At 41.0% G+C, this 1153433-nt stretch overlaps 2 protein-coding genes and 2 long non-coding RNA genes across 11 annotated transcripts in view; all 4 read right to left on the reverse strand.

The window, feature by feature from the left end:
* LOC140738995 (uncharacterized) overlaps window positions 1-8077 on the reverse strand; it is an 8559-nt gene extending 482 nt beyond the window's left edge. Inside the window, exons 1-2 of the long non-coding RNA XR_012101518.1 lie at window positions 7932-8077; window positions 7370-7564 (exon numbers count right to left, since the gene is read on the reverse strand). This is a non-coding gene — a long non-coding RNA (uncharacterized lncRNA). The remainder of the gene's footprint in view (window positions 1-7369; window positions 7565-7931) is intronic.
* Window positions 8078-74044: 65967 nt separating this feature from the next.
* LOC140738996 (uncharacterized) lies at window positions 74045-85969 on the reverse strand. 2 transcript variants are annotated; one of them, XR_012101519.1, is made up of 4 exons: window positions 85617-85969; window positions 85045-85244; window positions 80550-80684; window positions 74045-74505 (listed from the first exon to the last, which is right to left on the reverse strand). It is a non-coding gene; the product is annotated as an uncharacterized lncRNA (long non-coding RNA). The 2 variants fall into 2 exon arrangements; XR_012101520.1 differs by lacking the exon at window positions 85617-85969 and adding an exon at window positions 85461-85511.
* Window positions 85970-229191: 143222 nt separating this feature from the next.
* slco1c1 (solute carrier organic anion transporter family, member 1C1) lies at window positions 229192-302615 on the reverse strand. 3 transcript variants are annotated; one of them, XM_073066131.1, is made up of 15 exons: window positions 302460-302615; window positions 301299-301440; window positions 286580-286721; window positions 286353-286485; window positions 273712-273827; window positions 273480-273626; window positions 273289-273387; window positions 259407-259664; window positions 257162-257326; window positions 247300-247495; window positions 246223-246388; window positions 241071-241249; window positions 236649-236713; window positions 234337-234454; window positions 229192-230397 (listed from the first exon to the last, which is right to left on the reverse strand). In XM_073066131.1, exons 2-15 carry the CDS (start codon window positions 301383-301385, stop codon window positions 230172-230174), a joined length of 2097 nt encoding a protein of 698 aa, XP_072922232.1. In that variant the 5' UTR covers window positions 301386-301440; window positions 302460-302615; the 3' UTR covers window positions 229192-230171. The 3 variants fall into 3 exon arrangements, with proteins under 3 accessions (XP_072922232.1, XP_072922231.1, XP_072922233.1); XM_073066130.1 differs by lacking the exon at window positions 302460-302615 and adding an exon at window positions 301580-301848; XM_073066132.1 differs by lacking the exon at window positions 302460-302615 and having other exon boundaries at window positions 286580-286681; window positions 301299-301438.
* A 49524-nt stretch (window positions 302616-352139) lies between these two features.
* pde3a (phosphodiesterase 3A, cGMP-inhibited) lies at window positions 352140-874068 on the reverse strand. 5 transcript variants are annotated; one of them, XM_073066136.1, is made up of 17 exons: window positions 874003-874068; window positions 622490-622540; window positions 577999-578064; window positions 460460-460714; window positions 446656-446813; window positions 436360-436490; window positions 435669-435888; window positions 414732-414808; window positions 412766-412956; window positions 406359-406496; window positions 398480-398591; window positions 382560-382673; window positions 375610-375809; window positions 372282-372485; window positions 368567-368728; window positions 366916-367171; window positions 352140-359024 (listed from the first exon to the last, which is right to left on the reverse strand). In XM_073066136.1, the coding sequence occupies exons 1-17, from the start codon at window positions 874051-874053 to the stop codon at window positions 358729-358731; spliced, it is 2682 nt and encodes an 893-aa protein (XP_072922237.1). In that variant the 5' UTR covers window positions 874054-874068; the 3' UTR covers window positions 352140-358728. The 5 variants fall into 5 exon arrangements, with proteins under 5 accessions (XP_072922237.1, XP_072922234.1, XP_072922238.1 ...); XM_073066133.1 differs by lacking the exon at window positions 874003-874068 and adding an exon at window positions 864976-865838; XM_073066137.1 differs by lacking the exon at window positions 874003-874068 and adding an exon at window positions 631003-631098.
* Window positions 874069-1153433: the final 279365 nt, after the last annotated feature.

The following is a 1153433-nucleotide window of genomic DNA, read 5'->3' on the forward strand; positions in this document are numbered from 1 at the left end:
ACAGGCTCCTTGCCCCAAAATGGTCTGCTATATTCAGATATGTTCATAGGTTATATTCAGTTATATCAGAGTGCTTATTCAAGAACTAATCATACTCATACAAGAAGAACACACACACATTTTAATATGAATCTACAACACTAAAGGAAATTTAGCAAAAGGAAGAGGCCAGAATTGGGTGTTGGTATCACTGTCTTATATAATGTGTAGTTTGTTGGTAAGTGCAGCAGTACTTTGCAAACACATAAAATTATTATACATTAATAAGTAAATATTACACATTACTAAGTAAAGAAGAGCAAAGTAGTGTTCACGAGTCCATGGACCATTTATAAATCTGATGGCTGGGGTTGGGGGAGATGGGACAAATCTGTTTGAATCATTGAGTGTGGGTCTTCAGGCCCCTGTACCTCTGCCCTGATAGTAGTAATGAGCACAGGGCTTGCCCCAGATGGTGAGGATCCTTATTGATAGATGTTGTACTCTTCAGGCACTAGCCCTTGAAGATGTTCTTGATAATGGAGAGGGTTGTCTCTCTAAGGAGAGGCTGAGTCTGCAATCTTTTGTAAGCTCTTGCAATCCTGTACAATGGAGTAACCATACCAGACTGTGATGCAGCCAGTCAGAATTCTCTCCATTTTACATCTATAGGAATTTGCAAGAGGCTTTGCAAAATGATTCTTCTTCCCACACTTACTGCAGGACTTTCCATAAGCAGGAGACTTCCTTGGGATGTGTCTGCCTCCATCTTTGTTGTTTGAGCCTGTCTCTTTGCTACGCAGTTGCTTTGTGAAATGCCATGTGCTTTGCTCCTCTGTTTTCACAGCTTGCACTGTCACCTGTTTGGTGCATCCCCCTAGCTTGTACTTGTGTGGTCTCTGCACATATTCACAGCCTTTTTTAACGTTAAATCTTTTTCCCAAAGCAATCTTCCTTGGAGTTCATTATGTAGGATTCCACAAACTATTTTGTCTCTGACTAGTGAGTCGCTCAAGTCTCCAAACTCACAGGACATATTCAGTATGTGAAGCTTAGCTAAGTATTGGTCAAAGCTGACACCTTCCTTCTGTTCAGAGGAAAAGAACTTGCATCTCTCAAATGTGACGTTTTTACTTGGGGAAAAAATGCTCCTCAAATCTTGTTATCAGAGTGTCCAAAGTAAAGGCTGTCTCATCAACTTGAAAGCTGTTGTAGATGTCGAAAGCATCTTCGCCAATTAGATGTAAAAATATGGATGCTTTAAATTTTTCCTCCAATCCACTAGATCTAGTCACTGCTAAATACTGTGCATCATTGAAGCATTAGGTTATCAGTTAAATTCCTGGTAAACTGAGTAGGAGTGGGAGGAAGGTTATCTATTGTCTAATTTTCAGGCTCTCACCTGGCAGCCACTTGGTGAACCCTGTTACCTTTGGCAGCTTCAAAGGGTGACCTCTTCCTCATCACTCAGATCTGCACAGTAGCTAAGTCACTGGGAACAAGAATAACTCATTTGAAGAGAAACAATATGCAAAGTTATGAAGGATGGCAAGGTCATGTCAGGGTTAGCACAACACTAATACAGTGCCAGTGGCCCGGATTTAATTCCACCACTGTTTTTCCATGAATGCATGTGTTTCATCTGGGTGCCATGGTTTCCTCCCATATTTTAAAGACATACGGGTTTGTAGGTTAATTGGTGACATGAAGTAGTTGGGCAGTGCAGGCTCATTGGTCTGGTAGCACCAGTTACCAGACTAAGTAAATAATGAAAAGGAAAACGAAAAGCAGGAAAATCTTTAGGGGCTGCTCAAAAGGCAGTAGTATGTTTTGGCTTCCATTTCTGTCAAGTTGGATCTGATTTATCATTTACTGCCTTCCCCCATGAAGCTTAACAAATCCAGACTGTCCCAAGGACAGTCCTGATGAAGGGTCTCAGTTTGAAATCTTGACTGTTTATTTTCCTACATAGATGCTGCCTGACCTAATGAGTTCCTCCTGTATTTTGTGTGTGTGGCTGTCCTGAGGTAACAAAGATCCGTGCATACGTTTCTTCTGTGTAGGCCACTATTGCCTCAACATTAACAATTCTTAACACTCTTGTTCAAATCCTTCAATGACCTCACCTCTCTCATTGCTGTAATCTTCTTCAAACCCCCTGTTCACAGAGAAGTTTTTGTTCCTCCACCTCTTGTGCCTTCTCCTTTCTTTAATCACCAGGCCTTTAACCATTTAGGCTCCAAGCGTTGTTAAGCTATCCAGTAAGTTTGTCTCCTTATTGTTCTCCCTCCCCTTAATATTATGTTTAAACTGCACCCGTTTGATCATGTACGTGGTTCCCATTACTCATAATTCCTTCATTAATCTCAGAATCAGGTTTATTTTCAATGTCACACATGATGTGAAATTTGTTGTTCTGCAGCAGCAGCACATTGCTAAATTACTAAAACTTACAGAATTAAAAAATATAAACTTTAGCCTAATTTTAAACGCAAAGTACACTGCAGATGCTGTGGTCAAATCAAGACGTACAAACAAGCTGGACGAACTCAGGAGGTCGGGCAGCATCCGTTGACACGAACAGTCGACAGATGCTGCCCAACCTGTTGAGTTCATCCAGCTTTTTTGTACGTCTTGATTAGCCTAATTTTAGCCCTGTGGCATACTGTGGAACAGTTTATCTTGTCAAGGGCACCATACAACTACAGATGTTAAAGTAACTGGCTTATAATTATCTGCCTTTTGCCTACAGCCTTTATTGATCAGTAGCGTGACATTCACCTTCTTCCAATCTGCTGGGACCTGCCCAGAGTCCAGAGAATTTTGGTAAATTATCACCAAAGCCTCCATTATAACTTCTGCCATTACTTTCAGTACCCTAGATGCACTCTATCAGGACTAGGGGACTTATCTATCTTAAAGGCTACAAGTTTGTTCAGTACTACCTCTCTAGTGATAACTATTGTATTGAGGTCCTCACCTCCCAACGCATCCATAACATCTCTCTTTGGCATGTTAGGAGTGTCCTGCACTGTGACGAGCAAGACAAAATAGTCATTCAAAGACTTTGCCATTTCCCCGTTATCCAATATCAATTCCCCCTTCTCTGCTTTTCTGCTTAATATAATTATAAAAACTTTTACTATCTGTTTTTATATTTTGTGCTAGTTTATTTTCATAATCTAGCTTCCCATTACTTAATGCTCGCTTAATGGTTCTTTGTTGGTTTTTAAAGTTTTCCCAATCTTCCAGTTTCCCACTACTCTTGGCGATTTTGTACACATGACCTTTAGTTTGATTCCTTCTTTTATTTCCTTAGTTATCCAAGGTTGGCTCTCCCCACCCTTAATGTCCTTGTTTTTAACTGGAATATACTTTTGTGGAGCACCGTGAAAAATCTCTTTGAATGTTTCCCACTGTTCCTCAATCGTCCCACCATATAGCCTGCGTTCCCAGTCTACACTAGCCAAACCCTCCCTCATCCCCTTGTAGTCTCCATTGTTTAGGCAGAATATACTGGTTTTCAATTGAACCATTGCACCCTCCATTTGTATGAGAAACTCAGTTATGCTGTGATCACTCTTTCCACAAGGATCCCTAACTACAAGATCACTAATTTTACCTGTCTCATTGCACAGGACCAAATCTAAGATAGCACGTTCCCTTGTAGGTTCAGTAACATGCTGTTCAAGAAAGCTATCAAGGATGCATTCTATGAAGTCCTCAAGACTGCCTCGACCAACTTGATTGACCCAATCTATGTGCAAGTTTAAGTCCCCCATGATAATTGCTGTTTCATTCTTACATGCCTCAGATATTTCTCTGTTTATTGCCTCTGCTACTGTAATGTTATTATTCAATGGCTGATAGACAACTCCCTCCAGTGATTTTTCCTCTTTACTATTCCTAATCTCTACCCAGATGGATTCAACATTCTGCTCCTTAAATCTTATATCCCCTCTCACCATTGCCCTGATATCATCCTTAATTAAGAGCACTACCCGCCTCCCTTATCTTCCTGCCTATCCTTCTGTATTACTTGATATCCTTTGATATTTAATTCCCCACCCTCTCCACCCTGCAACACGTCTCTGTAAAGCCACTAAATCAAACCCCTACGTACTGATTTGTGCTCAAGTTCACTGATCTTATTTCGAATACTATGGGCATTCAGATAAAGTGCCCTTCCACTGTTACGAACCCCGTAACTGGGTCACTTACCAGCAAAGATAGAGAGGTCCGTTGAAGTCTGATGGTACTATTTTTAACAGTATTTATTGATAAAAATACACAAAAATAATATCAATGCAAACATACAGATAATATACATCGTCAATACTAAATTTAAAAGTGCGGGTATAATAATAATCAATAAGAAATAGCTCTATCGTTGTCTAGGGGATAATGTATTGTCCGATGGAAATATAAAAGTCACTCAGTTCATTCAGGCTGCAGCATTTTGGTTGGAGAGAGAGACAGATTTTTGAAACTTGCCGGCTTTCCTTTATCCAATCTTGATCCGTATTCGTCCTTTAGCGAGGCCGTTCCGTGGAAGACTTGTCATCCGGGCAAGGATGGACACACACGAGCCCCCACCGGTCTCATACGTTTCTCCTGGTGCGTCTAAAGGGGTTGTTCCCCCTTTATCCTTTTATCCTTACTCACGGGGTCTCAGATGTCAATCAGGTTGGGATGATGCAATCCCTCAACCAGCCCACTCTGGTCATTCCCTGAGGGCTTCAATGAATAGTACAGTACTCAATACACAATTCCGTCTCCAAGAGACAATAGTCGTCATCAATGGTTCTGCCTTTCTGGGGCCAGGACACACATTCCAAACCCTTGTGGATTCTGCATGTCTCTCTCTCATTTCCTGGGTCCCAGGCCCGAATTAATAGCGATCTTGCGATTCTCAAAAAGGAGGGGGCTACTTTGTACCCTTCAGCCCCTCAGAGTTGTGGCACATTCGTAACACCACTCATTGTGCTTTTAAAACCTTGTAATCTTCTACTCTTTTTGCACTTGACTTTTCTTTATTCCTGTCTTACTTTTCTCTTTTTTATCTGTTGCTTTTTTAAAATCTTTATCCATACTTTTACTTTATCCATACTTCTCTAAACTGTTGAACCCACCCCCCTACTATTTAGTTTAAACCCCTGTCCACAGTCCCAGTTATGCAATTCACTAGGATCCAGGTCCCAACATAGTTCAGATAGAGCCTGTCCCAATGGTACAGCTCCCTTCTTCCCCAATACTGGTGCCAATTTCCCATGAATTCAAACCACTTCTCCCACACCAATCCTTGGGCCACACATTTAACTCTCTAATCTTTTTGATCCCATGCCAATTTGCCCGTGGTACAGGTAGTAATCCAAAGATTACCACCTGTATTGACTGGTCTGGTGTCGCATGAGCAAGATTTTAAACAATGGTGCAAACTTTTGCAATTTCTTTCTTATAAAATATACATGCTTCACTGCTCAAGTGAGACAACAGATTGGCAATAGGCAAAAACCCATTGCATCCGTTATGGAAATGAAAATCTATAGATGTTAGAAGTCTAAAACAATAGTTGAGAGAAGCTGGAAACATTCATCATGTCAAGTGGCATCTGTGAAAGGAGAAACAGGACAAAGTTTTCTAAATCTTTGCAGGACTGAAACACAAAGGCTTCTGTCGATGTTGGAAATCTAGAACAACACACACATAATGCTATGGGTACTTAGCAGTCTAAGCCCAATCATTGGAGAAGAATAAGCAGCTTTAAGCATGCCTTGGAGTCCTTTACACCAAACCAAGAGAGCAGCAAATGTTTAAAGTTTCACCCAGTTGTCATGACTTCTGTCAGTGAAGTACTTACTCAGTGCGATATTGAACAAGGAGCACAGCTTAATCACTGTGACAGAGGCAAGAGATTTAGGATGTTTCTCCTTGAGCTTTGAAGGCTGAGAGGCAAAATGAAAGAAGTGTATAAAATTAAAAGAAACATTGATAAGGTAAGCAATAAGAATCTTTTTCCAGGGTAGGAATGAAAAATACTAGAGAGCAAATACTCAATTTAAGTTAGGAGGTGAGTTTGCAAGGCTTTTTTTTCTGCACAGTGACAGGTACCACAGCAATTGTTGGAGTCTGATAGGACAGCCGTTTCATAGACTTGAAGCACCACTTTTCTGTTCTTTTGGAATGTTAACACTGAGGGAGTGCTGGCATTGATCCCAGGAGAAAGTTGGATATAACGGCATTGAAATGCAGAGGAAATTTCGGAGCAATCACTGTGTAGGTCCCCAGCACAGTACCAGGAAGCATCTCCATGAAAATGTCCATCTTCGCCCTACTTGAAACCCCTCATTTATTTTCAACCAGTAAATCAAACTCATTTTCCTCGAAATGTCCATAAAGCTTTTATTCAAGTTTAAGTGCAGTAATAATTCCAGTCAAACAAAGCAGAAAGTAAGAGGGTTACAGGCAGCTAATGTCTCCTAATAGAGATGATAAGGAAAATAAGGCATAGTTTCCCTTGTATCTCTGCCCGATGTTGAATTAATTGATGTTATTAAGATTCTCCCTAACACTTCCATTTCTCTGAAGACCTTTGCATCAATTTAAAAGGAACAAAATCCGTAAGAACAATGTATTACAATCTCAAAATACAATTACTATATTGTGTGTGACAGGCATTCCCGGGACTCTGTCCTGGAGTGATGACAGAAAGTACAATTAACTTGCTGCTAAATTCTTGCAATCCTTTGTTGGCTACCAATACTCACACTGCTAACAAGAAAATGATTTATTGATAATTTGTATCGGCACTGGCCAAGTGTTTACATAATTGGAAACATCAATAGCATATATTAATATAGCGTCCTAGCTACTCCGCATTTGGCTTCCGGTATCATTTAAAGTTGATTTTCAAGTTCCTTTACTTCATTTGAAAGCTGCCAATGCAACCGGAGTGCATCACTGGATCGTTTTTGTTTTATAATCCTGCTCCAGTTCTTAAGTCTTTTTCTGCCGATCTCTTATAATTAAACAATCTCTCTCAAAAGATGATTGACAGGTCAGCTTTTTTGAACTGAGTCCCTTAACTACGGAATTCAATACCTAAAACTATAAGGGGTGCAGACATAGTTGACACTTATAAATGCCAACTCAAAACTCATTTATAACTTGCTTTTAACTAACATCTTTTTGTCTTTTATTTTCAGTTTTTATTTTTATGTCGGGACTTTATCTTATTGTAAAATATTTTGAACTATATCGTCTGTATGAAAAGCGCTCTATAAATAAATTACCATTACTGTACTATGTGATTATCAATACCAGCATTATATTCATATTAAACATCATCGATCAATATATAATCCAGAGAAAGTGGTAATAATACACAGACCTGCCTGGGACAGCCTGTACTCCGTCCGGCGAGCTGAGGTGGAAGACAAAGGCGACAAGGAGGACGGTGAAGAGTTTCAGCCAGTTCATGACTTTTAAATGTGGAGTTACAAACAAGTAGGAAGACGTTGGGAGAAACTTTTAGCGACAAACTGTGAACCTCCTTATCTTGCGTTGGAACAACTTCTACCGCACTCTGTTTACAGATAAAGGTGAAGAAGCGGTTTATAATTCAGATTCTAGCCGTCTGCATCGAATGTGATAAATCACTTAACGTTTTGCGTTATTTCCCATCTGCAAAATCAGATTGGACATTCGTTGCAAACATTAATTCTTCCAGATCGCTGCATTATACAATATTCATTTAAACATATTTACATTAACATTCACTAACGCATGTCCACAAGCAAAAAAAATCGCCAATGTTCTAATTGTAGACGTGGTTACGAGCTAGGTTGTGGGACATGATTCATTCGGGGAAACCGGAGATGGACGCAAATCCAAATAGATAAGGGCATTTTGAGAGAGAGTTCAGTTTGAAGTGCGATTTGTTAGATGCTTACGGGAAGTAGCGCCAACACCTCAACTGGAATTCAGACTCTCCCGAAGCCCTCTCTTTCTCGAGTATGCTGGTTTCTGCTCTCTTGTCGTGTTTCCCATTGCTGGCGATTGCTTCGGGTCTTTTATAGCCCAGCACCTCTCGGTGATATTTTGACGTCAGTCGGCTGAAAAGACACCCAGTGAAGGAACTTGATAAATCCCCTGTGGACAGTCAGTGCCCTGGATACAGTCCAGGCGTCAATACACCAGTTCAGTCTAACCCAGAACGATTTAGCAGGAGTTGCAACGGCAGAGCTCGGTACTTCTTTCATTGCCAACACCCACTTTGTAGAGTTTACAACTGAAGTTAAGATGATGATACTAAGTAAAGCGAACCCTCGAGGGATAATGCGAACAAACAGACAAACTCAGGTCTCCCACCCCTGATCTCATTAAGTTACGGACCCACTGCTGCCATTGTCTGGTTTCGAGACGTCTGACAGAAGACAGATGAATAATTTAAAACGTCATGTTCTCCTCAATTTCATGAAGACATTGAGTATGCGACATGGAAACAGGACTGTCTCGGCCCATCTTGTTCATGCACCCCCACCTCGTTCAGAACAATGATGGGGGTCGGAGAGGGAATCTCATTGAAACCGAAGTTTGAAGTATGAGGATAGAGTGGAAATGGAGAGGAATTTTCCTTTTGGTAGGACAGTCTAGAATCAGAAGGCACGGCTTCACATCAAAGGGGTGTCTCTTTGAAAGCGGCTCTAGGAGGGTGGTGGTTGTTGGAATTTCGATGCCATAGGACTCACAAAACAAAAACTTCAGGCCGTCTTCCCACAGGTTGTTAATCCGACTAACTATTCTACTAACTGCCCCCACCCCGAGTATCTACTACCCGGTCACTGCACTGCAATTATAAACCTATTTTTATAATGCTGCTTACATTATAAATACATGTCAGTAGTTATGTATTTATGTACATTTTATTCCATATCTTTAACTTTTTTAATATAATTATTTTTCTTGATGATTGTTGAATGTTGTTGCTTTATGTTGAATGTGGTGCCACCACACCACAGCAAGTACGTAATACATGTATATAGCGAATAAACGTGACGCTTGAGTTGATCCTTGTTCCTTGAGAAGGTGGAAAAATGAGGCTCAGATAAAGAAACAATTAGCAGAGTAGACGACATTTTGCCAAATGGCTTAAATCTACTCTAACAGTATATTTTGTGCTGTTATTGTCTTACGTCGACCATAATGCTTACCTGAGTTAGTCCCATTTGCCTGCATTTGGCACATATCTTGCTAAAACTTTAATATCCCTGTACTTGTCTAAATGACTTTTAAACAGTGTAATTGTTCCCACCAATACAAATTCCACAGGCAACTCGTTCCACATACTCACAACACTCTGAGTGAAAGAGTTGCCGTTTGGCTGCTCTTTAAATTTTCAAACATTAGGCTTTCCTAACGAAAGGACAGCAAAGCGCAGAACGTTTGCAGAATGAGGCCAACCCTATCGTCCCGCACCAGGAAAACCTCCTGCAAATTGGATGACACACATTCCATTTCATCTGTCACCTTCAGCAATAACCCATACAAGCTGAAAACAACAGACTGCTCTCACAGAACTGCCAAAATGAAGTACCTACAGTGTAACAGTAAAAATATGAATCAGAGCGTTACACGTACTTTGGCTGCTGCATGGATTCTCGACTAGGCGAAACGCAATCTGAATATTTGACGCTTTACTGTATCTGAAAATGAATGAACTTCCTTTGACAACGTGTAAACGAATGCAGTCTAACCAATAAGAATAACTGCATTGCTTCTTAGAATGCTTAGCTATGGAATGAAAATAATCTTATTCCTGTCAGTTTGTCAAAATTACTTGATATCAACAAAGGTCTCTTTGATTGGTCAGTGCCATTTGACAAGGTTTGGACATGAATTCCTATCTGAATACACTGTACTGATGCTGAGAGGTAGGGTCTTTCCCAAAGATTGAAAGTGAGTTCCTTTTCATCCTTTGCCTATTTCACTTAAAATTGAATAAAACTTTAATATATATTGATCAAGCAAAATTAATGCAATGGAAATATTTATTTTTAAATTCCAATCAGTAAAATAGTGTGTTCAAGTTATTGTTAGCTATGCAGAAACACCATTCATGAACACTGACAAATATCGCAAATTGTTGACAAAAAAATTCCTTGGATACAGTTGAGGTCACCTTGTTGTCTGGGGTGAGTTTTGTAATTATCTAAGATTCCCTGGATATATTCCTAATGCTTGAAGTAGGAGGATAATCTGGAAACTTTTTTCTTTGCTGGAGGGATGGCAATCAGCTGTCTCTAATAGAATTTAGGAAATGTCAAAATGCTTAGCTTCCAATTTTCCTCTTGCACCATCACGACATCTCCTGCATTTGAAAGAAATACCTCTCTGCTTTATTAGAGAGCTGGTAAACAACTTTCTTGGTAAACAATGAAGGGAATCGATGTGATTGAATGGGACTCCTGAAATTTAGTAATTTATTCGTTCATTCTAAAAATGGAAACACTTATTGAAGGTTATTTAAAAGCTACATTTATTTATCACATGGAAATTGAAATGAAAATTCAGTGAAATGTATCTTTTTGCATCAATGACCAACACAGTCTGAGGATTGTGCTGGGAGCAGCCCACCAGAGTCGCGTCACTTCTGGTGGCAACATAGCAAGCCCACAACTCACTGCACCTAGCCATAAGTATTTAGAATGTGGGAGGAAATCCTGGGAGATTGTACAAACTCCTTAAGGACTGCGGCAGGAATTGAAACCTGATCAGTGATCACTGGCACTGTAAAGTGTTTCTCTGGCTGTCACACTGTAGTCATCCATCTAAGTAAAAATTTTCAGTGTGTGCACTTGAATTCAGGTAATTAACCTTTTAAGATATTCAAAGCAAGATAATTCAAGTGTAATTAGGAACACATCTTCACTGACCTCTGATAAGGTTGGCGAGGTTGATGAAAAATGTGGACCCACAGAACCCGGTATTGTCATAAATTGTAAGGGGTCACCCTCTTGAAAGTAACAGCCTCATTCCCAAATTCCAAACATCAGTGAAGGGAAGCAATGGAAATTGTGGACACTGTACCTATGGCAATATTGCAAATAACATGACATTTTTACACAAAGAATAGCTTCCCAACCTTAACAACCAAATAACCCAATGTTTATCCAATGTCATTGACAAAATGCTCTAAACTTACCTTGAGATATTCTGGCCTGATGTTCTTAATCGTTTCAGCACCAACCTCCTCTACCTTTGCACTATTTCATCACACTCTTGTAATGAAGATGAGAAAATGCATTGAAAATAAATAACATCTGCTCTTTTATTTTTGTTAAATACGAAAGACACAATTAAAAACAAATCTTGCCTGTTTGGAACGGTATAGCTTGTATTTCAAAAACATTTGTTTAAACTCTAAGATTAATTGGCATTGTACATTTCTTACAATTCAGATACACGTACTGTAAAGAATCACAACTTTAACAATGTCATATGAATTCTGGGAATATGAAACATCTGCATTTATTTAAAACAGAATACATTTTAGAACACTGAACGGTACAACACAGGGACAATTCCTGTGGTGAATGATGTTTGTCATGATGGTCATGATGTCAGATTAAACTCAACTTCTCTGCCTGCATATCATCCATATCTATCCATTCCCTTTGTGTTCAGGTGCCTGTTGAAATGCTCCTGAAATATCTGCTTCCACAACTATGCCTCACAGTGAATTCTAGGAAGTGGCTATTCTCAGTGTGAAAAAGACTTATCTTGCATGTTTCCCTTCTCACTTTCTCTTCACCTTTTAGTGCCTCGCCCTCCAGTATTTGAATTTCCATCTTTGGAAATGGCCTGTAGCTAAATTATCTTTGCCTCTCCAAATGTTATGTTCCTCTATCAGGTTGAAACCAATTCAAATTTGTCCTGTCTCTCCTTATTGCTCACAGTCTTATCCAGGCAACATTCTGGTGAACACAAAGCACATGGCAGACGCTGTGGTCAAATCAACATGTACAAACAAGCTGGATGAACTCAGCAGGTCAGGCAGCTTCCATTGACTGCTCATTTCTGCTGTTTATATGTATTGAACATTCTGGTGAACCTCTTCTGCATCCCCTCCAAAACGTCCATATCCTTGCTGTGATGAGGTGACCAGAAGTGCACGCAATTCCTGTTCTTGTCATCACTTTAGCGATGTTAATCAAAGCAAATATTGCAAGTAGAATTTATCTGGTACATTATTTGGACCATTGGTTACACCAATAACTTCCTCCTGTTTTAATTTCCATTCTCTCTTGATGTGGCTTATGAAGGCACTCAATGCTGGTTAAACTAAAAAAAATTTTTAAACATATTGCTTTCGCTACTGGTTGTAACTCCTCTTATTATCCCTTATCAATGAAAATAATTCAATATCAATAAAATAATGTCAGTGGGGGATACAGTAGTATTTAGTTGCATTAAACACAATATGTAAATCAATGATGTACTGTATGCATTGCCAAAAATATGATATTAATACTCTTAATGTCAGATGGCAAAGCCTCGCTTCTTATTGATTAGCAGACTCAAGATATCTATATGAGGTAATGATGATGAAGTGATTGGCCTCAAACTGTTGTGTTAGAGATATGAGAGCTAAGTTGTCAAGACAAAATAGATTTGCTAGAGTCTTCAGTGACATATCAAATCTCCTCAAACTCCCGATAAATATAAGTGCTGGCGTGCCTTCTTTGTAATTGCATTGATTTGCTGGACCCAAGATAGATCTTCATAGATGTTGCCCTGATAATTTTGTCCTCAATGAGTTACTAGACTGGAACACAGTGTTCTGTATCTTGGCCTAAAGCTACATCTTGTCTCTAAATTCTTGGCAAGTAGAATGCCTGAAAGGACAGGTAAAGGGATCATTGGTGCTGGGGAAAGATATCCAGTAATGCATCCAATGATGATGTCACTTTTATGAGGAAGCATAATGATCAGCAAATCTATTCACTTCTGATAAGGGATTCAGTGGTTTCCCAGTGCTGACCTGAGTTGCTGGGAACTAGGAGATGACACAGCCCTCCTTGCACTGAATATCTGCCAGGTCAAAATGCACAAATTTCAAACAACATGGAAGGTACTGCTCCTTGCTGTCAGGTTTTGCCTTCCAATCGATGTCCTGAGAGAGGAGATGTGATTCTGAATAACATTGACAGTTGCTGTCTGTGGCAACCTTCTTACAGTTTACTCTATCTGAGGGAAGCCAACAATCATGTTGATGTCCTCCCATTTGGTGCAGTGTTACCCAATAAAACAGTAGTTAGAGCCATTGGTTGTGATCCCAAACCAATTCTAGTTTGTTTCCTGAAGTGAATGCTTCCTTATTTTTGATCTACCATCAAATTGCTAATAAGACATAGGAGCAGAATTTGACTATTTGATCCATTGGGCCTGCTCCACCATTTGTTCCTGGCTAACTTATTGCTCCTCTCAATCCCATTCTCCTGCCTCTCCCTGTAATCTTTGACGTCACTGCTAATAAAGAATCTGTAAAACTCCAAAATATAAATATATCCAATAACTTGGCTTCCACAGCTATCTGTGATAATGAATTATTCTGATTCACAAACCTCTGGCTAAAGAAAATCCTCATCTCAGTTCCAAAGGGATGTTCTGTTATTACGAGGCTGTGCCTCTGCGTCATGAGCCTGCCAGCCTCTGCAACTTGCCATAAAGCTTTGGGCTTCTGGGTTGCTCAAACATCTGTATTTACTAATTGTTAAAGCCATTAAGACCACATTTGACCACTTTCTGTTTGATTTTGTCAAGTTAATTGTGGCTGGCATGTGTTTCCCACATCCTATGATTATTTCAAGGAGCCTCTCAGTGAAGCCCTACTGTGTGTTGATGGAGAATTATTTTTCTCATGGTGTCTCAAGGCTGTGCCTCCTATGCTCTGTTGGTATTCCTATGTCTAGCCTTTTGTTTCCATCTCTTTATGGCAAGTCTGCTGTTCCTCCACTCCTGGGTGGAGTCATTGCCAGAGCTTATCGTGGAGTACCATTCTCCACTCCTGAGCAGTCTCATGTTCATCTGCACTTGGGTCCATTCCTGCAAGTGTGCACTGTGACTGAATAATTCCACTTCCAATGGTCCCAAAAGAGGTTCTACAGCCCCTTGGACATTGGTCAGTTAGAGGCAAGAATGGCTTCTCTACTTAGTCCATGTCCCAAAGGCTTCATTTCGAAGGTTCCAAAGGCATCGTACCGAGGGTTCCCAAGCTTGGTTCTGAGTTTCTCTTCTATATGTACAAGATTTTTTTGTGAGGTTCTCTGGGTCAGCACCATGTACAAGGACTTCCATGTTGTGCTATGTTTTCGAGCTGTGCGAAATGCAAAACTTCTGTGTTTTAAACAGACTCTTCCCAAGTTGTATGTGGATTGCTCTGAAGTTGTATTTAGATTTTTCCTGAGTTATATGCATTCCTGTTCTCTGGTTTTCCAGTCCTGTCCAGAGAGCATCAGGTCTGCCCATGATTTTCCAGTCACGTCTCAAGAGCATTTCTTATGCTCTGGGTTTTTCCAGCCCTGTTTAAGAGCAACAGGTCCGACCTGGGTTTTTGCAACCCTGTCTCTAGTTCCCCAGGCTCCCTGAGTTTTCAGGTCTGTGTTGGCATCACTTCTTTTTACATTGTATGTCAATGACTTGGATGGCAGAATTGATTGTTTATTGCAAAGGTGGCATATGATACGAAGATAGGTGAAGGAATAGGTAGTTTTGCAGAAGTAGAGAGACTACAGAAGGACTTATACAGATTAGGAGAATGGACAAAGAAGTGGCAGATGGAATATGGTGTCAAAAAGTGTATGGTCATGTACTTTGGTAGAAGAAATGAAAGGGTTGACTATTTTCTAGGTGTTAGAAAATTCAAAAATCTGAGGCACAAAGAGACTTTAGAGTCCTTCTGCAGGATTCCCTAACGTTTAATCTGTAGGTTGAGATGGTGGTGAGGAATGTAAATGTGATGTTAGCATTTATTTCAGAGGGACTAGAATATAAAAGTAAGGATGTAATGTTGAGGTTTTATCAAACACTGGTAAGTCCTCACTTGTAGTATTGTAAGCATTTTTGGGCTCCTTATTTTTTAGAAAGGATGTGCTGACAGTGGAGAGGGTTCCAAAGGAGGTTCACAAAAATGATTCCAGGATTGATTGCTTTTCATATGAAGAGCGTCTCATAGCTCTGGGCCTGTATACATATACTTAAGGCAGAGGGTGATAGATTCTTGATTGGCCGGGTTATGAAGGGATATGGGGAAAAGGCAGGAGATGGAGCTGAGAGGAAAACGGACCAGCCATGATGAAATGGTGAAGCAGACTCTATGGGCCAAATGGCCTAATTCTGCCCCTCCATTTTCTGGTCTTCTGGTCTTATATTTTGGCAATCTCTCCAATCTCAGTTTAGCTCTGACTTTTCTGTTCCACTTCGTTGTCTACCTTAATCTGTGCTTCCATTTTGCTCTCTTATGCTTCCTTCAGCCTGCCATGGATTGGCATTTCTAGGATTTTAACATCATCAGTTATTGTATTAAATTTATCACATGACCAAGATGGTGGCGTGACGCAGTTTGCAGCTGCCACTCCAAAGTTGATATATGTTATTTGTTAAGCGGGGTACCGTGCACAATCCTAATCTGCTGAGAAACAGATGTGGCAGCATGGAGGAACATCTGAAACTCTCCAGGAAGGTCTTCTTCATTGCTGCTGCTGTTGTGAGGTCCAGGTCTCTGTTGGGAAGAACTGGCCCCCAGTCCTCGGGATCGCGTTGCCAGTGGCCGTTGGTGGGGGAACCGTAGTGCGCTCGGCAGAGGATGGTGCTCAGAGAGGCTGTGCCGGAGGGGATGGTCGGAGGCTTGGAGGTTCCATGGACTTGGAGTCCGCTGCGGTCGGGGCGCTTTCACTGTGTGCTGCGTCTGCGAGGCTGGGTCCGACGGAGCTTTCACTGTGTGCTGCGTCTGTGAGGCTGGGTCCGACGGAGCTTTCACTGTGTTCTGTGTCTGCGAGGCTGGGTCCGACGGAGCTTTCACTGTGTGCTGTGTCTGCGAGGCTGAGTCCTGCGCCATGGAAGACCATAGCGGGGGTATTCCCTTCTGCCGCCTGTGTGGGATGACGAGTCTATAGGGACCCTGAGGACATGTGGAAACTGTGTGGTGGTTCTTTCGAACTTATAGTCTTTCAATATCTTTGAACTATTTTTACTGTGCCCATGGTCTGTTTTTTTTTATCAATTATGGTATTGTCTGCACTGTTGTAACTATAGTTAACTGTAACTATGTAGTTTTGTGTAGGTCTTGTAGGTTTAGTTTTTGGTTTGTTGGGTGGTGTGTCTGTGTAGTCTTGTTTCGTCTGGTGGGTTTGGAGCTGCTTTCCGGGGACGCGCTAAGATGGTAGCGCGATTTTAATATGCAGCAGCCTCTCTGTACTCTGGATTTGGGGATTACCAAACGTTATGTGGATTTTCTGGTGTAGTCTGTTTTGTCGTGTGCTTTTGTGATATCATTCTGGAGAACGTTGTCTCATTTTTTAACTGCATTGCATTTGTGGTTCCTAAATGACAATAAACTGAAACTGAACTGAACTGAACATCCATTCTGCTCCTTTATGTATGAGTACTTTTCTTCTGTTATCCTGTTCTGCTCTACCCACAGACTGTTCTGTCCAATCCATAGTAAGATGCTGTTATTTTTTCTCTCATATTTACTTTAGGTCTATAGAAGGAAGGCAGGAAGAGTCTGTGGAAAATCCGTCCATGATCCACTCATTGATATCCATCCAACTTTCCAGGACTTAGCTCATAGAGACACTGTCTCTGCTTGACAGTGAGAGCTTGAATGATTGACGGGTATGGCAAAGAAGTAAGCAGAAAAATTGAAGTTGTGAGGGGCCATGGATCTGAAAGGAGGATATGAGAAGCTGGGAGCTGAGGGGGAGGATCTGACAGAGCAAAGAGGAGTTAATGAGAGATATCTAATAAAGTGACCATTGAGTGTAGTTCCAAGTAATGATGGAGTAGAACCTGTGGTTGATGTTCCAATGCACCTGCTGCAATTGTTCTTGGTGACACCGGTCTGGAAGTGTAGTCAGGGTAGACCGGATGAATAGTAGCACTTATAAATGGCACACACTCCAGAGACTATTGTGTTCAAGTGGTGTACAGGATGAATATCTTGGATTTGGATTTCAGCTGATGTTTCTGAATTGGCTGCAGGTGATCAACTGTCCACATTGTGGGCTCAGTGTTAGCGCTGTAACTATACTGGAAAAGCTTGGCTCATTCTGCACTGCAGCTGATATTTAGCTGAGTTACACAGCTTTTGCTGTAAATAGTGCTCCAAGCCATTTGTATCCCTTTTGAGGTTTTGTTCCTAAATGTGAACTTTTCTCTATAATCAAGGTATTGCACTGTGGTGAACTACATATACCTGTCTGGACTGCTCCTGTGGCTCCTCCCACAGACCTCTGTATAAAGGCGACTGAGGCCTGTTGCCCGGCCTCATTCCCCAGGATGTAGTGTTGTTCATTCTTCCAGTCAATAAAAGCTGATACCTCGCTTCTTACGTCTCAGAGTGAGTTATTGATGGTACATCATGCACCTTGCCTCAAATTCCCATATCATGCAAATAACTGTCCATTCACTTTATTTTTACTGGGTACCTTAAGCATGTGACATGGGATTTTCTTGTCAGTTGAATGTACCATTTTTACCTGAGGTTCTGAGGTTCACCAACATGCAGTTGCATTAATTTATAATATATAAACGTAACCGAGTAACCCTCATCTCTCATTCTTCAAAGAGGGCTATTTTTCATTATGGCATGAATAGTATAAGAGAGCCTCAAATTTGTACTAATTAACACTCCAGATCACTATACAACCTGTTTAATTTTAAATGTCTGCATTGTTTTGAGAAAATGATGGTTCCAATAAGAATTATCAGGTTAAATAAACAAGTTATCTGAAGTTACATGAACATATTTTACATTTAATATAAGGTAGACAAGTTGACACTGTTTAAAGAAATCTCTCACCATTCTGAGCAATTTTCATCTCTCTGGTCAAACCCAGCAATAAAACTCAACAGCCTGTCTCTTGTGGAGTATCATTTCAATTGTGTAATTTGCAGCATCACACCTGGACAAAGAAGCGGTTAAGCTAGACCTGGACTATTGTATGCAGTTCGGGTTGCCACAGTCTGGGAATGGGGTCAGTAATGTGCTGGAGAGAGTACAGAGGAGATTCACCTGGGAAAAATCTTTTTTTCCAAATATAGTTATCAAAAATAATAAAGCATGGTTTTAAGATAAGAGGTTGGAGATGTAAAAGGGATCTTGGAGGTGTTTTTACACTAAGAAGTGGTTGAAATCTGGAACACTTTGCTCGAGGAGATGGTAGGATCACTATTTTTAAGAGACGTGTAGACAAGCACTTGAATGAGCAAGGCAATGAAGTGAATGGATAAATGAGACTTTGATGGTTTGACTATCTCAGAAACTGCTGATCTCCTGGAATTTTCTGGAGCTTGCAGAGAATGGTGCAAAGAACAAAAAACATCCAGCAACTCGCAGTTCTGTGGGCAAAAATGTGTTGCTAATGAGAAAGATCAGAGGAGAATGGCCAGGCTGATTCAGGTGACAGTAACATTACAACAGTAGCATGCAGAAGAGGATCTCTGAATGCACAACATGCTGAACCTCCAAGTAGATGGGCTACAGCAGCAGAAGACCACGGACATACTAGCCTCATTGTTAGGTACAGGAGGTACATAATAATGCCTTACTGAGTGTATGTGTTGACACTTAATGTTTTCATGTTAACTGAGGATGGTAAATGATAGTGGTTTTGATGGTGTTGCTGACATTGAAGGAATAAATATTCATTATAAATAATCCTTACTGCATTTCATGTTTGGTTATTTCTCTTTTCCTTCGACTGTCAGATCTTTAGATATTTTAGTAGCCTCTCTAATCTCAGTTTAGACCTGAATTTTTGTTTACACTTCATTGTCTACCTGAAATCATGCTTTGACTTTGCTCTCTTACGATTCTTTCAGTCTGACTTGTGTTGGTATTGCTTAGTTATTTCAGCATCACCAGTTGTTCTATTAAATCGATCACAGCCATTCTGTTTATTAGTGTATGTGTACTTGTCTTCTGTTATCCTGTTCTGTTCTCTCACCGATTGTTCTGTTCTAACCACAGTAAGATGCTGTTAATTATTCCCTCGTATTTACTTTAGGTTTGTCAAAGGAAAACAGGAAGAGTCTGTGAAACAAAAGATAAAGACTAGCACTTCCATAGAGTCATGAGTGAAGCAGAGGAACAGGCCATTTCACCCACAACGTCCACACTAACTTATCAATAATCATGAACACTCATCAATACTCACCCAACTTTCCAGCTCTTACCTCACAGTTTTCTTTCTCTTAGAGAGCGAGTTTGAATGATTGAGGGGCTGAGCAATAGAAGAACTTCTGAGGAAGAGAAGATCTGAAGGGAGAATAAGGGAATGAGGAAGCTGAAGGGGAGGATGTGAGGGAGCAGAGAAAGAGTTTAAGAGAGGTATCCAATAAAGTGGCCACTGATTGTACGTAATGATGACGGGAGCCTGCAGTTGATATTCCCAACGCATTTGCTACTTTAGTCCTTGGTGACACAGGTTTCAAACTTGGTGCTAGCTTTAGTTGGTAACACTCAAGAAAATGCCATTTTATACTTCTGAACCAAGGAATCTCATCTAAAGCTCAAAGTTCAAAGTAATATTTATTGTCAGGGTACATAAATGTCATCGCATACAACCCTGAGATTCTTTTTTCTGTGGACATACTTAGCAAATCTATAGAACAGTAGCTCTAAGCAGAATCAATAAATAACAAACTGTGCAAATACAAATATAAATAAATAGCCATAAATAACGAGTATGGAAATGGGACATAAAGAACATGGGACCTCCTGCTGTCCCCTCCACCAGTTCCCCAAAACGCACACCCTCCTGCCCACAAAGCCTTCACCCTCCACCCTTCCCTACCCTCTGGTGAGTGCTTGTGCTCCAAACCCAACTTTGGAGTACCCTGCCTCCATGGGGATGACCACCCTCCCTCATCTGACTGTAACTGCAGGTCAGGTTAAGAGACAATGGGAGAGATTACATCAAGGCAAGGCTGCTGGACCGGACGGTATCAGCCCCAGGGCACTGAAGGCCTGTGCGAGCCAGCTGTCTGGTATTTTGCAACACCTTTACAATCTGAGTCTGATTCAGGAAAAGATACCAGGGCTTTGGACGACTTCCTGCTAGATTCCTATATCGAAGAAGGTGACGCCATCTGAATTTAATGACTACAGAGCAATTGCCTTCACATCTCGTGTGATGAAGCTGCTAGAGAGGCCTGATCAAAGTCCTTTTCACTTGTGAATACTGAAGCAAAGTATTCATTTAGGACCTCCCCAACCTCCTCCGACTCCAGGCACACGTTGCCTTCTTTATCCTTTAGCCTTCATTCTTGTCATCCTTCTGTTCTTCACCTTCATGAGATGGAGCTTGAGCTGGACCCAGACAGGTAGACAAGCATTCCGGTCCCCACTCTTGAAGTACCTTCAGAGACCAATCGATCCGTGGGTTATGTCGGGATAACTAGGGGAGACCAAGTACCAGTGGCAGTTCAGGTGAATTAACCAGGTAGAAAGGTATTTCTTCATGATGGTTGCCTTTGAGCACCAGTTGGAGGGGTTGGGTCGAAAGGTGGATCCGGCCAGACCCCAGAGGTCGACATCCAGCACCTTGAACATTGATCTTTTCTCTTAATTCCTGAGTTGGAACTCCCCACCTTTGAGTGAGAGAGATGTCCATGATGTTCCCCATTGACCAGAGTCGATAAACGCCTTGGATCTGAGTGCATGGGTCTGAGACCTTCACGACAAGGAAGCTGTGAGCGTTACAGAATTAGGGGAAGCTGACTGAAGAGGGAACTGACCCGTCAGGATTCCCCTCCCTGCTGACAGGTATTCTCTTTTACTGGACGTTTGGAGCATGCTGCCCGGAAGTGCCCTGGATCATGACTGAAGAAGCAGGAACCTGTTCTCCGGCGCTGCTCTCGTTCCTCCTGAGAGAGGCGCAGGTGCCCCACTTGCATGGGCTCCTCCATGGGCTGTGTGCTGGGGGGTGAGGGATGGGGAGAATTCGAGGAAAGTTGGTGATCAGGTAGGACAATTGAAACATTCCTTCCCTGTGCCAATCAGTCACCCTGTCGTCAACTCGAATAGCCAGATTACTCAGGTCATCCAGCCTATCCTGCTCATCCTGGACAGCGATCTCATGCTGGACCCCTGCGTTCAGTCTACGCTGGAAGGCAGTGATGAGAGATCTCTCATTCCAACCCGTCTCTACTGCAAGGTAACGGAATTTAACTGCATAGGCTCTCACCGTTCCTCTGCCTTGGTGCAGGTCCAAGAGTCAGTGGGCAGCCTCTTGACCCCATACTGGAAGATCAAAAACCCCCCTTAACTCCGCCACAAAATGTTGGAACAACTGAGCTGCGGGGTATCCTTGCTCCCGTAAAGTGTTGAACAGGCTGTGTGGAGGTCTGTCAAGAAGATTGACCATGTACACCAGTTTTCACACATCATCACCAAAACGACCAGGTTGGGCTTGGAATGTCAGCTCGCATTGGGTAATAAAATTCCTGCAGCCATCGGGATCACTGGAATATCTGCCTGGAGGAAGAATACTCGGTTCTTGTATGGACGTGGGTGACTGAATGCGGGAGTCAGCTCTGGTCCGGGAGAGAGAGCATTATTAGCAGAGATTGTCGGGGCAGCAAAAAAGGAGGACCTGCAAGATGCCGGGAGTGGGTCTGAGGCTGCTGAATTGCATTGGCGAGAACATTAATGGCTGTCAGCTGATGCTGGCTATTCACGGTAAGTTCGTGGATGGTGGCCGTGAGTGCGGAAATCGCAGACACCCGAGTCTGATTGTCTGCGGTGAGCTGTTGAACAATTGCGGCTAGGAACGATACCTGTTCCTCCAAGTGAGACTGGGCTTGTCGGCATGAGATTATCTGCCTCATTGCCTCCGTAACTTCACTGAGAACAGATACCATTGCTTGTAGCTTGTCTCCAACCTGACCGATGAACCTCACGGCCAAGGTCAGCTGCTCTCTCTCTCTGCTGGGTCCATCTTAGTGTGTGGTTGAGACTTGCTGTCACCACGGTTTGGATACGGCCCAAGTGCGGAGTGAGAGACACTGAAGCCGGTCGATAGTTCACAAAACTTTAATGCGAACTGTGTTCAGAAGAAAACAAGACAATAAATGCTAGTCCAAAACAGGGCTGTTAACTAAAACTCTCAAATGGCAAATGAAGCCTACACTGCAGCTGAAAGAACAACTAATTATTAAACGAATACCGAGTCTTCAGAGTCAGTTGACTCAACAGTCCAAGTTCTCAGGCAAGGCCAATGCAAAACAAAAGTGAAGTGTTGCTGGGCTCTGTCCAAGTCTCAACAAGCCCTACAATGACAAGTACGGAGTTAAATACTAACGCAATTAAATAATAATTAGCTGACGTGCAAATTCACAAGCGCAATTGCCACATCTACTGCACTGCCAAATCCGTGGTTGTGACAAGGCAGCATCTAGGAAAAGAGTACAGTCAACATTATAAGTCAGCTTTCCCCTTTATCTTTCACCCTTGGGCTTAATAGACTAAATGTGAATAGACAAAGTAGTTATGAAGTGGGGCAAGTATAGGTAACCAGGTGACAGTTAAATATTATTTGTTATTGTTAAAATGCATTTAGGTATTCACCCTGGTAATGCTAAAATGTCTGCCTGCGCCTTTAAGGGAAAATACTGAGGTCGTTATGCACACGTAGAGTGGAAAGAAGAATATTCTAGAACGAACATAAGAACATCAGAGCATAAGAAATAGGAGCAGGGGTAGGCCATCCGGCCCATCGAGCCTGCCCCGCCATTTAATAAGATCATAGCTGATCTATCTGTAATCTCAGCTCCATCTACCTGTCTTTTCCTAATAACCCTTAATTCCCTTATTAAGTAAAAACCTATTTAACTATTTCTTAAATATATTTAGTGATAAAGCCTCAACTGCTTCCCTGGGCAGAGAATTCCACAGATTCACCACTCTCTGGGAAAAACGGTTTCTCCTCATCTTCGTCCTAAATCCACTCCCCCAAATCTTGAGGCAATGTCCCCTAGTTCTAGTCTCACCTACCAATGGAAACAACTTTCCTACTTCTATCTTATCTATCCCTTTCAAAATGTTGTGCGTTTCTATAAGATCCGCTCTCATTCTTCTGAACTCCAGTGAGTACAGTCCCAGGTGACTCAATCTCTCCTCATAGGTTAAACCCTTCATCCCCGGAATCAACCTGGTGAACCTCCTCTGCATTGCCTCCAAAGCCAGTATGTCCTTCCTCAAGTATGGAGACCAGAAATGCACACAGTACTCCAGGTATGGCCTCACCAGTACCCTGTATAGTTGCAGCATGACCTCCCTGCTCTTGAACTCAATCCCTCTAGTAACGAAGGCCAACATTCCGTTTGCCTTCTTAATAACCTGTTGTACTTGCAAGCCAATTTTTTGCGATTCATGAACAAGCACTCCCAAGTCCCTCTGCACAACAGCATGCTGCAATCTTTCACCATTTAAATAATAATCTGCTCTTCTATCATTCCTTCCAAAGTGGATGATCTCGCATTTACTGACGTTGTATTCCATCTGCCAGACCTTGGCCCACTCACTTAACCTATCTATGTCTCTCTGCAGACTCTCCACATCCTCTGTATAATTTGCTTTTCCACTCAGTTTAGTGTCATCAGCAAATTTTGCTACAGTACACTCAATCCCCTCTTCCAAATCATCAATGTAAATAGTAAGCAGCTGCGGGCCCAGCACCGATTCCTGCGTCACCCCACTCACCACTGACTGCCAACCGGAGAAACACCCATTTATACCAACTCTCTGCCTTCTATTGGTTAACCAATCCACTATCCATGCTGATACACTTCCTCTGACTCCATGCATCCGTATCTTATTTATCAGTCTTTTGTGTGGCACCTTATCAAACGCCGTCTTGCAATCCAAGTATATGACATCCACCTGTTCCCCTCTATCCACTGCACTCATTATGTCCTCAAAGAACTCCAGTAAGTTTTTCAAACAAGACCTGCCCTTTCTAAATCCATGCTGCATCTGTCTAATGGATCCACTCCTTTCTAAATGTTTCACTATTTCTTCCTTATTGACAGCTTCAGGCATTTCCTTGACTACAGACGTTAAGCTAACTGGTCTATAATTGCCCGTCTTTTGCCTACTTCCTTTTATAAAAAGTGGCATGACATTTGCTGTCTTCCAATCCGCGGGGACCTGCCCAGAGTCTAGAGAGTTTTGATAAATGATTACCAATGTGTCTACTATAACCTCTGCCAATTCCTTCAGCATCCTGGGATACATCCCATCAGGACCGGGGACTCATCTACCTTCAGACCCTTTAGTTTGCTCATCACTATCTCTTTAGTGATGGTGATTTTATCGAGGTCCTCACCTCCCATTTTGTCCATAACATCCTTCTTTGGCATATTAGACATGTCCTCCACCGTGAAGACTAACACAAAATATTTGTTCAATGCCTCAGCCATTTCCTTATCACCCAATATCAATTTCCCCTTCTCATCTTCCAAGGGACCTACGGCGACTTTAGCCACCCTTTTGCACTTTATATATTTATAAAAGCTTTTGCTATCTGTTTTTATATTTTGTGCTAATTTACTTTCATACTCTATCTTCCCTTTCTTTATTTCTTGGTTAGTTGTTCTCTGTTGCTTTTTAAAGTTTTCCCAATCCTCCAGTCTCCCACTATACTTTGCGACTTTATACACACAAGCTTTTGATTTGACACTATCTTTTATTTCCTTAGTTATCCAAGGCTGGCTCTCCTCACAATTACTGTCCTTACTTTTGACTGAAATATACTTTTGTTGAGCACTGTGAAAAATCTCTTTGAAAGTATTCCACAGTTCCTCAATTGTCCTACCAAATAGCCTGTGCTCCCAATCCACATTAGCCACCTCCTCCCTCATCCCATTGTAGTCTCCCTTGTTAAAGCACAATACACTGGTTTTAGATCTATTTCATCCTCCATCTAAATGCAAAATTCAATCATACTATGAGCACTCTTTCCAAGAGGATCCCTGACTACAAGATCGTTAATCTTACCTGTCTCATTGCACAGGACTAGATCCAAGATAATATTTTCCCTTGTAGATTCACTGACACGCTGCTCAAGAAAGCCATCATGGATGCATTCTATGAAGTCCTCATCAAGACTTCCTTGACCAACCTGATTCACCCAATCTACATCGAAGTTAAAATCCCATGTGACAACTGCCATTCCTTTCTTACAAGACTCAGTAATTTCTTGGTTAATCACCTCTGCCACTGCAATATTTTTATTAGGTGGCTCAAAGACAACAACCACCAGTGTTTTTCCTTTACTATTCTTATTCTCTACCCAGATGGACTCAACATTCTGCTTCGTAGATCTTATATCGTCTCTCACAATACCCTGATCTCATTTCTAATCAAGAGCGCCACCCCCACCTCCTCTGCCTTCCTGCCTATCTTTCCGTATTACCTGATACCCTTGGATATTTGATTCCCAGTCATCTCCACCTTGCAACCATGTTTCTGTAATGGCCACTATACATATGCCTTGGTACTGATCTGTGCCACGAGTTCATTAACCTTGTTTCTAATACTATGGGCATTTAGATAAAGTGCCCTTATATTCATTGTCCTTTTAGAATCTAGTGACCTATGCAAGTTTTGCTTTTTACTTTTATGCACTCTACTCTTACTTTTTTCTTCACTAACTCTAGCTTTGGTCTCTGCATCACTTCCCTCTTTTCACTGTGGGTTCCCATTCCCTTGTCATATTAGTTTAAAGCCTCCCCAACAGCACTAGCAAGCAATCTCCCTAGGACATTGATCCCGGCCCTGGCCAGGTGTAGATGAATGTCGTGTGCTGGACATATGATGAGGAAAGGTCAATAATATTTGATATTATCCATGTAAGTTCATTTATATTTGTTTGTAAATCTAGAATATTGGTAATTTGATGTTTTTTTACCTGTGGATGCTTTAGATTTTCGCAAGTAAGTTATCGACACTGCATGGTGCGGTTGTGCGAAGGTCCGTATTGGGCTAGTAGGTTAGTCTCTCTAATAACTTAACTACAAAGAAATATTGTAAAAGTGTTTGTACAAGTTTATTTTTGTCTTACTTTATTGTTTCTTGACTGAATGTGAATGTAACAGAGTAGTGTGGATGTGTGAATCTGTTCATGTAGTGTGAGTGAGGAGAATTTGTTTCAGGGGCTGGCCTACACGTGTTTGAAAGTTAAGCACGTGTGTGCCAAAAGTTAAGATGAGATGTATTTACTTTTATTTTTGATCTTGTATATAAGTCCAGGGTTGGTGGGATTCCAATGTGTTTGTATTGTTTTTCCAGAATTGCCACTACAATATTGATTTTCTATATTTTGTTTTATTTTTCATTGTGCATACGTAACTAGTTGATACACAAGTGTGTGGACCAAAGTTAAGCAAAATTGTAACAGCAGGGACTGTGACTTTAAAAAAAATCCAATTTGATTTTATTTTGATACCCTCTTTTTGCATTAAAACATCAATAACAGATAAAGGAATTAAAGACCTGGAAAAGTATTTCTTGTCCTAAGTGTGTGTTTTCCCCAGTCTACATATATCAAAGCTGAATGCCAAGGATTTGAGGCTGTGGGTGGAAGGGAATGCAAAGATGTGATCTGTCAGGCAGCCTCCGTGGAGGGAAAGGATGGATGATGCTTTGGGTTGAGATGTTGAAAATCCTGATCTGCATTAGGACTTTCAACATCTCTACCCACAATCTGATGACCTTCAGTTGATCTTTGAGGCACTTGCCTTCGATTGGTCAATGGTCACTCAAAATGATGATGTCAAAATGTGTGACTATGATATGCTTTGGGGAGTTTACATGGAGAAAGAGATTAACAGTGGCTTTGAAGCAACAGAGAACGTTGTATAAATGAGAAGAAGGTTGAATTAACCAAAAAGGAAAAATGGCTTGACAAAGTGGCTGCCTGAGGAAAATTGTGAAAACATTTCAATGAGAGTTATTTTTATATATTACTTGAACCATCAATAAAAATTCTTGGCTCCAATTGAAAATATTTACTTGTAATCACAGATCTGTGACATATTGTGTATTTGCTACATACTTTTGCATTTACATCCTTTGCTAGAAAGGAGTTTTAAATCAAAGTCCATATCTATTCAACTATACCTTGAATCCATACTTCTAACATTATTTTTATGATTCTTTATTTTTTATAATCGTTGAACGTTGTTTTTCATTGCATGTCCTGACTGTCCTGTTGTATATACTATTTATTACAAATTACTATAAATTGCACGTTGCACATTTAGACAGAGACGTAACGTAAAGACTTTTACTCCTCATGTATATGAAGGATGGCAGAGATAAAGTCAGTTCATTTAATTCATTCATTTAGCACCACCACACTGCAGCATATCCCTGATGTGTTTAAATGTATATGGTTAATAAAGTTGATCCTTGTTTAGATTTTGTGTAGACTTGACTTTAGAAACAAAGCAACGGGGCATTCAGAACCGTAATCTTATCTCAACAGTTTCTCCAGATTACTGTTGATGAAGGTGGGGGGGGGTGGAATATGGTAGTATAGTAGTTTGGACAATGCTATTAAAACACCAGCGACCAAGTTTCAAGACACACTGCAGTCCATAAGGAGTTTGTACATTCTCTCCGTGACTCAAAAGGCCAGGCAATATCTGTGGAGAGGATTAAACAGTCATGAACATTGAATTCTATGACTTCCAGTAATATATCGAACCCCCTCTCTCCTTCTAAATTTTCCATTCTGGCTCCTCTCTTGCCCTTCTCTTCACTTGCCTGTTAACTTCTCTGGTGTCCTCCTACATTCTCTTCTATTGGGGTCCACTCTCTGCTATCAGATCCCTTCTTGTTCAGTCATTTATTTTTTCAAACTATCACGTTCTAGCTTCTCATTTCACCCCTTCTCCCTCCCTCACCTGGCTTCACCTATCACCTGCCAGTTTGTTCTCCTCCCCCTCACCCCACCTTCTTATTCTGGCTTCTTCCCCCTTCCTTTCCAGTCCTGATGATGGGTCTCAGCCTGAGCCATCAACTGTTTATTCATCTCCACGGATGCTGCCTGACCTGTTGAGTTCCTCTAGCATTTTCTGATAGCTGATTGAACTATTTGTATCCAGAATCTGATAGTAAATGCAGATAGGTGATGAATAGCACATCACTATTATGGTTCAGGGCATCAGAGTTCAATTCCAGCACCAGGGTCACATACATTCACTCTGTGACCGCATGGGTTTCCACCCACAGTCCAAAGACATATTGATTGTAAACATGTGAGCTGCTATGTGGCATGATTTGTTGGGCTGGATGGAGTCATTGCATGCTCTGTCTCTAAATAAAAGAAAACAGCTATGTATGTATATTTTTACAACAGAGAATAAAACAGGCTTACGGAATTCACACAATGGGCGCATTTATCACCAAGTGAAAATTCCAATAAAATCTTCCAAGTCCATTCTGCCCATTTTGCTGTTGTTGCTTCTGACTGGGGAATCTCATTAACAATACGTCCTTTTCAAGGCCTGCATATCAACTTTCATGATCAAAGCCTAACCAAACAGCAGTAGATAGTTGATGATGTCTTTCAGTAATTTTACAAACAGACCTGATAGTATAATCGCTTTACCACAATCAGCTGAATACTGATTAGCCTCGTATCAGTCTTGGACACTGTCATCCATTCCTGTTCAGGACCCTAATGTCCAATGGTCTGTCCAGCCCAAGAAATGGAACTCATTCATTCTACACAGTTCCAGCACAAACACCTTCCCCAATCCAATGTGCGCTGAATAAACCCGGTTCCATAGTAACATTTTCAGCACAGTTAATAAACTTCAGACATAGACCAGAGAGCCATTATTCTCTCGCTTTTGACAAGCAGTGTGAAATAATAAAAACCATTGCAGAGTAGTTAACCTAATGCCCCTGTCTAGGAGTGTCAGAGTCAGATTTGCTGCCCAATTTACATGCTCTTATGTGTGCTGGAATTGGTTATATTTTTTATGTTTTTGATGAGATATTTGTTGAATTACTGATTTTTTATCAAATGCATTTTACTAACATTTCTAACTCATATTTTTCACAATATGTTGTGTTTGTCTCCATATACTGGTAGCTATAGTAGTTACATATTAGTTTATCACCTCTTCATTTTTCATTGGCTAAGTTAGCACACGATCCACATGCTGTGTTGGTGTTTGGTTTTAATTGGCTTTCACTTATCTCAAGAATGTGGCCTTAACTCTGTATAAAAGTGTCAGTCTCTGCAAAAATTGCCATCTTGCCTTTCTCTTTGGTTGAAAATACTATGCATCTATTCTTTTGTTTAAACTTCAAATATCAGAGTGTAAAGCAACAAGTTTTCACTCATTCTTGGAATCCTAAAAGAACCCACAGATTGGAAAATCACCAACTTCCACAATTTTGACATCACGAACAAGATGGTCATGAAAACAGAACTGAAAAATTCTTCGGACAATGAAGGAATTTCTAGTTCATGCCTGATACCAGGTAAAAGCATCCTCTGTTCGTGAATTGTCAGAGAAATCATCTGATTCTGCTTCAGTATTCCATCTAAAGGAAGTTTAAGAGTGAGAAGAAAACTATCTTTTACTTGGTTATTTATGGTGGATCCTTGCTAAATAAGTTGGGCCGCAATCTATTTTGGGCACAGTTTTGTCAAAAAACAGGCTGTAGGCTCTATTTGGGTTAAAACTCAACAATTAAATTTTCTAATAACTGTGATTGATGTCTAAAGTGAAGAGTGCTCATTAAGATCAAACTTAAAACAATTTCCGAAGTTGAGAAGATATGGACTAAGATTCAGAAAATTCTGCTGAGAAATTAAAAACCTGGCTGGACACTAGCAGTGTTATCAAAACTAAGCAAAAGTAACCATGTCGATCTACAAGGTCAAAGAAATAAATCGAAACATGAACATAGTCAGTTGTTTGAACCGAGCACAAAGTTGGTAAACAATTTAACTTATTGATTGGGGGATAAAGAAGAAATATGTAATGTGCTGAAGAAAAAGTTTGATAGAGGTAGTAAAAAGTCTACTGAGTAAATCTCTCTGTTAACTGAGCAAGTGAAAAACAGCATGACGTCCTTGATGAATGTACCTGTATCATTTCATTTCATTTTTCAATCTTTTTATTGGTTTCCAGTAAAAAAATACATATCAGAGGAGAAGTTCATCAAACAGATAATACAAAAGACATATAAAACAGCAATAAAGACCTATTGTCAAAATCAAATAGGTATAATGTTACGCTGTTATATATACAGTATAATAAAAAAAACACAACTCCTCTTAACAAATCGTAAAAAAAAGATTGGAAAATTTAGTTTATAAAAACCCCAATAAACTAAATAAGAACAAAAAAAAGAGAAAAGAAAATGAAAAGAAAAGAAAGATTGTGCAGTCCATTTGAGGATAAAATTTAAAAAAAGAAAAAAAGAAAAAACATCCTTCCAGTCACCTCCGAACTTTCATGGATAAGGATTTTCCCCAAAGAGAATAAAGAAAAAAAATAAAAAATAAATAAATTAAATCATGTGAAAATATTGAATAAAGGGTCACCAGACTTGCTCAAAATTAAAAGATGTATCAAAGGTCCAGCTTCTAATTTTCTCCAAGCTTAGACATGACATAATGGAGGAGATCCAATAGAAAACAGTAGGCAGATTAGATTCTTTCCAGTTTAACAAGATAGCTCTCCTAGCCAGTAAATGTGAAAAGGCTATCACATGTTGAGTGGAAGCAGACACTCTGCGTGCTTCCTCTGGAATGATCCCAAAAATTGCCGTAAGTGAATTGGGTTGAAAATCCCCATCGATAACTTTAGATAGTGTTCTAAATACATCTCTCCAAAAATTATTTAAACTTACACAGGACCAAAACATATGAGTTAGAGTAGCCTCCTCTACGTCACATCTGTCACAAATAGGGCTTATATTAGGAAATATATGCGCCAATTTATCTTCAGACATATGGGCCCTGTGTACTATCTTAAACTGAATTAAGGAATGGCGTGCACAGATAGATGAATTATTAACTAGGTAATAAATTTTACTCCATTGATTATCTGAAAATGAATGTTGAAGTTCTACTTCCCAAGTGCGTTGAACCCTATCATTAGGCGACATGCGAGCATTCATTAACTGTTTATAAATGATAACTATTAATCGTTTTTGAAATGGTTTAAGCTGAAAGATAGCATAAGCCAAATTTGAAGAATAGGCCAAGGGATAATTCCGTAAAAAATCACGTAAAAAATTCCTAACCTGTAAGTATCTAAAAAAATGTGTGTTAGAGATATCATATTTATCCATTAACTGAGAAAAAGACATTAAACAATCCTGTAAGAACAAATCTTAAGAAGTTTTTATTCCCTTAATTTTCCGTGTTAAAAAAGCCTTATCCAAAGTTGATGGTTTAAAAAAAATTAGAATAAATATTACTAGAAAGTAAAAAATTATTTAATTCAAAAAATCTATGAAACTGAAACCAGATTTTTAAAGTATGTTTAATGATAGGGTTGAGAGCTTGTCTACCTATTCTGGAGAATGAAAAAGGAAGGGGAGCTCCTAACAAAGAAGCTAAAGAAAACCCCGTTACTGAATTTTCCTCCAAATGTAACCATGGAGGGTGATTCTGGTTATCTATATCATAAATCCGAAAAGTAATATAATGAATATTAATTGCCCAATAATAAAATCTAAAGTTTGGTAGGGTCAGTCCTCCATCTTTTTTTGATTTTTGCAATAAAAGTTTATTCACTCTAGAGCTTTTGTTATTCCAAACATAAGACAAAATCATAGAATCTATTTTATCAAAAAATGTTTTTGGAACAATAGAGGGAACTGCTTGAAATGTATATAAAAACTTTGGTAGAATAACCATTTTTATAGCATTTATTCGACCAATCAATGACATTGACATAGGCGACCATTTAGAAAGTGTTTGTTGAGTATATTCAATTAGAGGGGAGAAATTATACTTATACAGCTCCTTAAAATTTTTAGTAATTTTGATACCAAGGTAAGTGAAATGGTTTTTAACAATATTAAAAGGTATTTTATCATAATAATTAGAATAATTATTAATAGGAAATAATTCACTTTTATGTAAATTAAGTTTATATCCCGAGAAAATACTAAATTCCTTAAATATAGATGGCATAAAAGGAATAGATTTCCTAGGGTTTGAAATGTAAACTAATAAATCATCCGCATACAACAAAACCTTATGTAATTTATCCCCTCTCTTAATACCCTGCGCAGAATTAAAATGCCTCAGGGTGATAGCAAGTGGTTCTAAAACTAAATTGAATAATAAAGGACAGAGGACATCCCTGGCGGGTTCCTCTATATAATGTAAAATAAGGAGACTTTTGATTATTAGTTATAACAGCAGCCACCGGGGTATGGTAAATCAATTTAATCCAGGAAATAAATCCTGGGCCAAAATTAAACCTTTTCAAAACCTGAAATAAATAAGGCCACTCCACCCTATCAAAGGCTTTCTCTGCATCCAGAAATACAATACATTCAGATTCTTTGACTGAGGGAAAATAAATAATATTTAACAATCTTCAAATATTAAAATGTGAGTACCTATTTTAATAAATCCTGTTTGATCATTTGAAATAACATTAGGCAAAATATTCTCAAGTCTATTAGCTAGAATCTTGGAGAAAATTTTAAAATATACATTCAATAAAGAAATAGGTCTATAAGATACACATTGCAGTGGGGCTTTTCCTTTTTTAAGAAACAATGAAATTAATGCCTCATAAAAAGTTTTTGGGAGGTTCCCAGAGGATATAGAATCAGTAAATGTTTGATGAAGATGTGGTATAAGCATTTCATGAAAAGTCTTGTAAAATTCTACTGTATAACTATCAGGTCCCAGAGCTTTCCCTAATTGCATAGAGGATATAGCCTTGGCTATCTCCTCTTGTTTAATAGGTGCCTCTAATATATCAACATCTTGAGTCAAAATTTGAGGTATATTTAACCTTTGCAAAAATCTATTCATAGTACTAGTATTATCAGAGAATTCAGATTTATAAAGATTAGAATAAAAATCCATACATATCTTATTAATTTCATAAGGATCTAAAGTTTCAATTCTATCTGGTCTATGAATTTTTAAAATCTGTCTTCTAACCATCCCAGCCTTTAACTTACCCACCAAAAGCTTAGCAGATCTTTCCCCATGTATATAAAATAAACTTTTGGATTTACTTAATAACTTATTGATTGGGGGATAAAGAAGAAATATGTAGCGTGCTGAAGAAAAAGTTTCACAGAGGCAGTAAAAAGTCTACTGAGTAAATCTCTCTGTTAACTGAACGAGTGAAAGACAGCATGACGTCTTTGATGAATGTACCTGTAACATATTACAAGTCAGTCTGCGATAAAGTTGTGATGCACAGCAAGAGCCTTCGGTGGGCAGTTCTGCCATCCGAATGGGCGGTGTTAACAGTGATGCTACTCACGTTGGAGTACAGCCAAAACTGAATAGACCCCAGAAAAAGTGACACCTTAGAAACTCCAAGGAACTGCAAAATAGGTGTAACACTGGCTCAACAGAGACCCTGGTGGCTCGAGTGAGGATGACAGTGATGACGTTATTGGTCTGACAGCCATGTCATGACTTGCCCCAATAAAAATTAAGAAGTGGAAGCACACAAGAATGAAATGGAAAATAGGAAATGAGACAGGAAGTTTAACATAATCATATTACAGTTACAGCATGGAAACAGGCCATCTCAGCCCTTCTAGTCCGTGCTGAACGCTTACTCTCACCTAGTCCCACTGACCCACACTCAGCCCATAATCCTCCATTCCTTTCCTGTCCATATACCTATCCAATTTTACTTTAAATGACAATACCGAACTTGCCTCTACCACTTCTACTGGAAGCTCGTTCCACACAGCTACCACTCTCTGAGTAAAGAAATTCCCTCTCATTTTACCCCTAAACTTTTGCCCCCTAACTCTCAACTCATGTCCTCTTGTTTGAATCTCCCCTACTCTCAATGGAAAAAGCCTATCCACGTCAACTCTATCTATCCCCCTCAAATTTTAAATACCTCTATCAAGTCCCCCCTCAACCTTCTATGCTCCAAAGAATAAAGACCTAACTTGTTCAACCTTTCCCTGTAACTTAGGTGCTGAAACCCAGGTAACATTGTAATAAATCTTCTCTGTACTCTCTCTATTTTGTTGACATCTTTCCTATAATTTGGTGACCAGAACTGTACATAATACTCAAAATACAGCCTTACCAATGCCTTGTACAATTTTAACATTACATCCCAACTCCTATACTCAATGCTCTGATTTATAAAGGCCAACATACCAAAAGCTTTCTTCACCACCCTATCCACATGAGATTCCACCTTCAGGGAACTATGCACCATTATTCCTAGATCACTGCATTCTTCAATGCCCTACCATTTACCATGTATGTCCTATTTGGATTACTCTTACCAAAATGTAGCACCTCACACTTATCAGCAATAAACTCCATCTGCCATCGTTCAGCCCACTCCTCTAACTGGTCTAAATCTCTCCGCAAGCTTTGAAAACCTACTTCATTATCCACAACGCCACCTATCTTAGTATCATCTGCATACTTACTAATCCAATTTACCACCCCATTGTCAGATCATTAATATATATGACAAACAACAATGGACCCAGTACAGAACCCTGAGGAACACCACTAGTCACCGGCCTCCAACCTGATAAACGGTTATTCACCACTACTCTCTGGCATCTCTCATCCAGCCACTGTTGAATCCATTTCACTACTTCAATATCAATACCTAAACCTTCCTAACTAACCTTCTGTGCGGAACCTTGTCAAAGGCCTTACTGAAGTCCATATAGACAACATCCACTGCTTTACCCTCGTCAACTTTCCTAGTAACCTCTTCAAAAAATTCAATAAGGTTTGTCAAACTTGACCTTCCACGCACAAATCCATGTTGACTGTTCCTAATCAGACCCTGTCTGTCCAGATAATTATATATACCATCTCTAAGAATACTTTCCATTAATTTACCCACCACTGATGTTCAACTTACAGGCCCATAATTGCTAGGTTTACTCTTAGAACCCTTTTTAAACAATGGAACCACATGAGCAATATGCCAATCCTCCGGCACCATCCCTGTTTCTAATGACATTTGAAATATTTCTGTCAGAGCCCCTGCTATTTCTACACTAACTTCCTTCAAGGTCCTAGGGAATATCCTGTCAGGACCTGGAGATATATCCACTTTTATATCCCTTAAAAACGCCAGTACTTCCTCCTCTTTAATTGTCATAGTTTCCATAACTTCCCTATTTGTTTCCCTTATCTTACACAATTCAATATCCTTCTCCTTAGTGAATACTGAAGAAAAGAAATTGTTCAAAATCTACCCCATCTCTTTTGGCTCCATACATAGCTGTCCACTCTGATTCTCTAAGGGACCAATTTTATCCCTCACAATCCTTTTGCTATTAATATAACTGTAGAAACCCTTTGGATTTATTTTCACCTTACTTGCCAAAGCAACCTCGTATCTTCTTTTAGCTTTTCTAATTTATTTCTTAAGATTCTTTTTACATTATTTATATTCCTCGAGCACCTCATTTACTCCATTCTGCCTACATTTATTGTAGATATCTCTCTTTTTCCGAACCAAGTTTCCAATATCCCTTGAAAACCATGGCTCTCTCAAACTTTTAACCTTTCCTTTCAACCTAACAGGAACATAAAGATTCTGTACCCTCAAAATTTCACCTCTAAATGACCTCCGTTTCTCTATTACATCCTTCCCATAAAACAAATTGTCCCAATCCATTCCTTCTAAATCCTTTCGCATCTCCTCAAAGTTTTACTTTCTCTAATCAAAAATCTCGACCCTGGGTCCAGTCCTACCCTTCTCCATAACTATATTGAAATTAATGGTATTGTGATCACTGGACCTGAAGTGCTCCCCAACATATACCTCCGTCACCTGACCTATCTCATTCCCTAACAGGAAATCCAACACTGCCCCTTCTCTAGTTGGTACCTCTATGTATTGCCGCAAAAAACTATCCTGCACACATTTTACAAATTCCAAACCATCCATCCGTTTTACAGTATGGGCTTCCCAGTCTATGTGTGGAAAATTAAAATCTCTCACAATCACAGCCCTGTGCTTACTACAAATATCTGCTATCTCCTTGCAAATTTGCTCCTCCAATTCTCGCTCCCCTTTAGGTGATCTATAATACACCCCTATAAGTGTTACTACACCTTTCCCATTCCTCAATTCCACTCAAATAGTCTCCCTAGATGAGCTCTCTAATCTATCCTGCCAGAGCACCACTGTAATATTTTCTCTGACAAGCAATGCAACACCTCCCCCTCTTGTCCCTCCAATTCTATCACACCTGAAGCAATGAAATCCAGGATCACACCCCTCCTGCAACCAAGTTTCACAAATAGCTACAACATCATATTTCCAGGTATCAATCCATGCTCTAAGCTCATCCACCTTTCTTACAATGCTCCTAGCATTAAAATAAATGCATTTAAGAAATTCTCCTCCTCTTCTTCTCTGTTTATCTCTAACGGTGCAAAGAACTTTACTATCTTCTTTTTCTTCCTTCTCCCATAAATCCGTTCCTACACTCTGGTTCTGCCTGCCCCTTGTATCTAGTTTAAATCCACTGGAGCCTCTCCAGCAAACCTACCTACAAGAATATTTGTGCCCCTCCAGTTCAGATGTAAACCGTCCCACTGGAACAAGTCCCACCTTCCCTGGAAAACTGCCCAATTATCTATAACTCTGAAGCCCTCTCTCCTACAACATGTCTTCAGCCACGTGTTGATCTGCACTATCTTACTATTTCTAAACCCACCTGCACGTGGCACTGGTAGCAATCCTGAGATTGCTATCCTGGAGGTCCTGCCCTTTAACTTGGCACCTAGCTCCCTAACTCACCTTTCAGGACCTCCTCACTCTTCCTACCCACGTCATTGGTCCCTACATGGACCACGACATCCGGCTGCTCACCCTCCCTCTTGAGAATACTGAGAACTCGATCTGAGATATCTCGGATCCTGGCACCAGGGAGGCAACAGACCATCTGGGATTCTCAATCTCTTCCACAGAACCTCCTATCTGTCCCCCTAACTATCGAATCCCCCATCACTACTGTTCTCCTCTTTTCCCTCCTTCCCTTCTGAGCTGAGGGTCCAGTCTCAGTGCCAGAGACGCAACCACTGCAACTTGTCCCTGGTAGGTCGTCCCCACCAACAGTATCCAAAACGGTATACTTATTATTGATGGAACGACCACAGGGGTGCTCTGCTCAGTCTGTCTATTCCCCTTTCCTCTCCTGACAGTCACCCAGCTACCTGTCTCCTGACTCTTAGGGGTGACTATCTCCCTGAAACTCCTGTCTATTTCTGCATTTGCCTCCCGAATGATCCGAAGTTCATCCAGTTCCAGCTCCAGTTCCCTCACACGGTTTGTCAGGAGCTGCAGCTGGATGCACCTTTTGCAGGTGTAGTCATCAGGGACAGCTGTGCTCACCCTGACTTCCCACATACTGCAAACGGAGCACTCAACTGCCCTAACTGCTGCCTCCATTACCTACTCCTAAACTAATCAGATTAATTAAAGGAGTTTATCCTGCCTTACCTCACCTGGAGTGAAGCTTGTACTCAGCCTCTGCTCACTTTTTAAATCCTCCCGCTGATCTCAGAGGCCGACTTTCATGCGCTTGTGCAGTTGTGCCCCGTTCAAACTTCGCCTCTGCCTGTTCTCACCGAAGCCTGATTGAGCCAAAGCCGTCCCACTTTGCGTCAGTCCACTCTGACGATGAACCACCAGAACCAGAAAACAATTGACAGATAGTTCAAAGAAATTCCACATGCTAAAAAAGGAAGGTTAACTCCTCAACTGCCAGGATAGCTATACTTAAGAATGGGTATGGTCCTTGCTGCACAGTCTCAAATTAGAGTAGGGCAAATTACAACAGCATTAGGCAGGAACTAAAAAGTGTTAATTAGCAACACCTTCTCTGGCAAGTTCACATCAAACATGTGGAGGGTATTTAAAGATCAATTGCACGGAGTACAGGAAAGGTATGTTCCCGTTAGATGGAAGTGCATGGAAAGTGAAGAGAACCTTGGATGTTCAGAGACGTGATGAATTTAGTCAAAAAGAAAAAGCATGTAAAGCTTCAGAAGTTAGGATCAACTGAAGCACATGATGAGTATAAAGAAGCAAGAAAAGAGCTAAAGTAGGAAATTAGGAAAGCTAGGAGGGGCCATGAAAAGTCATTGGCAAGGAGGATCAAGGCATTCTACACATACATCAAGGGCAAGCGGATAGCTAGGGAGAGGATGGGACCACTCACGGGTAAAGGGGGGAGCATTTGCTTGAATGCGGAGAATGTGAATGAGGTACTTAGTGAGTACTTTGCTTCTGTATTTACGAAGAGAAAGGATATGGAGGACCAGGAGATCAGTGCTGAGCGTATAAATACATTAGGACATTTAGGGGTCACTGAGGAAGAAGTGTTGGGCCTCCTAATGAGTACTAAGGTGGATAAGTCCCCAGCGCCTGATGAGATTTACCCCAGGTTATTGAAGGAGGCTGCTGGGGCATTGACCAGTATCCTTGTGTCCTCTCTAGGCACAGGTGAGGTCCTGGAGTTCAGGCAAGTATCTAATGTTGTACCTCTAATTAAGAAAGGAACAGTGGAAAGTCCTGGTAACTATAGACCAGTGAGTCTCATGTTAGTTGTAGGGAAATTGCTGGAGAAAACTCTTAGTGATTAGATATACAAGCATTTGGAAACCCATGGCCTAATTCGGGAGAGCCAGCATGACTTTATGTGAGACAGGTTGTGTCTTACCAACTTGTTTGAGTTTTTTGACAAGGTGCTGAGAGAGGTTGATGAGGATGGATGTTGTCTACATGGATTTTAGTAAGGCATTTGACAAAGCCCCTCATGGGAGGTTAATCCAGAAGATTAAGATTCATAGGATCCACTGAAAATTGCTGTTTGGATACAGAATTGGCTTGCACATGGAAGACATGGCAGGTAGAGTTTAACCTAGATATATGTGAGGGAATAAACAAAATTTACCGTGTAGTTGGGATGCAATTAAGAAATGGTTGGAAAAACAATCCCCAGTACAGATTGATTGGAGAAAAGTGGTTCATTGCAAGCGAAAGGCGTTAGAGGATGTTTCTGAATATGAAGACAATTATAGGACACTTTGGCTTAGCTAGTTCAAAGCTCAAGGTAAAATTTATTATCAGAGTACATACACCACGTATAACACTGAGGTTCCTTTTCTGTGGGCATACTTAGTAAATTTGTAGAACAATAACTGTAAACTATAAACATCAGGAACTGTAAACTAAAAACAAGCTGTGCAAGTGTAGATAATAAATAACGAGCATGAAATGACAAGATAAAAAAAGTCTTTAAATGAGCGTAATCCATTACCTTTCAAAAGATTTTCCCTTCAAAGGCTATAGTGTTCCAAATTGGTTATAATTCTTTGGTCTTGCTGACCTTGAGTGCAAAGTTGTTGTTGTGACACCATTGACTAGCTGGTATATCTCGCTCCTGTACGTCCCCTTGTCTCCATCTGGATGAAGACAATAAGCAGATTTATAGATGGCATTGGAGTTGTGCCTGGTCACGCAATCATGGGTGTCAAGAGAGTAGAGCAGTGGGCTAAGCACACATCCCTGAGGTGAGCCAGTGTTCATTGACCTCAAGGTAGAGATGCTGTTTCCAGTCCACACAGTTTGTGGTCTTCCCATTAGGAAGTCAAGGATTCTGTTGCAGGAGGAGGTACAGAGGCCCATGTTTTAGAGCTTTTCAATCAGAACTGCAAGAATGATGGTGTTAAATGCTGAGCTCCAGTCAGTAAACAGCATCCAGGTGATCCAAGGCAGCATGGAGAGCCAGTGTTTATTCTAGCCATGGCCAAACTGTCAAAGCACTTCATCACTGTAGATGTGAGTGCTACTGGATGATAGTTGTTAAGGCAGCTCACCCTGCTCTTCTTGGACACTGGTATAATTGTCTCCATTTTGAAACAGGTAGGAACATCTGACTGTTGCAATAAGATATTGAAAATACTTTGAACACCTCCTCCAGTTGGTTGGCACAAGTTTTCACAGCCTTACCAGGTACTCCATCAAGACCTGTTGCCTTGCAAGGGTTCACCCTCTTGAAAGACGGCCTGACACCAGCCTCTGAAGCAGAGATAACATGGTCCTATCTGTTTGGGTAGGAGAGCCGCTCGCTGCACTCCTCTCAACCACAGGCTCCGCAGTGTTGCTTTTTTTATTTTCATTCTTTTTCCCCATTCTTGCCCCTCTTTTCACTTCAAATATTTTTCGAAAAATACTATATTTGATAGGTTAATGGGGCTTAATATGTGTTTTTCCAGAGGAGCTAGTGACTTAAGCTGCCATTCTCGACAATGACGTCACGGGAAACCACTTTTCCAAACTTTAAAGTCAATATTAAGTACTGCACCTTCACTAGTGGCCCCTGATATGGCAAGACGATTTACCCTGTAGGTCAACAAGAAACAAGGCTACAAGACAGAAGTTTTAACTCAAGAATGTGGAGACCAACAACACCCTGTTAATTATTACTCTGCCAAATAAGATAACGTAGCATTAGACTGGGTTTCATTTCTACAAGCAATGTAGACAACTTCCCCGCCAGTCATAGCAGCTTCTATCATTGTGGTGGATCAGTCTTTAGATGTTCGACATCCACATTCAGTGATTGCCCTTCTGACTATGACAGAGCCTCTCAAGTGACAGAGGTTCGATGGTCCAAGTCGTTCATTGTTCTTGAGGCACCTCATAATATCATTCAACAAGCAAGTCCAGCCAATCTAGCTACACTGTTGCCAGTAGACATGGAAGATGATTATGACTCTGCAAGGACAATAACATGCCAGTAAGATGGAAATCACCATAAAGAAATGCCTTTATGGTTTCCGGTGACGTCATCATCGAGAATGGCAGCTTAAGTCACTAGCTCCTCCGGAAAAATGCATATTAAGCCCCATTAACCAGTCAAATATAATATTTTTTGAAAAATAATTGAACTGAAAAGAGGGGCAAGAATGGGGAGAGGAAATGGAAATTTAAAAAAGCGACACTGCGGAGCCTACGTCCAAGAGGAATGCAGCGAGTGGCTCTCTGACCCGACCGCATGCGAGTGAGGCGGCCGCCGGGCCTCGTTCAGGTGAAGCGGCAAATGTCATCAAAATCCTGAAAGAAATAATGGAGGTCCAGAAAGATATAAAGCAGCAGCTCCATGATATTAAGGCAGAGATCGTCAGTGTTAATCAAAAAATAGTGGCGGCAGAGACTCGCATTGAGAAGATGGAAGATCGCATTCAAAATGTGGAACGGATACTGAGCAAGACGATAAAAATCATACATCACCAAGAAGGTAAACTGCTTGATCTGGAGGGAAGGTCACGGCGGAAAAATATCAGAATCTACAACATTCCCGAAGGAGCGGAGGGCCCATCTATGATGGAATTTGTTGGAAAGTTACTGCGGGACGTGTTGGATCTTCCCCAGCTATGGAGCTGGAAGTCGAGAGAGCGCACCGCGTGCTAGTCCGAAAATACTACCCAGGATAGAAAGCCACGATCAATTACAATTAAATTCCTTCGGTACAGCACCAAGACAGATATTCAACGAAGGGCCTGGGGTAAGAAGAGAGTATTTTTAGAGAATAAATTAATATATTTCGACCAAGATTACACCCCCCTGCGGTCCTCCAGAAACGCAAAGAATACTCTGAAGTAAAACGAGTACTAAAGCAAAATAAGATTAGATTTCAAACTCCGTACCCTGCTAAACTTTGAGTGTTTTATGACAATGGGACGCAGTTATACCAGACAGTGTAAGAGGCGACTACAGACATGAGGGCCAGGGGGTTGCCGGTCAGCATGACCAAAATGAAAGAAAGCCTGGCTGAGGAATTGTCTCGCTCGGCTTGGGAAATAGTGCGAGAATCGAGAAGGCAGGAGACGGGAGGAAGCTGAGAGAAACATATCAGGAAGAGACCATGAGTTTCCCAAAGACAGTCCTCACCCCTTTTAGAAGAGCCATAAGGTTTGGCTAACTTTAAAAAAGCTGAGAAGCTAAACAGAAGCAAAAGTACATGGTGATACACCTATCTCGAGAAATACTTATTATAATGTGGATTTTATATTACTTAGTTGTTATTCTTTATTCGCTCACTTACTCCTTTTTCCCCACCAAAATGAGAATATATAAATATGTATGTGTGTGTGTGTGCATACGTGTGTAATGTGTGTGTATATGTGTATGTATGTATGCATATATATATATTTGTGTGTGTGCATATATATATGTATATATAGGAGGAGTACACAGGGAAATCTTTTCTGTGTAATGGATTTGTTCACTGACTTTTATGAATACTGCAATGGGGGCCCTCAACTCACAAATAGGAGGGGTTATCCCCCACAGCTAGACATTTCCTCTAGCTCAACGGAGGGTCATTTACTAGAGACCTCAGCCTTGGAATCACACGTTCGGTGCCATTTTTGTTATTATTTGAGTTTCTTGGTTCTTATTTGTTCAGGGAGTAGATCGATTAAGTCTTATTCTAATTTCAATGATACATTGACAGATAAATACAGATGGCTAAGGACAAGGTAAAATTCATTTCTTTTAATGTAAATGGGCTATTAAATCCAATCAAGCGTAAGAGAATTTTATCCAAAATGAAAAAAGAACAAGCCCATGTAATATATTTACAGGAAACTCATTTAAGTGATAATGAACAGAAAAAACTAAAGAGAATGGGCTTCACTAATCTGTTTTTCTCCTCTTATAAATCAGGACATAGGAGAGGAGTTGCTATTCTTACCACAAGCAAGCTAAATTTTGAAAAAAATATTCAAAATGGGAGATAAAGAAGGCAGATATATTCTGGTAAGGGGGATTATAGATGGCAATTCAGTTACTCTATTGAATATATACGCACCCCCGGGAAGTGATATTGGTTTCTTTCAGAAAATTACTGATATTATGGTAACGGAAACAGAAGGTCTCCTGATATGTGGGGGAGACTTAAATTTACAATTACAACCAAACTTAGACTCTTCCGATAGAAAAACCTATGAAACAAAATCTTTACATAAGAAAGTTAATACACTTTTTGAGGATGTTGGTTTAATTGATATATGGAGGGACTTTTTCCCTGACAGAAGGGATTACACTCATTATTCTGCTCCACATTCTGTATATACAAGAATAGACTATTTCATAACATTTGGAAAAGATAAAGACAAAATAAATACCTGTGGAATTGGGACAATAGATGTAAGTGACCATGCACCTATATATTTATCTGTTGATTTTGACCTACAACCAAAGAATACTATTTGGAAACTAAATTCAAGTCTACTCAATGATCCGTACTTTAAGGAACAAATTAAAAAAGAAATTAGTCTCTACTTAGAATTTAATGATAATGGAGAGATTTCACCTCCCATTTTATGGGATACTCTGAAGGTGGTCTTAAGAGGGAAAATTATAGCGATATCTTCCTATAAGAAAAAAAATAAGGAATAAAACATTCTAGGAATTACAAAATAGGCTGAAGGAACTAGAGAAAAAACACAAATTGAATTTGGCACAGGATACATTAGGGGAAATTAAAAGAATTAGGAATGAAATAAATAATTTGGCTATGCAAGAAATCAGGAAAAACTTAATGTTTCTGAAACAGAGACATTATGAAAGTTGATCGAAATCTATGAAAATACTGGCATGGAAACTGAAAACAAAGATAGCAGAAAATACAATTCAGAGAATTAGGGACCCAAGAACGAAAATGATAAAAAATAAGCTAAGTGAAATTCAAGAAGCTTTTGAAGTGTTTTACAAATCACTATATTCCAAAGTTCCAGGGGGAAACATAACCCAAATTGACACCTTCTTGAATTCTCTAGAGTTACCCACTTTAAGTGAAGAACAAAATAGAAGGATGACTGCTGACATAACTGAAGTTGAATTAAAAGCTGCAATTAGTAGGCTTAAATTAAGCAAGTCACCAGGATCAGATGGGTATATGGCAGAGTGGTACAAAGAATTTAAAAATGAGTTAATTCCTGTTTTACTCCCCACATTGAACTGGGCTCTAAAAAAGGCACAAATGCCACCCAGTTGGAAGGAAGCGATAATCTCAGCTATACCGAAAGAAGGCAAGGATAAAGTGGAATGCGGGTCATTTAGACCAATATCCGTTCTTAATGTAGATTATAGGTTATTTACCTGCATCATGGCCAAACGATTAGAGGAGTTTCTACCCATACTGATACGTAATGATCAGACAGGTTTTACATGACAACGCCAGACTCAAGACAATATATGAAGGACACTTCACATTATGGATCATATACAAAAAAATAAAATCAAAGCAATAGTGATAAGCGTGGATGATGAAAAAGCATTTGATTCGGTTAATTGGAATTTTCTTTACAGAGTTTTACATAGATCTGGTTTCCAAGACACAATTATTAAAACTATAGAGACACTATATGACAATCCTATTGCTAGGATTAAAATCAATGGATATTTATCAAATAGTCTTACCCTAGAAAGGGGCACGAGACAGGGTTGTGCATGGTCACCACTACTCTTCGCGCTATATCTGGAACCATTAGCTCAATACATCAGACAAAATGAAGATATCAGGGGAATTACTATTAAAGGGACAGAGCATACATTGGCTTGTTATGCAGATGATATTTTGATCTATCTAGGGCAACCAACATACTCTTTACCTAAATTGATGCAATCCTTTGAACAATATGGTCAATTATCAGGATACAAAATCAACATGTGGAAAGCAGCCAGTGAGTGAGTGGGCCAGTGAAGGAGTGGAGATTTGAGGCTTTGACTCGAGAGATTCTGGCAGTTTTGGCAGTTGGACTGTGCAATCAAGTCAATCAAGATCTGAATAGCTCAGGTTCAGCAGAAAACAGCTGATTGGGCAATCGAGGTCGGGTGACCAAGCAGTTTGAAAAGCTCAAACAAATAAATAGAGGGTTACCTCAAGCGGAGCAGCCTGTGGAAAGCAGCCAGTGAAGGAGTGGAGATTTGAGGCTTTGACTCGAGAGGTTTCAACGAGAAGAGGCGGAGGACGAGCTTCACTCCAAGTGAGGTAAGGCCGGGTAAGTTCCTTTCAAAGGAGAAAGTTTCAAAAGTTGAGTTAAGTATTGGGTAGGTCATGACAGCTGAGATCAGCCCCATGGTTTGTTCTTCCTGCAGCATGTGGGAAATCAGGGATACTTCCAGTGTCCCTGACGACTATGTGTGCAGGAAGTGTGTCCGACTGCAGCTTCTGGCAGACCGCATTGAGCATCTGGAGCTGCGATTGGATTCATACTGGAGCATCCACGATGCTGAGAAAGTCATGAATAGCACGTTCAGTGAGGTGGCCACACTGCAGGTAAAGGCTACACAGGCAGAAAGGGAAAGGGTGGCCACTAGACAGCGTAGCAGTAGGCAGGTAGTGGAGGAGTCCCCTGGGGTCATCTCCCTCCTAAACAGATATACTGTTTTGGATACAGTTGGGGGAGATGTCTCATCAGGGGAAGGCAACAGCAGCCGAGTTCATTGCACCATGGGTGGCTCTGCGGCACAGGAGGGAAGGAAAAGGAGTGGGAGAGCTATAGTGATAGGGGATTCGATTGTAAGGGGAATAGATAGGCATTTCTGCGGCCGCAAATGAGACTCCAGGATGGTATGTTGCCTCCCTGGTGCAAGGGTCAAGGATATCTCTGAGCAGCTGCAGGACATTCTGGAATGGGAGGGTGAACAGCCAGTGGTTGTGGACAGTGGTTGCAGGACATTCTGGAATGGGAGGGTGAACAGGAATGTGGTTGTGGTGCACATAGGTACCAACGATATAGGTAAAAAATGGGATGAGGTCCTACAAGGTGAATTTAGGGAGTTAGGAGATAAACTAAAAAGTAGGACCACAAAGGTAATAATCTCTGGATTACTACCAGTGCCACGTGCTAGTTGGAGTAGAAATAGGAGGATATTTCAGATGAATACGTGGCTTGAAAAATGGTGCAAGGGGGAGGGATTCAAATTTCTGGGGCATTGGAACCAGTTCTGGGGGAGGTGGGACTGGTATAAACAGGACAGTCTGCACCAGGGCTGGACTGGAACCAATCTCCTAGGGGGAGCGTTTGCTACTGCTGTTCAGGTGGATTTAAACTAATGTGGCAGAGGGATGGGAACAAGTGCAGAGAGACAGAGGGGTGTAAAATGAGGGTAGAAGCAAAAAGTAGTAAGGTGAAAAGTAAAAGTGGCAGGCAGGCAAATCCAGGGCAAAAAGCAAAAAGAGCCACTTTTCAACATAATTGTATAAGGGCTAAGAGTGTTGTAAAAACAAGCCTGAAGGCTTTGTGTGTCAATGCGAGGAGCATTCGTAACAAGGTGGATGAATTGAATGTGCAGATAGTTACTAATGAATATGATATAGTTGGGATCACAGAGACATGGCTCTAGGGTGACCAAGGATGGGAGCTCAACATCCAGGGATATTCAATATTCAGGAGGGATAGACAGGAAAGAAAAGGAGGTGGGGTAGCATTGCTGGTTAGAGAGGAGATTAATGCAATAGAAAGGAACGACATTAGCCTGGAGGATGTGGAATCGATATGGGTAGAGCTGCATAACACTAAGGGGCAGAAAACACTGGTGGGAGTTGTGTACAGGCCACCTAACAGTAGTAGTGAGGTTGGGGATGGCATTAAACAGGAAATTAGAAATGCGTGCAATAAAGGAACAGTAGTTATAATGGGTGACTTCAATCTACATATAGATTGGGTGAACCAAATAGGTAAGGGTGCTGAGGAAGAGGATTTCTTGGAATGTATGCGGGATGGTCTTCTGAACCAACGTGTCGAGAAACCAACTAGAGAGCAGGTGATTCTAGATTGGGTATTGAGCAATGAGGAAGGGTTAGTTAGCAATCTTGTCGTGCGAGGCCCCTTGGGTAAGAGTGACCATAATATGGTGGAATTCTTCATGAAGATGGAGAGTGACAGAGTTAATTCAGAAACAAAGGTTCTGAACTTAAAGAAGGGTAACTTTGAAGGTATGAGATGTGAATTAGCTAAGATAGACTGGCAAGTGATACTTAAAGGGTTGACGGTGGATATGCAATGGCAAGCATTTAAAGATCACATGGATGAACTACAACAATTGTTCATCCCAGTTTGGCAAAAGAATAAACCAGGGAAGGTAGTGTACCCGTAGCTGACAAGGGAAGTTAGGGATAGTATCAAGTCCAAAGAAGAAACATATAAATTAGCAAAAAAAAGTGGCACACCTGAGGACTGGGAGAAATTCAGAGACCAGCAAAGGAGGACAAAGGGCTTAATTAGGAAAGGGAAAAAAGATTATGAGAGAAAGCTGGCAGGGAACATAAAAACTGACTGTAAAAGCTTTTATAGATACGTGAAAAGAAAAAGATTGGTCAAGACAAATGTAGGTCCTTTACAGTCAGAAACAGGTGAATTGATCATAGGGAACAAAGACATGGCAGACCAATCGAATAACTACTTTGGTTCCATCTTCACTAAGGAGGACATAAATAATATTCCAGAAATAGTAAGGGACCGAGGGTCTAGTGAGATGGAGGAACTGAGGGAAATACATGTTAGTAGGGAAGTGGTGTTAGATAAATTGAAGGGATTAAAGGCAGATAAATCCCCAGGGCCAGATGGTCTGCATCCCAGAGTGCTTAAGGAAGTAGCCCAAGAAATAGTGGATGCATTAGTGATAATTTTTCAAAACTCCTTAGATTCTGGATTAGTTCCTGAGGATTGGAGCATAGCTAATGTAACCCCACTTTTTAAAAAAGGAGGGAGAGAGAAACAGGGGAATTATAGACCGGTTAGACTGACATCGGTGGTGGGGAAAATGCTAGAGTCGGTTATCAAAGATGTAATGACAGAACATTTGGAAAGAGGTGAAATCATCGGACAAAGTCAGCATGGATTTGTGAAAGGAAAATCATGTCTGACGAATCTTATAGAATTTTTTGAAGATGTAACTAGTAGAGTGGATAGGGGAGAGCCAGTGGATGTGGTATATTTAGATTTTCAAAAGGCTTTTGACAAGGTCCCACACAGGAGATTAGTGTGCAAACTTAAAGCACACAGTATTGGGGGTATGGTATTGATGTGGATAGAGAATTGGTTGGCAGACAGGAAGCAAAGAGTGGGAGTAAACGGGACCTTTTCAGAATGGCAGGCAGTGACTAGTGGGGTACCGCAAGGCTCAGTGCTGGTACCCCAGTTGTTTACAATATATATTAATGATTTAGACGAGGGAATTAAATGCAGCATCTCCAAATTTGCGGATGACACGAAACTGGGCGGCAGTGTTAGCTGTGAGGAGGATGCTAAGAAGATGCAGGGTGACTTGGATAGGTTAGGTGAGTGGGCAAATTCATGGCAGATGCAATTTAATGTGGATAAATGTGAGGTTATCCACTTTGGTTGCAAAAACAGGAAAACAGATTATTATCTGTACGGTGGCTGATTAGGAAAAGGGGAGGTGCAACGAGACCTGGGTGTCATTGTACACCAGTCATTGAAGGTAGGCATGCAGGTACAGCAGGCGGTGAAAAAGGCAAATGGTATGTTGGCATTCATAGCAAAAGGATTTGAGTACAGGAGCAGGGAGGTTCTACTGCAGTTGTACAAGGCCTTGGTGAGACTGCACCTAGAATATTGTGTGCAGTTTTGGTCCCCTAATCTGAGGAAAGACATTCTTGCCATAGAGGGAGTACAGAGAAGGTTCACCAGATTGATTCTTGGGATGGCAGGACTTTCATATGAGGAAAGACTGGATCGACTAGGCTTATACTCACTGGAATTTAGAAGATTGAGGGGGGATCTTACTGAAACATATAAAATTCTAAAGGGATTGTACAGGCTAGATGCAGGAAGATTGTTTCCGATGTTGGGGAAGTCCAGAACGAGGATTCACAGTTTAACGATAAAGGGGAAGCCTTTTAGGACTGAGATGAGGAAAATCTTCTTCACAAAGAGAGTGGTGAATCTGTGGAATTCTCTGCCACAGGAAACAGTTGAGGCCGGTTCATTGGCTATAGTTAAGAGGAAGTTAGATATGGCCCTTGTGGCTGAAGGGATCAGGGGGTATGGAGAGAAAGCAGGTACAGGGTTACGAGTTGGATGATCAGCCATGATCATACTGAATGGCGGTGCAGGCTCGAAGGGCCGAATGGCCTACTCCTGAACCTATTTTCTATGTTTCTATGTTTAACATAGATAAAACCCAATTACTTTCATATTACTATAGCCCACCAAGAGAAATTGAAAGTTGATACCCCTGGGCATGGCACACAGTCTTTCAAATATTTGAGCATCATTATGCCAAAAGATTTGACAAAATTATCAGAATGTAATTATCAGCCTCTATATAAAAAAATTAAGGAAGATGTGGCAAGATGGAGCCTGATTCTTTTTCTCAGTCTCAGTTCAAGGATTGAGTCTATTAAAATGAATATACTGCCCAGACTGTTATATCTCTTTCAGACCCTACCAATAGAGATTAATGAAAATCAATTCAAAGAATGGAACAAGATACTATCAAGGTATATTTGGCAGGGCAAAAGGCCTAGAGTTCATCTCAAAACTTTGCAATTAGCAAAGGAAAAGGGGGGGGGGGATGGGGCTTGCCTTCTCTTAGAGATTATTATTTTGCAGCACAGTTGAGAGCTGTGATATGTTGGTGCAACTCATCATATGACGCTCAATGGAAAAACATTGAGGAGCGGGTACTTCCCATCCCCATACAAGCAATTTTGGCTGATAACAACCTGCAAAGGTACATAAATACTATTGATAACCCATGGGTGAAATTGACTCTTAAAATATGGAAAACCACTATAAAAGAATATAATCTAGAGGGAGATATTGCAATTCTTAAATGACTCTGATTTTACACCAGATAAATTGGATGCTAGATTTAAGGACTGGACAGCTAAAGGAATAACAGTTCTTTGCAACATAATGAAAGAAGGAACACTGTTCAGTTTTGAAATGCTTAAAGAGAAACACATTAGAAAAACAAGATTTTTATCGGTATTTACAGATGCGACAATATGTTAATAAGACACTTAAAAATGTAACCAAGGCAAATATATGCTTGATAGAGCTCTTTAGAAAAGCATATAATTCAGATAATAGTAGTAGAATCATTTCAAGCATGTATAAGGGGTTGTCAAATCTTTAAACATATTCGACTTCATACATTAAAACAAAATGGGAGAAGGAAGGAGGGATAATTATATCTGAGGAAGAATGGACAACAATATGGAGATATCAATGGAAGAGTACCAATTCACAGAAATGGAGGGAGTTTGGATGGAAAAACTTGATAAGATATTTTATTACACCATCTCAGAAATCCCATTATGATAATAACCTCCCTGTTTGCTGGAGAAATTGTGGAAATCAAAATGCAAATCATTATCATATTTTTTGGGACTGTCCTGTTATCAAAAACTATTGGAGGGGGATACACAATGCCCTACAAGACATCGTTAAATGTGAAATACCCTTGGAGAGTAAGACCATATATTTTGGATATATACCTCAAGAATGGTTGAAAAGAAATAAATATTTAATGAATATACTGTTGGTGGCTGGTAAAAAGACTCTTACTAGGAAATGGTTATCACAGGAGAGCCCAACTTTAAGTACATGGATGGAAATTACAATGGACATTTACAAAATGGAGAAGATAACAGCATCTGTTAATCATAAGCTGGAATAATTTGATTCATACTGGGGAAAATGGTTTAATTACATAATGCCTCATAGGCCTGATTTTATTCTCACAAATCAATGAATCTGTTGTAAAAAAAAGATCACTCCCTACTTGTACATAGTTCTTTCCTGTTGCTTGTTTTTTCTTTCCACTCTTTTCTATAAGTGTATACCTCAGATAAATACTTTGTGGAGATTTGTGATATATATGAATTTATGATATATATGTACAATGTCTGAAATACATCTTATGGAAATGTTTGTTTGATGAACTTCAATAAAAAAATAAATTACAAAAAAAGGAAATGCCTTTACCGAAGCCAAATCTGATTCTTTACACCAATAGCTCCTCAACCATTGAGAGTGGAGTTTGAATGATAAGTTGGGATTTGTCACAGAAAATGAAGTAATGGCCTCAGGAAGCATGGGTCTGGGCTCCTCTACACAATGAGCAGAACTGAAAGCTTTGATTGAAGCATGTCAGCTAGCAGAAGGAAGATCAGCAAACATCTACACTGATTCTTGTTCATGACTTTGGATACTTATAGAGATGAAGAGGATTTCTTACAGTCATGGCAATTCCAATCAAGAATGGCAAACTAGTATGAGAGCTTGTGGAATTCATGCAACTACCATCAGAAGTCACTGTATTGAAATGTAAATGTCACTCTCAACCAACTCCAAACAAGAAAACAAACCTGAGTCCATTTGAAGTGGTAACAGGTCACTACTGGGTGCTCGGAATCTCAGACAGGCTGATATGTACATTATGGCAGTGGGTTTAGCTAATAATTGAGTGAAACTAACTCAAGTTGTTCAGTCTGTTTCTCAACAGGTTTTTGCCGCTATGAGTGGTCTATCTGAAGAAGGACACATCCTAATTCCTGGTGAGAGAGTCCTGGTCAAGAAACCACAATTAGGAACCACGGGTACCTCAATGGGAAGGTCCTTGCCAAGTACTGGAAAATTTCAATTCAGCAGTCAGGGTAGATGGTAGAAGTAAGTGGATACATGCCAGTCATTGCAAATGAGCTAAAGTGACACCAGATTAAGAAACGTGTGAGAAGACTTCAAGCGTTAATATAATTATTGGATATTATGGATTTATTTTGATGTTTGTTGTTGTTTTAGGTTTACCTACTTCCTCTAGTCATGACTTACTGGACTAAATGACTCATAATACAGTATATACTTCTGGGTATCATATGAATATGCAGATGCTGCTAATGATTCAAGTTGTAGGGTATGTCAATATATACCACATACTTCACCAGTGTTAGGCATTCCCTCAGATCCAGGGCAAGTATGTTTCTTTTCATTAAACATTCCACTGATGGTGATGTAGGTACTTTACCTGTAGTTCATTAAGCGACATGAGTACACAATGGTCATAACCCCACAAATCATTTTTAACTGAGTCACTTATGTGAATATGAGCAATATGATTTGAGAAGTGACTCATCTGACCTTATCCATAAAAGCTGCTTTTTTGCCTGATTTCGGAAGGTACCATTCCAGTAGGGCATAGCTCTTCTGCATAAGACCATAAGATATAGGAGCAGAATTAGGCCGTTCAGCCCACTGAGTCCCCTTTGCCATTCTATCATGATTAATCCCAGATGCCATTCAATCCAATACACCTGCCTTCTCGCCATATCCTTTGGTGCCCTGACCGATCAGGAAATGATCAACTTCCGCCTTAAATATATGCACGGACTTGGCTTCAACCACAGTCTCTGGCAGAGCATTCCCTACATTTACTACTCTCTGGCTAAAAGAATCCCTTCTTATGTCTGTTCTAAAGGGTTGTTCCTCAATTTTGAGGCTGTTCCCTCTAGTTCTGGATACCTCCACCACAGAAAACATCCTCTCCACATCCACCCTATCTAGTCCTTTCAACGTTCGGTAAGTTTCAATGAGATCACCCTGCATTTTTCTAAATTCCAGTGAGTACAGGCCCAAAGCTGTCAAACGCTCCTCATGTTAACCCCTTCAATCCCGGAATCATCCTTGGGAACCTCCTCTGGACTCTCTCTAATGACAACACATCCTTTCTGAGATATAGAGCTCAAAACTGTTGACACTACTCCAAATGCAGCCTGACTAGTGTCTTACAAAGCCTCAACATTATCTCCTTGCTTTTATATTCTAATCCTCTTGAGTTCTCCTAGCAGTTAAGGGGAGAATAGATGCAGTTATAGGTTAGAAATGTTGCACCTACATACTTGACAACTCTGAAGCCATATCTGATTTGGCTGACTATGTTTGTAAAGAAGTTGCTAATCTATCAAATTGATAGATGGGGTTTCTTTAATTGAATTCATTTCAGTCTTGGAAGCTTGTCAAAATATTCATATTAATATGCAAAATCATATTTACATTTTTGTGTGTGTTTAAAGGTAATCGTCACCAGAATAATCCAAGCTTGTATAACTGAAATAGTTATTGATTACTCTGTAAAGTAGACACTTTATGCTTTTCTATTTCTGACCTTTCAGTTCTAATGATTCTAAATATGTGAATATGTGATTTGGAATCAAGGAGGGTGGGATTGTTGGAATTGGTTGTTTTTTATGCTTCCAATGAGATATTAGTTGAATTAATGTTGTTTTTAGTAATTGCAGTTGACTAACATTTTAAATGTGGATATTTTTCACAACGTGTGTTGTTTGTCTCCACCTACTGGTGGCAAAGTGGTATGGTAATTACATAGCAGTTTATCACCTTTTCATTTTTCATTGACTAAGTATTACCACATGACACACATGCTGTGTTGGTGTATCCTTTGATTGGCCCTTCACTTATCTCAGGAATGTGGCCTTAACTCACTATGAAAGGTCAGTGACTGCAAATATCATCATCTTCATTGACTTTGCTTTCATTCTTGTCTTTAGTTTCATATGTTCTTCTTTTCTCTGTTCCTTTGTATAAACCTCAAAATAAATTATCATAAAGCAATACGTTTTTGCTCACTTTTGTACTCCTAAAACGAAACCGTGAATCATAAAATCACCAGAACCCATGTAGGACATTACTTTGCAGTGATTCAAAGTTTCCAACAGACAGTTATGTGAAAATGAAACAGAGGGAATGCATCACCAGGGAGAGTGTGAGTGTTAGTCAGAAACAGAGTGAACCAATACAGCATCAGCTTATAAATCATTTCCGAGAATTTAGGGATAATTCGTATGTGGATAAGATGGTAAATCATATGTATTGAAATAATTGTTTTGCTGGGAATTTCTAGGAAACAGAAGGATTTTATTGGAGTCAATTCATTCATATGCTTCATGTAAAATAAATATGTCAATTGACAAGAATAATTTGCCAACACATGAGAACATAGAAAATAGATCAGGACTCTTGTGGCCCATGGTGTTATGTCGACCTTTTAATCTACTCCAGGATCAATCTAACTCTAACCTCCTACATAGCTCTCCATGCCTCTATCATCCATGTGCTTTGCTGAGTGTTTCTTAAATGTGTTTGTTCATTCCACACACCCACCACACCCTATGTAAAACATTTACCTCTGAAGTCTGCCCTGTGCTTTCCTCCAATCACCTGAAGATTTTGACCCCTGATATTAGCCATTTCTGGCCTGGAAAAAGGTCCCTTGCTATCCATTCTCTTTATGCCTTTTATCATCTAGTACACCTCTATTGAGTCACCTCTCATCCTCTTTCACTCCAAAATGAAAAGTTCCAGCTCACACAACTTTAACTTCATAAGACATGCTCTCTAGTCCAGGTAGTACCCTGGTAAATCTACTCTGCACCGTCTAGAAAGTTTTCCCATCCTCTCTACAATGAGGTGACAAGAAATGAACACGGTATTCCAAGTGTTGTCTAACCAGGGTTTTATAGAGCTGCAACATTGCATCGCAGCCGTTGAACTCAATCCCCTGACTAATGAAGGCCAAGACAAATGATGTCTTCTTAACAACCATATCAACTGTGCAACAACTTTGAGGGATCTATGGGCATGGACCGCAAGATCCCTCTGTTCCTCCACATAGCCAAGAATCCTGCTATTAACCCTGTATTCTGCCTTCAGATTTGACCTTCCAAACTGAACCATTTCACACTTCACACTTTGGTTGAACTCCATCTGCCACTAATGGATCCACAGCTTCATTACGATATGTGAGGGGTTGGTGTGTTATCTGTTCATCACACTGTTGCTTATTTAGCATTTGGACAGGAAAGGGATATCGTGTTTCATAACCAACTGATGGTCCAATGATCCCAAGGCTGATTAAATACCAGAGAATAATTCCAAATCAAAGTTCAAAGGAAATTTATTATTAATGTACATATATGAATACAGCACTGAAGCTGTTATATTTGAGTGAGCACAATATGCAGAATGTGTGTGTTTCTGCCCATTATGCCACTGGTGTTCAGGGCAGCAAAGAAGGTCCTCCATCTCTGATAGCGTGCAAGGGTTCCTTCATCGCGTCAGTTGTTTCCTCTCAGTTATCACTACTGTCAGTCGTGCAGGTCCCATATGGAAACTCAGGAATACCGTCGCACTCAGCTGTAGAAGGATTCTTCATTGCTGTTTCCATAACAATTTTGTTTTACTAATCAGGGTTGTTAGCCCTGAGCTGAACCCACAAACCTGGAGGACAGGAGGACCACTCTCTGGCCTCAACCCTTTGACCTGTTTGGCATGGGTGACACTACCAAGAGCCAAATTATAATGCCTTGACTACAGCCAACATAGCTCTCTGGGTCAATGAGGCATGCAAACCTCCAAACCACAACAAGCCAGAACCCTCAAGGAGGAGTACATGGAATAAGGTAGAAGAACTTGGAGCACAGTTACAGATTGGCCTGTGTGGTGTTGTGGGCATCACTGAGTCAATGCTGAAAGAAGATTACAGTTGGGAGCTTATTGTCCAAGATTACAGATTAGATCAAAAGGACAGACAGGTTGGCAGAGGGGGTGGCATGGCTCTGTTGGTAAAAAATGAAATTAAATCATTGGAAAGAGGTGACATACAATTACAGCATAAGACCATAAGATATAAGAGCTGAATTAGAGCAATTGCCCTTTGATTCTTCTCTGCCATTTTCCTTTGCAACATCAATCTTCGGCCTTCTCCCCATATCTATCGTAGGCTGACTAGTCAAGAATCTATCAAGCTCTGCCTTAAATATACCTAATGATATCACCTCCATGGCTGTCAGTGGCAATAAATTCCACAGATTCACCACTCTCTGCTGAAAGAAATAGCTCCTCATATTAGAGTCCCACACCATAGAAAACATCCTCTTCACATACACTCTATTGAGGCTTTTCAACATTTGATAGGTTTCAATGAGGTCTCTCTTCATTCTTCTAAATTCCGATGAGTAGAGGCTTGGAGCAATCAAATGCCTCTCATATGACAAGTCTTTCAATCCTGGAAATATTTTCAGAAACCTACCTTGAACCCACTGTGATGTCAGCACATCCATTCTTAGATAAAGTGTCTAAAACTGCTCATAATACTGTGAGGCCTCAGCTATGCTTTATAAAGCCTCAACATTACTTCTTTGTTTCTATATTCTAGTCCTCTTGGAATGAATGCGAATGTCACATTTGCCTTCCTTACCATCAACTCAACCTGCAAATTAATCTTTAGGAAATCCTGCACAAGGGCTTCCAAATCCTTTTGCAGCTCAGATCTTTGAAGTTTCTCTCCATTTTGAAAATAGTCTACCCTTTTGTTTTTTCTACCAAAGTGCATGACCATACTCTTCCCAGTTATAATCTTCTTTTTGCCATGATTCAGTGATGCCCATAACATCATACATGCCAATCTAAACTATGCTACAAGTTCTTCTACCTTATTCTGTTCACTGTACACATTTAAATATAACACCTTAAGTCCTGTATTCACCCTTTTTGCTTGTGTCTCCCTTTTGCATTGCAACTCATCCTATTGACTGCAATTTTGTTCGACCATCAGCCTCTCCTTGCTTGCAGTCTTATAACACACAGCCTCCATTTGTAAACCAACTACCTCGTCCTCAGCACTATCACCTCAGTTCCCATCCCCACTGCCAACATAGTTTAAACCTCCCAAATAGCTCTAGAAAACATGCTCACAAGAATATTGGTCCGGTTTGGGTTAAGGTGTAAACCATCCCTTTTGTACAGATCATACCTTCTTCAGAAGAGATCCCAGTGGTCCACAAGTCTGAACTCATGCCCCTTTTCCAGTTCCTCAGCCTCACATTTACATCATATTCTTACTCTCGCTGGCACATGGCATGGACAGCAATCCAGAGATTACTACCCTGGAGGTCCTGCTTTTCAAATTTCTACCTAGCTCCCTAAAATTTCTCTTCAGGACCTTCTCACCTTTCTTACCTATGCCATTTGTACCAATATGTACCAAGAATACTGGCTGCACACCCTCCCCATTTAGAATACTATGGACCTGATCCGAACTACCCCTGACCCTGACACCTGGGAGCCACCATGCCATCCAGGTGTCTCTATCACACCCTCAGAACTTCATCTCTGTTCCTTTGACTATGGAATCTCCTATCACCACTGAAGTCATCTTCACCTCTCTTCTCTTCTGAGCCAAAGCACCAGTCTCATTGCGAGAAACTCGGCACTGTGGCTCCCTCTGATAGATCAACCCCCTCAACAGCATCCTATTATTACTGAGGGGAACAGCTCTGTACTGGCTGCATATTTCCCTTCCTTCTCCTGACAGTCACTCATTTACCTGCCTCCTGAAACCTAGGGATCACTACCTGCCTGTAGCTCCTATCTATGACCTCCCTTAAGAGCAGATGGTCATCGAGCTATAGTGGCTATTCCTGAATATGTTCTCTGAGGAGCTGCAGCTGGATGCACCTGGTGCAGATGTGTTTATTGGGAGACCGGAGGTCTCCCAGAATTCCCACATCCCACACATAGTACAAAACCCTGCCCCGGAGCCATTCTCCATGCAGAGCTATGCCCAAACAGACAACGAATGAAGAATTATGTAGCTAAAGAGAAACCTACCTTGTCTAAGCTTGATTTTGCCAAATCCTGATGAGCTAAAGCCACTCCAAACACTGACCCACTCACAATAATGGCTGCTGCAAGAATGATGGCTGTGTTGGTGCTTATGTTATTTGAACTTTCCAATGGATCCCACTCAGTGATGGGTGCAGTTTAACTCCAAAAATCTTCCGTGAAGTTCTCCCTTTTTAACCTTGATTGCAAACCTGATTGAAAAGGTAGATCTTTACATACTTCCATTCAGTGATTAATCACAGTCCAACTCTGGGAAACTGCTGTGAAGGTCTTGAAACGTTGTGGGTAGAGCTACAAGTTTAAAAAGACCCTGATGGGAGTTATAGGCAGACCAACAAACTGTAGTAAATATGGAGTCTACAAAGTAAGCATTTCAAAAGTGCAACATTACAATAGTCATGGGGGATTTCAAATGCAGGTTGAATGGGAAAATTAAGTTGGTGCTGGATCCCAAGAGGGGGAATTACTAGAATGCCTACAAGATTATTTTTTAGAGCAGCTCATGGTTGATCTTACATGAAGATCAGCTATTCTGGATTGGGTGTTGTGCAATGAACCAGATTTGATTAGGGAGCTTAAGGTAAAGGAATCCGTAGCAACACGTGACCATAATATGATGGAGTTCACCCTGTAATTTGAGAAATAGAAGCTAAAATCACATGTATCAGTATTGTAGTGGAGTAAAGGGAATTACAGAGGCATGAGAGAGAAGCTGGCCAAATTTGATTTGAAAAGAACACTGGCAGGGATGATGGCAGAACAGCAATGGTTGGAGCAATTCAGAAGGCACACAATATATCCATCCCAAAGAGGAAGAAGTAATATAAAACCAGGATAACACAACTGTGACTGATAAGAGAACTCAAAACCAGCATAAAAGTCAAAGAGAGGGTGAGGTGTCTAAGAGCAGAAGACACAGCCTCAGAGTAGAAGAGTGTTCATTCAGACCAATCATGAGGAAGAATGTATTTAGCCAGAGAGTGGTGAATCTGTGGAATTCAATGCCGCAGGCATCTGTGGAGGCCATCATTGGGAACATTTAAGGCAAAGTTTGATAAATTCTTGATTAGTCAGGGAATGAAGGGATACCGGAAGAAGGCAGGAGATTGGGGCTGAGAGGGAAAATGGATCAATTATGATGAAATGGTGGAGTAGACTCAATGGGACAAGTAGCCTAATACTGCTCCTAGGTCTTATGGTTTTATATGTCACCATCTATGATCCCGAGACTCATTTTCTTGCAGGCATACTCAATAAAGCCATAGAATAATTACCATAACAGAATCAATAAAAGATTGCACCAACTTCGGTGTTCAACAAATGGGTAAAAGACAACAAACAGTGTAAATACAAAAAGAAAGAATAATAATAAATAAATAAATAATAAAAATGCAGAAAATGATATAAAGAGTTTATTGAAAGTGAGTACTTAAATCGTGGGAACATTTTCTTCAATCCTGGAACAAATGAAGTTATCTCTTTGGTTCAAGGGTAATAGCTTCCTGAACTTGGTGATGTGAGTCCTGTGGCTCCTGTAGCTTCTTCCTGCTGGCAGCAGTGAGAAGAGGGCTTGGCCTCAATACTTCCTTGTATAATTGATTCCTCGATTTCCTCACTTGCAGCCACCCTTCAGTTTGGATTAGCTTTATCTCCTCCATAATCTCCTTCAGCACAGGTGCACCACAAGGTTGTGTGCTTAGCCCCTGCTGTACTCGCTTTATACTCATCACTGTGTGTGTAAGCACAGCTTTAATGCAATGCTCAAAGTGGTGGGGGACCCCGATGATGGATGCTGCTTTCCTGCAACACAGTTACATGGTAGATGTGCTCAATATGGAGAAGGATTTAACTGGGATAGATTCAGCCACATCCACAACTTTTTGTGTGACTTTCCATTTAAGGGCTTTGGTGTTTCCATGTCAGGCTGTGATGCAGCCAGTCAACATACTTTCCATGTCAGGCTGTGATGCAGCCAGTCAATATACTTCCCATGTCAGGCTGTGATGCAGCCAGTCAATATACTTTCCATGTCAGGCTGTGATGCAGCCAGTCAATATACTTTCCATGTCAGGCTGTGATGCAGCCAGTCAACATTCTTTCCATGTCAGGCTGTGATGCAGCCAGTCAATATACTTCCCATGTCAGGCTGTGATGCAGCCAGTCAATATACTTTCCATGTCAGGCTGTGATGCAGCCAGTCAATATACTTTCCATGTCAGGCTGTGATGCAGCCAGTCAATATACTTTCCATGTCAGGCTGTGATGCAGCCAGTCAATATACTTTCCATGTCAGGCTGTGATGCAGCCAGTCAACATTCTTCCCATGTCAGGCTGTGATGCAGCCAGTCAAAACACTTTCCATGTCAGGCTGTGATGCAGCCAGTCAATATACTTCCCATGTCAGGCTGTGATGCAGCCAGTCAATATACTTTCCATGTCAGGCTGTGATGCAGCCAGTCAATATACTTTCCATGTCAGGCTGTGATGCAGCCAGTCAACATTCTTCCCATGTCAGGCTGTGATGCAGCCAGTCAAAACACTTTCCATGTCAGGCTGTGATGCAGCCAGTCAATATACTTCCCATGTCAGGCTGTGATGCAGCCAGTCAATATACTTTCCATGTCAGGCTGTGATGCAGCCAGTCAATATACTTTCCATGTCAGGCTGTGATGCAGCCAGTCAAAACACTTTCCATGTCAGGCTGTGATGCAGCCAGTCAATATACTTTCCATGTCAGGCTGTGATGCAGCCAGTCAATATACTTTCCATGTCAGGCTGTGATGCAGCCAGTCAACATTCTTCCCATGTCAGGCTGTGATGCAGCCAGTCAATATACTTCCCATGTCAGGCTGTGATGCAGCCAGTCAATATACTTTCCATGTCAGGCTGTGATGCAGCCAGTCAAAACACTTTCCATGTCAGGCTGTGATGCAGCCAGTCAATATACTTTCCATGTCAGGCTGTGATGCAGCCAGTCAACATACTTTCCATGTCAGGCTGTGATGCAGCCAGTCAATATACTTTCCATGTCAGGCTGTGATGCAGCCAGTCAATATACTTTCCATGTCAGGCTGTGATGCAGCCAGTCAACATTCTTCCCATGTCAGGCTGTGATGCAGCCAGTCAATATACTTTCCACTACACATTTATGCCTCCAAGGGGACCATAACCTTGTCATGGTTTGGAGGCTTGCATGCCTACTTTGGCTGGAGTCAGGACATCATGCTTTGGCTCTTTGTAAGGTCAACCATGCTAAACAGGTCAAAGGGTGGAGGACAGACTAAGTGTGGTCCACCAGTCCTCCAGGTTGAGGGTTTGGCTCACCCTGACTGGTGAAACAAAATTGTTATGGAAACAGCAATGAAGAATCCTTTTACAGCTGAATGCAATAGTATTCCTGAGTCTCTAGCTGGGGCTTGCATGACTGGCAGTAGTGGAAACTGAGAGAAAGCTCGTGCTGCCTTTATGGCAGTTATTTAGTTTATAATATTTTTGCTTAGTAATTTATTAGCATTTTTTTAGTTAAAGTTAGGATTGTTTAAATCAATTTATTTGTCTGTAATACATCGTGGCTGCGATGACGTCACATCCAGGTTCTCCGCGTCTTGTGGGAAAATACCGGTTTGAGATATACGCAAGGGTGGGGGTCACTCACATGTGCCACCATAGCGCCGGTTAGGTTTTCTCTATGCACCAAAGACACAGTGAAAGCAACGCTGTAAGTCATTAGATAATCGATATGTTGAGTTAAAATGTTAACGCCGATTCTGTTAAAAGTAACAACGGTCGGTAAGGTTTATGTTTTCATCAGTTAAAGAGTCGGGATAGTTTGTATTGAAGTGTATCTAAAGCAGTCAATGGAGCAGCTAGATTCTGACTGTATGCTGCACTTTAATGTAATGTAGTTATTGTAGTTTTACCTTTGCAAGTATTCACAATGTAAATGTGATATTTAGAAGGAAACAAACACTGTACCAATCTTGTATTGTTTTATCAACAGTTTTCACCATACGTTAATGTGAAGAGTGAACAGTAAATGGTTAATCTTACTGCGGCCTTGTTTGCATTGACTCTGGTTTACCTCGGCGTTACGTCACACCCGAGCGAGAACGTTACAAAGCTACTGATATGATGAAGGAAGTCCTGAAGACCAGCGGAGATGGAGGACCTTCATTGCTGCCCTAAATGCCAGCTGCATAACAGGCAGTAAGAAGACACATTTACACACGGTTTGTCAAAGTTTCAGAGGTTATGCTGAATTATTGCAAAATCCTAAGGAAGTAGGCTGCTACTGTGCTTTCTTCGTAATTATACTTACATGCTGTGTCCAGGACAGGTCCTCCAAAATAGCAAACCAAGTTGCTGACCCTCTCCAATTCTGATCCCCAATAAGGACTGGCTCATGGACATCTGGTTTCCTTCTCCTGTAGTCAATAATCAGCTCCTTGGTCTTGCTGATGTTGAGTTAACTGTTGTTTTGGCACCACTCAGCCAGATTTTTAATCTGTTCCCAAATGCTAATCTTTGATTTGGCCTATGATGGTGGTGTTGTCAGCAAACGGACATGGCGTTGGAGTTGCGTTTACACACACAGTCATAAGTGTAAAGTGAGTAGAGCAGGGAGCTAGACATACAGCCTTATGGTGCACCTGTGCCGATAGAGATTGTGGAGGAGCTGTTGTTGTCAATCTGAACTGCAAGTGGGGAAATCAGAGATCCAATTGCACAAGGAGGTATCTAGGTCAAGTTCCTCAAGATTATTTATAAGTTTTGAAGGATGTTGGTATTGAATGCTGAGCTATAGCTGATGAAGAGCATGCAATCCTTGCTGTCTAGATTAAGTGACAAGCCAATGAGATGGCATCTGCTTTGGACCTGTTGCTCAAGCAGGCAAATTGGATTTGATCTAAGTCATTTCTCAGGGAGAAGTTGATATGTTACACCATCAATCTCTCAAACATTTCATCGCTGAGGATGTAACTGCTACTAGACAATAAGTATTGAGATAGATCCCACGTTCTTCTTAGGCACCGGTATAACTGAAACCTGTTTAAAGCAGGTGAGAACCTCAGACTGCTGAAGCAAGAGACTAAAGATCTCAGTGATGTGGCTCCCGACAGATTGTAGCTCTCACGGTTCATCCAAGTCTTCTGATTGGGGAAGACCCTGAGTGACTTTGTGGGGACTGTCGTCTACAACTACAATCAAGTCCATGTCAAACATAATGTTTTCATTCAGATCCACAGATGAGTCCACAAGCACGGCACAGTCCACTGACTCAAAGTAAGCCTGTAGTCGCTCCTTTGCCTCCCGTGACTAGTGCTTTGCTGCGCTAGTTCACCTCTGAAATTTTGCTCTTTAGCTTCTGCCTGTATGAAATTAGGAGAAGGGAAAGGAGAATCAGGACCTGGAGAATCTCCTCCATTCTGGTGCTGGTGGTGGAGAATATACCGAGCCCAGTACTGCTGGTTATGCAGCTGATTTAGACATAAGACATAGGATCATAGTTAGGCCATACAGCCCATCAATCTGCCCCACCATTTCATTACAGCAGATTTATTATCTCTCTGAACTCCATTCTCTCCTTCTCCTCATGGCCTTTGCTGACCTAAGCTTTGCATTGGGCCATATCCCTCTAGATTTATTAAAATGGATCAGGATAAGCTCCTGCTGTGGGCTGAATCCATTGTCAGGAGATATGAGCAACTGCAGACCTGGTTTTATAGTTAAGGTAAATATATCCTATTTTTGTATTTCCTAAATATAGAGGAGAGCATTCAATCCATAATGCTGAAGATGGCTCACGGAACAATCCAATTCTGTTACATTAGCTTCCTTGTAGCCTGTTCTCCCCATATTCCCTTTAATATCCCTACCCCCACCATTTTCAGAATCAGATTCATCACTGAGACATGCCGTGATTGTTTTTTTTGTTTTGAGGCAGGAGTACAGTGCAGGACCTAAATGTTACTGTGTAGCAATAAAAATAAAATAAATAAGTAGTACAAAAAGAACAGCGAAAAGGAATCCACCAGCAGGGAGAGGTGAGTATTAATCAGAAACAAAGTGAACCAATACAGTGTCAGCTTATAGATCATTCCTGAGAATTTAGGAGTAATTCATTTGCAGATAAGATGGTAAATCTTATGTATTTGATATTGTTTTTCTGGGAATTTCTAGAAAGCAGAGGAATTTTATTGGAGTCAATTCATTCATTTGTTTCATGCAAAATAAATACAACAATGGATGAGAATAATTTGGTAACACATGTGAACATAGAACATAGATCATTACAGCATAGTACAGGACTCTCTACACATGAAGTTGTGTCAACCTTTTATGCTACTCTAGGATCAATCAAATCTGAGCCTCCAACATAGCCCACCATGTTTCTATCATCCATGTGCTTATCTAAGTGCTTCTTCAATGTGTCTGTTCATTCCACACACCCGTCACTCTCTGTGTAATGAATTTAGGTCTGACCTTTCCCCTATACTTTCCTCCCACCACCTTACAATTATGTCCCCTGGTTTTAGCCATTTCTGCCCTGAAAAAGGCCTCTGGTTATCCATCATATCAATGCTATTTTTCATCTTGTACTCACTTACCAAGTTACCTCTCATTCTCCTTCACTCCAAAGAGAAAAGCTGATTTATTATCTCTCTGAATTTCTTCCTCCTGCCTTCTCCCCGTGGCCTTTGGTGTCCTAAGCTTTGCATTTGGCCCAAATCCCTCCAAGGCCATTAAAATGGAGAAGGATTAACTCCTGCCGTGGGCTGAATTCGTTGTCAGGAGATAAGAGCAACTGCAGACTTGGTTTTATAGCTACAGTTTAAATCTAAATATAGAGAAGGAGAGCAGTTGATACATAATACTGAAGATGGCTCACAGAACAATCTCATTCCATTACATTAGTTTCCTTGGAACCTCTTCTACTCATATTCCCTTTAATATCCCTACCCCCACCATTTCTAGAATCAGATTCATCACTGAGACATGCCGTAAAATTTGTTGTTTTGTTGCAGTGTTAAATTGCAAAACGTAAACATTATGGTGCAGCAATAAATAAAGAAAACACTAAAATAAGTAAGTAATGCAAAAAAGAGGAATAGTGAGATAGTGTTCATTAGTTCATATACCATTCAGAAATCTGATGGCGGAGGGGAAATGCTGTTCCTAAAATGGTTAGCGTGTCTTTTCAGGTTCCTATATTTCTCCCTGATGGTAGTAATCAGAGAAAGGACATGAACCTCATAGCGGGCAGACACTCCACTGAACTTGTATCTGCGTACCACAACTCTGTTTTATCCTCCCTGGTCAGTCCCCTCCTACCTACATCTGCAACGCTTCATATGCACTTGATTTTTTCAATTCCTTTAAGTTCCCTGTACCTGATCATCTCATTTTCACTATGCTGTCCAGTCCCTATACACTTCCATCCCCCATCAGGATGGCCTCAAAGCTCTCCGCTTCTTTCTCAACAGGCCCATCCAGTTCCCCTCTACTATCACTCTCCTCCATCTGGCGGAACTGGTCCTCACCCTCAATATTTTCTCCTTCAGCCCCTCCCATTTCCTTCAAACCAAAGGTGTAGCCGTGGGTACTTACATGGATCTCAGCTATATGGAACAGTCTGTTTTCCAAGCCTACTCTGGCATTGCTCCCCAACTCTCCTTATGCTGCATTGATGACTGCATTGGTGCTGCTTCCTGCACCCATGCTGAGTTCGTCGATTTCATCAACTTTGCCTCCAATTTATACACTGCCCTCAAACTTAGTTGTTCCATTTCCGATACCTGTCTTCCCATTCTCAACCTCTCTGTCTCTATCTTTGGAGATAGGTTACTTCTGGTGTCTTTTATAAATCCACTGACTCTCAGCTATCTGGACTACACCTCTTCCGATCCTGTCACTTGTAAAAATGCCATTCCCTTCTCTCAGTTCCACCATCTCCACCGCACCTGCTCTCAAGATGAGGTTTTTCATTCCAGAACAACCAAGATGTCCTCCTTCTCCTCCTCTCCACTGATCTCCCTCCTGGTATTTATCCTTGCAAGCAGAACAAGTGCCACTCCTACCCCTACACCTCCTCCCTCACTAGCATTCTGGGACTCAAACAGTCCATGCAGATGAAATGACACTTTACCTATGAATCTTTTAGGGTTATCCACTGTATCCTGTGCTCCCGGTGTGGCCTACTGTATAATGGTGAGACCCAGCATAGATTTGGAGGCCACTTCTTTGAGCACCTTTGCTCCTCTGTCACAAAAATCAGGATCTGCCACAGGCCACCCATTTCAATTCTACTTCCCATTCACATTTTATCATGTCAATCCATGGCCTCCTCAACTGCTGCTATCAGGTGCAAAGAACAACACCTTATATTCCATCTGGGTAGCCTTCACATCGATTTTTTGAATTTCTGGTAATTGCCACTTCCACCTCTCTTTCATCATTTCCCATTCCTGTTTCCCTCTCTCACGTCATCTCCTTACCTGCCCCTCACCTTCCTCTGGTGCTCCACCCACTTCCCTTTCTTCCATGATCTTCTTGTCATGGTCTGGTCCGTGAAGTCCGCGTTCCGGTTCACGGTCCGGTCCATGGATTCCAGACTCCGGGTCTTCCGGCTGTCACTTGTTTCATTTGGACTTAATCATAGGCACCTGATTCTCATATTGGGGCTGGAATGTAAGTGACCCTGGGTTCAAGTGCGGTTGCTAGTTTGTCTTGTCAGTATCCTGTCCTTGCCTCTGTGGCGTAAGTCAGGCTGTCTTTGCTGTTACCCTGAGGCTGGACTGTTCCCTTCCTTCCCTCTGAAGCCCTGCCGGCAACCCAGGCCTGTGTCCTCGCCTGTATCGCCATCAAGTTCAGCTGCCGGAGTGAGACCGGAGCCTGGCCGTGCCAACAGAAGGAACTATCTATTGTTGAGCTTGGAACTGTCTCTTTGTGTCCCTGTGTTTAGTGTCCGTGTATGAGTCCCGGCTCTATGTCCTGTCCCCAAGGAGGGGTCCTGACTCTGTGCTCTGTGTTCCTGTGCTCCAGTCCATGTCCGAGGCTCCGAGGAGGTTCAAGTCTGTGTCCGAGGCTCCGAGGAGGTTCCAGTCCGTGTCCGAGGCTCCGAGGAGGTTCCAGTCCGTGTCCGAGGCTCCGAGGAGGTTCCAGTCTGTGTCCAAGGCTCTGAGGAGGTTCCAGTCTGTGTCCAAGTCCAAGTCGTAGCCTAGGCCCTGAGTCCTGGTCTCATCCAGAGCTAGTGTCTGTGTCCAGCTATGCCTCTCCCTGCTTCTGCTTTGTTCTCCCTTGACCTAGGCTCAGCGTTCCTGCTCTCCCTCGATCAAGACCAAGTCTTAGTTTCATGTCCTCGTCCAGCCCTGGAGTCCCGTGTCCTGCCCCCACGTCCAGTCCTGTTGCTTTACCACGTCCAGTCCTTGCCTGGATCCGGAGTCCGAGCCCGAGTCAAGACCCAGGTTCCGGGTCCCTGTCCAGTCTCTGGCTCAGAGTCCTTACCCAGGTTCCTAGTTCCTTACCAGGTCCCACTTTCCCTAGTACTTCAGTGTCTGTGTCTTGCATTTGGGTCTGTTCCCAATGCCCACCTTATGACACTTCTACCCTCTCCTATTAGATTCCCCCACCTCCAGCTCTTTATCTCTTTCACCAATCAACTTCCCAGCTTTTAACTTCACACCCTCTCCCTCTGCCAGTTTCACCTATCACCTACCACCTTGTAATGCTTCCTCCCCTCTCCCCACCTTATTACGTTGCCTTCTTCCCTTCCCTTCCAGTCCTGATGAAGAGTCTCGGCTGAAAAGTTGACTGTTTACTCTTTTCCATAGATGCTGCCTGGCCTGCTGAGTTCGCCAGCATTTTGTGTGTGTTGCTAGTTAAGCAGGTTTGTGCCTGCTCTGGCTATGGTTGCCCCCTGCCCTCTGTTGGAATGGGGTGTAAAATTGTTATTTTCCTTGGAGTTTAACTTTCCTCTGCATGTTTGTATTTTTATAGTATAATTGTCTATATATGTAATTGTTCAGTGAACTTTACAGTAATTATGGTACAATTGCTTCTACATCTTTCAGAAAACCTCTTAATTTGCAGTAGCAGGTGTCACACTACTTGCAAATGGCTATTTTATTGGTTAATTGTTACCAATGAATTTTTGTGATTTCTAATTTTGTTATCACTGGCTTCCTCCTTCCTTTCCAGTCCTGAAGCAGGTCTTGGCCTGACGCATTGATTGTTTATTCCTTTCCATAGAATGTGCCTGACCTGCTCAGTTTCTCTAGCATTTTGTGTGTGTTACTCTGGGTTTGCAGCATCTGCAGAATCTCTGTGTTTATTATCACTAGTCTGGGTATGAGAAGACCGTGACTACTTTTTAGTTGGTTTTAGTTTTTCTTTTTTCTCTCTTGGTGTTTCTTGTTCTTCTTTGTTCCTTCAATATTTAATAAAATGTCTGTGAGCAGCAAGTTTTATTCTTCATCTTGACTTCCGGAGAATTTTTGGATCCCAGCAGAGTCAGAATCCAACATCTCCAATGGTTCAGGTGCTGTTGGTCAACCCTGAGTAAAGTCAGCAGCATTCAACCCTGGTGATGCAAAGGATACAAATAAACACTGACTGGATCTAGATGATGGTGGATCAGTGGACTCACAGTGAGGCAGAGAAGTTGGTGGGATGGGATCAGGGTTCTGGTGTGGAGAGGGAGGAGGGAGAACAGATCAGAGAGGAAGCAGAGAGAGGTAGATAGATAGATAGATACTTTATTCATCCCCATGGGGAAATTCAACATTTTTTCCAATGTCCCATACACTTATTGTAGCAAAACTAATTACATACAATACTTAACTCAGTAAAAATATGATATGCATCTAAAATCACCCTCTCAAAAAGCATTAATAAATAGCTTTTAAAAAGTTCTTAAGTACTTTACTTAAATACATTGAGTTCTAACCCCGGCACTTTAACATATCTTACTCCTGGCAGTTGAATTGTAAAGCCGAATGGCATTGGGGAGTATTTATCTCTTCATCCTGTCTGAGGAGCATTGCATCGATAGCAACCTGTCGCTGAAACTGCTTCTCTGTCTCTGGATGGTGCTATGTAGAGGATGTTCAGGGTTTTCCATGATTGACCGTAGCCTACTCAGCGCCCTACGCTCTGCTACTGATGTTATACACTCCAGTACTTTGCCCACGACAGAGCCCGCCTTCCTTACCAGCTTATTAAGACGTGAGGCGTCCCTCTTCTTACTGCTGCCTCCCCAACACGCCACCACAAAGAAGAGGGCGCTCTCCACAACTGACCTATAGAACATCTTCAGCATCTCACTACAAACATTGAATGACGCCAACCTTCTAAGGAAGTACAGTCGACTCTGGTGGGTAGGTAAGGCAAGAATAAAGGTCATGAAGAAAGGAGTAGGGAGAGTGAAAGATGAATGAAAAAGAGAATGGGAGAGAGATTTCCATCAGTCTCAATCCTCATGTTGTCCTCAACAGTGTTTAGAACAGAGAGCAAATTAGAATTGGAATTGGTTTATTATTGCCAAATGTACTGAGGTACAGTTAAAAAATTTTCTCACATTCTGTTCATACAGATCAAATGATTCCTCAGTACATTGAGAGAGTAAAAGGTAAAATAATAGCAGAATATTGGACAAAGTTTTTAATGTACCTCGTTACAGAGAAAGTACAGTACAAGCAGACAATAAAATGGACATTGCTCTCTACAGATGTACCCGTTCTGTTTATTATGAATCACACTGAACCTCAGCTGGAAATCAACGGAGTCGAGTCAGGATGTCTGACCTGGATCGCACATGGGACAGGTTGTATCTGTGCTTCATTTCCTCCTCTCTATGTACATCTTTTGTCTATTCTCCCCATCTCTTTCTCTCCTCTAAAAGTTTGCTAGGTTTAAAGGGACAGCCAATGGGAGTGGATAGAGTTAAAGTGGAGATCTGAAGCTTTGGCTCAAGAGGATTCAGTGAGAAGAGGTGGATGCCAAGATCCCAGTGGCCATTTTGGAGCAGTAATTGTATGAGTGTGCCACTGTAGGAGTCTGAGGTCTGAAGCTTCAGATCAAGAGGCTTTGAGAAGGAGGCGCAGGTAAGAACAGGTACAGCTTTTTCTATAGTTGTTAACTAAAAAGGTATCACATTGTAACTAATTTGATTACAACTAACATAATGGAGCTAGGGTGCTTGTGAACATGAGGAGTCAGGGTTTGGCTCAGGCAGAGCTGGAAGAAATACAGCAGGGCAGGGCTCAGGTGGACTGAAAGGGAAGGACAGAATGCTTGACTCAGGTGGACCTGGAAGGAATTCAGCAGGGCAGGGCTCAAGGGGAGAGGCAATGTGTGACTCAGGTCACCATGTAGAGTGAATCCGGAGTTGGACTGTATGGAATGAATGAACAATTACACAAAGAATCAGGAATCAGGCAAAGGGTGATTGGAAATGAAGTGGGCAACATGAAAAGGGTGCAGACATGACAGGGTAAGGCACAAATCCATTAGTGTAACAGGAATTGGTGTAGAGAGGCGCAAGGTCAGCATGGATATAGGGCCTCTTTCTATGCTGTATGACAGAATGTTGAATTATGTATGTTAATCGAGATCCAATTCTCAGTTGGACATACTGAGAAGTTACTAATTCCTTAAATTTCCAAATCAATAGTAATATTAATCTTAAGGATGCTACCAAATAAAATGGAGGAAAGAGCAAAACCTGAAGAGTGAAATGCCTGGATTCTGAAGAACATGGCTGCTGATAATCTAGCCAGGGCTCAGGTGCATGTTCACTATTGGGCAGATAACCTATTCACTGGCCGTCTTCAGGATTAAATGGCTAAAAACTCACACTCCTGAAGACAGGAATGAAGCAGTCCTTTACAAGTAACTTAATCATTCAATACTTAGAGCAATGTAGGTCTGTGAAAGTTAGGAGTATTATAGATTAATGGTGAATACTCAAATCTCATCAGTGGGGAGACATGTAATTGTGGCCTCAGGTTCTTCCTGTTTGGCACGGCGCAGCCAACCAGTGTCCTGCTGGTTGTTTAGTTCCTATCATAAAGGAAATAGAGTAAAGCTTATCTAAACTCAGTGCTGGTGTTAGTTGGCGACACTCAAGAAAATGTACGCTCATACTTCTGGAACCAAGGAATCACATCTAAAGTTTAAAATTCAAAGTAAAATTTATTATCAGAGTACATATATGTCACCACATACAACCCTGAGATTCTTTTTCCTGCGGGCATACTTAGCAAATCTATAGAATAGTACCTGTAAACATAATGAAAGAGCAAGAGCATAAAAGGCAACACATTATAAATGCAAATATAAATAAACAACAATAAATAACGAGAGCATGAAATAAAAAGGTAAAGAGTCCTTGAAGTGAGATCATTGGTTGTGGGAACATTTCAATAAATGAGTGTAGTTGTCCTCTTTTGTTCAAGAGCCTGATGGTTGAGGGGTAGTATCTGATGGTGCGAGTTCTGCGGCTCTTGTGACTTCCATATGAGGGCAGCAGTGAGAAAAGAGCATAGCCTGCGTGTTGAGGATCTTTGATGCTGGATGCTGCTTTCCTATGACAGCATTTCATGTAGATGTGCTCAATGGTTCAGAAGGCTTTACCCGTGATGCATTGGGCTGAATCCTCTAACTTTTGAAGGATTTTCCCTTCAAAGGCATTGGTGTTCCCATACCAAGCTGTAATTACGCCAGTCAGCACACTTTCCACCACACATCTATTGAAGTTTGTCAAGGTTTTTAATGTCATACTGGATCTCCACAGACTCCTAAGGAAGTAGAGGTGGTGCAGTGCTTTCTTTACAATTACATTTATATGATAGGTCCAGGACAGGTCCTCTGAGGTAGTGACACCCAAGAATTTAAAGCTACTGACCCTCTCCATCTCTGATCCACTGATGAGGATTTGCTCATGGACCTATAGTTTCCCTCTCCTGAAGTCTACAATCAGTTCCTTGGTCTTTTTGAGATTGAGAGAGAGGTTGTTGTTATTACACCACTCAGCCAAATTTTCAGTCTCCCTCCTGGATGCTAATTCATCACCACCTTTGATGCAGCCAACAGCAGTGTTATCATCAGCAAACTTGTTTATGGCGTTGGAGATGTAGTTAGCCTACAGTCATAGGTGTAAAGCCAGTAGAGAAGGGGACTAAGCACACTGCCCTGTGGAGCACTTGTGCTGATGTAGATTGTGGAGGAGATGTTTTTGCCAACCCGAACTGGCTGGGGTCTACAAGTGAGGAAATCCAGCTGCACAAGGCCGTATTGAGGCCTGGGTCTTGGAGTTCACTGATTAGTTTTGAGGGGATGATGGTATTGTGCTGAGTAATTGATAAAGAGTATCCTGATGTATGTATCTTTGCTGTTCAGATTTTCCAGGGTTGCATGAATGACAATAAGATAACATCTGCTGTGGACCTGTTGCTTTGATAGGCAAACTGGATCAGATCCATGTTGCCACTCAGGTAGGAGCCTCTCAAAACACTTCATCACCGTCGATGTAACTGGTTGAGGCAGGTTACTGTGCTCTTCTTGGATACCAGTATGATTGAAGCCTACCTGAAGCAGGTGGGTACCACATTCTGCTGAAGTGAGAGGTTGAAGATATCCATGAACACACCAACCAGCTGGTCAGTACAGAACTTCAGTACTTGGCCAGGTACTCCATCCGGACTGGATGCTTTCTTTGGATTCACCCTCTTGAAAGCAACCTGCACGTCATCTTCGGATACTGAGGTCAAAGGATCATCACGAGATGTACGGGTGCATGATGGTTCCTCCAAGTTTTGATGGTCAAAGCCAGCATTGAGCTTATCTGGAAGAAGTGAAGATCTGCCATCCACCATGTTACTTGATTTAACTTTGTAGGAGGTTATGGCATTCAATCTCTGCTGTTGAGCATCCCTTGTTGATTCCAGCCTAGTCCAGAATCTCCACTTTGCCTGTCAGATGGCTTTCCATTAATCATACCTGCACCTCCTGTAATATTCTTGATCTCCACACTTGAATGCCTGTGATCTGGACCTCAGCAAATTCTGGATTTCATGGTTCATCCAGGGCTTCTGATTGGGGAAGACCCCAAACGATTTTGTAGGGCCACATTCATCTACAGCTGTTTTAATAAAATCTATTACAACCCTGGTATAGTCATTCAGATACTCCAAAAAGTGCTTGAACACAGCCTAGTCAAAGCAATCCCTTAATCATTCCTCTGCTTCCAACGACCACCTCATAGTTGGAGCCTTGCTCTTTAGGCTCTCACTATAAGCAGGTAGTAGAAGTACAGCCAAATAGTCTGATTTGCCAAAATGTGGTCTCAGGAAGGAACGCTAGGCATTCCTTATCGGAATGTAGCTGTGATCTAGTGTGTTGCGACCACAGGTGCTACAGGTTATATGCTGGTAATAATTGGGCAGGGTTTCTTCAAACAGTCCTGGTTAAAGTCATCAACTATAATTTGAAATGCATTTGGATGGGCTGTTTCATCGTGCAGTGTCGCGAGTGCTTTCTTATAGTCGGCCGCTGGTGGTATATGAACTATGGTTAGGATCACAGATGAGAATTCTCAAAGCATATTTAATTTCTTACTTAAAGTTTCCCTGCACAAATCTCTGTTTTAAAGACTGAAACGTTGCATACTACAGCAACAAAGGAATAGCAGATACACTCTTTCTCTGCTGTCTGCATTGAGAAGTTTGGAGCTGAATAGCAGACTTCTGCATCTGCCATGCACCTTATTGTGTGCCAAGTGAGCATTTCTCCCTTGTGCAACAAAGTTATCCACACAGAAATACAAATATTGTCCAGTCTTTAAAAACAATTCTCAATATTAGTCTTTAATAGAATTCAAGTAAGTTATACAGATATTTGTGTGGTGCTAGCAGCTTTATTTAAATTAAAAACATGCAGGGAACTTCTTACCTAAAGCAATAAACCTGATCATATCCATGCAATGTTCCAATGCAAAAAAAAAATTCAACAGTATTGAAACAGGGCACAACTGCTTGAAATCCTAAAACAGATGAACATTTTCAACCTCTACTGAGACTGGAGCCAAAGCAACAATCCACTAACATTTAGAAAAGATTGCTCTGTGTTCTAGCGTTCGAGGTAACTGAAAAATTCTCTGCTGTACAGTCCCATGCTGTCTCTCTTGCCATAAGAGTTTGGGCCTACATTTGTTGCTTTGTATTTGGTGGGGGTTCGACTCAAAAATTCTGCAAGACGCGATGTCACACAAGAGGCAGTGTTGCACTTTCCCCTTTTCACAAAGATGCTGCAAGAACAAATTAAATAAATAAATTCCCTGGAATAGACTAATTATAGAACGTAGAACATCACAACACAGGAACAGGCCCCTTCACTCAAAGTAGTCCATCATATTCTGGTATGTATGTAGGTTATCTTCAGTTACATCAGAGTGCTTTTTCAAGAAATAAGTATAATAGTACAAGAAGTTACATAATATGGACATTATAATATGAATCTATCACTTAAGAGGAAGTTTAGAAAAAGGAAGAGCTGATTTATAAGAACCAGAATCAGGTGTTCATATCACTGTCTTATATAATGTGAAATTTGTGGTTTAGTGCAGCAGTACATTGCAAACACATAAAATTACTAAGTAAACAGTGTAAAACAAAAGAATAACAGAGTAGTGCTCATGTGTTCTTAGACCATTTAGAAATCTGATGGCCACTTGTGGGGGGGTTGGTGAGTTGAGATGGGGTGGGGGGGGGGGGGGGGAGAAGATGTTTGTGAGCATTGAGAGTGGGTCTTCATGCTCCTCATCTCTACCCGGATAGTAGTAATAAGAGGGCATGTCCTGAATGGTGAGGATCCTTAATGATACATGCTGCTGCTTTGTTCATGCACCAGCACTTGAAGATGGAGAGGGTAGTGCCTGCGATGGAACTGACTGATGCTACAATCTTCTGAAAGCTCTGGCAGCCCTGTATAATGGAGCCACTGTACCAGGCTGTGATCACAAGTCAGAATGCTCTCTATTCTACATCTATAGAAATTTGCAAGAGTCTTTGGAGGATTGATCTGCAGAGATGTTCTTGCCCAGGAACTTAAACCAGCTCTCCTTTTCCATCACAGACCTCTCAATGAGGACCAACGTGTTCCTCTGACTTTCACTTCCTGAAATTGACGATCAATTCTTTGGTCCTGCTAAAGGTGAGGGCAAGGATTTTATTGCTAACAACTTCCGAACCAAATCCCCCAAGTAGGCCAGAGCACCTTTTGCCTTTTTAACCACCTTATCAACTTGCATTGCAGGCTTGAGTGATCCTGCATGTGGTTCCAAGACTCCTTTGTTCCTGAACACTTTTACGAATGCTGCCATTAACTTTGTATTCTGCCTTGAAGTTCAAACTTCCAAAGTGAATCACTTCATACTTTTCCAGATTGAACTTCATCTTGCCACTTCTCTGCCCAGCTCTGCATGCTGACTATATTCTCTTAATACCAACCGCAAATCTTCTCACTATCCACAACACCACCAACCTTCCTGTTATCTTCAAACTTACTAATCCATCCTTCCACTTTCTCATCAAAGCCATTTATAAAAATCACAAAGAGCAGGGGTCTCAGAAGAGACTTCTGCATAACACCACAAATCATGGACCTCCCCAAAGAATATGTCCATCTATTACCACCCTCTGCCATCTGTGGACAAGCTACAGTCAAGCATCTCTGGATCTCATACCTCCTGACTTTCTGAATGAGCTTATAAATTTCAGCCTTAAACATGACATATGGTAGATTGGAGTGCTACTGGTTGATTGTTGTTGAGACACTTCACCCTGCTCTTCTTGATCATCGGTACAGCTGCAGCCCTTTTGAACAAGAGGGAAGCTCCAATCACAGGAGTAAGATGTCTTGAACCTTGATATGCTGATCAAACTAAAATGTAAATAATTTATTTTAAGAGATACAGGTGGAACAGGCATTTCTGGCCCACTGAGCCAAGCTGCTTAGCAACTGTCTGGTCTAAGCCTAGCCTAATCACAGATTATTTACAATGACCAAATAACCTCTTAACTGGTATGGTTTTGGACGGTGGGAGGAAATCCACGTGATCACGGAGAGAACATACAAACTCTTTGAAGATGGCAGTGGAATTGAACTTCTGAACTCCAGTGCCCCAAGCAGAAATAGCATTGCACTAACCTCTATGCTATCTTAAACTAAGGCGTCAAATGTTCCAAGATCCATAGCCCTTAGGGAGGGTGAGCTGCAATTTATTTATTTGTTTTTAAAAACAGGAAAATGGATTTTCTACTTTCCCTCCAAGATGCAGGCACATTTGTCCTTCCACAAATGCTGCCTGACCTGCTGAATGTTTCCAATATTTTCTTGTCTCAGTTCCAACTATAAAACTTATGTATACAAAAGACTAATTTGGCAACCTACTGATAACTTGTGCTACCTCAAAATTGAACTGTAAATACAACAGAGCAGTTACATCACAACATTGTCCAAATGTTAGCTCAACTATTTCTGGGAGGTGCTGTCAGAAGTAATATTAGATGAAAGATCATTGACATCAGAACAGCTACATCAGTTGTTGAAAATAATATTAGATTTTCCTTTCATCCAGAGGTCTGTGATTCATGACTTCTTGATAAATGACTACTCAGCCTTACTCAATACGAGTTCTTAGCCAACTGCTCTGTTCTCTCTACACTCATGATTGTGCACCCAAGCACAGCTCAGATGTTAGCTACAAATTTGCTGATGACTCTGCTGTTGTTGGTAGAATCTCAGATGATGATATGCAGGTGTACAGGAGTGAAAGAGATCCGCTGATTGAGTGGTGTTGCAATAACAACCACACACTGAACATCAGCAAGGCCAAAAAAAAAAAAAAAAAAAAAAATCGATTGTGGACATCAGGAAGAGGAAGTCAAGAGAACATACATCAACCTTCACTGAGGGATCGGCAGTGGAAAGAGTGAGCAATTTCAAGTTTCTGGGTGTCAGCATCTCAGAGGATCTATCTTGGGCTCAACACATTGAAGCAAACACGAAGACACCTCATCAGAATCTCTACTTCATGAGGAGTTGAGGAGATTTCAGCTGTTACTAAAGACACTTGCAAACTTCTATAGGTAGATATAGAGAGCATTCTGACTGGTTACCTCAGAGCCTGGCATGAAGCCTCCGTTGCACAGGATTGCAAGAGGCTGCAGAGGTTTGTGGACTCAGCCTGATACATCACAGGCACAGCACACCCATCATCAAAAACATCTTCAAGAGCTGGTGTCTCAGGAAGACGTCATTTCACCATCCGGGACATACCCTCTTCTCATTACTATCGCCAGTGAGGGGATACAAGAGCTTGAAGACCCAAATTAAATGATTCAGAAACAGCATCTTCTCTTCCGCTATCTGATATCTAACAGCCCATGAATCCCTGAACAATACCTTGTTATTCCTCTTTATGTCTGTAATTGATAGATCTTTATGTCTTTGCAGTGTATCACTTCTGCACGACAATACATTTCATGTCATATATCAGTGATAATAAACCTGGCTCTGAGTCTGATCTGAAGAGGTAGGTATAGTACATCAGAGCTTCAAACAGCCCTGGAAATTAATGCCCAGTTATCTGTGAGGCTGTTCCTAAGTGCTAATCGAGTATCACAATATGAAAAAAATATTAAAATAATGCATAAAATAATTTGATATTATTGCAATCATTCTAAATTATAAATATTCTTTGTGACTTATATACATAAGAATATTTGGAAATATTTTTAAATTATTCTTTCTTCCATTCTCTCAGACACCACTTAATATTTCTTCAGCTGAGAGAATATAAACTGCAGATTTTACATTAAACCTATAATTACTAAATATTATTACATAATGTTTAATCAGAGACATCCCAGAATTGATTAATGCAATTAAAAGAATCTCTTCACCATTTCCTGTTGAGACATGCCCACTTTATTTAATAACGCACTTCATGAATACACTCAAGTATGACAAGCTGGCTCCAACCTCAGCAACCCACTTTTATGAATGCTTAGTTTCCAACTGGACATGTGGAAATAGAACCCTGAGATAATCAGTGGCCCAAGAGCATCCCATTCAAAAAGCTAGACATGCCAGATCAGTGGATTATTATCTGACCCTTTATACTATTCTTGCTTTGTATCCATAAACACTAGAATACTACAGCACAGTACAGGCCCTTCAGCCTTCAATGTTGTGCTGACCCATAAATTCCTTAAAAAAGTACTAAACCCACACTACCCCATAACCCTCCATTTTTCTTTCATCCATGTGCCTGTCCAAGAGACTCTTAAATACTCCTAATGTTTTAGCCTCCGCCACCATCCCTGGCAAGTTATTCCAGGCACCCACAACCCCGTGTAAAAAAACTTACCCCTATTGTCTTCCCTCCCTCAACTTTGTACATATGCCTTCTGGTGTTTGCTATTCATGCCCTGGGAAACAGGTACTGGCTATCCAGCCAATCTATGCCTCTCATAATCTTGTAGACCTCTATCAAGTCCCCTCTCATCCTTCTACACTCCAAAGAGAAAAGTCCCAGCTCTGCTAACCTTGCCTCATAAGACTCATTTTCCAATCCAGGCAAGATCCTGGTAAATCTCCTCTATACCCTCTCCATAGCTTCCACATCCTTCCTATAATGAGGTGACCAGAACTGAACACAATACTCTAAGTGCGGTCTCACCAGAGATTTGTAGAGTTGCAACATGACCTCTCTACTCTTGAACTCAATCCCCCTATTAATGAAGCCTAGCATCCCATAGGCCTTCTTAACTACCCTATCAACCTGTGCAGCGACCTTGAGGGATGTATGGATTTGATCCCCAAGGTTCATCTGTTCATCCACTCTCTTAAGTAACTGACCATTAACCCTGTACTCAGCCACGTCAAATTTCAAGATATCTATGCTTCAGGCATTTCTTTTTGTCCACCTTAAATTTGGTATTTCGAAAGGCATCATTGCTTCCAATATTATATACAATTAGCTTTTAACCACATCATGGGTCTTTGGATAGTATTAGTCACGTTGTCTGACTAGAGCCACTGTTCTTTCTTCTAGACTGAGTACTTGTCTTCTTGTCCTTGTCTTGTAATTTAGTCTGAATTAAAATCCTGAATTTCATTTTATTTTTTCTAAGTATTTACCTTTGTATTTCATAATGAAGTCAACTAACAAGTTTTCTTGTTTTTTTAGTTTATTAAATGAACTTCCAACATCAGATTTAAAAAAAGTGTTTCTAATCATTTGAGTATTTATCTCCCTGGCATTTACTATCTGTGGTCTAACCACAGCACCTCACAGTTTAAATGCAACTTTCTCTAAATAATCCACTTTGACTTCCTAGTTCTGCACTCAACTGCTTGTTTGGTTATTAAATTAACTGCTTAGTTTCATGCATAGTTCACAATGCGCCGTGAGAAGTCTACATTCATTCTTCTCATTACTACCAACAGGGAGGCGGCGTAGGAGACTGAAAACCCACTCAATGTTTTAGAAACAGCTTCTTCCCCCCCCATCCTCCAACCATCAATTTCTAAATGGCCCATGAACTGTATCTCACTATTTTAGCTCTTTTTATCACATTACTTATTCTCTCTGTATATATCGATAATGTAGAAGACTGGCAAAGTATACAGTGTGATATAGATCAGTTGCAGATATGGGCACAGAAATGGTAGATGGAGTTTAAACCAGATAAATTTGCTTTTGGCATAATGGCCTTCATAAATCTATGTACTGAATACTGAAAATGGGGTGTTCTGTTGAAGTTGTATAAGATGTTGGTGAGGTCCAATTTGGAGTATTGTGAGCAGATTTGGTCACATACCTACAGGAATGATGAAAGTAAAGTTGAAAGTGTGTAGAGAATTGGTGGGAATATACTGTGGTGAGATCAGGAGACAACGATGGGGCTGGTGGGATCAGACCATCGGGAGCTGACATGGACTCTCTAGGGTCAGTAGCCTCTTCCTGTCCTATAGTATATAAATCTTATATTTGCATTCTCTGCAGAAATTTGCAAATCAGAACTTTGTACAATACAGGTCTACATGTATTCATGATCTCTCTCCTGCCCTACATTGTTAATGTGCAAGCATATATTTCATCATTACTGCTATGAAGTGGAGTGTAGAACTGAAATGTTAACCCTTCTCTCCTGGTACTGCATGTTTTGGTTGTAATCTCAGTTTCTGCTGTTACAGGTCCTTCACATCAGGATGCTGTAGAGCAAAGTGGAAGCAACTAGTTGAGAAGGTTATTCAGGATGGTGCAGGATGTGGTGAAGGTACCTCTTTGGCTTAAATGGCTCTTGCACAGGGAATGCAGCTGACCCACCAGTGGGAGACCTCTTCCTCAGCACTGGGATCTGCCAGGAGTACCACTCCGGGAGCACAGCATCTGACTCACTGGGAACCGCAGAGTACCTGATTTGATGAGAAACAAGAAGCAAAGTTATTAAGGATGGCATGGCCATTTATGGGTTAGCACAACACTAATACAGTGCCAGTGACCTGGATTCAATTCCACTGCTGTCTGTACGGAGCCTGGACATTCTCCCCATGAATGCCTGGGTTTCCTCTGGGTGATCTGGTTTCCTCCCACATTCCAAAGGTATATGGGTCTTAGGTTAATTGCACACATGGACATAATTGGCCAGTGCAGGCCCGTTGGGCTGGAAGGACCATTACCACTCTGTGTCTCTAAATAAAATTTAAAAAAATAGGAGAAAGGAAAGCAGGAATCAGTTTGGGGGCTGCTTGGAGGGCAGAAATATTTTTCTGCTCCTGTTCCTGTCAAATTGGATCCGAGTTGCATCTACTGCCCTTCCTCATAGCGATTAACACTTTCAGACTTCCCGACGACAGTCCTGATGAAGGGGCTCAAACTGAAATGTCAACTATTTATTCCCCCCACCCCCATAGATATTGCCTGACTTACCGAGTTCCTCCTGTAATTTGTATGTGTGGCTGTCCTGAGGATAATTAAAATCTGTGCATACGTTTCTTCTGTGTAGGCCACTATTGCCTCAACATTAACAATTCTTAACACTCTTGTTCAAATCCTTCAATGACCTCACCTCTCTCATTGCTGTAATCTTCTTCAAACCCTCTGTTCACAGAGAAGTTTTTGTTCCTCCACCTCTTGTGTCTGCTCCTTTCTTTAATCACCAGGCCTTTAACCATTTGGGCTCCAAGCATTGATAAGCCATCCAGTCTCCCTATCATTCTCTCTTCCCTTAATATTATGTTTAAACCCCACTCATTTGATCACATTCATGGTTCCCAATACTCACAATTCATTCATTGGCTCAGTGTTAGCTTCAGAATCAGATTTTCAATGTTACACATGTGAAACTTGTTGTTCTGCAGCAGCACATTGCTAAATTACTATAACTTACAGAATTCAAAAATATAAACTTTAGCCTAATTTTAGCCTTGAGGCATAGCTTGGAACTTTTTATCTTCTCGAAGGCACCATATAAATGCAAGATGTTCATTTTTTGGAGTGTGACACACCAACACAGTATCATATTATCAGTCACTGTTTTGTGAAACATTCTACCATTATCCTTTTTGACACTCCCCCAGATTACACAAGTAATCTAAATTGCCCAGTATAGTTCAATAGAAAATTATAAATTCTATTTAAAAATTATAAAAGATATATTCTATATATTTTATTGAACATTTTAAGTATCTATTTTTTATTAAAATATTCACAAATCTGAAAGTGTTCTCTTTAAAACATTCATTATTCTACCTCAAATACAGCAAAGAGAAATCTCCTACAAGATATAGAAAATTCTTCAGTAAATTTAAGGAAAGTGAGATTTTAGGAGATACTCTGTTAACTCCCACAAGGTCACAGAGACTGACATCACTGTCTCGTTCCTGTCATTGGAGCCCACTTGGGAACATGGCTAGCTCCTTTTCTGAGTTTGCCATGAACTTACTCCCTTTCTCAACTCAATATCAGCACCTCAGAACAGAACATTACAGCATAGTACAAGCCCTTCAGACCACAATATTATGCCGGCCTTTTAACCTTTTCTAACATCAATCTAACCCTTTCCTCCTACATAACCCTACACTTTTCTGTCATCCATGTGCGCAAGAGTTTTTTTTTTAAAAATAGCTCTGCTCAATTTTAAAGCAATCCTTAATTTTGATTTACTTTATATGTTAAGTAAAAAAATGCAATAGAACACTCTGATATAGAAACATAGAAAACGTACAGCGCAATACAGGCCCTTCGGCCCACAATGCTGTGCCAAACACGTACTTACTTTAGAAATTACCTAGGGATACCATTGCCTGTTATTTTTCTAAGCTCCACGTACCTATCCAGGATTCTCTTAAAAGACTCCAACACCTCCACCACCATTGCCGGCAACCCATTCCGAGCACTCACCACTCTCTGCATAAAAAAAAACTTACCCCTGACATCTCCTTTGTACCTACTTCCAAGGACCTTAAAGCTGTGCCCTCTCATATTAGCCACATATCCTAGTGACCATGACATCACTTGTGTTTCAGAGAATCAGAGGATTGCTGGTTGAAGTCCTACTCTGAAGAATGAAGCCCATAACCCAGGCTGTATTTCTGCCTAGGGAGTACTGTATTGACAGGTCCGGTATCACACGAGTAAGACTTTATACCATGGCTGCAACACTTTTGCAACCTCTTGACCATAAAATATACCTGCTCTGAGCTACTTCACTGCTTAGGGAGACAATAGATTAGACAACAGGAAAAAGCTATTTGCATTCATTATGAAAATCAGAAATTGCAGATGTTGGAAGTCTAAAATAACAGCAGTAAGATGCTGGAAACCCTCATCAAGTCAAGTGGCATCTATGAAAGGAGAGACAGAAAAATTACTTCATTTCTGTGTTTTCCAAATCTCTGCAGGACTAAAACAAAGGATTCTGTAGATGCTGGACACACACACAGACACAGACACAGACACAGACACAGACACAGAGTCAGGCAGGCAGCAGCCATGGAGGGGAATAAGCAGTTGACCTTTCTGGCTGACCCTTCATCAAGACTGGAAATGAAGGGGGAAGAAAGTGGAGGGAGAGAAAGTCATACAAGGTGATAGGTGACACACACAAAATACTGGAGGATTCTGCAGACTAGGGAGAATCTGTGGAAAAGAGTAAACAGTCGACATTTCAGGCTCAGGATTCTTATCCACAGATGCTGCTTGGACTGCTGAGTCCCTCCAGCATTCTGTGTGTGTTGCTTTGATCTCCAGCACCTGCAGATCTTTTCGTGTAGGTGATAGGTGAAGCTGGGTGACGTAGTGTGGAGGAGGGATAATGTAAGAAGGTGGGAGGTGATAAGTGGAAAAGGTAAAGAGCTAATGAAAAAGGAATCTAATAGGAGAGGAGAGTGGACTATGGAAAACGGGAAGGAGGAAGGCTATCGGTTGAGAGTAGTGTCAGAACGTGGAAGGGAAATAGGAAGAAAGGGGAGGGGGGGACAAATTTACAAAATTTGGAGAAATCATTGTTCATGTCATCAGGTTGGAGGCTACACAGTTGGAATATGAGGTGTTGCTCCTCCAGCCTGAAAGTGGACTCATCTAGGCAGTAGAAGAGGTATGGACTAATATGTCGGATTGGGAATGGGAAGCAGAATTAAAATGGGTGGCCAATGAATTACAGGATTGATAAAGAATCTTCCATCTGCAGCATTAACTCTGTTCCTTTCCCCACAGATGCTGTCTGACCTGCTGTGAGCTTCCATTATGCTTTGTTTTCATTTGTCATTTATTTTGGTCTCAGTGTTTCCTGGCTAATTAAATCATTTATAAAGAAAACAAACAATTTAAAGTTCCTCCAAGCGACAATAAGATTAATAGTCTGATAATAGTGCTGGGTTTGAGAGTGCCTTGCAGACTTTTACAGCCAGCCAAGAGAGCAGCAAGTGTTTAAACCTCACCCAGTTATCATGACCTTTGTCAGTGCAGTACTCACTCAGTGAGATACTGAGCATGGGGTACACTGGGGGAGAGACAAGAGATTAGACACAATTGGAATGTTTTCTCTTGAGCTTCCCAGGCTGAGAGGCAAAATGATGCAAGTATATAAAATTAAGAGAAACATTGTTAAGACAAGCAGTCAGAGTCTTTTCCCCCAGGGTAGAAATGACAAATACTAGATTTAAGTTAGAGAGAGAAAGTTTAAAGGAGATTTGCAAGATTTTTAAAAAACGGAGCAATAGGTGCCATGGCAATTGTTGGATAGGGCAGCTGTTTCGACATTTACACCGGCACATCGAAAACGTATATTAATATAACGTCCTAGCTACCCCGCATTTGGCTTCCTAATATCATTTAGAATTAATTTAAAAGTTGTTGTTTTTTTTTAACTTTTTAAAGCTGTCATTGCGACCAGAGTGCATCACAGAGTCGTTTTCGATTTATAATCCCGCTCCTGTTTTCGAGTCCTTTTCTGCCGGTCTCATTTTTGGAGTGCATTCCTAAACTGTAAAGTCCAATACCTAAAGCTATAAGGGATAAAGACACACTGGACACATTTAAATGCCAGCTCAAAATTTATTCATTTAACCTTGCTTTTAACTAACATTTTTTGTCTTTCATTTTCATCTTTATTTTTAGTCGTTTGCACTTTATATCATTGAACTACATCGTCTGTATGAAAAGCGCTCTATAAATAAGTTACTATTACCGTGTGATTATCAATACCTGCATCGTAATCATGATAAACATCCTGGATCAATACTAATCCAAAAGAGGTGGTAATAATACACAGACCTGCTTGGGACAGCCTGTACTCCGTCCAGCGAGCTGAGGTGGAAGACAAAGGCGACAAGGAGGACGGTGGAGAGTTTCAGACAGTTCATGATTTAAATGTGGAGTTACAAACAAGCAGGAAGACGCTGGGGGAAACTTTCAGCGACAGACTGCAACCCTCCTTAACTTGCGCTGGAACAACTCCTACCGCACCCAGGTTACTGTTAAAGGCGAAGAAGCGGGTTATAATTCGGATTCTAGCCGTAAGCATTGAATGTTACAGAGTTTGCGATATTTCCAATCTGCAAAATTAGATTCGACATTCATTTCAAATTTTACTTCTTCGAACCTCTGCATTATAAAATATACAATGAAACGCATTTTCATTTACATCCACTAACAATTAACAACAAACAGAAAAAGCATCGCCATCGTACTTAATTGTAGACATGGTTACGAGCTAGGGTGTGGGACATCATTCATTCAGGGTACCTGGGGTTTAAAGCGGGGGATGGGAACTGGAGGCGGATCAGATTAGAGGTGGGAATTGTGAAAGGGAGGTCATTTTAGAGTAGGATATGTTAGTTACTTACATGAAGAAGCACTAAAACCTCTGCTGGAATTCAGACACTCCCGAGGCCCCCCTTTCTCGACAGCACGCTGGGGGTTTCTGTTGTCTTGTTTCCCATTGCTGGCGAGTGCCTCTGGTCTTTTAAAGCCCGGCACCTCTCGGTTTTATTTTGACGTCAGCGGGCTGAAGAGACACCCAGTGTAGGAACTTGATAAATCCCCTGTGGATAAAAACAGGAGTCAATGCCCCGGTTAGTGCCCAGGCGTCAGCTCATTAATAGAAGATGGGCTGTACTACATCTTTCTAATCCTGAGAGATATAACAGTTGTTGCAACTGCAGAGTTCGGCACTTGATTCACAACCAATACCCACTTTGTGGAGTTTACAACTGAAGTTAAGATGGCGGCGCGGCCGTAAAGCGAACCCTCGAGGGGTAATGAAAACAAATGGACAAACTTAAGTCTCCCACATCCGATTTTATTCAGTTACGGACCCACTGTTACCATTGTCTGGTTACGGGAAGATTTAAAACGTCAAGTTCTCCTCAGTTTCATGATGCCATAGACATGCGACTTGGAAACAGGAACTTCGGCCCATCTTGTCCATGCACACCCACCTGGTTCAAACGATGATGCAGATCAGAGAGAGAACCTCATTAAAACGGAAGTTTGAAGTACCAGGGTAGAGTGGAGATGGAGAGGGATTTTCCGTTTGGTAAGCCAGTCTAGAATTAGAAAGCACAACCTCAGAATAGAACGACTCATAGATGGTGGTGAGTCCAGTATATTTAGGAAGAGATTGATAAATTCTGAATTAGTATAGGATTAAAGGTTGTAGTACATTGGAGAGGACAGCACAGGACCAGGCTATTAGGCCCACAATGTTGTGCTATATCAGCTAAAAAGCAAATCAAAAACACCCAAACTCTAATCCTTCCTACCTACACAATGTCCATATCCCTCCATCTTCCTTATATCCACATTCCTATCCAAATGTCTTCTAAAAGTCTCTAATGTATTTGCCTCTACCACCATACCTGGCAGCACATTCCAGGGATCCACCACTCTCAAAAACATATCCCTGTCATCCCTCTTGAACCTACCCCCTCTCACCTTCAATGTATGCACTTCAACCCTGGGAATCAGATAATCCCTGTCTACTCTATCTATGTCTCTAAAGATCTTATAAATCTCTGTCAGATCTTCCCTCAGCTGCCACAGCTCCAGAGAAAACAACCCAAGTTTACTTCCTAGAAGGTTGGCGTCATTCAATGTTTGTAGTGAGATGCTGAAGATGTTCTATAGGTCAGTTGTGGAGAGCGCCCTCTTCTTTGTGGTGGCGTGTTGGGGAGGCAGCATTAAGAAGAGGGACGCATCACGTCTTAATAAGCTGGTAAGGAAGGCGGGCTCTGTCGTGGGCACAGAGCTGGAGAGTATGACATCGGTAGCAGAGCGAAGGGCGCTGAGTAGGCTACGGTCAATCATGGAAAACCCTGAACATCCTCTGCATAGCACCATCCAGAGACAGAGAAGCAGCTTCAGCGGCAGGTTGCTATCGATGCAATGCTCCTCAGACAGGATGAAGAGATCATTACTCCCCAATGCCATTCGGCTTTACAATTCAACCGCCAGGAGTAAGATATGTTAAAGTGCCGGGGTTAGGACTGAGCTTAAGTTACCATTCAATGTATTTTAGTAAACTATTTAAGAACTTTTTAAAAGCTATTTATTAATGCTTTTTGAGAGGGTGATTTTAGATGCATATCATATTATACTGAGTTAAGTATTGTATGTAATTAGTTTTGCTACAATAAGTGTATGGGATATTGGAAAAAATGTTGAATTTCCCCATGGGGATGAATAAAGTATCTATCTATCTAGCTATCTATTCAGACTCTCATGATAGCACATCCCCTCTAAACCAACTAGCAACCTGTTAACCTCTTCTACACCCTCTCCAAAGCTTTAACATCCTTCCCATATTGGGGCAACCAGAACTGTATGCAATATTGCAGATGTGGTCTAACCTGAGTTTTATAATGTTGCAACATAACCTCTTGACTTTTGAGCTCAATGCTTTGACTAATCAAAGCAAGAAGTCCATAAGCCACTTAACCACTTTATTGCGCAGTTAATTTCAGGGTGCTATGAACTTAGATCTCAAGATTTCTGCGTTCAGCAACACTGTTAAGGACCTTGCCCTAGGCAGTGTACTGTCTCCTTGCATTTGCCCTACCAAGGTGCAACACCTCACGTTTATCTGGTTTAAACTCCATCTGCCACTTCTCTGCCAATATCTGCAACTGATCTATAGCATGCTGTATTCTTTGCCAGTCTTCTACATTTTCCACAACTCCACCAATCTTGGTATCCCTCACAAACTTACTAACCCATTTATCTACATTTTCATCCAGATCATTTATTTGTACATTACAAATAGTAGAGGTCCCAGTACAGATCCCTGTGGTACACCACTAACTACCTCCAGCTCGAATAAATCACTTCAACCACTACCCTCTGTTTTGTGTGCACGAGCCAGTTCTGAATCTAAACAGCCAATTTGCTCCGGACCCCATGCATCTTAATCTTCTGGATTAGCCTCCCACGAGGGACTTTGTCAAATGTCTTACTAAAATCCATGTAGACAACATCCACTGCCCTGCCATAATCAATCCCTCCCATCACCTTCTCAAAAAAACCTCAATCAGGTTGGTAAGACATGACCTGCCCCTCACAAAGCAATGTTGGCTTGGGTTTCCAAATGCTCACATATCCTATCAATATGAATTTTCTCCAAAGATTTCCCTACAATTGACATGAGACTCAGCGGTCTATAGTTCATAGAATTTTCCTTTGTTCCCTTCTTAAATAAAAGTACAACATTAGCCACTCAGTGGTCCTCCAGGACCTCGCCTGTGGCTAGAGTGGAAGGTATTGGTCGAGGGCCCAGCAACCTCGGCTCTTTCCTCCTTCAATAACCTGGGGCAAATCCCATCAGGCCCTGGGGACTTATCGACCTTAATACTAATTAGGAGGCCCAACACCTCCTCTTTCTTGATCAATAAATGCTTTAACTTATTTATACTCTCAGCACCAATTTCCTGGCCCTCCATATCCTTTTCCTAGGTAAATACTGAAGCAAAGTACTCATTAAATACCTCACTCGTATTCTCTGAATTCAAGCAAATGCTCCCCCTTTATTTGTGAGTGGTCCCACTTTCGCCCTAGTTATTTCTTTCTTCTTGATACATGTGTAGAATGCCTAGGGATTCACCTTGATTCTATTTGCCAAGGACTTTTCATGCCCCTCCTGGCTTTCTTAATTTCCTTCTTCAGTTCTTTTCTGGCTTCTTTATTCTCTTCATGTCCTTTTCTTTTTTCTTTTTGGCTAAATTCATTACCTCTCTGGACATCCAAGGTTCTCTTATTTTTCCATCCAATCCTTCCTTCTGACAGGAACACACCTTTCCTGTACTCTGTGCAAATGATCTTTAAATGCCATACATATGTCTGATGTGGATTTGCCAGAAAAAAAGCTGTTCCCAAATAACTCTACTTAAATACCATCATAATTTGCCCTATTCCAACTTAAAATTCACCCGCAAGGACCTTACCTATCCTTATCTATAGCTATCCTGAAAGTTAAGGAGGTGTGGTCACTGTACCCTAACAGCTCACCCACTGAATGGTCAGTCACCTGGCTAGGCTCATTACACAACACCAGGTCCAGTACAGCTGCTCCTCTCATTGGACTGTCCACATGTTGATTTAAGAAACCCTCCTGGATACACTTAATAAATTCTGTCCCATCTAAACCCTTGCGCTAAGAAGGTCCCAGTTTATACTAGGGAAGTTGAAATCTGCAATGACAACAACCCTATTATTTTTACACATTTTCTCAATCTGATTACGTATTTGTTCCTCAATGTCCCAATGGCAATGGGGTAAGTAGAGAAGGTGGGAGGGGGGGGGGGGGTAGAGTGTGTCTGTATTATAATCCCATCAGTGTGATTGCACCCTTCCTACTCCTGAGTTCTACCCAAATGGATTCACTGTCTGACCCCTCCATTATGTCTCCCCTTAGCGCAGCTGTGATATTTTCCCTGATTAGAAGTACAACTCCCCCCACTCTTTTACCTCCTTCTTTATCTTTTCTAAAACTTCAAAAAACCTGGTACATTAATCACCCATTCCTGCCCCTCTCTGACCAAAGTTTCAGTAATGGCTACAACATTATAGTTCCATGTACTGATCCATGCTCTAAGATCATCACCCTTACCCATAGTACTCCAAGCATTAAAATATAAACACTTAAAACTATCTGACTCATCATACCTGTTATTTTGATTTTGCCTTTCAATACTTTCCCTCACATCTACCTTCCAGTATGTTCCTTCCCTTATTGACCCAGTGCCCTGGTTCCCAGTCCCCCTGCATAAGTAGCATTTACAAATCTCCCGGCCAGGACATTAGTTCTCCTCCAGTTTAGGTGCAACTCCTCCCTCTTGTTCAGGGCACCCCTTCCCCAGAAATGGTCCCAATTATCTAAGAACTTGAAACCCTGTCCCTTGTACCATCTTCTCAGCCACTCATTCATCCATGCTATCACCCCATTCCTACCTAGCCCGTAGCACCAGAAGTAACCCAGAGATTATACCTTGGAGATCTTTTTCAGTCTCTTTCCTAACTATATGTTCACTGTGCAGGATCTCTTTCTCTTTTCTTGTAAGGTCATTGGAGTCAATGTACACCACGGCCTAGGGCTATTCACCCTCCCCTTTGAGAATATAATATCCTGCAGCCACTCCGATACATCATGGACCTTAGCAACTGGGAGGCAACACACCATCCTGCTGACTCTTTTGTGGTCCCCTTTCTCTTCCCTGACTATCGAATCCCTTATAACCACCTGATTCGAGCCTCAGAGCCGGCCACAGTACCACCAGCCTGCCTGCTGCTGCCACGCCCCAATGGGTCACACACACCACCCCCCTCCCCTGCAGTATCCAGAAAGGTATACTTATTGCAGTGGGGAATGGCCACAGGGGAACCCTGCACTGACTTCATAATCCCCTCACCTCTCTTGGTGGTCACCCATCTTGTCACTGCACTGCAATCATTTTTATAATTTATGTGCCATTACTTATGCACATTTTATTCCATGTAAATGTATATGGCGAATAGAGCTGATCCCCGAGTTAATCTTGATCCTTCTGAAGATGGGAAATGGGGCTTAGAAAAGAAATAATCAGCAGAGCAGATTGCATTGGGCAGAATGGCTTAAATCTAATCTTATATTTTATGTTTTTTATTGTCCTCTGTCAACTATGACGCTTACATGAGTTAGTCCCATTTGCCTGCATTTGGCACATATCCCGCAAAAACTTTAATATCCCTGTACCTGCTCAAATGTCTTTTGAACATTGTAATTGTACCCACCTATACAAGTTCCACTGGCAACTCGTACCACATGCCCACCACACTCAGAGTGAAAGAGCAGCCCTGCAGGGCCCTTTTAAATCTTTCCCCCCTGAGGGGGCAGCAATGCAAAGAAGGTTTCCAGAGTGAGGCAGATGTTAGAACTGCTCCTTTGCAGCTCCAGTGACCTGGGTTCAGTCCTGGCCTCTGCTGCTCCCAATTTGGAGTTTGCCTGTTCTCTCTAGTGCTGTGATCTCCTCCAATATCCCAAGGACAGAAGACTTGGTAGGTTAATAGGACACCGTAAATTGCCTGAAGTGTGAAATCTAGGGGAATTGAGGGGAATGGAAGGAGAATAAAAACATGGGATTAATGTCGATGACTTTTTGATGGTCAGTATGGTCTCAGTGGATTGAAGGGTTTGTTTCCATGCTGCATGATCCTGTGACAAATGGTCCCAGCTGGAAACTCATTTCAGGTCTCAGGGGATAAGTGATGGAGATGCACACAAAACTGTTTGGCTTTTTGCTGCATTCAGCCACACGTTAAACACCCAGAACAGCCAAATACATCCCCCACAGCTATCTTACTTCCACTAGTCCTGGTCTTAGGCCATATGTGAGCATCCAATTGTAATCCAAATTTTCCCATTTATTCTTGCTATCATAATGCAACTATATGTACATTTTCAAAACACCCTCACATCACTCAGAGTTTTGCTGATGAGAAACATAGAACAAGATTATAAATAGTATTCAATTCCTTCTCCATAGGACCTTCAACCCATTTATCTAAGCCCCAGGAACATCTATTGATGTAGGGAAGTTTCAGTTGCACGATATCATATGTCCATCTGCAGTGCAGTTACTGACCATCCCCTAACATATGGACAAACCTACACTGCATATAGCAGTGGAAAAATGGAAAAATCTGTAGAAAGTGGTGGTATTTGCCCAATCCAACACAGGCAACACCCTCCTCACCACTGAGTACATTTACAAGAAGTGCTGCCACAAGAAAGCAGCATCCATCATTAAGACTCTATAGCTCATGTGCTCTATATCTTGGATCAAAGTGGCATCTTGTCTCTAAACACTTGGCGAGTGGAATTCCTGAAAGGGCAGGTAAAGGGTTCATTGGTGCTGGGGAAAGATATCCAGTAATGGTGCCAATGCAGATGTCAATTTCATCCTTTCTCAGATAAGTGACCCAAGTGTGGTCTGACCAATGCTTTATAAAGCTTCAAATATCAAAGGAAGTAATGTTGTTAAACTCTATATGACGGAACTGCTATTGATTTTGAGTCATCCCACTGGAAGATTTCAGTCCCTTGGTAATTTCTGCAGACATGATCAAGTCAAGCGATTGATAATAGGACATCTGGTCAGCTTCAGTGTGAGAAAGTAGTGCATTATCAACACAGTTCTGTAAGCTGGCATTGAGGACAGAACCAGGAGGTAGGGACATTCTGGGGACAATCATCTTGTGCAAAAGAGTAAAGGTGAAGAAAGACATCTGATAATCATAGAACTTCCAGTTAAACTGATTATGGAATGGTGGCAGCTGGAAGTTGTAGAAACACTATGTGTGGAAAGGAGTTATATCCATGCAAGTGGTGATAAAGAACCAGGCTCCGTCTCAGAGACAATGTGCGATGAGATGCTTCATGGGATAACTGACAGCACTGGCTCTACAGACTGCCCATTGCAGAAAACCCAGAGTCAGGGACTCACAGAAGAATTTGCTGCATTAAGAGATCTGAATTGTTTGAAACTAATCACAGTTACTAAAAAATGTTGTTATCAAGGAAAATTATCGTCTGGTGTGCTTATTGTGTCACATTGAATTCACAACAATCTAAATGAGGATCAGAAAGTGTTGACTTGAAATGCTAACACAATTTCTCTCTCTCCAAAAACTGCCCGATCTGCTGGGTATTTCAGCATTTTCTGTTTTTATTTACATTTCCAACATTAGCATTTGTTTCTTTGACTTGTAAGTCATCTATATTCATGTGAAGACAAAAGTTGGTCAGGAACCTGTAGTTTTTAAGATGATGGATTAACTGACAGACCTGTACCATTCATCCCCCTATTCACTGCCACTTAACGATTAGACTGCAAACCTCATACCTACACTGTCAGTCACTGTACTGTGTTTTCAGATGGCCTGCTGCTACCTACAGTAGAAGAATTCCTCTTGCCAAGAGTCACTTGTCACTTTATCACTTCCTGTCAGAGTCACCTTATGTACAGATACTCCTGCACTTAATCACTTTATGTACTGTACATATGTATACAGTCTATGTATATTAGCTAATCTTCTTTATATAAGGCCACAATCAACAGTTACTTGTACATTGTGTTTTATAGGATTGCTTTTATATTTATATTTATTGTGTTTTTATGCTTATTGTATTTTTTATGCTGCATTTGATTTGGAGTAACAATTATTTTGATCTCCTATACCCTTGAGTTCTGAAGAATGACAATAAACAATTTTGAATCTTGAATGGTGATCACTGTTGAGGAGAGTGTTCATAGTTTACTCTGCCTGAAAGGATCAGCACAATAATGCACTGTAATTGGCTTCTACAGTGAGGAAAATAGTTCAGGTTAACCATCCAATCTAGCTGCTTCTTCCTTTTGAACAAGGCTGTATATTTAGGAGCTAAAAGTTTATGCTGAATTCTTCTAGACGTGGAAGGGGTTCAGGAGAGATTCTTTGCCCTTGCTCTTTGGAAAATGTACAGACTAAAGTGGTTCATGATGCATAGTTTCAGCTCTACTGATGTTATTACAGCAGGAGGCTTCAGCCATGAGTGAATTGAGTAACACGTTATTGTATGGTACTTACAAATCTCTCAGGCAGCATACAGATGTGTGTATGTGCATTTTAGTTACATATCTATTTTTATCTAAGGAGAATCATTTGTGTGAAGTGATTAATATAATTGAATTCTATACTTGTTTGCATAAGCTGGGTACTTGACATTAACTACATTAATTATGTGATTGAAGATCAGAATAATCCTGGTTCCCATTGGAATCTGCCCTGGTCACTTTTTTTCACATACTTTAGTATTCTGAAAGCCATTCATTTAATGATTGACACTTACATGGCCTGAAATTCTGGAGTCTCCTGTAGACATCTTCTCCCTCCAAGCCCAAAGCAGGCAATACTGCAGTTGGAATCTCCTGGACTATAGGAGATCAGTGGAATATCAAGACTGCCCATCCTTCCCATATCCTCTAAAGGGTTTTGTTGCTATTTCTAAGAAGCAAGCTGATTGTTGGTCATGGTATTGGTTTGGAGACTATTTTAGCAAGAGCTATAATCAACCAAGTTTTAGATTTACATTTGTAAATACTTTAAATCTTCACTCACATGTACAGTCTATTAAAAGTCATAAAAACATAAGATTCTGCAGATGCTGGAAATCCAGAGCAACATTTACAAAATGCTGGAGGAAACATGCAAATATATAATTTGCCAATCATGTCAGCCACTCAATGCACAAAAGCATGCAGGCATGATAAAGATGTTCAGACCAAACATCAGAATGACCATAAGACCATAAGATGTAGGAGCAGAATTAGGCTATTTGGCCCATCGAGTCTGTTCCGACATTTCATCATGGCTGATCCTATTTTCGTCTCAGCCCCAATCTCCTGCCTTCTTCCTGTATCCCATCGTACCCTGACCAATCAAGAATCTATCAACCTCTGCCTTAAATATATATCTAAAGATTTTGGCTTCCACAGCTGCCTCTGGCAAATAATTCCACAGATTCACTGCTCTTTGGCTGAAGAAATTCCACCTCATCCCCATTCTAAAAGGGTGCCCTTCTACTCTGAGGCTATTTCCTCTGGTCTTAAACTCTCCTACCATGGGAAGCATCCTCTCCACATCCACTCTATCGAGGTATTTCACCATTCGATACATTTCAATGAGGTCATTCCTCATTCTTCTGAATTTCAATGAGTAGAGGCCCAGAACCATCAAATGCTCTTCATATGACAAGCCATTCAGTCCTGGAATCATTTTCATGAACCTCCTTTGAAACCTCTCCAGCTTCAACACATCCTATCTAACATAAGGGGCCCAAAACTCCTCATAATACTTCAAGTGATGCCTCACCAGTGCTTTATAAAGTCTCAACATTACATCCTTACTTTTATATTCTAGTCCTCTCGAAATGAATGCTACCATCACATTTGCCTTCCACATTGCAAGCTCAATCTGCAAATTAGTCTTTAGGAAATCTTGCACAAGGACTCCCAAGTCTCTTTGTGCCTCAGTTTTCTGTATTTTCTCTCCATTTAGAAAATAGTCAACCCTTTCATTTCTTCTATCAAAGTGCATGACCATACACTTTCCAGTACTATATTCCATCTGCCATTTCTTTGCCCATTCTCCTAATCTGTCTAAGTCCTTCTATAGCCTCTCTATTCCTCAAAACAACCTGCCCCTCCACCTCTCTTCATATCGGCTGATAAACTTTGCAACAAAGCCTTTGATTCCATCATTCAAATCACTGACATATTACATAAAAATAATTGGTCCCAACACAGACCCCTTTGGAACACCACTAGTCACTGGCAGTCAACCAGAAAAGGCAACTAACCAGAAAAGTCTCATGTGTGGCATCTTGTCAAAGGCCTTCTTAAAATCCAAGTACACAACAACAGATGATTATCCTTTGTCTATCCTGCTTGTTATTTCTTCAAAGAATTCCAACAAATTTGTCAGGCAAGGTTTTCCCTTGAGGAAACCATGCTGACTAAGGCCCATTTTATCATATGCTTCCACATACCCTGTGACCTGATCCTTCATAATCGATTCCAACATCTTCCCAACCACTGAGGTCAGACTAACTGGCCGATAGTTTCCTTTCTCCTACCTCTCTCCCTTCTTGAAGAGTGGAGTGACATGCAATTTTCTAATCTTCTGGAACCATTCCAGAATCTACTGATTCTTGAAAGGTCATTACTTATGCCTGCACAATCTCTTCAGCCACCACTTTCAGAACTCTGGGGTTAACACCATCTGGTCCAGGTGATTTATCTACCTTCAGACCTTTGGGTTTCCCAAGTACCTTCTCTCTAGCTATGGTAACTTCACACACATCATGACCCTTACACCTGAAACTTCCACCATACTGCTGGTGTTTTCCACAGCGAGGATTGATTCAAAATACTTATTCAGTTCATCCACCATTTCCTTGCCCCCCATTGCTACCTCTCCAGTATCGTTTTCCAGCAGTCCGATATCCACTCTCGCTTCTCTTTTACACTTTATGTACCTGAAGAAACTTTTGGTATCATCTTTAATATTATTGGCTAGCTTAACTTAATATTCCATCTTTACCTTCTTAATGACTTTTTAGTTGCCTTCTGTTGGTTTTTAAAAGCTTGCTAATACTCTAATTTCCTTTTTTTTTTTTGCTCTATTATATGCCTTCTCTTTGGCTTTGATATTGGCTTTGATTCCTCTTGTTAGCCAGCATTATGTCATCTTGCCTTTAGAATACTTCTTCCTCTTTGGGATGTATATATCCTGTGTCTTCTGAATTGCTTCCCAAAATTCCAGCCATTGCTGTCCTGCCAACATCCTAGCCAATGTTCTTTTCCAAGCAGTTTTGGCCAACTCCTCTCTCGTGCCTCTGTAATTCCCTTTACTCCACTGATATACTGATACATCTGACTTTAGCTTCTTCTTCTCAAATTTCAGAGTGAATTCAACCGTTTTATGATTACATGTATCTAAGGGCTCTTTTATCTTCAGGGTCTACAATCAATTCCGGTTCATTGCATAATACACGATCCAGAATTGCTGATCTCCTAGTTGGCTCAACCATGAACTGCTGAAAAAAACCACTTCATAGGTATTCTGGAAATACACCCTCCTGGAATCCAGCACCAGCCTGATTTCCCCAATCTACTTGCATATTGAAATCCCCCATGACTATTGTAACATTGCTCTTTAGGCATACATTTTCTATCTCCCATTGCAATTTCTAGACCACATCCTTACTACAGTTTGAGGGTTGGTATGCAACTCCCATCAGGGTCTTTTTACCCTTGCTGTTCCTTAGCTCTATCCACAACGATTCAATACCTTCTGACCCTATGTTGCTTCTTCCTCATGATTTGATTTCTTTTTTTTACCAACAGAGCTGTGCTGCTCCCTCTGCCTTCCTGCCTGTCCTTTCAGTACAATGTGTATCCTTGGATATTAAGCTCCCAGCCATAATCTTCTTTCAGCCGCAGTTGAGTGATGCCTACAACATCATGCCTGCCAATCTGCAACTATGCTGCAAATTCATCAACCTTATTCCATATACTGTGTGCATTTAAAGATATCACCTTTAGTCCTGTATTCACTCCTTTCAGTTTTGTCTGCCTTTTACGTTGCGACTGATCCCATGAACTACAATTCTGCCCTTTCAACAGCCTCTCCTCACTACACATTGTGTCTTTTTGTAAACCAGTTACCTCATCTTCAGCACTCCCATCCTTCAATACTTCTTGCATTGAAATATACGCAGCTCAGGACATGGTTAACCTTTTCATTCTATCTTTGTCTGAGGTCTTGCTAACATCTGTCTGCAAAACCTCTGCACTAATTGTTCTAGCACTCTAGTTCACACCCCACTGTAGCTCTAGTTTAAACCCCACCTTGCAGCATCAACAAACTTTCCAGTTAGAATATTAGTCCCCCTCTAGTTCAGGCACAAACCATCCCTTCTGTACAGATCCCATCTTCCCTAGAAGAGAGCAAAATGATCCAAAAATAGAATTCCCTCCCTCCTATGCCATTTCTTTAGCCACATAGTAAGCTGTATTATCTTACTAGTTCTGCCCTCATTAGCACATGGCACATGTAGCAATCCTGAAATCAGAACCCCGTGAGAAATGTATCCAGCTACAGCTTCTAGTAATTTGCGTTAAGAGTTGGAGCTGGGACTAGATGAACTCCAGATCATTTGGGTGGCTGAGAAAGTGATAGATAGGACATATCAAGCGATAATTACACCCAAGGTGCAGGATAAAGGAAACTGGGTGACAGTCGGGAAGGGGGAAGGGTTAAGGTGCCAGTGCAGAGTATCCCTGTGGCCATCCCCCTCCACACCAGGTATATCACTTTAGGTACTGTAGGGAGGGGGGTGTTGATCTGATACAGAAAACACAGTGGTTGAGCCTCTGTGCCTGCTCTTTATCTTAGCACCTCATTCCCCGGACCTCCTATGCAGAACTTCGTCACTCATTCTACCATGTTATTGTATCTACATGGACAATGACTTCTGGCTGTTCACCTACTTAAGAATGTTGAGGACTCGATTCGAGATATTCTGGACCCTGGCAGCCGGGAGGCAACATACCATCTGGGAATCTCGTTCTCGCCCACAGAACCTCCTGTCCATTCCCCTAACAAATCCCTTATCACCACAGCATGCCTCTTCTACCCCCGCTTCCCTTTTAAGTCACAGAGGAAGATTCAGTGCCAGAAGCCCAACCACTATGATGTTGCTCTGTTAGTTCAACCCTTCCCCCCTTTCTCCCATCAGTATCTAAAGCGATATACCTGGTGTTGAGGGGGATGGCCACAGGGGTACTCTGCACTGGCACCGTAACCTTTTTCCCCTTCCTGAATGTCACTCAGTTTCCTTTATCCTGCACCTTGGGTGTAATTATCTCTTGATACAGTATGTATCTATCACTCTCTCAGCCTCCCAAATGATCTGGAGTTCATTCAGTTCCAGTTCCAGCTCCTTAATGTGGATTGTTAGCAGCTGCAGCCAGAAGCGTTTCTCACATTTGTAGTCATCAGGGACACTGGAGGTCTCCCTGACTCCCCACATCCCACAAGAGGAGCATTCAGCTATCCTGCTTGACATCTCTACCATCGTAGCTGAGCAGATATTAAGAAGGGAAGGAAATAAAACATATCCTACCGCTTTCCTTTCCTTTATTTGACTGAACCCTCTCTTTGCTAAAACCTCAGAGCTAAAGCCTCAAGAACGCCACTCTGATGACAGCCATTGTGATGATGGCTGCTGTGCTTGCCCCTGTTTTCCTTTAGTTTGCTCTTGCTAATCAATCCCAAATTCTGATTGGTGGCTGGTCAAAGATCTTTCTCGCTGTAATGTCCCACTGCCGTTTTTTTCTACTCAGACGTTGGACCTGATTGAATGAGCAAGAAATGTGATCTAAGTGACTTTGACCGTGAGATGATTGTCGTTGCTAATCAGGGTAGCTTCAGTATCTTGGAAACTGCTGATCTCTTGGGATTTTCACAAACTACAGTCTCTAGCATTTGCAGAGAATGATGTGAAAAACAAAAAAACACCGAACGAGTGGCAGCTGTGTGTGTGAAAATGCCTTGTTAATGAGAAAAGTCAGAGGAAAATAGCCAGACTTTTTCAAACTGACAGCAAGGCATCAGTAACATTACAACTATTATGCAGAGGAGGATCTATGAACGTACATCATGTTGAACCTTGAGATGGATGGGCTACAGTAGCAGAAGACCATGAACATACAATCAGTGGCCACTTTATTAGGTACAGGAAGTACACAATAATGTAGCCCTGAGTATATGTGTTGACAATGTTTTCATGTTAACTCAGGATGGCAAACGAATACCAGTTTTGTTGGTGTTGCTGACAGTGAAGGAATAAATATCCATTATACATAATATTTCATCGGTCTTCGTGTTAGTTTAATTCTCTTTCGATTAGATTGTCGAATCTTTAGATATTTTGGCAATCTCTCTGATCTCAGTTTAGACCTGACCTTTCTGTTCACACTCCATTTTGAACCTTAAGCCATGCTTCTATGTTGCTCTTTTATGCTTCTTTCAGGCTGACCTGTGTTGGTATTGCTTGGTCATTTCCACATCACCAATTATTCTATTAAATCTATCTCAGCCATTCTGTTCATCTGAGTATGTGTACTTTTCTCCTGTTACACTGTTCTGTTTTGACTGCAGTAAGATGTTGTTAATTATTCTCTTGTATTTACTTTAGGTCTATTGAAGGAACACAGGAAGAGCCTGAGGGGAAAAAAGAGTAACACTTGCACTTCCGTAGAGTCATGTGTGAAGCAGGGGAACAGGCCATTTCACCCACAATGTCCACACTAACCACAAACACTCACCAATACTCACCCAACTTTCCAGCACTTACCTCATAGCTTTCCATGTCTTAGAGTGTGAGTTTGAACGATTGAGGGGCTGAGCAAGACAGAAAGCTTAAACATGGAAGTCCTGAGGGAAAGATTGGAAAGGAGGATGAGGGAAGGAGGGAGCTGAGGGCGAAAGTTTGAGGGAGCAGAGGAAGATTTGAACAGAGGTATCTAATGAAGAGCCTACTGAGTGTAGATCCAAGTAATGATGGAGGAGAACCTATACTTGATGTTCCCAATGCACCTGTTGCTCTTGTCCTTGGAAGCGTAGTCAGGGTAGAACCAGTGAATAGTAGCACTTATAAATGGCACTCACTGCAGAGACTATTGTGTGCAAGTGGTGGTGTACAGGATGAACATCTTGGTTGGTGGATGGGTGGCAGTCAAGCAGGATGCTGTGTCTTGCAAAGTGGTAAGAAATTTGAGAATTGATGCAATTGTTCTCATCCAGGCAAGCAGAGAGTATTACAACAATATATCAGACTAATGCTTTGTAGATGGTAGAAAGACCTTGAGAAGTCAGCAGAAGATTCACAATCTGCAGGGTGTCTCACCGTCTAGCTGCTATTGGTAGCCACCCCATGGACAGAGAGAATATATATGGTCTGGATGTTAATATTTGGGACCTCAGTAATGATAACACTATTGAATGGCAAGGGTCAGTAGTCTGACTCTTTCCTTCTTTGGCATAGATATGAGTTGTCACTCTCAGTCCAAGCCTGGATACTTACTTGGTCTTGCTGATTGCAGGAATGGCCTGTTTCCTTTGGTGGGCAGCTGAGATTGAAATTGTGGAGCAATCATTGCTGAACGTCCTCATTCCTGTCCATTTGATGGAATGAAAGTGAGTGATGAAGATGGTTAGGTCTTAGATACTACCTGAGGAACTCCTGCAGTGATGCTCTGGGGCTGGGAGTATTGAGTTCCAACAGCTACAACCATCTCCCTGTGTGCGAAGCATATCTGCAGTCACTGGAGTGTATTCCCTTTGATGCCCATTATGTTCAGATTTACCAGGGCTCCCTGATACCACTCTCAGTCAAATGGTCCCCTGATATCAGGGGCAGTCACACTTACCTCATCTTTGGAATTCAACTCTTTGGTCCAGATGAGATCTGGAGATGAATGGTAACCCAAAGTATTGAGAAAGCTGTTGCTGAGTAAGTGCTAGTTGATATCATTGCCAATGACAATATCCATGGAGATAGAGTTGATTAATTGGAGAATGGTAATTAGCTGATTTGGGGTGCATGGGATGTCCAGGGAGGGGTAGCACCTCTGGTGAAGGGGCTTGTTGTGTCCATTCTGGGGCAGCTCACTCACCTTTAGTCCCCACTGAACACTCGGCTCTCACCTCTGGCTCCAAGTAGCTGTTTGCACATGACAGCGTCCACAACCCGGTACACAGACTCAACTGGTGGTCTAACCAGGTGAGGTTAGCTGGTGGTTTCATACCCCGGTAAGATGGGGACTTGCCTGTACTAGTGTGCAAGGTCAGTTCCAGCGGACTGGGCAGATGAGATCTATGGTGAGATTCAATGGCTCGGAAGGTGGTACTGCAACACTCTGTGGAGAGTGAAGTTCATGACATGGCAGAGAAGACGTCATGATCATCTCTTATATCTAAGGAAGATCCCAGTTTGTGACGCTTGTTTGTACCACTGGACCTGTACTTCTGACGTCAAGAGACTGGAACTGCCCCAAGAGCAACAGCTTTTCCATTTCAAAACTCTCCCACACAATGGGCAACCACTATAATTAGCTGATTTGGATCTGAGGTGATGTTTCTGAATTGGCTGCAGATAATCGATTTTTCACATTATGGGGTCTGTGCTATGTTGTAACTATACTGGAAATCTTGGCTCATTCTGCAGTGTAACTCTTCAATACTGCAGCGAGAATTTAGCCGAGTCTCACAGCCTACAAGCCATTTGTATCCCTTTTGAGATTTTATTCCCAAATGTGAACATTTCTCTGTAACCTTACTATTGTTCCTTGCCCCTAATTTCACACATTGGGCAAATAAAGGTCAACAATCCATTCACCTTTTTTGCTAGGTACCTTAAACATGTGACAGTCAATGGTACCATATATTACTAATTGAGTCTGAGGTTCATCAGTATGCACTTGCACTAATTTATAATGTGCAAATATAACTAGATAACCCCTGGTCTGTTAGTCTTCAAAGAGGGTCATTTTTCATTAAGGCATGAATAGTAAAAGAGTTTAATTAGTTTAATTGTTAATAGTTGGCATGAATATAACTATTAAATTAGTTTACTAATTAACACTCCAGATTACTATGGCAACCTGTTTAATTTTAAGCGCCTGCATGTTTGTTGAGAAAATGATGGCCTTTCAAGAAGAATTCATAAACATGAGAAATTCTGCCAATGCTGGAAATCCAAAGCAACACACATAAAAAACAGGATAAACAAAGGAGAATCAGTTGATGTTGGGTACTTGGATTTTCAGGTCTTTGACAAGGTGCCACACATGAGGCTGCTTAACAAGCTACGAGCCCATGGTATTGCAGGAAAGATTCCAGCATGGATAAAGCAGTGTGTAATCAGCAGGAGGCAAAGAGTGGGAATAAAGGGAGCCTTTTCTGACTGGCTGCTAGAGGCTAGTGGTGTTCCACAGGATTCTGTGTTGGGACTGATTTTTTTACATTATATGTCAATTATTTAGATGATGGAATTGATGGCTTTGTTACAAAGTTTGCAGATGATATGAAGACAGGTGGTAGAGCAGGTAATTTTGAGGAAGTAGAAAGGCTACAAAGGGACTTAGATTAAGAGGAAGGGCAAAGAAATGACAGAAAGAATACAGTGTCAGGAAGTTTATAGTCATGCAATTTGGTAGAAGAAATGAAAGGGTTGACTATTTTCTAAATGGAGAGAAAATACAAAAAAAAACTGAGATGCAAAGGGACTTGTGAGTCCTTGTGCAGGATTCCCTAAAGTTTATTTGCAGGTTGAGACTGTGATGTTAGCTTTCGTTTCAAAGGCAAATATGATGTTAGCTTTCATTTCAAGAGGACTAGAATATAAAAGCAAGGATGTAATGTTGAGACTTTATAAAGCACTGGTAAGGCCTCACTTGGAGTATTGTGGGCATGTTTGGGCCCCTTATCTTAGAAAGGATAAGCTGGAGAGGGTTCAAAGGAGGTTCACGAAAATGATTCCAGGATTGAATGGCTTGACATATGAAGAGTGCCTGATAGCTCTGGGCCTGTATTCACTAGAATTCAGAAGTATGAGAGGTGACCTCAATGAAACATTTCGAATGGTGTAAGGCCTTGATAGAGTGGATATAGAGAGGATGTTTCCTATGGTGGGAGAGTCTAAGACCAGATGATACAACCTCAGAGTAGTGGGGGGGGGGGGTTCCTTTTAAAACAGAAATGAGGAGGCATTTCTTTAATCAGAGAGTGGTAAATCTGTGGAATTCTTTGCCAGAGGAAGTTTGGAGGCCAAGTCTTTTTGTATAAGGCAGAGGTTGACAGATTCTTCATTGGTCAGGACATAAAGGAAGACAGGGAGAAGACAGGAGATTGGGGGTGAGAGGAAATTGAATCAGCTGTCCTGAAATCATGGAGCAGACATGATGGGCCAAATGACCTAATTCTGCTCCTATATCTTATGGCCTTATGGTCTTAAAATGCTAGAGGAATCAGCAGGTTAGGCAGCATCTATGGAAATGAGTAAACAATTGGACTGGAAAGGAAGGGAGAAAATGCCAGAATAAAAAAGGTGGGGGGAGAGGAAGGCGGCTAGTTGAAAGGCGATACTTGAAGCTAGGTGGGTGGGAAAGATAAAGGGCTGGATAAGAAGAAATCTGGTAGGAGAGGAGAGTGGACCATTGAAGAAAGGGAAGTGGGGGTGACGCAGTGGGAAGTGGATAGGCTGGTGAGAAGAGGTCAGACTGGGGAAGAGAGAAAGAGGGGAGGGAGAGGGATTTTTTTTTCTCTGTGGAGAAAAAAAGAAATTGATATTCATGCCATCAGGTTGTAAGCTACCCAGACAGAATACAAGGTGTTCTCCTCCACCCTGAGGGTGTTCTCATCTTGACATGGGAATGAGAATCTGAATTAAAATATTTGGCCACTGGAAAGTTCTGCTGTTCTGCTTTTAGTGGATGGAGCAAAGGTGCTCAATGAAGCAGTCCCTCCAATTTACAATGGATCTTACATGTAGAGGAGGCTGCATCAGGAGCACTGGACACAAAAGACATCCCTAGCAGATTTGCAGGTGAAGTGATGCCTCGCCTTGAAGGACTGTTTGGGACCCTGAATAGAGGTAAATGAGGAGGTGAATGGGCAGTTAATAACCTTTACTGAGCACGCAAAAAGCATAGGCTTAAACACAGGGGAATCTGCAGATGCTGGTGATCCAGAGCAACACACAAAATGCTGGAAGAACTCAGCAGGTCAGGCAGCATCAATGGAAATGAATAAACAGACAGCGTTGTGGGCTGAGATCATCAGGATTGGAAAGGAAGGGAGAAGTTGCCAGAATTAAAAGGTGGGGGAAGGGAAGGAGGGCAAGCTAGAAGGTGATAGGTGAAGCCAGGTAGGTGGTAAAGGTAAAGGGCTGGAGAAGAAGGAATATGATAGGAGAGGAGAGCGGACCATGGAGAAAAGGAAGAAGGTGGGGCACCAGGGTGATGAGGAGAACAGATAAGAGGCTAGATTGGGGAATAGAAGAAGAAGGAGGGAGGAGAGAAAAGAAAAAAAGGAAGGTAAAATCAATGTTCATGCCGTCCCCACAGTAGCTTCATCGTGGTAGAAGAGGAGGCAATGGACAGACATGTCAGAACAGGAATGGAGGTAGGAATTAAAATGGTTGCCATTGGGAAATTCCACTCTTTGCAGATGAAGTGGAGATGCTTGACAAAGCTGTCCCCAGCTTACATTGGGTCTTACCCCTGCATAAGAGGCTACATTAGGTGTGCAGCAGATACAATAGACTACCCCAACAAATTCACAGATGAAGTGTTGCCTCACTGGACGGACTGTTTGGGGCCCTGAATGGAGGTGAGGAAGGAGGTGAATGGGCAATTGTAGCATTTTTGTTATTGGCAGGGATATGTACTAGGTGGGAGATTAGTCGGGAGTGTCAAATCGTCAAGGGAATCATAGAGGGAGTGATGCCTGTGGAAAGTGAAGAGTGTAAAGATGTGTTTGGTGGTAGGATCCTGAAAAAACTGGCAGAAGTGTGGAGAATGATATGATGGATGTGGAGGCTCATGAGGTGATAGGTGAGAATAAGAGGAAATCTAACCTTGTTAAAGTTGTGGGAAGATGGAGTGAGTGTGGATGTCCAGGAAATGGAGGAGATGTGAGTGAGGACAGCATCAATGGTGGAGGAAGAGAACACCATTTTTTTTTTGAAGAATCTCTGATGACCTGGAAAGGAAAGCCACATCCTAGGAACAGATGCAGTGGAGATGAAGAAACTAAGAAAAGGGAATAGCATTTGTACAGGAAACAGGGTGGGAAGTGATATGGTCAAGTTAACTGTGGGAATTGGTAGGTTTCTAAAGGATGCTAGTTGAGAGTTTGCCTCCATAGATGGACTCAGAGAGATCAAGAAAGAGGAAGGAGATGCAACAAATGGACCAAATGAATTTAAGGGTGTGGTAGAAGCTTACTTTTACTTTTACTTTATTGTTGCCAAACAATTGATACTAGAGTGTACAATCATCACAGTGATATTTGATTCTGTGCTTCACACTCCCTGGAGTACAAATTGATAGTAAATATAATAAAAATTTAAATTATAAATCATAAATAAGAAATAGAAAAGGGAAAGTAAGGTAGTGCAAAAAAACTGAGACAGGTCTGGATATTTGGAAGGTACGGCCCAGATCTGGGTCAGGATCCGTTTAGCAGTCTTATCACAGTTGAAAAGAAGCTGGTCCCAAATCTGGCCTTATGAATCTTCATGCTCCTGAACCTTCTCCCAGAGGGAAGAGGGGCAAAAAGTGTGTTGGCTGGGTGGGTCATGTCCTTGATTATCCTGACAGCACTGCTCTGACAGCGGGCAGTGTAAAGTGAGTCCAAGGATGGAAGATTGGTTTGTGTGATGTGCTGGGCTATGTTCACAATCTTCTGCAGCTTCTCCCGGTCTTGGACAGGACAACTTCCATACCAGGTTGTGATGCACCCTAGAAGAATGCTTTCTACGGTGCATCTATAAAAATGAGTGAGGGTGCATCTATAAAAATTGAGGGAGCTCAGCTTGGTGCATGAAGTGGCACCAATGTAGTTTGTCAATGCAGCGGAGGGAAAATTGGGGAGCATTACTGGGGAAGGCTTCGGACATTAACTGTAGTATGTAGACAATGAAGAGACAGGCATAGCTGAGGTCCATGCAGGTGCCCATGGCTACCCCTCGAGTCTGGAGAAAGTGGTAGGAGCTGAAGCAAAACCTGTTGAGGGGGAGGACTAGTTCTGCTAGAACGGAGGAGGATAGTGGTGGAGGGGAATTGGTTGGTTCTTTTGTCAAGACAGAAGCAGAAAGCTTTCATGCCTTCATGAAGGAGGATTTCTGATGGACTGGAGTGGTGTCCTCTTCAAGTGGTAGGTATGAGGAGGTTCTGAGAGTTGCCACCTGTCCCAAGCAAGGTAGAGGTCAGTCTGCCACACTATAACAGATCCTGCTTTGTCTGCGGGTTTGGTGACAAAGTTGGGATTGGTGTAGAGAGAATGGAGGGCAGTGTGTTCTGAGGGGATATGGTTTGAGGAGGAGAGAGGAATGATGAAGTTGAGACAATTTATTTCACTGGCAATTTGAGATGGAAAGATCCAGAGCAGGCAGAGAACCATAGCAGGGTGTCCATGAAGAGGAGGAGGGTTGAAAATGGGAGAAAGGGTCCTCACTGCGAGGTGTGAAATTTTTGCCAAAGAAGTGGAAGAAGAGCTTGATGTCCTGGCAGACTTGGAACTCACTGAGATGAGAGCAAAGGTAAGGCTCTTACAAAGGACAGAATGTTCTGCCTCAGAGAGGGAAGTTTGGTTGTAATGGTGAAGACACAGCAAGGATTAGATGTGGAATCAGAGGGGAAGAGATTTGGTGGTTCCAGAAGACAGGGGGATGTTGAGGTGTTCAGGGAAGGTGGAGTGGGAGGAAGATGGAGATTCCAAGGTCCCAAGTAGTGACAGTGGTGCCTGAAAAACATGGGGATGGAGAGTGGTGGTGGGGCAGGGGAGACTGGCAGCAAGGAAACTCTCAGCCTGTAGGTCCAGGCTGGAGCTGGAGCTGGAGGCCATGCTATTTGCAGTCTGAAGATTCAGGGCTGTAGGAACCGGCACTGGTGGCAGTGGAATCCGGGCCTTTGGAACTGGTGTTGCTCTGGACAGCTCCTGAGATGTCCAGAGCTGTTGGAGCCAGGGATGGAGTTGGCAAGATCCCTGATCTAGGTGTGTCTGATTGAATTGAGGTCTAAGCGGGAGGCAACAGGGATCACAATCTGAGGAGTCCAGGGCCAATAGAATAGGAAACAGCAGGATCTGCAGTCTGGGGGCAGGAGATCTTCCAATCCATGCTGGATTCGAGGAAACAAAGAACCCATGGTTGAAAGCAGAGATTCAGCAGAGAATGAAATGTCGGAGATATCCATGAAAGGTGAAGGAGAGACGGACCCAGAGATGGAGACAGAGCCATCAGGTACCTCTGCATAGTGGAAAGGGTGGCGCATAAAATTCAGGGGGAGAAGCTGAAGAAGAAGCAGTCAATTGATCGTGAGTCAATCACAAACAAAAAAATTTGCAGATGCCGGAAATCCAAGCGACACACATAAAATGCTGGAGGAACTCAGCAGGCCAGGCAGCATCTATGGAGAAGAGCACAGTTGCCATTTCTGACCGAGACACTTCAAAGGGCTTGGCCTGAAACGGCGACTGTACTCTTTTCCATAGACACTGCCTTTCCTGCTGAGTTCCTCCAGCATTTTGCGTGTGTTGGTTGAACGTGAGGGGGTATGGAGAGAAAGCAGGTACAGGGTTCTGAGTTGGATGATCAGCCATGATCATACTGAATGGCGGTGCAGGCTCGAAGGGCCGAATGGCCTACTCCTGCACCTATTTTCTATGTTTCTATGTTTCAATGTGAGTACCTGGAATCCTCGGTAGGTTCACACTGAGAGACCCAAAAACGGATCTGGAAGCCATTTGGAACAAGATGGTGGCAAAGATATGCTCCCAGGAAGGTAGTGGTAGTGGGTTTACCCCCAAACAGAGTTAACAAATGCAAGAAGGCATAGTTTTAAGATCAGAGGTTGGGTATGTAAAGGGGATCTTAGAGGGTGTTTTTTTTTACACCAAATGAGTGTTTGATATCTGGAACACTTTCTGCTAGAGGAAATGGTGGAATCAGATATAATCACTACTTTTTAAAGACATGTAGACAGACACTTGAATGAGCAAGGCACAAGACAGTATGGACCTAATGCAGACTGGCAAAAAGGCCAGCATTGGTCATGGTGGACAAATGTGCTGCACAACTCTATGGCTTGAAAGAATCTCAAAGCATAAAACTGACAAGGGTAAATTTTCATCTATTATTTTATCTATTCATTCTATTTGCTGGAATTGAGCTCATTCTAGTGATGGAAAAAGGCTCCATGCTGGCCTGTGAATCTGTCTACCATGATAGACTATTTCCAGAGGGAGGAATGTGAAGAATTAAAGGTAGCAACCTTGCTGATGATTAAAGACTGAGTGATCTGCATATCAATAATCTTCCTTGCTTTAGTGATTTATTTTTTTCTTTCACCATTTTCTCCTTTGATTTCTTCAACTGTATAGCACAATGGCCGTTCAGATATGCTAAAGATTACAAACTGAGAGATACAAACTGTTTTACAAAGTTACTAGCTTGTAACTTTGTAAAGCAATTATCATCTGACTTGCAAAAGTTTGCAACTTTTTCTGTTTTTATTTCAAATTTCTGCTGCTTGCCATTTAAAAAATATTTTTATTTTGTTTTTCTCATATGCCAACAGATCTGTGTACACAAAATGTTTTAGCTTTGTTTCTGATGGCATTCACTTCAGTGCATGATGATAGTGTCATTAAATGATCCCACCTCTTAATTTGACATTTTTTTCTTGACACTAATGTGTTTTGGTGTTTGTGCTACAGTAATGTTAGCATTCTGTAGTGAGTTAAGTACTTCAACTGTTATTAGTCACTAGCTTCTCATTTTCAAAGATAATCATCTTACAAGATCTGAAGGGAGCGCAGATATTTATAAAAAATAATCGAAAGGATTTTGTTGTATAAAATTGATAGCTATTTTGCAGTGTTTTAATGTGTGTACCCAAAGGCCCTGTTTTGTCACTCCCCATATGTTCTCCAAACAGATTTTATTTTCTTAAACAAGCATAGTTCTTCACAAAGCAGAATCCTTGAGCGGTTTTATAAAGATTTCCCCAAACAAAATATACTTGATCAAAACCTGCCCCAGACTTCTCTCATTGCGGTCTGTCACATTTTGAAAGAGTTAGTTTCCATAAACATCCAATCAGAGACATAAATTTTTAAAGTGGTACAGCATGGAAATGAGCCCTGTGCCTGAACTGACCATCAAGCTCCCATTTTCACCAATTCTACGCCAATCCCATATTATTCTCCCCAAATTCCCATCAGCAGCTCCCAGATTCTGCCTCTCTCTGTCACTCCAGGGACATTCGACTGAAGCCAATAAATCAATCAGCTTCCATGTCTTCGGAATGCGAAGGAAACTGGACCAGCCAGGCTAAACCCATGCAACAATAGAAAGAACAAGCAAACTCCACACATGCTCAGGGCATCAGGATTAAAACCAGGTTGCTAAAGCTATGAGTTGTGGCTATTCCTTCAACCTTATTCTGAATCTCATCCCACAACTGATCTTCTTAAACAGGAATTTTCATTGATCATAAACAGAATCAGAATCACTAGCATGTGAAATTTGTTGTTATGCAGCAACAGTACATTGCAATACATAATAATTAGAATGCAAATTACAGTAAGGTGCATATATATTCAAGAGTAATGCCTTCATTCTCTCCCTGTGATGCTGAAAGACCTAACATATCTCAACATAAAATATTGTAAATGCATTGCCATGCTAATATCAAGTGTCATCTATGGAAAAGAGTAAACAGTCAACATTTTGGGCTAAGTCCCTTCATCTCAACTGATGAAGGATCTCGGCCCGAAACACTGACTGTTTACAATTTTCCTAGATGTTGTCAGGCCTGCTGAGTTCCTCCAGCATTTTGTGTGTATTGCTTTGACTTCCAACATCTGTAGATATTCTCTTGTTTGAAAATCAAGTGTCAAGTCCTCTCTTGTGAGATTCAGATTCATTTATTTATCACTTGTGCACTGACACATTTAGTGAAAAGCATCATTTGCGTTAACAACCAACACGGCCTAACAATGTCTAAGGGGCAGGCCATAGGCAGAACATAGAACATAGAACTGGAATAGTACAGCACAGGAACAGGCCCTCCAGCCCAAAATGTTGTGGCAAACCAGCTAAAAAGTAAATTAAAAAACCTCAAAAACAATGTTTATATTTCTCCATGTTTGACCATAAGACTATAAGACATAGAGGCAGCAATAGGCCATTCAGCCCATGAAGTCCGCTCTGCCATTCCATCATGGCTGATCACGGATCCCACTTAAACCCATACACCTGCCTTCTCGCTATATCCTTTGATGCCTTGACCAATCAGGAAATTATCAACTTACACTTTAAATCCAAGGGGACATTGATTTGTGGATCCAGAACTGGCTTGCCCACGGAAGGCAAAGAGTGGTTGTAGACGGGTCATATTTTGCATGGAGGTCAGTGACCAGTGGTGTGCCTCAGGGATCTGTTCTGGGACCCCTACTCTTTGTGACTTTTATAAATGACCTGGATGAGGAAGTGGAGGGATGGGTTAGTATATTTGCTGATGACACAAAGGTTGGGGGTGTTGTGGATAGTGTGGAGGGCTGTCAGAGGTTACAGCGGGACATTGATAGGATGTAAAACTGGGTTGAGAAGTGGCAGATGGAGTTCAACCCAGATAAGTGTGAGGTTGTTCATTTTGGTAGGTCAAATATGATGGCAGAATATAGCATTAATGGCAAGACTCTTGGCAGTGTGGAAGATCAGAGGGATCTTGGGTTCCGAGTCCATAGGAAACTCAAAGCTGCTACGCAGGTTGACTCTGTGGTTAAGAAGGCATACGGTGCATTGGCCTTCATCAATTGTGGGATTCAGTTTGAGAGCCGAGAGGTAATGTTGCAGCTATATAGGACCCTGGTCAGACCCCTCTTGGAGTACTGTGCTCAGTTCTGGTCGCCTCATTACAGGAAGGACGTGGAAACCATAGAAAGGGTGCAGAGGAGATTTACAAGGATGTTGCCTGGATTGGGGAGCATGCCTTATGAGAATAGGTTGAGTGAACTCGGCCTTTTCTCCTTGGAATGACGGAGGATGAGAGGTGACCTGATAGAGGTGTACAAGATAATGAGTCATTGATTGTGTGGATGGTCAGAGGTTTTTTTCCAGGGCTGATATGGTTAGTATGAGAGGGCACAGTTTTAAGGTGCTTGGAAGTAGGTACAGAGGAGATGTCAGGGGTAAGTTTTTTACGCAAAGAGTGGTGAATGTGTGGAATGGGCTGCCGGTGGTGGTAGTGGAGGCGGAAACGATAGGGTCTTTTAAGAGACTCCTGGATGGGTACATGGAGCTTAGAAAAATAGAGGGCTATGGGTAAGCCTAGGTAGTTCTAAGGTAAGGACATGTTCAGCACAGCTTTGTGGGCCAAAGAGCTTGTATTGTGCTGTAGGTTTTCTATGTTTCTATGTTTTAAATATACCCATGGACTTGGTTTCCACCCCGGTCTGTGGTGGAGCATTCCACAGATTCACTGACAAAAAAAAACTCAACCAAATACCCCAACCATAGGAAAAATCCTTCCACATCCACCTTATCAAGACCTTTCAACATTCAGTAAATTTTAATGAGATCCTCATGCATTCTTCTAATTTCCAGTGAGTACAGGGCCAAAGCTGTCAAACCCCTTCGTTCATATAATCATCCTCACGAACCTCCTCTGGACTCTCTCCAATGACAACACATCCTTCCTGAGATACGGGGCACAAAACTGTTGACAATACTCCAAGTGTGGCCTGACTAGCCTCTTATAAAGCGTCAGTATTATCTTACTTTTATATTCCATGCCCCTTGAAATAAATACCAACATTACATTTGCTATCTTTACCGCCGACACAGCCTGCAAACTAACCTTCTGGGAGTCTTGCATATGGACTCCAAATCCCTCTGCTTTTCTGATGTTTGAACAATTTCCCCATTTAGATGATGGTCAGCACTATTGTTCCTTTTACCAAAATGCATTATCATACATTTCCCAACACTGTATTCCATCTGCCACATTTTTTTGCTCATTCTTTCGAATTGTCTAAACCCTGCTGATCACATTGCTTCCTCAGCACTACCTACCCCTCCACCTGTCTTTATATCATCTGCAAACTTTGCCACAAAGCCATCAATTCTATTATCCAAATCATTGACAAACAATGTGAAAAGTAGCAGTCCCAATACTGACCTCTGAGGAACACCACTGGTCACTGGCAGCCAACCAGTTAGTCCTGATAAAAGGTCTCGGCCCGAAACGTCGACAGTGGTTCTTCCTATAGATGCTGCCTGGCCTGCTGTGTTCCACCAGCATTTTGTGTGTGTTGTTTGAATTACCAGCATCTGCAGATTTCCTCGTGTTTGCTCCTTTATTCCCACTCGCTGCCTCCTGCCTGTCAGCCATTCCTCTATCCATGCCAGTATCTTTCCTGTAACGTCATGTTATTTTCTTGTTAGGCAGCCTCTTGTGTGGCACCTTCTGAAACTCCAAGTATATAACATCCACTGGATCTCCTTTGTCCACCCTGCTTGTTACTTCCTCAAAGAACTCTAACAGATTTGTCAGGAAAGACTTTCCTTTAAAGAAACTATGCTGACTTTGACTTATGTTAACATTTGTCTCCAAGTACTTTGAAACCTCATCTTTAAAAACAGACCCCAAAACTTTCCCAACCACTGAGGTTAGGCTAACTGGCCTATAATTTCCTTTCTTTTGCCTTCCTCCCTTCTTAATGAGTGGAGTGACACTTGCCTTGCAGAGTTCCAGTCCTCCTGGACCATGCCAGGATCAAGTGATTCTTTAAAGATCATGACCAAAGCATCTGTTATCTCTTCAGCAACCTCTCTCAGGTCTCTGGGATGTAGTCTATCTGGTTCAGGTGACTTAACCCACCTTAAGAGCTTTGAGTTTGCCTAGGGCTTTTTCCTTTGTAATAGCAATGGGTCTCCTTTCTGCTCCCTGACACTCATGGACCTCTGGCACACTACTAGTGTCTTCCACCGTGAAGACCGATGCAAAGTACTCATTAAGTTTATCTGCCATTCCTTTGTCCCCCATTACTACCACACCAGCATCATTTTCCACTGGTCCAATATCAACTTTCACCTCCCTTTTACTCTTTATATAACTGAAAAAGCTTGTAGAATATTGCTTTATATTATTGGCTAGTTTGTCCTCATATTTCATCTTTTCCTTTCTTATAGCTTTTTTTAGTTGCCTTTTGTTGGATTTTAAAACTTACAATTCATCCAACTTCCCACTCACTTTTGCTACCTTAGATGTCTTTTCCTTGGCTTTTATGCAATCCTTAACTTCCCCGGCAGCCACGGTTGCCTGCCCCTGCCATTTGAGAACAACTTCTTTTGTGAGACATATCTATCTTGCGCCTTGTGAACTACTCTCAAAAACTTCAGCCACCTATGCTCAGCTGTCATCTGCACCAGTATCCACTTCCAATTCACCTGGGCAAGTTCCTCTCTCATGCCTCTGTAATTCCCTTTATTCCATTGTGATACTGATACATGCGACTTATGAATCTCCCTCTCAAAATGCATTATGAATTCAATCATATTATGATCACTGCCTCCTATGGGTTCCTTTACATTAAGCTCCCTAATAAGATCTGGGTTATTACACAACACCCAGTCTAAGATCGCCTTTCCCCAAGCAGAATCAAGCACAAGCTGCCCTACAAAGCCATCTTGTAGGCATTCAACTAATTGCCTCTCTTGTGATCTGACACGAAACTGATTTTCTCAATCCCCTTGCATATTGATGTCCCCCATTACAATTGTGACATTACCTTTATTACATGCCTTTTCCATGTCCGTTTATAATTTCAGCCCCACATCTTGGCTACGATTTGGAGGCCTATATATGATTCCCATAATGGGTTTTTTTACCCTTGCAGTTTCTTAACTCCACCCACAAAGATTCAACATTCTCTGACCCTGTGTTACCTCTTTCTAAAGATGTAATCCCATCTCTTACCAAAAAAGCCATACCACCACCTCAGCCTTCCTGCTTGTCCTTTCAATACAAAGTATATCCTTTGATGTTAACCTCCCCATCTTCCTCACGTCTCTTAAAAACCTCTGATGTATTTGCCTCTACCACCATACCAGGAAGCACATTCCAGGCATTCACCACTCTCTGAGTAAAAAACTTATCCCTTACATCCCCTTTGAACCTACACATTCTCACCTTCAATGCATGCCTTCTGGTATTTGACATTCCTATGCAGGGATAAAAGATACTCTCTCCCTACTCTATCGATGCCTTTTATAACCTTATAAGCATCTATCAGATCTTCCCTCAGCCTCTGCCGCTCCAAAGAAAACAAACAAAGTTTGTCCAACCTCTCAGTATAGCATATACTCTCCAAACCATGCAACATCCTGGTAAACCTTTTTTGCATCCTTTCCAAAGTCTCAATATCCTTCCTATAGAAGGGTGACCGAAACTGTAAGCAATACTCCAGACGTGGTTGAACTAAAGTTCTATAAAGTTGCAACGTAGCCTCTTGATTTTTGAACTCAGTGCTTGATCTAATTAAAGCAAGCATTTCATGAGCCTTCTTAACTACCCTATTGAGGTGTGTAACCACATTCAAGGAGCTATGAACTGGGACCCCAAGATCTCTCTGCTCAGCAACACTGTTAATGGTCTTGCCCTTAACAGTGTACTGTCTTCTTGTATTTGCCTTACCAAGGTGTAACACCTTGCATTTATCTGTGTTAAACTCCATCTGTCATTTCTTTGCCCATATCTGCAACTGATCTATATCGTGCTGCATTTTTGTCAGTCTTCTACACTATCCACAACTCCACCAATCTTGGTATCACCCACAAACATACTAAACACCCCCCTCCACCCCCCCCCCCCCCATCTACATATTCATCCAGGTCATTTATATGCAGCACATCACAGACAGCAGAGGTCCCAGCACAGATTCCTGTGGAACACTACTAATTACAGACCCCCAGCTCGAGGAAGTCTCTTTGACCACTACCCTCAGTGATCTATGCGCAAGTCCATTCTGTATCCAAACAGGCCCCATGCAATCTAATACTCTGGATTAGCCTCCAACAAGGGGCTTTGTTAAATGCCTTACTAAGATCTATGTAGACAAAATTCACTGCTCTACCTTCATCAGTCTCTCTCATCACCTCGTCAAAAACTCATTCAAGTTGCTAAGACATGACATGCCCTGCACAAAGCCAAGCTGGCTCTCTCTATTTGGCCATGGGTTTCCAAATGCTCATATATCCTACCCTTAAGAATTTTCTCCAGCAATATTCCATCAACTAATGTGAGACTCACTGATCTATAGTTCCCATGATTTTCCCTTGTTCCTTTCCTGAATAGAAGTACAACATTAGTCACTTGCCAGAACTCCAGGTCCTTGTCTGTTCCTAGGGAGGACATGAAGATACTGCTTAAGGCCCCAGCTATTTCGTCTCGTGCCTCCCTCAATAACCTGGTAAATCCATCAGACCCTGGGGACTTATCCACAATACGCATTAGGAGGCCCAACACTTCCTCCTCCTTCACCTCTAAATTCCCTAAAATATTTGTACTCAGAACTTATCTCCTGGTTCTCCATGTCCTTTTCTTTGGTAAATACTCAAGCAAAATATTAAATACCTTACTCACATTCTCTGCATTCAAACAAGTGTTTACCTTGTTATCCTTGAGTGGTCCGACCCTCTTCCTAGTTTTCCTCTTGCTCTTGACGTATGTATAGAATGCCCTGGGATTTACCTTGATCCTACTTGCCAAGGAATTTTCATGGCCCCTTCTGGCTTTCCTAATTCCTTTCTTTAGTTCTTTTCTGGTTTCTTTATACTCCTTATGTGCTTGGTTTGATCCTAACTTCAGAAGCTTTACATCACCTCTTTGGACATCCAACTACCTCTTATCTTTCCATCCCCATCCTTCCTTCGTTGCAGTTGGTCTTTAAACATGTCTGATGTGGTATTGCCAGAGAAAAGGTGTTCCCAGTTAACTCTTCTTAGTTCCTAAACTTGCCTTACTCCAATTTAAAACTCTCCCACAAGGACCATGTTGTTCAGTCATTAAGTCAAGTCCAACTCTTTGTGACCTCATAGACCATAGGGTTTCATAGCAAGATACGGGAGTAGATTGCCAGGCCTTTCTTCCACACAGAAGAAAGGTTGCTGATGCTCAGATTGGGACCTGGCTGGGTTTGAACCCAGGACCATCTGCCTGGAAGTCCAGTGCTGATGCCACTACACCACCAACTGGCCATAGCTATCCTTATCTATAGTTATCCTGAAAGTTAAGGAGTTGTAGTGACTATTGTCTAACTGTTCTCACACCTAGCTAGGCTCATTACCCAACACAAGTTCAGTATAGCCCCCTTCTCTCTCTGGACTATCTGCATATTGATTTAAGAAACCCTCCTAGATACACTTAACAAATTATGCCCATCTAAGCCCCTTACAATAAGAGGGTCCCAGTTTATGCTAAGGAAGCTGAAAGCCCCCAACACTACAAAACCTATTATTTTTACACATTTCCTTAATCAGATTACATATCTGTTCCTCAATGTCCTGGGGGGTGGGGACAGGTATCTGTACTACAATCTCATCAGTGTGATTGCATCTTTCCTATTCCTGAGTTCTACCCAAATGGACTCATTGTCTGACCCCTCCACTATGTCTTCCCTGAGTGTAGCTGTGATATTGTCCCTGAACAGTAGTGCAACTCCAGCCCTCCACCACTCACTTACCTTCTCACTATCTATTCTAAAACTTAGAAAATCTGGTACATTAACCTAATCCATGCTCTAAGTTCATCACCTTTACTCATAATACTCCAAGCGTTAAAATACACACACTTCAAACTATCTGTTCCATCATACCTATTATTTCAATTTGGCCTTTCAATACTTTCCCTGACATCTTCCTTCCTGTCTGATTCTTCACTTACTGACAGGGTGCTCTGGTTCCCATTCCCTTCAAATCTAGCTCAAACCCTCCTGAGCAGCATTAGCAAATCTCCTGGACAGGACTTTGATTCCCCTCCAGTTTAGGTGCAACCCCTCCCTCTTGTTCAGGTCATCCTCTTCCCTAGAAAAGGTCTCCATGATCCAAGAAATTGAGACCCTGTCCCCTGGACTATCCCCTCAACCACTCATTTATCTGTGCTATTGTCCCTTTTCTACCTTCACTAGTCCGTGGCACTGGGAGGAATCTAGAGATTACTACCTTGGAGGCCCTTCTCTTCAGCTTCTTTTCTACTTTTACAGATTAACTGCATAAGACCTTGTCCCCTTTTTGACCTCTGTCTGTTCACCCTCTTGCTTGGGAATATCCTGTAGCTGCTCTGATACATCCTGGGCCCTGACACCTGCGAGTCAACACACCATCCTGGAAGTGTTGCCACGTATTCTGGTGCCAAAATAGTGTGTCCGCAATGCTCGGCAGACCAACACAGAACTCAGCAAAACAGGACAGAACAAGCAACCAAACAACAAGAGCAAAAAAAAAGCTCCATTCCTCCCTGCTGATGGCTGCTTTCCCTTTCTTTTTCCTTCCCGATGAATGGTCCAATTATTCATTACTAGAATAAGATGTTGCATTTTAAAGTCAAAGTAAACATCAAAGTACATATCCTTCACCATATACTACCTTGACATTCATTTTCTTGCATGCATTTACAGGAAAAGAAAGAAACACAAAAAAGCTAGACAGAGACCAAGACTGACAGACAAACAATGTGCAAAAGAAGACAATAGACAATAGGTGCAGAAGTAGACCATTCGGCCCTTCGAGTCTGCACTGCCATTTTGAGATCATGGCTGATCATCTACTATCAATACCCGGTTCCTGCCTTGTCCCCATATCCCTTGATTCCCCTGTCCATAAGATACCTATCTAGCTCCTTCTTGAAAGCATCCAGAGAATTGGCCTGCACTGCCTTCCGAGGCAGTGCATTCCAGACCCCCACAACTCTCTGGGAGAAGAAGTTTTTCCTTAACTCTGTCCTAAATGACCTACCCCTTATTCTCAAACCATGCCCTCTGGTACTGGACTCTCCCAGCATCTGGAACATATTTCCTGCCTCTATCTTGTCCAATCCCTTAATAATCTTATATGTTTCAATCAGATCCCCTCTCAATCTCCTTAATTCCAGCGTGTACAAGCCCAGTCTCTCTAACCTCTCTGCGTAAGACAGTCCTGACATCCCAGGAATTAACCTTGTGAATCTACGCTGCACTTCCTCTACAGCCAGGATGTCCTTCCTTAACCCTGGATACCGAAACTGTACACAATACTCCAGGTGTGGTCTCACCAGGGCCCTGTACAAATGCAAGAGGATTTCCTTGCTCTTGTACTCAATTCCCTTTGTAATAAAGGCCAACATTCCATTAGCCTTCTTCACTGCCTGCTGCACTTGCTCATTCACCTTCAGTGACTGATGAACAAGGACTCCTAGATCTCTTTGTATTTCTCCCTTACCTAACTCTACACCGCTCAGATAATAATCTGCCTTCCTGTTCTTACTCCCAAAGTGGGTAACCTCACACTTATTCACATTAAACATCATCTGCCAAGTATCTGCCCACTCACCCCGCCTATCCAAGTCACCCTGAATTCTCCTAACATCCTCATCACATGTCACACTGCCACCCAGCTTAGTATCATCAGCAAACTTGCTGATGTTATTCTCAATGCCTTCATCTAAATCGTTGACGTAAATCGTAAACAGCTGTGGTCCCAATACCGAGCCCTGTGGCACCCCACTAGTCACCACCTGCCATTCCGAGAAACACCCATTCACCGCTACCCTTTGCTTTCTATCTGCCAACCAGTTTTCTATCCATGTCAATGTCTTCCCCCCAATGCCATGAGCTTTGATTTTACCCACCAATCTCCTATGTGGGACCTTATCAAAGACAACCTGTGCAAATAAAAATTATAAACTGTAATGCAGAAAATACAAGTGTAGAGTCTTTAAATGTGAGTCTGTAGATTGTGGGATCAATTCGAAGTAATGGTTAGTTGAAGTTATCCTCGTCATGTCCAGGTTCAGGAGCCTGATGGTAGCTGTTATTTATGGAATAACTAATGGCCCCATAACATGTTGAAGTTTCATGTTTTCACCTAATTAAGGTGTAATAAGAAATATGTAATGATGTTCACAGATGTCTATATTATTTCCCTTGAAGATCAATAAATATCCAAAGTATCTGTGAAAATTTTTCTCCAGTCAATGGATAAGTTAGCAAAAGCAAATATTTTTAGTTTTACTTGATGGCATATTTATAAAGATGCTTGTGAAATTATTTTGCTTAATTTTGTACATTATTTTCTTGATAGATTGGGGTTGGGTATGGATTTTCATTCATTCTAGTGGGTCAGTTTATAATTGTGGTTTGTATGAAAGACTGCTGGTACTGTTAAGCAAAATCTTTACATTTTTACAACAAGACTATACATGCCAATTGCCAATGGTTTCAGCATTGATTTGAAGGACCTGTTAGAAGCAACAGGTTGGTTTTATCAAGGTGCTAACATACCACTCAGCACTGCTGTAGTTTCTTAAACTTAATATGCTGAGAGAATGGATAAATTAAGGTGAGTTGCGTTCAATATGAACACAAATGCTGTATTAGATTGAATAAGCAGTTTCTTCCGGCAGAGACATATTTTTATTATAATGGGAAACATGAGTAATTTCACATTTTCAACTTAATCTCAATACAATGGCAATTTCTCTGACCAAACAATCGTTACATTCTCTAGTGTGGGTTTAGGGTAAGAGGTTAAAAAATATAAAGGGAATCTCAGGAGGAACACCCTAAACATAAATTCCCTTCACCACCAGTGCACAGAGGCTGCTAAATGAACCATACAAAATGCACTGCAGCTATTCACTCAGGCTGCTTTGACACAACCTCCCAAACCTTCAACTTCTACCACCAAGAATTACAAGGGTCTGAGGTGTGGTGAACATTATACCCAAATGTTCCTTCCACACCATACACCTTTCTGAGTTGGAAATCCATCGACATTCCTTTAGCATCATAGTCTCTAAAGCTGAAACTCCCTACTCAATGGGTCTGAGGACCACCATCATGAGAAGAATTGTAGCAATTCAAGATGGAGGCATACCATCACCTTCTGAAGAGCAATTAGCATTCGGAAATGAATGCCTCGGGTTCATGTTCTGCAAACGATGCAAAACAAAAGGATACTATTCTCTTACTGGATCGTAAACCAGGGAGCACAAGGCCATGTAGGTGTCCATGAAGCTTTCATGACATTGAGGTAACTGAAAAAATTTCTAAATAGAACAAAAGTAAGTTAAATTCTACCTGTTCTGCTGACCTTCCTAGCTATGTGGGTGTAGGTTGTTCCCAGGAATCCACAATATCAGCACCTTCAAAGAAAATGTCTGTGATTTGGGGTTGGGTTGATGGGGAGGTCATACTTCAATGAGTGTGAACCAATGGGATATTCGTCAAAAAATTTGAGAACCGGTACACTGGAAGATACTTTCTTCAGTTAAGCAATCGTTGGTGAGGAATATCAAGACTGTGAAATTATTATACATTTACAAGAACTCCTTTATCAGTAATTGCAAATTTTCAAACTTCTACCTGACAAATTATGAAGAGTTTCAATCATTTCTCTTATTAAGTTCTTGTCAAAGAGTAAAACTTAATTTGAGTTAATTTCTATGACAATGTACTGCTTCCATAACCCTCGATGTCTGTTCAAGTCCACAGCTTTAAAACCTAAGTCATCTCTACGTAATTATTGTCAAAGACAAAACAGATAAAAATGTTTCTTCCTTACACTTCTGTTCTTTAGCAGCCCACATCAATGTATGCACACATCATCACATAAACATATTGATATTTATATATTCAACAAATACTCACCATTTATTATTTTGGCATCTGAGCAGTCAAGTATTCATATTTCTATAAATATCATACTTCAGAATTCCTATGTTACCCCACACCACCCTCTGAATACAATTACAGAGCAGCAGTTTATACGTAAAAAATTTTTCAAAAGAATCAATTTTGAGTTTTTAATTCAGTTTAGATCAGAAATAATAGTACTAGAAACAATAAAATTACAATATTTTCACAGATAAACACAGTTATAGTTAAACTTAGACGTCATTGGCAGAATAATTTTAGTTGTTTCTTTTATAACTACTTCAATGTCAATTTACATAAAAAAGGTACTTCATCGCTTTATGCAAGGAATTATATTGCAGCGCATGGATATATTTGCGTTAATTTATCAGTTACAATATCATACTCTGAATTGGAATGAATTAGTCAAATTGGAATATAGATGATGTTAGTTCGTTCTGTTCATGAGTGTTATTGTGCTTCTTTGGATAGATGTTGATTTTATGTTGTCTCCTAGTGGGCCAGAACGAAGTGTATGTTTCAAATCAAGGCAAAAATAAAACCACATAATAGAATAATTTAAGTAACTGTGTATGCATGTTATGAAGATGATTAATAGACCTGTATTAAAGTGTTCAAATATTTTTATCTATACAAATACCATTAATCTGGTTTATTGTTAAAAAGAGTTCAAGGAGTTTTCAAGACTTTCTGGCATCTTCTCCAAAGCCAACTATTGTTTGAAAAAAATTGCTGTAAATTGAGCTACCTTGCAAGCTAGTGTGAGACTAGATTGATTAATATATTCAAAACTCAACTAGAAGCATTAGTCTGATAGAGTTCTTCAATATCTGATGAATGAAGAACTAAATAGAACCTTTGTCTATTTCCGTTGACAAGAATTATCAACTGGTAGGTCAATTTATCCTCTGAGTGATGTGTCTGTATAGAATGAAATGAGTATTTTATAAATAAACTCTTCTTGGGTTTCTAGCTGGGCGCATTAATTGACTTTACAGTTGGAGAAGGTAACCATTGATGAGACCTGAAACCATGGACCTGACTAGGCTCACTGAAAAAGACCTCTAGGCAAGTTCACTATGATATCCTGACCAATGATTCTCCCAGAATCATCAGTCTGTCACGTACCCTGTGACGGGTTAAAGAGCCAGCAGAAATGGAAAACACATTGGAGTTTTCCACATTAGTGTTGATAGTGTTTATTAGTTACTGCGCAATACAGTACTATAAATGCAGATACATCTAACAGGTTAGCAATGATATATCAAGTATGGAAATAGGAACAAAACTAGGCTCTTTCAAACCTAGGGGTGGGTGGATATAGTCTTACGATGATGAAGGGAGTTCAGTTCAGTTCAAGGTAGTTAGTTGAGTAACGTTGGAGAGAGTAAGAGGCAAGCTGCTGCCGTCAATCTTCCCATCGTCTTCTGAAATCCTGGTGTAGTCACCAACTATGACCATAACACGTACGACCGTTCTTCAGTGATGGAATTATCACCCAGGCGAGGTGGACATCACTAATTCCCCACTGGTTGCACCTTTTCACACTGCTTAGAGCCACTGATTAATTTCCCCGATTTGATCGTCCAAAAACCCCACCTGCCTGTGGGTGCAACAAAGCTCATTCAGTGTCTGAAACTGTGTGTCTGTCTGTGTAACCACGGACTTGGTTTTTATCTCCAAATGTTGGACACCAGCTGTCCATCAACCTGCTCCGTCCACCTCTCTCTGCAAGAACTTTGCAAGCAGGCAAGTGTCCTTGTGGAAAGGTAAACAACTTGTAGAGAAACCGTAACATCAATCTTTCGAACAGTTTCTGTCTGTCTGTGTGTGTCTCTCTCTCACTGCATTGGATGCCTCCCTCTCTCTCTTAATAACGACTCAAACAGTGTCCAAAAGCCAGTCTCATTCTCCCAACATTTTAAAGTGATAGACAACAGAAAATATGAACCCTAGGGGTACATAACAAGTCAAATACAGATTATTTGTTCATATTTCCCTGGCCTCTCACGGGAGCTTGTTGAGGGCAAAAGTGCTAAGTTTGTATTCAATACTGACTACATTTCAAAGGTTTCTGGAAATCCTGTTGTTATGAATACATTGTTTTTTAGTCTATATGATCAATATCAGAAATACCATCTGGATGTATATAATAACAGAAGGTTACCTGATAAGTATCTCAAACTCAGCCAAAGCTCCAAACCAATAGGGAAAGGATTCAATCACCATCACCAGCAAGAATCTATGGAACAACTTGTTGCAGTCATAATTTTTTGTGCACTCCCCCAGAATTGTAGCTGAGTTGATGGATTTCTGGTGAGAAATACAACTGCAGTTACGGAACTCGTACAGAAAGAGGCAAAAGAGGATATTAAAGGGACAAAAATGAATGAGAAATAAAAATGTATAATTTAGGAAATACTCAGCAGGTCAGGCTGCAAGTGTGGCAAAAGAAAATTAGTTAACAGTTCACGTTGGAAGAAGGGTATTCAATCTCAAACATTAATTCTGTTTTCCTTCCCACAGATGCAGCCTGATCTGCTGAGTATTTAGAGCATTTTCTGCTTTTATTTTCCAGTATCTGTGTTTTATTGATTTTTCAGTGGATAAAATTGTTTCAATGGACTGTGATCACTGTTATAAAAGCTATTTCTGCTTCTATAATAGAGGGCTGATTGATCTGTGGTAGGTAACTCGAAAGAAAAATAATTAACATTCATCTTTGTAGATCAATTCATATTGGGTTCACTTCTTAAGTGTAATTAATTATTCTCTTGTATATTCTCTTGTAATTAACGTTGAAGATCTTCAATCAAATCTGTGGAATTTACTGTCATAGAGGGCTTTAGAGATAAAGTTATTGGATACACTTAAGGCAGATATTGATAGGTCCTTGATTGTTAAAGGGGTTAAGGGTTATATGGAAAGTGCAGAAGATTGCGGTTGATAAAATAAACAGCTAAGATGGAATGGAGGAGAAAACTAAACAGGCCGAATAGTCTAATTAGATCATAAGACATAGGTGCAAAATTAAATCAATTGTCCCATTGAGTCTGCTCTGCCATTCAATCCTAGCTGTTTTACTAGCACTCTCAAGCTCAATCTCCTGTCTTCTCCATATAACCTTTGACACCCTTATGAATCACGAACCTATCATTCTCTACTTTAAATATAACCAATGACTTGGTTTCCACAACCTTCTGAGACAATAAATTCCACAGATTCACCACCCTCTGACTAAATAAATTCTTCCTCATCTCTGTTCTAAAGGGACATTCTAGTCTGAGGCTGTGTGCTCTGGTGCTAGACTCCCTCACAAAAGAAAACATCCTCTCCACGTCCACTTTATCTAGGCCTTTCAATATTTGATGTTTCAATAAGATCCCCCTCATTCTTATGAATTCCAGTGTATGAAGTCCCAGACCCATCAAACATTCCTCATACTTTAACCTTTTCATTCCAGGGATCATTCTCATGAATCTCCTCTGGATCATCTCCAATGCCAGCACATCCTTTCTTAGGACCAAAACTGCCCACAATACTCCAAGTACAGTCTGACCATTGCCTTATAAAGCTTCAGCATTACATCCTTACTTTTTGTATTTTAGTCCTCTCAAAATGAATGCTAACATTGCATTTGCCTTCCTTACCATTGACTCCACCTGCAAATGAACCTTTCGAGAATCCTGCACAAGGACTCCCAAGTCCCTTTGCACTTCTGATTTCTGGAATTTTTTTCTACAGAAATAGTTTGCCATTGCCTTCTTCTGGGCAGTACCTCAGTAAGACAGGTGACTCCAGCCATTATCAATACTCTTCTCAGATTGTCTGCCTTGTATAGTGGTCGCATAACCAGGACTTGTGATGTGCACCGGCTGCTCATACAACCATCCACCACCTGCTCCCATGGCTTCACATGACTCTGATCGGGCACTAACTAGGCACTACGCTTTGCCCAAGGGTGACCTGCAGGCTAGCGGAGGTAAGAAGCACCTTACACCTTCTTTCGTAGAGGCGTATCTCCACCCCGCCACCCATTGGAGATGCATCCATTTATAAGGTGACCTTCTCGTTGTTGCATGGAAGACTTCCCATTGAGCAGTGTCACACTACTAATGCTGTTAGGAAAAGACTAATAGGGACTTTATCTTCTCACGGCATTCAATAGTCATAGTGAGTCGTCAACTGCAGAAGCAGAAATTAATTGATTCAGTCTCTGAAACATGTATCTTTCTCAATTCTCTGTCACTACTGTGTGGGTGGCCAGCTAGTGGTGTAAACATCAGAAAGTGGTGTGAGAATGATACAAAAAGATAGCATCCAACTAAGTGTGACATCAGGAAGCCATGAATGGACTGAATTCATTAAACTTGTGTTCTTGTAATCATTCCTGACACAAAGAAAGGTGGAAGTGTTCACTGGAGGTCCACCATATCAACCTCAAAGTATCATTGCAGAATTTCCTCATAGCATAGTAAATGTACTCAGCTTTATTGATCTGAACTACATCATTCTGCCTGCAGTGGGAGAATGTTTGATGGTTGTACAGCATTTGTCACCAGTTACATCCCCTTAGTTTATGAGCTCCATGCCTCTAGGCACCCAATCCAGCATCTAAGCTTGAACCACTAGGTCCCAATTGAAACGTGCTCCAGTTAAGAACAGTAAGAGAGGGGCAAAGTACCATGTCTTGATACTTAATGCTATCATCATTATTAAAATATTTGACAATAAACTTCCTGGGAATAGCATTGACCAGAAAAGAGATTGCACCAGTCACATGAATCATAGAGTCATAAAGTACAAAGCACAGAAACTGGCCCTTTGGCCCATCTAGTTTGTGCTAAAGAAACACACAGAGGTTTCTGGAGGAACTCAGTAGGCCAGGTAGCATCCATGGAAAACAGTAAACAGTTGACATTTCAGGTTGAGGATTGGAAAAAAAAAGATGAGAAGTCAGAGTAAGAAGGTGGGGGGTGGGGAGGAGGAAGACATACAAAGTAGTAGATGATAAGTGAAACCAAGAGAGGTGGAGGGGTGAAGTAAAGAGCTGGAAGTTGATTGGTGGAAGAGATAAAGGGCTGGAGCAGGGAGAATCTGAAAGGAGAGGATAGATATCCATGGAAGAAAGGGAAGGGGGATGAGCACCAGAGGGAGGTGATGGGCTGGTAATCATATAAGGTGAGAGAGGGAAATGGGAATGGGGAATGGTGAAGGAGAGAAGAAAGGGGCAGCATTTACCAGAAGTTTGAGAAATCCGTATTCAAGCCATCAGGTTGGAGGCTACCCAGATGGAATTTGAGTGTGGCCTCTGATGCACCATCAATAACTCTGAGACGTGGGTTAAGGTAGGCTTTTATTGGCTGGAAGAAAGCACAAGCAGCAAGTGACCATCACACAACATCCTGGAGACTGAGGAAGGGTCTGTGGCTCCAATCGCCTTTATACCGGGGTCTGTGGGAGGAGCCACAGGAGCAGTCAGCAGGGGGGGCGTGTCCAGACAGGTATATGTAGTTCACCACAGCCTCATTGCGGCAGTAGAGGAGGCAATGTACTGACATGTCGGAATGGGAATAGGAAGTAGAACTAAAAGGGGTGGCCACCGGGAAATTCCACTTTTTCTGGAGGACAGAGAGTAGGTGCTCTGCAAAGTGGTCTCCCAGTCTAGGCCGGGTCTCACCAATATACAGGAGGCCACACCTGGAGCACCGGATACGGTAGATGACCCCAACAGACTCACGGAGGGAGTGTTGCTTCACCTGGAAAGACTGTTTGGGACCCTGAATGGTAGTGAGAGAGGGGTAAGTGTAAAACTTGTTCTGCTTGCAAGGATAAGTACCAGGAGAGAGATCAGTGTGAAGGGATGAATGGACAAGGGAGAAATGTAGGGAGCAATCCCTGTGGTAAGTGAGAAGTAGGAGGGAGGGAAAGATGTGCTTGGTAGTGGGATCCTGTCAGAAATGGTGGAAGTTGTGGAGAATTATGTACTGGACATGGAGGCTAGTGGGGTGGTAGATGATGCTGGATGTGAAAACACCAAGGTTGCTGCCCGATGCAACACAAAGCATGGAAAGGAGCAACATATCTTCTCAAATAACAATAGAAATTCGAAATACCTAGAGAAAATCTGCAGATGCTGGAAGTCTGGGAACCCTGATGAAGGGTCTTGGCCCGAAACTTTGACAATTCACTCTTTTCCTTAAATGCTGCCTGATCTTCTGACTTCCTCCAGCATTTTGTATGAAAAGATTTAAAAGGGAACTGAGGACAAGTTTTTCAGACAGAGTGTGATTGGCATGTGGAATGAGCTGCCAGACAAAGTTATATAGGAAATTTAGACACAGATACGAAAGGTTTAAAGAGATTTGGACCAAACATAGGCAAATGGTATTATCTCACCTAGACAACTTGATTAGCTCAGATGACTTGTTCAAAGTATCTGTGCTCTATGACTGTATTGCCCAAATGTCTGAAGATGTTTCACAGAAATATTATTAAAAAACAAATTAAAAAGTAATATTTCATCTTTCCAACTTAACCCCTGTTCCATTTAATGATCTACAGCCAGCAAGACATGGTGTAACATACATTATCCCATTTTTACCACAGATAGGTTCCCACTTTGTCCTCGAACACACGTAGGCAGCATTACACCTAGAGAATAACTGCTCTTTGTATGAACTCTGCTGATCTGAAATACAGTTGCAAAGCACTATGCTATTATGTGATTAAATAATAATGGTTGTTCTAAACTGTATGAGGAAAGAAATTGACAGTGTTACTGATCATAACATTAAACACAAAATCTCTCATGGGATTTTAGTACGAATGGGCAGATTTGATATTCAAACCACTCATGAGGGCTGCTTATGGGTAACTTGCTTTAATCAAACACAGCCAGAGATTCAGTCAAAACACAAAAGCAAACCTTCTCAATGTTTTTCGCCGGGGTAATTGTGTACCATTGGGATGCAAAAACAAGGATTGTCTTTCAGTCATTTCCCTAAATGGTCCCCTTAATTCATTCCTTAATGGCCCCAAGTCTGTGAATCTCAGCAAGTCTACTGCGGAAGTCAAAAGCCCAATGTCTGCGATTCTGAGTCCTCTGCAGGCAGGAGGCTGAAGGTGGCCTGTCCTGGGGTTGGAAGACTGTGCATGTGTGTCAATGGGTGAGTGGGGGTGGGAGGAACTGTTGTTATTTTGTCACTTCTTGTGTTCTGATTTGTTGTGTTGTGTGTTGGCCTGCCGGGCACTGTGGACATGCTGTGTTAGTGCCAGAATGTGTGTTTACACATGGGCTTCCCCCAGAATGTCCTTGGGTGTGTAGTTTGCCAATACAAATGACACATTTCACTGTATGCTCTGGTTACATGTGAGAAATAAAATCTGAATCAGGTATTTCCTCATTTGGTGTTTGAACTTAGAGAATATTGGTCTAGAATAAAAGGCAAGAGGTTTAGAGGGAATATGAGGAACATCTATTTCTCCCAAAGAGTGGTGGAGACAATTACTCTCACAACATTTGAAAAATAACAAACAAATGAACTGACAAAATTGAGAAGGCTATGGAAGTGTTGGTAAATGAGATTCATGTAGACATGTTCTTGATGCTCAGCATGTCATGATGGGCTGAAAGGCCTGTTTCTGTGATGCGTGATTTGATGAGTCTATGATTATATATCATGAATAATGTATTTATCTCTATTTATTCCACTTGATTCTATAATCCTAAGTATTCTTGTCCAGAAAACTGTATTAAGCTGAGTTCCGATTCCTATCAAAGAGTCTCAGCTCGAATCGTTAACTGTTTATTCCTCTCTATAGATTTGTGCTGAGTTCCTTATGTGTATTACTCTGGATTTCCAGCAACTGCTGAATCTCTCGTGTTCATATTAACCTCAGCGAGTCTCAGATTTCAGAGTCAACCTGCTCCAGATTTCTGTTCTTTCCTGTGAAGAAGTACTGCCTTACATTCTTGCTGAACGTATCAGCCCTTAATTTAAGATGTAACCTTTTGTCATGGACTCCCCAATTGGAAAAATTAATGGGACTGAATGGAAAAATTTTAAGTTTTGAATGAGGCAGCTATAGAGATAATAGATATGCAGCTCATCATCCTAAAGAATTCCCAAAGCAATGGTTTCACAGGCTGGAAACTAGCAAATGTGATGCTGTAGTGGTGTGCTACACGCAGCGCTGAAATAACGACACGCAGTCGGCGAATTGCAGTTGCAAAAGAGATTTATTCAAACTTCGCGGCCTCGCTTTAAAGCCTTCCTGTTCCCGCCCTCCCCGGGTGGGAATGCTGTAGGGGGCACGTATTCACAGTCCCGTCCCGCGCGCGGGCTTTTCCCCTTGCTGGTGAAGCAGGCTTGGCGCTCTTTTTGGGACCGGCCTCTATGCCGGCACGCGCCACTTTGTGAGCTGGTTCGAGTGCGCTGGGAAGTGGGTCGCCACATAACCCCCCCGCCCCCAGAACCGGCAATACACCCCCAATGTCCTCAGTCTGGGTCGGACTCTGTTTGGGAGGTCTGCCTCTGCGCCGCTGTGCCTGAATCTCGACCAGCTGCGCCATGTCCACATGGGCCGGTTTGAGTCAGTCCACCGTGAAAACCTCCTCTCTCCCCCCAATGTCCAGCACGAATGTGGACCCGTTGTTTCTGATAACACCGTAAATGACCCCTCATAGGGCCGTTGTAGGGGTGTCCGGTGTCCGCCCCGTCATACAAAAACAAACGTACAGTTCTGCAGGTCTTTGGGTACGCAGGTCGGGTTCTGCCCATGCTGTGAAGTGGGTATGGGGGCCAGGTTACCGAGCCTCTCACGTAGTCTGTCCAGGACTGCTGCGGGTTCTTCCTCTTGCCCCCTTGGGGCTGGTATGAACTCTCCTGGGACGGCCAGGGGCGCGCCGTACACCAACTTGACCGACGAGGTGTGCAGATCCTCTTTGTGCGCCTTGCGGATTCCGAGCAGGACCCAGGGAAGCTCATCCACTCAGCTAGGCCCTTTGAGGCGGGCCATGAGAGCCGACTTCAGGTGACGGTGGAAACGCTCTACTAGTCCGTTCGACTGTGGCTGGTAGGCAGTTGTGTGGTGCAGCTGTGTTCCCAACAGGCTGGCCACAGCTGACCACAGGCTGGAGGTGAACTGGGCGCCTCTGTCGGAGGTAATGTGGGCCGGTACACCAAAGCGGGATACCCAGGTGGCGATCAGTGCTCGGGCACAGGATTCGGAGGTGGTGTCGGTGAGCGGGACCGCCTCTGGCCATCTTGTGAACCAGTCTACGATAGTCAGGAGGTGCCGCGCTCCTCGTGACACTGGCAGGGGGCCCACGATATCCACATGTATGTGGTCGAAACGCCAGTGGGTGGGGTGGAACTGCTGTGGCAGAGCTTTGGTGTGCCACTGCACCTTGGCTGTTTGGCAGTGCATGCTCGTTTTGGCCCATTCACTGACCTGCTTGCGGAGTCTGTGTCAAACGAACCTGTTGGCTACCATCTGGACAGTTGACCTGATGGAGGGGTGCACTAAGTTGTGAATGGAGTCGAAAACGTGCTGCCACCAGGCTGCCAGGACGATGGGGCGGGGCTGGCTGGTGGCGACGTCACAGAGTAGGGTCCTCTCACCTGGGCCTATGGGGAGGTCCTGGAGCTGCAAACCGGAGACTGCAGTCCTGTAACTAGGGATCTCATCGTCTGCCTGCTGTGCCTCTGCCAGCGCCTCAAAGTCTACCCCCTGGGACAGGGCTTGGATGTTAGGGCGGGAGAGGGCATCCGCCACGACATTGTCTTTTCCCGAGACATGCCGGACGTCCGTCGTGTATTTGGAGATGTAGGACAGTTGTCACTGCTGGTGGGATGACCAGGGGTCAGACGCTTTCGTGAATGCAAAGGTAAGTGGTTTGTGGTCCGTGAACGCGGTGAAGGGCCTACCTTCTAAGAAGTACCTGAAATGCTGGATTGCCAGGTATAGCGCCAACAGTTCCCGGTCGAAAGCACTGTATTTGAGCTCAGGTGGTCGTAGGTGTTTGCTGAAAAACGCCGGGGTTGCCAGCGACCCTCGATGAGTTTTTCCAGCACTCCACCGACTGCCCTGTTAGATGCGTCCACTGTGAGGGTGGTAGGGACGTCCGTTCTGGGGTGCACTAGCATCGCGGTGTTTGCCAAGGCTTCTTTCGTTTTAATGAAAGCGGCTGCAGACTCCTCATCCCAGGAATTCCTGAAGGCCTTTGATTGTGTTGGGTCGGGGGAAATGGCGGACCACGTCTACCTTGACGGGCAGAGGGGTTGCCCCGTCTTTAGTAATCCTGTGGCCCAAGAAGTCGATGGTGTCGAGCCCGAACTGGCATTTGGCCGGGTTGATTGTTAGGCCGTATTCGCTCAGTCAGGCGTAGAGTTGATGGAGGTGGGACAGATGCTCCTGACGACTACTGCTGGCTATCAGGATGTCATCCAAATAGATGAAAGCGAAGTCCAGGTCACGTCCCACCACTTCCATTAACCGCTGGAACATCTGTGCGGCATTCTTTAGGCCGAACAGCATGCAGAGGAACTCGAAAAGGCCGAACGGGGTGATGAGAGCCGTTTTGGGGACATCGTCCGGATGCATCGGGATTTGATGGTATCCCCGGATGAGGTCCACCTTGGAGAAGATCCGTGCGCCGTGCAGGTTTGCTGCAAAGTCCTGAATATGCGGCACAGGGTAGCAGTCCAGTGTGGTAGCCTCGTTCAGCCTGCTGTAGTCGCCGCATGGTCTCCAGCCCCCTGTTGCTTTGGGCACCATGTGTAGGGGGGAGGCCCATGGGCTGTCGGACTGCCGTATGATCCCCAATTCCTCCATCCTCTTGAACTCCTCCTTCACCAGTTGGAGCTTGTCCGGGGGAAGCCTTCGAGCACGGGCATGGAGGGGTGGTCCCTGGGTCGGGATGTGGTGCTGTACGCCGTGTCGGGGCATGGCTGCCGTGAACTGCGGTGCCAGAACCGATGGGAAATCCGCCAGGACTCTGGTGAAGTCATTGTCGGACAGCGTGATGGAGTCTAGGTGAGGGGTCGGCAACTTGGCTTCACCCAGGGAGAACGTTTGAAAGGTCTCGGCGTGGACCAGTCTCTTCCTTGGCAGGTCGACCAGTAGGCCGTGAGCTCACAAAAAATCCACCCCCAGGAGCGGTTGGGCTACGGCGGCCAGAGTGAAGTCTCACGTGAACTGGCTGGAGCTGAACTGTAGCCGCACTGTACGGGTGCCGTAGGTCCATATTGTGCTGCCGTTCGCAGCCCTCAGGGTTGGACCCGGTTCTCTGTTGTGGGTGTTGTAACTCGTCGGAGGTAAGACGCTGATCTCGGCTCCGGTGTTGACCAAAAAGCAGCGTCCCGACTGCTTGTCCCAGATATACAGGAGGCTATCCCGATGGCCAGCCACTGTAGCCATCAGCAGTGGCTGGCCCTGGCGTTTCCCGGGAACTTGCAGGGCGGGTTACAGCGGCGGGCTTCTGTGCCCCACCGCTGGTGGTAGAAGCACCATTGTTCGTTGGTCTCCTCACTCCTGCCTCTGGGGTTAACGGGCTCTGCAGCCAGGCCTGGTCTGGTCTGCTGCTAGGAGCGTGGCCTGGTGATCTGTGCGACAGACGCCCCACTCTCCTTCTTGGCTTTCCACAGCACGTCTGCCCGGGCTGCCACCTTCCGGGGGTCGCTGAAATCTGCATCGGACAGCAGCAGGCGTATGTCCTCGGGCAGCTGCTCCAGGAATGCCTGCTCAAACATGAGGCAGGGCTTGTGTCCTTCGGCCAGGGACAGCATCTCGTTCATCAATGCTGACGGCAGTCTGTCTCCCAAACCATCCAGGTGCAGTAAGCGGGCAGCTCACTCGCGCCATGAGTGTCCGAAAGTCCTAATGAGCAGGGCTTTAAATTCTGTGTATTTGCCGTCCTCCAGGGGCGACTGTATGAACTCCTCAACCTGGGCGGCTGTCTCCTGGTCGAGGGAGCTCACCACGTAGCAGTAACTTTTGGAATCTGAGGTTATCTGCCGAATGTGGAATTGTGCTCCTGCTTGCTGGAACCATAGGTGAGGTCGCAGCGTCCAGAAGCTTGGCAGTTTTAACAAAACTGCATGAACAGATGCGGCGTCGTTCATCTCCGGTCCAAATATCGTTTGGGCCATCGGGGTCACCAATTGTAGCGGTGTGCTACACGCAGCGCTGAAATAATGACATGCAGTCGGCAAGTTGCAGTTGCAAAAGAGATTTATTCAAACTTCGTGGCCTCGCTTTAAAGCCTTCTTCCCACCCTCCCCGGGCGGGAATGCTGTAGGGGACGCATATTCACAGTCCCGTCCTGCGCGCGGGCTTTTCCCCTTGCTGGTGAAGCAGACTTGGCGCCCTCTTTGGGACCGGCCTCAATGCTGGCGCGCGCCACTTTGTGAGTCGGTTCGAGTGCGCTGGGAAGTGGGTCGCCACAATGCTATTATTTTAAGGACTGGTGAGAGGAAAATTGGGAATGATAGACTAATGGTAGGGAAAATGCTGGAATCAATTATTAAGAAAGTAGGTGTAGAACATTTGGAGAGGTATATCAGATTAGGCAGAGTCAATATGGATGGATGGAATGGAAATCCTAGTTGACAAATCTAGTCAAGTTCTTTTGATGGTTGTAAGTATCAGGATAGACAGCAGAACTATCAATGTGGTGCGCTTGGATATTCAAAAATATTAAGAGTTCATTGCATTAGAGGTTAAATGGTGAGGGCCACTGTTGGTCAGAGTTGACCATGGATATTGTATCCTGGCAGTCTCGATATGCAAGCCTGGGCAGTACGATATGGAGCACAAGTTGTTGCCCATGTAGCAAGCTCCTTCTCTCCATGCATCTGATGAACCCAAAGAAACAGAAGAGACCGACACAGTTTGGTACCAGCAGTGTCGTAGAAATTGCCAGTCAACATTGAACTCAAGCAACACAAAACAAAATGCTGGTGGAACGCAGCAGGCCAGGCAGCATCTATAGGGAGAAGCGCTGTCGACGTTTCGGGCTGCGACCCTTCGTCAGGACTAACTAATTAAGTTAATGTTGCGTTCCACCAGCATTTTGTGTGTGTTGTTTGAATTTCCAGCATCTGCAGATTTCCTCGTGTTAACATTGAACTCAGTGTAGGATTGTCTTAGAGAACCTGACTCTGGATTTTTCCCTTGGGGTTTACTCCCAAAATCTTCCCCATGAGTGAGTATAGCCACAAAGCAGCTAATGAGCCCCATCTGCCTGAAGCGACTGGTTTTAAGGCACCAGTATGCCTTTGCCCTTTCTCCTGTCAGTAGAAATGGTTCCACCAGATTCTAGGAGCTAAGCCACACGTGAAGGCCAGGAGCTGGACTTGGTTGTCAGAGGCTATTTGAGGTGCACGGCATTGGGAGCATTTAATAGGGATTGGGAGCATAAATCCATTACCACCCCTGGCTATAACAACCTTAAGGAACCAGAGATAATGCATTAAATTGAAAAATGATCAGAATTCAAGAAGTAGGAATAAATGGGTCATTTTCAGGATGGGAGTGTCACTCCCATGAACTCTTCCATGGAGTTTGCGTACCCTCACAGGTGGGCAGCTGAACAGGGTCAGCAATTATGCTTATACTTATGAGCATGTATGTTCCAGCTAATGTTTCATTGTAGTTGTAGTTAACTCCCTTCCTCAGATTCAGTATTGACCAAAACACAGAGACATCTGTTTCAGGAGAGAAGATAACAGTTTAGATTGACACTGCAAAGAGCCAGAATTCATTTAGTATTAAGTTACTGCTTCCAAGCCACAGTGTCAGCATTGGTTTTCTGATTGAGAGTTTTAGTTAGTTAATGGCCCTGTTGGCCTAGAATTTATTATTTTCCTTTTGTTCTGCACAATTCTTACTAATATTCAGTGAGCTGTTCAATCTGCTTCAGTGTCACTCCTCCTGCACTTGGACTGTAACCACACATCCTATTAGTAAGATCTGACCACCAAAATAGACCCAGTATATAGAGAACAGCTGACCGTAGCTGTGACATTCATTGGTCAGGTAGGAGAGAAGTTAAAGTGGGTGGAGGCTGCCTTGGCAAAGGTGGCTCGCACAGTACGATGGCTACTTGCAGAACCACAAGCTGAGCCCCAGCCAAGGTTCATGGAGGAGAAGCAGTTCTCCGTTGAGACAGAGTTGGCAGAAGTGCCTCACGCAGTGGAACTATTATTCTCAGAGCGGCAAGCCCAGTCCAAGCAGAAAGAACGAGTGTTAGACCTTGCAGCGACAGTTCAGTAACTCATCACAGACAGCCAGAATCAAATGGCAGCCATTACTCTCATTGCTGCAACTTAGTAGCTGTCAGCTAGGTCAGTCCCAATCCCAGCATCTCCCACACCCTCCTCAATAACATTCTCATTAGCCTCAGCACTAATGCCCTGACTCCCCTGTCAGAGTCCAGACCAGAACAGAAAGGCATATTCCTCCACCAGGCAGATACTCCAGTGATCCTGATGCCTGTGGTAATGTTATTACATTGTGTGAGCTGACTTTCCAAACCCAGCCAGGCTGGTTCAGTGATGATGGGCATTAACTGGCTTACGTGGGAAATCTATTAGAGAGACCCCACTCAGTCTGTCCAACACTTTACCTTCAGCCCAGTCTTTCCAGCAATTTGTAGTCAAGTTCAAGAGGGCTTTTGATCTTCCAGTACAGGCTCAGGAGGATGCCCGTATACACCTGTATCTGCACAAAGGAACGGTACAGTAAGGGACCATGCAGTAAAATTCCGCATGCTTTCAGCTGAGATGGGGTGGAACGAGAGATCCCTCATCACTGTATTCCAGTGTGGACTCAGCACAGGCAATTGGCATGAGATTGCTGCATGTAACTAGCAGGCCAGCCTGGATGACCTGGTAAATCTAGCCCTTTGAATTGACAACCGAGTAACTGAGTGATGCAGAGAAAGAATATCTCAAGCTACCTGCACTTCAGATCATCGTCTGCCTTCACCCTCTCCTTCATCACCTTGTACACAGTCTGTGGAGGAGCCTATGCAGTCAGGGTGCATGCGCCCATCTCAAGAGGAACAAGATTAGTGCAGGAGAAAAGGTTCCTACTTCTACTGTGGCACTCTGGGACTACCGAACACCATGTCTCCAGTGTCCAGTAAAAGAGAAAACCCGTCATCAACAAGGGAAATTCTGAAGTCAACTAAACGTGCAAGCATCTTGCCCTGATTGTGTAAGGCATGTGAGGCCCCAGACCCATGAATTTCAGGCATTTATTGACTCTGGGGCAATTGGGAACATCATGGATATCTCTCTGGCTCAAAGATGGAGGGTTCTGACTCAGCAATTGTGAGAGAATATCGATGTCAATACTCATGATGGTTGGCCTCTTTCCATCTTTCCACAGAACCCATCCTGCTTATGCTCGATGGCAACCATAGGGAACAGCTCTCTTTCTATCTTGTTGATTCACCTGAACTGCTGCTCGTACTTGGCCTTCCCTAGCTATCTTGACACAACCCATGGATCAATTTGTCCCGAAAGGCACTTCGGGAGCGGAGACTGGCTTGACTATCTACCTTGTCTGGGTCCAAACAAGCCCCTGTCAGTGTATCCCCTCCTGGGCAAACTGTTAGTGTGGAGCTGTCTGGTGTCCACACTAAGGGACGTATAAAAGACAGAATTCAATGCCTCCACTGGCAGCTAGGAGTACCTGGTGAGTCCATCTGCTCTGGCCAATGACACCTACTGTCGGTTGTTTTTCATGCTCTGTTTTCCAAGCTCCGGGACATGTTGAATCAATTTGTTTTTGTGTATTTAGATGTCATTCTTATCTATTCCCGCTCTCACCAGAACACAACCAGCATATCTGTTGGATTCTCAGATGCTACGTGCTAAGCCATGGGAGTGTGAATCCCACACAGAGCAGGTGTCATTCTTGGGCTATATCCTCACCCCCTCCAGTGTTCAAATGGACCCATGTAAAATTCAGGTAGTCACAAAGTGGCCTAAGACATCTACTGTCAAACAGGTGAAGTACTTCATGGGGTTTTCATCACAACATCAGTTCCATCGCGGCTACCATAAATGCACTCATTAGAAGACCTCTGCAGGATTCCTATAGACAAGTGATGAAGACGAAGCATTCTCGGAGCTACACTGCATTGGCGCTGCATCCTGCACGCATGCTGAGCTCATTGACTTCATTAACTTTGCCTCCAACTTTCATCCTGCCCTGAAATTTACCTGGTCCATTTCCAACACCTCCCTCCCCTTTCTTGATCTTTCGGTCGCCATCTCTGGAGACAGCTTATCTACTGATATCTACTATAAACCTACAGACTCTCACAGCTACCTGGACTATTCCTCTTCCCACCCTGTCTCTTGCAAAAATGCTATCCCCTTCTCACAATTCCTCCATCTCTGCTGCATCTGCTCTCAGGATGAGGCTTTTCATTCCAGGACAAAGGAGATGTCTTGCTTTTTTAAACAAAGGGGCTTTCCTTCTTCCACCATCAACTCTGCTCTCAAATGCATCTCTCCCATTTCCCGCACATCTGCCCTTACCCCACCGCCCGCCACCCCACTCGGGATAGAGTTCCCCTTGTCCTCACCTAACACCCCACCAGCCACCAGGTCCAACGTATAATTCTCTGTAACTTCCGCCACCTCCAACGGGATCCCACTACTAAGCACATCTTCCCCTCCCCCACTCTTTCTGCTTTCTGCAGGGATCGCTCCCTACGCGTCTCCCTTGTCCACTTGTCCCCCCCATCCCTTCCCACCGATCTCCCTCCTGGCACTCATCCTTGTAAGCAGAACAAGTGCTACACCTGCCCTTACACTTCCTCCCTCACCACCATTCAGGGCCCCAGACAGTCCTTCCAGGTGAGGCGACACTTCATCTGTGAATCGGCTGGTGTGGTATACTGCGTCCGGTGCTCCTGGTGTGGCCTTTTATATATTGGTGAGACCCAACGCAGACTGGGAGACCGTTTCACTGAACACCTACACTCGGTCCGCCAGAGAAAGCAGGATCTCCCAGTGGCCACACATTTTAATTCCACGTCCCATTCCCATTCTGATATGTCTACCCATGGCCTCCTCTACTGTCAAAATGAATCCAAACTCAGGTTGGAGGAACAACACCTTATATACCGGCTGGGTAGCCTCCAACCTGATGGCATGAACATTGACTTCTCTAACTTCCGTTAATGCCCCTCCCCTTCTTACCCCATCCTTGATGTATTTTGTTGTTTGTTTTTTTTTTCTCTCTCTCTCTCTGCCCATCACTCTGGCTGTTCTCCATCTCCCTCTGGTGCTCCCCCCTCCCCCTTTCTTTCTTCCGAGGCCTCCTGTCCCATGATCCTTTCCCTTCTCCAGCTCTGTATCACTTTCACCAATCACCTTTCCAGCTCTTAGCTTCATCCCACCCCCTCCGGTCTTCTCCTATCATTTCACATTTCCCCCTCCCCCCTCCCCCCCACTGCTTTCAAATCTTTGAGTATTTCTCCTTTCAGTTAGACCTGACGAAGGGTCTCGGCCCGAAACATCGACAGTGCTTCTCCCTGTAGATGCTGCCTGGCCTGCTGTGTTCCACCAGCATTTTGTGTGTGTTGTTTGAATTTCCAGCATCTGCAGATTTCCTCGTGTTTGATTCACCACTACCCCGGTGGGCAACATCCAGATCCGTCCCATCCATTCTTCATTGCAGTTGGTGCAGCAGATGTCGGCATCAGAGCTGTACTTACCCAACACTGTTTTGTGGATAATCAGCTGTACCCTTGTGCTTTTCTTTCTCTTCAGTTGACTCCTGCAGAACGTAATTATGATGTTGGGAACTGAGAACTTCTAGCTGCGAAGGAGGCCCTGGAAGCATGGTGACACTGGCCGGAGGGGGCAGAGCACCCCTTTCTACGATGAACAGTTCACAAAAATTTCTCCTATATTTGGAGCATCAAGAGACTCAACTCTCATCAAGCCCAATGGGCTCTTTTCTCCATCTGCCTGAATTTTACCCTCAGCTACCATCCAAGCAGCAAGAATACCAAGGCCAATGTTGTCTGCCACCATCGTGACATCTCTGAGGACAACACCAATCCAGGGCCCATGCTTCCTGGCTCGTGCAACAGTGCTCAGTGATTTGGGGAATAGAGACTGAGGCGAGGGCTGCCCAACAGTTGGATCCAGGCCCAGGTGGGGGAGTCAATAACTGGCTGCTTGTCACTGCAACTGTGCACCCCAGAGTGTTTCCGTCTGGTTGGTCATTTGGGAATTCAATTGACCCTGGAATTTATAAAAAGATGATGCTGGTGGTCGTCTGTGTCCCAAGATGTCCATGATGACTTCAACTTAGTCTGTTCCATCTGGGTCCAGAACAAGATATGGTGTCAGTGCCCTGCTGGTCTGCTGTACCTGCTGCCTTCGCCTCACCACCCTGGCCCCACCTTTTGGTGAAGTTCAACACTGGTCTGCCTCCATTAGATGGGAACACTACCATTCTGGTGGTTGAGGACAGGTTCTCTAAAGCAGCCCATTTTATTGCTCTCCCCAAGCTCCTGTCAACTTGTAAGATTGCCACCCTTGTCATTCAACATGTGTTCAAACGGCATGGCTCCCAATAGGTCATACCGTCTGATCCAGGACCACAATTCATGTCCCATTTTTGAAAGGTCTTCTGTTCCCTTTTGGGAGCCACAGGCATCCTCTCATCTGGTTTCTACCCCCAATCTCCGGAGCTGATTATCTGTTATTTGTGAAGTGGGGTGCCATGCACAATTATAATCAACTGAAAACGGACGTGGAAGCACGGAGAAATATCGGGAAATTCCAGGAAGACCTTCTTCGTTGCTGCTGTGAGGTCCGGGACTCTGCTGGGAAGAACAGGTCCCCAGTCCTCGGGGTCGCGTTGCCGATGGCCGTTGGCGGGGCCGTCTTAATACGCTCGGCAGATGATGGTGCTCGGAGAAGCTGTGCCGGAGAGGATAGTCATCGGCTCGGAGGTTCGACGGACTCGGAGTCCTTTCGACAGACTCAGGTCGCTTTCGGTGTGTGCTGCGTCTGTGAGGCTGGTTTCAACGGAGCTTCCACTGTATGCTGCATCTGCGAGGCTGAGTCGGGCGGTGCCTTGGAAGTCCATAGCAGGGGTATTCCCTTCTGCCGCCGGCGTGGGATGGCGAGTCTGTCGGGACCCTGGGGACTTGTGGAAACTGTGGTGATTTCTTTTGAACTTACAGTCCTTTAACATCTTGGACTATTTTTACTGTGCCCATAGTCTGTTTTTTTTTATCAATTATGCTATTGTTTGCACTGTTGTAACTATATGTTGTAACTATGTGGTTTTGTGCCTGTCTTGTAGCTTTAGTTTTTGGTCTTGTTTTTGTCTGGTGGGTTTGGAGCTCCTTTCTGGGGAACGTGATATTAATACGCAGCAGCCTCTCTGGACTCTGGATTAGGGATTGCCAAACGTTATGTGGATTTTCTGGTGTAGTCTGTTTTGTCATATGCTTTTGTGATATCATTCTGGAGGAACGTTGTCTCATTTTTTAACTGCATTGCATTTGTGGTTTCTAAATGACAATAAACTGAATCTGAATCTGAATCTAAATCTAACAGCCAGACTGAGAGTATGAATCAGGAGCTGGAGACTACCCTGCACTGCCTTGTCTCTTCTAACCCCATAACCTGGAGCTCCCAAAAGTCTTGGACAGAGATTGTCCACAATAACCTCTAGTCATCCTCCAATGGCACATGTCCCTTTGAATGCCAGAAGGGACTCCAGCCTCCTTTGCCTGACTAAGAGTTTGATGTGGGAATTCCTGCTGCTTAATAGTAGGTCCAATGCACGTGAAGACAGGTTAGGCATCTCTGCTGCACGCTCAGAAACAATTTGACTGGTAGATTGATAGGTTCCATTGACAGGTGAGGCCTCTAAAGCCAGGGTGAAGAGAGTTTGGTTGGCATTTAGAGAAGTTTCTTTGAAAGTTGGGAGCCACAAGCTGGTTCCACACTTCTGTGGCACCATCTGTAGTGGAGAAGGCTATCTACAGAGCCACTTACCATAATTTATGAAGATCTACCCAGTGTCCTATATTTCCCAGCTCAAGCCAGTGACTTCCTCTCCCCTTGCTCCAGTCACCCCCCACCCCCCACCCCCACCACTTGATGGATGAATCCCTGATCTTCCCTGCGCAGTACCTCCTGGCATCCTGCCAGGTGTGGGGTAGGGTCCAGTGTTGCATGGATTGGGAGGGGTTTGACCCTGAGGAAATGTCTTGGGTTCCAGCACATGAAGCCTGGACAAGACTCTCATCTTGGACTTTCAGTGGGCTCAGGTCTTTGGCGCTTCTGGAGCTGTACCTGGTGGGGGCCCGTCACAACAATGGACTCAACTGTGAAGTCTGGGCACCCTTGCAGGCAGGCAACTCAGTTTAAGAGCTGCAGTCATTTATTGACATTTATTATTTTCCTTTTGTTCTGCACAATTCCTGTTAAGATTCAGTTAAATGTTCATTCTGCTTCAGTGTCTCTCCCTCTGCACTTGGGCCATAACTGCACATCCCATCAGGGAGATTACATATGACAAGCTGCTCACAGTGACATCAATGATTTGGATCTTTGTCTAAATGTACAAAGAGGCTTCAAGGTGACAATCCGGGTTCCGAGAAAGGGTATGGATGTGGCAAAAGGAACATGATATGGAACAGTATGAGATCAACACTGGTAGAGAAAAAAGTAAAACCTGAACCGATTTTAAATGGTGAGAGATTGAACAGACTTGATGGTAAGAGACATCTTATGTTCTTGTGTATATATACACTAAAAGCTGGCATACAGCTATAGAGAAGCGGCAGAGTGGCTAGTGCAGGTACCCTGTAGTCAAAAGAAAGTGAACCATGAAGAATGGCTCACCATGGATAACAGACTATTTTAAATCTGAACTAGAAAGACAAATGATACGACGGCCTTTGTAACAATGTTTAGTTTATATTTTTCTTTTGAATGCTACTTACATGATACACTGTGCTGCTGCAAGCAAGTTTTTTTTATTGCACCTGCACACACCTGGGTTTGTACCTTCTCCACATGACCATATGAGTGTTATCCAGGTGCTCGGGTCTCCACCCACATCCCAAAGATGCATGGCTCAGTAGGTTTATTGGTCACATGGTGATGCAGGCTTGTTGGGCCGGAAGGCCTGTTACTGTGCTGTATCTCTGATGCACCATCAATAACTCTCAGAGGCGGGAGGCGAACGATAGGCTTTTATTAGCAGCAAGAGACCACCACACAACATCCTGGAGACTGAGGGGGGAGCAGTGCCTGCAATCGCCTTTATACAGGGGTCTGTGGGAGGAGTCACAGGAGCAGTCAGCAGAGGGGCGTGTCCAGACAGGTATATGTAGTTCACCACAATCTCTAAGAATAAAAAAAATTTAAAAGCTTAATTTCAACTTTGCAGAGGGATTTGAGTAAGTTATTAGAAATACCTTAGTGAAATTATATAGGGTCGTGGCAATACCTTACTGTAATTCTGCGAGTGGTTCCCCCTGCATAAGGGACAATAAGACAGAGTGCAATGAAGATTCTTGAGATTCATTCCAAAAATGAGTTAGACAATAATGTCATAGAGTCATAGAAAAGTACAACAGAGAAACAGGCCTTTTGGCCCATTTAATCCATGCCAAACCATTTAAACTGCTGACTCCCATCGACCTGCATCTGGACCATAGCCCTCCATATCCCTGCCATTCAAGTATCTATCCAAACTTCTCTTAAATGATGAGATCAAGCTCACATGCACCACTTGCACTGGTAGCTTGTTCTGAGTGAAGATGTTTCCCCTCATGTGGTCCCCTTAACCATTTTACCTTTCACCCTTAACCTATAGCTTCTAGTTGTCCCACCCAACCACAGTGGAATCTGTTTGCATTTACCCTATCTATACTCCTCATAATTTTGTATACTTTTATCTAATCTCCTCTCTATCTTCTATGTTCCAAGGAATAAAGTCCTAACCTTTTCAATCTTTCCTTATACCACAGGTCCTCCAGTCCCAACAAACTCCTCGTAACTTTTCTCCGTACTTTTTCAACCCCATTTACATTTTTTCTGTAGGTAGGTGAGCAAAACAGCATACAATACTCCAGATTAGGACTCACCAAAGTCTTATATAACTTCAACATAACATCCCATCTCCTGTACTCAATACTTTGATTTATGAAGGCCAATGTGCGAAAAGCTTTCTTTACAACTCTATCTAACTGTGCCACCACTTTCAATGAATTATGGACCTGTATTGCCAGAGTCCTTTGTTCTACCATGCTCCTTAGTGCCCACCCTTTCACTGTGTAAGACCTACCCTGCTTGGTCCTACTGATGTGCAACACCTCACACTTGTCTGCATTAAGTTCCATCTGCCGTTTTCTAGCCCATTTTATTTCATTTTGTATAGATTCCACTGCAAGCTCTGATAGCTTTCCTTGCTGTGCACTACACCCCCATCCTTGATGTCATTCGCAAACTGGGTGATCCAGTTAACCACATTATCATCCAGATCATGTCCAACCAACAACAATGGACCCAGCAATGATCTCTGCAAAACTCCACTAGTCACAGGCCTCCAGTCAGAGAGGCAACCTTCTACCACCACTCTCTGGCTTTTCCCACAAAGCCAATGTCTAGTCTACTTTACTACCTCATCTTGAATGCCAAGTGACTGAACTCTTTTGACCAACCTCCCATGCGGGACCTTGTCAAATACCTTCCCAAAGTCCTTGTAGATAACATCCACTGCCTTGTCTTCATCAAATTTCCCGGTAATTTCCGCGAAAAACTCTAAAGATTGGTTGGACATGACCAAACACGCATGAAGTCATGATGACTATCCCTAATCAGTCCCTGTCTCCGAAATACTCATATATCCGCTCCCTTAGAATACCTTCCAATAACTGACGTCAGGCTCACTGGCCTGTAATTTCCTGGTTTACTTTTAGTGCCTTTCTGAAACAGCAGAAAATTAGATATCCTCTAATCTTCCAATATCTCACCTACTGCCAAGCATAACTTAAAGATCTCTACTAGGACCTCTGCAGTTTTTGCACTTGCCTCCCACAGGGTCTGAGGGAACACCTTGTCAGTACCTGGAGATTTATCCACCCTAATTTACTTCAAGATAGTAAACATCTCCTCCTCTATAATCTGTATAGGGTCCACAATTTTGCTGCTGTTTTCCCTCACTTCTGTAGATGCTGTGTCCATCACCTGAGTAAATAGTTGAAGAGAGATTAGATGAGTGAAAGGTGACCTCAGTAAAACAAATATAGCTGGGCAGAATAGATGCAGGGATGATTTTCCCCTTGACTGGGATGCCAGTATCAGGGATTACAGCCTTAAAATAAATATTAAGAGAAAGTTCTTCACGCAGAAGGCATAGAATGTTTGGATTTCTTGACCTGAAGGGGCTGTGGGTGCTCTGTTACTTAGTGAAGACATATCAATGGATCTGTCGATTTTAAGAAGAGTGGCACTTAAGTAAAAGCTCAGCCATGATCTTATCAAATGGCAGAGCAGGCATAATGAGCTGAAGAGCCTGTTCCTACTTCTATTTCTAATGTTCCCATTTTCAGTAATATTTACTATGGATTTTACCAGATCTTGGCAAATTTGGCTGTGCAGCTCTTCATTCCTTTGTCTAAGCCATTTATAAACATAATGGAAAACTGCTGTACAATTATTCAATATGTTACTAAAGAATGCAATGGGAACACACGTTTAAATGTCACAGTGGGTGGACCATTAATCAGTAGACAATTTGCAGATGATGCAGATAATGTTGCTTTACTGCATGACATGAGTGCAATGATACTGAAGAACATTAGTCATGCCATGAGATATGACCATAAAAAAGGGAACTAAATTAAATATCTACATTTATACAGTCCTTCAAAGCTTTCCAGGGCTGAAATGCTAACTTGACGTTGACTCAAATTTTCAATTGTTCTTTGGTCAGAAATCAATCTTCTATCCTCTGATCACTCAAGCTCAGTCAAACCCTACCAATGCTAACCTGCATCAGGTGTCCTAAATTCTGGTACACATTGTCCACTGTTAGATGGGTGGCTACTGATCACTCAACCTACTGTTAGAGACTGTGTGGTTATACACCACTCCATATAGTGTTACAGAGTGTGAAATGAAAAACTTCTTATTCTACTCTGATAATGTTTCTTTCTTTGTTTCAATCAGTGTTTGACTGGATATTATCATACAAAGCACCGCGAGTTGTTTTCTTACATTCAAGGTGTTCCGTTAAGTACAAAGTGAATAGCATGAATAGCAATAAAGATGGGGAAAAAAAATTTTTAACTGTACCTTGCAATTGGATACATTAACCAGTGATTCTTACTGAGAAAATATATTTCTCATCATAGAATTTGAATATTAATTCTTCTTCATTGCTAAGTGAATGGTTGCAGCAATTTCTGCCTTTGCTTGAACAAATCATAACTTGAATTACTGGCATAACTAGTGTGGAAATATGTATTAAACTTTGTTGCAATATATGTCTGTGACTACAAGAAATGTGCTTACTAAAGGAATGCGTGACTGCAAGCATGCAATATACTGAACATTGTGCAAAAGATAAGGATTAGCAGAGGCAAGTAAACTACAGATGGCATACTATAACAAATGTAGCGGAAGGACTGAGCTCGCTGGAAATCGTAACCTCCTTTCATTTTCGTCTATAAAAAGAATGTTTTGTAAACAGTCTGCTACCATCCATGATGGGAATGGAGGTGAACTTTCACCATGGAAGTAATAAAGATCCACTCAGTGTTGGTATTGTGTTTCTGTGAGACTTGGAGGAGAAACACGTGACGGATTTTGGAGGTTCCACCAAGATCGCGATGTTGGGAATACTCTGTGACTCAACTGCTGCGGGGAAATTCTTCGGGAGTTGCAATCACCTAAAAGATAGTTTCCTTTCGTTCCTTCAAACATACCCTCCTGGAGTTGGACTTCGTGTTTATGTTTCACTACCGTCCTATACACTGCAATTAATGCTAAGTCCTTGAGTTGATTAGGTGGTTTCCTCAACATTCTGATGCTTTTGGAATGCTGACTGGAACCATGTACTAAGTGAAGGATGGTGTCAGGGACGCTTACAGGTAAAAAGGATTGACTCAACATCTGGATGCTGGGTTCAAAGAGAAGTGTCAGGGACACTTTGTGGAACAGTCCATGTTCCAAGCCTATACGGGTTTCCGTCCCCCTCTTTTCCTTCGCTACATTGATGACTGCATTGGTGCTGCCTCCTGCACGCATGCTGAGCTCGTTGACTTCATTAACTTTGCCTCCAACTTTCACCCTGCCCTCATATTTACCTGGTCCATTTCTGACAACTCCCTCCCCTTCCTTGATCTTTCTGTCTCCATCTCTGGAGACGGCTTATCTACTGATATCTACTATAAACCTACAGACTCTCACAGCTACCTGGACTATTCCTCTTCCCACCCTGTCTCTTGCAAAAATGCTATCCCCTTCTCACAATTCCTCCATCTCTGCTGCATCTGCTCTCAGGATGAGGCTTTTCATTCCAGGACAAAGGAGATGTCTTGCTTTTTTAAACAAAGGGGCTTTCCTTCTTCCACCATCAACTCTGCTCTCAAATGCATCTCTCCCATTTCCCGCACATCTGCCCTTACCCCACCGCCCGCCACCCCACTCGGGATAGAGTTCCCCTTGTCCTCACCTACCACCCCACCAGCCACCAGGTCCAACGTATAATTCTCTGTAACTTCCGCCACCTCCAACGGGATCCCACTACTAAGCACATCTTCCCCTCCCCCTTTCTGCAGGGATCGCTCCCTACGCGTCTCCCTTGTCCACTTGTCCCCCCCATCCCTTCCCACCGATCTCCCTCCTGGCACTCATCCTTGTAAGCAGAACAAGTGCTACACCTGCCCTTACACTTCCTCCCTCACCACCATTCAGGGCCCCAGACAGTCCTTCCAGGTGAGGCGACACTTCACCTGTGAATCGGCTGGTGTGGTATACTGCGTCCGGTGCTCCTGGTGTGGCCTTTTATATATTGGTGAGACCCAACGCAGACTGGGAGATCGTTTCACTGAACACCTACACTCGGTCCGCCAGAGAAAGCAGGATCTCCCAGTGGCCACACATTTTAATTCCACGTCCCATTCCCATTCTGATATGTCTACCCATGGCCTCCTCTACTGTCAAAATGAATCCAAACTCAGGTTGGAGGAACAACACCTTATATACCGGCTGGGTAGCCTCCAACCTGATGGCATGAACATTGACTTCTCTAACTTCCGTTAATGCCCCTCCCCTTCTTACCCCATCCTTGATGTATTTTGTTGTTTGTTTTTTTTTTCTCTCTCTCTCTCTGCCCATCACTCTGGCTGTTCTCCATCTCCCTCTGGTGCTCCCCCCTCCCCCTTTCTTTCTTCCGAGGCCTCCTGTCCCATGATCCTTTCCCTTCTCCAGCTCTGTATCACTTTCACCAATCACCTTTCCAGCTCTTAGCTTCATCCCACCCCCTCCGGTCTTCTCCTATCATTTCACATTTCCCCCTCCCCCCTCCCCCCCACTGCTTTCAAATCTTTGAGTATTTCTCCTTTCAGTTAGACCTGACGAAGGGTCTCGGCCCGAAACATCGACAGTGCTTCTCCCTGTAGATGCTGCCTGGCCTGCTGTGTTCCACCAGCATTTTGTGTGTGTTGTTTGAATTTCCAGCATCTGCAGATTTCCTCGTGTTTGATTCACCACTACCCCGGTGGGCAACATCCAGATCCGTCCCATCCATTCTTCATTGCAGTTGGTGCAGCAGATGTCGGCATCAGAGCTGTACTTACCCAACACTGTTTTGTGGATAATCAGCTGTACCCTTGTGCTTTTCTTTCTCTTCAGTTGACTCCTGCAGAACGTAATTATGATGTTGGGAACTGAGAACTTCTAGCTGCGAAGGAGGCCCTGGAAGCATGGTGACACTGGCCGGAGGGGGCAGAGCACCCCTTTCTACGATGAACAGTTCACAAAAATTTCTCCTATATTTGGAGCATCAAGAGACTCAACTCTCATCAAGCCCAATGGGCTCTTTTCTCCATCTGCCTGAATTTTACCCTCAGCTACCATCCAAGCAGCAAGAATACCAAGGCCAATGTTGTCTGCCACCATCGTGACATCTCTGAGGACAACACCAATCCAGGGCCCATGCTTCCTGGCTCGTGCAACAGTGCTCAGTGATTTGGGGAATAGAGACTGAGGCGAGGGCTGCCCAACAGTTGGATCCAGGCCCAGGTGGGGGAGTCAATAACTGGCTGCTTGTCACTGCAACTGTGCACCCCAGAGTGTTTCCGTCTGGTTGGTCATTTGGGAATTCAATTGACCCTGGAATTTATAAAAAGATGATGCTGGTGGTCGTCTGTGTCCCAAGATGTCCATGATGACTTCAACTTAGTCTGTTCCATCTGGGTCCAGAACAAGATATGGTGTCAGTGCCCTGCTGGTCTGCTGTACCTGCTGCCTTCGCCTCACCACCCTGGCCCCACCTTTTGGTGAAGTTCAACACTGGTCTGCCTCCATTAGATGGGAACACTACCATTCTGGTGGTTGAGGACAGGTTCTCTAAAGCAGCCCATTTTATTGCTCTCCCCAAGCTCCTGTCAACTTGTAAGATTGCCACCCTTGTCATTCAACATGTGTTCAAACGGCATGGCTCCCAATAGGTCATACCGTCTGATCCAGGACCACAATTCATGTCCCATTTTTGAAAGGTCTTCTGTTCCCTTTTGGGAGCCACAGGCATCCTCTCATCTGGTTTCTACCCCCAATCTCCGGAGCTGATTATCTGTTATTTGTGAAGTGGGGTGCCATGCACAATTATAATCAACTGAAAACGGACGTGGAAGCACGGAGAAATATCGGGAAATTCCAGGAAGACCTTCTTCGTTGCTGCTGTGAGGTCCGGGACTCTGCTGGGAAGAACAGGTCCCCAGTCCTCGGGGTCGCGTTGCCGATGGCCGTTGGCGGGGCCGTCTTAATACGCTCGGCAGATGATGGTGCTCGGAGAAGCTGTGCCGGAGAGGATGGTCATCGGCTCGGAGGTTCGACGGACTCGGAGTCCTTTCGACAGACTCAGGTCGCTTTCGGTGTGTGCTGCGTCTGTGAGGCTGGTTTCAACGGAGCTTCCACTGTATGCTGCATCTGCGAGGCTGAGTCGGGCGGTGCCTTGGAAGTCCATAGCAGGGGTATTCCCTTCTGCCGCCGGCGTGGGATGGCGAGTCTGTCGGGACCCTGGGGACTTGTGGAAACTGTGGTGATTTCTTTTGAACTTACAGTCCTTTAACATCTTGGACTATTTTTACTGTGCCCATAGTCTGTTTTTTTTTATCAATTATGCTATTGTTTGCACTGTTGTAACTATATGTTGTAACTATGTGGTTTTGTGCCTGTCTTGTAGCTTTAGTTTTTGGTCTTGTTTTTGTCTGGTGGGTTTGGAGCTCCTTTCTGGGGAACGTGATATTAATACGCAGCAGCCTCTCTGGACTCTGGATTAGGGATTGCCAAACGTTATGTGGATTTTCTGGTGTAGTCTGTTTTGTCATATGCTTTTGTGATATCATTCTGGAGGAACGTTGTCTCATTTTTTAACTGCATTGCATTTGTGGTTTCTAAATGACAATAAACTGAATCTGAATCTGAATCTAAATCTAACAGCCAGACTGAGAGTATGAATCAGGAGCTGGAGACTACCCTGCACTGCCTTGTCTCTTCTAACCCCATAACCTGGAGCTCCCAAAAGTCTTGGACAGAGATTGTCCACAATAACCTCTAGTCATCCTCCAATGGCACATGTCCCTTTGAATGCCAGAAGGGACTCCAGCCTCCTTTGCCTGACTAAGAGTTTGATGTGGGAATTCCTGCTGCTTAATAGTAGGTCCAATGCACGTGAAGACAGGTTAGGCATCTCTGCTGCACGCTCAGAAACAATTTGACTGGTAGATTGATAGGTTCCATTGACAGGTGAGGCCTCTAAAGCCAGGGTGAAGAGAGTTTGGTTGGCATTTAGAGAAGTTTCTTTGAAAGTTGGGAGCCACAAGCTGGTTCCACACTTCTGTGGCACCATCTGTAGTGGAGAAGGCTATCTACAGAGCCACTTACCATAATTTATGAAGATCTACCCAGTGTCCTATATTTCCCAGCTCAAGCCAGTGACTTCCTCTCCCCTTGCTCCAGTCACCCCCCACCCCCCACCCCCACCACTTGATGGATGAATCCCTGATCTTCCCTGTGCAGTACCTCCTGGCATCCTGCCAGGTGTGGGGTAGGGTCCAGTGTCGCATGGATTGGGAGGGGTTTGGCCCTGAGGAAATGTCTTGGGTTCCAGCACATGAAGCCTGGACAAGACTCTCATCTTGGACTTTCAGTGGGCTCAGGTCTTTGGCGCTTCTGGAGCTGTACCTGGTGGGGGCCCGTCACAACTATGGACTCAACTGTGAAGTCTGGGCACCCTTGCAGGCAGGCAACTCAGTTTAAGAGCTGCAGTCATTTATTGACATTTATTATTTTCCTTTTGTTCTGCACAATTCCTATTAACATTCAGTTAAATGTTCATTCTGCTTCAGTGTCTCTCCCTCTGCACTTGGGCCATAACTGCACATCCCATCAGGGAGATTACATATGACAAGCTGCTCACAGTGACATCAATGATTTGGATCTTTGTCTAAATGTACAAAGAGGCTTCAAGGTGACAATCCGGGTTCCGAGAAAGGGTATGGATGTGGCAAAAGGAACATGATATGGAACAGTATGAGATCAACACTGGTAGAGAAAAAAGTAAAACCTGAACCGATTTTAAATGGTGAGAGATTGAACAGACTTGATGGTAAGAGACATCTTATGTTCTTGTGTATATATACACTAAAAGCTGGCATACAGCTATAGAGAAGCGGCAGAGTGGCTAGTGCAGGTACCCTGTAGTCAAAAGAAAGTGAACCATGAAGAATGGCTCACCATGGATAACAGACTATTTTAAATCTGAACTAGAAAGACAAATGATACGACGGCCTTTGTAACAATGTTTAGTTTATATTTTTCTTTTGAATGCTACTTACATGATACACTGTGCTGCTGCAAGCAAGTTTTTTTTATTGCACCTGCACACACCTGGGTTTGTACCTTCTCCACATGACCATATGAGTGTTATCCAGGTGCTCGGGTCTCCACCCACATCCCAAAGATGCATGGCTCAGTAGGTTTATTGGTCACATGGTGATGCAGGCTTGTTGGGCCGGAAGGCCTGTTACTGTGCTGTATCTCTGATGCACCATCAATAACTCTCAGAGGCGGGAGGCGAACGATAGGCTTTTATTAGCAGCAAGAGACCACCACACAACATCCTGGAGACTGAGGGGGGAGCAGTGCCTGCAATCGCCTTTATACAGGGGTCTGTGGGAGGAGTCACAGGAGCAGTCAGCAGAGGGGCGTGTCCAGACAGGTATATGTAGTTCACCACAATCTCTAAGAATAAAAAAAATTTAAAAGCTTAATTTCAACTTTGCAGAGGGATTTGAGTAAGTTATTAGAAATACCTTAGTGAAATTATATAGGGTCGTGGCAATACCTTACTGTAATTCTGCGAGTGGTTCCCCCTGCATAAGGGACAATAAGACAGAGTGCAATGAAGATTCTTGAGATTCATTCCAAAAATGAGTTAGACAATAATGTCATAGAGTCATAGAAAAGTACAACAGAGAAACAGGCCTTTTGGCCCATTTAATCCATGCCAAACCATTTAAACTGCTGACTCCCATCGACCTGCATCTGGACCATAGCCCTCCATATCCCTGCCATTCAAGTATCTATCCAAACTTCTCTTAAATGATGAGATCAAGCTCACATGCACCACTTGCACTGGTAGCTTGTTCTGAGTGAAGATGTTTCCCCTCATGTGGTCCCCTTAACCATTTTACCTTTCACCCTTAACCTATAGCTTCTAGTTGTCCCACCCAACCACAGTGGAATCTGTTTGCATTTACCCTATCTATACTCCTCATAATTTTGTATACTTTTATCTAATCTCCTCTCTATCTTCTATGTTCCAAGGAATAAAGTCCTAACCTTTTCAATCTTTCCTTATACCACAGGTCCTCCAGTCCCAACAAACTCCTCGTAACTTTTCTCCGTACTTTTTCAACCCCATTTACATTTTTTCTGTAGGTAGGTGAGCAAAACAGCATACAATACTCCAGATTAGGACTCACCAAAGTCTTATATAACTTCAACATAACATCCCATCTCCTGTACTCAATACTTTGATTTATGAAGGCCAATGTGCGAAAAGCTTTCTTTACAACTCTATCTAACTGTGCCACCACTTTCAATGAATTATGGACCTGTATTGCCAGAGTCCTTTGTTCTACCATGCTCCTTAGTGCCCACCCTTTCACTGTGTAAGACCTACCCTGCTTGGTCCTACTGATGTGCAACACCTCACACTTGTCTGCATTAAGTTCCATCTGCCGTTTTCTAGCCCATTTTATTTCATTTTGTATAGATTCCACTGCAAGCTCTGATAGCTTTCCTTGCTGTGCACTACACCCCCATCCTTGATGTCATTCGCAAACTGGGTGATCCAGTTAACCACATTATCATCCAGATCATGTCCAACCAACAACAATGGACCCAGCAATGATCTCTGCAAAACTCCACTAGTCACAGGTCTCCAGTCAGAGAGGCAACCTTCTACCACCACTCTCTGGCTTTTCCCACAAAGCCAATGTCTAGTCTACTTTACTACCTCATCTTGAATGCCAAGTGACTGAACTCTTTTGACCAACCTCCCATGCGGGACCTTGTCAAATACCTTCCCAAAGTCCTTGTAGATAACATCCACTGCCTTGTCTTCATCAAATTTCCCGGTAATTTCCGCGAAAAACTCTAAAGATTGGTTGGACATGACCAAACACGCATGAAGTCATGATGACTATCCCTAATCAGTCCCTGTCTCCGAAATACTCATATATCCGCTCCCTTAGAATACCTTCCAATAACTGACGTCAGGCTCACTGGCCTGTAATTTCCTGGTTTACTTTTAGTGCCTTTCTGAAACAGCAGAAAATTAGATATCCTCTAATCTTCCAATATCTCACCTACTGCCAAGCATAACTTAAAGATCTCTACTAGGACCTCTGCAGTTTTTGCACTCGCCTCCCACAGGGTCTGAGGGAACACCTTGTCAGTACCTGGAGATTTATCCACCCTAATTTACTTCAAGATAGTAAACATCTCCTCCTCTATAATCTGTATAGGGTCCACAATTTTGCTGCTGTTTTCCCTCACTTATGTAGATGCTGTGTCCATCACCTGAGTAAATAGTTGAAGAGAGATTAGATGAGTGAAAGGTGACCTCAGTAAAACAAATATAGCTGGGCAGAATAGATGCAGGGATGATTTTCCCCTTGACTGGGATGCCAGTATCAGGGATTACAGCCTTAAAATAAATATTAAGAGAAAGTTCTTCACGCAGAAGGCATAGAATGTTTGGATTTCTTGACCTGAAGGGGCTGTGGGTGCTCTGTTACTTAGTGAAGACATATCAATGGATCTGTCGATTTTAAGAAGAGTGGCACTTAAGTAAAAGCTCAGCCATGATCTTATCAAATGGCAGAGCAGGCATAATGAGCTGAAGAGCCTGTTCCTACTTCTATTTCTAATGTTCCCATTTTCAGTAATATTTACTATGGATTTTACCAGATCTTGGCAAATTTGGCTGTGCAGCTCTTCATTCCTTTGTCTAAGCCATTTATAAACATAATGGAAAACTGCTGTACAATTATTCAATATGTTACTAAAGAATGCAATGGGAACACACGTTTAAATGTCACAGTGGGTGGACCATTAATCAGTAGACAATTTGCAGATGATGCAGATAATGTTGCTTTACTGCATGACATGAGTGCAATGATACTGAAGAACATTAGTCATGCCATGAGATATGACCATAAAAAAGGGAACTAAATTAAATATCTACATTTATACAGTCCTTCAAAGCTTTCCAGGGCTGAAATGCTAACTTGACGTTGACTCAAATTTTCAATTGTTCTTTGGTCAGAAATCAATCTTCTATCCTCTGATCACTCAAGCTCAGTCAAACCCTACCAATGCTAACCTGCATCAGGTGTCCTAAATTCTGGTACACATTGTCCACTGTTAGATGGGTGGCTACTGATCACTCAACCTACTGTTAGAGACTGTGTGGTTATACACCACTCCATATAGTGTTACAGAGTGTGAAATGAAAAACTTCTTATTCTACTCTGATAATGTTTCTTTCTTTGTTTCAATCAGTGTTTGACTGGATATTATCATACAAAGCACCGCGAGTTGTTTTCTTACATTCAAGGTGTTCCGTTAAGTACAAAGTGAATAGCATGAATAGCAATAAAGATGGGGAAAAAAAATTTTTAACTGTACCTTGCAATTGGATACATTAACCAGTGATTCTTACTGAGAAAATATATTTCTCATCATAGAATTTGAATATTAATTCTTCTTCATTGCTAAGTGAATGGTTGCAGCAATTTCTGCCTTTGCTTGAACAAATCATAACTTGAATTACTGGCATAACTAGTGTGGAAATATGTATTAAACTTTGTTGCAATATATGTCTGTGACTACAAGAAATGTGCTTACTAAAGGAATGCGTGACTGCAAGCATGCAATATACTGAACATTGTGCAAAAGATAAGGATTAGCAGAGGCAAGTAAACTACAGATGGCATACTATAACAAATGTAGCGGAAGGACTGAGCTCGCTGGAAATCGTAACCTCCTTTCATTTTCGTCTATAAAAAGAATGTTTTGTAAACAGTCTGCTACCATCCATGATGGGAATGGAGGTGAACTTTCACCATGGAAGTAATAAAGATCCACTCAGTGTTGGTATTGTGTTTCTGTGAGACTTGGAGGAGAAACACGTGACGGATTTTGGAGGTTCCACCAAGATCGCGATGTTGGGAATACTCTGTGACTCAACTGCTGCGGGGAAATTCTTCGGGAGTTGCAATCACCTAAAAGATAGTTTCCTTTCGTTCCTTCAAACATACCCTCCTGGAGTTGGACTTCGTGTTTATGTTTCACTACCGTCCTATACACTGCAATTAATGCTAAGTCCTTGAGTTGATTAGGTGGTTTCCTCAACATTCTGATGCTTTTGGAATGCTGACTGGAACCATGTACTAAGTGAAGGATGGTGTCAGGGACGCTTACAGGTAAAAAGGATTGACTCAACATCTGGATGCTGGGTTCAAAGAGAAGTGTCAGGGACACTTTGTGGAACAGTCCATGTTCCAAGCCTATACGGGTTTCCGTCCCCCTCTTTTCCTTCGCTACATTGATGACTGCATTGGTGCTGCCTCCTGCACGCATGCTGAGCTCGTTGACTTCATTAACTTTGCCTCCAACTTTCACCCTGCCCTCATATTTACCTGGTCCATTTCTGACAACTCCCTCCCCTTCCTTGATCTTTCTGTCTCCATCTCTGGAGACGGCTTATCTACTGATATCTACTATAAACCTACAGACTCTCACAGCTACCTGGACTATTCCTCTTCCCACCCTGTCTCTTGCAAAAATGCTATCCCCTTCTCACAATTCCTCCATCTCTGCTGCATCTGCTCTCAGGATGAGGCTTTTCATTCCAGGACAAAGGAGATGTCTTGCTTTTTTAAACAAAGGGGCTTTCCTTCTTCCACCATCAACTCTGCTCTCAAATGCATCTCTCCCATTTCCCGCACATCTGCCCTTACCCCACCGCCCGCCACCCCACTCGGGATAGAGTTCCCCTTGTCCTCACCTACCACCCCACCAGCCACCAGGTCCAACGTATAATTCTCTGTAACTTCCGCCACCTCCAACGGGATCCCACTACTAAGCACATCTTCCCCTCCCCCTTTCTGCAGGGATCGCTCCCTACGCGTCTCCCTTGTCCACTTGTCCCCCCCATCCCTTCCCACCGATCTCCCTCCTGGCACTCATCCTTGTAAGCAGAACAAGTGCTACACCTGCCCTTACACTTCCTCCCTCACCACCATTCAGGGCCCCAGACAGTCCTTCCAGGTGAGGCGACACTTCACCTGTGAATCGGCTGGTGTGGTATACTGCGTCCGGTGCTCCTGGTGTGGCCTTTTATATATTGGTGAGACCCAACGCAGACTGGGAGATCGTTTCACTGAACACCTACACTCGGTCCGCCAGAGAAAGCAGGATCTCCCAGTGGCCACACATTTTAATTCCACGTCCCATTCCCATTCTGATATGTCTACCCATGGCCTCCTCTACTGTCAAAATGAATCCAAACTCAGGTTGGAGGAACAACACCTTATATACCGGCTGGGTAGCCTCCAACCTGATGGCATGAACATTGACTTCTCTAACTTCCGTTAATGCCCCTCCCCTTCTTACCCCATCCTTGATGTATTTTGTTGTTTGTTTTTTTTTTCTCTCTCTCTCTCTGCCCATCACTCTGGCTGTTCTCCATCTCCCTCTGGTGCTCCCCCCTCCCCCTTTCTTTCTTCCGAGGCCTCCTGTCCCATGATCCTTTCCCTTCTCCAGCTCTGTATCACTTTCACCAATCACCTTTCCAGCTCTTAGCTTCATCCCACCCCCTCCGGTCTTCTCCTATCATTTCACATTTCCCCCTCCCCCCTCCCCCCCACTGCTTTCAAATCTTTGAGTATTTCTCCTTTCAGTTAGACCTGACGAAGGGTCTCGGCCCGAAACATCGACAGTGCTTCTCCCTGTAGATGCTGCCTGGCCTGCTGTGTTCCACCAGCATTTTGTGTGTGTTGTTTGAATTTCCAGCATCTGCAGATTTCCTCGTGTTTGATTCACCACTACCCCGGTGGGCAACATCCAGATCCGTCCCATCCATTCTTCATTGCAGTTGGTGCAGCAGATGTCGGCATCAGAGCTGTACTTACCCAACACTGTTTTGTGGATAATCAGCTGTACCCTTGTGCTTTTCTTTCTCTTCAGTTGACTCCTGCAGAACGTAATTATGATGTTGGGAACTGAGAACTTCTAGCTGCGAAGGAGGCCCTGGAAGCATGGTGACACTGGCCGGAGGGGGCAGAGCACCCCTTTCTACGATGAACAGTTCACAAAAATTTCTCCTATATTTGGAGCATCAAGAGACTCAACTCTCATCAAGCCCAATGGGCTCTTTTCTCCATCTGCCTGAATTTTACCCTCAGCTACCATCCAAGCAGCAAGAATACCAAGGCCAATGTTGTCTGCCACCATCGTGACATCTCTGAGGACAACACCAATCCAGGGCCCATGCTTCCTGGCTCGTGCAACAGTGCTCAGTGATTTGGGGAATAGAGACTGAGGCGAGGGCTGCCCAACAGTTGGATCCAGGCCCAGGTGGGGGAGTCAATAACTGGCTGCTTGTCACTGCAACTGTGCACCCCAGAGTGTTTCCGTCTGGTTGGTCATTTGGGAATTCAATTGACCCTGGAATTTATAAAAAGATGATGCTGGTGGTCGTCTGTGTCCCAAGATGTCCATGATGACTTCAACTTAGTCTGTTCCATCTGGGTCCAGAACAAGATATGGTGTCAGTGCCCTGCTGGTCTGCTGTACCTGCTGCCTTCGCCTCACCACCCTGGCCCCACCTTTTGGTGAAGTTCAACACTGGTCTGCCTCCATTAGATGGGAACACTACCATTCTGGTGGTTGAGGACAGGTTCTCTAAAGCAGCCCATTTTATTGCTCTCCCCAAGCTCCTGTCAACTTGTAAGATTGCCACCCTTGTCATTCAACATGTGTTCAAACGGCATGGCTCCCAATAGGTCATACCGTCTGATCCAGGACCACAATTCATGTCCCATTTTTGAAAGGTCTTCTGTTCCCTTTTGGGAGCCACAGGCATCCTCTCATCTGGTTTCTACCCCCAATCTCCGGAGCTGATTATCTGTTATTTGTGAAGTGGGGTGCCATGCACAATTATAATCAACTGAAAACGGACGTGGAAGCACGGAGAAATATCGGGAAATTCCAGGAAGACCTTCTTCGTTGCTGCTGTGAGGTCCGGGACTCTGCTGGGAAGAACAGGTCCCCAGTCCTCGGGGTCGCGTTGCCGATGGCCGTTGGCGGGGCCGTCTTAATACGCTCGGCAGATGATGGTGCTCGGAGAAGCTGTGCCGGAGAGGATGGTCATCGGCTCGGAGGTTCGACGGACTCGGAGTCCTTTCGACAGACTCAGGTCGCTTTCGGTGTGTGCTGCGTCTGTGAGGCTGGTTTCAACGGAGCTTCCACTGTATGCTGCATCTGCGAGGCTGAGTCGGGCGGTGCCTTGGAAGTCCATAGCAGGGGTATTCCCTTCTGCCGCCGGCGTGGGATGGCGAGTCTGTCGGGACCCTGGGGACTTGTGGAAACTGTGGTGATTTCTTTTGAACTTACAGTCCTTTAACATCTTGGACTATTTTTACTGTGCCCATAGTCTGTTTTTTTTTATCAATTATGCTATTGTTTGCACTGTTGTAACTATATGTTGTAACTATGTGGTTTTGTGCCTGTCTTGTAGCTTTAGTTTTTGGTCTTGTTTTTGTCTGGTGGGTTTGGAGCTCCTTTCTGGGGAACGTGATATTAATACGCAGCAGCCTCTCTGGACTCTGGATTAGGGATTGCCAAACGTTATGTGGATTTTCTGGTGTAGTCTGTTTTGTCATATGCTTTTGTGATATCATTCTGGAGGAACGTTGTCTCATTTTTTAACTGCATTGCATTTGTGGTTTCTAAATGACAATAAACTGAATCTGAATCTGAATCTAAATCTAACAGCCAGACTGAGAGTATGAATCAGGAGCTGGAGACTACCCTGCACTGCCTTGTCTCTTCTAACCCCATAACCTGGAGCTCCCAAAAGTCTTGGACAGAGATTGTCCACAATAACCTCTAGTCATCCTCCAATGGCACATGTCCCTTTGAATGCCAGAAGGGACTCCAGCCTCCTTTGCCTGACTAAGAGTTTGATGTGGGAATTCCTGCTGCTTAATAGTAGGTCCAATGCACGTGAAGACAGGTTAGGCATCTCTGCTGCACGCTCAGAAACAATTTGACTGGTAGATTGATAGGTTCCATTGACAGGTGAGGCCTCTAAAGCCAGGGTGAAGAGAGTTTGGTTGGCATTTAGAGAAGTTTCTTTGAAAGTTGGGAGCCACAAGCTGGTTCCACACTTCTGTGGCACCATCTGTAGTGGAGAAGGCTATCTACAGAGCCACTTACCATAATTTATGAAGATCTACCCAGTGTCCTATATTTCCCAGCTCAAGCCAGTGACTTCCTCTCCCCTTGCTCCAGTCACCCCCCACCCCCCACCCCCACCACTTGATGGATGAATCCCTGATCTTCCCTGTGCAGTACCTCCTGGCATCCTGCCAGGTGTGGGGTAGGGTCCAGTGTCGCATGGATTGGGAGGGGTTTGGCCCTGAGGAAATGTCTTGGGTTCCAGCACATGAAGCCTGGACAAGACTCTCATCTTGGACTTTCAGTGGGCTCAGGTCTTTGGCGCTTCTGGAGCTGTACCTGGTGGGGGCCCGTCACAACTATGGACTCAACTGTGAAGTCTGGGCACCCTTGCAGGCAGGCAACTCAGTTTAAGAGCTGCAGTCATTTATTGACATTTATTATTTTCCTTTTGTTCTGCACAATTCCTATTAAGATTCAGTTAAATGTTCATTCTGCTTCAGTGTCTCTCCCTCTGCACTTGGGCCATAACTGCACATCCCATCAGGGAGATTACATATGACAAGCTGCTCACAGTGACATCAATGATTTGGATCTTTGTCTAAATGTACAAAGAGGCTTCAAGGTGACAATCCGGGTTCCGAGAAAGGGTATGGATGTGGCAAAAGGAACATGATATGGAACAGTATGAGATCAACACTGGTAGAGAAAAAAGTAAAACCTGAACCGATTTTAAATGGTGAGAGATTGAACAGACTTGATGGTAAGAGACATCTTATGTTCTTGTGTATATATACACTAAAAGCTGGCATACAGCTATAGAGAAGCGGCAGAGTGGCTAGTGCAGGTACCCTGTAGTCAAAAGAAAGTGAACCATGAAGAATGGCTCACCATGGATAACAGACTATTTTAAATCTGAACTAGAAAGACAAATGATATGACGGCCTTTGTAACAATGTTTAGTTTATATTTTTCTTTTGAATGCTACTTACATGATACACTGTGCTGCTGCAAGCAAGTTTTTTTTATTGCACCTGCACACACCTGGGTTTGTACCTTCTCCACATGACCATATGAGTGTTATCCAGGTGCTCGGGTCTCCACCCACATCCCAAAGATGCATGGCTCAGTAGGTTTATTGGTCACATGGTGATGCAGGCTTGTTGGGCCGGAAGGCCTGTTACTGTGCTGTATCTCTGATGCACCATCAATAACTCTCAGAGGCGGGAGGCGAACGATAGGCTTTTATTAGCAGCAAGAGACCACCACACAACATCCTGGAGACTGAGGGGGGAGCAGTGCCTGCAATCGCCTTTATACAGGGGTCTGTGGGAGGAGTCACAGGAGCAGTCAGCAGAGGGGCGTGTCCAGACAGGTATATGTAGTTCACCACAATCTCTAAGAATAAAAAAAATTTAAAAGCTTAATTTCAACTTTGCAGAGGGATTTGAGTAAGTTATTAGAAATACCTTAGTGAAATTATATAGGGTCGTGGCAATACCTTACTGTAATTCTGCGAGTGGTTCCCCCTGCATAAGGGACAATAAGACAGAGTGCAATGAAGATTCTTGAGATTCATTCCAAAAATGAGTTAGACAATAATGTCATAGAGTCATAGAAAAGTACAACAGAGAAACAGGCCTTTTGGCCCATTTAATCCATGCCAAACCATTTAAACTGCTGACTCCCATCGACCTGCATCTGGACCATAGCCCTCCATATCCCTGCCATTCAAGTATCTATCCAAACTTCTCTTAAATGATGAGATCAAGCTCACATGCACCACTTGCACTGGTAGCTTGTTCTGAGTGAAGATGTTTCCCCTCATGTGGTCCCCTTAACCATTTTACCTTTCACCCTTAACCTATAGCTTCTAGTTGTCCCACCCAACCACAGTGGAATCTGTTTGCATTTACCCTATCTATACTCCTCATAATTTTGTATACTTTTATCTAATCTCCTCTCTATCTTCTATGTTCCAAGGAATAAAGTCCTAACCTTTTCAATCTTTCCTTATACCACAGGTCCTCCAGTCCCAACAAACTCCTCGTAACTTTTCTCCGTACTTTTTCAACCCCATTTACATTTTTTCTGTAGGTAGGTGAGCAAAACAGCATACAATACTCCAGATTAGGACTCACCAAAGTCTTATATAACTTCAACATAACATCCCATCTCCTGTACTCAATACTTTGATTTATGAAGGCCAATGTGCGAAAAGCTTTCTTTACAACTCTATCTAACTGTGCCACCACTTTCAATGAATTATGGACCTGTATTGCCAGAGTCCTTTGTTCTACCATGCTCCTTAGTGCCCACCCTTTCACTGTGTAAGACCTACCCTGCTTGGTCCTACTGATGTGCAACACCTCACACTTGTCTGCATTAAGTTCCATCTGCCGTTTTCTAGCCCATTTTATTTCATTTTGTATAGATTCCACTGCAAGCTCTGATAGCTTTCCTTGCTGTGCACTACACCCCCATCCTTGATGTCATTCGCAAACTGGGTGATCCAGTTAACCACATTATCATCCAGATCATGTCCAACCAACAACAATGGACCCAGCAATGATCTCTGCAAAACTCCACTAGTCACAGGCCTCCAGTCAGAGAGGCAACCTTCTACCACCACTCTCTGGCTTTTCCCACAAAGCCAATGTCTAGTCTACTTTACTACCTCATCTTGAATGCCAAGTGACTGAACCCTTTTGACCAACCTCCCATGCGGGACCTTGTCAAATACCTTCCCAAAGTCCTTGTAGATAACATCCACTGCCTTGTCTTCATCAAATTTCCCGGTAATTTCCGCGAAAAACTCTAAAGATTGGTTGGACATGACCAAACACGCATGAAGTCATGATGACTATCCCTAATCAGTCCCTGTCTCCGAAATACTCATATATCCGCTCCCTTAGAATACCTTCCAATAACTGACGTCAGGCTCACTGGCCTGTAATTTCCTGGTTTACTTTTAGTGCCTTTCTGAAACAGCAGAAAATTAGATATCCTCTAATCTTCCAATATCTCACCTACTGCCAAGCATAACTTAAAGATCTCTACTAGGACCTCTGCAGTTTTTGCACTCGCCTCCCACAGGGTCTGAGGGAACACCTTGTCAGTACCTGGAGATTTATCCACCCTAATTTACTTCAAGATAGTAAACATCTCCTCCTCTATAATCTGTATAGGGTCCACAATTTTGCTGCTGTTTTCCCTCACTTCTGTAGATGCTGTGTCCATCACCTGAGTAAATAGTTGAAGAGAGATTAGATGAGTGAAAGGTGACCTCAGTAAAACAAATATAGCTGGGCAGAATAGATGCAGGGATGATTTTCCCCTTGACTGGGATGCCAGTATCAGGGATTACAGCCTTAAAATAAATATTAAGAGAAAGTTCTTCACGCAGAAGGCATAGAATGTTTGGATTTCTTGACCTGAAGGGGCTGTGGGTGCTCTGTTACTTAGTGAAGACATATCAATGGATCTGTCGATTTTAAGAAGAGTGGCACTTAAGTAAAAGCTCAGCCATGATCTTATCAAATGGCAGAGCAGGCATAATGAGCTGAAGAGCCTGTTCCTACTTCTATTTCTAATGTTCCCATTTTCAGTAATATTTACTATGGATTTTACCAGATCTTGGCAAATTTGGCTGTGCAGCTCTTCATTCCTTTGTCTAAGCCATTTATAAACATAATGGAAAACTGCTGTACAATTATTCAATATGTTACTAAAGAATGCAATGGGAACACACGTTTAAATGTCACAGTGGGTGGACCATTAATCAGTAGACAATTTGCAGATGATGCAGATAATGTTGCTTTACTGCATGACATGAGTGCAATGATACTGAAGAACATTAGTCATGCCATGAGATATGACCATAAAAAAGGGAACTAAATTAAATATCTACATTTATACAGTCCTTCAAAGCTTTCCAGGGCTGAAATGCTAACTTGACGTTGACTCAAATTTTCAATTGTTCTTTGGTCAGAAATCAATCTTCTATCCTCTGATCACTCAAGCTCAGTCAAACCCTACCAATGCTAACCTGCATCAGGTGTCCTAAATTCTGGTACACATTGTCCACTGTTAGATGGGTGGCTACTGATCACTCAACCTACTGTTAGAGACTGTGTGGTTATACACCACTCCATATAGTGTTACAGAGTGTGAAATGAAAAACTTCTTATTCTACTCTGATAATGTTTCTTTCTTTGTTTCAATCAGTGTTTGACTGGATATTATCATACAAAGCACCGCGAGTTGTTTTCTTACATTCAAGGTGTTCCGTTAAGTACAAAGTGAATAGCATGAATAGCAATAAAGATGGGGAAAAAAAATTTTTAACTGTACCTTGCAATTGGATACATTAACCAGTGATTCTTACTGAGAAAATATATTTCTCATCATAGAATTTGAATATTAATTCTTCTTCATTGCTAAGTGAATGGTTGCAGCAATTTCTGCCTTTGCTTGAACAAATCATAACTTGAATTACTGGCATAACTAGTGTGGAAATATGTATTAAACTTTGTTGCAATATATGTCTGTGACTACAAGAAATGTGCTTACTAAAGGAATGCGTGACTGCAAGCATGCAATATACTGAACATTGTGCAAAAGATAAGGATTAGCAGAGGCAAGTAAACTACAGATGGCATACTATAACAAATGTAGCGGAAGGACTGAGCTCGCTGGAAATCGTAACCTCCTTTCATTTTCGTCTATAAAAAGAATGTTTTGTAAACAGTCTGTTACCATCCATGATGGGAATGGAGGTGAACTTTCGCCATGGAAGTAATAAAGATCCACTCAGTGTTGGTATTGTGTTTCTGTGAGACTTGGAGGAGAAACATGTGACGGATTTTGGAGGTTCCACCAAGATCGCGATGTTGGGAATACTCTGTGACTCAACTGCTGCGGGGAAATTCTTCGGGAGTTGCAATCACCTAAAAGATAGTTTCCCTTCGTTCCTTCAAACATACCCTCCTGGAGTTGGACTTCGTGTTTATGTTTCACTACCGTCCTATACACTGCAATTAATGCTAAGTCCTTGAGTTGATTAGGTGGTTTCCTCAACATTCTGATGCTTTTGGAATGCTGACTGGAACCATGTACTAAGTGAAGGATGGTGTCAGGGATGCTTACAGGTAAAAAGGATAGACTCAACATCTGGACGCTGGGTTCAAAGAGAAGTGTCAGGGACACTTTGTGGAACAGTCCATGTTCCAAGCCTATACGGGTTTCCGTCCCCCTCTTTTCCTTCGCTACATCGATGACTGCATTGGCGCTGCCTCCTGCACGCATGCTGAGCTCGTTGACTTCATTAACTTTGCCTCCAACTTTCACCCTGCCCTCATATTTACCTGGTCCATTTCTGACAACTCCCTCCCCTTCTTTCTGTCTCCATCTCTGGAGACGGCTTATCTACTGATATCTACTATAAGCCTACAGACTCTCACAGCTACCTGGACTATTCCTCTTCCCACCCTGTCTCTTGCAAAAATGCTATCCCCTTCTCGCAATTCCTCAGTCTCCACCGCATCTGCTCCCAGGATGTGGCTTTTCATTCCAGGACAAAGGAGATGTCTTCCTTTTTTAAACAAAGGGGCTTCCCTTCTTCCACCATCAACTCTGCTCTCAAACGCATCTCTCCCATTTCTCGTACATCTGCCCTCATCCCATCCGCCCGCCACTCCACTCGGGTTAGGGTTCCCCTTGTCCTCACCTACCACCCCACCAGCCTCCAGGTCCAATGTATAATTATCCGTAACTTCTGCCACCTCCTACGGGATCCCACTACCAAGCACATCTTTCACTCCCTCCCCCTTTCTGCGTTCTGCAGGGATCGCTCCTTATGCGACTCCCTTGTCCACTCGTACCCCCGGATCCCTTCCCACCGATCTCCCTCCTGGCACTTATCCTTGTAAGTGGAACAAGTGCTACACCTGCCCTTACACTTCCTCCCTCACCACCATTCAGGGCCCCAGACAGTCCTTCCAGGAGAGGCGACACTTCACCTGTGAGTCGGCTGGTGTGGTATACTGTGTCCGGTGCTCCCGGTGTGGCCTTTTATATATTGGTGAGACCCAACGCAGACTGGGAGACTGTTTTGCTGAACACCTACACTCTGTCTGCTAGAGAAAGCAGGATCTCCCAGTGGCCACACATTTTAATTCCACGTCCCATTCCCATTCTGATATGTCTATCCATGGCTTCCTCTACTGTCAAGATGAATCCACACTCAGGTTGGAGGAACAAAACCTTATATACCGGCTGGGTAGCCTCCAACCTGATGGCATGAACATTGACCTCTCTAACTTCCGTTAATGCCCCTCCTCCCCTTCTTACCCCATCCCAGACACATTTAGTTGTTTGTTTGTTTTTTTTTCTTTCTTTCTCTGCCCATCTCTCTGCCTGTTCTCCATCTCCCTCTGGTTCTCCCCTCCCCCTTTCTTTCTCCCTAGGCCTCCCGTCCCATGATCCTTTCCCTTCTCCAGCTCTGTATCCCTTTAGCCAATCACCTTTCCAGCTCTTAGCTTCATCCCACCCCCTCTGGTCTTCTCCTATCATTTCACATTTCCCCCTCCCCCTCCGACTTTCAAATCTCTTAGTATCTCTCCTTTTAGTTAGTCCTGACTAAGGATCTCGGCCCAAATCGTCGACAGTGCTTCTCCCTATAGATGCTGCCTGTGTTCCACCAGCATTTTGTGTGTGTCAGGGACACTTGTGGGTTGGTCCTACATCTGGGATGTATAAAGTGCTGATAGTTAAAATAGGAGAAATTAGACTAAAGGAACAGGTAAGGTAGTAAGTGTGGCCAATGACACTGTACTGATTCAGGAACAGACTGCATTGATTGTGTAATACGTTAAGTGAAGCCCCTCTAATTACTATCAGCAAGCGGGGGAGAGTCGACACAGGAAATCAAAACCAGAATGTAACATACACTACCCCGTTGAGGCTGAGGGATATTGCTAAGGATATCAGGACATACGTGCCTGGGAATGATTCTACAGAGTTGTTGCAAGTAATTAGTTACGAGAGAGCAATACATGGTCTAGATGATGCCAAACAAAGGAGATTTAATATAATGTGCTTGCATCTGAACATACACTCTGCTTTGCCAGAAGCACATTGACATGCTAAGGGATTAAATGAGGAATTAAAGAATGCAACATTGATTGTTGTGGGTGATTACAGAGAGGACTGGGTAGATGCACTAACCAACTGTTACCAGAGGAAACGAGAACACACTGCTGCATTTGCATCCCATCTGTGGATGGTGTACCAAGCGGCATACGGATTAACATTAGATCATATAATTTAGAGCCAGAATCCACAAGTAGATCGTTAAGAACATTAGTGTCTCACAGCAACAATAAATCTAGAAAGAAAATGTGAACTGTACAGTAAATAGTCCATATGATCTGAATCCCAGAAAAGATCAGAAATTGGAGTTATAGAAGGGTCAGAATGTGATGGAATATTGGTTAATTGTGGAATATCATGCTTTAATCTTGCTAAATGTTTACTTGTGCATACCAACTTCAAACATTTCTTTGCTTAAAGTATTTAAATAAATTATTGCCTAAATTTTCTCTGACTGTAACTGGATATTTTGGTAACAGTTTAACCCTGAGGAACAAGAGATTTTTTGAAATGATTTACAGTGTGAATGGTTTGCATTTTTAGGGGGAGGAGGGGGAAAGGGAAGGAGTAAGGGCAAAAATGTTGTTTTGTGTTGGCTCAATTGATATTGGGAAGTTTGAATTCATCTTATGCTTTAGAAAAAAAGTGAAATAATTTACTCTGGAGTAAATTCGCTTTTATGTTTTAAAATGTGTGCATGTGTCAGGGTCCCACATTGCAGTTTTTCCCCCTTCCCTGGTATTTTATAAAATGTTTGAAAGCTTTCACGGTGAAATTAAACTGTTTATTCTAAGTTTTTTGCAGTTACCTGCAAGGAATAACAGTACAAACATGAATTTTTGTTTTGTCTGTGTTTTTTGATTTACTTTACTTTATTTTTTTCCATGGAATTGATTTTAGAAACTCTGGTTCCACGCTGGCCAAGTGAAATCCAGGTTAAGTAAATTGGAAGCTTAGGCATCTGTATTCCAGGTATGAGATACCCACATTTCTGAGGGAAACGGGCATTTAGAGGAATTACTCATTGGCAGACACTTAAATTGGGAATTTGAAATCAACAGTTTCGGAAAGAATGGAATATTTTGGGAGCAATTCTAAAAGATGCTTTACTAGTTAGACTGTTTTCTTTTATAGAACATAAAAAATGTTGCTCGAGAACTCTGACGTATTGATTAAGAGTTTGACAATCCTTGGAAAATAGTTTTGATGCAATCAGTGTTCAATTTGCAAATAGAAAAAGATAAAGTATGTCCCAGGTGGGTGGGGGTCTGCTTTATTACAGTACATGGATGACGTCCTATCGACTTTCCCAAGCAAGCAAACCTATGAACAGGACTCCCTTTATCAGCTGCACAAATTAGCTGCAAAAGGAGCAGAGGTCTCAAAACAGAAGCTGTCAGTTGTGCAGTCAGAACATGTGCAAAAGTACCATTGGATGAGAAAAGAAAATGGGAAAAGATGGGTTGTCAGCAACATAAAGGCTTGTAGGCAATGTATGATTACCAGCCTTGTAAAATCCTGGAACATTGGTGCAGGTTACAGGAGCTGATACCCCACCAGCTGATGGGCCATTTGTGCATTTACAAATGGACTTTATTGAACTACTGCCATGTGAAAGATGTATAGATATGTATTGATTATTATTGATGTCGTTTCACGGTGGGTTGAAGCATTTCCTTGTAAAAAAGTAATGCAGTTACAGCGACAAAGTGTTTATTAAAGGAAATAATCCCACAATTTGGGATTTCTTGGGAACTATCCAGTGACAAGGGCAGCCATTCTACTGGTAAGATAACTGAAGAAATATTTGAAGCTTTCCAGGCAGATCATCATTTTCATTGCAGCTCCCATCCTCAGTCAGCAGGTTTAGCGGAAAGAGTGAAATGAACAATTAAGCATAAACTTGAGAAAATAGTGTAAGGAAACAGAGTTAAGATGGAAGCAAGTATTACCTCCGGTTCTGATGACTACTCGAGCTGCTGCCAATAGAGTCATGGGACTGACCCACATGAAATTATAATGGCCAGAACTTTGCGCTTGCCATCTAGTGTATTCCTAGGGATTAAGCAGTAGGATGTACATAATCAGGATGACAATATGCTGAATTATTGTATAGCCATAACAATGAGCCTTACTAACCATCATCAACAGGTGAAAGAAGCCCATCAACCTATGGCAGACATTAAATGGCACGGTACTGAGCCTGGAGACCACATAATGGTACGGACATTTAAAAGAAAGAACTGCCCACGTCGAGGGACCATTTCAGATGTTGCTGGTCACCAATGCTGTCATCGAGGTAAGAGAGAGACAGACCTGGATCCATGCCTCTCATTGTAACACCACAATGAAGCAGTTAACTATATTGGTTCCCTCTTCCTGACAGAGGGAAATGCCTAGAATACCTTTTTCATGCACGGCAAATGAATATACCAACAGAATATACCAAAAAGCTGCTGGATCAGTATGGCGATCTGGTACATACAGAGATGGGTGTACCACTTCTACTGGTACCACTTAATAAGGAAGGGACAGAAGTTTATAAACCCTTTATGCTGTCATTATTTGGCTCCTGGTTCTTTGGAAAACAACTTAACCTTAGCAGTGGAATTGTTCAGATGGCCCCTACATCCCCAGACCATTTAAGAGGCAAAGAGGGTAACCAAACAAGGGGATCACTGAATATTATTGGGGGTGGGCTAATTCTACATGGAATGTGTTTAAAGAGATGGTGATTCCCCACTTATATTTTGACTAATTTAAGACCCCTGCATTGCTTGTTATCCTGCAGCCAGTTGATAAGTGCTAGAGTAAGAGGGAAAATGGGAGTCAGTTCATGGCTCGAAGTAAGTGTGTTAGCCAAAGTACCGACTGGATAACTCGTATAAGTACTTCGCAAGAGATACCTTCGGCATTAAATAGCAAGTACCAGATATGTGGTGACCAAATTTATACATGGTTCCCTTGAAGTTGGAAGGACTGCTGTTATTTGGGATACGCGGTACCCTTTATGCATCAGAAGCATGATTTGGGACATGAACAGTATCATATAGAAAGGAAGAACTGGCCCATTACTGAAGCCAAAAGGTTCTGGATGATAGTGTTCCCTCAGTATGAGCTGGGAAAAGCTACTCAGGATTTGATTAATATGGCTTCTGCCCTTGAGAAATTGACAAATGACACAGCTGACTCCCTTGATGAGGCACAACAGGCAATTTCTGAAATATCAGCAGAGTTAGTGGCAGCACAAAATGAAGCTCTACAAAACCAAATGGCCCTAGACTTTATATTAGCTGAAAAAGGGGATACGTGTGCTTTAATTGGGCAAGAATGTTGCACCTACATACCAGACAAACCTGAAAATATAACTCACCTGAGAGATAATATCTGAGAGGCTGCAGAAAGAATTAGAAAAGTGAGAGAGCAGTTCCACAATTAAAACCCTTTAGGAAGGGGGAGGCCATTTGGATGCTGGGAGGATGGTGGGCTACTGTTTACATTGTGGAATAACCATTGGTGTGATAATAACGGTAGTACAGTAATCCTATTATGATTCTTGTGGTCAGTAGTGGGATTGAAAAGGTGGAGATACTTCGGGTACTCATAGGATAAAAGGTAAAAGAAAGTCTGGAGGAATCATTATAGCCTTAAAACGTAATTTGCTGTGTAAATCCTGATAATATCGTATGTTTGTTGCTATGGGATGACAAAAAGGTGGGAATGTAGAAGTAGGTATTGAACTTAGTATTTTTTGTAACCATTTGATGTAACAGAATGGAGTAGACAATCCCAGAGTGCTATGCTAATATGGTGCATTATATGTGCGTGGCTTCAAGAAATGTGCTTACTGAAGGAATATGTGACTGCCAGTACCATTGTAATGAACATTGTGCAAAAATAAGGAAGTAGCAGAGATGACTCAATTGCAGATACCACAAATGTATCACGACTGGGCTCACTGGAAATATAACCTCGTTTTATAGTTACTTACAAAAAGAATGCTTAGTAAACAGTATGTTGGAGGTCTCCTACCATCCCTGATGGGAGTGGTGGTGATCTTTTCCCTTGCAAACAATAAAGGAATATGATAAAGATTCACTCATTGTTGGTATTGTGTTTTTGTGAGAATTAGCCGGAAAATACTCAACACTAGTATGAAATTAGCATTCCTCCATGTGGAATGTGTGGGATTTCTCCGGGTGCTCCAGTTTCCTGCCACAGTTCAAAGACACACCAGTTTGCAAATTAATTGGTCATTGTAAATTGTTCCATGATTAAGTTAGTATTAAACTGGAGGTTGTCAGGCATAGCTCTAAGAGCCGTGAAGGCCTACTCCACACTTAATTTTTAAATAAATAAATGAACAAACAAACAAAAAGAAGAATGAAAGAAATAGCAGACAAGTGGAATAGCCCTGGTAACTAAAACAATAATATGTACACACACACACACACGCGCACACACACGCGCACACACACACACACACACACACACACACACACACACACACACACACACACACTCACACTCACACTCACACACTCACACTCACACTCACACTCACACACACACACACACACACACTCACACTCACACTCACACACTCACACTCACACACACACACACTCACACTCACACACTCACACTCACACTCACTCTCACACTCACACTCACACTCACACTCACTCACACACTCACACTCACACTCACACTCACACTCACACACACACACACACACACACACACACACACACTGTTTTTGTTTTAATTTCCTTGAATAACACATACCCTTCATAGGAGATTGCCAAGCCTGCCACTGGAGTTCTCCCGCAATTCAATGCACAGAATAAGGAACAGCCAACAAGAGCACACCCGAATCCACAGCTTAGCAGCCCCTATCACACTAAACTTAATCACAGCCCTTCACAAAAATTCCCGATTCCCACAGGAGGAACATTAACTATTCCTGAAATAAGACATTGGATGCTAGAAACACATTCTTCTATTCTTTACTTTTTCTTTGCTTATTATTGCCAAAAAAGGAGGCCAATTGCCCATCAGGTCCAGATCAGCTCTCAATAGAGGCACCCTGTCATTTTGAGTCCTTCCGCTTTCTTTCTGGGAATTTTAGGCCCTTATATTATTCCTTTATTTATGCTTCTGATACTATTCCAGAACTGATGTGAAGATCAGCCAGATATGTTAAGAAAGAATACACAGGATACACAATAGACCGAAAGGACAGGCAGGTAGACAGAGAGTGTGTGGTGACTCTGTGTGAAAAAATGAAATCAAATCCTTAGAAAGAGGTGACATGGTATCCGACAGATGTAGAATCCTTGTGGGTAGAATTAAGGAACCCTGATGGGAGTTATATGCAGACCTCCAAACTGTAGCCAGGATGTGGGGTACAAATTAGAACAGGAGAAAGAGAAGACATGCTGGAAGGGCAATGTTATGATAGTCATGGGGGATTTCAATCTGCAAGTACATTGGGGAAATCAGGCTGGTGCTGGACCCCACGACATCTAGTCACCATCAATAATGAGATGGCTTACAGAGAGGTGGAAGTGCTCGAGGTCTGGTATCAGTCAAATAACCTCAGTGCCAACAGGACAAAGGAGATGGTTATCAACTTCAGGAGAGCTCGTACCATTCACAACACTCGTTATATCAGTGGAATCTGCAAGCAGTTTCAAACTCCTGGGAATGCGGTTTGCACAACTTGTCATGATCCCGAACACATCCTTCGCAAAAGCTTTTGCTTTCTGAGGAGGCTGAAGAGAGCTGGACAATGCATATCAATACTCGAGATGCTCTATAGATGCATAATAGAGAGCATCCTAATATGCAGGAAACACTGCATGATAGGGACTGCAGTGGACAGACAGGCTCTACCCAGAGGGTAGTCAAAACTGCCCAGCGCATCTCTGGCAACAGAACACCCACCATTAAGGAAATGTATACAGAAGTATTCTGCAGAACAGTCAGCAATATCATGAAGGATCCCACCCACCCTGCTCATGGACTGTTTGTGCCACTCCCATCAGGAGGAAGAAACACCAGGGCCTTCAGATTCAAAAACAGTTATTTTCCCCAAGCAATAAGGCTTAATCAACACCTCCACCCATTAACCCACCTCACCACACCTCCCACCACCACTACTTTATCATTTCCTGTCAGAGTCACCTTATGTACAGACACTCCTGTGCATAGCAATATGTTATGGATATATAATCAACATATATAAGCTATTTTGTATTTATTGTGCTTCTTTAATTTTTAATACGTCCATTTCTATTAATTGCACCCAGTTAGCATTGAGTTTGGATTGTATTTTACCTGTATCATTAGCATCTGAAGCAAACTCTTACCATCATATTCCATTGAGTTCCAGTCTGGTGAGATGCACATTATTTCAGCCAATAATCGTGTTCTCAGCTCCTTTTTACCTGACCATCACTGTAGTAGTGGAAATGGTTTGCCACTTACCTACTCAAGACTACTGCTTCTTATACATTCTTATAACTTGAAATATTTTATTCAAACCTAATGACCACAATGTCAATATTTACGATAACAAAGTATTCAATTGGAGATAGATAGAAACATAGGAAACCTATAGCACAATACAGGCCCTTCGGCCCACAAAACTGTGTCGAACATGTCCTTACCTTAGAAATTACCTAGGGTTACCCATAGCCCTCCATTTTTCTGAGCTCCGAATACCTGTCCAGGACTCTCTTAAAAGATCCTATCTTATCCGTCTCCACCACCATCGCTGGCAGCCCATTCCACGCATTCATCAGTCTCTGCGTAAAAAAAACTTACCCCTAACATCTCCTCTATACCTACTCCCAAGCACCTTAAAACTGTGCCCTCTCGTACTAGCCATTTTAGCCCTGGGAAAAAGCCTCTGACAATCACATGATCAATGCCTCTCATCATCTTATACACCTCTATCATGTCACCTCCCATCCTCTGTCACTCCAAGGAAAAAAGGCCAAGTTCACTCAACCTATTCTCATAAGGCATTCTCCCCAATCCAGGCAACATCCTTGTAAATCTCCTCTGCACCCTTTCTATGGTTTTCACATCCTTCCTGTAGTGAGACAACCAGAACTGAGCACAGTACTCCAGGTGGGGTCTGACCAGGTCCTATATAGCTACAAGATTTCCTTTCGGCTCCTAAACAATCCCACGATTGATGAAGTCCAATGCACCATATGCTTTCTTAACCACAGAATCAAACTGCAGCTGCTTTGAGCGGCCTATGGACTTAAACCCCAAGATCCCTCTGATCCTCCACACTGCCATTACCATTAAAACTATATTCTGTCATCATGTATGACCTACCAAAATGAACAACCTCACACTTATCTGGGTTGAACTCCATCTGCCACTTCTCAGCTCAGTTTTGCATCTTATCAGTGTCCCGCTGTAACATCTGACAGCCCTCCACACAATCCACAACACCCCCAACCTTTTGGCCCACAGGCAGGAAGAACAATATTGCCAGACATCAGGATACATAGATGGCCAACAGAATCTGTGGCTTACTCTCAGGTAGGTTTTCTGCTGACAAAAATGGCTGGCCCAGGGGATGGTGTGGGCAAGCTGTAAAATGAGGGGCCTACAACTGGTGGGTATGAACAATCAATTGTCAGGGTACCTGCCAGATACAAGATGTCATTTTCTGGTACATAACTATCTTTATAGCTAAACTGGATGCTAGATTTAAGGACTGGACAGTTAAAGGAATTACAGTTCTTTGCAATATAATGAAAGAAGGAACACTGTTCAGTTTTGAAATGCTTAAAGAGCATTATTAGAAAAACAAGACTTTTATCGGTATTTACAGATGTGACAATATGTTAATAGGACAGTTAAAGATGTAACCAAGGCTGATTAGGCTTCTAACACTCTACCAGTCAGGAGAGCGACGAGTTGACAAGCCCACACCTCATGGGCCACTATAGCGTCTTGGCCAGCCGTTTGAGCCGCAGGAGATCATTCTCGCTTTCCTCTCCCTCTTGGAACCCTCTTGGTTCTGACCGCTAGGCAAAGTCTCCACTTTTTGGCTCAGGTGCAGGCCCTGGAGGCTGGGAGGGCTGGTCCGGTCACCTGGAGGCCCAGATAACCGAGAGTGCCGCAGTGCTGGTGGTGGAAGCAGCACTCTTGGGCTTCTGCTCTCCAAGAGGACGGGAGATGGTATGAACCTCGGAGTCCCTGATGCGGTGGGTGCTCCCCAGTCAACACTTACCTCTGCTGGTGGAGCTCTGCTCAGGTTGGCTCATAGCTCTCGGAACTCCTACAGAAGTATTTCAACGGATGCTGCCCAACCTGCTGAGTTCTTCCAGCTTGCTTGTACGTATTGATATTTCTTGCGGGGCCTGTTGCGTGGAGATGAACTGACCCAGAAGAGCTGACAGCTCCGACATCCTGGCTCCTCAGAAGGTCACCAGTTGAAAAAAAAAGATGGTAAGACACAGCAGCGCGATAGTTCAAAGGAGGTTTATTTAGTGCCAGGTATATATAAAAAGGCAAAAGCTGCCCAAAAATTGTGAAGTAAAATGTACTTACAAATAGACAACTTAAAACAAACGTATAAAAAATTAGATATACAGAGGCTTTCTCAACGACACACTCTGACGTTAAATTTTCAATATAATTATTCGCCAACTATCAAATTCAACCTCCACACCGTTTAAAGTTGTCTCTGTATGGTACATTGCAGCTGCTCCAACTAACCTGGGCATTAGGATGCCCTAATCTGTCCCTTGGGTCTTTTGGGGTCATTCTGCTGTCTACAAATTGATGTAACGGCGTAAGTGAAGATAAATGGAACTGTTTGGAATGCCCATGTCTAGAAACCTTATTTTTATGGGTTATAAACCAGTAGAGCACGCTAACTGAAGGGATTATTTTGATCAGCCGAGCTAGCAATTGTTTTACTGCTGGGGTGTGTAAATGGTGAACTCCCAAGAACTGCAGAAGGGGAGGGCGAAGTGTATGAACTACCGGGGAAACTAGACCAGGGACAGAATGAAGGGGAGTGACTAACCAGCCAAAGGGGCAAGGTTAGCCGGAGAATTAGCAGTGCCAACCCGTTCTGTCATATCACTCCCCACCTCCTAGGGAGTGCACAAAGTGGGCAATCAGGAGAGATGGTTTGTCACGATGTCATATTGTACCTGTATGAGACATTCATGAGACCACACCTTGACTATTATGTGCCGTCTGATCACCAAATTATAGGAATTTTGTGATACATTAGGGCAAGGAAAGATTTCCAAGGATCTTGGTGGAAATGGAAGGCTTGAGTTAAAAGGAGAGACTGGATGGACTGGGTCTGTTTTCCCTGGAATGAAAGAGGCTGAGGGGGCTGGGAGCCTTATAGAAATGTATAAACTCATGAAGGCCCTGGTTAAGTTGAACTGTCACAGTCTGTATCCCAGGATAACAGAGTCTAAAAACTGCAGGGCGTCGGGTAAAGGTGGAAAGGAGAACTGAAAGGCAAGTTTTTCACACAGAGCGTGGTGGGTATCTAGAGCAAGCTACCAGAGGAAGTGGTAGAAGTGGGTACAATTACAACATTTAAAAATTATCTGGATAAGTTGATGGAAAGAACAGCTTTTGTGAAGGATCTGGGCCAATCACAGGCAGATTGGACTGGTTCAGGACAGAACCTTAAGTTTGAAAAGACAAGTTATGCCAAAGGGCTTGTTTCTGTTCTATATAACTGTATAACTCTGTGACTTCCCATTTGAAGACAATGACAGAATTTAGACCCATCCTAATTACTCATTGCATAAGAAAGCTTTGCCTAATATTGTTGCTGCTTGTCCTTTGAAAGCAGTTTTATGTACTTCAGTCTTTTAAGCACCTCTACCAAATTTCCTCTATTATATACTTAAAAGAGAACAAACACAGCTTCACCATTCTACCCAACTGTTCCCCTCTTATTTCAATAAATTTCTGTATCTTTAAACCACTTAATGCACTTCTTGAAATGAAATGCCTAATGAGAATAGGTTGAATGAACTCTACCTTTTCTCCTTGGAGCGATATAGGATGAGAGGTAACCTGATAGAGGTGTATAAGATGATGAGAGGCATTGATCGTGTGGATAGTCAGAGGCTTTTTCCCAGGGCTGAAATGGCTAGCACGAGAAGGCACAGTTTTAAGGTGCTTGGAAGTAGGTACAGAGGAAATGTCAGGGTTAAGTTTTTTTACGCAGAGAGTGGTGAGTGCATGGAATGCACTGCCCGCAACAGTGGTGGAGGCGGATATGATAGGGTCTTTTAAGAGACTCCTGGATAGGTACATGGAGCTTAGGAGAATAGAGGGCTATGGGTAACCCCAGGTAATTTCTAAAGTAAGTACATGTTCAGCACAGCATCGTGGGCCTGTACTGTGCTGTAGGTTTTCCATGACGTTGAGCTGTCCTGCCTTATAACGGATGTTGAAATGGAACAGTTGTAGAACCAGGTACCATCTCATGATGCATGCATTGCAGTCTTTCATGGACTAGGCCCAGCTGAGTGCTTTGTGGTCGGTCTCCAGAATGAAGTCACTGCTTAGCAGGTAATACCGGAGGCTCTCCAAAGCCCATTTTATGGGAAGAGCTTCCTTCTCAATAGTGGAATACCTTGTCTCCTGTGGTAGCAGCTTCTGAATAAGGTACAGTACTGGCAGTTCTTCTCCCTCTTTCCCCTGGTGAAATCTCAAGAACTGCAGAAGGCAAGTGTGTGAACTACTAGGGAAACTAGACCAGGGACAGAATGGGGAGGAGTGACTAACTGAAGCAAGGTTCCCGGGAGAGTTTGCGTTGCCAACCTGTTCAATCATAAACCATTAGATTTTTTAAAAAACAAACATATTTCCTTTATTCCAAAGGGGAATAGAGCAGAAGGTAGGAATTAACAGCACCATTGTACTAACATCTGTGATAGTGGAAAACTTACAATCTGTTTTAAAAGATGTTATAACAGGGCACAGAAAAAAAAATCAAGATAGTCATGCAGAATCAGTCAGATTTTATGAAACTAAAAACATCTTGGACCAATTTGTTGGAGTACTTTGATTAAACCAGTATCTTGCATCAGCCTTTGCTATAGAGGATTCAAATAATATCCCAGGAGTTAATGCAAATCAGGAATTACATAGCGTGGAACCAGTGAATGCACTACAACAGACTTCAAGGAAGCTTTGAGAATATACAGCATCAAAATAAAAGCTCACGCTACTGGAGATAACATCAGTGCAGTTAGAAGGTTGGCTGGACTAACAGGAAAGTGAGATCAGACAAAAATGGATTTGTTTTTTCGGTTTGGCAAGATGTGTGGTCTGGTACGGGGATTAGTGCTGGGATGGCAGCATTTAACATTTATGCAAATGATTTGCATGAATGTATGATTGCCAAAATTGGAGATGGCATAAACCTCCGAAGGGGAATAAGTTACAAGGTCTATATAAGAGGACATAAGGGTGAGGGAGTGGACAAAGACCAGGCTAATAAAAAAATCATGTTATCTGAGACTGTAGAGATGCAGAAAGATTCGGGTGCTACAGTTCATAATTCACAAAAAGACTCTCATGCAGTCATCAGAATCCCTATCAGTTTTATTATCACCGGCATATGTGGTGAAATTTGTTAACTTAGCAGCAGCAGTTCAATACAATACATAATATAGAAGAAAAAAAAATAAATAAGTAAATCAATTTACAGTTACATATATTAAATAGATTTAAAATTGTGCAAGAACAGAAATAATACATATTCAAAAAGTGAGGTAGTGTTCACAGGTTCAATGTCCATTTAGGAATTGGATGGCGGAGGGGAAGAAGCTGTTCCTGAATCACTGAGTGTGTGCCTTCAGGCACAGAATCTCCTGCTTGTTGGTAACAGTGAGAAAAGGACATGCCCTGGGTGCTGGGGATCGTTAATGGACACTGCCTTTCTGAGATAACGCTCATGGAAGATGCCCTGGGTACTTTGTAGGCAAGTACCCAAGATGGAGCTGACTGAATTTATGACCCTCTGCAGCTTCTTTCGGTCCTGTGCAGTCGCCCCACCATACCAGACAGTGATGCAGCCAGTCAGAATGCTCTCCATGGTACATCTGTAGAAGTTTTTGAATGTTTTTTTTTGACATACCAAATAGACAATAGACAATAGACATACCAAATCTCTTCAAACTCCTGATAAAGTATAGATGCTGTCTTGCCTTTTTTGTAGCTACATTGATATGTTGGGACCAGTTTACCTCCTCAGAGATCGTGACACCCAGGAACTTCAAACTGCTCACACTCTGCACTTCTGAGGATTGGTGTGTGTTCTTTCATCTTACCCTTCCTGAAGTCCACAATCCGTTCTTTCGTCTTACTAACGTTGAGTGCAAGGTTCTTGCTGCAACACCATTCCACCAGTTGGTATATCTCACTCCTATACTCCGTCTCGTCTCCATCTGAGATTCTACCAACAATGGTTGTATCATTGTTGGTAAATTTATATATGGTATTTGAGCTACGTTTAGCCACACAGTCATGGGAGAGTAGAGCAGTGGGCTAAGCACACACCCCCTGAGGTGCACCATTGTTGATCATCAGTGAGGAGGAGATATTATCTGCACAGATTGTGGTCTTCCGGTTAGGAAGTAGAGATCCAGTTGTAGAGGGAGGTACAGAGGCCCAGGTTCTGTAACACTTCAATCAGGATTGTGGGAATGCTGAGCTATAGTCGATGAACAGCATCCTGACATAGTACAATATTAATTTAAGAGAGTCCATGATGTGCCTATTCTGTGAACCTTAAGTACCACAGATAAATGAAAAGATGTGCGGATAGGTTGGATGAGTAGGAGACCTGATTGAAATACAGTATAGTTACCGGTATAGACTATTAGGTCAGAATGGCTGAATGATCAGTACTTGTGGTTATAGTATATTATTTCTAAGCGCATGTAGAGTGCATGATTTGAGACTCGGATTTCAATGATGTTGAGGTAAATCCAGGTGAGTGGGCGGTGGAGCGTGGAGTCCGAGCTTGCTTCGGAGCTGTCTTCTCCCATTGATGCTGCCCTCTAGTGTTCAACCAGTGGAATGACAGGCTGGATTGTTAGGAGCTGGACCATTAATTTGCATGTCACTTAGGGACTTGGACTATACATTTTTTTTGCATGTGTGTTTTTTCTTCTCTCATTATTTTGAATTTACATTGTGCACCTTGGCCCCAGAGGAATGCTGTCTTGTTCAACTGTATCGATGTATGGTTTGAATGATAATTAAACTTGATTTGAATTGATTCTCTATTTTCCTCAGCATAAGTGCATACCAGACTACAATGTTAAACAAATCCCCAATTGTGCAGAACCAAATATCATATTTTACCCTTTATCTATTAAGAAAATTTTTATAAGGAATTGACTCCCACCAAGGGAGTGCTTTACCTTCTGTGACCATTGACTTCTCCAAAAAAGTTCTCCAGTGATGTTGAGATACATCCTAGGATGCACTGGGATGCATCATTAGTGATGTATCCTGGGGTCATTGGGTGTTTCAACATCAGATACCCTCACTCTGGTTACCCTGTCAGTGTTGATCAGGCCCTGGCTTGTGTCTCAGCAGTATTGGTCCATGGGTCACACCTCTTGATCTGTAGCCATCTGAACACTCACTCGGCAGTTCCTGTGATGGTACTGATGGTTTTTTTCTTTGCAGCCCCCATAATGCCAGAGCGAGCAGCCAGCGAAACCTCTACAACCTATCTCTATAGGCTCGCACCAAGCCCTCCATCCCTGTCTCTGACACTGCTTTGCCTGATCATAGTATTTGGCTTTCTTGCGCTTGAATGTTTTCTGAATCTGGTCTTCCCAATGCATTGTCAGATCTACCATGACAAAATCCTAACACTGGATTTCTGGCTCTAATTCTCATGCACTGGAACAGTGGAGTAGTAGACCTGAGACTAGAACTAGGGGACATAGCCTCAAGATACAGGGGGATAGATTTACAAATGTTTGTAGAATGGAGATGAAGAGAACTGCTTTCCCCAGAATAAGTGAATCTCTGGGGAGTTTTCTGCGCGGAGAATTTCACTGTATGTTTGGATGCACATGTGAAAAGTGAATCTGAATCTGAATTGACATGTGTCTTGATTCACATATAGGCTTAGCCATGGAAGAATGAAAGAATTCCTTGCCTGAAGGACAACAATGAACTAGATGGAGTTTTAATGGCAAGAGTTTTGCTATTTTCCTTTTATTCCAGGTTATGAAACAAATTTAAATTCTGCGGCTGCTCTGTGGGATCTGAATGCCGGTCTCAGCAGTTATGAATTCAGTGACTCAGCCACTACACCTCCAGTATACCTATAGCCATATCATGTAAGTGCGAAAGGAGAAGAGGCTGATGAAGTTGATTTTCAGAAATTAGTCCATAGTAGGACAACAGACACTGGAGAGGCTAGGTCTGTTTTCCCCAAATGAAGAATATTGTGGGTGTTGATGGGGGAAGAGAGTGGGCATGCAAAATAATGAAGGGCATAGAGAAGGTGGAGAATGAAAAGCTTTTCCCCTTGATGGAGATGTCTAAAACACATCTAAAAAAACATGGTGATTGTGGGAGATTTTAATTTTCCACACATAGACTGGGAAGCCCATACTGTAAAAGGGATGGATGGTTTGGAGTTTGTAAAATGTGTGCAGAATAATTTGTTGCAGCAATACATAAAGGTACTGACTAGAGAAGGGCAGTGTTGGATTTTCTGTTAGGGAATGAGATAGGTCAGGTGACGGAGGTATATGTTGGGGAACACTTCAGGTCCAGTGATCACAATGCCATTAGTTTCAATATAATTATGGAGAAGGATAAGACTGGACCCAGGCTTGAGATTTTTGACTGGAGAAATGCTAACATTGAGGAGATGCGAAAGGATTTAGAAGGAGTGGATTGGGACAATTTGTTTTATGGGAAGGATGTAATAGAGAAATGGAGGATATTTAAAGGTGAAATTTTGAGGGTACAGAATCTTTATGTTCCTGTTAGATTGAAAGGAAAGGTTAAAAGTTTGAGGGAGCCATGGTTTTCAAGGGATATTGGAAACTAGGTTAAGAAAAAGAGAGATATCTACAATAAATATAGGCAGTATGGAGTAAATGAGGTGCTTGAGGAATATAAAGAATGTTAAAAGAATCTTAAGAAAGAAATTAGTAAAGCTAAAAGAAGATACGAGGTTGCTTTGGCAAGTAAGGTGAAAATAAATCCAAAGGGTTCCTACAGTTATATTAATAGCAAAAGGATAGTGAGGGATAAAATTGGTCCCTTAGAGAATCAGAGTGGACATCTATGTGTGGAGCCGAAAGAGATGGGGGAGATTTTGAACAATTTCTTTTCTACGGTATTCACTAAGGAGAAAGATATTGAATTGTGTAAGGTAAGAGAAACAAGTAGGGAAGTTCTGGAAACTATGACGATTAAAGAGGAGGAAGTACTGGTGCTTTTAAGGAATATAAAAGTGGATAAATCTCCAGATCCTGACAAGATATTCCCTAGGACCTTGAGGGAGGTTAGTGTAGAAATAGCAGGGGCTCTGACAGAAATATTTCAAATGTCATTAGAAATGGGGATGGTGCTGGAGGATTGGCATATTGCTCATGTGGTTCCATTGTTTAAAGGGGTTTCTAAGAGTGAACCTAGCAATTATAGACCTGTCAGTTTGATGTCAGTGGTGGGTAAATTAATGGAAAGTATTCTTAGAGATGGTATATATAATTATCTGGATAGACAGGGTCTGATTAGGAACAGTCAACATGGATTTGTGCTTGGAAGGTCATGTTTGACAAATCTTATTGTATTTTTTGAAGAGGTTACGAGGAAAGTTGATGAGGGTAAAGCAGTGGATGTTGTCTATATGGACTTCAGTAAGGCCTTTGACAAGGTTCCGCACGGAAGGTTAGTTAGGAAGGTTCAATCGTTAGGTATTAATATTGAAGGTGTAAAATGGATTCAACAGTGGCTGGTTGGGAGATGCCAGAGAGTAGTGGTGGATAACTGTTTGTCAGGTTGGAGGCTGGTGACTAGTGGTGTGCCTTAGGGATCTGTACTGGGTCCAATGTTGTTTGTCATATACATTAATGATCTGGATGATGGGGTGGTAAATTGGATTAGTAAGATGATATGAAGGTAGGTGGCATTGTGGATAATGAAGTAGGTTTTCAAAGCTTGCAGAGAGATTTAGGCCAGTTAGAAGAGTGGGCTGAGCGATGGCAGATGGAGTTTAATGCTGATAAGTGTGAGGTGCTACATTTTGGTAGGAATAATCCAAATAGGACATACATGGTAAATGGTAGGGCATTGAAGAATGCAGTAGGACAGAGTGATCTAGGAATAATGGTGCATAGTTCCCTGAAGGTGGAATCTCATGTGGATAGGGTGGTGAAGAAAGGTTTTGATATGCTGGCCTTTATAAATCAGAGCATTGAGTACAGGAGTTGGGATGTAATGTCGAAATTGTACAAGGCATTGTTAAGGCCGAATTTGGAGTATTGTGTACAGTTCTGGTCACCGAATTATAGGAAAGATGTCAACAAAATAGAGAGAGTACAGAGAATATTTACTAGAATGTTAGCTGGGTTTCAGCACTGGGAAAGGTTGAACAAGTTAGGTCTTTATTCTTTTGAGCATAGAAGGTTGAGGGGGGACTTGATAAAGGTATTTAAAATTATGAGGGGGACAGATAGAGTTGACATGGATAGGCTTGTTCCATTGAGAGTAGAGGAGATTCAAACAAGAGGACATGACTTGAGAGTTAGGGGGCAAAAGTTTAAGGGTAACACGAGGGGAAATTTCTTTACTCAGAGAGTGGTAGCTGTGTGGCATGAGCTTCCAGTAGAAGTGGTAGAGGCAGGTTCGGTATTGCCATTTAAACTAAAATTGGATAGGTATATGAACAGGAAAGGAATGGAGGGTTATGGGCTGAGTGCGGGCCAGTGGGACTAGGTGAGAGTAAGCATTCGGCACGGACTAGAAGGGCCAAGATGGCCTGTTTCTTTGCTGTAATTGTTATATGGTTATATGGTTATCTATCTTTAACGTGAGGACTAAGAGCGTTAGAGGTAACCTGAGAGAAAATATGTTCCTATACACCATGGTTGCAACCTGGGACACAGTGAGACATAATCTCAACAGCTGCAAATTATCTGCATGAGCATTTGAGTTGTTAAGGCATGAAAGGCTGTGATAAAATGCTAGTCAAACAGATGGGTATTTTTTGCCTACTTGATGGTCGTCATGGATATAAAGGATCAAAGGCCTGTTTCCATGCTGTATGATAAAGTACACAAAGCCCAGGTGTTTTGGAGAGGAGGTGGGGGTGGAGGCATGAGCTGAAACAAAGGTTGCTCAGAACAAATTTTTTATATATTTAAACATGGTGGCATGTGTTAAAAAAAGGCACACTTAAAAGCATTTTTTGTAAACCTTTCCAATCCAGGAGCAAAATTAGGTTTATCTATAGAAAATTTAAAAGAATTGATTTTGGATTGTTGTACAGAATGAACATCAAGAAATCATGTAGACATCTTTGTTCTGGCTGTGATGTTTGGATCTCAAGAATGACTGGCTAAGCACTGCACAATCTCTATACATTTTTGATCAGGTAAACCAGGGCAGAAGTCCACAGAAATTGTAGAACCCTGGAGAGTGTTACAGAACAGAGAGACCTATGGGTATAGGTACATAATTCCTTTAAGGTGCACTACAGGCCAATAGGGTGATGAAAAAAACATTCGGCATCCTTGACTTCTTTGTTCGGGCATACTAGTTATTAAAACTATTGCTGTGTGAACGAAGTCACCTAAGAGAATTACTGGTAGATATGAAGCAGTCTTGTTATTCAACAAAATACCACAAATAAGCTGACAGTCTTTGGAGTCGAGAGAGAGAGAAAGGAGAGAGAACGAGAGAGACCCTTTCAGAGAAAGAGGTCTGCTTGGCCCAATGCTACATGATACTTTATATGCCAAAGATCAAAAATAATTCAGGCTAAGGTCAGAGGACAATTCCATATTTACAATGCTTCCTTTTAAGTATATGTAACAGTTTCAAATGCTTGGATCTCCCCACCATTACACCTTTCAGTTTATACCTATATTACAGACAACCAAATGCACACAAGTAATGAATTTAAATCAACATTGTCTGTTCTTTCAACTAACTCAGGTATCTTCCAATTAACTTGGTTCATGGTTCTTAGGAAACTATTGCTCACAGTTGCATTTTAGATTAAATCTTCAGTGCATATTCAAATCTGAAGGATGGTTGCTGATGTCAATATTCACTATGAGTCCTAACCTCAAAAAATGCCCTAACAAAAACCACATTCAGATTATCATGCACAGTTCTGGTTGTCCAGCTATAGAAAGGATTCATTAAGCTGGGAAAAGTACAGAAAGGATACAGGGGACATTACCTGGATTAAAGGTCTTGACTTATAAGGAGAGGTTGGATATACTGGAATGTCTTCCCTAGAGTGAAGACAGACAGACAGACATACTTTATTGATCCATTGGAAAATTGGGTTTCGTTACAGCCGCACCAACCAAGAATAGTGAAGAAATATAGCAATATAAAACCATAAATAATTAAATAATAATAAGTTAATGATGCCAAGTGGAAATAAGTCCAGGACCAGCCTATTGGCTCAGGGTGTCTGACACTCCGAGGGAGGAGTTGTAAAGTTTGATGGCCACAGGCAGGAATGACTTCCTATGATGCTCAGTGTTACATCTCGGTGGAATGAGTCTCTGGCTGAACGTACTCCTGTGCCTAACCAGTACATTATGGAGTGGATGTGAGACATTGTCCAAGATGGCATGCAACTTGGACAGCATCCTCTTTTCAGACACCACCGTCAGAGAGTCCAGTTCCACCCCCACAACATCACTGGCCTTACGAATGAGTTTGTTGATTCTGTTGGTGTCTGCTACCCTCAGCCTGCTGCCCCAGCACACAACAGCAAACATGTTATAGGTTGAGAAGGAGGTTGAGATGTGTCTTTCCAGAGGTATACAAAATCCTGAGAAGTGGAGTCTAAAACGAGAGGGCATGTAGAGTTTTACAAAGTGGTTACCAGGAAGGTTGATGAAGGGAAGGCAGTGGTGTTGTTCTCATTACTTCAGCAAGCCCTTTGACAAGGTCCCACGTGGAAGGCTGATGCAATGGGCTGGGTTGATCAGACCCAAATACTTGAGTGTCAGGAGATGTGGTAATAAGTGTACAAGCACAACAAAGTAACTTAACCCTAATTTATTATCATAAAAATAGAAAGCACAAATAAGCCACACAACATACTACATGGTAAGTCACAAAGATTTCAGGGCTCACAATTCTTAGTCACCACTCTTTTGTTGCTGTTGTCAGGGAAACTTTGCATTTCAACTTACTCGTGAAATTAAACTGGGTCCTATGCACCAATTATGATTCCCCAGTTTAGGCAAAGTCTAGAGAGACAGACTTTGACCTTTTGTTCTCATGCCATTAACTCAGCCTGTTTCCTTTCATTCAAACAACTCGTGTGCTCATTAACACAGTGTTCTGCATACCCTTATAAATTAATTAGACACTTTAATGGTCCACCTATGTTTTGGACTTAACATCCCTTTACATACAAAAGAACATTAATCTTACATGCAAGTGATAAGATTGGATCCAAAAAAGAATTTATCAAGCCAATTTGACAGACTGTAAGATATAATCCATCAATCTCAAATTGACCAACAGACATTTACTGCTTTCCAGACATCCTCATATTAATGGTGCCTGAGACTAAGAAAGGATCCAGCTGATATCAGCAAACATTAGACATTAACACACTTACAGTGTTTACCTTGTATAGTCATGCTACATGCTGCGAGCTCACAATGAGTTAAGTAGGTCTATAGTTAACTCTATATTCATACACTAAATTATATTTAATTACAATAAATCCTATATTTTACATAAACAATATTTATTTTAATATATCTACTATATATTAAATATATAACCATAAGAATATATATTTATGTACATATATAATATATACAGTACTTTGCAAAAGACTTAGACACCATAGCTTTTTTATATGGTTTCAGATGGTACGGCTGCTACATAGCCGTATCTCAACATCCTCAAGGTGGTCTGGGACTACCTGGAGAGACATAAACAAGTGAGACAGCCAAAGTCTACAGAAGAACTATGGCAAATTGTCCAAGATGCTTGAAATAACCTACCAACCAATTTTCTTTTAAAATTTCACAACAGTGTACCTAAGAGAATTGATGCAGTTTTAAAGGCAATGGGTTGTCAAACCAAATATTAATTTTGATTTAGTTTTTGACTACTTAGAAACTTTTCATTTCTTTATTTTTGAAAGCATTTTTGCTTTACAGAATTTTTACACATGCCTAAGACTTTTGCACAGTACCGCATGTTAATATATTATTTAAATATACAGTTATAATAAATCCTATAACTGCAGGCTTGAGACATAAGAAAATGGCCTGACTTTTGGGGGGGGGGGTAAATGAATGTGTATATGTATGTGGGTGGGAGAGAGGGATGGGGTTTGTTTTGCTGTTATTGTTTTGTTGGTGGTTTTGTTCTGCCTAACATTATGTTGGTGTAGAAATGCATGGTCACACTTGTGGGCAACCCCTGGCGTACGCTCAGTTGTGCTGGCTGTTAACTCGAATGACACGTTTCACTGTATGTTTTGATGTGCTCATGTCAAATGAGCTTGAATCTTGAATTTTACCGACTTTTCTTATCAAACATGAGGTCCAGAATGTTATTACCAGGGCAAGTTACTAAACCTGCTGCTGTCAGCCATGAGTGAGGGCCTATTGATGTTTCTCATTGCTGCAAAGGTAGATGACTCAAGAGATGCTTGACCAGCTTTACTGTGGTTCTATTCCCTGTGCCCTTCTTCCATTTATTGCTCCACCCTCTCTTGGCATGCAAATTGACATACAGCAAGAATTGACATCACTCTGGTTAGTAAAAAAGCCAAGTTAGCAGGTACCGACCCATTAACTATCGTTGTCTGACTTGTCAGACTGTGTGGAAAAACAGGTCCACAACTCCAGTGAAATTCAATCCAGAATGATTGAAAGTAGTTAATTTCCTTCCATGCTGAAGAATAAAATTATTAAATACTGCTCAATCCAACTTCAAAAACGCATTTCTACTCTTACAGTGTTTTTAATTATAAATCAAAATATTTCATTCTGAACATCTTTATGATTTAATCCAGAAAGTTTTTGAAGTAAATCATTTGAACTATCTGATAGCATCCCTGGAGTGATATCAAATTCCATTGACGATTTTGGTTCAGTTTTCTTTGAGTTTTACATCAATGATTGGCATTTGAATGAACAGCACATACACATGAATAGAATAGTTATGCTGCCTCTCTTCACTAAATTGTCTGACATCAGCAGCTTATGTTCCGAGTGACGTTGACAAGTACTTCAAACTCCCCACATTGCCATTTGAAAAGAATGAAAGTTCTTATTTTGGACACAAAGGAGGTATTTTCAATTTTTTTTTCTAAATGTTAAACTTTGCTCTGAAAACAATAATTTCACTGTTGATACTTTTAGTACAATGTACTGTTTGTAATTTCTGCTCAGTAACAGAGCAAGCTCAATTAATTCCAAATGGCTTCTACAGTGCTGGCACTATATCCAACCAGCATTAAGGTGATTGGTTAATTCTCCTGTCAATCAGGCTTGGCTGAGATTACTTTCAAATATGTAGATAAAATTAATTATCCCCCATCTACTGGAGAACAAACTGGAGAAGTTACCCTGTTTCAATTAGGAGAAAATGTTGTCTTTTCTGCTTCAACTCAATTTCTTCCATTGCTCAAATAAACACTCTTTTCTGAGTAAATCAACTTTAATTGCTATAATGTACTATAGCTGTTTGTTTCTATCTGCACCTCAATGGATTACCCAATACTACCAATAATTACAGTGATTCCATATAGAACATGCTCTCCAACAAATAGTAGGACATATACTCTCAATGGCCACTTTATTAGGTACAGAAGTGGAACCCTGTGTGGTCTTCTGCCCTGTGTGCCTATCCACTTCAAGGCTCCATGTGTTATCTATTCAGAGATGCTCTTAAGCATACTGCTACTGTAACAGGTGGCTTTTGGGTTACTGTCACCTTCCTGTCAGCTTGAGCTATCTGGCTATTCTCCTCTGATCACTCTTATTAATAAGATATATTCACCCACTGAATATACTGGCTGTTGCGTGTGAAATTCCAGGAGATCAGCAGTTTCTGAGATTACCCCATCTGACACCACCATTCACTCCACAGTCAAAGTCACTTAGTCATTTCTTCTCCATTCTAATATTTGGTCTGAACAACAATTGAACCTCTTGACAATCCATGCTTTTAGGCTTTGAGCTGCTGCCACATGATGGGCTGATAAAATGTTTGTATTGATGAGCGAGTGTACAGATGTACCCAATAAATGGCCACTGAGTGTATATTTCTGGTTCCTGTAAAGAAGATACTCAGTCAGATATGGGGGAATTTCAGGTGGGATACATCCAGCTTTCTGATTTTGGTAGCTCCATTTTGATGCAATAAGTATTGTATTGTTAGATGTCGATTGACAGTCCCAAGATGTGCTGTATAGAGCGATTGGGAGCTGCCTTATTGAGCTGTCTCATGGTCTGTGGTCAATGGCTCCAGCGGTGGTGTTAGAATACGAGTTCCAAGGTTTAAAAAATCCTTTGCTGCTATTCTTAATATATGGACAAAAGCACCAATGAAGAGATGAAAAGATATTGGTTTTTAAGAAAGATTAGCTTTATTTGTCACATGTATATTGTAACATCAAAAGATACAGTGAAATGCATCACTTAATGTCAAATCAAATCAGTAAGTATTTTGCTGGTCAGACTGCAAGTGTTACCATGCTTCTGGTGGCAAAATAGCCACAACTCACTAACCCTAACTCATATGTCCTTGGAATGTGGGAGGAAGATGCAGCACCCAAAGGAAACTCTCACAGACAGGGAGTGGTAGGAATTTGAACCCCAGTCATTGATAGCTGGCTGACTATGTAAAACGATTGTGTTAAGCACAATGCCACCGATGAAAGTGTTTAGTTCAATGTAACAAATGATAATGATGTGGAATATAGTGCTGTGCAAAATTCTAAGGCTCATATATATAGCTAGAGTGCCTGACTTTTGCACAGTACTGTAGTGATTTTATGTATTGTACTGTACTGCTGCCACAAAAAGAAGACATATGTGAGTGATGTAAACCTGTAGAGAAATGGGTCTCTACTGCAGACTGAGAGTGGTAAGGGAGCTGGGAGAAGAGAATCATTGCTGGGAAAAGGGAAAGGAAGAGGGGAGAGAGCAGGAAGCATTTTGTAATGACCAATAAACCAATTGTTTGGAATCAAATGACCTTACCTTATGCCTCAGGAATGGATGTGTCTGCACCTGTACTCCCCCCCCCCCCCACCGGGCCCTTGGCACTCCTCTTCTACTACCTGTCCCACACCCCTCCCATGGCACCATTCCCTCACCTTTCTCAACATACTTTTCTCCTGCCAGATTTACAACCTCAATTTGAGCTTCATGTTGACAAATACAGTACTGTGCAAAAGTCTTAGGCACCTTACCTATATATATGTGCCTAAGAAAGCAAATCTAATAATCACTTTCCCCATTGGCATTACTCAGATACTCAAGCTGAAAACTAATCTCAAGGGGAATGAAAGAACAAAGGAGTGGAACTAATATCTTTATTTGACAGTCTTTTTCCTTGCAATATGATTCTACAATTCCAGGACAGAAAAACTAATTTGCCAGAGCAGGAAACAAGATTTATTGAAGATGTGTAACAGCGTGACTCATTCCCCCCACCATTCTAACTGTGCTCAGGAGAAATCGGAGGATTTATGCCGACGGATTTAGAGGCTTCCTTCATGAGGGCCGCCTTTAAATGGCTGCACTGAGCCTTTCAAGGAGAGAAGTTTGCAGAACGTTTGAATTTTGGTGAAAACCGGTAAATAGCCACGGGAAGACTGCAAAACTATCACTGATCAGCGCGGGGAATAAAAGAGCAAAGATGCCAGTCACAGCATGTTCTTTCTCACTTGCAAAGCTCATTCGTGTGTGCGCACAGAGCACTAACGTGTCAACTGCGCTTCAGATTCAGATTTATTTCTCACATGGACATGGAAACATACAGTGAAACGTGTCATTTGAATTAACAACCAACACATCTGAAGATGCCCTGGGGGCCACCACACATTCCAGCATCAGCACAGCTCATCACGGTGTTCGTCAGAACCACACAGAGCACAAGAGGCAACAAAACAAGTCAATTTTCTCCTTCCCATTCACCCATACGAATGGCCCGAAGACGTTCAAAATAAAAGTTATTATCAGAGTACATACCTGTCAGCACACACAACCCTGAGCTTCTTTTTCTGTGGGCTTGCTTAGCAAATCTATAGAATGGTAACTGTAAACAGGATCAATGGGCAAAAAACTGTGCAAATGGCAGATATAAATAAAGCAGTAAACAATTAGCATGAAATAACAATATAACAGAGGCCTTAAATAAGTGTAGCTATCCACTTTTATTCCACAACATGATGGTTGAGAGGGTAGTAACTGTTCTTGAACCTAGTGATGTGAGTCCTGAGGCACTTGTACCTTCTACCTGATGGCAGACGCAACAAAAGACATGGCCTGGGTGGTGAGGATCTGTGATGATGGCTACTGCTTTTCTATGGCAAGTTTCATGTAGATGTGCTCAATGATTGGGAGGGTTTTATCCGTGATGGGCCAAATCCACTACGTTTTGTAGGGTTTTCCCCTCAAAGGCATTGGTATTCCTATACCAAGCCATAATGCAGCCAGTCAGCACACTTTCCACCACACATCTATAGAAGTTTGTCAAGGTTTTTGATGACATACCGAATAGTATTGGAGAATAAAATTGCATTGTTTGCTGTGTAACCAAAACTATGTAACCAGCTTTGTGTTTGCTATTTGCTATGTATCCAATTTATTAGCCAGAGTGAAATCTCTGTGTTGTCTCTGTACTATTGAACACATCAGTGCCTTAAGAATGTAGCTAGCCTTACAGAATAAATGTGTATGAAAAAGAAAATGTGTTACCCAGCCCCCCTCCCCTTAACCCCTCCCCCCTAACATCCCTATTAAAAAAATAAGAAAGAAAAAAATAAATAAATAATAAAAAAAAGAATGTAGCTAGCCTTAAGAAAGTAGCTAACAGTGAGAAACCAGCCTTATTTTTACTATGTATCCAACTTATTTCCAGAATGAAATCTCTGTATTGTCTCTGTACTATTGAACACATCAATGCCTTGAGAATGTAGCTAACAGTGAAAGTAAGCATGTAGAGATAATGGTGGTAGATGGGATCGTAGAGTGGTGTGATGGTATGGGGACAAGTCATGGCCAAGAAGGGGAACACATGTTCCAGGGAGTAGACTAGAGCAAGTTTGGGCTATGGAGTGGTGTGATGGTATGGGGACCAGTCAAGGCACTAGGACAAGTATATGCTAATACGACTAAGATAAGAAATTACTATAAAGAATACTGTGAACTAGGGCTCGGCGGACAATTAGTGGCACGCTGATTAATTGTCTCAGCTTTTGTTTGCAAATAAAGGCTTAAACTTCTCGAAGAACCTTCTGCATCCCCTGGTTATTTCAAGAAACCACGACAAAATTGGCGACCGCGGCAGGACCGGAAAGAGACCCGCGGAAAGGAAATGGCAGATTAGGGATGCTTCTAGGGTCTAGGGACCCCCACAGGGCTAACAGAATTAAAGGTGCACCCAAACAAAAGGTAAGCGCTTTTTGCAACAATTTGGACTAAGGGCCCTTGTCTTACAGTATGATCGGTTCCTCCATATAGTGGTGCTTCACCCAGTTCGATGGCTGTACTCGGACCGGTGGTTGCTGGCAGCATCTTTTTGCTTTTCTCTTTTTCCTTCTTTTTGAGTTCTTTGAGCTGCATTTGTACTAACTTTCTTTGCACCTCTTCTTGCTGCTCAGCCAACCTTCGTTTGTCTTTCCGGTATTTCTCAACCGCATGGACTATGTGGTCTCTGAATTCTTGTGGGGTCATTGACGTCATCCCAACCATTTCCTCCAGTTTGGATTTAACTTGTGGAGGCATTGCATCCAAAATGCTATGTCGGAACAGTGTGGTGATAAATAAGCTATTTTCCACCTCTTGCTCAGTCTCCAGTCTCCACCTTTTCAATTGGTTTTCTACGTAGGCTGCTGGGTTTTCAGTATCTCCCAGTGGATCTCCCTTTAAGGCTTTGGGGTGCACTTTGGATGGATAAGGCTTCCTGAGGGCCTGCCATACCCTCTGCCTCACTCTGTCAAACCTGTCTCTGTCAGTTCTCGGGTCGTTCGGGTTTATTATGCCAGCCATTTCCATTAGTTCGTTAAATTTGGAGGTTCCCATCAACCTTATCAACAGTGCCTTCAAATCTCCCAGAGCCAATAATCGTCCCGCCATTTCTTCTTCAAAGGCTCTAATCCATTTCCCTGCTCCTTCATGTAGATTGGGCAGAGTGTTTTTCAGCCCTTCTAGGTCCTGGGATCCCCAAGGGATATACTGCACTTGTCCTGATCCTTTTACTAACAACGGCATCATTCTTCCTCCTTCTTCCCACCTACTCTGGCTCTCCTCCTCGCCTGACTCCCCATCTGTTTCTGGGTGTGTTTTTACTGCCTCCCACACAAATTTCTCCAGGGTCGTCTTCTTCCCTCGGTCTCCCTGTGGAGTCCTTCCTTTCTGTCCTGATTCAATACTGGTCGGTCCCTGGAGTACTTTTCACATCTCTTCTAGCAATTCCCTCTCAGTAACTTCTCCCTGCATATTTACTGTACCCATCAGCATGGGGCACTGCTTAGGGGTTCCTTCCTCATAATAGGGAGGGGGCCTTTCTGCTTCTTTCCCATCCGGGTATGGAGCTGAAGCCAGCTTCTCACTGTACCTTCCTCTCTCTCTAACAGGCTGTTTCTCCAGAACCTTAGTGTCTTCCTCACTTGTAATCAATATTCAAACGGAAGGAGGGAGGCTGAGGAGGACAGGTAGAATATTGTCCAGAAGGATCTTTTACTAAGGCAATGTATAAGTTGAAAAGTCTCAGAAAGGAAGTTAAACAGAATGCAGGGTTCGGACATCAGTTATTTGACCGGTTAGAAAGTAGACTCGGAGGATGGGGAGTATGGCTGACTAAAATGGCAATGACTGTCAGTATTGTATTGCTGAGCTGTGTGCTTGTTCTGTGCTGTTTTCTTCCTTGTCTCAAGTCTCTTGTACAGCCATCGAACTGGATGAAGCACCGCTATATGGAGGGACCGATCATACTGTAAGACAAGGACCGGAAAACCCCATGCCAATAATCAACGTCTTTGGAGGAGCATTCCCACAAATGCCCTATCAGGAACAGACTAAGTTCAAACAGCCCAGACAGGACTGGAAGTCCCAAGGAGGGGGACAGAGGAGCTATGGGCAGAGGGGACCAGTGAGGAAGCAGGGGGAAAGAGAGGTAGAGAGATTGTGCTGGGGATGTAATCAGCCAGGTCACATGAGAAGAGATTGTCCGTTTACACCATGGCATGTCACACACCAGCAGGAACCGATAAGAAAGAAACTAAAGTTTAGCTAAGGACCAGCTCCCACAGGCCCAAGCGGACCTGTGAACCCCTATGCGAGGTATTAGGGGTGCCCCGAGAACTCGAGTGGGAAGGGACATTACCCAATGATAACAAGGGAGGCAGAACAGGAACCCATTGTTCAGGTTATGTTAGAAGGGCAACTGGCACCAATGATGATAGATACTGGAGCCACGTACACTTGTGTATAGCCACAGTATGCCCTTCACCTTCCCATGTCAGGAAAGTTTATTAAGACGGTAGGGTTCTCAGGGAAAACACAGTTGACTCAGTGCACTGCTCCAGTGCAGTTGAGAATGGGAAATAAAGGAATTGTTTTGCCAGTGCTAGTATCTAAGGGAACTCTGATTAATTTGTTAGGCAGAGATGCCTTATTGAAACTGGAATTAAAATTAGAATGCACCAGAAATGGGCTGAGTGTGGAAAGAGCAGGGGCTCAATTGATAGTGCGAGAAGACAAGAAGGCTAATGTCTTTTGGATAGGAGACATAGCAGATCAGATTCAGGAAACCTGGGGAAATGGAAAAAGGGTGTGCAGGCTACATGTACAGTGATTTTTGATGAGACTCAGAACAGGGAGAGATGGCACGTGGAGGCATGTACCCAACAGCACCTGGAAGGGGAGGCTGTGATAATTGGAAAGCAAGGAGCAGCTTTACAAGTTAAGTGAAACACCTTTTTAGAAAAATGGTACAGGATACTGGAGGCTGTGCCCCATGAAACGTTGTTGGTAAACAAGGGATATCAGTCTAAAGACTTAGGACCCTTAGTTAAGAGTGCTGAAACTGTAACAGTGTGGAGGAAAATCACGCCAGAGGTGTGGATATCAGAAGACAACAATTGCATTAAAATAATGGTAAGTGTAGATACGGTAGGGACAATGAAAGAGGTCGAAATACCTCCCCAACCACACATGCCATTGCTGGGAAAGGAGAGAGGGCCGTATAAAGGACCTAGTTTGGAACAATTGGAAATAGAATTGAAACAATACATGCAGCAGCTAACAAAGATATATAAGTCTATTTATGCACAGGAAAAACAGAAAGAGCCAGAGACTGTACAAGGGAAGGACCGATCAAACCAGGACACCAGGTTTACGTGCGAGTTTTTCGGAGAAAGTGGAACAAGCCGAGAAGGGAAGGACCCTTTACGGTGACCAAGGCATCACCCACCACAGTTCAGGTAGAAGGACGCTCCACCTGGTACCATCTGAACCACTGCACGAGGGCAGTCCCGCAAGGACAATCAGGAGTCCGAGGTAAGTGATGCAGAGGAACAGTTAGCAGGAGACAGACAGGAGGAATAAGAAGCCAGACACCTACCCTGGAACAGCTTATAATGCAGTATCAGTTGAGCTATGAATGTTTTACGTGGACAGGTGCTCGTTCAGTGGGTCATTTCAGAGGTAGCTGCACTCAGATGTGGAATGTGATTTTAGGTGAAAGACACGTAGTAGATTCCCCTCCATCCGAAGGTGCATTGGACACCCAGACCATCCCCTTAGCAAACACCCGATGGCTGTGTGGTGAGGAAGGGGGTCTGAGATCCACGCTTCCCCTCAATTGGGCAGGTACGTGTACACATGTTATGCTACTTCAAGAAGTTATAGTATCCCCTGAAGTACACTTCAGCACTGATATCTCTGAACAGCAGACACTATTGCGGAAAAGGAGAAAATATGAACCCGACTTGACGATTTGGATAGATAGTATAGGGCAGCCGAGAGGTATACCTAATGAATTTAAGGCGAGGAATGAGATTGCTGCAGGCTTCGAAGCATTTCTACCCTTGATAGGAACTATTAAGAATGTTGAATGGATAAATTATATATGTTACAATCAGCAAAGATTCATCAACTACACCGATGATGCATTGGATGCCTTGGGACAACAGTTAGATGCAACTAGCAAAATAGCATGGCAGAATAGACAAGCATTGGACTGGCTGTTGGCAGAAAAAGGAGGAGTTTGTGTGATGTTTGGAGAGCAGTGCTGTACTTTTGTACCAATTAACAATAGTCCAGAAGGATCGTTTACTAAGGCAATGTATAAGTTGAAAAGTCTCAGAAAGGAAGTTAAACAGAATGCAGGGTTTGGACATCAGTTATATGACTGGTTAGAAAGTAGACTCGGAGGATGGGGAGTATGGCTGACTAAAATGGCAATGACTGTCGGTATTGTATTGCTGAGCTGTGTGCTTGTGCTGTGCTGTTTTCTTCCTTGTCTTAAGTCTCTTGTAGTGCGTGCTGCAACCAAACAATTTCCGATGCTCGTGGCGATTACTGAACCAAGCTTAGTGGAGAAAGAAGCACCGAAGAAGTATCGTTACAGCCTACAACGCCTGCAGGATGAACAAGAGCAAAATGACAGTGTGGGAGTAGATTGCAAGGTCTTCTGAGTTTTTTTCCCTGTCTCAGATACAAAGGGACAGGTTTTTGACTCAGCGGCCTAGGGTAACAGGGAGAGAATACTTTGAGGTCTTGGCACAGAAAATGATAGTTTAACCCAAGATTTGGGAATAAGTGCTGGACTTTATTGGGGCTTTTGTGCACGGACTCTTAGTTTTATTTCTCTGTGTGAGACCCCATGGGTCTCACAGGGGGGATTATATTGGAGAATAAAGTTGCATTGTTTGCTGTGTAACCATATAACCATATAACAATCACAGCATGGAAACAGGCCATTCCGGCCCTCCTAGTCTGTGCCGAATTCTTAATCTCACCTAGTCCCACCTACCCGCACTCAGCCCATAACCCTCCACTCCTTTCCTGTCCATATACCTATCCAATTTTACCTTAAATGACACAACTGAACTGGCCTCTACTACTTCTACAGGAAGCTCATTCCACACAGCTATCACTCTCTGAGTAAAGAAATACCCCCTCGTGTTTCCCTTAAACTTTTGTCCCCTAACTCTCAAATCATGTCCTCTCGTTTGAATCTCCCCTTCTCTCAATGGAAACAGCCTATTCACGTCAACTCTATCTATCCCTCTCAACATTTTAAATACCTCGATCAAATCCCCCCTCAACCTTCTACGCTCCAATGAATAGAGACCTAACTTGTTCAACCTTTCTCTGTAACTTAAGTGCTGAAACCCAGGTAACATCCTAGTAAATCGTCTCTGCACTCTCTCTAATTTATTGATATCTTTCCTATAATTCGGTGACCAGAACTGTACACAATATTCCAAATTTGGCCTTACCAATGCCTTGTACAATTTTAACATTACATCCCAACTTCTGTACTCAATGCTCTAATTTATAAAGGCCAGCGTTCCAAAAGCCTTCTTCACCACCCTATCTACATGAGACTCCACCTTCAGGGAACTATGCACTGTTATTCCTAGATCTCTCTGTTCCACTGCATTCCTCAATGCCCTACCATTTACCCTGTATGTTCTATTTGGATTATTCCTGCCAAAATGTAGAACCTCACACTTCTCAGCATTAAACTCCATCTGCCAACGTTCAGCCCATTCTTCTAACCGGCATAAATCTCCCTGCAAGCTTTGAAAACCCACCTCATTATCCACAACACCTCCTACCTTAGTATCATCAGCATACTTACTAATCCAATTTACCACCCCATCATCCAGATCATTTATGTATATTACAAACAACATTGGGCCCAAAACAGATCCCTGAGGCACCCCGCTAGTCACCGGCCTCCATCCCGATAAACAATTATCCACCACTACTCTCTGGCATCTCCCATCTAGCCACTGTTGAATCCATCTTATTACTCCAGCATTAATACCTAATGACTGAACCTTCTTAACTAACCTTCCATGTGGAACTTTGTCAAAGGCCTTGCTGAAGTCCATATAGACTACATCCACTGCCTTACCCTCGTCAACATTCCTCGTAACTACTTCAAAAAATTCAATAAGGTTTGTCAAACATGACCTTCCACGCACAAATCCATGCTGGCTACTCCTAATCAGATCCTGTCCAGCCAGATAATTATAAATACTATCTCTAAGAATACTTTCCATTAATTTACCCACCACTGATATCAGACTGACAGGTCTATAATTGCTAGGCTTACTTCTAGAACCCTTTTTAAACAATGGAACCACATGAGCAATACGCCAATCCTCCGGCACAATCCCCGTTTCTAATGACATCTGAAAGATCTCCGTCAGAGCTCCTGCTATCTCTACACAAACTTCCCTCAAGGTCCTGGGGAATATCCGGTCAGGACCCGGAGATTTATCCACTTTTAAATTTCTTAAAAGCGCCAGTACTTCCACCTCTTTAATTGTCATAGGTTCCATAACTTCCTTACTTGTTTCCCACACCTTACACCATTCAATGTCCTTCTCCTTAGTGAATACCGAAGAGAAGAAATCGTTCAAAATCTCTCCCATCTCCCTCGGCTCCACACATAGCTGACCACCCTGATTCTCTAAGGGACCAATTTTATCCCTCACTATCCTCTTGCTTTTAATATAACTGTAGAAGCCTTTCGGATCTACTTCCACCTTATTTGCCAAACCAAACTCGTAACTTCTTTTAGCTTTTCTAATCTCTTTCTTAAGTTTCCTTTTACATTCTTTATATTCCTCGAGCAATTCCTTTACTCCATGCTGCCTATATCTATTGTAGACATCCCTCTTTTTTCGAACCAAGTTTCTAATATCCCTTGAAAACCATGGTGCTTTCAAACCTTTAACCTTTCCTTTCAACCGAACAGGAACAAAAAGATTCTGTACCCTCATAATTTCACCCTTAAATGACCTCCATTTCTCTATTACATCCTTCCCATAAAACAACTTGACCCAATCCACTCTCTCTAAATCCCTGCGCATCTCCTCAAAGTTAGCCTTTCTCCAATCAAAAATCTCAACTCTAGGTCCAGTCCTGTCCTTCTCCATAATTATATTGAAGCTAATGCTATTGTGATCACTGGACCCGAAGTGCTCCCCAACACATACATCTGTCAGCTGACCTATCGCAACAGGAGATCCAACACTGCCCCATCTCTAGTCGGTACTTCTATGTATTGTTGCAAAAAACTATCCTGCACATATTTCACAAACCAAACCAAAACTATGTAACCAGCCTTGTGTTTGCTATTTACTATGTATCCAACTTATTTCCAGAATGAAATCTCTGTATTGTCTCTGTACTATTGAACACATCAGTGCCTTGAGAATGTAGCTAACAGTGAAAGTAAGCATGTAGAGATAATGGTGGTAGACGGGATCGTGGAGTGGTATGATGGTATGGGGACAAGTCATGGCCAAGAAGGGGAACACATGTTCCAGGGAGTAGACTAGAGCAAGTTTGGGCTATGGAGTGGTGTGATGGTATGGGGACCAGTCAAGGCACTAGGACAAGTATATGCTAATGCGACTAAGATAAGAAATTACTATAAAGAATACTGTGAACTAGGGCTCGGTGGACAATTAGTGACATGCTCATTAATTGTCTCAGCTTTTGTTTGCAAATAAAGGCTTAAACTTCTCGAAGAACCTTCTGCGTCTCCTGGTTATTTCAAGAAACCACGACAATAGCCAACCTGATGGCATGAACATTGATTTCTTGAACTCTCCCCCCACTGCATTCCTTCACCATTCCCCATTCCCATTTCCCTCTCTCATCTTATCTCCTTACCTGCCGATCACCTCCCTCTGTTGCTCCTCCCCACTTTCCTTTCTTTTATTGCCTTCTGTCCTCCCCTATCAGATACCCCTTCTCCAGCTCTTTACGTCACCTCCTTCCTCCCCCAATTTCACCTCTCACCTTGTGTTTCTTCCTCCCATCACCCATAGTCTTACACTGACTCCTCATCTCTTATTCTCCAGCCCGGATGAAGGGTCTCAGCCCGAAACGTCAACTGTACTGTTTTCCATAGATGCTGCCTGACCTGCTGAGTTCCTCCAGCATTGTGTGTAATTTGCACACAACATCCAGCACCTGCAGATGTTCTCTTGATTTTAAGATGAACTTGTAACAGTTACAGATTGTCATGTATAATGTTGTAGGCTCTGCATTGTATCAAAAGGGCAGGTAGGTAGGCAGAGTGGATGGTACTATATGTCTCTGTTGGTAAAAAATGTAAGTGGTGACATAGGTTGGAAGGTGTTCAATCATTGTGGATAGAGCTAAAGAAATGCAAGGGTAAAGAGACCTTGTTACAAGGATGTGGCAGTGGAATGAACCCAAGTGCTGAACACAGGCACGGAGACCAAGTAGGGAGGTGTCACGGTCATAGCGAGCGTGGAATTAGTGCCAAGGGAGTCATTACCCAGAGTCTTGGTTTTAGTAGAGAATTCAGGAATGATGCTAAACTAGAACTGATAGTCCTACAAACCATGGAATGAGGTTACCTGTACACAAGTCAACCAGTGAACTGGCAGCTCCTTGTTGTGGTCACAGGATTTTCATACTTGCTTTTGCATTTGCTGATGGAAAGCAGGTGTTTGTAGTTAGTGAACCTGGGAATGATTGGGAACTAAACGAGGTGATTGAGGCCCAATTCCTGAGGAAAATAGCCAGGTGGGCGATTGCCAGAAGGGACCGTGACAGACCCTGATGAGAATTGTTTATGAACTCCCAAACAACAGCAAGAACATGGTCTACAAACTAATACAGCAGATAATAGAAAATGCATGCCAAAAGGGCAATATTACAATACTCATGGGGAATTTCAATATGTAGGTAGACTGGGAAAATCAGGTTGAAGATGGATCCCAAGAGGGGGAATTTCTTGAGATGGCCTTTTAGTGCAGCTCATGATCGAGCCCACTAGGGGATATACTGGATTGAATGCTGTGTTATACTGGATTGGATGTTGAGCAATGAACTGGAATAGTTTTGAGAGCTCAAGGTAAAAGAACCCTTAGGAGAAGTGATTATAATATGATCGAATTCACCCTGAAATTTGTGGAGAAGCTGAAGTCTGATGTATCAATATTACAATGGAGTAAAAGGATTGTGAAAGCATGAGAAAAAGAGAAGTTGGCCAAAATTGATTAGAAAAGAACACTGGCAGGGACGATGGCGGAGCAGCAGTGGTTGGAATTTCTGGAAGCAATTTGGAAAGCACGGGATATATACATCCCAGAGAGGAAGAAGTATTCTGCAAGCAAGATGATGCAACTGTGACTAACAAGAGAAGTCAAAGCCTATATAAAAGCCAAAGAGAGGGCATATAATAGAGCAAAAATTAATGGGAAATTAGAGAATTGGGAAGCTTTTAAGAACCAATGGAAAGCAACTAAAATAGTCATTAAGAAGGTAAAGATGGAGTACAAAAGTAAGCTAGTCAATAATATTTATGAGGATACCAAAAGTTTCTTCAGATATATGACGTGTAAAAGAGAAGTGAGAATGGTTATCAGACGGCTGGAAAACAATGCTGGAGACATAGGAATGGGGGAGAAGGAAATGATAGATGAACTGAATGAGTATTTTGCATCCGTCTTCACTGTGGAAGACAGTAGAAGAATGCTGGAAGTTCCAGGTGTAGGGGTCATGAAGTGTGTGATGTTACCATTGCTAGGGAGAAGGCTCTTGGGAAACTGAAAGGTCTGAAGGCAGATAAGTCACCTGGACCAGATGGTATACACCCCAGGATTCTGAAACAGGTGGCTGAAGAGATCATGGAGGCATGAGTAATAGTCTTCCAAGAATCACTAGATACTGGAATGGTTCCAGAAGATGGGAAAATTGCAAATGTCACTCCACTGTTCAAGACGGGAGAGAGGCAGAAGGAAGGAAATTATAGGCCAGTTAGTCTGATCTCAGCAGTTGGGAGAATGTTGAAGTTGATTGTTAATGATGTAGTTTCGAGGTACCTGGAGGCACATGATAAAATAGGCCGTACTCAGCATAGTTTCCTGAAGGGAAAATCTTGTCTGACAAATCTGTTGGAATTGTTTGAAGAAATAACAAGCAGCATAGACAAAGGAGAATCAGTTGATGTTGTGTACTCAGATTTTCAGAAGGCCTTTGACATAGTGCCACACATGAGGCTGCTTAACAAGTTACAAGCCCATGGTATTACAGGAAGGATTCTTGCATGGATAAAGCAGTGGTTGATCAGCATGAGGCAAAGAGTGGGAATAAAGGGAGCCTTTTCTGGTTGGCTACCAGTGATTAGTGATTAGGGATCTGTGTTGGGATCTCTTCATTTTAAGTTATTTATCAATGATTTGATGACGGAATTGATAGATTTATGGCAAAGTTTGCCGGGTACGAAGATAGGTGGAGGGGCAGGTAGTTTTGAGGAAGTAGAGAGGCTACAGAAGAAATTAGATTAGGAGAATGGGCAATTAAGTGGAAAATGGAATACAGTCTTGGGAAGTGTATGGTTATGCACTTTGACAGAAGAAATTAAAGTTTAGATCATTTTCTAAATGGAGAGAAAATTAAAAAATCTAAGGTGCAAAGGAACTTGGGAGTTCTTGAGCAGGATTCCCTAAAAGTTAATTTGCAGGTTGAGTCTGTGGTGAGGAAGGCAAATGTGATGTTAGCATTAATTTTAAAAGCAAAAATATAATGCTGAGGCTTTATAAAACATTGGGTCCTCACTTGTTGTATTGTGAGCAGTTTTGGGCTCTTTATTTTAGAAAGGATGTGTTGAAACTGAAGAGTGTTCAAAGGAGATTCATGAAAATGATTCCAGGATTGAATGGCTTCTCATATGAAGTGTGTTTGATGGCTCTGGACCTGTATTCACTAGAAATCAGATGAATGAGGGGTGACCTCATTGAAACCTATTGAGTGATGAAAGGCCTTAAGAGTGGATGTGGAGAAGATGTTTTCAATGGTGAGAAATTCTAGGACCAGAGGACACAGCCTCAGAATTGAGTGGCTTCCTTTTAGAGTGATGAGAAGGAATTTCTTTAGCCAGATGGTGGTGAATCTGTGGAATTTGTTGCCACTAGCAGCTGTGGATGCCAAGTCTTTACGCATATTTAAGTTTGATAGATTCTTGATTGGTCAGGGCACGAAGGGATATGGGGAGAAGACAGGAGATTGGGGCTGAGAGGAAAAATGGATCAACCATGATGAAATGGCAAAGCTGACTTGATAGGCTGAATGGCCTAGTTCTGTTCCTATATCTTATGGTCCTTGCTTGTTCAATTTGTTGGGTAACCCATTTGGCCCTTTAATTTCCAACTTGCCTCCCATATCCCTTTGTTGTCTTCTTGTTGGTAAGCATATCAAGCCTCCTCTTAAATGTGGAAGAAATTATTCCTCTCAGCAGCTAAGGATGCTTAGAATTGGAAACAAATTCACATATCAAACATCAGACAACCTTCATAGCACTTATCTGAGCTAATAAATCCAACATCCACAAACAGTCTGACACAAAAGGATGACAGCACAACGTGAAGTATTGGCCCCAAAACCCAACTATGTATATACATCCTAAAATAGAATGGTTTTGTTCAGTTGGAAGCTGATCAATGTAACAATAAAATCAAATTATGAAATACTGTACTTGTCAATTCATTTTGAAAACCTGCAGATACCCAGATAGAGGGCAAAGTTTTCCTGTTTGGTACGGCCATAAAAATAAGAGACACCCCAAAGGTATGATTGGTGCTTCACCAATTCCATGCAAAAAAATTCCAAATAATACGTATATCCACAGTGAAGATTCAACTTTGTTTTCACAGCCTGAGACAACAATGTACACATTTTCTTGAGATAAAATACACATGAAAAAATATAGAATTAAAAAAATAAACCCTTCAAAATCTGACAGAATGTTACTTTCCCAACTTCGGTATCAATGAGGATTCATCTATGAATTTTGATTTCAGCTTGATATAAGGATCCATTGAGCACAAAACATACTTAATGTCAAATTGTGTAAAGGTCTAAGTGCTAATTCATACTCATCGTGGTGCAAAAGTCAACATTGTTATTAATGTTAACATATAAAATGAAAATTTCAGTGATAGGCTTAACATTTTGTTACAACAATTTTGAATATTTGTTTTGGGAACTTACATTCCCATGATGAAATAGAGGAAAGCTATTTAAAAATGTCCCAACAACCATAAGTATCGTACCGTTAATTTTGGCCTGTGAAATTTTGCTCTGAAGTAGCTCACAAAGACAATAACCGACAGATTCCTTTTAATCATAAACAATAGAGACTAAAGCCATGGATTTATACAGGATGGCAATAAGACCTTTGATCCACTGAGTTTCAACCATATACCAAGTTCCCTTATTAAGTGCATACTAATCCCATTTTATTCTCCCTATACTGTATTCAGATTATTTCCCCACAGATTCTATCCCTCACCTACGTACTTGTGGTGAACTACATATACCTGTCTGGACACGCCCCCCCCCCCCCCACCGCTGACTGCTCCTGTGGCTCCTCCCACAGACCCCTGTATAAAGGCGATTGGAGGCGCTGCTCCTCCCTCAGTCTCCAGGATGTCATATGGTGGTCTCTTGCTGCTGATTGCTCTCTTCCAGTGAATAAAAGCCTATATCTCGCCTCATGTCTCCGAGAGTTATTGATGGTGCATCAGTACTAAAGGCAACTTTACCTACCTGTCCTGGGGTTGTGGGAGGAAACTGGAGTAAATCAGTGAGATTGCAGGATGACTGGGCAAGCTCAACACAGACAGCACTGGAAGTCAGGGATGAATCTGGACAGCTGAGGCTGTGAGGCAGCAGCTCTGCAACCCGGGCCTCTGTGCCACACCAAAGTTAATTCTCACCGAATTCCTGGACTGTTCAGAATGCAACACTTAGCAATTTTGAAGCTTCCATCAATTATACCAACAAGTGAACTAGGTATCTCAAATTGCCTCTCCACCTGCGTGCCCTCATAAAGCTAACAGATAATGCCTTTTGCAAAGAGAGTAATGGAAAAGGCTGCTGGAAATAGCTTTGAAAGTAAAAACCTGTTTAAAAGTGGATGTTACCAACTGTATCAGAAGTTGTCATTGGTTCATTAATGGCTTTGGATTGTTCTGGACTGCGTGGGGACCCCTCTGTCATTGACCGTCTGGAGAATGTGAGATCTTCGCTGTCACTCGAGGTCCAATGCGTTGTGACCAGTTACTCACATTGTTCCTTTTCCATCCTTGCCATTGTGATATCCGTCAACTACCTCAATAACACATCAAAATTAGAGGAAGCATGTTCTGCTGTGAGGAAACTGGTACAGGAGTAACCATAGGAGATGGTGGAGTCTACTACCTCAGTGCTGCTGTTTTACAATAGAGCAGAAAACTGAACATGACTTACCGTGGGGCCTTACAGTTCTGTTGTTGATTAACAAATACAGAATGGGAGTATTATTCACTTCCCTGGACACAATGTGCATTTAGCCTGAATCATAAATATCCAATACTGACAGAATTAAGCAAAAATAGAAAAGACAAGCTTCAAGATGCTGGAAGCCATAAACTTCAAAGATAAATACTTGTAACGTGTAAAGATGTAACTGCAGATTATTTTGACCTGAGAATGGAGATCCAGAAGAACTTGCTTAAAGCTCATCTCTATTTGCCATGTCTTTGTTTTCTTAGGAAATGACTGGTTGATTTGCAATGGTGCATATTGCACAACTAAACCACTAAATACTTTATTAATAACACTTTCTCTGGTAACTGATCTCTGCAAACAATAGCCTGTACTTAACTTTTGGAGTTGAGCTTTTGAACCGTCTGTGAGATCTGGTAGTTTTGCAGTGTGACCTGAAGTCTCAAAGATGCAGTACAGTTGTGGTGTGGCAGGATGAATTGAGGTGGCGGGATCTGGGCCACAGGGCAGGGAATGAGCCAACGTATGACCATTGATGGAGCAGACTTGGAGGCGATTTGAAGTGTCTGAATTGAGGTGAGGCAGTTGAGACTGAGCCCGAGCCTAGGCCCAAGAGCGAGGAAAGACCCGAGGTTTGATTGATTTAAGTGCCAGGCTGAATTTGAAAGGTCATTATGGGCTGGATTGAGCTGCAGTAGCCAAGCCCAAGAGCATATCAAAGTTGCAGGGTCCAAGTCCAAGAATATGGAACGACCTGGTGTTTGGGTGATTTAAGTGCTGGTCCAGATTGAAAAGGTCACGGTGACGGGGTCAGAAGCAAGGGGTGGGCCAGTTCAGTTCACTGCTCCACAATGTTTACTTGGCTCTGTGAGAAGCTGAGGCTGTGGCCTGCTCCTGAATGACAAGTGATGACTAGCTTTGTATCTGTGGACATATTTCACTTCAGTAAACTACAGTTCTGAATGCTATTCTCTTTGTTTTATTTTTTTTGCACGATATTTTTTTCTTTCTGCACATTGGGTGTTTGATGGTCTTGTTTTAATGGACTCTACTGGGTTTCTTTGCTTTGTGACTGCTTGTAAGGAGACGAATCTCAAGGTTGTATAAGGTATACATATTTTGATAACAAATGAACTTTGTACTTTGAAGTCTGTACTTGGTACGCTCTGTGACTTTTGGTGAAGGAGATGGATAGTTAACGTTGTAGCAGTGGCACAGATTTTGCAGACCACTTTATCTTGACATCAGTAAACCACCTTGAAATTCCTGCAGCCTCACTCATCCTGGAAATACTTTCATTTGTACTTTATGAATGCTGAAGCATCTTTGAGGTCTCGGGATGGAAATTACTTATTGCCCAATTACAGACATGTTCTGTTGGTCAGCATAGCAGAGTTTACCAAAAGAGCTCTTGATATATTTGTTAATATATACCCTACAACCATCAGGCTCCTAAACCAGATAACTTCACTCATCTCAACTCTGAACAGATTCCACAAACTATGGATTCACTTTCAAGAACTCTACAACTCAATTCTAGCACTCAGTTCTGGTAGCCTCACTACAGGAAGGATGTGGAAGCCATAGAAAGGGTACAGAGGAGATTTACAAGGATGTTGCCTGGATTGGGGAGCATGCCTTATGAGACTAGGTTGAGTGAACTTGGCCTTTTCTCCATGGAGCAAAGGAGGATGAGAGGTGACCTGATAGAGGTGTATAAGATGATGAGAGGCATTGATCGTGTGCATAGTCAGAGGTTTTTTCCCAGGGCTGAAATGGTTGACATAAGAGGACACAGGTTTAAGGTGCTGGGGAGTAGGTACAGAGGAGATGTCAGGGGTAAGTGTTTTACTCAGAGAGTGGTGAGTGGGTGGAACGGGCTGCCGGCAACAGTAGTGGAGGTGGATACGATAGGGTCTTTTAAGAGGCTTTTAGATAGGTACATGGGGCTTAGTAAAATAGAGGGCTATAAGTAAGCCCAGTAATTTCTAAGGTAGGGACGTGTTCGGCACAACTTTGTGGGCCGAACAAACTGTATTGTGCTGTAGGTTTTCTATGTTTCTAACTCATGTTCTCAGTTATTTAGATATGTATTTATTGATTGATTGATAGCACGGTTTGTCTTTCACATATAGGTTGTTTTTCAATGTTTATTTATATATAGTTTTTCATTAATTCTATTGTATTTCTATCTTTCCTGTGAATGCCTGCAAGAAAGTGAATCTCAAGGAGGTATATAATGATGTATACTCTATATTCTTTGATAATACATTTACTTGAACTTATGAAAATGCAAAGAACAAAGGTGAGAGCTAGTCTGTTAATCACTCTACAAATTGGAAGTAGTTTTTAACTTTATTAACCTCTGCTAAACATTGATAAAAGCCCCCCGACAAGAATAAGTCTTCTTAAGAGCATGCAGACAATACTCTGTGAGAAACGGTCCTGTCCATCCGTCATCATACTTTGATGACTAATGCTGCCTCCATACCATATGCCAACCCCACACAGAATTGAGCCACCATCTCTAGAGCTGTGAGTCAGCTGCACTGCACCACCATGACATCCTGGAGATGTTGATCTTGGAACTTCGGCATAGCCACAGCCAGATGAAATATGAGGCCAGGACTAAGGGCAAGAATGGTCAACTCGCTTTGCTGGTCTTCCTGAACAAAAAACTCTGAATGACTGACACGATCACGTTATCCTAGGAGTCACAATCCTGTACCAGAAACTTACCGAAGAGTGGAATGCAGCCAGAAATCTGACCATACCTGTTTATAGATCGGACAGATTTCCTTAACTTGCCAATATGGAACAAAGTTTTCAACAAAAGAAAAATGCTTTCCACATTGCTAATCAGTATATTTACTTTTCATTTCCTTCATTCTTTGTTATCGTCATGGAGTACCACCTTGTAGGTTTTCATAAATAACCTGACAGAGGCTTTTTAAATTTATGGGTAACTGTAACAACTCCTTTATTGTCAACCAAACACAGAACATCAAGTGCGGTAAAAAAAAACCACGTCATTACATCATCACATCAGACCAGCCACTTAAAATGAACCCCAACTCACGAAGGGGATCACCTTGTGTTTATCATCATGCATATGTGCACATATATGCTTCTACCACACAATGATGCTACTGAACCTGTTGAGTTTCTCCAATAGTATCTATTTTGCTCAGCATTCCAGTCTCCACCATAAACAAACACAAGAGGTTATGCAAATGTCAGAAATTCAGAGCAGCACACACAAGAGGAGAGTTGGGAGGGGAGCCAGAGTGGGGGATGGAAGAAGAGGGAAGGGAGACGGAAAAAAATTACCTGAAGTTAGAGAAATTGATGTTCATGCTACCAGGTTGTGGGCTACTCAAATGGAATATCAGGTTTTTCTCCTCCAGTCTGAGAGTGGTCTTATCACGGCAGTACAGAAGGCCATGTTTCGACATGTCGGAGTGGGAGTGGAGATTGGAATTAAAACGGTTGACCACCGAGAAATCCTGCTTTTTGCATATGTAGTGAAAGTGCTCGATAAAGTGCTTGCCCAGTCTATGTTGGGTCTCAGCAACGTAGAGGACGCCATACTGGGAGCCACCAGGTACAATAGATGATCCAAATAGACACACAGGCAAAATGTTGCTTCACTTGGAAGGGCTGATTGGGACCCTGAACAAAAGTGAGAGAGGAGGTGAATGGGCAGGTGTAGCACTGGATAAATGCCAGGAGGGAGATTAGTGGGGGAGAGATGAATGGAAAGGGACTCACAGAGAGATTGATCACTGTGGAAAGTGGAGAGTAGGTGAGAGGTAAAGATGTGTTTGGTGGTAGGATCCCATTGAAGATGATGGAAGTTGCAGAGAATGTTGTTCTGGATGCAGAGGCTGTTGGGCTGGTAGGTGAGGAAAAGAGGATTTTGGTCATATGGCAGGAAACATTGTTGAATTTGATTCCAAGGACGGTGGTCACAAATACAACACTGTAATGCAAGCAATTTGAACCTTAGTCTAAACAAGGGAGAAGAGTACAATATTTTCCAATAAATAGTTCAGAATTGCTTTTGTTGTTGTTGAGCCAGGGCAACAGGTTCAGTCTATTTTCAATTGGTTTAGTTGAGTAAGAATCTGTCATTTGAGTATTTGAGGTCCATCTCTTGTTCTACTCATCCTGTTACCATCCTTAGAGTGATGTTGCTATAATAAGAATTAATTTTCTAAGCCGAGTAATGAGGTGGCATTCAAAGGACACATTGAGTGTATCAAAGCCTTTTCATTAATACGTGCCCTTGGGTGCAAAGACTCAAGAGAAATGTCTCACCATGAACCCATTTTCATCAGACATTAGAAACACAACATGCACTTGAGAGATTGGAATTAATAGTCATGAGCAAAAGACTCAACATGGATTTGCTAACGAAACCTCTTCACGAGCGATGCAACTGGTGTATCAGTCACCTTAAAACTGTTGGAAACAATCTGAGACAAAATTAATGCATATTTGGAAACATATGGGTTAATACAGGGGCATACTGAATGAAGCTACATCACATTTCACTGGCTTAATTGAGCTTTTTGATGAGGTAATTTAAAATATTGATGAGAGGAGTGCAGATGATGTTATTTTTAAGGTATTTGATGAAGTATCAGATAATAGACTTATTAGCAGAATTAGAACCCTTGGGATTAAGGGGAATTTATCTGCGTAGGTGAGAGATAGAGAGCCAAGTGTTGTGATGAATGGTTGATTTTCAAGCCAGAGAGAGATATACAGTAATATTTCCCAGAGAACGTATTACAGCAAGCTCTTTTGCACTAACTCTGCTGAGAAGGGCATAAATAATGTAGTAAGCAGTGAAGTAGAAGGTAACAAATAATCAGAATCGGATTTAATATCACTGGCATATGTTGTGAAATTTGTTAAATTTACAGCAGCAGTACAATAAAATACATGATAAATAAATATAGAGAAAGAAACTGAGTTACATTAAGTATTTATATATATCCATTAAATAGCTAACTTAAAGTAAGTAATGCAATAACACAGAAATTAAAAAAAAGTAGAGGTAGTGTTCATGGGTCGAATGTCCATTTAGAAATCGGATGGCAGAGGGAAAGAAGCTGTTCATGAATTGCTGAGTGAGTTCCTTCAGGCTTCTGTACCTGCTTTCTGATGGTAACAGTGTGAAGAGGGCATGTCTTGGGTGGTGGGGATCCTTAATGATAAATGCCGCCTTCTGAAGTCACTGATCCTTGAAGATGTCTTGGATACTACGAAGGCTGGTATCCATGATGGAGCACTCTAATTTACACGTTTCTGCAAATTATTTTGATCTTGTGCAGTAGCTGCCCTCTCCTCCCCCCCCGCATCCAGCCAGTCAGAATGCTCTCCATGGTACATTTGTAGTTTTTGAGTGTTTTATTTGACAAACCAAACCTTCTCAAACCCCTAATGAAATATAGTCACTGCCTTGCCTTCTTTAAACTGCATCAATATGTTGCTTCTCTTTATAGATACAGAATAGTAACTGGCCCTTTCAGGCCCAAGTACACTCATGTAAACCATTAATCTACTAACCCTTACCTCTTCTGAATGTAGGAGGAGATCCGTGCAGTCCCAGGGAGAACGTACAAACTCCTTACAGATAGTGACAGGAATTGAACCCAGGTTGCTGGCATTCAGAGTTTGCATGTTCTCCCTGTAGCCACATGATTTTCCTCAGTTTCCTCTCACATCCCAGTGACTTCTGGGTATGGTAGGTTAGTGGGCCACCAAAAGCTGCTGTAAGTGTGTAGGTAAGTGTTGGAATCTGAGGGAAGTTGATAGGAAAGTGGGGGAGAATAAAATGGGATTAATAGGTAAATAAGTGGTTGACAGTGCAGACTCAGTAGGCTGTTTCCATGCTAACTGACTCTATAATTGTACAAGGTTCACGAGAGCAGTTAAATATCTTGACAGATTTTGACAAACCTAGTGACATGAGGGTTGTTAAGGAGAACACAGATGAAAGATAATTAGCTGAAAATATTAAGACATATAAAGAATGCTAATTAGGTGATAAACTATCTTTGATACATAAAATTGTATGGAACATGTATCATCTTTGCAGAAAAGAATTTACAGAGAGTTAAGAAAGGGATCCAATCCAAAATAATTAATCCTTGCCAGCATTAAGGCTAAAGACAGAAACACCAGTAACTGGGGGAGAAATTATTCCCTACTCTTCAAGTTTTGAAATTGTGAGCAACATTTCATATCCATTAAGACGTAGTAAGATGGTGGCACGTTCTAATGCTGTGGCTTCTCGGGGGCCATCCAAAGGGGCACTTTTCTTTTTAAAGTGTGTGTTTTTTTATGAGTGTAAGACTATACTGGACTCCAAGAACTACAGGTACAGCAGATCTACCACATTGTGATTTACTTGTTGTTCGGAGCAGCTGACCTGGATGTTGAAGGAGCCAGTGGATGGGTTGGAGAAGGAGAAGCCACCTGTCAGGTTAGAGGAAAAGCCAGAGGTTGAGTTGGAGAAGGAGAAGCCGGCAGATGGGCTGGAGAGGATTTTAAGGAGAAGACCTGGGTGCAGAGTGTGTTGATGCCTGCTACTCAAAGGCATCAGAGTTGATGTGTGAATGCAGCGTGAGTGACTGTCTTGGACGTTTCTCTTGTGATTGTTGGACATTGATAATGTAAGATGCCACCAGTCTGTTTCCCTTGTTTGGTGGGTTATAAGGCGACAAGGGAGCAGCGTGGCCTCAGCTGTGGCAAGGACTAGGATTCAAGCTGCAGACTTGCCTACTGATGCAGTCCAGGTGAGGAGATGCCAGAGGCGGTGTAGTGTGGTGTCCGTTCTTGGTTGGGGTCCTGTCAGTGCTGCCCTCCAGTGTTTAACTAGTGGAATGACAGGCTGGATTGCTGGGAGCTGCCCCATCAATTTGCATGTCGCTCAGAGATTTGGACTATATATGTTTTCTTGCATAACGATGTGTGTGTTTATTCTCGTGCTATTTTAAATGAGTGTTATGCACTTTGGCCCCTTAGCAATGCTGTCTCATTCAACTGTATGGTTTGAATGATAATTAAACTTGATTTGATTTCATTAGCCTGGTATCACTTTTCACCAGTAATTATATTAAAAAAACACAGAAACTTCTACCATAAATATTCAGTACAGAGCTTGTTAAGTACTCAATAACAGATCAGTGTTGCTCAGCACTCTGGACAGACCACTGTGGGTGTTGGAAAAATAGGTTATCCATTTCATCGTTCAGATTCATCTGGGAAGACGTAATCTAACTTGTATATACTAGCCCTCATCTACTGGCTCATGACAGCACACTGAGCTGTCTTCCACAGAAGATGCAGTTTTCCAGTGCTGATTCATTCACATTGATTGCTAACTTCATCAATCCACTGGTGGATCAATATCCACCATATTGATACTGGTGGAGAAAGGGGCAGAAGATAATGATGTTAATGTGCATTTTATATCATGTTCTTTAAATATGGTGGGAATGTATTGAGTACGTACTTCTCTGAATAGATGTTATATAGAGTAGCAGCAGTTTTCATCCATTACCAGTTTTTTCAACTTATTAGTTCAGTTTTTCTCTTTATAGTAGCACTGGCAGAGCAGCTGGGCATTTCCTACAGCTCTGCATTTCAGTGCTTCTACATCCCTTTGTTCATGTTCTCCCTCTAACGTCCTTCATTAATCTATCCACTGAGTGATTTCATCTTATCCACATGCTAACCTTGGCCTCACCTAATCAGAAAAATTCCCCTTTGTACTTTAATGTCATTTTTGTTTAGTTATCTTTCCTGGTTTTGATAATGCATGTGTACCCAAAATGTTAACTGATTTGTTGCTGCAAATACTGTACAAATTGTAGCGTATTTCCAGCATATTTGTTTTTATCATACTCATTTTCAACACTGGGCCAGAACGGGCTTTACTGTGAAATCAGTGTACATGAACACATATCCAATGTCATGTCTCATTTGTAATTGACTTTTAACATGGATAATTCTCTTAGCTTTCTTTAATTAAGCAAACTGCTCCAAATACTACAAACATGTGAAAGTCTGCCAATGCTGGGAATCCAAAGCAAGACACACAAAACGCTGGAGGAACTCAGCAGGTCAGGCAGCATCTGTGGAAAAGTCCTGAAACATCAACTGTTTATTCTTTTCCGTAGATGCTGCCTGGCCTGCTGAGTGAAGAGTTTCGACCTGAAACATCTACCGTTTACTCTTTTCCATAGATGCTGCCTCACCTGCTGAGTAATTCCAGCATTTTGCATTGTGTTTCTCCAAATACCATTTCCCTACCAAATGATCTCTATTCTCTCATATATTCCCAGATTCTCTGTTTTTTTTATTCAACTACTGTAAATTTAAACATTGACATTGGTGGCACAGTAGCATAGTGGTTAGCACAACATCTTACAATGCCCGCTGTAAGATCAATGTTTGATTCCTGCCACTGTCTGTAAAGAGTTTGTACATTCTCCCTATGATTGCATGAGATTCCACTGGGTGCTCTGCTTTCCTCCATAACTACAAAGACTTGTGGTTAGGATTAATGAATTCTAAGCGTGTTACATTGGCACCGGAAGTATGGCGACACCTGTGGGCTGCCCAGCACAGTCTTCACTGAGATTATTTGATATAAACAATGCACTCTGTTATATGTATTGATGTACATGTGACAAATAAACTAATCTTTATCTTTAAAAGTCAACAATTGTTATATAACATGTCATTTCAATATGAAAAAGATTTGCTTCGACGTTTAGGAGAAACAACTGAAAAATCCTGCAAACACTTGGCATCAGGCAGCATGCTGCAGCAAGGCAAATGGCTCAAAGAACTTCAACGAGAGATTATTTTATCAGAATCATCCAGCATGGAGACAGGTCCTTTGGCCCAACAAATTCACACCAAACATCACGCACTCCTTTTAACGCACAGAAGCTCTAATTCATTCTCCTCACATTCCCATGCATTCTCCCCAGATTCGACCATTCACTCACATGTTAGACCAGTAACCTTCAGCTCTGTACATCTGTGAAATGTGGAAGGAAACCATCGCGCCCAGAGGAACCCAAATAGTTATGAGATAGGACATGGAACATAACAGCACAGCTGTAGTGTGATCACTCCAGTTGAGGGTGATGCTCTCCTAAAGGTGGGTCCACAGGTGGCTGTAGATGCCATTATGGGATTCCCATATTCTGCGCAATGTGGGTAAGAGTAACTGCAGTAGATGTTCGGTCTTTTTGATTGTACAGTCCCTCCTTTCGCAGCTGCCACTTGTTCTCTGTGGCATGGTGGAGGTTGTTCTCATGTAGCACAGCTCCTTCTAGAACAGATTTCCTCCAGGTGTATCTATTGAGTGCAATGTCTTCCCAGTTTTTCGATCTAATATGGAATTTCCTCAGGCTGATTTTGATACTTGAAGCGTTTCCTTTGCCCACCAGGGGCTCGCTGACTTTCCTTCAACTGGGAGTAAAGGATCAGTTTGGGGAGATGTGAGTTAGACATCTGAATGTCATGATATATCCACTGGAGTTTGTACTGCTTTATCATACTGGAGATGCTTTTCATGTTGACCTCTTCCAGTGTGCTGGTGTTAGTTTGTCTGTCCTTCTGGCTGATAACTCAGAATATTTTGGAAGGATCTTTGGTAGTACTGTTCTAGGGCTTTCAGGGGCCTGCTGTAGGTGGCCCACTATTCAGCTCCATACAGTAATGTAGGGAGGATGACTGTTCTATGGACAGAAAGTTTTGTTTGAACCTATAGATTGCAGTCTTCTAAGATTCTTTTCCAAAGTTTTTTTCAAAGACTGTGCTGTTTTATAAAGATTTTTTTAAACATTTTTAAAACAGCAAAAATAGGTCCTTCAATCCATGATATTGTACCAACTTTTTAATTTCAAGTTCAAATTTATTGTCTTTTAACCATATCTACAGTATATACAACCAAATGAAACAATGTCCCTCCAGACCACAGTGCTGCCACAAAAACATGTATCACACACAGCTCCTAATCCAAAGTACTTTCACAAATAAGTTAATAAATTATAATTCAAAATGCATTTAGTGCACAGTACAAGCTAACAGTAAACAGCTATCATCTCGCTGTCCTCATGACAAGACCTCGGTGGTGACAGGTATTCATTAATCTCTCAGCCTGGTGGAAGAAGCTCTTTCCCAGTCTGGCAGTCCTAGACCTGATGCTTCTGTATCTCCTTTCTAATGGTAGTGGGTTAAATGAATCTTGGGATGGATGGTAGGAACCCTCAACAATGCATTGGGCCTTTTGTCTGCAACACAAATAGGGGGGAGGGATACCCTTGTGATCATCTTGGAGCTTTTTACTGTTCTCGGTAAGACCTTGCAGTTTCTAAACCACACAATGACGCAACCAGGCAGGACATTCTCAATGATTAACCTACAGTAAGATCTATCTAACTCTTCCCTCATACATAGCCTTCCATAATCTTCATCATCCATGTGCCTATTTAAGAGTTTCTTAAATGCCACTAATGTATTTGCCTCTACTATCATCCCTGGAAGGGTGTTTCTTGCACTCACCACTCACTGCGTAAAGAACTTACCCTTGACATCTGCCCTATACTTTCCTTCAATCCCATTGAAAGTATGCTGCCTCCTATTAGCCATTTCTGCTCTGGAAAATGTCTCTCGCTATCCACTTGATTTATGCTGGATATTATCTTGATCACCTCTATCAAGTCACCTCTGATTCTCCTTCTCAACATGAACATGGAAACTCCATAAAGTCAATACCATAGGTCAGGATTTAACTGTAGCAGGGAGGCAATGCACGTTAGATATCATCTGAATTACCAAATATTGAAGGTCTTGTAAATTTACCTGCAATCTATATAGAGAAGTACTGGCTTTCACCCTATTGTCTCATGAGTCAGCATTTATTAGGATGCTGAAATTACTCTCAGTATGCTCGGCACCGAATCAAAATGGGTAAATTTTCCAAGAGTTGGTTGTTATTTCAGAACTTTGTGAAATGCCAGGCTGGTGTTCAAGCTCAGAATCAGATTCAAGTTTATTATCACCTACCTCTGTTGTGAAATTTGTTGCTGTGTACAATGCAAAACTCAAAATTACTACTGTATAAGTTACAAAAATAAATAATAAATAGTGCTAAAGGGGAACAGCAAGGTGGAGGAATAGTGAGGCATTCCTCAAACTGCGATGTACAATCTTTATAGGCTCATAGCTGATTAAAGGAGCACAAAACAACCTGCTGGAGGAACTCAGTGGGTGAGAGGAACTGTAGCTATTTCAGGTCAAGTTGCTGCATCAGAATTCAGAGTGGAGAGAGACGATACCTGATATAAAGTGGAGAGGGGCAAGGATGAGACGGGGTTTGGTAGATGATAGATGGGCTGAGGAAGAACCGTGGACAGAGAGAGCCAGGTGAGTGAGTGGGAGGGCTGGAGCTGGGAGACAATGGCAGGCTCATGATATGTGGAGGGAGACAAGGGGAGTAAAAAAAAGCATCAGATGACACTCCCTGGGGAGCAACAGGTGAAAGGTGGAAGCAGGTGCTGGGGCTTGATAAGCAGGGACACTAAGTGCTGGAATATGATAAGAAAGGAAGGTGATAATAGGAATCTTTGAGGAAGAGTTGAAGGGCAGAAGGATTCAGATACCGCATGATAATAATCATAAAAAAATCAGAAATGGCTGGATACATCAGAAAGATTGATGAGTTTGATCACACAACGGGTATTTGGCTCACATATACTGAGCTATTGGAACAGTATTTTGAAGCAAATGAGAAACCAATGAGAAGCAAGTATCAATTTTGCTGAGTTCATTAGGTTTAAAGGCATACAGTTTGCTTCAAAGTTTGACTGCTCCAACCAAACCATCAGAAATGAGCTTCGCTGCTATTGTAAAAGTGATGCAGGAACATTTAGAACCACAGCTGTTGTTGACTGTAGAATGTTTTGGGTTTTAAGTAGAATCAAAAAGAGCACGTTGGAGTGTCGACAAAAATTGATGTGAGTGCAGTTACCTCTAACATACACTTTATTTGCCCTACAAATAAAGGCGTCATCATATATATCAGGGAAAAAACCCTGTCCCAAAAACATAATAACATAGTACATAACATGTAACATACATGGCAAACTTAACCCTGAAAGATCATTTTATTTTATGGAATCTTACAAGAAAACAATCAAAAACAGCTCTTAACAGAAGCACCGTTTATTTTCGGAGAAGCACCTAAAATTGTTGTTTCAATGGAAACCACAAACAGAAAGGCAATTAGGTTGCAGTCAGCAATGAAAGTGAATTTGAACAAAATTGCAACGTGTGAACAGAAACCATCCTGGCTGAACAATTTGTATTATCATTGTGGCAGGGACCCACATACGCCAAATAAAAGCAGATTTAAAGATGAAACTTGCAGAAAATGCAACAAAATAGGACACATACAAAGAGCATGTTGGGCAGACAAAAATAAAAATAAATGGACTGCACAGAGAAGAGAAAATATTAAAAAGTCAAGTTACAGTTTCAAAAAGAGCACTAATCGCAACAGGGACTAACAGCAGGATAGAACCACGATAATTTAGTTTTAGACATATGAGCCCTGTGTACAACCTTGAACTGTAAAAGGCAGTGGCGAGCACATTAGAGTAGTTGAATTAACTGACTTGAGAATTGAATCCCAAACCAGAATCCCAGAAAAATTTAAATCATGCTCCCAGGCAGTTTTAATTTCGTCAAAGGGGGCTTGCCGCAGCATCGCTAACATATCTCGAATAGTAGAAATTAAACCTTTACTCAATGGATTCATACGAAGAAACAAATCCACAGCATTTTTATCGGGTACCTCAGGAAAGTTTGGTATTAAAGGGTTGATAAAATGTCTAATTTGGAGATATCTAAAGAAATGAGTGTTAGGTAGGCTAAACTTTACAGAATTGTTCAAAAGTTGCAAAGTGCTTATCTATGAAAAGACCTTCAAAGCACCTAACGCCCTTTCTGTGCCAGTCTAAGAATGTTAAATCCTGCATAAAAGGCTAAAAAATATGATTATATAGAATAGGACTGGAGAGAGAGAAAAACCGTGAAGCCCATTATATTTTCTGAACTGAGCCCATATTCTCAGATTGTGTCTGATAACTGGATTAACAATTGATTTAGGCAAATGCCAAGGAAGTGCGGAGATGGAGAGATTCAGTCAGACTTCTTATAAAAGACAGACCAAAAGGTAAGACACGGTATGTTAGCTGCCCAGTAATATAAATGAAAATTGGGCAAGGCCATACCACCTACCCTTTTAAGTTTTTGAAGATGAGCTTTATTTAGTCTGGGACGTTTGCCCTTCCATAGATAGGACAAAATAATAGAATCTAATGAATCAAAAAAAGCTTTAGAGATAAAAATCGATAAAGATTGAAATAAGTATTAAAAAATTAGGAAGGATATACATTTTAACAACATTAATTTGACCTATCAGAGACATGGACAGTGTAAAGGGGGCAAGGCATCTCTTATTCATATGTATTGGGCTTGTCCTAGCTTGGAGAAATTCTGGAGAGATTTTTTTTTAACTTTATCTCATATACTTAATTGCTATTTGGAACCTAACCCTCTAATTGCTCTTTTCGGTACTTCGGGAGAAGCTGACATACAGTTGACTCTGACTAAGCGTCGTACGTTGTCTTTCACCTCTCTCTTGGCCATACATGCAATCCTTCTTAGGTGGAGAGATGCTGCCCCACCCACTCATGCTCAATGGCACAGAGATATTATGTCCTGCTTAGACCTTGAAAAGATTTATTTTACACTTCTTAATTTTTTATTAAAGTTCCAAAAGGTGTGGGGTCCTTTTTTGACAATTTTCATAATTCCTGTTTCGATTAAGGGTGCAGCCCTCCCTTTTTCCTTTTGCATTTAAATCCCTTGCTTCCAGCTTCTTACGGTTAAGATTTATGGTTCTTCTTATGTGTAAGCGTATTATAGATTAGGTAGTAGGCAATTTACCTTCTTTTTATAAATACAGCTCTATGGTGATAAAGTTCTAATTAACTTTTTTATATAGCATAAGGTTGGCTTGGAGTTGGGTAGTGGGACTAAGTAACTTTATATGATTTTACTATGGGTGCTTAATTGTTATGAACTGTACTTTTGATGTTTGTTTTGCACTGTATGAACTGTATATACAGCTTGAATATGTTTGTATATGCACTGTATTTTACTGTTTTTTAAATTTTGTCGCATTGTAGAAACTCATAAAAAATTAATTAAAAATAGCACTAATGATGATCTTGATGAAGAATCTAAGAACGATGAGATTGTGTTGCCTTAAGATTTACAGTATGAAAATTACAATAGGGTAGCAATATAGCTTACACCAGAAGTGAAGGGCAAATTAATTAAAATGGAATTAGACACTGGTTCAGCTGTTTCAGTCATTCCACAAAATAGATTTGAAAGGCACTTCAAGTATATTGAAATGAAGCCTGAAGGTATCCCATTAAGAACTTATGCTGGAGAACAGATAACTCCTGTGGGCATGGCACCTGTAATAGTAAATTACAATAATCAACAAGCCATGTTGAGCTTGTATGTGGTAAAAACAGAAGGACCAACATTGTGGGGACATGATTGGCTGAGACAACTACAACTTGATTGGAGTTCCATCTACCAATTGCATGCCACATTGCCTGAAATGAAGCCAAGTGAAAGTGAATTAAGAAAGGTACCGGATGATGCCACAACTATTCCCAAGCCAAACACCATGAACTGTTACCTAACAGAGGGCAAACAGCTCTTGATGCCATTCTCTGTGCCTCTTGTTGGGAAGCATATTGGACCAAGGAAGGACCATGTTGCATAGAAAGCCTACAGGCCCTTTGACCCACAAAGCTGTGCAGAACATGTCCCTACCTCAGAAATTACTGGGGTTACCCATAGCCCTTTATTTTTCTAAACCCCATGTACCTATCCAAAAGTCTCTTAAAAGACACTATTTATCCGCCTGCACCACCGTTGCTGGCAGCCCATTCCACGCACTCACACTCTCTGCGTAAAATACTTACCCCTGACATCCCCTCTGTACCTACTCCCACGCGCCTTAAACTTGTGCCCTCTTGTGGCAGCCACTTCAGCCCTGGGAAAAAGCCTCTGACTATCCACATGATCAATGTTTCTAGAGAAAGAGTGAAAGTGTCAAAAGCATTAGTCCAGCTACAACAGCTTTTGGAGGCAACGTATCTGAGAAAGGTCCTGATATGTTAATCATGCAGTTACTTGCAAAATGTGGCTTAGTTTTAAGCGGGAAGAGAGTTCAAGGAGCGTCCAGAAACTTGCAAGCATTCAGCTTTTGTGACTACAAAGACCAGAATCTACTGTGTGTGCATTCAGGTTATTGCATGAACTTCAAATGGGAGACAAAAAGCTGCTGGTAAAAGCAGATGAAAAGCCCAAAGCCCAAATGGATGAATGGAAGCCCAAAAGGAAAGGCGTCATGGAGATTCAAAAACAGAAGATTCATCAGATGACATTGTGGATGAGGAAACCAAGAGGAGAGATCAGATCATAAAGGGAGCAAAAGAAGGACAATAGAATACTCCAGTGAACTAAATGGATCTTCTCAAGACCAAGATACACAAACTATAAGAAGAAAAAGGAGGGAAGAGATGGAAAGAACATGGTCATGAAAGAGAGAAGGAATGTAAGAAAAAAAAGAAAGGGATCAAAGTAGATACAGAGAGAGAAAAGGAGAAGAAAGATGTCCAGAGATGTCAGAACCACTTCCTGCATTCTCAGACTCAACTCTGACAACCTCAGGGAGAAGGTCTGAGAACCTGAGATTGCTTTCACAGCCACAAGTCTCACCTGCAAGCTTGTCAGGAAAGACATTATCAAATAAGAGTAAGAAAGCCCCTGCAGTAATGTAATCTTTAGGCTTGAATGGGACAATTATAAAATTTACTAGGCTGTGGATGCTTGTTTATAATAGCTGTATTATATAGTATATTGTGTACATAGTTGAGATGCATTCTATATGAGTAGCAGTTTATAGCTTAGCAGGGAGGAGTGCTGTATATTTAATATCTGTTATATTTGAGTTATCTTGTATACATGTTGGTTGATTAAGCTTTATTGTTCATTTAAATAATTGATTACAGGTTATGTGTAAAAATACATTAACTGTATATGTCATCATGCTAACACATGATATGCACGTGTCTCACTAGAGGCAAGGATGAAGTTACACCCCCATTTCAAACTCTTGTGTCTTCTTTGAATTACGAATAAACTCTTCTCGGGCTTCCAGCCAGATACAGGTATTGATTTTAACCGATGTTTTGATGACAAACTCTGACATCTTCATCAAGGATGATACCTGGGCATGTCTAATCCAATGGTATTTATAGCCCTGTCTTCCATCCGTCATGCTTGGTTAGTCTTCAGTCAATCAGGTTTCCATGGTCCCACTTTGTTTACAATTGAATTCCAGTTTTTACTTAGAATGAACAAGATCTTTGTCTTTGTTAGAACTATTTTCCTCTAGCTTGATTTCAGTAGCTTCCTTCATCATTTGTGCCATCAAAGTTAGTCCTATGGCCATTGCAAATGCAATGTGCTGCTACCACCGATTTCTTCGGGTAACCCAAACCGATATACTTCCTGTGTTCCTTGTTGCGGGTTTCTACCATGTCCTGTCTGGTTGGTCAGATGAAGGTCTCGGTCTGAAATCATCATTATGGGAGGGATTAAAAGTGGGGGTATGGCAGTACTGGTCAGGGAAAATATCATGGCAATGCTGAGATAGGACTGATTCGAGACCTCATCTATTGTGGCTATATGGGTGGAATTGAGGAATAAGAAAGGGATGACCACATTAATGGGATTATATTATAGACCACCCAATTGCCAGTGGGATTTAGAGGAGATTGCAGACTGTTGCAAGAAACATAATGTTGTAATAGCAGATGATTTTAACTTTCCACATTTTGACTGGGACTTCCATACTACAAAAGGGCTGGATGGAATAATGTTTCTCACACGTGTTCAGGAAAGTTTTCTTTTTCAGTACATAGAGGTCCCAATTAGAGAGAGTGTGATATTGGATCTCCAATTAGGAAACACGACAGGGCAGGTGATTGAAGCGCTTGTATGGGAACACTTTGCATCGCGTGTTCATAATTCCATTAGTTCCAATATTATTATGAAGGATTGACCTGGTGCAGGGTTGATATTCTAAAATGGAAAAAGGTTGATTTTGTTGTAATAGAAAAGAGCTGGCAAGTGTGGATTGGGAAAAGTTGTTTTCTGGCAAAACCATTCTTGGTAAGTGGGAGGCCTTCAAAAGTGAATTGTTGAGAGTAAAGTACAAATAATAACAAATAAGTAAGCAATAGATAGTGAACATGGGATGAAGAGTCCTTGAAGGTGAGTCAAAAGATTGTGGGAATAGTTCAGAGATGGAGCAAGTGAAGTTGAGTGAGCTTATCTCCTCTGGTTCAAGAATTTTATGGAGGGGTAATAACTGTTTCTGAGTCTGGTTGTGCAATCTTGAAGGTCTTAAGGTGGATAAGTCACCTGGGCCAGATAGACTACATCCTAGAGTCCTGAGAGAAGTTGCTGAAGAGATAATGGATGCAATGGTCATGATCTTTCCAGAATCACTTGACTCTGGTATAGTCCCGGAGGACTGGAAGATTGCAAATGTCACTCCACTCTTTAAGAAGGGAGGAAGGCAAAAGAAAAGAAATTATAGGCCAGTTAGCCTAACCTCAGCAGTTGGGAAAGGGTTAGATTCTATCATTAAGGATGAGCTTTTGAGGTACGGGGAAAGTAATGATAAAATAAGTCAAAGTCAACATGGTTTCTATAAAGAGAAATCTTGCCTGAAAAACCTGTTAGAGTTCTTCAAGGAAGTAACAAGCAGGATGGACAAAGGAAAGGCAGTGGACATTATCTACTTGGATTTTCAGAAGGCTTTTGATAAGGTGCCACACATGAGGCTGCTTAATAAGATAAAATCCTATGGTGTTACAAGAAAGATACTGGCATGGATAGCTCAATGGATTGGAGCAAGGCCTTTGACAAGGTCCTCATGGTCAAGAAAATTCAGTCACTTGCCCTTCAAGATGAAATGGTACATTGGATTTGACATTGACTTTGTGGGAGAAGCTAGAGAATGCTTGCAAGTATCAGTGCAGGGTCTGTTGTTGTTTGTAATCTGTATCAATGATCTGGATGATAATGTGGTAAACTGGATCAGCAAATTTGCAGATGATGCCAAAACTGGGGGGGGGGGGGGTGCGGGGGTGGCATAGTGGACAGTACAGAAGCCTATCAAAGCTTGCAGCAGACCAGCTGGAAGAATGGGCTGAAAAATGACGATGGAATTAAAAGCAGACAAGTGTGATGTATTGCACACTGGGAGGACAAACCAGAGTAGGACTTACACAGTGGATGGTAGGGTACTGAGGAGTTTGGTAAAACAGAGGGATCTGACAATAGAGATCCATCATTCCTTGAAAGTGGTACTACAGGAAGATAGTGTCTTAAAGAGAGATTTTGGCACATTGTCCTTCAAAAAATAATGAGTACAGGAGTTGGGATGTCATGTTGAAAATGTTTGAAACACTGGTGAGGCCTAGTTTAGAGATTTCATGCACTTCTGGTCACCTACCTACAGGAATGTTATCAATAAGATCAGAGTGCAGAGAAAATTTACAAGAATGTTGCCAGAACTGGAGGATCTCAGTTAAGGGAAAAAGCTGATACGTTTTGACTTTATTCTCTGTAGTGTAGGGAGGATTTGAAAGAGCTATATAAAATTACAAGTGATATAGGTAAGGTTCACAAACAAGCTGAATGAACTCAGCAGGTCGGGCAGCATCCGTTGTAATGAGCAGTCAACGTTTTGGGCCGAGACCCTTCATCAGGACTCGGCTCGAAACATTGACTGCTCATTTCAATGGATGCTGCCCGACCTGCTGAGTTCATCCAGCTTGTTTGTACATCTTGATTTGACCACAGCATCTGCAGTGTACTTTGTATTTATATAGATAAGGTTAACTGCAAGCAGGCATTTCCACTAAGTTTAGGCAAGACTTCAACTAGAGGTTACAATTAATGATGAAAGGTGAAATGTTTAAAAGGGAACATGAAGGGGAACCTCCTCACTTAGAGGGTGGTGAGAATATGAAAGGAGCTACCAGTGGAAGTGATACGTATAGGTTCAATCCTAGACAGTTCAGATTCCAGTTGCACATTCCAAGGAATGACTCCATTTCCAAAGGTTGTGCTGAACTAATACAAGTTATTAATGGGATATTTGCAAAAGAAACCAGTTTCACTAGTGGGGAAACCAAAACAAAGTGTTAAAGTCTCAGATTCAGGATCAAACTCAAGAAGCGAATTTTTGATAAAGGCACTGGAACACAGGAAAAACCATAGCTCTGCAGGCGGTGAGCACGCGTCATCACGCCTGAAATCAGGTTGCCCAGCAGGTACATGTCAAGTGTCACGGTACAGAACGAGTTCATGCAATTCAACAGTTGGTAAGTCAAGCTCACCCTCTCAACTTTCTCTACAGATCTATGGAAAACAGGTCACACAACGATACAGTGCTGGCCGGAACCAAATGGTGAAATAGAGCCAATCAGTGAACCTGCCAACCCCGAGGATTCCTCTTGAAGTGTTCAAAGCGACTTCTGCTTGATACGTGCAGTCAAGAACCATCTTTGGGGATTATGAGACTGTTTGGTCAATCAAGCTAACTGAAATAATATAAAGGTACCTTGCTGTACACCTGCTCTATCCCAAATAACATTCAGATCACAATCAAAATCCTTGTCAATGTAATTCTAGCTGCGGTGATCGCTGCCATCTTCAGCGTGCCGTTCCTTTGTGTACTGCTACCATCGTTCCATGTCAACTCGCTGCTGTTCTCAACATCCGATAGGCATTTCCAGTTTGTTTTTTTAAATTTTAATTTAGCCCCGTTAATGATGAATAAACATGTATGGTGCGATCTCAGAGTCTGAAGGTGGTGAACCCTTAAATTCTAATCCTTCTAAGAAACAGAAGCTACAGAAAGTGTGTCAATACAGTGTTACATACCTGTTGTATGGTTTTATTCCATTCCTGTCAGATCAGCGACACCCCATGTGTCTTATTTGTAATACTGTACTGCCTAATGAAGCCATGAAACCATCTAGATTGCAGGAACACTTCCATAAAAGGCACACTGAAAAGGCTGCTTATGGTATTACTCTGGTCCAGAAGATGAAAGAAGCATTTGAAAAGCATTGCGCACTTGAGCAAGCTACAAATGACCTTGATGGTGGTCATTATAACATAATAAGTGCTTCTCAAAATGATAGAAAAGTATGGAACATCTCATACAGTTGGTGAAAGATTAATAATGCCTGCTGTATCAGAAGTGCTCACCACTGTTCTCTAAATGGAACCCAGTATTTTAAAATCAATTCCTCTGAATGATAACTCTGCTTTATAGCTTGTCACATTGATGAAGTGAGTGAAGACATTGTGTACCACCTATACACAGAGCTACAAAAACAGAATTTGGGTTACAACTGGATGAGTCAACTGTATGAAACAATGAGGCATTGCTGATGGCATATGTATGGTTTATTAAAAATGGAAAAGTTTATGAAGAGGGTCTCTTTTATAAAAAGTTAAAAACCGAATATCAATCTACAATGAGCTCAAAATGTATATTGAGGATAAAAGTATTCCAATTCCAAGAAACATGATTTCTTGTCCAACAGATGGAACAGCATATATGAAGGTTGCCATGCTGGTTTAGTGGCATTTATGATAAAAAGAAATTCCAAGTCTGTTTGCAAGCCTTTGTGTAATTCATCATCAACATCTCACAGTCAAAAACATCAGCCAGTGAATTTTTTCAAACATGACTCTTGTAACATCAACAAATTTAAAGCTCAACCATTAAATAGCAGAATATTTCACCAGTTATGCCAAGATAAAAGAATTTGAATGCTTGCTTCTTCACACTCAAGTGCATTGGCTGTCAAAAGGCTGCTGCTTAAAACATTTCTTTGATCTTTCTGACACTGTGGTTGAATTTTTGCTGAAAGTCGACAAGAGTTTGGGAAACAAGATTGAACTTCTACGTGGAGATGTGGCATACCTAGCCGATCTGCGTGACAAAATGAACATTCTAAATATGAAACTGCGGGGTGAGAATTTTAATTTAATCCAGACAAAAAGTGCAGTGTTCACTTTTATCTGAAAATTGGAAATATATAAGTGAAATATTGGGAGAATATTCTCACAGTTTCCCTGCATGGAAATTATGGCACTCTCTTTCACAGGCAGTGATTTGCAAGAGTACTGCTTACACCTGCAGTCAATGAAGGAGTTATTTTCAGAATAGATTCAAAGATTTGAATGATCCGGAAATTCCGAACTGGATAATTAACCCATTTCTTTGCAAGCTGGAAGAACAGGAAGAGAATTTGCAAGCAGAAATTATAGAAATTACGAATGTTGAAAAGAGGTTTCAGTGCAGGGAATCACATACTCAGAAAAAACAGAAACTGCTTGGACATTATTACACGTGGGAACTTAAGGCTTTTGCTTCAGGCTTGAACAAGATATTCCAACTCTTACTAAAAACCATCAATCTCAAGGACCACATTGATATCAAAGCTGCTGCACAGTGCATACTGTGCAAGCTAGGTTTAAGGACAAAAAATAATAATTTAAAGCAGAATCATTTTTCTCATTAGCATATGGTAGACATGTTTTTATACTATGGGGGCACCAGAAAGTACATTGTGCCTATGAGGAGTGTTGGCAAGTATGAAGGTAGTTTAGGAGGGAATACAATATAATTTTTGGAAAACTATGCATCGACTGAAACAACCAATGTGCAAAATACGACTTGTGCAAATGAAAAAAATAAATACAGTAGAGTCCAGTTAATTGGGGTACATCAAGACCAATACATTTTAACCCAATTAAATGGCTGCCCCAATTAACTGAAGTTTCATGGAAATAGTTAAAAAGGTATAAAATGACAAAGTAACAAGTATTTGAATGAAATACAGAACAAATTAAAACTACCTATATAACTACAGTACTATAAAACTATTAGTTCCTTACAGTTATCAGCAGAAGAATTCAATGTACACTGTTGTTATTTTGACTGTAAACAAACAAAATCAGTGCAGGCAGCTACTGCAGATAATGGACTACCTCATATAATTCTTTTGATGATTGCATTCTCCAAATCTTCATTTTCATCATATATTCAAGATGGTTGTCAATACCTTCAAATTTGTCATAGTTCCTAACTTGAACGAGTGAATTCATTTAATTTTCATTCCCAGCTGCTTCTGGAATCTCCAAGCTTGAATGCACGAAACCACAGTGAGCAAAAATTGTCTTGATGCTTATTTCTCACCAACTACCAGTGACAAAAGTCTCTGCTTTTAAAGCACAAATACTTGCAACTGATGCTATTTAAAAACTGTTGGCTCTAAGCACGGTGTAGTGTTTAATGGCCACACAAGTGCACTCGACTGATACTAGTTAGAAGCTGCTTGGCAACAGTCTCTAGCCCTAATTAAGTGGTATAATATTCCAAATAAACAAAAGGAATCCTGACTATTTTCGCAATTAGTTTAGTTTTTTTTAAAAAGAGTTGTTCCAAATAAGCAGCTGCTCCAATTAATCAATGGTCCTATTAACTGGAATCCACTGTAATACTCAGAACATGAGTTGCAGAGTCCATAAAAGTGAGTCTGTAGGTTGTAGAATCAGCTCAGGGTGGTGATGAGCGAAGTTATCCACACTTGTTGGGAGTCTGATAATTATGGGGTAATTATCTGAACCTGGTGGCATGGGACCCAATGCTCCTGTGCCTCCCTATGGGATTCACTACCTATATACTCACTAGAGGAAATTTACAGTAATCCACAAATCAGCCTTTTGGATTTGGGAGGAAACCAGATAACCTGGGGAATGTCCATGCAGCCACAGGGTGAATGAGCAAACTTCCAGTCAGCACCAGAGGTCAGATTCAAATCCCAACGCTTGAGCTGCGAGATTTTAACCACTGCTCCATTCTGCCATTACTGTGTTTCTAAACTACAAGGATCGAAGATTTTGTACTGAAAATAAGTACTGATAAAGAAGCATCACTTTAAATATCTTTATTTTTTGAATTAAGAACAATGCAAAGACAAATACTTAAAACAACAGGTTGAAAACAATGCTATCATCTTCTCCTGCTATCTGGAAAAAGGCAGAATGTATCACAAGCCTGGCAATAAATGTTGTTGAGGATAGAATTAGATGTAGAGAAGTCAAAGATTAAAAGCACCGCAGCAATCCAGTAAACTGGATTTTGTGCAGAATAAACTGCCATTATTGAATTGATGAAAAACAGATGAACAGGCACTCAAGGAGTGAGCAACACAACCTCATATCGAAGGCTCACGGTGGTAAGGAAAGGCATTAAATATTCTTATTTTTGATCTACCCAGCAGCCTGTGCCCAACAACTGAAACATTAGATCAAAATAAGACAAGTGTTCAACACGTGTACAGAAACAGGGTGTGCCAAAATAAGAACAAAACTGCTGAAATTTCTCAGGCAGTATCTGAGCAAAGAATAATTGAGCTAAGGTTTCAGGGAATATCCTTCAGCTGAATGTTGCCACAAAACAGGCTTGTTGTGAATCCTTGTCCTATTTTCTACCAAGTGCATTGCAGTACAAGGGGCAGCAAGAGTCACCTTAATGTGGCTGAAGAGGGGCAGACCCCATTTTCAATCAATGCTCAGGCTAAAAGAATATATAAAATTCACTTAAGAGTTATTGTTCCATAGATACAATAAATCTTCTTTGAAAATAAAACTCATCCAAATATCCTGCTTGATATTTTATTTTAAACTTTTTTTGAGTTTTCAAATGATTACAGAAAGAAAAAATATATTGACAACTTTTTGACTCCCTCATATTTAAAGCTGAGTTAAAGTATTATTTCATATAATTCTTCAATTCTTAAAACATAATATACTTCAATTCTATAATCAGCAAAAATAAAAACATTTTGCTTCTAAAATGTTTAACTTGAAAACTTATCATTTCGTTTTGCACTAAGGAATGAAGTTCATTTTAGAAATGCGACTCCTTTTCTGTGTCACTGATATCTACTTTGGCTGGAAAATCTCCATTACCAGGCCCACTGTCCTTGTCCTGAAAAGGCATGACTTCCATATTACATTTAGGTGCTGCATGTTGGTCCTTGGCTTGAAATCGTTTCTTTACTAGTGTCAGAATGCCAAAGAACACAATTATACCCAATCCACGCAAAACTACCTGTAATCCCAAGTAGATGTTCCTGTATGGAATGAGATGAGAATCAATGCATTAAAAATCTGGCTGTTCCTCTCATTTAGGACAACAGCTAACACACAAAGAAATAACGCTTGCTGCTTCTGTCTATGATCTAGCCTCAATAACTAGTTTCAGCTAGTGTCCTAGAATCAGAGATACAGGATCTTCGACCCATCAAGTCTGTACTAGTCATCAGCAAACCATTTTACTCTAATCCTACATCTGTCCCACATTTAACTTTCCTCAGATTCTCATCAAATCCACCAGTTTTCATGACTAAACAGGAGCAATTTAGTGGCATGTAGGATAGAGGATTTCCACTTCATACAAAACCAATATCAAACCTGGGACAAGGAGTGCTTAAGCATTGCTGCAGTAGCCATTACAGCACTTGCACACAAATGGTTACTTTTGTGCTAAAATACCCTTGCCATACAATGCATTCATACATAAGACAATCTGAATGAATCACAGACAGAAATTCAGCTGGGACGGGAGGAGCACAGACTGGAAGCCATACTATAAGATCATTGGTATTAAACTCCTAAGTGTATCAGGTTGCAAGATCTACAGGAAAGGTACGGGGAAAGATAGAGTGCATTGCATGCGGCAGGTTTTGGATTTGGTTTATTATTAGCACATGTACAGAGGTACAGTGAAAAGCTTATCTTGTATACTGTTCATATATAAATTCATTACAGTGCATTGAGGTAGTACAAGATAAACCAATAACAGAGAGTGTAACAGATACAGAGAAAGTGCAGGTAGGCAATAAAGTGCACATTCATAATGAGGTAGATTGTGAAATCAGGAGACCATTATTATTGTACTAGGGAACCATTCAATACTCCTAGGATGATGGAGTAGAAGCTGTCCTTGAGCCTAGTGCTTTCAGGCTTTTATATCTTCTGCCCAATGCGAGAAGGCAGAAGAGAGAACATCCAGGTGAGTGAAGTGTTTGATTATGCTGAGGCAGTGAGGAGTGTAGACAGAGTCCATGGAGAGGAGCCTGGTTTTTGCGATGTGCTGATCTGAGTTGACAAGATTCTATAGTTTCTTGCCATCTTGGGCAAAGCAGTTGCCATATCAAGCAATGATGTGTACAGATAGAATGTTTTATATGGTCATCATCATCATCATGTCATATGTCATATGACGTAGGCAATCATGGTCTATGGCCTTCTACAGAAGAGGTTTGCCACTTATAGGGGTAAACAGGTAATGGATATATCTATTAAATTAATTCCAAGTCTATAGTGGGAGTTATGTAAAAGGATACTAGATAACAAGCATAAAGGGGCAAAATATATACAAGTGAAAATTCAAATGTAAAGATAGGGTGACTTTAATAGGGTTTTTAACCTGCTATTCAGATTGGTATAAACAGACTGACCAGGACAATACTGCAAATGCATTACTTGTGAACACTTTTCTGCACCAAAAGGCTCCAGAATAATAAACTCCATTAGATTCAGTTTCTAGCCCAACAGAGAATGAACGTTATTTGCTGGGCTGTGTTCAGGTTCAATTAGAACAAAAAAAAAGAGAAATAACCAAAGCTCTAAATTTGGGGCAGGCTGATTCTAACTAATGAGACAGACTAGACAAATCTATTGATAGTCACAGTCCAGTTTATTTCAAATGCACAAGTACATACTGTATATGTACAGATGCAAAGAAAAACTGGCAACAGCATCACTGCCACAAAGCATCAGATAAGCCACATTCATAAGAAAAAATATTAAACAAAGTATATGCAATATTTACAAGAAAGAGCACATTGAAACGAAGCCCATTTTAGTGCAAGTGTTCATACTGTTGCTAATCTGTAGTTAATAGAGTTTGGCCGGTTGGTTCAAGAACTGAACAGTTGAAGGGAAATAGAATTTTTTGAGTTCAGCACATCAAATCAATAGAAAAATTTCAAAACTTGTCAACAATTTACTAAAAATTAAAAACCAAAATTGTGAGGGTGATAAAGTATTCATCCCCTTTGTAATTACAACACTAACTTTCATCAGGTGCAATACTGTATATTACCTTACCAACTCATCCAATTTTTTGCTGTGGAAAATTGGAGGATCACCTGAACAAATACTCCCTTTCTCTATAAGGTCCAACAGTCTGGTAGAATTTCAACAGACCAAACCACAATGAAGAGAAAAGAGCATTCAAGGCAAGTCAGGGAAATAATAATAGAGAAGAATAAATTTGGGAGAGGGTACAAGACTATCCTTAGGCACTGAACATACCTCAGAGCTCAGTGCAGACCATTGCGAAAAAGTGGGGAAAATTATGAAACCACAGGCACACTGCCTAGATTAGACCACCCCCCTTAAATTTGTCGCTGGAGAGGAATGGCACCTGCAAGAGAGGTTACTGTGACACCAACAGTCACTCTGAATGAGCTGCAGAAGTCAACGGCTGCAATTGGAGATGAAGTTCATGGCTCCACAATCTCTAAGGCCTTTTATAAAAAGTGTATTTATGGAAGAGTGGCAAGGAAGAAGCCCTGGCATTAAAAAAAAACATATCCTTGCCCATAAAGATTTGCAAAGCATCACAAAAGATACTGTTAAAATGGGAAAGAATGCCTTGTGGTCAGATGAGATTAAAGTGGAGCTTTTTGGCCTCAACAATTAAGCGGTACTTGTAGCGTGAATCTAATGCTGTGCATCAGCCAGGTAACTCCATCCTTACTGTAAAGCATGGTGGAGGTAGGTAGCATCATGAAATGGAGATGCTTTTCAGCAGCAGAGACTGGAAATCTGGTCAGGATTGATGGGAAGATGAATGCTGCAAAATACAGAGATCCTGGATAAAAACCAGCTCGTCTCTGTCAGTAAACTTACACTGGGGAGGGAGTCTGCCTTTCAGCAGGACAATGACTCAACACACACCGGCAGGGCAACCATGGAGTGGCTTCAGATGAAGAAAATTGACATTGTTGAGTAGCCCAGTCAGAGTCCCAACCTTAACCCAATTGACAATCTCTGGCAAGACCACAAGATTGCTGTCCACTGCCACTCCACAACTAACCTGGCAGAGCTTGAGCAATTTTGCAAGGAGAAATGGACAAATCTTGCTCTATTACATTGCGCAAAGACTTATCCAAAAAGACTTCTGGCTATAATAGCTACGAGAGTTAGTTCAACTAAGTACTGAGCAAAATGGAAAGAATACTTTTGAATTCCAAAGCCATGTTGGCCCTTAATGTGATAGAGCAACAAAAGAATCAAAAGGGCAGTTGGTGAGCAAGTGACAGATATTGAATTACAAAGATTTGGGAAAATAAGGTGGGGGGGGGGGTGGATCTAATAGAATTTTTCTTCTAGTAGAAGTTTCCAGAAGAAGTTGCAGAGATTAGTGGACGCAGCCCAATACATCACAAGAAAATCCATTCCCATCACCTGTGGTAACTACACAAGGCACCACCTCAAGGAGGAATTATCCAAAGATCAGCACGGTCCAGACCATGCCAATGTCTGACAGTTACCATTAGGCAGGAGATAGAGAAGCAGGAAGTCCTACAATACTCGATTCAAGAACAGCTCCTTCCCTTCAACCAATCAGTTCTCAAACCAACTGGAACAAGCCAAATCACTACAGTGTAGCAACACTGTGACCATTTTTCAGTACAATGGACTTCTTCTAACTGTTCTTTCTTATAAGAATTAAATTTACATTTTCTCTTATGAATTATACCTTTCTGACATTATGTGTCAGTGATGCTACTGCAAGTAAGTTCTTACTGCATCTGTGCATATGATCATAAATTCAACTTTGATTTAGGTACAGATTGGATCTAAAGGGCTCCCTAAATTTTACGATAAATAACCCAGTTAGAGGCCAGTTTATCTTACCTGATTGAAATTCCTTTCCCTTGCTATTGATTCTTTTATAAAGACTTGTGTCAACTCAGAGCAGGCAAAAATAAACTTACCTGAAAGCAATAGAGTCATAAATTCTGCAGGCCCCTCGCCCCCCGCACTTCTTTGCCCCCCACTTCAGACAAGTTCTGTCCATCAAAGCTCCAAAGTAAACGGGAGCTGGGATTCCAGCTGGAAGAGGGGAGAGGTAGATGCTCATCAATAGTTAATCTTGCAACCATTTACACAATTATGTTAAATTGCTTCAATTTCACAATCACAGATCCACATTATCCCTGCACACATCTTGCTCTGTTGGGTCCACGTTATTTTTAAAAGCATATTTAAATGCATTATGCACAAGATGCCAGAGGCTTGAAATCATTTTTACATGGCTTGTTTGTGTTTACCTAATGGAATATAGTGCGCTTGAACACAAATTGTTTCACACATCATGGGAAATGGGAACATTCAGCCGAGCAACTTTTAGTCAGCACCTCTTTATCCTCCCACTCTAATGATCTTGTAAGAGCATAGCCTCAGATTTAATCATTCCCTTTGCTACTTGTGGGTTACTTTGCTGAGAAATAATGTTAGCTATGCTCTGGGCTACCTGGAGTCTTAATATGTGGATAAAAGGAAGGGAACATGGCCTATGAGGAGCAAACACCAACCAAGGCCAACCGAGCTTACTTATCTCTTGAAATTCTATGGAGTGGCGGTGGTTATACTGTTGACTCTGTGCAACTTTAAACAAAGGAAATTTATACCCTGGAAATGACTTCAATTTGGCATAGTTTCAAGGTGTGAAGGGGGAAGTTTAAAGTGTATTTTGAAAGTGTTTAGAAGAATGAGAGGTGATCTCATGGAAACCTATTGAAAGGATTAGATGGAGTGGACATGCAGAAGATGTTTCCAATAGTGGGGCAGTCTAGGACCTGGAGGGCACAGCCTCAGAATGGTTGGATGTCCCCTGGTAGAGAGATAAGGAGGAATTTCTTTAACCTGGTAACAAAACTGTGGAATTCAATGTTATAGATGGCTGTGAAGGCAAAATGATTAGGTATATTTAAAGCACAAGTTGTTAGCTATTTAATTAATAAAGGGCATCAAATGTTATCAGTAGAAAGCAAGAAAACTGAGTTGAGAATGAAAATAAAATGGTCATGATGGAATGCCAGAGCAGATTTGATGGGTTGAATGGCATAACTCTGCTCCTATGTCTGATGGTATATATAGGCCACACACTAACACAGAGTGGTACATGGTTAGAACTTGCTGCAGGTGTGCTAGTGGAAGTAGGGATATGTAGAGCAGATATGGACAGGCAGAAGGATGAGCCTAATTTGGCATCATGCCCAGCACAATATTGCAGGCCAAATGGCCTGTTCTTGTGCTATCAGGTGTGATGAATCATAGATATATCTCTGTTCACCTGCACTCAAATCCTGAGCTGTAGTTTCACTAAGGAGAGAAAAAAAAGTTAACAAAGTTGCCTAGACACTATTGGATGGTGAGGCCTCGTATAGGTCAGCCATGATCAAACTGGATGACAGGGCAGGCCTGAGGGTCCTGTTGACTTACTCATGTTCCTGTTTCCTTATATTATGTCACTGTACCTCTGCAGTGGTTTGCACACCATCCCTCAGGTATTCTATCAAACCTTTTTTTGTCATCGTGGAAGTGGAGAACGGGTTTCTAAATCTGGCGGGAACAAAGGATATTGGAAATGGAGAGGGTGGAGCACCGCAGGGAGGGATGTGGGACAGATAGCAGAATGCTGGTGGGGTTGGGGGTGGCATGGCTGTAGACATAGCCAGCCTGAAGTACCGGACAAGGTAATTTGATTCCAAACAATTGGTTTATTGTTCATTACAAAATGTCTCTCGTGCTTCCCGCTCCCTCCCCTCTGCCTTTTCCTTTTCCCAACTAAGTACCCCCTCTCCATGCTCCCTTCCCACTCTCAGTCCACAGTAGTGACCCATATCAGAATCAAGTTTGCATCACTCACATATGTGGTGAAATTTGTTTTTTTTTGTGTCAGCTGTACAGTGCAATACACAAAATTACTACAGTACTGTGCAGAAGTCTTTGGCACCCTAGGTATACAGAAATACTCCCAATGACCTAACAACCCCCTCCACCAGACTTCTGGGATAGAGAGTGCCAGAGATTCATCATTCTGTGAGAAGTTGTTTCTGTGCAGTACAGTTTTAATCTTGTAACTATGTCTCCTTGTTCAAGATTCTCTCATTGAAATTGACATTTAATTTCTAGCTGCATCTTTTGGAGACAGTAAAGAATTTTATGAAGGGAGGAAATTACTGCATTATAGTTCCATTCTTGAAAAATTAATAATCTTAAGAAGGAAAATAAAGTGACTCACCAAGTGATCTCATTATCAAGGTTTGTACACCTATTGCCAATGATTTTAGCTCTGGTTCAGTGCATCTAGTGTCAAAAGTAAACATTGTTATCAACATTAAAAAATGCACAGAAACAAAACAACTGCACATTACCTTAACTAACCAAACCTCCTCATAATGTGGGCAGAAGTGGAGGCTTGGATACAGGAACATTATCCACACTCAAATAACAAAAATGTTAGACTCTATTCAATTGAGAGGAAATTGAAACTACTAAAGGCATAATTGACTGGGAAGAAGAATGATAGTAAAATTTGTCAGCTGTGCTAAACGATCTTACAGTCAGCAAGATAGACTTTACTGATAGAAAATACAACAGTAAAATACAAGGATAGGCTTTTTGACCTACAATGTTGTGCTAAACTAAGTTAATAATGCCTGATTATACTAATCTGCTTTGTCTGCACATACTCTTCATCCCTTCATTCTCTAAACATTCTCCTGCCTATCTAGGAGCAATTTAAATACCCCTATCATATCTGTTCCACCACCACCCCGGCAGTACATTCCAAGCACCACACCACTCTGTGCTGTCCCACACATCTCTTTTAAACTTTCAGCTCTCACCTTAAATATAAGCTCTCTAGTACTAAGCATTTCTACCACTGACTCATCTCTCTCACAATTTTCTATACTTCTCTCAGGTCTCCCTTCAGTCTCTGCTGCTCCAGAGGAGACAATGCTAGTTTGTCCAAACTCGCCTTAGAGACCACGTCCTTCAATCCAGGCAGTATCCTAGTAATTTTTTTCTGAAAGACAGGCAAGATTTTCCAATACATCCCATATGCAAAGTACCTCCAGGGAGACAAGGAGCTATTTTATTGATGCACCATCAATAACTCACTCTGAGACGTAAAGGCAAGATATCGGCTTTTATTGACTGGAAGAAGGAACAAGCAGTGAGTGACCACCATACTACATCCTGGAGACAGAGAGGCCGGGCTCAGACCTCCATCACCTTTATACAGGGGTCTGTGGGAGGAGCCACAGGAGCAGTCATCAGGGGGCGTGTCCAGACAGGTATATGTAATTCACCACATTTATCAAGCAAACCTTCTGAAATGGAGGCAGTTTACACAGAAGCATGGATCACAAAACTGGCTCTCCACCCTCATAGCAAATGTATGATGTCCTCATCTACACATTCTTCTAAATTTTCCTTAGAATGTTAATTGTGACCAAAGACTGCAAGAGATTAATTTAGAACAGTAAGGATCAGATTACACAAAGGACAGTTTAATCATAAATGTTCATAATTATTGTTATTAACTAACAGGACCTGGTGTCTGAATCTTTGTTGAGTTTGATGCATGGGGTTAGTACACCTTAAGAACATAATTAAGAGTTTATTCCACGATTCAATAAGATCACTGCTAATCTGATCATTGGCCCAATTCCCTTTTTTCAAAAATCTAGTAATCTTAGCATTGGGTATGGTTAGTGAGCTCATTTTTAAACTTGTAACTATGCACCCTTGCTTGAGATTTTCCACTTGTAGAATCTATATTTCAAGGAACTGAAATATGCATAGTTACAAGGCTAAAACCGAGGTCATTAGTTATCCTCAGGGCCGAGATTACTAGATATTTTAAATGATTAAAGAATTAGGTCAATGACCAGTTTGGTCATTTCAAGATCATTTTCAGATCTCCGGTGTATAGAATTCTGAAGACTTGCGATTCTCATAATCTCTGACTTAAATTCAAACTCCTTTATTACAAAACCACACCCCTGTATTCTAGATTCTGCTGTTGGAAGAAACATCCACAGGACTTCTACTCTGTGAAGCTCCCTCAGCAAGGTGGGCCTAAGGACCTGTTTCTATGCTGTATGTCTCCATAACACTCACTAAGTTGAAATTCAGTGCTTTTTTTTTACTTCTTCCATTTGTGCTTTTCCTCTCCCCAACCAGCCATCATGTCAGGGAGCTGCAGAGAACAATCGATTTACTGAGTCAAAGTGAACAATAAAATGTCAAACTCTTTTTTCTACAATTTGTCACTAAGCACTGTATGATTTCCACAGAAGGCTTGCGCTGAGCCATCGCTGTAGGTTGCCTGATTAAATTAGGTTTAAAGCCATTTGTTACAGTGATGGCTCATATCAATTGTCCTCTACAATGGCTGTGTTATTCTGAGCAATGATAACATTTTAAAAAATTAACAAGTCATTTAAGCTGTTCAATTCATCTGGCCTCTTTGCATGCTGAAATCATTATGCCTCCACTGTAGTCACATTACTCAGCTCAGATCTCTACAGTTTTGCTATCTCCTCTCTCTTCCCTATTCCAATACAGACCTTCATTAAAATTATAACATTTAAAGGACACATTAGGAAAGGTTTAGAATATGCGCCAAATGGAACAAAGCTAAATGGGAATCTTGGATCAAGATTTGGGCAGAAGGGCCTGTTTTCAGCTGGCATGATTCTAATCAAATATTGGGGCATTCTTTCAATACCTGGGAAGAATTGTATCTAATTACTGCAGCATCTACCAACCATGTATATCAAGGAATGAGATGGATTAGCAATAGCTCAGAGCATGGGACCATTGGAGATTATTGTTAGAAGCATAAAAGTGAGTGGTCTAGACAAGATAAATGGAAAGAACTTGCTTTTTTCAGCCATGGTCTCAGAAACCAAGAGGTATAGATTTCAACCAGAAGGAATAACAAGGGTGGAAGCCTGAAAGGAGAAATGAGGGGTAGAAAGCTATTCAGTCTGAAGTTCACTGCCTGTAAGGATGATAGATGCAAAAACTGTCTTCACACGATTCAGAGGAGGGCACATCTGAAAGGATAATTAACATTTCAGCAAGATGGGCCTTGTCTAAAGAACACTTTCAACAGGTGCTTCTTGACCCATTGAGTTCATCCAGCAGCTTGTTTTTGTTTTGGTAAACTGGAGAAAATCTGAACTTGTTCAGTTTACCCAGTAGCTTATAAAGCTTAAATTAATATTCACCACCTACGTCCAGTGATTTTACTTTGCAATCATTGCTTATGCATCCGATAGCAGGAGTCAGCATACAGTACGGAGAACATTTGCACATTTCTTTGTCGGGAGTTGGTGCTGATACCTTCCAGCCTTCGTGTAATGCTAGGTTCCTTTGTGTAAATCCAATTAGTCCTGCAACATTGCACCACTTTCTAAACTTTGCAAACACTGATATTAAACTCCTGAGTTACTGACCCCAAAAATATTTAATGAATTTAGTGAAGGTATCAAGGCATGAGGATAATATATTGCCATTTGGAAATTGGAGGAAAAAAATAAAATCTTTTTAAAGTCGAGGTTGAAATGTTCTTTATTAGTAAGGGGCTCAAAGGTTATGGGGAGAAGGCAAAAGAACGGCGTTGAGAGGGATAATATATCAACCACAATCAAGTGGCAGAGGAGACCTGATGGGCCAAATATCCTAATGCTACTCCTCTGTCTTATGGATTTATTTTATGATGAACTGCTATTGACATAAAAGGTCAACAGTGTTTACCTCCACAAACTAAGTGAGCATTTCCAGTTCCCCAGCACCCAAAGTATTTTGCTTAGATATTCAAAATTACTACAGCAAGGTACGACAAGCTCTTATGTGGGAGTGAGGATTATCTACCGGTCGAAAGCCACTTCTGTCATTTGATTGTGATTGGTGTGTTTGAAATCTGTAGCAGCTCTTCCCATTGGTTACCTTGTGTGCCACATGTCTGGTTTCAAACATCCCAGGTACAAAGAATAGCCCGGGTGGGAGGTTTACTCTTTTTTTTTGCCTCTTTGTGTCTTTGGGGCACGCAGTACAGAACCCTCGGGAAGGCATGCTCAATGTGGACATAACTATGTATCTGTTTGTTGAATATTTAGTTTTGTAGTTTGTGTTACTTGGGGGAATTTAAATGTTCGGTCAAATTTTTTACTGTTTGTAAATAAATGATTAATTCAGTATATTTATTCACAGTCATTGTTTTCTGCCTCACTTGCCAGACATGTGAACCTGCTTCAACATTACACAATCTTAATGAATTTCCCAAAATAACTGGGATATATAATAGACTGTTAGTGGAATTTTACCACTGATATCAACATTTCATAGATTGACAAGCCTGTATCCATTATAAACACAAAAGATTCTGCAGATGCTGACAATCTACAGCAGCACTCAAAATAGCAGAGTATCTCAGCAGGTCAGGTAGCACCTATGCAGAGGAATAAACAGTCGATATTTTTGAGACGAGACCCTACATCAGGTCTCAGCCCGAAACGTCAACTCTTTATTTCCTTCCATAGATGCTGCCCGACCTGCTGAGCTCCTCCAGCATTTTGCATGTGGCCTTTATTTATTATAATCATGGGTGTAGATGTAGTCTGTCCAATAAAAAGTAAGCCTTTACCTGAGTAAGATCATGAATCCGGGAACAGAGCCTAAGGAGAAACTAAAAGCACTCAGCACATTAAATACCATGTAGTAGAAGAAATATTTTTCACATTCGACTGGTTTAGGGCATTGTCCTAGAAGGGCTGAAGAATTTGTGGCCATCAGAGTTGAAATACAGCTGCAGTTGTGGAACTCCTAAATAAAGAGACAAACCACAATATATAGACTCCAGCCAGATATGAGGGACTGTAACATTTCTAGCCATGCTATGGAATTAAAGAGCAAAGGAGACATACAAGAATATTTTTGTTCTGTGCTGACTTCCACTCATTGGGGCGGGGTTGTGGGGTTCACAAGAATGCTGTAAAATGGTAACACCAATATTATGGCCTAGTTTATTTCTTCAGATTTTATTTACAGTGAGTCAAATGATGTGAGCAAAGGTGTTAATTAACTATTACTTCATTACACTAGGTCTAGAGTTAACCCATTATTGAGAATTGCCAGATTAGTTACAAAGCGCAAGATGAAGAATTATTGCAACAAAGAATTCAGGAAAAAATTTGTTCTTGAAGACATACAGTGGTTTCAGTATAAGCTCATCCTTATTACAATGCTATCAGTGCCAACATACACTCAGTGGCTAGGTACACCTGTACACTTACTAATGCAAACATCTAACCAGCCAATCATTTGGCAGCAACTCAATGCATAAAAGCATGCAGCCATGGTCAAGAGATTCAGTTGTTGTTCAGACCAAACACCAGAATAGGAAAGAAATGTGATCTAAGTGATCTTGACAGTGGAATGATTGTTGGTGCCAGATGGGGTAGTTTGAATATTTCTAAAATGATTTTTGTGTACATGGTCTCGAGTTTACAGAGAATGGAGTAAAAAAAACAAAAATACATCCAGGGAGTGGCAGTTCTGAGGGGGAAGATGCCTCGTTAATGATAGAGGTCAGAGGAATATGGCCAGACTGGTACAAGCTGACAATAAATCAAATATCCTCATCTTATGACAGTGGTGTGCAGAAGAGTGTATCTGAATGCACAGCTTCAAGTGAATGGGTTAGCACAGCAGAAGATCACAAACGTACACTCTGTGGCCATTTTCTTAGGTAGAGAAGGTACTTCATAAAGTGGCCACTGAGTGTATATGCCTTTTTGTACTCCTCTCTGAGATCCACCTTCTCCACTCCAAAGTAAACAAACCCAATCTATCTCCTCTCTCTTTTCACAAACAGTCCATTCGATACAGCATCCTGGTGAATCTCGTCTGCATCCTCTCCAGAGCAATCATAACCATATCAGTTCTTTGAGAGTGAATCTGAATGTGTTCGGTGCACACTATCACGGAGCAATCATATCTGCATTTAACATAGATATGACATAGGATGGGCTCCTCCTCTTCACTTTCCGTGCTGCTGACTTTATAAGAACTCCATTTTATATCCAATACATTCTTGCAATCAACCAAACCTGCGACCACTTGAATCTGAGCTTTTAGTGATGTGTTTCTCAAAATTATTTGTTTTCTCTGCTGGATTTCATCTTGCATGACCTTTTCAGAATAGCTGAACTCATTGGCAGTGTTACATACCCCGTAGGTATCTTGTGACTGTCTTATGACCATGATGTAATTGAGTATCTGGTGAGCATGATGTAGTGGTCTTGTGATGGTGGGGCAATGTATTTTCCCACCAGTGTGAGGTCACATGATGTGATTTTCCTGCCAGTGTGAGGTCACGTGATGTAATTTTCCCGCCAGTGTGATGGCCTGTTCCAACAGGTATAAAACGGGAAAAGCCTGCTGTGACGCAGGAGTTTTTGTTGGGGCGTCGTTTGAGTCATCCGTTACTCCGTTATGCTGCGTATTTGGTTTCATGACGCAGTTTTGTTTTAAAGTGGAGTTTTAATTTCTACTATAAGGTACATTGTCATTGTTCCGGCAGTTTTGAAAATCACTGCCAGTTATGTTTGATGTATCTTTGATTTAATGTTAAAGTCTAAGCATTGGAGAGTGAAGATTTATCGAAGTACGGAAACCCGAAGGATCGAGTAAAGTTGGTGTCATTGGCAGTTTAATACAAGATTGACCTTATTGGATCTTCATTCAGGAAATAGTAACCTGCATCCGAGATAACCCCTGCATTGTAAGAGCAGGAAAGGTTGGGCGCAGTGTTATTCACCAGGGAAAATGTCGGTTCTTTCAAGCCGTTTTTTTCCCCTTCATCGTGAGTCTTTCAGGGCAAGACATAATTCGGCTGGGATCAGCAGTAACGTTACGTCATCAAGGAATTCGTTACTTCAGGAAAGTCTCTCCTAATTGACTGTATACATCATTTGGACTTCAAACTGTTCACATTTATCGCTTTAAGAACTGTTTGAGTTGCCGTATAGCAGTTAACTTTTGGTCAAGTTAGTCGTTTGTTTACTTTTCATTTTTATTGAGCAGAGTTTAAATAAATGTTTGTTTATAAAAAAAACTGACTCAATTCTATATTCATTGTTGCCATATCGTAACAGTAGTTTTAATTAATTTTAACATGCACGTGTTTTGCATCAGGTGCATATTTTGCTTTATACTTTGATAATACTTGTTGCACTTGTTTGACTTGCGTACTTTAAATTCTAACTGAGGTTGAAATGAATGTTCCGTTCTGTCAGCTGGCACAATTTGTGATGCGCATATTAAATTCCAGGTGTAGACATTGTGATGGCCCCTGCCAGCTGTGACAATGTTGAAGCCCAGCCCCATAACCTTTGATGACCTGACTAGTCAACCTTTACTTTAAATACAGTCGGCTCTCATTATCCGCAGATTCCGCATGCACGGATTCAACCAACCGCAGATCAGGAAAACCCGGAAGTGCTCTTCCAGCACTCGTTGTTTGAGCATGTACAGACTACTTTTTCTTGTCATTATTCCCTAAACAACAGTATAACAACTATTTACAAAGCATTTACATTGTATTAGGTATGATAAGTAATCTAGAAATGACTTAAAAGTACAGGCTGTCCCTGGGTTATGAATGAGTTCCGTTCCTGAGTCCGTCTTTAAGTTGGATTTGAAGTTGGAACAGGTACATCCGGTATTATTTAGCGTCATTTAGTCAAAAATTTTTCTTAGTATATAGTACATATTTTACCTTTCTATGCATATAAAACACTTAAGAAACATACGTATTTCAATAATTAAACCACTGCGTTGCTTAGTAATAATTGTAGCTTTCATCAGGGCAGGGCCTTTCGCATGCTCCATTAAAATTGTTCTGATCGTTGACCGACTGTAGCTTAACACTTTTCCAATGACCGATGGCGTTTCACCTCTTTCCAAACGCTTTATTACTTCCACCTTATTTTCAATCGTGAACATTTTTGTGAACAGAAAATTCGCGGATTCAGAGCTGCGCCGGGTCCTAATGTCTACCGCACTGAACATGTTAAATAAAGTCCGGGGTTCCGCTGGGTCCTAAAAACCACCATACTGATTCAGGTTAAATATGGGACTTGAACATCCACGTTTTTTGGTATCCGTGGGGGGTCTCAGAACCAATCCCCCGTGGATAAGGAGGGCCGACTGTATACCGAAAGACTTGGCCTCCACTGCTGTCTGTGACAATTCCACAGATTCACCATGCTCTAGCTAAAGAAATTCCTCCTCATCTCTGTTCTAAATGGTGACCTTCTGTTCAGTCCTAGAATTCCCTCCTATAGGAAACATCCACTCCACATCCACTTAATCTCCTCATTAAACATTTGATAGGTTTCAATGAAGAACCCACTTATTCTTCAAAACTCCAGCAAGTGGAAGCCCAAAGCCATCAAATATTCCTCATACATTAACCCTTTCATTCCCGGGATCATTCTCATGAACCTCCTCTGGCTCCTCTCCAATGCCAGTGGATGCTTTCTCAGATAAGGGGCCCAGATATTCCAAGTGCAATATGCCAATGCCTTATAAAACTTTGGTTGTATTGCTAGCAGCAGTAGCCTCCCCCATAGGAAGAGACAAGCCATTTGGTCTCTCAAGCCTGTTATGTCCTTCAACAAGTTCACATTTTTGGAAGAATGAACTTCTCCATCCTCTACCTCACTGCCTCATGTTCACTTTCTGATGGGAACATAACCAAATTGCTTTACATAGCCATCAGTCTCCTCATCCTGATTAATTTTGGATTACATTTCCATTGATTAATACAAAGCATCAATTTTCATATTCAAAGATAGTTTATCAATCAACAATTGCCATTTTGTTGTACACCTTACTGCAGACTATTCATTCAATGAATAATATTACAAAAATGAAAATATTAGCACAACTACCTCAGCACTCTGAGGCATTTTCAATAAAACTAGTGCAAATTATTGAGTGGAATTCATTGTCACAGACAGCAGTGGAGGCCAAGTCTTTGGGTTTATTTAAAGTAGAGCTTGATGGGTACTTGACCAGTCAGGGCATCAAAGGTTATGCTGGCACAATGTCTACACCTGGAATTTAATATGCGCATCACAAATTGTGCCAGTTGACAGAACGGAACATTCATTTCAACCTCAGTTAGAATTTAAAGTATGCAAGTCAAACAAGTGCAACAAGTATTATCAAAGTATAAAGCCAAATATGCACCTGATGCAAGACATGTGCAGCTTAAAAATAATTGAAAATTACAAATGAGTTGAGCTATTCTAAAACTATTCCAAGTTGGAAAAGGTGAGTATAGAACACAAAAGCTGCAAGAAGATAGGTTTGGAGTAAACAAGATGACAATAATAAGAAGCCATGGTTAAAAGAATAAAGATATAAAAATAAAGAGTCAAAAAGTCAGGAGAATGGTTTTGAGGTGGATAATATATCAGCCATGATAGAATGGCCTATTTCTGCTCTTATGTCTTATAGTCTCAATGTCACCCATCTGCAGTATTGATATGATATAAAACTCACTCACAGAAAGAAAAAAAGCTAATATTGAAGATTTAACTGGACATTTAGATGCAAAATAGGAGTTGGGGGAATTTGGGACAAAGGCAGTTGAGTGGAATTAGGACAAGTTACCCTGCAAAGGGTGAATATCAACAAACCTATCCAACCTAATGTTTTGTTTTGGAACTCACTTGCATTTCTGAAGATGGGTTGTTAGTCACAACAATACAATGAAAAGCTCTTACTGTATTCTTCCCCACTCCAGAAGATGTCTTGCACCCAGCGAGACATGGTGTTACATATGTGATCCCATTTCCGGCACAAACGGGCTCCCACTGTGTCCGTGGGCAAGAACATGCTAAGTTACAGTCCTGGTACAGGCCAGCTCCGCCAAAGGAGATGTGGGGCTTGCTAGGAAACAATGCAAAGGTTCAATAAATCAAACAGGAAGAGGTGACTTGGCACTATTCAAAGAGTAAACAAGAAACATTTTATTCTTGGAGCCTATGGCAGACATCCACTCCCTCTACACTGATTTGCTCTATCACTGGCTCCCCTGTAGGATCCTAGGTACACAGCGGCTTGGTGGCAGATGAGGCAGTGATGTTACCTTGCTCACTCATAAAGGCTTGATGATGTCAGGAACATGAAAAGAATCTCCTTCCCTTCTTACCCCATCCCTTATTAATTAATTCCCCCTTTTTCCCTTCTCTGTCCCTCTCACAATCACGCCTTGCCTGCTCTCCATCTTCCTCTGGTGCTCCCCTCCCCCTTTCTTTCTCCCTAGGCCTCCCATCCCATGATCCTCTCCCTTCTCCAGCTCTGTATCCCTTTTGCCAATCAACTTTACAGCTCTTAGCTTCATTCCTCCCCTTCCTGTCTTCTCCTATCATTTGAGATCTCCCTCAACCCTCCCACTTTCAAATCTCTTACTATCTTTTCTTTCAGTTAGTCCTGACGAAGTGTCTCAGCCCGAAATGTCGACTGTACTTCTTCCTATAGATGCTGCCTGGCCTGTTGCATTCCACCAGCATTCTGTGTGCGTTGCAAGAGTTCTACATCTTTTCTTTCCCCCACTTGATACTACCTTGAACCTGAGCATTTCTGCACTTTTGGATCATTTTCCAACTTGGAAAAGTTACTTAGAGAAGGAATGCTGCAAGAGGGATCTCATGCATGGTTACAAGTGCCTGACAACAGAAAGGATTCTAAACGAATGGACCAACACACAGGACTGAACCGAGTGGACTAAATCTACAGCAAAACATTTTGTGTAAAATTAGACAATAAAATTGTAAGTAGTCCAGTAAATCAGGACTCACCCTTCATAGGAGACAGTTAAACCAGCCACGCGAGAATTGTCACAGCCCATTCCAAAGTAGGTGAGTGATAGTAACCAACCCAAGACACTGCAGCCGATGCACATCTTTACAGCTTGAACAACATTCATTTTGAACCTTTTCATCACCAGACCACCAAAGAAAATTCCGAGGCACACTGCAGGGACGCTTATGATTCCTGAAAGAATAAAAATAGTGAAATGTACAAAATTTCTCAGATTACTTGACTCAACTTGTACCATAGGAAGTTGTCTCTTGGCTCATTGTGAAAGAGTTCTCACCATCATTCTTGCATTCCTTTCTATATTAGGAGATTTTTTTTGTCAACAAACCTTAATGAGAATTATTTTGGGAAATCACCACTGAATCTCCTACTACTTGTTCACTGTGAGCAAGGTATGTGTGTAATAAAACAATTCTACTCAAATTCCTCCTGCAACACAACATGCCTCTTGCCCATTTTCAAGGGGAAATTTCACATCACATGGTCCCTAGTGACTGGAGTATGATCCAATCCAAGATGTGCTTTCAAAGAAAAGGTACTGTGCATATCAAGTGGGTGCATGATCCTTAAGTTAGCAATCAAAGATTCCCAGAGAAATAATTTATCAACATGCTTGTAATGTTAGGAGGAAAATTATCAAACCAAATCTGTATATATTATTGTCATCTGGAAGCTGCAAATGTGAGACAATATTACACCAAATCGCAGGAACCCTACGATATTAGGACGTGAGGAACCAAAGCAAGAATATACTATCTAGCTCCTTGCACTTGCTCTCCTATTTGACAAGATTCCAATCACTTTCATAGCACCTCTTTGCCACAGCAAATCCACATCCTTCAATACCTTTAATGTTTATTGCTTCCTACTTTGAACATATTCAGTGACTGGGTCATTAAAATGACCATGCATTATCTCTTTTGCATTATACAAGCACTTTTTGAAGACGATATACACACTCCATTTATGGTTCATGCCCCATGTTCTAGCCTCCGCTCACTTCCAGTGTCGGAGAGCGAAGGGAAGGGCAGGGAGAAGAGGCGCAAAAGGGAGATCAAGAAGATGCATGTGGATCGATACATCTTCTGTTTGCTTCCTTAAAGCCACATAGATAGATCATTTTAATGAATTGTCACAAGATTACGTCGAGAAAAATTAATACTTGCAAGTATAAAAATCTTGGCTGGAATATATTGAGCAAGCCCTGTACTGCAGCTCTATTTTTGGTTGAGATATTAAATAGAAGGCCATGTGTGAGGTCTGGGTGGATGCAAAAAGATCCTACAGCACTTCAAAACTTCCATTATCTTGGGAAATGTTAGATGTACACATATGTACAAATTATATTTATATAAATAAATATATATAAATTATCTGAGTGTAGAAAGGTCTCTCAATTAGTCTTGGCCGACTTAAACAGTTTCAAGGGTGTTGAGTGAGGTGGGTGGGTAGAATACCTGTGCTTTTCAATAGTGCCTAGGAATACTTTCCATTGCACAGTAGATGACAGTTCAACTTAATGCCATTGATACTTCCTTCAACTCAAATATACCGTCATTTGGTCAAGTGCAATGAAGAACTTATTTGCAGCAGCATCACAGGCACGTAGCCTCAGATACACAACATTCACAAGAAGTATAATGTTGTGTAATTTGTTCAAGAGAGAAAAAAAAACAATTAGAAGGAAAAAAGGTCCATTGTGGAGTGAACTGGAAACAGTGCTGCTATACTGTGTGTGGCATGGTGGTATAGTGTTTAGTCAGCGCTTTACAGTGGCAGCTGTAAGATCGGGATTCGATTCCCACCGCGGTCTGTAAGGAATTTGTCCATTTTCCCATGTAACTGTGTGAGTCCTCCGGATGCTCTGGATTTTCTCCCACATTTCAAAAAAAAACACATGGTTAAGGTTAGTGAGTTGTGGACATGCACACCAGAAGCATGATGACATGTGTGGGGGTTCAAAACAAACACTTGCTGATTTGATTTGACGCAAGCAACACATTCCACTGTATGTTTTGATAAACATATGGCAAATAAAGCTAATCATTAGCTCTGGAGAGAATAGGGTTGTGCAGGTTCAAGAACCCAATGGTTGAAGGGAAGTAGCTATGTTTGACCTTGGTGGTGCAGGATTTTGGCTACATACCTCCTCCCTGATGGCAGCTGTGAGAAGGTGGCATAGAATGGATTTGTGAGGATCTTTAATGATACTTGTTGCCTTCTTGAGGCAGCACCTCATGTAGATGCTATGGATGGTCTGAAGGAACGTGCCTGTGATGTACTGGGCTGTGTGTCCGCCACTTGGTAAGCTCCTGTGCATTCAGATTGCTTAACTAGACCATGATTCTTTGATTCACCCCTTACCTTATTTACGTGGATTGCTTATTCATGATCTCAGGAGGTATTTTTTCCCTCATTCACAGCTACAGCCCTTCTTTTTCACTGCCCTAGTGCAGGGATGGATAGCTACATTAACCCTGATTCTCTGCATCATTCAGTTCCCAAAGCAACATCCTCGGGCAGTTGTTACAAATCTTCACTCCTCTCTAATTCTAGCCAACCTCATACTGCTCGCTACGCTGTCCCTCCTGCGTGGGAGCACTTGGCCAGATCATCCTGAATTCAGCCCACTGACTGGACTACCCAACCCAGTCCTGGTCTAGATCACTCCCCCAAAGGGCAGAATGAGCTGAGCAGCCCTCATCCTCCCTCCGCAACCAAGAAGCATCACATTGAGTAAAGCAGGCTCCAAATACCACGCAGAGAGAGGTATTTAAAAACTACATGAATATATTGAAGCAAGCAAGCAAAAATGCTTTCATTCAGTACTGAGCTCTGAAGTAATCAGCAAGGACAGCATTTATTGTCTATCACCAACTGCTCTTGGGAAGGCAGCAGTGAGCTGTTTTCTTGATCAGTTACAATATCCTAACACTGTTGGACAAAGATTCCCAGGCTTTCCATTCAGTGATGGAGCGCCAGTGATACATTCCCAAGCCAGAATGATAGACTACCTGGAGGAGAACCTGCAGGCGGTGGTGCTTGACTGCTTATTCTTTTCCAAATATGGTGCCTGAGCTGCTGAGTTCCTCCAGTGTTTTGTGTGTCTTACTTTGGATTTCAAAAATCTGCAGACTTTCTTGTGCCTGTGATCATCTCTAAACCTCTTTATCCTTATCTCTGGTTATAGGGACTTCTGCTAAGAGGAAAAGTTTACAACTACATACCTTATTAGATGGAGCAGAGAATAGGGAACATCAGAATAGGGAAGAAATGTGATCTAAGTAAATTTGACTGTGGAATGATGGAATGATTGTTGGTGCTAGACAGCATAGTTTGAGTATCTCAGAAACTAATGATCTTGTGGGATCTTACAAGATCAACTGGATCAACAGTTGACGGGTCTGTGAGTGAAAATGCCTTATTAATGAGAGAAGTCAGAGCGAAATGGTCAGACTGGTTCAAACTGACAGGAAGGCAACCACGCCTCACAGCAGTAGTGTGCAGAAGAGCATCTCTGAACACACAACACATTGAGCCTTGACATGGATGAGCTACAGCAGCAAAAGTCCATGAACAAACACTCAGGAACCACTTTATTAGGAGGAAGGAGGTACCGAATAAAGTGGCCACTGAGTATATGCGCGCTTTTCCCACTTCTGTAAGGAAAACACACCTAAAATCGATCAATACTCTTTATAACCCAATCCATTCAAGACAACATCCTGGTGACTCTACTCTGCACCCTCTCCACAACAATCATGTCCTTACTATACAGAGGCAACCAAAACTGCATCTAATACTCCAATTGGAAGCTATTAATGAAGGCAAGTTTTTTAAAAATCTCCCTTGAGCGATACAGATAGCAGTGTTCCCTCCATGCACTGTTCCCACAGCTCTGGCTGGTACAACACACACTTATTTCAGTTCTATGTTTTCAGTTTTATTTGTCCTTATAACAGCCCCAAATTTTATTGTTCAGATCCAAAACACAAAATCTAGCCAGTCGCATTTATGTTACTGTACTGTCATCTACTGTTCAACACTGGTACCTATCTGTCCAGATGGCCTTATGTCTTTCTTGTTCGAGTACTGTATTACAGAAATTAATGTGTAGGATTTGAAAAGTCAAGACTGATTTACAACCATAGATTTAAAACTCCAGAATCCAATTAAAAATACATTTCACTTAACAATAATTTATTATTAAGCATTCTGACAGGCTGCATCACTGTATGGAAGTGGGGGGAGGCTACTGCACAGGACAAGAAGCTGCAGAGGGTCGTAAGTTTTGTCAGCTCCATCTTGGATACTAGCCTACAAAGTACCCAAGAAATCTTCTAGGAGTGGTGTCTCAGAAAGCCAGCATCCATTATTAAGGAGCCCATCAACCAGGGCATGCCCTTTTCTCACAGTTACCATCATGTAGGAGGTACAGAAGCCTGATGGCACACACTCAGCGATTCAGGAACAGCTTCTTCTGCTCTGCCATCTGATTCCCTAGTGGACATTGAACCCATGAACACTACCTCACATTTTTAATATACATGTATTATTTCTGTTTTTGTACTATTTTAATCTATTCAATATACATATACTTAGATTTTTTTTTTAAATTTCTTCATGGAACTGCTGCTGCTAAGTTAACAAATTTCACGACACATGCTGGTGATAATAAACCTGATTCTGACAATAGCGCAGCACTTTAGTCCTTGGGAAATTTAAGCTAACACAACTATATTTAACTTTTAAGGATATAGATTGCTTTAATATTCCTACTTTCCCAAAATTGCTTATTCAAGTTCAAGTTTATTGTCATTCAACCGTATATATGCATACCTCCAAATGACTAAGGTAAACAACAGTTCATACAACTCATACACAACATAAAGTAATGTTACCACAAATATTTAACAAATAAAAAAATATATTCCATAAGATTAGCATTTGGCATGAGGTGCATTTACAATACAAGTCAAAAAGTAAACAGTATGGCAGCTACTGATGCTTCCTAAGTGATGAGACCTCGGTGTTGACAGGGCGTTCAGCAGTCTCACAGCCTGGAGGAAGAAGCTGGTTCCCATCCTAGCAGACCTGGGTGTCATTGTACACCAGTCATTGAAGGTGGGCATGCAGGTACAGCAGGCGGTGAAAAAGGCAAATGGTATGTTGGCATTCATAGCAAAAGGATTTGAGTACAGGAGCAGGGAGGTTCTACTGCAGTTGTTCAAGGCCTTGGTGAGACCGCACCTAGAATATTGTGTGCAGTTTTGGTCCCCTAATCTGAGGAAAGACATTCTTGCCATAGAGGGAGTACAAAGAAGGTTCACCAGATTGATTCCAGGACTTTCATATGAAGAAAAACTGGATTGACTAGGCTTATACTCACTGGAATTTAGAAGATTGAGGGGGGATCTTATTGAAACATACAAAATTCTAAAGGGATTGGACAGGCTAGATGCAGGAAGATTGTTTCCGATGTTGTGGAAGTCCAGAACGAGGGGTCACAGTTTAAGGATAAAGGGGAAGCCTTTTAGGACCGAGATGAGGAAAAACTTCTTCACACAGAGTGGTGAATCTGTGGAATTCTCTGCCACAGGAAACAGTTGATGCCGGTTCATTGGCTATATTTAAGAGGAAGTTAGATATGACCCTTGTGGCTAAAGGGATCAGGGGGTATGGAGAGAAAGCAGGTACAGGGTTCTGAGTTGGATGATCAGCCATGATCATACTGAATGGCGGTGCAGGCTCGAAGGGCCAAATGGCCTACTCCTGCACCTATTTTCTATGTTTCTACCTTGTCCTAGTGGTATATTATGTCTTGCCTGATGGTAGGGAGTCAAAGAGATTGTGGGACAGATGGAAGAGAGCCTCGAGACCCTCCTGATATATCTCGGATGTATGGAAGAGAGACCCCAATTATCCTCTCTGCAGTCCTCACAATGCTTTGTAGGTCTTGCATTCAGATTAGGATTAGTTGGGCTCATCTCTAATAATAATGTGACCTGCTATCAAAGTAGACCGTCAGACAGCATGGAGTGCCCATAACAACTTGGAGCTTAATGCTATTATGTCAGCGTAAATGAGGACTGGCTTCTGCCGACAACCCCTACCTGTCTCCCTTTGGAAATTAATGGTCAGGCTGTCTATGGTTAAGTCATTCCATTTTCTGGGGACTACCATTGCCAACACATTGAAGTGGGACAAGCACATTATGCTCATTACTAGGAAGGGCCAGCAAAGATTGGTCTTCCTACACCAACTTAGAAAACTTAACATGTCAGGGCGTACCCTGATGAATTTTTCCACAGCCACCAGTGAGAATGTTGTGAAAACCTTCATCACTGTTTGGTTTCCCACCACCTCCTCCCTCTCCAAGTTAGATTGCAGCAAGTGGTCCACTCAGTGGTGAGGATCATTGGCCATCAGCAACCAGCATCAAAAGACCTGCTCTTCACCAAAGCGAGAAAAAGAGTTGGAAAAATGGCTGCTGGCTCCACCCACCCTAGCAGTCACCTATTCATCAAACTGATCAGGGAGCCACTACAATTCCATTACCACCAGAACTACACGCCCTCTTCGAAGTGCCTTTCCTGTAGCTATCCAGTTTCTCAACAAATCTCAGGGGTAATACCCTGTACAACATCTGTAAAATGGCCTTTCCTGCTCTCCTTATTCGGTTGGTAATTATGTAGTCTGTTCATATGTTCACATTGATTTTAAGTTTTATTATTGATGTTTGTGCTACTTGCTGGTTACTCATGGTTGTTTGCACTACTGTCCCTTAAATTATTGGCTGCCATTGTGTTGTCTGCTATGGTATTGTCCTTGTGTTTTTACGCTCAGCACCAAACCACAATTAATTCTGGTACTTTTTACATAATGGCAATAAAGGATTCCCATACCAGTCAGTGAAGCAATCGGTCCGGACACTTTCACTAGTGCTGCTATATAAATTGTTGGGGGGGGGGGGGGGGGCTTGCGTGCTTCCTTTGCTTTATTTTGAGACACAACTCCTTGTTATTTTGTGAAATAAAGCAAGTACTTGTGTCAGGCACCATTTTTATGGTGTGAAAAAGGAAGTGGAATATCTGGAAAACAGTATTACTTTAAAATTAGTAGCTCATTTTACCGGCAATTGAGAATGCCTCAAGCATTCATCAGCACCTTGATATTGTGAAGTTACAGCAGTATTGATTAATTCACAATTTTCTGTCAGTAGAGCAACATATACTATCTGATAAAATCACCGCAAGTATTCACAGAAAGTAGCACAGAGCTGGTTCAGAGATATTTATTGAGAGCGCAGAAAAACCATGTATTGACAAGTTTGAAGCACTGTTATGAGACCATAAGATATAGGAGCAGAATTAGGTCATTTGGTTCATTGAGTCTGCTCTGCCATTTCATCATGGCTGATCCAATTTTCCTCTTAGCTTCAATCTCTTGCCTTCTCATGCCTGGACCAATCAAGAATCCATCAACCTCTGCCTTAAATATACATAAATACTTGGCCTCCACAACAGCCTGTGGCAAAGAATTTCACAGATTCACCACTCTTTGGCTGAAGACATTCCTCCTCATTTCCATTCTAAAAGGACACCACTATTCTATGTCCTCTGGTTGTAGACTTTCCCATTCCCTCCACATCCACTCTATCAAGGCCTTTCACCATTTCATTTACTGGATGTGGGCATCGACAGCTAAGCCAGCATTTATTGCCCATCCCTATTTATTGCCCTTGAGAAGGTGGTAATGAGCTGCCTTCTTGAACCACTGCATTCCCAGAGGTGTAGGTACACCCACAGTGCTATTAGGGAGGGAATTCCATGATTTTGACCCAGCGACAATGAAGGAACAGCAATATATTTCCAAGTCAGGATGGTGAGTGACTTGGAGGGGGATTTCCAAGTGGTGGTGTTCCCAGATATCTGCTGTTCTCATCCTTCTAGATGGTAGTGGTCATGGGTCTGGAAGTTGCTGCCTTGGGAACCTTGGTGTGTTGTTGTAGTGCATCTTGTAGCTAGTACACACTGCTGCAACTGTTTGTTGATGGTGGAGGGATTGGATGCTTATGGAAGGGGTACCAATCAAGTGGGCTTCCTTGTACAGGATGGTGCCAAGCTTCTTGCGTGTTGATAGAGCTACACTCAATAACTCCTCCAAGTGCTGCTCAACATCCTGGTGCCATGAGACAATGTTGTCAGGGCAACTCCCTCTCTTGGTGTATGCCATTGTGCCACCACCTCTGCTTGGCCTGGCCTGCCCTGCTGAAGAGACAGTACATATCCAGGAATGGTGTTGGTGGAGTCCGTAATGTTAACTGCAAGGTATGATTCTGTCAGAACAACTATGTCAGTCTATTGCTTGACTAGTCTGTGAGACACTTCTCCCAACTTTGGCACAAGTCCCCAGATGCTAGTAAGGAGGATTTTGCAGGGTCCACAGGGCTAGTTTTGCCATTGTCATTTCCAGTGGCTAGGTCGATGCCGGGTTGTCTGTCCAGGTTCACTTCTTATTATTTTCTCTTTAGTGGTTGGATACAACTGAATGGCTTGCTAGGCCATTTCACAGAGTATTTAAGAGTCAACCACATTGCTGTGGGTCTGGAGTCACACATAGCCCAGGCCAATGAAGGATGGCAGGATTCCTCCCCTAAAGGGCACTAGTGAACTACATGGGCTTTTATGATAATCGACATGGTTCCATGGTCATCAGATATTTTTATTGAATTCAAATTCACCATCTGCCATGGTGCGATTTGAAATCATGTCGCCCATGTATAACTGGGTGTCTGGGTTACTGATCCAGCTGTAATTACCACTATGGCAAATCACCCCTATCATTCGAAAGGTTACAATAAGGTCACCCCTCATCCTTCTGAGTTCTAGTGAATACAGGCCCAAGCCATCAAACGCTCTTCATATGACAAGCCATTCAATCCTGGAACATTTTCATGAAACTCCTTTGCACTCTCTCCAGATTCAGTATATCCTTTCTAAGATAAGGGGCCCAAAACTGCTCACAGTTCTCTAAGCGAGGCCTCGCCAGTGCTTTATGAAGTCTCAACATTACATCCTTGCTTTTATATTCTAGTCCTCTTGAAATGGATGCTAAAATCGCACAGGCTTTCCACACCACAGACTTAACCTGCAAGTTAACCTTCATGGAATCCTGCAAAGGACTCCCGAGTTCTTTTGTGCTTTTTTTTTTGTATTTTCTCTTCATTTAGAAAACAGTCAATCCTTTCATTTCTTCTACCAACACTTTCTGACACTGTATTCCATTTGCCATTTCTCTACCCATTCTCTTGAGTATGTGAAAAGCCAGCTATCTTCTAATAATCAAAATAGCAATACGTTGTCTGCTACAGCAATGTATTGTATTAAAGCACTAAGGATCTGGTGCTGTACCAGTGGCCAAAACCATTACTTTAATAAACACAAGAGATTCTGCTGATACTGTAAATGCAGAACAACAAAGACAAAAAGTTGGAAGATCCATCATGTCAGGCAGCATCGATGGAGAGGAATAACACTGTCAATGTTTTGGGGAGAGAATCTTCATCAGGTCCTATCACCTGCCAGCCTGTACTCCTACCCCTCCCACTATCACCTTATTCTGGTTTCCCCCAGCTTCTTGCCAGTCCCAATGAAGGGAATACAGGAACTAGGCACTGGGAAAGAAAATGACAGCCTGGTCCCAGTGAGTGGAAACATCTGCTGAACCAGTTGCTGAAATATCAGGATTTCCACTGTTTCAGAGAACAGATACCAGTAGATTTACTCTACACAGTGAAAAGCAAACTAATTTTTCATTAGCCATGAAAAAAATACAAACCGATTATGAAGTTGGACTTTGATGCCGACTGTCCGTAGTGTTGCTCAATAAACTTGGCTTTAAAAGTTATCAAGCCAACTATGGAGTTGATTTGCAGGACCATTGACAACAAATACAGGGCAAAGATACGGTTGGTAATCAGTGATTTTACTGATGAAAAAAAACCTGGCAAAAGACAAAATATAAATGTTAGTATAATGGTGCTTAGTTTTAACATATTCTATACATTTCAGAAACAAATGCTCTAAATGTCACTTGCCTATGCCCATTCTTAAACTCACTGACAAACATGTCAGTTCAGACAAGAGACTCTTAATGCCTACATTCCATTTCCTGAGTTGCATCTGTTCTGGAGCAGTGCATTCCTTAAACATTCATTATTATTGGGAAGCACTGAGGAAACTAGGTCTGAAAGCTTTTGAGCTTAGAAAAATGAGAAGCAAAGAAACAAACATATGGAATTTTCGATGGGCTCAATGGGGTTAATGCAGAGTTGATGACTGGGCTGTTGAGAATCAGTGATCACAAAATAAAGGGGTCGGCCACTCAAGATGGGGATATGAACAAACTTCTTCATCCAATGGAAGCAATTCTCCTTCCACAATGAACATGAAGGCTCAGTCACAGAATATTTAAGACAGATTAAATAGGTTATTATTCTGTGAAAGGTTATTAATCTGTGAACCCTGGAGACTGAAGACGGCTGTCCTGGGATTGGAAATCTGTGCACGAACGCGGGTGGGTGGGAGGAAGGGGGCTTGGTTTACTGCTGTAGCTTTGTTAATAGCTCTGTTTTGTTTTGTTTTACTGAGCATTGGGGACATGCTACATTAGTGCCTGGACGCTTGCTGGCTGTCCCCAGCAGCAAGTGTTGGGTGTTAATGCAAACAATGCATTTCACTATATGTGTCAATGGTACATGTGATAAACAAATGAATCTGTATTTGAAAAGGGCTTTGGACATAAATGGGATCAATGGGTATGGAGTTATTGGAGAAATATAAAAGATCAGTTATGACTTCATAGAAAGGCAGTGGAGGTACGAGGAATCCTTTACTATTTCAACCTTTAGGCAGGAAACCAAGGCATTTTGTTTTCTTTTGTAGAATACCCATTAAGGAATTTTTCTTTCAAGTAAAAGAATCTCACCTTAAATGGGTTGGACTTCCATACTAAACTTGAGAGTTCAGATGTGGAGAGGATGTTTCCTTCCACAGGACAATCTGGAATTTGGGGCCACTATTTAAATACAAGGGCTCATCTTATTAAGGGTGAAATTAGAAGGTCGTTGGAACTCTTAAAAGGCAGTGGAAACAGGACATCATTTTTACAGCAAAACTGGAGAGATTATTGAAATGCAAAAGCTTACAGTGGGTTAGCGATAATATGGAGTTAAGATACCAAATCCTTTTGCAATTCACATTTTTCACTGGATCAATTCTTAATCTTCTAAACTCAGAATGCATGTGGTCAGTGTGCCCTTGTCTTTTAACCTTATTTAGTCATTGTCAGAGCCTTGGTGCCCAGAATCCACCAGATGGGGTCTGACCCAAGCTAGGCAGAAACAAATCAAAATTTGTTTCTACTATCACCAAACCCAATGCACTCTTGGTAATAAAGGTCTATGCATATTTTGTACACCAATTTCTAGAGCTGGATCTGAAGAACTTCACATATCAATATTTCTCCTCTCTACCTACAAAGAGATGATTTGCTGACTTCTGTGACTGCTGTTTGCACTACAACTTAAAATACAAGGTGTCTGCTGAATTCCTCTGCTTATCATAGTGACTACATTGCATAAGACCACAAGACATAGCAGCATAATTCAGCCCATCCAGTCAGTTCTGCCATTCCGTCATGGCTGATTTATTATTCTTCTCAAACTTATTCCCCTGCCTTCGCCCCATATCCTTTGACACACTCACTAATTAAGAACCTAGAACCTCTGCTTTAAATATACCAAATGACTTGGCCTCCACAGCCATCTGAGGAAATAAACTCCACAGATCCACTACCCTCAGGTTTAAGAAATTCCTCCATCTCTGTTCTAAAGAGACATCTTTGTTCTGAGGTTGCACCCTCTTCAAAACAACTTCATTAGGTGTCGGAATCTGCTGAATGTGCCAAAATGATGAAAACTCTAAGTGGAAGTGCATTCATTTGAAAAATTAAACATATCTCAAAGATCCTATGTGTAGATTTACTAGTTAATGGATTTTGTCATATCAACATGAAATGATACCTTGTTTGCACTTGTTATTACTTGTTGTAGTAACCTTCGGGTTAGTATCACTTCCTGCAACTTCATTCTGATCCTGTTTGATAAATTCCGCCTTTTCACCGGTATTGCTTGGTTCATTCTTTCTCGACCCCTTGGTGAGAGATCTCGGAAAGAACAAGAGGGGCATGGCAGAAAGAATGGCAACTCCTCCAGAAATTAAAAATCCAAGCCACCAAGCACCAACCCATCTTGCATCCTTTGAGGTCAGTGTAACTCTCTCTGTAAAAGAGATGCCCAAGAACACATCACATTTGAGGTTAATTCATATGAGACTAAAATATAGCTACTCGGCAAAATAATAGTTTGGCATGGACTAGATGGGCCAAAGAGCCTGTTTCTGATTCTATTTAATCAGTGAATAATTAGAACAGAAGATTGGTGTCATTGGACAGGTCCTCAGAGTCTCACATTGTGGCCAGAATTAGTTAAGATTGGGCACCAAGGTAGCATAGCAGTTAGTGTAATGCTATTACAGCTCGGGCGTTCCAGAGTTTGGAGCTTAATTCTGGCACCATTCTGCAAGGGGTCCCTGTACATCCTTCCTGTGGAATGTGTGGGCTTTCCACGGGTGCACCAGTTGCCTCTCACAGTCCAAAAACGTACGGGGTAGGTAAATTGGTCATTGTAAAGTGTCCCATGAGTAGGTCAGGGTTAATTGGGATCGTGGGGTTGCTGGGATGGTGTGGCTCAAAGGGCTGGAAGGAAATACTCCACACTACAACTTGAAACAAAAAAATAAATAAAGATTGGATAACGGCGATGATCCTTCTTCACCTTCTTGGCTCCTTGTAAATTGGCATATTGGAAACAAAATTCAATTGCTAATTATGATCAAAGGTAATAATTATCTTTAAATTGCCATCCACATCACTGGACTAAAATGAACTAGTTTTGGACTTGGAACCATTCAGCTAAACTCACAAGTATTCCAATCTGGGGTCTGTAGATGCCTTGGTTAATGGTAAGGCTCCATGGCATAAAAAATGGTAGGGAACTCCTGACACCTGCTGAAGTCAATAGAACTGGCCAATGACTTGTTTCAAATATTAGATTCACTCATGCACAATATGCAGTTACTATTAGAACATAGGCACCATAGAAAACTTGCTCTTTATCTTTCTACAAGGACGAGCCAGATTTGACTGCCATTCTTTCATTTGTGTATTCTTGTCTGCTAAGCATCTCACAGTGGGCAAGACCACAAGACACTACCTTGACTTAAACACAAGACTCTGAAAAGGCTTAAAATCCAAAGCAACACCCTCAAAATGCTAGATGAACTCTGCCAGCCAAGCAACAGCTAAGGAAGTGAATAAGGCTCTTAATCAGGACTGAAAAGAAAGGGTGGTAGGAGTGGGGAAGGAATAAAATTTATAGGTGAAACCAGGTGAAGGGGATGGAGAATGAAGTGAGAGGCTGAGATGTGATGGGTGTTAAAGCTAAAGGGCTGAAGAAGCAGTAATCTGATAGGAGAGGAGAGCAGACAATGGGAGAAAGTGATGCAGGATGGGCACCAGAGAGGGGGGTTTTGTATTTAAGTATTATTTTGTGTTTTTTTTTTCCTTTGTGTATTTGCAGGGTTTGTTGTCCTTTGACGTTGGTTATTTGTCCATTCTTGTAACCATGGGTGATTGCCTTGGACTCTTCTCCTACTATCACAAGACCCTGTTGAACATTGATAAATTAGGTTACCACAGGCCTATTTCCCTTGTTTGATGGCATGACAGATGGAGGAGCAGCTGTGTGGCTTCAGTAATAGTGAGGAGTAGACCTTAGGCCGCGGGCTTGCCTGCTGCTGCAATCCTGCTGAGGAGACGCCAGAGGCAGTGTAGTGTGGCATCTGTGCTCAGCTGGGGACTGGCCTCTACTTTCGGTGCTGCCGTCTACGATTTGATCGGTGGAATACCAGCCTAGATTACTTGCATATGTTTGTCTGCGTGCTGCCGAGAGCTGTGCCATCAGTTTTGCAGGACACGTTGCTCAGGTACTTGGAATGTGATTTTGTTCCGCTGTATTCATGTATGGTTGAAAGATAATTAAATTTGAAATTGATTTTCTGTGTGGTCTTCCATTAATTTTATTGTTTCTTATATTTACTGTGAATACCCACAAAAAAATTGAATCTTAAGGTTGTACAAGGTGACAAATGTACTTTGATAGTAAGTTTATTTGAACTTTGATGGGCATGTGAGGAGACTTTACCATGACATTACAACATTAGCAACACATTACACAGACAAAAGGACAACAGCTACTGTACACTGTTCCATCCCGTCACAGAAATTCAATTCCTTCCAACTACTGCTTTCCACTGCTACCTAAACTAACTAGTTATCTCTTACTCATTTCAGGAGAACTTTTAGCATTAACTGTTTCCCTAGCCACTGAGCCTGTCTGACTTGCTGAATTATTTCAGCATTTTAGAGGCAGGCTCACCTTTTACAACATGGTAACAGTTCCTGTGAACTTTTCATAACCCATACCACCTCCAAGTCATATTGTACACAAACAGGCCCTACACTCCAATGGGTCCAGGTCAATTAAGTTGTCCACCTAGCAACCTCACCAATGACTTACATAACTACAACAATGTCCCAATTGCTGTACTCAGTGCCCTTACTGAAGGTGTGTGCCAAAATGCCGTTTAAACCCCATCAACCTGTGACACCACTTTTCCTTCTGTTGTATTACACACCTTAGTGCCCTACCATGCATAATACAAGCCCCACTCTGTCCTGAAGGCACAAAGGGAAAGAAGCAACTGTGAGCAGCCGTGGGTAGAGTTGTGGACAGCCAGCCTCTCAAACTCAGTGAGGGAGTCTGCTCAGCTCGACTCAGAACCTGGTGTGGAGAAAAAAGGCAGGTGAAAATGTTTTGTTCCCTGCCTCCTCACAGCAGTAAGTATATCCATCCCTTTGGTCTCCCCAGTGTTTATGTGTATGTGCACACTGTCCATGGGTCATTCACAGAGGATGTGTTAAATTGAAAGCCCTGGGCTAGTTTAAAAGTAACATGGAATCATCAGAAACAACTGTAATTTAATGCAGCTGTGAGGGAACTGAGCTCTGACTGGTTCAACTCTGATTCTGTTATTTTATTCGTGAAGTAGCCAATGATAAAGAATATATTGGAGGATCTATCCAGAAGTGTATGTGCCTCTACTTTCTTAGAAGTTTGTGTCAATTTGGCATGTCAGCTAAAACAAGCAGTGCTGCCCCCAAGGACCACAGCAATCCAGTCCATGCTCTCTTTTCACTATTACCATCAGTTACAAGGTACAGGAGCATTAGGTCCCGCACCAGCTGGTTCAGGATCATCAGCCTCCTGAAGCTACATGGGGAACTTCACTCACCTCATCTCTGAACTGATTCTACAAGCTACAGACTGACCTTCAAAGACTATACAACTCATGTTGTCAATTTTTTTTTGATCTGCATAATTTGTCTTCTTTTGTACATGGGTTATTTATCAGTCTTTATTAATGTATAGTTTATCAAATTCTACTGTACACATTTCTTTATTTTTCTGTAGGTGCCTACAGGAAAATGAATCTTAACATAGTATATAGTGTTACGTACTCGTGACACGTGACAGTGGTACCCTTGTCCCGTGACTGGGGTTGAAGCTATACTGGACTTGAGGTAATGGTCTTGTGATGGTGGAGTGATGTCATTTTCCCACCAGCAGAGATCATGTGACAGGTATTTTTTTTTATAAACAGGGTATAAAAGGAGGACCCCTCCCTGTGAGGAGGGGCAGTTCGTGGCTGGATTTGCCATGTTGACTTCATGCCACTGCGTGATTTAATGTGGTGACGCAGTTTAGTTGAAAGATGAAGTTTTATCTCATGCCTAAAGTTTAAAAGGTCATTGCCAGCAGTTTCTTTACAATACTGCTAGTTGAGAATCAGTGGAGAGTGAAGATCGGGGTTCGGGAGTTAAAGATCGAGGAGAATCGATTTCGATGGTGAAACGGGTTCGACCTTGTTTGATCCTTATTCGGAAGGATTTCGTTGACTATTCTCATGTTAATCCCTGGGAAATACCAGAAAAGATTGAGGACAGTGCGGTAAAGGAAAGGTCAGTGCCTTTAAGCCATTTTGTTTTGTAAAATTCTTCGTGGGAAGAGTTCGACTTTGAGGAACCGAAGCAAAACGACGTGAAAGAGAATTTAAATCATCTTAAAAAGTCTCTCCTTTTAAATGGACTGTGAGCATTTTGAACTTTTGGCAATACGACTCTAAAGAATTGTTCTTGCAACATCGCTTTAAGGACTGTAAGCTTCATTGCTTTGAGGACTGTTTAAGCTGTCGCACAGCAGCTGATTTCCAGTTACGTTAGTGACTTGTTTACTTTTGGAGGGTTTGTTTTCAGTGTTTAATAAACGTGTTATTTGTTATAAAAACCCTTGCCTAACTCATATATTTATTGTTGCCTGAATACGTAACATAAATATGGGGGCTCGTCTGGGATTGGATCATTTGAGTTTAAATGCTTGTTGAATTTTGAATCGGTGTTTTGGAAACGGGGAATACTCGGTTCTTTTGTTTGCTTGGCTTGTGAGTGGTATTTGGCAACAATGAATATTGATGAGTTTCTGGCTTTGCCAGGCGTGGAGTTGTTAGCGAAGGCGAAAAAAACAGGTATGGGAGATAGCTAGTAAATTGCAACTTAAAGGTATTTTGCAGACTACATCAAAGGCTGTAATACAGAGAAAAATTGCGTCACACTTTGTGGATTCGGGTGTTTTTGATGAATCGATTTTAGAGTCGTTTCCAATAAGTAATATGGAAATGCAGTTGCAAATCGAACAAATGAAGTTGGAGCGTTGCAAGTTAGAAGCTGATCAGAAAAAGAGAGAATTTGATTATGCAATGGCGGAATTAAGGTCTGAGAATCGGTCTTCTGGTTCTAGAAAGCCATTTGTTGCTAGTCAAGAAATTAAATTGGTCCCTCCATTTAGTGAAACAAAAGTGGAAAGATATTTTCAGCATTTTGAAACTATTGCTCGGATGTCAGAGTGGCCGAGAGATAAATGGTCAGTGTTGTTACAGAGTGTAATTAAAGGTAAAGCACTGTAAGTTTATACAACTTTAACTGCTGCGCAAGCACTTGATTATGATATTGTGAAAATGCATATTCTAAAAGCATATGAATTAGTCCCAGAAGCATATAGAGAAAGATTCAGAAGTTTGAAAAAGTCTGTGGAAAAGACATGTGGAATTTGCCTATGATAAAGCTGTGTGTTTCGAGAGATGGGTTTCTTCTAAAAATGTAAATGGGGACTATGATACATTGAGAGAGCTGATTTTAATGGAGGAATTTAAAAGAAGCATTCCTGTTGAAGTAAGGACCTACTTAAATGAGAGGGATACTGATAAATTGCAGGACTGTGCTAGATTAGCTGATGAGTATGTTTTAATCCATAAGAATAAATTTCCTCAGGGCAGAATTTTTAAGAGGAAAAATAACGTGGAGACTCAAGGTAAATCAGAAATTAAATCAGATGTTAATGAGAAAGGTAAGGACGAAGGAAAACCTGTGAAGGAAAGACAGTTTGGTCTTATTTGTAACTATTGTAAGAAGCCTGGCCATGTAATAGCTAACAGTTTCAGATTGAAAAAGAAAGAGAAGGAAGCAGTTCCAGATGCTTGTGTGCAACATACTGAAGCACCTGTAAAATTACAGGGTTTGATAAACACAAATGAGGCTTTGTTAGAGTCTGACCAAGTTAAAAAGGGATATGATCATTTTATAACTGAAGGGTTTGTATCCTTGAAAGAAGGATCTACTCTGGTGCCAATAAAAATCCTTAGGGATACTGGAGCTTCTCAATCACTGATGTTAGACAGTGTGTTGAAGTTTAATGAAGAGTCTGATACTGGTGGGGTAAATTACATAAGAGGTGTTGGGAGTAATTTTATGCCTGTACATTTACATAAAGTAAATTTAAAGTCAGGGTTAGTTACAGGATTTGTTAAAGTAGGATTACAGCATAGCTTACCTGTGAAGGGTATTTCTTTATTGTTAGGTAATGACTTGGCAGGTGGACAAGTTTTTCCTGAAGTGCATTTGATAATGGAGTCAAAGGAACCAGAGATGAATTCTAACACAGATTCTTCCTGTGTTGTGACTAGAGCTATGGCTAAAAAGATTGATGCGCAGAATGAGGTTGTTACTCAGGACTGTTCAACTCAGGATTCGAGTTTTGAGGATGTGTCAGAGACTTTCTTACCTTCGTTGTTTGAACAAGATTCTTGGAGTAAGTCTGACTATGAAGATTTATCTCTGTCTCGAAAGGAGATGATAGCAGAGCAGAATAGAGACCCTGAGATTATAAAATTAAGGGAACAAGCTTTACTAGATAGTGAAATTGAGAAGGTGCCAGTAGGATATTACTTGGAAAAAGGAGTGTTGATGAGGAAGTGGAGGTCACCTACAATTCCTGCAAGTGAGGAATGGAATGTTGTTTACCAGGTAGTTGTCCCTAAAGTTTATCGAAATGAGATTTTGACTTTAGCTCATAGTATGCCTTTAGGTGGACATCAAGGGGTAAGGAAAACTGTGGATAAGATTTTAAAACATTTTTACTGGCCTGGTCTAAGAAAAGATGTGGTGATGTTTTGTAAAACGTGCCATACTTGTCAAATTGTGGATAAACCAAATCAAGTTACACCAGTAGCTCCATTACAACCTATTCCAGCATTTAGTGAACCATTTTCTAAAGTTATTGTAGATTGTGTTGGTCCATTACCAAAGATAAAAACTGGTTATCAGTATTTGTTGACTATCATGTGTACTTCGTCTAGGTTTCCAGAGGCAGTACCACTTAGGAATATAAAAGCTAAAACTGTGACAAAGGCTCTTATAAAATTCTTTACTTATTTTGGATTACCTAAGGAAATACAAACTGATCAAGGCAGTAATTTTATGTCTGGATTGTTTCAACAGATAGTTTATAAATTAGGAGCTAAGCAAATCACTTTGTCTGCATACCATCCAGAATTGCAAGGTGCCTTGGAGAGGTTTCATTCTACCTTCAAGAATATGATTAGGACATATTGTGTGGAAAATGAAAGTGACTGGGATGAGGGTATAAACTTACTTTTATTTGCAGTAAGGGAATCGGTACAGGGATCTTTAGGTTTCAGTCCATTTGAACTTGTGGTTGGACATAGAGGTAGAGGACCTTTAGCTTTATTGAAAGAACAGTGGATTAGTAAGGAAGTACACACTAATTTGTTGGACTATGTTTTGAAATTTAAGGGCAGGTTATATAAAGCTTGTAGCTTAGCCAAGGAAAATTTAAAGTTGACTCAGGAGAAAATGAAAACTTTGTATGATAAAGAAGCTAGGATGAGGATGTTTAAGCCTGGAGATAATGTGTTGGTTCTTTTCCCAGTGCAAACGAATCCTTTACAAGCTAGATTTCATGGTCCTTATGAAATTGTGTCTAAAATCAATTATGTGAATTACATAATAAAAACTGCAGATCGTAGAAGGTCAACACAACTTTGCCATATAAATATGATAAAACCATATTATGAGAAACAATCTGATACTGTGACTGTTGTGGTTAGTGAGAATGAGTTTGATTTAACTAGGAACATGATAGATGATTCATCTGAATTTCATTCTAAATCCAACATTGTTTCTGTTAGATTACCAAATTCAACCATTCTGGAAGATATTGATGAGAAATTAGCACATTTACAGCTAGAGCAGAAACAACAGATGAAGGAATTAATTTTTAAATATAAGGATTTGTTTCCAGATGTTCCGAGAAGGACTACTATAGCTTCACATGATGTAGATGTTGGAGATGCCAAACCTATCAAACAACACCCATATAGGATGAACATTGAAAAATGTGAACTTGCTGAGAAAGAAATTGAATATCTGTTAGAGAATAATATTATTAGACATTCTAACTCGAATTGGAGTTCACCATGTGTTATGGTGCCAAAACCTGATGGTAGTATTAGGTTTTGTACGGACTATAGGAAGGTGAATGCTGTAACAAAAACAGATGCATATCCAATTCCTAGAGTAGATGACTGTGTAGATAAAGTTGGAAAAGCAAAGTTCCTTACAAAGATCGATTTATTGAAAGGGTATTGGTGTGTTCCATTAACGGACAGAGGTAGAGAGATTTCTGCATTTGTAACTCCATCTGGGTTATATGAATATAATGTTCTTCCATTTGGGATGAAGAATGCCCCAGGTACTTTCCAGAGGATGATTAACTCTGTGATTCAGGGATTGAAAGATACTGATGCTTATATTGATGATTTAGTGACAGGAAATGATACTTGGGAAGCACACATTATTGCGGTGGAGAAATTGTTTGAAAGGCTTTCAAAAGCTAACTTAACTATTAATTTAGCTAAGCGTGAATTTGGACATGCCACTGTGACTTACCTTGGTTATGTTGTGGGTCAAGGTAAGGTAGCTCCTGTTCAGGCAAAAGTTCGGGCAATTTTAGAGATTCCCACTCCAACGGGGAAAAAAACTGTCAGAAGATTCTTGGGAATGGTAGGATATTATCGAAAATTTTGTAAAAATTTTGCTAATGTTGCCCTTCCATTAACTAACCTTCTGCAGAAGAATGTGAAGTTTGTGTGGACAGTGCCTTGTCAAGAAGCATTTGAAAAATTGAAAACGATGGTATGTCAACAACCTGTGCTTAAGGCACCTGACTTTGAAAAACCTTTTTCATTAGCTGTAGATGCTAGAGATGAGGCTGCAGGAGCAGTATTGATGCAAAGGAATGAGGGTGATGAGGTTGATCATCCAGTAGCTTACTTTTCTAAGAAACTTAATAAGCATCAAAGAAAGTATTCGACAATAGAGAAAGAATTGTTATCTCTTGTTTTAGCTTTAGAATATTTTGAGGTATATGTTGGTACAACTCAAAAACCACTTATTGTTTACACTGATCATAATCCGTTAGTTTTTCTGAGTAAGATGAAAAACAAAAACAGAAGATTATTAAATTGGAGTTTGATGTTACAAGAGTACAATATTGTGACAACTCATATTAAAGGTAAAGATAATGTGGTTGCTGATTGTCTATCTTGATGTTGAATGTACAATGTAATTTGTTTTTATGGAGTGTTTTTTTTTCCAATTGTAACACTCCTACTGTATTGTGAGTTGTAAGATGTTATATGATGGTATTGTATATTGTGTATGTTATAAAATTTATACATTTGTTTTTCTTGTAAGTAATTGTTAAAATTTTTGTTCTTGTCAGACCAAAAATGTTTTTTTTTTTGGAGGGAGGTGTTACGTACTCATGACACGTGACAGTGGTACCCTTGTCACGTGACTGGGGTTGAAGCTATACTGGACTTGAGGTAATGGTCTTGTGATGGTGGAGTGATGTCATTTTCCCGCCAGTAGAGATCATGTGACAGGTTTTTTTTTGGTTTTTTTTATAAACAGGGTATAAAAGGAGGACCCCTCCCTGTGAGGAGGGGCAGTTTGTGGCTGGATTTGCCATGTTGACTTCATGCCACTGCGTGATTTAATGTGATGACGCAGTTTAGTTGAAAGATTAAGTTTTATCTAATGCCTAAAGTTTAAAAGGTCATTGCCAGCAGTTTCTTTACAATACTGCTAGTTGAGAATCAGTGGAGAGTGAAGATCGGAGTTCGGGAGTTAAAGATTGAGGAGAATCGATTTCGACGGTGAAACGGGTTCGACCTTGTTTGATCCTTATTCGGAAGGATTTCATTGACTATTCTCGTGTTAATCCCTGAGAAATACCAGAAAAGATTGAGGACAGTGCGGTAAAGGAAAGGTCAGTGCCTTTAAGCCGTTTTGTTTCGTAAAATTCTTCGTGGGAAGAGTTCGACTTTGGGGAACCGAAGCAAAACGACGTGAAAGAGAATTTAAATCGTCTTAAAAAGTCTTTCCTTTTAAATGGACTGTGAGCATTTTGAACTTTTGGCAATACGACTCTAAAGAACTGTTCTTGCAACATCGCTTTAAGGACTGTAAGCTTCATTGCTTTAAGGACTGTTTAAACTGCTGCACAGCAGCTGATTTCTGGTTACGTTAGTGATTTGTTTACTTTTGGGGGGTTTGTTTTCAGTGTTTAATAAATGTGTTATTTGTTATAAAAACCCTTGCCTAACTCATACATTTATTGTTGCCTGAATACGTAACAATAGTAACATATACAGTATGCTCTGACAATACACTGACCTCCTGTACCTAATAAACTGGTCACTGAATGTATGCTTGTCATCTTTTCCTACTGTAGCCCATCCACTTTGGGGTTCAAATTGGTGTGCATTCAGAGATGCTCTTCTGCACATAACTCTTTTAACATGTGGCTATTTGAGTTGCTCTCACCTTCCTGTCATTCTCCACTGACCTCTTATTAAGAAGGCATTGTTGCCTACAGAAATGCTCCCCACTAGATGCTTTTTTTTTTAAATTCACCATTGCCTGTAAACTCTAGAGACTGTTGTGTGTGAAAACCCCAGGAGATCAGCAGTTTCTGAGATACTCAAACTACCCCATCTGGCACCAACAATCATTTCACAGTCAAAGTCACTTAGATCACATTCCTTTCCCAGTCTGATGTTTGGTTCAAACAACAACTAATCTGCATGCTTTTATGCAGTTTGTTGCTGCTACATGATTAGCTGATTAGATATTTTCATTAACAAACCGGTATACAGGTTTGCCTAATAAAGTGGCCACTGGGTGGAAATTTACTTTGATATTGAAGATCAAGCGACATTCTGGGATAGAATTGCTTTATGTTCTAGATTGAAGCAGATGACACCTTGCACCTTAGCAAAGTAATTTGGTTTTAACCGCAATGCTTGCAGAATTAGCACAACTGTTAATTTGGATTAAGTTTAAATGGCTGATAGTCATTGTTCTGCCCTCTAGATACAATTTCAAACTACATTCCTATGCTCTGTTAGAAGCTGTATCGAGGACAGGACAATATCTTCATAGATAGACAATCAGTGATTCTCAGGGACCTCTCCACAAGATCGTTTTTACATCTACAGACTTTATTCACCGATGTCCATATATTCAAAGGAAGGAGACCCTCTGATATTTTATGTAACAGTAATTATTCTACAAATGGGCTTCATCCTTGGAAATCAGTGACTTCACTTCCTAGTTGGGTGGTCACATGGGACCCAATTACAAATGCTCTATAATTAAAATTAAATGAGTTTTTTTTTTTTTACAGCACCCAAGTTTTGCACGGTATTGTAGTCATTTTATGTATTGTACTGCTACAAAAAAAATACATGACACAGGTGTGTGGTGATAAACCCAATTCTGACATGGGTCTCCTTTGTGGACTGAGAATGGGAAGGGGGCAGGGAGAAGGGAATCATGGTTGGGAAAAGGGGAAGGGAGAGGCAAAGCACCAGAGAGACATTGTGATGATCAATACACCATTTGTTTGGAAGCAAATGACCTTTCCCGATGCCCCCAGCACTCCTCCGCTACACCAGTCCCACACCCCTCCCACGGTGCTCCACCCACACCATTCACAACATCCTCTGCTCCTGCCAGATTTACAATCTCACTCTTCACTGTATGGTTACAGTGCAAAATTCTTAGACACCAAGAGTTTTGCATAGTACTGTATTTTTTAAACTTAAATATGGTACTATTTTGGTTTAGCTGCTGTGTTTTGTGAGTGCTCTATGGTCTGGAGGAACAACGCTTTGTTTGGTTTTTTACACATGTACGGTCAAATGACAATAAATGAACTTGAAGACTTGGCAAGATAATGTCCTGAGAACATGCACTGGTATTACTCCAATCCACCAGTCCCTCTGTATAAAAATGGACTAAAATCCTTTGACACTAATTCCTTTCTGGATTGCCCATGCAACTGGCATGCTGTGTTGCACAAACCTTAACTTGAGTGGTCAGAATTTCTTTATAAAGATGCCTACTGCTGCATTGAAAGGATATAGCACTTATTAATCAGAACCTTCACCAGCCATTCACTATTCAGAGACATGGACCATATATTTTAGCTCTTTCTTTCACTTCCTTTCAGAAAGTAATGAGCATCATAGAGCCACCATTCAGAACCATCCTTCACTCATACTTGAATGAGGAATAATGCCTCATTTCTTTACACTATCAGAAATAAACGCTCCAAGACATTTCCCTGCAGTTGCTCCTAACACCCGAGAAGGCCAACAACTGTCTGCTACAAGGACACTAGCATCCAGGTTGGTACACCCAGATTCAGATTCATCTCATTTACATTGAAACATAGCGACATTTGTCAGCTGCCAACCACCAACACAACCTAGGGATGTGCTGGGTGCAGTCCACAAGTGTTGCCTCGCATGTCGTGCCAAGATAGCCATGGCCACGATGCTTGGCAGAACAATGCAGAACACAACAAGCAACATCAGTAAAACAAGGCCCTTTCCTCCCTCCCGTCCATCCACACAGACAGGCCTGCCACTCCAGCACAGGCATCTGAGCTCCAGGCTTCTGATCGATTTAAACCTTGTTATGCCCTTCACTTCTTCATGACTGTTGGTGTACAAGGAGGGAGTCACAATGAGAACACACCCACTCTCAGCACCGTTTCCTGTCACTGGGTAAGACCACAGCAAAATAACCGTGGAGGTTATAGGCCACTTGAGGTGGTATATGGTGTGCTGACCTTCATTAATCAGGGGGCTGAGTTCAATAGTCACAAGTAATGTTGCAGCTCTATAAAACTCTTTAGAACACACTTGGAATATTGTGAAACATATGCAAAATGCTGGAGGAACTCAGCAGGCCAGGCAGCATCTATGGAAAAGAGTAAACAGTTGACGTTTCAGCCTGAGACCTTTCATTAGAACTGTAGAAGAATGGTCTGTTCTCAATATAGGAAGAACGTGGAAGCTTTAGAGAAGGTGCAGAGGAGATTTACCAGGGTGCTGTCTGAATAAGAGAATGTCTTGTGAAGAAAGGATGAGTGAGCTAGGACTTCTCTTTGGAACAAATGGAAATAAGATCATGGATAAATTTAAGATAAGAGGCACGGACAGAGTGTATAGTCCACAACTTTTCCACAGGGCAACAATGGCTATCTTTTAATGCGAGTTAGAGGTACACATCTTACATAAAGTAGTAAGTGCCTAGTATGTACTGCTGGGTATGGCAGCAGGGGCTGATGCAAAAGCAACAATTAAAGACTCTTTGGTAGGCAACATGGAGGGAGGGAAGGGTTAAATTGATCACAGTAAATTAAAAGTTCTGCACAACATTGTGTGCCAAAGAGCCTATATTGTACAGTACTGTTCTATGTCCTACGGAACTGATAAGACCTAAAATTAGCCTTGTCACAACAAACATCGAAATCTACAGTGAAATGTGTCATTTGCGTCAAATCACATCAGCGAGGATTGTGTTGGGCAGCCCACTTCTGGTGCCAACATTGCACACCTACAACTCATTAATTCTAACTGTACATCTTTGGGACGTGGGAGGAAACCAGACCACCAAGAGGAAACCCATGCTGTCACTGGGGGTAAGTACAACTCCTTATAGACAGTGGCAAGAATAAAACCCAAACTTACAGCTGGTGCTGTAATAGTGTTACATTAACACATTTTGGTATCACATGTAGCCTTTGTTAACTTTGAATAGCCAATTCCTTGCAAGTTGCTTAGTTGAGCTCTGTCGAAGTTCTTTGAACAAGGGCAGGTGCATGTTACGCACATAAGCAGACTTCACAGAAATCATGTCATTATACATTAGAAACCAAGGACATTCTTCAAACATATCAACTGTACACCTAATTGCAATAACTAGAAAGATGTATAGAAAAAATCTCTCCTTACCCAAATCAACAAATCCAATGTCGACAAAAAGCCTGGCACAATACGATCCCAGTAAAAATCCAAACACTGGGCCCACGAGGGTAACCGTGTGTAAAATTCCTAAAACACAAGGGAGATGTTTCTGAAGATCTAATCAACACATTATATCTCAATCAAGCGAATTGTTCTTATGTTATACCAATTTAAGTTACCAATGTAAAAAGATGCATTTTCCTCTGTGGCATGATCATCAAGATAAGATATTCCCAATGGTCCAGTTGGAGCTTCACCTATTCCTCGCAAACTATTACCAAGGAATAGAAATATCCACATTGGCGAGCCTCCCACTTTCTCACAACCTAAGCAAAATATTTTGTAAAATCAGAAACATCCAATTTCTGACATTTAGAGGCAGAAGACAGTCACCATTATTGCTGTACTTACCGGGAAGGGGCATAGGCGAAGTCTCCACAGTTTCTGTGCTACTGGAGTCATTTGAACATTGGGAGGCTACTGTGGTAGAATTGCTTGAAAATTTAAGTGCTGTTTCATAGTTGTAGCTGAAGAAAACAATTACCAACAGCTTATTCCAAGCTATAAGAAAATATACATACAAAATTGTGGTAAACTATTGTTGCAAACAATGAAGAGATGAGCGAAGGAGAGGTTGATTTGAGGGTTGAGGCATGTGGGTGCATTACAAAGTTGGAGCAGGGCATATTCAAGGAGAAGTGGTCGAAGCAAGATCGAAATTTTCAGTAAAATTTCAGAAAATTTAAATTTTCAGTAGCAGGTGTTACACCACTTGAATCTATCTATCTATTTTATTAGTTAAATGTTCTAATTGAAATTTTTATTATCTCAACTGAGTATGATATGACCACAACTGCATTTTCTTATGTTCATTCTCTTGCGTCCTTTTTCTGTTTTCCTTTTCAACTCTTTTAACACTTAATAAAGCAATGATGAGCAATAAGTTTCATGCCACATTCCTGACTTTCGAAGAACCTTTGGATCACAAAAGCCTCAGGACCTAACAAGTCAATGATGCCTCTTAGATCACTTCCACCAATCTCATTACCCCACACATTTCCCTATAACATTCTTTCTTACATGCCAGCATTCTTGGACTCATTATCTCTGCCACTCACCTTTATTTTCTCGGAAGGTTAAGGAGGTTTAGCCTGTCACCGGACACTAACAAATTTCCACAGATATACCATTGGAAACATCCTGGCTGATTTCAACCTGATCTGGTACTGCCATTCAAATGCACAGCAAGGAAACAAGCCGCAGAGAAGAGTGGACTTTGCCCAACACATGATGGGCACGCCTCTCCAGGGACGATACATCTACAGGAGGCACTGCTTCAAGGCAGCAACATTGATCAAAAATCGCCACCATCCAGACCATGTCACCTTTAAGCATCTGCCATCGGAAAGGAGGAACAGAAGCCTGAAGTTCCAAACAAGATTCAAGAAGGGTCCTTTCAGCTATCTCATTTTGGAACCAAGCTGCACAAACCTAATCTCTACCTCACTACAACAACACTATAACCACTTTGCACTGCAATGTGCTGAATTTTGTTGTAATTGCATCCTTTCTTTTAAAATTGTGCTCATGTTCTTCTCGTGAATGCTGCTTAGCTGATACTATGCATGTCCCTGTGATGGGGCTGCAAGTACCTTTTCTTTGCAACTATTCATGCATGTACTTGTGCACATGACACTGAACTCCAACTCCACAATTTACAGTGATCAATTAACTCACCAAAAGTTCATATTTGTGATAGAAACAGAACATAGAAAACCTATAGCCCAATACAGGCCCTTCGGCCCACAAAGCTGTGCTGAACATGTCCATACCTTAGAACTACCAAGGCTTACCCATAGCCCTTTTTTTCTATTTTTCTAAGCTCCATGTATCCATCCAGGAGTCTCTTAAAAGATCCTATCGTTTCCGCCTCCACCACTGCTGCCGGCAGCCCATTCCACACACTTTACATAAAAACTTAACCCTGACATCTCCTCTGTACCAACTTCCAAGCACCTAAAAATTGTGCCCATTGGTGCTAGCCATTTCAGCCCTGGGGAAAAGCCTCTGACTATCCACACGATCAATGCCTCTCATCATCTTGTACAACTCTATCAGGTCACTTCTCATCCTCCGTTACTCCAAGAAGAAAAGGCCAAGTTCACTTAATCTATTCTCATAAGGCATGCTCCCCAATCCAGGCAACATCCTTGTAAATCTCCTCTGCACCCTTTCTATGGTTTCCACATCCTTCCTGTAGTGAGGCAACCAGAATTGAGCACAGTACTCCAAGTGGGGTCTGACCAGCGTCCTACATACCAGCAACATTACCTCTCGGCTCTTAAACACAATCCCACGATTGATGAAGGCCAATGCAACATGTGCCTTCTTAACCACAGAGTCAGCCTGCTTGTAGCTTTGAGTGTCCTATGGACTCGGACCCCAAGATCCCTCTGATCCTCCACCCTGCCAAGAGCCTTGCCATTAATGCGATATTCTGTCATCATATTTGACCTACCAAAATGAACCACCTCACATTTATCTGGGTTGAACTCCATCTGCCAATTCTCAGCCCAGTTTTGCATCCTATCAATGTCCTGCTGTAACCTCTGACAGCCCTCCACACTATCCACAACACCCCCAACCTTTGTGTCATCAGCAAATTTACTAACCCATCCCTCCACTTCCTCATCCAGGTCATTTATAAAAATCACAAAGAATAGGGGTCCTGGAACAGATCCCATGCAGAACAGGCCTCCATGCAGAATATGACCCATCTACAACCACTCTTTGCCTTCTGTGGGCAAGCCAGTTCTGGATCCACAAAGCAATGTCCCCTTGGACCCCATGCCTGCTTACTTTCTCAATAAGCCTCACATGGGGTACCTTATCAAATACTGGAGGAAACCCAAGCAGTTGCAGGTAGAAGGTACAAACTCCACACATCCTGTACTGAAGGTCAGGATTTATACTAAAGGCAAGTGATTCAGCAGATGCTGGAAATTCAGAGACACACACACAAAACCATGTCAAGCAGCACCTTGTGGTGAGGAAAAGGCATGAAAAGTGTTGGGCCATAACCCTGCATCAGGACTGGAAAAGAAAGAGGAAGAAGCCAAAATAAGATGGGTCAGAAAGATGGGAACAAGTACAAATTGGCAAGTTAACGGTGAGCAGAAAGGTGAGTCAGGGAGGAGGTGGAGGGATGAAGGGAGAAGCTGAATTGTGATGTGCAAGAGGTATAGGGCTGAAGAAGGAGCCTAATAGAGAGGAGAGGGCCATGGGTGTAAAGGAAGGATGAGGGGCACCAGAGGAAGGCAATGAGAGGCAAGGGATAGAGGAGATCCAAAAATGGGGAAATGGAAAGGGAGAGGGCGAGAAGAAAAAATACCGGAAGTTAGAGAAATCAATGTTCGTGCCATTGGGTTGGAGGCTATCCAGACAGAAATTGGGGTGTTGCTCCTCTAACCCGAGAATGGCCTCATTGTGGAAGTAGATGAGGCCATGGACTCACATGTCGGAATGGAAACTATCTTGCTCAGTGGTCCCATGTAAGCATGGGAATTCAGATCTTGCTGGCTGCTCTTCACTGAGGACTGGAAGATCACACATGGATGGTGATTTGCAATACACAGTATCTACAGCACCAAGTTTGGCAACTAGCCAGATCTGGAGCGCAAACAGCATCTCCATTCATATGAATGTAGAGAATGTCTAGGATGTAGTATTGAGCAAATTCAATTCTCTAAATTAATTGAATTTAGGTAAATGTTTTAATTAAGTGTTTTGTTTTTATTTGCTATTAAAATCGTTCTGAATTCAAACCATTTGAAAAGTTTATGCAGTGTGACCAAAGCAGTACAGCCTCATCATTATGGAACAAGCAACAGACAGATCAGTATAAAGAGGGAGAGTGGTGAGACAAGGTCCAGAGGTAATCAGTGGACTGAGGAGGTTGGTGAAGGACAACCAGCAGAATGAGTCAGATATGGGAGCGTATGTGGAGCTGGGAGCCAGAGGCAGGGAGGCAGACAAAATAAATGGAGCACCAAGGCAAGAGAATGAAGGAAAAGACAATTTCCAAAACATGTCAAACAGGAACACAAAAAACTATCATTGCTAGAATCTGATAAGGATAGTAACCATGGGAATTATTAGGGAAGAGATGAAAGGTGATGGAACTCGGACTCGATTTTAGTTTTGGCGGTGGGGGGTGGAAACAGAAAGTGCCAAAGGTCAAAATGTGTAAATAGTAGATGGATGAAACCAGGAGACCATATTGACTGTGGTATGCCAATAGAGTTGAGGATGCAGAAAGAGGTATGGAGGCCAGATTTAGAAGATTGCTGTTGATGGCATTAGGGGGATGATGGTATCATACAGCAAGCTGTAATCAATAAATAGTAGTCCAATGTAAGTTTTCATGCTCTAGAGCTGAGTGGAGAGCTTGAGAGATTGCATCCACTGTAGACAAGTTGCAGTAGTAGGCAAACTCCAGTGGGTCCAGAACCTTGCTCAGGCAGGAGTTAATTTTAGCCACACTTGAAGCATTTCATCACAATAGATGTGAGTGTTACAAGCCAGTAGACATTAAGTCAGCTCACCCTACTCTTCTTTGGCACTAGTATGATTGATGCCCTTTTGAAGCAGGTGTGAACTTTAGACCACAGCAGTAAGAGGCTGAAGATGTCCTTGAACACCTCAGACAGTTGGTTGGCAGAGGTTTTCAGTACCCAGCCAGGCTCACTGGCAGGCCCGATGCTTTGCGAGGGTTCCCCTCGAAGGATTGACTCCCGAGATAGATCACAGGGTCACCATAGGCTGTGGGGACTCACATAGGCATAGTGTCATTCTCTTTCAAAGCATGTATAACAGACATTAGTTCAATGGAGGGTGAAGCATCACTGCTATTTATGCCATTAAGTTTTGCCTTACAAGAAGCAAAGGCATGTAAATCCTGCCACACCTGTTGGGTATCCAACTGTGTCTCTAATTACACATGGAATTGTCTTTTCAAATGATGGGTTCCATTGGTTGTACCTGGTCTTCTTGTCAGCATCTGGTTCACCAATCTCAAGTGGCACATATCCAGCCGTCAGCAGACTGAACTTCTGGGTTCATCCAGGGCTTTTTGTTTGGGAAAACTCAGTTAAGTTCTCAAAGGTACATACTGATTCACATAGGTCTTGAGGAAGCTGATGCAGGAAGTACAAGCACAACCAGATGATCAGAATTGTCCATGTGAGAGCGCAGGATTAGGGCATAAGATATAGGAGCAGAATTAGGCCATTTGGCCCAATGCGTTTGCTCTGCCATTTCATCATGGCCGATCCAATTTGCTTCTTAGCCCCAATCTTCTGCCTTCTCCCCATTTCCCTTCATGCCCTGATCAATCAATTATCTATCAAGCTTTGCCTAAAATATGCATAAAGATTTGGCTTCCACAGCTGCCTGTGGCAAAAAAATTCCACAGATTCACCACTCTCTGGCTAAAGAAATGCCTCATCTCCATTCTAAAAGGACGCCCCTCTGTCTGAGACAGTTTCCTCTGGTTGTAGACTCTCCCAGTGTAGGAAACACCCTCTCCATATCCACTCTATCAAAGCCTTACACCATTTGATAGGTTTCAATGAGGTCACCCCTCATTCTTCTGAATTCTAATGAATACAGGCCCAGAGCCATCAAACGCTCTTTATATGATAAACCTTTCAATCCTGAAATAATTTCATGAACTCCTTTTAACCCTCTCCAGTTTTTGCATATCCTTTCTAAGATAGGGGGCCCAAACCTGCTCACAATACTTCAAGTGAAGCCTCGCCAGTGCTTTATAAAGACTCAACATTACATCTTTCCTTTTATATTCTAATCCTCTTGAAATGAATGCTAATATTGCATTTGTCTTCCTCCCCACAGACAAGACCTTCAAATTACCCTTTAGGGATTCCTGCACAAGGACTCCCAACTCACTTTGCACCTCAGGTTTTTGTGTTGTCTCTCCATTTAGAAAATTGTCAACCCTTTCATTTCTACTATTGAAGTGCATGACTACAACCTTCCTGACACTGTATTCCATCTGCTATTTCCTTGCCCATTCTCCTAATCTGTCCAAGTCCTTCTGTAGCCTCCCTACTTCCTCAAAACTGCCTACCCCTCCATCTATCTTCATATCATCTGCAAACTTTGCAACAAAGCCACCAATTCCATCATCCAGATCACTGACATATAACACAAAAAGAATCGTCCCAACACAAACCCCTGTGGAACACCACTAGTCACTGGCAGCCAGCCAGAAAAGGTTCTCTTCTTTCCCACTCTTTGCTCCTTCCAATCAGCTACTACTTTATCCATGCTAGAATCTTTCATGTAATACCATGGGCTTGTAGATTGTTAAGCAGCCTCATGTGTGCCATCTTGTCAAAGGCCTTCTGAAAACCCAAATGCACAACATTACCCAGTTCTCCTTTGTCTATCCTGCTTGTTACTTCTTCAAAGAGTTCTAACAAATTTTTCAGGCAAGATTTTCCCTTGAACAAACCATGCTGACTATGGCCTATTTTATCATGTACCTCCTTCAAGGATCCTGAGACCTCATCCTTAATAATCAACTTCCACATCTTCCTAACCACTGAGGTCAGATCAACTGGTCTATAGTTTCCTTTCTTCTGTCTCTTTCCATTCTTGAAGAGTGGAGTGACACTTGAAATTTTCCAGTCTTCCAGAACCATTCCAGAATCTATTAATTCTTGAAAGATCATAACTAATAACCATATAACATTTACAGCACCGAAACAGGCCATCTCGGCGCTTCTAGTCCGTGCCGATGCTTACACTCACCTAGTCCCACTGGCCCGCACTCAGCCCATAACCCTCCATTCCTTTCCTGTCCATATAACTATCCAATTTTACTTTAAATGACAAAATTGAACATGCCTCTACCACTTCTACTGGAAGCTCGTTCCATACAGCTACCACTCTCTGAGTAAAGAAATTCCCCCTCGTGTAACCCTTAAACTTTTGCCCCTAACTCTTAACTCATGTCCTCTTGTTTGAATCTCCTCTACTCTCAATGAAAAAAGCCTATCCACGTCAACTCTATCTATCCCCCTCATAATTTTAAATACCTCTATCAAACTCCCCCTCAACCTTCTACGCTCCAAAGAATAAAGACCTAACTTGTTCAGCCTTTCCCTGTAACTTAGGTGCTGAAACCCAGCTAACATTCTAGTAAATCTTTTCTGTACTCTCTTTATTTTGTTGACATCTTTCCTATAATTTGGTGACCAGAACTATACACAATACTTCAAATTTGGCCTGACCAATGCCTTGTACAATTTTAACATTACATCCAACTCCTATACTCAATGCTCTGATTTATAAAGGCCAGCATACCAAAAGCTTTCTTCACCACCCTATCCACATAAGATTCCACCTTCAGGGAACTATGTACCATTATTCTTAGATCACTCTGTCCTACTGCATTCTTCAATGCCCTACCATTTACCATGTATGTCCTATTTGGATTATTTCTACCAAAATGTTGCACCTCACACATTAGCATTAAACTCCATCAGCCATCTTTCAGCCCACTCTTCTAACTGGCCTAAATCTCTCTGCAAGCTTTGAAAACACAACGCCACTTACCTTAGTACCATCTGCATACTTACTAATCCAATTTACCACCCCATCATCCAGATCATTAATGTATATGACAAACAACATTGGACCCAATACAGATCCCTGAGGCACACCACTAGTCACCGGCCTCCAATATGACAAACAGTTATCCACCACTGCTCTCTGGCATCTCCCATCTAGCCACTGTTGAATCCATTTTACTACTTCAATATTAATACCTAACGATTGAACCTTCCTAACTAAACTTCCGTGCGGAACCTTGTCAAAGGCCTTACTGAAGTCCATATAGACAATATCCACTGCTTTATCCTCGTCAACTTTCCTAGAAACCTCTTCAAAAAATTCAATAAGATTTGTCAAACATGACCTTCCACGCACAAATCCATGTTGACTGTTCCTAATCAAACCCTGTCTATCCAGATAATTATATATAACTATCTCTAAGAATAATTTCCATTAATTTACCCACAACTGACATCAAACTGACAGGCCTATAATTGCTAGGTTTACTCTTAGAACCCTTTTTAAACAATGGAACCACATGAGCAATACGCCAATCCTCCGGTACCATCCCCGTTTCTAATGACATTTGAAATATTTCTGTCAGAGCCCCTGCTATTTCTACACCAACTTCCCACAAGGTCCTAGGGAATATCCTGTCAGGAACAAGAGATTTATCCACTTTTATATTCCTTAAAAGAGCCAGTACTTCCTCCTCTTTAATCGTCATAGTTTCCAGAACTTCCCTACTTGTTTCCCTTGCCTTACACAATTCAATATCCTTCTCCTTAGTGAATACCAATGAAAAGAAATTGTTCAAAATCTCCCCCATCTCTTTCGGCTCCACACATAGCTGTCCACTCTGATTCTCTAAGGGACCAATTTTATCCCTCACTATCCTTTTGCTATTAATATAACTGTAGAAAACCTTTGGACTTATTTTCACCTTACTTGCCAAAGCAACCTCATATCTTTTAGCTTTTCTAATTTCTTTCTTAAGATTCTTTTTACATTCTTTATATTCCTCAAGCACCTCATTTACTCCATGCTGCCTATATTTATTATAGATGTCCCTCTTTTTCCGAACCAAGTTTCCAATATCCCATGAAAACCATGGCGCTCTCAAAGTTTTAACCTTTCCTTTCAACCTAACAGGAACATAAAGATCCTGTACCCTCAAAATTTCCCTTTTAAATTACCTCTATTTCTCTATTACATCCTTCCCATAAAACAAATTGTCCCAATCCACTCCTTCTAAGTCCTTTTGCATCTCCTCAAAGTTAGCCTTTCTCCAATCAAAAGTCTCAACCCTGGGTCCAGTCCTATCCTTCTCCATAATTATATTGAAACTAATGGCATTGTGATCACTGGACCTGAAGTGCTGTCCAACACATACATCCGTCACCTAGCCTATCTCATTCCCTAACAGGAGATCCAACACTGCCCCTTCTCTAGTCAGTACCTCTATGTATTACTGCAAAAAAAACTATCCTGCACACATTTTACAAACTCCAAACCACTCAGCCCTTTTAGAGAATGGGCTTCCCCGTCTATGTGTGGAAAATTAAAATCTCCCACAATCACAACCTTGTGCTTACTATAAATATCTGCTATCTCCTTACAAATTTGCTCCTCTAATTCTCGCTCCCCATTAGGTGGTCTATAATACACCCCTATAAGTGTTACTACACCTTTCCCATTCCTCAATTCCACCCAAATAGTCTCCCTAGATGAGCCCTCTAATCTATCCTGCCAAAGCACTGCTGTAATATTTTCTCGGACAAGCAATGCAACACCTCCCCCTCTTGTCCCTCCGATTCTATCGCACCTGAAACAACGAAATCCAGGAATATTTAGTTGCCAATCACACCCCTCCTGCAACCATGTTTCATTAAGAGCTACAACATCATATTTCCAGGCATCAATCCATGTTCTAAGCTCATCCACCTTTCTTGCAATTCTCCTAGTATTAAAATAGATGCATTTAAGAAACTTTACACTTCTCTGTTTATCCCTAACGATGCAAACAACTTTATCTTTTTCTTCCTTCTCCCCTACATCTTCCTTCTGAGTGCTCCCCTTCTCTATCACCTGCCTATCCTCCCTCACACACTGTATACTAGCTTTCTCTATTTGTGAACTACCGGTAATCTCCTCTCCCCTAGTCTCTTCAAATTGATTCCCACCCCCCAACCATTCTAGTTTAAAGTCTCCCCAGTAGCCTTAGCAAATCTCCCTGCCAGGGTATTGGTCCCCCAGGATTCAAGTGTAACCCGTCCTTTTTGTACACGTCACACCTGCCCCAAAAGAGGTCCCTATGATACAGAAACTTGAATCCCTGCCCCCTGCTCCAATCCCTCAGCCACGCATTTATCCTCCACCTCATTCCATTCCTACTCTCACTGTCACATGGCACAGGCAGTAATCCCGAGATTACTACCTTTGTGGTCCTTCTTCTCAACTGCCTCCCTAACCCCCTATATTCTCCTTTCAGGACCTCTTCCCTTTTCCTACATATGACATTGGTACCTCTATGTACCACGACTTCTGGCTCCTCACCCTCCCACTTCAGGATATCTTGGATGCAATCAAAAACATCCCGAACCCTGGCACCAGGGAGGCAAACTACCATCCGGGTCTCCTGATCACGTCCACAGAATTGCCAACCTGACCCCATAACTGTTGAGTCCCCTATTACTACTGCCTTCCTCTTCATTTCCCTACCCTTCTGAGCTACAGGGTCGGACTCTGTGCTGGAGGCACAGCCACTGTTGCTTCCCCCATGTAGGCTGTCCCCCCCAACACTTATTGTCATGGGGTACAGCCACCAGGGTACTCTCTAGTACTTGACTCGTCCCCTTCCCCTTCCTGGCCGTGACCCACCTGTCTGCCTCCCGTGGTCCCAGTGTGACCATCTGCCTGTAACTCCTCTCTATCAACTCCTCACTCTCCCTGACCAGAAGAAGGTCATCGAGCTGCAGCTCCAGTTCCCTAACACAGTCCCTTAGGAACTGCAGCTCGGTGCACCTGGCACAGATGTGGACTTCTGGGAGGCTAGGAGACTCCAGGACCTCCCACATCTGACACCGAGAACAACAAGCTACCCTCACACTCATACTTCCCCTTTCCTCAAATAACAGGAAAAACTGAAACCTAAACCCACCTTGCCTTGCCCGCTTTCGCCTAAGCCCGTTGAGCCCAAGCCCTTAAGCCTTCACTCTGTTCCCGGCTCACTTCGCTGCCCACAAACGACACCGCCCGCTGTATAAGGCTGTGTCCTTTTAAAATTTTCCCTGCTTCACTGCCCGCTGTCACACGCCTGCACAGTCCCGCCTCTCTTAACTCCGATGAGAATAAGAAAAATTCAAGATGGCTCCCGCCGCACTCCCGTGCTGATCCTCCGACTTCCTTCTCCAAACCTCCACAATCTCTTCAGCCACCTCTTTCAGATGTACGAGTTATACACCATCCGGTCCAGGTAACTTATCTAACTTTAGACCTTTTAGTTTCCCAAGAACCTTCTGCCTAGTTATGCTACCTTCACACACTTCATGCCCCCTGACAGTTGGAACTTCCACCTATATTGCTAGTGCCTTCCACAGTGAAGACTGATGCAAAAGACTTATTCGGTTCGTCCATCATTTTGTTGTCTCCCATTACTACCTGCCCAGCATCGTTTTCCAGTAGTCTGAAATCCATTCTCACCTCTCCTTTACACTTTATGTATCTGAAGAAACTTTTGTATCCTCTTTAATATCATTGGCTAGCTTACTTTTACATTCCATCTTTACCTTAATTACTTTTTTAGCGGCCTTCTGTTGGTTTTTAAAAGCTTCCTAATCCTCTAATGTCCCACCAATTTTTGCTCTCTCTTTGACTTTTCTGGTGGCTTTGATTTCTCTTGCTAGCCACAGATGGCATAGGTAAGTATTCTTGATGGTGGTGTAACAGTGATCGAGTGTGCTGCTTCTCTGGTTCTGCAGGTGACACATTGGTGGAAGTTAGTCAGAAACTTCAAGCTGGCCTGGTCAAAGTCACCTACAATGATCAGGGAGGCACCAGGGAGCACTATGTCCTGATGGCTGATCAGTGTGCCTGGCTCCTCTAGTGATGGCTTGACGTTTGCTGGGGGTGGGGGGAGAATGAAATATACTTCAGGATGATGGAGGGGAATTCCCCTGGCAGATAGAACAAACAACACTTGACTGCCAGATGTTCCAGTCTGGGGGGGCAGGAAGGGGGTGAGAATACCAGAACTGAAATACAACTGCCATATCTGTGCACAATAAGTTAATCATGAAGCAAACGGTTGACCCATACAGTGGAAGGTGAAGCCTTCAGGCTTGAGCACTGTGTCCAGAGTGTTGTGAGGTGAGCCATGTCTCTATGAGGCAAAGTACACAGCAGTCTCTGATGACCCTCCAGTACTGCAGCCTTGCTCTGAGGCCTTCAATGCTATTTTTTGGGCATCTATGTCTACAGATTCCAACCGTAGTAGTTTGTGAATAGGAATACTCGATTCCCTTAGGAGCTGCACATGAAAAGTCACCCCCTCTTCAGTGCCACTTTCCTCCAGAACTGAGCACCATAGACAAGTGTGGCCCAACCAACAATTCATATAGTTGTAACAGGACGTCCCAATCCTGTACTTAGTGCCAACGAAGGAAAACATGCCAGATGTCTTTTTTGCCACATTGTCTACTTGTGTCACCACTTTCAGGTAACTATGTACCCTAGTCCATAGTTCTCTCTGTTCTACAGCACTCTCTAGGGCCCAGCCATTTACTGTGCAAGTTGTATCTCCTCTGAGATCCCTCAAATAAGTGATGTGTGGAAGTTCCTGGGTTCTGTTACCTAGTACTGCAGCAGAGACCCAAACAGGAGAGAGTGAAGATGGGATGTGGGGCCCCAAACATATAATATTAACCTTTCCTGTATGAGCACTGCAGTTATTAATAGGTAAGAGGGTACAACTGACCAAAGGGTAGCTCTGGGATCGAGCTCAACAGCATGCAATAGCCTGTGTAAACATTGTTTCACAGAGAACTGAGATAAGATGAACAGAAGCGCAGTCAAGGCAGTTGGATTTCCATGGAAACTCTTCATTCGCTGGAATGATACCTAGACTTATTCTGAGAGAGTGTACAAAATACAAAGCATTTACAAATGTGCTTAGCAGTACAATTAATATTTAGCAAACTTGAATTTCATTGCCTGATTTAAAGTCCAGTGAAAACAAAAAAGGGAGGCACTTCACAATTCAGTTTATTCAAATTTAACCCAGATTTTGATAAAACCTCCATTCACAGGTTAAAGGGTTCTGAAATCTGGTGGATTAATTATTACTAAAATGTTCCTAAAAAGTAAAGCCTCTTAGAAAGTCTTACAGCGATTAAAATAAAAATGTAGAGACTCACCGCCCCATGAAGAAATGAGGCATAGCTATTAAAATGGTTCCAAGGCCCATGGTGAGGCTTCCAAATGCGATTAACTTGGGACGATGAAATTTTGCTCCAAAGTAGCTCACAAACGAAATCACTAGCAAATTCCCTTAACCAAAAACAGAGGAGAGGAAGATGATACAAATTAAGGGCTCTTTATTTAGGCTTCTATTTGATTTAGCAATTCAGAGATCAGTGCTTACCAATTTCAAAGCTTCCATCAACGATACCAACCAGGAAGCTGGGCAAGTCAAAACGTCTCTCCAGTTGTGTGATAGTACTTTTCATATAGCTCCCAGCCAACGCTTTTGCAAAATACAAGAAGGACAAGGCTGCAAGAAATAGCTTTGAAAATACAAGATATTTGTAAACAAGTGTTCACTGGTGGGATTAATATTTTTGAAAAAATAGTTTAAGCCTGGCAATGGAATTCACAGTGAGAAAGGAAATGAGACCTTTCCCAAATCAGTCTTCCTTACTTCAACAGAAGTACGACATCTAATTTAAAAATAAATTCCTACTAATAGCAAGCAATGAGCTGTTTTAACATTATGCAAGTTTGTTTTGAAAGAGCAAAGTCATTTCCCCATCAAAACAAAAAAAGAATGCTGACTCCCACTTTTACTGTAAATTGTACATTCATATGAAAGTGCAGACACTTGGAGGCCCTCACTCACAGTCTGTTCCCATCATTTACCCAGCTACTTTCTGGTGGTGATCTCGATGCCAAGTGTCCTGGCACGACTGTCAGTTTCAGGGGATTTACAATGAAAGGCCTTTAAGAAATGTCAACATAATTGTGAAGTTTTGTTTGCAGTGGAACAATATCAGATCGTGTCAAACGATGCCACCTTGCTAAAACCATTGTGTTTAAGTCAGGTACTTAGAGAGGAGAGACAGACAGATATGGGCCTAATTGAGGCAAATGGATGAGGTGGGTTGAAAGGCGCGATTTCTCTTCTGTCTATTTCTATTCATAGTACAGCACTGAAACAGGGCCTTTTGACCCAATTCACCCATGCCATTTATGATGCTCATCCATGCTAATCCCATTGGTTCATTAGGTCTGTCTCTCTCTCTCTCTCTCTCTCTCCTATTCAAGTACCTGAATAAAATCCATTTAAACATTGTATTAGTATATTTCTCAAGCTTTTGAAATGTAAAGCTAGTTAAACTAAACATTGTATTAGTACATTCCTCCGCCGTCTCCTCTGGTTTCTTGTGCCATTTAATTGCTATCTTTTGTATGGAAAAATATACCCCTCAGATCTCCTTCAAAATTTCTCTCCTCTCAGAGGGCATAGCTTCAAGTTAATTCTATACTCTCCCATCCTGCGAAAAACAGACTAGCTATCTATCATAGTTATATTGCCTTAACTGAAGAGAACTAGTTAACACAATGTGAAACATACAGTTCATATGGAGTCCAGGAGTAATTGATAAGTGGAGGATCTTGGGACCATCTCACTTGGTTCTGGAGGTGCCTCAACAGAAATCAGTAAAAAAAGGAAAAGGGGCTGCAGCCTCATTTTAAGATTTAATGATACTAAATGTATCAGGGGTTCTCTACCTTTTTTTTATGTGATGTACCCCAGGTTTAGAACCCCTGAACATTATGAAGATGAGCACGATGGTTGAGACTCAGTCTAATAGGAGACTTGAGCAAGTGTGCTGAGAAAATTTATCTTAGCAAGATTTAAGACCTGGTATTTAACTCTCAAATATTCGGTTCCCTTCGTCCTTCCTAGATGAAGTGTGGCCAAAAGAAATCAAGAGACCGCTAAAAACAGGCTCCCCTAAAATCTGTGCCTGGACAGCTGAGGTTCAAAGTGGGTGGTAGATAAAGGGCAGAAATTGGATAGCAATCCCAGAATATGGCAGACACCCACGTACACAAGCTTCTATAGTGTTCACTCAGAATGAATGCCGACAGACAGACAGCATAGGGGAAGAAATTAATTCAGTAGCAGCTTCACCTTACATCAGGAATTCAATTCTTGTATAAATAGACAATAGGTGCAGAAGTAGACCATTCGGCCCTTCGAGCCTGCACTGCCATTTTGAGATCATGGCTGATCAATTACTATCAATACCCGGTTCCTGCCTTGTCCCCATATCCCTTGATTCCCCTATCCATAAGATACCTATCTAGCTCCTTCTTGAAAGCATCCAGAGAATTGGCCTCCACTACCTTCCAAGGCAGTGCATTCCAGACCCCCACAACTCTCTGGGAGAAAAAGTTTTTCCTTAACTCTGTCCTAAATGACCTATCCCTTATTCTCAAACCATGCCCTCTGGTACTGGACTCTCCCAGCATCTGGAACATATTTCCTGCCTCTATCTTGTCCAATCCCTTAATAATCTTATATGTTTCAATCAGATCCCCTCTCAATCTCCTTAATTCCAGCGTGTACAAGCCCAGTCTCTCTAACCTCTCTGTGTAAGACAGTCCAGACATCCCAGGAATTAACCTCATGTATCTACGCTGCACTTCCTCTACAGCCAGGATGTCCTTCCTTAACCCTGGAGACCAAAACTGTACACAATACTCCAGGTGTGGTCTCACCAGGGCTCTGTACAAATGCAAGAGGATTTCCTTGCTCTTGTACTCAATTCCCTTTGTAATAAAGGCCAACATTCCATTAGCCTTCTTCACTTGCTCATTCACCTTCAGTGACTGATGAACAAGGACTCCGAGATCTCTTTGTATTACTCCCTTACCCAACTCTATACCGTTCAGATAATAATCTGCCTTCCTGTTCTTACTCCCAAAGTGGATAACCTCACACTTATTCACATTAAACGCCATCTGCCAAGTACCAGCCGGGAAACTCCAAGTAAAACCTTTCACTCTGTGTAGAGTGAGATGGAGAGTTGAGGTAGTGTTACCAACCAAAGAAATCAACCACCAGATATATACATATATACCACATGGTTGATTTATAGCTGATGGTAGATATGTATATCTAGGTCAGAGATTAGAGTCAAATGAGGCTAGAAACTAGAAATTTGCAGCCATGGTGTGAGTCATAGCCAGAACCACATCTCATGGGCAAATATGACACCAGTATTAGGCATGAAAAAGGGAGAGGACGACCTAACTAATATTCAAAACTTCTTGATGAATCAAAATTTTCAAGGAAAATTAACTATTCCAAAACAAGCATGATAAAATGATGGATAAGAAATGCCTTCAACCTTGGGTACTTGGGCTTGTGAGACAAAGCTAGATGCTTATAAAGGCTAAAGGTTAATTTCACTAGTTGGTAGCACCAGATCAACTCTCAGTCTCACTCTGCTCAGAGGTTATTATTGATACCATACACATGCACACAGAGCATAGCATGGTGGATGGCCCAAAATTTCCTCCAGCAAAGCCCTCTGATCACAGCCCTGTATGCAATTCCATCACTACCAACCCTAACTATCAGCCCTTGATGCAAAACTGAACTAAACTGCTAGAGATATATAACCATAGGTCATCACTGTGTCTGTACCACCACCATAGCCCAATATGACACTGACACCAGCTTGTACTCATCTATTCCTGCATCCTTCATCTGTCTGTATTAAACTAACATGTTGATTTCATTCTTAGCCATACTCCCTCATTCTACCCACTTCAGACTCAAGAGGATCGAAGTTCCTTACCACTTCTCTGAGCTCTGGTTAAGATTGCTCAACCATCCCATTGACCAGCATCTCATTAAAAAAACTCTCTATCCCCATTGGTTTATGTCTCCCTTCATCCCAATCTGGAACATTTTCTTGCCTCCACATAACCCAAAAAGTGATCGGAGAGGGGCTAGGTCTTCTTCCACCCGCATCTCCCTCCCCCCCCCCCCCCCCCCCAGAGCAAAGGAGGCCAATAGGTGATTTAACAGAGACTTACTAAATTTTGAGATGCATAGAAACTGTAAATGGTTTGTTAGCTTCCCATGGGAGGGGTATTTAAACTAGAAGCATAGACGGAAAGTGAAAAGAAGGTGGTTTAACGAAGATAGGAGGGATACATTTTTCAACACAAAGTGTAATAGTATTTGTGATGAGTGGCCAGAAATAGTACATTTAAGAGGTACCATGACTGATACTTAAACAATGTATATAGGAAAATGGAATTAATGTAAACAACTGGGATTAGTATAGGCAAACACAATGGTTGACATAGAAACAGGCTTTTCTGCTCATTATATATGTTATGAAATTCCAAGACATTATGACATTCATGTTGCGGCAGCCATATTCTTTGTTCCACATCTCAGAATCACAAAGGATACTCTGCCCATTCTGTCCAAGAACAGACCAGATGATCCATTTCCTGCTGTCCTCATCAATCCATAGTACTAAATGCGCTTTTGAATACGGCAGTTAAAACATTACTACCTCTGGCACTGAATTCTACACCACAACCACTCACTGCATAAACCAGTTCTTTCAGGTCAGTTTTGGTTCTTTTTCATTCTGCATCCCCTAATTGCTTGTTCCATCAACTGGAAGATACAATTGTAATGTCCATATCTCTCGTGATTATAAACACCTTTGTCATACCAATTTTTTTCCTTTCTCTGTTCCCTTCCAAGCAGATTCAGGGAAACAAAAATGATCAATAGATTTACACTGGTAATGGACAAGACTAAGGGGCAAAATTGAGCAGGCTTTAAGACCATAAGATACAAGAGAACTAGGCCATCAGCTCATTGAGCCTGTTCTGCCATTTCATCATAAATGACTTATTCTTCCTCCCAACTCTATTCTGCGGTCTTCCTCCCTGTAACCTTTGATGCCCTTACTAATCAAGAACCTATCAACCTCCACATGATATGTACCCAATGACTTGGCCTCCATAGCTGTCTGTGGCAAGAAATTCCACAGATTCACCACCACCTTAGGAAGGCTAACTTTAATGCGAAAGACTGGAAACCAAAACTTCTACAGAACAAATACAGCCCTCTGAGTAGGAGGTGTGTTGAGTGTAGGCTGGGCATAGTCTTATTAGGCAAAAAAAAAGCTAGCATTTCTCTGTGGATGGCAATATGAACTGAGATTATGATGAAAGGAAGAGAGGTTGTTGCAGGATGCTTGTTATGTAACTAATTGTTATAGGCCGAATAATTTTTTGGAAAGTGTGTAAGAGAAAGCAAAAAAATACAATAGAATGTCATTTAATATTAAAAATAACATCAAAGGTTTTCTACAGGTAGGTGAGCAGCAAGCAAGGATGACAAGGGATTAATGTGGAATCACGAGGCAGATCTATGCATGGAGTGGTGAGGTCAGAATTAGAGTATTTAGAAGGCAATTAGCCTTTACTAAACAGGCAGCAGATGCCTAAATTTCAGCAGAAGAGAAAATAGAGGATGGATGAGGTGAAAACTGATGAGACTTAGAAAGCAAATACATCACCTGATCCAGATGGGGAGTCAACTGCTACTTTACCATTTCAAGGTGGTGAAGGCACAGACTGCAGCAAGGGCTGGCCATGATTTTTCAAACATCCCTAAATATAGAGAGGTGCCAGAAAACTGGAGAATAGCAAGTGAAAGAAGATTTGCAATGACATGCAAGGTCAAACCAGTCCAGTCAGTTTATTATTAGTTGTCAAGAAGATTTTGGAAACAAGTATTAATAATTGGAAATATTAAAGTCAACAAATATGAACTGGTATGGATTTGTTCATGTTAAATCATATTTGCCTTGTACTTCTATGAATTTAATGAACCCATATACTTTATTACCATATTTCAACACATCATTCTATTTGCAAAGATTTATGTACTTGTACACGTGTAGCAGCCTTTGTTCCTGCATGTGCTTCAGAATGGTGAAACTCAGCACACATCAGCTGTTCGTTGTTCCTTCCGCTAAAATTGATTTACCTTACTAAATAACATTTTCCCTGTGAGATACCAGAAAAAAAAGTGAAAGAAATGCAATGATGCTTTCTATATTGACTAAAAAAAGTCCTATAGTTATTCAGTTAGCAAAATTGAAAGCTGATACCTACACCAAAGGCGGAGAATTATAGTAAATAATTTTCTGATGGAAGGATGGCACACAGTGGTATTCCGCAGGGGTTGGTTCTCAGATCACTGCACCTTCTTACTCAGGCAACACCAAGTTTAAAATAAAGGCAACCCGTGGAGAAATTGATAATTTACTGCAGGACATAGACAGCTGGCAGAATGAGACAAGTGGAAGATAACATTTAATAAAAATGTAGCATTTTGATGGGATGAATGAGACGAGAAAATGTTGCCAAATTAAATTCCCCAAAACCTGAGGGGGAACTTCTTCACTCAGACGGTAGTGTGAACGTGGAGTGAGCTGCCAGCGGAAGTTTGGATGAGTATGGCATGGAGGGCTATGGTCAAGGTGCCGGTTGATTGGGCTAGGCAGAATAACAGATGGGCAAAGGGTCTATTTCTATGCATAGTGCTTTAGGACTCTAAATTGAACATTTCTACATCATGTATAGAAATGTACGGACCCAAGAGATGCAAGTGAAAAATCTGAAATTGGCAAAACATGTTGATGGAGGAAGTATATGGAACTCTGAATTTTACATGTGCATCAAATATAAAAACATGGATGTTATAAGTAACTTAAAAAATAAGTTGAGTACAACCTACACATGAGAACTTTCCACTATAGGAATGATGTGAAGTCCCAAGCATGGGCAAGAATGGATCCAAGGAAAAGGGATTTGAGCTCCAAGTTTAGACTAAAGAAGCCAGGATTTTCTTACAGCAAGAACAATTTTGATGTTCAATGGTGGTATACAAGATCATGACTTGTTTGGACAAGTCATAGTTCAAGGACTAGGGGATACCGATTTAAAATTATGGATGTAAGGTACAGTAAGATGGAAGGGAAAGCAATGTCTCTCAAAACTGAGTGGTTATTGCTAGGGCATATACTGAAGTTAGGGTATATAACAAATTTTAACTTCAGCAGCCAATCTTTAAACCTGAACATGGATTGTAAATTAAATTTAAGATGCATGGACAATAGTTCCCTGGTATTATGGACACCGGTTATCTGAAAACCAGACAGCGCTGATTAACATCCACTTTGGGTGTCTGGAGTGTGGGTGCAAAGAAGGAGGTGTGAAAATTATATGTAATTCAAAGGAAGCACTGTAGATAGATTGTAACTATAGATGTGTCCTCCAGCTACTTTTGATCTTTAACAAACAAAATGTCATATAATATTGGGTCAAGCAGGCCTCTCCCTCTGAGAATGTCTCATTTTGTTGAATAAAGCTCTTCTGTATCTATTAGCTTCAGTGTCTCTCCAGTGATTTTGTTCACATTACAGATAGGCGCTCATCCAGGATGCCTTCATGACCCATTATTTGTTCAGCAATCTCAGCCGTCTAAGTGGTGAGTAGTTTTAAAAGTAGCACACACTCTTGGATCTGTTCGCGTCGGTGACCACGGGATCACAAGTTATCACAAACACATCACAGAGCTGACCTAGCAGATATAGGGCACATTTAACAGAGCTGTTAGGGAGGGTTTAAACTAATTTGGCAGGGGGATGGGAACTGGAGTGATAGGGCTGAGGAAGGGGAGAAGAGAAATAAATCAAAGATAGTGTGCAACAGAAATTATAGAAAGAACAGGCAGGAGGTGTGGCTTAATCAATGTCAATGGCATGAGTTACAGGGCAATAGAGGCGTGGTGCAATTAAAACAGAAAGCAACAAGTACCAGACTGAAAGTGTTGTATTTGAATGCACGCAGCACAAGGAATAAAATGGATGATCTTGGAATTCAGCCATAGATTGGCAAATATGATGTTGTGGCCATCTCTGAAACTTGACTAAAGGATGGCTGCCATTGAGAGCTGAACGTCCAAGGATATACAGTATATTGCAAAGATAGTTTAGTAGGCAGAAGGGCTGGTGTGGCTCTGTATATAAGAAATATTAAATCATTGGATAGAGATGAATAGGATTGGAAGTTGTAGAGTCTCTATGGGTTGAGTTAAGAAATGGCAAGGGTAAAAGGACACTGACAGCAGTCATATTCAGGCCTCCAAACAGCAGCTAGGATGTGGATTACAAATTACAGAAGGAGAGAGAAAAGGGGTGTCAGAAAGGCAATGTCATGATAATCGTTGGGGATTTTAACATGAAAGTGGATTGGGAAAACTAGGTCAGTACTGGACCTCAAGAGAGAAAATTTGTAGAGTGTCTGAGGGATAGCTTTTTAGAACAGCTTGTTGTTGAGCCCACTAGAAGATCGGCTATGCTGGATTGGATATTGTGCAATGATCCAGGGGTGATAAGAGAGCTTAAGGTTAAGGAACCCTTATGGAACAGTGATCATAATATGATTGAGTACACATTGAAATTTGAAGAGGAAAAATAAAATCCACTGTGTTGGTATTTCAGTGGAATAAAGGAAATTACAATGGCATGAGAGGGAAACTGGCTGAAGTTGACTGGAAAGGGACATTTGCAGGAAAGACAGCAGAGCAGCAATGGCTGGAGTTTCTGCAAAAAAAAAGGGGGAAGTGCAAGACAGATATATTCCAAATAAGAAGACATTTTCAAAAGGGAAGAAGGACACTACCTTGAAGTCGGAGCCAAAGTAGAAGCAAAAGAGAGGGCATACAAGGAAGCCAGAGCTAATGGGAAGATAGAGGATTGGGAAGCTTTCAACAACTTGCAGAAGAAAACTAAGAAGGTCATTTGGAAGGAATAGATGAATTATGAGAGGCAGCTGGTGACTAATAGCAAAGAAGATACAAAAAGCTTTTTTTTCCAAGTATATAAAGGATAAAAGAGAGTTGAGGGTAGATATAGGACCAGTACAAAATGGCACTGGAGATATTGTATTGAGAGATTCAGAACGGGCAGAGGAACTGAATGCATATTTTGCATCAGTCTTCATAGTGGAAGACATCTGCAGTGTACTGGACTTTCAAGAGTGTCAGGCAAGTGAAGTATGTGCAGTGAAAATTATGACTGAGAAGGTGCCCAGGAAGCATAATGGTCTGAAGGTGAATAAATCTACTGGACCTGATGGAATGCACCCTTGGATTCTGAAGGAAGTAGCTGGAGAGATTGCGGAGGCATTAACGATGATCTTCCAAGAACTGGTAGATCCTGACATTGTACCGGATGACCAGAAAATTGCAAATGTTACTCCACTATTTAAGAAGGGTGGGAGGCAGCAGACAAGAAACTATAGACCTGTTAGCCTGACATCAGTGGTTGGGAATCAATTGTTAGGGATGAGATTACGGAGTACCTGGAGGCACATGACAGGATAGGCCAAAGTCAGCATGGCTTCCTGAAAGGAAAATCCTGCCCGACAAACCTACTGCAACTCTTTGAGGAAATTACAAGCAGGATAGACAAAGGAGATGCAGTAGACATGGTGTACTTGGATTTTTCAGAAGGCCTTTGACAAGGTGCCTCACATGAGCCTGCTTTGCAAGATCCTATTCTGGCTGACTGCTGGTTACCAGTGGAGTTCCACAGGGGTCGGTGTGGGGACCACTGCTTTTCACGATGTATGTCAATGATTTGGACTATGGTATTGATGGATTTGTGGCTAAATTTGCCGATGATACAAAGATAGGTGGAGGAGTGGGTAGTGTTAAAGAAACAGAGAGCCTGCAGAGAGACTTAGATAGTTTAGGGGAATGGACAAAGAAGTGCAAATGAAATACAATGTTGGAAAGTGTATGGTCATATACTTTGGTGGAAGAAACAAACAGGCAGACTATTATTTAGATGGGGAGAGAATTCAAAATGCAGAGATGCAAAGAGACTTGAGAGTCCTTGTGCAGGATACCCTAAAGGTTAACCTCCAGATTGAGTCAGTTGTGAAGAAGGAGAATGCAATGTTGGCATTCATTTCTAGAGGTATGGAATATATAGCAGGGATGTGATATTGAAGCTTCATAAGGCACTCGTGAGACCAGAGATAGATAAGGCAGAGATAGATAGGTTCTTGATTAGCCAGAGCATGAAAGGGTATAGGGTGAAAGCAGGGGAGTGGAGAAAACTGGAAGAATTGGATCAGCCCATGATTGAATGGCGGAGCAGACTCGATGGGCCGAATGTCATGACACATGGCTCCTATATCTTATGCTCTTACAAAAGTCATGAGGCACGTGTGCTTATGCAAGAGAATAAATATTTGTGCGGTAATTTGCTGAGACAGAGTTGGTTACCGACTGTTTGGTTTGCCAGTGGACTGCATGCATACTCACTCCCAGAGCTGTATTTTGGCAGATGTATTTGCACACACAGTTTAAATACAAAGGAACACTGTGGGCATTATGAATTCAGTCACACACAAGTGGCAGATTGCAGAACACATACTCTGTGGTTTTAAGTCTGTACGGTTTAATTTTTAATCCATCATTTATAGTTTGTGCAATATGGGAACTAGCATGGAGATATTTGAGGGAGAAGTTATACCTGTTGGGATGGCAATGATGGTGGCCAGGCAAAATGAGATTGAAAACCAGATACACGCCAAAAATATACACATGTTGGTAAAAGTGAAGTGCCCAAAGAATATGTAGGATAGTATGGCCCAGGGGTGTCTGATTGTACGTGGACAGCTGCCAGGAAGGCCAGCAATGAAGAGAGATACCACTTTTTTTTAAAAAAAGGGGTGGGGGGAAAGTGAGGTAGCAAGTGGGGGGGAAGGGTGGGAGAAGTATGAGTAACTGGGGAATGATAAAGTCATTAGTTCAGAGAACCAGTGAGCCTGCCATGGATTATACAGAATGGAAATATTGATCATTGCGGAATATATAGGGAGAGATCACCCAGTCTTTCTGAAAATAGTGGAGAAAGGCTTGATCTCAGCTCATCAAGTTTTAGATTTGGGGATGGCAAGGGGATCGACCTACTCCACGACATGGGCTGTTGGGATAGACCAGACTGGAGAAGGGGAAGAAGCCGTCAAGTGGCTGTACTGGAGGTAGCTGCTGTGATGTCACAGAGGTTTTATTACCAGCAACTGGGGCACATAGCAGGAAGCTGTTGGAACATGCATAGAAGGGTAAAGGAGATGATTTGTCATAGCTGTGACCCCTCAGGCCACGGTTGGAGGCAGTGTCCTGAAAAGAGAGGAAGTGTAAGAGTCAGTCACCAAGCAGGCAGAATCCACAACAGCACCCTCTCTTTCTGATTTTAATGCTGACCAGATTATAAAGCTGGTCAGGTCAGACAAATGGCTGACGGCAGCCTCTATTGCCAGTGGTGGTCACCCGTGGATATACGCAAGACGTTTATTCGGGGGCCAGCAATGTGCAATGTTAGTGGACACATAGTCATCAGCATCAATAACTGATCTACCCTTGCCCACGACTAGAGAGGCAATTTGCACTACCAGTGCAGGAGGTGAAACAATGAGAGCAGAGAGAGGTCAGCCCCAGGTACTTGAGATTGAGGGAGAGCAGCTTCCTGTCAATTTCTAAGTGTGCCCAAACAATGTAGGTACTATCCTGGGGATAGACACACTGAATAAGGCAGGTGCTATCATAGACTCAGGAAAAAGAGAAATTACATGGACAAGACAGGAAGAGTGAACATCTGTGACCCACAGAGAAGTTAACACAGCCCACAGAGAGACAACAGCTCCAAGCAGGGAGGAGAGACAGGGCAATGTGTGGGAATCATGTCAGGAGATCCAAAGGGATGGAGCCAAGCACAGTAAGGAGCTTTTATATGTAGAGTAGCTGCCTGAGAAGGTAGCAGTAATCACAGTAAAGGCTCAGCAGAAAGGGGATCGTAAGGAGCAGAAAAGGAACAAGTGGGCAGATATCAGTGTGACAAGTTAGCAGAGGAACAAGAAGCAACAGAAATTACAAGAGTACAGAAGGAAACTACAGCTGCCAATTTAGAAATAAAAAATTGTATGGAGATGTGAAAGAGAACTGTAACCAGGGAAACACATTGAACAATCAAGCAAAGGAGCGGTGACAGAGACAGACAGAGAGAATGGTCCTCTCACAACCAGGCAGCCAGTCATGGAAAGGGAGCTGGTAGAAAAGACATGTTTCACTCCCAAGTGAATAGCACCACAGGTGATACTCTGGACAAAACACTTGTGGTGGTGTAGTCTCTGAGGCAGCCCGTGGAAACACTAACTCAAGTTAAACCTTATGACCCACCTTCTTGGCGCCCTCACAGATAGAAGCAGAGATTCATTATAATAGTGTCATTGCAGAGAACCCAAGTGATGAACACCAGTGGGCTGCATCAGACCTGATCACAGCTGATGGAAACAGACCCACGGCAAACGTGAAGGCAGAGGACGCTGAGAAAGCATGAAGACAAGCACAAACAGCATGTTAAAGTATACCAGTAATGGTACTCTGTAATGAAGGCTGGTTGCTGACGGCAGATGATTAGTTGTATAGCTCAGCATAGAAAAACATTTGGCTAAAATAGATGGAAGGGAATCCGAGCTGCAGAAGAGATGTCAAGTTCCACAATGTTGATGGTGGGGCTGACTGAGAAAAAAATATATAAGCAGCATCTGAAGGCAGAGTCAACCCTGGTTGAATGGGGATTGAGTACAAATGAGCTGGGCCCTTTCAGTGGTTGGGCTAGCAATCAAATGGACAGTCCAGAAGGAGGTACCACTGGGGTGAGGTCATTGCAGTCATTCAGAAAGACAGCACCCCAACCCTCCTGTACATTGGAGTGGGCCTGTGAGCCTAATACATTTAACTAGCTGGTGCCACTGACCAGAGAGTAAGGGCTGATTTATAGTTCTGTGTATGGGCTATGCCATAGGCCTGATTTATAGTTCTGTGTATGGGCTATGCCATAGGCCTGATTTATACTTCTGCGTATGCGTACATTGTAGCGAGCATGCGTTGGTGTGCGCCAAAAATGCTAGTTGACGGTGGGTTTCTATGCCACTGTGTTGAGTTTCTTTGTGAGAGACATGGACGAGGAAATGCATTTCAAACACTTTCGCATGTCGGCAGGTAGATTTGACAATTTGGTTCATCCATTTCGCATCGGTGTACAGACATGGCGGAGAAGAAGCAACTGGAAATGCCTAGGAGGAAATGCAATGCCACCATGCGGACCAATCACAGTTGCTGCGGTCTGCATCACCGCGACACACGAATTACCTTTTCGGGGAGGTGCACGTCACCCAATGGCGTAGGGTACGGTGTAGGTACGTGGTACCTATGGCATAGATGCGACGCAGAAGTATAAATCAGCCTTAACGCTGATAGCCACTGCAGCGTATTAGCTATTAGAAAATGACAAGGTGAAGATAAAGAATGTGATTAAACTGCAATTGGCCAGCAGGGAAGAAGGCAACAGGCATACAAATGACAAAGCTGCATTTGAGAGACTGTTGGCCAAATTTCTGGACCAATCTCTGCTTTGAGTGTTGTAGGTAGCCATTAGTGACAATAGTCTAGATGTAAATGTGCATCGGTTATTGGAGAACGGGTTCCAAAGTACAAGGCATTTTTTCTGTCCTATTTGATTGGATTCTCCTTGAGGAGAATCGCCTTTGCCGAAATAAACTTATTTTTGTCCAGAAGGGCCAAGAGGAGGTACTGTCTGGAGTTAGAGTATGTAGCAAATATTACCTTCAGCAAACAATCTTTAGACCTGAACAAGGATTGTAAATCAAATGTAAAATTCAGTGTTGGACAATAGTTTCCTAGAGCTGCAGACTGCAATGAATTGAGAACCAGACAATGGTGATTAACATAAATTTTGAGTGTCCGGACTGTGGTGTAAAGGAGGTGTGAAAGTTCTATATAATTCGAAGGAAGCATTGTAGGTAATTGTAACTATAGAATCGTCCTGCTGCTACCTTTGATCTTTAGCATATAAAAATGTCATGTGATATTGGGTCTCTTCCTCAGAGAGTGTTGCATTTTGTTGAATAAAACCCTTTTGCGTCCAGTAGCTTCATCATCTCTCTGGTGACTTTGTTGAAATTACAACAGTTAACACCCAGAACACTTTGCTTGAAAGAGTAATAGAAACTTCAATCAGTACTTCCAAATGTCACTTAGTTATTTACTACAACAGGAACCCATTCAACCCATGCCAGCTCCCAGAAGACCAAGCTAAACAGTCCCATCACCTCTCTTATTTTCCTCCAGTCCTTTCTCTCTCATATGTCCCTCACTTCCTCTCTGGTTGGGTGTTCAGTTAGCTGCCTTAAGGGGTAATGTACAGAGGCCAACTAACCACTAACTTCAGGTGGTGGGAGGAAACTGCAGCACCTGGAGGAAAACCATGTGAAAACCTGCAAACTCCAAACAGATAGCAGTCAAGGTCAGAATTATATCCAGCTCCATGGGGCACTGAGACAGCAGTGCTATGCCAACCATTTGGAAGTGCCCATTAGATAAAATTGGAAAACTAGGCAATTGGCACTGAAAAGATTGCTAGAGGGCTGGCACGGAGTGGGTGCATTGAATGGTTTCTGATGTTACAATAATTCCATGTAATTTTGCTAATCCACTCTGATTTGGCAAATTAATTAGGACTTCAGACCAATATATCGCATCAGATTTGAACTAAACTTGGACAACCGTAAAGGTTATGACGAAGGTCATTTCAAAAGCTGGCATTTGGAGTTTGCTTTGCCACAGTCATATTGGCTTACCCTCACTGTCAAAGTTATTTCAGCAAATAAAAAGCTCTCAGTACAAACATAGTGTTGCAAGAACTGAACTTTAACACCAAGCAAAACAAAAAAGATGATTTTCCCTTCTCACCTAGAAGGGAAAAAAAACATCCATTTCAAGTCTTGGCTACCAACCACAATTTTAAAAAGGTATATCGCTATAGAATTTTATTGATAAAAATGCTTAAATGGTTTCATCTGGGACTGAACCATATGAACCCATAAAGCAGGCAAGGTTTGTACCCCAAAAATACACCTTAATATTTCCATACCTTCAAGTTGTTAAAACAGGAGCGTTTCTCTTTTGCAGATGGGGAATAAATCGTTTTATCTAACTTCCCCTTGAGCGGATTTTCCATCGTGGCGCTTCAAACAGCGGATAGGTTATGTGAACGTTTGTGAGAAAATTCGGGGCTACAAGATTAATAAGAGAACATCTAAAAGAGGCTTCTACATAAATACAAAACAAATTAATTTCTGTTTCATTGAGAGTTAAACAAATTGGCATAAGAGAGAAATTATTCAGTCACGCGCGAAGCAAATCAAAACTTACCTTCCTTGTAACTCGTATCAAAGGGTGGATGGACCTTTTGAGCATCCGACTCTACAGTGAACCCTCACCAGCTCGGTTAATGATCAACACAGTGAAGTGCCTCTTAAATTTAACCCTTGAAATCCAATGTCCGCTGCTTCCCTTAATCAAGGGAAATCCAGCCTTCCTCGCCTTTAATTGGGACCATTCTCAAGATCGGCCACACCCGTGTTCTCTGATCGATGTAGAAATGCATTCCGCTAGCCCACCGATAAGACTAAAATCCTTCTAGATGTGTTAAAACCTCACGAGATTTCTTAGGGAACAACGTTGACCAGTCTCAAGAAGCACTGAGAAACGTGGACACGTGTTAAGGATTTGTAGACGGTGATCTCCTTATACAAATGTGCCTCAGTTCAAATTATTAGGGATGAATTAGGACAACTTAACTATGTAAGTAGTCAGATGGATTGTTTCAAAATACGTATTCAATTTTGAAGCTCTAGAATGTTTTAACTACTTTTCCTACAGCAGAATTATTGCATTTGATTCTCTCAAAAAAAGAATTATCCCCCCCCCCCCTCCCCATGAGGCAGCGAGAAGCCGGGTGGACAGTATGATGTCCTTTGGGTACATATTCCACCACCTCGGACCCCAGTGTCCTGACTCGTATTTGAGCCGGGCGAGTTTTCCTTTCAACAGCCTTCAGGAGGTTTACATGCCGAGCACAAATGACCCATATTCTATCTGCGCGTTACAAAAGGAAGCAGCGAAGTTCACAGCCAAAATCTAAGTTACTAAATAATGTAAAAAGGAAGAGTTTTTTCGGTGGGACAGAGAAGGGCGTTGATAAGGAACCTGCATAAAAATGCAATTTATTAATCGGACCTTTGACACTCACCCAACACTCTTTAGTTCTGCATGCATGATAATCCGAGCGAGTCGATGGTGATCAACGCTAAATCTTGTACGTTTTCTGGAGATTTAGGAAAAAAAACAGTTGGTACTTGCCGGGCGAATTCTTGCAAATACTTTCTACACCCTTCGGTTGTATGTACTCCAAGTGACTGCATCAAATGTTAATCATCCAATTAACAAAACGCAAAGTAGTGCCAGTAAATCTTTTAAATTACATGGCTTCCTCTTGTGAGCACATCTTCACTTAAATGTGCGGCCTGCGCAGTGCCCTGGACAAGAAGAAACAATGAGGAAGATTTGAAACTAAATTGGATTGAAACTGGTTCATTCATACCGCCAGCCACACAAACCTTGGATGCCAGAAGGCTCTCAAATTCACTCTAGAAAAAATGCTCGGACCTAGTAAAAATAAAGTAGATGTAGAAAATATTGGTTTGTTATGGTATTGAGAGAGAGAGAACATACTAATAAGATTGGACACCTGAATTAATACCAAAGAGATCCTGTTTCACAAAGCTGCCAAGTGTTTGAACTTATAATCACAAAATAGATTTTAAAAAGTCACTAAATCTTGTTTGTCATGGAGAGAGTTACAAAATAAACAGTTTGTACTTGTCCTTGTAATTCTTGCAAATTCTTCTATGCCTTTGCAAAATAGATAAAAAGTTTCAGAAGTTGTTTGGATAGATGTTACAGTAGAGTAACTAGTGAGGCTGCTGCTTCATAGAAAGAGACTCCACTTCACCCCCAACCTTTGGTGTTGTCTGGTGTTTACTCATCCTCCTTGTGACTGTAGATTCAATCAGTTGTGCCAATTTCCTCCCAAGTCCCAAAGATAGCGGGGAAAAAACCCAAAGTGCTGGAGAAACTTGGCAGTTTGCTCAGCACCCGTGGAGGGAAATGGAGAGCTGAGATTTCAGAGTGTGCCTCTTCACCTGAACTGCAAGATTGAGGGGAGATTGCTGGTATAAATTGGTCAGTTTAGATTTGTACTGGCTGTTTTGTGTGTACAACTACATATCAAATAAATAAAGGGACACACTCGGAGGTGAAGTTAACCTGTATGTTCACTTTGCAGAAAGAGCAACAAATGAACGTGCATGGGTAAGTTATCAGTCAATAATTAGTGCTAAGGAGAGTCATCATGCTGAAAGAACTGGATCTACACACTACACTTCCTCCCCCTTTAGATCAAAGTAACATGAAACTGTACGCAAACCAATCCTCTTAGAGGGATCAGAAGTGGAGAGAGTGAACAATTTCAAGTTCTTGGGTGTCAAGATCTCTGAGGACCTAACCTGGTCCCAACATTATCGATGCAACAATAAAGAAGGCAAGACAGTGGCTATATTTCATTGGGAGTTTGAGGAGATTTGGTTTGTCAACTAAAACTCTCTAAAACCTTTACAAATGTACCATGGGGAGCATTCTGACAGGCTGCATCATTGCCTCGTAAGGGAATGCTACTGCACAGAACCGAAAGAATCCACAGAAAGTTGTAAATATATAGTCAGCTCTGAAGACAGCCGGTCGGCTAGCGCACTATAAAAGAAGTTTCATCTAGCGAAGTGGCCATCGTCAGAGCTTGAGAAGGAGAGGATTCACGGGCTTTTTCAGTTTTTTTAAACGGCCAACCAATTGGGAGCAGATGAGCTGAAGACAGCCGGTCGGCTAGCGCACTACAAAAGAAGCTTTGTCTAGCGCAGCGGCCATCGTCGGAGTGGGGATGGCTTTGGCTCAACGGGCTTCGGCGTGAACAGGCAGAGGCGAGGGTAGGTTCCGGTAAGTTGTTGATTTTTTTTTCTCATTCTATTTTTTAACTAGCAAGTTTAGAGAGAATGCCAGGCAGGATGTTGGAATGCTCCTCTTGCACGATGAGGGAAGTCAGGGAGACCTCCGGTGTCCCTGACAATGACACCTGCAAGACGTGCATCCAGCTGCAGCTCCTAACAAACCGCGTTAGGGAACTGGGGCAGGAGCTGGATGAACTCTGGATCATTCGGGAGAATGAGGAGTTTATAGGTAGTAGTTTCAGGGAGGTAGTTACGCCAAAGGAGCAGGGCACAGGTAATTGGGTTACTGTCAGGTGAAGGTAGGGGAAAGGGCAGGCAGAGCAGGGCTCCCCTGTGGCCATTCCCCTCAACAACAAGTATACCGATTTGGATACTGTTGGTGGGGGGTGATGACTTACCTGGGACAAGCTGCGGCAGCTGGATCTCTGGCATTGAGTCTGGTTCTGCAGTGCAGAAGGGAGGGTGGAAGAAGAGGAGAGCGGTAGTGATAGGGGACTCGATATAGGTACAGACAGGAGGTTCTGTGGTCGTGACAGAGACTCCTGGATGGTTTGTTGCTTCCCGGGTGCCAGGGTCAGGGATGTCTCTGATCGCGTACACAGCATTCTGAAGTGGGAGGGTGAGCAGCCAGAAGTCATGGTACACATCGGTACCAATGCCGTAGGAAGAAAGAGTGAGGAGGTCCTGAAGAGTGAGTATAGAGAGCTTGGTAGAAAGTTAAAAAGCAGGACCTCGAGGGTAGTAATCTCAGGGTTGCTACCTGTGTCACGTGCCAGTGAGGGTAAGAATAGGATGCTCTGGAGGATGAACAATTGGCTGAGGAACTGGTGTAGGGGGCAGGGTTTCAGATTTCTGGATCATTGGGACCTCTTCTGGGGCAGGTGGGACCTGTACAAGAGAGACGGATTACACCTGAATTACAGGGGGACCAATATCCTTGCAGGGAGGTTTGCTAGTGCAATTGGGGAGGGTTTAAACTAGATTTGCAGGGGGATGGGAACTAGAGTGCCGGAGCAGATAGTGGAGCGGAGGTAAAAAAAAATGATGTTAAAAGTTCATGCAAAGTCAGAAATAGAAGGGTTGTGTGTGGTAGTAATAATCTTCTGAGGTGTGTCTATTTCAATGCAAAGAGTATTGTGGGGAAGGCAGACGAGCTGAGGGCATGGATTGACACATGGAATTATGACATTGTAGCCATTAGTGAAACTTGGCTACAGGAGGGGCAGGCTTAATGTTCCAGGGTTGCAATGTTTCAGACGTGATAAAGGCAGAGGGATGAAGGTTGGGGGATGGCATTGCTAGTCAGGGAAAATGTTACAGCAGTGCTCAGGCAGGACAGATTAAAGGGCTTGTCTACTGAGGCCGTATGGATGGAGCTGAGAAACAGGAAAAGTATGACCACATTATCTGGGTTGTATTATAGACCACCCAAAAGTTAGCGAGAATTGGAGGAGCAAATCTGCAGAGAGATAGCAGAGAACTGCAGGAAACATGAAGTTGTGATAGTAGGGGATTTTAATTTTCAATTTTCCACATATTAATTGGGACTTCCATACTGTTAAAGGTCTAGAAGGGTTAGAGTTTGTAAAATGTATTCAGGAAAGTTTTCCTGAAATTTTGAAAGTTTTCTAAATCAATATATAGAGGTACCAACTAGAGATGATGCAATATTAGATCCCCTATTAGGAAATTAGTATTTACTAAGGAAACTGGCAAAGAGTCTATGGAAATAAGGCAAACAAGTAGTGAGGTCATGGAACCTATACAGATTAAAGAGGAGGAGGTGCTTGCTGTCTTCAGGCAAATCAGAGTAGATAAATCCCCAGCACCTGACAGAGTATTCCCTTGGACCTTGAAGGAGGCTAGTGTTGAAATTGCAAGGGCCCTGGCAGATATATTTAAAATGTCAGTATCTATGGGTGAAATGTCGGAGAATTGGAGGATAGCTCATGTTGTTCTGTTGTTTAAAAAAGGCTCTAAAAGTAATCTGGGAAATTATAGGTTGGTAAGTTTGATGTCAGTAGTAGGTAAATTATTGGAAGGAATGCTAAGAGATAGGATCTACAAGTATTTGGATAGACAGGGATTTGATAGGGAGAGTCAACATGGCTTTGTGCGTGGTAGGTCATGTTTAACCAATCTATTAGAGTTTTTCGAGGAAGTTACCAGGAAAGTGGGTGAAGGGAAGGCAGTGGATGTTGTATACATGAACTTCAGTAAGGCTTTGACAAGGTCCCGCATGGGATGTCATTTAGGAAGATTCAGTCACTAGGTACACATGATGAGGTAGTAAATTGGATTAGACATTGGCTCAATGGGAGAAGCCAGAGAGTGGTAGTGGAGGATTGCTTCTCTGAGTGGAGGCCTGTGACTAGTGGTGTGCCACAGAGATCAGTACTGGGTCCATTGTTATTTGTCATCTATATCAATGATCTGGATGATAATGTGGTAAATTGGATCAGCAAATTTGCTGATACAAAGATTGGAGGTGTAGTGAACAGTGAGGAAGGTTTTCAAAGCTTGCAGAGGGATCTGGACCAGATGGAAAAATGGGCTAAAAAAATGCCAGATGGAGTTTAATGCAGACAAGTGTGAGGTATTGCACTTTGGAAAGACATACCAAGGTAGAACATACAAGGTAAATGGTAGAACACTGAGAAGTGCAGTAGAACAGAGGGATCTGGGAATACGGATACATAATTCCCTAAAAGTGGTGTCACAGGTAGATAGGATCGTAAAGAGAGCTTTTGGTACATTGGCCTTTATAAATCGAAGTATTGAGTATAAGCGTTGGAATATTATGGTGAGGTTGTAAAAGACATTGGTGAGGCTGAATTTGGAGTATTGAGTGCAGTTTTGGTCAGCAAATTACAGGATGGATATTAATAAGGTTGAAAGATTGCAGAGAAGGTTTACAAGGATGTTGCTGGGACTTGAGAAACTGAGTTACAGAGAAAGGTTGAATAGGTTAGGACTTTATTCCCTGAAGCATAGAAGAATAAGGGGAGATTTGATAGAGGTATATAAAATTATGATGGGTATAGATAGAGTGAATGCAAGCAGGCTTTTTCCACTGAGGCTAGGGGAGAAAGAAACCTGAGGACATGGGTTAAGGCTGAAGGGGGAAAAGTTTAAAGGGAACATTGGGCAGGGGGTGCTTCTTCTTCACACAGAGGGTGGTGGGAGTGTGGAATGAACTGCTACATGAAGTAGTAAATGCAGGTTCACTTTTAACATTTAAGAAAAAGTTGGACATGTACATGGATGAGAGGTGTATGGAGGGCCAAAAGGCCTGTTTCGGTGCTGAAATATGTATATTCCTTCTGTGTTCTGAATATTTAAATCTATTTAATATACATTTACTTACTATAACTTTTCTTTCTATATTATCATATGTTGCATTGTACTGCTGCTGTTAAGCTAACAAATTTCTTGATACATGCTGGTGATAATAAACCTTTTCTGATTCTGAGTTAAAAAAAACTTTCAATTTCCCTTTATAGACCATGTTCAAATAAATATGCTCTCACAATAACAGTGTTTGCCTGATTTTTAAAAAAAGTCTATAACTAACTTTACTATACCAGTCTTGGGTGGCGCTCTGTTTCTTTCAGGATAGTGCATCTGGACCTGTGGAGTGGCGTCAGGTTTGGCAGGGCTCTTGTCAAAGACAACGTTCTCTGTTGCAGGTGTCACATTGCTTTTAATGACACGATCATCACTGAGAGCTAAGGCTGGTGGATGTAATGTGTCTGTCTTGTGACCCAGGTGTGTTCTTCAGCTGTGCATCTATTATCTGGTCCACATGATGTTTCCATGAATGATCTCCAACATCCACTATGTACATCAGTAGTCTGGTTCTTCCAGCTATCCTACAGGGTGTCCACTTGTCTTCTAAGTAATCATGCACAAAGACTTCCTGCCCAACCTCAAAGCTCCTTGCTGATTCATTTTTCAACTGGCTAAATTGTTTATTCTATACTTCCCTCGGTAGATCTGGTTTCAGGAGGTCTGTGTGAGATTTTGGACTCCTGCTCATAAGCAGCATTGCAGGTGTTTGATTTTTCATCACATGAGCAGAGTTCCAATACAGAAAAAGGAAGTTGTCCAATCTATGCTGTAGAGAAATGGACTCCTTGAAAATTTGGACAAGCCTTTCAGCTAACACATACATTGAAGGGTGGAGAGGAACTGATTTGAAATGCTTGATGCTATTGTTCTTCATGAATAGTCTGAACTCTTCTGACATGTATTGTAGTCCGATTTACTCACAATTTGTTCGGGTAAGCAATTTCTGGAGAAGGTAGTCCTCAGAGCAAAAACAGACTTTGTTGAGGTGGTTGACTTCATTGGTATGACTTCAGGTCATTTCAAATGAGCATCCAAAGCAATCAGAAACCTGGAGGCCATGAATGGTCCAGCAAAGTCAATATGCACTCTTTGCCATGGTGAAGACGGACACTTCAACGGGTGTAAAGGTGCCTGTGGAGATGTGTTTTGGACCTTGAGGCATTCGAAACAGCTTTTGGCCAAATTTTCAATTTGCCTATCAACTCGCAGGCACCACAAGTAGCTCCAGGTGGAACACTTCACCTTGACTATACCCAAGTGTCTTTCTTGCAGATTCTCTAAAACTCTGGTGCACAGTTTAGAGGGTACAACAATACGTGATCCACACATCAGGTTCTTTGACATCCAGACAGTTGGTCTTAGCTCACTGAGAACTGTGGAAACCATGAGCTGGCCATCCTTACATGGTGATGTCATGACCTTTTGACAATGTTGGGCCATTGTTTCTCATTGTATTTCAGAATTTGTTACTGACACCAATTTCATGTTGTATGCCACTGCTGTGTAGAGGATGAAGAATTCTTCTTTTGTCAAAGGTGAAAGACATGACAAGCCATCAGCTTTGCTGTGTTGTCTGGTACCTTTAAACTCTATGTCATAAGAGTGGGCTCCTAGGAAAAGTGCCCAATGTTGCAACTGGGTAGCGATCATCACTGGAATTCCCTTCCTCGGATTGAAAATGAACACAAGGAACAAGTGATCTGTTACTAGTGTAAACTTTTGTCCATAGAGTTAGTGGTGGAACTTCTTTACTGCCCGCACTAGACTAAGGGTCTCTCAATCAATCTGTGTGTAGTTACGTTCCACTCTTGTTAGTGATCTTGAAACAAATGCTATCGAATGTTCGGATCCATCTTTCATAGTGTGTGACAAAATGGCGCCAATATAATGGGACACGTGCCAGTTTGATGGGCAGAGATGGGTCATAATGGGTGAGCAGTCCATCTGATGTCATTGGACTCTTTATTTCCCTGAATTTCTTCCACATATATTTGACCATTCTTACTTTGCTCCTGTCCACACAGTGCACTCAATGGGTGCAGCTCTACAGCAAAACCTGGGAGAAACCCTTGATAGTGGTTTACAAAGGCCAAGCACAACCTGAGTTTTGACACATTTTCTGGTTTGGATGCTTGCAACACTAATTTATTCTTCTCTTGTGATTTATGTAAGCCATATATGTCAAACTCAAGGCCCGCGGGCCAAATCCGGCCCGTGGTGGAATTATCTTTGGCCCACGAGATAATATCTAATTACTATTAAAGCTGGCCCCAGTAATCGAAGAGCCTATGGCGTATGATATGGCTAATGCTGAGTTTATTCAGGTACCAGGTTTTCAGGGTTTTTAGTGTTTATTCGGCAGTCTTGCCCGGCAGTCTTCTTCATAAGAAACAGAATTTGTAAAGTGAAACACTTTGTAGTTATAGCAGAGACTGAGACACATGAGAGCAGGCTGAAAAAACAGAGGCAGCGAAAGCTGCGTTCGCACGCGTCCGACTGATCCGGCCCGCATGAAGCTGCATTTTGCTTAATCCGGCCCATGACCTAAAATGAGTTTGACACCCCTGATGTAAGCTGTGCTTGTCAATGACACGTCCACGATATGAGATTTAATTCTCGAAACACTCACATTTGTCTCTCTTTATGCACAGTCAAAACTCACTTCGCCTGCTAAGCCTTTTACCAACATTAGGGAGGTGCTCTTCATTATTTTTTCCAGTCACAGTGATGTGATCAAGGTAACAAACATTGTGTTGCTGGGATATTTTGGAACATTTAGTCCATTGCTCTTTGCCAATTTGATAGAGCTGATGTGATGCCAAAGATGAAGCAATTATACTGGAATAGTTCCTTGTGGGTGTTGATTATGAGGAACTTTCTGCTTGACTCCTCAATCTCCAGTTGTAAGTAGGTTTGTGACAAGTCAGTCTTTGAAAACCTCTCCCTGCCTGTCAAAGACATAAAAATGTCTTCTATTCGTGGCAGGGTTAATGCTCACTTTGAAATTCCTGCATATGTGAACAGCTCCAGACTTTCCTTTCTTGATCACCGGGACAATGGGCATGGCCCAATTACTCCACTCAACCTTGGATAGAATGCCAGTCGACTCCAAGCTCTGCAGTTCAGCATCCACTTTAGGACGTAGTGTGTAGGGCACTGGATGTGCTTTATGGAATCTTAGTGTTGCTGCTTCATCCCGTCCAATTCTGGCCTTCATACCTTTGAGTTTACTGATAGCCTTCCCAAACACCTTCTCACTAGCACTGTGCTGCTGTGACAGTTTCTGGTTGGTGCTACCATATAAGCTGTAGCTGCCTGTTGATGACATATTGGGAGCTTTGATTGTGACCCAGTCTAGCTGGATTTTTCTCAACCATTCACATCCAAAAACTGGCCCTCCAGTTTTCAACACATAAAGCTCTAATGCTGTGTTTAGCCTTCATATATGTGATTCACTTTCTATATGCCTTTGGGAGACACTTTTTCACTTGTGCAGGTCTTTAGCATCGCTGAGGTCTTTTCTAGTGGTAGCTTAGAAAACATTCTGTAGTAGCCAGCCTCTGAAATTACAGGCAAAGCTGCTCCTGTATCCAGGTCCTTTTTCAGTTTTACACCAGACACCTCTGTTGTGATCCATATGATTTAGCAATCTCCTTAGGTATGACAGTTCACCTTTGTCAGACTCTGGGTCTGATTCAGATTCACGTTCAGTTACTTTATGCATTTGTTTAGTTTTGTTTGAAACTTTTCACTCTGTGTGCTTTTTCTCTTTGGTTTTCTTTTTGTTGGACTTGCACACTCTCCACGTGGCCTTGTCTGTGACATAGTCTGCAAACTTTTTCCAACAGTCGTTTGCCTCATGGGAGGATTTGCCACTTTGATACCATTTGTGACTTTTTGCACCTTTCAGGGACATTCTAAACTCCCTTTTCTTAGTTTTAACATATCCTTTGCTGCTGTTTCTATTGCTATTACAATGGCCAATGCCTGTTCTACGGTTAGGAGCCTCTTTTGAGTACCATGACTATGCATGCCACATACAAGCCTGTCATTAACACATCAGAAAGTCCACCTCCAAAGTCACAGTACTGGGAATATTCTACAACGTATTCAGAAATGCTTCCATCCTTTGGTTCCTTTTGTAAAATCTAAACCTCTGATATTACTAGCAATTTTGGGCTCAAGTAATTTTGTAACATTTCAACAATTTCATTGAATGCCTTGCTTGCTGGCTTTACAGGAGTTACCAAGTTCTGTAAGAGATGTTTTAGCACCCATTAAGCTAAGAAGTGTGGAGACTTTCTTTTCTTCATCCGCATCGTTCACGTTACAATGCAGTTCAGCCCTCTCGCTATATGATTCCTCATTAGGACTATCAAATTTGTCAACTTTCCTGACCAAGGCCATTGTCATGTTATTTTCACTTTTGCTTTGCTAGTTGTGTGTCTCTCACTGTGTACTGTCACTCAGGCATCCCTGTGCTAGCACCCATGACTGCCTTATCTGTACTGGTTCACACTTTTCTCTCTCTCTCTCTCTCTCTCTCTCTCTCTCTCCCTCTCCCTCTCCCTCTCCCTCTCCCTCTCCCTCTCCCTCTCCCTCTCCCTCTCCCTCTCCCTCTCCCTCTCCCTCCCCCTCCCCCTCCCCCTTCCCCTCCCCCTCCCCCTCCCCCTCTCCCTCTCTTCTGAGTTCCGTCATGTCATATCAGTCAGTGCAGATGAAATATTCACTAACATTCAGGTTTGTACACATCACCAATATCTTGTGTACGTACAACTACATATCAAGTAAATAAACGCAAGCACTCGGAGGTGAAGTTAACTTGTATATTCTCCTTGCAGAGAGAGCAACAAGTATATATGTAAATAAGCAGTGCTAAATGGAGTCATTGTGCTAAAAGAAATAGATCTGCATACTACACTGGCTCTCTGTCTTGGATGGTAAGGGTTTGACCCAAAACATCCACTATCACTCTCTCTCCAGAGGTGGTGCTTGACTGCTTGATCCTTTGGGTTCTTCAGTAGTTCGATTTGTTTTTTTTTCTTTTGCTTCATATTCCTCAATCTGCATTCTCTTGTGTCTTTCAAAGATAGTTAATTGGCCACCATGAATTGCCTGTTAGACTTGGAAATTCTGTAGATGCTGGAAATCTTGGCCAACATACACAATGCTAGAGGAACTCAGCAGGTCTGACAGCATCTATGGAGGGGAATAATCAGTTCATGTTTCAGGCCTAGAGTGAAGAGTCTCAACCTGAAAAATTAATTGTTTATTTCCCTCAACAGATGCTGCCCAATCTGCTGAGTTCCTCTAGCATTTTTTTTATAAATTGGCTCTAATGTAGAAAAACTAAGGGAAATGAGTTGTTTACAAGGTCACAGGAAACTTTCTGAGTCAATTTCTCACCATTTAAAAGCAACTCTACTTTTCTAATATTCTCTACAACAAGGGGAGGTTAACGTGAAAGCGAGCAGAATGAAATGAATTTGTCGTAAAATGTGCGCTTGACGGTTTGTGGGCCAAAGGGCCTGTTGCCCTGTGGTGTGACTCTGTGCCATTGCAAGAGGTTATCAAACAAATTTTTGAAGCAAAATTGTGTCGCTCAAACAAAATTGTGGAACTCAGAGATAACATATTGACATTGTCTAAGGACTGAAAGTGTATCTGGGAAAATGTGTAGCTTGGGTGGTTGATGGTTGGGTTGAGTTGTTGTCCGATCTTGGCAATTTACTCGCAGATATTTTGTCACCATATGAGGAGACATCATCAGTGCGCTGCTGATTGTGGTGAGTCCTCCAAATGCCTGGCATTTATATACTTATCAAATCAGTGCATTAAACATCATTTCAGAAAATAAATTGTGATCTGGGGGAGGAAATCTCCTCACTGATTGTTTATGTATCAAACTTTGTGTGCTGTGATCTGGAATTTTGCCTGCATTGGCTCAGAAATAGGATTGACGTATGCATGTTTGCTTACAAAATTGTTCATGTACCAAGTACCAGACCGCTCAAAGTTCACCACCCAACCAGTCAACGTTCAAGTTTCCTCTTCGCATCATATTGGGCATCATTTTGGAAACTCAGTTGAGATTTTGGGAGGAAATGTTTTCACTGATTGGTTGTATGGCAAAGTTAGTGTGTAGTGATCTGGAATTTTGCCTGCATTGGCTCATTGGTAGGATTGAGGTGTACATGTTTGTTTACAGAATTGTTTGCACATGACCAAGAATGATGTGAACAAACCAGAACACCTCGATCGTATTTAAGATCCGTTGCGGGCAAAATTCCAGACCACAATGCATGAAGGTCACCATTTAACTAATCAGTGATGAGATTTCCTCACCACATCAGAATTGACTTTCTGAAATGTTGTCCAATGAGCTGATTGATTAAATATATAAAGGACAAGCACACAGAGGGCACACAATGGTCAACAGCGCATTGATGATGCCTGCTGGTCTGGTGACAAAACTTTTGCAAGTAAATTGCCAAGATCGGAGAACAGCTTAACCCAGCTAACCCAAGGGCTGGTTAAAGGACAGAAAACAGAGCAGAAGATGAAATGGGCCATTTTCAGTTTAGAGACAGCATGGTAGCAGACTCTTCCTGCCCAGTGAAACCACAAAACCCAATTACACCTGTGTGAACAATTAACCTACTAAGCCAGATCTCTTTGGAATGTAGAGAAAACTGGAGCTCCCAAAGGAAACCCACATGGTCATTGGTGCTGTCTTTGCATTATACTAACCACTTTTCCAGCAGGAAGGTTGTAGTTAGTGAGATGCCACAGGGATCCAAGTATACATGTTTGCTGATGATGTAAAGATATAGAAACTGTAGAAGAAGCAAAGAAATGATTTTAAATGGTGATAAATTGAAAAGTGTGGTTGTTCAGGGAGAGTTGGATTCCCTTGCACACAAACCACTAGAAGCTAATGTACAGTTGAAGCAATTGATTAGGACATCTGTTACATTAACTTTTATTGCAAGAGGATTTAAATGCAAGAGTGACAATCTTACTGCAATTATACACCCAGTGGCCACTTTATTAGGTACACCTGCTCATTAATGCAATAATCGAGGGAGGGGTTGCATCTCTGGTGAAGGGGCTTGTTGTGTCCATTCCTGGCAGCTCACCTGTGACTCCCAAGTAGCTGTTTGCACGTGACAGTGGCCACACCCTGGTACACTCCTTAAACAGGCAGGCTAAACCAGATGACGGTAGCCTGCGGCCTCATATCCTGGTTAGACAGGGACGTGCTTATTCTAGCATGCAAGGTCAGCTCCAGAGGACTGGGTGGATGAGATCTGCAGTGAGATCCAACAGCCAGGAAGGTGGTTCTGCAACGCTTAGTGGTGAGCGAAGGGCATGACAAGGCAAAGAAGATGTTGTGTTCATCCATGGCAACTAAGGAAGACCCAGCTTATGACCTTTGTTCATACCACTGGACCTAGACTTCTGAGGTCCAGAGAGTGGAACTGCCCCAGCGCAACCTTAAGAACTCTCCCGCCCAGATTTTCTGTCATCATCAGACGTAATGAGCAACTTCCGCCAATCAGGCAATCATGTGGCGGCAATCCAATGCATAAAAGCCTGCAGACCTTGTCAGGAGGTTCAGTTCTTGTTCAGACCAAACATCAGAATGGGGAAGAAATGTGATCTGAGAAACTTTGACCATGGAATGGCGCTGGACAGGGTGGTCTGAGTATTTTAGAGAGAGCTGATCTCCTGGGATTTTTACGCACAACAGTCTCTAGAGTTTACAAAGAATGGTGCGAGAAACAAAAAACATCCAGTGAGCGGAAGTTCTGTGTGGGGGAAAAAATGCCTTGGTAATGTAAGAGGTCAGAGGAGAATGGCCAGACTGGTTCAAACTGACAGGAAAGTGACAGTAACTCAAATAACCATGCATTATAACAGTGGTGTGCAGAAGAGCATCTCTGAATGTACATGGTGACCATCAGGTTCCACTACTATTTCAGTAAATTGAGTGTCTATGGCTAAGACTAGACTATATCTGTAATATTGTGCATGGATCTGTTCTCCCTACCTAAGAAAGGAGATACTTTGCTATAGAAGGAGTGGGTGTAGCTCACCAGATTGACTCCTGGATTGGAGGACTTCCTAATGAAAAGTCAAGCAAATTAGCTATCTACTCACTTGACTACAGGAATATGGGAGGTTATCTCATTGAAACTACAAAATCCATTTGGGGTTTCACAGAGTAAGTGCAGGGGGAATGCTTCTCCTGCCTGCAGTCTCTAAACTCAGGAAAATGACTAAAATGAGAAGAAATTCCCATGCTTACAATTTAAAACCTTAAAATCCTCTGAAAGATAATTATAAAGAGATTCTGAAATAGACATCAATTGATTTATGAAATTAATCTTTTGAAGTCATTGACTTGATTGAAGTTATGAAGTTAAGAATATCAAGGGCTTATTCAAGTGTTTATGGTGTTGAGAGGAAAAGTTGACCATAATTTGAATGGCAGAACAGACAAGACATTGAATGGCTTCCTCCACTTTTATGCTTCCTGATTATTGAGAGCAGAATGGTAAGGAAGTGACTTTTCACTGGCAGAGAGCTGATTTGCAAATGAGGATTGTGGCAGTGATAAAGATATTGAATACTTTCAAAAATGTCCATGAAATGAATGAAAACACAGACACAGGAGATTCTGCAGTTTCTAGAAATCTTGAGTGATATGAACAAAATGCTGGATGAGCTCAGAAGCCCAGGCAACATCTGTGGAGGGAAATACTGCTGGAAGGTCTTAACCAAAAATGTCTATAGATGTTGAGTTCCTCCAGTCCTTGGTGTGTGTTGCTTAGGAACTAAAACATATCTACGTGCAAGTTGAAATAATCCAAATGATCAATAAGCCCTTTTACCAAAAGTTTCTGTATTAGAAATGCAGGACCATAAGACATAGGAGCAGAATTAGGTGACTTGGTCTATTGAGTCAGCTCTGCCATTTCATTATGGCTGATCCATTTCCCTCTCAAACCCATTCACCTGCCTTCTCCTGTTATTCCTTGACTAATCAAGAACCTATCAACCTTTGCCTAAATGCACCCAGTGACCTCACATTTAGGACCTGCTGAAATCAACCATCTTCTGCAAATAATTTTACACAGGTCATCCCTGGGTCACAGCATGGTTCCATTACTGTGAACCTAAACAGTACACTGGAAGAGACTGTGTACCTTAGCTATGTGGAATGTGTGAGCATCTATTTGCATATCTGAAATGGCTACTCCTTGCCTTCTAGCTGCATTTTACCCCCACCGTCTTCATCTTTGGCCATTCTGTTTCATTTGCGGGGGGGGGGGTGCAGGGATGAAGGAGGATGTCCTAATAAACCTGCTCCTGGTGCTGGCTAAGTGGGTACAGGAAACGGGCAGTGGCGTGTTCCACCAGAGTTGACCGCATGGCAATCTTCAGGGGTAATTTTTGTGCCCGGGTAGCTGTGGAAACAAATATGGATAACATAGAGGTGTTTCAAGACTGTTGGGCACCACGGGGTAAATACCGTTCTCAATGAGGTTGAGAATGTGTCAGTTTAGTCCGTGTTATTCATAATTTGTCAGGTGTTTATTTTGTTTTGATAATGAAATAGATTGTGAGGGCAAGAGTCCAACTTATACTAGGCAACTATTTAATGTTCTTATAACCGTAAGGTAGAAGTTGTCCTTAAGCCTGGTTGTACATACTTTCAGGCCTTGTATCTTCTGCCTGATGAAAGAGGGAGAAAGGAGATTTCTGAAAGGAGTAGTTGTGACGTCTTTGATTATGCTGGCTGCTTCACTGATGCAGCAAGAATTATACAGAGAACCCGTGGAAGAGAGATTTGTTTCCATGATGAGCTATGTCCACAATTCTATGCAGTTTCTTGTGGTCGTGGGCAGAGCTATTACCATACTAAGCCATTATGTATTGAGCTGGGATGTTTTCTATGGTGCACTGATTAAAATTGGTAAGGGTAGACAGCGATATGTCAAATTTCTTGAGTTTCCTGAGGAAGTAGAAGCATTGGTGAACTTTGTTGACCATGACGTCTATGTGGTTGGATCAGGTTAGGCTATTACTGATGTTCACTCTGAGAAAGTTGAAGCTCTCAACCTGCTCAACGTTAGCACTGTTGATGTAGATAGGAATACTGGGATGTGGAGGGTAGAATGTCTGTGGCATGGTGAGGCAGTAGAATAGTCATGGGCAGTCCCCCATGACCATGCCAACCTTTGTGCCCATCTGCAGTCAACCGATTTGCCCGCATTAGGACCCTACCCTTATATTTGTGCCTATTTAAGTGTCTGTCTAAATATCTGTTATACAAAGCAGTTGTTTCTGATTCCACCACCTTCTCTGGCAACAAATCTGGAATATCAACCATTCTCCATGTTTTAAAAAAAACTCATCAGTGAGATCCCATTTAAAATTCTATGTCTCACCCTAAACCTATGCCCTGTTATTTCCCACCCAAGTGGCAAAACTATCTTGACAATCTTTGTCTCATATATAGTTCTATCACGGCATCTCTCAGCCCCCTTCACTGGCATCCAGGCAACATCCTGGTGAATCCCTTCAGTAATTTCTCCAGCACAACCACATTTTTCTTATAGTCAGATAATGCATAATGCTCCAAGTGCATCAATAATAATTTCTATAGATAAAGCAGAATTAGTTGCTTGAAGCTAATGAATAAACTGCAAATTATCAATGCTACTTCATTCATAGGGCTTTTCAGATTCCAGATCAAAAGGGCCTGGCTTGTAGCCAATGCTGTGTTATGTTCCAATGACTTTAACAGACTCAATGTTATCAAAGTCTCAGAGCTCTACAATATAGAAACAGACCCGTACACATTCTGCTGCAAGAATTCAGCGGGTTGAGGAGCATCTATAGGGGCCAAGAGGGAGTGTGGCATTCATATGCTCCCTTCAGTACCATCTCCTGTCCTCTTCACTTAGTTAAGACCTCACTGAAGCTCTGCTACTTTAAGAGTTGGATATGCTTTCTGCACCCAGTGGCATCATTCTGACTCCAGGTAAGAAGAGGCCATAAGCCGTAGGAGCAGAATTCCCAATCTACTTGTATATTGAAATCCCCCATAACTAAAACATTGCCTGTGGGATTCTTGCCTTTTCTATGTCCCATTCCAATTTATATCCCAGATCCTGGCTACTGTTTGGAGGGTCTTTTTATCTTTGCAGATTCTTAACTCTACCAACAGCAGAGACAGAGTCATTGGAACTTCAAATTGTAAAATATCAATTTGGTTCAAAATAAACACCATTACCATTGTAAATTTATAACACACTGAACATATTAGAAAATAAATACATATACTATTCTACAACACTCACAGAAGCTTAAAAAACACATAAAGCTGAACTTTATTTCTTGCTGTGCTGATTTTAGCCCAGAGCATCCAGAAATGCAGTGCCTGGCAACTAAAATTTATCTGAAACTATGAAGCCTAAGAAAAATCTGTTAATCTGATTACTGCTCCAGCATGGGTGCAAGGAAATGTTTGGCAGAGCCATAATGAAGCATGCACACAATTCCTCATTAACGATTTGGCCAAAGTACACAAAAATCTTTCAAAATCACTTTATACAATGGATTCTTTGAATGACCTAACAACTACAGCTTGTGGAAGCATAGGGAATGTTACGACAACATTGCACAATTTGGAAATATTTTCTCTCAATTACTGTCAAGGAAATGTAAATACAAAAGGGCCCATGCTGTGTTAAAGATTTCTGCTCTGCTCAAATTTAACATCAATTATTTTTCAACCGTTGCATATTAATCTCCTTATTTTTTAATGTATAGGGCTTTCCAACTTTTTGAAAGTAAGGTTTATATATGCAATTATTTAACAATGTTCTTCATACTCAGATAACTTTCATTTTGGTTCAAATGATTTAAAAAAACAAGCAAAAAATTACTGAAGGATTGTTTGGAAAAATCTTTTTTCCTCAATAAAATTCTACAAATTATATATGGTAACCATACAAAATTTACAAATGCTTTCAATTTTCTTATTTATTTATTTGTTTGTTTGTTTGTTTATTAAATTTTAGAAAATTACAAGAATAAATGAGATGAAAAAATAGTAAGAAAAATAATATTAACCCTCCCCCCTCCCCTTAACCCTCCCCCCTTAACCCTTATCTAAAAAAAAGGAAGAAAAAAGGAGTGCCTGGATATCGGAGGATCCCCACATGCTCCATGGAGTTCAAAATAATTTTAATATTTATTTTTTTCTTTCCCCGATTACTTTATGATTTTATCTTCAAAGGACCTATGTATTTAATCCTATCTTTTGTAAGAATGGGAACCAAATTTTCAAAAATATATCATATTCATTTCTTAGATTGTATGTAATTTTTTCAAGTGGAATACAACAATGTATTTCATTATTCCAATGATCCATAGTTAAATATAAATCAGATTTCCAAGTAACTGCGATAACTTTTTTGGCTACTGCCAATGCAATTTTTATAAATTTTTTCTGATACTTATTCAATTTAAGTTTCGGTATTATCCCTTCAATGTCTCCTAATAACAATAATACTGGACTATGTGGAAGTTGTACTCCAGTAATTTGTTCCAATAAAAGTCTTAGATTTATCCAAAATGGTTGAATTTTAAAACAAGACCAAGTAGAATGTAAAAAAGTACCAATTTCTTGATTACATCGAAAACATTGGTCAGACATATTTAAATTTAATCTATTTATTTTCTGTGGTGTTATATATAATTGATGTAAAAAATTATATTGTATTAATCTAAGTCGAACATTTATTGTATTTCTCATACTATCAGAACATAATCTTGACCAATTTTTTCCATCAATTTTAACATTCAAATCAGATTCCCATTTTTGTCTTGATTTATGAATTCCTAATTTAATTGTCTGTTTTTGAATCAAATTATACATACAAGATATAAATTTTTTAGTATTTCCTTTCTGAATTAATATTTCTATTTCACTAGGTTTTGGCATCAACAACTTTCAATTTTACACATGGTTACAAACAGCCATAGATCACTGGCTTGTTTGTTTATGGGATGTGCTGGTGTGAGCATGACTGTAGTAATTGAGCAGAGAGTGATAAATTCTAATAAGTTAATTTTACTTTGAATGTGTGCTTATTGTTATTCTTGCCAGTGCATATTTAACCACAATATAGGAAGGGCAAAACTGAAGTAATTGATGGCTGAAGATCTTTCAGTCATTAAAAATATCCCAAATTTTCAAACTCTGAGGATAAAGCTTCACAGCAATTGAATAAAAATAACTGCAGATCTAAACTGTGTATCCTACCTATTACAGGTTTGTGGGAGCTGCAATGTTTCTGCAGTTGAGTTTAGTGTAAAATGTATAATCTAGAAATTGGAGAGCAAGTACAATTGGGTTCTCAGGCATTCCACCCAAAGTCTGGTAGAGCGAAGACCGGGCGACTAAAAGAATCAATGCAAAAATGGTTCTTTTCTCAGTGACAAGATCTAATGGGTGGTATGCCATAAGGATTAATGCAGGAGAGACAACTATTTTTTAAATGTATATGGGAGACTTGGATTTATGTATCAAAGCTATGCCTGCAAAATTTGCAAATTGCATAATGGTAACTTGTGATGAAGAGGGCATAAGGAGACAATGAAGGATGTTGATGGGTTAAGTAAGTGGACAAATAGAGTTTAAAATAAAAAATGGTGTCATGTCCCAAAAACTGAAATTGCACATCCCACAAAAACATTTTAACACAAGAATGGTAAATAGCGCTGGTCATTAGGAATGCTGGGGTGGACTGTTGACCATGCCCCCCCCCCCAGAGTGCTACAGTGTGTTCCTTTTGGCAGTTCCTTGCTTCCTTGACTTGCAGCTACTCTAGTTTTCTAAGTTTATGCGATGGAGTGTCTTTTCAAAAGCATTTAAACATGCACCAACAGGACAGCTTTTATCTCACTGTAATCCCACTGGACCGTTTACATGCTAAAAATAAACTCTTGACTTCACAATCTCCTTTTCATAGCGTTTGGACCTTGCTGTCTGTCTGCATTGTACTTTCTCTCTGATTTTAACCATAACACCATATTCTTTATTCTGTTGCTTTTTTCCTGAATTACGCTGCTGTACTTACGCATTGGAATGATCTGCATGGATGACATGCAAATCTAAGTTTTTCACTACCTCCGTACATGTGGCAATTTCAATTCCAATGAGTTGTGTGGAAGCAATTGTATATAATATATTGTATATAATTTCTTCTTCCAAACTTTCTGGAGTGGTGTTTTTGGGGCTTCTGTTGTTCTTCAGAGGGTAGCAGTTTGCCTGATCTCTGTAAGGGTTCTGTAGATATGCACATTCAGAAGACTTGAAGAAAACAAAACCAATGTCAGATGAAACTTACTCCTCACCTCTATATGTTAAGATATAGCATACACTTGATGGCAGAAATGGCTCCTGAAACCAGGCAATACAAAAGTGAAACTCCTCCTTAGGCAAAAAAGGATAGGAATGTTTAACAACTGCTTGCTTTTGAAAGAAAATACTAAGGACAGGGACATAATTACAGCAGTAAATTTGATTGCAGCATTGGATTCTCAAATCAGTTGGTTCTACATCTGCTCACTGTGCCTTCTTCCTTGCAGCTGGGCAGAATGATACACTGGCTTCTGTTTGTGAACAGTTTTACACAAGCATACTAGCAAAATGAAAGAATGCAGAATTTGGCTTGCTGGATTATTGCTCCAATATGTCTGGTATAAAAGGACTGGATCTACAGAATATAGAGAATAGAATTATTTCTGCATAATCTTGGAATGTGGCACTTTGAGTGATATTCAGCAACATGATGCTGGAATGACAAAGTTAAAACTGCATTGCCTCCTCTTGAGATACACAGAAGGCACAACATCATTCCTTATAGGAGTAAATCAAGTTTATCTTCTGTCCAGATTAATCATAAATGGTGTTCAGCATTCAGCTAATCTTCTCCTTTAATCATTGAAACTCCAATGCAATTAAAATCTATTGATTGAAACCTTGAAAGCTTCTATTGTCCCAGCACCTGCAGATTATCATTTTGTGAAAGACTTCTATCGCAAGAGTAACTTGTTAAATCTTCAAGGACAAATATTCTCATGATGATTTGTGTATAACATGAATGAGTGAACATTGCATTCATTTTGGGACCTGTGAAATTTTAGGTAGAATTTGCCAGAATAAAAACTGTTTCTGAGCTTCTCTGAGTGGAACTATACACTTTAATTAGTAGGAAGACCTCACTTGGAGTATTCTGAGCAGTTTTGGGCTCCTTATCTATGAAGGATGTACTGACGGAGCGCCTCCGGAGAAGGTTTATGAGAATGAACCTTCTATATCACTGTATTATATCTTTAGAGATACAGTTGATAAATGTTGCATAATATACTGTACTACTGAACTATGCTCATTTGGAATTGTTCAGATTCTTTCCTGGAAGTGCAGAACATGTTCCAAGAGTGACCATTTAATGAATTTGTAAGAAAATGCAAGACCATAAGACAATGGAGCAGAATTAGGCCTTTCAGCCCAATGAGTCTGCTGCCGCTGTTTGATCGTGACTGATCCATTTCTCTCTCAAGTCAGATGATGTTGACTGTGAAACTGTACATTTTAATTAGTAGTAAGACCTCACTTCGAGTATTGTGAGCAGTTTTGGCCCCCTTACCTAGGGTAGAATATGCTGGCATTGGAGAAGCTTCAGAGGAGGTTTATGAGAATGAATTCTGCAATGAAAGGGTTAATGTATGAGGAGCAGTTGATGGCACTGGGCCTGTACTCATTGGAGTTTAGAAGACTGAAGGGGGATCTCATTGAGAACTATTGAAAGTGCTAGATAGCATTGACATGGGGAGGATATTTCCTATAGTGGGCGAGTCTCGGTCTAGAGGACAGAGCCTCAGAGTACAAGGACATTCCTCTAAAACAGAGATGAGCAGTAATTGCCACAGATGGTTATGGAGGCCAAGTGATTGGGTGTATTTAAAGTAGGGGATGACAGATTCTTGATTAGTAAGGTTATGGGGGGGGGGGGGGGGGGAGAGAGGCAGAAATGACAGAGCAGACTCAGATGGCCTAATTCTGCTCCATGTCTTATGATCAGACATGACATTTTATGTTATTGTTTTCAGATTGTAATTTACTGCAGGACTCCATCGAGCTGCTCTACAGATCACATTGGATTCTCAGTTACTCAGTCACATGAATGTTCTAGTCATAATTTCTAAATCTTACCACTCACACTTTATTGATATAGGAATATCTCTTTGTTCATATAAATAGCTGGAATAAAAAGGTGGGAGGGGGGAAGGAGGAGAGCTAGAATGTGATAGGGGAACTCAGGTGGGTAGGAAAGATAAAGGGCTGGAGAGGAAGGAATATGATAAGAGAGAGTGGACTATAGGATAAAGGGACCAAGGAGGAGGTGATAGGCAGGTGAGGAAAGGTAAGAGTCCAGAGTGGAGTATAGAAGAGGGGAGGGAAGGGAAATTTTGCTGGAAGGAGAAAATGATATTCAAGCCATCATGTTGGAAACTACCCAAATAGAGTATAGAGGGTTGTTTCTCTACCCTAAGGGTAGCTTCAGCTTGGACATGTCAGAATTAAAATGTTTGGCCACTGGGAAGTTTTGCTTTTGGCAGATGGGGCAAAGGTGCTCAACGAAGTGGTCCCCAGTTTACAACAGGTCTTACTAATGTAGAGAAAACAGCATCGGGAGCACCGGCCCCAGCGGATTCACGGGTGGAGCGTGGCCTCACCTGTTTGGGGCCCTGAATAAGGGTGAGGGAGAAGGTGCCTGGGCAGGTGCAGCACTTTGGCCGCTCGCAGAGTGTCGGAAAGCAGAATAGTGGGGAGGACAAATGGACAAGGGAATCTCAGAGGGAGTGATCCTTGTGGAAAGCTGAGGTGGGGGAATGGAAAGATGTTTGGTGGTAGGATCCCTTTGGAGATAGTGGCAGTTGTGTTGGATGAGAACAGTTATGGGGTGGTAAGTAAGGACAAGAGAAAGTCTATCTCTGTTAAGGTAGCGGGAAGATGAGATGAGCATCAATGTCCGGGAAATAGAGGAGATGTGGGTGAGGGCAGCCTCAATGGAGGAGGAAAGGAAACTCCAGTCTTTGAAGAAGGAAGACATCTCTGTATGTCCGAGAAAGGAAGTTGCACCTTGGGAACAGATGTGGTGAGACAAAGGAACTGAGAGAAGTTTTTACAGAAGACAGTGAGAAGAGGTATAGTCAAGAAAACCATGGGAATCGATAAGATTATAAAAGATGTTGGTCAGCAGTTTATCTCCAGAGATGGAGACAGAGGTTGAGAAAGTGGAGGGAGGTGTCAGAAATGGACCAGAGGAGTAGGGTGGAAGTTAGAGTCAAAGTTGATGAAATTGAAGAGCTCAGAATGGGTGCATTAAGCAGCACCAATATAGTCATCAGTGTAGCAGAGGAAGAGTTGAGGAGCATTACCAGGAAAGGCTTTGCAACATGGACTCTCTGTGCAGCCAACAAAGAGGCAGGCATATCTGGGGTTCATGTGGGTACCTATGGCTACCTCTTGAGTTGGAGAAAGTGGGAGGAGCCAAAAGAAAAATCTGCCTCCACCACCGTTGCCAGCAGCCCATTCCATGCACTCACCACTCTCTGAGTAAAAAACTTACCTTTGACATCTCCTCTGGACCTACTCCCCAGCACCTTAAAACTGTATCTTCTTATAGCAACCATTTCTGCCCTGGGAAAAAGCCTCTGACTATCCACATAATCAATGCCTCTCATCATCTTATACACCTCTATCAGGTCACCTCTCATCCTCTGTCGCTCCAAGGAGAAAAGACCAAGTTCACTCAACCTATTCTCACAAGGCATGCTCCCCAATCCAGGCAACAACCTTGTAAATCTCCTCTGCACCCTTCCTGTGGCTAACACATCCTTCCTGTAGTGAGGTGACCAGAACTGAGCACAGTACTCCAAGTGGGGTCTGACCAGGTTCCTATATAGCTGCAACATTATCTCTCAGCTCCTAAATTCAATCCCACGATTGATGAAGGTACGCCTTCTTAACAACAGAGTCAACCTGTGCAGCTGCTCTGAGTGTCCTATGGACTCGAACCCCAAGATCTCTCTGATCCTCCACACTGCCAAGAGTCTTACCATTAATACTATATTCTGTCATCATATTTGACCTACCAAAATAAACTACTTCACACTTATCTGGGTTGAACTCCATCTGCCACTTCACAGCCCAGTTTTGCATCCTGTCATTGTCCTGCTTTAACTTCTGACAGCCCTCCACACTATCCACAGCACCCCCAACCTTTGTGTCATCAGCAAACTTACTAACCCATCCCTCCACTTCCTCATCCAGGTCATTTATAAACGTCACAAAGAGTAGAGGTCCCAGAACAGATCCCTGAGGCACTCCACTGGTGACTGACCTCAATGCAGAATATGATCCTTCTGCAACCACTCTTTGCCTTCTGTGGGCAAGCCAGTTCTGGATCCACAAAGCAATGTTCCCTTGCATCCCATGCCTCTTTACTTTATCAATAAGCCTTGCTGGGGTTCCATATCAAATACCTTGCTGAAATCCATATACACTACATCTACTGCTCTTCCTTCATCAATGTGTTTAGTCACATCCTCAAAAAATTCAACCAGGCTCGTAAGGCATGACCTGCCCTTGACAAAGCCATGCTGACTATTCCTAATCATATTATACCTCTACAAATGTTCATGAATCCTGCCTCTCAGGATCTTCTCCATCAACTTACCAACCACTGAGTTAAGACTCACTGGTCTATAATTTCCTGCACTACCTCTACTCCTTTTCTTGAATAAAGGAACAACATCCGCAACCCTCCAATCCCCCAGAACCTCTTCCGTCTCCATTGATGATGCAAAGATCATCGCCAGAGGCTCAGCAATCTCCTCCCTTGCCTCCCACAGTAGCCTGTGGCACATCTGCTATTTCCTTAGGTTCCATGCACACTTTACCACTGTCACATTTGATAGGTCCTATTCTTTCACATCTTATCCTCTTGCTCTTCACATACTTGCAGAATGCCTTAGGGTTTTCCTTAATTCTGCCTGCCAAGGCCTTCTCATGGCCCCTTCTGGCTCTCCTAATTTCCTTCTTAAGCTCCTTCCTATTAACCTTATAAACTTCTAGATCTCTAACGTTACCTAGCTCTCTGAACCTTTTGTAAGCTTTTCTTTTCTTCTTGACTAGATTTAATACAGCCTTTGTACACCACGGTTCCTTTACCCTACCATAACTTCACTGTCTCATTGGAATGTACCTGTATAGAATTCCACACAAATAACCACTGAATATTTGCTACATTTCTCCCGTACTTTTCCCTGAGAACATCCGTTTCCAATTTAAGACTCCAATTTCCTGCCCGATAGCCTCATAATTCCCCTTACTCCAATTAAATGCTTTTCTAACTTGTCTGTCCCTATCTCTCCCCAGTGCTATTGTAAAGGAGACAGAATTATGATCACTATCTCCAAAATGCTCTCCCACTGAGAGATCTGACACCTGACCAGGTTCATTTCCCAATACCAAATCAAGTACAGCTTCTCCTCTTGTATGCTTATCTACATATTGTGTCAAGAAACCTTCCTGAACACACCTAACAAACTCCACCCCATCTAAACTCCTTGCTCTAGGGAGCTGCCAATCAATATTAGGGAAATTAAAATCTCTCATCACGACAACTCTGTTACTATTACACATTTCCAGGATCTGTTTCCCTATCTGCTCCTCGATATCCCTGTTACTATTGGGCAGCCTATAAAAACCACCCAGTAAAGTTATTGACCCCTTCCTGTTCCTAACCTCCACCCACAGAAACTCTGTAGACAATCCCTCTATGGCGTCCACCTTTTCTGCAGCACCTAACTGGAAGACCACAATCTGTGTGGATTGGAAATAACATCTCCACCTCATTGACAATCAACATTGGCACACCTCAGGCGTGTGGGCTTATCCCACTGCTCTACTCTCTCTACACCCACAACTGTATGGATAGGCACAGCTCAAATATGATCTATGAATTTGCTAATGGAACACCCATTGTTGGCAAAAGGGCGTACAGGAGTGAGATATACCAGTTAGTTGAGTGGTGTCACAGCAAAATCCTTGCACTCAATGTCAGCAAGATCAAAGAGTTGGTTGTGGACTTCAGAAAGGGTAAGATGAGGGAGCACAAACAAACCTTCATAGAGGGATCAGAAGTGGAGAGAGTGAGCAATTTCACATTCCTGGGTGTCAATATCTCTGAGAACCTAACCTGGACACAGCATATTGATGCAGCTATAAAGAAGGAAAGACAGCAGCTATATTTCATTAGGAGTGTAAGGAGATTTGGTCGGTCAACTAAAACACTCAAAAACTTCTACAGATGTGCCATGGAAAGCATTCTGACTGGCTGCATCACTGTCTGGTATGGGGGGGGGAGGGAATGGGTGGATAGGGGTGGCTACTGCATGAAATCGAAAGAAGTTGCAGAAACTTGTAAAATTAGTCAGCTCCATCATGGGTACTAGCCTCTGTAGTATTCAAGACATCTTCAAGGAGCAGAGCATTAGGAAGGCAGTGTCCATCATTAAGGGCACTCACCACCCAGGACATGCCCTTTCATTCTGTTACCATCGAGAGGGAGGTACAGAAGCCTGATGGCACACACTCAGTGATTCAGGAACAGCTTCTTCCCCTCTCCCATCCGATTCCTAAATGGATATTAAACCCTTGAACACTACTTCACTACTTTTTATTTCTGTTTTTTTGCACTGCTTATTTTACCTTAACTATTTAATAGATATATAGATACTTAGTGTAACATTGTTTATTTTCTCTATATTTATTTCTCATGTATTTTATTGTACTGCTGCTGTAAAGTTAACAAATTCAACAACGTGAGCCGGTGATATTAAAGCTGATTCTGAAAATATATAAAAGCATGAAAGATTGCTTGTAAACCCATCTTTAAAGTTCAAATAATTGATCTTTGTGACTGAATGATTAGAAAACAATGCCCAATGATTGGATCACGTGAATTGACCAATTAGATATATTTGAGTTGATTACTGGTTTTTTTTTAATTGTACTATTGTTAATCTTGCCTGAAAACCCATTGACAGGTTTACTGAAAAGATTTCATGTGTTATTCAGTCATTATTTGCTCATCTAACAAGAGAAACAATGGGTTCTCTGGAGTGAACAGTTTAAAACAATTGTATGTTTTCAGTGCAAAAGTTTACATCTCCATTGAGATTTCGACAAATGGAAATACGACTGGACTTTTGTCACACATTGCATAAATCAAATCCATGGATACCAAGATCAAAGAGGGTTGAATATGTTATGAATCTGAGACAAAGGAGCAAAATCAATTCATTTTTATATCCATGCATTCAAGGTGAGTTTGCAGGCTGGCCCAGCTTTTAGTTGCCTATCTCTTGCTCGTGAAAAGGTGCCTTCAGGAACTGCTTCTATTCTTCAAGTGTGGGCATACCCACAATGTTCATAGAGAGAGAGTTCCAGTATTTTGACCCAGAGATATTTAAGGGACAGTAATGTATTTTCAAGTCAGACCAGAGTGTGGCTTGGAGTGGAATATCCAGGAGATGGTCAAAGTAAATTCTCAAAGTTCAAAGTAAATTTAATATATATCAACTTAGACAGATCTGAGATGCATTTTCATGAGAGCATTCACAGTAACTACAAAGAAACAAAAATAATACTAATTAAGGAACAAAAATGAGGACATGTGTTGAAGGGTCTTTGAAAATGAGTTGTGGGAACAGTTTAGAGAAGGGGTAAGTGAAGTTATCCACTCTGGTTCAAGAATCTGATAGTTGAGGGGTAATAACAGTTCCTGAACCTGGTGTGGTATTGGTCCTGAGGTCCCTGCACTGCCTTCCTCATGGTAGCAGTGAGAAGAGAGCCTGGCCTGGATGGTGAGGGTCCCTGATGGGTGCACAGTGCTCTGTGTGGCTCTTTTTCTGTTCTTGTCTTTCTAGATGATAGAGGTCATGGGTTTGAAAGGCTTGATGAGTTGTACAAGCTACTACTACTGTGCATCATTGGTGGAGTGGGTGAATGGTTGTGAATGGGATGCCTTTCAAGCTGCCTGCCATATTTTGTATGGTTTTGAATTTGAGTGTTGTTGAAGCTGCACTCACCCAGATGAGAGCAGAGTATTTGGTCACACTCCTGAATTGAGCCCTGCAGATGCTGGATGGCTTTGAGGGGAGTTACTTGCCATGAGGTTCCTATCCTTGGACTTGCTCTTAAGAGTTATGGTGTCACAGAGGACCACAACACAGAAACAGGCCCTTTGGCCCAACTCTTGTGGATACTCCAGTTTGGTTTCTGGTCAATAAACTTGGTATTTTTGCCTGTTATTCAATATCAATGCTAATCCCAAATGCTTTTCATAATTAAAATTTTGATGTGTTTCTAAATTACACTGGACAACACATTTTTGCTTCAGAATTTTTTAATGATTATGATAAACCACTTGAAGCTGAACACAGTTCTAATTTCAGACTACTTGTATCATGTAAGAATTTGGAGAAACAAGAAATTAATTTTTATTGAATATAATGCATTTAATTGCACAAAGGTCCTGATACTTTGCAATAGTTCAATTAAGCTAAAAATGTTTTGTGGATGTCTGAGGTTTCTCGCTTAAATGTCCAACAATAATTAGCCAGCATTGATGGATTCCAATTGCCCTGATACCATTTCTCCATGACCGCAATGTCCTGGTGAAACCTTTCACTGTGCTCATCACTGACAGTACCAAGATTTTCAGGGAAGAAGACTAAGTGGGAATGCAGAAAACATGAGGAGCCCAGGCTTTATCTCGGTCACCGATTTTACATCCGAAGAAGAGCTCATAGGCTATCTTAATAAGAGGAGTCATGCTCTGTCTTTGAGATTTAAGTGCATACTTGCCACAAATATAACAGAATGTTCATGGTTGTTGCAACATTGACACAACATTTTGCTATCATGAGTATTCCTGAAAATACAATTACTTTATTATAATGAGTACATACAATGTGTAACGTGTAAACACAATGCATAGAATGGTGTGTGTGTGTGTGTGGTGCTTTTAAAGCCTTTCTAAAACCTGTCCTGCCATGCAGCATCCACCGTGCCTAAGCATGCCCAGGCATGCCTGGACAAAATAGAAAACTTCTTAGCTTACTTTAATTTAATTTAATTAGAAACCTAGAAAACCTACAGCACATTACAGGCCCTTCAGCCCACAAAGCTGTGAGGAACATGTCCTTACCTTAGAAATTACCTAGGTTTACCCATAGCCCTCTGTTTTTCTAAGCTCCATGTACCATTCCAGGAGTCTCTTAAAAGACCCTATCATATCCGCCTCCACCACCGTCACTGGCAGCCCATTCCACGCACTCACCACTCTCTGCATAAAAAAACTTACCCCTGACATCTCTTCTGTACCTATTTCCAAGCACCTTAAAACTTTGTTTTCTCGTGCTGGCCATTTCAGCCCTGGGAAAAGAGCCCCTGATTATCCACATGATCAATACCTCTCATCATCTTATACTCCTCTATCAGGTCACTTCTCATCCTCCGTCGCTCCAAGGAGAAAAGGCCAAGTTCACCAAACCTATTCTCATAAGGCATGCTCCCCAATCAGGCAACATCCTTGTAAATCTCCTCTGCACCCTTTCTATGGTTTCCACATCCTTCCTGTAGTGAGGCAACCAGAACTGAGCACAGTACTCCAAGTGGTGTCTGACCAGGGTCCTATATAGCTGCAACATTACCTCTCAGCACCTAAACTCAATCTCATGGTTGATGAAGGCCAATGCACCATATCGTCTCTTAACACAGAGTCAACCTGTGCAGCAGCTTGGAGTGTCCTTTGGACTCGGATCCCAAGATCCCTCTGATCCTCCACACTACCATTAATACTATGTTCTGTCATTATACTTGACTTACCAAAATGAACCACCTCACTCTTCCTCCATCTGCCACTTCTCAGCCCAGTTTTGCATCCTATTAATGTCCCTTTGTAACTTCTAACAACCCTCCACACTATCCACAACACCCTCAACCTTTGTGTCATCAGCAAATTTACTAACCCATCCCTCCACTTCCTCATTCAGGTCATTTATTAAAATCATGAAGAGAAGGGGTCTCAGAGCAGATCCCTGAGGCACACCACTGGTCACCGACCTCCATGCAAAATATGTCCTGTCTACAACCACTCTTTGCCTTCAGTGGGCAAGCCAGTTCTGGATCCACAAAGCAATGTCCCCTTGGATCCCATGCCTCCTTACTTTCTCAATAAGCCTTGCATGGGGTATCTTGTGAAATGCCTTGCTGAAATCCATATACACTACGTCTATGGCTCTACCTTCATCAATGTGTTTAGTCACATCCTCAAAAATGTCAGTCAGGCTCATAAGGCATGACCTGCCTTTGACAAAGCCATGCTGACTATTCCTAATCATATTATGCCTCTCCAAATGTTCATAAATCCTGCCTCTCAGGATCTTTTTCATCAACTTACCAACCACTGATGTAAGACTCACTGGTCTGTAATTTCCTGAGCTATCTCTACTCCCTTTCTTGAACAAGGGAAAAAGATGCGCAAGTCTCCAATCCTCCAGAACCTCTCCCATCCCCATTGATGATGCAAAGATCATCGCCAGAAGATCAGCAATCTCCTCCCTCGCCTCCCACAGTAGCCTGGGGTACATCTCATCCGGTCCCAGTGACTTATCCAACTTGATGCTTTCCAAAAGCTCCAGCACATCCTCTTTCCTAACATCTATATGCTCAAGCTTTTCAATCTGCTGTAAGTCATCTCTACAATTGCCAAAATCCCTTTTCATAATGAATACTAAAAGTATTCATTAAGTACCCTTGCTATCTCCTTCAGTTTCATGCACACCTTTCTACTGTCACACTTGATTGGTCCTATTCTCTCACGCCTTATTCTCTTGCTTTCACATACTTGTAGAATACCTTGGGGTTTTCCTTAATTTTTTCTGCCAAAGCTTTCTCATGGCCCCTTCTGGCCTTCCTAATTTCATTCTTAAGTTTCTTCCTTCTAGCCTTATAATCTTCTATATCTCTATCATTACCTAGTTTTTTTAACCTTTCATAAGCTCTTCTTTTCTTCTTGACTGGATTTACAACAGCCTTTGTACAGCATGGTTCCTGTACCCTACCATTCTTTCCCTGTCTCATTGGAACGTACCTATGCAGAACTCCACGCAAATATCCCCTGAACATTTGCCACATTTCTTCCGTACATTTCCCCGAGAACATCTGTTCCTAATTGTTGCTTCCAGTTTCCTGCCTGATAGCTTCATATTTCCCCTTAGTCCAATTAAACACTTTCCTAATTTGTTTGTTCCTGTCCCTCTCCAATGCTATGGTAAAGGATTTAGAATTGTGATCACTGTCTCCAAAATGCTCTCCCACTGAGAGATCTGACACCTGACCAGGTTCATTTCCCAATACCAGATCGAGTACAGCCTCTCCTCTTGTAGGCTTATCTACGTATTTGTCAAGAAACCTTCCTGAACACACCAACAATCTCTATCCCATCTAAACCCCTTGCACTAGGGAGATGTCAATCAATATTTGGGAAGTATCTGAGAAAGGATGTGCTGGTACTGGAGAGGTTCAGATGAGGCTCATGAGAATGATTCTGGGAATGAAGGGCTTCAGAATGAGAATTGTTTGATGGCTCTTCACTTCTACCTGCTGGAGATTAGAAGAATGAGGGGGATTTCATTGAAACCTAGTGAATATTGAAAGACCTAGACAGAGTGGATGTGGAGAAGATGTTTCCTATAGTGGGAGAGTCTAGGACCAGAGGACACAACCTCAGAATAGAGGGAGATCCCTTTAGGACAGTGATGAAGAGGAATTTCTTTAGCCAGAGAGTGATAAATATGTGGAATTTATTGCTACAGATGGCTGTGGAGGCCAAATTATTGGGTACATTTAAAACTGAGGTTGTAGTAGGCCTCCTTTAGTCTCGATAGACCATGGATTTGCACCTTGGAAAGTTTCCAGGGTGCAAGCCTGGGCAGGGTGTTTTTTATGGAAGACCAGCAGTTGCCTAAGCTGCAAGTCTCCCCTCTCCATGCCACCAATGTTGTCCAAGGGAGGAGCATTAGGACCCATACAGCTTGGCACCTGTGTCATCGCAGAGCAATGTGTAGTTAAGTGCCTTGCTCAAGGACACACACGCTACCTCAGCCAAGGCCCAAACTAGCGATCTTCAGATCACTAGATGAACGCTTAACCACTTGGCCACGCGCCAACACTGAGGTTGATAGAGTTTTGATTAGTAAAGGTGCAAAGGTTACGGGGAGAAGGCAGGAGAATGGGGTTGAGACGGAAAATAAATCAGCCATGAGCAGACTTAATGGGCCAAATGGCCTAATTCTGCTCCTATGTCCTATGATCATACAAACTCCACAAGGACAGCAGCTAAGGTTGGGATTGAACGCAGGTCACTGGTCCTATGAACCAGGGCCATTGTTTTCTCACTTACCCATCTGTTTATTTTCTACTTATGGAACATAGTAACATAAAAATCAATGGTATCTTTTTACTTTGGATATTTCACTGAAGCATTTTTAAATGCATCTTGTCTAATTCTCAAGACAGGATTTGTCCTTTGTTACTTGTAAGCTGTTCTGCCTTCATACTACACTGTTGGTGATCTCTGTAGCCTTGTGTTCAGGATAGATGTTATCCCATTTAATGATCACAGTTCCCCTCAGAAATAGTAACCAAGTAAAAGCATTTGAAAAGCTCAAAAAGATAATTTACTATAAATATCCACAAATTATCCACAGAATTGCTGTTCTTTTGAATTTCCATTCATACTCCACCCCATTTATACATTGACAAAAATGTAATCTGCTTTGACCCCAGATGTAGCTGCAAAGCTTTTTAATGTGTTATTGTTGTCAAAAAGAATATTGGCTTTTAAGATCTTGTTCTATTTAATGGCATTATTGTTTAACACGTAAAGCTAGAATTCGGTTTACCACTGCAAAGTGGAAATTTTTACTCCAGATAGACCACAACAATGTAAATGAGGAAATGAATTTCAAAATAAAATATTCAGGATTATTTGTTGGTTGTATTGGGATTCCTTTTATAAACAGAAAGGGGAAAAAAATCAAAAGTCACTCGAAACACTCCTGGTTAGGTCCTTTGCTCCAAAAGAGCTAGTTTAATTGTGAGAATGTCCGGGGTCCAAATAGTGAGTGATTTATTTATCCTGAAAAGTGTGATCAGATGTGGAATAAATTCCAAAGTAATGCTTTTTAAAGTGGAAATTACTCAGAGATACTGAGTTATGGTCACTGTAATCTGCAGTTAAAATTCTGTGACTTTTCATGGCACTGATTAAGTTTGATCAAATTGTGCCAAGTGTCCAGTACAACTGAATGGAAACTGTACGCCACAAATTACTCATCACCGATACCAGGGATTAAGTATACACACAAAGTGTGACATCAGCTATGCAGGTTTCATAATGTATTTCCATATTAATTTGTAGTGGAAAGGAAATGATTGTGGTATGCATCATCAGACTGCATGTGCACTAAACTGTAATATGAAGTGAAAAGTGAGTGTTCGAATAAGTTAAGATATCAATTTCATGAAATATTTTGTAATATAGAATCTACAGTTCATTCCATCAAACAGCTCTTGCTACATCAGCCTCCTGGTATTTTTTTAGTGTTGTTCAAATATTTGAAGAGATAAAATGATAAGATAATCTGTAATTGCTTTGCCTTGTAATTTAATTTTCAAGTTGCATTCATCTGTGAAGTCAAGTCAATTATTATTTTGTCACCATCTGGTGACTATACAAAGGAATTAAGGTAAAGTTGATCAAAGATGTAGATTTTTTACTAATGATTTTCTTTCCAGGAAACTAAAGCATGAAGTCCATTGTAACAATGGGTCCTTCATTGCATAGAGGCTGTTCCTCCAAACTATAGTGCTGGCGTCTCTGTGGGTCACTGCTTCATTGTATTCAGGATTAATCATGGTCCCATAGACTACTGTATAAAAGTCTTAAGCACATATAGGTACAATAGTTAGGGGGCCTAAGATTTTTTTCACGGCACTGTATTTCTCAACAGAGAGTATAGAGCGAGTTCATACATCTGGCGGGAGCAAAGGATGTTGGAAATGACAAAGGATGTTGCAGGAGGGTTGTGGGCCAGGTAGCAGAGAAGGAATGCCGGGGCAGGTGTGCAGGTGCAGACACATACAGCCCAGGGGCACCAGGCAAGGTCTCCTGATTCCAAACAATTGGTTTATTAATCACTAGAGTGTTGCTCTGTTGCTTCCCACTCTCACACGCTCCCTTCCCCATTTCCCATCATGATTCCTCTCTCCCTGCCCCCTTCCCACTCTCACACTCTCCCTTCCCCATTTCCCATCATGATTCCTCTCTCCCTGCCCCCTTCCCACTCTCACACGCTCCCTTCCCCATTTCCCATCATGATTCCTCTCTCCCTGCCCCCTTCCCACTCTCACACGCTCCCTTCCCCATTTCCCATCATGATTCCTCTCTCCCTGCCCCCTTCCCACTCTCACACGCTCCCTTCCCCATTTCCCATCATGATTCCTCTCTCCCTGCCCCCTTCCCACTCTCACACTCTCCCTTCCCCATTTCCCATCATGATTCCTCTCTCCCTGCCCCCTTCCCACTCTCAGTCCACATTAGAGAACCATATCAGAATCAGGTTTATCATCACCCACATATGTCATGATTTTTTTTGTGGCAGCAATATAGTGCAGTAAATAAAATTACTCAGTACTGTGCAAAAGTCTTAGGCTTCCTAGCTATCTATATGTGCCTGAGACATTTGCACAATACTGTCTAATAATCCCAGTTCTTGGAAATATTAACTTCAAGGTAAGGCATCTGAAAGACCTAAAAAGATAACACTGGACAACAAAATCTTTGCATCCTGACTACCTTTGGGTGTATTTTATTGATTTTGTGCTGATGAACATGAAAATCACCATGAAATTTCCCTATCATGCACCATTTTTTGTAATCACCTGTGTCTGTTATTTCAGTTCATAATTCAAGTGGTTGGCTCACAAATAGAGAAAGCTTGGAGACAGTGCGAGAGGGAGGATAGGCAGGTGATAGAGAAGGGATGTGCTCAGACCGATGGTTTGAGATGTGTCTGTTTTAATGCGAGGAGTGTTATGAAGAAAGCGGATGAGCTTAGAGTGTGGATCAGTACTTGGAGCTATGATGTTGTGGCCATTACAGAGACTTGGATGGTGCAGGAGCAGGAACGGTTACTTCAAGTGCCAGGCTTTCGATTTTTCAGAAAGGACAGGGAGGGAGGCAAAAAAGGTGGGGTGTGGCACTGTTGATCAGAGATAGTGTCACAGCTGCAGAAAAGGAGGACGACATGGAAGGATTGTCTACAGGGTCTCTGTGGGCGGAAGTTAGGAACAAGAAGGGGGTCAATAACTCTTCTGGGTGTTTTTTATAGACCACCCAATAGTAACGGGGACGTTGAGGAGCAGATAGGGAGACAGATTCTGGAAAGGTATAATAATAATAATAATAGGGTTGTGGTGGGAGATTTTAATTGGAAAGCATCAAGTTGGATAAGTCACTGGGACTGGACCCCAGGCTACTCTGGGAGGCGAGGAAGGAATTTGCTGAGCCTCTGGCGATGATCTTTGCATCATCAATGGGGATGAAAGAGGTTCCCAAGGATTGAAGGGTTGCGGATGTTGTTCCTGTATTCAAGTCAGGGAGTAGGGATAGCCCAGGAAATTATAGACCAGTGAGTTTTACATCAGTGGTTGGTAAGTTGATGAAAAAGATCCAGAGAGGCAGGATCTATGAACATTTAGAGAGGTATAATATGATTAGGAATAGTCAGCATGGCTTTGTCACAGGCAGGTCATGCCCTATGAGCCTGATTGAAATTTTTGAGGATGTGACTAAACACACTGATGAAGGTAGAGCAGTAGATGTAGTGAATATGGATTTCAGCAAGGCATTTGATAAGGTACCCCATGCAAGACTTATTGAGAAAGTAGGAGGCATGGGATCCAAGGGGACATTGCTTTGTGGATCCAGAACTGGCTTGCCCACAGAAGGCAAAGAGTGGTTGTAGATGGGTCATATTCTGCATGGAGGCCGGTGACCAGTGGTGTGCCTCAGGGATCTGTTCCTACTATTTGTGATTTTTATAAATGACCTGGATGAGGAAGTGGAGGGATGGGTTAGTAAATTTGCTGATGACACAAAGGTTGGGGGTGTTGTGGATAATGTGAAGAGTTGTCAGAGGTTACAGTGGGACATTGATAGGATCCAAAACTGGGCTGAGAAGTGGCAGATGGAGTTCAATCCAGACAAGTGGAAGTGGTTCATTTTGATAGGTCAACTATGATGGCAGAATATAGTATTAATGGCAAGACTCTTGGCCCTGTGGAAGATCAGAGAGATTTTGGGGTCCGAGTCCATAGGACACTCAAAGCGGCTCTGCAGGTTGTCTCTGTGGTTAAGAAGGCATATAGTGCATTGGCCTTCATGAATCGTGGGATTGAGTTTAGGAGCCGAGAGGTAATGTTGCAGCTATATAGGACCTGGTCAGACCCCACTTGGAGTACTGTGCTCAGTTCTGGTCGCGTCACTACAGGAAGGATGTGGAAACCATAGAAAGAGTGCAGAGGAGATTTACAAGGATGTTGCCTGGATTGGGGAGCATGCCTTATGGGAACTTGGCCTTTTCTCCTTTGAGCGACTGAGGATGAGAGGTGACCTGATAAAGGTGTATAAGATGATGAGAGGCATTGATCGTGTGGATAGTCAGAGGCTTTTTCCCAGGGCTGAAATGGCTAGCACGAGAGGGCACAGTTTTAAGGTGTTTGGAAGTAGGTACAGAGTAGATGTCAGAGGTAAGTTTTTTACGCAGAGAGTGGTGAGTGTGTGGAATGGGCTGCCAGCGATGGTGGTTAGACGGATACGATAGGGTCTTTTAAGAGACTCCTGGATAGGTATGTGAAGCTTAGGAAAATAGAGGGCTATGGGTAACCCCTGATAATTTCTAAGATAAGGACATGTGCTCAGTGTTCATTATTTTCAGGCCTCCCGATTCAAAGTCACCCAAAATTGCAATTGGGAAAGGAGTGTCCAGAAAGCAGAAACACATCATAATGTGAAGCACTGTTGAACCCACAAACTGCAGGCTCAGAACTTTGGCAGCCTTCTCTTCACGGGAGAGAGAGACCCATCTGAATGCAAGGACCTTCCTCTGGAGGTGGGTGAGAGGGAGGGAGGGACCATCACTCACAGGCAGCTTCCTCTGGAGGTGAGTGAGAGGGAGGGAGGGACCATCACTCATAGGCAGCTTCCTCTGGAGGTGAGTGAGAGGGAGGGAGGGACCATCACTCACAGGCAGCTTCCTCTGGAGGTGAGTGAGAGGGAGGGAGGGACCATCACTCACAGAAAAAATACTATCAAACTGTAGATCACAGACTCCAACAGTACCCGAACCACACTTGAAAGGAAAAGAAGATGTAAACGAAGTGAAATAAGTAGTTTTGTGGATCATCTGGAGGATGTTGGCCTTGGTCGTGTTGCTCAAAGGTGCGCTCATCCTCTGGATATTAGTCTATTGCTGTGCAATATGTTTTTTTTGAGTAAGAGGCTTCTCTAATTTTCCCTCTAATTGTTACCCCCCAATCCCCACATCAAGGTAAATAGGTATTCAGCGCTATCAGTGTGGGATTGTGAGATGGATGCAGGGGCTTCAAAGTGACTTGGACAATTTGTGAAAGTGCGTGTACACAAGGTCTATGCAGTATAAGGTGGATAAATGTGAAGTGATCCATTTTAGTAGGGTAAGCAGTAAAACTACCTCTTGCCGACTGTGTTAGATTGGGAAGTACCGCTGTCCCCATAGAGCAGTCGCTGAAAGCAATTATGCAGGTGAAATGGATGGTCCAAACAGCAACTGGTTTGTTCAACTTCCAAGCAAGAGGACTTGAGTGCAGGAGCTAGATTCCTTGCCCCAGGTATACAGGATCTTGGTGAAACCGCTCCCAGAATACTATATGAGGCCTTGGTCCCCTTACCTAATAAAGGACATCCTTGCCACAAAGGGACTATGGCAAAGGTTCACCAGACTGTTTCCTGGGTTAGTAGGTCTGCGGCATGAGGAGAATTTAAGTTGAGTGGGTTTGTATTTGCTGGAGCTGAGAAGATTGAGAGAGGATCCAACTGAAATGTTTACTCAACGTCAGCAAAACCAAAGTGCTGATATTTAACTAGAGTAGGAAGAAATCAAAGGCTCATGAGCCAGTTCTCATTAGGGGATTGAAAATGGAGAGGGTCAATAAATTTAAATTCTTTGTAGATTTGGCGTATCATCTAAAACTTTGACAAACTTCTATAGTTGCACAGTGGAGAGTATCCTGACTGGTTGTTTCATGGTTTGGTATGGAAACACCAATGCCCAAGAACTGGGAAGCCTATAAGTAGTGGTGAAAACAACTCAGTCCATCACCAGAAAAGCCTTCCCCATCATTGACCACATCTGCAAGGAATGCAACCACAAGAAAGCAGCATCCGTCATCAAGGAACCCACCATCCAGGCAGGGCATGCTCCCTTCTAGCTGCTGCCATCAGGAAAGAGGCACAGGAGCCTCAGGCCCCACACTACCAGGTTCATATTACCCTTCAACCATCACGTTCCTGAACTAGTGTGGATAGCTTCACTCACTCCAGCAGTCAACAGATAGCACAACATATGAACTCAATTCAAGACTGATTTCTCAGTATTATTGATCGATTTATTTGTATTTGCAGTTTGTCTTTTTTGCATATTGGCAGTTTTATGTGTAGATTTTCATTGATTTGATTGTACTTCTTTGTTCTACTATGAGTGCCCACAAAAATGAATCTCAGGGTGATATATGATGACATATATGTACTTCGATAATATATTTACAGGACAGGTTGAATTGGATTTGGAGAAGATGATTCTGCTAGGCTAGTGGTCACTAACCTTTTTAAGCCCAAGATCCACTACCTCGGCCTTAGTGAAAGGCGAGATCGACCCCAGATCGATTAGTTACATGCATGCGCACTGGGGCAGAAAAGACCGGAAGTAAAACCCTGCAACCCGGAAGTAGAAATAATGCATAAACACCAGGGGTACCCACCCTTTTTTGCACCGTGGACCGGTTTAATATTGACAAAATTCTTGCGGACCGGCTGATGGGGGGGGGGGGGGGGGCAGGTGGGGAGTGTGTTAAACACGACCTTCGTGGCTCTGGGCACTTAGCTGCTGTCCCGCCCTGCTCACGTTTTTTCCGCGGGAAAAACTCAATGGGTTCGTCTTTAAGTGCAGTGTGCTTGGACTCAAGGTACCGAAGCAGTTTTGAGGGCTTTGTTGCCGCATTAGACAGCCTCCCGGCCCAAACTCCATCCTCTGCCCGCCCACCGCTAGACACCCCGGCCAGGTGCAGCTGGTCGTGGGTGGGGTGAGAGGACAAGGTCAGGGCTGGAGGTCCCCGTGCCAGGGCTGCGGCAGTTGCAAACGAGCGAGGAGAGCGAGAGGCCCGCACCCGCCCCCCCCTTAGGATCTATCGACCGACAAAAGTTTGTTTCAGCAGATCGCAGCGAGGTAGCTGCTCTGATACTTACGAACCTAGAGCTCGAATTAGGTCGTTTGCGAATATTTTAGCACCGGATTCCCCATGAATATTCGGTGCGCTAAACAGGTTCAGAGGCGGCACCCATATGTCCGCGCTCTGGCCCTGTAGCATCGGGTCTTCCCACTGGCCGCGTGTTTAGGTGACTGATGACCTCGCGTGGGTTCAAGTTCAACAGTGGGCATGACAGGGAATGAGGAAAGGTGCAACTGACTCATATCGTTTCCTCACGGCCCGGTGGTTGGGGACCACTGAAGTACACCGTGTAGTGCGGGGGACCTATGTGCGTGCGCACTGGGCAGAAAGAACGGAACTAAAACCCCACAACCCGGAAACAATCTCTCAACAGTATTTGTCTATTTATTTTTCATTTTTTTTCGGGATCCACTGGGAAAGTCTCAAAGATCGACCAGTCGATTGAGATCGACGGGTTGGCGACCACTATGCTAGGGCATCTGGAATAATGACAGTCAGGTAACAGTGAAAGAAATTTAGTGCTGAAGATGAGGAGGCATTGTTTCGCTCTGGGGCTGGTGAACCTGTGAAACTCTGTACCAGAACAGTTATAAAGGTGAACTTGAAGAAGATAAAATCTTTAGAAGCCAGGGGTATCGGGATAGAACAAGAACATAGTATTAGGATAGATGATCAGGAATAATTACTTTTATTGGTGGAACAGGAATGACGAGCTCAATGCTTTACTCCTTCTCCTGTTTCTATGTTACTTTTATTCACTGGCTTTCTGTCAGGAATTTGAATTTTGTGGCTCCTTATCAATGATTCAACGACCTCCTTCAGTTCTGGCACACACCACTAGGTGGAGTGCTGACATCAAGAACTGAAAGGCAAGGAAACAATTTGATTAACACAGAAGAAATCAGCAGGTCAGGCAGCACCTATTGAAGTGAATAAAGAGTCGAAGTTTCGGGTTGAGACCCTCCTTCAGGACTCTGTAATTTATGTAATTACATATAATCGCAGTAATAGGACACTGGGTGCCACAGTCAGTGGTGGAAGGGTGAACTTGTCTTTTCTGTGGTGTTGCTTGGTGTGTTCTTTTGTCTTCATGGTGCAGATTTTGTCAGGATACTGTCTCCCCAGCAGCTGAACCTTCCAGATACAGGTGTATTTTTACTACAATCAATTGAAACACTTTGATTCCACACAGGTCTCCAAAAACAGATCTCCATTTAACTAATTATGTGGTGAGTACTTTGAGAGGTTGGTCATGGCTAGAATTAAATCCTGCTTAATGAAAGACCTGGACCCACTGCAATTTGCCTACTGACACAAGAGCTCTACAGCCGATGCAATCTCACTCGGCCTGGGTGTCAACATCTATGAGGATCTATGGTCTGATGAAACCAAAATTGAGCTTTTGGTTTCAAAAGCTCAAAAATAGGTGGTGGCCAAACACCAGTCTAAACGCTAGGCTTGGTATAAGCCAAACACCACACATCATCGAAGATACACCATCCCTACCGTGAAGCACGGTGGTGGCTGCATCATGCTGTGGGGATGCTTCACTGCAGCAGGCCCTGGAAGGCTTGTGAAGGTAGAGGGTAAAATGAATGCAGCAAAATACAGGGAAATCCTGGAGGAAAACCCGATGCAGTCTGCATGAGAACAGCGACTTGGGAGAAGATTTGTTTTCCAGCAAGACAATGACCCCAAGCATAAAGCCAAAGCTACACAGGAATAGTTTAAAACAACCAAATCAATGTCCTGGCGTGGCCAAGGCAGGGTCTAGACCTCAATCCAATTGGGAATTTGTGGCTTGACTTGAAAAGGGCTGTTCACTCACAATCCCCCTGCAATCTGACAGAGCTTGAGCAGTTTTGTAAAGAAGAATGGAGAAAAATTGCAGTGTCCTGATGTGCAAAGCTGATAGAGACCTATCCACATAGACTCAAGGCTGTAATGGCTGTCAAAGGTGCATCTACTAAATATTGACTTGAGGGGGTTGAATAATTACACAATCAGTTATTTTATATTATCTATCTGTAGCTTATTTAGGTCATTTTGTAGAGATCTGTTTTCACTTTAACATGAAAGAATCTTTTTTGTTGATCTGTCAGAAAAAGCAAAATTAAATCCACTGTGATTCAATGTTGTAAAACAATAAAACATGAAAACTTCCAAGGGGGATGAATGATTTTTATAGGCACTGTATTTTTATATATTATTATATTTCTTATTGTAATTTGCAGTATATTTTATTTATTGCACTGTGCTGTTGTCACAAAGAACACATTTCTTGACATTATGTCAGTGATAATAATCCTGATTCTGATTCATGTTCTTAGAGTATCTGTTTAGAAATCTTGGGGTTAGTTGGTATCTATGGTGTTGGAGAAAATTGACTTCCACACTTCTAAGCACCCATCAGAGTAACTTTGGACAGAGTTCAAATTTCACACTCAGAGAGGTACTGATTATTACTTAGCTAACTTTGCTAATTAATTCCAAAGAGGAATGTTCTTGTTTATAATGTTCTCATGGGCAGGTGTTGTGAGTTCAAATTCAAGAATTCAATAATTCTGCTCCTTTACCAGAGGATTATCAATAAGAGTTCAATTGCTTCTCTAAACATTCTGGAGGAAGGGGCCTTCCCCATGACTGTCCTGACCTGCTAGTGATTCCAACCATCAGGATAATATTGTTCTTAAAAACCCTTCAAAATATTCCAGAAAGCTAGTCAGTTGGCAGAACTTTTGCTAAGAGATTTATTTTGGCATGGTACAACTAACATTTTGACACCAAATTAAAGAAAATGTCAGGCTAAGCATTCTTTAATAACCGTATGTTGTATGCTTGAAGCTAATTGTTTTGTGTTTGAGAGGAATATTGCTGCTTTGCTCTGTACTGGTTTCAGGAACTTCTCAGTGAACTTTGCATCTTCTCAGTGAACTACTGGAGACTTGCATGACTTTATCACCATAAGGCCATGAGCCATAGGACCAGAATTAGGACGTTCAGTCTATCAAGTTTGCTTCACCATTCCATCAAGGCTGATCGCAGATTCCACTCAACCCCTTACCACTGACCTCTCGCCATATCCTTTGATGCCCTGACTGATCAGCAAATGATCAACTTCTGCCTTAAATATTCCCACAGACTTGGTCTCCACCGCTGTCTGTGGCAGAGCATTCCACAGATTTGCTACTCTCTTACTAAAAAAATCCTCCTTACCTCCGTTCTGAAAGGTAGCCTCTCAATTTTGATGCTGTGCCCTCTAGTTCTGGACACCTCCTCCATAGGAAACATCCTCTCCACATCCACCTTATCTAGTCCTTTCAACTTTTGGTAGATTTCAATGAGATCACCCCGCATTCTTCCAAATTCCAGTGAGTGCAGGCCCAAAACTGCCAAACGCTCCTCATATGTTAACCCTTTCATTCCCAGAATCATCGTCGTGAACCTCCTCTGGACTCTCTCCAATGACTACACAGCCTTTCTGAGAGTGGGGCCCAAAACTGTTGACAATACTCCAAGTGCAGCCTGACTAGTGTCTTATAAAGGCTCAACATTATCTCCTTGCTCTTATATTCAATTCCCCCTGAAACAAATACCAACATTGCATTTATTTTCTTTACCACAGACTCAAACTGTAAATTAACCTTCTGGGAGTCTTGCACAAGGACTCCTAAGTCCCTCTGTACCTCTGATGTTTGAACCTTCTCCCCGTTTAGACAAGAATCCACACTATTGTTCCTTTTACTAAAATGTGTTATCATACATTTCCTGACAATGTATTCCATCTGCCACTTTTTTGCCCATTCTTCCAATCTGTCTAAGTCCTGCTGCAATCGCATTGCTTCATCAACACTACCTGCCCCTCTACCTAACTTCATATCACCCACAAACTTTGCCACAAAACCATCATTTCTATTATCCAAATCATTGACTAACAATTTGAAAAGCAGTGGTCTCAAAACTGACCCCTGAGGTTCGCTATTAGTCACTGGCAGCCACCCAGAAAAGGGCCCTTTTATTTTCACTTGCTGCCTCCTGCCTGTCATGTGAGGCATCTTATCAATTGCCTTCTGAAAATTCAAGTAAACGGCATGCACTGCCTCTCTTTTGTCCACCCTGCTTGTTACTTCCTCAAAGGATTCTAACTGATTTGTCAGGCAAGCTTTCCCTTTACAGGAACCATGCTGACTTTGGGTTATTTTATCACCAGTCTCCAAGGACCCTGAAACCTCATCCTTAATAATAGACTCCAACACTTTCTCAACCACTGGGGTTAAGCTAACTTGCTTATAAGTTCCTTTCTTTTGCCTTTCCTCCCTTCTTAAAGAGTGGAGTGACATTTCCAATATTCCAGTCCTCTGGGACCATGTAAGAATTAAGTGATTCTTGAAAGATCATGACCAATACATCCATTATCTCTTCAGCAACCTTTCCCATGATCCTGGGATGTAGTCCATCTGGTCCAGGTGACTTATCCACCTGAAGACCTTTTAGTTTGCCTAGCACTTTTTCATTTGTAATAGCAATGGCAATCACTCCTGCTGCCTTACTCTCATGGAACTCTAGCATATTGCTAGTGTCTTCCACAGTGAAGACAGATGCAAAGTACCCATTAAGTTCATCTGCTATTCTTTGTCCCCCATGACTACCTCACCAGCATCATTTCTTCAGTCGTCTCACCTCCCTTTTACTCTATATAATTGAAAGAAATTTTGGTATCCTGCTTTATATTATTGTCCTCATATTTCTTTTTTCCCCTCTTGTAGCTTTTTAAGTTGCCTTTTGTTGGATTTTAAAAGCTTCCTAATCATCAAACTTCCCACTCACTTTTGCTACCTTATATGCCCTATCCTTGGCTTTTATGTAGAGTCCTTATCTTCCCTTGTCAGCCATGGTTGCCCACCCCTGCCATCTGAGAACCTCTTGTGTGGGACATATCCATCTTGCAACATGTGAACTATTCCCAGAAACTTCAGTCATTGCTGCTCTGCTGTCATCCTCGCCAGAATCCTCCTCCAATCCACCTGGGCAATCTCCTCTCTTTGCCTCTGTAATTCCCTTTATTCTATTGCAATACTGATACATGTGAGTTATGCGTCTCCCTCTCAAATTGCAGTATGAATTCAACCATATTATGATCACTGTCTCCTAAGAGTTCCTTTACATTAAGCTCCCTTGTAAGATCTGGGTTATTATACAACACCCAATCTAAGATAGTCTTTCCCCGAGCACAAGCTGCTCTAAAAAAGCCACTTCATGGGCATTCAACAGTCACCCGTTCTTACAATCCGACACCAACCTGGTTTTCCCAATCCCCTTGCATACTGTCCACCATTACAAATGTGTCCTTACCCTTATTACATGCCTTTTCCAGCTCCCTTTGCAATCTCAACCCACATCTTGGCTACTAATTGGAGGCCTATATATGATTCCCATAATTTTTTTTTACCTTTGTAGTTTCTTAACTCCATCCACAAAGATTCAACATTTTCTGACCCTATGTCACCTCTTTCTAAAGATGTAATTCCATCTCTTACTAACACATCACTGCCTATGCCTTCCTACCTGTCCTTTTGATACAAAGTATAGCCTTTGATGTTTAGCTTGGCTTCTTTCAGCCACAATTCAGTGATCTCTTTATGGAGTTCTGCATATTCTCTCTCTCTGACTTCTGAGTGTTCTAGTAGCTGCCCACATACTAAAAATTGTGACTTGGGAGGGTAACTGTTTAGTATGTAGGCGAGGAGTAGAATTGGGTACTCGAGGATGTAGAGAGCATAAAATAAAGAGGATTAATATAGAATTAGTGTAAAAGGATGATTGATACTGGCCCATTGAGTTAAGGGGACTGCTTCTGTACTCTATGACTCTGAGTCCATAAAGGAATGAAACTTCCCATTACGTGCCTCATAAACTAAAGCTAGTTTTGGCTCAGTGGTTGTCTCCATGACAGTTTTAAACAGCAGAGGCAGAGCAGCGAGCAACTTTATGAAAATGGAAATAAACTGCTACAGTGGTGGATAAAAATGGAATTTAGAGCTTGGCATAAGATCAGAATGAGGTTTATTATTGCTGACATAGTGTCAGGGTTCACTGTCCGGTCAGAAGTCTGGTGGTGGATTCCATGAAATGATAAGCTCGCATACCCATCTGATCAGCCTGTTTTTTTTTTACTCATTAATGTGCTGTGAATTATTCACAAGGCCAACATTTACAGCACGCACTGTGCATGTGCATGGGTGGATGGGTGGGTGGGGGGAAAGGAAGGAACGAAGGAACGGGGCTCGTACTGCTTTTGTTGCTTTGTCACCTGATACCTTCTGTTTTGTTGTGCTCTGAATTGTTCTCCCGAGCATGGTGATGCCAAGCACATATTTTTTCCCCACTGGCCCAATCGAATCACGAGAGGAAGCTACACACAGGTCAGGGTGAGAGATTTAGAAAGAAGCATTGGCTGGCTTTCAGCTTTTTCTGGCGGCACAGTGATTCATTAGCAAGGGCAAATAAAAATCAAGTAGGGACAAGCAGAGTGGCTATTGTTGGAGTGAACCTTCATGTTGTTAGTAAATTTACTTATCAAAACTTGGTCCTGGTTTGAGGACTGCTTTGATGACGTCAACTGGAATGTCTTTCGTGATGAGGATGTCTCCGTGTTCATGGATGGGGTCACAAGTTTCATCCGAAGTGCATCGAGGATGTTGTCATCCAGATTGGTCAGGGTCTATCCAAACCAGAAACCCTGGATCAACAGTTCCGTGTGTGAGGACCAAGCTGCAGGTCGTGTCAGTGGCTCTCTTCAATGTTGGTGACATCGAATCAAGCGTAAAAAAGATTTAGCTCCTCTGGGAGAGAGGCAGCAATGCTGGAAACTCCACTGCGTTTAGCTTTGAAGTCTGTGATGGTGTGCGGACCTTGCCATGAGCTGTGTGTGTTGTTGGTGGAAAGTTGTGTCTGGATCTTGTCCCTGTATTGTTGCTTCACTGCCTTGATGACTTTGCGCAGATCATGGCTGCATTTCTTGAGTTCCTGTTGGTCACGAGCAACGTAAGGTTGGTGTCGCACTCACCTCAATACTAAGCAACCGCTTTGAGAGGCTGGTCAAGGACTACATCTGCAGCTTGCTGCCACCCACACTGGACCCTCTACAATTTGCCTACCAATACAACCGATCAACAGATGATACAATAGCCAGAGCTCTACACACCATCCCTACACACCTGGAGAAGAAGGGTGCTTTGGAGAGAATGCTGTTCTTTGACTACAGTTCAGCATTCAACACCATAATTCCATCCAGGCTCGGCAGGACACTCAGAGATGTCCTGCCTTGTGTAGCTGGATCCTGGACTTTCTGTCAGATGGCCAGCAGGTGGTAAGAGTGGGCTCCCTCACTTCTGTCCCTCTGACCCTCAATACAGTGGCAGAAAGCAGTGTTGATAAGTGTATGGTCATCTCCTTTGGTAGAAGGAACAAAAATGTAGACCATTTTCTAAATGGGCAGTAAATTCAAAAATCTGAATTGCAAAGGCACTTGGGAGTCTTTGTGCAGAATTCTCTAGAGGTTGAGTCGGTGGTGAGGAAGACAAATGCAATGTTAGCATTTATTTTGAGAGGACTAGAATATAAAATCAAGGATGTAATGCTGAAGCTTTATAATGCAGTGGTGAGTCCTCACTTGGAGTATTGTGAGTCGTTTAGGGCTCTTTATCTAAGAAAAGATGTGCTGACATTACAGAGGTTCACGTGAAAGATTCTGGGAATGAATGGGTTATCATATGAGGAGTGTTTGATGACTCTAGCCTACACTTGCTGAAATTTATTAGATTGAAGGGGAATCTCGTTGAAACATCGAATGTTGAAAGGCCTAAATTGGATGCAGAGAGGATGTTTCCTATAGTGGGGAGTGTAGGACCATAGGGCGCAGACTTAGAATAGAGGATGTCCTTTTAAAATGGAGATGAGGAAGAATTTCTTTAGCCAGAGGGTGGAGAGTTGTGGAATTACTTGCCACAGGCCAGGTCATTGGGTGTATTTATGGAGGAGGTTGAAAGATTCTTGATTAATCAGAGCATGAAATGTTATGGGGAGAAGGCAGGTAAAAGAGGTTGAGAGGGAAAGTGTATCAGCGGATTCGATGGGCGAAATGACCTAATTCTGTTCCTGTTTCTAATGGAATGTTAGGGTGTGTTATTTGTTAATGTGAATGCTTTGATATACATGTGATAAATCCGAATCTGATTTCTTATTTCAAGAGCCCCTTTTCAGAGTAAATTTTTTGTGCAGGCTAGGCACTTGCCTTTCTGGTGCCACAAAACTACATTCTACTCCCATCTCTGGTACAGGTAGAGGGCAGCATTTTACCTACAATTAATAAAGGTCCCCATCTGCCTTTTGAGACAGTTTAATGATCTAACACCAATCTAACAAATTTATACAGATGTACTGTGGAGAAAATTCTGAGTGGCAGCATCACATCCTTGTATGGAGGCTCCAAGATTGCAAAAGGTTGAGACAGCCAGCTCCATCATGGGTACAAGCCTCCTCATCATTGAGAACGTCTTCAAAAGGCAATGCCTCAAGAAGGCAGAATCCATCATTAAGGACAGTCATCATCCTAGACATGCCTTCGTCTTCTTACCACCACCGAGGAGGAGGTACAGGAGCCTGAAGATGCCTACTCAATCGTTTAGAAACAGCTTAGGAATAGTTTTTTTCCCTTTTTCCATCAGATTTCTGAATGGTCCATGAGCACTGCTTCACCATTCCTCTTTGCTCTATCTCTCTCTCACTATCATTATATTTTTTAAATGTTGCACTGTATTGCTGCCACAAAACAACAGATTTCGTGACATACAACAATGATTTAGAAAAACCTGATTCCAAAGATCTGCTGGTGGGGCATGAACTGGCCATTGTAGAATTGCAATAATGACTCTTATGCTGGGAATGTGAGAGAAAAAATGGAGCCAATGTAGATAGGTTCATGATGTTCAGCAGAGAAGAGGTGGGTCTAAATATTTGGGCATTTCCCCTCCTAGGCTATCTTCACTTTTAGAGGTGCCATCCTTTTTCCCCTGTAGGGGCTTGGAGACCATGCTGCTTAAACTTAAATTATCTGTATTCCAAGAGTGATTGGAAATTGAGCAACACTCGCAAAATGCTAGTTGAGCTCAGCAGTTGGACAGCATCTATGGAGAGAAATAAAACAGTTGATGTTTTGGGCTGATACCTTTCATCTGATTGGAATGAAAGGGGACAGAAACCAGAGTAAGAGGGTGCAGGGGGAGGGGGGAGTACAAGCTGGCAGGTGATAGATGAGACCAGCTGAGGGAAAAGGTCAGTGGGTAAGGGAGGAGGATGAATTGAGAAGCTTGGAGATGATAGTTGGACAAGCTAAAGAGCTGAAGGAGGAGTCTGATAGGAGAGGAGAGTGGACTGTGGGAGAAAGAGAAGAGGTAGGAAGCAGGGGGTGGTGATATGGGTAGGGGAGGACAAGAGAAGGAGTGAAATACCATCAGAATGGGTTAAAACAAAAAGGGTGGCAGTAGAGGGGAGAGGTTACCCTAAGTTGGAGAAATCAATATATGTGCCAATAAGCTGGAAACTAGTTATACAGAACATGAGATTTTACTCTTCTATCCAGTACTTGGCCTGATTGTGGCAGTCGAGGAGGTCATGAACTGCCATGTTATGGAAATGGGAAGTTGAATTGAAATAGCTAGCCAGAGGAGATCCTGGCTGTTGTGGTGAACATAGTGAAGCTGCTCAATGAAGCTGCCCTTTGACCTACACTGGCACCTGCAGAATCTTGTGTCTCTGTACTAGAGATTGAGCATTATATAACTGAAGTCGTAGTTCTGTAGACTCAACCCTATGCTTATTTAACGTAGACATGGAAACTACAGGTATGCTGAGCAAGAACAATCAGTGACAAGAACTGTGACAACTTTTTTGCAGAGCAATGCTCCAGGAGGTTCTACATCACCCAGGCTTCATTACTTCCCTCTGCTGGACATGATTAGCTAACTCAGCACTCTGTGGCGATAAATACAAGAGGTTCTGCAGATGCTAGAAATCCAGGGTAACACACATAAGATGCTGGAGGAACTTTGGAAGTCAGGCAGCATTCTTGGAGAGGAATAAGCAGTCAATGTTTTAGGCCAAGACCCTTCATCATGATCAAGGTCTTGGCCCAATACGTTGCCTGTTTATTCCTTTCCATACACGTAGCCTGACCTGCTGAGTTCCTCCAGCATTTTATCTTTGTGGTGATTTAACCTGTAGCAGTTCAAACACACACTAGAGTGCACTGTCATATTTCTCAGTCCGGACCTGATGCTGACATTTATTTGCTGCCCACTTAAGAATGAAAGATTCATCCAAGGTACTACTGAAGGAAATTCAGGGAGCTCTCTCACTGCCCTGGCTGCAACCATGGCCAATGCCACTAAAAATGGCCACCTAGGTCATTCATTTATTCAGTTTGTGGGACTTTGATGTGTATTTAAGAGAGAATACCTCTCAGAATTAATCTACGGGTTAGTGAAGCACTTTGAGATACTGGTTTCTCTTTCCTAATTCAAGTATATGTGCTGAAGTCTTTAAAATGCAAAATTATAGGGTTCCTCTTGGAGGAGGTCAATCCAAGGTGCTCAGCTAGCAGCACAGACTTCTGCAACTGAAGGAAGACATAGAAAAGTAACTCCAAGCCAAAACATTACGTGTGTAGACAAAGAAGTGACGCACAGTACCACAGAATTAATTTCATGTTGTACAACTGTCTTTGCATTAAAACATCTACATTTTTCAGTTAGCAACAGACGTTTCTAAAATATTGAATAAGTATTTATATATTCTGTACTATACAGTTTACCAAGAGGCACTTTCCGATAATTCTGGCCATTAGAGATACAGTATATTGTCTAACTTACAAAACAGTAAAAATAAATAACACCTATCTGAAAGAATTATTCTGTACATAATCTACTGTATAAAATAGGATATTTAATCAGATATATGGAATCCTTGACTTAAAGAGTTGTGAATGAAACATTAGCTATTGCTTTGTGTGTTGAGTGCAAATCATGTGAGGAGTTACATTGAATTTGTGATTTGATATAACAGATGCAAGGGCTCGTTCTTAAGCTAAATGAAGGGATAATGGGCAATTATATGCAGAAGGCTGATTGTATTGACAGAAACAATAAAAACACTCTAATAAAATGACATGTTGTATTTCTTTAAAAATAATTATCTATATTGGTCTTGTCAAGGCAAAAGCGTATCAAATTTTATTCAATATTATTCCCATGAAGTGCCTAGGAGTATTTTACTATAGTGAAAGCTCTATTGAAATTCAAATTGTTGTTGATATCAGACAAGAATGAAATTTTTATTTTAAGCAACAGCAGCAACAGATGATTTCAACCCTCACTCTCTTTATACGTTACACCTTTTACATACAACTAAACAATGTTGAGCTACCCCTTTCAATTGATGCATAATTTCTCTGTGAAAAGATTAATACTACAGAGGCACATAAGCGGTGGCAGGTGAGAGATGATATTGAAATTTTTACCAATAGATTACTCTCAACCTAAGACATAAGTCTGCTTTATGTCATCTGTCAGTACTGCCACGCTTAGACAAATCTTTAATGGAATTTCATAATGGGCGAGGGCAAGTCTCCCACATGTTATGTTCTGCAACTCTCTGTAGGGTTCCTTTTTCATATTAAATGTCTTGTAATTCAACAAATTAAAATGATAAATATATGTTGATAACTTTTCTGATCAAATTATAACATTGAACATACCAGAAGTTGCCAAGGCACAAACCTCAAACGTGGAAAGATTGTATCAGCCGGCAGGCAGTGTATGATGCGTTATTTAATTTACACTTGGAATAATGACACACCATTCTTGTGCTCTTCATAATTAACAAAACTAATGCGTAAACACAATAGACTATTCCATCTTAATGATTTCACCATCATGGGAACTTCATTATACAAAAGAACAAAATTGAATTTACATATTTACGGCATACTGAAAAATAAAAAAGAAAATCACAATATCACAAACACGTGTGAAATAAACAGAATTAACAACTGACGGTTAAAAGGGCTGCTAGTTATTTTAATGCCTCTAATAAATGTACATCTACAGCTAATTATATCTACTTATGTTTCTCTTATTTGAATCCTCTAACAAACCATTTATATAAATGTAGAAAGCCTTGGTGAATATAAATACTGTGCATAATATCTTGAAGTGAATTTTTACATTTAACTCATTCAATTATTTAAAAAAGAATTGGAATGTATGGAACACTACTGTCCTTAAAACTACATCTTATTATATAATTAAAATACACTCTGCTGTTCTTTCCAGTGTCTTTTCACATCCTGGTAGGTAGTCAGACACCTACATAAGGTGAACATTATTAAGCCATAAAGTGCTAGTCACAGATTCTGTGGTCAGCTGACTGCAAGGAGTTCCTGGCACCTTGGCAAATTTAAACTATACCAGTCATTCATCAGAAACAAGCTTAGAAATACTCTGGCCTTCACTTGAAAAGTTGGTGCACTTCAGTTAGCTTTTTGGGTACAGTTTCATTGGCTTTAACAAAATACAGTGCCTTTGCATTGCTCGACTATATGAAAAATGCCAGATTTGCTGATGTTCTCCGTAGAAATAAGAATTGCAGAATCAAGTTACTGCTTGTAAGTTCTTTGCAAAAAAAAACCAGTCCATAAAATTGAAAAACTGACTCACTAGTAGCCTGACTTATTTATGGTGCATACCCTATTAATCACCTTTATACCTCAATCCACTGTTGTCCAGAATTCTCTTGTTTGCTAAGTTTTGCAACAGAGCTACTGACTCTTTTAAAATAAGCGTTTTACAATTGGCCAATGGTTACCACTCCCTGCTTCAAGAGATAAACACAAGTTATGCTCACAGGAGCAAGAAGGTGAATTCCAGAAAGCATTTTATAAACAGAACAAGCTTAGAAGATGCATGAATGAATAAGCTTAAGAACTCTTATCACCAGTATTAATTTGCTTTGGAAAGTAGGCTAATTATGCCTCCAATTTTTCTTTAGGTAAATATACTTTGATTGTGAAAGAATTCTTTGCCCTGAGTAGTATAGATAATCTGAATTTTTTGTTTTGTTTTCATGTACAACATTTTGAAGAGGGACCTATTGAGTAACTATGGAAGAGGGTCCAGTTGATTTTCACAGGGATGATCCCAAGAATGAAAGTGTTAACGTACCAGGGGCATTAGATGGCTTTACTTGCTGGAGTTCAGAAGAATGGGGGGGGGAGGGGATCTCATTGAAAGCTATTGATTACTGAAAGGCCTAGATAGAGTGGTTGTGAAGAGGATGTTTCCGATAGAGGGAGAGCTTAGGACCAGAGGGCACAGTCTCAGACTAAAATGATGTCCATTTAAAACAGAGGCCAAGAGGAATTACTTTAGCCAGGGGATGGTGAATCTGTGGAATTCATTGCCACAGACAGCTGTGGAGTCCAAATCATTGGGTATATTTAAAACAGAGGTTGATAGGTTCTTAATTAGTAAGGGTTGAGAGGGATAATGAATCAGCCATGATTGAATGGTGGAGCAGACTCGATGGGCCAAATGGCCTAATTCTGTTCCTATGTCTTATGGTCTTACTGTATCATATGGTAGATGAGCCTCCTTAAGAAGATTATATCCATTTTCTTTTCTCCATTCTGGCTATTATTAAACTTGGGTGTTGTGATCAGGCTAGTTGTGAATCTTACAAAGCCACATTGCAGCCTTCCGGGCTCAATGTTGAATTCCGCATTAGTAGTTAACTTATTTTCTTGGTTTCTATCAAAATGGGCTATTTCCATTGTAAGTCAGCCATCTGTGAAATTAGCTCAATTTTGCTCCCTATTAGTATATCCTCGCCTGCTGATTATGTCTCACAGTCAGCAATGCATGGTTCAGACAAAGAACAGCAACCTCGATTGACCCATTTGACCAAGCTTCACCATATAACAGATATTCCCTTCATTATGGTCATTCCACCAAGCCACCCTGCACACCCACACCAACTCTCTCAATACAAAGTTAACTTTTTTCACTCTCTCCCTGAAGAAGTGTCTTAAATTGGAAACGTTATCTGTTGCTGTTTCCACAGATGCTGCCAGACCTTCTGAGCATTTCCAGCATTGTCTGTTTAAATTACAATACAGCATTTCAGGAATGACTGCACTGGTATAATAACAGAGATTTCAATTAACACCAACAGAGAATTGCAGAAGTACATTTGTTCTCCAAAGGCCTCTAACAAATTTATTTTTATTCACTTTAATTCCTCTGATGTTCTGAATTGCAACTTGGTGCCACGCAGACTGCAATGATTTGAGAGCCTCGGCTTAAACTAGATCTACCATGCAAAAGTCTAGAAAACCATGCTAATTTAGGTGAGTTTAATTATTAGGTTAAGAATGAGAGAAGGCATGGATGTTGTCATATACTCTGAAATGACTGTTTTCCTTCAGTGTTAAATCATTCAATGAGTACCTTCATATTTATGATTCATTTATGACTGTGTGAAATTGATCCAATCTTCAAAGTTTTTGTAGTTCCCCTTTCATTATCCTTTGCTAGAACATTTGCACTTATGAAAAATCCCTAAAATAATGAGTACCACAGAAAATAACTTTGAAAATAGAAGGCTTTTGATATTTGAAAGGTTATTCAGTACCGAAAAGAGTGGTGGTGAAGATTCAAACAACTTTAAAAGCATTTTGAGAGCAGAAGTTTAAAATTCTGGAAAAGAAATCTAGGTTTTGTGCAAAAACAAAATTACTTGTTTAATCATTTTGTTTGGTCAACAAAACATAAAAAAATGAGTAGATTGGTGATGTGGGATTGCAACAGATGTTGAAATGATCTGTAAGCTGCAACATTCTGATGACATTATACGTTAACTAATCTTTCTGCAGTCCATGAACATTAGGGAAAGTATACAGTATAATAAATGAACACAGAACCTGTGCTCTTGAAATATACCCAATATTCCTTTCTTTTAATCACGCAATAACAATTAAAAAGTTGAAGCTTTATTAAGGAAAAAATATGCACAGATGAATAGTCCTATGTTAGATTCAGTCAGAGTGCAAAGATTTCAAGGAGCTGGCATAGGATTTGGAGCAGAACACTAGTTACAGTGGGAGGCTGTGTCATTAACCTGGAGACTGTAGAGATTTAGCCAGGGCTCTGTATTTGTTTTAAAACTATCTATCCTAGGAGTGGTGCAAATCCATAGGCCATGGATGATACTTTCAGTTATGGTACAATCTTATGCTAATAATTTTAGAAATTGTAAGGATTGACTTCCCTTTTATCATCCTGGGCAACAGTCAGGCACTGCAGCTCACATTTAGAACAATGCTAACTGTACTTACAAACACTAACCCTTTAAAGATTAAATTAGTACATAACATCCTATGACTCAGGTACAAAAGAACAGGGAGAGACCATTTAACCCCATGAACCTTTCCTATCATTCAGTTATACCTTGACTAATCCATACTTCAGTTCATTTCATTTGCCTCAGTTGTCACCAAGAGTCAAAGTGTATGAGTCTCAGCATTGAATTGCAATTGACCTCAACCCCTGTAGTTTGGGTGAGATGTGGGCAGCTGGAGAAAATCGGACTCCTTTTATATTTATTTAAACTCCTTCACATTTAAAATGATTTTGACCCCAAACTAAAAAAAAGATGTTAAACAAAGTTATTTTTAACAGAAAAAAAGGAGCTCTTGCACATTAAAGAAAAACAAATTTTGGGGATTAAAAGGCATATTCAGCATCTGTTGCTCATTCCTGACAGTCTTTGCTGGGATATTTCACAGCGCAGCTGTGGATAAACCATCCTGCCGCATGTTAGAGTTGTACATGGCCTGACCATGAAAGGATGTCAGATTTTCGTCCCAAAAGGAAATCAAAGAACACAAAACTCTGTAATTTACCAGCCTCCATTACCAGCATTAAGATCTGATTTAAGAGCTGTTTAGTTGACTGAAGTCAATTGCCCTGTAATGAGACTCCAATTAATGTCTGGAGATCCTTGCTTCATGTGACTGGATTGTTGGGCTAGGAACATAGCCACCATGATAACGTGCCCATTGACCCAAGGTGTAGAGTTAGATCGTCTTAGAAAATTAGACTGTCTGGTTGATTGTCCAATGCTTCAGTCTTATATGACTCAAGGTGTTGAAGGAAAAATGCTATGATTCACTGTAATCCTTATCACCACCAACTCTCACACAGTGTCTAAAATGTGAAGATACATGGGCCTCAGAAAATCTGAGGTGGTACTGTCTAATTTTCTTGTCAATCACCTCGGTCCTATCAGTAGTAAACGATTTCTTAAGGATTACCCTTGCAGCAAAAATAATCCAAATAAAGATCATCTTTTAAAATTAACTATTTGCTGCAACTTGTATCTACTTTATCGTGTTGTGTTATATAAGAATGTACTAAGTTCTGTCAATATCATAAGAATGTCTTTTTAAGTGTGAAGTTTTCATAGCCATCTTTACAAAATCACAAAAAACTGGGTTAAGAGCTTGCTATTTACAAAAGCCAATAGAAAATGTTCTTTGTATCTACAATAAACTGTTGTTTTCTGCAAATAATTATCATTGAATGTAAAATAAACAATAAAAATATTCAAAATGGATATAAATTCTTGACTAGAAGTTTGGCTTGTAGCAGGTGCTTTTTTATAAAGTGAAATGGCCCATCATGGATCTGTTAGGCTTTTCCTAAAACATTTGTTCATGGTGGTGTTTGCAATGTACAAGTACTACAGCTACGCTTCAAGAGATTGCTTATACAGAGCTGGTGAGCCACAAGGTTATATACACAAAAAGTATTATCGGGCTGTATCAGAATTCTGATAAAGCTATCAACTTTCACCCAAAAGTGGAGCAAAAGTTACGGACAGAGTACCGCAGCATATGCTTTAGAAATATGTCCTCCTTCATTTGATACTCACTGCTGTTGCATAGCAAGTGAGTGTGTTTCTTTTTACAGACGTGTGCATCAAGCAATATTAAACAAGACATGTCAATGAAAAAGTGCACCATAATCATATTGGTAGCAATTGTGTTTAAAGTCAAAGTCAGCCAGTGGTGCGATATAGAGGCTTCCTCATTCAGGGTGTTCATTTATATCTGGCTGCAGTTCATGGCAATATTATACCATATCAGCTGTAGGCACATTGCCCTATACATCTACAGTATTGTGTCAAAGTGTGCTGGGAACAAAGAAAAGGTCAGTACACATTCAGTCACTTTTATCTTCTGAAGTCTCCTGGGTTAGGTTTGTGACTGAACTGGTTTTCACAGACTTCCCCTCTGATTCTTCAAGATTCTTCTCTTCCTTGTCCTCCTCCTCCTCAGTGATCGCCTGGATTGTCTCTGAGCTTTGAAGCAGGGAGGACTGCTCTTGCTTCTCGAGGTCTGCTTTCCTACGCTCCTCCTGTTCCTCTTCAATGACCTTCTTCCACATTTCATGATTTTCCATTAGGTGCTGCATGATCTGACAGAAGACCTTCCTTTGCTTCCTGTGCCGTTCCCGTTCTGTTCAATTAGACAAGAAATGAAGCATTAAATGAAATGTTTTTATTCATAACATTATGAATCTTTATGTACTTGATTATATTAGAGGAGATAGAATTCTGTGGATCAACACTGTTACTTTGTAACAGTAACATCCTAATCATAATAATACTCCATTTCTCGTAGTACCCATTAATAGAACAATTGACAAATGATTCCTTCTTCATGTATCTACCCACCCATTCATTCTCATCACACTCAACACTGGATTGCATAAATGCATCATTAACATGAGTGTCAATGAAAGAAGTTCTGATGCTGTCTATAAACACAAGAGATTCTGCAGATGCTGGAAATCCAGAGCAACACACACAAAATGCAACATTTTGTGCCTGTTGCTGTCTATTTCAGGCAATCTAAGTAACATCTACTTATTTAAGGATCAAAAATAGAAATGTTGGAAGAACTTATTGTGAAAAGAGAAACCAGATAATGCTTTGAGTCGACGACCCTTGCTTAGAAATTAAGATAGTTTTGAGGAAGGGTCTTTGCCCCCCCCCCCCCCCCCCCCCAATGCTGACCGGTTTCTCTTTCCAAGGATGCTCTTTTCCTGGCTGAGATCTTCCAGCACTTATGTTTTTTGTTTCAAATTACAGTTTTCGCAATTGTATTTGTTCTCCATTTCAGACCCTCAGGCAACTTCATTTACAGCCTCATGAAGTACAATAAGCTGAGTGAACAGACACCTACAGTCTTTGAGCAAGACAGAGACATTGCCAAATGAGGCTGCCTTAGGTAGGTCAATCATGATCATATTGAACCATGGGGCTGACTAGCCCTCTTCCTGCTCCTTATGCTTATGATTTGTAAGAGAACTGCTACAGTGGTCACTATGATTTTAGAGTTATTGTGCAAACAAATCACGCTATCAGTATGTAGTGCGGTCTGGAGATCAAATATTTTTGGACTGCAACCCAAGAAATGAAATCTAGCAATCATATAATACATTTGTGGTTATAGTATCTTAATGGCAAACAATAAAAATGATTCTCATTTGTAATGGGATTCAACATACGTTCAAACTTTAGAACAATATCCAGCTTTTAAGACAACTTTGATATCTTTGTTAATGGGATTATTAGTAGAGTAAAGCTCTATAACCAGGCATCTGATTGTTCAGAAATCCCAACAGTTTGGCACTGATTAGTACACTAAACCATCATTATCCATGGATCTTCTATCCACAGATCTTATGAAGATATCTATGGCGGTGTTAAGCTGGATCTGTGATGTGTGGCTGGAGTTCTGATGACAGAAACTTACAGGCTGAAACACACTGGCACTCAGTTTACTGAGTTATTTATTCAGAGACACTGCATGGAACAGGCCCTTCCAGCCCAACGAGCCTAGCTGCCTAGCAACCCACCTGCTTAACTCTAGCCTATTACAGGAATTGTTCTTTGAGACAGATGGATGCCAACCAATCACAGGAAAAATTACAATGACCAATTAACCTACTAACTGTACATCTCTGAACTGTGGGAGGAAACTGGAGCACCTGGAGGAAACCCACACCGTTCTGGGGAGAACATAGAAACTCCTTACAGATGGTGTTGGAATTGAACTCTGAAATCCAATGCCTGAGCTGTAATAGCATTGTGCTAACTGCTCCCTTTAAACTCACTGGGTTCACTGAAAGAAAAAGTCATGGCATTAATGTTGAACATGTGAAATAAAATGGTAACACCACAACACCCAATTCACCAGGAAATCAGATATCCCAGCACCGCAAATACCCAAGGCAGGCGATCATCCCAGTGTAGTTAACATCAGATCATAGTTTGAATTAGATAATTAGTATAGATCTATAATATAGATTCAAAACATGCCAGACCATGGGAGTATCTGGACCAAAGAGTGTCAGACTAGACTGTTTCAATCTGTAATAGCACTGGAGACAGTTAAAGAAGATTTCACTCAACTAATTCAACTCTTCTATCATTTACAGCTGCAAGAGTTGGATCTGTATTATTTGGAGATTAGAAGAATGAGAGATGATTTTACTGAAAATTTAAGATCTAAAGGGGTCTTGACAGGGTAGATGTTGCAGTGCCTCCACTAATGGCAGGATCTCTAATGAGGCAACATGTTAAAGATTTAAGGTGGTTATTATTTAAAACTGGATGTGTCCTCTTGTGGGAAATCTGGATCTGGGGATACATTTTCAGATTAACAGTGTAACATGGAGAGGAGGATGAATTTCTTTACGCGTTGTTATGAATCTTTCAGATTTTCTCCCCCTGAGAACTTTAGAGGCTGAATTGTTATTTATAGACAGACAGTCCCAGAGGTTTGTTGATTTCTGTTCTATAGGGGCATTAGGGTTTCAGGGAACTGCCAGGATGGTGGAATCTAATGCAATATACAGTGAAGTAAAATAAAATGCAAATACTGGAAACCTGAAATAAGGACAATGATTGCAGGAAACATTCAATAGGTCAGGCAGCATCTGAAGATAAAAAAGCCAACATTTTTGTTGAAAGAACATTGACATGATTGATAACTCTCCCTCTATAGATGCTGTTTGACTGCTGAGTTTCTTCAATTGTTTCTGCTATTATTTTTCCACCTGTCATGTCTGCTCAATGCCAATGAGAAAAGTGTAGTAGTTGTTCTGATAAAGATGTTTCCATTCTTGGGAGAGACTCAATGGAAGGTCATAGTTACAAGGTAAGGGGGGAGAGTAGCCATTTAAAACAGCATTTCTTCTGGGTGGATTTCTGGGATTCTCTACCCTGAATTATTATGAAGGCTAGATTATTGGAGGTTCTTTAAAAACAGAGGGAGATACAAGTTTGACTGGTTGGAGAATTCTCTGCTACTTCGAGTTGAAACAGAAGGTGAATTGAGGTCTGGGGCAGATCAGCAATGATCTCATTGAATGGATGGGAGACTTGAGGGACCAGGTAGCCTACTGCTGTTCTTATTTTCTTGTGTTATTGTGTTCCACATTTCAGTGCGTTGCATCTGATCACTTACTCCACCCAAGACCAGGTCTGCTCCCAAATCATCCTAAGCTGAAGGGCACTTTGCACCTGACCCCTCAGCTCTACATTATTGATGGCTGGCACAGCTAATGCAGAGTTATTCATGTAGATGAGATGGCTGATCTGGATGGAACAAAGCTATGTAAAATTAAGGGTGGGGGAATGTCTGTATTTCAATGAATATAATTGTTTACATAAAATAAATGCAATCTTCATTAATTTGCTATATTTTTCAAGAAAATACATATTTCTTTATTTAAATATTTTTCAGAAGTTTTAATCATCTCTGACTGACACCACCTTCAGCTGTGGCTTGCTTTTGGCTCATGGGATGACAAGTCCAATGGTGTTCCTAAGGATGATAGGAGTTGAGAAGCCATAACTAGCCAGTCTGGTTGTGAGAATGGTATGGGAGGTGAACTTTAGTATCAAGCATGATCCATCTCTTTCAAATCTCAGAAGGAACAGTTCATGACCCAGCATTAAATTGGAGCATTGGGAAGATGTGGAACTTAATGCTCTAAAAGTCAAATGTGAAATTTAGTGCTGGTAGAATGATTAAAGAGTTGATTTAAGTTTGTAATTTTGCTATAACAAATCCTATTGATTAACTATATTCACCTGGCTGCAATATGGGCCACTGATTCTAGATAAATTCTAAGAGATATGCACTCAGTGGCCACTTCGTTAGGTACACCAGCAGACCTGCTCGTGAAGGCAAATATCTGGCCATCCAATCACGTGGTCAAAATTCAATGCATAAAAGCATGGTGACATGGTCAAGAGGTTCAGTTGTTGTTCAGACGAAACATCAAAATGGGGGAAGAAATGTGATCTAAGTGACTTTCATTGTGGAATGACTGTTGGTGCCAGATGGGGGTGATTTGAGTATCTCAAAACCGCTGATGCCTAGAGATTTTCATGCACGAGAGTTTATGGACTTTATAGAGAATGGTGTAAAAACAAAAATAAAATCCAGTGATTAGCAGTTCTGTGGGCGAAAACACCTTGCTAATGAGAGAAGTTAGAGGAGAATAGCCAGACTTGTTCAAGCTGACAGGAAGGTGACAGTAACCAAATAACAATGTGGTACAGCAGTTGTGTGCAGATGAGCATCACTGAATGCACAACAAGTTGAACCTTGAAGTGGATGGGCTACGGCAGCAGAAAACTACTCAGTGGCCACTTTATAAGGCCACTGAGTGTCTACATCAATTTAGTAATCTTTATTTCAAAATGTTACTAGATGAACTGATACAGTGGGATAAGATATTTATGACACAGCGACTGCATCAATATATGTTGCACGTAGGGTCATGGAATGAAAGGTTAACATTGTTATGACTATAACAGACCTAGAACTGATTTCATTTAAGAACTGTGGAGCTTGGCTCAACTCAGCCACAATGCCTATATTTGTGATTCCCATTTATATGAAAGATTTGCCCCTCAGATCCTGTTTAAATCCTTTCCCTTTCTCCTAATGCCTTCTGGTTTTAGACTCCCCTACATGAAGAAAAAAAGATGGCAACTATCTATCCTACCTATGACCCTCATAACTTTTATAAGGTCACTTCTCAGCCTTCATGTTTGGCAAAACAGTCCCAACTTACCAAATCACCCTTTATTACTCAAGCCTTCCAGTCCAGGCAACATTCCTGTGGATCATTTCTGTTTCCCTCCAGTTCAATCATGTTCTTTCCATTGCACAGTAACCAGAACTGCACTCAATATTCCTAGATATGGCTTAACCAACAACTGAAGCATGGCATCCCATCTCCCACCCCAACAAGGGCAAACGTAGCACACGGCTTCTTCTATCTACCTGTGTCACCGCTTTCAAGGAACTACCTCATTGTACTCCAAAGTGTCATTGTTCAAGAATATTCCTAAGGGCCCTGGTTTAACATGCATCAATTCACACTAGTTTGAATTGAATATTATCTGCCATTCTCTTGTCCACTTCCCCAGTTGATCTAGACCCTTTTGTAATCCTAGACAGCTTTCTTTGTTTCTTTATTTAGTGATACATTGCAGAGTGGGCCCTTCTGGCACTTTGAGCCATGCCCCACCCCCAGCAACCCCCGACAAACCCGATTAACCCTAACCTGATCACTGGACAATTTACAATGACCAATTAACCTACTAACTGGTATGTCTTTGGACTGTGGGAGGAAACCAGAGTACCTGGGGAAAATCCATGTTTTCCATGGCGAGGATATAGTCTCCGTACAGAACAGTGCCAGATTGGACTCCAAACTCCAGATTAGCCCAAGCTGTAATAGTGTTGCTACTATTCCATCAAATTTGCTGTTACCTGCAAACTTACTAATCCTGCCACTTCCATTGCCTCCCAAATGACAAAAGCAGTAAAGGATCCAGCACCAATCACTGTTCTACACCATTGGTTACAGGTCTCCAATGTGAAAGCAATCCTCGACTACTATCTTTTGTCTCATACTCCAAGCCAAGCCTGTATCTATTTTACTATCTTATCCTGGATCCCATGACCTACTATGTAGGTCTAACCTTCTGGACCAACCTACTATGTAGGATCTTGCCAGACCTTGCTACAATCCAGGTGAAGATCCACTGCCCTGCTACCTCATCAATCGGAATAGTTACCTCCTCAATAAACTCATTCAAATTTGTGAAACATGATCTCCCATTTACAAAGCTGTGATAACAATCCCTAATCACACATTGCCATTCCAAATGCAAATAAATTATTTCTCTCCTAATCTCATACGTATCCTTGCAGCTCTTCTTCAAACTAAGTACAACTTCAGCCATCCTACAATTCTTCTGATTCCTCAATCGTGGTGAACAAGATACAAAAATCTCTGCTAGAGCCCCAGTGTTCTCCAACCTAGCTTCTTACAATATCCTTTGATGCACCTTGTCAGAGCTATTAACCTTTATGTACTTCAAGACCACCAACACTTCCTTCTCTGTATTGCTGATATGTTTCAAGAGATCACTATTCTTTTCTCTAAACTACTAGCTTGCATGTATCCACTTAAGTCCTCTGGCATATTTGGGCAGAAACTCTCCAGGTATGAAAGTACTGAATTGGTCTTTGTTGCACTAAGTATTCTAATATCATTCTTTGCAAGAGATGTCTCAATCCCGACAGGTCATGACCAAGTTCCAATGGGTTTCGCACAGTTGGAGGGTAAATAAAGGTGGTTGACATTTGTTATTTTGACATATCTGGATAAACCAAAGAGAATAGCATTTAATATCTCTGAAAATTATCCTCTCTCCCCTCCTTCTCCCTCTGTCCCTCTTGTTGAAAGTTGACATCCTTGATTAAAGCTGTCACAACACAATATGGAGAGCAGAAGTCAAACAGCTTGTTGTACACACCAGGGCCTCCATAACAATTTTCTGTTGAGTTAGGAGTTTTCCCAATGGACGGCCAATTGCCTGAGGTATAATGGTTATAGTCCAGGCTGAGGTTTCATACTTATAGAGAGAAAAATTAAGAAAGAGGGATGACTCAATAGAAATGAGGCAGCAGAGTGGTACCTCTGCATGTAGATGAACCAGTTCATCACCAAAGAAAATGTGGTGTGATACTGATGGAGGTCAGGAATAGGGAAAATTTTCAGCCATATCTCTCTATAATAATTATCATTGTGTCTGCCAAAGTTATTCACTTTATACAGTAAATAATTCCTAGCATAGGAAAAGAATACTTGGCACAAATGTTTTATGTGTGTTGTTTAACCGTTTCACAGATATTAGCCATCATATCCTTACATCCCTTTCTGCACCATGCAAATGGCAGCTTCCCCTAAAATCCATTGATGTTCTTTGTCTTAATTATTTGATAATGAGTTCTGAGGTTTCTCCATTCTCAAAGTGTGTCTCTCATGAGGGACCATCAGCTGGAATCAATGATAAATTACTGGGTAACACTCACAAAATAGTGGAAGAACTCAATAGGTCAGGCAGTGTCTATGGAGACCTACAACATTGACTCTTTATTCCACTCCAAAGTTGCTGCCTGGCATGCTGAGTTCCTCTAGAATATTGTGTGCATAACTCTCTCAGTTAGTTCAATACCATGTGTGAGAAAAGCATCTTGCCATCCAAAACATTCACCACCGGCTTACAATGTGTGTTGTATTCACCGTGTGTAAAATGCACTGAGCCAACTCAAGAAGGCTGATGTGATGTGGTTTTCCAGAAGGCCAATGGCGGCAGACACATGGGGATAACACTATCTGTATGTTCCTCTCCAAGTAGCACACAGTCCCATTTTGGATATATATTGCTTCAATAAGTATTGAACACAGTCACTGAGTTTAAATACTTAAAAAGCTGCCTAACAGCATAGTGGGAATATCTTCACCAGAAGCACTGCAGTTGTTTTGGAAGATGATTCAACACCTCCTTATCAAGGACAATTAATAATAGGCAATAAATAATAGCTGTTCAAGTACAAAGTTAATGTATTATTAAAGTATGTATTCTTCACCATATACTACCTTGAGATTCATGTTCTTGCAGGCATTTAGAGGAAAATAAAGAAATACAACAGTATTTAAGAAAAATTATAAATAACAAAGACTGACAAACAACCAATATGCAAATAATCGTACAAATAATTTTTTTAAAAGTAACCAAATAATACTGAGTTGTAGAATCCTTGAAAGTGAGTCCATTGGTTGTGGAATCTGTTCAGCGTTGAGGTGAGTAAAGTTATCCATGCTGGTTCAGCAGCCTGATGGTGGAAGGGTAATAACTGTTCCTGAACCTGGCAGTGTGGGACCTAAGGCTCCTGTACCCAAAGTGAAGACCATATCACATTGAGCGAAAATAAAGTTAAGTGTAACTTCAAAAAAAAAAGAACTTACTTGTAGTTGTTTCCAATGCACCCTCCTCTTCTGTTGTTTCTGCTTCTTCTTCGTCCTCCTCCTCCTCCTCCTCCTCCTCCTCTTCTTCCTCGTTATCCTCCACCCATCTACCTGGTATTAAGCCTGCTGAGTTGTAGGAGTTGCACAGTGGTCCCACAATATGGGTGATGAATGATTCCTGAAGTTTAGCCAGCTGTGGGGATGAGCGGTCCATAAATGGACTGATGGGAAGTCCGAGACTCGATTCCTCATCCCCCTGTGCAAGAGAGACCATTCAGCAAATTCCTAAACGTGTCTACTATGTCCCCTGTCTATAGAATGGACATCAATACCTCCCAAACCCAGAATCTCTTGGGAGCTAAAACATGGAATCCATTGCACTCCAAGTTGCTGGCCATTCAGAAGTGGATATACTTCACCATTCCATTATGTTGGATAAATCAACATTCCAGTATTCCCTATCTAAAGCACAATGGAATTCAAAATATTGTTCAAGAAGATAGCTCACCATCGTCTTCTGAAGGAGAATAAGGAATAGGAAAATGTAGAATAATATTGAGAAAAACACACAAAATGCTGAAGAAAATCAGCAGGTCAGGTAGCATCTATAGAGGGACTCAGCCCGAAATGTTGACTGTTTATTCCTCTCCATAGATACTGCCTGTCCTGTTGAGTTCCTCCAGCATTTTGGGTGTAGCTCCGGATTTTCAGCATCTGCAGAGTTTCTTGTGAATCATATTGGGTTGACTTTTTCTCAGATTTATTGCCTCGTACTGGAGAAACATACTTAAGGCCTCCTGTGCATGCCGGAATCCATTAACTAAAACCCTTAAAGATACTCCTGTAAAAATAATTAAGGGAAATAAACTAATTTCAAACCCACTAACATCCTTGGGGTGCCAGGGTGTCAGGAAAGTCGCATCTTCATGTTTTCCTGGAGAACCCTTGATTTAGGTCCCCTATACGTGAATACGTAGGAGAAGTCGGAGTGGTCCATTCCAACTTTATTGAACAACTCAAGTTGGGGATTGGGGCATGGTGCGGGCAGGAACTTTGCCCTTTTATAATTGCCTTTTGTGCACGTATACATTAGCTGTGATGTTTTAGGGCACGTGTCAGCAAGGAACGTAGTAAGATTGTATGAATGCCAACACACCAAACTAGGTTAGGTTAAAGTTAATGGATAGTGTATCAAAGGTCTGTGATATCCTATCCTGAGGGGGTGACTCTCTGCTAGACACGGGGACACAGAGAGATACAGTACACTGAGTCTGAGAACACCCCATCTGCCCATTTACACTAATCCTACATGAATCCCACTTTTTAATCTCCTCACCTCCTGATTAACTTTACCCAGATTCCGTGGCTTATTTAATCCTCAGGGGCAATTTCACAGTGGTCAATTAACCTCCCAAACCACACAGCTTTGAGATGTGGGAGAAATCCAGAGCACCCAGAAGAAAGCCACACAGTCACAGGTAGAACATGAAAACTCCACGCAGACAGCAATCGAGGTCAAGATTGTGAGCAGCTGTTCTACCAACTTTGCCGCGCATTTGTGTCAATCTTCAAAATGGAAAACTCCCCACTAGGATCTGAATAGGTGAAACCCAGGTAAAAGCAATTCATCATTTATTGACACATGACTAACCTGCTCATAAAACTCATTAACAATCCCTTCTGTCCATCTTAAATGAAGCTCCTTGCACTTGGCAGGCCCATTGATGTCAGCGAGCTTAATGCACATTTGACAAACCAGCAAGCGATCATTTTCATTTGCCCAGTCAATACCCGGTCCCACTTCCTCGTTCACCTGCAACACAGGGAATTCAATTACAAATTCAATATGCAATAGTTTGTCACAGCAGGTTCTCAGTAGTACACAAAACGTCTGGCAAACAGCTTAGAAAATTTTCTCTCCAAGGAAAGGAATTGAATGAAGAATAAAGCAATCATTCTATCAGTTTGTGTATTTCTCTGAAGCTGTGCAAATATTCTGTAAAGCCTCACTAGAAAATACACATTAACAATACCAATATTATGCAATACCAATATACATTCAGGGGCCACTTTATTAGGTACGCATATACACCTGCTCATTAATCAAATCTCTAATCAGCCAATCATGGCACCAATTCAATGCATAATAGCACGCAGACATGGTTAAGAGGCTCAGTTGTTATTCCGCCTAAACATCAGAGTGGGGAAGAAATGTGATTTAAGTGGCCTTGACAGTGGAATGATTAGTGGTGCCAGACAGGGTGGTTTGAGTGTCTCAGGAATTGCTGACCTACGGGGATTTTCATGCACTACAGTCTCTAGAGTTTAAAGAAAATGGTGCAGGAAAACCCGAAAGAGCATTCAGTGAGCGCCAGTTCTTTGGGTGAAACTGCCCTCGTTAAAGAGAGAGGTCAGACGAGAGCTGCCAGACTGTTTCAAGCTGACAGGAAGGCAACAGTAACTCAAGTAACCATGTGTTACAACAGTGGTGTGCAGAGGAATATCTCTGAATGCACAGTACATTAAACATTAAAGTGGACGGTTGCAGTATACCATACGTACGCTCAGTGGCCACTTTATTAGCTATAGAGGGTACCTAACAAAGTAACTACTCAGTGTATTGTATGCGTTAACATCCGCTGCTCACTTACAGATCAATACAACATATATTAATAGTGTGAATTAACTTGCTCAATATGTTCACGCCATACATTATATTCCATGTACTAAAGCATGCATTATATACTAAGAGTGAAAAATGAACTGGTTGAGGAACAGGTGAAGTTCTGCATTTTCATTATGTTAAGAACTGGTGTCAATTAAAAGCAACTGTGCATGAACATGTGCTGTGCATTAACAACATATAATGTGTATTAACATCAACATGCAGTGCACATTACCAAGTTTTATTGGGCATTAACACTATGAGTAGAGTACTGATACTAATTTGTTTATTGATATATACATAGTTTATCATTTGTTCTGCACATTAACAACATGTCCTGTGCAGAGAGAGGACAACCATTCTCCTCTCACTTCACTATCAAAGTCAAATATTTGCTGGCAACCAGCCACAGTAAATCAATTGCAGTGTATATAACCAATATTAAAATATACAGGAATCTAGATTAGTACATGATTCTCATGAACACATGAGATTCTGAAATTCTGAAAACACACTGAAATTCCCCTAAATTATTTCTCACTTTACTGAGAGAGATTAAAATACTGATTCAATCTTATTTGTAAGCATTTATAACCCTTGTCAAAGTGTCAAACTGTTGCTTGACTTTCAACCAGGTTGGGCACTGATTCAGTTGAGAACCACATTCACATTCACTTGAGAATCAATGAGATAACACAGACATAAAACATCTTTCAAGTAGATGGTCTAAAAGCTGAGCCTTTGAATTAACAATAACTACTGCATTTAAGGCCATATGACCATAAGACAAAGGAGCAAAATTAAGCCATTTGGCTCTTCGAGTCTGCCCTGCCATTCGATCTTGGCTGATTTAATAATCCTCTCAATCCTCCTGCCTTCTCCCTGTCACCTTTAACACATTTACTAAATAAGAAACTATCAACCTCTGCTTTAAATATACCCGATGACTTGGCCTCCACAGACCAGTGTGCCATGGAGTTCCACAGATTCACTGCCCCCTGCCTGAGGAAATTCCTCCAAATGTCTGTTCTAAAGGAATGTCCTTGTATTCTGAGACTATCTGGTCCTCGACTCATCCATTATAGGAAAATCTTCTTCACATCTATTCTGTGTAGGTCTTTCAATATTCAATAGGTTTCAGTGAGATCCCCCCGCCACCATTCTTCTAAACTCCAGTGAGTACAAGCCCAGAGTCATCAACCGCTCCTCATATGCTTTCTAATTTAGGGTTATAATTGCTTGCAATGCTTGCAAAGGTTTGCACAATGGAGTGGTGAAGGAGAGACAGCTGAGTTTTTCCAATAGTCAGCTTTGACTAACTACATGTAAAATCGGGCACATAAGTGTTTGAATCTGACCTGTACATGAAGGAAGTCAGGAGGAGTGGCACTCAGTTCGTCTTGGTACTTCTTAATCCAGAAGTGGAAACTGTGGTACGCTTGATCAATGTAATATTAAAAAGTTCAAAGGACCTGAGATCTGGGGGTTGAAGTATAGCAGCTAGAGATATGTAATTTTAAATAAAGGACTCATTGATGTAAGCAAGCTGAAAACAAAAAATGCTGAGGAAAGTTGTTAAGTAGCAATAACAGGTGCATACCTTAATTTTTGGCTGTGCCTGTATGCTCCTGTTGTAATTGCTGGTAAAAGAATTCTACATGTTTGCACCCACTGAAACACATGCAAAGATGAGATAAGCCACCTGCCTGAAGAATGATCACTAAACTAAAACTAATGATTTCTGTATAAATAAGTTGAACATAGAACACAGAACACTACTGCCCTCACAATATTATACTGACCTCTTAACCTACTCTAAGATCAATCAAATCCTTCCCTCCTACATAACTGCCCATTTTTCTATCATCTAAATGTCTAGCTAAGAGTTTCTTAAATGCCCCTAATGTGTCTGCATCTACTACCACCCTTGGCATTCCACACACCCACCACTCTCTGTGTAAATAAACTTACCTCAGACATCACCCCTATACTTCTTTCTAATCCTCTTAAAATTATGCCCCCTTTTATTAGCCAGTTTTACCCCGTGAGGAAGTCTCTGGCTATCCACTCAATCTATGACTCTTATCGTCTTGTCCATTTTTACCAGGTCACCTTTCATCCTCCTTTCCTCCAAAGAGGAAAGCCCTAGCTTGCGAAACCTTTCTTCATAAGACATGCTCTCTGAACTAGGCATAGTCCTGGTTAATCTCTTCTGCACCATCGAAAGCTTTTACTTGCTTCCTATAATGAGGCGACCAGAACTGAGCACAATATTCCAAGTGTAGTCTTATCAGGGTTTTATAGAGCTGCAACATCACCTCATGGCTCTTGAACTCCATGTTGATCATAATGGCTCAAAGGCAGGAGTTATTTACTAGTACTTTGAATGACCAGTCTCCTCATCCATAAAGGGTAGTCTTAAGGAGGTATACCTGTAGACTCAACTTTCTATTAAAGTAATAGCATTGCTGGGTAGAACAGTGGAACAAAATTGCTGTATAGAATGGCAGAACAAAAACTTTCAGACCTTTAAAGATATATTTGATGCTGCATGGCAGTATTTTATATTCTCCTTGGATGAACTGCCTCCTTCTCCTGTAACTACTGTACATTGCAATTTGTCACCAGCAGATTACTGAAGGATACCAGAACCATTCTATCAAAAGATTGGAACATAATAAATTCAGATGAAGCAGGTTACCTTTGCATTGAACTCTGCAAGAAAATCGAAGTGTTTCTTGAGATCTGTGGCCAATATGGCCTCGATGACAAGAAATCGGAATCGCTTGAATTCAACGTGATCCAAGTTGACCAGAAAGTTGTACTCCTGCTGTGACATGAACAGGTTCCATGCTGAGGCAGCATGATGGTTCTCCAGCACTGAACGGTCGTTGTAGAGAACAGCCTGCAATGAAGCACAAGTGCAGTCAGCCTGCTGAATCTGTGTGTGCATGGTGTGGGTTAGGTTTAAATTTAGCTCTGGGTCAGGACTTCAGAACATCACTTTGGCCAGTACTGCAGATGTCAAGAATGAGGTAATGCAATACAATATTAAAAAGCAACAACATATTATTGTAGATTCTCCTACAGCTTGGGGGGAGTCATACTTGGAACATTTACATATTTGATAAATCTGATGATGGAAAACCTTTCGAGTGAATCGTAGGTTGTAGGTTATGTGATCTCTACATCAAATGAAATGCTTTTCATAATCTAAGGTGGACACACCATGTTTCAATACTAGTAAAGTACATTTACTACAAATGTGGCAACCAAATTGCAAATGGAAAGGACCTTCAAAGGTAAGTAAAATGACAAGAATCATGTGTTTTGTTTGTTGGTTGAAGGATTAATATTAGCGAGACACTGTGAGGACTCTGCTCTTTTCTAATCGTCTTTGTGGGATCCTTCAGTTCTACGTCACAGAGTAAGTGGGACTCTGGCATAACTTTTTTTGACAGTACAGTACTCTTTCAATATTGTGCTAAAGTGACAGGCTTGCTGAATTCTCCAAAGTAAACCAAATCAGCAACACTTAGATGGTGGTTCATTAAAACATGTCAGCTGTATTACCTTGGGTAGGCACAGGCTTCTAGTCCCAACTTGAATCCTTTCCTAACAGAATTGGGTTGAGTCATGATGTAACAACATGCTAACTCTTAAATCATGGTCTATATCCGGCCACACAAAGGGTTTTTCTAATTGTTTTCCTTTTCTGAAGGATAGGGAGAAGTTGGCTGCATGACCCTTCATTTATACCAACAGATCTATAAGTCGCTAAGCTTTTAGTAATCATTGTAATATTTCCTTACAGTGCTTAATTGCAAAATGCACTTTAAGATTATTACAAATATGAGGAAGTCTGCAGATGCTGGAAATCCAAAGCAACAGCCACAGAATGCTGGAGGAACAGCAGGCCAGGCAGCATCAATGGAAAAGAGTAAACAGTCAACGTTTCGGGCCAAAGTCATAGTAGAGTTAATCTGTGCACTGTGTACAGGACCTGAAACCTCATGAGGAACCTCATAAGGTGTGCATTTTGTTTTTTCTAAAAATTTTATCCAGATGTATGGCTCATTTATGATATATATTAATAACCCAATGGAAGACTGTAGTCTAAAGGTCTCTGAGTTCCACAAATGTTAAACTAGCATTATGGAAGGGTTATAATTATAACCATTCCCTGTACACTTCGGCAACTCTAGAAAGAACCAAATACTTAAGCAGTTGAACTTAATCAGCAACTTATCTCCAAATAATTGAAGTACTGTAAGTGAACTAGAGGGACTTCCCAATTGTAGAATTCACATTCACCCGAATGGTTTAATTTGATGAATATAAATTCAATGACATGAATTTATATTGGGGCCCGAGTATTGATCCCATTAGTCACAACTACCCCACAAAAAATGAGCCTTATATTCACGCTCTCTCAATCAATCTTCAATCCATGTCAATATACTGTATGCTCACACCCAAGAGTGGGCATACAAAAATCCTGATGAAGATCCTGATGAAACGTTGACTGTTTATTTCACTCTATAGATGCTGCCTGAACTTCTAAGTTTCTCCAGCAGTTTGTAAGTATTGCTCTGGCTTTCCAAAAGAACTGTGCAGGACTCTCTCAGCAATGCCAGCACTGGTTCTTATGCATACATCCCAGGAGTAAATTTAAGTCTACTATCCAAAAGAAACCATTAGACAGAGTTGCAGAATTAGACCATTCAGTCCATCAAGTCTGTTCCCTATTCCATCACGGCTAATTTATTATCCCTCTTAACTCCATTTTCCTGCCTTCTCCCCATAATCTTTGATACCTTTACTAATCAAGAGCATATCAAACTCCACTTTAAATATATCCAGTGACTTGACCTCACAGCTGTCTATGCATTGAATTCCACATAATCATCACCCTCTATTCTGAGGCTCTGCCCTGTGGTCCTGGACTCCTGCACTATAGGAAACATCCACTCTATCTAGGCCTTTCAATATTTGATAGGTTAGAATGAGATTCCACCTCCTCCTTCTAAACTCCAGTGAGCGCAGGTCCAAATCCATCAAGCGTTCCTCAGTAACACTTTCATTTACAGGATCATTCTCATGAACCACCTCTGGACCCTCTCCAGTGTCAGCACACCCTAGACAAGGTACCCAAGATTGCTCACAGTCTGACCAATGTGACGTAAAGCTACCGAGGGAAGGGTGTTCTCACAGGCTCTGACCCTTCAGGTAGGGCATGACAAGACACTTTGGAATAGGGTCCTTGAAAGGTTTCTGTTCTTCACTTGCACCTCGTTAATAAACGCCAGCTGAAGGATAGAGCACATATTGGGAATGAAATCCTCCAAGCCACCACGCAGAGAGGATTTTCAAACAGTGGGTCTGGTCCAAGTTGTGTAAGGGTCATTTTGTATTTCAGTAAACCATCTGACTCCCTTATCTGTGAGTTAAAGAAGAAAATTCTTGACCAGACTCAGAGATAGTTACCTTTGCCAAGCTGTCAGATGGATCAACAACTCCATCCATTAACTCATCCCACCAGAACCCCCCATCACCACTACTTGATCATTTCCTGTCAGTCACCTTATGTATCCTGTACCTAGTGTTGCTTTATGTATATAATATCAGTGCATGCATATAAGTTAATCTCAAATATTAATATTTATTGTATTTCTTTATTGTGTTCTTTATGCTCATTGTGTTTTTGTGATGATGCATTGGATCCAGAATAATAAATCATTTTGTTCTTCTTTACACTTGTGTACTGACGAATGACAATAAACAAGCTTTAACCTTGAATATTAAGTTGCCAGTGCTAAATGCTTATGCTATTGTGAGCACACGATACATATTCACATCTATTAAAGTCAATGAGATTGTGCAGAGGTGAGGTCAAGTGCCTCCAATACTCTCCCATCTGTTTAGCACTATTGGCCAAAGTTGAATTTCTCCCCATGATATGAAGACACTTGGAACAAGAGAACATGTCCTTAGGTGCACCACAGAGACAGCAGTGGTGTAATAAATACCTGTGGTGCACTGGTCGCCACCAGAAAGGCATTAGTTCTTCCTGGGTGATCATAATCATGCATGGCTGCAGCAACGTAAAGGGCCATCAACTCCAAGGCTGGGACATTGGCGATAACACAGCCATATCTGTCCTCTGTCACACTGTACGTTTTTGATATGGCGAATCCCATGTGTCCATGAGTGATTCCACTGTCTGAATCTGAACAAGTATTTGATAAAGAAATTTGATGTTAGACTGTAGAAATGCAACATCAGATGCTATGATTTATTGATTTCCTGTATGTTCTGGAATCTTCAGCCTACATCTCTCTTTCTTCTATTTAACCAACCTCATTTATTTCATTTGTTTTCCAAATACATGGTTTGACACCAAATGTCACCTGATTACCCAAAAGCACCTTGTGACGTTCTTACATTGTTAAATGACTACATAAGTGCAACTTATTGTATGCTTGCCTTTTCTCACTGTTCATCAGGTTAAACCCTTCCTGATCCTGTAAAATAATTTCAAAGTGTAAGAAATCCCAAGCATTAATGCTAACTATACTATTTTATACAGTATTAATCACCATATTCCTAAATTCAAAGAAATTGTACCATCTGGTCCTAGTCAACAAGAGGCAGAGGGGATATAACAGGTTGCAGAACATGGTGCCAGTAAGGGTGAGAGCAAAGTACAAGGGAGATTTTTTTCTACCCATTAAGGGAAGTGTTAATCTCTGCACTGGAGCAGGTGCAAAAAGACGAAAAAAAATTGAGGTTCGATTTCTAACTAGGACTATAGCAGGGAAAGTAATTTGCTTTATTTCTTTATCCCTTGGTCCTTGTTTTGAATCCAAGTCCAGATCAATGAAACAAAACAAAGTCCCTTCTCCTTGTTGACTGCAAGGATCAGAAGCAAAGTGATTTTGACTTATTTTAGATTATGAAAATAGGACAAAGACCACAACCTAAACTGACTAAGCTAAATGAAGAAGAGCTAGTGAGAGAAAGCGCTTGGTCTTTGAAGACTGTAACAAGAGGTGGAGGCTGCAAGGCATAGTGCTGGCAAGGGTGAGAGCCAAGTAGAAGGGAGAAAACTTTCTACCCATTTCTTCTAAGGAGAGGGATTTGAGCCCCTGTGTAGAAGAAGTTAAAGGAGAAGGCTGTGGCTTGTCTTCTGTTGGAAGAGACAGACACATGCCAGAAGGAGAATGACTAAAAAGCTACTAAGGAAGGGGACAATTGGCCATATTTTAGTATTGGCAAAACAGAATAACTGGATAAAGACACTTGAGCAGAAGAGCTATAAAGAACTTAACTGCTTTGATATTCTTTGCATCCTACCCTGTAGTACGTCAATGATGCTAAAAGAATTGTCTGAATCAGGGGAAGACCATTCAGTTCTTAGTATGGGCTTTATAAAGTTGAATTATTGAGGGAAAAGACCTGCTTCAGATTTAAAAAGAAACAAAGCTTGGTCCTCACTTGAACATTTGACAAGATATGTGAGATTGGAGGGATTTCATAGTTGGCTTGTTCCAATGATTATTATAAAACTGACTCAAGGTAGAAGATGGGAGAACATTGATTATGTGTGTGAGAGAACACACCTTCGATTGAACTGATTTGTGATGAATGTAATGCAAATAAGCAAAAAACTTGTTCACCTTCAAAAACCTAAAAGGGTAAGTGGTATGGCCTTGCCCAATTTGTGTTTATTTTACTGGGCAGCCAACATACGTTGTCTTATCTTTTGATCTTACTTTTATAATCAGTCTGACTGCCCAATATGGGTGGCAATGGAGTTGAACTCTAACAGGAATCTCTCCATCTCCACACTTCTTGGATTTGCACTTCCTTGCCATTTGCCTAAATCAATTGTTAATCCAGTTATCAGACACACTCTGAGAACATGGGCTCAGTTCAGAAAATATAATGGGCTTCACGGTTTTTCTCTCTCTAGTCCTATTCTATATAATCAGCTTTTCCAGCCTTCTTTGCAGGATTTAACACTTCTAGGCTGGCACAGAAAGGGCATTAGGTGTTTTGAAGATCTTTTCATAGACAAGCGCTTTGCAATTTTTGAACAACTGTCTGTAAAGTTTAGCCTACCCAACACTCATTTCTTCAGAAATCTCCAAATTAGACATTTTATCAACCCTCTAATACCAAACTTCCCTGAGGCGCCTGATAAAAATGTTCTGGATTTGCTTCTTTGTATGAACCCATTGGGTAAAGGTTTAATATCTACTATTCGAGATATGTTAGCGATGTTGAGTCGAGCCCCCTTTGACAAAATTAAAACTGCCTGGGAGCATGATTTAAATTTTCCTCTGTCTGACAAGGTTTGGATTCAATTCTGAAGTCAGTTAATTCAACTACTCTAATGTGCTCTCCACTGCCTTTTACAGTTCAAGGTTGTACACAGGGCTCATATGTCTAAAACTAAATTATCACGGTTCTATCCTGATATTAGTCCCTGCTGCAATAAGTGTAAAGGGGGTGAGGCTTCCCTTATTCATATGTATTGGGCTTGTCCTAGCTTGGAGAAATTCTGGAGAGATGTTTTTTTTAACTTTATCTCATATACTTAATTGCTACTTGGAACCTAACCCTCTGATTGCTCTTTTCGGCACATTGGGAGAGGTTGGCATGCATCTGACTCCGACTAAGCGTCGTACATTACAGAAGTGACAAGAAAAAGCTTTGGCAGGGGGCCGGGAAATGCGACTGTCAAGGAAGAAGATAGACAGCTGTTGATACTTCCTAATAAAGCAATGCATTAAGCAGTGTAGGTACATATATTATGTGTTTGAAATGGTTCTGATTTATATATAGTGCATTTTGTGCTATCTTATTTTGATTTATAATAAGTATCCTTATGAATTCTGTATTTGTGTATATGAAATTCAATAAAAATATTGGAAAAAGAAAGAAAGAAATGGTACAGTTGCGGGCGGGTGTAATGGACAGCATTTTCATTGGCCAGAAAGGACAAGCATGATTGATCATTTACACCACATCATCTCCAACAGAGTGTCAGATAAGAGATAAATGTTCAATTAAATTTGTTTACCATAAATTACTCTATCAGCTCAGAGGAAAGGGTCAGGTGAGCAGAATGATGACAACCATTAACAAAGGCCCTTCAATGGCATTAGAAACTGATTTACTAAGCGTAACATTGGTATTCCTTTAATTCTTTTCTTGGGCTCCAAAGTGGTTTTCAGATAAAGTAAGAGTTGGAGTTTATGGTCATTATTGTTTTGTAATAGCAAATTAATTTTGTGCATAGCAAACTCCTGTAAACTGCAATATAACAACAAATGGAGAATCTATTTTTGGTGACATTGAGGGGAAAAAAGGGAAAGATCTTCAAAACCACAAGCCCAACTAAAATTTGAAAGGTGTCAACTTAACAAGCATTTGCCTATCACAAGATTGTTTGATATTGACACATAGTCTGAATCAAAAATGATTCTTTATCTTCAAGTATGACGGCTGAACATACAAATGCTAAAGAGATATTTTGGTTTCATTGTCGGGATCGGTAAAAAGCAGACTGAGTCATTAAACTTTTTGAGTCATAGAGTACTACAGCACAGGGACAGATCCTTCAGCCCATCTAGTCTGTGCTGAACTAATTCCATCGAACTGCACACGGCCCATAGCTCTCCATACCCCTCCCATCTAGGTACCTATCCAAATTTCTCTTAGATGTTCAAATTGAACCCATATTTACTACTTTTGCTTGCTCCACTCTCTCACCACCCTCTGAGTGAAGAAATTCCCCTCATGTTTCCCTTAAACATTTCACCTTTCACCCTTAACCCATGACCTCCAGTTGCAGTCTCACTCAAGCTCAGTGGAAAAATCCTGCTTGCACTTACCCTATCCATAACCCTCATAACTTTGTACACCTCTATCAAATCTCCCCTCAGTCTTCTATGTTCTAGGGAATAAAGTCCTACTATTCAACCTTTCCTTGTATCTCAGGTCCTCAATTCCTGGCAACATCTTTGTAAATTTTCTCTGCACTTTTTCAATCTTATTAACATCTTTCCTGTAGGTAGATGATCAAAACTGCACATAATACTCCAAATTAGGCCTCACCAAAATCTTACACAGCTTCAAGCTAATATCTGAACTCCTGTACTCAATATTTTGATTTATGAAGGCTGATGTGCCAAATGCTTTCTTTATGACCCTATCTACCTGTGATGCCACTTTCAAGGAATTATGGTTCTGCATTCCCAAATCCCTCTGTTCTAGCACACTCCTCAGTGCCCTACTGTTCAATGTGCAAGTCTTACTGTGGTTGGTTCTCCCAAAGTGCAACACCTCACACTTGCCTGCATTAAATTCCATCTGCAATTTTTCTAGCCCTTTTTCCAGTTGTTCCAGATCCGCTGCAAGCTTTGACTGTCTTTCTCAGTGTCAACTACAAATTTACTGATCCAGTTTACCACATTATCATCCAGATCATTGATATAGATGATAAACAATGGCAGATCTTGCACTGATCCATTTGGCACACCAATAGTTACAGGTCTCCAGTCAGGAAAACAACAATCCACTACCACTCTCTGGCTTTTCCTGTGAAGCCAATGTCTAATCCAATTTGCTACCTCATCTTGAATGCCAGGCAACAGAACCTTCTTGACCAACCTCCCATGTGGGACTTTGTCAAATGCCCTGTTAAAGTCCATGTGGCAACATCAACAGCCTTGCCTTCATCAACAGTCTTGGTAACTTCCTCAGAAAACCCTGTAAGATTGCTTGGATACAACCTACCATGCACAAAGCCATGTTGACCATCTCTAATCAGTTCCTGTTTACCCAAATACTTACATATCTGGTCCCTTAGACTACACTCCAATAAGTTACCCACTAATGATGTCAGGCTCACTGACCTTTAATTTCCTGGCTTATTCTTAGAGCCTTCCTTAAACAACGGAACAAATGAGCAATTCTTGAATCCTCCAGCACCTTCTTATAGCAGACAACTTAATGTAAAATAAAGCTAAATGAAACAAGTCTTTCAACTGTGGGCTATTAGAAACAATATTTTACTATTTATCTTATTAGAACACTTTAGGTCTTGAAGGGCTCTGTCAAGTTAAGCTTTAAAGTTTCCTGTTAAAGAAACCTCAGGTTTCAGTAGACCTTCTTAACCACAACCACATGGCCCCACTACCAGTCAGTCAATTACCTTTGCTTTTCTCAAAGGGATCATTTAAAGTGCATCCTGAAATATTATACACTTTCACTGACCATGTTCTTTGATTAATACCAAGACAGGTACTAATTATATAGCAGCTCCAAGAGTAGTTTCAGCTGTGACATTTTAACCCAGTGATTGGAAGTGCTTGCATTAAAACCTTATCCTTGTTATTTTAAACTGTGCATTGACGCATTACAAATAAAGTTAGCTCACAGAAAAAAATAAATACTTGGGATTAAAATGCCAAAAGTTGAATTTTATATTTGAGATACAAGAGATCCTGCAGATGCTGAAAATCTTGTGCAACTCACACAAAATTCTGAAGGAACTCAGTATGTCAGTCAGACATTCAGGTCAAGATTGTTCATCATGACCGGAAGGGAAGGGGGCAAAAGCCTGAATAAGAAAGTGGGGGGGCGAGGAGGGAGGAGTACATACTGGCAGGCGATAGGTGAGATCAGCGAGGGGGGGAAATGGGTAGGTGGGGGAGATTGGTGATAATGTAAGAAGTTGGGAGCTGATTGTTGGAGGAGTAAAGGATTGTAGGAGAAGGAATTTGATAGGAGAGGACAGTGGACCATGGAATAAAGGACGGAGATGGGGAACCAGAGGGAGATGAAGGGCAGGGGAGAAGAAGAGAAGGTGTGAGAGCTCCACACAAAGGAGGAAAAACAAAAAGAATTATTGTGGAAAAGCAAAGGAGTGCAGTTTCTGGTCGTCAGAGAAGCCAATTCATGTCATTGGGTTGGAGACTTCCCAGATGGAATATGAACCTCAAATTTGTGTTTGGCCTCATTGCGGCAATAGCGGAGGCCATGGACAGACTTGCTGGTTGTGGGAATTAGAAGTTAAATTGAAATGGGTGGCCACTGTTGTGGCAAACAGTGTGAAGGTGCTTGATGAAGCTTTTCCCCCAATCTGAAGTGTTGCCTCACCTAGAGGATGGTTTAGGGTCTTAAATGGTGGTGAGGGAGGAGGTACAGGGCAGGTGTAGCATTTGCAAGGATAACTTTGTGGAACAGCAAGTAAACAAGGGAGTCACGTAGAAAGTAATCCCTGTGAAAAACAGAGTGAGGGCTGGGAGGAAGAAGAAAGATGTGTTTAGTGGTAGAAAACCGTTAGTGTTACGAGAAGTTGCAGAGGTGATATGTAAGATACAGAGGCTTTGGTGTGACGGGTGAGAATGAGAGAAATCCTATCTCTGATATGTCGGAGGTTGAAGGCAGATATGTGGGAAATGGAGTGATGCGGGTGAGGGCAGAGTCATCCCAACTTCTGTTGAAAGAGAAATTCCATTTTCTGGGGGAAAAAAAGGGGGACATTGGAAATTTTCTAGAGTGGAAATCCACATCCTGAGAACAGATGCAGTGGTGGAAGAAGGGAAAAGAATTCTTACAAATGACTAGGAAGTGAGAAAAATGGTTGAGGTTAACTATCACTTGTGCCAGACACGGAAGGGTGGTCTGTTGTCCAGGAAGAAGCGCGGCCTTCCTGATGGGTTTCTGTATTCTTCTGGCACCTTGTTCCACATGGACACCAGCTTCTCGTATGAAGAACTTGCCCCTCAGGTTCCTTTTAGATCCCTCCCCTCTCATTTTAAATCTACGTCTTTTAGTTCTTGATTCCTTTTCCCTGGGAGGAAGACTGTGTGCATTTTCCATGTCTATGCCCCTCGAAGATTTTACAAGTCAATAGAAGTCTATAAGTCAATAAGAAAAAGCATTCACTTTGGAAAAGTTCTACCTGAATCACTCATTGAGCCATGATCATTGATTATCGTCTGCAGTCCTGGGACAGGTTGTGTGGTGAGGTACCAGACTGCATGCATCACATCTGTGGCGTGTATGCGATTGTGATCTGTTGGTTTAAACAAAACAAGGAATATGCTTTTACATCTTTCTGCAGCTTTCCAGTCCCGGTCAAGTCAAACTTCAATTCATGGTGATTATTGTCCTTGATCAGGCTCAATTCTGAATTCCCACTGATAGGTTGGCCCAGTTTGCTGCAGTAGAGTAATTAAATAGAAATTAATTAGACATTGTCTTGTATGTTCATTTCTTAAATAGCATGCTTGGTAAACTTTTGGGCATGCTGGCTGACAATGGCACACAAAGATCACCTGGAAGTTGAGGGCAAACTGTCATGTATTTCTTTAACTAAACAGATTGAAAAATAGGCAATGCAAGAGCTGAAAAAGAAGTGGATATAAGAGTGGCTAAATTCAACGTGAAATCACACGCAAAGAGAGAAATGAAAAGGAAAGGTAAAAGAGTGAGAAAAGGAAGGAAAGATTTTATTTCTGATCTTTAAAATGACATATTAGTATCTCCAACAAGCAAGAGATGTGGGAATGAGACTTAGTTAATTCTGTGCCAAAGAGTTTGCGCAGCAGTAATTTAAACATTTATCTTGCTATTGAAAGGATTCTTGAACATGAAGAAAAATTGTTGATACAATGCCTTTCGCAACCAACGTCACAAAGCAACTGCTTATGATTTTGATGATAGAGACTGAGCTGCCCATGATCAAATCCGAGAAACAGCAATAGGAAAGTGGCTATATAGCTACTTAATAACTACTGGGACAAAGCTCAGTTTTCACAGTACCTACCACACATCTGTACACGTTCAATGCACTTCAAAGTGAACAACTGAGATGTTATTTTCAAAAAGCTAGTCACTTAGTAGCACAACCGAAGAGAAATTTTTGGTTATACGAGGCTTTCATTTTGCATCTCTCAAGTGTGTAGCTTTACAAATGTTTCCTTTACCGCATTAGAGCATTGACGGCAAAATCAGGGTTCTGCCTTTCAGTTCAGAAATACTGACAATAGTTTGGTTGAATACACCATTTTATCTGTCAACAGTGAGTCACAGATATAAGATTATAAGATATAGGAGCACAATTAGGCCATTTGGCCCATCGAGTCTACTCCACTATTTTATCATGGCTGATCCAATATTCCTCTCAGCCCCAATCTTCTGCCTTCTCCCCATATCCATATATGTCCTGACCAATCAAGAATCCATCAACCTCTGCCTCAAATATATATATAAAGACTTGGCCTCCACAGCTGCTTGTGGCAAAGAATTCATATTCCTATATGCCCTAACCAATCAAGAATCTATCAACCTCTACCTCAAATATACATAAAGACTTGGCCTCTAGAGCTGCTTGTGGCAAAGAATTCCACAGATTCACCACTCTCTGACCAAAGAAATTCCTCCTCATCTGTGTTCTAAAAGGATGCCCCTGTATTCTGAGACTGTTTCCTCTGGTCTTAGACTTTCCCACATCTTCTCTGTAGGAAACATCCTTTCCACATCCGCTCTATGAAGGCCTTTCATCATTCCATAGATTTCAATGAGGTCACCCTTCGTTCTTCTTCTGAAATATAAAAGCATGTAATATAATAAATGGTCTTTACAAAACAGAGTTACACCTGGATAGATGATCAAACACACTATCCAAAGGCATTAAAGGATGAGAGACTGCCTAGGACACCATTAAAGAATGAGAGGCTTTAGGAAGAGAAATCCTAGAAGATTCCAGCCAGCTAAGTCACATCACAGAGGTGGAGCGATTAACATCAGGTTCAAATTTTGATGACTATAAGACCATAAGACGTAGGAGCAGAATTTGGGTATTTGGCCCATCATGCTGGTTCTGCTATTCGATCATGGCTGATTTCTTTTTCTTTTTCAACCTCATTCTCCTGTCCTCTCCACATAACCTTTGACTCCCTAATTAAGTACCTATCATCCTTAAATATAAGGCTTACATATATATGTTTTAAATATACCCAATGACTTGGCCTTCATGGCTGTCTGTGGCAATGAATTCCACAGATTCACCACTTTCTGGTGAAAGCAATTCCTCTTCATCTCTGTTTTAAAAGATGTCCTCCTATTAACATCCTAAGGTACCATTCAATAGTCTTATAACAGCAGGTAGAAGCTGTCCTTATGCCTTGGACAATAAGATGGACTTATGACCTCGCAATCTACCTCATTATGATCCTGCACTTGAGTGCTTACCGACACTGCACCGTCTCTGTAGCTGTTACACTTTATTCTGCAAGGAAGGTTTCGATAGTGTCCAGTACACATGATGCTAGAAGATGGGAGGCCAGTCAGAAATGTGTTCGAATATCTGAGCTTAGACATAACAAGGCTTCCAGCAGCATATGAGCTGAGACAGGGAATATTCACACCATGTTATGAAGATGGAATCTAGCAGACTTTATGATGAAGCATTTGTGAAGTTGGGTAGCTCAGCTTAGTGTCTGAGGCAACACCAGGCAGAAGTTCATAATTAGAGGTTATGGAACGGAGTAAAATCTGTCAGGATATGTAGAGGAGGCTTGACACAAAAGCAGATAAGTGGAGTCAATAGGAAAGAAACATATTTAAAGCATAAACTTTATTTTTATAAAGTGGTAATAGTCACTATTATTAAAGTGATAGAAGTGAATGATTACTTCAAAATTAAACTGCAAAATAAAGAGCCACGAGGGTCCACAAAACAAGAGAGAATGGGTACGTAACCTGACAAGGCAACAAGATAACTGAAGGCTAGGAGCAACTGGCTAAGGCTGGCTGGTTTGAAGGGTGAATAAGGACAGTGGATGAGAGCTGTGTTTAAATAGGCTGCAGGCAATGAGTGGCAATTGACCCTTATTAAATGGGAGGTGCCTGTCTATGCAAGCCTGACAGGATCAATCCAAGAGCTTCTGATTTTTCTTGTGCTTAATCAGTGAACATTGTTCGCCACTGAATGGCAAGTGATAAATATATCAGAGACAGTTAAGAAGCAAGAGTCATCTGGCTCCATGGCCCTGGACACAGTTTTGTGAATTCTGTGATTCATGTTCTGTATATTATTTATTTCTTTTTTACTGTTTTCACAACTTGTTCATGTTTTTTGCACATTGGATGTTTGTCGGTCTTTGTAGTGTGGAGTTTTCATAGATTCTATTGAGTTTCTTTGTGGCTGCCTGTAAGAAGATGAATATCAAAGTTTGGTTATCGCATACATACAATGATAAAAAATGTTCTTTGAACTTTGTATCGAGTACAGGAGTACATTTATTATCAAGGAATGTATAAATTATACAACCTTGAGATTTGTTTGCTTACAGGCTGTTGCAAAGCAAGGAAACTGAAAGAGCTGAAAGTGCGCAATTTTTAGAAAAGGAAAAGTCAAACCCCAAATGTGCATAGAGAAAAAGGAAAAAGCAAATCATACAAGCAATAGAAGCAAGCAACAGCAATCGCATTCCAAACCAAAATGAGTCCTTAGATCCAGCTCCTCGGAGCAGCCCAAACCGTCGGTATTCAGTTCATCGTATTACCGGGGCAAATTGCCGTAGAGTTCCCAGAAGCAAAGCATAGCGGCTGGGGGCAGTCTCACATCATTGAGAGAGGAGCCCCCAGTCACTAGGACCTGAGCCCCGCTGTGGCAAATCACTTCAGCGCTAGATTCCGCTGCCAAAGAAGTCATTCTTGACCTCTCCAAACTGGCTCAGCACCCAGAGCGATCCAACCTCACCCTGCCTTTCCAGTCTATGTATCTGGGCCAGCGTTTAGATTTTCCAAACAGTGGATTGTACCATGCATTAGAGCCTAGGCATCACTGTGGCAACTCGCTCCTGGCCTAGAACTCACCACCCAGCAATTCACTTTGGGCCTAGATTTCACTGCAGAAGAAGCAATTTTTGACCTCTGCAAATTGGCTCAGCACTTAGAGCGATCCACCCTCACACCCAGGTTAGTTGGATGGGCATTGGAACTCTGCTGTCTTGTCTTCTCCTCTCTGAATCATGCACTCCAACCAGCATGGCTCCAACTCCAAGTGTGTGGATTTTGCAGTGCACATCTCGTAAACTCACTTTGCCCTCACTTGCCTCTTCATTGTTTGCAGTGATAGCTCACCGCAATTTACTTTTAAAAAAATGTTATTAGCAATGTTTTTAATCAAATTCCTTTGCTTTCAAACAACCAGTAAGGTGTCGCATGTGTTCAGTAGTGACATCTTAAACCAATGAACAGGCTAGGACCAGATTCCCTGGAGCATAGGAAAGTGAGAGGACATTTGATAGAGACATATAAAATTATGATGGTATAGGTAAAGTAAATGCAAGCTGGCTCTTTCCACTGAGGTTGGATGAGACTAGAAGTTAAGGTCATGGATTAAGGGTGAAAGGGAAATGTTTAAGGGAAACATGAGGGGAACTTCTTTACTCAGGTGCTGAGAGTGTTGTACGAGCTGCCTCTGGAAGTAGTGAATGCGGGTTCAGTTTCAACATTTAAGACAAATTTGGTTAAGTTCATGGATGGGAGGGATATGGAGGTCTACATTCCAGGTGCAGGTAGATGGGACTAGGCAGAATAATAGTTCAGCATGGACTTCATGGGCTAAGGGCCTGTTTCTGTGCGGTAGAGTTCTATAACTATGATTCTATAAGAATTGCAGAGGGAGAACAGTGTAGGTGTGTCTTTAAGGTTTATAGATGATACTGCAGACAGTTGGTAGAGTGCATCAATTGAAAGTGAAAGACAAGGTTTGGGGGTTCTACAGCAAATGTTGTAGGAACAAGAGAAGACCCATTGTAGGTGATCTTCAGGGAGAAGAGCACTGAACGAACTGGTGCCACGTAGGTGAACAACAGATAAGAGACAACAATGAAGATTGCATCAAAGGTTAGAAACATTTCTATAGAGGCAGGGAAGGACAATTTACCAACACCAGAGTTCCATAAGATCATTTATCATTTTCGCCTGTATTGCGGTAGGGTCAAATGTTATTATTCAAGACCCATAATTAATATCTGCTGTACCCATCCTCTCAGATGAATTTTTGGCAGTTCTGCTAGTACTTATTCCTCACACAACATCATTAAAACTGGTGCTGTTGCATATGGCACAAAGACAGGTGTGAGAAAAGGGCCCAAAGGATCATTGGGGACCCGAGTCACCCCAACCACAATCTATTCTAGCTGCTGCCATCCAGGAAACAGTACCGCAGAATAAAAGCCAGGACGAACAGGCTCCAGGACAGCTTCTTCCACCAGGCCGTCAGACTGATTAACTCACACTGACTTGAGTGTATTTCTATGTTACACTGACTGTTCCATTTATTATGAATTATTATTAATTACTTTGATTGCACATGGCATATTTAGACGGAGATGTAACATAAAGATTTTTACTCCTCATGGATGTGAAGGATGTAAGAAATAAAATCAATTCAATTCAATTCAATTCCTTAACAGGTTCAAGGATTGTGAAATGCTGGAACTGAGAAGGACGTCAAAATAAGGGTGTACATTGAACATAGAACACTGCAGCACAGGACAGTAAAGGAATTTTGGCACACAATGTTGTGCCAGCCTTTTAATCTACTCTAACCCTTCCCTTCTACATAGCCCTCCATTTTTTATCATCCATGTGCCTATTGCAGAGTTTCTTAAATGCCCTTAATGTATTTGCCTCTATCACCACCTCTGGCAGGGCATTCCATGTGTTCACCATTCTCATTGTAAAAAAAATTTCCTCCAATCAACTTAAAATTATGCCTCTGGTATTAGCCACTTCACCCTAGGAAAAAAGTCTCTGGATATCAACTGTCTATGCATCTTATCATCTTACACACCTCTATTAAGTCACCTCTCATCCTCATTCACTCCAAAGAGAAAAGCCCTAACTCACTCAACCTACCCTCAAGACATGCTCCAGTCCAGAGGGCATCCTGTTAAATCTTCTCTGCACCCTCTCTAAAACTTCCAAATCCTTTAAATAATAAGGCAACCAGATCTGAATGCAATATTCTAAGCGTGTCCTAACCAAGGTTTTATAGTGCTGCAGCATTATCATGTAGCTCTTGAACTCAATCCCTTGACTAATGGAGGCCAACACACCATACACCTTCTTAACCACTCTTTCAACGTGCTGCAACAGTAAGGGATCTATGGAAATGGACTTTAAGATCTCACTGTTCCTTCACACTGCTAATGATCCAGCCATTATGTGGATGATCTTAATCCTAGATCTGCAAATAAAAAGTAGGGAAAAGGTGTATTTTATTAAAATAGTGAGAAAAGGAGGAAGGAAATGTTTTATTTCTAATCTTATCATTTTACATTTTAATATATCTAATAACGTGTAATACCTATAGGAATGAAACTCGACAAATTTATTACTTAATTTTCATTGTAAGCGAAGTTAGCCAGTAACATTTATCCTGCTGTTGAAAGGCCTCATTACTTAAAAAGGCTAATAAGAAGCAGGAAATGGGATTAGCTGGCGTGCTTCTTGCATGTCAATAGAAGTCACTCTATAAGGATGCTGAGGAACTGAGAATTGTCCTTAAGGCTTTCTGATGAGGAAAAATGATGCTTTAAAAAGGAAAAGCTGTGACTAAAGCTTGGGCAGAGTTGGGTTTTCAGAGTCAGAAGAAAGGAAAGAGAGGAGGGGTTTGGGTGGTGAGGAGATTACAGATGGAGCCTGGCCTAGTTCCAGAATCAGATTTATTATCACTGACATAAAGTAAAATTTGTTATTTTGTGGCAGCAAAAGTCAATGCACTACATAAAATACACCAGGAATTATAGCAAGAAATATATAATAAATAAATAGAGCAAAAAGAGAGCAAAAATAGTGTGGTATTATTCATGGGATCATGGACGGTTCAGAAATCTGATAGCGGAAAGGAAGAGACTTGCTGAAATATTGAGTATTTGTCTTCAGGCTCCTGTACCTCCTTCCTGATGGTTGTAATAAGAGGGCATGTCCTGGCTGGTAGGGTCCTTCATGATGAATGCAACCTTTTCGAGGCATCAGCTTTTGAAGATGCCACTGATGCTGGAGAGGCTAGTGCTAATGATGGAGCTGGCTCTGATCCCATGCAGTGGCTTCTCCATACCAGACGGTGATGTAATCAGTAAGAATGCTCTCCACAGTACATCTGCAGACATCTGTACTGAGTGACGAGCAATTTTCCTTTAACCATAACGTCTAATTGATAAGGTTGCACTGCCTTATCAGAAGCTGACTGATCTGTCACGAAACTGCCGCAGTTAAATCCAGGGATCAGTATGCCTTGATGTAAAGATTGTGATAAGCCAGCTCTCTCACCAACTCAGTGAAATTTCAGAAGTGCAGAATTTTCCCAGTGGCTAAATGGGAAAATGTAAATTTGCTGCCAGCAATGATCCAGTTTGCCAATAACAATCCTAAGCGTTTCCAAAATAGCTAATGAGTTACTTGATCCTGACGTATTTTGATGTGTTAGACAGTGCAGCTGGGGAATGTGTAATAGGACAGGAAATGGCCTAGCAAAATTACTGTTCAAATATAGCCTGCTGGCTCAGTTTACCTAGTTCTTGGCTCTTCAGATCCAATGAAAATTCAAGGCATCTAACTTTCCCATTGGATATTCTTGCAGTTACACTACTGTGTTCGCACCCTTGAAAACAAATTGAATTCCCTTCATCTGTAACTGACCTAGTGTGAGATGAGAAACTGCTATATACTTATTTTTACAGAAACGTGGTTCCAGGACAACATTTCATGCACCATCAATCTTCAGGCCATGCCTCTATGGGTCTTATGCTGATATTGTTTTGTGACTGTATTGTGATGTATTGTAACTATATGTGCTGAATGTGACTATATGTACTGTATTTTGCTCTTTGGCCCTAGATGAACGATGCTTCGTTTAGCTGTATACACGTGTTTGGTTGAATGAATACAAACTTGAACTAAATTCTAATCATGGCATCTCTGTACAAAATACCTGCATGAGCATTTGTGTTCATACGTGTTCCATGCTGACTTCAGGGAAAAGATTAGCTTCATTTGTTGCACGTATATCCAAACACTGAAATGTAAAGTGAAACTTATCGTTTGCGTCAAATCAAATCAGCGAGGTGCATTGGGGGCAGACCGCAAATGTCGCTACACTTCTGCTGCCAACATAACATGCCCACGAATTACTAACCCTAACTATATGCCTTTAGAATGTGGGAGGAACCCATAATGTCTCCACACAATGAGGACAGGTGCATCAAAATAGGAAGTCAGCTCCAACCTCCACAGCCACAGCTTTCTTGCATGAACCTTAGTATTGTGGAGGAGGCAGAAAGGCCTCAAACGCTTAAACACTGATAAAACACTTGGCCAACTGACAAAGTCACTAAAACATTCTGAAGTGCTGGCAGTTTCTTACATGCAGAAACACTCACAAACAGTTTGAGACAATTAAGAGGTTTGGACTACTAACAAAGTTTAGACACTGAAAATTGAAAAACAATGAAAAGATAGGACACTTGAATGGAATTCAAAACTCAATTTTCAAAAATCTTGGTCTTTAGCAGCTGTTCCCCTCCATCTGAATGAATGGACGATTTACAGGTGGCTTCAGTAGAGTAAGTTCTGGGAACTTGGGTATCTTGGCATCCCAGTGAATTCCTTGAGGAGTCAAGATACAAATAAAACAAAATTTCTGGGGAACCTCTGCCAGGATGTTTAGGACTTTTACATTCACACAGAATTTGGTGGCAAATGATAAACACAAGAGATTCTGCAGCTGCTGGAAATCTAGAGCAACCCCCACAAAGTGCTGGAGGCTTTTGTAGGTTTTGTACGTTAATGGTAAGGAGTTTGTATGTTCTCCCTGTGACAGCATGGGTTTCCTCCGGGTGTACTGGTTTCCTCCCATAGTCCAAAGGTGTACCAGTTCGTAGGTTAATTGTTCATTGTAAATCGTTCTGTGATTAGGCTTGGGTTAAATCTGGATTTGGTGGGCAGCACAGCTCGAAGGGCTGGAAGGGCCTGGGCTGTGCAGTATGTCAATAAATAAATTAATAAATAAAAACTCTGCAGGTCAGGCAGCAGCAATGGAGGGAATTAAACAGTCAACATTTTGGACTAAGACCCTTCTTCAAGGCAGGAAAGGAAGGAGGGACAAGCCACAATAAGAAAGTGGGATGGGAGGAGGGAAGGAGTTCAAGCTGGCAGATGATACGTGAAAACAGGTGAAAGGGCAACTGAGTGGGTGGGGGAGGGGATGACACGAGAAGCTGGGAGATGATAGATGGAAAAGGGCTGAAGATGAAGGAATCTGATAGTGGAGGAGAGTGGACTATGGGAGAAAGGCAAAGAGGAGGGGCGCCAGATGGACAGGTGAGAGAAGAGAAGAAGTAAGAGGGGAGCAGAAACTTGGTAGCACTTGTTTTCTTTACATTTATTCGTTTTTTTATTCAGAATCCAGATGTTGCAAGCAGGGTCAGCATTTAGTCCCCATCCCTTAGGTACTTTTGAGAAGGAGGTGGTGAGATATCTTCTCAAACTGCTGCTGTCATTTTGTTGAATGTGCTCCATAGTGTTGCTAGGGAGGGAATTATAAGACTTAGCCCCAACAGTGATGAAGGTGATATATTAGGATAGCCTGAGACTCGGCAGGGAAACAAAAGATGCTGGTGCTCCTTGTCCTTGCTTTATGGGAGGTGTTGCAGGCTTGAAAGATGCTGTTCACATAGTCTAGGTGAGAGATCATGGTGTATTTTGTAAACTGCGATCACTGTATGCTGGTGCTGTGGAGAGTGAGTGTCCAGAGTATGTAGACAAAGCTCCAGTCATGTGCGAAACTTTTACCTAGACATTATCAAACTTCTTGGAAGTTGACGAAGTTGCACTCATCCAGACAAGTGGAGATCATTACAATAACTAAAAGGCTGCCAAGTTATTTATTAGTAAATAGTGGAAAAGTTTTGTGGTATCAGGAAGTAAGTCCTGTGCTACCTTTTCTTCTAATCTGTTTAAATTTGGTGAGTCCAGTTATGCATCTGGTCAATGGCATCCTTTAGGATATTGAGGGTAGGACACTTAATGAACTAAACTCGGCCTACAAAACTGCTGACACTTCATTGCAAAATGCAGTTCTTCACACTCATCAGTCCAGCGACTTATAACATTTTAACACGGAACTCCTGGCAAGAACTTTGCAACTATGCTATTAGCTGTAACTTACTTTCGCAAATTACTGGGTGTTGACCATAGAAAGATGGAGCATGTACAGAATGAAGAAATGTTCATGGCTTTGGTATTTATCACCTTTCAATAAATGCACCATCATAGTCTGTGATCCAGAAGGTAAAGCCCACAGAATATAATGGTAAGCACAAGAGATCCTGCATTTGCTGGTAATCCAGGTAACACAGACAAAATGCCGGAGGAACTCAACAGGTCAGGCAGCATCTATGGAGAGGAATAAACAGTAAACATTTTGAGAGTCTTTGCCAGGAGAGGAAAAAAAGGAGGAAGAAGCCAGATTAAGTAGACGGAAGGAGGGGATGGAGTACAAGCTGGCAGATGATAGGTGAAACCGATGAGGGGGGAGCTGAGTGGTTAGGGATGAGAGGCTGAAGTAAAAAGCTGTAAGGTGATTGGTGGAAAAGATAAAGGGCTGATGAAGAAGGAATTTGATAGGAGAGGAGAGTGGACCATGGGAGAATGACAAGGAGGAGGGGTGCCATATGGAGGTGATTGGCAATTGAGGAGAAGAGAAGGGGTAAGAGGGGAGCCAGAATGGGTAATAGGAAAAGAGAAAAGGGGGCTGGGGAGAAATTACTGGAAGTTAGAGAATTCAATGTTCATGCCATCAAGTTGAAGGCTATCCAGATGGAACATGATATGTTGTTCCTTCAACATGAGAGTGACTTCACCAAAGGGCATTAACCATCAGTGCAAGAGGGTGCTTGCAGAAAAGATTAGGCAAGTAGAGGCTGAGAAAGTCGACAGAATTTGCACAATATATCACCTTCGTTGTGTGCATTGTATCTTTAATAATTAAGTACCCCAAACAAAAGATTGCACCAATGGTTACTGTTGTGTTCATATTATAAAGGTAAACTAGCAGTTGATTGTTAAAGGGAGTGACCAATAATCCTGAACCACTTGAGGCAAACACCTGAAAAGGTAAACAGGAGCTCAGTGTGATGCTCAGTTAAAATCCACACCTGACACCATGGTAATCTCAAAGTTCAAAGTATACAACATACAACTCTGAGATCCGTCTTCTCTTGACAGCCATGAAACAAAGAAAACTGTGCCAGTCGGTCAAAGAGAAACATCAGCTTCCTTCCCCCAACACAAAAAAAAACAAATCGCGCAACTGGCAACAAGTACTTCACTCTCTCCCGACGTGCAAACAAAGAAATCGCACTTACGGCAAGAAGAAAGAACAAGAGAAAACACAGGACATAAAACTCAAGATCAAAAGAGACCAATCCAACTACAGTCCAATCCATAAACTGCAGACCCAAAATTTCAGTACCATCCTTTGACAGCATCGAGGGAGAGAGAAACCTTTGGAAGCAGTGAATGAGAGGGAGGCAGAGACTGGCACACACAGACACCTTCCTCCAGCGGTAGCAAGTGAGAGGCCGGTAGACAGCCCTGAACACTCACTTGCCTTCCACACTTGCCTCAACGTTTCAATCTTCCTTCATGCTTTCATTAGTGAGATTGGCAAGAAATGGAGTTGCTCATGGGCACGTGCCATGGGCAGTAAGTATCTTGGTCCAGAACGCTTGCTCCTTGGCACCTTCTTGGAGACAACAAATTGCCAGGTCACACAATCCACCTGAAAATCACTGTCAAACTGTAGATCACAAGCTCCAACAGCACCCGAACCATGTTAAGAAGAAACAGAAGATGTAAAAGATGTGGAAGAAACAAATGTGTGGACTGTCTGGAAGACGGCACTTGAGGTAGTGTTGTTCACTAGCGCCACCTTGAATGGATGCCTGCAGTACCATTGAAGTATGGCCTAAAGTTGAACAGCCATGCTTCAAGTGAAATTGAAATCCATAGCTTTCTTATCAAGGGGGAAGATGACATCTGAGCCAAAATGTAATGCATCGAATTAGACATGTGGATTCAATTACAAATGCTGTTTGTACAGTAGTAATTCTCCTTCCTCTGTATGACAGACAGAAAAAACTTAAAAGTCCACTGTGCATAAAACCTAGAACTAAGAGGTATTCCATTGTTGGATATGACATTTTCCAGATGAAATATTAATATCAAAGTCACAACTGTTTGTTTAGGTCAAGCTAAAACATTCTACATCTTTATTCAAAGAGAAGTTGGGAAACATAGCCTAGATAAGTATTGTAACAATTACCATCAAAAATAAGAATTTATTTGGTGGGCGTAAATGTGACCCTGTTCTATGAAAACGACTTGCCTCATTTTTCCACAGAACCACAGTGACTCAGCAATGAAAATCCACTTTCCATAAAGTGCCCCAGGTCATTTTGAGGAGCCAGAAGAGAACAAGAGTTACAAGTTCTTTGTTTTCAGCCATCATACTTAACCACTAAAACCAACTCCAAGTTAAGGGAGCCTTTTAAACCATTATCACACCTGCCAATGCTTTTTCAGTCCAATTTGCATTGACTTCCAAAATACTAAGAATTGCTTTCAACCCTCAAGAAATAGTTATGAATCCAAAAACAAATTTAGAAATGTATCATTAATGACAAAGCAAATAAAAATGGAACCAGTTGACTAGCTGAAATCTCCATTAGAAAACTTCCAACATTTGCAACATTCATGAACATAATTGATTTTATTACAAGGTGTTGCAAAGAACATTCTCCTAACCTACCACACTCAACCCCTAACAGGGTTGAGTACTTCATATTCCAGGTTGCACGAAACTCCAGATGAACAGTCGAGAAGGTAATGGAGGTGGAATAGTGTTGTTAATCAAGGACAGTGTCAGAGTAGGGTTGAGTTGTTTTATAGAGGCAGTGGATAATGATTAAGAATCAGTTTGAGATAAAATCATGAATAACTGGAGAAAGAAAACATGGGTGGGTGTAGCCTATAGACTTCTGAATTTTTGATGGGATGGAACATAAATCAGGAAATATGCATGGCGTGCCTGAAGAGAACTGAGATTGTCATGCAGGATTTTAATTTACCGAGGATTGGATGATTAGAATTGGCAAAGGTACTACAAAGAAGAATTTATGGAATGCATTGTGGATTGCTGCTTAGAACAGTATGATCTGGAGTGAAACAAGTGAGTGTAGAAGCATTAATATCTTGTGGTTAAAGATCCCCTGGGATGTAGAATTTTAGATGCCCTTTGTGGGTGAACAAAAAAGGATCAAATCCAGTATCTTCAACTTAAATAGGAGTACTTAATAGTGGTTTGAAAGTGGAGTTGTCTAAGGAGGACTGGGAAAATAAGCTCCGAATGAAGTCAGTAGATGAAGGGTGGCAGATAGTTAAACAACTGGCCGAAACACTCAGCAGGAAACCATGCTAATTAGAAAGCAGGGTTCTATTTGAAAGTAGCACAATTTGTGGTTAACAAGAGGTCAAGGATAATAGTAAATTGAAAAGTAGTCAAAATAACAAGGGCTGGTAGCAGCCCAAAGCACTGGGAGGCTTTTAGAATCCAGCGGTGAAAGGCTTAAAAGTTTATCAGGAAGGGAGAAAACTTATTTTGAGAGAAAACTTGTGCATAGTATCAAAACAGAGTTTCTGTGGATATATGAATGGGATGAAGGTGGATAGGTTAGGTTCTAGACCTCCAAGAGGATGAAGCTGGTAATTTATAAATGAAATAAAGCAATAGCATACATCTTAAATCAACTTTTTGCATCTGTTTTCACCATGTCTTCACACTGAAAATATCCCTAACAAATGGCCTAATTTCAAATGCCAGGGAGCAACCTGTAAAAATCCCATTCACAAGGAATGAAGTTCAAGAGAAACTCACAAGGTTGAAGACGGGCAGATCCAACTGCCGGCACTCAAGCAAGTGGCCGCAGAGACAATGGGCCCATTGTTTGAAACATTTCAAAACTTCCTATATTCCGAGAGGATCCAAAAAAGATGAGGGTACGAGAATGTTGCCAGTTATGCGGGTCACTCATACCCAGGCACACACAAACTCACACATGCACACTCTCGTCCATAGACCACCCACTCAACATAAATACAAACACACATATTTACACACTTAGAAACGTAAAGGCACCCATGTTCACACCCATACACACACACACACACACACACACACACACACACACACACACACACACACACACACACACACACACACACACACACACACACACACACACACACACACACACACACACACACACACACACACACACACATCTGTTGCCATACATTATACCTAAAATGTGCTGCATAATAATGTCACTTTTTCAAGGTTTTCACTTCACACTACAAAACCTAGAGAATCACAGTCAGAAATATGGACAAACCATAAGGCTTGCTTTGCATTAAATCTCTTGTAACCGGGTTCTGGAAGTTTGGAGATTTTCAGTGCTTCATGTGTGCTAGCTATGGTTCAAATTGGCAGCTTGTCTGCTATATTATAATGATGGAAAATTACAGGATGGAATGAAACTGTTCAGCTTCAAGTCTCTGTGCTGATCAGCAAGGAATTTTCCAGATTAATACCACTTCCCAGCTATCGTAGGTCATACAAGTCACAGAACAACTAGTATTCATCCAGGTAGTTTTAAAAACAATGAGGGAATCACCCTCTTGGTCTCAGATCCCAGACTTTGCATTATGTTTTAGTGAAAAAAAGAAATAATTGATTATTCCTATCTATTCCCTCAAACTCTTATGCTATGTGACTAATAATTCTTCTAAGGAATAAGGAACACTAGCAGTGATATCTATTGGAAAGTTTAGTATAATTATGCTGAAGAATGAATGATTGAACATCTGAGTAACTTTGAACGTTATTGGAGGTACAAAGTGGGGGTTCCTCAACACGGGTCTACACAGTGTGATGAAACCTCTCCTTATTCTTCTGCTTACAAACGAAAATGATCTCATACTCACAAATGTAACTAAACGCATAAACAAAAATTCTTTGAATTATCTTAGAACCATAGAGTCACCAAATAATACAGCGTGGATACAGGCCATCCAGACAATCAAGTCCATGCTGACCATGGTGCCCACTCAGCTAGTACCAAATTCCTGCATTCTGCTCACTTCGCTCTAAGCCCACCCCTCAATGTATCTATCCAAGTGCTTCCCAAATGACATTATTGTACCTGCCTCAACCATTTCTTCTGGTACTCACCACCCTCTGTATTGAAATCCATTTGCCACCTCACTTCAGCCTCTGTTTTACAATCATCCTCACTGTGGTGTGGTAACTGGAACTGTACAGAGCACACTATCTCTATGACTCTTCACTGCATTCTGTCAGTAAAGGTTGTCGGATGACATGTGAAGGCTGCTAGCTTTCTGAAGGTTGCATAACTCCTTCATTAAGGTCAAATAAAGGGCTATGAAGCAAGAATGGTTAAGATACATAATGTCACATTAAAGTGCAAAGGGAAGGTTACCTGGCCCAGCATTTTGAATGAGACCTGCTGCTCAGGGAAGGGCTGATAGACTAAGAGCTTATTCCCTGCACCATACCTTGCTTGAATACAATTCACCAGCTGAAGTTTGGGAGCAGATTGTTAGCATTTTATTCCTCATTCACAGAATATACATTTCCAGTTATCACCAAACATTTTCTGTGAATGACGGATGAAACAGTATGATGTTTTTCCAAAAGAGGTATAATACAGGAATACTTACAGGGTATATCTCTGTACCCGTTTTCTAATGCATGAAAGTAGTTCATGAACTCTTTTAATGGGATTTTAAATATTTGAAAAAGCCCAGTGTCTTCAAACAGTCTGAATGCTACCTGTACAAAGAAAGAAGTTAAATAATTAGTACATGGAAAAAAAATAAACATTCTGTGGAAGAGGAAAAAAACACTCACATGCTCAGTGAAGTTCAGCAAAACTCAGGTATAGTGGTTGGCTTTCGCTTAGTGGTTATCCCTGGCAATGTCAATCAGGTAACCCCAGCTCAGTGTTCTTGTCTTCCCTCTACTCAAATTCCAGACTTGGGTGTTAAGACTCACAGGAACAAATGTAAGTCATTGACCTCAAATTAAAATGTACTTACGTTTTACTTCAAATATGACATCAAATCTTTAAGCAATTTTATTGAGTATTACTGAAATTGACAGTTGAGCACTGTATTTCTATTCGGATTGTCAAATCTTCCACTTTTTATTATATTACACCAGGACATGATGCAGCAGAATTCAAGCCCAATATAGTTACAGTCCAATGAAATTTCTTTAAGAGCTCTGTAGACATGAAGAATATCTATATAATGTACAGTGGCATGAAGCCATGTTGTTTTAACTCTGCATTGTTTGGTAGTTACAGAAACTGCTTTTTCATGATTACCAGTATTGGGCAGACTCCTTCTGGTTACAGAATTATGTAATTGTTACAGCGAAAAGCATTCAGAACACATAACTTTGTGCACTAAGTACGGAAACACGATTAAAAATAAACCGACTGAGTCCTTTTAAATCTCTCAATAACAGCTCAAACCATGCATATCCTGGTCATATCATTTGATAAATACACAGATATATACAATATATAATGTGCATATGCACATGAATGCACTCACTGATGTGCAGTTCGACAGTGGTAAGTTTGTGTATGATGCACACATTTCTATGAATGTGTTCACTATTTTAGAACCTAGACAAATTATGTCTTGACATAAATACAGGGTTGTTTTCGTTGATCAAAAGAGTTACATGTATGTTACCAATATCAATTTAACTGTGATACTATTGAGCATTATCAGTGTAGCAGAATGTGATAATTTAATTTAAGCAACACACAAGATGCTGGAGAAACTCAGCAGGCCAGGCAGCACCTATGGAAAAAAAGTATAGTCGACATTTTGGGCCGAGATTCTTCATCAGGACTGGAGAAAAAAAGATGAGTAGTCAGAGTTAGATTCTACTGTCAGATTCCCCTTCTCTAGCCCTGCATTTCTTTCACTAATGTAATTTATTTATTTAGAGATATTGCACAGAACAGGCCCAGACTGCCAACAAACCCTGATTTAACTCTTGCTTAATCACAGAACAACTTACAATGACCAATTAACTTACTAACGAGTATGTCTTTGGACTGTGGGAGGAAACTGGAGCACCCAAAGGAAATCCACACATTCCACGGGGAGGATGTACAAATTATAGTGGATGCCGGGACTTGAACTCTGAACTCCAATGCTTCGAACTGTAATAATTTTGCGTTAACCACTATATGCGGTGATAATGTCAGACTCTTGAGTCGTTGTAGACTGGCAAATGTATTGCCAGGCAACTACAGACGGTAAGTCTCTGTTTAAATTCCCCAACCAGGATGGACTGCTGTGAATTATTTCACATTCCTGGGTGTCATGGTATAACCCTTGTGGCTGGCTAAATGGTTAGCACTGCCATCTGGAAGAATGCTGATCCTTGAAGTAAACTTCTCTGTCACAACTATATGAAGTAATCAATATCTAGCAACACACACAAAATGCTGCTTGGCCTGTTGAGTTCCTCCAGCATTTTGTGTAGCTTGGATTTCCAGCAGCTGCAGATTTTCTCTTGTTTGTGATTGGGTGTAATCAATACATTGTGTACTTACAATACTCACATTAATAGAAAAGTAAATAACAGGAACCATCTGGGTAGTGTTCATGTTAAACCATCGCCAAAAAATTGCGATGAATATCCAATATATTGTTTCAAACACGTGGTTAGTGAGATAATTAATTAGTGTTTCTCATAATGTTACTAATGAGAAATGGAGCAAGAACATCACTCTCTCAGCATCTGTATACAGAACCACATTCTCCAGCACAAACTGCCAACACAAGCAACTTTCCATGTTTCACCTAATTGACAAACATAATAGTTGAAAGAAGAATTTTCAAACTGTTTCCTGTTAATAAAAGTACTAATCCAAATTAATTCAAATTACACAACCAGTTGATATTAAGCTTTTGAATGTTGTCTGCTTTCTCTATCAATAAGAAAAATGTACACCGTAAGACTATAAGACATAAAAACTGAATTAGGCCATTCAGCCCATCAAGTCTGATCCACTATTTGATCGTGGCTGGTGAATTACCTTCTCAACCCCATTCTCCTGTCTGCCCATAACCTTTGATACTCTTCCTAATCAACCACTGCTTTCAATATACCCAAGCTTAGTCTCCATAGCCATCATTGACAATGAATTCCACAGGCTCACAGGCTAAAGAAATCCCTCTTCATCTCCTTTCTAAAGAGATGTCCTTCTATTGTGAGGGTGTCTCCTCTAGGCCTTTCAATATTTGGAAGGTTTCAATGAGATTCCCCCCTCATTCTTCTAAACTCCAGTGAATACAGGCTCAGTGCATCAGATACTCCTTATTCCCGCGATTATTCTCATGAACCTCCTCTGGACCATCTGCAATGCCAGCACATTCTTTGTTAGATGAGGAGTCCAAAGATACTCACAATACTCCAAGTGCAGTCTGACTAATGCCTTTTAAAGCTTTAGCATTATATCCTTGTTTTTATACTCTAGTACTCTGGAAATGAATGCTAATGTTGCATTCATCTTCCTGACTCACTGATGTCCATAATATCATACCTGCCAATTCCTAACTGCGTTACAAGATTATCCACCTTATTTTGTATACAACATGCATTCCGATATAACAACTTCAGTCCTGTATTCACCACCCTTCTTTCAATTTTGTCTCAGAGTCAGCCGAAGTTAAAATTTTAAACTTTAAGGCCATAACACATAGGAGCAGAACTAGGCCATTCATCCCATCGTGTCTGCTCTTCCATTCCATCATGGCTGATTTATTGTCCCTCTCAACCCCATTCTCCTGCCTTCTCCTCGTAACCATTGACACCCTGACTAAAGAACCTATCAACCTGCTTTTTATAAATACTCAATGACTTGGTCTTCACAGTTAGCTGTGGCAATGAATTCCACAGATTCACCACCATCTGGCCAAAAAATTCCTCCTCTATTCTGATGTTGTGTCCTCTGGTCCTAGACTCCCTACTATAGGAAACACCCTCTCCACATTCACTCTATCGAGACCTTTCAATATTCGTTAGGCTTCAATGAGATACCCCTCATTCTTCTAAACTCCAGAGAGTACAGGTCCAGAGCAATCAAATGCATCACATAAGTTAACCCTTTCATCCTTGGAATTATTCTTGGGAACCTTTTCTGGACCCTCTCCAATGCTAGCACATCTTTTCCTAGATAAGGGGCCCAAAACTGCTCACAATACTCCAAGCGTGGTCTGAATAACACCTGATAAAGCCTCACACTTACATCCTTGCTTTTATATTTTAGTTCTCTCGAAATGAATGCTAACATTGCATTTGCCTTCCTTCGCATCAACTCAGCTTGCAAGTTAACCTTTAGGGAATCTTGCATGAGGACTTCCAGGTACCTTTGCACCTCTGGTTTTTGAATCTCCTTGTTTAGAAAATAAATATAATTCAGAGTTACATCATAGTCACAGGTCTTTCCAGCCCATACCGCCCAATTGCACCCAAGTGACTATTTCACCTACTAACCCGTACGTCTTTGAAATGTGGGAGGAAACTGGAGCACCTGGAGGAGACCCACATGGTCATGGGAAGAAACGTGCAGTACTTATTCTTTATTCTGAAGATTTCAGTGACTTCTCCTGCACTCTTCTTCTCTTTTACTGTATCAATACTTTTCCATGCTGTTGAACCCAGCCCCCTACTATTTCGTTTAAAGTCCTTAACTCAGAGCAGGGGTCACCAACCTTTTTTGCCCGGCAGACCGGTTTAATACAGTATTGACAATATTTTTGCGGACCGGCTGATGGCGGGGGCGTGGGGGGGTATTGCTCCTAGTAGGACCACGAGCTATAATCCCCGGGGGAATGGACAGGTGGAGAGGGGGAATGCCACTGTGTGGAAGGCCACACTCTTAGCCCTTAGGTCAAAGAGATTGCCGGTCTCTCGCTGGCAGGAGGTCCTCCCTGAGGCACTCCACTCCATCCCCTCCCTGTTATGCACGTCCAGCAATGCCACCCCTCCTTTGTTTATCTACCCTAGTTATGTGACTCACCAGGTCCCCGGTCAAGGCATGGCTCAAGCAGAGCCTGTCCCATTGGAAGAGAACCCACCTTCCCCAATAATGGTATCAATGGCCCACAAATTCAAACCCACCTTTCCCACACAAATCTTTCAGCCACACATTTAGCTGCCTGATATTATTAACCCTATGCTAATTTGTATATGACTCAGAGATTATTACCTTCCTGCATTTTAATTTAGTCACTGGCTACTCAAATTCCTTCAGCAGAACCTCTTTCCTTGTTCTTCCTAAGTCAGCGAAACCTAAATGGGCCATGGTAACTGAATCTTCCCCACCCCCTCCAAATTCCTTTGCAGATCCTGAACCCAGACATTACAATAGACTGAGCAAAAAAAAAATTAAAGACTAGATTCCTGGCTAAAAGCAATATATATACAGTACTCTGCAAAAGTCTCAGGCGCATATATATAGCTAGAGTGCCTTAGCTTTTTGCACAGTACTTTAGTAATTATATGTCTTGCACTGTACTGCTGCTACAAAGAAAAACAAAGTTCATGATGTACAGTATGTGAGTGATAATAAGCCTGATTCTGATATGGGTCTCAGTTGTGGGTAAGAGTGGGAAGGGGGCAGGGAGAGGGGAATCCTGGTTGGGAAAAGGGGAATGGACAGGGGAAGGGGCACAAAGCACCAGAGAGACATTCTGTAATGATCAATAAGCCAATTGTTTGGAATCAAATGACCTTGCCCAATGTCTCACAGCTGGGTGTGTCTGCACCTGAGCCACCCTCCACCCCGGCACTCCTTTTCTGCCACCTGTCCCACGCCCCTCCTGTGGAGCTCTGCCTTTGCCAATTCCCAAAATTCTTTGCTCCTGGCCAATTTACAAACTCGCTCCCTGCTCCATGTTGACAAATACAGCATTGTGTAAAAGTGTAAGGCAACCTAACTATATATATGTGCCCAAGTCTTTCATAAAGTACTACTATATAAAATTGTCTCTGCACGAGCAGGAGAGGAAAGCTTTTACATCTGTATAGAATTAGCAATAAGTTGACATCTTCTCTCCATTCTTTTCTAGTCAATGACTCACATATAACAAAATCATAGTGAAGTAACCTTGGGAACATACGTCATGTTTGCTTAGTAACAAATAGTCAGCAAATCTAAGATACTGCAGATAAAAAGGGCTTGATAATAAAGGGAGCAAAGAAATTTGAACATCTTAAATAAATACGGTGCTGCCATTAGCCTCACTTTGAAATTAAAAAGCTTAGACTGCAAGTAGAGCATCAAACCCTCTGAGCAATTCCTGTCAATTTCCCTTGTTCCGCCTCACTAGTTTCAATTGCTGAATTGGATGCCTGGAATAAAATCCGAGCCAAACATGAAAATCTTTCCTTTCATGAACAGGAGAGACTGTTTTAGGTAATCAAGAAGTCTAACAAAGGAATTGATACTTCATTATCTTGTCAGTTAAATACCCAAGCAACATGGAGGATTCTGGAGGAACTCTGTCTGGCAGGATTTTTGGAGGGAAATGGACAGACAACATTTTGGGTTGAGACTCTTCAGCTGGATTGATCCAGATTTGAACATCTGCAGTCTTTTATTGCTTCTAGTTAAAACACTGAGTCCTGATCCCTTTGGATCAAGAACAAGGCATGAAACTTATTTTGAAACTATTTTATTAAATGTTATATGAATAAGGAATGAACAAAGAAAAAGTAGCTGAGAGAACAAAGAAAAGACAAGGAAAGAAGCAGTCGTGAGCATTACTTACACAAACAGAGATAACACAATCAGTGGTAACAATTAATTTGTAAAATAGTTAGTGGGAATGGTGGGGGTGAATGTTGCTGGAGAGGTGTGGGACAGGTGGCAGAGAAGGAATGCTGGGGTAGGGGCTGGCACAGGTACAGCCTTGAGACATCAGGCAATATCATTTGATTCCAAGCAATTGCTTTATTAATCTTTACAGAATGTTTCTCTCGTGCTTCCCACTCCTTTCCCCAACCATGATTCCCTTCTCCTTGTCCCCTTCCCATTCTCAGTGCACAATACAGACCCAAATCAGAATCAGGTTTATCATCATCCACATATGTCAGGAATTTTTTTTTGTGGCAGCAGTACAATACAATACTTAAAATTACTACAGTACTGTGCAAAAGGCACCCTAGTACGTGCGTGCGCGCTCTCTCTCTCTCTACTCTCTCCCTCTCCCTCTCTCTCTCTCTCTCTCTCTCATATATATATAAGTGACTATTTCCACACAGATGTGACTGAGTTTTCTCTAGTCTTCCAGTTTTTTCAAACATCCCAAAGACGTGCTGGTTGATTAATTGACTACTGTAAATTCCTTTGCGTATAGGCAGATGCCAGGAGTCTGAGGAAGGGAGGGGGTGACATTGATGGGACTGTGAGGGAGAACTGATCACAGGGAAATAAGTGGGAGAATGATGGGTCACATTGCCTTCTTCCATGATGTAAGAAAAATATGAGAAATAAAAATAGGAAAACAAATCCATAAAAAAATGATAAACCTGAACTGAAGCCAGCTCTATGAACTGGTCTTGGGACCTCACCCCATGAACTATGTTTCTTTTAATTATAATTCATTCATCTGCAGGATGAGGATATCACTGGCAAGGTTAACTTTTCAGGTTCACCCCTGCTTTGCCCCAGGCCATTTCAGAATCAGGGTCACCTACAGCTCTGAACAGAATTCCCTTCCCTTTTGCATCTAATATCGAGCCAACATTTCAAGGATCATAGGTTTCAGGTTTTATGTACATTTTCCCATCTTCCTTGGTTGGTCTCAAAGTACGTTGGTTGACTACACCAATAAACGACTGCTCTGACACCAATCCTGTAAGTTAACAACATTTCTGTGGAAGGCAAACTAATGGGATATGACAAATTCATAGAATCACAGATGCCTACAGTAGAGAAATGGGGCCGTCAGCCAATCACACTCTTGCCAAACCTGGCACTTGTTCATGTTAATCCTATTTATGGACATTTGGCCCAGAACTTTCCTCTCCATGACCTGCTCAAATTATATCTGTTCCTACCACATCTCTGGCAGCTCAGTCAAGATAATCACCTCCCTCTCAGATTTTTCTTAAATTACTCCCCTGTCACCTTAAACCTGTACCATGAATTTCTTTTCCCTACTGTGGAAAAAACTACCTATCCTATCTATGGCACTCATAATTTTGTCTATCTTTATATGGTCATCTTACAGCCTCCTATATTGCAGTGAGGTTAAGGCCAGCCTACATAATCCCTCTTTACAATACAGACCTTCATTTCAGCCAACATCCTTGTAAATCTTCTCTATGCTCTCTTTATTGGCACTAATTCACTAAGCTTTGATCGAAGGGAAGGGAACCAATTGTACAGAAGGACACCTTCTGCTACCTGTCACAGATGTAGTTGAGAAACCAGTGCAGCAAGAACATATCATGTGTGTTTACACAATACAATGCACCAGCATGAAGATAGGACTTTCTCACCTGGCTAAGTATCCGGCCACATTTTGAGCCTGTCATCTCCATGAGGTCAAAGATGGGAAAATTCCAGTTGTTGAGTTGTGTAAATATCAGCTCCAGATCTTCCATTAGAAGAGGTTCTGGAGCAAGGATTGCTTTCTCCTGGAAAATTAAAGGAAAGGCTTAGCTGGAAACATATACAACTTTATTCAGAAACTTAGGATAAATCAAACCCAATACCTCCATCAGGAAGCAGAGAGCATCTGTGCAATGCTGGTTGTGGTTTTATCACCAGCTGAAGACTGAAAGTAACATGAAGCAAAGTGTAAAAAATGCATTGCATACAATTTCATGGGTTTTTCAACTGGTGAATTTAGTCAATTCTGGTAGTTCTGAAGGCACACATTTAGTGATTCAGGAACAGCTTCTTCACCTCTGCCATCCAATTTTTAAATGGACATTGAACCCATGAACATTACCTCACTACTTTTATTATTTCTGTTTTATTTGCACTATTATTTTAACTGTAATTGTTTTTTCTCTATACCATGTAATTCATTGTACTGCTGCCATAAAGTTAACAAGTTTCACAACATAAGCTAGTGATATTAAACCTGATTCTGATACTGACTACTTCTTCTTCTTTTAAATACACTTCTACTAATCTCTGTGCAATTGGAGCCTGTAATTTGCACTTTTATTACATTTTATAATGTGTCTTTGGGCCAACTGAGTGATCTGGCTCTTTTGCTGTCTCTGAGGGAATCTGGCATGGTTGAGAACGAGACTGGGAATGAAGTATGCGGCTTATTGGTAGAACGTGAACCCATGATCAGCTCTCGCTGATTAAAGTGTCAAGCAAAATTGAAAACAACTAGGATGAGAGCAAAAGACAAGCGGGTACTCAGCACCATCTGCCTGTATTTGATCGATTTCCCTCTCCCTTGTTGCTGTTGGAGGAAGATGCAGGAGTATTAGGTTTTGGGCAACATTTGATCTGTGGGATTTGTGCATTGGACTTGTTTTTAGAGGAATCTTCTGTTCCTGTTAAATATGCTTATGATTTCTGGTTACACCTTTAATACTGCTATTTGGCGTGATTTTGTTGGGCCACTTCCACACGGACTGGCTCTACAGCCTGCAGTCAATGAATGAAACAGTGCTAAATTAAACTGAATGAAACTAAAGTGAACATTCCCAGACTGTTGCAAGGACTCTGCGGTTTGATGTTTAATATTCTGTGTGTTATTTGCTCGCTTTTTTTGCCTTTTACGTGATTTTTTTTTGTACATTGGGTGCTTGATGTTTTCTTTGAGTAGGGTCAATGGTTTTCTTTGCTTTGTGGCTGCCTGTGGAACGATGAATCTTAGGGTTGTATACTGCATACATACTAGATAATAAATGTACTTCGAATTTTTGAAAAATACCTTGACATGATGTCAACATGCAATGGCAAACACCGGCCACTTGAGGGCGCACGGAAACTGGTTGATACCATGCCTCATCTCCAGTGTATTAACACAGAGCACATTCTGCAGATGCTGGAAATCGAGAGCAACACACAAAAATGCTGGAGGAACTCAGCTGGTCAGGCAGTATCTATGGAAATTAATTTCCATTTTGAAATGAGTTTCAGGCCAAGACCTTTCATCAGAACTGGAAAGGAAGCGGAGAGGTGTCAAAATAAGATGGGTGGAGGGGAAGGAGGACAAGCTAGGTGATAGGTGAAGCCAGGTGGGAGGGGGATGGGTGATGAAGTTAAAAAGCTGGGAGATAACAGGTTGAAAAGGTAAGGGACTGGTGAAGAATGAATCTGAAAGGAGAAAAGGGAAGGATGAGGGTCACCACAGAGAGGTGATAGGCAGGTGAAGAGAATCAGAATTAATATCACTGGCTTATGTCATGATATTTGTTGTTTTGTGGCAGCAGTATATTACAATACATAATGAAAACCATCAATTACAATAATAAGAGTATAAAAATAAATTAAATAAGTAGTGCAAAAAGATAGAAATAGTAAGATAATGTTCATGGGTTTATTCTCCATTCATATATCTGATGGCAGATGGGAATAAGCTGTTCCTGAAGTGCTGAATGTGTATCTTCAAACTCCTGTACCACCTCTTTGATAGTAACAATATGAAGAAGGCATGTCCTGGATGATGGGGAGACTAGTGCCCATGATGAATACAAGAGCCCATGGCTTCCCGTATTGCCAATATGAGGCCACTTACAGGTGGGAGGAACATCACCTTACATTCTGTCTTTGTAGCCTCCAACCTGATGGCATCAACATCGATTTCTCCAACTTCCGGTAATTTTTATCCCCTCCACCTTCCTTCTTCTTCAATTCCTCAGTCTGTCCTCTTACCTCTTTTCTTCAGTTGCCTATCACCTCCCTCAGTACTCCTCCTCTCCCATGGTCCACCCCTCTATCGGAATCATTCTTCTCTAGCGCTTTGCCTTTTCTACCTATCACCTCCCAGCTCCTTACTTTATCTCACCTCCCTCACCCACCTATCTTCACTTCTAGCTCGTGCTTCTTCCCCTCCTCCAACCTTCCTCTTCTGGTTTCCTCCCCTTCCTTTCCAGTCCTGATGAAGGATCTTGGCCCAAAACATTGACTGTTTATTCATTTCCATAGATGCTGCCTGACCTTTTGAATTCCTCCAGCATTTTTTGTGTGTTGCTCCAGTGTATTAAGTTTAAGTCATTAAAAAAAGGTCACTTTTATGCCTTCTTCCCCAATGATGAGGCAACTCCAAACTGAAAATTCTTTTATGCTTTGTTCAAAACCATTGCTGAAGGAAGTCCCTTCTTAGAATGGAAGGAGATTTTGAACTGAGTTATAATTTACATTCAGACCCTGGCTCTCCACTGACTTGTAAATGTAAAACCCCTTCCAGTAGAGGTGATTTATTAAGGTCAATGATTGAATTTATTTATACATCAAATGAAGTGTACTCATTTTTGCATAATTTGTGTGTGTTGAGGACATTTAAGGAGGAAGTAGATAAGTTTTTGAATTAAGGGCTCTGGGGAACTGGAACAAAGGAGGAACCAAGGCATCGGTAAGACCAGCCATGATCATATTGGAAAGGCAGGCAGACTTGATGGGCTGAGTGGCCTACTCCTTCTCTAACTTTCGTATGATCTTATGCTTCTGCATTGCAATCAACCTGTAAATAGAGAGGCACAAATTGGACACATGAAGTGTGGTGTAAAGGTCCATGCTATCTTTTAAAGCTGGATCCACTTCCTGAGTTGTGTTTCTGATGTCTCAGGTATTCTGACTGGTTAATCATGGTCTGGCACAGCAATTCAAAGGCGCAGGAATGTAAGAATCTGCAATGAGTGGTGGATTCTGCCTAATATCTCATGGGCACTTGCCTCCCACTACCTACAGTATCTACAGAAAATGCTACCTCATGAAGGAAATACCAATCATAGTTCAAAGTTCAAAATAAATTTATTATCACAGTATATATATGTCACCATATACAACCCTGAGATTCATTTTCTTGTGGGCATACTCAAGAAATCTCTAGAATAATAACTATAATAGAATCAATGAAAGACCACCCAACTAGGGTGGGGAGGGTTTTACTTGTGATGGACTGGGCCGTATCTACTAATTTTTGTAGGATTTACCGTTCAAGGGCATTGGTGTTTCCGTACCAGGGTGTGATGCAACCAGTCAATAGACCTCTACACCTCTACAGAAGATTATCAAAGTTTTGGATGTCATGCCAAATCTTCGCAAACTCCTGAGGAAGTAGAGGCGCTGCTTGCTTTCTTTGTAATTGGCCCTACGTGCTTGCCCAGGACAGGTCCTCTGAAATAAAAACACCTAGGAATTTAGATTTGCTAACCCTCCCCACCTCTGATCCTCTGAAGAGGGCTGGCTGATGTACCTCTGGTTTCCTTCTCTGCAGTCTATAATCAGTTCCTTGGTCTTGCTTACATTGAGTGAGAGGTTGTTGCTATAACACCACTCAGCCAGATTTTTAATCTCCCTCCTATAGACTGATACATCATCATCCTTGATTCAGCTTTCAACAGTGGCATCATCTGCAAACTTGAATATGGCAATAGAGCTGTGCTTAGCCACACCACTCCACATCAAGTGTCAAGCAAGTAGAGCAGGGGGCTAAGCACATAGCACCTGTGCTTATAGAGATCAGGATGGAGATGTTGCCAATCCAAAGTGACTGGGGTCTGCAAGTGTGGAAATCGAGGATCCAATTGCACAAGGAGGTATTGAGCCAAGGTCTTGGAGCTTATTGATTAGGTTTGAGGGGCTGATGGTATTGAATGCTGTGCTGTAATCGATAAAGAGCATCCTGGTGTATGCATCTTTGCTGTCCAGATGTTCCAGGGTTGAGTGAAGAGCCAATGAAAGGGCATCTACTGTGGACCTGTTGCTCCAGTAGGCAAATTGGAGCAGATCTAAGTCACCTCTAAGGCAGGAGTTGATATGTTTTATCACCAGCCTCTCAAAACACCTCATCACCGTGGATGTAAATGCTACTGGGCGATAGTCATTGAGGTAGATAGATAGATAGATAGATAGATACTTTATTCATCCCCATGGGGAAATTCAACTTTTTTCCAATGTCCCATACACTTGTTGTAGCAAAACTAATAACATACAATACTTAACTCAGTAAAAAATATGATATGCATCTAAATCACTATCTCAAAAAGCATTAATAATAGCTTTTAAAAAGTTCTTAAGTCCTGGCGGTTGAATTGTAAAGCCTAATGGCATTGGGGAGTATTGACCTCTTCATCCTGTCTGAGGAGCATTGCATCGATAGTAACCTGTCGCTGAAACTGCTTCTCTGCCTCTGGATGGTGCTATGTAGAGGATGTTCAGAGTTTTCCATAATTGACCGTAGCCTACTCAGCGCCCTTCGCTCAGCTACCGATGTTAAACTCTCCAGTAATTTGCCCACAACAGAGCCCGCCTTCCTTACCAGCTTATTAAGACGTGAGGCATCCCTCTTCTTAATGCTTCCTCCCCAACACGCCTCCACAAAGAAGAGGGCGCTCTCCACAACTGACCTATAGAACATCTTCAGCATCTCACTACAGACATTGAATGACGCCAACCTTCTAAGGAAGTACAGTCGACTCTGTGCCTTCCTGCACAAGGCATCTGTGTTGGCAGTCCAGTCTAGCTTCTCGTCTAACTGTACTCCCAGATACTTGTAGGTCTTAACCTGCTCCACACATTCTCCATTAATGATCACTGGCTCCATATGAGGCCTAGATCACCAAGGTCACCAAGCTCTTCTTGGGCACTGGCATAATAGAAGCCTGCTTGAGGCAGATGGGTACCACACACTGCTGAAGCAAGAGGTTAAAGATCTCAGTGAACACACCAGTCAGTTGATCAGCAAAGGTCTTTAGTACATGGCTGGGTATCCCATCTGGGCCAGATGCTTCTCGTGGGTTCACCCTCCTGGAGGTTCCCACCTTCCAGGTCATGCCCTTTTCTCAGCCTCAGTCCGCCAAGAGAATCAGTATCACAATCAGGTTTAACATTGACTGTTGTGAAACTTATTTTGTTACAGCAGTACTGTGTATGACATAAAAATCACTGTAAGTTATAATAAATAAATAGTGCAAAGGGGAAAAAGTGAGGAATAAATGAGGTAGTGTTCATAGATTCATGGACTATTCAGAAATACTGTGGCAGAGGGGATGAAGTTCTTGCTAAAACATTGATTTTTGGTCTTTAAGTTCCATTCAGGTTCAGGTAGCCTAAAATAACCACATTGGCAGGTTGAAGAAGAGCTTCTCTTCAACCATTCAATTCTTCAAGGTCAAATTGTTCCTTTATACTAGCGTTGAGATTCATTTTCTTCAGACATTTACAAAAGAAGCAAAGAAATACAATAGAATTTACAAAAAAACTATACATAAGCAAAGACTGACAGACAACCAATGTGAATAAAAAGACAAACTGCAAATTAAAAAATTAATACTGGGAATATGTGTTGACAGTCCTTGAAAGTGTATCAGTAAGAGGTAGAAAAGAAAACCAAAGCAACCAGAGGAAACCCACGTGGTTACGAGGAGCACTTCCTTATCGAGAGTGGTGGGAATTGTGTACCATGACTGGTGATCACTGGTTCTGAAAAACAATCCACTAGCTCCTATACTACTGCCCTACCTCAGTACCTTAGTACAGTACAACTTCAAACAACAATGGATTTTGTAATTCTGTTCCAATTGTGTTCTTTATTGTAAAAATAATGTATAATTTGTTTTTCTGTGTAAGATGTGTGCCTGTGATCCTATGCAAGTACGTTTTTTTCACAGTACTTGTGCATCAACAATAAACTTGACTTTGACTATAACAACATCACTGCCGAAAGCTTCTGCAGCTTTAGACAGACAAAACATAATTCGCATAAGCATACCTCAGCTGGAATCAAGTGGTGTAACGTGATGTCCTCTGGTCTGTAGAGTCTGCAGTCAGATTCTTTGAGAGATTGTTCTAAGCCTTTTGCAGAGGATTCCTGATCGTCGTCATTCTGCGCGATGTCACTGCTATCACTATTATTCGTCTCATGGGTGCTGTCATAGTCAGAGGTTGCTTGAGCAGGGTCATCTGCAAGATACAAATGTTTAAATAGCCATCACTATATTGTGACTCAATGCAGGACCTGCTGCCTCTTGGTCCACAGACTGGAAATCATGAAATGTCCTGTCTATAGGAACACAACTGTGATTCCCTTAGTGTCTGCTCATCAGAACCTCATCTTTGAGATTAGTAAGCTTGCAGATGACACTAAAATAGTGTCCTACACAATGAGGATCGTTCTTTAGAATTACAGAGAGAACGTGATCAGCTCAGAAATGGGCCGACAATGGCAAAAGCAGTTCAATTCGGATACGTGCAAGGTGTTACAATTTGGGAAGACCAGTCAAGGTGGGACTCTCACAGTGAACAGGTCCCTTTGGAGTGTTGTAGAAAAGAGTACATGGTTCGCTTGAGGACTGGTTGAATTCACAAAAGTGTGGATTGTAGGAAGTCTGAATCTGGCACTGTGTGAGGAGGGACACTGAGACTGTGAGGAGCAGTGAGCGAGACTCTGAGGGGATACAGTGAGTGAGACTGTGTGGAGAACAGTGAGTGAGACTGTGTGGGGAACACTGAGAGAGACTGTGTGGGGAACAGTGAGAGAGACTGTGTGGGGAACAGTGAGTGAGACTGTGTGGGGAACACTGAGAGAGACTGTGTGGGGAACAGTGAGAGAGACTGTGAAGGAACAGCAAGAGTGACTGTGAGGGGGAGACTGACAGAATCGATGTTCAGTAATATTGGCAGTGTTACTCTTCACCATCTGTTATGGAGTGAGACTTGGAACACAAGTAGGGATGGGAGAAAATGACTTATTGCTATTATGTGTTTGAGTTGACAATAAATAACATTCAAACAAACCCCAATAATGCACTGTAAACCAACTCAATACTTTTGACTGGGTCAGTGCTGAGTACACAGAAGCAAGCAAGCCCTTCTACATCATAAAGCCCAGCATCCTGTCACAGAATGCTACTGACCTAACGACAACTTCCACTCACCACCATTCAGGGCCCCAGACAGTCCTTCCAGGTGAGGCAACACTTCATCTGTGAGTTGGCTGGTGTGGTGTACTGCATCCGGTGCTCCCAGTGTGGCCTTTTATATATTGGTGAGACCTGACGCAGTCTGGGAGACCGTTTCGCTGAACACCTATGCTCGGTCTGCCAGAGAAAGCAGGATCTCCCAGTGGCAACACATTTTTATTCCACGTCCCATTCCCATTCTGATATGTCTATCCATGGCCTCCTTTACTGTCAAGATGAAGCCACACTCAGGCTGGAGGAACATCACCTTATATACCGGCTGGGTAGCCTCCAACCTGATGGCATGAACATTGACTTCTCTAACTTCCGTTAATGCCCCTCCTCCCCTTCTTACCCCATCCCTGACATATTTAGTTGTTTTTTTTTTCTCTCGCTCTCTGCCCATCTCCCTCTGGTGCTCCCCCCCCCCCCATTCTTTCTCCCGAGGCCTCCCGTCCCATGATCCTTTCCCTTCTGCAGCTCTGTATCACTTTCACCAATCACCTTTCCAGCTCTTAGCTTCATCCCACTTCCTCCGGTCTTCTCCTATCATTTCGTATTTCCCACTACTTTCAAATCTCTTAGTATCTCTCCTTTCAGTTAGTCCTGACTAAGGGTCTCGGCCCGAAACATCAACAGTGCTTCTTCCTATAGATGCTGCCTGGCCTGCTGTGTTCCACCAGCATTTTGAGTGTGTTGTGTGACAACTTCCACTGTCAGGTAAATGAACACTAACCCTTAATTAAGTTTAGACTGATACTGGCTTGAAGAACTTACCTGTCCGGTGCAGTGTGGTCTCCACTCTTCCCCCCATGCTTTCCGAGTGTGTCAGCTTGCTGAATGGCCGACCACAACTGCAATATCAAATAGACAGAAGTAGGCATCTTTAAACAATGAGTGGACCTAGGTGCCATTTCACGTTTTCTGCTTCCGGGTTTGCAATCAGTGCTGTATGTAAGGGTACTGCTTTATGCTACAGCTGTTCAGAGACCGCTCAACTCCACAATTCTGCTGAGCCTGTGGCTGTAAGGTTTTCACCACTACCATCTCCTCAAAAGGTAATAGCTAGAGGCCTTCTCCTTCTCCTTCACGTGACCAATGACCTGATGCACCACTGCTAATCTCTGATTTGTGCTGTGTTAGTGTTACACTGATACTAAATGGATTCACAGACAGAAATTTACACCCTCATATACATTCCTATCAACACCTTGGCCTTAAAATCCTCTTCTGGACCCTTCCAAAGCTCACTCCTTTCTCCTTCTAGTGCCCCTTCCCTTTCCCTTTCTCCCTTTGTCTACTCTCTTCTCCTATCAGATTCCTTCTTCTTCAGCCTTCATGTTTTCTACCTATCACCTCCGAGTTTTTTACTTCATCTGCCTCTCCCCTACCCAACTACCTTCCCCCTCACCTGGCTTCAACTATCACCTGCCACCTTGTACTCCTTCCCCTCCTCCCACCTTCTTATTCTGTTTCTTCCCCCATCCACCCTTCCTTTCCTGATGAAGGGTCTCGACCCAAAACGTCAACTGTTTATTCCTCTCCCTAGATGCTGTCTGACTGCTGAGTTCCTCCAGCATTTTGTGTGTGTTGCTCTGGATTTCCAGTACCTTGAGAATCTCTTTTACTTATGATCTGCTTCTCAACTTCGCATGTTTTCTTGACATCCCCTCTGAAGTTTTGCTCATTACTCAATGTTCCCTTCAACAGACCATGAAGTTTCAAGCCTTCAGAGGCCTAGGTCTCAGACTCTGAACTTGAATTTCCATTCAAGTGCTCCCTTTGCCCCTTTGAAAACGTTATTCCTACACTTCATTCCCAACTCCCAGATCAAATGCGACACATTCATTTCTTCCTTCATTTTGAAGCACGTGGATCTTTATTTGTAAGATGACAATGTGCATCACATAAATGCAAGCTGACATTGCAACAACTCGATTCCATTCCACTGAATGCATTTGGGAAATAGCTTTGAAAGTCAAGGTAATCATATCAAATTTCTCAGTAATGATCAGAATGAGTGAACAGACTGCAGCTTATTCTTTAATCCCAAAAAGCAAAGCCTGATAAGTTTTGGAACATTTCAGTAGTGACAGAAAAGGTGTTTCAATAGTGGACAGAGCATGGAGCTAAGGGCTGTAAAAAAGAACAGACTGCCAATCAAATCAGTTCAGGAGATGCTGCTTTAACCCAAGAATGTGAGAATGGAGAACTGGTAAACAATTGCTCCGGTGACATGCTGGATTAAGAGTTAGCTGGATAAAACTATTGGATGGAGTGCAGATCTGCGACTATGGTTGGCTGAAGAAGGGTGAAAGAACGGTTATACCAGTTAGGTTTAACAATCTGGTTCTATGTAAATCTGCTTTATATCTGTGTGTGCTTCAATGATCAACATTGACCCGATAGTCAGTTTTAGACATTATACATTATAAACAAGGCTTAGTCTAAACTTTGCTTTGTCACTAAAACCACTGTTCTGAAGTATCCTGATCATAATTTTTAAGTGTTCTGATGTAATTTGGCTGATATTGAATTCCCTGTGACTGCAACAAATTTAAAGATTCATTCCCGTTTTTCCACATCAGTGTCTGCCTACACTTACACTTACTCATTTCATTCACTTCTTCAAACTATGTTCAAAAATACCCTAGCTTTTTTATTTACAGGCATGAGCAATGTGAAATAAAAACAGAAAATGCTGGGGACACTGAGGCTAACTACCATCTGTGCAAGGAGAACTGCAGATTAAAGAAGGGCCATTGATCTGAATGCATTCACAAATGCTGCATGACCTGCTGAGTATTTCCAGGACTTTCTGCTTTTAGTTATGTTCTTATGATAAACAGAAGCAACTTTCCGGCAGCATCTGTAAAATCACGCATTCCAGAGGTGGGTTGCTCTAAGAATATCATCTCCTGTTCAAATAGACAACTGTTCTACGATGCCTATCAAATAATTTTAGATAGACAATATCATATGATCAATATCAATTACTAAACTTAATTACTTCGACTGACATAGCAGGAAAACAGGCCCTTCAATCCACTGAGTTCACACTGACCATCATCCACATACCACACACACAGATTCTAAACTAGTCCCATTTTATTGCCTCCATATTCTCACCACCCCACTCCCCAGATTCTATAGACCAGGGGCAATTCACAGCGGTAGATTACCCTATTGACTGATATGTCCTGGGAACATGGGAAGAAACTGGAGCACTTGGAGGAAACCCATGCAGTTACAAGGAAAATGTGCAAACTCCACATGGGTAGTGCTCAAGGTCAGGTTTGAATATGAGATACTGGTGCAGTGAGGCAGTGGTTCCATCTGTTGCAAATCTCTTCTGTAGCAGGAAGATAGCAAGGAATTCTTCAATATCCTTTTTTTTTTTCATTTTATAAACATTGGTGGGAATCCTTAACTGGGTAAAGTAGAAATGGATGTCTAATTGGTGACTGGTGACTTGCCAACACTCTCGTCACCCATGCTGCTGTTGAGTAAATACAAGTTCAGATTTAGATTCATTTACTTATCACATGCACTTTGAAACATACAGTGAAATGAATCGTTTGCGATAATAACTAACATACAACATACCAAAGGATGTGCTGGGGGCAGCCCAAAAGGTGTTGCCACACATTCTGGGACCAACCTAGCATGTCCACATTAATCAGCAAGATAAAACAGAACACAACAAGCAACAGAACAGCAACTACAAAACAAGCCCATTTCCTCCCTCCCACACTCACAAGGACAGTCCTCCAACCCCAGGCCTCTGGGGTTCTACTCTCCAGGCTTCAACTTTTGGATTTTCAATCATTCTTTGGGCTTCGGCCTTTTGTAAGTGTTTTCAGTGCAGCCCATTTCCCTTCCACTAACCCAACCACCAGGTGATACACCAATAGTTATGCCTTCCACTCTTCAGGGTGCAGAGAAAGAGCAGCGGGTGGATTACTTTCCATGCCTTGCGGCTGTCTCACAATTCCTCTGGTCTGTTGGGACACCTGTCTCCAGATGGCCAAAGGAAGCGGAAAGACAAGGCAAGCTTGGAGTCTAAGAAACTCGTCCTGCTTCCTTAACAAAGCAAAACAAACTCAAGTCAGGTGGAGAAACCATTAAGTATTCAAGGAAAGAGCATCTGGAGATAGATGTCTTATGGAATGAAGGTTTCCATCCCCATTATTTTGCTGAAACAGCATATTGGAGAACCCATTACATTGCACCTCCAGTGATTCAAGTTATCAATAAACTTGAATTGTCATCAGCTTTTCCTTTCATTCCAACTGAGTTATACTACAAGGAAAATAATCAAGTGACATTTTAAAAGTATGACTCTAATACTAGCAGCAATGCTGATCCCATTTGAGCTTACTTTCTGTTAATCTCACTTTCATTACTTGCCAAACATACTTTTCTTCACTTTACACATAACAGCACAGGGAAGATGTTTTTAAAGCATCTCAGTTATCAGATTGGCTCTATGATAGGAAAAATAATTACCACACTTTGAAGTATGTCCTCTGCTTTACCCAAATGACTAGTGAAAACCTGAGTGTTTAACAATGTTACCAGTTTACCTATTATCAGCTTCTGTGACTAATTTATCATTAAGGCAGAGAATGGAATCCTCACTGATTTGGTTTGATGGAAACAATACCTTTCACTGTATGTTTCAATGTACATGTGACAAATAGAGTTAGTATTTGATCTTTACCAGATCTACCCTCTGTCACTCTCTCTCTCTCTCTCTCTCTCTCTCACTCTCTCACACACACACACTTACTTACAATATGGGAGGAGGCCTGTTGTGATGCTGACCATCCTTAAACAACTTACCGTATTATAAAATTAACACCAGCCAGTAATTGGAAAATTTTAATTCTCGCCTAAACTGAGATGATATTTGTTCAGGTTTCTGTGTGACCTGCTCTGATCAGAATGCATTAAATTACTTTGTGTTTTACAATCCCTTTTAAATAAATATCTATTGGAACTATTTATATAATAGCTGTCAGGCCACATTAGATTGATATTAATATTAAACAGGTTCTCATAAATTTTTTTGCAGCAGAGTAATTGATACTCTGCAAGTTCCACATCTTTTTGGAATCCAAGTATACAGCATGTTGAGGTCTTGTTACTCTCCTTTTGCAACTCAAAGCCTAATATCTTGAGCTTTTTTGTGGACTGGGGGGGGAGGGGTTAAGGGCTGCCAAGATCAACATTTATTGCTCTGGAAGTGTTGCTCTAATAGAACATTGCACTTTGTGAGATGCAGTTAATCCCCCACTATATAAGGAGTTCCAATGACCAATTAAATGTGAAGGCTCAGTAACATATTTTCAAATTGGGGTACAGGGGTGGGTTGCATCCTGGAGGGGAACGGGAACACAATGGCGATTTCCACTGCAATGTTTGACTTCCTATCTATGCAGCACCAGAACACAAGAAGATAGGAGCAAGATTTGGCCACCAGGCCCCTCAAGCCTACTCCATTATTTACTATGATTCCATTCTGGCCTCAACTTCTGTTTGATGCCAGTTCCTCAATCTTATAAATATTTCTCTCTGTCCACATTAAATATCTTTTAAGCTCTGGCCTCCACCAGCTCTAGGAGCAAAGATTTCCAGAGATTCACCATGTTCTGAGAGAAGAAATTTCTATGCACCTGAGTTTTAAATGACCAGGCCTTTTTTGTAGCTGTGCGTCCTCATTAATGACTGTCCCAATATCTCAGGGCCTACTCTGTCAAACCCCTGAGGATCTTATGTCTCTGAATAAGGTCACTCCTCATTCTTCTAAACTCCAAGGAATCCAGTTACAAATTGTCTTGCCTTTCTTGATAGGGCACTCCAAATGCTTCGACTTTTATCTTGCACCTACAGGCTTTGTTGAGAATGGGGATTTTCTTGTGATGCACCTAAGAAATATCTGGATAAGCAATTGGATCACCTAGGCATTGAAAGCTACAGGTCATGTGATGGTAAATGAGATCAGTGTAGGGGGGTGCCTGATAGTTAGTATGACTAAGCATTGTAAGCATGGTATTTTGGTGCCAGAATGTACAGCAACACGTGCAGGCTGCCCCTAGCACAACATTGGGTATGTTGGTTGCTAACATAAAAAAAACGCATTTCACTGTATGTTTTAAAGTATAGTGAATTCCAGTTAATCTGGACTCATCAGGACCAGTACATTTTGGCTCAAAAAAAGCAGCTGCCCCAATTAGCCAAGTTTCATGGAAATAGTTTAAAAGATACTTTTAAAAACACACTGTTTATCTGAGTAGCAAATTATGTACTTAAATAAAATAAAGAACAAATTAGAACACTATCGATATTACCACAGTACTATAGAATTGTGCATTAGTTCCAAGAGTTATAGATGGAGGAATTCATCCAGTATATGCTGCTGTCTTCTTTTGACTGAATGTAAGTCAGGGTTTCCCAACCTTTGTCATGTCATGGGTGAATACCAATAGGTTGGGAACCCCTGCTGTAAATGAACAAAATCAGAAAATGGACTGCCTTCATGCAATGCATCCTCCAAATTTTAATTTTCATTGTAACATTCAAGATGATTGGTTATACCTTCAAATTCTACTTGTTGATGTAGTGAAATAGTTTAATTTTAACTCATGGCCGTTTCTGGTATCTCCAAGCCTAAATGCTTGAAACCACAGTGAGCAAAACAATTCTAAGTAGTCTTACTGCTTTTTTCTCGGCAACTATCAGTGAGAAAAATCACTGCTTTTTGAACACAAGCACACACAACTGACGCTATTTAAAAACTGTTCACTCTAAGCATGGTGTAGTGTCTAACAGCCACACAAGTGCACACAACTGATGGTAGTTAGAAAGTGTTTGGCAGCAGTTTTTTACCCCAAGTAAATGGAGTAGTGTCTCAAAAACAAACAAGGCAATCCCTGCCATTTTCTCAATTAATTCTTGTTCTTTAAGAATTGTCCCAAGTAAGCAGCTGCCTTGATTAACTGATGGCCTAATTAACTGGAAGGCACTGTAAATGAATCCGGATGCTGTTGATCTTAAGTCAGGCGATTCAAAAGAGCAGCTTTAAATGAGTCAAGCACCCCAGAAAACTGCTTCAAGATCATAATGACTATGAGACTTGTTGCTAGGTTTGAGCACAATGTCTGCTCACTGATCTCAGACAAGGCTTTAGCTGAGACCTCTGTTTTTTTTTCTCCAGGTGTTTTGCTTTTCTTACAAAGTCCAAAGACATAAAGTCATGCTGGTTGGAAGTTACTGTAAATTGCCCCTGGTGTGATGGATAGCAGGAAACTCGGGAGATGGCTTCATGTGGAAACCCCAAAGCCCAAGAACAGAAATGTCTACAGTGGTGGGTACAGCCCAGTCCATCACAGGTAGAGCTCTCCCCACTATTGAGCACATTTATATGGAGCTGCCACAAGTAAACAGCATCCATAATCAAGACCACATCATCCAGGCCATGCTCCCTTCTTGCTACTATCTTTACACAGCTGATACAGAAGCCTTAGGTCCTACACCCCCCAGGTTCAGGAACAGTTATCCAACAGGGTCCTGAACCAGAATGAGTAACTTCCACTCACCACAACTCTGAACTGACCCACAACCTAAAGACTCACTTTCCACGACTCTACAGCTCATATTTTCAGTATTAATTATTGTTTTTATTTGCACAATTTGTCTTCTTTTGCACATTGGCTGTTTAGGTTTTTGTAAATTCTATTGTATTTCTTTATTTTACTCTAAATGCTAGCAAAAAAATGAGGGAAAAGATGGGTAGGTGGGGGAGGAGGGATGAAGTGAGAAGCTGGTAGGTGATAGGTCAAAAAGGTAAAGGGCTAAAGAAGAGAAATCTGAAAGGAGAAGAGAGTGGACCATGGGAGAAAGTAAAAAGTTGGTGGGGGGGAGAAGCCCCCTTTCTCCTACTGGTTCCCCTCCTTCTTCGCTATCCCTTGTGCTCCACTTTCCTCTCCTATCAGATTCCTCCTTTTTCAGCCCTTCAGAAAATGAATCTCAAGCTAGTATATCCTAACACAGAGATGTTTTGATAATAAATTTACTTTGACTTTGATCAACATGTGAGTGAAGGGGAAAGCGACAGGGTGGAATGCAATCAGTAAAATTACTCTGCGAACCAGGATAGATTTGATCGACCAAACAATCTTCTTTGACATCATTAGAAAATATAATATGAAATATGAAGATCATGGACTAGTTTCGACTTTCTCAGGACAGGTGGGGAATATTGATGCGTGTTGATATCAGCTCAGTTTCATGACTGAAGCACCCGGTCAACTCCATCTGTTCAGCTCATTAATAGACCCTATTAGCAAGTGGCCATTATTATGAATGGCCTGCTATGCAATGTTTAACAGAAGCCAAAGAGGTATAGGTCAAAGGGCACACATGGTATCCAAAAATCGAGCATCAAATTTCACATACAATGCAATCTTGAAGTAGTTTTATTTAAATGTTTATTTTTTGAAACAAAAGAAACCCATACTCAAACAGAATTAAACAACATCCAATCCTCTTCATCACTGTTACAACTTCAGCCTGTACTTATATAATAGTTTTAATGTAATAAAATGCTCCAAGGCATGTTACACGGATATCATCAAAAACACAAGTGAATAGTATACCTCAAAGGGCAATATCAGAACACCCATGTAGGGTATTCCATGTATTCACCACACTCTGTGTATAAAAATTATCTCTGATATCCCCCTCCCTTACTTTCCACAAATCACCTTAACATTATGCCTTATGGAATTAGCCATTTCCTCCCTAGGAATATGTCTTTGGCTATCCACTTAATTTATGCCTCTTATCATCTTATATACCTCTATCAAATTGCCTCTCATTCTTTCTCACTCGAAAGAGAAAAACCCTAGCTCACTCAACATAGTCATCAGCTATGCTCTCTAATCCAGGCAACATCCTGGTAAATCACCACTGCACCCACTCTAAAGCTTCCACATCCTTCCTATAGTTAGGTGACCAGAACTGAACACAATATCCTAGTATGGTCTAACCAGAGTTTTGTAGAGCTCACAGCTCTTGAACTCAATCCCCCGACGAATGAATGCCAACTAACTATCAAGAGGAGCAGAACTACAAGACAGTAAGCACAAATGCAAGAGGCGGTTGAGGTTTCCCGTCTGTTCCACTCTCACAATTTCTGTGGAGCCTGTACTGCCTCAATTCCAGTCCGTTTTGCAAACCCTGATTTCATTGACTCCCTTTCTGTGTTAAAAACACTATATAAATAAACGTCTTTGTTGTGGTAACGTGTTGAATTTAAAAGGAATCATTCTTTTCACATTATCTATCCTGTTCCCTACACCAATAAAGTAGCTGTCAGTGCTTCTCCAAATATTTAGTGAGGAGGAGTAGTATCATACTCGTGAAAAAGTCAGTAAAGGCACCACACAATCTGGATTTGACTTTAAACACCACATTAAATTGTTATTGGACATTTTTTCAGTTATGTTACATGATAATACCTTACTATTTTACCGTATTTGACTTTACTAGTCTAAATATTTATCTCATTTTCACCCACCAAGGGGCTTTCCTTGGTCATGTTATCTCAGCTGACAAATTTGGAGACACTTATAGGAGCTGCACAGAAAGTAGAACTTGCAGCTGTATTAGGTTTTGTAAAAGGAAGAGATGTTTATATAATGTGCAAAGCTACATTACAGTTTTAATCTAAATGAATGCTGATACATGGTAAAGCTATGATGTATGTGTCTGGAAGATGCAGCCATGAATGCAGCTATATTATGTCAAACCTTAATAGCAAAATAGGTGCAAACACACAACAGACTCTAAAATGCTTTGCAGCCCATGATTTATAACACTTTCAAGGTTAAGGGCAGGCACTAATAGCTGGTACAACACCCACCCCCCCAACACCAAGTTGTGCATCATCGTAATTTGGAAATATACCACTGTTCCTTCACTTGCATGTTGCATACTCCCTTCTCAGCAACACTGGGGAATATATCTTTTTTATTTAAAAATATATAATACTGTGCAAATGTTTTAGGCACCCTAGATTTTTATATGGCTCTGGATGGAATGGCCTCCACAGAGCCTTGATCTCAACATCATTGAAGCTGTCTGGGAGAGACAGAAGCAAGCGAGACAGCCAAGGTCTGCAGAAGAACTGTGGCAAGTTCTTTCTCCAAGATGCTTGGAGCAACCTACCTGCTGATTTTCTTTAAAAAAACTGTTTGGCAGTGTACCTAAGATAAGTGATGCAGTTTTAAAGGCAAAGGGTAGTCACATCAAATATTGATTTTATTTAGTTTTTTTTACTGCTCATTATATTAATTTTTTTCATACTTAGAAACTTCTCATTTCATTATTTTTGAAAGCATCTTTGCTGTACAGAATTTTTTTACATGGGCCTAAGACTTTTACACAGTACTGTACTTCATGCATAAAAATACATATACAAGAATTACAATCAGTACGTCTTCCTTTATATTCATTTGTGTGATCAAATTGATACACATTCTTAAATTATATCAAGGCAACTCATCCTTCCCCTTAAAACAATGCACCCCTTTAGTACTTTTGGGAGGTTGTTGCACAGGTCCCAGCTCCTCGATGGGCAGTGGTGGTGGGAGTTAGAATGGGGTCCTTCTCCATGGCAGCAGCTCACTTCATTGCATCTGTCAGCACATCCTCCTTCACCTTGTAATTGTCAGCATTCACTTGAGGACATTTCAATACACCGGAAGAGCAACTGGTTTTAGGTGACACACAGAAAATGGTGGAGGAATACAGCAGCTCAAGCAGAGTCTATGGAAAGGAATGTTTTGGGTCGAGGCCCTTCATCAGAACTGGAAAGGAAGGGGGAAGAAGCCAGAATAAGAAGGTGGGAAGGAGTACAAGCTGGCAGATGATAGGTAAAGCCAGGTGAGGAGGGAAGTGGGTGAGCGGCAAAGGGAGGAAGAAGTGCCAAGTTGGGAGGTGATAGGTGGAAAAGGCAAAGGGCTGAAGAAGAAAGAGTGTAATAGAAGAGGAGAATGGTCAGTGGGAGAAAGGGAAGGAGGAGAGGCAACTGATGGAGAGGACGAACAATGAGAAGAGAAGGGGTGCCCCCTCCCAATCTTTGGCCAGAAACATTGACTATTTCCCTCCACAGATGTTGCCTGACCTGCTGATTTCCTCCAGCATTTTGTTTGTATTGTACTGGATTTCTAGCATCTGCAGAATTTCTTGTGTAGAACCTTTAGATAATCTTTCACTGAGTAAATGAGCAGCAGTTGAAGCTGGTCTCAGTGTGCATTACTGGGGACAGCTTTGACACTTACGAGTCCTTAGTTACACTTGGAACAAACCTTGACTCAGAACATCCTGGTAAATACACAGTTTGGGAGGAAGGTGGCTGATCGCCTCATTGACAACACAGACACCTTAAGGGCAGTGTGTGTTGGAATGACAACAGCAAGTCGCCCATATGTGAAGAACTGAAGGTTGGCAATAAATGGCAGGCCTGCCTGAAATGGCCAAATCCAGTAAATGATTTAAAAATCTGCTGCAGTGTTCTATCCGCCACCGCATTCTGTAAGGATTTGGTCTAAAGCACAACATTATATTTAACAGCAACTGTTCTTGCAGGACCATCAGCTCAGTGAACGTGCATACTGGTCTGCCCGAAGCTCACTGACCTTCCAGAGAGTTGCAAATACTGAAGATACGTTCTAGGATCCAGGAATTTGTGCTGTGGGATATATTGAAATTTGGAGTGGGGAAGACCACAGTTTCACACTAGTCCCCCAATCTCCCAGTCCCCATTGTGAACTGAAGTACTAGACTCTGTGTAAATAAAAGCCCTCAGCTTGCTTCCACTGGATATAATGTGGTGCTGCCGTAAAATGGGTCTTCGTGGAAATATTGTTCATAACCAAACATGGTATATATTTTAAAGCTTTATGAGTATATTTCTGGGGGGAGGGAAACGCAGCTGCATGTCCAGTGATGGCAAGTATTAACACAATAGAACACTAGTTGTACAGTTCAGTGGTGTACATAGTTGGTGCAGATACTCTGCTCTCAGTCTGTGCAGGAGGGAGTACAATGAAGAGTGGCACTAACATGACTGGAAGCAGAAGCCTGTTGATAGGACTCTGGTCCTGCATCAGCCATCTATTGAAGATCTGGCAGTAGGAGTAGCTGACTGACACATTATAAACAAGACAGGACGATAGCTTGCATGTTTTAGGACATCGAACATGTTCTATGTTCTACAGCACAGAACAAGCCTTTCAGCCCACGATGCTGTGCTGACCTTACAGCCTACTTTAATATCAGAGTAAGCCTTCCCTCCCACATAGTTCGCCATTTTAATTTCATCCATGTGTCTACCTAAGAACTTTGTAAATGCCCATAATGTATCTGTCTCAAAGACTACCCCTGGCAGAATGTTCCATGCACAAACCACTGTGTGTGTGAAAAAACAACTAACTTCTGACATCCCTTCTCTACTTTCCTCCAGTCATTTTGAAATTATACCCTCTCGTATTAGCCTTTTCTGCCCTGGGAAAATGCCTCTGGCTATCCATACAATACACTGTATATGCCTTTCATCATCTTGTACAGTAGTGGTCACCAACCTTTTTAAGCCCAAGATCCCCTACCTCGGCCATAGTCAAAGGCGAGATCGACCCCCATAGCGATTAGTTACACGTATGCGCACCGGGGCAGAAGAGACCGGAAGTTAAACACAACAGGAATACAGCGATACTCGAAGCAGGTTCCTTATGCCCAGTCTATTCCACAATGTAGTTTTAGCGGCTCTTGGCACTTAGCTTCTGTCCTGCTTGTCTATGTTTTTTTCTGCTCAAAAAACTCAGCGGGTTTGTCTTTAAGTGCAGGGTGCTTGGACTTAGGGTAGCGAAGCAGTTTTGAGGGCTTAATTGCCTCATAAGACAGCCTCCGCCCACTCGTCGCCAGACGCCTTGGCCAGGTGCAGCTGGTCGTGGGTGGGGTGAGAGGACAAGGTCAGGGCCAGAGGTCCCCGTGCCGGAGCTGCGGCAGTTCCAGTCCGGAGAGAGCTATCGAGCGAGGAGTGCGACAGGGCGCCCGCCTGCCCCTGTTGTAGGATCTATCGGCCGACAAGAAGCAAATGGAGCAACCAGAGCTTCTTCTACAATCACAATGATGCAGTCCTGCTAAATGTCCGAGAGATATGGGAGAACCCATTGTGTAACTGCTGACCAACCATACCCTGGTGAAATTTATAATACCTGTAGACCCTGAGCTGTGGTTGCCTAGTCCTATGGACAGTAGGATAATGGAACAAGTTCATCTCTTTTTAAGTAGGTCTCCTCAAATGCAAATGTAGGAGTTAACACATGGCAGCCTAGTAGATTTGCCACCAATGCCTGCTGATTTGGAATTCAATTTGGGTTCGTTGGACATACTCAACACAACAATTGCATTATACTTTCTCCAAAAAGAATAGGCTAAACAGGGTATATCCTCAGATCTATGGAATACCAACTGAACCACCAACCTAGCTGCAAGTTTTGAAGGATTCCTTTAAATGACTCGGGTGATACATTGGTTGGGAGTAGTTCTGCACAAGGACTGGCATTATCAACTACCTACTCTGCCTATCCATGCACCCTCCAGCACCAAGTCATCGAGCTTGCGTATTGCTTACAACTGTGCACTGCAAATTCACAATTGAAATCGGAAGTCAGTGTAACATAAACAACACTTCACTGCCAAGGAAGTTCAGAGCAATTGTTGACGTCCAAGCTAAAATCATTGATGTAGCCAAAGTTTTCATCTTGGGTTCTTGGGTTGAGAAGTATATTAATCTTTTCCAGACAAATGTTTCTCACACGAAAAGCAAACAGTACAACTGTCCTTTGTGCAATGCCTCCTTAGTTGGTATATACTCTTTCCAATAATTTAGTTTAAATCCATTTCAAGAAAATCATCAGACTGGTTAAATTTTATTACTGTAGCTATCAAAAGTCCTGTAGTTCTAAAACATCAGGTAGGAGTGTTGGGAGAGCTTTGTGATTGGGTTTGAAGGCTTCTCTTTCAGTAGTGCTGCTTACCCCAGTGTTATTTTTTTGTGCCAGTCCGAAACTATTTTCACAGCAATGGGAAAACTTGTTATTCGCCTTCAATAATGGCTATGACCAAACTCTCAGAGGGCAAGCTGTAATCTGTTGCTCTCAGATAACTTGTTGGCAAGATAGAAAAGAGCTGCTGCAGGGGAAGGAACCTAAACAAGCCAGAATATGGTGAAGGCAATGACAAAATATTGTGGGAAGGAAAACAGACAGATCAAGAATGCCACCTCACTGTTACACAGTATGAATTTGTTCACTGTTAAAGAACGAGAAGTATATCCCAGATACAAGAAATAAGCCTCAGTATAGTGAAGGCTCTTGCCCGGCTTCTGTAACTGCTATAAGTGACTTGGCAGCATTGTGGTTAGCACAATGTTTTACAGTACCAGTGACCAGGTTCATTTCCTGCCACTTTCTGCAAGGAGTTTATAACATTCTCCCCATGACCGTGTGGGTTTCCTCCAGTTGCTCTGGTTTCCTCCCACAGTTCAGAGACGTAACAGTTGGTAGGTTAATTGCTCATTGTAAATTGTCCTGTGATTCAGCTAGGGTTAAATCAGGGAGTGCTGGGCTGCATGGCTCAAAGGGCCAAAAGGGCCAATTCCGCACCGTATTTCAATAATTACATAAATAAAAAGTGCTATAATATCTATCATCAAGGAGCCCCACCAACAGGGCAATGCTCTACTCACACTGCTGCCCTCAGGAAGGACTTGCAGGACCTTTGGTCTGTGGTAGTGGGTCTGGGTGAGTACATAGTTGAAGAACTGAAGTGCAGCACAAATCACGGAGGGGGAGCAGTGAGACAGGGTTTCTACGAAGTCTCTTTGAGGGATGCCTACCCTGAAGAAGTTTAAATCTTCCCTTTGATGGGATTTCAGTGAGACCCTCTCTCAATGCTCCCCTGTTGCGATCTCCATGGTCCTCTGACTCTTCGACCATGGGCTCACCCAGACCCACTACCACAGACCTCTTCTCACCTGCCTATTCCTCCTTGGTTCCCTCCTCCTTCCATTTCTCCTATTGTCCACTCTCCTTTCTATCTGATTCTTTCTTCTCCAGCCCGTGACTTCTTGCCCACCTGGCTTCAATTATTACCTTCCAGCTAGCCCCTTCTCCTCCCTCCACCTTTTAATTAAGGCATCTATCCCCTTTCCCTCTCAGTCCTGAAGAAGGGTCTTGGCATGAAACATCAACTGTTTACTCTTTTCCAATGATGCTACCTGATCTGCTGAGTTCCTCCAACATTTTGTGTGTGTTGATATTCATACATGTCTTTTCATTGCTCTAAGTTGTATTTTCAATAAGATCCTCTCTTTACAGACCCACCTTTTTGGAACTAACAGAATCATTCTGTGAAACAGATGATCAGCGGACTCTTCTGATTGTCTTTCCCATGTCTCTATTGGTCTCAGAGTCAGAATCTTAAGTGTAAAATGGATGGCAGCACTGTCTTGACTTATAGTTTCCATTTTCAACACTTTGCCAATCATTTTAAAGTCCCATTTTACCCCTAGCTCTCACCTAGATGTTTTGACATCTGGATTCAAGATACAAAATGTAATCTTTCAATGAATGGTGTTAAAATTGTGTTTTTGTGGTGATTCCTTGACTCCCAAGTCATAGTGGTTTCATTAATCTTCATGCTGACATGAGATTTGAGTACAAATTCCATGCTTTCAGAACAGTGTACTCCTGCGGGGATGCCTCGGCAGCCCTGCATGGAACAATAAACCATAATTCGAAGCAGAAGGACCAACGCCTGTGAGTCCATGTGTCCGCTGAAGGCCAAGGCTGGAGACGGCTTGTTGTGGGGTTAGAGGACTGTGTGCGCATTCTGAAAGGGAGGAATGGGGCTTGCTTTGCTGTTGTTGATTTTGTCACTCGTGCTTTTTGTTGCTGTGCCGAACATGGTCAATATGCTAGGTTGGCGGAGGCCCCATGTGCCACCTAGGCACTAAGGGTTCAGACGACGACAATGACGCCAGATTGGCACTTGCGGGCTGCCCCCAGCACATCCTTGCATGTGTTGGTCATTAAGCAAATGATGTATTTCACTGTTTTGATGTACATGTGATAAATAAATCTAAACCTGAAACCTTATTCCTCTTAGATGAATGGGAGAGATACTATAACAGTATTAAGATGAACAGGAGTGTAGGTCGCTACCTATCTTTCAGTCAACTATCCGTCACCTGCTAATCTGGTTATTCATTGAGTTGTTGTTTGAGGAACTTATTGTGTGTGAAGTTGCATAACTGCAGTAACTTGAGGACAGTTGATAATGAAAACTAAACTGCCAATGGCCTTGGTGCATCTTCAAATTCAAAAGTAATATCACTTAATCATGAAAACATCTTGAAATGGAAAATTAGACATATTCTCAGTGAATTTCATTTTAAACAAAACTGCACATGTACACATTCTGAGCAAAATTAGATTCAGGAAATGTAAACAATAGTTACTGAGAGTTTGCAGTAGCATCTATTAATCATTCAAATTGACGATGAAGCCTGAACATTATTTCAAGTGCAGAGAATTCTCCTAAATTCCTGGCCATCTGTCACCACACGGTAAATGCCATCGGAAAAATAGGATGGGCCAGTCACTTTAATTAAGGATTCAATTCTAACGTCTTATCTGAAAACACACGCTTCTGATGATGCATTCTCCATAGGTGTAATTGGTGATGGGTCATAGAATTCAGATTTAAGAGAGTAGAATGATTACTTTAGAAATAATGAATAGATTCAAGAGAGCAGTTTGCAATGAGTGCTATATTGCCCTTTTGACTGATATGCCAGTTTCCTGGAGTGGGTGTTAAAAAAGGAATGGATATTCTTTATCTTAGTCCTTTCACCAAGAAAAATATCTATTAATGGACACCTCACTTCATTTATTGTTTTGAGATTTTAGTGCATTCTGAACAAACAGAAGCTGACATCCAAAATGAATTCATTTAAAAAATACATTATGTTTAGGATTATAAAATAATCCTGAGGCATTATAAGGCATTGGTCAGACTACACGTTAGAGTATTGTGAGTAAATCTGGGTCCCTTATCTAAGAAAGGACGTGTTGGCATTGGAGAGGGCCCAGGGGAAGTTGACAAGAATGATTCCAGAAATGAAGGGTTAACGTATAAGGAGCATTTGATGGCTCTGGGCATGTAGTTGCTGGAATGTAGAAGAATGAGGGGAATCTCATTGAAAACTATCAAATATAGAAAGGCCTGTAGAATGGATATGTAGAGGATGTTGTTGATTTGCAGTCTGGGATCAGAGGGCACAGCCTCAGTACACAAGGACTTGCCTTTACAATGGAGATAAGAGGGAATTTCTTTAGCCAGAGGCTGGTGAATTGGTGGATTTCATTGCCACAAATAGCTCCGGAGGCCAAGTCATTAGATATATTTAAAGCGGAGGTTGATAGGTCCTTGATTAGTAAGGGTGTCAAAGGTTATAGGGAAGAGTCAGGAGAATAGGGTTGAGAAGGATAATAAATCAGCCATGGTGGAATGGTGGAATAGACTCCATGGGTTCAATGGTCTAATTCTGCTCCTATCTCTTATGGTCTTACATTTTCATTGCTGCTTTACTGTGTGTGAGAATGTGATAAGTTGTCTTTTCAATATTCTTCCTTAGAATGTGTCAATAAATTTTTATATCAAAACTTTCCTGGGATCATATCCCCATTTTTCAACATTTCACGGGGTACACGCCAAGGTTGCCCTCTCTACCCACTCTTATTTATGATTTTTTTGGAACCGTTGGCAATCATGATTAGAGCAGATCCAAATATTAGAGGGGAGAAGGGAGCATAAATTCTATATGCTGACGATATTTTATTACTGATTAGTGACCCTCCTAATTCCTTACCCCCACTAATGAAACCAATTCAATTATATTCTAATGTGCCAGGTTATAAAATCAAATGCAGTAAATCTGAGGTTATGCCAATGTCAAAATTATGTTATTCAAATTCAGTATCTCAATTTAATTTCAGATGGGTGCCAGTTGGAATGAAGTATCTAGGGGTCAAACTCAGTCAGAATTTGGAAGAAACTATTACTTTAAATTACAATCCATTATTGAGTAGGATAAGAAATAATCTGGATAAGTGGGGGGGCACTGAGACTGTCACTCTGGGGTAAAGTCAATGTAGTTAAAATGGTCATATTACCTCAGTTTAACTATCTTTCTATGATGCTTCCATTAAATATTTCAGATTTGATCTACAAGCAATACAACAAAATTATTAGTGATTTTCTATGGGATAAGAAGAAGCCCAGAATTAAAATGAGTAAGATGTGTATATCCAGGGACATTGGTGGGCTTAGTCTACCAGAGGTCAGGGCATATAAATTATCCTTTGAAATGACCAAGTTAGCTAAACTTTGGGACAGGGCTGATGTTGATTTAGATCGGGTAGTTATAGAACGGAGCCTGGCTGCACCATATTCTCCCCTTAACACCCTCTCACAACATGTGGAAAACAAGAGTAATCTAAATCCTATATTATTTCACTCAAGGAGTTTGTGGAGTACAATTCATAAAGCTTGTAGAATGTCACATTTAAACCAGTTATACTCCTCACTCTGGAATACCCCTGAGATATGCATTGGGAAAAGAATGGTGTACTGGAAAGAATGGAAGATTAAAGGTGTAAATACAGTAGGTGATCTCTATGAGAATGGGATTTTTATGTTGTATGTGGATTTGCAGAGGAAATATAACTTTGTAGATAAAGGGAATTTCTGGAAGTGTTTACAAATAAGATATTGCGTTAGTGGCATATTCAATAATGGTGGCCCACAAAGTAACCCTTTGAATATTTTACATTACCACAGGAAGTTCATAAAGCATCAGTGTTTTATAAAATGTTCAAGCAGTCTGTGGGTGAACTGTGTAACAATCTCAAAGCAGTATGGCAGAAGGATCTTGAAAGTGATATTGAAGATAATGAGTGGTCAAATATTTTATCAAATGTGGGTAGACATATTAAGGAAGCGAGAGGGAAATTTATTCAGTATAAGATAGTACACAGATACTATTGGACACCAACTAGACTCTACAAAATGGGGTTGTTGATAATAATTTATGCTGGAAATGTAAAAATGATGTGGGCACATATTTTCACATGATTTGGGAGTGTTCCATGGTTTGTCCATTTTGGTGTAAAGTTCTTGATTTATTGGGGAATTGGTCAGGTCCTACACTGTTCTTGTGCCCATGGCTTTGTCTCCTGGGTGATAGGACAATGATAGCTACTGTAAACAATGACAAATTTACTATTTTAAAGGTGGGTCTCATCACAGCTGCAAGAATTATATTGCAAAACTGGAAAAAACTCAGATGTCCCACTGTGAGGGAATGGACTGAGGAAATGGTTAAGATTTCATCATATGAACACATGTTGGGGAGAATTAACAGTGAGGGAAAAGTGCAAGACGTGTGGGATCAATTTTGGTTGTATGTTAATTTAAACTTAATTTAGAACTTTTTTTCTGTTTCTTAGTTTTATATGTTTTCCTGTCATGGGATGGCTGTGTAAATATGCTGTACTGTATCTGCTCTATGTTACGTTGTGCTGCTTTTTAAAATAAGAATAAATAATAATAAAAATTTGAATTACATAAAAAAACTTCCCTGGGTATACATAATGATAATATGCAAGAGAACCAAAACAAATTTGAAAGTTTGTTTTGCTGCAGGTCCAGGGAAAATCATTTCCCTAAACTACATTCATGCAAAGTTTAGATGAACTTCGTAAAAATAAATGCAGGTCAATATACACAAGACAGGTGCTTTAAAATTAGGATTTAAAGGGACAGGATGCTTTCATCTTATATTGAAATAAACCAATCCACCAGCACTTGCCTTCTGGAAATAAAAAAATGGTTGAAAAAATACATCAAAACTTTACTCACTACCCCCCCTCCCCCCCACCGAATTGCCACTGGCTGTCATTAATTGTGGTTCTACATCCACATGATGTTACTTTATAGTTCCTTAAGTTTGTTATAGCGGGGGTGGTAATGGGGACAAGCTCCCACTACCAACTAAATACTCCCAAAGGCGTGCACCTCAAATAGCCTCTGACAACCAAGTGCAGCTCCTGGCCTTCACATGTGAATTAGCTACTAAGCCCTGTGGAACCATTTCTACTGACAGGCGAAAAGGCAAAGGTGGGTTACTGGCGCCTTCAAACCAGTTGCTTCGGGCAGATGGGGCTCATCAGTCATGGTTGGCAGCTCATCTAGAAGGAAAATGCTGTCTTGCGGACAATACCCACTCATGGGGAAGACTTCGAGAGTAAACCTTGAGGGAAAAGTCTGGAGCTGGAGTCACTAAGGCAGTCCAATATTGAATACAATGCTGACTGGCAACTCCTGCTCTACCGCTGGTACCAAGCTGTTATCAGTCTCTGCCATTCCTTTGGGCTCATCAGATGTATGTAGAGGGGGAGCGTGCTCTCCATATCATACTGCCCAGGCTAACGTATCTAGACAGCTAGGTCACAATATCCATGGTCAACCCTGACCGATGGAAAGTAACATTCCATTGACTTTGGAGAGTAAAATCAGGCAGGTGGTGAAGCCAGCTTTGAATCCAATCTTATTGATTTTGCAGCTAGTGTGTCAGTGGATTACCCTTATGGTTTCCCAGTTTATTCAAGTTTCAGGATTACCTACATCAATTACACTCACGTTGTTCTACAGATGTCCAGTTGAGAGCATCTTAACAAGCTGCATCACTGCATGGTATGAAACTGCACTGCGGTGGACAAGAAGGCCCAGCGCGTCACCGGCACCAGCCTAGCAGCCACCAAGGAAATAGATACAGAGAAGTGCTGAAAAAGGGCCAGTAATATCATGAAGGACCCCACCCACCCTGCTTACGGTTTGTCCCACTCTGGTCAAGCAGGAGGCTATGTAGCATCCATGTCTTGTCCACCAGACTCAGAAACCATTACTTTCCCCAAACAGAAAGGCTGAACAACACCTCCAATCACTAACCCATCTCTCCACACTCCCAACCACCACTACTTTACCATTCCCTGTCAGTCACCTTATGCACAGACACTACTGTGCCTAGCGTCACTTTATGGACATACAATCAATGTGTTTAAACTATCTTATACAGTTATATTTATTGTGTATTTTTAAAAATTATTATTGTGTTCTTTATCTTACTCTTTTTTTTGTGGTGCATCAAATCTGAAGTAACAATCATCTCTTTCTCGTTTACACGTGTGTATTGGAAATGAAATTAAATAGTTTTGAATTTTGTATCTTGAAGAAGTTACTAAAGGAGTTAAGGTACTCAGTGCAAGCAGTTTGAGACTTCAGTTTACTGGGTGTAATTTTGACACTGGTCAATAGAAAATTGGTGATGACAAGTTGCCAGACCTTCACAAATCGCTTGCAGTTTTTACTTCCACTGTACAGTAGAATCATCACCTGCTATCACGCTGTTTCATCACCCCAGAGAGGGACACAAAATCTATCCCCCATCTTCTCCAAAAGAAAGTCACGCATCTCAAGAGGTGCAGTACATGGAATAGCAAAGAATGGCCAAATGCTTACCTACTGCAAACAACGCAGTTGCTCCTGAACTGCCCTGCAACATCTGGTGCACTCTGAGTGTACGTTAAAGGCTTATGCGGATTGCGGCCTGGTTTGGTGATTATATCTGCAGTGTCTGGGAATTCAATGGCAGAAGTTTTGCTAGTGGGACTACCAGCAGGAGTCCCCTGGATTGGTGAGTGGCATGGGGAGGTGAGAGGTGTGATGTTTGAAGAATAACCTAGAAAAAGAACATCATTGTTAGTGGAGCCATCAAGTAATAATATTTGAACCAAATACCCAATCAAATATTTACAATTACAAATATAAAAAATACACACCTCATTTAAAAAAGCATGTAAGTTCATAGCAAGTGAAAATAAAAATAAAACTGCAATTGTTGGAAATCTAAAATAAAACCAAAATTTGCTGAATATACTCAACAGGTCTGGCAGCATCTGTAGAAAAGAGAAACGATTTGAGTCTCAGCTAGGAGATGCTTTGCAGAACAGGGAAAGAGAGAAATAAAACTACATTGTATTCTCTTTTCCCCCTGTTCTGACAAAGGTTCTTTGGCACAAAATACTAACTCTCTTTCTCAGTCCACTTGCTGAGTGCTTTCATCATCTTTGTTCTAATGACAGTTACTATCCAGACTTCCTGTTTTAAAAAAATATGTAGGCAGGCTCAGAGAATGGAAGTGTCTGCTCACCTTGTCGCATTTGCCTTTTGGCATTCATATGGTTAGTTGTGGCGATAGCATGGGAGGCTGAGAAGGATCTGCTTTTGGAAATAGTCAGCAATACTGAGGAGGTGCAGTTGTAAGACTCTTGACTACAAGAACTGAGAAAAAAAAAGATATAAACCATTGTGGTTAAATAGCATACAAGTTAATCTACACTCTAAAATTCACAAGGAAAAGAGGTCCGTATCTCTTATGTTTATGACAAAACATTGCCCGTTCCATAAACCGAATCAAACTGACAATTCATATGTGTGTGAATTTACTACCTCATATCAACCATTTGCATTTGTGTTACCACTCTGCAATTCAATATGAGGACCGGGGCAAAAATAAATAAGGTGCAGGCTGTCATCTCGTTTCACTTGACAACATGCCAATTGAGTTTAAAATCACAAATATTAAGCTAGCTGTTTCTTGGCTACAAGAAATGGCCATGGAAAGTAAAAAAAAATCTCCAAGCATCATTTTTAAATTATTAACATATAGCTTTGTAAACTGGGCAACCCTGGCTTCATCCGATCTAAATTCATTCCTTTGACCTGTTGGTCTGTCTCCCAAAACTCTCCGCAACTTAAAACTAGCTTATTTTCTCTCTTTCTCAGTGCTCCTTCAGTCCAAAATATTAACTCTTTCTCTTTCCACAGATGCTGCCTGACCTGTTGAGAGCTTATAAATATTAACCTTGCCAGTGATGCCCATATCATAAAAATGAACTAAAAGCAATCCCTCAGAGTAATTAAGACCATAAGATCATAAAACATAGGAACAGAATTAGGCCAATTTGGCCAGTTCATCATAACAAATCATAACAAATTTATTATCCCTCTCAACCCTATTCTCCGGTCTTCTCCTGTAACTTTCTTGATGCCTTTACTAATCTAGAACCTATCAATCTCCGCTTTAAATATAACCAATGAGTCGGCCTCCACAGGTTCACCCCACCCTCTGGCTAAAGAATTTCCTTCTCATCTCTGTTCTAAAATGACATCCTTGTATTCTGTGCTGTGCCCTCTGATTCTAGAATCTCCTATTATAGGAAACATCCTTCCCACGTTGACTCTATCTAGGCCTTTCAATATTCACAAAATGCTGTGTTCCACCAGCATTTTGTGTGTGTTGTTGTTTGAATTTCCAGCATCTGAAGATTTCCTCGTGTTTGCTCTTTCAATATTCGATAGGTTTCAATGAGATCCCCCCTCATTCTTCTACACTCCAGCAACTACAAGCCCAGAGACATCGAATGCACCTCATGCATTAATCCTTTCATTCCTGGGAAGAAGCTGTTCCTAAATCACTGGGTGGGTGCCTTCAGGCTTCTGTACCTTTGAAGCCTGACATTTACCCAGTGATGGGTTTGACACAACAATATTAATCTTTATGCAAAACAAGAAGCAGCCTGCAACAAGATAAAGTCCCAAACTCCACAGACTGACCTTCCTGAAGCAGTCTCTGGAAATGCAGTACCACACCAAGTTAGTGTCCTGATTTCTAAGGATGCCTCACCAGCCACGTTCAAAAGTTACTGCTGACTGCTCAAATTGACAGTGCTTCCTGGAGACTGTAACTAAGGGCAAAATGGTGACCAAGCCAGTAGAGGTGCTGACTCACAGTTCAAGTGACCAGATTCTAATCTTGACCTCTGATAGCGTCTGTGTAAAACACAGAACGGTACAGCATAAGAACAGGCCCTTTGGCCCACAACATGGAGCCAAACTAATTAAGTACCTATTTAAGCTAATTCTTTCTGCATACACAGTGTCCATATCCCACAGTCCTTGTACATTTGCATGTCTATCTGAAAGCCTCTTAAACATCTCTGTTGTATTGAACTCCATCACCACCCCTAGAAGTGCATTGCAGGCACCCACCTTTCACTGTGTAACAATCTCGTTCCACACACCTCCTTTGAACTTGCCCCCTCTCATCTCAAATGCAAGCCCCAGCATGAGGTTTCAACCCTGGGAAAAACAGATACCGACTATGTATCTATGTGCATCTAATGAGCTTATAAACCTCTGTCAGGTCTCTCTTCAGTCTCTGTCACACCAAAGAAAACAGCACAAGTTTGTCCAACTTCTACTCAGAGCACATGCCCTAAGAGGCAGCACCCTGGTAAACCTCATCCGCACCCGCTTCAAAGCCTCCACACCTTTCCTCTAATGGGAAGACCAGAATTGAATACAATACTCCAGAAGCAGCCTGACCAGAGTTTTATAAAACTGCAATATAAATTTCTCACTTACACACACTCACTCACTCTCTCTAGGACACTATATTGCATCATTGATATTTAGTTTAATGTCTTGAGTTTCACATTTATTTTGTAGTTTATTGGTCAAAATGGCTTCTGTGAGACAGCTAGTCAGTATTCCTGAAAGAGTGGGAAAACAGAGCAAAAATCTGAAATTAATCATGAATATTACTATGTGAAACAAATCTAAAATCCTTAGGGTCATCCATGGGAAAATGTCTACAAAATATTAGAATCAGTACTTTCTTGCAAGAGAAACTAACAGAAATAGCTTATCATTTAAAAATAAAACCATCTCCTTGCCCTGTTCCTCGAGAAGCTGTGTTTCTGTAGTTTCTACAACAGTGCAAAGACATTTTAAGATGCCTTGCAGAGAAATAATCAAACAATAATTGATATTAAGCCAAAGAAGATTTCAAAAATCCTGGGAGAATTAAAAAAAATTGGTCAGAATATTGGTGGTGGGAGGAAGCTGTTGTACTAACGAATAAAAGGAATGGGAGATGGAATAACACACAAATCCCATAAATCAGATGCTGATCTGCAGAAAACAACTGATAAGTTCTGGATTGCTGCAACTACAAATTGGCAGAGAAATGAAGGGCTCCTTTTGTGCTATAAATTCCCAAGATTCAAATGGCACTGATTTTATAGATAATGTAAAACTGTAAATTCATAATATTCTCCAAGTGTTCAATAAAAACCCATGTTCCTAAATTGGATGTGCAAGTTTTCACCCTATCAGCATGACTAACTTCTTATTAAATAAAGTTGTAAAACTTAAAGCTCTTAAATACTAAAGGCATTTCGGAATATGCAAAAAGGTGAGAAGTGAAGTCCATAATGGGTTATGCTCACTGACAAATATCAATCTTAACTGTGGGCAAGCACAATTCACAAAAGAGAGAGAGCTCTCTTTGATAGGTTGGCATTTGCTTTGGGTTGGCATTAGGGAGAAGCTGATCCAAATCCACATTGTTCACGTTCTTTCAACAAGGATATTTATTGCAGTGGAACATTCAACATTTTCCACTAAAATCAGATTTCTAATTTCCTCTTCCAGGAACAGTGTTGTGGAAAGAGAGATAGTCAAAACCAGGCTGTTTGAATCTGAGATGCTGGTTGAAATTGAAGTAGTAGGAACAACAGATACTGAAGTAGAATTAGGCCATTTAGCCCACTGAGTTTGCTCAATCATGACTGACTTTTCCATTGGCTTCATTCTCCTGCCTTCTCCTTGAAACCTTTGATGCCATTACTAAACAAGAACTTACCAACCTCTGTTTTAAATATTTCCAATGACTTGGTCTGCACAGTTATCTGTGGCAATGAATTCCACAGATTCACCACCCTCTGGCTAATGAAATGCCTCATCTCTGTTCTGAAGGGACATCTTTCAATTCTGAGGCTGTTCCCTCTGTTCCTAGACTCTTCCACCAGTGGAAATAACCTTTCCATATACACACTATCTAGGCCATTCAATATTCAGTATGTTTCAGTGAGATCCACCCTCATTCTTCTAAACATCAGCAGGTACAGAACCATCAAATGCTCCTCATACAATAACCTTTTAATTCCTGGCATCATTCTCTTACACCTCGTCCAGATCTACTCCAATACTAGAACATCCTTTCTTAGATATGGGGCCCAAAACTGCTCACAGTATTCCAAATATGGTCTAATCAATGTCTTATAATGTCTCAGCATTACATCTCTGTTTTAACATTCTAGTTATCTCAAAATAAATTCTAACATTGCATACGTTTGTCTTACTACCAACTCAACCTGCAAGTCAACTTTTAGACTCTTGAGACCCTTTGCGCCTCCGAATTCCGAATTTGCTCCTATTTGAAAAAATAGTCTATGCCTATATTCTTTTTACCTAACTGCATGAATATACACTTCTCTACACTGTTTTTCATTTCCTAATTCTATGCCATTTTCCTAATCTGTCCAAGTCCCTCTTCAGACTTTCTTCTTCCTTAACACTACCTGCTCCTCCACTTCCCTTTGTATCATCTAAAACCTGGCGACAAAGACATAAATTCTGTCATCTAGATCATTAACATACAGTACTGGGCAATTGTCTTAGGGACATACACTGAATATAGCTAGTGTGCCCAAGATTTTGCACAATACTGTAAAATGTGTAATGTAGCGGACCCAACACCTAACCTTGCAGAGCACCACTGGTCACCAGCAACCAGCCAGGAAAGGCCCCATTTATTCTTATTCTTGCCATCTGCCAGTCAGCCAATCTTCTATCCATGCCAACAAATTTCCTATGATACCATGGGCTCTTACCTTGTTCAGCAGCCTCACATGTGGCACCTTGTCAAAGGCCTTCTGAAAATCCAAGTAAAAAACATCCATTGACTCTCCTTTGTCTATTCCGCCTGTTATATCCTCAACAGATTTGTCAGGCAAGATTTCCCCTTGAGGAAGCCATGCTGACTTTGGCCAATTTTATCGTGCACATCCAAGTACTCCAAAACCTTAATAATGGACTGCAACATCTTACCAATCACTGAAGCTGAGCCTATAATTTCCTATAGCAAACAAGAGAAAATCCACATATGCTGGAAATCTAAAGCAACCCCAATAAAATGCCAGAGGAACTCAGCAGGCCAGGCATCATCTATGGAAAAGAGTAAACAGTCGATGTTTTGGGTCAAGACCCTTCATCAGGACTCCAGCATTTTCTATGTGTTGCTATAACTTCTGATCTTTTGCCTTGCTCCCTACATGAAGGGTGGAGTGACATTTGAAAAATTTCAGTCCTCTGAAATCATTCCAGAATCTAATGATACTTGAAAGATTGCTACTAATGCCTCCACAGTCTCTGCAGCTACCTCCTTCTCAACCCTCGGTTGCAGCCTATTAGGTCCAGGTGACTTTATACCTTCAGACCATTCAGCTGTCCATGCACATTACCTTTAGTAATAGTGACTACATTCACTTTTACCCCGATTCTTGAATTTCTGGCATGCTGCGGGTCTCTCCCACAGCGAAATATCTTTTTTTAAACTACCTTTCCAGTGTTATTTTCCAGTAGTCTGATGTCCAATTTTTCCTCTTTTTTACTTTATATATATCGGGTAAAAATATTTGGTTATTTACATTATTCGCTAGCTTACATTCATATTTCATGTTTTCTCTCCTTATTTCTCTTTTAGTGTCTCTGTTTCTTTTTAAACACTTCCAACTAACTTTTGCTTTATTATATGCCACACTTTTGCTTTTATGCTGTCTTTGACTTCCCTTGTCAGCCACGGTTGCCTCATCCTCCCTTTAGAACTTCTGAATCACCCCCAGAAACTCCAGACTTTATTCAAAGTAAAACAACCATTTTCAATAAAACTACGGTATTATCAGACTTTACTTTCTTCATCTGCTTGGAAAAACTGTAAAACTCACGCTTAATAAGTTCATTAGCAAGGTTGATTTTATCTCATATCTGATGCCTGTTATTTACATGAGGTCTCAACTTCTGTTGAATATGAAGACTTGCTACTGCTATGTCTCTATTTCTATTGCATTTCGGTTTACATGCTGATTAAAGGTTTGATACATGATGCATTGATCACTTACAGGAGAAACTCATGTGACCTCTTCATTTCTTACATGGACAAATATGAGGCATATCAGAGCTGGAAGGATTAATAGTTCTAGAGATACGATTTTTAAAATCCAGATATCGATTTACTGTAAAAAATGTGCAAGTTTATTTTGTAATTGCTTATAGCTCCTTCTCAGTCTTGAACACCATTGATGTTAAAGCAATAGGCAAACAATAAGCTTATGTTCATGTTGTACTTTGTATGACCTCAGGACTTCCCACAAGTTTTGCCTAAATACTTCTGGTTTAATCACAGGAGAGGCAGCAGCCAGCTTATGCTCAGCCCTGATGAGGTCATGATTTCATAACCTGCGTTCAGAGACTTTGTCTGAGTGATACACATCAGATAGAACACCAGGTTAGCTCCTCTTAAAGCTGCAATGAGTGCTTAGGCGCTCTGCTGGAGGGCAGACAAGGGACTTACTTTAACACCTCCTGAAGAAACAACAGCTCAGCAGGGGCAGCACTGCTTTACAAGTGCAGAACAGTCTCTGGTTTTATTCTCAGTCCTCTGGCATAGGACTTGATGCTGCAGTACTTAGACAACTAGGCAAGGGTTTTATAACTACAACTGGGAAGAGACTGTATGAATGCTACCAGCAAATCTAAGCAATTTCAGCATGATCTTGATTTCTACTGTTCAAATTCATTACATTTTTTAAGCACGGAACTTTTAAGGATTTTATTATTAATGCTATCAGTTCAAACGAAAAGGTGGGTAAAATAATGATCAAAGAAACAGAATATTAATTATTTCCTGCTTGGAGTTTTATAAGCTAAGAGCAAAAGCATCTAAAATGCTGTTTAGGTGTTTAAATTTGTCATTGATAGTTACATTTACCTATGTTGAAAAGTACACGCCATCAACCTCTCAATGTCAGCAAAAGCAAAGGGCTGATTATTGACTCCAGGAGGGATCACAGGACCCTTCATTAGGGGATCAGAAGTGGAGGGGGTCAGTAACTTTAACTACCTCGGTGCTGCTAATTCAGAGATGTGTCCTGGGATGAGAATGTAAATGCCATCACAATGATGGCGCGCAAGTGCATTTACTCTCTTAGAAGTGGATTCAGCATGTCATCTAAAATTTTGACAAACCTATAGATATGCAATGGAGGGTATCCTGACTGGTGGCAACATTTCCAGGTTTGGAAACACCAATGCCCAGAAATGAAAAATTTACACAAAGTGCTCAGTCCATCACAGGCAAAGCCCTCCCCGTAATTGAACACATTAACAAGGAGGACTGTCACAAAAATGAGAACCCACATCATTCAGGCCATGCTCTCTTCTCATTACTACCACTGGACAAGAGATAAAGGAGCCATTGGTCCCAGACTACCTGGTTCAGGAACAGTCATCAGTCTCCTGAACCAGTGTGTATAGCTTTGGTCACCTCGCTGAACAAGCTACACAATCTATACTCACTTTTGAGAACTGTACAATTCATGTTCTCAAAATTATTTGTTTACTCTTTTTCCTTATTATTGTCATGATTTGTCCTCTTTTGCACATTGGATGTTTGTCAATTTTTGTGATGTATAGCTTTTCATAAACGCCATTGCATTTCTTTATTTTCCTGTAAATGCCAGCAAGAAAAATGACTCTCAAGGTAGTAGATGGAGACATATACGTACTTCGATAATAAATTTACTTTGAACTTTGAACTGTGATGTACAGATTGAACAATGGTAAGCATAACTGTTTAAAATAACTGGCAAATTTTGGAACTGGATCCAACGAAACTGTCAACATTATTTCTAAATGAGTAAGCTGTAAAAAACTGAAACAACTCATAAGTATCCTTCAGGGAAGTTAACTCACTGCCCTTACTATCTCATACCACGCAGAATGATTCTAACTGCCCTCGGGACAACTGGAGCTTGGCATTATCCCGCTTTTCGAAGGAGCAATAATGATAAATAACATGTCCAATTTTAATCAAACAGGGAGAAGGGAAGTTCTCATTTGCTAATTTCAGATGATTGTTTATTACACTTGCCACCATCAGGATGTGTCTCTATTTAGTATTCTTCAATGAAACAGCTTCAGGAAAGCAAAAACATCTGTTTTACAGGCCGGAGCACCAACTTTCATTTTTCCAGTGCCTTCAATACAGCTAAATTCCTGAATGTTTCAGAAGAGTGTTGCGCACAACAACTTGACAAAACAAGTTATGCGATCAAGAAGTTAGTCGAGAAGGCATTATACATGTAGTGCCTTTGGGAGGAAATTCCAGAGCTGAGGACTTGAGTAGCTAAAACCACGGGCATTGAGCATAGAGGGTGGGGGAAGTAAGGATATAATGAATAAATTGGTTATAAGGTTGGGTGGGACTGAAAAAGATTACATGCTATTCTTTAAACATTCTCATATCACCACTATTACTTCAATACTTATTGATTAGGAATGGTCTTACACTCAAATATTATACATTGAACTATCACAGTTATTGTTAAATAGCATTTTCTTCATTAGATATTGATTTTGGTGAAATATTTTGTTTTCTTTTTACTAGTTATGGTTAATTTCTCTTACTGTGCTATTATGGCAAAATTGGTAGGCATCATAGAGTCATATGGCACAGAAGCAGGCCATTCGGCCCATTGAGTGTCTGCCAACTGTTAGACACTGATTTACATTAATCCCATATTATTCTGTACACATTCCTGTCAATTACTCCCTTTTTCTACTATTCACTTCTACACTGGGAACAATTTACACTGACCAATTTAGCTGCAAACCTGCACATTTTGATGTGGGAGGAAACTGAGCAGTCAGAGGATACCTATGCAGTCATAATTACACTGTGCAAACTCCACACAGAGATCAGGAATTCACCCAAGTTGCAGAGGCTATGAGGAGCAGCTCCTCTGCAAACATAATTGTGCACTATTTTCTTGCTTTATTCTTGTTTCACTTGCTTTCTTCCCTTATCTATCTATTTATCTCAAGCCTTCTTATTTATTGATCTATAACATGCTATTGCTGGCAAAATCATATATTCTCCCTCATTACGAGTAAGAGGTGAGGCCAAACAATTACCATGGGTGGCACAGGAGTGCAGCATTTGGAGCAACACTTTACAACACAGGGAATCAGACTTCAGTTACCACCACTGCCTGTAAGTAGTTCATACGCTCTCCTTGTAATCACATGTGTTTCCTCTGGGTGCCCCAGTTCCCTCCCGCTTTCCAAAGACGAACGGGTTAGTGTTAGTAAGTTGTGGCATGCTATGGTGGTACCAGAGGCCTGGCAACACTGGCAGGCTGCCCCAGTCACATCCTTAGACCGTGTGGGTTGCTGATGCAAACGACACATTTCACTGTAGGTTTTCATTAAGTAGGAAAAATAAAGCTAATCCTTAATATTGATGTGATCTACATGAGTAATCAAATGTGATGTGGGTTTCAATTGGTACTCTATGAAATGCAAATATATTACTTATAAAGACATTCTTAAAATGTGTTCCTAGTCCTGGGTTTCATGGTTTAGGACTTGCACTGGCAACAGAGAAATGGGTCTCACAAACATATTTCCATATGAATACACCTACGTCACCTGCGAACAGTGCATACTGCGACCAAAATCACCTAGGCTGCACATTGATGCATGGCTCAGGCCAGTGCTGCTCTTGCCCAAAGCAAAATTGCACACTACACTGGACTTGCGTTAACTCCACTATTTTCTTTTGCGATTACTATTTGTACCAAAATTGAATTCATTTCTTAGCTCAGTACCTTTAAAGTGGTCTCAAGGTATACCCCGATGTTTTAGATATTTTGCTGGTTTCATATCTATTGGAAACTCTAAATGAACCAACAATGTCGACAAATCTTTAGTTTTTCCTTAGGCCATTCAGCCCAGTGGATCTCTGCTGGCTGTGCAGAGTAATTCCACCAGTTGCATTCCTCCACTTATTTCCCTGTAACCTGTTACCTCCGCATTCCCATTAATCCAATCTGATCCTCCTGTCACTACACTGAGGGCAATTTTCAGTGGCCAATTAACACAAATTCAGGGCATGGAAGGAAACCATGGAGGAAGTCCACGAAGCCAGGTGGAGAACATACGACCACGTTACAAACCAAACCAGGGTTCAAAACCAAACCTGGGCCAATGTGCAACCTTCACTTGCCAGCCCATCACAGTGCACCACTTGCTATTTCCAGGCTCCAGGAACCCCTGCAGTGTTCCTCCACATAAAATCCATTGCTCATAAAAAAATTGTAGAAACAATCCACTAAACTTGTGTCACACTTTGAGTTGCCTTTCAACGATTAAGTTAGAGGCCGCAACTTAGAATTTTACAACTAGCTTCAAGATTAATTATTTTCTAGTGTCAATGCAAATTTTAAATATATAGCATCCAAGCTTAGCAGGTAGAGCATACCTGCCCAGTGAAGCCTCATGAGTGGGTTTGATGCTTGAACTGCGGTCTCTCCTGACAGGTCCTGGCTCCACAGTAGGTAGACCGGTGGCAGAAGTTGTTGTTGTCCATGTGGATGAAATGCGTCTTAACAGCCCTGGGGGCAGACTTCTCCTCAGTCGCTAAAGGAAATGAAAAAATTAACTATGTTTGAAAGATCCAAGTTCAATCATCAACAAGCACAAATAAAAGTAAAGAACTTAACAGATTAAAGTTAATTCAAGTGTTAAGGCACGGGGGGATATGGAATTAATGCAGGCAAATTGGATTAGCGTTGATTGGAAAACTGGTTAGCATGGATTTAGTAGGCCAAAGGCCCAGTTTTTATGTTGTATAACTTTACGAGTCTCAGTTAGCCCTGAAAGTAAATAATTACACACTACAGAAAGAGGCCCTTCTGCCCAACTCGTCAATGCTGATCAATGCGTCTTCCTGAGCTATTCCATCTGCTGGCATTTGGCCCGTATCCCTCTGAGAGTCTAAATCTTTATTATAGGTGAAGAATTCAGTGCTTTGTGAATAGGATTATTTCTGAAGGTCAATTCAAGCTGGCTGACTCCAATGGTTCTTTGTTATAGGACAATAGATATTACACACAAAAATATCAGAATAAACTAACAGAAGGAAGCAATTTAAATCATTAGCATGAACCAATATAACATCAGGAAGGGGAATGGCAAGGCCTTCAACCAAATAAACAGGTAAATGAAGCATTTTTAGATAGAAAGTACACAGTTAATTAAATCAAGTTGCATTAGGTGCTCTTTATAAGGCCTTGATAAAGAAATTTTCATAGCATGTACCTGATTGTAATCAAGAGAGCAACCAAATGGTTCAAATCAGAATCAGATTTATTATCATTGACATGCGTTATGGAATTTGTCGTTTCATGGCAGCAATACAGTGCAAGATATTAAAAAAATTACTATAAGTTACAATTTAAAAAATAAACAGAGCCGGAAGAGGAACAGTGAGGTAGTACAAAACACACACGCAAGGTAGTGTTCAAGGACCGTTCAGAAATCTGATGGCAGAAGGGAAGAAGCTGTTCCTAAAATGTTGAGTGTGTGTCTTGAGGTTACTGTACTTCCACTTTGATGACAGTAACAAGCAGAAGGCATATCCCAGATGTGAGGGTCCTTAATGATGGATGCCACAATCTTGAGGCACCACTTGGTGGGGAGTGTTGTGCCTGTGATGTATCAGGCTGAGTCCACAACCCTCTGCAGCCTCTTGCAATCCTGTGCAATGGAGGCTCCATTTTAGGCTGTGATATAAACAGCCAGAATGCTCTCTTTAACTATCAAAAGAAATTTGTAAGTCTTTGGTGACATACCAAATTTCCTAAAACTGATAATGAAGTATAGCCGCTGGTTACCTCTTCCTGATTGCATCAACGTGTTGGCCCATTATAGATCCTCTGCGACACTGATACCCAAGAATTTGAAGCTGCTCACTCTTTCCATTGCTGACCCCCAATAAGGACTGGTGTGCGTTCTCCTGATTTCCTCATCTTGGTTTTGCTGAGCTTGATGCAAAGTTGTTGATACTGGAGGTTAATTTTAAATAACTTTCACTGGAATACTAGCATAGTTAGGAATGGTATATCCTGTTGGTTGACTGCTCTGGGAGTAGTCAATGTTAATGTCCCATGTAATGCACGTACAAAGCTATGCAAAAGGCTTAGGCACCCTAGATTTTTTGATGTGGTTTCAGATGGTATGACCTCCACAGAGCCCTGATCTCAACATCATGGGATTAGCTGGAGAGACAGAAGAAAGCAAGGCAGCCAAAGTCTGCAGAAGAACTATGGAGAGCCCGCCAGAACAAACTAACAGACAATTTTCTCATAAAACTGCATGACAGGGTACCTAAGAGAATCGGTGCAGTTTAAAAACAAAGGGTGGTCACAGCAAATATTGATATGATCCAGTTGTTTACTCTTTACAGTATTTTTTTGTTATTTATAAACTGTATATTCCATTATTTTTGAAAGCATCTTTGCTTTACAGAATTTTTTTTTTACATATGCCTAGAACTTTTGCGCAGTACTGCACTTTTACTACAAATCACTCTAGGTTTTTTGCAGCTGACGGCAATACCAGGAGCAAAACAGACAACGAAGAGGAATGAGATCATAATGTTAGTTAGCAGGCAAGAACAAGTTATGCCAACACCACCATTTCCCAGCTTGATTCTCCAGTCTACACTCTCCTTTAACTTTGCACTTTGATAAAACTGGCCTTGTGGTGCAGTTTTGGATACACTGTGGGTATTAATAAGTTTGAATGATCTCTCTCACTCTCCCTCAGTACTGTCAGAGCAAGATTTAATTGACGCAGTTTGGAGACTGGGCTCTAATTCACATTATGATGTGTTCCAGTTCTGATTGCTTCTTTTTTGTTGCCATTTATGGGTGACTTTTGAATGAGGTAGTCTGCTGATAATAAACGCTGAGTTGAACTGAAATACGGCTTTTGATTTTGTGCTTTTGATCTTTTCTTTGTGCCATTTGTATGACTTATTTTTTCTTGTACATTGGGTGGGGGGGTGGTGGTTTGATGTTTTTCTTTGAAATGGGTTCCATTGTTCTTCTTTGTTTCATGGCTGTCTGTGTGCAAGATGATTCTCAGGGTTGTATACTGCATACGTAACTTTGATAATAAATATTCTTTGAATCCTTTAAATGTTCCTCAAGATGGAAATTTATTAGATGTTAGTTTCATCTGTAACATGCATAGCTTAGAATATGAGTTGCTTATAATGTGAGTTTTAAATTTGTCCCCTTAAACCTTACATTGTGTTTGTGCTGCATTAAAACCTCAGGAAGGAGACCAAATAAAGGGATTGTCATCAAATAGTATGGACTTGTTTCTGTCTAATTTTTTCTCTGAATACAATGTTACAAGTGTTTAGTGCTTTCCATAATGTTTGTAGGGTGTTGTGTGGAAAGCGCTGAAGCAAATTTCAGTTGCTGCCAGTTACAGATGCTCTAGTCAGTATTCCCTGTGGATTGCAGTGTGACTGAGCAATGTATAGAGAGCAAGGACAGACACACTAACTCCAGCAAACTGGAGGAGGCCAACATGAACAGCATCTCTACCATGATAAAGAAATACCAATTCCGGTGGATAGGTCATGTCATTCGGATGCCTAGCTCTTGTCTCTCCTAACAGATCCTTTATTCCTAGTTGAAGGAAAATCAGCGAGCCTTGGGTGGGCAAAGGAAATGCTTCAAAGATAACATCAAATTCAGCCTGAAGAAACTCAACATTTCATCTAAAAACCAGGAAGACGTTGTACTCAAAAGATCCAACTGGTGGAAGTCTGTTCAAGAGGGAGCTGTGTCACATGAGAACAACCTCCATCTTGCAATAGAAAACAAGTGGAAGCTGTGAAAGGAGAGACTAAATAACCAAAAGACCCAACCACTAACCACAGCCACCATTTGCTCTTGCCCATAATGCACCAGAATATATAGATCCCAGATCAGGCTCTACAGCCACCTGAGGACCCACCAATAAACAACCCGTTAGGAGAACACCATACTCAACTCAAATGACTTCACTACTAAAGGGCAAGCAGAAGTGGCAGAGGGGAAATATTGTAGGGGGAGGCAACCTCCCAACATGATCCCAATGAGCAAAAATGTTAGAAATTTTACTGCTTCAGTTGGCCATTCCACACTGACTCCCACCCATTGTAGTCATAGGTGCAACCTCAGAGATGCACAAAGATGGCACTGCCAGTGGACTTGAGGGTTTCAGTCAAGTTTTATGTGGCTGACTCTTCCAGGCTGGAGGTGAAGAAATTAGATACATCTTGCAGTTCATCATTTGATTCACTCAGGAGATCTCCCATCCATTGCCACCAATCACACAGTTCTCTTAACCTGCACTGCTCTTTTCTACCTCCTATCCAAGATCCACAAACCTAATGTCCGGTAGGCCCAATGTTTTTGCCTGTTCCAGCCCCAATGAACTTATATCCGCATACCTCAACTCTAGTATATCCCCCTTGGTACAGTCCCTTCCCACCTACATTGCAACACTTCACCTGCTCTCAAACTCTTCAACAACTTCCTAATTTTCACTATGGATGACCAAACACTAAACACTTCTGAAAGAAATGACCTTCCTCTTCTAGCTTCACCCTCATCCCCCCCATCCTGATGAAGGGTGTCGGCTCATTTCTTTAGCCAGATTCTGGTGAATCTGGGGAATTCTTTGCCACAGGCAGCTGTGGAGACCAAGTATTTTTTTTGCATATTTAAGGCAGAGGTTGATAGATTCTTAATTGATTAGGGCATGACGAGATATGGGGGGAAGGCAGAAGATTGGGGCTAAGAGGAAAAATGGATCAGCCATGAAGAAATGGTGGAGCAGACTCGATTGGCCAAATAGCCTAATTCTGCTCCTATATCTTATTGATTTATGGATGCTGCCTGGTCTGTTGAGTACCTTCAGCATTTTGTGTATGTTACTATAGATTTTCATTATCTGTGGAATCTTTTGTCATTTTATTCATTCACTGGAATTGGCCAACTCTGACAAGGTCAACATTTAAAGGCAAACTCCTAGGAAAATGGAAGTGATATGCCTTTGTGATTCCTTGGTTAAATAACTTTGACAGTAGTGGTGGAAAGGGAGTGCCAAGATTTAGTCCCAGCATCATTGAAACACTGACCAACTATCTCCAAGTGAGGAAGGTGCCAGGCTTGGAGGAAAATCTCAAATTACCAGGATTCCCTTGCATCTTCTGTCATTGTAAATCTGGGATGCAGACTGAGGAGGTGTCACTGAAGAAGCTTTGATGAGTTGCCTCAGTGCATATTAAAGGGGTCATACAACACAGGAGGTAGAGTGTTCAGGGTGGCAGATAAGGTGTCCATCAAGCAGGCTACTTTGAAGCATTAGTTGCTGTTTCTTGTTTCAGAAATCCATTCAGCCACACAAGTGGTTTCTATCTTTTTATAGCAAATCTTTTCCTGAAGCCACGCTCCATCAAATCTTGACTCAGTATTATGGGTGGCCACTCCCTTCCATGATTCAAGTCACCAGTTCAAGTCTGAACCAAGGCTGTAATGAGATCTGACATGGTGTAGCACTGGTGGAAACCAGTCTCAGCTTTACCATGTAGGTGATCAAATGCCATCTTGTAAGTTTGCTGATGACACTTTACCATACTAATCCTATTTCTCTTGGTTCCCTTCATACCTTCATCTTGACTATACTGAGTGATTGAGTCTCTGCAGGAAGTCAGCGGGAGACGCTCATGGAGTGAGTACTGTTTTAGATTCGCTCCATAACCTTTACTTTTTTTAACCTTTGATCACCCTTATTCAACTTATTTTTACCTACACCAAAAGATTCTTGCTATTTTTTTGGACTTATCGTTAAGAGTTTATTGTGAATTTTTGAAGATATGTACTCAGAAATGGCTCTTAGATCTAAAGGACGAGAACCCGGGCGGAACCCGAATGGTAATGGAAAGAAGCAAGCTCATCCGCAACGCACTGAATTAACTTATGAATTGTTATTGGAGGTTTTGGATAAAAAATTTGATGAACAACAACAAAATTTTTAAACAAGATATAAAGGCTTTTCAAGATTATATGGATAAGACGGATTCAGTAATTAACCAGCAGCAAGTTCTTATCGCATCTCTGCAAGAAGACGCTCGGAAACAAGATTTGATAATTGAAAAATTGCAACGGGACTTACTTTCGACTACTAAACTGGTGGAAACACTTAAAGCCAAGAGTGTCGACTTTGAGAATCAGTCCAGAAGACAGAACCTACGTATACTTGGTCTTCTAGAAGGTATCAAACAAGGCGACCCTATGAAATATTTTGCTCAACTTTTAAAGGATGCGTTCCCGTCTGTTTTTCCAGACAGCCCGCCGTTACTTGATCGCGCTCATAGAATTATGCGTCGATCACCGAGTATTTCAGCTAAACCTTCGGTTGTAATTGTCCGGTTTCATTACGTACACGTTAAAGAACAACTTATTCGTGTGGCTCGGCGTGCAGGAATGGTTAAGTTTCAAGATTACAATTTCCGTTTAGTAGAAGATTTTAGTCCTGAGGTAATGAGGGCAAGGCTTCTTTTTAAACCGCTGATGTCTGAATGTTATGAGAAAAATTTAAAACCAGCGCTCTTATACCCTGCGAAGCTCAGAATCTCCCCGCCGAACGCTCCTCACCGGGTTTTTCTTTCTACATCTGAAGCGAGAAGTTTTCTGAACGAGAACTTCCCTACTGCTACGGTCTCTCTTGACTAATGAATGAGTGATTTTGATCATGTAAAATGGTTTTTTTGGTATAGGTTTACTTTATACTTTATACTCAAGTTAAAGTGTTTTTTCGACATATTAATCGTTTTGTTTTACGCACTTTAACCATTATACTGTATCGCTGGCTATCTTCTGTTCCTTCGAAGGTGTATTTTTAAACCTTCGAAGGTGAATACTTTTTTACTAAGATGGTGGTTTTTTGAAAAAAACATTTTTGGTGTTTTTTTTAAAGATGGCGCTATTTTTTTCTCTTGTCTTCTTCCTACAATGCATCGCTTATCACAGTTTAAATATTTTTTGGTTTGTCTGGGTTTTAACCCGATTTATAAGTTTTTAGTTATTATATTTTCTTCGTTTTTTTTACTACCAATTATATTTAAAAGTTTGGTTTTAGTATAGTGATTATAATTTTTAAAGTTTGGGTGGATTTTTTATATATATCCTTCATATACGGAGTCGTCTTCTGCTGATATGGGGGTAGTGTTAGTTTCATTCCTTCTTTTTCTCAGCCTTTTTCTGGCTCTGGTTTTTTTTCTCTTTCTTGAGTGGGAGGTGGGTGGTCTTTTTTCTAAGTCTATACTTCTTTTACCAGTTTTTTTTAGTTTTTTCATTTGGGCTGACTTTGAACTACAAATATGTCCGCGATGTCGTCACCTCCGGGTCCGCTTTTCATTTTTGTTCCTCTTCCGGGTGCATGAGTTTATAATTTGGTTAACCCTTTTTATACCAAAGGGTTGATTTTAGAAATATGGCTCAGACCATTAATTTTGTTTCTTGGAATACTAATTGTTTAAACCATCCGATTAAACGTAAGAAGATTTTCAAAGTATTCCAAAGACTTAATGCTCATATCATTTTTGTACAAGAAACTCATGTGAGGAAGGAGGACAAATATCACTTTTTTAGGTTTTGGCGGGATCAACAGTATCATTCGAATTCGAATGCCAAAGTAAAGGGAGTTTCAGTTTTTATTGACTCCTCTATTGCATTTGTCCAACATGATATCTTTTCGGATCCGAATGGTAGATTTTTGTTAATTACGGGCTTACTTTTTAATAAAAAGTTTGCTATGGTTAATGTTTATACTCCAAATGTGGATTGTCCTGATTTTTTTAAGTCCTTATTTACTTCTTTACCTAATTTAAATGAATATAAGTTAATAATGGGTGGTGATTTTAATTGTTGTTTAAATCCTTTGATGGACAAATCACATCTACTCAGACTGTGCCCAATAAGTCGGCCACTTGTATCAACTCTTTCTTGACTGATAATGGAATTTTTGATATTTGGAGATTTCGGCATCCTAAGGACAAAGAGTTTTCTTTTTTCTCACATGTTTATCATTCTTATTCGAGAATTGATTATTTTTGTATTGATTCTTGTTTGATTCCTTCGGTAAATGGTTGTGATTATGATATTATAGGTATTTCTGACCATGCTCCATTAAAACTTTCTATTAAATTTACGGACACAGTTCCTAATGCTAGACAATGGCGATTTGATTCTACCTTATTGCAAGATCCGGACTTTATTAAATTTATGAATGAACAGATCGATTTCTTCTTCTCAACCAACTCCACGGAAGATATTTCTTACGGAACACTTTGGGCCACTTTTAAAGCATATATACGTGGACAGATTATTTCTTACTCTGTTGGTCTGAGAAAACGCATAAAGAAGGAAGCTCTTTTATTGGTTGATAAAATTAAAGAGATTGACAAGAAATATTTGATTACTCTGAGTAAGGAGCTTTACAAACAAAGGGTTGAACTTCAAACAGAATATAGTTTATTACTTACATCTTCGATTGAAAATCAACTGATGAAGTCCAGATCTGATTTTTATATACATAGTGATAAATCGGGTAAACTGCTAGCTAGTCAATTGAAGAATGCTTTGGTTAAACGTCAAATTACTAAGATCCGTCAGCAAAACGGGGATTTGACAATTAACCATGATGAGATAAATAAATCACTTCAAGATTTTTATACTTCCCTGTATCATTCTGAATTTCCTCAGGATTGTAATATCATGTGTGATTTTCTTGGGAAACTGAATTTCCCAAGATTACACCAGTTGATCTTTCAATATTGGAAACTCCTATGACTGATGCAGAAATCAAAGGGGTTATTTCTTCCATGAATTCAGGGAAAGCACCTGGTCCGGAAGGGTATACAGCAGAATTTTTAAAATGTTTTTCCGCTACTCTCTCTCCTTGGTTATACAGGGTTTTTGAAGAAGCAATTAGATTGGGCAACTTGCCACAATCTTTTTATACAGCTTCTATTTCTTTAATATTGAAGAAAGATAAAGACCCTACTGATTGTGCATCCTATAGACCAATATCCTTACTGAATGTAGATTCCAAGATTTTTTCCAAGTTACTTGCATCCAGGTTGGAGAAGGTATTACCCCAAATTATTTCGGAGGATCAAACCAGTTTCATTAAGAATTGTTATTCTTTTTTTAATGTTAGGAGGTTATTGAATATTGTGTATACTCCTTCACATAATATTTCAGAATGTGTTATTTCATTAGATGCAGAGAAAATATTTGATAGAGTTGAATGGCCATACTTATTTAATGTGTTGGAGAAGTTTAATTTTAGTCCGACATTCATTTCCTGGATTAAATTGATTTATCATACCCCAGTAGCCTTGGTGTTTACTAATAATCAAAGATCTCCCTTTTTTCGTTTATTTCGGGGCACTAGACAAGGCTATCCTCTTAGTCCATTATTATTTGATATTGTTTTAGAACCCTTGGCAATTGCTATCAGAGAATCACAGGATATTCTTGGTATTAATCGTGGGACAGATATTCATAAGGTATCTTTGTATGCAGATGATTTATTATTATTTATTTCTAATCCTGAGAAATCCATTCCTGGAGTTTTATCATTGTTGGCTCAATTTAGTGGGTTTTCTGGGTATAAGTTAAATCTTAATAAGAGTGAATTGTTTCCTTTAAATAGACAGGTCCCAATTTATGGAAACTTACCTTTTAAATTAGTTAATGATTCTTTTATTTACTTAGGGATTAAAATCACAAAAAACCATAAAGACTTATTTAAGGTTAATTTTGTACCCTTAATTGATCAGATTAAATGCTTGTTTACTAAGTGGTCACCATTATCTTTATCTCTGATAGGTCGGATCAACATTATTAAGATGGTTATTTTACCCAAGTTCTTATATATTTTTCAAGTGGTACCAATTTTTATTCCGAAATCCTTTTTTACTAATGTTGATTCAAAAATTTCCTCATATATTTGGCAGAATAAAAATCCTAGGTTAGGTAAAATATACTTACAGAAGGCAAAGAAGGAAGGTGGATTAGCATTGCCTAATTTTAGATTTTATTATTGGGCAGTTAATATCAGATATTTGATATGTTGGTTGAAAGATTGGGATGGATCTTCTAGCCCTCATTGGGTGAGCTTGGAGATTAAATCGGTACCAGGTTTTGTACTGGGTTCTATTTTGGGGACTTCTCTCCCTTTTGCTCTTTCTAAATTGCCGAAACGAATTGACAACCCGATAGTTAAACATACTTTACGTATATGGTTTCAATTTCGGAAATCTTTTGGGTTGACTCAGTTTGTTTTAAATATTCCTATTGTATCCAATTGTTTTTTCCACCCTTCAATTATAGACCAAGCTTATTTGGCTTGGAAGACTAAAAGATTACTACGATTTTCTGATCTATTTTTGGATAATTGCTTTATGTCTTTTGAGCAACTATCTAATAAATATAATTTGCCTAGATTTCATTTTTTTAGATATTTACAGATTAGGAATTTTTTAAATACTGTACTTCCTACTTTTCCAAACTTTGTGTCTTCAGGCATTTTGGAGAATTTGTTTGAATTAAACCCCTTTCAGAAAGGGCTTATATCAAAACTTTATAATATAATTATGAAGATACGTTCAGAGCCCCTTTATAAGACAAAAAATGATTGGGAAAGAGAGCTCAACCTTATTATTCCTAATGAGAAATGGGATAAAATTCTTCAATTAGTTAATACATCATCTATATGTGCTAAACATTCTTTAATACAGTTTAAGGCTGTACACAGGGCTCATATGTCCAAGGATAAATTGGCACATTTTTATTCCTATATAAATCCTATTTGTGATTGATGTCAATCTGAAATAGCGTCTTTAACTCATATGTTCTGGTCGTGTCCGCTTTTGAAAAAATATTGGAAAGATATTTTCGATATTATCTCTGCGATATTGAACATTGATTTACAACCCAATCCTATTACCGCAATTTTTGGTTTACCAATGATGGACTCACTTCATTTATCTTCTTCCGCTTGTCGAATGATTGCATTTCTTACACTAATGGCTAGAAGATCTATTTTGTTGAATTGGAAGGAAATTAATCCTCCTACTGTATTTCATTGGTTTTCTCAAACTATGTTATGTTTAAATTTAGAAAAAATTAGAAGTGGTGTATTTGACACTTCTACTAAATTTGAAAAGATATGGAGACCATTTATTCAATATTTTCATATGATGTAATCGGACCCTGTTCCAGGCCTATTTGATTTTCCAGTTTTGATTTCATATATGTCAAGAGGATCGGAGTTGATGACACTGATGATTTTGTATTTTTGTGAGATATTATAAACAGCCCTTTTTTTCTTTCTCTTTTATTTTTTCTTTTTCTTTCTTTTTTTTCTTCTATTAGTTATTAGATTTTTAGATTAGTTTTTTTTGCATAATGATTTTTTTCTTTTTTCCTTTTTCTTATTTCTTTTTATTTTCTATTATGATACACCTTGGTTTGCTTTGTCTGTTTGTATATTGTATCATTTACGATATGGGAATACTCATTTATACTGTAATCATTGCTTTTGTAATCTTTTATAGTTAGTTGAAATATGTACATTTGTAATCCCATTATCTATGTACCAATTTTATTTTGTTATTATTAATAATGATAATAAAAAGATGGAAAAAGAAAAAGAGTCTCTGCAGGCCACTTGGGCAAAAAAAAAGGTGAAGAACTGCCTCTCATTTCTGTGCTGAGTAGGGTTGAGAGAGTGATACATGATACCATGATATATACCATGATACACCTGATAAATAGTTGGAATAGATGGAATACAAAGACTTTGAGGTGTCAGCTTGTGCCTCATTCTCCAGAAGATATCTAATCTCTAACCATAATATTTATATGGCTTCTCTATTTAAGTTTCTGATCAATATGGCAACCAGTGTGTATCTGATAGGAAACTCTCTTCCTGGAGAAAGTGATTATCTGGCACTTGTGTGGCATGGATGTACTGTAATTTGCCAGCTGCAAGGACTGTGGTGAAATTCTTGTTGTACATAGCCCAAACAGCTTCATTATCCAGGGGGGAGTGAATAGGAATGAACACAAATAATCAGCAGTCATCTCCCACCTCTGTTGGACAGCCATAGACAAGTCACTTGAGGACACTGCCCAAAAGAGCTCATGCAGTGATGTCTTGTGGCTAACTAATTGGCATCTAAGGCTTTTGTGTTCAAAATGACTCCAGATTGTGGAGAGCGATCTACTGATTCTCACTGATGTCCAATTTTACCAAGAATTCTTGAGGCTACACATAATCAGATATTACCCTGATGTCACGGGGAAATTCCCTTTACCCTGCTTCAATACTTCAAATCATTGGTTCAAGTCTGAACAAACGATAGTAACAAGATGTGAGGAAGATGCAACAGAAGCTAGTATTGAATTGGCTGGAGATCTCCTGTCTGCTTGCCATCAAGCTCACCATTGGCAAGATGTAAGTTGATACCTATGATCGAAGTCTGATGGTCGATCAGAAGTAGAAGCCCAATGGCTGGATCCCAGAGAGTCTGTGGCTCTCTGCGAGTCCACTGGGGAAGTTGAAGGCCCAATATCTGCAAAACCACAAGTCTACTGGAGGGTGGACGTTGCCAATGGCCAATACTGGGGTTAGAGGATTATATATGTGCGTGGGAGGGAGGAACAGAGCTTGTTTTGCTCTTGTTGCTTTGCGTTTGGTATGTTCTATTTCCTTGTGCTCTATGTTGTTCTGCTGAACATTGTGGTGCTGGAATGTCTGCCAGCACGTGTGGTCTGCCCCAGCACATCATTGGGTGTTTTGGTTGTTAATGTAAATAACACATTTCAATGTAACGTGATTTAAAAAAAACACTTGAATGCGAATCTGAACCAGAAGCATTACACCCTGTGCAACCAGATAAACACTGAGTATCCAAGAAGCACAGACAGGAGGTGGGAAAAGAAGCTGAAGCAAAGAAAGGGAGAATGTAATGAACACACCCCCATCTGTCACAGTTGTAAACAACTTGAGCAATGCACACGAAACACTGGAGGAACTCAGCAGGTCAAGCAGGAATAAACAGTTGTGTTTCAAACCATAACCCTTCACCAGGACTGGAAAGGAAGGGGGTAAAAGCCAGAATAAGATGGTAGGAGGAAGGCAAGGAGCACCCTCTTTGATGTCATGGGCAAATAAATTTGTCTTTTCTCCTACAATTCAAGTATTGGTTCAAGTCTGAACAAACTCCTTATCCTTCCGTGAACAGTACAGTTGATTGTTCTAGTGATCCTATACAATGCAGAATGGTGGTGAAAGTCTGCCGATTTTCATGGAGTCATACGGTACGGAAACAAGCCGTTTGCCCCATTGAATCTGCACTAACCATTGAGTAACCATTTACACTAAATTTATACTAATCCCATTTTTTCTATGGATTGTCCTATATTCCCAACAATCACCTCCAGATTCTACCGTTCACCTACACATTCGAGGCAGCTTGCAGTGGCAAATTAACCCAGCAGTTTACATACCTTTGCACTGTGGGTAGATATCAAAGCACCAAGAGGAAAGCCATGGGGTCACAGAGAGAATGTGAAAACTCCCCTCAGACAGGTGGTAGAGGAGGCCACAACTATATCTCCTCCATTTCCTAACCACTTCCGCAATGAACGATTTTCTGATTTGTTAATACACGTCAGCAGATGCAGCACTGCTGGGTTTGAATTCTGGAACTCACCAACAGCACAGTAGCAACACCTTGATGAGACAGATTGCAATGGCTCAAAAGTGGCTCATCAAAGAGTAATTTGAGATAGACAACATGTGCTAATTTTGGCATCAATGCCCGATGCCAAAAAAAAAGTAGAAAAAATTATTAAAGTCTTGATGAAGGATTTGAGCCTAAATATCGACTGTTTATTCCTCTTCAAAGATGCTGCCTGACCTGTTAACTTCTTCCAGCATTTTGTGTGTTACTCTGGATTGGCAGCATCTGCAGAATTTCTTGTGTTTAAGTAGAAGAAAAGCTGTGCATTTGTGTAACGTATCTCCTGTGATTTTGAGGTTGTTGGAGGGATAAAAGCATAAATCGGACTGAAAATATAAAGAGGCTGCTAAGCAACCATAAAAAAACAATTAACAATGGAAGCGACCATTATTCATTGTACCTTTGGGATAGCAAGTTTCTCTCCTTGGCATTCTTCACCATCAGAACAAATGGAGGACTCGCTGAACGACACCAGTGGATTTATTCTTGGCTTGTGGATGGGCTGGAAGGTCAGCTGGGTGCTGAGCAGATTGCTGACAGCTCTCAAGGAGGTACTGACATTGGGAGGCAATGAAGGTTCAGCCAACAGGTCTGTAATTAGTCCATGAGCTTCACCCATCACAGCTATATCGACGGTGACACTAGTGCCTGAAGACTGAAAGAAAATAAAGAACTCTCAATGTGTTATTTCAACAATCATGGTCTGACAAGACACAGCAATTTTTATTCTTTATTCTGCACTTTAAACGTACATACTCTGGTTATAATTCAGATTATTTTTCCTTACTGTGGAACTTCAACCAGTCTGACAGACGCTTGTTGCAAAGTTAACTCCATAAATCACAATGAGTGTTCCCTGCCCTTTTGTGGTCAAGCTTTCTTTATTCCTCATTGATCCATAAATATTCAAGTGTATTCTAAGGTGAAGAAGTAGTGAAAATAATGATTCCATGTGGAACATTTTCACTGACTACCAATATTCCCTTTTAGCAAGGATACTACTTTTAATGTCAAGCATAATTTAAATTAACTAACACTCATTAACACACCTTGAATTTGCCATTTGCATTCTAATCCTAATTTTAAAGCCTTATAACTTTGTTACTTAGCATTAATATTCTATATGTGTTCAATGTGGATGTGACCCAGAAATGTTTAAAGATAATTGACCTGAAGCCGTAACTCTGTTTCTCTTTCAAGATGCTGTTTGGCCTGCTGATTATCTCCACCATATTCTGTTCTTATTTCAGATTTTAAGCATTTGCAGTTATATTTTATATTTGAAGATTCAAGATTGTTTATTGTTTCATAATACATCCATTTGTAACAAGGAATTGAGGAGGAATTTCTTTAGCCAGAGGGTAGTGAATATATGGAATTTACAGGTGACTGTGGCAACCACTCATATTTAAAGCGGAGGTTGGTAGGCTCTTGATTAGTCGGGGTGTCAAATGTTATGGGGAGAAGGCAGGCGAATGGGGTTGAGAGGGATAATAAATCAACCATGATGGAATGGCAGAGCTGACTCTATAAGTTGAATTGCTTAATTCTGCTCCTATATCTTATGGAGATACAAAACATCATTTTCCAATTAGGCATGCTGCATCCCTCCTGAGTCAGTAACAAATTCTTCAACTTTAGGTAACTTGCACTTTTTGTTCTGTCGGTATCAGGACTGAATATTTTGGCTTAATTTTTCTTTTCTGTAAGTATAGTCTGGGCTGTTAGACATGTCCCATACCCTTATTATTAGCAATACAGTACACAGACAGCGAAACATAATTTGATTCCAAATGATCTCCAAATTGTCATATTAAACAACATGGTCTCATCCTTCCATAGATATTTCCCTTGTTCTATCTATTCCCTCCATCACCACATCTGCAACTGAAAACTGACAAAGGGCCTGGAGTCATAAACCTGAATTATTTCCCTTTCCCATTTGCTTCTTGACTTTTGTCAGTGCATTTTTCCATTTTTATTACAATTTTAGTACTTAGCAAATCCTGCACAAATTAGAATTTGGTACCCTTGACAACTGCCTCATTGAAAATTATCTTCTTGTTTTTTCTATAGTATAGTATAGTAAATACTGTTGCTATGGAAGCATAATAAAGACATTAAAAATGAAGAAATCCAGTTTAGCATATGTATTAGTCTCAGAAAATGTCACTTTATGGTCTGCAGCAATAAGTGACATTGCGGTATCTCAGTCAACGGCATCTCAAAGATATTAAAAATGAATCAATAATTTATTTAGTTAGTTGATAGATTGCTGATTAACTTTGCTTACTGCAGTGCAAGTTCAGAACATTTTAAGCCTCTGACTGAATCTTCCATCAATTGAATCCATTAGCTGTGGCTTTGAGATCTGATTCATTGTGACAGGGTGAGCTGTTGAACGCTTTACACTGCTCTTTTATGTTATATTCTATGAGCTTCCCATTTGTGAGTTGGCTCCAGGGTTTAAAAGGTCAATGAGGATGTCAATAGTAAACCATCTTTGGTTGTCTTCATCGCAGATTAGGAATGGTGTATCTGATGGGTGCCTGGTTTGTCCCATTGCCTGAGATGAGCTTCTACCATGCTGTTTCTCATGAAGCCACAATGAGACGGGGCCAATGAATATCTCATCTATCAATCAATGGGAGACAAATCTATCAAAATAAACCATTGCAATCAGACTTCCCAAAATCAACTTAAAACACAAAATAAAACTCTCTTTCTTCAATGGTAGTTTATGTTGTAATGAAGGTAGACATAGCAATATGCATAATGTTCTTGATTGAAGATTTGATTGATTTCAAGCCAGTCAGGCCAACAAGCCAGCATTGTCAGTTGTATTTTTGCAATTGGTGATATTGTCAAATTGGGTGATCCAAGTAACATATGATTCATGAATTGATTCCCTAGCTCATTCTAAGAATTCATTCTCCCTTACAGAAGGGAAAAATCTGCTTTCAATGAGGCAGCAAACAGAATTCAATTTGCAAAGAGTTGACCTACCTAAAATTTTATGGTCTGCAGCAATAAGTGACATTGCAGTATCTCAGTAAATTGCTTCTACACAGAAGCCAGACAATAGAAGCTGGAGCCTTGTCCTGTCCCAGTTCTGGGAACTTCATATACTAATGTGAAAATTTTATTCTGGATGCTTCATCCAAAAAAAATCTTTGCAAGACTAAAGATGCAAATATATAAGAGTGTGTCATTTTTAATTAATGCATTTTTGTCATGTGTTAAAAAACATTTGAGGAATCAACCTTGGAAAGTCAGATATCGTTTTTCAAAACAAGAAAACAAATGAGAGACATGCATAAATCCTTCCTTGTTTTGTGTTACTGTGAACACACATGCTCACTCCAGGCCACAATGGCTACTCCACACTCACAGTGTACAACTTTCTATAAAAAGGTACTCTTTATAAAGCCTTAGCTGTAAAGAAGAGAAATTACTCAGGCTTAGGAGGCAAATTTCCGACCCTGTCATTAAAATTGAAGTAACTCTTCCTTTTGAAAATTGCACAGAGCTAGGTGCTGCTGCAAATTATAAAATCTTGTTATTTTGCTGCAAGTTTAAGCTGGTCAATGAATTTCAAATGGAACCCTGGTTTCATGTAAACATTTTTTTGCTAAGTGTAAAAAAGGTATGAGATTTCGCCCAAATTTGATTATAGGTAGCAACAGGTTTTCAATAGGAGATGTCTTGCAGTTTCCAAATTGCGCTGTTGATTGCCTATATATCTAAAACCACACAGTGCTTATACTTATTGGCTTGGATTCTCAATTATTTGTAACCAGTCAAAGCAATAGACAAGGAAAGGTAAGTAGACCCCACCACAGTGTTAAGTGGATGGTTTATGGAGATTTGATTGGCAAAATTAACATGGTCGTCTGCCTACTTGAAAAGAACTATTTTGGATCACAGTGTCCAAAATAAAAAAAGATCAGCTTTGAGTTTACAAGTTATTGCAAATTTTCCCTAATTTACAGAGTCTTTAATTCTACTGTTGCTTCCAAACTGTGGGAGTAGGATTGATGTGCAAAGATTCCAAAGTTACTTGCATCAAAGTCTCAGTTAACAGGCTCAGGAAAGGACTGAAGCTAATGGGCAGTATAGTATTATTTTCAAAAAGTTACAGATATTGACTATGACGAGGTCTGTAAGATTATTTCATGCGTACCATTTACTTGTGCTACTTTGAATCTTGAAAATTGACCCCATCTATTATTCACCTCTTATCTTTAGACTACAGACAATGGTGCTTGCCAATTTTGGATTTGCTTTTGGATTACAGGCAGTGATACCTGAAGACAGAAATCCATCTCATACCATAGAGTATACCAAACAATATTATTTCACTGTTTCATATTCCCATCCACCATTCTACTCCAATTCTCCACTATAGACGACTGATGTTTCTGATGACTTTTGACACAGATGTGAGCTCATAGGTTAAAAGGAATGATATTATTCCTCTGGATTTCCAACATCTGCATAATGGTATTGTGCTAATGGCATTTGCTTCCCTTATGTTACAGTGTTATGTTAAAGGCAGTGATGTTTCTGCCTTTGGATTGCAGGTAGGAATCTTGGATACTTTTGAATTATAGGAAGTATTGCTCACTTTCTTTGGTATTTGCATTGTCTGGTTTATAAACAGTGATGTTTGCAAACTCTGGATTATAGACAGCACACTCCAATAGCTGTGAAGTTTACTGCCACTGGAGTGCAGACCATACAATCTGCTGTGTGAACAATCAAGGGGAAAAGAGTAATCTAATTAGTGGCATTAAATCCACATACAAGGTAGTTGTCATGTGCAGTTTCAAAGAGCTGTAGGGCTATTGAAAAAAATTGACAACATCTTAAAAGTTAAAAGATCAACGATTTTATTTAGACCTCTCCTGCACTGCTGTGTAAATACTTTAAATCATCTTTTACACATGGAGGCATTAATGTATTTATGCACATTTTAGTCCACATTTGTACTTTAACTGCTAATTTTATATTTATATAATTCTTCACAATTTCCAAATATTGCTTCTTTTTGCTGCATGTCATGTGACACAACACAGCAAATTGCTAATATATGTAACAGCATATATGGTGAATGAAGTTGACCTTTCAACCTAAGGAAAATTTTGAAAAATAACCTGTGAGCTCTTCTTAACAACATTTTAATGTGAATTTAGCTAATTAAATGGGGTTATCTTTTGATTGATCTGGTAATTATTTCCTGAGTTAAGTTTACCACCTGCAGGAAGGGGATTGAACACTCGGTGGCAAAGAGTTAAAAAGAGACAATGTGAATGGTGTGTAAATACCGTACATATTTACATAAAGGACGCAAAAATGGGACCAATATCAGCTTTTACTTTCCTAACTTCCTCAATTCTGAGCAGTTGTATTCAGTACATCCAAGTCTTAACATGGAGTTGTCATGGAAACCAATGAAGGACATTACATTTCACATCATTATTTTTTAAAGTGTCGCTTTTGATTGTAAGATACACATTGGTGAGCAACACAATTTGGGAGTGACGTAAAGAACACTGCAGCAAAGCCTAATCAGATGTCAAAAGCCATTGATTTACTACTGCTTATATTATTAAGCAAAATAAAACATCATGACTAAACCCACATTCTGGGCAAGGTGAAGTAAAAAACTGAGAATTTTGAAAGCCATAGTACTGTACATTTCTTAGAAGGTAGAACAACACCTACCTGTTGTTAGAAACACATGAAGTCATCACAGTCGGGATCTAATGCTCCACAACAATAACCTATACTTGAATACCCACTTCTCTTCAGGTTTCACTGGTGTGTAAAACTGAAATTTTGTACCCAGTCACATCAAAGATGATTAGAACTTTATCCACATTTAAAGAGATGTTTTAAATGCAAAACTTAGTGTTAATGACTTTTAGAAATGGTATTCTGGAGCTTGTGGGCTGGCTGGTTAAAAGTTTTAGCTACGACTAAAAATGTGATAGGAACCAACATGGAGATAACAGCACTGAACCAGGCCCTTTGGGCCTCTGGTTTCATGCTGACCATCAATCATCCATCCTACTCATCCTACACTAGTCTGAATTTTTAATCTCTGCACTTTTCCATCAATTTCCTCCAAATCCTACCACTCACCTACACAATGAGAACAGTTGAACAATTAACCTACCAAACAGCATACTTTAAGAATTGACAGAAGGCTAGTAAACCTCAATGGTCATAAATGACAGAGGTTCTGAAAGAAACCTCATAATTAGGACAGGTAACGTTATGAAATAATTACTAAAATGAGGCCCAGTAGATTTTTCAGTGATTTCCTCCACATGCTCTGGTTTTCTCCCACGTGCCAGAGAAGTGTGGGGATTGGGAGGTTAACTGGACACTGTAAATTGCCCTGCGTGTGTTAATGAGTGGAAAAATCTGATGAGTTGACACAAATGCAGGGGAAATAAACTGGGAATAGGGACAATCAGTGTAAATGGTTATTTGATGTTTGATACAGACTCGGGTTGAAAGGTTTGCTTCCGTGCTGAATAACTAGCATGGGTGATGAGAGAATGAATCAGAAGTTAGACTACGAACAGCAACATTTGGGGTGAACTCAGAGGATCCAGGGTGTTTTGTAACCCCAAAACATAAAAATAATAGAAAAAAAAGTGGAGCTGGGAAATGTGTGTCTACTTCAACTTTATTTTAAATGAGGCATGCCCTTATGATGTGTTGGCGTAATGATGCATGACATTCACGTACTTTTACACATAACCCATAATGAATTATGTTAACAATTATAGCGCTTTGTAAGGTGTCACTGCTAATGTAATGGTTTCTCTGTAGCATTAATGTTTGGATTATGACCAGAGAAAACAGGGCCTTTGGAATGTATGTTAGCCAATGAGAGGCATGTTGTTCTTTCTTGTGGGTGTGGAAGCAGGGATTTTGTGGTCTTTTATCGGCAAGAGATGAAGAGGGAAGATGCAAATGGAAAGAGTTAGTAGACAGCTTGACAGAGTGGACTCGAAGCGAGGGTCCAAGGGTCAGTGATGTTTGGAGGAGGTCGATGGGGGTCGAATGGACGAATCTGTGAACTCCAACGTGCACTTTAGACTGGTTCATTAAAATAGGCCCTTTTTCTTTTTATTTTCTTTACTAACCCTACAGTCAGATTCAAATTTATAAAGTTCAATCACTAAATTGCATACGGTGTACTGTCTGATATTTTGTGGTTTGGATTTGTAATCAGAAAACATGTCATGCAGCATCTACACAAACGAGATTTCTCAGTTTGGCTGGGCCAGAGGCTGTCTTACCCTGGACAAACGTATGCTGGCCGAACCTCGGTTACACAACAAAGAATGCTTAATCAAGCAAGATATTTTCAGTATTATTCAACTAAAACTGAAATACTAAATACACATCACTACTTCCTACTTAGCTATAAACTCCAACTGATTATAGAATGCAACGCAATTTACATACATACACATACATATATGTATGTAAAAACACACACACACACATACATGCTATATAATACAACTACTATGTAGACATCCACAGCATAGTAAATTCTAAAATTGTCCCATTCAGGGCTAAAGATTTAATTGCTATGGAGGATTTCTTGCTCTTATGGGATATTGTCTTCCCTAGCAAGAAGGAATCACTCTGCTTGGCAGATGTAACCTGTGGCTATAAAAAGAATCTGAGATTCTGGGGTGCCCTCCATGACGGTTGTAGGAGTTGACACTGGGACTGCAGGAAGTAGTTCTGACAGCTCTGGACACCTTTCTTCTGGAAGGGTTGGCATCCCGAACAGTGCACGGCAAGCTGCTCAACCTGCTGATCTATCCCAGGATACCAGACAAAAATCTGAGCCAACACATTTATTTGACACGTCTTGATGACCAGCATGTAGCTCCTCCAACACTTAAACTCTCAGCTTGGATGGTACAACAACTCTTAATCTGCACTTAAGGCAACCACTGTCAACGGCAAGTTCATCTTTTGCTGATTAAAATGGGGAAGCAGAAATTTCTGATGCATATTCCAGTCATTTTGAGCTGACACATAGAGCCTAGATAGTGTGAGGTCTTTTCTGGTTTCCCTTTGAATCATCTCTGCTGTCATGGGGAGACTTTGGGTTTGCATCAAGAGGAATGTCCTGTTTTGTAAATTTTTCAGGTATTTTCTTTTCCAAGAAAAAATGGGACAATCCATCAGCATTTCTGTCATTAGTCATCCTCTTGAATTCAATTCTGTAATCATGTCCTCCAAGAAACAGAACCTACCTCAACATTTGTGCTGCTGCTGTTAGTAGAACACCTCCCTGTGGATTGAAAATGGATACCAGTGGCTAATGATCAGTAATGAGGGTAAACTCTCTACCATACAAGTACAAGCTGAAACATTTTACACCCAAATCAGATACAAGGCCTTTCTAACAAGGTGTGCATAATTACACTCTGCAATGGTACAGGAACCTGGTGCAAAGCCAATGAGGCGTTCATTTCCATCACTCATAATATGTGACATGACTGCACCTATACACAAGGTGAGGCATCACAGGCAATCTTCACTGGATGTTGTGGATCATAATGTTTGAGTACAGGGTCTGATGTCACCATTTCCTTTGGCATTTGGACAGCCACTTCACCCTTCTTGATTTGTTGTAATGAGTTTAAGGGGTGGAGCACAGTAGCCAGGTTTGGCAGAATACTTTTATAGTAATTGACAAATCCTAAAAAAGACCACAACTGTCACATAACCTTCGGCCTTGGAACATCCATGAGTGCTTCAATTTTCTCAGCTCGCTTGGGTAAATCTTTTACATCAATGGTGACCATTGTAAGTGATGTTTGGTTTAGTGAATTCACACTTGTCATGTCATGCTCTGAGACCATAATCTTCTAACTTTTTTAACATCATCTTGAGATTTTGGAGATGTTCCTTGTCATCCTCACTGGTAACAACAATGCAGCACCTGGTCCATAGCTTTCTGCCAGAATGCAGGTGCTGTTGCTTCTCCAAAAATAAGATGATAAAGCCCTTTGTGAGTGTTTTTAGTGAGAAACACTTTGAACTCTTCTTCCATCTCCATCTGTAGGTAGGCCTCAGCAAAGTCCACTCTGCTGAGTATTTCCCTCCAGAAAGGATTGCATAGGTATTCTTTATTCTGGACAGGGGATATTGATCTACTTTCAGTACTGGGTTGATGGTGACCTTAAAATCACCACAGATCTTGACAGACCCATTCTTCTTGGCTACTGGGACCACTGGCATTGCACATGGGCTCCAATCAACTTTGGAAAAAAAAATTTCAGCCTCAATCTAGCTCACTGGCTACTTTATCATCGATAGTATAATGAACCAGACAGGCTTTGCAAAACTTGGGTCCGGCATTTTCACTTAACATTATTTTACCCTTGAGTTTTCCAATGCCATCCTTGAACACTACTGTAGCATCATCCAGTACTTTTCTTAATTTGCTTTCTGTTGACCCTTTGCAGGGGATGTGGCATGCAAATGGTAGATGGATCTCGCATCAAGCTGTAGCTGTCTCAGCTAATCATGCTCCCATAATGCTAGCCCTCCTGTTTTTACCACATACAAGCCCAATATGGTCTATTATTTGTTGTATTTCACTGTCACAAATGTTATTCCCACAGTAGTTATCTATTCTCCAGTACAAGTTCTTAGTTGAATACCCGCAGGCTTCAGTTCAGTATCTTTAAAATGCTGTTCAAACTCATTTTGTGGAATGACTGAAACAGCTGATCCAGTGTCCAATTCCATTTTAATTAATTTGCTATTCACTTATGGTGTAAATCAGATTGCTTGTCTATTGTTAGTTTTCACATTGTAAATGTCAAGGTTATGCAGTCCTGTGTCACTCTCATCATTATCAGATTTTTCATCAACGTCATGCAGATTAGTACTCTTTTTGAAACTGCAACTTAACTTTTTATCTTTATCTCTCTCTAATACAATAGTTTTATTTTTGTTTGCCCAACATACTCATTTTCTGCAAGTTTCATCTTTAAATCTGCATTGGTCTGGTGTATGTGAGCCCCTGACACATCAGTAAGACAATTTGTTTGGCCAGGCAGGTTTCTGTTTAGATGTTGCAATTTTATTCATGCTCACTTTCATTCTTGACTGCAACTCAATTGTATCTCAGGCTGCTGTTTCCGTTGATACCGCAATTTCAACTGCTCTTTTAACTGTGAGTTGTGTTTCAGCCAGGAGCATTTTTGAATGCTTTCTTGCAAGATTCCACAAACTGAGAGCAAGGAAACTTGGTGCTTGTGAACCAGATCCCCAGCTATGAGGAAAGCTGTGCCTTGTGGGCAGCCTTGGGAGATACAAAGGCTACGGGAGTAAACCCACACAGCAAGTCCGAAGTGAAGCCCCTAAGGCCGCTGGACGTCTTTGAACATCCTTCCGGCAGCTCCTGCAGTTAAGCTGGTGCCAAATGCATTGCTTTATAAGCTTTCCATTGGACTACACTGGTGAGTCTGAGTGGGGGATCCTGTCAACTGGGCATCTGAGGATGTCCATACCTTCTGCCCAAGCTTGTGATGATGATCGTCATCACGCATTGCCCTTCGAGAATCCGGAATCTTCACTCAAATTAAATGAAGACCCCAGAATAAGACAATGTAACATCAAATTTATACCTTTTGAGCATTCTTATTTTACAAAAGCAGTGTAACACAAGGGACAAACTGCCCGATGCGGCACAATAGTATAGCAGTTAGCACAATGTTTTACAGTGTCAGATATAAAACCAGTTTTCCCCCCACATTCCAAAGATGAACAATTAGGGTTAATGAGTTGCTGTATTGAGGATGGAAACGTGGCCCAGCACAATCTTTGCTGAGTTGACTTGACACAAATAATGCATATCATCCTACATTTCAATTTAAATGTGACAAATAAAGCTCATCTTTTTTTCTGGAGGGGGACATCCCACATGCCACAAAATCAATTAAAAACCACTAATATGTTGCAAAAATATAGATTAGTGTCTGTTTAGATGAGTGCACTAGATTGGCCTATTAGTCTTCCTCATATGCATTTAAATTGTGTTTAGTTGAAAATTAAACACTGCTTTTCATTTAGAAAACAAACCAAATCCTCTATTAAATTAGTCACCACTGGCTAGTGAGCAGATATACAAACATTTCAAGTGCTGCATTGAACTATATTCATGAACACCAGACTGAATGAGAATCCGAATGTTTAATCAGGCCAGTTGCAGGGGGCTAATTTTCTGCTAGCTGTGGAATGCAACTCCCTCATTATTTTCCGGAGCAACAAATTACAGGATATTTCTTCAGACTTGGCATTGAATCACTGCTCCAGCAGCCCTTGAGTGTCACCTCCACCAATTCAGCAACTTTAACTGGTTTCCAGCCACTGAGCTCTTTTGATGGTTTTGCTCCCACTTATTCTCCCCTTTAGTGCAAGGAGAAATTACAGAACCCACACTGCCACCGCAAATATGATTAACACATTTGCTTGATCAGGAGGTTTAGGACTGATGATGAGAGAGAGCTTTCCAACCTCTCATTGAAAGCTATCCAAATAGTTTCATACTGCTTCTCTCTCCTATATTTGGTTTGAAAGAAGACTTGACTTACGGAAATCTAACCTTGTACAAATTTTCCCAGAAGTTTTCAAGATAGAAAAAAAGTTACTGAAATGCAAGCAGCTTCAGGAGTTACGTAATAGGTGGAGCAACTAGTTACTTCAGAAAACAACTAGTCTTGAAAAGAAACTTGTTCATACGTAACCTTCTCCTGGTAGTCAGACTTTATTGTCTTTAAGAACCCAGGCTCCCATTTCACAATGTGAGGCCACTTAAGAGATTTGTTTTGGAAACTTGCAAGGCAATCTCTTCTATTGACACTTATAAATGACTTTATTAAATAATCTAACATCCATTAATAGTTTAAATCTTGGTGTGCAACATTCTAGTTCTCTGCCATTGTAACTATATAAGCAAGACAATAAATAAATAAATATTGACGTGAATTTACCTTCAGTGAAACTGTAGGAAAAGTCAGTTTATAGACAGCTCTCTCTCAGGAACAGAAACTGTACACAACCTTATTGTTCAGATATGTGACAGTATGGAAGTATCTATTTGATCTACCTCCAGCAAATTTTCATGTAGCGGAAACCAATGCATAATAAATTGTTGCATTAAGTTTCCTGATATCCCTTTCATAACTTTCTTTAATCTATTCCCTTTGGTTTCATGTTTCCTTGTTGAAAACAGTTTCTTATTCACACCATCAAATACCCTTCATAATTTTTGATACTATTTTTAAATCTTCCCTTAGCCTTCTACTTCATGGAAAACAAACCTACTTTCTCCTTGACACAGGTGTATCTAATTCTTTGTACCAGTCTGGTATTATTTCTGGGGCCTTGATATCCTGGTGCAAAACACATTTATGAGTTACTATGCATCTGATTTACATCAATGTCAAAGCTTTATAAACAGAATCACTGGTCAATTATTTATCTGATTACAATCAGAACTGCATGATGTGTCTGAAAAAATAAATCTCCATCCAAAGGTCATTAAAATAAGGAAGTGGGCCCAAGTATTTTTGCTGTTATTAGGGCTTTTGTGGTCACATATGTCAGCTGTGAAAGATATTGCATCCCAAGGATCTCTCCTGTGCAACATAATAGCAAGGTATGGGTAGAAGTCAATGCAGACCAGAGCTGTTATTAAATTTTCAAACTTGGCCAGCAACCTTTGGAGAAAAGCCATGTGAAAAGACAAACTCTGGTTGAAAGCACATGTTCCATACTCTTCTCTTCATGTTGAGACTGTCTTCTGAGATTTGGAGCAGACAATGATTTATAAAGACAAACAGTGAAACCAATGAATGTACCTTCAATTCTATTGTTTCTTCCAACTTTTTAAGAAAAATGAAACACAGGAAATGGAACATCTCTCTCTTCATGCCAATGCAGAAAACATTGATTTTAAAATGATTTATGGTCAGTGAGAGAATAAATTTAGATTTGCATCCAAATGTATGGGATTTTTTTTTTCTTTTCTGATTAATGGTCTATATAAACCATTTTCAATTGAACCAAGCCTCCAGGAACAAGGTAAATTCTTAATTGAACAAACATCAGCTATGTAATGAAATGCCTATATCTCATCCGTTTGTGTGATTATTAGATTCCTTTTCTGGCATGCACTTTGACAGAAATGACAAAACGTAAGTAGTTTGTTACAGCCAGGTTCTGCATGTTGCTGTTGCTGCAACATCCCGTTCCACTATTTCCCACTCACATCATCCTTTTAATTTTCTGGATAACACTGGACATTCAGCTTGCATCATCTGGATTTGCTTATTGCAAATTCTTAACCTCTCGATAAACTTTGCAACTTCCCCCCTTCCACTGAGACTTGTCACTTCTTTAAGAATCTACTTTTCCACCCATGGGGTGAAAACATTTCCAGTTATGTAACAAGCTGCCAGAAGAAGTGGTTGACGCAGGTACTTTGACAACATTTAAACAATACTTGGACAGATACATGGATGGGAAAGGTTGAGAGAGATGTGGGCCAAATTCAGACAAATGCGACTAGCATTTGGGAATCTTGGTCGGCATGGGCCAGTTGGGCCAAATGTCCTGTTTCCATACTGTGTGACTCCATGATTCTATGCACTTCATCCATCTTTTCCCTCATCAGAGTTGTAGAACATTAAAGTTCTTTGGCCCACCAAGTCAACTCCAAGCAGCAAGCACCCACTTACAATAATCTTATTCTTCCCGTATCCAATAGGTTCCCTCAGATTCTACCCCTCACCTTCTCACTTGGGGCAATTCACACTGATCAACGCACCTACATGTGGGGGAAAACTGGCACACACAGAGAATACAAACATGACCACAAAGAAAACATGCAAACTCCACACAGACAGCATCTGAGGTGAGGATTGAACCCGATTCACTGAAGCTGTGAGGCAGCAGCTCTGCAAGCTATGTATTGTGGATGATAGAAAATATAGAATGCAATATAATGGCATGAACAATGGATCGTAGCAATAATTTTGTTCTATCACATCCAGTTGTGACTGCTGGTACACAATTATACATCTACGCTCCATGATACCGGACCTCAATAAACACGTCTCAAAAGGCAAAGCTGAAAATGTTTCAACCATCTTCAACCACGATTGCCAAATGGAATTCAACTCTGTTTTCACTTGAAATCTTTGGCCAAGTTCATTCACTTTGTCATAGGAACTGCCAACAGCAGTGAATACTGTGAAGACTTATTGGTAATGGTTCATTATTGTCACATGTACCAAGATACAGTAAACAGCTTGTATTTCATACTGTTTATACAGATCAAATCATTACACGGTGCATTGAGTTAGAACAAGGTAAAATAAAAACAACTCAGAATAAAGTGTAAAAGTTACCAGAAAAAAATGCAGTGCAGGCAAACAATAAAATGCAAGATCATAACAGGTATTGTACAAGAGGTTCATTCAAGAGTTTGATAACTGTGGGATAGAAGCTGATGGCACATGCTTTCTGGGTTTTGTATCTTCAGTGCCATGGGAGAGAGAAGAAAAAATGTCTGGAGTGGGTAAGGTGTTTGATTATGCTGGTGGCTATACTGAGACAATGAGAAGTATAGACAGAGTTCATAGAGGGGAGCTTGTTTCTGCAATCTGCTGTCACAGACAACATTCCAGCTATAGTGCTGAAGGTTTATACTCTATAACTAACCACACTCTGAGTTAAATAGTGGCAGTACAGTTACTGCAATAGGATCAGGAAGAAAACATGGAAAATTTCCCAGGTACATCTGGTCTACAAGCAGCAAGACAAATCCAATCTAACTAATGGGTGGTCCACCAGTTTTCTTTCGATCATCATCAACCTGATGACTGGAGCTATCAACAGTGTTACCAGATGGCATTTACTCACCTGTAACCACATCATTGGTGACAATTTGGGTTTCCCAAATATGATCTTAAAATAAACCTTGAAAAAGGGTCATTTAAACTAGGGGTTCCCAACCTGGGGTTCATAGACCCCTTGGTTAATGGTAGGGATCCATGGCATTAAAAAAAGGTTGGGAACCCCTGCTTTAAACACAACAATAAAAGGTACCTTCAAGCGGAATTGCCGAGCTGAAGTGAGTAAACAACTTATTACATCAATAAATCCAGAAGTGGAGGTGCAGTGTTTGGTTATTGGTGATCCTGGGGTTCATGCTGATCATCGAGGCCCAAAGTCAAAAATGAAGTCAGGAAGGTGAGGGTCATTGGCTGGAGCCTAAGTTGTGAATTTCTGCAAGTCCACTAGGGAAATTGAAGGTCCAATATCTACGAGCTCAGGTCTAAGTCCACTGGAGGCTGAAGACAGCCTGTGCTGGAGTTGGAGGATGTGTATGTGTGATTTATCTGCTGTTGCTGCTTTCTTGTTTGTTGTCTTCTGGGTGTTCTGGCTGCACATTATGGGCATGCTATACTGACACTGGAATGTTTGGCAACACTTGCGGGCTGCCCCCAGCACACCTTTGGTTGTGTTGCTTGTCAGCACAAACACATTTCACTGTGTGTTTCGATGTACATATGATAAACAAATTTGAATAAAACTGAATCTTGAATGTTGGATAGTATCTGACCCAGTGTGGTGTCCACGCACTCTGATAAAATCAAAATCAAGGGGAAGTTCATTCAATTTGTTAGGGTCACAGGTCAAATGGCATTAGCCTCCAAAAACCATAACCACCTCAACCTAAACAGTTACCTATGGCAGTACCTTTAATCTAACCATCTTCAGCCATTTTCTTTCATCATTAAGTCAGAAGCGTGGGTGTTTGCTAGCGATTTGTTTAATTCCATTTGTAAACAGAAAAATGAAGCAGTCCATGCCTGCATGAAGCAACACCTATGGGCTGTTCAGTGATAAACGACATTCATGCTCCACACGTGTCAGGCAGTGATCACTTTCAATAAGTGAGCATTTAACTACATACCCTTGAAACTCAGTAGTTATTTCCATAAGCCTCAGCATCCAGCATTGTTCGGCATTATACAGTGGCTATAATAAAAGATTGGGTACTGGGTATCCTGCAGCAAATTACTTACCTCCAGAGACCTTCTGCAACCTATATTAGTCAAGAATTTGATAGATTACTCTCTACTCTTGGAATTGAATTCAACTTTAAGAACTGGCAAAAAGATCAGAAACAAACAAGAGAAAGCAGCTTAACAAATTAGTACCTCATTCCCTTCACTGGGGAGGCCACAGAATGTATCATCTACTAAATGCACTTCAGTTACTTGACAAGATTATGCCAACGACACCTCCAAAATGTACGAGAAATTTTACGAAGCAGCAAATGCATGGAAACAGCACCAATTTCAGGCTCCCTTTCAAGTCACACATCCTTCTTACCATGAAACCTGTAATTGGCCCTTCACTGTCACTTGGTTTAAATTTGGAACTCCTCTCCTAACAGAATTGAGGGAGTACCCTCATCAGAAGGACAGCTATCATTCAAAAGGGTGATTCACCATATCCTTCTAAAGGACAATTGGGGCGGGCCAATACATGCTGAGCTTCCAGCCAACATTGTCCTAATGACTTAAATAAAAATCACTGACTCTAGTCATGCAATCCATCACTCCGGATCTTCCTTGTTAACTTATAATCATGCAATAATGCAGCATGGAAACCAGCTATTCAGTCTAACAGAAGAATAGAAATCATCAAGATAAGCCATATGCATGTGTTTGGCCCATATCCTTCTAAGCACCTCCGTGTACATATCCAAATACCATGAGAACGAGCCAACAATGTCATAGGCAAAGGGAGAAATAGAAACAAATCCTTCATAAAAATCAGCCTCCCCTCCACTAACTCTTTCTATACTTCCTATTACTTTGGCAAAGCAGCCAACATTATCAAAGACCCCTCCCACCTGTCTTTCTCACTTCTCCCCGTCTTCCAACAGGCAGAAGAATCAAAAACTTGAAAACACACACCACCTAAGTCAAGGACAACTTCTACCTTGTTTTTATAAGACTCTTGAATGGACTACTTGCACCTTATTTGTCTACCTCGACAGTATATATCTTTAATGGCAATGGTAATACTAAACAGCTTTCTGCATGCTATTCGACAAATTTCTATCTACGAAAACTGATACTTAACTTCAAAATTAGACTCCATCCTTTTGCAATCGTCAAATAAAATATGAATTTTTACAAAATCTAAAGTTTAAACTGCAGGAATTAGAATACTATATGCAATATTCCTACAACTGAACATCATCTACTGATGTAAAGTACTTTATTAAGCAATATTGGCAGATCTCCAGAACACTGACTGAGTTCAGTCCAAGCATATATTGTTAAACAACAAGAGGAACATTAGCCAGCATATTGTGCAAGAGTAAGTTAAAAGATTATTAGATGTAGAAAGAAAAGAAAATTCTAAATATGCTGCAAAATAAACTCAGCTCAGCCATTGAAATTCAGACGAACTTCAGTCATTTACTAAACAGTTATAAGAGTTGCTCACATAAAAAAAGATGGTAAGTGAAAACCTCTTAGAATATAAATTGGCTGAATTTTCTCTTATATGGCTGTTATTGACTGCCAAATATATAGTTGTTTTTGATTAATAAGAGTTCACTCCATTTTTGCTGAAGAGGAAATGTAAGCTAATTACTAAAACGTATACACACTGAATTTCACCCTAATTAAAGATCAAGTAAAATGAGGATCATATGTTGCACTTTACTGCTGCAATTACTACAGGTTGAGTATCCCTTATCCGAAATACTTCGGGCTGGAAGTGTTGCGGATTTCGTATTTTTCCACTTTTGAATGAGGAAAGCTTGGGATCACCATAATTTCTGACTCTGAATTTATGTGCTACAAGGAAGCAGTCTTTGTCTTAGTCTTGGTCATAACGTATAGGTACCGATGCAACCATTCAGCGTGTTAAATTTTCATCAGCTATGATCTTGGCAAACTCATCAATGAATTTCTCTGCTGTTTCATGCCGAGCAGACACTTTATCACCACAATTTTAAAAAAATTTAATGCCATGTCTTTTCTTAAAATTTCTGTAACCAGCATGCTGAATATTCACAATCACCTTCAATGATAAGTTTGTTGTGATAGATCTTTGCTTGTTTCACAATCAGCATCCTATTAAGTGGCATACATTCACTCCGATGCCGATGAATCCAGTCATTCAGTACACGATCAAGATCTTCACTCTCTTGCTTTATGCAGTGCTTTTCTATTTCTCATTAACTTCTATTCAGTACTATGTGAGGTCACTTCTCAGCACTGTGGTAGTGTAGTGGCTATTACAGTTCAGGGTGTTCCGGAGTTTGGAGTTTAATTCCAGTGCCATTCTGCAAGAAGTCTGTTCATCCTCCCAGGGTGCTTCAGTTTCTCCCACAGTCCAAAGACGTAGCAGGTAGGTTAATTGGTTATTGTAAATTGTCCCGTGATTCGGTTTAGTTTAATCAGGTTTTCTGGGTGTTGCTGGGGTGGCACAGCTCAAAGGCCTACTCCACACTCTATTGTTAATAAATAAACTGTCTGTGGTGCAAGAGGCCTGCAAATTGCTTGGGAACCTTCCCAGTGCCTAGTGGAATTTTCCATTTGTGATGTAGTGTCAGCACTCAAAAAATTTTTGGGATTTTGGAGTTTTGGATAAGAGGTACTCAACCTGTATTTGATCATAACTGTGCATTAACTGCCACATGATGTGATCTTTTCTCAACCCATCATAGCAATTTACTTTGTTAAATCCATCTCCCTCCTCCAGCTTCTCTACTACCAATACTAACTATTATATTTCTTCCCCATTCTTGGTCAAATGTCCCAGAACTGAGCATTTGCGTTTCTCCCTCCACAGATGTCACCTAATCTGCTCAGTGTTTTCAGCATTTTCTGTTTTTATTTCAGGTTTCCAGCATCTGTGCTTTTGTTTGGAAACTCAGTTTCTGCTCTAATTTCCATTGCTGAGGCAGAGATGCTTGCATGCACAGTTTGGCATCATCATGTAATTGAATGAGACTGGAAATGTCAACTGTGCTAAGGGCAAATCCCACATGAATGTTATTTCCCAAAGGACAACAACTCCACAGGATATATAACTAAAGAAAGACATAATCTCCACACTCCAAATTCCAGACTCCCATATGTGATATTTCAAGTAATCCTCGGCCCTTTATTTCTCACCGTAATTCAAATATAACCTATTACTTGCCTCTTTTTGCATGCACTTGCCTCCATGGAGCTTAGCTTCATCATACTGAAGTTTGATTTTCACTGGATATAATTTTGACGTACAAACAAAAGAAATTAGGACAGTCTGCAGTGAGGCAGTCAAAACAAAACTCAGCAAATGTTACACTTGCAGATAATTGCAAATGCAATTGTTGGAGCCCAATTCCATTTCAAAATGAACAAACTGACTGAGTTACTGCCTTAATTCCACATCCTGCACAAATCAATTGTAGACACCTGCAACATGTAAGTGAGTGAGAGTAAAGACCTGGGGGAATCTGGTTGCCTACTTGTAAATCTTACTGGCTTAAAGAAAGAATTTGTAGTTATTCAGAACCTTTTACAATCCTGGGATACCTCAAATTGACTCTCAGCCAATGAAGCACTTTTGAAATTTTGTTAGTGCTAAAATGCAAGACAAAATTGACACCTACTTTGGTCACTGCACAGGGACTCAAAGAACATGTTAATATTAATCAGGCATTCTGGTTATGTGATTTATAGAGTAAATATGGGACAAAATTTATTAAAGGGCCATTATCATGTTAGCTGTTTTAGACCAGTCAAGTCCAGTGTTCTAAAGATTTAAAAAGAGACCTTAAGGGGCAAATTTTTCACGTAGAGGGTGGTGAGTATATGGAACAGCTTCCAGTAGAAATGGTTGAGACTGGTACAATATCATTGTTTAAGAAGCACTAGGATATAGACACAGAGAGGTAGGGCATACAGGGATATTGGCCGAATGCAGAAAACTGGGACTAACTGAGAGGACACTATGGTCGGCATGGACTCATTGGGCCGAAGGGTCTGTATTCATGCTCTATTCCACAATGACTCTAAGACCAGAGGGAGCAGAAGAAGGGAACTTCAGGTAATTTAACTTAATGCCTATCACTGCAAAAATGCTTATCAAGGAAGTAAGAGAGGGACATTTAGATGATCACAAAGTAATCAAACAAAATCAAGAAAAGGAATAATTTTTAACAAATTTGAATCTTTTGTGTATGTAACAAATCAAATGAAAAAGATGAAATGTATTTGGATTTGCAGGAAGATTTTGATACAGTAGTAGCACATGTGTGGTTACAGCTCAGGGTTAGGGGCAACACATTGGTAAGGATAGGGGATTAATCAACTAAAAGAAAATACACAATGTCACGTCATCTCTGGATCTGTAATTAGTGGCATTACAGCTATACTCTTCCCAATTTTTCTCACTATAATACCACACCTTAACTCCAATAACATCTTGTCTACAATATGAGCAGGTAACAGTCTTGTTTGCTGCCTTCCCACCACCTATAGAATCAAGGTTCTAGAGGTGTAGTGAGAGTAGCACAGGAGTTAGAGCTGCTGCCTTCACAGCTCTGGGGACGCAGGTTCAATTCCGATTTCTGCTGCTGTCTGTACGTGGATCTTGTATCTTCGTTCCATGATCTTATCAGTTTCCCCCGGGTGCTCTGATTTCCACCAAAGTCCTAAAGATGCGTCAATAGGTTAAGTGGCCACTGTAAATTAAACCCAGTGTAGATACATGGGATAAGAATCAAAGGTTGTTGATGGGCATGTGTGAGAGAGAATACGCAAGTTACAGGAGTACGGAGAAATAAGGAGAGGGGAATGAGACTGCATCCTTGTGAGATAGCATAGACCAACAGTAATCTATCTCAATGCCTAACAGCTTGGTAGGGCAACTGCTCTGCACACACTGGAAGAAACCCCAGAGAGTTGTGGACACAGCTCAGCACATCATGGAAATCAGCCTTCCCTCTGTGGACTCTGTTTTTACTTCTCGCCACCTTGCTAAAGCACCCAACATAATCAAAGAGTCAACCCACCTTGGACGTTCTCTCTTCTCCCCTCTTCGCATAAGCAGAAGATACAAAAGCCTGAAATCGCATACCACCAGGCTCAAGGACAGCCTCTACTCCACAGTTATAAGAGTATTGAATGGCTCCCTAGTACAATAAGATGGATTTTTGACCTCACAGCCTACCTCATTATGACCTTACACACTTTTACTTGCACTACGCTTTCTCTGTAGCTACTACACTTTATTATGCATTCTGCTATTATTTTTCCTCTATTCTGCATACTCGTGCAGCTTAGAAAAATAGAGGGCAATGTGATAGGGAAATTCTAGGGAATTTCTAGAGTAGGTTACATGGTCAGCACAACACTGTTGGCCAAAGGGCCTGTAATGAGCTGTAGATATCTATGTTCTGCATTGTTATTGTTTTCCTTTGTTCTACCTCAATGCACTGTGTAATAATTTGATCCACATGAATAACGTACAAGACAAGCTTTTCAGTATATTTTTATAAATGTGACCATGATAAACCACTTCCAACCTGATGGTGAACTGCCTTCTTATGTGACATTTAAAGCATAAAAGTGGGGTGAAAACCTGAGTTATTAAGTTACAGTAAATCATAAACACAAGATATTCTGCAGACATTGGAAATCCAAAGCAACACATGCAAAATGCTCAAAAAACTCAGCAGGTCAGGCAACGTCTATGGAAATGAATAAACAGTCAACGTTTTGGGTTGAGACCCTTCTTCAGGACAGGAAAGGAAGGGAGGAGACACCAGAATAAAAAGATGGGGGAGGGGAAGAAGGGTAGCTAGAAGTTGATAGGTGAAGTTAGGTAAGTGGGAAAGGTAAAGAGCTGCAGAGGAAGGAAATTGTTAAGAGAGAAAAGTGGACCATAGGAGAAAGGGAAGGAGGAGGGGCACCGGGGAGGTGATAGGTGAGAAAATGTAAGAGGCTAGAGTGAGGAATAAAAGAAGAGGGGGGGGGGGAGAGAATATTTTTTTAACTGGAAGAAAAAATTCATAATTAAGCTATCATAGTGGAGGCTACCCAGACGGAATATAAGGAGTTGCTCCTCCAATCTGAGGGAGTCCTCATAATGGCACAAGAGGAGGCAATGGACTGACATGTCAGAGCAGGAATGGGAAAGGGAATTAAAATGCTTGGACACTGGGAAGTTCCACTTTTGGTGGCTGGAGTGGAGGTGCTCAGTGATGCACTCCAATTTACCATGGACACAGTATGTAGACAATACATACGGTGCTCACCTGCAGGATGAGTGGCAAATCATTGTAAGTTCCTGCATTGAAATGCACAAAGGATAGGTTTTACCAACTCTGAGCTCATGGTCTACTGAGCAGCAATATCCATTGCATTCCAGTGAGAGGCAGAGTCATAAACAACTTAAAGAATGCACACCAAATAACTGGGGAAATGCTTCCAACACTGTCTCCACTAAATGTACTGGCAGGAGAGAAGAAACCTGTTGTGTATTTAATATTTCAGTAGTATTTGAGTATTATTGTAAATATAATCTTTGAGTAAGTATTCTTGTTCTTTGAATAATTAATTATGGGTTTTATATATATACACACACACACACACACACACACACACACACACACACACACACACACACACACACACACACACACACACACACACACACACACACACACACACACACACACACACACACACACACACACACACACACACACTAATTGCATTCGTCATCGCGCTACTGCATGAATAGAGTGCACCTCGCTTGAAGTAAACCCGAAGCTAGACTCAGATATTGGACTCCCGTTTCTTCCTTTGTATTAGTTTAATGTTTTGATGATACAAATCATAACAGTGGTAATGAGGTAGTGTTAAAATGAACCTAAGACAGCTACCAAACTGTTGAAGTATAGTGAGACATTTGAACTAAAAAAAACGCAATGAGAAATGGCAAGTAAGAAACACAGCACAGCATGTGCAGAGACTGCTGAGTTAAAAAAAAGTCAGAAATACAAGAATTCACGGGTTCATAAAGAGTGAGTACTGGGTGATAATAATCATTACAAAAAAAAAGAGTGGAAATGGCTAGCTACGTCAGAAAGATTGGTATGTTTGATTCCACAAGAGATAACTGAGGTAACTGAATTGTATTTTAAAGCAAATGAAAGAGCCAATGAGAAATAAGTACCAATTTTGCTGAGTGCATTCAGTTTAAAGGCATACAGTTTTCTTTGAAGCTCCAACTAAACCAGCAGAAGTGAGTTTTGCTGATATTGTGAAAGTAATGCAGGAACATTTAGAACTAAATCCTTTGTTGATTGCAGAACACTTTAGGTTTCATAAGTGGAATCAAAAAGAAGGGGAGTCCATTTCAGCATATGTGGCTGAATTGAAGAGATTGTTTGAGCATTGTCAGAGCAATTATGGACAATTATGAGCATTGTAGATACGTGATAGTCTGAGACAATTACAACTTGATTGGAGATCCATGCTGGTCCTACAATGCTGGTCCTCTCGCTTTTACCACATACAAGTTCAATGTGGCTTGTTCGTTGCCATATTTCACTGTTACAAATGTCATTCCCACTGGAGTTATCTTTCCTCCTGTATAAGTTCTTAGTTGGATGTCTGCAGGCTTCAGTTCAGTATATTTAAAATGCCATTCAAACTCATCTTGTGGAGTGACAAAAACAGCAGAGGTGGTGTCCAATTTCATTTTAATTAATTTGCACAGCTTTTGCAGGCAACATATCGGAGAAAGCATCTGATATGTTAATCAATATGTTACTTGCAAAATGTGGCTTCTTTTTAAGCTGGAAGAGAATTCAAGGCACTTCAGGAAAGCTGCAAGCATTCAGCTTTGGTGAGTATAATGAACCAGAATCTATTCTGTGTGCTTTAAGGTTATTGGATGAACTTCTAGTGGGAGACAAAAAGCTTCTTGTAAAAGTAGATGCAAAGACAAAAGCCCCGCTGGATGGATGGAAGGGCAAAAAGAAAGGAGTCAATGGAGATACGAAAACAGATGCTTCGCCAGATGATGCTGTAGATGAGGAAACCAAAAGGAGAGATCAGATCATAAAGGGAGCAATAGAAGGATTAATAAGAACTGAACGTACCTTCCCAAGATCAAGATGCATAAACTAGAAGAAAAAGGAGGAAGAAGAAAGTCAGAACCACTTTCTGCTTTCCTAGAGTGGACTCTTACAAACACCATGGAAGAAGTCCCAGAACCTGTTATTATTTCATAGCCACAGGTCTCATCTTGATCCCCTTTTCAGGAAAAGACATTTTCCCACAAGAATAAGAAATCCTCCACAGCCATTAAATCTTTCAACCTGAATGGGACAACTTAAAAATTGACTATGTTGTGGACGTCTGTATAGTAAATGTACTATACAGTATATTTCTGTAAAAAGTTGAGCTGCATTCTATATTAAGTTGGAGTTTATAGCTAAGCAGGGAGGATCGTTGTGTATTTAATATTTCAGTAATATTTGAGTAATGTAAATATATTGTTTGAATAAGCATTCTTGCTCTTTATATAATTCATTATGGGTTTTATGTAAAAATATGTGAAGTGCATACCTCATTATACTACCACGTGAAATGAACGTGCCTCACTTGATGTAAACCCAAAGTTAGAGTCACATTTTGGACACCCGTGTTTAATGTTTTGAGTTACAAAACGTAACAAAACCAACTCTCCCAGGCCAAGGCTCAGCTTCAATAGCAAGTCTCATCCCCCAGTGACTGAGCTCTGACATACGAAGCAAGCACACTACTCCAAGCTCCTTCGCCACAATATTTCCAGAAGCACTGAGTAATCAAAACCTTTCCAATGTTTTAGGAACAGCTTCTTCCCCTTCTCCATCAGATTTCTGAACTGTCAAAGAACCTATGTTTTTGACTTTTGCACAATTTTTACAATTTTGTAGTTTGTAGTAATTTTCATGTCTTGCACTCTACTGCCAGCTGAAAAAAAAACACATTTCATGACAACTCAAAGGAATTTGTCTTTACTTCTGTTTTAAATGAGCAATCTCTTATTCTGAAATTATATCATGAGACTCTCCTCAGTATACACGATGTGAAATCTCCTTCGAATCTTTGATTCAGTTATTCATCACATCTGTATCAAAATATACAGTGAAATGGGTCATTTGCCTTAACAACCAAAATGTCCAAGGACATGCTGAGGGTGGCCCACAAGTGTAGCCTTGTGCTCAGCAGAACAACACAGAACACAGAAAAACAGAACATATCAGATGACTAAACAACAAGAGCAAAACAAGCCCTATTCCTCTCTCCCACCCACACACGCACATACAGTCCTCTAACCCCAGGGCAGGCTGATAATTTGCAGACACTTCCCCAGCGGACTCACAGAGATTCTCACACTTGGGGCTCTGGCCATCTGTCAGTAATAATAAACCTGATTTTGATTCAAGTTTCACTTGGTTCGTGTAGTGGGAAACCATCCAGAAAAGCACTTGGGATTTGAGTCACTCCAACAGGAGCTGGAGGATGTAGCCTCAGGATTCAGGGGAGTAGACTTAGGATGGAGGTTAGGATGAACTGCTTTTCCCAGAGAGTAGTGTATCTGTGGAATTCTCTCCCAATGAAGCAGTGGAGGCTACCTTAGTAAATATATTTAAGACAAAGTTGGATAGATTTTTGCATATTAGGGGAACTAAGGGTTATGGGGAATAGGTAGGTGGAGATGAGTCCATGGCCATACCAGCCACTATCTTATTGAATGGTGGAGCAGGGTTGATGGGCCAGATGGCCTACTCCTGCTCCTGTTACTTATGTTCTTATAAGAATACAGATACCTCATACAGATAGTTAAAGAGGCAGGAAAGAACCCAATTGTCCCATCCACTCTTGCCCCTCAAATTCCACCTGTGCCACTGGTGTTGGAATCTGAAAACCCCACCTAGAAGCCTCAGCAGGACTCAGGAACCCCCAATGGTAGCCAGTCATCCACAGTCCAAGACACTGTCAAAGAAATTTGACTTTGATTGGAGGGTGGTGGTTAAATTATTGTACTAGGATCAAGATGATCTGGAATCCCAATGTACCAACTGGAAAATATGAATCCCATTAATTGAATAAACCTAGGGGTTTAGTACTGATTTCCCAGTTTTACAAGAGAGATATTCATAATGTAGACTTTAGTTAAGATAGTTAAGATATTTAACTATAATGACAATATTAGGCAGGGTGGCTGATTGTGAGGAAGAAAATTTGAGGTGATTGGGAGGTTCAATGATTTGTTTAGGTGGCCTCAATAGAGGCAAATGTAAATCTTTTGCAGAAGTGATAAGAGAGAGCACTTAGACTGGAGAAATGAACAAAGGGATTACATGATAAAGCTCAGGATTCTGAAAAGTACTGGGGAACAGAGGGAGTTTGGATATGCTGAGAAATAGGATGATAATCAGAATGTTTGTCTTTATGATATGAGGTAAATAGGCAGAATACACAAAAATATTAATACCATTTGAGCCAGAAGATAAAAATGTACCATTCACACTATAGGAAGGTTACCATTTTATTAGGGAACAATTAGAGTAGATATGTGAAGATGTTACTAGCACTGAAGAACGTTAACTATGAGGAGAGATTGTATGGACTGAGACTGAAGGCAAAAGAGACCAAAGATGCTGGAACAAAAACTAGAATGCTGGAAGATTAACAGATCAGACAGCATTTGTGGAGGCAAATGGTGTAAAATAATGTTATGGATCACAACGTTGATCAGGCTGAGGTTGTTGTCTCTGAAACAAAGGGGACATTTAATTCAGGTGGATAACATCATGAAATGCCTAAACAGGGTGAGTGGGTGAGGTTTGTTACTTCTGGCTGGAGTCATAGAGCACTACAGCACAGAAACAGGACCTCTGGCCCATCTAGTCTGTGCTGTAAACTTGAGGTTCATTAATTGCTAGAAGGATTAGAGGAAAGTTGAGGAAACGCTCAAATAGCCATGTAAGTCTGGAGTGCAATGTCTGAAATGGTGCTCAAGACAGAAAAGCTTGTTACATTTAAAATCTATCAGGTATTGAAAAGATGCAACATATAAATCTACAGATTGAGAGCATCTAAAACAGCTACAATTTTGAGCAACACAGTGCTATGAATTTCCCAGATTTGATACTTGTATTATTTTGTATGCAGGACTCGCACACTTACATGCACAAAATTAATCTCATTATGATGAAGCCATTTTATCTTATAGCACATCAGAAGGGTGAGGTTTTTCCTGTGTAAATCAATAATTTGGACTGTGCAATTTTCACTGGTCACAGAGGTATTTCAGAAAGTGGAAACTGATGCACCAGCAGCAACATTTTAGTCTTGAGCTTTCAGTATTTACTATATTGTCATTTATTTTCTTTGATTTGAAAAATGAATAGAAGTTGTCATGTTTTTATGTAAACTTCCATGATATTCCTAAATGAAAAATGAATTTTTAAAATTCGTGATGTTTAGTCTGCCAACAGGATGGTTAATTCTGCTAGGTGTGTCTTTGAGAGCGTCCTTCTGAACCCGTCTAAAGTTCCCCCTGTTCCATTGTCCTGCCATCCACAGGGCACAACATTCTGATTCCGAATGAAATTAATCTTAACAGCTGGTAAAAACAGAATTTTATCCTCATTCACACTAATGGAAGTATTCAAACAAAATGATGTTATGAAATACTTCATGACTTTTCTATTTGTTTCCTTATAACAGTGTCTTGGAAAATTAATCCTGAATTCCTGGAGACTCCAGGCCAATCATGGAAGTCCTTTCTGGCACTTTCATAAGCAATATTTTATCTCTGAAAATTAACCTTTGTGGTGCTTGTCATTCAACGCAGCTTTGGATTCAAACTTGCAACCTCTCCTTCTCTAAGTAGTTCATTTAGCTGTTGCATAAATCCCCTCTTCACCTAAGGTTAAAGACCTTGAAATTTAAGTAACATTTTTATTCTACAGCCTTTTAAACTGATGAGGCATGACATCAGCATCTCTTGAATACAAAGCAATTCATGGGCTCCCATTGTTTATTAATTATTTGACGGAGATAGGCTCATCATTATAGAAGTGAACCTGTCAGCCTCCGTTTTCATTCTATTTCTTCATTTTTACCTCAGCTATTAAGCAAAGTGAAGGAAGGTCTTAAGGCCATTATAGAAGGAGTTGGTAAACTACCAGTGATGACATATCGGCAGCAAATGCTCCAAAATGTAGTGACATTAGGCCAATTTGCCTCCATCAATCACTGACTGTGTAAATACCATCTCACAGGCAGCTTTCAGCAATGCTTATTTCTGCGCCTCATTGCTGCATACCCACTTCTCCTCACATGTACCCTGAAACTTTACCCACACAAATAGTCTGCAAAGAGCTGACTGTGTCATGTATTATAGAGCTACTGCATTTCACAGGTGAAGAAAGGCAGATGCCAGCAAAAAAAACTGCAGCATTTTTAAAAAATATAGATAATGAGCACTAGATGTACTGAAGTTTCACACCAACTGTACTCATCTGTGGTTGAGAACCCCTTCTGCATATTCTCTACTTTTTACTACCTTCATAAGACGCAAGGACCCTTGCTTTTATGAATAATGAACCAATCACTGGAAAACAGGGATGTGATGCTGTGGTTTTATACAGCATTAGACAGACTGCACTTGGAACTTTGTGAGCAATTTTGGGCCCCTTATCTAAGAAAGGATATATTGGATTGGTAAGGATCCAGCGAATGATCCCAGGAATGAAAGGGATAATGTTTGAGGAGTATTCAATGATTTTAGGCCAGTATTTGCTGGAGTTTAGAAGAATGGGAGGAGATCTCAATAAAACCTATTGAATGTTGGAAGGTGTAGATACAGTGGACATAATGAGTATGTTTCCTGTAAAGGAAGTGCTTCGGACCAGAGGGCACAACCTCAGAGTGCAAGGAACTCCCCTCAGAACAGAGAGGAGGAGAAATTTATTCAGCCAGAGAGTGGTGAGAATATCTGACGCTGAGGTTGATAGGGTCTTGATCACCAAACGCGTCAAAGGTTATGGGGAGAAGGCAGAAGAATGAGTTGAGAGGGATATTAAATCTGACATGATGGAATGGTGGAGCAGACTTGGTGTGCTGAATTGCCTAATTCTGATCCTACTCTTATGGTCTAAAACCTAGGCTTTTAGAGCAAAACTCCGAACTGAAAGAGACATGATTGCAGTTTAAATGCTCCCACAACTATCGGTGATACAGGTTATACTGCACTTCCAAGAGGGGTAATGTGGTCACACACAGCAGACACCGTTCAATATGTGGTTTTAGGATAAGGAGGTAACTCAGAAGCCATTCTTCAGCTGAGGAAAGGCACATTTTATGAGCAGTTTGTGTAGCTTAGCAATTATTCCCTCTGCAGAGAAGTGACTTGAAATTGTAAAGGGATACAATACAGTGACTATTTACTGGCAATTGAGTCCAGGTCTTCAACATAGATTTAGGACATTTAGTAGTGAAATCAAAAATTGAAAGTAGCCTTGACATTAGTGGGCTTCAGTTTGTAATTACTGACACAAAAGATGGCAGAAATTGGAGATATGGATGGTCAATCACTTTAAGCTTTAATAATTAATAGTATTTTGGTGAGGCAGATTAAAGGATGTGGAGATCAATGATAAGGAAACTGGAATTAAGGTCAGGACTAATTAAAGTATGATAATGATGAACAACAATCTACTGTTTATTGGCATTGGGTTATGGGACTAAATGGCATTCTCCTGTTTTTCTATGAATCATGGGAAAAAAACGTATTGAAACTTGGACTATGAAATGGCAAAAAAAGATCATTTGAGATCAGAGGGGAGTAGGAACCCCACACTTCATGGGGTTAGGCATCTGGAAAAACATCCCCAATTATTCAGACTTTTATATCTGTAAACTATAAAATAACTGATGATAACTTTAAATCTTTGGCCTTTTCTGCTTGGAGTGGCGGAGGATGAATGGTGACCTTATAGAGGTGTATAAGGTGTTGAGAGGCATTGATCGTGTGGATAGTCAGAGGCTTTTTCCCAGGGCTGAAATGGCTAGCATGATTGGGCACAGTTTTAAGGTGCTTGGAAGTAGGTACACAGGAGATGTCAGGGGCAAATTTTTTATGCAGAGGGTTGTGAGTGCGTGGAATGGGCTGCTGGCAATGGTGGTGGAGGTGGATATGGTAGGGTGTTTTAACAGACTGCTGGATAGGTACATGGAGCTTAGAAGAATAGAGGGGTATGGGTAACCCTAGGTAATTTCTAAAATAAGTACATGTTCAGCAGAGCATTGTGGGCTGAAACACTTGTATTGTGCTGTAGGTTTTCTATGTTTCTCCATTTCTATCTGTATTAAATTCAGGCACAAATACATTCTCCTTCTATCATTTGGAAGAGGGGCATCAGATTTTTTTACTGGCTATTGACAGATGCCAGCGTAATTTCCCCAGGCATCTGTCAATTGCCAGAGTCTGGACTGGAGATGACGATGATGACATCCTTACAGTAATTCAACCCAAATGTGTCTTGCCTGAATTTCAGTAACACAGTTCTCTAGAAGGACTCAAAGCATTACAAAGTACAGGTCGCAAAACAAAGCAATAGTGGAATAAATTGGTTCAAAATAAACCAAAGCATTGGATGTTCTGATTACTGTTATAAGTGGGCTTCTCTCCAGTTTGTGAGATTACTTGCAAACAGGCTCCAGCATTTCAGAACTAATTAATTATGTCTGATGAGTTATTCCATAGACAAGCACAGCAGCCACTTGGTAGATGACATGATCCAAAAAATTGGAAAAGCGTAACTACTTGATTTATAGATTGAGGAATCTGTTGGTAAAAGCATTGGGGAACATCTCTCATGATATTTTGAATAGGGATATTGGCATTACACTGCAGACCAGAAGGGTGTTCCTTTGACAATGCAGCAGACCCTCTATCGTCAGTCATGCTGTAAGTGTGCTAGTTGTGAAGTGAGATTTAAGGCCACACCCAATAATCTTAAAGGCAGTCATACAGTTCAAGACACAGAGTATGATAACATTATGATGTCATTATCAAACTTGGCATTTCTGAATGGAATCCACGCAGCTGTTTCATTATCATGGTGGAATTAACCATATTTACACAGGTCTTACTTGTATCTGAAAATAAATTAAAATAAAAATCATATGAATGGGCCCAATGCATTTAATAAACAATTGAAGTAGCATTGGTATCTTTTAAAAGTGGTTGGTAAACTTGCTTTCTTTAAAACCCTCACTCCCTGTAGGAGGAAACCATCTGATGTAATTTTTGGAGTGTAGTCACTTAAAAAATGCAAGAAATGTTCTGGATAGGAACTTCCACAATCAACAGTAGCAGAAGGGTTGGGTAACCTGTATTTTTGGTGATCAGATTATGGGTGTACATTGAATACTGATCCAGAAGAAAGGGGTTCCCTGCTGTTCATAAAAATAATGGCAGAACATCTACATGATTTGATCAGTCTCATCAGCCACCGATATGGTATAAGGAACACTCAGTAGTGCTCACTGGGACCCGAAGGTTACACAGTGTACCTGTAACTAAACATACTCAGGTCTCTCGAGTTGATCTTGAAGCTACAACCTTATAACTTTGAGAGGAGAGTTCAGCCTTGAGAGCTGCAGTTTCTGGCAAAAGCCTACAATTTGCAACACCATGCCAATTTCAATTAATGAGTGAAAACACTGACATTAATAGCACTGTTGGGTACACCAAATGATACCAATTCTCTTTTCTCCCAGTCCAAAATAGCAGTAGTATCAATGGGAGATCTGGAATTTGGGATTTGAAGAACAACAGAAATGTAAAGCTGAAGAGATGCTTTCATTATTTATGACAGTCCTGAGATGAACTTTGGACATTCTACCATTTTACATCAATGCACACAGTTGTTATCAGGTCACTAATGTGAAGTATTAATTCTGTTTCTCTCACCATGTAGAAATCCTGACCTGCTGAATATCTCCAGCAATTTCTCTTATAGTGCCTTGAGAAAGTATTCAGTCTCCAAAACTATTGTCTCTTTTTCTAGATTTAAAAGAAATTGAAGTATGATTTTTTGAGCTAATCTACAAAACACCGTACATCATATCAAATCAAAAGTAAAATTCCTAAGCCTGTCAACAATTAGCTCAAAATTAAAAACAAAAATTGCGAGGCTGCAAATATATTCATCCCCTTTGTAACTTTCCTCAGATGCAATACTATGTACTATTTTATCAGCTGAATCAGTTTGTTGATGCAGAGAATTGGAGGATCTCTTGTTTTCAATGAATTGATAAGAATAAATACCACCCCTCTCTGTAAGATCCAACAGTATTGCAGATTTTCAACAGGCCAAACCAAAATGAAGCGAAAAGAGCATTCAAGACAAGTCCAGGAAATGATAATAGAGAAGCACATTTCTGTGGAAGGGTACAAGAACATCTCAAAGGCATTGAACATACCTTGGAGCTCAGTGCAGTCCATCATGAAAAAGTGGAAAGAAATGTGAAACCACAGTGAAACTCCCTAGGTCAGGTAACCCCTCTAAACTTAGTTGCCAGAGAAGAAGGGTACTCATAGGAGAGATTACTGTGATGCCAACTGTCACTCTAAGTAAACTGCAGAAGTCAGTGGCTGCAACTGGAAGATGAAGTTCATTCTCCACAATCTCTACAGCCTTGGACAAAAAGGGTATTATGGAAGAGTTGCATGGAAAAAAACCAGGCTAAAAAAAAGCATATCCTTGCTCATAAAGACTTTGCAAAGCATCACTTAAGATATGGAAGATCTGTGGTCAGATGAGACTGAAGTGGAAAATTTTGGCTTCATTACTAATCCATACGTGTAGCGTAAATCTAATGCTGTGCATCAGCCAGGTAACACCATCCTTACTGTAGAGTACGGTGAAGGTAGCATCATGCAACGTGGATGCTTTTCAGCAGCATGAACAAGAAATCTGGAAGATGAATGCTGCTAAATACAGAGAGATCCTGGATAAAAACCTGCTAGCCTCTGCCAGAAAGCTCAAACTGGGGAGGAATTTCATCTTTTAGCAGGACAACGACCCAAAGCACACTACCAGAGAAATCATGGAGTGGCTTCAAAGGAAAAAAAACTGATGTCCTTAACTGACCCAGTTAGAGACCTGACCTTAATCCAATTGAACAACATTGGCAAAACTTCAAGATGGCTGCACCACTGCTCCCCAACTAACCTAGAACAGCTTGAGCAATTTTGCAAGGAACAATCGGCAAATCTATCTCCATCATGTTGTGCAAAGCTAATAGACACTTAAGCAAAAAGACTATTGGCTATAATGTCTATGAGAGATGTTTCAATTAAGTACTGAGCAAAGGGGAAGAAACACTTTGGAACTGCTAACATTTCAAATTTTGAAGCTTTAGTATTTCATGCTTTACAATCTCCCATGTTTTTAGGGCTCTACTGTGGATAAAAAAGGAGCATGTGGTTCACAAATAAAAATTCTCTGTTAAACTGATCAAAATCCCTGGCTGTAATACTCATTTATGTGAACAAAGAGTTGGGGACTGAATACTTTTACAAGGCACAGTATGTCAGATTTGCAATGGCTGTGGTTAGTTTTATTTTTTGATTACTGTGGCTTCCATTGTCTACTTGGTCAGGAGAAATTTCAAAGCATTATTTAGGTTAACTGACAACCTTCCCCAACAGTATTTTCAACAGTGTTTTCAAGTATTCTGAGAACGAGGACCATCAATGAACTAAGGCTCTGCCAACATTTTTATCTTCTTGGCATCAAACCTATGTCCCTCTACCCCAAGTTAAAAAACTCCTTCTCTTCTCAGTCATTTTTTTATCACACTAGGTGGCACTCTGTTCCACACATTAAGATTTTAAAATAAGAAGGAATTGCTTACTTGCATTTAGTTTCCAGTTTGTTTAGTTTACAATCATCTGAGATTCTAATTACTTTTATGGTGAAAACTGCAGTTCAGAAGTGGTTCAGTTACATCACTTGGGAGGAGGTGAGGTAAATGAGAGCTCCTTCTGCTTCTTCAAGTGAAGTTTTCCAAATTATTCTTGTTAAAACTCTTCTGGTTTTTCTTCCAGTGGGAACAGATGTTAATCGTTAATCTTGTCACTCATTGGTTTAAGATCTTGGTACTAAGTCATGGAAGAGCAGTTGGTGGTACTCTTCCTCCCTCAGTGATCATATTGATGTTTCCCTTGACCATATCACTGCTGCCTGGCCCATTAAAATGCTCATGGGTTGTTTAGTTCACCATATAAGCCTTTGCATCTCATCTTAGCAGGCTTCAAAGACAGAAATGGTCAGGCCCTTCCCAAGGTATACTAATGGTTCAGCATGGTTTAACTCAGGCTTTAGCTAGAAAGCTATTGTGGACTTCTTGAACAAAGTCCGGGAAGAATTGGGTTGCAAAGGGGTACATGCAGTCAACCTAATTTGTGGTATTTTTCTTTCTGAGGCCAACTGGGTAAAGAGGGCACTAGTGCCTTCACTATAAATATTTAGCTTTCCTCTTACTGGACTTTCTCTTCACTTCTTACCATGTTCCACACCAGCATATGTTGTTCTTCCCTATTTCCTACTTAATTAGGATGTAGAAGGAGGCCATTCAGTCCATTTGTCTCTGCTGACTCTCAACAATCCCATCAATCGCTTTCCCCCCATTATTTTCCTTGAACCTGTTCTCTCCCACAACCCCATCAACACCCCTCTGATTCTGCTATTCCCCCTACACCATGGTTAATTTACAACCAATTAACAACACTTTCCTAATTAACAGTAGCCATGTAACTTACCAGCCAGCACATCTGTGATTGCCTATAAGAAGATGGTGGTGACAAATCACCTCCTTGAACCATTCTACTCTTTCTAATTGAAATACACCTGGTGTGTATGGGATAGACCTCCAAGAGGACCACAACCTTGTTGGAGGGTTTGGAGGCATGTGTACCTTAATGACCCTGAGAGCTATGTTGACTTTGGCTCTTGGTATGTTCAAAGAGTAGAGGCAAAAGTAAGAGTGTTCCACCAGACCTCCAGGTTCAGGAGTTCAGCTCAGGGTTTCAGCCCTAACAGGCCAAAATCAATTGTTACGGAAACAGCAGTGAAATATCCTTCTATATAGGGATAAGTATGGCTGACCTTCACTGCTGCCCTAAACTAAGTGTGGGATTGAGTTCAAGGATTTGGACCTGACAACAAAATATTTGCATGCCCATATGGTATGTTAATCAAGAGGGATTAAGAATTAATCATAGAGGGTACTGGACCAGAAGCTGCATGGGATTTTATAGACATTGCAGGCACCATACACTGGTAGTAAAGGGTGTGAATATTGAACAAGGTCAGTCAGTTGTTAATTACGCCAAATGCTTTATTATGGTAGTGTTGAGCTTCTTAAGTGCTACGCTCAGACAGTAAAGTATATTGCTCATCATTATAATATATGCCATATATGGCAGAAGGACTTTGGAGAGTAAGGACATGAGTCATTTGCATGTGAATCCGTACCCTCTAATCTGCTCATGCCTACTGTACCATACTTACGTTTCTTTTCTGACCAATAGTGACAACCAAAATGTCAATGATCACAATGCCATTGAATGTTAAGGGTGACTGATTCATCTATATTGTGTCAGAAATCATCATTATCTAGCAAATGTGTGCTCTGAGTATTTTCTGCAGTGCTTGCTGGCTTGCAGTGATGATGAACATCAAAACTACCCAGTCACTGCTGTCCTCAGGTTAGGACATTTAAGCTTCAACAACCACTTCCTATATAGGAAATATGAATTTCCTATACATAAGGTGTGAACAGTAAGAGAAATATTAAAATCATACAGCAGAGAAACATGTCCTCTGGCACACTAGCTCCTCACTCCCCATTCCATTCTAATCTGTACCAACCATCAAAGCACCCATCTACACCAATCCTACTCTACTCACCTCTTACTCTCTCCATATTCTCACACCTCCTGCCAAGATTCCACCACTTACTTACCTTCAAGGGGAAAGTTGCAGTAACCAATTAACCTGCCAACCTATATGCAATGTGGGAGGGCCTGAGAGAAGCCTATACAGTCATAAGGAGAATGTGCAAATGCCCCAGGCAGCATCTGTGGTCAGGACTGAACCCATGTCACTGCAGCTCAATTCTCTGCACCACTGTGTTGCAGAGTGGTCTGTTGAGTACAGCCAAGTGTGACCTTTCCTCTTTATGCCCATTGACTTTAGTTTTACAAAGGCTCTTGGATGCCATATGTTGCTAAACGATGCCTTGATGCCAGGGACAATCATTCTCACCTCACCCATTTGGCTCCTTATTCTGCAGATTCCAATATCCTGCACTGTAACAGGGACCATGTCATTATAAACCCAGGCATGTAGGACTTCAGTACCTTGCAGCCTAACTACTGCAGAGAAAATTGCACAGTTCAACCCATTCTACTACTCTTCTTTTCAAATGGCAATTAGTTTAACTAGAAAGAAATAGGGAACAAAAATTCAAGTCCACGACTAAATGTGACTTTTACAAGTGAGTTAAATTACAGCTCAGGACTAATTCTTTCTGTCTAGTAGAGCAGAGTTAAGATGGCGCCAAATGGCTGCCTCTTTGAGGTCATCTGCGAAAGCAACTTAAATTTTTCTCTTAAATTCTCCTCTTTTCCTTATCTAGGTGGCTGGGGTTCTAGCGAGGTCCTGACCTGCAAAAGCACTCAAACTGTATTTTTTTTCCTACGGTGGATGTGTTCCACCTCCTGGAGCTTGCTGGCCGACCATTATCCAACCATCTCCAGGGTGGCTTGGAAGATGGCACCTCCAGGAATGACCATTTCCAGGTTGCTGTTGCTGACTGCGGCATAGCAGGAGATGGAACATCAAGGTTTTGCTCTGGCAGATGTACAGATGGAGGTCTCAGCAGTTATCGTACTCTCTCTCTTTCTCCCATGGAGGGGAGAGTTTACTGCCAATTCTCGGGTCAGAGAATTTTGGATTAAAAAGTGATGCAGCAGACTGTGATGTCACAATAGTGACTGTTAGTCTCCCTTCTGCTGTGAAATGGGTGGCTTCTCTCTGTCCTTTGTTAGCAAGAAAGAGAGCCTGTGGCATGTTGAACCGTTGGCTAAACAATAGTTTTTTATTAATCGCAGATCATGGTCCCTCCTTGGGTGCTTTGCTATTGCTTGGTGGGTGGTCAGTTCTGATGCTTTTTTGCTGAAACAGTTGAGGGGGGGTTAATGCTTTGCTGGGCTTGCATGGGGGAGAGGGGAGAGGGGGCTTTGGGGTTCTAATGTTTTTCTGTTGTTCATGCTATTGGAGCTCTTCTGTTTTTCATAGGTGTCTACAAAAATTAAGTATTTCAGGTTGTATAATGTATACATTCTCTGATAATAAACAGAACCATTTGAACTTTCTAATGCCAAATGTGAAAAGTCCAGTAAGAGTGGACAGAAGGTTGGTGACAGCAGAATGTCTGTATCATATCTCCAATTTTCCATGAATATAAAAAATGACTATCACCCCAATAATAACTTATTCAAGTTTCAACAACTTAACTATCAATGCATGTCACTCCATGCAATCGAATGGCTTTTCAAAGAGCTCTGAAGCATCTCCAACCATTTCACTCATCTCCTTGAGAACAGATTCTATACTGTGAAACCTGCTCCTTAACAAAGATGAGTTGAACACTCTACCTGCAGAATGAGCTCTTGTGCTATGTCACTGTCTTTGTTCTTTTAGAGTCCTATTGTCTTTCTTATTACTTCACATAGGAATACAATATTCAAAGATTCTCTTCACATACAGAACAAGGTACAGAGAACACACCATCCAATTTTCTACTTTCTCTCCTGATTGAAATATTAAGATCATTTACTTGGCTACTGCACATTTTTCAATCAATAGCCCCTCAGACTTTATAAATTGTTTACAGCACCTCTTCAGTTATTCTTATTCTGGAATCTTTAACGATCTGAATGAAACAATCAACACTGAATTGATGACTGAACACAACCTATGGTCAGCACTGAACTGATCACTGAACATAAGCTATGGACACTCACTTTCAAAGTCTCTACAACTCATGTTTTCAGTGTTATTTATGAGCTTATTTATTTATTATTGTTTTTCTGAGTTTGCACATTGGTTGCTTGTCAGTCTTTGTGTGTAGTTTTTCATTGATTCCAATGTATGTTGTTGTTCTACTGTGAATGACTGCAAGAAAATGAAGCTCAGGATAGCATAAGTTGACATATAAACGCTTTGATAATAAATTTACTTTGAACTATACAGCTTCCTGTTGCCCTCTCAGTTATATCTATAAACAGCCTACTTGCTGAGTGCTCCTCTCCCACATCCATTTTACACTGGCTCAGTTACAGGTCTTTTAGTTTAAATGCTCCATGCCAGAGTTACAAACAACTCACACTCCTCCACCCCCCAACCTTTCTCAATGACACATTTCTCTCTCATATCTTAGTCCAATCTACCCTAATCTGTATCTGTATTGTTCACTTCAACCACCTTCTGTGCTAATTTCTTCTGAATTTCTAATGGATTTCTCAGTAACTGTGATAGCTTCAAGTTATAATCTTCCAGTCATAGAAAATTTCTCTCTACACCCATGCTATGGGAACCCTTCACAATTTTAACAACCTGTATTTGGTCAACCATAAATTTTCTCTTCTCAAGTGAAACACGTTATTTTCCATTTTCTCAGTCTTTTCACTCAAAGTCAGTGTCAGAAAGTGAAAGATGTATATATGATGGAAACAGACAAGGAAGACTACATGCACTTTGTAGTTCGTCCATTAGCAATGAAATGGACATTTGACATTTTGGGTTGAAAACCTTAACACTCCAGGATAGAGAAATTCAGAGATTTATCAGCCCCGTGAAAATAAATCTCTTTGCACCTCTGGGTAAACAATAGAAAGCAAGAATGCCCAAGAAGCTAGAATATGAGAAATGTAGACACCTTTGATTGTTTCTGAGCTACAGGGAGGTTCTGAAAAAGGAAGCCCATTCCACAATTCTATTAGTATGATGACAGCAGTTTGGCACCATTCCTAAATCTATATTTTACTTGTTTAAAACTTTGCTCAAGTTTTAGTTAATAAATATTTTCAAGATTAGCATTTCTCTAATGCTTTGCTATCTTTTGCAACAATCATTCACCCTTTATCAAGATCATGCATTTTTCTACACTCCCTTTCTGGATCATCTGATATTCCTATGGTGCTTCTCTAAGCTAAACCAGCTCCACCATTCCTTTGGATCTCACGGACTAGAAATGGGCACCACTCTCTAGGGGTAGTGAGGTCAGAGTTGGATATAGTTTGAATAAGGCTTGATCTTATGTGTAATATACTACTTTGGTTATGTAGTCCTTAATTTGATTTGCACTATTGACTGATCCGTTGTGGTATCACATCACTGAAACATGAATAAACAAGAAACCGTGTGTCCTTCATCATTTGGAGAAGGGAATAAATGGGGACTGTGCCAGTGCTCATTGCCCGAGGAATATGAGAGTCAGATGTAAAGTTTGTGTGACAGCTTAAAAAGAACTCCAGGACTACAAAGACAGCAATAGGGAATGTGACTGCCTGGACTATTCTTCCATGTGTCAACATGGATTTAATAGCTGTAAAGCCTCCTAAGCTATAATATTTCTGTGAGGGTAAGTGTCCAGAAATACTAACAAATATGTGTTAGAGCTCAGCTTTGGTCAAAATTCCCCCCTTTGTAAAGAACTTCCTTTAGCTTGGAAAAACTCCTGGAAGAACAAAGTGATCCCCTTTAGCTGTTGTTAATTGTTGTTGAACTTCAACTTTTTGTTTTATTTCTCTCCCTTTAACTTTCCTCTCCCCCCTCTCTACTCCTCTCTCACTCCTCACTCTCTCCCACTCTCTCTCTCTCTCTCTCTCTCTTCAAACCTTGTCTGAAATTCACATCAATTAGACAAAAGAATTGATGTGAATCAACTGACCCTCCAACAACGAACCTTTGCTGAACACCCTTGAGAATGTGGGAAGAAGAGTTTACAAGGAATATTTGTGGGACAGTAGAAATACCCTGTGAGTTGGAATAGAATAGACATGATGGGTCAAAATGGCCTCTTTTATGGTGAAAGGGGATTTTTTAAAAAAAATCATTAAATGGCACTTACAAGGGTACACAAGAAAACTGGAGAAAGAGTGCCTCAAACATCCTTCGCCATTCAAAGCAAACATGGTTGATCTATCCCAGTTTTTATCTCCTCTTCTGTATCAGCTCCTCACTGCCCTCAATTTTTCACATTTTAATACTTTAACTGTTTCCTCTTTAACCATCTCCAGCGATCTAACCTCCACAATCCTCCAGAGCAGCAATTTCCAGAGAGTCACCATATAAATTAGGAAGTAGTATTTTTCATGTTTGACTTTCTATTTCCACAATGGGACTTTGGTAAATGCTCTGTTAAGTGAGCATGTTATTGCCACACCTCCTCTGAAAGAGAACAAGGGTAAATAAAAATGTGAGACTTCGGTCCTTTTTCTCATAATGGTGCTCCCTTGCTCCCCGAACAAGCAACGTTATATGTTTGCAATGATTCCAATATAAAGCTGAACTATGACTACTAATACTTTTTAACATGAATGAATCAGTGATGCACACCACTATTGAGTGGTATGAGGCAGATAATTCTATTAGCTTAATCTCAAAGTTCATAAAGCCCTAGTTAAAAAAGAATGCTAAGGTTTTCAGGGAAGAAGGACATTACAAAAATTAATCAGCAATCTTTGGTGGCCTAATACTGTGCATTCATCATTTACATGTTCATGACAGCACACAAACAAGAAGGAATGCCAATAAATACACTGGAATTACATGAAATTTTAGAGACAAGTAACATGCCAGATTATATCCTGAGTGTTCCATTAGACACAGAACTAGAGTTTCACGTTAAGTTCTAAATTGAAATCCCATACAGCTATATGGAACTTATTTTCACAATAAAAGATTTCTTTTAGCTCTTCTATAGAGTGAACAGATACGGATGGCCATTACTACTTGTGAGTAGAATTGTAGTGTGTATGTTTTTTATGCTGGTGATCAGCTTGGAGAATCAACTTCATTTGATTATAGAATATAGAATAGTACAGCACAGTACAAGCGATTTGGCCCACAATATTGTACTGACCTTGTACCTATTCTAAGGTCAATGTAACTCTTCCCTTCCACATAGCCCTCCAATTTTCTATCATCCATGTGCCTATCTAAGACTACATAAACGTTCCAAATGTATTTGCCTTTACCATCACTAAGGACATTCCTGCATCCACCACTCTCTGTGTGGGGAAAAAAACATACCTCTGACATCACACCGCCCCCCCCCCCCATTCTTTACTCTAATCAACATAAAATTATGTTGATTCTGAAGAGATAGCATAGGCACGGTGATTGTGAATACACAACAAAATATAGAGCAGAGAAGCAATTATTCCAATTGAGATGTTATCGGGGTGGGTAGATGGATGATGGAGTCAGGTTATCAGGGTAAGTGTTTGGGATTGGGCATTAGGTTATTAGGGGGTGGCTGGGTTGTGGATTTGGATTAATGGGGTGGATGTATGGGTTGTGGAGTTGGGTTATCAGAGGGTGGTGTTGGGTTATTGGGGGGTAGATGGGTTGTGGAGTTGGGTTATCAAGGTGTTGGATGAGTGGTGGAGTTGGGTTAATGGGGTGGGTAGATGGGTAGTGGAATTGGGTTAATGGGGTGGGTGGATGGGTGGTGGAGTTGGGTTAATGGGGAGCGGTGGATGGGTGATGGAGTTGGATTACCAGGGAGTGGATAGGTGGTGGAGTTGGGTTATCAGGATAGGTGAATGGGTAGTAGAGTTGGGTTAATGGGATGGGTGGATGGCTAGTGGAGTTGGGTTAAATGGGTGAGTGGATGGGTACTGGAGTTGGGTTAATGGAGTGGGTGAACGGGTAGTAGAGTTGGGTTAAATGGGTGGGTGGATGGATAGTGTTGGGTTAATGGGGTGGGTGGATGGGTAGTAGAGTTGGGTTAATGGGGTGGGTGGATGGGTAGTAGAGTTGGGTTAATGGGGTGGGTGGATGGGTTGTGGAGTTGGGTTACTGGGGTGGGTGGATGGGTGATAGGAGTTGGGTTAATGGGTGGGTTGATGTATAGTGTTGGGTTAATGGGGTGGGTGGATGGGTAGTAGAGTTGGGTTAATGGGTTGGGTGGGTGGGTGGTGAAGTTGAGTTAAATTGGTGGGTGGATGGGTCGTAGATTTGTTTTAATGGGGTGGATGGATGGCTGGTGGAGTTGGGTTTTCAGAGTGTGGAGTTGGGTTATTGGGAGGAATGGATGGGTGGTGGAATTGAGTTATCGGGGGTGGATGGATGGTGGAGTTGGGTTAATGGGGTGGGTGGATGGGTGGTGCAGTTGGGTTATTGGGGAGGGGTGAATGGTTCCTGGAGTTAGGATTAATGGGATTGGTGGATAGGTAATAGAGTTAGGTTAATGGGGTGAGTGGATGGGTAGTGGAGTTGGATTAATGCGGTGGGTTGATGTGTAGTAGAGTTGGATTAATGGGGTGGGTTGATGGGTAGTAGAGTTGGATTAATAGGGTGTGTGGATGGGTAGTGGAGTTGTGTTGATGTGATGGGTGGATGGGTAGTGGAGTTGGGTTAAATGGGTGGGTGGATGGGTCATAGATTTGTGATAATGGGGTGGGTGGATGGGTAGTGGAGTTGGGTTATCGGGAGGGTGGATGGGTTATGAGGTTGGGTTATTGGGGGGGTGGATGGGTAGTGGAGTTGGGTTATCGGGAGGGTGGATGGGTTATGAGGTTGGGTTATTGGGGGGTGGATGGGTAGTGGAGTTGGGTTAATGGGGTGGGTGGATGGGTAGTGGAGTTGGGTTATCGGGAGGGTGGATGAGTAGTGAAGTTGGGTTAAATGGGTGGGTGGATGGGTCGTAGATTTGTGTTAATGGGGTGGGTGGATGGATAGTGGAGTTGGGCTATCGGGAGGGTGGATGGGTTATGAGGTTGGGTTATTGGGGGGTGGATGGGTAGTGGAGTTGGGTTAATGGGGTGGGTGGATGGGTAGTGGAGTTGGGTTATCGGGAGGGTGGATGAGTAGTGAAGTTGGGTTAAATGGGTGGGTGGATGGGTCGTAGATTTGTGTTAATGGGGTGGGTGGATGGGTAGTGGAGTTGGGCTATCGGGAGGGTGGATGGGTTATGAGGTTGGGTTATTGGGGGGTGGATGGGTAGTGGAGTTGGGTTATCGGGAGGGTGGATGGGTTATGAGGTTGGGTTATTGGGGGGGTGGATGGGTAGTGGAGTTGGGCTATCGGGAGGGTGGATGGGTTATGAGGTTGGGTTATTGGGGGGGTGGATGGGTGATGGATTTGGTTGGATACATGAGCAATGAAGTGCAAATGAAACAAATGTCAATGCAAATACTCTAAGAGGAGCCTACAGCAACAGAATTGTTGCTTTGAACATCTTGGTAGCAGAGCAGGTTAGAACACAGGTGAGGCTCTTTGGCCCATGATATTGTGACAAACTAATTGAACCAATAATTCCTAATTAATCTAATCCCTTTTTCCCAGACTTTGACCATATCTTTCCTTCTTTCCTCTTTCACTTAACACTAAGGATAGGCAACTTCAGTGTGGTGAGTGGCTTATCCTATTGAGATAGATAGATAGATAGATAGATAGATACTTTATTCATCCCCATGGGGAAATTCAACATATTTCCAATGTCCCATACACTTATTGTAGCAAAACTAATTACATACAATACTTAACTCAATATAAATATGCATCTAAAATCACCCTCTCAAAAAGCATTAATAAATAGCTTTTAAAAAGTTCTTAAATAGTTTACTAAGAAATACATTGAATGGTAACTTAAGCTCAGTCCTGACCCCGGCACTTTAACATATCCTACCCCTGGCGTTTGAATTGTAAAGCCGAATGGCATTGGGGAGTAATGATCTCTTCATCCTGTCTGAGGAGCATTGCATCGATAGCAACCTGCCGCTGAAGCTGCTTCTCTGTCTCTGGATGGTGCTATGCAGAGGATGTTCAGGGTTTTCCATGATTGACCGTAGCCTACTCAGCGCCCTTCGCTCTGCTACCGATGTCATACTCTCCAGTTCTGTGCCCACGACAGAGCCCGCCTTCCTTACCAGCTTATTAAGACGTGAGGCGTCCCTCTTCTTAATGCTGCCTCCCCAACACGCCACCACAAAGAAGAGGGCGCTCTCCACAACTGACCTATAGAACATCTTCAGCATCTCACTACAGACATTGAATGACGCCAACCTTCTAAGGAAGTACAGTCGACTCTGTGCCTTCCTGCACAAGGCATCTGTGTTGGCAGTCCAGTCTAGCTTCTCGTCTAACTGCACTCCCAGATACTTGTAGGTCTTAACCTGCTCCACACATTCTCCATTAATGATCACTGGCTCCATATGAGGCCTAGATCTCCTAAAGTCCACCACCATCTCCTTGGTCTTGGTGATATTGAGATGCAGGTAATTTGAGTTGCACCATATCACAAAGTCCTGTATCAGTTTCCTATACTCTTCCTCCTGTCCATTCCTGACACACCCCACTATGGCCGTTTCGGGCCGAGACCCTTCATCAGGACTAACTTTTCAGTCCCGAAACGTCGACAGTGCTTCTCCTTATAGATGCTGCCTGGCCTGCTGTGTTTCACCAGCAGTTTGTGTGTGTTAAATAAACAAAGAATAATTTCCTAAGAATATTAAACCATTATATTTTTCTGAAAAAAACAAATACATACAGTTATCAGTGACTACAAAATGGAAACGCATGAACTTGGTTATGAAAAGTGGCGATGAGATATAAGATTATTTAAACTAAAGCAAAGTGTCAAAATGCCAATATGACATCAACTGTGTCAGTACTATGGCCCAAGGTGAAATCTCTGCCACAATCAGTGCTGTTACTAAGCAGGGGCAATTAGGTATCAGTAGTGACCAGCTCCGTTCTGTACAGCCCTGACTGCCTTGTGAAACCATACTTATGTACAATGGTTGTCAATACCTTGGCAGCTATAAATACTCCATCTCTCAGAGAGGAGGCAGTTTCGGAAAGGGAACTAAAGCTGGAGTCAAGGCCGCAACTTTGCAACCATACGCTAATGAGCTTTGAGAATGGTTTCTTGGTGGAAGTTCAAAGTTGATATCTTTTGAAAGGATTTCATATACACACCAATACTCCAACTACGAAGGACTGCAAATACTCTCATTGATCCCAGTAATTAACACTCCTTGAGACAATGATGGTTATAATTTTGCATTGAAAATTATTGAACCTCTGGCAGTTTGGTCTGGGGGCAGCATGCTTTTGGTGATGGGCGACTCATGTGAACAACACCATTCTTAATTCAAGCCTTTGACCCTTGGCCTAACGATCAGTTGTAGAATTAGCACAGTACATTTAGATTTGAGCAAATAATCCACCCACAGGCTAAATGTATTGGCAAATTTTTCCTTGACTTCGCCTACTCATAGTTAAAAAAAACAGAGGATGAGAAACAAAGAAAAACACATGAGCCTGGACTGAAACACAGTAATGACATCAATAACTTTAAACCCTTCTTTGTCTTAGAGCAACTTTATCAAATTTGTACTTGGGATCCACTGTCTTTAATTCAAATGTATGAATAATCTCTCCAGTACAGGCACTTAGGCCCATGATGTTGTCCCAAACTCTCAACCTACTCAAAAATCAATCTAACTCTTCCCTGCCACCTAGTCCCACATTTTTCTTTCAGACATGTACTTATCTGATAGTCTCTTAAATCTCCCTAATATGTCTGCCACTTGGCAGGGCATTTGATGCACCCACCACCCTCTCTGTGAAAAGCCAGTCTCTGACATTTCCCCTATAATTTTTCTAATTGGCATAAATTATATCTCCTTGTATTAGCGATTTCTATCCTGGGAGTAAGGTATTGGCTGTCCATTCTATTTATACTTCTTATCATCTTATATTTGGAAGATTTTAATCACCCAAGACCCTAGCCGCAGAGTTAGGCTAAGAGGCGAATACTGCATATACTTAAAAACACGTTGTAAACATTACAAGTACATCTATCTCTCGTGCCACAAAGAAGGAAAAAAAATTGGGGAGCTCTGGCCTCAAGGTTAACTCAGAAGTACTAATGCCTCAGTGAATCCAATCCTGGGGACAAAACTGTGGTTGGGTAGAAGGTGGGGTGGGGTGGAGAGGAGCAGGAATATTATTTTGGTTTTGACAGCAAGAGGCCCACAGCTGATATCAAAGAAATGCAGGGCTGCAGCCCAGCAGGCCTTTCATTGACAGTAAAGCATACTCCACCCTTTTGGTTTAGACTTGTCTCTCTCAGGCCTTGGGGATTTTCCACAAGTTCAACAAACATCTTATGTAACACACGCATGCACACACACACACAATGCTGAAGGAACTCAGCAGGTCAGGCAACATCTATGGAGAGGAATAAACAGTTGATGTTTCAGGCCACGACCCTTCATCTTATGCCATTTTGCATTATTGTGTTAATGTGTGAAACCTTGGAAATATTGGCTATGCCTTTCTGTTCCAACTTCCAAACAATCCTCCAAGAAAGCTTTGCTTCTCCCTGGTATCATGTTTTCAACCTACTTACTGTTTAGATCGATTTCACCCCGTGGTTGCACTCCTTCTACTCTCAGTGGTAAAATTCTCTCTCTCTCCCCAACCCAATATGTCCAAAAAACATACACCTTTTGAGTCATAAATAACATTTGTCATAGAAATTGTATTCAGTAGCTGGAGCACATTCTAGAGTCCCCTGCTTTCTGATTACTATGGCTTGGTTATTTGAATATGTGCTGTAAGGGAAGATCAGCGTAAGCTGGGAGTCTGGACCCATGCTGCATCTGGGTGGTGGCTGTGAGTGCGTATGCAAGGTTAATGTCAACGGTGACAGGCCTGACAGTAGCAGAGACATGAGCAAGACCAACAGAAGGTGTAGCCATAACGAGTCAACACTTATTTACATTACCGCTTTAAAGAATGCAAAGGCTCTGTATTACATCTTCTGCCACTATTCACACTCTCCTCTAGAACAAAGCTCCCAACAAGCGACTGGGAGGTTTTGACCAAATGGAAACATGGACAGACGCCAAATAAATAACAAGCGCAGACTTTGAAAATGATAAAGTCTGCACTTAACTCTACCCATTCTGTACTTAATTGAGGGCAACTTTCTTTGACAACATGCTCTGGTTTTGAAGTATTTCCTCAGAATTCCCATTCTGTGCTTCTGGACTATTGTGGATTACTGTGTTTAAGGGTGGTAGACATTATTTCATGGTCACTGCCAGTTAACCATTTCTCTGCCTCATATCAATGTACTATAGGAGGTCTGAAGCTTATTGAGCATTTAATTGAACTGCCTTTCAACTAACCTTTACTTAACAAAAGACTGACCTCTAACTCAATGAGCACAGATGAGGCAAGCCTGATTTTCTTTTAGACAATGTAGCAGTAGGCCTCAACTGCCTCTTGTATCTCCTCATGACACTGAAGGAGACCATTCAGCCCATTGTGTCTCTGAGAAAGTGTTCTAGGGAAACAAGTAGGGGAATGAGACTAATGAGGATATTCCCCTATTTCTCCATAGTCCACACTATCCTCACATTCCCAATAAACCCCTGTCTGAATCTCAAACCATGCACCTTCTGTGGAGGTAGATCACCAACAGACTGCTACCTACAAACCCAACATGTTGTTGAGGTCTGTATGAGTTGTGCAAGCCTGCAATGTGAGTAATCCACAAAGTCAAGTCCCTGAAGTACAAATGTGTGTTTGCATCAAAGACATACACGATTACAGTCATTATTCTACACAGTTACTCACTAAGGACCCAATCACCATTGACAATCTAGATTATACTGTATAATGGTTCAATAGCTTCATGTAATATCAAAGAATGTTTCCAGTATAAAACTTGAAATTCTTACTCTCTGCAGACATCCTTGAAACAGAAGAAAAACCCAAAGGAATGAATGACAGAAAAAAGAACCCCCCAAACCCCCTGCCTCCCTCCCATGCACAAGCAGAAGCAAGCAGCATCAACCCTCCCCTTCCTCTCTCTGCCCCCACTTATTCCAGCAGAAAGTACCAGCATTCCCACCACCCACCATGCAAGCAACAGCAAAACCCCAAAGAGAGACAGCCCATCAAAAACTACTCTTCATCTCAACAGTTTGACATCCCACAGGCACACACACACACACTCTCTCTCTCTCTCTCTCTCTCTCTCTCTCTCTCTCTCTCTCTCTCTCTCTCTCTCTCTCTCTCTCTCTCTCTCTCTCTCTCTCTCTCTCTCTCTCTCTCTCTCTCTCTCTCTCTCTCTCTCTCTCTCTCTCTCTCTCTCTCTCTCTCTCTCTCTCACAAGGGAGAGAGATATCACCCTTTCCACAGTGAGAGGGGAGACAAACAGCTCGCTGTTTCAATGTGACAGTCCTTAGTGCAGCTTTTATTTTGAGTTTCCCCTACTCGAGAATAGCTGGATAAATAGCAACATTGTGACCACTTTTTTGTTCTAATTGTGATCTTTCTTGCATAATTTTGTATAATTATAATTAATCATGGTTTTCTTCCGCATGTTGTGTATTAAATGCTGCTGTAAATTGTTTTTTTTATTCCACTTGTGTAAACATGTATTTGTGCATACAACAATAAACTTGACTTTGACTTTGAAATTTCTCAGTCAATGTCTTTAGCTAAAGGTTTAACATCGTCTCGTTCATGCCCTTGGGACACTGCAAAGTGTGTCTTTAGCATGTAAGATCTTTTGAAGTTTTGTCATTATTTCAATGAGGAAACAGGGCACCTAATTTAAACAATACACACAAAATGCTGGTTGAACACAGCAGGCCAGGCAGCATCTATAGGAAGAAGCACTGTTGACATTCGGACCGAGACCCTTCCTCAGGACTAACTGAGAGAAAAGATAGTAAGAAATTTGAAAGTAGGAAGGGGAGGGGGAAATGTGAAATGGTAGAAGACCGGAGACCGGAGGGGGTGGGGTGAAGCTAAGAGCTGGAAAAGTGATTGGCAAAAGGGATACAGAGCTGGAGACAGGAGATCTAGGAGAAAGAAAGGGGGAGGGTAGCGCCAGAGGGAAATGGAGAACAGGCAGAGTGATGGGCAGAGAGAGAACAAAAAGGGGAGGGGGGGAATAAATAAATCAGGGATAGGGTAAGAAGGGAGGAGGGGCATTAACGGAAGTTAGAGAAGTCAATGTTCATGCCATCAGGTTGGAGGCTACCCAGATGGGATATAAGGTGTTGTTCCTCCAACTGAGTGTGGCTTCATCTTGACAGTAGAGGAAGCCATGGATAAACATATCAGAATGGGAATGGGACGTGGAATTAAAATGTGTGGCCACTGGGAGATCCTGCTTTCGCTGGCGGACAGAGCGTAGGTGCTCAGCGAAACGGTCTCCCAGTCTGCGTCGGGTCTCACCAATATATAAAAGGCTGCACCGCGAGCACTGGACACAGTATACCACACCAGCCGACTCACAGGTGAAGTGTCGCCTCACCTGGAAGGACTGTCTGGGGCCCTGAATGGTGGTGAGGGAGGAAGTGTAAGGGCAGGTGTAGCACTTGTTCCGCTTACAAGGATAAGTATCCCACCAGCATTTTGTGTGTGTTGCTTGAATTTCCAGCATCTGCAGATTTTCTCGTGTTTACCTAATTTAAACAGTGTCTGGGAGGTGGACCATAGACTACAACAGGAAACAGAAAAGGCGAGTCAAAAGGGCAATGTTATGGTAGTCATGGGAGATTTTAACATGCAGGTCGATTAGGAAAATCAGGTTGGTAATGGATCTCAAGAGAGTGAGTTTGTTGAATGCGTAAGAGATGGCTTTACAGAACAGTTTGTCGTTGAGCCTACTAGTGGATCAGCCATACTGGATTGGGTGTTATGTAATGAACCGGAGGCAATTAGGGAGCTTAAGGTAAAATAGCCCTTAGGAACCAGTGATCAAAATATGATGAGCTCAACTTGAAATTTGATAGGGTGAAAGTAAAGTCTGATGTAGGAGCATTTCAGTGGAGTAAGGGAAATTACAGTGGTATGAGAGAGGAGTTGGCAAAAGTAAATTGGAAGGAGCTGCTGGCAGGAATATCAGCAGAGCAGCATGATGTGCTTTTCTGGGAAAAATTAGGATGGTGCTGGACATACGTATTCCAAAAATGAAGTATACTCAAATGGTAAAATAGTACAAAGAAGGCTGACAAGGGAAGTCAAAGCTATTGTAAAAGCAAAAGAAAGGGCATATGACAAAGCAAAAAATTAGTGGGAAGATAGAAGACTGGGAAGTTTTTAAAAACCTACAGAGAGCAACTAAAAGAATCATTAGAAGGAAAAAGATGAAATATGAAAGCAAGCTAGCAAAGTTTTTTCAAGTGTGTTAAAAATGAAAGAGCAATGAGAGCGGATATAGGACCACTAGAAAATGAGGCAGGAAAAATAATAACCTAGGGTGCAAGGAGATAGCTGATCAACTAAATGAGTATTTTGCATCAGTCTTCACTGTGGAAGACACTAGCAGTATACCTGATGTGGTAGTGTGTGAAGGAAGAGAAGTTGGTGCAGTTACTATTACAAGAGAGAAGGTGCTCAAAAAGCTAAAAGACCTAAAGGTACATAAGTCACCTGGACCAGATGAACTACACCCTAGGGTTCTGAAAGAGGTAGCAGTAGAGATTGTGGTGGCATTAGAACTGATCTATCAAAAATCATTGCACTCTGGCATAGTGCCAGAGGTCTGGAAAATTGCAAATGTCACTCCACTCTTTAAGAAAGGAGGGAGGTAGCAGAAAGAAAATTATAGACCAGTTAGCCTGACCTCAGTGGTTGGGAAGATGTTAGATTCAATTGTTAAGGATGAGGTGATGTAGTACTTGGTGACACAGGACAAGATAGTACAAAGTCAGCATGGTTTCCTTCAGGGAAAATCCTGCTAGCCGAACCTGTTGGAATTCTTTGAGGAGATTACAAGTAGGATAGATAAAGGGGATGCAGTGGATGTTGTATATTTGGACTTTCAGAAGGCCTTTGACAAGGTGCCACACATGAGGCTGCTTACCAAGTTAAGAGCCCATGGTATTACAGGAAAGTTACTAACATGGTTACAGCATTGGCTGATTGGTAGGAGGCAGTGAGTGGGAATAAAAGGATCCTTATCAAATTGGCTGCCAATGATTAGTGGTGTTCTGCAGAGGTTGGTGTTAGGACTACTTTTTATGCTGTATATCAATGATTTAGATGATGGATTTGTAGCCAAGTTTGCAGATGATATAAAGGTTGGTGAAGGGGCAGGTAATGTTGAGGAAACAGGTAGGATGCAGAAGGAGTTAGACAGATTAGGAGACTGGGCAAGAAAGTGGCAAATGAAATACAATGTTGAAAAATGCATGGTCATGCACTTTGGTAGTAGAAATAAATGTGCGGACTATTTTCTAAACAAGGAGAAAATCCAAAAATCTGAGATTCAAAGGGACTTGGGAGTCCTTGTCAGAACACCCTAAAGGTTAACTTACAGGTCGAGTCAGGAAGGCAAATGCCATGTTAGCATTCATTTCAAGAGATCTAGAATACAAGAGCAAAGTTGTGATGCTGAGGCTTTATAAGGCACTGGTGAGGCCTCACCTTGAGTATTGTGAACTGTTTTTGCCCATCATCTTAATAAAGATGTGCTGGCATTGGAGAGGGTCCAGAGGAGTTCACAAGGATGATTCCAGGAATGAAAGGGCTATCATATGAGGAACGCTTGATGGCTCTGGGTCTGAAGAATCCAGATTCTTCTGGATGCTCTCTGAGATCCTACTTCAGCTAAGATACAATTACATGCATGCTCTCAGCCTTGTTCTCAGGAAGGCTGACTAAATCTGTTTCAAAACTGTGCGGATCTGCATTATCATTTATTTCCCTCACCTGAACAAAAGAAAACCTTTGCTTCTTCTTTTTAGGTGCTGTGGACTACAAAAGTGCCTAGCAACCAATGTCCCTCTGGATTATTGTCTACTTTCAGTCATGCTTTTTGCTCCTGATAGGTCATTGACTTGGAAGGTTAATTTTCTTCCCTGCTCCACATATGTGGATGTGTCCAGCATTTCCTTTCATAACCTCATCCCTTCACCTCTGGAAATATTTTATGTCACCACATCCTGGGAGAACTGGTCAAACACAAAGGAATAACCCACAAAACCTACCACCAAATGTAAACGCCACACAGATGCAAACTACCATACATCAGCAAGCTCATCTTACACTGAGCCTTGTCAATTCTGAGTGAAAATGCATCAATTTAAAACAAAATCTTGTGAGTTTTGAATACGATGGGTAAAGACGAATACACAGTTCATTTGGCTATTATTGTCAAATTGCAGTCAGCAGGTTATAGGTTCATTGGGTTCCAATGCAGTGAAATGTGAAGAGAGGACCAGAGGGACTGGAGAGCACAGAGAGAAAAAAAATAAAGAATATAAACAATTGTGTGCATAGTGCTTAACAGTGAATAATAGTTTCACAATTTCACAGCACACAATACCATAAAAGTAAGTCTAATACTTGTCAACAACTGTTGCTAATCAGACTGACTTAATTTTTTTGACATACTGTTACATTTTCCTTTTATTCCCTTTGCTATTGTGACTTGAAAGGCTTTGAAAAAATATATTTTTTTCATTTGTCAAACAGCAATGCCAGTCAGCCAGGGTCGAGCCAGCTCCCGGAGGCTTGGTTTTATTCCCTTGATTGTATGTTGCCGCCAGACTAACAAAAAATGTAAATTGTTGAAGAAACAAAATTGTTCTTTCATAAGTCTTCACATTCTTACCACCCTGCTGGGATCCTGCAGTGTGACTGGAGTGACTTTTAAAAGAACAAGGAAAGAAAGACAGCCAGATTTTGCATTGACTTCACTGCAAACTCTATAATTCTGGAAGCCCTCACTTAGCAGCATGGCACCAAAGAACAAAGCTTAAATAGTTAACCCAACAAAGGTCTCCTCTAACATACTATCAATCACAACATTACTGATACAATAATTTACATGCTGTAGAACTGTAAGTAGAATGCAGGATATTTAGAAGCCAATTTACACAGAGTAAGCTCCTCAAAACAGCAAGATAATTTGTGAGCAGATCAGTACATTTTTTAAAAGATATTTTTTAGATTCCCATCTGCATACCCCACCTCCCCTATTTGATTCCATGGTCCACCTTCCTTTCTATCAGTTTCCAACATCTACAGCCCTTTGTTTCTTCCACTTGTCACCTCCCAGTCTGCTACTACTGTATTTCTACTCTTCCCTCCTTCATCTGCTTGTCACCTCTCAGTTTGATCCACATATTACTTGCTAGCTCTTGATCTGTATCTTTCCTTCACCTCTTTATATTGGCTATCTCTCCTCAACTTTCAGTCCAGATGAAGGGTCTTGACCCAAGTCTTTGACTGTCTGTTTTTCTGCACAGATGCTACCTGACTTGACCTGCAAAAGTTCCTCTAGAAGTTTGTTTTATTTCTCTCTCTCCAGAGTTTGCAATCTGTTGTGTCTGCATTGATCCACACAGGTTGTAAAAGGAAACATAATACTGAGATTCTCTCAAAATCCTGGAAGAACTCAGCAGAACAATCAGCTTCCATGGAGAGATGCATGTTGCTCCAGATTCAAACATCTGCCATCTCTTTTGCCTGCACAACATTGATATGGTGCCACGGTGAAAATATTGCATTTAAGGCAACGTTGAGGCTGACATGGCAAATATATTCTGCTGTGAACAAGATATTGAGGCATGTATGAAAATGAGCTTTTCCTCTGCCAGCTACACTGCTCGGTGCTATCCCGAGAAGTCAGAAGCTCATGGATTGTGGTCTTTGTGTTGTGGAGAAAGGATGGAACTAGGAAAGTGGTGGAGGGCTGGAGCTTTGTTCAAGGGAAGAAGAGCAAGATGTTGAAGTTGGAGGTAGGGTACAAGTAGCACATTGAATAGTAGTGGAGAGTTGGTAAAGTAATTGGTCTAAGGTCCAGTGGTGGGGGAGCTGAAGGACATCCACAGTTAGGAGTGGGTGTAGTAGGGATGAGGAATGAATGGGAGAGGGGAACCATTTACTGGACTCCTTAGAGTTGATCAGGCTGGCTCCTTACAGTCACACTAAAACAGAACCCACGTTCTTTACCTCATGAAGTCTTACAAATCCAGAGCACTCACAAACCCAACTTGCACAAATAGTATCAGAATGTACATGGCATTTGATACCACTGCATGTCTGGCAGCTCACTACGTATGTACGCCTTTTACTTGGGAAACTTATTTAGTAACCGAACTATGATAATCAGGGGTGGTATGGTAGTGTAGCGGTTTGCACAACGCTTTACAGCACGCCAGCTGTAAGACTGGGGTTCAATTCCCACCACATGTAGTAAGGAGTTTGTATGTTTTGGCAATGACCGTGTGGATTTCCTCCAGGAAATCTGGTTTCCTCTCACATTCCGAAGACATACAAGTTAGTGTCAAGTAATGTGGGCATGCTATATTGATGCTGCATGTGCGGCAACACTTGCAGGCTGCCCCCAGCACATCCCGAACATAAGTGATGCAATTCATTGTATGTTTTGATGTCTTGATATACATGTGACAAATAAAGCTAATCCTTCTTTAGACATATCTGACTTGTCTTTTATTAACGTTAATGCTGGACACCACCAACAAACGTCTGGGTTCTTGTACCAATATTTTCAAACTTTAGTTAAGCATTGATAAGGCAAAGTTGAGAGTGCAAGGGTAATCAGAAGCATGGTACTATCCTCCATCTCCAAAATCACCAGCCACAGTTAACTCCAGCAACTTGGGTATACCAAGATCTTTGGTGCAATGTGAGCCCCAGGCCACCTCCAGCTTGCCGCTGATATTAATGGTGCCCAAATGCTATCTATATTCTTATAGTCATGCAGCTTCTGAAAAAGCTTAATATCAGCTTTCATACTGCAAGACGCTGCACACAAGGCTAGAAAGGCTTTAAATGTGACACACATACTGTCGTTCTCCTGTCAATGGAGCAGTCAATGGTGGTAGTGATATCTACATCCACTGCCTTCACAGGCAGTCTGTTTATGTGTTTAGCACAGCATGTAAAATAGTTAACTATAAACTGTCTGTTCACCCTCCCTCAGCTGAGCTCAAGTCTGTACTTCTTTGTTATAGAGCTTATGAATTCCAAATATCCGAATAAGCTCTCCATTGAACCTGCTTTTCTCTTCTATATACACTGCCAGCTTCTGTAGCCTCTCCTCAGTGCTCAGATGCCTAATTCAAGGTATTAGATGAATTGCCTTTTGCTCGGCTCTGTCCTGCATCTGGTAAGACTGAGTCAGCACGTTGTACAAGCTCACTATTAATGCTGTGATAAAAATCTTATTTGCTTCCTTGGCTTCTGCCACTCATTGTGTTGATGGGCATGCTATGCATGAATTAGGTCAGATAACCCACCTCTGTTGAGTCCTGTGTTGCTTCCAAACCTTTTTTAAAAAAGCTAGAAAAAAATCATTGGACTGTGGAGTAATTACCCAAGCATCATGGTGGACAGGAGGGTAAGGGTAAAATACTGGGATTGATAGCTTTATTGGCTGGTAACTTTATGGGCTGAGTTAATAATCAAGGCATTCAAACCCAGCATTCAAATCCCTCATTCTAATCTGACTGCAGTTTATTCTTCAAACAAGATCTGCAAATAATACAGGGGTATTAGTTTTAAAGGAGAAGGTACTGAATTGTTAGGTTCAGTGATGTCCTGAAGGGAAGGAAAGCCGCCTACCTCACTCAGATTGTGCCATGAGTGATTTTGGCATCAACACAGTTGACTCTCTTAATGGATGAGCGAGATTGAGGTAAACAAATAAGTTTAATTAAAAATGGGGAGTAATATCAGCCCTGTCAATGACACCTACCCTGCAAATAGATAAAGGTAAAAAAACATATCTTTTAAAGAGAGCAAACAAATAATTTAAGTATAAAAACAGAAATTAAAGTTTGGGAGAGAGTTTGGTCATCATAAAGAGCCAAGGTACTGTAGAACAGGAATTTAAATGATTTGCTTTAGTACAGACAATATCTATAGTTACCTTGTACTGTCAATTGAATTTGGCCACATTAAACATCATCTCCACCTTTACATCTTAATTTCTGAATCGATTGAAATTGGTCCATTGACCAATTAACCAAAGTATTTGCGATAACATATTTTTTCCACCACCTCACTTGTTATGATCAGCACTTATGCTATGGTCACACACTCAATTTAATCTCACCCATAATAATCAATAATAATGGACAAGTATTGATTCTAACTGCTTGGGCACTCCCCTCCATACTGTTGCCAACCCACATATAGATTCTCATCATCTCTTCTTAGTGAACCAGTATGTCAAACCACATCAGAAGATTCCTTCCATTTCAGTTCTATTCCTTTGGAAGCTATGATCTAAATGCCCAAGCAAGATTAGGCAGACAGCTTAATCCCGAGTCACTAAGCATCATCTGTGCAACTGACCTTTATTTCCCTGAAGAGAATCCTAGGTCAGAAGAAAACATCACAGGAAAATAAAAATACACATTAATGGTCAATATGAAGTAGTATTGAACCCCAGTTATTTGCTGTTCCTTAGATTATTTCAGAATTCTCTTCACTGAGGAACGAAGACATGTAACAGACTTACCAGCCTACAAGTACAAAGTTAGCCTTTGGCAAGGTTTCAGAGGCTGACATTCATTCACTTTAGACTCACTGAAACCTACTGAATATTGAAAGGCCTAGATAGAGGAGGTGAGAATATATCCTATAACGGGAGTCTAGGAGCAGAGGATAAAGCCACTAGAATAGAAGGATGTCCGTTTAGAACAGGGATGAAGAAGACTTTCTTTAGCCAGAGGGTAGTGAATGTGTGGAATTCATTGCCACAGACAGCTGTGGAGGCCAAGTTATTGGGTACATTTAAAGCATAAGTTGATAGTTTTTGATTAGAAAGAGTGTCAAAGGTTACAGGGAAAAGGCAAGAGAATGGGGTTGAGAGGGATAATAATTCAACCATGATTGAATGGTGGAGCAGATTCGATAGGCCAACTAGCCTAATTTTGCTCCTACATATGTCTTTTGTTGCCTTATAATCCAGTGACCACACTCATATTAATAAGAGACCAATTTGGTGCTCATGATTTTAAATATTCTAGCAGGCACTTCACTCAGTTCCCACCCTATGTCGATCTTAGCTTGTCCATGCTCCTTTTCATTAAATCTGTACTATAATTACTTTAATTTTCTCCATTTGAAGGGAGGCTGTCCCTGGTTTCCTCTACAACTAAATACACAAAGGCTTCTTTCACGGTATCTGCCATCCTCAGGGAGGAAGGGCTTTACACTAACCTTATGATGAGTTACTTAAATATTATGTGAGTTATTAATTTGAATGGACAGTGTGTGGGTTGTGTTGAATAAGCATCTTCTTTTCACTACAAGTTACTTTGTAATTGGGATTAAAATTTTCTAACTTTTTTTCTGAAAGGAAATGGTAGTTTGAGCAAAGTAATTGTGGCAGAATATACGACCACTTCTTTAAATTAAATACCAACCCTTAAGGCATATGTTTAACCACAGACTCTCAGTAGCAGCACCCCTCCTAAAAATAATGCATTTTACTCAGCTATTTCCTTCAGTGCTTTGCTGACAATGAATTCACCCTGTGCCAATTTCATTTAAATTATCTCTTAATGTGAATGTTTCTTTTTATTTGGAAGAGGGAGTACAAACTATTTTCATGTGCACATCCTTTAACTCCATAATGAAGTATAAAATGAGACTCTACTATTAGTCCTGTGGCAAAACTCAGGTCCGTTCAGAGCAACAATGTCCAAATATGGGACAAAGAGTCAGCTGAAAGGCTCCCTTGGCTGCTCAGTATGAGTACTCATTGACAGCTGTAAAGCTGCCTCTCTCTCTATGAATGTAAGTGAAAGGAGCCACGTGGACCTCTAATAAAAGGCTCCTGTCTCAGAAAGTCATTGAAATGCCATCTGGTGATTTCTTTGACGTAAGCAGATGTGAAAAAAAACCTCAAGTGCGCGGTTCGGTGGGTGAAGCTGCCTTTTGTGGTGATTCTGGGTTGGTGAATGACTAAATATGATCTGCTGTCAGCTGGGACCTTGAGCAGAGAGAAAGAGATGGGGAAGAGGAGAGACAGAGAGAGATAGAACTGGACAGAAGAGAAGGAAAGGGGGAGAGAGAGAGAGAGAGAGAGAGAGAGAAGGATGAAGGGAGGGTGAGAGGAATGAATGTTATTGAGTTAATAACTGAATTCATCATGAACAGCTTATAAACTCCTTGGCTAATGAAATTATCAAAAAATCTTTCTCTTTATATTCCAGTTCTTCAAAATTAAATGTAGGATGTCATTTACTTCACCAAGAAGATTAGTTTCTAACAACCTTAGTCACTGAAATTAAAACAATTTTATATAACCAATACATATATTCACAAAAACGCATATACACAGGGACACACACATAATCACACATACTGTACAAATTAAATACACACACACACACACACACACACACACACACACACACACACACACACACACACACACACACACACACACACACACACACACACACACACACACACACACACACAACGAATCTGACTGGAAAGCCCCACTGATTGCGTTTACTTGCAACAAAACCAGTAAGAGTGGGTGGGGATTATGTGCAATTTGCACACAACTCCTTTCCAGAATCTTAATTTCATTTAAGAACAAAGCCTTTCTGATGGCCATAAAGCAAAAGAAAACAGAAGTAATCAGCTATTCGGGTTTTGTACCTCCATTTTGCAGTATTCAGTTTTATGACTTCCTGCTCTTTTAGTACTTCAGGTTTCTATATCTTCTCTGTAACACCTCCTCCAGACATATTTTTCCCACACTCTCTCAGCTGGCAACACCACCACTTGCATCATTCAATCTCTCCCGATCTCCACTCTACCATAAACTTGCCCTTTTGTTCTCTCCATCCCTTCCCGCCCACAGTTGTTGTAAGGTTATCTTTGTCACTCGATCTCCACAGATGCTAACTAACTTGCAAAGTGTTTCCTGCGTGTTCTGCTTTTACATTCTTGCATACAAAGATGCTGGCTTCATAACAAGACCAAAGAAGACAATCTTACTCCAGTCCATCTCTTGGGGAAAGATATGATTGTGTGCATTGTTGGTTTTACGCTCCATTGTTGTTCACAACAATGGAGCGTAATCCTGGACCGGAGTTTGGAATCCATTCCCATTGCAACTACCAATGTGCTTCCCATCTGGGCTGTTAATTTAAAGCTTAACCCACATTACTTAATCTGCTAAATTACTCATCCTGATTGCAGCAGTGTTTGGAAAGTTGTAATTGGCATCTGCATAACATAACTAAGAAAAGCAGGAGATAAAATACCAGCAACCAACCACCAAGTCTTGCTGTCACACATATGGGATGAGAGTGAGTTTTCATTACTATACTAAACTTGTTGAGTGCCAGGATGATTGAGGTGCCACTTGGACTCACAAATAAAGTATTTGGGACTTGGCTCAGATAGCTGAGGTGCCTGGGACAATACAGAGACTTTTTTCTTTCATGCTTCCCATGTAGAAGCAGTGAATATTAAAACAGGATAACAGGACTCTTCCCTCCGCTTATCCTTGTCACCTTAATAACCGGATAAGGAGCATCAACACTTTGGAGACAGTATCTTTATTACTCAACTTCTCTATGGCCTTCTCTCTTTGCTTTTCCTCCAGCACTTCGAGCCCTCTCTGTGCACCTTTAATTTCATGTTCTTTTTCAGCCCTACATATACTGAATCATTCCAACACCAGCAGTTGTACCTCCAGCTGCGAAAACCCTAAACTGTTGATTTTTTAATAGAGTCATTGAACACTACAGCTCAGAAACAGACCCTGTGCCTAGTCCTATCAACCTGACCATAGCTCTCCATAACGCTCCCGTCCATGTACCTATCCAAATGTTGAAATCAAACCCACATCCGCTACTTGCACTGGCAGCTCATTTCATCCTCTTACCACCCACTGAGCGAAGAAGCTCCCCCTCATGTTCCCCTTAAACATTCCACCTTTCACCCTTAACCCATGCCCTCCAGTTGTAGTCTCACCCAACCTCAGTGGAAAAATCCTGCTTGCATTTACCCTATCCGTAACCCTCATAATTTTGTACACCACCATCGAATCTCCCCTCAATCTTCTATGTTCTAGAGAATAAAGTTCGAACTTATTCAACCTTTCCCTATAACTCAGGTCCTCAAGTTCCGGCAACATCCTTGTAAATTTTCTCTGCCCTCTTTCAAACTTATTGACATCTTTCTTGTAGGTAGGTGATCAGAAATGCACACAATACTCCAAATTCAGCCTCAACGATGTCTGACACAACTTCAACATAACATCCCAACTCTTGTACTCAATACACTGATTTATGAAGGCCAGTGTACCAACAGCTTTCTTTATGAACCTCTCTATCTGTGACATCATTTTCAAGGAATTAATGAATCTTTATCCCCAGATCCCTTTGTTCTACTGCACTTCTCAGTACCCCACTGCCCACTGTGCAAGACAAACCCTGTTTGGTCCTCCCAATGAGCAACACCTTGCACTTCTCTGCATTAAATTCCATCTACCACTTTTAGCCCATTTTCGCAGCTGGTACAGATCTCACTGTAAGCTTTGACAGTCTTCCTCACCATCCACTACACCCTCTTGGTGTTATCCACAAATTTGCTGATCCAGTTTACCACATTAGCATCCAGTTTGTTGATGTGGATGACAAGCAGCATTGGATACAGCAATGATTCCTGTGGCACTCCACTAGTCACGGGCCTCCGGTCAGAGAGATAACCATCTACTTCTACTCTCTGGCTTCCCCTGCAAAGCCAATGTATAATCCAATTTACTACTTCATCTTGAATGCCAAGTAACTGAGCCTTCTTGACCAACCTCCTATGCAGAACTTTATCAAAGGCCTTGCTAAAGTCTATGTAGACAACATCCACTGCCTTGCCTTTATCAACCGTCCCAGTAACCACCTCAAAAATCTCTATAAGATTGGTTTGACACGATACAATTCCATGTTGACTATCCCTAATCAGTCCCTGTCTATCCAAAAACTTAGAAATCTGGTCCCTTAGAGCATCTTCCAATAACTTTCCCAATACTGATGTCAGGCACACTGGCCTGTAATTTCCTGGTTTATTCTCTGAGCCTTTCTTAAACAATGGAACAACATTAGCTTTCCTTCAAACCTCTGGCACCTCAGCCATGTCCATGACATTGCTGCTGCTTTCCCTCACTTCTATAGACTCTGTATCCTTCCCCTGAGTAAATGCCGATGCAAAAAATCCATTTAAGATCGCCCCCATTTCCTTGGACTCCACCCATAGATTACCACTCTGATGTTCCAGAGGACTAAATTTGTCCTTCGCTATCCCGTTGCTCGAAATATATTGCAGAAACCCTTGAGATTCTCCTTCACCTTGTCTGTTGGAGCAAACTTATACCTTCTTTTAGCCCTCTTGATTTCCTTCTCCTGCATTTCTTTTACCCCTCAAGTACCTCATTTGCTCCTATCTAACTATACCTGCTATGGATCACCTTCTTTTTCTTAATCAGGACCTCAATATTTCTTGAAAATGAAGGTTTGCTAGAACTGTTATCCTTGCCTTTTCTTCTGACAGGAGCATGCGCACTCTGTAATCTCAAAATTTCACTTCTGAAGGGCTTCCACTTCCCAAATACAACTTTTGCAAAAAGCAACCCATCCCAATCCACACTTGCAGGCCCTTTCTGATACCATTAAGATTAGCTTTTCTCCAATTTGGAATCTCAACCCCAGGATGAGACCTATTCTTTTCCACAATTTATTACCTTGATATTAATCGCATAATGATCACTCGATGCAAAGTTCTCCCCTACTCAAACTTCTTTCAACTGCCCTGACTCATTCCCTAATAGGAGATCTAGTATCACACTCTCTCTAGTTTGGACTTGTATGCACTGATTAAGGAAACTTTTCTGAACACGTTTGACTGACTTTTTCCCAACCAGTCCTTTTACAGTGTGGGAGTCTGAGCCAATATGTGGAAAGTTAAAATCGCCTACTATCACAACTTTATGTTTCTGTGATCTCTCTACAACTGGCTCCTCTAAATCCTATGAACCATTGGGTTGCCTATAACACTGGACAACAAAGACTTTACTTCCTGAATACCTTTAGGCGTATCTTATGAATTTTGGGCTACTGATCATGAAAATCACCATGAAATTTCCCTATCACGCACCATTTTTAATAAACTTATGTTTATTATTTCAATTCATAATTCAAGTCAATTAAAATGTTGCCTACAATGTAAGCTGGGAAGTTTCCTATCTTGTCCAGGCATGCTTGGGCATGCTTAGGCAGCGTGGCTGCTGCATGGCAGGACAGGTTTAGTAATAATTATTGGGTTCAGGACTGTAAGGATGGAATTTGCTATCAACAGGCACAAAAATTTCTATGAAGCATTTTGATATTTGAGACAGATGCTTCCCAGAATAACTGATGGCAAGATTAAGAAAAACATTTTTGTTGGTCCACAAATCAAACAGGTCATGAATGACAGGCAATTTGAAGAATTTCTAGTGGGACTGGAGAAAATCACATGGAAGGCATTCAAGGAATTTGTTGAAATTTTTCTTGGCATCTACAGAGCACTAAGCTACATGCAGCTGGTTGAAAGCATGCTTCAAGCATATAAAACCATGAAATGCAACATGTCACTAAAGATTCATTTTCTGCATTCCCATTTAGACTTCTTCGCTGCAAATCTTGGTGCTGTTAGTGACAAGCATGGTGAAAGGTTTCATCAGGACATTGCGGTCATGGAGAAAAGATACCAGGGCAACTGGAATCCATCAATGCTGGCAAATTATTGCTGGATCCTTAAGCAAGAAGCCTCAGACACTGAGTACAAATGAAAATCATTAACAAACTATTTTTAACTTAGTTGAACTATTGCAAAGCATCAGCACCATTATGCAATTAAACACATTATATTCAATAAAAGTTAAATTGTTGTTTCTCCAAATTCCTACATGATACAAGTAGTCTGAAATTATATTTGTGTTCATCTTTAAGCATAAACAAAAAAAAAATTCTGAGGAAACAACACCTTTGAAAAACTTTGTTGTCCAGTGTTGTAATTCCATTGATGTGGTCAAGCATTCCTTATTCCTCTGTTCTACCCAAAAAACCTCACTGGACGAGCTCTCCAGTCTGTCCTGTTTGAGCGCTGCCATGATATTTTCCCTGACTAGTAATGCCACCACTTCTCCTTTAATCTCTCCCACGCTATCACATCTAAATATAATGGAACACCACAACATTGAGCTGCCAGTCCTGCCACTCCTGCTCACTAATGGCTACAACATCATAATTCCATCTGCTGGTCCATGCCCTAAGCTCATCCACCTTTTTAAATATACTCTGCTCAGAACATTAGTCCCACCGTACTTAACATTTTGATTCATGATTTTGTATGTAAGCTAAACATCTTTCTCTACAACCACTCCACTATCTGTTTTGGCATTTTGCTTCCCATCCCTCCTTCAGAACCGTGAGCGTGAGTTGGCCATTTTTATATAAAGCTCCAAAAAAGCCTTTTTAAGTCATAGATTCAAGTAGATATACTGCTCAGTCACAGGCCCTGTGTCGATCTTGTCTATGCTGACTATTGATCTCCCATTTACACTAATCTTACCCTAGCTCAGTTAGACTCCCAAGTTCCCATCAACTCCCAAAATCAGATGTTATCACTCAAACAAGGGGCAATTTACAGTGGAATTGATTTATAATTAAATTACTAACATAATAACATAAGAAATAGGAGAAGCAGTAGGCCATCTGGCCCAATGAGCCTGCTCCACCATTCAATAAGGTCATGGCAGATATGGCCATTGACTCATCTGCACCTACCTGCTTTTCCCAATAACCCTTAATTCCCCTATTATGCGAAAATCTTTCTAACCTTGTCTTAAATATATTTACTAAGGTAGCCTCCACTGCTTCATGGGGCAGAGAATTCCACAGATTCACTAACCTCTGGGAAAAGCAGTTTCTCCTCATCTCCATCCTAAATCCACATCCCCGAATCTTGAGGCTATGTCCCCTAGTTCTAGTTTCACCTATCATTGGAAACAACTTTCATGCCTCTATCTTATCTATCCCTTTCATAATTTTACATGTTTCTATAAGATCTTTTCTCATGTTTCTGAATTCTAGCAAGTACAGTCACAGGCGATTCAATCTGTCCTCACAGTGTAACCCCCTCATCTTTGGAATCAACCTGGTGAACCTCCTCTGCACTGCTTCCTAAGACAGTATACCCTTCTTCAAGTAAGGAGATCAGAACTGGACACAGTACTCCAGGTGCGGCCTCACCAGTACTCTGTACAGTTGCAGCATAACCTCCCTGCTCTTAAACTTAATCCCTCCAGCATTGAAGCCCAACATCTCATTTGCCTTCTTGATAGCTTGCTGCACCTGAAAACCTTTTGCAATTTATGCACAAGCATTCCCAAGTGCCTCTGCACAGCAGCATGCTGCAATATTTTACCATTTAAATAATAATCTGCTCTTCCATTTTTCCTTTCAAAGTGGATGACCTTGCACTTACCAACATCGTATTCCATCTGCCAGACCCTTGCCCACTCAATTAACTCTATATCTTTCTGCACACTCTCCGTATCTTCTGCACAATTTGTTTTTTCACTCAATTTAGTATCATCAGCAAACATAGAAACACTACACTCGTTCCCCTCTTCCAGATTGTTAATGTATATTGTGAACAGTTGTGGGCCCAGCATCGACCCCTGTGGCACAACCTTACATTTCTGGTTTGTTGGAAGAAACAAGATATCCAGAAGAAGCCCATGTGCTTGCAGGGAGGACTTGTAAACTACATTCAGACGGTACCAGAAATCAAGATCAAACCCGACTGCCTGGGGTATGCAGAACACTGTGCCACCAACTTTAACAAGAGCATCCGTAGTCATGGAAGTTGGTGTATAAACACAAGTTATTTGAAAGGATTACAGCTTGTGATCTGATTATGACATCATTAACCCCAATTTTTAGAGATGTGTTGGAAGTATGCTACCTTTATTAGATGGTGATACCTCTGTATAACACACACTATATACTTATAGTTGTTTACAATGATAGTGTCCAACCTGATGACATGAACATTTATTTCTCCAACTTCCAGTTTTTGTGTCCCCTTCCTTCTTCTTCAGCTCCCGTCTCTAACCTCTTACCTCTTCTCTTCACCTGCTTATCACCTACTCCTGGAGTCCCTTCTTCATCCCTTTCTCCCATGGTCCCCTTTCCTCTATCAGATTTCTTCTTTTCGTGCCCTTTGCTGTTTCCTCCTATTACCTCCTTCTTACTTCCTAACACCTTTCCCATGCACCTGGCTTCACCTATCACCTCCCTTCCTTCCCCTCTCCCCACTTTCTTATACTGCTATTTTCTCTTTTCTTTTCCAGTGCTAATGAAGGCTCTTGGCCCAAAATGTCAACAGTTTATTCAATAGATTTCAATAGGTACATTGAATGTCAGAGAAATGTATACAATATATATCAAACACCCACAAAAACAGAGGAGTGCCCCAACGACTCCATTAATTTCCATTGATGCTGCCTGACCTGCTGAGCTCCTCTAACATTTTGCATTTGTTGCTCTGGATTTCCAGCATCTTCAGAATCTCTTGTCTTTATAATTGTTCACAAATTTATTTCCTTACAGTCAGAGAGAAATAGAGCACTACAACACAGCAATAGGCCGTTCCGCCCATCTAGTCCGTGCTGAGTTGTTATCCTGCTTAGTCCCATCAACTATCACCTGGATTATAGACCTCCGGACCCCTCCCCTCCATGTAGTTATCAAAATTTATTTTAAGTGTTAAAATTGTATTCTTATCTACCACTTTTGCTGGCAGCTCATTCCATACTCTCACCATTCATTGAGTGAAGAAGTTCCCTCTCAGGTTCCCTGTAAATATTTCAACTTTCACTCTTAACCCTTGATCTCTAAGTCTAGGCTCAGCCAACTTCAGTGGAAAAAGCCTACTCACATTTACCCTCTTTCTAGCTCTCATAATTTTGTACACCTCCATCAAATCATTCTTCAAGCTTCCTTTGGGCTTTATTGGAAGAGAACAGGGAGCCCAGGACAAGTAAGTTTACTCACTAGATACCAACATTCTAATTCAACCTTCCACCTAATAGGTTGTTAGAGTATTTAGAATCACTTGAAATTCCTGCTAATGAGATAAAAAAAAACAGTCAGTTACAGATCACTGATTCAGCCCGGTTGAGATGTTACATCATTTCTGAGTGGCACTTATCTCATAAAGGATTTGAAAGCCCAAAAAGAAGTTTACCACAGTCATATGGGGACCTTGAGGTATAGAGCCAGAACAGTTGAATTACCTTTTTTAAACAATAAAGCAGATTAATAAATGATTTCATAGAGAGATCAAGAAGCATGAAATGACAGGAAAGAGCAGCACGCTGGCACAGCAGTTAGTGCTGCTTCCTCTTCGCTCCAGCAACCCAGGTTCAATACTGGCCCCAGGTGTTGTCTGTGTGGAGTTTTGCATCCCCTTCCTGGTCATCCTCTTCCAGGTGCTCTGCTTTCCTCCCTCATCCCAAATACGTTGCTAACTGGTAAATAATTAAAAAACTAAATTACACTTTGGTGTAGATAAGTGGCAAAGTGATTCAAAGGTAAGAATATGGGTTTCTGAGAGAGAATAGATTGTAGGACTGCAGAGAAATAAGGAAGTGGGGGGACAGGGTATTGGGACTGATGAGATTGATCACTTGCTGGGTTGTGGCAAGGATCTAATGGGTTGAATGCCATATTCGGTACCATAATAAGTCAGGAAAAGTAAATTGGGAGAATAGATTTCCAGAGGTTATTATGACAGATATACAGCAAAAGAGCTATGTGTAATAGTGAAAGGAGATTCTTCAGAACATAATACATGGAAGTATGAGATGACCACTTTGGCCCTCTTGTGCCCACTCTGTCATCCAACATGATCAGAATTGATCTTTTAGCTCAATGCTAACATGCAGAAAGCTCATATACTTTTACTCTCTTTAGATTTAAAAATCTGGCTTGAATGCATTCAGCTATCAAATCTCCACAGTGCTCTGAAGGAGAGAATTCTTAAAATCATCTGTGGGGTGGTCAGGGAGTCAGCGGGATCCACAGACTGATGCATGTGGAAGAGGGGCACTGACAGTGAGCAATCACAGACAGAGCAGAGTTGGCACAATTCATTTGCATGGGTCCATGCTCTCAAAAAAGAGCAATTTCTTGTCTAAGCTTCTTCATGCATGTTGGTGTGGTTTCCATTACTGTCACCCTGGGTTTTATCGATGCCCTGATATTGTTGATGAGCAGCCTGAGACCTGAGGAGGTGTTCAAAACTGTTTAGATTGTTCAAGCTCCAAGATTGCTTGATGTTTAATATGACGAGAGTCCATGACAAGGATGTTTGGATCCAGATGATGAGGTATCCAAATCTGGATTCGAGACACGGTGTCAAACTGGATCTGAGCACAAAACAAAGGCTAGACGATATCACTAGAAGGCTTATGACTGAACACTGAATCGCAGTTTAGGTATTCCTTAAATACTGCCCAAAACATGGTTACCAATTAGAGGGACTGTCTTGAACCCTTAAGGGGGCCACACAACGATCCATACTTCGGGGAGTTAGAGCACCTAAATCCCAGAGGCTGGCACAGTTGGAAGCATCTTGTAACAGTTTAATGTCATTTCCAGCACAAAAGTGTAAAGAAAAATGAAATAGCTGTTACTATTATTGAATGTAATTTAATAATAATTTAAAAGAAACACATTAAATATAAATACATAAGATAGCTTATACACATACATTGATTGTATTAAACTGATTTAAAATAAATTGCAAAATTTAAACAGCTGTGGGAGGAACTTAAAAAGCACATTCAGAGCACTGGTGAGCAAGATTGGAAGTTTCATAAATTGACTGATTGCATCTGTCAATATCAACAAAGGATGCAATATTTTTGGATTGTGCATGTTAATAGATGTCCGTACATAATGTGACTGACAGGAAATGATGAAATAGTGATGGGGAGTATGGTGCATTGGGTTAGTGGGTGGAGATGTTGATCAGCCTAAATGCCTGAAGAAAGTAATTGTTTTTGGTGGTCCTGGTGTGGATGTTATGTAACTTCCTACCTGATGTGGGTGGGACAAACAGTCCATGAGAAGGATGGGTGGGATTCTTTCCACTATCCACCACTAATACAGTGGAAGAGACAATAGGTCAATCTAGTGACATTTATTAACATGCACAATCTGAAAATATTGCATCCTTTATTGATATCGACAAATGCAATCAGTCAATTAATGAAACTTCCAATCTTGTTCACCAGTGCTCTGAATGTGCTTTTTAAGTTCCTCCCACAGCTGTTTAAATTTTGCAATTTATTTTGAACTATCTTAGTTCTAGGTTTATTTCAGATGCAAGAATTTTCACTATTTTTACCTGCCCTTTTCAAACATTCATTTGCAAAACATTTACCCTTCTTCCTCCTTGCTATGATGGGTTTGCAGAACTTGTCAAAACCATTGTTGTTCTATTACTGTGCCAGCTGTTCATTGTTCCCTAAGGTCTTGAGTTACCTAAATGACTATAGCTGCAGCTTTCAAACTCAGTAGTAAAACACCTCATAAATGTTCTCTCCCAACTGTGGAAAACATTAGTCTTCTTCTGCAACACATTAAAGAAGAACTCATAAAAGCTAATTAATACCCAAAAACTTACATTTAAGATTTAGCTTGCAAAAGCAAAATGCCTGAAAAACAAGTAACTTTTTGTGAACTACCGGTAATCTCTTTCTCTTGTGAATTAACTTTGTGATTTTTATTTCCATTTTGACTGTTTTTTGAAGGATAAATACGAGAGCGGCCAATGAAAGTAACTCCCACACTGTACTTTGAGTAACATTTGGGGACTATAACATCCACCTGTGAATGCAGAAGACGACTTGCTTTAACATACAATGACCAACTTTCATATGGAAGAGTTCCTGAGTTAAATTATTCTACCTGGTGCCCCTGTAGCATGGTCCAACTCTTTTTTACCTGTATTAGAAAGAATTAACATGACTTCCTGTCCACTTTATGTCCTGCAGTGTGGGATTCAAAAATACAGATGGATGGCTAATGAGAAATATCTTACATTTAAGGAATTTTTGTTACCCAACTAAAAATGCTGCATATACCACAGGTGATTGAAACAAGCTACAGCAAGGATTTCTGTGGTGTTATCTTTGGCTGGTTCTATTTCCTATGCTTTCAGTGGAATGTTATACTTCTGTCAGTCCTATTTTAAATAGTTTGCGCTCACTTGGAATTAGAAAAAGCCTACAAGTATTTGCTGCGGTTGGCGTATATTTGGATATCACTCTGGGCCTCATTCTCACCCTCAAGACTCGGGTTACTTCCTCTTGCCCAAACATAGGGCATCAGTTCCGATGGGAGTTACTGGGACACTCTGCGACATTGCACCTTCTCCTGTGTTGTGAGTGAACCACTTTCAGAAATCTAGACCGTGAATCAGCCCTGTGGCAGCAATCACCTTCTTTATTGGCTAGAGTGAAGATGGAGATTCACTAAACTCAGCCAAAAACCTGTAAGAATCTAGATGTGGTATAAATTTTGGACTACAGTCAGGGATTTTTTTTTTACCAATTTCGGCTCAGATTTGTATATAAAAATAAGAACACCTCATATTCTGTCTGGAAAGTCTCCAACCTGATGGTATGAATATCGATTTCTCTAATGTCCGGTAATTTCTGCCCCCTCTCCCTGCTCCCTTTTTTTATCATTCCCCATTCTGGGTTCCTTCTTACTCCTTCTCTTCTCCTTACCTGGCCATCACGTGGCAGGTATGATGTTGTAGACATCACTGATTCATGGCTGAAAGAAGACTATAGCTGGGAGCTTAATGTCCAAGGATACACAATGTATTGAAAGGATAAGCAGGAAGGCAACGGGGGCGGCGTTGCTCTGTGGGTAAAAAATGATATGAAATCATTAGAAAGAGGTGACATGGCGTCAGAAGGTGTTGAATCATTGTGGATAGAGCAAAGGAACTGCAAGGATAAAAAGACCTTGATGGGAGTTGTATACAGACCGCCAAGCAGTAGTAAGGATGTGGTCTACAAATTACAAATGGAAGTAAAAAAGGGCAATGTTACAATAGTCATGGGAGATTTCTATATACAGGTAGATTGGAAAAATTGGGTTGGTGCTAGTTTCCAGCAGGAGGAATTTCTAGAATGCCTATGAGATGGCTTTTTAGAGCAGCTCATGGTTGAGCCTACTAGGGGGATGAGCTATTTTGGATTGGGAGTTGTGCAATGAACCAGAATTGATTAGAGAGTTTAAGGACGAATAACCCTTAGGGGTAAATAATCATAATATGATCAAATTCGCCCTGAAATTTGAGAAAGAGAAGCTAAAGTCAGCTGCATCAGTATTACAGTGGAGTAAAGGAAATTACAGAGGTTTGAGAGAGGAGTTGGCCAGAACTGTGTGTATAAGAACACTGTCAACAGAGCAGCAATAGCTGGAATTTCTGCTAGCAATTTGGAAGGCACAGGATATACACTTCCCAAAGAGCAAGAAGTATTCTACAGGCAAGATGACACAACTCTGGCTAATAAGAGAAATCAAAGCCAACAAAAAAACCAAAGAAGGGCAAATAATAGAGCAATAATTAGTGGGAAGTTAGATTAAGAAGCTTTTATAAACTAACAGGGGTAACTAAAAAGTCATTAAAAAGGTAAAGATGGAATACAAAAGTAAGTTACCCTGTAATACTAAAGAGGTTACCAAAAGTTTCTTCAGATACATAAATTGTAAAGGAGAGGTGAGAGTGGCTATCGAACCACTGGAAAAAGATGCTGGAGAAGTAGTAATAGCAGATGAACTGAAGAACTGTTTTGCATCAGTCTTTACTGTAGAAGACACTAGCAGTAAGGTGGAAGTTCTAGGTGTCAGAGGTCACGAAGAGTGTGAAGTTACCTTAACTAGAGAGAAGGTTCTTGAGAAAGTGAAAGGTCTGAAGTTAGATAAGTAACCTGGACCATATGGGGTACACACCAGAGTCCTGAATGAAGTGGTTGAAGAGATCATTGAGGCATTAGTAATGATCTTTGAAGAATCACTAGATTCTGGAGTGGTTCTGGAAGACTGGAAAGTTATAAAAGTCACTCTATTCTTCAAAAAAGAAGGGAGGCAGAAGAAAGGAAACAATAGGCCAATTAGTCTGACCTCAGTCGTTGGGAAGGCATTGGAGTTGATTATTAAGGATAAGGTCTCAGGGTACTCGGCGGTACATGATAAAATAGGCTCCACTCAGCGTAGTTTCCTCAAGGGAAAGTCCTGCCTGACAAATCTTTTGGAATTCCTTGAACAAATAACAATCAGGATAGACAAAGGAGAATTGGTTGACATTGTGCACTTGGATTTTCAGAAGGCCTTTGACAAGGTGCCACACATGAAGCTGTTTAAAAAACTATGAGCTCATGGTATCACAGGAAAAATTCTAGTATGGATAAAAGCAGTGGTTGATTGGCAGGAGGCAAGGAGTGGGAATGAAGGGAGCCTTTTCTGGTTGGCTGCTGGTGATTAGTGGTGTTCCAGAGTGTGTCTGTGTTGGGACTGATTCTTTTAAAGCTATACGTCAATGATTTGGATGATGGAATTGATGACTTTACCAATGACATGAAGATAGGTGAAGGAGCAAGTAGCTTTGAGGAAGTAGAGAAGCCCAGAGGGCTTAGACAGAGTAGAAGATTGGGCAAAGAAATGGCAGATGGAATACAGTGTCAGGAAGTGTATGGTCATGCACTTTGGTAGAAGAAATGAAAGGGTTGACTATTTTCTTAATTGAAAAAAAAATCAAAAATCTGAGACACAAGGGACTTGGGAGTTCTTGTGCAGGATTCCTAAAGGGTAATTTGCAGGTTGAGTCTGTGGTATGGAAGGCAAATTCTAGGTTAGCATTCATTTCAAGAGGACTAGAATATAAAAGCAACGATGTAATGTTGAGACTTTATAAAGTACTGGTGAGGCCTCACTTGGAGTATTATGAACCATTTGGGCCAATTATCTTAGAAAAGATGTGCTGAAACTGGAGACATTTCAAAGGAGGTTCACGAAAATGATTCTTGGATTGAATGGTATGTCACACGAAGAGCGTTTGACGGCTCTGGGCCTGTATTCATTGGAATTCATTCGTGAAAAGCCTTGATTGAGTAGATGTGGAAAGGATGTTTCCGATGGTGGGAAAGTGGAAGACCAGAGGACACAGCCTCAGGATAGAGGGGCGCCTTTTAGAATAGAGTTGGAGGAATTTCTTCAGCCAGAGAATGGTCTGCAGAATTCTTTGCCACAGGCAGCTGTTGAGGCCAAATGTTTATGTGTATTTAAGGCTGAGGTTGATAGATTCTTGATTGGTGAGGGCATGAAGGGATATAGGGAGAATGCAATAGATGAGGGCTGAGAGGAAAACAGAATCAATCATGATGAAATGGCAGAGTAGACTCAATTGGCTAAATGGCCCAATTCTGCTCCTATATCTTGTGATCTTATCACCTCCCTCTAGAGCCCTCCTCCTTCCCTTTCTCTAAAGGTCCATTGTCCTCTCTTATCAGATTCCTTTTCTTCAGTCCTTTACCTCTTCCACCAGTCACATCCCAGCTTCTCACTTCATAGCCCCACCTTCTCTCCCCACACACCTCTGGTTTCTCATCACCTGCCAGTTGTACTCCTTATTGTCCTCCATCTTCTTATTCTGGCTTCTTCCCCCCTACCTTTCCAGTCCTGATGAAGGATCCCATCCCAAAACATTGACTGTTAATTCTTTTCCATTTCCTGCCTGATCTGCTGAGTTCCTACAGTATTTTGTGTGTATTGCACAAGAACAATTTGCATGTTTTCTGTTTAGTTCTCAGGATGTGGGCAATGCTGGAAAAATTACATTTATTGCCCTTCCCTGGTTAGTCATCTTAAATGTCAGGCAGCCTGATTCCTGGACTGTTGCACTATTCGTGGTGATGGTGCTCCCACAGTGGAATTTCATGGCAAATTTCCGAGAGCTGAATGAGTACATATCATCTTATTTATCAAGATCAGCAGCAGTGGTTCACCCATCCACAAGCCCAGGTAGCAGTCCCAACCAGGACAGTGATAGGTCCTCCCCTCCTACCTCTAATCTGCTATGCACATATCATTATCCTCATTGGCACCCTTCTTTCAAAACAAGGTATGTTAATGAGGGATAGATTACACCTGTTCTTCAATACAAAATGGGTTTCAGTGTAAATCGAAATGAATGGAAAAGTCCCAGTGCATTTTCATTCTCCTTATACACTCAGTGGCCACCTTATTAGGTACATCCATACACCTGCTGGTTATCTGATAGCTAATCAGCCAATTATGTGGCAGCAACTCAATGCATAAAAGCATGCAGACATGGTAAAGAGGTTCAGTTGTTCAGACTAAACATCAAAATGGGGAAGAAATGTGATCTTGGTAACTTTAATCATGGAGTAATTTTTGGTGCCAGGCGGGGTGGTTTGAAACTGTTGATCTCCAAGCATTCTCACACAAGGCAGTCTCTGGATTTTAAAGAGAATAGTGTGAAAAAACATTCATTGAGCAGCAGTCCTGTGGGCAAAAATGCCTTGTTAATGCGAGAGATCAAAGAATGTCCAGACTGGTTCAAGCTGACAGGATGGCAACAGTAACTCAAATAACTACATGTTAAAACAGTGGTGTGCAGAAGGGCATCTCTGAATGCACAACACATCAAACTTTGAAGTGGATGGGCGACAGCAGCAGAAGACCATATACACACACTCAGTTGCCACTTTATTAAGTACAGGAGGTACCAAATAAAGTGGCCTCTAAGGGTGTATGCACAGTGTGTAATAAAAAGACAAAATAGATACAGTAGAATTTTCACAATGATTTGAAAAACCATAAAGTACCACTCGAAATAAAAAGCCCCTAGCTAATGATTTGCGTCACCAGAGTCTTCATTCTAATTGCAAATGGCTCTGTGCTATATTATCACAGTGGGCTTTATGCATGAACACTAATGGTTTCTGTGATATGCAAAGGTTAAGTAACCTTTGTTAAGTAATGACAATGAACTTTCCTGTGTAATAATTAGTTTCTGTTTGACATAACAGCAATCAATTCTGCTATATATAGTGCCAACAAAATCAGTGGTATAACAACTACATAAAAGTAGATATATAATAATTCAGAGGTAAACCATTCAGCCTCTTGCAACCTCTCTGTCATTCAATAAAATTATAGCTGATTTTTTAACCTTAATGGCATCCTCCTTTACTAACCCTGTATCAGTTGACTCCCTCAATTTCAACCAAACCTGTTTCTGTCTTAAACATACTCAGAGACAGAACCTCCACAGTTCTCTTGGGTATAGAATTACGAAGATTTGTTCCCTTCAAGATTCTCATCCCAGTTCTGAACAGCCAACTTCCAACTCTATGACTGTGACCTCTAGTTCTAAGCACTTCAGGCAGGTAAAGCATCTTTACTAAATCTATCCTACGAAACTCATTAAAAATTTTACTTTCTGCAATAAGATCACCTCTCATCATCCAGACTCAGAAGAGTACAGGCCTAGTCTGCTTAATCTTACAACGCAAAATAAACCCAGCATTCCAGGAATCAGTCAGGTGAACCTTTTCTGAAGTACCTTGATTATCTTTCATTGTCGAGGAAACCAGAACTGTATTCCAGATGCGGTTTCACTACAGCTATATATAAATTGAGCAAGACATTTTTATTCTTACTTTACTCCCTTTCTTTCTGGTCTTGATAAAGTGTCTTGACCTAAAACACCAACTGTTCATTTCTCTCCATAAAAACTGCCTGACCTGCTGAGTTTGTGTGTGTATGTGTTGCTCAAGACATTTGTATTCTTGTCCTAAAATCCTCTTGATTAAAGGCCAATGGTCCATTTGCCTTCCTAATTGCTTGCACTTGCTATACCTGCCTATGAATTTTCAGCGATTTGCATAAATCTCTCTGAATACCAACTCCTTTCAATTTCTCAAACTTATTGAAAAAAATCCACCTTCCTTCTAGCAGTGGCTTCTGTATTACTTAAAAGCAATTGGCTCTGTGCCAAACAGAAGCAGTGTTCTCTGTGCGTTCTAATAGGAATAGGTTTTCTGCTTTGCAATATCATTGGGCAGTATGCAATATAATTGGAACAATTCAGTAGGCCACAGCCGCATCTATGGAAAAGAGTAAATAGTCAATGTTTCGGGCTGAGACCCTTCATCAGAACTGGAAAAGAAAAAGATTAGAAATCAGATTAAGAAGGTGGGGACAGGAGAGGAAGAAGTACAAGTGGTAGGTGATAGGTGAAACTGGGAGAGTGGGAGGGATGAAGCGCTGGGAAGTTGTTTGGTGAAAAAGGGCTGGAGAAGGGGGAATCTGATAGGAGAGGGTAGAAAACTATGGAAGAAAGGGAAGGGGTGAAGCAGCAAAGCCTGGCCAACTGACTTCCTCCAGCATTTTGAGTACATTGCTTGGATTTCCATCATCTGCAGATTTTCTCGTGTTTGCTTATTAATTGGTTCGGATTCTGTGCCTATTTAGTAATGGTCTGTGTGCTGTATTAACAGGTTTATGCAAGGTAAAGACAATACACACTATGCTTTCAGAATACCCATGAGCTCTGTGTTCACTAAATCACAGTAATAATCTAAATTATAAATTTGCAATGAGATCTGTCCTATAAAATGAAAGTAATTGCAACACCCTAGCTTTGTATCCACAAAAAATGTATTTGTGTATTCTAAATAAATAGTGTAATATTTTCTACAATTTGGTTTATTTGACCAATTCTACAACTATTGCTATTAGACATGCACAGTGCTGCATCTGTTTGGGAAAATGGGATCAGTTTAAATACTGGAATGTCCTCAGTACATAGTGCTGAGAATATGCCAATTATTTAAAGAACCCTTCAAGAGTTTGCAAGTCTGAACAGAGAACAGCAAATAAATGCAATTTGTGTTTAATCTTTATAGAAAAATATCACAGATGACATTTTTACAAGTAATGTGCTGTCTTCTTTTCAATAATGGAGTAACAGTTAATTAGAATTCCCATCTTTACTGCTCTTTTTAACTTTGCACATTGTTCTATTTGAAGCTTATTGCAGATTCATGAAGTGTTAATTAACTAATTTGTGTTTCTTAGCAGCAGACAGCCTGGCACTGCAGTTTATTAGTTGTAGCATTAGTCACAACAAATACTTTGTGACACTATATGTTATTAGTCCCCCCATGATCTGAAGAGATTAAAAGAAACAGGAATCATCACAGGCGCTGACATGTGTGGTGATTTAATGTGATTATGATTTTCCTAACAACAGTGTCACACCCCCCCCCCCAGATAAAGACACAAGTTTGTACTTCCCTCATACAAGGGCTCCACCAATTAATTCTTTTCTCATCTTTCCTTTAATAACATCTTGCTTTGGCAAGAGATGTAAACGGTACGGAAAGCGAAATGGTGTGATTTTTGACAACACAAAGCACTTTATATTAAAAGAAATGTTTTGGTGGTGTTGTCAGTGTGTTAGGTGGGAGGCTCTGCAGCTTATTTGCACACCCAAATGTTGTTTTTGTTACATTGATTGAGGGTTAATTATTGGAAAGAACATAAAGGATGAGACCCTCATGATCTATGGAGAGATATAGCATAGAAACAGGCACTTTGTCTCATCAAGTCTGTCCCAACCATCAAAGACTCATTTTACCCTAATCCTACATTAATCCCATCTTTTATTCTCCCTGCACATTCTTTGAGCTCCTCAGACTGTTGTTTTTATTTTATTTTGCAATACTTTACAGAAAATGCCATACCAGCCCTTTGAGCCGCATCAACCAGCAACTCGTGATTTAACCCTAGGCTCATCACTGACAATTTACCTTGCAACAGGTACACCTTTGGACTGTGGGAGGAAAGCCGAACAGCTGGAGGAAAACTACGCACTCCATGGTGAGGGCTTATGGACTCCTCACAGATGACATCAGAATTGAGCTCTAAACTCTGACTCTTCAAGCTATAGTAGTGTCACACTAACCGCAACTCTACTGTGCCTCCCCTTCGAGATTCTACAACTTATTTACACACTAATGACAATTTATAGAAGCCAGCTGACCAACTATCCCATGTCTTTAAAAACACAAAATTCTGGCAGAACTCAGCATGCCAGACAGCATCTATGGGAGGAAGTAGTGACGATGTTTTGGGCCGAAACCCTTCAACCCTCCTGATGAAGGGTTTTGGCCCGAAACATCGTCACTACCTCCTCCCATTGATGCTGTCTGGCCTGCTGGTCTGCCAGCATTTTGTGTTTTTATTTATTTCCAGCATCTGCAGATTCACACGTGATCCTATGTCTTTGCTGTGTGGGAGAACCCTGGAGCACCTGGTGGCAGGGAAAATGTTTAAACTCCACACAGACAGCACCTGACATCAGTGTATTGAATTCAGGACTCTGATGCGGGGAGACAGCAATTCTACCAGCTGTATCTCAGTGAGATGATAGTATTTCAATCTGATAATTCTTCTAGTAGTCTAACAAACTACCGTAGATTCCGGACAACAGAGCGCACCTGATTAAAAGCCGCTGGCTCTAATTTTAGAAATAAAATCAATTTTTTACTTGTACAGGCCGCACTGGATTTTAGGCCGCAGGTGTCCCACGTTGTAATATGAGATATTTACACAGAAAGATATTACACGTGAGGATTTTTTAACTTTTAATTAAATCCATATGGTAACATAAACAGATACATATTGCAAATGCTTTTTTTCGAACCGTGCCTGTAACACGGCTACTTTTAAATATACGTTGCGTATACTTCTTTACTGAACAACATTCCAATATCTCCTAATGACTGGTAAAAAATATATATACTGCAGCCTACCAGGAAAAGTTATTGATCGCCTTTAACTTAAAAGCAGCGTTTTCGCTCCGCCGCTCGCCCCCCTCCTTCCCGTTTATCGCAAACTGGTATCCCACAAGACGCGGCGAAACCAGGTGTGACGTCATAGCATCCCGCGATGTAGTACAGAAAACAAATATAGTTAAAACAGTTCTAACTTTAAGTAACAAATGAATTACTAAGCGAAAATATTATAAACTAAATAACTGCCATAAAGGCAGCACAATGCTTTTCTTCGAGTGTTTTCCATGTTGATGAGGGTGAGTACAAATGACTGATTTACAATAATTTAATTGTGAAAGTGCGCTTGATTTATCGTACAATTTCATTGGACCTCTGTGAACTACTCATCAATTTTATTGGTCTACTGTTACGAGGCAAAATGTTTTTGGCGGCATGAAAAAAAACCATGTATTAGCCGCTCTGTATTAAAGGCCGCAGAGTTCAAAGCTGTTCAAAATGTGGGAAAAAAGTAGCGGCTTAAAATCCGGAATCTACGGTAGTTGCCCTTTACAGATGCATTGGAGAGCTAGCAAAGATCTTCATGTCACACCTGCCTGCAATGTCTGTGTTTGCTCTTTAAATGTGCATCCCAGCTAATCACACTCATCAGCTGACCTTTCCTGATTCTTAACCCAGAGTATTGTAACGGTATTTATTCAATTCTATTTTGAAAAGAACTGCAGAATCTACTTTCATCAGCTATTTCATAAAATCAAAAGTCCATAGTAGGTTAGCATGACAATATTACAGCTCAGGGCATCAAAGTTCGGAGTTCAATTCTGATGCTGCCTGGAAGAAATTTCTATATTCTTCCCGTGAGCACACAGGTTTCCATTGGGTACTCCAGTTCACTCCTGCATTCCAAAATCATACTGCTTTGTAGGTTAATCGGTCATTCCAAATTGTCCTGTGATCAGACTAAGGCAAAATAGATGGGTTGCTGGGCGGTGTGACTCGTTGGGCCAGAAGGGCCTGTTCCATGATGTATCTCTAAATAAAGATAAAATAAAAAATTGGAGCAGAATTAGGCCATTCTGCTCTGGTATTCCTTCATGGCTAATTTGGTATCCCTCTCAACCACATTCTCCCACGTTCTCCCTGTAACCTTTCACACTCTGACTAATCAAAAATATTCAACCTCCACTTTAAATATACCCAGTGACTTAGCTTCCACAGCTATCTGTAGTGATGAATTCCACAGATTCACCCACCTCTGAATGAAGAAATTCCTCCACATCTCTGTTCTAAAAGGACATCCCTCTATTCTGAGGCTGTGCCCTCTGGTCTTGGACTCCTTCACTGCAGGAAATATCATCTTCATATTCAGTTTATCTAGCCTTTCAATATTCAATAGGTGTCAATGAGCTCTTCCCCTCATTCTTCTAAACTCCAGCAAGTACAGACCCAGAACCATCAAATACCCTTCATACATTAATTTTTTTTTTGTACCTTGAATCATTTTTGTGAATCTCTTCTGGACCCTCTCAAATTCCAGCACATTTTGTCTTAGATAAGGATCTCAAAACTGCTCACAATACTCCATGTGTGGTCTGATTCATACCTTATAAAGCATCTGCATCCTTGCTTTTATATTCTAGTCCTCTTGAAATAAATGTTAACATTGCATTTGCTTTCCTTACCACCAACTCAACCTGCAAGATAACCTTAAAGGAATCCTGCATGAAAACTCCCAATTCTGTTTTCACCTCTGAATTTTCTCCATGTTTATAAAATAGTCCATGTCTTTATTGCTTCTACCAAAGTATATGACCATACACTTCCCTACACTACATTCCATGGGCTACCTCTTTGCTTATCCTCCCAATTTGTCTAAGTCCTTCTGCAGATAGCCTGCTTCCTCAACACTACCTGCACCTCCACCTATCTTCATATCATCTACAAAGCCCTCAACTCCATCATCTAACTCATTGACATATAACATACAAAGAAGCGGTCACTGTGGAACACCACTAGGCCGGGAGCCATCAAAAAAGGCACCATTTTTTCCCACTCTTTGCCTCCGTCAGTCAGCCAATCTTCTATCCATGCTAGTATCTTTCCTTTAATACCATAGGCTTTTATCTTGTTTGGCAGCCTCATGTATGGCCTCTTGTCAAAGGCCCTCTGAAAATCCAAGTAAACACATTTACCTACCCACCTTGGTCCAACAGATTTGTCAACCAAGATTTCCCCTTAAGGAAACTATGCCGACTTTAGCCTATTTTATCATGTGTCTCCAAGTACCCCAAAATCTCATCCTTAATAATGGATTCCAACATCTTCCTATCCACTGAAGTCAGGCTAACTGGCCTAAAATTTCCTCTCTTTTGCCTCCCTCCCTTCTAAAGGAGTGGAGTGACATTTGCAATTTTCCAGTCCTCCAGAGCCATTCCAGAATGTAGTGATTCTTGTAAGATCACTACTAATGCCTCCACAATAATGTCAGCTACCACTTTCAAAAGCTCAGTGTGCAGTCCATCTGGTTCTGGTGACTTATGTACCTTCAGACCTTTCAGCATTCCAAGCACCTTCTCCTTAGTAAGAGTGACTACACTCACTTCTGCCTCTGACACCTTGAATGTCTAATATGCTGCTGGTGTCTTCCATGATGAAGACTGATGCAAAGTACTTATTAAGTTCATCTGCCATTTCTTTTCTTTTAGTTGCATTCTGTTTATTTTTAAAAGCTTCCCAATCCTCTATCTTTCCCTCTAAACTTTGCTATATTATAGACCCTCTCTTTTGCTTTTATGCTGACTTTGGCTTACCTTATCAGCCACAGTTGCCTCATCCTCCTTTAGAATACTTCTTTGGGATGTACAGTATCTATTTTGAAGCTTTCGAATTGCTCCCAGAATCCTAGCTATTGCTGTTCTGCCATCATCCCTGCCAGTGTCCCCTTCCTATCAACCATTCAGGCAATGATTTCAGATGATTGCAACTCACTATGTAAAACATTATGTGCTCCACCTCAGTTCACTCTGTTGTCTTAGCTTGATCGCAGCAGAAATTATTATTTTCAATTCATTAATCACTTTTGTTTAATATATTTCTGAAATTTTGTAGTTTAGTTCTGGTTTCTGACTACTGATGTGCTATATAATTATTACAAGGAATCCAATAAATGGAATGGGATAATTTTCTGACCCAGTGAATCCAGTTCATGCCATGGTTCATCATACAACTTCCAATGAATATTTTGCATCACCAAGGAGATTTTCTGTCTTAAACATTAAAAATATGAAGGGAATATAACTGGGAATTGCATAAACTCTTTCCACTTATTGAAAATTTCATATCAGAGGACATAGATATAATACAACTGCAAGGCAAGTAGATTAATCAGATTGGGTCTCTTTAAGCTGAAATATTGACTCTTTCTCTTTTCTCATTGATGCAGGTTTTTTAAAATTATCATGGGTTAGATATTGTTGGCATATTTCCGAATAGAAGTGCTACATTTGGTCTTCGCTGTAGGACTCTTGTCTTTCACTGCCATTGCACAACAGTCAATAGGGTGAATAGAAGTCCTGATTAGCTATTCCACTGTGCTACCTCTCCTGATATCTGAGATATCACCCTAATCTTTTAAACCATAGTAAATCTAGGACTTCAGCCTAACTTCTATTGAACATCATAGACCAGATATTCAGACTCAAGTTTGTTGGCTTATAATGGGAAATCCCCACCTCTTCTGCAATATCCAGTCTTCTTGCTTCACATTTATGTGGAAAGGATACTTGGGTTTTCATAAAATTTGGAAGCAGTGAAGCTCTTTTTGGGGAATATGAGTTTGACAATAGCTAAATACTTCCCAAGGAATGGAAACACGAGGAAATTTGCAGATGCTGGAAATTCAAGCAACACACACAAAACGCTGATGGAACGCAGCAGGCCAGGCAGCATCTATAGGGAGAAGCATTTTGTGTGTGTTCCAAGGAATGGAAGCTAAGCTTTATATAAAAAAAAGCAAAAGGAAGAGGAATGATTCTTTTGATCATTTGAGGAGAACAGCTTAAAGTCCAGGGACAGCAAGAAGAACCAATCATTCAATCCTAAGCTAAATAACACACAGGTTCAAACGACTTGGATGCATGAATGCAGGAAAAGAATGGACTGTAGAAGATGGTCACCCCCAACTTGGCAGAAAACAAAAAAAAATTGAATGAATGGCAGCAACAAATGCATATTGTTGACTTGGAGTCAATTAGTGCTAGGGAATCAATTCCAACACAATATTACTCAGCTGATTGGGGTTCAGGAACCACAAAATTTGGTAAAATGGTAAATGAGTTTATTATTGTCACATGTACCAAGATACAGTGAAAAAAATGTCTTGCATATTACTTACACAGATAATTTCATCACATCAATACATTGAGGTAGTACAAGAGAAAAGCAAATATAGAATACACTGCCAGTGTAAAATAGGCCTTATTATTCAAAACTAAAACTGAACATAATACATACTTTAAAGTTTATTGAATATATTCTCAGGAGAAAATATGCAGCTACAGTTCATTGTACACTCAATGGACACTTTATTAAGTACAGCCATACACTTGTTTAAAAAAAGCAAATATCTAAACAGCCAATCATGTGGCAGCAACTCAATGCATAGAAACATGTGGACGTGGTCAAGAGGGTTCACTTGTTGTTCAGAATAAATATCAGAATGTGGAAGAAATATGATCTAAGTGACTGACTGTGGAATGATTGTTGGCACCAGACAGGATGGTTTGAGTATCTCAGAAACTGCTGATTTCCCAGGATTTTCACCCACAACATTCTCTAGAGTTTACAGAGAATGGTGTGACAAAAAAACATCCAGTGGGTCACAATACCGTGTGAGAATTCCTTGTTAATGAGAGGTCAGTGGAGACTAGTTTAAGCTGACAGGAAGGCGACAATAACTCAAGTAACCACGCGTGACAACACAGGTGTGCAGAAGATCATCTCTGAATGCACAACATGTTGAGCCTTGAAGTGGGTGGGCTACAGCAACAGAAGACCACAAACATACACTTAGTGGCCACCTTATCAGGTACACTGAGTGTACGGTATGTTGCAGTTCTGTGCAGGCAGAAGGAACAAGAGCTGGTGACTCCCTAGGTACACAAAACCATTGAAATAAAACTACAGGAAAAGTATTTTAACAAAGATGAAGGAAGGTCTCACTCTATGTAAGAATTGCAATTCAACTGTAAACAAAGTGGGGCAGTGGAAACCTGATTGGATGAGGACTAACCAATGAGGAGGCAACAGATGATGAGGATGTACATACTGCCAGACTAGACATGCCCAGGCATTATCCCTGATGAAGATGGCAGAGTTTGTCATGAAAACATCTGTTTAAATCGATAGCTGTAACTGGCTGGAAGCCCAAGAAGAGTTCATTCATCAAGACACTGTTTGTGAGGGACCAGCAACTTTGATGTAAACTGATCAAAATTCTTCTCATCTGTTTTCTCACTATATTTGTACATTGTACAAAAAGTATGGCACTTAAGTTTCTCTCACCGGGATGGGATCCCCAAACTGGCCTACTAAAAGAAAATGTTAGAGTATGTGAACACTATTTTGTGTAAGCTATTATCCCATACAGACCAATAAGATAATTGATCTGATTAAGAGGGGGATATTGCCTGTGTGGTTGGTGAACAAGTCATTCTTTGCACAGCAAGGTCAAAAAAAGTTAATATCCAACTGACCTAATCTTTTAGGAAAACCTTGGGGATATTTTGGCTGCAGCTGAGCCCTAAAGATTCAAATTCTTGTCTTGTTCAAGATGCTGTTAGCAGGAAGTATTGTTACAGAACAATTTCTAACAGAAATTTAATCTTCATGGTTAGCTGATCGCATTTCTAAGAGAATTCACACACAGTCAAGCAAAAATTGAATCTTACATAAGAACATAAGAAATAGGAGCAGGAGTAGGCCATCCGGCCCATTAAGCCTGCCCCGCCATTCAATAAGATCATAGCTGATCTGTCTGTAAACTCAGCTCCATCTACCTGTCTTTTCTCCATAACCCTTAATTCCCTTACTATGTAAAAACCTATCTTATTCTTTCTTAAATATATTTAGTGAAGAAGCCTCAACTGCTTCCCTGGGCAGAGAATTCCACAGATTCACCACTCTCTGGGAAAAACAGTTTCTCCTCATCTCCATCCTAAATCTTCTACCCTGAATCTTGAGGCAATGTCCCTAGTTCTAGTCTCTCCCACCAATGGAAACAACTTTCCTACTTCTATCTTATCTGTCCCTTTCACAATTTTGTATGTTTCTATAAGATCTCCTTTCATTCTTCTGAACTCCAGGGAGTATAATCCCAGGCGGCTCAATCTCTCTTCATAGGTTAACTCCTTCATCGCTGGAATCAACCTGGTGAACCTCCTCTGCACTGCCTCCAAAGCCAATTCATCCTTCCTCAAGTATGGAGACCAAAACTGCACACAGTACTCCAGGTGTGGCCTCACAAGTACCCTGTATAGTTGCAGCATGACCTCTCTGCTCTGGAATTCAATCCCTCTAGCAATGAAGGACAACATTCCGTTTGCCTTCTTAATAACCTGTTGTACCTGCAAGCCAACTTTTTGCAATTCAAGCACAAGCACTCCCAAGTCCCTCTGCACAACAGCATGCTGCAATCTTTCACCATTTAAATAATAATCTGCTCTTCTATTATTCCTTCCGAAGTAGATGATCTCGCATTTACCAGTGTTGTATTCCGTCTGCCAGATGGAACAATCCAACATTCTGCAAACTGCATCCTATTCCACTTCAGATAGTCATCATCCATCTCCAGGTCTACCAGCTCTAATTTGAAAACTTTTACCCTCACCTTCAAATCTCTCCTTATCTGTTGACTCAACCAGTCTTCCATCATTTCTAAACCATACATTCCTCCATTGTCTCCTTGGTCACCCTAATTCCCTATGAATCACCACTGGCAAGTGTATCTTCTAGTGCTCTTTCTGTCATTTTCATCAAGAATTTCTATACTTCTCTCTGAACAAAGCTCTGAGCATCTTAACATCTTTCCTAATAAACATTTCTTTGCCTTGGTATTAGTTATTATGAAGATATGCTCTTGCTGGGAGCTGATGATGCATTGAAAGTGAGGTATAAATGCAATTTGCTGCTGTTAGTTCAGCTATGGACCAATGTATATTGACTTTTCTTGAACCCAATAGCCCATAATATTCTGTAGATATCTATCAGGGGTAGACAAGACCTTATACCATAAGGTTGTTAAATATTTGAGTAATAAATTACTAAAATTCTGAGATGATAATTTCACAGCAAGAGATGCAAGGCAGGCGGCACCTCAACAAGCAAATGGATATGATCCTGACCAATCAGACCGAAGAATTGTGACTGAAGGATTGCACTTCCTAAATTGAGAAGGAAATGTAAATTAGAGTGTGGGAACTAAACACCAGATTATGCACACCAGGAAAATCCTTCCCCAACATTGACACATTTACTTGGAGCACTGCCACAAGAAAGCAGCATCCATCATCAAGGACCCTTACCATCCAGGCCATGTTCTCTTCTTGCTACTGTCATTGGGTTGAAGGTACAGGAGTCTTAGATCCCCTACCACCAGGTTTAGTAGGATTTATTACCCTAGAACCATAAGCCTCCTGAACCAGCATGGATAACTTCACTCACCACAATTCTGAACTGAACCACAACTTACAGACTTACAACTTACAGACTTAGAGTCACTTTCAGGGACTCTACAGTTCATGTTCTCAGCATTATTTACTTTTTTATTTACACAATTTGTCATCTTTTGCATGTTGGTTGTTTGTCAGTCTTTGTTTATATTTAGTTTTTTATAAATTATATTTTATTTTCCTGTAAATGAATGCAAGAAGACAAAACTCGAGATAGTATATGGTAACATATATGCAATTTGATAATAAATTTACTTTTATTTTGAAATGTATTGTAGAAATCTGTAAATTTTATGTTTATAAAATTACCAACAAATAAAAGCAGAATGAATGAGACTCTACACTTGCAACAGCTAATTTCCTTTGTCAGATATTGATTATCAACTAATAAGTGTTCTCGATATGACATAACTTTCCATTGACATTTTGTATAAGTCAGTATACACGGTAGTGAAAAAGATGTGAAGTGTAGAAGGGCAACATAATTTGCAGTGGAGTGCACACAACTCGGGGCAGCTTTGGGTACATTTAAACATGCATCTGCCTAATTTGTCCCTACTTATTTATGTGTTTTAGCAAACATATTACATTTACCACATTGATGAAGGCAACAAAAAATAGTTTCCCTGGCATTCATACCCTAGTTGCATGAATATACTCCAACCTCAGTGCAGTTGCCTTATCTCTCCTTAACATGTCAACAACTGCTTGCACAGGGAAATGAATCTCTGGAATTCTATTCTACAGCTCAGAGAGTTATGGAAGCTGGCTGGATCATTAGAAATATTTAAAGTAGAAGCAGATGAATTGTTGAATGATCAGGGGAACTTGTGGGGCCAGATGGCCTATTTTCCTCTCAGATATTATTTAAGCTTTTTTTTCCCCTAGACAACTAAAATGTATACTCTCTGAATACCCTGCTCTGGGAAAAGATTCTCAGTACTCCATGTATAATCTCTCTTACATAAGTACTGTGCCTCCATCAGGTCTCTCCTCAGCCTCCATTCCTCCATGATAAACAAGTCCAGCCTGTCTAGTCACTCCTATTTTCTTATACTTGTTGACACAGATTTTACCTTTAAGTAAAATATTTCTCAAACATACTTCCTGCAAAGAGGCACCTTTTAATGTTCCACTTCTAATCTATTCCAGCTCTCTTTGTTATATTTTAACAGCAATGTGATAAATGCCTCATCTTCCCAAAGGAAGGAGAGAATTGACACTTAGAAATTCACTCTCTAGATTATTGATTGAGTCCTTACATTCTTTTCTTTTAACTTCAAAGTGACTATAGGTTCACATCAAGTCTACATATATTCCAATCACACTTTTCCCCAATGAATGAAAATATGAATATCTTTGAAGTACTGTGATGGGTATTGACTTCCCAGGGTTTGAGAGATTTATTGCTCATCAGCCCTCCCAAGCTGAGTGAGGTAAAAAAAAGCGGCAGTGAAAAAGGCAAGATTGGCATCAGTGCCGGGCCCTAACGGTGTTCCGTAATGTGTTTACAAGAATACCCCGGATGTTCTGAGATTCCTCTGGAGAAACATGAGGGTTGCATGGGAAAAGCAAGTTATCCCCAAAGCCTGGAGAAGAGCAGGGGGAAGTTCTGATCCCAAAAGAAAAGAATTCGTCCACCATTGAACAGTTTCGCCAAATAAAACTTCTGAACATAGAAGGCAAGATCTTTTTCAGCATGTTGGCGCAAAGACTTACAAAATACCTGAAACAAAACCATTTCATTGACACATCAATCCAAAAGGCTGGCATAGCAGGCTTCTTGGGATGCCTTGAACATACCAGCATCATATGGCATCAAATCGAGACAGCTAAGAAAGAAGGAAAGGATCTGCATGTCTTGTTCCTCGACCTGGTCAATGCCTATGGATCAGTTCCTCATTCCCTGCTGTGGACTGCTTTTGAATTCTTTCAGGTGCTTGCAACAATAACAAATCTGGTAAAACACTACTTCCAGGATCTGCAAGTTTGTCTCACAACATCAGACTTCACCACAGCTTGGCAACTACTGGAAGTAGGCATCGTGGTGGGGCGCACAATCTCCCCATTGGCCTTCACTATGGCAATGGAGCTCATTATCAGAGCTTCATAATGGGTTGCAGGAGGAAAACAGCTACAGTTTGGTCAAAGGTTACCACCGATACGAACCTATATGGACGATATAACAATACTGACGACAACTGTCCCCTTCACCAAGAGACTTCTGCAAAAGCTTCATCAAAACATCACATGGGCAAGGATGAAGATCAAGCCCAGCAAGTGCAGAAGCATCTCCATTGTCAAAGGCCAAGTCACAGATCAAAGATTTCATATTGATGGAACACCTGTCCCAACTGTTTCAGAAATGCCAGTGTAAAGCTTGGGCCAATGGTATGATGCTAAGCTCAAGGACACCGAGCAGTTTAAACAACTCAAAAAGGAAACCATCACGTACATAGCTCACATCAACAAGACCTTGCTGCCAGGAAAACTCAAGCTGTGGTGTTTCCAGTTCGGCATACTCCCAAGACTCATGTGGCCTTTAACAGTGTATGAAATCCCCATCAACAAGGTGGAAAAGCTCGAAAGAGTAATCAGCACATATGTGAAACAGTGGCTTGGACTTCCATGATGCTTAAGTCCTGTTGGACTGTACGGGAACGGCAAATTTGAATTACCAATTACAAGTCTTGTGGAAGAATTCAAATGTACCAAAGCAAGGTTGGTCATTACACTCACTGAATCTGAAGATACTGTTATTCGAACAGCAGCCCCCCATGTGGCAATGGGGAGGAAGTGGACCCCATCTGAAGCCGTTCAGAGTGCTAGGTCTGCTCTTCACTTCAAGGATGTGGTTGGCCAAGTCCAACATGGGAGAGCCACGGGCTCGTCCCAAAGGCTCCTCAATGGCACAAGGCAACATCAGTGCAGAAGAGATGGCTCGTGGTGGAGGAGGTGAGGAGACAGGAGGAGGCAGAGTGACATGCCAGAGCCGTTTCAATGGCCAAGCAGGGCCAATGGACCAATTGGGAAAGCCTGGAAAAGAGGAAACTCTTTTGGCATGACATCTGGGAGATGGAGGGATCTCGGCTAAGTTTTGTCATCAGAGCCACTTATAGTCTCCTACTAACACCTCAAAACTTGAACCAGTGGTAGGGGGAAAACACCACTTGCTCTCTTTGTCAAGCACCTGGATCTCTAAGGCACATTTTAACAGGATGCACCACGAGCCTCAGCCAGGGGCGGTATACTTGGCGGCATAACCAAGTTCTCAGACAGCTGGCATCAATCTTGGAACAGGGGCAAACCACCATAAATGCTCTCCCACAAACATCGGCAGGAAATATCCACATTACACGATTTGTACCAGCAGGCCGACCTCCAGGGCACCAAATAACATCAAAGGATATAAGCATTCTGCAGATTGCTCGGGACTGGAAAATGGATGTGGACTTGGAAAAAAAGCTTGTGTTTCCCCCAGACATTGCTGCTACAACACTCTGGCCAGACATGGTCCTGTGGTCTACAACAGCCAAGCTGGCATATGTTGTGGAATTGACAGTATCGTGGGAAGATGGTGTTGAAGAAGCTTATGAGAGGAAAAAGACCAAGTACTCTGAACTGGAAACTGAAGCTGCTCAGAACGGCTGGAAGACCAAGATTTTCCCTGTAGAAGTGGGATGCAGGGGATTCGTTGCTACATTTACGACCAGTCTATTGAAGAAGATGGGGGTGAGGGGTGTCTCCCTCCAACAAGCAATCAAGTCCTTGTCAAATGCAGCAGAAGAAAGCAACAATTGGATTTGGATTAAAAGCAAAGACAACAACTGGGCTGCAAGATGAAGACAGGAGGGCATGGAACTGAGGGGGGTGCATCTGGGACGCCAGGTAGCACCGTTGAGCCCTCTGGAGACATCGTGGGCTTATCAACAAAACATCAAAGAAGGAGGGTGCCCACCTGATGACCCCGATGACGTAGCTACCCTCCTTGTCACCACTCCAAGCCTACTGCTAACATCGAGAGTGCCGACTTTATCATAGGGATTGAAAAATCAAGTCCTAGTAACTCTACTAAATCTACTAGCACAGCAATACAACCTTTCCAAAGGGTCAGCGTTCTTTGTGACATATAAACTTCTAACCAATATTACTTGCTATTATTCTTGTTGTAAACAAGTAAGCAATGAGGTCTCTAGGCCCATGTTTAATCAATGTAAAGCAATAGGGTTATAACAAACAAGAGAAAATCTGCAGATGCTGGAAATCCAAGTAACACACTCAAAATGTTGGAGGAACTCAGCAGGCCAGATAGCATCTATAGAAGACAGTACAGTCGACGTTTCAGGCTGAAACCCTTTGGCAGGATGGGATTATTTTAATAAGCCTGCATCAAGCCAAACAACACTAAATAAGTTATTTGTACCATTGTGACTGAGTTCAAGGAAGTTTGCAGACCAGACTGATTTTGGGTATCTGAGATCTCTGTCCCCAGAAACTTTTAGACAATCTGGGTGAATTATTTGTCTCAGCAAAGGAAACTGAAAAATATCAAATGTAGGTAACATCAAACAGTAGCAAAACAATATAAATGTTAAAAAGTATTGGGGATTTTTAGGAATGACAAGGGGAATTACAGAAAGGCGGTCCGACAGAAAGAAGAACTGGAATTCATTCCTCAATCTTCAGTTTCTGCAATGGATGAATTGTTTGTCTGAAACTCGTTGATATGTTCATTTTTTGTAAGAATTGTACTTGTGTTTGGAATGCCTTTGTAGTTTATATATCGTTCCCAAATTTGGAAAATTTTGTAAATCAGAAATCTGATATAAGTTGTAAATATTTTTAAAGAAATATTTGTCTAAAATGAAATTTGTATCATTAAAAATCAAATAGATTATGTTTAAACTACTTTGTTCCTTGGAAGTATCTCCTTGGTAGGAAGGGGGAACCCACCACTCAAGCTGTGGGTATTAGCAGCTAAAACTCACTGCAGAAGCTAGAAAGGGAAGTAAGCTAATCCTTGAAGAGTACAGTATAACCTCCCTATAGTGAGACTACCCATAGATATCTGTATTGGATAGGGCTTTAAATCTCTACTTGAGATCAGGGCTTTGTGGACAGTGAACCCAACATCACGACAGCACCAACTTCCACTATATGCAGTTTGAAAGACATAGTCTTCACAGACATTTCATTGACAACGAAATGACATGTTTTCTAATTGCTCATGTTCTTCTAATCAAGGAAGTTTAATTTGGCATAGAAGTTCTCAGACACGAAATGACTGAACCTGACAGACCATGGAGAATATTATAATCCCAAAGCACCATAGTTAGCAAAAACTTATTCCTGCGTCCATATGCAAAGTTGAGGAAGGGTCAGTGTCCACCCAGGTTCTCACTAGAAAACTTCCACAGTCCTGCACAGAACTAACTTAGCTCCTCACTGAAAGCATCCTGGCACTGAAGAGTCCTGTGCAGACATACACTCAGTCGCCACTTAAATAGGTACACCTGAATGCCTGCTCGTTAATGCAAAGATCTAATTAATATCTAATCCAATCATGTGGCAACAACTCAGTGCATAAAAACATGCAGACATGGCCCAGATGTTCAGTTGTTGTTAATACCAAGCATCAGAATGGGGAAGAAATATAAATGAAGTGACTTTTACCGTCAAATGCTTATTGGTGCCAGATGGTTTGGGGGTGGTTTGAGTATCTCAGAAACTGCTGATCTCCTGGGACTTTTATGTAGAACAGTCTTTAGAGTTTACAGAGAATGGTGTGAAAACCAAAAAGTATCCAATGAGTGGCAGCTCTGTGGGTAAAAACACCTTGATAATGAAAGAAGTCAGGGGGAATACGGCAAGACTGGTTCAAGCTAACAGGAAAGCGACTGTAGCTCAAATAACCACATAATAACATCATAAACCAGCAAGTTGTTTGTTATGTCTCCCCGCATGCTGGTGAAAAACGGAGACAACTTTCTCTCCCTTATTAAGGAGGGAGGGAATCTGTGGTATGTTGTATGCCGGATGAAATGCAAAGTCTTTGGGGTAACTGCAAGTCTGTGTCTTTGCTATTGCTTTGCTCACGCTGAGTGCTCGGTGGCGGTATCGATGCTTTTTATTTTGCCGGTGGGGGGAGGGGGGATTGTTGCTCGCTGCCGCTTACATGCGGGAGGGTGAGGAGCTGGGGGGGGGGTTACTTTGGGGCTCTTACGTTTATCTGTCATTCATTCTTTGGGGCAACTCTCTGTTTTCGTGGATGTGTGCGAAGAAAAAGCATTTCAGGATGTATATTGTATACATTTCTCTCACATTAAATTGGACCTTTGCACCAATACAACAGTGATGTGCAGAAGAGCATTCCTGAATGCATAACACATTGAACTTTAAAGTGATAAGCCACAGCATCAGAAGACCCCAAACACAGACTCAGTAGCCTCTTTATTAGGACCTGGAGATACCAAATAAAGTAACTACTGAGTGTACCTCCTGTATCTAATAAAGAGGCCAGAGTACATAAGCCTCTAACTTGCTGGCTGAACCTCCTGACCATTTCACAACTAAACTTCAATGGTGCTTTTTTCATGACGTTAGGTGATGGAGCAAAAATCTACACCAACTTACAGGTACCTGACACTGTGAATCCACCTGCTGATCAGAACAGTATCTCCAGAAAGAAAGGAAATAGATTGTAACATGCAAGGTGATTTATCCATCATTTACATTTATGAATTAACTGGGCTGAGTTAAACATTTTTAAAGTTCTATTTGAAATTTTTAGTAAGTTAAGTCACGGGATTTACCTATAAAAGTTCTTTTCATATTTTAAGTTTTTCGGATGCCTGAAACATTTAAAATTTTTGGTGTTTGCCAGCTAGTTAAGCCAAAGAATGTGACCTAGCCAGCGGGCAGTCTTTTTCCAGCTGTTTTCTGATCTCTCAAATCTGTCAGGGCCACGATGCAATAGGTCCTGTTGCCGTGCTGTGGCTCACTTTGAACATTGAGCCAGCTTGGGAACATTAGTCAACAACAGCAGATTCATTGAATGTAATTCAGTATTTGCCAGATTTGTACAGTGAGGAGGACCAGCAGGTCACCCCTGGTAAGTATTCTGGATAAATAATAATACCCATCAACAAAATCAACTTGGGGTTTGACAGCATTCTATGAAAAACAGTAGTTGACTGCAGACCTGATGATGGGTCTTGGCCCAAAATGTCAGCTGTATACTGCTCCATCGATGCTGCCTGGCCTGCTGAGTTCCTCCAGCATTTTGTGTATGTTGCTTGGGTTTCCATCATCTGCAGATTTTCCCTTGTTTGACGTTTAACTTTGCTCCTTGCCCAAACTTCATCCGTACCAATAGTTTTTGACAGAGTTTACTCCCAGCTGCTGTGAATGTTTTGCTGAATTTGAAAAATCTGCCTCATAAACAACTTTCGTTCATGTATACATAGGGCTTTAGTTTGTAACCTCTGTGATGAGATGAGTGGGAATCGGTTGGAGGATGTATTAAATGAGAGAGACTATATCAGGAAGCCTTCCTTCCAATTTTCCACTGAATAAGTACACACGGCTAGATTTGGAACTCTCCAAATCTCCAGTTGTCAAGCAGACACAGTGGGTAGAGCTGCTACTTCAAGCTCCAGTGAACCTGGCTTGCCCTGACTTCATGATGTTTACATGATCTCCCTGTGACCTCATTGGGTTCTCTAGGACATTCACCAGCATGTTACCTGGAGTGATCAGATATGCTGGGTTTCTTTTCCGTAGAGTGGAGGTGGCTGAGGGGTGACCTGATATAAAATTATGAGTGGGATACACAGTGGTCAGAAGTAGTGCATACAAAGTCCATACAAATATCTCATTCTCTTTCAAATATGTCAGTTCACAGCCTCCTCTACTGCCATGACACAGCCATTCTCAGGTTGGAGGAGCAACACCTCATATTCTGTCTGTGTAGCCTCCAACCTGATGGCATGAACATTCTAGTAACTTTCTGCACTCCCCCTTCCCTCTACTTCCATTCCCCATTCAGGCTGCCTCTTATCTCCACCTGGTACCCCTCTTCCTTCCATTTCTCCCATGGTCCTCTGTCCTCTCCTATCAGATTCCTTCCTCTTCAGCCCTTTGTTTTTTCTGCATATCAGCTCCCAGCTTCCCACCCCCTCTCCCATCCACCTGGCTTTACCTATCACTTGCCAGCTTGTTCTCCTTCCCCTCCCCACCTTCTTATTCTGGCTTCTTCTCCCCTTCCTTTCCAGTCCTGTTGAAGGGTCCCGGCCTGAAATGTCAACATTTTAACTCCTCTCCATAAATGCTGCCTGACCTATTGGATTCCTCCAGCATTTTGTATGTGTTAGTCTGAATTTCCAGCAGCTGTAGAATCTGTTGCATAGATCGTCAGAATCTTTTTTCGATAGTAGGGGTATCATAAACTCGACAGTATATGTTTGAGGTGAAGAACTTTAAAGGGGATCTGAGTGGAGATTTATTTATTTATTTTTTTACACACAGAGAATGGTTTATTATCTGGAATGCTACCAGAAGTGATGGAATCGGGTACATTTACTATTTTTAGGGGACATTTTGATGGACACTAAAATCAGCAAGTTGTTGAAAGATACGGTCCTAATTGGATTAGTGTAGGTGGGCTAAAAGGTCAGCATGGCCCTCGTGGGCTGAAGGGCCTGTTTCTGTCCTGAACGACTTCATGATTCTATTTCACCTCATCTTGTTTGTCCCAAGGGCCCTCTTTAAATCTGAGCAAGTCCTTAGTTGTTTCTTAGCTCTTCATCCATTTTTCCTCTACTCGTCCTTGGAAGATATATTTGCTTGCATTTTGAGATGCTTCATGAGTAAAAGTTCCTGATTTTAGACTGGATTCCCTTTTCCTTAGGGATGGCTTTCATTCTTTGAAAATACATTCACCAGCTGAAGGTGAAGCCATCATTCTGATCTACCTTGTTCAACTAAGCATTAACATTGTAAACTTCATAAAGCATCTAAATTAATAGTCTTTTTACCCTGAGCTTCAATTCTTATTTTCCAGATGGAAATTACTTAATCTGAATTCCTGAGGGAAACTTAGTGAAAATATCCGGAAGCTATCACAGAAACACAAACCCAAGCTGTTGGAATTATTCCCTGGAGTCAGCTCTAAATTAGTTAAATGTCTTAAAATAACATACCAATATTAATCCGAGTTATTGAGGACAAAATATAATGCAGCACACACCAGATACAAACACTTTATCAGACAGATCTAAACTTCCAAATTCTTTTCGATTTGCTTGAAAGCCAGAAATGACATTGTTTATTCTCTTCCTTCCTGTAAAAAGCATTGTAGATTTATTAACTAAAAATACTCCTTGTACATCTCTGGTTGGTCCAGGTAACCAACATGATAATAAAGGAAACAAGATGCATGTGATAGTGTGTTTAAAATAATGGAAGAATTTGTAATGACATACTTTATAACTTCCCAACTACCTTACAATCAATGATGTTCTCGTTGACCTGGAGACCACAATGAGGGGCAATAGAGGGAACGGGAGCATAAAGGCACCTATGAGGGTGCAGCTCTTCAAAGCCCAAAATGACAACCCTATCTCAGTATTTGCACTTGTACAACCGGGCAATTGTTTATGACATTGAATATTTATGACTAGGCTCAAGGACAGCTTCTATCTGCTGTTATAAGACTCTTGAACTGACCTCATACATGCTAAAAGTGAATGCTTAATCTTGCAATCTATCTTTATATGGACCTTGAACTTTATTTCTCTGTAACAATATATTTTGCATTTTGTTTCTTTTTTTTTATGCTATGTCATTGCTCTAGTGTATGGAATGATAGGTCTGGATGGCAAGCAAACAAAAGTTTTATCTGTATCTTGGTACATAGAACATAGAATCATACAGTACAGGAAAAGGACCTTTGGCCCACAATGTTGTACTGAACCAATTAAATTTGTAACCACAAGGCCAACTAAACTAATCCTTTCTACCTACACAATGTTCATATCCTTCCATTTCCCTCATATTCATGTAAATATCTAAACATCTCTTAAAAGTCCCTAATGTATCTGGCTCTACCACCACATAGAGAGCACATTCCAGACACCCACCACTCTGTGTAAAAAAAAACCTGCCCCTCACATCTCCTTTCAACTTACCTCTTCTTGGTACAAGTATTGATTATAACCGACATTTCAATGACAAACACTGCCATCTTCTTTAACGATGATGCCTGAGCATATTTAGACCCTGTATTCTGTCCCTCCTGATTGGTTAGTCCTCATCCAATCAGGTTTTTGCTCTCCCACCTTGTTTACAAGTGAAATCTGATTGGAGAGCGGAAAACTACTAGACATACCCCGACATCGTCCCTGAAGGAGATGGCAGAGTTTGTCATCAAAATGTTGGTAATAATCAATACTTGTACCTGGCTTGAAGCCTGAGAAGAGTTTATTTGTCATGTATGCCAGGAAAGCACAAGATCTTTTTTTTCACTTACCCCTTCTTACCTACATGTGTCAACAATAAACAAATAACCATCAAAAATACACCTAAAAATACTTAAGGCCTGTAACATTGATTTCTACTTTTCAAACAAGATTTGCAGTCAGGATCTACACAAATACGAGATTTGAGATTCATATCATCACTAAGTGGTTAATTAGAATGAAGCATCATAGAAACAGCAAATGAAGAAGTAACAAAGTGGTGAAGTTTAACACATTTTCTACAAAGCTAAATAAAAGTTAGGCATGGGGTTAAAATAGAAGCTGAAATATTATGAATATGTTTCAAAGAAAAGGTTTAAAAATAAAGCAAATATTACTAATGGAATTTTCAAATATTATTTTGACAGAATGTCATGTCAAACTTAGGAATTAATTTCCAGGGTCAAAAAGGTTGTTTGATAGTAATTTCAACTTAGTACATCTCTTTCAACATGGCTTAATATTTTCAACGGTTTTCACAGTAAGAATTTTGCACAAAAAGCTGAAGTTCACAACAATTCACCTGTTACCATCCTCTACCTTCTGTGGGCAAGCCATTTCTCAATCCATGTAGCCAAGTTTCTCTGGAACCCAGCCCCCAGACATTTTGAATGAGCCTGTCAGAAGGGCAGGGATAGCTGCTGGTTGCTCTAGGGTTAAGATGTTTTGAAAGGAACAGGGAGGGAGGGAGGTAAAAGAGGTGGGGAAGTGACATTGCTAAATAAGGATAGTATAACAGATGCAGAAAGGGATGATGTCACAGAGAAATCATCTACTGACTCAGTGTGGGTGGAAGTCAGAAACAGGAAGAGAGCAATCTTCTATTTGGATTGATCTATAGGCTCCAAATAGCAACAGGCACATTGAGGAGCAAACCGGACAGCAGATTATAGAAAGATGCAAAGGTAAAGTCATGGGCGACTTCAACTTCCCTGATACTGATTGGCATCTCCTTAGTGCAACTGGTTTAGATGGAGCAGAATGTGTTAGGTGTGTCCAAGAAGGATGACACAATACATAGACAGGCCAACCAAGGATGAAGCCATACTGGATCTAGTACCAGGCAATGAACCTGGTCAGGTGACAGATCTCTGAGTGGGAGAACATTTCACCACAACTCCCTGACCTTAATCATAGCTGTTATGTTTTGTAACTCCAAAGCATAAAAGTAATTTCAAGTAAAACAAGGGAGCCCGAGGGATGTGTGTCTTAGTTTCATTTTTTCTTTAAGAGGCACATATAAACTGTAAGTCTCTATGTACACTTAAAGCAAAGGTTGATAGATTCTTGATTGGATAGGGCATGAAGGGATATGGGGGGGGGGGAAAGACAGGAGATTGGGGCTGAGAGGAAAAATGGATCAGCCATGATGAAATGGTGGAGCAGACTCAATTGGCCACATGGCCTGATTCTGCTCCTATATCTTATGGTCTTAAGGTGTAATGAATTATGTAAACAACAAAGAATGGTTAATCAAACAATATATTTACAATATTACTCAAACATTACTGAAATATTAAACACACAATAATAGCCTTGGACTAGGATTGGAGCAGGTGCTATGGGAACATATTCTATTGAGCGAGGGCTAATTATGATGCTATTAGGTAGGAACTTGGGAAATTGGGAATGGATGTTCTTAGGGAAATATGCAACAGAAATGTGGAAGTTATTTTGGGAGAACTTGCATGGGTCTCTGACTAGGCTTGACCAACGGAAGCAGAGTTGGTAGGGTGAAGGAAATTGGAGAACTATATTCTGATTAGAGATAGTCAGCATGACATTGTGAGGTAAGCCTGATTGAATTCTTTGAGGAAGTGACAAATCAAGTTGATGAAGGTAGAGCAGTGGATATAGTGCATATGGATTTTAGTAAGGCATTCAACAAGGTTTCCCGTGTATGCTTATTCAAAAGTCAGGAGGAATGTCATCCTGGGAAACATCCCTGTGTGGATTCAGAATGGGTTTTTTCACAGAAGGCAATGGTGGTAGTAGATGGAGTACATTCTCTCTGGAGGTCTGTGACTAGTGGTGTCCCATAGGGATTTGTTCTGGAGCCATGCTCTTTGTGATTTTTATAATGACTTAGATGAGAAAGTGGAAAGGAGTCTTAGTAAGTTTGCAGATGATATGAAGGTTGGTACAGTTGTGGATCGTGTACAAAGTCAGCAATGGCTAACATGAGAGGACATAATTTTAAGCTAATTGGAGGAAAGTATAGAGGGAATGTCAGAGGTAGACATTTTACACAGAGTACATGAAACACATTGCCAGGGGTAATGGTAGAGGCAAATACATTAGGGACATTTAAGATACTCTTAGATAAGCACATGGATTTAAGAAAAATGGAGGGCTATGTGGGAGGAAGGGTTAGATTGATCTTGGAGTAGGTTAAAAGGTTAGCACATCATCATGGGCTGTGCTGTAGTGTTCTATGTTCTCTGCTCTAAATCATAGATCTTGTGCTGATGTTATTGATGCACACTGCTGACCCTTCAGAGGATTATTCATCACAGAGAGTAACTTCTGGATTTCTGTTTTGATAGATTGTTATCAGAAGTTGCTGTCAGTTGTACAAAGTAATATGTCAATGACGCCAACCGTTTTGCTATCATCACAAACACAAATGCCAGACCATTACTGTTAACACCAGAGATTCCAAAAGAGCTGACCAGTTAATGCCAATTAATGGATCTTATTATTTGTATTTCCAAGGGAACTGATTGACAGTTCATAACCTCACTTCTCTCAGATCCCATCAGTAATCAAAAACAATCTTGTTCTGAGTTAGGTTTGGACAGGGGTCCCCAGAGATGGAGTGAAACTGATTAGGCAAAAATGAAACAGAAACTCTATTGTATTCAACAGCATCGATAGAGTGACGAGTGTAAATGTGATATTTTATATTTATTGAGGCTTTTTGTGCATTCTAACATAAAAATAGCTGCATCACGCACAAAATGCTTGAGTAACTCAGCTGTATCTATGGAGGGAAACAGACTGATGAAACCTCTCAGCCCAAAACACCCACTGTTTATTTTCTTCCATAGATGCTGTCTGACTTGCTATGTTCCTCCAGCATTCTGCATGTGTTGCTGGAGTCAGTTTTCCTCTCTTTCTGCAATGCTTATTTAATTTAATATCTTTTATATAAAATAATTATTGTAAGTTTAGTTTATTATTATGCATTACAACGTACTGCTGCCGCAGAACAAGTTTCATGATATATGCCAGTTATATTAAACCTGATTCTGACTTTGATTAGTATTCTGGTGTTAGTTCAGGTCTGTGGCCACAGTGACTCAACCAACATACAGAATAAATATACTTGATTAGCCCATAGCAGCACTGGTGGAAGTGATCAGCGATATTATATGGAATAATTATTGCTTTGAGGAGGCAACATTCTGATTTCATATCATGGTCAGTCTCTGCTGCGTTGTTTGGTAGTTCATTATCAGAACAAACATATAACATGTGCCTCATGGTGCAGTATAACCTTCACTCTACCTTTACAAGCAAGCCGGTGGTCGACCTTGGCTCAAAGACGACTGCAGAGAGGCATGCCGAGTGCAGCAACATGCATAATAAGAGAGGATAATGTGTGGTAGGGAGCGGGGAGAGTGTGGGAACACTCAAAGATTACCAGAAGGGGAGGGAAGCCAAGAGGATCAGACAGATTATGACAGGGTTTACAGTGTTCACTGGTGAAACATCTCTGATTTTCTGACCCACTTAGCTCTCTTCACCAACTGACTTCCCCAGAGCTTGCAAACCCAGCCAAAGTTGGTTAAAAATAAGAACCCTGTTATCACACCATCTCCTTCCGCAACCATCCTCCTGAGAATTGTTATTTTTGTAAAGTTAGAGATACAGCATGGTCACATTCACTTCCAGCCCTTGAACCCGTGTTCCCTAATTACACACGAGACCAATGAACCTGTTAACCCATATGTTGTAGGAACGTGGGAGGAAACAGGAGCACTAGGAGGAATCCCACGTGGTCACAAGGAGAATATACAAACTCCCTGCGGGCTCTGGTTAGAATTGAACCCAGTGATGCACCATCAATAACTCTCTCTGAGACGTGAAGTCGAGATATCAGCTTTTATTGACTGGAAGAAAGAACAAGCAGTAGTTGACCACCATACTACATCCTGGAGAATGAGGCCGGGCTCAGGCCTCAATCGCCTTTATACCGGGGTCTGTGGGAGGAGCCACAGGAGCAGTCAGCAGGGGGTGTGTCCAGACAGGTATATGTAGTTCACCACGCCCAGGTCACTGGCTCTGTAATGGCATTATATAAACTGCTATGCTGCCATGGCATCCCCAAAGATATTCACCATCTTTTGTTTTTCATCCCAAAATCCTTATAATAACAAGGACATCCAGTCAATGTCTGGATCTGATACTTGAACATTTTCACTTCTTGTCAAACTCGGATCATCTGCACTGGGGACTTAAGTCAGCTCAGGATCTTACTGGTTTCTTCATTAATACTGGAAATATGGTAGCCATGTAATTAAACTATTGGCTGTGAAGCTGTTAAAATGAGTGTATCAAAACATTCTATGTGTCTAAGACTGAGAGAGGCACTTCAGAAATATCTGTGGATTAAAAATGAAGTCTCCTGGCGTTATGTCAGAAACAATGAGCACTTTCCATTCATACCTCCTCCAGCCAATGTTGTAAACAAGGTCTTTATATTCCCTGCTTTAAAGTGCATGCTAAAGTAGCAGGGCTCAGAGGACAGGACCTGGGTTCTGTGTGCTTGGTCTACTCGTTGAGATCTCCCTGTGCAATTAAGTGAACAGACCACCCACAGGCTGCAATATTGCAGGAAAGAACGGGATTTGAGAGGAACCGTTCTTTCAAGTTGTGTGACCCCCCTAAGAGGCAAGTTTACCTTTGGGTGACTGCTAGGTGGACAAAAGGGAGAATATTGAAATGTTGTGCCATATGAAATGGGCACTTGAGGCTGGGATCATTCTCGATGAGACCACCTACTAAGTAAGAAGAGCTAACGCTGGAGACAGCAAATATCAAGGCTATTCTTGAAGATTCTGAGCCTTACTTTACTGATGGTCTCCCTGACTGCAGTGCTGCTAGAGATTGTCCTCTAAATTACATTGTAACATTGGGGTTAAGGATCTTTCTGAGCTTTAAGGATGGCACTGGCTAACTTGGGTAGTTGTGCTGGAATACTGCAATGGTATCAAAGGCACAAACTCAATGTTTTAGGAACAGGTTCTTCCTCTCCGCCATCAGATATTAAAACAGACCACGAACACTACCACACTTTTTACACTATTTTAAATATATATATTTCTTATTTCTCCTTGGAGCGACGGAGGATGAGAAGTGACTTGATAGAGGTGTACAAAATAATGAGAGGCATTGATCATGTGGATAGTGAGAGTCTTTTCCCCAGGGCTGAAATGGCTAGCAGGAGAGGGCATAGCTTTAAGGTGCTTGGAAGTAGGTACAGAGGAGATGTCAGGGGTAAGTTTTTTTACACAGAGAGTGGTGAGTGCGTGGAATGGGCTGCCTGCAGCAGTGGTGGAGGCAGAAACGATAAGATCTTTTAAGAGACTCCTGGATGGCTACATGGAGCTTAGAAAAATAGAGGGCTATGGGTAAAGCCTAGGTAGATCTAAGGTAGGGACATGTTTTATCACAGCTTTGTGGGCCAAAGGCCCTGTATTGTGCTGTATGTTTTCTATGTTTCTATGTTTTTTTATTGCAACTTATAGTTTTTTTATGTTCAAATTCAAGTTTATTGTCATTTGATGTACATATATACAACCAAAAATGAAACACCGCATTCCATTCTAATTTCAAAATAAAAATCTGGGGAGAATGAGATTCTGTTACTCTTTAAACTGGGTCATAGAGTTGTACTGTACATCACACAAACAAGCCCTTCAGCCCTACACAACCATGCTGACTCTGTTGATCTTTTACACTAATCATATTTGCTCTCCTCAGGATCATACTTCAACATCTTCCTATTTAATTGTCTGATCAAGTGCCTTTTAAACTTAGTCTTACTCCAGGAAATTCAGGAAAATTAAGCTATTTTGGAAGCCATGTTCTTTGCAGAGCACACTACAGCTACTGCCACATTTTGAAGCCAACAACTTTATTTAAAATATTCTGTCTTGGGCTTGAATGCGATCACCTCCTACAAAGTGAAACCAAGCAACATAAGTGACAAGTCTTTGCTCCCAGATGAGCTCAATATCCTTCATGCTTGCTTTAACTATCAAAACATGGAGGCACTTTCATAAAGTCCCAAAGCCCCCAACAACCCTGTGATTTCAGTGTCTGAGGCCAACGTGAGAGCATCATTTAGGAGAGTGAACCCACAGAAAATATCCTGCCCAGATGGGGTACCTGGCCGAGTGCTAAATACACTTGCTGATCAATTGGCTACTGTGTTCATTAGCCTTAACTCTTGCTTTGGCACTCTGAGGTACCCACCTGCTTCAATTGTACTGGTGCCTAAGAAGAACATGGTAAGCACTTCAATTACTATTGTCTTGTAGCACTTACACCCACTGTGATGAAGCACTTTGAGAAGTCGGTGATGAAACATAACAACACCTGCCTGAGGAGCAACTTGGATCCACTCCAATTTGCTGATCATAACAGATCAACAGCAGATGTAATTTCATTGGCTCTTCACTCAACCCTGGAACGTCTGGACAGAGAAGATGCATACATCAGGATGCTCTTCATTAACTACAGTATGGCATTCAACATACTATTATCCCCTCAAAACTAATCAATAAAAGAACTGGGCCTCAATACCTTCTTGAGCAATTGGATCCTCAATTTATTCACTCACAGATCCCAGTCAGTCTGGATTGGCAAAGCACTTCCTCCAGAATCACCATCAGCACAGGTACACTGCAAGGCTACATTCTTAGCCCCTGTCCTACTCACTTTACTTATGACTGTGAGGCTAAGTACAGCTCCAATGTCATACTTAAGTTTGCTCACAATATCATTGTTGTTGGCTGAATCAAAAGTGCGACGAGTCAGCACATAGGAGGGAGATTGAAAATCTGGCTGAGTGGTGCGACACCAACAGCCTCTCACTTAGTGTTAGCAAGACCAAGGACCTGCTTACTGAGTACAGGGGGAGGAAGCCAGAGGTCCATGAGCCAGACCTCAATGGTGGATCGGAGGTGGAAAGGGTCAACTTTAAATTCCTTGGTGTTATCATTTTAGAGGATCCATCCTGGGCCCAACACAAAACCACAATTACAAAGAAAGCATGGCAGTGCCTTTACTTTCTTAGAAAGTAGAGGATCAGTTTATCATCTAAAACTTTGATAAACTTCTAAAGATATATGGTGGAGAGTATATTGATTGGGTTGCATCATGGCCTTGTATGGCAATACCAATGCTCTTGAATGGAAAGGCCTGCAAAAAGTAATGGATACAGCCTAGTTTATCACAGGAAAAGCCCTCCCTACCATTGGGCATATCTACAAGGACTCCTGTCGCAGAAAAGCAGCATCCATCATCAAGGACAGCCACCATACAGGCCTTGCTCTCTTCTCACTGCTGCCATTAGGAAGGAAGTACAAGAGTATCAAGACTCACACCATCAGGTTCAGGAACAGTTATTATCCCTCAACCATCAGGCTCTTGAACCAGAGTGGATACCTTTACTCAACTTCACTCACCTCAGCACTGAACTCTCACAACCCATGGACTCAATTCAAGGGCTCTTCAGATCATGTCCTCTATATTTATTGCTTAGTTATCTATTACTATTATTTTGTTTTTTCTTTGTATTTACTGAGAATGCCTGCAAGAAAGTGAAACTCAGGGTTGTATATGGTGACATATATGAACTTTGATGATAAATGTACTTTGAACTTTAAGCACAGCCAACACTAGAGATTTTCTAGTCCTCTGTTCATATAATGGAGAAAGATAGGACATGTGGTTAAGCGATCCCACAACAACTTCTTGCTCAACGTCTATGAAGAGCTGATTGTTGACTTCAGGAATGGGAAAGGGGATGAACATGTACTAGTCTGCATTGGTGAACCAGCAGTGGAAACAATCAGCAGCTTTAAGCTGCTGGATGTTAACATGATTGTTGACCTACCTTGTGCCCAACATGTAGATGCAGTCACCAGGAAGATGTGCTTGCAGCTTTACATTCTTGGAAGGTTAGGGGTGTTCGGCATGTCACTGAACAATATAGCAAACTTCAACTGAAAGTGTCCTGACAGGTTGCAGTATGATCTGGTTCAGTAATTCAAATAACGGAACTAGCTGCAGAAAGAAGCAGACTCAGCCCAAAGGCACATTCCTCCTCACCATCAGTATTCCCTACATGAGAAGGCAACATCCATCATGAAAAATCTTCACAGTCCAGGCCATGCTATCTTCTCTTAGCCATGAGGTACAGAAGCCTGACATCAGACAGCACTGGGTTCAAGAACATAGGCCTCTTTTCAACTGTTTGGTTCTTGAACTAACCAGCACAACCCTTACTCTAACACTAGACCACTTTGATGACTTTACATTAGATTGTATTTTTTGTTCCAATTCTGATATTTCTTGTAAAAATTGTATCTAATTTTCGTTTATGTTTTTCTTGTGAATGCTACTTGTATGATGATATGTGCCAGCAGGTAAGGTTTTCAGTGAGTACCAGTACTTGTCCATATGACACAGTAAACTGGACTTTGATGGTTCCATTCTCAGCTTTCATTTACTGACTGGCCAATCCCATCAATCTTCAATGCCTGTATGGAGAATGCTGACATTTTTTTGAAAAGTACTGATGATAGTCTTTGACTATATTGCTTTCTCAATCTGTTATCGCTTCATAAACATGCAATTTGAATTGTATTGAAAACCCTTAGATACACTAACAAATGGGTTAAAATGTTCTTGTTCTTCCAGTCAGTTCTGGGCATTTGTAATGCTATATTTCACATTATGTAAACAACCCACCCTACCCAATAAATCCTTTTATATTCTTTGATTCATTGGCTTTCATGATATGTTATTCCCAACTGTGTTTAAAACTCCAACTTCCTTTCCTAATTCTAAATTTGGAACTTTTAAATTGGTAAATAAATCTTTCATCAGAGTTCACAATTGCTAGTATCAACTGGGAGTTCTCATGACACAAGAATAGAACTCAAATGTTGATACTACAAAGGCCTTAAATACAACAAATAGCTAGAGTGGGAACAAATGACTCATTGCCGTCCATTGGATTTCCTGGGAATCAGTGAAGCCAGAGTGCGTCAGAATAATCCTGGGGGCTTGATTCCCTCTCTGGAGATTTCAGCACATTATGTAGTTTGATGCTTTACTGTAGTACTTGAGGAAGTGCTGCAATATGGAAGATTGTGGTTCTTGGACAATACCTGCAACAAAGACTTCAATTTCATCTTCTAGTGGATATAAGAAGTCTTGAAGTACTACTTTGAAACTGTTCCCCATTGTCTTAGTCAACAATAAACCCTCAGCTAATGTCACTGGAACATGAGCATCAATATTTATTATCAATACTAATAGTTATCATACAGGTCTTCATGGGAGCTTCCAGGAATAAATTAGATACCATAGTTGCATTGCTAGAATGATAAACTACAATTCTGTTTGTGAAAATGCGTCTAAACTGACATAATGTACAGAGAACCAAATGATCACATTTTGGTCAACCATAATAAAAATATGATGACTCAAATTATCCTATTTATTGAATGACAGTGTGACCTGATATGTCAGCATCAGCAACAGGTATTAAAAATAATTTCAAAGGACTAACAAAGCTATAAAAAATGATAGAGCTATTCTATAGGATGACAAAGACTTAGTGGATTCTCAGAATCTAATGGGTGTTCCAGAAAACCACCGGAGCAATTGATTTTCCCTATAATGCTTTGAACCCAACAAAATATTATTACCAGTGTTGATAGTAAGAAAGAACAAGAGCTGTATTAACGAAAAGTTCTTAAGTCAGCATATGCCGAATGTTGCGACACTTTCTGGGAAATTCAGTGAAGCTGGTCTTTGTAGTTCAGTGGCAGGCATGTACACAGCTGGTTGGCATATTGCAGATAACATAAGGAAGTGCGTTGAGACTGGGTCAACATCCCAACAATTTTTCTGGCATATTCACTTATTTTTAGAGGCTGTAGTTCATTTGTCAACCACAATTACAGTAAATGGTGATTATTATTAAAAGTGAAAACACATTGCAAGACAAATATTTGCTGTAAGTGCTGCCATTTTACAGTGCAGGTCTCTTCAACATCATCATGAAATCAGACTGCTGTTTAAATTCAGCCGTGTATGGGAAACGTTGCACACAAAATATGCTGAACAGCTGTGTTTCTTTCCAGAGCAACCCTGCTTGTCCTTATTGTTTTAACTCTATTGCACCATTAAACTGTGATGGTGTTCGCAATTGGAAGAATGATTGATTTCTACTTACAGTATATATGATCTTGTTTTGCTACATCTAGAGTTAGCCATTCTTTTTAAAAGAATAACACACTGATAGAGCATGACATCAAGTTTTCAAAATGCTTCATGCACAAACTTACTTTTTTACCTTAGTGATTATTGATATATGAATAAATACAACATTAAGAAATGATTTGGTGGTATTGGAACCAGGAAAAGCACAAAGACTTTTGATTTCTATATGACCAGGGTAATAGAGCTGTTATCAAATCAGTTTGTGACAATGGAATATTCAAATACAGTAATAGAGCAGAACCTTTATAACACAGGCAGACTATGTTTCAATACTTCAGTTTATACCAGTCTAAACCAAGTACAGACGCTCCTATATAATTTATAAAGGTCATTTCATCGTCTTTATACTAATAAAATAAAGCAGAAATTGATGGAAACATTCAGCAGACAAGGCAGCATCTGAGAGCCTTTTCTCTTTCTCTCCCCCCTTCGGATACTGCCTGACCTGCTGAGTACTTCCACTGTTTCATGTTTTATTTCAGATTTCCAGCAAGTGTGGTATATTGCTTCAGCACTTCTCTCGTACTCTGGACTCTATGTCACCAATATAATGTAAAATGAGCAGACAAAAGCAAACAAATGCATGAAATTCTCAGCAAATCAGGTAGCATTTGGGGGGGGGGGGCTAAGGATGCCTTTTCTGAGTCTCTTCAATCTCTGTTTCTTTAGATGCTGCATGATCTGCTGGGTATTTCCAGAATTTTCTATTTCTCTTCAGGTTTCCAGGACCTGCAGTATTTTGCTTTAGTGCTTCTGACACATTATCTCTCCTCTTGAACCCCAATTGCATGACATGAATAGCAGAGAACTGCACAAGATGCAGGAAATACTCAACTGGTCAAACAGCATTTGTGAAGAGAGAAAGAGTATCTGCATTTCAAGCTGCTAACTTAGGTTAATTAAGGGGCCTTGACTTTTTTCCCATAGATGCCGCCTGGCCTACTGAGTTCCTCCAGTATTTTGTGTGTGTTGTTCGGATTTCCAGCAGCTGCGGATTTTCTTTTGTTTGTGAGTTCCAAAGTGGGTTAAGGATCATGGGGAGAAGGTGGGAGAATAGTGCTGCAATTGAATAATTGAATGACAGAGAGGATTGAATGGGCTGAATGTCCCATTTCTGCTCCAATATTTTACAGTCTTATGGAATTAAGTCAATAAGTAAGGGCCTGGTAGTGACCCTCCTTTATAGGTCTCTCAGTGTTGGTAATGAAGCATCACACCAGAATAATAGGCAAGCATTTGATTTAAATACCCTTTTGGGAGAGAAAGGAAAGACTTGGCCAAACCTTTCTCTAAGTGGAGGTTATCAGAGAATGTCAGTCTTTGTCAGGGCTGGGAGCCTCAAATGGCTGTTTCCTACACATTGTTTCACAGCATGACACCACTTTATAATTACCAATGAAAATATCTGGCTGAATTCTGGTGTGGAAGCAATGGTGAAATTAACACTGCTCACTTTTATCTATATGTAAACTTAACAGCACCTTCCAGCAACCACATACAAGCAGCTAGAGGGTGAAGGGTGAAGCTCCACCATCACACCATCTGATGCTCATTCAAATGTCAAGAAAGCAGGAAAATAAACCTGTGCATGCCTCAGAAATGTAGAGCAAACGGACCCACAAAGCCAGATCTAGCCACATTGTATCATCGCAAACATGAGGAAATCTCCATATGCTGGAACTTCAAGCAACACACACAAAATGATGGTGGAACGCAGCAGGCCAGTCAGCATCTGTAAGAAGAAGCACTGTCGACGTTTCAGGCCGAGACCCTTCATCAGGTCTTGACGAAGGGTCTCAGCCCGAAAGGTCGACAGTGCTTCTTCCTATAGATGCTGCCTGGCCTGCTGCGTTCCACCAACATTTTGTGTCTGGCACATTGTATCACCCTTTCTCACTCTTCAAACATTTTTTTCAATAGCTTGATTTTGATTTTGATTTTGATTTTATATAAGATTTATCTAGTTGTCAATTCCTAGCTTGTACTCTTATTGTTCATTGATAATTCATCAGCTTGACATGGTCAGGTGATAAGCTGTTTGTCCTATTACCTGTGGGCAAATACTGTGATATTTGGATGGTGAGCTGACAGCAAGTGCCCTTGCAAAAACCAACAGGCTCTAAAGGCAGGAACTACGAGCAAGGGCAGCCTCTCACTATGCCCCTCATACTTTTATATACAAAAAAATGGACAATTTAAGCAGAGCATAAAGAAGAATAAATAGAGAATTGCATTAATAAGAAAAGGTCTCATTTCCAGAGAATTAGTTACAAAAGTTTTCTTTTACTTTTTGTCTGAACAAAATGTTCCATGTTTACTGATGACACTGGAAGCCATTCAGCCATCATCCATGCCAGCTTGCAGAGAAATTTCATTCCCCACTAGTTTTTTTTTCCATAACTTTTTCTTCCTGCAGAAAACAAAAGACTAGGCATGCATTACAGAAAGTCAGAAGTTTATGACGATGTCGATTCAATTCAATTGCAATAAGAAGCAGTTTAGCTTCCTTAGTAGTCTGATAACAAATGATGCTGCCCAACAGGTAACAGAATACAGCAAGCTGTGTGGTCAATCCCAAGAGTTATTTGCAACAAGGGAGTTCTGCTGAAGAGTTTGGAATGGAGAGATGAGGAAGATGAGGAATTGATGGCACAAAATGCTCTACTCTTCAGACTGGCACCCGAAGGTCATTAACTGGAACTGCTTACTTAGTATGTTACCCAGTAAAAGAAATGGGCAGACAGCTTGCAGCACCTCGAACGAGGCAGCACAGTCAGTATTGGTTAGCAGCAATGGCTCATATTTCATTACGGCCATTGGTCTTTTCTAGCAACGCTGCCTACTCTGCAAGTCAACTGATTGTAAGGCAAACTCCTTCCTTGTCATGAGAAGATAGAGAAGATACTTTATTGACCCCAAAAGGAAATTACATTATCACAGTAGCATTTCAAGTGCACAGATATACAAATATAAGAAGAGAAGTAGGGAAGAATACAAGTTACCTCAGTCTAACAGGAGGGGGTCATCACTTCCCCGGCTATAGGTTGAGACATTATAGAGCCTAATGGCTGAAGGTAAGAATGACCTCATATAGCGCTCTTTTGATCAGCACAGTTGTCTTAGTCTATTAGTTAAAGTGCCTCTTGGTTCAACCAAAGTAACGTGCAGAAGGTGAGAAACATTGTCCAGAATTGCCAGGATTTTCTGTCAGGTCCTTGGTTCTACCACAGCTTCCAGTGTGTCCAGTTTGACTCTTATAACAGAGCCAGCCTAACAATAGCTCAACAATTAATCCACAATACACTGAACTGATGCCATAACCTATGAACTCACTTTCAGGGACTCATGTTCTCAGCATTTATCTGTTGTTTGTTTGTTTGTTTATTTATTTATTCATTGTATTTGCACAGTTTGTCTTCTTTTGACATTAATTGTTTATCAATCATTGTTTGTGTGTGTTTTTTCATTGATTCTGATATATTTCTTTGCTCTACTGTGAATGCCTGCAAGAAAATGGATTTCATGGTGGTATATGCATATATGTACTTTGATAATAAATTTATTTTCAACTTTGTATTTTAAAATTGAGGGGTGTGGTAATTGCCAATATATCATCTTTTTTCTCCTTCAAGTCTTCCCTTAATAACATAACATCAAAAATAGTGGCAAAGCATATCTCTTTTACTTCAGAGAGATGATCAATGTGTGATACTTACAGAGGGCACTATTAAACAAATCTATTGTTGCTTATAATCTGGAGGTTATTCCAGAACACAATATATAGATATAGAAAAGATTTTTAAACAGATTTCATTTGAAGCAACAAAATTCTTCTGGTCATTTGAAAGGCAATAATGAAAGCAATGCAGTCTTGCTACTTACAGACTCTGTAAACATAGTTGGATATTATGTGGATGTAGAACAGTTTTATATCTAATTTATTCAAAATTTTAAAATAATATTGTAAGCCCACAAGACATATTATCAAAGCAGCACTTATAAATCTAGAAATCTAAACTGGCTAAAACATATGTGCTGAAAAGTAAGTGCTGAAAGAACCCAGTCAGTTGGTCCAAGATTCAAAGGTATGGTGGATGAGTATATCAACAACTTTGCATGAAGAGGTAGGGGTCAGCCATGATCTTACAGAATGGCAGAGCAGACACAAGGTGCAGAATAGAATGTGGGACAGAATAGCTTGAGGGGCAGAGTGCCACAAGAAGCTTCTACTTCATATACGTTTCTCACACTCTCACTGGAGTGATCAACTTGAAACCAACCTGTGTAAATTCGTATCACAGCTGGGACTTGTTTCACTGGAGCAGAGGAGACTATGGAGTGATCTTACACAAGTACATGAAATATTGAGGGATCAGTGCATATATTCTTTTCCCCAAGGGTTGACGAAACAGGATTTAAGGTGAGAGGGGAGAGATTTAATAGAAACCTGAGGGACAACTTTTTCACCCAGAGAGTGGTCCGTATGTAAAATGAGTCACCAGAGGAAGTGGTTAGGGCAGGTACATTAACATCACTTTAAAAGTACTTAGACAGGTACATGGATTGGAAACGTTTAAGGGGATATGGATCACAGATAGGCAAATGTGATGAGTTTAGATGGGAATATTGGTCAGCATGGGCCATTTGGGCCAAAGGATCTGCTTCAAGTTGTATGACTCTATGATTCTACCTGCACCTCTACAGGGGATACAAGCTCTGAAGCAAAACACTAGGCATGGGTAGCTCTTGGCTGTACAGACCAATGAGAAGCAGGTACCCTACTTCACAGATAAGACCTTGTCATTTGTATCAATGAGATGGACACTTGGTGAGAAGTTTTGCTTGGTTAGAGTCAGATCAGATTAGTTATTGTCAAATACTGTATGCTAGGGTGCAATGAAATCCCTTGTTCATGTGAAGCTCATAGAGTCATAAGTAGCCATTGAAGTCCAAGATAATGCTACGGTTGGAGTTTTATTTTTTACAGGAGAAGGTGACACACAAACACTGTCAGTAGCAGTAGAACAAGTGGATGCAGAGAAGCCCAGCAGGCTACTTTGCCATGATAAGAGGTTGCGGGTGAAGACATGGTCCAGCAGCATGAATCAGCATATTTTTAGGAAATATACAACGAAGCTTCTTCTTGACACTTAATGTGTTGCATGGTATACATTGCAGGTATTGAATCACTGATGCAGTGCAAGGCAAGTCCAAAGTAATCACACGGGCGCTGGCATAGTAGGTCTGGGATGAACCTATTGATATTCTTGAGGTGATTCTATGGGGGGAGAGAGGACAAGATGATTTTAACTGGCATGGCTGTATCAAATCAAAGCTTTCAAGAGCTAGAAGGCAAATGGAAGCTATTTTACTGATAGCCTTACAACTTGCCTAATATAATTCCAGTCTACAGTAAAGCCAAGTTTGAAAAGTTAAAGGCTGAATGCATTCTCTCTTTAATACCGGTTTGAATTGACTGGGAACCCTACATTTGCACACAGGCAAACATCCACTTGTCATTCTTGTTCATGAAACTGTAATATAAAGAGAAGTAATATTAACTGTAGAAGTCTGGTTTGTTTACTCAGAATTGCATTACATATTCTTTGTTATTAGTGCAGCATTTATGACATAACACAATGTTTTCCATTCTTTATTATATTAACTTGAGGTATTTTCTTAATCTTTTGATTGTCAAATCTACCACAGAACTAAATAGCCCTGTTTATTTTTCTTTATTAATTGATTTTTTCAAGATCTAGGCATTACTGGAAAGACTGGCCTAAATGCCCCTGAGGTGAGCAGTATGAAAACTGCAGAAAAGCTGGCCAGAAAATGAGTCTCAGGCTTGTATAGGGTGACACATGTCTACTTTAATAATAAGTTTACTTTGAACTTTGATATAAACCCTGGAGTCAGATCCAAGGCTGTGGTGTCCATTCATCCCATTGTCTGAAGAAACATCTGAATCTTGCACTTTCTGACATAAGAGACAGAAATATCATAGCCAAACAAAAGATTCATCCATCTTCAGTGCACTGATATGTTTTTTTAAACGTAATTTTCAGTTGTATTGCCAAAGCCCTCCATACCCATTCCATCCTCTGTATTGCCTCCTAGAACTACTCCATGATTACCATGTGTCAGGTAGGCACCTCCCAGTCCCTAGCCAGCTAACAGGAATCACCTACCACTAGTTTCCAACTCATCACCTGCAGCCTATTTAAACCCAGCTCTCATCCACAATTCCTGATCACTCATATGAACTAGCCAGCCTCAAACAGTTGTTGCTAGCCTTTGATTACTTTGTTGTGTTAAGTATCTGTTGACACTTATTTTGTGCCTCCACCTCTCCCCCATGGCTTGTTACTTTGTAGCGTATTAGTAAAATATAGTTTAATGCTAACTTTCTCCACTACTCTGCATTTGGACCAAGCCTTCTCCACATTTCTTGACAATTAACAATTTCTCTTTTCCCATTCACCTTCCCAAAAGTAGGAGCTGATAGTTTGTGACCTTTTTTTTCAAATCACATTTGAGTTTAAAATAGTGTGTGATTCACTGACCAAAGGGCTTACACATTTCATATCTAATTGCTAAAATTAAAGAGCTCTGAAAGTCACTCACTTTCAACTAATGTGAACTGAATGAACATATCTGAGCAATTCAGCCAAAGGATTCTATAAGCAACACACAAAGGAAGTGGGGGATTTAGTGGGTGAGGCAGCATCTGTGGAGGGAAATGGACAGTCAGGTTTTGGGCCAGGACAAGTCATCAGGCCTAGCTGTCTAATTTTGTAGTCAGTTGCACATCAATAATTTATCAGCTGTGTGTAACTGCAAAGGAGATGTTTGCTTCCTTTAGTTCATAAAGTTCATATAGAAGATCTGATTGTTGATGCTATAAACAGAAGAGGAGGAAAATTCACTCTAATTACCTGGTCAACATTTATCACTCAACTCTAATGTTATATTTTATTCTATAAAAACCCAGTTATATGATTTTCACTTTATTTCTGTTTGTGAAACCTTCATGTGCAGAAATTGGCAGTCATGTTTCCTTCATTAAACTAGTACCTTTACTTCAAAATACTTCAAAAGACAACAAACTGTGCACATTCAAAATGAAATAATAATAGCAATGAACAATTTAATTATGGAGAACATGAGATGAAGAGTCATCATGAAAGTGAGGCCATAGGTTTGGGAATATTTCAGTGATGGGGAAAGTGAAATTGAAGAGGAAGTCATCTACTAACACTTTCTGGCTTCTCCTGTGATGCCAATGTTAGATCCAATTTACCACTTCGTCCTGAATGCCAAGCAACTGAACCTTCTTGATCAGCCTACCGTGTGAAGCCTTATCAATGTTGTTGATTTAAGGTCATAAGTCTATAAAACATTGGAGCAGAATTAGAATATTTGGCCCATCGAGTCTGCTCTGCTGTTTAATCATTTGTGGTTTTTTATCCTTCTCAATCCCATTCTCCTGCTTTCCCCCCATAACTTTTGACATCCTCACTAATCAAGAATCTATGAACCTCCACTTTAAATATACCCAACCACTTGGCTTCCACAATGAATTCTACAGATTCACCACACTTGGCTCAAGAAATTCCTCCTAATTTCTATTCTAAAGGGAGATCCTTGTATCATTAGTATTCTAAGGATGTGCCCTCTGGTCCTAGACTCTCCTACTACAAGGGGTAAAGGCCTTCCCACCATTGAGAACGTCTACATGAAATGCTTTCGCAAGAAAGCAGCTGTAAATCACTGTGGACCCCCACTACCCAGAACATGCTCTGTTCTCACTGCTGCCATCAGGAAGAAGGTACAAGAGCCTCAGGACTCATACCACGAGGTTCAGGAACAGTTAATACCCCTCAACTATCGGGCTCTTGAACCAAAGGGGATAGCTTCACTCAACTTTACTTGCCCCATCACTGAAGCGTTTCCAGAACCAATTAACTCACTTTCAAGGACTCTTCGTCTCATGTTCTTGATATTTATTGTTTATTTATTTATCAATATTATATTAGGAAGAGAAGATGGCGGCGCGACGCAATGCGCACGGCATCTCTGGAGAATGGATATCCGTTATGTGTTAAGTAGGGATCCGTGCACAATCCTGATTTGATGGAGGTAGACGTGGAGGAACATCTGGAGAAACTTCTGAAATGCCCACTTCGCTGCTGCTGCTACTGTGCAGACCGGAATCTCCGGAGAAGGCCTCCGAGACCTCAGCTGTTTCGGCGGCCGGGACGAGGTCGAAGGCGCTCAGCAGAGGATGGCGCTTGGGACACTGTATCGGAGGGGCTGGTCGGAGGCTCGAAGTTTTCGGACGGACTCAGAGTCTGCTGTCATCAGGTGCTTCCGAGGCATTGTCAGTGCGTGGAAGTTTATGGCAGGGAGAGTTCTCCCGTTTGCTGCCTGATATCGGGACGATTGGAGTCAATCAGGACTTGAGACTTTTTAAACCACGTCCATGGTCTGCGTTTATCGAATTACGTTATTGTTTTGCACTGCTGTAACAATATGCTATAATTATGTGGTTTTGTCAGTGTGAGTCTTGGTTTGTCCTTTTTTTTATTTTGTGATATCACTCTGGAGGAACATTGTATCATTTCTTAATGCATGCATGCATTTCTAAATGAGGACTGAGTGTCCTCATAATCTAAATCTAAATCTAATCTAAAAATCTTTCTTTTCTGTATTTAGAGTTTTCTGGCTTCTACACTCTGATTGAACACCCAAGGCAAGCAGTCTTTCATTGATTCTGTTACCGTTATTTTTCTGTAGATTTATTGAGTATGCCCACAAGAAAATGAATCTCAGGGTTGTATATGGTAACATATATGTACTTTGATAATAATTTACTTTGTACAAGTTAATGTATCATCCTGAGGATGTGAACGTTTAGAAAGAAACCAGGTGATTGGATAGTCCATGGTATATACTAGGAGGAGGTAATAGTTTTTACTTCCTTTGATATACTGCAAACCACAGTATTTTATTACTTAGTAATGACAATGACTGTGGAGAAGTAGGAAGAACAGAAGGTCAATATCAAAAACTGAGATACAAGTCTCCCATATCCGACAGCTACAATGTAAACTTGGACAAACACAGACCACTTCCTCCAGTATCGAACACAGAGCATTTAGGCAGAACTCAGTGTTATCATCGAATGTGGATAGTTCAAGAGTGGGTGATGCACAACTGTCACAAACTGGAATACTCTTCAGAAGATAACAATATTCATACTGTCAACAGCAGTTCTTTCATACATTGCTTATTCTTGAGATTTGAGAAGCTTACTGCTGCTGCTGTCTGCTCATTTGAAAGACTTCAAACTTCTCATCTCTACTCCAAGGGAACAGCTGCATGCTTTTGCACAAAAATATCAACAGGAAAATTGAGGACTAGCTGTACAATGCTGGCTTCCAGCAACAGAATGCCCAGCTCATATTCCCTTCTGTAATGCATTAATAGAAGTTTGGAAGCACTTCTTAACACCCAAAGTATTTTCCTGTAAACATTTTAAGCTCTCCAGTCATCAGCTCCCTTTTATACACTCCCGTCCAGAGAATGTTCAAAATTGTTTGTTTCACCATATCGCTGCCCACTGCACTTTATCCCCACTCCATTCAAAGACTGATAAATGCATCCATATAGCATTGTTAACATTGTAAAGCCTTTGAACACATTTCAAAGTGGCATTATCACGTAAATGCCAACCGTAACCCAAAGAGAAACACATTTAGTCATGTGATATAAACTCATTCAACAGGTATCTTAAAGGATTATAGAAAAGTCAAAGATTCAAAATGTATTTATTATCAAAGAATGTATAAATTTTACTCCTTGAGGTTTGTTTGCTCACAGGTAGCCGCAAAGCAGATCTCAGAAAGAAACTAATTTTTAAAATATTAAAGAGAGAGGTACCGATTTAGGGCAGCAGTTCCAGAGATTTGCGTGTCGGTATCTGAAAGCTCACTAGTTAATCGGGTAGTAGGTGGCAGTGGGGCGGGGTGGGGTAAGTTGCGAGAAAAGAAAGAAAGAAAGAAAGCAGAGAGATAGAGGAATTCAGAAGGTGCAATATATCCTCATTTACTTTAAGTCATTATAGTAGAATCACATTTAAAATGAAGCTCGGCCCCACTTTCTGATACTCTGACAAACTTAAGCAGAGACTTACAGATTGAAGACATTAGCAAGGTGGAGCAAAATAGGTAAATGAAGATATAGCAAAGTTAATCTTAGATTCCAGGAAGATGTATTTTGAAGAGGATAGGTCGTTACATAATATAAAAGAGATTTTGGAAGCAGTATATGGTAAACCAGTTCCAATAGATGGATCACATTGTCTATATTGTTGACATCAGACTCCTGGAACCAGTTTTAGTCCAACCTCTGTTACAGCAAGCGATTTTCAGAAGGATAGCGAAGGCATTTCAAAGAATGTTTTTAGAATTGACTAGAAAAGATGTAACATCCTAACAGGTTCATTTTAGTCGATACAAAATGGAGAAGGAGCATCAGAGGAGGCACTAAGCACCTTGAATCTCTACGTTAAATGGGCTGCCTATTTTCTCCATCAATGTGGTGTCCACCATGGGCACGTCAGAACCGAAAGAGCTGGAGTCATTATTGATCCCGAGGACATGTCTAAGATGTAAAAAGGAATAGTGATTCATGAAAGTAACTCACCACCATCTTCTCAAAGGCATGAAGAGATGGGCAATGAAAGATGGCCTTGCCCGTGAAGTCCAGATCCTGAGAAATGAATAAGAATAATTCCAATGCATTTAATTACATGAATGTAAGTAACCAAGCTTCTGTGATTGAAGACAAACCAAAGTTGTCAGATCAATTATCCAGGCTTTTTTATAGTAGCTTTTAGGCCACTCTTTGCTGATGTAAGGTTTTCTATAGAGTGATTATCATCCTGGGTTCTGCTGCATGCCAATAAGAATCTACTGGAACATTGCTTAACATTATATGTCTATGAACTGCCAAGCATTTCCATGCGTATCAGTTTCTGTCTGGCCCCAGCTTCTTCACTGGGCCAGTGCTTTGACACTAAATGATTGCACAGCACTGTATCTGTCAACATGGTGCACTGTGGGAGGGATGTGGGACAGGTGGAAAAGAAGGACTGATGGGGTGGGGAACAAAGGATGATGCAGGTGTAGACACACTCAGCACTGGAACACCAGGCTATTTGATCCCAAAAAATAGAGTTATTTATAATTACATAATGTTTCTCTGGTGTTTCCCACTCCCTCCCTTCTTCCCAACCGTAATGCCCTGCTCCCTTCCCACTCTCAGTCCCCAATAGAGACAAGGTGGAGATACGTCTCTACCAAAGGAGGTATAAAGCACTCTTTCTCTCCACCAGCCCACAGGCCATCCTTGGGAAACGTGTAGCAAATGCATAGCCCCCTGATCAGGGAGCACGTGAGTTTACAGAAGCAGTTGGTGGATGATCGTGTGAGCATCTGAGTATATTACAAGTTCTGATTATGCGGCCACTGACGCCAGGCAGATAATCCCTGAAGAGTATCAATATAACTGGGGTCACCCACCTTGTAAAGACATGGCCCAGAAGAGGGCAGTGACAAACCATTTCTGAAGAAAGATTTGCCAAGAATTTTGTAGACCATGATTGCCCGCATCATAAAACATGTCACATAATGACAATAATGATCAAAATCAGGTTTATCATCACTCACATGTCATGAAATGTGTTTTTTTTTTTGCAGCAGTGCAGTGCAATACATAAAATTACTACGGTACTTTGCAAAGATGTTAGGCACCCTAGCTATATACATATGCCTAAGACTTTTGCCCAGTACTGTATGTAGCAATCAAACTTGGAACTGTTTTACCATCTTTGCCAGGGGATTATCTGGATAATACTCATATCACAAAATTATTTTTTTTGCTATCCCAAAGAACATGATAATTTCCACCCAACTAGAAAGTCATTCCTTGACGCTAAACACACTATGCAGAATTCTGATTTTGTGATGAACACACCATGCAGATGCAAACCCTTTTTCCTTTGGACATTGAAGCATAGAAGTTTAGACCCGAGCACACAACCATTGCAGTCATTGCCCTGGTGTTAAGTTGCCTGATTGTGTAAGGATGCCCTCTTGAGCCACATAGTTTATATAGGAAGATAAAGACCACATACCCATAATTTGAATATTCTTAATGAAGTGCTAATATGAGGAGGAATTTCTTTAGCCAGAGATGGTGAATCTGTGGAATTCATTCCTATAGGTGGTTGTGGAGGCCATGTCATTTGGTATATTTAAATTGGAGGTTGATAGGTTCTTGATTAGTAAGGGTATCAAATGTTACAGGGAGGTGGCAGGAGAATAAGGTTAACTGGGATAATAGACCAACCATGATGGGATGGTGCAGCAGGCTCAATGGGTTGAATGGCCTAATTCTGTTCCCATGCCGGATGGTCTATGGTCACTTGCATTTGGTTTTCCTTGTGGTTGTGTCAATTATCTGAGAATAATACCAGAGGACATCCATTTAAGGTGAGTAGAGGAAGTTTTAGGGGAGATGTTATAAGAGGGTTTTAAACATGAAGACTGAAAGTGTCTGGAATGCATTGCTGGAGGTAGTGGTTGAGTTGATATATTAGGGACATTTAAGAGACTCTTAGGTAAGCATATGGGTGAAAGAAAAATGGATGAATATGGGCTATGTAGAAGGGAAGGGTTAAAATGATCATGGATGAGTTTAAAAAAACAATACAACATCAGGGGCAGAAGGGACTGTATTTTGCTGTACTGTTCTATATTTCTTTAACACTAAGAATTTCTTTTCCACTGGAACAGTAAGTAAAAGGACAAAGAATTTGGATATCTATATCTGAGGGGTTGTATAGAATAGAGTCACATATGACCCACAGCCATTAGTTTGGCTACCTCAACACAGAGTTTCATCTTCCCTACTTGGGTGGTAAAATGGTGGAACAAACTTCTGCTGTTTACAGAACCTAACCGATTTTCATTCCATGGAATATCAACCTCCACCCCTCTGGTTTAGGAATGTTGATCAGGAAAGCCCATGTTTTGATTCCAGTGATCCCATGGGGTTTGGTCAGGCAGAGTCCTGCTTCTCTACAATTTCATAGTTTTAATATTAATTTATATCACAATACTGAGCCAAGACCTGAAGGGAAGGTTAGCACGATGGAGTCGGTTACATCCAGTAATACATCTCAAGCTTTCCCTTTCATATTGTATTGGGTGTAATGCATTGACATTGGTTACTTGCCAGCAATCTTTAAAACTAAATCAACTGCAAATTATACTTGACAGAACCTTAAACCTAGACACCAAATAAAACATTCCATGCAAGGGGGGAGAAACAGACCCTCCCATTCTTGTGAAATTTAACTTGGCTCTTGACCGAGTCTGTTTATTTACTCATAGATGGAATGTCCTTGTGAAATAAAGATGCTTAGACTTATTCATATAAGTTAGGTCTTCGCCATTCAAGAAATAAACAATTACAGACAAGCAAGAGCTGCCCCTCCATCAGGCCTGTAGAATCAAATTTTCACAGGCGTGACGGAGGGCCACTTCTTGCTTGTCCGTAATTGTCTAGTTATGCTGAAGTAAATACAGAAACCATTCAGGTGCTTATATTTACACATGTACTGCTCTGTAACTGAAGCAGTGAGAGAGAAAAAAATCACAGAGGATTATTCATTTTTAACTTCCACAGTGTTAGCTAAATGATCTGCTAACATTTGTAATGCCACACCAAACAGCGAAACATAAAACTGAACAGTGCAGAAAGGATTAAACTGTTAAGCTTCATAATTCCATCATTGCCGAATTGCAAACATAGAGTTAATATTGTTAGCTATATTCACATTGCTTTTGCCTTGCTCTCTCTGATCTGTGGGTGAAATGGGCAGCCTCCACTTTAACTGGATTCTATAGGATTCTGTAATTCTATAAGGTATTGTTAATCTACAGTTTTGCAATCTTACTGGGTTCTGTAAGTCTATAAGGAGGTGCCATTCAATAAAGTAGTGCAATGACAGTTCAGAAGCAGAAGCTTTACCTCTGGGTTTCCTTAATGATTTTTGATCTCTAAAGCTTTTTATATTTAACCTGGTGCCTCAAAAAAGTCAGTAAAATGATTTTTAGGTAGCAATTGCTTGTATCTGATGTCCTACTCGATGTGGAAGGCTATGGTGAAGATGATATTGCATTGTATTGTATTGGTTTATTATTGTCACATGTAGCAAGATACAGTGAAAAGCTTGTTTTGCGTACTGTTTATTCAGGCCAAGTTGTTACACGGTGTATTGAGGTAGAACAAGGTAAAACAATAACATTGCAAAATAAAATGTAAAAGCTATAGAGAAAGTGCAGTAGAGATAAACAATAAAGTGCAAGATCATAGTGAGGTAGATTGTGAGGTCAAGAATCTGAGCTCCAGGCTTCATGATGCAGTGAAAAGTTCTGAGCGGATCCATCTATCACTAATGTCCATCCACCCCTCTGCCCTGAGTCTTTCACATAAGTTCTCTCTCAGGAAAGTGTGCTTTGCCTAGCATCTCACTTATACTACTCCAGACCAAAATATCTTTCTGTTTTGAAAGTAGTATTCCCCAAGGACAGAAATTTCACAGTTTGGTCAGCACAATAATTCATCTGCACAAAATATTAATCATATTAAAACTAAGCATGGGCAATTCTTCTGAAGCTGCTATTGCTCAGAAGTAAACATAATTGAACGAAGCACTCAAGAGGTCTGACAGAGTCCCAAAAGAATGGATTCAGAGAAGATGTTTCCTTTGCTGGAAGAATCTAGAAATTGCTAATCAGTTTTTAAAGATAAAGAGTCATCCATTTAAGTCAGTCTAATGTTTTGTTTCATGCGAAAAATATGCTCCAAAATGTTTTTCCCTTACACAGTTGCCAATGTGTGGAATGGTGTTTCTCTAACAGAATTGGAGTATTTGCAACTCGTTTCCTGGGAAAAGAAATGCTGTTCAGGTGAAGGTCAATAGATTCTAAGCATGCAAAGCAAACCAGGGTGACTTAGAAGGAGGAGGGAATGTGAGTCTGAAGCTATAAGAATATCAGCCATAGTTCTACTGACTAGTACAACAGACTCAAGGGACTGAATGGCTTACTCTTATCCTCAGTTTTTATGTTTGTGATTGTGTCAAATGTGAGTCTTGCCTTAATTTTGCAGAATGAGTTCACAACCAGTACAAAACCATGAAATGTGCTCATTATTACTCATAATCTACCCTTAGCAGGAATGTTACTTATTCTAATGTTTTGTTTTGTGCAAAAATTATGCTCCAAAATGTTTTCCCTTACACAGTTGCCAAAGTGTAGAATGGTTGTGAGATAAAGTTATGCTGATTAACAAGAAAGAATTAGATCTTTAGCTAGGAACAGACTATGATTTATTGGTATAGCTGAATAATGATTAAAATATAACATAAAGTTGCTTGTAATTTGGGTGTTGAATTATGTTATGGAAAGAATGTAACCTATTGAAGACATAGATACTCACCTGTGCTAGGATCTGACTACACCACCACCAAAACCACCAACTTTGAAGAAAGTAGGTGCCTTTTAACTTGCCTTTTGTTGTAAATGAAAAAGGAAAAAAGGACTCAAAACCTCAGAACTGCAGCCACCTTAGTTCAAAGACCTTTCATCATCTTAACTCAAAGAAGCAGAATTCAAAGTTGGAACATGCAGGGGTGCACATCTGAAGGAAGACAATCAAGATAAAGCATTTACTCTGTTTCTTTCTACATAGATGTTTTCTGATTTGATGACTATTTCCAGTATCGTGTTTTTAAATCAGGGATAACTCTCCTGTTCTCTTTCGAGATGATGTCTTTGAATCTTTTGTATGACTCAACAAGATGGACTTTACTTGGTTTAATACTTTGTCTGAAAAATTGTACAGCATCTCCTCTGAGTGTCACACAGAATCCATCATCCAACTTCAACACTCAGATCTCCATCCTGACATAAACTACAACCTTCTGAGTCAGAAGGTCTGGTCTAATGTACTTATACAGTACAACATATTGCATTCTTGACCCCATTGAGGCCTGTCAAATATTGTTTATTAGAGAATCTGAAGACTTTCTGGAAGAAAAGGAAGGCATTCAGCCTGAAAATCCGAGCTCTACAGCTGAAACTTTCTTCAAATAAATTTCAACATCACTTGCTGCTTTTACTTCCTTCAGTTTTAGGATGAGGCTGCCAGGGTTCAGATATTTGCTCCTGGAAATTCTGTCACCTGGTTGCAGTTGATTTCACTGTTTTGTGGCTGGTAGTTAGTAATTTGCTGCCACGTGTATCAAATTACAGTGAAGATCTTTGTTTTTCATTCTGATCATTTCATCACAGCGGTTCATCGAGGTAGTATGGGGAAATGCATTAACATAATGCAGAATAAAGTTTCACAGTCACAGGCAGCTTGCTGTGCAGGAAGACAATAAGGTGCAAGGCTATGATGAGGTAAATTGCAAGAACAAGAGTCATTCATCACACAAGAGGTCTATTCAATAATCTTATGATAGTTGGATAGGGCAGTTGGACTGTAAATGCATGTTGGACAGAGTAAAATGTGATGAACAATTTCTAGGTTGTTTTGTATTATGTGCAAATTATTTACAAATTTTACTCGGTATTTTCAGGATTCAGCCATGTTAAGTGTTTGCACACACCATAGCAATTCTTATATGACAATCCTTTTGGAGCATTATGGGGAGAAGTTTTGGCTCCCTTGTTCTAGTGGTACAGGTTTCCTCCGCTATCCGAAAGTAGAGCATTCCTATGAAACCTTTTGTAAGCCGAAATGTCGTAAAGCGAAGAAGCAATTACCATTAATTTATATGGGAAAATTTTTTCAGCGTTCCCTGACCCAAAAAAATAACCTACCAAATCATAACAAATAGCACATAAAACTTAAAATAACACTAACATATAGTAAAAGCAGGAATGATATGATAAATACACAGTCTATATAAAGTAGAAATAATGTATGTACAGTGTAGTTTCACTTACCAGAATTGGGAAGATTTAGCCAAAACCGATTTGTAGAAAATAAATCAGCACGTACACGCATGCGCACACACCTGCCCGTGCAAGGCTTCACGGTCATGGTAGTCGTTCTCGGGGTAAACACAAGTTTAAAGCGGGCGCCTTTTTTTGTAAAAGCGCAAATCTTCTTCGGATTTCTTTCGGTTAGCGAAAACAGGTACTAATGTAGGTCTTTCGTAAAAGCCAAGCGGCGTAAGGCAAACTTTCGTAAAGCGGGGGACATTTGTCACTTGTGTGATGAACATGTTTTCATAGCTCAGCATTAGATGTACCTAATGAGTTAAGTCATAGACTCTACCTCTATCCTTATGTAACCATTCCGTCTCCCATCCACCACAATAATGCACTATGCCCTACTCTTACTCCTGTCTATCCTGCCTCCATAACTCAGACACCACAAATCTGTTGAAATCTTTAGAGGAACTTACAGGCAGGATAGACAAAGAAAAGTCAATGGTTGCTGTTCACTTGGATTTTCAGAGGCTTTTGACAAAGTGCCACACATGAGGCTATTAAACAAGATAAGTGGCAGATGGAATACTATGTAAGAAAGCATACGGTCATATACTTTGGTAGAAGGAATAAAGGCATGGACTATTTTCTAAATGGTCTGTGAATTCAGAATTCAGAGGTGTAAACAGATTTGGGAGTCCTTGTGCGGGATTCTCTAAAGGTTAACTTGCAGGTTGAGTAAGGTAGGCAAATGCAATATTCTTGTTAATTTTGAAAGGAGTAGAATATAAAACCAAGGACGTAATGCTGAGGCTATATAAAGCCTCATATCTATGAAAGGATATGCTAGTATTGGAGGGGTCCAGAGGAGTTTTATAAGAATGATCCTAAGAATGAAAAGGTTTGTCTCCTTTTGCACATTGGTTGTTTCTCAGTCTTTGTTTATGTATAGTTTTTATTAATTCTATCGTATTTCTTTATGATCCTGTAATGCCTGCAAGAAAATTAATCTCAAGGTAGAACATGGTGACATACAGAATATAAACTTTGATAATAAATTTACTTTGAGCATTTGATGGCTCTGGGTCAGTACTTATAGGAGTTTAGAAATTCATTGAACCTACTGAATATTGGAAGGCCTGGACAGAATGGATATGGAGAGGACATTTCTAATAGCAGGACCTAGGACCTGAGGAAACAGCCTCAGAACACAGGGACATCCCATTAGAAAAGGAATAAGGAGGAATTTCTTTAGCCAGAGGGTAGTAAATCTGTGGAATTTATTACCACAGCTTGACTATGGAAGCCATGTCATTGAGTATATACAAAACAAAGTTTAATTGGTTCTTGATTAGTAAGGGTTCAAAGGTTATGGGGAGAAGACTGGAGGATGTGGTTGAGAGGAAAATCAGCCAAGATGGAATGGCAGAATGGAGTCGATGTGCTGAATGGTCTAATTCTGCTCCTGTGTTTTAAGGTGTTAGACGTAAACTCCAATCACAAAAGCACTAATTCCCTGAGGCTCACTCAGCAGGTTTGTTCTCCAACTTGAGGTAATGCCTAATTATGTCCAATATTGGCCAAGTTTTCTGATAAACCTGGAAGTATTTGACAAAGCGCGGGTTGACATACCTAACCATCGACTGGTCTGCACCCAAGCAGCATTTCATTGGCAACATGAAAGGAATACCAAACAGGAGTTTGGAAGAGGCTCAAGTAGGAAATTGCTAGCTCAGGTTGCCATTCATTTACTGGTGAATATCCTCAGATCTCATATGGAACTAGATCATGCAGATTACATCTCATGTGTTATATCCCATCCAAAACAGCAATGCCTTCCAGTCTGACTTAACAAAAGTTACACAGCATAGGCTAAAAATGCAGTAATACATCAGCAAACATTAATGACATTGGTACTAGTAGGAATGAAATGGCAGCCCTGCGAATATTACAATAAATATTATTTATTGTAATCAACCGGGGAGGGGAGGTGGTTCCAGTGGAAAGCGGGAAGAGGTGAGAGGGGAAGATGTGACCGGCGATGGGGTCCTGTTGCGGCTGGTGTGAATGGTGTGCTGGATGCAAAGGTTGCAATGGTGTCGGTATCCAGCATTTTGTATGTGCGTGTTGCTTAAATTTCCAGCATCTGCAGGTTTTCTCTTGTGTGCGATTGGTATCAGACTATGTAACAGTTTCTTCCCCCAAGCTATCAGACTCCTCAATACCCAGAGCCTGGACTGACACCTTGCCCTATTGTCCTGTTTATTATTTATTGTAATGCCCGCCCTATTTTGTGCACTTTATGCAGTCCTGGGTAGGTCTGTAGCCTAGTGTAGTTTTTCTCTGTGTTGTTTTTTTACGTAGTTCAGTCTAGTTTTTGTACTGTGTCATGTAACACCATAGTCCCGAAAAACGCTGTCCCGTTTCTACTATGTACTGTACCAGCAGTTATGGTCGAAACGACAATAAAAAGTGACTTGACTTGACTTGATAGAAAGAATATCAGTTAATGGCTAGAATCTACAAAATGCTGACAATCTGGGGATTTTGGAATCCTTCTACATAAAGTAAAAAATGTTAGTATGTAAGTACACTGCGTAATTCAGAAGACTAATTGTGTGTTGGCATTGATTACAAAGAGAATGGACCATAAATTGAATGTCTTACCATAACATTTTTGTGTATTGGTGAGAGCACACCTGGATACTACATATATATATTTGACCTCAATTTAAAAAGAAATTATGAAAAACTATACATAAACAAAGAGTGATAAACAACAGAAGACAAATTGTGCAAATAAAAAAGTAAATAATACTTAGAACATGAGTTATATAGTGTTTAAAAGTGAGCCTGTAGGTTTTGGAATTGATTCAGAGTTGAGTTGAGTGAAGTTTTTCATGCTGGTTTAGGACCACAAGACCCTACCAAGGATAATTAAAACTGCTGAGATGATCACTGGCATCTGTCTACCCCCTATCTGTGACATTTATCTGGAGTGTTGCAGATAAAGGTATCAAAGTATTGTGGAGGATCTCCACCACCCATCCTACAATCTCTTTGACCCATAATAATCAGGAAGGAGGTGCAGAAGCATCAATAATTAATATCAGAGTTAATATCCAGTTAATATCAGAGAATGTATACAATATATAAACTGAAATTCTTGTTCTTTGCAGACATCCACAAAAACAGAAGAGTGCCTTAAAGATTGAGTGGCAGTAAAAACTTAAGAACACTGCAAACACTGCAACCCCCCCCCCCCCCCCCCCACGGCACAGGCAGCAGCAAATCAATGACCCTCCCCCCCACTTACTTCAGCAAAAAAAAAGCATCAGCACCCTCCACCCACTAAGCAAGCAAAAGCAAAACCTCCAAGAAAGACCATGATCTGCAGTACAACAAAAACTAATTGTTCATCTGACAGGTCAACACACCACAGGCTCTCTACTTCCTGAATAAAGGGACAGAGAGGTGTGACACCTTCTTCCCTCAGGCTGTGAGACTAATGAACACGCTGTCACTACTGAGGTCTTATCACTAGGTCAGTGTACCGTTTGCTATTTACCTTGCTGCATAGATAGATAGATAGATACTTTATTCATCCCCATGGGGAAATTCAACTTTTTTTCCCCCAATGTCCCATACACTTGTTGTAGCAAAACTAATTACATACAATACTTAACTCAGTAAAAAATATGATATGCATCTAAATCACTATCTCAAAAAGCATTAATAATAGCTTTTAAAAAGTTCTTAAGTCCTGGCGGTTGAATTGTAAAGCCTAATGGCATTGGGGAGTATTGACCTCTTCATCCTGTCTGAGGAGCATTGCATCGATAGTAACCTGTCGCTGAAACTGCTTCTCTGTCTCTGGATGGTGCTATGTAGAGGATGTTCAGAGTTTTCCATAATTGACCGTAGCCTACTCAGCGCCCTTCGCTCAGCTACCGATGTTAAACTCTCCAGCACTTTGCCCACGACAGAGCCCGCCTTCCTTACCAGCTTATTAAGATGTGAGGCGTCCCTCTTCTTAATGCTTCCTCCCCAACACGCCACCACAAAGAAGAGGGCGCTCTCCACAACTGACCTATAGAACATCTTCAGCATCTATTGTGAAGAGGCATGCATTGTGAAGTACATTTTATTAATGTATTTATGGTAATATTTTGGCTTATGTACTGTGTGTGTGTTTGTGGGTGCACTGTGGTCTGGAGGAATGTTGTTTCATTTTGTTGTATATGTACAGTCAGATGGTAATAAACTTGAACTTGAGTCTGATGGTTATAGGGCAACATTCATTCCTGGACCTGGTAGTATGGCACCTAAGGCTCTGATGTCTCCTGCCCAATGGTATCAGTGAGACGAGAGCATGGCATTGATGATGAATGGTGCTTTCTTGTGATAGCATTCCATGTAAATATTCTCAATGGTGAGGAGGGCTTTGCCTGTGATGGATAGATTGTATCCACCAGTGAAAGTACTTTCTGAACATGGGATTATTGTAGTCCTGTCTACTGGATGAAAGAGAACAGAAAATGCTTTGCTCTCAAACTGCAATGGAAAGGGACTAGACCAGGGTTTCTCATTCGGGGTTCTATCAGAGGTCACTAGGGGTTCCACGAGAGATCATGAATAAAGAAAATAAACATAGTTTGTTGAACTTTGCGCAATGCATGGTGCTAGCGCTCGCAGTAGTGGGCAGTGACCGAGCAGCTCCGTTAGCAATCTCAGTCCAGTATGGCAGTGCGCAGTAGGACCATGTTTATTCTCAGCTTTTAATGTGAGATAGGGAAGACTGTTGATAACTGGTGAGCACTGTATTGCACAGAGGGAAGGACGGTTGGCTGACAGTAAGCCCTGTATTGCACAGAAAGAAGGACGGTAGGTTGATAATTGGTGAGTGCTATATTGCACAGATGGGAGGGCGGTAGGCTGATGAGGAGAATGGAGTGTGGTTTCTGAGCATTGAATAGACTCACCCATCTTGGGTGTGACGTCAGACTCTCTCGCTCTCGAATTACCTCCCCCAACTTCTTCTTACATGCCGCTGACCAATTTATGGCAGTGAACAAACTCTACCTGCATAGTATAAAATTGGAAGGAAATTTTCATTCTAAAGACGGTCCAGTGTGGTGATTTTTGAAGAGGAGGTGTGAGATGGAAGAGGAGGATTCTAGGCTGAGGCCTAGGATAATTCTGATACCATGAGCTCTAGATATATTTTATGTAGGTGCTCCCTGAGACCTGAAAATTATTTCCAGGGTTCCTCCAGGGCAAAATGGTTGAGAAAGGGTGGACTAAATGATGAGGAGATGTCCGTTCTTTGTAGCAGTCTACCTTAGCAAGTATCACCCAGACTTTCTTGCTCCAAGTTTGGCATATCAAAATTTTAATTTGTTGCTAAAAATACCAAAATATAAACCAACAAGCATCCCATTTTTAAATTATTTAAAGTTTTAATGTATTTATTAATGCTCGTTAATGGTTTTCAAACATATTAGGTCATATTTACATTTATTTGTGATTGTATTGGGTACATAGGAAAGGGTCTTACTGGAATTCAGTTCTTTTGCTATCCATTGGCAGTTTGTATTCCTATCCCTCAAAGATGAAGAAGACCAAGTGTACCAATATTAACCCAATGTTAACACCTGTTCTCAACTTCTGACACCCAAATGATCAGCAATAAACTGCAAATTTTACATCACCATGCAGTTCACCCTTGTCACTAGAATGCAAAGCCAATCTATAAGAGCATAATCATGCAACACTCACTATCATTTATTCAGCAGACACTGCTGTAATGATTGCTGCAAGGAATTGATTTGGAATTCAGAAAGGGAAATTGAGGGAACACACACCAGCCTCATCAAGGGTTCAGCGGTGGAAAGGGTGAGCAGCTTCAAGATCTTGGGTGTCAAAATTGCTGAAGGTCTATCCTGGACCCAACATAGTAATGCAATTATGATGGCACACTAGCAGCTATATGTTGTTAGGAGTTGGAGGAGATTTGGTATCTCACCATAGACTCTGGCAAATTTCTACTGATGTACTAAGGATCGCATTCTAATTGGTTATATCACTGTCTGCTATGTAGAGGCCACTGCATAGGATGAGGAAAAGCTGCAGAGGCTGTAAACTCTCCTGCATTCTCCTTGTAACGTTTGACAACTTTACTAATCAAGAACCTATCAACCCACATTTTAAATATGCCCTTGGGCATTAACCTCCCCAGTATCAAGGACATTTTCAAAAGGTAAAAACTGAAAAAGGCACCATTCATGATTAAGGAGTCCCATCACCCAGGATGTGCTCTCTTCTTAGTACTACCATTGGAGTGGAGGTAACCACACTTGAAGTTTTAGGAACAGCTTCTTCCCCTCTACCATCTTACTTCTGAATGGACCATGAACCAGCCTATGAACACTACTTCACTAACTTTGCTCTTTTCTTGCACTTCTTGCTTAATTTAATCACACACACAGACACACACACACACACGCACACGCACATGTTTGGGCACCCTGCATGGTCAGTAACACCCCCTTTGGCAAGTATCAGAGCTTGTAAGCACTTTCTGCAGCCAGCTAAGAGTCTTTCAATTCTTGTTTGGGGGATTTTCACCCATTCTTCATTGCAAAAGGCTTCTAGTTCTGTGAGATTCTTGGGTCATCTTGCATGTGCTACTCTTTTGAAGTCTATCCACACATTTTCGATGATGGTTAGGTCGGGGGACTGTGAGGGCCATGGCAAAATCTTCAGCTTGCACCCCTTGAGGTAGTCCATTGTCGATTTTGAGGTGTGTTTAACATTATTATCCTGTTGTAGAAGCCATCCTCTTTTCATCTTCAGCTTTTTTTTTCCCCAGTGTTACGTTTGCTTCCAGAATTTGCTGGTATTTAATTGAATTCATTCTTCCCTTTACCAGTGAAATGTTCCCCATGCCACTGGCTGCAACACAAGCCCAAGGTATCATTGATCCACCCCCATGCTTAACAGTTGGAGAGGTGTTCTTTTCATGAAATTCTGCACCCTTTTTTCTCCAAACATACATTTGCTCATTACGGCCAAAAAGTTCTATTTTAACTTCATCAGTCCACAGGACTTGTTCCAAAATGCATTAGGCTTGTTTCAATGTTCTTTTGCAAACTTCTGATGCTGAATTTTGTGGTGAAGATGCAGGAAAGGTTTTCTTCTGATGACTCTTCCATGAAGGTCATATTTGTGTAGGTGTCACAGTAGAACAGTGCACCACCACTCCAGAGTCTGCTAAATCTTCCTGAAGGTCTTTTGCAGTCAAACGGGGGTCTTGATTTGCCTTTCTAGCAATCCTACGAGCAGTTCTCTCAGGAAGTGTTCTTGGTCTTCCAGACCACAACTTGATCTCCACTGTTCCTGTTAACTGTAATTTCTTAATTACATTATGAACTGAGGAAGCGGCTACCTGAAAATGCTTTGCTATCTTCTTATAGCCTTCTTCTGCTTTGTGGGCATCATTTATTTTAATTTTCAGAGTGCTAGGCAGCTGCTGATTGGTGGGAGAAGGTTTGAGGAGTCAGGGTATTTATAAAGCTTTTAAATTTGCATCACCTGGCCTTTCCTAATGATGATTCTGAACAAGCCATAGCCCTGACAAGCTAATTAAGGTCTGAGACCTTGGTAAAAGTTATCTGAGAGCTCAAATCTCTTGGGGTGCCTAAACTTTTGCATGCTGCTCCTTTCCTTTTTTTTCCCACTCTAAAATTGTATAAAACAAAAATAATACACTAATCTTGCTTAAAATGTTGAAAAAATGTTTCATCTTTAACTTTATGACTTTTGGAGATCAGTTCATCTTCTACTCAATTAATTATCCACAGTAACAGAAATTTTGACCAGGAGTGCCCAAACTTTTGCATGCCACTGTGTATGTGTATATATATACACACACACGCACATATACACACATACACACGCACATATCTTTGTAATTTATAGAACTATTTTATGTTATGCTGCCCTAAACTACAAATACCATAACATGTCAGTGATATTAAACCTGATTCTGATTCTGTAGCATACAATAGGCCAGACCAAAAATGAATACTCTGGCATTTCTCGAATAGCAATATAATAGGAAACTTGTGTATCTCACGGGTCCATCGTCTGTCAAAGGCTTGCATGCTACTGTTTCTTAGTTAATGCAAACAACAGAATGTAATCAGAATTGTGCTGGTATCAGTAGTTCACTTGAATGGAACAGAAGCTACAACACCATTATTAAAATCAGCTTGCTCTGCAATCAAATTCAGGGGTTTAAAAGCCTCCAATGAAAATCTAATCACAATAGAACTATTCTTTTTCTGCCTTTGCTTCAAATGCTTTAATTTCTGACCTTGTTCAGGTTCTAATGTTCTGGCCAATCCTCCTTCAAAATGGATGAATAGCCAATTAGATAACAAGATCATGAGGGCAGAATGAGGCCATTGTTCCTCTCAACCCTCTTCTCCTTCCTTCTCCCTGTAACTTTTGATGTCTTATCTAATCAAGAACCTATCAACCTCCGTTTTAAATATACCAAATGACTTGGCCTCCACAGCCATCTATGGAAATGAATTCCATCGATTCACCACTTTTGGCTAAATAAATTCATCTTCATCTCTGTTCCAAAGGGGCACCCCCTGTACTTTGAAGCTGTCCCTTCTGGGTTCTAGACTCACCCACGATAGGAAACTTCCTCCCCATGTCCACTCTACCTAGGTATTTCAATATTTGATAGGTTTCAATATGATCCCACTTTCATTCTTCTAAGGTCCAGTGAGTACAGGCCCAGAAACATCAAGCACTCCTCATACTTTAACCCTTTCATTCCCAGGATCATTATCATGAATGTGATTCAATTCATTTAGTATTTGTTTGTGCAGCATGCCTAGCTGAGAATGGCCAATCACTGATTCACTATCTGGCATATTTAAAAATGCAGGTGTACCCCACTTTACAAAAGTTCACTTTACGCCACTTCGCATTTACGAAAAACCTACATGAAGTAAAGTTGCCATGGTCTGTGCAATATTTCCTTTCTTCCTCATATTTATTTAGCTCTTCCATTAATGTAAGATCTACGTTCTCACTACTGGGGCTAAATACCTTCAATAGTAACTTCAATGTGAATGAAACATCACTTGCATTTGCAGGAAGTTTTAATGAACAATATTGATATGCATTGTGTTCATTCATTATTCACACTATCTACTACCTTCTCCCCCAGGTTTCCTGCCTAACGCAGCTATACTACTCCAGTTGACGGCTCCACATGGAAATCTGATTTCATTTGCTTGGTATTGAAACCAGAAAACTCTCCCTCAATATCAATTTATCAAGTGTCATTGATTTGGAATGAAGATCTCCACAGCAGAGGAATTACCAAAATTGCTGTGAGTTTCACATTGAAAGGATTAAAAACTTGAATAAATATGAAGATGTCTTCCAAGTGGCTGAGAAATAATCTGTTAGACCCAACTGTTGCATACTGATCATTTTCAGGTTCATAATTAGCTCAGAAACAGAAATCCATCACAATGTGCAACTATTATTAAAAAACTCCATTTATAGCTTCTTTAATAAGTTTATATGTTTTACAACTTTTGTTGTTCATGTACTTAATTTATTTCACATAAAAATTCAGTAGTTTTTGCAGAAAAATTCCTTTGGGGGATAACCAAACAGTTGATAGCAGTCAGAGAATGTCAAGGAAGCAAGGAGCAATGCCCAGTACTGTAAGCAGCGATACTGTTGAAGTCTGTATCTTTTACGAGGTTGTAGTATCAAAAACGCATGACTCCCCTTCACAGCAATAAAAACAACATTTTCTCCGTGTCAGAAAGCTAAAGAGCTGGTCATTGACTTCAGGGAAATGATGGAGCACACACCTTTGTGTACATCAATGGTTCTGAGCTGGAAATGGTTGAGAGCTTCAGGCACCTAGATATAAAGTTCCTCGATGGATGGCCTGTCCTGGTTCAACCACATTGACCTTATGGTCAAGAAAGCACTCCAATGCCTTGATCAGCATAACTGAACATTTGATAGCAGTCACAGAACCTAAAGATCTCTTTATTACCATGGGGTATATTGCTTCTGACTAAGATATAAAATTATCACCTCACAGATCAGATTAAATCTTTTCAATTCTACACAGTATTTTGCTCTACTGCAGATAGGCACACCTTAGACACTGATGCACAATGTACGGAACTGTTGGAAAAACATCATCAAATGTTCAAGTGTTCACTTCACTGGGCTGTAAAATTGTTTAGCCCATATTTCAGCACACCATAAATTTAATCTTCTTTGTGAATGCTTTGTAATTACGATGGAGCCTAACTGTTGTTACAGAGAGACTGATGGTGCAAACATTGGCACAGAATAAGAATCTCCATTAGGTCCAATGTGACATGTAAACATTTCAGTTGGGACAGATCCTACTTAAATCAGAATTGAATCTTGGCTGACTTGTTTTTCCTTACTCTGGAATAAATAAGAAACACCTACATTTTTTAAAAAAATCTTTCATGATCTCACTATCCTAAAGTCATCAAAGTCAATAAAGCACTTTTGAAATGTAATCTTTTCTGCAATGTAAAGAAAAGCTAATACTCATTGTTTTCCTTCAGCATGTTGGCTAATTACTCAGCATCAGATATCCTTTGCGTATAAGGAGAAGGTGGGAGTGGAGGATGCTATCACGTATTTGCTGCACAAATCACTCTCTCACCTAGATGGGGTCAGTTGTGCTGTGAGGATTACATTCCTTGACTTCTCTAGTGCCTTTAACACCATCCAGCCCAAGATCTTAAAGCACAAACTAACGGAGATGGGAGTAGACTCTCACATGGTGGATTGGATAGTGGACTACTTGACAGATAGACCTCAGTATGTGCGGTTGGGAGACTGTAGGTCTGACACGGTGGTCAGCAGCACAGGAGCGCCACAGGGAACCGTACTCTCTCCGGTCCTGTTCACCCTGTACACATCTGACTTCCAATATAACTCGGAGTCCTGCCATGTGCAGAAGTTCGCTGATGACACGGCCATAGTGGGGTGTGTCAGGAATGGACAGGAGGAGGAGTATAGGAAACTGATACAGGACTTTGTGATATGGTGCAACTCAAACTACCTGCGTCTCAATGTCACCAAGACCAAGGAGATGGTGGTGGACTTTAGGAGATCTAGGCCTCATATGGAGCCAGTGATCATTAATGGAGAATGTGTGGAGCAGGTTAAGACCTACAAGTATCTGGGAGTACAGTTGGACGAGAAGCTAGACTGGACTGCCAACACAGATGCCTTGTGCAGGAAGGCACAGAGTCGACTGTACTTCCTTAGAAGGTTGGCGTCATTCAATGTCTGCAGTGAGATGCTGAAGATGTTCTATAGGTCAGTTGTTGAGAGCGCCCTCTTCTTTGTGGTGGCGTGTTGGGGAGGAAGCATTAAGAAGAAGGACGCCTCACGTCTTAATAAGCTGATAAGGAAGGCGGGCTCTGTCGTGGGCAAAGTACTGGAGAGTTTAACATCGGTAGCTGAGCGAAGGGCGCTGAGTAGGCTACGGTCAATTATGGAAAACCCTGAACATCCTCTACATAGCACCATCCAGAGACAGAGAAGCTGTTTCAGCGACAGGTTACTGTCGATGCAATGCTCCTCAGACAGGATGAAGAGGTCAATACTCCCCAATGCCATTAGGCTTTACAATTCAACTGCCAGGACTTAAGAACTTTTTTTTTTATAGCTATTATTAATGCTTTTTGAGTTAGTGATTTAGATGCATATCATATTATTACTGAGTTAAGTATTGTATGTAATGAGTTTTTGCTACAACAAGTGTATGGGACATTGGAAAAAATGTTGAATTTCCCCATGGGGATGAATAAAGTATCTATCTATCTATCTATCTATCTATCTATCCTAGATTAAAGTTTCTATGCTAGATACAAGCTATGTTCTTCTATGGAACTGTTCTATATTTACTGCAAAAGAAAGTAAAGTTTAAACTGCATAGTTTAAACACTCCTCAAATTACAGAAAAGGTACAGGACACTTATTGGTTATCTATATTAGGGGTTTCCAACCTCAGGTCCACAGACCCCGTGCTTAATGGTTTAGGTCCATTGCATACAAAACATTGAGAACCTCTAATATTGTTGATGGTTTTGTGGTCAAATTTGCAGATGGTACCAAGATAGGTGGAGGGGCAGGTAGTATTGAGGAAGCCAGGAGTCTGTAAAACAGATTAGCAGAACGGGAAAAGAAGAGGCAGATGGAATGCAGTATAGGCAAGTGTATAGTCATGCACTTCAGTAAAAGGAATAAAAACGGAGCAAATTCAGAAATCAGAGGTGCAAATGGACTTGGGAGTCCCCATGCAGGTTTCCCTAAAGGTTAACTTACAGAATGTGTCACTGGTAAGAAAGGCAACTGCAATGCTAGCATTCATTTCAAAATGACTAATATATAAAAGCAAGGGTATAATTCTGAGGCTTTATAAGGCATTGGTTAAACCACATTTGGGAGTATTGAGAGTCATATTGGGACCCTTATCTAAGAAAGAATGTGCTAGTATTGTAGAGGGTCCAGAGGATTCATAGTTATAGAGAACTACAACACAGGAACAGGCCATTTGGCCCATCTAATCTGTGAGGTAGTCTAATTGACCTGCAGCCAGACCATAGTCCTGCATATCCGTCCTATCTATGTACCTATCCAAATTTCTCTTGTGTTGATTTGACCCCATATCCATCACAATTGCTGGCAACTCATTCTGCATAATTACCACCATCTGAGTGAAGATGTTACCCCTCATGTACCCCTTAAACATTTCACCTTTCACTATTAACCCATGACTTCTAGTTCTCACCCAACCTCAGTGGAAAAAGCCTACTTCAATTTGCCCTATCTATACCCCTCACAATTTTGTATTCCTCTATCAAATCTACCCTCAATTTTCTGTGATCTCAGGAATAAAGTTCTAAGCTATTCAACTTACCCTATAACTCAGGTCCTCAAGTCCCAGCAAAATCCTTGAAATTTTTCTCTGTACTCTTTCAATCTTACTTACATCTTTCCTTTAGGTAGATAACCAAACTGCACACAATACTCCAAATTAGGCCTCACCAATATCTCATACAATTTCAACATAACATCTCAACTCCTATACTCAGTACATTGATTTATGAAAACCTATGTGCCAAAAGCTTTCTTTATGACCCCATCTACCAATGATGCCACTTCCAAGGAATTATGGACCTGTTATGCCAGATCAAACTGTTCTACCACACTTCTCAGTGCCCAACTACTCACCATGTGTGATCTATCCAGGTTGCTCCTCCCAATGTCAAAACCTCACCAGTGTCCACATTAAATTCCATTAGGTGTTTTTCAGCACATTTTCCCATCTGGTCCAGATCCTGCTGCAAGCTTTTATTGTCTTCCTCGTTGTCCTCTACACCCTAAATCTTGGTGTCATCTGCAAATTTGCTGATACAGTTTACCAAATTAACATCTAAATCATTGATATAGATGACAAATAACAATGGACCCAGCACTGTTCCCTGCAGCACATCAGTACTCACAAGCCTCCAGGCAGAGAGGCAATCCTCGTGTTTGTGAATCTATTACCACTCCTTGGCTTCTCCTGCAAAGCCAATGTCTAATCCAATTTACTACCTCATTCTGAATACCAAGTGATTGAATCTTCTTGATGAAATGCCCATGTGTGATCTTGTAAAAGGCCTTGCTGAAGTCCATGTAGACAACATTCTCTGCCTTGCCTTCAACAACTTTCCTGGTAACTTCCTCAAAAAAACTTTATAAGATTGGTTAGACATGACTTACCACACACAAAGCCATGTTGACTATCCTTAATCATTTCTTGTCTAATCAATACTTTCACATAACTTTCCTATGTTAGGCTCACTGGGCTGTAATTTCCTGCCCTATTTTTAGAGCCTTTCTAAACAACAGAACAACATTAGCTATTCTCCAATCCTCTGGCACCTCACCCGTGGCTGAGGATGTTTTAAATGTCTCTGCTAGGGCCCCTGCAATTTCTGCACTAGTCTCACACAGGGTGCCGGAGAACACATTGTCAAGCCTTGGGAATTTATCCACCCTAATATGCTTCAAGACTGCAAACACCACCTCTTCTGTAAACAGTACAGGATCCATGACCTCACTGCTGCATTGCTATGCATCTGTAGACTCTCTGTCCATCTCCTGAGTAAATTTGGATGCAAAAGATCCATTTAAGATTTCCCCCATCTCTTTTGGCCCCATGCATAGATTAGCACTCTGATCTTCCAGAGGACCAATTTTGTCCCTTGCTATAAATATATCTGTAGAAGCCCTTGGGATTTTCCTTCACCTTGTCTGCTAGAGCAACCTCATACCTTCTTTTAGCCCTCCTGGTTTCCTTCTTATGTGTCCTCTTGCATTTCTTATATTCCTCAAGTACCTCATTTGTTCCTGCCTGCCTGTGCCTGCTATGCACCTCCTTCTTTTCCTTAACCAGGGCCTCAATATCTCTTGAAAACCAAGTTTCCCTAAACCTGTTATCTTTTATTCTGACAGGGACATACAAACTCTGTACTCTCAACATTTCACTTGTGAAGGTCCCCCACTTATCAAGTACACCTTTGCCAGAAAACAATCTGACCCAGTCAACACTTGCCAGATCCCTTATGATATCATCAAAGTTGGTCTTTCTCCAACTTAGAACCTCAATCTGAGGTCTAGACCTATCCTTTTCCATTACTTTAAAAATAACGGTATTATGATTACTAGATGCAAAGTGTTCATGTATACAAAACTCTGTCACCTGCCCTGTCTCATTCCTTAACAGGAGATCTCGTATCACACCCTCTCTAGTTGGGACTTCTATGTACTGACTAAGGAAACTTCCCTGAACAAAGGTGACAATCTCTTTCCCATCCAGTGCTTTTACAGTATGGGAGCCCCAGTCAATATAGCGAAAATTAAAATCACTTACTATCACAACCTTATATTTTTTTGCAACCATCCTCAACCTTTCTGTAAATTTGCTCCACTAAATCCCATAGACTATTTGCTGGTCTATAATATAATCATATTTGGTCATAACTTTCTTCTTCCTCAGTTCCACACATAAAGCCTCATTGGACGAGCTCTCCAGTCTGTCCTAACCGGGCACAATTGTGACATTTTCTCTGAATAGTACTGCCAGCCTTCCACCTTTAATGCCTCCCATATTTTTTTTTACTGAGTTAAGTATTGTTTGTAATTAGTTTTGCTACAGCAAGTGTATGGGACATTGGAAAAAAAAAGTTGAATTTCCCCATGGGGATGAATAAAGTATCTATCTATCTATAACTGTACCGCAGAACATTGAGCTGTCAGTCCTGCCCCTTCTGCAATCAAGTCTTACTAAGGGCTACAATGTCATAATTCCACATACTGATCCATGCCCTAAGCTCATCTGCCTTTCCTACAATACTCCTGGCATTGAAATATATGCATCAAAGAGCATTAGTCTCACCGTGTATGACCCTTTGATTCCTGACTGTGTATGTAGGCTTAACAACATCTTTTCCACAACCACTCCACTACCTGTTCCAGTGCTTTGATTCCTATCCCCCTGCTACTCTAGTTAAAACCAGCCCATGCAGCACTATCAAACATACCCAATAGGAGATTAGTTCCCCCTCCCCCCGAAGTTCAGATGCAAACTGTCCCTCTGTACAGGTCCCTCTTTTTCCCTGAAAGATAGTCTAATGATTTAAAAATCTGAAGCCCTCCCTCCTACACCAACTCCAGAGCCACATGTTAAACTGTATGGTCTTCCTACTTCTGGCCTCACTGGCATGTGGCACAGTTAGCAATCCTGAGATCACAACTCTGGAGGTACTGTCCTTTAACTTAGCACCTAACTCCCCAAACTCACCTTGCAGGACCTCATCACTCTTCCTACTTATGTCATTGACACCAATGTGGACCACAGCCTCTGGATGCTCCCTCCCACACTTAAGAATGCTGTAGACCCTTATCTAAAATGTCTCTGACCCTGGCACCCAGGAGGCAAAAAACCATTTGGGAATCTCATTCACTTCCACAGAAGCTCCTTTCTGTTCCCCTAACTAACAAATCCCCTATCACTAGAGTTCACCTCTTTTTATCCCTTCCTACCTGAGACGTGACCACTGTGAATTTCTTCTGTTGGGTCATTCCATCACCCGCACCCCACACCCCCACCCCCACAACAGTATGCAAAGCAGTATACCTGTTGCTGAGGAGAACAGCCACAAGGTAACACTGCACTAACTGCCTATGCCCTTTCTTTCTCCTGATGGTCACCCAGTTACCCGTGTCCTGCACCTTAGGTGTAACTACCTTCCTGTATGTCCTGTCAATCAACCCCTCAGCCTGTCAGATGACCTGGAGTTCAGCCAGTTCCAGCACGGTCTGTTAGAAGCTGCAAATGGATGCACTTCGTGCAGGACTGGTCGTCAAGAACACAGGGCATCACCCTGCCTTCCCACATCCCACAAGAGGAGCATTCTACTATCCTTGCTGGCGTCTGCACTGCTCTAGAAAGAAAGAAAGAAAGAAAGAAAGAAAGAAAGAAAGAAAGAAAGAAAGAAAGAAAGAAAGAAAGAAAGAAAGAAAGAATAAATAATGTAAAAAAAAATCTACTTAAGGCCTATGACTCTCAGAGGAGGTTCACAAGAATGATCCCAGGAATGAAAGGGTTAGTGTAGGGGCAGTGTTTATTTATTTTTTAATTTAGCGATACAGTGCAGAAAAGACACTTCTGGCCCTTCTAGCAACCCCTGACTTTACCCTAGCCAATCACTAAGTCAATTTACAATGACCAATTAACTTACTAACTGGTATGCCTTTGGACTGTAGGACCAAAGAGGAGGATCCGGATAAAATCCTTGCATCTTATGGAACAAAGTACAGACCCCTTACTGATGACACTGGAATTGAACTCTAAACTCCAATGCCCCAAGTTTTAATAGCACCACGCTAACTGCTATGTGTTTGATGGCTCTGGGTCTTTATTCATTGGAGTTCAGAAGAATGGGTGGGAGTGGTGGGGGGAATCTCATTAAATCTTATTGAATATTGAAAAGCCTACATAGAGTGGAAGTGGTGAGGATGTTTCCCTTAGTGAGGAAGTCTGGGATCAGAGGGCAAAGCATCAGGATAGAACGATGTACCTTTAGAACAGTGATGAGGAGGAATTTCTTCAGCCAGATGGTGGCAAATATGTGGAATTCATTCCCACAGATTTAAATTTAATACATAGGTTGATATGTTGGTTCTTGATTACTAAGACCATCAAGTATTATGGGGAGAGGGCAGGAGAATGGGGCTGAGAAGGATAATAAATTAGCCATGATTGCATGGCAGAGCAGACTAGACGGGCTGAATAGCCTAATTCTGCTCCTATGTCTTATGGTCTTATATCTAAAATATAAACATCTACTTTCCCTTATTTTTCAGATTTTTATTCTCTATAGAAACTTTAATTGTTGATGCTGTGTGCAGAATACTGGTGAGGCTGAACTTGGTGTATTATGCTCAATTGAAGTCATCCTGCTCTAGAAAAGATGTTACTAAACTGGAAAAAGTACAGAAAATATCTACAATGATATTAGCTGGACTTGAGGAATGTATGCAAAGGTTGGACTGGCTATGACCTTATTCCTTAGAGAGGAGGATCTGAAAGGTGACTTTATAGAATGTTCTTGCTCCACTCTCAATACTTGAACACATAATCCTGGCCAGATCTCCATGTGCCAGTCCCACTGTGGTTGGATGAGTGACAGCTGCTGATGAGTCATGCACAGAATACCCGGTTTGAGTACCACCACAGCAACTTCTCACTCAACGTCAGTAAAACTAAAGAGCTGATTGTTGACTTCAGGAAGGGGAAGAGGGCAAATATGTGCTGGTCTACACTGGGAGAATGGCAATGGAGGGAGTTACCAGTCAGAGAAAATCTGAAGCTGCAGTCCTGCTGAAGGGTCTCGGCCAGAAATGTCAACCATACTCCTTTCCACAGATCCTGCCTGGCCTGCTGAATGAAGAGAGTCAGCAGTTTTAAATTCATAAAAAATAACATATCAGATGATCTGTCTAGGCCCAGCATATAAATGTGCCAATTTATTTATTTCCTTTGTTTCAGCATGTTACACTCTCACAAACTTCCACAGGTGTCCTGTTGAAAGTAATCTGACTGTTTGCTTCATGGTCTGCTACAGCAATTCCAATGTGCAGGAAGGTGAGCAGTTGCAGAGAGTAGTGAACACAACCCAGTATATCCAGGGCATATCTCTCCCCAGCGCTGGTAATATCTACATGAGGTGGTGCATCAAAAAGGTAACATCAATTATCAAAGGTCCCCACCATGCAGGCTGTGTTAATATCTCACAATCTGTGATGCTGCTGCATTTCATCTGCGCATACGACAATAAGTCGACTTCTGACTTTCAATATACAACACTCAGACAGAGCTGCAATTCAAATGAGATGTAAAACCATGGCCTCTTTTGCCTTATAAAATGGATCAAACAGATCTAACAATGTTATTTGAAGAAGGGTTGAGGAAATCTTGTCATCAATTTATAAATCACTATAACCTGCACAACACTTTCTATAGAAATACACAACCAAATCTCCATATGACACTTTTGCCAATCATTTTAACTTAGGAAGCATTCTTTTAAGGACACATCCATGTCTTAAACAGAACAATGACTGCAGGCTGGACTGAGACTGGATGGTAGAATTACACCCCTCAAGAGCATTTGTAAACCAACAATCTAAGAATTTTGTGGCTACACTTCCCACTGACCAGTCTTATTTTTAGTTCTTGACTATCAATTTAATTGATATTCAAAGCTGCTTGTGGAGGGATTTGAACTCCAGTCTCTTGGATCACAGGTCCCCAGGGTTCCGAAGTACATAAAGGAAAGGCAAGTTCTATTTACTTCATTTACATATTCTGGTGAACATTTTCTTGATGTGGGAACTTTAGTTCATCTCAATATAATTCTTGTGTTGCTAGCTCACAATAATGGTCAGAAAGTACTTGGCTCCATCAAAGCCTTGCGCCATGCTGTGTTCGCTGATGACAGGATAGTACTGAGCACATCTTTCTTGCCAAACACTCGTGGCACTCTCCCCCATCAATATCAGTATGTGTCCTTCTTTCACTCCGAGCATGAGCCAATATTTCCTCATGTAAGTAAAGTAATGCTTAACAAGCATTGTGACTTGGTGACTGAACTTTTGACTTTATAGCCATTAGGTTATAATGAAATCCCAGACAAGTGAGAAAAAGTTCTAGAGGATGCTTTATAGGATACTAGAGGTGAGAGGGGAAAGGCTTAAAGTTGATGTGCAGAGCAGGTTATTTTCATACACAGTGAGTGTTACGTGTCTGTATCAAGGTACCATGGGTAATGGTGAAAACAGATTTGTTAGTGGCATTTAAGAGGCTTTTAAATAGACACATGATTTTTCAGGAAATGGAGGTATATGGGCCATTACAGTCGGAAGAAACTTAGTTAACTTCGGCATAATTTTCAGTCCAATCATCTCCTGTGCTATACTGTTCTATGTTCTCTGAATACTTCTGTGCAACTTGTAATTGGATGTCAATTTTCACACTGATTATGAATGTGTTGGTTGAAATGTTCATTTCTCTCCAGTTTGTTGTGAAGCATCAGGGACCTAAGACCCCAAAATAGTCAAATTACTGCTGTGAACTTTGGGGAAACAAAGGCCCAAGCTAAACACTTATTCTTGCCATAATTATTGCTTCAATTGATAGCTGCTTCATAACGTGTGAAACCTGGGATGGGGGTGGGGGCGCGGAATAGAACACGAAGCTATGATACACAAGAGCTTTTTAATGAATAGCTCTTTTCACAACTCACTTTCAGTGAAATCCTTTCTTTGCCTTCTGGTGTGAGACTCAAAAGTACAAAATGTGCTAGGTTCATCTGGAATGTACTTTCTGGAAGTGTGAATGGTCACTCTCTAAATTACATTCATCACCAGTCTCATGCGCAATGTTGTATCTCACCGCTGCTATGGCCAGCAGAGACAGTCAACAATGGCACATACTGCTTTCCATCTGAATTTAATGCATGGATAAGAACATAGAGTCAGAGAACACTGCAGCACAGAAACAGGCCCTTTGGCCCATCTAGTCCATGCCGAACTGTGATACTGCCTAGTCCTATTGACCTGCACCTGGACTATAGTCTTCCATAAACTTCCCCGAAATGTACTTACCAATACTTCTCTAAAATGTTGAAGTCGAACCTGCATCCATTGCTTCTGCTGGCAGCTCATTCCACACTCGCCTTACCCTCTGAGTGAAGACATTCCCTCTTAGATTTGATTTAAATATTTCACGCTTCATCCTTAACCTTTGACCTCTTGTTCTAGTCTCACCAAACATCAGTGGGAAAAGTCTGTTTATATTTACCCTATCTTTACCCTCATAATTTTGTATGCCTCTATCAAATTTCTCCCCATTCTCCTACACTCCACAGAATGAAAGTCCTAACTTATTTAACCTTTTCCTATAACTCAGGCCCTCAGGTCCTGGCGATATCCTTGTAAATTTTTGCTGTATTCTTTCAAAGTTATTGATATATTTCCTGTAGGTAGGTGACTAGAACTGCACACAATACTCCAATTTGTCCTCACCAATGTCTTATACAACTTCAACATAACATCCCAACTCCTGATTTACAAAGGACAATGTGCCAAAGCTCTCTTTATGAACCTATTTATCTGTGATGACAACTTTAAGGAATTATGGATCTGTTTTCCCAGATCCCTTTGTTCTGCCGCAATCCTCAGTGCTCTACCATTCACCATATAAGTTCTACCCCGGTTTGTCCTCTCCAAGTGTAATACTTCATGCTTGTCTGTATTAAATTCCATCTGCCATTTTCAGTCCATTTTTCCAGCTGGACCAGTCCTCCCACAAGTTTTGATAGTTTCCTCATTGTCGAGTAAGTCCCATCTGCAAATTTACTGATACAGTTTACAACATCATCCAGATCCTTAATATAGATAGTAAACAACAATGGACCCAGCATCAATCCCTGAGGCCCACTACTATTCACAGGCCTCCAGTCAGAGAGACAACCATCTACAACCACTCTCTGGCTTCTCCCACTAAGCTAATGTTGAATCCAAGTTACTACTTCATCCTCAATGCCAAGCAACTGAAACTTCTGGACCAGCCTCCCATGTGGGATTTTGTCAAAGGCCTTGCTAAAGTCCATGTAGATAATGTCCACTGCTTTCCTTTCTTCAGCAGGTAACCTTCTCAAAAAACCCTGTAAGATTAGTTAGACACAATCTGTCATGCACAAGGCCATGTCTCTATTTAGGCCCTGTCTATCCCAATATTTAGGTATCCTTTCCCTGAGAATACCTTCCAATAATTTACCCACTACTGACATCAGACTTAGCCGTCTATAATTTCCCAGCTTAACCTTAAAGCCTTCTCCGACAATGGAACATTTCCAATCTTCCAGTCCTCTGGCACCTCACCTGTGGTTAAGGACATTCTATATACCCCTGCCAGGGTCCCTGCAATTCTTGCAATAAGGTTCCCGCAAGGTGCAAGGAGATACCTTGTCATGCCTTGAGAACTTAGCCACTTTAATTTGCCTTAGGACAACAAGCACCATCTCTTCTGTAATCTGGATACAGTCTATGATATCATTACAGTTTTACCCCAGTTTTTATAGACTCAACTGTTTCTCGAGTAAATGCAGGTGTAAAAAATTTATTTTAGCTCTTCTCCATATGTCTTGGCTTTGTGCATAATTGACAACACTGATCTACAAGTGGACTAATTTGTTCCTTGATATCCTTTTACTCTTCATATATCTGTAGAAGCCCTTGAGATTCCCCTTCACCTTGTCTGCCAGAGCTACCTCAGACTTTCTTTTAGCTCTCCTGATTTCCTTCTTAAGTGTTCACTTACATTTTTTAAATTCCTCGAGTGCCTCATTTGGTCCTTGCTGCCTGTACCAGCTATGCACCTACTTCTTCTTAACCAAGGCCTTAACACCCCTTGAAATCCAAGATATCCTAAACTTTGCCTGTTATTCTGACAAGAACCTGCAAACTCCATACTCCCAAAATTTCATCTTTGAAGGCGTCCACTTACCAAGCATCCTTTTGCCGGAAAATAACCTATCCCAAATGTACACCTGCCAGATCTTATCTGATGCAATCAAAACTGACCTTTCTCCAATTTAGAAATGCAACACAAGGAGCGGTCCTAGCCTTCTCCATAATTATCTTGAAACCAATTGAATCATGATAATCCAAAGTGCTCCCCTACACACACTTACATCACTGAGCTGTCTCACTCCCAATTAGGATATCAAGTATCACACTCTCTCTAGCTGGGACCTCTGTATATTGATGAAGGAAACATTCCTGAAAAACATTGACAAACTCTGTCCTATCCAGTCCTTTACAGTATGGGAGTCCTATTCGATATGTGGAAAGTTAAAATCATCTAATATCACAGTCTTATTTTCCTTGCATCTGTATGCTACCTCTCTACAAATTTGCTCCTCTAAGTCCCACTGGCTATTAGGTGCTCTATATTATAATCCTGGTGATACAAATACTGCCTATAATGTTTCTGCATGTACAGTACTTGGTGCACAGAGTGTGCTTTTCTCTGGTCTCAATTTAATATTATATAGTATTTACTGCAATGCATCTCCAGACAATGATGGCAATCTTGCCACAGGTCTGAAGCATGCCCAGCAGATGTTGAAAGTAACTGAGGCAGAATGTATCCTACTGTGCTCTTGCATCAGTGCCAAAGCTGCTTTGTGACTCACATACTGCTCCTGTTCTGTGATCATTCAACCATTATTGCTGCTTTTGATAATGTTTATCACCATTTTTAATTGCAAGAATACAGCAAGGTCATCGTGTAGGTCAAAGAAAGATGGCCAGATCTCCCCGCCCATGTTCAGAATGGAGAGGTATTCCATACTCTACCGAGTTTCTGAAGCGTGTTTGTAGAAAAGTTTTGAACAGTGATATGGTCCTATCTTGCAGTGTCAGAGAGTCATACAGCATGGACGCAGGCCTTTTGGCCCAACTCATCCATGCAACATTTTTTTTCTGCCAGCTGGTCCCATCTGCCCCTCTTTGGCCCATAGCCCACTCCTATCCATGTACTATCTAAATGGCTTTTAAATGTTGCTGATGTGTCTGCCTCAACTACTATTTTTGGCAGCACATTCCAAATACACACCACCCATTGTGTGGAGAAGCTGTCCTGATGTCCATTTTAAATCTCATCTCTAACCTCAATCTTATGCCCTCTTGTTTTAGCACCTCCTCCCTTGGGAAAAGACTATGTGCTTTCATCCTGACTATGCCCCTCATGATCTATAAAGTTCTCCTATCAGATTACTCTCAATCTCCTACATCTGAGGGAGCTAAGTCCTAGTCTGTGCAACTTCTCTTGCACCTCAGGTCCCTCGTTCTAGGCAACATCTTGGTAATTCCTTTCAGTATTCGTTCTAATTGAATAACATCTTACCTATATCAGGTTGACCAAAACTGGACATAAGATTCCAAGTGCAGCCTCACCAATGTCTTACATAACAGCAATGAAACTTCTTAAATCCTATAGTCAATACCCTGACTGATGAAGACCAGCATGCCAAACATTTTCCTCACCCTATCTACCTGTGACACAGCTTTCAGTGAACAATGCACTTGTACTTCTCAGTCCTTCTTTTGGGAATACTCCTCAGGGCCTTAACTTTCACTTATATTTCCTAAACTGGTATAATCTCCAAAAATGCAATACTCATTTTTATCTCAACCTAGGTACCTAGCTGTTGCAAACTCATATTGACCTTTTTCCGATTTGGGTCAATTACCATGTAGGTCTAATAGTAAATATGATAAATAAGACTAATATAGATAAGAACACTTATTGATATGGATATAGCAGAGTGACAGGCATTTTTATGCTGTAAAACTCAATTACTCCATAAAAATTAGAGCAAATACGGCAGTAATACTGATCAGTCACAAGATCTTGTGATGGATATTCGTTTTCTTAGGCCTAAAGGATTTATTACTAACTCAGCTTTCTAGCACATACAGCATAACCTTTCCAAAGGGTCAGAGCTGTTTGTAACAAAGTTAAACTTCTAACTACCGTAATATTCCTTGCTCGGCCTCCTGTTGTAAACAAGAACCAGTTTTCAGTTCTTAATATAAATTGAAAGCAATGATCAGTCTAAAGTTAAAAGGACAGCTTTGCAAACAAACAGCACTGTCAACAGAGCACAGGTTTCTGGCTCACAGCAGTAGATTGGCTGCACAAGAGAAATAGATTTGCAAAGTGAGGTCACCATGAGACATTCTCATCTGCATCAGCAAAACGTGAGATAATAGGGTTATGTTAATTGGCCTGCAGCAAACCAGACAACACAGGCTAAATTATTTAGTTCAAGGAAGATTGCTGGCCAGACTAAGTCTGTCATTTATCACATCAAAGTTAGTCATAAGTACAGCTAATCAATCAATAGTTTGGATATTTGTATACTCAGAGTCAGCGGTCATTGAATGAATTTCAGGTGTTTGGGATCTCTGTGCAAACTAACTTTTCGTATCTGAAAAGCACCACATGCAAATAATGTCAACTCATAGCAAATGTTAAAAAGAATTGAAGATTGTTAGGAATGACAAGGAGAATGACAGAAAGACGGGGTGACAGAAGGAAGAACTAGAATGCATTAATCAACCTTCAATTGCTGGGACAGATAACTCATTTGTCTGAATCCTGATGGTATGTTCTTTTAGTTCCTAGGAATGAAATCTGTGTTTCAAAATCATTTCAGATTTATAAATCTTTTAGAATTCAGAAACATTACATAGATCAGAAATCCTCTGGGTTTTAAATGTCTGTTAAGAACTATTTGTCTAAATTCAAACATATAGCATTAAAAATTAAATGAACTATTTTTAAACTACTTTGTTATCTGGAAGTATCTCCTCCTTGGTAGGGAGTAGAGACCTACCACTCAAGCAGCGGATTTTAGCAGCTAAACCTTGCTGCAGAGACTAGACAAAGTAAGTTAGCCTTTGAAGAGTACAGTATAACCTCTTATAATGAGGGTATCTGTAAATACCTATATTAGCTAGAGCTTAAAATCTCCCTTTGAGTTTAGGGCTTTGCATACTATGAACCCCATATCAGCACAACTTGTCACTTAGAAACTGGAAGACATTAACCCATTTTACTCTGAGCCAGGAAAACACATTCCAATTTCTGCTTCTGAGTATCCACATTTATTTTTACTCGATGTAATACCACTGTCAGGATATTGGATAAGGACCACCATGCAAAGTGATTTTGATACCCCTAATTCATACAAAGACTGACATTCTTACCAGGTGCGAGGTAGGAAAGTTAAACATTCAGTAAATAACAAGATTCGACTCCCAATGGGGAGTCGTCTTTGACCTGCAGCCAAAGCATCAGACTGGCATATTCCTCAACGTTTTCCCAATTTCTAGCATCCTGGTGAGTCAGGAAGGCTGATCTCCATAACCAAATGGTCATTCTACCCCGCTGAGGTGCACGGTTTCATACCAGAAACATCTACTATATGGGGATAGCTGAGGAATCTGCCAGTCATGTGCATTGACCATAAGTCAAATATAACACCCTACTGGGATATAATCCATATAACTTATCTATTTTTGCCTTTTCTACCTTGTAGATAGTAGGAATGTTACACTTCATATAAGTGCAGAGTTATGGCACTTAAATCTCATCACATTTATTATATAATTTACAGTCACAATGGCACCTATCACAGAAACAGGCCTTTTGGCCTGCTGAGTCCATGCTGACCATCACGGACTCATTTATACTAATTCTACGCTAACCTTGTTTTATTTTCCCCACACTCACCTTTACTCCGCCAAGACACAATCATGCATCTATGTAATAAAAGCATTTTATCATGACCAATTAATCTAACAGACTTTGGGACATGGGAGGAATCTGGAGCACCTCGAGGAAGATCATGCTGTCACAAGGAAAATACAAACTCCAGCATGTATACACAGAAATGTGCTAGAAAAGGTCAGCAATATCATGAAGGATCCTTCCCACCCTGCTTATGGACTGTTTGCCCCACTCCCATCAGGGAAGAGGTTATGTAGCATCCACACCAGAATCACTAGACTTAAAAACAGCTTCTTCCGTAAGCCGTCAGGCTGATCAACACCCCCACCCATTAACCCACCCACCACTGCAATTTAAGTGTCACTCTATGTACATACAATCAGTCTATGCATAAAACAGTTACTTGTACATTGCGTTTTATAGACTTGCTTTTATATTTATATTTATTGCATTTTAATTGTGTTCTTTATGCTTATTGTGTTTCTCATGCTGCATCGGACCTGGAGTAACAATCATTTTTTTCTCCTTTACACCAATGTACTGAAGAATAACAGTAAATAATATTGAATCTTGAATCTTGATCCAAAGGTTAGGACTGAGCGCAGGTTCCTGAAGCAGTAAGGCAGTGGCTTCATGAGCAGCACCATGCTGTTGGACTTCTTCATTAGGAAGTGACATCTTAATGCAGGAGGGTTTTTAAATTATTGCAAATAATAAATTAGAGAAATGCAAACTTTACCATAACATTAAATGAAATCAATGTTTATAGTGGTAGAAGTGACCCTTCACAGGTCATGGGAAGCATCAACAATCCTCAAATAATCAGAAGCTTTTTGCCAAAAATGGTAGAAACACTGAATTCCAGCTAATGTTGCTGTTGCTGTGTTTTGAAAGAGTGTTTTTTTTAATACTGTAATGAAGAGTATCTGAAACACACTTATCAACAGTATTCTTCATTAACAATATAGAATGGAAGTGGGAGCAACTAATAAATACAGCTGAATTTAAAAATAAAGGTAATGGGATGCAAATCTCACTGGTAAAAATATACTACTTAATCACCCATGAGAAAGTGGTGGTGAGCTAGTTGTTAGAAATACTGAAGTCCTTCTGCTCAAGGTACGCTGAATAATATCAAGGAATTATACTAGCTGAAAATGAAAGGGTTAAGCATGAAGAAACATTTGTTACTTCTATAATTCTGGAAGCCAAACAGATGTTACGCAGAAAACAAAAGAAGTCCCTTTCATGTCAATGAACCTCCAAGAAGACCACTACATTGTTGTGGTTTGGAGGCTTGCGTGACTCAGTGACCCAGAGAGCTATGTTGGCTGGAGTAAAGGCTTTATGCTTCGGGGCACCCATGCCAAACAGGTCAAAAGGGTAAAGGACAGATGAAGAGTGGTCTATCAGTCCTCCAGGTTCTGGAGTTCAGCTCAGGGCTAACAAAACTGACCGGTAAAACAAATCTATTACAAAAAGAGCAATGACAAATCCTATTCATGAGTCTCCACCCGGGACTTGCATGGCTGACAGTAGTGAAAACCAAGAGGAAGCTACAGACATGATAAAGGAAGCCCTGAACACTGCCAGAGACAGAGGACCTTCATTGCTGCCCTAAGTACCAGTGGTTTAACAGGCAGTAAGCAAGTAAGTCATGTTAACAAAGAGGGAAGTTAACAACACTCCTCTACTTATCTGATATTCTGTATTACCTTGATTGGACTGGTCTCAGTCAAACTCTTCCACTGAGTGAAAAATCAGTTATTACAGCTGTAGCCAAGTGATCTTATTAGACAGACAAAGAAAATGGGAATGAAAAATAGATACATGGTCTGTACTACAGCAGCAGAAAATCATGAGAATCTCACATCCATATGACATCTCTCATGCCCAAAGCATTTCATGGAAATCAACTACAATTGAAGTAATTCACATAGACAAAAGCAGCAGCTAATTTTGCACACAGCAAAATCCTAACAGCACTAAGATGAAAGGCTAATTAAGGTGATGGCGCTAATTGAGTAGAGGTTATTGCCCTGGACAAAATGACTGCCTGCTCCATTTTGGACACAACCAGGGGGTCTTTTTTACTTCCCTTGCTGGCAAACCTGTTATTAGCTTGGATTTTAGTGTTCAGCAGCCACTAAAACTCAATACAAGGCATGAATGCGGAAGTATCCAGTTTCATAGCAAAAGCATTCCACCTTTTCCTTCCCAACTTATGAAAAAATACAAATGAAAAGTAGTGCTAAGGGACGTGAACCTATTAAAACAAAACTGCAAAACTGCATTAAACAGACAGTGGAAGGATATTCTGAATAAGACTTCATTATGTCTTAACATACTTTAGAGTGAATAGTTAAAATGCAGAGCACTTTTGCAATAAGTTCCACAAACAATTCAAGAAATAAAAACAGGTTTGTGTTTGTGAGCTTAGGTTGTGGACAAATTTTGACAAGACGTTCTTCTTTGTAGTATCATTTCTATTAGCTGAAAGGTTAAGTGAGCCTTTCTTTTGTGTATCATCCAAAGCAGGGTAACTAAGGTTGTGCAGCACTCCCTCAGTATTGCATTTAAAATACTTGTCTCCTCTGTGGGAGCTCATCGTTATGAAGCCAAGGAGGAAGTGCAAGACAAAGCTCGAGTGACGATACCAATGCATGATTCAACTACTTGTTCAATGTATATTCTCTCCTGACAAGGGAGGAGGCCTTTTTGCCCACTGTGAGTCATTGCTGGCTCACGGAGCAAACTCATTCGTTCCATTCTCTATTTATTTCCTCTAATGGATATCGTTTTGGTTAATATATTTTGTTCACTTGCATGCAGATCGCAAGAGTGCCCAAAAGTGGGATTCACAAATTATATCAATTCTCTTATCTTCTGCTATCTTATTGCCCTCCTTCAACTAAAAAAAGTACAATTGAAACCCTTGCACAAGCTCATTGGAAAAGAAAAACAATTTTTCTTTATCTCCCACTACACCCCACATTGATTCTCCCGCCACCCACAGACACAAGGCGTAATTTACAGGAGGCAACTAACCTACCAACCAAGGCATCTTTCGAATGTGGGAGGAAGCCCATGGGGTCATAGAAAGGACATGTAAACTCCACTCGGGCAGCACCAGAGGTCAGGTTTGAACCTGGACAGCTAAAGCGGTGAGCAGCAGCACTACCCACTGTACTACTACAAAATGGTATGTTAATACATGTGAGGCAAAGCTAACATATTCTGATTAGTGCAATGTGAGCATCTCATCAAACTACTGAACAAAATAGATAGAGGTCTTGTATATTAACAAATATTTAACAACTCTGGTGGGTGAATGGTGAGCCTTTATATATTAAATGGTAAACAGGGTATAGAATAATGTCAATGGTCCAGATAGTTCTGCTAAATGACAATCCAAGTAGGAAATCATATCTGGTGTACATATGGGTCACAGAAGAAGTTGGCGAGATGTTGATGGCATTGAAGGCTTGGTGTTTTGCTTTGTAAATAATTTTTTCCAATAATGAATACTCCCTGTGGCTTTACCATTGGCAAGAAAGGGGCTTTCTTGATTGTTGGTGTCTTACTGTTGAAAGATGATCAATCAACCCTAAGTCATTAATATTACAAGGTCAATTTGTGAAATGAGCATAGTGGCTGCCTTCACATGGAAATGGGACTGGAGGGCCACTCTGGTACTTGGACTATTTCAGTTATTTAGTCAGCAGATGTCTACATATAAAACTGCTATTATTTATAAAAATTGTTGTGTTAACAAAAATGAGGTTAAGGACACAGAATAGCACAGCATAATACAGGTCCTTTGGCCCATGATGTTGTGCCAAACTTCTAACCAACTTAAAGATCATTCCAATTCTTCCTTCTCACATACTTCCTTCCTATAATGAGGTGAACAGAACTGAACTCAATACTCTAAGTGTGATCTAATCAGAGATTTATAAAGGTGCAACATTTCCTCACAGTTCTTGAACTCAATCCCCAGACAAATGAAGACTATGGGCCTTCCTTATCACCCTATCAACTAGCATGGCAACTTTGAGGGATCTAGGGACATGGACCTCAAGAAACCTCTTTTCTCCACATTGCTAAGAATCCTGCCATTAATCTTGCACTTCACCTTCAGGTTCGACCCTGTAAAATGTATCACTTCATACTTTTCTGGATTAAACCCCATTTGCCACTTCTCAGTCCAGCTCTGCATCCTATCAGTGTCCTGTTGTAACCTACAATGACCATCATGTCATCTGCAAATTTACTCACCCACCTTTCCATTTCCTCATCAAAGCTATTTATAATAATCACTCAGATCAGGGGGCCCAGAACTGATCTCTGTGGGACACCACTAGTCACAGATGTCCAGGCAGAATAAGCTCCATCTATTATCACCCCTGCCTTCTGCAGGGAAGCTTATTCTGGATCCACACAGCCAAGTTTCTCTGGATCCTATGTCTCCTGACTTTCTGAATCAGTGCACAATGGGGAACCTTGTCGAACACCTTAATAAAATTCATATACACCACGTCCACTACTCTGCTTTCATCAATTTGTTTTGTCAATTCCTCAAACATTTCAATTAGGCTCATGAGGCACGACCCTAACCCTCACACCGTCATGCTTACTTACTATCCCTGGTTACTGTCTTTGAAATGCTCAGCCACCAAGAAATCTGTCAGCTGACCAGGTTCATTGTCTACTACTAAATTTAGTATCGACATTCATCTGGTCAGCTGTCTACTTACTGTGTCAGGAATCTTTCATGAACATTCTTAACACTTCTTGCACTAAGAAGGTGCCAATCATTATCAGGGAAGTTTAAGTCACCTATAACAATAACTGTTATTTTTTGCACATTACCAATATGTTGATCTTGATTAACTCCTCAGTATCTCTGTTGCTAGTGGGGAATCTATAGAATATTCTTAATAAAGTGAATACTCTTTTCCTGTTTCTGACTTCCATCCACACAAACACAGTAAATGATCCCTTCTCAATGTCCTCACTTTTAGCAGCTGTGATACTATCCCTGATTAGCAATGCCACTTCCCAACCTCTTTTAACTTCATCCCTGTCTTTTCTGAAACATCTAAACCTCAAAACATCCTGCAATCATTTCTGCCCTTGTGACAGACAAGTCTCTGTCATGGCCACATGACGTAGTTCCATGAACTGATCCATGCTACAAGTTTTATCACCCTTGTTCATGCAGAGCATGGTTGGATGGAATTGGAAGTGCTGGTGTTCTTATGCACTTCTAAACTAATCCTTCTAGATGGTGGAGGCTATGGCTTGCAATCAAATAGCCAGCACTGTAATTTTGCTGCTGTTTTCTGATGTGTAGGAGAGTTAGCATCAGATCATTTGGGTATGCATGGCTAGAAGGTCATTGGAGCCCATACAGAGCACGAGTAGCCAAAGAGCATACAAAAGGCACATTGCTAAAGAATTCTATTGGGGCTATGACTGTATATGTTTGGCAGATAGTCACAGGGTGGGGTAGTGTTGGAAAGTATGTCCAGTATAGGAGATTATGGACTGATTGCTGTTCATTGGCCAGCGATTGGAAGGTTGAGGGCTGGCAGATTGCTTAGAGATTCAGGGAGTCATTGGTAGGGTCAAGAAATAGGATAATGGACAAAAATGGGAGCCACTTTGGTCAGGAAATCAGTGTTTGGGGGAAGCACAAAAATCAAGCTGGGATCACGTTGTGTGTTAGTAATTGTCATGGGCGCAGGCTGCTCCTGAAATGAAAGAGTCAATTAAGATATTTTGTAAAGGAATCCTTCTGGAGAGAGCTGTCAGTGGCAGAATCTTTGGGCTGGCACCTGCCAACAAGCACCATGGCTCAGTTCTTTAGCTGACCATGAATAAAAGCTGGAAATTGTATTCCACAGTAATGTACATGCTCCAGCTCCTCTCTGCTTTAATGTATTGAATGTAGAGATTTCAGAAGAAAAACTGTAGATTCTAAAGCTCACAGTTAGTCCCTGATTTTCCCTTAAGTTTTATTGTTCATTATGTTTGAATAGGGAGACACAAAAAATATAGGACACCGTGATACAATTTCGAGGCTCTGCACTCTTCCTTTAGTAAAGTGGTTGAAAGAAAACCACTTTTATTAAGAGCTTGTCCAAGAGTTTTGACTGTCCTTTTTGAGTTGAAGGGGGTGGTGAGATGGTCGGAGAGAATGGTGAGATGATCGAAGGGGGTAGTGAGATCATCAAAGGGGGTGGTGAGATGGGTAAAGGGGGTGATGAGGTGGTTGAAGAGGGTAGTGAGATGGTCAAAGGGGGTTGTGAGATAGTCGAAGGGGGTGGTGAGATGGTCGAAGTGGGTGAAGAGATGGGTGAAGGGGATGGTGAAATGATTGAAGGTGTGGTGAGATGGTCGAAGGGGTGGGGAGATAGTTGAAGCGGGTGGTGAGATGGGTGAAGGGGGTGAAGAGATGGGTGAAGGGGATGGTAAAATGATTGAAGGGGTGGTGAGATGGCTGAAAGGGTGGTGAGAAGGTCGAAGGTGGTGGTGAGATAGGTGAAGGTGGCAGTGAGGTGGTCGAAGGTGGCGGTGAGGTGTTTGAAGGGGGTGGTGAAATAGCTGAAGGGGTGATAAGATGGTTGAAAGGGATAATAATGTTCGAAGAGGATGGTGAGATGGTTGAAAGGGTGGTGAGATGGGTGAAGGGAATGGTGAGATGGGTGAAGGAGTGGTGAGATAGGTGAAGTGGTGGTGAGATGGTCGAAGGGGGTGGTGAGATAGTCGAAGCAGGTGGTGAGATGGGTGAAGGGGGTGAAGAGATGGGTGAAGGGGATGGTGAAATGATTGAAGGGGTGGTGAGATGGTTGAAAGGGTGGTGAGAAGGTTGAAGGTGGTGGTGAGATAGGTGAAGGTGGCAGTGAGGTGGTCGAAGGTGGCGGTGAGGTGTTTGAAGGGGGTGATAAGATGATTGAAGGGGGTAATAATGTTCGAAGAGGATGGTGAGATGGTTGAAGAGGAGGGAGGATAAGATGGGTGAAGGAGGTGGTGAGATGCGAAAGGGGTGGTGAGGTGGTTGAAGGGGGTGGTGAGATAGTCGAAGGTGGTGGTGAGATAGGTGAAGGAGTGGTGAGATAGGTGAAGGGGTGGTGAGATAGTCGAAGGGGGTGGTGAGATAGTCGAAGCAGATGGTGTGATGGTTGAAGAGTGGAGAAGTCACATAATTTGTGCATCCAGCTTTTGGATATTCTTGCTGATTGCATGCAAGTGAATAATGTGCATCAGTTAGATCAATGCCTTCTAAAGTCAAAAGCACAAAATATTGAATGAGACAACTCTTAAGACTTAATCACAATGCAATGAGCTGAAACAAACTTGACATATTGTTAGCTCTGCAAGGGGAAGAGATTAGCAAGCAGATACAGGAAATGGTCAAGGCTGTGTTCAAAGCTACTTTGAAGCAATGCAACATCCATTTCACCTCCTGGGAATCCATTACTGCTCAAATTGGAGAAGGGAGATTCACAATTGTGTCAAGAACATCTTGGCAGAGAACACAGAAACCTGATATAAGTAACAAAAGGAGTGCACCTTCTCACAAAATTCTATCCTCACTAGATAGATCATGCCCTTATCAGCAGAAGAGTCTTAAGTTCTCAGAAACCAAGATAGGAGGCACAAAATCATAGTGGAAGCAGATCACTATTGAACCCAAGAATTAATGAACCAATGAAATAATTAAGCTGAGACAATGATATTCCTAATGAGTTCCAGCTCATGCGTATACACAGTAGAGTAACCACAGAGAGAGTGACATGCTATGCTCAGGACCTAAGATTCTTTCCATTTCAGTCCAAAGTCATCCCTCAATGACAATACCAGTCCCAGATAACACAACTGTACAAACAGGTTAATTGCAAGCACTTAGTCTCCATGGACTGAGAACCGGAAAATCCTAGAAGGCTCATTGCAACTGTTATTGAGTAGCATTAAATCCAGGGCAACATTCCATATAAAAATATTTAAGGTAATTAGTGGTGCCACTAAGACTAGAAAAAAAAACACACACATTTAATTATTTTTCACTGGAACACATTCAATCACAATAACCAAAACAACACTGTTTTGGAGTGTAATAGTTACCATTTCTTTCGTTATAATTCACATCAACCATTGCATCTTTGCCAACACAACATATCAGAACAAAGAACAAGAGGGTAAAAATAATTAGAAGTTTGTCATTTTAATCAGACTAAAAATGCTCCAGATATTACATAGAAAACAAAGAATAAATAAGCCATGTGACTGAATCAGTTTCTGCAAGCATTTGTGATACTTCCTTCCCCTTTCTCGATCTCTCTATTGCCATCTCAGGAACAAACTGTTGACAGACATCTTTTATAAACCAACCAATTCCCACCGTTATCTTGACAATATTTCTTCCCACCCTGTCTCCTCTAAAACTGATATTCCCTTTTCTCAGTTCTGTTGTCTCTACTGCATCTGTCCCTAAGATGAGGCTCTCCTTTCTAGGACATCTGAGACATCCTCCTTCTTCAAAGAACAGTAATTTCCTTCCTCCACTATTGACACTGCCCCCACTCACATCTCCTCCAATTCCCAAATGTCCACACTCAAATATTCCCACTGCTTTAACAGTGATAGAGTTCCTTTTGTCCTTACCTGCCACCCCATGAGACTCCACATGCAACACATCGTTATCTGCAACTTCTGCCTTCTCCAAAGGGACCCTGGCAAATCTTTGCCTCCCTTCCCCCCAACTCTCTGCACTTTCTACAGGGAATCCCTTGCCCAATAGTCCCTCTCCACTAATCACCCTCCAGGCCCTTATCCCATTCACCTCCATTCAGAACCCCAAACAGTCCTTCCAGGTGAGGCAACATTTCACCTGTGAATCTGCTGGGGCCATCTATTATGTCCAGTGCATCCGAATTGGCCTCCTATACATTGGTGAAGCCCATCATAAATTGGGGAACCGCTTCAGTGAGCACCTCTGATCCATCTGCCAAAAGCAGGAATTCCCAGAGGCCATACATATTAATTCTGCTTCCCACTCCTGTTCTGACATTCGGTCCGTAGCTTCCTCTTGAGGTCACCCTCTGGGTGGAGGAGCAACACCTTATATTCTCTCTAGGTAGCCTTCAACCTGATGGCATTAATATTGATTTCTCCTTCTGATAAAAAAAAATCCCTGCCCCTCCCCTCTTCTCCTATTCCCCATTCTGGCCCTATACCTCTTCTCACCTGCCTATCACCTCTGCTGGGTCCTCTCCTCATTCCCTTTCTCCAATGGTCCACTCTCCTCTCCAGCCCTTTACCTTTCCTACCCACCTGGCTTCACCTATCACCTTCTCCTCCTTTTTATTCTGTCTTCCCCTTTCCTTTCTAGTCCTGAAGGAGGATCTCTGCCCGAAACATTGACTGTTTATTCATTTCCATAGATGCTGCCTGACCTGCTGAGATCCTCCAGCATTTTGCATGTGTTACTTTGGATTTCCAGCATCAGCAGAATTTCTTGTGTTTATGATCTGCTAGTATTTGTGTTTTCCTCAAATAATCTCTGATTCTTCCTGATCCAACTTTATCTGTACAGTCCTCTGTTCATTATTCAACTGTCCCATTTATGTGGCAACATGTCCACATAGTTTGCCTCAGTTACTCCCTGAGGAAGTTAGTCCACATTCACACCACACACTGAACACAGAAGTATCTTCTGAATTGTAAACTTGATTCCCAGTTTCCTGATTGTCCTATACTACAATTTTGTTCTCCAAAGCAGAAACAATTTCTCCTTTAAAATCCTCCTATAGAGCAAGATTTCCCAACCTGGGGTCCACAGACCTCTTGCTTAATGAAATTGGTCCAGGGCATTAGAAAGGTTGGAAACCCCAGCTGTAGAGCATCCCTCAGATGACAATGTAGAGAGCCCGCCTATTTATTTTTACTGCAACACACACAGAATAGTCGGACGGTGGTGTTGTTGCATCCACACCGAACTTCGAGGCAAGTGGTCCTGGGTTTGAATCTGGCCATCTCCTTGTACACTCTCCATCCGTGCTGGATAAAGTTGTGAAAGAAACGGGAAGGTTGCTGCCAGATGCACCACAAGACACAGAAAGGAACAACAACACGCAGAATGGAAGCATTTGTGGAGACAAAGTCGATATTTCAGGCCAAGTTCCTTCATCAGGACCTGTTGAATTCTTCCAGAGTTGTTCTAGAATTTCAGTATCTGCATAATCCCTTGTGTCTTTCTTTTTGCTTGCTAGGCATAATTATCTGGTTAATTTATTTGACTTGCAAATCATTATTTAAACAGTTTTTCTTGTGTCACAAAAATGTTCCAAAATGACATACATTCACAACTATCTAGGATCATCTCACTGAAGATCCTCAATAGCTAATATGGACAATGATGAAATTCCTCTGTAGACTCATTTCCTTATAGAGACCGAGGGACAAATGAGAGCATCACTAAGGGAGGCTGAGAAGAGAGAGTGCTTCAGAATCACCGTGTGGGGTTCAGTGAGAGGATTTCAATGGAGTTAGAGGATGAATTGCAGCTGAGTTTTAAAGAAAATTTTGGGTGGATCAAAGGACTATTGTGTGGGTCAAAATGGGAATAGTGGTGGGGGCACTGGTGGGAAGTTATAAAGGGACACACAGAGATGTGATTGGTCATTGGATGGAGTGGATGATAAACTGGTCAGATGGATAAAGGGGCTTGAGTCCAGGCAAGTGAAGAACATTCAGGTTAGTCAATGACTTGGCACTAGGCAGATAGTGTGGAGATAATCTTGCTGATGTCTTATGTGGCAGTTTACAGGTCTCAATGATGAGAGACGATGTAAGACAGAAATCATGTTGGGTTCATAGGAACTTGGCAGGCAGTAGGAAGGAGATAGTTTAAATTGTAATTGTGAGAATTTAAGGAATTATGTCTGGATGAAGAAGGCACCTTGGACTCTAGGGCAGCAAGCTTGTGGGATGCAGCTCATTACTTTCTGCTAAAGGAGGTACACTACCCTGAAATTAAGAACTGCCACAGCATTTGCCAATGCCCAGTATACATGGATTGATGGGCAACATCAAACAAACCTTATATTTGAATTGAAATCATTGTGCATAGCCAACAGCCCCAGAAAGCAAACTGCCTTTTCCTCAAACTTAGAATGGCTCACAAGCCCCAAAATGTGGACATCCAACTTCATGTCTTTTGTATAACGTAGCAACTAGAATTGCACAATGGACTCAATGCAGTGTAAACATGCTTGTTACAAATATAACTTCACCACTCTACTTTTCAATGTTATCCTTTGAAAAATAACCCCTGGTTTGCTTTTGTTCTTGACCTTACTGAACTGGTCTGCAAGTTATATTGACTTGTGCATTAACACTCCCAAAGCTGTTGTTCCTCCATACCATTAAGAAACTTAATTTCTGTGTAATATGGTACCCCCATGTTCTGATCCAAATATTGTAAACAACACTTGTCCATGCTCATTTGTTAATTACAGTACATGTCTATTCCCCCGATATGTTTCATTAACCTATTAGGAGGCATCTTAACAAAGGCTTTTTGGAGCTTCAAATAGATCTTCATTGTCTATTCTTTACCACACAGTGGCCAAAATCTCCAAAACTTTGCTTAAGCAAGACTTTCCCCTTTGGTTCCCTATCATTTTATTGATAACTTCCAAACGATTCTTTATTTTCTCTTAACAAAGGTCCATTTACATTTCTTGCTACCAGTGTAAAGCTGACTTGCCTGAGGTCCTTGTATGGATCTCATCGCCTTTGTCAAATATAGACAATGTCAGCTTTGCACCAGTCTTCTCCTAGTATCTCAGTTTAGCTTATGGTTGTTTAAATATAAATCCACAGCTTTAGTATTGCAACATTATATAGAAGTTGAAAAATACATTAATCAAAAATAGTTTATGTAACCACTTGCAAAGATTAAAAATAAAAAAAACCAAATATACTCAATTGTAGATTTGTCTAGGATTTGCTTTTTTTACTAGTATGGATTAACTGAATAAAAAGGGTGTGGTATATCTCCCCTGCTGGTACAAAGGTTGTTCTGAACACTAACCTGTGATCCTCGGTAAGCACGCTTATGATCCCATTCAGAGTGTGAAAGGATCTGAAAGAAACAAAAGTGGCGTTTAGCAGAGTGTTAACGGCAGCAGTGTAAACACAAATGAATAAGCACCATATTGTTGCTACTTATTAATTACGAAGGACATAGAAACATTTTAACACAGTACAGACCCTTCAGCCCACAATGTTACACCAACCTTTTAATGTAAAATCAATCTAATCATACCTCCTACATAGCTCTCCATTTTTTTAATCACCCACATGCCTATATATAGAACATCACTGATTTAGACAAGGACTACAAAATATGACACATTTCTGCATTTTCTCATAATAGCAATGCCTTCGTGGATACTTCAGTAAGATTCTGCAATTTATTGCTTTATTGGCAATGTTAGCCTATTTGAAGCAAGTAAGAGGAACTACATTAATGTGGTAGACAGGAGAAATTATAAGTATTAATTCAGCCACAAAAATGGGAGATAAGTTTATTACGAAGTGCTTATAAAATAAGAAGTGTGTTTATTATATATATATATTGTCAAATAGGATGTAAAATATCATAAAATACACTCAGTGCCACTTTATTAGGTACACCTTTATACCTGCTCATTAATGCAAATATCTAATCAGCCAATTACACGGTAGAAAGTCAATGCATAAAAGCTTGCAGACATGGTAAAGAGATTCCGATGTTGTTCAGACTAAACATCAGAATGGAGAAATTTTTTTATCCAAGTGGCTTTGACTGTGAAATGAGAGTTGGTGCCAGACAGGGTAGTTTGAGTATCTCAGAAACTGTCTCTAGAGTTTTCAGAGAATGGTGTGAAAAAAATCATCTGGTGAATGGCAGTTCTATGGGCAAAACTACCTTGCTAATGAGAGAGGTCAGAGAAGAATGGCCAGACTGGTTCAAGCTGACAGGAAGGCGACAGTAACTCAAATAACCACACGTTACAACAGTGGTGTGCAGATCTCTAACAGATAACACCCATAGAATCTTGAAGTGGATGGGCTACAGCAGCAGAAGATCACAACAGGTTCCACTCCTGAGGCCACTTTATTATGTACACTATACAGTGAGACTAAGTGATGTGCTTATTAAATGGGTTTTAGAAATCGATGATGCACTCACTATAGGAATACTGGAAAATAAAAAACATGTTTGTTGCACAGAATTGACAATGGAGCACTGGATCTTCCACGTGCTGAATTGAGTTAATATTTAAATATGGTAAAATGAATATTTGCCCATTGATAGTTCGTCAGCTGAACTTGTAATCATAATTTGGTAACGCAACAGTGATCAAGCCAAAATTGCTAATGGTTCAATTTAGATAGCATTATACTCCACCTGAGTTCACCAGACAACCGCATGGCTTCTCTGGGCCGCTGTGTGAACAAGGTGTGCTGTCACCTTGTGCACTTAGTCTGTGGGAAATCTGAGGGTAGAATCATTCTGTGCTGCATAAACAAACCCTGAACTTTGCTGTACAAATCATATAAAAATAATATCCTGCAGTAATGTCAGGCTGTAATTTTATTTCAGAGTTTGAGGTCAGATAACGGTTACTTACAACATCATCATCTAAATGCTTTGATGAGATTACAGCTTTGCAATCACGATTACTGTCAGTTAGCCATTATTCTCAACATAAATCTTTTCATTCCAGCCTAACCTGTCCCTGAAACAGTGTCATAAAACACCTACCCTATTGGAGATCTTTTTGATATTAGGATAAATGCTTTTGTCAAACAGGTTGCACACTAACTTGGAGCTAATTGCAAGCCCTCATCAAATTCAATTTAGTGAGCTTGCCAATGGCCTCCAGATGAAATCACCAGCAATAGCAAAGGAGAGCCTGAAGAGAACAAAGAAAGTGAGAATGCTTTTGTATACTGTCCCATACTTGTCTCCCTCCCTCCCTCTATGGATGTAGTTTGGTCAAAGCAGAGATTGAGAGGTCCTTGGTGGTGTCAAAGGTCACGGGGAGAAGTCAGGAGAATTGGTTGAGAGAGATTTAGTTATGATCAAATGGCGATGCAGACTCAACGGGCTGAATAGCCTCATTCTGCTTCTATGTCTTATGGTCATAACCTTCGGCCATCCCAAAACACCTTAGGAACTGAACTTTGAATCTTACAAATTCAGGAGAATATTACAACACTCACAAATACCTCACAAACATGAAGTGTTCAAAGACCAAATAATATTGTCTTAAAATAAATTAATTCATAAATAAATACTGCCCAGTACAAAATTTCTTGAAAAAGTACAAAACAGTCTTCTATGTGCACCCTGGGTGATCAGACCAATATCTCTTCTGAGAAGGTAGTGTTCTGGGCAAGAGTCATCCCTACATTTGTGCTTGAGCTCTGGATTGATTCCACACAGTCACGGCAGAGGAAGATTCCTAGCACTATTGCAGGAATTTCCTTCTGAGATACTTCCACTACATTCTTTTGGTGTCATTGCTTTGAAAGTAAAATTTGACAACCTAAACTGATTAATTTACATCAGTCCCATGGAATTAATTTTGTCTTTGCTAAACATAACAGCAGAGGAGTTCCTTCCTTCAGGAAAAAGGAAGAACAGGTTTAATTGGTTCTGACAAATTGTGAACACTGTGGAATAAACATGACATACATGTGCAATGAGACAGGCCAATTCATGGGATTTACTTATTTGTTGATTCATGTAGAGATACAGCATGGTAACAGGCCCTTCTAGCACATGAGCACATGCTGCCCAATTATACCTGTATTACCAATCAACCTACTAATCTTTATGTCTTTGGAATGTAGGAGGAAATCAGAGCACCCAGAGGAAACCCATGCAGTCCTGTGAAGTCTGTACAAACTCATTATAGACAACAGTGAAATTCAACCCAGGTCACTGGTACTGTAATGGCATTATGCTAACCACTACGCTACCATGCCGCACATGATAGGAGAGTTGCTTTTATCCTGAGTGGCTGAGGAAATTAGATCCATTTCCTATGATTTTTAGAAGAATAAAGAGACATCTGACTGAATAAAGGAACAATGGGAAACAGTTCTGGAACATTTGAAAAGCAAAAAATTTGCAGATCTTGGAAACCTGAAATAGAAATAGAAGAGGCCGAGAATGCTCCGTAGGTCAGGCAGATAGAAACAGAACTGATGGTTTAGGTCAATGAGCTTTCAATAGGTACATTTAATGTCAGAGAAATGCATACAATATATATCCTGAAATACTTTTTCATCAGAGCAGTGGAATCTGAAATTATAATTTAAAAAAACAGCATTAAGAATTTCAGCACCAATAAGGTTTGCTGAGAAGTGATATTATGGACATAGAAGAAGGTAGTCATAAGGAGGACATGGGATCGTGAGCTCATTGCAGCTTCAAATTATCAATTCAAAATGCACGCTTGGTTCATTCAGATGGAGAGTGGCCAAAGAAGGGGAATGGATCATGTCTTGGAAATGGAGTCTGTGACAGGTACAAAAGACACAATGATTTTAGTTTTCCACAATACTTGTCTCGACGATATATACAATGTAGGATGGGCAGACTGAGAAAGTAGAGACAGAGGAGATATCAAAAGGAAGCAGAGGAAACATGATCTGAAGGTGTCATTCTCCATGAGTTAGATGAGCTGACTGAAGAGAAGGACTTGAAGAACTCAGAGTGAAAGTTTTCATCATACTGTGAAATGGTAGCAGTGGACACTCAACGCAGGATGATATATAAGTAAACACGATAGCAAAAATAGGCACACACCGTTGCAGGAAAGGAACTTGAACTGGAAATGGTGTATCTGAACAAATGATTGCATATGAATAGAAGAAACAGAAGCAGGAGTAGGACGTTTGGTCGATTGTGCCTACTCTATCATTCAACACCAATAATTTTCAATTTCTCACCAATACACCGAGTGGCCACTTTATAAGGTACATCTGTAGTACACTTCCCTGATAATTCAAATATCAAATCAGTCAATCATGTTGCATTGACTTAATGCATGAAAGCATGCAGTTGTTCAGGCGAAACATTAGAATGGGGAAGAGATGTGATCTAAGTGACTCTGCCTGTGGAGTTTTTGTGGGTGCCAGATGGGGTGGTTTGATAATCTCAGAAACTGCTGAGCTCCTGGGATCATCACTCACAACCATCTCCAGAGTTTACCGTGAGTCATGTGAAAAACAGAAATCATCCAATGAGCAGCGGTTCTGTAGGTGAAAATGCCTTGTTAATGAGAGAAACCAGAAAAGAATGGCAAGACTGGTTCAAACTGAGAGGAAGATAAAATGAATAAAAAAAAACATGTTGCAAAAGTGGTGTGAAGAAGGGCATCTCTGAGTGCACAGCACATTGAACTTTGAAGTGGATGGGCTACAGCAGCAGATTACCACAGCGTGTTCCACTCTTGTAAAAAAATAAAGTGGCCACTGAGTGCATACTGTCTTTCTTTTCCTCAACTAAAGTGGACCAAGTCACAACTTTTCCAGATTTTACTTCATCTGGTATATCCTTGCCATTAACTTAACCTACCTATGTTCCCTAAGAGGTTGCTGCATCTTCCTACTCTGCACCATCAGCAAATTTGGATATTTTGCACTTGACTCCCTCATCCAACCATTAGCTTAGATTGCAAGCAGCAGCGGTGTAACACCATTCACTGTGTATCCCGCTTGCCAAAGCCTCCCAACCTCAGAATGACCAATATTTTAATGCTTAGCTTTCTGCCTATTAACCATTGCACAGTTCGTGCCAGTATATTATTCCAAATACCACACTCTCTAACTTTATATTATCTGTGCCTCATTCATGACAATGTGCCTCATAAAGATGCTTGTGGTGTAGACTGAAATACGATGATTTAGTGTGATAACATCATATAGCATGGAAACAGAACTCTAAGTATACTAAAGTCTGAGTCGACCACTTGTGAATCCTATTTTATGTGCCCCCATTGCATACCTCATCTATTCTACCACTTACTTACACATAAGGGAAATTTGCAGTGACTAATTAACCAACCAACCCACAGGCGCTATGGTAGCATAGTTGTTAGCGCAGTGCAATCAAAGCTTGGGGCATTGGAGTTTGGAGTTTAATTTTAGTATCCTTATAAGAAAGTTTCTACATTCTTCCCGTGGTTTCCTTCAGATGATCTGATTTCCTCCCAGAGTGCAAAGACATAGGGGTTAGTAGGTTAATTGGTCATTGTAAATTGTCCTATGATTAGGCTAAGGTTAAATAGCAGTGCAGCTCGTTGGTCTGGAAGATCTCTTCTGTGCCGCATCTCTAAATAAAAAAAAGTAAATAAAATATCTTTGGGAGATGTAACAAGATCTACAACAATTAACTTGGATGTAAGAAATGGACGTTTTTCTTTAACACAATTGATGAGTAATCCAGTAACCTACTACATAATGCATATGTTAAAGGAACAAACCACTTCTGCTTCCTTCTTCAAAGATGTTGGTCAGATACACTTTGAGAAGATTGCTCACTGGGAAATGTTCATTCTTGCCTTGCAAAATCTGAAAGCTGATAAACCTGGATGGTAGTGGCTTCAATAATGTTTGATTGTGTATAGCCAAGGATGGCCCAAGCTTTTAGAAAGTCAGTAATATTGAAAGCCGATTATTGCCATCTCCATTGCTCCTCACTTAGATATAGCTGTGATTGTAAAGGATATTTGATGCTGTCCATGATGTAATAAGAACCAAAATTACCAGCGGGGTGGCTGGTAAGAGAATTGTTCCAGCAACTCAGTATTTTCTCTCCCCGAGACATATAAAGTCCAGGAAGTTGTCACCATGTCATGGGACACTCTTTGCTTTAGAAATGTTGTGCATCATTCATGTAACTGTGTTCCAGCACCATCAATCAGAGCCCACCCTTGGCCATTCCATGCACAGCCACAAGGGAAAGAGGTAGAAGGCATACTAGCTACCCAGAGTTAGTACAAAAAGAGTCAGCGGCCAAAACAATCTGGAACTACCCAAATGCACGATGGTAAAGCAAAACATCCCTTTCACAATGTGTACTTCTGGGACATAGTGGGGGCAGCAATGACCGTGGGAAAGAAAACAAGGAGAGGTAAACACAAAGTATACTGCAGATGTTGTGGTCAAATAACACGTACAAACAAGCTGGATGAACTCAGCAGGTCGGGCAGCATCCGTTGACTGCTCATTTCAATGGATGCTGCCCGACCTGCTGAGTTCATCCAGCTTGTTTAAACAAGGACAGGTAATTGGCTATATGAATTCCTGCTTGACCCGTTACAGGAAAAGCCCTCCCCACCACTGAGCACATCTACAAGAGCACTGCCACACCCAGGATCCAGGCCATACTCTCTTCTCACTGCTGCCATCAGGAAGGAGGTACCAAACCACCCAGTCAGTAATAGATATTACCCTTCAACAATCAGGCTCCTGAATCATTGTGGATAACTTAACACAACTCAACTTTAAACTGAGTCCACAACTTATGAACTAACTTCAAGGACTCTACAACTCACATTCACAGTATTATTATTTATTATTATTATTATTATTATTATTATTATTATTATTATTATTTGTATTTGCACAGATTGTCTTCTTTTGCACATTGGTTTTTGTGTGTAGTTTCTCATTGATTCTATTGTTTTTCTTTGTTCGACAAGAAAATAAATCTCAGGATAGTATATAGTGACATCTATGTACTTTGAAATAAAGTTACTTTGATGTTGCATTCATTAAATGACAGAGCAAAAAGATGATGGACATCGAGCTTCATTTTCCTTTCTGTTTCCTGATTGCCCTCAGTTGTGTGGCCAGCTGATCCAATACACATCGCCTTACATTTTACAATCAGTGAGAAAGGAAAGTGCTTGCTGTTGATTTGAAAGAAAGATTCCCAGAAAGACCTAGAAACTTTCGAGGCATCAATCATCTCTTTTCTGATGTGAGGCAGTGAGGCATTAGCTACAACTAGTACTTGGCACTGGCAGATATGATATCATCATGCTGGCTGAGTAGTCAATCAAATTGCTGAATTCTTGCAATCAGAAAACTATGAGGTAAAATACACCAAGCATGAGAAATAGCTCTTCATCTTGCAGTGGGCCAAATTGCGATCTCTGGAATCAATATTGATTTTTTTTTACTTCAGTTAACTTGCTCTTTCATTTGGTCTGTAGCAGACCTGGCCGCTTTTGGCTGTCATCATTTTGACTCATCTTTTCTTACGTATTTTTTGTGGACTGGCCTGCTGGTCATGGCACATGGCTTCGCAACACATTATATGGACAAAACAGCTTAAAGTGTTGTTAATTACACCATTAACTCACTTTGCCCTCACCTTTACAGAGATATTCCCTTTTGTTTTGTCCATCCTCTCCCCAAATCCACCAGCACACTCACTCTTACACAGAAAACTGAGTTGTTTTTCTCTTTCACTTTGTGCTTCTGAAAAGTTAACTGTTTCCCCTCCACCGATGTTGCCTCACTCGTTGAATGTTTACAGCACTTTCTGTCTTTACTTCAGATTTCCAACAACCTTCTTATTATTTTTGCAAATAAAAATAATTTTGAAAGAATTTGCAGGAATTAAGATTAAAATGTGGAAAATTACAGTAGAAGTAAAACTGCAAATAATCAATAATGATTTTGAAATATTTACTTGAGAAAATTCCAATAGACATAAAAAAATTTTTGTACAACCGAACAAGTTGTGTGTCACAGTGACATAGCGGTTAGCGCAATGCTATTAAGGCTCAGGGCATTCCGGAGTTCGGAACTTAATTCCGGCACCGGTCTGTAAAGAGTCTGTATGTACTCCCCTTGGAATGTTTGGGTCTTCCCCAGGTGCTCTGGTTTCCTCCCACAGTCCAAAGATGTACAGGTTAGAAGGTTAATTGGTCATTGTAAATTGTCCGTGACTAGGTTAGGGTTAATCGGGTTTTTCAGGGTTGCACGGCATAGCTCAAATGGCAGGAATGACCTACCCAATGTTGTATTGCTAAATAAAATAAGTTGGTAATTATTTCCCAGTCCAACATTAAATACCTGCAAACACCTTGTGGATCAAACACAAGGCACAACATTTTAAAGGCTTCTTTACCATCGAATGCACAGAAATCAGAAATATTTCCTTTCCTCTCTCATTACTCTCCCAACTTCCCTTTACTGACAACTAACTTAGTCTTGTATGTTGCACAGTTCTGATGAAGGTCCTTTGATCTGAAATATTACCCCCTTCTATTTCCACAAATGCTACCTGACCTTTCTGACCTTTCTTCTCTCTTCCCCTTCCAGCTTGTTCTGTTTCTAGTTTGTTTCAGGAATACCTTAATTTCTCACCAGTTCACTGGACAACAGTGAAAGCAGGTCTCCCTGCCTGGAGTCAGGGAGACTCGGACATTAGATTCTGGATTTCCACATTATTTAAGCAGTTACATTAGTTGCTGTCATATTTCTTTCCTCACAGTAATCAGAGCACCGACAGTCTTGCAAAATACTCACTGGAAATTCTGGATCATTACAGTGTTTGAACATCCTCTTCTCTACCATTTCTTAAGGAAACTGCATCCCTCTTTGGCACAGATAGGAACTTCAGACCCAGCTTCTACCAGTTGCTTCCAATCCAAAGATTGTCACCTTGATGTGGAGGCAATTATTAGAAAAAAAAGCTGCGTTCTTTTCAACATTGGAGTTTTAAGGAAGGCAGTTCAGAGAATCATGGGAACAGTCTGTTCTAATTCTCTGCTGTCACTTTGCCACATTATCCACTTGGGACTTTCTACACTGTGGCTGCTGCTAACACAATCTGCCAATTCTTTTGTAATATGGCTTTGCTTTCCTGTCCAATGCTTTATGCTTCATTATTTCCAACTGAAACTTTATCCTTTCTTGTAGAGATATTTGCTGATGCATTTGTGTCCTTAGGCTGCCAGTGACCTCGTGTAGACAACTTCTAGGTACTGGATCCACCTCCATCTTGACCTTCTCACACTTGTAATTCCATCCTTCATTTTTACCATCTTGGTCTCCCTAGTCCCACCCTTAAACTAGGCAGCACAAATCCAATCGTCAAAATCCAGCTGGCAACCATCATCTTGCACAGCAATAGTTTGATTTGGACAAAAGACAATTGGAAAATCTTCAAGGTGGTAAAGAAACTAATCCACCCGATCCTCTGACAAAATATGTTCAGTCTTCCTGGACTGAACACTAAAAAAAAATCAGAACATTAATTGCTAACCACAAGGACTAGTCTTGTCTGGGAAGTAAATGCACATGCACTCAATAGAGTGCCAGCCTCAGAGGGAAGACGCATGCCTTATGTGAAGTGTGAGGTGGAGATTAGGATGTAACATTGTACTCCCAATACTCTGACTCATTGTCCTTTTAGTCCCATGCTGTGACTGATGGGAGGTGAGGAAATCAAGCCCATTCCCTGCACTCTCAATTGTCTCCTGTTAAAACTTACAGAAGAGAATATGTAGAATTTCAGGGAACTGTTTTAATGAAGAAAAAGAGGAAAAAGCATTTTTGAAGTTCGTTTGCTGTTGTTGTCTTGGGAAGGCAACATTCTATTTGTTCTTAGCAAGGTCCCATAAACAGCAATTTGGCAACATCCGGATAATCTACAATTGAAACCATTGCATTCTTTCACTGCCATCTTCAATGCCAAGTCACAAACTTCAATGCTTTGCCTTTACAATCGCCCTCTGGTCTAGAGTTAAACATTCTCAGTCTGGATTTCAATTAAACTCATCCCTCCCTCTCTTGGCCTTTCAATCATCCCTCAGATTTCGCTGTTTTACCATTGGCTGTCAAGGCTCTGTGCTCTATAATTTCCTTCTTTTGCATCAACTTTACTGCAATTTCTTTCTTCTCCAGGATACTCCTTAAAAACTGCCTCTTTGCCTTAGCCCTTTGCTCACTAAATGTCAGATTTTGTTTGAGAAAATGTCCACAAAACATCTTGAAACGCTTTGCTTTGTTATGGGTGCTACTTCAATACAAATTTATGTTGTTGCCTTGGGAGCAAATGCAATTCTTTCAATGTTCCACAATTTATAGAAGTGCTTATTCTATTCATGCGTTAATATAAAGTCTTGCTGTACTTTCATCTTCTCCAGGACGCAGAAACAGTCAACACATATGCAAAGATTCAAAGCCAATGAGCTGCCTCCCACTAGTAATATAAATTACTGACAATCAGTCCAACATTACTCTTCCTCTGCTAAACGATGCAAAGTGTATACAACTTTCCATTTAAATAACTGCATGTTTTCACTTACAAGCAGCATCAGCTTTACATGGTCAAACCTTTTATTCTTGGATCAGCTTCCTGTAGGATTGGGACAGTTTGGAATAAATAATATCTAACCACTGCCTATCCTAAGAACACTTCACAATGTATGTGGAAGTTCACTAACAAAAGGATTGTTGGAATTTGAGTCAGTAGTTAAAAAATAAACTCTCCACATAAAATAGATAAACATCAAAAAAGTGCCTTGTTGTAAAAAAACAATGGTTTATTAACTAGTATTCAGGGAAGCTAAATATGGTTTTCTCACCTTGTTCCAGTATGCATGAGACTCCTGTCCTACACCAATGTGGCTGTTGCCTCACGTGGTCAAACAAGCCACTCCCAAATCAGTTCCACTGAAGAACTGCAACTAAAAGCCAACCACCAACTCTTTCCCAGAAGAAATTAAGGATGGACAATAAATGCTGACCTTGCACTCTGAAGATCAAAGTATAAACAAAAATTGAAGTGGGTCTTCTAACGTTTGAAGAATTACGGTGAGCTTGCAAATTCCCAAGCATTGTCAGAAATTTGCATTTGCCCTAGGCACCCTCGGCCGTAACTAAAACGTCTGTTGTCAAGAACATCTATAATTTGTGTGAAGGTAAAGGGCGCCTTCAGCAGATGGTGATATTGCACAGAGGAGAGAATATTTGGCTCTGTATACATCTTAGCTGGGAGATCATGTTACTGATATAAAATCAAGGGCCTTCATGTCCTTTACCTCCTCCAGACAGTACAATGTGCTTGGGTGTCCTTTTAAAGCAGCTGCCATGTCTCGGGAACAGCAGGAACCCTCTGTGCACTGTGCTGTCCTGTAGTGCCCAGGCACCAGTCTCTCCACTGTATGTCTACCACCTGCAGCCCACCCAGATGAATAGAAATCATTTTCTGTTGACACTCCTGCTATGGAAGCCAATTGCTATACATATACAGTACCAACTCCATTTAACTCACACCTCCTTCTTACTTGTTATTGGGCTGGAGATTCTGTGCATGATCACCAGAAGCTGGTGTAATCTAAAATTACTGCAACATTGTATCCTTGCTCCAGTGTTCTTGCATTTGCAACAGCACTTACACTGTTTTTAGGTGGGTTTTATCAAGAGAAAACAAATCATCAGCCCAGAAGCGAGATGATTGCTGTCGTACCTGACCTGCTGTTGTATTATCCTTTTATTCTGTAACTCACCACTATAATCTGGTATTGAACCTGGAGCAGTACAGTACAGTACAGGTCCTTCAGCCTACAATGTTGTACAATAGACGACGCAATGGCCACTGCTCTATACATCGTCTTTACACAACTGGAGAAGAAAGATGCTTATGTGAGAATGCTGTTCTTGGAATACAGTTCAGCATTCAACACCATTGTTCCATCCAGGCTTGACAAGAAGCTCAGAGACCTCGGCCTTGACCCTGCCTTGTGCAGCTGGATCCTGGACTTCCTGTTAGATCAGCAGCAGGTTGTAACCTCCAACCTTCTGACTCTCAACACAGGAGCCCCTCAGAGCTGTGTACTGAGTCCCCTCCTTTACTCCCTGTATACTCATGACTGTATCGCCACCCACAGCTTTAATCTGCTAATTAAATTTGCCGATGTCACTACATTGATTGGCCTTATCTCAAACAATAATGAGGTGGCCTACAGGGAAGAAGTCATCTCTCTGACACAGTGGTGACAAGAAAACAACCTCTTCCTCAATATCGCAAAAACAAAAGAGCTGGTTGTGGATTACAGGAGGAATGGAGACAGGCTAACCACCCCTTGACATCAATGGATCTGGGGTTGAGAGGGTAAACAGCTTTAAGTTCCTTGGCATAAACATCACTGAGGACCTCATGTGGTCTGTACACACTAGCTGTGTGAAGAAAAAGGCACAACAGTACTTCTTTCACCTCAGACAGTTGAAGAAGTTTGGTATGGGCCCCCAAATCCTAAGAACTTTCTACAGGGGCACAATTGAGAGCATCCTGACTGGCTGCATCACTGCCTGGTATGGGATCTGGACCTCCCTTAATCGCAGGACTCTGCAGAGAGTGGTGCAGAGAGCGCAGTGAATCTGTAGTTGGGAACTTCCCATGATTCAGGACATTTACCAGGACAGGTGTGTAAAAAGGGCCCGTAGGATCATTGGAGACCCAAGTCACCCCAACCACAATCTATTCTAGCTGCTACCATCCAGGAAGCAGTACCACAGTGTAAAAGCCAGGACCAATAGGCTCCGACAGCTTCTTCCACCAGGCCATCAGACTGACTAACTATGCTGATTTGAGTGTACTCAATATTACATTAACTGTCCTATTTATTATAATTTATGATAAGTTACTATGATTGCACATTGCACATTTGGACGGAGACACAACCTAAAGATTTTTACTCATGTATGTGAACGATGTAAGAAATAAAGTCAATTCAATTCAACCCTTTAATCTACCCTAAAATGAATCTAACCCTTCCCTACTACATACTCCTCCATTTCTTCATTATCCATGTGTCTAAGAGTTTATTAAATGCCCCTAATGCATCTGCTTCTACCACCACTATTGGCAGCACATTCCACGCACCCATATTCTCTGTGTATAAAACCTACATCTAACATTCCCCCTGTACTTTCCTCAAATCACCTTAAAATCATTTCTACCATGGGGAAAAAAGTCACTGTCTATTTATTTATTTTTTTATCATCTTGCACATATCTATCAAGTCACCTCTCATCCTCCTTCACACCAGAAAGAAATGCCCTAGTCTTCCTCAGAAGACTTGCTCTTTAATCAAGTTTAAGTTTATTGTCATCTGATTGTACACATATAGAAACAAACAGAGCAACATTCTTCCAGACCATGGTATACCCACAAAACATATCAGACACAGCACCTAGAAGAAAATATTACATAAATACTGTAAGTTAGTAATATATAATTCAAAATGAATGTAGTCTGCAGCACAGGTAAACAGTGAACAGTAAACAGCTCGTTGTCTTTGTTATGAGACCTCAGTGGTGACAGGTTATTCATTAGTCTCACAGCCTGAAGGAAGAAGCTGTTACTCAGTCCTAGTAGTGATGCTCCTGTATCTCGTTCTTGATAGTAGTGGGTCAAAGAGATTGTCTATAGGGCACTCTCAAAGGTGCTCCTATAGAAAGTTCAGGCAGCATCCAAATAGATCTACACTGTTTCTTCTCTAAAGCTACCTCATCCTTCCTATTATGAGGTAACCAGAACTTATTGTTCAAGTCTTCCCTAAGACACTAATAAACTAAAAGCTTTGGTTTAATGCTTTAACTTTCTTTTAACCACTTTATTGGTGGGTGTGACACAATGCAGAAGATATTGCTTAGTATGCCCATTGAGGAATGGTACAAATCTGGCAGTTGCAAAATGAGCTAACCCTTGCAAGAGACAATTATTTGTGGACACAAGGATCAACAGTCTGAAGGAGTTCCTCTTCCACCTACTGTTTTTGTTACACATAATGACTTGCTGTGTTCAATAGAACATGAAAATCTCCACAGGCAATGTGACCCAACAAAATTCTGGGTGCTGGCTCACACTACCAATCAGTTTAACTGACCACCCCAAGGTAAAGCCAGGCCGTGTTCCAAGATCACACAGCAGCAGTGGCTCGGGAGGGAGATTAGAGATGCCAAGAGAAAACTAGAAATTGGCATAAGCAGCAGCAGGTTCAAGACACAATGCAGAAAATATTGCTCAGTGTGCCAGTACTACAAAGGAGGCAAAGTTCAAGCCAGTTCATCACTGTTATGTCTACCCTTTGTGACTGCTTATTATCTGCTAAGCAGATGAGACATTAAACTGAGATCATCTTTTCTTTTCCTAGTGGAGAAGAAAGAGTAAAATACAGTGAAGCATATCTGGGTGAAAAAGAAGATATGGAATCTGGAGAAGGATTTTTTTTAGAAACAAGAAGACCCAGCCAATTATTGAGCAGGAAGCACTGTGTTCAGGATTAGTTTGCAGGAAGGTTGAATTCCTGTCCATTAAGTTTTAAGGTACAATTGCACATGACATGCTTTGTAAGACAAGTTGCAGAGGAGGGAGGCCATTCAGTCCATTTAGGCTATCCTTGCACGAGTCCTGCTGCACCAGTGTGTTCAAAAACACATGACATTTGATTCCACTCTCTTCCCCTTCCTATAACTTGATTGCAGGATGTGTGTGCTGCATCTGCTGACATTAACAGTGGTGTTAACAGTGTCCAAGAATTGTTGACAACTGGCGACTCCTGAGAGGATCAGAAATATCAGTATCTGAATCAGAATCAGGTCTAATATCACTAGCATATGCCATGAAATTTGTTGTTTTGTGCAGCAGTACATTGCAATGCATAATAATAAAGAATAAATTACAGTAAGAAGTATATATGTAAGAAAACTTAAATAAATAGTGTAAAGAAAGAAAAAAATAGTGAGGTAGTGTTCATGGGTTCATTGTACATTCGGAAATCTGATGTCAGAGGGAAAGAAGCAGTTCCTGAAATGTTGACTTTGTGTGTTCAGGCTCCTGTACCTCCTCTTTGATGGTAGCAATGAGAAAAGGGGACATCCTGGGTGATGGGGATCCTTAATGGTGGATGCTCCCTTTTTGAGGCATTGTCTCTTGAAGGTGTCACAATGTCACAAGATCACAAGGTCACCAGATGCTGCAGGGATTTGCATAGGGGTAGTTTTATTCTCCTTTACAAATCATTCATAAAAGACATTGAATGCATCTGAATGAAGCATCACATTTATTCATGATGTTATGTTTTGCTTTGTAGGAAGTAATGGCCAGCAAACTCTGCCAGAGCAGATGTTTAACCAGTTCCGTCTCTAACTTGAAATGGAATTATTTACTCGCTCTTAAAATAGCCTTCCTTAGGGCATATCTGGACTTCTTGTATAGTTCTGGATCACTGGTCATGAATTCATATTCAGCAGAGTCTGAATTGCCTGGTTCATCCACGGTTTTTTGATTTGGTATACCCAGTACGTTCTAGAAGGCACATACACATCTGCACAGATCTTGATGAAGTCAGTGAATATTCATTCAGATTCACAAATGGAACCCTAAATATTGTCCAGTCCACCAACTCAAAGCAGTCCTGGAAATGCACCTCTGCCTCCCTTGACCATACCTTCTTGGTTCTCACCACTGGTACTGCAGTCTTTAGTCGCTGTCTATATGCCGGGAGTAGAAGTACAGCTATGTGACTGGATTTTCCAAAGCGTGGGTGTGGAGTGGCACGGTAAACATTCTTGATGATGGTATAATAGCGGTCAAGTGTGTTGGCTGCACTGGTACTACCATTATAAAGGGCAAGAGGCTCCGTGTTGGCAGCAAGATTTGAAGCTGCATCTTATTTCTCGAACAGCACTGACACAATCACAAGTACACATAGTCTCTTTAAAATATCTTATACCTAATTCCACAGGATTTCATCAGGGTCCTTGTGTGCTGTTTGCGTGGTGTCAGCGTACTGAATGCTGTTGCCTGGGATACTCTTGGTTGAAATGACTGTTTACAGAAATGGACTGAGAGTCACGCAAGAGGAAACTGGTTAAGTGCATGAGGGGGGGGAGGAATATGAGTTACACTGGTGGGGTGTGATAGAGAAGGCTGAGGGAAGGTTTGTGTGGTATATATCACTCACATGGACCAGGTGGCTAAATAGCTCTAAATTCTTCATAGATTTGCACAAGGAGACAAAGTCTGCTATGGCCTTTCACTGAGCCTGCCAGGGTTAATTTGGTCACAACATCAATTAAAAAGAAACACAAGAAATTCTGAAGATGCTGGAAATGATGAGCAACTGACACAAAATACTAGAAGAACTCAGCAGGACAGGCTGTATCTATGGAGGGAAATGAACAGTTGACGTTTAAGGCCAACGTCTTTCTTCGGGACTTAAGAAATGGGTGGAAAGGAGAATTCCACCAACCAGGATGTAAGGCAGGCAATTGTGGAAGCTGTATGATCACAGGAGGTGGATCGTGGAACAGTGCATGGAACAATAAACATTAAATTAGAAGTTCTCTGAAACTGCTGAGCTGTGGAGATGGAACGACAAACCAATAAATGAGGGAGGTTCAAGCCACATCACTGTCATGGCTACCCTTTGTGATTGCTTATTATCTGCTAGTCAGATGACACATTAAACTGAGACTGTATTTTCTTTCCTCAGATAGAGAAATCAGAAACGAAGGGTAGATTTAAAGTAGTGAATAAGTAGAAGAATCAACAAAGGGCTGAAGGTATAAATTTTCACTGAGAATCTTCACTTATGGGGATGGTAGAATAAATCCTTATTGCAACTAAATGAAATTAACCTCTGAGATGTAGAATTTCAGGACCTATGGGGACAGAAACTCTAAACTAAGAATCTTAGCATTTCCTATGTTGGTTATCATAGGACCAAATGACCATATATTATGCCTTTGTGTTTCTGTGATCACTACAGAAACAGGGCCTCTGGCCTAACCAGTCCAGACTGTCCATGATTCCCACCTAAGCTAGTCCCATTCCCATATCCCTCTAAACCTTTCCTATCCTGCCCTGCAACTCACTTTCTCTGGCAGCTCATTCCATATTCCACACTCTGAGGGATAAAAGTTGCCCCTCAATTTCCTATTAAATCTCTTCCCTCTCACCATAAATCCATGCCTTTTAGTTCTTATTCTGTGCTAGTCAATTTACATTGGGATTGTTCAGGCTGACAAAAAATACTCAACGTACAGAGTTTGGACAAGAGTTTAACGATCAAGTGAAATTAGAAAACAAAAATCTGAAACAGCAGGTAGATGAAGGGCAAAATTTGTTTAGTCAAAAGAAGTCTAGGACTGATAGCTGCAAAATCCCAAACTGACAAGAAAATATCATGCTGAATTCACAATTTCATTATCATGCATGTACTACTTATAGTTTCACACCAGTCGAGGCAGCATTGTGATGCTGTTTATAATTCTGCTTACTGCAGCACTAAGTAATCATAAGGGGCAGTGTAGTGTAAGGGGGTGCAAAAGAGCTAGATTGCCTTGCTATACCTTGGAAGATGCAATCGTCAGGATCCTGATCTCAGATAAAAGAGAGCTGTGTGCATAAATTACCAGAGCTAGCTGAATCTGGCAGGTATCCAGCATGAGTGGCTTCAATTGGGAAGGAAAGATGGAAATAAGTGAAAATAATTGTAGTAATTTTAGGTTTGGTTAAAAGGTGGTGATGATTTTGAAAGGATACATTTCTTGAATGTCTGTTGTATTTGGGTCGTTGAATCAAAGTGCACTACATTATAGAAATAGGTCCTTCAGCCCATCTAATCCATGGCAAACTATATTTCAGTCTAGGCCCATTGACCTGAACTTGACCAAAGCCCACCTTACCCTTTCCATACATGTATTTATCCAAACTTCTCTTAAATGTTGAAATCAAACTCGAAACCACCACTTTCACTGGCAACTCGTGGTGTTCCCCCTCATGTTCCCCTTAAATATTTCACCTTTCAACTATTCATCATTGAGATAACATACTAACTTCTCAAAGATGGCGGTGGAATTATTCCCGGTCGCTGGTGCTGTAATAGCGTTACGCTAACTGATACACTATATACAACAGAAAATGTTGTGCCAATGTGGGGATTGAATCCACAACCCAGAGATATGGAAAATAAACCTGTGAAATATTCCGGGACATTTTTTAGCCGTTGTGGATCAACTATTTGTGCAGATTTATCTCTGAATGTAAGGCATTATTGGAACTCTGCGACTTGGTGATCTGAAGAAAAGACAACACAAATATGGACTAAAGAGAACACCAGTCTCGATATATTTGGTTTTGCAAACATATACATTTTGCTCCCTAAAATCTAGATTTAAAACATTTATATATTTCATCACAAAGTAATAAATAGGCATATTTGATAACATCTGTGTTTTGGAGTTTTAAACTGTTTGTGTGAAATTAGGTATTAAATTTGAGGAAATATATCAAGGCATAAATAAAGGGCAGCATTGTTATCATTTTGAATGTATAATCTGGAATAGAGTCTGAGTAGCTTCCATTGGAATCTTTGAAAAATTGCAACATGTCATTATATGGGATAATGGAAAAGAGCAGGAGAATGGGATCTGCTGGACAGCTTTTCAAGGAGCTAGCATAAACATTATAGGCAGAAAGGCCTCATTCTATGGTTCTATGATCTACTAACATGATCGATATTTCAACATGATAGCCATTGTTGCTCAGAATACCTTCAATTCACCAGTACCTGCAGCAGCATTCACCTTCTGAAGACCATTCTGATCACTACAAGCATTAGAGTTAATATTGCCAGATGATTGTATTAATAACATACATTCTTTAAGTAAATTATTGTCACTAAACCATCCAATGATCCTTACTTGCTTTGTTGCAAAGCCTGGAAAAGTTTGATCAATCGGAAAAACTAAATAAAGTGATGCTCTTTCTTCACTGTGATCAACATCACTGATTAGTTCATATTCTACATTGAACAGTGCCTTTAAGATGAATGCCTTTCCCCTTCCCCCTCTACCTCCCCACCGACCCCACCTTGCCCACAGGTGGAGTCATTGCATCAGTGAGCATGCCATTCATTTTCTCGTAGACTGATGGTCATGTTGCAGCTGTAAGAACAAACAGGGTTTACTTGTGTTACGAAACTCTCTTTACTTGTCACAGATAACCCTGTAGCATCTGGAGCTTTGCCTAATCAGATAATGAAAGGGTGATATCAGATTTTGAATGTAATTGTGAAGTACACAACATAATAAAATGGAAATATTGACAGAACTCCTAATGTGCAATTATCTTCCACACTAAATTTACATTTATTACCAAGCCAAAACCCCGCAACTAGAGAAACCAATTGTTTTTTTATGCATGGATAAGCTTCAGCATTTGCCACAAGCCTTTAGTACCAGATGAAGAGAGAACTTGTGGCCCTTTTTTACATTGGGCGAAAATATTGATTCTAAAGCTCCATATTTTTAAGCAACTAACTTCCATCCAATGTCCACTGAAGTGCTCTGTAAGTACATTAAAGCTGTTGTCCCCTACCTGTATTGAAGCAAATAATAGGCAGTGCATAACAAATGTCAACTTTGTGATGTTCTATTTTACCACAGGATAAGAATTTACTAATGCATTACTAAAGAGCCTATACTCTGATGAGGAGTCTGGCAGTGAAGATTATTCTCTGATGGGTCTTTTCTTGATCCAACAAACTCATGTCCAGGTATCTGCAGCCTTGGTTCAAAATGTTCAAGTATTCTATAGCCTTGACAGAACATCGCACGGGCAAAATCATACTCAAATCTTTTGCATGCATCAAGCCCAGCATTGCCTGCTCAAATGTGAAACCAGGTTGATCACAATGAAAAATTAAGGTTCAAGAGGAGCAGAGAGGGTTAGGAAGTATCGATAGAATGAAATGAAGTCAGTATGTTGGCTCGTGTCTTCATCAAGACACTGTTCATTTCCCTCCATGGATGCTGCCTGACCTGCCGAGTTCCTTCAGCTCCTTTACATATTCCTCCAGATTTCCAGTATCTGCAGTTCTTCATATACTATAGCTCAAAATATTGCATTCCTTTTGTCACTCTTGAGGCCTCAGTTCTAGATCTTATTTCCTGTTATGCAAGATTAGAAGTGATCACTTTCTTCTGCAGCAGACATATTTATTAGTAACAATTTGAAGATTTTGAATTGAGTGTGAATCATTACCAATACTGAAAGCATCTGTCGGGTATCCATTAAGGATCATCAGATGAGCACCCATTGTTATCAATCCAGCCAGAGGAAAGTCAATCATAGGAAATGACTCATTAGTTACTTTTAAAAGTTGATCAGTGTGGGGGTTAGTGAAATTGAGGTGTGAAATGGTCTCTTTACTGCTACTGTTCCAAAGATTTTGCAGTTTAGAGGAGCAGGACAAAGTTTTGACAGCAAACTTAAACATTGCAGGAAAACAATACTGTGTATATGTTATTACTGTACTTTTGCCTGCAAAACAGCCGGACTGACATTTATAGATATTGTCACATATTGAATTAGTTCATTGTTTATTCCTGTACAAATGTACATTCTTAAATGTCATTAAATCTGTTTAGTGGCCTTCAGATTTGGTGGGAAAAACAATTAGACATTCCTTTCTATAAACACAGTGAAAATGCTGGTGGAACTCAGCAGGACAGGCAGTATCTATGGAGAGAAATAAAGAGCCAACATTGCGGCCAAAGACCCCTCATCAGTCACAAACACGAGAAAATCTGCAGATGCTGGAAATCCTAGAGCCCTAAAGAAGCGTCTCGGCCCGAAACATTGACTGTTTACTCTTTTCCATAGATACTGCTTGGCCTGTTGAGTTCTTCTAGATTTTGAGTGTGTTGCCCTTCATCAGTCAGTCCTGATGAAGGGTCTTAGTCTGAAATGTTAGCTCTTTATTCCTCTCCATAGCTGCCGCCTGATCTGCTGAGTTTCTCTGGCATTTTCTGTGTGTTACTCTGGATTTCCAGCATCTCCAGAATCTCTTGAATTTATAATTCGCCTTTTTATATGGTAATGCAGGATGCAGAATAAACGAACCAAACTATGTTTTTGCAAATGCAAGGAGAAGGCAATTTGCCCACATTAGATTTCCACAGTTAGATGGAGAGCCTATTGGAACTCAATGCTGGTTGCAAGTAGGATGTTGGCCAGCACTTTGGATGATGTTCTTTAATAAATACCCAGGAAGTTGCACCACCCACCAGGGCCAGCAGATGGTGACCTTGGTTTAACATCCTATTCACTGAATGGTGTTCCAGCCAATTAAGGCCTTCTTCATTGTGGTACTGAGGTGTCAGGCTGAATATGGAGTTGAACTTAAGAATCAAACACTTCTGCTCTCAATCAGGTCAACCTGGCATTTGGAGACATCTAGAGTTCATCATGGAGAAAGAGCTTCAGATGCAAACAACACATACTTATTCAACACAAGAATATTTGGGGGGGGGGGGTCATCCCTCAAATCTGTTTTATCTGTCAATAAGACCATGATCCAGTCTTGGCCTCAGTCCTACTCCAGGGTCTAGTAATTAGAACAAAGAACAGTAAAGCCCAGGAACAGGCTCATCAGCCCACAATATTGTTATTGTTCCTTTCTGTGCCTTGTGCCGCATCAGGTGGCAACCTTGCTGTTTCTTTAATACCAACGGTTGGCTAAGCCCACAATGTTGTGCCAACCTTATTAAACTAGTCAATAAGCACTTAACTAAACAAATCCCCTCGGCTTACACAACGTCCACATCTTTCCCTTCTCTGCATATCCATTAAGCTAAGAGCCATTTAAACTCGTCTATCATATTTGCTTCCCCTTCCACCCCTGGCAACGAATTCCTGGCAAATTCTAGTAAAAGTAAAATACCTTTCCAATACATTTCCTTTGAAATTACCCTTTCTCACCCTAAATGCATGTCTTCCAGTATTAAACATGTCACCCTGAGGAGAAAAGATACCAGCTATCCATCTATGCTTCTCATAATCTTATAAACTTCTATCAGTTCGCCCCTCAGTGTTTGCCGCTCCAGAGAAAACAGCCTAAGTTTGTCCAGCCTCTCTTCATGTACATGCCCTCTAATCCAGACAGCATCCTGGTGAGCATCTTCCATATCCTCTTAAAAGGAGATGCAGCAGAACATTTTCCCAGTTGGACTGTATAGACATCTGGTCTCACTTACTGAACTTAGTTACAACAGATCCCTGTTTTAGTTGCTTCTGAAAGTTCACAATTTTTGTGTCTCTTTATACAACTTCAGGAATCCTAACTTTCACTCTGATGGCCCTTGGTCTTTTCCCCTTTCCTGCTGTCACATTGGAAGTCACAGATTTATTTGCTCTGATCTTCCCTTTCTGGATCATGTCTCATGCTTGTACTTCTGACTTTTGTATTGTCAGTCTGTCTTGTCACACTGACTATGTTCTCATTGGCAATAACCTAATATAATATTCTGCAGAAGAATCTCAGTTTCGGAACACACTTCTGAATAAATTGTGATCTACTTTCCGTGCATACAGTACATAACTCTGGATATAACAAGAGCCTTTCAGACATGGAATGCCTCCCTGTTGTACACACAGCATTGACTTTGTCTGAGTTGTCTTTTTTGAACTCGGTCTGCAGCTCATTGCAGCATATTTCATTACACTGAGCCTTTTGCTTCTTATCTTATTATTGGACTTTGTAATGACATTCAATGTTCCTTAAGGTTGTTATAGCCAGGGATGGTAATGGGGACAACCTCCCATTACCTATTAAATGCTCCCAATGGTGTGCACCTCAAATTGCCTCTGACAACCAAGTCCAGCTCCTGGCCTTCATGTGTGGCTTAGCTACTAAGCCTGGTGGAACCATTTCTACTGACAGGAGAAGGGGCAAAGACTGGATACTGGCACCTTAAAAACTGTGGCTTCAGGCTGATGGGGTTCATCAGCCATGGCTGGCAGCTCATCTAGCTCAAGGAAACCTCCACTGCCTTCCAGCTATATCCACTGGAAATGCTTCAGGAGTAAACCCTGAGGGAAAACTCTAGAGCTGGAGACCGTAAGGCAGTCCTACACTGAGGTCAATGCTGACTGGCAACTCCTGCGACACTGCTGGTACCAAACTGTGTCAGTCTCTGCCGTTCCTTTGGATTCATCAGACGTGTGGAGAGGGGGAGCTTGCTACATGGGCAACAACTTGCTCTCCATATTATTCTGCCCAGGCTTGTGTATCTGGACAGCTAGGAGACAATTTCCATGGTCAACTCTGACTGACGGAGGCCTCACACTGTAATGACCCTGCTGTTTTTGTAAAGTTCCAGTGAACTGGCCCTCTCATGGACTCTTGTTTTGAATGACTTGCTTTCAAAGTGAGTCAATAGACGCATTGTTCAGAAATTATGAAGCCTCTGTAAAAGTAGACTTCTCAGGTAGATAAACTTGAAGAGTATCCATCCCTCTGGGACATCAAACTCCATTTTAAGTCTCTGATTGCCTTACTACTTTGCCTTAAAGGTGTGTTTCTTAGCTTCATGCTTGCATTCATAGTGGCTTCTAGTATTGATATATTTTGTAGTCACCATCACCATATAATGTCTGTCACACTCGCTGGTGTGCAGTAAAAGATAAACACGTCCAAACCCTGGCACTCATATTGAAAGTACTCTGAATCCATGACTCTCAAAGAATGGCTTCAGTACACATTCATTTTACTGTAGGTATACCCTGAAATTATCTCACAACCTAGTGCCCACACACTCAGCAATCCTACAATTCCTGATTTGAAATGGTCTACAGATTTAGCTCCTTGTCGGTATCCTGACCCTGTATTTGCTGATGATTTCCTTTAGTTCCTCTGCACATGCCAAGCTGAAACCTCCAGAAAATCTCTCACACAACCCGAGTTTAACGTACCGCTCAGTGTTTTCACTGTGTTCCTGTATGAGATACTGTTCATTGTTTGTAGAACAGGTAGGCCCACTGACATCTCATATGTCTACAACCCTATTACCTTGTAGCCTTCCCCTTCTTGTGAATCTCTATGCTTCTGTTCTGTGCTCTCCTTGGAACCTTGATAAAATTGTTCCCCTCCAAGGGCACTGCTACTCATTTGATGTACAAAGTGAATGGCTGAATCTCTCATGTCTCTCAAATTCCCTGATGTACCAGCCTGGTCCCGTTTGCCATGATCAAAGCACCACTTAAATGGATTCCATCCTCCATTTCCATTGGCCAGCTGTTCACTTCGGCAGCAAGTTGCCAAACCTGAAGCCAATAAAGAGTCTAGAAGTTCCTTAGAGTTGTTGCTCACATAAGCAAACAAAAATGGAAGTAGAATACTTAACAAAATATTCTTTATTGAAAGCTGTAACTCTCAGCTAAACTGAATACACACATATATAAATATTACTTTCTCCATAGTACTGAGCTTTACGTTCTTCCAGCTTTCTCTTTTGCTAAGTTTCTTCTGAATTACTCTTTACGTTGTTTTAACTGACTGCTACAGATTTTTCCTCTTGTTCTGCCCTATTGAAGCCATTCATAGTCTTCTCTTTTTCAAGAGGAACAAGGTCTAATCTATTTATTTTTTATCCTAACCTTTCAGGTATAACCTTGTAACTCTGGTATTATCCTTGAAAATAGCTATTTTGGAATCCTTCAAGTACCTTCTAAAACTGGTTAAACATGTGGCAACCAGGACTATACACAGTTCACAATATAATCCCTGAGTACTGTTCTCTGTGTATCCCAGATATTTGTTAGAACTGCCATGGTAATATCATCAGCTTGTTCACAGCATTAACCAGATCCCTCTGCTGAATTTTGACATGCATGCAAGCATTCTTACGAACATAAGGTGGCAGATAATCAGTACATTGAACACAAGGTTCATGCTCAGATTCCAATATGCTTGTTCAATGCAGAGAGGATAAGTTAATGTGGAGCCTTTCACACCTCAGGACAGCCCATAGTCAGTCAATTGCCACTTAATCAACACGAGCAACTAGCTATCTCGTCACCAACTATGTGATGGTGCTGCAGATATATGCTCGGCTGTAACACCAAACATATCTTTATCTCTTCCTTACCACTAAATACATCTTTACCTCAACCCCTCCACCCTCCCTCTGCTTTCCGCAGAGATCACTCTCTCCGAGACTCCGTGTCCATTCATTTCATACCACTGCAGAATCTCTTGTATTTATGACAGTGATTCCAATTGTTGGATTGAGAGTTTGGATTCCAAAAGAAAAACACTGAAAATCTGGCGTAAATGTTCAAAAATGCTGAATGTACTCTGCAGATCAGTCAGCTTCTGTGGAGGGAGAAATAACTGGATGATCTTTCATTCTTGCTTGGAGAAGTTCAAAATGAAATAGTAGCAGAGAAGGGGAGGGGGTGTACAGAGAGAATAAAGAGGAAGGGCTAGGAGAGAATAGAGACCAGTAAAGATCAAGTCTTGCCTCCTTTAGGCAAGCTTTTACTACCCTCCTTCAGCTGGTTCCTGAAACATTAACTGTTTCTCTCTCTACTGATGCTGCCTGATCTGCTGAGTGTTGCAAGCTCCTTTTGCTTTTATGTCCACCTTGTCTGCTGTCCATCATCCTCTTCCTCTCACTTTACCAGAGCTCCAACATCCTGCCCAAATATTTCTTTTGCCTGCATGTCATCCAGAATAACTTCAATTCTCCTTTAGCATTACAACCAGGGACCAAGAAATCTTTATTTTGCTAAGAACCAGAATTGAGCAACTTTGTCCAACACCGTACTTCAAATGTGTTGCCTGTCTTATACTTTCAGGCACTGCAACTATCTATCCATTCAGCGCTGCTGGAAAAAACAATGTTCCCACTGGTCTTAGTTCAGTTATTATACTAAAGTGTTCTTGTCTTTTCTTGAGCAGGTCCTTTATTAATGTAAAGAAGAACATCAGCTTCTGGGTTTGTCCATGTACCACCACTGTTCCAGACTTCAATATTCAATCCCTCTCCACTTATCACCCCATTACCCCATTGTCACCATTACTCTGGCTGGGAAGAATTCAGTCATAACATTTGAATTCTTTTCATATTCCAGTAATGTAACCTGCAGTCACACTCTCTCCATTACCCATCATGAGTTGCTTAGTCTTACTTCACATTCAACCAGTTGAAGTATAGTTGTTTTATGAAAGGAAATGTAATCCAAAAATGCTTTACAATCAGGATAACTTTGAATAAACTCAATGCAATCAAGAGGAATAATTAAAATTTCAGATATATATTATTTGTTGCAACATTAATGTTTAGTATAAGGGAGAGTATAAAGAATTTTCAGTCTTTGGAACTGATCAAAGCTCAGCAGAACTTTGATCTCTGAACCAATGTGAAATGTTGTATTGATTTATCTTCAATCTAAAATATGAACTATTCTTCTTTGACTGATCTATTAACTATTACCTCAGTTCCCTAATTCTGTACATTCCTAGTAACCTGTTATGCTTTGATTGATCAAGGGTGTACAACTTTTGTATGAAAAATATTCAAAGGAACTGCATCTATTGCCTTTTTAGGAAGAGATTTCTGACATCACTAAACACTATTGAGGAAAATTCCTTCAACCTTTCTTGAAATGGTGACACTGATTTTTTAAAATTATGACTATTCTCATTTTGCCACAAGAGAAAACATCTTCCCTACACTTACTTCGTCAAGACCTTTCAAGATCTTTGGCAAACTTCTATATATGCACAGTGAAGAGTTTACTGACTGGTGGCATCATGACCTAGTATGGAAACACCAATGCCCAGGAATGGAAAAGTCTAGAAAATGTCCAGTCCATCACATGCAACGCCCTTCCAATCATTAAGCACATTTACAAGGAATGCTGCCACAAAAAAGCATCATCCCCACCATCAAGCTACGCTATCACCTCTTTACTATCATCGGGCAGGAGGTATACGAGCCTTAGATCTCATATCAACAGGTTCGGGAACAGTTATTACCCTTCAATCGTCAAGCTCCTTACACGTGTGGATAACTTCACTCACCTCAATCCTGACCTGATTCCACAGCCTGTAGACTCAATTTCAAGGACTCTACAACTCATGTTCTTGGCACTATTTATTTTATTTTTATTATTTGTACTGTACCTTTGCACATTGGGTATTTGCCAGTCTTTATTATTTATAGTTTTTTATAAATGTTATTGTATTTCTTTATTTTTCTGTAAATGCCTGCAAGAAAATGAATCTCAAGGTACTGTATATGTACTTAAATAATAAATTTACTTTGAATTTTGAGATCAAACATGCCAATCAAATCCATTCTAACTGTTTTAAACACCACCAGATGCAAAGTTAGCCCATCTGACCTTTCCTGAGAAGACAATATGTCCATTCCAGATATTGGGCCTGCAATTTTAGATCTTGTTTGATATACAATTGCCTCCTGCCTGACTAGTTGCCTGAAAAGAAAACACAAATGCAAAAGAGGGACTCTAATCTTCTACAGCTGGATTGAGTGACTCAGAAAGGCACAATGGATTTCCACATCAATATGTTCTGAAACAAAGATCACACGACACTCTTTATTGCTTCACATGATTGGCAGCTTATCACAGAATGGAAATGAATGAAAGGCGTACCTCACACGTCACACCTAATGAGTACGATCATTATTATAGGTCCAAGTGCAGCAAAAAAACTGATTGAATAGGACAATATTTAACATTTCTTTTTGATTTCATGTATTTTCCTTTGACTTAAAGCAGTGATTAAAACTAGCACCTTGCTGCCCTGTCAACATACTCCCCTCATTAAATTAGTTCAAACAAATGAGCTTTGCTTCAATAAAATGGTGAAAATTAGATAAAATCAGCATGGAATTTTACTTGTGGGATGAGATGTTATGATGCTTATCTTCTCTTCTTCAAAACTTGCAGACAAACAAGGGGGCCTCGAAATCGGTGCATGAAATTGGTAAAGGAGAATTGGTAAAGGATTCTGACTGGTTGAATCATGGCCTGGTATGGGAAACTCAAAGCCCAGGAATGCAAGAGGCTCCAAAGAGTGGTGGACTCTGCTGGTTCTATCATGGTGCAGCTCTCCACACCACTGACAAGAAGTAATGCTTCAGGGAGATGACATCTATAATTAAGGACCCCACACTGCCCTATTTTCATTGTTACCATCAGTCAAGAGGTAGAGGAGCCTGAAGATACACCATTCTATGTTCAACAACGGCTTCTTTCCCACTACCATCAGGTTCTTGAACCAAACCAAAAAACCCTAATTCTACCTCAGCTAATACTTCCCTCAATTTGCACAAATGACATTACATTATTTTTGGTTTTTTTGTCATTTAAGTTGTGTATAATTTGTTTAGTTAACTCATGTTCATAAAATTCTATGCTGATGTTGCAAAGAAAGCTCATTTTCATAGCTTTTACACCCTGTGAATCTATGCCCATGACAATAACTTTGAACTTCAACTAGTAGACTGTAATAGGTCAATGAAAAAGGGGATGAATATAGAATTGGGGAAGTGGGCCAACGGGCCTGTTTCTGTGCTATATCTCTCTGCTGCATTGTCCAAGATTAAATTAAAACTACATAATTCAGCACTAATTTGAAAGTGTAGTCAGAATACTACCTAATTCATTCATGTACCCAGATCAGACTGGTATCTTGAATACATAGAGAAAGGCTCAGGAAAATAACTGAGCAAGGAAGACCCATAAACCATACTTCAGCTCTACTTTTGACCCATTATATATCAAATGGTAAGCTTTAAGATCTCCCTATCTCAAGATAATGGATAATAATGCAATAACGGATGTTATGCATCAAGATGTTGACAATATATGAAAGCAACATTGGATTTATTTACAGCAGACATGAAAGCTGAAAATCGCCTTTTACAAAAGCTCCCTCCTGGAAAGCGCGATAGGGCTATTAAAACAAAAACCTAACAACATCCTAAAACTGTCTTCTCTCAGGCAGTTAATCTGTTTGAGTTAGCACCACCCACACCCATCTATCTATCACCCCCATTTTAAACCACGTTAAAACCATTTTTTTAATGCTGTTTACATAGTAAATACATGCCGGTATTTACTTATTTATGCACATTTTAGTCCATATTCATCCTTTAGCCTCTAACTTTATTAGCTTTTTAAACATTTTGTTAGTTTTATGTAAATCCTTCAGTTTTTACAATTGTTGAATATTTTTGTTTGTTGCATGTCATGCTCCAACAAACACACTATAGCAAATTCTTAATGCATGTGAATGTATGTGGTGAATAGACTTGATCCTTGAAATAACTGATATTCAGGGTCTGTGGTTTTATGCATGTTTAACTCCCAATTTCCATAACATCTGCTCGCTGAGAATCTCCAACAACACCCCAGTGTCCAGATCAAAAGGCGGCAGAACCTTCTCAGCATTGAACAGAGCTAAATTAGACACAGATAATTTTGCTCTATTCAATTGAATGGAGAGGAAGAACTCCAGAAAAGCCCTCACTCGCTCAGCCTATCCTCATAAGACAAGAACTCAAATCCGGCAGCATCCTGATAAATCTCCTCTGCGCCCTCTCTCTAAAGCATCTGCAGAACTGAACAGAATATTCCAATATCCACCCAGCACTTCCATGGCAACCTTTTTGCTCAATGGGCAAGACTTTAGGAGATTGGTTAATTTACATATATTTTTAAAAATTATTTTAGTTACTTTAAATGGTTCAAGTGATCTTATGTATTTGAGTGGCGTTAACTTTGATTCTTAAACATTTTAATGATTTCAAGTTTGAATATTTTTAATAGTTTTGGAATACTTTTGTATGATTGTGAATAACAAAAATAATCGAAATCTTTTGATGGTTGTCTCAGCAGTCTAACCAAATGTTCTTTCAAAGAGGATTTACAGCACAGATCTTCTTTCTGTTTGCTCTTCTTCCATCTACCCACAAGAAAGCACTATGAATCCATTGTTCCTTAAAATATGAAAGTCAGCCATTTTACCCACTGTTCTCCAATGTTTGTTAATGCATTTATTGGATAGGAAGCAATCATACTAACAGCATTTAGCACAGACAACCAGTCCATTAGCTCCCAACACCACACCACTATTTAAACACATTCATTCTTTTCTGCTAATATTAGCAATTTCTCCGGTGCTAGTTAGAGAGAGATCATTTTCATTTGTGTCTTTACTTAACATCAGACCTGTTGTCAGCACACTGATCAATTATTTCTTGGAGTATTTTTATTTTGACTGAGTTTGCAGCCATTTTACCTGGTGACTATTGCGTAAAATAGCAACTGGAAGTGGCACTTTATGGTGACTTTAGATACCTTAGAATGTTCTCTTATACATTTCACTTAGTGTGATGGCTGTGACTACTACAAACACCACTCAGCCTCATTCCTTTGTCCAGGTTCTCCTACTCCAATGAGAGATTTAGATCCGTGAGCTTCAAGGATCAAAGTTCAAAGAAAATTTATTATCAAAGTACGTATATGTCACCATATACTACTCTGAGATTGATTTCCTACAGACGTTCACAGTAGAACAAAGAATACAACAGAAACAATGAAAAGTACACACAAAGACGGGCAATCAATGTGCAAAAAAAGACAAACTGTACAAATGAAAAACCAAATAAAACAATAAATAAACAAACAAACAAGTAAATAAAATATACTGGGAGCATGAGTTATAGAGTCCTTTAAAGTGAGTCCATTGGCTGTGGGATCAGTTTAGTGTTGGGTGAAGTTATCCACGCTGATTCAGGAGCCCAATGGTCGAAGGGTTAATAACTGTTTCTGAAGCTGGTGGTGTGGAATCTGAGGCTCCTTTCCAATGGCATCAGCAAGAAGAGGGGGCTCTTGCTGATGGTGCTCTTTCTTGTGGAAGCACTCCTTGTAGATGTGCTCAACAGTGGGCGGGCTTTTGCCTGTGATGGACTGGACAATATCCACTATTTATTGTAGGCTTTTCTGCTCTTGCGCATGAGTGTTTCCATATCAGGCCGTGATACAACAGTCAGAATACTCTCCGCTGTGTATCTATAGATCACTGTGTTTTTCAAACATTCAAAGCTTATCCATTTATTTAACATTTATATCATCTGTTTTTTTCCTTAAACACTCTCCTTGAACCACTTCCAATGCTGCAGTCTTTTGTTAAGTTTAACAGCCAGAATAAAACAAGCGATGAATGTCTGTTTCCTCATACTGCCTTACTCGGAGCAGGGTAAGCTTTGGAAAAAAACTGTATGACACACTCAGTAAACTATTTCTCCCTTAATTCAGTTGTTCAAGTGGAAAGGCCCTTATATCTGAATCACTCAATGACATTTCTGAATATAGTTCAGTTTGATGGGCCAGAACAGAGATGACTTGAGCAGCTGATCTAGATCTGCTCTGTATATAGAATCATATACAGAAATGGTACTGTGTCCACCAAACAGATCCTGGAAACTGGAGGAAGGAGTCCAAGTACAATTTTCAACAGGAACTTCTAAAGAACATTACTCCTGGACTGAAGCCATATTTATCCACTCTTATCACTTCTGATATTCAAAGTTCAAAGTAAACTTATTATCAAAGTACACATATGCCCCATTTACAACCCTGAGATTAATTTTCTTGTGGGCATATTCAATAAATCTATAACAGAATTATAACCATAACCGAATCAATGAAAGACTGCACTAACTTGGACATTCAACCAGTGTGCAAAAGACAACAAAGTGCGCAAACGCAAAAAGAAAGAAATAACAATAATGAATAAATAAGTAACAAATATCAACAAAATATGAGTGAAGAGTCCTTAAAGGTGAGTCCATAGGTTGTGAGAACAGTTCAGTGATGGGGCAAGTGAAGTTGAATGAAGTTAGCCCAAATGGTTCCTGAACCTGGTGGTGTGAGTCCAAACCCAGCTGTACCTTTTTCCTGATGGCAGCAGTGAGAAGAGAGCATGTTCCGGGTGGTGGGGGTTCCTGATGATGGATGCTGCTTTCTTGTGACAGCATTTTGCGTAGAAGTGCTCAATGGTTGGGAGAACTTTTCCTGTGATGGACTGCGCCATATCCACTATTCAGTAAGGATTTAGAATATCAATGAACATTTTAAATCAAATCATTTAAATAATTCTTATTCTTAACAAGATATAGCTGGGTTAAATCACCCAGCTTTACTGTAATCAGGGTTCAAAGTAAATTCTATGTCAAAACTATAATTAATACAACATCAGGAAAACATCAAAAAGGGTCAATTTGTACAGAATATTTGTTTGAAAATCATTCCACACATTGACATACTGTATAAAGTAATTGTTACAGTAAACCTTTCAGGTCAGTATAATGGTGGTCACAGTCCTGGCATAGGAAGAATTTGTGTTGTGCAACAGAGAATATTAGTGAGAATTAGAAACTGTCCAGACTGCACTGGAAGCAGACGCTGGTAAAATAAGATGCAGAATCACATTCATATAGTACAATCAGGCTCTTCAGAGAACATTGAACATAGAACACTACGACATAGAATGGACTTTCAGCCTGCAATGTTTTGCTGACCTGTTAACCTACACTAAGACCAACCCAACCCTCACCTCCAACATAGTCCTCCGTATTTCTATCATCCATGTGACTATCTAAGAGTTTCTTAAATGCCCTTAATATATTTGTCTATACCATCTCCCCGATAAGGAGTTCCTTGCACCCACCACTCTCTGTGTAAAGAAATTATCTCTGACATCCCCCCCCCCCACTATACTTTCTTCCAATTACCTTAAATTATGCCTCGTGGTATTAGCTATTTCTGCCTTGGGGAAAAGCCTCTGGCTATCCAATTGATTCATGCCTCTTATCATCTTGTATACCTCTATTGTCACCTTTCCCTCTTCAAAGAGAAAATCCCTAGCTCGCTCGACATATTCTCAATAAATTATGCTTTCTAATCCAGGCAGCATCTCTAAAGCTTCTACATTCTTCCTATAATGAGACCACCAAAACTGAACACAATATCCACCCAGAACTTCCATGCCAACTATTTTGCTCAATGGGCAAGATTTGGAGAAATTTGTATCAGTTATTCTTTACTTCTCCACTCACTAAAATCCATGGACTCTGAAAACTGGTTCAAATCTCAATCCCACTGATATGTTTTCCTTCCTGACGGTCAACCCTGCTGCTGTATGTAATATATTTTCCAAGAAAATCTATACAGCCACCCACAATTCAATACCAAGGGGATGGAAAAGAATTATGTTGTGGAATTCTATCCTTGGATTAGGATCATGGTTGGATAAATCACGATGTTACTGAATGAAAGAAAATACTTCAATTGCGCCTTTCATGACCTCAGCATTTCACAGCTAATTAAGTCCTTCTAAGATGCAGACATTAGTTAGGGAAAAGTGGCAGTCAAATTAAGTAGTGCTGGAAAACAGCAAGACTGATAGCATACAGTGGGACAGGTCAGGAGGAAAACTCTCCAGTTCCTTTATTCAAATTGCTCCACGGAATCTGTTACATCCACCTAGAGCCTTGGTTTAACTTTATCTCACAAAGATCACAAAGTTAAAGTCAAATTAAATTTATTATCAAACCTGTATATGTCACCATATACTATCTTGAGACCCATTTTCTTGCAAGCATTTACATAAAAATAAAGAAATGCAATATAATTTATGAACAGTTACACATAAATAATGACTGACAAACAAGTAATGTGCAAAAGACAAACTGGACAAATAAGAGTAATATTGAGAACATGAGTTGTAAAGAGTCCTTGAAAATGAGCCAGTAGTATAATCAGTTCAGAGTAGTAATGATTGAAGTTATCCACAGCGGCTCAGGAGCACGATACTTGTAGGATAATAACTGTTCCTGAACGTAGTCATGTGGGGCCTAAGGCTCTGGTACTTCCTTCCTGATGGTAATAACCAGAAAACAGCATGACCTGGATGGTAAGGATTCTTGATGCTGGATGCTGCTTTCCTGTGGTCGCTCTCATAGATGTGCTCCATGGTGGGGAGGGCTTTGACATATCCATCACTTTCTGTAGACTTTGCTATTCCTGGGCATTGGTGCTTCCATACCAGGCCATGAAGAAATGAGTTCGAATAATCTCCACTGTGCACCTATGGAAGTTTGGATAAGTTTTGGTGACATGCTGAATCTACGCAAACTTCTAAGAAAGTAGATGAGTATTGTGCTTTCTTTGAAATGGCACTTACGAGCTGGTTGCAGGACAGATCCTCTGATATACAGTATGGGTGCCAAGGAATTTAATGCTACTGACCCTTTCTACCTCCATTTCTCTAATGAAGACAGGCTCCTGGATCTCTAGCCTCTTCCTCCTGTAGTCAATAATCCACTCTTTGGTTTTGCTGATGCTGTGTGAGAGAGGTTGTTGTGGCACCATTCAACTAGAATGCTGATAGTAGGACAGTGGTGCTAGAGTGCCAGCCAAGATTGGATTAGGTTCCTAACACTAACACATATGGAGGGGCTGAATCAGGTGGGGATGCCACTCAAACAACGACTGAGTGTATGTATCTCTTCAGAGGGCCACATGTGAAGCAATGGCACTACGGTTTTAAGAAATAAGTTAGCACTACTTAGTGTACTGATCATGATCGTAAAAGATTTACACTTCCTTCTTTTGTATCTATTTTTGGAAAAGTCTATTGTCACAATGTAAAAAAACTCTGAGATTACTTGCTTAAGTAGTTCAAATAAATTTAGAATCCTCCATGTTCAGACTCAGGCTTTAAAGTCTTACCATGGAGTTGAGAGTGCCACTTCATGCATTTAGTGTTTTGTTAGAGATGCACATCACCAAGCTAATGGTTTTGTTAGCAATCTGCATTAGTGCACTAATATAGGCAGAAGACTGCTGTGTGTTTCTGAGCACAGATAAAATGCCACTGTGGCATCATTCACACATTGACATTTTTGAGGATCAAAATCTACACTGCCCTCTCTTCTACCACATTGTTTTACCTGAGCTGTTGAGGCTGTAATGCAATATTTCCAAGTAACTGCTGACCACTCCACTGAAGCTAAATGGCCAACACTCAACAACTGAATATCTGCAAGTCAATTAGTTTCTAATTCAAATAGTTGGAGCATTAAATGGGTTTTGATGGGCCAAATTGCCTTTTCACTTTTCATGTTTTCCTTTGTTTAAGTAGTATGCTGTTTTAAAGTAGCCAAATCTACAAAAGAAGTAAAACTTCAAAGATTTTCTGAATCAAAATAATTGAATTTCCTTCATATCTCACGGATTTCTAAATATAATGAATACTACTTTTCTAGAGTACTTAATTAAGTCATCTCCTCTGAACTGAGTGCAGTCTAATCCTACAGTCATTAGCATGTTCCCTTATCCCTTCACACCTGCTTCTTTGTCCATTCAGCAACTGTGGAAGGAAATGGATGGTTGACATTTTGAATTGGTGGTTGACTTTTTGTCTTGCCTCTCAACCATCCATTTCCCTCTGCAGATCAACCCACACAAAATGCTGGAGGAACTCAGCAGGTCAGACAGCATCTATGGAGATGAATAAACAGTCAACGTTTCAGGCCAAGACCTTCATTAGAGTGGCCCAAAACATCAACTGTTTATTCATCTGTAGCTGCTGTCTGACTTACTGAGTTCTCCCACATTATGTGTGTGTTCCTCTGCAGATGCACCTGACCTGCTGAGCTCCTCCATCATGTTTTTTTTTGCTCCAGATTTCAGCATCTGTAATAACTCGTGTCTTCTTTCTTTATCCACTTTGCCCTTGAAAACAGATAAAGTTTCTGCCTGGCAGCGCACATCAGCACATCTTCATGTGAGGAAGATCCCCTTGCTCCCATTTAAGAGATGCTTAACATCTTCCATCATCTCTGCAGTTTTATTGCCCTTGAATCTCAACAGTTAGCTCTGCAAACAATAGTGAGATAAAGAGGCAGATAAACACTTTTTAGTCATCAGGAAACCGGAAGTAGGAAAAAATAATCCATGTTGGCCGTAATGGGATCTTTCACAGGCAGGTAAGGGAGAGGAGAAGCCCTTGGCTTAATTTCTCCAAGAAGCAGCCTTCCAACCGTGCAGCACTGCCTCAGCATTGTGCTAATGCACTGTTGGAAGTTACTCATATTTATGCTTCTATCACTGGACCTCATTCTGGACTCCTGAACCACAAGGAACAGCATGTTTCCATCCAATGTGAAGAGAAATAAATATTGATTTATAATCAGTAAAAAAAAACACTTCAAAAATAGCAAAACTTTAGTAGCATGATAAGGAGAAGGATGCAAAGTAACTTGAGTTTGATTTGCCCGAACCTGCACAGTTATTATACGATTCCACAGCGAGCCACTGAAATCCCTTTATGGGATGCAGAAGCCTTGTGATTTACGATCTGATGTCACCCTGGTTTCCTTTGCTACAAAATCAGCCAAGGCAGACTTGGACTCAGCCTTTCTTCAACAAGGAATATTTTTTCTGGGGAAATATAGTTTCAAGAGTAAGCAGAATGGAACAATATAAAATTAGTTTTAGTTTGATTAACTTGGTTGAGTAGTATCCTCAAAGGAAATGAAAAATAAAGTAATTAGAGTAAATATCATGTCAAAGTAAATATCTAGTTGAAGGCAATAGTCAAGATATCACCGTACATATCTTCTTAAAGGTCAGGAGTTATATTCAGGCAGATCCATCATTGTGTTGCATACAATGCTGATCTTTGCACAAATAACTAAACGTTTGTTTTGAATAAAAAATATGGCTCCCATCACAAATTTAACACTTACTTTCAGACAGAGGAAAACAAGAATATTCAAAATACTGACGGCTGCATAAAAGAACTTGCAAAGAAGAAATAACTTTCCTTCAGACTCAGCTTCTGCATTAAGTGTTTGAAAAATGAAAAAACATAACTTGTGAGTTTTACTTTAAGTCACTTGGCAGAGTATTCTCTACAAAAAACAGGGCTGAAAAAAAGTTACTCATGGAAAAGGGAGGGTAAAAATATATTATAGAATGAATCATCAAAAAGTATTGGCAGTCAGAATTGCGTTCTACCAAGTCACTAATAACAAATGGCACAAATTTTGCATAGAGCTGATAGTCATCTAAGCCCTGACGTTTTTTTCCTCCACGTGACTGGCGGTGACTTTGGGATCTGAGTGTGCACATGGAAGACTAGAAGCTACTGTTGGCTTACTTGTGGTGCTTTTACAGCTGCACCTCAGTGTTTCCTGCCATTTACAATGGAGACTTCACTCAAACAACCTCCATCTGGCTTGATCTGGAGAGAGACAGCACCCAGTCCGAAGCTGGAAAAAATACATCAGTGCCTCCCTCCTCCAGAAACTCCCCAGCTGATCTCCATTTTTTGTATCAGTGCATCCTTCCCTCACCCCCACTCCCCAGCTGATCTCCGGTTTTTGTGTTTCACTTTGCAGATGTGGGAACTGGAGATGAGTTGAGCAGTGAGTGGCAAGTTGCTGTTTGTTCCCTATGGAACAATGTTGTATTGCCAAATCTAAACCATTCCAATTATTAATGAATATTTATGACCGTCAGGAACACTTAGAGATTTTTGATATCTTTAACAGTTGACTAAACAGGAAGTAAAGGCTTTTCCAATAGTTTATGAGGGACCAATTCTGCTCCACCACATTTTTTGATATTTCAAAATATTCTTTATTCTTTTGAGATTCAAGTGTAAATAACATAAGATACTCAAGCAATCACAAGTCAAGTTATTCTGATCATTTGGAATTTAAATACCATCACTCATTGCTTATATACAATCCTTGAGCATATAGTTCATAATCTGAATTATTATCATTGACACATGATTACAACCAATTATTGTGCAATAGTGGAGAGCATTATCTGGGGCTTTCCCTACATCTTTTCAATGATTACACCAGCCTAAAGTCTTAAGATGGGGTGGTGAAATGTGTAATGAATTAGCAACAATAATTATAGGTTTCTTTGAAGTAAAAAAGATGAGTACCATTGCATATATGTATTCATTGATTTACTATTAATAAAGGTATAACATAGACAGCTTGAAACAGATGAAGCACTTTAGAAAACCTGTTCAAAATTATTAATATTAATCTTTTAAAAAGACAATTGAAAAAAAACATCATTTCAAAATAATATTGTAACTTACATAAGAAATGTGAATGCAAAATTATAAGCTTTGAGGATATTCATAAAAGATTAAGAAAAGTAAGCTAAACTTACTTTACTCTCAATGAGAGTTTTGTTGCTGCACTAATGATGCAAAATATTTAATATCCTGTTTGCATTTGGTTGCTTTACGAGCTCTGCACAGCGCACTAGTTTCATTGGTAAGTTTACTCCTATAATTACACTTGAATAACTTCATCACCGAAAACAATGACTGACATAAATATTCATGCCAGCTCAATACTACATGCAGACCCTACTGTTATTATCATTGCATATCCAATGTTCACTCACAAACAACAGTAAAAAAAATTATAAACAGAGTGAAGCCAATGCCAATTGACCCAGCTGCTTACTATCCAAATGCAGAGGTGTTCACCAGGATTGCGAGGATTTCAAAAAACATATCATCCAATGTCATGTGCTCTCACAACTACTGAGCTGGTGCCAAGCTGGTGTAAGCCATTTCCTGTAAAAAAAAACATCTCACTGCTCTCAAGTTGTAAAGGAGTCATTGGCTGCTTCACTTGGTGGTAAAGGTAATGGCATATTTTTATTTATTATGGGTGGGGTTTAATGAATGCCTGCTGCGTGGCCGTATCATTTTTTCACAGGCCATCCTGAGCATTCATACCATTGGTTCATCACCACAGGTACAACTTTGAATATGCCAGCTTGTTATATTTGTTTGTGGAGAACACCTTCCTCCGGAAGGCCAGTGAGTTTCAAATGAACAAGGATTACGGTATTCATTTCACTGAGTGTTCGTGAGTAGCAGTTTAATTTTGTCTCAGTGTGTACAGGTACACGAGAAGGATCCCAGGAATGAAAGAGTTAACATGTCAGGAGCATTTGATGGTTCTGGGCCTGTATTCACTGGAGTTTAGAAGAATATGAGGAGAGATCTCATTGAACCCTACCAAGTATTGAAATGCCTAGATAGACTAGATATGGCAGGGATATTTCCTACATTGGGGGAATCTAGCACTAGAGGGCACAGCCTCAGAATAGAATGACGTCCCTTTAGGACAGAAATGAGGTGGAATTTCTTTAGCCAGAGGGTAGTGAATCTGTTGAATTCATTGCCACAGGCAGGTGTGGAGGCCAAGACACTAGGTATATTTAAAGCAGAGGATCTTAATTAATAAGGGTGCAAAGGTTATGGGGACCAAGGCAGGAAAATGAGATTGAGAGGGATTAATAAATCAACCAAAATGAAATGGTGGATCAGACTTGATAGGCTGAATGGCCTAATCCTCCTCTTATGTCTTATGTTCTTATATTCTAAAATAAAATGCACTTTCAAATACCTCCACACCTCTTGCCAGACCTGTCAACATCTCACTTCCAGCACAGCCACCATGTGGGCAGCATGCGGTATCACCCATAATCCACCCATACGTGAAAGGCCTGACAGAGGGGGCCTTTCTCACCACCAACCTAAGACAATTTTTGTTTCAGTTTGGAGGCTTTGTTGATGAAGCATTTTGTCCCTAATATGCAGTGCCATTGATTTTGCAGAATAACCCAGATGGCTAAAGATTGAGCTGGTTTCTCTCAACCTATATCTACCAGACACATTTTGTCAGACAAGTATGATCCTTTAGTATTTCCCAACAGTGAGAAAAGGTAACTGGTAGCTGACTGTAAATTATTTCCCAAGTGATAAAGAAACTTACATACAGATGCTGCTTTATTGTAGTTCAATTATGCTAAGCAGCAAAGGATTCTGGAGCCCATATATGACATGAATGGATTACAATGTATGTCACTAAAGACCCTAGTAAATTTCATCACTGCCTTGTACATTGGCATGACTGTCTGCTATTGAAGCATCAATGCATAACATTAAAAGAGATTGCAGAGGGGTGTAAGCTCGGGTATGGGCACAAGCCTCCCCAGTATTGAGGGCATCTTCAAATACAGTGCCTCAGGGAGGCAGCATTCATTATTTAAGGATCCTCACCAACCAGGACATGCCCTCTTCTCATTACTACAATCATGGAGGAGGTACAGGAGCCTGAAAACTCACAATCAATGTTTTAGCACCAGTTCCCTCCGCCATCAGATTCCTGAACGGTCCTTGAACACATAAACACTCTCACTAATCCTCTTTGGCGCTATTTATTTATTTATTATAATTTATAGTACTTTGTTATTCATGCTCTGTGTTGCTGTCAAAAAACAACAGACATAGGTATTCAGTGACACCCATCTGAGAGGCCAGCTCCATCCTGGTTGAAAAGGAAGTAAATGAAATATTATTTTCCTTAGATGTCATGGAAGAGGTAGGATAATTCTCTGCTTTTGGCTCTTCTTTTAAAATAAAAAATAGAGTACATTCATGGCACAGTGAGAATATTTTTTTAAAAATCTGTCTTGATGGAAATTCTTCATTTATTTAACTGGGGAGAAGTGACGTTCAATCATTAGAAATTTAGTTACCTTTGCCGTTCATCCAGACCCTTAACAAATGCAATCTAGGAACCAGAACAATGCAAAGACAGGGCTGTGATTTTGTTCCCTGATAAATTAGCTTTTATTAAAGCCCTTTTTTTTAAATAAATGCAGTCCTGGAGAGTTTCTCCTGAAGAGGCTTTGTTCACGCGCAATATGCTGTAGAGGTTTCCACATGGGTCACTTCAATGTAGGTCATTGACGTCATCAGGGTAGAAAAATGGAGTTTAAGTCAGCAAGCACAAGGGAAAAAAATCCCACAGCATGTCAATTATAATGCACACTGCATCATGCACAGCCCGTGTTGTATTCAACCTACATCAGTGCCAACTGCAAAGCTGCTTGCTCACTCTCTCCCCTTTGTCAAGCTACAATACAAGTTTCTGCAATCAAAGCTAGTGGCTCCCTATCCAATTCCATTCAGCACAGAAAGGCCGTCAGTAAAGAAATACATGCTCAAATGTTGCTGGGACTGCTGACTGAAATGTTGCCATTAGCAGTGAAATCTGAAACTTTACACAGTATTCTCTTCAATAAAAATGAATGGCTCATCTCACAAAATTTGGTGCTTTTTTTTCTCAGATCATTACAACATTTGATCTGCCCTGTGAATTTCTAAGACATGGTGCAAAGCTGAATTAATCAACTTCAATCAAGGATTAAAATGACAATCAGCCAACAATTTGAAATTACTGCGATGAATGTATTTAATTAAAATAATCAAGCCACTGAGGATAATGAAATCTCCTTTCTCAGCTTTTCTTTTACATGTTTCTGTTTAGTTCTGTGTACCACACATTTCGCTTCAGTAGTGATTAAAACCATTAACTCCAGATCACTGACCAGGTCTGAACATATAGGGTTGATTGCAAACATCAGGAATCATCAGCCATTTAACAAGTCCTGTCAGAGCACACCAAAGTGGAAAGAGAAAAAAATGTGCATTTAGAAATAACCTTCCATGGTCTTAGGAGCATCCCAAAGACAATGCGTATGTTTAAAATGTAGATAGTTGGAATATCGAAACTGCACTTGAATTGAAAAATAGCTCTATGCCATAAAGTCGCTTTGACATTCATTTCAATCTTAAAACTCCCTCCAAGATTCTTTGACATCTGAGCACATATTATCAAAAACAAAAGCAGTACTATGACTGACTTGTCATGAATGAAGATTCCAACTGAATGCAAATTATCACATTACTTCTACATCATTTTTATTCTCCCTTTTGCAGGGCTTCCGGGAGTTATTAGTCTATTTGTACAAGTACCCCACTCCCTCCTGCCGAACCACCCAAGGACTGCTTATAAGTTGTCTTGCTTATTTCTACATCCATTAGAAACAGCAGAGAGGGTGAAAATGGTCAACAGGAGTCATTTTTGATTCAATCGATTGAAAAGAAATTCAAGTTCAGGAAACAGATTTTTCAATATTGCCCAAGATTAACTTCAGCCTAACAGAGTTTCATAAATGGAATGCCCTCCTCATACACGTTAATTCTAATGTATCTTTCCTTGAATATGCATGGTCAAAGAGGGTTTCTGTCAGCTCTTAAATCCCCAAGTTACAGTGAAGATGTGGACTTAAATTCTGGGTGATTCTCACATCACTGTTATTCTCCGCAGGTAGTTAGATCCTTATTCTTTAGTGATCCCAAGGTTCTTCAAAAGTTAAGAATGAGGCATGGAACTTTTTGCCTACAATGATTTTATTAAGTGTTACAGGAGTGGAAAATGGACAGGAAAGAGGAGTCAAAAGAACAAAGAAAAGAAGAGAAGAAAAAGTAGTGAGCGGCATTTCATATACAGAATAGAGAAAACAACATTACAGTGATAGTATGAAACAGTCATATTCAAGTGACATGGCACTTGCTACAGAAAACTAAAAAGATTCTAGAAAATAAAAACAGAAGCAACTGAACTATAGTTGCCAGAAAAATCACTGAGCAATTGCATGTATATAGGTGATGACATAAAAAGCCAAGTAAGCACAAGAAAAGTTAAGCTATAGGAAATATAACAATTCTACACCCCAATCCAGAATGTTCCTCTATTTATAAATAAGCAGTTTACAAATCTGCACTGTAATTCCTTTGGTTGTTTGGAACAAACACAGAAGAGGAAACATTAACTCTCTTGCTTTTACAACAGATTCTGCCTGACATGCTGAGTATTTCAGAATTTTATTTCAGATTTCCAGCATCTGTGGCATTTTTTTCATTGTCACTCTCCTTGGTGTATGTGAGCCTTTGCTCTGCCATGTACCTGGGATGCTGCTGTAAGTTTTTCATTCCACCTGTACATACATGTACTTGTACGAATGACAATAACTTTGACATTTGAAGTCGGGAGGGAAGGAACAGGATGTGCACAGGATACACAACAGCAGCTTCTTCCCCTCCATCATCAGATTTCTGAATGGTCCATTAACCCATGAATAAGTAGCTCATTATTCTTTTATTTGCTATTATATGTAAATTTATGTCTTTGTACCCTAATACTGCTCGAAAAACAAATTTCACATCACATAAGACAGTGATAACAAACCTGCACCTGAGAAATTAATGCTTGAAGCTACTTGCTACTATGTTCCACAGCAGCCCTAAGGATTACCAGCTCAGCTGTTTGATGGCCTTTGCTAAACAGCCCATACTGAAGCCACTTAGATCCAGCAAGCCCAGTAGCCCAAGTGGCTACAGGCACCTGGCAGAGGGGAAACAGGCACCCAATCAAAAAGCAGTAAGCCCAGAAATGGCCACATTATTTCTGGCAGTAGATCTGAGTTTTTTATTTGCACTACTTAACAGTTGGTTCCTAAGGTTGTCAAGCCGAGGGGTGGTAGTGAGGACAAGCTCCTCACAGCATGCAACTCAAATAACCTCTGACAACCAAGTTCAACTCCTGGCCTTCTCGTGTGGCTTAACCTCTAAGCCCAGTGGAATTGTTTCTACTGACAGGAGAAGGGGTGAAGGTGGGTCCTGCCACCTTAAAACCAGTGCTTCAGGTAGATGGAGCTCGTCAGCCTGGGAAGGCAGTCCATCTAAGAGAGGGAAAACTCTGATTTCAAACCTCCGCCGCCTTGCGGCCATACCCACTCATGGGAAAGGTTTTGGGAGTAAACCCTGAGGACAAATCCAGAGTTGGCGTCCCTAAGGCAGTCTGACGCTGCCTTCAGCCTCGTTCTAGCAACTCCTATGACGTCACTGGTGCCAAGTTGTATCGGGCCTTGCCCTTCCATTGGACAACATCGGAGGCGTGGAGAGGGGAGACTTGCTGCATGGACAACAGCCAGTCTTCCATACAACCTTGCCCAGGCCTGCATCCTGGAAACCATCCAGGCACAGATCCATGGTCTCGCGAGGCAAACGGATGCCACCACTTTACAGTTACAACAGTCGCCATTCTCATAGGAGCTCTTGTGGCAGTGTTAGGGTTTTTAGTCTGATATGTCAGTTGGGGTAATAAGTATTAAAGTTGAAAACTCACGCTGCAATTGTATAATCTTAGTTCGGTTACCACTGGAGTAGTGTGTCTAGTTCACGCCACCCCATGACAGGAAGGACGTGGAGACTTTGGAGAGGGTGCAGAGCAGCGTCATCAGTATGTAGCCTAAATTAGCTACAAGGTCAGTCAAACTTGGATTGTTTTTCTCCTGGAGCAGAAGCTGAGGGCAGACCTGATAGAAGTGTATAAAATTATGAAGGGTAAGGATAGCCAGACTCTTTTTCACCAGGTGGAAATACCAAACAAGGTGAGAGGAGGGGAAATCTTAAAGGAGGTCTGTGAGGCAAGATTTGTTTTTATGCAGAGTGGTCGGTGTGTGAAAGGTGCTCAAGAGGCATGTGGACGCACACATGAATAGACAGAGGATGGAGGGATATAGGCCACATGTAGGAGAATGGAATCAGTTTAAATTGGCACTATGATCAGCACAGACATTGGGAGTCTGTGGACCTGTTCCTGTACCGTAGTATTCTGTGTTCTATGTTGTATCTGTAGAAGGACATATCCATAAAATCAGATCTTCGTAAACTGCATTTACAATTTCTGATCTTACAGGTATGTCTTAATACAGGTACTTTGATTTGAAACCTTCTCTGGAGTTTGAGGCCTGGTGTTTGGTGATTGCTGAGTAATGATGAACAGCTGCCCTCAACTACCTTACCTTTGGCTCCACTGAAATTAACGGAGCCAGATGTGTGGAGGCGAGTACAATAAGTGGCCACAACTCTTGCGTACATTTGGCACTAGGGATTGAAGATTAATTTCTCCCATTGTTCCGAGAAGCCTTCCCCACCACCCACATTCAACATCTGTGAAGATTCTGTGTTAAATCTCTGGAGTTGAGTCTGAATTTACAAACTTCTGACGTGAGTGTGCAAAAACCATAAAGATAGGTTGAAGTCCCACTGTACTGTCACATAACAGTCTTCCTTCCACTAACATTAAACTTCAGTTTTTAAGGTGCACTCTACTCCGTATCAGTTATGAATTATCCTTTGTAAACATTGCATTGGGTAAATGACAAATTTTCCAAAAGGGTGAAACATTACCACAAATGGCAGCTGACTGCCTACAGTCCAGACACAATATGCAGCATAGATTGCATTCACCCAGCTTTATTGCCAATGTATTCTGATTCTGACGTAGTAGGTGCGTGATAATTGCATTTCCACTATGCCTGTGCCAAGTGTTCCATCTGCAGAAAAGGGGCTGACACCAGTGGACAGGGCAGGCTGTTAGTGCGATGAGTTCAGATTCTTGCAAAGGGAAATCCCTTTGAGGCTTATTCACTTGCAGGTTAAAGAAAGAGAGATAACACTAACTCTGGTCTGTTGGACATTTCCCACAGTCTAGCCTTTAGCAACACATTCTAGAGAAAAAAGAAACACAACCTGATTCTGACTGCTACATTTCATCTCACCATCAGGGATATTCTCTGTGAACTACCCCATCTTCACTGCTATTTTAATTTCCCTCTTTATCAGTTCTGGCAAAGGAACTCAGACTGACACGCTGAGGGTTTGCAGCATTTTCTGGTTTTAGTTAACATTTAAATTCTGATGCACATAGCTTGTGTTGCATGGAAGTGAAGCAAGGATTATAACTTCTGTGCTGTTCAGATTCAGATTTATTTATTGCATGTACGTGAAAACATAAAATGAAATGTGTCCTTTGCTTTTACAACCAAAATGTCCAAGGATGTGCTGGGGGTTGGCCACAGTTATCGCCACACATTCCACTGCCCCATTCTTCAACAGTTCAACACAGAACACAACAAACTGGTACGTACCAAGCAACGAAGCAAAAACAGCAAAACAAGTCCCACTCCTCACTTCAACCCACCATTGCCCATACACAGATCTCTAACCCCAGGACAAGCCATCTTTTTCTACGCTACGTGAGGATATAATGCCAAGCAATTGCACGTTGGTAGTATTGCTAAAGACCTGGTCGGTGTCTAGAAGTTCATATCCTAACCAACAGGTTTTGGAGCACAGTCTGATAAGAAGTGTGGCTGTTTTTAACACCTGAATTTTTTTTTCAACCATTCTCACTGCAAATCTACCCTTCACTTTCAACAGGCTACCTTCAGGAATAGAATGAAACTACAGATCTAATGGAAAACTGGTCAACCTACAAAAACTCAAACACGAGGAAATCTGCAAATTCTGGAAATTCAAGCAACACACACAAAATGCTGGTGGAATGTAGCAGGCCAGGCAGCGTCTATAGGAAGAAGTACAGTCGATATTTCAGGTCGAGACCCTTCGTCAGGACTAAAGGAAAAAAGATAGTGAGAGATTTGAAAGTGGGAGGGGGAGGGGGAGACCCGAAATGATAGAAGACAGAAGGGGGAGGGATGAAGCTAAGAGCTGGGAAGTTGATTGACAAAAGGGATACAAGGCTAGAGAAGGGGGAGTATCATAGGACAGAAGGCCTTGGAAGAAAGAAAGGAGGAGGGGAGCACCAGAGGAAGATGGAGAACAGGCAAAGAGTGATTGTGAGAGGGAAAGAGAGAGAGAAAAAAATTATTTGTGTGTGTGTGTGTGTGTGTGTGTGTGTGTGTGTGTGTGTGTGTGTGTGTGTGTGTGTGTGTGTGTGTGTGTGTGTGTGTGTGTGTGTAATAAAAATAAATAAATAAACAGCGATGGGGTAAGAAGGGGAGGAGGGGCATTACCAGAATTTAGAGAAATCAATGTTCATGCCATCAGGTTGGAGGCTATCTAGATGGAATATAAGGTGTTCCTCCTCCAACCTGAGTGTGTCTTCATCTCGACAGTAGAGGAAGCCATGGATTGACATAACAGAATGGGAATGGGATGTGGAATTAAAATGTGTGGCCGCTGGAAGATCCTGCTTCCTCTGGCGGGCAGAGCGTAGGTGTTCAGCGAAACGGTCTCCCAGTCTGCGTCGGGTTCAGTGAAACAGTCTCCCAGTCTGTGTATGGACAACAGTAGGTTGAAGGGAGGAGTGGGACTTGTTTTGCTGTTTTTGCTTCGTTGCTTGGTACGTGTCAGTTTGTTGTGTTCTGTGTTGATCTGTTGAAGAACGGGGCAGTGGAATGTGTGGCGATAACTGCGGCCTACCCCCAGCACATCCTTGGATGTTTTGGTTGTAAAAGCAAAGGACACATTTGCTTTTCTTCCAATGGATGCTGCCTGGCCTGCTTCGTTCCACCAGCATTTTGTGTGTGTAACCTACAAAAACTCTTCTCTTTGGAGCCAGGGTCAATAGAAACTCAACATTCAAGGTACTGTATGTAGACAATGATTTGGATTTTGTACGAGTTGAATCTACAATCCAAACCAATGTTTGCTGGAGCTTATAAGAGGACCCTGCATCTCACACCGTCTAAACTGAGGTTCCCTCCCAACCTTCTCCTACTGTACAATGCTGCTTACAGCAAAGTTTCACAGTGAAACCCTGAAACACTTTCTGTGCTCCAGGAGCCACCTCTTGCTGAAAGCAGATAGATGTTGAAACCTTCAGAAGACTGAGGAAAAGATCTCAAAACCATCACAAAGCTTACGATTCCTGCATCTTTTATGCCTCTGAGACCTGGATTATCCCCAAATGCACTGGAAAGATATCACCAATTCGACTGCCGCAAAATCCTTCTAATCTACTTGGAAGAGTGTCTCCTGTCAAACCAGTATTCCCAGCAATGAGACCCTAGTTATATTCAGCTACATTGGGCAAGTCCCATCCCTCATATGGTCAATGCTGGGTTCAACATTTTATTCTGAGCTATGTACCTGAAAGAGATCCTTTATGAGACAATTTGCCAGCAATGGTCCAGGACCTGCTCAGCGAGGTGTCATACATGCCTCATCTTGACAGGACATTTCTCTTCCCAAGTAACTCTGAAATGGTGTTGTTTCTATTAATTAAAAGCAGCAAGTAGAAATCCTTAAGAGTGTATCAGGGATACACAGTCTGTTGTCTCCAGTACAATGCAGTGGTATGCTGGGGCAATGGCATCAACACAGGTGATGCCAACAGTCTCGGTAAACTAATTAGAAAGGCTAGTTCTGTTATAGGAGTCAAACTAGACACACTGGAGGTTGTGGTAAAACAAAGGACCCACTGGAAAATCATGTCAGTTCTGGACAATGTTTCTCACCCCCCGCATGCCACCTTAGCTGAACAGAGCAACACTTTCAGTAATAGACTAAGACAACAGCACTGCTCCAAACAGCACAAAATGAGGCCATTCTTACCTTTGGCCATTAGACTCTATAATGAGTCACCCTATAGCCGGGGATCTTGGACTCCTTGACTTGTAAATCTTGTATATCTTACTTTTGAGGTTACTTATTTTTATTCTTTCTTACTTCTAATATTTGTATATCTGTGCACTTGAAATGCTGCTGTGGCATAGTAATATCCTTTGGGATCAATAAAGTATTTATCTATCTATCTACCTATCTATAATTGCGTTCAGAAAGAGAAAAATGCAGTTCTAAATGGAGCATCAGACCACTGAACTTTGGTCACGTTAACAATTATGAATTGAACCCATTCCACTACCTCACCTGTTAGAGGAAAGGTCTAACAATAAGAATTTTGTTGTAAAGTCCTTTTAATTTGGTTCTCTGTGGATGTTTTTGCCTAAAGGAAGAAAATGAGGGAAAGTAGGTATGGAAGCCTGGATTCCCACACCACCAGATTCAAGACCAGCAATTTCCCTGCAACCCTCAGGTTCTTGATCCGACCTACATAACCCTAATCCTACCTCAGCAATGGAGTACTACAGATCGCATCTTTGCACCACCATGGACTTGTCTTCAATTGTATCTTGGTTTCTTTACACATGAAAATCCTGTGATTGCTCAGTCTTTTTGCCACATTGTACTGTTCCTCAGTCTACTTCTGCATGTCAATAAACTCCACTTGACAAAACTAGATGAGGTTAAACTTGACAGAGATTTTTGATGCTTAATTAGACCTGATATATAATGTGTCAAAGCAAGACAGCTAGCTTGCAACTTCAGATTCAGATTCCTATTTAATTATCACATGTATTTATTGATTTTATTTTACTTATTTTGCGATACAGTATGGAGTTGGCCTTTCTGGCCTTTTGAGCCAAACAGTGCAACCCCCAACAAACCCAATTAACTCTAACCTAATCATGGGACAATTTACAATGACCAATGAACCTACCTGATATATCTTTGGACTGTGGGAGGAAACTAAAGTACCCGGGAAAACCCATGTATTCCACAGGGAAGACGCACAGTACACCTAACAGAACGTTGCTGGAATTTAACCCTGAAACACCCCAAGCTGTAATAGTGTCACACTAACCACTATGCTACAGTAACATACAATGAAAAGAGTCAGATCGAGAACCTTCATTAGGAAGGGTACTGATGAAGGGTCAAGGCTCGAAACATTGACATTTTACTCTCCTCCATTGATGATATCTGACCTGCTGAGTCCCTCCAACATTGAGTGTGTGTTACGCTGGATTTCTAACATCTGTAGCTTCTCTTGTGTTTAAAAGTGTGCTGCCTATGTTAACAACTGACTGACGCAAGGATGTGCTGGTGGCAGCCTGCATCTGAGGCACTTGATGTGGAAATACATGAGTTTTACCCCATGGAAGGAGAAGCTAGAAAACTAAGAGCTGCTGTAGATGCACACAAGAGAGTGCCCAAGACTGAATGCTATGATAAGAGAAACTATGACATTAGTTTTTAGTCTTGGCAATAGAGTGGGACTAAAAGTGATTTTTAGTACCCAGATCTCTGGGTAATACCTTAAGCTAAAAGTGGGGATTTTGAGGAAAGAACTTTGCCTATCAAAAATGGAAAGTCAGTGTCACTATACAATGTAGATTTTAATTGCAGGAAGTTGATTGTGACAGGAAATATTGCAACTCTGGAAAAGGTCAATTTGGGGGTAAATGGTGAAATGTAAAAATTTTAGGTATGTCCTATGAATGCACAAAGCACTTAGAGGAAAGAGAACTCAAGGGTCCTTTACATGGATTCAATGGCCATAATGGAGGCGTGGCTATCTAATGACTGAGGCTGGGAACCCAATATTCCAGGATACGTGAAGTTTATAAAAGACAGACAAAATGGATAAGGATAAGGAATATTCTCTTGGTAACAGATGACATAAAACCAGCTGACAGAATGATCTTGTGTCAGAGGATCAGGGTGTTTATTTTGCAATACAGCACAGAGTAGGCCCTTCCAGCCCTCTGAGCCATGCATCCCCAGCAATCCCCAACAACACTGATACAACACATGACCAATTAACCTATCCCAGTACATCTTTAGGTTGTGGGTGGAAACAGAAGCACCCAGAGAAAGCCTGTGCATTCCATGGGGAGGATGTACAGAGACTCTTTACAGAGAACACCAGAATTGAACTCTGAACTCCGACGCCCTGGGTTTTAATAGCATTGTGCTAACTGCCATGCTACCGTGGCGCCCAAGTGAAGATGAGATGGCGAGGCCCAAAATCTCTGGAGGCAACAGCCTGTAGGTCGCTCAGGAGTCACTCTGCTGATGGACAGAGCATAAATCAAGAAGGAAAACAAAGCTCTAGCAAAAAAAAATGTTCTAGAAATTAACCTTCACATAGATTGTGAAAAGTAAACCACCAGATGGAATTCACAGGCAATCTGGAGCAGCAATACAAGCAGAAAATGATGGAAGCTCGGGAGGTCAGCCAGGATATGTGGAAACAGAAACAGTGAATTAACAGTTTCTCTTTCTACAGATGCTGCCTGACCTATTCAGTGTTTCCAACATTTTCTGCCTTTACTTTAGATTTCCAACATCTACATTTCTTTTGATTTTGTGCAGCTGAAGAAATGCTCAGTTCAGTATGTGTTTGAGTATTCTGTAGTGAAATGTGGTGCTTTGGTTAGTGTGACCTTTCAGTATAGTCACAGGAGAGAAAGCCAAGCAATAGATCCATGACAGATAAAATCAGGAGACTGAATGCTAAGTGGAGAAGAGAAATAGTGGCTCTTTCATGATAGTAACTGAGAGGTAATGTGAGGGAGGTAACTGGGATATGGGTAGGACTGAAAATGTGGAAAGGAATTTGAAAAACTTCCCTGAAATAGTGCATCAGTAGCCCAACTGGAAAGCAAACTAGGTTAGGTATCTAAGTCTAACAGTGGGGGGGAGGAGGAGGAGGGATATATGTTAACTCTCAAGCAACTCTTAAGCAACTCTTAATGTCTGCATTCATGGAGGAGAGGGAGATACAGATAGTAATATTGAGGGGGAAATTATCTATTCTAATCCATTTAATCTATTGGAAACAATTATAGAGAGAGCAGACACACACTATGCATCTAATACCTTTAACAGTGGATAAATCACCAGGTCTAGATAAGATGCATTGCAGATACTTAGAGGAAGTAAGGGAGGAAAAACCCACACTCTGGTCATCTTTCCCAATCCTCGTTGAGCACAGGTGTGGTGCCGTAGGATGAAAGTCAATGCGTATCATTGCTTAAAAGAAGAGGAAGATTGGAACTGTGTAACTAAGGGCAAGTCAAGCTGACACACCAGACAAATTGTTGCGAGCTAGCTCAAGTCCCGCGAGTTGGCTCAGCTGCAGGCACTCACCATTTGCATTTCCCAAATTTCAAAACTCATTTAATATAGATCAATATGGACAGCTCTACTGGTGAGACAGCTGTGGAAGAGGGACATTTGGGAAGGGCAAACAAGGCATAGGAAGAAATGGTAAATGACAAATTCTTATGAGTGATGTTCGAATAGGTATCCACAGATCCATTGATTCCCTGAAAGGTACAGTCCCAGAACTTATGGAGATTGGTTATTGGTTGAGGCTTAAAATTATAAAGCATGCTAGAACTGTATAAAACATGTTAGGCCACGGTAAGAGTACTGCATAAATTCCCGATAATTTCAACACTGGATAGCACAAGAGAGGATGGAGAGGACGTCCCTGCTCAGGGTAAAATATTATAGTGACTAGAAGGACTAGATCGGCTGGGATTGATTTCTTTGGAATTAAGTATATTGTGATGCAATTAAAATGAAGCAAATAAAGTGAAGAGAGGCTTAGGCAGATGAACAACATGGATATTGCTTGAAAGGTATTGTAGATAAAACCTTATATTACAGGGTACCGGAAACAGCACTTGTAGCATCAATCCCTGTAGGCCAATAACTGGAAAATGGTAATGACCAAAATAGCCCCTTATTTATTCAACATAGATATGTGGACCTCAGTGCCCCCCTTTCTGCTACATACATTTCTATAAGCCAATGTTTAGAGCTTGAGCCCTTGTATGTCAGATTCTTTGTGGCAGTACCACTGGCTCAGGTAAGATAGAAGAGTAGCCTCCTGTTGTGAGATAGCTATGTAACCAACCCTCATACACCTTCCCATCCCCACACTCTGAGCAATGATGGACTGAGGATAATCCAACTTCAAAGAATGATGCCTGATTTTGATTATAAATTTCATGTTAACTTGCCTCTCCATTTGATATTTTCAATGAAGAGCTTTGAAAAAGATCAAGAGAACCAACCATCATCCCTATCATACCAATGTAATAAGAATTGGTTTCTTTTGTTCTATGAAGCCACGTAATCAGATGAGAAAGAGTAGCATTCTGTCTTGTCACTCAATGTAGTGGAAAGTCAACATGCACTAATTTAGTCAGCCACTGCTGATCCTAGCAAGCAATAAAATAATTTTGCTTTGGTCCCATGTATCTGGTTGAAATCATGCACACAGTAAACATATTAATGAGGATGCTACAGCTTAAAATGCAATCATTTATCTGCCATGACTTATTAATAACAATACATAGCTTGCCAGTTGAATAAAAACATCACTATAACTTTCCATCTGCAGTATGCTTTTCTTTTCTCTGACACAAGGCTTAAAACTATGCTCGCTCACTCCACTCACCTCCTAAATCATGTTAATTAAATGGGAGTTCTTACACATTGTGGGTCCATCTACCTAACAATAATCATCTCAACGTAAGTGTGAGGACACTGAATGTGCCAGGGCATGGGAAACCAGTCTCCAGCTCCTCTGAGAAGTAGTTGATAAGATAGTGTAAGACAGACAAATCACACTTCATTACCAGGTTGGTGTTGTTCCATTAAAATTACTGTACATGCACTGGCCTAATGGTAAAGACAGTTGTTTTTAATTTAAATCTGATGGATATTGGGTGGAATATGCATTTTTTAACCTTCATTTAGTCTGTAGCTGTTGAGGCTAAAGACTATATGTTCAGAAGATATAGAAGCAGAATTAGGACATTTAGTCAATCAAGCCTGCTCCACCATTCCAGCTTGGCTGATTTATTAACCCTCTCAACCTCATTTTCCTGCCTTCTTCCATAACCTTTGACATCCTTACTAATCAAGAAACAATCAACCTCCACCATAACTATACATAATGACTTGGCCTCCACAGTCATCTGTGGCAATGAATTCCACAGATTCACCACCCTCTGGCTGAAGAAATTTCTCATAGATTCTACCTTTTGGCTAAAGAAACTCCTCCTCATCTCTGTTCTTAAGGTATTTTTTTTGTATTCTGAGGCTGTGCCCTCTGATCCTAGACTCTCCCAATATTGTAATCATCCATTCCCTGCCCACTGTATCCAGGCCTTTCAATATTCTATAGGTCTTCATAGATCATAAGTCCATAAGACATAAGAACAGAATTAGGACTTTTGGCTCATTGAGTCTTCTCTGCCATTTCATCAAGGCTGATTCATTATCTCTCACAACCCCATTCAATGAAATCCACCCCGCTCATTTTTCTAAACTCCATACAGGCCCAGAACCATCAGACACTCAAAGTTCATCAAACTACTGACTGCCATGGTCTTTCTAGCACCATCAGACATCTGCACATGTGTACAGCTCCCTTTCAGTAAAATACTAAAAGTGTCCTGTATCCATTAGAGTAACTGAAGAGAGGAGCAATTAAACCCATCGGCCCAGAATTATGTCAAAACTCCCTGCCCCTTTGTTCTTCAAAGCTGACAACTACTTGGGGATTTCTGCTGGGATAGTTGAATTCAAAAATCACAAGACTGGAGCAAATGATACACAGACATATAACAGATTCACAGAAAACAGAAACACAGAAAACATAAGAATTGTTGAATTTCAGCTCCTCAGAACATCTTCTATAAAACACTCTGAAAACTATAAGCTTTCTTACTTGAAGTCTGAGTCAATACCTAATGTCTCATTGGACAGTAAGTGGTACCCAACAAGGTAACTGCCTCTGAAAATTAATGTTATGTATGTATGTGTCTCCACCCCTCCCCCACTTCAAAATATAAGGGAAATAAAAAATCAAAGCAATTACATTATAAGCACAAGGGATTCTCCAGATGCTGGTACTCCAGAGCAACAGATACAAAATGCTGGAAAAACTCAATTATATTAAAGTCTTTGAGTTAATCATACGTCTAAATTCTGGAACTCTTAGCAGCACTACAGGAGCAACTTAAGCAGGAGGACTGTTGTGGTTCATGAGGATGTCTCACCACAAATTTCTTAAGGACATCTAGTGTACAAGTCACTTCCCATTAACTAAGAAACAAGAAACATGTAGTTCCAATCTTTATTCGGCAATTTGTAAAAAGTTTAAGAACAAAGCTGAAAAAAAGTCTTCTTGCCCTGATATTGGAGTGGGACTAATTCTTCCCAGATTTGTTTTGTGTCAACTTTTAAATTGAGTCCCAGTCAATATCCATGACAGCTCAGTTCCTGGATACCGGAGGTTCACCTTGATTGGCAGGCATTGGGAAATGGGAAGTTCTCAACACAGAAGCAATTAGGTCTTTGTTGGATCTCTCTTCAAGAAAAGTGGGAAAGACCATTGCCTCATCAAAGGTCTGAAGTCTCTGCTAATTCTTGCTTAACAGACTGGTTGAAAATTCTTGACCTATAATTTTTATAAAATCCTTTTCTGGCCAAATGAATCATCTTTTTTCCTTCTCTCAACCCAACCTGATTTCAACAGGTAATGTGATGTTTTCACAATGACTTCTTTTTCTACAAATCCTACTCTCCTTCAAAAACACATTGTGCTGCAACCAAGTTAATTAGAGTCGTAAACTAAGATATTTTATGAAAGTGAAGTCTTAAAAGACTAGGACTTTTTTTTTAATTCCATCAGTTTACAAGTCAAAACTTAGGACATGAATGTATAACCAGTAATATATTCCTCTAGTGGAGGAGTTAGTCACTGAACAACAATCCAAAGACTAATCTTTTTCTTCTTTATCAGGACTTCCTCAACTTGTTACATACATTCCTCCTTTGAAGGTCAGTTTGAATCTATTAAGTGCTGCGTTTTATGAAAGAAAAAGTTTTTTCTCTCTCGCATTCTTCCACACTATCTCCTGCTGCCCTCCACCCTCTAGCCCACTCCCTTTATCTATTTTACTTTGTTTTTCTTCTTCACTTACACTTTTGCACTCCTCCCCAACCAACCCAACACTCTCCATTTCTCCCACACCCACACTTCATTGGATCACAGCTGGAATACTGTTGCCAAGAATCATAAGAAACTTTGAACCAACTGTTATCGGCAGAACCTCAGATGGTAATGAGGAGGCATGCAGGAGTGGTTGAGTAATAACAACCTTGCACTCACCATCAGTAAAACCAAGGAATTAATTGTGGACTTTAGGAAGCAGAAGTCAGGAGAATACACACCAGTCCTCAATATGGGTTTTGCAGCAAAAAAGGTGAACAGTTTCAAGTTCTTGGGTGTGAACATTTCTGAAGATCTAGCCTGGGCACAACATAGTGAAGTAATTACAAAGAAAACACTCCAGCAGCTACTTTTCAATAGATTGAGGAGATATGGCATGTAACCAAAACCTCTAGAAAACTTCTACAGATATACTGTGGAGAGCATTCTAATTGGTTGCAAGGAAAGGACTTATCTTGTTGCTTTATTGATGTGTTCTGTTGTTTTTGCTTCTGGTGTTCTGCGAACATAATGCGCATTTATCCTTTAGTTGTATTGATTGTACCGTAAATGCTGCATTCCACTGTATGTTTCCATGCACATCTGATAAATAAGTGAATGAATGAATGAAAAGCCTTGGGCTACTGGGTTGCAATACAGAGTTCCACAGTACAGATACACACTCCTAAGCCCACCAAGTCCATGATGGTCATCAACTACCCATTTCCATTCGTTACGCACCAAACCCATTTTATTCTCCTCAAATGCTCTCCAAACTCACCTACTCAATTTTCAGTGGCCAATGAAATTACTAACCAACACATCTTTGGAATGTGAGAGGGAACTCGTGTGATCACAGGGAGAAGGTGCAAACTTCATATAAGTGGCACCTGAGGTCAGGATTGAACACACTGCTGGATCTTTGAGGCAAAGGCTCTACCAGCTTCACCACTGTGCCTACATCAACAATAGGCAACTTTGATATACAAAATGTATGCTTCTGTTGGGAAGCTCAAATAACTCTCCAGTCCCTTAATTCTCAATCCCTACGTTTAACAACTCTTGCCCATTTGGCAATTTCATGCCTGCTTAATCCGAACTAACAGGTATATAACCAATCTCCATTAACACCATTATAAAACCAGGCCATGATATTGCACATCGCTTTTCCCAGTCCATCTCATCACAACAGTACATATCAATTCCAACACACTTATCACAGGAGCTGAGCTAATTCTCAGATTTAAATGATTTAACTTCTAGGTCACTCCACTCCAAGATCAAGACCAACTCAACCTCAGTAGTCAACCCATAGGATGCAAGTGACATCGTCAGTTATGGATGCTCAGAAGCTATGCTCCAATCATCTAAGCCTCATTCACAAAGGTGTACAATGAAATGTGCCTTCCATTCAACATTCGCAAGGCAAACGTTCTTTGTCAACCTGCTCCCATTGCTCAATATGCTGCTCCAACAGAAAAGTTCATGGAAAATGAAGACCACTTTCCATAATACATGGTCTCCTCTCGGCAAAGGCATGGATTGATGATGAAGTGCGCCATTGTATTTTGTTTGCTGATGAATACTGTTGAAATCCACCATAGGTTGTGGAATCAGTTCAGTGTTGAGGTGAGTGAGGTTATCCATGCTGGCTCAGGAGCCTGATGGTTGAAGGGTAATAACTGATTCTGAACTTGGTGGTGTGGGAACTAAGGATTCTGCACCTCCTTCCTAATGGCAGCAGCAAGAAGAGATCATGGCCTGGATGGTGGAAGGTGTAATTGAAGAGAGAAGCAATTAAACTCATTGGTCCAGAATTACGTCAAAACTATCAGTCCCTTTGTTCCACAAAGCTGACAGCCACTTGGAGGATTTCCACATAGATAATTGAATACAGAAATCCCAAGGCTGGAGTAAATGATTTGGATACCTGGCCATCTGCCACATCCAGACAGCTCCTGCCTCTGGTCTGGAGGAGTCTGTAGGTCCCACGATGGCGTCATCATTCACCTCAGATCTATCTAATGCAGAATGAACACAAGTTGCTCTTGATCATAACAGACAGGCTAAGAAGAATATTCTTCCTAACACAGCCCGTTCCCATCACTGACCATTCATTTTATTCCATGTTCTCATTACCTCTCTATTCCTGGTGTTTCCTGCTCCCAACGGTTACCTGTCCCCTTTACTCTTCCACTCTCACCTTCAGCCCCTTGTCCCAGTTTCACTTTCCTTCCTTACACTCGAACCAGATTTTAGTAGATCCATATACTATACTGTAGGCAGTACGACCTCTTACATAGCCCGGTGTTAGGAAGGTTGACTGGATTGAATCATGAATTGTGAGAATGCTCTGAAGAAATACTGAATGGAATGGGCCACTCATGATTTGAAGAATCAGAGGTGATCTCATTGGAACACTAAATCTGAGAGGACTTGACAGGATAGATGTTGTGGGAATTTTTCCCTCTTATTGAGGAATTTAGTAGAATTTATTGAGCAATTTCATAAGATACTGGCTCAGCCATGGAGGAATGAGATGAGGAAGAATTTCTTCTCTTTGAGGATTGTGAGCCTTTGGAATTGTCTGCTGAATACATTCAAAACTGAGAACAAATTGCAAGTGAACAAATCAAGATTGACATCAGAGAAGAAGGCCGAGTGGAATCTAAAGAATAAATCAGCCATGATCCTAATGATTGCCTATTCCTGCCATGTTTGTCTGTCTGCATTAGCCAGTTCCAATCAAAATTGTTTAACAATTCCTCCCCCCTTCCATATGAACATTGCCAAAGGAATCTGCCAGCAGATCTACTGCTGATATTTTCTTTGAGTTTCCTTATTCTTACTGAGAAATAAGAGAAATTTTCTTGCTACACTTGGTTGATAGTGAGTGAAATTACTGAGCTTGGAATGCCATGGGTCAGATGCAAGGTTAATCTTTCTCCCAATATCACTGTGAGTGATAATCTAACTCCATCCATCTTCCTCCCACCGCCACTCACTGCCTAATTACACTAACCTGCAGACATTAAAACCTGACATTGAACCTCAAGAGTGTCAGATAAAAGGCAGCTGATGGCAATATTCGTACCAATGTAAAACAGAGTTTCAATAAAAGTGTTTGTATTTTTTAACACAGCACAATACTATAAATTATGAAAAATACTCTTTGAGGTAAAGCCTGTACAAATTGGGAATTATAGTCTTACATTAATAAAAATGATGTTAATTAATAGGATCCTATTATTCAAGTTTAAAAGAAGATTAGTTTTACTTATCACGTGTACATCAAAACATTGGCACAGTGAAATTAACGGCAGCACAATCCAAGGATGTGCTGGGAGCAGCCCACAAGTGTTGCCATGCTTCCCGCACCAAGGATGCACGCCCACGATTTAATAATTCCAACCTGTATGTGTTTAGAATATGACAGAAACTAAAGAACCCAGAGGAAACACACACAGTCACAGGGAAAACTTACAAACTCCTTACGGGGAGCAGCAGGAACTGAACCTGGATCATTGGAGTTCTAAATTGCAATACTATCGTGCTGTCCTGATGGAATCAGAATTGCAACAAGTGGAAAGTAGTTTACGTCTCGCATAATTCCAGTGCAATAATATTCGGTCTGTTTAAAATGTTAAATATTTACAGAATAAAATATGATCAAAATCTTGTGTGTTTGCATTTTTACATTGGCGCTATGCTAGTAATTAGAAGTCTTTGATTAAATTGTTAAACATTTCTGATACTACTATAAACATTTAATTCTCTGTTTTACTTGTACAGTGGGCGCTGGGTTGAACACCTTTGCTTGGGAGGGGTATCAACACTGAATAACTTCTTGAAATCACCAATGTATTTATATTTGATCATCCATTATATCAACAGATCATCAGAAGCTTGCATGACTTTATTCTCAGTTACCTTGTATCTCCCCACCACTGAGGACATCTTCAATAGGAGATGCCTCAGAAAGGCAGCATCCATCATTAAGTACCCACATCATCCAGAACATACCCTTTTTTCATTACTATCATCAGGGAAGAGGTACATGAGCTTGAAGACACGTACTCAGTGTTCTAGGAAAGGTTTCTTCCCCTCCAGCATCGATTTCTGAATGATCCATGAACCCGTGAACACTACCTCACTATTTTATTGTTATTGTAATTCATAGTAATACTTTATACATCTTGCACTGTATTCATGTCAGAAAACAACAAATTTCATTACATAAGTCAGTGATAATAAACCTAATTCTGATTCCTGCCATTGGTGCCCAAGACAGCAATTCTTAGTTCCTTCAAGCGGAGTCTTGGAGGGGCAGGTAACCCATTTGTATCCTTACAATTACATCTTGATAAGCAGTTTACATTTGCAGACAGAAAAAAATCTATCAACCCACAAGATTAATGCAAGAAATTAATGGAATGGAAAATGACCAATTACAAATGGTGTCCTGTACAAATAAACGACTTCAGCTTTCAAACATTCTTTTTAATACATGACTCATTAACTCTTCCTATTAAACCTATAAATATATAGCCACGAAGAATCTTTACACAATGATAGTGAATGCTGCTTGCCTTGAACTGCCCATGGAAATCTCTGATAAAAAAAAAGGTACCCGAATGCTTGCAATCTTCCTCTGTATTTCCCAATCACATCATTTATTTATTTCTGTGTTGAAAACTGACAGCAGAAATCAATGCCAACTCAGAATCCCAATTTGCTACTTTTTTTTATACCCCTGTTCATTCAGCTCCCTTTTAAATTTGTCACCATCACCCTTTCACGCAATGTATTCCAATTGCAGCTACCTAATAAAGTGGCCACTGAGTGTATGTTCATGGTCTTTGGCTGCTGTAGTCCATCCACTTCAAATTTCAACGTGTTGTGCATTCAGCGATGTTCTTCTGCACACCACTGTTGTAACGGATGGTTATTTGAGTTACTGTTGCCTTCTTGTTAGCTTGAACGAGTCTGGCCATTCTCCTCTGAGACCTTTCTCATTAATTAACAAGATGTTTTTGTCCAAAGAACTGCTGCTTACTGGATGCTTTATGTTTTTTACATCATTCTCTGTAAAGCCTAGAGACTGTTGTGTGTGAAAATCCCACAAGATCTGCAGTTTCTGAGATACTCAGTCCACTCTGCCTGGCACCAATAATCTGTCCATGGTCAAAGTCACTTAAATTACATTTCGTCCCCATTCTGATGCTTCATTTAAACAACTGAATCTCTTGACTATGTCTGTATGCTTTAATGCATTGAGTTGTTGCCACATGATTGGCTGATTAGATATTTGCATGAACGAGCAGGTGTACAGGTGTACCTAATAAAATGGCTACTGAGTGTATATTAAGTTAGGCATAGTCAAAATAAATGCAACATCATAACACTATCAATTATCAATACTGACAGGTGCCATACACACCCATGCCTTTTGGAGAATAACTCTTCCAAAAAGGGATTTCCACTTTTGCACATCAATGGAAATAGGAAGAAATTTTCATATATAATTCCTCACAACCCAGGACTTAATATCTAATAGAGTGTTTTTTTAAATGTATACGAATTGAAAACATGTACCACCAGGCTCAAAATGAGTTTCTATCCCACTGTTATAAAATGACCAAATAGTTCCCTCTTATGAGAAGCTGCCCTCTTGATCTCACAATCTGGTCTACCTTGTTATAATCCTGCACATCACTGCTTACCTGCACTGCACTTTCTTCATACCTGTTTCACACTATTCTTTTACTCTGTAATTGTTTTACCTAGAGGTAACAATGCACTGTACGAGGGGTGATTGGTAAGTTTGTGGCCTAAGGTAGAAGGAGTCAATTTTTAAAAACCTAGCACATTTATTTTTCAACATAGTCCCCTCCTACACGTACACACTTAGTCCAGCGGTCGTGAAGCACATGGATCCCTTCTTTGTAGAAGTGGTCCACAGCTGTGGTGATTGATAAGTTCATGGCCTAGGTAGAAAGAGATTAACTTCAAACTTTCTGCATTTTCACTCAAAGAGTTGAACTGCACTTGCATGTAACAAGAGCATCTTGGACCTCCAGGTGGTCCACAGCAAAGGTGATTGATAAGTTTGTGGCCTAAGGTAGAAGGAGATGAGTTACAGTATACAGCTCTTGTTACATGCACGTGCAGTTTAACTCTTTGAGTGAAAATGCAGAAAGTTTGAAGTTAATAACACCTTCTACCTTAGGCCACAGACTTATCAATCACCCTGCTGTGGACCACTTCGGGAGGTCCAAGTCACCAACTTCTACAAAGAAGGATCCGTATGCTCCACAACCACAGGACTACTAAGTGTGTAAATGTAGGAAAAATAAATGTGCCTAGGTTTTCTAAAATTGACTCCTTCTACCTTAGGCCACAAACTTATCAATCACCCCTCGTACAATGGTCTGACCTGTATAAGCAGTATGCAAGACCAGCTTTTCGCTGCATACTACATGAAACAATAATAAACTAATTCCAATTCCAAATGTAGCAGTTGATTGAAGCATACAAGAACTTCCACCAAATGAACCATGGTAATGATGGACTGTACATATAAAGGGATGATAATTGGCCAGAACACTTATTCTTCTTGATACACCAGTGGACCTGTTACATCCATCTACATGGACAGATGGAAACCCTATCTGGCAAACAGCAGCTCCGAAAGTACAGCACTCCATGCCCATTTTCCTTTGTCCATTAGATTCAAGCAATGACAGACTTTGCTAAGGTCCTTCACTGTTACAATATGTTGAACACTGTTTAGATGTTTAAGGCATTACTCTCAGCTCTCTGTCACTCACTCTAACATCTTGGAGCAAGGCTTTAATAAAAGACAAGCCATTAAATATTCTGCCAAAACCTGGCCTGAACACAAGTGGTGACTTCTTCTTTTTGATGTATTCCTTAAGGTTGTTGTAGCCAATGGTGGTAGTGGGAATAAATTCCCACTACTTATTAAGTGCATCTCAAATAGCCTCTGACAACCAAGGCCATCTCCTGGGCTTCACGTGTGGGTTAGCTACTAAGCCTAGCAGAGCCGTTTCTATTGACAGAAGAAAGGGCAAAGACAGGTTACTGGTGCCTTAAAATCAGTTGCTTTGGGCAGATGGGGCTTGTCAGCTGTAGTTGGCAGCTCATCTAAGTGAAGGAAATCTCTGATCTCAAAACTCCGCTGCCTTGCAGCTATACCCACTCACGTAGAAGGCTTTGGGAGTAAAACCCTGACTGGCAACTCCTGTGATGCCATTCTGCTGTTCCTTTGGAGAAGCATATCCTGCTGTATGAGCAATAGTGGGCCTGTCATACTGGCCTGACTTGTGTACCACGTAGACAGCTAGGACACAACATCCATTGCTGACCACTCTCTCTGGTGGGTGAGAATGGGTCAGTTTACATTTATTCATTTTTCTGCTCATTCTCCACCATGTTAATGGATCACTGATGGCAATTGATTAGTTAAAAACCTTAACAACAATTTGACGTTTGATCCAACAGAGATCCTGGTTAAAAATGACCATAAGACATAGATCCTACAGGCACACTACTTTAAGATGTATGAAGGCTCTTGCTGTGAAATTCCATTACAATTACAGAGCAAAGTCTGGTTACCATTGATTACTGCAGTACCCCACCAGACAACACACACAAGTAGAGCCACAGGACAACTCTGAAGCATAATGGAATCAAGAAGTAATGGTGCTTTCTAAATGCAAGATCTACGTTCTAACCAGTACCAAGTGCTGAATTGCAGAAACATTGTAAATGAGAGTTCTTGAGTACTAATGTACACAGATAATTTGCTTTCGTCAGTGATCTAAAATGGCTAATGCAGCACTGCATATTTAACCTCTGCATTTTCCGCAGCCTGTTTTCAAAAACAGTGCATGTTTTGAGAGCATATTATTAGTAGACTGCATATATATCTTTTAAAATTGCAATTAATTACCATTAGTTGAATGTGAAGCAGCTTCTACTGAAGATACTTTACGAGACACAAGTGGAATCAGGACATGTATGACTTTGAAAATATCATTTTGATTGTCACAATGCATTTAAATCTCTGCACCAGACCTCATTACAGACCTCTTACAGCTCAAATTAAATGAAGCCTAATCTCAAGGCACTGGGCCACGCACGTAGCAAGCTTGTTAATTGCAAGTGTGACGTCATTGGGGATGATTTATGAACAACACAGTTCGTGTTTAGATAAAGGCGCATTTATTAAAAGACATGTGGAATTCATTTAGGGACTGCAGGTTTACGGAGCTGTCATTTTTCACTCAGATAAAGTAAACGCAGAGAGTGAAGATGTTGCTTTAGAATAGATGAAGCTCTGGCTGTCTTACGTAGGTGGTTGTTCTGCTTGGCTGCAGCCAAGCTTTCCAATGTTATTTTCAAAGTCTTTAGCATGGCAATCATTTGCAGTGTCTTTAACACTTCAAGTCAGGTTTAAGGCCTGCTTATGACTAAGATTTAGTGCGAAGTGCCGATTAACCATGGGTGCTGTGATTCATACAACCCTGGCCCATTTCAACTATTTTTCTTCCCTGCTTTCCTCCAGCCTGACAAACGCACAGTTAAGTCCCCTCTTATGACTTTTATTAATGTTGATGAGAGCTTCTTTTATTTCAGCACATTTTATTTTTGTTTCTCTATCAGAAAAAACACAGCACTGAAATAAGCTGTTGTAATGAGAGCCTTAAACGGATCCCAAAGTTAGTTTGCTGAAGGCCGCCGACTTCAGCCTGAATTCTCCCTCGACTTTAGACATTGGTGTTGACGGATGTTATTTTTGTATGACAAAATATAATTTTGGCAAGTCACAATGTATCCACAATTGTTAAGATGGTCTGTTTCTCCCTTCTGTTCTGATTATTATGACTTCCATTTTCCTCATTCCTTTTCTTGCACCCCCCCCCCCCCATTCCCCACCTCATTGACCAAGACAGGCAGGAAATGACATCTTTTCACTTCATACCCATGGAATTCATTTAGAGGCTGAAGTTACTGAGCCAGGTTAAAGTTCAAGACAGCGGACCTATGTGGAGCTTTATCTTTACTATAAATCCATGCTGATTACTTTGTAGGAGCCTAGATTTATTGCTTTTGCTATCTTTTCTTCTAAGTATTAAAGCTAATGTTATAATTGAATGTCTTATAATCTGGGACAACACTTCTCCAATGAAAAATAAAGTGGTGTTTCAATTCAGCTGATTGGTGTAATATTATCTGATAATTTACTTGCACTTCTATGAAGAATAGGGTCACCACCAAATTGAGAATGCATCTGTCATACCTTGAGCTGCCTTCTTAACCCACTGCAGTTAGTGTGATGAAGGAACGACAATGTGTGTCATGGTGGGAAGCAGGGAAATGTATTTTCTACTTTTCCTCCCTGGCCACTTTCCCCAGCTCTCCATGCTGTGGCTTTCTAGCATGCACTCAGAAATATGTGGAGTGGCTGATCGCGAGAAATTACCCATCTCTCATTGGAAAGGCAACTCCAAAATAACGTTCCTTCTGGCAATATTTCATAGACAAAATACAAATAGCAAAACAAAAAGAGCATTCTTTAAAGAAATGTTTGTGTTACATATATGACATCAAGGATTAAGGATCAACCTTATTTGCCATACACATTTACATATGTGGTGTATTGGTCAGAATGCAACATGCAAAAGAAAATAACATTTAACAATTATACAAAATAAAAGTATGTAAAGATAAAGGATTGGATATAAATTAAAAAAGCTAATAAAGTTAGAGGGTAAAGGACAGATATGGAACAAAATGTGCATAAATAAATAAATACTAGCATGTATTTACAATGTAAAAAACTACTAAAACGTTTAAAGTGTCATAGCAGTGATAGGTGTATAGAGAGGGTGGGGGGGGTAACTTGAATGGTTGACCATATTAACAACTTGGGGGGGAAAAACAATGAAGATGGTGTGATGGTTTGTTTTAATAGCCCTATAGTGTTTTCCAGAAGGGAGCTTTTTGAAAAGGCAGTCTCCAGGGTATGTAGTGTCTGCAACTATATTTCATGTCCGTATATAACGTATTGTAAATTATGGCAACAATGAAGTTCAGTCAGTCAGAGTAACAGAGCTATCTCATAAAAACAGGCCCGTTCGGCTTACTGAGTCCATGCCCATTTACACCCCACTCATATTATTTTCACTAGATTCTCATTAACCCTTTCTAGATTCTACCACTCACCTACCCACTAGGGACAATGTCTACTGGTCAATTAAGTACTGGCACCTAGGAGAAATCAGAAATAGTCTTTGGGAGAAAGTGAAAAGACACATGCCAGGTGTGTCAGATTTCAACCCAAGCTCCTGGAGTTGTGAGATGGCAGCTCAATTAGATATGTCACTGTAGCACCATTCTGAATTTGACCTAAATGCTTCATTTTCGATTTGAATAACGGATGAGGCAAAATGTACTGTCATTTTTTCCTGATTCTTACTGCTCTCTAGTGCTTGAGATTTCCAAAAGGGGATTTATGGAAATTATACACAAAGTGACTTGACCAGAGTAGATGGAGCATTCGCACATGGTGCTGGACAATAGGAATGAAGCTATCATTACAGAGTCATAGAGTTATACAAGTAAGGGTTCTTTGGTCAACTCATCCATGTTGGTCAAGATGCATATCCAAGTTAGTCCTATTTGTCTGCTTTTGTCCCATATCCCTTGAAACAACTGAACCTAAATGGGTAGAACACGAAGATAGGAAAGTTGGTAATTGTACTACAGACCCCTACCACCCCCACAATAGCCACCAGGACATTGAGGAACACATATGCAGGCAGATTAAGGAAAGGTGTAAAATCATTATATTATATTCCCGAATATAAATTGCGATCTTCTTATTTCAATTGGTTTAGATGGTGCAGAAATTGTTAGGTGCATCCAAAAGAGTTTCTTAAGTCAATATGTAAACAGTCCAACAGGAGGAGAGGCTGTAGCAGTATAATAAGTCTGGCCAGATGACTCACCTTTTAGTGGTTGAGCAGTTAGGGAATAGTGACCACAAGTCCTTAAGTTTTAGGATTGCTACAGATAAGGAAAAATATTAAACTGGAGGAGTGCAAATTACAAGAGCATTAGGCAGGAACTAGGAAGAGTTCATTGGGGACAGCTGTTTTTGGGCAAGTCCACATCTGATATGTGAAGAATGTTAAAAGATCAACTACACAAAGTACAGGACTGTCATGACCTAGACAGAAGGAAGGACAAGGGTGAGAGAATTTTGGATGCCAAAAGAGGAAATGAATTTAGTCAAGAAGTAAAAGGAAGAGTATGTAAAGCTTAGGAAACTAGAATCAAACAGAGCCCTTGAGGATTATAAAGAAGCCAGAAAAGCACTCAAGAGAGAATAGGAAAGCCAGGAGGGGCAATGAAAAGTCATTGGCATGTATGATTAAAGAGAATCCCAAGGCATACATGTATCAAGAGCAACAGAATAACTAGGGAGAGGGTAGGACACTCAAGGATAAAGGGGGGAACATTTGCTTGGATGCAAAAGATGTGGGTGAGGTCTTTAATGACTTCTTTTCATGTATTTACCAAGGAGAAGGAAGTGGAGGATAGGGAGATCAGTGTCGAGAATATTAATATTCTAGGGCATTTTGAGGTAAAGGAGGAGGTAGTGTTGGGTCTCTTAAAGAACATTAAGATGGATAAGTCTCCTGAGCCTGATGGGACATATCCCAGGTTATTGAGAGAGGAGAGTGAAGAGATTCTTGGGGACTTGCCCAATATCTTTATGTCACGTCTAGCCAAGTGTGAGGTCCTGTAAGCCTGGCATGTAGCTAATGTTATTCCATTATTCAAGAAGGGAACTAGATATAATCCTGGGAACTATAGACCAGTGAATATCACATCAATTGTAGGGAATTTACTGGAATCATAGAACATTCTTAGCCCATCTGGTCTATGCCAGCCTGGACTACTGCCTAGTCCCATGTACTTGCAAACCAGAACATAGCCTTCCATGCCCCTCATCTAATTACCTATCCAAACAATTGAACCCCCATCTGATAATCTGTTGTAACTAGGCTGTCTGAGCTAAAGGCTTATGAGTTAAGTTTGATGAGTGCCACTTTGTAAGAACTTAAGCAATTTAGCTTTAAGCAACATTAGAAAAAGTGCTGACTACTGTTTTCTGAGGGGGTTGTCACACTCCTGTTAAATGGGAGTGAAAAATTAATTAAGCCATGGAATTTAATAAAAGGGAATTGTATACAGTTTACCAATGGCGTAGCACTGGGAAAGGTGGCGCAAGTACTGGGATACAAGAACATACTTTTCTAATATTGTTGAATATATCAGATTATCTGGAGGTAATCTCTGGAGCCAGAGTGGTTAAAAGAACAGGAGATTCATGTTTCTCAGTGTGAGAAGACAGAAAGACTTCTGATGCTTGAAGATCTTCACAGGGAGGATGTCACCCTTGGATGATGAGTCTAGAACTAAGGCTTATAAGTGTAGGCTATTTAAGAATGCAATGAAGGGATATTTCTTCACTGTGTAGGGAGGGAGGTGAATCTTTGAAATTCTCTCCCCTGCAGGCTGTGAAATCTCATTTACTGCATTCAAAACAGAAATCAATTGATTCCAGGATATTAGAGAAATCCAAGAATTTGAAGCTAAGAAAATGGTGTTGAGGCAAAAGATGAGCCATGATCTTACTGAAGTGCCCAATGGTCCACTCCTAATCCAGTTTCATAGGTTCTTATTCCCGCTGCTAAATGGGAGCTGGCCAGAGGGATCTGAATGAGGAAGAAAAGCCCAGGAGAACAATGAGAAATGTTTAGAGCACCAAGTGCTGGAATGCAGACTGGATGAAATAGTCTTTGTCTAATTATTTCCCACAATAAGTAGATGCAGGAGACTGCATTGATCACTATCTTCTGCCTGGGGAACAGCTGCAATGGGGTGGAACTAAGCACTCTATACTAAAAACCCAAGTGCTACACGTTCATCAATATTGGCATGCAAAATGTGCCAGACTGTAGGACTGCAGGCAGAATTGTTATCAATTGATTTTAATGTACTTTGTCTGTGTATATCTGTGTGTTGTGGCAAAAATGTCATGCAGAGACACAGATCTTCTAGCCCACTTTCAGTATATACAGAATATTAACTGACCTTTACCCTAACCTTATATTAATATATTATTTAATGTGCATATGCTCCAAATGCATTATCAAAATACACACAGTGGCCATTTTGTTAGGTACCTCCTGTAACAACTGTTGTAACACATGGTTATTTGAGTTACTGTCCGCTTCCTGTCAGCTTGAACCAGTCTGGCCATTCTCCTCTAACCACTCATATTAAGAAAATGGTTCCGCCAATCGAACTGTAACTCACTACATGTTTCTTTATAGTTTTTCACACCAATTTCTGCAAACGCTAGAGACTATTGGGAGATCAGCAGCTCTAAGATACTCAAACCACTCCATCTGGCACCAATAATTATTCCACAGTCAAAGTCACTTAGATCAAATTTCTTCCCTCATTTTGATTTTTGGGCTGAATAACAAATGTCTGCAAGCTTTTAGCACTGAGTTACTGAGACATGTTTGGCTGATTAGATATTTACATTAATGAGCAGAAGTACCTAACAAAATTGCCACTGAGAGTAAGAGCAATCAATTTTCAACTTCAAGATGGGACCATTGTCTTGTCCTACTGGATAAAAAATGGTTTGAATTACTAACTTCTTCAGAAAGCGAGATTTACTTCAAATGAATGATATGAGAACAAATGTGATTACAGAGAGAAGATGAGATGACCTACAGGGAATTTCCGTGAAATAAATACTCACAGACACGCACCACAATTATTGTAAAACCTGAGGGAAGGATGGTACTATTGGCTGCAAAATCATCTCTATCTCACAGAGACTGAAGCTCTTGGATACCTCCTCCAATCTCCCTCTGTAACATGAATACCCAGTCAGTCACCTAGTCAATGACTTAACTTAATCTGCTGCCTCCGGAACTGAAATGTCCATCTTCACTTCTTCCTCATGATCCACATGCAGAACTGTTCTGGTGGATCCATTGCATCAGTATATAGATGTCCCACAGAACATATTTCTTCTTGCTTGGCTCTGTTCTTTCTCCTCACATACTGTTTCTGCAATATTAAGTCTGTGACATCTTTGATGCCCTCCACTATTTGAACTGATAGCAGTTTTTGGGCCCCAACTTCTCACTTTGGCACTGGAGATCCAATCTGTCAACATCTCTATCCCTAATCAGAGAGCCCTTTGCTTCTTCTGGGAACAAAGATCCAAACACCACCACCACCTTCCCCAGCTAAATTTGTTCCCAAGGGAACAACCTCTCCTTTAATACACTGTGGCACTGTAACCATTAACCTTATTTCACTTCCCACAGTACCTACTTAGTTTTCCAGAATTTTCTGTTTATATGACTCTTCGGGGCTGTCACACCCTTCCAATAGAATGGTGACCAGAAATGCATGTATTCTTAAGCTGTAGCCTATCTAACATTCCCTGAAGTTGCACCATAATCTCTCTGTTCTTATATTCTGTGCCATAGTTAAATCTGGCAAATATCCCTTTTACCCCCCTCCCACCACCTCATCTACTTTGCTGCTACCTTATTCTGTGATTTGTACACCAAGGTCTCTCTGTTCCTCAAAAATAAAGGCCCTGCCATCTGACCAGAATATTGGGAAGCATGATTCCTTCCAAGAAGGGTCTTCCTTCTGTCTGGCGAGGGGGCACTCTAATTTGGTAGTGTTTCTTAGCACACTGACTGGTATGAATTTCTCATAGACACAAGGAAAGCATAGCTTAATGATATTGATAAGACTGGAAGAACTTAGAACAATCGATTGCACTAATGTTAATCAAAAACAAATGGTATTAGAAGAATATTTGCATGTGTTGCAAAAGTCCACACAAATCAGAGCGCAATTACTGTCCTATTCAATGAGCTTTGTACTTCCATTTCAAAGTTTAATTTGACACTCACCAAAATGCAAAGCTGATCAAATATTACGATGATCCACTTTCCAGCTCATATAAAAAGCACACTTTCTCTCACGTGGAAATCTATATAAATGCTGGATAACAGACTTAGGATGTTCCCCCAGACTGCAGCAACTCAGGAAGGACCAGCTGTAAGAGCAGCTTTTAGCAAGCAGAAACCATTGCTGTGTACTTAACTTTAGCAAAGAATTCTCACTGCAATGGGTGAGAATTCACCCTCGTGCCCTGCTCCTGTGCCGTAATGGCACACTCTGCCATTTGCCACTTGCCCACAGCCGGAACTTTATTTGTGGATCATGAGGCTGATTCCCACTAGTGACTGTGGACAATGACAATAAATGCCAAGGCTGCCGGCTGGGTCATTTCAATTTCCTGCAGTTCAGTTTTTTAGCTGTACCAGGAAGTTGGACAGAAGTGGCCACAAGTGTTTAAAGCCTTCTGGCTGCCCACTTTGAAAGATACTTTTGGAATGTCTATACAAAGTCAATGCCTCACAGATGACAGCAGCAACAAAATATTACTTTCCTTAAAGGACACATGGGACACAAATTGGACATGCAGCAAGAAGCCCGCTACCACTGCAATTTTGCTGCTCAAGTGCAGCAGAGAAGGTCAATATTTTACTAGCAGAGCTCACTTCTATTTGAATAAATGGAATATTAAAATCCAATATGCTCTATCAAATCATTAATTAACAACAGTGAATATCATTTTCACTATTATGTAACAGTGTTGTTAATATATTAAAATGACAGGATTATTACTATAATAAGCATGACTGGAATGCCACTATAACTGTGTTGCATTGATTTACTACTGAATAAACCCGACTAATGTTGCTGAGTTCCACAACAACCACCAATTGAATCATTATTGTATAATTACTGTAATGCTACAGCTACAATATTATGGTGCCACTGTAATAAAAGAGCAAATTTAGAATTTTAATTTTGTTACTTTACTAAGTTATCATTTCTGTTACTACTGGTTGTAAAATCTGATAGTAATATGGTTGCTATTAATAACAGTCATTCCAGTCATTAGGAATTGTTTTTGTAATTAATGACTAATCATATTACTGTAAGGGTATTAGAAATATTTTTTCGGTGTTACCACAATTTTTTTTTATATCTTGAAATATTATGCTGTTACTGGAGTATTATTTTATTATAAGAACAATGACGGGCAAAGGCCATAGCAGTAACTGGCATTTGTGCCAATTTTATCATCAGGCAGACTGCTTGATCTTTATTCCGTGCAGCAGGCCAGCTGTATCATTCTAAAAGTGTTATTGGAACAAATACAGCGTGTCAGAGAAGCATCTCTAAATCCGTTGATTTGTAAGCACTGGACGTCAAGACGGAGATAACAGGCAATGAACAGCTTGGAGCTGAACATTTCTGTTGCTTGACTGTGATGGGAGAGAGGAAGAAATGAGCTCCTTTGGTGGGTATAACATTATAGAGTCAAAGAGTACGACAGCACAGATGCAGGGCCACCAGCCCATCTGCAGAGAAGTTTCGGGGAGGACTCAAGGTTGGGTAAAGTTTAGTGAAATATTTAGATTCTGCCACCTACTCACTAGCTTTAAAGACAGGTTTACCTGTCACTACCACAAATGAAAGCGTGTGCTCAATATTTTTGTGTGATACTTTTTCCACACATGTTCCTTTAACTGGAATGTCTGCACCTGAATACCCAGTCACTTTTATATTTGTCTGATATAACTTTGGTCTTGGCTTTAATGCATTAAACTCAGATTCTGCAAGAACATTTATTTGTGCTCCAGTATCCAATTTAAACAGAATAATGTTTTGGTTCACTTGCAATGGAATAGTCCAGTCATCCTTACTTTGCTTATTTTCACAAAGTTCATCAATATAAAACTCCTCACGTTCATTTTCAAGCACTGCATTCATGTATTTAATTTCCTTTCTCTTACCACAGTGATTGCACATTTTTCCATACACTGGACACTTTTTAGGTCGGTGCTACCACCCACTGCGATCACAAAGTTTTTTTCTTTCAGATGACGTCTTGCTCTCTGTCGGTTTTGTTGCTGTTTCATTATTTTCCTAACCTGTTCGCGCTTTACAGCATCTACACAGCTCTCAATAAAAAGCTCTTTAGCCCACGATGTCACGGTTTCCGAAAGCTTTGCAGAGAATCAAAGATTTTACCAAATCTACGTCTGGTTCTCTTAAGAGTCTTCCTCTCAGAACATTATCCAGAATACAGCAAACAATTCTGTCTTTAATGAGAGAGTGTGTCAGTTCTACAAACTCACATGCTTTATTGCAGCTTCTCAACTCTGTAACAAATTGATCAATTGTTTGACCAGCTTTCTGCTTGTATGTAAAGAATTTGTACCGTTCATAAGTCACCTTGCGCTTTGGTATACAAAATGCTTCAAACTTGTTGATTATCGCTTTTAGATTCATATTATCTCCATCCTTAAAAGTAAAATGGTTATATACCTCAACTGTGTCATCCCCTATTACATGGCGTAGAATCGCTGCTTTCGTTTTTTTCGATTTTTTATCTGCTCCGATCACTGATAAGTAAATTTCAAATTGCTGTTTGAATCTTCTCCAGTTCTCTGCTACGTTACCAGTCAACTGAAGTATTTTCGGAGGTTGCAACCCTTCCATTTGTAAAGGTGTTAGAAAACACTAAAAAAGTTCGCTCTCTTTTTTTCGATTATCTTCGCTAAAAGTTCATGCTTCTCTAGTGGTTAGCAAATGTATTATTCTTCCAGACTGATTTCTGACCCCATGTTATGTTCTTTATACGTACATTGGGTTTCTAATAACAAAACATATTCTGAAAGAATAGAACTAAAACTTTTATTTACAACAGCAACAGCTACACGTGTGTCTTACAGAGCTATGCTTCTCGAAGTTTCTAGATCTTTCTCAGATTTCTGCGCATGCTCCAAACTCTGTCCAATCGCGTTCTGACACGTGATATCACCACACACGGTTTGTTTTCTTTTGCACATAGGTTGTTGGTCAGTTTTTGTGTGTGGTTTTTCATTTATTCTTTTGTATTTATTGTTTTACTTTGAGTACTTCAGTAATAAATTTACTTTGAACTTTGAACATGAGAGCAAGGTACCTCAAAAACATTGTTCACATTTTGCCTCAGTATAACTTACTGTCAGGTACCAAAATATTAATAAGACAATCAAGAGTACATCACTTTGATGCACAGAAAATAAGCTAAGTGCTATTTTACAAATTTGCACACCTCAGGAACTTTGCCAAAGGCTCCCAGGGTTGACTCTTAAATACGTGCATGGAAAAACCATAGAACAGAAATTCCCCAAAATGTTGTCACAGTGTGCTAAGTTTCTGCATGAGCAATACAAATATGTTAATGACATTTTGGTTTCCAATTTAATGAGACAATCTCAAAACCAATTTTTCTTGAGTTTTTCTCGCTTACATCCCTCCAGCACCAAAGGAGGAAACTCACGCAGATTCTTTATTCTGACATTCCTTCGGGATTTAACTGAAGTGGTTGTTCAACTACTGTTTAAATTTAAAATAGAAGACTTCCACAAAGAAGAGAGCTTTCACTGCAAGTTTTGAAAAATAGGAAGATCTTGGAGGATTAAGCAAAGCACCAAATATTTAAACTCTCTGTATACGATCACAGATAGAAACATAGTAAGCTTATTCAGTCACAAGCAAACCCTTTCTTGTAGGAGATAAAACCTCACTCCAGTTCATCATGACTTAATCCAGAGTAATGCCTTATGTTAATATGGAGAATTCAATGCAAACAGAACATAGAAATTTTACCATTCTTCTCTTGTGCATTGATTGTTTGTCAGCCTTTGTGTGTAATTTTCCAATTTTTTGTTCTATTGTGAATGTCTGCAAAAGCCATAGCAGAGTAGCAACACTATTACTGCTCAGGGCGTCAGAGTTTGGAGTTCAATTCCGATACTGTCTGCGAGAGATTTGTTCTTCCTTCCTGTGAGCACCTGGATTTCCTCCTGTTCCTCCAGTCTCTTCCCACAGTCCAAAGATTTCTTGCTTAGTAGGTTAGTTTGTGATTGCAAATTGTCCTGTGTTTAGGCTAGGATTAAATAGGAGAGCGGCCAGGTGGTGTGGCCCGTTCAGTCAGAAGGGCCTGCTCTGTGCTGTATCTCTAAATAAGTAAATGAATGAATAAATTAAAATCTCAGGATATTATATGGTGACATCCATGTATATTGATAATAAATTTACTTTGAATTTTGAACTTTATGGCTGCAATTAGCAAAATAGCCTTGATCTTCCTTTCATTTACAAAGGAATGAAGTTTTGCCACTTTTTGACACTGTAAGTAGCTGACACTTCAATCCAGTACTGATGGGGTTAAGCACTGGCAAATGCACAGGGGTTTTCAATGAATCATTAAACCACAGTTTGTAGTCTTCATGATGAGTTCAGAAGGCCCCCTGTAATATTCCCACTGCCTTGGGCAGTTTTTATGCTTCCACCAGCTTCACTAAAATTATTTCTTTATATATATAAACCTGATGGAGCAGTATATGTTACAGAATCTTAAATATCTTTTGACATTATAGCACTACCTGCTTCACTCATCAGTTGCAGATTCAACAAGTCAGGGAAGGAATCCAAGGACGGAACTGAGGCAGGAAAATGCGTCACTTTAGCACCACTTTGTAGTAAAAATGTCCTCCTGCAATATTTATTAGTGAGTCATGGAGCTGGAAACTTGCCCCCTGATAATTTATTCAAGTGTTCTAATTTGGATGAGAGAAGTCAACCAAGCTAATCATAGAACCACAGACACGAGAAAATCCACAGATGCTGGAGATGCAAACAACACGCACAAAATGTTGGAGGAAGTCAGCAGGCCAACAGCATCAAGAGAAGGGAGTAGAACAGTCGATGGTTCAGGCCGAGACACTTCATCAGGACTTTTGTGTGTGTTGCACAGAGCCAGAGTGGTTAAAGCACAGAACGTAGCTATTTGTCCCTTCAAGTTATCTGTCCAGCTAGCACACACACTCAGCAGGTCAGGCAGCATCTACGGAAAGGATTAAACATTCGACATTTCGGGCTGAGACCTTTCATCAGCACTGGAAAGGAAGGGGGGAGAAGTCAGAATAAGAAGATAGGGAAGGAGAGGAAGGAATACAAAGTGGCGAGTGATAGGTGAAACCTCAAGAGGGGGTGGGGGTAAAGTAAAGAGAACTCCCGTCAACAGGAAAATTTAAACTTCTTCAGGATAGGCATTCCTCAAAAAGACTTCTCAGTGGAGTAGTAAGTCACAAACATGAGAAAATCTGCTCATATCCAGCTAAAATGTTAGGAAAGCAATAATAAAATACACATATTGTATTAACCCTGGACATAAACCATACACTGAAATAAGATGTAACTCTGGTATGATATTAGCTCTTTCTGCTTGTGCTCCAACTAATATTAAAATGGGACATCAGGAGGTAAGCGTGAAGCAGAATGAAGAGTTATTTTCCAAATTGCCTCACTGCTGTGCTGCTGGGAGAGTGAAACTGGATTATAGAAGTGCTGTGCTACTGGCCATGCGTTGGTTCATTCTACTTGCACTTCAGATACTTGGAAGTTTATTATCTCAGACACTAAGATTTCAGCACCAAAATCTGAGTTGGTACCCCAGTGCTGCGGGAGTGCTATACTGTCAGGAGAGGTTAGACTGATGTCTGTCATGTCCATTTGGGTGGACATAAAGATCTCATATCACTGTTTCAATAAAGAACAGGTCAAGTCCCTTTGGTATTCTGGGTAATATTTAGCCCTCACCGAACAGCACAGAAAATGGAGAACTGTAAATGTTCTCACATCTTGCAGTGATATTGGCGACAAGTACTCTACACAAGCAATATTCCAAAATCCCTTAACACAAAATTCTGCAGATGCTAGAAACCCAGAGTAAAAAAACAAAATGCTGGAGGAACTCAGCAGATGAAACAGCATCTACAGAGTGGAATAAAGATGTTTTGGGGCTGAGGCCCTTCTTCAAGACTCAGCCTGAAATGTCAAATGTTTTTTCCTCTCTATAGATGCTGATTGACCCGCTGAGTTTCTCCAGCATTCTATGTGAGTTACTCCAAACATCACCATCATGAATATCTACAGGAGGTGCTGCCTCAAGAAGGCAATATCTGTCATCAAAGGTTCCAACCATGCCGGCCATTTTGTTGCAGCTACCACAGAGCACAAGGTACAGGAGCCTGAAGTCTCATCAAGCTCAGGAACAGTTACTTCTCTTCAATCAATTGTTTCTTGACCCAGCAGGCAAAACATTAATCACTACAGTTTAGTAATACTATGACCAACATGATAACTTTGCACTAAATTGGATTTTTTTGTTTTTATTTCTAATTGTGTGTAATTTATGTCAGTGCTGCTTATCTGATATTATATACATGTTCTTTAATTGTACTTGTTCATACGTGTACTGTGCATCTGAACAATAAACTTGACCTGGACTTGTATCAGTGCTGAAAGAAAAGAATAAAAGCAGCATTAGCAACATGACAAGTAAGGAACCGTGCAATTATGTAAATAATCCTTACAAAGTTGATCTCCATAAGAAACCCTGTCACTGAAGGAAATTTATAGCTAATGATATTCAAAAATATAATTAGATAATCAAAACTATGAGAAGCACAGACAATTTTGCATACTCTATCAATCTACAACTCCTTGACTCTGACTAATAGATAAACCAGCATGGCTTCTCTGTTCAGGAATTGCATTGAAGGAAGAAGCTGGAATCTTTCGCTCTAGAGAATAGAAGGCTCAAAAGAGATAGGATAGTTATTTTTACCAATCAGTACACAATTAAAAATAACTGCTTCCCATTGTTGATAAACCATTGGCTTTATAGAATAGTGGGACACTAATTAGCCCATCAAATCCTGCTGGTCCCACCCTCTCCTTATAGCCCTGCAAATATTTATTCAGATGTTTATTCATCTCACTCTTGAACCCTATAGCAGAATATTCCTCCTAGTTGTTGCATTGCAGATTTTTACCTTGTGTTACTTTTTGTTCTTATGTCAATCTTCTTCATTCTACTTTGCCTAGTTGTTGACCACTCAGTCCACGGGAACAGTTGGTCTTTATCCACCCCCCCCCCCCCCCCCCATAAACACATCTGTTCAATCTCTTCACAATCTCCTCTATTCCAAGGGGAACAACATCAGCTTTTCCAGTCTATAAAATTAACTGAAGTTCCTCGCCTCTGGAATCATATTGATTAATGGTTTCTGGACCCTTTTCAAAGCCTTCAAATCCTTCCAATCATGTGGTGCTCAGAAATGAACACAATACCCCAGTTGCCAGATCATTGACAAAAGAGAAAAAGAATGTAAAGAAAGCCTTTTTGAAATGTGAGTAAGAGTTTTTGAATGCACTGTCAGAGAGGGTGGGAGATGGGGATGAAAAGATATCTTCAAAAGGAATAGAGAAATGAAGTAGGGAAAAGTGGGATAATGTGAATACATGTGACTCCCTTCCAGAAAGGTGCCATAATTCTGATGGCTTCTTTATCTGTCATTCTATGGTAGAAAAACAATGAAGCATTACCAACAGAAACCTTCTATTCCTTTTCTGATCTTCAGTAGAGATGATTCTACAAGATGGGTAAATCTGGTAGATGGTTCTACATAGATTTTCAAAAGAAACTGAATTAAATTCCTCAGGTAGCAAGATTTAATATTGATTGAAGTCTGATAAATGGTCTGGGTGCATCGAGAATCGAATTATTAAGATAGAATATGGTAACAAATGAATAATGAATAATCAATGGGTCTCAAATATGTTCTGGCTACTTGCAATATTTATAAATGATATGGAATAGGGAGGCAGTAGTGGGTTTAAATTTGCTAAAGTTACAAAGTTGCTTAATTAGGTAATAATCCAGTACATCTAGATTCTTGAAAATTTCCATATTAAGGGAGATTATTCAGCAGAGACTCTTTGAGACATGGTACAGTGCCTTTGCAGGAATCATGTTGGAATTACCTAATCTAATCATTGCAGTTACTTGTAGCTAGTCTTTGTAACAATCCTTGATTACAAATCATTATTGTAACTGTTCATTTATGCTGTTGCCATACAACATAGCATAGCAGTTACATCACAGGTTCACTGACAAATGAAAGTGACCTTTTACAACATATCCATCCAAAATATAGCTCCATCCTTAACAGAAATGTGAAGTTGTGCTGGGAGTGAACATAACAACAGTAGTTTAAATATATCTTTGGTAACAAACCCTTTGCGTGGAAACAGAGAATTGGGAAGTCATATCCTGCTGCCAGTTAGAAAGAACAAAACAAATTATCAACAATGCTACAGCGGAGGATGAGCTATTACAAGCAAAACTGAGCATTTGATGTCTGTCTCTGGACCTGGACCCCAAATTTAGGATGAAGAGGGATCTCACAGAAACCTATTGGATGCTGGATAAATTGTTTGTAGAGAGGGTGCTTCCATCAGTAGGATAGAGTGTTGTATCCGAGGGTAGTGCCTCAGAATAAAGGAACATCTGTTTATCACCGAGAAGAGGAATTTCTTCATCCTAATGGTAGAGATCTGAGGAATTCATTGCACTGAGCCATGGAGGCCAAGTCATTGGGTGTGTTTAAGGCAGATATTGATAAGGGGATTAAGGGTCATGGGAAGAAAGTGTGAGAATGGGGTGAAAAAGAATCATTTAACATTGGAGCAGACTTGATGAGCCACATGGCCCAATTCTGGTCCTATAATTGGTTTTTATCATGTATAATCAAGTTATTTTTATAATGCACAGATTACATTGGCCAATTCCACAGTTATGGTCAGCAACACTCAAAAAATTAAAATGCATGAGAAAGGGCTCCGAAATGAGAAGCCAATATGAACACACTAGTTGGGCAATTCCACTCTGGAGAAAATCACAAGTGACTATCTGTTTACATTGAGGAAAAATAAGTGTGAGGTGAGTTACAACATGGATCTGTAAAAGAAAGAAAGGTAAGCATTAACGTGAGTCAAACCTATGTTTGAGTTGTGTTGAGTTGAAGGGCACGTGTAGAAGCATCAGACAAACTAAGCAGTTGCAGAACACCTTCCTCTCAGAACATTGGACCCAGGAGTAGATTCACACAGAAGACAGTTTTTGAGGAAGGGAATTGTGGTTCATGGAGATATTAGCTGTACTGCTTGAATTGTTTATTGAGCCATTAAGGCAAGACAGTACTAATAAATAATTCTATGTAGATGCATGTGCCCCTTCTTTCCGTGGATTTTCTAGATACTCCATGCACTAAATGCAAAACTGCTGCCATGAGTATTTGTTATAGCATTATAAAAATAATCTTGAACATGTTAGACAGAGTCCATGGGTAGTGGAGAAAGCACAAGTACAGCTTTAGAAGGCAAGCAACCAAAAAATTGAGTACACTACTCACAATTCTTAGCAAGTACATCCATAACTAGTTTATCTTGATTATTACACCTCTACTCTACAACTATAAGTTGGGTTTTGCATTCAAATATGTGGAATAAATTGTACTTACCTGAGGGAAGAAATTCTATTGACAAATTTTGCAGTCAGATACAATGTCTTTGTTCACTTCCACAGATATTAAGTTAATCCATTTTTTATAGTGATCATAATCCACACATGCTCTGGGAGATTCTAAGTCATATTGGGACAAGGGCTCAGTGCTCAGGGAAGCAGAATGGGGCAAGGAATATCATGGGTACTGAGTCAATATCTAATATCTACAAAGATCAAAAATCTTGCCATTTAAAACATAAGCAGCCATATATGTCAGTGCAAAAATTTTACTGTGGGCATGGTAACATAAAAAATATGAAACAGGTTATGTGATTATGAAACTGACAAGTACCAAAGCTTATAGAAATAGTTGACAGCATTACAATGGGGAGTAAGTTTAATCCAAGCTCATCTCCAAGGGACAGCTTTTGCATCTTATGCCTTTAACTAATCTATTTCAGTTAGTTTAACTTGCCATTGTGTTACCCAGATAGAAATGACTTGCTGAGCCTTTGAACATCTGCTTCGGGAGTTCCTTCTCATAACTTCCTCCTTTTCACTACACATTCTTTTACACTAGTTTCTAGGGATTACATTATAGTCAGCATTTCAATAACTGGCAGGCAGAGTATGGTTATTGTCATTTCCACTCATAGTTTTGTGACCCAAATGCATAGATACAAAGAGGGTAACATGGGTAAAAAACACCATTGAAAATTTAAAATTCAAAAATTAATTCCCCTGTGCCCATATCGGCTGACTCCAGTAGGCAAACACAGTCCTGTTCAAGTAGTTGGAAGTTCAGGTGCACACTGGTTGCACAGCCTTGGAATATAACACAAGACTGGAGATCTGCTTCGTACACAAATACTTTTGTATTCAATAAACAGGTCTTATTCTACTCGACTGGGGATCTGGTCAACTGTCCGAAGTGCAACACCACATATTTCAACATTACAAAGGGAAGCAGCCCTTGCAAATTTCTGTTCAGTATCAAGCAATTTGATTCATTTTCATACTGACCTGTCTGCATACCACGGTATTAATACAATTACCACCAAACAACATTAAAATCCGCACAAATATGTTATGAAGATAGATGGAGTGAGCTAAGGTGTATCTCTTAGGAGCAAAGGAGGATGAGAGGTAACTTGATAAAGGTGGATGAACAAAGGGACCTTGGGGTTCAAATCCATACATCTCTCAAGGTCGTTGCACAGGTTGATAGGATAGTTAAGAAGGCCTCTGGGATGCTAGGCTTCATTAATAGGGGGATTGAGTTCAAGAGTAGAGAGATCATGTTGCAACTCTACAAATCGCTGGTGAGACCACACTTAGAGTATTGTGTTCAGTTCTGGTCACCTTATTATAGGAAGGATGTGGAAGCTATGGAGAGGGTGCAGAGGAGATTTACCAGGATGTTGCCTGGATTGGAAAACAAGTCTTATGAGGCAAGGTTAGCAGAGCTGGGACTTTTCTCTTTGGAGCATAGAAGGATGAGAGGAGACTTGATAGAGGTCTACAAGATTATGAGAGGCATAGATAGGGTGGATAGCCAGTACCTGTTTCCCAGGGCACGAGCAACAAACACCAAAGGGCTAATGTACAAAGTTAAGGGAAGGAAGTTTAGGGGAGACATCAAGGGTAAGTTTTTTATACACAGGGTTGTGGGTGCCTGGAATGACTTGCCAGAGATGGTGGTGGAGGCTAAAACATTAGGGGTATTTAAGAGCCTCTTGGACAGGCACATGGATGAAAGAAAAATAGAGGGTTATGGGGGAGTGTGGGTTTAGTACTTTTTTTAAAGAATATAAAGGTTGGCACAAAATCAAGGGCCGAAGTTCTAGTGTCTAGTGTCTAGGTGTGCAAGATGATAAGAAGCATAGATCGAATGGATAGCCAGAGACTTTTTGTCAAGGTGGAAATGGCTAATTTGAGGGGGCAGAATTTTAAGGTGATTGGAGTAAAGTATAGGGAGAAGGTCAGAGGTAAGCTTTTTACAGAGAGGGTGCTAGGTGCATGGCACACCCTGCCAGTGGTGATGGTAGGGGCAAATACTTTAGGGGTATTTAAAGGAACTCTTAGATAGGGACATAGATGATAGAAAAATAGAGCTACGTAGAAGGGAAGAGTTGAATTGGTCTTACGAGTAGATTAGAACGTTAGCATAACATTGTGGGCTGAAGGGCCTGTACTACGTTGTAATGTTCTATGTCCTATGAATATGTACATTAATATTACACAGCAGGTAATAGTGTTACCTGAGAGCTGTAGTGACGCAGGTTTAATTGTAGCCTCTGTATGTAAGCAGTTTACATGTTCTCTGTGTCCACATGGGTTACAAATAGATGCTCCGGTTGCCGCCCATGTCCCAAAGCAGTGTAAGCTCATTGGTTAATTGGGCAATATAAATTGGCCCAATGTTGGTAGGTGGTAGAATTCATAGAAAATAGATCAGAGAGAAAATGAATGAAGGAATGAAATTAGTGTGCAGCAACACAAAAGGCAGGCAGCATCTATGGAGGGAAATAGAAAGTTGATGTTTTGTTCCTGAATCCTTCATTGGACGATGTCTCCAGGTAAATCACTTTGTCAGCCAGATGGAATCAATGGGCCAAAGGGACATGGGGAAGCTTTAATTCTCCATTACACTCTCAAATAGAAACCTCTAAAGCTGTTTCCACTTGTGGGGAAGATCAAATATGGTAGCCATTAAAATGAGATACTGTAGTTAATACTAAATTCAAGTTAAAATTCTAAAACTCTTTGTCTACTAGAGATGTAGAGTAAGCTATCATTGAAGCAGTTGAGGTGAATGGTACTGATGCCTTCATGGAAGAAAGATGAGCATGAGGACAACAAGGGAAAAGGAGATAGGCTGATATAAAGAGTTCGAGAACAAAAATGCAGAGGGTAAGCAACAGGGTGGCCCGATTAAAGAAAGTGGCCTATTACTGGCCTCTAGTCTCAAGATAACGCAATAGAAATGATACAACATACTCCCCCACAATTACTGCTGATAGAAAGCATCATAGCTTTTGCTGTTCCCACACTGGGACACAATTGAATTAACATATTTCAAAGGTGCCAGTCTTTCCTAATGTACCTTCTTTCTTTCTTAAATGTAAGATAACAGATAATAGAATGCCGAATTGACACTTAGCACATCAGATTGTCATAAGAACACAAGATATAGGAACAGAATTAGGCCATTTGGCCCATCAAGTCTGTCCACCATTCCATCACGGCTGATTTATTATCCCTCTCAACTCCATTTTCCTGCCCGCTTGCCATAACCTTTGACGCACTTACTAATCAAGAAACTATCAATCTCTATTTAAATACACCCAGTAACTTGGCCTCCAGAGCCATCTGTGTCAATGAATTTCACAGATTCACCACCTTCTGCCTGAAGAAACTCCATCTCATCTCTGCTCTAAAGGATGTCCTTTTATTCTGAGGCTGTGCCCTCTGCTCCTAGACTCTCCCACTATTGGAAACATCCACTCCATATATACTTTAACTTGGCCTTTCAATATTCAATAGGTATCAATGAAAGCCCCTCTCATTCTTCCAGACTCCAGTGATTACAGGCGCAGAGTGATCAAATGTTCCTCATATGTTAACCCCTTCATTCTGAGGATCATTCTTGTGAACTTCCTCTGGCCCCTCTCCAATACCAGCACATCCTTTCTTAGATAAGGGGTCCAAAACTGCTCACAGTGTTGCTCTCTTCTGCCTCCTTATTATGGTAATGCTGGCAGTTTGTCTTGGATATTGTAACTAACCCAGAAAAACCTTGGCTAACACAAACCACTTCTTGAGCAACACACACAGGACTAATGAAGGATCTTGGTCTGAAATGTCGACTGTTTATTTCCCTCCATAGATGCTGCTTAACTTGCTGAGTTCCACCAGCTTTTTATGTGCATTGCTCAAGATTTCCAGCATCTGTAGAACTTCCTGTGTTTATGACAAGCCACTTCTTACCTGCTTCATTTCCCCAAAGGACAATGCTTAGAAATATGTACAGTAGTTAAACAAGTACTGTGTGGCTGCACACCTGGATAAAATAACATTCAGTTTATCACCAGAATTCAATAAATAGAGGGTTCATGAAAAAGAACGATGGGAATCGAAAAGAAATGCAACAGGGAGAAGGATTGGAAAACCATCCAAGGGTACGCACTTTGCACTGCAAGAGATGCACAACAGGAGACCGCAATTTTCAAAGATTACACATTTAGCTATGCCAGGAGCTACAATTAAATAATAAAACATACAATTATAAATCACTCAGTGCGACAAACTATTAACATAATCATTTGCCTATTTGATTCTAGCTTCCCCAGTGATAGGTTATAGAATATCTTAAAAGACTATCTTGAAGAGATATATAATTATTTTACTTATACATATATTGATCTGTATACATTATCCTTCATTGCTGATCCTCACATGTTCATTTTTTTTTGGTCATGCACCCTGATGTATAATATTAGACAAAGTACCATCCATTAAAAATATCCAAACTATGTTCTTCCAACAAATAAAGAAAAATGTATCAATAGGCTTTAAAAGCTAATTTACATGAGCAACTAGTTCTCAAGAGCATGGACATCTCTAACTACTTTTTATTAAAAGTTTTTCTTCCAGAGAGCAATGCACAAATGTAAGGCACTTTAATTCTAGAATAAAGTCCATTCAATCCCATTACCAACTTCTGCTTATGAACAGGCAATGCCACACACTGCAATGCCAATGCATAAAGTCCAGTTGCAAGTCTAGAAGTGTCCTAGATCCAAGGTCACTTGGATCTCAGTAGTCATGTTGCATCGTACAGATAATGTTGCATTTGCACATGCTCGAAGGCCCAGACTTTGTGTCATTATCGATTCATTCTCTGAAGCATATGAGGGGATAGTCTATATATTCACCAGCCATGAAACACAGAACTTAACCTATTTCCCCTCAGTGCACCAACTGAGGAAAAGAGACTGAAAGATCAAGTCCTCAGACATGGCATAAAACTCATGGTCTACTGAGTAGCAGTGATTCCTACTCCCCTATATGAAACTGACACCAAGTCCGCTACTGGGGATTTATAGTTGGGATTGATTAGGTCGAAGGTGAGTTCAATTGTCGAGTGGAGACCAATAGAGAGAATTTGGCAGTTCATGTGAGATTGGTCTTTGGAAAAGCAGGATGCATTCAGTGAGATATATACGAGGTTGATAGTCAAGGTGAGGTCCATAAGACCATAAGACATAAGAGCAGAATTAGGCCAATCAACCCTTCAAGACCACCCTGCCATTCCATCATGGCTGATTTATTATTCCTCTCAACCATTCTCTTGCCTTCTCCCCCTAACCTTTGATGCCCTGACCTATCAAGAGCCTATCAATCTCCACTTTAAATATACTCAATGACTTGGCCTCCACAGCTGTCTACGGCAATAAATTCCACAGATTTACCACTCTCTGGTAAAGAAAATCCTTCTCATCTCTGTTCTAAATGGATTTCCCTCTATTCTGACGCTGTGCTCTCTGGTCCTAGACTCACTCGCTTTTGGAAATATCCTCTGCAGAAGCACAAAGCCATCTAATGCTCCATTAACTCTTTCATTCCCAGAATCATTCTCATGAACCCCCTCTGAAGCCCCTCCAATGCCAGCATATCTATTCTTAAATAAGGGGCCCAAAGCTACTCACAGTACTCCAGGTACAGTCTTATCAATGCATTATAAAGATTCAGCATCACATCCCTGCTCTTATATCCCAATCCTCTCGAAATGAGTGCTAACATTGCATTTACCTTCCTTACCACCAGCTCAATCTGCAAGTTAATCCATTACCATACCATTGTGCATGACCATACACTTCCCTACACTCTATTCCACCTGCCTCTTCTTTGCCCATTCTGCCAGTCTGTCTAAGTCCCTCTACAGACTCCCTGCTCAGCAGAAAATCAGTAGCAGTTGGAGGAAGGAACTAGTAGCCAGAAAGCAAATTTGGTTGTGTTTTCACATATTTGTATAAGTCACCGCCCTTAGCAAACACGGGTTTAGTTATTTATTTAAATTAATTTTTAAAAAAACAAACTTAATCAAACTTGTGATCTTGCTTGTCAGCAACCTGCTGCTAATGAACATTAAAGTTATTCATTTTGAATGGCAAGGAATTAAATTGGAAATGATGAAAGGTATGCATTTCCTCCTGCCGAATATTTAATTAATGCTTATTGTTGGGATTTGTAAGTCAAGTAAATGTATTTAAATTAACTATTTTAATGACACCATATAAATGGTGAAATTAAGTAGAAATACCTCTTCAATAGTTTGAACTGCATGAAAACTACTGACTGTAATCAATGCAATCACAATAAATTGAGGCATGAATTGTTACAGCAGTGAGGCAGGAGCTTGCTTAATGCACAAAGAAGCCAGAAACAAATGACCTTTTGAGAAAAGAAGGCACATGTCATGTTTTCATATCAGTTCCGACAAGGAGGTCAAATTACCAGGACAACATAAAACACGTCAATTTCAATCCATTTAGTTCATTTGCTCAGCCATCAGATTCGATAAAGGAGAAGTTTTGTGATTACTCTCCCTGAAAATAACTGAAGCCAGTCAATCAGAGTGACGACAAATTGCCACAGGGCAGCCTGACCATGGCTCATATCAAAATATCATGGACACTTGTGAGCAGTTTTACAAATTCATCATCTTGTTATAGTGTTACACAGGGGAATTTCAGTCAGCATTATTTGTTGCCATTAAAAACTTAAAACCAATTTAGAAGATAGAAATTTCCTTGCTGTTATTTTCCAGTCCAATACTTTATAGTCCAAGCAGTTAAAACACACTAATAAATGCCAAGGAAATTATGCCAATGCATGAAATCTAATACTGACATTAAGTATTAAAGTACTGAATGAAAGTGAATCATTAAAGTTAAGGATTTACTCAGGAATGAAACTTCCAGTTGAAGAATAAAAATCTTCCACAAATCTCTCTAAAACTCATAGCTTATCATTTGTTAGCTCTAATTCAAAACATCATGTCATAAAAACTTGAATATTTACATTCCTGGTAGTTTCCTGCTTCAAACGGATGCAGTTTGCTCCCTCTGTATCACTTGCCAATATGTGTGAGTGGAAATGAAGAAGATAGTTAAGAAAGTGCTTGCTGCTGGCATTTTAATTCTGCACCATCACAAGGTTTACTTTTAAAAAGATAAGTATGGCACAATTTTCTGATGTGTTAATGAGGGAAGATACTGATCCGGTCAATCTTCAAGGTTCAAAGTAAATTTGTTAGCAAAGTATACCTCCCTGGGATTTATTTTCTTCCAGATATTCAGAGTAAAACAAAAAAATACAATAGAATCAATGAAAAAACGGCAAACAAAAACTGACAAGCAACCAGTGTACAAATGACAAACTGTGCAAAATACAAAAAGACAAATAATAATGAACAAATAATAGTGAGAACATGAGCTGTAGAGTCCTTGAAAGTGAATTCATAGGTTGTGTTCAGTGATCAGCTCAATGAAGAAGATACAGAAGCCTCAGGACCCACTCCACCAGGTTCAGGAACAGTTATTACCCCTCAACCATCAGGCTCTTGAACCACTGGGGATAACGTCACTCATCTTCACATGCCCCATTACTGGACTGATTCCACAACCTATTGACTCACTTTCAATGACTTTTCATCTCATATTCTTGATATTTATTGCTTATTTATTTTCATTGTTATTTCATTTTCTCTTTTATATTTGCACTGTTTCTATGATGGTCTGTCCTATTGGTTGCAGTATTTCATGATTCTGTTATGTTTCTTGGATCTACTGTGAATGCCCACAAGAAAATGAATCCCAGGGTTGTCTCAGGCGATTTATATGCACTTTGATAATGAATGTAATTTGAACTTCCTATGAAATTTGCATCAATACAGCATTCACAAAAAACTTTGACAAACTTCTATAGTTGCATGTTGTTGCATCACAGCTTGGTGTCTAAACACCAATGCGTGGGAATGGGAAAGTCAACAGTAGTGGTCGCCAACCAGTCAATTGCGATCGACCGGTTGGTCTTTGAGACTTTCCCAGTAGATCCCGAAGAAAAATGAAAACTAAATACACAAATACATTATGCCTGATAAACCTTTTGATGCAAATATGTAGTAACTTCTACCTTGAAAAAGGACCACTCGACAACTTCATGCCCAAAAGGAACAACTTTATCTAAGACAGTAAAACGATGTTCGCATACAGAGGTTTTCACTAATGCGCGCCGGGCAGAAAAGACCTGAAGGAAAACCCCGCAACCCCGGAAACAATCTCTCTTTACAAACAGCTTTCTGTAGTGGGAGTATTGCAGTGACTAGTGGGGTACCACAAGGCTCAGTGCTGGGTCCCCAGATGTTTACAATATATATTAATGATTTAGATGAGGGAATTAAATGCAGCATCTCCAAGTTTGCGGATGATACGAAGCTGGGCGGCGATGTTAGCTGTGAGGAGGATGCTAAAAGGATGCAGGGTGACTTGGATAGGATAGGTGAGTGGGCAAATTCATGGCAGATGCAATTTAATGTGGATAAATGTGAGGTTATCCACTTTGGTTGCAAGAAAAGGAAAACAGATTATTATCTGAATGGTGGCTGATTAGGAAAAGGGGAGGTGCAACGAGACCTGGGTGTCATTGTACACCAGTCATTGAAGGTGAGCATGCAGGTACAGCAGGCGGTGAAAAAGGCAAATGGTATGTTGGCATTCATAGCAAAAGGGTTTGAGTACAGGAGCAGGTAGGTTCTACTGTAGTTGTACAAGGCCTTGGTGAGACCGCACCTAGAGTATTGTCTGCAGTTTTGGTCCCCTAATCTGAGGAAAGACATTCTTGCCATAGAGGGAGTACAAAGAAGGTTCACCAGATTGATTCCTGGGATGGCAGGACTTTCATATGAAGAAAGACTGGATTGACTAGGCTTATACTCACTGGAATTTAGAAGATTGAGGGGGGATCTTATTGAAACGTATAAAATTCTAAAGGGATTGGACAGGCTAGATGCAGGAAGATTGTTTCCGATGTTGGGGAAGTCCAGAATGAGGGGTCACAGTTTAAGGATAAAGGGGAAGCCTTTTAGGACCGAGATGAGGAAAAACTTCTTCACACAGAGAGTGGTGTATCTGTGGAATTCTCTCCACAGGAAACATTTGAGGCCGGTTCATTGGCTATATTTAAGAGGAAATTAGATATGGCCCTTGTGGCTAAAGGGATCAGGGGGTATGGAGAGAAAGCAGGTACAGGGTTCTGAGTTGGATGATCAGCCATGATCATACTGAATGGCGGTGCAGGCTCAAAGGGCCGAATGGCCTACTCCTGCACCTATTTTCTATGTTTCTATTACCATGATCCTAATTGGTATTAACTTATATTTATAATGCTCACATTACAACACTTCTCCCTCTTTAAATTCCAACATTCCCAAAAATGTAAAAGAAATGGGAAACAAAAAAAGTGGTGTAATTAGCTTGTTTACCCCTGAAATTTAGACTAGTGTCTCAGTAACAGTTTACCAATACCAGAAAAGTTGAGGAGCTGAAATCAGGGTTGAAGACCCAGCAAAAATGCTGCTCAGAGGACGTGGATCGACAAGTGTTAAAGGACTTGTCACTCTGTGAATATTTTTCACTACAGTTTGATGAATCCCTGGATGTAATGCAAACAGCTCAGTTTGTTGTATTAGTCAGAATGGCTTTCCAGGATTTTACAACAGAGGAGGACTTCCTCACTCTTTTGCACTTAAAGGAGAGAACAAGAGGTGAGGATATTTACAATGAGTTTACAAAAAAGTATCCGTAAAAATGACATCTTCATTCATAAACTGGTGGCAATTACTACTGATGGGGCCCAGCAATGCGCGGTGTACGTGTTGGTTTTATAGCACTGCGCCGTAATGACACTGATTTTCCCGACTTCCTGGATTATCACTCTGATTCATCAGCAGGCCTTGGCTGGGAAGGTTTTGGACTTTTCTCATGTAATGACACTGGTGGTCAAACTGATAAACTTGATTTGAGCAAAAGCACTTCAGCACCGCTTATTCGGGACGTTATTGGATGAGCTCGATGCTGCTATGGCCTGTTTGATATGCTAGTTACAGTGCTTTCTTGGTTGAATTTATTTGAAAGTTTGACAAAAGCATTTTACATAATTAAAATACAATTAGCCCAAATAAAGTGTCTCTAGTTGGAAGCACAATCTGAGCTGTTTTTTCTCTAAACAATTTAGTAGGTTGATCTTGCCTTTCACTAAGGCCGAGGTAGGGGATCTTGGGCTTAAAAATTTTGGTGACCATTAGTCTACAGAAAGTGGTGTGCACAGTCCAGTCCATCACAAGCAAAGCCCTCCCCACCACTGAGCACATTTCCAGGGAAAGCTGCCACAAGAAAGCAGTATCCATCATCAAAGACCCCTACCATCCAAGCCATCGGGCAGGAAGTACAGAAGCGTTAGGTCCCATACCATCCGATTCAGGAACAGTTTTTACCCGGTGTGGATAATATCAATCACCACTACTCTGAACTGATCCTACAAAATACTGTCTCATTTGCAAGGACTCTTTACAACTCATGCAATGAATCAGAATGCAACAGTAAATTAAATTTTAAAAAGCAAAGAAGTGTGAGTTATATGTACTGTGTTGTGCACCCTGGTCCAGAGGAACGTTGAATGACTATCAACTTGAACTTGAACAGATACTGGAAACCTAAAGTAAAGGCAAGCTGGTCATTCCAGATTAATTGTTCATTCTGAAGTGTTAACTAAAGCAAGAGAGGATTTTGGGGAGAAACAGATAAGCACAGCTCAGTCACAAAAAAGCAGCACCTTCATAGAATGGATAGAACTGGGTCATAGACCCCTCTCCCTCTTGAAATATTGGCTTTACTTTGACAATAAAGTGTTATGAAAGATTCTGAAAACATAATAGCTGCTATATAAATGCAAGCATTTTTAGAAAATAAACCAAACATTAAATTTTAAAACAGATCCACATACATGAATGGTATGCATCCATTTCCTTTGGCTACATTAACCTCAAGCCAAATTAATGTGAAAAGTAAACTCATGGATTGAAGCTAATCCTTGGTGCAGCACACCCCTATCTCCAATCCTTGCACCTTGTCAGTGGACTAGGACTCACTCTATCAAAGTAATTTTATTCTCAAAGTGTATATATGTCATCATATACAACCCTGAGACTAATTTTCTTGTGGGCATAGTCAAGAAATCCATAATAGAATAATAACCATAAAAGAACCAATGAAAGACTGCACCAACTTGGGCATTCAACCAGTGTGCAAAAGACAAACTGTGCAAATAGAAAAAGAGGGAAATAATAAATAAACAAACAAACAATAAATATCAAGAATATGAGATGAAGAGTCCTTGAAAGTGAGTCCATAGGTTGTGGGAACATTTCAATGATGGGGCAGGTGAAGTTGAATTAAGTTATCTCTTTCGGTTCAAGAGCCCGATGTCTAAGGGGTAATTACTGTTCCTGAACCTGGTGGTGTGAGTCCTGAGGCTTTTGTAGCTTCTTTCTGATGGCAGCAGAGAGAAGAGAACATGACCTGGTGGGGGTCTCTGATAATGGATGCTGCTTTCCGGCGACAAAGCTTCAGGTAGATGTGCTCAATGGTGGGGAGGGCTTAGCCCATGACAGACTGGGCCATATCCACTACTTTTTGGAGGCTTTTCCATTCAAGAGCATTGGTCAGACTGATGAGGTAGTGGGTATGCAATAACCACCCCATATTAAAAGGTGGCAAAGCAGTGTAATGAGTGGAGATGTTCCCTGATGAAGTCTTATAAAGGGTCTCGGCGAGAAACATTGATTGCTTATTTCCTCCATAAAAGATGTCTAACTTGCTGAGTTCCTCCAGCATTTTGTGTATGTTGCTCAAGGTTCAAAATACAATTTAATGTCAGAGAAATGTATACAATATACATCCTGAAATGATTTTTTTTCTATTATCTGCAGAATCTCGTGTTTTTAAGAAGTTCCGGAGACTCAGGTTCAAAGTGTTAACTGTGTGGAGTTCGCTTGCTTTCTCTGTAACCATGTGAGTTTCCTTCTGGCTAAAACCATAAGACATATGTAGGAGCTGAATTAGGCCATTTGGCCCATCAAGTCTGCTCTGTCATTCAATATAATCCCTGTCAACCCCATTCTCCTGCCTACTCCCTGTAACCTGTGACACCCTATCAAGAAACTATCAGCCTCACTTTAAATATTTAATACAAAAAATAGTTGGAGGGAACCCTGGCTTCCACGATGTAGTAAGCTGTGTCCACAACTCTCTGCAGTTTCTTACAGTAATTATCCTAAAATACCCTTGTGGTTGGTAGGTTAATTGGCCATTATCAATAATCTATAGTGAGTGGTAGAATTTGGGATATGAAGGAGAATTTTTGATGGGAATGCGGGAAGAATAAAATAAATTAGGGTAGAATTAGGATAGAAATGAAAAATGGATGCTTGATAGTCAACATGGACTCTGTGGGATGAAAAGCCTAATTCTTTGTTTTTTTTTAATATAACTTCAACTGATCCACTTGCAGCATCCAAACCTCAGAATTAAGGGATTGTAGCGGTGTGCTACACGCAGCGCTAAAATAACTACACGGAGTCGGTAAACTGCAATTAAAGACTTTATTCGAACTTCACAGCCTTGCTTTAAAGCCTCCCTCATCCCGCCCTCCCCGGGCGCGGATGCTGTAAGGGGCACGTACTCACAAACCCCCGCAGGCTTTTCCCTTTGTTGGTGAAGCAGACCTGGCCTTTGTGCCGGCGCGCTGGCTATTTGTGAGCCGGTTCGAGTGCGCTAGGAAGTGGGTCGCCACATAACCCCCCCGCCCAGAACCGGCGATACACCCCCCAATGTCCACAGTCTGGGCCAGACCCTGTTTGGGAGGTCGGCCTCTGCGCCGCGGTGCCGGAAACTCGACCGGTTGCGCCAAGTACACATAGGCTGGTTTGAGTCGGTCCACCGTGAAAACCTCCTCTCTCCCCCAACGTCCAGCACGAACGTAGACCCGTTGTTCCTGAGCACTGTAAATGGCCCCTTGTAGGGCCGTTGCAGCGGTGGCCGATGCTCGCCCCTTCGTACAAACACAAACTTACAGTTCTGCAGGACTTTGGGTACGCAGGTCGGGTGCCGCCCATGCTGCGAAGTGGGTATAGGGGCCAGGTCACCGAGCCTCTCGTGTAGTCTGCCCAGGACTGCTGCGGGTTCTTCCTCTTGCCCCCTTGGGGCTGGTATGAACTCCCCGGGGACGACTAGGGGTACGCCGTACACCAACTCGGCCGACAAGGCGTGCAGATCGTCTTTGGGCGCCGTGCAGATGCTGAGTAGGACCCAGGGAAGCTCGTCCGCCCAGTTGGCTCCTCGCAGGCGGGCCATGAGAGCCGACTTCAGGTGACGGTGGAAACGCTCCACTAGTCCATTCAACTGTGGGTGGTAGGCAGTGGTGTGGTGCAGCTGAGTCCCCAACAGGCTGGCCATCGCTGACCACAGGCTGGAGGTGAACTGGGTGCCTCTGTCGGAGGTAATGTGGGCCGGTACACCAAAGCGGGACACCCAGGTGGCGATCAGTGCTCGGGCGCAAGATTCAGAGGTGGTGTCGGTGAGCGGGACCGCCTCTGGCTATCTTGTGAACCGGTCTATGATAGTTAGGAGGTGCCGCGCTCCGCACGACACTGGCAGGGGGCCCACAATATCCACATGAATGTGGTCGAAACGCCGGTGGGTGGGGTGGAACTGCTGCGGCGGGGCCCTGGTGTGTCGCTGCACCTTGGCCGTCTGGCAGTGCATGCACGTTCTGGCCCATTCACGGACCTGCTTGCGGAGTCCGTGCCAAACGAACCTGCTGGAGACCATCCGGACGGTTGTCCTGATGGAGGGGTGCGCCAAGTTATGAATGGAGTCGAAAACACGGCGCCGCCAGTTCGCCGGGACGACGGGACGGGGTTGGCTGGTGGTGACGTCACAGAGTAGGGTCCTCTCACCTGGGCCTACGGGGAGGTCCTGAAGCTGCAAACCGGAGACTGCGGTTCTGTAACTCGGGATCTCCTCGTCTGCCTGCTGCGCCTCTGCCAGCACCTCAAAGTCTACCCCTTGGGAAAGGGCATGAATGTTAGGGCGAGAGAGCACATCCGCCACGACATTGTCCTTACCCGAGACGTGCCGGACATCCATCGTGTATTCACAGATGTAGGACAGATGGCGCTGCTGGCGGGACGACCAGGGATCGGACACCTTTGTGAACGTAAAGGTAAGCGGTTTGTGGTCCGTGAACGCGGTGAAGGGCCTACCTTCTAAGAAGTACCTGAAATGCCGGATTGCCAGGTATAGCGCCAACAGTTCCCGGTCGAAAGCACTGTATTTGAGCTCGGGTGGCCGCAGGTGTTTGCTGAAAAACGCCAGGGGTTGCCAGCGACCCGCGATGAGCTGCTCCAGTACCCCACCGACTGCCGTGTTAGATGCGTCCACTGTGAGGGCAGTAGGGACGTCCATTCTGGGGTGCACTAGCATCGCGGCGTTCGCCAAGGCTTCCTTCGTTTGAATGAAAGCGGCAGCGGACTCCTCGTCCCAGGTAATATCCTTGCCCGGACCCAACAGCAGGGCGAACAGGGGGCGCATGATTCGGGCAGCTGAAGGGAGGAAGCGGTGGTAGAAATTGACCATACCTACGAATTCCTGAAGGCCTTTGATCGTGGTGGGTCGGGGGAAATGGCGGACCGCATCTACCTTAGCGGGCAGAGGGGTTGCCCCATCTTTAGTAATCCTGTGGCCCAGGAAGTCAATGGTGTCGAGCCCGAACTGGCATTTGGCCGGGTTGATTGTTAGACCGTATTCACTCAGTCGGGCATAGAGTTGACGGAGGTGGGACAGATGCTCCTGACGACTGCTGCTGGCTATGAGGATGTCGTCCAAATTGATGAATGCGAAGTCCAGGTCACGTCCCACCGCGTCCATGAACCGCTGGAACGTCTGTGCGGCATTCTTTAGGCTGAACGGCATGCGGAGGAGCTCGAAAAGGCCGAATGGGGTGATGAGAGCCGTTTTGGGGACATCGTCCAGATGCATCCGGATTTGATGGTATCCTCGGACGAGGTCTACCTTGGAGAAGATCCGTGCGCCGTGTAGGTTTGCTGCAAAATCCTGAATGTGCGGCACAGGGTAGCGGTCCGGTGTGGTAGCCTCGTTCAGCCTGCGGTAGTCATCGCATGGTCTCCAGCCCCCTGTCGCTTTGGGCACCATGTGCAGGGAGGAGGCCCATGGGCTGTCGGACCGCAGGATGATCCCCAATTCCTCCATCCTCTTGAACTCCTCCTTCGCCAGTCGGAGCTTGTCCGGGGGAAGCCGCCGAGCACGGGCGTGGAGGGGTGGTCCCTGGGTCGGGATGTGGTGCTGTACGCCGTGTCTGGGCATGGCTGCCGTGAACTGCAGTGCCAGAACCGATGGGAAATCCGCCAGGACTCTGGTGAAGTCGTTGTCGGACAGCGTGATGGAGTCGAGGTGTGGGGCTGGCAACTGGGCTTCTCCCAGGGAGAACGTCTGAAAGGTCTCGGCGTGGACCAGCCTCTGCCTCGGCAGGTCGACCAGCAGGCTGTGAGCCCGCAAAAAATCCGCGCCCAGGAGCGGTTGGGATACAGCGGCCAGTGTGAAGTCCCACGTGAACCGGCTGGAGCCGAACTGTAGCTGCACCGTATGGGTGCCGTAGGTCCTTACTGTGCTGCCATTCACGGCCCTCGGGGGGGACCCGGTGCTCTGTTGCGGGTGTCATAACTCGTCGGAGGTAAGACGCTGATCTCAGCACCGGTGTCGACCAAAAACCGGCGTCCCGACTGCTTGTCCCAGATATACAGGAGGCTATCCCGATGGCCAGCCGCCGTAGCCATCAGCGGCGGCTGGCCCTGACGTTTCCCTGGAACTTGCAGGGCAGGCTACAGCGGTGGGCTTCTGCGCCCCACCGCTGATGGTAGAAACACCATTGTTCGTTGGGCTCCCCACCCCTGCCTCTGGGGTTGGCGGGCTCTGCGGCCGGGCCTGGACTGGTTTGCTGCTGGGAGCATGGACTGGTGATCTGTGCGATGGACGCCCCACTCACCTTCTTGGCGTTCCACAGCAAGTCCGCCCGGGCTGCCACCTTCCGGGGGTCGCTGAAATCCGCGTCGGACAGCAGCAGGCGTATGTCCTCGGGCAGCTGCTCCAGGAATGCCTGTTCAAACATGAGGCAGGGTGTGTGTCCGCCGGCCAGAGACAACATCTCATTCATTAAAGCCGATGGAGGTCTGTCTCCCAAGCCATCCAGGTGCAGTAAACGGGCAGCCCGCTCGCGCCGTGAGAGTCCGAAAGTCCTTAGGAGCAGGGCTTTGAATTCCGTGTACTTGCCATCCGCTGGGGGTGACTGTACGAACTCCGCAACCTGGGCCGCTGTGTCCTGGTCGAGGGAGCTCACCACGTAGTAGTAACGTGTGTCCTCTGAGGTTATCTGCCGAACGTGGAATTGGGCTTCTGTTTGCTGGAACCAGAGGTGAGGTCGCAGCGTCCAGAAGCTTGGCAGTTTCAACGAAACCGCATGAACAGATGCAGCGTCGGTCATCTCCGGTCCAAAAATCGTTTAGACTGTCGGGGTCACCAATTGTAGTGGTGTGCTACACGCAGCGCTAAAATAACGACACGGAGTCGGTAAACTGCAATTAAAGAAGATTTTATTCGAACTTCACAGCCTTGCTTTAAAGCCTCCCTCATCCCGCCCTCCCCGGGCGCGGATGCTATAAGGGGCACATACTCACAAACCCCCGCAGGCTTTTCCCTTTGTTGGTGAAGCAGACCTGGCCTTTGTGCCAGCGCGCTGGCTATTTATGAGCCGGTTCGAGTGCGCTAGGAAGTGGGTCGCCACAGGATAATGAATTCCCATGGACTGCCTAAGATGAAACAGCTGGCTTCTTCATTTCAGGACTAGGCTTGTAACAGAGTTTGTGCAATTTCTGAGGATTTTTACAGTACAGACCAATGCGTTAATAATCCACCAAATCAGCAGTGTGACCTTTCGGTACGTTTTCCAAATATTACTGCAACTTTTCACAATTACTAGGAAATCTTGGGTGGGCGGGGGCGGGTAACACACACACACACACACACACACACACACACACACACACACACACACACACACACACACACACACACACACACACACACACACACACACAATTTTACGAAGTGTTACTGAACAAAACGTTCCCTTGGGCCAAACCAAGTTATGATGAGCCATGCCAAAACCAGTTACAAACACGTTGATTTACACTGTGACCTCAAGTTGCATAGATCCAAACATGACTGAAATGGGAAGTGTCCACGCAAGATGCAAGGGTTAAATCTCAATAAAAACTCTGCCAATATCTTGGCATAACATTGGTGGAGGATAAGTAGAAATCCAGAAGACACTTTGACATACTTTTCATTGAGTTCAAACCAGAAAGACTACTAGGTATTGACCAACAATATCTATTTATATGGAAAGGTGGAAAAGACATGTGGGAGGACGAGTTTTACACAGTTTGTCTGCGAATTTAAAAATGTTTGGTTTGGCTGTATTTTTAACATGGTATAAATCTCAGTGGAAGTCTTGGAGGCATGGTCTGTAGCTCATCGTCAGGACAGGAATAGGAGGCAGTACCTGATTTCCAGATGTGCATGGATTTTCTTAAAAGCATTGCCTCGAAAGTCAATCTTCAAGGTGCCTCCAACAGGCAAGCAATTAGATTTCACTGCTTCAGTGTCTGTGTTACATTTACAGAGTGCCAGATGTACTTTGCTTGTTTCTTTCTTTGGCTGAAATTTGCAGTGTCCCAAATAAATGTTTATTTAAAGATGCTGGCTGTTCACCTTAGCCTTGGAGAAGATAGAACACATATTCACCAAATTCACTGAAAAACTAAAAAACTGAAGATGCTCAAAATAAAAAAAAACAGAAAATGCTGAACAGGTCAGACAGCATCTGTGGAGAGAGAAACAAAGTCAGTAGAACAAAGGGAATACAGATCCAGATTGATGATTCCTTTAAATTGGCATCACAGGTATCTAGGTTTGTAGACGAGCTTTCAGCACATTGGTCTTCATTAATCACAGCAATGAGTCAAGGAGTTGGGATGTTATGTTGAAGTTGTGTCAGACATTGGTGAGGCTGAATTTGGAATATTGCGTGCAGTTCTGGTCACCTACCTACAGGAAAGTTATCAATAAGATTGAAAGAGTGCAGAGAAAATTTACAAGATATTGCCGGGATTTAAGCACTTGAGTTATAGGGAACATTGAATAGGTTAGGACTTCATTCACTGGAGTGCAAGAGTATGAGGAGAGATCTTATTGAAGTATACAAAATTACGAGGGGTATAGATAAGGCAAATGCAAGCAGGTTTGTTCTGTTGAGCTTGGGTGAGACTAGAACGAGAAGTGATAGGTTTAAGGTTAAAGGTGAAGTACTAAAGGGGAATCCAGGGGCGGGGTGGTAGCTGCTTCAGAGTGCGGAAAGAGCCACCAGCCCGAAGTGGCAGATGTGGGTTCACTTGTAACATTTAAGAGAAGTTTGGATAGATACATGGATGGGAGGTGTTTTGAGGGATATGGTCTGAGTGCAGGTACTGTAGATGGTACAAGGTAGAAGATCAGGCCAGCCGGGAATAGATGGGCCAAAGCTCCTGTTTCTGTGCTGTAGTGCTCTGTCATTCTGACATTTTAGATCTTTAGAATTAGAAAAGTAAGAATGGTGAATAGAATAAAGAGAATGCCTGTGATTGTGTGGTGATGCGGTCAACAATGTGACGTAATTGCTTTTAGAGACGTAGAGCCATAAAATGCGGAAAGAGGCCTTCAGGCCAATAATCAGCCACTCATTTGCACCAGCACCCCAGAAACTATATTGAGGTAGCTACTTAATCCAACAACTTGAGAACCTGAGAAATTGGGGGGCGGGGTGCGGTGGAATCCCACATAGTTACAGAATGAATAAGTAACATGCCCCCACACACACAGACCCAGACAGCACCTAGGGATGGGGATTGAACCCTGATCTCTGGAGATAAAAGGCAACACCAGTGTGCCACAAACTCTTCAATGCCATCAAGTTAATGATAAATGACCTGTCTAGAAAAAGTGAGGTTGAGGAAGATGAAAATCAGAGAACAAGATAATGACACTCTGAGGTGAAGTTCCAGAAAATCTAAAAGAGAATGCTGAAAGTAAGCAGCAGATCAGGTAGCATCTATGGAGAGCGAAAAACTCAGTAAATACTGCAGATTTATCAGCTTTTGAGTGGGGAGTTTCCGGAATTAGATCCGTTACCATGAAAGTATGGTCTTACACTTCCTGGTCAGGTTGTGTATCACTTGGAAAGGAATCTGCAAGTGTTGGGCGTTCCCATGAATTGTTCTTGTTAGCAATAGTTCCAGGTTCAGAAACAGCTATTACCCTTAAACCATCGGGCTCTTGAAACAGCATGGATATCTTCACTCACCTCAAATCTGAACTGATTCCACAACCTATGGACTCGCTTTCAAGGACTCTACAACTCATATTCTCAGTAGTACTGTTTCTATGTACATGTTTGTACTGATTGTTTGTTTATTTACTTGTTATTTGCATTTCCACAGTCTGCCTTCTTTTGGACATTGGTTGTTCGTCGGTCTTTGTGTGTAGTTTTTCACTGATCCGATTATATTTCTTAGTTCTACTGTGAATGTCCACAAGGAAATGAATCTCAGGGTCGTATATAGTGACAGCTACGTGCTTTGATAATAAATTTACTTTGAACTTTGATTTTTCTTTGAACGTTTGAGAGATGTTGCCAGAGAAGCCAAAGTGAGCAACTATTGTTCATTTTGCGGATGGTACGCACTGCAGCCACGGTGTGCCTGAATTAGAGGATGCAAACGAAGGATGCAGTTTCAGTTAAAGGGGCTGCTTTGTTCTTGCCTGGTTTGTTCAATCAATCATTATTTTCTGTCTCTCTATGGAAGTTCTCTTGCGAGTGAGAGTGTTAGTCAGATTCCTGTTACAACAGATGGCCTCATCAGCATCGTAGAAAAAAAATTCAGCATATACTTGTAAAAGAATAATGATGCATCACACCTCATCAAATAGACTAATTTGAAAGGAAGATTATTAATGCTGATCATAGGCCAGAACCAAGCAGCCTGCAGGAAACATTAACACTCCATGTGCTGGTTCCCTTACCTGTTGCATGTAATTTGTTATCAGTGATTATGGTACATAAGGTGAGAGCAAATCAAATGACTCTTAAAATACCATCTGAGGCCTACAGATGATCAGGAAATAAACAGAGCAGGTGACAATATTCCATTACCAAGTTAAAGCTCAACACAAGTTCTTCCAACTCCAATTACACACTCGCTGATTGAAATGAGTAGAACAGGACATCATGCAGAGCTGCATAACCACTTTATGTAAAAAGCTTGGCATTAGGCAGTGGCTAAATGGGAGCTCACATATCTTATTTACATTAAACTACTGGGCAGCTACTACTTTCCCTACAGAATGCTGAGTGCTTGGATTTTTAATTACTCAGTGCAAGAGCACAGGGTGCCTTATCGGCCAGTGAGATTTGTCAGTATGTGCCAATAAACTGAAATGGCTGGTGATTAAATTAGTAAATAGATTTCTGTTCGGACAGATTTACCAATCAACAGCCCAGCTCTCTGGCTTCATGCCATCCACCAAATGGAAGGGGTAACTTTAAGGGGCAGTAATTAAGACTACAAACAACTAAATTCCAGTTCAGAATCAGGTTTATTATCTCTGACATACATTGTAAATTTTGTTGTTTTGCAGCAACTGTCGAGTTCAATACATAAATATACAATACATTACAATGAGAAACATATATAAAAAATAAATAAGTAGTGAAAAAAGAGAGCAAAAGTAGTGAGGTTGTGCTCAAGGGTTCATGCACTGTTCAGAATTCTGATTGTGGAAGATTAATGTTGTTCCTAAGATATTGAGTGTGTGTTTTTAGGCTCCTGTAGCTCCTGATGGTAGTAATAAGAAGGCATATCCCATGTATAGCTTGATTCAAAAACAGGCAATTAAACAAGGAGTCCATAAGTCAAGACAAAAATGGGAAAGTGACTTGAATATTAAAATTGAAGAAACAAATTGGTCAAGACTACGTCTTGATAGTATGACAAATACAATAAATGTCCGGTTAAGATTAGTGCAATATAATTTTTTACATCAATTATATATTACACCACAAAAAATAAATAAATTAAATCCAAATTTATCCGATCAGTGTTTCCGATGTAACCAAGAAATCGGTACTTTTTTACATTCTACTTGGTCTTGTTCTAAAATTCAACCTTTTTGGACAAATTTAAGAGTTTTATTGGAACAAATTATTGGAACACAACTTCCACATAATCCAATATTATTTTTATTAGGCGATATTGAAGGGATAAAATCAAAACCCAAATTGAATAAATATCAGAAAGAATTTATAAAAATTGCACTGGCAGTAGCCAAAAAGGCTATTACAGTTACTTGGAAATCGGATGCATACTTAAGTATAGATCGTTGGAAGAATGAAATCTCCAACTGTATTCCACTTGAAAAAATTACTTATAATTTAAGAGATAAATATGAAACATTTTTGAAAATTTGGCGCCCTTATTTACAAAAGACAGGATTAAATATATAGGTGCTCCGAAGATAAAATAATTGGTTAGTTGGGGAAAGAAATAAATATATATACTAAAGTTATTACGAACTCCATGGAGCATGTGGGGATCTTCCGATATCCAGGCACTCTTTCTTTCTTTCTTTCTTTCTTTCTTCTTTTTTTTTCTATAGGGATGTTAGGGGGAGGGGCTAAGGGGAGGGGGGAAGGGTATTTTTTTTTCTATTTTTTTCTTTCTGTAATTATTTGAAAACTCAATAAAAAAAGTTTTTTAAAAAAAGAAAGAAAGAAAAGAAGGCATATCCCAAGTGGCTAGGAAGTGGGGGCCCTTAACAATGGATGTCACCATTTTGAGGCCCACATTCCTCAGTTCCAGGTAAGGGAGGGTAGGCCTGATTACAGAGCCTTCAGAGAGAGGCAAGTTAGGGTTTTAAAATTAAACATATTCCACACATGTGAGCTGCTTTTAGTTGAAATATTGAGTTAATGTTTAGTGACATTCCATTGATGCCCTGAGAATATCCAAAGTCATAGAAACGTAGAAAACCTACAGCACAATACAGGCCCTTTGACCCACAAAGTTGTGCCAAACATGTCCCTACCTTAGAAATTACTATGCTTACCCATAGCCGTCCATTTTTCTAAGCTCTACATACCTATCCAAAAGTCTCTTAAAAGATCCTGTCATATCCGCCTTCACCACAGTTGCTGGCAGCCCATTCCACACATTCACCACTCTGTGTAAAAAAACTTACCCTTGACATCTCCTCTGTACCTACTCCGCAGCACCTTAAATCTGTGTCCTCTTGTGGCAACCATTTCAGCCCTGGGAAAAAGCCTGTGACTATGCACACGATCAATGTCTCTCATCATCTTATACACCTCTATCAGGTCACCTCTCATCCTCCATCGCTCCAAGGAGAAAAGGCCAAGTTCACTTAAACTATTCTTGTAAGGCATGCTGCCCAATCCAGGCAATGTCTTTGTAAATCTCCTCTGCACCCTTTCTATGGTTTCCACATCCTTCCTGTAGTGAAGCAACCAGAACTGAGCACAGTACTCCAAGTGGGGTCTGACCAAGGTCCTATAAAGCTGCAACATCACCTCTCAGCTCCTAAATTCAATTCCACAATTGATGAAGACCAATACACGGTATGCCTTCTTAACCACAGAGTCAACCTGTGCAGCTGCTTTGAGCGTCCTATGGACTCAGAGCCCATGATCTCTCCGATCCTCCACACTGCCAAGAGTCTTACCATTAATACTATATTCTGCCGTCATATTTGATCTACCAAATTGAACCACTTCACACTTATCTGGGTTGAACTCCATTTGCCACTTCTCAGCTCAGTTTTGCATCCTATCGATGTTCCACTGTAACCTCTGACAGCCCTCCACACTGTCCACAACTGTCATGAGAGATTGGGTTCATGTGCTGGCCACTCCAAATCAAGATGACAACACACACAAAATGCTGGAATAACTCAGCAAGCCACACAGTAGCTATAGGAACAAAGTACAGTCGACGTTTCGGGCTGACACCCTTCAGACTGTTCCAGTCCTGCCAAAAGTTCTCGGCCCAAAACGTTGACTGTACTTTTTTCCATAGATGCTGCCTGGCCTGCTGAGTTCCACCAGAATTTTGTGTGTTTTGCTTGGATTTACAGCATCTGCAGATTTTCTCTTGTTCCAGATCAAGATGATTAACTTTCTTTGGAGGGGAATATACAGTTGGCATTTTAGACAGAGAACCTTCATCAGGTCTGGAAAAGAAGGGTACAGAAGTCAGAATAATCATGTGGGAGAGGAAAAAAAGTACAAGCTGGGAGGTATAGATGAAACCAGGTGAGAAGGATGGTGGATGAAGTGAGAATCTGGGAGATGATAAGGAATCTTATAGGAGAGCAAAGTGGAACATGGAAGAAAGGGATGGAGGAGGGGCACCAGGTGGAGGGGATGGACAGGTGAGGAGAAGAGAAGGGGTGAGAGCTGCTCTCCAACTTTTCATCCATGTGCTCATCTAGACTCACTACCACAGCCACATGTCCCTTCTCACCCCTTTTCTTCTCCTCACATGCTCATTACCTCAGAGGTCAGCTGGAGGTTAGCAAGGATTCCTGCAGTAAGGTAGAATGGTAGCCTGATTGAAGTCTATGAATAGTTATGGTGTTGATTCCTATGGTCTATGAAACATGACGAACAGTCTCACAATTTAAATAATCACTAAAAAGGTTTAAAGAGGGAGAGGGAGTTAGTAAAAGATTATTTCCACAGAAGGTTAATGCTTGGATTTTGGCATACTACTGTCTTTTAACAGAGCTCCTAAGATGTTCTATAAAAGGGTATTTGCCACTTTCTTGAAAGCAAGCAATATTGAAGAAAAACAGTGGATAAAACAGGAGACTGAGAATAGTTTAGATGGTACATGTGGAGAAGGGACCTTGCTATTTGATAATGCAAAAGATCCCCCTCAATGAATAACTGCGCAGCACTGAGAAGCTCCAAAGCCAACAGCCTCCAGACCAGTTCCTCCCTCTCTGTACTGGATTTGGTCATCTCAGAACAGGCCGTATACAAACACAAACATCAACCATTCTAAAACAAAAATGCATTCACATTGGCGTTCTGCTGTAATATCTTTCTGTGTTTGGCTGTAACTGTATCAGCAGTCAGAAGACCTATCAAGAAGTGACAAAGAGAACTATGACCCATCACCACCCCAGGGTGCAGGAAAGAAATTAAAATAAGAGAAAAAGATTATCTTTATTTGTCATATATACATTGAAAAGTACAGTGAAATCCATCATTTATGCCAAATCAAATCAAGGAGGATTATGCTAGGCTGGTTGTAAGCATTACCATAGCATGCCCACAACTTACTAAACCTTACTGGACGTCCTTGGAATGTGGGAGGAAACTGGATAACCTGAAGAGTAAACACACATGGTTATGGAGAGAACTGCAAACCCCTTTCACACACACACACACACACACACACACACACACACACACACACACACACACACACACACACACACACACACACACACACACACACACACACGGAATTGAATGCTGATCTTACAACTGGCACTTGTGAAATGTAACACCTGCCACTACGTTATCATGTCACCTCATATCATGGCAACATTCACTACATCCAAAATCCATGGCCAGTAATAAATTGCTTAGGCAAAATACCTGAAGAAACAGAATTTCAACCACTGAAGATATGTCATATGAAGAATGGACTTTATTCAAGTCAAAATGACTTGATCTCTTTATTTCTCTCCTTCACGGTACTACACAAACTGAGGCAGAGTAAAATTGTACGTTGCCATGGCTTCTTTGGATCAAGCGTGACTTTTTTTTTCCCACTCTCTCAAGATCTGGACCTCACATGGAATATGGAGGAATCAATACAAAGGGAATGAATCTTTCTAATGGTAGCAATCACACTTCAAAGCAGAAGGTGAAAAGCTGGACAGATAAAAAGCCAATGGCATATTAAAACCTTCACAGAATTATTGTCTGAAACAGGTGCTGGCTTAAAATGCAAGGATGAATAACAGTGTAGCCTTGTCAGAAAAATGTACAGTTGGAGAATAAATAAAAATGTCCAGAGATTTCTTCTTCTGTCCAAATATGCATAAAAATATTGACTGGGATCACAATTATCATTGAATAAATTAGTCCCAGGCTCTTGTCTTGCTGAGTTGCAAACATGGTTACCAATTAACCCAGGAACAAGAGTTAATTATGTTGCTCTTTAGGCTTTTGTGACCATTTTTTGGATCGTAGTTGGCTCGAAGAATGTTCTTTCGCTTTTTGCGTTAGTGACCTAACAACAGTCAATGATTTTAGCCGTGACCCCAGCATTGCATTCATACTACTTTACAAGGGTGGCAAGGGTAGGTTTGTAAACTATAAACACCTCCCACTTACTGAACAGCATAGCTTTTAGATCAAATACCCTTTCCTTGTTCTAAAGCTGCTCACCAAAGGTTCTTCACTTTATCCATCAATCCATATAATAAATCCATATTTCACTATCATATGCTCAAATGTCAAGAATATTTGTTGCATCAACATTGAAGTAGATCAAAGCACTACCGCTGAATTGCCATCAGAAGGTGCACAGAATTTAGCCTGTCTCTTTTTAACAGATGCATAAAACTATGCATCCCAGGATCTATGCGGCTACTTTAATTTTAAAACCCAGTAACTTTCAGTTTACAATGCAATAAAAACCATCATAAACTCCATCTTTCTACGCACACACTTTTAATTGCTAACAACATGCTATAAATCCTTCTGACAATCTCAGTTTCATAAAAGTAATTGTAATATATCTTTCCCTCCATTTGAAGCACAACAAGGAATTGAAAAATGACCGGCTCTACTTTCAGCAGCACCCTCAATCACAAAACCAATGGTTTATTTTGTCCTTTTACAGCTGCTGTGAGATTGCTATTTTGTACTAATTTACAGTCTCAAGAAGCACTCACAGTCTAATCAGCCTTCAGGTTATTTTCTGCCATTCAATTAGACCATGCGTCATTTCTATATTGACTTCAGTTAGGCATTTTAATTCCATAGACCTTACCTAACAAAATTAAATTCTATATCATCAAATCCATCGGTTTCATCTCTTGTCATTTCATGACATCAGCTCTGAATGGTCCCATTATGGGGCTCAATTGTTTCTGAAAATGGCTCTAGTGCTTTCCCAGTGTATATGACGAATAAACTTTTCTCAGGCTTCCAGCCAAATACAGGTATCGATTTTAACCGACGTTTTGATGACAAACTCTGCCATCTTCATCAGGGATGATACCAGGGCATGTCTAGTCCAGTCCTGTCGTTCATCCCTCCTGATTAGTTAGTCCTCACTCAATCAAGTTTCTGCTCTCCAACCTTGTTTACCATTGAATTCTGGTTCTTACTTAGAGCAAGACCTTCATCTTTGTTAAAATTCTCGGCCCAAAATGCTGACTGTACTGTTTTCCATAGATGCTGCCTGGCCTGCTGAGTTTCTCTAGTATTTTGTATGATGCCACTACACCACCAGCTGGCACATAAAAACATTAATCATCATAAATGCCTCATTTAGATCATTACTATTCTCTAGGAAATTCCAACTAACATAGACACCTGTACCTTAGATTTAAATCCTTCAATAAGATTTGTGCTATTATTATAGCTGAGATACAGTGGGAAATTCTGTTCCCCTGCCACCCAGACAGATTGTGTTGTACATCAATTCATTGATATGGGAAAAGGAAAAGCAATGCAAATTATAGTATTGCTATTAGAGAGAAAGTGCAGTGCAGGTAGACAAATAAAGTGCATGAGCAGGTGGATTGGGAGATTACAAGTTCAATCATTTTGCATTTTTAACTTTTTATTCATCATCCCAACAGATAAGAACAGCATTTAAGTAGGCAGTAGCTAAATGCATGACAGTCCAAGGGATTGGAAGTCATGGGGAAATGGAGCAGAAGAAGAGTCGAGACCCAGAGCAGACCAGCTGTACAGCAGGCTCGAGGATTTGACGGCTCTCTCACTTGCTATTGTGTGAAAAACAGGACGCTCAGTGAGCATTCATTGCATATTGGGAACCGGCTCACAGTTTGCATTAAAAAGCAAAATTGTCAGTTTGATGAAACTATTACCGTGACACTGGACAGAAAACTGAGTGCAAACATGTCTGACTCTCCACCACATGTAAGCTATATCAGATGCTTAAAATGCAGGAAATACGGTACCTTCAAAATAAAAGCCGTAAGTAATGACCAATATGAATAACTTCAAAAAATTGCTTCAAGTAAATTTAAGATGTTAGCATTGACAAACTATTTAGAATCATTTAGTGTAAAGCAGCATAGAAACAGACTCATCTGCCCAACTCGTCTTCACTGACTACTCCCATGCTGGTTCCATTTGTCATATCTATACAATATTGCCCTAAACAATTCCTCTTTATGTACTTGTTCAAATGACTTTTAAAGTTTGCCTTTGTACTTGCTTCATCAAATTCCTCTGGCAGCTTATTCCATATAAGCACCACCCTCTGTGTGAAGAAGTTGCTCCTCAGATCGCTTTTAAAACTTTTCTCTCTTACCTTAAACCTTTGTCCTCTAGATGTTAGTTTCCCTTCTATGGGGAAAAAAAGATTATGTGTATTTTCCCTATCAATAGCTATCATGATTTTGTATGCCTAGAATTAACATTTTATGTTAAATAACATTCTACGGGTCCGGAAGAAGATGGCGCCAGTGAGCAACGCGGCTAAGAGCAACATCCTCCAGATGGTTCCAGATGGTTCCAGATGGTTCTTTTACATCTTCTTTTTCTTTCAGATAAGTTCTGTTACTGTTGTAGGCTGTTATCTACATTTTGGTCGAGTGCCTTCGTGCTGATTGAGCAATCTGGCACTTTGTTGTCTCCAAGGGTGTTCACTGAGGTTTTGGGCAAAACACGCAGCCTTGAGGCCAAGAAGCCGAGAGACAGGGCATAAGCCCATGATCAACTCCATTTTGCACCGATCATAACAATTAAAGCATTGAGAAAGACTGATATCATCGAGGCATGAATGGAAGGAGAATGGGTATTCAGCACCATCTACCAGCCTCTTGCTCGCTGCTCCTGGAGCAAGGTCACTACGTTTGAATGGTCTCCCTCTGCCTCTCACTCGATGCTGCCAGAGGATTGTACTGGAGTCCTAGGTCTTGGGCAAGGCTTAATTGATGCAGCTTGTGGACTGCAGGCTGCATACAAGTTATGATGCCTTTCTAATTTCGGGTCACTCCTTTTTCTGTTGCTATTTTGGGCAACTTTGATGGGGGCGGCCTGCAGATAATGAACAACACAGAGCTAGGCTGAAATGAACTGAACTGAACTGACTATGCCGGAACGCATTCGATTTTATGTTTTATATTTTGTGTTTTTCCACTCGTTTTGTTTTCATTTGTGCTTTTTGCGTGATTTATGGGGTTTTTTTTGCATGTGGGGAGTGGTGCCTGACTGTGGGAAGATGAAGCTTAGAGTTGTGTACTGCATACACACATTGATAATAAATGTATTTTGAATCTTTGAACATTTAAATCCAATTGTAATTAATAATAGAGTCTTTTGTGATAGTTAAGAGAGAATTCAAACACTTGACAATATCTTTTCAAACATTAATAGCTATGGACAATGAATGATGCCCAGAATGCTGAAAAGGAATAATTAAGAATAAATAATAACTTAACTACTCCACCTTGATATTCCTTTAATCAATGTATTATTTCTATTCTAATGATCAAATCTAGCAAATCATAATTCATCACACATTCATTGCTCCAATCTGTTCACCCAAATCACAATCTATTCATTGATGGATCAACCTCTGACTTACTACACTGACTGTCCTGGTATCTGTAGGCAGGACATTTAAACTTGGAACAGCACTTACTGAGGCTGATTGCTCTTATACCAACATCAGCAGCCAGCTTTGCACTAAATGTTTCTGGGTTCCAGCAGAAGCAATACAAAGTATACACAGAGAATTAAATTCCTTCAAGAAAAACATACCTTTACTTTTAACAACAAAATATAAAGCATTTGGAAATGGGCCGTGTAGTATAAATGAAGTTAAAGGGTCTTTTAAAAAAAGAAAGTTTGGCTGGAATACATACACAATTCTGTGCATCCACTTTCTCCTAATTCTTAATTAATCCTGATTTTGTTGAAGATATTCTACAATATTGCAAACACTTGAACATTGTAATTCAAATTGGATGTTAAAGACAAAAGCCATTGTATGAGTTTTTTTAAAAAGCAAACAACCAGGTTGCTTATAAATTTCTCATGGTTAAGTTAGGAACATGTTGTTCAATAATGAATACGGTACATAATGAATTATTCTGCCATTAGAATGGACCTCAGTGCTTATAGCATGAAAATCTAGTTGTCCTAAATAAGCAACCATCTGAGGTCAATCAAAGTTCAACTGCAATTAGTAAGGGAAGTCTGTAGATAAACCAAGTGGTTTTCAGTTCTTGCTCAGATTGACAATTTCTAACAGTGGCAGTAATCGAGCACAACAAGAATTAGTAGGGTTTTTCTCATTTTTGGTAGATGTGACACCCACTAACTTCACGCTCCCACATCATCTACTAAAACAGGTCTATGGCTTCAGGTACCAAATGAAGTAAATGTTGAGTAAATGTCTGTGGTCTTGTGTCGTGTGTTCAAAGATGCTCTTCTGCATGCCACTGTTATAACGTGTGTTTATGAGTCACTGTCACCTTCCTGTCAGTTTAAAGCAGTCTGGTCATTCTCCTCTGACCTCTCCCATTGACAAGGCATTTTCACCCACAGAATTGCCACCCACAGGAATTTTTATTGTTTTGTTTTTCACACTATGCTCTGTAAACTCCAGATATGGCTGTGTCTGAAAATCCCAGGAGATGAGCAATTTCTGAGAAATTCAACCCACCATGTCTAGCACCAACAATCATTCCACAGCCAAAGTCACTGAGATCACATTTCTTCCCCATTTTGATGTTTGGTCTGCACAGCAAATGAACCTCTTGACCACGTCTGCCTGCTTTGATGCATTGAGTTGCTGCCACACTGGCTTATTGGATATTTGCATGAATGAGCAGGTGCACAGATGTACCTAATAAAGTCACCACAGAGTGTATGTTAGACTACTGCTGAATGTCAAAGCTCTGCTTCAATACTATAATTCTAAGTGAACTCATCTCTAAACTCTCAGACATAGGATTCAGCAGTTCCCTTTGCAAATGGATCCTTGACTGCCTGCCGAACAGACCACAATCAGACAGGGTAAGCAGCAATACCTTCACCATGATTATTGTCAATACTGGTGTTCCATGAGGCTGTGTCCTCTGGTCTCTGAAAACTCACTACAGGAGAGATTCTGCTCTAATTCCGTCTACAGGTTTGCAGAGGATACCACCATAGTGGGCTTTACCTCAAATGCTGTTGAGTCGGAGTACAGGAAGAAGATACAGAGCCTAGTGACATGGGTCATAGCAACAACCTTTCCTTCAACGTCTGCAAAACAAAAGAGCTAGTTATTGACTTCAGGAATGAGTGATGCCCATGCTCCTGTAATGCTGAGGTTGAGAGAGTTTCAAGCTTCTAGGAGTGAACATCATCAATAATCTGTCCTAATCCAACCACATGGTTGACGTAGTGAAGAAAGCTCACCAGTACCTCTACCTGGTCAGGAGGCTAAAGACATTTGGCATGTCGTCAAATTCCACCTCATTGTGAACTTTCAACTTACTGTCTACCTGCACTGCAGTTTCTCTTTTCTGTAACACTTCACTCTGTACTCTGTTATTGTACTCTCTCAATGCACTGTTGTAATGAATGAAATGTTGTAAGGCTGAATTTGGAGTATTGTGTACAGTTCTGGTCACCGAATTATAGGAATGATGTCAACAAAATAGAGAGAGTACAGAGAAGATTTATTACAATGTTACCTGGGTTTCAGCACCTAAGTTACAGGGAAAGGTTGAACAAGTTAGGTCTTTATTCGTTGGAGAGTAGAAGGTTGAGGGGGGACTTGATAGAGGTATTTAAAATTATGAGGGGGATAGATAGAGTTGATGTGGATAGGCTTTTTCCATTAAGAGTAAGGGAGATTCAAACAAGAAGACATGAGTTGAGAGTTGGGGGCAAAAGTTTAAGGGTAACACGAGGGGGAATTTCTTTACTCAGAGAGTGGTAGCTGTGTGGAACGAGCTTCCAGTAGAAGTGGTAGAGGCAGGTTCGGTATTGTCATTGAAAGTAAAATTGGATAGGTATATGGATAGGAAAGGAATGGAGGGTTATGGGCTGAGTGCGGGTCAGTGGGACTAGGTGAGAGTAAGCGTTCGGCATGGACTAGAAGGGCCGAGATGGCCTGTTTCTGTGCTGTAATTGTTATATGGTTATATGAATCGATCTGTATAGCCATACGCAGGACAAGTTTTTCACTGTACCTCCATGTATGTGACAGTAATATACCAATTTACCAATATACTGATTCACTTACCATTTCTTGGCAATAGTTCCAAGGTGAATGATAGTCATAACTACAAATTTTACATACTTTTAAATTTTACAGAAATAGATAAATAGACAGAATCAGTCAGGGTTTGAACAGACATCTATCCAATTTACAATTGTTCTATTTACCAGGATGGCATTGCAGAGTGTTTACCGGCAAACCATTAGGGTCATTTTACCCTCTGAATCTAATATTATCAACAAAGCAACTAAAAAGTGACCTGCCCAGTACTTGTTATGAAGTAAAAATAGTGCAGAGAAGTACTTTCAAATTAAGGTACTTTTCAATGATGAAATACAAGTTGATTGAAAATATTTTATTTCCAAATCATATTTTACATCTCAATTTTCTCTTGCATCAACTGATATTGCAGTGGGGGTATAAAAGAATGTTACTAACAGGAATTCTGGAGAAAGGCATTTAGAATTAATCCCAGCATCAATTGTGAGATGTCTGATTGCACTGTAGGACCAAACATGTTTCCCAGTATATCATTCATTTTAATTCATAGTTTATTTAACATTGCTCCAGAAATCACAAGTTTACAAGGGTCAAGTTAGTGACTCCACCTTGTCAATGCTGACATTTTAGTAGCTCAGAAAATATCCTTTGTTATCTTTCTTCATCAAAACAGTGACTAGTTTGTTTAACAGTATATGATGTTATTCCATTCTGTACAATAGATATTGGAAAAAGAGGGAAAAGTTTTACTTTTAAAATTAATACAACAAGAAACTACACTTCTGTATTATGAGAGTAGAATAAAAAACTAAAACAAAAAGAACTGAAATAGTTAAACAGGGACAAATTGAACACAACCAAATCTTTAGCCGGACTGTGATGGGAGTGGAACTCACTAAGTTGGTGTGGTGGGGGGTGTTTAAGGAAAATTAGAAGATGGGCTGACAAAGCAACTAAGGAGATCCAAGGAACATGCTCCTCCAGCATGAGAGTCATCATTGCAGAAGAGAAGACAATGGAACAACAGGTCGGAATAAGAATGGACATTGGAATTAAAATGGTTGGTCACCGGGAAATTTGGCTTTTTGAGGATGGAGTAGAGGTACTTGGCAAAGTGTTTTCCTATGTCGGGTTTCATCAGTGTGGCTGAGGCCACTTTGGGAGCACCAGATACAGAAGACGATCCCAATAGATTCACAGGTGAAGTGTTACCTCACCTGGAAGGACTGTTTGGGGTCCTGGATGGAGGCGAGGGTGGAAGTGAATGGGCAGGTGTATCATTTCTGCTGCTTGTAGGGATAAGTACTGGGAGGGAGAAATGGACAATGGAATCACAGAGGGAGAAATCCCTGCAGAAACCGGAGAGCGGGGGTAGGGTGGCTGAGACAAAGAAGTCTCTGGGTGTATAGTCCCATTGAAGATGCAGAAAATAAAGCGTTCGATACAAAGGCTCATCGAGTTGTATGTAATGACAAGAGTAACTCTATCCTTGTTAAGTTGGTGGAGGTGGGCTGAGAGAAATGCCCGGAAAAATGGAGCAGATGTGGGTGACAGCAGCGCCAATGGTTGAGGAAGGGAAGCCATGTTCTTTATAGAAGGAAGAAGCTCGAATGTCCTGGAAAGCAAAGCCTCATCCTGGCAACAGATGCAGTGGAGAGGAAGGAACATTTATAAAAGATATTGGTAGATAGTTTGTCTCCAAATTTGGAGACAGTGAGATTGAGAAAGGCCAGAAAAGTCACAAATGGACCAAGTAAATTTAACGGCAGGGTACAAGCTGGAGGCAAACTTGATGAGATTGACGAAATCACCTGGGTGCATGAAGTAGCACCAACACAGCCATCAGAGAGCACAGAAAGCATTGGGGCGCATTACTCGTAGGGAGACTTGGAACATGGATTTTTCCACATAGCCAGTGAAAAAACTGGCATACCTGGAGCCCATGTAGGTGCTCATGGTTATAGCTTGATTTTGGAGAAAGTGGGAGGAGCCAAAACAAAAACTGTTGAGGGTGAGGACCAGTACTGCCAGACAGATGAGACTGTTGTTGGAGGGCAACTGGTCAGGTCTGTTGTCAAGAAAGAAGTGAAGCACTTTAAGGCCTTATACCTCGACTCCATTTTATCTCCCTTCATTCAAGACCCTTCCTACCTGCATCCACAACACTTCACAAGCTTTTAATCTCCTCAACAACTTTCAATTCCCTAGCCCTGATCACCTCATTATTACTGTAGGTGTCCAGAATCTCTACACTTCTATGCCCCAACAAGAAGGCCTTAAAGCTCTCTGCTTTATCTGCGGATCTGTTGCGGTCATCTACTGTACCCAGTACTGTGTCCTCTTTTACACTGGTGAGACCTGATGTAGATTGGGTAACTGCTTTGTTGAGCATCTCCACTCCAGCCACAAAAAGCAGAATTTCCCAGTGGCCAATCATTTTAACTCACAAACAAGATAATTTTGTCCTGAATCACCTAAGCTTGGATGCTCTATGATACACCGATGGGTTTGAAAATATTTTTTAACCACATGTTTTCTTTTAAAATAACAGGAGTACTGTTGTTCCGTTAGTGTACATTGGAATCAGGCAGGCTGGTGCAATGCTGCTTGGCTTGTGTTCTTGATTTCCCCTTGCTCACAAAATGAACAACAATTCAGTACAACCGAGTGACCACAAAGGATGTCATTTTAGCCTAGATAGAATGAGGAGAGAAGCAGTAATGACAGCTTATCATGGCTGTGAGATAGCACCCAGCCTCCAGCTGGATTCCAAAAATATATTTTATTCATAAAATTTACACCCAGTCTATCAAGTCTTGGTGCTCATTTGGAGACTGCTGCATTCTGCAGCAAATTTGTTTCCTTTCTACTGGAGAAAGAAGGTGTATCATTGTAGGAAGAGGTAAAGCTGCAAAGAGTCTATTCTCTAAATGGCCTGCCATAATATAAAACTAGGGGTCATTGTTTAAACACTGGGGACCAAGTGTCCAAGGCAGAAATAAGGTGAACTCCCCCTCACCCAAAATGTCCTGAGTCTTTGGAATTCTCTTCCGTAAGGGTTGATGGTAGCAAAAATTTAGTTATTTGCAGGCAAGGGTAGATAGTAAGTTGATAAGTCAAGGGTCTAAAGGTTATTGATGGGTAGACAGAATGTGGAGATAATAGTGCAGTCAGATCAGCTGTCATCTTCTTTGATGCTGTAGCAGGCTCAAAGAGGCAAGTGGTCTAATCTGGTTCCTAATTTGTACACTTACTTGTTGCTACGTGGTTAAAATTCTGTGATGTTCCTTAAGTGGGGCTCATTTTGTATCCTCCACCCACAACTAGAAGCACATTGCTTCCTGCAGGGTCAGAGGTGTACTCGGGACTTCCTTCAACTCAAAGTCACTGTCTGCCAACCCTCGTTCCAGCGTGCCCTTTCTCCAGTGCAGCCTCGGGCTGGGGACCTGGTACTTCAAAAGATCCCACTCAGGTAGTCGACTGCATTCTGACAAAGGCTTTGGCAGCAGATCAGACCTGTCATCCATGCTGTCTACACCCAGAATAATAGCCATTATATGTGTTGGCATGAAAAAAGCTGGTGACTCGTGATAACAGGACTCATGATAAAATAAAAATTTGGATTAAAAGACCTTCTGATATCTTTTTGCATTTAAACATCCACTTAAAATCATTGAAACTAACCTAAGCCAATAATATAATTATAGCCACATATACTTTGGAAACCAGATGTCCCTCTTTCACAGTGAGTGGAGGGATTGTAGTATTGGTTTATTACTGACACATACCAAGATGCTATGCTTGCACATACCAAGGAGCAAAGCTCCCAATAGCTGGGAGGTCCACAGAAGCGTGGACTCCACTGGCTGGGCGGAAGGTCCAACTGACCAGCAATGCTGCTGGAGACTGGGACCTGCATGAGGATAGATGGCCAAGTCCCAACATCAGTTGCTGGTGCCAAGGCAGAAAATCTTCCATGCTCAGACAACACACCATCCACATTCTCAGGCAATCTCATAACACCATATTAATGAAAGAGCACAGTGTGCAAACTATCTAGTCATGACAGTCTTGCTGCTTCTGGGAGCTTGTTGTGTGCAAATTGGGGACCACATTTCCCACATTACTGAAAGGCCACTGTTCAAAAAAGATGATTTACATTTTTTTTGGGGGGAGGCTAGTAAACATAACTTAAAACTTTATAATTTAGGAGAAGGCCATTCAGCCGATTGAACCCATGCAGCTTTCTGCAAGACAATCCCAATAGTCCTGTTCCCTCTTGTTGTCCCTCACATACTCATCAACTCCATTTTGCTTTTTTTTAAACCAATGTTGATTGCCAAATAGCCTTCAATACTAATTCCATTTACCAGCACTTGATCCATTGCCTCTTATGCCTTGGTGATTCATGTACTCATTCAGATAATACTTCCAAAATGTTCTGAGGGCTCCCGCCTCCAACACTCAAGTAGAGCAATCTAGGTTCCAATCACCATCTTAGAAAAAGTTTAAAAATCCTCCTCTGATATCCTCTAAATATCCTATCCTTGCTTTAAACATAATCCCACCAGTTTTAGACACATCTGCTATGAGGCAAAGTTTTCTATTAAACATAACACCTGTGGCCCTCATCATTTTGCATATCTTTATCAAGTTCCACCTTGACCTCCTGCAACAAAGGCAGCAAACCCAGCCTCTCCTCAAACTCTGAGATTTTCTGTTCATCAAAAATTCGTAGATAGTCGGGACAAACCCTGCTGCTTCATTTACTAGTTTACACCAATGATTCTGCTTTGCAAATACTTCACTGGCAATAAGACAGCCGACAAGAAATCCATCATGTAAATATGTACTGCGTCTCTCATTCCCCTGGTCTGCATCCTTTCTGTGCCTTTACAAATATATAAAGTGCTGATCCTGTGATATAAGGATAGTTAATAACTTTAAAGTTCAGATAGACTACTGCCTTTAACATGTTTTGATTCCAAAGGGATTGATTACAAATAACCCATTTTGTTCTACAGGGAAAGGAGAACTAATTTAAGCCAGTTTTAGACATCCAGATGAGGTCAGACATATTAAATAGGCATATTCTTGAGAAAACCACAATGATATTTTTTCTATTTAGAGATACAGCATGGGTACAGTCCCTTCCATCACAACAATATTATGCCGACCAATTACACCCATGTGACTAATTAACCTAGTAACTTGTATGCCATCAGAATGTTGGAAGAAACCAGAGCATGTGGAGGAAACCCACAGAGTCACAGGGTGAACATATACACTTCCTACAGACAATGGCAGGAATTGAACCCAGGTTGCTGGTGCTGCAATAGCGTTAAGCTAACCAGAATGCCACTATCTGGGATTAAGAAAGAAATGGAGGTTTTCCCTGCACTAAAAATTCTACAAATAAGGATGTAGCTCGGGAAAACTATTAGCCGTCTCACACACAAAGTGTCAGTATGATTCAACAGTAGCTCTCTCAAGTATGTTTAAGTTTTAGGATTATTGTCATTAGATTATGGGCACATAATGTAATGATACAGTCTTCAGCATGCAATATAAAATCATAAAGTCACACAATATGCAAACAGGCCTTTTGACACCAGGTTTGTATCAGCTATCAAGCACCCCTTCATGTTAAATCCATTTTATACTCTCCATATTCCATTAAATTTATCTCTCATCTACACAAATTCTAACTTGCAGTGCCCAGTTGTCCTACCAACCAGCACATCTTTCGTGAGAAGAAACCAGAGCACTCAGAGAGAACTTGCAAGCCAGAACCAGAGGTCAGAATTGATCCTGGGTCTCTGAAGCAGGGAGAGAACAGCTCCGCTATGTCACTCTTTCGTCGTCGTCGGTAGGTCGCATCAGGAATTTCCAGCTAGCGGACAATTTCCCTCCATGCCGCTCTGACATATTGGGAAATCATGTATGTGGCAAGTTACAGCAGTGGTTTGACTTTGCCTTCTGCCGGGTGAGTTATTTTTAAGAGATCACCAGCTCTTAACCCAGCATGGATGGAATGCGTGCAAAGGAACATAAAATGAACTCACTTAGATATCATGAAAACCAAAAGCACAGCCTTACCTGTAGAAGTAGACATTAAAGATCTGAGACACAATACTCTGGATATGAAGCAGGAATTTTCCTGCTATTCTCATTTATTCCTGAAATGGCTTCATTAAGTTGAACGATCTGGTTATCTGCCTCATTTTCTGTTTGAGAGACCATGCCTTGTTCAAATTGATTGGCATTTTTCCCTATAGGGACACATCAACTGCCATATCATTTCCACTGCCTCTTTTGCTGTCTAAGAATTCTCCTTATCTCTTGGTAACAAAAGTGTGCTGGTGGTTTCCTGATTAAAGACACATTAAATGGAATTTAAATAAATAATGCTCTCTTGAACAGAAAGTTTAGGGAAATCAAATCTGCCTTTCAATGTAGAAATTTCTAAATAAGCAATCGCAGTACTGAGTTTGCAAAACCTTGCATTTACTTACACGATAACTATTCCATTGTCTCTGCAAAGTCTATTCTGCCATTTTAAACAGCATTGGTTTGAGATGCATTGACTTCTAGCTCTATCATCAAATCAATAGCCATCCAGAATCAAGCAGCCCTGTTGACTGTTAAACTGTCTCCACTCCATCCAGCACCAGTGCAAAGTGTTTGCAGGGCATGCATGGATATAGAACATAGAATATGGAATATCTAACAGTACAGTCCCTTGCGCCCACGATGTTATGCTGACCTTTCTATTTACTCTCAAATCAAGCTAATCCTTCCCTCCTACATAGCCCTCCTTTTTTCTATCATCCATGTGCCTATCGCTACCCCAGGCAGGGTGTTCTACATGCAAAGCAAACAAATTTCCAAGCCTTTGTTCCCAGTGTTTTCAACTGTGGAGAAACATGGAGAAACACATGTGCCCGAGCACCATTACTTTCAATATTCTTTCCGAGATGTATACCATTTTGATTGGACATGGTTCGCCATTCTTTCTTTACCTTCAAATGCTAGTCTTGGAATTTCTTTCCCAACCCTGCCAAAGTGTTCTTATGCTGCACTGTCTCAAAAAATCAGCTCACCATCACTTCTGTCATGGACCATGAGGAGTGAGCAATATTTAATGTGTTTCTCTTTTCACTTCTTCACAACAAACCTCTTTAAGCTAGTCAATAGATTAGGAGAGGCTTGATCTCGTAATCTTGCCAACCCCTCCCTGGCCCATCACCTTGGAGGGAGGGTTCTATCAGCCACTTTGGGTCATTTGCCACTTTTCCATTAATAGTCTGGGAAATACAGCTACAACAATTAAAAGATATTTAGACAGGTATGTGGATAGGAAAAAACTAGAGGGATATGGGCCAAATGTAGGCCAATGAGACAAGCTCGGGAAGACAACACCAGCATGGACGAGTTTGCCCAATGAGCCTGTTTCTGTGCTTCTTGACTCGATAGTGATCACAATAAAGCAGGTACACGGTGTCCAGCAAAATGTCGATTATTTGCTTTATTTTATTTCTGCTTAATAGTAACACAACCCAATTTCACACTGAGGGTGATCAGATATCATCTACACAAGACTGGAATTTATTATTTTATGTGTACACATACTCGAAGTGAATGATAACTGCATGAGATTCTGCAAATGCTGGAAATCCAGATTAACACACACAGAATGCTGAATTAATTCAGCAAGTCAGGCAGCATCCGTGGAGAGGAATAAACAGTTGATGTTTTGTGCCAAGACCCTTCATCAGCACCAGCACACACAAAATGTTGAAGGAACTCAGCAGGTGAGGCAGCAAAGAGATCAAGGTTTTCTCTGAACTAAAAATTTTACAAATAAGGATGTAGTTTGAAAAAAAACTATTAGCCATCTCACACACAGATACTCTCTATAGACACAGCCTGGCCTGCTGAGTCCCTCCAGCATTTTATTTAATCTAAAAGTAAATGAATTTATTAAGAACTGAAGCGTCTGGTTGACTCTTTGACACATTTCCTAGCCCACACATCCCTGTACATTCTGAAATAAAGGAAGACATAAAGCAAGTGTCAAAAAAAACAATGTATGGCCTTAGCTCATTACCCCCTCTAGTCCAAAAAGACTTTGCTTTAGAAGCATCTTATTTCCAAACCTCCTCATCTTTGTTACACTTCACCACACTGGAACTGAATAGAAGAGTGGGCTGAATTCTGTTTAGAGAACATTTTTTTGAAGAACTGACAGCAAGGTTCAGTGAGTTAGATGGCTTTCTTCCGCTTTGTAATCAGAAATTTGAGATCCTGTAAAATAAATGACTCAAAACGCATTCTTACGAGAAGTCTTCTTTGTAACTTTGGTATAAATTATTGGATGATTTGTTAATGGCAAATTTTTGAGATTTATTTTAAAAGCAGTCACTACTATCCTACATAAAACATTAATATCAGAAGACTAGCTTTATTATAAAGAAAGATTTTATTTAATTGCCACATTTAGATTGAAACATACGGTGAAATGGGCTGTCAATTCAGTGATGACTGTGCTGAGCAGCCGACAAGTGTTGCCACGATTCTGGCACCAACATAGCATGCCCACAATTTGCTAACCTTACACGTACATCTTTGGAATATAGGAGGAAACCAGAGCACCTGGAGGAAACCCATACAAGTTATCAAGAGAACATACAAACACCTTACAGACACGAGCAGTAATTGAACCCTAATCTTTCAGCAAGTGCCGTAAAGCAATTGGACTATGGTAACATGCTACCATAATTGAAAAGAGCAAGGAAGGAACCATTTATTTAAACCACCTATCACTTAATCCAGCCTCTCCTATCTTACCTCATCCTATTTCCAGGTCAAATCCAATCCCCAGTTTAATACAACAGTTTGTACGTTGTCTATGTCACCATATATTGTCTGCACACTGGGTGTATAACAGTCTTTTTTTAATAGGCTCTTTTGGGGTTTTTGAGGCAACCAATCTCAAGGTTGTATAATGTACACATACTTCATTAATAAAAGTAATTTGAACTTGAACTTTGAAATGTAGCAAGCATGTTCTTCTGTATAACGTATCAATAAGTTGGTTGGGCCTCATAACATGGAAATTCTAGTTATGAGGTAGTGCTGAGCAAACTTGTGGCTCTGAAGATAGACAGGTCCCCTAGGCCTGATGGAATGCATCTCAGGGTACTGAAAGAAATGGCAGAGGTTATAGTAGAGGCTTTGGTGACAATTTATCAAATCTCTGCACACTAGGCAGGTCCCAGTGGATTGGAAGGCGGCGAATGTCACGCCATTGTTCAAAAAAGGATTTAGGCAAAAGGCAGGTAACCATAGGCCAGTTAATGTAACATCTGTAATTGGGAAAATGCTTGAAGTCATCATTAAAGAAGAAATAGCAAGGCATCTGGAAAGAAATGGATCCATCAGCAGATGCAGCATGGATTCAGCAAAGGTAGGTCCTGTTTGACAAACTTGCTGCAGTTCTTTGAGGATATAACAAGCGTAGTAGATAGAGGGGAACAGATGGACATTATTTACTTGGATTTCCAGAAGGTGTTCGATAAGGTGCTACATAAGAGACTCACCCACAAGATAAAGATGTATAGAGTTGGGAGGGGGTGATTATCCCCAATTATCTCCCTGCATCCAAATCCCATCAACTCTCTCTTGATCCTACTACCATTCACCAGCTGAAAGGCCAGTACTTACCTGGGATGTGAGAAGAACCGGAGCACCGCACTATCACAGGGAAAGCATGCAAATTTTGCACAGAAGGTTCAATGAACCACACTGCAACACAGATTACTAGCTTCAGAAAACCAATTTTAACAGGCAGATCAGTAATTGTCAAAATTCTAGGGGAATCAGTTTTACAGAGCACAAGAAAGTTATTGCCTTACAAATATGCACATAGTCCATTCTCAAATTCTCTCTGTGTGATATAGTCCAGGTTCTTAAGCAAACAGCTTAAATGGGTCGATGTGTGGGGAAAGTTAAATCTGCCTCCAGGAAACCTAGCATAAATAATAAAGTTCTCTCAGTGACGTTTGATGGAGATCAGCCAAATCAAAGTGAGTTGCATGATGTACCACTTATCCGTAAACCATTCTAAAATTCTAATTTTCTGATAGCTACCTCCAACAACTAACTTTATCAGTTTTGAAGAATTTTCCTGCCATTGCGCTGTGCTACAGCAAGCAGAGAGCACACTTAGTGGAACTACCAGCTCCAAATTGTAATGGAGAAGAGTCATTCACATTCCACACCGTCAAGACTAAATAAACCGGCTTTAAAATAACCCTTCAACTATCTAACCGATGAACTTGTAGCCCTCTCCAATGATTCCTTTGCTCACAGTGGAGACCTGAAGATAGCATCTTAGATATTGCAACAGAAAAGAAATATCAAGGGGACTGTTGATTTAAGTACTGGAAAGTAGACCTATTCTTCAGAATTTGAACATAATCAGAATGCATTAGGCAGCCTAATTCAACCTCCTGATAATCAGGATCCCCTCACCATGGTCTCCTCCTCTGCCATCATGAGGCCACTCTCAGGTTGTAGGAGCAACAGCTCATTTTCTGTCTGGATAGCCTCCAACATAATGGCATGAACATTGCTATCTCTAACTTCCAGAAATTTCTCCCCCACCTCCTTCTCTCTTCTTACTTTCCCCACCCTGGTTCCCCTCTTAGTCGTTATCTTCTCCTCCTGTTTACCTATCACCTCCCTATGGTGTCCCTCTTCCTTCCATCTCTCCCATGGTCCACTCTCCTCTCCTATCAGATTCCTCTTTCTCAGTCCTTTAGCTTTTCCACCGATCACCTCCCAGCTTCTTGCATCATCGTTTCTCCCCCACCCACCCATGTTTCTCCTCACCTGATTTCCTCTATCACCTGTTAGTTTGCACTCCACGCACCCAGCCCACCTTCTTTTTTGTCTTTTCCCGCTTCCTTCCTAGTCCTGATGAAAGGTCTCAGCCTGAAACGTCAATTGTTTATTCCTTTCCATAACTGCTGCCTGAACAGCTGAGTTCCTCCAGCATTTTGTATGTACTGTTTCATTCTTTCTCTGCTGGTTTTGTCAGCAATTTTTAAAAGAAGGTTGAAAAAGGTCTTAGATACCAGGAGTTTCTAACCTGGGGTCCATGGACCATTCAGGTAATGGAAAGCTTCATGGCATAAGAAAGGTTGCGAAGCCCTGTTGTTTTTCATTGTTTTTCGTAACACTCAAGTCCATTCTTGAGGAATGCACGTGTGTCTCACATTGTTTTATTTACAAATAACTGGTCTATTCTATTGACCTATCAATGAAGTTCACAGCCAAACATCCAAAAATTGTCACCTTGTGCCAAAATACCAACATATTCCTTTAAGGCTTTAGTCTACGGACTAGATGTTAATCCAGAATGGCAAGGAAAGGCGTACATTGAAAAGACTCCATTTTCATTTGGTAGAGTACATTTAGAGCTTGCAGTAGCTCTTAATTAAAAAATAACAAATCCTCTTTGTGCTTATTTCAAATGTGGACAGTGCTATCTGAACTCATCTATAAACAGACAATGCTGGACCAACACAATAGCATTTTTATTCCCAAACAAGAGAAAAATCTGCAGATGCTGGAAATCCAAGCATTTTTATTCTGCTGGTTGCAAACAAGGCAGGAGCTCAGGATTCACTAGTTATAAATGGTTACTACACTCCGACAGATGCTAAGGTCAGTCAGATTTAATTTTTTTTATTGAAATACAGCACGCAATAAGCCCTTTTGGCCCTTTGCGCCATTCTGTCTAGTAACTCCTGACTTAATCCTAGCCTATTTACAGGACAATTTAGAATGACCAATTAACCTACCAACTGATACATTTTTGGACTGTGGAAGGAAACCCACGCAGTCATGGGGAGAACATACAAGCTCCTTACAGATGTTGGCGGGAATTGAACACAAGTTGCCAGTAATGTAAAGCATTCTGCTAACCACTACGCTGCCATGCCGCCCCACGATACAGAAGTGACTCAAATCTGGTCATAATGCAAATTAGTGGAAAAGGAAATTTGGTATTAACGGCACCAATGTGTGGGATGCAGCAAAAGCTCAACTAAAAGCTTGCGATGAACTCTATGGAAACAATGACAGTAGTAGCTCCACTCTTCCCCGGACAGGCCACTAAACACACAATATAACAGGGTGGAGTACCCATCCCTTACTTCCATTATTCATTAGAACCCAGGATAGGGTTTAGGCAAGAAAGCTAAAAAAAAAGATTAAATGTACTGTATAAGGTGTAGGAAAACAGTACGTACAGTTTCACCTATCACCCGCCAGCTTGTATTCCTTCCCTTGCCCCCACCTTCTCAGTCTGGCTCTTCCCTCTTCTTTTCCAGTCCTGATGAAGTGCCTCAGCCCGAAACATTGTCTGTCTATACATCTCCATAGATGCTGCCTGACCTGCCGAGGTCCTCTGGCATTTTGCTTGAGTTACTCTGGATTTCCAGCATCTACAAAATCTCTTATGTTTATGAATATATGATGTTTGTATTATAAATCAAGGAATCTTCAGAACACTGTTTTTTAAAGGAACAATGCCCACCTGATAACAGAACTTTCTAAAGTGTGTACATACATCTGATTTTGGGGTGTAGATTGTGAGTCAAAGCTAAGTGATTCACTCTGAAGGGCATTCATATTATTTGGAACATCTTGCATAAAGTCTGTCCAATTTAGAAAGGAAAATTGTTGTTGGTTTCACACTGAAAGGATTAAAAACTAGAACTTGGGTACTATGATATCGGTCTCAGCCTGAAACATCAACTGTACGTTTTTCCATAGATGCTGTCTGACCTGCTGAGCTCTTTCAGCATTTTTTGTGTGTTGCTTGGATTTCCAGCATCTGCAGAATTTATCTTGTTATTGATAAAAAGAACTGTGATAGATGAGAACCCAATGATTTAAGATGGAAATTGGCAATTTTGCTTGAAACAGAATAATTTTCAAGCTTCCGCCCATGCAGTCTGGTGTCAAGTGGGAGAATGGGATTGATGGAATGGCTTTGATGGGTTGAACAGCCTGCTTCTATGTTGAAAGGGAATATGATGTTTTTATACCAACAGCCCCTGCTGCCCCATCCCATCCTAATGCATATGAGGGAACTTGATCAATTGGACCAGCATCCCTCTAACCTCTCTGGATCCACCTCCCTCCAAAATTCTGAATTGGTGAATACAACCTATATCAAGTGACACAAATCAATGGTTGAGGCCATTCTTCAAATAGAGGCCATCACAATGAGCAAACATAAAACATAATAGTACAGAACAGAACCTTTGTCCCACTAAGATCAAAGCTAACCCTTCCTTTGTATATAACCCTCCATTTTTCTCTCATCCATGTACCTAAGAGTTTCTTAAATGCCTATATTGTATTTGCCTCTAGGAACATCCCTGAAATTGACCTTTCTGTGTAAAAAAAACTTGCCCCGCACATCTCTTTGATCTTACCCTCTGTCACCTTAAATGTATGCCCTGTAGTATTTGATCTTTATACCCTGGGAGAAAGATACTAGCTGTCTATCTACGCCTCTCATAATCTTATAAACTTCCATCAGGGGTTCCTCAGCCTCCTCTACTCCAGAGAAAACTCTCCAAGTTTGTCCAACTTCTCCTCATAGTACATGCCCTCGAATCCAGGCAGCACCCTGTTAAACCCCTTCTACACCCTTTCCCTCCACATCCTTCCCAGACTTGATGCTACCAGAAAAGAACTTTGATCTCTTGTTCTCAAAATTCTTGCCCAACAAAGACACATTGACATCATCCTTGAAAATTCGCAACTGTTTGAAAAAAAGAATCTCATTAACTCCAGGGTTCTTTAGATTGAAAAGTAGTTCTTCCTGTTTAGGGATTGTGCGTGCCACCCTGCAGATTCTGCCTAAAATTAAACAGTACTGATGTAATTAATCTGTTGATTTCTTGTGTCATTTTAAATGTCACAATAACATTTACCGATTAACTCTTTAAACTAAAGGAAAACAAGTCAAGTTTAGACAAACTGCCCTCAGAACTTAATCTTTTAACCCCATTAGCACTGTGACAGCAATAACTATTGGCAATAAAAGCCACCCAAGGTGTCTTCAATTGAACTGACTGTGAACTCAATAATACTCAGCACAACAGTTTCAAATGACTAAATCAAACTGAAGTCCTGATGAAGGATCTCGGCCCGAAACATCGACTGCTTACTCTTTGCCGTAGATGCTGCCTGGCCTGCTGAGTTCCTCCAGCATTTTGTGTTTGTTGCTTGGGTTTCCAGCATCTGCAGATTTTCTCTTGTTTGTGAAATCAAATTAAATACATTTATGTGGCACAAGTTTTGCTTCGCTATTACTTATGGTTGAAATTGTTGGTCCATTCATATTTACTTACAATATATAATGACTGAATTAATCAAGAGTCAAAAAAATTAACCTTACTTCCTCATGTGAGTTGTTTCAGCCTCAGCAGACACATATTAAAATAGTATTAAAAAAGTATTCTAATATTGCTCCATTTGAAAAAAATATTTTTTTCTATCATGTCAAGTACAAATTATCAAAATCATTAGTCAACACTTTAGCTCCCATCTCATCAACTTCTTTCTTCCTGGTGAAATTTTTTCTCCTGTCCCGAATGCAGAATTTATTCACGACCTAGCCTCTGGGAATCCATCGGCCAATTTAGTTCAATGAATACAACAAAATAAAATGCCATTTCATTTATAGTCTGTGTTGCTTCTGCCAAGCAGAGCATGCTAAACAGTCTGGGTAGTTTAGTCATTCATTGCCTTGATAGGAAACAAACAAATGTTTTGAACTCGATTATTTAGTATTAAGTAGGAATTTGGTAAAATTGTGATTATCAATTAATTTGAGTGGATACCTTAAAGCTTTCTTTGAAACACATATTTAAATATGCAAGTTCAATTCCAGCTAAATAAGTTGATAGAATATTTACATATTACCATGTCAACTTGATATACCTAACCAAGGAAGTATCTTAACTTACATAAAAGAAAGGCCAACATATAGCTCACAACCACTTTGTTGGCCCTTTATGTTTAATAGTAATAAGTTATGGATGGAATTCCTGATTATAATTACTATTTCATTTCAAATCCTGTGCCAAAACAATTTGCCCACTGAGCCTTCCATGACATTTTTAATCAGCACTTCACCAGAAGAGAGGCAAACATGCCGGGACTGTGCTCTTTTCTTCATTCTGGCCTAAATGGTTTGTGATTGTAACCCCGTGCACAGGGTCAACTTCATTCATTTCACAATATGTTCCTTGTGAGTGATGTCACTAAACCTCAGCACCCGCACAGTGTCACAGTGGCCTTCTGTAATGAAATGGCAAGGCTCAGCTTAAACCATGCATGAGAGGAAGAGGTCATCTGAAGACTAACTTATATGTAAAACATTCAAAATATTTAACAGTATTAAGTGTTTAACAAATATGGAACGCAAGTTAAAACATCCATGTTCGGTGTTGCACATCCATTTACTGTAATTCAAAGGTTAACTACGTTAACCTAAAAATGCTTATTTCTGAATAAGGACGAAAAGTAATTTTAGATTGTTCTCATGTTACATTGCACATCACACTTTTACAAGTATGTGTCACATATGAGGCAGAAAGATTGATTTTAGGTTTGTGCCTCAATTTCTACTCTGTTATTTGCATTTTAGTGCAGAGTATTAGGGCATATTCTGGAGTTATGGCATACAGTCGGCCCTCCTTATCCACGGGGGATTGTTCCGGGACCCCTCGCAGATAACAAAATTTGCGGATGCTCAAGTCCCTTATTCAACCTGTCTCCGTGCGGTGGACATTAGGACCCGGCGACAGAGATCTGAATCCGCAGTGTTTCCGTTTGGCCATCGGTCATTGGAAAAGTATTAGGCTACGTCGGTCAGCGATCGGAACAAATTTAAAGGATAAGGTGAGAAAGGCTCTGCCCTGATGAAAGCTACAATTATTACTAAGCAACGCAGTGGTTTAATTATTGGGTTTTGGGTTTTTGATCCTCTACATCAACCCGGCACGGTGGAAAGCGCACTAGGGAGTGGTCTGTCCCGAGTCCCGAGAACTTCCATTCCCGAGCCCGGCGCTGAAACATATGTTCTTAAGTGTTTTAAATGCATAGAAAGGTAAAATATATATTATATACTAAGACAAACGTTTGACTAACTGACTCTAAATAATACCGGATGTACCTGTTCCGACTTACTTAGTAAGAGAACTTCCAATTTTTTTTTTATCCCATCCACGATAACCCACGCACATCCTCCTGTATACTTTAAATCATTTCTAGATTACTTATAATACCTAATACAATGTAAATGCTATGCAAAATGGTTGCTATACGGCATTGTTTAAGGAATAACGACACGAAAAAAAGTTTGCACATGCTCGAAAAACAAGTGCTGGAAGAGCACTTCTGGGTTTTCGCGATTCGTGGTTGGTTGAATTTGTGCATGTGGAATTCGCGGATAAGGACGGTCGACTGTATAGCAAATACTAATTTCAACAGCAGCCAGTCTTCAGACCTGAATGTGGATTGTAGATTGAATTTAAAATGTAGCTCTGAACAATAGTCTTCCTGGAGCTGCAGACTGGGGTTGATTGCAAACCAGGAAACACCCATTCTTGGTGTCTGCATGTGCGTGAATGCAGCTGGAGGGAGATAATGCTGATTAACATTCATTTTGGGTGTCTGGAGCATGGGTGTGAAGAAAGACGTGTTGAAAAGTTATATGCAATTCAAAGGATGCATTGTAGCTACATTGCAACATAGAATTATCCTGCTGTTACCTTTGATCCTTAGCATATAAAAATGTCATGTAATATTGTGTCAGGCTCACCTCCTCTTCTAAGAATGTCTTGATTATGATGCCTGCTGCTTATTCTATATCCACTAGCTTCAGTGTCTCTCCGGTGACTTTGTTCACAGTCACAACACAGAGTAGCTTCCAAAGAAAGCTCATGACTGGCCCTCACAGACTGTTTCACAGGCATTGAGTGACTGGCCCTAGAGACAGTTCACTAGACACTGAGTGACCTCAGAGATGGTCCCTCAGCACCGAGTGACTGCCCAGAGAAGGTTCCATGGGCACCAAATGTTTGGCCCGAGAGACAGTTCCCCTGACTCAGAGATGGTTCCCCAGACTCTAAGTAACTGGCCTCAGAGACAGTTCCCCCAGCACAGAGTGACAGATAATAAAAAAGCTGCGGATACTGGAGATTTGATATAAAAACAGAAACTGCTGGAAACTTCAGCATATCAAGCACTCTCTGGGGAAAGGAAAACAAATGTTTCAAGCCTAATCAGAACCAAATGACCAATCTCCAGCGAAGTCTAAAATAGTGGCTTGCCCTATGTGCAGTTCGATAGACACTGAATGTCTGGCCCCAGATATATGGTAGTTCCACAGACAGTGAGTGACTGGTCCTAGTGTAGTCCCACAGACACTGAGTGATCTGCTCCAGGTACAGTCCCACAGACACCGAGTGATTCACCCTAGGTACAGTCCCACAGACACTGAGTGATCTGCTCCAGGTACAGTCCCACAGACACCGAGTGATTCACCCCAGGTACAGTCCCACAGACACTGAGTGACCTGCTCCAGGTACAGTCCCACAGACACCGAGTGATTCACCCCAGGTACAGTCCCACAGACACTGAGTGATCTGCTCCAGGTACAGTCCCACAGACACCGAGTGATTCACCCCAGGTACAGTCCCACAGACACTGAGTGATCTGCTCCAGGTACAGTCCCACAGGCACCGAGTGATTCACCCCAGGTACAGTCCCACAGACACTGAGTGATTCACCCCAGGTACAATCCCACAGACACCGAGTGATTCACCCCAGGTACAGTCTCACAGACACTGAGTGATTCACCCCAGGTACAATCCCACAGGCACCGAATGATTCGCCCCAGGTACAGTCCCACAGACACTGAGTGATCTGCTCCAGGTACAGTCCCAGAGACACAGAGTGACTGGCCCTGGGTACAAATTCACAAACCCTGAATGACTACCCTGTGATACAGTTCCTGAAATGTCTGATCTCAAGCACAGTTCCACAGGCTCCCAGTGACTGGATTGACTTTAGTCTCTTTAAAACCCAATTATTTGTAGGTTTTCAGCAGAGCAGGCAACACGAATTCTTAATAACCCCTGCGCTTGTATTCTCAAAAATACTGCTACAGTCCACATGCCCTGAATAACTTCATCACAATAAGAAAATTCCATCACTGACTTTCCTTGTTCACTCTGGATAAAACTGAGCATTTACAGAAAAGAAGAAAATGCATTTAAAAAATCTGCGCTTGTACAACCTTAAGTCATCACAATACATTTTGTACTTAATGAAGTGCCTAATTTTAGCACAGCAAGATCCCATTATCAGTAACGTGAAGCTGAATAAAGGTAGGAAGAATACCGTAGATGTCGGATTATAAGCCGCTACTTTTTTCCCACATTTTGAACAGCTTTGAACACTGCGGCCTTTACTACGGTGCGGCTAATGCATGATTTTTTTTCATACCGCCAAAAACATTTTGCCTCGTAACAGTAGACCAATAAAATTGATGAGTAGTTCACAGAGGTCCAATGAAATTGTACGATAAATCAAGCGCACTTTCACAATTAAATTATTGTAAATCAGTCATTTGTACTCACCCTCATCAACATGGAAAACACTCGAAGAAAAGTATTGTGCTGCCTTTATGGCAGTTATTTAGTTTATAATATTTTCGCTTAGTAATTCATTTTCTAGTTAAAGTTAGAAGTGTTTTAACTATATTTGTTTTCTGTATTACATCGCGGGATGCTATGACGTCACACCCGGTTTCGCCACGTCTTGTGGGAAATACCGGTTTGCGATAAACGGGAAGGCGGGGGCGAGCGCATTACGCGAGCGGCATTAGATCTGAGCGAACGCTGCTTTTAAGTTAAAGGCGATCAATAACTTTTCCTGGTAGGCTGCAGTATATATATTTTTTACCAGTCGTTAGGAGATATTGGAATGTTGTTCAGTAAAAAAGTATACGCAACGTATATTTAAAAGTAGCCGCGTTACAGGCACGGTTCGAAAAAAAGCATTTGCAATATGTATTTGTTTATGTTACCATATGGATTTAATTAAAAGTTAAAAAATCCTCACGTGTAATATCTTTCTGTGTAAATATCTCATATTACAACGTGGGACACCTGCGGCCGAAAATCCGGTGCGGCCTAAAATCCGGTGCGGCCTGTACAAGTACAAAATTGATTTTCTTTCTAAAATTAGAGCCAGCGGCTTTTAATCAGGTGCGCTCTGTAGTGCAAAATCTACGGTAATTGTTTTTTGTAAAACATTTTGTAAAACATTTTGCGGGCTCTTCAGTACCCAGGAAAAAGGCAGACAACATCTTCCTTTGCACTTTGTTGACCTCTGCCAATGTCAAAAATTTCACAACCCTAACCAACACAAAAAAAGTCCATTTACTGTGGGTAGGCCAGCACCATGCTTCCCTCCTATACTGTACTTTGTGGCATCTCAACAGACTTGAAGTGTTACAGACTACTCCTTTCATGTATCCAGCCAATGGCAATAGAGATTTGCAGAATCAACTGAGAGCAACATCTCCTTATCCATTGTGTAGGCTGAACAGAAGATAACATAGTGATTGCTCCCTAAACCTGGCTTCTGAATTTTGATTACTTTGAAATCAATCTCAGAAGTGGAGTTCAATTTAGCACCAACTACAGAGGACAATTTTCTACACTGCCTTAACATGGTGGTTTGTAATTTGCCCTCTCAGTTAGGGACAACTAGGGATGGGTAATAAATGCTGGCATTCCCAAAAACATTCACATCCCATGAAACTAAACAAAGGATGGCATGATAGGATAGGTGGCCTGGTAGCATAGCAGTTAGCACAATGGCTTTACAGCAACAGCTTTGATTCCTGCCACTGTCTTTAAGGAGTTTGTACGTTCTCCCCATGACCGGGTGGGCTTCCTTTTGGTGTTCTGATATCTTCCCATATTTCAAAGACGTAGAGTTAGGTTAGGGTTAATAAGTTGTGGGCACGCTATGTTGGTGCTAGAAGTGTGGCGACACTTGCAGGTTGCCCCCAGTACAATCCATGCTGCTTTGATTTGACGCAAATGACACATATCAACGTATGTGACAGATAAAGCAAATTATTAAAACCTTCAAGATCTTTTCATAGAAAGATTTGCTATGCTCTGAGCAAGTGAATTCCTTTGACTTTAATAACATGACAACCCATTAGTAATCTCTGGATAGCAATGATGAAACCCTCTCCTCCCTTACTTCTCAATTAAAGCCATACTAAATAGTTACATTTGGGTATATGAGCTAAATGGCAGGTGCATTTTATATTTGAATGTGTATTGATAAAATTCACATAACTGAATTCTTTATGTAAACATTTTGCTATGTCTCATGAGTCAGAAATTCTTTTGGATGGATAAAGAGACAAAGAATCTATTATTTTCCTTGTGGATTTTACAACACATAGCTGGTGTGCCAGCAAAAACATATAAAATGATACATGTCATCAGCAACTTACCATTGATATAATCTTTTTGATGAGCTTTAAAAGAATCTGCAGCATAAGACAAGGCTATGAGGTCCATAAATCCATTTATAAAGCTTCAATCTCATTCCCTTACTCTTTAAAAGTAAACTCTCCTTTTAAGCATTTCTAGCATTGTGTATGCTCTGACTTTTGTCTCAGGTAGGGAATTCCAGTACACAACATATTGCTAGATTGAAATAAATATTTTTTTAACTTGCCTTTATTTCCAAATATCTACATTTCTAGCCCTCTTTTCACCAACATTTCTGCTAGCAGAAGCAGTTTTGCATAAGTCATATTACCAAAACCCTTTTATTGTGTACACATAAGCACAAGAGATTCTGCAGATGCTGGAAATCCAGAACAACACACACAAAATGCTGGAGCAATTCAGCAGGTCAGGCAGCATCTATGGGGAGGAATATAGAGTGGACACTTCAGTCAAGAGCCTTCATCAAGACGCTTCATATGTTTGTTACTTAGAACACAAATTTTTTTTAAAATCAATAATAAAGTGGTAGGCAGCTAATTAAATTTATGTCTGCTTACATTGGTGCTACTAGGGTCATTTGTGAAAGAACAAACTAGTATCTCAAAGTCTGCCAGAAATAGGCTTTAATTAAACTACTCTGCAGCTCTCTAAATCAGCACCAGAGATAGATAGATAGATAGATGACACTCATCAATGAAAATAAAATCTTGCCTTTGGTCAGACATTCCCAACCTGGGGTCCACAGCCCTCCGTTAATGGTAGGGGTGCATGGCATACAAAAGGTTGGGAACCTCTGCCCTAGATCTTAATGAAGCTATCTATTAGCACACTAACTTGGCAACACAATGTTATTGCTATTGGGAAATAATCAGTGCATAGCTAAACACTCCAGATTTCATACTGTTACCAGTAGAACTGTTGGGAGAAGTTACCAATTAATTTCTTCATGCAAAAGCTTTTTTTTAATTATAAGCTATTAGAAGTCATGGAATTCTAATTCTGCTTCTTCAAATCTTATTTTTCTAGATGCATTTCTAAAAGTTCATCATCATTCTTCATGGAAGCGGAATACAGAATATTACCTTTTAAAAGGTAGATGAATAGTTTAAGATAAATTAGCAGCAGCTGAAACATGGAAGCAAGTGGATCTTGCATTGTGATATTGTTTTCTTATTCTGAAAATCTGTTGGCCCAATGGAACCATGTGAGCACTCAGCAATGCAATCCCACCAATTCAATTCACTTGTAGCCCGACAACCTATTCTCTCCCACATGCCCATCCACTCCCTTTTGCTGCTTTTGTCCTTAGCGTAAACAAAGAAGTGTTTTACAGCTGCCCGTTCAACAACCAGCATGTGTTTGGGATGTGAGCAAAAGGTGGAAGAAACCCCGCACAGGCAGAACATATCCCCAAAGTCAGGATCCAACTCGAGCAGATGGAATTGTGGAAGCAACAATAACCATTGTGCTCCTTTGCTTCTCCATCAGATGACAGGTTAATTTGTCCCCATTTGTACATTAAATATCTGCAATTCTCCCTTTTTGTATTTCCTAGATACTAGTGAATTCCTCCACTGAAGAAAGTTAATGTGATGTACCAGGAGTCTACAGTGAGCACAATGAGAAGCTGGCTCATGAAAAATCACAACATGTTTGCATAAAGATTTCAGATCCAGTTAAGAGGATTTCATCATTACACAATCCAATATAAAATGCACCTGGGGTTTACAGATAGAGCCAACTACAAATCTTTAGTTTGATTTTAGTTGAGAAATAAGGCTGGAAAAGGTGTCATCATTGCTGTCCAGAGTTCTCTAGTGAGAAAGCCAAGAACACCACCTCATTATTTAACTCTGTTTTGCATTACTGATTTATCTTTATGCTTTGCACTGTCCTGCTGCTGCAAAACAACGATTTTTACAACATGCCAGTGATAATTCTGAAAATCAAATCAAACAGGGCCAGTAAATCTGATTGAAGCCCGTCATCTGTTTCTTCCAACCATATTTACCTTTATCCACTTCTAAAAATTCATCATCATTCTTGTTACCACCACATGATAATCTAGCATTTATCCTTTTCAACAAAAAGAATCTGCTTTCAGAGTTCAAAGTAAATCTACTGTCAAAGTATATACACTATATACAATTTGAGGTTCGTCCTCTACAAAACAAACAAGTAGAATAGAATCCATGAAAAACCACACAGAACAAAGACCAACCAACACCTAATGTGGCAAAGCGGACAAATTGTGCAAATAATTAAATAAAACAAATAATACATAGAACATGAACTGCAGAGTCGGTTCAGTGCTGAAGAGAATGAAGCCAGTAGAGGAGCCCAATGATTGCAGGGCAACAACTACTCCCGAACCTGGCAATGGGGGACCCAAGTCTCCTGCCTGACGGTAGCAGTGAGGAAAGAGGAAGATGGGTCAAATGTTGGCAGACAGGACGGGCTTAGGTGGGCTTTGTTGCCAGATCTCTCACTGAGTATGGTAGACTAAAGAGTGGGAAAGTCCCACTCTCTTGCTTACCCTTTCAATGCTTCTCACCTCAAACTTCAAAGAGAAGATACCTTTACAGTAGCTGTAGTCTGTGTGGGAAGAAGTATTTTCTGTAGCATCTGTTCCATTAGAGTCTAATGATTAGACCATAAGATATAGGAGCAGAATTAGGCCATTCAGCCCATCATGGTTGCTCCACCATACCATCAAGGCTGATCCTGGATCGCACTCAACCACATTAATCTGCCTTCTCACCATATCCCTTGATGCCCTGACCGATCAGGAAACAATCAACTTCCACCTTAAATATATACACGGACTTGGCCTCCACTGCAGTCTGTGGCACAGCATTCCACAGATTTATTACTCTCTGGCTAAAAAATTTCCTCCTCACCTCTGTTCTAAAGGGTCACCCCTCAATTCTGAGGCTGCGCACTCTGGTTCTGGATACCCCCACCATAGGAAACATCCTTTGCACATCCACCCTATCCAGTCCTTCCAACGTTCCATCCCAATACATTGTATATACATCCAATTAAATGCTTTGAAGTGTTGTTGATGTTGAAAGGTGCAACCCAATTTCAGCGAAGTCTCAAACACAAGTGTAATGGCGCACAGATTATCTGTTTTCCTGACAATGGAGGAAGAATAAATATTGGCCAGAACAATGGTGAGGCAGAGCCAAGGAATCTCCCCAAGGGATCTTTATGAACCACCTTAAAAGATCAGATGGGGGTCTCAATATACCTTAGCAAACTCCCAAGTTAAGCTTCTGATTCACAGTTTTAAGTTGCACTAATTAACTGAAAATTGTACGCAAAATATAATAACACAGTGCTGTCATTGTCAGGGCAATTAGGTCTGAAATACTTTTTTTATCATAATGTCTGCTATTATGAGGAGTTCACACCACAAATGAAAGTTATGCTCTTATTATTAAAAGTGCCAACTATATTTGTTAGTATATTTTGGAACAAGCTTGCTTTCAATATCTGAAGGCCAGAAATGCAAACTTAATTTTGAATGAAAGTCCTTGAGGAATGTTCAATAAGACTAGAAGTTATTAGTCAACCATAACCAGCTCTCTGTTAGGGTCAAGCCATTGAACGTCAGTCAGAATTTAAAGAATTTTTGGTGTGGTGACCCGAACAGCCCACCCAAATAGCTCAGCTAAGAAACAAACACTGTAACACCGGAGCAGTGGGATTAGTGATGTGTTGATACTGTGGCTACTGACCAGACCAAGCATTAATTCCTGCTGGGCTGAACTCGATTGTAAACATCATCCAGCTCAGAATGGGACCTCCAACATCCAGCTCCATTCCCTCCTGTGAGCTACATATGTACAGAGCATTCGCCTTCTCTCAATATCTCTTAGAGGAAGTTGGTCTTAAGCTGCAAAGAGCTCAAAGGTACCAGGTTTAGAAAAAAAAACATACAAACAAACCGAATATGGAGCAGATGAAAAGAGACATTTGTGGAACAGATCTCATCACTATTGCCCTCCCTGTTCCTTAACCCCTGCTTTTATCCAATCTATTCTTGACTGTTGACACAGGTTCTGCCTCAAGCTCAAGCATCAACAAGCTCATAAACAGCCTTCAAACTTACTGGTGTAAAGAAATATCTTCTGCAATTAAATTGACATTCTGTATCTGTTTTGTTGACCCCTCAGCTTCTGGAAGCAGTCTACTCCTGATTTATCCTATCATCATTTTAAACAGATGCATCATGGCACATCATCATCTACATGGTTAGAGCTATAGAGTACTACAGCACAGAAACAGGTCTTTCAGCCCATCCAGTCTGTGCCAAACTATTATTCTGCCTAGACCCATCGACCTGCGCCATGACTATTTCTCTCCATACCTCTCCCATTCACCTACTTATCCAAACTTTACTTAAATGTTGCAATCAAACCCAGATTTACCACTTTCACTGGCAGCTCATTCCACACTCTTATCATCCTCTGAATGAAGAAGTTGCCCTCATGTTCCTTTGAAACATTTTACCTTTCACTCTTAACCTATGACCTCTAGTTCTAGTCTCACCCCAACCTCAGTGGAAAAAGCTTGCTTGCATTTACCCTCTCTATACTCATCATAATTTAGTACACCTCTATCAAAACATTATACTTGTTCATGTATTTATTGAGAAAATGATCCAATATTATATGTATTTGTAGGGAAAAGTATGTGTACCTCTGGGGTAATTCATTCTAAAAAAGCTATTTGGAGTCAGGTGTTCTAATAAATAAGATGAGATTGGAGGTGTGGGTTGTAGAGGTGCCCTGCCCTATAAAAAGGACACACAAAGTCAGGTTACTGACAGAGTCTGCTCTTCTCAGGAAAGATCTGTTTATGTGCACCATGCCTCGATCAAAACAACTTTCAGAGGACCTTAGAAGAATTGTCAAGATGCATGAAGCTGGAAAAGGCTAGAAAAGCATTTCTAAAGACCTAAATGTTCATCAATCCACAGTAAGAGAAATTGTCTACAAATGGAGGAAATTCAGTACTGTTGCTACTCTCCCTAGGAATAGGCATCCTGCAAAGATCACACAAAATACCGCAATGTGCAGCACTGAAGGAGGTGCAAAAGAATCTAAGGTTAGCAGCAGAAGACCTGCAGAAATCTGAAGAACTTGTTAAAGTCTCTGTTCACGTGTCCACTAATAGAAAAACAATGATCAAGAATGGTGTCCATGGATGGGCACCACAGAGGAAACCACTGTTTTCCAAAAAAGACATTGCTGCACATCGCAACTTTTCAAAAGACCACCTGGATGTTCTACAACATTTTTGGGACAATGTTCTGTGGACAGATGAGACAAAAGTTGAATGTTTTTGCAGAAATACACATTGCTATGTTAGGGGAAAAAAGGCACTGCACACCAACCCCAAAACCTCATCCCAACTGTGAAGCATGGCTCATGGTTTGGGGCTGCTTTGCTGCCTCAGGATCTGGACAGCTTGCAATGAATTCAAGATTGTACCAAGGTATTAAGGCATTTTATAGGAGAATGTCAGGTCCCTCACCTGAAGCTGAATAGCAGCTGGATAATGCAACAAGACAATGATTGGCAATGATCCGAAAGACAAGAATAAATCAACAACAGAATAGCTTAAAACAAAGAAAATTCATAATCTTGGAATGGTTGAGCCAAAGACCTGAACTTAATCCTATAGAGGTGTTGTGGGAGGACCTGAAGTAAGCAGTTCATGCAAGGAAGTCCACCAACATCCCAGTTTACTAAGGAGGAATGGCCTAAAATTCCTCCAAGCCGATGTGCAGGACTGATCAACATACTTTTTCCAACAGATACGTGTAATATTGGATCATTTTTCTCAATAAATAAATGAACAAGTATAATGTTTTTGGTGTTATTTATTTAATTGGGTACTCTTTTTCTAGTTGTAGGACTTGCATGAAGATCTGATCACATTTTGGGCCATTATTTATGCAGAAACAGAGAAAATTCTACAGGGTTCACAAACTTTCTAGCACCACTGTACAATTTCTCTGTACTTTTTAAACCTTATTGATATTGATGTAGGCAGGTGACCAGAACTGCACACAATACTTCAAAGTAGCCCTTGCCAACATCACATACAAATTCTACATAGCATCCCAACTCCTGTACTTAATGCAATGATTTATGGAGTTCAATGTGTCAAAAGCTCTCTTTACGGCCCTCTACCTGTGATGCTACTTCCAAGTAATTTCAGATCTGTAGTCTTAGATGCACTGTGTAAATGAAACATATTCCATTTTCAGGTTTTTTTAACATGTATTTCCTTAAACTATGCACATTTCTTTCAGTCTGATAAAGAATAATGCTTCAGTGTTGCAATGCTGGAATGTACACTGAGTGAAGCAGTAACCAGCCAGCTCGTTATACTAGAGTGAAAATTTAGATCAAATGATTGCCTGCTTCAGAGTTTGAATCACATTAGTGTAATACCAAAAAGCCATGCGATATTACAAGTGAGTCCAACTAACCACTGTCACGAAGGAACAGTTAACATGTATTTTTGACATGTGCTGTTCAGATAGAGCCTGCTTAATTTGAGGAAACAGAGAGCAAAAGAGACCTGACAGTTCTCAGATAGTATAACCACAAGGTTTAGGAACTTCAGAGAGACGAGAATATTCTGCAAATAGAGCCTCTACCATCATAAGATTTCCTGTATGCAATACGGAGAGTGGGAAAGAAACTGGCTCACTGTTTATGTTTTAGAATCAGACGTACAGCACAGAAATAGGCCATTCAGCACATCAAGTCCATGTTAATCATGAAGCACCTGTTTACCAAATATTTAAACCAAGTAGTCAAACATGAAATAACTGAATGGTAAAAATTCACTGAAGAATTTAATTTTGAAGAATTTAAAATAAGAGGAGAAACTCTTAAAGCGACAACCATGAGATAATTTTCCCACAGAAAGGAAGAAATCCAAAATTCTCCCGTCCAAAGGTAAATTGATATCTTCATACTGAGACTGCTGTTACGCTGGGCAGACAAACTTATTTTGGCAAATGGCTTGTTTCACAGGCTGAAACTTACGTGTATTTCCATTTTACATTTTCCCACCTGTTTTACTAAATCTGGAACCTTCTGAGGACTTTGCAACCATCTGGACATCTTTACCCCACTCCAAAACTCCCTGTCACAGCCATTTACCTAAAATGGGCTTTCACCTTCCTTTGCTATGTTTTCTCAAAGTACTAAGCATGAATCTCCTTGTTCATTGACCATAGAATAGTACCCATAACACTGTGCCAAACTAATTAAAATAGTAATTAACTAAATGAATCCCTTCAGCCTACACAATGTCCATATCTCTCCATTCTCTGACTATCTAAGAGCATTTTCAAAGCCTCTATTATATTTGTCCCCACCACCATCCCTAGAAGAACATTCCATGTACCTACCACTGTATAAAAATATTTACTTCCTTTGCCTTAAATGTATGACATCTAGTATTAGACATTCCAACCCACAGAAAAAGTTTCATAATCTATTGATGCCTCTCATAATATTATAAACTTTGACCAGGCCTCACCTCAGCCTCGCCACTGCAGAGAAAACAACCTACGTTTGTCCCACCTTTCCTTTTAGCTCATACCCTCTAATCCAGGCAGCACCCTGGTAAACCTCTTCTGTATCCTTTCCAAAGCCTCCAGATCCATCCTCTAATGGGACAACCAGAATTGAATGCAATACTGCAGATAGAGCCATAAGACCATAAGATATAGGAGCGGAAGTAGGCCATTCAGCCCATCGAGTCTGCTCCGCCACTCAATCATGGGCTGATCCAATTCTTCCAGTTATCCCCACTCTCCTGCTTTCATCCCATACCATTTGATGCCATGGCTAATCAAGAACCTATCTATCTCTGCCTTAAATACACCCAATGACTTGGCCTCTACAGCCACTCATTTTCCACAGATTTACCACCCTCTGACTAAAGTAATTTCTCCGCATCTCAGTTCTAAAAGGATGTCCTTCAATCCTGAAGTCATGCCTTTGTGTCCTAGAATCCCCTACCATGGGTAATAACTTTGCCATATCTCATCTGTTCTGGCCTTTTAACATTTGGAATGTTTCTATGAGATCCCCCCTCCATTCTCCTGAACTCCAGGGAATACAGCCTGTCTGCAGTTTTCTAAAGCTGCAACATAACTTCCTGACTCTTGAACTTGATGCCTCAACTAATAAAGACAAGAATGCCAAACACTTCCTCTACTATATAATCAGCCTAAATAGCCTCTTCCAAGGAGCTTGGACTGCATTAGACTATAGATCACAATAACATATCCTCCATCTTTTTATTCTTCCTTTTCAGTCCTGAAGAAGGGCCTTGGCCTGAAATGTCGACTGTTCATTTCTACGGGTGCTACCTGACCTGCTGAGTTCCTCCAGCATTTTGTGTGTGTAGCTTTGGATTTTCAGCATCTGAAGAAGTTCTTGTGATGATAACATTCCCTGTCATTATTCATGAGGTTCAAGAAATGCTGGAGGAACTCAGGTCAAGCAGCATCTATGGAGAGGAACTAAGAGTCAACCTTTTAGGTGGAGACTCTTCTTCAGTCAGGGCATAGAGTATAAAAGTTGGGATGTCACTGTGCCAATGTACAAGACACCACTGTTGAAGTGTTGTGTGCAGTTCCTGTCACCTAGTTACAAGAAGGATGTCATTAAAGTGGGGAGAGTGCAGAAAGGATTGACAAAGATGTAACTGGGACAAGAGGAAAGATTCTATAGTTTCGGCTATTTTCCCCTTGAGGAAAAGGAAGCATAAGAGGCAAACATTCTACTGGAGGAAATCAGAGTGCTGAGCAACAACTGTTGGGGAGGAAATATTTTTAAGTTGAAACCCTGCATCAGTGTCTCAAATTGTTTCTCATTTTTAAAGTTCAAAGTAAATTTATTATCAAAGTACATATATGGCACCATATACAATCCTGATATTCATCTTCTTGTGGGCATACTCAAGAAAGCATAATAGAATCAATGAAAGACTGCACCCAACAGGCCGTATAAATAACTAAGATGTAAAAGGCAACAAACTGTGCAAGTACAAAAGAAGAAAAAAGAAATAATACTAATAATAGTAATAATAATAAATAGGTAAGCAATAAATATTGAGAATATGAAATGAAGACTCCTTGCAAGTGGGTTCATAGGTTGTAGGAACAGTTCAGTGATGGGGCAAGTGCAGCTCAGTGAAGTTATCCTCACTGGATCAAAAGACCTCTGGCTGAGGGGTAATAACTGTTCCTGAACCTAGTGGTGTGAGTCCCAAGACTTCTGTACCTTCTTCCTGATGGCAACAGTGAGACAAGAGCATTTTGGGTTACCGAGTCAATAGACAATAGACAATAAACAATAGGTGCAGGAGTAGGCCATTTGCCCCTTTGAGCCAGCACCGCCAATCAATGTGATCATGGCTGATCATCCACAATCAGTACCCCATTCCTGTCTTCTCCCCAAATCCCTTGACTCCGCTATCTTTAAGAGCTCTATCTAACTCTTTCTTGAAAGCATCCAAAGAATTGGCCTCCACTGCCTTCTGAGGCAGAGCATTCCATAGATCCACAACTCTCTGGGTGAAAAAAGTTTTTCCTCAACTCCATTCTAAATAGCCTACCCCTAATTCTTAAATTGTGGCCCTGGTTCTGGACTCCCCCAACATCAGGAACATGTTTCCTGCCTCTAGCATGTCCAATCCCTTAATAATCTTATATGTTTCAATCAGATCCCCTTTTATCCTTCTAAATTCCAGCGTATACAATTCCAGTCGCTCCAATCTTTCAACATATGACAATCCCGCCATTTCAGGAATTAACCTCGTGAACTCCCTCAATAGCAAGAACGGCCTTCCTCAAATTTGGAGACCAAAACTGAACACAATACTCCAGGTGTGGTCTCACCAGGGCCCTGTACAACTGCAGAAGGACCTCTTTGCTCCTATACTCAACTCCCCTTGTTATGAAGGCCAACATGCCATTAGCTTTCTTCACTGCTTGCTGTACCTACATGCTTACTTTCAGTGATTGATGTACAAGAACACCTAGATCTCATTGTATTTCCCCTTTTCCTAACTTGACACCATTCAGATAGTAATCTGCCTTCCTGTTCTTGCCACCAAAATGGATATCCTCACATTTATCCACAGTAAACTGCATCTTGCCATGCATCTGCCCACTCACCCAACCTGCCCAAGTCACCCTGCATTTTCCTAACATCCTCCTCATATTTCACTTGTCCTTTGGAAAAGAGTAGTGAAAGTGGAGTCTCTGAATATATTAAGGCCAAATTAGATACAAGCTTGATAAGCAAAGTGATGAAACTTTATCACGAGTCTATGGAACACAAAGTCACCTTACAAATCAGTTCAGCCATGATCTTATTACATAGCACGGCCAAGTAAAAGGGGCCATGGCTGAAATTTTTGTTCAAATGCCTATACTTCAAAAGTAAATCTATCTATTGTGACTTGCTAAGTGAGGGTAAGTTTGAAGTCTATCACCAACATCTGCCTGTACTTTTGGCTTGTTTGGCCTTCAGGGCACATCCCACAGATCTGTCATCAGCAACATATTATACAGATAAAGCAGCAATACTTGCTCCTAACATCTAGCCATTTGGTCTCACATCATCGTTTTGTTCTTCCACCCCTTCCCTGCCATCTCTGCTACTAAAAAAATACTACTTTATTTTTCTTTTCCAGTTCTGCCAAACAGCCTTGATCCCAAACTGAAATCTCAGTTTCCTTTTGCATGGACGCTGAGTATTTTCATGATCATATATTTAATAACCAATCAGCTTTAGATTATTATCTGGTGTCCTACATAACGGCCATCTCCGCAGATTCATGTGTTGACTGTTAGGTACACAGACTGTGAGATTACTTCAGAGTGTTGGACAGTGAAATACCCAATTCTCCAATAAAATTGCATCAGTGCCAAATAAAATTAAATTCTTATCTTGACAAATGGCTACTCCACTTCTCATCCTCATCTCTCACAGTGCCTAGTTATGAGATGTCATAAGATTGAATGCCTTTGTGGGGTGCTGGGGGACAGGTATGTTATTTGGTGGTGGAGTGGGGAGGGATGGAAGGGAATGGTGAGCAATTTCTATCCAATTGTAATTAGTAAAGCAACTGCTCCATTTGCTTCACAGGTTTGCTGGAATCACTATTTGGTGTGAAAACTTTGCAAGAATGAACAGTTAGTACCAAGATGTGGTGCAAGAGGAACAGTCTTGCAACTATTTGATTGCTAGATCCATAATATGACAGGTTTTTCTGTGTGACAACTCTGAGAATTGTTCAGCGAAATGTAAACAACTAATTTCAGTTCCACCCTCCATTCTCTCTGTAGGCAACCTATGGGCCACCAGTATGTGGTAATTATTTGTGTAGTGGATTCCTTGAATTTCCTGAAATTGACCTTATGAACCAGGGACAGAACATTAATTGCTGGAATCTGGAGCAACAAACAATCTGATGGAGCGACTCAGTAGATCGAGCAGCAACCATGGGAGGAAAGGAATTGTCAGACATGCTGATTCAAATCTCTGTATCAGGATGGATCCTTCAGCAGATTGCTAGTCGCTCCTTCCTCATAACACTGGCCGACTAAAATTACAAGACAGTTATAGAGCTGTTTTGCAAAGTGATACCTTGATCTACACTTTGGAGAATCACCACAATGACAAGGTGGTATGTTCATTTCAGCTATGGGTAATAAAACCTTTATGAATAAAACCAATTATTTTTATGAGCACCTTGAAATCATTAAGTTTATTTTAAAACATTATACAAACAATTTTACGGAGAATTTGAACAAAGCCTCTATTGTTGGAGATCAACAAATAATTTAATTGAGAGCCAGTAGCAGGAGAATTCATTAGAAGAAAGGAACTAAGGTATTGTGCATTAGTGAATCATCATACACTCAGGAAGATGGGTCCTTCATGCATTTGCCATTTTAAACTGTAGTAAGCATAAATGTTTATTTAAAACTTCCTGAAGTGATTAAAATTATGTTCATAAGTATCCTCACAAAGGTGCGGAGATGAAAATCACCGGGCAATTTGGTGTACAGGGAGAATTTGTGACCTTCAGAATAATATTTATTCCAAAACATATGTAATTCACTAAGCTACATGTCTTGTTTATTACAATTAGTTAACCAGTTGAAATCAGTTACCTTTACATGCCATTATTTCTACTGTAAAACTCCACCATGGCCGATCGCAAACCCAGCAGTGACAGGAAGAAGGTTGGGCATGGGGCTAGCAAACTTATCCTGTAAAAGCACAGTGCTACAGAAATGCCAACAGACACTCCAAAGACCTCATCCCTGGGAGAGGAAAGAACTTTGCTTAGGTGACATATAAAGTCATGTGGTGAAAACCAAACATCTGTGGAAGCCACAGGGCAGACCAACCTTCTATCATTCAGGACCACCATCAGACTGGCCCAGGTCAGAGGACGCCGACGAGCTGCTGTCGGCATCCTATGCCTCAGAGGGGTGATAGGGCTTAAGCAGAAGAAGAATACCCATTGTACATCAGGTATCACCCTTGTCAAATTTTAGGGACATTCTTAAGATTATGCAAGTTCCAAAAGTGTAATGATAAATTGCTCATCAAAATTTATGGGATAATGATGGCTGGAAGAAAAAGAAAATTCTGTGATCTTTCTAAAATTAAATAAACAGAAGGCTTAGCTGCAAATATTTACTGGAATGGTTCTTTCATAGGACGTGATGATTATTGGTTCTGTATGCATAGATTGTGCATTCTAAATTACCTTGACCGGAGTGGCACAGATAGTCAGTTCATTGGTTAATTCACAATCAGCCTCATTTGAGATTCAAGAGGTATATATAAGTCAGGCCAGGGAAGATGGTAGATTTCTTCACCAGGACAATGTGGGTTATAAAGTTTCAAGGATCAAGAATCAAATTTACTTACCATATACATTTATATGTATTAGGAATTTGTTGTGTGGGTGTTGGTCAGGGAATGAGATGCATTAAAAACTACATTCAGCAATTATAAAGAATAAAGAATTAGCTAAAAATAAAGGATGTATATGGAATAAAATGTGCATAACTATATCAATGCCGGCATGCATTTGCAATGTAAACGGCAGTATAAAAAGTAGTTTGAAGTGTTGACACTGCAATGCAGTGATGGGGATAATAGAGGGGGTGGGGTGTAACTAGAATAGTTGATCAGATTGACTGCCTGGGGGAAGAAACTCTTAAAATGGCATAAAGTTTTTGATTTAGTAGCCGTAAAGCACTTTCCAGACGGGAGCTTCTAGAAAAGGCAGTTTGCATGGTGGGCAATGTATGCAATGATTTTCTCTGCCTGCTTTTTTGTCCTGAACACATACAAGTTCTGATGTGATAATAGACTGCAGCCAATGCCCTTTTCAGCTGAACAGATATTTCGCTGTAGATGTTGTATATTTTGAGAGGATGCTCTGTTACCAGACTGGCTCCAAATCCGACTGGTAAGGTTGGGTTTCAGAAATGAATGAGATCAATGCTGAGATTTTCCTTTCTTTCTAGATCAGAACTGGCTTGTGAAGGTAAACTCATATTTTCTTCCTTCACCATCGCTGCTTGACTTGTTAAGTATTACCAACATTCTTTTTGTTTATTCCAGCTTTTCAGTATCTGCAGTATTCTATATCTCACAGTTCCAGCATTGCATTTTCTTTGTTTTCTCTCTTCTGCCCTCATCTCGCTCCATCTGCAACTCCTCCAAACAGGTCACCGGCAAATGGTCAGTCATTACAACCCTCTCTCAAATAGCACACTACCATTTACAGTGCGGTCCTTTTTGTTCCACACCCTAACATTAAGTCCCCCTTACTCACTGTTATATGACTAATGAAATATTCCCTAGTGCAATAAGATGGACTCTTGACTTCACAATTCACATTATGACCTTACACCTCACTGTCAGTCTGCTTGCACTTCCTCTGTAGTTGCTACACTTTATTTTGCATTCTATTATTGTTTTACCTTGCTCTACCTCAATGCGTTGGCAATGAATTGATCTGCATGAACAGTATGCAAGGCAAGTCTTCCACTGTATTTCGGTACATGTGACAATAATAACTAATTTCAATTCCTTTATTCTCTCCACTCCACCTCCTCCTCCTTCTCTGTGACTTCTTGTTTTCTTCCCTTTCTTATTCCTGATGAATTGTCCCAACCTGCAGCACTTTTTTTCTCCCTCCACAGATCACAACTGAACTATTGAACATTTCCAGCTCTCTGTTTTATTTCAGATTTGCAGCAATGCAGTTTTTTTTTTTAAATATAAAAGTACAAAATACTGAGGACATTCAGCAGGTCAGGCTGAATATATAAAAGAGTCTTGCCAGCTTGGACATTTCCCAGATTAACAAGGTCAGCACCAATGGTTGGGGAACCAGGACCAACTGGCTAGAAATTGGCTATCAGAGAAAAACCATTAATGGACGAGGCTGGACAAATGGAATTAATGGAATGCTACTTTAACAATAACCCACAAGAAAGGTCATGTGGGTTGCAACTCTAACAACAACAAAGACTAGCATCCACATTCACGGAAAAACAACTGGTTACCCAGAAGATCAAACATTGTCAACAGCAGATTGCTATCACATCTTGAACTGGAAAACATACAATCACAATGCACCACAGCAACACCACAGAACTGAGCCAATCAGGAAACACGAGTTTAAACCTCACCTCCACAACTCACAGATGGCACAGAGATGATAGCATCACCTTGTACACAGGAAAAGCAAATTCGAATCTCACCTTGGGGCATATCGATGCTGGCTGCTGCAATCAGAGAGAAGATCATTGCTAAACTGGCAACTGGTAATCAACAAACTAGGCTCCCCAGACTGCATGATAAAATTCCATCAGACAGCATGCTAGAAGCAGCCAATGAAGCACTACTCACCATTGCAACCTCCAACATGACTGAGACCTATAACCTGATATATTCACTGGCAGCTGCAGTCCTAGAAATGCTGAGCTACAAAATTAAATATAGTGGAAAGTACTATGATAACACCCCTCCACTGGAGATGGCAATTGGAAGCCAAGATGAAAATCACAAGAGTGAAGGTAAGCAGACTAACTGAGCTGCAGAAATGTGGGAAGATGAAAGACTCACCTCGACTACCAAGGAAATATGGAGGTATGTCCATAGCCAAAGCCCAGGAAACTACCAAGCAACAGTAAACAGTTCTGGTTACCAGACTGCAGAGGTACACTAAAGATGAACAGACCAAACAGATAAATGTACTTTTCTCCAAAGAACTAGGAAAAGTATTCACACAGTTCCAGAGGAACAACATGATGCCAGTACCAGACCCAAACAAAACAGAAACTGCGGAGTACTGGAAAAGTACATGGGAGAAAGAAGCTTCAAGTAACACCAATGGCTGAAAGACCTACAATCAAGCTTCTGCAATCTCCCAGCAGAAGAACCAGTCAACATCACAGCAATAGATGTCCAGCAATGAGTAGCAAGTGTGAAGAAATGGATGTCACCAGGGCCTGACATGATATACACCTATTGACTGAAGAAACTAACAGCATTCCATACACAGCTGACAGCACAAATAAACCAACGGCCTGAAGCAGGCTCCCACCAACTAACTCAAGGAAGGACAGTACTCATGAAAGATCCTCACAAAGGAACAACACCATCAAACTACTGCCCTAATTCTGCCTGGCAACAACATGGAAGCTCCTGTCAGGCATCATAGCCACCAAGCTGAAAGAGAGGTGAAGTAGAATGATGATGGCGCTAAACGGTGGCTCCTTTGCTTACATCTTCAGAAACAGCTCTATTTCCATCTTTACTATCTTTATTTTTCCCTTTCAGGGTTCCCTTGAAGACCCTGACCTGGAGTTACATGCTGACTTCAGTCCTTTGCAGGAATGGGACCCACTCTTGGGGTTTCACAGCCGACCGTTGTTTGGCACGCCCAGGGCTCAGCCGAAGAATTACGGCTGTGATTTGGAAGCCTAGGATCTCGGGGCTCTGGAGACGGGCAAATCGAGGGTCTGTGCTCATGCTTGAGTGCTTGGTGGTGGATACAGTCTTTCTTTTGCCGGTGGGGGGGAGGGGGCATTGTTGCTTGGTGCCGTTTACGTGTGGGGGGGGGACTTTAGGGTTCTAACATTTAACTGTCGTTCATTCTTTGGGACACTCCTCTGTTTTTGTGGATGGTTGCGAAGAAAAAGCATTTCAGGATGTATATTGTATACATTTCTCTGCCATTAAATTGGATCTTTGACCCTTTAAATTCCTGAGACCTGCTCGGGGGGGGGGGGGGGTTGGCAAAAGAACCAGAGGCTCCCAACATCAACTACTGACCGATAAAACAGTCATGCGAGACTCCAAAACCAGGCAAAACAACCTAAACACAGCCTGGATTGGCTACCAGAAAGCATATGACTCAATGCCCCAGACATGCATCTGTACAAGGTCAACAAGCCACTACTGACCTTCACCAAGAACTCAATGGGCCTTTGGAGGACAAAACTAGAAGTTAACTCAAAGCCAATAGCACGTGTCCATCAGATGTGGAATATACCAGGGTGATGAACTATTCCCACTGCCGTTCTGAATGGGCTTGACCCCCCCCCCCCCCCAGCCAGATCATCTCAAAGGGTGGATATGGGTACAGATTTGAGAGTGGAGTGATCATCAGCCACCTCCTGTACATGGATGACATCAGGCTGTACGCCAGAAATGAAAGAGACATTGACTCACTAATCCACATGACAAGAGTGTGCAGCAGAGACATCGTAATGTTATTTGGACAGAAAAGCACAGCTGGATGGTAGTGAAAAGAGGCAAGCTCATCAAATCTGAAGGAATCAAGTTACCTGAAGACCACGTACCAGATGTACAGGACAGCTAAAAATACCTGGGCACCCTGCAGGCACATGGAAGCCATGATGAAGACAAAGGAAAGGCTGCAACATCCAAGTACCTCCAAAGAGGTCCTAAAGAGGTCCAAAAAAGCCAGTTGAATAGGAAGAACCAGACCAGAGCCATCAACACATTCACCCTACCAGTCATCAGATAGTCAGCTGCAATAGTGGACTGGCCAAGGAATGAAATGGAAGCCGCTGACATCAAGACCCTGAAACTATAAACAGTACATGGAGGATTCCATCCAAAGTCCAACATCAAGTGACTGTACACCCAGTGGAATAAAGGAGAATGGGGACCTGGAAGTGTCAAGGCGAGAGTCCTGGAAGCAATGCAAAACATCCATTAGTACGTCAGGAAGATGGCCCCAAAGGACAACCTGCTAGGAGAATACCTCAGACCGCAGGCAGGGGACATGGAAATGGAAGTGGGTGAAGCAAAGCCAGAGGACCAGAGGCCATGGCAGGGCAAGCCCCTGCATAGGTTGTACCATCGCCAGATATCAAAGATGACTCACACAAGAAAGCCCTACCAATGGCTGGAAATGGCAGGACTGAGGGTCAGCACAGAGCCGCTGATCATGGCTGCACAAGAACAGGCACTGAACACAAGACCAATAGGTAGCTGGGGTCTGTCACATCAGACAAGACCCAAGATGCAAAACTGTGCAAGGGATCCACTGAAACCATTCAGCACATAGTAGTAGGGTGCAAGATGAAAGACAGAGCTGTGACAGTTGGACTGAGAGAGGGGCTCCAACAAATCCTGGGAAAAACATCTGAGATTTTGGTCCAGAAGAGTGCACTACTAGGAACAGCAAGAAAACTGCACCAAACCTTCAAGCCCCTAGGCCTCTGGTACAGAACCCAAGAACCCGAGATTAAGGGAAAAGTACACATACACACCACTCATAAGGAGTGAGAATATTATGTATCAAATGTCTTTCATTGCACTTGTGCATATGACAATAAGCTTGACTTTGACTTTTATGCAAAATACAGACACAATCGGCAATGAGTAATATAAAGAATAATAGGAGGAGTAACCATTCAACTAGGCTGTCATGGTAACTCAGTACTTTACAGCAGCCAGCTGTAAGATTGGTGTTCAATTCCCACCACAGTCTAAAAGGAGTTTGTATGTTTTCCACATGACTACATATGCTTCCTTTAGGTGCTCTGGGTTCCTCCCACATTCCAAAGATATATGGTTAGGGTTAGCGAGCTGTGGCCATGCTATGTTGGCACCAGTAGCCTGGCAATACTCGTGTGTGGTGCTCAGAACAATCCCTGCTGATTTGACTTGGTGAAAAATGACGCATTCCACCGTATGTTTATTTCACATGTAACAAGTAAGGCTAATCTTTATCCTAATCACTTTAGCTCCTCATTTCTCTGCTATTCAAGAAGATCATGGTTCAATCACCATCATCCCACCCTATCCCTGATTTTTTTTAAGCCCAGTAATCAGTTGATCTCTGCTTTGAATGAACTCAATCTCTGCACTCCCTCTGAAGGAAATTCCAAAGACCCGCCATCCTCTGAGAGAAGGACACCAGAAAATAGAACAGGAGCACAAACTCAGCTGCTGCAAGCGTGCCCGAGGTTAGGAACCTACTTCTTTTCGGAGGGATTAAGTGAGTGAACTGAATTCTTCCTGCAACCTATGGACTCACTTTCATGGACTCTTCATTTCACATTCTCAACATTTCGTTCTGTAATTGTAGAGTTTGTTGTCTTTTGCAGATTGGTTGCTTGCTCCATTTGCTGTGTCTGGCTTTTCTAATTGACTTTGTGGTGTTTCTTTGTATTTACTGTGAATGCCTTCAAGAAAATGAATCTCAGGGTTGTATCTGATGACATGTATGTACTTTAATAATAAATTCACCTTGAACTTTGAATTGCATATTTGAACATAGACCGTCACAGCAAGTACCAGCCCTTCAGCCTACAATGTTGTGCCAACCTTTTAACCTACTCTAAGATCAATTCAATTCTTATTTCCAACATAGCTCACCATTTTTCTGTCTTCCATATGCCTATCTAAGCCTATCTTAAATGCCTCTAAAGTATCTGTTCTACCAACAGCCCTGGCAAGTCATTTCATGCACCCACCACACTCTGTGTAAAAATTGTTGGCTCTGCTTTCAACATGTTAGAAAATGGAGTCAATGTTACTGATTCATTAAATATGAATGAAGCAGTAAACATAGAATATCAGTGGAAAAGAGTAAACAGTCGATGTTTCAGGGCTGAGACCCTTAATCAGGACAGATGAAGGGTCTTGGCCCGAAACATCAACTGTTTACTCTTTTCCACAGACGCTGCCTGGCCTGCTGAGTTTCTCCAGCATTTTGTGTGTGTTGCTTGGATTTCCAACACCTGCAGATTTTCCTTTGTTTGTTATGGAGTATCAGTACTGAGCATGATACAGGTTTTACAAAGTATACAGACTAGGTTCATCAGAATGTTATCAAGCCTGTACCGATTAGATGATGAGGTGAGATTACATTCACTAGCCTTGTACACTCAGCAATACAAAAGACAAAGATGTACTAAGTCTTTAGACTTTGAGCAACTGAAAGGATAGAAAATGAGAAACTCATTCCCTTACTGGAGAAGCCTATACTAAGCAGACTCAAGTTCAAAATCATAGACAAGTCACTCAGGGCAGTTCAAAATCAAAGTAAATTTATTATGGAAGTTCATATACTGTATGTCACCCTATTCTACCTTAAGATTCATTTTCTTGCAGGTATCTCCAAGAAAATTAGGAAATACAATAGCATTTATGAAAAACAAAGACTGACAATCAATTTGAAGACAAATTATACAAATAATAAAAAATAAATAAATATTACTGACAGCATGAGTTGTAGAGCCCTTAGAAGTGAGTCTATAGGTTGATGAGTCAGTTCAGTGTTGAGGTGAGTGAAGTTATTCATGCTAGTTCAGAAACCTGATAGTTGTAAGGTGATAACTGTTCAGGAACCTAGTGGTGTGGGACCTAAAGCTCCAGTACCTCCTGTCCAGTAATAGCAGCGAGAAGACGGCGTGGCCTGGATGTGGGGGGGGAGGGCTCCTTGATGATGGATACTGCTTTCTTGTGGCTGGTCTGTATCCACTACTTTTTATAGACTTTTCCATTCTTGGGCATTGATGTTTCCAGAATGTGATGCAACCACTCAGGATTCTTTCCATTTTGCATCTACAGAAGTTTGTCAAAGCTTTAGATGACAAATCTACACAAGTATCTGAGAACGACTTCTTTGTAATGGCCCTTGTTTGTTGATACTAGGACAGAATGCTCTGATATAGTAGAACCAAGGAATTTAAAGTTCTTATCCTCTCCCAGTTGTTGGGAAAGTTAACTTCACACGAAAAGAGAAGTATGGACATCATACTAATAAAAAGCAGAGGATGCAGCATCCATTGATTTTAACCTCCCAATTGTGGTAGTGATGCACCATCAATAACTCTCTGAGAGGTGAGGCGAGATATAGGCTTTTATTGACTGGAAGAAAGAACAAGCAGCAACTGACCACCACACTACATCCTGGAGACTGAGGGCAGGGCTCAGGCCCCAATCGCCTTTATACTGGTGTCTGTGTGGAGGAGCCACAGGAGCAGTCAGCTGGGGGGGGGGGGGGGGGGGGGTTCCAGACAGGTATATGTAGTTCACCACAGGTAGATAGAGTTACAAATTGGTTATGAACTCGATGAACAGTAGGTCAGATTGGAATGCAACTAAATGGGTTCTTCCTGATCCTAGGAATGGCATCACTCTGAAACAATAAACTTTTTCTTCCACCACAGACCATGCCTGCCAGCTGAGCAAGTCTGGCACATTCTGTTATTTTAAAGTCAGCACTAGTTGTCTAAATTCTTAATAGTTTTACATATTGTTTGTTTCAAAGTTGAAAGTTGGGGAAGGTATACTGAATCACAGTGAGTGTCTGCTTTGTTACTAGACTGTGAAATCACCAGATGTCACTGAAGTAGGCCTTCCAAATGCCATTAACCTTTAAAGGTTCACATATTGTTTTGAATTTCTGTTAGTTATTCCAGGAATCTGTGACATAGAAAGCTCTGCTTTGATTTATGGCCAGATATTACATCATCATCAGTGGCACCGACTTTCGAAAGGCGAAGTCTGGGGCAATGATGCATGTTTTTCAGTTCCACTATTCATTTGTGTTGCTGTTTGCTTATGCGAGTGCTGCACATGGAGTAACCGGTTGTATCAGGTTCTGGTACAGCAATTCAAATGCACAGGAATGTAAGAGGCTGCAGTGAGTAGTAGATTCTGCACGATACATCCAGGGCAAATCCCTCCCCGCCATCACAGAAGTTTGAAGCATGTTCAAGAATAGCTAGTTGCCTTCAATCATTGAACCAATGGTCACAGTCCCAATCACTAGCGATTAGAACACTATGCCTTGAACAGCATGCCTTTGATCACTTTGCCATAAAATTGGCTTTCTTATTGTTCCAATTGAGTTCTTTCTTATAAATATTGCGTTTATTTTCTTTTTCTTGCAAATGTTACACATACATGATGCTAAGTGTCTGTGAAGCCACTGCAAGTATGTTTTTCACTTCACCTTACATGCATGTACTTCTGCACATGACATCATGGGTTAAGGGTGAAAGGTGAAAAGTTTAAGGGAAATATAAGGGGAAACTTCTTCACTCAGAGGGTCATGAGAGGGTGGAAGGAGCTGCCAGCACAAGTGAGCATATGAGCTCCATTTCAACATTTAAGCAAAGTTTTGATAGGTATATGGATAGTAGGGGTATAGAGGCTATTTATTGTCCCAGAGCAGTTCAATGGGAGTGGGCAGATTCGGCACAGACTACATGGGCTGAATGGCCTGTTTTTGTGCTGTACTTTTCTATGACTCTATGTTTTCAATTTTGAAAACCCCAATGCTAAAATCTAATTTTGCATGTACACTATGTAAATTCTCTTACAACGTAGTACATTCAAAGCCTCTGACAGTTAAAGTCCTGTTGAATTGTGGTCATTGGTGTTTGCACACCTGTCATTCTGCATACCACAAGTTTGCAGTAAGACTAACAACGACGTTGATTGTGGGATATTGGCTGAGACCATCCCATCTCTTAGAAATTCTGTCTTGCAGTCAGTTATGTCTATTCAAGAAGGCAGACATCATCCCTATTTAACATTTTATCTGAATCATTTCACTTGCAACAGTGGAACACTCATCCATCACTGTTAGTCTTGGAGGTGTCTCAATGAGCAGTCAGAGGGCCAAAGCTCTGATGTACAAGAGATGCCTCATTGCACAGTAAGCATTAATCACAAGATGTGGCTCACCGATAGTAAGCCATCTTCTACCCAAGGCCTTTGCACCAGCGCTAAGGCACAATCTGTAAAGTTACGCACTCTCCACATGTCTGACTGAGTGGAGCTCCAACAACACTCAAGAAGGTTGACATCATCCAGCAGTCCACCCCATTAGCCTGCCATTGACTACTCAAAGTACATTTATTATCAAAGTATGTATGTAGTATATGACCACGAGATTTTTCAGACGAAACGACCAGGGAACCTATACAAAGACAGACGTCAAACCGCGCCCCAATGAGCAAAACAAAATTGTGCAAATGGCAACAAAAAACAATACGAGCGCAAAACACATAATATAAACCTCAAAATAAAAGGATTCCAGGCATATTCAGTTCAGTTCAGTGTTCATTAACTGCAGGCTGTCCTGATTCAAAGTTGCCCAAAATAGCAGCTAAAAGGAGCGACCAGAAACCGGAAACACGTCATCAGGTGAACTACAGAGTCTGATTTACAAACCATGTCAAGCAAACCTTGCCCAAGACCTACACCTCTGTCCACGTTGAGCAGGAAGAGACAGAGACCATTTGAACACAGGGACCTTCCTTCAGGAGCAGCAAACGAGAGGGAGAAATAAAAAGTCACACGTAGTCTCAGTTCTCTGGCACCAACAAGCGATTGTTCAACCGGCCCGATAACGCACTAGCAAAATGTAGATCACAGGTTCCAACAGAAGCAGAACTACATTTGAAAGAAAAAGACCTAAAAGAAATGAAGGAAGTAGTTTTGCAAACCTTCTGGAGGGCGTTGCCCTTGGTCACGTTGTTCACTGGCGCTATCTTCTTCTGGGGATTAATATTACTACCTCATGGTAGCAACACAACACACTTCAGCTAATCAACAGTACCTCCTGAACTGGCAACCCCCTCCTACCAAGGTACAGGTGTACACCATCATCTGTGGATCCCCCTCCTAGTCGTAATTCCATTATCACTGCTGGCAATAAATAGTGGAGCTCACTCCCCACAACATGGTGGGAAAACTTCACCAGAAGAACTACAGCAGTTCAAGCTGGTGGTAAGCCTCCACCTTCTCAAAATAATTAGGGATAAGCAATAAATGACAGTGCTGCCCACATTCCACAAAATAAAAAAATACTTTCATTGGTTTTCATTATACTGCATGCCAAGACCTATAACCTTAACACAGCTCAATGTCCTATACCATTCTCAACACATTGATATACCTATCTCACTGCATTGATTGGCCTTATCTCAAACAATAACGAGGTGGCCTACAGGGAAGAAGTCATCTCTCTGACACCGTGGTGTCAGGAAAACAACCTCTCCCTCAATGTCGCAAAAACAAAGGAGCTGGTTGTGGATTACAGGAGGAATGGAGAAGGGCCAACCCCTATTGACATCAATGGATCTGGGGTTCCTCAGCATCCACATCACCAAGGACCTCAAGTGCTCTGTACACACCAAATGTGTGGTGAAAAGGCACAACAGCACCTTTTTCACCTCAGATGGTTGAGGAAGTTTGGTAAGAGCCCCCAGATCCTACTTTCTACAGGGGCACAATTGAGAGCATCCTGACTGGCTGCATCACTTCCCTCAATCGCAGGACTCTGCAGAGAGTGGTGCGGATAGCCCAGTGCATCTGTAGTTGTGAACTTCCCATGATTCAGGATATTTACAAGGACAGGTGTGTAAAAGAGGCCCGTGGAATCATTGGGGACCCAAGCCACCCAACCACAATCTATTCCAGCTACTACCATCTGGGAAACGGTACCGCAGCATAAAACTCAGAACCAACAGGCTCTGGGACAGCTTCTTCAACCGAGCCATCAGACTGATGAATTCATGCTGATTTGAGTGTACTCTATATTACACTGACTGTTCTATTTATTACAAATTATTATAAATTACTATGATTGCACATTGTACATTAAGATGGAGACATAACGTAAAGTTCTTTACTCCTCATGTATATGACGGATGTAAGAAATAAGGTCAATTCAATTCAATAGCCAGGTCAATAACTTACCACTGAGACATTTTCCATCAGCTTTGTGTTTGTTCTGCTTCACAAATCAGCTTGTGCAAATGCTAAGTGATTTTGTGCAATAGGAATTACATCCCACACAATATTTCAGATCTGCGTGATCCTTCAAATTCTGCTCAATAATATGCATTGGTGCCCTTTACAACTTTGGTTTCAGTGTCAGTATTTTTAGGGCTAAATTTAAAACAGTCTGCTTAAGACACACAGGCTAAATGGCTTGTACTGATTTGTTTTTTTTAAAGAAGGCTGGAGTTTGATTGTGGAGTATTTGCTGCCCTTTCACTGTTAAAATACAGATCAGCCAAAATATAATGAAGTAACAGCCATGATTCATCAGATATGACACAGATCCTCAGCTGTACACTTTGCTGTCCCTTTGTTGCCATCTTCTTGCTTGCTACTTAATCAATAAAACTGAAGTATGACGTACTTTCCCCTCACCTGGTTTCACCTATCACCTGCCATCTTGTACTCCTTCCCCTCCCTCCACTTTTTTTACTCTGGCTTCTTCTTCCTTCCTGTCCATTTCCAATGAAGTGTCTCAGCTCAAAATGTCGACTGTTTATTCCTCTCCATAGAGGCTGCCTGACCTGCTGAGTCCCTCCAGTATTTTGTGTTTGTTGAAGTATGAAGAAATTTATGAGGTATTTTCTTAGTTACTGTATCTTGAAGGATATACTAAGCTGACCATAGAGGAATTTGTTTGTTTAATCTTTTAAACACTGAAAGATGACATGCTAACAATGAGGAAGTGAGAAATAAAGTGGAAAGCAAAACACAAGCAACAACATGGGTAGGTGATTTGGCCTCTCAAGCCTACTTCATTATTCGCTACAATTATAGTTGATCTTTCGTTTCATCACCTGTTTCTGTCTTATCACCATATCTCTTGTTTTCAGTAATATCCCAAATTTATCCAAGTTCAAAGTTCAAAGTAATTTTTTTGTCAAAGTACAGCACTGTACAAAAGACTCAGGCAAATATATATACACCCTGGGTGCCTAAGATTTCTGCTGAGTACTTATTTGTCAACATGAAGCAGAGAGCGAGTTTCTAAATCTGGCAGGTGCAAAGAATGTTGGGAATGGTGAGGGTGGAGCACCATGGGAAGGTTGTGGGACAGGTGGCAGAGAAGGGGTACCGGGGCAGTGGGGTGAAAACACACACAGGCATTCACAGTAGAATAGAAAAATACAATAGGATCTATGAAAAACTACACACAAAGACTGACAAGCAACTAGTGTGCAAAGAAAGACAAACTGTGCAGATACAGAAATAATAATAATAAATAAATAATACTGAGAACATAAGTTCTAGAGTCCTTGAAAGTGAGGCTATTGATTATATTCAGTGATCAGTTCAGTGTTATAGTGAGTGAAGTTATGCTCTCTAGTTCAGGAGCCTGATGGTTGAAGGGTAGTGATTGTTCCTAAACCTGGTGATATGTACCTCCTTCCCTAAGGCAGCAGTGAGAAGAGAACATGACCCGGACGGTGAGAGTCCTTGATGATGGATGCTGCTTTCTTGAGGCAGTACACTTTGTAGATGTGCTCAGTCATGGAGAGGGCTTTTTCTGTGATGGACTGGGCTATATCCACCACTTTTTATAAATGCAATCAATGCCTGAGCCTCAACAGCCCCCCTAAGATCCACCACCCATTCAATAGATACATTTTTTTCCTCATATCATTCAAAGATTCTGCTTGCAGAGATCGCTGGGAAAGGGAGTTCCGAAGTATCCAAACCCCTAGAGGAAAGAATGGTACCGCATCTGTTTTCAATGAGTATCTTCCTTTCTCCCCAACATTTCCAGACGCGATTCTCTCTGCATTCTCCCTGAGAAGCACAGTAGTTCAGAGGACTAGTGTTTAATGCTTTCACTGGGTAGAGGGACAGAGAAAAGAAGAAACATTAGAAACCAAAGTCAATCTGTTGTAGTCTCAGAGATCTTGATCTTAATCTTCTTTTTCCAGTAATAGCCATGTATTTAATTGTACAATGAGCATAAAACACTCCATTGTTCTTTGGTTGACACACAACTAAATCCAAATCTCATGAGATGAGCACAACATCATGATGCTATTTTATTGGTGATGGTAACAATATTAACCTCATCTCAGGGGGAAGCCTTGCCTAATAAGGTCTCTGATGTTGTTGATGTCATTCAATAGTATATTTCACATCTAAATAAGAGAAAGGAACATTTTAATGAAAGGTTTCCTGAGGTGAAGGTTTCAGATTTGATTACACTTCTGGTCAAGATGGCATCTGCGTATAACACTCCTTCAGTCAACATCTTCTGGATAGATCATGACGCTATGTATTTCACTTCTTTATGTCTTTTATGTTTATTTTTTTGTCTTGAATGTGATTCTGGAACCATTGGAGCCTGTGATTTGCAGTTTGGAGATCATTTGGGTATTTCAGCACTCTACAGTCTCTAAGGGAATTCCAGGAGCAGGGGCAGCATGTAGGAACTTCATGGCTAGAAGACTGCGAGTCACTGTTAGATTCCATTTCACAGATTAAAGCTTCCACTGGTCGCTGATTAAAGCATTGAGGGAGATTGAAACACCAGCTGCCTGCCTTTTTATCGCTGGGGGGTTTGCTCTGCTGCCAGAGAGGGGAGACTGCCTTTTTACTGTTGGTGAGATGGCTCTACTATGGAGTGGGAGAATGTTGCCCATGTTTTCTGCATTTTGGATGTGGACTTGGACTGTGGACTTTTATCAGGCTTATGAATTTTTTGTATTCTGTGTTTTTCAACTAATCTTCCTTGTTTTTTTGTGTGGCAGGGAGGGGTATTTGGGGGTTGATGTGCCAGTTCTATCTTTGTTTTTTTTATGCGGGGAAGAGGAATTTGGGGTTTGATGATTGTGCTGCCATTCTTTTCTGTCTTGGTTTTGTGACTAGCTGGAAAGAAGAATTTCAGAGTTGTATACTTTGGTAATAAACGAAACTTTGAACCTCTGGCCTAAAGCATTTTCCATACTTAGGCTCAGGCATCAAGTTCTAGTATTCAAATCAGTCACCATAAAACCTTCTCGATGGTACCGTGTATGGAACTTTCTACAAACTTCTACAGTAATTGAGCTGATTACTCCTCTACATGGCTTATATTCATTAAAATTAAAACCCAGTGTACCCTGGAGTCCCTTCAGTAGAAGCACTATGATAGGTCATCTCTACCTTCTCATTGTAAGTATGGGTGGACAATAAATGCCAGCCATACTAGCAATGCTCTGATCTCAATAACACTTTCTTAAAAATTGACACATGTAGCATGAGCACACCACGTAAGGCAGTAAAATTGCAGAATGAGTCCATTTGAATTTGATCCAAGTGTCAATTAGGAACGCACTGGTCAATGGCTGAAGTGGTGAAAGATCATCAGGTTCTGATTCTTATCCAATGTTCACCGTTTGAAAATGTACATGCAGCAAAATCATAACCAATTTTGGATGAGAACTGAACTTGATCAGAGTAGCTGAACAAGGCTTCAGCAGTGATAGGGGTGAAGCAAACATCACTGGTGTAAATACTGTCAAGCCTCATTACTAAAATATCAGCAGATTATTCCTGTTATGTCAAGTCAATCATGTAGGTTTCAATTCTGGGCCACAGGTCTCATAAAATGCGTAGATAGCTGTTCTCTCAAGACTGACTAAGCACCCTAGAGGACAACAGCTTGAACCTTGCGGGTACACTGTGTACAATCTCTTGTTAGGGGACATTGCCAAATCAGAATGGCTTGTCACTATATTTCATCATAAAACTCTCAATACTTAGGGGGGACTATTTGCCTAAACAAATCACTTTGCTCCACCATCAAGGCCATGCTTTCTTCTCACTGCTGCTGTCAGAAGGGAGGTACAGGACCCCCAAGTCCCACACCACCAGGTTCAGGAACTGTTAGTACCCCTTATGCATCACGCTAATGAACCAGAGGAGATAACCCCAACATTGAACTGATTCTACAACCTAAGGACTTACATCTTAAGACTCTAAAACTCATGTTCTTGATATTTATTGATTACTTTATTATTTTTTAAATTTGTATTTGGAGAGTCTGTTGTCTTTTGCACATTGGTTGTTTGTCCATCTCTGTCGCGTGTGACTTCTCATTGATTCTATTGTGTTTCCTTCTACTTACTGTGAATCCCTTCAAGAAAATGAATCTCAGGGTTGTACATGGTGACACATTGCACTTTGATAATAAATTTACTTTGAACTACAGTCCATCAGCCACTAAGCAACACATACCCATTTTATAAAGCCCAGTACTTCCACCAATTAGGGGAAAAATTGGAACAAGAAATAAACAAAAAGATTATCTTACAACATCAAAGAAGTGAAACACGTTAACAACATCAATCCTTTAAATATCCAACTCTGAAGGTTTTACAATTTATTTATAATTAACCCAGTGACTTAACTCTCTGGCTGCATTAGTAGAGCAGTTTGCAAGCATGTTAGAAACAAAATGCAGTCAATAATGATTACAGTTAAAAGAATGTAGATTTAGCTCAGAATCTAACTATTGGCTATGGGTGAAAAGTTTCCCTGGAAATATCTTACTTGATCAGTATGTTTTCCCATCTTTAAATGAATTATGAATGACAAAGATGATTTTTTCCTTTGGCTTTTTCAATATTCTATAAATCCAACTGGCCTAGGCATAAATGGTTCATATTTATTTAGAGATACAGCAGGATAACAAAACATCTGGGGCAAAAAGACCATACCACCCAATTACACCCATGTGACCAATTAACCTGCTAACACTGTAAGTCTTTGGAATGTTGGAGGACACTGGAGCACCTAGTCAAAGAGAGAATGTACAAACTCCTTACAGATTGTGGTGGGAATTGAACACGGGTTGCTGACACTGCAATAGCTTCACGCCAACTGCTATGGTACCGTGAAAAGATTTTTAAAACAATGAGATTCAAAAACATGCTGACCCATTAAAATAAATAAGTAAAAGATTTGAAAGGCATTTTCAATTTTGCCAGACAGGGGCCTGGATCCAATCTGAGAGTGAGCAGGTGAGATGTTATAAGAAGCATTGTATGGCTGAATTTACGAAGTGTTCACATCAAGCTACAAGAGGTCACTGACTTGCTTGGATAGTTTTACCAGACAAGGAATCTGGAACATCTGCAATATAAACAGGATGGAGCATAAAGCAAATTCTCTTAGAAGGACTCCATTATGTTCTTGGATCTGGATTGTTTGCAATTGCAAAATGATTTACAACCTGTTTTATTTAATGATTTATATTATTAAACATCTTGGTTAATTTTATGCATTAAATTGCAATATTTGTAAATCAAATTAGTTCCAGAATGCAGAAAGGCCTAAAGCATACAGATTAATTTCAATGGGGGGGGGGGGGGGGGGAGAACTATGAAGTAATGCTCTTGTTTAGATATAATTTCTTAACTTAGATATAATTATAAGTGATATAATTTCTTAACCCTGTTTATGAAAAAAAAGGATCAGAGTTACTTATCATTTTTAATCACTGGGCTCCTGAGGTACTATGGACAAATCCAGGATCATACTAGAGGAGAGATGCCAAGGCCAGTAGTTTAACAGAATATTGTGACATTGTCTTTAGGTTTTTTGGATTGTACAAAGTATTACTTAACTGGAGCGTTAACAAACTTGCAAACTACCCACCATTCCAGCTAACTTCCTCCACTCACCACTGACTCGCTTGAGCTCTATCTCAATCCTACATTGACTCACTAACAGGAGAAAATCCGCAAACGCTGGAAATCCAAAGCATCACGCACAAAATGCTGGAGGAACTCAGCAAGTCAGACAGCATCTATGGAAAAGAGTTAACAGTCAACATTTTAGGCTGAGACCCTTCATCAGGACCCTTCAATTCACTCACTCACAATATACATCCTTCCAGTGCAAGCTGGGATCAAGACCATAAGACACAGAAACAGAATTAGGCTATTCCACCCAATGAGTATGCTTTGCAGGCTGATCTATTATCCTTCTCAGTCCCATCTCCTGCCTTCTCCCCATAACCTTACTAATCAAGAACCTATCAAACTCCACCTTAAAAGTACCTAATGGTTTAGCCTGCACAGCCGATTGTGGCAATGAATGTCACAGATCCACCACCATCTGACTAAGGAAATTCCTCCTCATCTCTGTTCAAAGGTGACATTGTTCTATTCTGAGGCTCAAACAATCCAACACTCTTCTCAGTCCTGCTCACTACCATACCATAATCTCACTACGGAGTGTGTTTAATCTGCACGCTGATCAGTAGTTACTTCATCCGCCGGTTTTCCCATTGGTGCCATTCAGATTCTACACTCATTTACACACTTGGGGAAAATTTACAGTGGCTGATTAAATGACCAGCCTGTGCATTCTTGGGTGTGAGAAGAAACTGGAGCACCTGAAACAAAAACCCACTGGTCACAGACAGAGTGTTCAAACTACACAAAGAGAGCTCAAGATGTTAGGATACAATCCAGGTCAGTGGTGGTGTGGAGCAGCAGCTGTACTGGCTGCAGCACTTTGACACACAATATTCTATCTTCTATATCCACATTAGGAGAGGACAGAACCTCAGTTTAATGTTATAACTGAAGACAGCACCTTCACATGCAATGCGTCCACACTTGGAATTGCAGTCTGCATCGTGTGCATCAGTCCCTCGAGTGCCCCTGGAAAGGACAGCTCAGGAATCCAAATGGAACCGATGACATTTGAACACTACATGCAAATACTGCATAATTACAGCCACTTCACTCAAAGTAAATTGTTTATGGCAGTAAAGCTCTCCAAATATACTCTCCTAGACACACAAAGCCCTGAGGCTAATTCAGTGCAGGACTAGTGTAAGGGTACTTAACGGCTGGCGCAGATTTAGGGGGCAAAGTGGCTTCTATGTATGCATGACTGATTCTCCTCTGAGAAAAATGGATTCTATCCGATAGTTGTAAACAAACATCACCAAGAGATTTTGTGTTAGCTAATAATCTAGATTATAATAATAATTCCAAAACACTTTGGGTAGGAGGTGCAGGAACCTTAGGTTCAGGAACAGTTGTTACTTCTCAACCATCAGGCTCCTGAACCATTGTGGATAGCTTCACTCATCTCAACTAAATCACAACCTATAAACTCAATTTCAAGGACTCTACAACTGATTGATTCATTCATTCATTTAATTATCTATCTATTTGTCTACCTATCTATCTATCTGTTTATTGGTTTGTCTATTGGTTGCTTGCAGTAGTTTTACATTGAGTCCATTGTATTTCTGTTTATTTATTTATTATTGAGATACTGCACAGAATCGGTCCTTCTGGCCCTTCGAGCAGCACAGCCCAGCAATCACCTAATCTGATATGAGCCCAATCACGGGACAGTTGACAAAGACCAATTAACCTGCCGTCCGGTGTGTCTTTGGACTGTGGGAGGTAATGGGAGCAAACAGGAGCACCCGGACAAAACCCACACACGGTCACAGGGAGAACATAGAATCTTCTTACGGAATTGAACCCTGGTCACTGATATTGTAAAATGTTGTGATAACTATTACCCCACTGTTCTATTGTGAATGCCTGCAAGAAAATGAACCTCAAGATAGTACATGGTGAATTATATGTACTTTTGAGAATAAATTTGAACTGATTTTAGGATGACCTGAAGTGCTCTGCTATACAAGTTGATTTTTTTTATTATAACTATACTTGTAACTTGCATCATCCACACTTAATGTTCTCAATGTGAACTTCAATCATTAATACCATAAGATATAGGAGCAGAATTAGGCCATTTGGCCCATCGAGTCTGCTCCACCATTTAATCATGGCTGACTTTCCTCTCAGCCCCAATCTCCTACCTTCTCCTCAAATCCCTTCATGCCCTGACCATATAGTTTACATGCATCCTTCAACAATTAATTAACCTTTCTATCTCTGCATAGATTCAAATGTCAGCAACTGTCTCTGAACCAGAATCATGTTTATTACCATTGAGATATGCAATGAAGTTTGTCGGTTTGTGATACCAGCACAGTGCATGGCACAAAAAATTTACTACAAGTTACAAAAATAAATTGTGCAAAAGACAAATAACAGGGTAGTGTTCATGATCTTCTTTCCAAACAACCCACAATGCCTTGGCACTTTCTGCCTTTCCAGTCTCCCAGCTCTCTCAGATGTGCTTGCATAGGCTAACCCGAATGGGACTGATAGGCTTGCAACAGCAGGTGAGGAGCAAGGCAGCACTGGGATGCCAAGTCTTAAAGAGATTCCTAGAGTGAGAAGCTTCTGAAAAGTAAAGCTGTCTTGGGTGACACAGTGGCACAGCTAGAAGAACCGTTGCCTACAGTCCCGGATATCCTGGCTCAGGTGCTGCCCTGTGCTTGTTTGTGAATATCTGGGTTTCCTCTGGGTGCTCTAGTTTCTTCCAATGTCTCTTAGATATAGGGGCTGGTGTGTTAGTAGCCACTGTAAATTGCTCCTAGTGTACAGGTGAACCTTGTATAGTTGATGAGAATACAAGGAAAAAGATTAAATTAATGCATGTTTGGTGTAAGTTGGTGCCTGATGGTCAGCACGGTCAGGGACGGCACAGTAGCGTAATAGTGGTTAGCACAATGCTTTACAGAACAGGCGACCTGGGTTCAATTCCTGCTGCTGCCTGTAAGGTGTTTGTATGTTCACCCCCTGACAGCGTGGTTTTCCTTCAGGTGCTCCAGTTTCCTCTCACAGTCCAAACCCAAAGACTTACCAGTTGCTAGGTTAATCGGTCATTGTAAATTGTCCCCTGATTAGACTCAGATTAAATCAGGGACTGCTAAGCGGTGTGGCTCAAAGTTCCAGGAAGGACCTATTCCATGTTGTATCTCAATAAATAAATTGGTGCCTGATGGTTAGCACAGCAATGATGGGCCAAAGCGGCTGCTTCCATGCTGTGTTGCTCCATGATTGCTAGCATTTGTCTTCTTAGAAGATCTACCCCTTTCATTCCTCTGAAAGGTCGGTGCTTGCCAGGGTAATGTTAACAATTCAACATCAATCCCTCTGCCGGTTTCCATGTAACCACAACTAAGTCCAGGAATCCCACAAAACACATCAATCTCAGACTCGTTGGGGATTGGCTGACAGGACTCAGATGTCACATTCCACAGAGAATCCATAGAGGAGTATGAACCTCTGACATTTCTTCAACACTTAGCCTGGGAGATCGGCTCAATGAAGCCTGCCAACAGATCCATTTCAATGGCGAGGAACACCCCACAGGGACTGAGCCATTAATCAGTTTACAGTTTTTAAGTGGTTTTCATTGTTAAATATTTTAATATTTTCTGATTTTTAAATTCTATTTAAATAGTGTAACTGTTTCTTTGATTTTAATGGCCATCAACTCCTGTTTTCAGTATTATTTTTTTTATTTTGCACATTGGTTGTTTGTCAAACTTTGTTTATGTATAGTTTGTTAGGAAAATATATTGTATTACTATTTTCCCTGTAATCACCTGCAAGAAAATGAATCTCAAGGTAGTACATGGTAACATAAGCATACTTTGGTAATAAATTTTCTTTGAACATTTCCAGATCTTAGGGATTTAACTCGTCTTACCTCACACAGAGACTTCCCATTTAGACGCACAACAGTATAAGCCAGCAAGCCAATGCCAGCAGAGCTGTTGGTGAGGACTCCAGGGTTAGTGAGCTTTTGAGGAATAAAGCTGGACTGGGTGGCACACTGACGCAGTTTATGGAGTCACTGCCTCACAGCCTGAGGAACTATGCTCGTCCATTGTGAATACGCATGGTTCACTACTGCCCACGTTGGGAAAATCAGCACTGGAGTGGGCCGGCTGTTTTAAATTCTTGGGTATTGACATATTGGATGACCTATCCTTGACCCAGCACATAGATGCAATCACAAGGAAGGCCTGTCAGCATCTTGCCTTTCTCAGAAGGTTAAAGCGATATGGTATGCTATCATTCTAACAATCACCTACATATGTCCTGTTGGAAGTATCCTCAGTGGTTGCATCATGGTCTGGTACAGCAATTCAACTGTGCAGGAACACAAGAAGCTGCAGAGAATAGCAGCCTCAGTCCAATACATAATGGTTACATCCCTCCACACTGTCAGTAATATCTACAGGAGGCACAGCAGCATCAAAGAATCCCACCATGCCATTTTCTCACAGGTATACAAATTTGAAGTCCCACATCACCAAGTTCAAGAATAGCTACTTCCCTTCAACCATTCGATTCTTGAACCAGCCTGCACAACCCTAAGCACTGCCTCGGTATATCAGCCTATGTCCACTTTGATCAGTTTGCACTATAATAGATGTTATAAGTTTGGTGTATTTTTCTATTATGTTCTTTCTTGTAAGAATTGTGTATAATTGATGCTGTTTGTTTTCCTTGTGAATGTTGTATACCTTATGCTACTAGAAGTAAGTTTGGCAATGCAACTGTGTATACATACTCTTGTGCATTTGACAATAACCGTGACTTTGATTTTGACGGTCAGGAAATCTCCAATCACTGGATCAGCACTTTGCTCCTTCAAGATTGTGTGGTAGCTGATGTTCAATGGTGATGCTGTGTTAAAAGAAGTCAATTATGTACAATTTTCACACGTCTGGAATCTGGAGGGACAACCCTTTTGGAGAGAGACCTGTTGCTATCCACAGGCCAGGGATTCAGGTGCCTTGCAGTTCTGAGTGATGGGAAGGAGAGGGTCAGGTCAAAGAACGTGGCAACAGATACACCACCTTCTGGTGACTTGCATAAGAATTCAGATATAGATTGGCGAAAAGCAAGTAACAGTGGAGCAAATTGCTGGAGAGGTGGAAGATCAACAGTTTTCCATTCACAGGGATTGTCTGTCACAGTCATTAACACAGAACTAAGAGTGAACAGAAGGAGCCATTCAGCTTGTTAGGCCCATGCTGTTCTGTTTATTACTGTGCTGTTTTACGGTTATAAAAGAGAGGCTCAGACTGTAATAATGGGCCTGTGATAACATCATACAAAGAACAGTCATGCATGTGTCCGAAGAATCACATTTCCTCTCAGGCTGTTGACACTGGCCAAGTTTCAGTGCCATTGACAGGGAGAGCAAGGCTTGGTTATTATACGATCTGACCTTTACGTTGAGAGAGATAGTGCAGTGTTTTTTCAAACGTTATCTCTTCTATTAAAGCCAGCAACTGCCTGCCAACTCTAGCTGATAGCTCTTCCAATTTTATTTCTGCTGCAGATTATATTTCCACAGTAGGGGAAGTAGCCAAGGTTCTGCAGTGTCTCTTCCTTCAGATGGGGGACATTGTCGCTGTCACCAATTCCACCCTTCACAGTCATTGCTTTGGTGTCAGTTCTTCACTCAGACTTATGAATTGGCTTCACTGATGACGCTCCATTTAGCTTTACCAACAGTATTATAATGACGGTGAACCCCAGACTTTCCAATTTCTTAATTCATCTAACATTCAAAACATAATTTTGCTGTCCATCTAATCCTCGCCTTTGTATCTTTTAGTGCTCCGTTTAATATAATTTTTCCTTACATGAGAGAATTAATTAATGGCACCTTGGCCGTTCCATTTTCCCTCATCTATCTTCTGGGAGAATTATACAGCAGCTAGAAAGGCCAAATGATCAGACTTAAGAACTGCTTCTTCCCCACTGCTAACAGGCATATGAACCATGTGAAGGGTCTCGACTTGAAATATTGACTGTTTATTCCTCTCCACAGCTGCTGCTTGATCTGTTGAGTTCCTCCAGCATATGGTGTGTGTTGTTCTGGATTTCCAGCATCTGCAGAATCTCTTGTATATCTGAACTGCTTACCTCTTTCACATCCCCTCTCCCACTGTTGATGCCATGGTCTTAATTCTACCTCAACACACATTCTGCTGGAGCCATTCAGCAGGTCAAGCAGCATCTGGAATAGGAAAGGAATAGTTGATATTTTGGATTGAAACCTTGCACCAGGACATCAACAGTTCCTTTCCTGCCACGGACGCTGCTCGTCTTCCTGAGGTCCTCCAGGAAACTGCTTATTGTCCCAGGTTCCAGCATCTGCTGCCTCGTGTCTCCTTAACCTGATCCCTTCCTTCTGCGATTGTCATTTCAGCATTTTGTTGTGCACTTCTTCATTCTTCTGCTTTGTGCTCATCATTGCATCCATTATTACTCTGTTTACTTATTGCTCTGTGAGCCTCACACCAGAAAGGACCATGGTGTACATGACAACAGACCAATCCGATCTGATCTGATGCCCAATTTAGGGCAAAGCAAAACTCAAGGCAAAAATTGTCAGGCTCAGATTTAGATTTTGTTTTCATATACATGGCATACAGTGATGTGTGTTATTTGCATTAACAACAAACACACCCGAGGATGTGCTAAGGGCAACCTGCAAGTGTTACCACCCATTCAGGTGTTAACCATGCTCGAAAGAACAGCAGAGAATATAACAAAACAGAACATGCCAAGCAACAAAACAGCAACAGCAAAACAATGCCGAGTTCCTCCCTCCCTGTGGACATAGTCCTCTAATCCAAGACAGGCCATCTTTGGCTTCCCACTTCCAAAAGACTCGTTGGCCCCGACTTCCCGGTGGACTCGCAGAGATTCGCAGGCTTGGGGCTCCAACAATCGTGCTTCGATCTAGATCTCCAATCAAACTTCAGGCATTGGTCTGGACATCCGATCAACCTCTAGGCTCTGATCTTCAGTAGCGACCTAGGATGTGCAGATGAAGATGAATGAGGACCCAACATCAACAGTGGAAGTGGTGGAACATGGTGACACATCACATTGGCGGTGAATGTGGATGAAGGCTGTAGCAGTGAAGAGTCCTCAGCCACCTTGCACTCCATGACACAGGGCTCCGACCCCAAGCTGTAAAGGACCATGTGGTGGCTGCCCGTACATCAACCTCCCCACCTTATTAGTGTCACACATATGTTCTCCATTAATGGAATTCACAATAAAACCCTTGTTATGTGGATCCTGGCTCAGCCTCTACAGCCACCTGAGTACCCACAAATAAACAACCCCTTTGGAGAACAGCATACTCGACTTGTGATCGCTGTACTGTTGTAACATACAACCCAGAGCAATTCTGTGACTTCTTCCATCAAGACAAATTGAAGTGTATTTGTTTCATGTCTCTGCTAGGTCATTTATCTACATAGCAATTGCTCACAGACTTTGCCCATTAGGTCAAGTCAAAGTACATTTATTATAAAAGTATGTATTCTTTATACAACCTTGAGATTCATCTCCTTACAGGCAGCTACAAAACAAAGAAACCCAACAGAACCCATTAAAACAAAAGAGGACCATCAAACACCCAACGTGCAGAGAAAAGGAAGAAAGAAAAAAAATGTGCAAAATATGAAAGTAAGCAAATAGCATTCAGAACTGAAGTTCACAAAAGTGAGTCCACTCTGTGATAATTGCAGTTCACAGCCACAGTTCAGTGCAGAGATGAGTAAGCAGCCAGATTTACTTTTGCAAATGTTTCCTTTTTTCCTATATCAAACTGTTATGATCTATTTTAATAGCTTTTGCTAATTTTATTTTCACTGATTTACTTATGAAATATTCAGCTTTTGTTGAGGCTTGTTAAAAGCTTAAATACCCTGAAACAATTGGATGGTTCTAAAGGATGGTACATTTAACTAAACTTAAAAATAAAATCAATGAGCATCGAACTGTGAAATAACACCATTTTGAGATGCCCCATTTCAAGGAGGAGACGTAGAATAAATAGCCATAAGAAAGTACAATTACAACCCACATAATGAGAATTGAACCAACTGTGTCTCCCAGCTCTTTATGTTGACATTCTAATAAAAGTCAATGGATACAAATAGATGTGGTAATATTATGACATAACCACAGGAGAACAGCAGTACCAGCACTCTCAAGGCACTCTCCTGCCTTGAGGTCATTCATGTACTCCTGTCAGGGGTGTACCTCAATCTTACAGCTCTAAATTAAACTTTCCAGTACTAGGAATTAATAGCTGATAAAGGCACATTCCTAGAAATTACCACACTCTTCTAATAGATACACATCCCAACATCTAACACAGAGCTAAAACAAAATAAACTAATTTGAAAAATAAAAAGGAAAACAGAAATGAAGCAATGAGAAATAACTTAAATCTTCATCAGTATTGCAAAACTCCACATAAATACAGTATAGAGTTCCATGTGAACTTCCCAACCACGGACGCAAATCTAACACAAGATCATATTCTGCTTAGAATTGAGCAAAGGAATGCAATAATAATTGCAAAATGGAGATTGGAACTGCGTAAACCTGCTATCTGTACCAAACTAAAGCAGGGTTTCAAATCCAGTATCTTCAGTTTCCCCTCGGTGCCCAAACCCAGACCAAGCATCAGAGCATGCTGCAGCAAATAGTTAGCCACTATTTCACAGTCCTTAAAGTCATCACCTGCTTTTATTTCTGGTAAATTTGGTGCCAGAGTTTATGCTTTTTCAGCAGCAAGTTTTGACCTAACTATACAAAGCTCTGAAGACTACCTGCTCAAAAATGACGTATTAACATTGAGTAGTACAAACAGCCCTTGTGTGGTTAATAACTTGTTTACACATAATCCTGGAAAACAATCATTGCTGCTGGGTTATAGAGGTAGATAGAAAAAAAGTAAAGTGCTTTTTCTAGGTAAGGATTACGATGAGTGATCTTAGTAAACAGTAGTATATTGAACTTGCTACTGTTCACAACCAATTAAGCAAGATCTCCTTTCCCTAGCAAGATAAAACTAACAGTACAGTTCTTCCATTCATGGTTACAGAACAGATTATTGCTGTTACCTGATTTATTGGTATTTATTCGTTTTGGGAGATGGGCAATGCCAGCATTTATTCCCTACCCACTGCTGTCTATATTAGGACTAATTGGTGAATAAGTTGAAATTTTGTGGGTTTGGAGTTACGTATAGGAGAAAATTGGTAAGGATAGCAGAATTACTCTCTTCAAAGACATTATTGAATCAAATAGGCTTTTCTGACAATCCATTATTACAGCTGACTTGTTTTAAATTCCACAGCAGCTATTAGAGCATTTGACCTCAGTCTCCATAAGACCATAAGACATAGGAGCAGACTCAGGCCATTTGGCCCATCAGTGTCTGCTCTGCCATTTAATCATGGCTGATCCATTTTTCCCTCCTCAGCCCCACTCCCCAGCCTTCTACCCATAACCTTTAATGCCATCCAATCAAAAACCTATCAAGCTCTGCCTTAAATGCCCCCAGTGACCTGGCTTCTACAGCTGCCTGCGGAATAAGTTCCTAGATTTATAGTCCCGGTCCTTGAGTTACCAATCCACAAAGATAATCACTCCACCACCATCTTAAACCAACAGAGCTTTTTATATAAAAGACAAATGATGGGAATAAATTAGTGAAAAGAATAATTTAATGATTTCCATTAGCTTGGTTGGCCTAACAGCTGGCACTGAAGGTTTTTTAAAAGTTATTTTCAAGGGAAATGGAAAAAAAGGAAATTCTGTTCTTTTTATTGGGGGTGTATGGACATGAACAGAAACAGTTACCAGTGAGATGAAGAGAGTGCCACTGGTCTTTGAAACTTGGGCAAAAGGCTGAAAACCCATTTTCTATTATGTTCAATCTTCTTTTTCATCAAAGTCAAGAAAGCTGAAAATGACGTTGGTGTTTTGCTGCAGGGGTTACATTTTCCAAGGTGCATGAAGATGCATCCACCAACTCTCTACATTATAAAAAGCCCCTCACTTACTACAATTATCCATTCACATGAACTTCTTAATTACAGAATGATGTAAATACGTAAACAGTTTCTGCTACTTCCTGTTATACATAGTCAAAGTAAATTTACAATCAAAGTACATGTATGTCATCATATGCTACACTGAGTATGTGCATTTTTATAGTACCTTTCATAAACTTTGCAAGTCCAGTGATCTTTTATAGTCAATGAAACATTTGTTTTTTTTCTGAAGTGAAGTCCCTGTTGTACAGAAGGAAATATGACAGGTTTGTTACTCCTGAAGATGGGTCTTGGCCCGAAATGTTGACTGCTTATTCATTTCCATAGATGCAGCCTGACCTGCTGAGATACTCCAGTATTTTTGTGTGTGTTGCTTTCCTACTCCTGTTTCTGGTTTCTCTACAAATTATTGCTAATACAAGGGGCAAGATTTTAAAGTGATTGGAGTTAAGTATAAAGGACGATGACAGAGGTTGGATTTTTTTTTAAAACACAGGAAGTGCTGGGTGCATGGATCGCCCTTACCAGAGGTGGTGGTAGAGGCAGATACATTAGGGACATTTAAGAAACTCTTAGACATGCACATGGATAATGGAAAAATGGAGGACAAAGTAAAAGAGAAGAATTAGATTGATCTTAGGGTTGGTTAAAAGGCTGATACAACATAGTGGGGCAAAGGGCCTGCAATGTGTTGCATTGTTTTATGTTCTATGTTCTAATATCCAACAGAAATAAATGACAAGTTAATCTGCATGTTTGGTGTTGGTTGAAAGATACATATTAGCTGCAATGCCAGGGAGAACCCTAGCTGAGTTTCTCCGAACAGGCAGGGACCCAGTTCAGCCTTTCATCTGATGATGAAGCAGTACCACAACATCAAAGAAACTTGAGTCAAAACATCAAGGGTGACATGTCACTAATTGAGATGCAGATGACCGAGGTTGACAGGTTAGTCTGGATCCATCATAAACAGAGTGAATCCAGATCAACCATCCTGGCCCTGAGTTAAAACGATGCAGCTAATAGAGCTGCTGCCTCATGGCCCAAAATGCCCTGTACAATCCTGACCTCCGGGGCCGGAGTCTGCTCCTTCGCCGAAAGTATACTTGGGTTTCCCCCAGGAGTCCCACATCCCAAGGACTAAAACTCAAAATAAATTCAGACAAAAACAATTCCAAGTGTAGTAATATTCTGTGTATTGTGTGAAAAGTTCTAGCCATGCCTTATAAACACAAGAGATTCTGCAGATGCTAGAAGTACAGAGCAACACACAACCAAAATGCTGGCGGAACCCAGGAGAGGAATAAAGAGTTAATGTTTTAGGCCAAAACACTTAATCAGATTCAGATCAGGTCCTGCATTTTGTATCTGTTTCTTAACTATGCCTCATCTTTCTGCTGTGTTTGGAGTAAAGGGTACACACTGTGATGCATACACAAAAATCTGAAATAGGAACCGCTTCCAACAAGGCAGCAAGCCGAAAGCAGATCACTGCAAGAAAAATAGGCACAGGGTCATGGTCATAGAGCATTACAGCAGAGAAATAGGCTCTTTGGATCAACTAGTCCATACCATACTATTACTCTGTCTAGTTCCATCAACCTACACATGGACCATTGTCCTCCATACCTCTCCCATCCACATACTTATCCAAACTTCTCTTAAATGTTGAAATAGAACCCACATCCATCACTTCTGCTGGCTGCTCATTCCATACTAACTCCACCTTCTGAGTGAAGGAGTTCCTCCTCATGCCCCCTTTAAATATTTCACCTTTCACCCTTAACCTGTGATCTATTCTCACCCCTCAGTGGGAAAGGCCTGTTTACATTTACCCTTATCAATACACTTCATAAATTTGTATACCTCTATCAAATCTCCCCTCATTCTCCTATACTTCGGGGAATAAAATTCTAACCTATCAAATTTTCCCTATAACTCAGGTCCTCCAATATTTCAACAGTTAACAATGCATTTGCATCAAGCCCTAATCTTCAGTCATAACTAGCCCACTCGTTAATTGGTGGAGGAGAAAATTCCATCCGGCATCACATGCAGGTCTCCGACATTAGAAATAGCACAGAACTCAATAAACACTCTACCAGAGTATATATAGAACTTCACGTCTCATTGGGAGCAGATATGACTGAGACAAATATGTTTGTATTTAAAATGAGACAATAAGAAAATAGTCATGTAGAAAATCTATTTTGCATCTTTATGTAAACTGTATATAACAGGTGACTTTGCCCATTTTTTCAATGAAGTTCCACCTATTGGGAAATTTCCCACCCTATTTGCCACATAGATTATGTCACAGATGTGTACAGTCTGCATTATTTATCATTTGGCAGAACTTGTACAAAGCTGCAAATTACAATTTGTATTATAAACATAAATTCATTTGTACACTCAGTGGCCACTTTATTAAGTACTCCCGTACATCTGCTTATTAATGCAATACCCTGTCAGCCAATAATGTGGCAGCAACTCAATGCATTAAAGCATGCAGATATGGTCTGGGGGGGGGGTGGGGGAGGTTAAGTTGTTGTTCAGATCAAACATCAGAATGAGGAAGAAATATGATCTAAATAACTTTGACCTTTGAATGATTGATGGTGCCAGACGGGGCGGTTTGAGTATATCAGAAACTACTGATCTTCTGGGATTTTCACATACAATAGTCTCCAGAGTTTACAGCAAGTCACGCAAAAGAAGTAAAAGCATCCAGTGAGCAGTAGCTCATGGGTGAAAATGTCTTGTTAGTGAGAGAGGTCAGAGGAGAATGGCCAGACCAGTTCAACCTAAAAGGAATGTGACAGTAACTCAAATAACCACACATTACAACAGTGGTGTGCAGAAGAGCATCTCAGAACACACAACACATCAAGTCTTGCTGAAGGGTTTTGACACAAAACTTCAACTGTACCCTTGTCCATAGGTGTTGCCTGGCCTGCTGAGTTCCTTCAGCATTTTGTATGTATTGCTCGGATTTCCAGTATCTGCAGATTTTCTCTTGTTTGTGGCATCAGACCTTGAAGTGGATGGGCTGAGCAGAAGGCGGCCACGAAAAAAGACAGAATGGCCACTTTACTAGGTACAGGAGATACCTAATAAATTGGCTACTGGGTGGACATACATATAGACAACATGGAGCATAATGTAGCCTCTGTAATTTAGAGTGTCCTTCCCAGATTTCATTATTTTGTATTGAACACCATCCACTGTAATTTTTACTTCTATAAGTCCTCATCGTCAATGGCCCTCAGAACAAATTGAGGCTTTTGTGAAGTAGTAACTACAACTCACAGATCTCTCTATCTGCAGCGCAGATGTTACAAACGTATGCAAGAACTCAGGACCACCCACGGGCATGGGATGCAATCTGCCTACTCCATGTGCTGTGAGGGGGGTTGATGGATGCCCCCTCCCCCTGAAACACACGGTCCTTTACATTATCTTCCCAAAACCTCCCACCATATGCCTCCTGCTCCCATGTACCTCCTGCTAATCTGACCTCCATGGCTGTCTGTCAGATAAATAGCTGTGTGTGTGGGAAATGTGCAGGTCGAGTTGAAATAAGCTGAAAGCAAGTAAATGACAATTGCACCTTTGTGAGACAAGGAGGTCCCAATTTAAAATTTGTTTTGGTGAGTTCCAACCTGAATTAATGCAAACTGTTGGAACCACTTAGTGCTGTAAAAATACTCAAATTCCACATTCCAAGTAAATAGCTACACAAGAGCAATGTGGTAGACAGCCTTTCATGGATGCTGTCTGGAAGATACACAACCAAACTGGTTAGTTAGTGTTTGTAGTAGTTACTAGATAATCATTCCACTGTACTCAGCAGTGAAGACACAAATTATCTCATGGATGTTACTGAAATGATGTTTTTCTCACACTATCTGCACTCACACAACCAGTGATCAGGGCTTTGATGAAAGTGAATGTGGCAAGGGTTCAGCAGAGCCATTAGAGGTGGTGGTGAATGAGCAGTGTAACCTGAGAGGGACCTGGTCAACGTGAGCTTCCCAATATCCTAACCTTTTCCACTGGGCTGACAAGAGTCCCGAGTTCCTAGCATTTACACCAAGCAAAATATTCCCTGCTGTTAGTGAACTGGGCCCCAGTGATTGCAAATAAAGTTTTAATACTAACATAAAAGAGTTACTCTGAAATTAAAAATGCTTCCCTGGCATGAATGATAAAAAGAATCATTTCAACACTGATTTTGCAATGGCTTGCATTTTATAAGCGCTTCTCATAAGCTCAGGGTCCCCTACAGTGCCTTACAAAACTATGAAGTACTTCTGAAGTTCATTGTAACAGAGAAAGTGCCAGGAGCAATACTGAAGGAACTCAGCAGATCAGACAGCATCTATGGAGGGGAATAAACAGTCTATATTTCATTGAAGTGTGAGAATACACTTAGAAACAATGTTGCATAGATCCGGCAGGATAAGTAGACCTGCATTTGTGTCCCTACAAAGGCTAAAATCACCAGCAATGGGCTGCAGCTACACTCACTCACTGCTCAAAGCAAACCATACGTCATTTTCTTACCTGACAAGTCACTCCCAAAATGCATACTTGATCTCAAATAACTGCCTAAACAGTTGCAACTTTGCACCAAAGCTGAACTCGCTTACCGAGGATTGGGAGTTGGCAGCCTCACTCACTGTCTCTCTGTTTCAGAGTTAGGCCCTCTGATTTCAGATGGCATTTGCTCTGTGACTGAAGTTTCCCCAAGGAACACCATTGCTAGGCTGTAAGCTAACTGCATTGTAATTGACATTGATGTGGTTTGTCGAGACAGACTTAGACACACACTTCGCATCACTGGTACACTGAATGTAGTGAGGGAAGGAACAAAATTACCATCTGTCCACTGTCTGGGAAGGTCAGTGATTGAGCCTCATCAGGGCATTGTAAAAAGTGAATTAGCCTTTGAGGTTATATTGACTGTTATGGCTGTTCAGTCTTCTCGTTTTACAAGGAGTGCAAACATCTTAAGGTGTTCAGTGTTATTTGCCAACAACAGCACTGTAGATTTTGAATTATACTGATTGTTATGTCAACCAAAAGGCAATGAAATTCAGTACTCTTTCTGCCAAAACCTTTGTTCAATTGAATGTGAGGATTTTATTTAGTGGTTTAATCCCCTCTGGTTTATAAATATTAATGCATTTTCACTTTTTAGGAAGAGAAGATAATTACAAAAATTTTCAGATGACTATTTTTCCTTATAGAGTCTGCTTATTAAAATATTTGAATGACTTGTCCTATCTGTTTTACTTAGGTATATCAAGGCACTCTGTTTGAAACATATTGTATGATGCAAGGAGCCACATACTGTCTGTAGCACTCACTACCCGGGATGGTTTTACCCTTATGTTTCCTTCTCCGAGCATCGTCACCTTGTTTTGGTGGAGAGGCTTGTGAGTTCCTGAGATCCCAAGAGCAATGCTGTCAGGAGTTTAGGCATTTGGAGCTTAGCTACTGGTAGGGTCACCCCATGGTAGTAAGGGCAACAGGGGTGTTCCAGACAACCAAGACCGCAATGGTGGAGCCGGTGGAAGATGACGTCACATCACAATGGTAGTGAAGGCAGAGGAAGGCTGCAGCAGTGAAGGTTCTCTAGTCGTCTTGCACTCCAAGCCACTGAATCCTGACCCCAATCTGTCAAGGTCCCCATGCCTCAGCCTCCCCACTTTAAATCAAGTTACACACAAGCATTGCCCATTATGGGAATAACCCCTTAAGAGACCATCATACCCGACTCGAGTGATCACACAACTATTATTTCTTCCAGTTCCATTAAAACTTCGTTCTATCAATGCACTTGTTCTTTCAGATGATGGGAAGTCGAAAACAGGATAGTTCGTCCACTCAAGCACTCTGCCAGGACTGATGAGCTTTACTGACTCTCCTGTTTAGTGTGTGCTGAGGTTGCAGACAAGGGGCAAGCACAGGCTCTTCGACAGGTGAGGCAGGCAAGTATGTAGAGGTGATGCTCTCCATCTACCACTTACGAAAGACTTCAGTATTTTCCTGATACATGGTCTCGAGGTTCTCCATGCCATCTGGATTGTTCCTTCTCTGCCTTGAATGGTCATTGTCACAGGTTCCCAAGGGTCAGTGGGGAAGTGCATCCTTTCCATAAGGACATCCTTGAATTGCTTCTTCCCTCTACCTCGGAACTACTTCCCACGGCAACCCTTGAAATGAGACAGTCCTAAATCTAGAAGTAGTTCTGCAAATTACTTCTGTCTCTTGCAAAACAGAGCACTCTAATGCTCTTCAGTGACACAGGGCTTCCAAAGGGAATTTCAGGGGACACGTTGCTCTAAGTGGAAAGGACTGAGAGATAGCAGGTTAGTTAAAGGGGTTAGCAGTACCCTTCACACTACTCACTGAAGCATCAACACAGCCCATTGAGTCTATGGATTTTCTAACTTTGTCTCAAGAGAAGGAGGCTTCAACCAAGTGGGGCAGTGGTTAATGGCCTGAGCGACTGCACTCTGGGGGGTGGGAGCAGCTTGAAGTACATGTAAGCCATGATACTTTTTTTTGTTGTTCACAGCTTGAAGTGTTAAAAGCTGCAAGTGCCGCAAAATTCTGAAGCCAAATAAGGCAGAGATTGGAGTTGGAACCCCTTAATCAAGAAACCGATGTTTACTCACTCCAGTTATTTGGGTATTTTAAGCTATACAAGTCGACAACAACAATTACACAAGGCAGTGTTAATCTAGGAAAATCAGAAAAAGGCAAGCATAAACTTTGTTAGTGCACCAGGCAAAATAAACAAGCACCGCTTGAGCTACTTTGCACCAACTAAAAAACAGTAAATAAAGGTCCCATCTGTTCTGTGCCTATGCAGCAGGAAAAATCTGTTTAGGATGATGAAAGACTTCCATGCACAACCACACTGGGCCCACAGTGTGACCTGGAAAAATAAACTGAGGAGCCTTCCATATTTCATCCCTGCAGCCTGCAAAAGGCAAATCCAATGCACATGTGGTACACATTACAGTGCTGAATATGTAACCAGGCCCTTGACACAATCCAACCCTCTCAAGACAGCCAGCTAAAATGTAAACACTTGTAAGCAAGTAGCCCTCTGCTGGTGATGAATGTGGTACTGTACCAAGACTCTGCTTCCCCACCAGAGTCCCTTCAAGCATGCATCCATCTCAACAGCATACTTATGCATTTCTTCAGCAACTTTCATGGTTCAGATTGGGTTTAAGAACCATCAGACCAGAAGTACAGGAGCATGAAGATGCACACTCAGCTTTTTAGGAACAGCTTCTTCCCTTCCACCATCAGATTTTTGAATGGTCCATGAACACTACCTCACTATTTTTCTTATTTATTTTTTATTGTAACTTTAAGTAAATCTTTATGCCTTGCACTGCACTGGTGCCACACATAAGCAACAAATTTTATGACATACGTCTATGATAATAATCTTGATTTTGATTTTAATTCAACAGTGCCACATGCTTGAATGATAATGTAGAAATGTTCCCCCCCCCTTTAGCACTGAGCCCCATAGTGAGCCAACCTCCAGAACTGCTGTAAATTTAGAACCAACTGATCAGAGCACAAGCAATGTAATATACAGCAACTGCTACCCAGAACACAAAGCATTAAAAACAATTTTAGCAGTGTTTACTCAATCCACACATGCTTTATGATGGGAAATTATTGCTGCTAGTGCCCCCAAAATACAAACTTACATTATTACCTTTCTCAAACAAGGGGAAAAAACATGCTGATATAGTTCCATCATCTGAATATGAAAAAAGATGTTAAAACCGTATGTTTGGATTATTATTATGGGTGTAATGAGCCATATGCAGCAATGAAATAATGACCAGTATGTTTGGGTTGATGAATAAATATTGGCCACAACTCCATGTTGTCACACAATGCACTGGGATCTGGGATCTCTTCCATCCGCTTAAAAAAAAGCAGATGAAATCCTTAACGCAAGAGATTCTGCAGACACTGATAATGCAGAGGTGTGCGCACACACACACACACACACACACACACACACACACACACACACACACACACACACACACACACACACACACACACACACACACACACACACACACACACACACACACACACACACACACACACACACACACACACACACACAATGCTGGAGGAACTCAGCAGATCAGACAGCATTTATGGAGAAGAATAAACAGTCGACATTTCAGGCCAAGACCTTTCATCCAGGCTTCATGCAGTACCAGTCCTATTGAAGAGCCTCAGGATGAAACTTTGACAGCTTATTTCTCTACATTGATGCTGCCTGACCTACTGAGTTCCTCCAACACTTTGTGTGTATCACTCCAGGTGAAATATTTACTTAACATCTCATTTGGCACAATGAGATGCCACTTTTGGAACTGCTTTCATGCATTTGTAGAAGTCTGAAGAGTGACCTGTGCATGTATAAAATTATGAGGGATATGGATCAGATGAACACATAGTCTTTTCCCCTTTACACTAGACTGGGGAATTAAACACAAGAGGGCACAGGTTTACAATGAGTGAAAAGATTTTATGGGAATCTAAAGGGCAACTTCTTCAGTCAGAAGGCAGTGCATATGTGGAATGAGCTGCCAGAGGAAGCAGATAAGATAGACACAATAATATTTACACTTGGAAGGTACATGCGAGGGAACGTACAGAGAGAGGTGCAATTAGTTTAGAATGGCAGCTTGATCAGCATGGACAAGATGGGCCAAAGAGCCTGTTTCAATTTTGAAAACTGCAATTTGCACTTCAGATGTTTTCTGGCAGCCACGCTGGAAGGAAATGCTCCACACCCGAATTGCACCCGATTACAATAAAGCTTCCTAATGCTGCAATTCTAAAACACATGACTGTGGTAATAATGGTGACCAGTGAACATCTACATGTAAACTTTCACAATTAAAAAAACTCAAAAAAGCATCATGATGTGAGTAATATTGAATATCAATACCATTGCGATCTTGTCACCAAGTTATCTTCAGTCACAGATTTCTCATTTTGGTTTGTTTATTTGTGCGTCTTTTAGTTTTCATCCTTAGCCAAAGTTGTGATGACAAGTTACTTCTGGGAGGAGTAGCAAAAACTATTGAAACTTTAATATGTTCCAAGTACTCTGTGGAAAGTAACCATTCCCTTCAGATGATCCATTCAAAGGACCCTAAGACTCCAGACAGAAAGCAGTGAGGTAAAGGAGCAAATAGTTTAAAATTCAAAGTTCAAAGTAAATTTATTATCAAAGTGCAGACTATATATGTCACCATATACTACCCTGAGATTCACTTTCTTGCAAGGGAGCAGACTAGAACAAAGAAGTACAACACCTGATGGCTGAAGGGTAATAACAGTTCCTGAACCTAGTGTTGTGGGATCCAAGGCTCCTGTACCTTCTAAACGATGGAAGTAATAGGGGTACGTATATATTAAGAATTGTGAGACTCAGTATTTTACAAAAACTAAATCTTGTTACAGGTTGCTTCTACTTCCCTTAATGGAACCTCTAAATAAAGATAGAGAATGGAAAAGGTTTGTGTGAATAGGGTGAAAATTATTGATAGCTTTTGTGTTGGATTCTAGTATAGTGCATGTTTATTACCAATGTAAGAATCCATTTACTTATAAATTACTTTCCATAAGACCATAAGACATAAGAGTAGAATTAGGCCATTCAGCCTAATGAGTCTGCTCTGCCATTCCGTCATGGCTGATTTATTATCCCTCTCAATGCTATTTTCCTGCTTTTCCCTGTAACCATTTGGTGATTTATTTAATTTCGGACCTTTCAGTTTCTCAAGCACCTTCTCCTTTGTAATAGCAACTACACTCATTTCTGCCCCTTGACACACTCAAACTTTGAGTATACTCTTAGAGTCCTCCACAGTGTTGACTGACACAAAACACTTATTAAATCTGTGTCTCCCATTACTATCTCTCCAGTGTAATTTTCCAGTAGTCCAATATCCATTCTTGTCTCTCTTTACTCTTTATATACCTGAAAAAAAACTTTTTGTATCCTCTTTTATATTATTAACTACATTAACTTCATGCTTTCTTTTTCTCTTCTTTTGGCTTTTCTAGTTGCCTTTTGTTATTTTTTTTTAAATCTCATCTCACTGGCATTCTACAAATCCTTTCCCTTGAGATTCAGCACCAGCCAGATTTTTCCAATTTACCTGCACATTGAAATTTCCCGTGACTATCAGAACATTGCCTTTTTACATTCCTCTTCTATCTCCCATTGTAATTTGTACCCTGCATTCTGGCTGCTGTTCTGTACTTTGCTCCAGAAACTAATGGATAACGTCTTTGCAAAGCATCTCATCTCAGTAGAAAATGCCCCTTTTCTTGGAAAGCTTGTGGTCAGGAAATGGAAATAAAGAATTATCTGCAAGATCTGTCAATGCAAGAAGCATTGCTCATGAGATACTATGCAAACATAGGTGCTCTGAGGATTAATGTGCAAGAAGCCCAACATTTCAGAGAAAGTGGAATTCAAAGTTTGAAGTAAATTGCATTATTAAAGTTCATATGTCACCACATACAGCCCAGAAATTTATTTTCCTGCTGGCATACTCAGCAAATCTATAGAATAGTAACTACAGTCGGCCCTCCTTATCCGCGAATTCAATCAACCGCGAATCGCGAAAACCCGGAAGTGCTCTTCCAGCACTTGTTGTTCGAGCATGTACAGACTTTTTTTTGTCATTATTCCCTAAACAATGCAGTATAACAACTATTTACATAGCATTTACATTGTATTAGGTATTATAACTAATCTAGAGATGATTTAAAGTATACGGGAGGATGTGCGTGGGTTATCATGGATCGGGATCAAAAACAATCGGAAGTTCTCTTACTAAGTAAGTCGGAACAGGTACATCCGGTATTATTTAGTGTCAGTTAGTCCAACGTTTGCATTCGTATATAGTATATATTTTACCTTTCTATGTATATAAAACACTAAAGAACAGATGGTTCCACACCAGGCTCAGGAACAGAAGTTCCCGAGTTCGATCCAGTGACAGACTGCTCCCGAGTGTGCTCTCCACCGTGCCGGGTTGATGCGGAGGATCAAAAACCCCAAACCCCAAAACCCAATAATTAAACCACTGCGTTGCTTAGTAATAATTGTAGCTTTCATCGGGGCAGGGCCTTTCTCACTTTATCCTTTAAAATTGTTCCGATCACTGACTGAAGAAGCCTAACGCTTTTCCAATGATCGACTGCATTTCACCTCTTTCCGATCGCTTTATTATTTCCACTTTATTTTCAATCGTTATCGGGATTATTTTCATGAACAGAAACACTGCAGATTCAGATCTCTGCCGCTGGGTCCTAATGTCCATCGCACTGAGACAGGTTAAATAAGGTCTTAGGTTCCGCTGGGTCCTAAGATACACCGCATTGATACAAGTTGAATAAGGGACTTGAGCATCCGCGAATTTTGGTATCCACGAGGGGTCCCAGAACCAATCCCTCGTGGATAAGGAGGGCCGACTCTATAACAGGATCAATGAAAGATCAGGTAGAGTGCAGAAGATGACAAACTGTGCAAAGCCAAATATAAATAAATACTGATAAATATGGAGAACATTAAATAACAAGATAAAGAGTCTTTGAAGTGAGATCATTGGTTGTGGGAACTTCTCAATAATGGGGAAAGTGAGTATAGTTACCCCCTTTCGTTCAAGAGCCTAATGGTTGAGGGGTAGTAGCTGTTCTTGAACCTGGTTGTGCTAGTACTGAGTCTCTTGTACCTTCTACCGACGGCAGCAGTGTGAAAGGAGTATTACCTGGGTGGTGAGGATCTCTGATGATGGATGCTGCTTTCCTACAACAGCATTTTATGTTGATGTGCTCAATGGTTAGGAGGGCTTTACCCGTGATGTACTAGGCTGAATCCACTACCTTTTGTAGGATTTTCTGTTCAAAGGCATTGTGTTCCAGTACCAGATCATGATGCAGCCAGTCAGTACACTCTCCAGCCAAGTTCAGATTCCAGCCTTAATTCTGTATAGCCTCAATTAGGCCATAACTCAGAGTGCTGATAGAATGGTGAAGCTTAAGTTAGGGAAAGTGGAGAGAAGTGATTCAAAATAGAAGCAACCAGCCAGTGCTATTGACTTCATATGGATTTTCCCAATGGATTGCCACAAATCAGAATCAGGTTTAATATCGCTAGCATAAATTATGAAATTTGTTATCTGAGCTGGCATTTTCCCACCAGAATAAGTCTAAATAAGCAAACATGACACAACAACAAAAATGCTGGAAGCACTCAGCACTGCAGGCAGCATCTGTGGAAAGAGAACCTGAGTTTATGCGCTGATCAAAGACCCTTCAACAAACTCAGTGTCTGAAACAAACTCAATGTCTGTTTGTGCAGATGCTGCCCAACCTGCGGAATGCTTCCAACATTTTCAGTTTTTATTTCAGATTTCCAACATCAGCAGGTTGTAATTTAATTTCCATCCCAGCAAACTCTAGCTGAGGCAAAGGTGAGTTCGATTTAAATAATTGATGATTATCATGAAGTTTCAAATGTGGTACCAGAGAATTGGTTTAGGCTGACCATGTGCTGTTTCTCCGCTCAGCTATTAATAGCAGCCAAAAGTCAAGAATTAATCGGAGTGGCCAAACCATAACTTCTCCTCAAATCCAGCAAACAAGCTGAAAATTCAACACAAATTGGAAAAACTGCATCTTTCTGCCTTTTGTAAACCTTTAACAGAAGCTGGACTTACAATTTGAATTTTCATTGATTGGAACTGTTGTGTTGTAAGTTTTTATCTGCCAGTTCTTCCACTCCTGAACAAGGTATTGAGGCCCAAATGAAAATGACAAGGTTTTAAATGAATTAACTTTTGAACAGGAGACAAGAGACCAGAGATACTGAAACCTAGAACTCAAGAAAAAGCTGCTGAAAGAACTCAAGAGGTTAGGCAGCAGCTATGGAGGTAAAAGGAATGTATTGATGCATCAGGAATGGGGCGTGTGTTGTCATGAAAAGATATCCAATATATAGAAGTTTGGGGGAGGGGTGGGCAGAAACTGGAGAGAGGTTGGGTGAACACTTGGACTGATGAGCAAATGGAGTGGTGGGCGAGGGGAAAAAATGGGAGGTACGGGTTACCTGAAATTGGAAAATTCAAAGTTCATACCATTGGGTTTTAGGCTACTTCACAAAGAACGTGAAGTGTTGCTCTTCCAGTTTCTGAATTTTAAACAGGCAGTGTCCAATTGCTATTTAAAAGCAATCCATTTCAGCACAAAATTAGCAGATTAACACAAACAAACATTATCAAAGCAATTAATGACTCCTTTTCGAACTTGGGGTGGGGCAGGATTAGGTTAAATTGAGCCATTGTTGCACAGCAAAATGAGTTTTGATTTGCATTTTAGATCAGTTCAGCACCCAGACTTGTTGCTTCTCAGCTCATGTAAATACATTCAGGTATTTTGTATGCAAAAGAGCCAATAACATTCTAGTACAGTGTGCAACAAGCAGAGGATTTGTTCAGTCCCCCCACAATGACGTCCTTCAGCTTTGCGTGCATTAAACTATGTTTGTTTTCTAAGAACTTCAGACTTGTGGTTTCATTCAGTGTGAAATATCTTCCAATGCATTTTACAAATGGATTCCTGAATAATACATTTTGTGACACAGCTAATGACCTGTGTATATCAGGTACACAGCTCTGGTTGTACTAAATGTAAGTTTCTTTCTTTTTGCATGTTTTCAGTGTGCTTTTAAAGTGAAAAAACAATCAAGGCATGGAAAGAACAACACTTCTACATCATGACACTAAAATAATCACAACTTGTTGAAAGTACAAGTCAGTCATAACCTCATTTGTAAAGTGCAAATACCACAATTCAGATTTCCCAATCGCTCTGTGGACATTTTGCAGCTCTAAGTAAATCTTCACAGAACAAAGCAACTCACAGCCTTTATATTCCCTATGTGAAGCTATCATAGATTTGGTGAATCAAACAAAAATTATAATAATGTTAGAAATGGAAAGAAATGATGGGCAGTAAATTTAGAGATGGATTATTTGTAGATTAAAGTTATAGATCATAGGGAAGTACGGCACAGGAACAGGCCCTTCAGACCATCTAGTTCATTCTGAAGTTATTTAAACTGCCTACTCCCATCGACCTGCACTGGGACCATGGCCTTCAATATCCTTACCATCCATGTACCTATCCAAACATCTCTTAGATACTGAAATTGAGCTGGTATGCACCAATTCCACACTCTCACAACCTTCTCAGTGAAGAAGTTTCCCTTAAACTTCTCACCTTCCACCCTTAACCTATGGCCACTGGTCGTAGTCACACCCAACCTCAGTGGAAAAAACCTGCTTGCATTTGTTATTTATACCCGTCAATTTTGCACATCTCTATCCAATCTCTTCTCAGTCTTCTACATTCTAAAGAATATAGTCCTAACCTATTCAATCTTTCCTTATAACTTAGGCCCTCCAAACCCAGCAACATCCTTGTATTTTTTCTGTACTCTTTCGGTCTTGTTTACATCTTTCCTGTAAAAATGGCATACAAACTCCAAATAAAGCCTCACTAATATCTTATACACCTTCATGATAAAATTACTCAAGATAAAAGTACAGATATGATGAACTGATGCCACTAATGATGTGCACAAAACTCCACATCACTGTTTAGTTGCTTGCAACTGTTGTTAGACAAGAGCTGAAATGTTGAACTGTTCTGTTAGACAAAATATATCCTAAAGTACAATTTAAAAATTTTGAAGAATAATATTCTTTCTTCAAATTCCATCAAAACAACAATTTACCTGGACACTCATCTGCAGCTCACATAACCTCGGTGTGTGATATTTGTTGACATCATTTCAGCAATTGTGCTACAAAAGAAAGTAATTATTTAGTCATGAATCACTTTGTGCTCTCCTGAGGATATGACAAATCATTTTATAAACACGCATCTTTCTTACTGCACTAATACAGAAAGAGAAGAGTGTTTGAGCATTTGTACACTTCCATGTTAGTTCCCAGGACTGGCAGCAACTCTCCTTGTTACAGCCAGTTACTTAAAAAAATACTAATCTAATGACTTCCTCACATGCAACACTTCCCCTAAAGCCAATTCAAAAACAACAAACTAGCATCACAGTACATCTGAAACCTCTTGACTGCCTCAATAGTAATTCCTTCCGAAACTCTTCACAGGTTCCCAGCAAGGTAAATCATGTGAGCAAATCCAGAATGGGGCAAAGCTCTCATTCCAGGCCTGTCCCCGACACCACTGCATGCAAAGAACATGTGCAATCTTTAAAAACATTGACTCTCTAGGTTATACAAGGTACAGTGAGGGAAGACAAAAATATTGGTGAGAAATACAACTGATTTGCATTGCATAATGGAGGAAATAAGGAAGCAAAGGTATTGTGCGATTAAATGGAGAAAAACCTATTTTACCAAGTTGCAAGAAAGGAGCACTTCTGTATAAATTTCCTAGAAATTAGCTCTACCATAGGTGTGAGACTTTATAACTCTTATGATTCCAGTTAATAACCCCAGTGCTTGACATAGACTTGCCTCAACAAAGTGTTGAGTAACAGATCTGTGAAGTAAGAAGACAAGGTGCAGGAGGTTCTGTACTTAAAGCTGACAGATTGCTTTGAAGTAAAAACAGGCTTCTGGCTAACCGAGACATACTTTCACATCACGTCAGAACAACAGTACATTCAATGCAATGGTCAGGTTGGAAACTTAGGGTTCAGAATGACAGGTCAATTATTCAATTCTTCGCTAATCGAACAATTGCTCTGTCACTCTGGACCCCACAACCAACTGACAGATCATTAACTTGTTTAAGATGAAATGGATGGAAAGCAGGTGTTTCCTCAGCAGCACCCCATTTAAAGGGAGCAACACACATTCTGCCTGCAGTGCCAGTTATAAGCAGTAAACATTCTGCTTGTTGTGCTCATTATAGGCAATGGGCAGTTTTTCTGCCACACCGATTGGTTTTCTCCGTGGACGGCTGGTTCTGCTACCATGGGAAGAAGTCTCGCACAAGAGGCCGTAGGTTCAAGTTCCACAAGCAGAGTCATGGATCAGCATAACACAGATACATTTCAGAGAGCTGAGTGCAAATTCTAACTGGCACTCTCATCAAAGTTCAAAGTAAATATATTATCAAGGTGCAGGTTCATACGTATATGTCACCATATACAACCATGAAGCATCTTGTCAACCAGTTGCTCATAGCTTGGTGCTCTGTTGTCATCAAGAAAATTTTCATCAATATCCTTGAATGCCTTCTATGCAATTTTCTCCAGTCTCACTAGAAGTTTTTTGAATTGCCTATCATTGATGAACTGTTTGATCAGTGGACAAACAAAGATGCCTCCCTTAATTTGTCAATCCATGGCCTCCTCTACTGTCAAGATGTGTCAATCCATGGCCTCCTCTACTGATGAAGCCACACTAAGGTTGGAGGAACAACACCTTTTAATCCGTCTGGGTAGCCTCCAACCTGATGGCATGAACATTGATTTCTCTAACTTCTGTTAATGCCCCTCCTCCCCTTCTTACCCCATCTTTTATTTATTTCCCCCCCCTTTTTTCTTCTCTCCTTTTTCTCTCTCTGTCCCTCCTTGCCTGTTCTCCATCTCCCTCTGGTGCTCCCCTCCCCCTTTCTTTCTCCCTAGGCCTCCTGTCCCATGATCCTCCCCCTTCTCCAGCTCTGTATCCCTTTTGCCAATCAACTTTCCAGCTCTTAGCTTCATCCCTCCCCCTCCTGTCTTCTTCTATCATTTCAGATTTCCCCCTCCCCCTCCCACTTTCAAATCTCTTACTATCTCTTCTTTCAGTTAGTCCTGACGAAGGGTCTCAGCCCGAAACGTCAACAGCGCTTCTTCCTATAGATGCTGCCTGGCCTGCTGTGTTCCACCAGCATTTTGTGTGTGTCCCTTAATCTTGGCACAGTTATTCTGACTTGAATTATGAATTAAAATAACAAATACAGGGAATTCCAAAAAATTATGCCTGCTAAGGAAATTTCATGGTGATTTCCATGATTAGCAGCCCAAAATCCATAAAATACACCCAAAAGTATTCAGGAAGCAAAATCTTTGTTGTCCAATGTAACTGTTCCTGAACCTGGTGGTGTAGGTCCTGAGGCTCCTGTAACTTCTTCCTGATGTCAGCAGTGAGAAGAGAGCTTGGCCTGGGTGCTGGGGTGGGGGGTCCTTGATGATGGATATTGCTTTCATGCAGCAGCATTCTGTGTAGATGTGCTCAATGGTGGGGAGGACTTTACCCGTAATGGGCTGGCCAGATCTTCTGCGTTTTGTAAGCCTTTCAGATCAAGGGCATAGGTGTTTCCATACCAAGCCATGACACATCCAATCAAAATATAGTTTTAGGTGTCATGCCGAACCGTCACAAACTTCTGGGAAAGTAGAGATGCTGTTGTAGTTTCTTTGTGATGGCATTTAAATGCTGGATCCAGCACAGTTCCTCTGAAATGATAACACTGAGGAATTTAAAGTTGGTGATCGTCTCAACCTCTGAACCCTTCATGAGGAATCTCACATCATACCGATGAACTAGTCAGATGAAATGTTAAACATAGGCCCTTACCCACCCTGGCAGGTGTATGTAAAATTCACTGCTAGTTCATAAGTATTCAATTGGCTATGAATCACTTCTGGTCTTTCTGAAGCCCAAACAGAAATACGAAAGCATAGTTCCTTCTTGAATTTCCAAGCATATTCTCATCTAAACCAGGGAGGAAGAACTCTGTCCACCCAGGTATATAGGCTACAAAAACAAAAGGGCCTGCTATCCCCCAAATACTCCACACAAAGAAATCTTAAGAGGGTTCTGTCAGTGAACAAACTATTCGTTCATTTTGTTTATGACAATCTAACTGCGTATTAAATGAGATGAAAATAAGGCATTTTTCTGTCAACAGCAAAGGTCGTCTGGAGATACTTCTATACATAAATCCAATAAATCAAGCTGTGACATAGTGTTACATTTTTTTAACCTACAGAACCTATAAAAAGTACTCACCCTCCCTCCCCCAGAAGCTTTCATGTTTTATTGTTTTAAAACATTGAATCACAGTGGATTTAATTTGGCTTTTTTAACACTGATCAACAGAAAAGACCCTTTTGCATCAAAATAAAAACAAATTTCTACACATTAGTTTAAGTTTATTGCAATTATTAAACACAAAATAATTGATTGCATAATTACTCACCCCTTCATCAGTATTTAGTAGATGCACTTTTGGTAGCAATTACAGCTTTGAGTCCATGTGGATAGGTCTCTTACAGCTTTGCACATCTGCGCACTGTAATTTTTTCCCATTCTACGTTACAAAACTGCCTTCTAGCAAACTGTAGCCAAGATTTCATGTAAACTTTTTTCCCAATAGTGAATTTCTCTTTGCCACTCTCCCATAAAGCTGTGACTGGTGAAGGACCCGGGCAACGGCTGTATGCGCAGTCTTTCCCATCTCAGCCACTGAAGTATGTAACTCTTCTAGAGTTGTCATGGGTCTCTTGGTGGCTTCTCACTAGTCCTTTTCTTGCACGGTCGCTCATTTTTTGAGGACAGCCTGCTCTAGGCAGATTTACAGTTGTGTCATATTCTTTCCATTTCTTGATGATTGATTTAACTGTACTCCAAGGGATCTTCAGTGACTTGGAAATGTTCTTGTATCCATCTCCCTGACTTGTGCTTTTCAATTAGTTTTTTTGTGAAGTTGCTTGGAGTGTTCTTTTGTCTTCATGATGTAGTTTTTGTCAGGGTACTGTCTCCCCAGCAGCAGAACCTTCCAGACACTGGTGTATTTTTACTACAATTAGTTGAAACACCTTAACTGCATACAGGTCTCCAAAAACAGATCTTCATTTAACTAATTATGTGACTTCTAAAACCAATTGGCTGCACCAGTGATAATTTGTTGTGTCATATTAAAGGGGGTGAGTTTTTATGCAATCAATTATTTTGTGTTTTTTTTATTTGTAATTAATTCAGATCACTTTGTAGAGGTCCGTTTTCACTTTGACATGAAAGTCTTTTTCTGGTGATCAGCATCAAAAAATGACAAATTAAATCCACTGTGATTCAATGTTGTAAAACGATAAAACATGAAAACTTATAGGGGTGGGCGGGAATACTCTTTATAGGCACTCTATTTGCATGAATCTCTTTGTAAATAGTACTCAATATATTTTATTCTCTGATTGTAAGAAACTATGTAATCTCACTAATCCCTCAATTTAAACCAAGTAGCTTTAATGTGGGCATCACTTAAAAGGAAAAGGAGCAAGAGGAACACATTATTCTTTTAAACCACTCCACCCAATTCCCCAACTCTTATATACTGGCTTCTCCCCTCTTCCCTCACAGTCCTGAGGCAGGATCTCAGCCCAAAACGTTGACTGTTTATTCCCCTCCATAGAGACTAGCTGGCCCACTGAATTCCTCCAGCATTTTGTGTGTTGCTTCAGATTTCCAGCATCTGCAGTCATCCGTGTATCTACCGTTTAAGTTCATAATTTTCTTTCTTCTATGTTTCTTGACATATTTACCACAATAAATGTATCAGCCTCAGTCTTAGAATTATTACCCACCAGCTCGTACTCTTTCCTTTCTCCCAAATTTCTTATTCTGGTTTTTTCCTGCTTCCTTTCCAGGCCTCAGCCTGAAGCATCAACTGGTTATTCCCCTCCATAGATGCTGCCTGACCTGCCGAGTTCCTCCAACATTTTCTACATATTGCTCTCAATCAGGTCAGCAAAGCAGTATTATGCAGCCTTCCTCATAATCTACTCCACCAAACTCTACCTGAAGTTCAGGCGTTTACAGAGCTATGGTGTGACATAAAGATAAAAGAATTTGTTCTGCATTACAGCAGCAGGAAAAAAAGTAAACAAGGTGCTAAAATGTTTCCTAGAAAATGTCACAGAAAAATGGAACTTGATTTGCATTGATGTAGATAAAGGCATTTCACCTATTGTTAACCCGCACGCACTTCTGATTAGTAGACAATATGCAGGAGTCTTTCCTGTTAAAATATAATTAATGCTTATTTTATGTTGTGAATGCTGCTTATAAGATGCCATGTGCTTACAATGCTGCTGTAAGTGAGATTTTCACTGCACCAAGGCATACATGCACTTGAGCAATGACAATAAATTCAACTTAGACTTTGACTCTGTTATTAAGTGAGCAATAGGAGAACATTTCAAAAACTATCAGCTTGGTCAGAATCAATGTTGATATATGAAAAGGAAATTATTTTTGACAAATTTATTGCAGCTTATTTTGAACTTGTAACTAGCAGAAGAGATAAGGGAAACATGATGTTGTATATTTGATCTTTCAGAAGCCTTTGATAAACTGCCACACAAGAAGTTGTCAAACAATTAGAGCTCACGGAATTTGGCATAGCACACTGGCGTGGATTATGTATCGGATAGTGGACAGAAATATAAAATGTGGGAATATACACGTCATTTGGGGTGCAGCAGGGTTCAGAATTAGAGCCCCAGCTCATCTCATTATAGGAAGGATGTGGAAGCTTTAGAAAAGGTGCAGGAGAGATTTGCCAGGATGCTGCCTGGATTAGAGAGCATGTTTTATGAGGTAGGTTGAGAAAGCTAGGGCTTTTCTCTTTGGAGTGAAAGGGGATGAGAAGTGACTTGATAGAGGTATAGATTGAGTGGATAGCCGGAGACTTTTTCCCAGGGTGGAAATGGTTAATGCAAGGGGGATAACTTTAAAGTAATTAGTAGAAAGTATAGGGGAAAATATAGCAGTTAATTTGTTTTTACAGAGAGAGAGAGACAGACAGACAGATGCAGTAAATGCTTTGCCAGGGCTGGTAGTAAAGGCATTTAAAAAACTCTTTGAATTGCACATGGATGATAGAGAAATGGAAGACTATGTAAGAGGGAACGGTTAGATTGACCTTAAAGTGGGTTATAATGTTGGCACAACATCATGGGCTGAAGGGACTGTACTGTGCTCTAGTGTTCTATGTTCCACGTTGAATCACTCTTATCTGCCTCAGAACTATTTTCCATGACAACCCTCAAAATGAGACAGCACTAGACCCAAAAGCAGTTCTGCAAATCACTTCACCATCTCACAAGACAGAGCACTCCAATGCTCTGCAGTGAGGCAAATCTTTCAAAGGGGATTGGAGAGGCCATGTCACAGGTGGAAAGGACTGAGAAATAGAAGGGTATTTGAAGGCTTGAATGAGAGGATCAAGTGTAATATATATGATTACTAAACTGATTGGCAGTGTGGATTTTAAGAAAGATGCACAGAAGCTTCAAGGGGATGGAGTGAATTGCTAACAATATAATAGATGGATTATAATGTAGAAAATATTGAGGTCATCCACTTTGCTAGAAAAAGAAACAAAAAGGCAGAATATTTTTTAAATGAAAGCTGTCGGCACTCCGAGGAGCGGGTGTCCTTGTAAGCTAATTACTTAAAATTGACATGAAGTTAAAGCAAGCAATTAGAAAAGCAAATGATGTATTGGCCTTATTGCCACATTTGAGTGATTAGACAAATAAAAGGCACATGACTGCAATCATGTTGGACTCTGGTGAGGGCAGATGTGAGATATTGTCTACAGGTCCCTCTCCAAAGGAAGGAGGGAGGGAATGCAAGGAAGACATGCCAGGCTGACTCCTGAAAAGAGGTGGGGAAAGTAGCCATTCTTGAACCTCATGATGTGAAACTTCAGATTTCTGTACCACCTTCCTGACAGCAGCTGCAAGAAGATGGCATGGCCGGGATGTTGTTATGTTCTGCATTTCATATCAGGAAACAAATGGAGATTTGCAGGATAACCTATGTTTTTTGTTCCACCATGACAGCTACAATCACCACAAAGTAAACATCACTGGCACTTTGTTTGTTAGGTCCACATACATCAAAGATAAGCAACCACTCCCTGCAAGCTTTACAACCTTAGCTGCACAATATTTGGAATAACCTTAAACAAAAGCTAGGACTGGCTTTGACACCATTTTTTATAACCAATGTTGTGAATTGTACTTTCTATTCAAATTAATTGCTGTTTAAGTATTCTTTGTTTGATTTCGACCACAAAGCAGGTGACCTCATTCTCCTTCACATCTTGACATGGCAAAAAGACAAGCTCAGAACTAAGTGTTTTGTTTCTTCCACTTTTGCCAGGTCTCTAGTTAGTGTGCAGAACAGCTTGAGCTGGCATTTTAAAAGTATTATTTTTACTAAAGCTTCTTGCTGCAAGGCAGCATGATAAAAATGGATAGATTGTATGGAAAGGAGGAACCTTTCCTTTTTCTGCCCTCTTTTGGTGATCAAAGGCAAACTATTGGCAATGAAAGAGCATCCCACACATCCATCAAACACCACCTCAAAGCTATTGTGTACGCACTCATTTGCCAGTCAGCATGTCCAGGTGCAACATGTTCCCATTGAGCATTCCAAGTTTAGAGCTGCGCTCACCGAGAATGCTAATCAGGATCAAAGCCCTGGACTCTGTTCAGAGAGGTGCATTAAATGCTGAATGGTGAGCCACAGAAAGAGGGGAAAAAGCTGCTATAACATTGGTAAGATTGAGCAACACACAGAATGTTGGAGGATCTCAGTGGCATTTATTGGGGGAAATGGACAGTCAACGTTTCAGGGATAAATCGTATCAGATCGATTGCTAGAATGTGGCAAGTACACATGTGGCTGATTGATCAAGTAGTGAATCGATTGGGCCTTCAATGCATATAAGACTTTCTCTCTTTTATGTGGGCTTTCGAGTGCATGTTTTCACCTTTGCAGGCCCGGTTCATCACAGATGCACTGCAACGCATCTAGCTCATAACGTGGCTAAAATGACCCAATAAAAATGTTTAATCCTACTACTCTGTTGCCGTTCTTGCTCTATACCTATGTAACAGGGCCAACTAGATCAGATGAAGCATATCAATCCAAAACATTGACTGTCCATTTCCCTCCACAGATGCTGCCTGACCCACTGAGATCTTCCAGATTTTTTAAATATTGCTGCAGATTACAGCAGTCTCTAGTGTCTCCGTGTTGGTAAGATTAAAGTTTGTTTTAAGAGAAAAGATGGAGATGAACAAGAAGAGAAAGGTTTGAGTTGGACAGCATGGACATCAGCCCTCTGTTCTATGACAAACATCGAATGTCCATCCCATTTACTAGCAATTAATCTACAGCCCTCCATGCCTTAGCAATTCAAAGTTTATAAACTACCTAAATGTTGCAAGATACTCCACTTCCACTAACCCAAGGGTCCCCAACCTGGGGTCCGTGGACCCCTCAGTTAATGGTAAGGCTCCATAGCATAAAAAAGCTTGAGATTCCTGCACCAACCCCTCAATGTATTCCATTTCTCCCAAACTCCCTTCCCTGAACCCATTCTCTCTAGTTTTAGACACACTACCTTTGGGGAAAAATACTTCCTACTCTGTACCCTAACTTTTCTCCTCATAATTTTATGTAGTTCTATCAGCCTCCTCCAGATGTTGGAAGGACTTTAAGATATGAGCAATTTAATTTGCAGCCTCAGATTGGAAGCAAAGTGATAATGGATGCTAGTGTCATGGATCATTAAGAACAGAGTGACGATGAGCAGGACTGGCTGCAGCATAGAATACATACGACTGTGCTTTAATTGAAGTGAACAAATGGATTAGAACTATCTGGGGTCTACATCCAAAGTTGTAGTTTGCTGACTGCAAAGTTCCAAACTCAAATGAAGAACATAAGCTCTATCTGATATAAATAGCTATGGGTACCATCACTAAAAGGAGGTTATACTGTAATCACCCAATCTTCAAAGACTAGCTCACTTCTCTGCTTCTCTTCCATGGTGAGTTTAGCTGCCAGTATCTAGTATTTGAGTGATACATCCCTCTTCCTATCGAGGAGATATTTCCAGCTAAAAATGTACTTTCATCACAGTTCATTTATTTTTAGCGATACACAGTTACTGTAATTCCTGATAACATACTTGAAGCATGTTTAAAACTCACAGAGGATTTCTATCGTATAAAAGATGTCCAAATTACAGACTACTTCTGCAACATAAAAGATTTCTAAAACACAGAAATTCCTATAAGCTAAAAAGACATACCCCCAAGTGGCTGATGAATAAAGTTGTCCATCACAGAAATCAAAGGCTGAGAAATGGATTCTAATGCATCTCATGTTGATGTCATTCTTCTTGGTGTTCCTGGACTATTCTCAATAAGCTGGACTGCTCTTCTGCATTTATACTATTTCTCTGCCACTTGGGTGAATTCAGATACCTTTTATCACACAGTCTAAAATCTTCTGGAGACAGAGATCCAAGGTTGCCACAATTAATGTTGTGAAGCTTACTCCTTAAATACTCAAATTTTTCAAATATTAACGGATCAGCCATTGATTTGCTAAGTGATAATATCATTCTGGTCTGCAAGCTTCATTGAACTAAATGCCATAGCTTGTCTACTTTGAAACAAGTCAAATTATCTTGCCTTATACTCTTGATTAGTTAGCCCAGGTGCTATGGGCCAGCATCCTGGTTCTACAGACAGAGCTTATTTGCAAACTTCAAACTGATTACAGCTTTCCATTGACATTAAGAAATGAAAACTGGCTCCCATTTGCAATAAGCAGCTAAACAAAGAATATTAGCTGGAAGTTTAACTTAGTCAAAAATAACACTTTGATCTTTAGAAGCTCACAGCTGCCAGAAAGCTGGGCTTGGGAACAAGTCCCCCTTGGCCCTGGATAGTGAATATCCATCACAGTACATAGGATTGTTAAGATGGCCTTCATTAGTTAGAAGATTGAGTTCAAGAGCCACAAGGTAATATTGTCCCTGTATAAAACCCTAGTTCAAGACCTCATGGAATATTGTGTTCAGTACCTTTTGCCGCATTATAAGAAAAATCTGGAGGCTTTAAAGAGGGTGCAGAAGAGATTTACCTGGACGCTGCCTGGATTAGAGAGTATGTCTTACAAGGATAGGTTGCGCATGCTAGCTAGGGCTTCTATCTTTAAAGTGAGGGAGGATGACAGGTCATTTGATTCAAGTGGTACAGGATGGAAAAAGTTAATATAAAGGAGCATAACTTTAAAATGATAGGAGAAAAATGTTGGGGCATTTCAGAGATAAGCTTCTTTTTTTTTACACACAGAATGGTGGGTGCATGGAACACCCTGCCAGCGGTAGTGGTCGATAGATTCGGGACATGTAAGAAACTCTTAGACATGTATGATAGAAAAATGGAGGGCTATGTAGGAGGGAAGGGTTAGATTGATCTTTGAGCAGGTTAAAAGGTTGGCATAACATCATGGGCCAAAGGGCTTATACTTTGCTGTGTGTTGCATGCCTTATGAATTTTATGGTCATTTCTAATAAATCAGTGCAGTAGCAAATTTGTACCTAGCAAGAGGCCAAGTAAAATAGCACTGTCAAATCTGACTATAAACTACACACAAAGGTTTCAGAAACATAAGGACTGAGATAATATCAGACAGCTTCAAACATTGTGTTAGAAAGGATATGGAGCAAAACTCTCACTCACTCACACATAATGATGGAAACCACATGACTGATTTCAAAGTAAGGCAGTGGCTAGGACAGGTATCATGTAGGTATGACAGCAATGGAGTCTGCACTTAATGCCATAAGCACTGCCTTTGTCTTCTTTAAGTTTGTTTGGAAGAAACAAAAGATCTTTTAAAACTGAATAAGAGCTTTTTGTAAGAACTGGGGCACCAGGTGGGAAAAATCACCTCTTAAAATTCCAAAATCACTGTAAAAGTTTAAAACTATTTACTATATGGCTTTAAGTTAATCTGTCTAACAGATTGCACTGTTGAAATAGTAGATTCGATTCTTGGTACCAGTTTTCATTAAAACTAATACTATTGAATTTTATTTTGGCAAACTTTATTTTCCATTTCAAAGTGCCTATAGTAACTTTTTGTTCCATTTATTGAAACATGAATTTTACTTACACCTTTTCTGCCCAGACCCATAAAAAGCCTTGCAATGTTATCTATTAACCAAACAGAAATGTACTCACTGATAATGCCCTGTAATAGTGCCATGCCTTGCTCCTTATCATGTTGACAAAGCTCATTTGTGCAGTTATTCAGAGTAAACCCTGCTTCCCAAACTTTTAAACAGCTGACTTAGAGTCTCAATGAAGCACCACTCTGTTTGAAAATAGTGAAAGTTACTTGATCATTTGCTAGCTCCTTGGTAAACCCATTTTCATTTCAATCTCTGACAGAACTCCTATAATGAAAATAAAATTCATTTATATATTTCGTCACCTCTGCATTTTCCAAAGACCTACAGAGCCAAGGAGAATTTGAAAATTGGTGCCAGTAGACATGGGCCCTTATTAGCCAGTGTAGTCTTTAATGAGCAGGAAAACTTCATTCTGTACTGTGTAGCTCTATAATTTAAGCATATGACCGATGAGTGTGTGGTAAAACATAATTTCAAGTCAAATTCAGAATCAAGTTTTATACCACTGACATATGTTATGAAATTAGTCACTTTGTGGCAGCAGAGCAATAGAATAATAAAAAAACTACAAAATACAATAATAAATATGTATTCAGAATCAAATAAATAGTGCAAAAAGTGAGCAAAAATAATGAGATGGTTTGGTTCATTGCCCATTCAGAAATCTGAAACTTTCCCAAAACATTGGAGTGTGTGTCTTTGGGCTCCTGTATCTCATCTCTGATGGTAGTAATGAGAAGAGAGCACATCCCGAGTGATGGGGTTCCTTAGTGGTAGATGCTGCCTTTTTGAGGTATCATCTTTTGAAGGTGTGGAGACTAGCGCCCATGATGGAGCTGGCTGAGGTTACAACTTTCTGCAGCTTTTTCTAGCCCTGCGTAGTGGTCCCTCTATACCAGACAGTAATGCAACCAGATGGATGCTCTAGGAGCCTCTTCACCACTGGACCATGACCTCACCTGTCTGCATGGCCACTGGTGTGCAATACTATGTTATATCTAGGAAAAAGAACTGGATATAAAAATGCTTTCGATTTAATTGGAATAACATCTAATCGTCAAGAAAGTCTGCTAATCCACAACTTTCAACTTCCCAAGTATGCTGGATTAACTGATTTTTACTGTTGTCTTACCTGCAAGTCATAGTGTTCTTGTCCACTTTAGCAAATGGCTCTTACAGTTGATATCCACTAAACATTGATTCTTGGCTGAAACTACAGATTATACTTTGGTCACATTGACCCTCTTACAACCCATGGAATCAGACTGGAAGCACATTATCCTTAACCCTGAATGAGTGCCTAACCAAGATTGTGGAGCTAAGCTGCATGTAGCAAAATCTCAAAATAAAACATAATTGGACTCAATGGTTTTAATTGTCGGAGGAATGAAGTCTTGGTCAATGTGAGGGCTTCCCTGCACTTTGGGTAACACTACAGCAAAGGCAAATAGAAATCTCGTGAATACAGCCTAGTCCATCATGGATAAAGCATTCCTCTCCATTGACCACATCTAAAAGGAGAATTGTTGCAGGAAAGTAGTTTGTGCTCTATTCTCATTACTGTCATCAGGAGTCTCGGTACCACATCACTAGATTCAGGAACAGTTATTATTCTTCTACTATTAGGTTCTTGAACCAGAGGGGATAACTTCACTCACGCCAACACTGAATTGACTGCACAACCTATGGACCCAATTTCAAGCATTCTATAACTCATATTCTCAATATTTATTGCTTAGTTACTTATTATTACTATTTTCTTTTTTGTCCTTGTGCAGTTTATTGCCTTTTGCTCACTGGGTGTTTTTCCATCTTTGTTTTGTGTGTTTTTTCATTTATTCTATTGTGTTTCTTTGGATTTACTGCAAATGCCCACAAGAAAATGAATCTCAGTGTAGTATATGGTGACATACATATACTTTAATAATAAATTTACTCTGAACTTTTAAAAACTTTTAAAAAGCTCGATTTATGTCAAATATTCCCTTAATTTGTAATGACCCGTGTGCGCAAAAAAATCTTGTGCTATGCAATTTTTTGCCCGGGGCAACAACATCTGCACGGTGAATTTTATATATAGATGTATCCATTTTAGAAAAACTTTATCAATAAGAATTTTGATCTCTTCTGTTTTCGCTCTCGGTCATCCGCACTCTCACAAATCAGGTCTGTGACGGGTAATGAAGGATTTTCTCACCGGAGCTTTTGAACACCATCCATATGTGATTTGCTTGCTAAATGACACTTTAAAAAGTCAAGTTTCCTAATATCACTCCACTTCTTCCCACTTGCAAATTCTCCAGCAAATTTTGCATAACAACAATATACACAGGTCACTCCAGTTTCTCTATTGTACATATATATTTCTCGTAGCTGCACGTTTCTGGTGTAGGAGTTTCTACCGTTTCGTTAAGTCATTCTGCTTTAAATGCACTAGCAGTTCTTTTGCGCTTCATGCTCTTTGCTTCTTTGGAATTCAAAAGAGTGAATCAATCATTTCTTCAATAAAAATAGTATAAATAAGACAGTAAAATCTGAAGACAAATCATCGCAAACTCCACATTGTCAACACCATCTGCATCAAAAACCAAAAAAGGAAGTGTGATTGTGTATGATCGTGAAATATACTTAATACACCAATGAGGTAGAGGGTGACAATCTTCTTGGCGCAGTTTAAATTCCTTTGTGCACTAGTAACAAAAGATGTGTGCGCATGCACGCATCTTAGAGGGAATATTGTTCATGTCTCACTGTAAAGGTAACTGCAAGACAATGCAGTACTCACCAAACATTGACCAAATCCTATTGCTGGACAAGCAATAAGAGGAGTAAGTTAAATAGCTTCCTTAATTTTCACTATGGAAGCAAAATTGGTTTATTATTGTCCCATGTTGAGACACAGTGTAAAGCTTGTCTTGCATATTGTTCATACAGATCAAGTTATTACCAGCACATTGAGGTACAAGGTAAGATTATAACAATGCAGAATAAAGTCTAACAGCTACAGAGAAAGTGAAGTGCAGATAAATAAAATGAAAGATCACAATGAGGTAGATAATGAGATCATGAGTCCAACTTATTGTACTAGGAAACCATTTAATAGTCTTTTAACAATGGAGTAAAAGCTGTCCTTGAGCCTGGTGGTACATCATTTCAGGCCTTTGCATCTTCTGCTTGATGAGAGTTAAGAAGAGCGATTGTTTGGGGTGGGTGAGGTCTTTTATTATGCTGGCTGCTTTACTGAAGCAGCAAAAGGTTTAAACTGAATCCAGAAAGTGAGACTGATTTCCTTGATGTGCTGATCTAAGTCCACAAGGGTCCTCGAGGACATTACAAATTTCTTTACCTTCCTCAGAAAATAGCAGTGTTGGTCAACTATCTTGGCCATGGGGTCTGCATAGTTGAACTGGGACAAGTTATTGGTGATGTTCACCCTAAGGAATTTGAAGCTGTCAACCCTCTCTACCTCAGCACCATCGATGTAGGCAGCAGCCTTTCACCGACCCTTTCTGAAGTCAATGACTGAGTTTGTCTGTTTTGCTGACTTTGAGGGAAAGATTAACATGAGAAACCAAGGTGTAGTTTCAAAAACTGAACCCAGTCCTCCAGAAGAGATCTGATTAAAATTCTAGACTAAAATACGGACATAGAATACAGAAATAGGCCCTTCAGTCCATCGTGCCTGTGCTGACTCTCAAGCGCACATTAAAACTATTCCCATTTATCAGCATTTGGCCCACAGCCGTCGAAATTTTAGTGCTAGAGGTGCTCATTTGGCTACTTTTAAAAGCAGCAGGAGTCAGTCTCCTCTAAGGTGTATCCTAGATTCCATCTCCTTCTTTTTGCCTTACCTCACATCTCAGCCCTCTGGTTTTAGACACAACTACTATGATGCAAGTTTACCTCCTATCCACCCTATATGTATCCCTTATAATAATGCGTACTTCAAACAGGTTCTGCTACCCTCTACTCCAAAGAAAACAAACCAGAGCCATCCAGTAATTAAGCAAAACTTGTCCTCTTTCACACCTAAATGACTTTGCATTCACTTTGTGTGGCAGGGAAAAATAGCTCTAGCCCCTCTGTTTATTTTCCTGTTGGTGATGCAGATGTAGCTGTTGTGTTCACACCTCTGTGAAAACTTCTTACAGCCCTTTGGTGGAGAGCACGGGAAGATGTTTGTAGCAGCAGTTAGAGTCGGTATCAGTGGGAACATTTGGATGAGTATCAGGGGTTCTTATGGGAACTCACACTAATTGGAAATTCCCCACTCTGTTGGGTGAACCTTGTTGTTCTCTTCCTTGCCTGGTGAGATACAAGGAGGCTTTGCATCCAGCTGGTGGGTCTCTGAGGTATTCTTCTGGGAATTTCTTCCACCGCCTTCCTTCTCCTATCATATTCCTTCTTCTTCAACCCCTTACCTTTTCCACTTATCATCTCCCAACTTCTCACCTCATCCCCCTCTTCCACCCTTCCCCCTCACCTGGCTTCCCCTATCTCCTTCTTGCTTGCACTTTTTCCCCTCTCTCAATCATATTCTAGCTCCTTCCACACCCCCACCCCTTCCCTTTCCGGACCTGATAAAGGGTCTCAGCCCAAAATGCTGAATGTTTATTCCTTTCCATAGATGCTGTCTGATTTGGTGAGTTCCTCCAGCATTTTGTATGTGTACTCTAGATTTCCAGCATCTGCAGAATTTCTTATGTTTAGCACTTTCTGGGAACCTGATTTTCCCCTGACCAGGTCACTAGCCCAACTAAAGACAGGGTTTGGGGGGGGGGGGGTGAATGTGTGAAAGAGAGTGGGCTATAGGTCATTGCTCATTATTCCATTTAAGTAAGGACTCCCAAGTATCCTAAATGGATGATGCCCCATGATTCAGACGGTGGCACTTCTAACCTCACTCAGTGAAGCAAAGCCCCTCTTGATACCTAAAGAAAATTTGCATAGAGGTCTCATGGAGTAAGCAAGAAGTGTGCTGAGAGGACAGTGTAGCAAGACTACCACAGGTAGATTTCACTTTGTTCATTTGGGCACAGACAGAATTACAAACCAAAACGCTACTCAGTGACTCCCCCCCCCCCCCCCCACAATGACCATATTGCCAGAAAAGTCCTCCTGCAGTTGTCCAATGACACTCCAACATAAGCTCCTCAAGCTCACATTTCTACATATCACCAGAAATCCTGGCTTTATGGAGGAAAGTGGCACTGAGGTAAACAATCAGTCATGATCTTGGTGAATAGTAAACTGGGTAAGGAGCCAAATGGCCAATTCATGCTTCTTTCTCTTATGTCCTTAGATACTATGCAGAAACCTAGGCCCTCTGACACTGTGTAAACCCAATGACACCTTGCATTTCAATGGAATAGTCCATGGGAGATGGATAAGCTTTACATTTACTGTTCAATTACATTTTCTGAATTATGCAAAATAGATGTATATGATTGTTAATTTACATTAAAATATTTATGTATTAATTTAAATCTATTTATATAGTATTTGGTTTCACTTAATATAACAAGAACTAGTTAATACAGTTTTTTCATATTATGGTCACAAATTTTTTTTAAGTTATTGTGAGAATGAAAGAGAAACATTGGCAATCAAAGTCTTTAGATGGCCTTGACTGTTGCGAAGAGTACAGATGTGGCTAAACCATCTGTCAAAGCATTTCTGGGAAGAGACGGAACATATGATTTCCAGCTGACTAGGATCTGGCTTTGGGGACTAGCTCACCACTGCATGGAAGTTCTTATGGTAGAGTAAAAAGTACAGACTGCTTGTTCCTCACTGAAATAGATTATACAGAACCTTCTCACTGCGTGCAGGAGCCACTGGGGTATTGGGAGGAGGGAGGGGGGAATAAGTGGAAGGTTTCCCCTTTCCTTGCAGTAGGCCTTAAAATGACAGTCAGTGGGTTTCTTGAACTGAGCTGCTAGTTCCACTGTTGGACTCAAGTCAGACGTTGTATCCATTCTGAGCTTTTGTATTGAAACACAGATCCAGTGCTGAATGAAAGGTAGCAATCAAAAATCCCACAGAAGTCAACTTTTTGCTAAACAGTCATTTTATAGCTTCCATGGTAAGGCTATATTGCTAGTATGGTTTTCTTTCATCTCCTCTGCCACTTCTGATGTGTCTCCCATCTGTCCACCATATTGAAAGGAACCATCCTCAACAGTTTACAATAAGGGAGGCTTGTTTAAGGCTCCAAATTCATGTGGATACACAGCAGTCTGCATCCACTTAAGCTGCCAGTAAAGTTGCCTGATAAAGGTTAAAATAATAAAGTCTAATGATACCTACATTTATGAAGAACCTGGTGCAATAAACAGAAAGCATTCTTGGAAAAGCAAGGCATCGCAGTACAAAATCAGAACCTTTCTTTCAATAATTATTAGACTCACACATACAATTGTGGCTCTGATACAGGTTGTGATTTTAGTGTAACAGACTTGGTTTAGCTAAGTGCACAGCTCTCATTAAAATCACTTTTTGCCTTTTTTTAGTGCTGCTCTTTTACTTAATATGAATCTTTTTACGGCTGAATTATCTCCTGAAGCAGGCACAATAAGGTAGACTCTCTTCAATCAAAATAACATTTGGGACAGACATAAATGGGCTGACCCTTTGCAGAAGCAAATGATCTTACTTTAGGACATCTCTTGATCCACAGAGGACCCAACGCACTTTCTGATTCAAGATTCAAGTTTATTTGTCACGTGTATATCAAAATATACAGTGAAATGTGTCATTTGTGCTACAGCCAACACACCTGTGTATACTGGGGCAAGTGACTCCACACATTCCAGCACCAACATTGCACATTCACAATACTCAGCAGAACGCAGAATGCAACGAAACAACCACAGCAGAACATGCTGCCTCATTCCTCCCTCTGACCCACACCTATGCACAGACTTCTAACCCCAAGACAGGCCATCTTCTTCAGCCTTCAGCCTCCTGAAGAAGATGGGATAGAATCATCTAAAGCACCTCAGGCAGAACAATCAGAGAACTCTGGGAAAAATCTCTACATGTGCCCACAGAGATCTCCATCAAAACAGCTGAGGGTGACGTGGATAAGGTTTGAAAGGCAAAGGCAGAGCAGTATCCTGACACATCAGAAGCCTACACCGTCTTCCAGTTCTTTAACACATGGTACTTCAAGAAATACACACAAAAAGCTGCAGGAACTCAGCAGGTCAGGGAGGATTTATGGAGAGGAATAAACAGTCGGTATTTCTGGCCAGCACCCTTCATTGGGACTACTGAGTTTTCACTTTATCCCTGGCTGGAAGTGGGTTCCACTTGTTAAATACACCAGTAAAATGCTCACATTTGGAAATTACAGCAGATCCTAGTCCATGGTATTTCACAACAAGATATTAAGTATAAACATATTGGTCTGAAATTCCTCTCACTGCAATTTCAGCTGAGTTATTAACTTAGGACAATTCAAGAAAGGAAATTCCAATGGATTTTATGTATTCCTATCCTTGCTATCACGATGGAGTCAATACTAGGCATACACAATTCAAATGCAATAAATAAGCAAAATAATTAAACGAGCTTATTATAAAGTCATCACACCATCATTAAGATGTCACTGCATGGCTTAATTATTTCATCGCCTCTCTCACCGTGACACCATCATCTGGCATCCCACCCTGCAACATCATTACATCACAGCACGAGGATGTCACCTGCCTTTGCCCTTATTATGTAAATAGGAAATACAGCTCCGCTGATAAAAGCTATTTTGGATACATTCTAATTCGAGTGATGTGGTGTATCACATGCTCATCTTGGTACTTTTTAAACCCCCCCCCCCCTCCAATGCCATATCAAATTCAAAGTCAAGTTTACTGTCACCAGCACAAGTACACATACGCACAGGTGCTTGCAGAAGCATCACAGGCAGATAGCACCATATAAGAGACATTCACAAGAAAAAGTAAATTAAACATAAATTATACACATTTGGCAAAAAAGAAATCAATTAGAACAAAAAAATGATGTCAGTGTTAGCGTAAAGTGTTCAAAATCGTCATACTGTTGCTAGCCTGCAGAAATGAGGGTTTGCTAGCTTCAAGCAGTATGCCTCTAACCCCCCTCCCACCAATAATAATAACTTATTTATAGAGCATTTTCCATACAGATAATATAGTTCAAAATGCTTTACAATGGATAAAGTGTAAACATGAAAATAAGCAAGGTTAAATAGGCTTTGAGCTGATGTCAACTGAGTCTGCATCCCTTGGTTTTAGGTATTGAATTCCATAGTTTAGGAGTGTAATTCAGAAAAACTGACCTGCTAATTATCTTTTAAGAAGATTCTTTAAATTTCAGAGAGTGTTGGAAGAAGACCTGAGAGCTCGAGCAGGAATATAAAACGAAAACAATTCTGTGATGTTCTCCAGTCCAAGACCATTCAGGGCTTTAAAATCAAGTAAGAGAACTTTAAAATCAGTTCTAAAAGATACAGGAAGCCAATGCGGAGTAGCTAGGATGGGTGTGATATCCTTCCTCATCCTGGTTTAAGTTAAAAGTCCAGCAGTGGCATTCTGAATGAGTTGAATTTTGTTAATAGATTGTTTTGGAAGACCAGTAAAAGGTGCATTCCAGTAAAGGAGTGAATTAGATTTTCAGCATCATTACAGGATAATAAGCTTAAATGTACACCCTCTTCATTTATTAATGCTCTGTGGAAGGAATTAGTTCCTTGCTATCCACTCTTTCCAGGCCCCTCATAAATCTATACACCTCAATTAAATTACATCTATGAATTTTTCTAATGTCCTTTGCCTAAGAAGAAAATAAATGGTAAAGAAAATGAGGTAATACTGCAATCTACATAATTGTCTCCCATATACGGATGTTCTTGATGGGACATTAAAAGCTGTTATCAAATGTGGCATTTAACAGATAATTCTGGCTAGACTTTGTCATAGTAAACACAAGAATGAAATGAACCTGCTGAAGATATCAGTGAAAGGAAATTATGGGTCAACTAATTTACCTAACGACCAATCTTCCTTCATCAAGTAGTCTGTTGTAAAGTTGTGTTGATAATTTTCTGAACTATAATAACTAAGTACTAAAGGGCCACAAACTGTCTATTCTTGTGTTAGTCACATAGCCAGGAATGAAGCTAATCATATTCTTGAGGATCAAGAATCAACTTTATTCACCATGTATTATGAAGTTGCTGTGGTACTTTGACAACAAAAAGTAAAAAAAAATCAACAATTATAAAGAATTACATAAAAATAAAGTTAATATATGGATATGGAATAAAATGTGAATATATAAAAATAACAGCATACATGTACAATCTAAACAGCATTATACAGAGTGATTTAAAGTGTTTACAGTGATGTGCAGTGAATGAAATGATAAAGGGGAGTGAACAGCAATCGAACTGAAATGGTTGATAAGATTAACTGCCTGGAGGAAGAAACTTTTAAAATGGCATCAAGCTTTTGTTTTAATAACCCAAAAGGATATTCCAGAAGAAGCTTCTGGAAAAGGCAGTTTGCAGGGTCTATAGTGTCCTCAATGATCTCTCTCTGTCCATTTCTTTGTCTTGGACGCATTCAGTGACAGTGGACAGCAGCCTATGACCTTTCCTGCTGATCTTACAGTTTGACGAAGTATGAAGTCCAAACCAATAATAACTACGTCATTTACAGATCTGTTGGCCATGTAGACAAATTGAAGTAGATCTAGAAAATATTCAGTTATGGATTTGACAAATGAAATGACGGCATCAGGGCCAGCAGCCTTCTTGAAATTTTGTTTCCTGAACAGCTTTCTTATCTCCCCTTCCTTGACACATAAGGGATGATGTATAAGTGATAGTCTGCATACACACACACACTCTCTCTCTCTCTCTCTCTCCCCCCCATAAGCTACTGCAGCAACAAAATTGCAATTGATGTATGCTTACTTCCAAAGGAAATGCTTATTCTAACACATTCACTTCTCAGCCCTTCTTGCAATGCACTTAGCAAATGAGAAAAAAAAACTCATCATCACAGTAATGGGGCAATCTTAAGAAACATTGTGCAGGTTTATAGCAAAACTCTCTGGACCAAAAATTTTCATGAGGGACAAACATAGAAAATAGGGTTAAAACAAATGTAATACGTTAGGTATCTAGGAAACCACTTGTGAAAAATCTGATTTTGAAAAATTATATTTAGAGATACATTATAGTAACAGTCCCTCCCTGCCCAACAAGCCCAATTATCCGGATGACAAATTAACCTACTAACCTATGTGTGTTTGGAACTTGGGAGGAAACTGGAACACCCAGAGGAAACCCACAGCGGCCCAGTTGAACCCGGGTTGCGGGCATTGTAATAGTGTTACACTAACCGCTATGCTACTGTGAATCACTAAAATGAGAAATTTAATTTGTGATCTTGATAAATTTAAAATAACTTCAAAATGTTTGCTGATTATTTGAAATTTTATTCAGCTAAATTGGCTTTAAAATGTTTTAAAAAACAAGAGAGTGCAATGAAGTCAAATGGGAGGCATACATGGAACATAAATACCAGCTTAACCAAATGGTCTGTTTCCATGCAAAAAATAGTGCTGTGTTCATGAAGGGTAGTTTCTTTAAAAAGAATAAATTATGACCTTAAGTTCCCGCTGGTTTGTGCTGCTTTTACTAATGCAATCTGCGTAAAAATCATCCAAACCATTATAAAATATCAAGGAATTTCAATTATATGATGTTGGAATTTGAGTTTCCGTGAGCTTTCAGCCTCAAAGAAATGAAGTGCAACAAGTTGTCGCCAGTTCAAATCTGGCCATTCCACCAGGTGAAAATAATGGGCAGGATGATATGGCAGCATGGTAGTGTAGCTTTACAGTGCCAATGACCAAGGTCAATTCCCACCGCTGTCTGTAAGGAGTCTGTTACTGCGTGGGTTTCCTCCAAGTTGCGCCAGTTTCCCCAACATCAGAATCAGAATCAGGTTAAATATCACTGCCATATGTCATGAAATTTGTTGTCTTTGTGGTAGCACTACAATGCAATACATAATAATATTTAAAAACTGAGTTACAGTCCTAAGTGCAGTACGTATAGGTATTAAATAGTTAAGCAAGTAGTGCAAAAATAGGAATTAAAGTGCAGCGAGGTGGTGTTCATGGGTTCAATGTCCATTCAGAAATCAGATGGCAGAGGAGAAGCAGCTGTTGCTGAATCATTGAGTGTATGCTTCAGGCTTCTGTAACTCCTTCCTGATGAGATCAATGAGAACAAGGCATGGCCTGGGTGATGGGGATCCTTAAAGATGGAGGCATCGCTCCTTGAAGATGTTCTGGACACTTTGAAGGGTAGTGCCCAAGATGACTAATTTTAAACTCTCTTCAGCTTATTTCGATCCTGTGCCGTAGCCACCACCCCTCCCCACCAACCCCCATACCAGAATTCGATGCAGCCAGTTAGAATGCTCTCCACGGTGTATCTGTAGAAATTTGCAAGTATCTTTGGAGTCATACCAAATCTCCTCAAACTCCTAATGAGATATAGCCACTGTTGTGCCTTCCTTGTAGCTGCATCGATTTGTTGGATGCAGGTTATTGACACCCAAGAACTGAAAATTGCTCACTCTTTCCAATTCTGATCCCTTCATGAGGATTGTTGTGTGTTCCCTCGTCTTACCCTTCCTGAAGTCCGCAATCAGTTTTGAAGATCACATTCTAAAGATGCACATGTTAGTAAGTTTATAGTTTACACGGGTGTAATTGGGTGCCGTGGGCTCATTGAAGCAGATGGGCCTGTTACCCTGCTGTATCTATAAATAAATAATAACTATAAATAAGACCAGTTTCTGCTCATTGTACTGCCCAAAGATAGTCTTACAGCTATGCTTTAAATGATAGAAAAGAAATTGCCAAACCAAATGAAGGAATTAATCAAGACAATGGAATTTGCAACTAATTCAGCAAAATTTTAAAGTTATTTTAGTTCTTCACAGGTGATGTCCTACATAATTTAATTAAATCACTTATGCTTTGTGATAATCCTATTTTCTGATGAGTTAATGCAACATGGAAAATGTAAAAAGTAACTAGGTTACTATGTTTAAACACATTAAATATTATATTTTAATGCATGAATTGAGGTGTCATCACAGTGCCCTATTGAGCAAATTAATGAGAGATGTGACTAGAAATTGGACTATTTGGATATGATTTTTTATGTGCAAATCACACAGAGAATGTTTCTCCAGAATGCAGTAACTTCCTGCATGTAATAATTATGGGAAAATTGGCCAGGTATTGCTGAGCAATGACCTGTACAGGGCATCATATGTATATCTAATGACATCATTCAATGTGAATCAGCCATTTCCATTTTGATCTACAATAATTAAATATCAAAGGTGCAACCTATAACATGCGTTTATTACTCGTAATAAACAAGAGGCATATTCTGGAGCAAGTTAGGTAAGGAGCCCAATTTAAATAGCCCCTATAGTTCCAATGATGTACTTGCTGCTTGTATCGGCAACCTTAGTTTAACTGATCAGACTATTTCTCCCCACATTATGGGTGCTTTATCATATAGGAGTCCTCCTCGATAATTCCCTGTAGACACATGCTCCAATCTTCATCAATGTGAAGGGCCTATGACACAAAATGGTGCATGGGTCTCACACACACAGCATGGGACCTGACCCATGGAGTCTGCTCCCAAGTGGGAGCTGAGTGTCAAGACACACTGAAGGCAACTGTTGCCCCTCTACAATACTCCTCATACCTTCCATCACAGAAGCTCCATGGGTAGGAAGTAACTGCTCTGGCATCACAGTGTAAGGGCACAGCAACTACCATCCTGACAGGAAACTGCCAGTCAGAACAATTTAATCGATGAGCCAAAGTGAAAGCCAACCTGCTTATTCTTTGACTGGATTTTTAGTCAGTTTCCTATCTTTCTGTTGGTCATCCTAACTGGTTGCCAACTTGCTTTAGCAAACCAAGAAATGGCAAACTTAAGCACAAAATAATTCTGCAGATGTTGGAAATCCAGAGTAACATAGAGTCACAGAAAAGTACAGCACAGAAACAGGCCCTTTGGCCCAACTAGTCCATGCCAAACCATTTAAACTGCCTACTCCCATTGACCTGCACTGGGATCATAGCCCTCCATACCCCTACCATCCGCGTACCTATCCAAACTTCTCTTGAACGTTGAAATCGAGCTCACATACACCACTTGTGCTGGCAGTTCATTCACTTGACCCTCTGAGTGAAGAAAGTTTCCCTTGTGTTCCCCTTAAACTTATTGTCTTTCACTCTTAGCACATGATCTCTTTATGTAGTCCCACCCAACCTCAGTGGGAAAATCCTGCTTGTATTTACCCTATCAATACCCCTCATTATTTTGTATTCCTCTCTCAAATCTCCTCTCAGTCTTCTACATTACAGGGGATACAGTCCTAACTTATTTAATCTTTCCTTATAACTCAGGTCCTTCAGACACAGCAACATCCTTGTGAATTTTCTCTTTGTACTCTTTCAATCTTAATTACAACTTTTCAGTAGTTAGGTGACCAAAAATGCACAGTACTACAAATTAAACCTCACCAATATCTCATGCAACCTCAATATAACATCCCATCTCCTGTACTCAATACTTTGATTTATGAAGGCCAATGTGCCGAAAGCTTTCTTTACAATTCTGTCTGCCTGTTACACCATTTTCAATGAATAATGGACATGTATTCCCAGATACCTTTGTTCTCCCACACTCCTCAGAGCTCTACCATTCACTGTGTAAGACCTACCCTGTTTAGTCCTACTGAAGTGCAACACCTCGCAGTTGTCTGCATTAAATTCCATCAGCCATTTTTCAGCCTATTTTTCAGCTGGTCCAAATCGCAGTGCAAGCCATGATAGCCTTCCTTGCTATCCAATACACCCTCCATCTTGATGTCATCCGCAAATTTGCTGATCCAGTTAACCACATTATCACCTTTAATATAACCACATTAATAGATGACAAGCAACAAAGGACCCAACACCAATCCCTATGGTACTCCACTAGTCACAGGCTTCCAGTCAGACAGACAACCATCTTCAACCACTCTCTGGCTTCTCCCTCAAACCCAATGTCCAATCCAATTTACTACTTCAATTTGGATGCTGAGCGACTGAACCTTCTTGACCAGCCTCCCATGAGGGACCTTATCAGATGCCTTGCTAAAGTCCATGTGCACAACATCCACTGCCTTGCCTTCATCCACTTTCCTGGTAAATTCCTCAAAAAACTCTAAAAATGAAGTATGTTATGAATTCTAATAAAGGGTCTCAGCCTAAAACTTCAACTGTTCATAGATGCTGCCTGACCTATCGAGTTCCTCCAGCATTTTGTGTGTGTTACTCAAGAAAGGGCAAACTCTAATTATGCAAATGATCTAAAAGGAAGCATGATGTGAACCTTTCAAAATAAGCAGAAAAAATTTGAGGAAGGTTGATAACTCTGCTTACACTAGTTTCGTTACCACATGTGATGACAACAAAGATTGCACACATGAACTGCTGTTGCTATTAAATGCGTTGAGGCAACCTTGGTGAGAAAGGGGAATATGAGCCCTACAATGTAAACAAAAGCAAATTGTAAAGGGCTGATTTTTTTTTCATTCCCTCACAAATATTACTGTGAACCTTAACTATCTGGGGCAGAAACAACCCATTACTAATAATACAAAGACCCACCAGTATAATTGTACTGGTTGTTTCTCAGGCTGACTTGGTGATCATACATCCCAGCAGTTCATCATCAGATATATGCTTGCGGAAATTCACCTGTTCAGATTTGTCTTCACATTTCAGATTTCAGATTCATTTATTTATCACATGTATGTTGAAACATTCAGTGCAATGGGTTATTCGCGTCAACAACAGACACAATCTAAGGGCAGCCCTCAAGTGTCACCATGCATTCTGGAGTCAACATAACATGGTCACAAAAAAGTTCAGCAGAACAACACAAGCAATAACAACGATAACTTTACCAAAGGACTCGCGGATTCACAGATCCACAGCTTTGTCCATCAGGACTTGATTTCCAGACTCGCCAATATTTGTGCATTAGTTGCAAAAGCAATGAGTGTGGCTCAGGATTACCCACATAGCAGCAAACAAAAGGAGGAAACTCCCACTGTAGGGAATGCAGTGATGTAGGACTCTGTGTCATATAGCAATGAGTTCAATTCCATCTTGCGTGTTATCTTGGAGCAAGAGGAAGAAGAATATAGTCCAACTCAATTTTGACATTCTTCATTCACTTCTGTATGTTACACCTGAGCCTTTCCCTATAAAATTAGACAGCCTGCTGTCCCATCAGTTGCCAAGGTTGGTTTCTAAAATATTGGGTGCTATCCTGCTGGCTTCTTCTGAGGATGATGTATTATGAGAGAGGACCTAATGAAAAGTCTTGCCCTGAAATGTCAACTGTTCATTCCTCTCCTTAGATGCTACCTGACCTCCTGAGTTCCTCCAGCATTTGTGTTTGTTCGTCTGGATCTCAAACGTCTGCAGACTCTCACTATCACTGCGTTTAGGAAGCTAATTGTGTCTGGGTCCTTTAGCAGAAACAATGTTGATTAAAGTCACATAAATATTCAATAGAAGCAGTGCAAAATTTGATTCTTGATGGTTCCTGGAAGGTATTTAAATGATAAGCAGTTAAATAGATGTACTCACTATATGCAAAGCTCTGGTCTGATTTTCAACAGTGTCAATGCAAAGTGCATTAGTTCTGATGAAAGTCAGAACTATTAACATGATTCTTCTCTTCCCAGATGCTGCCTGACCTGCCAAGCATCTCCAACAGGTTTTATTTCAACTACAGGTTTTTTGTTCCTTTGTTTTTGGCAGAAATCTTTCTTTTCCCTCAAGTGTGATTTTGGTTCTGTACATAGTATCTCACATGAAAGTCAGAAGGCTATGGGTGCAATGTCTCGTCACATGACTGAAGTACAGAATCTCAACTAATAGCTAGTACCACAGGAAGGCAACATTACAGGGAGTTGCTGATTTCTAAATTACACTTTGTTTTTGTTCAAACCTGCAACACACTTTGAAAACATCATAACAGCCTAACAGACATAATCTGATTTCCTGGCTAATACTGTTCCTTCCCTCTGCATTACTAGGAAGTAATTAATCACTCAACTCACTACTGTTTGTTGCATCCCACAGTATATAGAGTACATTTCATGATGATCTGACAGAAGGGAATTACTCCTCAATGTTGTTGATGTTGAAAGATTCAGCAATACAACTTCCTTGGAATAAAAAGGAGATAGTCTTGAACTTGAAACATTGTTGTTTGGTTCTGATGAAGAATCTTTAACCTGAAAAACATTATCTCTATTTTTCCTTCCACAGATGCTGTCAGCAGTTTGACTGGCTCCAACATTTTCTGTTTTGTTTTCCCAATTTCCAGTATCTCTTTTAGATAATCAAGTTTCCTTCTTTCCCCTCATGGATCTATTGTGGAATTAAATTGGTACATCTCAAACCAATGTTCTATGAACGACTTCACAATGAAAGAGGTCAGATGATCACTTGCTTGCCTTGGTTTTTGAGATAGACCGTTTTTGAAAAGGGGGCAAATCTATATTCACATGGTAGATGTTGCTTTTGAGGTTTGGAACAGGTGGGTCACTGAACATACAAAGCATTCAGTCTTGCAGTGCTACTTTATGCCTGACCAGGGGTGGTTCTGTGTTAATGGCAACAAAAAGTGGGCAATGTCCACTTCCTCAGAGGTGATCATCCAAGCAGTTGGAGCCAAGGTCTCTTGCCATGCCAGAGGCAACAAGCAAGGAGATTTTTATGTTTAGTTGCCCACCACAGCACCACCTGGTGCACAAACTGGGTAAGTGATCAATGATCAATATCAATCAATATCAAATGAAGGAGCAAAATTGACTGAGGTAGAAATTAAATGTGCATTTAATGATATCTTTGACTTTCTTAGTGATAGAACCATTCAAGAAACAATAGTTTGGCCCTGAAATTAAGCACTGGATAACAGTAATGAAATTAAAACTGGATAATTTAACTGTATATATAAATTATAATGGTAAAACTACCTTAAAAGTAAGATCAAAATTAAGATGTATAAAAGAACAGAAAGAGAAACGAAGATTTTCCACATTAAAGGAGCTGTGTGAATGCAATTTCTCGCTGTTAAATGCATAAAAATCTCCGGTATAAGGAGGGACTTAGGCTTATTGCTATTAGGTGATATTGCATACTTAACAGAATCAAAAAGTAAATCTGGAATTAAAGCAAAACTAAATGAAACGAATAGATAGAATTATTCAATGGACTAGGCAAGAACTGTGGAAAAATAAAAACAAAACAGGGCTAATATTTCAGGTTGATCACTTTAAATCAGACAGAAGAAATTAAAGCTTTAATAGGTTTGAGTAACTACAAACTTGTAGAAAAGAAGCAATGGAATGAGAAATCAAGGGGAGGGCAGGTGACCTGATGAAAGGCAGAAGGAATTAAATATAAACACAAGAGATTCTGCAGATGCTGGAAATCCAGGGTAACATACACAAATGCTGGAAGAACTCAGGAGGTCAGGCAGTATTTATGGAAAGGAATAGGAGTCTATATTTCAGGCTGGAGAAGAAGGGGAAAAAAGTCAGAGTGGGAGGGGGATTAAATGACAGAATGGGTGAGATGCAATAGATTCCTTAATGCATAATGGCTGGCTGAGAAATTGGAGTTGATTGTTATATGCTAGAAAATACCATTTATTTAAATTGTAATACTCAAGATTTGATTCATATCAGGTACATAATATCATAAGGCCTCCCTCTCACACACAGCATAATAAATGTATGAAATACACAGTTGTTTCAAAATGTTGGGTTCACTTACACATAGTAGCCACTTTATTAGGTACAGAAGTGGAATCCAGTGTGGTCTCCTGCTGCCCTAGCCCATCCACTCCATGTGTTCGACCTACTGCAAATACAGAGACACTCTTCTACATGCTATTGTTGTAATGTGTAGTTACGGTATTTGGTTTACTGTCGCGTTCCTGTTAGCTTGAACCAGTCTGGTCATTCTTTTCTGACCTCTCTCATTAGCAAGACATTTTCATCCACTGAGCCACAGCTCATTGGATGTTTTTTTTTTCATTTTTCACACCACTCTCTGTAAATTCTGGGGACTGTTGTGTGTGGAAAATTCCAGGAGATCAGCAGTTTCTGAGATACTAAAACAACCCCTTCCGGTACCAGCAATCATTCCATGGTCAAGGTCCCTAAGATCATATTACTTCCCTACACTGACGTTTGGCCTGAACAGCAGCTGAAACTCTTGACCAAGTCTGCATGCTTTCATGAATTGAGTTGCTGCCACATGATTGGCTGTTCATTAACCAGCAGGGATACAGGTGTACCTAATAAACTGGCTACTGAGTGTATAAACTGGATTTTAAAAGGAGTTGTTTTATTTTTGTACAGAGTGAATTGGGCTCTATAGCCATTTGAATACATTCTGGTAAAGTTTCACCTTACCATAATTAATTGTTCTTTATCACTGTGATCTGGATAATACAGACAATGCAATTCATGGATGCCAAGATCTCTGTGATCTAACATGGCTCCAACATTTTGATGCAGCTATAAGGAAGGCAAGATGGTGGTTATATAACATTAGGATTTTAAAGAGATTTGGTTTGTCAACTTAAACACTCAAAAACTTCTATAGATGTACCATGGAGAGCATGCTGACCGGCTACATCACTGTCTGGTATGGGAGGTGTGGAAGAGCTACTACACAGGACCAAAATAAGCTACAGAAAGCTGTAAAATTAGCCAGCTCCATCTTGGGTACTAGACTCCACAGTATCCAACACATCTTCAGGGAGCAGTGCCTCAGAAAGGCAGCATCCATTATTAAGGGCCCCTGTCACCCAGGACATGCCCTCTTCTCATTGTTACCATCAGGTAGGAGGTACAGGAGGCCTGAAGGCCACGCACTCAGCGATTCCGGAACAGCTTCTTCCCTTCTGCCATACGATTCCTAAATGGACATTGAATCCATGAACACTAACTCACTTTTTAAAGATATATATTACTGTTCTTGCGTGCGCACGCGCACACTCTTACTGTAATTTATTTATTTATTTTCTTTCTATATTATCATGTTTTGCATTGAACTGCTGCTGCTAAGATAACACATTTCACAGCATATCCTGGTGATAATAAACCTGATTTTGATTCTGATGCACTGACAGGGTAAGCATTTAAGGACCTTGATTTTCCAAAGTATCCAAGAATGGACCTAATCATCCCAAGTAATATGTTCTCCTTTTGGATACTGAGTGTAAGGCCCTGTGTGCTTCAGTGAATAAGACAATGACATCTTCAAACTCAATGTTTAAGCATACACACACACACAAATGCAAGCAGGAAAATGGACCTCAAAATCAATAGTCCACTACCAGACTACCTACCGCACCATTCTCTGACAGTAAAGGTCCACAGTGAGAGTTGCTGTATACAGACTTCTCAGGAGCCAACTTTAGTCAAGGCAGGAATACATAATTAAATACACAGTTGCCTTCAGTATAGTTACATTTTGGCTATCAGAGGAGGGAAGTGCTTACAGATCAAGATCTCAAACTTGACACAAAGATCTACCAGGTAGTAATCTCTGTGCTGCTATAATGCCTTTGAGACATGAAATACCTATACCAGGTTCCTCAAAGCACTGAAGAGACACCATTAATGCTGTCCCTGCAAAATCCTCCAAATCCATTGAAAGGACAAGCAGATCTTGGAGTTCTCTCCCATGCCAATTGAGCCAGTGTTGAGATCCTAGTCCCTCAGGCATTTATGAGACTGCTTTCATATTCACAAAACAGACACCTTACACAGAGCTCCATTTTAGAGAGAGATTAGTTTGAGGGGAGAGGTAAGAATCAAGGAAGTTTGTAAAGCCTTCTTGAAATGTGTGACGCCCCCCACTGACTTGGTCAAATCTCTGGAGGAAGATGGAGAATGATATCGAGAACCCTCAGAAACCCAGCAGACTGAGGGGGTGCAAGTCTGCAAGTCTACTATTCAGAATTACAATTCAAGCCCAATGTAACTATTGCCAATTCAAACACAACCTGGGCACAATTACATCTAATATTCCTGAACCAGCCTGAGTGGATTTATCCATTCCTAGAAATGCAAGAATCGCAAATATACTGTTTGTATGTGGTAATATTAAGCCATTCAGCTCATTGAGCCAGATACATTTTTCCATCATGTTTGGATTTACTATCCCTCTTAACTCCATTCTTCTGCCTCCTCCCAGCAGTCGTGACAAATCACGAACCTATCCACTGCTGCTTTATATATAGTCAGTAGCTTGGCCTGCACCGCCATCTCTGGCAGTGAATTCCGCAGATTCACTACCCTCTGGCGAAAAAACAAAATCCTCCTCACCTCTGTTTGAATTGGACGTCCCTCTATTCTGAGTCTGTGCCTCTGGTCCTGGATTCCCTCAATATAGGAAGCATTCCCTCAACAGCCACTCCATCTTGGGCTTTCAACACTCAATATGTTTCAATTAGATTCCCCCTCATTCTTCTAAACTACAGGCCCAGAGTCATCAAATGCTCCACATACTGTATGTTAACCTTTTCATTCCCAAAGTCCTTCTTGTGAACATCCTCCTGACCCTCCCCAATGTCAGCACATCTTTTCTAAAGAATGGGAGCAAAAATGCTCACAACACTCCACGTGCAGTTTGACCAATGTCTTATAAAGTTTCAACATTACATTCCTGTTCTTATATTCTAGTCCTCCTAAAATGAATGCTAACGTTGCATTTGCTTTCCTTACCACCCACGTAACCTGCAAGTTGACCTTTCGGGAATGCTGCACAAGAACTCCAATGTCCCTTTGCACTAATAATTTTTTAATTTTCTCCCCATTTACAAAATAGTCTACACCCTTATTCCCTCCACCAGAATGCATGACCAAACATTTCCCTACACTATATTTCATCTACCTCTTTTTTTCCCATTCTCCCAATCTGTCTAAGTCCTTCTGCAGAACCCGTTTCCTCAAAACTATCTGCCTCTCTACATATCTTTGTATCATCCATAGACTTGGCACCAAGCCATCAATTCCGTCATCCAAATCACTGCCATATAACATGAAAAGAAGCGGTCCCAACACTGACCCATGTGAATGAGTCACTGGCACCCAACCAGAAAAAGCCTCTTTAATTCCCACTCTTTGCCTCCTGACAGTCAGCCAAATTTTTATCCATACTAGTATCTTTCCTGTAATACCATGGGTTCTTATCTCCTTAAGCAGCCTCATTTGTGGCACCTTGTCAAAGGTCTTCTGAAAATACAAGTACACAACATCCACTGACTCTCCTTTGTCTTTCCTGCCTATTATTTCCTCAAAGAATTCTAAAAGATTTGTTAGGCAAGATTTCCCCTTAAGAAATTCATTCTAAATTTGGACAATTTTATCATGTGCCTCAAAGTAACCCAAAACCTCAAACCTAATAATGGACTCCAACATCTTCCCAACCACTGAAGTCAGGCTAACTAGACTATAATTTTCTTTCTTATCCCTCCCTCTCTTCTGAAACAGTAGAGTGACATTTGCTATTGTATGACTCTTTCTAAGGATTTTATTTGATTTTTTACCAACAGAGGCACCCTGCACCCTCTGTCAACCTTACTGCAAACTTGAATGTATGTTCTCAACTATGATCTTCTTTCAGCCATGACTCAGGTGATGCCCACAACATCATACTTGCCAATCTGTAACTGTGGTACAAGATCATCGAACTTATTCCATTACTGCGTGTATTTGATTATAACATCTTCAGTTCTGTGTTCATCGCCCTCTTTGATTTCTGTCCTGCCTTGCACTAGTTGGCACGGCAGAGTTCTGTGGCAATCTAAATCTAAATGATCTATCAGCATGTGCACCCAACACAACTCCATACTATCACTGTATTTCTTCAGGTGCGAATCAATAGCTGAGATTTGTACTGCACTCAAAGATGCAAAGGCTCCATCTTTCCTCATGGGCGAATGCCAGTCTCGCTGCAAACTTTTACCAAAGTTATGAACTACTTGGGCGGGCACTTAAGGTGTAGCAGCCGATGAGCCAAGTGAAGTTTTTATGCTATATAACTGTAAAGCAAAGGTGTTCCCCTTCGGTGTTCTGACCAAAAACTGTTGCACAGCTTAACATCACTAAACAAAATCAAATTAATTGCTTATTATCACCTTCCAGTTTGTGCCACCTTTAATTGGCCGCCACATTTCACACCGTGCATCAGTGACTATACTTCAAAAGTTCTTTGTTCACAGTAACACCCTTGAGATTTAAATGCATGTTGTTCATGCTTTGGTTCATTCTGGTCTGTTTGCTTCAGTAAGACAATGTTTTGCAAAACCAGAATTATTCTCATGTGAAAATGCTGACATGATGCATTTGAGCAACCTCCCTTTTTTCCACGTGCCAAAAATGAAGCATTTTCCTCAAAATTCATTTGTGACAAATCCAACCTGTCAAGTTCACAGAACTTGTGAAGACTACAAGTAAGTTTGTAATTTGTGTGACTTTAATGGGATAGTCTGCAGTTCTCTGATGTAATATCAAAGTAAGACTAGTAGTAATAAATATAAAAGATTATTTCAGTACAGCTGCTTCACTCAAATATAGTTGGCTCAAATATGTACACAAGGGTAAGAAACTAACAAACTTAGCTCTAAAGGCTCGCCAAGAGTTTCAGTCAAAGGGATCAAATTATGCTAACTGACAAACTAAGATTTATGACGGAAAGTTTTATCAGAACCTCCCCCACCCTCCCCAAGTACATCATTAAAATATGAGTGTGTATGCAGTGTTTTAATACTAGCTCACTGCGTTTTTTCTTAAATTTTAAAGGAAATCCAGTTTATATATTGTCAGATCTCCTTTGGCACAGCTGTATTATTAGCCCAATAATGAAACCCCAATCATGTTCTCCTCATAGATTGACTTCGCTATGAGCTTCTTAGACTATATTATACATATTCTCAAAGTTGACTTTATTGTCATATTCACAAGTACATATATTCAAAGGTGCACTGATAAAACTTATCTGCAGTCATATCAAAGGCATATCACATCAGATGCAAAACATTCACAAGAAAAATATGCATTAAACACAATTATACAAGAAAGCACAGAATTAGAACACACAAAAAAAGTTCATTTTAGTGTAAAATAGTCAATATTGCCATACAGAGGTAGTGATTGAGGTTGTGCAGTTTGGATCAAGAACTGAATGGCTGACGGGAGTAGCTTTTCTTGAATCTGGTGGTGTCTGCCTCCTGCTTGATAGTGCGAGAAGATGATAAAGATTGGCTTCATGAGGTAACATGAAGCTTCTTACGTCCCCTGCACAGTTGAACTGCAGTGCCAGACCATGATAGAACTGGTTGGGATAACTTCACATTTTGTGTACAACTTGCAATGATTAATATGATACAGTGCTCTATATATTATGAATTGGATATGTGCTGATATTGATCCTCTACACTAGATGAATATTAATTCAGATCTCCATGTGGCCTTCAGAAAACTTGATTCTTGCTTCATTTGGACAGCTGAGCTCTCTATGGGGATGGGAAAAAAAAATCCCAAGCATAATAGAAATAAAAGTCTGCTGGAAATCTGAGATCAAAACTGAAGGCAAGGATATATTTAATGAGTCAAGCAGCATCCATAGTCAAAATAACAAAATTAGATCAAGTTGATGACTTTTCCTCATAAATGGAGAAAAATAAAGAACATAAAGTAGGAGCAGAAATAGACCACTGAGCCCCTCAAGACTGCCTCGCCATACAGTACAATCTACACTACCCTGCCCTAGGTCTTAATTCCTTTTCTATGCTAGTTCCCCATTAGTCCTGATTTCTTGAACTTTCGAAGAAAGTTGTGAACTTTCAAAACTGTACCTTCACTCTAAATGCCTCCAATGAGAGAGCCTTTACAGTTCTCTAAGAGAGAGAATTCCAAACATTCCACACAATCTGCAAGAAATTCCAACTCTCCTCAGTTTTAAATCAGAGCTACCTCCCCCACCCCACCACCACCAATTCATTCCCCATCCCCATCTTGTAACCACGTCCCCTTCCTTCGAGAGTCTCCCAAAGGTGTGTTTCAAGTTATGGAGAAGGGGAGTGAACACAGGCAATGCCTGTTATATGGTGGTGACCAAGAGAATCCAGGGTCCACGTGCTGTTGATGCCATCTAAGAGAGGCTGCTTGATGCCTGTAGACCACAACCAATCTGTCTGAAGGAGCATAAATAGAGGAACATAAACAAGGGACATAGAGAGAGAGAATAAAAACCTCACTACAACACGAGATACAAAGCAGAATAAATAAATCCAAAATAAAAGACAATGCTTGAAATCCTCTGCAAGCCAGCCAGCATTTATGGAGAGAGAGGGAAATAGCTTAATGTTAAAGGTGAAGAACGTCTTATCAAGACAGGCCCATCCTGACACAACTGTAAAAGCGAGTTAACTGAAATTGTTGAATTCAATAAACAGTCCCTATGGCAGCAACCTGTAAGAATCACAGGCAAATTGGCCAGTGACAGGAGGAATAATCTTGCAACTCTTGCCTTTCAATTCCATATGCAGTTTCTGACTGTATTCACTAGAATCGAAGTAAGGCCTGCAGGCAGCAAGATAGACTGTGTGGACAGCAGAGCACAGAACAAACTCCAAGAACATTAAGGTTTTTGTCCCTCCAAAAATGAGGAAATTTTATGTTTCTGTCTCTCCCCTTACACTCAGCACAAAGGTACTTCATTGATCTCCTGTGGAAATCTCTGGGAATCTTTGGCAGAGATGCCCAGAAATGCACAGCCTTTTCTGACAGAGCACTGGCATGGAGTTTCCACACCATTCCTCCTGGACTCCTCAGGGCAACCAGAACCTCTCCAAATTTCCCCTTCTGAGGAAGTGGAAATGCACACATTGGCCTCTCTCAAATACTAATAGAATAGGAGAAATCAGCTGCTGGAGAAAGAAATGTGAAGTTTTATTTTTAATCTAACTCAATTCAATTCTATTCAAATGCATGTGTGTTTATTTACCCAGACATTTAACTTAGCGACTTTAATTTTAATTAATCATTTTTCATTATTATTTGCTGTCTGCTCCAGGAAGAGGCTTCACTGGCTACAAGGGCTGTTTTAGGAGAGCTGCCAGCTTCTTGTCCTGGGAGTAGTTCAGTGATGCCCTGGGACTCTCCAGAAAGCTGGGAGTCAAACAGCCTACAGAAAACAGCACACTGAACCACATTGTTTCCAGGCAGGAACAACTCATGACTTACGGGGAAAATTATGAACAAATGTAGATGCTAGAAATCAGTGAAATAAAAATAGAAGATGCAGGAAAATCTCAGCAGATCAGGTGGCATCTGTGGAAAGAGAAACAGTTAACGTTTCAAATCTGAGACCCTTCATCAGAGTCTCTCATCCATTCAGAAGAAAGGACTTTGATCTGAAACATCATCTCTGTTTCTCCTCCCACAGATGCTGTCTGACTTGCTGGATGCTTCCAGTATTTGCTGGGCTTTTTTATTCGCAGAATATAGATGGTGATCATTCCACTCTAAACTACCATGGAACCTGCTGAAAATGATCAAACCGCTTCAGAATCAGAATCAGGTTTAATATCATTGGTGTATGTCATGAAATATGTTGATTTGCAGCAGCAGTACATAATAAAAAAAACATAAATTACTATATATACATATCAGGTTCCTGTGCTTCCTCCTTGATGGTAGCAACGAGAAGAGGGTATGTCCTGGGTCTTTAATGACCGATGCCGCCTTTTTGAGGCATTGTTTCTTGATGCTGAAGAGTCTAGTGCCCAACAGAGCTGGCTGAGTTCATAACTTTAGGCAGTTTTTTGCAATCCTGTGCAGTGACCCCTCCATACCAGCCAGTGGTGCAATCAGAAGGCTCTCCACAGTCTTCCTCCAGAAACCCTCTTCTTGGTAACAGAAAACACTAATTTTACAGCCATTCATGTGATGACCTGTTTCAGAAGTGGACAAAGATTGTTTTTAGTTTATTTAGTTGGTCTTCCTTGGCACTGGTAATGCTTTGTGGGAGAAAGGACAGGGAACAGGATGGAAACAGCAACTATGTTGTCAATACCCAACTAGCAGTGTTAAGCAGTTGTATTTTGGAGAAAGAAATTGCTCCAGAGATCTCAGCATTGAGAATAACTCCAGCGGCCAATTCACATAAGAAAACCCAGTGTGCAATTTCAATTCCAGCAGGCATAACAATCCCAAAGCAAGGACAAGTGACATGTAATCACTCAGAATGAAATTATTCGCAACATCACAAGTGCTCCAAAAGGGTTACAGCAATGAATTTACCTCAGCCTATCTCTCATGATTAGATTCCGGCATAAATATGCCTTTCCCACTCTAGATCCCCTTCCACCCATTGATAAGGTGTATTTGAGACACTAGCAAACAATTTCCCGAACATCTTAGAAAATATAATTAGGTAGGGCACAAGCTTAATTAAAATGGAATTACTTATAGGAGAGGTGCCTGTCCTCCAGTAACTTTGAAACTTCATCAGATTTATACACCATATACATTTATGTGTATGAGAAATTTGTTGTGGTGTGTTGATCAGAGCGCTATATGCAACAAAGACAACATGCACTAACTAAAACTAACAAAGAATTGTATAAAAATATAGTTGGAGGTGAAAGTACAGATATGAAATAAAATGTGCATAAATATATAAATACCAGAATGTATTTACAATGTGAACAGCAACATAAAAAGTGGTTTTAAGTGTTCACAGTGCAGAGCTGTGATGGGGGTGTAATAAACAGAAGGATGGGGGAATTACCTTGAGCGCACCTACATGAAACATTGCCGTAGGAAAGCAGCATCCATAATCAGAGATCCTCACCACCCAGGCCATGCTCTTTTCTCACTGCTGCCATCAGGTAGAAGGTACAAGAGCCTTAGTACTTGTGGACCAGGTTCAAGAATAGATCCCACCCCTCAACCATCAGGCTCTTGATCAAAAAGGGATAACTACATTCTCTTGCCCATCCATTGAGATGTTCCCACAACAAATGATCTCACTTTAAGGACTGTATCTCATTATCTCATGTTCTCGTTACTTATTGCTGTTTATTTATACTTGCATTTGAACAGTTTGTTATATTTTGCACTATGACTGATCTTTCATTGATCCTGTTATAATTACTGTTCTACAGATTGCTGAGTATGCCCATAGGAAAATGAATCTCAGGGTTGTATATGTTGACATATATGTACTTTGATAATAAAATTTACATTGAACTTTGTGAACTTTGAATGGTTGATCAGATGAGCTCCCAGAGGGAAGGATCTTTTAAGCTGGTGTGAAGCTTTTGTTTTAATAGCCCTGTAGTGCGTTTGCTTATAAACTATAGGACACATAGCCCTAACAGCCAGCTGGCCATTTTTGAAGAATTATAATTGGTACCTTTGAGAGAGCTGCATGTATGACTGCTATTGCATTGATAGGCAGATCACAAATCAGAATAGCTCAATTTGTTAATGTAAGCAATTTCAGATGTGTACAAACAGGATAACAACTAGAATTATCACTTGGCCCAAACTGGCAAAAAAAAAAGTGGGTATCTCTAATTTATTGCAATAAAATAAAAAAAATGATTTGTTATCAACTCAAAAAAGAAAATAGTTAAGATATTGGAGGACAGCCATGAAAAATAACTAAAATTCTGAAATGTATCTCAAAGTACTGGAAAATCTTGCTTTCCATGTTCGTATAGAATATGAATGCCATCTCTTCCAAGCTATCACCATCCCTTCAGCTATGTTACATGACTTGCATTTCAATCAACTACATAGATTTCTTCCGTCAGTTCATATTAAATTGGGGATAAAGTCACTGTACACAGTGAACTGTAGATCATTTGATTTCCTGAACAATAAAAGTCAGTCTAGAGTATGCATAGTTACAATATAATTGTTTACACAACGGCAGAGGAAAAATGTACTTTAAAATTAGAGTTGTGACAGTCTGAATGACTTTGCAACTGCGGCATATCATTGGACGATTCACACAACGATCTAGAATGGATCACTCGCTCTTCATGCCTGCAGAGAGGCCAATTATTCCACCTTTCCTCTGCTGGCTATTTGGAAAAGCTATTGAACTGATCTACTCCCTTTATCTTTCTATGTTAACTCTCCATCCCTGGGTTTTGATATTCTACTATTGCAAGCATCCTGTCCTAATCTATTCCATGATTTTCCAAACTCTCCTCCTGTTTAAGGCTGAATTGAGACTCCACATCCCTCTGTGCCACAACCACAGAGCTCCACTCTCTCCCTTATCAAGTTCATAAACACTCCTATATATACTGCCCTGTTTCACTTTGAAAAAGTCCTGTCTAAAATGTTCTGCAGAACCATTGTCTAAGTGATCTCACCCGTGCTAATTAGGCATTAATTATTTTTTCTGACTTCCATCAATATGAATAGTATATCTTTCTATAATATGTACATACACAGAATGTGGTCAGGTTGAGTAATTCTGAGCTCTTCCTTCTATATACTTGCAAGTTATAGTTGCTGGAAAAGTCAAAGACACAAGAGATTCTGCAGATACTGGAAATCTTGAGCAATGCACATAAAATGCTGGTGGAACTCAGCAGGTCAGGCTGCATCTATTGAAGGAAATGAACAGTCAACGATTCAGGCTGAGATCCTTGATTGGAACTCTATTCCACATTACAACAACATCCAAAACATTCCTTTCAGGAAGTTGTTAGCCTCCATTCCCCATGCACTGCAGTAAGCAGTAGGTCTACAAGAAGAGTACAGTACTGCCATAGGGAATATAGGGTAATATCAGCACAGATGGTAGTGCACACACAGTTGAGCACAGAAATCACCTGCCAGCCTTTCATCTCAGTTTTCTTTTCATATTGGAAGTTAGTGAAATACACCGATTAAAATTGATATTACCCTTGAGTTTCTTGAATGTACAACTATAGTATATTTGCATGGAACAAACATCTAAGCTTGTATACTTATAAACATACAAGCATACAACTGCCTACCCTTGGATCCATTCAACTGGTATCTTCCATTTAACCCAGAACTCTGTTGGAATCATATTGATTTCCTTTCAAATGGCCCATACACACAACGTATTACAAAATGTATGTGCAAGCATATAAAAAAAAGTGACAAGAAGCCAGAGCAAGCAAATGGCATGCAAACTCAAAACAGCAGCCTTACAATAGGAGTTCCGTCTCCCAAATGACCAAGAAAAAAGCACAATTGAAATGTTAACTCCAGGTTAGATAGGTGACTTGAGAGTCTCTCCTCTCTGTTACTGTTGCAGGCCTATTCAAGTGAGAAGTATCTGGAATCAAACCCACACCCTCAGCATTTGAACACCCACAAATTGCACAGTACAATTCATTAAGGCACAAGACCATTGATGTGGAAAAAAGCAATAAAAATTATATTGCCACGAAAGGACAGAGCTTTTGCTTTTCCAGAAAATATCAAGACTGAGTAGATCCTATGTCTCGTTTACAGACAAGTTTATGGAAGAGTCTAATACTATGAACACTTTGAAATTTGGGCAGAGGCCATTTAAAAAAATGTTTATGGCTTGTAATGTACATCAGAAATGTTTTAGTCACTATCAAATCCAACATCCACTCTGGACCACATTCAGATGTTTTAGAATGCATTTTAACTAATTAATGGCTCCTTTAAATATTATAAAGGAGTCATTATAAATGTTAATAATCTGTACCATGGCACAGTCAGATATTAAGGCACAGAATTTCTGATGTCAACTCAACTCATTTGTAAACTCAGGTCAAAGGGGCCAATCTCCAAAATTGGATGGTGTGTACAATGCTGATTCAGGTTTGTACCCTTAACCCACATGGTTCAATGCAATTTTTCTGCCTCCTAAAGTCTCGCCCAGCCATGAGTACTCTGCCCACATCTGGTAGCTTTCGACTGCCTACGAACAGCTTCTCCTTCAGCCCATCATCCCTGCTGGTGTATATGCTGCCTGCAGCCACTTGCCAGAGTCCTCTGTTCTGGGCCAGTCTTTCAAGTCCAGGTGCAGTCCTCTGTAAGCCTTCTAAGCAAAGATCTTTGGAGTTTCTGTTGATGTTTCAGTAGCTCTGGGTTTTTACAGGACGGGGTTGTTAGATCCATGCCCAACCCTCCTCCTTTCGCAGCTGGGCTTGAGACCATCCACAGCTGAGTTAGGAAAAGTTATTTTAAGATCAAATACGAGGAAATCTGCAGATGCTAGAAATTCAAACAACACACACAAAATACTGGTGGAACACAGCAGGCCAGGCAGCATCTATAGAGAGAAGCACTGTCGACGTTTCGGGCCAAGACCCTTCGCCAGTCCTGACAAAGGGTCTCGGCCCGAAACGTCGACAGTGCTTCTTTCTATAGATGCTGTCTGGCCTGCTGTGTTCCACCAGCATTTTGTGTGTGTTGTAGGAAAAGTTATTGCCTTGTTGCCAAATAGTTCCCCTCTCTTCTCATTTCTTACTCTTCTTTCATCTTTTCTGTTTGTGACCGAAAACACATTTTTCAGTAATTCTCCTTTTGTTGTTATCACCATGGCCAAAGCCCTCTTCACCTTCCTTCTGCTCTCCTTATAAACACTGAATCTTGGCTTTGGGATTCATGTTGTTATTTAATTTATTATTTTTGTCCATTGAGCATAGTGTCTCTGTTAAGTGTATCATAGAAATTCCCACAAAGACAGAGATTTATATTTGCAGGAAGAAGTGAAATAGCACTATGAAAACAATAAGATGGAGTCAGCACATAGGGATCTGAACAGAATGGACTAAATGCTGTTGGATGTTTGTGAATTAACTAAATAGCAAAGATACAAGATTTGGATTTTCTGAATACTGCAAAACCAAATTTATATCTAATTTTTAAGAAGTTTCATATAAATAGCCTTCTATACCCACAGGATACAAGGAGTATTTCATCAGCACAAATGTTATAAAGTACAGTCACACAGGCAGACTACATTAACAATAAATATTATCCACAAAATTATGAGGCAGATTTTTGCCAACTCTGAAAGTTTGGGTAGATGGGAAGGAGAGCCATAATCTGGATCTAGTTATGACTGCTACGTTGTTAAACCAGGGAAAGTTGAAGGTGACAGTAATTTGTAAAAAGACCGAAATGGCAAAAACTTTCTAATGAGAATCGAGTGGTTTTATTTACATAAATATTTTACTCCACTAATTTTAACATGCCACTGAAACCCTACCTTTTAAGCAAGGTTTTGCTTACCTACCTAATATTTCCATAGAAATCTAAGAGCTTCATAACATTCAGAGGATCATAGAAACAGGCCAACCAGCAACTTGGCCATCAAGTACCTACACACTTAGCTTTTGTGCCCCTCCCTAACACCACAATTTACCACTCACCTACATATTCAAACTGTTTACAGTGGATATTTCACGGCTTTGGGATGTGGGAAGCCATGAGGTCCCAGAGAGAGCACACAGGCTCAATATAGTTAGCACCAGAGGTCAGTATTGAAACTGAGTCACTTTAGCTGTGAGATTCGAAGTCAAAGCAGATTTCTTATCAACTTATGTACGTACATGTCACCATACACTACTTTCAGATCCATTTTCTTGCAACTGCTTACAAAACCATAAAGAAATACAATACAATTTATGAAAAATTCACGGTAAACTAAGACAAACAACAAATGTACAAAAAAAGACAAATTTATGCAAATAAAAAATAAATGCATAATACTGAGAACATGAGTTATAGAATTCCTGAAAATGAACCTGCAGGTATTTTTGAGGGAAATGAAGTTATCCACCCTGTTTCAGAAGCCTGACGGTTGAAGGTAAATAACTGCTCCTGAACCTGGTGGTATAAGACCAATGGCTCTTGTTTTTCCTGCCCAATGGAAGCATGGCCAGGATGGCGGTGATCCTTGATAACAGATACAGCTTCCTTCTCACAGTGCTCATCATAAATGGGCTCAGTAGTGGAGAGGGCTTTGCCTGTGACGGACTGGGCTGTATCCTCCACGGTTCTGTAGACTTTTCTGACCCAGATTCTGCTGTGCTTGTTGCTATGAAGCCCACTGAGATGTTTTATTGACATTAACTAATGATTGAATGTAAATTATTGTGCACTTCTGATGGTGGTAATGATTTGCTGAGAAGCACAAACTCCATCAAAATTAATTGTGTTACCTTTTTGCTGGTTTATGTGTAGCAATATGAGCACAAGGCTATAAAGGTGACAGCTCAGTATTAATAAGCAGTGTGCGGTTCTTTCTGGAGAGCACAGGGGTGCTTGGAAAGAGAAACCATTGGAATAATAGCATTTTGAACATTTTACGAAATAGCCACGTCCACAGCAAGTCTCCAGCAAGGCAAATTACTCACCAAGTTCCAGAAATAGCCTTTCTTATACAGGCTATTGAAAGTTAGCCACCACATCATTATCCAGCTGTTTGAGGATGGTGGATTCAGTAGCTGGGGCTTAAGAGGTTGTAGACAATAAATTGCATAGTTTTGTTTAATGCTATATTCCTAAAGCACCTCTCAGATTGTCCACACATCCCAGAGTATTTTGCATTAGAAACAGAGGCAGGAGTAGACCATTCAGCCCCTTGTGTCTGTCCTGCCATTCATTAAGATCATTGATGAAACACTGGCATCGCAAGTAGATCTGCTGCTACATAGCTCCAATAGCACAAGTTCAATCCTGATCTTGGGTGCTGTCTGTGTGGAGTTTGCATGTTCTCCCACTGCCCACATAAGTTTCCCCTAATGGGGATATTGGTGTTGGTTTACTATTGTTACATGTACCGAAATGCAGTGAAAAGCTTGTTTTATGTACTGTCTATAGAGATCTGTGGCAGCTGCAATTACCAGCCGCACCATCGACTGGGCATATTAAAGTGTCCTGTAGCCGACCATCCTCCTGATAATCTGGCAAACGACTGAGCTGTTCCATTACACCAGCCTAAGTAGATGGGGCTGGATAACTGGTTTGTGCCATTCTGCTACAGCCAGAGGGGTGTGCTCTGGAGCCGCTTCATTTATGCCGTATCTTTTTAAGGCGAGGAATGGTTTCTCTCCCCCGCAATTTACTATGGGGGGATATCATAGAAGATATCATACTATCATTACTATCATAGAAGATGAGTGGGGTCTCTTTGTTTGAGGTGTATTTACTATGTTGTTGTAACAGACAGCCATACAGACTTTATTGATCCCAAGGGAAATTGGGTTTCGTTACAACTGCACCAACCAAGAATAGTGAAGAAATATAGCAATATAAGGTCTGTTCTGTTTAGCTGATTCAAGTTTGGACTCTAGAACAGTTCTGTTGAGTTTGTAAACATTTTGGGTAAATAAAACCCCTATTTTTTCAACTTTACCTGCTCTGCCAGTTTTATGCTTACCCTTGTCCTTCACAAGATCAAATCAGTAAACACTGCATTGAGGTAAAACAGAGTAAAAGAGAAGAATGCAGAATAAAGCGTAACAGTTACAGAGAAAATGAAACAAAAAGAAAAAAACAAATGAAACAATTAACAAACTTCATGACACATGCCGGTGATCAAAACCCTGATTCTGATCCTCATTCTAAACTACAAGATCATAACGAGATAGATTGTGAGACCAAGAGTCCATCTTACTGTAGAAGGGAAACACTTAGTAGTCTTATTTTAGTGGGGTGGATGTTGTCCTTGAGCTTGGTGGTATGTGCTTTCAAATTTTTGTATCCTCTACCTGATGAGAGAGGGGAGACGTTCCTCCCACACCCCAAATGTGTAAGGGGTGGATGGTGACCGGCCACTGTAATTTTCCTCCAGTATGCAAGAGAGTGGCAAAATCTGTGGGAACTTGGTGGTATGTGAGGAGAATAAAATTGGATTAGTGTAAATGTGTTCCTGATAGTCAGCATAGACTCTGTGAGCAAAAAGGTCTCCTTTTGCACGGTATGACTATGACATAGTTAATCGTTTACCACTAACTGCATATTCCTCGATTCCTTTAATACCTAAAAGTCTATCCCCTGAAGCAATGTATCCTATGACACAACAATGTGCATTTTCATAAAGCAAAAAAGCATTTGACAGGAATAGCTTCCAATATATTCCAAAGCTAAGTCATGGAAAAAGGAGTTGAGTATGTGATTAACTAATGAGCACTGTTCCGTAATGAGTACTATCAGGAGAGCAGGGAAGTATAAATTTCCTGGCTACTTCTTTGATTAATAAAAAGCATCTACAAACTTTGGTCAAAAGCATGGTAACAAAAGAACTTTTTAAAAATAACACCTCTTTCCACTTTTCACCCCGCCCCCATTAAAACATGTCATATAAAGAGCATTTGATGGCTCAGGGCCTGTATTCACTAGAATTCAGTAGAATGAGGGGTGACCTAATTAGAACCTATAGAATGGTGAAAGGTCTTGATAGCGTGGATGTGCAGCGGATGTTTCCTGTGGTGTGTGAGTCTAAGATCACAGCAAACAGACTCAGTGTAGAGGGGCATCCTTTTAGAACAGAGATGAGGAGGAATTTCTTTAGCCAGAGAGTGGTGAATCTGCGGAATACTTTGCCACAGGCAGCTGAGGAGACCAAGTCTTCATGAATAGTTCAGGCATAGATTGTTAGATTCTTGATTGGTCAGGGCATGAAGGGATACAGGGAGAAGGCAGGAGATTGGAGTCGTTATTGAAAAACGATGGCCCAAATGGCCTAATTCTGCTACTATATCTAATGGTCTTCTGATCATATAAAATACTTTTTTGGGCATTTGTCAATGGTCTGAACAAATCTGCAAGAACCATAATCTTGACTGCTTGGAAATTTTCAGATTAGACAATAAGACAAAGGAACAGAATTGGGCCATTCGGCCCATTGTGTCGGCTCCTCCGTTCCATCAGGACTGATTTATTACTCCTCTCAACACATTTTCCAGCCTTCTCCCCATAACCTTTGATACCCTTCCTAACACAATGCAAAGTCCAAATGAGGCAGTGGTTACTGTACATAGATGAAACATAGCTTGCTATTCATTCCCAAAGAGTAGTTCAGTTTATAGAGAGGTAATTCATATTTCTGAATACTGACAGTATTCCAGAATACATCCACACTTTCATGAAAACTCTGGGCTGGAGGAAACAAATCCAGGGGAGGTTTACCAAGCAAGCTTCTTTGAAAGAAGCCAATGGGAAAATGAACAAGCAATGCCCATGTGCTGGAGAGGAATTCTGCCATTTCTTTACCTCACACCATTTCTCATCTCTGGTAAACAGTCCAATTATTGTTGTGGACAGAGAGCTGGGTGAGGTAATGTTATTCTGCTTCTTAATGGGACAGCCTCAGTTTGATAGCTGATCCAGATCCGTCTGTTCTTTTTATAGATTTGTCCCTTCTCTCCTTGTGATGATTGCGAATGCCTTACTTACTGTCAGGTGCGGGACTTTTAAGCAGTGATGGCAATGGCTCCATAAAATATTTCATGACTCACAAATCCTGTATGGGAGTGAAACACTTCTTTTATTTCAGGTTCTGGCTGATGCCAGCAGGGCAAATGGAGACATCTTCTAGAATCACTGCATTCCTACAGGTGAAGTTGCTCCAACTGTGCCATTCAAGATTCAAGTTTATTTATCATGTGTACTTCAAAACATCCAGTGAAATGCACCATTTGCATGAACAACCAACACGTCTGGGAGTGTGCGGAGGGGGTGGGAGCGCAGCCCCCAAGTGTCGCCACACATTCCATTGCCAACACAGCATGCCTACTATGCTTGACAGGACATCACAGAACACAAAAAGAGGATAACAAGCAACAAAACAATCAACAGCAAACCTAGCCCCATTGCTCCCTCCCACCCATGCACAAACACAGTCTTCAAACCCCGAGACAGGCCACCTTCAGACTCCAGCAGACTCACAGACATTGAGACTTTGAGCTCCTGAGAGTACTCACAGAGATTCGCAGACCTGAGGAGCTGACCAACGGGCCTTGGCTTCTGGACTTCCGATTTAGCCCTCTGGCCTCTGTCATGACATTGACCAGAAAACCCACCGATCATCAAACACTAGTCCTATCAAGTCCTTCTTGGAGAAAAAATTGAGAAGTGTAGTCAGAGTAACATGTGAGTACCTGCAGGGCACTTTGTCGATGGTACTGTACATCTGGCTGCTGAGGACATGAATGTTCAGCTTGTGCAATGGAATACCAGTCAATCAGGATACTTCGACTGATACCGAGCCTCTTGAGGTCTTCTGGAACTGAACTAATTGAGGCAAGTGGAGGAAATTCTATCATATTCTTATCTTTTGTTGGTCTAACTGTGCTCTTCACATTTGTTACTCCATGAAATATTTTAATTTTAAAATTGTCAGATCTACATTAAAAGAAATCGATTGGGCTTGGCTCCCAAAACTTGATCTTTACAAACTAAAGTTTGGCTCTCCTCATGTGAAGATTTTATAAATTTTGAGTGCTGAAATAGTTAATTACACCTCTCTACTCCAAAGCAACACAAAATACATCCTGCTAATATCAGTTTGAATTCTTAAATACAAGAGACACTCACAAGTGGCATGATAAATCAGTATTTAAATTTGCAGGGAGTACCTCTCAAAAGAAAAACCACCAATGATTCTTACAAATGTACTGAGTTTTTGCTTTTTTTTAGAAGTAATTCATTTTTGATTGATGTTTTATACCTGGTAATGTCTAAAACTCAAAGAATATCACTCACTGTCTTTCAAGATCATTTCAGATTTCTCATTAGTTATCAAAGTGATAAATTTTACAAGTTAGTATTTGCACTGCCTTAGTCTCTGCACACTCTGGGCACAATGCCTCAATCTCTTAACAGAATTTGCGCTCAAAGGTAATGCCGTGGCTCTTTCACTCACAAATTACTTGGGTAGATTTCACAAGACCCTGGCCAGTGTGCTCACCTTGAGAGTCAAGATTTTGGCAGTGGAGGTTGCCAGTAATTCTTTGACACCGAACTCAATTCTGATCAAAAAAATGGAGACACAAAGACTGCAAATGCTAGAATGGCTGAAGGAAAAAGAAATAAGCTGCTGGAGGAACCCAGCATCCATGGAGAGAAAGGGATGGAGACCCTGACTCAGAGAAAGTTAATGCAAGTTTTGTATCCACTCTTCTCCAGCATTAGCTTTAATGATGACAGCCTTGCTGAAACGAATGGATCACCCCTCACTGCACTTCTGATTTTCCATTGGGAACGTTAGTTTGCAAGATCCGCCATATCTGATCTGCTCCTGGTTAGACTTTATTCTCATACTTAATCAGGCCCTACATTTGCCCTGTAAAAAGCAGGTGGACTAGTGTGCACTAAAGTCTAGAATCATATTTACAAGTTTCTTCTCAAGAATTATTTCAACTTGTGAAGTGCCTTCTCTTCTGTCCACCTACATGCCCCATCCACCTCCATTCACCAACCATCTACTCTCACGTCAGGATACTCCTGTGCCTAACACAGTATCCACTGAGTGTACATTCACGGTCTCCTGCTACCGTCCCCATCCACTTCAAGGTTCAGTGTTGTGCATTTTAAGATGCTCTTCTGCATGCCACTGTTGTAATGAGTGCTTATTTCAGTTGCTGTTCCCTTCCTGTCCGTCTGGCCATTCTGCTCTGACCTCTACAGTAACAAGACGAATTGCCCACAGAACTGCCACACAGTGATTTTTTTTTTGTTTCTCACACCATTTTCTGTAAACTCTAGAGATGGCTACATGGAAGAATTCTAGCAGATTAGCAGTTTTGATATATAGTCAACTACACCATCTAGCACAACCAATCATTTTACGATCAAAATCATTTAGACCACATTTCTTCCCCATGCTGACGTTTGTTCTGAAGACAACTGAACCTTTTCACAATATCTGCATGTATTTATGCATTGGCTTGCTGCCACATGATTGGCTGATTAGATATTTGCATTAACAAGGAAAAAAGGTACTTGTGTTATGGTGTTATCTTATCAATGAAGTCATGCTTCAAAATAGATGCTTAATATTAGCACTCTGAAAGTTGTCCTCACCCTTCAATTTTAAAAGCACACCACAAGACCAGCCAGCATTACCATTATATTTTTCCCAACCCTGCACTAATGTTACATGCATACAAGCATCCAACCAGACAAATGTAGATCAATAGCATCCTCTTGCACTAGATCTTCTACCTTAATTATTTTCCTTAGTTTCTCAAAATTTATGTGAGTGGGACTTACAAAGCTCAGATCTTAATGATTGAAATGGACCTGGAATCAAACAGAACTGAGGTGAAGATTATGCTTCCTCGCAATAGTTTTATTTATGAGGATTCAAATGTGCAGTAAATACAAGCAATATGGAGAGTTACACAGAACAAAAGTACCAAACCACCTACAATTCGTCATAAGCCTGTACAAAGGTAGAGTCATCCTGTCAGGGAGATCACAAAGGTTCCTTCGTACAGAAATCAGAAGGGATCACTCTGTTACAATAGGGATAACCTTCTAAGTGTTCACGTTAAGGTATGTAGATTAAGCAAGCTTATTCCGCACCTGTACATTTTACACTTGGCCAACCCATAACCTGCAGAAAAAGATAAAAGTTCTGATTAACGAAGCCTTTATGCAAAGTCTGAAAGGGTTGGCACCATTTTCCTCTCACCAATATCTTGATGGAAATGGAGAGACAGTGAACCTAACAATGCCAGCAAGAGAGAGATCGTTCGGCCTCATGTATACAAGCTGACTGTCGGTAGCAGTAGAGTGGCTAGTCCTTAACCCTGCTCCTGTAGGCACAGGAGATCAGCAGTTTCTGAGATACTCAAACCACCCCACCTGGCAGCAAAAATCATTCCTCAGTCAAAGTCACTGAGATCACATTTGTTCCCCATTCTGTTGTTTGGTCTGAAGAACAACTGAACCTCTTGACCATGTCTGCATGCTTTTATGCACTGAGTTGCTGCCACATTTTTGGCCAATGGGATATTTGCATCAACAAGCAAGTGTACAAGTGTACCTCATTGTGTGTATATTTTTTATATGTCAGACATAATAATTCAACCTGTTTTTGTCAGTCCAAATTTGCTTTCACATGTTCACTTTGGGCTTTAAATGCCACTTTGTCTGCTCAGGCACATGCAACAACGGGTTCTTTGAAAGTAGTTTCAGCATGTCAAAACTAAGCAAAACTGAAGGCAAAATGTTGAATGTATTTGTTCCTACTATTATTGGTAAACTACACATAAAATACATCAAAATTTCAATTCACACCATAATATTTACTTCCCAGCAATTAATTCTGGTTATTAAAGTTGTGTAATGAACTACATAAAGTACCAGTTTAGCTGTCTAGTTTGATTATCACCCTCTCAGCTCTGAGCCACAGTATCAAAGCAAGTACTGGTGAACCTGGCAATTCTAGGCATGATTCACCCTCGGGTACATGTCACCTTAACCAGTCTCATTCACTCGTGTGATGCTGTCATTTATGTGTGCACACTCATTTAAGCCTTTTAACAGTGCAACCTACTACCCGTGTTTCCCACCCAAAAAAACGAAAAGCAAAGGCATATTCTCCAACAACAACAACTATAGTACTTCTGATGGAGCATTGATATGTTGCTTGCTGCTTGTGTTGGCCTGACTAGTCACTGTCCTGCTTGTATTAGAGATTGTTTCTCACTGCAAGTGATTACATGCTGTGATCCCTGCCCAGACTGTGAGCCTGTGCCTTGCAATCTGTGCGATCAGTCACTGGGAGACAGTCGGGGTAAAGAGTGGATTGTAGCTAAAGATATTAAAATAAATCACGTCCCCCACTTTTGCTCTCAGGCACTACTCGTTTTTCCCTGATCAAGATGGCAGGCTTATTCTGTGCACAATTATTGCCATAGAGAGCTTTAATGCCATGACTCACTGCCCAGCTGTCTGTTCGGGGTGACACCACGATCTGTCTACAGACACCACCACGAAATGCACAAGATCGTTTAAAAAAAAGGAGCCAGGCACCCTAGCTATTCTTAAAGGTATATTTCTGTAAGTCATCTTATCTTTGTGGGTTTGCTGATTAGTCTAAACACAGTGCTAGTTTAGCATACCAAATGTAAGTGAACTCATAGACACATAATATAAATGTTGCTTTACAAAACTGTGAACAAACCAGAATCCAAGCTTTGGTTTCAAAAAATTTCAACTTCCAATTCATGCCAACAATGTTTGTCTTACAGCCAAGTGCAATTAATTACTGTTATTAAAGTTACTCTATGGACTGTATAAAGTACCATTTGGACAATCTTGTTTGTTGACAGCACTTGGACTTCTGAGTCACAGATTCTGAGTTCAAGGCCTAAACTCGAGTTAAGAACCTAACACAGACCAATATTCCTTAGTAACTGTGAAAGAGATTAGCCCATACTTCAGATGACACCCTACTGACACCCTATTTCTCCGCATAGCTGCATGTTAACTAATGTTTACTAACAAGTGCAAGGATTTTCTCATTGTTCTCATTGGCATTCTCCCTTGACCAATGGCAATGTGAACTTGCACATTTCACATGCTGTTTTGGGAAATGGCTGATGTATAAGTTGAGTGACGTCAGTCAAATGTTGCTTTTTAATTTCATTTGGCTTTTAATTATATCGGTGTGTCCTTCACAAAAGATACGGTCTCAGAAAACTAGTTTCTCAGTTGCAAAGCTTAAAGATGTGGTTTTACCAGCTCCATATGATGAGAGAATCTATTTATTAGATTCTATTAAATTTAGTCAGGGTGCCAGACAATTATATCTACATCAAAACAAATTAGTGAATGTGACAGGTAGTTAATATGGCTTTGATGTTTGAAACTGTACAGTCCAATATTAGTACAGAAATGCTAACTGGATTTTTAGAAATGTATTTAGAACTTTTATTTAACAGTGACATATAGTTCTGAAAATGCTGTTTGGAAAAGAGATTGTGTTCCTTGGTAATTCATCAGTTGAAAGATGGAAGGCTGTTGGAGAAGAAGGTGCAAGAGATGGGAATTCACTCAATCAATCACTGCTGTTAGTGTTTCTGTGAAGAAGTATTTCTTGTCCATACTTCTATTGGCTTGGATGGAAAAACAGAGAAGGGGATACATTGAAAAGGCTGCCACATAAAGAAAACAAAGGAACTCTCTCCACTGTCTGAACTCTTAAGCTCCTTTGTTTCTATTTGAAACTCTGCAGATCTCACAACATATCAGAGTGTTAGGGTTCTCACTTTTTTTTATTTCATCAACTGTAAAAGTAAAGCAGCAATGGAAGCTTGAAAACCAAACAAAGTTTTCATTAGTATACCACAAGGCAGATGCAAAAGAATAGCAGGTAGTGATCCAGAGAACTGGCTTGAATGGCAGGTGAACTAGTTATTTGATTTTCTGACTTCTATCTTAGTACTCCACACAAAAAAAAACAGAAATGGCAATGTGACAATACAAATCATGGGACACTATAACTTTTTAGTTCCTACGTCAAAGTCTGTTTCATTGGTCTGTCAGGTAGGGCAGGTCACCTATTAACTGTTCATCAAACCCCCTCTAACACTGCTTCTATTGGAAACATAGAATAATGAATATTAAGTGTCTGATAGTCAAGTATGGCATAGGTTCTATCTTGATTCTACAAATGCGCAGATCCTTTTGTTTTCATATTTATAAATGTCACTTAAATTGTTCCATTGAATGTCTGTATTCAATAGAATTGCCAGGTTAGATATAGAACCCCAAGTCCGGTGCTTTAGTACCAGTATGTTAATGGCAGAACAATAAAGGTCAGACACAGCACACAGCACTAAAGCTACAAGTAATGAGAAAATATCCACTAGCAAACAATACCATACTTGTTATAAACAGAGGAGCGGGTGGAATCAACATTATCAAACCAGTCTGCATTTCTATGCTGCCTTGTTATGCTCAAAAACATTTCTTTTGATTAACCTCCTGAAGTCTGAATGTAGATTATCCTGTATCATGCATAGTGCAGCAGAGGGCTTTCCTTCAGTGACATTAAACATAGTTCTTCATGTATATTTTCTGCTTTAAATGACAAAATACAAAAACTAACCAAAGCATCACAACACTTCAACCACATTCAATAATATGCCAAACTTTACAGTGACATACAGTATATACTCACAGCTAACTTGAGTCTGCACAAGAATTCAATTGCTCAGACTTAAGGCTGTTCATTTTAGAAGCTTTGAAAATCAAAGGACAATGAAAATATGTTTGAATGTTCCAATATGCAAACTTAACAACCTCTCCATGACCTGTAAAGACTTGGTAAACTTTTCCTATGTATTTCTAAATACTGGTCACTTCATGTGATAAGAAAATTAATCCATATTAAATCAAAGCACTTTTCTAACCTATTTAGTCAAAAATAGAATGAATACAAGTTGGCAAAACCTCATAGCTAATTATTTTGCCCAAGGTTAGTGTGTTTAATAGTGGTATGACAGAGATAATCCCTTCACAATAGGTACAAACAGTAATTACTGATTTGATTCCTGTTGTGCTTTTCATTCTAAATGATATCTATCTTTTGATACAAAATATTTCCTTCCCAGTCTCCTAATATTCACAAAAGTCTTGCTTCAGGTATTCTTAAAAACGCATTTCAATCACATACTTAAATTGTTATTTAGCAATTGCGAAAAAACTAGTTCCTTCCCATATCAAGGAACGTAGAAAGTAAATATGTAATTTATTATTTATTAAACCACGTTCTTTTAGATGTTTACGGGTCTCTGGGAAATGGTTTGTGGGTTTGCATACCATTCATTACTTAAAATTGCGCTTTATAAAGAATTTCCTCTGCTGCCTAGGAAAATATTTATTTTCCCTGTCAGGTGTGCCACAGCTTTTTGATATCTCACAGCTGTAGATTTGGCTAATGTTTCTCTAATTGGTATTTCAGATGAAGGAGATTTTAGACCAAAACACAATAACATATTTCTATAATTTTCCTTTTTCGTTCTTGTAACTCTTGTGATTGTCGCAGTTAAAAAACACAACCCTTACTGCAAAATGTTGGAAAAGAAGTGTGTAACGTGTCGGAGAAAGACCACTTTACGAAAGGCACTTTTATATATCATAATGCCAGCCGACAAGTCTTGAACAGGTCTTGGTAGAAAAAGCAGGGTCACTAAACCAGCAAAAGCCACAAGTCAGTTCAGCTGCGATAAGATCACGCTTTCTAAATCCATGCTCCATCGGAAATACAGCGGTGACCAAATGAAATTTACAAAGCGTCCTTTACAAAGCTCAGTAATGATTGAAGTGAATGGTCCAACAGAAATTTTGTTAGCAGTTTGGCTTCTGAAGGAAATACATCGGCGACCAAATGAAATATACAATACGTCCTACGGCTCGGTAGCGAATAGTCCAACATGAATGTCATCAACAGTTTGGCTTGTCAACAGCCCTTACCTGGTCCCTTTGAATGCATGGTAGCGATGTCCTGCGGTGCGGCTTAGAGCCCAGTTGAGTATTAGGCATCTCGGCAGCAATAACCGAACTGGATCTCCTCCTTCGCTTGATGATGGGAACTTTGTCCTCGGCGGCTGCCGGCGGCACTCCCTGGGGCAAGATGCGCACGGCATACCTGGCCAGCATTACTCCCAGTATGCCCATCAAGTAAGCCAGGAAGGGTCTCCAACTGGCCCGCACTCGCTCCAGGGAGAGCAACGACACGGTCCTCAACAGGCTGGTGAAGAGGATGGTGCACACACCCTGGCTCACCCGCAAGACCATGAGGGTGGCAGCGGCCAGGCAGCTCAGCAGCACGGCGGTGGCTCCGAACGACAGCAGCTGCTCCTCGCCCACCAGCAGCGCCTGCAGCAGAGTCTCGGCCAGCGAGCAGGCGGCCAGCAGCCGGGGGGCTAGTTCACCCCTGCCGCAGCCGGTCAGGTAGAGGGTCAGCCAGAAGAAAGCGCTCATCAGGCTGAAGAGGGGCAGCGCGGAGTGCAGCAGGGTCAGCAGCCCGCCGCCGGCATCCAGCCAGCGCAGCAGAGCGCCCAGCAGCACGGACAGCGAGGCGACCCCGGCGGCCGAAGACAGCAGGCGGCCGCTGCCCGCCAGTCCGCCCCACGCCACCGGGCAGCCCTGGTCCCGGCGCAGAGGGCTCACACAGCCCCGCACGTAACCATTGCGTTCCCCTCCTCCCCTGTCGGGATCAGTGCCTGCTTTACTCCGGGGCGAAGCGGGCTGCAGCCGTGATGCCATCGTCTCCTCTAGTATGTTGGTAGAAAGTTTTTTCTCTCTCTCCCTTCCCCCCCACCCTCCTCTCTCCTCCACCCCTTCCTCTATTGAATACTTGGTCAAACAAACAGCTCTCTCCCTCTCTCTCTCGCTGTCTTTCCACACAGACACAAAGTTCCGAGGTGGGTGAGGGGAGTGTGGAGGATGCTTGGCCACTTTGGTGACGAAACCTCCCACCTCCCCCTCACACTTTCTCTCTAACCCCTCAGCGTGAAGCCGGCCCGCCGCTCGCTCATGGCGCCAAAGCTCCCGAACGACATGACACCGGGAGCCGACTGACAAGCCGGGTCCTTGACGCTGGCCGATCTAGGCCGTGCTGAGCATTGCGAACGGCTCCCCTTCCCTACTCCTCCTCCTCTCTCTCCCCCCACCCCCCTTCACTCCTTGCCCCATGCAGAAAACACGAGGAGAGCTGCCGCTGCCTTCATCTTCTTCTGTTGGACCACTGACCTCCTATCCTTATCCTTTCCTCCTCTTCCCCTCTCTCTCTCCCCCCTCTTTCCCTCCCCCACTCTCCTCCCTCTCTCACTCTCTTGCTCCCAGCCCACCTCAATTCCCTTCTCTCTCCCGTGCTCCGGAAAGACCAGCGATACTAAACGAGGTAACACCGAGCAGGGCTTTCAGGCTCCAACTTAGAAGAGCGTTAACATGCTGGCGTTCATTTAGTACTGAGCGTCGCAGTCAACAGCGGAGGGCAGATTGAGCCGGGTCTCCAAACATCAGAACAAACGTGGCCGTGGTAGCTTGTTCACCGCTGGCCACCTGTATAAACTCCACCAAGCAAATCCTCCCTCCCCGTGAGGAACTCCCAAAAACTGCCATCCCACAGTACAGTCTGCCGCCGAGTGTCAGTGGGCGAATGATCTAAAGTGAGGAAAAGATGCTCTTTCTCTTCACTGATCAGGGTGGTACAGTGCGTGCTGTCAGCTGTTTGTCAGGGAATGTTCTTGTGTTGGCAGTATCACTTTCTCTCAGGTGTGAAGACAGACGTCTCCGTCTTTCAGGACCATGATTTGTTGTAAAAGTATCAGCAGCACGTTCAAAGTGTTACTGTCCTAAAAGAAAATAAAGTCAGTAACTTTTAAAAAGTGCAGTTTCTGATATAAAGCAAGGTCGTAGACTCAGCTAGCTCCATTGTGGGCACAACCCTCCCCACTACCGAGAATACTTTCAAGAGGCGGTGCTTCAAGAAGGCAGCATCCATCATTAAGGACCATCACCATCCAGGACATGTTGTCGTCTTCTCATTACTACCATCGGGGAGGAGATACAGGAGCTCAGAGACCCACACAAAACAATCCTGAAACAGCTGCTTCCCCATCCATCAGCAGATTTACCAACGGTCCAAGAACCAGATATCATTCCTTTTCTATGCACTATTAATTTATTTTGTAATTTATAGTAACTTTATATCTTTACTCTGTACTGTTGCCACCAAACAACGCATTTCACATCATATAAGACAATGATAATAAACCTGATTCTTAAACACTCAGTAGGGTGGGCAGCATGTGGAGAGAGAAATGATGATCAACATTTGAGGATGACAGCCCTTGGTCAAGATGTGAAAATGAAGCAAAGGATAAAAGATAGAGCCTAGGGAAAGCAGAGAAAGCAGGTGTATTCAAATGCAAAACTCTTTGAGGTTTCTTCATCATTGATGAAATAATTCTTTTCTTGCAGCACTGAAAGCAGTGAGGAGTGTTAGAATGATGCAACGGAACAACTTTGAAATGGCGCAAGTCAGTGCTGTTGCACAGAAAGGGCAAGAGCTGCATGTGCCAATGCAAGGACCAGTCATGCCCTGCAAATGCATTTCACCTATCTGCCCCACAGTTGTTAGAGAGAAAAAAAACATATGGTTACAAACTAAATCCACAGCAGATGTCCCGTTCTGGCAAAATAAAACAAAAGAGAAGTGATTAGAAGTCTGAAACAAAATCAGAAAATGCTGAAAATATTCAGTAGTTCAGCACAATCCGTGGAGAGAAAGAAATGGATTCAATATTACAGGCAAATGACCATTCTGACACAATCTGAAATTGATTAATTTGACATCGAGTCCTAAAGTTTGTACATATCTAATAGGAAGATGAAACGTTGTTTCATTGGAGCTGTTAGAGGAAGGAGACAGAAAGATCAGTGTTGGAATGGGAATAAGATTTAAAGTTGACTAGCACCTGGAAGCTCAGAGATTCCCTTGTGAATTGAATGAGGTTGTTCTGCAAAACAGCATGTCCAATCTGCATTTGGTTTCTGCATTGAAATGACAAACCACATTGTGAACACTAAATACAGTACAAGTGAATTAATCTGGAATAGATATTTGTTTCTTTGTATGGTGGAAAGGGAAGAGGTAAGTGGGAAGAGATAAAAAATAAGGTATTTCATTTCAGAGTCAGAGATGCGCCTCAAAAACAGACCCTTCAGCCCAATGAATCTACACCAAACATCAACCACTCATGTACTCAAATAATGCTTTAAATTTATTTTTTAAAGAATTCTCCCCACATCTTCACCTCTCCCCTATACACTGTGGCTTCTCACAAAGGCCACTTAACCTATTAACCTGTATGGCTTTGTGATGTGTAAGGGAACTGCTGAACATAGATGTGAAAACTCCACAAATATAGTACCAGAGGTCACTATTAAACCTGTATGGTAACAGTTCTACCAATTGCACATGTGCCTACAGTTGTATGGTTTAGGTGGAGATGAACAAGTGAATCAGGGTGCTTCAGAGGGAATGATTTCTCAAGGAACAATAACAGGGGAGAGAAGGTTTTAGACTCTTTCGATGAGAGAAATGAGGCAAAGGGGGAGCTTATCTTTACTCAAGAGAGGGAGAAGAAGGATTGTGGGTGGAAGAAGTGGATTACAATAGCTGGAATTGAAGTGATTATGGAGGAAAATCATAATGTAAAAAAGACAGCATCTGAGAAGCATTAGTGACATCATCATCAAAAGAGATGTGAAGGAAGTAGAGAAATGAGCAAACAAGTGGAATTCAGACCACAAGACATTGGAGTAGAATCTGGCCATTCAGCCTGTCAAGTCTGCTCCACCGTTCCTCCATGGCTTCATTTTCTTATGTCCTCCCTGTAACTTTTGATGCCCTTACTCATCAAGGACTATCAAACCTCTACTTTAAATATACCCAATGATTTAGTCTCCATAGCTATCAGTGGCAATGAATTCCACAGATTCATCACCCCCTGGCTAAAAAACTTTCAGTTCTAACAGGATGTCCTTCTATTCTGAGGCTGTGCCTGCTGTTCCCAGGCTCCCACATGATAAGAAACATCCCCTCCATGTCCACTCTACCTAGGGAAGTTATACATTGAAATGGAGTCCTCACAAAGCAGGATGGGAAGTGGTGTAGTCAGGACAGGAAAGGGAGCCCGTGAGCATATAATACACATATTGGCCTCTGAACATCCTAATTCAACCTCCCCTCCACCCCTACTCCAAGATGGAGACGGAGAAGCTGAGGAGAGGGAAGAGACAGAGATGGCCCAGGTGTAATTGAGAGCTTGATGGAAACTGATAGCAAAGCTGACACAAAAGTGAATTCTGTACTAGTGCAGGAAGCAGCAACAATGCTCAATAAACCAGTCAAGGGGTGAGGAATGGGGTAGGAAGCAAGAATGGTTCCATTAAACCATAGCATCCCATAGCTATATTTGATTTTAAGGAAGAGAGTGGAGTTAAAAGAAAAGTTGTTCAATGTGAGAACAAGTTAAGCCAGCTGAATGAGGGTGATGGTGCTGAATGGGGAATGATTCTGAAATCAGTTTTGTGTGGAGTAGAGATGTAGAAGAATTGGATGTCCATGATGAAAGTGAGCAGGAAATTGGAAGAGATGTCATGAATGTAAGTAGGAAGAGGCTGAACAATGGAAGAAAGAATGGGAAGAGTTGAGTTCCATGGCACAAAAACAGTTTGAAATGATGGCCTTACCGGGACAGCCCTGCCTGTGGAACTTGGCAAGGAAGAAGTCTAGGAATGGGGCACTGGGAAGATGGGTGCCATACAGGAATGATCACCAGAGGAACCAATATCAAAATTCAGAAGTGTGATTGTGGACCAGATGAAGGCAGAAGGAGGTGTAAGAGAGCTGGTGTTCAGCCCCCTAAGATAGAGGTCAGCTCACAAAACCACAGTGCCACAACCTTTATCAGCTACTGGTATCAGTCTCTCATGAGAGGAATGCTGCAAGTTCAGAGGTAGGTAGGTTAGAATGACCTAGGGCAGGGATGAATTGATAGGATAAGTGTCACAACAGCAATAAGTAGATCCATTAATGTCATTAGAGTGTCTAAATAGAGTATAAAGCTGAAGAACAGGGAGAGGATCCATAGTCTTGAGTGAAGATAGTCACAGGGGCAAAGGCAGCAGAAGAGCGCAACATGACTGAGCCCACAATCTCTAGTGTTCCTGGGACGGCATATAGTGTAACGGTTAGTATAAAACTACTACAGTGCCAGTGACCAGCACTCAATTCCATTACTGTCTTAAGGAGTCTTTATGTTCTCCCCCTGATAGTGTGGGTTTCCTCCCACATTCCAAAGACATATGGGTTAGTAGGTTAATTGGTCACACACGCGTAATTGGGTGGCACAGGCTTGTTGAGTCGGAAGGGCTTACTACCGTGCTGTATCTCTGAGTAAATAGATAAATAAATATTGAGGTGAACACAGGGATGAACTTGAGGTTTGTTCTTTTTGTGAGGGGAAGATTGGAGGAGCAGTGAAAACAAGGCAAAGAGATGGAGTCAGAGAAGAAAAATCCAGGGGACGATCAGAATTCATGAATGATTGAAATTTGCAGTCTTTAATGTTTGCAAAGCAGAGGCTCGGACAATTTTGAAATTCAATTATTCCTTTTTGCCGGGTGGATCTATGATTTTACAATTGTCATGTTATATGTATGTTCCAGTGGCCCTTCACTTCCTTGTGAGTGATTTTAATAAACTTACAAAAGAAACTAACCACTTATAACCTTCAGGATGTTTTTCTTTTCCAGTGGTATTGAGTGAGTCTAATTTTGGAGACAGATGCCAAGAGGGTGCATGAATTGTCATAAGGTTTTACGCATGTTAACCACTCTCCTCTTCTCTGCATGCACTCCAATTCTGATGAAAGTACATTAGTTTGAAACATTAACTGTTTCTCTTTCCATCGATGCTCCCTGACCTGCTGACATGTATAGAGTTAGTAATTAGAGGCAAAGAGTGAATGACAGATGGAGAAAATGAATTAAATTTAAGACTCTATTTGGTTTGCTTTGTGGATTGTTTTATGATGTTGGTTTACATTTTAATTTAGTTTTCTTTACTGTCTCTTAATCTAGGCTTTCTTTCCCGCTTTTTATTTCCTTTTCTGTACTTGATTTGCCATCAAGTCAACAACCTTCATGTTCATTCTTTCTCCAATCTTCCTCTTTATATTTCCTGGTCTTCATATCTGCTGGTTTACATATGTTTCCTGTTCATCACCCCAGATTCCCTGGTTCTCTCTCATGCTTAATGGGAGTTGTTTTCCAACAGAAGTAGTCTGGTTCAAAGCCCTGATATAAGTAAATCTGGCCAGTCTCTTTATTGCTAAGGTGTAAAATGGATTCGGCCGTTATTTTTCATTTTGGACTGAAATTAGCTTCTGGGTTTGCTTGTGGCTTTTTAAATTGGCAGCTTCCAAAGGAGTATCATTCTAAATTGTTTTTTTCTCTCTTTCAATGTTCAAGACTTGTTAAAACAGTGAGACTTGAGGTTATTCAGGTAGTTGACAAAAAAAAACAGAGAAATAAGAATTTCTTAATGCTGCAAGTCATTATAATTCAGAATACCCTGCTTGAAAAGGTGGTGGAAGCAGGTTCAATCAGAGTTGTAAAAAAAGATAACTGAATATCAACTTGAAAAGCAGTTCAATTGCAGGGAACAGGACAGCTCTTTCTAAAATCCAGACCACATATCATGTGGTCATATTGTGGTCATAAAAGGAAGAAAAGCTTCATTTTCTGCCCTATTCTACAACTGTAGTTTTATACATGTACTGCTAGACTTTAAAACAAAGTATTATTTAAAACATGCAGAAGGTTCTAACCATTCCAACCCCCAGAACGGGGGATTTCTATCGCAGATGCATTTAAGTTCATTGATCTACAGTTATTAGAGTAACACACAAGACTCTGGAGGAGCTCAGCAGGTCAGGCAGCATCGAAGGGAATGAATAAACAGTTGATGTTTCAGGCCGAGACCCTTCTTCAGGACTCTGATTCAGTCCTGTAGAATGGTCTCAGCCTGCAGAGTTCTTCCGGCATTCTGTGTGTGTTGCTCTAGATTTCCAGCATCTGCAGTGTTTCTTGTGTTTATGATCTACTGTTATTAGAACCACTGCAGTCAGTATTTCTCAGATACATACTGACTGAGAAATTTGCTAACAGAAACTCATATTTAGTCCCGACTTTCATCTGTAACACAGTGTTTGATGTTTCATGTGTGAAGCATGTTAAGCCCCTCAAAATCAGCCTGAAGGCTTACTCTGCAAAGGTGAAACAGATGATTGCAAACCTCCACCAAAAGAAATAAAAGGGGAAATATTTGAAAATATATGTACTGTATATATTTTAAGTGGATATTACGTTTTAACAAATATACAGAAAAGAGAAGGATTAAAGAGCTCAGGGTAACTGACTGTGCTGAAGCTCTTTGCAAAGGAATATGATTCAAGAAGGCAGAATCTACGAAGTACCTCCCATTATGCCAAAGTTCATACCACTTACTGTGCGCATCTGCATCTAACTGAAGCCACACAAATTAGAATGCTCTTTGACGTCATTGTTGCTGTACTGCTGAGAACCAGAGAGGAATTTTCCACAGATTTCCTGTGCTGGCCAATTCTTTTTCTCCAACATCCCCAGAGTTATTTAAGAAGATTTAAGTTGCATTAGTGGGAGGAGGGGTGGGGAATAGAAGTGTTTCGGGTCGGGAGAGGGGTTATAAAATGGTAATAAAATGGTACAAAACTGCGCCATCTACTGGCTATGATGAGAATTCAGTCCCAGGGATCTTAGGCTTGTGGGTCAATTGCCCTGTTTGCACCACGTTGAGAAGCCCATGTGTATTATGGGTGCTTGGCCAATGTCCACCTTTTCTTACAGCTGGAGTACAAGGTTGCTTTCTCAAGGCACAGATTTGTTTTGCCCCACAGGCAGGAACTGAATGCAGATATGTTCAAAAACATGATACACTGCACATAATATTTCTTTACCAATTACCATTTATCTTTGGGAAAGTTATAGTGTCCAGATATAGTTGAGCAAAATGTACTAAACCATTTGACAATCTTCCAAAATATTTTCCCACCTCCCTGGCGCTTACAGCTGTGTCTCAACCATCCCTTTTGCATACTTTGGGCTCTGAAATCACAGCACAGACATTATCAATTGGAGGCTTAACTCGTTCATTCAAAGACCTTCTCCTTCTCATTTTAGCACGAGAACTAACTTGTTTAAAATAATTGTAATACCTTCACTGCAATGGCAGATGGAGGACCTCAGATTAATATGTCAAAGACCAATGCAAAACAAGTACAAATGCTGTAAATTTCAATGCAGAAAATGCAGAAGAACACTCAGCAAGTCAGGCAGCTCCCGAGATGAAAGGAAACAGTTAACATTCCAAGTCAATTTGATTTCAGTATCTTAAATCCATGCAACATGGAAACAGGCCTTTTAGCCCATCGAGCCTATGCCAGCCATCAAACACCTATTTACACCAATCCAGCAATGATCTGACTTATCCTCCCCACTTTCATATCACTCTGCCAGATTCTACAACTGACCAATAAACTAGGAGAAATTTATAGAGGCTTTTTGACCTGCTAACTCACATGCCTTTGGAGGTAATGGCCACGTGGTCATAGACAGAACTTATGAACTCCACACAGACAGTGCCAGAGATCAGGATTGAACTCAGATCACTGAAGTTGTGAGGAAGCAGCATAACCAGTGTTCTGTTTCTAAGAAGGGCTTAAAAAACAAGAGGCAGCAAAATGGGATTAATTACATTACGAACATAGACTTGATTTTGAACGTAAGGAGAATCAGGTTTTGGAAATGGAATCTGGTCTCCCTGCTTTAACTCGCAGTCAGGAAAAGATATGACAAGGTAGGTAAGATTAAAGTGCACTCACTGACCTCCTGATGAAAGGGCTCAGTGCAAAACATCAGCTGTTTTTTCCTCTCCATTGACACTGCCTGACCTACTGAGTTCATCCAGCACTTTATGTGCATTGCTCTGGATTTCCAGCATCTGTAGAATCTCTTGTGTTTATCACCACTGATCATGCTTGACTTCATTCACACACCCTCTACTGGGCTAATGTGAAATTTCCTCTCAGAGTCTCTTTGGCCGTTTGGACTTATGCGGCTGATCTAATGCCAACCCGTGCCAAATTAAACATAGATTTAAATGCCTTATGACACTACTGGTTCAATTCATTATATAGATCTCTTCAGATTAAAAAGTCTCAACGTACATTCTCACTTCTGAAACAAATCCACATCCTCATAACAAGGAATGAATAAATCATACAGCATTTCAGACAGCCTGTCATCTAGTAGTCAATGCAATAACAAACTATTATGTCTTGTGCAAAGTGACAGCCACAGTTTTCAGGTCAAAAATAACTCAGAAAATGTGGATGACTATGGCACCTGACTGATCCAAGGGCTGAATAAAGCTTTCACAGCTAATGAAGTATTTTTGAAATGGATTTACAATTGCATTGTTGGAAAGAACAGAAGCCAATTTGAGGATAGCTAAATTCCAAACACAGTAATGTGTTAATGGCCAGGAAGTCAGATTTATGATGTTGTTTGTTATTTCTCCATCAAGCATCTTACCATTTAGAGTATGGATAATCCCATTGCCCACAGCACGAATTAAGAATCTTCATTGTGTTAAATTCCTATTATGTGCAGTGCAGTGCGGTTACGAGCCCTTTGGCCCCATCGGTCCACGCCAAACATGGTGCCCGCCCAACTAGTCCCAATTTCCTGCGTTCAGCCCAAATCCCTCTAGGTCTGACCCCTCCATATATCTATACAAGTGCTTCCTGAATAATACTATTGTATCTGCCTCAACCACTTCCTCTGGCAGCTCATACCATACACTTATCACTGTGTGAAAAAGTTGCCCCAGAGCTGTCCCCTTTAAATCTTACTCCTTTCACCTTAAATCAATGTCCCTTAGTTTTGTTCTTCTCTACCCCGGAGGAAAGACTGTTACCAACTTTTCTATGCCCCTCATAATTTTAAACTTATGTATGAGGTTAAAACTTAGTTGCAAAAGCCAAGCTGTAACTTTGGAAGGCTTCCAGCCATCAGAAAGAGGACACTTTCAATTATCTGACGGGCATGTCATCCATTGCCATTGAGCTGAAAACATTCTCTAACTGCTCCTGTCACTACTTCCAATAGGGTTCAGCCACATGGGGATCATAAAAGTCAGTGACAGAATTAATCAAACAACTTGAGATTTCTGCCTATAGAGTCTTCTCCAACTGGGAGAAAAAAAACATCTATTTTCTTGTTGTGCACTCTCTTGGGATTGAAGGTAACTTGCTTTCAATCTGGTTCTGTGTTTTCTGAGCTGATTGATGCGACCAAAGAAGGCAAAGGATGGTGCACACCTTCCAATATTTATGCCAGTCCCCTGTGTGTTCTCAGTGCTTAATTGTGCCTTTATAAAGGCAAAATCATGGCCTAGATCAAATAAATGTTGCCTTGTGCAATCAGTCATTGAAAGAAAGTTACAGATAAGGTATTTTAACTGAATTATAGACAAGGATATTGGAACAACTCTTATCCAAATTTAAATTGTAATGAATGTGAATTCACAACTTATTCCATTAGTCACTCAAGTAAATCCATTTCTTGCCTGATACAGCTCAGATCCACCTTTAAAAAAGTAAACAATTTGCAGGTAAGAAACTCTAATATATTACTAATAGTCTGAGATGATCCTCTTCTAGCACTGGCATGATTAACCCTTGGATGCAGAATTCTGGGCTTATAAATAGCACAAAGAAACCATTCACATTGAAAAATATGGCTCCAAACTGTGTCCTGTTGTGCCAGAGTTTATTATTCTTATCACCACTATACACTGTTTCGGGAATGCCTTTACCACATCATCAACAGCAGTGAGGGTTGACCCTCTAGCCCAGGGGTTCCCACGGACCCCTTGCTTAATGGAATTGGTCCATGGCATGAAAAAGCTGGGAATCTTTGCTCTAGTCCCTTCTTAAATTCAGTTATGGTCCTGTAGCAACTTCCAGCCTTTGCTTGTGCTGCCTCAAGAACTCACAATGGTTATCTTGAAGGTAGGTCTGCTCCAATATTTTTGAACATATAACCCTGCAGCTGAATATACTGTTCAGTGACTCCATTTTAAACTATACAATATGAAAGGAGGTATGGCAGAAATCAGAGGGACACAGTGGCAAGTTAGTAATGCCCGGAGTCATTCAAGATTCAAGATTAATTATTGTCATTCGTGAATACATTGGTATAAAGAAGAACAAAGCAATCATTACTCTGGTTCTGCTGTAGCATAAAAAACACAACAACATAAAGAACACAATAATATAACACAATAAATTTAAATACATAAGATTAGTTTATATACATAGTCTGGATGTGTGTAACACCAAGTACAAAAGTATCTGTACACAGGTGACTGACAGGAATTGATAAAGTAGTGATGATAGGAGGTGTGGAGGGTTGGGTTAATAAGTGGAGGTGTTGATCTGCCTCAGGGCTTGGGGGGAAGTACCGGTAATTGCTTTTGAGTTCTGTGGTTCTGGTGATCCTGGTGAATGCTGCATGGCCTCTTCCCTGAAGGAAGTGAACAAACAGTCCTTGATCAGGATTGGGCGGATCTTTTATGATATTGCTGTCATGTAAATATATCTGTTGGAAACTTTCCGTCAAAACCACAAAGTGATTTAGTCCAGTGCAGACGGATCAGCAGATGCAGACAAGATAAAATCTGCAGATGCTGAATTTCCAAGCAACACACACAAAATGCTGGAGGAACTCAGCATTGCCAGGCAGCATCTATGGAGAAGAGTACAATCAACATTTTGTGCCGAGACCCTTCATTAGAGTTGTTTCAGCTAGTGCAAAACTAACTACAGACAATATCTTGAGGCATTTGCCAACTATTCAAGTATTTTGGAACTCTACCATGGATTGCCTCAAGCCCAGTTGCAAAAGGAGGAGAGTTGGGCTTGTGGCTAGCAACCCTATTTTGTAAAAACCCACTGCTTCAACAATGCCAACAGGATGTCCAAAGACCTATGCAAATCTATAAAATCAATACAAAAAATTGGTGACTTCATACAAGTGTAAAGGCACCATGTTTCAAGTCAAGTCAAGTCACTTTTTATTGTCATTTTGACCATAGCTGCTGGTACATTTTTACATAGTAAAAATGAGACGTTTTTCGGGACCATGGTGTTACATGACACAGTACAAAAACTAGACTGAGCTACGTAAAAAACTACACTAGACTACAGACCTACCCAGGACTGCATAACGTGCACAAAATAGTGCAGGCGTTACAATAAATAATAAACAAGCCAATAGGGCAGTAAGGTGTCAGTCCAGACTCTGGGTATTGAGGAGTCTGATGGCTTGGGGGAATAAACTGTTACATAGTCTGGTCGTGAGAGCCTGAATGCTTTGGAACCTTTTCCCAGATGGCAGGAGGGAGAAGAGTTTGTATGAGGGGTACGTAGGGTCCTTCATAATGCTGTTTGCTTTGCGGATACAGTGTGTAGTGTAAATGTCCGTAATGGCAGGAAGAGAGACCCCGATGATCTTCTCAGCTGACCTCACTATCTGCTGCAGGATCTTGCGATCCGAGGCGGTGCAATTTCCGAACCAGGCAGTGATGCAGCTGCTCAGGATGCTCTCAATACAACCCCTGTAGAATGTGATGAGGATGGGGGGTGGGAGACGGACTTTCCTCAATCTTTGCAGAAAGTAGAGACTAATCCAAATTATGCACCCTAAAGCATAGTTGATTTGCATTTTGCCAATGATGGACTACATTTATTTCTCTAAATTTAACTATACTCCCAATACTCACACAGGCTGAAGCCAAGATACCAAAAGCACCACATGTCAGAATAAACCTGCTTAACTAACTTGCTTGGGTAATATTTATGCAGCCTGCTGGCTCTATTTATGCAAACACTGTCATGTTAAATAAATTTCTTCTACTGAAAAAAAACTTTAGAATCTTCTAAATCAACAAAGTTACCACCCTCCATCTGAGTTGTAAGTGGAAAATTAATAAGATTGGGGGAGGGAGGGGGGTTACTTAAAACAAATACTTTCTACCAATAAAACATTCATAAATAATTCTGCTTCAAGCTATTGTTAATATGCAGTGTTCGGAAAACATTTTGAAATATTTAAATATACAAAACCAGATGCCTAGATTGTTCCATCCAGATACCTGCAATTTCAAATGAAAACAAAACTAATATAGTGTTGAGAGCACAATAATACAGGGGCAGGAGTAAGCCACCAACCCATCAAATCTGCATTCAATAAAATTCCATAAGATAATTTCAGCTCTTCTTCCTGTAGCCCTCAATTTCCCCATTCTTTCAAAAATTTATCTTCTTCATTTTATAAGGACTCCTTATGATATATCCTCCACAACCCTCAGGGAGAACGAACTTCCGAGATTCACAATCCTCAGTGAGAATCCAAGGACTGCCAGGCAGTTACAAGCTAGTGTCCTGGCACAATGACAACAACTTGGAACTGAATGCCATCAAACCATGAAGATACATATATCAGCTTCAGGGGAGATGTGCATCTTCTCCACCCATTCATTATCAACATCTCTAGATTTCAACATTCAGGTTCCTGGGCATTATTATTTTGCAGGACCCCAAGGGTGAGAACCATATCTCCTTCATTAATAAAAAGGCTCAACACAGGATGTGCATCTTGAGGCAAATGGTAAAATTCCATCTTGCCCAGAACATACTGGTACAATTCTACACAGAGAGCAACCTGACTTCAGCTGTTTCAGTCTAGTTTGGTGCACATCCTCTCTTAACAGATGAAAGCTGCAGGAAACAGTCAAGTGAGCTGAAAAGGTCATTGGCTGTAGTCTCCCATCACTGTAGGACTTGTATGAGTGCAGGACGAACAAGTGGGCAGAAAAAAATATTGCAAACACTATTCACCCTGCAAACAACCTTTTACGAAAGCTCACTTCTGGAAAGTGCTATAGAGTTATTAAAACAAAAACCTCATGCCACCTTAAAAGTTTCTTCCCCCAGACAGTGAATCTGATCAACTATTCTAGTTAGAACCCACCCCCACCTCCCATCACTGCACTGCAGAAACTTTTTTATAAAGCTGTTTACATTGTAAATACATTCTGGTATTTATTTATTTATACACATTTTAGTCCATATCCATCCTTTAAACTCTAACTTTATTAGCTTTTTTGTATATAATTCTTTATTTTTAAATATAATTCTTTACTCTTAATCATTGTTGAATGTTGCTTTTGTAGTGTATTTAATATTTCAGAAATATTTGAGTAATATTGTAAATATATTGTTTAATTAGACATTTTTTGTTTGTTTACATAATTCATTATGGGTTATGTGTAAGACGTATGTGAATGGCATAAGTCATTACATCACCACATCATACATGGGCACCTCACCTAAGAAAAGAGACTAAGTAGACATATAATGCTGGACAGCCGTGTTTTTCTTTCGGTTAGCTTCTGGTGTTACAAAACAGAGGCGCTAAGTAAATTTTAAAACAAACCCAAGATGACTGCCTACCTATTGAAGCACAGCATTATTTCTTCGGGAGAGGAGAGAGACTGTTGAGTTAACAAAAATGCAGAAAATGGACAAACATAACAAGCAGTACGAATTAACAGTGAAGGGAAAGTGCAAGACGCGTGGGATCAATTTTGGTTGTATGTTAATTTAAACTTAAATTAGAAGTTTTTTTCTAACAATCTTACAAGAGAGCATTCAAACATATCTCCTAAATGAAACACAACTCATATTTAAAGGAGTTATTGAAATTGCTGTATCAATTGGAACAGCAGCCAGAGACACAACTAAATTGCAGTTAGGAATGAAAGTGAGCATAATTAAAATTGCAATTTTAGCAGACATCTACCTGGCCAAACAAATTGTGTTAGCGTTGTGGCAGTGCTCACATACAACAACCCAACGCATGTTTAAAGGCAAAAGTTGCAGAAAATGCAACAAAGTAAAACACATACCAAGAGCATGTCAGGCAGACAAAGATATATGGGCTGCACAGGAAAAAGATAAAGATTAAAAAAAAGTCAAGTTGCTGTTTCAAAAAGACCACTAATTTACATGCTGTTGATGAAAAATCTGATAATGATGAGAGTTATGCAGTACTGGGCAACACACAGAGGATTCTGGAGGAACTCAGCAGGCCAGGCAGCATCTATGGGAAAAAGTACAGTCAACATGCCGAGTGTACTTATTTCCACAGACGCTGCCTGGCCTGCTGAGTTCCTCCTGCATTTTGTGTGTGTTGCTCAGATTTCCAGCATCTGCAGATTTTCTCTTGTTTGTAACACAGGACTGGGATGCCTTGAGACTTTCGATGTGAAAGCTAGCAAGAGACAAGTAATATGGCTTACACCCCGGAGTAGTTGGCAAATTCATTAAAATGGAATTGGACACCGGCTCGGCTGTTTCAGTCATTCCACAAAATGAGTTTGAAAGGCACTTCAAAGACATTGAGCTGAAGCCAGCAGATATCCAACTAAAAACTTATATTGGAAAAAGATCATTCCTGTGGGAATGGCATTTGTCACAGTGAAATACCACAACCAACAAGCCATATTGGGCTTATATGTGGTAGAAACGAAAGGATCAGCAGCTTGATGGGAGATCTATCCACCAGTTGCATACCACATCCCCTGCAATGGAGTCAACTGAAAGGTACTGAATGATGCCAGTACCAAGAGTGCAACTGGAAAACTCAAACATATCAAGGGTAAGACAGTGTTAAGTCAAAATGCCACACCAAAGTTTGATAAAGCCTGTCCATTTTCTTATACTATCATTATAAAGTAGCCAGTGGGCTAGATCAGATGGAGGCCGAAAATAATGTTTTCCAAGGTTGATTGGAGCCCATGAGCATTGCCAATGGTCCCAGCAGCAAAGAAAGATGGGTCGGTCATGATCTGTGGTGATTTTAATGTCATTATAAACCAGTACTGAAAGTAGATCAATATCCTCTGCCCAGGATAGAGGACATCTTTGCAAACCTTTCTGGAGGGAAACACTTCGCAAAGTGGACAGTTGAACCCTACCTATAGTTGGAGATGGAGGAAAAGTCCAAAGTGTTTCTCACCATAAACACTCACAAAGGGCTTTATCACTATAAGAAGCTTATTTTTGGAGGTGCATCTGCATCTGCACTCTGGCAAAAAGCTATGGAACAGGTGTTGCAAGGCTGCCCAGGCACTCAGTGTTACCGGGATGACATGATTGTTACCAGTAAGAATGACAAGGTACATCTACAAAATATCAAGACAGTGTTAAAAAGATGATTACGAGCTCAGAGCACAACGTGACAAGTGTGAATTTTTTAAACCAAGCATCAGTTACTGTGGTCACCCATTTGACGCACAGGCATTACACAAATGTGTTGAGAAAATTCAAGCGGTGGTGGATGCCCCAAGGCCAAAGGACATGTCACAGTATCAGTCCATTTTAGGATTTGTCAATTACTATAACAGGCTCCTGACAAGCCTGGCTAATGTGCTTCACCCCTTGAACTTGCTACTAACAGATGGGGAAGAAATGGCAATGGACAAAGCAGAGTGAGGTGGCTTTCCAAAAGACAAAGGAAATGGCGATGTCAGACACTGTACTCACACACTATGACCAACATCGCCCAGTGAAGCTTGTCTGTGATGTCTCACCTTATGGTATAGGTACAGTCCTGTCACATATGAAGAGCAGTAACAGTGACTGCACTGCAGACTTTGCATCATGTTCCCTAACTGCTGCAGAGAAAATTTATGCACAGATTAACAGAGAAGCCTTGAGTCTGATTTGGGGTTTAAACATTTCAGCCAGTATTTGTACAGGAGAGAGTTTACCCCCTTTACTGTTCATCAACCACTAGTGTCCATTTTCGATCCACAGAAGGGTGTTCCACTAACAGCAGCAGCACGAATGCAGAGATGGGCTCTGCTTCATGGAGGACACAACTACAAGATCAAATTCAAGAGGATGATTAATCATGGAAATGCCGATGGATTGTCTTGTCTGCCCTTGGAAGTTACTGAGAAGTTTACAGAAGAGGACACTTCTATTTACCGTATATATTCTCGCTAATGCAAATCTAAAGTATTACTATTATGGCAGAGATGATCTATAGGGAAACCAGAACAAAAACACGCTTTCTCAGGCCTACATGGCAACTAAGTGGACACATTAGCCTGGGTTCCCGTGTTTTTCTTTCTACTAATTTGTAGAGTTACAAAACATAATAGTTTGTGTTGTATGTCACACCCTGACCAGCACACCACAGCAAAATGTAAATGTATATGATGAAGAGGTTAATCCTAGATGCTTGAGAATTTGTTCTTAAGCATCTCAGGTTTAAGTGACTACCTCCTAATCCCTGTCCTCTTGTTCGTTATTCTCCCACTGGAGGAATCATTTCAACATCTACACCCGGTCATACCCCTTTAAGAATTTACATGTTTCAGTAAGATCACAATTCATACTTCTAATTGCTATAGCATATACAGTAAATCTAATTTCTGTAGTTTTTTGGACAACACACTCATCTTAGGAATTAGCCTAGAGAATCTCTTTTGTTGTTGGATTGTACATTCCAGAAATTTGTCCTTATCAGGATCTCTGAAAATTTTTTTCTTCTATTGCAGATAGTTTGTTTCCACTAACAAACTTCTAGAGATTTAAAGCATTTCAAAATTTCCAATTAATATTCTTTGGGTGAAATGTCAGGTGTAAACAGTTTTTATCTCGAGTTGCTGAAGAGAGTGAACTTTTGACACTGTGATCATATACTCACCCCAGAGCTGGAAAGCACAGCGTTTGAAACCAACTCCACACAAATCCAAAAGGCAAGAAATGACCCGCCAGAGAAAAATCATCTGGAGGGAAACAGCTAGTTGATGTTTTGGGTCAAGACCCTTCATCTGGACTGCAAATATGCAATCAGTCCAGATAAAGGGCCTCGATCTGAAATGTCAACTTGCCATTTCCCTCTGTCAATACAGCCTGACCCACTAAGCTCCCCCAGCAGCTTACTCTTTTGCTCCAGATTCCAGGACCAGCAGACTTACGTGTCTTCAACACCAACAAGCAGGAACTGGAATCCTGGATTGACCTCTTCTTGATATTCAGGTAGTTAATCCTGTCTGGTGATCTTTCTCGTCTTGAGGCCCTCCATTGGTCAGGGTCAACAATGAATGTTGTGTCCCAGCTGTCTATATGATACATGAGCCAGTACGCAGGACGGGGCAGTAAAATATGGAGAGTGGGCTGTTGCCCATGTAGCAGGCTCTCCCTCTCCATGCAATTGATTAATCTAAAGAAATGGCAGAGACCAATACAGTTTGGCACCAGTGGCATTTCAGGAGCTGGCAGTCAGTATTGAACTCAATGCAGGACTGCCTTAGGAACCAGTACTGGATTTTTTCTTGGGGTTTATTCCTGAAGCCTTCCCTATGAGTGGGTATAGTTGTAAGACAGCAGAGGTTTGAGATCAGAGTTTTTCTACTCCTAGATGAGCTTCCAACCACAGCTGATGAACCCCATCTGCCCAACGTGACTGGTTTTAAGGTGCCAGTAACCCACCCCTTCTCCTGTCAGTAGAAACGGTTCTGCTGGGCTTAGTAGCTAAGCCACATGTGAAGGCCAGGAACTGGACTTGGTTGTCAGAGGCTATTTGAGCCGCACACCATTGGGAGCATTTAATGCGTAGTGGGAGCTTAACTTCACTACCACCCGGCTATACCAACTTTAAGGAATCAACTTCCTCATCTTACAAGCTATAGAAACCCATAAAAGTTTTAAATTCAATAAGGCCAAAGATATGAGTTCTCTTCAGTAAAAATGTAGTTATGATGTTCATACTGAGGCTCAGCATTCTGTTTGTTATTCTATTCATTGTATTCTCTGAGGAAAGAGTGAGCAGATGAAAGCAACATCTAAAATACAACAAATGGACATGAAAGAGTTAAGGAGATCAATTCAAAGAATGAAGTCCTGATGAAGGGTCTCAGCCTAAAACATCAACTGCTTTTTCCACTCCACAGACATTGCCTGACATTCTGAATTTCTCCAGCATTTTGTATGTATTTCTCTGAATTTTCTGCATTTGCAGAAGCTCTTGTGTTTATCAATCAGAAGAATATTTGGTTGTTTTTAGTTTGGAATATATATTTCTCAACTGATTCACTGCCTCAAGGGAAACAAGTGCTGGTATCAATTTGCTATTGGAATTTAAGTGTTGTTAATATGGCCTTCCTTGTTTATTATCCCTTCCTTGTTTTCCTTGAGGAAAAAGTAGTGAGCTAACTTTATGAGGATACTTTATGTGTCTAAATGAGATCTTTGTAGGAAAGTAGTATTGAGGTAAAACATCAGCAATGATATTAAACTGCAGAGAAGGCACACAGAGCTAATTGCTCTACACCCATTTCTACTTCATATATATCCTTATGTTAACTTGTTAAACCAAGTTCATTTTCCTGATGGAAATACTCACTGAGTTATAGGAGAGATTTCCAGTCATTCTGTGATAATGAAGGAAAATACTTTTCCATACTTGCACTTTGAGTTAATGGAGTTCTGATGTAATTCCGAACCAAATTCTAGGTGATGGTAACTCCAGGTTGAGGCTTATCAAAGATACCTTGGCAAATTGCCACAGTGCATTTCACAGAGTGTAAATATTGAAGCCCTGGAAAACTGTGAAGATAAGAGTGTGTTTCAGTGGAGAATGGGCTGAACAGTAAGTCACAGTTCGTAGTTACTGCATTGGCTACATGGCTCTATTTCCAGTAAAGTTGTTCTTACGAGTTTAGCCACCAAATGTTAGACAGCTGAAACAAAAAACAAAATGTTGGAAACATGCAGAGTGTCAAACAGTGTCTGTGGAGGTAAAATCAGAATCTGAGAGCGAAACATAAACTGGCTTTAAGTCACAAAGGAGGTGGGGGAGGAATTGATAGCCATTGGGGATATCTGTGATAGGGTGAAGCTGGGCAAAATGGGTTAATCGTGGAAGTTAAATGGTAATTATGCTTCTTTGTCTACATTATATGTTACTAATAGATGTGGGATATGTCCAGCAGTTCACATTGTACCAACTGAGACAGAAAAGCTGAGCCAATGTCACAGATGGATGAATGGCAGAGTGAACAATTCCAGTATTGACAAGAAAAGCAAGTTACCTAATGTTGCAGGATTTAGTACTGAGTCCAGGGGACTGCAACATGTCCAAATAAGGCATTGTTACGCAAACTTTCTCTGGCTCTCATTGTAACAGTGCAAAAGGCCACTGATCGATAGGCCAGAGTGAGACTGAAAGAGAATTAAAGTGTCAGATAACCCAAAGGTTCACATTTGTCCCTAGGGAGTGAACACAGATGCTCCTCAAGGAATGAGTAATTTGTTTCTTCAATGTAAAGAAATCCACAGCATGAACATTGAATCCCGTACACTCAACAGGAAGCAGTGCAACTGCTTCAGTTAAGGACTCTCTGGGTCTCTGGAGGATAGGAAGGGAAGAGTTGAAAGGATGAGTTCAGCTTCTCCTCTGGTTACAAGGAGACGAAACATAGGGGAGTGGCTGGAGAGGACAGAAGAGCAAATCAGAGAGTGATGAAGAGAGCAATCCCTTTGAAATGATTGAAGGGAAGGGGGGAAAAATGTGTGTCTGTTGGCAAAATCTTGGAATTGGCAGAAATTGCAAAGGATGAAATAATGAACCTCGTATGGCAGAACCATCTCCCCTGCTTTAACAAAGCATATCACAGGCGCCAACCTACCCACCATCAAGATCGTGTATATAGAAAGGCCAGCAATATCACTCACCCTGCTTATGGACTGTGTGTCCCACTCCCATCAGAGAGGAAGCAACATAGTATCCACACCCAGGACCACCAGACTCAAAAACAGACACTTTCCCCAAGCAGTAAGTCTGATCCACACCTCCACACATAAACCCACCCCACTATCACCACTACTTTATCATTACCTGACAGAGTCACCTTATGTATAGACACTCCTGTGCCTAGCATCACTTTATGTACATGCAAACAATCTATGTGTATCAGTTATCTTATGTATTTATATTTATTGTGCTTTTATTATCATATTCTTTATCTTATTGTGTTTTTTTGTGCTGCATCAGATCTGGGGAAACAATTATTTTATTCTCATTTACTCTTGTGTATTTGAAATGATATGAAGCAATCTTGAAATCTTGAAACATTCTTGTGCAATTAATTCTACACTGCCATCATAGAGAGTGTCCTCACATCAGCCATTACTGTCTGGTTTGGTACAGCATCCTCTCACAATATACGAAAACTAAAGCAAGCTGTCGAGTCAGCAGAAAAGGTAATTGACAACAGTCTACCATTACTGCAGGACTTGTGTGAGTCCAGGACAAAGAAGCAGGCAGAAAAAAATCATTGAGGACACTACCCACCCTGCAAACGGCCTTTTCCCAAAAGTCCCCTTCTGGAAGGTGCTATAGGGCTACTAAAATAAAAATGATGACATCAAAAAACTTTCTTCCAACTGGCAGATAATTTGATTAACTTCTAGTTAGCTCTCACCCCCTCTATCTATTAACCCCATCACTATACTACACTGCAGACACTTGAAACCATCTTTAATCATGCTGTTTACATTGTAAATACATGCTGGTATTTACAGTGTATTTATGCATATTTTATTCTATATCCATATTTTAACCTCTAACTTTTTATATAATTCTTGATTCTTTATAATTTTGAGTTTTGTTGCTTTTTGTTGCATGTCATTCTTTGAGCAACACACCACAGAGAATAAAGTTGAACCTTGATCCTTGAACGTAAATGCTAGGGTAGTGGGAGGCAAAGACAAGGAGAACTCTCTCTCCATAAAGAGAGGGGTTGAAAGAGGAGATGCAGGAAATAGATGAGATGCAGTCATGGACTCTGTCCACTCTGATAAAAGAGAAGCCGCAGTTCAGGAAGGAAGGAGAACTGTTAGAATAGAATAGAGTCATGACAGCAGGCAGGTTAGAAGGAAGTATATTCCTGATAGCTAGATGGGTCTGTAGTCTTAACGGATGTTTGCAGCTGGCCTATCCCCTGAGATAGAAACAGAGAGATCTAGAAAGGGAAAGGAAAGGAAACATTGGACAGCTTTTGGTCATAGAGATCTAGATTCATTCATTCCTGAACAGTCGTAAGTAAAAGAAGGAGGAGGATATCAGATACAGAAATTGTAAATCTAACTTTATTTGGCACAGTGAAGAAGGAAACAATTACTTGATGTCTCTGTTTTTGATGGATGTGGTTACTGTATAAAACTTATAACTTATTCACTAATTAATGCTTCTCAGAAAAATAACAATGAAAAAGTTACAGAACAAGTCCTTGCAATTATTGAATTACGTTGAGCTCTTTGACTACTAATATCTTGATGCTCTCAAAATCTGAAGGAGAATTGCTCTTGCAAAAAGAAAGCAGAAAATGTGTGATGGTGGGCTTTGATTCACCTCACTCTATCAAAACTATCAGCTTATCATAAAGTGCCTCCACCTTTACTTTATGGATGTTTGCCGTTACCTACTCTAATACACATTATGTTAGCTTTATCAACACTATAATCTATCTGCTGGTCCTCAGCATATCTGCTCATGTAGTTGTACTGTTTCTTTTTGACTGATGTGAATCTAACCTTACACAATACAAGTACAAGCATCAACAATCCCTTTCCTCCAACTGACACAGCTTGACCCATCGAGTTCTCCCAGCACTGTCTGTTGCACCACTCTTTTTGTTCATTTTCTAGATCAGGTGAATGCTGACAAGACCAACATTAATTGCCTGTTCCTTAACTGTCCTTGAGAAGGTGGGGGTGAGCCACCTTCTTCTACCACTACAGCCTTTCTGGTGAAGTTACTCCCACAGAGTTGGTGGGAAGGGAGTTCTAGTATTCTATAGATACACAGTGGAGAGTATCCTAGCTGGCTGCATCGCAGTCTGGTATGGAAACACCAATGCCCAGGAATGGAAAAGTCTACAGAAGCTGGTGGATACAGCCCAGTCCATCACAGGCAAAGCCCTCCTCCCTGGGGACATAAATAAATGACTTTATTTTAGGTTTTAAGTGTCTGCTGTTGTATATGTTAAATTTTCATTTACTGGAACATTCTCTATGACTACATTTTCCAGTCATTCACATGCTCATGGATATGTCACAGGCATTCCAGCAGATATAGATCACAGGGAAAGGCTGACTGAGTGGCACATTTGCAATGAGTACTGCCACAGGAAAGCAGCACTCATTATCAAGGGCCCCCACCATCCAGGCTATCCCCTCGTTTCTCCACTACCATTGGGCAGGAGATCCCACATCACAAGGTTCAGGAATAGTTATTACTTTACAACCATCAGGCTTTTGAACTGGCACCTCAACTCTGAGCTGATTCTACCACCTATGGACTCACTTTCAAGGACTCTACAACTCATGTTCTCAGTATTAAGTATTCATTTTTATTTGCACAGTTTGTCTAATTTGCACATTGGTTGGTTGTCAGTCTTTATTTATGTATAGCTTTTCAAAACTTCAATTGTATTTATTTATTTTCCTGTAAATGTCTGCAAGAAAATGAATCTCAAGGTAGTATATGGTGACATATATTGTATGTACTTTGACTTTGATTCAGACACAGTTATGTTGAAGAACCACCAACTATTTCCAAGTCAGGATTGTGTGTGCGATTTGGTTGGACACCTACAAGTTGTCCACTGTCTTTGTCCTGAATGTTAGAGGTTGCTTTCAGAGTCCCCTCAGACATCAAGTGCAGTTCAGTTTTATGGGTGGTACACACCGTAGCCATTGTGCAATGCTGTTGGAAAGAATGAATGTTTCATGTAGATACCTGGAGGCAAATCACATGGGCTGCTTGGCTTTGGATGCTTGATGTTTCTTGAGAGGTGTTGGCACTTATTTCCATAAAACCATAAGGCATGGGAGCATAATTAGGCCAGTTAGCCCATTGAGTCTGCTCTGCCATTCAATCATTTCATCCAGGATGGTGGAAAGTACTCTGACACAATTGTCCAATGCACCTTATTAATGATAAGGTGCCAGGCAATAAGAAGGGAGTCACTCACTGCAGGATGTTGTTTCTTCCCCTTCTTATGGCCATATTATTTGTGGTTGCTCCAGCTGAGATTTTGGTCTTTTGAAATTCCCAGAACATTGATGGAATGCTGCTGAATGGAAGTCATGCTGTTGAATGTCAAGGTAAGAATCTAGGCACACTCCGATTGTAGATAGTAAACATAAGAGATTCTGCAGATACTGGAAAGCCAGAGCAACACACACACAAATGCCAGAGGAATTCTGCAGGAGATAAGCAGCATCTATGGAAATGAATAAACGTTCATTTTTAGGCCAAGACCCTCTTTCAGGACTGGAAGGGAAGGAGGAAGACACCAGGATAAAAATGTGGGGGGGAGGGGAAAGGGACATTCTCTGTGCTACACATCATTAGGAGACATTGGAGTGTGCATAATTAGGCACTTGACAAGGTCAAATAAAAAGAGGTTACAGTAGTTTTAAATAGAGCAGTCATTGTGTGAGTGGGCCATCATTTGTGTGGGAAATTCAGGCTTTGGTGAACAGAGGCAAAGGCTGAAGGAAGATTTTTTAATTTAAGTTTTCTTTCTTTATTTCTTTTTTATTGTACAGATAGAGCAGCGGGGATGCCCAGCAAGATAGTGGAATGCTCTTTTTATGGGATGTGGGAAGGTAGGGAGACCTCCAGTTCCTCTGTTTAGTACAACTGCAACCAGCTGCATTTTCTTAAATACCATGTTGAAGAATTGGAACTCCAGATCACTGGGAAGGTTGAGGGTTTGATTGACAAGTCATATAGGGAGGTAGTTACACCTAAGGTGCAAGACACAGGTAACTGGGTGACTGTTAGGAGGTGGAAAGGGGGTAGGCAACCCTTGAGTGGCCATTCCCCTCAATAACAGGTATACCGGTTTGGATGCTGCTGGGGGATGACCTAGCAGTGGTCAAGTTTACATGCCGTTGAGTCTGGCTCTGTAGGTCAGACACAAAGGGAAGAGAGTAGGCGAGCTGTGGTGATTGGGGAACAGACAGGAGGTTCTGTGAATGAGAATGAGATTCCTGGATGGTATGTTCCCTCCCAGATGCCAGGGTCAGGGACATCTCAGATTGAGTCCATAGCATTCTTAAGTGGGAATGTGAGCAGCCAGAGGTCATGGTCCACGTCAATACCAAAGACATGGGTAGGAATGGTGATGACGTCCTACAAAGTAAGTTCAGGGAGATAAGGACTAAGTTAACAGTTGTGATTTCAGGATTGCTACCCATGCTATATGCTAATGAGGCCAGAAATAGAAAAATAATACAGTTTAACACAGATAAGAAGATGGCGCAGGAGGGAAGATTTCAGATTATTGGATCATTGGGCTCTCTTCTAGGGAAGATGGGATCTGTACAGGCAGATGGGTTGAACCTGGGATGGAATGGGACTAATATTATTGCGTGAAGGTTTAATAGTGCTGCTTGGGGGGGGGGGGGGGGGAGGGGATTGGGAGTTATTCTAGAGTTACTGGGGGATGGGAACCAGAGCACCAGCGCAGATAATGGAGCGGTTATGGGGAACAATGTTGTTGAGCCTACGTACAAAGTCAGGAATTGAAAGATTGAGCTTGGTGGCACTAATGTTCTGATTGTGTATATTTCAATGTAAGGAGAATTGTAGGAAAGGCAAATATGTTTAGGGCATGGATGAACACGTGGAATTATGACATTAGTAGCCATTAATGAGTACTGGTTGCAGGAGGGGCAGAACTGGCAGCTCAATGTTCTGGGGTTCCATTGTGTTTGACGTGCTAGAACATGAGGGATTAAAAGGGAAGCCATGGAGCCTAGTCAGGGAAAATGACATAGTGGTACACAGTTAGGACAGACTGGAGATCTCCTTTACTGAGGGAACATGGGTGGAATTGAGGAATAAAGAAGGGTTGACAAAGTTAATGAGATGATATTAGCAGGATAAATGCAAGCAGTCTTTTCTTTCTATTGAAGTTGGGGTGAAGCTGGAATGAGAGGTCATGGTGAAAGGTGAACAATTTAAGGTAGACATGAGGGGGACCCTCTTCGCTCGGAGGGTGGTGAGAGTGTGGAATGACCTGCCAGTGCAAGTGGTGGATTTGGGTTCAATTTTCAACGTTGAAGAGAAATTTGGATAGGTACGTGGGTGGGAGGGGTATGGAGGGCTATGGTCTGGGAGTAGGTTAATGGGAATAGGCAGATTAATAGTTGAGCATGGACTAGATGGGCCAAAGAGCCTGTTTCTGTGCTGTAGTTTTCTATGACTCCATGACTCTAAGCTTTTAGAAAAATACAGAATCCATTGTCCTACAATTATTGGAAATTCATTGAACTGTAGATGATTACAGAAAAATACAAAACAAGCATAGAAAAAGTTAAACTACAAGAAAAATAATAATTTTACACTCTAATCCAACAACATCAAGGGCAGTTACTCTCATCTCACTTCTAGAAATCAGCCATGTCTAGAACAAAGCTGTGATGTCTGGGGATGAGTGGTGCCAGGCGGTGATGAGTAGGTTATTGATGAGTAAGTATTGCTTAACAGCAGCTGCTGTCAGCTACTTCCATCACTTCGTGGAGAACCGGGTACTGACAAGACACATTGGAGATCATCTGCTTTTTGTGATCAGAACATTTTCAATATTGATCCTGTTTTCGATGTGATTTGTGCTCCTCCTTCAGTAATTAACTCAGCACCTTATTTATTAGTTAGTCGTTGCTTTCCTCTCTTTTTTTTTGCTACATTTGCACACCATGCTGTGCAGCATACTGCTGCATCATACCGGCCATTTTAAAAGGGCACTTGAGAGATTTGGCCTTCAGCACCCGAAGCCATGACACACATCAGTACACACCACTTTGTCCCACACTAAACAAAACCATTTCAAGCTTGTTTCCATCACTGTACTGCCCAATATTTAAAGTCCCATCTCCACATGGAACTAACCCCTCATTATACTGATAATGGGTATCCATTTACATATACCTGGACCAAAAACTGTGAATTAAAAGCACATATTCTCAAAGAGAAATTTCTGACTTTCAAAACACAAGACCCTGTGATGTATCGTTTTGCTTATCACAAGCATGTCATAAAGATTGAATAGTCTAAAGCAGACTTGATCAAAAAACCTTCTGTTTAGAATAGTCTGGTTTTAAACCTAATTGTTGAAACATTGAAATCCCTCCACATTCATCATACATATGACACTTTTTTTAAAGGAGTTTTCACTCTCACTCATTTCATCCAAAAAAGCAATCCAATGTGTTAAGCAGATACTATTAGTAACACCAAAGACAATGATGATTTACAAGCTATTTCAATTACTCTGCATGTGTCTCTGTAGCAGACTAGATTATGAATAGTACCTGAATAAACCTAAGCATGAGAGAATTATTAACCAACAGCTACCAGGACATAACAAATATCCCACACTTGGTTTTTTCTGTGTAAAATGTGTTAATAGTAGCATGTGGTTTTGGTAGACGCACAAAATTCTAACAGTTGCCTTTTCCCTTTGCTGTCAAGAAATGAAGTAAATACCATAGTTAAACTTATGAAAGCAGTCTTTTTAAATTCAATTTTCTGTAGTTTTCTTCAATAAGAACTAATCAAAATAATCAATGTGGAATACACCAGTGGCCGCTTCATTAGTTACAGTACATCCTGTACTAATAAAGTGGTTACTGAGTATACTGTATGTTCATGGTCTTCCCCTGCTGTGTCCATCCACTGCAACATTGCGACGTATTGTGCATTTAGAGATGCTCTCTGTAAAGCACTGTTGTAACGCGTAGTTATCTGAGTTACTGTCACATTCCTATCAGCTGTTCTTCTGTACATCACTGTTGTAACGCATGGTTATTTGAGTTACTGTCATCTTCCTATCAGCTTGAACCTGTCTGGCCATTCTCGTTAGACCTCTCTCATTAACAGGGTGTTTTCACTTACAAAACTGCCACTTTATTTGCCTTTCGCACTATTCTCTGTAAACTCTTGAGACTGTTGTGCATGAAAATCTCAAGAGATTAGCATACTCAAACCACCCCATCTGACACCAATAATCATTCCATGATCAATGTCACTTAGATCACATTTATGCCCTATTCTGATGTTGGATCTGAACAACAACTGAACTTCTAGACCATGTCTGCATGCTTTTCTGCATTGAGTCTCTGCCACATAATTAATTGATTAGATATTTGCATTAATGAGCAGGTGTACAAGTATATCTAATAAAGTGGCCACTTTGTGTACTATGAATGATTACTTGCAATGGAGAATTGAGAGTCAGTTCAAATATTAATATTTCAGAAATAATAATTGCATTTAAAATAATAAAGGAAATTCAGACAAAGCACAATTGGCACCGGTGCAAAGAGAAGCAGAATTAACTTCTCACATCCAAGACCTTTCCTCAGAACTGGGGAAGTAGCAGACACATTTCAGGTAGGGAAAGGATCGGCAGAACAAAGGGAACCTCTTTGGCAGGGAGACTAAATGAGTGAATGACAGTTAGAGGCAGATTACGCTTCTTTTTCTGTATCTGTGCTGTTAATACAACTGGGGGGTAGGATATGCCTAGCAGCACAGGTAATACAAATAGATAGAGAACAACTGAGCAAAAGCAGAGATGAATGGCAAGAAGAAATTCTGATGCAGAAATGAGCCGTATGCTACATGAATATGGAAGGTGTCAAAATGCCCAGATGGAAGATGAAGTGTTTGTGGAGCCTGCTTGACCTTTGTTGTAGCACTTAGAGGCACAAACGGATGAATCAGAGTGAGAATGGATGGTGAATTTAAAGTGACAGGCAACACCAAGCTCATTGTCCCTCCTGTGGACAGAGCATAGATTGTCTATGAACTGATAGATAGATACTTTATTGGTCCCTAAAGAAAATGACAGTGTCATAGTAGCATTACAAGTGCACAGTTATACAGATATACAAATATTAGAAGAGAAGTAAGAAAGAATAAAAAATAAGTTACCTCAAACAGTCTAGCGGGGGCAGGGGGCATCATCACTTCCCCGGCTATAGGTTGACTCATTATAGAGCTTAATGGCCAGGGGTAAGAATGCCCTCATATAGCATTCTTTGGAGCTGCACAGTTGTCTTAGTCTATCGCTAAAAGTGCTCCTCTGTTCAGCCAAGGTGGCATGCAGAGGGTGAGAAACATTGTCTAGAATTGCCAGGATTTCCTTTGTTCTACCACAGCCTCCATCATGTCCAGTTTGACTCCTATAACAGAGCTAGCCTTTCTAATCAGTTTATTGAACCATCTCTGATTAGTTTCTCCAATGTCAAGGAGACCATATTGTGAACATTGAACACAGTGCACTAGATAGGAAGTGCAAGTGAATGGTTACTTCACTTAGAAAGGATATGGGTGCCTTGTATGGTGGGAAGGGTAAAGGGGAAAGAATATGTGTTGCATCTCCTGTGATTGGTGAGGAACCTGATTTCTGTTTTCATATTATTCTGAATCCCACAAATGAGAGGAGGAGAATTTGTTTGGCCCATTAGGTAGCAGAGCACGCTCTTCATATTTCTTTCTTCATTCATTGTAAACGTATGCTTTTTGCTGTTATGTGTTGGGGCAGCAGGCTGAGGGTAGCAGACACCAACAGAATCAACAAACTCATTCGTAAGGCCAGTGATGTTGTGGGGGTGGAACTGGACTCTCTGATGGTGGTGTCTGAAAAGAGGATGCTGTCCAAGTTGCATGCCATCTTGGACAATGTCTCCCATCCACTCCATAATGTACTGGTTAGGCACAGGAGTACATTCAGCCAGAGACTCATTCCACCGAGATGAAACACTGAGTGTCATAGGAAGTCACTCCTGCCTGTGGCCATCAAACTTTACAACTCCTCCCTCGGTGTGTCAGACACCCTGAGCCAACAGGCTGGTCCTGGACTTATTTCCACTTGGAATAATTTACTTATTATTATTTAATTATTTATGGTTTTTTTTAATATTGCTATTTTTCTACACTATTCTTGGTTGGTGCGACTGTAACGAAACCCACTTCCCTCGGGATCAATAAAGTATGTCTGTCTGTCTGCCTGTCTGTATCTAGGCTCAGTTAAAGCATTTATATCAACATATTTTAAACTGATCAGGTCATAATTTTACACGTTTAATCACTGAAAATCTGTTCAATTGCCTTTCATGAATATCATCTTCTGAAAACTATGTTCAAGTTTCCTCATCATATGACAATCAAAAAAATTGCAAAATCTGGAAGGTTCAGGATTCAAGTTAATTTATTTATTTGTCACATTATGAAGGTGTTCTGGGGGCCGCCTGCTAATGTTGCCACATTTTCTGGTGCCAACATAACATGCCCACAATATTTGTCAGAACACAGGACACAATAAGCAAAAAAACAACAGCAAAGCAAGCCCTGTTCCTCCTCCCACCCATGCACATACACAATCCCTGAACAGGTTCCAGTCTCCAGACTCCAAAGGACTCGGGTCTGCAGACACTGGACTTCAGTCTCCCCAGCGGACTTGCAGAGATTTGTAGACTTGGCTCTGGTTAACGGGCCTCAACTTCCAGACTTTGCATTTGCCCCTTCAGGCCTAGATCCTCAGCATCAAACTCAGAAATTAAACACAAACTGCTGGAAACACAATGGGCAATATTGCATTTACCACTTGTATGTGTATATTTTGGCCTGTGTTGCAGTGCTGATCATCACTGAAGTAACCAGTGGTTGACGAGTGGATTTTGGTGTAATTAGGGAATGGACAACTCATGTTTGCAGGACACTTTAAGGAGAACCTTGAAGCAGTCAAGGCAAAGGCAACAATGAGAATTGTGGAATGAAATGCACAGTAAGGAGGAAGTTGGTTATAATCACGATGGAGCAAAGGATCAGAAACTCATTCTAGTGTCAGAAGGATCCAAGTTTGCAAACAATCTTGGCCAGTGGCGGAGCAAGGGATGGATTCAGTGGCTAGTTCCTATTAGTAGTAGGGCCTTGAGATAATGATGACATTCCTCTTAATATTTAATTGCAATGTCATGCAAGCTGTGTGACAAATGATAGTCAGTTGAGGATTTACGCAACTGATGGTTTATATATCTGTAGAATCATATGTGTCTTTTAATAAGTTTGCCAAGGGAGAAAATGTAGATGAAGAATAGGAAGAAGCTAATGGGAGTCAAATTTAAGGACAGCAGAAGAAAATCACATCCCAGCTATGACTTCATACACAAAGACCTCAGGACTAGGATTGCTAGACTGGGTAATAGCTTCTTCCCTCAGGCTGTGAGATTAATGGATACCCTGCTACCACTGAGCTCTCATCTTTAGGATAGTAAGCTGTTTATTGTTTACGTGTGCTGCACACTACTTGCATTTTGAAATATATTTTATTAACTTATTTATGGCAATATTGTGTGTAATATATGCTTTGTGGTGCACTGTGGTCTGGAGCAATGTTGTTTTGTTTGGTTTTCTAAATGTACAGACAGATGAGAGTGAACCGGAATTTGAATTTGATCTTTAAGCCACTTTGATAGAACTAGTTTGCTGTCTACTGGGATTATACTGGTTGGGTTATGATACCAACCAGATGAAGAAAGACACAAATAATTCTTAAATGGATACATTGCTGCTGCTGTAAGTCTGACATAAAGCAGAAAGTACTGAGAATGTCCAGCAGGTCAGGCAGCATTCATGGGGAGGGAAACAGTTAATAATCCAAAGAAACAGAACACTGAGTTTTATCAGGAGATCAAGGCATGTTTTTTTTATATATTTATCCTTTTTTATAACAATTACTTCACAGCAGCCTGGGTAGGCTTGGAGTAGTTTGTTGTATGATTCCATTGAGATGAGAGTCTTTGACAAAGATGGTTTGGATCCAAACATTGGAGTATCTGAAGCAAGGATCGAGACACAGCATCAAACAGGATCAGAGCACAAAACAAACACTAGGTGATAGCACTAGTAGGGCTTATGATTGAGCACTGAGGCTTCGTTGAGATGCTTTTTAAGTACTTAATTCGCAGCACCCAAAGCATGATTGTAAATTAGTGGGACAGTCCTGAATCCCTAAAGGGGCCATGCCAGCTAGCCATTCTCCGGTGAATTAGAGCATCTAAACCACAGAGGCTGGCGTGGTTGGGTACGTCTCGTAACAGGACCCCCCTTCCTTATGGCCCGTGGTGCTCACAGAGACAATGATGGAAGTCATGGATGAGACCTGCATCCAATGTGTCTTTTTCAGGCATCCAGTGCCTTTCCTCAGGTGCAAGTCCCCCAGTCCACGAGATATTGCTGAACACCCAGCATAGTTCATGAGTCCAAAATTCTTCTCACCATGAAGACCTATTCTTCATTGATAAACCTCAGTGGTGTTGGGGCTAAGGGGCTGGTGCTGACAGGTTTTAATGTAGAGACGTGGAAGGTGGGATTGATCTTTACGGTCTTGGGGAGGTGTAAGCCACCGGGTATACACCAAGCTGAAGCTCCTGAAGAAATTCCAGTAAAAGTTTGCAAACTCCAGGAAACATTGGACTTGTTTGACACTGGATATAGTGGTGGCCTATCTCTGACTGTCTGCGTCGTGGTAGGGTCCATCTTGAGATTGCCTCTGGAGATGACGAAACCCAAAAATGAAATGGTCATCAAGTAAAATTTTGGACTTCTCCAACTTGACATAAAGTCCATGGTCTAGAAGCCTCTTTAAAATATTCCTGACACGAGTGACATGCTCCTCCATGGACTTCGAGGAGATTAGGATATTATCTACGTAGACAAAGGCATACTTATGGAGAGTATCCTGGAGCACATAATTAATAAAGGCCTGACAATAAGGGCCTCCTTTATACTCTTCCATTGCTCTTCTCTCTGGGTCTGAGGGCACATGTAATTGACCATGCAGTACCAGGCAGAGGATCAATAGCACAGTCCAAGTGTCAGTGTGGTGGAAGAGTCAAGGCCTTTCCATTGCTGAGGACCTCTTCCAAGTACTTGTACATGGAAGGAACTTAAACCGGCCTGGGTGTTGAAAGTTCTTCTGAACCTTTTTTCACGAACGACTCCTGAGGCTTCTTAGATAACAGGAGTGGTTCGACTGACCTCCGAGTTTCCTCCCTATGTTCACTAAACTCTGTAATGGCAACAAGATGTTACAAATGGCCCTTGCGTCCCTGGGAACAGGCTCCAAGCATCTGTGTTTTGTAGTCTTCCCTGTAGTCAGGACCTTGAAACCGTATCCACTGGGCTTTGGGTTACCTCACACTGAAGTCTGTCCCCTTGCTGGTCTTTGGTCTCGGGAGAGACTTGGGGGGGGGGGGGTGGGGGTCAGAACCTCATGCCGCAAACATACCTTCTTACAATAATTGGACCAAGCAAAGATTCTCCCCTCCAGTTGACAGATGGGACAGCCAAGGATCAGGGGTATGAGTGGTAAGTCACTGATGCAGAAACTAATGTCTCCCACTTGATGCCATATCCCCATTTTCAAAACCATGGTCTGTTGCTGGATTTGCCCGGAATCTTGCGGGTGGCCATTCAAGACATTTGCGGGCATGGACAGACTCAATTCTCACAGCGATATGCCAAGCCCACAGGCGGTTCCTAAGTCCAGAAAATTACCTACTGTCCCAGAGTCCACAAAAGCCCTCACCTGCCTCAAGTTCTTACCCTACATGAACTCCACCTTCAGCATGAAACCAGGATCCGTGGGATTGAGAGTAATGGTTGCTACCATCACAGTCTTCCCGAAACTGGATGGTCTTTGCAGTTCTCCAGGTGATTGCAGCTTCAGACATTTGGCTCCTAGGTGCTCTGCTTCCCCACAATAATAGCATCGGCCTTGATCTGTCACCGGGAACTCTCATCAACGAAGAGCCTTGTTTAACCGATCTGAATGGGCTAGACAGAGTACCATGCAGGAGACGGGCTGGTCATAGTCCAAGATCAGGGCTGAGGTTGGGCTGGGGCTAGCCCTCTTCATTCTCATAATGTAGTCCCTCTTATGCTCTGCCAGACAATTGTCAAGGTGGATGGACTGGTCGATGACAACCTCTAAATCTCCTTTTGCTTTCCCAAGGTGAGGGCATCCTTTAGTTCATCCTGGAGAACAGGGCAGTACAGAGTGGCCAAGGCTTCCCTGTTCCAACCACTCTCCTGCACCAAACTTCAGAACTCAATTACGCTGTTGGCCGCTGACTGTCCGCCACCACCCCCCCCCCCCCCCCCCCCACCCACCAAATCTTAATCAGGTGGCCCAAGGCTCGGCTCAGCTGGCTCTGGAGGACTATTGAAACACCTTCCTTGTGGCAGCCATGAATTCTTCTGAATCCAAGCGAATCTCTTACTATGTTCCCAGTGCGTAGTAGTCCTGGCCAGGGCTCTTCCAGGCAGGAAGGAGATAACGAAGGCCACTTTTCCACGCTCTGAAGGAACCTTGATGGCTGGAGATCAAACACTAACGAGGATTGGGGAGGAAGATGTAGCAAGAGCCCGGGTAACCATTGAATCTCTCTGGCATTGGAAGATGTGCTGGCTCCACAAAGTGACCGACAGGCTCTCCTAAGTAATTCTGGCTTCCTCCTTGTGAAAGCTGATGAAAGGCTGCCTGGAAGTTATGAATCTCTGGGTTTTGTCTGGAAATCCTCTCGTGGCTGGCCACAGCGGAGAAAGGATTCTCTTGTCCCGCTGGGTCTATGTTGGCTCAGTTGTACTGTGATGAGAGTCCTTGACACAGATGGTTTGGACCCAAATGCTGGAGTATCCAAAGCAAGATTTGAGAGATGGTATCAAAGTGGAACAAGAACTGCGCACAATAAAACGCTAGATAACGTAACTATTAGGGTTTACGATTGAACACCAAGGCTCCGTTCATGTGGTCTTTAAATACTCAATTCTGGGCACCCAAAACATGATTGCCAATTAGTGGGATAGTCCTAAATCCTTAAAGGGGCCATACCAGCTATCCATAATCCGGAAAGTTAGAGTGTCTAAACCCCGGAAATTTGCACAGTTGGGTGCATCTTGTAACATCCATAAGAAGAGATGTGTCTGTGCACATTCCCTAATCTTTTTTTTTGTCTCCCTTCAGAACTCACAGCAAACTCCAAAATGATCAAAACATATTTTCGCAAGCCTCCTCTCCTTGATGTTCTTTGGGATGACTTTACACTGTAGCTGAGAATCCCATGTACTCGAGTATAAGCATCATCCAAATGATAACTGGAGCAGAAAGCCAAAATAAGATCAGGTCTGCACTTGTGAACTAATTGTCAGTCGGATTTCATTTTGGCCCATAGACAGGTACAGGGAAAGACAAGGACAGCACAAGCATCTTAACTTGTGAGATGTTGCATTTTGGAAAATCAAATCCAGGTAGGACTTTCATGAAGAACAGCAGAGTCCTGAGGAGTGTTGTAAAACAGAGGGGACGTTGGAGTAAATGTACATGATTCACTGAAGGTGATGTCACAGGAGGACAGGGTGATGAGAGCAGCTTTTGGCATGTTGGCTTCATAAGTCAAGGCACTGAATGTAAACACTGGGAAGTCATAGTGTGGTTTTTCAAGTCACTGGTGTCTTGAAAAACACCAGTTTTTCTGCGGTCTGCAGGAGAAAATTTGTTTCCAAACTATAAAGAGTGCAGGAAAGATTTACAAAGATGTTGCCAAGACATAAGAAACTAAGTTACAGGGAGAGGTTGGACAGGCTAGAACTTTATTCTTTGGAGCATTGAAGACTGAGAGTTGATCCTATAAAGGTGTAAATTTAAATTGGTTTATTATTGTCACATGCCCTGAGGTACTGTGAAAAATCTTGTGAAATCCCATTGGTTTCCTTGGCTACACACTCCAGTTCCCGCCAAACCCGTGAGATCAAGATGGGTCTCCTGCCACAAACTTCAGTTTGTGTGGATGCCATGTAAATTACTTCCCTGTTACAACTCAGTGCCAAGAAACAACAGACAGCACACTGCATACGATTAAAGGAATTATGTTTATGAATCTTAACTAAAGAGTTAGTAAAGTAAAGAAAGAAGAAAACAAAAAATGCCCATTGTAATTAAACAGTCAAATGTGCACAAGTTTGAGGTCAACTCTTCCCAAAATTCATATTCACTGATCCTCAATCGATCTCAGCGCCTGACTCCATCGAATTATGGTCTCCCACCGGGTCAAGTCTTACAACTGGTTCTCTCCAGGACTTCTCTCTTCATCTCCTGCTGAACAAAAGAAAACCAAAGACCAACCTTAGTGTCATTCACATAACCTCTCCCCCCTGGTGTTCTCTCGAACCTTCTCCCAGTTCCACCATCTTAATTCAATGACACACATTCCTCAGCATCCCTTATCTTCAACAATAAATCAAACAGGCTGAAAGCAGAACAGACTAATCTTACAAAACTGCTAAAATGAAATACTTACAGCATGACAGTAAAGATGTGAACTAGGTTGTTACACTTGTCTTGCACATTGTCCTTATAGATGAATATATTACAACAGTGCGTTGAAGTAATACAAGGTAAAACAACAAAAAGTGCAGAATAAAGTATTACAGTACAGAGAAAGTGCAGTGCAGGTAGACAGTAAGGTGCAATGTCACAACAAGGTAGATTGTGAGGTCAAGAGTCCATTGAATAACAAATGTCCCAGTCTTTTCTCCAGGGGTGGGGAATCAAGCAATAGAGGGCATGAGTTAAAGGTGAGAGGGAATGATTTAATAGGAACCCAAGGAGCAATTCTTTCCACCAAGTCAGAGGGTGGTCAATACATGGAATGACCTGCCAGAGGAAGTGGTTGAGGAAGGTGCAATAACACATTTTAAAAGACAGTTGCACATGTACATAGATTGGAAAGTTTTAGAACATTATGGCCCAAATACTGGCAAATAAGACAAGCTTCGTTGGAACATTATTGTCAGCAGCGACCAGTGAGCCAAAATACCAGTTTCCATGCTGTATGACTCCATGACAAAGGTTCACTGGCAGCAACAACAGAAGCATTCAACAACTGCCCTTCAGACTGAGATGGAGTGTTCACTCAGCAGTATAACAGGGATCATGTTGCCGAGGTTGAATGTGGTGTGCTTGGCATGGACGAAGATTTCACAAACTCTAAGATCAAGTTGAAAATGAACTCAACCAATATCATAGAAAGTCCCTCACAGGAACCACTGCAAAGAACCGATAAGTCAGTTTACATGTAGTAATATAATTTGATGTGTTCAGCGGGAAAGATAAATGAACATACTAAAGTTTATCATAACCTGTACAACATTTAAAACAATAGCAAAATTTAAAATTGTGAAACTTCATATGCAACAAAATCACCATAACAACATACAAGAAACCAAAAACACTCTGAGTCCATAAAAAACCTAAAATATTACTAGATCCAATAAGTGCAGATCTCATGACAACAGGCAATAGAAGCCTTTTTTTGAAGCTGCCAGATTCACTCCTGAGCACCTCTGGTGTTCAATTGCAGATTGGAAATCCAGCTAGTGATAGAACCATTGATTACGGATGGCAAAATCCATTTGCCATTTTGCTGCTGGAAGTGTTGTCCCACTTTGGCCCTCCCCTTAAAACACTTCTCCAATCCTTAAACTTCCTCCAGCTTCTACTACCCCCATCCCTTTTAATACTGAACACCTTGTGGTTCTGCACTTCTTACACTATCCACATTCTTCACACCACCTCCACCTCTCACATCCCCTCAACTCCTTTGTATTTCAATCCCTTAAACTCCACTCTTGCTTTCTGCTTAATGTTCTCCCTCCTCCATCCCTATGGCTTTCCAGGACTCCCAACTCATCCCGTACATGCTGCATCTGTTACATCACTTCCCCCACCTACATGCCTATCCCTTTATACAATCAGCATTCTCATCACTTCAAGCCCCTCATCCCTCTCAATCCTTATCTTATCAGATTCCAATACTATTCCTATTGTTTACATCCCAGAGCGCATGCCACACTCCCCTGTCCATCATCTCATCCCCTTTGCACCTCAATTCTTCAACTAACATACCAATTACATTAGACACCCATCTCATACCTATCTCCTCTCCCACCCTCCATTCACCACCCTCATCTTCACATCACCAGCCCTGACATATCCCACACTTTCATCGCAAGCCATTCATATATCCTGAACTGTTCCATCTCCTCCATTCTCATCACACAACTTTCCCAAGACTTGGACCTCCTAATCCTCATATCCCAGCTCAAACCTTCTACCTTCCTCCACTTTATCCACTCATACATCTCTATCACCTCCAGCACCCTCACAACCATCGTACTCTTTTAGAATCAGCTTTCCCCAAACTCTTTACTGTACGCAGTGACCTTATAGCCATTATCCTGACTTTCCCTCTGATATTCTTCTGCACATGATCCTGTTTCCATCAATGATGCTAGATCAAGAGGGTTGAGAGCTTCAAGATCCTAGTAGTGAATATCCTGGTCCAAGCACATACAGTCAATGCCACGGCCGAGAGAGCTTAGCAATGCCCATTTTCCTCATGAGACTGAAGAACCTTGGCTTGTCCTTTTTGACCTTTCGCTAATTTTCAATTGATTCACCATAAACACAGCTCAGCACATCACAAAAACCAACCTCCTCTCCATGGACTCCATTTACACCTGTTGCCACCTCAGTAAGACAGCTGGCACAATTTTGATATTTGAGGCAGATGCTTCCCAGAATAACTGATGCCAATATTAAGGAAAGCATTTTTGTTGGTCCACCAATCAAGCAGGTCATCGATGACTAGATATTTGAAGAACATCTAGTGGGATCGGAGAAAATCACACGGAGGGCATTCAAGGAAGTTGTTAAAATTTTTCTCGGCATCTACAGAGCACCAAACTACATGCAGCTGGTTGAAAGCATGCTTCAAGCATATAAAACCATGAAATGCAACATGTCACTAAAGATTAATATTCTGCATTTCCAGTTAGACTTCTTCCCTGAAAATCTTGGTGCTGTTAGTGACGAGCATGGTGAAAGGTTTCATCAGGACATTGCAGTCATGGAGAAAAGATACCAGAGCAACTGGAATCCATCAATGCTGGCGTATTATTGTTGGACACTTAAGGCTCAGGCACTGAGTACAAATGAAAATCATTAACAAAATATTTTAACTTAGTTGAACTATTGCAAAGCATCAGCACCATTATGCAATTAAACACATTATATTCAATAAAAGTTAATTTTAAGTTTCTCCAAATTCCTACATGATACAAGTACTTTGAAATTATATTTGTGTTCATCTTCAAGCAGAAAAAAATCCTGAGGAAGCAACACTTTTGAAAAAAATTGTTGTCCAGTGAACCAATTTTCTATTTTAATCCTCCCACCTATACCTCATATCTCTTATGAGATCTGTCCACTTGTCGTAGCCATACACCTTAAATATTTGCTTTGTTGATTATGTCAGTTACTGCATGTTAAACACAAACTATTTCTCAATGCTCAATAAACAATGTCACCCTTATTCTAATTTGCAATGACAGAAGGAGGCTATTCAGGCAACTGCATCCTTAGCAGCTCACAGAGTGCTCTTATCAGCCCTAGCCCCAACCCCACCTCTCCACTCCCCAACCTTTTACTCTCTAACCTATTTTCTCTCACATGCCTGTGAGGGAGTATCTGGAATTGTGTGAATATAGCAGATGTTAATTCAGACAAGAACCAGTCTTCAGTTCTTAATGTAGATTGTAAACTGCAAGCTTTAAATTGAAGTTAAAAACAAACGTTTGCAAAATGGTGGCCACGAATCATGTTTATACATGCACCAGCCAAATGCTAAGACAATGAGGCTGTGTTAATTGCCCTGCATCAACTATGGGTTTAAGGAATTCACACAAGTGAACTTTGTGTAAGTTCAGGGAATGTTGCCATTAGTTTTGCCTCAGTCAAGGTATTTGAACATTCAGAAGTGTCGTGCAGCTGTAGATATGCAATTCAAAGGAAGCATTGTCAACACATTGAAGTAAGCAAAGTTCATAGTTCAAAGTACATTTATTATCAAAATATGTATATATTATGCAACCCTGAGATTCATCTCCTTTCAGGCAGACACAAAGCCAAGAAACCGAAAAGAACCCTTAAATAAAAAAACTGTTTAACACCCAAGCAGAGAAAGAAAAAAAAACACAAATCATGCAAATAATAAAAGTGGCAAATAGCATTCAGTATAAAAGTGAGTCCATAGACATGAAGCCCAGAGCAGGCCACAGCCTCATCTTCAGTTCAGAGCAGAGCCAGGTAAATGTCGCGGAGTCCTCAGACACGGAGGCTGGAACAATGTAACTACTGAAACTGTATTGAATTACCTACTATTATGTTTGATCTTAAGGGTATAAGGATGTGATGTACTTTTGGATTTGTGAGCTTCTACCAAGAGAGTCTCCAAAGGAATGTCTATTTGTCCTGATGAATAAAAACTGTCATATCCACACCTCCAGAATCTTTCCTTTGGCCTAGTTCACAGTCACAACAATGCCTGTCAACTTCACCACAATTTTCTTAGCATTCACCTTCACTAGGAATAATTTACAGTGGCAAATTAGCCTTCCAGTTCATACATCTTTTGGGAAATAGGAGGAGACCCATACAACAACAGAGTTCAGGAGCCAAGACATAGATACATTGTGTACAGCACGACTTGGCCACACTTTGAGCAAAGTTTTTTTGCCCCTGTTCCTCACTGCCAGATCAATTTTGGGAAGTTTGGTGCCTAACTGATAGCTTTCATAGACATTGCATTAATCAGAATTTCAATGTCTTTCTACTACATGGCAACCATTTTAACTGCCCACCTCTTCAGGAAGAACTGAGCATCAAAGATTGCCTGGCAGACAGTGCGAAGAACAAATGTCCCTTATAGGAATACTAATGAACGTCAGGTCCTGCTTTGTGGTTGACCTGTTTCAGGTTAACGGCCAAGAGCTATGTCTTTTAAACTTGTGGCCTGGCAAAGCTAAGAACCTGGACTTGATTTAGGTACAGGAAGTAAACATGTTTTAAGAGATGTATAGAGAAAGTACTGTTAAATATTTGCTTGTGTTTGTCCAAGCCATTGCTCATCTACAGCCCATTTCATATAGTGGGAAAATTGTTTTGGTTCCATCATGGCATTGAGAGCTGCAGAGGTTCTACCCATAGAGAGACACATGATCTTTATTGCCCTCCCATCCCAGTCATAGGCATTATGGACTGTCAATATTTGCCTTTATATGAAAACACTTGGATCAGGTATGGCGAGGTAGTTCGTATCCACAGAATTGTCAATAAAACAAGAGGTAAGGAGAGCTTGGATGTTAAAATTAGAAAGGTCTGCACAAAACCAGGTTTGTAAAACTTTCTTAGCTAATGTACAGAAAGTTGTCATATAGATAGAAGAGATAGAACTGACATCCTATATCTTTGACAACTTGCTAGTTGGCAAGGAAGAAAACTTCAGAGAAAAGCATAAATATGATTTTATCAACTGCAGCTTGAATTTCTTTCTGAAACAATCAGTGGCAATAATTTTAACAATAGTTGGAATGGTACTAACCAGTCATTGCTCTGGCTTACAATGCCTTAAAAGTTGAAAGCAAAGTACAAGCAAATAAGTTTTTTATGTTTGTCAGGCTTGTCTTTTAGTGGTTAAACACTACATTGGACAAAAACTCAATTATAGTCAAAATTCTATGAACTGGGTGTTTTGGTATAAATAAACACAATTAAAAATACATCCATGTCAGCTAATAGCTTGAGCAAAATAAAACTCTGTATTTTAAAAACGTGGCTGTTTTACGTAAGAACTGAATAAAAATAATTCTCTTGGCACTGGGAATGAAAAAAAGAAAAAATATTTACACAATCACTATGGAAATGACAGTGAAAACATAGGGACCCTGACAGAGTGTCTCTCACAGAAGCACTATTGTTCCTCACCCGCCTGTGCTCTGAATTCCATGCCATAGTAACTACATTTTACTAGTCAATGTCTTGACCAGAAGTTCCACCATTTTCTTTGAGGTAAAATACCTGAGTATTTATTTTTAATGGTGGCAATTAACAGTGAGATCTAGTCCCAGTATCAGAATATTGTTGGCACACAATGACATATTCATCAGTTAAAGATGATGGATGGAAGGCATTGATAGTGTCTTCCAACTTTGCTATACATTGGTGAGGGACTCAGAAACAGAGGGAATTAAAAAAAACACTCCCTTTATCTAGGATGGCACAAATTGTCTACAAACGCAACAGCAAATCCAAGTATCATTCCAGATCTACAGTATATATATCACATTCAGAAATATGAAGCAAAGCCACTTCTGCAATTCTACTCATACAACACCTGGAATGAATAACGGGAATAAGAATCCAGATTGATATACAATATCCACCAAGGACACGGCCCAGCTGAAGCTAAATAGAGCCGAGGAGTAAATGGCCAAATAGAGAAAAGGAGATGCAGAAAGTGGAAGAGACATTCATATTTTTCATTGGATAACAAAGAATTTATGTAACTGTAAGAAAGAAATTAAACCACATTAATTATTTTGTCGATTCCAAAACATAAGAATATAAGAAATCGGCACATCATACTATCTGGCCCCTCAAGCCTGCTCTGACATTCAACAAGAGCATGGCTGATCTGACTGTGGACTCAGCTCCACTTACCTGTCTCAACTACGGACTCTGCTGTGGAGTCTGGGCACCTTCGCAAGCGGGCAGTTGAAAGGGATCATGTTTGTGAGCATGCATGTTCCAGCCAACTGGGGTTTCTTTGCGGTTGTATTTAACTTCCTTCCTTCTGTTTCAGACTTGTCAAGTCTTGATTGACACTTAGCGACAGCAATGCTCCCTTCTTACCTAGTCCATATTCTGAGAAAGAAGATTACAACTTAGATTGACCCTGCAAAGGAGTGTTATTAGTTTAAAGTTTATTTACTGTTTCTGAGCCACAGTGATGTCATTTGTTTGTAGTTTGAGAGTTTAGTTAGTGGCCCTGTTGGCCTACCATTTATTTTTTTCCCTTGTGGTCATATTAAAACTCTGTGAACTGTTCATTCTACGGATGTGTTTCTCCTTCAGTACTTGGGTCATCATCAATTAGAGTGTCAGCAAGACTCGACCATTAAAGTGAACCTAGCAGAGAGAGAACAGCTGACTTTCACCCTATATTTCGTGGGGCAGCTGGGAAAGAAGTTAAAGTCAGTGGAGGCTATTTTGGCAATAGCGGCTCAAGCAGTGCGACAACAACTTGCAGAGCCATGGATCAATTGGTCCCTAAAGGTGTTCCAAGAATGGAGACTGGCAAGCCTGTCTGGGTCCAACTCAAACCACCGTCAGCAACTGCAGTGTGGACACAGCAGGTCTTTGGGCTGAATATGCTGACCTTCTTGAGGTCTTCTCTAGAAAGGCAACCACCTCCCTGCCTCCACACCAGTTGTATAACTGAACAATTGAACTTTTTCCTGGTACAATAGAAGAGTACAACAAGGAGGCATTGGGCATAGAGTTTATCCATCTATCAACCTCATCAGCAGGAGTAGGCCTCTACCTATGAGCAAGCTCCATCCCAGCATTGATTATCAGCCCCTGAGCAACATTGTGCTGAATAACTGCTATCCTCTTCCCCTGCTTTCATCTGCATTTGAACATCACCAGGGAACAACCATATTCTCCAAGATGCTTATGACCTGGTTTGCATGCAAGAAGGGGATGAGGGGAAGACAGCATTCGGTAGCTCCATTGGCCACAATGAGGATCTTGTGATGCCATTTTCGTCCAGCCAATGCCCCTACTGTTCCTCAGGCCCCGGTCACTAATGTGCTCCAGAACGTGTTGAGTGAATTTGTTTTTGTGTATTTGGATGACATTCTATCTATTCTCACTCTTACCAGGAACATGCCCAACATGTCCAGAGGGTTCTCAGACAGCTTCCCAAGAACAATCTTTATGCCAAGCCAGAGTAGTGTGAGCCCACAAAGAGTGGGTGTCATTCTTGTGCTACATGCTCACCCCTTTCAGTGTTCAAATGGACCCATGCAGAGCTCAGGCAGTCACAGCATAGCCCAAAACACCTACAGTCAAACATGAATTGTTTCATGGGGTTTGCAGATTTTTATCGCTGTTCCATCAGAACGTCAGTCCCATTGCGGCTCCCATAAATGCACTCGTAAGAAGACCTCTGCAGAATTCCTACAGAAAAATAAAGCAGGTCAAGCATTCTGAAAACTAAAGTGACACCACCCCCGTGCTGCAATATCAAGACCCATACTGTCCATTCATAATAGAGGCTGATGTATTGGAGCTGTAGTCTCTCCACGCTTGGACATAGTGTCCAATCGAGGACCACAGTTCCTGTTCACTCTGGTTTGAGTAGGAATTGTCTACATTAGCCTCTAGTCATCCTTTGTGGTACATCCCCCTTTGAATGCCAAAAAGAATTCCAGCTACTACTCTTCACTGACCAAAAGGCTGATGTGGGAGTTCCCACTGCTGAACAGTTGCTACAAATGCATTTGGAGACAGGTCAGAACTTCCTATGCTGAGCACTCAGAAACAATATGTCCGGCAGGCTGATCGGGTGAACCAACAGATTAGGCTCTCAAGCCCAGGGAGGAAGTCTGGCAGGCACCTAGAGAACTTACTCTGAAAGTTGAGAGTGGGAAGTGGGCCTTATGTCACGTCAGACTATTTATAGTGGAGAAGACTATCAACAGAGCTCCCTAGAGACTATGCCTACCGTCAACGATGAAGATTCAATCAGTGTTTCATGTTTTCCAGCTCAAACTGATGACATAGTCCCCTCTCACTCCAGTCATCCTCCCACCCCCTCCTCTGTGCTTGGTGGAGGGGTCATTGGTGTATTGTGTGGTACCTTGTAGTGTTTTGCAGGGTGCGGGGTAGGGTCCAGTATCTTGTGGATTAGAGGGATATGGCTCCAGCTCATGAGTTCCTGGGCAGGTTTCTCATCTATGACTTCCAGTGGGCATGGGTCTCTGGCACTTTGAGAGTTCTGCCTAAGGAGAGGGTCACAACCATAGACTCTAGTCAATAAACTGAGCACACTCACAGGTGGGCAGCTGAAAGGCATTGGCCATCGTGCTCACAAGTATGCACGTTTCAGCCAATTAGAGTTTATTTATGTCTGTACTGTATTTAAAACTCTTCCTTTCATTTCAGTCTTGTCATAGAAGCACAGGCCATAAGACAATAAGATATAGGAGCAGAGTTAGGCCATTTGGCCATTGAGTCTGATCCACCATTTCATCATGGTTGATTCAATTTTCCTCTCAAACCCAAATTCCTGCCTTCTCCCCATATCCATTCATGCCCTGGCATTCAAGAATCTATCAAACTTTCCTTAGACTTGTGAGCAAGCTCCATCCCAGCATCCAATCCTAATGACTTGGCCTCCACAGCTGCCTGTGACAAAGAATTCCACAAATTCACCAATCTCTGGCTAAAAAAATTTTTCCCCATCAAATGACATTCCTCTATTCTGAGGCTATATCCTCTGGTCTTAGAGTCTTCACACCATAGGAAGCATACTTTCCACATCCACTCTATCAACACCTTTTGCCATTCAATAGGTTTCAATGAGGTCAGCCCGTATTCTTCTGAATTCTAGTGAATACAGGCCCAGAGCCATCAAACAGTCTTCATATGACAAGCCATACAATCCTGGAATCATTTTTGTGAACCTGCTTTGAACCCTCTTCAGTTTCAGCACATTCTTTCTTAGATAAGGGACCCAAAACTGTTCACAATACTCCAAGAGAGGCCTCACCAATGCTTTATAAAGCATTAAACATTCTATCCTAACTTTTGTATTCTAGTCCTCTTGAAATGAATGCTAACATTGCACTTGCCTTCCTCAACAAAGACGCAACCTGCAAATTAACCTTTAGGGAATCCTGCACAAGGACTCCCAAATTCATTCATGCTTCAATTTTTTGTATTTTGTCTCCATTTAGAAAATAGCCTACCCTTTCATTTCTTCTACTAAAGTGCATGACCTTAACTTTCCTGAAACTATATTCCATCTGCCATTTCTTTGTTTATTCTCCTAATCTGTTTAAGTCCTTCTGTAGCCTCCCTACTTCCTCAAAACTACCTGTCCTTCCACCCATCTTCATGTCATCTGCAAATTTTGCAACAATAATGTCAATTCCATCATCAAAATCATTAACATATAATGTAAAAAGAATCGGTCCCAACACAGACTCCTGTGGAACACCATTTAGTCATTGGAAGCCAACCAGAAAAGGTTCCCTTTATTCTCACTCTTTGCCTCCTGCCAATCAGCCAATGCTTTATTCATGCTAGTATCTTTCCTGTAATACCATGGGCTCAAAGTTTGTTAAATAGCCTCATGTGTGGCATTTTGTCAAAGGCCTTCTGAAAATCCAAGTACACAACATCAGCCAATTCTCCTTTGCCTATCCTGCTTGTTACTTCTTCAAATAATTCCAACAGATTGTCAGGCACAATTTTCCCTTGAGGAAACCATGCTGACTATAGCCTATTTAATCATGTGGCTCCGAGGACCCTGAGACCTCATACTTAATAATCAACTCCAACAGCTTCTCAGCCACTGAGGTCAGATAAACTGGCCTGTAATTTCCTTTCTTCTGCCTTTCTCCCTACTTGAAGAGTGGAGTGACATTTTCAATTTTCCAGTCTGCTGGAACCATTCCAGATCTAGTGACTCTTGAAGGATCATCACTAATGCCTCCATGATCACTGCAACCACTCTTTCAGAATCCTGGAGTGTAGACGATCTGGTCCAGGTGTCTTATCTACCTTCAGCCCTTTCAGTTTCTCAAGCACCTTCTTCCTAGTAATGGTAACTTCCCACACTTCATGACCCCTGATTCTTAGAGCATCCACCATACAGCTAGTGTCTTCCACGGTGAAGACTGATGCAAAATACTTATTTCAGTTCATCTGCCATTTTGTTGTCCCCCATTACTACCTCTCCAGCATCACTTTCCAGCAGACCGATATCCACTTTCGCCTCTCTTTTACACTTTATGTATCTGAAGAAATGTTTGGTTTCCTCTTTAAATTATTGGCTAGCTTACTTTCATATTCTATCTTTACATTCTTAATGATTTTTAGTTGCCTTCTGTCAGTTTTTAAAAGCTTTCCAGTCCTTACCTTCCCATTAATTTTTACTTATTGTATGCCTTCTCTTTGGCTTTTATGTTGGCTTTGACTTCTCTTGTTAGCCATAGTTGAATCATCTTTCCTTTAGAATACTTCTTCCTCTTTGGGATGTATATATCCTGTGCTTTCCAAATTGCTTCCAGAAAGTCCAGCCATTGCTGCTCTGCCATCATCCCTGCCAGTGTTCTTTTCCAATCAATTCTGGCCAACTCCTTTCTCATGCCTCTGTAATTCCCTTTACTCCACTGTAATACTGATACATCTCACTTTATCTTCACCCTCTCAAATTTCAGGGTGAGTTCAATCATATTATGATCACTTATCTCAAAGGGTTCTTTTACCTTAAGGTCTCTTAATCAATTCTGGTTCATTGTACAACACCCAGTCTAAAATAGCTGAATCCTCTCATGGGATCAACCACGAGCTGCTCTAAAAAGCCATCTTACAGGCAGTCTGGAAACTTCCTCTCTTGTAACCCAGTAACAACCTGATTTTCCCTATCTATCTGCATATTCAAATCCCCCATGACTATTGTAACATTGCCCTTTTGGCATGCATTTTCTATCTCCCACTGTAATTTGTAGACCACATCCTTACTATTGTTTGGGGAACTGTATAAAACCCCCATCAGGTTCTTTTTACCCTTACAGCTCTTAGCTCTATCCACAATGATTCAACACCTTCTGACCCTATGTCACCTCTTTCTAATGATTTGATTTCATTTTTTACCAGCAGAAGAAGGCCGCACCCTCTGCCTTCCTGCCTATCCTTTCAATACAATGTGTATCCTTGGACATTAAGCTCTCAGCTATAATCTTCTATTATCATCTTTGGACATTAAGCTCCCAGCTGTCATTTTCTTTCAGCCATGATTCAGTGATGCCTACAACATCATAGCTGCCAATCTGCAACAGTGCTGCAAGTTTATCTAACTTATCTGTATACTACGCATATTCAAATACAACACCTTCAGTCCTGTTTTCACCCTTTTCGATTTTGTCTGTCTTTTAGGTTGTAACTCATCCTGTTGACTGCAATTTTCCCCTTCAACAGCCTCTCCTCACTACACATTGCCTCTGTTTGTGAACCAGCTGCCTCATCTTCAGCACTATTATCCACCTTCCCTACGATACTTCTTGCAATGAGATATATTCAGCTGAGGACACTAGTTGAACCATGCTCCATCTTTTGATTCCTAACTTCGACTGAGGTCTTATCAACATCAGCCTCCACAACCTCTCCACTAACTGGGCACTCCGGTTCCCACCCCCCGTAACTCTCGTTTAAACCCCACCATGCAGCATTAACAAACATTCATGCTAGGATATTAGTGCCCCTCCAGTTCAGGTGCAAACCATCCATTCTGTACAGGTCCCACCTTCCCTGGAAAAGGGCAAAATGATCCAAAAATCTTATGTCCTGCCTCCTACACCAACCGTGTTTTAAACTGTATAATCTTCGTAGTTTTGGCTTCACTAGTATGTGGCACAGTTAGCAATCCTGAGATCACAACCCTGAAGGTCCTGACTTTTAACTTAGCACCTAACTCCCTGAACGCCCTATGCAGAATCTCGTCACTTGTTCTACCCATGTCATTGGTATTTACATGGACCACGACTTCTAGCTGTTTACCGTTCCAATTAAGAATGTTGAGGACTAGATCCAAAATATCCCAGACCCTAGCACTCGGAAAGCAACATACCATCCGGGAGACTCGTTCTCGACCACAGAACCTCCTGTCCTTTCCCCAAACTAATAAATCCCATATCTCCACAGCGTACCTCTTCTCCTCCCTTTCCTTCAGAGTCACTGAGGCAGAATCAATGCTAGAGACCTGACCACTGTGACTGTCCTCTGTTAAGACATCCACCCTACAGTATCCAAAGTGATATACCTGTTGTGAGGGGGATGGTTTCAAGGGTATCTGTACTGGCTCGTTAACCCCCTTCCCCTTCCTGACTGTCACCCATTTTCCTGTGTCCTGCTCCATTGGTGTAACTACTTCTATATATGTCCTAATCATCACCTTCTCACAGTTGTAGTCATCAGGGACACGGAAGGTGTCCCTGTCTTCCCACATCCCCCAAGAGGAGCATTCAACTATCTTGCCTGGCATCTCTACTATCCTAGCTGAGCAGATGTGAAGAAGGGAAGGAAAAAAATAATTTAGAGCTTTTCTTGTCTTTGATTGAAGCCTCAAAGACCTAAAACCACAAGATCACCACTCTGACACTGTCCATTCAGGTGATGGCTGCTGTGCTTGCCCCTGCCTTCCTTTAATTCTCTCTTGCTAATCAATCCCATACGCCAATTGCTCACTGGCCAAAGCTCTTTTTTTGCTGTAGCAACCCACTGCTGCTCCTGTAGCTGGGCAGAGGGCTTGACTGAAGTCCCCTCCTCTAAAAGCTTCCAATTTCTGGATTGGCGATGGTCAAAGCTCTTTTTCGCTGCAGCAATGGCAAAGCTCCCTGCTTACCTAATCCACCTTCCAGGAAAGAAGATTACAATTTATATTGATGCTGCAAAAGAGCAGAGTTAGTTTAGTGTTAAGTTACTGCTTCCAAGCTGCAGGGATGGCATTAGATTTTAGTTTGAAAGTTTAGTTAATGGTCCTGTTGGCCTAGCGTTTATTATTTTTCCTTTTGTTCTGCACAGTTCTTATTAAAGCTCCATGAACTATTCATTCTGTGGCTTTATCTCTCCCTCAGCACTTACGCCATCACTGAATGATGTGTCAACTACTTGCCTTTTCCTCAGTAACCCTTAATATCCTTGCCATGCAAAAATTTATCTAACTGTGTCGTAAATATATTTAATGAGGCAGCCTTTACTGCTTTTCTGGGCAGAGAAATCCATAGATTCACTACTCTCTGGGAAAAATCATTTCTCCTCATCCCTGTCATAACTATTCACCAAAATCCTGAGTCTATGTTTTCTAGTTCTGGTGTCACTTCCCAGTGGAAATGCTTTCCTACCTTTATCTTATCTATCCCTTTCATAATTTTATATGTGTCTACCAGATCCCCTCTTATTCTTCTGAAGTCCAGCAGGCATAGACCCAGATGACTCAATCTCTCCTCACTGGCTACCTCCCTCATCTCCGGAATCAACCTGGTGAACCTCCTCTGAACCACCTCCAAAGCCATTATATCTTTCCATTAGTAAGGAGAACATAACTACTGTAGGACCGTAAGACATAGGGCTAGAATTAGGTAGTTTGGCTCTTCGAGTCTCTCCACCATTCCATTATTATCCCTCTCAACCCCATTCTCCTGCCTTCTCCCCACAGCCTTTGATGCCCTGACTAATCAAGAACCAGTCAGCCTCCGCTTTAAATAAACTCAATAACTTGGCCTCCACAGCTGTCTGCGGCAATGAACTCCACAGTTTCACTACCCTTTGGCTAAAGAATTTCCTTCTCAATGCTATTCTAAATGGATGTCCTCTATTCTGAGTCTGTGCTCTTTGGTCCTAGATTCCCCCACTAGAGAAAGCATCCTCCCGCGTTGTCTCTATCTAGGCCTTTCAGTAGCTTTTAATAAGATCCTCCCTCATATAGTACTCCAGGTGCAGCCTCATCAGTATCATGTGCAATTGCAGCATTACCTTCCCACTCTTAAATCTAATCCCAATGGCAGTGACAGCCAACATTCCATTTGTCTCCTTGATAACCTGTCACCTGCAAACCAATCTTTTGCGATTCACACACAAGCACTCCCAAGTCTCTTTGCACAACAGAATGCTGCAGTCTTTCACCATTTAACTAATAATCTGATCTTCTATTTTTTTCTTCCAAAGAGCATGACCTCCCAATTACCAAAACTGAAGTCCATCTGCTAGACCCTTTCCCACTCACTTAACCTATCTATATCTCTCTGCAGCCTCTCTACATCCACTACACAATTTGCTTTTCTAATCAATTCAGTGTCATCAGCAAACATAGATAAGCTCCATTCAGTCCCAAATCATTAATACATATTGTGAACAGTTGTGGGCTCAGCTCCAAGCCCTGTAGAATTCACTCATCGCTGATTACCAATAAGAGAAACACCCATTATCTCTACTCTCTCTTTTAAATGGTTTAACCAATCCTCTATGGATGCTAATACATTACCCCTAACTTGACACATCCTTATCTTTGATTAAGTCTTTTATGTGGCACTTTGTAAATGCCTTCTGGAAATGATATTATGCAAAATACACCTGTTCCCTACTATCCACTGCACATTATATCCTCAAAGAACTCCAGCAATATGTCAGACAAGACCTGGCGTTCATGAAATGATGTTGTGTCTGCCTATGGAATCAATTCTATCTAGATGTCTCACTATTTCTTCCTTAGTTATAGCTTCAAGCACTTTCCTGATTCAGCATGCTGGTTGAAGTAATTTAAGAGAAGACACAGCATTAAATTTTTAAATATTTGAGGTAATAAAGAGTCTGCTGATTATGAAGCAAGCAAAGAAATTCATTGATGAGTTTGCCAAGATCATCGCTGATGAAAACGTAACATGCTGAATAATTGCATCAGTACATATGTGTAATGAACAAGTGTACGACAAAGACTGTTTACCGGTAACACATAAATTCAGAGTCAGAAATGATGGCAATGCCAAACAGTCCACTGACTGGCAGAGGCAGCGATAGCTTACCTTTCTGATGGTTCAATGAACACTTTATTGCTTTATGCACAAAATTATTAAAATATAATATAAAACTACCTTCAGAGTATATGTATAAGCTGTATATGTTATGTAAATGGATTTCATGTTTAGACTTACGTCCCATCCGCAAGGTATCTAATTATATAGATGCAAATATTCCAAAATCCAAAAAAAAATCTGGCATCTGAAGCTTTTCCGGCCCCAAACATTTTGGATAAGGGGTGCTTAACCTGTATTACCTATGGGAAAATTTACAAACTATTTCTGATACAGAGAAAACAAAGTGCCTGAAATTGTTGTACTTATTATGGGTCCTGAAGGCTTCAATTTTCCTTGCCTCCTGTAAAGCCTCGATTCCATTCTCCCGGCTCCTCTGACGTTAGCTTTTACTGTAATGATGTTTTCCATTCAGCTGGTAGTGAGATGTATTCCTTGTTCCTGAATCATTCCATCACCTCTACCATTGTTGGCAGAGCATCTGTTCCCTGTAGCTCTGCTCTTCTTTCATACACAGATCATCCTTTGTGATCTCAGCAACTTCAACGAGATTCCACAGCCAGACTCACCTTTCCCTCCCCTCCCCTTTCATCATTGTAAACAATTCTATGCACCACTTCCTGGATCCCACCAACTATTGCCCATCCACTGTCACTTTCCTATGAAACTGGGGGAAATGCATTGCCTATCCTTTTGCCTCTTCCCTTTCTCCCATCCAAGGAGTCAATCAGTCCATCATGGTGAAGCAGCAATGCCCACACAGATCTTCCAATCCAGAGTACTACATTTGCTGTGCACAATACAGTCTCCCTGACACTGGAAAAAACAAATGCATATTGGTGATATCTTTGTGGATTTCAGTTCATCAAGGTGTCTGTTACTTTAATTCTCCATCTTACTCCCAGTCTGACCTACTTGTCTGCGGCTTCCTGCACTGATAAGATAAAGACCAATGCAAATTTGACTTACAACATGTCATCCACCATCTCAGCACTTTTGAAGATACTGAATTCAACAATTTTAGGTTCCTGCTTTCTCCTTTTGAATCATAACTGGTCAGTTTTGCTGTAAGGTTTTCCATCTATAAATATCAATCTCTCTCTCTCTCTCTCTCTCTCTCTCTCTCTCTCTCTCTCTCGACACTGCCTAACTTACTGGGCATCTCCTCCCTTCTCATTTTGGTTTCAGGTTTAACAATTAGCTCTTCCCTGTGTTCTATAGGTCCCTCTATTTGCTTTCTCTCTCTCTTAACTACCCTGGTTAGTTATCAACCAAGCAGCTTCGTTAACAGCATATTACCATGGCTACTATGGAATCACCCCATCAGATATATTCCTTCTGCTCGCTCTCTGAAGCTTAAAACCAACTGATCTTCTCGTATCCCCATTTCTGATGAACTGGAAGATTAACTCTGTTTCTCTCCCTAACTCGTCAAGTATTTCCAGCATTTTCAGTTGTTCAGAAGCTTCTGTATTGCTCTAACATGATGTATTTTCTAGCTATCTAACACTATCCCTTCCATTTTGGCCTGAGGAAACTGAAATTCAACTCTCTTCCTTTTTCGTGGTTTCAACTGTGTCAGTAATTTGATAACACTTGTTATAAATTCATAACTTTAATTTGCACTCCAGATGTTTAAACACAATTTCAGTTGCTGCAATGATACACACTTCACTTCATTAATATTCTAGATAATGAAGGCAGTTCAAGGGAATTGTGCATTCACATGAGAATTTATTTTACCTCCTGATTTCTGTTAGTCACAGAGAAATAGAACACAGAAACACGCCCATTAACACAACTGTTATTCAACCAAGCTAACCTCTCAATGGTACCTCTTCATGTCATCTCAGTCTCCTTTTTACTACAGCATTGCCAATCCAAGATCTACAGACTGCAGCATTCACAACCCATAAGTGATCAGACATGTTTCTCTCTTGCCCTCTTTAGTTCTGTTTATGTTCTTACAAATTCAAGACTTAAATCACATCAGTCCATTCAAAGCATCCTGAGATACTTTCATTTCCTGGAATTACGGGTCACAAACTCATTCTTCTTGTACAACTGCCCATGTAGTGCTTTGTTAATCTAGGTGCAGTTAGACTATAATTATATTGTTTTATTAACAGTAGGAAAATCTTGCCGCATTTAATTTAATCTTTATTGTTGTTTGTTCTACAAGCTCAAACCTCAGACAGATGGTTACTAAAGATAAGCAGATTGTGGCCCTTGTTCCAAGCAATTATGGGATATATTTATTTTTCTCTTGAAGGAAAATAACATTTACTTACTTTTCCTCATCTCTGAATGCGACACTTCATAAATGTCACTCAGTATGTTTCAGTGAAGATGTGTACAACATCTGTGGATCAGTCCTCTTTCCATGAGCATTTACCAGTGTCAAAGTCAAAGTCAAGGTAAATTTATTATCAAAGTACATATATATTTCTATATGCTACCTTGAGATTCATTTTCTTGCGGGCATTTACAAAGAAATAAAGAAATTGATCAGAGGGGATGACGAGACGGCCTACAGGGACGAGGTCCAGCATCTGGCCGCATGGTGTTCCGACAACAACCTGGCCCTTAACACCCAGAAGACCAAGGAGATCATTGTGGACTTCAGGCATGCTAGGAGCCACACTCACGTCCCCATCTACATCAATGGAGCAGTAGTGGAGCATGTATCAAGCTTCAAATTCCTTGGTGTCCACATTTCCGATGGTCTCACCTGGTCCCTGAACTCCTCCATTCTGAACAAAAAAGGCGCAACAGCGCCTTTATTTCCTGCGGAGCATCAAGAAAGCTCACCTCTGTCCCAGGATACTGACGAACTTTTACCACTGTACCATTGAGAGTGTACTCACCAACTGCATCTCAGTGTGGTATGGCAACTGTCCCGTATCGGATCACAAAGCTCTCCAGCGTGTGGTGAAAACTACCCAGCGGATTATCAGCACCCAATTGCCCACCATTGAGAACATCTATTGTAAACGCTGCCTGGGCAGGGCGAAAAGCATTATCAAGGATGCATCTCACTCTAACCATGGACTTTCTACTATCCTCCTGTCCTGTAGGTGCTACAGAAGCCTCCGCTCCCGCACCAGCAGGCACAGGAAGAGCTTCTTCCCTGAGGCTGTGACCCTGCTGAACCTCACATCACAGCACTAAGCAGTATTGCATCCATATTGTACTGTCTCAGTACTTTTATATTTGTGTGCTGTAGCACTTACTTTTTATTTACAGTTATTTTGTAAATAACACTATTCTTTGCATTTCTGGTTAAGTGCTAACTGCATTTCATTGGCTTTGTATCTGTATTCAGCACAATAACAATAAAGTTGAATCTAATCTAATCTAAAATTGTTTAAAACTATACATAAACAAAGACTGACAAACAGCCAATGTGTAAAAGAAGGCAAATTCTACAAATAAAAATGAATAATACTGATAACATGAGTTGTGGAGTCCTTGTGAGTGAGTCTGTAGGTTGTGAGATCATTTCAGCGATGTGGTGAGTGAAGTTATCCATGCTGGTTCAGGAGTCCAATGGCTATAGGGTAATAACTATTCCTGAACATGGTAGTGTAGGACCCAAGGCTCTTGTACCTCCTGTAGTATTGAAAAGAAAGCATGGTCTGGATGGTGAGGTCCTTGATGATAGAGACTGCTTTCTTGTGGCAGTGCTCCATGTAAATGTGTTCAATGGTCGAGAGGGCTTTTCTTGTGATGCACTGACCTGTATCCATCATTTTCTGTAAACCTTTCTGTTCCTGGGCATTGGTGTTTCCACATGGTATTATAGTGTTGTAGAAGGAACAAGACAGTAGGCTGAGTGGTAGAATACTTGGCCCCTCAACCTGCTTGGCCATTCAATATGGTGGATCTACCACATGTTCAACTTGTACTGGTCTCCCATAGCCCTTAACTCCCTGAGCTTTCAAAACTTACTGAACTCCACCTTAAATACTAACAATCTTGCCTCCACAATTGCTTGGTATAGGGAAAGGTTATGGAAGTCTATGTTCTAGAAAGAGGCCTATTCCAGTTTGTATAAAAACTCAGCCCCACTCCCCATCTCTTATTCCATAACTTATTTCCTAAACTTGGTTCTGATTATTTTGCCAATAATATTAAACCCATTTCCTTCCATCATTGATCCAATTGCAATTCAAAATGGTCCCTGGACACCGCTTCAATAAATCCCAGGCAGTTATGAAAATGTCTATGAGAAAACACTATCTGATCTTCCGACCTTTGGTGCCAACAGTTGTACACAGTGCTCCAACCAATGCTTTAAAAGTGTTTGATATCACTAAACCATTACTTTTAGAAAGGAGAGAGGCAGACAGAATCCTGGGAAGATTTGCTGATGTATCTTGGGAAGATATACTGCATTAGGCTGGATGAAAACTTGTCTGTTGCAACTGATCATCCGACTAGGGTTTAGCCGTTGAAACTACAATAACAGTCAGCTGTAAAAATGTGCTGTCAAATGTGCAAGTCCTTGACTTTCTGACAAGACAAGCTTGTCCAAAATGGTGTCCAGTATTGCTGAGATTTCACTGTGTTGCAGTGGGAATTGTCAATATGACCTTAGTCCAGGTTCACCCTGCAGTAGGGGAATGAGTCTCCACTGAGTTCCTTGGCTATTACAGGCAGAGGTGCACCAGTATGTAAATGGCAAACACTCTCAGATCAAATGATAGAAAACAAATCTGTTAATGATATGACTGTACTGGTCAGAAATTAAGATGGTTTAACCCCCTGATTGTGGAGCAAAGATTGAAGAGACAAAAAGCAACAAGTCACTTATTTTTTGGAGTATTTTTTCCCTTTATTTTAATGATTTCAATTAACAATGTGTTTTATGAGCTGGATTGTGTTGGACAGTTACAGCCACTCCACTGCCAGCTTCCTCTTGGCCTCAGTGCTGTGGCTGTTCAAGAAGGCTGGGTGGGCTGCAAGCAGTCACTAGCCTCCAGGTGCTAGTAACTGAGACACACCCCTCAGCCACCCCTAAGCCCACCCTGATGGAAGGTCAGGCAGTTCCTGCCACTGAAGCTTTCCTTCTAGTTCCTAATTCACCGGCCAGAGACATTTTGTAATAAAGGAGGATAAAAACAGAGCAACAAAATAAATATATCGATAAGAAATAAAATTACTGAAAAGCACATTCACTTTATATAAGTTAGTTAAAACATTACGTCAATTAAATGAGTAACAACTATGCCTTTTTTTCACATCACTATGGTGAGGGGTTGGCTATGTCCCCCAATGAATGGGTTTGTGCTGGGTGAGTCTTTCGAGGTCAATATAGTGCTGAAGAGCCAGACACAGAGGTTACCTAATCACAACCACAAGAAAGTCTGCAGATGCTGGAAATCCAAAGCAACACAAAAAGAAGTGCTGGAGGAACTCAGCAGGCCAGGCAGCATCTATGGAAAAGAATAGCCAGTCGATCTTTCAGGCCAGGACTCTTCTTCAGGACTGAGCCCTTCTCTGTCCTGAAGGCGGGTGTCGGCCCAAAATGTTGACTGTTTATTTTTTCTATAGATGCTGCTGAGTTTGCCCTGCATTTTGGATATCTAATCATTTGGCCCAGCACACTGCAGAACCACAGCTCGATTCAGCACAGCAGGAGGCCAGATGTGCAGGGTGGACGCTCAGCACTTACGCACTCGTCCTTCTCTATTAGTGTGAGCTCCCGCAGAGAATCTGGCTCAGTGGGAAACAAAACCTACTGGAGGAACTCAGCGAGTCTGTGAGAGGAAAGGAATCATCAACGTTTTGGGTTGAATCCCTGCATCAAGACCGTGCGGAAAGACATGTGGCTATGTTGGCAAATCTTGGTAAGAATGTGCTCGAAGAGACAGAGAGTGTTCGAAATGACAAAGGGGAACCAATGAGAGATGCCTCACAGAACTCTAGGGAGTTTCCAATCTGAAATGTCGTCAATTCCTTCCCTTTCACAAATACTGTTCAACTCTCAGAGCTGCTCGAACAGATTGATTGTTGCTCCAGATTGCAGGATCAACAGTCACCTTTATCTCTGGCCAAATGAATATTTGTTTTTTTCCCTGTCCCCTCTCCATTTTAAAATTTTTAGTTTCCTTCCATTATTAAGATCGAGGTTTGACTGCTGCTGCTGTCTGTAAGGAGTTTGTACATTCTAGCCGTGACCGAGTGTCCCTCCTCTGGGTGCTGCAGTTCCTTCCCACATTCCAAAGACGTATGGTTAGGGTTAGTGAGTTGTGAGCATGGTATGATGGTTCCAGAAATGTGGAAACACTTACAGGCTGCTCAGTATAATCTTTGTTGTTCTGATTTGAAACAAAACAATGCATTTCATTGTATGTATTGATGTGACAAATAAAGTTATTCTCAATTGTAATAGCTTTCAGATAAATGTCAGAAATTCTAAAAGTGAGTACAGCTTTTTGCAGCTGATGAAGCCCCTCCTACAGTTTTGTTACTTTCAAACACAGGCTGTAAGAGAACAAAGCAGGTACAGAAGAGGCAATTCCAAGCAGATGAGGAACATTGACAAGTATGCCTGCTTTTATTGATGTCCCTTTCATGTCCTAAATATTTATCTGAATAATAACAATGGAAACACTGCAGAATAGATTGCGAGGCACAAGTTAACAGAGCAGTCAAGAAGTCATATGGTGTGCTGGCCTTCAGTATTTGGGGCCATGCAGTAATTTTGCAGCTCTGTAAAACCATGGTTAGACCGCAGTTGGGGAATAGTGTTCAGTTCTGGTTGCCTCATTGTAAGAAGGACGTGGAAGCTTTAGAGGAGGTGCACAGGATATTTACCAGGATGCTACCTGGATTAGAGAGCATGTCTTCTGATTTGAATGAGCTGGGGGGCTTTTCTCTTTGGAGAGGAGAATGATGAAAGGTGACTTGGTGGGGGATTGCAAGATGATAAGATGCATAAATTGAGTAGATAGCTAGAGACATTTTCCCAAGGCAAAGTTCTAAGATTCGGGAGCATAATTATAAGGTGATTGGAGGAAAGTATGGAGGGATAGCAGAAGTGATTTTGTTTTACACAGTGAGTAAAAGGGGGTAGTGAAATACCCTGCCAGGGTGTTGGTAGGGGCAGATACATTAGGGACATTAGACCATAAGAACATAAGATTTAGGAACAGAATTAGACCATTTGGTCCATCGAGTCTGCTCCACCACTTCATCATGGCTCAGACCAACCCCTGCCTTCTACCCATATCCCTTCGTTCCCTGACCAATCAATAATTTATTAACCTCTGCCTTAAATATACATATAGACATGGCCTCCACAGCTTCCTGTAGCAGCAAAATTCCACAGATTCACCACTCTCAGGCTAAAGAAATTCTCTTAATCTCCTTTCTGTGTCCTTTGGTCTTAGATTCCCCACTGTAGGAAACATCCTCTCCACATCCACCTATCAAGGTCTTTCACCATTTGATAGGTTTCAATGATTTCACTCCTCATTCTTCTGAATTCCGATTAATACAGTCCCAGAGCCATCAAACGCTCTTCATATGACAAGCTATTCAATCTTGGAATCATTTTCATGAACCTCCTTTGAACCTCTCCAGTTTCAGCACATCCTTTCTAAGAAGAGGGGTCCAAAACTGTTCACAATACTCCGTGAGGCTTCACTAGTGCTCAATAAATTCTCAACATTACATCCTTGCTTTTATATTCTAGTAATCTTGAAATGAATGATAGCATTACATTTGCCTTCCTCACCACTGACCCAATATTAGGCACGTGAATGATAGAGAAAATATGGAGGGCTATGCTGGAGGAAAAAAAGTTTCTCATTGATCTTAGCAAAGGTTAAAAGGTTGGAACGACATCATGGGCCAATGAGCCTACACTGTGCTGTAATGTTTTATGTTCTCTTGCTTTGGCACTCCTAGGAGGTCCCTTGTGAATTGGAATTTTAAAATAATTGGTCAGATCACTCCTGATGTAAAAGATATATTTCCTCTGGCACAAACTGCAAGTGCACCATTTCCAGCAGTGAATTTTAAATTTGAGGACACCTTAATAATCTTTCTGAAAGACCAGATTTGATCTAAGTGATGAACTGAGTTAGAAGACCAAAACTGCTGCACAAGATGTTACTGGATCACCGGGAATCAGCCGTTTTGGAACTACTTGATCCAAAGATGGGATTGTCAGAAAAAAGACGGTGAAAATTTTCAAATATACAGAGTATTTAGTGACATCCCAGAAAAGCTCATGTCTTAGTTGGTAATTTCAACCTTCTCATTGCAAAATGAAATTGCTGGCGAAACATTGAATTAGTAACAAAATGACAGTAATTACCTCTGCTGCTTTTAGCTACTGTCTCTTATGTTTTGTAACTTCAAAACATTAAACTAATTGGGAGAAAAACAAAGAGCCAAGAGATATAAGTCCAACTTCATCGTTTACTTCAAGCAAAGTGCACACATATCACATGGTAGCACCACGATGTATGCAATTCACTTGTTTTTACATATAACCTTTATATTTTTACATAAAATATGTATATATATTTACGTATCAATTATTTAAACAAGAATGTTTAATCATCTACATTTTTACAAGATTACTCAAATATTATATACACAACACTCTTCTCTGCTTAGCTATAAACTCTAACTCAAAAGACAATGCTTCTCAGCTTTTCCACAACATACTATATAACACAAACTACTATATACAGACATCCACAGCATAGTAAATTTTAAATTGTCGCTTTCAGGCCTAAAGATTTAATCACTGTGGAGGGCTCTTACTGTTGTTGGATAATGTCTTTCCTGACAAGGGAGGTCACTCTGCTTGGCAGGTGAGACTTGTGACTGTGAAAACAATCAGATTCTGAGGCCTTCTCTGCAGTGATTGTAGGAGTTGTCTCTGAGACTGCAGGAAGTGATTCTGACAGTTCTGGACACCTTTCTTTTCCTTCCTTTTCCTTCTTCTAGGTTATACATCTTGATCTTGGGAAGATGAATTTAATTCACTGGAGTATTCTCTAATTAATACTTCTATTGGTCCCTTCATGATCTGATCTCTTCTCTCAGTTTCCTCATCCACAACGTCATTTCACGAAACCACTGTTTTTGGTAGCACCATTGACTCCTTTTTTTACCTTCCATTCATCCAGCAGGACTTTGGTCTTTGCATCTACTTTTACAAGCATCCTTTTGTCTCCCATGTGAAGTTCATGCAATAACCTTAATGCATGCAGAGTAGATTCTGGTCCTTTATACTCTCAAAAGCTGAATGCTTGCAACTTTCCTGAAGCCTGTTGAACACTCTTCTAGCTTAAAATCAAGACACATTTCACAAGTGACTGCATGATTAATATATCAGAAGCTTTCTCAGTTATGCTGCCTACAAAAAAAAACATTGCTTTCATCGCTTTCACGATTCTTCTGAGCAGCATGGTCCTTCCTTGGTCCAATATGCTTCCCAACTAGAGGCACAGAGGTTGGCACCAAGACCTGTTTGTCCTCTGTCAGGCAATGGTTCATGGTTTTCGGTATGGAAGCAGTTGTGGCATCATCCAGTATCTTTCTTAATTTGTTTTCATATGGCTTCATTTCAGAGGACATGGTATGCAAATGGTGGATGTATCTCCAATCAAGTTGTAGTTGTCTCAGCCAAATGCACCCCCACAGTGCTGACCTACTTTATCCACATATAAGCCCAACATGGCTTGTTGGTTGTTGTATTTCACTATCATACTAAAGTCATTCCTCCAGGAGCTATCTTTTCTAAGCTAACTTATTTGGATACCTGCATGCTTTAGTTTAGTATCTTTGAAATGCTGTTCAAACTCATATTGTGGAATGACTGAAACAGCCGAGCCAGTGTCCAATTCCATTTTAATTCATTTGCCATACGACATAAGCCATATTGCTTGTTTATTGTTAGTTTTCACATTGTAGATCTCAAGACTACAGTTCATTCCTGCTTCATTCTCATCATTATCAGATTTTTCATCATCAATATATAGATTAGTAGCCTTTTTGAAAGTGCAACTTGACTTTTTATCAGTTTTCCATTTTTTCTTCCTTCTGCCCGACATGCTCTTTGTAAATGCTTTCTTGTAAGATTCCACAAAGTAAACAATCTCTCTGTGCATCATTAAGCCTATCATTGAACTAACAATACTCAGACAATTTCTTCAATTCATCCACATAAGCTGAAGTAGACTCACCTTCTGTTTGATTCTGCTCATGAAACCTGAAGCGTTCTGTAATAAACAATGTTTTTGGTTCTAAATGATCCTGCTTACATTCTTAATATCAGCAAAGCTCGTTTCAGCTGGTTTGGTTGGAGCTGTCAAACTTTGAAGTAAACTGTATACCTTTAAACTCAATGCATTCAGCAAAATTGGTACTTGTTTCTCATCGACTGTTTCAATTACTTCAAAATACTGTTCAATTAGCTAAGTATATATGAGCCACTTATCTGTTGAACAATCAAACACATCTATCTTTTTGATGTAGCCAGTCATTTCTGCTCTTTTTATTTATGATCATTATATCAACACAGATGCCTTGTGCAGGAAGGCACAGAGGCGACTGTACTTCCTTAGAAGGTTGGCGTCATTCAATGTCTGTAGTGAGATGCTGAAGATGTTCTATAGGTCAGTTGTGGAGAGCGCCCTCTTCTTTGTAGTGGCGTGTTGGGGAGGAAGCATTAAGAAGAGGGACGCCTCACGTCTTAATAAGCTGGTAAGGAAGGCGGGCTCTGTCATGGGCAAAGTACTGGAGAGTTTAACATCGGTAGCTGAGCAAAGGGCGCTGAGTAGGCTACGGTCAATTATGGAAAACTCTGAACATCCTCTACATAGCACCATCCAGAGACAGAGAAGCAGTTTCAGCGACAGGTTACTATCGATGCAATGCTCCTCAGACAGGATGAAGAGGTCAATACTCCCCAATGCCATTAGGCTTTACAATTCAACCGCCAGGACTTAAGAACTTTTTAAAAGCTATTATTAATGCTTTTTGAGATAGTGATTTAGATGCATATCATATTTTTTACTGAGTTAAGTATTGTATGTAATTAGTTTTGCTACAACAAGTGTATGGGACATTGGAAAAAAGTTGAATTTCCCCATGGGGATGAATAAAGTATCTATCTATCTATCTATCTATCTATCTATCTATCTATCTATCTATCTATCTATCTATCTATCTATCTATCTATCTATCTATCTATCTATATCCAGTACTCAATGCTTATGAACCCATGAATGTTACTGTTTTCTGCCTTTTTTTAACTTGACTGTCTCTGCAAGCGCCACATTGCTATTTGCTCAGCCTTATCTTGCTGTGCTTGTTTTATACTCAAATATCTCAGTGTGCTTCAACAGATTAATAGCCATCTTGGGTTTGTTTTAAAAATGCCTCATCAGCATTTTTATGTTTTGTATCTTTGAAACATTAAAGTATTTGGAAGAAAAATAAGGAGCCGTGAGATGCAAATCTAACTTCATCTTTTACTTTAGGCAAGGCACGCACATATCATGTGGCAACATCAGGATGTATGTGATTCACTTACCTTTACGTATAACCTGTAATGAATTATTTAAACACAGAATTCTTAATCAATAACGTATTTACAAGATTACTGCAATGTTACTGAAATATTAAATGCACTTCAGTCTCCAGTTAGACAAATCAAGTAATTTGTTATAAACATACATTCAATATCATTAAAAAATACAAAGTGGTTGAAAATTCATCAGAAACCTTGAAGGTTTATTTTCTTTCTATCCTCCAGAAGTTTATCAGATTGGTTAATTAAACCAAAAGTTGGTTTAGAGATTCCTAAGGACAATGTGACATTGAGATCATTTTATAACACTAATTAAAGACTAATAGAGGTAAGATGATTTCATTTCTTTCTACAAGCTTAGTCATGATATTAAATCTGTGTCATCACTAGTTAACAAGTTATTTCTTGATCGCACTGCTTTTTAATGGCTCCAGTAATTTCACCATTTAAATAAGAATACTTGTTTGCCAAATGTTGTATATAACTATAATAATGCTTGGGCTGTAGGATAATCACCATGGCTTCAAATTAGAGGGAAAATAATTGAATTTACAACTCTTTCTGAGCATGAAGTGACATCCTCTCACTGTCCTGGAAATTTCACCTGCGTTGTTTGGTATAGCAGCAGAAATCCCAAGCTTACTGAATAACAATTACCAAAAACAGCTCATAAAATTTAAAACCAGTCAATCTCAGTCAGCAGAGAAAATGGATTAGACACACAGCAGAAATCGCAAATGCCACCCCATCAGTCAACCCCAAAGTTGACTGGACGGATAGCCTAGCAGAAAAGACAGTGGAACAGCAATGGCAGGTATTCTTGAGAATAATGCACAAGGTGCAAAATCAGTTCATCCCCCAGAGAAGGAAGGATTCAAAGGGGGGAAAGGGGCCTCAGTGGTTGACAAAGGAAGTCAGAGACTGCATAGCATTAAAAAAAAGAGAATATGACAGAGCTAAGGTGAGTGGGAGGACAGATGACTGGGAAGTTTTTAAGGAAAAAACAGAACTTAACTAAAAAGACAATACGGGGAGAAAAAATGAGGTACGAATGCAAGCTAGCCAGGAATATAAAGGAAGATAGCAAAAGCTTTTTTAGGTATGTGAAGAGAAAGAAGATAGTTAAGAACAATGTTGGGCCCTTGAAGAATGAATTGGGTGAAATTGTTATGGGAAACAGAGAAATGGCAGAAGAATTTAATGAGTACTTTAGATCTGTTTTCACTAAGGAAGACACAAGCAATCTCCCAGATGTATGGGTGGGCCAAGGACATAGGGTAACAGAGGAAATGAAACAGATTGACATTCGGAAGGAAACGGTGATGAGAAGACTGATGGGACTGAAGGCTGACAAATCCCCAGGTCCAGATGGTCTGCACCCTAGGGTACTAAAGGAGGTGGCCCTGGAAATTGCGGATGCATTGGTAATCATTTTCCAATGTTCCTTAGATTCAGGATCAGTTCCTGAGGATTGGAGAATGGCTAATGTTATCCCACTTTTTAAGAAAGGAGGGAGGGAGAAAACAGAGAACTATCGAACTGTCAGCCTGACATCGGTGGTGGGAAAGATGCTAGAGTCCATTATTAAGGATGAAATAGTGGCATATCTAGATAGCAGTGATAGGATTGGACCGAGCCAATATGGATTTACCAAGGGTAAATCATGCTTGACTAATCTGTTGGAGTTTTTCGAGGATGTAACCAGGAAGTTAGACAGGGGAGATCCAGTGAATGTAATGTACCTCGATTTTCAGAAGGCATTTGATAAGGTCCCACATAGAAGATTGGTGGGTAAAATCAAAGCTCAGGGCATCGGGAAGGCATTGACATGGATAGAAAACTGGTTGGCAGATAGAAAGCAAAGGGTAGCGGTGAATGGGTGTTTCTCGGAATGGCAGGTGGTGACTAGTGGGGTGCCACAGGGCTCGGTATTGGGACCACAGCTGTTTACCATTTATGTTAACGATTTGGATGAAGGCATTAAAAATAACATCAGCACGGTTGCTGATGATACTAAGCTGGGTGGCAGTGTGACATGTGATGAGGATGTTAGGAGAATTCAGGGTGACTTGGATAGGCTGGGTGAGTAGGCAGATACTTGGCAGATGGCGTTTAATGTGAATAAGTGTGAGGTTATCCACTTTGGGAGTAAGAACAGGGAGGCAGATTATTATCTGAATGGTATAGAGTTGGGTAAGGGAGTAATACAAAGAGATCTCGGAGTCCTTGTTCATCAGTCACTGATGGTGAATGAGCAAGTGCAGCAGGCAGTGAAGAAGGCTAATGGAATGTTGGCCTTTTTTACAAAGGGAATTGAGTACAAGAGCAAGGAAATCCTCTTGCATTTGTACAGAGCCCTGGTGAGACCACACCTGGGGTATTGTGTACAGTTTTGGTCTCCAGAGTTAAGGAAGGACATCCTGGCTGTAGAGGAAGTGCAGCGTAGATTCACGAGGTTAATTCCTGGGATGTCTGGACTGTCTTACGCAGAGAGGTTAGAGAGACTGGGCTTGTACACGCTGGAATTAAGGAGATTGAGAGCGGATCTGATTGAAACATATAAGATTATTAAGGGATTGGACAAGATAGAGGCAGGAAATATGTTCCAGATGCTGGGAGAGTCCAGTACCAGAGGGCATGGTTTGAGAATAAGGGGTAGGTCATTTAGGACAGAGTTAAGGAAAAACTTCTTCTCCCAGAGAGTTGTGGGGGTCTGGAATGCACTGCCTTGGAAGGTAGTGGAGGCCAATTCTCTGGATGCTTTCAAGAAGGAGCTAGATAGGTATCTTGTGGATAGGGGAATCAAGGGATATGGGGACAAGGCAGGAACCGGGTATTGATAGGAATTGATCAGCCATGATCTCAAAATGGTGGTGCAGGCTCGAAGGGCCGAATGGTCTACTTCTGCACCTATTGTCTATTGTCTATTAATATAGTTCAGTGAAGTGAACTGGACACTCTCAGTGGTCTGGGCTATAATGCTTCAAAGCCCATATATCAGCTTACCTCTTGATCCTATCAGGATGTCAGTAACATTCTCAGGAACAGCAGGTAGCCACTGACTGCAAGAAAGGTTGGACTTGACTGTGATGGACTTTCATGATTGTCCAGCCCAAAAGCCCAAAAATCTAGCCTCATCCATATAGCATGGGCATGGAGGGTGTCCCATAGGATATCCCTACATGGAGACTAAACACAAGGGAGACAGGTTCTTGACTAAGTTTGCTTTCAACTTATTGCTGCAATTATTAATACCTATCAAGTGATTTATTGATAAATGGCAGCCAGTTAATTGTCACATGGAACAAGAATCGAAAATCAACAAAAAAAAAACACTTTAGATGCTGGAAATCTGCACTGATAACAGAAAACTCTGGAAATGCTTAGCGGATTTGTCTTTCTTTCAGATTTCCAGAATCTGCTGCTTTGACTTTTAATGTTTATCAACTGTTTTAGGGCGTTAATCAATAGACAATAAATATAAAATCTCTTCCATTGTTCTGAAGAGAACCAATGTTAACTCAATGAACAAAACCTCAAATTAACTATTTGAATAGAGTTTCTCTTGTTTTAACTTATCACCCCATGATAGAATTCCTCTTGTTCTGACCTATCATTCCATGAGCCTTCACTTCCAACACATTATTTTCTGGAAATCTGCCTTTTCCAAAGGGATCCCACCACCAAATACATCTTTTTCTACCCTCCCCCCACTCTCCACTTTTCACAGAGAGATTGTTCTCTCTGTGATTCCTCTGTCCTTTCCTTTCTCCTTACTAATCTCCCTCCTGGCACTTATCTCTGCAAGTGGCCAAAGTGCTACTCTTGCCCATTCACCTCCTCCTTCACCTCCATTCAAGTCCCCAAACAGTCCTTCCAGGTGGGGGTCACTTCACCTGCGGATCTGTTGATATCATCTATTGTATGTGGTGCCCTTGATGCAGCCTGCTCTACATTGGTGAGCTTCATCCACAATCAAAGGAATTGTCCAGTGGCCAACTATTTTCATTCCTATTCCGATTTTTGTTCCAACATGTCGGTCCATGGCCTCCTCTTGTGCCACGATGAGGCCACCCTTGGAGTGGAGGAGCAATATCTCATTTTCCATCCGGACAGCCTCCAACCTGATGGCATGAACATCAATTTCTCAAAAATTTTTTCCTTCTGCCTTCCATCTTTTATTCTTCACTTTGGCCTCTTACTTCTTCTCAACTGCCTGTCACTTTCCCCTGGTGCCCCTCTTTCATCCCTTTCTCCTATGCCCACTCTCCTTTCCTATCGGATTTCTTCCTCTTCAGCCCTTTATCTTTCTCATCCACCTGGCTTCACCTATCACCTTTTAGCTTGTACTCCTTCCCCCCCTCCCCCCACCTTCTTATTCCGGCATCTTCCCCTTTCCATTACAGTCCTGATGAAGGGTCTCAGCCCAGAACATGAACCGTTTATTCATTTCCATATATGTTGCCTGACCTACTGAGTTCCTCCTGCATTTTATGTGTGTTACTTTGGATACGTTGCTAATGTCTGTGTAATGTTGTATATATTGACCTGCTGAGATATGCCCAAAAAGAAGGAAAAAAGACACAATGGGATGGCAGACAAAAATGTCCAGTCAGCATCAGATTTAATATCACTGGTGAATGTCATGAAATTTGTTGTTTTGCAGCAGCAGTACATTGTAATACATAATAATAAAAACTATAAATTACAATAAGACATATATATGTAAATTAAATTAAGTAGTGCATGCTATGTGGGTGCTGGAAATGTGCCGACACTTGTTGGTTGCTCAGTACAATCCTCGCTGATTTGCTTTGACGCAAACAATGTATTTTGCCGTAATTTTCAATGTACATGTGTTAAATAAAGCTAATCATTCATCTTTCTTTTCCAGCAATTGAAGTATTTGGTTTAGACTTTCAGAACCTGCCATTTTTTTTTTGAATTTCAAAGTGAAGAGGCTTTCTAACCTAAGAAAACTGGAAAATTTTGCCTAATCCTCCTGACAGCATTTGTCAAATGGGAATACAACCAGTCTCAAAGACCTGTTTGAGGGCCTGATGATGTCATGACTTTATATTTGTATATTGAAAAGGACCACAACAGTGCCATCTAAAATACTTTTGGATCAAATTAGAGTGGGCAAAAGCTTCCTTTCCGTTTTGCTCGCTTCCTTCCGCAACCCAAAATCCAGAGCTGGTTTTTGCCAGTTAGCACTCAGGCTAGAGTTGAAAAATATTTGTTGGCTACAATACTTTTTAGAAGTGAGATGATTTGATAGGAACTTAAAATTGGGGAGATGCAAACAAACTGCTGACGATGGTTTCCTGAATTTACACCACCACACAGTTAAAAATTGGCTTTTAAACTACAGGTAAAAACCTATTCAACAAGTATGAAGTCGGCCCTTCGGCCCTCCTTATCCATGGAGGAGTGGTTCCGGGACCCCCCCCCCCCAAAAAAGCGTGGATGCTCAAGTCCCTTATATAAAATGGCATAATATTTCCATATAACCTACGCACATCCTCCCGTATACTTTAAATCATCTCTAGATTACTTATAATACCTAATACAATGTAAATGCAATGTAAATAGTTGTTATACTGTATTGTTTAGGGAATAATGACAAGAAAAAAAAGTCTGTACATGTTCAGACTTTAAGTTCTCGAGGCTGTAGCACTTTGCATAGCTAGCCAGCCATCCCTTACTAGCCTTAAACGCCTTCCTCTTGCTCGCAACACAACTAGTGAAAGAACGAGATGCGAGGCGATCAATGCTCAAACAACAATCATCTCTAGATTACAGTACTTATAATACCTAATACAATGGAAATGCTGTGTAAATAGTTGTTACACTGTATTGTTTAAGGAATAAGGATGCTTTGGAGAAGGGTCAACAATACTAAAGTCAAGATCTGTGGAGGTTGAGGCTAGAGGACCACTTCGGCAAGTGACTTGCCACTTTTCAAAAGATCTAAGATTTCTACCTTCTCGGCGAGAGATAGCACTTTACACTCCCTCTTAGCCTTCGGGGAATTGCTTTGACCACTTAATGGCTTTTTAGGAGCCATTTTTCACAGAAACAAAGTAGAGAACTTCTGGGTTTTCCCAATCCGCGGTTGGTTGATTCTGTGCATGCAGAACCCATGGATAAGGAGGGCCAACTGTACAGCAAAGACCATTAACTCTGTTCCTCCGCAGATGCTACCTGACCTGCTGAATATTTTTGCACCTTCTGTTTTTAATTCCAAATATCCAGCATCTGCAGTTTTTAAAAATTGTTCTGTTAAAATGCATTCCTTTTTCTAAAGTCTATTCCATTCTGCAAACAACCCTGACTTATCTGAAGAGATCAAAGTGGTTTTAACACTTAAGGGATGTAAATCCAAGCTAGTCTTTTGGAGAAAATACTAATGTGTACTGAGATTGAAAATCAGAAATTATACATTTACAGCTTGCATTCAAAACTTTTATCTTATACTAATAATTCAGGAGCGCTAAATCAAGCCTTAAATAACATCTTGACAATAGATAGAATGGCAAAACTAGTAAACATCAATGGTGCTGTGCAAATCCTAAAGCTCAGGCATTAGGGGAACCTGCACAAAGTTGTAGGTGCATGAAGTATAGCACGTGTGAAAGATCCATCTTTTGGAAGTAGCCTTTCAAAGATCTTTATCATTTGAAGGTACAGGCTGAGGTGTACCAGAGACAAGAGAAAACCCAGTTGTATATGAAATTACGTTGAAAGGACAAGCTAATCGAAGGTAAAATCTCACACTTGTATCCAAGTAACGGCAGTGACATAAAAACCAAACCACAGGATATTGCTTCTAAAATATCAAAGTGTGCTATATCTGGCCCATGTTTAAAGAAGGTTGAATAACACTCACAGTTTGTGCAAGTCATTTGAGAAGTCAGGAATTACCATAAGTTATTAAATTTTCTTTATAATGTTTATATATTCCAGTGTAAGGGTATTAGCACAAGGAGATAGAATGGAAGTATATTAAGCACAAGACTGCGGTATACTCTCAGAGAATCTGAGATGCTAATGAACTATTGGCTAATCAGCTGTGGGTTTCACCACACTGCCTGTTTTGTCAAGAGGTTATTTGCCAGATTGAGATGAGGCAGCCAAGCTGTTTGTCTTCAGTTAATGCTCTCTCCTCCAAAACAACATAAAAATGACTAGTAAGTATGTTAAATTGGAATTAGCAATGGTCCTTTCCCTCAATTTCTGGCAGCTGATAACTGCATTATCCTTATAAAACCTTCTTGGGCTTCCAGCCAGGTACAAATATCGATTTTAACTGACAGCTCGATGAAAAATCTCTGCCATCCTCATTAGGGATGATGCCTGGGCATGTCCGGTGGTATTTATACGCTCATCATCCATTCCCTCCTGATTGGTTAGTCCTATCCAATCAGGTTTTCACTGTCCCCATCTTGTTTACAATCGAATTCCAGTTCTCACATAGAGTGAGACCTTCATCTTTGTTAAACTCCTTTTCCTCTAGTTTTATTTTAATGGCTTCCTTCACCAATCAGTCCCAAAAGCCTTTGGTGCGGCACAGTAATTTTATGCTGTTGAAGTCAATCCTATGGCCATTATGAATGCAATGTTCTGCTACTGCCAATTTCTCTGAATAAAATAAACAGATATATTTCCTGTGCTCCTTGATGTGTGTTTCTACCTTGCCCATATACCTTGCTCTGCATTCACAGGGAATCCTGTAAATGCCAGCTGACCTGAGTCCCAGGTCACCTCTGACCCTCATAAGCTGTGATTTGAGCTTCCTTATGGGTTTTTGGATGGTATTAATCTGGTATTTATTCAGGATCTTGGTGATCCTTCCAGAAACTGTGGAAATATTGGGAAGACAGGTGATGGCAATGGGTTCCTCCTCATTGTTCTGTTGGCCATTTTAGGGGCTCGATTGATTTCCTTCACCATGTAGCTATTCTGTAAGTGTAATGAGTGTCCTTGACAAGGATGGCTTCGACCAAAATGCTTGAGTCTCTGAGGCTGGGATCTAGAAACTGAGCAAATAACAAATGCTAGACAAATCACTGGTAGGCTTACGACTGGGCATTGAACTTATGTTCAGGTTTCCCTTAAATACTCAATTCTTGGCACCCAAAACATGCTTATCAATTAACGGGAACATCTTAAGCCCTTAAAGAATCCATGCCAGCTATCCATACTACAGAGAGCTAGAGCTTTTAAATCTTGGAAGCTGGCATTGTTGGGAGTGCCTCGTAACAATTGGGTCCAGGATGCCTATTTCTGGCACCCAGCACATCTCCTCCAATCCGAATCCCTCCCAGTCCGCTAGGTATTGCCGAACACCTCAAACAGTATTCGAGTCCAAAAGTCTTTTTCACCATGAGGACTTGTTTCCCTTCAATGAACCTTGGTGGCGACGGGGCCGATGGTGGTGGAGCAAAGGTGCTGGTGCAGACGGAATTTAATTTAGAGATATGGAAGGTGGATCTTTAGGGTCTTGGGGAGCTGCAAGGTGTAAGCCACCAGGTTTACTTCCCTCAAGATCTTTATGGGACCAATGAACTTGGGCGCCAACTTTCCTGATTCTGCTCGGAGAGGGAAGTCATGAATGGACAGCCAAATCTGTTGCCCAGGCTGTAACACAGGTCCTAGACATCTTCAGTTTGACTTGGTTTCCGCTCTCAGGGTAGAAGCCAGCAAAATCTCTCCTGCCCTCATCCATTTCCGCAACAGCACTGGACAAAATCTTCTGACGCAAGGACACCAATCTCAGCTTCTTGTTCGGAAAAGAGAGGTGGAGGATAACCAAACTAGCACTCAAACGGTGACATCCCATGCACTGAATGTTGTAAGATGTTGTGGGTGATCTGTGCCCATGCCATTCATCAGGTCATTCCGAGGCCAGGCATCTCTGTGTATTTTCTAAACCTTGGTCGGTCTGCTCTGTCCAACATCAATGGAGAGAACTAAACAGTCAATGATTTGAGCTGAGCCCTAATGAAGCATCGACTGTTTATTCCTCTCCACAGATACTCCCTAAGCTGCTGGGTTCCTCCAGCATTTGTGTGCGTTGCTCTGGATTTCCAGCATCTGCAGAACCTTGTGTTTGTGATCATAATTAAATGCCACTCACCATTGTTCTCCCAACATACCAGCTGACCAATATCTTTCTGTAGCCTAACGAGCCCCACTCCCCACAAAAATGCGAACAAAACGTGCCAAATGGCAACAGGAACATCAGCCCCCTTTTACTAATGCAAATTTGCCAATTTGCCATTGATCTTATGGGCACTGATCTGCTGGACCACCTTCCATATGGAGCCTCATTAAATGCCTTACTGAAGTTAGATCTTTGATATTTTCAGCCCCTGCAGGTTTTGATTTTCATTTACTATAAATGATAGATTCTGTTAAGAAATAATGTTAAGACATATAGTCTAAAAGCTGTAAAACAGAATTGAAAGGGTTAAAATAGTTTATTGAAATCAAGCCAGGGAACATAAAATCAATTCATATTAAGGTGTGATCTTGGATCCAGTAAATGTAAAAATCACTTAAGATTTTCAGATTATAGTAAAAATCCTGACATATTAATTAATGTACATACTTTAGGGAGAGACCAGCATCCCTGCAAAGGCTTGGCTTAAACTAGAATCCTTTAGTATTTTCTTGGCACAACAGGAACAGACAATAATATTGCCTTAATGTTACCCATACCACAAGGGCGTGTATTTTGGAAATTTGCTGCTCAAAGTAAAAAATAAGAAGTGTGAGGAAAGAATACTTTGGATTGGTGCATAAGAAACAGGAGGAAGTAAAGGCCTGCAGTGGTAATCAACAATCATGGCTGATCTTATCTTGGCATCAACTCCATGGTCATGGCTGTTGCTTGTTACCTTCTACTCTCTGAACCTCAAGATCCAGCTCAGTTGTGAACATATTCAATTGGAACAGAAAATTCCAAAACTCATGATCCTCTGCAAGAAGAAATTCTTTGCCACAAAAGGTAGCACTTTATTCTAGAACTTTCAGGAAATATAGGGGAGGCTTGACCCAAAAGCAGAGCAGCAGAGATGATTAGCAGTGAGCGATGATTTTAATAATAAACAGCAAAATAACAAGCCATGAGGGGCAACAAAACAAGTGAGTACAGGTACTAAACCCTATAGACAGCAAAGTAACTGAAGGCTAGGGTCAACTGGTGGAGGGTGGATGGTTCGATGAGTAAACAAGGTTTGTGAATGCGAGCTGGATTTAATGAGGCTGCATGTGATAAGTTGGGAGTGGGGAAACTGGGAGGTGCATGTCTGATAGGAATCATCCTCTTATGACAGGCACATGACAGCCCAGGATGATCCAGATGGCTCCAGTGGTACTCCTCAAAGAATGATGAATCCAGCATGAAACTGGGCAGCACCCAAGACCTTTCTTCTGGGTCATACGCTTCACAGATGACCAGGTATTGCTCAACCCATCCACTACAACATGAGTCAATCATCTAGCAAACTGTGTACACTGGACCACCTCTCACCATCCTAGGTTCTGTGGGTTCCAAAGCTTAGGTGGATTGAGTGCTCTAAGGGATTTGAGGGAGGACACGTGGAAGGTAGGTGTGATTCCGAGGAACAGTGGTAGCTGGAGGTGGTAAGTAACTGGACTGATGTGATGGGTAGTCTGAAAGGGACTAATGAACTGCGGCAAGAGCTTGTGGGAACCGGTGTGCAGGGTCAGATCTCGGGGGGACAGCCAGATATGGTCCACAGCAATAGTTTGGGTGGGCGCTGCCAGCGGTTGGCAACTAGGATCCAGGACCCAGAATGATCTGGATAAATTTCTTCCAAGCATTCTGGCAGCAGTGAACTGGGGCCTTGGTCGATGGGGCCTCCACCGTTGGCTCCTCTGCAGGGAACAACAGGGGTTGGTAGCCATGAAGTACTTCAAAGGGTGAATGGTGATTGTTGAGTCCACGGTTGTCAATGTAGGGATGAAGATCTTCATCTTTCTTTTTTGGTGAAGGAGAACCCTTCACTGGCTGGGGACTGGGATTGTCAAATGAAGCCATGCTGTAGCTCTTTGGTAATGTAGTCATTCATGGCTCGGGTCTCAGGAGGGGAGAAAGAAAACAGATGGCTTCAGGCAGGCGTAGTTCCATGATGAGGTCGTTTGTGCAATCAAGCAGCCTGTTAAATGGCAGGATGCTGTCTTCCCTCTTATTGAAGGTGATGGCAAAAGTCATGATATTCCTGTGAAGCTTTCCTCTGTCTCCTTGGACTTACGGGGTGAAGTCAACTGAGGGTGCAGGCAGGTGGGTCCCCAACACAGCGGTGAACCAGATGACAAGGTGAAGTGAGGGTCATGAGTGGAGAGTCAGGTGTAACCCAAGATGAGAGGATATTGGGTGAGTCAATAAGAAGGAATTGGATGTAATGCCTCAGACCCCCAAGGGATGCCCTTCAATGGCCGTGATACAGAAGGGGTGAGAGATGGGCTCAGTAGGGAGTCCAAGTCACACACACAGAATACGGTCCAGAAAGCCGTGATGAGCTAGCTGCCTATCCACGTTCCAACACACTCCACTGCAAGGGTCCTAAATTCCTCCGAGTAATCCAGCACCAAGCGTGAGCCTTGGTGTAGGCAGAGTATCTGATCCACTGCCTTCCTTCCAATTCCTGGATGGCTGAAAACCCGGCACATCTCAGCGGTGAAGTCCTTGTATCTGTTGCAAATGGTGGTTTTACTGTCCCAATTAACAACATCCCAGGTCAGAGCTCACCCAGAAAAGAGAGAGATGAGAAAGGGAATCTTGGCTTGGTCTATAACATAGAGAGATGGCTGGAGCTGAAAATGCAAGATGCACTGGGCAGGAGGTTATCGCACTGGGACAGGGATCCTCTGAAGCATTTGGGCATGGGAATCTGGGGGTCCGTGGAAGGAGGTTGACTGATGCGGAGTTGCTGCATTGAGACAGTGAACTGGTTGAGAGTGGTGCGCAGATGGTCGATGGTTTTCTGCTGCTTCTGGAACATGTGCTCATGTCATCAGAGGAGTTCCTTTAGGCACGCAAGCTCTGCTGGGTCAGTCGGTGGTTCACTCATCCTGTCTGGAAATGTAGAGGAGGCCGGACCCAAAAGCAGAGCAGCAGCAACTATTTAACACCACAGGCAAAAAGGTAACTGATGGTTTGGAGCAACTAATTGAGGCTGGCTGAGTGAATAAGGATTGTGACTGAGAGCTGGCTTTAAATCGGCTGCAGGTGATGAGTCAGAAACGTGTGGTAGGCGACTCCTTTAGCTGGGTGAAAACTAAGAGGTGCTTGCCTGTGTAGGCCTGACACCAAATATGCCTTCTAACTTTAGAACTCCAAGGAGGAAACATCCACCCTGTTAAGACCCTACAGGATATTATTCTTCCAAACTTCAGAGAGCATAGTCTCAACTTGTTTACTTGTTCCTCATAATGCAATTTTCTACTTTCCAGAAATCAACCATGTGAACTTTGTCTGAACTTCTTCCAGTCCAAGCATATCCCTCCATTAATAAGGAGACCAAGTGTGTTGCAATCCAGGTGTGATTATTTCAATAGCTTGACTCATTGCCTCACCAGTGCATTAAGGTTCAAGTAACAAATTGCTGGTGTTATCTGTATAAATAGTCTGATATCAACAAAGGGTCAGAGAGTAAACTAGACTGGAAAAGTATCCTGTTGTCCAAACTCACTTTATCCCAAATTTAACAGCACTGTGTTATAATGTCTCAGTGGCAGATTTCACTGAACATTAATCTTAATTTATGTTAATTTTAGAACAATAAAATTGATTTCAAATTCCTTTTCTGTACAATGACATCTTGCACTTTCTTTGAAAAGCTTTCAACATAAACTGAACTGAATTATGAAGTATTTAACAGACCCCAAAAACAGCAATATTTTCATTCCACTTCACATCTTCAGTCCTTTTTATTGGGTAATTGTACCAGACAGGAAATAAGTGAGAACAACTATTCAACAAATATGCCTCATGATTAATTGCTTGTGAATGCCTAAATATGTATCAGTCCAGCAGGGCTCAGAATAGAACCAATACTTTTAGTAGACTATACTTAGGCAAAAAACAGTTATGATTGAAAGTATACATTGTGGTATACTCTCAAACCATCACATTTATCTTCAATAAGATTATGGGTCCATTTATCTCAACAAGAAGAATTTCGTAAAAATGTTTACTTTTAATTATGATGGATGCCTCACTAATGGTAGATTGAAGAATTCTTGTATTCTGCTAAGAGAGCTATTCTTAAAGACTCCAGTTTCAGCAGTTCCAAGAACAACTACATTTGTAGATTTAATTCTCCCATTTTAGATCGATAAGACCAAAAGACATAAGAGCAGAATGAAGCCAGTTGGCCCATCAAGTCTGCTCTGCCATTCAATCACGGCTGATTTATTTTCACTTTCTCCTTCCTCCTCCCCATAATCTTTGTCACACTTACTAATCAAGAACCCATCAAACTCTGCTTTAAATAGACTCAGTGACTTAGTTCCACAGCCGTCAGTGGCTACGAGTTCCACAGATTCACTGGCTAAAGAAGTTCTTCCTCATCTCTGTTTTAGAGGAACGACCTTGCCTTCTGAGTGTGCTGTCTGGTTATAGACTCCCCAATATAGGAAATATCCTTTCCACATCCATTCTATCTAGGCCTTTAAATATTCGATTGATTTCAGTGAGATTCCCCCCCCCCCCCCCATTCCTCTCAAGTTCAGTGAGTACAGGCCCAGAGCCATCAAATGCTTCTTATATGTTCATCCTTTCATTCTCATAAACCTCCTCTGGACCCATTCCAATGACAGTACATCCTTTCTTTGACATGGGGCCCAAAACCACTCACTGTGCTCCCAATGTGGTCTGACCAATGCCTTATAAAATCTCAGTATTACATCCTTTCTTTGGTATACTAGTCCCCTTGAAATGAATGCTAATGTTGTATTTGCCTTACCTACTACTGACTCAACATGCCCCACAAAATAATGATCAAAGTGCATATTTTCCTGAGTTATGGTGCTTGTTTGATAGCACATGACTAGAGTTTAAGAGGGGAACTGAAATCTCTCTCATAAATAACTGCTTAGATTTAGAATGTCCTCTATTTGCTTATCAAATGCCAACAATCATTAACCACTTCACAAGGATTTTATTATATTTGAAATATTTCAACTAAAGTCAAGCTTTGGAAGGGCAATGTTCAGGTCATTTGAAATTAAAGAGGAAAGTACATTTTCAAAAAGAGCAAATTATTAATCAGCCTCAAATGTTCAGTCAGAATAAAGAGATCTTGAGGAACCTACTTCAGTTCAATATGACTAGGATATATATGTATATAAATGAATTGAGATGATCTTGAATACATTTCCTGAAGCAATATCTGAAGTGGGACTGCTATAAATCTATGAAAGCACTTTATTAAAAAATAAGAATACAGTTCTTTACCCAGGTATATCTGTTCTTTATTTAGAGGTACAGAACGTAAGAAGCCTTTCCAGCCCATGACCCTGTGCTGCTCAATAATATCCATTTAACCAATTAACCTATTAACCCATGTATATTTGGAATATGGCAGGAAAGTGGAAGGGAAATCCTCACAGTTTCAGGGAGCACAGACAAACTCCTTAGAGACAGTGGAAGGAATTGAACCTCAATAGCAGGCCCTGTAGTAGTGTTACTCTAACCGTTATGCTACCGGTCTGCCCAGAGCAAGACACTGACACAGGGGGATAGAGAAGGACCAGATTCCAATGCCTTCACCAAGTGAGGACCTCAATCTGTTAAAGTGCAATGGTAAGCAATGAATTTCTTAAACAAAATTGCAGAGATTGTTTGATATTTGCCTTTCACATCAAAAAGTGGATTTAAATCCAGTACAAGTTGCTAGAGTCTTTCCATCTGATGGTCTTGGCTCACCCGACTCTAACAAGCCTCTGAAATGTCAATGCATTCTACATCAGTCATGGGCTCCCTACAGAAAACATCTGTCATGAGGCAACAAGTTCACAAGCTGACTGGGAAAGGGACAGGGAGCAGTTGTCACTGTGCAGCTGAAGATGCTCTCATGACACTGAGATGGGACGCATTTTAAGATAGCTTAAGCATGTGCTTGGAAAGAGAACTGATTCCCAGAAATGGTGTTCCCCAATTTGGGAAATAAAGATTGATTCAGGGTACTTTGTGATAATTGATGGGTCTTTTCTCTCCACTATTCTCATTTGCCCACCTCACCTCTCTTATTTCATTTCATTTTCTATTTTCCTTTCCCCATTACCTGTAGCTCTCTGTAACCTCCACCTATCACCTACAGCCTCTTCCACCACCACCTCCATCTGCCTATCATCCCTCCACACCTGGATCCACTTCTCATTTGCCTGCCCTTGCAACAACTCTTCCCCTCCCCTTTTATACAAGCTGTCTTCCATCTACCTTTCAGTCCAGAGGAAGGGTCTCAGCTCAAATTATCGACTGTCCATTTCCCTCCATAGATGCTCCATGGAAGTTCCACCAGCTTCTTGTCTGTTGCTCCAGATTCCAGCTTCTGTGGTCTTGTCTCCAAAAATACTAATTCTGCAGTACCACCCAGTAATACTTCACGCAACTGAATGAAATATCTACTAGAAAAAGTGTTGGATCATTAACTAGATTCTCAGCTTTTTGTCAGACCATTGTTTTTTAAAAAACTGCAAATCAAGTTCTCTTGTGATTTACACACATTGACATGTCTTAGCACATAAACGGAAGTGATGGCAGCCCAATGATTCCCTGTTCTCATTGACAGTCAACCATGTGTTTTCTTTCTGGCTCTGCAGAAGTGAAATTTGTTAGTGTCAGCTAATATAGACTATTACATTTTTGCAAAAGCATTGATTTGCTGACTACATACACCACTAAAAGAAAGAGCACAGGGAAGGAACAAAGGGAGAAGGAATGTGAAATTACTTTGCACTTTTCTAAGCAATCAAGTACTCAATGTTGATAATTTACTATTATCAAACTACATATATGTCATCATATACTACGCCTAGATTAATTTTCTTGCAGAGCATTTACAATGGAGCAAAGAAATACAATAGATTCAATGGAAAAGCACACACACACAAAGAATGGCAAACAGCCAATGAGAAAAAGAAGAAAAACTGTGCAAATAATAATAATAAGAAGAAGAAGGAAAAGAAAAAGTTAACCAATGGAAGAGCATGGCCCTCTATTAAAGACATCCTCGCAATCTGATCAGACTGGATGTTGACAAGGAAGCATTGAATGCCTGGCTCAGAATTGGAGACCTCTTCACAGAAACATAGATGCTCTTTGTGGCAATGCAGGACCAGACAAGGAACAAAATTATCAAAATTACATAATAAAAGACCAACAAGTACCAGACAATAAATACAGAACATTCCAAGAGAAACCAGAAACTATTCGAAACGTTACCGGATTTTACGGCAGTTTAGCTCAATCTGATTACTTAACACAGGCATGATCAAGTGGCAAGCATCATTCACCAAAATCTTGTTTTAAAATTCAAACTCATAAAAGATACCATACCTTACTATAAATACAAACCTGATCCAGTTTTAGTCAGAGTCCTACAAATTGTATTACAACTGATCTGTTGCCACAGATAGGACAATCCATAATAGCTGTCCAGATATAATACAGGATAAACCAGCAAGAATAACTTACTTAATTGATATAGCCATTCCAGATACACATAGCATACATTAATCAATAAGAGAAAAATAAATATGCTGAATTAAAAGAGGAAATTGAAAGACTATGGCATTTGAACAGGGTATACATTGTCCCAATAGTGATATCTACAACTGCTATCATTCCACACTGATATCATCATAACACACTAGCGTTAAACAACCAGACCTACACAGCAATATTTATGTAAATCTCCAGAAAACCGCAATACTAAATACCACTCAAATAGTTTGAAAGTCCCTAGCAATTGAGAAATAAGTATGCTTGGCTATGCCCCGTACCTCAGGGTTTACCAGCATGAGCTAAGAAAAATTAAAATACAACAATGATAATAATAAATATCCAAGTATATAATCAGACTACATGAGTTGCACAGTCTGTTGTGTATTTAATATGTCAGTAATATTTGAGTAATATTATGAATATAGAGTACTGTGCAAAAATCTTGGGCACATGTATATAGCTAGGGTGCCTAAGACCTTTGCACAGTATTGCATATTGGTTAAGATAGTAAGGTGATTAGGAAACAGAAAAGAGCACTTTGTATTAGCTCAATAGTATTAAGTGTTATTTGGAAAGTGAAAAGTCATAATATACAGTACTGTGCAAAAGTTGTAGTCACCAAACAGCCAACAGTCTGTTGTGTATTTAAAATTTTGGTAATATTTGTTTGTCTACATAATTCATTATGTGTTATATGTAGAAGTATGTGAATGGCATACATCATCACTCCATCACGTCATATGTGAGTGCTTCACTAAGAAAATGGAGAAGAAACTAAATAGACACAATCCCATCTCCCAGCACAATCAACTAGTTTCTGGAGTTACAAAACATAACAGAGTGAGCATGCAAAGACTTTTTTTCCCCCCAGGAAAGTGGGACTAAAAGCTAAAAGGCATAGGTTTAGGGTGAAAGTGAAAAATTTCAAAGGGAGTTGAGGAGACAACATCCACACATAGAAGATGGTGCATGTGGGGAATGAGCTGCCAGTGAAAGACTGAGGCAGATACAGTAACATCTTAAAAGCAATTTGATTAAGGACATGGATTACAGGGATTCAGAGTGATATGATTCAAACGTGGGCCACTTGGACAAGTTTGAGGGTCACTGTGGTTGGTACAGATTAGTAGAGCTGTAGGGCCTATCATGCTGTATTACTCTATAACACCACACGCAAGAGGCAGCACTGGAGGGGCAGTGGTGTTATAGGGTAATACATTATTATCCGGAGAGGGAATGTACTTAATGCTTCATGGAGCCACTGACTCTCCTGGGAATCCAGATGGTTTGGTCAAATGATGAACATTGGACAGCACAATTTCAGTCACTAGCTGTGGTCTGTAGCAGATCTGTGTTGACTGTTGTTTGCTCCTGAAGGCAGAAGGAACTGTGAACATGAGTGGGCTAAGCTTATGCTGGGGAATGTAGACTTGGGATAGCTCCACCTGGGCTCTGATAAAAGCTCAGTCTGATTGGTCTGAGTAGTTATGTCTGTGATGTGTGGTTGTCCGCCTTTTCCTGAATTGGCAACAGTGGGCTCTTGGTTCTTACAGAGATTAGAGAAAGATTTCTCCATCACTGTCCTCCTTACCCTGTCTCTCTGGCCGTCTCCTGCAAATGTGTCTATAACAGGCTTCCATCATAATCTACATCCGTATCCTAGGGAGCAGAGCAAACATGTGAGCTTATCCTTCGGGTAACTGGCACATTGAATTTGTCAGCCCACTGTCCTGAACTCACTCTGCTAGTGACGTACATTGAGTAGCACTTCACTAGGTACATCTGTACACCTGTGCTGTCATTAATGCAAATATCTAATCACCTAACCATGTGGTAGCAACTCAATGTATAGAAGTATGCAAACATGGTCAAGAGATTCAGTTGTTGTTCAGACCAAACATCAGAGTGGGGAAGAAAAGTGAGCTGTGACTTTGATGGCGGAATGATTGTTGGTGCCAGAAAGGGTGGTTTGCATATCTCAGAAACTTCTGAACTCCTGGGATAGTCACACACAACAGTCTCTCGAGCTTACAGGGAATAATACAAAAATCAAAATAAAAAAATATATTCAGTGGGCAAAACCCACTGTGGGCGAAAATGCCTTGTTAATGAGAGAAGTCAAAGAAGAATGGCCAGATGGGTTCAAACCGACAACAAGGAGACAGTAACTCAAATAACCACAGATTACAACAGTGATGTGCAGAGGAGCATCTCTGAATGCACAGCATGTTGACCTTTGAAGTGGATGAGCTACAGCAGCAGAAGACCTCAAACACACACTCCTGTACCCAATAAGGTGTCTACTGAATGTATCTCTCTCATTGTCAAACATGTGGCTTTAGCTTGCCTTCTATTATCTGTAATCAATCAAAAGCTGGTTTGGTGTTTGGAAGTGCTTGGTACAGTAAACCGATACTCACTTCCCCTTCCTCTCTAGATCTGCCTCCGCATTGGAGCTGATGAGCTGTCATCGTTGGATTAGGGTGTAGAATTTCTATTTTTCATATAGTTTAGCCTTCCTATGCTTACTTATATTTTTAGGTAATCATCTACATTTATACATGTAATTTTTCAGTGATTTACTATACAATTGCCTTTGTATTTTTCTAACAACCTCAGTTTTCTGTAGAAGGTTTCGCACTATGGAATTTGGCTATTTTATAGAATAATTGTTATCACTAGAATTTTGTTCATTCTAGGCTGAGTATGAGACGACCACAACTGTTTTTTCACCTTACCTTTTCTTTGTTCTCTCAGTATCTATTTCTTGTTTGTTTTCATCTCTTGTAGCACTTAATAAAATAATGATAAGTAATAAATTTTGTGCCTCATTCTTGACTTCTGAAGAAACTCTGGATTGGAAAAGCCATCAAAATCCAATGTCATGAAGCAGATGGAACCTCTCACGAGTTTGCAGATAACAGGGAGGGAGTTCATTGATAGGAGGAATGCCCAAAAGGCATGTGCTTGGATGAGGCAAAAGCTTCAGTAGCATGAGGAGGAAAGGGCACTTGCCATGCACTCATCTCCTGCAGACTCCATGCTCACTTGCATTGTGCAACGCGCAGCAGTGTTACAGTATATGCATTGACACGGTAGAAGTAATGTTTTATACTGCTCAATCTTTGGAATAAGGTCATGATATTTCTGGTATTGCTTTGAATCTAGTTCCTGGTAATATCTCCATAACAATTTCCTTCCACTGCTGAGTCCATCCAGCCTTGTGTCTCCCCAGTTCACAGAACCCTCCTCCACTAAGATACTGTCAGCATATGCTCTGTTCCTCATACAGTTCTAATCTACACAGCTATAAACATAGCCACCAAAACCACAGCCTGTAAGCTCGGTTCCTCTGACGTCAATTGGCACAGGTTTAATTCCACTGGTGTATGGTCAGTGTGCTTACTGTGCAATCTGCGGAAGGCAAGTGGTTACAAGGCTTGAATGAGAATCCAGTTGGACTTATGAGGCCAAGAGAAACTAGCCTTCATCTAGTAACTATATTTGACCAGAACTTCAAGGCCACTTGGTTCAGAACGATCCCCACAGAAGCCAAATGGCTTGTTCTACATCTGAGGCTAAAGGGATATGGCAGCTGAGGGGATCTGGAGCAGTTAGTAAGAGTTTGGAAATCTTCTCTAAATGTGAAAATTTAGAACGGTAGTTCACTGCTGGATAGGCTCAGACTTTAGAGTGAATGTTGAGATGTGGAGATAGAGGGAAAGTGTTTGACACAACAAAGAATATAATGTGTTAACTTTGGAGGAACAGACAGTTAAATTTTAATTTCTTAAATAATTTGATGAATTAATATATGCTAGTTATCTGGAATTTTAAGTCATAATTTCAGCTGGTTTATCAATGATGCACACTGTGAAGCTTTAAACTTAAAAAAAGACCTTAAGCCCTATTGAATATAAATAGTTATAAGACTCTCACTAAAGAGAGACTGTAACTACCCAATATTCAAAAGCTAACTCACTTCCCTGTTTATTTTCCATAGTAAGTTTAGCTGCCAATTTGAGTGGTGGCTCCTCTCTCCCTACCGAGGAAAAGATACTTCCTGCTGACAAAGTCGTTTGAAACACAATTCAAAGGCAACATGAGTGAATCTGCAGATGCTGGAAATAAATTTTTTAAAAAATGCTGGCAGAACTCAGCAGGCCAGACAGCATCTATGGGAGGAGGTAATAACGATGTTTTGGGCCGAAACCCTTCATCAGGAGTGAAGTAACATGGGATGGTCGAGGGGGGATAAGAAGTGGGGGGAAGGATAAAGTAGAGAGCTGGGAAGTGATAGGCTGGAAGGAAATTTTCTAGGGGGAAGGTGGAGAATTATGGGAAATAAAAGGTAGGGCTGGGGGGAGAGATTATAGTGAGGGGGGAAAAAGAGAGATAAAGAGATTTCAAGTTCCCTGGCCCCCACCGCCTCATTTTCACCATGGACGTCCAGTCCCTATATACCTCCATCCCCCACCAGGAAGGTCTCCAAGCTCTCCGTTTCTTCCTGGATTCCAGACCCAGCCAGTCACCCTCTACCACCACTCTTCTCCGCCTCACGGAAATAGTCCTCATCCTTAACAATTTCTCCTTTGGCTCCTCCCACTTCCTCCAAACTAAAGGTGTAGCCATGGGCACCCGCATGGGTCCTAGCTATGCCTGCCTTTTTGTCGGCCATGTGGAACAGTCTATGTTCCAAGCCTACACCGGTATCTGTCCTCCTCTTTTCTTGTGTTATATCGACGACTGCATCGGCGCTGCTTCCTGCACACATGCTGAGCTCGTCAACTTCATTAACTTCGCCTCCAACTTTCACCCCGCCCTCAAATTCACCTGGTCTATTTCCGACACCTCCCTCCCCTTTCCAGATCTTTCTGTTTCTATCTCTGGAGACAGCCTATCCACCGACGTCTACTACAAACCTACAGACTCCCACAGCTACCTAGACTATTCCTCCTCCCACCCTGTCTCCTGCGAAAATGCTATCCCTTTCTCTCAATTCCTCCGCCTCTGCCGCATCTGCTCTCAGGATGAGGCCTTTCATTCTAGGACAAAGGAGATGCCTTCCTTTTTTAAAGAAAGGGGCTTCCCTTCGTCCACTATCAACTCTGCCCTCCATCGCGTCTCCCATATTTCATGCACCTCTGCCCTCACCCCATCCCCCCGTCAGCCCACCAGGGATAGAGTTCCCCTGGTCCTCACCTATCACCCTACCAGCCTACAGATCCAACGCATAATCCTCCGTAACTTCCGCCACCTCCTACGTGATCCCACCACCAACCATATCTTCCCCTCCCCCCCCACTCTCGGCTTTCCGCAGGGATCACTCCCTACGTGACTCCCTTGTCCATTCATCCCCCCCATCCCTCCCCACGGACCTCCATCCGGGCACTCATCCCTGCAAACGGAAGAAGTGCTACACCTGCCCCCACACTTCTTCCCTCACCACCATCCCAGGCCCCAGACAGTCCTTTCAGGTGAGGCACCACTTTACCTGCAAGTCAACTGGGGTGATATACTGTATCCAGTGCTCCCGATGTGGCCATTTATACATTGGGGAGACCCGCCGCAGACTGGGAGACCATTTCACCGAACACCGGCGCTCAGTCCTCCAGCAGTGGCGGGATCTCCCTGTGGCCACACACTTCAATTCCACAGACCACACCCACTCCGACATGTCTGTCCATGGCCTCCTCTACTGTCAAGATGAGGCCACACGCAGGTCGGTGGAGCAATACCTTATCTCCCGCCTAGGTAGCCTCCTTCCTGCCAGCATGAACATCCAATTCACTGACCTCCGTTGATACCCCTGCCCCCCACCCTTACCCCCATCCCTATCTATTATTTTAGTCTGGTTCTCTTTCTCTCTCTTTTTACTCCCCTCACTATAATCTCTCCCCCCAGCCCTACTTTTATTTCCCATAATTCTCCACCTTCCCCCTAGCCCATTTCCCTCCAGCCTATCACTTCCCAGCTCTCTACTTTATACCTCCCCCCACTTCTTATCCACCCTCGACCATCCCATGTTATTTCACTCCTGATGAAGGGTTTCAGCCCGAAACGTCGTTATTACTTCCTCCCATAGATGCTGTCTGGCCTGCTGAGTTCTGCCAGCATTTTGTGTTTTTTATTGAAACACAATTTATTTGTTTTCAGAGATACATGTTTAAATCCAAACATCATTCTTAAAACACATTTAAAACTCACAGAAGATTTCTATCTTAATCATTTTCAAATTGGAAAATATTTCTAAAACACTAAAAGGAAAACAGATTCCCAAAACACAGGTACAATTCCTATAAATAAAAAAAATACCAATGATACAGAGGAAAAAAAATGTCCATCACAAAATTTGAAGAAAGAGGAATGGATTCTAGTTCAGCCTGTGGTTCTTTCATAGTTTCTTGATGTTCTTCACCCCATCCTCAATAAGCCTGAAATGCTCTCTTCATTTATACTGTTTCTCTGCCACTTAGCTGACCATATACATGTGATATTTCCTCAGAAACTCTTTTTACACAAAAGGTCTAAAAGCATCTTGGTGACACAGTTCCATAATTAATGCTGTAAAGCTAACTTTCTTGAGTACAGAAAACTCTCAATATTAATAGATCAGTTATTTGATATGCTAGATGCTATTATCCATTTGGCATGCAAGCTTATTTTGAACTAAGACAAGCCAAATTAAACAACCGTTTCTCTTATACTGCATTTTCGAGCAATAATAAACCAGGTGTAATGAGCTACATCTGCTTCTATGTACAGAGATTGTTTACAAAGCTGTATTTTAACTTCAAACTGATTAATCCTTTCCACTTACATTTTAAAAACTGAAGACTAGTTCCTATTTATGAACAGAAGTTAAACAATGAAATATTAGTTAGAAGTTACTTATAACTGTTTGTGATCTTATGCATCTGCTGTGTTTAGAAAGCAAGCTTTGCAAAAAAAATCTAAGTGGCCCACCGGTCAGGTAGTGAATTTCCAACATGCAATCATTTATATACTTAGTCTTGAGATATGGGAATATTGATGAATCTGCTATTTATTGTTCATCCATTTTTTCCAGGGGAATGTTTCAACAAAGGACTTCAGTTGTCAGGTAAGTGTCAAACACATTGATATGGAAGGGGAATTGCAGGCAGACTAGAATAAAAGGCTTCTCATTCTGAAGAATATGAGAAAATCAGCTGTGAATTTCCATCCAACAGCTTTTGTCACTTATTGAGATAATTTAAACTGGATCAAGATAGTCAAATCACACATGGAAATTGAAGTTACATTTGGTGGATTACTAATCCAGGAACATAATCTCAACATTACCAATTCTTTGTGTAGGTGGCCAAGGATTTAAAAATGGAATTTTGAATTATAAACATTGGCAAATTCCATCTTTCATCTTTTTAAGGGGCAGATGAAATTCATTATTTGTTTGCTTTGAACATAATATGTAATCTGGAACAGCTCTTGCTCTTGCAGTACATGTGAAATAACATACTGAATTTTCACACATGTTGAGCAACAGTCCCTTCTGATAATAAAGCTACCATTTCAGGTCTATTAAATATTCTTATTGACTTCTGTAAGTACAGTGCTATACAAAGGTTTGGGCACCCCGTTTAAAATTTCTGTTACTGTGAATAGCTCAGCAAGTAAAAGATGACCTGATTTCCAAAAGGCATAAAGCTAAAGATGACACATTTCTTTAATATTTTAAGCAAGATTACTTATTATTTCCATCTTTTACAGTTTCAAAATAACAAAAAAGGAAAAGGGCCTGAAGCAAAAGTTTGGGCGCCCTGCATGGTCAGTACTTAGTAACACCCCCTTTGTCAAGTATTACAGCTTGTAAATGCTTTCTGTAGCCAGCTAAGAGTCTTTCAATTCATGTTTGGGGGATTTTCACTCATTCTTCCTTGCAAAAGGCTTCTAGTTCTGTGAGATACTTGGGCCGTCTTGCATGCACTGCTCTTTTGAGGTCTATCCACAGATTTTTGATGATGTTTAGGTTGGGGGACTGTGAGGGCCATGGCAAAATCTTCAGCTTGTGCCTCTTGAGGTAGTCCATTGTAGATTTTGAGGTGTGTTTAGGATCATTATCCTGTTGTAGAAACCATCCTCTTTTCATCTTCAGCTTTTTTACAGACGGTGTGATGTTTGCTTCCAGAATTTGCTGGTATTTAATTGAATTCATTCTTCCCTCTACCAGTGAAATGTTCCCTGTGCCACTGGCTGCAACACAAGTGCACAGCATGATTGATCCACCCCTGTGCTTAACAGTTGGAGAGGTGTTCTTTTCATGAAATACTCCACCCTTTTTTCTCCAAACATACCTTTTCTCATTGCGACCAGAAAGTTCTGTTTTAACTTCATCAGTCCACAGGACTTGTTTCCAAAATGCATCAGGCTTGTTTAGATGTTTCTTTGCAAACTTCTGATGCTGAATTTTGTGGTGAGAATGCAGAAAAGGTTTTCTTCTGATGACTCTTCCATGAAGGTCATATTTGTGCAGGTGTCACTGCACAGTAGAACAGTGCACCCCCACTCCAGAGTCTACTAAATCTTCCTGAAGGTCTTTTGCAGTCAAACGGAGGTTTTGATTTGCCTTTCTAGCAATCCTACTGTCATGGTCCGGTCCGTTGACTACTCATTTCTGTTAATTTTCTTTCCCACGTGTTCCACTGGGCTCCTTGATTGAGGCACCTGATCCTCATTCCAACCAGCAGAATAAAGACTCTGGCTAACATCTACTCGCTGCTGGTTCATCACCTCAGCAGAGCGGCTATGCTCTGCCGAGCCCCCAAGAATAAGGGACTGTCTTCTGAGCTGCCAAGAATCAGGGACTGTCTTCATGAGCTTCTCCATGTCAAGATCCCTCCTGTTTTTGTTTGTTGTTTTGTGTTCGCCTGAGTATTGCAGGCTGTTTACCGCTGCTCCAAGCCACGATACAAATTGTCTGTTGTTGTTTGTTTTTGTCGTCTTGTGTCTGGCTGAGTGTTGCAGGCTGTTTTGCCACTGCCCCGAGCCTGAATGCGAGTGGTCTGTTGTTGTTTTGTTTTGTCGACTCCGAGTCCCAGTCCAAATCCCGGCTCTGTGTTCCAGTCAAGGCCAAGTCCTGGCTCCGTGTTCCAGTCAAGGCCAAGTCCTGGCTCTGTGTTCCAGTCAAGGCCAAATCCCGGCTCTGTGTTCCAGTCAAGTCCAAGTCCTGGCTCTGTGTTCTAGTTCTGTCCAGGTCCAGGCTGCGAGTCCAAGCTCAGTTCAGGTCCAGGCTTCCTGTCCAGTCCAAGTCCAGGTTCCGAGACCAAGTCATGTCCAAGTCCGTCTCCATGTCCAAGTCATGTCCAGGTCCATCTCCGTGCCTGTGTCGTGCACCTGGGTCCGCTTCCTGCCACTCATTGCAATACCTATGAGCAGTTCACTCGGAAAGTTTCCTTGGTCTTCAAGACCTCAACTTGACCTGCACTGTGCCTGTTAACTGCCATTTCTTAATTACATTACTAACTGAGGAAACAACTACCTGAAAACACTTTGCTATCTTCTTCTAGCCTTCTCCTGCTTTGTGGGCATCATTTATTTTAATTTTCAGAGTGCTAGGCAGCTGCTTAGCGGAGCCCATGGCTGCTGATGGTTGGGACAAGGTTTGAGGAGTCAGGGTATTTATAAAGCTTTGAAATTTGCATCACCTGGCCTTTCCTAACAATGACTGTGAACAAGCCATAGCCCTGACAAGTTAATTAAGGTCTGAGATCTTGGTAAAAGTTATCACAGAGCTCAAATCTCTTGGGGTGCCCAAATTTTTGCACGGTGCTTCTTTCCTTTTTTTCACTCTAAAAATGTACAAAACAAAAATAATACACTAATCTTGCTTAAGATGTTGAAAAGAAAGTTTGATCTTTAACTTTTGGAGATCAGTTCATCTTCTACTCACTTAACTATTCACAGTAACAGAAATTTTGACCAGGGGTGCCCAAGCTTCGCATGCAACTGTAGATGTAGTATCAAATTTAATGGACTGATATTAATTAACTGTAATGCCATCTTTTGTTATACTGGATGTTTTATGTACCTGCTGCACATTAGCATAATGTGAGGATGCAGCTCCAGGTTGCCAGTTGACCTGAATTCAATCCTGACTTTAAGTTCTATGGCATGTTCTCCCTGTGAAATAAGGGTTTTGGCTTGCTTCCCAAAGATGTGCCAATACATTAGTCAGCTAATGTGAATTACCTTTTGGGGTAGGTGAGTGGCAGAAAAAATGAGAGGAAAGTTGATGGATGTGTGAGAGAAAGGCAAATTTGCAGAAATAATAGTAAGACTCTTGGCAATGTGGAGGATCAGAGGAATCTTGGGGTCTGAGTCCATAGGACACTCAAAGCTGCTACGCAGTTTGACTCTCTGGTTAAGAAGGCATACGGTGCATTAGCCTTCATCAATCATGGGATTGAATTAACGAGCAGAGAGGTAATGTTGCAGCTATATAGGACCCTGTTCAGACTCCACTTGGAGTACTGTGCTCAGTTCTGGTCGCCTCACTACAGGAAGGATGTGGAAACCATAGAAAGGGTGCAGAGGAGATTTCCAACGATGTTGCCTGGATAGAAGAGCATGCCTTATGAAAATAGGTTGAGTGAACTCAGCCTTTTCTCCTTGGAGCGACAGAGGATGAGAGGTGACATGATAGAGGTGTGTAAGATGATGAGAGGCATTGATTGTGTGGATAGTCAGAGGCTTTTTCCCAGGGCAGAAATGGCTAACATGAGAGGGCACAGTTTTAAGGTGCTTGGAAGTAGGTACAGAGAAGATGTCAGGGGTAAGTTTTTTACACAGAGAGTGGTTAATGTGTGAAATGGGCTGTTGGCGATGGTGGTGGAGGCAGATACAGTAGGGTCTTTTAAGAGACTTCTGGATAGGTACATGGAGCTTAGAAAAATAGAGGGCTATGGGTAACCCTAGGTAATTTCTAAAATAAGGACATGTTTGGCACAAAATTGTAGGCTGAAGGGCCTGTATTGTGCTGTAGGTTTTCTATGTTTCTGTTTCTAATTACAGGGAAATCAGAATGGGATTAATATGTTGGGAGCTGGTAAGGACCTGATGTGCCTCTTTTGTAACAAGCAAGTTTGCAATGTGAGAATTGTCCATTATACATTGATGTGCAAGGTTGATTTGGAAAACTGGACTTTGTTGTCTTAAGTGGGAGTTATATTTCTGTGCAATAATTAAAAGTGCCAAAGTGGTTAAAAAGTGTTCTGTTCTTTTGACGGAATGTGCTGAAGACAATGAATAGATGTTGAGGCAGTAAAGTGAATGTGACTGAATGGAAACGAGAGAGAGAGATGATAAACTGTTGCTGCAAAGTTCACACTGTAATTTTCATCACTGTTGGTCAGAGAAAGCCTTTGGTAAACTTACCTCATGATCTCCAAATGAAAATTGCTTAAAAGTTATTTTATTCAACACCAATTCCAAAATCAAATCCCATGCCAATTAAATATTAGATTATAGAACATTGAACAGTTCAACACAATACAGGCTATTCAGCCCATGATGTTGAACCAGCCCTTTTAACATCCTCCAAAATCAATCTAACCCTTCCCTCCCACATAGTCCTGCAGTTTTTCCTCATACATGTGCCTATCTAAATCTCATATATGTCCCTAATATCCTAATGTATCTGCCTGTACCAACACTCCTGGCAATGTACTCCACACACACACACACACCACTCATTGTGTTAAAAAACAAACCTGCCTCTGATATCACCCCTTTAACATTCCCCCAATCACCTTAAAGTTTTGCCCCCTTATATTAGTTATTTCCACATTGGGAAATAATCTTTGGCTATACATTCGATCAATACCTCTTCTCATCTTTTGCATCTCTATCAAGTCACATTTCATTCTCTCTTCTCTCCAAAGTGTAAAGCCCTACCTTGCTCAACCTATCCTCTTAAAACATGCTTTCTCATTCAGGCATCATCGCTGCACCTGCTCTAGAGTTTCCACATCCTTCTGATTTGGTGATCAGAACACCTGTGTTTCTACACACTTTTAAGAAATATGCCATCAACCCTGTTTTCTGCCTTCAAGCTGGCTTCCTGACTGTAATGACTACTGCTCTAAAAATGCAAAACAAGGAAAGAAACTTACTGGAAATTATACCTTAGCTTCTTCCTCTTTGGGCTGAAGCCTCTTGAACCAAAGCCTCAGACCCCCACTCTAGCACTGTCTATTTCAACGATTGCTGCTCCCACAATGACTGCTCTGCTTAATCCTAACTTTCTATTGGCCCTTGCCAAGTGCCTAATTATCTACTGATCTTCAACCTGCCATAAGGTCCCAAACAGGCCCCTCTTGCTTTTTAAATCTCACACTCATTCATTGCAAGCAATGACTCGCATGATCTCAAACCCACTGTTATTGTTGTACCAAAACAAAGCATTTGCCTTACCTCTAGCAAATTCCTGAAAGCAGTGATGGAATAATTGGCAACCAAGAAAAAATTTGCAGATCATGGAAATCAAAGTATACACACAAATTGCTGGAGGAACTCTGCAGGCTAGGCAGTATCAATGGAAAAGAGTAAACAATCAATGTTTCGGGCCAAGACCCTTCATCTGATGAAGGATCTCGGCCTGAAACGTTGATTGTTTACTCTTTTCCATAGATACTGCTTAGCCTGCTGAGTCTGATGAAGGGTCTCAGCCGAAAACATCGACCATTTACTCTTTTCCATAGATGTTGTCTGGCCTGCTGAGTTCCTCCAGGAATTTGTGTGTATTGCTGGAATAATTGGCAAGATCATTTGCTTTTTATGTGTGTTAAGGTGTCTCGAAGCACAATCCAAAGATAAGCAACAAAATCAACTGATGCTATGAGGTGCTTTATGTGCTGGAGAAGTTTAGTATCTCCGAAATACAGCACTACAGACTATGAAGCATCTTCTCCAACACTGCTCATCAAAACCAAACTGGATGATCTATAGCGTATTTTGAACAGTATGTAAAAAGCCCCTTTGGATATGGATGGTGATGATATCACGTGTAGACGCTGAGTAAGCACCATGTATTTCTGTGCCTAAAATAAAGTAAATGCTGTTGCCTTGAAACTCCTAATGCTTTAAGGAAAAATATTATTATGGTTGGACCTTAATCAAACACATTACAATTTTAGCAACAAGAGTATTCTTCAGCAACAGTAGGGTTTGCCACTGTGAAAAAAGTTGACAAGGCAAAAATTATCATTGGACACCAAATGGACTAACCATGCATCATCACAGTATTCTGGAGAAGACACCGTGGTTGACAGGTAAAAGGAGCAGAAATGGTAGAAGCATTTCCACACATTGTAGCTCTTAACTGTAACAGAAGTGATGAATCTTGGTGTACAAGTAGATTTTTATAGAGTGAAATATATTGAAGACCAGGCTGATGTTATCATGAAAGCCAAATGTTTAGAAAATGATACAGCTTCATTCTTGCCAGGGAATGACTCAATACTATTGCAAATTTTTGTGAGGTCAGGTAATGTTATCCTGTTTAAAAATGAGAAATGGAAAGCCTTTGATCTATGAAACTGCATTTAGGTTAGCAAATCTCTATTGGTTTACCATGTTGTGATGAGCATTGTAACTGTAATATTTCCAAATAATATCTTCAGCAATGTAATGGATAATAGGCAAGAACAATCTATAGGCATTGCAATTAAAGAAAGTGAACATTATAGCATTCAAATTATAAAATAAATTATAATAACTATCTTCAGTGTGAAGAAATGCTGTAATTTCTGAATTGCAAAGCATTCTCTCATTAGCAGTCACCAGCCTTTACTAGTGGGCTGCAGTTCCAACAGTTGCTGTTTCTAGGATGTAAAGGTGGCCAGTTTTGCTGATTAAGTGGTTAATTATTATTCACAGCAAATTATAAGTACTGATGCTCTATCCAGATTACCCTGTGAATCTTCTGACAATGGACGTAAAGGTCCTATTTTTACACTGTGATCTGTAGATGAGGATTTCAATATCACAGCCACTGGAACCATAAGACCATAACACATAGGAGCCGAATTAAGCCATTCAGCCCATTGAGTCTGTTCCACCATTTCATCATGGCTGATCCAGGATGCCATTCAACCCCATACACCTGCCCTCTTACCATATCCCTTGATGCCCCGACCAATCAGGAATCTATCAACTTAAGCTTTGAATATACCCATGGTCTTGGCCTCCACCGCAGTTTGTGGTAGAGCATTCCACAGACTCACCACTCTTTGGTGGCACGGTAGCGTAGTGGTTAGCACAATGCTTTACAATACAGGCAACCGAGGTTCAATTCCCATTGCCGCCTGTAAGGATATTGTATGTTCTCCCCGTGACTGGGTGAGTTTCCTCCGTGTTCTCCGGTTTCCTCCTACAGTCCAAAGATGTACCAGTTGGTAGGTTAATTGGTCATTACAAATTGTCCCGTGGTTAAACACTGGAGATTGCTGGGTGCCGTGGCTCGAAGGACCAGGTGGCCTGCTCTGTATCTTAAAAAATTTAAATTCCTCCTCAGAATCAGAATCAGTTTACTATCACCAGCGTGTGTCTTGGAATTTGGTAACTTAGAGCAGCAGTTCAATGTAATACATAACCTAGCAAAGAAAAAAAATAATAATAAATAAATAAGTTACCGTATATGTATATTGAGTAGATTAAAAATTGTGCAAAAACAGAAATATATATATTTAAAAAGTGAGGTAATGTTCACAGGTGCAATGTCCATTTATGAATCAGATGGCAGAGGGGAAGAAGCTGTTCCTGAATCACTGAGTGTGTGCCTTCAGGCTTCTGTACCTCTTACCTGATGGTAACAGTGAGAAAAGGGCATGCCCTGGGGACTGGAAGTCCTTAATAATAGATGCAACGTTTTTGAGACAATGTTCCTTGAAGGTGTCCTGGGTACTTTATAGGCTAGTGCCCAAGATGGAGCCAACTAAATTTCCGACCCTCTACAGCTTCTTTTGGTCCTGTGCATAGAACCCCTCATATCAGACAGTGATACAGCCTGTCAGAATGCTCTCCATGGTACATCTATAGAAGTTTTTGAGTGTTTTTGTTGACATACCAAATCTCTTCAAACTCCTAATGAAGTATAACCACTGTATTGCTGCCTTTATAACTGCATTGATATGTTGGGACCAGGTTAGGTCCTCAGAGATCTTGACACCCAGGAACTTGAAACTGCTCACTCTCTCCACTTCTGATCCCTCTGTGAGGATTGGTATGTGTTCCTTTATCTTACACTTCCTGAAGTCCACAATCAGCTCTTTCGTCTTACTGACATTGAGTGCCAGATTGTTGTTGTGGCACCACTCCACTAGTTGGCTTATCTCACTCCTGTACACCCTCTCATCACCACCTGAGATTCTACCAACAATGTTGGTATCATCAGCAAATTCATAGATGGTATTTGAGCTATTTCTAGCCACACAATCATGGGTACAGAGACAGTAGAACACTTCTGTTCTTAAAGGTCACCCCTGAATTTTGCAGATGTGCCCTCTAGTTCTGGATACCCCCACCAGAGGAAACATTCTCTTTATCCATATCCACTTTATCTAGTCCTTTCAACATTCGGTAGGTTTCAATGAGATCCCACCCTTTCCACCATTCTTCTAAATTCCAGTGAATACAGGCCCAAAGCTGCCAAACGTTTCTCATATGTTAAACTCTTCGCTTCCCCGTGAACCTCATCTGGACTCTCTCCAACAACAATACATCTTTTCTGAGGTAAGGGGGCTAAAACTGTTGACAATATTCCAAGTGCGGCCTGACTAGTGTCTTATAAAGCTTCAATATTATCTCCTTGTTTTTATATTATATTCACCTTGAAATAAATGCCAACATTGCATTTGCCTTCTTTACCACAGACTCAGCCTATGAATTAACCTTCTGGGAGTCTTGCACAAGGACTGCTAAGTCCCTTTGCCTCTCTGATGTTTGAAGGTTCTTCAGGTGATTCAGCAACTCACCACCAAAGCAAGTGCTCAGACACACTCTGTAAGGATTGACCAGCTTGGAGAAGTACACAAATGTTTGATTTGCAACCTCACTTTGGAGGTGATGGAAAGGCAGCAAGGGAAGCAAAAGACAAGGGCCTGAGGTAAATGATAAGTAACACGAGTGAATCTGCAGATGCTGGAAATAAATAAAAACACAAAATGCTGGCAGACCTCAACAGGCCAGACAGCATCTATGGGAGGAGGTAGTGACGACATTTCGGGCCGAAACTCTTCATCAGGAGACTTATAATCAGGAAATGATAAGTAAGTTCAGTTGATGGAAAGTGCTAAGGTCAACGTGACCTCAGTCTAATCATCCATCCATGTCATTCATTAAGGCAGTTGTTGTGCTTCAGAAATATCTTGATACACTAAACACAGGAGGGAACCTAGCTAAAGATAATGAAGAGATGTATGCTGATGAATCTATTCCTGGTGCTGATGGAGTTACTGCTATGGAGACAGATATAAGTTAGGCCAATAGGATCTAAGTTTTTTGGCTCAAAGACTTAATCCTTTGTCTTAATGCATACATTGTCAGAAACTGAGGAAGTCAAACCAATTAAGGAAGCCATTTCATAAGGAATCCTTAATTGCTGAGTATATCTGGAAAATGAGGCATTTATGTATAATGCATAAATATTAGTGGGCATAGAACACAATAACATCCCATCTTCATGTGCCTTCCTAATCTACCAAGGTACACGTAGTGGCTTTATGGATGGAATCGAGTCTAGTGGTGGGGAAGTTGATGCCACTAGCTTGCAACACCAGGGACCTGGCTTTGATCTTAACCTGCAATGCCGGCTGTATGGAGCTTACATGTTCTCTTTGTGACTTCCTGCGTTCCATGTGGGTGATTTGGTTTCCCCTTGCATCTCAGAAATTTTTCTGGTTGGTTGGTTATTCGTTGTAAATTGCCGGAGTTTGGGTAAGTGGTAAGAAAAAGCAAAGACAAATTGATAGGCATATGAAAGAGAATAAGTTCCAGGAGTACAGGGGGACAAGAATAGGGAATGAAACTAATGGGATTGCTTAGCTGACAATGGGTTGGATGGTCTCATTCTATGCTATATTGTGTTAGCACAAATAATTCCAGCATAGTATGAATTCCACCCAAAATACATTAGCCTTTCAACTATCATTCATCCACATTAATGGTGTTATCCATATGGGGTATGTTGATACAAAGGTTGGTAGAGGAAGGTGCTCTAAATACGTCTCCAGAGTTGGATGCATATAGCTAATGCATTATAATAAATCACATCTCCACATTCTATCCTTGCCCCCATACTGTAACTCAATATTCAGAGGCATAACTTCAAAGGGAAGAGAGAACAATAATGGCTTTTCCCTTTTGCTATTGCCACTGATATGTCTAGATCCATTGTGTTTCATCCTTTGGCGATTTGGCCTATTGTTCGCCTTAGATAAAGTATGACAGTAGAGGGATTCAGGGAATGCTTGTGGCATCCACTTACTGTCATTAGTGCCACAATGCCTGCATACTCAGACAGGGGAGTCAGACATGCATTTAGCTAGACTAAACATGGAGAAGACTAGCTTCACTAATGAGGTCCCGGGAATGTAATGTTGCATTGTTCATGGGTCCATGCAGCACATTTCATCAGCATCTGCTTTAGTTGCACTTGTTCTTAACTTCCAAGTCACTGAGCAATTTCAGGTTGCCACTGGGAATCTTGCACAAATTGGTAAAATGCCTTAGTATTGAAGAAAAGCAAGAACATATACAAAACAAGTTATCAGGCCATCTCACACAAGTGTATTGTTGAGGTCGAACATGATTTCCACCTTCCACCTAATATGTAACATTTGTAAAATTTGAGTAAATATCAATTTAAAAAGATATACTGATATTCTGAAACTCCCAGAGATCATAATTTCACAAAACAATTAGCTATTGCATAAAGTTTCTGTTTACTATCTATTAATCTTATGGACTAACTTTCAAAGACTCTTATTATGTTTTGTAACTCCAAAACATGAAAACTATTTGAACGTAAATATGGAACCAGGAATACATGTCTAAGTTCGTTTATACTTCAAGCAAGTGACACGCATATCACGTGGTAGTGTCATGACATATGCAATTCATGTGCTTTTACATGAACAAGAATGCTTAGCCAAACAATATATTTAAAATATTACTCAACTATTACCAAAATATTAAATGCACAAAACTCCTCCCAGCTTAGCCATAAACTCCAGCTCAATATAGAATGCAATTCATCTTGTATACAAGATATTCATCTTGTATATATCTTGTATTCATCTTTTTTAATTACTATACAGACAACCACAGCATAATAAATTATAAATGGTGCCATTCAGGCCTAAAGATTTAATTGCTGTGTAAAGGCTTTCATGTTCTTGTGGGATAACATTTTTCCTGACAAGGGGAAATCACTCAGCTTGGCAAGTGAGACTTGACGGGTGAAACAATCACGGGTTCTGGGGCTTCCTCCGTGGTGGCTACAGGAGTTCACTCTGGGACTGCAGGAAGTGGTTCTGACAGCTGTGGCCACCTTTCTTTTCTGACTCTGCTCTGCTCAACTGATCAATGCGTCATCTCCAGATGATATCAGACATAATGTCCACTGTATAGGAGAATGGTCCAGTTCTGTCCTTAATCTTTCTGAATACTCACTTTCGATCAGCTCTGTAGTTCCTCGCCAGGACTGTTTGTCCATGAGTGAAACATCAAGCCTCCACATGTCTTATTCTATTCACTTTCAGGAATGACTGAAATGGTTCTGCAACAAACTGTGGTCTATTGCCACTGACTAAATGTTCTGGAACCCCAGTCCTTGCAAAGAGGCTTCTCAACTCGTCAACAGTGTGTGAGGCTATAGCGCAGACTATTGGGAACACCTCTGGCCACTAGTACCAAGAAATTTGTACTCATGAAAGGTCTGGCAAAATCTACTGACAGGGCAGTACAGGCATTTCCCAGGGATGGAGAGGCATTGCTCTGGGCATGTTCTGGACCTAATGACATTTCACACAATGCACAGCAAGCCGTTCGATCTGCTGATCTATTCCAGGGCACGAGACCAACACTTTCATCTTAACCTTGTCTAGATGACTGGTATGTAGCTCCTCATGCATTTTAGCTCTCAGCTTGGATGGTACAATAACTCCCAATCCCCACATAAGGCAACCCCCATCAAGGGCTAGGCAAGATCATCTTGGTGCGAGTTAAAAAAGGGGAAACTGGAATTTCTGCTGCACATTCGAGCCATTTTAGGTTGCCATGTAGAACTCAGACTTTATTGGTTTCCCTTTGGATCCTCTCTGTCATAATAGGGAGAATTTCAATTTACATTAGGGAGAATATGTCAAGGGGAGCATCCTCTTCTGTAAATTTTTCAGGTATTTCCTTTTCCAAGGGTAAACAGGACAATCATTTCCATGATTAGTTGTCCTTTTGAATGTGATCTTGTAATTGCGTCCTCCAAGAAACAGAGCCCATTTCTACTTTGGTGCGGCTACTGTTAGTGGAACACCCCCCCCCCCCCCCGATTGAAATTGGACTCATGGATTGAAATTGGGTGTTTGCTTCCTTCACACATATCATGTGAGTTGATTGCACCTATACCATAAAGTCAAAGCGTCACAGGAAATCTTCACTGGATGATATGATCATAATTTCTGAATACAGGATCTGACGTCACCATTTCCTTTACATTTTGGAAAGCCATCTCACACTGCTTTGTCCTTTGCCATTTCTTCCTGTTCTGTAGTAATAGGTTCAAGGGGTGGAGCACAGTAGCCAGGTTTGGCAGGAGCCTATTATAGTAATTGCCAAATCCTAAAAAGGACCACAAATGAAACATGTCCTTTGGCCTTGGGACATCCACCACTGCTTGCATTGTCTCAGCACACTTGCATCATCCTTGAGCATCAAAAATATGGCCACAGTAAGTGATGCCTAGTTTAAAGGATTTACACTTGTTGCATCATGCTCTGAACCCATCATCTTCTAATCTTTTTAACACTGTCTTCAGATGTTTGAGATGTTCCTTGTCATCCTTACCAATAACAATGATGTTGTCCAGGTAACACTGAGGCCTGGGCATCCTTGCAGCACCTGGTCCAAAGCTTCCTGCCAGAGTACAGGTGCAGATGCTACTTCAAAAATAAGTATATTATAGCAATAAAGCCCTTTGGACTCTCTTTCCATCTCCATCTGTAGCTAAGTCTCAGCTAAGTCCACTTCAATGAAGTGTTACCATCCAGAAAGGCTTGCAAAGATATCCTCTATTTTGGGCAGGTGGACAGACACATTCTTCTTTTGCTGCTTGGGCCACTGGCATTGCCCATGGGCTCCACTCAACCTTGGAATGAATTCCTTCGGCCTCCATGCGGTCTAGCTCACTGGTTACTTTATTTCGGATGGTGAAAGGAACCGGATGGGAATTGCAAAACAGGGTGGTGGCATTTTCATTTAACGTTAATGTGCTTGAACTTTTCAATGCCATCCTTGGTAGCAGCAGTCAAACTTCTAAGCAAACTGTATCCTTCAGAAGCTTCACAAAACTACTTCTTTCACTTCTTTTATGTCTTCTTCTTTCCAATATGGTTCTACTCCTGTTGGAAATGGTTATCTACATTTTGGTGGTGTGTTTTCAGGACAATTGAGTGATCAGCAGGGTAGAAAAGCACAAAAGCCTGATCGGTTCACAGCCTTGGTGCCTCAGAGAAAGGAATAAACATTTGCAGGAGAGCGAGCAAAACCAGCACAACCCTTGTCTCTGTCTCCGACACTCGGGCTTCCAGCGATCTGGGCCGATGTTTAAATTGTCCAAGCACCAAGTAGTGCCTTGCTCCAGGACCCAGATCCAGGCAGAGCCACACACCTGGGCCCCCCAGTCCAAAGTGGCTTTCAATCTCAGCAAATTGGATTGGTGCTTGGAGCAATCAAATCTTGCACCTGGGTTAGGTGGTTGGGCATCAAAACTCTTCCTTATTGACTCCTCTCCGAATCACTCACTCCATCTCTAACAGCAATATGAACTCTATCTGCAATCTGGCTTGAACACGTTGTGCCTCGCCATACCCTATCATGGCTCACCCACCGAAGCAGCCTCGACTTGTCCTGCCTTCTCACTGTCTATGGCAATAGTTCACTACAACTTGCTTCAGAAAAGGTGTTATAAGAAATGTTTTTAATCGAATGCTTTGCCTTATCATCTTTGGTAGTGCCATCTTAAACCATCAGACAGAATCTTTTAAAGTAATTCACGGTAATAAATGAACGCTGAATCTTTGAATCTTTGATTGTCTTTAAACCAATGCACTCAGCAAATTGGCACTCACTTCTCATCGACTATTCCACTTACTTTAAATTACTGCTCAATTTGCTCCATATACAATACCCACTTATCTGTTGTGTAATCAAATGCATCAATCTTTCTGATGTAGCCAGCCATCTCTGCTCTTTTTCTTAAATGATCATTATCACCTGTAAGTCTTTGTTCATGAAACAGTGGATTTTTCCATTTTATGCCTTTTTTAACTCAATTATCTTCCCTTTTGCAAAGGAAACACGATGCTCCACAGAGAGAAAAAAAACATGCAGATTTTTTTTTAACTCAATCATTTCTTACTGCACATTTTTTTAAAACTTACACCTCTCTGAGCATTTCAACAGATTGTCTTGGGTTCTTGGATTCATTTAAAACTTCCTTTTCACCAGTATTATGTTTTATAACTCCAAAACAAAAAAAACTAATTGAAAGGAAACATGGAGCCAGGAATGAGAATCCAAGTTTATTTTTACTTAAAGTGAGGCACATATATATCATGTGTTAGCTTTGGGACATCTACAATCCATATATTTTTACATGTAACCAGTGATTAATTATTTAAATGAGCAAGAATGCTTAATCAAACAACCAGCCTCCTCTGTGGTGGTTGTGGGAGTTGACTCTGGGACTGCAGGATGTGGTTCTGACAGCTCTGGACAGCTTTCACTCTAAAAATTGACTCCGATCATTTCAACTGATCGAAGTGTCATCACCAAATGATATCAGAAGCAATATCCACAGTGTAGAAGAGTGATTCAATTCTCTCCTTCATCTTTCCAGTTACCCACTTTTGATCCTTCTGAAGACCCTTGCCAGGACTGCTTTTCCAGGAGTGAAACATTGAACCTCCTTGTTTGAGGAGCCTTCAATTGTTTTAGCTGTTTGCCTTGCATACACTTTCTGAGATTGGGTTTGAGGAGATCCAGGCATGAACACAGGAGATGACCCAGTAAGAGCATAGCTGGTGAGCTGTTGGACGTAGAGTGTGCTGTACCGTGATATGTAAGGAGGAAATTGGCGAGCTTATGATTCATTGTAGTGTATTCTGCTGACATTGCTTGCAATGCATTCTTTAAACTCTGGATAATCCTTTCTGGCAAGACTTTTGTTGCTGGGTGATATGATGCAGGTGTAAAATGTCTTATTCCATTCATTATCGGGAATGACTGAAAACAGTTCTGCAACAAACATCGTCTCTGACTAAGTGTTCTGGAACACCTGTCCTAGAGAAGAGGCTTCTTAACATATCAACAGTGTATAAGGCTGTAGTGGAAGCTAATGACAACACTTCTGGCCACTTTCTAGATCCATCCACTACTATCAAGAAATTTGTGCCCATGAATGCTCTGGCAAAATCCACATGAATCCTCTGCATGGGCAATGCAGTCCATTCTTAAGAATGGGGCGGCACTGCTTTTGACATCCTCTCGCGTGTTGGCACACCAAACAGTGCATGACAAGCTGCTCAATGTGCTGATCTATCCCAGGTCACCAGACAAAGCATCGAGCCAACATTTTAATCTTGATCATGCCTAAATATCTGGCAAGTAGCTCCTCCAACACTTTAGCTCTCAGCTTGGAGGAAAATGGGGGAACTGGAAATTCTGCTGCACGTTCCAGCCACTTTTGGTTGCCATATAGACCTGAGATAATGAGGAGTCTTTTCTGGTTTCCCTTTCAGATATCTCTGTCATAATAGGAAGACAATTAGGGAAAATACATCAAGAGGATTGTCCTCTTTTGTAAATTCTTCAGGTATTTCCTTTTCCAAGGGTAAGCAGGACAATCCATTAGCATTTTCATGATTAGTTGTCCTCTTGAATTTAATCTTGTAATTGTGTTCTCCAAGAAATGGAGCCCATCGCTGTATTTGTTCTGCTGCGATTAGTGGAACTGCCTTCTGTGGGCGCTAGTGGTTGATGAATAGTAATAAGAGTAAACTCTCTCCCACACAAGTACTGATTGAAGCATTTTACACCCCAGAGCAGACTCAGGGCCTCTCTGTCAATCTGTGCTTTTTTTTTCTTGGCAGTGGTAAGGGATCACCCATAATATGTGACATAACTGCAGTATTTATGGTGAGAAACACTTTGAACTCTTCTTCCATCTCCATCAGTAGGGAGGCCTTGGCTAATTCCACTTTGTTGAAACATTTCTCTTCAGAAAAGTTTACAAAGATATCCTCTATTCTGGACTGAGGGTATTGATCTACTTCTGGTACTGGGTTGATGGTGACATTAAAGTCACCACAGATCCTGTCAGACCCATCCTTTCTAGCTACAGGTACCACTGGCATTGCCCATGGGCTCCACACAGCCTTGGAAAGAACTCCTTCAAACTCCATGCTATCTATATCACTGGCGACTTTGTTGCAGATAGTAAAAAGAACCAGCTTTTCAAACCTTGTGTGTGGCATTTTCATTTTTCTTTGATATGTTTGAGTTTCCAATGCCATCCTTGAACACTGCTTGTGGTATCATTGAATGCCTTTCTTAGTTTGCTTTCAGTTGATTCTATTCCGGGAGATGAGGCATGCAAACGTTGGATGGATCTCCAATCAAATTATAATTGCCTCAGCCAATCATGGCCTCACAACACTGGCCTTCCTGTTTTTACCGCATACAAATTCAATTTGGCTTGTTCGTTGTGGTACTTTACTGTTATGATTGTCATTCCCAAAGGATTAACCTTTTCTCCAATAAAAGCTCAAGACCTGAAGGCTTCAGCTCAGTATCTTTGAAATGCTGTTCAAAGTCATTTTGTGGAATGACTGAAGCAGCCAAGCCAGTGTCCAATTCCATTTTAATTAATTTGCTGATCACTTCTGATGTAAGCCATATTACTTGTCTCTTGTTAGTTTTCACATTGCAGATCTCAAGGCAATGTGTGTCACTCCCATCAATATCAAATTGTTCATAAACAGCATACAGATTAGTGCTCTTTTTGAAATTGTAACTTGACTTTATATCATTTTTTCTTCCCTGTACAGTCTATTTATTTTTTGCTGCCTGACATGCACTTTTTCTGTGTCCCACTTTGTTGCATTTTCTGCAAATTTCACCTTTTAACCTGTATTGTTCTAGTTTATGTGAGCCCCTGCCACTTTGGTAACACAATTTGTTTGCCTAGGCAGGTTTTTGTTTAAACATTACAATTTTGCTCATGCTCACTTTTATTCCTGACTGTAACTCCATTGTGCCTCTGGCTGCTGTTTCCCTTGATACAGTGATAGCAACTGTTCTTTTAAATGTCAATTTTGCTTCAGTTAGGAGCTGTTTTTGAATGCTTTCTTGAAAGATTCCACAAACTAAGTGATCTTTCAGTGTATCATTAAGCCTATTATTAAACTGACAATGCTTGGACAATTTCTTTAATTCAGCCAGGTAAGCTGAAATGCATTCCCGTTCCTTTTGATTCAGCTTATGAAGCCAAAAGCATTCTACGATCAACAATGATTTTGATTCTAAATGATGACTGTTTACTCTTGTCCATGGATGCTGCTTGACCTACTGAGTTCTTCCAGCATTTTGTGTGTGTTGCTCTGGATCTCCAGCATCTACAGATTTTCTTGTGTTTGTCTGCTCTATATGTTCCTGTATTACGTTCACAATAACAGCCAAGAACATTTCAGCTGGATTGGTTGGAGCAGTTAAACTTCTAAAGAAACTGTATACTCTTCTATCAATTGCACTCAGCAACTTTGGCACATGTTTTTCATTGGCTATTTCATTTGCTTCAAAATACTGCTCAACTCATTCAGTATACATCAAACAGTTATCTGTTGTACAATCGAATGCATCTATATTTCCAATGTAGCCAAGCATTTCTGCTTTTTTAACTCGAATGTCTCTTTCCCTTTCCAAAGAAAAATGTACTGCACTTCAACAAGCAGGTAATCACTGCAGGTTCATTTTAAAACTTCCTCATTGCCACTATTATGTTTTGTAATTCCAGAAACTAATCACAAGAAAAACACAAGAGTCAGGATGGCATCTGCTTTGCTTCTTTTCCTTTTTCTTAGTGAGGTGGTCACATATGACATGGCGGCATATTGACATATGCTATTCACGTACTTCTAACATATAGAGGATAAGAGTATATATGCATAAAGGATAAGGAGGATAAATATATATAGAGAATAAAGAGAATAAAATGTGAAAGAATAGGACCTATCAAGTGTGTTAGAGGGAAAGTGTGTATGGAACCATAATGAATAGCAGAGGTACTTAATGAATATATTACTGCAGATTTCACTATGGAAAAGGATCTTGGTGATTGTAGTGATAAATTGCAGTGGACTGAAAAGCTTGAGCATGTAGATATTAAGAAAGAGGTTGTGCTAGAGCTTTTGAAAAGCATCAAGTTAGATAAGTCATCAGGAGCAGATGAGATGTAACCCAGGCTGCTGTGGGAGGTGAGGGAGGAGATTGCTGAGCCTCTGGTGATGGTCTTTGCATCATCAATGGGGATGGGAGAGGTTCCGTAGGATTGGAGGGTTGCGGATGTTGTTCCTTTATTCAAGAAAGGGAGTAGAGGTAGTCCAGGAAATTATAGACCACTGAATCCTGAGAGGCAGGATTTATAAACATTTGGAGAGGTATAATATGATTAGGAATAGTCAGCGTGGTTTTGTCAAGGGCAGGTTGTGTCTTATAAGCCTGATTAAATTTTTTGAGGATGCGACTAAACACATTGATGAAGGAAGAGCAGTAGATGTAGCATATATGGATTTCAGCAAGGGATTTGATAAGGTACCACATGCAAGGCTTATTGAGAAAGTACAGAGGCATGGGATCCAAGGGGACATTGCTTTGTGGATCCAGAACTGCCTTGCCAACAAAAGGCAAAGCGTGCTTGTAGACGGGTCATATTCTGCATGGAGGCCAGTGACCAGTGGTGTGCCTCAGGGATCTGTTCTGGGACCCTTACTATTTGTGTTTTTTATAAATGACCTGGATGAGGAAGTGGAAGGATGGGTTAGTAAGTTTGCTGATGACACAAAGGTTGGAGGTGTTGTGGATAGTGTGGAGGGCTGTCAGAGGTTACAGCGGGATATTAATAGGATCCAAAACTGGGCTGTGAAGTGGCAGATGGAGTTCAACCCAGGTAAGTGTGAAGTGGTTCATTTTGGTAGGTCAAATATGATGGCAGAATATAGTATTAATGGTAAGACTCTTTGCAGTGTGGAGGATCAGAGGGATCTTGGTGTCTGTGTCCATAGGACTCTCAAAGTAGCTGCACAGGTTGATTCTGTAGTTAAGAAGGCATACGGATGTATCAGCCTTCATCAATCGTGGAATTGAATTTAGGAGCTGAGAGGTAATGTTGCAGCTATATAGGAACCTGGTCAGACCTCACTTGGAGTACTGTGCTCAGTTCTAGTCGCCTCACTACAGGAAGGATGTGGAAGCCATAGAAAGGGTGCAGAGGAGATTTACAAGGATGTTACCTGGATTGGGGCGCATCCCTTATGAGAACAGGTTGAGTGAACTTGGCCTTTTCTCCTTGGAGTGAAGGAGGATGAGAGGTGACCTGACAGAGGTGTATAAGATGATGAGAGGCATTGATCGTGTGGATAGTCAGAGGCTTTTTCCCAGAGCTGAAATGGTTGCCACAAGAGAACGCAAGTTGAAGGTCCTGGGGACTAGGTACAGAGGAGATGTCAGGGGTAAGTTTTTTACTCAGAGTGGCGAGTGCATGGAATGGGTTGCCAGCAAAGGTGGTGGAGGGGGATACAATAGGGTCTTTTAAGAGACTTTTGAATAGGTACATGGAGCTTAGAAAAATAGAGGGCTATGGGTAAGCATTGTAATTTCTAAGGTAGGCATGTTCGGCACAACTTTTTGGGCCGATGGGCCTGTATTGTGCTGTAGGTTTTCTATGTTTCTATGTTTCTATATAACCCATAATGAATTATGAATTAATGAATGAAATTAATTTATTTCGGTCAGTACAAACAGAACAAAAAACATCATTTACAACGATGTTTTCATAACAATGATTTCATAGGACAAAATTACAACAAAAAAACATAGATACTCTTTCAAACAGACCGAAAGGGTGTAGGCCGAAGCTACAACTTATTATGCTTACCCCTCTTACTTATACAACAACATATTTGGTGTCAATAATCACATTAAAAACAAAAAAATCATAATCTTTTAATACAAAATCCAATTCCAAATATCATTTATTTACATCCCTCCCATTCATATTAAATCATGTATTTCATTTTTGTTCATTAAATAATTTTTGAATAAGTTTTAAACTTGTTAAGTGTAGTGCATGTTCTTAAATTCTTACTGCAACTGTTCCATAGATTCACCCCTCTGACTGAAATACAATGATTTTTTACATTTGTTCTTATCCTTTGTTTTTGAAATATACATGTTCCTCTCAAATCACATTGACTTTCCTCATTTTAAACAACCTTTGGATACTGTCTATTTTTTACTTTATACATAATTTGTATTATTTTAAAATCTACAAAATCTCTGAATTTTGAAGTATTTAGTTGAATAAATAATGGATTGGTTGGTTCATGATAACTTGTCTTATTTACAATTCGTATAACTTTCTTTTTGAGTAGAAAAAGAATGTGAACAAAGAATAGTTAATCAAACATTATTTTATCATATTACTCAAAATATTACTGAAATATAAAGTACACTACACACCCATCTACAATCTGAAGATTTTACACACCTCTGTAAGGTCATCCCCTCTATCTCCTATGCCCTAAGAAATGAAGTCCCAGCCTAACCACACTTTTAATATAAATCAGGCCTTGAGTCCTGGCAGAATCCTCATAAACATGCTGCACAGATACTTTTTGTTGTTCTTGGCTCAGCCCTCATTTTCCTCAGAAGAGTGTATGGTGAAAGAGGACATGCCCTCAATGGACTGCCAAGTTTTGGAGTGGCTTGTGACTAACCCCACTGCTGGTGGTGGCATCCGTCGGTCTCGAGAGATCATGAATCTGCGCCCGCAGTTTCCAGGGCGCAGGCCTGGGCATGGTTGTATGGGAGACCGGCAGTTGCCCAAGCTGCAGGCCTTCCCCTCTCCACGCCACAGATGTTGTCCAAGGGAAGGGCACTAGGACCCAAGCAGCTTGGCACTGGTGACATCGCAGAGCAACGTGTTGTTAAGTGCCTTGCTCAAGGACACAAACACACTGCCTCAGCTGAGGCTCGAACCAGTGACCTTCAGGTTACTAGTCTGATGCCTTGCCCACTAGGCCACGCGCCAACACAAACCCCACTAGCAACTAGGATATTAGTTCCTATTAACGGAAGAAAATAAGATCAGGAGTAAGTCACCTGGTTCCTTAAACCTACCATGCTATTAAATATGGTCATGGCTGATCTGCCCCAAGTCTCTTCTCCTCTTCTTTGTCACTTCCCACATCTCCTCAATTTCTGAATTTTTAAAGATACTTATCACTTCCTCTTTAAATGCTCACAAAGGTTCAGTCTCCACAACCTTCCGGGCTAGAAAATTCCAGATATTCACCACCTTCTGTGAACATTTCCTGCATACTTCACTGCAAATGACAAAATATCGTTCAAGATTCTCGCACTAAATCTTGACATTGAGCCTTTGGCATTCCTTCAGGACCATAAGAGATAAGAGCAGAAGAAGGCCATTCAGTGTATCACATCTATTCCTCATTCCACAGTGGCTGACATATTATCCCTTTCAAACCCATTCTCCTGTCTTCTCACCACGACCTCTGATGCCTTTACTAGTCAAGAATCTATCAACCTTCACTGTAAATATACCCGATGAGTTGGCCTCCTCAGCTGTCGGTGACAATAAATTCCACAGATTCACCACCCTCTGGCTAAAAAGATTCCATCTCATCTCTATTCTAAAGAGATGTTCTTCTATTCTGAGGTTGTACTCACTGGTCCTAGACTCCCCCGCTACAGGAAACTGGCATTGAAAGAGACATCCAGCTCTCAGAGAATGTGAGCTGAAGGAATTTAATTTCATGACCATGGAATAGTCCTTGTTATTCATGTAGAAATCATGGCAATTAAAAACTGCCATGAGGTTGTCACCTATTATTTCCCAACCATTGGGAATGCTGTAGTTCTTACAAATTCATGTATTTTCTTCAGCTGTTGGCCCTGTTCAAGTAGAGAGAGACAAGTATATTAATACAATAGTGAGCTGCAGATTGTAACAAATGGGAGAAACCACATATAACTTGGAAGTTCATGAAGACAGAGATCGTTATGGAGAAGTTCAGGTATTGATGTATGGGCTGGTCTTTGCACATTGGCAGTTCCACAACTTTGTGACCACTGCCTTTCAAAACCTTATTTTCTTATAAGCTGCCAAGTAGTGTGTTCCATGGATGCCCTTTAGTGATTGGATTTGCAGAAATGAGTCCTCCTTAAACTATAAGACAGAAGAGCAGAATTGGTCTGCTCCATCATTTAATCATGGCTGATTTATTATCCCTCTCAATCCCATTCTGCTGGCTTTTCCACCTTACACTTAACTGCTTTAGTAATCAAGAAACTATCTATCTATGCTTTAAATATACCCAATGACTTGGCATCCACAGCCATCTATGGCAATGAATTCTACAAATTCACCACCCTCTGTCTGAAGAAATTCCTCCTCACCAATGTTCCCTCTAAGGTGTGCGCGTGTGCGCGCACACTTAATCTTTTGCAACTCGTGCACAAAAGAATTTAAACCACACACAAAAGGTTGTCACCCTCTACCTCATTGGCATGTTAAGTATATTTCACAATCACATTTCTTTTTCTGGTTTACAATGATGTGTCTGTGAATTTTAGCCCTTCCGCATTTCTTTCCTCCAGCAATCCGTGTATGATACTCTCTCTACACCATCACAGCAGGGACATTGGCCCACATACTGTCAGGGCACAAAACAGCTTTAGCACAAGGGTGGGATAGATGCTGCCACAACACGGTCCTGCTGTCCCTTGCTTACACACTGGAGTCAAGACAAGTCACTTTTATTGTCATTTCAACCATAACTGCTGTGTACAGTACATAGTAAAAATGAGACATTTCAGGACCATGGTGTTACATGACACAGTACAAAAACTAGACTGAACTACGTAAAAAACAACACTGACAGAAAAAAAACAACTACACTAGACTACAGACCTACCCAGGACTGCATAAAGTGCACAAAACAGTGCAGGCATTACAATAAATAATAAACAGGACAATAGGGCAGTAAGGTGTCAGTCCAGACTCTGGGTATTGAGGAGTCTGATGGCTTGGGAGAAGAAACTGTTACATAGTCTGGTCGTGAGAGCCCGAATGCTTTTCCCAGACAGCAGGAAAGAGAAGAATTTGTACGAAGGGGGCGTGGGGTCCTTCATAAGGCTGTTTGCTTTGAGGATGCAGCGTGTAGTGTAAATATCCGTGACGGCAGGAAGAGAGACCCCGATGATCTTCTCAGCTGACCTCACTATCCGCTGCAGGGTCTTGCGATCTGAGATGGTGCAATTTCCGAACCAGGCAGTGATGCAGCTGCTCAGGATGCTCTCAATACAACCCCTGTAATGTGATGAGGATGGGGGGGGTGGGGTGGGAGATGGACTTTCCTCAGCCTTCGCAGAAAGTAGAGATGCCGCTGGGCTTTCTTTGCTATGGAGCTGGTGTTCAGGGACCAGGTGAGATTCTCCGCCAGGTGAACACCAAGAAATTTGGTGCTCTTAACGATCTCTACCGAGGATGTTCAGCAGGGAGTGGTTGCTCCGTGCCCTACTGAGTGGGAGAGGTGTAAAAAAAGACCAGTTGGCAGAGAGGCAAACAGGGCAGTCATATTTATTAAGGAAAGGGCCTCACTAGTCAAATCAAAGAGGCCTAAGTCCAATCTGCTGCAAATTGCTAAATCATGGGAGATGGGGTTCGGTGTGGGGAGGAAGCTGCAGTTCCCGGAGGTGGTGCTAACCACACTTTGACCAGGTATCGTACAGTGGTCCACCGAAGACAAGAAAGTCATCCTGGTGGAGCTCCCAGTGCCATGGGAGGAAGGATGTGAGGCGGCTGATGAGAGAAAGGCCCTAAAGTACCAGCTCTTAGTCCAGGAGTGCAGGGACAAAGGATGGCAGACGTGGCTATTCCCAGTGGAGATCAGCTGTAGTGGGTTACCAGCAAAGTTGGCATGGAGGTTGCTGTTCGTGCTGGGCCTTGATGAAAAGAGCAAGAACCCAGCACCTCGCAGGATGGGGGAGGAAGCAGAAAGAGCCTCTTGCTGGATATGGAGTTGAGCTGGAACAGAAGGGCAGTGACTTGGCCACCACTGCTGATCTGCCAACTGGAGAGTGGAGTGGTTAAGTGCTGAAACACTCTGTGAAGGTTGGGCACCAGCTGACGACATCTGCTCCTGGCCAAAGGTTACACTTAACTCATCAGGTAAATGTAGAGAGTATCCATGATGCTAGAACTGGCTTATTTATACTGCTTTTATTGAAGCAATTATTGATTCACTACATTGAATTCTAAAGAAGAAAAGGGTGTGAAGCACAAAAGAACTGTTCATTTAAAGCAGAATGGCTTAAGGAAACAGAAACTATTACACTGAAAGCTCATGAGGTCAGGAACATGGAGCTATGAGAAATATTGATGTACAATTCAGAAACTTGTGTTACCTGTGTGTATTGTCACAATGCAAAAGTTGCTGGAGAACTTGCAAGTGGGGAGAAATGGAATGATGTTTAGAACTTGACTTTTTAAAGCATCATTTAACAAGAAAATCACATATGGGCAGTGTGTAAAAGCTCTTAAGGGGAGCATTTTACTAGCTGTTAAAATGAATACCTCGATATATAAAATTCAGTGCACACATGTTATTGTCATTGGGCAAAAAATTGCACAGCACAAGATTTTTGCACACACTTGTCATTACAAATTAGAGGAAACTTTGCCCCTCAATCTCTGTTCTAAAGCGATGTCCTTGTATTCTGAGGCATGTGCCCTCTTGACTTAGACCACTTGATTATTGCCCTTCCTCCTCTGTGTTCCCTTTCCTCTAGTTCCCAGCACCCTGAAAGACCCCAATGATGTACACATTGCAAAGTCAGTACTTGGAGAAGAATAACAAGTGCAACTTGAATCCACTCCTGTAGATCTGCTCAGCTACTGTACACCATGCTGTAGAGAGGAAGCTCTGAGAAACTGGATCTCTGTAGATAACCCAGCATGTTTCAAAACTAGACAATGTACAATGCAAACAAGCATCGAACAATGATTACTGTTCACAATGCTGCTTTTGCAATCAAAAGGTTCTTGGAAAGTCAAGAATGAGGCATTAAACTTATTGCTTACAATTGTTTTATTAAGTGTTACCAATGTGGGAAATGATCAATAAAGGGGAACCAAAAGAACAAAGAAAAGACAAAAGAAAATGTAGTCCTGAAATATATTAACTCATAAAATACAGAGATTCTAGAGTGACACTTGCTACAGGAAACTAAGAAGCTTCAAGAAAGATATCAAAGAAACTGTAATTACTGGAAAATTCACTGATCAATTACACATATATAGCTCATTATATAACACTACAAGCAAGCATAGGAAAGTTGAACTACAAGATAAATAATAATTTTACATCCCATCAAAAATTGCGTGCAGACTACTGCTTCAACATTTCGTGTGTACCAGGGCACCGTCCACTCCAAGTTGCTGGACACATTTAAACAGTCCATGAGAACTGTAATTCTCCCCCAGTGGGACAACTCATGCACACAATTAGCATTTCACCTAAATAGTGCCCAAAATCCAATTTATCTGTAACAGATAAATTTCCAGCAACTTTATTTTGCTTCTCTGTAACTTTGTCTTTACATTCTTCATTCCTCCTTCATGATTAGTTGAAATCAAAGCTCATTATACAATTTGTTTTCCTGCCTCTATCTCATGACCTCAAAAGTATGGAACTCCTTTATACGTTTTTGCGGTTTTGTTTCTTTCGACTGTCTTTTAACCACAGCCATCGTTTCCCAAGGCAGAGCAGCTAACAGCAGCTGCAGTGAGTTAAATTTCCCCACGCACATTTAGTTAATTTTTTTTTTGTAAGTCACGCTGCTAAAATGAAAGCTGATAAAGACAGAGCAAGAGAAAAACAGCTGGAAGACGAGGAAACAGAGCAAGCATCCTCCAGATCAGTTAATTCAAGGACGTAGGACTTAAAATTACAAGGATTCAGAAGGAAGTGCAAGTCAAATTGCTTGAATTATATGCTAGACATTATACATTAGTTAGACTGTAAGAAAAAAAAAGTGTGGAAAATGTTTTTGACTTCAACATTGAGAAAAAATTTTTAACTCTCCCCCTATACATACAAATGCTAGATGAACTCAGCAAGCCAGGCAGTATCTACAGGGGCAATAAACAGTTGAAGTTTCGGGTTTCATCAGGACTGGAAAAGGTAAATTCCCTCCATAGAGTCTGCCACATTTGTGGAGTTCCTCCAGCATTTTACATATATTGTTCAAGATTCCCAGCATCTGCAGAATCTCAGTTCTTACTCCCACAATATTCATCCTACATTATTCAAGTCAATGGAACTGTATTTCAAAGGCAGAATATGAGCCAATACAGCATATACCATTGGGGATGGAAATTCTCCAATGACAATCAAACTTTAGGGAATGAAACACTACATAAAGCAACTTCACACCAGTCCACCTGTTCTATGATGATACAGGCAAAGAAATGATCTTTTTGTAGAGTTTTTGAGGTGAAGACTGTCACAAAGCAAGGTGCAATAAAGAAGTAGATAGTTAACTATTCAAATAATGTAACCAATAACACAATGTAGATTCCTATCATGGAGGGATTCAAGGAGCTTGCGGCATGTGACAATCTTGGCATGCTCACGTTATTAAACATCATGAGAGCTCCAATAGTGCACACACTGGGAGATAGGCGTGAGAGGATAAGATGCTAATCATCACAGTACTTCATGAACTCTTATTTCACTGAAGGTAATCATTTATCGACAGACAACATTTTAGAACATAGAACATACCAGCACAGTGAACGCCCTTCAGCCCAACAATGCGTTGAATTTTTAACCTACTCTAAGATCAATTTAGCCTTTCTCTCTCATATAGCCCTCCATTTTTCTATCATTCACTTGTCTATTTAAGAATCTCTTAGATACCCTTAAAATATCTACCTCTATCACTGCCCCTGGCAGTACATTCCATGCACTCACCATTGTCTGTGTAAAAAGCTTTCCTTTGGCATCCCCTCCCCTATACTTTCAATCATCTTAAAATTATAGGCAGCCCCCACCATATGGGAGAAGTTGTGTTCCCAGGAAACTGGGAATCAATATTTTCCGTAATGCAAAGCTCCATCATCTGCCCTTGTACTAAGAAATGAGGGCTGAAAATAAAGTTAAACTCAACATTCAGATTTCATGAAATCTAATTTATATTTCTTAGCTCAGATTCTTTGGGAGTGATTTGTTGATTCTGTAAAGGCAAATTTCCTTTGCCCCATCTGGTGTGATGTGGAGTTACCCATTACAATAACTGTCGGCTAACTATTACTTGGATTGCACTACCTGTATGTATAATCTATATTTTCATTTATATTTATCATTATTATTGTTATGAGCAGAGAGACAACATCTGCCGGAAGTAAATTCCTTGTATGTGCATAGGTACTTGGCGATTAAAGTTTGATTCTGATTCTGATTCTGATTCTGATTTACCCCATCACTGAACTGTTCCCACAGCGATGGACTCACTTTCAAGGATACTTGTTTCATGTTCTTGATATTTATTGCTTGCTTGCTTATTTATTTGTTTATTGATGGATCACACTTGCAGTTTGTAATCCTTTGTATATTGGTTGTTTGTCCATCTTGTGTCCTGTCCTTCATTAATTCTATTGTGTCCCTTTGTATTTACTGTAAATGCTCACAAGAAAATGAATCTCAGGGCTGTATATAGTAACACGTATGTACTTTAATAATAAATTCACTTCAAACTTTGAAATTTGTTTGTAAATACTCTATTGGGATGAACTAAGTGAGTGGCCAGGAGTTTAGTACAATCTCAAGCAGCGCTGTTATTTTTGGAAGAATATAATAAGTTTGCGCATCTGCTTTGAAGGAAGCATGTTAATTAACGTTAACAGGCTAAACCATTTTGCAGACTACAAATCACCCAGAAACAACCGATACTGAACATCTGGTATCTGTGTCTAAATTCTCTCCCAAACTTCCACAAACTCCATCTTTTCATTTATCACTAGTCAGAAAACCACAAGTCTGACCTTTGCTCTTCTCTGTTCAGCATGTTGGAAGCTTAAACAGTAGAACTGCAAAAACAATTTTTTTAACCAGGAAAAGTTTTCTAATACTTAACTTGAAGCTTTAAAAGTACACAGTTATGAAAAATTATTACAATGCAATTAACTAACTTCTATTATTCCAACTTACTCTGCTCTGAAAATCCAACGTCACCGTTTCATTAACAACATGTAAATTTAACCCTGTGTGAGCTGGTTTCATTAATGCTTTGGAACTGTCCCAAATCAAATGTTGTAAACTCTCATTTATCCAATGTTTCAAACATATATAATTCTCTCGCAACTAGCTGAAATTTCTAAGAACATGAAGCAATTAAAATTTTATAAATTTCATTATTTCAAGTGTTATGCTACATAAGCATGAAAAGACATTATTGATGTTTAACATTTATACATCAGGGCTTTGCTGCGAAATGCTGATTAGCAGTAACTCCTTTGAAAATTTGGCTCTTCATGTGACTTACGAGATTTATTTTTGCTATATTCATATAAACCTCCAGTTTACAGTCCAGATAGTGAATAATTCACCTTTATGGCATTCACAAATCACGAGCAAAATACCTGAGACCTCGCTGCACTGTGTATGTATGAACAATATGCAAGACAAGCTTTGCACTGTATCTTGGTACATGTGACAATAACAACTCAATTCTAATCCAATTCCAAATTATCAAGTTGAGTTTATTGTCAAATGCACAAAGAAGGTGTGGTACATGTACAATGAAAAGATTGCAGTTCTGGTCTCCTTATTTGCGAAGAGATAGACTAGCTTTGCAGGTGTTGGAGAGGAGGTTCATCAGGACTATACTCACCGGAATTCAGAAGAATGAGAGGAGATTTTATAGAAACATAGAAAGATATGAAAGGCAGGGAATTGTTTCCACTGTTATGTGAGACTAGAACCAAGGTCCTAGCCTCAAAATTTGTGCAGAAGATTTATGATGGAGATGAGGAAGAACGGCTTGTTCCCAGAAATTAGTGTATCTGTCAAATTCTCTTCCAAGGGAAGTAGTAGAAGCTACTTCATTAAATCTACTTGAGACACAGTTAGAGTTTTGTATAGTAGAGGAATTAAAGGTTGTGGGGAAAAGGCAGCTAGTTGGACCTGAGTCCACAGCTGGATCAATCATGATCTTAATGCATGGCTAGCAGGCCCAATGGGCCAGATGATCTACTCTTGCTCCTATTTCTTATGTTCTGAAGTTTTGACCCAAAACATCTTTAACTTCTTACCTATCACCGATGCTGCTTGACCTGTTAAGTCCTTCTAGTAGACTGTATGTTTCCTTTGGAGTTCTGTAGCTGAATTAGTGATTGGGGTTGTCTAGATCAGTTCAACAACCTGATAGTTATAAGAAAGTAGATGTTCCTGAACCTGTTGGTGGTTCATATTGGAATTGACACATCATTGTTCTGTCATTTGGACTATGTAGAGAGAAGGTTATATTCAATAAAACAGCTGTTATTTTGCCAGTGATTCATACACCATGGCCGGTAGAATATTTTCATAATCCTAAGATATAAAATTGCAAGGACGAAGCTTGTAACTGTGTTAGTGGTATGAGTGAATCAAAAGGGTTGTCAGATCTACAAAAGACATAGAGCATACAGCACAGAAACAGGCCATTTGGCCCACCATTTTTCTGATGGCCATGATGTCAATGTAAACTGCACCTCTGCCTGTACCTGGTCTGTTTACTCCATTCCCTGCCTGTTCATGTGTCTGTCTAAATTCCTCTTTAAATTTGCTATTGTATCTGTCTCCAATGCTTCCACTGACAAATACATTACAGGAACTTACAACTCTTTGTGTAAAAAAAATTTGTCTTGCACATGGCTTTTAAACTGTCACCCTCTCATCTTAAAGCTATGCACTTGGTAATTGACATTTCAACCATGGGATTAAAGCCTCTGATGATCTACCCTATCTATGTGTCTCATAAATTTATATCATTCTATCAGATACCCCCCGACCCCACCTACCTCCAATGCTCCAGAGAAAGCAACACAAGTTTCTCTGCCTCTCCTTATACCTAACATTCTCCAATCCAAGCAACATTTGCTGAACTGCTTCTCCAACCTCACCAAAGCTTCCACATACTCCCTGTAAGTGATGTCCAAAACTACACGCAATAGAAAAGTGACTTAACCAAAGTTTTACACAGCTGTACATGACTTCCTGACTTTCATATGCCACACCCCAACTGATGAACACAAGCATACGGTATCCATTAGTTACCACCTTCACCGTGGCGTTGCCCTTTCAGGGAGCTACCGAGATTCCTCTGTACATCATTACACTAAAGGTCCTGCCATTTACTGCATTCCTTCATCTTATGCTTGACCTCCCAAAGTGCAACACCTCACACTTATCTGAAATAAACTCTCTTCACAATTGCTCTGCCCGTGCTTTCAATTTATCTATATCCTGCTTAATCCTTTGACAACTTTCATCACAATCCACAAGTCGGCTCGTTTTTGAGTCACCTGCAAACTTTATTCATTATTTTTTATACTATTATCACAGGAGGGTAGTCAACCTGTACTGGTGCACTGAGTAGTCCCATTCCTCAACAATTTTTACCTGTAAAGGCTGATTTATACTTGTGCATCACATAGATGCCGTAGGTACCGCGTACCCTACACCAGAGGGTACCCTACACCGCGTACCCTCCCCAAAAACGTAACTCACGTGTTGCGGCGACGCAGACTGCAACAACTGTGATTGGTCTGCTTGGTAGCATCCCATTTCCTCCTATGCATTTCTGGTTGCTTCTTCTCTGCCATGTCTGTACACTAATGAGAAACAGATGAACCAAATCGTCAAATCTACCTGCCGATATGTTTGAAATGTATTGCCTCGTCCATGTCTCTCATGAAAAAGCTCAACACAGTGGCATAGAAACCCCACCGCCAACTAGCATTTTGGCGCACATCAATGCATGCTCGCTATGGCATAGAGCGACACAGAAGTGAAAATCAGAGGTAAGGCGTAGCCAATACGCACAACTATAAATCAGTCTTAACCATCCTCCTATCAAGTCCCAGGGTCCCACCACTTTCGTGCATACTAGGAACAGTTTACAGAGGCTAATCAACCTACAAACATTTGGGAAGTGGAAGGAAGCCAGAGTATTTGAAGGTCACAGGGATAGCATGCAAACTCCACATAACAGCAGAGATCAGGATTGAATCCAGGCCACTTGAACTGTGAGGCAGTGGCTCTACAAGGTACACCACTACACTACCACAAGACAGGAGCAGGTTTTCCCCGCACTGCTACTTTCAAACATATGAATTAGCAATGTCATTTTCTTGAATGAAGTGATTTTGAAAAGTGGTGTAAGCATCACTGGATTTCAGAAGGATATGCTGTGTTTGCAGTGGAGATGAGTCAGAGCTGCTGTAATTTCAATAGCTCATTGGAAGAATGCAATCACAGACAGGAACAGGTTGCATAGTTGAGGATTTCACAATAAGCTATAACATCAATAGAGTTATTGTGGCTGTGTGATCCATGGAAACCAACAACGTAATCATATGATAAAGGGAAAATTCACTATATTTGGAGTCAACACAAAAACTCTCTTTTCCATCAGGATATATGGTTCTAGCGTAGAACAGCACACCAGATAGAACCTGTCAAACTGGAGCTCCATGCCTTCCTGAGCATGGACAACTTCTCAAGTTATAAATGCAAGGAGTTACTGCTTCCTTATGGAGATTGCTTGATTGCATTCAAGGGCAGGAATTCTTTGATCTCGTTTTTCGAAATTGATGTTCAAAGTTCAAAGTAAATTTATTATCCAAATATACATACCATATTCAACCTTGAGATTCATTTTCTTGAAGGCAACCACAGGAATACAAGGAAATTCAATAAAATCCATGAAAAAAGCCACACATAACAGAGGCCAATGTGAAAAAGAGGACAAATCATGTAAATAATTAACATGTACTGAGATCATGAGCTACAGGTTCCCCAAAAGTGAGTCCACAGGCTGTGGAATAGGTTCAGCACTGAAGCGAGTAAAGCCATCCATACCGTTCCAGGAGCCTAACAGTTGTTGGACAGCAACTGTTCCTAAACCTGGTGGTGTAGGGCATAAGAGTCCTGCGCCTGCTGCCCGATGGTAGTAGCGAGAAGATAGGTCAAGCACAGGCAGGTGAGATGGGCTCAGGTGGAGTATCGTTTTCTGCTTGCAGGCCACGAGACTCTCCTCTGGCTTGAAGTCTACCCAGCCAATGGCTGACCTCCATCCACTTCAAGGTGCTGCAGTGCCTATAAATGTATTCACCTCCCCGCCCTTGGAAGTTTTCATGCTTTATTGTTTTACAACATTGAATCACAATGGATTTGATATGGCTTTTTTGACACTGATCAACAAAAAAATCTCTTTCACGTCAAAGTGAAAATAGATCTCTACAAAGTTATCTAAATTAATGAGAAATGTTAAACACAAAATAATTGATTGCATAAGTATTCACAGCCCTTTAATATGACACAGCAAATCATCACTGTTGCAGCCGGTTGGTTTTAGATGTCACATAATTAGTTAAATGGAGATTTGTTTTTGGAGTCAAGGTGTTTCAATTGATTGTAGTAAAAATACACCTGTATCTGGAAGATCCAACTGCTGGTGAGTCAGTATCCTGGCAAAAGTTACACCATGAAGACAAAAGAACACTCCAAACAACTCCACAAAAAGGTTATTGACAAGCACAAGTCAGGAGATAGATTCAAGAAAATTTCCAAGTCACTGAATATCCCCTGGAGTACAGTTAAGCCAATATTCAAGAAATAGAAAGAGAAAGAATATGGCACAGCTGTAAGTCTGCCTAGAGCAGGCCATTCTCAAAAGCTGAGTGACCATGCAAGAAGGAGACTAGTGAGGGAGGCCACCAAGAAAATTATGACAACTCTGGAAGAGTTACAAGCTTCAGTGGCTGAGATAGGAGAGACTGCGCATACAACAACTGTTGCCTTCACCAGTCACAGCTTTATGGGAGAGTGGTAAAGAGAAAGCCACTGTTGAAAATAAAAATCACATGAAATCTCAGCTAGAGTTTGCCAGGAGGCATGTGAGAGACTCTGACATCAGAAGAAAGAAGGTTCTATGGTCTGATGAAGCTAAAATTTAGCTTTTTGGCCATCAAACTAAATGTTATGTTTGGTGTAAGCCAAAAACTGCACTTCAAAAATACTCCATCCCTTCTGTGAAGCATGGTGGTGGGTGCATCATGCTGTGAAGATGCTTCACTACAGCAGCCCTGGAAGGCTTGTGAAGGTAGAGGGTAAAATGAATGCAGCAAAATGCAGGGAAATCCTGGAGGAAAACCTGTCAAAGTCTGCAAGAGAGCTGCATCTTGGGAGAAGATTTGTTTTCCAGCAAGACAATGACCTCAGGTGTAAACCCAAAGCTATGCAGGAATGGCTTTAAAAAACAATGTCCTGGAGTGGCCAATCCAATTGAGCATTTGTGGCTGGACTTGAAAAGGGCTGTTCACTCATGATCCCTGTGCAATCTAACAGAGCTTGAGCAGTTTTGTGAAGAAGAATAGGGAACATTTGCTGTGTCCAGATGAGCAAAGCTGATAGAGACCCATCCACACAGACTCAAGGTTGCAATTGCTGCCAAAGGTGCATCTGCTAAATACTGATTTGAAGGGAGTGAATATTTATACAATCGATTATTTTGTGTTTTATATTTGTAATTAACTTAGATCATTTTGTAGAGGTTTGTTTTCACTTTGACACAAAAGAGTCTTGTTCTGTTGATCAGTGTCAAAAAAGCCAAATTAAATTCACTGTTACTCTATGTTGTAAAGCAATAAAATATGAAAACTTCCAAGGCGGGGGGATTACTTTTTATAGGCACTGTATACATTATTCCTGAATGTCAAGTCAGCTGAATCCTTCAGGAGATTTTAAAACCACAAGTTTGTTTTGACGGTTCCAAAGTATATTTCTTAAAAAGAAATTACAAGCCACAGATTGCAGCAATCATAGTTCAGAAGTCTACCACATAGTTTTGTGAGCTGCACTCAAAACATCACTGTATATCGCCAGAACCATCTTGGTAGGTCTTCAGGACAAGTTTCATACACCAAGAACAGCAGCTGCCAGGGGGTGTGCTGAGTGCAGATATGACAGAGGTGTTTAAGAGGTTCTTAGATAGACACATGAATATTGAATTGATTTCATTTCTTACATCCTTCGCATACGTGAATAAAGATCTTTACATTACATTTCTGTCTAAATGTGCAATGTGCAATCATAATAATTTATAATAAATAGAACAGTCAATGTAACATAGAAATACACTCAAATCAGCGTGGGTTAATCAGTCTGATGGCCTGGTGGAAGAAGCTGTCCCAGAGCCTGTTGGTCCTGGCTTTTATGCTGTGGTACAACTTCCTGGATGGTAGCAGCTGGAATAGATTGTGGTTGGGGTGACTCGGATCCCCAGTGATCCTTAAGGCCCTTTTTTCACACCTGTCTTTGAAATTGGGGTGTCCTAAATCATGGGAAGTTTACAACTACGGATGCGCTGGGCTGTCCGCACCACTTTCTGCAGAATCCTGCGACTAAGGGAGGTACAGTTCCCATTCCAGGCAGTGATGCAGCCAGTCAGGATACTCTCAACTGCACCCTTGTAAAAAGTTCTTAGGATTTGGGGGCCTGTACCAAACTTCTTCAACCATCTGAGGTGGAAGAGGCGCTGTTGTGCCTTTTTCACCACAAATGAGATCTTCGGTCATGTGGACACCAAGGAACTTAAAGCTGTTTACCCTTTCAACCCCAGATCCAATGATGTCAATAAGGGTTAGACTGTCTCCATTCCTCCTGTAATCCACAACCAGCTCCTTTGTTTTTGCAACATTGAGGAAGAGGTTGTTTTCTTGACACCACTGTGTCAGAGAGATGATTTCTTCCTGTAGGCCACCTCCTTATTGTTTGAGATTAGGCCAATCAATGTGGTGTCATCAGCAAATTTAATGAGCAGATTGGAGCTGTGGGTGGTGAGACAGTCATGGGTTTACAGGGAGGAAAGGAGGGGGCTCAGTACACAGCCCCGAGGAGCTCCTCTGTTGAGAGTCAGAGGGGTGGAGGTGAGGGAGCCCACTCTTACCATCTGCCGGCATTCTGACAGGAAGTCCATAAGAACATAAGAAATAGGAGCAGGAGTAGGCCATCCGGCCGATCGAGCCTGCCCCGCTAATCAATAAGATCATGGCTGATCTGTCCGTAAACTCAACTCCATCTACCTGCCTTTTCCCCGTAACCCTTAGTTCCCTTACTATGTAAAAACCTATCTAACTGTTTCTTAAATATATTTAGTGAAGAAGCCTCAACTGCTTCCCTGGGCAGAGAATTCCACAGATTCATCGCTCTCTGGGAAAAACAGTTTCTCTCATCTCCATCCTAAATCTTCTCCCTTGACTCTTGAGGCAATGTCCCCTAGTTTAGTCTCACCTGCCAATGGAAACAACTTTCCTACTTCTATCTTATCTATCGCTTTCAAAATTTTGAATGTTTCTATAAGATCCCCTCTCATTCTTCTGAACTCCAGAGAGTACAGTCCCAGGCGACTCAATCTCTCCTCATAGGTTAACTCCTTCATCCCTGGAATCAACCTGGTGAATCTCCTCTGCACTGCCTCCAAAGCCAGTATATCCTTCCTCAAGTATGGAGACCAGAACTGCACACAGTACCCTGTATAGTTGCAGGATGACTTTCCTGCTCTTGAATTCAATTCCTCTAGCAATGAAGGCCAACATTCCATCTGCCTTCTTAATAACCTGTTGTACCTGCAAACCAATTTTTTGTGATTCATGAACAAGCACTCCCAAGTCCCTCTGCACAACAGCATGCTGCAATCTTTCACCATTTAAATAATAATCTGCTCTTCTACTACTTCCAAAGTGGATGATCTCAAATTTACCAACATTGTATTCCATCTACCTCGCATTTACCAAGGTTGTATTCCAGGATCCAGCTGCACAAGGCGGGGTCAAGGCTGAGGTCTCTGAGCTTCCTGTTGAGCCTGGATGGAATTATGGAGTTGAATGCTGAACTGTAGTTCAAGAACAGCATTCTCACATCAGCATCCTTCTTCTCCAGATGTGTAAGGATGGTATGTAGAGCAGTGGCTATTGAGTCGTCTGTCAATTAGTTGTGTCTGTAGGGGAATTGTAGGGGGTCCAATTTGGGTGGTAGCAAGCTGCAGATATAATCCTTGACCAGCCTCTCAAAGCATTTGCTTATTATTGAGGTGAGTGCAAGAGGAATTGCAGGGAATTGAGTGATATTGTCATTGTACAACTAGGCTCATTAACCTTATTAGTTTGCTACAACAACAAAGGCCAAGAGGCCTGTCCCTGTGCTGGTCTGATCTATGTTCGGTGTTATTTCTCGGAGTCTTCAATGTCAGAGTGGAAAAGGTCTGAACCCGCTAGCAAATAATGGTTGGTAAAGAAGGAGTAGGGAAGCAATCCCAATGCTGTGCTTCTCCCGAATAAAATGCTTGGAGAAAGGTCCCATCATAACAAACATCCCACAATCTTTGGGAGAACATTAATAATCATCTCCCCCTCAACCAAAATAACCTAGAATTAAACTACTATATCTCTCCATGCAAAGAGGTTGGAGGCTGTGTTTCGCTCTTTCTTCAAACCCGCTGCGTGCACATGCCTGGAAGCACAGTCCTTAAAGAGTTCAGCTAACGTGACCAGCAACCAAAATCAGAATCACATTTATTATCATTGGCAAATGCTGTGGAATTGCTATACATAATAATTAAAAATCTATAAGTTACAATAAGAAATATAATTAAAAGCTAAGTGAGTAATGCAAAAAGAAAGATTTTAAAAAGTGAGGTCATGTTCATGGGTTCATTGTCCATTCATAATTCTGATGGTGGAAGGGAAGATGCTGTTCCTGAAATGTTGAATGTATGTCTTCAGGCTCCTTGATGGTAGCAATGAGAAGAGGGTATGTCCTGGGTGATTGGGGCCTTAATGACCCAATCAAGTCATTGTCTTCTTGAGGTATTGGCATTTGAAGGTGTCCTTGATGCTTGGGAGGCTCGTACCCATGATGGAGCTGGCTGAGTTTGCAATTTCCTGCAGCTTTTTCCAGTCCTGTGCAGTGGCCTCTCAATGCTAGATGGTGTTGCAACTCTAGAGTTAGAGTTAGAAAGCTCTTCATGGTACCTCTGTAGAAATCTGCGAGTGTATTTTGTGATGTATCAACATTCCTCAAACTCCAAATGAAATATAGCTACTGTCATGCCTCCTTTGTAATTGCATCAACATTAGGAGGATAGGTCTTCAGAGACGTTAATATCCAGGAACTTGAAACTGCTCACCCTTTCCTTTGCTAATCCTTTCATGAGCATTGCTGTGTTCCCCTGACTTCGCCTTCCTGAAGTCCTTGGTCTTATTGACATGGAGTGCAAGGTTGTAGTTGCCACACCACTCAACCAGCTGATCTACTTCTTCCTGCAGACCTCTTCTCCAGAATCAGTGAGACAGGATAAAAGCACAAGGATCCTTCCTAGTTTTGGGAAAACTAGCTATCAACTGAATACATCCCATTTACTATATATATATTACATGCATTTACTATGCCCCCTCTTAAGCTAATATTATTTCACAAATTTTTCAGATATGTTGAAGATATTCTCTTGCTGGTCTGACCTTCCTCTGACATCAGTACAAGATCTTCAGTTGGCCAGTGATTTGCACACTACTCACAAATATCCAGTATCAGCTCTTGACCTTATATTCATCATTGGTTGTCTCTGGCACCAGAAGGCAGCTGTGACCATCAGCATTTCCATGGTAGTGTCCTGCTTTGGAAACAATATCTTCATAAGTTCTGAAGGTCAAAGCGCCTCTTTAAACTCTTGGTGAAACCATTTGAACCACTGGCCTCATCTCTTGGAAATTGGGATTCAGGGGTTTGTGATCTGTGCAGATGGAGAAATGATATCCATAAATATACTTATGGAATCGTTACATTTCAACTATGATGGTAAAATATCCATTGTCCAGTTAAGAGAGGTTCCTCTCTATTGCCATCAGTATTCTGGATATAAACTTTCTTCAGTTTTCCATCCAGTGGGACATTTCAGCACCAACAATGTATGGTGGTGTGTCCCAAGATGTCTAACTCACTCTTTCTGTTGAATGGTAGGCTAAGCATATCCAGACATTCTTTTATGATCCAAAGTTTCTTTGGCAGTCAAGAATGATACATTGAATATTTTGCTTAAGACCATTTTATTAAATGTTCCAAGAACAAAAATTTAAAAAGTGGCAGCTGAGAGGACAAGGAAACGAAAAAGGAAAAAGTAGTCAGAGTCAGACCAGTGATAACATTTAACCTATACAATAGCCAGATTCAAGTAAAGCAACACCTGCTATTAAAAAAAAGAAATTTCTGGAAAATACATTAATAACTATACTATAATTACTGAAAAAATCACTGAACATGTATATGGGTAATTCTATAAAAATGCAAGCAAGCATAGGAAAGTTAAACTACAAGAAAAATGACAGTTCTACAGCTCAATCCAACAATATGTACAAAAGCATCTCCTTGAGCTTCAGTCCATCTCCACCCATCCGTTGAAGTCTCACTGAGATTCACCAAGTGGACAGTAGCAGGGCAACTATAATGTGAATGATAACAGTCTTTTCCCCAGGGATAGGAGAGTCCATTACTAGGGGGTATAGATTTAGGGTGAGAGGGGAAAGGGAGCTGAGAGGTAACTTCTTCACGTAGAGGTATATGAGTATATGGAATGAGCTGCCAGAAGAAGTGGTTGAGGTAAGTGCAACAGCATCATGGCAGATGAACTTAGATGGGTACGTGGAGGGATAGGGCATGGTGGGACGTGGGCCAAACATAGGAAATTGGGACTGGCTGGATAGGCTGCAAGGTTAGTATGGACTCAGGAAGAGAGTGGGTGCATACAAAACTCTAAAGAGTAGTCAATGAATAAGTCCTTTTGCCTGTTACCATCAAAAAATTCTCTCATGACTTCCGGTAAGATGGCGATTGCTTAGTTGCTCCGAACTTTTGCACCGTTATTCTTCTCACCTTTGCACTATGTGTCTCCCTTCTTAAACCTTAGTTAGGTATTTTATTAGTTCTCTTCTACCTGCCTGCGAACACATCTATCTTATAATGGCTACCAAAAGTACTAAAACCGGGAAAAAGGAAACTTCTACGGCTTTGTCGGCTGAGATTCTCGCTGTTCTGGAACAACATCGACAAGATACTTTAATGGATTTTAGAACTGAACTTAGAACTTCTTTCAACCAGCTGAATGCCAAACTGGATCAGATTAATGCTAGAGTGGATGATCATGATGACCATTTATCTCGCATTGACGTAATTTCTGAAGATTTAAAACGCCGTGTTCAATATCTTGAAACTCACTGCTCCAACCTAGAGGAGAAGAATAGTAAACTTTTTTCCAAAATGGTGGATCTTGAAAATCGGAGCAGACATTGCAATCTACGAATTCTTGGTTTGCCAGAGGCCACCGAAAAGGGCTCTCCCGTTGAATTTTTTTCACAGTTTCTCTGTGAGATTTTCGGGAAAGAATTTTTTCCGACTCCACCTGAGCTTGAAAGGGCACACAGGATCTATGTTCCTTGAGCAATTCTGGGTTCCTGTCCACGGCCGATTATTTTATGCTTTCATCAATACCAGGTGAAAAACCGTTTGATGATGGAGGCATGCCGCAGAGGTACTTTTACCTTTCAAAATACGGTCATTCGTTTTGTGGAGGATTTTGCCCCCCAGGTTCTGAAGATGCGTGCTGAGTTTAAAGGTGTAATGAAAGTGCTTTTTGATCGCAGATTCAGACCCTTTCTTCGAAACCCAGCCAATCTCCGAATTACGCTTACTACTGGAGATTATAAGTGGTTTAAATCAGTGAAGGAGGCTGAGGCGTTTGTTGGAAGTCCCCCAGCCACCTCGTCTTCTTCAGAACTGGCCTGACCTTCTAAAATGGTTGATAAGTACTTCTCGAAGTAAAACTATCTTTTCCGAACTCAGACTTTACTTGAATAATTCAGTCATTATCTATTGAAACTCTAAGGGCTGTAGTCAATCTCTCCCTGGACTTGGTGCATTTTTTCTAAATAGATAATTTAAGTTTAATGTTTCCCTGTGAACTTTTAGATTTCACCTGTGTAATCTATTTTATTTTTGTATAACCTTATCTATAGAGAACTACAATTGTCTTTAACTTGTTTTGGAGGTTTGGAGTTTTTATTGAAGGCCTCCCTGTTGGTTGATTCATAGTTTAAGTTTTGCTTTTTTTTTCTGTAAATGGTTGATAAGGACTCTCTTTGAATTTTATAATTTCCCCCTTTTCTCCCTCCCTTTTTTTTCTTTTAATCTTTTATAATTTTTCATGGGTAGGTTAGTTTTAGTTTTCTTCTGATTTTCTTTGTATTAAGTTTTATACTTTTGTTGAAGTTATTCCTATTTATAATTCTGTTTTCTAGTGCATAAATTAGTTACTATTTGCTATATTATTTATACGGAACTTTTGTTAACGACACAGAACTGGAAGTCATACTTGGGTTAATTTTTTTGGTAGAGCTAGCTGCTTTTTTAGGTAGCCGTCTAATTTTGGGTTGCGGGGGGGGGGGAGTTCTCCAGTTCCAACACTACTCACTGTTTCTTTTGTTTTCCTTTGTTATTCAGGACATGTCTCTGTTTTGATTCTACGGAACTATGTTTACATTTTTGCTCCCAGACTGTTACTGTACTGCTTGATTTTTTATATGCCTGCTACCTTCTATGCACTAACAATTGATAATGGTCAATTCACTTAAATTTGTGAGCTGGAATGTAAAGGGATTGAATCACTCTGTTAAAAGAAGGAAGGTCTTCTCCCATATTAAACAACTCAAAGCTGACATTGCTTTCCTTCAAGAAACTCATATTCGTAGTTTTGATAATTCTCGGCTTCTGTCAAAGTGGGCGGGTCAGCATTTTCATTCATCCTTTGCTGCCAAAGCTAGGGGGGTTTCCATCCTTATTAATTCAAATATTCCTTTTGAACTCCATAATAAGATATCTGATACAAATGGCCATTTTATTATTGTTTCTGGTAAATTATACAATACTAAAGTTGTACTAGCAAACCTGTATGCTCCCAATTTTGATGATGTTAATTTTTTTGAACGTTTTTTCTCCTCGCTACCAGATTTAAACTCATACTCTCTTATACTGGGTGGCGATTTCAATTGTTGGTTAGATCCTAATTTGGATCAATCGTCCTCTGTTACTAGACTACTTACTAAATCTGCCTTAGCTATCCACTCTTTTCTCTCTAATTATGGTATCTCTGATATATGGCATTTCCTTCATCCCACTGAGAGAGACTACTCTTTTTTTTTCACATGTTCACCATACCTTTACTAGAATTGACTACTTTTTACTCAATAATCAACTTATTCCATCTGTCTATTCTTGTGACTATCAGAGTATACTGATTTCTGACCATGCACCAATTACTTTGTCCTTAAATTTTCCTGGTCTCCCTCAGAGGAATAAACACTGGCGTTTTGACTCGACTTTATTATCGGATGATGATTTTCTAAAATTTATTAAGGATCAGATAACCTTTTATTTTAACACCAATACATCATCTGAAATGTCATCCCAGATTGTCTGGGATGCCATGAAAGCATACTTGAGGGGTCAAATAATCTCCTATACAGCAAATCTTAATAGAAAGTCCTGTGCAGATCGATTAGACCTCATTAATCAGATTAAAGAATTGGATCAACTGTATGCTCAAACTAAGAATCCTGAATTATACAAGAAGCGTGTAGAACTTCAAACTAAATTTAATCTTCTGTCTACTCAACCTGTCGAACGCCAACTTCTTGAAAGTAAGAGTCGCATCTATATTCATGGTGACAAATCTGGTAAATTTCTAGCCAATCAGCTGAGACGTTCCAAAGCCAAACAACATATTACAAAGATCCAGAAGGAGAATGGAGACTTTACATTGGATCACTTAGAAATCAATGATGCATTTAAAATTTTCTATTCTCAACTTTATTCCTCTGAATCTTTGAATGACAATATCTCTGTTGATCACTTTTTAAATAATCTGAATATTCCTTCGCTTTCGTCTGATTTTAAAGCCAAACTTAATGCGCCTATTTCATCAGAAGAACTATCTTTTGCAATTTCTGCATAGTCTTCAGGGAAATCTCCTGGACCTGATGGGTTCCCCGGAGAATTTTATAAATCATTCTCTTCACTTCTTTCCCCTCAGTTATTCTCAGTATTATCTGACTCGTTTAATTACGGTAAATTGCCACCCTCTTTTAATGAGGCATCTATTATTCTTTTATTAAAAAAGGGTAAAGACCCAACAGAGTGTTCCTCGTATAGGCTGATTTCTTTGATCAATGTTGATGTTAAAATCATGGCCAAAGTTTTGGCTTATAGATTAGAAACTGTTATTCCCTCTATTATTTCTGATGATCAAACTGGTTTTATTAAAATTCGTCTTCCTTTTTTTAACATTCGGCTTTTATTTAACATTTTATATTCACCTTCAACTGGGATTCCTGAATGTGTTATTTCCCTCGATGCGGAGAAAGCATTTGATCGTATAGAGTGGAACTACCTTTTTGCAGTTTTAGAAAAATTTGACTTTGGTCAAAGTTTTATCTCTTGGATCAAATTGTTGTATTTGTGTCCTACTGCCTCTGTTTTGACTAATTTTCAGAAATCCCAGTTATTTAACCTCAAACGTGGCACCCACCAGGGATGCCCTTTAAGTCCCTTTCTCTTTGATTGGCTATAGAACCTTTGGCGATAGCATTTCGAAATTGTCCTGAATTGACCGGGATTTGGAGAGGGGGTGTTGAGCATAGAGTTTCTCTTTATGCTGATGACTTATTACTTTTTCTTTCAAATCCATCTACATCCTTACCTCCAATGTTTTCACTTCTTGATCAGTTTAGCCAGTTCTCTGGCTATAAACTTAATTTACATAAGAGCGAACTTTTCCCAATTAGTAAAGAAGCACAAGAATTAACATTTTGTGATCTCCCTTTTAAAGTAGTTCATAATCAATTTACGTATCTTGGGATTACAGTCACAAGGAAGTTTAAAGATCTCTTTCGTGAAAATTTTGCCAATCTTTCATATACTATAAAACAGAGTCTGTTACAATGGTCACCTCTATCTATGTCTTTGGTAGGTCGTATCAATGTTGTTAAAATATATGTTCTCCCTAAACTTTTATATTTATTTCAATCAATCCCAATTTTTATTCCTAAATCTTTTTTTGATTCCTTAGACTCTATTATTTTGTCATATCTGTGGAAGAATAAGCACTCTAGAATTAATAAAGTTTATCTCCAAAAATCTAAAAAAGAGGGTGGCATGGCTTTACCTAACTTTCGTTTATATTATTGGGCAGCCAATATACGTTGTGCTACCTTTTGGTCTTTTTTCCATGGCCAACCCGAATGCCCTAATTGGGTGGCAATGGAGTTGAGTTCCACTAAAGATTTATCTATCTCTGCACTTCTTGGCTCTGTACTCCCTAGTAGTTTGTCCAGATTAATTGTTAATCCTCTTGTTAGACACACTTTGCGTATATGGGCTCAGTTTAGGAAGTTTTACGGTTTCCATGGTTTTTCCTTTTCTAGCCCTATCTTACATAATCACCTTTTTTTACCTACTACGTATGATTCAGCATTCCATGATTGGTATAGGAAGGGCATTAGACATTTTGAAGATCTTTTTATTGATAATCACTTCGCATCTTTTCAACAGCTCTCTGCTAAGTTCAATCTGCCCAATGCTCATTTTTTTAGATATCTCCAAATTAGACACTTTATTAATCCTTTAATTCCTAACTTCCCTAAAATGCCTGAGAAAAATGTTATAGATTTATTTCTTTCTATTAATCCACTAGGTAAAGGTTTAATATCATTTATTCATGATAAATTAGCATCCTTACGGCGTGCCCCTGTGGATAAAATTAGAATGGCTTGGGAGCATGATTTAAATATCTCCTTATCTGATGAGACTTGGGATTCGATTCTCAAATCGGTTAATTCAACCTCTCTTTGTGCTCGCCATTGCCTTTTACAGTTTAAGATTGTTCATAGAGCCCATATGCCTAAATCTAAACTAACCCGATTTTACCCTAACATTAGTCCTCTCTGTGATAAATGCAAAAGGGGCGAGGCCTCTCTCATTCATATGTACTGGTTTTGTCCTAGCTTGGAGAAATTTTGGAAAGAAGTCTTCATAACGTTATCTTGTATTCTGAATCACCACCTAAAACCTAACCCTTTAATTGCTTTGTTCGGTTTTTTGGGTGAGACAGATTTACGTCTGAGTTCGACTAAGTGTCGAATATTATCTTTTGCTTCTCTCCTGGCTAGACGCTTAATCCTCCTTAGATGGAGGGAAGTTGCCCCGCCCACGCATGCTCAATGGCTTAACGATATTATGGCCTGCTTAGACCTTGAAAAAATTCATTATTCAGTTCTTAATTCGGATACAAAGTTCCATAAGGTCTGGGGACCTTTTATAGAGTATTTTCATAACCTTCCTCTTAACTAAGGTTTTTTTTTCGGTCCCTTGCTTTCAGCTCCTTTTTTGTTGGTAGTAGGCATTAATATCTTCTGTTGCTAAGTGTATTTACAGTTTTGGGGGTTTGAATGTCCTGATGTATACTCTCTAGTTTGTGTTGTGATTGGTCTGGAGTTCTTTTTTGTTGCGGGGTTTGGGGAGGATACTAATTTCACATATCTTCAATTTGGGTGCTTTCTCAACTATCTTCTTTTGTATTATATTATTATTGTATGTTTATTTTTGCACTGTATTAATGTTCTTCATTTTGATCTGGGTTTTTTTATCTGTAGCGATGTAGAAAATGTATTAAAAAACTAAAAAAAAAATTCTTTGCCCAGTCCCCTAACATCATCCGTCAATGTGCAGTGCTCACTTACAAATCAGTGATCTGTTGACTTCTAAATTAAACTGCAAATAAAATGAAGATACAATTGAGAGGTAGGATCTCAATCTAAGATGTTGACTGTCCACTTCCCTCTGAAGATCCTGCCTAACCCACTGAATTCCTCCAGCAGTTTACTTTAAACTACAAGTTCTACTTTTTTAGCAATGGACTAATGTTCCAGTGATGAGACTTGGTTCATAGGAATTTGTAATCCCCTGAAGTATCTTGTTTTAACATTGGCATATTGGTGCAACTCATTCGGGGCTTTTCACAGGTTCCAATATTTTCTCCCTGAGAATCCTGCATCTAATTTTGGTTAGGAGGCACATGAGACTGCTGGGATTGCTGGAGGAACTCTGCAGTTTGAGAAGCATCTGCAGAGGAGTGATACTTTTATGCATAGGGAGAGATACTATGCTTCGTCCTTAGTGCAAGGTTTTGATCCTAAATTGTTGATGTTTGGGGTCAAAGTCCTGCACCAAATACTAAGAGTGGAGTGGGGAATACTCTGCTGGCCCTGCTGGCTGTCTCCCCCATTCAATTGCAGATGTGTTTTTATTGCATAAAACACTGACCCCAGCTTGGTCACCATGCTGGAGTCCTGGGATCAACGTACTGTAAATTTTAGCTTGGGTCATTTGTAACATGTTCAGTTCAGTTTAGAATTTGTTATGTCTCGCTCATAGATCATCCATCTTAATGCAATAAAGCTTCCTTAAAACTAGTAGAATTTCTACTGGGGATGTGCTACCAGAAGATTCATCCAACAGTTAGGCTTTGGAAGATCAGATTTCTCCAGGTATTTCAGAAAAAAAAGATGATGAAGAAGAACATCCCATTAATCAGGCTCCTCTAAGTAGCTTTTCGTTCATATTTTATCAGGTATGATAGATTTCTCTGTGTCTAATTTTATGAGAAGCATTAATATGACTAATTTAAAGTAAAGGGGCTGTTAGCTGTACAGAATTAACATTTGAATTCCTTACAGTATTTTTCAAGCAAAACATTTCTATCCTTTTGTATCCAACATCAAAATTTTAATTTCCAAAAATTTTACTGAGATAAGCTTGCCTCAAGAATTTGAATTACAGTTGGTTTTAAAAGTTATTCTGGTATGATAAAAGGATTTAAAGGACCAGTCATTAACCATAACAGAAAAACAAAAGCATTTAAGTACAAGGAGCATGACGCTGGGTAAGTGATCTCAACAAGGGAAATAAACAGTAAATGTATTTTTACACATCTGTATAAATTGTGTCCTCTCTACTACATATATTTTCAATGAGGCATAGATGCCTGTTGGTGCTATAGATAAAACAGCAAAACAAGTCTGTTTACTTTCAATGAATTATTCTGGCCTGTGGTCAGATCTAGTTTATGTTTCTTATAGTGACTGGGCTGCTATTGTCAAGTTTGTGTGGTATATTAACAGTCAACCACAATTAAAGAGGAGATTAAGATCAGCTTTATTTGTCACATGTACTTCAAAACATAGAGTGAACTGTGTCATATCAGCGAGATTTGTGCTAGGCAGTTCAGAAGTGCCCATAAGACAATAAGATAGGGGGGCAGGATAAGGACATTTGGCCCGTTGAGTCTGCTGCACTATTTCATCATGGCTGATCCATTTTCCTCTCAGCTGCAATCTCCTGCTTTCACCTTGTACCCTTCATGCCTTCACTAATCTAAAATCTATCAACCTCTGCCTTAAACATACCTAATGACTTGGCCCCCACTGCCTCCTGTGGCAACAAAGTCTACAGATTCATCATTCTCTGGCTAAAGAAATTCCTCCTCATTTCCAATCTAAAAGGACACCCTCTATTCTGAGCCTGTGTCCTCTGGTCCTGCACTCTCCCACCATAGGAAACATTCTGTCCACATGCATTCTATCAAGATCTTTTAGCATTTGATAGGTTTCAATTAAGTCACCCTCATTCTTCTGAATTCTAGTGAATATAGGCCGAGAGCCATCGAACTCTCTTCATGTGACAATCCGTTCAATCCTGGAATCGGTTTTCTGAACCTCCTCTGAACCCTCTCCTATATCAGCATATCCTTCCTTAGATAAGGGACCCAAAACTGTTCCTAATACTCCATGTAAGGCCTCACCAGTGCTTTACAAAACTTCAATATTACATCCTTGTTTTTAAATTCTAGTCCTCTTGAAATGAACACTACCATCACATTTACCTTCCTTACCACCAACTCAAACTGAAAATTAACATTATGGAATCTTGCACAAGAACTCCCAAGTCCCTTTCCACCTCATATCCTTGAATTTTCTCTCCATTTAGAAAATAGTCTGTGCTTTTATATCTTCTACCAAAATGCATGACCCTACCCTTCTCAACAGTGTATTCCATCTACCACTTCTTTGTCCATTCTCTAAATCTGTCTCCGGCCTTCTGAAGCCTCTCTGCTTCCTCAATGCTACCTGCCCTTCCATTTATCTTTGTATTGTCTGCAAACTTTGCCACAAAGCCATGAATTCTATCATCCAAATCATTGACATAAAATGTAAAAAGAAGCAGTCCCAACACAGACCCATATGGAACACTACTAGTCACCAGCAGCCAGTCAGAAAAGAATCCCATTATTTCCACTCTTTGCTTCCTGCCATTCAGCCAATGCTCTATCCATGCTAGAATCTTTCCAGTAATATCATGGGCTCTTAATTTGTCAAGCATCCTCATGTGCAGCACCTTGTCAAAAGCCTTTTGGAAGTCTAAGTACACAACATCCACCAATTCTCCTCTGTTTATCCTGCTTGTCATATTTCCAAAAAATTCTAACAGATTTGTCAGGCAAGATTACCCCTTAAGGAAACCATACTGACTGTAGTCTATTTTCTCATCCGCCTACAAGTATTCTGAAATCACATCCTTAACAATTGACTTCAACATCTTCCAACCACTGAAATCAGACTAACTGTCCTTTCATTTCCTTTCTTCTCCCTTTTTGATGAGTGGAGTGACATTTGCAATTTTCTAGTCGTCAGGAACCATGCCAAAATCTATTGATTCTTGAAAGATCATTGCTAATACCTCCACAATCTCTTCATCCAGCTCTTTCAGAACCCTGGGATGGAGACCATCTGGTCCAGGTAATATACCTATCTTCATACCTTTCACTGACCCAAGAACCTTCTCCCTAGTAATGGCAACTTCACATACTTCTGCCCCCTGACACTGGCATACTTCTAGTGTATTCTGCAATGATGACCAATTCAAAATAGTTATTCAGTTCATCCACCATTTCAATGTCCACATTACTACCTCTCAGGCATCATTTTCCAGCAGTCTGATATCTACTCTTGTCTCTCTTTTACACTTTAATGTATCCGAAGAAACTTTCGGTATCCTCTTTAATACTATTGGCTAGCTTATCTTCATATTCCATCTTTTCCTTCTTTATGACTTTTTAGGTTTTAAGAATTTCCAAATCCTCTAACTTACCATTAATTTTTACTCAATTATATGCCTCCTCTTTGGCTTTTATGTTGGATTTGACTTCTCTTTTCAGTCATGGTTGCATCATCCTGCCTTTAGAATACCTCTTCTTCTTTTGGATTTATATATCCTTCACCTTCTGAAATGATCCGACAAACTCCAGCTATTGCTGCTCTGCCATCAACCCTGCTAGTGTTCCTTTCCAATCAATTCTGGCCGGCTCCTCTCATGCCTCTGTAATTCCTTTTACTCCATTGTATTTGACCTTAGGTTCTCAAATTGCAGGATAAATTCTATCATATTATGATCACTGGTCCCTAAGGTTCCTTTACCTTAATATCGCTAATAAATTCCAGTTCATTGCACAACACCCAATCCTGAATAGCTGATCTCCTAGTGGACTCATCCACAAGCTGCTCTTAAAAGCCATCTTACAGGCTCTCTTGGGGTCCAACACCAACTGATTTTCCCAGTCTGCAGTACATACATATTGAAATCCCCCATGACTATCGCAACATTGCCCTTTTGGCATGCATTTTCTATCTCCCATTTTCATTTGTAGACCACATCTTTACTACTGTTCTGAAATCTGTATATAATTCCAATCAGGGTCTTTTTACCCTTGCAGTTCCTTAGCTAGATCCACAATGATTCTACACTCTCTGATCCTATGTCACCTCTTTCTAATGATTTAATTTCATTTTTAGCCAACAGAGCCACGCCACCCCCTCTACCTTCCTGCCTGTCCTTTCAATACAATGTGTATCCCTGGACATTAACCTCGCAGCTATAATATTTCAGCCATAATTCATTGATGCCTACAACATTATATTTGCCAGTCTGTAATTGTGTTATAAGTTAATCTACCACTTTTGTGCAGCTAATTAATTAGCTCAATTAGCTGAATGAGACAAGCTTCTGGCATTAACAAAGCATACCTACAACTCAGTAACCCTAATCATACATCTTTGGAATGTGGGCTGAAATCGGAGCAACTTGAAGAAACCTACACATTAATGGGATAATGTACAAACTGATAACAGGCAGCGGTGAGAATTACATCTCAATCATTGATCAGTGGCTGGAGCTGTAAAACAATTGCATTAACCTCTACTTACAGTGCTGCCTGTGAAATCTACCTAATCTATTGCATCCAACTACTGTATGTCAATATTTTGGACTATAATTGAGTTCTATAGATAATGGATAAGAGAAAAAGAGTTGAAGACATTGGACTAGGTCACATGATTAAACCATCTGTTTACCATCCTGAGAACTGGTATTTCCATGATACCTACAATTTGCCAGCAGCAGATTTTACAAAACTATAATTTTACACACTGCCCAAAGGAGAGGGCAGGCTGGGAGGTATCATTTCACATTGGAGTTAAAGGTATTGTTATGTAAATAGCAGAATTTGAGACTGCTTATTTAGGATGATACATGGGACTGAAACTGCCGGTCAGTGATGCACTGGTATCCGCACTGGACTTCAAGGTGGTCCCAGGTTTGAATCCGGCTGGCTCCTTGCACACTTTCTATCCATGTTAGGTTGAGTGTTGAGCTAGCAACTTGGCCTCATAAAAAACAAAGATAATGCTAAAGAAACGGCAAGGTTCAACAATAGGATTGAAAGGAAATTCTATTGTACTTTAAAATGAATGCTGAATTTATCATTTATTATTTGTAGGGAAAGGGGAGAATGATAAATGCATGGCAAATGGAGAAGATTTCAGTGACTGAGGCTTTAAAAGTAATTTTTAAAGATGGAAGTGAATCTACATTTTAAAAGGAAGATTATTCCCTCTTTTTGTCTGCAAGAATCAAGGCCAATTAATTAGCTGTGCAAAAATGGTGAAAGCAAAATAAGAATAAGAAGATAAGCTGAGAATCGTAGTACGCTGAGAATTTGCAGTTGTGTTATCCCAGGACTAGTTGCGACCCATCTCAGTGGCCGCTGTGGTAGCCCAGCTGATAGTGAATATTGTGCTGCTAGACTCGTATTGTCAAGCACCACGTCTGACAGATTGAACTCACTGTTGTGTGGTACCTGTGCTGCCCTAATACACCGAGTATTCAGACATCTGCTGTGGTGATGACAGCAGACAGTTTGCTTTGTAATAACACTGGAATAATCCCATTCAGCATCAATTGCAACAATTTAACAGCAAACCTAACTGGGATGGGGTCCCTTGGGGGAATCCACTGAGGTAATGTACAACTAATATATTAGCTTCTTTGAATGCTCCATGTGTATGGAGTTCATTCACCCTTCACCATTCTGATCCACTGACGATCACGTGCAAGCTATGTGGAAGGGTGGCAGGGTGGAGCTGCCTGTAGTATTGCTGCCTCGTTGCTCCAGCAATCATGACTTGTGCTGCCATGCATGTAGAGTTTGCACGTTCTTCCTGTGATAATATGGGTTTCCTCTGGGTATCCTCCCATGTCCTAAAGATATGAGTATTGGTAAGTTAATTGGCCACTATGTGTAGGTAAGTGGGAATGTGGGGGAGAACATTGGATTTGTACAGAGTTGGATGTTAAAGAGTTGTGTGTTCTTGGTTGCCAAGCCAGTTTATATGATATATCACATTATGATCTATGAACCTACGCTGTATTTTCTCAGATCAGTGCCCTCTTCACAGCCCAAGATGTGTATTTACTGATCTTACAGGTCCAAGATGTTATTTTCATTTTTCATTACCTATCCTTATTCAGTTAATAATCAAATAACTCTGAAAAATGGTAACGCCAGGACAACCTTGATCTCCATCCTATCACAAACATTCCCTTTCTTTTATCCATCCTTCTAACTCTTTATAACCTAAAACACACTTAATCACCCCTTTCCAATTCAGGTATCTCCCCACTTCCCTCTCAGTTCTGAAGAAGGGTCTTGGCCCAAAACATTGACTGTTTACTCTTTTCCACAGATACAGCTTGACCTGTGGAGTTCCTCCAGCATTTTGTGTGTGTGTTGCTTAGTCATCCTGCATAAGTTTGGTCAAAGGGCCCATTTCTGCTGTATGACTCTATACACTTACCTTCTCACTTTTCCAGTTCGAATAAAAGGTCACCAAAACATGAACTCTGTTCTCTCACTAACATTTCCAGTGCTTTATGCTTTATTCTCAACCCATTCAGTACAAATCCTTGTGACAGAATCACATCATTCGAGTGAATTACTTTGCAGTGCCACTCTTTGCTTCAAGGTGCACAGTTATTGTTGAATACTAAGTTTAGTTTACATGCAAAGCTTTCCAAATTACAGTTAAATATGACTTTTATCTGTTGCATGAATATAAGCTCCGACAAATACTGTGAAGAATAATTTTATTTGGACTCAGGTATTAAATTATTGATAAATACGTAAGCTATTTATGTGTGCTGAAGCCTTTGAGAAATATATTGTGTTTCGATCTCCTTTGAATGCCAGTGTGGTAGTCGTCTGTATTTTTTTTTGGCACAGACTAGTTGAAGTTCTTCCTGCCAACTTCCAACTTCATTCCATTTCACGGTATTTTAGAAGTAACAACTAAAATCACAGCACTCGTATGGCTGAATGAAGGATACTGAAAAGTGACATGGGGACCAGTCACTCTTCAGTGTGAATCTTACAGATGGACTGTCCTGGGGCATGTCATGTCAATTGTCAAAATGGATTTCAAATTCAGTTGGTCTGATTGCAGAATTACACTTTAGCAAGAAGCAGATTTAAATGAAGTTCTTAAGCATCACTGAGCTCGCAGTTTGCTACTGTGGATGCAAGTGGCACCGATTTTCTATTTCTGCTATGCTAACTTTTGCTTGTGTATTTTCCGCAATGAATTGGGGTAAATTTTATGGTGAGAACAGTTGAGGGAGTTCCTGCTGTAACTGACGGACAAGTCGTTGTTCAAACACTCTTTAAAAAAAAAATCTTCTCTACTGATAAACATGCACAAAATGTTCCAATCATTGTTACGATAGTGTTTTGACTCAAAATATTAACAATTCCTATCACTCCCAGTGAGGATGTTTGACCTGCAGGCTTCCCCCAACAGACCGTTTGCCGTTCCAGATTCCAGCATGTGTACTCTTGTGTACTCAGTTTCTAATTAAGTTAGCCTGTCAGAACCAAAGTGTGCAATAATCCAAGTCCTCTGGCTATTTTGGAAGATCTATATACTAGTGACTCAACCAACAACCCAGTCAAAGAGACCTCGGTGAATGCAATGAGGGTTTAATGCAGGTTAATGTCATAAAACGCAGCAAGCCACTGCTCACTGCAGTCCTCGAACTTCCTGGAAAAAAGAGATCAATGGCTCACACACAATGCCGGAGGAACTCAGCAGGCCAGCCAGCATCTGTGGAAAAAAGTACCGTCGACATTTCGGGCTGAGACCCTTGAGTCCTGCCGAAGAATCTCGGCCCAAAATATCGACTGTACTTTCCTCCTTGAATGCTGCCTGGCCTGCTGAGTTTCTCCAGCATTTTGTGTGCGTTGCTTGGATTTCCAGCCTCCGCAGATTTTCTCTCGCTTATCAATAGCTCATTTGGTTGGATCAAATTTACTTTTAGTCGCAGGTTCCATGGTTGCATTGTCCTCATGACCTGGATTTTAGTTCCTGTGCTATAGAGTGCAGAAGTCATAGATAAGGTCAGCACATCAGACCTCCCAGGTCTGCAAACCTTTGTGAGTTCATTGGGTGGTTAAAGGTCTAACGTGTCTGTGTGTCAGAGTCCAAATCTGAATCTGAATCGGAGTCTGCCGGAGGCTGAAGGCCAAAGAAAGTGACCTGTCTTGGGGTTAGAGGACTGTGTATGTATGTGTGGATGGGTGGGAGGGAGGGAGGAATCAAGTTTGTTTTGCTGTTGTTGTTTTCAGTTTTCTTGTGTTCTGCAGTATGTTGCTCAGGCAGGCACTGTGCCCATGCTGTGCTGGCACTGGAATGTGTGGTGACACTCACGGGCTACCCAGCACATCATCAAACTGTTGTTTGTTAACGCAAATGGTGCATTTCACTGTATGTTTTGAAATACACATGATAAATGAATCTTGAATCTCCTGCTCTGCTGCAGAGCTCAGCACTGAATCGAAAGGCCAGACACATTAACATCAAACCACTTCATGCTTAATGCCAACTGTGGCTTTTTGGACAAGTGCAGTCCCAATCACGCGGGAACTGCTGCCTCCCAGTACCAGAGAGCTCAGGTTCAATCCTAACTTCAGGTGCTGTCTGTTAGGAGTTTGCTCATTCTCCCTGTGACCACGTGGGTTTCCTCGGGGCAGTCTCATCCACGAAGTCACGTGGATGTTATATTAATCGGTGACATATACATCTGCCCCAGTTTATAACTGAATGGTAGAATTTGGAGGGGAAATGACAAAAATGTGGGCAGAATAAAAATAAAAAGGATTTATGTAGGATTAATGTAAAAGAGATTTGGATGGTCAGTGTGGATTTACTCAGTAGTGTAGCAGTTAGCACTACACTTTACAACACCATCAGTAGGATCAGGGTTCAATACCTACCACTGTTTGTAAGGAGTTTGGATGTTCTTCCTATGACCGAATAGGATTCCTCTGGGTGCTCCAGGCTCCTCACACATTCCAAAGACATACGGATTATGGTAGTAAATTGTGGCACTTGTGGGCACATCCTCAGACTGTGTTGATTGTTGACGCAAACAGCGTATTTCATTATACGTTTTGATGTTTCAGTGTACGTGTGACCAATGAAGCTAATCTGAAATCTCTTAATGTCTCAATGACACACATGAAGCCAGTTCATCTGATTGGGATAACAAAACGCAGGTTAATGGTTGATTTATTTTTCTTTACCGTCTCTTAATGTTCATAACTAATTTCTCAGACTTTAAGTTGTTCTTAATTACATCAATTATCTTTAAGTTAGTTTTTTCAATCATTCAAGACTATTTGAACTTGCTTATGTTTTGAATAATCTTCTATTTAAAACATTCCACAGGACCAAACTTTCAAGAGGCCATTTATACTGTGATGGGCACAGTAGTTAGGGCACACCACTTGAGGACCAGCTCATGGCATGACTACTTCTTGGATGAGAGAGCCATCTTGGACAGACCTCTCTATCACAGCCAGGTTAGTCCAGGTTGAAGGAAATCCTAATTATATTGGTACTTCAATTCTAATGACTGCTGTAACCCATGAAAGCAAAATTTCATTATATCTATAGTATTCTTTGGGACTGCTATTCAGATTTGGAAAAAAAAAGATGTAACTGGGAGTAATTGTGCCATAATCACGGTCATGGCCATAGTCAGATGCCTTAAAGAAATTTGGAAAATTTTAATCGAGGAAGTATAAGATTAGAGGAAGGTGGTGTATGCACTGAAGAAGATACAGTAACTGTAGATACTCTTTACCTTGTCAAAATAACCCTTCACATAGTCTTATCTGTTGCTGGAAAACTCAGAGTTTGGACATAAGAAGGGAGAATAACAGTGGACGTAGTGGATGAAAACATATTAGCATGGATGGAAATGGGAGAAGTATTCAAAACCTGTTAATAAAACTAATCATTGATAAATGCAGCAGAATGGGTGGTTAGTTTGAAAGAATGCTAAACAGAACAAAAATATCAATTTATAAATGGAGTGGATTGGAGAAAGCAGGTGAAAATATGTTTAGCATGAAATATTCTGGAGATAAAGATAGCAGAAAACAAATTTAAAGGGGGGGGGGAATAAATATTGAGGATGTTGTTTGTATATAAAGAGAACAAACCAGAAGAATATGAAGGGAAGATGATTGTATCTAGGAATAAGGGAATCTAGAGTAATACAAAAGGTGCTGAGGAAATCAGCAGGTAAAGCAACATCTATAGAGAGAAATGGACAATTGATATTTCAAACCAAGGCCCTTCATTCAAGCATTCAATATTTATTTCAAGGGGAATAGAATATAAAAACAAGAAAATAATATTGAAGCTTTATAAGATACTTGTCAAGCTGCAGTTGGAGTATTGTCAACAGTTTTGGGCCCCTTATTTCAGAAAGGATGTGTTGTTATTGGAGGGAGTCCAGACAAGGTTCACGTGGATGATTCTGGGAATGAGGGAGTTAACACATGAGGAGAATTTGGCAGCTTTGGGCTTGTACTCACTGGAATTTTGAAGAAAGCATGGGATCTCATTGAAACCTACCGAATGTAGAAAGGACTAGATATGGTGGATGTGGAGAGGATGTTTCCTCTGGTGGGGGTATCCAGAACGGCTTCAAAAGTGAGGGGCAACCTTTTAGAACAGAAGTAAGGAAGACCTTTTTTTAGCCAAAGAATGGTGAATCTGAGGAATCCTGTGCCACAGAGTTGGTGGAGGCCAAGCCCGTGGGTATATTCAAAGCAGAAGTTGATAGGTTCCTGATTGGTTAGTGCATCAAGAAATATGGTGAAAGGGCAGGTGTATTGGGTTGAATGGGATCCGGGATCAGCTATGATGAAATGGCACAGTGGACTCGATGGGCTGAATGGCCTAATTCTGCTCGTATGTCTTGTGGTCTTATGCTCTTAAGAAACTTCAACTGTTCATTTCCCTGAATATGAAGTCCCAAAATAATTAAAGAAAGAAAACTTCTGTGCAGGTACAGTGTTCGGCAAAGGGCCAAAAATTATTCAATATATCACTAGGCATTTATTAAATTTACTTAGAAATCAGTAAACTCATTCAGTGTATCTAATGCATTTTTCATATATCTGTTCTTTTTTAAATGTGCATGATTAGCAGGTTGTGGTTTTCCTTTTTCCATGAACATTACCATCTTTGTGATACTGATAATCTTCTGTCTGATCCTTTGCAGAATTCTTTGTATAGATGATTTTCTGCATGACCATTTCATTCCATGAGGTTTTGCTGATCTTCAAACTGATCTACTGCCACACACAAGGTTCTGCTGAACTTCTTCCTGATTCCCGTTAGCCCAACAAACAATCTACTGGAAAGGCACAGCTAGTTGAACAGCATCTGTGGGAGGAAAGGAGCTATTTACATTTCTAATCAAAACCCTGCTGACTTGACACTTTGACATTTTCCTTTCCTCTCACAATTGCTGCTTGACTTTCTGAGTACTTCCAGCAGATTGGTTGATGCTTCAGGTACCAATATCAGCTGTCTCTGATCTCTCCTCTGGGCTTCCCATAAGACCATAATACAAAGGAGAAGAATCAGACTCTTTGGCTCATTGAGTCTGCTTCGCCATTCTATGATGGGTGATTTATTATTCCTTTCAGCCCCACTCTCCAGCTTTCTCCCTGTAACCTTTGACACTCTTACTAATCAGAATCAACCTCTGTTTTAAATATACCCAATGAATTAACCTCCACAGCCATCTGTGGCAATGAATTCCACAGATTCACCATCCTCTGGCTAAAGTTATTCCTCCTCATCTCTGTTCCAAATTCTCCCACTATAGGAAACATCCTCTCCACATCCTCTCTATCTATACCAAACACTATAGTACATGAGGGTCTGGTGATCTTCTCCTCCATTCACTGCTGTCCATGAGGTTCTGATGATCTGCTTCCTGACCTTCTGTAATCTGTGTGATGCTTAATCCATTTCAGCTGTTGTGTTAAAAACAGAACATGTTGTATATGGCAGAGCAGGCTTCTGACTCCTGGTGGTCTATTCTCACTCATATTCTCTTTCTGTTCTTTTGTAGTAATTGGTAATTGGGTTATTATTGTCACATGCACCTGAGCTAAAACATTTGTTTAGACCATAAGACTGTAAGATATACAAGCAGAATTAGGCCATTTTGTCCATCAAATCTGCTCCACTCTTTCATCATGGCTGATCTATTTCCCTTTCAACCCTGTTCTCCTCATAAACTTTCACACTCTGAATACTCAAGAGCTAATCAAACTCTGCCTTAAATGCATCCAGTGACCCGGCCTTCACAGCCGCCTGTGGCAATAAATTCCACAGACTCACCACCCTCTGGGTAAAGAAATTCCTCCTCAGCTCTGTTGTAAATTGATGTCCCTCTATTTTGAGCCTGTGCCATCTGGTCCTAGACTCCCCCACCAAAGGAAACATCCACTCTATCGAGGCCTTTCAACATCAAACAGGTTTCAATGAGAACTGCCTCACCACCCCCCCCCCCCCCCCACCCACCATCCTTCTAAATTCCAGTGAGTAGGGGCTCAGTGCCTTCAATCACTGCTCATATGTTAGTTTTTCATTCCTGGAATCATTCTCGTGAAATTCCTCTAAATCCTCTCCAATGTCAGCACGTTTTGCAGACCATCCAGCTAGGTCATTCCATATGCAAGTACATTGAAGTAATGCAAAAGGAAAAAAGAAGACAGAATGCAGAATATGGTATAAGAGTCACAGAGATGGTGAAGTGCAAGTAGACAAATAAGGTAAAATAAACATGATGAGGTAGATTGAGAAATCATGAGTTTATCTTTAGCATTCAAGAGTTCAAGAATCCAAGAGTTCAAGAGTCTTATACAGTGGGGTTGAAGCTGTTCGTGAGCCTGATGGTATATGTCTCAAACTTCTCTATCTTCTGCCCAGTGAGAGGGGGAGAAGAAAGAAGGTCCTAGTTAGGAGATGCCTTTGATTGTCTTGGTTGCTTTCCCAAGGGAACAGGAAGTTTGGACAGAGGTAGTTAGTGGTCTAGAGAATAGTCATGTAGTGTAATAAAACTTTTATTCTTTCTGGAGAGATAATTTCTATCCTTAATTACTCCAAGACATCATTTTCTCTCTGCAAGTAATAGCATTATGCACTGTAAACTATTGTACCACTGACTGAGAATATGATTCTGCATAAAGCCTAATTTTGGTGTTGATTGTTTGAGAATGTGTAGGGCATTTAATTCAACAATTTAAGTTCAACATTGGGGAGTACAATGTAGGAATAAGAAAGGAGAAGGTTTGAGCGTGATTTCAAAATACTGGCACCCAACTGTGAAATGAAAGAGGTGGAGGAGAATCACTAGAACAATAAGATAATTCACAAGCACATTATTTGGAAACATTAATGAAGAGTTTGGAAACACTCTGTAGGAGAACAGAAGTAACAAATTGAGGATGAATTGGAGATGAATCATGAGCAATAGAGCATAACTAAAACTAGGGATTTCCTTGCCAAAGCCCCAACTCTCAGGATCACTGCAGGGCTGATGGGCCGATTTGTCAATGAAATGAGAAAGTAATCTTAAAAAAAAACATGCACTGGGCTGGACAAAATGAAGACAGCATTTGTTCTAAAAGACAGGATGCAGGCTGAAGGATATGTCAGCTGTGGTAGCTGCCTTCCGTAAAGTATTTCTCTTAACACATGTTGAGATATCAACACTTTTAGACATGGATTGTTTGACCTAAAACATAAAATAATAAAATTTCTTTGTCATTAAGTGAAAAAGCATAGTTTACTTAGGAGGGTTGAATTTCAGGCCACTCATGAGTTTGTCTTAGTTGTTCTTTGTACTTCAAATGGTCATGGATTAAGATGCTCAAATGTTTGCTTCACTGAAAACAATGAACTTAGAATGCAGTGCCATCTCCATTCATCTTAAATCCTGACAACTCTGCCTTGGTTTCAATTTGTATAGAGTTCAACTGCCCATAACAGATAGTTCTAAAAGGATTCAGTGCCCTATTTGGAAGTGGTTTAGTAAAGACGGCTTGGGTGGAAAGATATTTGTAGAATTTGTTCTCAGGCCATGATCTTGGTTGCCAAACTACTGAAGATTTCATATCCACTAATGAATCATTAACCCTGCCTGATTTTTCTATGGGTACATGTGACCAACCCTTTCTAGTCCTAGGAATCTTGGGGCCATTTGAGATAAATGAAGGCTAAATTCTTTAAGAGAAAATAAATAGAAATGTAATTAAGCTGAATGACACTTATAGACAGAAGGCCAATGCTAGAAATAATAACTGTCACTGATTATCTTCATAATTTTCAACTCCTTTCCCATGTAGATCTCATGTCTGCCTCCCTATCTCCTTATTTGTCTCCTGTCTCCCAATCTACATCCTCCTCTTCCTTTCCCCCACCGCTGGTATCATTATCTTCAACCATCTAGCTCATTTGTATGCTCCAGGATCCAGTCCCTGAATCTTTCCACCTCTTCACCTTCATGATTTTCTTTAAAAACAACTTTGATTAATTGGCAATTCATTTCCCTTTGTAGCCTTTATCTTTATTACATCTCCATGAAGTGCACTGAAACATTTCCACTAAAAGAGCTGGTCATTGATTTCAAGAAGTGGGTGGGGGGTGCATATTCTTCTGTCTATATCAGTGGGGTAATGCTTGAGAGGGTTGCGAGCTTCAATTTCCCATGAGTGTACACCACCAATAGCCTCTTCTGGTCCAACCAAGTAGACACCATGGACAAGAAAGCTCACCAATGCTTCCACTTCCTCAGGAGGTAAAATAAATTTAGCATGTTACCTTCAATGTACCATAAAAGCATCCTATCTGGATTTTAACGACTTGATATGGTGACTGCTTTGCACACGACCACAAGAAAATGCAGAGAGTGGTGGACACAGCTCAGCACATAATGGAAACCAGCCTCCCCTCCATGGACTCTGTAATTCCTGCTGCCTCCATAGAACAGCCAGCATAATTAAAGAGCCCACAGAACCTGGACATTTTCTCTTCTCCCCTCTCCCATCAAGCAGAAGATACAAAAGCCTGAAAGCATGCTACCAGGCTCAAGGACAGGTTTGATCCTATTGCTATGAGGCTATTAAACTGTTCCTTAGTATAAAATATGGACTCCTAACCTCACAATCTACTATGTTATGATCTTTCAGTTTACTGTTTACCTATGTTTTACTTGCTCTGTAGCTGTAACTCCTTATTCTATATTGTTACTATTTTACCTTGTTCTACCTTGATGCACTGTGTAATGATCTGATCAGTATAAAGCTTTCCACTGTACCTGGGAAGATCAGTTCCAATTGTCATTCCAATATAAACATTCCTTGATGTGATTGAAGTGCCAGGTCAGGATAAAGCAGGCGGTACCCCAGTAACAAAATCATGCATTTTTCCTTACATGTTCAACCTTTGCCATAAAACTATGTGTCACCTGACTTACTGGAAGACATGAAGTAACATCATTTAATAACATGATGAACACAAATATATAAACTCAGGCTTAGATGTTTGTCATAAACCATTTGAGTTTCAGTTTTCATCTCAACTCCATAGTGGTTATTATCTTGTAATCATTGCCAGGTACTCCTGTGTTTCTATAGTATTGCTTTGTATTTCTAGATCTGCTAACAGTTCTTGAAGATCAATTATTGACAAACTTTAAACACACTTCCAATAATAGACACAAAATGCTGGAGGAACTCAGACGGCCAGGCAACATCTATGGAAAAAAAGTAGCGTTCACGTTTTGGGCCGAAATTTCCACTGTACTTTTTCTATAGATGCTGCCTGGCCTGCTGAGTTCCTCCAGCATTTTGTATGTGTTGCTTGGATTTCCAGCACCTGCAGATTTTCTCTTGTTTGCAATTCAAATAATAGAAGCAGGCTCCTAATACAACCAAAAAATCTTTCCTGATGCTTTCTTCCTGTAACTGACTCATACTGTCTATGGATGTTGATGCCTTGAACGTGTCAGCTAAGTGGATGCACTTCATTATGAGGCTGGGGATGTCCTTTCAGTTGCCGTTATGTCACTTGGCTCAGAAGGTCACCTGCAGACCAGAATGGAAATGAAAATCCCGAGCCTGAGGGGTGATACGCTTTCACACATGACTCATCAGGTACACTGTGCATCAGGGAGTAACTGAGTGAAAAGGATTACATTTTGCAACACCCTAACTGAAGCAAAATGAGGATAATTTACACTGAATTTTACCAAAGGCAGTAAGCTTAACAAGACAATGTCAAGGTTTGCTTCCCACCCATCTCCTTTTCATTTGTTACAGCACTTTCAACATAACCTTCCATTCCTTTCTCCTTCTTGTCTTATTTTCCATCTACTACACCTATGGAATTCATCTGCCACTTAACACTAAATTCCACATTCTAACCACTCCTAATATATTCACACTGAACTTCCCAAAGGATTATTTCATACTTATTGTATCAAATAGTTTGGAGTTAATTCTCACAGATGGTGTCTGATAATATAGAACTTAATCTGTAAACTTTGATTCCATATGCTGTTGGTAGTTTTACTCACCCAGCTTTCACAGGAGTCCAATGTCTAATTAAATAGATCTAGACAAAAGTTGAACTGCATTTCCTTCCTCTTCCTCCAATTGGGGCAAAGAGTACAGCACTGATTCACTAGGTTGGTTCTTGTCTAGAGTGATATGAGGAGGGACTCAATGGACAGGGATGACATTCTTTTGAAGTATGAGGGAAGATCTCATAAAAATTTACCAAGTTGTTAATGGATAAAGAACAGATGCCGGAAATCCATAGCTACGCACAAAATGCTGGAGGAACTTAACAGATCAGGCAGCATCTATGGAGGAGAGTGAAAAGTCAATGTTGCTGGCCAACACCCATCTCAGGATCTTTCCTTTCACTGTGGACTGTGGGTCCTGCAGGCACAGTTTGAGGATAAATGATAGATCAATTTAGACTAAACTGAAGAAAAGTTTCTTCCATTAATTGATGACGATCCTTTGAGACACCAGTGCAGGTTCAGACATTGAGATTTTCCAAAATATCAGATCGATAGACTTCTGTATGTTAAATAAATTAAAATATGCAGGGGTAGTGTAGGAAATTATGCTGAGGGGAATGAATATCAATGATAAATGATTCAAAAGGATAGATAGCCTTTGCCTGATTTTCTTTATTAAGCTGTTATGTCTCCAGTTGCAATCTTAGTGCAACCTTCAATGGGCTCACAGAGTTTGAAGGAGTGGTTGTGGTTTCACTAGTCAATCAAGGTAAGTGTTAACAAATGAATTCCCATTAGTAAGAGCTGTTCACCAACAGGTTACCATCGGGGTTCAACTAATTCAATAACCAACATGATGAAAACAATCCTCTTGTTATTGACTAGATGTCATACTGTAATGTCAGAATCCAAGTGCAGAAGAAAGACAGACTCCAATGTAGAGATGGCATTTGGAGTTTATTCATAAGAATTACACCAGAACATTAGTGGTTCAGCCAAGCGACACTGCAAGATGTAACATTCTCAAAACTATGACCCCACAATAAGCTCTAATCAGGCATCTGCACAAATAATATAAGTAACACAGAATTCTTGAGGCTATCAAAATAAACTTAACAAGTAAAACAGAGACTGCATTACAAAGACGAAGTCGCTCGAGGAAAAAACACAAGGAACTCTAAATGGTTAATAAATCACATTAAATAACAATTAACCAGTCCAGGTGCTCTAAAAATCCCAGAGTTCAATGCTCTCCAACTCCCTGCCCAAGCCCGAGGATCTCATTATAGCAGATTTCCACTGATTGCCAGGGACATGTGGCCTTTGGGTTGGATGTGGAATCCTGTGGCAGGATCTGTTACGTGGACCACAGAATCATAAGCTGTGTATCATTGATTTGGTTAAAAGCTAAAATCCAAGCCAACAATATGCCTCACTGACCTCTTTTCAATTTTCTCCGGAACCATTACATCGAATTTTTGTATTGGATTTGGAGGCAAATCCCACTTCATTAGTTGTTATTACTGAAAAATAGATAATACAAACCTGGCAGCCAACGTGACTGCAATACTATGGTTGTAGTGTACTTTCAGGGTTATGTAAAGTTTATCCCTATAGCTCATACTTGTACTCAGGTTGAAAATATATCAGTTTATCATGTGGAAGAGCTGTAATAGTATCTCTTCCTCTCTTGTCCCTTGTGGTCTCCCTGTTCTATTTTGGTGGACTACATTCACACATGACACTGTTGTTGACGTCAATACAGCACTGAGTTTTCATTTTCTAGGATGTTACTGGCAGGTTCAATCAGTCTCACTGGTAATCGAAGAAGGCAAATCAGTTTAAAATATTCATCTTAACTTACCTCCAGATCCAGAGAGCAACATAACATGCTGGCTGAAAGTATGGGTGCTAAATACATAACCAGTACAGTCACCTTCACTTTCTGTGAATTATAACACATAATGGTTAGTGGAATTTTGCATTTGTACAACTAACAAGCACTAACACTTTTGGCTACCAAGGCTAATGGCAGAAATGAGCACAAATTGTGAAAGTAAGCAGAGTTTGTGATGCCAAATTCCTTCTTTGGTTAAAAGACAACTTTTACACAAACAGATCTGTGAAACCCCAATCACAGATGTCAAAATGTTGTACACAGACCGAAGTGTAGCACACTACCAATTCTTACAACTTTGAAAGGATGCTGATCTGGTAGTTCTATATATAACTGAGTGAGAATCAGGTTGTGAGAAATGAAAGATATACAAAGCTGGCCAAAGTTTATCCCTACGACAACTTGAGTTGAATACATTGCCTTATATTGCCTCTCCTTGCGATGTTACTTGTGAGCACTTAGGTTACTCCAGCTCTTGTTTTACTGCTGTAATTTTACATCTAAAGTGTTGCCTCACACATTGTGTGACATCCTTAAACTGTAAAATGTACTTTATAAATGAAGTATTTTTCTTTAGATGAATTGTATTTTGGTACCAATTAGAGATCTTTATATTGCAACATTTCAGGATACGCGGCTCAAGAATTTTGGATTTCCTGCAAGTTTCAACATTGAGTTCAGACAGTTTGTAACCAGATAAATAATCAGAATAATAAAGTGCATATTGCATCCCTTGGAACAAATAAGAAATCTTCTACAAAAGACAAAAGCCATTTCAACAACATTAAACTATACATTTCACCTTAAATGAGCCTTGTGTCTGCACTGAGGAAAACAATTGAAACTAGATTGTACATTTCAAGAAAACATTGTTCATGTCCTAATTTATTGATCGTGTGTTGATTCTGAGAAAGACCATCTTTAGGGCATTATTTGAATCTTGAAACTTGGCCATGGACCCTTCAATACTGGGACTCATATTGGTCAGCAACATCTATCCCACAGCAATTACTGAGCTCCATCACGCACAAGCATATTCCATTCTGACAAATCAAAGAAATAGAGCAAGGATTATTACCTTCAATAGACAAGAAATTGCTATATCCAAACAGCTGTAGAAAGAGCCAAAAGATGGCCAAGAATTTATTTACCTTGCTATTGACAAATTGTACAACAGTTCTTGGCGCCAGCACAATAAATCACATCATTAATTCATTTATTGAAATAATAATATGAGTCCTAGTATAAAGGCTTTGATTCAGAGACCATAAATTCCTGGATACAGTTAACAGACCTATAGCTCATGTGAGAAATCTGCTTTGTGGAAATATATCCACTAGAGACCAGGCTTAAAGTTGCCAGTAAACATATCTTATGTGACCTCTGACCCAAATTAATGAGAGTTGCCAAATAACTGATGACTTCCAGAGATCTTAAAGACTTGGTTAAAATTGCAGAACTCACCAGAGCAGTGAGACACTGGTAAACAAGACACTAATAAAACAGTTAAAATGTTGCCCCATCTTGAATGGCTTTACATTTGAAAAATGTTAAATAATCTTGTTTCAATGTACTTCATTGATCATAAAACTGAGATGCAACCACTTATGGTGAAATAACATATTTGTTATGATTTGAGAGCATAATGCCTGTAACCTTTTAATTATTTGCACCTGGAAATCCAGGAGTTTCAGTGTTTATAATGTCAATTGGCTGACTGTTTCTCATTGCAATGTGACAGCAAGGAATGATACAAATAACTGCCCCATCTTAGGCCTCTCAGTGAGATAGATAACAGGGAAAAACAATGTTAGACACTGAGTATGCTTTTTTAATATTTCATAATATGTCTGGTCTTAGAAGCAAAATTACTGCGTCAACATTATTGCTTCCATGTTAGCTGCACAAAAGCCGGGCAAGAATGTATTTAACTCTTAAATACACGGAAATGAAATGTCATTGTGTGGGGAAGTGCACAATTTTCCTCTGTTCAACTCCTTTTGCATGTTTAAACTGTGTAGAGCCTTGAATTTCTCAGTATTTCAATGCTCAAGTACTTGTCATCCAATCAGCAGGAAACGCAAACAAGTGATCCAGCTCTTAAAGCTCTGGCCACTAATTCACAGTAATTTTTGGACTCTAAGAAGCATAGAAGGGACACAGTCTACAGTACAGATGTAGGCAAACTTGCTTAGGATGCAGAGCCGCACATTTGGAGGCAACAACCTTCATGAACGGTCCTGCTCACCCGGCATATGGACTGGTCATCCCACTCCCATCAGAGAGGAGGCTATACAGCATCTACGCCAGAACAACTAGCCTGAAAAACAGTTAAGTCCCCCAAGCCTTTTCTTGCACCCGTTAACTCACCCTACCACCACTACACACAATATATTTCACCTGACCTCACTGAATGTACATACAATCAGTCTGTATACTGTATATGATAGCTGTTTGCACATTGTATTAAATAGGATGGCTTTTATATTTATTGTCTTCTTTCTGTTTATTGTGTTTTTATGTTGCATCAGATCCAGAGCTACAATCATTCCCTTCTTCCTTACACTTGTGGACTGAAGAATGACAATAAGCAATTTTGAATCTTGAATCTTCAAATTCCTATTGTTGATTCAGGAGCTGGACAAGGGTTCCAAAAGTGTCCACACGCTGAAGTGAAGTGGCACTGCCACGAGAGCCAGAGTCGGTTAACACGGATCTAACCCCAGTGCAACTAAAGTTTAATAAACCTTACTCAACTGTTTAAAGTTTGTTGAGTAACTCACAAAAGACAGTGCCAGCATCTATTCTCCACTGCTACAATACTCATAAGAAACACACACAGTTCTCACACACCCATGGCAACCACCCTTGCAAACATATTGAGTTACGGTTTTCCTTTAGAAGGTGCTCATTGATGCAGGCTGGAGAAAACTCATTCCTTCAGACTCTGCAGTCTGTGTGTCAGATATAACATAGCTTCAGTGCCCCCAATCTTCCAAAGCAAATTTTCTCCTTGCCAGGCTAATATATTAAGAAATTCCCAGCAGGACAGAGCAAAAACTTCAAGGAAGCCCTCAGATGCCTTTAGACACAAAGGGCTACATGGCCTAGGACCACTCAAGTGTGAAAAAAGATTCCAAGCACTTCCCAAGTGTAAGCAACAGAAAAAATGTGCAAGCATCCAGTCAGCCCAGCATTCTGTCCATTATGCACCTCCTGTTCCACCTGTGGCAAGGAGAGTAGATTCCACAGTAGCCACTTCAGACAGCTCAGAACCTAAAGAACTACAGCCATCTTTGATCTGGAGTGATTTCCTAAGAAGGTAAATGGGGCAGGACAAAAGATCTCCTTCACTAAAAGGACATCAATAAACCAAGTTAATTTTTGCAATAATCCAAGTAACTTCATGCTTTAAATCCAGACTGGGAGCCACACTGGCAATTCACTGAGTGGCAACTTGTTATAGTGCTCTTGATCTTCCAGCCTAAATAGTCGGAGGTATGTAACTCCATACATTGAAAGGGAAATCTGCTTGAACTGCGCACCACTCTGCTGGGAATTGAGTGTGAGGCCCCGTCCTTCCTGCCACTCCAGCAGAAACCTGGTACAAGCACCTGCCCTCCACACAACTCCAGGGACAAATCCTTACCCTCCTCTGCAGCGTGTGACCATTCAGCTCCGTGTGTTGGTCAGCATTCCTTTTGCACATTTTCTGATTAGTAATGCTCATTTACAGGAGTGTGCTAAGATGCAAAATTGGCTCTTATGATTTTTTGAAACAAAAGTAATGCATTTCATAAACAATTTATTGGACATCATCAGGAGATGATGAGGCCCTATTAAAATGTAGGTTCTAGCCACTGGCCAATCAAATGGAAAGAATGGGGCAATAAAAATAAGCCTGAGTACTCTTCACTCTAATTAATATGGATCAGATTAAAAAGGCTCTTGAATGCATCATCAGAGTGATACTCTTCCAAGTATACCCAGTACATTAGCCTCTAAATATAGACACTGCATAGAAAGAAAGGAAAGAGGGTACAAAATGAGCCAATACAAACATTTATTACGACACGTTCTACTTAATCAAGGCTTTAAATAGCTCTGTAACCAAAGGAGTAAATATAGATGTTCCAACATGATGTGCTGTCAGGTAACAAATAAGTATCAAAAGGATAATATGACACATCACACTCACTATACAAAGGAACACTTTGCATTGTAGTTAGAACAGCTCATTTTACAAGTTGGTGTTAGAGCAGAAAATGACCCCCTTAATATTATTTCATGTGGTTTGCTTTGCTAGTTTGGTGTAAACATTTTCCCTTGGATGGAACAGAGTAGTAAGGTTATGGAGAGAATATAGAAGGAAAATATTATTCAGCTGTTCTATTTCACAATTCCATTTATCTGCCTTTACTCCATATCTCCTGATACCAGACAGCAAGAATGTACTGACATTGGTCAAGAAAATTTCCACTGACTCAGTCTAATGAGAGAGCTCCAACATTTTTATCAGCTTGCTTCTGCTTTCCTGATTTCACTTGCTAATAACCGAGTTCCAACCTTAAAAAGCTTACACCACTGTCTGGAATAATCCAACAAAGGAAATATTTTCTCTGCACCTGCTATTTTAAGGGTAAGTAATGTGAGTGTAGGGGGACAAAGGTAGAGGTTAATTTGTACCTGTGGTAAGTCTACTTAAGGTGCATCAAGCTCAGTTTCTGAAATTAGGGTGTATCATCTCAATTACTAAACCATCTTTGATCCTTCGTTGCTCTCCATTTATTTTTCTTTCAAATTCAAGCTCAGCCATGGATACAGCACTCTCCCAATTCACTCACTACTGCAGTCAGAGAATTTCAACCTTCTGTTCATCAGATTCCCGCATCTACTGACCTGCTTACCAACAAGTCTGAAAACCATGAAAACCATAAAAACACTTGAAAACCATGTTTATGCTTTTGGTACAGCCTATGATAGGTTAATTAGCTGCTGTGAATTTCTCCTAAGGTGGAACTGAGTGGTAGAATCTGCAGGTACAGGGAGGATAAAAATCTAATTAACATAATTGGTTGTTGGTTAGTCAGCATGGACTGAGTGGATCAAGATGCTTGTTTAACCATATAAACCATATAACCATGTAACAATCACAGCACAGAAACAGGCCATCTCAGCCCTTCTAGTCTGTGTCGAACGCTTACTCTCACCTAGTCCTACTGCCCTGCACTCAGCCCATAACCCTCCATTCCTTTCCTGTCCATATACTTATCCAATTTTACTTTAAATGACAATATCTAACCTGCCTCTACCACTTCTACTGGAAGCTCATTCCACACAGCTACACTCTCTGAGTAAAGAAGTTCCCCCTCATGTTACCACTAAATTTTTGCCCCCTAACTCTCAAATCATGTTTCTTTGCTGTGTGACTCTGTGACCACTGGGGATTCTCCCTTCAGTTGCCAAGACTCGAAGTTCAGCAATTCCCTCCCTATTTTTCTTTACCTCCTTATGGTGTTCCTTAAGCATTAATCCTTTGGTAAAGCATCTGCGTCTCTGTCAATATCCCTTGTGAGGCTTGGTAGCAAAAGTCTGCTTACATTACTGTCTAACCTAGGAGTACTTTCCTACTTGAGGGATGTTAGATAAATAGAATTAGCCGTTGCATCTGAATTCACCCTCTCCTAGGCCTATATCATCTATGCTGAGACTTTTAATTATGTTGTTGGAGACATTGAGTCATGCAGCATAGAAACAGACACTTCAGCTCAACTGACCCCCACAGACTACAGCATTGCCCTTGCTAGTCCCAGTTGCCTATGTTTAGCCTATAACACTGCAAGACCCTCCTCTCCATTTTGTTATTCCAGTTCAAGTTCAGTTATCGCACACACATGGAAACATACAGTGAAATGCATCACACGAGGAAATCTGCAGATGCTGGAAATTCAAACAACACCACCCACAAAATGCTGGTGGAACACAGCAGGCCAGGCAGCATCTATAGGGAGAAGCGCTGTCGACGGTTCGGGCCGAGACCCTTCGTCAGGACTAACCGAAAGGAAAGATAGTAAGAGATTTGAAAGTAGTGGGGGAGGGGGAAATGCGAAATGATAGGAGAAGACCGGAGGGGGTGGGGTGAAGCTAACAGATGTAAAGGTGATTGGCGAAAGTGATACAGAGCTGGAGAAGGGAAAGGATCATGGGACGGGAGGCCTCAGGAGAAAGAAGGGGGGGGGAGCACCAGAGGGAGATGGAGAACAGGCAGAGAGTGATGGACACAGAGAGAAAAAAAAAGGAGGGGGGAAATAAATAAATCAGGGATGGGGTAAGAAGGGGAGGAGGGGCATTAACGGAAGTTAGAGAAGTCAATGTTCATGCCATCAGGTTGGAGGCTACCCAGTTGGTATATAAGGTGTTGTTCCTCCAACCTGAGTTTGGATTCATTTTCACAATAGAGGAGGCCATGGATAGACATATCAGAATGGGAATGGGACGTGGTATTAAAATGTGTGGCCACTGGGAGATGACATATCAGAATGGGAATGGGAATACTGCGTCCGGTGCTCCTGGTGTGGCCTTTTATATATTGGTGAGACCCAACGCAGACTGGGAGACCGTTTTGCTGAACACCTACGCTCGGTCCACCAGAAAAAGCAGGATCTCCCAGTGGCCACACATTTTAATTCCACGTCCCATTCCTATTGTGATATGTCTATCCATGGCCTCCTCTATTGTCAAAATGAATCCAAACTCAGGTTGGAGGAACAACACCTTATATACCGGCTGGGTAACCTCCAACCTGATGGCATGAACATTGACCTCTCTAACTTCCATTAATGCCCCTCCTCCCCTTCTTACCCCATCCCTGACATATTTAGTTGTTTGCCTGTTCTCCATCTCCCTCTGGTGCTCCCCCCCCCTTTCTCCTGAGGCCTCCCGTCCCATGATCCTTTCCCTTCTCCAGCTCTGACCTAAAATGCCTCCTAAATATTGCAATTGTACCCATCTTGATCACTTCCTCTGGCTACAGTTGGGCAGGTCATATCATTCAATATCTAACAGCAGATTGCTAAAGCACTTTAAGCTGTGCCAGGAGAGGACATTGACATGCAAAGGAGTTTGATACTGGTATTGGATTATTATTGTCATGAGCTTGAACAATTACAATGAAGAATAAGTATAGAGTCTACTGAATGCATACAGCTCAGGTAAGCAATAAAGCCCAAGATCATAATGAGGAATATTAGAAAGTTTGAAAGATATTCTCCGATACTCTCTGAAAATATGTAACCATTATTACTGACTCCTGAGAATCTCCAGCTGCTTAAACTGGAGGGACAGCTTTTGGTATGTACGGAAAGACTTGAGTCTCTGTACATAGAAACACATGGAGGCCCCTCATAATCTTCAAAGGAGATCAGCACCTTCTGAACTACTCACTGCCTGAGACACACACTCAACGTTCTAGTAGCAGCTTCCTCCCATCCCTCATCAGAATCCTGAATGGTCAATGAACACCACATCACTATTTTTGCTCTCTTGGCACTACTAATTTAATTTTATGTATATCTTATTATGAATTATGGTATGTTTTATGTATTTCAGTGTACTGCTGGTGCAAAACAACAAATTTCCCAACATATATCAGTGACAGTAAACCTGATTCTCTGATTCTGATTTCTACATTGGCCTTACCAACCACCCTGGAAGCCACACAACCAGAAGCAAATCCTTTAAAGAAGCATTTCATTGGCCATTAACTACTTCAGGATATCCTGAAATTATTGATGCTAGAAGTATAAGCTTTTTTTTCTTTATTTTTCTATTATTTGACATACAGGACACTTGAAATCATTGCTGCTTATGTGAAACATGTTAGAACATAGAACATAGTCATAGAGCATAGAACACAGAAAAGTAAGCACATGGTCAGCTCACAACGTTGAGCTGAACCAAATAAATTAGTCATCAAATGGCCAACTAAACTAAGCCCTTGCACCTAGACACCATCCCTCACCACCATTCAGGGCCCCAGACAGACCTCCCAGGTGAGGCGACACTTCACCTGGTGTGGTATACTGCGTCCGGTGCTCCTGGTGCAGCCTTTTATATATTGGTGAGACCTGATGCAGACTGGGAGACCATTTCGCTGAACACCTACGGTCTGTCCACCAGAGAAAACAGGATCTCCCAGTGGCCACACATTTTAATTCCATGTCCCATTCCCATTCTGATATGTCTATCCATGGCCTCCTCTACTGTCAAGATGAAGCCACACTCAGGTTGGAGGAACAACACCTTATATCCCGTCTGGGTAGCCTCCAACCTGATGGCATAAACATTGATTTCTCTAACTTCCGTTAATGCCCCTCCTCCCCTTCTTACCCCATCCCTGATTTATTTATTTCCCCCCTCCTTTTTTTTTCTCTCTGTGTCCATCACTCTCTGCCTGTTCTTCATCTCCCTCTGGTGCTCCCCTCCCCCTTTCTTTCTCTCTAGGCCTCCCGTCCCATGATCCTTTCCCTTCTCCAGCTCTGTATCCTTTTGCCAAACACCTTTCCAGCTCTTAGCTTCACCCCACCCCATCCTGTCTTCTCCTTTCATTTCGGATTTCCCCCTCCCCCTCCTACTTTCAAATTTCTTACCATTTTTTCTTTCAGTTAGTCCTGATGAAGGGTCTCGGCCCGAAACGTTGACAGTACTTCTTCCTATAGATGCTGGCTGGCCTGCTGTGTTCCACCAGCATTTTGTGTGTGTTATCATCCATATCCCTCCATTTTCCTCACATTCATGTGCATATCTAAACATCTTTTAAAAGTCCTTAATGTATCTGCCTCTAACACCACCCTAGGCAGTGCATCTCCGTTCTCTGTGTAAAAAACTTGCCTCTCACATCTGTTAAAATTACCCCCTCTCACTTCAATGCAAGCCCTCTGGTATTAGGCATTCCCACCCTGGGAAAAGATACTGTCTGTCTACTGTTACAAGCAGCATCATTTTGATACACATGTGATTCCATTCATAAGGGATAAAGATATAAAGGCACTTCATAAATGTATGATCAGATTAAAATTTGACAATGAGCCACTGAAAAATATTAGTTTAGGAGGAGTGAAGCAAAGATGATGAAAGAGGTGGGTTTTAAGGATGAAATAATAGGGAGCCTGAGGTCTAATTGATTAAAACATCCTAGCTGTTTGATGGAAGGTGATTATAAGACATCACAAGGGACAAAGGAATGCAGAGTTCTGGAAAGACTGCTAATGCTGTGGGATGGGTGAAGTCATGGAGGAAGATGAAGACTAAGATGAAGTTTTACAGCTTGAAGCTGTGGTGGATGAAGGTCAGTTAGATAAGCAGAGCCTGTTAGTTAATGGGACTTGTTCAAACTTGGATACAATCAGCTGGGCATTGGATGACCTCAACTTACAGAAGACAGAGGTTGATTGTGAAAACAATGGACTAGTCAGGGTCTGAAGGATTTCAGCAACAGATGTATTAGACCATAAGACCATAAGATATTGGAGCAGAATTTTCCCATTCAGCCCATTGACCCACCTTCTCCTGTAACTAATCCCCTAATTAATCAAGAACCTATCAACCTCTGCCTTAAGTGCACCCATTGACTTGGTCTCATATGGATAGATAGATAGATAGATACTTTATTCATCCCCATGGGGAAATTCAACTCTTTTCCAATGTCCCATACACTTGTTGTAGCAAAACTAATTACATACAATACTTAACTCAGTAAAAAATATGATATGCATCTAAATCACTATCTCAAAAAGCATTAATAATAGCTTTTAAAAAGTTCTTAAGTCCTGGCGGTAGAATTGTAAAGCCTAATGGCATTGGGGAGTATTGACCTCTTCATCCTGTCTGAGGAGCATTGCATCGATAGTAACCTGTCGCTGAAACTGCTTCTCTGTCTCTGGATGGTGCTATGTAGAGGATGTTCAGAGTTATCCATAATTGACCGTAGCCTACTCAGCGCCCTTCGCTCAGCTACCGATGTTAAACCCTCCAGTACTTTGCCCACGACAGAGCCCGCCTTCCTTACCAGCTTATTAAGACGTGAGGCGTCCCTCTTCTTAATGCTTCCTCCCCAACACGCCACCACAAAGAAGAGGGTGCTCTCCACAACTGACCTATAGAACATCTTCAGCATCTCACTACAGACATTGAATGACGCCAACCTTCTTAGGAAGTACAGTCGACTCTGTGCCTTCCTGCACAAGGCATCTGTGTTGGCAGTCCAGTCTAGCTTCTCGTCTAACTGTACTCCCAGATACATATACAGATATGGTAATTAATTCTGCAAATTTACCAATGTCTGCTGAAGAAATTCCTCCTCATCTCAGTTTAAAGGGAGTTCCCTTTGTTCTGTAGTTATACCTTTGGATCCTAGACTCTCCTACAAATACAAATATCCTCTCATGTCCAGTCTATCCCGGTTTTTCATGTCTGGGACCAGAAACAACTGATGTTGTAGATGTTTTATATGTCGTGAAAAGGCTCAGATGTCAGCAGCTCAGCCCAGACTTCATTATCCAACTCCCTAACAGCCAAAGCTAGCTCATAAACTTCCTTCATGAAGAACTATGTCTACCAGCCAGCAGATTATAGCTATTGTGTTCCCACTGCAATGCACCGAGTATTAGGATGAATTCTTGTGTTCCCTTCCTTGCTGAGTGTGGGTCACTAACAGGAGGCTGTATCTGCCACATTCGATCGTCATTTAGGATTCGGACAAATGAATCAGAATCGGAATTATCAATGTGAAGAAAAAGCATTTCAGGATGTATATTGTATACATTTCTCTGACATTAAATTCGAACTTTGAACATTTGAACCTTTGAATCTTTAGTATCACTGACTTATGTCATGAAATTTGGTATTTTATGACAGCAGTACAGTCCAATACATATAAAATACTCTAGGAAAAATGATATATATAAGCATCAAGCAACACACACAAAATGCTGGTGGAACACAGCAGGCCAGGCAGCATCTATAGGAAGAAGCACTGTTGTTGTTTCAGGCCGAGACCCTTTGTCATATAAGCATCAAATTGGATAAATCACCATGACTGGATGAGATATACCCCAGGCTACTGTGGGAGGTGAGGGAGGAGATTTCTGAGCCTCTGTCAATGATCTTTGCATCATCATTGAGGACAGGAGAGGTTCCGGAGGGTTGGAGGGTTGTGGATGTTGTTCCCTTATTCAAGAAAGGGAGTAGAGATAGCCCAGGAAACTATAGTCCAGTGAGTCTTACTTCAGTGGTTGGTAAGTTGACGGAGAAGCTCCTGAGAGGCAGGATTTATGAACATTTGGAGAGGCATAATATGATTAGGAATAGTCAGCATGGCTTTGTGAAAGGAAGGTCATACCTTACAAGCCTGATTGAACTTCTTGAGGATGTGACTAAACACCTTGCTGAAGGTAGAGCAGTAGATGTAGTGTGTATGGATTTCAGCAAAATACCCCATGCAAGGCTTGTTGAGGAAGTAAGGAGGCATGGGATCCAAGGGGGCATTGCTTTGTGAATCCGGAACTGGCTTGTCCACAGAAGGCAAAGAGGGGTTGCAGACAGGTCATATATTGCACGGAGGTCGGTCACCAGTGGAGTGCCTCAGGAATCTGTTATGGGACTCCTATTCTTTGTGATTTCTATAAATGACTGGATGAAGAAGTGGAAGGATGGGTTAGTAAATTTGCTGATGACACAAAGGTTGGGGGTGTTGTGGATAGTGTGGAGGGCTGTCAGAGGTTATAGCGGGACATTGATAGGATGCAAAACTGGGCTTAGAAGTGGCAGATGGAGTTCAACCCAGATAAGTGTGAGTTGGTTCATTTTGGTAGGTCAAATATGATGACAGAATATAGTATTAATGGTAAGACTCTTGGCAGTGTGGAGGATCAGAGGGATCTTGGGGTCTGAGTCCATAGGACTCTCAAAGCAGCTGCACAGGTTGACTCTGTGGTTAAGAAAGCATATGGTGCATTGGCCTTTATCAATCATGGGATTGAGTTTAGGAGCCGAGAGGTAATGTTGCAGCTATATAGGACCCTGGTCAGACCCCACTTGGAGTACTGTGCTCAGTTCTGGTCGCCTCACTAAAGGAAGGATGTGGAAACCATAGAAAGGGTGCAGAGGAGATTTACAAGGATGTTGCTTGGATTGGGGAGCATGCCTTATGAGAATAGGTTGAGTGAACTCAGCCTTTTTCCTTAGAGCGACAGTGGATGAGAGGTGACCTGGTAGAGATGTATAAGATGATAAGAGGCATTGATCGTGTAGATAGCCAGAGGTTTTAGGAACAGTTTTTTCCCTACTGCAATCAAATTTCTGAATGGACAATGAACCATGTACACTTCCTCATTATTTTGTTTCTTTTTGCTGTATTTTTGCACTATTTAATTTAATTCTTTAATGTATTTTTCTTATTGCAATTTTTGGATTTTTATTATGTGTTGCAATGTATGACAGCCACCAAACAACATATTTCATGACATATGCCAATTATATGAAACCTGATTCTGACCACCCTTTGTCCTGACCTGGTGAGTTTCTCCAGCAGTTTCTCTAACAATGATACAGTTGTTGTACGTACACCTCGGTTTGACTGTTCCATGCCAAAGATGAATAAATTAGTTCCTAACCATTCAAACTCTTTGACCACCTTATCCTGACTCAGTAGTTTATCAGTGATGCATTTGGAATTATAATAAAGTGACCATAATGAAATCTTCCGAATGGCCTCACAGAGGCATTCAGCAGCTGCATGAGGAGGCATTGCCTGAAGGCATGCTGGGAGTGTAAGGTTTCCAAGTAGAGTTTGAATAGGTAATCAGAGGTAGTGGCAGTCAGTCGGTGGGTGCCAGAGCGGAGCCCAGACTGGTTTATGGGTCTGCTACCAAAATTGATGCTGAAGGAGCAGAGATCTTGCAACATATTCTTAATCAAAGAACAATACCTGACTCTATGTGTGTATGTGTGTGTGTGTGTGAGAGAGAAAGAAAGAAGGAATGAATGAGAGTGAAAGTGAGGAAGAGTGAGAGGGAAAGAGTGTGTGTTTGTGTTTGTGCCTTTGTGTGAGAGAGAAACAGAGAGGAAGTTTAAAAAAACAAGGAATTAGTATTTCATGGAAACTTGGCTGAAAAGCAAAAATTGAGCACTGCCAGCCTTTTCAGTTAACATTCCCTGAGGCAATTCCTTTCACGAATAGTTCTGAATGAGCACAAGTGTAGGGAATTTAGGGCTTTATGCTACACTGGGAAGAATTGTACGATCAACCATTTACTAATAGACTGAAAAACATTGACATCTAAAGTTGTCTGGCTAGGTCAGATTACTGGACATCACGGTTTTTTAAAACACCATTAGAGATCACGAGTACAGTTTTAACACTGGAAAAGAATGACTAAGGTGAATATTTATCAAGATTCTAGCTATACCTCAATGATATTTTGATACTCTGCCCTTTGAGGAAGAGAGTTCTAAAGACGCACAATAGATGGGTAATTCTTTACTTTTAAATATTGGCTCCTAGTTCCATTTTTCCCCACAGGAAGAAATATCCCCTCTATATCCACCATGCCAAGCTCCTCTGGTTTTTGAATGTTTCAGTGGTTACCCTTCATTGAAACTCCAGTGGATACAAGCCTAGCATCTCCAACCTTACCAACTAGGACCATCTGTCCATTCCAGATCACAAAATAGAACACCTGGGAATTTAGCTCATGATGCCAACAAGAAACAAGTGAACAACTCACAGTGAATTACTGTCATTCCATGATTAAAAATAAGGGGGAAAAAATGAAGAAGAAATTGAGAGAACTGATCAAAACAAATGAAAAGGTATTGATTGACATGACAGGTTCATTGTTCCTCACTGCACAGATCCTACCTTCACCTGCTGCATGTTTTGAACATGGTTCTCAGTTCTGATGAAGCCATGCTTTGAGTACTCTGTTCAGTTTAGGTCACTAGAACCTTCAACCTTGGAAGCGGTGAATTAGAAACAATGAGACTGTACTCTCACAGAAAAGGTTTAGAAAAATAAACATTTTCTGGACTATGATCATTGCAATCTGCTGCCTATAATTTACCTTTGAGCTGTGCAATCTGGTATTTTTGAGGTATCCTGAAAGATTCACTGAAGTAGACTCTCGAGTATTCAGATACTGGCACAGTGGCCATTGCTGGAGATGATTTTGGTTCAGATTGAAACATTGGGCTATATTGAAATGTCTGGCTGGAATGAAGCGAAGATCTGTGAGTGAGAAACAGGCCAATGGCACCGAGCCAGATTAGAATGATTAAGCCATCAAAGACAACAGTGGAGGAGGAACCGATGTTGAGATCATTACCCCGTGTCAGCCAGGATCTCCCACTTGAGCCTGCATTTGACCCAACTCTTCTTCTCTCTTTTACCTTTTGGCAGGAGGTGCAGAAGTTCTGGGTCAACACCACCACATTTGAGCACAGTTGTTCCCTTGCACCCGTTGAGCTTCTGAACAGTTTTACTTGCCTCAGCATTGAACTGACTCTGCTGTTGTGGCCTGCAGTCTTCAGGCTCTTGATCAGCTGAACTCACCTTAGCGCTGAACTAGACCCGTGGCTGTGGTCTCATTTAAAAGGGCTCTGCGGATCATGTTCTGTGTATTATTTGTTTATGCTTTTATTGTTTGCACTATTTGTTCTTTTTTTGCACATTGGATGTCTTGTGGTGTGAGGTTTCTCATGTATTTCATTGTGTTTCTTTGTTTTGTGACCGCCTGCAAGAAGATGAAGCTCAAGGTTGTCTATGGTATACAACCATACTTTGAACTTCGATGTCTACAAAGAAAAGAGTGAACGAGAATAAAAGTGTGAGGGCATTTAAGCTCAGGAAGGTATTGAATGACAAGGGACATATGCAGAATATAACAAATTAGAAAAGAGTCAACAAGCCCAATTCCAAATGTTACATTCCAAATGATACACCCCCACACCCCTGTCCATCAAAGATCCCCACCGTCCAGTTCATGCTCCCTTCTCAATGCTAGTGCCAGGCAGGACGTATGGAGGCCTGAAGCCCCACCCTACAGCTTCTGTCACACAACCATCAGGTTCTTGCACAACCTTAATCTTAACTCAGCAACAAAACTCACGCTCTACCATCGACTTGTATCAGGTTGTGGTTGTTTGCACTAATGCCTAGTTTTGCAGTCTTCTTCTTCTTCATTGAGTTGTAGAATTTATGAATAATTTATATTCTATGTGTTGTCTGAGCCTATGTGCTTGTGATGTTGCTGCAAGCACGTTTTCATTGCACCTGCACCTCACTGTGTATAGCAATAAACTCGACTCGACTTTACTACATCGTCATTCTTTCATTGTGGCTGGATAGCAGGGAGTGGCCTTAAGAGTGACGACTGTCAGAGTACTTGGTGCAGCCAGTGCACAGGCTTTGTGTGAAAGAACTGCAATCCAATGTCTGCTAGAGTTTAGGGCTGGGCCCAGGGTAAAAGGCTCTCCAAGTAAATCGAAAGAAACCACTTAAGTGTCTTGTACTTAAAGTCTGTTAACATTACAAATATGTAGATCACAAAGTACTATGAATGCATAGGCTGAACAACACAATGAACTTAAAAAACATAGAACATTGAACACTACAGCACAGAACAGACCCTAAAGTTATGCTGACCTTATAACCTACAACATCCTACTCCTACCCCTTCCCTCCCAAATAACACTCTATTTTTCTATCATCCATGTGGATATTGAAGCATTTCGTAAATGACCCTAATATCTGGCTCTACCACCAAGCCTGGTAGCGTGTTCCATTCACCAATCACTCAGTGTAAGAAACCTTCCCCTCACATCCCCCCTCTATGCTTTCTTCCTGTCACCTTAAACTTATGCAAACTGCCATTTCAGCCCTGGGGAAAAAGTTTCTGGCTGTCCGCTCAGTCTATGCCTCTCATTGTCTTGTACATCTCTTTAAATCACTTCTCATCCTCCTTTGCGTCAAAGCCCTAGCCTGCTCAATCTATCCTCATAAGAAAGTCACTCTTTTTTATATTTCTTGCATATCCTTTTATGAATATTTTAAAATTTAAAAATACTGTTGTTGTCAGAGTGCTGTTGAGGTATGCAAAAATTATCATTTCAAATGCATCCTTATATTGTGCTTGTAGCATTTGGCTCACAGAAAACCCATGCTACCATTCCACTGTCTAACGATTACTGTCACACTTGTACTTGTGTGAAGATAATTTAAAACACTTTCTTGCCTCCAGGTTAAAATAGCAAACAGCAGTAAAATACACTGGGATGGGAGTCAAACAGTGCTTCACTTTGAAATCAACTTTGGCCTTAACGCTGGATCCACGTGGACACCAGTTTGGAGTCAGGTCAATGCCAAAAGCATGTATGCATGATGTACTCCAACACTTGCAAAGATCATACCACTGAGCTCCATAAACCGTAAACATCTAGTCAAAATAAATCAGTTCCAGTCCGCAGCAAGATTTTCTCATAGCTAATATTGCCCAGACATGATCAGAAGCTGAGGTGTTTGTAGGCACATGGATGGATATAAGGTACACAAGAAATGTCATGGGTAAGTTTTTTACATAGAGAGTGGTGAATGTGTGGAATGGGCTGCCGACGGCGGCAGTGGAGGCAGAAACGATAGGGTCTTTTAAGAGACTCCTGATAAGGTACATGAAGCTTAGAAAAATAGAAAGCTATGGGTAGTTCTAACGTAAGGACATGTTCAGCACAGCTTTGTGGGCCAAAGGACCTGTATTGTGCTGCAGGTTTTCTGTGTTTCTATGTTTCTAGAAGTTAAACTGGATTGAGAACATCCACCAGAAAGAATGGCAAAGTCTCCACATTTCTGTTATTGTCTGTAGAACTAGCCAGGCCTTTATATAGACTAATTAAATGATTTAGAACAGTAAGTATACAACATCAGCTCATGTTACAGTATAAAGTTGTGAAAGGAAATAAAGTTGATGTTGAGATGAAAGCCGGTCAAGAGGTGTTAACCATATAACAATTACAGCAGGGAAACAGGCCATCTCGGCCCTCCTAGTCCATGCCGAACGCTTACTCTCACCTAGTCCCACTGGCCCGCACTCAGCCCATAACCCTCCATTCCTTTCCTGTCCGTGTACCTATCCAATTTTATTTTAAATGACAATACCAAACCTGCCTCTACCACTTCTACTGGAAGCTCATTCCACACAGCTACCACTCTCTGAGTAAAGAAATTCCCCCTCGTGTTACCCTTAAACTTTTGCCCCCTAACTCTCAACTCATGTCCACTTGTTTGAATCTCCCCTACTCTCAATAGAAAAAGCCTATCCACGTCAACTCTATCTATCCCCCTCATAATTTTAAATACCTCTGTCAAGTCCCCCCTGAACCTCCTATGCTCCAAAGAATAAAGACCTAATTTGTTCAACCTAACTTGTTCAACTCCATCTGCCAGTCCTCCAGCACTCATCAGGGGTGATTAATAAGTTCGTGGCCCAAGGTAGAAGGAGATGAGTTATTAACCTCAAACTTTCTGCATAATCACTCAAAGAGTTGAACTGCACGTACATGCAATGAGAGCTGTGTAACTCATTCTTTCCACCTTAGGCCACAAACTTAGCAATCGTCCCTGCTGTGAACGCTTTCTGGAGGTCCAAGATACGTATGCTCCACAACCGCTGGAATAAATGTGTAAATGTAGGACGGGACTATGTTGAAAAATAAATGTGCTAGGTTTTCTAAAATTGATGCCTACCTTAGGCCACAAACTTATCAATCACTCCTTGTACTCTAAGATCAATCTAACCCTTCCATCCTGCATAGTCCTTCATTTTCCTATCATCCATGTGCCTATAAATGTCCCTAATATATCTGCCTCTACCACCACCACCTCCAGGATATTCCATGCAGCCTCCACTCCCTGTGTAAAGAACATATCTCTGATATCACCCCAATAATTTTGTCCAATCACCTTATCATTTTACCCCCTTGTATTAGCCACTTAAGCGCTGGGAAAAAAAATCCTCGCTACCCACTTGAGCTATGGCTCCTATCTATGGTTTTTCTCCCCATTTTGTTATAACCTACAGATGTGCACCATTATTTTCAACAGCAGGCATGGCATTCTAAATTGTTCAAATTTCTGAGCCAGGCCGATGTCTATTTTGTTTCTGTTCCTGAAAAATCAACTGCAGGTTGGATAAATTGTGTTCACAGGGTGATAACCAGCAACAATAAGGACCACTGGTTCTTGACAAAGTGTTTGCTTTGTCCTTTTAGTTCAACATTATCATAAGTATAGAGGGTGTAATGAACCTTGACAATGGCCTTTATGATATGATCTTAACAACTATTGTAAAGTACATACCTTAATCTAAGTTACATAGAAGCCCATATACATTACAATATGTTAAATTTTAATTGAATACAAATGTTTATATTTAACAAACACTAGAATATGAACCCAAGTCACCCTCATTTTTACATTCACACGCATTTTCTATCTGCACACAACAGAATTTTAAAAATCCTATTTACAAAGTTCTGGCAGAAATTAAAGTGAAGGTAGAATTTCAACGCACTTCAGAGAAAAAGCATAGTATGCATGTGTGAAAGGTCAGCCATCATCCACTAATCTTCGGGTACAAAGTCCAGTTCAGATTGATGGGATAAAAAAGTCCTATTTTAACTTATTGTGAATAGTGGGCACTTCAACATTAAAAGCCCAAGGTTAAGTCTTGGGTGTGCATGGAAATTATGTTTTGGAGACCTGATAATCCAAGTAAGTGAGCCTAGTTTAATGCTACATTGTGAGTTGTCAGCACTTCATTGTGATGCACCATTTGAAGCTAGACATAGCTCAGCTCTTACCCCCCTCAGCCCCTGGAATCTCTGTCTATGGATCCTGCACACATGCATATCATTAACTTCCATGATCTGGGCACTTCTGGCAAGGATAGCATTTATTGTCCATTCATAGCTGTCTATATATTAATGTCATGGCCAAGAAACTTCACCAACACCTCTCCTTCCTCAGGATGCTAAAGAAATTTGGCATGTCCCTGTCTACTCTCACCAATTTTTTTCGATGCATCATAGAAAGCATTCTGGCTGAATGCTTAACAGCTTGGTATGCTAACTGCTGTGCACATGACTGCAGGAAACCGCAGAGAGCTGTGGACACAGCTCAGCACATCATGGAAACCAGCCTCCACTCTATTAATTCTATCTATGCTTTTTGCTGCCTCAGTAAAGCAGCTAGCATAATCAGAGATCCCATCCACCAGGCATTCTCTCTTCTCCCTTCTCCATCAGGAAGAAGATACAAAAGCACAAGGACAGCATCAATCCCACTGTTATCAGACTCTTGAATGGACCTCTTGTATTATAAAATGGACTCTTGACCTCACAATCTACCTCATTATGATCATTCACTTTATCAATTACCTGCACTGCACCCTTTCAATAGCTTTTACACTTTATTTTGCATTGCTATACTTTTGCCCTGTTCTAGATCAGTGCACTGTGTAATGATTTGAACTATATAAACAGTAATCAAAACAAGCTTTTCACTGTATATTGGCACATGTGAAAATAATACTCCAATATCAATACCAGTAATTATCCCACAGGAAGTGGCAAGTTGAGCTACCGTTTTGATCTGCTGCAGTGCCTCTAGAGAACGTGCTCCCATGGGTTCCAGGATTTAGTATAAGAAATGAGGAAAGACTGGTGATAAATACCAAGTCAGTATGGTGCACAACTTGGAAAGCAGCCTGTAAGCTACCCTTGTTTTTCTTGGTAGTATAGCTGGTGGGTTTGGGAGGTGCTATCAGAGTAACCTGGACAAGTTCTGTAACTATGATACATCATGAGGATGGTACACACTCATGCACTGGTATACACTGTGCACTGGTAGTGGAGGCAGAGAAAGTATAAAGTAGTTTATTAGGCAGTTAATTATGTGGATATTTTGTCCTGGATGATATTGAGTTGCTTAAGGGTTGTTGACATTGTACTCCTGCACAAATGTACCAAAGTTGGGTTGATTGATTTCCAACAACCAGAAACATTCTCCTTTAAACTACATCCATGGAGTGTTTACTTTTGATGCCCATTGACTTCAGTTTTGCCAAGGTGCCTTGAGTTTCACCTGGTCAAATGGTGCCTTGGTGTTAAGAGCCATGACTCTTGACTCACCTCCTGAATTTAGCCCTTCAGTCTATGCTTGGACCAAGGCTACAATTGGGTCCAGAGCCTAGTGCTCCATGCAAAACACAAACTAAGCACCAGTGAGTAGATTGTTGATGGGAACGTGGCCTCATAAATGAGTAAACCAGAAAGAAATGACCGAGGAAAATACTGAGCAAGCAACTCTGCGAGCGGAAGTTGTAGAATTCAGTAATAAGTCCAGAAGGCTGTGATGTGCTCAGAAGAACAATAATGCATTGCTCCTCAGACTTGCATTAGGCATTGCTGTAACATTGCAGGAGGCTACAGATCGCTAGATCAGTGTGGAAGTGGGATGGAGTAGGACTGATTTGCAACACATGACTTCTCTTTACAACTTACTTAGATTCAGATTCATATCCATATTCAGATGTATTTATCACGTGTAGGTACATGGAAGCATACAGCGAAGTGCCTCATTTGAGTTAACAACCAACACAGACAAGGACGTGATGGGGGCAGCCCACAAGTGTCGTGACACATTGCAGTGCCAACATTGCATGCCCACAATGTTGGCAGAACAACACAGAACACAACAAAACAGAACAAACCAAGTGATAGATTAACAACAGCAAAACAAGCCCTATCCCTCCCTCCCATCCATTCCTCCAACCCCAGAAAAGGCCTTCTATGGCCTCCAGCCTCGAGTGGGCTCATAGATTTGCAAATGTTGGGCCTTTGACTTCTCCAGCAGACTCGGGACTCCAGCTATCGGGCCTTGACTTCTGGACTTCTGGATCGACCTTTGGACTTCAGTCTTTGGTGCTAACTCAGGACTTGCCAATGATGATGACTGAGGACTCTGGATGAGGATCTGAACAAGTCTTGAGCTTGGACTTGCCGATGACAGGACCCCAAGCACTAGCTGGCCTCCCAGCCTGCCTTTGCTCACGGATCCTTAACCTGACCCCTAACTCCCCTAGGTGTCCCCAAAACCATTTCCGAGCAATCAAAAAGTAACTGAGAAAAACAAGTAAGTTTGAGCTCGACCTCAACTGGGACCACAGCTCAGCATCATCTTGACATCTGCATCCAGCCTCTAAATGCTACATAAACCCTTTTTGTACATAACTTCATATCCCCAGCATAGAACTCTTCTTAGCAACCACCTTCCATTGACTGCATCAAATACACTACTGGTTAACACCCTTAAAACTGTACCAGCAATATCTCACTATGTTTGGATTAATTCTCACATTTGTGTTAAGCGCTTTCACACTTCACACTGTGCATCCTTTCTTCATCCAACCACATGCTGTTTTGCTTGTGCAAGCTGCTTTTTGCTATTCACATTACTCTCAGAGGCCTCTCACATTTCCCATAGGCCTTCACAACAAGTCGCTTATGACTTTACCAGGATAAAGTCATAAGCAACAGAACAGAGGTGAATGCACTTCTGCAAGCCCAGAGATTGAATACCAAATGGCTCCTAGGTGCATTGGAGACCTTTTAACATCACATCTTAGGTTGGTCCATGAAAATGATTCATTACAGATGCAGGTTACACAATGTGAGTGCACCACACTTTTCCATCAAGCCATTGACCAATAGGCTTGTGTTGGGGTAGTTCCCAATAACTGAACAACAGGGATTAAACCAGAGATAGATTACTTAAAAACACACTATGAGGCTACACCTCAGGAAAAATCAGCTTGTTGGCTTTTGATTAACTCAATTAAATTGTGAACCACATTTTGGGCAATAATGTAGATGCATGGTTTTGGATTTGTTGCCTACAAAGCATTTGGTTTACAGTTGTGCTGTTTAATGGCTGGCTGATCTGAGGAGACCTGTTTTACATTGCAGCCCAAAGTCCAAATGTTCCGTCACATGTCAACTAATTCTGGCGATGCTGCAATATCAAAGGGCACGATCATCAGCTTTGCTTTCTCGGGCAGGGGTAGGGTACTGGAAAATGTAATGAGTGAGTAAGGTATTTGTGACTACCAGTACTGCATCATATTACAGTGTTGCATTTTTGTTCCTGTTGACATTAATACAACCAGCACAGTGGCATTAACGAACATAATCAACCAATAACTGCAAGTATCCGAACTGATTGCAATAGAATTTTTATAATCAAAATCAGGTCTAATATCACTATCGTATGTCATGAAATTTGTTGTTTGGCAGCAGCTGTACAGTGCAATGCATTAAAAATCTGTAAGTTAAAATACTATATATATAAAAAATCAAATAAATAGTGCAAAAAGAGAGAAAAACAAGTGATCATGTGTTGGTTCATTGTCCATTCATAAATCTGACAGTGGAGGGGAGGAAGCTGTTTCTAGGACATTGAGTGTGTGTCTTCAGGCTTTTATACCTCCTCCCTGATGATAAGTAATGAGCATTGGGAATATCTTTGGTGATGGGAGTCCTTAATGATAGATGTCACCTTTTTGAGGCATTGCCTTCTGAAAATGTCCTCGATGCTAGGGAGGCTAGTACCCATGATGGAACCAGCTGAGTTTGCAACCTTCTGCAGTCTTTTCTGATCCTGTGCAGTGGCCCCTCCATACCAGACAGTGATGCAAGTTAGAATGCTTTTTACAGTATGTCTGTAGAAATTTGTGCGAGTCTTTGGTGACATACCAAATCCCTCAAACTTTATCTCAAAAAGTTTTTTTTCCACAAAAGTGGAAAAGTGGGAACCTAGAGTAAAAGTCTGTATCAGCATGGCTGACCTGTATCTCAGTACCACCTGTCTGTCTCCATTCTCTATCTCTTTTCACAAATAAGAATCTGTTGATTTTCATCTCCATCTTCCCATTGACTTCCAGCACCTGCATCCTTGGGAGCAGAAATTTCCTTATTTATTGCATCCTTTGCTTGTGTGCTTTGTGATTTCTTTCCCAACTGGCCTTAATCTAACTATTTAACAGTCAAAATACACAGTTTTTATCCCCACTTTCTTAACTCATAATCTCTAACCCAAGTGAATTTCTAATCATTCATAGCTGCTTCTGGTTGCCAAATGGTGCCAATGTAAACAAAGTCTCCCACACTTGCTGAAAGCTCTTATTTTGTTATAAAAATAATAAAATGATGTAAAATTTGAACTGCTAGGGATCCAGCTGGAAAGCATGCATAGGAGATTTATGAGGATGTTGCCAAAATTCAAGGGACTGAGTTGTGCAGAGAGGCGGAGCAGGTTGGGAGTTATTTTCTCCTTGGAGATCAAAAGAATGAGGGTGTTCATATAAAGGTACAGTATGTAAAATTATTAGTAGCATAAATAGGAAGAATGCACACATTTTCTTTTTCTGGGGTTGCAGAATCAAACACTAGAGGTTATAGATTTAAAGTGAGGGAGAAAAGAATTAACAGGAACCTGAGGGGCAACTTTTTCACCCAGAGTGAGGTTAGTATATGGAATGAATCAGAATCAGAATCAGGTTTAATATCAATGGCATATGTTGTGAAACTTGTTGTTTCACAGCAGCAGTACATTGCAATAAAACTATAAATTACAATAAGAACACATATAAAAAAATAAATAAGTGCGGTGCAAAAAGAGAGCAAAAGAAGAAAAAAACAGTGAAGTAGTATACATGGGTTCACTTTCCATTCAGAAATCTGATGGCGGAGGGGAAGAAGTTGTTCCTAAAATGCTGAGTGTGTGTCTTCAGTCTCCTGTACCTCTCCTCCCTGATGGTAGCAATGAGAAGAGCTGCCTGAAGAAGTGGTTGATCAGGGTACAATATGGTTATGATGGTTGTCCATCGTGTCTGACGATGACAGGAAACCTGTGCGGGAGAGTTTTTGAAGTGGAGTTGTATTACTGGGCCAGTTACGCTCTCTTGACCTCAGAAGTCCAGATCCAATGGTATGAGCAAGTGTCACAAACTGGAGTCTTCCTTGGTTCCAAGACATACGTCTAGGCCTTTTCATGCCCTTCACTCTCCATGGAGTTTTGCAGAGCCGCCTTCCTAGCCAATGGACCTCACTGTGGATCTCATCCAACCAGTCCACTGGAGCTGACTGTGCATGCTAGAACAGGCATGTCCCTATCTCACTGGAGTATGAGTCCGCTGGCTACCCTCACCTGGTTCAGCCCACCTGTCAAAGCAGAGTATGGCCGCTGTCACATGCCAAACTACTTGAAGCCACTACTGAGAGCTAAGAGTCCAGTGAGAATCAAAGGTAAGTGAGTTGCCCCAGAATAAACATGACAAGCCCTTTCACCAGAGGTGCTACCCTTCCCTGGACACCCCATACACCCCAGAGTGTACAATAACAACATTGAAAGGTCATTTGAACAGGTGCATGGATAGCAAAAGTTTTGATATATGGATCAAACATAGACAAATAGGATAAGTTTAGATGGATGTTGTTCAATTATGGTCTGAATTGTGATTTTTCTTGTAGGTTGATTTTCTTTATGCTAGTTTCAGCTAGTTTTTAGTATAAAGATTGACCACAAAGCAAGGTTCTTTGTTATTTTCTTTGTTCTCTAATTCCTCTGTACTTACAGTAGAATAATTTGGTTACATTTAGAGTTAGTTACATACTGTTATGTTTTACTGTTCTTTTGCTAGGAACATCTAATAAAATGGCTTTAAGCCCAAGATTTGTGACATATTCTTGACTTCCAAAGAACCTTCTGGACAATATCATTTCCAGATCCAAGAGCATCGTTTCAGCATGAACCAGTTGGGCTGAAGGGCATGTTTTCATAACGTATGACTTTATTACTCTACGATGAGAACTGCTGGTATATGCAGTTTGCTTTTAAACCACTGATTATATGGCAATGAACATTTCTTCATTCATCTCCCCATTTGGCAACTTTTACCTTGATGTATTTAATCCCATCATAAAGTTGAACTGGACATGGGAATCAAACTTTATCAGATTTTTGTAATGGAGTATAAAACCTTAGAAATGGCTCCCTTCAAAGGAAATATTGGCAGAGGAATGTTAATGGGCAGGGACAAAAAACATATTAGCCAAAGTGATAAAAGCAAAAAGGTGGAACTATGACTTAAAAAGTTCAGAAGGTCTTTTTTGAGCCTGGTTAAAATGAAGAATTTGGAATTTAGTTTATAGCACAATTCCACTGATATAGTTATATAACTGCTGCATTGCTTAATATGTATTTTGAAATTGGTAAACATAAGATTTTAGATAAAGGTAATAAAGAAGCCTGCTTAGTGTCTGCTCCAAAGGTCAATTACTTTAGTGCTTTGTGATTAACATGAGCAAACATTTGGTTTAAGACTTAGACAGATGCTGGTCTAACCCTAATTCAAAGTTGCAGTAAGTATTATGATACAACGCAAATCAGAACTCCAAAGCATTGCAAGCACTGTACTAATAGTCAATGCAAATTAAAATCTTCCCATTTAAAAATTAATCAGTATTTATAGTAACAAATGAAGCATGAAAAGGCTATTTGGTCCCTTACACCTGCTGTGCTGTTCAATAAGACCATGGATGATTTTTACCTCTGTGCTTTCCTACAAAAACCTCATGGCAGTGACTCCCTTAACATCCAAAAATGGATCTATTTCTATATTAAATATGTTCAGTAACCAAGCATGCATAGCTTGGCTAAAAAATGGCAAACATTTGCCACCTCCTGGTGAAGAAATTTTGGCTCACCTCTGTCCTGAATAGATGATGCTTTATTATGAGACTGTAACACCTGTTTCAAAACACCTCACTCAGCCAATAGATAATAATCTCTGCTTCTACCTCATCAAGTCCTATAATAACCTTGCACATTTCAGTGAGATCATCTTTCTGTTTCGTAAACCTGAGAAACTTGGTATTGAAGGGTAACTAAAAGTTGGAAGAGCAACACACACAAAACACTGAAGGAACTCAACTCCAGAAGGAAGTGATGTGTAGTTAAGGAGATAAGGTGAAAGAGGGAAACAGGAATGGGGAATGGTAAATGGTGAAGGCAATTATTGCAAGTTTGAGAACTTGATCTTCATGCCTTCAGGATGGAGTCTACCCAAACGGGATATAAGGAGTTGTTCCTCCAACCTGAGTGTGGCCTCATCAAGGCAGTAGATGAGGCCATGGACAGTTATGTCGGAATGAAAATGGGAAGTAGAAATGAAATGGATGGCTACTGGGAGAACACGCTTTTTTCTGGAGACGAAGAGTAGGTATTAGGCAAAGCCTAATACCTACATTGGGTCTCACCGATATACAGGAAGCCACACTAGGAGCACCAGACACAGTAGATGACCCCAACAGACTCACAGGTGAAGTGTCGCCTCACCTGGAAGGACTGTTTGGGGCCCTGAATGGTACCAACGGAGGAGGTGTAGGGACAGGTGCAGCACTTATTCTGCTTGCAAGTGTAAGTACAAAGAGGGAGAACAATGGGGAGGGATGAATGGACAAGGGAGCGACCCTGCTGGAAAACAGAAAGTGGGGAGGGTGGAAAGCTGTGCTTGGTGGTGGGATTCCGTTGGAGATGACGGAAGTTATGGAGAATTGTGTGCTGGATGTGGAGGTTAGTGGAGTGATAGGTGAGGAAAAGAGGAGCCCGATCCCTGATGTGGCAGTGGGAGGATGGGATGAGACATGTGTGAAGTGGAAGAGATGCAGTTGAGGGTAGTGGTAATGGTGGTGGAGAGGAAGCCCCTTTCTTTGAAGAAGGAGGACATCTCAGTGGTTCTGGAATGAAAAGCCCGAGAGCAGAAGCAGCTGACGGAGGAACTGAGTGAAGGGGATGGCATTTTTACAAGTGACAGAGTGGAAAGAGGTATAGTCCAGGTAGCTGTGAGAATCAGTGGGTTTATAAAGGATATCAGTAGATAGGCTGTCTCCAGAGATGGAGATAAAGAGATCGAGAAGGGGGGAGGTAGGTGTCAGAAATGGACCAAGGAAATTTGAGGGCAGAGTGGAAGTTGGAGGCAAAGTTGATGAATTTGATGAACTCAACATGGGTGCAGGAAGCAGCACCAATGCGGTCAGCGATGTAGCGTAGGAAGAGTTGGGGAGTGATAATGGTGTAGGACACACATCTTTTATAAAGCGGGATCTCTTGCTTTAATTCTACTTCCCACCCCATTCCAAAATGCCAGTCCATGGCCTCAATACTGCCATGATGAGACCACTCTCAGATTGGAGAAGCATCACTTTTGTTCCATTTGGGTATCCTCCAACTCATTTGCATGAACATCAATGTCTCAAACTTCCAGTAATGCCCCCCCCCCCACCTCCACCATTCTCCATTCCTGTTTCCATCTCTCACCTTATCTCCATACTTGCCCATCACCTCTCTCTGGTGCTCTCCCCTTCCCTTTTTTCCATGGTCTGCTATTCTCTCCTATCAGATACCCCCTTCTCTAGCCCTTCATCTCTTTCGCCAATCAACTTCCAAGCTCTTTATTTCAACCCCCCCCCCCCCCCGTTTTCACCTATCACTAATCAACTTGTACTTCTTATTCCGCTCCATCATCTTCTTACTCTGACTTCTCCTCTTACTTTCCAGTCTTGATGAAGGGTAACAGTTGAAATGTTGACTGTTTAGTCTTTGCCATAGATGCTGCCTGGCCTACTGAGTTCCTCCAGCATTTTGTGTGTGTTACTTTGGATTTCCAGCATCTGCAGATTTTCTTGTGTTGTTAAAGTGGGAGAGTTAAGACTTAATTGTCAAAGTCCACGGAGACAGAACAGTGACAGAGACAGGACAAAGAAAGATGACACAGTGCTGGCAACTAGTAGAGTCTTACAGTTCCAGTGGCCTGGTTTGATCCTGATCTCTGGTATTGTCTTTGTGGTTTCCATGTTCTCCCTGTGTCTGCATGAGTTTGTTCTAGGCCCTCCAGTTTTCTCCCACATCTGAAAAACATGCAGGTTAGTTGGCCACTGTAAATTGCCCTGAGCGTGTAGGTGAATGTTGATGGAAAATAGGAGGAAATGGGATAAATGAAGGATGACTGTAAATTGATGGTTTGTGATTGATGGACTGAAAGACCGATTTATAATTCCTTATTTATGCAAGACTCTCTAAAACAGTTCTGTTGGAGGACGTTGAACGACTGGGGCGCAAATAAGAGATGGGGATGTCCTGATTTTAAGTTTGAGATAAAGTCAATAAAAGGCAAGGATGTTTGTTCAAATAATCGAGCAATTAGACTTAGTTTGGATGGAACTAATAGCAAGGTGCAGAAAGTATTGGTGGAATTGTAAATAGAGCACCAAACCGCAGTACTAATGTATGGCTTTGTATAAGTCAGGAAATTAGATGTGCATGTTACAAAGGTAATACCAAAAACATAAGGAATTTTAATCCATCCGCAGGCAGGGAAAACCAAATTAGCAGTAATTACATGGAGGACAAATTCATGGAACTTGGTAAAATTCAGACATTTCTTTTTCTTTTTGATCAGGATGCTGAGGAAACAAGACGGGAAGAGGTTATTTTAGGTGATACATATAATGAAAAAGGGCTAGTTGATGAATCGGCAGTTCAGGATCTCTTAAAGAGTATTGATTATCATGTGATAAAATTTTACATAAAAACTGAAAATGAAATCCGGGTTGTACATAAAAGGAAACCAACTATTGCACTGTAAGGTGTAAGTTAATGTGAAATTTCTTTGAAAGCAAACCATAGCAAACTTTTAAAGAATTAATATACCATTTATTTATTATATACTGTATATCCTAAGGCAAAGAAAGTGGCAAGAGAATTGGTCCAGCCTTGGCTGCCAAGAGAAGTTAAAGATAATATTCAATCAAAGGAAGATATTGTCAACTTGTAAACTTTAAGGGGAGATAATCAAGCCAGATTATTTCCAAAATATTTGTAAAGTACTTATTTCTACTACATTGGAAGTTGGCCAAGCTTAGCATCTTTGAAAATATTTCAATATCAAAACTCTCTTAATTTGTTTACTGTTTAAAAAATTACAATTAAATCCGGTGTCAATGTCTGCCTTGGTACTACTCTGTTACCTTCTGAAGACAAGATCAAGTAGGGATGGGTGATAAGGCAAGCCCATTAACTTAGACTGCACCACCCTGAATTTCTGGTTTAAGATGGCACTGGCGAATCTCAGTGATGTCTGACTGGTGGCTTACAAAACATAGAAAACAACTAAATACTCTGTTAATCACTCTTCTTTGAATAAACAATCTTCGCAAAAAATCCCTTTAGATTTGGAGGCAATTTGACGTGGCAGAACTGAGGCGAGGTGAGGAAGCGGGCCCCTCACCAAGAGTGAGAAAGACCCAAGGCTTGATCGATTTAAGTGCCATACTGAATTGGAAAGGTTGGGTACAGGTCAAATTGAGGCAGTGGGATCCAGGCACCAGAGCATATCAAAGCAACTAAACCAATGTTTGGACCATTTAACCATCGGGCCAGATTGAAAAGGTTAGGGTGCCAGAGCCCAAGGCGAGGAATGGGCCAGTTCAGTTCCTCTCTGCACTGAACTAAGGATTTATGGACAGGACTGTCTTTGTGGACTTCTGTTCAAACACTATTTACTTGCGTTTATTATTTGCATGATTTGGTTTTTTTTCTGCACACATTGGGTGTATGATGGTCTTTTTTTATATGGGTTATTTTGGGTTTCTCTGTCGCTTGGCTGCCTGTTAGTGGGCAAATCTCAAGGCTGTATAATGTATACACACGTCAATAATAAATATAGCTTGAACATTGAACTTTGAAATATCAGGCACAGAAATGGAGCAGTTGGTTCATGTGTAATCCATACTGTACATGAAGATACAGTATAAACCTCATCAGCTTACTTAGTTTTCTTTAGCAACACACAAAAGAGCTGGAAGAATTTAGCGTGTCAGGAGGGAAAAGGACAGTCAATGCTTCAGGTCTCAATCCTTCACCAGCACTCTAAATTTCCTTTAGATTTTCTTTAAATGCAATCCTTAATGATCTCAAATCAGTTAGATATTGGCCTATTGGAAATCACTGAAAACCTTTGACTTAGGGAACTTCTACTTTGACAACTGAGCAACACGAAAGGCACTCTTGTAGATAAGGGATCATCTACATGAATAGATAGGATGTCCAGAAGTTAAGTTATCAGGTGTAAAACAGAGAAGATGAAATGAAATAAATCCAATACTAAGATAGAACCTGTTAATGGACCTATATTGGATTCCAAAGTATGTGAAATGTTGCAAAAGAGGTTAATAGGCACTAGTGTAGTCTTAACCATGTAAAGAGAACAGTGGAAATGCAGACTAATGGAAGAGATGCTCAAGGAGGAAAAAGAAGACCCAGAAACCATCCTACCGAAGAAAAAGTTTCCATAGTAAAGAGAGCCCAAGAGCAAACAACCAAAATCAATGGGAATTCTGAGGAAAGAGAAACCAAAGTAAAAGATTTGGTTTGAATTCTGTAAACTTCCCATCAGCATAAAAAAACACAGTTATAGATAGTGAATCAAATGTTTTGGAGCTAGATCACTCCAAATAAAACTATACAAATTTATGCCTTATAGATGATGGTTATGTGATCTACTTGGAATTTCTGAAAAGTTTTGATAAAAGGAGTGATATGTTGATAGGAATTGATAGCCGGTGGACAGACAAGAAACAGCAAGTAGGGAGGGATGGGTCATTTTGGTAGGGAAAGGTAGGTGCTAACCACTGTTCTAGCCTCAGTTATTCATACTATTCAATGGTTTGTTTGAGGGAACAGAATGTAATATTTTGGAATCTGCAAACAGCATTAATTGGGTATGGATTGTGAATTCTGAGAAAGATACAAAGAGGTTTCAAGGTGCCTTGGATTGAGTAAATGGGCAAAGACATTCCAGATGCAATATAACACAGATAGATGTGAAGTTATCCCCTTGGACAGAAAGAAACAAGGGTTGCTGAGAACATGTGGTGGAATATATTTGAGGAGAGAGGTTATTTTCTAAAAACAAAAGGCATCAAAGACAGGGAAGAAGTGGGGATCTGGTATTGAGATAAATGCTTGGCCATGATCACAATAACTTGCAGAGGAGTCTGGAAGGCCCCCTTATTTTCTGTATCTTTGTGTTATTAAATGGGAAGGGGAAGTAGGAGATTGCATTGCATCTGAAAATTAAATATTGTTCCAACTATAACTGTCTGAAAGGAAAGAGAAAAGCTGCTAGTCAAAGCAATTGGAGATGAAGGACGCTGTAGACTGAAATGAAAGCAGCTGCATTATGAATTGAGCTGAGGCTACTTGGCGGACAGAATGACATTATATATAATGATCCATGCTGAGCAGTATTAATCATTGACAGCACAGGGCTAAAGCACATTAAATATTATGAGAAGTTTGCTGAGACCTACTCTTCCTTAATGGACTGTTGGACATAGTCAAAAGTGATGTTACTCATCAGTGACTTCACTCTTTGACATTGTTGATTACCTGTGAAAATGCTCCAGATAGATACAGATGAAATTAGAAACCATCTCTTACAGAGTGTCATCATCACTTCTGAGAATGCTGTGGCACTAAGTTGAGAAGATTGATTCAGTACAATCCATTCATCTCTCCCTTAAGAGACAAGAATTCACCATTCCAGCTTCATAAGCACATTTTAAGTGCTTTATAAAAAAAGAATTAACAAAGACAATCAATCATGTCCATGTAAAATTAATTCTTTTTGTCTAGTCAGAGGCATCAACCTTTAGCAAAAGTTCAGCAAGGTTTGAACAGAAGCTTGAGGTATAATGTTGATGTTTGATTTGATTTTATTTAAATTTTGTTTAGACATACAGGACGGTAACGGTTGCTGCCAGCCCAATGAGCCCATGCTGTCCAACTACACCATGTGGCCAATTATCCTTCTAACCCATATGTCTTTGGAATATGGAGGAAACCCACACGGTCACGGGGAGAACGTACAAACTCCTTACAGACAGTGGCGGAATTGAACTTGGGTCACTAGTGCTGTAATAAAGTTACGCTCTTATGTCAGGTTTATTGACTGGTTACTTACTGCCCGTTATGCCACTGGCATTGAGGACAGAAGTGAATGTCCCCCATCTCTGTGTTGTTCATGGTTTTCTTCATCATGACAGTAGGTTCCTCTCGTTTTTCACTACTGTCAGTCATGCGAGGCCTTGGTGCAGACTCATGTATTCTGTCACTCTCAGATGTAGAAGGATTCTTTGTTGTATTTCCATAACAATTCTGTTTTACCAGTCAGAGTTGTTAGCCCTGATCTAAACCCCTGAAACAGGAGGACTGGTGGACAACTTAGTCTCACCTCTACCCTTTGACCTGCTTGGCATGGGTGACCCTACCAAAAGCATAAAGCAGTGACTCCAACCAGCATAGTTCTCTGGGTAATTGAGGCACGCAAGCCTCCAAACCATGACAAGGTTGTGGTCCTCTTGGAGGTATTGACCTGTATCCAGGAAGAACGCACCACGTTGGCTGAGATGCTGAGATGCATAAGATATTCAGGTTAACTTCCCTAGTGGCACAGAATGCCCGATCTGACAAATTGATGGAGCCATGCTGTTGATAGCAGTGGCAGAAATAAGCAGGCTGTAAGCATGATAGAGGGTACTTAAAGTTGCTTATCAAAAACCTTTAAGTAAATTCACATTGGTTTCTTGACACAATATGTAGATAAGCCTACAAGAGGAGAGGCTGTACTTGATCTGGTATTGGGAAATGAACCTGGTCAGGTATCAGATCTCTCAATGGGAGAGCATTTTGGAGATAGTGTTCACAATTCTATCTCCTTTACCATAGCATTGGAGACAGATAAGAACAGACAAGTTAGGGAAGTGTTTAATTGGAGTAAGGGGAAATATGAGGCTATCAGGCAGGAACTTGGAAGCATAAATTAGAAACAAATGTTTTCAGAGAAACAAATGGAAGAAATGTGGCAAATGTTCAGGGGATATTTACGTAGAGTTCTGCAAAGGTACATTCCAGTGAGACATGGAAAGGATGGTAGGGTACAGGAACCATGGTGTACAAAGACTGTTGTAAATCTAGTCAAGAAGAAAAGAAGAACTTATGAAAGGTTCAAAAAACTAGGTAATGATAGAGTTCTAGAAGATTATAAGGCTAGCAGGAAGGAGTTTAGGAATGAAATTAGGGGAGCCAGAAAGGTGCCGTGAGAAGTCAATGGTGGACAGGATTAAGGAAAACCCCAAGGCATTCTACAAGCATGTGAAGAGCAAGAAGATAAGACGTGAGAGAATAGGACCAATCAAGTGTTACAGTGGAAAAGTGTGTATGGAACTAGAGGATATAGCAGAGGTACTTAATGAATACTTTGCTTCAGTATTCACTACGGAAAAGGATCTTGGCAGTTGTAGGGATGAGTTACAGTGGACTGAAAAGCTTGAGAATGTAGATATTAAGAAAGAGGATGTGCTGAAGCTTTTGGAAAGCATCAAGTTGGATAAGTCACTGGAACCAGACAGGATTTACCCCAGGCTACTGTGGGAGATGAGGGAAGAGATTGTTGAGCCTCTGGCGATGATCTTTGCATCATCAATGGACACAGGAGAGGTTCTAGTGGATTGGAGTGTTGCGGATGTTGTTCCCTTATTCAAGAAAGGGAGTAGAGGTAGCCCAGGAAATTATAGACCAGTGAGTCTTGCTTCAGTGGTTGGTAAGTTGATGGAGAAGATCCTGAGAGGCAGGATTTATGAACATTTGGAGAGGCATAATATGATCAGGAATAGTCAGCATGGCTTTGTCAAACGCAGGTCTTGCCTTACGAGCCTGATTGAATTTTTTGAGGATGTGACTAAACACATTGATGAAGGTAGAGCCATAGATGTAGTGTTTATGAATTTTAGCAAGGCATTTGATAAGGTGCCCCATGCAAGGCTTATTGAGAAAGTAAGGAGGCATGGGATCCAAGGGGACAATGCTTTGTGGATCCAGAACTGGCTTGCCCACAGAAGGCAAAGAGTGGTTGTAGACCGGTCATATTCTGCATGGAGGCCAGTGACAAGTGGTGTGCCTCAGGGATCTGTTCTGGGTCCCCTAATCTTTGTGATTTTTATAAATGACCTGCATAAGGAAGTGGAGGAATGGGTTAGTAAGTTTGCTGATGACACAAAGGTTGGAGGTGTTGTGGATCATGTGGAGGGCTGTCAGAGGTTACAACGAGAAATTGATAGGATGCAAAACTGGGCTGAGAAGTGGCAGATGGAGTTCAACCCAGATAAGTGTGAGGTGGTTCATTTTGGTAGGTCAAATATGATGGCAGAACATAGTATTAATGGTAAGACGCTTGGCAGTGTGGAGGATCAGAGGGATCTTGGGGTCTGAGTCCATAGGACACTCAAAGCTGCTACGCAAGTTGACTTTGGGTTTAGAAGGCATACGGTGCATTGGCCTTCATCAATCGTGGGTTTGAATTTAAGAGCCAAGGGGTAATGTTGCAGCTCTATAGGACCCTGGTCAGACCCCACTTGGAGTACTGTGCTCAATTCTAGTTGCCTCACTACAGGAAGGACGTCAAAACCATGGAAAGAGTGCAGGGGGGATTTAATAGGATGTTGGGATTGGGGAGCATGTCTTAATAGGTTGAGTGAACTCTGCCTTTTCTCCTTGGAGTGACGGAGTATGAGAGGTGACTTGATAGAGGTGCACAAGATAATGAGAAGCATTGATTGTGTGGATAGTTGGAGGCTTTTCCCCAAAGCTGAAATGGCTAACACAAGAGGGCATAGTTTTAAGGTGCTTGGAAGTAGGTACAGAGGAGACGTCAGGGGTAAGTTTTTACGCAGAGAATGGTGAGTGTGTGGAATGGGCTACTGGCAGCGGTGGTGAAGATGGAAACGATAGGGTCTTTTAAGAAACTCCTAGATGGCTACATGGAGTTTAGAAAAATAGAGGGCTATAGGTAAAGTCTAAGTAGTTCTAAGGTAGAGACATGTTCAGCACAGCTTTGTGGGCTGAAGGGCCTGTATTATGCTGTATGTTTTCTATGTTTCTATGATGGTGACAGAAGATCGCTCCTTAGTGGAATGGTAATGGTATTTATAGATATTACTGGTCAGGAAAATGTTGTGTACTTAATATTTCAGCAATATTTTTGTAAATATATTGTTTGATTGAGCATTATTTGGTGTTTACATAATTCATTACGGGTTATATGTATGGAATAGGTGAATGGCATACATTGTCACCTCGTCATAAGTGCGTGCCTCACTTAAAATAAAACGAAGTTTACATGCATCTCTCAGGCTCCCTTGACTTTGCTTCAGTTAGTTTTGGAGCTAAGTAGGGAAAAGTGTTCTGTATTTAATGTTTAGTAATATTTGAGTTATATATTGCTTGATTAAGCATTCTTTGCTGTTTACATAAATAATGTACGAAATGCGTGAATGGCAAATGTCGTCACGCCACCGTATGCCTCGCTTAAAATACAAACAAAATTTACACGCATCTCTTGGTCTCCCATGTTTTCCCCTTGCAAATAGTTTCATGTTTTGGAGTTAAAAAACGTAACAGTAAAGGCACACATAGTTTCTTTTTCAGGGCTGTGCCTAATCAATTCATACATCAGATAGTACACATGTCCATCGCCCATGGTTCTGTATTCTTTGTTTGTAACCTGAGTGTATGCCTCTAGACAATGTGCTCATTATAGTTGCCATTATAACATTGTAGACAATTAATTCTGATATAACAGTACAATCTCCTATGCAGTGGTGTGCTGGGGCAATGGCATCAACACAGGTGATGCCAACAGGCTCAATAAACTGATTAGAAAGGCTGGCTCTGTTATAGGAGTCAAACTGGACACATTGGAGGCTATGGTAGAACAAAGGACCCTATGGAAAATCCTGGCAATTCTGGACAATGTTTCTCACCCTCTGCAATGCCACCTTGGCCGAACAGAGGAGCACTTTTAGTAATAGACTGAGACAAATGCGCTGCTCCAAAGAGCACTACACGAGGTCATTTTTACCCTCAGCCATTAGGCTCTATAATGAGTCAACCTATAGTCAAGGAAGTGATGACCCCCCTTCCCCCCCCCCGTAAGATTGTTTGAGATAACTTATTTATTGTTCTTTCTTACTCTTCTTATAATATTTGTATATCTGTGCACTTGCAATGGTACTGTGACACTGTAGTTTCCTTTGGGATTTATCTATCTATCTGGTAAATTAGTCTAATTCAGTATGCATGGCTCATTTATTGTTACGTTAAATAATCTGGAGCTAATGCCTTATTGTGGCACACAAATAAACTGATCCTGCTTCCTTCTGCTCTCAGTGCATTAGTTTAATGCTTTACATTTCACCAAAGGGGAACAACCCAAACAAATGCTATGTGAATTGGTAGAGTGATGCTCACACTTGACTGGGTTGCTGAGATGAAATGTCACTGCCACTTTTATATTGTTATTGCTGTAAGGTTAGCGGAACCTCAGTAACCTTAAATCAACCTTAACTGCTCCTGACACACTTCCAGCTCTAGCCAACCACATTCTGTAAAATATTTGCTTTTATCTGGCAGCCTGGCTTCTGAATTGTCTGATACAAGCCGTCTGCTAACCTTGCTATAAACTACAACCAAAGATCAGGTGGAACAGCTTCGTTCATTCAACAACAAAAAAAGATTGCCAATCCTAAAATTCACATCCAGCAAAGTATACTACCTGTTTCTTTATAGCCACTGCCCACGTTCCAAGTAGGTTGCATTTCTTCATTAAGCTAAATTTTGTAAACAAAAACAACTGAGCAAAATGTGCTAAGGGTGTCTTTCTGCTAGAAGAGGGAGGCATGCTATTTGAAATAGTAAACAAATACATACGTAAATTGAAGGCACATCCTAATGGTGTCTAGCAGAAATTTGTATAACAGGTCTCTATACTTCACAAACCACTTGCTTGAGGATCTAGCAAGTTACTTGTACATTTCTGCTAATTTATAATACACCAAGAAATCATTAAATTAGACCCAAGGACCTGGGCATTTGTTTGCCCAGAATCAGTGCTGCGCAGTTGAAAATGGTTTACCTTGATTAGAGTATATGACCCTTCCTCTCTATCCCTTAGGTCCCGGCAGGATTTTTAACCAACTCAGTCACATTGAGACTAGAAATCTGGTTATGGCATAAAACTCCCGCAGGTGATAATAATGATTGCGCAAGACACACTTTTTAACTCCAAAGAGATTTTAGGTATTATGGTTCTAAAAACAGACATACTAAAATAATCAAATTTACTGATCCTGTTGCTCCTGACACAATGCAAGCTGAAAGGATAATACTCAAAATGCATTCCTCATGGGTAGTTCCCTAGAACAGTGGTCCCCAACCACCAGGCCGTGGACCGGCACCGGGCCGCGACCCAGTGGTTGGGGATCACTGCCCTAGAATACTGAAGTCTCACTATTTCCCCTACTCAAAGCCCATACTAAACATAAAGCCTTCTCTGCATCTTTAGTGAGTCTTCTGCAATCAAAAGATCAGACCAGTACAACAGTGCAGTGGGAATGCTGTAGCACATAGCTCCAGTCATTAGGTTTGATCCTGACCTTGATTGTTGTCTATGGGAGTTGCACATTTTCCCTGTGAATGCTTGAGCCTCCTCCCAAAGCCTAAGGACATGGAATCTATTATTAAGAAATTAGTACCAGGGATTTAAAAAATTATAATACAATGAAGCATGGTCAAGGTAACCTTATGAAAGGAAAATCATACTTTATAAAACTATCAATTAATTAATTAATTAATTAAAATTTTAAGATTGTTTGTAGACAACCAGTAGGTAGGCACGATAACAGTCACTATTCCCATTTCTTCCCTCAACCAAACAAAATAACTCATGATTTTCAAAAATTTTATACTATATTGCATTGGTTTAGATAGGGATTTGGTCACATCATTGAATGAAAAATATTAGTGGTCCTCAATCAGTGAAATCAGTTGAAAATGCACCAAATTTATTGTTTTACAATTTTATTTTGCTTTTTTTACATATAGATATATCTCTCTGGCTGCGCAGAGAGACAATGATTGTGGTCATAGATGAGAGCCGGATCCAAGATGTCTCTTTCAGGCACCCAGCACCTCTCCTCCAGTCCGAATCCCTCCTAGTCCACGAGATATTGCCAAATGCCTCGGACAGTATGGGGATCCAAAATTGTTCTCATGGTGAAAACCTGCTTCCCATCAACATACCTGGGTGGCAGTGGAGCTGATGGTGCTTTGGTTGACGGGTTGCTGTTCACAGGGTTTAACTTGGAAATGTGGAAAATGGAATTGATCTTAAGGGTCTTGGGGAGCTACAAGATGTAGGGCACTGTGATTACTTTTCTGAGAATCCTGAAGGGTGCAGTGAACTTGGACATCAATTTCCTGGACTCCACTCTGAGAGGCAAATCCTGAGTCAACAGCCAAACCTGTTGCCTAGGCTGCAAAACTGGACTCTATCTTTTCTTGCAGTTAGCCTTTATTTCAACCTTCTGGCTAGAAGCTGACAAAATCTCTCCTCGCAGCATTGGACAAGAACTTCGGCTGCAAGAACACCAACCTCTGCCTCCTGCTTGGGGAAGAGTGGCAGAGAATACCCAAAATGGCATTTGAAAGGAGACATCCCTTGAGCCAAAAGCCATAAAGTGTTGTTGGCGACCTCTGTCCACACCAAGTGGCAGCACCAATCATTTGGTCTTTCCATACTGACTTCAGACTATTTTACCATGTGCCTGCAAGTACCCTGAAGTCTCATTCATAATAATAGACTCCAGCATCTTACCAGCTACTGAAGTCAGTTTAACTGGCCTATAATTTCTTGTCTTTTGCCTCGCTCCCTTCTTCAAGAATGGAATTACAATTGTAATTTTCCAGAATCTAGTGATCCTTGAAATAGCTTTACTAATGCCTCCACAATCTCTTCAGCTACATCCTTCAGAACCTTGGGTTGTATACTATCTAATCCAGGTAACTTACCTACCTTTGGTGTTTCAGCTTCACAAGCACCTTCTCCTTCGTTATAGCAACAACACTTACTTTTACCCCTGACCCTCTTGAAATTTTGGCATAGTTCCACAGTGAAGACTGACAGAAAATACTTACTGAGTTCATCCGCCATGTTTTTGTTCTCCATTATCACCTCTCCAGTATCATTTTACATTTGTCTGATATCCACTCTCAGCTCTCATTTGCTCTCTATACCCGTACATACAGTATACCCGAAAATAACTTATTCTGTCTTCCTTTACATTATTCACTAGCTTACCTTCATATTTCATCTTTTCTTTCCTTATTGATTTTTTAGTTTCCTTCTGTTGGTTTTTAAACCCCTTCCCAATATTCTGGATTATCACTATACCAAATGCCTTCTCTTTTATTTTTATGCTGTCTTTGACTTCCCTTAACCTGGCACAGTTGCCTCATCCTCCCTTTAAAATACTTCTTCTTCTTCTTTCGGGTGTATGTATCCTGCACCTTCTGAATTGCTCCCAGAAACTCCAGCCATCACTGTTCTGCCCTCATCACTTGCTGGTATCCCCTTCCAATCAACCTTGGCGGGCTCTTCTCTCACACCCTGTAATACTGATGCATCTGATTTTAACTTCTCTCTTTCAAACTACAGGATGAATTCAATCATATTATGATCACTGCTTCCCAAGGTCTCCTTTATCTTAAGCACCCTAATTACAGCTGGTTCATTGAACAACACCCAATCCAGAATTAATTTTTCCTTCATGGTCTCAACCTCAAGCTGCTCTAAAAAGTCATCTTGTAGGCAGTCTATAAGTTTCTTCTCTTTGGATCTATCACCAACCTGATTTTCCCAAACTATTTGCATAACTAAATCCCCCCTGACTATCATAACATTGCCTTTTCTATCTCCCATTGTTATTTGTACCCCAATTCTTGGCTTCTGTTTGAAGGCCTGTATATAACTTTGATCATGGTCTTTTTAACCTTGCAGTTTCTTAATTCCACCTATGTCACTTCTTTCTACCTTTCTACACTGCCTACAACACCACCAATGTTAGTATTATTTTCAAACTCACTAGCTATGCCTGGTATATTCACATAAAAATAGGTTGCATAAATTACAAACAACAAAGGTGCCTGCACTGACCTCTGTGGCACAGGTCTCCAGTCTGAGAAAAAAATCATTGACTATCACCCTGTGCTTCCTACCACTGAGCCAGTTATGAATCCAAGCTGATATCTCCTGCTGGATCCCATGCAATCTCACCTTCCAGACTCGTCTGCCATCAGGGACCTTGTCAAAGGCTCTGCTAAACACCAAATAGGCACTACCCTTGTCTAGCCTTTTGGTCACTTCCTGGAAGAATTAAGATTTTCCAGACATGATTTCTCACACAATGTGCCACGCTGACTGCCCTGAATCAAAACCTGTCTCTCCAATTGCTGGTAGATCTTGTCCCTCAGAATCCCTTCCAGCAACTGATGTCAAATTCACTGGCCTGTAGCCTTCTAACGTACATTACCTATTTAGTTGATTGTGAAATGTTACTAAAACCATAGCATTACCTCTGCTGTCCCTCTCAGACCTTTTTTTTTATTTGAATGCACCTTGTCCCACATCATAATCTAAACCATGACCTGAATTTCCAGTCTACACCAACAGTATATCTCTTTCTTTCCTCCATGGGATCTAATTGGCGGACTGCTTCAATGATGTTCTGAACTGAATGAGCAAAATATTGGGAAGACAAATCAGTCTCCTTTCCTGTCACAATTATATTTTCTAGCTATCAGTTCAATGCATAAAAACATATTTGGAGATTAACTTGGTTTTCAGAGCCCTGGATGCCCTATCTGATCTTCAGATGAAGTGGGTTAAATTTCAGTACCTTCTGTACAAGCCCCTATTTCTCCCCAGCTTCATTTTAACTTGCTGTTGAAACTCACTTTTAGACCTTTTAACATCCATACCTGGTTGTTTCAATGCCTCACCTTATTTTTTGTACCTGTTTACTCTCATTTTGGTGTTCTAGCACACACCAGCTCTGTTCACCTATCACCCCACTCCAGTCCGGCTGGTGGCACAATGGCATCAGCGCCGGACTCCGGAGCAAAGGCTCCCGAGTTCAAATCCAAGTCCGGCCGCCCCTGAACACACTTGCCATCCGTGCCAGGTTGAGTGCCGAGCTAGCCACTCGGCCTTGTAAAGAACAAGGGTCAAATCAGGAACATTCATATCGTGACCCAGTTAATCTGAAAGGAGACCAATCCTGACACCACGCACCAAACAAGAATGGCTGACTGTCTGGAGTGACACACTAAAAAAAACCCTACTCCACATCGGTTAAGCAATATTATAAATATAAAATTCTCACTACTGCTTTAAAATGCCTCTATCCCTTCCCTACCTCTGTAGTCTTTTCCAGTCTCCAACCTTCTGAGTTACATTACTCATTTAATCACTCCATAATTAGCAGGCATCCCAATGCTAGATGCCAAAATACCCTCAATAGGACTCTTCTTTTAAAACACGCATTAAACTATTATTTTTACCACAAATTTGGTCAGTGGTTCTAAGATCTGATGTGCCAGTTTTTGTTGCTTTGTCAGTTTCTCAAGATACCCGGGCACTTCTCCAGTTTATATCAATAGGATTGGTTGTTCACATCATCCAGCAAAAACTCTGGCTAATTCTAATTTCCATTGAAGGTAAGGAGTGACCAGTCTGATCACTTCAGTTGTCAGTCCTGCTGGGATTCAGATCTAAATCTGACTTTTTTAATATATCTCCTTTGATTCAGACTGAGAATCTGAATAGTTCTCTGTATTTTATCATAGCTATTCTCATAGACCTTTCAGCTTACTCCATTCATGCTATACCAATGAGCTGAACGAAGGGCGCTGAGTAGGCTACGGTCAATTATGGATAACTCTGAACATCCTCTACATAGCACCATCCAGAGACAGAGAAGCAGTTTCAGCGACAGGTTACTATCGATGCAATGCTCCTCAGACAGGATGAAGAGGTCAATACTCCCCAATGCCATTAGGCTTTACAATTCTACCGCCAGGACTTAAGAACTTTTTAAAAGCTATTATTAATGCTTTTTGAGATAGTGATTTAGATGCATATCATATTTTTTACTGAGTTAAGTATTGTATGTAATTAGTTTTGCTACAACAAGTGTATGGGACATTGGAAAGAAAGTTGAATTTCCCCATGGGGATGAATAAAGTATCTATCTATCTATCAATCTCATTTATCAATACTTCTTTCTTTGCACATTGGCAGTCTGTCAGTCTTTGTTTATGTATAGTTTCCTTAAGTTCTATTGCATTTCTTTATTTTCCTGTAAATGTCTGCAAGAAAATGAATCTCAAGGTATGACATAATGACATAAATGTACTTTGATAATATATATTTTAAAAGTAGCCAAGGTCTTGCACAATAGGATGAAGCTGGGCACTCATTCCATTTTTTTTCACCATATTTCTGTAAACCTAAATACTGTTTTGTTAAGAGCTTGCAGAGAAGTGTTTGTGTGAAGATGTCACTAACTTGATGGAAAGAAAGTTATCAGTCACACTTGAGAAGGCATCCTCTATTTGTTTAGCAGCCAGCTACTGAAGTAGCAGTGAAATTACTGTAAACATCCTGCAAAACAAAAATGATATTGCACTATCATCCAATCTACTTTGGCACATTGATACCATTTGCCTTAATAATCAATTTAGTGATCTGCAGCTTATCAATTGGAAAAAAATTGAAGCCTGCATTCATAAGACTGTAAAAAGCAATAAATAAACTGACATACGCCAACAGGCAACAATTAATTAGAAATGTCATTAGACATTCACACAGCTACACTGCCATTGTGGAGGTCTATAAACACAATGTACATTGGTAATGTAAAATTACTGCTAGTTTGTCCAACAATCAAGTGAAAAACAAATGTAAATTTTAAAAGAATTGTCATCTCAGTTTGGGTTGACACCACCAAAGCGATGAAACGAGATGCATGGGATTCAAAATGGGTTGTCTACTCCTCTGTCTTATGGTGGGAAGCTTCTTTATATGATGGCTTCTCAACATGGGAAGACCTGCCAACATGCAAGGCTCTGCCAAAAGGAATCCAGTCTGATCATAACCTTAACTCTGTGAATATTGATTTGTTTGTCTTCATTCACAATTGATGAGCTGGAGACCAGCAAAATCACTGTATTTTTCTTCTTCTCGCAGGCAACCCCTTGAGATCAATGATGCCCAGCCTACTCTTTCATCCTGTGGCTCCTAAAGAGGCAGATGAGGCCACTGATTGGGCTAATGGGTGGCACTAGTGAGAGACTTGTGAGATACTTGATGCACCATCAGTAACTCTGAGACGTGGGTTAAGGTAGGCTTTTATTGGCTGGAAGAAAGCACAAGCAGCAAGTGACCATCACACGACATCCTGGAGACTGAGGAAGTGTCTGTGGCTCCCGTCGCCTTTATACCGGGGTCAGTGGGAGGAGCCACAGGAGCAGTCAGCAGGGGGGGGGGGGGGGGGCGTGTCCAGACAGGTATATGTAGTTCACCACAGTACTACTCCCCATCCACCATTTATACTGGGCTTCTGCTGCTCCTAACACATAGACTGAGATTCCCAAAGTTCCTTTCCCCCAATTTGAGCAGACACGGGAAAGGAACTCCCAGGAGAGTGGTGACATTGCAATTTTTTAAAGGCTTTCTGCACATTCCTGAATCTTTTTCTCTATCAGACTGGTCGTATCTTCCATCTTGAAATAGCATGCCTGTTTTGGGAGTCAGTTGTCAGGCAGGTGTATGATATACCCTGCCAGACTGAACTGACAGATTAGAATTAGGGCTTCAATGCTTGTGGATGGAGATATTAGGCAGACTGCAGGTAGAGGTTTGCTTATCCTTCTGGAGGATTTGGAGGATTTTGTTGGTATATCTCTCCAGTGTTTTGAGGTGCCTGATATAGGTCATCATGAAAAGTCTATAACGGCAGAGAGCTCTTCTGCCTGGTAGAACATGAATTTTGATCTTCAAAGCCCCTTTGCCTCTGTGGTCCAGAGGCTATGCTGACATATTGGAGATGATGGGGAACTTCACCAATGATACTGGCCTTTGCTGAGTGGCAACTCCCAAGATAATGGGAAGTAGTCCACATTTTCCAGCTGAAGCACTCAACTTCAAGCTCAAGTTCGTTGTCATGGGTATACACACCCAAGGTATAAACACCATGAAAATGTGTTTTTTGCAGCATTACAAACATGACAAGCATACATTGCATTAATTTAAATTAACATAAATTATGCATAATTTACTACACAATAAACAGAAACAAACATAACATTAGTGCAATTTGAGGGAAATATATTCTGAGGTAGAAACAGGGTTCAGAACATAGAACATGCAACACTACAGTTTAGTGCAGGCCCTATGGCCCACAATGTTTTCCCAAACTTTCAACCTACTCTAAGGTTAATCTAACATTTCTCTCCTCCACAGCATGCCATTTTTCTATCATCCATAATACTGCACGGTGGGGGTTCAACAAGAGCTGCAGGGGGTGGGAATCAGTGTGCCGGAATAGTTTATGGACAGGCTGGGGAGGTTGGTAAGACATCAAAGTCAGGAATCAAAAGGTTGAGCATGGTGCAACCAGTGTCCTGAGCTGCCTGTATTTCAATGCAAGAAGTATTGTAGGAAATGTGGATGAGCTCAAGGCATGGATCAACACCTCGAATTATGACGTTGTAGCCATTAGTGAAATATGGTTGCAGGAGGGACAGCTCAATATTTGGGGTTCCGTTGTTTTGGACATGACAGGACAGGAGGTATTAAAGGACGTGAGTGGTGTTACTAGTGAGGGAAACAGCAGTGCTCCGTCAGGACAGGCTGGAGAACTCATCTGGTGAGTGAAACTTATTCTCAGTTTCATTGTGGATGAAACTGAGAATAAGAAAGGTATGACCATGTTATTGGGGCTATATTACAGACCACCCAACAGTCCTAGGGATTTAGAGGGACAAATTTGTAAAGAGATCGCAATCTGTAGCAAGAAACATAAAGTTGTTACAGTAGGTGATTTTAACTTTCCACATGTTGACTGGCAATCCCATACTGTAAAAGGACTAGATAGGTTAGAATTTGTCGAATGTGTTCAGGAAAGTTTCCTTCATCAGCACATGGAAGTCCCAATGAGAGAATGTCTGATACTGGATCAGCTATTAGGGAATGAGACAGGGCAGATGACAGAAGTTTGAGTAGGGGAATATTTTACCTCCAGTGACCACAAAAACATTAGTTTCAAGGTAAATATAAAAAAAGATTGATCTGGTCAGTGGGTTGAGACTTTAAAGTGGAGAAAGGCCGATTTTGATGATATTAGAAAGGATCTGGCTAGTGTTTACTGGGACAGGCTGTATTCTGGCAAAAGCATACTTGGAAAGTGGGAGGCCTTCAAAAATGAAATTTAGAGAGTACAAAGCTTATATGTGCCTGTCAGAGTAAAAGGTAAAGATAAAAAGTGTAGAACACCTTGGTTTTCAAGAGATATTGAGGCCTTGGTTAAGAGATATAAGGAGGTATGTGGCAGGTATAGGCAGTTAGGAACAAATGAGGTGCTAATGGAGTACAAGAAAAGCAAGAGGAGACTTAAAAAGGAAATCAGCAAGGGTAAAAGAAGGCATGTAGTTGCTCTAGCAGACAATGAAAGAGAATAATCATAAGGGATTCTACAGGTATGTTAAGAGCAAAAGGATTGCAAGAGTCAAAATTGGTCCTCTGGAAAATCAGAATGGTAATCCACGTGTGGAGCCAAAACGGATGGTGAAGATCTTAAATGTACTCTTTGCATCTGTATTTACTTGGGAGAAGGATACAGAGTCTATAGAAGTGAGGCAAAGCAACATCAACTTCATGGACCCTATACAGAGGAGGAGGTGTTTCAGGGCTTGACAAGGTGTCCCCTCAGACCCCATGGGAAGCAAGTGCCGATATTGCCTGGGCCCTAGCAGAGACAATTAAAATACCTTTAGCAACAGAGGAGATACCAGAGGATTGGAGGATAGCCAATGTTGTTCAGCAATTTAAAAAAGACTCTAAACAGGAAACAGAAATTACAGGCCAGTGAGCCTGACAACACTTGTGGGAAAGACATTGGAATGTATTCTAAGTGACTGGATATGTAAGTATTTGGATAGACATGGACTGATTAAGGATAGTCAGCAAGGCTTCGTGCATGGCAGGCCATGTCAAACTAATCTTATACACTAGAGTTTTTCAGGGAATTTACCAGGAAAGTGGATGAAGGCAAGACAGAGGAATTTCCTACACGGACATTAGTAAAGCATGGGAGTCTGGTCAAGAAGGTTCAGTCCATCAGCATTCAGAATGAGGTTGTAAATTGGATTAGACATTGGCTTTGTGTGTGAAGCCAGAGAGTGGTAGTAGAGGGTCACCTCTCTGACTGAAGGTCTGTGACTAATGGTGTACCACAGGGATCAGTGCTGGGTCCTTTGTGGTTTTTCATCAATATCAATGATCTGGATGATATTGTAATTAACTGGATCAGCAAGTTTGCAGGTGACACCAAGATGGAGCGTGTAGTGGACAGTGAGGAAGGCTAATATGGCTTGCAGATGGATTTACATCAGCTGGAAAAATGGGCTGATAAATGGCAGATGGAATTTAATGCAGACACGTGTAAGGTTTTGCATTTCAGTAGCACCAACCAGGGTAAGTCTTACTCAGTGAACGGTAGGGCACTAAGGAGTGTGGTAGAACAAAGGGATCTGGGAATACAGGTACATACTTCATTGAAAGTAGCATCACAGGTAGATAGGGTCATAAAGAAAGCTGTTCAAAATTGCCCTTCAAAAATCAAAATTTTGAGTACAGAAGATGGGATGTTACGTTGAGGTTGTATGACACAGTAGTGAGGCCTAATTTGGAGTAATGTGTGCCATTTTGGTCACTTACCTATGGGAAAGATATAAACAAGTTTGAAAGACTGCAGAGAAAATTTACAAGGATGTTTCCAGATCTGGAGAACCTGAGTTACAGGGAAAGATTGAATAGATTAGGGCTGCATTCTGTAGAGCTAGAAGATTGAGAGATTTGATGGAGGTATACAAAGTTATGAGGGGTATAGACAGGGTAAAGGCAAGTAGGCTTTTTCCATTGAGGTTGGTTGGGACTCCAACCAGAGGTCATGGCTTAAAGGTGATAAGTGAGAAGTTTAAGAGGAACATGAGGGGAAACTTCTTCACTCAGAGGGATGTGAGAGTGTGGGATGAGCTGCCAGCACAGGTGGTTCACATGAGCTCGATTTCAATGTTTAAGAGAAGTTTGGATAGGGATATGGAAGGCTATGGCTCCAGTGATGGAAGTAGGCAGTTTGAATGGTTCAGCATGGACTAGATGAGCTGAAGAACCTTTTTTCTGTGCTCTGCTACACTCTAACTCTGTGACTCTATCCATGTGCTTATCTAAGAATTCTTTAAATGTTCCTAACCCCTAACATCACCCCTGGCAGGGCATTCCATGCGTTCACCACTCTCTGTGCAAAAACTTACCTCTGACACTTTAAAATATCTGGGTTTGCATTCATGATACCAAACTTACAAACAACAAGAATTAATGAATTTCCCTGGAATATTTCTTCGGATTTATTTGGCATCTGCATACGACTCGGTAGTGCCAATCCACGCGTAGTATAGAAGGTAGTCCATGCGTAATTAAGTGCCAGCTTCTCTCAGCAGCTGCACTCTTATATGATGACTTGTGCTAAAGATTTTTTATCAATGGTATGAACACAATTATCAGGCTGACATATCAGTCAGTACTCTGAACGGGTGCTCTTTTTGCTGCAGGCATGGTCTTTTCAATGGGAAGCTAAACTGAAGTTCTGTCTTGCTGTTTAACTGCAAGGAAATAATCCCACATGACATATCTGAACAAAAACGGGGACAATTATTTTGCTGGAGGTGCCCGCCTTTATTCATCAATGCAATCAAATTTTATTACATTACTCTCATAGAAAAATGGCAATTAGCTGTGTGAAGAGCCTGTTCACCTTCACATCTACTTCACCTTTGAATGTAATCAAATTCCCACTCTATTCCCATTCCCCTTGATGCCTCTTGCACCTAGAGGCTCATCCACAGTCTGACCCTGGCTATCAAGTGTGGTCAACAAACTGGCCAGGTGATGAATCTATGGAATTCACTGCCACAATTGGCTGTGGAGGCCAAGTCATTGGGTAACCTTAAAGTGGAGGTTTTTAAGCTCTTGATTAGTAAGGGTGCCAGAGGTTACAGGGAAAAGGCATGAAGAAGGAGGTTGAGAGGGATAATAATCAGCTGAGACAGAGTGGCAAAGCAGACTCAATGGGCTGAATGGCCTAGCTTTGCTCCTATATTTTATGGGCTTATGGTCTGATGGTCATTTTTATAGATGTCTTCATATCAGTTTTGTCCAGAGCCAGAAAATTCATTTAACAAGGTAATCAAACCTCAACCATGTTATAATGAATGACATCAAAAGTACATAAGACTGATCTTAAAGAACTATTACTAAAAGTGGAGAGGAAAAGAAACTATATTTTTTGGAGTGCTGAATTTAATAATGTTATGGGAACTCACTCCTACGTACAGGTGTCCATTGGTCAAGCCTTCGTTATCCAGGGATAGCTTGCATCTCTTCCTTAATTTTTTTCAGAAACTTGGCCTGTATGGTTCTCTGGCAGTGAGTGGCATTGGTTCACTAAAAGTTCAAAGTAAATTTATTATTATCACCATATAGAACCCTGAGATTCATTTTCTTGCAAGCATACACAATAAATGCAATAACCATAATAGCATCAATGAAGGGCTGCACTCAACAGGGCAGGCAACCTATATGCAAAAGACAACAAACAGTGCAAATAACAAAAGAAAAAGACAGAAAGAATAATAAGAAATAAATAAATAAATAATACATATTGAGAATCTGAGATGAAAAGTCCTTAAAAGAGAGTCCATATGTTGTAGGAACAGTTCAGTGATGGGGCAAGTGAAGTTATCCCCTTAGGTTCAAGAGTCTCATGGTTGAGGGGTAATAACTGTTCCTGCACAGGGTGGTGTGAATCCTGAGGGTCCTGTACCTACTTCCTGATGGCAGCAGAGAGAAGAGAGCATGACCTGGGTGGTGGGGTCCTTGATGACAGATGTTGCTTTTGTAGCAGCTTTCCACATAAATAGTTAAGTGCACCAGGTTCTTGGAAGTTCACATCATGGACTACCTTGAGTGGTCCCTTAGCATCCCCTCCCTCTGAACAAGAAGGCACAGTGGCACCTTCACTTTCTAAGAAGATTAAGGCAAGCAAGGCTTCCATCACCCATCTTACTTGTGTTTTATAGACTTTTACACTCCTGGGTAATGGTGTTTCTATAGCAGGACACTAGACATCTATAGAGGTTTGTCAGCATTTTTTTGTAGACATGCCAAATCTATGCAAACTTTCTAAGAAAGTGGAGGCATTGATGTGCCTTCTTTGTGATAGTACACACTTGCTGGTCCGAAGACAGATTCCCTGATATGATAACACCAAGGAACTTAAAACCACTGTCCTTCTCCATCTCCGATCCCCTAATGAGGACAGACTTGTGATCCTCCAGCTTCTTCCTCCTTTGGTCGATAATCAGCTCTTTGCTTCTGGTGACCTTGAATGAAAGGTTGTTGCTGTGGCACCATTCAGCCAGATTTTCAATCTCCCCCCTGTATGCCAACTAAGATGGTGCTGGTGATATATGGTGTTTTTTTGTGAGCAGCTCACAAATATACTTGATATAATATCGTCTGAACTTCAGAATTTTGTATGTTTCAATTATATTTACTGTACACTTACTCTTCTAAACCACAATGAATGTGAACCAAGCAACATAACCTTTCCTTAAACAACAGTTCTACCGTTCCAAAGATCAGCCTGGTGGACCTACGCTGCAGTCCCTGTAGCAAAGCTCAACATCCTTCAGATGTGGCTTCAGCACGCCCCTGTACCCAAATCCTCTTTCTCTGATGTCTAACTTACCATTTGACCATAAGGTATAGGAGTAGAATCAGGCTATTCAGCCCATCAAGTCAGCTCTGCCATTCTATCATGGCTGATTTGATCCCTCTCAGCCCCATTCTCCTGCCTTCTTCCCATAACCTTTGATACCCTGACTAATTAAGAACCTATCAACCTCTGCTTTAAATATAATAAGACCATAAGGCATAGGAATAACACCATCAGCCTTCTACTATTCATGAGTGTTTTCAAGGGATTGGTTCACAAGAATACTCAACCTTTTTCTGCATCAGCAGTTTCCAGTGTAACACCAGTTAAATAACACAACCCTAATAGGTTATATTTATTGATTTATTGTCATACATATTGAGATACAATGAAAGACTTTTGTTTGCATTCCACACAGGCAGACCATGCTATACATAAGTACTCTGAGGTAGTAAGAGCAAACAGAATGCCAAATAAAGTGTTGCAGCTACAGAACGAGCGCAGTGCCAGTTCCATTTAAGGTTGTTTAATGTCATCTCCAGTATGCAAGTGTAAAGGGCAACATTAAAGGGGATAGATATTGTAAACACTATTCTGCATCTGATGCAGCATAAGAATATACTGATAAAAAATGATAAAAAACACAATAATAAAAAAACTTCATAAATATAACCTGATAGCAAGCCTCAGAATATTACCTACTGTCCCCTTATCCAAATCATTGAAATATTTTATGAATATCTGCACATTCCTCCCTGTGATTTAATGAATGCCCACATGTTCTGGTGGGTTAATTGGCTACTGTTTTCTGTAGGTGGGCAACAGGACAATCAGTGAGTAGTTGGGGAGCTTGTGAGAGGGAGTAGACAATAGGGAGAATGGGAGTGAGGGAAATGGCAATATAGACTGAATGGTCTCCTGCATGGTCAGAACATATGAATTGTAAAATATAAATTCAAGTCCTTCTTTTAACTCACTGAAGATTGTTTGGCATTGGAAGATAATTTAGCTGTTTACAAATGAATATACAGTGAAGAGCATCCGGCGAGGTTGCTTTACAGTCTGGAATGGAAACACCAATGGCCAAGAATGAAAAAGCCCACAAAAGGTGGTAGATACAGCCTAGTCCATCACAGTCAAAGCCCTCCCCACTATTGAGCTCATTTACAAAGAGCCCTGCCACAAAAAGCAGCCCCTCTCCCCCCTATCATCAAGAATTCCATGATCCAGGCCATGCTCTTTTCTCGTTGCTGCCATCAGGAAGGAGGTACAGGAGCCTTAGGTTCCACACCATCAGATTTAGGAAGAGTTATTACCCTTCAGCTATTGGGTTCATGAACCAGTGTAGATTGATTCCAGCCTCTGGATTCACTTCCAAGGAGTCCATGATGATGTTCTCAATATTTATCTATCTATTGATATATTTATTTTGTATTTTCACAGATTTTCTCCTTTTGAACACTGGTGTTTGTCAGTCTTTGTATGTATCTTTTCATTGATTTTATTTTTTTGGTTCTATTGAGAATGCCTGCAAGAAAATGAATCTCAGGTTAGTATATGGTGACATATGCGTACTTTGACAATACATTTACCTTGATCTTTGAACTTTTGAACTTTAAGATGCACAGAGGTATTGTGTCTGTAAAAATTAGTTAATAAGGTTAAAGTCAACTAAAAGATTATAATCAAGATTTAGCGTGTGTGTGTAATGGAGAGAGTGTTAAAAAACTGTAAGACTTCAGTTCGGTACTAAAGTAAGCTTAATATCCCCATCACATCAAATAATTAATTTAACCCTCTTTATTTTAGACCATTTATATGTGCTTCAGACAACTTATCTGTAGCACAGAACAGTTGAAATACAACAGTGCTAAACAATAGATTCTGGCTAATTGGGACACATCAGGACCAGTACATTTTGGTCCAGTTAAGCAGCTGCCCCAATGAGCCAAAGTTTCATGGAAAATATATAAAACTGAGTAACAAATTATGTATTTAAATGAAATACAGAGCAAATGAGAACACTAGCAAAACTACTACGGTACTATGTAGCTGTGTACTTGTTCATAATAGTTATCGATGGAGGAATTCGTCAAGTGTACGCTACACTGCTATGTTCTTTTGATTGACTAAATGAACAAAATCAGTTCAGACACCTAGAGTAGATAACTTCATACAATTCTTTCAATAATTGAATCCTCCAAATCTTCATTTTCATTGTAAACTTAAAGGAGATTGTCAATAGCTTCAAATCCTTCATAGTTCCTAACTTGTTAAAGTAGTGAAATGGTTTTATTTCGCTCATGGATGTTTCTGGTATCTCCGAGCCTGAATGCTTGAAACTGCAGTGAGCAAAACAATTCCAAATTGTCTTTCAGCCTATTACTCACCAACTATCAGTGACAAAAATCACTGCCTTTTTTTTAACATAAACAAACAAGTGATGCTATCTAAAAACTTTTCACTCTAAGCACGGTGTAGTGTCTAACAGTCATTTGACTGATGCTAGTTAGAAGCTGGTCAGCAACCGTCTTCTGTCCCAATTAAGCAGCAAGAAAGAAATCATACAGTCATAGAGAAGTAGAGCACAGAAACCGGCCCTTTGGCTCATCTAGTCCAGGCCAAAGCCACTTAACTTGCCTACTCTCTTCCACCTGCATGAGGACCATGGTCCTCCATACCCCTACTATCCATGTACCTATCTTAACTTCTCTTAAACATTGAAATTGAGCTCGCATGCACCACTTGTGCTGACAACTCACTCCAGACTCTCACAACCCTCTGAATGAAGAAGTTTTCCCTCATGTTCCCCTTAAATTTCTCACCTTTCATGCTGAAGCCATGACAACTGGTTGTAGTCCCACCCAATCTCAGTAGAAATAACTTGCTTAAATTTACCCAAACAATATCCCTCATAATTTTGTATACCTCTATCAAAACTACTCTCAATTTTCTCTGTTCTAAAGAATACAGTCCTAACCTATTCAATCTTTCCTTACAACTCAGGTCCTCCAGTCCCGGCAACATCCTTGTAAACTTTCTCAGTACTCTTTCAAACTTGTTTACATCTTTTCTGTAGGTAGGTGACCAAAACTACACACATTACCCCAAATTTCCAGCTGTTTTTCAATTAGTTTCTATTCTTTAAGAGTTATCCCAAATAAGTGGCTGTCCTGACTAACCAATGTGCTACTTAACCAGATGCCACAGTTTCAGCATTTATATTGGTTCATCACATAAAGATGGCAATAAAATCCCCGAGGGTGAGGTATCCAAAAAATATTTGTTACCAATTGTTACTATAACATCAAGCAACAAATTGCCTGCCTTGTGGAAACCATTGAGATTAATTCCAACATAGTGCTGTTCCAGGTATATCAAATTTACATAAACAATATGTAACGTAGAACATAGAACATAGAACAATACAGCACAGTACAGGCCCTTTGACCCACAATGCTGTCCTGACCCTTAAACCCTGCCTCCCATATAACCCTCCACCTTAAATTCCTCCATATACCTGTCCAGTAGTCTTTTAAATTTCACTAGTGTATCTGCCTCCACCACTGACTCAGGCAGTGCATTCCACGCACCAACCACTCTCTGAGTAAAAAACCTTTCCCTAATATCCCCCTTGAACTTTCCACCCCTTAACTTAAAGCCATGTCCTCTTGTACTGAGCAGTGGTGCCCTGGGGAAGAGGCACTGGCTGTCCACTCTATCTATTCCTCTTGATATCTTTTATACCTCTATCATGTCTCCTCTCATCCTCTTTCTCTCCAGAGAGTAAAGCCCTAGCACCCTTAATTTCTGATCATAATGCATACTCTCTAAACAAGGCAGCATCCTGGTAAATCTCTTCTGTACCCTTTCCAATGCTTCCACATTCTTCCTATAGTGAGGTGACCAGAACTGGACACAGTACTCCAAGTGTGGCCTAACCAGAGTTTTATAGAGCTGCATCATTACCCCACGACTCTTAAACTCTATCCCTTGACTTATGAAAGCTAACACTCCATAAGCTTTCTTAACTACCCTATCTACCTGTGAGGCAACTTTCAGGGATCTGTGGACATGTACCCCCAGATCCCTCTGCTCCTCCACACTCCCAAGTATCCTGCCAGACTTTGGTGAGGGCTAATTTCAAGTGTTGTGTACAGTTCTCTTTACCTATCTACAGGAAAGATATCAATAAGATTGAAAAAGTGAAGAGTAAATTTACAAGGACGTTGCTGGCAGTTGGGAAGCTGAGTTATAGGGGAAGGTTAATAGTTTAGGACTTCATTCTCTGGAACATAGAAGTATAAGGGAAGATCTGATATTGGTATACGAAATTATGAAGATACAGAAAGGATAAATACAATCAGGCTTTTCCAACTCAGGTTGGGTGAGACTAGAACTAAAGGTTATGGGTCAAGGATGAAAAGTGAAATGTTTAAGGACTATCTGATGGGGAAATTCATCACTCAGAGGGTGGTGATAGTGTGGAATGTACTGTCAGTGGAAGTGGTGGACAGGGGTTTGATTTCAACATTTAAGAGAAATTTGGATAGTTACATGGATGGAGGGATGTGGAAGGCTCTGATCCAGGTGCACATCGATGGGACAAGGCAAAATAATGGATCAGCATAGACTAGATAGGCTGAAGGTCCTGTTTCAATGACTTGATGAATATATTGTGCTCAGACATAAAACTATATATCATGTTTAAAATGTACTCAAAAAGTTGATTTTACTTTTTGCAGTCTTGTCAATTATTGCCTCCCCAAATTGAATTGGACATCAGACCCCACACCCACTATTGGACTGGTCTTCTCTTCACTTTCACTGTTGGATTTGTGCGTCAGACCATGTGCTTCATTCTTTTTGTAAAGTGAGCAGCCTTCAGTTGAAGGGCAGAGAAAATCCGTGAAAAGTTGCAGCCGAATCCCAAAAGGGAGGAAACACAGGAACAACTTATACACTGGATTTTATGGTCTATGAGAACTTGAGTCATATTACTTTTGAGCCAATGGTAAAACAATGATGCTCACATTTATTTAACAATGTCCCTACCCTAAGGAGTGTCACTGTGGTGTAGCAGTCAGTGAGCATTACACTATTCCAGCGCCAGCAGCCAGGGTTCAATTCCCACTGCTGTCTGTAAGGAGTATGCACGTTCTCCCCATGAACACATGGGTTTCCTCCAGGTGTCCGATTTTCTCCCACATTCCAAAGACGTAAGGGTTAGTAGGTTAATTGGTTACATGTATAATTGGGCAACACAGCCTGGTTGGGTTACAAGGTCTGTTACTGTGCTGTATCTCTAAATAAATGAAAATAATTACAGATGCTCCAAACTGTATTACTTCAATGAAACAAATTAATGGAAATTCAATTCTAATGCACAGTGTCAAAGAACACTGGAATAGGATTGGCAGATTTGAAAATTTTCTACAAATAAGAAAGTTTTTGAAAAATAAATCAAAATGAAATACCATATGACTGTGTTTCTCGACTGCAGCTGATTTAAGGGAAGTTGGCTGCTTAGAAATCACTTTTAACCATGTTCATCTAGCATTGCAAGATTAATTACTCCTTAGAGTTCTATTTAAATGTGGAAATATATGCAGAAATGTGAGAATTATTGCAAAATAAATTCAAAACTTATAAAATGGATTTCATTGAGAATACTTGCAGAATACTGGATTACTTTAAAACAGTTGTTGAAAACGTTAAATGAATTCCAGCAGGACACATTCACTTTTCAGTCTTTTTCTTATTAGCCAGTCCCACAGGATGGAGGATAACTTGCTTCACCAGTTCTGTGTTCATTAAGGGTTCAGCAAACTCGACTGCAGATGTGGTGAGACGTTCCTAACAGGGCAGACAGGTGAGTAATTCTGACACGGTGCGATCCTTGCACTGTACTTGTGTGTGCTTCCAGCAAACACACAATCCTAAACTCCAACTCAGATGTCTTCTGCTTTTTTAATGCAGGCTTTTTCCTCTTAAGATGGGTAAGGTTAGAACTAGAAGTTGTAGGCTTGGGTTGAAGGGTGAAATATTCAAGGGCTATCTGAGGGGAATCTTCTTCACACAGAAGTAATAGAGGTAAGTTTGATTGCAACACTTAAGAGAAGTTTGGATAGGTACATGAATGACAGAGGTTTGGAGAACTATGGTCAGAGTGCAGGTAAAAGGGACGAGGCAGAGGATCGGATTGACTTGGACTGGAAAGGCCTGTTTCTGTGTTGTACAACTCTATAACTATGACTTCAGTATTTATGGGCCAGCAATTCCCAGAAATCAGTAGGGATACTACATATTTTTCAAGAAGGGTTGAAGAACATGCATCTGTTTGTCTGGTAAACTTTTCCCAAGGCAGAGGGAGGAACAAAATGTCTACTTCAGAAGTCTGGCATCGGGTAAGGAAACAATGTAACCAGGGGAATGAGAACTTCAATACAGGGTATATTGATCTGATTTTTAAATAAACTTAAATACACAGAGCGAAATCAATGACGCTCTGGCCACAAAGAAAAAGAAAAGAAAACCGAAGTTCCTTTGCAAACAATGAAATACCTTTGAAATATAATTAACTCCTAAATCAACACATTGTTGGCAGCCAATGTTTGAAGGGCAAGTGGGTGCAACCAGAAATTCGACAACAATCACGTTCATTGTTCCTAATGATGATGGTTAACTGATAAATGTTGCCCAGGGAGCTACACCAAAGAGAACTGCATGACTGTTCGACAACATACACAATGTACAAATGCATGCCTGGGACTTTTATAATTAGTTTGGATAACATCGTGTAAGACCCTAAGTTTTACTTGACAATTACTGCTTTCTATTCAAGCTCCATCTATTTATCCATACCAAAAAAAAAATCTATGATCAATAGATCCCACAGAAACTGCACCAGGGTGAAATGTTGGATGTTGATTCTTGAAGTTCAAAGTTCAATGTAAATTTATTATCAAAATACATATATGTCACCATAAAGCAGGCCAGTGGTGTAGCGGTATCTGCACCGGACTTCGAGGCGAGTGGTCCCGGGTTCAAATCTGGTCAGCTCTTTGCACGCTTTCCATTTGTGCTGGGTTGAGCTTTGAGCTAGCAATTTGGCCTCATAAAAAAAAACAGACAAATGCTAAAGAAACGGCAAGGTTGCCACCTGATGCACCACAAGGCACGAAGAGGAACAATACGTCACCATATGCAACACTGAGATTCATTTACTTGCGGGCATACACAATAAGTCCAAGAAAAATAATAGAATCAATGAACGACTGCACACAATAAGATGGACAGACAACCAATGTGTGAAAGACAACAAAATGTGCAAATTACAAAAGAGAAAATAATAATAATAGTAATAATAATGATAATTAATATTTAAAGCAGAGGCTGATAGGCTCTTGATTAGGAGGGACGTCAAAGGTTATGGGAAGAGGGCAGGAGAATGTGGTTGAGAGGGAAAATAAATCAGCCATGATGGAATAAAAGAGCAGACTTGATAGGCCAAATTGCCTAATTCAGTTCTTGTGTCTTATGGTCTTATATATAGCCGTGAGCTTCATAGATATGAGAGGTTATTGGTTTTCCATTGTTACATGTACTGATCACAGTGAAAGTCTATTTGCTTTTGACTGCCATCCAGGCAGATCGTTCAATACCTAAGCACTAGAAAGTAGTCCAAATGGAAAAACCTGAATGTAAAATTTAGAGTTATGCTTACAAAGTGCAGTACAGGCCGACAAGTAAAGTGCAAGGGCCATGACAACGTAGATGGATAGATGAAGAGTTTATCATTATCATAAGAGGTCCATTCACATGTTAGAGAAGCTGTCGTTGAATCTGTTGGTATCATTCCCAAAGGCAAATGTTCTTTTTGAGGTACAACATTGGAGGAGGTGATTTAGCCTATCAAGCCTATGCTAATTCTCAGATCAATCACATTAATCCCATTCACATATTTATTTGTGTATTTAATTATTTATTAATTTATTATTTAGAGATACAGCACAGAACAGGTCCTTCTGGTCCAGTGAGCCACCCTGCCCAGCAACCCATCTATTTAATACTAGGCTAGTCACAGGACAATTAATCTTCTAACCAGTAGGTCTCTGGGCTGTGGAAGGAAACTGGAGCACTCAGAGGAATCCCACGTGGTCAAGGGTAGAATGTAGAAACTCCTTCCAGACGCCGTGACTTGTAATAGCTTCCATGTAAGTTTCAATGGCTTTCAATAGGGGGTACATTTAACGTCAGAGAGATGTATACAATATACATCCTGAAATTCTTTTTCTTCGCACACATCCACAAAAACAGAGGAGTGTCCCCAAAGAATGAATGACAGTTAAATGTTAGAATCCCAAAGCCCCCCAGCTCCCCCTCCCACACATAAGCAGCGACAAAACAACAACGCCCCCACTCCCCCACCAGCAAAAATGTATCTGCACCCCCCACCGAGCACTCAAGCGTGTAGCAAAGCATCAATAAAGACCCAGACTTGCAGTACCCCCAAAGCCTACTCATTCACCCGGTAATTCAACATACCACAGGCTCTCTCTCCCCATTTCACAGCGAGAGGGAAGACATAACAGAACAACTCATCGATTTACGGTGTTATAAGTCTGTTGTGTCGCTTTTTCTGAGCTCTGTGCCCAAAGAACTCGGGTCTCTGGGCACACAGCCAGTAGCCAACTTTCGATTGGTGGGTATCCAGTCCATTACCCCCAGAGGCCAGGTGTCAGCCTTGAAATTATTTGAGAAAAGCATATTGAGAAACTACCTGTTTGAAAGATGGTGGGTGTTACAGCTGTACGGAATAGACAATATTGGTTGCAAATTATTGAAGGAGGTGGCAGGCAGTAGAAATAATGGTCATGTTATAGGTTGGCCAGGTTTATGCAACAGTCCTACTAGAGTACAGTACATACATACAAACTTAGGCATGTTACTGTATATTCCGCTTTGTCATCAAAATCTATGATACATAGATTCATAGAATACAGGTGCCTTTTCAGCCCATCTTGTCCATACCACCCATGACACCCATCTACACTAATCCCATTTTCCTGCCTCTCCCATTGGATTACCTGTCCAAAAGTTGTAAGTATATCTGCCTCTACCACCTTCCCTGGCAGCTGTTCCCAAATATTCACCACCCTCCATGCAAAATGCTTGCTGCTCAGATGCTCTTTAAATCTCTCCCCTCTCATCATAAACCTGTGCCCTCTCAGTCTAGACTCCAGTGCTTGGGAAAAGGCACTATCTTACCAAATAATCCAAAAATAATTGCAGTCCTTTCTTGACATAGATTTTATTTTCCCCAAAGTCCAATTTAAAACTTGTAACCTTATTATTCCCAATCTACTATTTATATTTAAAATGCTGGAAGATATTCTCTAATTTTGATAATTGGCCATCATGCAATATTATTAAACCGGATGGACGAGTCATTATTGTATTGCTGTCTGAGAGAGCTTGCTGTGTATGGACTGGTTGTTGTATTTCTATTTCATGTCAGTGACCACACAAAAATGACTTTACTGATAAAAGATCCTCAAATGATGTAAATCTCCTGTGTTTCATTCTGAATGTTGGAGACAAGTTGGCAGCATGGTGCTGCAGATAGCTTAAGACCAATGTTCAGCTTCATCACAGAGCAGTAAAACTGCAAGAAAACCACACAGCTATAATAAAAGGTATTAGCTTTTCATTTCCACTTGCTCCAACTGTTTCATGGTTAAAGTGAAACTTACTCCCCTATCATTCAGAGTTTCAATTTGCCCATCTATCATCATCAAATGTCAGAGGCATTTCGGTCATTAAACCTGCACTGGTTCTTCGGAAAACCCATCTAGAGCATATGGAACACAAAACCTTACAGTACAATACCAGCCCATTGGCCCTCCATGTTGTGCCAACCTTTTAACCTACTTTCAGATCAATGTAAACCTTCCCCCCTAAATAATCCTCCATTTTCTCTATCACCATCTGCATATCTAAGAGTTTCTTAAATGACCCTAATGAACCTGCCTCTACCACCATTCTGGTAAGTTCCACGCACCCATCAATCTCTGTGTAAAAATTTACTTCTGACAGCGGCATCAGCAGAGCTTTACCAAGAGGGATTTCTCGCAGGTCGGTGGCGGTTATTTAAAAAGGGAGCTTGTGAGTGTTCATCCATTGTACGTGGCCTATCAGCAGCTATAATCAGAGCATCAACTGTGAGATAGACAGTAGGGAAAGTTCAGGCATAAAAGGGAGACAGTACCTAGCGGAGCGGTCATTAACAGAGTGATCTGAGGCAGAGTAATAGGGCTTTGGCTCATTCAGGCCTCAGCAATGACAGCTAAGTTACCTGTGAGGAATAGAAACAGGAAGTACACCTGTAAGCCAGTGTTCTGTACTGGGTGCCAGATGTACAATGTCTGGGAGCCTCCCAGACAGCCACATCTGCGCCACATGCATCCTGCTGCAGCTCCTTAGGGACCGGGTTGGGGAACTGGAGATGCAGCTCAATGACCTTCGTCTGGTCAGGGTAAGTCAGGAGGTGATAGAGAGGAACTATAGGCAAGTACTCACACTGTGGCTTCGGGAGACAGGTAAGTGGGTAACAGGAGAGGGAAGGGCAAGAGTCAGATACTAGAGAATACCACTGTGGCTGTACCCTTAACAGTAAGTACTCCTGTCTGAGTACTGTTGTGGTGGTGGGGGGAATGGCCTACCTAGGGGAAGCAACAGTGGCCACGCCTCTGGCACGGAGTTTGGTCCTAAATCTCAGACGGGTAGGGAAAGGAAGGAGGTAGCAATAATAGAGGACTCTATAGTTAGGGTGTCAGACAGGTGATTCCGTGGACGCAGGAAAGAAACATGGATGATAGTTGGCCTCCCAGATGCCAGGGTCTGGGATGTTTCTGATCACATCCACGATATCCTGAAGTGGGAAGGTGAACAGCCAGAGGTTGTGGTACATATTGGTACCAATGACATAGGTACGAAAAGGGAGGAGGTCCTGAAAACAGACTACAGGGAGTTATGAAGGAAGTTGAAAAGCAGGACCTCAAAGGTAGTAATCTTGGCATTACTGCCTGTGCCACATAACAGTGAGTAGAGGAATAGAGTGAGGTGGAAGATGAATGCGTGGCTGAGGGATTGGAGCAGGGGGCAGGGATTCAGATTTCTGTATCACTGGGACCTCTTTTGGGGCAGAATGACCTGTACAAAAAGGAACGGTTGCACTTGAATCCCAGGGGGACCAATACCCTGGCAGGGAGGTTTGCTAAGGCTATTGGGGAGAGTTTAAACTAGAATTGCTGGGGGGTGGGAACTGAACTGAAGAGACAAAGGAAGAGGTGGTTGGCTCACAAATAGAGAAAGTTTAGAGACAATGCGAGAAAGTGGATAGGCAGGTGATAGAGAAGGGATGCTCTCAGTCCAATGATTTGAGGTGGGTCTATTTTGATGCAAGAAGCATCATGAACAAAGTGGATGAGTTGAAAGACTGGATCAGTACTTGGAGCTATGATATTGTGGCCATTACAGAGACTTGAATGGATCAGGGGCAGGAATGGTTACTTAGAGTGCCAGGCTTTAGATGTTTCACAAAGGACAGGGAGGGAGGCAAAAGAGGTAGGGGCATGGTACTGTTGATCAGAGACAGTGTCATGGCTGTAGAAAAGGAGGAAGTCATGGACGGATTGTCTACTGAGTATTTGTGGGTGGAAGTTAAAAACAGGAAGTGGTCATTAGCTCTACTGGGTGTTTTTATAGACCACCCAGTTGTAACAGGAACATCGAGGAGCAGATAGGGAGACAAATTCTGGAAAGGTGTAATAGTAACAGCGTTGTCATGGTGGGAGATTTTAATTCCCCAAATATTGATTGGCATCTCCCTAGAGTGAGGGGTTTAGATGAGGTGGAGTTTGTTAGGTGTGTTCAGGAAGGTTTCCTGACACAATATGTAGATAAGCCTACAAGAGGAGAGGCTGTACTTGATCTGGTTTTGGGAAATGAACCTGGTCAGGTGTCAGGTCTCTCAGTGGGAGAGCATTTTGGAGATAGTGATCACAGTTCTATCTCCTTTACCATAGCATTGGAGAAGGATAGAAACAGACAAGTTAGGAAAGTGTTTAATTGGAGTAAGGGGAAATATGAGGCTATCAGGCAGGAACTTGGAGGCATAAATTGGAAACAGATGTTCTCAGGGAAATGTACAGAAGAAAGGTGGCAAATGTTCAGGGGATATTTGTGTTATGTTCTGCATAGGTACATTTTAATAAGACAGGGTAAGGATGGTAGGGTACAGGACTGTGGTGTACAAAGGCTGTTGAAAATCTGGTCAAGAAGAAAAGAAAAGCTTCAAAAAGGTTCAAAAAGTAGGTAGTGATAGAGATCTAGAAGATTATAAGGCTAGCAAGAAGAAGCTTAAGAATGAAATTAGGGGAGTGAGAAAGGGGCCATGAGAAGGCCTTTGTGAGCTGGATTAAGGAAAACCTCAAGGCATTCTACAAGTATGAGAAGAGCAAGATGATAAGATATGAGATAATAGGACCAATCAAGTGTGACAGTGGAAAAATGTGTATGGAAGCGGAAGAGATAGCAGAGGTACTTAATGAATACTTCGCTTCAGTATTCACTACGGAAAAGGATCTTGGCAATTGTATGGATGACTTACAGTGGAATGAAAAGCTTGAGCATATAGACATTAAGAAAGAGGATGTGCTGGAGCTTTTGGAAAGCATCAAGTTGGATAAGTCTTCGGGACCTGACGATATAGATAGATAGATAGATAGATAGATAGATAGATAGATAGATAGATAGATACTTTATTCATCCCCATGTACCCCACGCTACTGTGGGAGGCAAGAGATGAGATGATTAGCCTCTGGCAATGATCTTTGCATCATCAATAGGGATAGGAGAGGTTCCAGAGGATTGGAGGGTTGCGGATGTTGTTCCCTTATTAAAGAAAGGGAGTAGAGATAGCCCAGGAAATTATAGATCAGTGAGTCTTACTTCAGTGGTTGGTAAGTTGATGGAAAAGATCCCGAGAGGCACAATTTATAAACATTTGGAGAGGCATAACATGATTAGAAATAGTCAGCATGGCTTTGTCAAAGGCAGGTCGTGCCTTATGAGCCTGCTTGAATTTCTTGAGGATGTGACTAAGCATATTGATGAAAGTAGAGAAGTAGATGTAGTGTATATGGATTTCAGCACGGCATCTGATAAGGTACCCCATGCAAGGCTTATTGAGAAAGCAAGGAGGCATGGGATCCAAGGGGACATTGCTTTGTGGATCCAGAACTGGCCTGCCCACAGAAGGCAAAGAGTGGTTGTAGACGGGTCATATTATGCAAGGAAGTCTGTGACCAGTGGTGTGCCTCAGGGATCTGTTCTGGGATCCCTACTCTTTGTGACTTTTATAAATGACCTGGATGAGGAAGTGGAGGGATGGGTTAGTAAATTTGCTGATGACACAAAGGTTGGGGGTGTTGTGGATAGTGTGGAGGGCTGTCAGAGGTTACAGTGGGATATTGATAGGATGCAAAAGTGGCAGATGGAGTTCAACCCAGATAAGTGTGAGGGGGTTCATTTTGCTAGGTCAAATATGATGGCAGAATATAGCATTAATAGTAAGACTCTTGGTAGTGTGGAGGATCAGAGGGATGTTGGGTCCGGTCCGAGTCCATAGGACATTCAAAGCTGCTACGCAGGTTGACTCTGTGGTTAAGAAGGCATACAGAGCATTGGCCTTCATCAACTGTGGGGTTGAGTTTAAGAGCTGAGAGGTAATGTTACAGCTATATCAGACCCTGGTCAGACCCCACTTGGAGTACTGTGCTCAGTTCTGGTCGCCTCACTACAGGAAGGATGTGGAAGCCATAGAAAGGGTGCAGAGGAGATTTACAAGGATGTTGCCTGGATTGGGGAGCATGCCTTATGAGAATAGGTTGAGTGAACTTGGCCTTTTCTCCTTGGAGCAATGGAGGATGTGAGGTGACCTGATAGAGGTGTATAAGATGATGAGAGGCATTGGTAATGTGGACAGTCAGAGGCTTTTTCCCCAGGGCTGGAATGACTAACACGAGAGGGCACGGTTTTAGGTTGCTTGGAAGCAGGTACAGAGGAGACGTCAGGGGTAAGTTTTTTACGCAGAGAGTGGTGAGTGCGTGGAATGGGCTGCCAGCAATGGTGGTGGAGGCAGATACGATAGGATCTTTTAAGAGATTCCTGGATAGGTACATGCAGCTAAGAAAAATAGAGAGCTATGCGTAACCCTAGATAATTTCTAAGGTAAGGACATATTCGGCACAGCTTTGTGGGCCAAAGGGCATGTTTTGTGCTGTAGGCTTTCTATATTTCTGTTTCTATGCTTTTATGTTTCTAAAGCTTCCACATCCTTCCTGTAATGAGATAACCAAAAATGAACACAGTATACCAATTGTGGTCTAACCAGAGTTTTATAGATCTGTAACATTTCCCTGAGGCTCTTGAATTCAGTCTCCTAACAAATGAAGGCCAACACATCTTGAATAGAAGCCCTTCATCTGGAATGGAAAATAGAAAGGAGATAGTATAAACAGATGAGGGGAAGCTCTAGAGCAAGATGGAGTTACAATAAAAACTGCAGATGCTGGAACCTGGAACAAAAAGAAGCTGGAGGGAGTAGAGGGTCAGGCAGCCTTTGTGAACAGAAGCAGCTATAGAGAGCAGATGCATTTAGAAGAATGGCAGGCAATTGCATTGAAGCACGTTATATTCTTACAGGCTTGGCAGGGTAGAAGCAAGAATGATATTTCTCCTGATCAAGGTGTCTAGAATCTGAGGTCAAATTATCAAATGATAAGAGTCGACTATTTTGGAAAGAGATGCGGAGAACCTTGTTTAGAGGTTGCGAAATCTTTCAAATTCTCTACCAAGATCATCCTTCATATGCTCAGTTACTGAGCATATTAAAGACAGAGACCGTATATTTTCAGTTAGTGAGAGAATCAAGTGACATGGAGCAAGAGCAATAGAGTGGCACTGAAGTAAAAGGCGACAACAACTTTAGTAGAAGATGGAGCAGGCATGAGAGGGCAAATGGCTTAACCCTGCTTATATATCATTTGTTCCCATGTTTTTAAAGATGGACAGCTTGAAAATGAAAAACAGTTTTGCTCGAGACTCTACAAGAGGTAAGGGGCAAGAGGATAATCAGGGAGATGGAAATACGGTGGGCAAGCACAGTGCTGGGAAGGAAGTGGGTCATGTATTTAAGAGACTACTAGACAGGTATATGGAGGAATTTAAGGTGGGGGGATATATGGGAGGCAGGGTTTAACGGTCAGCACGACATTGTGGGCCGAAGGGCCTATATTGCGCTGTACTATTCTATGTTCTATGTTCTATGTATGTACCAGAGAAAAGGAGAGAGACCTGGTCATGACAGTTATGGAAAGCTTTTTGTATGAGAATTCTGGCTCAGTGCTAGAATAGAATACATTGTGCATTGCAGATCTCTGAGAAAGCCAACTGCCAATAATGACAGTCCTGAGGCAGTAATGTGCTTGCACCTTACTATCTGGCACCATGCTTTCTCTGTATTGTAGCACTTCATTCAACACCATAGTAATGAATCAATATGCCTGAACAGCATGCAACACAAGTTTTTCACAGCACCACATAAAAATAACAAAGCAATTTAACATTTAAGAAGTTGGAGTTGGTTATGCTCCATTGAATTACTGCTCATCTGCAGATGGAATTATTGACAATACATTGCCAGTCCACTTACCAGTTGAAGAGTGAATATGTCAACATATGCAAGTGTTGACACTGCTGCAAGCCAGTCTGTTCTAGGGCAAGATGTGTGCCAAAACATCTCAAGCAGAATCACAGCAGCAGAATAAACTGGTGCCAAACCCCGTGCAGGCAGAACTCCCAAATTATAGAGATACCCCCATGGTGTGTTGCCTCCCAGGTGCCAGGGTACAGGATGTCTCGGATCAGGTGCAGAGTATTCTGAAGGGAGAGGGTGAACAGCCATTAGTCTTGGTACACGTTGGTACCAGCGACATAGGTAGAAAAAGGGAAGAGGTCCTGAAGAGAGAATTCAGGGTGTTGGGTAGGAAGCTGAAAAGCAGGACCTCCAGGGTAGTAATCTCGGGATTGCTGCCCATGCTACATGCTAACGAACACAAGAATAGCATGATCAGGCATATTAATGCATGGCTGAGAGACAATGTAGGGGCAGGGCTTCGGATCATTGGGGCATCTTCTGGGGAAGGTATGACCTGTACAAAAAGGACGGGTTACACCTGAACCCAAAGGGGTCCGATATCTTAGTGGGCACATTTAATAGAGCTGTTCGGGAGGGTTTAAACTAATTTAGCAGGGTGATGGGAACCAGAGTAATAGGTCTGAGGAAGAGTAAAACAGAAATAAATCAAAGATAGTGTGCAACAGAGATGATAGAAAGGACAGGCAGGAGATGAGGCATAATCACAGCCAGTAGATGAGTTAAAGGGCAATAGAGGCATGGTGTAGTTAAAACAGAAGACAACAATTACTGGACTGAAAGTGTTGTATTTGAATGCACGCAGCATAAGGAATAAAATGAATGATCTTGAAATTCAGTAACTTGGCTAAAGGATGGCTGCCGTTGGGAGTTGAATGTCCAAGGATATACGGCATATCAGAAAGTTAGGTTAGTAGGCAGAGGGGATGGTGTGGCCCTGTGTATAAGAAATAATATTAAATCATTAGAGAGGGATGACATAGGATCGGAAGGTGTGGAGTCTCTATGGGTTGAGTTAAGAAATGGCAAGGGTAAAAGGACCCTAATGGCAGTTGCACACAGGCCTCCAAACAGCAGCCGGGATGTGGATTACAAATTACTGCAGGAGATAGAAAAGGTGTGTCAGAAAGGCAATATCATGATAGTCGCTGGGGATTTTAACATGAAAGTGGATTGGGAAAACCAGGACAGCAATGGACTTCAAGAGAGAGAATTTGTAGTATGTCTAAGAGATGGCTTTTTAGAACAGCTGGTTGTTAAGCCCATTAGGGGATCGGCTGTGCTGGATTGGGTGTTGTGCAATGATCCGGAGGTGATAAGAGAGCTGAAGGTTAAGAAACCTTTAGGGAACAGTGATCACAATATGATCAAGGTAACTGAGGGAGCATTCGAAGGGAGACATTTCGGTGGCAGTGCTGACCAGGGAGTTGTGGGCGTGCTCTACCCAAGCGGGATGGGTGCTCCAGGAAGACGGGTTGTTGGCAGTTATGCAGCGCAATGCTGCTTCAAAATCCTGGTTTTCTCATTTTGTTTGACCATTTGTTTGCGGATGAAAGCCGGATGACAAACTTACTGAGGCTCCAAGGGTTTGACAAAATGATTTCCTGACTTGAGAGACGAATTGGAGTCAGAAATAATGCCATGAAGGCGGAAGACGTGATGGACGATAAGGTCGGCTGTTTCACGGGCTGTAGGGAATTTGGGAAGGGCTACGAAGTGCATGGCTTTGGAGAAGCGGTCCACTACGGTGAGTATGGCAGTGTTCCCATGTAAAGTGGTCTCCTATTCTGGCTGACTGCCGGTTACCAGTGGAGATCCACAGGGGTCGGTGTTGGAATCGCTGCTTTTTACAATGTATGTCAATGATTTGGACAATGGGATTAATGGATTTGTGGCTAAGTTTGCCGATGATACAAAGATAGGTGGAGGAGCGGGTAGTGTTGAGGAAACAGAGAGCCTGCAGAGAAACTTAGATATTTTAGGGGAATGGGCAAAGAAGTGACAAATGAAATACAATGTTGGAAAGTGTACGGTCATGCACTTTGGTGGAAGAAATAAATGGGCAGACTATTATTTAGATGGGGAGGTAATTCAAAATGCAGAGATGCAAAGGGACTTGGGAGTCCTTGTGCAGGATGCCCTAAATGTTAAAGAAGGTGGTGAAGAAGGCGAATGCAATGTTGGCATTCATTTCTTGAAGTATAGAATATAAGAGTAGGGATTTGATGTTGAGGCTCTATAAGGCACTCGTGAGACCACACTTGGTGTATTGTGTACAGTTTTGGGCTTTTTATATTAGAAAGAATATACTGACATTGGCGAGGGTTCAGAGAAGATTCATGAGAATGATTCCAGGAATGAAAGGTTTGCTGGATGAGAAATATCTGGAAGCTCTTGGGCTGTATTCCCTGGAGTTCAGGAGAATGAAGGGGATCTCAAAGAAACATTCCAAATGTTAAAAGGCCTGAACAGATTAGATATGGCAAAGTTATTTCCCATGGTAGGGGAGTCTAGGACAAGTGGACATGACCAGGATTGAAGGATGTCCATTTAGATCAGAGATGCAGAGAAATCACTTTAGTCAAAGGGTGGTAAATCTGTGGAATTTGTTCCCACGAGCAGCTGTGGAGGAAAGTCATTGGGTGCATTTAAGGCAGAGATAGATAGGTTCTTGATTAGCCGGGGCATCAAAGGGTATGTAGAGAAGACAGGGGAGTGAGGATGACTGGAAGAATTGGATCAGCCCATGACTGAATGGTGGAGCAGGCTCAATGGGCTGAATGGCCTACTTCTGCTCTTATATCTTATGCGGGAGATAGAGTGCTAGGTTGCCAGTGGATGCAAACAGGCTCCACTCTGGGGGATGTGGTAATGAGCCAAAACAGTGTACCTGCAATGATAAGAAAGCATTGAGACTGAGACACTTCAAGGGTTGTGTGTTTTCAATAGTTGCGTCTTTTGGTTGAAACACTCTGAATGTACTTGAGATGTTGTCACTGAGTTTGCATCCGCCTCCATTTCAGATTGCAGTTTCTGAGCGAAAAACACGTTCTCTCCACACTGAGGGAGAGATTAAGAAAGAAGTTAAAAATGCACGGGAATCTATCTCATATTTTTATTCACGTAAATTTCATGCCCTGAAGCTGCCCTGGAGAGAATGATGGCCAGGAAATTACTTCTGTAATATACGCACAATTATCAAGGTAAACACAGTGCATATGATGAAATACTGATCAAAAAACAATTGTTGTGGTATTCTTCTTAAAGCAGTAACTGTTACAGAGACTCCTGGAGGATTCTACATATTTTTTAATTTGTGCCACCAGGAAATAGTTTTGCATCAGATCAGCCCCTCATTCAGTCTCGTCCAAAGCTGGGCCCATAACAATGAAGAGCTCTTGGGTACCGTATTAACATGGCAGCCTATTTTATTTACTTATGTTACTGTCTTTCAAATTTCCAGCTCTTGAACCCAATAACTTCTGGCTTGGAAGCAAGAATGAATTGAAAAAAAGGCTCTATACATAAATGACAAATACATCTGGTTGTGTCAAACCTGAACTGTAAATGAGTTTTGCTTTCCCTGCATGCTTTAGTATTGTTTGAAGTAACACACACAAAATACTGGAGGAACTCAGCAGGTCAGACAGCATCTATGGAAAGGAATAAAGAGTCAACATTTCAGGGCTGAAACCATACTCTAGATTTTCAGTATCTGCAGAATCACATGCATTTATAATATAGTCTGAAGATTCTTTCTGTTACTTTCTCTTTCATACTTAATAATTAGCACTCTAATTGTACTGGGCCACGGCATCATACAACTGAAGGTGATTTACTAACAAAGCACACATAATCGAAACATCTCTTAATACTTCTTTTAAACTCCTGAGATTTCATATTTCAGTAAGCAACATTGAAATACATTTTGAAAAGAAAAAAATGCAATGATGGGTTTTCAAAGTCACATCATGAATATCTCAAGGATATTGCATTAGAGCTGGGCACTGATGTGTTCAGTGACATGATCAGTGATGTGGAAGTGTCATTGCTACAGAGATCAAATCTATCCACAATTATTCTATAGATAGAAAACTGAAGGGAAAGGAAACCAATATACACCAACAAAGTTTTGAAATTGTGGATTTCTAGTTGGGATGTAGGATATTTGATTTCAGGCACATCAGCGGCTTTCTCTGGATTCCATCTTTATCCTAGCGATTAGGTGCTGTTACCTGACATTCCAAATTTCATTCTAGGATTAATGAATATTTTAAGTCTGGCTCCATCAGTGGTTTGGTGGTTAAATGTGGCTGACTGGTTACGTAAACATACAAGGGATGTCAAAGCTAAAAAAAAATGGCTAATCATTTACATGATTTGGGATTTTTTGTGGTGGGTGTTGTTAGTTGCATCTGATCTCATTTTCTTGGTAATCTCTGCAGCATTCAGATCCTAACTGTGCAAAACCAACTGTGTTCCCAAACTCCACAAATAAAATTGCTTGGATACAGTGCTTCCTGGATCGAGCAGTAACCAGTCAGGCACTGCTATGATCAGTGTTTGGACAGCAATACATATAGCCATATAACAATTACAGCATGGAAACAGGCCATCTTGGCCCTTCTAGTCCATGCTGAACGTTTACTCTCACCTAGTCCCACCTACCTGCACTCAGCCCATAACCCTCCATTCCTTTCCTGTCCATATACATATCCAATTTTTTTTAAGTGACAAAATCGAACCTGCCTCTACCACTTCTACTGGAAGCTCATTCCACACAGCTACCACTTTCTGAATAAAGAAGATCACCCTCGTGTTACCCCTAAACTTTTGCCCCTTAACTCTCAACTCATGTCCTCTTGTTTGAATCTCCTATACTCTCAATGGAAAAAGCCTATCCACGTCAACTCTATCACCCTCATAATTTTAAATACCTCTATCAAATCCCCCCTCAATCTTCTACGCTCCAAAGAATAAAGACCTAACTTGTTCAACCTTTCTCTGTAACTTAGGTGCTGAAACCCAGGTAACATTCTAGTAAATCTTCTCTGTATTCTCTCTATTTTGTTGACATCTTTCCCATAATTCGGTGACCAGAACTGTACGCAATACTCCAAATATGGCCTCACCAATGCCTTAACATTACATCCCAACTCAATGCTCTGATTTATAAAGGCCAGCATACCAAAAGCTTTCTTCACCACCCTATCCACATGAGATTCCGCCTTCAGGGAACTATGCACCATTATTCCTAGATCACTCTGTTCTACTGCATTCTTCAATGCTCTACCATTTACCATGTATGTCCTGTTTTGATTATTCTTACCAAAATGTAGCACCTCACACCTATCAGCATTAAACTCCATCTGCCATCTTTCAGCCCACTCTTCTAACTGGCCTAAATCTCTCTGAAAGCTTTGAAAGCCTACTTCATTATCCACAATGCCACCTATCTTAGTATCATCTGCATACTTACTAATCCAATTTACCACCCCATCATCCAGATCATTAATGTATATAACAAACTACATTGGACCCAGTACAGATCCCTGAGGCACACCACTAGTCACCAGCCTCCAACCTGACAAACAATTATCCACCACTACTCTCTGGCATCTCCTATCCAGCCACTGTTGAATCCATTTTACTACTTCAATATTAATACCTAACGATTGAACCTTCCTAACTAACCTTCCATGTGGAACTTTGTCAAAGGCCTTACTGAAGTTCATATAGACAACATCCACTGCTTTACCCTCGTCAAATTTCCTAGTAACCTCTTCAAAAAATTCAATAAGATTTGTCAAACATGATCTTCCATGCACAAATCCATGTTGACTGCTCCTAATCAGACCCTGTCTATCCAGATAATATGATAAACTTTTATCTGCAATTTGAGAAGGATAAGGGCAGCTCAGAGGTGTCAGTGTTGCAGATGAACAGAGGAAACTATGGAGCCATGAGGGAGGAGCTGGCCAAAGTTGACTGGACGGATAGCCTAGCAGAAAAGACAGTGGAACAGCAATGGCAGGTATTCTTGGGAATAATGCACAAGGTGCAAAATCAGTTCATCCCCCAGAAAAGGAAGGATTCAAAGGGGGGAAAGGGGCCACAGTGGTTGACAAAGGAAGTCAGAGATTGCATAGCATTAAAAAAAAGGAAATATGACAGAGCTAAGGTGAGTGGGAGGACAGATGATTGGGAAGTGTTTAAGGAACAACAGAACTTAACTAAAAAGACAATATGGGGAGAAAAAATGAGGTACGAACGCAAGCTAGCCAGGAATATAAAGGAAGATAGCAAAAGCTTTTTTAGATATGTGAAGAGAAAGAAGATAGTTAAGAACAACGTTGGGCCCTTGAAGAATGAATTGGGTGAAATTGTTATGGGAAACAGAGAAATGGCAGAAGAATTTAATGAGTACTTTAGATCTGTTTTCACTAAGGAAGACACAAGCAATCTCCCAGATGTATGGATGGGCCAAGGACATAGGGTAACAGAGGAAATGAAACAGATTGACATTCGGAAGGAAACGGTGATGAGAAGACTGATGGCTGACAAATCCCTAGGTCCAGATGGTCTACACCCTAGGGTACTAAAGGAGGTGGCCCTGGAAATTGCAGATGCATTGGTAATCATTTTCCAATGTTCCTTAGATTCAGGATCAGTTCCTGAGGATTGGAGAATGGCTAATGTTATCCTACTTTTTAAGAAAGGAGGGAGGGAGAAAACAGAGAACTATCGACCTGTCAGCCTGACATCGGTGGTGGGAAAGATGCTAGAGTCCATTATTAAGGATGAAATAGTGGCATATCTAGATAGCAGTGATGGGATTGGGCCGAGCCAGCATGGATTTACCAAGGGTAAATCATGCTTGACTAATCTGTTGGAGTTTTTCGAGGATGTAACCAGGAAGTTAGATGGGGGAGATCCAGTGGATGTAATGTACCTCGATTTTCAGAAGGCATTTGATAAGGTCCCACATAGGAGATTGGTGGGTAAAATCAAAGCTCAGGGCATCGGGGGGGGGAAGGCATTGACATGGATAGAAAACTGGTTGGCAGATAGAAAGCAAAGGGTAGCGGTGAATGGGTGTTTCTCGGAATGGCAGGTGGTGACTAGTGGGGTGCCACAGGGCTCGGTATGGGGACCACAGCTGTTTACCATTTACGTTATCGATTTGGATGAAGGCATAGAAAATAACATCAGCAAATTTGCTGATGATACTAAGCTGAGTGGCAGTGTGACATGTGATGAGGATGTTAGGAGAATTCAGGGTAACTTGGATAGGCTGGGTGAGTGGGCAGATACTTGGCAGATGGCGGTTAATGTGAATAAGTGTGAGGTTATCCACTTTGGGAGTAAGAACAGGAAGGCAGATTATTATCTGAACGGTGTAGAGTTGGATAAGGGAGAAATACAAAGAGATCTCGGAGTCCTTGTTCATCAGTCACTGAAGGTGAATGAGCAAGTGCAGCAGGCAGTGAAGAAGGCTAATGGAATGTTGGCCTTTATTACAAAGGGAATTGAGTACAAGAGCAAGGAAATCCTCTTGCATCCTCGGAAGGTAGTGGAGGCCAATTCTCTGGATGCTTTCAAGAAGTGGCTAGATAGGTATCTTATGGATAGGGGAATCAAGGGATATGGGGACAAGGCAGGAACTGGGTATTGATAGTAATTGATCAGCCATGATCTCAAAATGGCGGTGCAGGCTCTAAGGGCTGAATGGTCTACTTCTGCACCTATTGTCTATTGTCTATAATTACATATACCATCTCTAAGAATACTTTCCATTAATTTACCCACCACTGATGTCAAAATTACAGGCTGATAATTGCTAGGTTTACTCTTAGAACCCTTTTTAAAAAATGGAAACACATGAGATATATGCCAATCCTCCGGCACCATCCCCGTTTCTAATGACATTTGAAATATTTCTGTCAGAGCCCCTGCTATTTCTACACTAACTTCCCTCAAGGACCTAGGGAATATCGTGTCAGGACCTGGAGACTTATCCACTTTTATATTCTTTAAAAGCTCTAGTACTTCCTCCTCTTTAATCGTCATAGTTTTCATAACTACCCTACTTGTTTCCCTTACCTTACACAATTCAATATCCTTCTCCTTAGTGAATACTGATGAAAAGAAATTATTCAAAATCTCCCCCATCTCTTTTGGCTCCACACATAGCTGTCCACTCTGATTTTCTAAGGGACCAATTTTATCCCTCACTATCCTTTTGCTATTAATATAACTGTAGAACCCCTTTGGATTTATTTTCACCTTACTTGCCAAAGCAACCTCATATCTTCTTTTAGGTTTTCTAATTTATTTCTTAAGATTCTTTTTACATTCTTTATATTCCTTGAGCACCTCATTTACTCCATGCTGCCTATATTTATTGTAGATCTCTCTCTTTTTCCGAACCAAGTTTCCAATATCCCTTGAAAACCATGGCTCTCTCAAACTTTTAACCTTTCCTTTCAACCTAACAGGAACATAAAGATTCTATACCCTCAAAATTTCACCTTTAAATGACCTCCATTTCTCTATTACATCCTTCCCATAAAACGAATTGTCCCAATCCACTCCTTCTGAATCCTTTTGCATCCCATCAAAGTTAGCCTTTCTCCAATCAAAAATCTCAACCCTAGGTCCAATCCTATCCTTCTCCATAATTATATTGAAACTAATGGTATTGTGATCACTGGACCCGAAGTGCTCCCCAACACATACCTCCATCATCTGACCTATCTCATTCCTAACAGGAGATCCAACACTGCCCCTTCTCTACTTGGTACCTCTATGTATTGCTGCAAAATCTATCCTGCACACATTTTACAAACTCCAAACCATCCAACTCTTTTACAGAATGGGGTTCCCAGTCTGTGTGTGGAAAATTAAAATCTCCCACAATCACAACCTTGTGCTTACTACAAATATCTGCTATCTCCTTACAAATTTGCTCCTCCAATTCTCGCTCCCCATTAGGTGGTCTATAATACACCCCTATAAGTGTTACTACACCTTTCCAATTCCTCAATTCCACCCAAATAGTCTCCCTGGACGAGCCCTCTAATCTATCCTGCCAAAGCTCCACCGTAATATTTTCTCGGACAAGCAATGCAACACCTCCCCCTCTTGCCCCTCTGCTTCTATCACACCTGAAGAAACAAAATCCAGGAATATTTATTTGCCAATCACACCCCTCCTGCAACCATGTTTCACTAATAGCTACAACATCATATTTCCAGGTATCAATCCATGTTCTAAGCTCATCCACCTTTCTTACAATGCTCCTAGCATTAAAATAGATGCATTTAAGAAACTCTCCACCTCTTTCTCTCTGTTTATCCTTACAGGTGCAAACAACTTTATTATCTCTTTCTTCCTTCTCCCCTACATCTTCAGTCTGAGTGCTCCCCTTCTCTATCACCTGCCTAAACTTCCTCACACACTTGATTCCCATCCCCCAACCATTCTAGTTTAAAGTCTCCCCAGTAGAACTTAGCAAATCTCCCTGCCAGGCTATTGGTCCCCCTAGGATTCAAGTGCAACCTGTCCTTTTTGTACAGGTCACATCTGCCATATCAATGACATGGATGATATAAAATTTCAAAATTTGCCAACAGCACTAAACCAAGTGGAATTGTAAATTGTTAGAAGATGCAAATAGATGCCAAGGAGATCTAGACAGATAGAACACGTATGGAGAGGTGAAGTGAAGTTATCCAAAAGCAAGAAAAGAGAGAGGAATAGAGCATTGTTTTAATGGGTTTAGCTTAGAAATGCTGTCATGAGAGATTTGGGTCTCTTATACACCAGATGTGGAAAGCAAACATCTAGGTATTGCCATCATTTAAAAGGCAAATGTTTTCTTGGCCTTTGTAGCAAGAGGATTTCAGTACAGAAGCAATGAAAAATTATGTGCAGCTTTGGTCTCCATATCCATATTGGCTTTAAAGGAGTAAAAGGAAACTGCCAGACTGATACCTGGGATGGTGAGCTGGATAGACTGAATGTAGAAAGCATAGTTCTCCAGACAGTGGAGATCTAGGACACAGAATCATCATCTTATACTACACAAAACGAGATTTAGGACTGAGTTGAGAAGAAACCTGTGAGAGGCCAACTCACTGATGCAGTTTAGAAGGAGGGAGTGCAATCTCACTGGCAGTCAATTTGGCCTTGGGTCATCTGAACATTAGTAATGCCTACATCAGGCTGCTGTTTATTGGCCACAGCTCAGCATTCAACACAATCATAATCTCAGTTCTAATCAGTTGGTTGAGTGGTGTCACAGCAACAACCTTGCACAGTATGATGTTGTGTAGATGAGTGGCTCCAAGGAAGAAGGGCCACTACTCCTAAGAGAGTCAATTCATTTGAGATGATCATCAAGGGAAATTCAGACTGTGGTGAGTGATTCCAGACAGACTGCGGGTCCAGTGTGTGAGTAAAGCGATACACCCAGCTATTACAGGAATGAACTCCAACGTTTATGTGCACATTTAGGCTAGTTTAACTGTAATGGTCCCTATGATTTTTTTCCATTCTCTGTAAACTGATAAAGTTGAAAATTGGTAAATATACTTTCTTTATAATTCTATGCTGGTGTACAATCTGTCACTTCTGGGCACATAATTGTGTATGGGCAGCATTTACACAACGCTCACTCAAACTGAGGTTCCTTTCATCAGAACATCACAACTTTCCTGTTTGGTTGAACACCAGATCATACTAACATTAGATGTATCTTGTTTACAAAAGGTGGCCTTCACTTCGCTGAGTCACTGGGCTGTAAGCAGAGTTAGCTCAGTTTGTGTATAAGCCCCGGTGAGAGGGTTACATATATACATTATCATCATTATGTGCTGTGTTGTATTTGTTCTTGGCAAATTCTACAGAAGTGGCTTTCCATTGCCATATATATATATTTCTTAATGTCATTTATAGTTTTTATTATTATAAATTGCAAACAACAGATTTCACAACATATGCTAATGATATTTAATTTAAACCTGATCTGAGATAGATTTCCAAACACAAAAGGCATCAGGGAAAATTGGGAAATGACTGGAATATAGTATTGAGACAGATGATCAGCGGGATCAGGTTCGAAGGGCTGAATAATCTACTCCTATTTCTACTTGCTATATTCCTATGCATGGTTTAGTATTGATTTTCCAAGGGCCAGCATATTGTAAAATAGAAATTCACAAGACAATATTCAACTTCAAGATTCAAGATTGTTTAATGTCATTTCCAGTACACAAGTGTAAAGGAGAATGAAATAATTGTCATTCCAGCTCTGATGCAAAAGATAAAAACACAATAAGATAAAGAACACAACAATTATAAAAAACACAACGAATAAAATTCATAAAATAGCTTATATACATAAATTGATTGTATTTACATAAAGTTTCGCTAGACACAGGAGTGTGTGTACATAAGATGACTGACAAGAAATGTTAAGGTAGTGGTGGTTGGGACTGTGGAAGAGTACATTAGTAGGTGGAAGTGTTGACCAGTTTAACTGCTTGGGGAAAGTAACTGGCTTTGAGTCTGGTTGTCCTGGTATGGATGCTTCCTAGCTTCATGCCAGATGGAAGTGGTACAAACAGTCCAGAAGCAAGTGGACGTGATCCTTCATGATGTTCCTGGCCCTTAACCAATAACTTTCTGTATGTATGTCCTTGATGGTGGGTGGGCTGGTGCTGGTGATGCATTTGACTATCCATTGTAGAGCCTTTCTGTCCACTACAGTGCAGTTTCTGTACCATGCAGCAATGCAGCTTGCTAGGATGCCCTCTACTGTGGATGATGTGAGTATAGATGTGCATAGTCCAGCTCCTCAGAATGTAGAGCTGCTGGTGAGCTTTCCTGATTGTGTATAATGTGTTCTGGGACCGTGGGAGGTTGTACGAGATGTGCATGCCCAGGAGTTTGAAACTATTTGCAGTTTCCACTGCTGTGCTACTGAGATAAAGAGGGGTGTGAATGATACTAGTTCTCCTGAATTCAATAGCTGTCTCTTTTGGCTTGCTGATATTCAGGAAGAGGTTATCTGCCAGGCAGCAGTCCTTGAGCTCTTCCATCTCCTCTCTGTAGGCCATTTCATCTCTGTTGCTGATGAGTGCCATGACAGTCATCGGGTGTTTGGCTGGGCAATCACGTGTGATCAGAATGTACAGCAATGGGCTCAGCTCACCACCATGTTGAGGAAGAGCAGTTATGTCTCCTGACGATCTAAGGCCTGTTGGTTAGGAATTCCAACACCCAATCACACTGTGGGGTATTTAGACCAAGGAGCAGGAGTTTGTTTACCAGGCTCCATGTTGAATGCTGAACTCAAATCCAGAAGCAGCAATCTGACATAAGTGTCCTTTTCTTTCCTAGGTGTGTCAGGGCCAATGCTGAGCCATCTGTTGTAGAGCAGTTCTGTCAGTAAGTATGTTGGTGAGTGTCCAATGTAGTAAGAATAGGGTTTTTGATATCCGGTATTAACAGCATTTCAAAGCATTTCATGATGATAGGCGTCAGATGGTCATTGTTTAATTCTTACGGTGTAGAGTTCTTTGCTACAGGGAGGATGGTGGCTGATTCGAAGCAAGTGAGGGACAGCAGCTTGTATGAGTGATGTGTTGAAGATGTCCTTGAAGATCTCAGCGAGCTGATGCAAATACTCCCCAAGCACTCAGCCTGTAATGTTGTCAGGCTTGGCCACTTTACAGTGGTTGACTTTCTGCAAAGTCCTTCTTACATCTACTGCTGTTACAAACAGTGGCTGCTCTCCTGGGAGAGGGGTAGCTTTTGTTGTGTTGTATGCCTTGAAGATTATATAAAATTTGTTTAGAGTATCAGGGAGGGAGGCATCACAGGTACAGTCAACACTACCTTCCCTTCTATCGTCAGTAATGCCCTAGATGCCCAGCCCCATATGCCAGAGACTGTTAATGGACAGGTGTTCCTGAACTTTTTGAGTGTAGGTGGTCTTAGCCCTCTTGATGCTTAAGGTGAGATTTCTCTTGGCTGCTCTGAGAGCTGTTCTGTCACCATACTTGAAGGCAATGCCCTGGGCTTTTAGTAGGGAGTGCACCTCAGCTTTCAGCCAGGGCTTTTGGTTGGGCCAAGAGATGCCCGTTCTTGAGGTACCACTGTTGGCTATACACTTACAGATGTAGCCATGAAAGATGAGACAGATTTCTCAAGGCCTGTGGCTGTGGCAGCCACCTTAAACATTTACCCGTTAGTCCATTCAAAACAGTCCTGAAGCATGGAGGTTGCCTCAGGCTATACAGTGATGGTCCTCTTGACTGGTTTCTCCATTTTCAGCAGCAATGCTGTGATTAACTCATGGAGATGTGGTCAGAGAGACCAAGAACTGTTTGTATGAACATGGTCGGATCTATTTTTTCCCTAGTGGACATGATGATGTACTGGTGGAAGTTGGGTAAAATGCCATGCAGATTAAAATGATTTCTGGTTTGAAACAGTAACAAATGTTATCCCAAGTCCCTTTCTAACTTTAGACTGGTACACTCAGCAGAAAGTGAAGAAAGCCAATTATTTCTGACATCAGCTTGATGCTTCTGTATTGTGTCCAGAAACTTGTCAGTTAGCGCTGAGTCAGTATCCAACATGCCTAATCATCCGTTGAATCATATTCTTAGTGAGTATTACTGAACCGCCATTCATGGCTGCATAGGGTCCATCAAAGCTGCTGCCTCCAGTGCTGTCCAGGTGGAGTTTGCACGTTCACCCTCTGCCTGCCTGAATTTCTTCTGGGTCTCCAGTTCCACTCCACATCCCAAAGATATCCAGGCTGGTAGGTTAATTGGTCACCATAAGTTGCCCTAATTGTGTGATTGAGTTGTAGAATCTAGGGGAGTTGATGAAAATTTGTGGCAAATAGAAACTAATTAACATCCGATGAGTCTGGTTGATGGTCAATGTGGCTCAGTGGACCTCTTTCTATGCAGTCTGATTGAATGACTCTACAAAGCTGTGAACAGACACAGCATAGAATATAATCACGACACTATGTCTGATCGTCTGAATTACATTGGTAGGGTTCAGGGATTTGCCATTATGCCTATAAAAGTCTTTTATGTGCGGTTTGATGCATGGATTGATGTGCTGATGAGGAAGGTACTCCTCCTTCTGTCTGGCTGCAGGTGATGTGAGGGAGGTCCTAACCAGGGTCAACCCATGTAAAGCTGAGGAGTCTGATAACATACTTAGCCTCTCCCTTTCACTCTGTCCTGTCCAAACTTGAAAATGGTCCCTCATAAACCAGTATTCTGTTTATCGACTTCAACTTGGTGTTGAATATGATTATCCCTCAGAAGCTAGTGGATTAACTGTCCTCGTTGGGTCTCAAAACGTCTCTCTGCAACTGGATCTTGAACCTCTTGACAGAAAGATCACAGTCAGTCCATGTTGGCAGCAACATCTCTTGCTCCATCACGCTGAGCACCAGCGCCCCCACTCCCAGGGATGTGTGCTCAGCCCGCTGCTGTTCACACTGCTGATGCATGGCTGTACTGCTAGATCCTGCTCGAACCAAAGCATGAAGTTTGCCAATGACACGACAGTGGTTGGCTTCATCACCAATGATGATGGGATAAGACCATAAGACCATAAGGTATAGGAGCTGAATTAGGCCATTTGGCCCATTGAGTCTGCTCCGCCATTTCCTCACAGCTGATCCAATTTTCCTCTCAGCCCCAATCTCCTGCCTTCTCCTAGTATCCTTTTATAACCATATAATCATATAACAATTACAGCATGGAAATAGGCCAACTCGGCCCTTCTAGTCCATGCTGAATGCTTACTCTCACCTAGTCCTACCTACCTGCACTCAGCCCATAACCCTCCATTCCTTTCCTGTCCATATACATATCCAACTTTTTTTAAGTGACAAAATCAAACCTGCCTCTACCACTTCTACTGGAAGCTCGTTCCACACAGCTACCACTTTTTGAGTAAAGAAGATCACCCTCGTGTTACCCCTAAACTTTTGCCCCTTAACTCTCAACTCATGTCCTCTTGTTTGAATCTCCTATACTCTCAATGGAAAAAGCCTATCCACGTCAACTCTATCTATCACCCTCATAATTTTAAATACCTCTATCAACCTTCTACGCTCCAAAGAATTAAGACCTAATTTGTTCAACCTTTCTCTGTAATTTCAGTGCTGAAACCCAGGGAACATTATAGTAAATCTCCTCTGTACTCTCTCTATTTTGTTGACATCTTTCCTATAATTTGGTAATCAGAACTGTACAACTACTCCAAATTTAGCCTCACCAATGCCTTGCACAATTTTAACATTACATCCCAACTCCTATACTCAATGCTCTGATTTATAAAGGCCAGTATACCAAAAGCTTTCTTCACTACCCTATCCACATGAGATTCCACCTTCAGAGAATGCACCATTATTCCTAGATCACTCTGTTCTACGGCATTCCTCAATGTCCTACCATTTACCATGTATGTCCTATTTTGATTATTCCTACCAAAATGTAGCACCTCACACTTATCACCATTAAACTCCATCTGCCATCTTTCAGCCCACTCTTCTAACTGGCCTAAATCTCTCTGCAAGCTTTGAAAACCTACTTCATTATTCACAACGCCACCTATCTTAGTATCATCTGCATACTTACTAATCCAATTTACCACCCCATCATCCAGATACCCTGACCAATCATGACTTGGCCTCCACAGCTGCCTCTGACAAAGAATTTCACAGATTCATCACTCTCTGGATAAAGAAATATCCTCATCTCTGTTCTAAAAGTATGCCAGGATGCCCCTCTATTCTGAGGCTGTGTCCTCTGGTCTTAGACTCACCCACCATAGGAAACATCCTCTCCACATCTACCCTAACAAGGCCTTTCACCATTCAATATTTCAGTGAGGTCACCCATCAGTCTTCTGAATTCTGATGAATACAGGCCCAGAGCCATCAAACACTCTTCATATGACAAGTTCTTCAATTCTGGAATCATTTCCATGAACAAGATGGCATGCGGAGAGAAGGCAGACTGGCTCGTAGAATGATGTGAGCACAATAACTGGAGTCTCAACGTGAACAAGACTAAAGAGATGATTGAGAACTTTAGGAAGGTGCAGGCTGACCTCTGAACATAAACACATATAAACTGCGCATAAAGGGATCTTCTGTGGAGAGAGTTAGGAGCACCAAGTTTCTGGGAGTGCACATAATGGAAGATCTCACCTTGTGTCTCAGCATCACACCCTTAGTCAAGAAAGCAGAGCAACCACTCCACTTCTTGAGGAGATGGAGGTGAGCGAGACTCCCCTCCCCTATTGTAACCAATTTTTGCAAGAGCACCTTTGAGACTGTGCTGACCAGCTGCAACACAGTCTGGTATGGGAATTGCAAGATATCTGAACGTAAGACCCTACAAAGGTTGCCAGGACTGTTGAGAAGATCACTGGTGTCTCTCTTCCACCCATCTGAGAGGGTTATCAGGGGAACTGCATATTTATGGCCCTTAGCATTGTCAAGAATCCCTCCCATCCATCCCACAATCTCATTGACTCCCTACCATCAGGCAGGAGGTATTGGAGCATTTGTACAAAGTTTGTTAGGTTGGGAAACAGCTTCTCCCCCAAGCTGTGAGACTTCTGAACTCCTTGCCACCACTAGGTCTCATCACTATACTGTAGTGTTATACCGTTTATTTTTTAAATTAATTTGGCAGAGGATGGGAGTTATAGTACTGAAAAAGGGCCAGTTGGTATAGAATTAGACATAGTGTGCAGTGAGACTGTGAGGAAGGACGGGCAGCCGACAGGGAAAATTGCAGTCAGTGGGATGAGTTGAAATGTAACATGGGGGCAAAATCAAAAAGGCTAATGAATACAGGACTGACCGTGTTATATTTGAGTGCATGCAGTATACTGAAAAAGGTAGATGATCTTGTAGCACAGTTAGAGATTGGCAAAATGACACTGGGGCCATCACTGAGTCGTTGCTGAAAAAAGATTATAGTTGGCAGTTTAACATCCAAGAATACATATTATATCAAATGATTAGGCTGGTAGGCAGAGGGGTGGGGTGGGTCTGTTGATGAAAAATGAAATTAAATCCTTAGAAAGAGGTGATATATGATCGGAAGATGTAGAATACTTGTAGGCTTAGTTAGGGCACTGCAAAGGGAAAAAGACCCTGAAGGAAGTAAAGTACAGGCCTCCTTGTTATTGCCAGGAATGTTAGTGGGGATAAGTTCCCACTACCTGTTAAATGCTCCCAATGGTGTGCTTCTCAAAGAACCTCCGACAACCAGGTGCAGCTCCTGCCCTTTATGTGTAGTTCAGCTACTAAGCCCAGCGGAACTGTTTCTACTGACAAGAAAAGGAGTAAAGAAAGGTAATTGGCACCTTAAATCTTTGGGCAGATGGGGCTTGGCAGCAGTGGTTGGCTGCTCATCTAGGAGAAGAAAAACTCTGCTCTCAAACCTCTGGGGTACTGGAAAATTGCAAATGTCTCCCCACTCTTTAAGAAGGGAGGAAGACAGAGAAAGGAAGTGGTTGGAAATATGTGGGACTCCATTATTAAGATGAGGGTTTGGGGCACTTAGAGGAACATGATAAAATATGTCAAAGGCAGTATGGTTTCCTTAAGGAGGAATCTTGCCTGATAAATCTGTTGGAATTCCTTGAAGAAATAGCAGGCAGGATAGACAAAGGATAATTAGTGGAAGTAGTTTGCTTGGATTTTTAGAAGGCCTTTCACGTGGTGCCATTCATGAGGCTGCTTAACAAGGTAAGGGCCCATGGTATTACAAGAAAGATACAGGATAGAGGATTGGCTGACTGGCAGGAGGCAAAGAGTAGGGATAAAGGGGGCCTTTTCTGATTGGATGCAGGTGACTAGTGGTGTTCTGCAGGGTTTGGTATTGGGACCACTTCTTTACACGGTACTTGTCAATGCTTTAAGTAACAGGCTTAATGGACCAAAATGAAGATGCATCCATTTAGAAAAGAAATGAGGAGGAATTTCTCTGCCAGAGGGTGATGAATCTGTAGAATTCATTGACAGGGACAGCTGTGAAGGCCAATTCATTGAGTATATTTAAAGCAGAGGTTGATGGGTACTTGATTACCTATCAAGTGAAGGGAGCTAAGGAGCCAATGGTGCCTAATGGAACTCCTTTGTTTGCATCTTTGAAAACAGCTCTGTTTCTATCTTTAATATCTCTACTTTTCCCTTTCAAGGTTCTTTTGAAGACCCTGACTTGGAGTTACACGCTGACTTCAGTTCTTTGCAGGAATGGGACCCACTCTCAGGGTCTCACGAATGGCCATTATTCAAGATACCAAGGACGCAGTCTAGAAGTTTAGATCACCTTCAGATTTCCAAGATTTCATGGCTCTGGAGGCAAGCGGACACATGGGAGACAAAAGTTTGAAAGCAGCAAGCTGGCTGCTGGCTGTTTCCCCAGAGACCCGAGTTCATTGGGCACAGAGCTCGGAAAAAGTAAAGCAACAGACTTTTAACATTGTAAATCAGCGTCTCCCCACTCACTGTGAAATGGAGAGACCTCTTTTTTCCTTATTTGGGACAGAGAGAGCCTGTGGTATGTAGAATTACCGGGTGAATGAGTAGTCTTTGGGGTACTGCAAGTCTGTGTCTTTATTGATGCTTTGCTGCATGCTTGAGTGCTCGGTGGGGGGCGTTGCTGCTGTTTTTGCTGGTGGGGGGGGTCATTGCTTTGCTGCTGCTTGTGCATGGAAGGGGAGGCTGGAGGGCTTTGAGATTCTGACATTTAACTGTCATTCAGTCTTTAGGGCACTCTGTTTTTGGGGATGGTTGCGAAGTAGAAGAATTTCAGGACGTTTATTGTATACGTTTCTCTGACATTAAGTGCACCTTTGAAACCTTTGATTAGTATCAAGTAGAGGAGAATGTATTGACAGGCTGCATTATAGTTTAATATAGAAACACCAATGCCCTTGATCAAAAAATCCTTCAAGAAGTAGTGGATATAGCCCAGTTCGTCACAGGTAAAGCCCTCCCAAAAGCAGCATCCATCATCAGGGACCCCCACCACGCAGGTCATGCTCCTTTCTTATTGCTGCCACAGGAAGAAGATACAGGAGCCGCTGGACTCAAGCCACCAGGTTCAGAAATAGTTACTATTCCTCAACCATCAGGCTCTTCAACCAAAGGGAATAACTTCACTTGCCCCATCGTTGAAATGGTCCCACAACCATAGACTCACTTTCAAGGATTCTTCCCTCAAGATAGACAATAGACAATAGACAATAGGTGCAGAAGTAGACCATTCGGCCCTTCGAGCCTGCACCGCCATTTTGAGATCATGGTTGATCAACTACTACCAATACCCGGTTCCTGCCTTGTCCCCATATCCCTTGATTCCCCTATCCATAAGATACCTATCTAGCTCCTTCTTGAAAGCATCCAGAGAATTGGCCTCCACTACCTTCCGAGGCAGTGCATTCCAGACCCCGACAACTCTCTGGGAGAAGAAGTTTTTCCTTAACTCTGTCCTAAATGACCTACCCCTTATTCTCAAACCATGCCCTCTGGTACTGGACTCTCCCAGCATCTGGAACATATTTCCTGCCTCCATCTTGTCCAATCCCTTCATAATCTTATATGTTTCAATCAGATCCCCTCTCAATCTCCTTAATTCCAGCGTGTACAAGCCCAGTCTCTCTAACCTCTCTGCGTAAGACAGTCCAGACATCCCAGGAATTAACCTCGTGAATCTACGCTGCACTTCCTCTACAGCCAGGATGTCCTTCCTTAACCCTGGAGACCAAAACTGTACACAATACTCCAGGTGTGGTCTCACCAGGGCTCTGTACAAATGCAAGATCTTCAAACTTATTGTTTAATTGTTTATTATTATTATTTCTTCTTTTTGTATTTGTGCTGTTTGTTGTCTTCTGCACTCTGGTTCAGTTCCCTAGTTGGGTGGTCTTTATTATTCTATAGATTTATTGAGTATGCCCACAAGAAAATTAATCTCAGGGTTTTATATGGTGACATATATGTACTTTGATAATAAATTTACTTTGAACTTTGATTAGTCAGGGTGTCAAAGGTTACAAAGGGAAGGAAGGAGAATGGAATTAATAGAACCATAGAACCATAGAACACTACAGCACAGTACAGGCCCTTCAGCCCTCCATGTTGTGCCGACCAATATAATCCTTAAAAAAAAGTACTAAACCTATACTACCCCATAATCCTCTATTTTTCTTTCATCCATGTGCCTGTCCAAGAGGCTGTTAAATACCCCTAATGTTTTAGCCTCCACCACCATCCCTGGCAAGTCATTTCAGGCACTCACAACTCTCTGTGTAAAAAACTTACACCTGATGTCTCCCCTAAACTTCCCTCCCTTAATTTTGTACATATGCCCTCTGGTGTTTGCTATTGGTGCCCTGGGAAACAGGTACTGACTATCCATCCTATCTATGCCTCTCATAATCTTGTAGACCTCTATCAAGTCTCCTCTCATTCTTCTACGCTCCAAAGAGAAAAGTCCCAGCTCTGCTAACCTTGCTTCATATGACTTGTTCTCCAAACCAGGCAACATCCTGGTAAATCTCCTCTGCACCCTCTCCATAGCTTCCACATCCTTCCTATAATGAGGTGACCAGAATTGAACACAATACTCTATGTGCGGTCTCACCAGAGATTTGTAGAGTTGCAACATGACCTCTCTACTCTTGAACTCAATCCCCCTGTTAATGAAGCCTAGCATCCCATAGGCTTTCTTAACTACCCTATCAACCTGTGCAGCGACCTTGAGGGATGTATGGATTTGAAACCCAAGGTCCCTTTGTTCATCTACACTCTTAAGTAACTGACCATTAATCCTGTACTCAGTCTTCTGATTTGTCCTTCCAAAATGCATCACCTCACACTTATCCAGATTGAACTCCGTCTGCCATTTTTCTGCCCAACCCTGCAGCCTGTCTATATCCTCTTGTAACCTTCGACAACCTGCAACTCCATCCACAACTCCTCCAATCTTCGTGTCATCCGCAAACTTACTCACCCATCCTTCCGCCTCTACATCCAAGTCATTTATAAAAATCACAAATAGCAGGGGTCCCAGGACAGATCCCTGCGGCACTCCACTGGTCACCGACTTCCAGGCAGAGTACTTTCCTTCCACAACTACCTTCTGCTTTCTTCTTTTAAGCCAATTTTTTATCCAAACAGCCAAGGTTCCACATATCCCATGCCTCTTGACTTTCTGGATAATAGGGATAATAAATCAGCCATAGTGGAATGGCGGAACAGACTCGATAGGCCAAATGTACACTTTTCTTCTATATCTTATGGATTTGGGGTCTTCTGTCACCTGGCCTTTTTGCTTCCTCCTAAAGTGGAACACAACTAATCATTCTCCATTATCACCATTCCCTGCCTGATTGAAAGTGAACAAATTCTCCTTTCACTCCTCTCCCTTATTCCAGGTAAGAGTTGTGAGGGAAAAATATTTGAAAGAATTTATGCTCTATGGGAACTAAATTCAGGCAGCAATACTACAGACAGTAAAGCACTCAACAAATCAGCCTCTGTGGGAAGAGAAACAGAGTTAACTTCACAGGTAGAAGACCCTTAGACATTTTTGATGTAAAGTCACCAGTGTGAAACACCAACTCTGTTTCTTTCAACAATTGCTACCTGATTTGAGTATTCCCATCAATTTTAGACTTTGTTTCACATTTCTAGTATCTGCAGTTTTTGAGTTTTCAATGTTACATCCCTAACCTAACCAGTGCTTTGCCAAAACTTCTGGTGTGTTTATTGTTGCATTTCCCTATTGTTAGAATTAGACTTAAGTTTATAGAAATATTTTCATCTGTGCATCACCTCACAGGACAATGATTATAAAAATATGGATAAGCTTGAAATAATTTTTATAAAGCTTTTAATTTTTCTTTTAAATGTCTAACAAAACTCATTGTTATCTCAGAAAAGATAGTGTTTCCCATGTTTTATAGATAATAAAATCCTGAAATCAAATATGATTGTGCCACATCTGTTATCTAATAAAAAATTAAACAAACTAATTGATCTTCAATGTAAATTATATCAAGATGTGGAATATTGTGTTTTAAAATAAGAAAAACATTTTGATTAGTTGGATTTATATCATATGTTTGTTAGTAACTTCTTGTACGACCAGCTAACCCATTGTAATTCAACAACACAAGAATGCCAGCAGTAGAGATAGACCATCAAGCTAATATTACTAATCAGAAGCAACAAACATGAAAAAATCTGTAGATGCTGGAAATATAAGCAACACACTCAAAATGCTGGAGGAACTCAGCAGACCAGGTTCATCTATAGAAAGGAGTAAACAGTCAACATTTTGGGCCAAAACTCCTCGTCAGGACTGGGGAAAAGGTGAGGTGGGGAGGGGAGTAGAGGAAGAAGTACAAGGTGGTAGGTGATAGTTGGAACTGGAGTGGCAGAGAGAAGTAAAGAGCGAGGAAGCTCATCGGTGAAAGAGGTAAAAGACTAGAGAAAAGAGAATCTAATAGGAGAGGCTGGAAGACCATGGAAGAAAGGGAAGGGGGAGGAGCACCAGAGGGAGAAGATGGACAAGTAAGGAGAAAGGATGAGAGAGGGAAAAGGGAATGGAGAATGGCAAAGGATGGGAGAGAAATTATTAGAAGTTTGAGAAATCAATGTTCACCTTATCAGGTTGGAGGGTACCCAGACAGAATATAAGGTGTTGCTCCTCCAACCTGAGTGCGTCCTCATCGAGGCAGTAGAGGAGTCCCATACCAACATGTTGGAATAGGAATGGGAAGTAGAATTGTAATGGATGGTCAGCAGGAGATCCCATTTTTTCTGGTGTATGAAGCGTAGGAGCTAGGCAAAGTGGTCTCCCAATCTATATCGAGTCTGTATTTCAACTCTGTTTACTCAATTTTTCCTCTGGATCATAAGGTACCTAAACCTATTTACAAAATCTGTTCAAAATAGTTCAGAAAATTACAATTAATTGACTGGTTGTATATTGCATTTGACAATGACAGAGTCGTGCAGTTCTTCTGTTTAGGTGATGTGAACTGCATATTGAAATCTGTACGGCAGCGATTTAAAATGGACAGTTCCATTCTCTCAAACTTAGAAATCGGAGCCCAGTGATAAGAGTATAGTTATCACCTCTGGGATCTTGCTTGGTTGCAGTGGATAATGACTTCTACTGTGCCTTACCATGCCCTTCACTCTCCACGGATCACCGCAGAATTACCTCTGTGGCCATTGGATCTCACTGTTGTTCTCAGCAGCCCAGTCCATCGGAGCTGACTTTTCATGCTAGGACAGTTATCTCACTAACATATGAAGCTTGCTGGCTACACTTACCTGGTTTAGGCTTCTTGTTGAATCAGTGTACTGGGGTGTGACCGCTGTCACGTGCAAGCAGCTACGTGGAGTCACAGGTGAGAGCCGAGTGTCCAGTGGGGAGCGAAGGTGAGAGAGCTGCCCCAGGGTGGACATGACAAGCCCCTTCACCGAGATGAAAAGTGCTCACTAGTCCAGCATTACATTGAGAATGCTGCTTTCATGCTTCAGCTCCACTTCATTGTAAATTCATTGTCACTGGGATATAATCCTGGAATTCCCTACTTTGCACCATGGTGGGAGCAGCTTCAATACACAGACAGATGCTACAGAAGAGAGAAGGAGAGCTCCTACGTTCACTGAAAGGGATATACAAGAGATACCCATTGTGATACAAGCCAGGAGGGCAGCCTTCTGTTTAAGGACCCAGAAAAGTTTCTTTTCAATATGATGCCAAGCTGCAGACTCCTTTGCAATCTAAGACCTACTTGCATTTTCAAGTTTATAGGGATGGTTTTGGGGACAGAAAAGAGCGTCAAACACCAGGAACAGTGATGCAGAGAAGTTAGATGCCAGATTAGGGTTTTGGGACAGGGATGAGGAGGAGATAGAAGTCAGACCTCCACTCTGTGTTCTGCATTCAAAATCCACTGATATGGACACGTGGCAATGAATATACACAATGAATGTATATTGTATATACAATATACACTCTGTTTCATGTTCAAAGGACAAGCGGGAGAGCAAATAGTCAGTGTGACTGGAGCTCTGGGTTTCCATCATTGGCTGTTCTGGGGGGGTCAGTAGCGAAGGTCAGAGCTGAAGGTCTAATAGTAGTGCAGAAGTCATAGCACGATGGTGAAAATCTTAAGACTGGAGACTGAAGGCCTGTCCTGGAGCTGGAGGTCTGTCCATGTGTGTAGGCGGGTGGGAGAGAAAAAAGGGGCTCGTATTACTGTTGCTTCTTTTGCTTGTTGTATTCTGCCATGCATTGTGAGATGGCCTGTTGACATTGGAAAATGTTGTGACACTTGTGGCCTGCATCCTTGGGTTGTGTTGGTTGTTAACACAACTGACACATTTTATTGTACGTGTGATAAATAAATCTAATACTGAATCCGAAACCTACTAAGCCCATAATGAGAAGAGCTGGCAGGGTTCTTCTCCAGGGTGATAATTCCCATTAAGTAGAGTTAAGGTTAAAGAAATGTTGCATTCTTCCAAAATATCTCACTATGATCTACACACTGCTGTTTATGTCCACTGGTTGAAGAGCAGAGTACTTTAAGCAAGGCGACCCTCATCAGGAAAGTGTCAGCAAGCCATTTATGTAATTGTACCAAGGATTCATTGACACACATTACCTTCAAGGGATGCAAGTGATTTTCTATGTGTCATCCATGCTCTCCTTCTGACTATTGGTGTCCTGCTTTGGTGTAACAACTTGGGGGTGGATATTATCAATTGGCTTGCATTGGGAACTGTGATTTTGGAGCCTTTTTAGGAGAAGCAAATCTTGATAGTTGTGCCTCATGCAGCCCTTATCGACAGTACTTCCTTCTTCTGCTTCACCAGCATTGAGTCTGCAGATGCTGAGTGGGGAAGAATGGGGACCCTGAAGGAAAAACTAACAGACAGCGTTTTTCCCAGAATTGAGCTCCTGAGACACTCATTCCATGGTGTCTCAGTGGAGACACTGCTGGCAGTAATCCAGTACCATGGTACAGTTATGGCAGTAGTTTAGTATCACAGCAGAAGAGTCTTGGGTGACCACCAGCTCCCCTCCAGATCAGCACATCCCACCTGGACTGAGTGATGAACAACATACTTCCAGACTCATTTTTTCCAAGACTATTACCATTCTGCAGGAAGACTCCTGGCCATTATTTTGAGTCTGGACTGTCCTCTTCAAAGAGTTCAAGTTCGTATTACATTTGCCACAGGATCAATCCCTGTAGCTGTGATAGTCATATTCCTCAACTAGCAGCTCACTGCTGCATCACCAAGATCTAACCCATATTGCTTTGGTTTAGAAACTATTTAATTGACCGTGAGGCAAAGAGACTTGTCACCTTCTTTTCCCCAGTACTCTTGCTCCAGCTGTCCTTCAGATTCTGCCTCCTGGTCCTCAGGCTCAGTGTCTCCCCATTGGCCTTCCTCCGGTAATGGCTGCTTCAGTTACCATAAGTGTGTAACATGTCCCACATCTAGTTAGAGTGCACTGCAGGGCAACAAAATTTCACCCCCATTCCAGGCAATGCTTCCCCCTGGAAAACTGTAGATTCCCCTAAGAGCTAAAAAAGGACATTTTCTCATGATCCACTACATCTGACACATTGAAGGTTTGGAAACCATTTCTGTTGATGAGTGTCCACGTTATTAATAAGGGTCTTACAGGCCAGTGACTGCTCTGAATGGCTGCCTGCACTGAAAATGAAGCCAGTAATGCTGGTATACCCAAATGCCTGGAATGTCAGGTATCAACACACACAAAATGCTGGAGGAACTCAGCATGTCAGATAGCATCTACGGAAATTAATAAACAGTCGAAGTTTTGGGCTGAGACCCTTCTTCAGGACTCAACCAATTTATTTTCTCTCACAAATGTATCATTAAAGCACTGTCTGGTGATTGTTCTGATACACCACGGAGCAGCAAATAGAGAAACAGAGCTGAGGGATTGCTGATGTTGCTTGGAATGATCTTTTGGCAAATACTACTACATTTTTATGTTCGTTTATTATGACAAATACACATACACAGTATACAAAATGCCATGAAAATTAGCTTTCTGCTGCACTAGCACAGTACATTACAAGCATAAGTTCATATGAACTCCAATTAACATAAATTATACATAGCTTACATGACAAAATAAACAAAATGAACATAACAACATTAGTGCAAGTTAAGAGAGAGAAAGAGAAATAAAGTCTGAAATAGTGTTAGGATTTTTAAGTCATTTTAAGAATCTGACTTTGGCCTTGTGTCAAATTTAGCAACTTCATGTAACTCATTTTCTGTGTATTATGCAAACTGGCCATTTCTACAGCTGGTCATCTATACCTGACATTGGTTCCATTTCCTTCCCTCCATTTGCTCAGCATGATCTGCTGAGTATGTGTGACGGCCTAAAATTCTGCAGACATTTTATATTTCTTCATAGTGATACTGGCCTCACCCAATCGCAGATATTCCCTTTGTCCTATCCCCCTACTTTTCCCCTACTTTTACAACATGAACTAATTTGGTTATTCACTTCCCCAGTTCTAATAAAGGATATTTGACCTGAAATATTAACTCTGTTTCTCCTTCCACTAATGCTGACTCATCTGCTGAATATATTTAATTATTGCAGGGTTTTTTTTTGCTTGATTTTCATTTACTAAGAAGAAAAGCAAAACAATTTCAGCCTCATCTGTCATATTTAAAACATAAATTTCTATTGAGTGCGAGGACAAGGGAAGAAAGCTGTGACTCATTTGGTGATTTGACTAGCTTAATCAGTTCCCTTCTGATAAATGTTTACCAGATGTCTTCATTTTCTACTTTCCTATTCTTTTTTTTTCAGCTTAAATTTTCTGTCACTGTAAAAATTGGAATGAAAGCTATGATCAGTGGGCCAGAAAATGAGTCTTCTCAGTACTTGGACAGAAATCAAGCAACTTAGGAGTGTTCATGGAACACTATTTCAAGAAGCTTAATTTCAGTTCATGAACCCAGACGTATAAAGGTTAAACAATAACTGAATGATGCAAAGGTATACTTAACAGTGAATTACCTATTCAGAAATAGTCCACGTGACACACGAGATATTATCCTGCTTTTTGCAAGCCCTAACTTTTTTCTCTCATCAAGATGTCACAGTGCAGAAGTTATTGAAGTCTCCAGAGCAAAGAATAAGGGAGAAAGTTTAGAAAGGGATATGAATTTAACATCGGTCAACATGGAGACAAAATTGAAGAGAAGAGTGTTGAATGCAGGACTGAAACTGTTATATTTAAATGCACACAGTATATGAAATAAGGTAGATGATCTGGTAGGATTAGAAATTGGCAGGTATGGTGTTGTGGGCATCACAGTCATGGCTAGGAGCTTAACATCATAAGCATCATATTGAAAGGACAGGCAGGCAGGTAGGTAGAGGGAGTGGGGTGGGGTGGTAAAAAAAATTAAGTCCTGAGAAAGAAATGACAGATCAGAAGATGTAGAAGCCTTTTCAGGGTACTTGGGGGCAGACAATAGGTTGAAGTCAGCATGGCTTTTTTAAGGGCAAATCTTGTCTGAAAAATCTGTTGGACTTCTTTGAGGAAATAACAGGCAGGATTGAGAAAGGATAGGTGAGTCAATGGATGTTGTTTGCATGATTTTCAGAGGAAATTTATGGTCATGCACTTTGGTAGAAGGAAAAAAGGCATAGACTGTTTTCTAAGTGGAGAATGAATTCAGAAATCAGAAGTACAAAGATATTTGGGAGTCCTGGTGCAGAATTACCTAAAGGTTAATTTGTAGGTTGGCTCAGTAGTAAGGAAGGCAAAAGCAATGTTATCATTCACTTTGAGACAACTAGAATATAAAAGCTAAGAAGTAATGCTGAGGATTTATAAGGAATTATTCAGACCACACTTGCAATATTGTGAGCAATTTTGGGCTCAATGTCTAAGAAAAGATGTGCTGGCATTGGAGAGGGTACAGAGGAGGATCATGAGAATTATTCCAGGAATTAAAAGGTTAACATTTAAGAAGCATTTTAGGGATATGGGCCTGTAGTTCCTGGAGCTGAGAAGAATGAGGAGCTCATTGAAACCTATCAAGTTTTGAAAGGCCTAGAGAGAATTGATATGGAGATGTTTCCAATAGAGGGGGAGTACAAGACCAGAGGACACAGTCTGAGAATAGAAGGACGTCCCTTTAGAACAGAGATGAGGAGGAATTTATTTACTGAAAGGGTAATGAATTTGTGGAATTCATTGCCATATATGCTGTGGAGGCCAAGTCAATTATATATTTAAAGCAGAGGTTGATAGGTACATGACTAATAAGGACATCAAAGGTTACAGGGAGAAGGCAGGAAAATGGGGTTGAGAAGGATAATAAATTAACCATGGTCAAAAGGCAGAGCAGTCGCAATGCTCCAGATAATCTAATTCTGCTGCTGGGTTATTTGGTCTTATGTCCATTGGGGAAGTCTCTCATTGCATAAATTAACAGCTGGTTATTAGCCAACATCCTAGTTGGGCCATTGTCAAATGGGCTTGAAGGTACTTCGAAGGTCTAAGGTTTGTTTTTTATATCATTGCCTGAAGGGGAGGAAATTTAACTCAAGGTCCTCATGGGCTTATATTTAACAGAGACTTTACTACTTTTTCTCAGGTAGCTCTTAGAGTTTAGGGTTGACTGGTCATATTTTTCACAACGTGGAAGGTGGTCATTTACCCATTGGTTCTATGTTAGACCTCAGAAAAACCTATCAATTCCATCCTCCCACTTATTTCTCTGTAACTCATTCTCCCCATTTCCAATATGCTCATCCCAATTCTCCCAACACCCACCTCTCTCAACAAGACAATCTGCTTCCCCTCTGTCTGTGGGTTCTAAGGTGGCAGATAAGGCTAAAGTGGCACCCGCAGACTCTGATACCATTCCATTGCAAGTTTATTAAGTGTTACTAAAGTTTGTAACCTAAAAGGATTAGCAAAGAACACATGAACACATAAGCAAAATACACAAAATACCAGAGGAACTCAGCAGGTCAGGCAGCATCTATGCAGAAGGAAAAACAGTGCACACTTTTGGCCAAAACCCTTCATTAGGACTGGAAAGGAAGGAGGAAAACAGTAGGAGGAGGAGAAGGAGTACATGCTGCTAAGTAATAAGTTAAACCAAGTGAGGCAGAAGGTAGGAGGCTGGGGGAGGAGAGATGAAGTGAGGAACTGTTTCTCATCATGTCTCATCTTTTAAGGGGCTATCACAAGTCCTTGTAGAACTTTGGCACTCTCTAAGCTGCTCAGGAAGGAGCCAGGCTCTCACCTTTGGACTTTTGAATCAATGAAGCTCTTGTCTGCCTACTACAGTGGTTCCAAAATCCTTAGCAAATCCACCAAGAGAAAAACGTGTCTCAAAATTAATTTGTAAAATCTTGAGACAGCAGTTCAAAGTGGAAAGGTGTCCCCTCTGAGGTGAGCAACACCCACAAAATGGTAGGGATTTTTGCCCTCTGAACTGCAATTTGACTGTTTAATTCTACCCAACTCTGACTAATGCTCTGTATCAAATTATGCTAATTGTTACTCTGTGCAATTGCTTATTTAACTGAATTTAGGTAAATCACAAATGTAATATACTGATAAGGATGATTTCTCCACTGTTTAACCCAAATGAACTCATGGCAGGGGTTGTACCAATTACTCAGCTTTCTACTACTTTGAATGATGCACATTGATCTTCTACCAGATGTGCATTTGACAGTCAGATAACATCTATTATATCAATATGTGAAAGGGCACGATGTCATGGGAGAATAGTTCATTCACAAAGTTTAAATCTGGTTTTATATGCTTAGGTTATTGAGTGACTTGCGCAAACATGCAAGATTCATAAATCCCTGTTTTACTACTTTGCAACAAATCATTTACCCATGTAAAATAAATTAACTAAGCATATTTCTAACTAGCTGCTAAAGATGCCCTCTAAAGATAAATTCCTTAATACTGCATGTGGCGTGACTGATTTAAAGATGTACTATCTGTTCAAAGTTCATAGTAAATTTACTATCAAGACAAACATGCCAAATGCTACCTAGAATTTAAATTTCTTGCAGGCATTCACATAGAACAAATAAATACAACAGAATCAATGAAAAACTACACACATTCAAGGACTGATTAGAAACCAATATGCAAAAAATGACAAATTGTGCAAATGCAATAAAAAACAAATGTAAGTAATACTGAGAACTTGAGTTCTTGAAAATGAGTCCTCAGGTTGTGTTCAGTGATCAGTTCAGTGTTGTGGTGAGGGAAGTTGTCCACACTGGTTCAGAAGCCTGATGGGTGAAGGGTAATAACCGTTCTTGATCTTGGTGGTATGGGACCTAAGGCTCTGTGATCACATAGATGGATCAAATTCTCTGGAATTTTCAATCTTTTCAAAATGATGTTGAATTAATTCCACTCAGAATCAACAGCTCTTAGCATAGTATGCTCTGGATGTTCAACTTGCCTTTCTGAATTTCTGCATGTACTTCCAAAGTGTTCACTTCATAAAGGAGAATGTTTTTACGAAATAAGCAAAAAAAATTTGCGCTCACAACTGTGCATCCTACTGGCTCAACGATGAGCCCAGTCAATTAGTCTCTGTAAACAAACTATATAATTAAGTTGAAAGATGGAGTAAGGTATTTTTGTGTGCTTCTTCTGCTGGTATTAACTCTCCCAAATGATGTCCATGCTGTCCAAGACTCTATCTTATGTGTCAACTAAGTTCTGCTAACCTTGTTTTCCTAAACCATCTCACAACATTTCAACAGAGCAGAGAAAACATCAAACAAAAATAAAATATACTTCCGTTTAACAGCATCCAGTCAAATTCATGGAAGATTATATCTGGTGTGACAAGGACAAGACCTTTTAAAGTTTGCCATTAGTAGTCAAGGTGACAGATCTAAACATCTCAGAGTTTGAGCGTCTTTTCCAGATTATGCAGATTTAATTTAGTGATGCGATATTCAATAGCACATCATTATCAATTGATGCAAGTGATTCACACACAGCTCTGACATTTCCCTGGGAAGCCTAGTGTGAGACAACAAAAGATTACCACTGATGTAGAAGTATTCATTAACATCAAAATGCATAAATCCAGTCAAAAGCATGATTTAGGGAACTATATTTTTTATATCTTCAATACAAAATCAATTCAATATAGTTCTTCCAGATTATGCATAAGTAAGAAGAGGGTCATTTGGTTAAGATGTACAGTTTCTTCAACATATGAACAATATTTTATAAACAATTTATGGGTCTCAGGCTTAGGGTTTACTCCATTTTATCCTGTGATGAACTAGGTAACAGAATTAGTGATAAGTTGTTTTTCTTCCTTACAAATATAGCATACCTGGTTTGATAAAGTAGTCATGAGTTGGTTTAAAAGGACATGGATTTAAGGACACTGGGCATAGACCCATTGGGGTGATAAGAAGACAACATTTCAAAGAACATTTTGTCGAAATTGTTTTTTGATTTATTGCATTGCCTGTTCAGCAAGGTAGTCGGACAGAACCTCCCATTCTCCATTCACGTGCACGCAACATAGAAAACTCCCTTCAGCACCTCAACTGAAGGGATAACAGGACAGAACTGTAGATCTGTGAATGTGTTGCTGTTGCTTCACGGCTGTTGGATCAATCTCACTTACTTCACTGCATAAGAGCATTGTGGTAACTGTATGTATTCTGCAAATGGATAAAAAAGAAATTACTACTACCAGTGGATTACAATATATTTCATTGACTACAGCATGTAATTATTTTGTAGAACTTGATAAAACTTTACTAAGACAAGAGATTCTGTAGATGATGGAAATCTAGAGGAACATACACAGGTCTTCCCCTTTCCTTTCAGTCCCGATGAAGGGTATTAGTCCAGAACGTCAACTGTTTATTCATTTTCATAAATGCTGCTTGACCTGCTGAGTTCCTCCAGTATTTTGTGTGCATTGCATAGAATATATTGAAAATTGTTTTGTTCGACCTCCAGCATCACTGGAGGGAAAAGTATCAGCATTCAGTACATAAGCTCCATGTCCAGGTACCATCACCTTCAGTTTCTGTGGACTTAACTTTGTTATCTTGATATACCAGCCTCTGCTGTTGTGAATATTATGAGGTGATCTGAAAGGGTAAGGTAGAGAGAAACCATTCCTTTTGGTGGTGAGGAGAGGAATCAGAGAGGTGAAACGACGATGATTTATAGTACTTAGCAATAAACTGAAAACAATGTACAATAGTGATCACTATAATAGCTCACATGTGCCTTTAACCTTTGGTAGGTTTAGTGCCAGTGTTGACATTTGGATGGTGGAAACAAGTGTAGAAGATATGAAATTGCTTTGAGAGCAACTTTTGTGACAAGGTGTTAAATGGAAATTAGTTACACCTGGAATGGCTACTTTTGAGATTTGAAGTTCACTATACAGGGTAGAACTCATGGCTAAAAGCAATAAAGAAAATTGTAAATTTATGATGAAATGTTCTCAATCTGCCACATTGACTGCTTCTCTCTCTACTGATACTGACTGGCCTGCTGGGTAGTTCAGATACTGATTCATTGAGCACCTCCGCTCCATCTGCCACAAGCGGAACATCCCAGTGGCCAGACATTTTAATTCCCATTCCCATATGTTGGTCCGTGGCCTCCTCTTGTGCCCCATGAGGCCATACTCAGGGTGGAGGAACAACACCTTATATTTCACCTGGTAAAACCTGATGGTCTCCTTCTGGTTAAAAAAAATCCCTCCCGTTCCCCTCTTCTCCTTTTCCCCACTCTGCCTCTCAGCTCCTCTGGTGCCCCTCCTCCTTTCCTTTCTCCTGTGGTCCACTCTCCTCTTGAATCAGATTCCTTCATCTCCAACCCTTTACCTTTCCCATCCACCTGGCTTCACCAGTCACCTTCTAGTTTGTCCTCTATCCTCTCGCCCCACCTTTTCATGCTAGCATCTTCCCCCGTCCTTTCCAGTTCTGAAGAAAGCTGTCGGCCCAAAATGTCGTCAGTTTGTTCATTTCTATGGCTGCTACCTGATCTGATGAGCTTCTCCAGCATTTTGTGTGTTACTGTAGTTCTGGTATTCTATGTTTTTATAAATTTGTGTTCAGGTATGTCTTTTTAAATACATTGCTTGTATGATTTTCCATACATAAGATAATGAACTGCAGATATAATTTAATAAATCTTTTACTTGGTAGTGTCAGAATGTTTATTATTTCTGTTAAGGGCAGCAAATATGAATGTGACTGTACCTTAACCACTATGTTGACCATGTGGTGTGATGTTTGAAACATTGCTGTTTCAGCCACTGCTTAGAGTTGAGGGTTTATTGGTTTCAATAAAGGATGTTTTGTTGGTAATTCTATCCATGTTACTTGTCACAGTGAATAGCAGCATAAAAAGGCTCTGCAGACACTCTGGGCATATTTAATATTGGCTTGCTTTCTCCAGAATGGAAAAATGCTTAAGGCAAATCTTGTGACTGCTGGAGGTCTGAAAAAGAACAGAGAGAACTTTAAGTTTGGCAGCACTCGTGGAATAAGAAAGAGAATTGGATGTTTCGAGTCGATGACCTTTCCTCTGAGATGGGAGCAGTGAGAGATAAAAGCCAGTTTTAAGATGCAAAGAATCTGGTAGGGAAGGAGAGAGCTAAAGGGGACAATTGTGATGGGGTGGAAGAAAGAAGAAGGAATGCAGTTGTCAAGATGACTGGTCGCCACCATTTTCTCAAGGGCAATTAAGGCAAATCATGCTGGCCTTGACAGCAACTCCCACATTCCAGTGAGATAAATTAAACATCATCAACTTCAGAATCAGAAACAATTTTGTATAGTATTTGTAAACAATTAATAGCTGATACAGCAACTGGGTTGAAAAATAATTACTACAGTGTCCCAGTTGCCCTCCTTAAGATGGGCAGAATCAAAATCAAAATTAGATTTATTTCCTCTGACATACAGTATGTTGTGAAGTTTGCTGTTCTGTGGCAGCAGTATAATGCAATACATAAAATATTGGGGTCAACCATTGATGGCTACAAGAACTACAAAAAGAAAGATACCCCCAGAGTCAGTGAGAGCAAGATGACTCAAGGATGGATATTCTGGCAACAGTACTGATGCACCATCAATAACTCTCGGAGACAGGAGGCGAACGATAGGCTTTTATTAGCTGCAAGAGACCACGATTAGCAGCAAGAGACCACCACACAACATCCTGGAGACTGAGGGAGGAGCAGTGCCTCCAACCGCCTTTATACAGGGGTCTGTGGGAGGAGCCACAGGAGCAGTCAGCAGAGGGGCGTGTCCAGACAGGTATATGTAGTTCACCACAAGTACATGGCATGACTAAGAAGGGGGGCACCCACCTGATCACCCCTGGGAAGCATCTGCCACCCACCAAGCCCCACCTCAAGATCTCTATGCTTTGACCTGAGCAAGGATCTGCTTATCAAAGGGATTGAAACATCTAGTCCTACGATCTTGAACTATAAATCACTAATACAAAATATAACATATATAAAAAAATTAAATAAGCAGTGAAAAGGAGCGCAAAATTAATGAGGTGGTGTTCATGGGTTCATTGTCCATTATTAAACCGTAGGTGCTTTGAGCATTAAACCAAGTCCATATTTTTTCTCTCAGGACATTTGATAACACGGTTTTGAAGAAGGTGGTTGGGACAGATACTCCCATAACTTCATGGAACATCTAAATGAGCAATTGAGTCACCAAAGCGTAGACAACTATACTTCAGGTGCTGACAAATGGGATTAGTATAAATGGGTAATTGTTCACCTGTATAAACATGATGGGCCAAAGAGCTTGTTCCTGTGACATACAACTGTCTATGACTCTAATAGCAACAGTATCTTAGAAAGAAAAAATCGTGCAATTTCTCTGACATTTGTAGACATTTGCTGGATAAAAATTGGCATCAAAACTTGTCTGGCTGCAAATATATCTGAGAGTTTCCTAGACTGTGAAAGCTTCAGTACTATGTAAACATGAACTTTATTTTCCCAGATTTAAGTGTGAAAAATATACCCTATCTCAGAGATACCTCTCATTCACACATCACTCTGTTGGCTTCAGTCTTAGAAGCTAGTTTGTGAAATTGGGAACAGCGAGGTATAAATTAAAATTGAAATAATGATCTTGACAGGTGGAGTTGTAAGATTTATACCTGTGGATGGATGATATAATGAGAAAGGCCCAGAGAAACACTGATAAAAATGGAACTCTTAATAGCTTTTGAAAGGGGGAGGTAGATAAATATTTGAAAAGGAAAAATGCATAATACAAAGAGTAGGTGACTGGTATAGATATTAATATTGGTTTATTGTTGTCTCGTACTGATACTGAAAAAAACACATCTTGCATATACTGTTCAAAAAGATCAAACTATTACACAATGCATTGAGTTAGAACAAAGTAAACAAAAATAACAATGGTGAATAAAGTGTAACAGATCAGAGAAAGTACCGTGCAGGTAAACAATAAACAGCAAGGTAAATGACGAGATCAAGAGTTCACATTATCGTACCAGGGAACCATTTAAAAGTCTTATCACAGCCGGCCAGCAGCTGTCCCTGAGTGGTAGGTGTTGCTGGGCTTATGCATCTTCTGCCCTGTGGGAGAGTGGAGAAGAGAGAATGAATGGGCTGGGTAATTACGATAGCTGCTTCACTGAGGCAACACAAAATATAGACAGAGTCCATAGAGGGAAGGCTGGTTTCGATGATGGAAACAGGCTTTGCGGTTTGATTTTAGGATAAACTCGCAGTCCTGAGGCAGGCTATGATGCCTACATTTGGTAACAGAATAGCACATACTGTATGTTGAGTGGTATAATATCCATGATTTGTTGATTCATAGATATGGAGGCAAATGAAGTACTTCTTCAATGGCAACATTTTGGTCTAACATGACTTGGGAGCAATGACACCAAGACAATAACTAGGATTTTATCTTGTTACAAGTCTGTGTTTATAATACTAAACAAAGTCAAGTTGAGCTTCTTTCAAAGTCAGGATGTGCTTAGGTATCCTGAAGATTAAAGCAGGTGTTTTCACAGAAAAGAACATGAAGGCACTCAGTTGTCTTCTCAAAGTTGGGAAATCAAAAACTAAAAGGCAGAGGTTTAAGGTGAGAGGGGAAAAATTTAATAGGGCATTTGAAGTGCTTTTTTACACAAAAGATGGTATGTATGTGAAATCATCTGCCAGCTCTTTTAAATATCAACTTTTAAAATATATTTGAACAGGTACATGGATTGGAAAGGTCATAAGGTTACAGGACAACATTGGTAAATTGGACAAGCTTGGATGAGCATCTTGATTGGCGTGCTGTATACCTCTGACTCCATGACTCTAATTAGCCATGATGTTGTTTTATTGCTCAGTCCTTTAGTTCTTTCTTTCAAGAGGAACAAGAATGCATTACTACTTCCACCTGTACGAGCAAACTAAAAACTCCTTTTCAAGTTCAGCAAGCAATTGAATTGGCAAGGGCATCCTGATTCAGCACAGCCTGGTATGATACGTTCATGAAAATGAATAAACAGTTGACTGATGTTGGATTAGGGTGTAGAATTCTAATTTTTCTTGCAGTATAACTTTCTTATGCTTGCTTATAATTTGTACAATTCTGAGTTTTCAAGAATCTTCTCAATATTTCAGTAGCAGATGCCATGCCACTTGAATCTGGCTATTTCTTACATTACATCAACGGACTGTGCTTTTATTTCTGGCCTGAGTATGAGATGACCACAACTTCTCTTTCTTTGTGGCTTTTTGTTTGTTTTTTGTTCTTATAACATTTAATAAAACAGACAAGTTTTATGCCACATTCTTGGCTTCTGAAAAACCTCTGGATTAATATAATCAGATTCAACACTGAAGACAGCTTCTGTCCACTGTTGTCAGACTCTCATACCCACTAAAGCTGAAACCTTGATCTCACAATCTACGTCGTGGTGGCCTTTACACTTTATTTATTTCTCTGCAATATGGTGCTCTGTTGCTACAGTAGCTTATTCTGCATTTTGTCTTCTGTTTTATGACCTTGATGCTTTTATGTGTGGCATGATCTGCCTGGATGGGACACTAACAAAAACTTTTTACAGTATCTCAGCAATGTGACAATAATAAACCAGTATCAATACCAAGGAGAATTTGAGCACAAGCATAAGGATATCCTTCCCCAGTCATATGGATCACTGTTGAAATCTTGCCTGGAATATTTCAAAGTTGAAAGATCGAAGTACATTTATTATCAAAGTATGTATTCTACATACAACCTTGAGATTTGTCTCCTTACAGGCAGCCACAAAACAAAGAAACCCAATAGAGTCCATTAAAAAAAAAGACAGGCAACACCCAATGTGCATATAAAAAAGAATTGTGCAAGCAATAAAGTTAAGTGAATAACTGGTTCACGAAAGTCAGTCCACAGCCACAAAGCCAGTCACAGCTGATCCAGGAACCTCAGTTCAGCGCAGAGGTGAGTACACTTAATGAGCAGTGAGTTGAGCACCTGTCTTCCAGCCCCAACTGGCCAGGCACTTAAATCTTTTCAATCTGGCCAGGCACTTAAATAGGCCTAACAGCGGGCCATTCCTCACTCTCGGACCCAGGCCCTGTGGCTTCAATGCACTCTGGGGCCCCGGAAACACCATCTTGATTTGACCCATACGTGACCTTTTAATTCTGGCCTGGTGCTTAAGCTGGTCAAATATCAGCCTGTTATTGGCTCTCGGGCCCAGGGCACACTGCCTCAACGCTGCCTTGCCTTGGTTCTGCCACTTCAGATCATCTCCAAGCCCATTCCAGCAACAGCCATACATTGGATCATTCTCTGCTCTCAGGGCCAGAGCCTACCACCTCGATTCAGCCTGTACTCACCACACCATAGCCATCCTGCACCTTCTAGACATCAAAATAAAGATATACTAATGATAGAGGGAGTTCAGAAAAGGTTTGCCTCATTGGTTCCTGGTCTGGAGGATTGTGTTATGAAGAGAGATTAAGCAGACTGGGTTAGTACCTATGAGTGGCACAGTAGCGTAGGAGTTAGCATAACACTTTTACAGCTGCAACCATAAGATCGGGACTCAATTCCCAATGCTGTCTAAAAGGAGTTTGTACATTCTCCCTGTGACTGCCTAGGCTACCTATGGGTGCTCCCATTTCCTCATACATTTCAAAGACATTGGTACTGTCGGAGCTAGTGAGTTGTGGCATGCTGCATTGGTGCTGGACGCATGGTGACACTTGCAGGCTCCCCAGCACAAGCCTCACTGATTTGATTTGATGCAAATAGCACATTTCACTTTATGTTTCAATGCACCTTTACTTGCGACAAATAAAGCTGATCTTTAGTCTTCAGTACTCTTTTGAGCTTAGAAGAATAAGTCCTCATGGGCTGCATCCCAGGGTGCTGAAGGAATTGGTGGAGGTTATAGCAGACACATTGGTAATCATTTATCAAAACTCTCTAGACTCTTGGCAGGTCCTGGCGGATTGGAAGACAGCAAATGTCACACAACTTTTTAAAAAAGGACATAGGCAAAAGACAGGCAACTCTAGGCCAGTCAGCTTAACATCTGAAGTCGGGAAAATGCTTGAAGCCGTCATTAAGGAAGAAATAGCGAAACGTTTAGAAAGGAGTGGTTCCATTAGACAGACACGCATGGATTCAAAAAGGGAACTTGACAAACTTACTGGAGTTCTTTGAGGATATAATGAGTGCAGTGGATAGAGGGGAGCAGGTGGATGTTGTATACTTAGATTTCCAGAAGGTGTTCGATAAGGTGGCGCACAAGAGACGTGTAAGTAAGATATGGATGCATGGAGTCAGAGGAAGTATATTGGCATGGATAGTGGGTTGGTTAACCAGTAGAAGGCAGAGAGTTGGTGCAAATGGTCAGTGGTGAATGGGGTGTCGCAGGGGTCGGTGCTGGGCCCGCATCTGTTTACCATTTACATTGATGATTTGGATGAGGGGACTGAGTGTAGCATTGCAAAATTTACTGATGACACTAAACTGAGTGGAAAAGCAAATTGTACAGAGGATGTGGAGAGTCTGCAGAGGGATATAAGTAGGTTAAGTGAGTCTGGCAGATGGAATACAATGTTGGTAAATGTGAGATTATCCACTTTGGAAGGAATAATAGAAGAGCAGATTATTATTTAAAATGGTGAAAGATTGCAGCGTGCTGTGGTGCAGAGGGACTTGGGAGTGCTTGTTCATGAATCACAAAAAGTTGGCTTGCAGGTACAACAGGTTATTAAGAAGGCAAACGGAATGTTGGCCTTCGTTACTAGAGGGATTGAATTCAAGAGCAGAGAGGTCATGCTGCAACTATACAGGGTACTGGTGAGGCCACACCTGGAGTACTGTGTGCAGTTCTGGTCTCCATACTTGAGGAAGGACATACTGTTTTTGGATGCAATGCAGAGGAGGCTCACCAGGTTGATTCCTGAGATGAAGGGGTTAACCTATGAAGCGAGATTGAGTCACCTGGGACTGTACTGTCTGGAGTTCAGAAGAATGAGAGGGGATCTTATAGAAACATTCAAAATTTTGACAGGGATAGATAAGATAGAAGAAGGAAAGTTGTTTCCATTGGTATGTGAGATTAGAACTAGGGACATTACCTCAAGCAAGAGTCAGGGGAGAAGATTTAGGTCGGAGATGAGGAGAAACTGTTTTTCCCAGAGAGTGGTGAATCTATGGAATTCTCTGAACAGGGAAGCAGTTGAGGCTTCTTCACTAAATATATTTAAGAAACAATTAGATAGGTTTTTACATAATAAGGGAATTAAGGGTTATGGGAAAAAGGCAGGTAGATGGAGCTGAGTTTACGGACAGATCAACCATAATCTTATTGAATGGCGGGGCAGGCTCGATGGGCCAGATGGCCTACTCCTGTTCCTATTTCTTATGTTCTTCTGAGAGGTGATCTCATTAAAACACACAAAATTCTGTGGCCAACACTGACTAGAAGGAGCAACATCTAATCTACTGTATGGGCACTTAGCAAACTTCTAGAGTTCAGGTCATCTTCCTTTTCATTGTTTTCCATTATCCTGCCTGTGTCGCTGAACTATTTTCTATAAAATTTTAACAGTCAGTATCCATGCTCCTTATCATCTGATCAGCTTTAACTAATCTCCAAAGAGCTTTTTATTTGATACCTCACTCCTCCTCCCAACTCTGTTTTGGAAGCTGCAGCCTCTCCATACTTCCCCAATTTCTGAGGAAGAGTCCATATCAACAATGGGAACTTGTTTCTCTTTCCGTAGTAGTCACCTGATTGGTTGACTTCTTCCTGAGTTTTGGCTCATATTCCAGTACCTGCAGCACGACTTGAGTTCCAAAACTCTTTGGCGTCAACAGTTCCCGATGAGTTGCCCAGTTTGCAGGAAGTATTCCCTCTCTGGACCACAGATTCAGAGATGAAATAAAGACGTCTTCCTCAGATGTAATGGACCTTTGGAATTCTCTGCCCAGGAGGGATGGGGAAGCTCAGTCACTGTGTATATTCATATATGTAACATGTTGATGCAGACTCCAGCTAGAACAGGCCAAGAGCCATCAAATGTTCCTCATTCCTCTTTATTCCTCAGATTATTCTCATAAATGTCCTCAGGACCCTCTCCAATCCCAGCACATTCTTTTTTTAGATATGGATCTCAAAACTACTCACAGTACTGCAAATATCCAATGCATCCTTTCTTTTATGTTCTATAGTCCTCTCAAAATGAATGCTAGCATTACATTTGCCTTACTTACTATCAACTCAGCTTGCAAGTCAAGCTTTAGGGAATCTTACATTAGGATACCCAAGTCCTTTTACACCTCTGATTTCTGAATTCACTCCCTGCTTGTGTTTAGGAGTTGTGAGGTTACATCTCAATAAAACGCTGGTTAGACGACATGTGGAAATTTGCAATTAGTTCTGTTTGCCTCATTAGGAAGGATGTGGAAGCTTTCGAGAGGGTGCAGAGGAGATTCACCAGAATGTTGTCTGGATGAGAGAACATGTCTTATGAGCAAACTGGGACTTTTGTCTTTTGAGTGAAAGAGGAAGAAAGGTGACTTGATGGAGGTGTATTAGATGATAAGAGGAATAGATAGAGTGGATAGCCAGATACTATTTCTCAGGGCAGAAATGACTACTATGTAAGGTTGTAATTTTAAAATGATTGGAGTAAAATACTGTACAGGTGGAATAACAACAATATGTCTTTTCACACATAGAGAGTTGTGGGTACACGGACGTGCTGCCAGCAGTGGTGGAAGAGGCAGATGCATTATAGACATTTAAGATACTCTAGATAAACACATGTATGAAAGAAAAATTGAGGGCTATGTGGAAGAGAAGCATTAAAATGATTTTGGAGTGATTTAAAAGATTGGCACAACATTATGATCGCTATACTGTTTTGTGTTTATACGTGTGTTTAGAAAATAGTCCATGCCTTTATGACTTCTACTAAATACACTTCCTACATTGTATTCCATCTGCCACTTCTTTGCCTATGCTCTTAATCAGTCCAAGACCTACCGCAGATTCCCTACTTCATCAACACTACCTGCCCTTCCTTATCATCTGCAAACTTGGCCACCATACCATCAACACTTGCCACTACAAAGTGCTTCCATGCATTTTAAGGAAAGCCAAGTTGATGCACGAGAGACCAAGGACTGGAGTTAATAGAATTAGCTGAAGATGGGTGCCACAATAGTGTAGCAGTTAACATGATGCTAATACAACTCATGGAACTCTGGAATTTGGCGTTCAATTCCAGGACCATCTGTAAAGAGTTTGTATGTTCTCCCCATCAACCGCATGGGCTTCCTCTGGGTGTTCTTGTTTCCCCCTCAGTCTAATTAATAATATTTGATAAGTTAATTGGTCATTGTAGTTGTCCTATAATTAGGATAGTGTTAAACAGGCGGGTTGCTGGGAGTTGTGGCTTATTGGGCCGGAAAGACCTGCTCCATCCTACATCTCTAAATAAAAATAAAAATAAATAAATAAGAGGAAAAAGGGAAATAAACCTTGCCATGTGCGGTTAGACCACATTGCCCAGTTAGCCCAAAAGGTTTTAAACACTGTTATTTATGTAATGCACTACAGTTCTTCATCAGAATCTTTCAAAGTTCTATGAGGAGCAGCATAGAAGTTTGGAATCTGTGGGCAGTTATCAGCAATTTGAAAATTCGGAGCAATTTTCTTCTTTGCACCCAATCTAATTTTGCAGCAGCAATAAGTTCTGTTTGTTTGGAGTTTCCATGGTAATGGATAGCTTAGCCCACAGCCTCAGCACTTAATCAACTTAAGAGCCGTTTATTATCTCATACACAACCAAATGTTATTACTTGTAAATATAAACATTGCTTTGGATTGGCCAATGATGGTTGAATGGTTTAACATAACGCCTTCTCCTGCACTGTGTGACTGGCAGTTATCAGTGATTTATAGACTGGCAGTTATCAGTAATTTATAAACTAAGAATTATCAGTGATTTATAAATCTCTACTTTGGATAATACTTCGTTGTGCGTATGATGACAGAAAACTTTGGAACATTCTTTGCATGCAGAACCAGATGGCAAGACAATTCTTTAAAAATATTTCCTTTTGCTATGATTACATTTTAATGCTAGTGGTCAGTAAATTTTATGTTCATACCAAGATCACAAATATTACTTAACAGTGCATTTACAGAGCAAACATACCCTCAGTGCAAAGTGGTGCAAGCATTATATTAATGTTTAACTCAAGGAATGTTACGTGGATGTGATTGCCCACACCATCTTTGAATTGGAGGGCAATGCGTAATGGTTAGCACAACACTTTACAGTACCAGCAACCGGAGTTCAATTCCCGCCACTGCCTGTATGTAGTTTGTGCGTTCTCCCAGTGACCACATGGGTTTCCTCCAAATGCTCTGGTTTCCTCCCAGGTCCAAAGATGTACTGGTTAGTAGATTCATTGCTCATTGTAAATTGTCCTAGGGTTAAATCGGGACAGCTGGGCAGAGCTGCAGGAAGGGCTGAAAGGGACGATTCCTCACTATCACTCAATAATTAAATAAATAAACATTCTTTATTTCAATGGAATCTTACACTAGTGTCATCAAATGCTCTGATTCCTGATTAAGGTATTGCTCATTCAATGAAATCAATTCATATCACATTGCTACAGTAAGAATGCACTGTGAGATACAGTGACACTAACAAATGTTAAAAACTGGAGAGGTCAAAATAGCAACTCACATAAAGAATGAAAATTACAACAGCAGGGTCAAGGTTTCTGACCAACACACACAAAATGGTGGAGGGATTCAGCAACTCAGGCAGCATCCAATGAAGAGGAATAAACAGTCTATGTTTTGGGACGAGACCCTTCATCAGGACTAGAAAAGAAGGGGGCAGAAGCCAAAATGAGGTGGTGAGGGGGGAGGAGAACAAGTGCAAGCTGGCAGGTGATAGATGAGACCAGATGAGGGGAAAGGTGGGTATGTGAGGAAGAGCTGATGAAGCAAGAAGCTGGAAAGGGATAGGTAACAGAAGTAAAGGGCTGAAGAAGAAGGGACTTTATAGGAGAGGACAGTGGACCATGGAAGAAAGGGAAGAAAGAGGGGAACCAATGGAAAGTGATAGGCAGGTAAGGAGAAGGAGAGGTGAGAGGATAACCAGAATGGGAATGGAAAATCAGAGAAAGTGGGGAATAGGGAGAACTTACGGGAATTTAGAGTGCTCAATGTTCACACCATTAGTTTGACGGCTACCCAGAGTATGAGGTGTTACTCTTCATACTTGAGTTTGCCCTCATCTGTTTTCCCTTCTCCTTCCTTTTTTTCCATGATAGACTGTCCTCTCTTCTAAGTTTCCTCTTGCTTCTTCCAGGTATCCCCGCTCAGCTTCTTGCTTCATTACCCCTTCCCCTCTCAGCTACCTTCCTCCTCACCTGGTCTCATCTCTCACCTGCTAGCTGTACTCCTTCCACTCACTTGATTTCCTTATTCAGGCTTCCAAGGAACCCAAAATTTTGACTCGTTATTCCCCTCCATAGATGCTGACTGATTTGCTGAGTTCCTCCAGCTGTTTGTGTGTGTTGCTCAAGGTTTCTAGCATCAGCAGGATATTGCAATATCAGTCCTGTAGCTTTGCCTTTTTGCCTAAAGATTAATGTATTTCCTAAGATAATGTTTTATCAGCTCTGATTATATACAAAGAGTAAACGATCTGTTTTTAAAAACTCAGGAATTGGAGAGGAACAGGATAAAACCTGAAACTCAAAATTTTTACTCAATGTATAACACAAAATCAGTTATTTCTTTTTTACATATGCTGTCTATTAACTGAAAAAAGTTTTTTTAAAATCAGTGATATGATGCTTTTTATGATTAAGTACTTAAGATGCATTACTGAATGCATCTTGAATCAAGGACAAACATGATTTAGCTTACAAATATGAAACTTCTAATGAACATTGTGGGATGGTTGTAGAGTCATCAGGAATATACTGCAACTCCAGAAAACTGTCATATGGGGGGGGGGCATTGGGAACAGACCCAAATGTAAGACACAGACACTGAAGTACTAGGGAAAGGACTAGGTGTGTCAAGAAAGCAAGGGAAATGGGGAAGAAATGATGCTGGACAAGATACAGGCCCTGGACAAGACTAGGATATAGGGCCTGGGCTAGGACTAGACTAGGAAATCGGGACCTGGAAGAGGAACTAGGAACTAGGAACTTGAAATCTGGACAAGGACTCCGGGTCAGAGACTGGACAGGGACTCGGAACCTGAGTCTTGACTCGGGCTCGGACTCCAGATCTAGGTGAGGACAGGACGTGACAAGGCAACAGGACTGGAAGTGGGGGCAGGATGCGGGTCTCCAGGGCTGGATGAGGACATGAAGCTCAGACTTGGACTTGGGAGACAGGAACGCGGAACACAGAGCCGGGACCCCTCGTTGGGAACAGGACATAGGGCCGGGACTCATGCACAGAACACAGAGCCGGGACCCCTCCTTGGGGACAGGACATAGGGCCGGGACTCATACACAGAATGCAGAGCCGGGACCCCTCCTTGGGAACAGGACATAGGGCCGGGACTCATACACAGAACACAGAGCCGGGACCCCTCCTTGGGAACAGGACATAGGGCCGGGACTCATACACAGAACACAGAGCCGGGACCCCTCCTTGGGAACAGGACATAGGGCCGGGACTCATACACAGAACACAGAGCCGGGACCCCTCCTTGGGAACAGGACATAGGGCCGGGACTCATACGCAGAAAGCTGAGCATGACAAGACAGTTCCCAATGCTACGTAGCAGCAAACAGCCAGACCTACCTAACGAAGGTGTGGACACAAAGAGATAGTTCCAAACAACAAAAGACAGTTCCTTATCTGGACACAGCAAGGCTCCGGTCTTGCTTCAGCAGTAGAAATTGACAGCGAGAATAGGCAAGGATGCAGGCAGGGCTCCAGCCAAAGGGCTACAGAAAGAAAGGGAGGGGAAGGGAACAGTCCACCCTCAGGGTAATAGCAAAGATGGGCTGGCTTACCCCAGAGAGGCAAGGACAGGGAGGGACAGATCCAACCACAGGGTAATGGCAAAGACAGCCTGACTTACCCTACAGTGGCAAGGACAGGATACTGACAAGACAAACAGCACCTACACTCAACCCCAGGGCCACTTATATTCCCGGCCCCAAGACGAGCATCAGGTGCCTATGATAAAGCCCAACTGAAACAAGGGACAGCCGGAAGACCTGGAGTCCAGAGTACACGGACCAGACTGTGAACCAGAACACAGACTTCACAGACTGGACCATGACAAAAACACTACAAGTTAGTCATAACTTGATGTGGCAAAGTTAATGTAAAACTGATATCTAATCAGCACAAGTTTCAAACTTTGCAAAAAGTTCAGTTGAGAATGGTGTACAACCTTCATGAAAGGGAATTATATTGTTCCAGTATTTCTGCGGAGAAATTACATCTCCTCGGTCACTGTGATGCATGAGCTTTCTTGAATGAAAGGCTTGTTTGTAGTCGGAGTGGCTCTTTGCCAAATCGCCACAGTTCCAATGGACGTAAATTTTGTATGTTTACAGTTGACATTTAGACCATTGTAAAAGAGCTTTCTTACAACTAAACAAGCATTGGAAATGTTTACTAGTTCCTTACAGAATCAAGTGAAGTTAAAAAAAACTTTAAGACTTGGCAAAACAAATCTTGCCAAGCAGATCAAATTCAGGTAAATCATGTCCATCTGAATGAGACTGAATTATTTTATTCTTTGAGGGACAAACCAAGAACCCCTGGATGTTTTTGGAACCCCTTCAATTATTCATGAAATGCAAGATATAAACTGGTAAATGTTAACATATCTATAAACATAGGAATGGGCCAGACTTGAGAACTTTATATTACATCAATCTGCTAATCCCTCTTACATGCAAGAAAAATTATACTTCAGATCAGCACTATCATTAAGGTGGAAAATGAAGTTCAGAAAAAGAATCCACGAAAGTTTACACGATCCTCACAGGACTTCACCTATTTTACTCATACGTTCAGTCCAATAGCTGACCAATTTAGACTCATTAACTCCTCATTTATTACACAGATTTACCACGGTCTGGCTAATCTCTCTTCAGAGAATATCTTGAGAATATTTTGGTGGAACTGGTCCTCAACCTCAACAATTTTTCCTTCGGCTCCTCCCACTTTTTCCAAACGAGGGGCTGCCATGGGCACTCACCAGGGCCCCAGCTATGTCTGTCTCTTCATTGGCTACATGGAACAGTCCGTGTTCAAAGCCCACCCCAGTTATACTACCTAACTCTTCCTCCACTATACTGACAACCACATTGGCACTACTTCATGCACCCATGCTGATCTCATCAATTTTATCAACTTTGCCTCCAGCTTCCTTCCTGCGCTTAAAGTCAATTGGTCCATCTCTGACAACTCCCTCGCTTTTCTTGATCTCTCTGTGAACCAACATCTTTTACAAAGCTACTGATTCCCACCATTATCTTGACTATACCTCCTTCCACCCTATCTCCTGTAAAATGCTTTTCCCTTTTCTCAGTTTCTTCACCTCCACCACATCTGTTCTCAGTACACATCTTTCCATTTGAGGACATCAAAGATGTATTCTTCCTCAAAGAATGATGTTTTCCTCCCTTCACTGTTGATGCTGCTCTCACACACATCACTTCCTTTTCCAGAGCATCCACACACACCATATCTTTCCATCGCCTTAACAGTGATAGAGTTCCTCTTGTCCTTACCTACCACCCCATCAGCCTCCACGTCCAAAAGATCCATCAGTACCCACCATCTCCCGGGGATCCTACCACTAAGCATTTCCTTTACTTCCTGCCTCCCTCCAATTTCCTCAGGGATCGCTCCCTCCACAATTCCCTTGTCCATTTGTCCCTCTTGGCATTTATCCCTGCAAGTGGCCCAAGTGCTACACCTGCCCATACAGCTTCTCCCTCACCTCCATTCGGGACCTTAGATAGTCCTTCCAGATCAGGCTGGGGTTGTCTATTGTGACCGGTACTCCTGATGCAGCCTGCTCTACATTGATCATAAATCGGGGATGACCAAGCACCTCTGTGCCAGCCGCCACAAGCGGGACTTCCCAGTGACCAAACAATTTAATTCTGATCCCCTTTCCCTTTCCGACGTGTCGGTCCATTAGGGTGGAGGAGCAACACCTTATAGCCTCCAAACTGATGGCATGAATATCAATTTCTCCTTCAGGTAAACAAATTTCCCCACCCTCCTCTACTCCCCACTCTGACATTTTACCTCTTCTCACCTGCCTATTACTTTCCCTGGTCCCCCCACCTTCCTTTTCTCCTATGGTCCACTCTCCTCTCCTATCAGAATCCTTTATCTCCACCATTGACCTTTCCCACTCACTTGGCTTCACCTATCACCCTCTAGCTAGCCTCCTTCCCCTCCCCCTACCTTCTTATTCTGTCTTCATATCCCTTCCTTCTCAGTCCTGAAAAGGGTCTCAACCTGAAATGTTGCCTATCTATTCATTTCCTTTGATGCTGCATGCCCTGCTGAGGTCCTCCTGCATTTTGTGTGTGTTGCAGAGAATATCTTGAGCCTGAAGTTACAATAGAGTTGTCTATTGTTTTCAATGCTGTCCACCCAGAGCAAATTGTGGACGCTAATCAAAGCAGAAATGCCTCACATTCTCCAGGTCCTAGTTTTTTTACAGGTTTTTACAGCAATGCATGGTGTAACACTGGGGGAAGAAACTCCATCTCTGAATATGGCTTCCTCCTTAAGCAGAGGCCTACATCCATTTGTTCAGTTCAGGTCAGTTCCATAACACAAGAGGAATCTCAAGAATAGCTCTGTATCCGACGCTTTACTTTTGATGTTACATTTGGTGTAATTCTACACAGACATCATAGAGTGCATCCTCGCATCAGCCATTAGTTTGGTTTGGTGCAGCATCCTCTCACAATTACGGCGAACTGTCAGGTCAGCAGAAGAGGTCATTGACTGCAGTCTACAATCACCGCAGGGCTTGTATCAGTCCAGGACAAAGAAGCGGGAAGGAAAATCCACTGCAAACACTAACCAATAAGCTGCCTTTTCCAAAAGCTCCCTTCTGGAATCAGGATCAGATTCAGGTTTATCATCTCCGGCATGTGATGTGAAATTTGTTAACTTAGCAGCAGCAGTTCAATGCAATACATAATCTAGCAGAGAAAAGAAATAATAATTATAAATAAAATAAAAATAATAATAAATAAACAAGTAAATCAATTACGTATATTGAATAGATTTTAAAAACTGAGAAAAACAGAAATACTGTATATTAAAAAAAAAGTGAGGTAGTGTCCAAAATTCAATGTCCATTTAGGAATCGGATGGCAGAGGGGAAGAAGCTGTTTCTGAATCACTGAGTGTGTGTCTTTAGGCTTCTGTACCTCCTACCTGATGGCAACAGTGAGAAAAGGGCATGTCCTGGGTGCTGGAGGTCCTTGATACTGGATGCTGCCTTTCTGAGACACCGCTCCCTGAAGATGTCCTGGGTACTTTGTAGACTCGTACCCAAGATGGAGCTGACTAGATTTACAACCTTCTGCAGCTTCTTCATGCCATCTTAAAAGTTTCTTCCCCCAGTCAGTTATTCTGATCAACCATTCTATTTATTCCACACCACCCCATCTATTACCCCCATCACTGCACTGCACTGTAAACACTTTAAACCTCTTTGTACAATTCTGTTTACATTGGAAATACATACTGGTGTTTATGTATTTGTGTACTACTTAATTCCATTACCTGTAAACTAAACTTTAATGTTTATATGATTCTTTATAATTGTTGAATATAGTTTTTACTGCATGCCATGACAACACACCACAGCAAACTTCTAATACATGCAACACTCAATGGCCCCTTTACTAGGTACAACTGTACACCTCCTCATTGATTGAAATACCTAAGCAGCCAATCATGTAGTAGCAACTCAATGAATAGCATACTGACATAGTCAAGGGGTTCAGTTGTTGTTCAGACTGGGGAAGAAATGTGATCTAAATGAATTTAACCATAGAATGATTGTTGGTGGCAGACAGGGTGTTTTGAGGAAATCAAAAACTGCTAATCTCCTGGAATTTTCACGCACAACATTCTCTAGAGTTTAGAGAGAATGGTGCAGAACACAAAAGAACATCCAGTGGGTGAAAATGCCTCGTTAGTGAGAGAAGTCAGAGGAGAATGGCCAGACTGTTTCAAGATCAGAGGAAGGCGACAGTAACTGAACAAACCATGCATTACAACAGTGGTCTGAACACACATGTCAAACCTTGAAGTGGTTGCACTCCAGCAGCAGAACACCACAAACACAACTCAGTGGCCAATTTATTAGGTTCAGTTGGTAGTAAAAAGTGGCCACTGAGTGTATATGATGAATAAAGTTGATTCTTTATACTTGCACAGCTCTTCCAGAAATCTGTCATGAACACTTCTGTCAAGTATTTATTGTGCAATATGTTTTGTGATAATGTTTATTAATTTCTGTGTACATTTGTACTTTAAATCCCATTCCTGCTTTGTAAGTATATGCAAGACAGACACGGCAGCAGATATTCAGTCTCTTATGCCTTTTCTCTCATTCATTAAAATCATGAATAATCTTTTCCTTCAGCAGTGCTGACCTGTACTATCCCTCACCCTTTGATACCTTCCAGTTTTAATCTCACGTGAATTCAGCAATTTACTCTCCATGGGACCCCTGTGTTGAAAATTTCCAAGTTTCACTAAGTTCTCATTTCTCTCCAACTAGTTATTCTGAGACTGACTCTTGGTTCTGAACTCATCATCTGCGCTGTCAAGGCCCTTAAAAGTCTGGTACATTTCAATAAGATAAATGTACAAAATTATTACAGGTCATGACGTTACCTCAGAGTGATTAAGGAGATGCATTTTTCCCTCTTCTGTTAAAAAGATTTGTCCTAAAGCTAAACGATCCTTTGTTCACAGATCTTGCCCAACCTGCTGAATATTGCCAACAATGACAAACATTTCAAGATAATTGGTGAATTTTAATGGAATCTTGCAGACATCTGATAAGGTGCAAGATATGCCAATTGTGGCTAAATCCAAGATTTATATCCATTTTCATAAACAAAGGAAATTAGTGAAAGATGGAAAGTTATAGCCTGATTTTGTTATCAAAAGGAGAGGTTGTGATGTACTTAGTAACCTGTGTTATAATGTCTTCCACTTTCCATTTATATAAATCATCTGACACAAACATAATATAATAGTCTTTTAATCGGTGCCAAATGGTGGGGCACATGAAGATATGGAGCATATTTCTGAATAACATTAGTAAAATTGGATGAAATTTGAAGCAAGAAAATATGCAATTCTATGCATTTAAGAAAGAGTCTGTAGAAGATAATTACCTAGAAATTCAATTCCATAATGTTTGTTTATATCCAACAGTACGAAAGTGAAGCTTGATGATATCTGTTTCTGGATTACCAAGTCACACTGCACAGAAATATAACTTCCAACCCAGGTGGTCCATGCTGGTCATAAAGTGCCCATTTACACTAATCCCTCACCTTTGGCATTCCATTCCCTCTACACTCTCATCAACTACCTCGGGTTCTACTATTCACCTCAAGGGCGATTTACAGTAGCTGATTTGCAAAACAACCTCCATGACTTTGGGATTCTTCCCTCTTCCTTTCCAGTCCTGATGAAGGGTCTTAGCTGAAATGCCGACTATTTATTCCCCTCCACAGATGCCTGACTTGCTGAGTGTCTCCAGCGTTTTGTGTGTGCTGCTCTGGATTTCCAGTATCTGCCAAGTGTCTGGTGTTCATTCATGTCTTTGGGACATTCAGGGAAATCAGAACACCCACAGGAAATCCACGTGGTCATTGGGAGGACATGCAAACTCAACACAGTCAGCATCAGAGGTCAAAGTTGAATGTTGGTCACTGTGGCACTGAGGTAGCGACTCTACTAGCCACTGAGGTTTCTTCAATCATTTCCCAACACTCCTTGTGGAATTATTTACCCCAATGTCCTTGCGGTATTTCTACCGCAGGGCTCCTTGTAATATCATTAGCCTGTGGTGAACTACATATACCTGTCTGGACACGCCCCCCCTGCTGACTGCTCCTGCGGCTCCTCTCACAGACCCCTGTATAAAGGCAATTGGAGGCACTGCTTCTCCCTCAGTCTCCAGGTTGTTGTGTGGTGGTCTCTTGCTGCTGACGGCACTTTCTTCCAGCTAATAAAAGCCTATCTCGACTCACATCTCCGAGAGTTATTGATGGTGCATCAATTTTATTACCTGGAATTTTAAAATATGGAGAGTATTTTACGTCCAGAAAAATTGGACATTGATCCTCAAGCCCCAGAAGCAGCCATTGCCTTTGAACTCTGGCTTGCATGCTTCCAATCATACTTGGAAGAGATTCCCGTGACTGAGCCTGCTATCATGCACAAAATCCTCCTCTCCAGAGTCAGTCCAAGGGTATACTCCCTCATTAGAGACCTTCCAACCTACCAAGGGGCACTGGATGCCCTCAAAAGACAGTACCTGCAGCCGGTGAACACCATCTACGCAAGACATCGCTTAGCGACATGGCGGCAGCAGGTCGGAGAGTCGAGCGCTGAGTTTGTCCGAGCCCTACAGACACTCGTGCGGGCCTGCGACTGCAGGGGACTGACGGCGGAACAGCATGCGGAGCTCCTGGTACGAAACACCTTCATTACAGGGATCAGGTCAGTGTACGTGCGCCAGCGGCTGCTGGAAAATGCCGATCTTACCTTACGCTCGGCGATCGAGCTGGCCGACACGCTGGAGGCTGCTCTGCACAACGCTGATGCTGTCTAGCCGCGCGATCTCCCATCGGCCCCGTGGACGCCGCAGACCCCGCCACCCACCAGCGAATCAACCTCGGCCGCTGCCAGTCGCGAGTCCGTGCACTCCCCGCAATCAACCACAGCTGCTGCCAGTTGCAAGTCCGCGCAGTGTTACTTCTGCGGACTCGAAAAGCACCCCCGAAAACACTGCCCGGCCTGAGAAGCTACCTGCTCCAGCTACGGAAAGAAGGGCCATTTCTCCAAGGTCTGTAAGTCTAAACCACGAGCAGGGGTCGAGCAGCGCCACGTGCGAGGCATGGGGGTGGCCATCTTTGTCGGCCAAAGCGCCCCACACCAGCTTGCAAGGTCAATGATGGATATCCTGGTGGAGGGGCACAGGACTAGCCTCCTGTTTGACACGGGCAGCACTGGGAGTTTTATTCACCCGGACACGGTGCAACGCTGCGGACTCGTGACATGGCCGGTAAGCCAGAGGGTCACCATGGCTTCTGGGTCGCATTCCACAGACATCCGGGTGGGTTGTGTAGCGATATTGATGGTGTAGGGCACAGAATATCGGGACTTTGCGCTACTGGTCATGCCTCAACTGTGCGCATCTGTGCTATTGGGGCTGGACTTCCAGAGCCACCTCAAAAGTGTGACTATGGCATATGACGGGCCCCTCCCACCACTCACTGTCAGGAATCCTCAGTTTTGTGGGACTTCGCCATATACCCCGCTACTGACCACACACACACACACACCAAACCACACGTCCCACCCAACACCATGCTGACAGCTGCGCTACTGACACCACTTGCAGCCTCTCCACCCTCAAGATCCCTTCCCTACCGCTGTTCGCCAACCTGACCCCCGACTGTAAACCTGTGGCAACTAAAAGCAGGAGGTACAGCGCGGGGGACAGGGCCTTCATTCAGTTAGAGGTGCAGCGGCTGCTCGGGGAGGGGATCATTGAGCCAAGCACAAGTCCTTGGAGGGCCCAGGTGGTTGTTGTTCGGACCGGGCAGAAAAATAGGATGGTCGTGGACTATAGCCAGACTATCAATAGGTTCACGCAGCTTGACACGTACCCCCTACCCCGCATCGCAGATATGGTCAACCAGATAGCTCAGTACAAGGTGTACTCGACCATAGATCTGAAATCTGCTTATCACCAGCTCCCCATCCGCCTGGTGGACTGCCCCTACACCACCTTCGAGGCGGGCGGCAGGCTCTATCACTTCCTGCGCGTCCCCTTCAGTGTCATGAATGGTGTCTCTGTCTTCCAGAGGGAAATGGACCGCATGGTGGACCAGTGCCAACTGAAGGCCACATTTCCATATCTGGATAACATCACCATCTGCAGTCACGACTGGCCGGATCACAACACCAACCTCCAACGATTTTTCCAAGTGGCCAAAGCTCTGAACCTTACCTATAACAGGGACAAGTGTGTGTTCGGAACCACCCGACTCGCTATCCTTGGGTATGTCGTGGAGAACGGGGTCATTGACCCTGATCCCGACCGTATGCACCCCCTGTTGGAACTCCCTCTTCCCAACACCCTCAGAGCCCTCAGACGGTGCCTGGGCTTCTTTTCCTATTACGCCCAATGGGTCCCCCATTACGCAGACAAGGCTCGCCCCCGGTCAAGTCAACCACATTTCCCCTCTCTGCCGAGGCCCGCGCGGCCTTCAGCCACATTAAAGGGGACATTGCCAAAGCAACGATGCATGCGGTGGACGAGACCATTCCCTTTCAAGTAGAGAGTGACACCTCTGACTTCGCGCTGGCTGCTACCCTCAATCAGGCAGGCAGGCCAGTAACGTTCTTCTCTCGTCCCCTTCAAGGCCCTGATATTCGGCACTCCACGGTGGAGAAAGAAGCCCAGGCCATTGTGGAAGCTATTAGGCACTGGAGGCACTATCTCGCTGGAAAAAGGTTCACCTTGCTGACCGACCAGCGCTCAGTTGCGTTCATGTTCAGCAACCAACAGCGGGGCAAAATCAAAAATGATAAAATTTTGCGGTGGAGAATAGAACTCTCCACCTACAACTATGATATCCTGTACTGGCCTGGTGCCCCCTATGAGCCCCCTGATGCCCTATCCCGGGGGAACGTGTGCCAGCGCACAGCTCGACCAGCTATACGCTCTCCATGCAGATCTTTGCCACCCGGGGGTCACCCGATTTTACCATTTTGTGAAAGCCCGGAACCTGCCTTACTCCTTTGAGGACATCAGGGCGATGACCAGGGACTGCCAAGTCTGCGCTGAGTGCAAACCGCACTTCTACCGTCCTGAAAAGGCACAACTTATCAAGGCCACCCGCCTGTTTGATTGACCGAGTGTTGACTTTAAGGGCCCCCTTCCCTCCACCGATCGCAATGTCTACTTTCTCAATATTATCGACGAGTACTCGCGGTTCCCCTTTGCTATCCCCTGCCCCGACACCACTGCCACGTCCGTCATAAAAGCCCTGCGCCAGCTCTTCACTCTGTTCGGATATCCCTGCTATATCCACAGTGATAGAGGGTTCTCTTTTATGAGTGACGAGCTGTGCCAGTACCTGCTGGCTAGGGGCATTGCTACTAGTAGGACCACAAGCTATAATCCCCGGGGAAATGGACAGGTGGAGCGGGAGAATGCCACAGTGTGGAAGGCCACACTTTTAGCCCTTAAGTCACAGGGGTTGCCGGTCTCTCGATGGCAGGAGGTCCTCCCTGAGGCACTCCACTCCATCCGCTCTCTGTTATGTACGTCCACCAATGCCACCCCTCACGAACGCCTATTCTCTTTTCCCAGGAAGTCTGCCACTGGGACCACCCTACTGGCTTGGCTGACATCCCCAGGGCCAGTGCTGCTCCAGAAACATGTGAGGAGCAATAAATACTCCCCACTGGTCGAGAGGGTTCACCTACTACATGCGAACCCCCAGTATGCCTACGTGGTCTTACCTGATGGGTGGGAGGACACGGTCTCCGTCCGCGACCTGGCGCCCGCAGGAGCAGCAGACCACTACCCCGAACACTCCACGGTAACTATGAACCCTGTACCCACCAAGGTGTATACCCACCTGACACCGCGCACACCAAGCCCTACACAGACTCCTCACGACACTCCCATACCGGGCACCTCACACACACATGAGGGATCACTGACGCCTAATGGGCTGACACCTCAAGTCAGGCCGGAACCAGCACAACCACCGTCTCCAGTGCAATCACCACCGGCACCGGTGCTACGTAGATCGCAGCGACAGATTCGACCACCTGATAGACTTAACCTGTAAATATACTTGTAAGAAACTTCACCCCATGGGGACTCTCTTTTAAAACAAAGGGGGGGTGAATGTGGTGAACTACATATACCTGTCTGGACACGTCCCCCCTGCTGACTGCTCCTGTGGCTCCTCCCACAGACCCCTGTATAAAGGGGATTGGAGTCACTGCTCCTCCCTCAGTCTCCAGGATGTTGTGTGGTGGGCTCTTGCTGCTGACGGTGCTTTCTTCCAGCTAATAAAAGCCTACCTTGACTCACGTCTCCGAGAGTTATTAATGGTGCATCATAGCCCTTCCAACAATCAGTTTGGAGAATGCTGACCTGAGTGTTGCCCTCTATATTAGTAAAGTACCAGCCTAGAATACCTGCTAGATTACTTATCCTTGGGGCCTGAATCAGCCCCCTGCTATGCTCACTATCTACCTCTTCCACTGATGTGCTACCAGTCTCAGCCTTTGCCTCAAGTCCAACATGTGCCAATCTGATCTTACCCCAATCCCTCCACAAATATCTTCCCTCAATCACCATTTCTTTCTCAAGTCCGTCCTTCTTCCAATCCTTCCACAAATACCCTGCTGACAAACCACGTTTCCTGTCCTCCCCACATGCTGGTTCCCTGCTCCCAGAATTCAACAATTCTCCATCTCATCATCACTTACTACAGCATTTTCCCATTTAGGTTTCCAAATCAAGGAAGTGTCTATTAAGACATCACCAAAAATGTGTCTGACTTGATGTTTCACTGCCAAACACTTGGACCTCAACCAAAACAGAACTTATAAAATTATAGTCATACAGCAAAGAAATCCACGATGCCCATGTCAATCATCAAATACCTAACAAAACTAATCCCTTTTACCAACACTTGCTGATATCCTTCAATGCCATGAAGATGCAAGTGTTTGCCTCTATATCTCTTAAATGTGAGTGTAGCTGTCTCCACCACTCACTCAAGCAGTGTGGCCCAGATCCCAACCTCTCTCAGGGTGAAAAAGATACCTTTTAAACCTTCTTTTGTACATTGGTTGTTTGTCAACCTTTGTCTATGTATATTTTTTTCATGAATTTCATTTTTGCTGTAACTACCTGCACGAAAGCTGGACCACATGGGAACATACACACAATAGCCACTTTATTAGGTATACCAGCTTGTTAATACAAATGTCTAATTAGCCAATCATGTGACAACAACTCAATACATAAAAGCATGAAGACATGATCACAAGGTTCCGTTGTTGTTCAGACCAAAGATCAGAATGGGGAGGAAATGTGATCTAAATGACTTTGACCGTGAAATGATTATTGGTGTCAGGAAAGGTAATTTGAGTATCTCTCAGAAACTGCTGATCTCCGGGGATTTTCATGCACAGCATTCTCTGAAGCTCACAGAGAATGGTGTGAAAAACAAAAAAAAACATCCAATGAGCAGCAGTTCTGTGGCTGAAAATGACTTGTTAATGAAAGACGTCAAAGGAGAATGGCCAGATTGGTTCAAAGTGACAGTAACTCAAATAACCATACATTACAATGGTTGTTTGCAGAAGAGCATTTTTGGTATCTAATAAAGTGGGCACTAAACGTTTATGTATTTTGATAACAAATTTATAAGACCGTAAGACATAGGAGCAGAATTAGGCCATTGGGCCCATTGAGTCTACGCCACCATTCCATCACCCCACTCGACCCCATTCCCCGGACTTCTCCCTGTAACTCCTGATGCTGTGTCCAATCAGGAACCTATCAATCTCTGCCTTAAATACACCCAACGACCTGGCCTCTAAAGCTGCCTATGGCAACAAATTCCACAAAATTACCTCCCTCTGGCTAATGAAATTTCTCTGCATCTCTGTTTTAAATAGATGCCCCTCTATCCTGAGACTGCCCGGTTGTTCTAGATTCCCCCACCACGGGAAACATCCTTTCCACATCTATTCTGTCTAGGCCTTTCAACATTCAAAATGTTTCAATGACATCTCCCCTCATCCTTCTAAATTCCAGCAAGTACAGACCCAGAGCTAGCAAACATTCCTCGTATCATAACCCTTTCATTCCCAGAATCATCCTAGTGGACTGCCTCTGAACCCCCTCCAATTCCAGCACATCTTTTCATAGATGAGGAGCTCAAAACTGTTCACAATACTCAAGGTGAGGCCTCATGGTGCCTTATAAAGCATTAGCATCACCATCCCTACTCTTGTATTCAAGCCCTATTAAAATGAATGCTAACATTGCAAATGCCTTCCTCACCACCAGCTTAACCAACAAGTTAACCTTTAGAGTGTTCTGCACAAGGAATCCCAAGTGCCTTTGCATCTCAGATTTTTGAATTTTCTCCGTTTAGAAAATAGTCTGCACATTTATTTCTACTTACAAAATGCATGACCACGCATTTTCCAACATTGTATTTAATTTGCCACTTTCTTGCACTTCTCCTAATCTGTCCAAGTCCTTCTGCAGCCTGCCTGTTGCATCAACACTACCTGCCCCTCCACTAATCTTTGTATCATCTGTAAATTTGGCAACACACCATCTATTCCATCAACTAAATCAACGATTATACAGTATAAAAAAGAAGCAGTCTCAACATTGACGCCTGCGGAACACCGCTATTCACTGGCAGTCAACCACAAAAGGATCCTTTTTTTCCCCACTCATTGCCTCCTACCAATCAGCCAATGCTCTAACCATGTTAGTAACTTTCCTATAATACAATGGACTCTTAACTTGGTAAGCAGCCTCATGTGTGGCACCTTGTCAAAGGTCTTCTGAAAGTCCAAATATACAACATCTACTTCATCCCCTTTATCTATCCTACGTGTAATCTCCTCAAACAATTCCAACAGGTTCGCAGGCAAGATTTTTCCTTAAGGAAACCATGCTGTCTTTGTCCTATCTTGTCCTGTGTCACCAAGTACTCCATCACCTCACCCTTAAGAATTGACTCCAACATCTTTCCTACCACTGAGGTCAGTCTAACTGGTCTATAATTTCCTTCCTGTTGCCTCCGTCCTTTCTTAAAGAGTGGAGTAACATTTGCAAATTTTCAGATCTCTGGCACCATGCCAGAGTCCAATGATTTTTGAAAGATCATTACTAATGCCTCCAGAATCTCTAATACTACCTCTTTCAGAACCCTAGGGTACAGTTCATCTGACTTATGTGCCCTTGGGTCTTTCAGCTTTTTGAGCACCTTCTCCCTTGTAATAGTAACTGCACTCACTTCTCTTCCTTCACACACATCTGGCACACTGCTAGTGTCTTCCACAGTGAAGATTGATGCAAAATACTCACTTAGTTCATCTGCCAATTCCTTGTCCCCCATTATTAGTTCTCTTGCTTTATTTTCTAGCGGTCTTATATCCACTCTCATCTCACTTTTATTTTTTACATACTTGAAAAAACTTTTTCTATCCCCTTTGATATCGTTTGCTAGTTTGCTTTCATATTTCATCTCTTCCCTTCTAATGATTCCTTTAGTTGCTCTCTGTAGGTTCTTAAAAGCTTCCCAATGCTCTATCTTACTGCTAATTTCTGCTTTGTTTTAACCTTTTTGTTTTTACATTAGCTTTGTCTTCCCTTTGCCATTTGAGTATTTCTACATTTTTGGAAAACATCTGTCCTGCATCTTCCTCATTCTTCCCAGAAACTCGTGCCATTGCTGCTCTGCTGTCATCCCTGCCAGCATCTCCTTCCCATTTACTTTGGCCATCTCCTCTCTTATACCACTGTAATTTCCTTTACTCCACTGAAATACTGCTATGTCAGACTTTACTTTCTCCCTATCAAATTTCAAGTGATCACTGGTTTCTAAAGCCTCTTTTACCTTAAGCACCCTAATCACCTCTGGTTAATTACATAACACCCAATCCAGTATAGCTGATCCCCTAGTAGGCTCAACGACAAACTGCTCTAAAAAGCCATCTCACAGGCATTCAACAAACTCACTCCTGAGATCCATTACCAACCTGATTTTCCTAATCGACCTGCATGTTAAAATCTACCATGACGATCATAACATTGCCCTTTTGAAACAACTTTTCCATTTCCTGTTGTAATCTGTTGTCCACATGCCAGCTAGTTTTGGGCAGCCTGTCTATAATTGCCATCAGTGTCCTTTTACCCTCGCAGTTTCTTAACTCAATCCACAAGGATTCACACCTTCCGATCCTATGTCGCATCTTTCTACTGATTTGATGTCATTCTTTACCAGCAGAGCCATGCCACCCCCTCAGCCTACCTTCCTATCCCTCCAATTCAACGTGTAACCTTGGACATTCAGCTCCCTACTACAACCATCCTTCAGCCACGATTCAATGATGGCTACAACATCATACTTGACAATCTGTAATAATGCAACAAGATCATCCACTTCATTTGTTATACTCTGGGCATTGAGATATAACATTTTGAATGTTGTGTTTGCTACTCTTTTTGATTTTGCATCCCTAATGCACTGATAGTCACCCTGCTGGCTGCTATTTTGTCCTGTCATCTACCTGCCCTTGACAGTCTGACTGGATGCTAATCTTTGCTTTTTTACCATCTGTCCCATCCTGAGTCCCTTCGTTCCTGTTCCCACCCCTTGCCAAATTGGTTTAAACCCTCCCCAACAGCTCTTAACAAACTTGCCCACGAGAATATTGGTCCCCCTCTGGCTCAGGTGCAACCTGTCCCTTTTCTACAGGTCATACCTCTGATCCCAATGATCCAAGAACCTGAAGCTCTGACCCCTGCACCAGCTTCTCAGTTGCCAAATCACCCCATTTCTAACCTCACTAGCATGTGGCACAGGTAGCAATCCAGAAATTACTATCCTGGAAGTTCTGCTTCTCAACTTTCTGCTTAGCTCTCTAAATTCTCTCTTCAGGACCTCATTGCCTTTCCTTCCTGTGTCATTATGTAACCAATATGTAACAAGACATCTGGCTGCTCTCCCTCCCTGTCTAAAATACTGTGGACGCGACCCAAGATGTCCCTGACCCTGGCACCTGAGGCAACACACCATTCGGGTGTCCCATTCACGTCCACAGAATCTCCTGTCTGTTCCTCTGACTCTTGAGTCCCCTTATCTACCGCTTTACTTTCTGCACCACAGGCCCATGCTCAATGCCAGTAACCCAGTCTCCATGGCATTCTCCTGGGAGGCCATCCCCACAACAGTATCCAAAGCAGTATATTTATTTTTGAGGGGAATAACCTCAAGGGTGCTCTGCGCTAAGTGCCGATTCGCATTTCCATTTTTCCTGACAGTCACCCGGCTACTCGCCTCCTGCAACTTCGGGGTGACTACTTCCCTGTAACACTGATCGATTATCTCCTCACTCTCCCGTATAAGCTGAAGGACATCCAGCTGCTGCCCCAGATCCCTACCATGGTCTTCAAGGAGCTGCAGCTGGATGCATTTTACGCAAATGTAGTTCCCTGGGGAGACCCAGAGTCTCCAGGATCCAACATCCGGCATGAAGAACACACAGTGGCTATTTACTACACTAAGAACAGCAAGTGAGAGAAAAAAGTAACAGAAATTTACTCAGAACCAATGCTCATCTGAGCCAAAGTCTAACACTCCTACTCTCACCACTAGCCCACTCCCCATAATGGCTGCCCTGCTTGTCCCTTCTGCTCTTTTATTTAAGTCACTGTGCTCTGCTCCCACCGCTGTTTGGAACTCTGGGATGTCCAAATGCCTGCGAAGCTCTCCTTTTAAACAAGCGTCACCTTGTTGCTATGCTTTGCTCCTGCCGCTGATTGGGCCTCCAGACTGTCCGAACAGTAAATTTATTTTGAACTTTAAATAGAAATCTGATGGTGGAGGGGAAGAAGCTGTTCCAAAATCATGCCGTGTGTGTCTTCAGACTCATGTATCTCCTCCCTGATAATAGTAATGAGAAGAGCACACATCCCAGATAGTGAGGGTCCTCACATCAAGGTCTCTCTCATACACCAAGACCCCTTTGTTCCTCAATATTCCTTAAAATCTTACCATTCATTGTGTACATCCTATCCTTATTAATCTTCCCAACGTGTGTCACCTTGCATGAGTCCCATTTGCTATTTGTCTGCCCATCTCACCAACTGATCAATATCACCCTGTAACCTATGACTAACCTCCTTGTTGTTGACAACATGACTGATTTTCATTATCATCTTTCTAAGTTATCATCAGCGGATCAGTTATGACTCCAGTTCAGCCTCATTCTGACATTTCTTTGAGTGCACTAGAGCCTCATATTAACGCACAATAGCACAAAAATGACCATTCGATTCATCAATTTCATGCCAGCTCCCATTACCCTTCTCATCTCCCTTATACCCCTGCTGTCTCACACACACCCATTTAGCTCCCCTTTAAATTTTCCTGCCATTAACCTACACCAAGAATAATTCACAGTGGTCAATTAGCTTTTAGCATATCTTTGGAATCTTAGTACTCCCAAACGAACCCTATTTCGTTATGGAAAGAATGTGTCAACTGCACTGCCAGAACCCGCTATCAGGACTGAACTGGGCCCTAAAGCTGTGAAGTAGCAGCTCTAATTGTTCACCATTTTCCTGACCTAAATAATTAAGAGATTTAAATGTTATCTTTATTTATTGAGACACAGTGCAGAGTAGGCTCTCCCAGCTCCTAGAGCCATACCACTCAGCAACCTTCGGTTAAACCCTAGCCTAATTACAGGACAATTTACATTGACCAACTAACCTACCTACAGATACACCTTTGGAAGGAAACAGGAGCACCAAGAGGAAACCCACGCAGTCCTGGAGAAATGTACAAAATCCTTACAGACGGTGGTGGAAAATACACCTGGGTCACCGGTACTGTAAAGCATTGTGCTGGCCACTACACTACCATGTATTGAAGTAACAGACATCATTGTGTCGAAGGTATATTAGATCTGCAAAAATAGGGCTGATGTACATTGGATTCCTGCCTTTAATTCAGTGCTATAAAATAAAATATAGAGTAGATGGCTTCAGTTGATGTGTTTACTCAATCTATGGACCAAATAGACTACTCATGTGGACTTTATATGATTTTATTGTCTATCTGATCCATCATTCTGTTGAACTACCACCCTGGCTGCAGGACCAGCTACTGGCTGGAAGGCAGAGACACAATAACCAGTTTGTACCGGGGCAATACCATACCAGCATCTGCAAAGCAGATGTGATGGAAAGCCACCGGGTGAGCATAGTTCCTTCATTGTACTTTGCAAAATCTCATTTCAATTTCTCTCTGGTTATTTGACAGAAATGAGAAGCAGTGCTGAGCTTACAATGTTAGTGATTCTAAATAAGTACACAAGAGAGAAAGAAATTATTTTTGCTGATAGGATTCAAAGTTCAAAGTAAATTTATTGTCAAAGTAGTTATATGTCATTTTGTTGCATGCTTTTACAGAAAAATAAATATGACAAAATTTATGTAAAACTAAATAATTAAGTCTGATGAACAACCAATGTGCGAAAGACAAATCAGACAATTAAAAAACGTAAATAAAAATACTGAATTGTAGAGTCCTTGGAAGTGAGTCTATAGGGAAATTTGTGAGGTTAAGTGAAAAAGGAGGAGCTGAGGTTCAGATGGAGCATAAACAGCAGCTCAGATGGACAATTGGGCTGCATGACCTGTGTCCGTGCACAAATGCTAGTCAATGCAAGCTCTAATGTTCCTTTAAAGTTTAATGCAGTCATTTAAGATGGATTCCTTCAACTCTCTGTTGTTGGGCAATGGAGGAATAGCCAGCATATGTTTTAGAACGTGCACTAGACAATGTTGGAAATATTCCTGAAGGGGGAATATTTAAAAACATCTATATCGTTATCCCTTCTTTTGGCCTGTGAATTTGTGGACACAAGAGATTCTGCAGATGCTGGAAATCCAGAGCGGCACACACAAAATTCAGTCGTCACAGAGGAATTCAGTAGTCATGGAGGAATTCAGCATTCACAGAGAAGAATGCAGGAGTCAAAGTTTCAGGCCAAGACTGTATCAGGATTGGAAAAGAATTAGTGGGAGAAGCCAGAATAAGAAGTTGGAGGCAGGGAAGGAGTACAAGCTAGAAGGTGAAAGGTGAAGGAGATAAGTGGGTGGGGGAGGGGAGATGAAATGAGATGCTGGAAGGTGATAAGAGACAAAAACGTAAATGGCTGAAGAAGGAACCCAAGAGAAGAGGAGAGTGGACCATGGGAGAAAGGGAAGGAGGAGGCATTAGAGGTGAGAAGAGATAAGAGTGGAGCAATTATTAAGACAAGTGACAAAATCAATGCTTCAATCCAGTCACCAGCAATTTACATGTTGCAATCATTATTGTTTCTTGCTGAATAGAGCAGCAAAAACATATTGCAAAAATTGATACCATATTTTTTAGGTTGGATAAAGCAAATTTGTCTGCATGAATAATGGTGTGTAAAACAGCTTGAGATTAGCTTATTCCTTAAGGGGCATTTAATGGAACTCCTGGCTATATACTAAAACGCAGAAAGATAGTATTTTTGAAAGAAGCTGACCACTGAAATGAAAAGAGTTTTTAAGGGTTATTATGCCACCAGGATTAAACAATGAATCTCATTTCTTCATGATGTAATGACAGTGAAATAATATTATAAACAGCAAGAATATACAGTGAAAAAGATCGAGACTTGGTTAAGTATAGAAGTAAAAGAGAATCCTGTTTGTTCTAAACTTTAAATTTGCTGTTTAAATTTTATTTGGAACCATCAGTTGACCCGATCCTTGTGAGCTTCCTTGTGTACATTAGAGGCACCATCCTGTCCCACTCGAGGGACCCTGGAACATATCCTGAGCAGCTGCCCACAAGCCCTGGGAGGCCACTAACGCTGGCTCCATGACGATGTGCTGAAGGGCAGTGGAGAAAGCATGCACTCGGCCATTAACAACAGTAGGCACCTCCACCAACCCAGGAAGCCCTTAGTTTTTGTCAAAGCTGGGGACCAACCATAGCCACAGCCCAGATCACCAGCAAGCTTGCTCACCATGGCGTCTGACTGGCAACTGAAAGTCAGTCTTGGAAAGCAATTAAAGTTTTTAAATAAGCAATTAAAGATGCATCATCATCTGTGAGGCTTGACATGATCATTCCATCAGAAAACTTGAAGCAGGTAGTCATGGTAAGACTGACAGTTCCTTGGGAAGACCAGTTTGAGGAGCCGTTTGAACATCAGAAAGCTATCAGGAATTGGTAGAGCAGTGTCAGAGATAGGTGGAGAGTTCGATGTGAGCCTATAGAGGTTGGGTGTAGAGGTTTTACCGGCTGTTTGTTGTGCAGAACCTACTCTTTCCTTGACATTACAGGGGCTGCTAAGAAAAGAGCCATCAGGACCATCACAAAGGCTCCTGATTGAGCCTCTAGATGGCTATGCATCGAGAAATGTGACCCATGGGGCAATGCTGCTGGGACACAAGCCAGGGCCTGATCAACCCTGGCTGGGCAAGAGTGTCTGATGGTGTAAGACCAAAAACACCCAATGACTTCAGGTTACATCACTGATGACATGTCCCAACACATCCTAGGATGTAACTCAGCATCACCATTGGATAGGACAATATCGTAAGAGCTCAAGGTTAGCATGTCCTTTGAAAGGTAAGAAAAATTATGCAAGATTAACATAGGAAGATAGAGGTTTGATCAGAAATAAGAAGGAAACATATATCAGATATCGACATCTAATATTGAGTGAGTCATTTGAATCTTGTAAGCAATATAGGAAAAAACTTAAGTAATTAGGAAGGCAGAAAGGGATCATGAAATTAATCATAAGAAGGACTAAACAGAATCTTAAAACAATTTATTTTAGAAACAAGAGATTAGGTAAGGAAGGAAAAGACCCCTCAGGGAGCGGGGGGTAATTTACACATGGAGCCAGGCAATATGAATTATATCTTAAATGGATACTTGTCATTGGAATTCTCAAGGGAGCAGGATGAGGGACTGCAGAGTTAAGGAAATAGTACACTGAATATGTCTGTGTCTAGAAGGAAGAAGTGTTAGAGATATCGATATACATCAAGGTGGGTAACTCTTTAGGGCCTGGTGTGATCTATTCCACGTTGTTGTGGGAAGCAGGGAAGGAAATTGCTGAAACTAATGGGGATTTTTGCTTCTTTGCTGTTGATAGGTGAGGTACCTGAAGACTGGAGGATAGCTAATGTTGACCCCTTATTCAAAAAGGGCAGGAGGGATAAGCCAGAAAAACCACAGGTGGTGATCCTTTCATCAGAGAGATCACTGGAACAAGTTCTAAGGGATAGGATTTATGTTCAGTTCAAAAGGCAGGGTATGGTTCGTAGTCAGTACAGTTTTGTGCGGGAAAATCCTGCCTCAAAAATCTGATCAGAATTTTTGGGAAAGTAACTTAGAAACTTGATGAAGGCATCACTGTAGCTACAGTTCACATGGCCTTTGACAAAGCCCCATATGATAGGCTGGTCCACAAGGGCAGGAAAGATGGAATTTAAGGGATTTTGGCAAACTGAATCCAAAATTGTCTTGGGGATAGGTGAATTAAATTGAATTGAATTGACTTTATTACTTATGTCTTTCAAATACATGAAGAGTAAAAATCTCTACGTTCCATCTCCATTCAAATGTGCAATGTGCAATTATAGTAATTTATAATAAATATTATGTACAACAGGATAGCCGATTAACATAGAAATACAGTAGCGACAGCATGAATTAAGCAGTCTGATGGGCTGGTGGAAGAAGCTGTACTGGAGCCTGTTGGCGCTGGCTTTTATGCTGCGGTACGGTTTCCTGGAAGGTAGCAGCTGCAACAGTTTACGGTTGGGGTGGCCTGCATCTCCAATGATCCTTCGCGCCCTTGTTGCATACCCGTCTTTGAAAACATCCTGAATAGTGGGAAGTTCACATCTACAGTTGTGCTGGGCTGTCCGCACCACTCTCCGCAGAGTCCTGCGATTAAGGGAGGTACAGTTCCCATACCAGGCAGTGATGCAGCCCATCAGGATGCCCTCAATTGTGCCCCTATAGAAAGTTCTTAGAATTTGGGGGCCCATACCAATCTTCTTCATCTGACTGAGGTGAAAGAGGTCTGTTGAGCTTTTTTCACCACACAGCCGATATGTACAGACCACGTGAGATCCTCGGCAATGTTTATGCTGAGGAATTTAAAGCTGTTCACCCTCTCAACCCCAGATTCATTTATATCTATAGGAGTTAACCTGTCTCCATTCCTCCTGTGGTCCACAACCAGCTCCTTTGTTTTTGTGACTTTGAGGGAGAGGTTGTTTTCTTGACACCACTGTGTCAGGGTGACAGCTTCCTTTCTGTAGGCTGCCTCATTATTATCTGAGATTAGGCCGATCAGTGTAGTGTTGTCAGCCAATTTAGTGTAGTGTGGCAGAAATTGAAGGGTATTTCCAGCTGGAATTCTATAAACAGTGGCATTCCGCAGGGATCGATGCATGGATCTATGTTGTTTGTTTTCTATGACCTGGATGAGAAAGTACATAAGAACTAAGAAAAAAGAGCAGGAGATAGCCATCTGGTCCCATTAAGCCGGCTCTGCCATCCAATACGATCAGAGCTAATCTGGGCCTGGACTCAGCTCCACCCACCTGCCTTTATCCCATAACCATAATTCTCTACTATACAAAAATCTATCTAATATCTATCCATCTTGAATATATTTAACAGGTAGTTGCTAATGCTTCCCTGGGCTAAGAATTCCACAGATTCACTACGCTCCAGGAAAAGCAGTTTCTACTCATCTCCACCCTAAATCTATTCCATCAAGTCTTGAGGTTATATCCTCTAGTTTTCCACTCATCTGTAGTGGAAACAATTTTCCTGCCTCTATCTATCTTTTTCATAATTTTATATTTTCTATCAGATACCCTCTCATTCTTCTGAATCCTGGTGTGTATAGTCCCAGGCGACTCAAACTTTCCTCATAGGCTAACCTCTTCATCTCTGGAGTCAGCCTGGTTTATCTCCTCAGCACTGCCTCCAAAGCAGGTATATCTTTCCTAAGTGGACGATAACCAAGTTCCTTAATGACACAAGCATTGATGGTGTAAGTTGTGAAAAGATATAGGTAGATACAGATCATTTGGAAAGGGTAGCATGGTAGCGTGGCAGCTAACGCAGCACTTTAACAACAGCCAACTGTAAGATCGGGGTTTGATTCCCGCCATTGTCTGTAAGGAGTTTGTTTGTGCTCCCTATGACCACAAGGGTTTGCTCAGGGTGCTCTGATTTCCTCCTGCATTCCAAAAACGTATGAGTTAGGGATAGTAAATTATGTTGCTACTGGAAGCGTGGTGACACTGACTTTGAGTATAAAAGTTCTGATGTCATATTGTATAAAACATTGAGGCATTGTGTACAACTCTGGTTACTACACTACAGGAAGGAATCTGTAGTGTTAAAGTTCAAAGTACATTTATTACACTGGACAACAAAGATTTTGCTTCCCGATTACTTTTGGATGTATCTTACAGGTTTTGGGCTGCTGATCACAAAAATCAGAATTAAATTTCCCAATCATGCACCATTTTTAAAAAAACTTGTCTGTAATTGTTATTTCAATTCATAATTCAAGTTAGAATAGCTGATGCCAAGATTAGGTAAGGTATTTTTGTTGATCCACAAATCAAACAGGTCATCTCTATAGGCAATTTGAAGAACTTCTCGAGGGATGGGAGAAAATCACATGGAATGCATTGAGGTGGTTGTTGAAAATTTTCTTGGTAACTACAGAGCACCAAACTATGTGCAGCTGGTTGACAACATGTTTTAAGTGTACAAAGCCATGAAGTGCAACATGTCACTAAAGATTTATTTTCTGCATTCCCATTTAGACTTTTTCTCTGCAAACCTTAGTGCTGTCAGTGACGAGCAGGACCTTGTGGTCATGGAAAAATGGTATATGAACAATTGGAATCCATCAATGCTGGCTGATTACTGTTGGACACATAAGGAAGAAGCCTCAGACACTGAGTACAAATGAAAATCATAAACTGAAATTTGTTAGCTTAGTTAAAATATTGCAAAGCATCGGCACCGTTACACAATTAAATGCATTATATTCAATAAAGGTTAATTTCTTTTTCCTCCAAAGTCTTCTGTGATACAAGTAGTGTGAAATTATATTTGTATTTAGCTTCAGATGATCTATCATAAACAAACAAAAATTCCAAGGAACCAACACTTTAGAAAAAAAAACTATTGTCAAGTGTTATCGAAGTATGTATATGTATACAAACTTGAGATTCGTCTCTTTACAGGCAGCTATAAAACAAAGAAACCAATAGAACCCATTAAAGCAAGAAGACTGTCATACACCGAATGTGCAGAAAAAAAAACAAATTGTGCAAACAATAAAAGTAAGTAAGTAACATTCAGAACTGAATGTCACAAAAGTGAGTTCAAAGCCACAAAACCAGTCACAGCTGATCCAAGAGCATTTTAGTTGCAGGCCACAGCCACAGTTCAGCATAGAGATGAGTAAACATCATGATCAGCAAGTTGAACACCAGCCTGTCCCTCTCCACTGGTCCCAACACTCTGACATTTTCAATCTGGCCCAGCACTTAAAATCAGCCAAACAGTAGGTCATTCTTCACCCTTGGACCTGGACTCTGCCACTTCTGTATGTTCTTGTACCCTGGACCTGCTGCCTTAATTTGGCCCATACCCGATCTTCCCAATCTGGCCCAGTGCTTAAATTGCCCGCTCTTGGGCCCAAGCCCTGGCACCTCAATTCAGCCTGTGCACAACATGCTGCAACCTCCTTCACCTTCGAGACTTCAGTTCACACTACAAAAACACCAAATCATATCTTAATCTGGAAGAAAAAGTGTAGAAAAAATTCATCAGCTGGGAAATGGTGGACTTTACTTACAAGGAGTGATGAGATAGGCTGGGTTTATTCTCATTTCAGTATTGGATGCCGAAGGATAGCCTATTACAGATTTACGAAATGATGAGGAGTATAATTAGGGTAGAGGAGAGGCTTAAACTGGGGGGTGTAGATTTAAGATGAAAGCAGAGAAATTTAAAAGAGGTATAAGAAGCAGGTTTTCAAATCAAGGATGGCACAAGCCACCAGAGGAGCTGGTAGCGGTAGAAGCAGTCACAATGTCTTAGTGGCATTTGGACACATACTTGGATGGGAAAGGAATAGAAGAATATTGGTCCAATGTGAGAAAATGGGGTTTGTGTAAATGGGCATCATGGTCAAGTTGAGCTAATGGGCCTGTTCCTGTGTCTCTAAACAGTAAAGCCTGTGCTTAGTTAATATTAGACTGATACACTGGGCTACACTGAGACCTGGTATGATTCCAACCAAGTAGATGCAAGTTAGGGCTGGTTCCATTATAGTGAAAGGGCGGCAAGACCAGACTTGAAAATTATCAGATCATTCACTTGCTTTTTGGGGTTAAATGGACTGCAAAAGATACTGCCATCTGTACACTGAATGGGTTGCTTCAGATTTTCAAATGAACATTGCATATGGACTTGGTGTTTCGTATCGAATTCTAAGAGAAATCAACTAGTGATTTAGTGAAATGAAACATTTGAAACTGACTGCTGCCAAACATCATTCCTACCCCTGTGAATTAATCCACCTTCCTACGTCACCATTGCAACTGAGAAAGGAAGATTTGTGGAAATAACAAAGAGTCTGCTCTTGTCAATCCCCATTCAGCTAAATTAATTACACAGGTTTGATAAAAACATCTTCCACGAGCACTTCTTTGAAAATGTGTATTATCCTTTATCCTTTAATTCCTCCTACATCAGTCCTGTTGGTCTTCAACACGTATACTATAGCTGGGAACAGATCCACAGAAATAAACTGCTCCAAGAATCACCCCTTGTAATAATGATCAGTGAGGCACAGAGAATCTGTAGTTACCGACAAGAAACTTCTACTGTTTCAACTAAAAGCACGTGGGTTCACAAACAGTCTCTGTGTGC

The sequence above is a fragment of the Hemitrygon akajei genome, chromosome 14, assembly GCF_048418815.1.
Source record: "Hemitrygon akajei chromosome 14, sHemAka1.3, whole genome shotgun sequence".
NCBI lineage: Eukaryota > Metazoa > Chordata > Chondrichthyes > Myliobatiformes > Dasyatidae > Hemitrygon > Hemitrygon akajei.

Bases quoted from the DNA above. Each gene is read 5' to 3' on its own strand.
- slco1c1 (XM_073066131.1), bottom strand. From the start codon at position 301,385: ATGGAAAATCCGCTCAAGGGGAAGTTAGATAAAACGATTTATTCCCCA. The intron at 273,627-273,711 runs GTAAGTACAGCA...TATTTTGCTTAG, and splicing joins TTCGCCTATGCCCCTTCCCG to GTTGTGAGAAAGTGGGAGGC. The intron at 241,250-246,222 runs GTAAGAGCTTTT...CTCTTTATTTAG, and splicing joins CTGGAGTGGGGAAGAATACA to GAGTTCCACAACTGCAGCTG.
- pde3a (XM_073066133.1), bottom strand. From the start codon at position 865,770: ATGGCATCACGGCTGCAGCCCGCTTCGCCCCGGAGTAAAGCAGGCACT. The intron at 622,541-864,975 runs GTAAGGGCTGTT...TGTTTCTTTCAG, and splicing joins CATGCATTCAAAGGGACCAG to ATCCTTTCACACTCTGAATG. The intron at 414,809-435,668 runs GTAAGCATTTGG...TTGATATTGCAG, and splicing joins AACTGCGTTGTTTGCAGTAG to TTGTGGTCGGCCATTCAGCA.